The sequence below is a fragment of the Ischnura elegans genome, chromosome 8 (genome assembly GCF_921293095.1).
Source record: "Ischnura elegans chromosome 8, ioIscEleg1.1, whole genome shotgun sequence".
In the NCBI taxonomy this organism is placed as follows: Eukaryota; Metazoa; Arthropoda; class Insecta; order Odonata; family Coenagrionidae; genus Ischnura; species Ischnura elegans.
The window spans coordinates 96,253,481-97,230,080 of record NC_060253.1 but is presented as its reverse complement, the minus strand read 5'-3'; the positions used below and the strand labels follow the sequence as shown (position 1 = coordinate 97,230,080).

The following is a 976,600-nucleotide window of genomic DNA, read 5'->3' as shown; positions in this document are numbered from 1 at the left end:
GGAAGAGAAAACAATTTCGATTCCAGTATAAATTTGAGCCATTGGGATGGCATACCCCTGATGACGAGGAATGCGACAGACGGAGTAATAAATTGAGTGATCAATTATTTCATATTAAAAATGTTGAGTTCCACCAAGTAATCCCAGAAAGTATACGCAATATTTGAAAAACCTTTTGAAATCATATTAAGTACGAGCGTGATGCACCCGCTCCCAGCGGGCTTCCCCCGCTCATTTCAATGCAGGTCCACAGAGGGATAGGCGCGTTTCTAATGTTAAAATGTAGAAAAAAATACAGGGTCTTATGTACAAATTTAATTAGAATATTCATGTACAAATTGAGGTCAGAGGACCTCTTTAAAAACGACAATTGGAAGTAATTACACTATCCTCTGTTAAACGCACATGATGACTCATACTTACGTATCAACAGGAGACTTGAATGTGGAATCAGCCGCATTTTGATAAAAGTTATTTTAAGAATGCGAGATATTGTTGCAAATGAACAAATGTATCAGTTTGTGCGACGTTAACGTCAGGAATATTTACCGGTTTTTAGCTTTTTATTTTTTTTATTTTTTTAAACCAATTTTAGGAAACAATAGCAATATTTAGGAAGTAAGATATGCCGTCTTATGTTCTCTGTTAATTCTGTGCATTTTGGTACCTCATTTGCAGAGTTTGGTTGCGTATAAGTTGAGAAAAAGGTATCTATACAGTAGAAATAATATAAAAGATTGATATTGCATTAGATAACAGCAAATAAATAGGCTTAGAGTCAGACCACACCCATGCTCTCATGAAATGGAGGTGGAACCAATGATTTCTAAGTAATATTTAATAACCGCGGAAGGGTACATGGTTGTACTATTCATGCCAAAAAAAAACTTTGCGGGAAAATCGTCTCGACCGGGTTTCGAACTCGGACCTGCCAAATGCCGGTCAGGGAACGCTTACAGAATTATGGAAACATCTTCTATTAGATAAACCATGTTCAATGTAATGAAGTATTCACGGGAAATCAGCCGGGTCAAGATTGACATTGCTGCCAACGTTTCAATGGCCTTCTCTGACATCGTCTTCAGGGCGAATGATTGACATGTTTAGTGGCGGGCTTATGGGTATATGTAAGCCCGCCACTAACCATGTCAAACATTCGCCCTGAAGACAATGGCAGAGAAGGCCATTGAAACGTTGGCATGTCAATCTTGACCCGGCTGATTTCACGTGAAGACTTCCAAGATTCTCCGGGAAAGTACCAGATCCTTCATGTGCAATTTAAGATTACACCTCGGTAGCCTCTCTGACTGGAAAATGACAGTCAAGTGAAATGATTTTTTTTACCGTCAATTTCATCCTTGACGTGTTTCACATTTCACTCATGTCAGTGGATCCTAAACAACGTCCACGTTACTACAAAGCTATTGAATATGCTAAACGTGGCTATTAAAAACAAGCGGATATGTCATAACTGAATGCCCATGGGCGTATGTAAATCGCTTCAAGCAATAAAAATTGTCCCCCATCCATATAAGAAAACCGTCCGGATATTGGCTGCCACGGGACAAACGCCTCTGCCAGCCCCTTTAAGCGGATGAATGGACCTCTTCAGAATTCGGCGCACGGCCCGCCAAGCGATAGTGGCGCTGACAGCGAGCGATGACGTCATTCGGAATTTGGCGGGGGGAGAAAAAGGAAGGAGGGCAAAGTGCGCCCGGGAGCCATGTTGCCAATACGAGGTCACCTAATGCATCTTAAAATCGCACATAAATTGAGGCACGCAATAATAGGTTGCGAAGCGTGCTGTAAACGGGTTAAGAGTCATTCAAACGTTTCATTCGAGATTTTATACCATTGCTACTCGCAAAGTGCGAATTGGGACGACATGGTAGCTCTGTTGGAATGAAAAATCACAATTCCACTGATCAAATATTCATTGCTAATCACATTTTCTCAATCATACTCCAAACGAATACAAGATTCACTCGCAAATAAATTATCCCATTCGCAATAAACCAAATTATCAACATGAAAAAACATAAAATTCCCTAGATAGCACAAAATCCTAATCAAAAATACACATGACCGCGCATAAAATAAAAAAATAAATGACATTCTCCTGTACACTGTAATCACTTTATCCAAATTTATCTCAAATCTATCTCTTGATCACATAAAATCACTTATTTATATTCACACTGAATAACACTTTCATTCACAATTCATACAACTTTCACTTACAGTAAATAATACACTATTATTCAATCAAAATAACATACCCTCACTCACATAAAATTAATACCTTTATTCACAGCAAATAACATGCCTTCATTCATATTAAATAACCTACCCTCATTCATATTAAATACCATATTCTAGTTCACACAAAATAGCTTATTCACATTCACACTACACAACTTAACCACCCTCATACACAATAAATTAATACCTCAATTCATATGTAAAAACATTCTATCATTCATACTAAACTATATACCCTTATTAACCATAACTTACATATCCTCATTGAAACTTAATAAATACTTTCAGTCACACTAAATAAATACACTCAATCACGATACATAAAATAACCTAATTCCCTTTAAATTACACACTAAATAACAAACGCGCATTCATACTTAAACACACACTCAATATTACTAAGTATATACCTTCATTCACACCAAATTATTTCTCAACGATGCATTAGATGCAATGTAGCAATAATTGAAATATTCTGATTAAAAACGAAGACAAAGTACGGAGATGGAAAGAATATTGTGAATTAAAAGCGAATGGAGCGAAAAGCATCGGAAGTCGAGAGTGGAAGTATTCGAAATGTGGTGCTAACGTTGAATGATGAAGATGAAACCCTTAAGAAGAAGACGTGAAATCTATCTCGGCAAAAAAATTAGGCATGGTTTATCTGATGAAGACGATCTTCGAAGGACAGGTGGACGTGAAGAAGGTTAAGAGACGCGAGCCATTAAGAATGCAAAAGAGAACATATCTTCGGATCAATGACATACGATGATAGTTATGGCGGAAGTTTAAGAAAAGCAGTCTAATTTTGACACACGGGTTACACGTTTTTGAAGTAGATAAAATAACAGCCGAATGATTCTCTTGCTTTCACGATTCTATTCCTTTTACTTTCCCAAAGCTGAAAAATCTATCTCGTGCTTGGATTGAAATTGGCTATAATTTTCCGTCGATGACGAGGCGAGAAAGAGTAGATACTTTGCAATTTAACGAAAATTCGTACTTTTCATCGTCCAATGCCCTTTACTAGCAGAATATGATTCAACTGACAGATATACTACGAACCTTATGACATGAATTTCGGATATCAACCTTGACTGGATTAAAAGATTGTAAAATTAACGGTAACGGCAGAGGGTACGTACTCAAGAATCATTGAAAGAGTAATTAAAATACTTTTTTATTATGACGATTGAATTATATTTCTAGTGTTGCCATGCCCTCTAAAAAAAACTCAAATGCCCTCGAAACTCGAAAACCATGAAAGATAATTGCATCGTACTAATAATTCGATTGTATCCAGGGCATGGATGTTTGTGTCGTGCTTTGTTAATTCCTCCGTTGTAAAGGGCTCTATGTGCTGTTCACGGGGAAGCTGGAAATAAATATTTTAAATAAAAAACTAACGTCTCGAAGTATATGTCTGACAATGAGTATAGGTAGGAATAGGTGTTCCTTAAATTTTGATGTTGAAACTGAACCAAAAAAATTGCAAAAATATCTTAAAACTTCATTCTTACCGTATTTAATATAAAGAATATCTGGATAGACATATTCCTTCTTCAGTTTCCTGATGATCTCTCTTTGAAGACGTCTGCATTTCCTCGGCCACATAGAGTTCTGGAGCCTAGGGAGAGAACGGGTCAGTACATACAAGGAAAATAAATTACCTTTCCCCGAAGGAATCGCAAACGCCACCCAGCAATATTCAGGAGGGCACTATGTAACGAGTAGGAAAGCGCCTTTCTATCCAAGTGACAGTTCCATTCCCGCATACTGCAATGGTATACAGCATATGTCAGGCCTCGGTTCGACACGAGAAAAACTAAAATTAACGCGCCTAAAAAACCTATCCTTACTCGACGCAGTGATACAGAGCCCTAAGGGCCCAAAAGCTAAGCTAGGTGTAAAGCTGGGATCCTCTTCTCTTCTCTTCTTCCGATGTCTTGAGCCTGGAAAGAGAGTACATACAAGGTAAATATATAACCCTTCCCCTAATGAATCGTATACAATCCACTACAGTACATAAGAAGTCACTATGGCATAAGGAGGAAATCACCACCTTCACATCAAAGTGACACAGTTCCATTCCTGCATACTACAATGGTATACATCGCATGCCAAACCTCGTTTCGACACAAAAAACTAAAACTAATGCCCCTAAAAGACTTAGGCTTAGTCGACGCAGTGATACACAGCCCTAAGGGCCCAAAAGCTAAGCTAGGAGTGAAGCTTTAGTACGAATTTAGTTGATAGCCACTGGTGATTCAGTGACTACGTTCAAGGGTTAGATGACTTAAAAAATTGAGAACAGACATCACACATTATGATTAAAAAAGATAAAATAATGCGAGAACCGAACTGCACATGTTAGAGCACGATATCGCCAATTTTAGGCATCGGAAAGGGCTAATGCGATGACAGCGACGCTTTACGCCAAGTTAGTGAACTTCCTAATGAGTTACCATCACTGCTGCTCCACTCCTTGTATTTTGCATTGTTTCGTATTGTATTATATGCTCTAAAAGTAAGGCAGCATCAATAAATTTTCAAGATAAATACAATTGGCCTATAGAAACAGAATAATTGTAAGAATCTTTGCCGAAATTCACCTCTAAATAAATATAATAATGTTACCCCAGTATTTTCTCTGAGTAAATATTTTAATATTAGAGGCAAAGGCGAATACTGAAAATGTCCTAACCAGTACGATGAAAATTTCAAGATGATGGCGTGAATTTTAAACAGGTAGTTCAATAACTTTCTAGGTGTACTTTCGAGTTTTTCGGGTGTACCCCCCGTACTATGTCGGCTGCTGTCCGTCAATTCATGGCCGCCGTTGAAGTGAGGGAAATTCAAGGAAAACGTCATGAGAGATAGTGGCCTACAACATTAGCACCACCTGGGATCCAATTTTGAATGATGCTATTGATATTCTAAATTTCTAACTTTTCTTCAAACTAACCCTTCTAAATTTCTAACATCTAACTTTCTAACACTCTCACTTCTCCCATTTCCAACCTCTTCTCCAAAGACGGATTTAAGTTGTCTTTACTGAAAAGCTGATTTATTCAACTTCACTAATATTCACTTCAAAAAAATTACTAGCCCATGCGGAGTGTACCCGAAAACACAAAATATAGGCGTTGTGACCAGCGAGAGCTTCCACTGAGATATAACATCGCGATATCAAGACAAAAGTTAGGTGTAAAATTACCATGCCATTATCACTTTCGGATGTATTATAACAGTATTTATATTACTAACTCGGCTTCTTCAGATTTACGAAAACTTAAATAAATGATTATTTTTGAATTTTTTACCGTCCTGAACACATCAGGAATTATCTCAAATTAATTTTTTTGGGTATCACCGTTTTTAAGTTTCATTTTGAAAATATACTTGTCTTCCTGGATATTTCATTACAATTTAAATGAGAAAAAGGTGAAAAAAAAATTTCCATCTTTCAAGGAGTCCGTGGGGATCGATCCGGTGATCCCCATATTGACAAAATTTTCATTTGTTTTCAATGATAAAAAATTAAAATGAAATAAGAAATTAAAAGGGGATGACCACGTGGTTCCACAAGTTGTGAATTCCCTGGCGCGCGTCCCCGTGGGGGCCGAAAGAACTTCAGGGAACTCCCAGACCCTTAATTCCTCTGACTTCCACGGGGCCACAAAACCAAGACCACGCCGCTCTCAAACAATTACTACGGTAAATCAAGTATATAAACACTGATCCAAACGGTCGCCATGGTAATGAGTAAAAGGCTTACAATTAGTCACGCGGCTGGCCTTTTCGCGCACAATTTACTTCACCGATCTAAAAGGACGTGGACGAGGCTGTACCGAAGGAGGTTAACTAATAAAGAAAATCGAATTTGGATATTTACATCACACATTTGGCGTGTACCTCACTCACTGTGGTTTGCAAAAGGTTTTTGACACATGACTCTTCTGCTCCACAGAGAGCTTCACTTACTCCTATTGTTGCCCTTGGTTACGTTCCGCAAATATTTTGTTTGTTTGTAAATATATGCTGTTATCGTAGGTAAGAGCTTAGAATCATTGCATATTTAGCTTTATTACATTTATTTATTTACCTTGCTATGATATTGCGCGAGTTTTAATAGAAAATATTATTTTTTACCTTAACTTTTCATCAGTATTTGAATGCGGAAAAGTTCAGACAAAAATGTTGTGGCCCTTTCATATTTTCTGTTTAATTAATTTGTATTTTAGTAGGTAATCTTGTTTCTTATATTATTTTCTTGGTTGTATTTTAGTTTCTCACCTGTATCTATCATTAGCGTGTCACTGTAAACTGGCAGAAATGCATAAGAATGTAATCAACTTATCAAATAAATAGTTGGTATTAAATGCCTTCATTTGGATCATATTTTTCTAAATGACCACATCTTTCCTTTTGTTCCTCATCCTCATATTATTCTTTTTAAATTAAAATATCCCTTAGAACATGCATTTTTATATAGTCTCAACAGTAGATGTTTTTTAGCACGAATTTAGGTGATGGCCACTGGTGATTCAGTGACTACGTTCTAGGCTTAGATAACTTTAAAAATTGAGAATAGACATCACACATCATGACTGAAAAAGAGAAAAGGAGGCGAGAAACAAACTGTATTTTCAGGTCGGGCAGAAGCGTTACAGTGAGAGAGATACTTCGCCGAAAGGATAGGTATAGGATTCCGATTGCCACCGGATCGGGTGGAGATCCAGTTAAACGGCACGCCGGAAAGGGAGAGGCGCCAAGGTCGCGGAGTCGGCGACGAGCGACTCAGAGGCAGCTTCAAACGGCCGCGTCATTATGCATTTGGGAGAAGTTTTACTATGGACACCCAATCAACGAAAAATCGTAGGATTTATCATCTTCATCGGGAAATATTTCCTTTTAGTGGAAACATTAAATGATGGTTTAGTATAAATAATAATATTGGCCCACGTCACCGTAATGACGGCATGAGTTTTTTTCCCTATCCCCTACCTATCCTATCCCTGGAAGCGTCGTCGATCTTTCATCACCATTCTTTATCCTTTCACTATCCTTCCCCTCCATCCAGCGATTAGATCGTTGGATTATTCTTCCTCATAGGATAATCCTTTAAAATCGCAGGCACAGTAATGGCTTCGCCTGTTTTCGCTAGCTAGTGGGCCCTTTTCGATTCTATAGCGGTAAGGTGTTTTTCCCCGTCCCATCACTTCCAACCCTTCTCCTACCCCAGAGGCGTCGTCGGGCTACTATCGCGGTAGCGCATTGCACCGTTCAACATAAAACCATCTTGAGGCCAAATTTTCAAATAATCGCAAGATTTTTGTTTTGCTATGGACTCTATGCTTTCAATTCGCGTCAAAATCTCCGGAGGTCTCGGAGCTGCCCAAAACGATATTGCTATTTATATTAAAAATTCAAGTAATAATAGCATAAAGTTTAAACATTTTTCCTTCCACTATGAAACTATGGATATTTTAAGAAATCACCAGAATATGTACGCCAAGGTACCAATTTATGCTTTGTATTTTTTTAAAGTCCATAAATTTTCTGAAATCTTTTTTTATGAAGGTGAACTCTAAAAATGAGTGATTTTACGCATCAGTCGTTTTTATCCCGGAGGACTCATGTTTTTCCATTTATACAAACTACAATGAGCCACAAAATAGTCGCCTAAGAGACTGGCCTATATCTGACTGGCCTATATCAAAAGACTGGCCTATATCATAGATCATATAGTATAGATAATACGAGTAGTACCTTCACAAATTCCCGCATAAAAGTTGAAAAAATGACTTTCGACCAGCTTTTTCCGATGTTGAACCACTGTGCGGCGCTTCTTTCCTTTTTCCTTCCTTTCCTCCCCCTCCCCGGGTGATCGGGCATATCAGCACGATTGCTGGGTCCCGGCCCCGCTGTGTTGTACCCTCGCACGGCTCCCCTGAGCCCTCATTACTTCTTGTCCTTCACCTCCCGAGAGGTGCGGCTGAAAAGTCTCGGACTTACAGGCCCGCCCCGCGGGAGTGTAACCTCGCGAGCCCGCCGAGCAAGCCTCGTTTAACGTGTGAACACCCAACTATCTTCGCAAACAATCGCTGACAGATTTTTATTTATAGAATATTAATTTTCGTATGAAGATTTTCACAGCTTCTTTTATCAGTGTTAGTGGTTGTTTTCGGGAATTGCTGCGTGGGTAACATTTTCTTACTCGACGTTTCGCTCCTCCTACTGGGGGCGTTTTTAAGAGAATGGGAGGGAAACCGTTCTCGTTCCGAGCTTATATATAGGTTTCGTAAACCCATTGTTGACCCGATTTTGAATTAAATAAGCTCTTATAAAAATTTTTTTTTTTTAAACCAGCCTTTATATTTAGATTACAGGGGATGAGCAACGTTTATATATGACACAAAGCAAAAAAACTCAGTGACCCCGAAAAACCAAAAGTGACGTATAGGGGGGCTATAGGTTGACTGGGGGGTGGTTAAAGGGGGGTTGGAGAGAAAAAGTTATATTTTCATGTATTGTCATCGGAAGTGAAGAAGTGTGCAAAATTTCAGCGTTTTTGCTTCACAGGAAGTGAGTCAAATTTGAGTTACAAGATTTGTACCAGACAAACAGACAAACAAACAGACAGGTTGGTGAGTTGATATAAAGGCTGGAAAAAAACTCAAAATCGGGTCAACAATGGGTTAACGGAACCAATATAAGCTCGGGACGAGAACGGTTTCCCTCCCATTCTCTTGAAAACGCTCCCAGTAGGAGGAGTGAAACGTCGAGTGATAAAATGTTACCTACGAAGCAATTCCCGAAAATAGCCACCGACATTTATAGAATATTCCTCCATTCTAGTAGAAACATCAAATCATGGTTTCGCTAACAGTGGCCCACGTCGCACAGTGGTCCAAAATCGAAAAAAGCTGGCCAATAGTCATTTTTTCGACGCGTCGCCCTAATGACGGCGTTGAGATTTCCCTATCCCACTCTTCCCATCCTTATCCTCATCCCGGAGGCTCCCTATCGTAGCGGCGCTGCCTTCCTCTTTTTCCTTCCTATCTACACCCCTCCCGAAGATGGCTGGGCGTATAAATTGGAATACTTGGTTCCCGGCCCTCGTGTGCTGTACTCTCTTGAGGACTCATCCTCGGCCCTCATCTGCCGTGAACACCCAACTGTATAGTCGCTCGGGCCCGTCAATAATGAAAAGGTCAAACCTTATTGAGCTACTTAATTATTTTGCGGCAACAATAGACCGATATCCCGCGAATAATTAATAAGTTTTTTCGAAAAAATAGGCCAATATCAAAACCCTCATAATATTCACTTAAATCTCTCCTCGAGGTTAAGGTTTATTTGATGCTCTATCACCCTCCGCTACGCACCTATAGAGGCGTTTTGCGGTTCAAAATGTAAATAATCATTGATATACTAAGGGTCGGTTCAAAAGTGTCCATTTAAGTTTTTTTCGGAGCAACAAAAACCTGAGTTAACTATGTCATCCAATTAAGGTCACCAATTAAAACCTTTTATCCTGAACTACTTTTATTAACTTTACCTTTCAAATCTTTTTACGTTAGGGTAAGTACAGTATCATTTTCCGCTTAACGGTAAATAGACATTGTAAAACCGGCACCAAATATTAAATTTGGCCGAGAAAGCATCACTCCTGCTCGACCAGTAACCTTTCTTGATTTCCTGGCTTATAATTTGTTTATGTCTGAAGGTATCAATTTTAAATATATCAGGACATGCTAAATACAGTCTTATCGGTAGACTATTTAAAATACAAACTTTTTGCGACCGGTTCGCACTTTGCGGCATGCACTGGTAAAGAGGGACGTATTTTTCCTCCTAAATCTATATTCAGTCTGTGATCTCTTGCTATTGTGTAACGTTCACCCTGAAAACTCCACTGGGCTTGCCTTAACCGGCCGGTTCCACGGTGACTCACTCTCCCATTTCCCCCGTATTCCCTTCGCTGGGCGTGCGGAGTCATGGTTCAGGCAACCACCCCTCCCCTTCCCAAATAATCCTTCCCCTACCTACACACCCACCTCCCACCAAAACCCCCCTCCCCTCCTGGATAGGTCGGTGGGCTGGCCGGGAGAGCCCAGGCAACGATGCGTCAGCCAGGAGGCGAGTCTAGGTGAGAGAGGCGAGCGACTATGCGTGTGTGAGGACGGGGAGACGGAGGACAGACAGAGAGAGAGTAGACAGGAGACCGGTCGACAGTGGTCGACTCAGAGAGTGTCCAGCCTATGCTTAGAGAAAGCGCCCGAAGGATATTAAGCCGTATCTCCCGACGCTCTTCGGTAAGTGGATCAGCCTCATTTCTGCATGTGCACAGCATTGGGTGCAATTAACTGGTTTCTGGCCGGTTGCTGAAACATGGGTCGATCCCATCTCTTGTTCTCTCCAGGGCAAGTACGCTGGGGCTGTGGACACCACTCAGGTGATTTCCTGGATATACGTAGCTGAGATTCGGCTGCCTTTTGGCAGATTTGAGCCGAGATCCAGCATTCTCCTGTCTCAGAGATCCGGCTGCCTTTTGGCAGATATGAGCCGAGATCCAGCATTCTCCTGTCTCGAATCTTCAAATTTGGTACCAGAAGAAAAGACAATATTCTCATGGTATCTTGTATGTATGTCGCACTGTAATTTATTGGTATTTGTTTAAAAGGAAATCTTTATGTTTGTTAAATTCTGCAATAAATTAATTGCCATGTTAAGTGTGACAATTGTGTGAAGCCTCCCTTCAGTGCTGTCCATAGGAAGGCAACTCTGGTTGCCTGGCGCCCATAAAATTGAAATTCCTATGAGGTCAGCCCACGACTCAAGAGATCGGAGCCTGCCGGGAGCTGCCGGGTATTAGCTATGGTAGGCGGTCCCATCGGATCATAGGCCGAGGGAAGGCGTGACAAAATGGCGCCCAACGTGGGGCAGCAACGGCGACTTGCTTGACGGCAGTTTGAACTTTGATTCATTTTACTGGAGAGGCAAACTTAGTTTAAAGCATTTATTAGTGCCTTACAAGATCAAGGATTGTTTAATTGACTCATTATTACGTGTTTTATAATTTGTGTTGAACTGTTTAAGTGAAAATTGTGAAGTGCCTGCTCTTGAATTGTGCTTAGAGGCTTGAATAATGTTGTGATTTCAAGTTGTAGACACTTAAGATTTAATTTCAAATTCTTCTGAGTTGATACAATCATTTATTGATTATTATGTAGTGTATGTCAATGTATAGGTTAAGAAATATCTTGTGGAATTGATTCTAAAATTTGTTTAAATTTTCTTTCAAGTAACAGGGTATAACATTAAGCCAGAAAGGCAGAGGTATTCTGTGGATGGACCAGATTGGAGAGTGCTCGATCTTCGCCTTGAACGATTTGGACTTCCGGGGAAAGAAAGGAAATTTTTCCAGCCGGAGGAGAGCACTCGAGATTGGTGAGACCCTATGTTTTCTGTGATTGGCCAGAATGGAGGTTAACCGTTTAACTAAGGATGAGCTGATCTACGAAGTCGGAGTGCGCGGGGGCTCAGCTGGTACAGATGAAGGAATAGATGTTTTAAGAGGGGCTCTCAGAGAATTATTGCGTAGTGACCAACCCATGGGTGGCTTTAAGGAGGAAGAAAGCGTTGAAATAGAGTCAGAACTTTTAGTAATTGAATCGAAACTCACTTTAGTACAATTGGCCATCCAGGATGTTAAGAAGGGTGGGAAGGAAACCTCGCCCAGGAGAATTAAAACTCTGTTGTATCACTTAAATAACAGGATTAGTTATATCTTTCCCAGGTGTCAAGGGGGAGACAGAAAAAAGGGTAAAGAGATTTATCGCAGTTTAAAACAATTGAGTACATTGTTTAGTAACTTAGGAGAAGGAGTAGAGTACCAAAGTCCAGATATATGTTCCATGTCCTCTTCTTCAGGACCAGAAGTTGAAAGACAAAGCTTGCAGGGTCATAGGAGACCTGAAGTTAATGTTGGAATAGATCAATATGAAAATTGTCAGGATGTTAATACATTTCATAGAGAGACTCGTGGGAATATGAGAACAGACCGAAATTATGAGGGTAGACCACAATTACATAAGTGGAACATTACATTTAGTGGTAGTCCCTCAGAAAGTGTAAATGCATTTATTGTCAGGATTGAGGAACTTGCAATAGCCCGTGGAGTGTCAGAAGCTGGATTGCTTCTTGGGGCAGTGGAATTATTTGAGGGGCAAGCTCTACTTTGGTTTCGGTCGGTGAGGAATGATATCTCTAGTTGGGAGGAACTCAAGGTTATGCTTCGCTCAGAGTTTCTTCCTTTGGACTTTGAGGAGAATTTACTCCAAGAAATTAGAAACAGGAAGCAAGGGATGACTGAGTCAGTGGGGACATTCATAGCCTGTATGTTAGGACTATATGATAGACTAAGTAAAGAAGTCGGAGAGGAAGAAAAGTTAAGTCAGATTAAAAGAAATTTAGCTCCCTATTATCTGGAAAAGTTAGCTTTGCAACCAGTGTTGTCCATTAAGCAATTGAAATCGATTGGCAAGGAGCTAGATTTGAATAAATTCCGTATTGAACAATATGAGGCATCAAAAATGAACAAGGTTAGATCTTTAGAACCCGACTTGGCCTTTAATAAAACTTTCCAATTTAGGGCATCTCAAAAACCATTGGTGCAGTCTATAGGGATAAAAAGAGAGGGTATTAAATGTTGGAATTGTGACCAAAATGGGCATAGATTCTCAGAATGCAAATTATCCTCTAAAATATTTTGTCATCGCTGTGGGTACAAAAATGAAATAACCAGAACTTGTCCAAATTGTAGAAGGGGTAATAGAGCTGATAGAACTTATAAGCCACAGAGACAGGAAAACTAAGGAGAGAGTCCGACAAGGGGCACTCGTACTCTCTAAATTATTTAGTTCCCCCCTATGTGAATCTAGACTTGGTGAAGTTGGAAATGGAAAGAGATAGTAGGATTTATCTGCCAATTTCAGTTTATGGTCTGAAATTTTATGGATTGTTAGACTCAGGAGCCACTCATTCAGTTATTGGTAAATCAGGTTGGAAATCTTTGTCCAAACTTAAGCTGTCTCTTGAAAAACCCACATACTCTAGTATTCAAGTTGCAAATGGGAATAAATGTCAGGTAAAAGGAATAGTGAGCTTACCTGTAGAAGTAGAGGATATTACCAGAATATGCGAGTTTTTAGTGGTACCAGATATCACTTATGATTTCATTCTTGGTGTTGATTTTTGGTGGATTATGGGCTTACAACCAAATTTATTAAAGGGTACTTGTAAACTGGAAACACCAATCAGTGTTAATTCTGTGGAGTCAGTAATCTCTAAGCGCAAGCTAAATGAAAATCAAAAGAGTCAATTAGAGAAATTGATGAGAGATTATCGAGAAACTATAGGTAGAAGGGGGATAGGTTGTACAAATTTAGTGGAACATGTAATTGATACAGGTGATTCGCCTCCAATTAAACGGCGTTATTACTCATACTCTCCCAAATTATTGGAAATATTGCATAAGGGCATAGAAGAACTATTAGACCAAGACATAGTAGAAGTTTCAAATAGTGCATGGGCATCTCCTGTGCTATTGATTAAGAAACCAGATGACTCCTATAGATGGGTTGTAGACCTAAGAGAGGTGAACAAAGTATCTAAACCAGATGCTTACCCTCTGCCAAAGGTAGAGGATATTCTTGTTCAGTTGCGAAACACTAGGTACTTGAGTTCATTGGATATAAAGACCGCATTTTTTCAAATTCCCTTAGAAAAGAAAAGTCGAGAAAAGACTGCATTTGTAATTCCAGGGAAAGGCCTTTTTCAATATAAAAGAATGCCTCAAGGTTTGAATACAAGTCCTGCTACTTGGCAGCGTCTCATAGACAAGGTGATAGGAGAAGATTTAAAACCCTTTGTGTTTTGTTACTTAGATGATATAATAGTAGTGTCCAATTCATTTGAACACCATTTAGAACTCCTCTATAAGATACTCGATCGTTTAGATAAAGCTAACTTGACACTGAATTTAAATAAGTGTTGTTTTTGTAGAAATGAGTTAAAATATTTAGGTTACTTGGTAAACGAAAAGGGACTTCAAGTAGATCCAGATAAAGTTAAGGCAATAGCTGGATTTCTTCGTCCAACCAATGTCACTGAGCTTAAGAGGTTTATAGGGCTCGCTTCTTGGTATCGAAAATTTATTCATAATTTCTCTAGCATCATGCAGCCTTTGAATGCTTTAACTTCCAAAAAGAATAAGTATGATTGGACAGAGGAATGTGAGCATTCTTTTAAAGTTATTAAGGAGAAATTAATATCTGCTCCTATTTTAACATGTCCTGATTTTTCAAAAGAATTTGAATTACATTGTGATGCTTGCAATCAAGGTCTAGGAGCAGTCTTGTACCAAGAAGATAAGGTGATAACTTTTATTAGTAGGGGCACCTCTAAGGCAGAAAAGAAATATTGTACTACTGAACTTGAATGCTTAGCTGTATTGTGGGCTATTGAAAAGCTGAGAGGATATCTTGAGGGCTATGAGTTCACTGTGGTAACAGACCATGCTAGTTTAGTTTGGTTAAATAATTTAAAAGACCCCAGAGGGAGATTGGGTCGTTGGGCTGTCAGAATGCAGCAATACAGATTTAAGATTGTGCATAGAAAAGGGAAGGAACATACTGTTCCAGACGCTTTATCTAGAAACCCATTACCGAATGATGGGATAAGTTTAAACTTAATTACAGTCATGGGAGAGAGCCAAGATATTTGGTATGAGAGTCTGAGAAAAGGAATAATAGATAAACCTGAGTCATATCCAAAATTTAAGGTCCAAGATTATCAGATCTATAAATATATTGATCCAGGTTGGAACCAATCTCATCAGTGGGTTAGAATCATCCCTAAGGATTTGCGGAAAGAAGTAATGATAGAATGCCATGATGATCCGGCAGCAGGGCATTATGGGTGTCTGAAAACAGTTAGTAGACTAAGAAAATTATATTATTGGCCTAAGATGAAGGCAGATGTTGTCAAATATATTAAAAGTTGTGATATTTGTAATCAATACAAGGCTACTCAGAATGCACCATTGGGATTCATGGGAGATCAAAGACTTGTTACAAAACCTTTTCAGATAGTATCATCTGACATTATCGGGCCTTTGCCTAAGTCAATCAATGGATTCATGTATTTAGTAGTGACCTGTTGTATGTTTTCAAAATATGTGATAATGAAACCGATGAGAAAGGCAACCGCCGACAATGTTAGAAACCATTTAGAGGATGATGTGTTCTTGAAATTTGGGGCTCCCCATACTTTACTTTGTGACAATGGTGTGCAATATAAGAGTAATAAGGTTAAAGATTTATGTGAGAAGTATGGTGTAAAAATTATGTATAATTTTTATTACCATCCCCAGAGCAATCCCACAGAACGAGTTAATAGGGTAATAAAAACCATGATAGCTGCATATGTTGGCAACAATCATCGCCATTGGGATAAAAATTTATCTAAAATTAATTATGCCATAAATTCTGCCGATCATGAAGTGACAGGATGTAGTCCTCATAAACTAGTATTTGGGGAAGAGATTTTCTTAAATGGGACATTAAGGAAAATACAAATTAATGGAAGAGAGATTCCAGATTTTCAAAATCGTAGAAAACATTTAGAACACCTAGAGAAGGTCAAGGAAATAAGGAAGGAAGTTGTCGAGAGATTACAGCAAGCTTATAAAAAGAATTCCCATTACTATAACCTGCGGAGGAGAGATGTGAATATAGAGCCCGGACAGAAAGTTTTAAGGAGAAACTTTGTACAATCCAATGCTGCTAATTACTTTTCTTCCAAATTAGCACCAAAATATTTAGGTCCTTATCTAGTCCACTCTAAAGTAGGAAATAAGGCTTACCTTCTCCAGGATGAACAGGGACTAACAGATGGTCCCTGGCATATAAAAGACTTAAAGCTGGTGTAATACAAAAATTTTTCCAGGGAAAAATTTTTTATTTAGGAAGGGGGGGGAATGTAACGTTCACCCTGAAAACTCCACTGGGCTTGCCTTAACCGGCCGGTTCCACGGTGACTCACTCTCCCATTTCCCCCGTATTCCCTTCGCTGGGCGTGCGGAGTCATGGTTCAGGCAACCACCCCTCCCCTTCCCAAATAATCCTTCCCCTACCTACACACCCACCTCCCACCAAAACCCCCCTCCCCTCCTGGATAGGTCGGTGGGCTGGCCGGGAGAGCCCAGGCAACGATGCGTCAGCCAGGAGGCGAGTCTAGGTGAGAGAGGCGAGCGACTATGCGTGTGTGAGGACGGGGAGACGGAGGACAGACAGAGAGAGAGTAGACAGGAGACCGGTCGACAGTGGTCGACTCAGAGAGTGTCCAGCCTATGCTTAGAGAAAGCGCCCGAAGGATATTAAGCCGTATCTCCCGACGCTCTTCGGTAAGTGGATCAGCCTCATTTCTGCATGTGCACAGCATTGGGTGCAATTAACTGGTTTCTGGCCGGTTGCTGAAACATGGGTCGATCCCATCTCTTGTTCTCTCCAGGGCAAGTACGCTGGGGCTGTGGACACCACTCAGGTGATTTCCTGGATATACGTAGCTGAGATTCGGCTGCCTTTTGGCAGATTTGAGCCGAGATCCAGCATTCTCCTGTCTCAGAGATCCGGCTGCCTTTTGGCAGATATGAGCCGAGATCCAGCATTCTCCTGTCTCGAATCTTCAAATTTGGTACCAGAAGAAAAGACAATATTCTCATGGTATCTTGTATGTATGTCGCACTGTAATTTATTGGTATTTGTTTAAAAGGAAATCTTTATGTTTGTTAAATTCTGCAATAAATTAATTGCCATGTTAAGTGTGACAATTGTGTGAAGCCTCCCTTCAGTGCTGTCCATAGGAAGGCAACTCTGGTTGCCTGGCGCCCATAAAATTGAAATTCCTATGAGGTCAGCCCACGACTCAAGAGATCGGAGCCTGCCGGGAGCTGCCGGGTATTAGCTATGGTAGGCGGTCCCATCGGATCATAGGCCGAGGGAAGGCGTGACAATTGTTTATCAAGGTCATTGGAAATTATTTACTAGCAGAAATGTTGGCCGGATAGACAACCGTTGGAGCATTAAGGGAAGGAGAATGGGAAAAAGCAAGCTTAAATTTAAGCTTAGCAAAAGCTTAAAAGCTTAGACATCAACAGGTGCGCCAGCAGAAAAACCAATAAAACAAGGCATTCATCAAAAAGAGAAGCATCTAAGAAACCAGTAACATAAGCATTGAAGTGAGGAAGAAATTCGTAAGTACTTACATTAGAAACATACTTCTTTACGGCCGCGATGCATGAAGATGACAGCAGCAGAGAGTTTAAACCACTCGAAAATTCTTTTTGGTTTCATTGTATGAGTATTGAGTGATGAGAGAGTCTTAATTAGAGTAGGAAAGAAGTCTTCTCAAAACCTCTCGGGAGGATGACGGGAAAATTAAATCGGCCACATGAGACGCGTTGGTCTGATTTAAATTATCATTGAAGGATATGTGGATAGAAAGAACGGTAGAGGAAGGACTTGAATGAGATTCATATGACAGGTGTCGATGAATTTTAAACTAAAGAATTATATAAGTGCTAAAATAAGAGATGATCTGTGAATCGGGTGGAGAGTGGCGTCAAACCAATGACAGTGAGTGCAAAAAGTATTCGGACAGCTCTTGTTTCCAGCCAATATTGCTATTTTAACTCAGTAGCACTTATTCTTCAGACTCAATATGACAATAGTATTATCACAGACTTTTTCCGTTAAAGGTTTATTTATTTTTATTTCTTTCCATTCCACCGAAAACAGCACACATTGACCTTTTACATCGGGGTGTGATAAACGTTTCAACAACTTCACGTGCACGAACAACCATGCCCTGGATAAAGGTAACTTACCCAGGCGGAATTCGAACCCGCGACCTTTAAAACCCGCGACCGCGAAAAAATATTTTAAGTTTACCTTTCTGCTATCGCTAGCAACGCACAATACACACACCGCAAACAGATTCGTGCAAATTTTGTTGCATTGTTAACTGGCTGGTTGTGTTAAATTGGTTTACCATAAGCCTTAATCACGCCTGCGACGCGCTATATGACATGAGATCAGTAGTTTATCTTTTAATTCATAACTGAAGTTATTTATTTCTTTATTTATTTATTTCCATTCCACCGAAAACAGCACGCATTGGCCTTATACATAGGGGTTTGACAACGTTTCAACAATTGCATGAGCACGAAAAACCGTGCCTTGAATAAGGGAAACTTACCCAGGCGGGACTTGATCCCGCGACCTCTTGTTTAGCAGACAAGGACTTTACCCCGCCGCCACCGAGGTCGTCACACACAAATCGGGTTTACAAATTAAAGAACAAAAAACTGACACTACTTTGCAATAAATTGTGTACAATAGACGAATATGAAAAACATCCGCGCGCAAAAAGTATTTCGCCAGCGTCAGCACGATCTAGCTGTGAGCTCGCACGCCTCCTCCAGGATGTGGCAAAAAGAGACGCATCTTTGACCGAGCGGCGACCTGAAATGTTGACAGAAATGGGACGAAAGGTAAACTGATACGACTGAAGATGATCGAAAGTTCATTATTAGGCTCCATAATCAGTGAAAGTCACGAAATCAAATACCTGGACTTCTAGATCAACAGTATACGACGTTGTGAATCGATTCTGGAAGACCAAAAATGTTCTAAGCAAGCCTCGAAGTTAAAGCCCTTGAAAACGGACAGAGACAGGAATGGAACCAAATAAATTTTATTGATATCAAATTTCTAAATCGAAATCTTAATTCTAAATTGAGCTAAAAGAAATCCACGTCTATTTGAGCGGAATGACTGGAATGTATCAGAAAAACTTGCTGCAGTACAAAGAAATGATAGACACATAATAGGGATATAGACAAAACCGATATATAATGTAGAGGTACAGGTGTACATAACAAGTTCAGACCATGAAAATGAAACGGTAATACCCGTGAACGAGGATATCGCCGAAGAAATCAAACAGGTTCGAGGGTGAGAAAATCTCATTATTTTATGGAATTAGAATATTCAAAGACGGCAAATATGGAAGAGTAACAGGAAAATATGGACCCATTAATCGAAATGAATGAGGAAAAGTTTTCATAGAATTCTACACCTAGCACAATTAAGTGGATTGCGACGCACAGTTTAAGAATCACATGCGAAGAAGATATACGTAGAAAATACCTAAAATCGATTTAGTGAATAAACAAGATTTCAACTACTTTACAATGGCGGAAAAATCAACGCTAAGATCATTGGCGTCTGAATGTGGCCTTCTCAGGAATTAATACTTGAAGACGTCTTCAAAAATTTTTCCCGCTTAATGCTCTCAAACAACCGGGAATTTTCAAACTACATAATGCTTGTAGCAGAGAAATACAATCACATGCGTCGCATGAAGACATTACATAGAAGGCCCCACTAAGAACTATTCCTCATATTTTTCGAACAGCGCTTTCGCCCATGTACCACTTTAAATGATGTATACTATCATCGGGATATCTGTGACCTCAACCGATATTTTGGGTATTGAACCTACTGAAGAGCACAATCGTTCCTGTGGTGTAGTGGCTAAAGTGTCACCCTACGGAACATAGGTTCAACGATTCAAATTTGGAAATGGATGATTGGGTACTGCACACACAATGTGGACCTTTTTATATTTTTTTAACTTCTCATAACCTCGTATAAGGTAGAGAAGATGTCGCATGACTACTAGATTCTAGAGAGCTTATCTATTTGTTAAAATTTGGCTCCTACCTCTTATTGACATTTAGGCACTTGACTGTCGAGTGAAATTTTACCACCTTTTCCTCGTTATCCAGCCCTTCTTTCAGTATACCAAACAATAAACAGCATATGTGATGTATCACGGCCTTCTCTTTCTCCCCCATTTCCACGAAAATCTCCGATGAGTTCGTTACAGCAGAGCGAAAGCATATATTTAGATCACGGTGAATCCTCAGGTAAATCGGTTTTTCTACTTTCAATCCAGTATTTTAATTCTCAGATTCAATGCACATTTTAGTTAAGTACGAATTACGAACATAAATTCCTCAAAAAGGAGTGGAGGAGAATTTTTCTGTTAGGTATCCAAAACGCAAATGTTTTAGTATACGTTCGGCGGCTTACTGGATAGATTTTTTTGCGAAGAGAATGGCCAAACTCGTTCAAACACTATTCACGGTATAATAAAAAAAAACTATCGCATCTCTTCATCGGAGAGAGAACATTAAAAACACATATAAATTGCAGAGAAATAGTCTAAAAGAAATGTCATTTATCGAATTTCAAGAAAAAATTCTCTGCACTAATAGGTAAAGGTAGTGCTCTACTCATCATTTATTTGCAAGATTTTGCTTCCTCATTAAGTCTTTGGAAATTAAAAAAAAAAAACAGAAATCCAAACGAGATCGGTGTGATTAATTTGAATTCAAACTAAAATAATTATCTTATAACTGCATAATCGATGAGAAAATGACCGCGTATGAATGACTTTATCGTACAAAGCATTTCAATCTGAAAGTGGGAACTAAATACACAGCAGAAAACACCAACGGCAAAATATTTCTTAGTTACATAACTCTTCAAAGTAAAATATCTTGACTTTGTGCAAGAAGAGTGGGCGTATAGTTTGGGAAGTTAACCAGGGCTGGGGTCGCAGCGGGTGCTTTGGGATTTGAAAAGGAAAAGGTTTGCGAGTGATGTCGGTGGGTTTGGGAGAGCAGCCACGCGTTGGAATCTAGGTCACCACAATGAAAGTTACTGAGGAGATCGCTAAATCTGTCTGAAGTCATATTGTATACGTTGTATGAAAATAATACCATGGTGTTCGGAGTAGGCGACCGACAGCTGAGGTCATTTCCGCCACGATGGAAAGGTATGGAAGGAACGGCGGAGAGAAACCCGGCATCGGCATTAGCCTACTCTTAACAAAAGACACCAGGACTCAGGAGGACCACGGCTTAGCGTCCCATATGACGGACGGAGTGTTGCGCTTGAAATGTCCTCCACACAACATTCAAGCAGGGATCGGGCAGTCTCTGAAAATTCTCTGCCACTGCTGGGATTTGAACCCGAGCCCACAGGGTGTGAAGCCAATACTCTGGCCACCACACCAACCCGATCGCCAGCTGCAAAAAGCGTTACCTTTAACAGATAAGGAATTAGTCATCCACATTTTGTGTCATTTAGCCTTGATTTTAACGTCAATGAAAGTCGTTCATGATAGCAGAACCTTTTAAAATAACAAATAACATTCCTTATCTAAATATTTCGCATTCACGATAAATTAAATCAGGATTTAAATACCTCCTTTACAGGATAACTCATTTACTCTGTGGTTTAACTGGAAGGTTGGTTTGGATAAAGGAGGGAAGAACTCACCTCTAACTAACCCAAAGGAGTGTGAATTTCACACATTCAGGGCAGTCACATACTCTGGGCCACTTCGCACTTCCAGTACGTATCACTCACTCATTGAGTAGATAAACCCGAAGGTTGGTTTGAATATGTGAGGATAGAGCTCGCCTCTTACTAAGCAAAAGGTGTATGACTTTCATATATTAAGGATGGGAAGATCAATCACACTCTTTGGGCCACTTAGCATTTCCAGGATTTTGTAAGAGGATGCCCGAATGCCTCACCTCAGATTTGAACCAGGGACTCCTCGATCGACAGCTAAGTTCTCTACCCACTAGGCTACCAAGCTTCCCTTACAGAACGTATAAATCCTCCTAGACACTTTTTGTTGGTGATGGTTAACTAGGTTAAAACTTATGCTCTTAACTCGAAATTTTCAGGATGTATACCTAAATTAGCCGCTGGTCAGCATTTTTCTCTATCTAAAATTGCACCCAATAGACTTCAGTGCTTTTTCTAACGTTTTTATAAACTCGTTTTGTTGTTTGTCATCTTTTCCGGATCAAATCTTACAACTCAATTTTTACCCACTTTCCGATTAGTTATCAAGGTGAAATTTTCAGGAAAACTCAGAACCAGATGACAATGCAATTGTCTAACACTAATATTATGATTTTAACTGTACCTAAATTGATTGTTATCCAGAGTTTAAAAGTAAATGTGGAGAATAGTGCAAAAACCTGTCACCAAAATCTGATTATGCGATCATTAAACGAACAAGAATGTTAGAGAGTTATATCAACACATTTGTTAACATCAAAGTTCATTGAAAAATTGATTGAACAAAAATTTACTAACAAAATAAAAGGAAGAGCTAAAATAATCTTGATAAAAATGTTGCCTTAGTTAGAAATTTAGTTTATTTTGTATTATTGTGTAAGAATTTTTATTATGCTTTCTCCATTTACGCGGGAGCGTGACGTTCTAGTGGGTCGACCCCTTTTTTAAATCTCGGGTGATGCCTTTTTTTAATAAAAAGTGAATGAAGACACCTCACTTTTGAATAAAAAAAAGAATCCCTCCTCCTCTTCCAACTCAAAATATAATAATAATAATGAAGGTAATAGCAGGAAAAATAAATATGTACCATGTAAAATTCCCATCTCTGCTACCAGTATCGTACCAAAAAATATACAAAATAGAATTTTAGTTTTTTTCCGGCGCGGCGTGTAGTTTGAAGGAAAATTTTTCGGATTTCCAACCCTGTATATTTTTGGGTAATTGCTCTCAATTACCCAATACCACACCCGTACCTGGTAGGAAAACCCAGAAATTTTCCTTCAATGTACAAAATATTTTCAAAATACTCAACCTTCATCCAAGTACATTCATCAAATTGCAAAAATATTTAATAATTTCAACTTGCCATATCACGAGAAAACTTCTTAACGCAAAAGAACGGATGAGAGTTATCTTTTTGAGAACCCGTGCTCTTTACAATAAAAAAACTCAATAAAACTGAAAAAAATTATAAAAGATGATGATGATAATAATAATCATTATAATAGCTGGAATTCTCAAAGTGAATCCTCAAACTTTTAATTTAATAGAACGATCACTTCCTTTGCTTAATCCTCTCCCTCCCTTAATTTTCCCTATCAGTCTAGTCTCCCCCAGTCACCTAGCCGCTGCTGTTCAATCTTTGCAGCGGATCCAATTTGCCGCCAAAGGCTCTACTTCCTCGTTAATTGGCAAAGTTATGTCTTGGAGCGATCGCGGGTCACACGAGCGTCGCGCTTTACCTCTCTGCGCCACCGGCTACCGATGTGCGGTATTCATCGGTACGTTCCGGCCATTTTAAATATTTATCCCGATGTAAAGATATATTTTTTCAGTCCATGTAATACTCGTACATGATTAAATAGCCCGACCAAAGGCCGCTATACACGACGAATGATTTCATTCGCATGATCATTCAGCATGATCATTCAGCATGATCATGCGCATAATCATTCACCGTGTGTGACGGAACAATTCGCGAATGAACCTTACATGCGCATGGTCATTCAGTGAAAATTAGAACATGTTCTATTGTGATCGCATGATCCTGTGAATGATCACGTGATCATTCAGCATGATCATTCACCGTGTATAGCGGACATAAGCGATTAGATGTATGACGCTGTGGTCCAGGACAAGCTCCTCATGATAAAGTGATGCTGAGACAAGCATTTTACACTAGCAACGCATCACATTTTACAGGATATGGGGGCTGGGTCAGGAAAATGACCGTAGCGTTACTCAATGACCTGGAACTCAGGGATAGGGTCGAGTCTATCTGGTCATGGCAGAAACTCTTCCATAGATTTCAAAACTTAATGCGATTTTTTTACGAAAGAAGAGGACGTACAATTGTTTAAAAGCTTCAAATCAATCCAAATAAATACAAAAATTGAATTTTAACAGCTATCCTCGTTCACACAGCATCGGTCATATCCGAGATCCGTACCGTGATACCAGTAGTTCGTAACTCTACCACTTAACCGTAGTCGGCGCGGATGGCTCGGTCTAGGCCGGAAAAAATAAAGAGAAGAAATATATATATTAATTTCAAGGCATTGAGAGTGAAAATCGATCGTGAAAGAAGCTACAGCGAGGGTTAGCTGGCCCTCCTCCTTGAGTTATACATCGACACTGAGTTTTAAGAAAGGTAAGCAAAGTTATTTGCTGTGTTATAGAGTTTTTATTCGCTTATAGCCTGTTCTTTCCAAACTTTTGTACCCGATACTCTGGATTACCATGGTAGCGTGAATGCAGGTTGGTTACTTACCGAGGACGTATGACTGTGACATAGTTTTTTGTATCCCTTGCAGCGTACTTGATAGGACAGCACAGGCGTGCTTAAATTGAATCTCAGGAGAGGAATTTCATTGCGGAGCCAGGAAAATCGATCAAAATGCGAAGGAACGGCGAAGATAAATGCGAATCGTCGCCAAGGCCAGCTGCCCCTCCGTAACAAAGGCTGTAGCGCAAGGGTCATCGAGATGAAGCTAAGAGCAAGTGTACACGCGCGTGCAAAGAAAAGTCTCAGTGACGCGTGAAAGGCAGTCATCCGGAAATGCATTACTCTCTCGGATTTCCTGTCATGCAAATACATAGAGCGTCCCTTTTTGTATCGCCGTCCGGGACGGAAAAGCTATCTCCGTATATCACGAAACGTTGGTTCTGCGTCCACGGGCCCATAATAATGACATTATCTGAGAGTTTCAGATCATTGAGTAGCTAGTAGTAGGTATCACTTTAGTGGGACGCTCTATCACCATGTTCACAGCAACTAAAATTGGGATAACTATGTAATTATGAACAATTTACAGGAATTATGTATTCTCCTTGAAACACAGCAACAACTGCGCACCAATCGTGATATAGATTTCAGAGGCCTCACAATAGATTTTTTTGTTGTGAAAACAAAAATATATTTTTTGCTACGGGATAATGTCAAGAAAACTTTGATCCTCTCTCAAGTAATGACTCTCCAATATCCAGCCAAGCCATCATTAGCTTTTGTGAAAAAATGTACGACTTTCATAATTTTTCAACTCTGCATTATCGCCCAGTGAAGTCGACAGGAGAGAACAGATCTTTCAACAGTCAAACCTCAATCGAAATTTAACGTACGAATAGCAAATATACTACGAGTAGTTATATCACGGTTCCATTAATTATTTTATGGGTAAGTATTCAGGATATATAATTCTTTATCAATTCTGCATGATGAAAATATATTAGTTACTATATCTCCCTATTCTGGTATGAAGAATTCCCAAATATGTGGGCTTGTTTGATCATAATTCAACGAGTACAGTATTCAAGTTAAAGCTACTATTAGTGAAAGGTTAATTCTATATAACTTATAGAAATTAGAGCTTCTTTAAATATCTTATTGGTAAAGATATCAGAATCTCAAATTTTCTAAATTCTGGGCCACCGGTTCGAAAGTAATACCGATTGAAATAGTTCTTTATTTTGGTGATGATACACCTGATGGAGTACAAAATCTCAGGAGAGTAATATTTAGATAGTAATAGAAAATTATTATTATAGTGTTTTACGAAAAATATTTTTTCTGCGTTCTGCGCATTTTAATTTTTGCATTTTGGCCAAAAGTACGCGACTTTAATCTTATGATCCATTCCTTTAATCTTATTGTCGTAGAGTTATGATTTATAGATTAAAACAACGACTTCACGTAAGGCAATAAATGTGTAAATAATTTATGAAATGGTCTTTACTATTTTTATATGCAAATGTTTACAAGATTTGTTAATTTATTTTGTTCAAATACTCCATGTCAAGATGGGCCCAAATAATTTTTTTTACTACTAAGACACATTGACCTTACTTGGCAAAAACGGAAAAGGAGGGCCTCCAATGGAATACATGGAACAGGCAAAGAAGGATGAGAAAGAGAAGAAATATATAGGTGCGAAATGATTAGCTGATAGGCGAATTAAGTTAAGAGCTGCGTCAAACCAATCTTCGGATTGTTAACCAATGATTCCAAAAATAAAATTTAGGAGCGCTCCATAAATGGATTTTTAGAAAATATTTTAACATTTACATTTTATTACTTCGCGGCGTTCATACCTCTATTTCGTAAGAAATTCTTACCTTAGTGTCAGGCAATATTTAGATTTCCTAGCCAATCGAAATACGTGAGGTAAAGTCAGAGAAATTAAAATTAAGAAGGCATTAAGGTATCATCGTGTATCAATTCATATGAGGCTCCACGATATCTATCTGGAACACTTTGATTGCATACCGTAGACTTATAATACAAGCCTGACCATGTGATAACTGCTCCAGAGCATTCCAATATGATTGAGCATCAATTTTTAACTATATATCCCACCGATGCTCTTTATCTGTATCTATTACATCATGTTTTTGACGAACTTATGCGAGAGCTGTGCTGAAGATTGGGATCAAACAAGCAGCTAGTATGAGTTAATTTTTAATTTTACTCATACCATTATGGTTAAGCAAGATTTTACTCATTCTATTGAAATGATAATATATTTTTTAAACAAACTCTATAATTTCGCCAAAAGTGATAGCTGAATGAAAAGTGCTCGTTGGTCGTTTGGTGGAAGATTGTGTTTGTGCAATGTTTTCGTTGTTTTTTCTAGCAAAAAGGAATATGTTATTTCTTTAATTAAGGTTCATTCATTGTTTAGTTGGGTGGCTTTATTCGCTGAATGAAATGTTACAGCATTCGGTTAAAGAATTGAATTTGGTCAAAATATTTGTTATTTATAGGATTTTGTGCGTATTTCTGTTTGTTGCAAAATACCATGAGGTATTGTTGACGATAGGAACTCGGAGAAGTCACTAAAGTTTATAAATTTAAACTGAACTGATAACCAAAGATCTTTCCATCGAGCCCCGCGATTTTTTTTCTCTCACAGCTACAAATTTGAATTCCCACTGTCACTCACACAGAAGTCTCACAATGAGCTAAGCATTCGCAATTCATAAGCCTTTTCAATCGCGTGTACAATTAATTATGTGAGAGAACTCTTCAAACACGGGTTGCACGGATGTATTGGCTGCACGTGGCTGTATTGCAGTAGCTTCTGAATTGACGTCTCTTACAGTGTTGATCACGACATGAAGAATTCGTATATTTAAAACAGAGGGAAACTGAAATATTACATCCTTGCGACCGAATATTAGCTTTTGACGTTTTACACAACATCACTACAAAGCACTCCAAGGACTAGTACATTTATAACGATTGATTTTTTACCTCAATTCAATTATTGCACAATTTTTTTTTAACTCAGGAAATAAAACCTTGCAATGAATTTTATCTATAACATGTCTCGGGATTCGATACTTAGTATCACCTTCAGGCAAGAAATCCACACTTTTTCAGAATCTTCACCTGAAGATGATATTAAGCATTGAAAGCCGGGTTGTGTTGTTATTAAAATTCCTGGGTGAAATCATAAGTTTTTATTTATCTCCATCATGGAAGCATTTTACATGATTACCCCAAAAAACCGTCAAATTTGTTTACACATAATATTACACCCAATTGTTTATTTCTTCTTCTTCTTCTTCTTCTTCTTCTTCTTCCTAGCGTTTGTCCCGCGCTATTGCAGGGTCCGCTTTTCTGCAAAGCCTTCTCCACTTGGCTCGATCCAGGGCGTCTACTGACGTGGCGTTGATGGTCTTCATGTCCGCCTTAATTTTGTCGAGCCAGCGCATCTTTGGTCGTCCTCGTGGTCGGCGTCCTTCAGTACTCAGCCGCATTGCTGTTTTGGCCACGGAGTTCTCATCACTACGCACCACATGCCCATACCACCGCAGTCGAGCCTCCCGCATCTTGTCTGTGATCGATGCAACTCCCATTCTTTTCCGAATGTCTTCATTCCTGATGTGATCCAGGCGGGAGATGCCTAGGATCCATCGCAGCATCCTCATTTCCATGACATGCATGGCCTGTTCTTGATTTGCTGTGGCTGGCCAACATTCTGGTCCATATAGGGCCACTGGGCGGACTACGGTCTTGTATACTTTGGCCCTGAATCGTTCAGGCATTCGACGGTCGCACAATACGCCAGTCACTTGGCGCCATTTCAGCCATGTTGCATTGATTCGAGCTCGTGTGTTGGCGGTTGTGCTTCCATCGTTGCTGATGACAGAGCCCAAATATTTAAACTTCTCGACCTTTTCAAGGTCGTCGCCGTCGATGCTGATCGTGCCATCGGTTTGAGGCCCACACTCCATGTACTCAGTCTTCTTGATGTTTAATCGCAACCCATAGTTGTCGAGTCGTACCTTCCATAGTAGAGTTCGCTGCTGTAATTCGGGTCTGGTGGTGCTGGCAAGGAAGACATCATCGGCGAACAGTAGTGGCCAAGGAACCCAATTGTTTATTTATATTAAGCGAAATATAAATTTTGGTCCATGCTTACGATTCTCAAAGCCTCATTAGCACAAAGTTACTCAGGATTCGTCCTTTCCAGAAGGTTTTTATTACTTCATTCTTACTTGAATGTGGCTGATTAAAAAAATTCAAGGTTATACCTATTCCTCGAGGACATAAAGAATCGTCAGCCTCCAATCAATAAAATACCTTACTCTTATCTCTATTTTAAAGCCACTATTTTTATCTTTCACTTAACATTATGAGGTAAGGGGTTACTACCGTTTCTTCTTACTAGCAGTAATCATTTCATCGCTTTTCAGTAGATATTCAAACGTCTTAGTACAGGAAATGTTTATAAGAAAAGAATTTAAACCGGATGAGAGACCTAATATATATTCTATTTTCTCAAAATTAAGTAGCTTTAATAATTATAATTATAATAATAATAATACTCATCATAATATACTTTAAAAAAATAATAAAGACAAGGATGTTCTAGATTGAAATATTTTTGTGAAGTTGGATGAGTTCAATGACATTTTTTCTCTCAAGGTTGGCCATCTTAATACACAGTGAACATGTATAGCTGGACCAAGTTTATTACGCAGTTGTTATAGTTTCAGCCATAATTAAATGCTGTGGTATCATTTGTTATCAATACTGCAGTTTCATTCCAGCGGCATTCAACTCCAGTAAACTATGAAAAAAGGCGACTTAAAAGAAGATGACCCATTAAGTCATCATGATGAATAAAATAACGGATAACCATTTCCTTACATGCGAAATTATCCAGGAGGACGCAGACTGTGGTAGCCAGTCGTATCAAACCTGTGAAAAACTAAAAAAAAAAACTGAAAATTTTCTGCGTAAAATTGCCTCCTTGATGTGCTTTGAACTTTTGGAACACCGTTCCCCAATATTTGATTGTAATTAACGCGAAAGAGATTGGCTCATTTTGATGAATATTTAAAAAATCTGAAGTTGGAGAAGTTAATTCGATGAATTTGAGAGAAAACTTTTTCTCGGAAACTTCAAGTTTTTATTTGCTTAAACTAATGAGAGATTTTCCTAAGCATATACCCCTTCAACTTTTTTTGTTTACACCGGCTATGAACGTTGTTTGACCATCAATTTTAATCATACTCACCTCCCCATTGAATATTTACCTTCTGACTGATGATACTACGCACAACTTTTAAATTTAACCAAACTTAAGTACCGTGAAATATTTCACTAGCTGTGGCTCGCTACTTGTTGCGGGAAGAGAGCCCAGATTTAGAGCTCACACACTTCCTCAAATGCGGAGCGTCGGCGCATTTAGATGTACATTTCTGCTGTGCCAAACACGTTTCCTGACATAGGATGTTCAACTCGTCCAATCCTGTGGCTGGGTTGTCGCGCTCGGATGTAACTCACACGGCGGCCGCTCCGGCGCCACATCCGCGCCCCCATGAATAAAAGAAGATCAAGCGCCGACTGCTTCTTTGTTTCAAAGTGACCGCTGGGATTGAGTGACGAAAAAAAACTCGTATAAAATATTCCGAGAGGAAGTGAACGAGGTGCCGTGCAATTCAAAGATTCAAACGAATGTCATTCCATCGTGGAGCTATAAGGGCAATGGATGAAGGCAAATTTTAAGTTTTCAAAGAAACAGTCGGAATTAGTAATTATTCATGGCATTTGTTTCATTCTAATTAGCTGATTAATGCGCAGTCAATGTGCATCATGCATTACTTAAAATGTCTCCTTTGTTTTCATTTAGCTCTAATTTAGCGTTAAAAAACTTTGCCACAAAAGTGGACATCCACGGAGTTTAAAAATGAAAATAAAGGTATTAGTCCAGGAAATGAAGCTCATAAAAGTGAAAAACCTTGCAATTTTTTCAAACTGAATCGATTTGCACCAAAATTTGGGATTAGACTAATTATACCCCCTACTTCAAAATCTATATTATGCCGTAGGGCGCTTTTTATTTTTTAGGGGTGAAAACTACCCCTAAAAACTGGAACTTAAAAAAATTATTATTTAAAGCTAAATACGTGTAAAATTTAGTTTAAATTATATGTATAATTATTTTTTTATGTTTGGTAAATAATTTTAAGGCGTTTCAACCCATAATAATCAACCCTTATTGGGGGTTAATTTAAAAAAGAATTTTCAAACTGAATCGATTTGCATAAAAATTTGTGTTTATACTAATCATACCTCCTTTAAAAATTTTTTTCAAACCGAATCGATTTGCATAAATATTTGGGATTAGACTAATCATACCTCCTCCTTCAAAATCTATATTAAGCCCAAGGGCGCCTTTTATTTTTTAGGGGTGAAAACAACCCCTAAAAGGTAAAACTTAAAAAATTATATTTTAAAGCTAAATACGAGTAAAATTTAGTTTCAATTATTTGTACAGTTATTTTTTTGTTTGGAAAATAATTTTAAGGCGTTTCAACCCATAATAATCAACCCTTATTGGGGGTTAATGCAAAAATAATTATTTACCCTAAAAATAAAAATTATTCATCACATTGTATCATCTTATTCACTTTCTTACTCCTTTTATTATGTATTCACTTTTTTCTCTCATGATTTTAATCACAGCACAGAAAAGATATAACAATAGGATAAACAGAACAAACTTCGTCATGGTAACATAAACAAATAAATCTACATTTATGTAGACATTACATGAAACACAATCAAACGGAGACTGTATGGCTTCCAGTCTTCCCATCACATGAATGCTCAAAGTCATTGTGAGCGAGAGCACACATACTCATATATGTGTATGTATATATACATCTTATGGGTATGTGTGTTTATTTTGTAGCAAATTTGAGTGTATCGTTAGCTTCTAACGTAAAGTACACAAAGTATATGCTGATTATGAGGAATATTATGCTCTGAATTGTGGATTTCGAATTCTTCGAAAATAAATTTGATTGGTATTTCAAACATAGCTCCTTTATTTTTTATGATAGAAAGTTCATTTAAATTGTATTTTGTAGGGTTTTTACTGACTACAAGGTCATGTGAATTACATTTTTTTCGAGTCATTATTTTTTAAAGGGGAGGGATTTAAGGGTTTAAATAAGGTGGAGCTCCCTTGGAAATGGAGATTTTAATTATCAATATCTCACCAAATATTTATTATATAGAAAATTAAAACACACCAAAATATTTGAAAATAAAGAAGCTACAATTTAATACTCTAGCATTTTTTTCATATCTCCAGTTTTTTTGGAGTTATTTTGAAAAAAAGAGCATTTTTAACGAAATTGTAGAAAATGACTTTTCACTTTTTCCTCCAATTTTTTCAAAATTTACAGTTGTGCATTAAAAAAACTTCTAGGATCAATTAACAATACTTAAATAAAGAGAAATACTGAAGGGAATTCATAAATTTTTTCTAGTGTGGTAATAAGGAGTTGTTTTCCCTGATTTTTTCGTACAAAAAAGTAGGGACTGATCTTATTTTTAATCATAACTCGCTCAAATTTCATGATAAAAATTTTTTTACCTCATTATAAGAAAGTTTTTTAAAAACACTTTTAAACAGATCACATAATTTTTCCTCAAAAATTACAAATTCTTCCCGCTATTTGGTATTGAATCTTTCAAATTTAGCGTATGGCAAACAAAACATGACCATCAACAAGTTGTAGCTCGGTTCGAATTGGTCATAAAGGAAATATAAAATAACATTTTTATTTAATGTTTTACAAGCTACAGTTTTGTAATTCACAATTTCCTTATAAAATTAATACTTTTCAAGTTATTTGCCTATAATCGATTAAAATCGTTGATTATTTCGTCAAAAAACTGTTACTTTCAATCGCAAATAACTCGAAAAATATTAATTTTACGCAAAAAATGGACAGAACATTTTATTCTTAGAATTTGTTTTTCTATCGATTCCATTGGTCAAAATATAATTAAAAATTTCCACCCCCGAGATGGGGTGGAAACCACCCCCTGGGTAAAAGCGCCCGTCGGCATGATATAGATTTTGATTCTTGGTATATTCCCTACTTATTGTGAAAATTTCAAGAAAATCGATTCAGTTTGAAAAAATTGCAAGCCAAAATGCTTCATTTCCTGGACTATATACATATTTTGAATATTGCAATCGCAACATTTTTAAGACCACTCTTTTTTAAGGCATTTAGAGCCAACTGTAGCATCATTATGGCGTAAAAAAAATGATTTGACTTCAATTTCAGTATTCACTTTCTAATTACGCAAAAATTAGAATAGTGAAGAGCCTGAGTTTTGTTTTTATCATTACTCACAGTGGCGCACACAGAGAGGGGAGAAGGAGATGCTATATCCCCCCTGGGATATCTAATTTACACTAGGTGAAATAGTTATTAAATTCGGACCCCCACTACTGCTGGGAGGTTACCCCCTAGGCCCCTCACATGGCATCCCCCTTGTCCCTATCCTTGATCCGCCACTGATTACGCATAAGGTAAAAGAGGATTATGTCAGCTTTATATCACAAAACCGCATGTAAGTATATGCGAGCAATAATAGGCATATTTTCTTCGCTAAGTCAAGTACTATCATGAGATCCTGCAGGAAAAGATGCATTTTGCAATGCAATATCTTTATTACTGGTACGGAAAGCCTATATTTTGTGACCGTCTGTCGGCCTGAAGTTTTGTGCAAATATTTAAATTCAATTCATGTGTGTCACTTGACGACCAACCTCCTCTAAGTGTGGATATAAAAATGAAGCATTTAAGATGAGCGAGTACGTAGTACCGTTAGACTCGGAGATAAAAGTTAGTTACCACTGAAACGTAATTTTTGGTGTCACAGTAGCGCAGGGCTCATAAAAAGATTTCAGAACCCCTGTACTCTTCAAGTACATCCCACATTCCGATGTCAAGATCATAATGGTTGGTTCTAGAATATGTTGACGTCTGGTAAAATAGAGATTCGATGCGGAAAATGCGAATAATGTGCAGACGGTAAAAAATCATATCCGCTGGAGAATATTCGATGCATCGGTTTTTATTGCCAAGAGTAGATGATAGAAGTATGGGCGTACCCAGCGAGGGGCAGTGGGGGGCAGCTACATAGAAGATACATACCATACAGAGAAGCAAAAATTGCAAAAGTCTTTTAGTAAAATCAGTGCTGAATTGAAACGAAAGTATTCATCTAATTTTCTTTGAACCCACGAAAACTGGTATGTATTAGTATAAGATATATAAAATAAAACATTTTTTTAAGGAAATAATCTCATAAACTAATAAAGCGCTGATATAATTTCCTTAAAATTTTGATTTCATTCAACTTTTCCATGCTAAAATGTCACAACATGGCTGCCCCCCCCCCTAGTTATGATCCTGGGTACGCCCTTGGATAGAAATGGTCTGAGCAGATAACGAGAGGAGCGGTTGACGAATTGATGTAACAAGTTTAGAAAGAGGATCCTAATGGATGGCAGCAAGGAAAGAAATGGAAAAAATTAATTTTAAATATGAATATTCTGGAGGGTATCGAAATATGACGGGTGGATGGGCGGTAATCGTTACCGGATGTTAAACGAATCAGGCTGGGAGCCGCTAAAGACCCTTCCTTCCAAATGCGGATTCGTGTCACGTCTGAATAGGTGGTTCCCATCCTGTGAATGGGTGTTTGTAGCTGTCATTTATTATTTTTTAATAATATGGCAATGCAAATACCCTATCTCTGCTCTTTTGCGGTGATGGAAATGATAAATAAATATTTAATTACCCTTGTAATAAACGAGAAAATACCAATATCTTAGCTATTATTATGAAGAGAGTTATAGGACACCAAATGTGAGATATATTGTAGATTTTGGTCGTGCCTTTCTATGTACAAACTTAAATAACTATATTCTTGGAAAAATATCTTTAATTATACTGCAACAAAACCTGTTAGTAAAAATATTCAAACAAGATTTAACTGACTTAAAAATTTCTCCTTGAACATCTCCTGATATCTTCCCCCACTCAATTAAATCAAAATATTTCTTTTTTTCCAGTTTACTACCAATTTCTTTGAAATCGTTAAAAAGGGAAACAATTCCATCGCTTTGAAATTATTTCTCAGACAACTCAATGCCCCTCGGAGATAAAAGTTAGTTACCACTGAAACGTAATTTTTGGTGCCCCATCTTAGTTTCATGAGCTAGCAACACCATTTAAAGACGCGCGAACTTCGGCGTACCGCTAAATTTTTTTACTTTGGTAACTCAACTTAGTCAACGGGTACTTAAATCACGATCTCATGCAAGAAATTTTTTTGGAAGTGGATAATATTAACCACTGCAGTCATACAGTGCATTTGGATAAGAAAAAATTCAAACGAAAAGAGAGCAACAATGCCGAGAGCTTAGATTTTTAGATTCCGGCCGAGTTTTTACCTTTCCGTCGGCCATTAAATAATTCTAAGGTATTTATATACTTATTTATAAGTTATGGCACGCAAACGATGGCAAACATATATTTCCTTCGTGAAGGTCGTGATTAAGTTAAACAGATTCATCATCCTCCCAAGCGGGCAGGTCAACGTACTGTGGTGCTGACCTTGCAATTGCTATGGTGCAGTATATAAGTTGTCATTCATTTTACCTTCTTGCTACTTATATTCCCATCTTATATTTTGGAATCAATAGCAACACATTGAATTCATAAAATATTTTTTTAATTTGAAATTGATGGTTTTGATATATTGTAGACCTTTAAGTTAATTAACTTTGACATTAATTCTAACAAGCAGACTTCGCGGAAAACATTGTGAAGTCTACTCATACTCCATTTAAAATTCATGCTTGAATGCCTCATTGATGTCACAAATAAAGTTTAAGACGTTTAACAACGGGTAGACTCTCTCGAATTTCATAAAATCTCCCAAGTTTGGTGTCTGATAGCTTTCTTGGTAACTGCTCAAAAATTCTAAAGAAATGGTGTTACGTCATTGATGACTAGGATGACGTAATGTTTAAAATTTGAAAGGAATCGGAGAGTTTTTTGTTTAATTGGCGTGTTAAAATCCCATGGAATGAGCAAAAATTTTCTTTTACCGTTCTGCAGTTTGAACAATAAATCGTTTATATTTTAAAGCTATAGGGGGGGGGGTCATTCTCGGAATAAAAGTCATCATTTATGATAAATATTATCATTAATACTCTACAAATGTTTTTTTTCGAATATAGGTTGTACCATGGGGCCCCTCGTAGTCGTCAATGTAACCCAGTAGGGACCCAGCACCTCATCATATCCTTTTCCGCTGTTTCTTCTATAAATAAATACACATAGAAGTTTCCCCGGTCTTTACCGTAGAATTTATGGCTACAAATTGACGAGATAGGTCAAATAAAGAATTAATAATTTACATGATATACCATTACTGGCTTTTACGATATATGATACACCATTAAACAAATTTTCACAGTCGTTTATTATGATTTCGTGAGTTAGAAGTGACTTCCCCATTGAAGGGGCAAGTATATAGTGGTTATAAACTTTTTACCGCATTCCGATTTTTTCAAAGAGATGGTGCCAAAAAAAAGCATCCGAATGGGGAACCCTTTGAACACCGTTTCAATGTATGCAGCTGACAGGGTTCTCAGTTGGAATGTTTGCAAAGGGAAGAGAGTCGGGGACACAGAAGGATCAGTTGAGCTCGTAAAAAAATTTCCCAGATAGGAGGAAGCAACAGGTGGGGAGGAAGATTAAGATGGGAGTTTACTGCGAGAGGAATGAATGATCTCCATTATGGGCAGTAATGGAAAAGCACCTCACAGACCGATTAGGATGATAATGTGAACAGCCCGGAGGATACATGCGCTTCCTGCATGCTCTTTATTATGCGAAAATCAAGCAAAGGATAAATATTCATTTTGGTTTGAACTTTAAACTGATGTTACTGATGTTACGTAGTAACTTTACTAATTCAGAAACAATGGTGTTGAAGAAGGCATACAAAAAGTAATTCAAGGTAATCTTTGCATACTTTGCATCATTATATCAATTTTCACAGACATTTATTATTATTTCGTGCTGAGGCGTAACAAGTGACTTCTCAATTGAAGGGACAAGTTCATAGTGGTTGATAACTTTTTTCCACATTTTTTGCGACAAAAACTTTGAAAAATCATTTTTTGAGGTATCTTCCTTTTCAAAAAATGGTTTTTCAAAGGTTTTGTTTCATTGTACGCAAAGACAAGCAAAAATATACGGAGCTTTTTTTAGCCAATATTTTAGGGAAAAAGTACCAAGTGCGGCTTCTCTGCACTGAGTGACCCTTATCACGAGTTTTGGCGTCTAGAGCTTCATTGTCGAGAAGCAATTGGGTCAGGCAAAATAACCAGTGGATAAAACAGCATCAGGTTTTCATTTATGTCCACTATTTCCCGGAGAGTGTCGCCAAATTGAGTTTCACTAATGAAAGGCTTAAAGAGAAAGAGCCCAGTCATCGGAGGTGCGGAAATATTGACAGGAGTCCTCAAGAATGTCAATGACTTGGATAGCGGAGGATAAAATTGGCCCCGCTCCCAATCCAATAGATTTGACGGAAATCGTTCCCGCAGCGATGGGATTTGGTGATGAAAATTGGCAATATCGCCGCCGATATGCGCGCCGCGTCGCCGAGCCGGATCGAATCACATTTGCATTCTGAAGGTGTCCAATATAAGAGGAAGGGGGAGAAACACGAAAAGCTGTTCCGTCATCACGCAACCTGTCTTCCGAAATCGAGTTGAATGAGACAAGGGAAAATAAAACAATGAACTCGGTGGGGCCATCCAGTCATCCTTTTCGTCAAGCACCGTAAATACAGACAGAATGTACGGCGTGGTAGTTTGAGGAGGCGACCGAATTCAGAGGCCATTTGCGCCGTGAGGGAAAGATACGGAATAACAATTTCTTTTTCTCTCTACCTGAATTTTTCTCAGCATATTGCATCACAGAGGCACTTCAAGTACAGCACTACAAGAGGCCAGCTTATCTGAACACGTTTAGTTCAAATATCCGCAAAATCCGAACAGCTCCGAGATGCATTGTTTTAAAATTAAATTAACCTTTTGATATTTACAGTGTAGTTAATTTCTTTAATATTTAGTCCTTAAACGCAGTAAAATTATTTCTTTAACCCATTTCCGCCCAGAAAATGATCTGCTTGAAATTGATAAGCCATTTATGCACGTTGCTCCTGTGGTCGTCTTAAGTAATGCAGTGAAATATTTTGGTGATACATGAACTTGTTTCATCAGAGAGACCAATATTCATATAGCTACACTGGGTGGTAACGAAGTAATAATAAGGCTATAGTGAGCGGTAATAGGCTAAGGACAGAGTTTAAAATATGGTGCACAACGTAAACTATAAACTGCGTACAATAGTCAATGCTCTATTTAAAGTAAATTACAGTCATGAGAAGTGACGACTGCCTAGCGTCCTCGGCGCGCCTATGAGTCAGTATGGTGGGTCGAAAAAGAGATACCTAATGAGAGTTCATTCCAGCGACGTGGTCCTATGCACGTTTTTGATTCGTTATTATGTTTCAAACCGATATTATAACGCTTTTATAAACTCGCTTTGTTGTTCATCATCTAACTCGGGTCAAATCTTACGACTCAAGTTAACCCACTTTCCGATTAGCTATCACGCTGAAATTTTCAGGATACACCAGGACCAGATGGAAATGCAATATTTTAACACGTTTATTACGATTTTAACTGTATCTCGATTGTAATTTAGAATTTAAAATTAAATATGGAAATGAGTAATGAATATGCGATCATTAAAAGGAATGAGAATAGTAAAGAGTCATGACAAAAAATATTTTTTGCAAATTGAGTGCTTTATTGGATCATGTGCCCAATGTTTTTCGTTTCAAATAAAGCATATAATTCAGAGAGACCGTCAGCCCCATAGGAATTTTTTTTATTCTTTTTATTTCGCGATATAAAAGTTTTTCACAAAAATTTATTTATAATTTTTATTATTTACTATTATCCGGATAATCCAAACAGGGTTTGGTCCCTATTAGTTCGGATTAGCGGGACTCCGTTAAATCTGTTCTCAGCGTATAAAAACACAAAGGTATTTGTTTATTACTGTAATACATTAATTCTGTCTCCGGCATCCTTTTATTTAAAAAATGGTATTTCGATGAGGCGACCTACAGTTGAGACATTTGAGCCATAAGGGAAGTAAGGGTCGAGAGAAACCCGGTGTCAGCATTAGCCTGTTTTTAACGAAAGATACCAAGGTGCTCCAACCTCTTTAAAAATATATGCCAGTGGTATTTTATGCCACGGCTGCTTTAAAGTCCGTCGTCGTTATTTGGATATTTTTAATCAATGAAAATTTCCTTCTAAGAAAATAACGATACATGAACTTCCCAGCCTGCAATAGGAAAATAGAAAGAAGTCATAACCTGCAAGTATGTCTTTTTTAGGATCTGATTTTTTGTTTCGCTTTTGTATGGGTCTAAAAATATTTTAAAAGATAAATTGTGACAAAATAAACTCAAATTCATTCCATGCATCAATTCGACTTCTCTGGGAAAGTGTATGAAGTAGCTATGCGCCTCAATATAAAAAATTCTCCGTCAACTTTGCATGAAAGAATATTCTATGAATAATTTAGTTTAAATTATGCGCTTACGCTTATTTTAATCTACAGATTTTACCAAAATAACACAGAAAATATTAACAATTAGGTAGAGATTTTTCAAGCAAGAATCAGTGGAAATAATCCCATGCATTACATAATAACGATAATTTCCAATAAACGCTAAAGAGAGAAAATAATGCGATATAATGCCTTGCTGTGGGGACTTACTGTCTTGTTTTTGCCTTTTCATTGACACTAACTTTTTGGGGACGCAGTAGAAACGAAGTCAAGAGTTAAATAATGTTTCCGAATCTCGCCCTTGACACCGGGACTGAAATCTGCGAAACAGCCAAATGTCATGATATCTTCCTCCGAAATCGCACGGAATATAATAACAGAAGCACCATCATTGCGAGATTTCCCCACGGAGCGGTCGCGCGGGTTATTGAGTTCCGTCCCTGCCGTTGGAAAGACGGGACAGCTGCGGGAAGCGCATCAATTCGGAGAGAGGAAAGTGAGTTTTGGCGATAAGACGGCCAGGACGGAGATATTCGACATGCGGGCTAATTAAGCCACCGTCCACTCTCCATCCTGTTTGCCGAATGGCCAATATGGCGCCGCGGCGCAAGCGATCAGAGTGCGTGAGGCCGAGGACGCGACTATTCACGGCGAAACTGGGTCGCAATGGGGCAGATAGGGCAAGGGCGAGCCGATAGTAAATACAAAGGCTATGGAAGCATAGGGAATGCATGATGGCGCGTTTCAATGCACGCCGCGCTTCGGAACCTGTCATGACTATGGCCAGCTCGGGATTGGACCGCAGGGTTGACCGCAAAACAATTTTATTATTGGTTTCACATCTACATAATACCCTTGGAGCCACCTCTAAGGTGTTTGGCAGGGCTTGACCAATCACCAGCATGCAACATGCAAGAGGATTCCCACAGGCACACAGTGCGGACGTAATTACGCATTAATATACGCATCGATAAAATAAGCATCGATCGCAGATAATTTCTTATATATATTAAAAGCTAGACAGATAAAAGAAGTCTATAAAACTACCTGACAGCATTCACTACGCATAATGATGCACAATAAAGATGACGCGGGCCCTGATTAGGTCTCGTGCATAGGAGAGGAAACGTTAGCCATTGTATTTTCTTGACGTCACCATAAAAGCAATAAATATTGACACTTAAAACTTTCTTAGAATGTAGTGTTAATATCTCAGTGTCACTCGTTATTTACGTTTAATTATGCTACTTCAACACAAAATTTGACGAATACAGGTGGCTGATATTTTACTGCTTATTTGTGGAAAATGCAAAAGTTCAGTCCCGTAAATCTATGTTATTAACGAAAACTTACCGGTTCCTGAATTTTTGTAACTAATACCACAAATGGCTACAATTGGTAGAGCATTATAATTATCGTGGGGAATTTTCGAAAAAATCAAATGTGGACGTTTTAGCGTGTGTTTAAATTTGAGGCTATGTATTTTTTTTAATGAGACACGTCGCGTCGCATGAAAAATGTTACCACTGAATTCACATGATATTATCCACTCTCAGATCAAGAAATTGAGAATTATCGCTATCATAGTAAAGCATTACAGAATTTGCCATACCCAAATGTATAAGTCTGCGTTTCGTATACATTTTTAGGGACAATATTTCTACCTTACTTACACAAAACATGATTTAAAATGGCGTAGAGTTGGTGAAACTGATGCTGAAAACTTCAAGGAGAGCAACTGAGGAAGTAGAAAAAAACTGGAATTAGATTAAATTTACGAGTTGCTTTGCAATTAACCCTTTAAGGTCCATAAGAAATGTAGCCATAATATTAAAACAAAAATTGCATTTTTAGGCTAATATTGGTGCGTAGATTCCAAAAATATCAATTTCAAAGTGATATCTCTAATAGTTTATGAGATATCGTCTGGGACATATATGTCCCTATGGACGGTAAGGGTAAAATTCGTTCAAAATGAAAAAATCATGTGTGTTGATTAGGAAATGGTTTATTTTCATAATTTTGGCGAGTGAATTATGTTATCCTGTATTTTAAATAAAGTCTTATTCTAAATCTTAACATTTTATACTTATTGCAACATAAATGTCGTCCAAAAATTATTAAAAATAACAAATAAACAAAAAGAAAAACAGAATAAATGAGAATTCAGAAGCTTTTCAGGGCATCAATCAACATCCAACATATTAAAATTTCCATTATATTGTTCTTATTAATGAGATTAAGAAAATTGTTTTATACATATTTTTGTTGATAGATAAACATGTCAAAAATACAAAAAAAAATAATGCATCATTTTTGCGACTGTGTCCCCCTACACACAGTGGTAACTGATAAAACAATTTCTATCTGTTGTATAACACAAATAAACATGGCATATTCCACACATATTTGCTGCTCGATTTTCAATTTTATTTTTTTCGCATTCTGCGCACCTTTTCCGGCTTGGCATTTTCACCAATTTATGTTCAGGCTGTGGTGCAGGCATACTGTTCCTACTACTAAGGACAGGGCCAGCCGGGACACCTCTCTTTCTATTAGAATAGTTTCCTATGAGGAACCTCGCAATGATTTGTCTGTATTGAAGAGGCGAAATTGCCTTTTAATCAGGATTTGCGCCCTCATTAAGTTGCGTGTATAAACAATGTGCGTTATTCACTGCAATGTCCAAGAGATCGAAAAATATTCTCAAGTAGAACTTAATTTTTGCTTTCCTGTCAATTTCATACGTAATTTTTTTTCATCCATTAGATCGACCCCACCCATGAACTTGTTATATGCTATTATTATCTCCGGACAAGGAATTTGTATCTTTTCTGCAATTTTTTGTTGTCTCCTGGAGACAGTGCTCGACTTATTTGAATTAATGAAATTTGACAACATTATTACTGATCTGTTGTCCATCCATTTCACGCAAGTGACACCATTTGCTGAGAGCATGTGGCTTTCTCCACGTTTTATTTCTTTATCTGGCTTGAGGTATTTTGGCATATGTTTTCTGTCACTTCGAGCCGTGCCACATAGGTATATATTTTTTTCTAGTAATCTCAACTGAAGCAATGGTGAGTTGAAGAAATTGTCAATATATATTTCGCAGCACAAGTACTCAAGGGATTTATTCAGCAACGTTACAACTCCCTCTCCAAGACCATACTCTGGGTCAGTTTTTTTCCTGTATACAAGTCAAATTGATACAAATAGCCAGAATTTGAATCACATCTGCACCACATCTTAAAACCCCACTTTATAGGTTTACTTTTAATATACTGCTTCATGATGTTGTGACCTTTGAAGCGTATCATATGCTCATCTATAGACTGCTGTTTAGATGGTTTCCGCGCGTTCTGGAAGCATTGATTGAAATGTTTAATCAGAGGCCGAACTTTTAAAGCTCGATCATAATTGGGGTGATTTCTGGGAAGCATATCCTCATTATTTGCTAAATGCAAAGCATTCCTAATGACTTCAAAACGCCTCCTGGACATTATATTGGCAATGTACGGCACTTGCATGTCAGGATCAGAGGACCAGTAGTCCCTAAAACTCGGAACCACATGATACCCCATCACGAAATTCATCCCCAAAAACGCGCTAATCTCTTCGGCAGTGGTATGAAAAGATACCCCCTTTTGTTTCATATAAAGTTCACTTTGTTGAACGATCAGAGCAACCAGTTCGTCAAAACCGCAAGCTTTCCTAAATACATCATAAGCACTGGGTTCTAAACTCAAGTCTACATCTAAGTTTACCGCTCCATATTCATAATCAATTTTTTTCATTTGGAAATGTGATTTACGGGGCTTCCAGGTGAATTTAATGTCTTTGCTTGGGAATATTTTTGAATGGCGTTTGCTTCGTTTTGCTTCAGGTGGGTCGTCAGGTGATGGCAAAGTTGAAATGATAGCAGGTGGGACAGAAGTCGGTATCAATTTTGATTTCACAGATGAGAATGGTTGCGGCGTAGAAGAGGGACCAGCAAGTGATAATTCTGGAATTAGGCGATCGATGATTATTTCAACGCCCACGTTATCAGAATGTTCACCAAGGAAGCCTAAATCTTCTTCGTCAATCGGAAGATTGTCTTCATCATCGCTCTCATCAGCAAGCAGAATATGCTCGATAGCATTGTCAGATACGGCGAATAAGCGATCAATTATCGGCATTCTATTCAGTTGGCTAACCACTGCAACGAAGCAGTCCACAAGCGTATTAGCACCGCAATCATTGTAAAATGTATGAACTACATTCGCAAAAGGGGATAAATACTTAAAGTATATTTACTCACCTTGTTACTCTCAGTATCAGGCCACAGCAACACGAAGAGAATCATTCAACCAGCAGATGCTGTTGCGTCGTAGGAAGGTATTCTATGCACAGAACTGCATCAAAACACAGCAGGGGGCAGACTAAAAGTCGAGAACCTTGACCGTCCCACTAGAGTGGGAGGAGAACTATTGACACAGAAGAAAAGGGGGATTCGGCACCAGCAAAGCGGTATGGTGTACCTTTTCTTCAGAGGAACCCCAAGCCCCTGTTACAATGTACTTTTTTTACCCTCCCTCTATTTCTCGCTCCTTATACCAGGCCTAATGCGTTATTTGGTCGAATGTGTCTTTCCCAAACTACGTCATAGCGCTTACAAAGTAAGAAAAAACACGAGATTCACTGTATACCTTCTAGAAGGCGAACACAGCCACAACCTCGAGGGTCTTTACCCCCGTTGGAATGGCGCAGAAGTTCTGCACCACGGAGGATAGTTGGGGTCAGCGCCGGCAAGTCAGTATAGCATACATCTATTTTTCTAAGGGGCAACGTCTAGACTTTTATTAATAGTAATACTATCTACGCCATGAAATAAAACATGGAAATATATATATATATATATATATATACAATGTATTGGAAAATCCGAAATGCACGTGGCACGTAATATAAATAATTTAAGTTAATGTCAATACAAACAGAGACACAAAAAAGAAACACTCACATTGGATAAATAAACTTGAAGCTATCGAAGCACTTCCGGCTTCTTCGTCAGCTGAAGAATGAATGGTGAGGAAAGGAGAGGGTTGGAAAAAGGAAAAAGAGGGGTAAGGGGAGAGGTGTATGGGGAGGGGGGAGTTAGGAATAGGGGTTAGGATGCAACGTTCAAACCCGGGAAACTATTGGCTTGAAAGTGCCAAATGCACGCCAATTCGAGGGTGTGGAGGTTGAGGGCGGAGTCGGTGGGAGGGAGGGAGGCAATAATGGATACTTTGTAGCATTGATTGAAAATGGAATCATGTGAAAGACAATGTGTGGGAACTGGTAGAGAGGAGTGGGGGGAAGATGGACAACAGGAGGCGCGATGATTGTTAATTCTGAGATTGAGAGGGGTAGTGCATAGGCCTATATAAAAAGCGGGGCAGAAGTTGCATTGAAGGAGGTATATGATGTTGGTGGAGGTACAGGTGGTGGAAGGAGATATCGGGAGGAATTTTAGTTTGGAGAGGAAAGAGGCTGGGGGTGGAGAGAGAATTTTACAGGTTTTACATCTAGGACGGTTGCACGGTGAGGGTGGGGTAGTGGGGGCTGAATTCAATTTTTGAAGGGGGCGGGTGGCTTTGAAGATGGTGCTGAGGTTAGGTGGTCTCTTATACGTGATCCGTGGAAGAGAGGGGAAAATTTGTGAGGTGGATTTGTGGTTGGAGAGAATGGGGTACAAGTCCTTCAGGATGTCCTGTAAGGCATGAGCACCGGGGAAGTAAGTGGTGAGAAGAGATGGAGAGCAATTCTTTTCCGCACGGGGTTTATCGGACCTGTAGGGTTTTTTTCTAATTTTGTTGATTAACAGTTTATCGGGATACCCGCGGCGTAGAAGAGAAGTGTGTAGATTGGAAAGGAACTTCTCGAGGTCTTCGGGGTTGTTGCAGATTTTGTGACCACGGACGGAGAGAGAAAAAGGGATTGAACGTTTGGTATGTGGTGGGTGGCAACTGTCATAGTGGAGGTATTGCTGTCTGTTGGTGGCTTTGATGTGGACAGATGTCTTGAATTTGTTATTTTCGGAAAGAAGAATGTCCACATCTAGGAAAGTGATGTTAGTGTTAGAGATGGAAGAAGTGAAAGAAACTGAGGCGGAAGAGTTAAGCGAAGAGACAAAGGTGTTAAGGGAATTGATGTCATGCGGCCAGAGAATAAATATGTCGTCAATGTATCTGAGCCAAAGGAGGGGTTTTAGAGGGTAATTTGATAGGAAATTGTGTATTTAATAATTTAATTAATGTAATTGTGCATTGCGGGTGACTGCCGTAAAAGTTATCACTGTGGCTGGTTCCGGTATACTTAAAATTAATTGAACATTCACTTGCGAGTTTTTTTAACGATGAATGAAGCTCATTGCACCACTCCAGATTATGAGTTTGTTTACAAAACTGAAAGGAAAATAAACAACTGAATATTCTAGGCGAACACTACCGTAGGTCTTTATCACCGTGGTTTGACTCAGAATCCTCGTGAAAAGCACTTCGGTTTATTCCCCATTCCCTCATGGACGGCTGCATTATTTTTTTCCTGCATTGCGGTTTCCGGATGACCGAGTCCCCAGGGTTATATCTGGTGATAGCGTTTCTCTGCTGTCATCTGTTATGCAAGCCGTTTAAGTGCTTCCATTCCGATATCCTTGCCGCAGATTGCCACTAAGATTAATGTCACTGGAAAATATACCTTCTCGAGACTAAACAAAATTGATGACTCATAAAACCGATGACTTCAGCTGAATACAGAGGAAACTAAAAACACGGGTGGGTACTCACGCGCACTGTATGAATAGCTTAAAAAAATTTCCACCCCAAGCGTAATTACGAATGAATGTTATGAAATGAACACTTGCAACTTCTCTGGAAATTCTTCATTGACTTAAGCTCACCCATTCAGCCCAACGCGTCGTGATAGTTGGTTTCTACATCTACATATTCTCCGCAGTCCGTAGGCCACCTCAAAAGGTAAGTGGCGGAGAATGTTAGAATACCAACCGTTAGTTAGAATGATAGAAAGCCAACTAGAAAAAAGTATATGCTCTGATTATGTTTCCTCAAAGCATTTATTAAAGTCCTATATTTCTCGGGGGAAGAACGCAATTCCCATATCTATCATTTCGGCAAAAAGCTCTCTTAATTTATCATTTTGGTAGGACCAGGAAATATATATATATGTAGTACCTGACATGAGTACCTACTCCTTTTTGCTTCTTTGTTGAAAGATATTTATTCTCAATAGCTCAAGCAATCTAAGCCTAGTTCGCAGTCTCCGAGTCTCTAGCGGCTTCCACGTTTACTTCCACATTTAATGCAACGTTTCTAATACGTTTCAATATGTGTTACGCTTTCTGTACGCCCATAGCAGTTTTTGACGAATCACATAGCTTTTATATGTATTTACAAAGATCCGGATTAAGTATTTCTTCGCCGGATCTCATACACTTGCTGCATATTCAAAATTTGGCCAGACGAGTGCGAAATGGGACCTCTATTTAATAAACGTTTAGTTAGGTGAGAGAAGAGCTCGCCCCTAATTAAAACGCAGGCTGGTGAATAGGGTAGTTTCCTTCATCAAAGAAAACGAAATGCATTGATTGCTATTCCTTACCCATCATTAGTATATTCATAATATACAAATTATTTGGTTTTAGAAATCCCAGTTTAGACGAATGGCAATGGTCAATTTTAACCTCATTTGAAAAAGGCCGAATTGGCGACTATGCCATTCCACTCCACGTCACGTCACAGGGACCTAGTTTCTATACGAGTAGATAGGAGTTTTACATTCTCTGAGATTACCAATGCATGCAGGAGGCACAGAGCTCAGGGAAATCCCTCTTAATAATCACCCATTAAAATTACCTAAGTTCGGAAAGTTTCCTTCGTTTGATAGGGTAATAATAATCCTTATTTAAGCCAAGCGCTACCTGCTAGCAGCCTGCGTCGTATCAGCGCTCAAAGCCTCGCCCCAAGGTCACCTCACACGACGACAGCTGGAACCAGAAATACGTCACACGGACTTTTCCCAGCATTCCTACTTAGCCGTCGCGTTTTCACGCGCTTGAATTTTTTCACTTTTCGTTTAATCGCGAAAAATAGATATCGTTATTAGAAAATCAAAGAGCGTAAAATGCATACTCCAGGAGTAATAATCTTTCGATTCAGACAATAAAAAAATAATAGGAAACCACCCTATTCTCACTCATTCAGAGTAAGGAGCCAGGGTTCGTTTCCGTAGGCCACCTCAAACTTTGAAACTTTGATAATTTTTACTAGCGGGTTTCCGAAGACTTAGTCCGGGTTTTTTCAACCCGGATCCTTTGGTTGAAATAGTCGCGCACTGACCACTGGGCTATCACGCTTCCTCGCTTGCGCAGAAACTTAAGTATAAGTCGATTTTATGAAGCCCTTAGGATATGTACCATAATGAGGTTCTTTCCTGCCAAAAAATTGAAATCATTGAAATAAAAACATACACGAGCGATGCATTTCTGATAACAAAATTATATCCATCGTCTTGCATAGTCCTACATTTTCATATCATAAATACAGCGCTATGTAAACTTCGCTTATTTCATTTACATATCGACTTACTTAATTAGATGTAGCAGTTGTATCTCGGAAAAGGAGCACCTACTAGATATACTCCTTTTTTTAAAACTCTATGCCACTGTGTATGAGTATTTTGAATACCATGATGAAAATTTACCCACCAGCATTAAATTAAATAATGCAATTCGATTATTCGCAAATGGAACACAGAACATTAATAACCATGGATTTTTGTTGAAAATCGCAAAAAAGCCTTTTCCTGGATTAATTGGCTTCTGACGGTAATCACATTATAACACATCCGCAAAGGCCTCATTCATTAAAGTATATGGTCCACTTCATCGTTTATTGGAAGCGAATTTCATTAATTTGCCCCATATGTTAGTTTTTGGCGGAAAAGCTTTCCGTTTTAAATCAATTATATTGTACCCATGTGTAAAATTATTATCCAAATATTAACAGTTGTTGAATTCTCAAGATGATGCTCAAAGAAATACTTTTTATTATTATAGTTGAGATTTTTCTTTCGTCAAAATTTCAGAACCATATTATGAAGGCTAGGCGAAATGTATTTTATGATATCCTCAAATGAATCCTAAAAGATGAATAAAACTTTTCTCCAAGTGGATTCGCCTTCCTTATTTAGTTACCAGCACCGCTTTTTTGAATCTTTCATATTTTTTTCAAGACACATTTTTTATAGGTACCTACTCAAAATTTACATTCAACTCGGTGTGATCGTAAACATTTTCATTAATTTCGTGGTTCAATACTTGTTTAATGGCCTAAAACGGAAAATAGGTATTTTGGACCTTTTTTCATCTATATCAGACCGTGTAGTTGAAAATTTCTCCCGTAGCTCCCTAGTAGAGGTTTATTAACTATTTCACTTCGAATCAATACCTTCTCAATCTTAAAGGGCAGAGAAAACATATTTTCTGTCAGAAATTTAGCTCAGATCCATTTTCTCCACCATTTCTTATTGATTCCCTGTTCCACAAGATAATGCCAATATCATACTTAGAATTTTTTGTCCCGTTGTTATTGAAGGAAATGTATGGGCATGATTTATTTGAAATAATCGTTTATATTGCCTATGAAACATTACATGACGAACTTAAGAGCGCTCAAAACTAAAATAACTGCGTTGAGAAAGAACGTTGCTCCCACATCAATACCAGGGATACAGAAATTAATTTATCGATATGATTGACAGTGTTCCTCTAATAATTTCAACTCAGGCTCCATAAGTAAGCACACGAATCTTACTCCAGGATATATTCCAAACCTGCATTAAATAACTTTTTATTCAAAAATCAAATAAACGTAAACAATAGGAATGTTTTTTGCAATTTTTATCGGAGTTTTTCATGCCCATAAGGAAACTTATATGACTGATTAGGAGTTGAGCTTTGGAATAAATAGAATTGTTCGTCGAAAGTTGTTTTTTTTAACAGCCATAGACTCAAGGAGGATACCGAGCCGGGCGGAAATGTGACGGGGACTCATTAGGAATTCTGCGTTAGACTTCTTTTGACATTATTGGAATCCTCAAGATCATTTTTATAAGAAAGATAACTTCTTCTTATCTCTTAGGTCATCTTTCCAATCAAACTAGTAATTGGATACTAACAATTTTCGCCCATAAACAGCACGATGGTTTCCTGTTTCAATATATAACATTTTCTCTCGATTTTTAAAAAACTCTGCCAATAAAACTTTCCACTACTTATCCAAAGAAAGAAAACAATCAGACAGGGAAGACATGGAGAAGAGGTGTTTTTTATTTCATAAAAATTTTAATTTTATTATAATGACAATAATATTTCCCATGTACATCACGAAACTCTATTAAATCCCCCGAATCCGCTGATTGGAAAAAGGAGGACTTCCCCAAAAAAAACGACCGTATTCAATTAATCAAAGTTATTAAATGTAGAGTCGGTTGAAAAGGAGTAATTCTTGCCCGGGAATTACCCTGGTGTAAGCACATTTAGGAAATGTTTGGGCAGGCAAATCGTAATTTATTATTTATTAAAAGAATTCTTGGAAAGTGCGATGCAAAAGTAAAAGAATGATGCAATTAATTTATCAGCATTTATCATGCTCCATTTGGAGTACGTCGCGGGTGTATGGAACTTGACTGAAAAAGGAATGGTTTCAGATTTAGATAGGATAATAATAATAAGGTGTCTTTAATCGGTCTACCTGGAGACTAATAAGTCTTCTCTTCCACCTAACCCCTCGATAGCGTCAATGCAAGCGTATTTAAAAACGGTCAATAAACGTTTACAATACAATAAATATTCAATATACACTATTAGTTAAATTTCGAACAAGATAAACAAGTATATGTGAAAATTTTGTGCAAGAAAAAAGATTCCTGTTTGTGGAAAAACAACATGAGGATAAGGATGTAGTACCCATCAGAGAAAAACCCACTGCAGGAAAACGCCCACACAAGAAGGGGGCGTGAAAAACCTGCGGAAATCTACTGAGTGAAAACTAATAACATGTTACATGAAAAATACAACATAGTTAATGAGATACATAATATCCACAGATATTATGCATGCAAGTAGGACATAAAATATAACCTATATACATTAATAAACATTCAGTGATGCATTTCCCTTGGTCGTACGTGCTGCTCAGTGTCGAGTATATTATCGATATTAACCAGCTAGTTGTGAAGTGAAAAGTACTTTGGGTAGCCCCCTGTTAAAAGAGCCAATGATGATGAGTTCTTAGTTGAAAGGTTAATATTATTCCATTCACTAAAGATTCTCTACGAATAGAAAGACGTGCAGCAAGGTTTGTTAAAAATTGCTACCATAAACACAGTAGTGTGGGTGAATTGATTAGGAATTTAGAATGGGAAAGTATCACCGATCGATGGTAAAAATTTAGGATAAATATTTTGCGAAAGTTTGAAGTAGAATTCTTCCTGACTGATTTTCAATTTATTCTGAAAGAACCTAATCATTGTTACAGTAGAAACGATCACAGTATTGTAGAAGGGAGATAGATTGCAGTACCAATAGATTTGAGATGATTTTTTACGCGCACACAAAGGGATTATAATACTTGCTATACCTAGTTTAGTTCTACCTTAGCTTCGCTTGGACTAGTTAAAATATACTCTGCATGGTTAGTTAATAATGCATTATACTTGTAAAAACTATGTGCATGAATTATTTTGGCATGTTTTAACTCATGCATGAATCACTTACCATGCTAACTTGTCGTTTTCTATTACCTACCAATAGTTTTATTTGCATGGTAACATGTTCGTGTCCTTAGCACTCTCCTAGTTCCTGGTCTGACTGCGAGTCGTTTTCCTGAATGCTTGGCCTGAGTCGGGCAAGCGAGCGCGTATGATTAAGGCTAGAATGAGTGTTACTTGCCTGATCTACTTCTGATAATAGCAATCTTCCCTTTTCTAAGTCTCTCCCTGGTACTATACCTGAGTCAAATTCAATGTGATTGAAATCTGAGAGTGATAACTTCCGATGGTGACTTACAGCTTTTATTGCGATTGAAGGTTTGCTTACTTCGTGTATAGGATAAAATAATCGAAAATAGTATTGTATTGAAATTATAATGAATAAAAATTAATATACATAAAATCTTCATTGCTTATTATATCATATTTTATCATTCATATCTTATTTTACGCATATCAATCAATATTGAAATGAAAAATGTCCATTTTTTACATAATTTCGTAATCTCCGACAACAGTAAATTTAAAAATAAGCTGATTACGACGATGGAAAGTACTTTCTTCAATAAAGATTATCGCGTTGAATTTGATTTTTACGAGTCACTAACCTGTGGAGCATGCACCCCCATCCCTCACCTCTCCCAACTCATGCCCCGCGGGATTCACGGAAAACTAAGTACTCCCCAGATCGCGCCGAGGCCGTTAACATTCATGTGGGTTGAAGGCAGGGGGGGCAGGGGCAGGTGAGGCGCCCGCGGCCTTGATTAGCATCGCGCTCCACTGGGGCCAAATCCGTTCCACGCTCACTTCCCTCTTATTCCCATGTATGGCAGGCAGTGATTCGGTGGGGCCAACTTCCTGCCTAGCCCACATTCCCTGCGAGTCGGAGTATGTAAAAATATGAGCTTTTCTAGCCTTCTGATTCCGACCATATTTTAATATTCGAGTTGCCTCAAACAAAAATGCTGCAATCGAAGTCAAATCGCGTTAGTTAAAAATTTCTATGGTCAAAGGCGGATTTAGAATTTTCTCAGGGGGATGGGCACCAGGGTCTGACAGGCAAACGGTTTTCTCGTATTTGGCATAAAACACAACATGCAACAAGTACTCCACGAAATATGCTTTTAATTTTCAATATATAAGTTATTTATATGTATATGTTAATATTTTTTATATCAAAATATAAAATTTGTTAATAATTGTATAAAAATTTCGTCTCCCTTTTGAGCGTCTGGGGGGGTATGTGGCCCCGGGTCACCCCCTAAATCCGCCTATTCCTATGGTCATCTCTTAAAGCTGGAAAAATTATCTGTAACATTAAGTAACTATCATTCCACATTCTGAATACCGTAATACTGTTTTATATTCTCGATTGATGTTGTGTATGGTGGTAAAATATTTTTTCAATAATATGTGCTAACAGAATTTGTTTTGGATCGTGCACTCATCATCATCATCATCTGATATCAGGCGTCTTATTCAGACCATAGCTTCTGTTAACTTGCTGTTAATTTCCATTAAAGTTTACCCTCTCGAGTAAAACGAGGTATCTTATGAAATCGTTTCAGGTTTGACTTGGTGAAAATACGACACATCCATGATATAATATTTAAAAAAAAAACAATAGTAATTTCCTCACTTTAATGCACAACTCCGCTATCGACAAAGGTTTCGACACTTATAGGTCATTTTCAAGGTTAAACTCACTGTTAAGTGGAGTTATGTATTTAAGTGTGAAAAATATTTTATCATGGATACGAGGCGAGGTACTCTGATTACAATTGTGGTGACTAGGCTAAGGTCACAATCACCATGCTCAAATTCCATTTTTGAATAAGTTTGATTTGTGTTCACAGTTCATAGTAAGGATGAGCTAGAGTGCGAACTTAGATGGTCAAGATGGCTGACGCGTTAACAATGAGCTCGGGGTGTGATGACAGATTGACCGTTGTCCTCCTGAACTTCTGATGGCGAAGTGGAGCGACAATTGTTACGCAGCTGTCGCCCTATAATGAAATATTTTGAGGAATATTTAATGCAATTACTTTTCCAATTCTCTTACTTGCATAAAAGAAGTGAGATTCAATGTATTACTCAGCTTATGGTTACTGAAAAGCCACTTTGAACTCTTTTGATATAAAATTCTTCTTAAGGATGTTTTCTTGTTAGTGCACGATCCAAAACAAATTCAACCAGCAAATGGTATTGAAAAAATATTTTGCCACCATAGACAACAACCATATATTGTAAAACAATATTATGGTATGCAGAATTTGGATAGATAGTTGACACTTTTTCCAGCATTTAGAGTTGACCGTAGGGCCACTTTTAGCTAACATGATTTTACTTCAAGTTTTTGCTACATTTACCAATTTGAGGTAATTCAAAAGTGAAAAATAGTGAAAAGACTAGGTTTATTTTTATCATGATCCTTATAACATACTGAGTGTGTTATCAGTTTTTGTCGTGTTGACACATATTCTAGCATTATGTAACCAAAGTTTTACCTCTTCATAGATAGGTAAGAGACGTAAGAGACTATACAATACTGTGAGTTTTAAAATACAATTCCATAACCTACAAGCCGAGTAGACGACTTTTGCGGGCGTTAGTCGTTGAGTATAATTATGAAAGCATGTCTCTAAATTTTCATGAAAATGATGAAAACATCGTTTCTCAGACCGAGTCATAAAACAGTCAGCTTTTTCCCACATTCCCTCCGTCAATTGGAAACCTTGGGCTCACATAGATGGAGAATAGTAGAGTACGTTTCATACGCTGGAATCCTTTGAAGGAGAGCTTCCCTCATGCTGAGCAGGAAAGTCTCCCGACGCAACAGTTGTCCACACCTGGAGCAGCTGAGAAATTCATATAATTGTACTCATTGCATCTCATGGATGGAACCACTGGCAGATTCAAGGTATAGCCTACATCGCAAAAAAAAGGCTGTACACATTCGGGCACCATTACTGCTACTTCAGAGGTTAGTTCGTCATGGTAAATTATTCCTACATACCGCAACGCAGGCAGCAGGACTAGAGGGGGGGGGGGGAAGGAAATTTTTTTTCTAATTTCTCCTGGAAATTACTCGCTGTCCATCTGCTCAGGAGACGAATTGCCCAGTCGAACCTATCCACTGACCAAAATTTCTACAACCTTATTTTAGTACATTAAAAAAATACATCCCGTGAATGCAGCAGGGATTACATTTGACAAGAAATTTCCAACAAAGAATGCGTAAAAATACGAGTGTATTTTGTGACGGAGCATGGCACAAATATTTCCTTCTAATCGGATACTATTAGCGAATCCGGCCAAGGTCCAGTAGTTTAAAAATTGTCAAAAAAATTAACGTTGGGGAACAAACACATTCGGCGGACAAACCGTAATAATTGCACACATTTCAGCACAATCCAATCCAGGACTAAGCGAACGAAATTAATTACAAATTTATTGAAATGAATGAATTTACTATGCGTGCTATTTGACAGCAAATATTCAGTGTGTGCAGCCCGTATTCCACCTAAGCCCTCCCGGAAGTACAATGTCAGGCAACGTGCTTGCGGTAGCGATAATAGAAAACCCTATTTATCCGCTACAAGGTCACCTTGTTTACCCCCGGAGCCTGCTAGTGCCACCACCTATATTCAGTTTCCACCTCCATCATTCACTCAATCAGTGACTCAATCCGAAGGTTAGTTTAAATAGGTAAGGGTAGAGGTCACCCCAGACTAAGCCGCAGGCGTGTGAATATCACGCAATTACGTTAGGGGAGCCGGATCCCTTCGAGGATTATAATTCCCTAAGAAGCCACTGTTGGTTCTACGATCCGGAGAGAGTTCTCTGGTGATTGAATCGTTGAATGCCTTCACAGCGCCCTCTCCGGATGCCTCCGGCACTACCGACGGAGGTAAGGCGGCAATCTGTGTCGAGGCATGACAACGGTGGTAATCGGAGGAACCAAAGGTTTTCGGAGAGGTAAATCAAAAATTACTGTAAACGCCAAATGCCAAGGTCGCGCTGTTATATTGATGCGGCGTGTTGTCTACAAGTTTTAAATTGACTTAAAACACTTTTATGTGTATTCTTATGTATTAAATAAAAACATTAAAATAAATGTAACCATGAAAAGACTTATTTTCAAATTTCAACGTATATACATTAAAATATTAAATCAATATTCGAACCCAATCCTGTAATTATTCAGATTGTCCACAAATTAATTCTTCATTTCTATTAAAATAATTTTTCAGTCTATCTCAGTCAACACAAGTATAGAGCATCACCACATCAAACAAACATAACTGCCACATGGCAAACACCACCAATGTTAATTATTAACTATTAACTAATAAAACAATTACAGCAGCGAACTCTACTATGGAAGGTACGACTCGACAACTATGGGTTGCGATTAAACATCAAGAAGACTGAGTACATGGAGTGTGGGCCTCAAACCGATGGCACGATCAGCATCGACGGCGACGACCTTGAAAAGGTCGAGAAGTTTAAATATTCGGGCTCTGTCATCAGCAACGATGGAAGCACAACCGCCAACACACGAGCTCGAATCAATGCAACATGGCTGAAATGGCGCCAAGTGACTGGCGTATTGTGCGACCGTCGAATGCCTGAACGATTCAGGGCCAAAGTATACAAGACCGTAGTCCGCCCAGTGGCCCTATATGGAGCAGAATGTTGGCCAGCCACAGCAAATCAAGAACAGGCCATGCATGTCATGGAAATGAGGATGCTGCGATGGATCCTAGGCATCTCCCGCCTGGATCACATCAGGAATGAAGACATTCGGAAAAGAATGGGAGTTGCATCGATCACAGACAAGATGCGGGAGGCTCGACTGCGGTGGTATGGGCATGTGGTGCGTAGTGATGAGAACTCCGTGGCCAAAACAGCAATGCAGCTGAGTACTGAAGGACGCCGACCACGAGGACGACCAAAGATGCGCTGGCTCGACAGAATTAAGGCGGACATGAAGACCATCAACGCCACGTCAGTAGACGCCCTGGATCGAGCCAAGTGGAGAAGGCTTTGCAGAAAAGCGGACCCTGCAATAGCGCGGGACAAACGCTAGGAAGAAGAAGAAGAAGAAGAACTAATAAAAATGTATTTCTTCTTGTAACATCTCCATTACATTAACAATCGCTACGTTTTAGCCACTATTGCTCAAAAGGGAATGATAATTCTCATGGATATAGGTGACTGGGTAAGAAAAAATGGCCCTTCGAAAATTCCTTGTCACTCATTAGTAATCGGTTGCTTCCATTTCATTCGTGGCAAACAATCGCTCCAAAAACCGCCGCGCCGTGACCAACTATTTCCTGGAGTCGAACTTATTTCCCATTTTAGCAATACAGCTTCCACCTCTTTTCAGCAGTCACTTCCTTCAAAGGCCGGCGACCATATTTTTTTCGGCAAACGGCCAATCCTTGAGTGCTAAGCTCCATTTACTTATGCGGAATGCTGTTAAATACCATTTGAGAATTAATCTCTAATAAGCTAGAAACTACTAACAAAAGAGTATCTAACTTAATACTCAAACTAAGTTTACAGAATTAAGGTTGGTTTTGATATGTAAGGGGAAAGTAGGTCCCAGCCCTAGCCAAAGGAGTATGACTATCGATGGCTAAATTCTAACAACACGTATCTCAAAAATAGCAAATTTTCAGGAGAGCAAAAAAACGATTATTTTTTACTTTTACACTGAAATTAAGCACCAAAATTTCATAAAATTGAAAAATAAGCATTCATTTGCAAACAAAGAGCTGTTTTTTGTTTGTATTCTATTTTTTTAATGTTATTTCACATTGTTTAAGATACCTGTCTCAAACCGGCCGAATTTGAGATACGTGTTGTTATAGCCAAGCCATCGATTTGACGTTCAAGGGTTAGGGGCCCATTTCCTTTCCATGGGCAACGTCGCACTTCGAAGATTTATCTGTCAATGTCCAAAGGCTTAACCCGGGATTCGAATCCGGGAACCTTCGATCAGCAGCCAATCGCTCTACCCACTAAGCTACCTCGCTCTCCCAAGGTGACAGTTATAGAGTAAGTTAACCATTTCCTATGCGAATTTAACACCAACTTTTCACGTAAAATTCAAAAATGCAATTACATTTTCTCCATCACCAACAGCTAATTTAGTTATATTATTTCATTGTGGGCCATAGAGACTTTATTGCTCTACCTAGTTTAAATGTTAATTGTTGCAAGTGGAACTCTGCGCTGTTTTTAAGGACACCAGAAATATTTTCATCCACATCTACGAGGTACCGTTCAAGCCACCACTTGAGTGTGTGGCAAGGGGTGATTCCGCACCAGGCATTGAACACTCATCCTTGCAGAAACGCGCTCGCTTGCTGGACACAGGCCAAGTACACAGGAAGACATGTGGTCAGGCCAGAAAGTAGGAGAGTGCTAATTACACGAACATGCTACCGTGCAAATAAAAATATCAGTAATTAAAAGCAAAAGAAATATTATTCTACTAAGTGATAGATCTTTTATTTTATTTATTTATTTTACTCTCAAACAACCGGATTAAGCTCTTATTGGCCATTTTGCACCGGGGTGTTCAACAAATGTATCAAGTAAACGTACACAAACAACCATGTTCTGGACCGGGGAAACCTACCCAGCAGGGACTCGAAACCGCGACCTCTTGTTTGGCAGGCGAGAACGTTACCCCGCTGCCACCGAGGCCGGCATGATGAACTACAATACGATAACTAACTTTTAGTTTTTAACTTATGCAGCCGAAAGCTCCACTCTCTTTATTACAAACAACTAGACTCTATTTCAGAATTCGTCAATTAACATGTGAGACTGATCATAAATGAACGTATCTCCGGAATTTAAAAATAGCTCTCCCAAATGTGCTCCCATCCTCAATCCGATGAATGCAGAGCCGCCATTACGGGTGATCTTTTTCCGAATCGCCGGCGAAATGTATGGAGAGAGACTACGACATTTCCGTGCGATCGTCAACTATCTCCACGGCAGGGAAGCGATCCCTATCATGCCAAAATGCGTGGGCCCTGTATCCGAGAGCGGCCAATTATAGCCCACAATGAAACCATTCTGATCGTCTGATGCTCTACGCACTTCTCCGAATCGACAGTCATCGTTCACGTATTTCGGCGAAAGATTCAACTGCCAAGGATTCGTGTCACTCGATGATAAAGGTATCGGTATTTCCGCTCGTGCAACAGGTTCTGCGGCCATTCTTCAAATTCTCGCCCCAATAAATGGCCAACGGAGTCTACATGAAACAGCTCCACGTGAAGCGCGCATCGCTGCAGCACTAGAGCGACGGACCTCACCACCATGGATATTTTTAACACCACAAGACGGGAGTTTCCTACTGCCTTTATGAACGGGCATGTGTCATTTTGAAGCATCAAGTTTTTTTTACTTCGAATAGCAAATATTTCTTCCTGTGCCTGAAGCTTTCTTAGCATTCCGCATCTTAAAGACGCTTACCATTACTGTGGAGCTCCGTAAATTTCAATACGTGAATTCCAAAAATCCTCTCAGTCTGAACAGCTACGAGACAATTTCTTCTTACAAAATTAGCATTTTTTATTTAAAGTACAGTTTATTTAATTAATATTTAGCCCTTAAAAGCAGTACAGTAATTCCTTTATGTACAAATTTTTAAATAATAGTAAACAATATAAACTATAAACAACGTTTAAATTCAATCCACAGTTCAAAGTAAATTACAGCGTTGGGGAGTGACGACTGCCGAGCGTGCTACGTGCGCCTATAAGACAGCAGTGCGGCGCTTCGCCTAAGGAGTGTACATTAGGCCCGCATGAATGGCATGGCATATGAAATCACAAAGGAACTTATTTATTTTTGCGATGCATTAATTCTATTTCTTGCCTCCTTTCATTTTTAACCCTGCGTTGGGACGCAATCTGGATTTCTCAAAATCGGGGCGCGGTGAGCATGACCGGCACATGACGGAAAATATCCCTAGAACGCCGTAACAAGTTAAACTAAAATTTAATAATCCAAAAGTAGAGAAGGTAGACAATAAGGGAAAAAATGTGTTTTTTATTAATTTCAGAGTATTTATCTATGTACAAAAACAAAGCAAGTTAAAATGTAAAAATCGCCCAGAAAAACCGGTGCCAGTGCCTGTCAAATCGGCCGCGACCTTCGCAGTGTTATAGTATAGTTATAGTATTAAAATATTAATGTGTTTAAATGACCAGTTAAATGTTTTAAAAAATGATCTAATAAAACTAGTACACTAGAACAATACTAACCTACTTAAAGAAGAATGAAAATAGCCCTTAAAACTGAATGAGCTGTTCTAAAAACTAGAGATATGATCGACAAGATACAGATTACTTAAAGTTACATTCAACAACCGCCTAAGACTACAGAAAATTAAGATAATAATAAAGTAAAATCCTAAAAAAAGAGGACCACGAGAGCCTCGTAACCAATAACTTAATTAATAACTTCAAATGGTATACTAGCTCAGATAAAACTATGTTACGATGTTAATAACTATATCTAATACGACTAAAAATTAAAATATAGAGATTAAAGTCTATGAAAAAGGACACATCACACATCCACAGACAAATTAAAGCAGAGAGTGGGAAATCTGTAAGTAATCTCTATCACCGTCGGGATTTGAACCCGGACTCACATGGTAGGACGCCAACATTCTAGCTCCCACGTCATTCATTTTATTACAAATACCAAAATTACATGGCGCTTTTCAAAATACAATTTTACTTCCCACTGGAGAAAATAAGGGGAATTAAGTGTTACGTGAATATGGATTTTATATCAAATATCACTACTTAATACCCAACTCTGTGAAAGCTCAAAGACTCAGGAGATATCATAATTGGCATCGGTTTTTCGTGGTGGTTAGAGTTCTGCCTTCCCACTCAAAGGGCCTGGGTTCAAATACCGGCGGTGGTTGATATTTTTTTACTGACTGCCCGATCTATGCTTGAGTGCTTTTTGACGGCACTTCAAGTACAGCACTCCGTCCGTCGGATGGGACGTAAAGCCGTGGTCCCCTAGGCGTCTTTCGCTAATAGGAATCTAATGCGGACGCTGGGTTTCTCTCCATACTTCCTTCCCTGCCCTTCCCTAATAGTTCATTTGACCTCCGCTGTCGGTCACCTATCCCAAAAGCCATACCATAGCAACAGCACATCCGACCGTCTCCACAAATCCAATTCCCGCGCAAGTCTAGAAGCCCGAGCACTTCCTTGTTCTATCTCTTTCCTGTCTTCTTCTAGCCACTACTTCCTAGGCCGGTTCGGACGGTGGGCGGTTAAAGTCGTCGTCCAAAGAGCCTCTGCGGTAACTGCAAACGACGGCGAAGTCTCAGCAACTTGAGAGCGACTTGATTCGCGCGGACAGACGTCCAGCCGAAGGAATCGCCATTTGCAGCACACTCAAGTGACAGTCGGTCGAAGAACCTCGTAGATCCCTGTCGAAACATTTTATCAAGGCGAAGAAATAGAGGAGGCATGAGTCCGTCCTGCTGAAGCTTGATTTTTGTTGCCTCTTTGGCGCATTTCAAACGGAAATCAAAATTGTCCGCAGCGATAAGTATGGAACGATCAATTTTTTTTCTAATTACAATCACGAATATTTTCCTTATTATAATTTTAAACGAAAATAATTGCATTGAAATGTTGTGAAATTTATAGATATCATCATCACGAATATGTTGGCTAGCAACCCCCATTATGGCTTATTTACCAGTGAAATTCGGATCACTCTGCCAGTCAGCGAAGCAAGTGGAGACTGAGGTGAGCGCGATCCATAACTTCTCAATATTTACCATATCATATTTCTGATCCTGAAGAATAGCATTGAAGGACTTGAAATTGTTGTATTATATCATCATCGCAAATATATCCGCAGGGCAACATTGAGTGCAGAGTGATACAATTACTATCAAAACTGCATTAAAATGTTTCATCTCAAGAGAAGTGGCATTGGATAGTTATCATTATGATATACGACATATCTTCACTAACGTAAATTTCGGTTGACAGTCCTAATTATAACTCATTCCTCCATTAATTTCAAGCCTACCCGTCGGTGACTCAAGTGGCGGCTTATGTAAACCCATTAGTATACCTACTCAGTGGGTGTAAGCACATTCATAGGCCGGCTGGAGATTCTTTTATAGTACTCGTAATATTCATCTTTTTTATACTCCGACACACTGAAAAAATATGGCTCGCCGCGAGAACGCTAAAACAACTTCAAACTGATCCTTATTCGAGTCCCACAGGTGCTGTTGAATTACAAGTTTAAATTTGTGCTATTATCCGGAAATTTCAAGATTTATCTCCTGCTAACACTTTTCTGTATTTGAAATGAGTAAATGTTACCGCTGTATTTTCTCTGCGGTAGTTTGTTTCTATATTTGAGATACAGGTGAATGGTTACCGGAGTTTATACAGTCTGAAAATAAGAAGAGAATACTATACTTAAGCGTAAAACCAACTTTTAAATAATTTCCCATGAATGAAATGTTACGTAACATAACCGGTTTATCGGAAGAGATGGAATGCGGAAATAGAATTAAGAGCATTGAGTACCGTCAATATGGATGACGTCGTCTACTATGGGGTCACTTTATCCCAACAGTTAGAAAAAATTATAATGGTTCCATCTTTAGTTTGAGGCATCGAGCGAAAGTCTATATCAACTCTGGGTTTTCATTTTATCTACAACTCGAGAAATAATAAAATATAAACGTGTTTTTTAGGAAACCCACATCTTGGAGATGTACTTTTATGGTGATTTCCTCAAGGACTTTGAATACGTGGAAATATACCATAAACCAATGAAAAGGACGTTCGTACGCAGGTTTCCACGGTGATTACTTGAGTTCAGCATTATTTCGGGCTGCATCCGCGTCCGTTGTCGAAGAACCACAAAAGTTTCGCCAGCTCTCCTGCCAGCGCAGCGTCCTCAGGTGAAGGATGAAGTGAAGCTTTTAGTCCTCTCTTACATAGTCAATTTTTGGCGCCAATTCGGTGGATTTCTTTCGGCCAATCAGGGAACGTCCTCGTATTTGCGTCGAATATATACCTTTTCCACGCGCTGTGCAAAGGATAGCCATCCTCCCTGTTAAAGTTCGCTGGTCTTTTGACTATCTCAATGGCCTCTCTTATTACTCTCGGGAAGTACTTGTCTTCTCTCGCAATTTTTTTTTGTAATAATTGCGAGAGAAGACAAGTACTTCCCGAGAATAATAAGAGAGGCCATTGAGATAGTCAAAAGACCAGCGAACTTTAACAGGGAGGATGGCCATCCTTTGCACAGCGCGTGGAAAAGGTATATTCGACGCAAATACGAGGACGTTCCCTGATTGGCCGAAAGAAATCCACCGAATTGGCGCCAAAAATTGACTACATAAGAGAGGACTAAAAGCTTCACTTCATCCTTCACCTGAGGACGCTGGCAGGAGAGCTGGCGAAACTGTTGTGGTTCTTCGACAACGGACGCGGATGCAGCCCGAAAGAATGCTGAACTCAATGAAAAGGACATTAATAAATATAAGTAAGCGTTTTTACCGAGCCGAGCATATAGTTACATAACCGAGCTTATAGTTCTGCGTACCATCAATTACCAACTTTTACTCTTCGCTATGCAGCACTCGATTGCTTTAATTTAAAACAGAATTTTATGCGCCGACTATGGGATGATAAATGAATTTCATTGCCCAAACGTATTGAAAATTACCATTATTATATTCTCAGTTGTTCTTTGCTCTTTAATTTTTTATCCAAAGTATACCTCTCTTTTCTATATACGCTAAATAGAAGATTTGAGTACCGCTAACAGCCCTAAAAGCCATAAATAAACACTGCATTTAATTTAGAGGTATTGATGAAAGTTAAAAAATTACTCGGGAATTTTATTCAGCCGACTTCGGTGGCGGCGAGGTAAATTTTTGGCCAGTAAAACTAACGGTTGCGGGTTGGAGTCCCGCCAAGTTGTAACTTTTAAATCTCCCCAGGCGTGTGCACTCCTTATATTAATTACCAAATATTTTGTTTTGTTTTTAGTATTTGGTGCGAAGAAAGCAGTACATATAAAAATAAAATTTTAAATTAGGGATTTAAGCTAAAGCATGCCAAAACGAATATTTGAATTGACTGATATTCAAGGCACCTTTTGCTATATAATCCACGTGGGAAGCTTGAAATTATTCTTTGGTTCTAAAGATTAAATGTGGAACAGGAGAAATTCTAAAAAATATTTCGAATGGATTGTATTTCATGGCGAGTTGGAGCGAATAACACGTGGGGGAAGAGCAGTGCGGAGCGACTGAAATCCGAAGACGTTTGCGAGAGAAATATAAAGAGGGCGTTGAATGGAAGGAGGCAATTAGATGAGACACGGCGTGGACGAGGCGAAAGGGACATGAGATCGTGTTCGGAGGAATGGGTGCAGGAAGACCCCCGATTCAACAGGGGTGTTTGGTAGGGGCAGGTTGAACTTTGACACGAGCCTTTAGAACAAGTCGGGGGCCAGGAAGAGAATGGAAGTGCTCGTAGGCGGGGAAAGTTGCGCAAAGGAAAGCTCTTTCTTTTACAAAGGGGTCTTAGAAACACGGTAAAAAGCGTCACTACAGACAGACCAATGACGATTCCCTAATATTCTCCTAGCCTTGATAATGGTGGGCTTAAATATTTCAGAAAATTCAAATGAGATGAATGGTTGCAGCCAAAATGAGATATCGTTCATTCTAGCAACGAATTTGCGGAAAAATTCAATTTAAAGTAACTTTTTTCTGAAGGGTGCTTACAACCACGGTGGATATTGTCGATGGAGACAGACCAATGATGATTTTCTAATATCTTCCTTACTTTGATAGCATGATTATGAATTGGAATTCTAGGTGAGACTCAAGGCATTTTAAGCTAATAAAATAAATAAAGAACGCATTAAGTTACAAAAAAACAAATGAGTAAATTACAACTTCTTCGATCCTCCAACATAACCCGTGATTGAAAAGCGTTTAAATTTACGAGCAAAATCACACGTCTTAAGTTTAAAATTGTAGCTCTTATCATCGTATCTCAGCAGTTTGTATGTGACTAACTGACGGCTCCCTCCAAAGTCACCACACGCAAGAGGGAAAATTGAATCATGAAAAAGAGGCTGCACCCAAGATTGTTCCCGACGGTCCGAGAAAGAACGCCGATGTGGTGAATAAAGTACGTTTCCAATGATCGTGCGCGAGGTTAACCAAGGAAAAACGAAAAAATACTCCCTCCAATAGAGCTCCAAAATGTATGCAAAATAAGATTCGAAAATGAAGGAGATATCTTACGTGTGAGAATTTATGCATATATATATCAAATAGAAATATTAGGCAAAAATAAATATAAACCATTATGTAGCGTTTTTAAAGAAACCTTTACCTCCAAATAACCATAAAGAATGGATTACTTATACGTTTGATCCCATGTGATACCTACTTAATTTATTCCCTTCATAGAGTAAATTGTATGAAGGTAAAATATTTTGTTGTTTCGCAGCTGTTACTTCAATGGGATGGCTGTGATTGGCATATGACTGCGATTTTAACAATTTTTTTGACATTTCATTAATAACAATTGTAGGTAATTTTGGAATATTTTGAAAAGTACCAAGAGAGCCATGGAACCTGGATAGCGTAGCGACCCTAGCCCATGGCAGTGGCGTGGAAAGCTAAATATTTAGGTTATAATTTAATTTGTATTGATAACGAGATCTGGTTTAATGGCAGTATTTTTCAATTATAAGTTAGCATTTTTTTCTTAAATTAAAACTTTATGAAAGCTAATCTAATCAAAGTGGCAAGAGAAATTACTTTCATACTAATTGTTAGGTACCTCTAATGGCGGTAATGACACTGAAAACCAAGGTGCTAGGCAAACCAATAACAGGTCTTAATTATGTAGAAAGAAAACCAAAAATAATAAATAAAATACATTATTGATTTCTTAATATTCATTATTCCAATGGTAAAAAAAAGGAAGTTATTAACGATGATATACAAAATCTTATGTTTCCAAGAATATTGGCTTTAATGATGAGTAAGTGATTTAAAAGCGATTAGTTTGGAATTAAAATTACGTTGGTTCATTAATCATTGCCCTTGTCGTTGAAAATATCAATGTTGAAAGAAAAGTACTCGAGACCAAAGAGCTATCTTTATTTAAAAACGTAAGGAAAATAAATGAAAGGATTCATCTTAGCCAAGCTTACGAGTGAGAATAAAAAAATTATAAAGTTCAATCAAACTCAGCATCAAAGGGAATGAAGCTGTCATAGACACTTTATCAATATGGTAACTTTATCCGCTAGAGGCAAACGAGAGATTATCAGGTCACGACGTATGTCCCACGGCAACTTAAACAACCTGTACTGAGCTACGTCATTGGTAAATGCGAGTTTCTTTCCACACGGCCTTGAACGCTCTCAGGAATGATGAAGTACAATAAATGGTGGGCTCAATAAAAAATATACTCCCTTTGTCGCCGATTTTCAATTTACACAGACTGATTTTAGTATTTCTAGCGACATTTTACCGTGATTCGAATCATTCTCAAATAAAACTTGAGCATTTAAAGAGAATCAGAGTGACAATCAAAAACTGTTTCTTTTTCCTTTCGAATATCAAGAAGGGATTACAAAAATCGAAGCCCCAGTATCAAGATGCATCCAATATTTGTTCACAAAAATTAGGATGATTTGAGTGGCACAGAAGTACTTTAGCTGGAGTCATCTTGAAAAGTATCAAGAAAAGTATTGGATTGAGAAGGAATTTCGAAAGATCCTCGCGCAAAATGCACTTTTATCTCAAGTTCAGATCCAACAAACGCAAACTATACGTAGGCAGTCGGAGCGAAGTCTGGTGGAGCTCAGGCGAACTGGTCGTGCATTATGCATGAGGCAAAGTCGAAGACGGAATCGCTGACTCCGAACTCAACGCAAACTCTGTGATCTCGGCTTCGGGAGCGCAACGAATATTTCCCATGGGGAGCCTCCTTTCAAAAGGGAAATTAAAAAAAAAAACTCGAGGGCGACCTGACCACGAGTCGCGAGCACTTCTAAATAGGTCGCCGGCGCCCTTCGATGCCATGGTAACCGCCTCCTGTTCCATTCGTAAAAGATCATTCTCACAAACTACAATACCAATGATTTCCAGAGTCTCTAAATTTTGGGGTGCAATCTACGGTTAAATGTGGAACGAAAAAGCTTCTAGTTTGATTGATTGGAATTTTTTAGTATTGCTGATAAATATGGAAAAAGAGAAAAAATTTAAAAAATGACCAAATAAAGAAATAAATGGTGACTTAAAATGATAAAATACCGTCAAAATTTAAGAAATACGTTATTTTGAAAAAGAATTTGTTTTCAAATGCAATGGAAAAATTGTGATGCTTCAAGTTTACATATGTTTTGATTTATTTTTCCTGACAACGCAAACATAAGATTACCCTGGCAACATAAGCGAATGCAGATGCGCATGCCACTACAGTATATCGGTTCCTTGGTAATTTATTCTATTATGAATTGCTGGTTAGGTAGCAATAGCTCAGCTAAGTAGCTTGTAAGAGCCCAGTGAGGTGTGACGAATTACGTGTGTAATCGACCAAAGGAAGACCAAATACCAAATAGACGAACAAGTATGGTTTTCAAGGAGGCAACCTACATTTTAGGATATTATTTTCGTTAGCAAGGATAGGAAAGTTATGGAGGAGAGAAACGTAGCGTTGGAAATGGCCTGCTCGAAGCGAAAGGCGCCATGGGGACCATGGCTTAACGCCCAATCCCACGGACGGAGAGTTGCAGTTGAAGTGCTCTCAATGCTCAAGCAGCGATCGGCCAATCTCTGAATAATGCCTATCAATGCCGGGATCCACCAGATAGGAATCCAGCATCCTTGCTTACATAAAAAGCGCAGTCCCTGTTAATACGGTAGTTTCCTTCATCAAAGAAAACGAAAGGCATTGATTGCGATTCCTTACCCACCATTAGTGTATTCATAATATACAAATTATTTCGTTTTAGAAATCCCAGTTTAGACAATGTTAATGGTCAATTTTAACCTCAATTGCAGAAAAAGGCCAGATTGGCGCCCATGCGATTCCACTCCACGTGACGTCACAGGGGCGTAGATGCTATACGAGTAGTCAGGAGTTTTACATCGTATGAGATTACCAATGCATACGTGCGGCAAAAAGCTAAGGGAAACATCAATCAATCAATCAATCAATCAATAATCACCTATAAAAATTGCCTATGGCCGGAAAGTTTCCTTCGTTTGATAGGGTATTATTAATCCTTATTTAAGCCAAGCTCTACCTGCTAGAAGCCTGCATAGTAGCGGCGCTCAGAGCCTAGCACCATCACTCGCCGGCAGCCGAGCTTCATACTTAGCCGTCGCGTTTTCGTGCGCTTGAATTTTTAACTTTTCATTGAAACGCGAAAAATTTATATCGTGATTTAAAAATCTAAAAGCGTGAAATGCGTACTACAGGAGTAATAATCTTTTAATTTAGGCAATAACAAAATAGGAAACCACCTTATTTTTATGACATCAATATTGAAAACGAGATTACCATTGCAATTTCCATAATTTAGTCGTTTAAATCCCAAATTCTAGTGCTAATGAGAAAGAAATTTGTTTTCACTCTGGATAAATCAAAGAGGGATTTGAGTAATGACGGATCATTCTACGGTTCATGAGCCTATCTCTCCGTCAGTAAAAAAACATGTTATTTCTTAAATTTTTCAAACGACGATTTTGAAAAAAATGGGAAATTGAAGCTTTGATCACGTTTTTCGTGTATTATACATCTGAAGATGTCAGTTAGAGAAACAATCGTCGAAATAAATAGCAAAGGAAAATAAAAGCACGGCCCGAATGCCGTGATGCAGACTAGAGTAAAAAGACGAGTCGGCGAGATCAAAGGGCTGTTGCGGTCCTGAGCAAACCTCAGCGCTCAGCGAAAGGAAGAAATGTTGGGAGGGTTAAGGGAGGGGTCGGGTGGCGGGTAGAGAAGAAATACACGCCAACACACGACGGGTGGAGCCATCTGCTGAGCACACGGTGAAGCGAGAGTAATTATGCCCCTGGCGGAACAACAAAGGCCGTATCTTGAAATGTTTTTGCTTCTGAAATAAATTAACATTTTAACATGCTCCGTCAAGGATCGCAGAAAATCCGCAAAACATTAGCCAACAGTAGTGTCATCCGACCGCAACAGCAGGCAAATTAATTTTGATCTTATTCGTCGATATAGCTAAAGGGTGCCTCGCAAAATATCTGATGCTGCTTCCAGCCATAATTACCTCTGGCTCGACAATATTTCCTTCGATAGCAATTCAGAATACAACAACGGAGATTACAGTTCGCTTGATCGTTATCAATTGGGTTATGCTATATAAATATTTAGTGAGATTTTTTAATCTCATAAAAAACTCAAGACACTTATTTAGGTTAATTGAAATATAGAGTGTATTAGCAAAAACTTTTGCTGGGCAATAAGTCTTTTAATTGAGTATATTTCAGTCTCTAGTCAACAAACCTGACTTCTGTGACAACTCATATTGATATGGTTACTTTTCGCAATTTAAATAGGCATCTCTAAGTAATTCATATATCCAAAATTATCACTCACTCGGTGATTCAACCCGAAGGCTAGAGGGTAGAGCTCTCCCCAGTATAAGCTAGATGCGTGTAAAATTCACACATCCATATACCTGCTTTTCACATATTGCCATTTCCTTTCCTTGGGCCACCTGATACTGTTTTTGGTTTGGATTTGACCGACTACCTCACCCGGTACTCGAGATCGGGGCCTTTTGACCAGGAGCCTAACGCTCCAAACAATTGCCTACCACGCTCCCTATTTACCATGGCTGCCATAACGCATCGTTTAAAGTTAAAGACTCATGTAACAATGACTTTCTCATAACAACACAATTTAAGAAGGATATGATTTTGGAATTTCCCGGCGAATTGTGGCCGTGAATGCCGGACTGGGCACTCCATTTCTGCCAACGTTTCGGTTAAATACTTTTTCACCGTCCTACGGTAGGTTGATGGACCTCTGGTCAATGGTGATGGATGAGCCCCAAGGCTGATCATCAACCAGCCCTGAGGACGACGAAAAAGTATTAAATCGAAATGTCGGCAGAAATGGAGTGGCTAATACGGTGGGAAACCCGAGAGACGACACAATTTATTGAGAGAATCAATGCCCATTCGGTTCATAATATTTTAAGCACGAATCCGCTTGCCTACATGTAGAAAGTTTTTTCAGAGACCTGACTTCAATACAAAATTTATTGAAACCAGTCCTATATTGAACTTAAAGCATTTTTGGAAATCTTTCAATCTCAAAATTAATATTTATTACTTAGGAAGCGTTTTTGCCCATTGGGTAGAGCGCTAGGCTGCTGATCCATGGTTCCCGGGTTCAAAGCTCGGGTGAAGCATTCAGCAACCCCCAATCAAAATCAACGAAATGCGAGGTGGCCCGGGGATAGGGATCCCCCCCATCTACCCTAAAATTGTGAACTACACATGTCTGTGGCTTAGTTCGACATGAGCTCTACCCTCATCTATCCAAACCAACCTTCAGGTTGAATCACTGAGTGAGTGAATAGACTAACTGACCGCCTGCCTAAGTTTTACGTCATCGACTCTTCGTATTGATATCTCATGTCTTGTGTCCACGATTGAATATGGCAGCTGAAGTGACGTACCTAATTACTCTACCAAAATCGCCTGTGATCCCGATCCGTTTTATAGAGGTTCTCCTTCCCACCGAACCTTGGGATTAAAAATATCTTGAGTTTTCGCAACTCAAAAGGGTATTTTTTGGGAAAGCGCGCATCTTTAAGAGCTCCCCCGTCTCGATGATTTCCTATTTCGAAAATCCGCGTGCTCTGCGCTCTAGTTATGGAAACACGGGATTTAATGCGTGGAACAATTTATTCGCGAAATCAATTTAATTTACTACAATTTAAATGGAAGCTTAATTAAGGATAAATAATTGCTGCCCTTAATGGTAGAATATGATCGTAAAAATTGCATTAAGAATGACATTCGTGTTGAATTAGCAAATTTTTCAAGTGGTAATAAATGAGTCCGACATTAAACTATCTGAAATGTTGTCAACTGCACGTGTACCTCATCTGAAAGTCTATCACCCTAGCATTTATCCTCCATTTAGTAATGATTAACGATCGCTTAGCAAATTAGCATCAAAGCGCTGTGCAACAGTGAATGCCAATCACATGACAAACATGGTCAGGAAAAATATCGCTCTGTAAACTCACAAATTTTCATGTTAAAGGATCATGCTATTCCTAGCCTCTGCTATTCTATTGACTATTTCTGCAGGCGAGGAGGGCCTTCTACAAATAGGAGATTCTACTTACAGCTGAAAATTATAGTATACAAGTGAGGAAAAAATCCATTAGATGATATTTTTGGGACATGTTTCTCTTTGGGAACTAAGTTGGCACGTACGACGTGGACAGGTTCAAAAGAGTCAAGAGTGGAAGCATACAAAATATGGTGCTACATTAAAACAAGTGGTGAAGATTAAATGTATCGACCGAGTATATTATGAGGAACTGGGAGAAAAGAAAAGTCTTCTAAAAACCTTAATGAGAAGACGCAACGATTTAACTGGCCACATTATGACAGATGATGGTCTGATGGAAACATTCGTAGATAGGCAGGTGGACGGAAAGAAGAGCGGATGATATTCCTGAATTAGTTGCATTGGAAAATGGAACAACTAAAATTTCTAATGACCTTAGACAAACATACGTATCTTATAGCGAAGCTGGTATTTATCTATATATAATAAAAATCCCCTAACGACCACTCATTCATTCATTCACTCACCTATACAAATGTTTGGGGTGAACGAGACGAGATACGGCAAAAAGTCTGATGAAGACCCCCTCTAAAATTATCTGAAACCCCAGGAAAAATTATGAAAACACTAAATTTACAATTATTTATCTGTCTATTCATCTAAAATTGAGTATGGGGATTAGTTCAAAAAATGGCCACCAAATTCCAATGGCGGCGCGGCAGTCATACAAACGAACAATCATAGCAACATATTTGTTTATGCAAACAAGAGGAGCTAAATTGGGAAAGAAGATAAAGGAATTAAAACGAAAAACTGATAAATATAAGGAAGGAAATTAAGAAAGTAATATTTGAAGTGTCTATTTCTTTGCGTCTTCTCTCCGCAAGAACAAACACCTGTTTAAATCAAAGCGCATTCAAATGAAAAGCGGAGAAATTTAAGGTAGCAAGTTAGTTGTAATTTTTGATATACTACATCGAAAGTGTGGTGGTTATTAATATCAAAGTTAACAAGTGCACTAAATGCCAATTTGACAATAGTTCGTATCTTGTTGGCGATACACGATTGTAGAAGAAAGACTTTCCAACAAGTCTTACATGATATAGGTTGGTAAAAATGATTTTATTTTCATTTTTTATGATGGTGATAACTTTTTATTTTTGTTTACGTTCTTTTTCCCGTTAATGTCCTTTTTAATGTCCAATGTTATCCGTGAGCTGCAGGAGTGAATAGGCAGTGAATAATACAATATGTAAGATACGTGCAAATAAAGGTATTTCTTATTCAATTATTTGTCTTGCGAAAATCACGTTTCCTTGAGTGACTAAGTTATTCAACTGTGAAAATTATCGAAATCTTGACATTCACAATGTCTTGTACACCAAAGGCTGTGACCCGTTACTCACCAGATTTATTGCGCATTGCGTTGGCTATTAAAGCTGAGATATCTGTGTATCCCGATTCATTAAAACTTCAAATAGAGGTACTTCTGAAGTGAAATCATTCGCGATCACGATAAATAATATTTCGATAAAATTCGTTATACTAGCCCCAATTCATGCTAAGACGCATTTGTTTCTAGATATTGATATTCAGTCCCAACGTAATTCACTTACGAAGGGGAACAGCTGTTACATCTTATTCGTATATAAATAATTTGGTTGAGTTTTGTGGAAAATAATTAATAAACGTGTTTTTAATTGTAATTCGTAAAGTCGTTATGTTATGATATTACGTATGCATTGGATGTTACAGTGGAACGTGGTCTCAACGTTTTTTGTATTTGAATTGAATAATTTAGAGATAATCGTAGAAATTTATTTTACTTTTTTAGCCCCTCAGAAAAACGTTTCTCTTTATAAATATTTACATTCATATTGTAGCCTACGTACCATGCGCTCGTTTTACGTGAAAGTGGAAATATCGCTTATACCTAAGCTAGCCAGCTTAAAAGTAAACGATCCTTAAGTAACAAGTAGCAAACAAAAAGTGTAAGACCCCCCACAGTGAGCATAACAGGCCGCAGGCCTTTTTCGGGGGGGCCTAGGGGGGGCAGAGCCCCCCCAGCGAGCAAAGCGAGTCTATCTATGTAGAGGACTTTTGCAGCTATAATTCAGTAACGCTCCACAACCCAGTTGTTTGCATAACCGCTTCTCCTCAAGTCATTATGTTTTGCACTCAACTCAATATTATTTTTACTATTGTCTCAAACCAGTTTTAGTATTTAACCTGTTTTATGTAACACAAAATAGTTTATAATATGACGTAGAGTTTCCATTAGAAAACTTATCAGTGCCATTCTTTTTTTTATAGCTCAAGGAAGCGCAATAATGGGCAGTTATATGTACTGATCCGATTTTTCGTGGGTAAACTTATTAGAGAAAAACATTACGTCCGTAAATTTTTCAACAAATTGCACACGCGAGGTCTCGGTCTTCACATTGTCTCGTTGAAGAATCTGATCAGACGCGTATCTTCGACAAAGTTTTCTTTCTCTCAACTTTCGAACTCTTCATCACCGCGAGACCGGAATGAGAGCCGCTCAAACATTCGTGCCTCTTGAAGAAAGACAATCGATGAGAAAGAGACAAAGGATGAGCGTCGAAAGACGAAATGCGCAAAGACAAAAAAGATCTCTGACGGAGAAACGCACAAACACAAGCGCTGCCGTCATCTCTTCCGCTGAACCTCCCCGTCCCACCCTCCGTCATAAAAAACAGTCATGCAGAAAGATCAATGGGCCTTTTGAGCCGCATGCCACACAGCTACGTGGCCCTAATCCTTGTCTATCCATGCCCGACTCTTCATTCGCCATGGAGATCGTTTCCTTTAAATGTTAATCACGAGGACATTTTTTAAGTCTTCCGAAGGTAATCAACAGACCCTATATGAAAAAAAATCCAAAATTTATAAGAATTCCAGGCTCAATAGACCATCTACCCATTTCCGACTTTTCATTCGGAAGACTTAACTTTAAATGTTAACCGTGAAGACATATTTTAATTACTCCGAAGATAATTAACAAAGCTTATGGAAAAAATCCAAAATTTATAAGAATACCGGGTTCAATAGGTCATCTACCCATTTCCGAGTCTTCAATCATATTGCAGATCGTTTCTTTAAATGTCAATCGTGAAGACATATTTTTAAGTCTTCCGAAGATCCAAAGATGATTAACGCAGCGACGAGAGAATAAAATTCCAATATTCATTAGAATTTCATGAGCAATTGGTCAACTATTCATTTCCGACTCTTCATTCTTTATGATAGACTTTCCTTTAAGTATTAAACATGAAAGTACATTGTTTAAGTCTTCCAAAGATAATTAACAGAGCGTATAGAGAATAAAATTTCAATATTCACAAGAATTTCATATCAAACGTCAACTAATTAAAAACATAAGTAATTCATGTATGAATAGGTAGCCCGGCACTTTAGTGGGTAGATAGCTTGGCAGCTGAGCCAAGGTCTAAGGTCCATCTGCCGGGTGAAGCATTCCGACACCTTAAACAATTTCTTTGAAGAGTATTACGTGAAGAGTGGAAGTAAGTCAGTCCTGGCTCTGAAATTGAAAAATTCACGTATGTGCATGTCTGACGAGAGCTCTGGATATACATATCCAAACCATCCTTCAGGTTGAGTCACTGAACGAGTGAAAATGTCCGTAAATAGGAAGAGTAAAGAGCATTCGATTGATCACACGTACAGCAATTTGGAACTCTGTGATTTTAGGTTACTTAGCATTGGAACGAGAGCATTGGAACATCTTACATGTTCACTAGTTAATGATTAACAATATAATTTTATGGCGATCATTCCAATTCTATTGCAGAACAAATGCCAATAATCGCCCGTTCGACTATATGTTGAAAATGTGCAGCGGATCCAAAATGATTTATATTCTTTTTTTGGCAAATGAAGACAGTGGTATACGAAAATGGCAGGGCGTCTCTTTTTCATGCAGAATGATGACCTTTAGCAGAAAAGGAGGGGCAACTGCGATTAGCAGTTATCCTCTTTAAAAATTAAGTTTCCCTTCCAAAGCCTTTTTGTCCCAATGAGGTTTCGCATTTGGCTGACCGCATCAAAAACGGACAAATGGGGGTGATCAACACATGAGGAATCGCTCCTGTCGCTGTCAAATGCACCGCCGCCAAATAATCGCTCTTGCCGGATATCGGACAGCTGAAGGTGGCCCCCCACAACAGGGACACAATATCCAAACGCCCTCTGTCACTTGGATGAGGGTCATTGCCACGGGTGACTGCATTTGAATTGAAACTCACCTCTCGATTCTTTAAGCCCTCTGGACATCCGCTTGATTAGCATGAATGCGGGAAAATCCGACGAGAAACAAATAAAATCATACCTCTCGCGAAAATTCATTAAGTGATACACATTTTTAATTCCATCATTCGAATGACGTCATGACTTTCTTATACCCTCTATTTAAGCATTGAAATCACTTTCATTCTCAAAGTTTTCTATTCAAGCAGTCCAGGTTTCTGAATTCTGTTATTTCATTCACACGGGGTGTAATAAAATGTTTGGCTGATTATAGCGTGGCAAGGTGTATGTGATTTGGCACTTGCACTGCACAGCTTGAGAAAATAGATTTTTTCTCTTTTTTTAGTTAATTAGAGTTTGTAATTACTACCTTTTACTGATGACAGAAGTAAAATATGTACCTTGAATGAACATCTTTACAGTATGTGTCAAGGAACCAATGAGATGGTGAGAACGAAATAGTATTTATTTTTTTAATGATTTTTTTACGATTTTTATATTCATTTGAATTTCATCCCTACTGAATCATATGAAGCCACAGGACCATGGGTACTTGCTCGTGTACACCGACTTGCGTAAGATATAATATTGCGTAACTCTGGCCTAAGAACACTACGATGTTCTTTCTCTATACTCCTGTTCTATTCTTTCTTAAATGATTTGCAGTGATCTGCGTTACATTGTAGTTAATCATTTATTTTTAGTGTGATACGATATCATCTAAGAGCCCTGCTATATTGTTAGGTCCGATATAAAGGAAGAAATAAGAGAGATATTTCGCCGGACAGATATTTATAGCATTTTTTTTCCTCGACCACCAAAGGGCTTTAATAAACGCTAGGCGGCAGTCAAGTCATCCCATAAACGAAATATTTTTGCTACAATGGGAGCAAGTTAACGCAGTGGGTAGAACGCTTGGCTTCTGGTAGCATGGCCTCGGGTTCAAATCCCGGCTGAAACCTTCGGACGCCCCAGATCAAATAACCTCGAAATGTGAGGTCGGGAACTGGCGCCTCTAAGCTGAATGTGTAAACTTCACACGCCAGTTACCAAGTATTGGGTGACCTCTATCCTCCCTAACCAAAGCAACCTTTTATAATAATAATAAATAATAATAATAACTTCGTTTATTTTCGTGAGACCCATGAGAAAATAGATGTACAACTTTCAACATTTTCAGCATTGTTACATAAATAGAATAAAAGAAATAAATAAATAGAATTTCAGACAAATGCATCCTATGCAGATCGCCATTAGCATGAAAACAATTCAGCAAAACAATATTTTCAACAAAAGAAAAAAATCACACTTTGATATAACACACTAATTACAAGAAACTAAGGTGATAATTCATTATGACAATAATGTCAAACAAACAATATTTTTTTCCAAAAAGAAACCTAAGCATTAGGATAACACTGTGATTAAGCACAATTCTAAACTCAGTTAACCATTTATTCACATGTGCATCAATAAAAATAACAATAACAATAATAAAAATTATAAATAAATATTATAATAATTACAAATAATTAAATAATACTGATTTTTATTTGGGTTTCATGGCTGAGTGAGTGATTTTGGCCAATGGATAACTGTCAATTCAGCTGGGTTGCTGGGTGCATTATTATTATAGGTAAAATTCCCACCTTTTACGCATGTGCAACATGGCAGCGCTCCACAGGTACGATCGATAACATCAACAAAGTCGCTATGGAGATGGAAAAGGGGGAATGCAAAATTACTGCTCCGAAACGATACGCACCGTAGATATTTTAGCTGGGTTCGTGTGTTCTTGTGTGTTGAATAGATAGGATGACGGGTAATAATTCGAAGAAAGTAATTATAAGGCCCAGGAAGAGTCAATATTGACTTTTATTAATCACAAATTTCAACGTCGCTGTCGAGCCTCGCTGGCAATCAACCTTTCCCTTCTATCAATCTGTATAACTCCTCCCCCACCCTCTCTTCTGTCTCTAAATACATTCCACTTTATGTATATTATTATCAATAATACAACTGAATGTAATTGCTTATTTCGAATTATCTTAAGTTTTGGCATTTTTTAAATATAAAATCATCCAATTCGACTTCTAGTCAAACTTTTTTGCAAGATTACATTGTGACATGATATCATTTTTTGACCTGACGCATTTTCAATGGAAAATTTTTACTTTCAATTGACAATATCTTTAAAAAATGAAAGGTAAATAAGATATTTACCGTGAACTGAAACATTGCCCGTAAATGGTTCATTGTGATTGTAGTCTGTGAAATAATTTTGTCTTAAAAAAACAATTTCCTATGAAAATGACGCGTTTCCTCATAATTTGCACTATTTGGGTATTTTCATTTCCAAAGGAGTACATGACTTAATAAACGACAACAAAAAGCCAATTTCATGATAAAATATTTAAAATGACCTTAGCTATAGAAAACTAAACCCGGCTTGCATGCAGTCCCATCAATGTCCCACTTATTTTTCCTGAACTACAATTTGCGTCACAATCCTTGCAATTCCGCCATGATAGGCTATTTAACATGATGTTACTGAGAAAACGCCAGTAAAAAGACACCGAGAAATGAAGAATATTCAGAGCAGTGTATTTCTCATCGTCTCACTGCGAGGGTGGTGTATGTGCGGTCATCATTGTCCTGCTTTTTTTGCCTAAGTGACACATTGCCTCACAATTTTCCCAATTCCGTCATGTTATGTTAATGAAGATGGCTATTTTAAGTAAATGATAACTGTGAAACGACTATAAAAAGCCAATTTCACCAACAAATATTTAAGAAGACCCGTAAATACCTTTTTAACCGGCTCGTATTAAATATCCTATCATTGTCCCACCAACTTAAATAGCCCTTCCTCGCATTCTGCCCTTGATGCGAATTTCCTCCGAGCTAAGCAGCCCTCCTCCCACACGAATTTCCTCTTATTCCTGAAATTCAGACGCGCGGAACGAGCAAAACATATAAAGTAAGGGAACAGGGGGAGGGTGTAAAGGGGTGGTTTAAGGGGTTTGCATGTTCCCTGGCGCGTGCGGAGGGGCTTTTTGTGAAATGGTGGATCTGTTTGCGGATGCGAGGAGCCTCGATCCTCATTTTCTCAAAGAACGACTCCCCCCTTCCCTCCCATTTCCTGCTGTGTCCATGTTCCGGCTCCAGTGCCCAAAAAAAGGCCCCACTCCGCTCTTGGACCGCTTTTTCCGACCAGAAGGGTTTTTCCTTTCCAGAGCCGCAGGCCATTCGTTTCTGCTCGGCCGCCGTAATGGACGGTGATTAGTGTCCTGGGATGGAACTTGAGTTTCAAATCCGCTTGCTTAGTGGGTTTATAACGGAGGGAGGAAGAATTTCCAGGAGCACTTTAATTCTTATCGTTTCACTCTTGAGGTGGTGGCTGTTCGGAATACTCGGCCTTTTCAGTACTTTAGAGGACGTATCTTTCCTTTTCGACCGGTCGTATTTTAGTGTTTTTTATGGTGACGGTTTAATCATTTAAACTTGAGTTATCATTCTACATGAATTGCCATGAGAAAAAACTTTCTTGGACCGGATATCGAACCACGAACATTTGGCTTCCCGGACCATTGACAAGACTATTACGCACACCACTACGCTATCCAGGTTTTTTTTTCCACGGCAATTTTACCGTAGTTCGATTCCCATTCCGAGGAATTTTTTACCAAAGGCAATTCATGGCAATTTAACCGCCGTTCACGCAGCGAGCTCGAAATATTACACATTATATTATCAACTTGAAACTTTTAGGTTATATAGAGGAAGGCTTTTTCAATACCTGCCTGTATCTCAAAGATAAAATATTTGCAACGGAGAAAATGGTGAGCTGAAATTTTCAAATTTGATATAGAGGAAGGTGATGAAAACGCTTCATATCTTTGCCCTGGAATTATGAAGGAGATTTTGTAATTTTTAAATGAATGTTTTTGCGATCCTCATCTGTAAGTAGAGATCAAACAGCTGACATAAGTTCAGAGCTTATCTGCAAAATCTGCAATGAGAATTTTTCGAAGCAAGCCAAGTGTTTCAAAATTTTGGGCCGGATATCATTGGAGCCAAGGAGGAGAGAAGCACTAATTAAGGGTATCTGTGAGGGTATTTTATCTGAATACGTTGGTGATCCTTCGTCGAGGGAGCTATCAGAGAGATTAGAAGGACCTAGTTATTTGATGAGGAAGGATCATAATTTTTAGATAGAGCCCCCGAGGCAGCTATAAAATAATAATCATATTCCTCAAATAATAATCACATCTCTCAAATAATAATCATATCTCTAAAATCATAATCACATCTCTCAAATAATGATCAAATCTCTCAAATAATATAAGCCAAAATTTTCTTTCATACACCAACGAATAGAAGACTGGGATGATTTACCCGAGGAAATATTCAAACCCTCCCCAGAAAATACTCGGATTTTTATGAAGAGGTTGAAACTAATTGAATTGTGAGGACCTTCTAGTAATCTTGTATTAAGCACCATATATTTTGTATTTTGGACTTGATGGTCGACTTGTAAAAATTTGTTTAATGATAACATTAAAATGACCAGGGGTGGTCAATTGACCGCTCGCGTCTTTCCTTTGCGCACCACTTCGACATTGTTCTGTTGAGGAGTTTTTAAGTTTTTTTTTCACTTTAAATATTTTGGAAAAAATGAATTTTGCTTTTGGGGGTAACCCGCGTCAAAATTTTAACATGGCTAATGTTTCCTCTCCCATTCCCGAGACCTCATCAACAACGACCGCAAAATATTTTTTTTTAATTTGAGAAGGAATTTTAAAAGTATTTTCACAGATGATTTTTATGACAGGTTGAAAAAATTGAATTGTCAGGGTTTTTTTGTAATTTTGTATTAAGCAATGTGTATTTTGTATTTTGGACTTCATATATGTTTGCGCTCTATGTAACCACCCGTCCACATGGTCGAAATGTTACAATTTTTAATAATAATAATTACAACTAATTCATCGTGATTAGACACCGGTAGAGCGGAAGTCATACGTCCACCTAATGCAGATAAACGCCGTATTTGGATGACCAGTTGGATATGCTCTTATCGGATGAAATTGATAAAATCGTAATTTTTAGTTTTTTTAAGCCGATCAATGAGTTAACGCGCCTTAAGTTCGATATAAAATTCCTGCGGATACCTTTTAATAAATAGAAAAATATTATAATAATTGTGAATAACCTAGCTTAAATTAAATATTGGCGATTTTAAAGTTGCATTAAGAGTCTTCTGTCAGCTTTACATTCAGATTTTCCTTACTTAAATTCCTATTACACATATTGCCTTTGTATTATGGAGGACAAAACAAAACTTCTCAGCGTTAAAATCGCATAACTGCGAAATTGGGATTTTCGTAGTGGACTTCCTTCAAGACTCGGGGATGATAGCAGCTCATTCAGAGCCAGAGCGAAAATACTAATGCGAAGCGAAAATGCCAGGATAAGGAACTCTTGGGCATTGGGATGTTGGAAAACGGACCCTGTAAAGCCAATAAGAACAAAGCAATGCGAAACTTTCGAGGTCAATAACAATAAACGGAACTCCTTGAGCTGACCGTGGAGACTGACTTTTGAAAGTGATTAGGCATATAAAATTTTAATGTTCACACCACAGTAGCAGCCTAAGATATAAGAAATGCATTGACATCATAGGATCTGATCATTCACAAATGACTCTAATTAATAATTGAAACTTGAACCATTTACTAGAGAGGAAATCCCGGCGCAGAAAATTAAATTTTCACATTACCACTGAATTTAAATAGTTCCTCATGTTTTTTTTTGTAACATCGAAATGGGATGGGATTTGCATTATACAGGGTTGCCATAATAGAATGGTTGGGTTTTGAGCATGGTTACAACATGAGCATTACTTGCAGTTTACATTTTTTCGAACTTGCAGCCTCAATTAGTTTATTTATAATTATTAAACTTCAATATGAACGCCCTTAGTTGCTCAACAAGAGACAAATCTGACGTTTACATAAGTCTAACGAAAGGCACAAAAAGGACCACGGCTTAACGTCCCATGCGACGGACAGAGTGCTGCACTTGAAGTGCCCTCTTAAGGCACTGAAGCAGGAATCTACCTCCCTATCCCTACTTCTTCCTATGAATTACTGAAACCGCACCATTCTTTTAAGATAACCCTGTATTTTGCCAACGAAGGCATTTCGGCCTCATTTTCATGGTAAAAATATACTTGAATATGTCCGTCCTTCCTCTAGACAAATTTTTCAGATTCCTCGCGAAACACACCGCATTTGTTATCACGACTTTGTCGCGAAATTGAGAACATTTCATTTACAAATCTCCGCTGAAATTGCTGGAAATAAGAAATAAGTCCGAAAAGTTGTGTATAAGTTTCCAACTCTCGATTAGTTTTTCTTCCTCTTCTGAAGACCAGCGAAACTTGAATGGGGAGAATCCATTCAAACAAAATTTCATCCCATACATTCAATCGCTTATTCAACCCCTCCCATTCTGTTTCTGGCGACAAGAACCTATTTATCACATCCGCAGCCGGGATACGTCACCTCCATTGCTTCTTCCTACTTTCCATACATCTCTTTGCCATCCTTTAGCACATATCGACTCCTTACGTGTCATTGGTCGCATTATACCTATGAATAGAATCTCTGTTCACAATTTCAGAGTAAATATTAAGAGACGCAACAGTACATTTTCGGCGGTTTCTGGAAAGATAAGACATGCAAAAAACGCAGCTCGCGCTCTTTATTCATGACGTTCTTACATGTGAATCGAAAATACAAGTTTACGCATTATTTCTCCATTTTAAGAAAGCTTTCCATACGGTACCTCACATAAAACCTTATATAAAAATTACAGTCAATTCGTTTAAACAAACAGTAGTCAACAGGATACGCGAATTTATGAGTAATCATAAGCCAGAAGTAGTTTCGGACCTTTGATGCAGTTAACCCTACACTGCATGATTTTTTCAAAATTGATGAAATAAATCATAGGTACGTACATTAAGCTTATGTTCATGGAAAAAATAATGAAAAAATTTTTTTCCAAAATTTTGAGAACTAAAGTTGCAAAATAGTAGCCGTTCCATATATGGCACACCATGCAGTGGTCAGCCAATTTTATTAGTGCTTTCAAAAACCTATGTAAAGCACAGATTACCTCTTTAAAAGACTAAATGATATCATATATGCCCGGTGATGGCTTTCATGGGCCCCTGGGTTACTGATGCATGCGGGCCACTAAATCCTATCCTAAATCCCCCCACCCCCTACTCACTTTAGACGAGATATAGGCACTTTCAGGTTATTTCATACGTACCTTATATAAGTTTTTTAATACTTGCTTTCAGTCAAATTTATAATTAAATCGATTTTTGATCCAGGCCACCAGGCGAATACCCCCTACCTGTCTCTCATTGCCGCCGGCCCTGATCACTCAGTAATTGTAAGTAAAGGAGAGAAATTATACAAATAGTGTACGACTTGACTTGCAAAGGAAGTCATTCAAGTGTCACCACCAGATCTCGTTCAAATTTGGGTAGGTGATAGGAAATGGTTACCCATGAGATGCAGTTTTTGTTCCTCCACCAACGCTCAATAATTTTCGAGATATTAGTAACGGGAAGTACCAGAAAACTCCTGCATATTATGCACCCCGCAATCCAAATAATGGGCCCTTCTACACCCTCGCTATGATGAAGAACACTGATGGCGTATTGTTGTGCTGCGGATTGCATAACTTCAGCTTTTTTTTTTTCATCTTTGGATGGAGGATTACTGCCTTTTCCCTCTTGCTTTTCTGTGCAAGCAATGTCAGGAATGGTGACCTAGGGAGGACCCCGGCAAAAAGTTATTTTCTTGCCCCTTTGCACAGAGTAATCCTCAGCTCAGTTCTGAAGTCTGCTAGAGATGTGTATTTTGCGATATGCTTATGAATGAACATTCATCCATATAATAGCCGTGAGTTGATCACAATGACATCAAGAAGGTGGTAGAATAGGCGAAATTACCACTATTTTATTACATTTTAATCTCCCTATCATGCTGTCTAGGAGATCTACTCCTCCCATGTAATGGTTATATATCATAATCCTTTTTGGGCAGTATGTTTTCTTTTTCTCGTGTCTTTTTAGTTTTATTTTGGTTGTTTTCTTTTGTTTTGACTTGATTGAGTGACAGCTGGCCAATGAATTTGAGGGCAGAGTGAAATCTATTGCACAGCTGACACATCTACATCCTCTTCTGTCGTGGTACATTTTTCTAAAGTTCCACGTCCCTTTTTTCTCAAATCTATTTCCAAAGAGAGCTTCCGACATTGTACTCTGTTTCTTCGTAATGTCCCCAGTGATTCAATTCCTCATGTGTTTACGTAAACCACCAAGGGCAATGATATGTGCTGGTTGTCAAAGAACACCTTATGGTATTTATGTTGTGGAATATAACTCCAGAGACGCACTACTACATTCGCACTTGCACCCAAATAAAGCTCTTCAGCACGCCGATTGGTTTCGTCCCTTTTTTTACAGTATATTACGGTATTTGGAAAGACCGCTTCTTTTAATCAAAGGAATTGATGATGTTGATGGCATATTTATCAGCACCTCTTCATGCCTCACATCCGGTTCATCTGTCACATCTGGTTCAGATTCAGAGCAAAACGTTTTCTCATCATTAGAGAAATATAAACCATCCTCGCTATCTTTAGGGATTGCTAAATCATCAACAATAGCTGCTGTATCAATTTGTAATTGATTCTGTAAAAAATATTTGCATCAGCAGTATTATCAAATAACCTTGAAGGCATTGGATACAAACTTGGGGGAGGACGTCATCTAAAAACCTATGGAGAGATGGGATCAACTAAAAGTTACATAGCATTTACAATGCACCTGTTTACGTTTTTTGCTCGCCAAGCGTAATAAATACTGTAAAATTGAACACAAAAAGGTGCAAGGAGTGTTTCATGTTGGCCAATCTTCTATTTTAATTCAATGTAACTGAACCACTGCATCTACAATGTTACGATTAATTATGCCAAAAAATTTACTTCTTTTTATCCATCTCGCAGATGAAATAGCTATCTAGTGACGTCACAGGGGTCATCGATGTAATGGGAATGTCGTTCAAAGATATTTGAACTGATTTAATTTGTAGAGGCAGCGTTACACATTGGAGGGGTAGGATAGGAAAAATTAGTACTGTTATCCATAATGGAGTTTGAAGAGTAACATAATATAGGTATAGCCCACAGGTACCATGAAAAAAACCAACTTTGGCAGGTCCATGTAGTCCTCGCCCGTCCGAAAAATTGTCAACATTAAATGGCAACAAATATGTGCACTCACTGTTATAATAATTGCCCATGCATAAAAAAATTACTTTTGAATAATTCAAATCAACATTATTTCAGTATTCACTGAGGCACTTCACTTACATGCTTCGGCTACTTGTAACCTCGGGAAGTACTCTTCAATGGGAAAATAAAGCAAAAATTATGCAGAACAAATATTTCACAGCTATGCAACGAAGTGCACTAAATCACGGTGCTGGCATCAGACCGTCACTATCGAACAAAAAGGTAGCATACATATCATTAGGCCAGTGACGAAGAAATCACTCGAAAACAAAAGGGACCACCACTGCATGGTGTGCCATATCAGGCACAGATACTTATAACAACTTTTACGCATCAAACAAATACTTTTGTGCTATTTAAACTACCAGAAATATAGTATACACATATCTTATCAATAATTAAATTATTTTGGCTGCCTGTGTTTGCTAGAACTACAATTTATAAGGAAGTAAAAATGTTAAAAAATTGCAAAAAAAATTTTTGACGCATTCACATGGATATGAGTACATGAAACAATGGTGCTGCAAAGTAGCGGTAGCCATTGGACTTCATGGTTTTCAGCAGACTACAGGCAATAGGGCTTGAAAATTTCAAGCCGGTATCTAGAATAATACCCGCAGTGCAAGCCATCAAATAAGCTGTGCCATATATGTCACACCATGCAGTGTAGGGTTAAAGTGACACCAGGCATCCCACAATGTAATCGACCACCTTTTGTTAATTGTATAATAAATAATGACCTTTGCTCCCGAATTAGCAGTCAAATACGTTTATTTTCCGACGAAACTTTCTTATTAATGAGTGATCACTCTGGCTTTGAAATTGTATCAACATATTAAAACAACTTTTACGTGCAGAGCCAAGAGTGGAGACTAGAACTTAATATGAGCAAATGTACAGCGTATTTTTCTTGCTTAGTTCTTCAAACTACCCCCGTGCTTATGTAGTATATAGTTTCAACATAAAGACGTAGGATGAAGTGAAGTGTATGAGAGTTACGATAACTTCGAACCTATCGTGGGAACGCTTATAAGAAATATCTGTTGGAAAATACTGAGGAGGCTGGGATTTGTCAAGCATGTTATGGGATGATTTTCGGATGAAAAAGTAAAATAGAAGCGCTTTTTCGCACTCGTCCGGCCTCTCCTTGAATATGCAGCGAGCGTATGGGATCCGGCGAAGAAATACTTAATCCGTGATCTTAATAAAATGTAAATCAAAGCCGCACGTTTAGTCATAAACAGCTTAAGAAAGCGTTGCAAAGATTTTAAATAAATTGGGATGAGCCACAAGAGAATTGAAATCTACGTATTAGGCTTAGATTGCTTGAGCCATTGATAATTATTAGGTATCTTACAGAGAGACGCAGAGAACATTATATTCGAACCCCACTATATTTGAAAGTCCGACAAAGAAGATAAATTATTAGAGATATTTAGCCGAACGGATAGATGTGGGAATTCGTTTTCCCCCGAGCGAATTTAATAAATGATAAGCGGAACATCGTTAGAATATTTCCTTTTTTATTGTTAACGGCTGGTGTCCTAACACCCCTCGCCACACACCTATTGGAGCGGGTTGCGAGGTAGTGTGTAAATTTACCTTTTTATGGCTCATAGTCAGTGTTTTTTACAATTACTTACTCTCACTCACAACTCGAGGCTTGGTTTGCATAGGTGAGTGTACATAGATCTCACCCAAGAGGATAAAAATAATTAAATAATTAATTTTAATCAATTTTTAATTAATAAAAGTAATTAATATGAAAATATTTTTTCAAGCAAGTAGTTTTAAAACCTAATAAAGCGCTGTCATAATTTTCTTGGAATTTCGGTTTCCTTAACCTTTTCTGTGTCACAACCTAAACGACCACGGCTTACCCCCCTCTACTTTTAATCCTGGGTTCGCCCTTGCCATGTTCACACAATTACATTATGTATTATGCTTTTGGTAAGGTGAGGAATTAGAAGGGATCTTCTGATTTGGACTGACTAAGCCACGCAGATCCATCAAGAAAGTCAGTGTGGTTTAATATTTTCAGTATCCTCATTTGGTGGGAATTGTACCTTAGGAGTCAAATAATGTTATTGAACATAATATCGCACCTTGGTCACGACATCGGGATCAAAGACTCCATGTATTTCATGTGGACTAGGGTACATTGATTATCCCCTTTTCTCTGTGAGTAAATTACAGTAGCTGATGTGTGTTGCTGACTTGTATCCATGGTACAGAATATGTTAAGTTTTTCAAACTAAGACTTGACTATAGGCGAGCGATAATAATATTTACACATTCAGGATAGGGACGCCATTTCCTTTCCTTGGGCTTCCTCGCACTTGGAGGATTTGAATTTTGTGGGTCTCCGAAGGCTTCACCTGGGATTTGAACTACCTAAATAATTACTTGTTGCACATATTAAAAGCTACAGGCAACTTACAGACAACTGATACTTTAATCACCCACTGGTTTCCATGCACTGTGTAATATCTTCAGGTCAGAATACTACAATTCAATATCATGTGAATTCCACGGGATGGTGCCTGAAGCAGCTTTCTGCGCCATCTCAATACTGACATACTCATTTCGAAATGTTCAGATTACATACTGCCAAAATTCACCTATTTCTCAAATTTAAACATTATACATCTAATTAACTAATAATATAAAATTGACAAATATAAAACAAAGAAAAATGATGAAAAGTGTACTTCATACTTCCAAGAAATTTTAAGACGATATCATAAGTTTTAAAGAGGTTTAAATTGGTCAAGAAAACATAACATATAGGCATGAGTGATGTATCCCTTTAAGGACGTTTCCTAAGATGCCAAATATCAGTTACCATTGTTTTCGAGTTCAGTTAAGCTCTACGCTAACTTATCTACTACAACCGTCTAGTTGTGAGTGAGAAAGTGCTGATTTACCCGATCGTTTTCTCCATTCTATTCGAGGGACAGGTCCAGCCATCGCTTCTAAAACGGCCAAAAAATGACTTTCACACGATAATTGTCCGCGATGACTCGAAGGATGGAAATCTCAACCCTTTTTCCGTCTCTTAGCACGTCCATTTTTCTATCTATTGACTGCTCATATGAGGCTGTGTAGCCTCCGAGTATATTTGTAAATTTTCTTGGTGATTGTGTTTCAAAGACGAAATAAATATTTTTTATCTCATCTCTAACATCAATTTCGGAGTAAAATATCTCCCTATGAAAAGTCGGAATACATCATTCAGACCGTAACCCGATTGGAAACCCGAGAAAATTCTCCCAGCTCACAGCTGCCGCCTCTCTCTGCGAAAAACACGCACGCAAGCACAACCCGACGATCATCTCTAACCGTTCTTTAAAAAACTTCGACGGTTCTTTAAAAAAAAAACAAAAATCACACAAAAACAAGTTTATCATGCATTCAGAAAACACTCAAAATACCCATTTGAGATACAGAAAAAAATCTGCTTAGGATACATGCGTGAATTATTATATATTAGTAAAAATCCACGCATATTAAAGTTTTGGGATCGCTTGGAACCAATCGGCTTCACTAAATATTTTAGAAAGATCAGTGAATGCGATGCTTTCTTGATGACCGAGGCCGTACCTCTCCAAATTTACCGTACTTAGAGAAAAGTCTTACACATCCGACGGATGACGTCGAAATATCGAGTTTTAATCGAAACTCGAAGATCAAGGCTCGATCTCGGTTTCCTCGATAGCTTGCATTTAAACTCGATTTTCATCGGAATCGATTTTTCCTTCACTGCCTAACTTCTCCCCCCTCTTCAGAAAAAGCTTTTTTTTATTAATGACGCACTTAAGGTGAGCCGCTAATTCCAACAAAGTTTTAGTAAGATTTCCTTCTCTCTGCGGCTCAACCGACTTCAAGGCTCCTTGGGCGAATTTTTTGACGTCCAGGAAGTGGGATAGAATGCCGACGAGCTGATAAATATTCATTTCCAATTTTTCCCTCAAAAATCCCTTCTGGGCTCCGCTAAGCCTCTATTCCCCCACCCTTCCCTTCGGCCCACTGGCATTCATTTATGCTTCGCCAAACTCGTCTCGTTATTCAACTGTTCTCTTTTTAAATAATTGGATGAGGACGCAATCCCGTCCCCTTCAGCTTCGAAATACGCCCCTTCGTATCATTTTCACTTATTTTAAAGAACATCATGAGAATCCATCTGTTTCCGAGACTTTTTTTTAATCCAATGAATGACTTTAAATATAGATGTGTGTCATACATCTCAGGGTCAGCGAAGCAGGAATATATTTTCCGATACATCGACTTTTATCAGTATATTTTTCAGTGACGAAGTTATCTAAGCTACTTATATATCTACTCATATGTACATTCTAGTCCATTGACACTGATAATAGTCTTTATCCTTAAAGAGCCGTGTATTATAATACGAGGCTTGGTATGGTATTTGAAGGAGGCGACCGGCAGCTTAGGTCATTTGCGTCATGAGGGAAGGGTACGGAAGGAAGGGTGGAGAGAAACCCGGCGTCGGCATTAGCCTGCTCTCAACGAAAGGAGCCAAGGGGACCACGGCTTAACATCTCATACGACGGACGGAGTGTTGTGCTTGTAATATCCTCCACACAACATTCAAGCAGGGATCAGGCAATCTCTGAAGATTCTAGGCCACATTCGGGATTTGAACCCGAGCCCACGGGGTGGAAAGCCAACACTCTAGCCATTGAGGCCCGTGTTAGACGGAGCCACCTAGAGGCCATCCAGGTGGTTCCGCCAAACACCTTTTGTTTCAAAAGAGTCAATATGCTCAGGGAGAACGGGATACTGCGCAAAGGGACCAAGTTGAAAGTGCAAAATCTGAGATCACGAGACGTGTCTGATTCTGTGTCTACGACAATAACGTCTGTTACCATATTGCTTCGCGTCGCCGTAGAGTGGTCGATTTTCGTGATTTGAAGGGAGATTTTATCAAATCAATTGCACATGTGAACTGAAGTAACAATAAAGCATCACGACCGAAGATTTACACGACATATTGTAATTATACTAACGAAAATCAAGTATTATATGAGATAAAGTACCACACCAGTGTTAAATATCTCGATGGTAGCGCTCAGGTTGCCTAAGCAATAAGTATAACTATGTTTGGGTAAATCGGAACAGATGCCACTGCTAATGGATCATAGCTTAGTATAAGTATACGAATCTTTTCGCGACGAATATTTTTGAGAAACCTCACAAAACCAATCCACAACCGTAAATCGATAAACAAAATGCACTTTCCGTATGATCTCGCAACTAACGTATCGTATTAAACTGATGGTATTTAGTCATAACTCACATTTTGAGTATTCCCATCTTTAGAAGTGTGGCATGGACAGTGAAAGCAATCAAGAGTGGAGGCTTTGGAAGTGTGGTGCTATAGAATAATGATGAGCATCAAATGGATCGGCTGAGTAAGTAAGGAGGACGTCCATTGAATAGTGGTGGAAAAGAGAAGTCTCGTGAACCTTGATGAGAAGATGGAAAAACCAAATCGGCCATTATTTGAGATATGATAACCTAATAAAGACTACCGTTGAAGCACGATTCGTTGGAAAATTTGGAAAATTAATGCCTCGAACAAAATATATGGAACATAAAAACAAGAACGTGGAGGAGAAGAAAGACGTAGGTCTGAAAAGATTGGGTCATAGAACAATCCAGTCAAATACAAAAAAAAAACAATCTTAGAACTGTGGACTAGTGATGATGAAATCTTTAGTGCATATATTTAATAATCCATATTTCTCTCGTATTTCTTAGAATACAGGCCATCCTGAAATGATAATAAGGGGCATTTGTGAAGTAGCCCTAAATAAGCTTGGATTAGTCAAGCGTTTTGAGGCGAGTTCCTCGGGCAAAAAAGTGAGAAAGAGAGGAGCTAATTCTACTCGTCTTGTCGCAATTTCAATACGCAACAAGCATTCGGTATGTATCGCAGAAAGGTTCAATCCTCGAACTATGTAAAATATGAAGAAAACTCAAGGTAAAAGTTTGCTGCTAGCAAGCGGAAAGGGTTGTAAAACTTTTTCAAACACTAATTTGGGAGGCACTACAGACTCGAAAGCTATGAACTGGGCATGCATTACTTGACGAAATAAGATTAGAACACCAGGGAAGTCTCCCAAAGTCATTTCATTCCGAGTCTTTTCTTGGCTAAGTATAGTCTCTGGTTTTCATTCTCTGCTTTAATAGTAGTGCACCTTTTGAGAACTTTCGGCCCTGAACTATCGAACAACAACCCTTGAAGTTCCTTATCGTGTTTGGTTGGAAAAAAAACATGAGAAAATATCTTGTATTCTGCATTTGCGAATTAATCTAAAATTAGTAAAAAAAATACCAATATGGTAATTTTTGATAATGAAATATTTTGTTAAGAAAAAACAATTATCAACAATCATTTTTCAAACTGAAATTATTTATTTTACTTCGATTTATTGACATCTCTATATTTTATGCAAATTTACTATTGCTAAATTGCCGAAGGGTTAGGTTTAAGCTTGTTTTTTCACACAAACCAAACATAACATTGCCAGATATAGAAAAGAAGCGATTCGCCTCCCAACTTTGTTTGATTGTACCAGTGTTGTTTTGGTATTCTCGGCTGCAATTTATATATGTTGGTATGGTATTAGTTAATATTTTACTTCTTCTAGGATCCTGCTGTGGCTATAATATGAAAAAGTCCCTTACCCCGGCTATAATGCACCGATGAAGGGAATTCAAATAGCTTACATAGTTGAAAATACATTTTAATATTCTTAAAACTTAAACCCATTTAAGCACTTTCTAAGCAAATGATTTGAACCGATTCAAATATATGCGTAGCATTTAGATTCTTTCAAGCCCCACTTTTTATTGGATTTGCCCTTTCAAGCAAGAAAATAAGCATTGGTATTATGATGATGAATTCCCCCAAAAAAATCCATAACGGATGGAGATTTGTGAGGCAGCCGTGGCAAAGAAAGAGCTTTCATATAAATTCATTCCCTGCAAATTCCATCCCCTCCAATTCCGATTCTCTCGCAGTGAACCTTTTTTCTCTGAGCAAAAACTCCTTCGGCAAAAATCAATACGTTAGGTAAATAAATATTGAAATCTGCGCTCATTGAAAGCTGGGTTTTCCTTTGAAGCGGACAGATCAGTAAAAACTCGAAAGGAAAACAAATTGTAAAGCACCCTTAAATAATGAAAATTAATGGCAGTCATTTTATCGGCGGACAATGATTTGAAATGAGCAAACTTAAAAATAGTTAATACAGGATGAAGTTCTTCCCCGGCGAAATAATGAGGTAATTGCAAACACCATTGTTTTCCGCGTTTTTTTTCTGAACAGAATGACAGATACTTATTTCAACACTGCTTTTCCGTATTAATACCATTAATATATTAAATCATAGTGTGAAATCAATACATTTATACGTAGGGAAAGTAGTTAGCAGATCTTTTGTGGCGTAAATCAAATAAACTATTCTACTATTAGGCAAAAGAATTTAAATATTACGTCGTACTATTTAATACCTTACGTTTTTACTGTAGTATGTGACGTTAAGAAAACTCTGAAAAAAAAACTAGATGCTCACTTATTCAGTGATTTGGTTAGGTGAGGGAAGAACTAACCTCAGAATAGACCACAGATACGTGAGCTTCACAAATTCAGGGTAAGGGGGCCTGGTGTTATGCTCTACGACGCGACGCTAGGGCACCACGCTTCCTTTATCTGATGAAGCACACAAAAATTTATTTTCGTAATTCCAATTACTCGTTCTGAATTTTTTTTATTTGAAGATGTGAACTGGTCCTGTAAGTACGTCAAAATCAAGTTATGAAATAGTGAATATATGGTTTCTCGTTCTCGTTCTGGCTTCAAATTTCTGCCGGTGGTGCATTCTGTGACCGGTCGCAAGAATATCACGTGCGTTTTAACATCCGCTTCAACCGATTGGGAATTGCGAAAGAGTCGCCGGTGTCATCTCATGCGGTGGGCGAATAATAATAATATGGCGCGAATGCTATCTGAGAAGGCGTCCAATATGAGCGACCTTGGGCAGACGATTAACTACCCGATCGAAGACATAAATCACAGCGTGAGAAGAACGACAACGCACAGCAGATAAAGACAAGTGACGAGAGATTTAGCGCAAGGCATGCACCGTATTCGACGGATTACCGACGCAAAAAATGCCAGTATTGAACACTGAGGTCGTGACTTTCGATCATGCAAGTACATATATCGATGGCTAAGTTCTAACAACACGTATCTCAAAAATAGCGACTTTCAGGAGAGTCAAAAAAAAGATTTATTTTTTTAATTGTATATAATTTTAATTGAAATTAAAAATATAAAACTGAAAAAGAAGCATACATCTGCAAAAAAAGAGTTGTTTTTGCTCGAATTTTATTTTTTATTGACAGTATTTGTAGTACCGGTCGCAGACCGGCAAAATTTTGAGATACGTTTTTCTAGAACTTAGCCATCGATAAGTTGATGACAGGAATCTATCGGCTGCGTTGCTAAGGGAAATATTCGTCTCCACCACTAAGTCTTCTTCTTCTTCTACTTCTTCCTAGCGTTTGTCCCGCGCTATTGCAGGGTCCGCTTTTCTGCAAAGCCTTCTCCACTTGGCTCGATCCAGGGCGTCTACTGACGTGGCGTTGATGGTCTTCATGTCCGCCTTAATTTTGTCGAGCCAGCGCATCTTTGGTCGTCCTCGTGGTCGGCGTCCTTCAGTACTCAGCCGCATTGCTGTTTTGGCCACGGAGTTCTCATCACTACGCACCACATGCCCATACCACCGCAGTCGAGCCTCCCGCATCTTGTCTGTGATCGATGCAACTCCCATTCTTTTCCGAACACTAAGGGCCGGTTTTATAATGTCTGGTTAAACTGGAGTTTAAGCTAAGCGTCGGTTAAGTCCCAGAATTCTGTTTTATAATCGATGGTTAAGCCAAATCTGAGCGTTAAAGCGGTAGTCAAGCTAAACCATGGATTTCCCTCGGGTAAAAAGTTAACGTGAAGTTTAAATTGTTGAAAATGGCGGATGTTTTGAAATGCTGAAGAACCCTACGATAATATACGGAAGAAATAATCGACCAAGCGCAGCATCCTCCGTTTTTATCCGTATCTACGATATCAGCAATCAATTTCCAATATTTTTAGCACCACAATAGCAATGTAATAAGTGAAATATTTCCATAAGACCGGTGATATATCCGGAACGGACCACTATTCTACGGTATTCGCTACGAAATCCTTACAAACATCTCAAGTTTGATAATAATCACCATCCAATAAATAATATTGTCTATTCTATGGACTGCAGTCGGAGATCGTGTGCTAAACCCCTGAAAATGTTGAAGTTATGCAATATTTGTGCCGGCGTAGGAGTTAGGGATGGGCGGTTATGAGAAAAAAACCGGTGTTAGGTTAACCGGTTATTTTGAGTGATAAGAATACCTGAGTATAATAACCGGACGAAAAAAACCGGTTATATTCAGGTTATATAACCTAAAGCATTGCGTGTTGCATATCTTCTATTCTTAAAAAAACCTACCGCATTTTTGAACTTCGTCTTCCTTCTTCGTGGTGTAGTTTATCGTAGAGTCTTACTTGTTTTTTATTAGATAAGAAAATTAAAAACCGGTTGTTTTTCGATGCCATTTACCTGAGAATTAAATTATTTTTGCCATAACCGAAAAATAGCCCGAGAAAAATAATCTGACTCTTTTGATTCCCGCACTCTCTCGCGAACCGTTGGAACTACCAGCACTTTTGCCGCTGCCACTGGATGAGGTTTTCCTGCGCCTCTACCGGCCACAGAGAACATTAAAACCGGTATATTTTGATGCAATAGAAAAACCTAGTGGCCGGTTAAAACCTAGGCCACGAGTACTCGTTGGCATAACTGATGGCAGGCGGAAGAGAAAAAACCGGATGAGGGAGTACTCGTTGGGGAAACCTATCGCTGTGGGAAGGTTTTTATCAATGGAAAAACCTAGTGGCCGGTTAAAACCTAAGCGACGAGTACTCATTGGCATAACCGATGGCAGGCGGTTATGGCAGGTTACAGGTATAGGTTTTTTCAATGCATATCAACTAGTAAAAACTGTAACGAGTACTTGGTTATTCTCAGATTATTGCAAAATAACCTGAGGAAAATAACCAAGGCGTTGTAGTAGCTATTGCGGAAGTTAAATGGATATGAAGTACATGAAATATTATATTAGTTTGCGAAAGCATGCCTGCCATGTGACCAAATTCAATAATACAAATATGAATATTGAAAATTCGGGGGGGAGCCGGTACCCCCTTAGCTGTTTATACAATCAGGATCGAAAGGGTCGTAGTTCCCCATAAAATTTCGGGGGGGGGGGTTGTTATGGACCCCCTAGCTTTTAATAAACTTAGTTATATTCAAGCACAGTCATGGTTAGGGGGTTCTGTCCCCCCCGGGAGGACCGTAGTCTCGTTAGAAAATCTGGGGGGTCAGACCCCCTTAGATCTCTGTTATAAATTTAGTTATGTTAAAGAATGTCTGCGACATCGGAGTGGCTAGGGAGTCTCACGGGACCCGGCCGCCTATAAAAATTCTGGGGGGGTATGATGACCCCCTTAGTTTTTTGTGTAGACTTTGTTACTTTCAAGCACGGCTGTATCTGGGGGCGTCCTAGCCCCACAGAAGGGGTCGTAGTCCCCCATAAATTTTGGGGGGGGGTTATGGCCCCCTTAACTTTTTCGTTTTTGACTCAGTTACATTCAAGCACTGTTATATTTAGGAGGTCCGGCCCCCCCCTGGAAGACCGTAATCCCGCTATAAAATATGGGTGGCGGGACCCCCCCCCCCAGAATTTTTATAGGGGGCCGGGTCCTCTGAGACTCCCTAGCTACTCCGATGTCGCAGACATGCTTTATATATAGCATAACTAAATTTATAACAGAGAGCTAAGGGGGTCCCGCCCCCCAGATTTTCTAGCGGTACTACGGTACTCCAGGGGGGGCCGGGCCTCCTAAATATGACAGTGCTTGAATGTAGCTGAGTCTAAAACAAAAAAGTTAGGGGGGCCATTTCGGGGGGGGGGGGGGGGGGGGGGGGGGGGCCGAAATTTTAAGGGGGACTACGATCCCTTCTGTGGGGCCAGGACGCCCCCAGATACAGCCGTGCTTGAAAGTAACAAAATCTACATAAACAATTAGGGGGGGTCATCATACCCCCCCAGAATTTTTATAGGCGGCCGGGTCCCCTGAGACTCCCTAGCCACTCCGATGTCGCAGACATTCTTTCACATAACTAAATTTATAACAGAGATCTAAGGGGGTCTAACCCCCCAGATTTTCTAACGAGACTACGGTCCTCCCGGGGGGGACAGAACCCCCTAACCATGACTGTGCTTGAATATAACTAAGTTTATTAAAAGCTTGGGGGTCCATAACAACCCCCCCCCCCCCCGAAATTTTATGGGGAACTACGATCCTTTCGATCCTGATTGTATAAACAGCTAAGGGGGTACCGGCTCCCCCCTGAATTTTCAATATTCATATTTGTATTATTGAATTTGGTCACATGGCAGGCATGCTTTCGCAAACTAATATAATATTTCATGTACTTCATATCCATTTAACTTCCGCAATAGCTACTCCAACGCCTTGGTTATTTTCCTCGGGTTATTTTGCAATAACCTGAGAATAACCAAGTGCTCGTTACAGTTTTTACTAGTTGATATGCATTGAAAAGACCTATACCTGTAACCTGCCATAACCGCCTGCCATCGGTTATGCCAACGAGTACTCGTCGCTTAGGTTTTAACCGGCCACTAGGTTTTTCCATTGATAAAAACCTTCCCACAGCGATAGGTTTCCCCAACGAGTACTCCCTCATCCGGTTTTTTTCTCTTCCGCCTGCCATCGGTTATGCCAACGAGTACTCGTGGCCTAGGTTTTAACCGGCCGCTAGGTTTTTCCATTGATAAAAACCTTCCCACAGCGATAGGTTTCCCCAACGAGTACTCCCTCATCCGGTTTTTTCTCTCCCGCCTGCCATCGGTTATGCCAACGAGTACTCGTGGCCTAGGTTTTAACCGGCCACTAGGTTTTTCTATTGCATCAAAATATACCGGTTTTAATGTTCTCTGTGGCCGGTAGAGGCGCAGGAAAACCTCATCCAGTGGCAGCGGCAAAAGTGCTGGTAGTTCCAACGGTTCGCGAGAGAGTGCGGGAATCAGGAGTCAAATTATTTTTCTTAAGTTATTTTTCGGTTATGCCAAAAAAAACCGAGTACTCAGGTTAACCGGCGTCGAAAAATAACCGGTTTTTACTCGGTTAACCTTCTGAAAAAACCGGTTATAAATAAAACCGGTTATTTTTGCCCATCCCTAGTAGGAGTTTGTTATGATTTGTGCCAGCCAAGTGAGTTGATGAAAAATACTAGAATTACATATCGGAGGGAAGGAAGGAGGTGTAACAGGAGTGTAGGTATAGAAATCTGTTATTACCTGGTTTTGCTGACTTCATCAACGATTTCAAAATGTGTCGGTGTTTACAAAGACAGTTTGAATTAGAAGAACAGCCAAGTTTCGTATTTGGCAATCGAAAGAGAGAAAAAGATCGTATCTACTGATTGCATTCTGATTTACTAGCATGTGATGTCACTATAGAATTCATAATTACTTCTGAGGATATATGTTATGAGGTGAAAGTATTTTCGTATTTCCTTTTCCAAAGGATGTTTGTCAAAGTACTACTATAAAAATTGTAGGTAAGTCCATTAACAATATTTGGTGTACGGCTTGGTATTTCTTGGAGATAAATATATAGGAATAAGTGAGGCAAGTGAAATATTGCGTGAAAAAGAAAGTATTTAGCACGTTTCGTACGTAATGTATACAAGATACTGTTTGAGTTTTCTTTGGAAGCTGAGAAAGGCAAATTGATACAACCAATACAGCTCGTGTGGGTAAAAAAGTAAGAATGACTGATTTGCTCATAAGATGGTATGATATATCAATGAATTTGTGAGGCAAATGAGCCTTTGGAGTGTGGAAGTTTACTAATTATTGTACGTTTTGTGACTAAAGTAATGACCTCTTATCCTTTTGATAGAAAAAGATTTGGAAAGGCACCTTAAGCAAGAAAAGTCTTCTCTTCTCTGAGCGTTCTAATGTGTAGCCTTCAACGGAAAAAATTGCGACTTTATTGCCTAAGTGCTGTTCGTAGCCAAACACAGGTTATGTACTATTAAAACCTCCTAGCAAATTATCTACCATCGAAAGTAGCTGCAGAGCTATAGAATCAGTGGTGCATCTGCCATCAAAAGTAGCTTCAGAGCCATAGAATCAGTGGTGCCCATCTAGATATCTCATGTTAAAATATAAGAGTGCCAATTTGGTTACCAATTCTTATCTCATTTCAGGCTTGAATGTTTTAATATGGTGAAAATAAACAATTCGATACTTATCCTGAAAAAGTTTAATTTTATTCCATACATTTGAGCCTTAATTCAAGAGAATTTGGACCCTTGTACCTGAAGACTCATGGAAAATATGGAATATATGATATCAAAGCCAGATCAATCAAATAAATATTATTTTAAGGTTCTTAAGCATTGTCTGCTAAGGGAATATATTTATTGAGGTTCTCAAGCATTGTCTGCTAAGGGAATGTTTGAAACAATCAGAGTCAGTTGTATTTCTTACAATATTGAGCCAGCTGGGCTACTCTTGCTTGCTATTGGGGAAAGCTGTTGTCTGTGTACATATGTATTTGCTCATGAGGATGAATTTACAGGAAATGACTGCATTCACCACCATTCCATTCATTATTTTGTATGCTTATCAGTGACCACTGAAATTTTTTCTTCGATAAGCTCTTTCAAAGTATCTTGTATGATGTTGGGCAAGATATGGTGGAAGTTCTTCATATTAGTAAAATAAAACATTGCAGTATTTCCACTGATTTTTATTATAATAAAATCAGTGGAAGTATTGCACTGTCTAATTTTACTAATGACTCTATCAAAGTCTTAAGTGGGATCCTTGGTATGGTTTCTTCCTAAAATATTAACCCTTACTACTACTTGTCGACGTTTAATTAACTAATATGTTTAATAAGTCTTCAAAGGATAAGTGAAGACATATTCCTATAACAGCCAATTTACATCACATATCTGGTACACTCGTTAGTTTCTTGGGATTTCAATCCCATACGTAGCTTTTATTAATTTTTTCATGCTCCATCCATTGAACTGTCACGAATGAGTACATACGTTCAAAAAATCGATTAGGTATAACATCATCAACACTTATAATCATGCATGACTTGATATCTCATTCCATTCCTTACTGTTATAAGTGATTTACTCATTAAGGTTGACATATTTCTTAGTAACATACATGGTTATTCCATTTATTCCAGAACCATTGTCTCCCTGCCCTTGCTTGTTACTCAAAATCCTTACCTTAATCCCTGTTGTCGGCATTTCAAGCTTGATGAACACTTCACATTCATCTCCTGCATTAATTCCCTTGCCTCATTTATCTCGTCTAGCACTTCCTACTTCCTTTTCCTCTGTCAATCTTATCTATACATTCCTGTATCTATACATTCTTATCCTCCTTCTGGGTCAAAAATACCAGTTCCATAGCAAACCTTACTCCATATATCTTAACCAGACTTCTATTTGCACTTTGGTCCTGTGATTTTCCCATTAATTCTCCTCTTTTTATTTATTCCAAGGATTATCTCTGTCTCATCTGTCTCGCTGCGATCTGCATCACTAAAGATATATTTTAACATGCATAGCTGCAACGTATGTAATGAGAAACAGTCTATGTTCATGTCACATAGGCAAATTTTCTTAATAGATTTATGGAAGTGGAGTGGATGTAAGGGAAATTGCTTCTATGATCACTTCATAAATAGAACATGGTACGGTAAAATTCTGTGAGGAAGTCATACTATTGCATTTATGATAGTGGAAGCACATACATTAATTATAAGTGAGTGATGTCAGTGTGGTGCATTCAGAGATGACTTGGTACAGCAATCAAAAGGATTACCCCAGAAGTAGGTAGTAAAAAAAATTACTTACTGTGACTACATGTAACAACATAATTCTATTGAAAACTCATATCCCAAAAGACAGTTGCAATGAAGGAGTCATCATGATGGAGTCCTTATGCTTTGCATTTGATACAAATAAATTCTTTAAATGCTGTATAAATAACTGTATCTTTGTACCGCGACGGATCCATGGAGGGGGGGGGGGCTAAGGAGGGTATCCAATTTACTCCCCTTGGGTATCCACTTTACACTAGATAGAATGGTGGTTTATTTCCGACTTTCACTACAGCTGGAATTTTAACCTCACCTAGCCCACCCCCTTGTCCCTATCCTGGATCCACTACTGTCTTTGTATAATTTAGTAATCTGCTAAATATTTAAAACATGTTCAATGAAAGCTTCATATTTTGTGGGCTGAGAATAAAAGAAAATATCTATCACATATATAGTATAGTATTCATAAACACCACTGAGAGTTGAAAATTAATGCTTTCATTCTGATTAGATATGTTTTTGACAGATTTTTTATAAATTGAACCCAGAAACTTTAATATCTTTGCACCCCATCTCTTTCCCTTGAATCTTAAATACAACACAAGCCTTTGCTGTTGATTAGATATGAAGTTAGTTATGTTAGCACTTAAAACTTATTCTTACACAAGGTTTGCAAAAATAGTATTAACATAAAGAATAGATCCCCCATCCCAAGCTATGAGCCAAAAAGAGTTGCAATATTTGTTACAGATGCATATTTTTATAACAACATGCAGCCTGCTGGTAAAGTATGAAAGGTTTGCTGCAAACTGTACATTTATTTAATAATTGGATAGCAGGAGCCCTTGAAGTAACTGTGGTAGGGTTATGCATAAGTTATTCAAACTTTATTCATTCTTCTCTAATTATAATTTTTGACTGTGAAGCTATGTTCATAATCAGTGATTTCTGAACATCCATTCAATTTAAAATGGCAATGAATACATTCTCAATGGCATTACCATAAAGACTCACAGTCATCCCTATTACAATATCAACTACACTATTGACAGCCAGTATCAAAATATGTTTCACTTTATACTTCAATGGTAAGGGCTACTTGGTGTCATGCAATAGATTTTGGTATCTCTAATGAAGAAATTTAAACTTAGTTCTGTCCCTTATTGAAAATTTATTTGCCAGAGATTATGGATTTCATGAAACATATTGCTTCTTAACAGTTTATGTATATATATAATCATAAAAAAGATGAGATAATTTAAAGTTATGAAATATCTGCTGCTAGCTGACAATTATATGGCTCAATTCTTTTCGTGTCTGTAACACGAGTGGCACATGGCTGAATATACCTCCTCATTGTGAAAATTTTAATAAAACTGGAAATGCTCTATAAAAACACAAAAATCATCAAAGGAATTACCATGAATTGATCATAACAATGACATCATTGTGACAGAAGCCTCGTTATCGTTTTAATGAACACTGATGAATTTTTCTATTAGACGGTGGTTGGTTATAAATTCTGTTATTTAAATTATGGCCATGGTGAGTACTTTGAAAACGGGAAAGGCTTTGATTATTCACAACTTGCAGGCTGTTCCTAATTCCGTAGGGAACGCAGAGATGATAATAAATTAGCGTAACGGCCATACTAACGCTAAGAAGATATATCTTACTGCAAAAGTATGATTAAAATTTATCGACATTATGATTAAATTGTAGCCTCAAAATGTTCCTAAAATCGCTCTGGTGGCGTACTCAATAGAAAACCATTTCAATTGGTTTCACAATACAAATGAGAATCTTCGTTCTCGAATAATAAGCACAAACAAGGTTAATCTACCACTATTTCTTGCAAAGGGACTCCACCTTGATTCAATCCATTAACAAATAGTAATTCATTATCTCCGTGTAATTTATGGTTACACAATTAACACTTGTACATGCCAAATATTCACAGATCGAGGCGAGTATTTTTATTTTAACGACACACTGATGATTGACCATAAGATCGTCAACGATTAAAACCGAAAATATTGGCGTCAACTTCGTTTTCAAAGCTAACCATCACTTCAAAACAAACGTAAACAATTCTTTCACCACTCTCCAACTCGATTTTTTTCAATTTTGACTTTCGTCTGTTTCACTTTTCGCGATCAATTGTTGGTATGAGAATTACAGTAGCTGCGCTTTCCTCTCGTTAAAGTTCCCATCAGCCAACCGGCGGTAGGATTTGCTTTATAAAACACAACCTCTCGTTAAACTCCACGTTACCGTAATCTCCACGTCAACTTAACGTGAGGTTTAACTAGACATTATAAAACCGGCCCTAAGTGAACATAAACAAATGCTCAAAGTGGGTACGTAGAGGTCAAAATCTGCAGCCACCATTTGAAACCACCAACTTAAAGTCATTATTACCGAAAATGAAAAATTTTTTATTTGAAATGCCTGTAGATAGATTATATTAAAATTCTGAGTAATTATTTCAGGCAACTCTGTGGAAGCTTGTAATACTCATAATAAAAATAAATTTGTTTTTGTTCACACCTGGGTTGGATATAGATGGCACTACAAGTTGAAGCTCGGGTCGTCGAATTTCTTTAATTTTCCTGGACTTAAAACAATTTACGTTAATTATGAATATTAAAGCCCTGATTCCTCCTTGTCTTCAGATGTGTCAGCTATCATTTCGTGAAGTACGCCGCCAGTTGAATGGTGTCGGGAAAACTACCGTGTATACCAGTGCAGTGGACGGTTGCAGATCTATTATCGACGAAAAATTTAGTACCCTACGTTTTCTTCTCAATGCATGTATTAGTGTTGGGACGGCTGTAATTCGAAATTTACCGAAGTTATCTGCCACGCGTGTAAACAGTCATAGCATTGAACTTTGGACAGGGAATAATGTTCTAATATTACCAGATTACAAAAACATTTTAATTTATTGCTTGATATATTCCAGCGCCTTGTGTGAAACTAGCACCTTATCCACCCATCCTGCTCGGACGTCACTAATTGTCAGCGCCGAAGGCGCGTGGACTATTTCTGTAGCGGTGAGAACAAAACTCACCACAACCAGCCAGTTTATAAAAGAAATTAATTAAAATTGGTGCATGAGTATCGTTGTCTGTGTAAATGATTGTTTGTGTAGAAAAGGAAAGATTATGAAACATTTTTTTAACAATTTTTTAATTAGATTATATCATTTTTCTTTTACTTAGAGAGTACAACATGTGCTTTACAATCAGCAAAACATATATATATTTTATTTTTTATTTTTTGTCTCTTTTGAAATACCATTTGTAGGGTAGTGGAATAATAACTGTCTTGAAAAACCAAGAACAATTTAAAACCAATTAAAACCTTTGATTGGAAGAAGGTAAGAAATACGAAAGGTACAGAGTCGTGAATAATAATTAAGACAGTGTAATTTATATTTGATTAAATGTCTGTGAAGTTTTAACCCATTAGTTCATAGCGTCCGATATATCGGACACCCATATTCAATATTTTCTGGGCTCCAGTTGACTTGCGCTGCATTTTGAAACTATATTAAGCACAAATGGATGTCTGTGTTCACCGCCCCACTTATATTTTATTTGACTCCTTGAATTTATCGACTTGAGAAGTATTTTTGTGAGACATGGCATTGAAATAATTTTCAGTCATCCGCACGGGTAAGTAAATTATTTTTTACTGTAGTAAATTGCTCAATATGTTGATAACTTTTACCTCATTCTTCTTCTAAATGTGATCTTTTTATTTTCTATATTATCAAGTTTTTCTATACAATTTTTAATATGTAATAAACACTGAAAAATGACCACCCGGTAAATCGGACGGGCTGTGTTATTTAAACTATTGATTGTAAAAATTTAAAAATTGCAGAAATAAGTTAAAATGAACCTTCTTAGCCGGAATAATTACTTTTTAAATGAATATTTGACAAAAAAAACTTTATGCACTAATGGCTTAATATAGCCCTGTAGCCTGGACCATTACTGGGAATGGATAATGAGAAGTAAATTTGGCCCAGGCTTTACAGCTGGTAAGGGATCAGCTGCCGGTGAGTATATACACCACCTCTTCAACGGTAAAAATTGTGCGAAAATGCCCACACAGAGGAAAAATGACTCGACTAGTGTATAGGGACCAGTGTAACCTTTCGAGAGTTAGTGAAGGAGTGAAACTAGCGCCTTATATCAATTCAATTACACAATCTTTGCTAATTTATTTGGATACTCATATCTTCTATCAAGAAATTAGGCATGACTGTCTTCAATTCTGTTAACCCTATACTACCCAATGGTTCTCGTGCGATACACCATCCAACCTAGCCAGCATAAGATATCTTCAAGTATTAATTTGCACTCCGGGCGATGTAACTTGGCATAACAACACGTGTTAAAAAGGCATAGGAACTTACCGCCATCTCTCGGAGTTTTTCTGATCTAAGTTGATGCTTCGTGAATTTGAATATGACAGCGAGTAGATAACTACCTCGTGAGTAATTGGTAAGTTTTTAGCGTAATTAATAGTTAATGAAAATTCGGAGGCCCAAACTATTTTGTCTCATGTTTATTATGTAGTCATGTGTTAATTTCTTTTTCGCCGAGTAGATAACTACCTCATGAGTAATTGGTAAGTTTTTAGCGTAATTAATAGTTTATGAAAATTCGGAGGCCCAAACTATTTTGTCTCATTTTTATTATGTAGCCATTTTTTAATTTCTTTTTCGCCAAAGTGATTATTTTGCCAAGTGGGCAATGTATCTCAGGAGATGATTTGCCTTGTCTCAATATTGATCAATATTTTAGCAAATAAAATTAAACATACAGTCCTTTATACTACACTAAATTTGCTTAAATTAAAAAATATATATTCACCTCAAAATTTGAATTGTGGACCGCTTTAGGATCAAGAGAGCAAAAAATTAACGGGTGATATGTCATCAACTGTTATTTCTCGGCTGCATTTATTCAGAATCTCTTTTAATGCCTCAATTGAAGCTAATTTCAAAATTAAACATTTCAGTGTATTGACGCTAGTGTTACAAATTTCATATTTTTTAATATTATCAACAATGTCAACCAAACCCCCAAAAACCCTCAAAATAAAAGGACAGGCCATTGTTGATAGCTTATTACTCTCTAAGGCATTTAAATTCAATGACATATGCAAATTGCAATTTCCACAGTCCACAAGAGCTGTTTTCTAAACACCATAGAAAAAACACGAAAGATCGTGAACAAATATTCACTTAATTTCGTACGAAGTTAAATTAATGCGTTATGAAAGCAAATCATTAAAAATTTCTCGACCTTGCAATTTGAGCCGTTGCAATTTAGAAAAAAAATTGATCCGTTTGAATGGCTAATAAATTCTCATTCATTTGAAGGCTAAAGCATTATTATTCTTGAAAAACATTGTATTATCCGTCTCAACATTTCCTTTAAATGAATGTATTCCTCATTTACTTACCTTTCAGTCAAAAATTCCATCTTTCCTCGTTCATCCTTGCTCTCAATGGGTGGCCATATGCGGACCTCTTGGTACTTAAGGAAATGGCCAGACGCAGTACGTTTGAAATAGTTTTAACTTTCATGAATTCTTCATCTATAAGTACTACTTTATTATTATTAACTATTTAAATATATCAATCCTTATCTAGAGAAATGAAACGCTAAATTTTTCTCTTCTTCGCGTTGTTATAATTAATACAGGATTATAGGGTGTGACATGAGATGAGCTAAAATTTATCACATTGAAGATTACACTTTGTTTATCATTTAACTAAAGAAATTATCCCTCTATCTTTCAGGCCGTATTAGCTCTCGTTAATAACAAAAGCTAACGTTCACCACAAGCAAAAGGCTAACGCAACTCACAGCAATAAATTGAGCTTGAAAAATCAATTTTTACTTCCAATTGTAAATTTTAAATTTCAAATACGTACTTTTTGAAGAATACGCAGTCGCAACTATGTCAATCACCCAAAGATTGACAATGCTGCTTTTAAGGCACTTTGGTGCCATTTTGGCATTCAAAGAGATGCCTTAAATAGAGACATACGATAGGAGTTTCGTCCATAACCAAGCGGAAATGACGGAGGTTAAATTAATTCCGTGAAGAGATCCCTGCAAAGAATCTTGAAATCCCTAAAAATTTGAAATTAATATTTTCCGATATCGTGGTATGCCTTCGGCTGATTGGATTTTGTTTTCAAATGAAAGTATTTGTTTATGCGACAAAATAAATTAGACCTATGGATAAACGTCGCTTGAACGGGCCCTCAGTTATTTACCGTGCTGAAAAATTTACGATCTGCATTGGATGTAAAATTCGTTCTTGTTCAATATAACTATTTTATCAACAATAAAACCTTTTGGCAAATTAAAATTTATTACAATCCAAAATAACATTTATGAAGTCATAATTATGCAGCCAATAAATTTATTCTTCATTAATTTTTCATAAATTGAACCTAATTCATGATTGTTTAAGAACTTGAGATGTCTAAATATCGACGACGGGAATATTTTTGATTCGTGAATCGGAAATAAGCATAAAAGACATTATGCTGGATCGTGAATTTAGCTTTACAATTAATCCAAATCACAACCACTGATTGAATATAGAGAGAGCTTATTGGTGAAAGACATCTCACGGAACACTTACAATACGGCTCCACACAATTTTTGCCTACGCAAAAACTGTAGCTTTACCGCTCACATTGTCTAACAACAAGCTTTAACTAAGCTCTATCTCCCAAATTATAACACATATTTCACATTCTCAAATTTCTGTGCTTTTCCTAGGGTATCCTAATTGACTATATGAAAGCGCATGACATACAAACAAAAATCTTTCATTTTATGGTTGTAAAGGGAGTGATAACTAAAATTACCGCTATCAAATGCAGGAAATGAAATCTGTCTCGTAAATTGAATTCAGAATTTGAATTCCGTTATGATTCTAAAATAGGGAAAGAAAAAAACTGATAGGATTACTCAGACTCTGCGATTTCATTGAAGCATGGCCAATATATATTTCTTCCGGTATTGCTTCAAGCAAAAAAAGAACCTTCCCTCCCTCTCGTTTATTCTTTAGCACTCACTTCCTCTGTGGCATTGCAAACTATACCTACCCAAGTGGAGTGCGAAACGGAACCATCAGCTTCATAAAAGTCTGCGTTTTATTTCCGTTCCAGGGAGAATTTTTTTCTTATAACAATTGCTATGAATTTCATCACCGTTCACGTGACAGGTTTGAAACTGACCAGAAGAATAATTCGACTCAAATAGAGTTTAACCCGTTTCACTGAAACACAAGATACCCGTCCTTCCAATGTCCATGGGTTGATGTACACCGACTACTGCAAGGTAAATTGTCGCGTTTTCGGGCGTAGGAACTGTTCAGTATTCACTGGGCTCTTGTCTTTTTTTCTCTTCTTTTCTTATTGGGTAGATTGCTCGAGTAATTAAGTTGCCTATTGTTGAGATATGATTAACATCATAACAGCGATGCATTTCCAAGTTCGGCACAAAGGATAAAATGAGAGAGAGATTAGATTTATAGGAATTCGTATTTCTCTCAAATAATAAAGGCCTTCAATAAGTGTTAGGCCGTAGTCAAATCACTATATCATCGCAGATGTTATAATTTTTCAATGAATTTACTGGTTAATGGATGGCAGCCCATCACATTCTGCCATACGCCTATTAAGACAGCTACAACGCAAATGTATGTTAAATTCCCAAGCTTTACACCGGTGCAATATGGCAACGCTCTACAATCACGGTCGATGACATCGACAATGTCATGATGGAGATAGGACTCAACTCAAGTGAAGCTCGACAAATAGCCGTCTTTTAAATGCAACTTAAAAGTGTTTCACCACGAAAACAAAGGATTAACCAGGGGAGAATAAAAGCCAATAAATCCAAGAGAAACACACGAGAAATATTAACCATTCAGAAGGTATACACACACATATATACAAACAAGCACACAGATTACACATGCATGAACAACAACTTGGAATGCACACCTCTGGATAGAATACATATTTATGTAAGTAATTAGAATGGGATGATGCCCGCCTTCACATTCGAACCCAATCACACAGCTCCCTCACTAATCCCACTTCGTCGTCACAGAGCCAAAGTTCTCTCCAAGTCCGGAAGGTGTCGGTCCAACGCAATTAAAACTAGTTCATTTTTACATATTTTTAAGACTAATTAAACGTAAAATACACAGGGCAATGAGTCAATTATCCACTTCGGAACTATTCATCCACCACGGCGTTCCGCCTTTTCTTCCCGGTGTGACGCTCGGATCGCCTGATGCCTGAAGGGGAAGTCAGTTGGTCACAGCGCCTCCCCCGGAAATGCGGACGCCGAGGCAACGCAGAGGAGAGAGGGGGCGTGAATCTTTCCTGCCGAATGTGTGCGTAGATTATTTTGATCGGTTTCCACCGTATCGCCCTCGTCGAGCTGGAGGCCGCGGGCAGTTCTCTCCAAGTGTAGTCAAGATGGCGACGGGCGCATCACAGCTCACGTTCAATATAGAGCGAGCGGTCGACCGATTTAATTTTTTACACCCTCTCCCTCCCCTCCCATCCTCTCTTCGAAACTATCAATCACCAATCAAAAAGCAATTTCCCTTCCATTGGGCACATAAACTTCACTTCTCTTGGAAAATTAAAACCGAAAAAAACCATCCCCACCCACACTAAAACTTGACCGTCACAATGGTCGCGGGATTGGTTGCTTTAAATATATTTAAAAATTGAAGTTTCAAAACCATTCCTTTCTCTCTCAAAAATTAAAACCCACTGAATAAAATGTCCGCGAGGTTTTCACCTACGTGGACACGCGCGATTCCCTGTTCCGTCCGCTGGTCAAAACTGAGAAAACCCGAATGGAGCAAATCAATAAAAACAACAATGACACGGCAAACAAGACAACAGCGACGCATCCTCGCCAGAGTGGTCAAGAGGCGCGAGATTGGGGAGTCAGTCAAAGAGAGGTGGCAGTCAGTCTGTCAACGGACAAACACACACGCAACAATCCCCAGGAGATGATGACGTCGGCACGTGTAGCGTAGCGCAGCGCGGCGCGGCGTAGCGCTCTCGGCCGCCTCACCGTCCGCACGTGGGCAGGTTGACGACGAAGAAGGCGTTGAGCTCGATGAGCGACGCGAGGAGGAGGAAGACTGCGTACATGCAGAGGCACGCCACGCCAACCTTCCGGTCCAGCTTGAATCGGTTGCAGGCGAACGCGAGGTAGAGCAGCAGGAGCGTGGAGAGCAGTGAGATGGCGCTGTACTCGAGGCCGCGCGAGTTGATCGTGATGGAGTGGTGGCCGGGCACAGAGGGCAGCAGCGACGCCTTGATCAGCCACGGCAGACCCAGGCACAGCAGGATGTCAAACGTGTTCGAGCCGATAGAGTTGCTGATGCCCATCGAGCCGTGGCCTGCAACGAAACGAGGAAAACACCTAAGTTCGCTGACATACGAGAATTGTTCAGAAAATACCCGGAACTAAATTAATAATATTTCTCGCGAGCTTTGAAGTAAAGCAGAAGAATAATTTTTTTTTTAATTAAATTACCGTTATTTTCTAAATATGCCTCGTAGAAAGGATCTTTTCCATAGTTTTGGTTTTTATGTAATTTTGCGTTCATACATCACAGACGTGTCTTTCGGGAAATTATAGAGGGACAACTACTTTATCACGAAATTATAATATAATTCAGATCCAATAAATGAATTATATAATTATTAACGCAACGAATGTATAATTGACATATAACTCATGTGATGGTTGCAGATTGGGAAAATGGGGAAATGAAAGCGAAAACTTATATACTCGTATGTAGGAGAGTAATTTTTACATTTGAACACCAGAGTAGATACAAATTTGCAACAAATTTCTAGCGGGCAGTGGCTCTCAACAAGTTAATGCCTTACAATATTTTAAAAATGGTCAATTTACAAATAGAATAGTATTTCATTTTCTGATTCAGTATTTTTTCTTCTATTGAAACTAAACATCATTAAAAATTTCAAATAATATATGAGTTTAATGAAAAATCCCTGATCGTGTCATTAGGGGCTAAGATTTACCGCTTCTGTTGAACTCTTTCAAGTGACCAGAATGGAGGTATTTCTCATCATTGCCCGCTTACCTTGCTTGGCGACAATAACGCTGGACACTGCCTCAGGGACGCTGGTTCCCGCCGCTAGGAAAGTGATGCCCATCACAGAATCCGGGATCTTCAGTGTGTCACCTGAGGGAATAAAAATCAAAGGCTACCATTAATCACTGAGAAACGAACAAATTTGTCTCTTCAATGGATATTATATTTAAGCTAATATACTCTTATAATTGAGTTTCTTTCACTGATTATTTTAAAAATTGGTTTTCAATGCTGAATATATTCAGGATAATATTGCAATGGAAAATCATAATTTTTAGTGCACTGGTCTCTATGAAGACAAAATTGCAGAATAAGACTCCAATATATATTCTTTTTTGGCATGAAGTAGCAACAAGCTCGTTGCACCATAAGAATAATTTTAGAAATAAAAACCGAAGCATTTTACTCGTCGAGCTTTAAGAAAATAATTTATAGAAAAGCACATCCTTTACCAGTGGTGGATCTAAGAGTATTTCCAGTGTTTGAAGGTCTAGGTAGAAATTAAAACTTGCAACTAGTGCGACACACATTTCACTACTTGGAAATAGGTTGTTAAATTATATCCTAAAATTGCTTAAGGTTACATTCGTGTACCTCACATACATATGTTTGCAATCGCAAAATCATTTTGGAGACATTATAGCTATTGCAATGTTCATGTCTAATATTATATTACTATATATACTTATCCACTATATTCGAATCTTAGGGCTCCACAAACTTCAAAAACATTCAAGGTTCATCAAGCTCCTTATATGACCTTTTTTCAGATTTTTACAGAGTTATTGAGGTGTATTCATCATACAATATGATAATTGAGCATGAAAATCTTTTACCTATCCCAAACCTTAGGGTTAAATATCTTATCATTTACCCAAATGATCTGATCAATGGACTTGGATAGATTGTATGCAGTATTTTAAATAACGGCAGAGCACTTAGTGCAAAGGTAAACTAGCAGTCAGAATGTCAATGTTTAAGCACGGCAAATATCAGGTCCACTAGCCGGATTTCTCAGATGTTATAAGACCCAGATTTAGACTGGGATGCAACAACGGGGGGATCTAATGGAGTATCACCCCACTCCCCCTACCAGGTTTGTGTTCGAGTGTGGGATAGCCTGCAAGAAATCAAGAGCTGAGGTTCTCTTCCCAATGTACGCATCCCAATTCTTCCCATAATTTTGTACGAAAACTCTGTAAAATGTTTGGAGCATTAATCTATGAAGTAATGAAAACTTGAAGGAAGATCGCAGGCTTTCCTGACCAGACTGAACTGATTGGGTTTTTTTCCACCCAGATTATAATGTGCATTTTCTCCACCGCTTTGAGGTTTGACACGCTCCTAAGGAAACATTTTCCAACCAACTCTCGTTACATACATCACGTAAGTTTAAAAGTTGTTCAGCAATATGGCCCCTTATGAAAAAAAAAGTTTGAATTTTTCAACTGCAAACAATATCCATAAAAGATATCGTTTTCAACAGGTTACCGTGAAACATGGTTTAAGATAATAAACTTATTAAAAGGTTTTTTTGACAACTTTCCCCGATCATTCGTTGGTCATTTCCTGATAACTACGAGGGTGTCGAACCTCGAAAAGTTGAAGAAAATGTGCACAGTGACCCGGATGAGTACCCGAGAAAACCCTATTCAGCAATGCAAACTTATTATAGCTTTTCTATGAAAAGCAACGTGCCTGGATTGACAGACAAACACACACTCATCAACACAAAGCCCATACTATATAAGATACAGCCACGAAATTTCAAGGATATATTCCTCGATTCACGTGTAGGCACACTTAAAAAGGATTTATGGGGCTCAATTTGTAGAATAGTTATCAACCCATTGATTGCAATATTTTCACTCCCGTAGTAATAGCATCTGGAGTGTAGCTCTTTACGGCGCGGAAACACGGACACTTAGGAAGGAGGCCGAGAGAAAACTGGAGGCGTTTAAAATGTGGGTGTGGAGGAGAATGGAGAAAGTGAAGTGAGGAGGAGAGGGGGAAGAAGAGCGAAGTGCTGGACATGGTGAAATACGACCGGCAGAGTTTTGAAGAGATACGGAGAAGACAGAAGGTATGGATGCAGTGAGTACTTAGCTGAGAGGGAATGTTGAAAATGGTATTAGAGGGTAGAATGTTGAGTAAACGAAGGAGAGGAAGGAAGATAATTGAATATTTAAATAGAACGAAAGGGAGTAGGGTCTCAATATGAATTGAAGAGGGAAATCAAAGAATGTAGGAGATACTGACAGAGTATTTCACAAAGACTCCATGCAAACATACCTTAATCGGTAGAGTTACTTAATAATAATAAATAACATTGAATTCCGAGCAGACCTTTTTTTCTTCTTTCGTAAGTTATTTAAACTCAAGTTTTGAGTTTAATTATTGGTTGAAAATTTTTAGCATCGATAGGAAAAAAAGAATGCCACAATTTATAATTTTGTTCAGTTTTTTCGCACCCATCCTATTCTCCAAGTTAGTGTATTTTTAAATTCAAATATTTTCATCATTTTATATCAAGAATAAAAATTAACCGTGACAGCAAGATGTAAGTATGCATTCAAAACATAGTCACACAATGATCAACACGAAGGATGGTGTAGATTAGTAGGGTAAACCTCACCCCAAACTTAGCTTCAGGCTTGTGAAATAAACATATTCAGGGTAGGGGGCTGTTTTCTGTTCCTGACTTGATTGGGGGTGTCTGAAGGCTTCATTCAGGATTTGAACCCGGGTCCCCTCGATCAGCTTTCAAGCGCTCTAACCACTAGCCTACCACGCTCCCCTCAAAATATTTTTAAAAAATAACAAGTTTTTACCAAAACCTACTGTAAACAGTAAATCACTTATGTTTCGAAGCCTTCCAGGTGAATAGCGGTGAAATGTACATGAATCAACATGATAAAAAATTCCCCTGGACCGAATTGATGGACCGCGAGGGCCTAACATTTAGTACCATGATTGCCGGTAAAATAGGGTGGTTTCCTGTTTTTTTTAATTGCCTAAATCCAAAGATACCCATGAAGTACGTATTTCACGCTTCTTGATTTTTAAATGACGATACCTATATTTAATGAAAAGTGATAATTTTCAAGCGCATGAAAACGCGACGGCTAAGTATGAATGCTGGGAGAAGACCGTGTGATGTCATTCTGGTTCTGGCTGCCGCTGTGTGAAGCTACCTTGGTGCGAGGCTAGGATCGCCGTTGCAGGTTGCTAGCAGATAGCGGAGTACCCTGGTAGCAGGTAGCGCTTGGTGTAAATAAGGATTATTAATACCCCATCAAACGAAGGAAACTTTCCGATAATTGGTAATTTTAATAGGTGATTATTAAGAGATGTTTCCCTGAGCTCTGTGCCTCACGCATGCATAGGCATTCTCATAAGATGTAAAACTCTTGACTACTTGTATAGAAACTAGGTCACAGAGATGTCACGTGGAGTGGCATCGCATGGTGTGCCAATCTGGCCTTTTTTAAATTGACCACTAACATTTGTCTAAACTGGAATTTATAAAACCAAATAATTTGTATATTATTATCACACTAATGGTGGGTAACTAATCGCAATAAATTTCGTTTTCTTTTATGAAGTGAACTACTCTATTACAATCGCAATTCAGGGACCCGGGAAGCGTACATTGGCTCTGAAAGCCAAAGGTCCTAGGTTCTATTCCTAGTCCAATTTAATTTTTATATCATGGCAATTCAAGTAAATCACTGCTTAAATAGTTGATGATAGAGTATTTAGTCCCCCCTGACGATTGAAATTCAGCGGGTATCTTTGAATAGTATAATTATTACATTAAAGGAGAGGAGGAGGATGACTGACCGATGATGGTGATGGTCCAGGCGACCACGTAGGAGAGCGACCCGATCCAGACGATGCACATGAGGAAGGTGAGCGGGAACCAGCGCTTCAGGGCCGGCCTCTCGCAGTCGGGGATCGTGAGGAAGAAGACGAGGTGGATGGGCCACACTGCAACCCACGCGGCCCCGCGCAACACGCCCTGCCCCCGGGGCAGGCGAAACACGCTGTGCCCCTCCGACGCGCCCCCTTCCGTCTGCGGCTGCTGCTGCGGCACTGGCGGCTGCTTCGTCTCCAGCACTTTGGACAGAACTGCGAGCGAAGAAAACATACACACATCATATATGATGTCCACACCAAGGGTGCAATTAGCCGCGACACATTCATTCGATAGAGCCAAGTTTCGAACCTGGGTCTCCTCACTGCAGATCAGGAATGCCGCCGAATTCTTGCACCACCAAGCCATCTTCACTACGAGTTTTTTTTTAACGCTACACGGGTATTGGCGAAGACGGAAGAATATCATCCGCGTCTTATACGTGAATCCGTCGAAATAACGAAAAGGCCAAACAACTTCAATAGAGAGGATGGATATAACCTCAGCCGCATATGCAGAGAGGGTTCCTGGCCCAATCTAATGACCAACGGCTATCGCCTTCCGTGAAAATTCAAAATCGGGTCAACAATGGGTTAACGAAACCTATATAAGCTCGGGACGAGAACGGTTCCCCTTCCATTCTCTTGAAAACTCTCCCAGTAGGAGGAGTGAAACGTTGAGTAAAAAAATGCTACCTGCGTAGCAATTCCCGAAAACAACCACCAACATTTACTACGAGTATTACAATACATTCTTGGGTTCTTTGGTCGACCTCTGGGTGTCACCCAGAGCTCATTTAAATGGGTTTACAAAAATCGCCACTCGCTTCGCGGTGCGATCCCCATTTCACATAAATGAGTAATAATTGGAGCTGTTAACTGAATGTTATATTCGTAATGATGTGATCTATCAAATGCACAGTGGCGCCGACTTCATGGGGCCTCAGGGGGCCCTAGCCCCCTCAAAAATTTGTTATGAGTGTGAGGAAAAAATGTGTCAGGCTTTTCAATTTTCCCCGGAGGTTCCAGATATCGAGATTCGAGTTATCAGGGTTCTAATGTTGATCATGTGACTCTTCTAAAATGCTTAAAAAATTTAAAACTCACTACTTATAACATTGCCCGGGGCAAGATCCCCGGTTTGGGCCCCCCAATATTTTTTATAAGTCGGAATCCCTGCAAATGCATTGCTTTTTAATGTTATTTCTCACAATTTAAAATTGTGAAATGTTGCATTGGCTTATTTATATATTAAATACTGAAATAAACGGATCTCTCTGCATCCATCGCTGGCCTTCGGTCATTTTAGCAAAACGACCAAAAACGTGCCCAGAGTGAGAACCAAGCTCCAATACGACAGACTGGCACTCCTTTATCTAATTTCCTTGATATGCACCTTTAAAAAAATATGGCTTGGTGATGTAACTGGTAGTAAACCTGTCGGACGATCTGGAGATCTAGGCTCGAATCCTGGCTAAGCCGAATGATTTTTTTCATAGCGACTTTTACCAATGGTGTCCATTGGAAACGGTGCGTGTGACTGCGTACAGATATACTTGCTAAATACAGGTCTTTGATGGATTCGATTATCTGACTGCAAAGATAGTATTAGCCTTCGTATTTTATAATACTGATTGAAAATTTTATTTCCACTAAAGAGGAAGTATTAGGATTTATATAAAATTATAAATATGGATACAAATGAAACAATATAGGAGATAAGTTTTATGTACATACAATTTCTCTTAAAAAGCTCTCTTTTAAAGATCTTTCCTTGGCATGGGACTTGATGCACTTAATTTGCTACCAAAGAATTTTAAGGTCAGTAATTATATTACAAAACCAGATTTTCAGCTGAATGGTTACAAATTCTGTCAAATGAACAGTATATATTTAAAATTATTGTGTGAAGTTATCTAAATATTAATTTTATTATTTGGTTCATCGTAGAACTATATTGTGAATAAATTTTTACATTTATAACTAAATTTATAAGCAATTATTAATGCATTTCCCTCATAAAAAAATAAGTAATGACACAAACACATAAAACAATATTGTTATTTTATTTGCCAACTTGTTCAATTTCCCACCAAAATACTAAGGTTTAGGTTACATCATTAGACTCTGATTTTGGTAAATAGCAGTCACGTTGAATCCTCACGTGTATATAGTTACACCGAGTAGTACTCGACCCTCACCTGTGGTAGCCCCCTCGGCGGTGGGCGTCGCGACGCCCCCGCACAAGTTGCCGTTCCGGTCGTCGCCAGATGGCGGGCCAGTCGCCGTGGTCGTCAACTCCTCTGCTCGAAGGGGGATGCGAACCTCTGTCATCTCTACTCGGAAACCGATTGAGATGGAAGTAAAAGGAGGAAATATGATTAAATTACAGGTGGTATCGATTATTTCCTCGTCAGGACGCAATAAGCATGCAATTTAGTGCATAAGAGCTAAGATAGAAATTAGGTTCATCCAAATTTCGATGATAACGAGTGGTTAAGTTAGATTAGTGAGTTATTGGTAGTGAAGGTTATTTCAATATACAGTGTTATCATAAAATATGGGTGCGGTTTAAGAGATTCATCGGAAGACGCAGGAATAGATAGCAGAAATTGTCAGAGGCTGCCCGATCCCCGCTTGAGCGCCTTGAGGAGGGCCCTCCATTTGCAGCTCTCCGACCGTCGGATGGAACGTTAAGCATTGGCCCATTGACACCTTTCGTTAGGACCAAACTCTACGTCGGATTTATTACTTTTCGGGCAACTAAGGACGCAAGTATTGAAATTTATTATGTAACAAAGCTGTTTGAGATGACAAATGCGATAGATGAAAAAATTTAACTGTAATAATTTTTTTTTATTTTAACTATGGCCAAAACCGCACCATTACACTATGAAAACCCTGTGTTTCATCAATTATTCTTCGAGTTTTAGAGGAGAGGAGCGAAATGCATCAGTTAAGGAGCCACCCGAAAGTACAAAGTAAGAAAATGGCAAATGATCTTTCTTTCTGTAATTATTTGCAACAGAGAGAAATGTTATATTTTATATTGGTAAATGAGAGAGAGGAAGAAACAAAGAATGGATTCGTTAATTTCACCGTTATTGGAGACGGCGGAGCCATCTTCAGGATTCTCTGCATCCGCCGCAGTCGGTGCCGTGGCGCTAGCGTCGACCCTCCTCCGCAGACCACTTCGGGCGCATTTTTGGAAAGACTTATCCCAGTACATGACTGAAAGAAAAGATGAAGAATATTGTACGGAAATTAAAAAAAAAAATAATTTGAAGTTACCGACAAAAAGGCAAAATAGAAAAAACCTTTCAAGATATATTTTTATTGATACCTTGACATATTTAGTTCAATGAGATATTTAATTCAAATAACTATATTCAACAATTTTAAGCTCTTAAATGGATATCGCTGGGAATACAATGTTAATATTATAATTTCAATGATAAGCTATTGCATATGTAAATTTAAATAATTATGTTAGAAACTGCCCAGTTGTGCTAATATAATGATAATTCATGTTTAAAATACTTTTTTACCTGCGATAATCAATAAATATGAGCATTTTAACAAATACACTAATTCACACCACATACCTAATCTTAATAACACAAATAATTTGCCCGTTTTCTTCATAATATATAAAAGGCTAGTCCATCGATACCCTTATATAATATATTACCAGTTTTTTTCACTATGAATCACAGTATTTTCATGCTGAGAAAAAGGAAAACAATGAATAAATTGGGTAAATCGTTTATTAAATCATTCTGTACTTCATGCAGATTTATTTGATTCAACTCAATTGTTATGTAAGATGCTAGTAAACATCAATTTGAATTAATAGTATGAAATATGTAGTTTAGAGGCGAGATATGGATACATAATAACTGAGAAATGTGACCTTGTGACAATTAGGGGTAGATTCATTCTCTTGATTACGTCTAGACTCTCACCTCCTATATACACGATGTACATAAGGACAAGTGTTAAGGCTTCGTACCACTCAACACGTTCGTCGCGAATGGTGGATATGAGCAGGCCCACAGTGACTCCATAGGCCAGGCAATCCCTCGTCAGGGGCCACCAGTCCAAGGGGACAGCCTAGAAATAGGGAAAGAATTGGTAACTCCTTCAAAAAACATTACAACCATGCATCAATAAAATATAATATAGGTAGGGCTTTACTCGGTCTCAAAGATCATGAAAACTTTTAATGAGCCACCAGTAAAACAAAATATGTAACCAGTTAAAATAGAAGATGTGAAAGTTAGCAGTAGTAGCAGTACAGAATACAAAAAGCATGCAACATGCGAAAATATTTACAGCAAGGTTAATTCAAAAAATTAGGACAATCCTACAGAGGCATAGCTGAGAAATGGAACGGGCTTCGTGGCGATGTAGGCGGAGGATTTCCATGTGACCAGAGAATGTGGATGGTGTCAACATATCTGAGGATATGGTTACTGATGAAAGAATAATGTGATGTGCGAGTACAAACAGAACCTCACCAACATAAGTCGAACTGATATGGGAACTATAATATATTATAAAGTATCCTTGATGTTAGTCAAATTTAAATACTGCAAAGAATAAACATTGGGATGGTTGCCTACCTTCAAGTTCCCTCGCTGAGAAAAGTAGTTGACGAGGTGATCATAATAGTGATCAGTAGGACTTGAAGAATCAAGAGAATAAACCTATTTCTTTTATTTTTATCCGTTTCGTTAACTCAGATCAACCATGTCAAGGCATATTGAAATTTTATCAGCCCAATAGGAAGCGCCACTTTGATTTGGAGGATATTCTCAATCCGTGAAATTCGTGATTGAATATATTTTAATTCCTCGAATGGAGTGAAAAAGATTTTTTTTTCACATCAGGGCAAAGTACTTCAATATTTTAACAATTTCAATGACAACGGTACAAGCTTTTCAATTTATAAAATGTTCCAGAACCGTCGCGGTTCCAAATGTCCGCCTTGTTATCACATTTAATTTTTATCGTTGAAATGGAAAGATAGAGAAATTCGAATTTAAGCATACAAAAATCCATAGAAAATGTCAAAAAAAATCCCAGGATAGAAAATAAAAATGAATTATTCATCGATAGAATGCAAAGGAATCATAACCGATTCCATATCATTAAATAACTCATCATAAACACCACTGTCGAGGGTATGCTTAAAGCGATATTGGTTGTAGGGGCGGTTGTTTTTGTACAAATTCGAACCCGTGATAGTACTCTTCAGGGCATAGAGGTTCTCACTTCAAGGTCAATAGTTGCCGTAGTCAGTAGAGCAATAAAAATTATGTTATATATCCCTAAGCTGGCACTAACTGAATATAAATTTTGACACCATGGATTTGCAACATTCCGCATCAAAGGCTAGCAAAACAATTGCTTAACGTCGTGTTTCCATTATAATACACACCACAGTCAGTAATTGAATCGAAAACTCACAGAATTTACTGGGATGGAAGGATAATAAAAGGTCACATTTTGATCAATAGACCAGATTGACAATGACAACAGGAAAACTTATCAAAGTGACTTAGCAATCCCTAGCCGTCACGGTAAGCAAAAAAATCTATGAAAAACTCTAACATATTAGGATCAAGCACATGAAATAAAATAAATATGAAAAATGACATCTGTCTCTCAGCTACCGAAACTTAACACCAAAAAACTTACTCGTGAACCTGTATACATTACTAGCACCAATTTTTAAGCATTTCTACCAAGGAGTCAAGGAGTAATAACTTTGATCTTTCCACATAGTAATTTATTTTTTCCGACCATGGTTTCGTTACAACGTAACATTTTTAAGTGCCTTAAAAATATTACGCTGCAACGAAACATGATTGGACAAAAATTATCATGTGGGAAATAAATCAAAGTTTTTACTCCATCAAATCCAATGATAAAGTATTTCCACCCAGTCACGCTCACTACTATTGTTTATATTTACATTTATGGAAGTACAAAAATGAAAAATACTCTGAAAACTGGTTCCAATAGGAAATTCATAGATAATATGCCCCTAGAAACACAGAGGCAGAGGAGGTGTGACTGACCATGCCCGCTCCAATGCCACAGCACGCGGCAACGGCGAGGATGTTGAAGACGGCGGATCCAACGATCGTCCCGATGCCAATGTCGCCTTCCGTAATGAACGTGCCCACCACGTTGACGAAGAGCTCGGGCGCGGAAGTGGCCGCCGCCATAAAGGTGGCGCCCGCTACGTCGTTGGACATGCTCAGGGCTGCATTGCACATGGAGAGAGAGCAAGAGAGGCATTTGCAAGATTAAAAAAGGTTCCCGACTACACAAAAACAAAACAGAAAAGTCATAAAAATACTGGGGGAAAAATCACAAAATGAACACTTCGTAAAACTGGTACCAGCTTAAGCTGTCCTCAACTCCGATGTGTATCTGCCAATTTATGCCCATTAACATGTATGAATACAATTGTATCACCGCGTAAACGAACGCAAATATATACAGAGTGACTAAACAACTTAAGCAAATGCTTAGAAATAAAATAGAACCTTATAATTCATATTTGGTTCATGTACTCTGACATAGTCCGTTTCGGAGAAATACGCTTGTAAGGGAGCACTAAAAATTTCCTGAAAATGGTATACAATTCGTTTTTCGCACACACCAGTTAAAGTGAACGTTTACCTCCCACCCCACTTGTCTTTTTTACGACGCATTTCTGTCTAAAAATTAATACCATTATCTAGAAATGCAAATGTTAAATTAAGTAAACATTCTGGGAAATATTTCCCAGAATGTCTAGTTTGAAATATTTTCCCTATGATAATTTTCTCAGAAGTAACTCATGATTTGAGAGACGGGCAAATGTAGTGTAAGCTCAACTTATGTTGTCCTATAACTTTAAAGTTTTAGCTGGAGTTTTTAACGAGAGATGTGTCAACAAAAAAATAAAATACATCGATCGAAAGCAAGGTGTGTGTTCCCTTAATAGGATACCTGCCTCTCTTCCGACCGGTAATATACTGTTGGTTTATTCGCGTAAAATCTATGCAAATGTCTTGAATTTCTCAGGGTACACCCTGCTCAACATTTTTGTACCACCAATATTTCAATATACATCTCATGAAATGATAATAGGTAAAATTCTAAATTTCCGATATAGATTAAGGTCAACGACGGCCTTCATTTTATTTTTTTCTGTCTCTAGAGCTATTTCCGTTAGGGGTCGCTGTACTTAAGAAGTCAGCTACAAGTAACTCAATCCTGAGCATCCGTTTCAGTCAAACCCTTTTCCCTCAAATTCTTTTCGGCACAGTCCCTCCATCTTCTCTTTGGTCTTTCTCTCGTTCTCTTCCCTTTTACATGCAATTATCGAATAGGGTAGTTTCCATCATCGAAGAAAACGAAAGGCATTGATTGCGATTCGTTACCCACCATTAGCGTATTCATAATATACAAATTATTTGGTTTTAGAAATACCGGTTTAGACGAATGGCAATGCTCAATTTTATCCTCATTTGAAAAAAGCCAGATTGGCGCCCCTGCGATGCCACTCCACGTGACGTCACAGGGATCTAAATGCTACATGAGTAGATAGGAGTTTTACATCGTCTGATGTTACCAATGCATGCATGAGGCACAGAGCTCAGGGAAATATGTCTTAATAATCACTTATTAAAACTGGCTAAGGTCGGAAAGTTTTCTTCGTTTGATAGGGTATTAATAATCCTTATTTAAGCCAAGCGCTACCAGCTAGCAGGGTAATCTGCTGCCCGCTAGCATCTTGCGTCGTATCAGCGCTCAAAGCCTCGCCCCAAGGTCACCTCACTTGCGGCAGCCAGAACTAGAATAACGTAACACGGGCTTTTCCCGGCATTCATATTTAGCCCTAGAGTTTTCGAGCGCTTGAAAATATTCACTTTTCATTTAATCGCGAAAAATAGATGTCGTCATTTAAAAATCTAAAAGCGTGAAATACGTACTCCAGGAGTAATAATCTTTCGATTTAAGCAATAAAAAAATAATAGGAAACCACCCTATTCTGCTCCCCACATATTACTCAACCCTTCTTGACACGTTCCCTGCCACGGATTTTATGACGAATCCACCCATTGCGCCAAATGTCTTTCTTTTTTTCTTCCGCTTTAATACTTGGGTCCTCCCTCCATTTGAGTTTTTGCGTGCTTTCGGCTACGTGCGCTTTTCGGTCACGTCACATACGCGTCGCCGAAGTAGCTGTGACCAACGGCGCGCTATTAGTGGCCAAAAAGGTGAACCATTCATCGGTAAATATGACCTAACCATTTCATTCTTCCTTCTTGCACCTTTTTTCTCAGTATTTGATTGTCTTATTCGTAATCCTATCTCTCCTTGTTTTCCTCATCATCCATCTCAGCATATATACAACATCCATTTTTTTCGTGGGCTTTCTTAGCAGGCCAGGTGCGAAGGCCTTCGCATAATATCCTAACAATTTTAAGATTAAAGAAGTGAGAAAGTTTTTAAGTGAGATTCTTCATAAACAGGATATATAAAAGCCTGCTCTGCACTACTCATGACTTCAAATGCTTGGCCTAAATCTACCTCTGCCCTTTTCCAAAGCATCCGGCAACAGGGAAAACTCGCGGACAATCGGAGCGTTTGACTAAAAATTTCTATACTTTGAAAATGGTGCGTTCACGATCTAAACATCATTAGTAATTTTGGTTTCACTGGCCTCAGGTAGCCTATTCAGGGTTCAACGTCGTGGCATAATTTACAAAGAAAACATTAAAACAAAAATACTGTAAAAAAACCTGTGAGAAGACATTCGAGTAGGAGGTGTGCATCCTCTTTATAGTGGCTCACTGACGTAAGGACCTCTTTCCTCTCATCTATTCCCGACAGCCGCTCGTAAATTCGCGTCGCCCGCCGCGGGCGCCGCAGGAGCGAACAGGCCCCGACACCCACACCTCCAAGCGGCCGTTCGCCGAAACTCGCGTCCACCACGACGGGTGAGCGCGGGTGGTGGGGTGGTTGAGGAGGGTGATCTTAGGATGGCTGCTTGGTCTCTTTCGCCGCCGTCGCCGCTCCTTTGTTTGTTCGTTGGGCCGCGAGGAGGGAGAGTAGTCCCATCGGCTGATTGACAGATTGATTGGCCCGTTGCATTGTGGGAGCGTGCGACCAGAGCGGACCCGGTATGCCGGTGAAGGCCGACCCAGCTCCCCAGTCTAAAGCACGAATCACACGATTATTTTTTACCGTCCCTCCCGAGGGATTGTTCCAGCGATCCGATTGATGGTGGAAAAAATGACCGTTTCGAGCGATTATTTTCCGCGATGGCTCCAGGGATGAAATTTCCCATCCCTTTTCGCATCACTCGGCACGTCCCTATTTCCATCGCTGAAACCATCGCTGGCACCGTCTTTCGGCGAATCAAAACGCAAGGCCGCTAACAGAGATTGTAATACCACGCTTACTTTTTAATTGAGCGAAAGATGTGGATATGGAAAGTGAAAAAATAAGCGATGGAAAGAAGGTCGGCGGGAATCATCGTGTGATTCAGAAAATGACGGGCGATCATCGAGTCAGTCGAGCGATCATTCTTTTGGTCCCGGAAAACCTATCATTGGAGCTATCACTCTAATGGACGGGAAAAATGACCGTGTGATTCAGACTTAAACGCTTCTAAAGAGGGCTCATGACTCCGACCAACCTCTCCGACTCATCACCGACCTTTTTCCGTGATGAATTACTTACACCTTAAGGCCTTATCCAGAACCTTACTCAAACTGGAATCCTCACGCTACCCGTATATTAAACTAAGTTGACTTAAAGGTAGGATATTTTTAGGAACTAAATTTGACTCGACTCGAGTAGTTTTGGTATCTTTTCAAAATAACACAGTAACTGTAAACACGGGTTACTTTGGGCCACCAACAACTATTTTTACACACTTCTCTTACTTCTTCTATTTTACTTTTCAGGCCTTAAAACATTAGAACCCCTATAGACTGTCTTTAGCACAGTATCTGAATAGTTTTAAACTTTTTTTTAATTTTGTTCATAAAAAATATGCTTACTTTGGCCTATGCTACCCTTGTGAATGGGTTACTTTGGCCCTAGGTGATTTTACCCGCTTAAAAGCATTAAGAATAGCAACGACCCAAGAAAGATTCGAATTCAAGAGGAAATAAATTTATTTTTCTGAAAAACACATTTTAGAGGCGGTTTAAGCTAAACATATTTGTTTTAAAGATATTAAAAAATATATTAAAATATGAGCGTTTATTTTATTACCCATTTATTTTTAAAATAATCGAATTAAAATTAGCTTAATTAATTTTTAAATTCTTATCTATGAAAACATAAACAATTACGTAACTTAATATGTGACCCCAATAAGCGCTTCATGTTGCTTACAGACCTGTCAGTACCTGTTTTTGTTGCATTTGTATAAATAAATTTATTATATAAATATGTCAGCCAATTGGGCCAATCAGCCGACATATTTATATGATGATTTTTTTTAGTCATAAATTTCTGTACTTTTATTCGGTTGTGATATCAGCTAAAGAACTGGGGCCACAAACAGGATAGATATAATAAATAAAATTGAAATGTAAGCATTCTACCCACTTTGACTCAGAAAAAAAACACGTCATGTATTTAAAGGATTTATAATGGAGGGGAAAAAAGTTTTGCGAAAGTATAAGCTACTTTGTTCCAGAAAAAAGCTAGGCCAAAGAAGGTCTTAATTTTGAGGTTAGGAGACCTGTTGCTGTTATGAAATTTTAACACAAAAACCTTAGTATTAAAGTTCAACAATACTAATGTCTTCATTATTAAATTTTGCTCATAAATAGAGAATCCCAGGGCTTATAGCAGATGTAGAGCTGTTTTCAGAAACAAAAGTTTAAGAGTACATAAAAACTCGTGGTTGAGCAAAGAAAAGAAAACCCCTTTTGCTGATCCAAAGAGTGAACATTCATATGCTTGGAATACATCACTTAAAGCTTGATGCTGCAGCCTAGTGTAAAATGCTGGAATCGGTCGAAAAACTGTTTCCTTAAGGTAACCAGAGTACGTTGTATTTTATTCTCAGTTTGGGCCAAAGAAGGACCCCAGTGCCAAAGTGACAAACATTTACGGTACCTGAAATAGTGTCACTCAATCTCTACAAGTCATTAAAAAATTACATTACCGGAGTACAATATCACACCTGGAAGTATTTTAAATAGTTATATTTCATTTAAAAAATCTGAAACAACGACGGAGGATATTTTGGAATTTGGCCTAACTTGAGTTTTCACTCAACTTATAAACTGCGAGGTATAGTATGAGTGAGCACGGGAACTAATGACTTCTCATAACACCATCGTGGCAACCGAGTCAGGATAAAGACTTGAGATAAAGAGTCAGGATAAAGACTTGAGTAACGTTCTGTAATATGGCCTTAAATGTATCAACTAGAAATTTTCAAAGGTGTACAGAGTCGACCTATGTCAAAGTTTGTCTACATTTCACATTTGAATTTTTTGCCTACGTATTTTCGCAGGTTCAACATTTTTATGCATATGATAGAGGTAATTTTTGGCAAACATCTTTTCTATTTACCCTGAAAATTGATTTTTTTAAACTCGGTTCATAGCAACGTAACTCGGCTTAACTTGATTTTAAATGCCCAAGACCTACGAGTAGCATATTCCACCACTCACTGATCAGACCGTGCTTCAATTATGAAATGGACTTGATAAAACTTTTGATTGCTCATTAGACCTGAATTTTCATCGCAATCTTCCTAATTTCTAGTTATTTTTCACATAAATATGTACATTAATAAATTAGTAATCGTTCCAAAGGAGTTACGTCGCGTTAAACTGTAGTGAACCAGCTCTCTTCAAGTTTTCAACTCTTCAGATGTGCCAAATAACTCAAGTTAAGTTGCAGTGAATGAAGCCTCATTCGTCACGAAAACAAGCAAAATACGACCGTTTGATAGGAAGTTTTGGTTCCCCTTGTAGATATTTGACATTTTTTACGTTTCCTACGATTCATTTTTGAAATGAAATAAAGTAATAAATTTGATCTCATCAATAACTACTATTTTGACTGCTAAGCTGATTAACCGTCTGCTCGATAATATCTTACACACGCTCTTCCTGAGGACATTGCATCTAAAATTGGACCAGCTACACCTGTCCTCAGGCAATTAGAATTAACACGAAGATATTGCGTTTTGCGCCCGTACGCTTTGAGCTTTTGCGAGCGCATTTTTTTGCAAAGCAGCATGAGATTTGAGGATAAATTAAGCATCTGGTTTTAACGATATTCCAGTAGAACTGATTAACACTGCAGGAGAAAATACATTGAACCAGCCGAACAAAATAAATAGCTAAATTTACCCAGGTGGTATTTTAAAATTGATTTGAGAATAACATTACCATTCCAATTCCCAAGAGAAAAATATCAGAGGACTGAACATTTTACGACCGTTAAGCCTGACATCGCACGCAATGGAGATACAGACAATGATAATAAACCGAAGTATAGAACGAAGAGTAGTGGAGTAGTTGGATCAGGAAGTTTTGTCACCCTAATATTCCAACAATTACGTGAGGAAGGCATTAATGACACCATAAGACTTAGTAATGAAGATCCATGGAGAAATTAATAACATGCTACGATTCGCCGATGATATAGCTGTTAAAGCCGACACAGATTGATTGGAGAGTATTTGGTAAAATAAGTAGAATAATGGGTAGCTATAAGCTGAAAATGAGAAAAATTAAAGGTATTAGTCCATATCAATATCTAGGAAAAAAGGGAATCCATCAACCTGAGAACGTATGTATCTGTGGGTCATTTCATTATTCCCACCCCCGAAATATTTTCCCTTGACTAACCGCGAAAAATCTGCTGAGGAGACCATTAAACCAGGGGCACCTATCCTCGTGACACTATTTTTCGATTTAGTAAAATTTCACGATGTATGTCAGCAGCGAACGGTGGATGTAACCCTCAGCACTATTTAAACTAAATGTACAGCTGATTTAATTAAATACACCGATTTTGGATCAAAAGACATCAGTAAAGGCAACTTTCATGCCTTCCAAGAATCCCTACAAACAATTTCTTGCTGATTTTCAAATGAAGCATGATATGATGCACGTGATTGAATTTTAATGATTATTCTGAGCACCCAGTATTACTTTTAGCGTCCCAAAACACCCCTTGTTGGCCCAATTGAATTTTACGGGTCGGGGTAAGGGCGCGTTTCTACCTATGCACCTTACTCCCAAGCCTAGAAGGAAGACGACAAAATTATTCTAAAGACAGACGAGAGATTTTTCTGACACGGCAGATTTTTCACCTCCCCCATCAACGGGGGAAAAAATCTGCCGTGATGACAGCGCCTCGTGCGGGCGTTATGTTAACTCTTTGCGATTGCCGCGGCTGGCGAGTGCGGGGAAAGCGCTCGATTCAAAGAGCTGCCATCCAGCGCCCGTTCCTCAAAGCTCTTCGAGGTACGCGTCAACAAGTGGATTACTCCTACCCCCTACTGTGGCATACAGATCGCAGGATTGAGAACAGGATGAAGGGTGAAGTATATATAGCCGTTCTTCGGCCAGCACTGTCTTAAGCCAGTAAACCTGGCCTTTAAGAAAGTCAACGAAAAGAAAATGGATGTCGCAGTGATGCTGAGATGAATGATGGGAAAAACTAGAAGGGATATGATTAGGAATAAATACAACATGGGAAAATACGGGATTTGTTGATATCTAAAGCAAGGTGCAAGAGAGATGGATGCAATAGTTCGGACATTTTAAGAATGGATGAGGAGTATTTGGCGAACAGAGTTCGAACTTAGCGGGAAAAAGGGAAGATAACGAGGGGAAGACCAAAGAGAAGATGGAGGGACTGTGTTGAGAATGGTTAGACTGACAGGGTTTCCCAGGATCGAGTGGCTTGTAGTTGAATTATTAGGTACAGCGACCTCTAACGGGAATAGCTGCAGAGACAGAGGAAGAAGATGGCATACAAAAATTGCTCAAACCAAGGCACATAGCGACGAATTATCTTAAGAGGGTTTTGACGATCTACGTGGAAGGGGAAAAGGATCGCATCATTTGAATGTTAAACTGTTTAGAGGTTCTACTCCAATATCAATATTTTTGGAATCCAACCCTGAAATTCTTCACCATCACGTAAATTTTCTAGTTCCGTTCTTATTACCATCTACTCTCTCCAGTTACGGTTACTGCCTACTTCGCTATCAAGGTGGTAATTTGCTTACCTTCCAAAAAGAAATGCAGTCTTTGAAATCGAATTGGAAATAACCATAATTAACCTTATTTCCCAGTACAACGTTCATACTTCACTTTTTAATACACTCATCACTTGAATAGCACTATCAAATGTTGAACGGATGAAACAGATTTAGTCACCTCAAAGGGGTAAAAATTTGGAAGTTGATTACACCAAGCTTCCCTTCAGTGTGATAATCGTACAAGTTGATAGTTTTCGAAATAAAATGTTTAAAAAGTGACTCAAGTTTTTTCACAAAGAATGCGGTATTCATTAGTTTACGTAACCATTTTTTATGATATGAGCTCGAGAAAAAGAAAGAAATCAGCTTCCACTCTCAGCAAATAAATATTTCGCGGGAATTATTATATTTATATTCGCGGGAATTTTTATCAATGATTACCCTATAACCCTTAAATCCCGCATCCCTAAAAAAATAAGAAAAAATAAAAATCACATGCCAATTTAGTCAGAGCGATCAGAAATTCAGAGTGCTTCCAAATGAAGAAATATTCACACTCTCAAACAGCTTACGAAATGGTAAGATAAAAGTTAGTAGGGAACATAAATTTAAATAAAATGAGTAATTTAAATTTTAGGATACGCGATATCTTTAAATATGTTTAAGAAACCATTTCGTTAAAGTGGTTACTGTCACTGCAGTTAAACATACGAGGATAACTCGACTGTTCCTAATGATGGCTGAAATATCCTAACGCCAAATGAGATGATGAGGGTTACATATAGAACTACGGTGAAAAAGGAGAACGATTATTTGCGCAGGCATTAGTTTTTTTTCAGAACAGGAAAGTTCACCCCAGGTGGGACAGGGGTTAATAAGGACCCTATAAGAATATAACTAAGATTGCAACCGTGGAGATCATGTTTGCTTCTTCGATTTTAGAGTATAAAGTCCCTTTCTGCTAGTGACACATATTTTACCCAATTGACCTCAGATCACTACGGCACTAAAACCTCACGTTTGAGTACAAATATTTCCTAAAGCGGCGGCAGTGACTTTTGCGAATTTTTTGTTGATATAATATGGAATATTTGATATGAATAGGTTTCTTGTAAAAAAAGATTCATTTAGTCGCTTAATTTACATTTTATTTTGAGCCAAAATGACAATTCCTTCAGAAATATGACCTTTTGTCTCCATCCTAAGCAAAACTTGTTTTACAAACAAGACGAGCTGGTACTGCCGAAGGGACTACCGCAGGAAGGTTTAGAATTTGGAAGCTGCTGGCTTGCCGCCCTCATAAGCAGACATTACCGATCAAGTCTGAGACAATATTTCCATCAATGGAAACACAGCAATATATTCACATACTGTGGGCGCAGAAATTATGAGTACTGTTCTTTGAATACGAATAACTAAATAAAGAAATAGGACAAGAAAACCTTATTAAACTGTCAATTTTTTGTGATTCTATATTTTTCAGGCTAAACTTTGTTTTTTAAAAAGCGAATTCTTATAGTTGATATCAGAGCTGTAACGAAAGGGAGTGCTCGAGCGAATCATTGAATTTGCTAACTCAGAGAGAATTCATTTTATTGACAACCAAGTTGAAAAATAGAAATGTGCACATTTTAAATATAATTAATATATGTTTAATTCATGTAAGCAATTCCACGTAAATGTCATACTGACTGGTTAAATAAAAAAAGTAGTTGAAGACTATGATATGGATCAAAATGTGTGCTATAAAGTCTAGACTTTCGTTATTAAGTCCTGACACTAGCATGAGTCGCGTGTGTCTCTGATAAGAAGTTTTTTATGTGCTCTCCACAGTTTTTAGCCACATACTAAATTTAATGAGTCATATACGCGCAAAAAACCTGTTTCGCTAATTGATTTTTATGGCCACTGAATTAATGAATTTATTTCTATTTTGAGGTTCGTTCATTACTTTGAATGATTTTAAGGGGTTTTGCACAAATTTGTTTTGTTTAATTTTAATTAAAGAAGTTATTTTGTAAAATATTTTGGCTGTGAATAAATTTATACCAGAAGGGAATCACAAAAGTCAGTCCGTGACATTTCCGGTCAGTCCGTGACGATGCTTTTCAAGAGGAATTACTCCTCTGTAAAATCAGTTATTGTAATGGACTTTGCAGCATTATGAAATTAGCTTTTGGTATTCTGAGATGTATTTTACTGAAACTCCGATCGCTCTTTGTTTCAGAGGAAACCTTAGAGGTTTTACTCTGAGCTGAAAGTTCGTTTCATTTTTGTCAGTCCTTGACAGTGAATTTTAAGTCACGTAAGTCCTATATTTTTCAAGGCAAAGTAGTGTATCAACCAAAGTTAAACTTCACACCATTTTGCAGCAATTTGGAAGTTGAAAAAGTTTTTTATGTCAGTCCGTTCGCGTTACGTATGTTCTTAAAAGTTCAAAAACGCATTGTGACGGTCAGTCCGTGACGCGTGGAATCGCTCATGTAACTTTTACATAAAAATATCGATATAAAATATCGATAATCAGGTTTATAAAACGTTGGGATAGCAAAATTAACTGCAAAAGGAAAGAATGAAGAGAATAATCGTTTTTATTCTTTGGGAAGGAAAATGGTTGGGGGAAGAAGGTTCAGCGAGGAGGAGATGGACCTTCTCCTGGAGTTATGATTGATAATATACACCGCGGATGAAATACGCCATGGAAATACATCATTTGGCTTAGTCGGGATTCGAACCCGAGTCTCTCAATTGCCGGTCAGGTATGTTACCAGTTACACTCCTTAGCATTCTCCTTCCAATACGAATCTCAACGAGGTTTAGTGAACGTGTTCACGTCTCAAATCCGAACTGTGCACAGGAGACAGGACGTGCTTAATAAGTCACTGACTGAGAAATAAACCCCATGGTTTATACTTAGTTTTATTGCCTGTACTTTCCGAGCTTCAGCACACGAGGGCAGCACTGGGTCACCTGGTAGAGCGAATTCACGTCCGTTGGCAACCGAAGTACCGACGGACGTCGTAGGAATGGAGGAGGAATTAGTGAATGCGGGAGTAATTAATGGCGCTGGATGGGTGACGCACGTTGCCATGGGATACGCGAGCGCGCTCTTCCCGAACGGCAATGGAAGGCCGTAAAGCGAGCCGATGAAGGCAAATGAGTCGACGTCATCGGGAGAAACGACCCAAGGAGAACAAGGGAGCGGGAGACATCATTAACCCTTCGATCCGAGTCACACACCTGATACGGCACGGAGCCGGTGCCGACCCATAACGAAAAGGTCAACGACGTCGATTATTCGAATACCTATGCAATCCACTCCAATGTAAACAATGGAATACTGATATAAAGACGAACCTCTATTTTACTAGATTACTCTCAGAGCAAAAACTTTATTTTTTTCTTCCTTGCTAACGCAAAATTCTCATTTAAATTAACACCTTCCACATTTTTGACCAGGATCACCACTAAGGGCGATACATAACTAATTTTTTAACACAGTTCCAGAAAATATAGCGTGAAAATAAAACTTTTCATGCCTCAAGTTTAATAAAATGACAATAAAAGAAAAAAGTTTTAAATTATCATTAGATTAAAATTTCCTTCGTGCCATGCATAGACCTACTTATAAACTAGTGTGTCTATGCAGAGGTGATTGGCGTAGATCAAATGTTAGGTAGGGGATAGTAAGAAGGGAAACGGACGGAGAGGAGTGAGGCTAAAATCTATGTGTATAAAAGAGGATGTCTATTTGTCCGTCCGCCATGCATTTCCATGTGTCTACATGGATTACAACCAAAGTTATTACGTAGGTGCCTCGCTTACTCATAAATCCCGTAGTGCTACTTATGGTTGTGTCCGACGCGTCTTGTGGAAGTTTTCTCATTAATAGGGCTGTGGATAATCGAATTACGACACTATCATAAACGAAACTCTTAACTCTAGTTCTTGTTTTGAACAAATATTGAAATATTAAATGCAGCATTTTGGTAAAAATCTCAGTCTATTTGTATATCGTTCGCTCGAAAAAAAATTCAAAAACGGTAACTAAAAAAAACGTGCCAAATGCAGGTTAACCTGCAGGTATGTAATTGTTCAATAAAGTAACCATCTCACTTTGGAAATAACGGAAAAGGGATTAAATGATAAAGCAGTATTTTTCGATTATAATAACACCCCAAGATTCTTCATGGCGTTGAATTATTTTATCATTTGTTTCACGTGGAAGATTCATCCAAGGTAGTCATCAGGATTTCAAGCAGCGCTTGAATGCAGCATTTTCCAAGAGATTTTATTTTTTTTCGATAAATTTATATTTTTTCCCCAATGTTTAGGTGTCCAAGAGTCAAAAGATGATTCCTTCAAGCCATGTGGCTGAAATGTTTCATAAAAATTCTCAATGAAATGTGCAAACTATGAGGACATAGTTAAAACCTAAACTTTTACATATGAGTACATAGTTATTGGCTTATGGAAAATACCCATAAGTCAAAGATGCATGAATCATGGAAAAAAATTACCCCTAAAGTTTTCCATTAAATCTTCAAAATCAAGTTATCACTGAGGCGAGACGAATATGAATATAAACAGATGCTGAGGCATCAAATAAAAAATTACAATTACAGGGTCGTTCACAAAGGTCTGAAATTGTGATAGATGAATAATATGTAGTAATCGTAGAGAGAAGATAAGTTATGACGAAAATAAAACCTTCACATCAAAAAAAAAGTTGGTAACTCATTTTTCTTCATTTTTTTATTTTTTCTTGAGGTATTTTTTAATTTTTAATTGGACATTTTTGCACTGTGAAATAAATTTTCAATACTTAACCACTTTTTTATTTATTACTTTATTTATTTTGCGATAAATTTTCAAAAAGTCAGGAAAAAGTTCCTTATAAATGACCTAAAATTCAGAGAGTTCATTTTTCAAAATAAAAATAAGCAACATGTAAACAAACTATCGTCGAAAAACGCTATTTTATTATCACGTGATCACGGATTTAGCCATTTCAATCTCGGTCACATGTTTCACAATTCCATAACTCCTTCCGTTTGTGCATGGTGCAAGATAGGTAGAGGAAGGAACTGAGGAGTGGGCCTTCCCAAATTCCTTCCTTGGCAGCACTGTGGTAGCGTCAGAGGCATCCACGGCAAGTGAATGGAAACACCCTGGTGAGTAAAGCGGAGGGCTGACAACAATTGGCGGAGAGTGCTTGCCAAGAGGCAGTCCGCTGGGTCGGCGTCCTCGCAGCTGAACACCCAAAGAGTTTAAGGGACAATTGGCCATGTGACATTGGCGGCAGTGTATAAGCGCCTCCCTTATCCCCCGACCAAACCCCCTACACCTTCCCCCTCCATCCATACGGAAACAAATCCACGAGAACTAATCGGGCCGAGGACGAACGGGGAAAATACCAGTTAATACCGGATTAAAGAAAACATTAGCAATAATATTATCCGCAAATATTATCCATAGGGAAGGATTTAGCACGAGATTGCAGTACCCACCGCCAATAACGGGAAAGAAAATCGCATGGAAGCTGGTGAGGTTAGCGCGAAAATAGGGTGGTTTCCTATTATTTTATTATTGCCTAAATCGAAAGATTATTTCTCCTGAAGTACGCATTTCACGCTTTTAGATTTTTAAATGCCGATGTATATTTTTCGCGATTAAATGAAATGTGAAAATTTTCAAGCGCTCGAAAACGCGACGGCTAAGTATGAATGCTGGGAGAACCCCGTTGGACGTCATTCTGGTTCCCGCTGTCGCCGTGTGAGGTGACCTTTGGGCGAGGTTATGTGCGCCGCTGAGATGCAGGCTGCTAGCAGGTAGCAGATTACCCTTCTAGCAGGTAGCGTTTGGCTTAAATAAGGATTATTAATACCTTATCAAATGAAGGAAACTTTCCGACCATAGGGAGTTTTAATAGGTGATTATTAAGACATGTTTCCCTGAGCTCTGTGCCTCATGCATGCATTGGTAATCTTAGACGATGTAAAACTCCTATCTACTCTTATAGAAAGTAGGTCCCTGTGACGTCACGTGGAGTGGAATCGCAGGGGCGCCAATCTGGTCTTTTTCAAATGAGGATAAAATTGACCATTGCCATTCGTCTAAACTGGGATGTCTAAAACTAAATAATCTGTATATTATGAATGCAGTAATGGTGGGTGACGAATCGCAATCAATGCTTTATGTTTTCTTTGATGAAGAAAACTACCCCATTAGCATGGGATTCGGTTGATTTTAAATTAATTGCGAAGTTAGCGTGGAATTTTTAGAACGCGCAGTATCGTAATCATTTTTTTTTTGTTTCGTGCGTTTTTTCCCCAGGTTTTCTTAATTAAAAACGTTAACTGTGTTAAAAACCGTCTTGGAATGAAAAAAACTTGGGTACATTACAAAATGGAGAACTCCGAAAAATAACACCACACCGAGGCAGCAAAGGATTATTATCAAGATGCGCGGCCAAGGAGATTGTAAATATCAGGAGGCGCTGTTTCCGAATTTTCAGCGTGGTCAAAGTCCCACCATCTTGGTTTGACAATTGTTGGACTTAGTCTCCCACTGATATTTTGATGTGGCTAAGTTGTGTTCTGACAATGCGCTACAATGAGTGAAAAATGCTACTAAAATCACTGGTATTTCACCCGTGATTGTTTTTGGATTTTTCCCACCATTCGCGATACTTCTATTAATTTATAAATACCCTGTCTGTTGACCACTTTACTAGTGGTAATATGCTTGAAAATATACTTAATTACTGTTATTGTTAGATTTCTGCTGGCTATAATAAAATTTAACATTGGTACAAGTGCAGGTAAATGACTAGTTTACTCTAGTATAATTTTATTTTCGGCTTACCTGGTTGTAGAACGTAACCGTGGTGATTAACGATAATATATCCCTGAGAAAAGATATTTGAGTCACAAATTCACGGATCCTACCAATGAAGTAAAAAAAAATACATTGTGCGCTCCATAGTTTATTTTAATGTATTACTGAATTATAGCCAAAAATTTCACCAAATAGTAAGCATTGACCCTTATGGGATTGTCATTGTTTTGGTCAAAGTGGGCGTGGCTTGTCCTACCCAAGCAGCCAGATTCCGGCCACACTTGGCTCCACGCTCGAAACCAGTGGTGCCCTCTACAGATATTTACAACCTCCTTGAGCGCAGCAGATTGCAGTAATTCTACGGACGAATTATATATGGCGTCCACTGCATACTATTTTTTTATAAAAGCACCAAATTTGTAACGCTTATTTATTTCCATGTGCTTAACCTAAAGTAATTGGTTCTTTTTTAATACAAAACTGTCGTTTCCTATGAAAGTGTGATCGCCAGGTTATTTGCGCTCAATTGCAGCAGGGGAGCCAGCCACTCACCCTGGCATATCCTCTCGACGGCCGGCACAAAGTACTTGTCGCAGACGACGGCCAGGGCCACGAAGAGGTAGAGGGAGACGGCCACGTGGACCACGACGGCACCTTCCTGGCGCTGCTGCTCCGTGAAGAAGTCTCGCGGGAAATCGTCGATGGCGGGCGGCGTGCAATTGAGCGCCGCGCCGCCAGAGAGCAGCACCAGCGGGTCCTCGTCCGCCCACGCCGACGGTGAGAGGGTGACGCTGTCCTCGATTGACGAGTGCCCGCCGCCTGAAACAAAAACAAATAAATGACTCCTGTAGGCCGAATTCCAATACAAGTATACCACCTATCAAGGGGGATCCATTGATTACGTGAGAAGTTTCGGGGTGTTCAAGCCAATTCTCACCCAATCTCCTTTCAAGTATCACCGGGGCCGAATTTACCCAAAGTTACGCTATAGGCACCTCTCCATTGAGCCCCCCCCCCCTTCCCGATTTTTATGATATGGCATAGCCACTCGTATGAGCTAAGGTTCGGAAAAAAGGAATAAGCATATATATGACTGACAACATAAGTTTATGCTTGAATTTTTACGCAGGGAAAACACAGGCGATTCAATTTTCTTAACAGCTTGAAGAAAAACTATTTGAAACAATTTAACTTTTATGCAAATAAAACACTTTATGAATACCCTTTCTAAAAATAATTTCTAGCCTTAATTCATACAGCAAAAAGAAGAGCAACATAAAAAATAAAAATATAACGTACTACTTTTACTGAATGAACTGCGGTATCATGAAATATAATATAAGTTAACTAATTTTAAAACGCACGAAGAGCAATGGTGCGAACGACATTTTCAATTGAACTAAGCCTATAAAATACAAATACGGCCAACTTCATATCTTCCTGTAATATCTTTCAGAGAAATTAAAGCGCAGATTAAAAACATGAAGGAAGACATAATGGGGCCCAACTCAAGCATAACGAGAACTACTTCAAAAGTTTCCTTCTTGTCTTCTTTTCGGCAAATTCATTAATTATGGCATCGCAGTTCAAGTTCTGCTATAATCCTAACTTGGCACATTTAAATCCCTAGCAAAGAGGGCACCTGCAGGCAGACGGAACACACAAAATAAGCCTGCTGACGACGGTGCACTTTGAGGCGCCTCCAGTACAGATCATTGCAGGTTGCCTTACAGAAGGTGCCCCTTGGACTGCGACACTCCTAGGCACGCCTATTGCCTATTTTGTACGGTAAATCCGGCCCTGGGCATCAAGTAATTTTTTTCCTCAAGAGACCTTCCGTATCCACTATCTTACGACTTCTTGTCATCGGTATTTATAAACCTCTTTTGGAAGACTTCCGGCTCGAAGACTTGAGGGTATTATACGTAGCAAAGTTGCCAACGACAGGATAGAGATTTTTTCTACTCTCCATTACTTATTGTGTCATCGCAGGAAATGGACACACGAGTGCTGTTTAATGTCAGGAATATAAAAAGAAAAGTTCGTGCGATGTGGGTGAAAATGGTTCAAGAGCACAGAAAAATTACAGAAAATATTAGGAAAGAAGTAGCATCACGAGAAGAGAAGAAATGAATTAATTATCGTTTTTAGGTTCAAATCCGAATGATTCAACGAATTTTCTTTTCAAGAAGAAAATCATTTCCCAAAGAGAATGAATTTAAATATTGGTAAGAGAAATGCGATCGATTGATGTAAATAGGTATACCACGAATGTATACCTGTTTGTAAAACAGCGCTGATATATTTGTAGGTATTGCGTCTTCGTCAATTTTGTTGGCCTTTTATGATATTACATTTAATGCAATGTCAACAGAAATAACCGACGTGGTTTCGCGTGCTGAAGAAAGTCACTGGTGAATAAATCCTGAGAGAGTATTCAGCAGTGAGGAATCAGAATGTCATTTAGAATCATAATACTTGTTTTTGATTTTATGTTTCAACGTGCCAATCTATTACCGGTAATACAATCGTTGAGTGACAAGTGGATGGCAAGAATGGAAATGAAGACCCCGAACAAAATAAACGGAACAAGTAAAGAAGGATGTGAAAGAGAAGAAATAAATAGGTGTGAAAAGAATAGCCGAGAGGAAAATTGAGTGGAGAGCTGCGTCAAACCAATCTTAGGATTGTTTACCAATGATGATGATGAATACAATGATTAGTTGCTTATTTTTATATTCATTATTTTTCGTAGGTAATTCATGCTTTGGTGTACGTGAATAATAACTGGTAGATTTTAATGCTAATCATTCTAATTTATAATCCTACAGAACGCACGAATATTCGCGAAATAATAAATTCGTTTTTATTTCATACTTCTCTGTAAATTTTTTGACGATCGCTGCCTTTCTCAGCAGACAATCGATGTAGTTTCCGGTTTCTGAAGGAAAATGTTTTCTTGCGAAGGAATAATATTAATGTAAGATGAACAATCACGATAGAATTAAAAATATTATAGAATGGAATGCCACTCTAGAGAGTAAGGTAAACCAGAATTCTATCTACATTATTTCTGCACTGAGCCTTAGGCTTTATTTGTAGTAATTGAAAAACGAATGTATCATTGACAAAGGAGCTAAGATCAAATTAAACAGGGAATTTAAGTTTTTTTATGGCCAATGCAAGAGTGTGAACTCACAAAGACAAATGATGAATAATTATTCCGAAGTCCTTTCAATCGTACTTTTTAGTCCTCGTACCTTGAATACAATCATGAACTTCAGTACATAGACTTATCTGATTTAAAAAAAATTCTATCCCAAATATACATACATTAGTTCACTAAAAGTTTTGATAAGTGGTAAATTAAATAGTTATCTCGTTATACCCTTTACTCGGAAAGACCCACCAATTCATAATGAGAATAATTTGTGAACATATTTCACTTTATTTCTGGAAAACGCTACTGAATGTCACTCCATGAAACTTTCCCATAGAAGAATATATACTTTTAGTATGCTTTCCTATTGATTATGTATTAACAAGCTATGACAAAACATTGAAATATGGAATTGTGGTTTAAGTTTTAAAAAATTTATAGACAGTGTTAATTGGCATTCATTTCCGAGCTTTTTTCATCCCTATATGTGAGTGGTATTGAGAAGTATAATAGTACTTGAATCCTGGATATTTAAAAAAAAAAGAAAAGAAACATTGACCTGCATGAAATGACAAATCAGGATTTTTGCTCTCCAAGGTTACCAACCTCTACATAACATCGCCAGAGAACATTTCTTCAAGTTGGAATAGGGATTGCAGCGCGAAAAAAACCGCTGATGTGCGTGCGTAGGTTGCACCGGAGACGATTAAGTAAGTCCATATTGGCAAGGGCACTGTCCACAGATCGAGAGCAGGAGGCCGACTCTTAATTCTATTGGAGCGGACGTCCCCATTGTGACGTCAGCGGCCCATTGCTTCACTGCTCGCACGGCTGCGCCCGAAGGAAAGACGATAGATAGGACAGATCTCGGTAACGACCTAGTGGTCCCCAGGCAAGAATGCCAATCAAGTACGAAGACTCTCCAACTACAACTAGGGTCAATCTATTTTCCCATAAGTACTCTAAGTTCAAGCATCAAATACCGATATCAAGGAATACTTTACCTTCCATAAAGCACCATTTAAACAGCTCGCAGTTTTAAAAATTAGCATTTATCTCCCAACTTTTCACAGGAGAAATATTTTAGTTGTACAGTTTTTCATCTATTGGAAGCAGTCTTTTATCCGTGCCAATATACTCGCCCATTTCCGTGATAATTTTGAATTGCTAATAATTTGATAACTCAAAAATTGAACTAGGATAATACTTTTAAAATACGTCAATTTATTTTAAATATTATAAACATCTTTTATAGAAATGGATGTCGCATTATACAATAATAAAATCAGTTTTAATCACAAATATGCACTTCCATCCCTCGTTCAAGATACGAAGTTCGTTTACTAATCTTAGTCCAAAAATAATTAAGTTATATTACGAAAAAAATTATAACCTTATCTAGAATTGACCAAGCTTTTCGTTAATTTATTTCTGTCTCGCACAATGTATATTTTCCGCGAGTCGCTATAATTTGGAAACGGAGGGAAGGAGTCAATCTTATTTGTGACCTATCGTGGGGAAAAATGTTCTGAATATGCTAAAAGCATCTGCAAACTGAAATTTAAGCGGATAACTATTAGGTGGTGGTAGACTTCAAAATGTGGTGCCACAGAAGAATGATGAGGATCAAATTGATTGACCGAGCAAGTAATGAGAGTCCTAAGAAGGGTAGGAGAGAAGAAAAGCCTCATGAAAATCTTGACCAGAAGACGGAACAACCTTATAGGCCATATATTGATACATGAGGGCCTGATGAAGACAATCGTCGAGGGACAAGTGGATGGCAAGAACGGTAAAGGAAGACCTCGGACAAAATATATGGAACAGGTAAAGAAAGATATGAAAGAGAAGAAATATGTAGGTGTGAAAATATTGGCAGATGGGAGAACTGAATAGAGAGCTGCGTCAAACCAACCTTAGGATGTGACCTCAGGACCAGTGACGATGATGTTGAACTCAAGGTGAATGCGACGGTTAAATAAAAGAGAGAAATGACCTGTAACTAGTAATGCAAGAGGCTGTGCTTTCTCTCTTGTCCCTAGTTCAATCACTTTCGCACTCATAGTAATCATCACCAAAGAAGAAAGGACAGCGTCCTATTTTGATCCCACATGTATCGATATATTTATTCTCAGGCAATTTTGGCCTCGAACTGAAACAACCTTAGAGACCCGAGTAGAAGGTCGGGAAGCAAATGGATAATAGCCCAACACCCATAACCTCTAGAACGAGGACCACCGATTAGCATCCATCTGAAGGTCGACCTCTTGAAAGAATCCATCGTATGGCAATATGGATTTGACTTATATAACTAACAAACCGCGGACAATCCGGAGATAAGCTCCTCTATGAACACCCACTAGACCACACAAATTGTGAACATTCTACAAATGAGATATTATCATTCATCAGCACTCGACCGGGTGTATCTAGCCTTCTTTTCCGACGTATCATTCGCTTTAAACTTAAGCTAGCTCGTATAAAACTGCTCCAAAACTACGGAAAAATGTGTAAAATATCATGCTTTCCTCACAATATCAGGGAAAGCAACGGTTTCTTGATTGATTGAAATTAATGGCGCTATGACAACTCATTTTATTTTTTTCCCCATTAGTATGTTTTTGCTCTTACTGCATTTCCCCATTCTTTTCTTCCTCTTATCATTTTTGAACTTGCTTTGATGGACATTTCTTCTCCACAACTACTTAGCCTTGTTCTTTCATCGGATGGATAAACTACCTATATTAATACTACCCGTTGGAAGATTATGGCTTTCTATGCGAGTAGATTTGCGTTGTGGTCTCTGTATGCATCGAGGGAGAGAATCATAGAGAAAGCTCACTCCACCTGCTTTCAATTGCACACGTTTTTGTTATTATGAATGTTTCTTCTATGTTTGTGAGGTGTGCCTGTCAATATTCTGTCGTATATGCTGCATGTTGGTGATTGGTCACTCCCTGATAAGCACTCTGGAGGTGCCTCGTAAGGTATTGTGTAGACGTAGATATATTCAAGGTTATTAGAGATGACCTTCTTCAACCGATCCCTGCGTCTCCAATTAAGAAATTTTTGCCGCAGAAAATATAGAGGTGAAATTTTTGATTCAAGAAATTGCCTAAAAGATACTGAACATTAAAAAATCAGGATATAGAAGACTATTCAACGACCTATAATACCCTATGGGTGCGGATTTCGGTCACTGGCAGAGAATCAGGAATGAAAGCTAATAAATTTTCAAAATAAAGTACTACGAAAAATTTCTGGAATTATTTACGAAGCAGGAGTTTAGATGACGAGAAAAAAATAGAGAAAAGACGTATTTATAGTGAGCCTTATATCATTGCAACCATAAAAAGCAAACTTAAATGATATCTGGGCAACATATAGAGATGGGAACACGCCAGCATGATAAAACAGTGTGCCATTACTATGGGAATTAAGGAATCTGGATAGCCTAGTGATCTGCGCAGTGGCCCAAGAAGCCAAAGGTCCATGGTACGATTCCCGGTCCAGGGGAGTTTTTTCTCATGGCAATTCACGTATATGACAAATCAGGTTTTAATGGTAGATCTAATGGAAGAAGACATCTAAGAAAACCAAGACTTCGTTGGAGAGACTAAATACTGAAGGATATAAGAATAATTGGGAGCATAAATAGAATTGACGGAAGACAAGAAAGGAGGCAGATTTCAACTCTAGCTTCAATCAAAAATACATCACGGGTCAGGAAGACTCATTACTCCCAAGCAAACTGTCCTATTTGGAGGCGAATTATTCGTTCAAAACTTATGCCGCCTTCCTGAATGTATAGTATGCGACAAAAAAAACGGCATGCCACAGTAGAAAGACAGCATTTACTTTGTACACGTTAATATAAATTGTGAATGTTAATATCCTACTATAAGACCTATTGGATTGTTTATTAAACAACCTGAATTTTTTAACTCAAGTGAAATCATTTAAATATTAACTTCTAATAATTATCTATTAGTATGACTGCTCAAATAATACACTTTTTGTTTTTGATAATTCTATCTGATATGATCCTAATCTTCATTCTTAAATTTCAAGTTTTATTTTCTGACTTTCTAATTGTGCCTCATACTCCATTATTTGTCTATGCAATTTAGCGAAGGGTGAGTACTATTCTCATTTTCTTTGATTTCGTTCATTCTTTATATTTTCTCACTGCAACAGTGTAATTTCATCATACTAATGGTTATACCTTAGTTCTTGTCCATTAATAAATAAATTAACTAAATAATATGTAGTCTCTCCAGTCAGGCCTCAATTGGATTATGCTGTTAGCGTGTGGGACCCTTACGAGGTAGGACTAATAGCTGAAATCAATCGATTACAGCGCAGGGCGGCCAGATTTGTGATGAGTTGTTACGTTTCCAGTATGTTACACGAGTTAGGATGGGAATCTTTACAGGAACGTAGATCGAAGTATAGGTTTAACTTACTTAGGAAATTCGAAGAAAATATTTTCTCAGACGACGTGAATCATATTCTTCGTTTACCATCGTACTATAGTAAACGCGATCATGAGAATAAAAGAAAAGAAATAGACTGCAAAACAGAGAGATTTAAAATGCCATTCTTCCCTCGTACTATTAAGGATATCAACGTTGTCTCAATTGATAGGATTAATGGCGTCGCTCGCTAGGATAGATTAGCATTAGAAAAGGACATTGAATGTTTTTTCATAGTTCTAACCTTGCATGTATTTGCTCTAGGAATTACTAACCATTAGCAATTTTTTTACGAATAAGCATGTATATTTTTCTAGTGTGCGTAATATTTCTATGACCGTGCGGTGTGCATGTGGCGGTCCTCTTGCATGCTGCATGTTGGTGATTTGTCACCCCCTGCCAAACACCCCAGAGGTGTCTCGCAGGGTATTATGTAGATGTAGATACGACGCGTGATGTGTCTTCTTAAGCCACACCGGAGCGGCGGGAGAAGGACTCATAGCAATGCCTCCCACCCATTTGATCGTGGGCGATCGCATTATTTCGGGCGACACAGAACGCTTCGGGGGTCGTCGCCAGAGCATTCGTCCTTGGGCAAAATTCCTTCCCAACTTCGCCTGCGCTCCACCGCTGAGCTGAGATCGCCATTTCATCTTCAGCTGGTCTAGTGCGTCCACTTGCGTCGCACATCCGCCAAATGGTTAAGCCTGAATCGCACCATCATTTTTCACACCCATTCGAACGATGGCTCGAGTGATCGCTCCAATGAAAGCGGAAAAATGACTGTTTTTCACGCGACCGTTTTCCACGACAACTACAGGGATGGGAATTCCAACCCTTTTTCCATTGCTCGGAACGTCTCCTTTTTGTAGCTGTATCCATCGCTGGCTCAGTCTTTCAGCCAATCAGAACGCGCTGCCGCTAAAAGCGATTGTATCGCCTTGCTTGGCTTTTGATGACAGTTGTATTTACTGTTGTAAATACGGAGAGTGACGGAATATCCAATGGAAAAAGGGACGGTGAGAAAGACTGGGAGATTCGTTAAATTACGGGTTGAGCGTTCAATTTTTTTGTCTCTGAAAATCCCCGAAGCGATGCAAGAAACAGCGGGAAGACGCCACGGTGCGCCTAGTATACCAAGATGCGTACATCTTTCATTCATTCAATGGACGCACAAATAATTCATTTTGTTCGAGAAAATCACACTGAAGCGTGGAAAAAAATGATCGCGTCATTCATGCTTTAGTGAGCGTTCGCGACCCGACTTATTCATCAACTAGCACAATGGTAGCTGATGCATCAGGAGCGTCATGGTATGATAATACTCTTTTCGTGGAACACAGTATTTATATGAGCGGATGTGAAAATGGAAAATTTCAGGAAGATTTGAAGAGGGTGGGTGAGGTAATCTAAATCCTACATCACCCGATGATTTTTCCCCCTCCCTAAGAGTTATAGCTAATATAGGAATTGTGGGGCAATGACAATGAGTAGGCTGATTCTACGATTGAAAAACAATCAATAACAATAAAGCAAGAATGAGTAGGACCGAGCAACTGTTACCATCTCTACCTCTCATGCAATTACCATCTCTACCATCTTATCTTAGTCTATACCATCTCTACCATCTCATCTTTATCATCTTCGGCACCAATCAAAAATATGCTATTCAAATCGCAGAGTCAACGTTGGTCGGGACCGAGAAAGGCAGTGGGCGAAGATACATGTAAGTGGAAGTTGCTGAGAAACTTTACAGCGCACAGCCGTCTAGAATTATAAAACCTACAGCACGATAACCTACTGAAACCTATGTAGGACATTTGTAACAAATTTTGTAACGATGGGAATCGCCACGGCGCGCCTTGTACGCCACGATGCATACATCTTTCATTCATTCATTAGGCGCACAAATAATTACGTATAAATTGGCAGTTGGGGAAAGAAAGGGATAGGAACGCACTGAAAAAGGGAACAAGGGCTGCGATTAAGTGGAAAAAAGTAGAAACAGAAAATCAGAGGGTAAAATTGCGACGTGCCGTGAAAGGTCAAGGGAACACAGGCCAGGGTGGGCCACATTTTTACCCTCACATTTTCTGCTCCTACCATCTTCCACTTCACCCTTGTCATTGTCCATTTGGTGTGGAGTGTTACCATCTCTCCCCTTCCTCAAATGTCAATGTGTACGTATTTACTATTTGCGTATCTGTGTACGTATTTTGCGCCTTTATTTTGAGAAACACAGACATTCACATTGCGAATACCAAAAATAATAGAGGGCGCCTCTCACTCAAGTGGACGTGGCATTAGTGGAAGTGGATATGCATTGTGTTTATGTCACTTGAACTTAAGTGTACGAAGTCTCGAGGTGATAGATAATTTAGGCTTGATTTTTTCCGTTTTTATATTGAATGTTGTAGTGTACCTACTTCATTCTATCACGAAATTAGCCGCAGGGCCATGAGTTTACGTCTTACGAGAACAATCACCGACGGTAGCGCCGAATAGAGGAGTTATCGTCGCGTTTTCCTTGCTGCCATTTTCGTCTCGAAAACTCAGTATGGCGATCTGACTGCTGTTATTCTTACACCCCATGGTGAATATATTGGGCCGCTGTGGAGAGTGTGCTGGAGAGACATCTCGAATGAGACGAATGAATGAATGAATGAGCGAAGAGATGGGCGCCAATGAATAAATGAGGGGGAGGGGTGAGCGTCCTTGACGGAGAGGCCTCCACCCTTGACCCGGTTCATGCGTGCACTCCACCGCCAGCCCCCTTGGCCCTCATTAGAACGCTATTCCCGCTATTGCCGATTCCCTTTAAGGACATGGGAAAGGGGACAGGTCGGGGAGGTTAAGAACTTGCATCAAAATGCAAATATTCCCTTAAGAAGACACACAACTTTTATCTTAGGGCCCTCCAAAACGGCTTCCGTACTCAGCCACAATCGTTCGGCAGCTAGTGAATCATTTTCCTAATAGGACTATTTCATTCCCTTCCATTTCGTAGAAACTTCATTGTTGGTTGCCCCTTAGGACGCATTTTAATCTATTTCCAAATATGTCCCCAGTGCGGTGATGAGTGCAAAGCGATCTATTTATTCCCAATATTCGGAAAGTAGATTTCGTACTTGAAAGAAAAAAAAACAATTAAATATTATCACAATCGTATAATATGACTTCACAAGTTTACATTTTGTTTAAGAGACCCCTTGATAGCTTGTTATGAATGCGTGAATTTTGGATCACTTTGTCCGCCAGTGATCCGATTGGTGACTATTGTAAACTCATTATTAACTTTGTGGTATTCCATTTTAAGTTTTCTTGGATATTACACTATTACTTACACCACTTCTTTTTTACATAGCGCGACCTGGGTTTCGATGAATTATCATCATCCTCCAGCGCAAATTATGATCTGTTTATCTTATTATTGTTACCTAGTTACCTGATGACTTTTAAAACGGACGCCAGAATAGGGGATAAGGACGGGTAAAGATATTCATTTAACAGAGTACTGTCCTTACTTTCAATATTTTTTAAATTTCTAACTGCTCTCTGGAGTCCAATTCACGGCGGTCATTGCATAATTTTAAAATATTCATTTTAAAATCGCCCCTATGGAAGTTGCATATTAAGTGTCCAGCAAAATTAGTTTTTTATCATAGTTATTTTTGTAAGCACTTAAATGTTCTTTCTTCCCGACTTCAAAGATTCTTCCTATCTTCTTGCTCCATCGAAACCTGGGTCGCGCTATGTAAAGAAAGTGGTGTAAGTAATGGTGTAATATCCAAGAAAACTTATTGTAAACCAACTTAAATGGGCTGTAGGTGAAAAAACAATAACTGATTGACTAAAGAATCCTCTACGTCAAAATTCCTGCATTTTCCATTCCATTCGACGTAGAAATGAAGGGGTAAAATGGGCGAAGAACCCGCACTCTGGCGGAGTGGTGGGAATTGCTCGGCGGAGTACGGCTACGCTCGACGACGAATCGTCGAGTACAGTCGTACTCGCCCGGCCACTCGAGAAATCTTGCCTCTATTATCGTAGCTCATCGGAACTCTCCAGTCAGTTACTGATTTGAGCAAAGCAAATGTTTTAGCGAACGTCCAAGCAACAGCCGAGTCGCCCGAATCCGCTCATACTCTGCAGTTGACCGTGGAAGTATTTTCCCAAACCCCCATTTAATGAGTGACCATCTCTAAAACAGTGACTTAGGGTTGAAAAGTGCTTTCTCAATTCTTTAATAAATATTATACCCTTAACCTATGACCGCCGAATGAGCTGAATTGTTGCGATAGTTTAGTTCCATTATAGCTCGACTCTGTCCAGGTAAAATAGGATCTGTATGAGTAGTTAATCCAGGTATTATTAAACCCACTTCCGACCACTGACTGAATGATTAACTGATTCATACAAATGTTTGCGGTGAACAAGACGAGATACAAGCGACACCGAGTAAATTATTATAAATGTAAATACTTACTATTTCTTTGAATTTTTTGCCATGTTATAACTCGTACTTACGCTTAAGTTACTCGTACGCTAATATTTCTTTTTAATACTAACTACTGATTTTCTCATGGTATCATTCTCGCGTCCTTAGCATTCTCCTAGTCTCTGGCCTGACCGCGCATCGTTGTCCTCAGTGATTGGCTTGTGTCTGGCGAACAAGCAGATTTTTTTATTAAGGCTTCAATGAGTGCTGCATTGCTGAATACCTGGAGTGGAAACACCCCGTGCCACACATCCAGGTGGTGGCTTGCACGTTACCTCGTTGGTTGGTTAAGATGTTCAAGGTTGTCGCGATTATTCCACCCGGGAGGAGGTTAAAAAAGTACACGTTTTGATTTTCATTAAAACTAATTATTGTGGAGGCATCTGTATGTTTACATTCGGTAAAACAAGGAAGCTTCGGATGCATGATACTCTCCACCGGCCCTTCCGCGAGTATTCTTGCGGGGTTACAAAACTGGCGAGCAAGAAATGTCAACGAGAGCGCCATAATGGATCTCGTTGCTCGGAGTGGTTCCCCGCGGTAAGTTTATAAGCGACCCCCTCCACATCTTAAGATGGCGTCTTAAGTCGGCCCCTGGCAGTCCCGACTTAATGACCACCGCAAAGCAGACTCTACCAGCCTCGCATACGTCTCTTTAACTGAGCAAATATCTGAAGACATAATAATAAACAGATCTATAGCCGGCATACCTGCTTTTAGCGAGCTGCCAAAATAAATTTAATTCTATATTATTGTAAAATTATACTTTTAAGAGTTATAGATTTTAATGATCTGATAACTATTGCTCCTTACGAGTTGCTATGCGGTCACTGAAGCCAATTGAGCATCTCCATAACACTGGTCTAATTACGGAGGGATCAACTTTAAAATCATTGACAGTTAAATTTCTTTAAATTGCCAACACTCAATTTCTCTCTCTTCCTTCTCCATGTCGCAAATGACCTAAGATACCGACCGCCTTCTCCAAACACCGTACGAACTACGAGGAGGGTTCAATAATCCTTCAAACAAATAAGTTTCTTAATATGTGATGTAGTAAATGCAATATTCACCTGAACAATAAGAACGTGATTACATAATAATATCACCACCGAGTAAGATTAAACCTTTATTCGGCGTATTTCAATCATACCCTTTTTATTTTTCTCGCGTAAAATATACTTGCCGAATAATATATATATTTATATACCCAGTGAAAATATCAGTAAAAATACGAGAAAACCGTATGAAAATGTCCATGAATAAACAAGGGGTACGCTTGCTAATCAATTGAAGCTCTTGATGCTCAAATAGCTAATTACATCACCACAAAAGGGGCTAACTTAATACGAAAGCATGGTAAGTATATGGAAGTGTTAGTAGTCGAGTTGACAAGCTAAATGTACTGCTTATGTAAGTCAGCCACATTCTAATCTAAAGACGGAATTACTGTCAATAGGCACGTGAGAGGAGAGAAAATTGGTTGACATTCCGAAAAATTACAGGATATTTCTTCCTTAGTTGATTAGTGACAGCATTAATTTTATAATAGTGGCATTCAACGTGCTCCACGAACTCAATTTCAAACGCCTTTAATTTCAAATCAAATAGAAACTAACGCAATATATATTCGTTAAAAGACGTCCAATCATCTGGAACATCTAAAATATTTCTTAATAACGTTTTAATTCTTCCATTTTCAATTTAAAAAACCGCAGTTAATATCAAGTACAAGTGCTAGATTTTGCTTTTTGTTTATTGCGAATAGTTCTTGTGTTGGTATAATTCTATGTAATGGGCGAATAGCTTTTAAATTCTTCCCGAAGCCAATTTATTATTCACTGCCTCAAAAGACATGATGATGTAAATCTGGCGAAGACTCAAAATTTAACAGCTAAGAGCACTAGAAATGTTTTTTTATTGGTGACAGCAGAGACTGATACCTTCACACGGAGATAGGTTGCCGAGTAGCAAAGACATACCGATCACCAACTTATACAAGGCTATCGTTACAGCATAGTGGACTTTACACTCATAGAAACTGAAATACTGCACAACTAGCCTTTCCCAAAATAGAAATAAATAAGAAAAAATATATATGATAAAAATACAAGACATCTGACAAAATTCAAAATAAAAGAAATTTTATCCGCCAGAAGAATCAATAGCGATATTCTCTGTTTTCGTTTTTCATTATCCAAAAAGTGTGAAAAGAAATATCTTTTAGTGTATTGTGTAAAAGCTAAGGTAAAAATCAATTAAAGACTTTCACAATTTTGTAATTTACCAAACTTCGAAATTGTGACGATTCCATCTAATAATCCCTTCATCTTATTCAAAACAAAGGGACTGCAATGAGGAGGCACCAATCCTTCCCGTTGAAAGTATATTTTTTTAATACTTTAACCTTTATCAACTTAAATTACAATCGGTTTTCAAATAGATCTGCAGCGCGTTAAGGAGAGCATAGCGACACATTTATTCTGTTCATTACCTAATTAATATCTACAATCGCGAAGAATAATTTAAAATTTTTGTAACTGATATATCACATCATCAATCACGTAAATTTAGGCAAACAGCCCCAATCATAGCATATTTCTCCGTAAAAATTTGGAATGGCTCTACCAATTAGAAAGCGAGTGGCGACTTCAGTAAACCAATTCACACGCATAGTGAGTCGCAACTAATCAACTATTCAATACCTATAATCCCGAAGAATTAATAGCATTAAAAAGTTTGAAATCGATATATCATATTATTATGAACTTAGCTTTCGGCAAATTATATCCCAATTACACGGTGTCCCATTTATCTTGACCACCCGAAATAACTTTTTGTCCAGATGCAAATTCAAAAATGTGTCACGCGAAAGTTCATTAGCCGTCAGGGGGACATTAATCAGCATGTTTGCCTTCTTAGTAGCTTTGTTTTATGTAGGTATTGTAGGTATGTATTTTTAAAATGGCACCCTATATTTTTTATTCGGCAATTCATTACCTCTCCTAAAGACCTATTAAAACATGTAGTACAGTGGACCATTAACATAAACACAACGTTATGAAAACATAATAAACTCGTCCACTCCCCGTGGACGAGTTTCTTATGACTGGTGTGCATTTTACTATGTTTTCATTTGTTCACCCTCAACGTCAGCAAGAGGAGTAGATCCAATACTCGCGTACCTGCACTAAGCGTTAGAGAGTCAGTCATTTTTCCTAACACCGCGTTTATGTTAATGGTCCACTGTGCTACATTTTTGAATAAGTCTTTAGGAGAGGTAATGAATTGCCGAATAAAAAATATAGAGTGCCGTTTAAAAAAACATACCGATTTTCATATCTTTGTAAATAACAAAGCTACAAGGAAGGCAATCATGCTAATTAATGTCCCCCTGACGGCTAATGAACATTTGCTTGACACATTTTTGAATTTGCATCTGGACAAAAAGTTATTTCGGGTGGTCAAGATAAATGGGACACCCTGTGTAATTTCTTTCTCCCTAAAAATTCGAATCCCTCTGCCCCACATTGACGCTAGGGGCGACAAAAGTAAAGCCATTTAAATGCCCGGCAAGTGACAATAAATCCTGAGGCCCACTGGAGAAACCCCTTTCCTAATATTCTTGAACTTAAAAATAGAAAGTTATATTACTTATGTGAAGCTTCGAAATTCATTACGCATACCCACGGACTTTCGAACTTTTTAACTCGCTCAGAAATAGTCGTTAACCGCATGGCTATAGGTGGAGGGGGAGGAGGGTGGGGTCAGGGTCCACGAGTGAATATGGCATGACTCAGTAGTTTCGAGCGGCCCCATCAACAAACAAACGAAGGGAAACGCATTGTACTCGTGTCTTCCCAAATATAAGAGCTCGCCAAGGCAGAGCTTATCAGTCGGGACTCGACCCCCGCCCCCTTGAGTCACAACAACGCGATGTTGCTCGGTGCATTCACCCGGAGACCTACTCAGTGCACCATTACACGATAACAGACGACGCGATAGCTCCAAAATAATGACGCGTCACAAACACTGGTAGCAGAGTGCCGAAGGAACATAGTCATGGAGCATGTTGCGGTAAGGTCCTTGGAACGAAAAAGTAAATGGGTGAAATTTACTATGCGTTCGCCAGTCCCTACATCGCATACGCAGCAACCATACGGGATGCAGTGCAGAAATATTTTATCCTTAAATTAAATATTTTTTTTAATCAGCGTGGATTGACCAAAACTGCTAAGAGTGAACAGAGAGAGCTACACAACTTCCACAGGGATTAGTTTGTGAGCCAATAGAGACGCTGAGGCCACGTGCCAGGCTGAGAATAATTGGACATCAAAGAGCCAACACCATTGAGAATGACATCGTTTCTAAAATGCAAAATATGCCCAGGGCGAATGAAAAATTAAAGTTTTCTCTAAATACCGCTGTAAACTTTAGAAAAGAGCGTAAAGTTTTCATTTTTAAAAGAGCTGATTTTAATGGTTTTAAGAGTCATCTGAAAAATGCTTTCCCCGAGTTTCAAGAATCAGTATTAAAGTTAAATGTAGAGAATACTTGGAAAGCCTTTCTTTCACTCGTAACTTCGGGAATAAATAGCTACATCCCTAGTAAAACAGTAAAAGAAGGCAGCGAACCGAGATGGTACGACGCGGAAGTGAGAAAATCATTGAGGCGACAGAGAGCGTGTCATGCTAAAATGAAAAAAGTCAGCTCGGATTTATCCGCTAATGAACGCGAGCTAATAATTAAAAAATATAGGATGACTAAAGCCGCCACAAAGGAAGCGTTGAGGAATGCATTCACGAATTTTAAAAGAAAAACACTAGTAGAGCAGTCGTAGGATAACCCAAAAGCATTTTGGTCATATGTTAGGGAAGTTCAAGGTAAACGATCTACCGTATGTTCGCTGAAAAACGACATTGGAGATGTGTTGACAAGCAGTTACGATAAAGCCAATTTATTAAATTCCTACTTCAAGAGCGTGTTCACCGAGCCTTCGGAGAACTCACCCGAGACCGATGACAATCCCTGTATACATAAGATGCCAGCTATTGACATTAGTACGCTCGGAATAGAAAATATATTGAAATCGCTTAGTCCAAATAAATCACCTGGTCCAGACGAAATCCCTTCTCGCGTATATAGAGAACTAGCCTCAGAAATTTCCCCCTACTTGCAGTTAATATTCAGTAAATCCATCAAGCAACACGAAGTACCTAATGACTGGAAAATCGCTAATGTAACGCCAATATTTAAAAGTGGAGACAAGGAACAGCCATCTAATTACAGGCCGATATCTTTAACGTCCATCTCATGAAAGGTCCTTGAACACATCGTAGTCAGCTCGGTAATGAAACACCTAGACGCGCAAAACTTATTAATGGCAACTCAACATGGATTCAGGAAAAGCAGATCGTGAGAAACTCAGTTAGCGCTTTTCGCCCACGATATTTTAGTCTCCGGGGAAGACAACATTCCAGTAGACGCGATTTTTCTTGATTTCAAAAAGGCATTTGATAAAGTACCCCACGGAAAGTTAATAATAAAACTGAAATCTTATGGCCTAGACGAAGATGTGATTTCCTGGATAAGAGAAATTTTGAGCGACCGCGTCCAAAGAGTAGTATTAGACGGTGCAGTCTCCAATGAGGTTAGAGTCACTTATGGCGTTCCTCAGGGTAGTGTCATAGGCCCACTCCTATTCCTTCTTTATATAAACGGCATTGGCGAAGTAGTGCACAGTAAGTTACGATTATTTGCAGACGACGCTGTAGTTTACAGAGAAATCCGTTCCAGCAAAGATATAGATGAACTAACGAATGACCTTGCTGCTATCCAAGCTTGGTGCGATTCTTGGCAGTTAGAATTAAATTTGGAAAAAAGCGTCGTAATGAATCTCTGGAAGAAGAACAACACACTACAGCGTAGCTATATAATTCGGGGTACCCAATTAGAGACTGTTGAATCCGTGAAATATCTAGGAGTTAGACTCAATAATGATCTATCGTGGAATAAACATATTCATGAAATAACCGGTCAAGCTAATCGTAAAATGGGTTGTGTTAAAAGAATATTAGGAAAGTGCGACGCCAAAGTGAGAGAAATTAGCTACTTTTCCCTCGTTAGGCCACATCTGGAATACGCTGCCAGTGTTTGGGACCCTCATGAAAAAGGCTTAATAGCAGAGTTAGAACGCGTGCAAAGAAGAGCTTCCAGGTATGTGAAAGGTCGTTACGATAGTCTTGTTAGTGTAACTGACCTCTTAGATAAACTCGGATGGGAATCTCTGTCGGACCGTAGATTGAAAAATAGACTAAACCTATTAGATAAATTCAAGAGCAGTGTCTTTTCTGACGAAGTTAACCATATCTTACGGACGCCAACATACTACGGAAGATCAGATCATATAAATAAAATAAGAGAGATAGATTGTAGAACAGACAGATTCCGAATGTCATTTTTTCCACGATCAATAAGAGATTATAACGGCAACAATAAAACTCTTAAATAGATCGCATGACTTGTAGTGTAGCCTACTAGCCTATGTAAAAATTAATGCATGTTTCTTAATTCAATTATTTCTAACAGCATATAGTAGTATAGTTTGTTAGTATACGGGACGTTTTTTGGACGGTGTGGTGTGCATGTGGGAGCATGCTGGTGATTGATCACCCCCTGCCAAACACCCTAAAGGTGGCTCGCAGGGTATTATGTAGATGTAGAAAACTATTTAAAAAGAGACGCGCTTCACGAGGGGATATGTTTAGCAAACTTTTTCCTCCGAACAATGAAGGACTTAAATTTTAGACCATTACCAAAACACCCAAAATTACCCCTACCTATCATTTTAAGTACAGTATTATCTCACAGGTTAACGATTGATGTCCCAGCACCACCCACCACACATATTACGGAGGTCTGCGGGATGAAATATACATGTTGATTATCCACCAAAATTCCCCGAGATGTCGAGCTTACGAGGCTATTCCATCACATCAATTTAGCAGCACATTACCCAGAGAGCCACCTCAAAGGTGTTGAGTAAAAAAAAGTTTTCATGAGCATGCAGCAAACAATACGCTATGTGCAATTCATGGTTATAGGCAAAACAGCAGGAGCATATGCATTTAGGTGATGCGTCCTTCGTCATGACGACGATGTTTTGAGCAGAACAAGCAGCACTTTTCATCCTTTTTCACGGTCGATCACAGGATAGGGCGAAATATTTTCTCTATTAAGTATGCGCTCAGGTGCCAACTTATGATCATAGCTAGGTCGTCTGCCTTTGCTCCTACAAGGCATATTTGTCATCAACAAAATTAAGAGTGAATTCTGATTCGGTATAAGGTAAATGGGAGAAAATGTACGAAAATAAGCAACGTATAAATTGTATAAAAATCTTTGGCACAAAAGCATTTCCAAACTCTACACTAGGAGATGAGGAAGGTTAAAATATCATTTAAGACACCCGACCTAGGTAAACTATCTCCATTCATCATCTGAAAAACATACTGAAATGTCGTCTTAAATATTTAATTTTCACCCTAATATTCTATAAATAGTTTCGGCTCTCATGATTTCACTGTAGCGGTCATAATTTCGTCAAAGAACCAGAACAAACCTCTCATCATTTTTCCAGTACGTGTAAGTACCACACTCCACCTATCCCTTGTCTTATACCCCTCCTACTACTTTCTTTAAAGTCACCGAGCTTGTGAAGATATACTATTGGCCAAAATACAAAATAATTCGCGATTAGAACAACACAATCTTTCGGATGCTGTGGATCCGAGTAACACCATCGGTAATTCTAAATAAAAGGTTCCGAAGAGGACTCTGCTTAGGTAATTTTCGCAAAACGGAAGGAAAGGCCGCTTTTTAACGAAAGACACTGAGTGGATCACGACTTCAACATCCTATTCGACGGAATGTTGCACATGGAGCGCAGTCCTCACACAACTCAATCCGGTTTATGGCTATCTCTGAAAACTCCACCATCACATGCATATTAAAACAGGCCCAGAAGATTGTAGGATAATTTCAAAATTATACGCATTCAGCGATATTTCCGAATATTTCCAGAACGGGAATCAGTGTGTGGGAATTTCCGATGTGTAGCAAGTACAATATGGATAAAATGGAAATATTAACAGAAAATTGACACTCCAATATCGACATAGGATGTTAAATTCTTCTCTGCCAAAACATAAGAAATCAAATGCGGAAGATATCCACCTTTTTATCGACGCTAAAGAAAATAGCTGTCACGTAAACGTAAAAATTGTCTTTCTTTTTAATAATTATTTTTCAAAATAAGATACGAGTTTTTCCAACTGACCAACCACCTATTTTTCATAACAAACTTTTATACAAATTATGGCCATGCGGATTAAACGAATCAGTAGTAAACTGGATACGCAACTTTTTGAGTGAACGAAAACAAAAACTAGTTCTTGACTGTAATAGCTCTGATGTAGTTAAATCGACATTAGGTGTCTCACAAGGAAGCGTAATCGGCCCCCTTTATGACCTCTGCTCCCCAATTAGCAGTAAAATACGTTTATTTGCTGACAACGCTTTCAACTATCGCTAAATTAGTTATCTCTCCGTCTCTGAAATTCTGTCATCGGATTTAAACAACATTCCATCTGTGGAGCCAAGAATTGGGACTCGAACTTAATCTAGCGAACTTAATCTAGCGAATATACGGCGGTACATTTCTTGCGTAGGTCGTTCAATTATGCCCATGATTATTCCGAAGATGTTATTAGCATAAAGGTAACAGGCGACGTAAAGAACCTGGGGGTAACGATGACTTCGAACCTCTCGTGGGGAGCACACATTAGGAATAATTGCGGCGTAGCCCAGAAGAAGTTAAGATTCGTCAAGCGTATTGCGGGAAGACTTTCGGATGAGAAAGTAAAAGAAAGGTACTTTTTCACACTCGTCCGGCCACACTTTGCATATGCCGCGATAATATGGGATCCGGAGCAGAAAGTTTTAATCCTTGAAATGAATAAAATACGAAGGAAAGCTGCGCGACTCGACAAAAACTGCTACGGGCGTACAGACAGCGTTACCCATATGTTAAGCGAATTAGGCTGAGAGCTGCTAGAGACTCGAAGGCTGCACACTAGACTTTAGCAATTGAGAAAGATATCTTTAAGAGCGATATGGAGAAAAACATATTAGAGTCGCACTACATTTCCAGGTCGACAGAAGCGATAAATTAAAGAGGAATATTTTGCTGAACGGATATATTTGAGAATTCGTTTTTCCCCGAACCATAATATTCTTCAATGAATTCAAGTTGTACTGGTGAAATCTTCTAATTTCGACTGGGTAAGTTGCATGTGGTCCATTGTCCTCAGGGCATGAGATGGCAGAGTGATAAGTAACTATTGAAACGTCGCGACGCGTCGGTCCACTACCTACTAACCCGGTGAAAAAATCGAGAAGATTTCACCTGTATCATAGGCTGAGAAAGAAAAAAATCATGTATAATGAAAGACATAATTTTGTTTGAGCAGCTGCTTTTTATGTGAGTGGGTGAGAAGCCAAGAGGTAGAAGTGATTTTTTTTCTCAATAGAGTTAGGTAAAGTTTATCGTTAGAAGAAATACACAAAAACGTGGTTGCCATGGGCTACGAGCGAGTCTCTGCTCTGTTCTAATATGGAGTGGAAAATCAAATGCACTACCTAATATCTAGCTGATCTCGTTTGTTTTCTTTATCTAATTTCTGTGCTTAACTCTGTTCAGAAAAAAATTACCCGTAACCCTTGGCTTCTCTCCCATTCACATGTAATCGGCTGGTGTTCTAACGCCCACTGCCACTCGCCCTTGCAGGCGGCTTGCGTGGTAGCATGTAGATGTAGTGCCGTGAACTGGAGGAAGTTCTCTGGTAATTGAATGAATGCCTGCACAGCACCATCTCCGGATGCTTCCGGCATAACCGATGGAGGCTGGGCGTCGTCAATCTGCGCCGAAGCATGGGAACGGAGGTAATCGGAGAAACCGGACGTTTTTGAAGGATATGGTGGTTTTCGGTGCAGTGAATCAAGCACAGTAAGTCTGCGCAGTCCCTAGATCGCGTTATTATACAGTTTCGCCATTTCTACGACGAACTATTAATATACACAATACTTTACACGCATGCCTTTGTATGCATACAGAAAAAATTAAAATAGATATTTACATTGAAGAATATATTTTTTAAGAAAATTTTTAAATTCACCATCATAATATTTTTTTAAATTACTGAAAAATTCGACTGTCGTTTCAGATTTCAGATGTCGTTTCAGTTTTTCAGATTTCCCACAAATGACGTTCTTTTCCTATGAACAAATTTTTCAGTCTACAAATGCATATGACAAAAACCGTAAATACTCCAAACAACCATTATGGATTTATTTAAAAAATCGGTCCAATTCTAAATTTAATTATTTCAATATTATTTACATAATATTTTTTTATAAATATGTTATTAAACTAATAATTGATAAAACCTACAAATATCTCCCTTATATTTAGAATTGCCCATGTATTACTTGTACACAAGAGAAAGAAGTTGCAACAATTAATTTTGAGTTATTTTGGGTTGAATTTTTATGTGACAATTTGTAGGAGAAAGACAATGAATCAGGCGATAATGAACAGCAAAAATAGAATGGATCAATTGTTGAGGGCGCAGGAGAGAGAATGGGGGAGTATGGTTGGAAAAAGAGTGACTGTGAGGGTGTGCGCGTCGGCGATCCCGATGTGTTCGCCGGGATAACTATTAAAAGTGTTCCAATTTTGTTTCACCAGTATTTGTGGTTCAAGGTGAGAAATAAAAACGCTACAAAGTTTATAATGGAATATATGGTTCATAGTAGAAATAAGGAAGCTTAAAAGAAATCGCTTCAATCATGAGTAGAGATGCGTGAAAATCGCAAATGCGATAAATGCGATGTGCGCAAATAAATGCGACATAGATGCGATAACTTGACTTTAATGATATTTTTACGCAAATTTGCCTTTTCGACGGCAAAATTCGTACACATAGTGTTTACGCACCTAGCGCAGTTTAAATGCTCCGCCGACACCGCTTGTCAGCTTGTGAGCGACTGGCCAGCTGCTAGTTGGCTGGGTCTCTACGCGGCCGCGAACTACAAGTGTGCTCGGTCAAGCTACACCTCCGCCACTATATGTCTTATTCCTTAATTTGTTATTGTTCTACGACATAATTATTTAAAATATTCTGTATTTTGTCATATAACTGTGTTTCACTACATTTTATCGTCATCTACCACATTGTGAAAATAAAAAAAAATAGACGCTAAAATATGCGATAAACTGTTATTGAAAGTGCGATAAAATAAAAATGAGAGGGCGATTTTCACGTATCTCTAATCATGAGTAATCGGCAGCTATGATTGAAAGCGCGGAAATCACTCGCTCTGAAAACCGCCGGTCCGTACCCAGCTCTACTCCCCACCCAGCACGCCGCAAATTCTATTCGTAACATTTATGTCAATTAGATGTACCAGCAACCATAGCATGGCTTTAAGATAATTTTTCAACATCTGCACGCACTACAGAAAACGCTAAACGTTATTCAAAGTTGAGCTAGTTTGTCTGATGGCGGTGGTTTACGAGGGTTTTTCAGTTCTTAAATAGTGCTTTGGACTATCGTCCTGGTAAAGTTGCAACATTTTTTGCTAAACGATGGAATAAGATTGCCTCTCAGTAGCCATTAAACGCAAAAGCATTGCACGAAAGTCAAGGGCGGCAAAATTCAGAGACAAGTAAACGCCAGTAGAGGAGGAGTGGACTTTTGAAAGCGATAGAACTGTCGCTTAAATCGAGTAAAATCGCACCAGAAATGATCTTTTGACAAATAATAAATATTCTTAAGCTTCGACCTCGGGTTATCTCCAAAGTTATTCCGCACCTTCAGAGTTAAATGAAAACAAGAAGACATGGATGAAGTATAAATAACATTACCATTCCATTAGGAGTAATTTTTCAATAGAAAATAAAACTTAAATTAGGAACAACCGCATGACATTCGACAATTATTTGAATTTTAGCGAAAATTGTTTGGAAAAATCAGGCGCCTCATTAAACCCCTCCCCCCAAATAAATGAGAAAATTATTTAGCGTTTTGATAACTGCAACCCGTAGAGCAATGCAGTGATTCTCATAAATCTACCTGTTGTCTATTACTTTCCCAATATTTTAATTTAAATTTCATTTTGAACATAAGCTGTGATAGGGTGTCTTTATTTAAACTTACTACACCTAATCACTTTTCACCAATACACCAATATTACCCCTTCCCCAAATAAATAATCTTAAGACTGTGCTGGGGTAAGTAGTACATAGCCATAAAATGAGAAGCTTTAATAACATTTTTATTACGGAAACGTTTCTACGAAGGCATCATCGAAGAAAGTAATTTCAAATTCACCTTTTTCATGGCCAGCCATGCAAACTGGCGCCTTCTTAGTGAACAATTTGGGCCAAATCTCACAGTTTTTACCCAATTTGTTCACGAAAGGTGTTCTTAACACCCACTGCCACACACATATGAGGCGAATTGCGGGATAAAATGTAAATGCAGGACAATTTATACCATGATATGCATCATTAAGTCCAAATAAATATGTAAAGATTAAAAAATGGTCGATTCTTGGGTCGCAATAAAACTAGTTGCAAACAATATCCGTGTAAGTTTAAGTGCCTTGATAATATCGTTAACTGAAAATTCTATGCGGAACTTCGTTGGATAATTTCCTTTTTTGCTGTCGGCTGTTGCCTTAACACCTCCCGCAAAACGCGTATAGTGGCGGCATCTGTGGTAGCATGTGGGTATGGATGACTATCATATTTTACAGTCTGAGTTTTCTCTGACAATAATTTAAGGCCTTCATTGCTCGGGGAAAAGAATCCTCAAACCTATCGTCTGCAAAAAAATATATTTCTTATCTTATCACTTCAATAGAAACTGAGTCGTACATAAGTAAGGAACGAAATAGTAATAGGTTCTGTCTCCTTACCAAGAGTAAGGCCAATCACCATCACCCGCTTAAAAACACACTCAAGATATAACTTTCATCAATACTACACTAACATGATGGTATAGCCTGTAGGGGTAGATTCTGAGTGGATTCGTAGAAAAACACAGGAAGAGGCTTACCTCAATTGTGAATGAATAATTTAAATCAAATAAATTGCTCTTCGCCAGCTTAGCTAACAAATTGATACATTATACATGCATGAAGCCCGCAATTTAAGCGTCTTAAGTCAATATCGGATTCAATGGTATACTGGTGCGTCGTGTACTGATTACTACTTTGCAGACAATGAGGTGTATCATTTAAACAAAGCGTTTCCAGAACCATGCTCACATGCTCATGTGTACGCGTCGGGAATGTGTCCTGCAATTCGCAGAATACATATTTGACACACCCTATATAAAGCCCTCTGGCGTAACCCCGTGACGTCACGCAGTCCGAATAAGTTGATGGACCAACACATCTAGACCCGGTACAATATCTAGTTAGCGTCAACGGAACGTGATACTGTCGAAACCTTAGCTTTACAATATTCGAAAATTAAAGTAAAGCAAAGTAGTGCAGAATAATGTTCGGTTAAACAAGTTACCATTATAGGAAAACATCTTAAACTCTGCCTTTCGTGCTACAGAAACACCTTAATCACACATTACAAAACCGACCTTCAGGAATTCTTTTGCCTATTTCGAAAACGGGGCCCATGAAGATGAACACATTCGCATTAACAGCGTAACTTCACAGGTTTTGTGGATATACATGTTGTTGAGGTAGCCTCTTCACAAAAACTAGGTTCTCCTTACTTAATTTAACAAGTCCACGAGGAATATGAGAATAACTATATCCTTGTAACCACTGAAAACTAAAATGATCATCTCCCAACACTGCATATACTTTTCCAATTCCAAATTTAAAAATTTGTAACGAGTAAAAAAATTGGCAAACATTACAATGCGACAACAAAAGGTACTAATAACCAATTTTTTTGGCGGTTTGTTCGTGTTTAAACTTATGAACGTCATCTTCTCCACCGATATCACCCCAATTCCTATCGAAAATTAAACACGCGATTTCCGTATCTTACGTATTGACAGTAGGAAGTAATTAAAATATTCCTTCAGGTTCAATTTTTATAAACTATGGTAAAAGGATGCTGCAAAATAATTCCTTCTTCCGCGATCGAATAAGCCAGTGACGATTCCACACGTGGACGGTCAGGGATCGAAGACCACACGGCCATCTTTTCCTCCTCCGCTAGAAAAATGAGTCAACCTGCCGTCAATGAGTCTTAATCTTCCGGTAAAGAAAAACAAAAGCCTCGATCAAGCACGCTGAAGCGCAATGAACGGCTCTTCCCAGGAATATGCATGAGAAAGTGGAGAAGGGATCCTTGGACAACGTCCAATGAATAGGCATGAGCTCGGGGTTAACATCGCTGGAGATACAGCTGTGACGGGTGAGCCTTATGACCCATACCATCGTCCATTAAAAAAACTCCCGAATGCAAAAACGTTCTGGTAAGGTCCTTACGAACACTTTAACTGTATTACATTGTCTAGACTGGCAAGCTCTCTCCTTACCTGCGTACTTTCGGATAATAGATATATGGGAGATATCATTTTATCGGTAAATATATGGTTTCGCGGCATAAGTGTCCGAAATCAGTAACATGTTAAATTTAAATGGAGCAGAGAAGTAGGAATAGTGACAATGGATTTGCTTAATTCCGCCGTTTTCAGGTCAACGTATTCCCTTGAATATGAAGCCATATCCTCACCATGCATGGCGTAACCTTTTCACTAAGTGGAAAGGCTTTTTGCTAGTGATGAAGTCCTATTTTTAGATTCGGTCCACATTCTGCAACCCCCTGCCGCACTAATAATAATTTTCGCGCGATAGAACTGTTATTGGAGTCCAAAAAATCCTTTTTGATGGTCATGACCCCAATTATTCACAGCATCTACGACTCGTCACACTCAGAACTCCATTATGTTTACAACTCTATCGCTCGATTAACCGTTTAAAACAGAGTGGAATTAATATTTGGTAAACATCCATTGCATCCATCCATTTATTACAAGACTTCAAAAAAAAACATTGGTCAATTAGGACCCAATAGATAACAAGAGAGAATGCAAATGCCATAAAGATGTAAAATAACCGAAGTTCCGACATAATTATCCAATGTGCTGTCTTGCCGTCACATTACGCTGAATTGTGGACTACCCTTCACTACGCCTAATGCCTGTGGCCTTTGACATTGCCCAAAATTTAATGAAATATTAAAGAATGTAGGAAAGAACACCTTGAAATATGATTGAGTATTTTTTTTAATGATAACTTGAGGCGGGACTTGGTGAAATTGATTCATGTTAAATAAATAACTTTGTAAATTTCACATTTTATTTTAGCAACAACCAGTTTCGTCGCTGTGCGACATCTTCAGATTCAATACAAGAAACTAGTTGTTACTAAAATCATATGTGAAATTTACAATTTTTTTATTTAATATGATTGATTTCTTAAATACGTTCGCTTAAATGTAAACGTTATAAATTGATTGATAGTGAACGGTAAATATTTAGTAAGGAAACTTTTAAAGATGATAGCATGCTGTAAACGTCGGCAGGTGACTAACTTGCTTGCTTGCAATAAAATCATTATTGTCATAAATCCCCAATAAGCAGTGGTAGTTGCACATTCCATGGGCCATAAACAATTAGGGAATCCATTTCATCCGATTTGATCATAAATTTCATTAATGGTTGTTCAGAAACCAAGAATCAAATATACTGACGATTCATTGTTCCCACTGCCTTCACAACTGTATCGCGCACACATACTTCAGTTTGTAATATTTAAATTTCTTATTTCATTCTCTCTAATTCCAGCCACTATGATCCCGATCAAGTTGAGCACTGTCACAAAAATTAAGCCCCCCAGGCTTTTTTATTACACGAGAGGTGAATATGATTTACAAGATATATTGGCAATACCGCCTTAAAACGAGATCGAGAATTTGGAATTGAATGCTTAAAACAAGTGGAGTGGCTCAAAGGAAAGTTGAATTACCTCCAATTTTTCTGTTACACATTACTTCTAAAATTTACTAGACATTTATCAAGAAATTTCCTTCAACAATGATTAGTTTGATACCTTAACACATCACTGTATCTGTTAATGAAATCATATTTCTATATTAAATATAAACGGCATTTTAAATTGCATACTGGCAAACTGCGAACTCAATTGCGGTTATCACCATAATTTTTATGGTAATAAAATATTTTTCCAACGGAATAAGAAAGTACTGTAAGCAATGAGAACAATAGTATGGTAAATATTTCAGATGACTTAACAGGAAATTATTAGATAGTTGTTAAATGAGATAACAGGGAATGTACAATAAAATTTTTACACCGCTATCTGCCATTGAGTTAGAGAACAGCCTCGCCAAATCAATTTTAATCGCAGATTTCAACTATGTATACAGTGGGCCGACTTACTTATGATATGAAACACTGCTGTTCGAGATAATCTCATAGCTAAGTGTACCCGAATGTATGGTAGGGAAACCATTAGGGTCTTCGCCTGTATATTAACATCATAAGTCATATTTTAGGCTCGCGGGGTAACCTCGGATACATCAACAAAACATTTAAATAGTTATTTTTTTATTTTATTGACCGCGGTACACGAGTCTTTACCATGGCAATCTTTCTGGGAAATTATTGTCATGTAATCAACTTCCTATACATTCTGGTTTTCAAAAGACAATCCAAGTTTTCGTGCGGATTGTCTATTAATAATAATTACTTTACCCCAAAAATATTACTTGAATACCTAGATACTTCTGCCACATTTCTGCTATAGGGGAATAAGGCGTGCAAACCTCCTTGACATTCGAGCCCAAATTGAGCATTATTAGCATTTATTTTACACACTAAACAACATTTATAGGTGCATAAAGGAACCTTACTGAATAAACGCTTGTTATGTGGTGGGAGCTAATGAGTACTAGCAAAAGCCACAATTAAGTAGTAGTCAAAAATATTAATAGTCGCACATACATATCGAGTAAGTAGTGTACTAATAAAACAATTTCCAGTCGGCTTAATGGAGGAAAATTAAGAATTCCCACGAATCAATTTCTACTAATTAAAGTGGACTTAAGAAATGAGCATCGTCGCAAGTAATGCGAATTGGGGACCTGATGCACGGCTACCTGTTGTTCCAACGTCTTCAACTCGGAGCTTTCCATCCATCGAAGGGGGGGGGGGGGGCGTTGGAGGAGGGGGACCGATTGGATGGGACGGGGCTGGAATGGGGCCGTGCGTCAAATGGGGCACTCGTCGGCGAATCGGGCCAGCTGTCCCGCCGCCCTCAACAGGTGGTCGACCGTGTTTGTTTGGCGTGGGAGCCGCGAGGGGCGCTGGCGTCGCATGGCGGCACATACCACTGCGGGATCATCTTGCATAAGCGGCCACGGGCATTACGATTATATTGGTCCTCGCGGCGCACGGTATCCATCTATGTATCCTCCATTTTCGATTCGACGCACCCAAGCGACTATCAAAGCGGTTCGGGACACGATGGAGCCTAGATCTAGGAATGACTAACCATTCGGGAATAAATGAGTAACGCACATCACCTCAAGACGAAAAACTGCGTACAGACAAATCAATTTATTTATCAACTTATTTATGCCCCTGTGATCATGCCCAAACGGGCCAGTGCACCCAAACACCGCCTTACTTATGCTCTCTTTACTGTTACGCATATCTTAACCGAACGCGAGCCGTATAGTTTTTTTGACGAAAAACACTAAACAAACTTACAGCTACGGAATGTGTTTAAAATAATGATGAAGTATTTAACAGCATTATTCATTTCCAGAAAGGATCGAATACGCCGAATAGTCGGTAGGCATATTATTTCCCTTGCATACGCCCGCAATACGGACGAACAAATTAGCAGTAAACAACTTAAAGCGACATAAATAAAGTAACTGATTGCGGAAGAATAGATAAGGAAGGAATAACAGAGGGGCCGGTTGAAATGACCTTTTGCATCGAAACCAGGAGTAAAATATATACAAACAAATAAAGATAATGGAGAAAATTACCCTTCATCCTTTTCTAAAACGAAATAGGACAATCATTAATGATTGAACTCCTGCATCGGTTAAAACAGTTAGGAAAATAATCATATCATTAAGTACGCACGGAAAAAAGCAGTTACTTCAGGGGAATAGTGATCACCAAGACTAAGTGCCTACACTAAACCCATAATGCCAGAGTACAATAGTAGACAAACACTGACTTTCTGTGACAATTTCTTTAAAGCTATTAACGCTTATCTAAACCGATTGCGAGCACTATCTTTTTTGGTAGCGAAAAACTTAACATAACCGGCAAGCTGCACGTGTTCAGAAACAATGGGGGGACCAAATGTCGGCGTAATTCAATTCCTGGAAGAATCAAATAGCCTGAATAAATATTATAAATCTTGCAGACGCCGGCAATATCCTCTCCAATGAACGAACAAATTAGCAGTAAATAACTTATGACGTAAATGAAATAACTGGTTGCGAAAGAATAGAATAAGTAACAATGAGAGAGGGGCGGGTGGAAATGACTTTCCGTGGAAGCCAGTCATAAATAAATGCGCAAATAATTTAACTAAGTGCACCTTATCGCCCATCATCCCTTACTAGCACGAAAAAGTATTGTCATCGTTTATTCGACAACTGCATTGTTCGAAGTTCTTTGGAAAATAACGATATGATTTAGTATACAAATTGAAGAGAGTATTGGTCAATATTCACAGTTTCAATTCGTGACTGCATCAAACTTATCGGTATAAACGCCAATAGAAATATTGTCGACAAAAATCACAATAAAAGATTAAGTTTCACTTCCGAATGATGACACCATAATGAATGCAAGATAGGACATCGCTTAATTCGAGCATTATTTCTGAATACTTCAGACAATATTAACGCACTAAATTGAAGAAGAAATTATCAATATACCCACAATTCTAATGTTTAACGTCACAATTTTAGGCGTATACGCCGCTAGAAATATCATCATAAAAATCACACGTAAAAATAAATTTTCACTTTCAAATGGTGGTACTTTAACAAGTGCGAGACTACAAATAACTGATCTTAGGTTTGCGCGAGCCATAAGTTGTGACCAAAACTGAACCAATTATCCTCAAATATTTCAAGTATAATATTCTAATCGACTATTCTCCCGACAGAAGTAAGAACGGAGTAACGACAACACAGGCTACACACATCACACCAACGATCAACAAAAGATTGATCCTTGTTTAACACGGTAAAATAAGACTTCGTTTTCCAACGCTTGCTATCCATAAACACTGTTCCAGTTCCCCACCAGGCAGATTCATCAATTGCCACTGATATCTCAATAGCTGCCTTTTATATCGCGCAGCTCCGAGGACTCGGTCCATCGTCGACATGACAAGGTGAAAAACTCAAACCAGCGACTGATACGGTAAAGGAAAAGGGAAGCCGCAAGGAACAAAATTTTTGCGCAAGTAACTACCGAGCAAATTGAGGGCTGGAAAAAAGCAACATCAAAATATCAATGTTAAGCATTACTAACATCCTACGTTTCACCTTACGTGGTCACCTACGATTCCACAGCATTTACCCAAATACCACCCGATCCACTCCCAATCTTAACCGATCACATAAAGTACCGTATTCTGCGCGAAAGAAAATTAAAACTAAACTTCCGGTCTTGTAAAGGCATTAGGTTCAGCACTCCTCTCCTTGATATTGACATTCATTGCCTGAAACCTAGATAAATAAAACAAAATTTTGAGCAGAGATCAACAATTTTGTTCACCGATTAAGATTTTCACATAGGGAGATATCAGGAGGGATTGAGGGATGGAACGCCGTAGGTTAGCCATGCGAGGGACGCATCTTGAGTGAGCCAAGGGCGCTGAGGTGCCAAGTGGCGTGGGAGAAGGTTCTTTTGCCGCTTCGGGGGTTTCGGCTAAAGACGAAGAAAGGAGGTAAGACGAAAGGCCGGAGAGTTAATTAATTAACAGGGCCAGGGTAATGAATCCCATATTGCGATCGGGCCCTCTCGCGGCAGCCGGCCCTGCTTCCGCACGTAAGCGCCTGAAATTACCCACTCCCCCACCCCTTGCCTCCACCAATCAAAGAGTTGGGATCATCTCCGGGGCCGAACCTAATGGGAAAATGGCCACGACCCTATCTCACACACACACACTCACAGACATTCGCTCGGGAGAGGGAAGAAGGGAGCTTTTGCACGACGTGTGTCCCCGTTCGCGAATTGACCCGTCATTGCCGCCAATCAAACGACGGGACTGCTAAACCCGACAGCGAGTCCCTATACTGACTGGACGAACGGACGACCCAAGCCGTCCGCTACAACACATCACACTCCTGCCCCATACGCGTACTTGTAGTTTCACGTAGTATTGCGAGTGCAGTTACATGGTCGCACATTGCCGCCCACACAACAACCCTATTACCCTCACTGAACGGCCCTGAATGAGGGAGGCATCCCCTTGCTGTCGTCTCCCAGACCCAACCGAAAGGCACACTTCCTCGAGACACTTAATTACAATGAGCGGAGGCGATGCAAGTTGAGAATCGTGCCAAAAAAAAGCCACTGGATCACCCGGCACACGCAATATCACACGCGCGAGGTCGAGTCCGCGACTTGAGGAACGCGTGAGAATCGCAACTCGCGACGGAAAAACACCAAAAAATAAAAACTGGATCAGCACTTTTGGGAATTGTGTGAACAAAAGATGAAAGAGAAGGAACAATAAGAAGTGTATAGGAAGAGATTAAAATGTTCACTCACCGCCTTGGCAGCACATTATGTGTCTGCGATCTTGGCCTGGACACAGCTCGAGGGCAACTGACGTTGTCCAGCCGCTCTCCTACTACCCCTCCCCCTCCGAAATCCCAGTTCACCCACCCCCACTCTCTCCTACAACCCCCTCCTCCCACCCACCCCCCCGCCCACCCTTAGACAGTCACCACGTTCGGAACGGAGACGGCCGAAGATCGCTCAAGTCATCCCCCCCCCCGTTCCCCTCCATCCCCACCCACGCGCGGGCCCGCCTCACGGCCGGGAGTCGAACGGCGCACCCCTGCGGCAGGGGCCGTCCGCACTAGGCGCGCAGGGTGCGGGTGCCATTTGGCGGGAGCGGCAGCCCGGTGCGGATGACGGCGGGAGAGTGAATGGGGCGCGCTATGAGCGAGCGACTCCGACTACTGAATGGCCAAGAGAGAGAGAGCGGCAAGTAAATGGAGTGGGAGTGCGGGAGCGGTGAAGTGGAAGGGGGCATGTATCAGATGGAGGGAGTCACTCCAAGCAGCCGCTCCTCCAAAGAAAGAAGACTTGGTTCACGGGTACAATTTGACTGCCACGGTAGTAGCAAAAAAAAATGTCTCGCAACGGGTCTCGAGAAAGATCATCACAAAAGAGAATTCTCTAATTAGACCCGTAGAGTGCGTGCAGCAAAGTGTAACATTAAATGGCGCGTGAAAGAATATTTTTGCCCGAGAAGAAAATATTTTTTTCTCTTTCCTTGGCATGATATAGTTATTCTGTGTTAATTTTTTCAATAGGTCCACGGAATAAAACTGATACTAATAAATTGTTCGCATTAAATAAAGGAAAACCATGGGGTGATACCCCACGCGCCCTTTTCCGGGCGTGAAGACATCTCATGGAGGCTTGAGCGGGGACCAGTTAAAAATAAAAATTTCATTAACTTTATTAATTAAATTTCATTTCAATTAAAAAAAAAACATTTCTTTAACTAATGAAATGTAAAAAAATTTAAACTCCACATAAAGGGTCTAGCAGGTTTAGATGGTGAAAAGTGCCCACCGATGTTTTGAAAAATAAAAAATATGCACTTGAAGTGTATCAAAAACTATGTGCTTCCCCAAAGTTTCAGGCCTTAACAATGGAAATTAACCCCAAAAAAATTGAAACACGATTTTTCGTTTTTTAGCCATATATCCAGTTTTTATTTTTATCAAATCTTTGACTTTATTTTAAAATGTATATACTATTACGTTGTACCATACTGATTTTTTTTCAAAACCTTTTGACCCAAAAACTTAACTTTTACATAAGTTTAAAATTTTCAAAATTAAATTAAAAATTTTAGGAACTTCACATTCAAATATTCTTAAAAATTCATTCAAAAACAGGATGTAAAATCCTAGGCTATAATTATTAGAGTCAGGCGATATTTCACTTACAGCTAATCGAGAGACCAGTTAAGTAATGTCATCATTTAAACAAAGGTATTCGAGCCATACGCTAGCTTTAAGTACAAGAGATCATTTTTTTTTAGTTTATAAAATCAATAAATACACTCGTTGCCCCGTGATTTTTTTCTGCAACGTTATTTTTCAAATGTTTTCGATGTAGAAAAAAGCTGTATGTAGATCACTCGCAGAAAACAATTTATTGCTTATGATGCTGAATTCGGATTGGATGACGTAAGTAAGATTTTAATCTTGGGTGGGCAATAGAGTCAAGCAAATGATGAGGATAGTTTAACTTGAAGCGGAGGAGTTAAAAATAATCATGAGAAGACATTTAATTGTCATCAGAGCGTTTACTAGGAATTTTGTCATTCAATAAGTAAATTATATACCAGGAAGAGTGCTCAAAAGACGCTTTATATATAAGATTTTGATTTGTGCATAAATTAAAAAGAAGAAATAATAATTTTGTAATGCCTTAATTGCAAATATTTGTTTGCTTAAACTACGATAGAACAATACTATTGTTACCATCGATTTGGATTTATATAATAAAAATAAATTCTAACTAATTAATCAATGTCCGATCTTTTATTGCAGCTGTTTTTGTTTTTAGAGATATGAAATTTTTCTTTAAATGATCTTTTTTATAAATTACATTCAGAATCTAAAAGTTCATTATTGTCGAAGTCGGTATGGCATTGTTTATTCTATGGTTTTCAAGGGCATTTAGTGTAATTATATTATTCATGGATAACTTATGTTGGGAAATCCTGTTCTTGAAATACTGTGATGCTTGTCCTATATAGCAAACAATATTTGACGCGAAAAAATAGATTTATTTACAAATACATTTACAATATACGGCGAGCCAACTCAAGGGTATTTGGCAAAGAGAGATGCAACCAACTGATACCGTGCAGTACCCTGCGAGTGTACTTCACAGGCTTCGAAGCAAAAAAATAAATTAACTTGAAAGCGTGCGTTCAGACGGTGTGAGTTTCCACCGAACTGAAATTTCTCAATTCCGCAGCCTCTTTTTTTCGCCCAACCTTGATCAGTTCTGCAATAATACGACGGTAATCAAAGGACATTTTTCGCATTATCTGAGAAAAAAATCTCAGAAAACGGTGTCTTTGTGAGTAATGGCGTAACTTGCTAGGACGACTTACAGAATGCTTTTCTTTTTCAATTTTTCTTACCTTTCAAGGATAAACTGCATTCACTACAACACGCTAACAAGTTTCGGCTTCCCATTTTAGTGTATTTGCGCTGTTGCTTGGGGGGGGATGCACGCTCACTGTGATCTCACACCACCAGGATTAACGTTCACGTGTTGTTTTCGTTATTATGAGTGTTTTTTTTCTTTGACCGAGTGGCGTGCGTGCCAATTTATACTGATCATTGGTCAGTCCTGCCACCCAAATAATATGGAGGAGTGGGACTGTGTGGTTTTCTAATGCAACAATTCAACGCTTTGGTTTTATTTTTTTATCTGGACTGACTCGCCGGTACCGTTTGAGTAAAAAGTCAGTAATCCGAGGAGTTACCTGCAATCAGTTTACCGAGGAACCAACGCCGGATGTAACATCAGGGAAGCGGTATCTAGCCCATACAAAGGAGGCCCAATTCCATCCTATGAAAGGCTGATTTCTGTTGCCTTTTCGGTCTCTTTTTAATCGGTTTTCCAAAATCCCCGCAGCTGGGCGAGGGATGCAGAGCGATCCACTCTTTTCCAAGATGTTCAGTATAATATTTGCAATTGGGGAAATAGCATTGTTTAAAAAATTAAAAATTCGATAGACCACATCATATAAACATAAACTGGTTGAAATTCCGGATAATGACACATTTCTCCGTGAATTTCGGATCGCATTGCCCGTCAGCGACGTGATTGGCGACTTTAGTGAACCTATTTAAATGCGCGGTGGATCACAACACATATAGGGGCCGACTCGAGGATCCTCTTTTGTAACATTCGCGGCCGCGATACACGCCATCATACCTCTACCCGAAGAACCCTCCTCGCTAATTTGAAGCCAGACATGTACACAAACGTCCCCAGTTACCATCATATCAACAATCTGATTTTTTAAATTACTTTATTCCTCACAATACACAAAATACCAGAAGTCTGAGCGGTGTCCAAAAAGTAAGAGTACTGTTGAGCCCAGGGGATCAGCTAGGAATCAAGGCTGGGGGGAGTTTAGGTGTATTTAATTCCGGTGCGGGGGTATGGCATACCCACCAGGATAAGCGGTAGGTGCGAGATTAGTAAATTGCGGAATTTTAAGATAAATGGTTCAAAATGGTGAGTTTTACGGCTTTCTGAGGGATATTTTATTAATCCTTACACTATTCTTTAGAAATATCAATCCAATTAAGTAAAATTGATTAAATTTAAAAATTTCTCTGAGCTCTGGGGGTGGAGGGGGGTTTTATCACCCAAACCCCCCCCCCCTCGCTGTGCCACTGGTTGAGCCTACGCGTTGTAGGAATTTTTTTCAACAGTTGGCTACTCTGTGTGATAGAAGGATTAGTCTTTGTACACAATGGGTACCAGCGACCTTCGTGAAAACCGAAACCCGCCTCGTACTGGCCGTTTTTGTGAAATATGTCGTGAAGAAATCCCGCCATGTGCGAGGTGCGCACTGTCATAAGATTCCTTGTCGCAGAGGATTCCTGACTGAAATTTTTGCACGGATCAAAACTGTGTATGGCGAAGTTGTTATGAACCGGACTAACGCGTTTGTCGTCAGTTTTAGTAAGGAAGAGTGAATAAGAGGCAGTCCTTAGAGTGGCGGCACATTGGTTCCCCACCTGCCAAAAAGTTCAATTTCGCGCAAAAAAATTAAAGCAGCCGTAGGAATAGAAGGATCAACAACTTTGCTATGTCCACATACTAATTTATTTACACCGACCATGGTTTCGTTACAGAGTAACATTATCAAGGTTAATGATAGCAGCCGTGTTTTTGGTCCGAAAAGGGAGATGATTAATGCAGCACAATGTTGTAAGATCCTAAAAAAAAACCTGCTGATATCAATTCAAAAAAAGCAGGAGGGAATGTTGAAAAAGGGAGTGAGTGTGTTGCACGACAACGCCCTCACGAACACGGCCAACTGCTATCAGGTGCTTTTGAGTTGAATTTGAGAAATTTTACACCACCCTGCATGCTCCGCTAACTAGGGGCCTTTAGATTTTAATATTTTCACCTTCCTGAAGACTCTAATGGGTGGAAAAAATTCGGCCGACGGTGAGGTGAAACAAGAGGTCTGTAAGCAGGATTGGTAAGTAAAACGAAACGAAAGTCAAATCCAGTAAAATTTTAATAGTTTCGTTTCAGGGAGCGGAATGAAGAAACGAAACGAAATGGATTTTAACCCGGGGAGCTTAACTCAGGAACGAAACGAAATCGCAATCAAAACTACTTCGGGTCAAAACTAAAGTAAAACTCGGGGGCTAAAAGAAACGAAGATAATGTTTCGCACCGCAGGGATCACGTTATTCACCTTAGAACAGTTAAGTTTCGACCCACACACCGAGTACGAAGTATAGTTGAATGAAGTAGAGGTTCGGCCGACCGCCATTAGATGCATTAGGGACATTGGGGCACTCATATGTTTACCCCTAACAAGAGAACGGTGAACGCAAACTGGTCATTCGATTTCTGAGCTCAATTTTTTAACCTTTCTACACACATATCAAACGTAATAGGTGGAAACTATTCCCATCTATCCCCCTCCAATCAACTTCTGGGATCGAAACTTTAATATGAGCAGCGGAGTCTCGATTAATTTAGTTTCGTTCCCGAGAGAAAAGTTTCTTCCCGGTCGAAACTAAACTCCTCGATGATTTTAATTTCGTGCGGGAGTAAAACTAAACATAGGCCTCTTATTTTCGTTCCCTCCGAGTCGATACAAAACATTTTCATTTCGTTTCACTCGCCAACCCTGTTTGTAAGTGGTTGAAGGAGATAGCGGGAGAGTTCTATGAAGAGGGAATCAAAAAATGTATGCCACGGCTTAAAACCGGCATTGAACAGGAATACGTCTGGTGCAAAAGCAAACCTTGCGAACGGTTAGAAATTCCTATAGTAAATCTATAAAATTTTAGAAAAATGGAAAGATAAGCATATTAAATGATTCGCCCTAGCGATTGACACCATTAATTTTATTAATCGAGACATGGTTGCCATCCCATGCGAGGTAAGAAAGACATTTTATATCAGTTTCGCAGTCTATTTCCTTTATTATCTTCTCGTTATCACAATTACGATAGTGCGAAGGATATTTTTCTCTTTGTCTGAAAAAAATCCTTCTCCGTATTTACTGAATATTTAGCCTATATTTTGCTCTCCCTTCCAGTAAATATATTCCCTTGAGGTGGCTCAAATGGACATGTAGAAGTAATAATCTCGGAAGATGGTTTTCCCGTTGCGTTTCGCATCCTTTCGTCGTTTACATGTGAAGCACGGCAACAACCGGTTGGACAATCGCGCGTCGTCACGGGGCCGAAGGTCACGGCTGCAACCGGACGGTCGCCTGTTTGCGGAGGACAAGACTAGAACTGATAGAGGAGATGGCTGTCGAGGAGTTGGTGGGTAGAGTACGATTACGCACCCGAAATAGGAGAAGCGTGTTTGCGGACGGAAGTGTGTACGAACCCTAATTGTCCTGCCTCGATGCGTTGTATTGTAATCCGTTGAATGAGTTAAGAGGACGCCCGAACGAACGGTCTTTTTTGGTTACGTAGTTAATATTTAAATACGTCATCAAATCATTTTTCGTAACGCATTTAAATTTAACGTCACCAAACGTATTTAAAGTTAACCTTGTCAAAATTATGAGTAATTTTAAAACTTATCTATCATCTTGAAATGGTCGTGGCATATACATTAGCCTAAATTTTCTTGTGTCTCAATTTTGAAAATTTAGACTCGGTATTTTCTCGCTCTGTAAAGAAAAGTATGGAAAATTGAATAAGTATCATTGGTATTATAATTACAGATTACTTTTGTCATATGTATCCAATAATGTGTTAATAAAAACTAGCCTTGCATAGAGATTTGTTTTGTATCAATATGACACTCTCAATCATAGTGCCAATGATTCCTTTCGTATTTTCCCAAATCTTTTCTACGGCACACATTCATTTTATTTTTTAAGTATAGGCAATTGCAGTCAAAAGTCCACTTTAAGTACCCGAATAATTTCGGAATGATTGCCTTATATTTTGAAATGAGTGATACGTCACCAAAATTGACAAAAGACGATCGATCGTGAGGAAGAGATGGGTCCTCTTTTAAGTATTTTTTGTTTACAGCCTACACTTCAATCTTAGAATTATAAGGCGGATTAGAGTGAACTTCTATTAAAATTTTCCGGTACATTAAATGCACATGAAGTACAAGAACAGAAGTGAGGAGGCAATTCATCAGATGTAACGTAAGGCGCATGTTCCTCTATGAGAGCGAGGCTTGCACTTCGACAGGTGCAAAGAAGTCAAGAGTGGAAGCATTCGAAATATGGTATTCGAAAAATATACCGAAAAATGATGAAGATGAGATGGATCGATCGTGTAAGTAATACGGAAGTGCTAAGAATAGTGGAGGAAAAGAGAAGTCTTCTGAAAACCTTAAGCAGAATACGGGACAACTTAGTCGGCCACATTTTGAGGAATGATTTAAACAATCGTAGATGAATGATTTACTAGATGAACTATTTCAACGTTAAAACGATCGTAGGAGGACAGGCGGAAGGGAAGAAGGGCAAGGGAAGGCCCCGAATGAGTTACATAGGACATGTTATAAAGGATGTAAAACAAAATAAAATACGGCGCTATGAAAGACTAGCGGATGGGAGAGCAAAATGGAGAGCTGCGCCAAACCAATCTTAGGATTGTAGACCTTTGATGATGATCTAAAACATCCAAATTTTCCTTTAATATATTATCATTGAGGTAGTTTTTTTATTCGAGACAATAGTAAATGTTGAAACGGTCGACTTATTACAGCTACCATGAAAATTTCTAGGCGAAGACGTCCCAGTCTGAAATGAGTCATTGTTGTCGAAGACTTTCGCAGCTACTCATCTTTTCGGGAATTCTGGCTCTGCTGCGTCTTGAAATTTTTGGCAAGAGATTTCGCCGCCGTTGCATGATGCATCATCTGGATAATGAGTATCTCGGTGATTAGGCTGGCATGTCCGAGTCTCCCCTCTCTTGATTCCCCTGCTTAGGATAAACAGACAAACATCCTCGTCTTCTATACAACGATTGCGTTCCTGAGCGCAACCCGACCGTGATGCAAATTGTCACTGACGGGCAATGCCAACGACCGCTATCGCTCACTGATAAGGCTCCGCAAGGACAGGTTGCCAAATAGCCGCATGGCAGATAATGACCGCCCCAGGCATCCCTGACAGTGAGTATTCAAGTTTGAATCATCCTGACTTAAACAGTTCACGGGTTAGATCCTCCGTCTCCATCATTGCCAACGTTTCGATGAAATACGACAAAAAGTGCAGCGTTTTAAGTGTGTTACACGAGTTAGGATGGGAATCTTTACAGGAGCGTAGATCGAAGTATAGGCTTAACTTACTCAGGAAATTCGAAGAAGATATTTTCCCAGACGACGTGAATCATATCCTTCGTTTACCATCGCACTATAGTAGACGCGGTCATGAGAATAAAATAAAAGAAATAGACTGCAAAACAGAGAGATTTAAAAAGTCATTCTTCCCTCATATTATTAAGGATAGCAACGTTGTCTCAATCGATAGGATTAATGGCGTCACTCGCTAGGATCACTCATTGCATGTTTTTTCATAGTGCTAACCTTGCATGTATTTGCTCTAGGAATTATCTACTAACCAATAGAATTTTTTTATGAATAAGCATGTATATTTTGCTAGTGTGCGTAATATTTCTTTGACCGTGCGGTGTGCATGTGGTCCTCTTGCATGCTGCATGTTGGTGATTTGTCACCCCCTGCCTAACACCCCAGATGTGTCTCGCAGGGTATTATGTAGATGTAGATGTAAAATATTCATCGCCATCAGGGCGGTTGATGCCAGTTATCGAGTGTCAACGTTTATATAGTGTGACCCTCAGGTGAGGACGGATGCTATAGGTGGATGAGTTTCTGCTGAGAAGTCAATACAAAAGATTTCACTTTCTCCCGGCGAATGTCTGACGTAAACAGTTCTCGCGTTTCCATCCGAGAGAAGTCTTCTCAAGCAAAAATGCATCCACCTATAGGATCCGATCCGACGATGTCTTCATCAAATAAAACGAAAGGCATTGATTGCGATTCGTTGCCCATCATCAGTGTATTCATAATATACAAATTATTTGGTTTTAGAAATCCCAGTTTATATGAATTTTAATGTTTAATAGAAAACTTATAATGGGATACCTCAAAGTTAGTAATGAGTTAGTTAATTTTGCTAATGGTCAATTTTTAACCGCATTTGAAAAAGGCCAGATTGGCGCCCATGCGATGCCACTCCACGTGACGTCACAGGAACCTAGTTTCTATACGAGTAGATGGGAGTTTTACATCGTCTGAGATTACCAATGCATGCATGAGGCACAGAGCTCAGGGAAACATGCCTAAATAATCACCTATTAAAACTGCCTATGGTCGGAGAGTTTTCTTCGTTTGATAAGGTATTAATAATCCTTATTTAAGCCAAGCGCTACAAGCTAGCAGGGTACTCTGCTACCTGCTAGCATCCTGCATCTTATCAGCGCTCAAAGCCTCGCCCCAAGGTCACCTCACACGGTGGCAGCGGGAACCAGAACGACGTCACACGGGGTTTTCCCAGCATTCATACTTAGCCATCGCGTTTTCGCGCGCTTGAAAATTTTCACTTTTCATTTAATCGCAAAAAATACATACCGTCATTTAAAAATCTAAAAGTGTGAAATTCGTACTCCAGGAGTAATAATCTTTCGATTTAGGCAATAAAAAAATAATAGGAAACCACCCTATTCATTCATCGAAACGTCGCGTCGGCAATTATAGAGGACCTATGCTCGGATGGAAACGCGATTACTATTTACCTACGTCAGCCATTTGCCGGGAGAAAGTTAAATCTTTTATATTGAAGAACCCTGTCTGAGCCGTACAAACTCAACCCTCCGAGGGGTTTTTGATTGAACCTCTCAACACAATGCCGAGAAAACCAAAGTCACACTATCATTTTTTTCATTCCTCAGAGCTATAGCCCCAGCGACAGGTTTTCAGGGACAAAGAGAGTGATCGCTAAACCCATCAATTTCTAAATCACGCAGTCATTCCTACCGCCTTCTTTTCTATCGCTTATTCACTCAAATTATTAGGGATGAGTCGATTCCACTTGTTTTCGATTCAGATTCCATCTCCGATTTTTTTAATCGATTCCCGATTCCCGAATCCAATTACATCGATTCTTATTCATACTTAAAGGTTGGGATATTGATTTTTCTGTAGCATTGCAGTCATTAAAATTTAAGAATCAAATGAAATAAATTAACGAAGGCAATTAAAAGGTCTAAAAGTTATATTTATTGAAAAAGCGAATAATTATCATTATTATAGCAATATATCCACAGATTTAATAACATAATAAACATTTTTACTGTTTCAGACATAAATTGTTAACTTAATAATGCATAGTGCACAATGGCTCAGGTGTGTGGCAGTCTTTATACCCCAAGCTGGTCTATGTTCAAAATATTTATTTTCCTGTAATCGATGGAATCGGATTCGATTTCAGGAGATCGATTCTCGATGCCAATTCCGAGCCCGATAATCGGTGGAATCGAGAATCGATATTTTGAATCTATTCATTCCTAGTATTTATAACTCTCGTTCAATTAAGAGCAAAGTGTGACGTCACAATCACTGTATGCGTTTGTGTGCTCTGATTGGATGAAAGGCGGTATCAGCGATAGTTTCAGCGACGGAAAAAGGGACATGACTAGTGATGGGAAAAGGAATGTGATTTCTATTCCTCGAGGAAAATCAATGCGTGAAACGGTAATTCCTCGCGATGGCTCGAGGGAGCAGAAGTACCAACCCTCTTTTCATCACTCGTGAAACCTATTTTCCCATCGATGAAATCATAATTGGCCTCGTCTTTCAGCCAATAATAGCGCAGGACCGCTAACAGCGATTGCAAATAAACGATTAGCTTTCTAAGGAATAGCAGTAGTAAACATTGAACTTACCAACACATATTGAGTTGAAAATTTTGAGCACAACTAGAACTGGATTGTCAAACCTGAAGAATGGATAGATTTCTCTAATGCAGGCCGTGCAACAACGAGCAGTGGAAATCCGTAATGGTGCGAAAAGCGACGGAAAAAGTAAGTGATGAAAAAATGGACGGTGGGAATGACCGTGCGATTCCGAATATGGCTGGTCGAGTGATATTTATCCGATCCAATTAGATCACCCATCGGATGACTTGTACGGTTTCATATGGATGCAGACTATTTCCCAAACCGTCTCATTAGGCGTAGGGTATCAGAACATTAGGTATTAGAACATCAACCACATACCTGACAGATTGTCTACCAATTTTTAAACTTTGTGTGTGCGTTGGGAGTTTTTTATAATAGTCTTAGGGTTGAAACGGTAGAAAAATGTGCATATTACCCTGACAGCCACCTCTGGGGTGAATGGCAGTGGGGACCTACCACAAAACTGGAGCGCGCAATTGATGATCCACGAGGCCGGCGCCTATTTTTTAAAAATTATCCGATTTAAAAATTCGTGAACTCAAAATGTGCGTATTGGTAATAAAAAAATATTAGAAAATTTCCAGGTTACTGCGACGTCGGATAGCCGTGCCTGAGGCGCCTGAAGGGCCTAAATGGAGTTTTTTGAATTTTGAGTTTTTCGACCCAGATAAAAGGTTATCCACGGTAAACATGATTTTCATGGTGCAATATTTTGGAGCATTATATTCGACCGTTTTTTCGTATCTCGATTTCTTCATGAAACGCTGCCTCAAAGGCGCCCGCCGCTCGCCACCTGCCTCTCTGCAACCAGCCGCGCAGCGCGTCTCTTGATTTGCAAGTCACCTCTCAGTCCCGTGGACGTTCCCTCCTTCCCATTACATGCTGGCAGAATGGATCTAGGGTTGGTAATAATGACTATCCGGGACAATACGATTCATTTGTCAATACAATTTTATACATATAATCCCTGACTCCGTTCTGACGTTGAAATTATCAGAGCTTTCATCCCCAACTTAGGTGACAATGCTCCTTTCGTCCATACATCATTGTTAGAGATACGTGAAAATAGCACTTTCATTTTAATTTTACAGCACTTTCAATTGCAGTTAATTGCACTTTGTAGCATCTATTTTTTTCTTTATTTTCATAATGTAGCGCTAGTAGTAGACGACAAAGTGTGATGAAAAGCAGTTATTTGAAAAAATATGGAATATTTTAACTAATTATGGGGTATAATAATAATAAATTAAGGACTAAGACATAAAGTGAATAATTAAAAATGATATTAGTTGCTTGAATATCATTTACACTAGTATAACATCGACATTGAACAAGTTTCAAAACTTTCTTCCTTGACCCATTATAACCCAATGTTGCTTCTAAGCAACATCTAAAGTGTATACATTTCCTGTTCTATTTCAGGAATATCCAAACTACGTATTATTTTTTGGTGTACATTGTAATGATGGAAAATTTAGCTGCCACGATAATTATGATCGAGAGCAAAATTTTCAAAGTTTCAAAATTAAAAATCTTGAAACCTGATTTCTCTCTGATGAAGCTCTGGGTTAGAAAGGGTTAAACCGGTTGCATCTCTCAGTCACAATTAGATTCTACTAGCTGAAAAACCTCTCAACATCCACGGTACCAACTGGTGTCCAGATTTTGTGGAGTGCAGCATTACCAAACTCAGTTTTCTCTAGGCAGATGGAAAGAAATATTTGCTTGACATCGCAGAAGCTACCAGGGTTCTTTCTCAACCTCTCTAGGCTGCCGATGAAAATACAAGTAACCATCCATGAAGCAGTAAGGCCCAACGTTCAGTGACTTAGCGAGGGATGGGCTTGGTACTGAATTTTCGAATTTTGCCATCGAAAAGGCAAATTTACGGTTTAAATATCATGAAAGTCCAGTCATCGCGTCTACACCGCATTTATTCACGTGTATCGCATTCCTCGCATATGCGATTTTCACGTATCACCAATCATTAATAATGAAAAAGTGCGAATTTATCTTTTCCAGTGACGCCATGCGATGAACGGACTCATTGTGGTCATGGGAACGACCTACCTTGTATTATTGTAGGCGTCAAAATGATGTGCCGCTGTACTTCGAAAATTTATATCTGGACTTCAGTGCATGCCATAATAGTGAACAATACGTCATTTTAAAGAAAACTTTATTTTCAATTCACATTTATTTTTTGTTTAGTGAAAATTTTAAAAATTTAGACACGCAAGTGCAATAAATGATTCCGCAAACCGTAAAATTATCCGTTTTGTCAACTTCATGAACTCTGTAACTCAACCTAGGGAAAACTACTACCTAGAGGAAGAGTTCACGGGTTTCCAGCCGGATACAAGATTCACCATGAAGGCGATGGCAGACTTCGCCCTCGTAACGTCCGTGCTGAAAAAACCTTGGACCCGGCTGGAAAGCCGAGAACTCTTCCTCCAGTCTGTTCGCCGGAAAACCTTAGATCCTTCGACTACTACCTACGTCTACAACGGTCATCTTCCACAATAATTTGCAAACATTAATGTAGATAAATAAAATGGCTTTTGCCTATTTTTAGAACGCATATTTTGCTGAAAAATAACGAAAATGTTTAAACACTATCTAATTTACACTATACAATTTATTTATAAAATTGATAGAAACACTTGTTAATTTGTTCGCAATTTGATGTTAACAGATCTCAAAAGACGACTTGACTTCGGTTTTTATTTTACCTGGCCCGGATTGGACCACAATCCGGTCCACTCTTCCCTCGGGCCAGGGCTTTTACAGATGGTATTAAAGACATAAAATAATAATTTGCATGTATACTGGTAAGTCCATATTAGGTGATGCCAAGGTATATAGTCAAGTCCGGAGGTCGCAGGTGTGGAAAACTCCCTTCTTCCACTGATGTAACTTCCGAAGCCTCCGTTGAGTAGGCATCACGGACTCAGCACATGGATGTTTACTGAGAATGACATAAATAAATAAATGGGCAGTCGGTAATAAAAAGATCTGAGACGGTAATGGAGGGATTAAATTAATTACACTCAATGGAATAAAGGTAAAAATCATTGAAGGATTTAAACTGAATTTTAAAATCTTTGAAAGGGACTGATGAAAATACTTAAGATTACTGATGAATGAAATGATCGGCAAGAGAGGAAATAAAATTTTTTTGGATGTCTGTACCGGAAACTCCTGGCATAGACGTCGCTTAAGATTAAAGTACAGTAGATTCCGGTTAATTGGGACATATCGGGACTTGTGCACTTTGCCCCAATTAAGCGGCTGCCCCAATTAGGCGAACTATCCTGTATATGGGCATAAACAAACGTTGAAATGATAGAAATAATACTAAAGAATGTTTATAATGCAAGATAAGTTTATTAAACTATTAATTTGATCAATATATCAGCGAGTTTAGTTAATTTATTATCATTTATAAGATTTATAACCCTTTTAGTAAAAAATATTTTTCACAGCCTCGGGCGACGCTGAGTGAATGTCTTTTACTAAGTCCTTTTACGGATAGTATAACAACAAGAGCTTTCAAAATAGGGCAAGAATAGGAAGATTTGTGAAAAATAAGAGTATATCAAAGGAGGAAAATAAAAAAAATAGTATTCTGAAAAACAAAAACTGTTAATTTCGTCGCGAGTATAGAGTCTATGTCGCCGACTTATGGCCCAATAAAGCGGCATACTGTCCCAATTAAGCGGAGAATACTCTGGGATATTCCTCTATTGGGTTGTGTTCTTCAAGATCTGCCTCAATTAAGCGGCTACCCTAAGTAACCGGTGGACCCATTAAACGGAACCTACTGTATTTGGCATAACGTTTTAAAGGAGTGAGTTGCGTCAAGACAACCGCTGGGTCGTTGGCCGTTAGCGGTGGACAACTCACCCCTCCACCCTGCAATATTTCTCTGGGGCTGGGCCTCGTGTCCCTTGGCTCTGGCGCCGCGGCGCCCATCAATCGGCGCCCCATGCATAATGCATCTAGTCGCTCGCTTTTGTGTGGGGGGCATGTGGAAGCTAATGTCGTTTCTGTGTGTTAATGCGATAATCCAATTACGCACAGGGCCTCCAAGGAACAGTAGCAACCTTGAAAACTGGGTATTGTTCTTAATTTTCATCACAGGAAATTTACCGTGACTTATTCTTGAATATCTTCTTTTCCCACAGTTTGCATCGATTGGCCCTGCAATGCTTGAGAAATATTTTGAACAGTCATGTTGATGCGTAGTTTTCCGCGGCGTTGTCTAGATGATGTGTCCATGCTTCTTGGTTTTCACCGCGTGGATTTTCTTTGCGACGACAGTTTCTCCGGTATTCCAACCGGCGTCTTCAGGTCGAAATTGTCGCAAAGAAAAACCCAGGCGGTGAAACCCAAAAGCATGGAGACATCATCTGAACAGTGATGTATTTAAAGTGCTCCTAGTACGCACCCAAACGGCAGTTTAAATGTTTCTTCTGAATTAAAAAAGGTGCTTACATTACTCTTGCTTGACAAATTAAGAAAAGGCATCTTTCAGGAGGACACTGAAAGCATAATCCTATAACATCACCTTTGTTATACGTCCGATACCTAGAACTGAGGTCATTTTCGCCATGAGAGAAGGGTATGGAAGGAAGGTTGGAGAGAAACCCGGCGTTGGCATTAGTCTGCTCTTAACGAAAGACACCAGGAGGACCACGGCTTAACGTCCCATCTGAAGAACGGAGTGCTGTGCTTGAAATGCCCTACACACATCATTCAAGCAGGGATCGGGCAATCTCTGAAAATTCATTGCGGCCGGATCCGGCCGGCGGAGGGCTTTCATCCGGCCCGCGCACTCGTTTCAAGTATCGAATGTCGTATTGAATATCGTATACTTCAGTAATCGGCAAATTTGCTATTCAGCCCGCGGGGCGATTCGGAACTTGGAATGTGGCCATCGTGGCCTAGTAAATTGGAGACCCCTGCTCTAGTCACAACACCAATACAAACCCATATTTCCTATTCTCTCCAAATTTTGGCATACGAGGACAGCACGGTTTTGTGGACGCAAGTTGGTTGCTTACCGAGGACGTATGATGGGAACAGTATTTTTTTATCCTTGCCGTGTATTTGGTAGGTCTGCACAGGCGTACTTACAGAGACAATCTAAGGAGAGGAAGGTCGGGCGGAGGGTGTTGAGCTTTACTTGTCCTCCAGTCACCACACCAACCCGACCCCCTTATGAATCCGACAAAATAGTTTAATTAAGACACATATTTTCCGGATGGTTAGGTATATGAATTCAGTTTTACTATGAACAATAAAGGACTAAAATAACTGCTTCATTGGACTCAGTAAGCTCATCTCTTCATTTTCGTTATGCAAACGGCTGGTGTCCTAACACCACCGTCACACGCCTATTGAGGCAGCTTGCGGAGTATTATTGAGGACGTATAATTACTCTCGTGCTAAGCTTTTAAGGATACATAAAGTAGTTCCTCAGTAAAAGTTGATTGCACTTTCCGAAAAGAGATACAAAGAGTGGAACAAAATTTCAGGATCAAAGGGTGTTTGTTTCGTTAATATTATGTCAAACTTGCTATTCTGAACATATCTCCATTTCAATGATCTAATTTTCCGACAATAAAGCAAAAATGTGTTGCACTACGAATGAATGCACATGTGTGCGACAGATCCGTGAAATAAGATTATGATTAACAAGCAGCCCCTGGACGCATGTAACCACCGCTGCGCCACCCGAGAAGAGCGGCACTCTAAGAACGATTTCAGTTTGAAGAGTATATCTCGTACAAAAATTCCACAGAGAAAAAAATCATTCGCCTTTACCGGGATACGAACCGATCCCCCGATTTCTGGTGCTTTAGTCATTTAAGCTACCAAAACTAAAAACTGGAGATACGATTAAAAAACGGAATAATGTGTTTCAATTTTTTGTTTTAAGGCTTGAAACTAAAGTATTTATATTTTTCTTAAGTATAGATCATTTTAAAGGAAAAAAATTAATTTGCACACCATATTTTTTTGATGAACATAAGCTAAATTGCGGCTCAAAATTCTCATAAACGAATCTCCAGTGTAATATTTCTTTTAAAAATTGTCTAACTCAGCTCGAAAGACACATGTTGCAATTGTTTCTCTAGAAGAGTGATAAATGTCATTGTAAATTTAGTTATTAAGCCCTTAAGACGTGTATTGAAGAATAAAGCCGCCATTCTAATTACTTCTATTTATTATACTAAACTAACATAGTTATAAACAAAACGTAATGATATTAAAGACATTTATTGAAAAATAAAGCCGCTATTCTAATTATTTCGGGGTAGAGCTTCAGTCTCATTCTCATTAAATTTTAAAGCTCCTTTTTTTATTAAATTCTGCTATCTTCGTACTCGGTTATATGAGGTAAATCTTAAATATATCATTTAGAAAAAAACCGACTCAACGGTACAAAAATTTCTTTCAAATCAATTGAATATCATTTGAAATATTCGGACAATGATTTATATTCATTATTATTTGTTTATGATCTTACTTTCGAGTTAAGTATATTCTCTTTTTCTAGTACTTTAAGGATGATGGCAGTGGGTTCTGTAATGATTTTTCACGCCGCACAGGAATAATGATTTGTTGAACTTCAACGTTCTCGAATTAATTTATTTTTTTTTTGGTGCATCGATTAACCTACTGCGTAATTATTTTATTATTTAATATCTGCCGTACCATCTAATCTAACTTGGAAAACAATGATTATTCATTCAATCCAAGATTGAAATTACCCGAGAAAAAAAATCATTTGGCTTAGCTGGTATTCAAGCCCATATCTCCAAATTGCCGGTCAAGAGTACTACCAGCTACACCAACAAGTCATCTTTTTCCGAGCCGAAATCCAAAATCGGGCAAATTCACTGTTGATGTAGATAACTTAGCACCCTCGCGTGCGACTGCCTACAAAGTACATTCAGTCCTCTATTTACGTACATCCGATCCACAAATTTTCAGAGATACGAGCATATATTGACCGTAATTTCGAATTTGGATCCTTGGAAGTTGACTGATGCATCTATCGGTGCGGCGCGGAGGGCCTTGGACCTAACGCGTACATGCTCAATTCTTTTCCGTGACGAATGCTAACTACATTATCATAATAGATAGATATTATCCTTCGGGGGCACACTGCTTGATAAAAAGCGTCATTAAGTATGACTGATAGAATGTCGCGAAACGGATGGCCCATTGATAATCGCACTAAATCAGTTCATCACCGGCGTGAGTAAATGCAAAATAGAAATTTATTGCTCCATCCTGAAGGATAACTACACTTTTTGATGCCTTGCTTGGGTTTTTCAACTTACGAATGAGGTCTTGGAATGCATCTCGTTCGTATGTCGAGGACTTACTGTAACTTGTTATATGCGGTGCTTTGTTATGACTATTTACTTTCGGCATAACCCCTAAACAGACAACAGCCGCACCACGTGACCTCCCCACTCCCTCTTCCGCGGCGCCGCCCTCGACTTGAGAGACAATATTTGAGCAGTGGAGTGCAGTAGAGTTTCTCACTTTCACTGGAGGCCTGCTCCTGGGGCGCGGCAACGGACTCTCTGCCTGCGAGTGCGGCTGGCTGCGAGCGCAGAGGAGCGGAATATGGCGGCGCGGTACGCGGTGACGGCGCTCCTCTGCTGCCTGGCGGCGAGTGCGGCGGATGCGGACAGCGGTGAGCGCGGCTCCGGGTGCAGAACACACTGTGGGCACCGATGGGTGCCTCCAATAATTTTTGCGTCAAAAACTTCTACTGTCATATAGGATGTATTACACAGATGTTAATACGAATAAGGCTGGAAGCCGCTAGAGACTCGGAGGCTGCGCGGTAGGCTTAGATTGCTCGAGAAATCCGGATTGGATATCTTTCAGAGCGACCGAATTTCACGGAGAAATAAGCTCTAATTAGAGCTGTTAAACGGCATTTATTTTCGAGTAGAGGTAATCTATCGAAAACATAATGTTCCTATTCTATTCCTTGCGAATGCAAATATTATTTTGTAGATCTTGAGAAAAACTGTATCACTCACTTGTCGTTCCGGTAAGGACATTTTTGAAAACTGATTAAGAATTGACCAAAGTAGGAACAGGAATCGCTTTTCCATATGATGAAATTGGGAACACTGTTATGTATTCCCCTAGAGGGCGATATGGGATATGTAACTCTTTACAACAAAATAACGATTACCTCTTAAACGGGTGTCCGTAAGACTCACCCGAGATTTGGACCCAGGGCCCTCCGATCAGCATCTCATGGCTCAACCTACTGGACCACCATGCTCCCCTAATAATGTGATACGAGAAAAAATGAACAAATTTACATGCTCCTTTTCCTAGAATTTATAACCTGGTAATGCTCGAAGTTCGTTACCAATGCGCAATGGACACATTAGGCTTTGGCTTTGGAGGTGGGCCATCGTCGTTGTATTGCGCGTAGAGTTTAGAAGAAATTTCGAGTAAATGTTTGCAATGCGATTGCTGTCAGAGAGGAGCGGAAGTATAGATGGCTTCCTTCCGCAAGAGCAAGTTCGAGTGCGGAACAAACACAGACGACACTTGAGGCAAAAGTACTTGCAACCGAATGGCATAAAATATTGACAACGCTTTAGCAGCATGTCCATAATGCCTCCGATCTTGTATTTTGATTTGAAATATAGAAAATTATATAATAATTAAACCCGGGATTTATCGCATAAATAAAAGAAATATACTTTTGAAGAGTGCACTAACTTTATTTAATTATAGAAACCCGACTGCTAAGTAAAATGAAGTTATTCTTTGCTAAAAAAACGAAACCCAGAACACGAACATTAAATATAACTCTTTACACTCCTAATTACATTTCTTTTATTTCGATGCGGAAAAGTTACTCTTAGGATCTCAAGTTTCAAATCGTTGGCAAACATGATATGTTTATCTATGAGTATGAGTTTTAATGTCAATCATCGTTCGTTTAACTAATAATATTAACGGCACAGGATTTTTACCCACACTTAAATCACTAAGATATAGGTGCAACCCAAGAACACAAGTACTTTTAGGTGTTTAAATGAATGCATACAGTGTAGGAAGAAATATTTGCTGAAATCACGAAAGCCTCCCCCATTTGGGTGCACAATCGATGGCTCCGAGTTGTTCCTCTGTTGCTCTTTACTTCTCTTGAGCACTACAGTTTATGTTGAGGAGGGCACAACGTTGAGGACGATTAGAGGTTTTGGAGAAGCGTGCTCTTAAAAATTTTCAACACGTCATGCAGAAGGTTAAACAAAGTGTGGGCTGTGGAGGACTGGCCAGGGCCGGCGCAAGTTTATAACTCAAAAAAAGCCATTTTGTAATTTTGTCCGGCTTTTTCCGATTTCCACCCACTGTGCGGCGGGCGGGTAACCCCTTATCCTGTGGGGCCCCAGGACCGAACCTCGAGGAACCCTGGGCTATTTCAGCATCTTTTATTTTTTTACCCTCTCAGTGCGTGAACTGTAAAATGAAAGAACACGCGTGACGCTTGCAGCGGTGGAAGATTTTTACATAGGATCGTCATCATAAGTCAACAATCCTAAAGGCCGTTTTACACGGTACACGGAATTGCGCAATCTGAGATACGTGCGAAAGCGCAATCAAAATTGCGTCGTGTAAAGCGGTGAATTGCTAGAACACGTGCGAGAATGCGTGGATGCGAGACATCAAAATAGCCCCAATTCTAATTTCTTTCATGCATTCGCGCAATTCCAATTCCAATAGCTCATTCGGAGCCGTCCCTTGCCCTTCTTCCCTTCCATGATCCTGTCCTTCAATGATCGTTTTCATCAGGCCATCATGACTTATAATGTGGCCAACTAAGTTGTCTCGTCTTCTGCGTATGGTTTTTAGAATACTTCTCTTTTTGGTGCAAAATTCAAATCCTTATTTCTTTGTTACACTGTCATAATGTTTGTATTATACTGCAGCATCTATTAATTTACTGCTACATCTATTTTTGTTTTGAATCAAAAGCTATTTCTGATTTATTTTTCATTTGCCTTATGAGATTTTTGGTCAGAAATTTATCGTAAATTGAGATTTTCTCCAAGGATGATACCCATAGCATAAGAATTATGTATTCTATTCTACTCATTCAACCAAATTAAGCGCATTTTCCCGATTATAATGCATGTGAGTCGGCCGTGCTTTAGAGGATCGGAAAGGGCTTCAGCCTAGCTCCCACTGCTCCCGTGCTCGTTGCATAGAGACTAGTATTCCATTGTTTTCAGTTCAGTGGTATGAAAGTGCGAGTCATCGATGTAGGTTGTAACCCAAAAAGAAACGTAGTAATTTCCACGCTTAACTTTGGAAAAATCTTTCTACCACAGAAAAAAATGATTTTGTATCGGTCTGAGGACTCATTTTATTGGGTTGCGTATTCATCACACGACCAATACGAGGCCTCTGCATGACACAAGGCTTCAATTAAGTTACTATATTTGATCGGCTTCGGATCTATGTAAGTAACTTGGTTGGCAATCTGACTACAGATTCATTTTTATTTTATGGTATCTTAAAAACAATGATAAATTACGTATAAACCAAAATTCTATAAATATGATTTCCCTTTAATTGAGAAGGCACTTGTTTTAAATTTCCATTCTTTAACCCGCGTATAGTTTTCAATAGAAAATTACTCCGGTAGTTGTTTCCACGGGGAAATTTCTCGCTCATGCCACCATAATGTATGGAAGAGGAAACAATTATGAGGCACGCGAAGTGCGAATGTTGCACAGTTAAGAAATCATTTCCCTTAATATGAACTCGAACCAGGATCAACAGGATACACGTCGAATGCGAATGCATCGAACATCACATATGCAAAAACACTCACAAAAAGCATGCTTCAATTTTCGAATGTTACTCAAAGGAAACTTTCTTCTGTTGATTGTCTTATGCAGTGAAGATTTTGGGTCATTTAAATATGCATGGAAATAAACACCAATTTTCGCCCTCCTACTAAATTATCCTTGTCGCAGAATGGTGATAATGTTTTTAATATAAAGTTTTCTGGAAACTTCCCGATAAAGTCTATTCAACAACTTATAGAGCGTCAGTAAAACTAAAAAGGACATTAAATACCACATTAACCCAGGGGCGGATACAGAAAAAACTCAAGGGGGGGGCGCAACATATCTTGAGTTGTCTTTACTTTTATCGTAATAAAAGATCACAGTCAAGTCACAGCCAAAGTATAAGAAAATTTTATTTAAAATGATTGTAAATATGTAAAAGATAATGCCACCTTATGATATGAAAAAGTTGCAATTGTGGTTTTGCAATGTTCGGCAATACGGGCGGATCCGCAAGGGGGGGGGGGCGCGCGCCCCCTGCGCCCCCCATCTGTATCCGCCACTGCATTAACCTCAGCACAATGAAAAAAATTATTCGTTTATCAGCGAGCATATTAGGCTTTCCTTCTAGATTAATACTCAGCGAACATTCCGTTTCCTTCAAACTTTCGTTTTAAAGACGTCACTTCGTTAGAAGACGCTTGGCACAGAGGAGCCTTCTCGGAATAAATGAGTCGATAGAGCAACGACATAATCTCGCGACGCCAGAGAAAGCAAAACTTCCGTTATTGCAATACCTGGAATGCCGTGCAGTTCGAATTCATGCGTTTCCATAACAAAAGGCATTCACGCTACGGGTGACGTCAGATAAGGCAGCATGCGACAATCCCAGTGCATTTGAGGGATACCAACTCCACACATGGTTGTTTCCTAACATTTGCCATGAGCAAACACTTCAGCGTTCAAAGTTCGTCTTTGGCTGCCCCGGCACTGTGTACATGATCTCGCCGTGTCAAATGGTATTGTTCGTCCGGCAAGAACGCGACCCCGTATCGTCAAAATATCCAACAGGGAAATATAATCATAAAATTGGTCGGCGCGAATTTGGAAGACCCTCAGGTCGTAGCCCCCGAGAACATCTGAATGTTTTAAATCAGCTGGCCCGCGTTATGGCATGTCTCAATGGGGATACTAAAAGGCATTTTCTTATTTAACGTTTTCTTGGGCTGCCAACTTCGAACGGAATGATTTTTATTTACCATTTGTCCGGATATTTTTTCCCTAGCATGCAATAAAAGTAAAATATCCTTACAAATGACAAATTTAAAAAACAAAAATATTTTGATCGTCGTGATTTTTTGAACGACGAGATTTAAACAGGATAAATGGCCTTAAACGCTTCATGAACCATCAGTTGGGGTTATTTAATAATAATTATTATTATATTTTATTCAACTTTTTGGCCATACATAAGGCAGATATAGGCTTTGTCATAATAAACTATTCCTTTAGAGTACAAAAATTCAAAATTTACATTCCATATGATTTATATCTTCACATTGGCAAATACAGTATTCATTTTTATGTAGGTTTTCAGAGTGATAATATTTAGAAGCATGATTTTCCAACATTACGTAAATTACAGTCCATTTTGGTTTCTTAGAAAAAAAGAAAACTCATCCACAGTATAAAAAAATTTCAATTAGTGGTAAGGTTTTTAGTTTCCTTTTAAACTGCCAAAGCAGTGTAATATTCCTAATAATCTGAGGTAGAATGTTATATAATTTTATTCCTTCATGGTATGGACCATCACTGCAAAGTTTTGTGTTTCTCGGTAAGACATGAAGTTTATCACTAGATCTAGTTTTGTAGCTATGGTACTCGTTATTTTTAACAAAAGAGTTTACACACCTTTTTATAAATATCAGTATGTTAAGGATGTATAAAGATGATAATGTTAAGATATTTTGGTTTTTAAGGTGAATTCTGCATGATTAAAAATTTACTGGCCTTGACTTTCGTTTAGTTTCTGCTGCCATCCCTGCATAAAACGGATCACTGAACATTTATATGTCGCAAGCAGAAAGCGGAGCAGCCATGATTAACAGCACGACAGCGATAACCAAACTAACCTAGCAGCTTCAAACTTGTAAAGACATAATAACAAATAAACAAAGCATGCGTTATTAACGCAAAACGAGAGTACTACCAAAATAAACGAAGATATCTAAATTGCGGATAATAATTGACTTGCCCTGGTATAAATAACGGTACTAAACAAATAGAAACCTTTTTTTCTCTTAGCACGCAATAACAGGAAGCGTGGAAGCCTAGTAGGTAAAGCATATGGCTCTGACCGAACAGTCCCGGGTTCAACTCCCGGGTGAAGATTTTGGACTGCCCAAAACAAAATCCTCGAAAAGCGACGTGGCCCTGGGAAAGATACTGCCCCCCATACCCCGTGTTATATTCACAAGCCTGAGGCTAACAAGGGAAGTCCCTCAAGTCAATAGAATTTAGCTATGTGATAGAAAATGGATACCCGTGCGGAGTAGTTTTTGTGTCAGCCGCCAGCGCTCAATACTTTTCGGGATATTAGCGACGGAAAGTAACAGTAAAACTCCTAAATTTATGCAATCCACAACATAACATTAGCCCCTTATACTCTGTTGCTAGGATGAAGATCACTGACGGCGTAACGCATTGTATTATTAAGTATTCAGCTTTGGCGGCTGAAACACAAAAAGCTACATCTCATGGATTTTAATTTCCTATCACCAAGCAAAATTTGAATGAGATTTGGTGGTGACGCTTTTGGGATTTCTCTGTAAGTCTGAGATGAGCTCTACGCTCACGTAACCAAACTAACCTTCTAGTTGAATCACTGTCTTGAGTCAAAATAATGCATTCAAATTTTAAATAATATATAATTGACCCATAAAATAAGCCGTGTTTATACATTTCATTGTTTATGTCTCTCGAACTACGCTATAAGTATACTATATAACGTTACGAAACTTTTTTATTATTTTCTGATAATAATTGCTTAAAATTCAATCTTAATTGATACTAATACTTTCCATAGTGCATATATATTTTCAATGAAACTGAATCGGTACGTACTATGAGGCGAGCAAAAAGATATAAATATAACACTGAAACGAAATGAAAGTGCGGGAGGTAGAGTTCCGGTCTATACATCTCGGAGTCAAAGAAAAAGATTCTTCCTTTTTGGAGCTGTCACACTGCTTTCGTGGGTTGCGGACATAAGCACTTAAACCAAAATAGTCGGTTGGTGTTGAAACCAAATTCGAGGCTATGTTAGACACAAGCATCCTATGCTGCCAGCAGAATAAATATTGATTTGCTTCCTTCATTCAGTCACTTGAACAAAATATTGGGTTGATAAATGATACATTTAATGGGTTATTTGATATGTATATTTGTGCGATCTCGCAATCGATATCATACATTGTCGGGAAACTACAAGTAAATATTTAATCGCACGCAATCCAAAGGCTTTACGAATAGTCAATACGGCTCATTGTCGCAAGAGGAAGAGATATATAATCTTGAATATCCGCAATCACACCAGATGATGCCGATGTTGACAGCGAAAATGGACCTCAGCTCAGAGTAAATATATACAAGGGCGCAGAAGGTGGCTGTGCAGTAACCAAAATCTGAGACTTAAATTGAAACTCGAATTTCAGTGTTATCATAGCAATTTAAAAAGTTAGACAATGAAAGACTTGGACAATAATTTTTTATTCAAACCAGCTTTTCTCCAACTTCGTCTACATTAAATGTTATAGAAAACATTCCAATCCGAATAAATAATAAGTACCTAAACAAACGCTGACAGGGGATCGGGTTGGTGTTGTAGCTATAGTGCTGGCTTCCCACCAGGTGAGTCCGGGTTCGAATCCCGGAAAAGATATTTTTCCTAGCTGCCTGATCCCTGGATGAGAGCTGTGTGGGAGGTCCCTCAAGAACGGCACTCCGTTCGTCGGATGGGACGTTAAGCCGTTCCCCTTGGCATTTTTAGTTAAGAGAAGACTGATGCCAACGCCGGTTTTCTCCCCATCCCTATCATTCCTTCTTGGCGCATATGACCGCAGCTGCCAGTCATCTTCTCCAAATATATCCATATCTTCAAACGCGATATGGATGTATTGGGGGAATTTACTCATAGGACGGTTATTGGGAGATGGTGCACCTAAGAACGTATCTTCTAAGTATTTCGTGGGGCTTGAACCCCCACTCACAGATACCTTGGGTAATTCTATGGCGAAATATGAGAATATTTAAAATATCTCATTAAACACACACTAATAAAGCAAATCGTACAGCCCAGCAACTGAAACGAGTACCCAGGGCGGGCTGGCGGGGTTACAACCCGAGGGCCGGGTCTATAAGTCAGTACAACCCAGCACTTGCAATTAGCCCTCTGCCCCTGCTCCTCCTTGCAGATGACAAGGTGGCCACTCAGGGCCGGATAAAAGGTCCGGGACCTGGGCCACCCACTAACCCAGGGCCACCGGCCAAGCATGAGTCTTCCGCCAATATAGAGGCAAATCTCACAAAATTGGAAAAACAGAAAAACATCATGTATAAGGGGATTCGAAGTGAAGCCGGGGTGATTTTTTATTAACATATAGTCGTCATCATTGAAATTAATAAATGGATGACGCTGCTGATAAAAAACACTTTGCTGGAAATTGTGTTACTTGCATTTCCTGTTATTACTGTACAAATTGCAACTCCTCGAAAAGTGGGCCTCCCCGGCTCCCACAAAAATGGGCCCGGGCCATCCACATCCTAAATCCGGCCCTGTGGCCACTGCCTCAGACAAGGCCAACTGCCCGCAGCCCACCAAATTGGACTTCCCAGATTTGGGTAAATTCATATCAAAATGTGAGAATATTTAGCATAGCTCATTAACGACGCAAATAAAGGACATCGTGTAACCCAGCACTTAACATTAGTCCTATAGACAGGGGCGGATTCAGCATCAAATTTGGCGGGTGTGGTCATGACCAGGGTCCGGGGAGTACGGAGAACCCTATCTCTATCTCTTCCTCGCTTTGCTCGCTGGGGGGGCTCTGCCCCCCTAGGCCCCCTGCGGCCTGTTATGCTCACTGTGGGGGGTCTTACACTTTTTGTTTGCTACTTGTTACTTAAGGATCGTTTACTTTTAAGCTGGCTAGCTTAGGTATAAGCAATATTTCCACTTTCACGTAAAACGAGCGCATGGTACGTAGGCTACAATATGAATGTAAATATTTATAAAGAGAAACGTTTTTCTGAGGGGCTAAAAAAGTAAAATAAATTTCTTCGAGTATCTCTAACTTATTCAATTCAAATACAAAAAATGTTGAGACCACGTTCCACTGTAACACCCAATGCATACGTAATATCATAACATAACGACTTTACGAATTACAATTAAAAACACGTTTATTAATTATTTAGGACGAGGAGGTAGAGGGGGGCGTTCTTTCAGTAGAGAGTGCTACGCTCCATGATATATACAACTCACTCAAACTTCTCTCACGTTTATGACTTTTAGCTGTGTATTTACAAGTGTACACTCCGTTTACTCCATTTCAAAAACTAGTAAAATTTATAAAACTTGGGGGGGGGGGTCATGACCGCTGTGACCGCCCCATGAATCTGCCCATGCCTATGTCCCTGCTATTCCTTACAGATGACAATGTCGCAGACAAGGCCAACTGCACGCAGCCCGCCATATTGGACTTCCCGGGCGACGCGTTCGACGCGACACAGCGGAGGCGCGGCGCGGTGCTGCTCCACGCCGCTGGGGCACTCTACCTCTTCGCCGCCATGGCCGCCGTCTGTGACGACTACTTTGTTCCCGCCATCGGAAAAATCGCGCGCCGTGAGTTAAATGCGCCATCCTTTTATAGGCAGGGCCGAAATTTCAAATTTCCCTTTTTTCGGCGATGGGGTTCTCATAGGATAACTTTTTTTTCGGCCTGGTTGAAAATTTTAATGCTAGCCAAATCTTGCAAACCCGTATCGATTTTATTGACGTAATTTTTTATAATCCTATTAATGTTTCTGTCGGTTTTTTTCTCAAACTTGCGAAATTTCGAGAAAATAAATGCAAACCTGTAATTTATATCTTTCGGAGGGGGAACAATTAACTATTTATTTTCCCATTTTTTGGAGGGGTTATCACCCCATGATCCAATCGTCCCCTTTCCCCCTAATAGGGAACTTGCATATATTTCAGATATAATCAATAACCCCAAAATTATATAAAAATATATGTTTGCATACCTCGGTGAAAGTTTTTTTTATTATTGTATGACGTGGTTTGCGATATTTAATGCATCAAAGTTCACGAGAATTTTCAAATTCAAGTGAGAAGCGAAAACGCCCGATGATTGGCTGGTAGAAAAGTGACGTCATAGTTCAGTACGAGGCACGGCGGCACGGCCATAGTATAGGTTGCATACTTGAATACATGCGACGGCGTGGTTATGATTCATTTATTGAAGTGCAGACGTATCGGAGTTGTTCATTGTGACTTCAGGGCTATTATTTGATCTATTTCTCCTCCATTGAAAGCGATAGATTGCGTAAAGATGAAGGCATATGGTTATTCTTAGGCTGATCCTAGCAAGCTTCCTGTTACTGATTCCATCATGATAACAGGGTATTTTAGTGAAACTGTAGACTTCGTCGGCTCGGAAAGTCGATGCCGGGAAATGGAAAGGTAGCTGATGAGCATCTGTAATGTTTTATAGTTCATAACAAAGTGAGACTTGCGTATAATATTGGCGAAAGCGTATACTCATGTGAAATGTGTATTCTTTTGGCAGTCCGGTAGAGTCTTATGGTGAACTTATTTCCACCTCGAAGCTGTCGATGATACTTTCAACTTAAAAATACCTTGCCTGGAGGGCGACAGGAAGCTCTGAGGAAGCCAGAATATTAATGTTTCAATTTAGTAGCGATAATATAGACGAACTTTCAACACAATCTACCATCTTGTTACTCAAAACCCCGAAACCACTTCCTATTCAGCAGAAAGAATCGGTCAATCGCACTTCGATCATTATAATAAACACAACGTCTTCAGGTGTTAATAAGTTACTTTTGAAATGAAATACTTCCTAAATTAGCATTAAAATGTGCATGTTTTCCTAACATAGGCTTTAATGCATTTTGGGAGCTTTTCTCACGATATATCTGAAACCTTCTCTAAAGGCGAGCTCATCGTCATTGCGATCGGTTGTCACTTAAAAATTCCGTATCGGAAATCCTAGAGGGATGACCTTCGACGATGACCGTGATCACCTCCTCTCTCACTATCACTGGAACCCGTGGTGAAAATATCATCCCAATCCAATTTCTATTTGGTTTTAACTGGGGAAAGAGCAACATAGAACTGCACATTCTTTGGGCAACTTTAGGTTTGACTTTCCCTCAAACACCCCATTTCCCCTGTGGTGCACATCAGGATCCTATCTTTATACGATGGCCTGACAACCTTTAAATGGATCCTTGGTTTATCCTGACAAAACCAACTAAATGGAAATTGCTGATCCACACGTCTTCCTCTATCTCCACAGTTTCCAAATTAAGGGCCGCGGAACATTTCTCTTGTGACTCAACTTTTTCTGAAAAGCAAGCAACGGCGTAGAATAAAATCAAAGAATGCTGCGATTAATTTTTTTTTTACCACCTCTGGATTCCATTCTTTTTCCATCTACAACTTCCTTTATCTTTCGGGATAAACTATATGGGACAAGATAATGTTTAAATATTTTCATTAATTTATAACAAAATATAAGTTCTAAAAATACCCAAAAGTCATTTTATTAATCCGCACTAATGAGTGTAAATTAATGTGGAAGATGAATGCTGTAGACGTACCTAGTAGTTTTCCCTAGGTTGAGTTGCAAAGTTCATGAAGTTGACAAAACGGCTAATTTTTCGGTGCGCGGAGTCATTTATTGCACTGGCCGTGTCTACATTTTTGAAATTTTTTGTAAAAAAATAAATCAGAATTTAGGATAAAATTTCCTTTAAAATGACGAATAGTTCATTATTATAGCATGCAGTGAAGCCAGGATATAAATTTGCAAAGTACAGCGGCACATCATTTTGACGCCGAGAGTAGAAGAAAACGCTGTCTTCTTGGCTGGCACTCGAATGCATGAGGATCAACGTTGCTCTATATTTTCATATTTCCTCCCTTGATTTTAAACATCATGGAATTTTCTATGTCCTTCCGTAACTGAAATTGAACAAGTGCCTTAATAATCATTAAGGCACTTTAATTTGAGTCCATCGTAACGATCGTAACCATCGAGAAACACGCTATCTCGATTTTTGTTCGGAAGTTGAGTTTTTATTCTACGGCGGCCGAATTATCGAAAAATCTCAGTTTCAAGTTATTCAGTCAATGAAATATGGAAATATTATTTATATTAAAGTTATCTTCGCTCACATAGCACACGGGTTTATCATTCCGTTTATTATACTCTTATTTTTCCGCAACGCTCATCCCGACAGACGGCATGCATCGAGGCTTTTCTTCTAATTTCCTCCGTGGGAATGCAGACGAAAATTTTTTCTGGGGTGTTATTGCACAGAGGAACAATGCACCACTTGTAATTTTTCCTTATTTCACCCGTGTTCTCCTTTAAACGCAACGTGGCTCTTCCAAACCTGCAGTTGCTGGGCTTGGATCTTGGACTCGTACTGAACTATGACGTCACAGCCAAAGATTAGTGGGGGCGGTATTTTTTAGCCCGCGAAACTCGGGCGACTTTTGGGAGTCATTTTCTAGTGTATAAACTGAATTTTAAGCGGAAAAAAGTATATTGCGGTACTAAGTATTTACTGTAGTATATCAGCATACTGTTTATAAAAAGTATGCAATTTCCCTATTAGAGCCTTGCATTCCTGCTTCCATGGCTAAGGAACTTTAAGCTTAACCCAAGGTTAAAATGGGTTTTTGCAATGGTTCGACAAGGTATAACTTACTTTCTGGTTGATGATAATGGGGGTCTCTTGGTATAACTCCTATTTTAAACATAATATAAATGTAAAACGTAATCACCCTGCAATTTTGAGGTTAGGAAAACAATAAATATAATCTAATAATTTCAAAGTTGTCATTATTTTGTGAAAAATAAATTGCAATTTATCAAATTCATTTTCCTTGAAACTAATGTGGTTGTAGTTTGAACCTTGTCAGAAAAATAATGTCACAAACTTGTATCTTAAGGGATAACTTATTGTAGTTTGCTTACATCATAAAAATACATAAATAAATGCTTCACAGATCTTCATATGTCCGAGGATGTTGCTGGAGCAACATTTATGGCTGCCGCAACATCTTCACCAGAGCTCTTTATTAACTCTGTTGGAACTTTCGTGACCGAGGGAGACCTTGGAATTGGCACTATTGTTGGGTCAGCAGTGTTCAACATTTTGGCAGTTCCAGCTTGCTGTGGCCTGTTTGCAGGAAAAGTATGATATGTAAATGTCATGAATATCAACTTCATAATTTAAAGTAATGCTCAACATCTTGTTCAATATGTAGTAAAGAAGCCAATGCCAAAAAAGAATCCACTTTGCACCTCACTCAATTCTAATTTCTGATAACCTTCAGTGATAGTTCCTCACTTCCACTCTGGGATGAAATAATGAGTATAGAAATATTGTCTTTTGGTGTAACTTTGTATAAGGTTTTGACTTTCATGCAGAAACAAAAAGTTGGAACACCACACATTAATGATAAAAACCCTCACTAAAGAGAAACGTTTTACTTTTGAATCGAATTTTACTGGTGTTTGTTGCAGCATGAAAGATATGACATTTTTTATCACCCTCAACGTTTAGATGCTTATATCTTCAAAAAAGAATATAGTAGTCTCAGTCAATTTACAGTTTAAATAGGAATATATGGAATATTGGACAAAAATTTTATCAATATTGCTACCTTGTCCCCATTTTGCATATCACATCCTTTTTCAGTTTGGGATTAAACCTGTAACTCTTCAATATCTCAATGAAACATTATCTCTCTGGTGATCTGAACGATCTGATTTCCACATGGTGGATTACAGATTGCTAATTCAAAGGCCTTATTTCACAAAAGATATATCTAAAGAAACAAGCACAGGATACATTCCACCCTGACTCTACATTGAACATCAAAGTTCTATCCAATAATATTGAATAAGGTCTCAATAAACTAATTATGTATTATGAATATATTTTGTCAAAAGGTTATCTCTCATATCGCTATCAATTTTTGCAGTGCTTGCAACTGGACTGGTGGCCTTTGACTCGGGATAGCATCGCATATAGCATTTCAATAGTGCTGCTCATCATATCACTGGGAGACGAAAAAGTTTCCTGGCAAGAAGCATTCATCCTAGTCATAAGTTACTTCATGTACATTTTAGGTGAGTATGATTTTTGTATCATTGATACATAACCAAAGTGACAATCAATGTTAGACAAAATTGCACTTTCACATCAAACTACATCATTATCATTATATCCACCTATACCTGGAAAAAAGATGCACTTCACCTTGGAAAAAATTAATAAATAAAATTTTGTGTTGGAAAAAATAAATAGTATGTGCATACTTGAACATTACTAAGTACAGAAAATTCAATAAATTTTTAAACCATGTATTTAGGTACTATAAATAGCTTATTCTCTCTGCAAAATTATACTGCTATTTACCCCATTTGTTTCTCATTCCTAATGCAGTCCCTGATTTTTTGAAACTCATCCGTATTAAATCAGCAGCATAGCCAGGGGGGGGGTCCAGGGAGTCCATTCCCCCCCCCCCCCCCACAAAATATAAAAACACAATTATTTTCCGGCATAAAAGAAAACAAAATATTAAAAAATAATGAACTTACAAAATATTTCTTTCACATATTAAGTTTTTCCATTATGAAAAGTGTCAAAATTTGTTTAAAATCCATTGCTCAGTACCCTGTTTTTCAAAAGTTTTCCCCCCTGGTTTTGGACTCTTCCCGAATGAAATTCTTGGCTATATCACTGCCTATCTTCCTCTATTGAAGCATACCAGTTTCACATCACTAAGAGAAATATCCTTATTAGGATTATCCGACTTATTTCCTCATGCTATTCATATATCTAATTCCTCATCTCTATGGTTGCTAATCTGCATGTACACTTGAACCACCAAAAAAAGATGGGTAGTATGTGCGTCAAGATAATTGAAATCTTTGAGCTTGTAAAATGCATTGATGTTGGCCAGCAGCCTTTGAATGAAGGCATAAAATTATTCCATTCTGATCAAGCAATTAATTTCATACCGTTAAAAGTGATAGCTCGTGTGATGAAGTACCTGTCAATGAATTTGTGCTCCAATCACGTTAATTCCAGTCGGCCTAGGTGGGGTCAGGGTAAAGTCCTTCCTTGCCAAACGGAAGGTTTCGGGTTCAAGTCCCACCTGGGTTTACCTATTATTGACCTGGATGGGTTGCTCCTATCCAGGTCATGGATGTTCATCTACATTTAATTGTTTAAGTTATGAAAACCCATATGTAAAGGCCAAATAACGCTGTGTTTGGTGGTGCGATAATAAATAAATAAATTCAATTGAAAAACTCATTTACGTAAATTTTTGATCATGTCAGCAAAGGGTGGTTCAATGGTGCAGTTAAAGCTTCTATGACAAATTTAAATGAAACATTAAGTGCCAGTCTGGTTCAGGAAGGTTTAAATATGTAATATCACTCAATAGCTCCCTAAAGTGCATGTAATCTGAATGCTATTTAGATGTAATTTTGGTCAATAAAAATTTATTTCATTCAAAATGAATTTACCAGATATATTTCTTGAAAGATATCTCATAAAATATAAATTATATCAAGCATGAGCAGCCTCAAAAAATTACAAAAACCACATGCGCTCAAACAGCTTTATTCACATGATCACCGCTATAAGCTTCAATTTTTTGCCGTCAAATGCACACTTTAATTGGCTTCGCAAAAACCCCTTGTCCTGCTTCGAACACTCCTCAGCACATTTCAGCTGATATATAAAAAATTTCTGCATTAGTTGCTATCACTTGAGATATTTAGTATCTCTTGATGACTCCAGTTGTCTAAAGAAATAGATATTCTCTCATCCCATCTCTAGTCTCTTCTAATGCATCTCCCCCAATTGGGCCACCAAACCCCGAAAAATTCTTCCCGCACATGAATTACTCAATCACCACAGGGTATGAGAAAATTCCAATGCCTACTTGGAAAAGCAAGCCAAGAAAGAGCTGAATTATGTCAGAATACATGGCATTCATATTTGTCTGTGACTACGTAGGTTTCCGCAGCATTGAGGTTCCAATGCCTCCATCCTTCCAGTGCTACCGCATCGCTTGTTGGTTTCAGACAACAGTTTTACTGGCAGCAGTGACAACATAACTGTTGCTCATGGCTTCACCATAGTTATCCTGTAAGAGAATATAAGGCCCCTTAGGATCTAAATTTGTTCTGTCATCCCTTCTACACTTTGAAAATAATGGCCTAGCAAATTATGATGCACAGCGGATCAAGAAAACTCAGAGATTAATCAATAAGAGGGAAAATATCATCTCTATCTCGCATGTAGAAATTTGATATGGTAATCATTCCAAGACAAGATAAAGCTCTTTTACCGAGAGTCATTGATAAGCCAGGGAGAATTAAAAGTACTTTTGAAATAAGATACTTGAAAAATTATCATATGGAAACTATGTAGCAAGATTGGTGTAGAAAATGCCCAAAAATATGAAATGATTTCATACACTGATGGTTAAAGTAGGAAAGGAGAAAAGTAATAACTTAATCAAAGTCATAAATTGATATTTTCAGCTAAAATTAGCAGTGCAATATAATGTAAAATAAAGGTCTTCCTGACAAAGAAATAAGGGTAATTAAGATCATTGTTTGTAATCCATGAATACGAAACTAAATTGCATGTTATACTGCATGTTTCCAGGGTATCTTTAGACAGAGTCCATCTTTCCGATTTCCTATCATGCAAGTTAACTTCAATTGTCAACCTAGGTGACAGGTTGCCTGGAAAATGAACTCTAAAATGTATTTTAATGGTAAATACCCTAAGAAGCACATTGAAGTCACCATGGAAGATGAGTTATGGGCATGCATGGAGGTGAATTTCTTTAAGTAAGATTAAAGAGGGCAATGCCAGGTGCCAAGGATATTGTACAAGGGCTGAATGAACAGAATATTGATGTTCATAAGTTTGAAATTGTACATCTGAGCTGTGTTAGAAGTATACATATAATGCATTTTTATTTTATGCACATTGCACCTGAGCTAAATGGTTCAAATATTGTGCCTGATGAAAATTGAGTATGAATTACATTTGCACAAGGACATAGGTCACTTGTTGATATTGTACACCAAACTCATTGTGTACCTTACTAAGTAGACTTGCATACATAGGCTGCTTTTATTGCATGAATTATTTTTTATGGCAGTCATGTGCTACAATGATTCAGTGAAAGACTGTGTGGAGAGATGTATTCACAGATTATCGGCCACGAATCCTGAAGAAGTTGTCTCACTGGTGGATAAAAGCAGTTTATGTCCAGGTAAAGTTGGAAAAATTAACTCCAAATCTAAAATTCTAATAAATATTAGTACCCTCTGTGTCAGCTATGTCAATTGATTTCTATATATGTGTCATCAAATCCCAAATTTAAATTGCATGCCTACAAAACTTGACAGATTGTGTAGTACTAGCACATTTCCCCATACACATTTTTGTTGCCTATATTATGGACATGGTATATGTTCCTTTGTACATACCGCATCTGCAAGTTGGTTACCATGACCCAAGAAGTGAAAGATTAAACACAGCACAAGCAAGCAAGCAAGGAAAAAATTTTAGTTGTTGAGAGTGCAGTGTCAGTAGATTAAAGACTTATGAACTTCGTAACTCAGGGATCGGCTCTCATAGGTCCTTTAGAGGATATTTAAAATTATCAATATTTACCTTTAGATTTTACTTTCTAAAAATTTGACCGGTATTTTTTATTTGTCGTAACATCAAAAATATTCTCCTGGTTTGTACGCATAGTCCACACATGATAAAAACATAATAATTACAGAAAACTACTGCCTAGATAGAAATACATAATTATTCCCATATCCCCAATCATATCCCCATTTCATTTTCCAATCACAATTTTCAGCCATTTCACTATCAAGAACTTCTTTTGATAATGACAATAGGGCTGTTAATTTATCTCTTTATTTATGTCTTTACTGGTTATGCGGACTAAAATTTATTTTTCCATAATTTAAAAACAATTTTAATATTTCCAAGTGCATTCCTTTTTTGTTATTCCCAAATTAAACTGTGAGATATAAATGATACTTATCTTTAATTGAAATAAAGGAGAAAATAGTCATAAGCTCATGTACCACGGGTATCATACTCATCTGATAACAGACTGAGAAAAACACCATCCCCTGTCTCCTCAAAACATGCTACCTGGGGTTGAAATCCAGACACCCACCCAGGGTAATCCTTACTCTTCCACCATCCACCCACAGTACAAACCACAGAGTTGGAAGGAATTGACAGTTTGCAGTAAACTTAACACCTGAATTCCTTACTTAATGGACTTTTCAGGGCAGCTCAATGACTTCTCAGCCCAACATTTCCCCTCTGTAACTTCCTCCACTTGCTTCCCCTCTTCAAATGAAATGTTTTGATAAGAAGTAACCTGAAGGTAATACCAAATGTATGGAAACTGGTCATCCAGTTAAATGAAATTAATTGTGGGATACCACTAGTAACATGTAATTTACTACGTACATAATATGCAATAATTCCACCCAGATTAAGGCTGAAAACAGCTCTCCATACCTTAATAGAGCTTGCGATTGCTCACAGCAGTAGAAGAGGAGATAAAGTAGTGTTCCTCACAGTGGTATTGAGGGTCAAGGGTCTGAGGTTTGATTCCTGGTCCAGGAGAATTTTTTACCAATGGAATTATTTTCATTTTCACCATCGTTTACAAGGCAGACTTATTGATGTAGGTCACATGAAAACCTTGTCCAATAAACCAGGTGAAATTCTTTATAAAAATGATGAATTTCTGGGTTAGATGCTTGAGTGGCACATCCAACTCACAATTTGGAGATAATTTACACAACTCCATAGAGATAAATTATACAAATCCTATCAAAAATGGTTAAAATAAATGAGAATTTATAAATACAAGGGAAATTGTGAGATAAAGAAAATATCTGCAATGTAGTTTTGGATTAGCCAAGCCTAACTCAAAGTTCCACCGTAAATGCAAACTTTGCCTGTCTACAGTACCTTTATGCATCCACACAAGCATATTGTTGCCAACAGTGATTATTCATATTATATATCAATAATAGTAATAGATAATAAATTTATTGCCCTGAGGGAATACCCTTAGGAAAATGTATTATATTATGGCTTTCAAACATGTAATTTCATATAAAAATATGTGTGACATGTTAATATGCAAATATAACAGTTTCGGGATATCCATAAATTAGATAGGTTACCTAATACACAATAGCCATAAAATATTTACAAAATGTTAAAAGTTTGTCATAACATCCATGAATATTTGCAACCTAATGTGGATATCCAATAGATATGATATACTATTTGAAATTATGCAGTGCTTGTGATCATTTTCAGGAGAAGCTGAGGAGGGTGGCCTCTCAGAGGAGGGGAGGAGTGAGGAGAGATCTCCTCCTCGATGCAACGCCACCATGGTGGTGTGGCGGATACTCGGCTGGCCTATCCACACTCTGCTATGGCTCACTGTCCCTGACTGCCGGCGCCACCAACGCCTCTACCCATTGACCTTCACAATCAGCATCCTCTACATTGGCTGCTTCTCGTACCTGGTCGCCTGGATGATAACAGTCATAGGTGACAATCTACGGAAATATCTTATATGTGGAATGCTCTTAATTATAGAATTTTCTTTCAATTCTGTATTTGTTGGTTTTGCTAATGGTAGACTACACCACCTTAGTGACGGACAGTGGCTGATCTATGGGGGGAGCAAAGGGGACTCTAGCTCCCCCCTTGGGTATCCAATTTACGCTAGAGAGAATTGTAATTTTTTTCCGACCCTCACTACTCCTGGAATTTTAACCCCCACTTAGCCCCTGTCGTCCCTATACTGGATCCACCACTGGTGACAGAGTGGGGTTCTTCCATCCCAACCCTTCCTTCCCTATCCTGGTGGCTCATGTTGAGGTAGCACCCCCATTCCATTTTCCCTTCCTCTCCACTCCCCTCCCGAGGTGATTGGGTGAATTAGTCTTCAGAACTTCGTTCCCGGCCCTTGTAGTTATCAGCTCAAGGGACACACCCCGGGCCTCCATCCGAAGTCATAGGTGGCTATTCAGAGATAAATCTGCAGATCAATCTCTTCATGGGATGATCTATTATTTCTCTTGGAACAGCAAATCTGGTTTAGCAGGTGGTGGCCAAACTTTCGCAAATGACAATAAGGGATTCTTCCATCCTTTCCCTTCCACACCCATCAATACTCAGGAAGCATCGTCTGACTCCAAAATCGCAGTGTCTGCCCCTTTTTTCCATTCCTCTCCTCCCCCCTTCTTTAGTCATGGTAAAATGTTCCTGGCTTGTGGACCCAGCCCCAGCAGTGCATCACCCCTTTTAAAAAAAATTATTTACCTTTCTCAACAGACAAAGTAGTCAGCTCACCAAATTACTTTCTAAATTGGTAGAAAATTGGTAAAAATTCAACCTTCATACAGAATACAGTGTCACAGAAGTGGCTAATGGCAATGATATCCATTGAGAAACCGCCTACACAATGCAAGGGTTCAATGTCAGGGTGATTGATAAATTCTGTAGGAAGAAGCAGCATATGGACTTCATTTTTGCCAGTGAGATAGTAAATATTACATTTCCCTCTGGTGGACTATGGGGAGAAGGGGAAGCTGCTGCCCTACCCCCATAATTTCTGGAAAAAATTGAAAAGAGGGTAAAATATATAAAGGTGCATCTCCAATTTAAGTTTTTATTTCACCATTGTTATTTAAAACAATTGATGAATAACCAAACGCCACATGTTTGCACATATCAGACCTCATATGCATTACCCCTGTAAGGTATTTTATTTCAATATGGCGCCTCATTAAATGATGAACCCCAGAACAACCACTTTAATATACCTCTGAAAATTCCAGACTTTTCACCCTGAGGCTTGGGGGGTGGGATGAGGAGGGGAGGAGGTGGCAGTGGATTGGGCAATATTAAGGGAGGCAGCAAATTGTTGATCTTCTGTACCAGCCTCAACTGTTGAAGTGTATGATGGAGAAGGGGGAGTGGATGATTAGGAGAAGGAAGGAGGAACTGAACATGGCGGTTGAGGAGAGATAACTTCTAGAGGATATGTGGAGGAGATATAGCATATATCAATACCTTGGAGTAAATAATAAGTGGGAAGAGGATGCTGGAAACTATATTAGAGGGAAGAATGCTAGGAGAGTGGTGAAGGGGAGGAAGAGGATAAGATTAAGGACAGAATGAAAGGGAATGGGCCTATTATCATTATTCATTTTAAAAAATCTGTGTAAACCTATTTTACCTGGTGGAATATTAAATGGTAAAAATAAAAATTCCCTCTAAGAAAGAATCGGAAAAATAATGTGGCACCCTAAGTGGATTGATACATTTAAGAAAGTGTCTCAGGAGTTCCTTTGGGCAAAACATCTGTACCCTTCCTAAATAGTGAAAGTAAAGCTTATCTCAATTTCATTCCATCCAACATAAACACAATGGCAAAATAACCTAACCAAACTTAAAGTTCTTAAGACAATATGAAACCATCAGTGGTGTCATGGTACCGGAAGGAGCCGGAATTCTGTTCCGGCACTGGTTAACAAAAAACATGATCTAGTCAAATAACAATTTTATCAATTTTATTGCCTCAAAATTTTTAATACATACATTCATAACCAAAACAAAAAAATGTTATAAAATGTAAGTAATAACATGTAATAAAAAAAACGGACAGAGTAATATTTCACTTCTAAAAAAAGTTAAGAAAAGTGCATTCTGGCACTGCTGTCTTAGGAGACCTAATTTTTAAGTTTACCCTTGTAGTCAAGCAAACAAGTCTTCTTAGTCCAGCGCAACTTTGTCCTAGCTAATTTTTACACTTCATGAAACATATTTTTGCTGACTTGAGACCTTTTTGTTGAATTTTCGTCAAAGGTTGTCATATATGCATACACGCCAGGTAGCAGATCCAAAGAGGGGATAGGGCGAGGCTATAGCCCCCCCTTGGGTACCCAATTCACTCTAGATAAAATTGTTCATATCCCGCAACTGCTGTGATGTTAACCCCCAGATCCCCTACCTAGCCCTCCCCGTGTCCCTATCATGATTCTACCACTGTATACACCTGTACCCAAAATGTTACCAGTAGCATAACAGCCATGGGTTACTTTCAGGGTATAAGATGATCAAAGAAAAACAAAATTTGAATTTCTTCAGAGTTTGATGTAGTTCATAGATTACATTCAATGCAATCTTGCTCTACTCCTAACAGGAGACACTTTGCGAATACCTGATTCTGTGATGGGACTAACATTTTTGGCAGCTGGCACAAGCCTCCCAGAGGCAATTTCAAGTATAATAGTCACCAACAAAGGTAAGTAATTCTGTATTTCTTCTATTGCAGACAGGTACACAGCCAGGTGTGTGGCTCCAGCAGCCTTAAAAGTTTCTTCAGGTCTTCCAAAAATATTAAGCACAACAATACTTCATTCAAAGAGAAATCGCAAAATGAGAACCAGTTTTATTAATGAATGCAGGGATTACATGGCTAGTAAGGTGCTAATTTGGTCGAAATCTTTAATGTAAGTCAACTAAATATGGTCTCCAGATCTGCAAAATTATCACCAAAATGCCAGATTTCTCAATGGGATCTACCCTGGTTTCACGTGGATTCCACCAAAATCCAGTAAGCTACTATAAATTCCAACAGGGATCCACTTAAACTCCACCGGGGTCCCACATTAGCTCTTCATAAGCTCAGATTCGCCTTGCTAGATTGCTGGGTGACATCCATATTGATCCCTCATCAAGTGTGCATATCAAGTGATATTGGGAACAAATTCACGCAGAAACCACCCTATTCATTTTTTGTAATCCCTTCTTTGAGTACAAGTGTAGGATGCAATGATCCCAAGTAGCAATCAATGTCCCAACAACATCCAGACAACATTGTTGGAGTTAACATTTGACTTCTGTGTAATATCCATGTTAATCCAATTAACATCGTATGCATATCTTAGAGGTCAATATTACAACATCTCTTAGATATCTTCACAACATATAATGAGTATGTAATGGGTATACTAATTACTGTTTTTGGAGATCCCCAGATATACAAGCAAAACATTTATGCCCTTCAATTCTATACAGAACATAATAACAAAAAAGAAGTTAATTTACCCACTTATGGCTACTGTTTGGAATCACATTTTTTTTATAATATCACGAATATTACAACTCGGATCTCTAAGTAACGTTGCCAATATATACATCATGTGATAACAATGTTTTTTGGATATATCAACCTTATTTAGATACCTAATGGATATCGTCTGCTGCTTGGGTATGTATATTTCTTTCTTCAGGAGTTAAGTGATGTATATCTTGTATGATATGCAGCATGATGTGGTGGGAGTTATTAATATTGATTACATGAGACATTGCAATATTTCCACAGGATTTATTTTAGCGTGATTCGTTTGGCTAGCTTGTCTCAGTAGCTCTGTCATTTTATTTGAAGCCAATTATTTCTATAGAATTTAAAATCTTATTCCATCCAATATTATCAAATGTCTTCAAAGAAGGTTAAATGCAGTTGTTTGTTCATCAGGTAGGACAATCTAGAGAAGAAAAGATGAGAATAACTAACATGCTCACCAAATGGCATTTCATAGAATGCCCTTACTTTTAGTTAAAGCACAGATGATGATTTCAACTTCTGCCCGCAGGTTATGGCTCTATGGGCATAAGCAGCTCTCTTGGCTCCAACTCCTTTGACATCTTGATCTGCCTTGGAATACCATGGCTAATAAAAAGCACAGCAATGCCCACTCAGAAGAATGAACATTTTGTGCAGATCAACTCCAAGGGCATGCTGTACAGCTCAATTTCATTGCTCTTAGCCATGATAGTGCTGTATATTTTATTTGTATTCAACCACTTTAAGCTGGATCGAAAAATAGGTTTGGTGTGCTTGCTGACGTACGCCATTTTCGTAGTTGCTGCAACTTTAAATGAACTCAATTTTTATCAAGAAGTTAATTTACCCACTTGCGGATGGTAAAATGCACTGCTAAGACTAAAGACTGAAAATTTCCAAAGAGTGATATATTTTGTAGCAATAAACGTTGTCATTAAATGAGTTTAAAAGGCTCATGCTTCTTTTATTACCCGTATTATAATGATTTATCCACATCCCAAGCAGCAATCAATAACCCCACAACATGCAGCCACCATTGTCGGCATTAACAAATGGTATCTGATAAATATCTATGTTAATCCAATTAGCGTTGAATGGATATCTGCCAAATATCCAAAGGACCCACCAAACAACGTTGCACGGATGCCCAACAATGGGCATGGACGTCCATATTACAAAACCTCTTAGATATCTTTACAGCATCTAATGAGTAGATATTGGGTGTGATTATTATGGTGAAGGGGTTGGATAGTTCGGTACTTAACCTCACTTAAATAAATTACCCGAAAGTAAATTCAACCACGCTTATTCTGATGACAAACAATACAGATGTGTCTTTCGATGTACTCTCGTCTCTCGTGCATGGAAGTCCTTCTCCGTTGCCTTTCTGTGAGCGTCTCTTTCTCGCGGTGCCTTCCTGGCACTAGCCTCTGCATACCCTGGTGGCATCAGCAGGGACCTCAGGGTCCCAGGGCAACGACCTCAGCCAGGTGGCTGTCCTTCATGGTGGCACTCAAAACTAAGAGCTCCACCACAGTGGATTTTTGATAATCCCCAAACATACAGGCGAAACATTTGTATTCTTCAATTCTCTACAGAATATATGCTACCAATGGATACTGTTTGGAATGACAATTTTTTTTCTCCTGCATATTTCTATCACAAGGTAATGTTTATCTTGTGATGGAAATGTGTTGGATCATCGAGTGACCATACCAAAACATATTCTCATGCTGACGCCAAACTGCGTGAAACTTGGATCAAATTATGCAACCAATTTATAAAATTGAAATTATCAAGCTGGTAGTAACAGGTCACTTCTAATCTTGCTAAGGCCCATAGCCGGGGGGGGAGGGGTCTTCAGGGATTTCAGCCCCCCTTTCCCCTTTCCAAAATTTTTACCTTTCTGTCGACCACCTGCAATTGATCTGCTCAAGAGACTTCTGCCCTGGGGCATCTATCCTCTGACACTCCGTTTTTCGATGTAGTTACATTTAATATTGTCTGCCAATAATAAATAATGAATTCAATTGTCAGCACTATCCACACGAATTATTTAGTTGATTTCATGAAAATATGGTTTTTCAATGCGTGCAAATTGACAAAGGCAACCCGCATACTTCCCAAGAACCACATCGAAGCAAATTTCTTGCTAAGTGTCTTACCTTGCTCTTTATTACGAATTATACTTTTCTGAGGATTGATTTCATATTCCTGACGAATTAAGAATATGGCAAGCTGCCGATGCTTGCAGAGCTCAACCAGAAGGAAGTTAAATATAAAAGTTGATTATTTTCATGATCGCTTGCAAGTTTTTAGGTAATTGAAGCAAAAAGGCCAACCTAAATATCTCCAAAAGTAAAACAGTCCGTCACCTTAAGCCTGAATCACAGGATCATTTTTTTCCGAGCAATTCCAATGTCCAATTTCCGCTCCAATTATGACGGAACGATAGCCGTTTCACGCACTCATTTACCGCGATGGCTCCAGGAATGGAAATCCCAACTTACTCCCTCCCACCGGGGAACTATCTTCACAGGAGTAGCCTTCCCAACCCTTGCATGCAAGAGTAAAATCTGAGACGAAAATTTATATTATTGCCGGATTAAAAGAAAACAGCGCGAGTCGCAGACACACTGCTCTATCCAAGTCACCAAAAACTGTAACACTGAAAGCAACATGACGCCAACGGTGCTCCCGGAATATCCTCCCATCCAATTCAAAATCGTGCAAAGAGAAGAGAGCTCCAACCTCCGGAGGAAATGGAAGGACGAAGGTCCCAAATTGACGCATTAGAGAGATGAGGGAAATGAAACGCGTGCCGGCACAGTAAAATTGGCACAGGTGGAACGAAACCCTTAGGGCGGGCTCGCTGGATACACTCCTGGGGCAGGGACGGTAAGCGCTAGCTTTTCTCCACTGCACCCAGAAGGGGAAGGACGGGAGGGATCAAGGAAAGGAGGCGCCGCCGCGATGAGAGCCCGACGACGCCTCCAGGGGAAGGACGGGGAAGGAAGGGAGGGGACGAGGAATCCTGCACCGTCACAAGGCGGGCAGGTCCTACTATAAGCGAAACCAAGCAAACGCAATTAATATACTAACGACCTTGGAGGATTATTTTATGAGGAAGAATAATCCAACGATCAAATCGTTAGATAGTAAAATTGGCACAATGTTAACGAAACCCTTGGGTCGGGTTCGTTGGATACACTCCTGAGGCGAGGACTATAAGCGATTAGCTTTTTTCCTCGCCGCCAGAAGGGGAAGGACAGAAAGGAACAAGGAAAGGAGGCGCCACCGCGATAGGAGCCCGATGACGCCTCCAAGGAAAGGACGGGGAAGGAAGGAAGGGACGAGGAATCCTGCACCGTCACAAGGCGGGCAGGTCCTACCATCAGCGAAACCATGCGTACGCAATTAATATTCTAACGACCTTAGAGGATTATTCTATGAAGAAGAATAATCCAACGATCAAATCGTTAGATAGTAAAATTGGCACAGCGTGCTTAATGTATATCTCTTGCGGAGAGCCGCGATTTGATTAATCTACCTGTTACCCCGCAAGTCGCATAATAATATCTACCAGCCGTTTACAAATAAAAAGGAAATGTTCTAACGAAGTTTCGCTAAGCATTTATTAAATTCCTTTATTTCTCGAGGGAAAAAGAATACCCATACATATCCGTTCGGCAAAATATCTCTCTTAATTTATCGTTTCTGTCGGACCTGGAAGTGCAGTGGGGTTCTAATATGATGTTCTCCGTGTCGCCTCCAAATATATCTATTCTTAATTGCTCAGATAATCTAAGCATATAACGCGCAGCCTCCGAGTCTCAGGGCTCCACCACAAATATTTCTGATACGTGTTCCTCGCGACAGGCTCGAAGTTATCGTAATTTCCAAATACTTATGCGTGGAGATGTTCATGCTCAGTACATCTCTTGCGGCGATTAGTTTTTAAGAGGCATATGTAGCATAATTATATGATTTTTTTATTTTATGGTGACTATTTTCCATTCCTATTATATCGATTATCACGATAGAAAAAATTAATACGGCCCTATTGCATCCGCACACTTTCCTCGTGGCCGTACTCTCGTAAGTAACTGAGTTGCAAGTATGAGTAGAATTATACTTTAGATGCACAGCGTAGATCTTAGAAAAATGGCGAGGTGGAACTCGGCGGCGGTATCTACTTTTCCCCCATACATGTGTATAAAAGTTGGCTGAAAACTGGGTTCGCCATTTATTTATATATCCATAATTAATAATTAATTAAAATCTTTGAAAAATCACTAAATAGGTAAGAAATAACTTTCTCATATACATACACTTTAAACGCGCGGGCTCAGGAAAAAAATAAATCGGGAAATTTATAAAAAAGTTTTAAAAAAGATAGTAAAATTTCCCGGCGAATACTATTTTTTAAATCTTCTCGCGTTTGGCACCGGAAAAGGCTGCTTAAGACCAACGTTTCTCACCATCGGGTTAGACTGCTTAAGGTTTGTCACGGAAGCGTTGGCCTTAAGTTTCCGCCGTATAAGGCCAACGTTTCTGTTTCTCATTGAAACATTGGTCTTAAACAGCCTTACCCAGTGCCAAACCCTAGAAGATTTTATCTATAAAAAAGTTACTATGCGGATTAACCACTTCCAAGCTAAAAAAAAAAAGTAAAAGAGGTTTCGGCCAGCATTCTTTTAAATTTCAAACCACTCTTTAGTGTATCAAGTAAATCTGAAGTAGTTTCAAGAGAATTACCGCCATGATTAAATACTCGAAATCAGGGGCGCAGCTAGGAATTAAGGCTAAGGGAGGTTTCAGGCGCAACTAATACTGGGGTGCTTGGGGTATTGCATACCCGCCAGGGTAAGCGGGAGGTGCGGAGGCCCTCCGCCGGAAAAATTAAGATAAACGGTTCAAAATGGTGATTTTTTACGGCCTTCTGAGGGATATTTTATAAATCCTCACACTATTCTATAAGCAATATTAATCCAATTAAGTAAAATAGATATAACTTAAAAAATTTTATGAGCTCTGGGGTGGGTTTATACCCCAAAACCCTCCCCTCGATGTGCCACTACTCCAAATCATTAAAGGCCGTTCAGAAAGTAAATTCCTAGGGCACAAGAAAATCATTCGAATTCTAACCGAATACAGAACACAGAATTTCTTAGCGAAGATAGGGTAAAGGGAAGCAGAAGGATAGAGCGCAGGGGGCACATTAAGGTACCAAACACCAATTGCGGTGTCTGGGTCATGAGCCCCATCATCCCCGAATTTTCTCCCCTGTAGCGATTGCCTGTGTCACATCCGCTCAGGAGCAACGACTTGCCCAGAGGCACCTCTTTACTGACCCAAAACTCTAAAACCTTGTTTTAACCACAGTGCAAAAGTATATATGTTGTATGCTATCCGTTGAATTCACATGGTTTGAATTTGAAAAAATAGTTTTTATGGAATATTCTCATAATTTTCTATCAGGGGATGCATCAAGAATATCAAAAACTGCAATACGAGTGTATTCATCAATCGAACATTAAGATTTTTTAGTAAATTTTGGATAGTGTTAGAAAACCCCTCTGGCTCCATAGCATTTAAAATTTTTCAAAGATTTTTGGCACATTTCGGTATCAAATGCATGTGACGACCAATCCATAACAGCAGCGACAGTAACAGGCGATGAATTTAACTTTCATAATTATATAAAATAAATGTATATATTATTTCATAAAATAGTATATGGATTTACTATGCGAGTGATTTGACAGTAAATTGCCATTGAAGGCAACCCGCATTGCCCCATAGACCTCCCCGAAACAAATTTAAGGCTATGTCCTTGCACGGTGCATTAATGTCAAATCCACAAAATTGAGCGGATATAGTTAAGGTTCAAAATCAACTGGAGTGATGAAAAAAGGAATGACTCACTTAAATCCTCCTTAATCCCTCATCAGTCGATATTCTCAAGAAAATAGTCCGAAAGTAAAAACGATGTGAAGTCTACAACTTCCCGGACCCTTAAAGACTCGGGTGGAGCAAGAGAGGAGGATACGAACAGAAGAATAAAAATATACATGAAAAGCAAGAAAGCTCAAGATGGGAGGTATTGTAAAGCACTACAAACCTATGTATTTTTTATGTAATAATAAAATAAAAAAAGGAATTATGCAGTTACAAGTGAAAACGGAGTGAGGAAACTTTTCGGTACTTAACATCTCTTATAAAGGAAATAAAGGGTTGGACAGAATACTTCCCCCAGGGTAATCCAGGACAGGGAGTGAATCAGAATCATCATCATAATTCAACATACTGAGCTTGGCTGGACGCAACTCTGCATTCCGCTTGCCTTTTCATAGTTACGTATTCCGGAATGCACAGCGATGAATGCAAGGACTACGGATAGCTCGGAGTAGCAGTCCTTCTAACGCCAACATTCCCATTCTCTCTCTTTTTAAATTGCGATGCATCTCGAATTGCAATCGGGCATGAAGCAGTCACCCTGCTCACTTTGGTGGCGGGAGAGAAAGAGTCCCTGCCGTCCCTGCCGAACAGACAAGTGAGCATCGCGCCCCGGGGATCGAAGGGAAGCGTCTAATTGCATTAGCGGCCGGCGGCGTAAACAGCGACAGAGATTAGCGCTTGCATCGGAAGTGACGACTCACATCCGGGAGGAGGGTTGTGCACTTGGCCGTTACGGGGACGCACCTTTGCAAAAAATAGAAGAGGATCACTGGCCGCCGCCGCCATATTGCTGTCGCCCATGGTTAAGAGAAAGCGTTAGAATCGGATCAATGACTCGTTCACGCCCCAGATAAAATCTACCTTTGGAAAACTCATTTAGAATTCTGGCATAAAAGAACTTGAACTTGCCATTTTTATTCTCTTATAAATTAAGCGCCATTAATAAAATTACAATATTTATAAAATATTTGATTTCTAAGGTAAATATTCTCTTCATTTTTTAACACCTACAATACAAGAACGCATAATATATGTTATCCAATTGATCGTGTAAAGACCACTTCCGACAGAACTAATGATGTTCTCGTCAACAGGTGAACGGATGTTTAGAGCATAATCCACCAACAAGTTACCACTTTAGCAATGGAGCATATGATGAAATCGAAAGCATCAACTTGAGTACGTAATAGAAACTGAAAGGAATCTCGACTTTGATGTTTCCATATTTTGCCAAGAAAATTATTAAGGATCTACATTAGGAGCTCTCCCCAAACTATCCACGTCATTCGTTTACCGCAACTAGCATCATCTCCAAAGAGCTACAAAACGTTTCCCTCGAAACATACAATTTTATACTTTTGGCACACGGGAATTCAATATCTGGTAAACGAAAGTTGTACGCACCTACGGGAATGGACACGAAGGGAAAGTCTTGAAATCAAAATATATTTTCCGCATTAAATCACAAAAATGAAAATTTCATCGAGAAAGATGATGAATGTAATTCTAGAACATGTGTGAGGTCGGTGGTCTGAGCTGACCATGGGACCAAATTCCGCCTTGGAGAAGTCTGCAAAATGGCGTTCGATATGTTCTCATGTACCATGGGGGAAAGAAGCGCCCTAAAAAAATTATACCGGCACCAACGGTAACGAGAAAATGAATTTCCTTCCCAATGGCATATTCAAGAGGAGGCCATAGAGGGCGTCCCTACCAACCTGTAGGAGTGTCCTCTAGATCGAATCATAATAACCTCAAAGTGGACTCTTAATACTCCACCACTGTTTGGCAAATCACCAATGGTGGACTGTATTGAAGCATAGACATTTAGACGTTTGAATTCTGTTGATTTTCATTAAAAGGAATAGAAATTTAAGATAAATGGAGAATTCCTCAGCATTAAACTTTTATAATAGCTCCATTAATGCGTTTCACATAATTTCTGATGCTTCCATACTTGTTACGCTTCAAATGTTTGTAATTTGGCTTCCACAGATTCCGGAAAACATTTTAACTGTTCTTAAGTTCCCGAAGACATGTTTGACGAACCTTCAAAGAAACATGATATCTACCCTTTTCCTTTAAGGGGGCATCCATTAATTACTTGAGGCGTTTGGAGGGTAAGGGGGTCAAGCTGATTCTCACCCAGTCACACGTGGGGGGGGGGTCCTAGCAAGTATGACGTAATTTTTTTCACATACATTTTTTAATATTTTACACGTTTCAACACCCTATATAATCTAGGGATGCTGTGGTGAGATGTGAAGGTAATGCCCGCAATAGTCCAGCACAAACACTTCAACCGTAGGTGAGAAGAGCCGGACCATGTTTACGCTTAAGGCCGCGCGTACGCATTGGCGCTGGTGTCGAGAGCGCCGCGAGGTGAGCGCCTACGGAGACGACTTCAGAGGAGAGGGAGCGGCTCATAGGGAGCATGTCTGGGCTCGTGTTCCTCGTCTGCGTGCCCACGGCAGCCTATGAGGCGGCATCCGGGCCGCCCGCGGGCCGCACTCACAGAACGGGCCGCACCAAGGAGGAGACGCCGCAGCAGCCGCCACCCATGGAGAAGGTAAGCGGGGCACAGAATCCATCATGGATAATCACGCCTCTAATGATATGGATTTAACTATACGCGTCACATCCTTACCTAACCTTACCAACTGTCACTACAGCATTAAAAGAACCTATAGCCGTGCTCGAAATTGTCAAGGATGCGTGACGTAGTGATGACGTAGCAGTGAGCATTCTCGAAGAATTTTTGGGAGACTTGGAGGCTCGAATATTTACACACGTTCTCTTTAGTTGAAATGGATTAGAAATTGATTACATAACTAAATACTTACTTAAATATGTACACATATAGATTTAAAATGCCGGTATCACACTACCTTGTAACTATATTTTTGTCTTATTCATTTGATAAGTTCGGTTAATCAAGCGTTTGTGTAGGATCTTCGTATAATGCTGCTGCCTTTTTTAAATGTCACATATTACAAAGTTACTTCTTTGGCCAGACTTTCTTTTATTATATAATGTGTTTTTAATTGAATGTATAACACGTTTTCGGCACACAAATCAGAGTTCTGCCCACCCCTATAACTCAATTACTCCTCAAACCAGATTTGATGGATGATAAAAGGTTAGGCCACAGGCTATATGCTTGGGCAATCGACTTCGATACTCGGGCACACTTCGAGTGCATTCGGAAACCCGGTCTCACGCGCAAGGTTGAAGCACACCAGCTTTACCGACGACACAATCCGAATACGGCTGGTGCTTCCTCAACTATTCCTCTCCAGGGATCTCTCGACAGCACACACTCTCACAGTTTTTTTTCAGGTCATTTTCCAAATCACAAATATTACAATGGGGGATTTCCGAGTCGATCTCTAGATGTGTTATCACTCGCCGTGTATTCAAATGTGTTAGCAAAAGTCTTCCCTCGCGTTGATGACGGGCAGAGCGATACGATTCTTCGGAGAAATAAGCTATAAATGCGAATATTCACCGAAATTTATATTCGTGATGATGCGATGCATCAACTTCATAGTTTTCAACGTAATTCCTCACAATTCGTTTGCGAATTAGGCTGGGAGCCGCTGGAGACTCGGAGGCTGCGCGCTAGGCTTAGATTGCTTGAACAATTGAGAATGGACATCTTTAAGAGTGACACAGAGAACATGATATAAGAGCCACACTATATTTCCAGGTCCGATAGAAGCGATAAATTAAGAGAGATGTTTTGCCGGACGGATAGATATGGGAATTCGTTTTTCCCCCGAACCATAAAGGACTTTAATAAACGCTAGTCCCAATTTCGTTAGAGCACTTTTTTTAGCTGTAAACGGCTGGTGTCCTAACATCCCCTGCCACACGCCTTTTAGGCGGCTTGCAGGGTATTATGCAGATGTAGATTGTAAACATTATTGAGCAAATACTGACAATAAATAGATCGCTCTTCACTAATTGCTGCGCTGTGGATTTTTTTTATACTGATTAAAAGAAGCCCAAAGTGGCTACGAAAATCAGGCTCGGACGGGAGGGACAGGTGCCTCCTTTATGTAATACCCTGATTTCACACTCTCCAGCCACCTTCTGCTCGGTCGCCCCTTTATTATTCTCCCCCCGATACATAAATAGTCCCAGAATAATAAGGCACATTCCATCACATTAAACGCGCACTCACCACGAAAAGCGATGCAGAGGTCCAGCACCGTTGGTGTGTTTCTCCTCAGTGGCGCAGCGAGGGGAGGCTTTAGGGGGATAAACCCCTCCCCCAGAGCTCAGAGAAATTTTTAAGTTTAATCCATTTTACTTGGTTGGATTGATATTACTAATAGAATATTGTAAGGATTAATAAAATATCCCTCAGAAAGCCGTAAAACTCTCCATTTTGAACTATCTATCTTGAAATACCTCAATTTACTAATAATCTCGCACCTACCGCTTATCCTGGTGGGTATTCCATACCCCCACACACCCAGGTATTAGTTGCACCTTAACCCTCCCCCCCCCCCCCCCCAGCCTTAATTCCTAGCTGCACCCTTGGTTCTCCTTATACCTACACCCTAACGATGGGGCTTACGTGGGCACAATTTAGTGAGCATTTACTTTAACAATCTATTCAACTTAAATATTCAGATGCACAAAGGTTAAGAAAAGACTTAGCTGTTTCACAAAATAAACCTTATTTTGTGAAACAGCTAAGTCTTTTCTTAACCTTTGTGCATCATGAAGGAGTTTCACCATGTTACGCCCACCACCATCGCATCGCATTTAAATATTCAGTAAAAAGGATTACCGACTATTATGGGTGAATCATGGTCATATTTAGGCTCTGGTATTAGCGTGGGTCGAAAAATACCTTCTTTCGGGATCTAATTTTCCCTTCGCGGAATCTTTAATAGTATTATGCGAGTCACAAAATTGAATTTTTCTATTTATGACCGAAATCTCATATCTTTTTTACTTTTTGATCGTGCGTCTCCTAGAATATACTCAGTAGTAGGATTCAACTTAGTTTTGCACTAATTAATTCATAGAATTCAATATTTAATTAATAGGTATCTATTCGCACAGTATAAATCATCTTCGTCGACGCCGAAGCGTGTATCGTGTTCCAAAACAAATTACGCCCGGACGCCGTGCCGCCTGCGTCGAATTATAAAAGTCTGCTCATTTTCCTACCAGTTACACTTACCCACTTACATTTTCAACCGATGCTTTCCTGGATGTTTTCCTCGAAATTTCGCACATGTTTGACATTTTTGTTAAGCACTTACAAACGTACATTTCCCACTTTGCCAGCATCGTTACTGCAAGCGCATCGTCCCACAGGAGTTCAAATCATTTTCTTGTTTCGCCGACTTTAATTTAAAATATTCATTGAATTATTATCAATCCCTGAAAGACAAGCATCAGTTACAACGAAAAAATACACAATTCAAGCAAATAAATCTCAGTTCTTGTAAAAAGTGAAATATAAAGTAATTGAAAGTAAAATATTTATCAATGAATGTTTTTCACCTGCTCTTCCAAAATTCGACGGAAAATAATAAGTTATATGTACATACATACTCCAGAACTCTATAATGTGAGAAATTATTAAATATAATGTATTTCCGACTATCGAGCTTGCATAAATGGTTTCAGCAGTTTCAAAAAAAGGAATATGTTCTTAAAAGAGGGAAAATTTCAACTTTCCTGTAGATATTTTATCATCTTTGGTACCTATATTATACGTAGATTATGTGCTGTTTCAAGACGCGTTCCGGGATTTTTTGCCGAGTTTTTGAGTAAGCGGACATCGGGAGATAAATTTTGTTTCTGAATAGTCAGTATTTTACAGACCTTCCACTTAGACATAAAGCTAATACGATATTATTGAAATTTGTGCTCGCATTAGCACGGTCGGTTGTCATAGTTTTCCAACGCTCCTCACTGAAATCTTGCATACGCGTCAAGTAGGCAACAATACTAATGACTTCCAACTATACGGATAGGATAGCATTGTGCCATAATGATCAAGCATGGTAAATAAAAATTCGTTAACTACTTAATTCACTCCTCTGATTGAAAGGTATGGATATTCATCTATTGCCATATTACTTACCTTACTACAGGTCAATGGCCTCAGAATAACATACAACAAAAGAGAAAGTTAAACTTCGTCCAAGAGTGCTGGGAAACCTTTTTGAGTCGTATTTAATATATACAAATTTAAATTTTGAAAAAGAGGCTCTCCTTTTTGAACCGCAGCAATGATTTGATCGACTATTTTGTTCGTTGGCAGGTGCTGGAGGAATTGCTGTCCAGCCTCTCCCTCGACACTGCTGCTGTATGGAGCAAATGCCGCAGCGGGAACTTCTACCAGGTAGGTGTACCTGCTCTAGCCAAAAATGCATAAATGGCTTCTAGTCATGATTTGAGGAGCATTTCATGAAAACATCAAACGAGAGCAAGTGGTTTATTTTAAAGCCTGAATCACGGGATCATTTTTTCCGTCCTTCAGAGTGATATCTCCAGCGATAGGTTTTCCAGGGACAGGGGTAAGAGTGATCACTCTACCCCTCAATTTTTTGAATCACACAATTATTCCCACCATCCCTTTTTCCTTCGCTTATTTCGTCACTTACCGTATTGACCACTGTGATTCAATTAAAAGCGTGTCATTATAATCGCTGTAAGCGACCTCATGTTCTGATTGGTCGAAAGACGGTGCCAGCGATGGTTTCAGTGACGGAAAAAGGAATGCGCTGAGTGAAGGAAAAAGGGATGGGATTACCATCCCTGGAATCATCACCTGGAAATGATTGAGTGAAACGGTAATATTTTCCACCATCATTATATGAATCGCTGAAGCAAGATGATGTTGAGCTTAAAAATAGTGCTTTGTTGGTAATTTTAGGAAAATTGTCTATTTTAACCAATTCTGCATTTCCTGTACCCGAAAACTATCCCAATATGTCAACTGAATCTCCGTTTTCCGGCATTGGTGATCTCATCGAATGCGCCTAATGCTCGTGTACTTAGAATAAACCTCATTGAAAATTCTGTCACTAAAGAATGTACAACTTTATTGCACAAACATATGCGCAAGAAGTGTTTTAATTGATCTTCTACACAAACTGGCCAAAATGGCAATTAAAAACAACATCGCAAACGATATCAGCCTATTGTATATTCTAGTATATATCGCATAAAACAGACTCTATGATATAAGCTTAATATATATAGCATGATAATAATAACACATTCCTAATAGCATTCCTAGTTGGTATTCAATGCTTGGACTAAATAATATATGTGCAAAATACCTTGTTTCAGACCAAAACAAACTCTTCTTTCATGGCAGAACAAAAAAGTACAGTACAGCTCCATAAACTTTACGTTGCTGTCGACTAGTATCGACAGCAACATAAAGTTTATGAAATTGTATTGTGTTTTTATGTTCTACCATGAATATCCCCTCGTTCCACGAAGTCACGTCAAAATCAGTTGATGTCAAACACCTCTGTTACATATGACTGTTTCCGGTTCATGTCCGTACATACAATGGTGACTATGCAAAAAGGTTTATGGTAGTGCCGAGAGGATACCTTCGTCTCACCACTGTACGAATAGCGGTAATTGAAAGAAATAAATCAGTTCACGTGGTCCAATGAACCATTGGTTCATGCATCGTGATGACCATTTTTACGAAAAATTACGCAAATTGCAGCGAGAGTGATTCTCTTTTGTTAACTGAACGACTTTCTTCACAACTAGAATATTGCTCGAAAAAAAGTTATAAATTCCACTCCTATGACCTCGAATTCCCAAAAATTGTACATCGTTTCAAATTCATCTTCTTACGTCATTATCTGCACTAATTTTACCTACCAAGAAGAGGCTAGAAATGTCCAAATCTGGATTACGTGTCTCTAAGGCACCCATTGAGATGAAACAAGACTTAAAAGAGGTAGAATAATCTAAATATTTTCGGTTCGCAGGTGACGTTTCCCGTGAGCGCTGGCGACCAGTGCGAGAACACACTACACTTCCTCTCCGAACTGGGCTTCGGCAGGCGACTCAACTCTCTCGTCAGGTGCGTATCCAGAACCGACAAACAGCTGCGAAGCTAACAGTAGCCACTCCCATGAACCTCGTCCACAATGATAATTTTTGGAATAACTTTTTGAGCTAATATCATGAAGCAAAATAAATAACAAAAGGATGTCTTAATATTATTGAGAGTGCTTTGTTTCAGAATTTTACTTGCGGCGCCAAAGCGCCCAATTGGTGGTTTTTCCTAAGAAATAAATTCAGTCGTATTTTTTCAATCATGGCGGAGGACATTTTATATTTCCCTGACTGCGTTCGACTTTTTTTGAGCAATGCAGCTGGTAATAAATGGTATGCGTTCTTACTATGTTAACAAGAACTTAAGATTGTATTTGAAAAATAGTTAACAGGAATATTTGGAGCACAAAATGTGAAATTTGAGGAGGTAAAAAGCTACTTCAATTTGCATCAAATTGTGGTATATACAGGGTCAATATCAGTCTGAATTCGGGTGAAATAATCCTTCAAGAAAAAAAGTTTTGTTCCATATATCATCATAGTGAATACCATATTCTCCGGAAATACAAGAATTTGAATACATAAAAAGTTAACCACTGAGAGAGGATTTTACCTCGGTTCAGTGTATTTCAACCCTTGTCAATTTCTCTTTCTAGTTTAAAATTAACTCTCTGAAAATTATATCATAATACCAATTACACCAATGAAAAAATGAGACAATCGTGTGAAATTTCATGAAAAAAACAAAGGATAAACTCGCCTATCAATTGGAGATTTTGGCCTTCAAAATGTTGCTTACATTTCCTCGTTGTTCGTTTCAGCGTGCTGCCGTGCAGCGTGTTCAAGCAAAGCGAGGGAATTGAGGACGAGGCCACCAGCGACGGAGTGGAGTAAGTACACGATCAAGTGAACCCACGATTCTCCAACCCGCCCCAAACGCCATTAGCCAGGCGTTGCAAGGATCAAGCGAGCATTTATTGCTTAAAAATATTATTATTAATTACAATTAATTCAAAACCCACGATTAATATGACTTAATAAAACAGCAGTGGGGATCATTTCACTGCAACAAGGTTTTATCCGTAGGAAAGGGTGTCTCCAGTAATGTGACTGAAATCTCCATAATTTTACCACTCCTCACAGTAAAAGTTGGTATTCTTTCTCTACAGGCACGCAACTTCAGTTGCATCTTTTTAATTAAAATGAAATGTGAGGCCCTTTCCTTTGCTATAAAATAGAAATTCGCACAATATCCAAATCATTTTTGTATTTTTATATCCGTACAATTTCGTTGCTATTGCGCAGTCAGGAAACCTTTCAAAGCCTATTATTTCGCTTTCGAGGTTTGACATTTGATTTTTGTCGATACATTCTCAAAAAAAACTAGATTTTACAAATATCCTTCACACCGAGATGCTTCTGTTGACCTTTGAGTTATCGTGTACTTGAATCCACATGAATAGTCAACTAATGAGTCATTTTTTTCCCTTGCAACGAGAGGGGTCCGGCCGACGGCAGCGCCAAAGGGACCGCATGGGCCAAATTCGTGGATTCGGTGCGCTCCAAGCTGACGGTGGCACAGGTGGTGGACGGAGTGCGAAGCAGCGGGGAGCTAACGTTCGACTTTGTCCTGCTTGTCGTCACGGCCGGGTGAGTGCAGCACTGTCACTTCGGTCAGCCACAAGTCTGATGACTCCTGCCTCCACCGCAACCATGGTGCCGTAAGAAATTCCCTGCCTTTTAGAATTTTTCTTTCATTAAGAGTAGCAATATCAGCAAACTAAATTGATCACGAAAAAAAAATCTAATTTTAAGCTATTTTACGGATTCTTTTATTTTTCTGGAGTTGTCACTTAAACTCTTGATGGCATTTGATTTTCAGTTTTTTACAATAAGAGATTTTGGTTTCGAGCGCTGATTAAGCCTTCGAAAACTGATAAGCTCAAGTTTACTATACTCTATTTCTCCGACCTCAGCAGCATCTCCTCGTTGGGCGTTGGGGTCTTGAATCATTTAGGGGCTGTCGCAAGGTATTATGTGGATGTTATCGCTCTCATCGCTGGACCTTTCCTTATCTTTTGAAAACGTAGAATATACAATTCTCCATAATTTAATGTAGAATGATGGGATTCGAGGTAAGGAATTAACATCATAATTTTTTATTTCACAAGAAATTATGATGGAATAAAATGACAGTTGATCTAAAATCATATGAGTGAAATGAGGTGTGCCCCAAATATCTGTATTTCATCATTTTTTGTTTGTCCTATTCAATTAATGACCATCAGGTATCATAAATTTGCGTACGATCTTATGAGTCGTTGACACTTCTTCAAGAAAAACGCTTGTGACCTAACCTTGAATGGTCTCATCAAAAGCTGTAAGTTAAGAAACTGCAGGAAAGTTTCTGCTTTTCTGGCAATAACTGTGAAATAGTGATGAAGAATAAAATAACAGATATATTATATTTATAACCGTACGAAAATTGCAACTTCTGCTAGCCTATTAAGTTATAGTATTGAAGTAAAGCTTACGTGTAATGACATGCACGTTAATCAATATCAAAATTATGTTAAATTTAACTTCCAAATTTTTCCCTCACACCTCAATCGTATGATTTCCATAAAAGTTTTCCTCAAATATTCAGTGAGCTTCGATGCTCTGGTCTAAAACATTTCATAGCAAGTCCGGCTTCGAGCTTTTGATGCCCTATTCAATTGATTATACCTTGGGTTTTTGTTTCTCTACAGGCAATTAATGCCTTAAAGTACGTAAAAAAAATTTTGCGAACATGTATTTAATGCAAGGTATCTATGTATTTAGCCCGCGGAGGAGGATGACTGATGACAGCCAAAATATCGAAAGTTAAAATCTAGGCTGAAAGAGTATAACCGGAACCTAAGAATGGGGTAATCACAAAACTTAGCCATCGCTGGACATGGCATCCAACATGACCACGCCAACAGATTCGATGATGCCAACACATTGACGTGATCCGCATAATCTTGGGATAGGGTTGTTAGTGATGCCAAAGAAATTCGATTGGGTGGTCACAATTGCAATCGTTAGACAGGCTATGCCATTAACAATACCTGGAAATCCGTTTTGAAATTTTGGAAAAATCAAAGGATCACACCGGTATGGCTGTCAAAAAGCCAGTCCACTGTGGCGACCAATCGCGTGAAACCTAACTTCCAGATAACAATTTGACAATCACCTACCCTGAGGACGATGTACTAATCGACCATTGAAACGTCGGCTATGAAGAATTTTAACCAATGGAGAACCCGAGAAGAATTTATTAATCGAACATTTTGTTTCCTCTCGCAGGTTTTCCCACCAATTCAGTGTTATTCGAAACAGCGTTGTCGACGATTTCCCTCTTTTTCTACGATTTTTTTCACCGCCCTTGCACGGCCTAGTGCGCTGGATTATCGGTCAATTGATCACGTGATTCTTTCGCAGGATGGTGGCAGCGATGGGCCTCGTGGAAAACAGCTCTGTTAACATCGTGGCGGCCATGCTCATCTCACCGCTCATGGTAAGAAAACAATTCGAGATCCACTTCACACCAACTCCACACTCGAATTGAACCACAATTACCCCGAGCCCAATTTTCTATGGAAGAGTCCAACTGATTGTTTGCGTAATATATCGAAGATAAATTCTAATCGGGTGCAGCTGGGGTGTCGCGCGAGTTGTAAAGTCTGAAGCTCATGCGGTCATTGTCTCCGCCGCCCATAGTTGATACCGCTGTAGACATCTCCGGCATCCACTCAGACCGTATATTCCTCACCCGGCTCTAACTTCATATCTGCGAAGAGATTAACTTCAATGCCTGCCTCATGATCATCGTTTCTGAAGAGAACGGGAGTGATGTTGTCATCACTTTGCCAATACGATTTTCTCTGAGGTCTCGGTAGGACCATACAATGGACTCGTCCAAAGTCGAAAATTCCCGGATTTTGTGATCACTTCAAAGCTTTACATATAATTATAAGTTTCATTACCAGAATGAAAGAACATAAAGGGTGCTGGAAAAATGGAGGTGAAACGTCACTTCTCGCCAAACACTTACTATAGACTTTGCATTGTTGTCATTTTCAACTTGAAATTCTACACTTCGAAAGTAAGGGCACAAGACTTGATGTTTTAGAACAATTCGAAATTGTACAGAGTGATATGAATATGCTCATGAATGAGCAAGTGTTTTTCACCCACTCTCCTCTCCTTCCCCTTCCCGAAAACAAATGATCAAATTCTTTTTTCACCCACGCCTTAACTGACCCCAACATCCACAGGGTGTTTCCCGTCCGCCCAGCGTCTCTTCGTATTGTGTTTGACCATTTTCTTTTGCTGGCAATTTCCTCCCGGTACCCCCGCTAACTTTCACTCCTTCTCAGCTAACCCAAAGGGACTCCTCACCCCCGCCTCTTTTCCTGCGTCGCTACTTACTCCTCTCCCTTTCTAAAGATACGCGGCCTCTCTTTTTACCCTAACGCCCCCCCTTTTTTCACTCTTCTCAACCCCCCTCCAGTTTTTCTACGGTTCTTCCCCACGTGTCGTTATTTTACAGTTATGACTAGAGCCCTCCTTCCAACGCGGCTTCCACATCCCGTAGTTGTATCTTTTCCCACTGTCTCTACTCTGTATGCCCGTTCCCACCCCCTCCTTCAAAGATGTCAAATCCTCCCCAACTATATTTCTCAAGGGTATAAAGGAGATTTTCAAATATTTTGCAGTGTCTTGTACCAGATGATGGCTCAGTGAGCCGAAACGCGTTGTGCGCATTAAAAAATCTTGTGGAAAAGTGCTACGATCTTTTATTTCCCACCTTGGAATTTTTCCCACTTGGAAATATTTCCCACCAAGCCTACTTGGAAAGATCTTTTATTTATTTAAAAACATATGATTATAAAATATTTTCAATACTTTTTCACCAAATAATTAATGAAATGGAGAATTCTCAGTTATTCTCCCTATCGGTAGAGGGGAGCGTGGTGGCCCAGTGGATGTGGCTTTGAGCAACTGATCGAACAGCCCGTGGTTCAAATCCCGGGTAAAGCCATATAACACTCCCAATTGGTAATCCTTGAAGTTCGAGGTAGGCCAAAGAATGGCTGTAACCCACCTACCCTGAATCTGTGAGATTCTTGCGGCTACTGGGAAAAGACCTGACCTCACAAATCCAAATCCTGCCGTCGAGTTGAGTAATTTGGGGAACTTATGATTGGTGATGGAAGGAAAGGGAGTGATACTTTATTTGCACACAGATCCATGCGTAACTGACCACCACGGGAAAATCTATTCCAAAATCTCGACTACATCTGGAAGACTAAATTCCATGAAACACACGATTGGGTGACGGAGAGAAGCCATTCTTGCATTAAATGGAGAATATGACTAGTTAACCACAACCACCCATGAATCACAAAGCACTGCAGCGAACGAATAACGCTGTACTCAGTCACCCTCACGGGTGTAAATTAACATCATGGATAAATTTCGCCTTGGAAAAATCATTTGACTTAACCGAGATTCGAACCTGGATTTTCCGAACGATGGTCAGGTGTGATACCAGTTACGCCACCACAAGCCCTCTTCTTTCAAGACCAATCTCTGACAATATTTACCGAACTAAGTGTTGACAACTTAAGTCCACATTGTGGCACAAGAGACGGTGGTCGTGCTTCTTAAGCCACTGTCGGAGAGAAATGGGTCTCAATTCAGAAGAGAGATTCACCTTGGAAGTCTGTGATTCACATCGAAAGTCTGAGATTCACGATCGAATAAGATGGCTTGGTGGTGTAATTGTTGGCATACTTGACCGGCAATCGGGAGGCCTGGGTTCGAATCGCTGTTAAGGTAAATTTAATTTTCACATCATTTTTCTTAACTTTCTGCGTCTGTTTCATCGGTAGAATCTTGCCATTGATTTTTAACCCACTTCTCATCGTCGAATTGGCTTGAAATTTTTCACACTTGCTCGTTTCTGATGACAATATAATATTTAATAATCATACATTTGAAATTTTATTCAATTGTCTAATTAAGATAATTATCTAACTTTACACATGGAAAATAATTTTTTCAATAGGTAGCATTAGTTATAATTTTTTGGCATAAATTTCTTAAACAATGGTTCTGGTTTAACCGATTGCATTATTCAACACTAAAAAGAAAAAATATTAAAGAATATACTTGTTCCAAAAATAGCATAAAATGCACTAAAAAGTAAAAAATTAATATTTCCATCATTCGGATAATAAAGCGTTGGTTATGATTAGGTTTATATACCAATATTGCGTGGCAAAACTTATCGATCATCCATCAGGCTCTTCTAAACACATTTATAATAAAACAAATCAGTATTCATATATTGTTCTCCGAGTGATGAAAAGCTTATGTTTTACATTTAGTCACATTTTATGATGTTTTTGGAAAAAGCTTATTATCTATCTTTTATACGATTTATATTACATACGATATATTGTATTTTATTTTTATTCACCGATTAATTTGCCGACGACCAGAAGAAGAATGAATTCTGTTCTGGCAGACATGTGAATGAATGATTTCCGTGTGACAGGGTCCCATCGTGACGGCCACTTTCGGCGTGGTGATCGCAGACCGGCGTCTGCAGCTGATGGGCGTCCGGACGGAGCTCACTGGCCTCGGCCTCTGTCTCGTCTTCGGATTCATCTTCGGCCTGATCATCGGCAGCGCCGAGAATCCGTGGGGAACTGCCGACTGGCCCACCACCGAGATGAAGGGCAGGTGAGTTGCAGTCACCATAATCGACTCGGTTCTCCTTCGAAATGAAGGATAGGCCAGAGTTAAGCGAAATACATTTCAATTGTACATCAAATTCAAAGTAGGAATTGCTCCCTAATTTTGAATTACAGATACAGTTCATGATTACTCGCTAAAATTAAATTTTCAATTCGAAATTCAACTGTAATATCAAAATAACACTTTTAAATGCAAAAAATATCGATTTTCAACTTTGAAATTTTAATTTTTCAATACTACAAATAAAGTTAACGAAAGTGCTGCGCCAGCTCCCAGCGGGCTTCCCCCACTCTTTTCAATGCAGGTCCACAGAGGGATAGGCGCGTTTCTAATTTTAAAATGTATAAAAAAAGGCAGGGTCTAATGTACAAATTTAATTGGAATTTTCACGTACAAATTGAGGTCAGAGGACCTCTTTAAACACAACATTGGAAGTAATTACACTATCCTCTGTTAAACGCACATGATGACTCATACTCACGTATCAACAGGAGACTTGAATGTGGAATCAGCCGCATTTTGATAAAAGTTATTTAAAGAATGCGAGTAATTGTTGCAAATGAACAAATGTATCAGTTTGTGCGCCGTTAACGTCAGGAATATTTACCGGTTTTTGTTTTATTTTTTTGTTTTTGTTTTTTTTCTAAATTATTTAAAAACCAATTTTAGGAAACAATAGCAATATTTAGGAAGTAAGATATGCCGTCGCATGTTCTCCGATAAATTCTGCGCATTTTGTTACCTCATTTGTAGAGTTTGGTTGCGTATAAGTTGAGAAAAAGGTATCTACACAGTAGAAATAATATAGAAGATTTAATTTATATTCATAAAAATTTCATAAATATTACTATCTCTCGCATGTAAACGGCAGCTGCCTTACCTGCTAATGAAATCATTAAGGTGTTATTCATGACCCAAAATTTCTTTAAACATACTCAATTTGAATATATTCAGCCGCCCAGAAGGTTTTCAGGGCATTTATTACGAATTTTTCATCAAAGCTTCGCTCAACTCTCGTACTTCTTGGTTTCCCTCGAAGTGGTGCGTAGTCAACGGCATGGTTTAAGCGTGCATGCCAGCAATCATTTAAGTTTTCCGAGTAGAAGGCTTTTCAACGCAATTCGTCATGATTTTAAATATTATTGGGTAAATATTGATATTAAATGGACCGTTGTTATCAGTGGTGCAGCATGAAATGCTTTTTAGCCAGTTTTATTCGAGTTCTGCTTGCGCCGCGCGACTCTTTGGTGGTCCAGAGAAGTGGCGCAGCGAGGGGGGTTTTGGGGGATAACCCCCCCAGATCTCAGTCAATTTTTTAAGTTTAATCTATTTTATTTAATTTGATTAATATTACTTATAGAATAGTGTCAGGATTAATAAAAGATCTCTCAGAACGCCGTAAAACTCACCATTTTGAACCATTTATCATAATTTTTTTTCTGGCGGAGGGCCCTCCAACCTCCCGCTTACCCTGGCTGGTATGCCATACCTCCACACATACCAGTATTAGTTGCACCTGAAACCCCCCCTAGTCTTTAGTCCTAGCTCCGCCCCTGGTTCTTATATCATCGCCGCGCAAAGGGCATTTTGGAAAACCGATAAAATTGCATCCGAAGTGGCTTTTAAAAAAATCAAGCTGCAATGGATCGAACTGGTGCCTCTTCCAGATACAACCCTTGACATGATCAGATGCGAGAGGCCTACCGAATGACCATGTTTTCCTTTTTTGTCGTTTCCGCAGGGGCAACTACCGCTCGCTGTGGACGGGAATCCTGGTGGCGCTTCCGTCCGGCACTGGCGTGGCGCTGGCATTGCTGGCAGGCAGCGCTGGTCCCCTTATCGGCGTCGCCATCTCCGCCTCGCTCCTGCCACCTGTTGTCAACTGCGTGAGTGTCCATTAAATAGAGCGAGTACTTTCATCTAGAGCGTTTGATTCAGTCAAGCCTTAATCAGGCAAGTACAGACTCAACCAAAGGAAGCTCAGAGCAGGAGGCATCCGCGACTGTGGTGTTATATGGTACAGAGCCTTCGCGACCTGAATGTCCAAATTGAAATATTTTCGTCCGCAAGGGGCGTTAGAATGTATGCAACTTATGAGTTAGAATTAAAGGTGTAAAAAAGTGTACTAATTTTGGAAATATGCGATGTCGTGAACGCGGCTTGAATCGTTGTTCCCCCACCCACGCGGCATTTTAAAATGTAACATATTCCCACCCCCGTAGAGCATCGGCCGATCGCGGGGTGTTTGAAAGCAGTCGAAATAAATCCAAGAATACCACTGTTGCCAAATATTCCCTTTTGTAAAACAAAAGTAATATTCTATCAGGTGCAAATCAGTTTAATCTAAAGGGTTTTATCTCCATAAAATCTGAAAAATGAGAATATCTTGACTTTATCCACTAACTGAAAATCTGTAATGGTAACAATAAGTATGCATGCTTAGGGCACGGTGAGACGTTAGCTTTAATAAACATCATTTAATCTTTAGCGAGGATCGTCTTCAGCACAATCGTTTCACTTCATTTCCTCGACAACTCCCCGAACCGTACAGGGGCACGCACTCGTACTTGGGGGAAGGGATACCCCCTCCTCGCCCTCCACTATTATGGCGTCTCTGGGTCATATAAATGAGAAAAGAAATATTTTTTCGCAGCATTCAAAATCAGATCGGATTACCATTTGGGGTACTTTCTCGTATTTAGGCCTGCTTCACATGGACGCCGACAGAGGGCGATACGCGCACGAATCGCCGCTTCTCACATTGGCGCAAACGAAAACCGTTGCGTTCCGCTTACCTAGCTTGAGGTAGATTATCCAAACCAATCAGTTTCCAGGAGCCACATTGGCTCATTTATAGATTCAAGATAACGTATGTATATTCATAACCTGAACTTAGACCATCATATCATCAAGAATTTGTATTATTTAAATTCATAATAATTCAATCCTAACTATCGGGATTTTTTGACATAAATAGACGTATCCAGACGTAGCATAAACAGACCTTCAATTTATCAAGACTTCACATTATTTAAATTCGTAATTTAATCCTAATCATCGCGATTTATTGATAATAACAGACATAACCACATTGATAATCACGTCAATGACTCCCGATTGCCTTAAATAAAGAATAACTTGATATAGCAGCCAATTAATCCTGGAGTGTGCGTGAGTGCCGCCTAGGGTAAGTCTGTTGTGAGGCAGTCAGCAATAGCGACAACTGGAGTTGCGAATTCTTGCGAAGAGTAATGCCATGATACGACAGGATGGATTTCTTTTGTTCCTCACAGGGGATGATGTGGGGTCTGGCATGCAACGTGCTCATGTACCCGGACACAGTGCGCATCCCTTACATAGAGGGGGAGTCGCTGGCCAACTGGACCTCTACATACGAGCCCCTCTACTCGCACTACATACCCTCCGAACTCGCCATCCTCGGCTGCATCTCATTCTGCCTCACGCTCGTCAACATCGCCTGCATCTTCATCGCCGCCATCATCGTGCTCAAGGTAAGACATCTCCTCATGATCTCTCTTGAGCAGGGGTCTCCAATTTACTAGGCCACGAGGGCCACATTCCAAGTTCCGAATCGCCCCGCGAGCAGGATAGCAAATTTGCCGATGACTGAAGTATTCGATACCAACGTCTCCTGAAGTATCCGGTGGCGTATTTCTTATTTGCGAACAGTTAAAGGCGACTTTGATGTGCAGTACAGCGCTGCAATGCTCCTAGCGGCGTCTCACAGAGTTTAACGAGCGAGAATCGCGCGCTACTTGAAACGAGTGGGCGGGCCGGATGAAAGCCCTTCGCGGGCCGCATCCGGCCCGCGGGCCGTATTTTGGAGATCCCTGCTCTTGAGAATTCCATTATCATACACAGAGCCGGATTTTCCTATAGGCTAACTAGGCTTCAGCTCTAGGCTCAGCAAGATCAAGAGGAGCCTGGATTAAAATTGGTAGCAAAATAAAAATTACACTATTCTAAAAACAGTGAACGCTATCATTTATTTTTTAAAAGGTTACTATCAATCACAGCATGTTTCACATAACACAGTAGCGATGTATTTTATTATCTTTCATGTAATTTAAAACTTAAAAACGGGAGGTGATAGGCCTCATAAGTGGTATAGCCTAGGGTTTCTTTTCATATAAATCCGGCCCTTATTCTCCCCCTCGATGAATTCTTATGCAACCCTTTGTTGCTCTTCAGGGGCTAATTCACAACTTTTGATTATTAAGAAACGAATATTCCCGCTGCACATGTTGCCCAAATTCTTCACTCACAATGCAGAAAAATTGCGAGATGGCGCGCTGCCACCATGAGCCACTGAACTCAAAACAATGGCATGCCGGTCGCAATGCAACGCGCACGGGAGTAATTGAATCCAGGCTGTACACATCCGGGCCCTCCAAGCATAGCCGACTCCCGTGAAAATTAAATTTAAAAACGCGCGAAATTCGATTGATAGAACAACGCTATTGGAGAGGAAAAGCTGTCGCCGCAGATCCAACTAACTAATCTTCCAAGTTGCAATCTCACCCGCAATATATAAGCTGAGAAATAAAATTTCAAAGTTGCGCGAAATCCCATGTATTTAAAAATGGATGTAACACTTATGATCTTTCTCAAAATGGCCAAATGCGCAACCTCATGACTTAAATTTCGGAGGGGGTATCGGCATTCCATTTTTTAGAGTCCAGTGCCATAAATATGTACCTACTCAAGGTTCACGGGAATTAATTTCACAATGTCTTTTTGATCGACATGTAAGACAAAATTTTGTCTTACATATCGATCTTACCATGCCGTTTGTAAAACAACCATATAGCCGCTTATAACCTGTGTGTAAGACAAAATGTTTCAAATTTCTTGAAAATTGTTCATCGTGTAGTCTCATCTACTAGACATGAATAAAGGTAACAAAATTACGTAACAGAAAACCTCGGACGCGGATCAAAATCAGCGCACGATTGAATAAATTCTTAGTATGAAAAAAAAGATCGTCTCGAGGTGATATGAGTGAAATAAACAAGAGTGTTTCTTTCCTACGGCGTAGGTGAAGGAGGTGGCAGCACCTTACACGTCCAGTCCTGACATGCGCCGCTTCTGGGAACATGACATCAAGGTGACCCGCGAGTACAATCGCTCCGTGATGCTGCAGCACACTCGCGACGGCGACCGGAACCGCGACCTCAACGCCAGGTGAGTGACGCCATCTTGGGAACCCAGCCACAAACACGCGAAAACAACACAAAGCATGAGACTCGGCTCGCTGCTAAGTCTATGGAAAGGGCCTAAATAGAAGAGTCAACCCATATGTCCATTCATAGGTATTAAAGCCACATTCACTAAAAAAACTCTTTAAGTGACGTTATCGTCAAAATTTCTTTTCCCAATAACTTAACTGGACGAAACTTCACAATAATTATAGTGGATAATGTGGAAAGTATCTCTATTGGTTGAAATCAACATCAAAGGCCACCAAACTCGACTTTGGTTGAATATTAACTCTGGAAAAATCAGTCACCGCATATGCTGGCCAGTTGCAAGTTAACAATGTTTTTGAATAGCCCTAGATCTTAGTAATTGCCCCAAAAATCAATGTATAGAATATTAAGCTGAGATTATTAGAATTTATCCAACTTATTAGATTCATTGGTAGATAAGTTGTGCAAAAATGCGCTGTTGTGAGCGAGGCTTACAACAATTCTTTGATCTCCAACCCTCTCGAGATCTATAAATGCAATAGTTTTGAGACTCGTAAGGCATAAGCCAATCGCCTGGCCTTGGCAAGCAGTCGAAGTAAATCCAAGCATAACACTAATACCAAATTTTGCCTTTTTTCAAACAAAAGTAACATTTAGTAGTTGCCCATTTAAAAGGGTTTCATCTGAATTAAATCTTTTTTATATTGACTTTATCCTTATTAAAATATTGACTTTATTTTTATTTTAAAATCTGAAACGGTAAACAAATTCGCGCCAAGAGCACGGTAAATGTCATGAATTTAATTTAATCTTAACCGTGGATCGTCTTAACCACAAACCGCGTTTCAGTTCACTCCTTCGATAACGGGGTGAAAATGTAATTTATTCCACCAATTCACCTCTGAGCAATTACCTCTCATACACATTTAGGCCTGAAATATGTATGACGGTAACCGGCGCCTTATCACGGCTCATGAGTGCATTGACCCCGGTGCTTGTCTCGTGGCAATCTAGAAAATGACGGCCTTAATTCATAGATGTTTCGGTTTTTCGCCCGCCCATCATTCTTTGGTGGGGCTACTTTTTTTTCTTCGTCGAAAGGCTTGCCATCATGTTGTCTTTATGCCCGTATGCAGATGAGTTTGTCTTTTGATGGGTTTGATTCTCATATTACGCCTTCCTCGTTTTCACATTGCGCAGGTCCGTAGGCGGAGTGCGGCAAGCTGCGATGGAGCGGCGGCTGGAGGATGCGGTGCGGGAAGCCGTGGCCGACCGCACCTTCCAAAAAGTTCGCAGGGTCAGCTACTTCCAGCAGTCCACACCAGAGGTAGGTTAAATCGAGGAGCAGATCAAAGTTCTCTCCACAATCTCTTGAATTTGCGTTTATTGAAGAGTTTCAACCCTTAATCGGTTAAACCAAACACAGAAGGCAACATTTAAGGACCAAATATTTTATTTATATCCGGAATAAACGAAAGAAAAAAGAGAGATGTTTCTCCTTACAGATAGGTAATGGATTTCTTCTTTTCCGCGCACAATTACAGACATCTTAAAAAAATAACCAACGCAATTCGTTCAATTTTATTAGGCTCAACTATGTGGAAGTTAATATTCGAAAATGAAAAGGAGACTTCGTTGACTTCCACTGATAAAGTCAACGAAGTCTCCTTTTCATTACCGAACCAACGAAATCAAAATAATTCCAACGCACACCCAGATATAACTTTCAATATTAACGGCTAAAGTCCTAACTGACTCTTATACCGGAGGAATAAGATTTTCTCGGGTTATCAGGCGGTTGAGAGGGTCCATTTTTTAAGAGCCAGAACTGAAAACTATTAAGTAATTGGAGGACTAAAATCGGCACCTACCACCGGGAAGAGACTACAGCTGCGATATAAGTATAAATTCAGGCCACTGTCATGGCACCAGCATCAATCCCTGATCACGAGGAACGTGTCGGACCTCCCAATGTTGAAGGTAATGGACAATCTCATCCGGCTTGAGAGCCGAGAAAACTTTTTTTTAGTCTATTCCCCCGGAAAGAATCAGATCTTTCTTGGCTTATAAGAGGGCATTCCTGGCAGGATGCAGATCAAGCGAACTCCTGTCGAATGCAGAAAGGTTTTTCGGGTTTTCACCGGGTAATTTTCTCCATGACTCCCGACGTTTCGTACAGCGGCTTGCTCTTCATCTTCAGGGGATCTTCTATTCAGACGCTTTGCGACTTGCTCTTCGAAACGTCGGGAGACATGGAGAAAATTACCCGGTGGAAACCTTTCTGCGATTGACACGCCGGGAGACTCTAAGCTCTGGTCGAATATTCACAACTTTTGTGTTGCAGGTGACCGAGCAGCTGCTGCGTCCCCGGGGTCGGCCTCTAAGCATGCTGCCACCGCCCCCAGCCGAGAGCGACCGCCTCCGACGATCCCTCCTCCGCCCCCACACCCCCACGCCCCCCGCTCCTCACCTCCTCACCCGCCTCTCCCGCTCCCTGCACCTCAACACTCCACGACGCCCCGCCGCCAGGGCCTCTCTGCTGCCCCCAGACGCCTCCGAGCTGCCCACCATCGAGGAAGGGGGCCGAGGGCGCTCCGCCACCACGCCCACGGACGACGAAGACGTCTGATTAGACGGATGCCACATTTGGCGCCTTACGCCCCTTCGGAGGCTATACCATCGCGCCCACCTGCTGCCCACAGGGCCTCTCTCTTCCGCCCAGATACCTCCGAGCGGCCCGCCATGGAGGAGGGCGGCCTGGGCCCCTCACACCATTGCGGTCACGGGGACTGCAAAGACGCCTGAGTGGCCGGTTGTGCATTTGGCGTCCAACCCCCTGTGGTGTGTCGTCCATCCATTGCAGGGGGCTGGAGATGGCGCAGGAGGGCTTCAGAGGGGACACGCTTTATCTGCGCACTCTTGCCTCATTAGTATTTCCTGTCACAGCGTGTTTCCACTGTCTGGAGCTCCTTCGCCACCCCCCGCCCGCCCGCTAGCTATTGCCGTGCAGACCTGCCGCCCACTCAGTGTCCGAATGGTCGCAGTGAGCGAATGCAGTCACCGGCACGCGAAAGGAATGGCGTGACTCGCTGCAGACATGTCGCGGTCGATATTTAACCCAAAATTGTCAATGATTACTCACACTTTGAAGTAAATATGCAGCAGTGAAAACCGTATTACAGCGAGTGTCTCTCTTCCGAACATATAGGCGCCCCTTTGCGTGGGCAAAGACTGGCCACAGCGATATATTGAGCTCATAAATTTAAACTAAGTTTAAAATTTAATACTAATGAATCACTCAAGACGTGACTGAAATAAAAACTAAAATTATGCGTATCGATAATGTTTGTATAGAGCCGCACAGTTGCCTTACATTGGCACGCTACACGAAGTATGTATAGTTATCGAAAACAAAGATTACATTGCCGCCACATTTCATTTCGCCATTTTTTTCCTGGAAGCAGACGCAAATTCATTTCATCACCAGCTACTGAGACTAGAGTTTTTTTTAAGATAAATGAATAATTGTACAGTATTTCTAATTAATTTCATATTTGAAGGATATCCATTAAGTTATTTCTTTTATAGCTATATTACAATGCTAACTGCGCAGAATCATTACGTTGTTCCTTGAAATGAGCAGTAAGTGGGTTGTTTAGAGAGATTAGAAGCTGATTGCATTCCAGTAAACACATGCCCATTGTCTGATCAATGTCTTCACGGAGACACGCCATATCATATAAGCTATGCTATTTCGATTCCAGATTCTGTAGAAATTCTTTGCCTTTTACGAATCACCTGTATGAAATGGCAAAATAAATACATGTTAACAAAATTTAATTACTCGCGTTCTTCATTGGCTAGTCTAGAAGCATATTCACATTCACCCTTTAAGTTAGCCAACCTGAACGCAGCGGAAAGGTTCCCAACTCGAGAGTATATAAAATGTAATAGTGGTTCACCAGATCATTTTTAGAGAGACCCTGGTTGGAATTTCGATCACCTCTAGTTTTTTTTCTGAGTGAATTATATTAATTGGTGTACATGTCTTGCGCTAGTGCGTGTAGCAGTCTACTGATTCATTTGTGGTAGTAGTGAAAACATTGGTTGAGAAGAGGTTGCAACAGCAGATAGGAGAACAGCGCGAGGGGAATATTTACATACGTGCGGTCAATATCATTGATGGCATATTGTGGGCGGAGCTCGAATAAGGATGTTGGGCCACCCACAGAGTGTAGGGAGCATTAACCCCTCAGGCTTGGTATAGAACGGGGAGGCAGAGACGCCAATTTGGGGACAGATTTCCCACTACAATCACGCGTGGTGCCATCACAGTTAAGCCGCTGTCTCTGGCTCAACTTCACAGCACTGACATGAGAGCCGCGAACAATAGGATTACCATCATACTTAACATACTGAATAATGTGACATTGGCTGCAGGTCTTTCTTTGTTTGAAGTTGCAACAAAGTTTCTTGAAAACCAATTAGGGAAGGCTAACTTTTTCGTCTGACAGGGCCCTTTGTACTGTTGTTGATGGAGACTTTTTCTCTTTTCTCTTTTAATTTTTGCCGAGTGTCACAACCTTATTTTTTCTTCTTTAATCATGTATTTTACGAATTTTTTGAATCATAAATTTTACGTATGCTTTGAATGAACCTCATAACGAATGTAATTTGTATTAAAAGATGCAAATACTTTACCAGTGATATTATTTATATTATGATTCTCTGACTGCCTTTCTTTTAGCACCTAACCTTGACACGACCTTTCCAGTTGCTTACGGTAGTTAAAATGTCTCTATAACATTCCCGCAACCGGTTTTGGCACTGACTTTTCCACTATCACTTGAGGCTTGTGACCGCAATAAGGACTGACAACGGTCGCGGGAATAAACGCTGTGGGGATTATTACAGTCATTATTACTCCCATCATCGTGGCTAAATTTCGCAAAGTTTGCGCACTAACTTTTGATTCATTCTGTAGGTGCTTTTTAACCGGTAAGGTAAATTATAAAGTACGAAGTAGGCAATAAAAAATTCGTTATGAGAACCATTGCATGACTTCTACTGGAAGGTGTAATTTTCCGTTTTTTACCCTCGAATTAGACCCATTTGCTTATTACTTTAATTTTTCCAGCTAACATTTTTGATAAAATAAGAAAAGCCCTTCTCTCGAACTGAAATTAGGCAATCGCAATTGACTGCGATAAGGCCATCTGAGAATTGGCACCTTAGCGTTTCGCATTTTTTACTAATGGAAAGTACTATCATTCATTTATCTATCGGTGACCGCTTGGATAAAATTTCAGTAAATTAAATTCATGGAATCGGGATTTATAATCTGAAAATCCATTGCTAGGAATTAAATTAAAAATATACTTTACCATATTTTCACTTTGAAAAACTAGAGAAAGACCACGAATAAATTATCGAGAAGGCAGACAAAGGTACAATGGTGCTAATGGAAAAAGGCCACATTGCAAATATTTAAATGTTGATAGCAACTCCAATTAACTCCAAATAATCTTTTTTAATATTCCCTTGAAATACTCCACCAAAACTGAAAAAACATGAAGAGAAAAAAAAATTAAATTTACATTAACGTACTCGAGAGCTGCGCGGTTCTTCGACCTCCCGGAAATGCATTGAAGTAACTGTGCGGTGATACTATTGGTTTCCATTACCACGGCTTAGTAAATAAGCTGCCTTGTTAAATAATCAGTTTCGGGAGCTAACTTAGTTCCAACGAAGATTCGGCATCAAGAATACGAACGATTATAGGAATGACTTCTAAGGAAGAGATCCTTCCAAATCCAACTTCATACTAACTATATTTTACGTGGAAATCTGCTTCACATTGCCAATTTAATGAAATTTGTGTAGGTGAATAAAATGGTTTCGGTAATTTTAAAAGCCAAACACCGTTTCCGAATGAATTATTCACTCCGCTGCCAGTTTACATAGAAAAAAATGACTCAACTAAAGGGTGAATTTTGATGGCAAACAGAGGGTTAGCTATATAGCTCTACGCCCTCTCCTTTCCCTTGGAACTTGTCGTAGTGGAATGGATTTCGCGTTTCTTTGACTACTAGACCTGCTCTGGCGAGAGTAATTCTCAATTGCCACCAGTAATGGCTCTAAAAAGGTCGAAGGCTAGGAGACAGATGAAAGATAGTCCACGTGATGGTGTCGCGGAAAAAAATCTGTCGAAAAGGACGCACCCTATGAACAACCTCTTTTCTGTAAATATGCAGTACAATTAAATAAGCTTCGGAAACTCATCGAATGGGATGCAGCCCTTAAAGGCGGTTGTCATTCCCACCAGCGAGGTGGACAAGTCCCTCACAGTCGCCGTCATGCAAAACCCTTACAGAGACTTATTGGCAGCAGTACCCAAGAAAGAAGGAAAGAAGGCCAGGTTGATGGAGAGGAAGAAGGGAACCATGAATCCTGAGACAAGGGATGTTAGCTCAATAATGAGGGTGGGTAAGCCAGAAAACATCAAAAGGGAAATGGAGAAAGGATGTCTGGATGCTTTGATACTGCGTGAAGTAAGATGGAGTGATTGTGGGGACGACTGAAGTGATGAGTACAGGGCTGTAAATAAGGGTAGCGAGGAAAGTCAACGAGGGGTGACTTTGGTATTACATGTGAACCACGGTAAGGAAGGGGTAAGTGATAAGGTAAGCGATAGGAATGTAGAGGTAAAAGTTGGGGCACGAGCCACCAACCTTTGGTGGTTCAAGTTTACATACCCACAAGCAACATTAAGGAGGAGAAATTAGATTTGATATAAGAGCATCGAGAAGAAATAATCCGAGTAATATAGGGTAGGAAAACTCGAAGAGTGATGGTAAAACGGAAAGGAGGGATGGGAAAGAAATAGGAGAATTTGAACTTGGAATGCGAATCAACCGAGGAGAGAAAGCAATAAGGTGTTGGAGGATTAACAAGTTATTCATCACTGACACATGGTTTGTTTATCATAAGGCTGAAAAAAGACCTTTTCTACTCCGGTCGATTGCCAATGAGCTCACTTTGTGGAAATTGATACTAACAAGATAGAAACAGCCGTGGTCATTTTCCACACTTATGTTTTTATCTAAATCGTATTCAACGTTAATTTAGACGCCATTTTCAAGAGCTGTCTTTTTAATTTTGATCGTGCGAGAATGGCTGTTTGAAGAATTTTTTCTCGTCGTAACTTATTTATCCCTTGTATTAGTCAAATTTGCTAAAATGCGAGCGATTTCGGGTCTTACGCTTTCACAAAGATTTCCGTTTAAATTGTGGAATATAACTACAGCTAGTTTTATCTTGTTACCTTTTCTCTAATTGGAGAGCAATGGCATACTGTTTTTTTCTTGAGATAAGTGAGAAATATGCATTATAGGGCCCCGCAGACATAAGTAATACAAATGAGGGTGGTCTTTATCTTGGGATAATTTCATATTTTCCTTCTGGAATCCCCCACAATCTGCGCTCATCTGGCGAGGAAAGAAAGAAAGTGATATATTAAAGCACTCGGATAGGAATTCGGGCAAAGGTGGCGTGCGCTCACCCTTGGGACAACGCCTCGGAAACCACTCGGCAAAATGGGGTCGGACCCGAAATCGCTGAGCAATTTAACAAACTCGACCGATGTAAGGGAAAGATAAGATATGACGAGAAAAAAATCTTCCTCGTTCATCCATTCTCCCATTCGTTCAAAGTTTAAAAAAGCGAAAGTTGATGCCCAGTGCCCACTTCTTAAGAGTTGGTGACCTCATTGGGTGAGAATGGAAGACGGTAGTCAATTTCTACACAATCTTAATGTTGAATGACCTGGTTTCGACGGGTGAAACGAGTACCCTATGCGGGCTCACAGGGTTACTATACCGAAGGCAGGGTATAAATCCTTTGCTTTTAACCCGCACACCTCTGAAGGGGAAGTATAGAGAAGGAAATAAGGATGCGATGAGAGCCCGACAACGCCTCCAGAGAAAGGACAGGAATGGAAGATAGGGAATATGGAAAAACCCACGCCGTCATTGGGACGACGGGGCCCACTACTAGCGAAACCGTGCTTTGCTATTTCTACACAAAGGAAAGATTTCCCTATGAGGAAAGGAAACGCTATTATTTTCCGTAGATGGCCTAGTTTTTACATTTATTTTCATATTTAAATAGTGCGGAAATTTACTACGGCTTTTATTCATGGCGATTAGGCATTTCCTCAAAGTTTCGCCGAATACTCTTACAGACCTTAATGGAGTTCAGGTTTATTACTCCCTAAAGGAAAACCGCTCTTTGAGGATAAGAATCGTTCCCAATAGCGTAAACAACTGCAAATCACGCGATGCTGGTGCAAGGAGCCTACAGAAACTAACAGATATGTAGGAACGTGGTAGGTAGGAACGCTCTTCGTATGCGTCACCAAATTATCAGCAAAATGGTTAGGTCCGATGAGTTTTCACCGCGGAAAGCTAGAGAAGTAGGCAATTGATGGAATTACAAGGAAATATATCGCCTCATTTGTGTCAATAGTGGTGAAAATTTATTTTCCCAAAATTTATTTACTCATCCAATTTAGAGGGTATCCCGAAGGAAAACTTGAAATTATCGCAAGGGGAAGGAATGATTCCCATAATTTTAGTAACTCAAACAGGCCCTTTCACCCTTTATAATGCAAGTACTTCAACATTTAATTAAACTTTTTATGCACCATTGTATTTCACCCTACAAACTTTCCACTCCACTGCACATCTCTTATGTAGTAAAACAACGCATTAAAAGTAAATTTTAAGGCTTTTTTGAACATATTTTAAACAATGCCGTGGGTTTATAATGTAATAACCTCCCAAAAATGAGAAAAAGTCACCCCAAATATACGATACCTAATGATCACTAGCCCGCTATTTCCCTTTTTATGCCTTATCTTAATTAGTTCTGGAATATCGAATTACAGCTTCATTTAAGTTCAAATTGGCGGTTGGTAAAGCCGATATATTTATAAAGGATTAAAAATTCCATGCATTATTGTATGCCGCGCACTAAAATTCTTTCAAGCATTTACCATGATTTCCAGGGTGGCGACACTTTTCGGACACCTTTCTTGTAGATCGTCAAGAAAACATTCACACTCAGAACTCATCCGCTCATTTTTCATAGATGCCTTTCAATACATGGAAGCACTTTGAACCTTTGGTACCCTAAAAAAACTATATTTACGGAAAATCTTACTTCACGAATAATTTCATCATCATGACGCGATACCCGAGGTTTCCCGGTTCCAACAAAACGCCTATCGCAATTGAAATTTTTACTAAACTCGATTTAAGCAACTTTCTAGGCCCAATTTTGATATTTTTATACACTCAGTAGCAAGACGTTTACGTATTTTTTAGTAAACCCTCTTGGTTTTTTCCTAGTGCTCATGTGGAGATTTTTATAGCTAGTTATTTATGAAAATAAACCTGTATTGTTTTCTTGTCGCCATATTTGGGAGTAACTTCTTTAACGATCCCCACATAACTTCCGGTAATTATATTAACTCGGGAGAGGTAAGTTAATTTAAACTTACTAAACAAATTTCCACCTAAAATGGTACGAAATTTTAATTAAATTCATGAACATTGCTGCCAACACGAAAAAATAATTTGCAGAGTTTTATAGAAAATAAGAGTTTTATAGAAAACAGTAAATGAGGCGGAAAATTGTTTATTATCCCCTCTCCCCCACACGCACAGCCATTTGCGCTCTTCGGATTCCGCGGAAAATGAGGTGCGCATCACGTCCACTGAAGAGTAGTTATCGTGCTCCTGCCATTTGTCACGTGACCACTAAGGATATGGAAGTGCTTTGTGGACAGACCATTCCTCTTCCGCCCCAATTTCCTTCTATCTCGAGAGCAGATGCTTTCGAATTTCACACTTCGGCCGCCACCCGGATGGCATTCGGCCTTGACGCACACGCTTCATTTAAATGTAGGCCCTCCTCCTACGAAATACTACTTTCCAAGTGAAAGGACTTTCAACATCAAAAACATCAAAAGCGGCGATAATCCTATTCTACGCGAAAAAAATTCAGGACATTCTAAAGAGACTAGCTGCACCCCGCTCGCAAGCGAAACAAGTGAGCATCGCACTCCGCTCCCTCATTGCACCGCACCGTGCTGCAGCATCACTCTCGACCCCATGAATGGGCCAATCAATGCGTGGGCGGGAGAAGGAGAAGAGAAAGGAGCGGCTATCGATGAGCAAGGAGACGGATGAGCGAACACAGCGCCGCCGCGCGGTACAGTTCGAAATGAGGAGGGGATAGGGGAGGGGTGAGAGCAAGTGTCGCCGCCCGTCGGCCGCGCGAGGAAAGAGCGCCAGTCGGCATGTGAGAGCAGGCAGGGGGAGAGGTGTCCGGATGGCCCCCTCCCGCCCCGCGACGACCGCAGCAGAGCCATTGGGAGAGGAGTGACACAACAGCACCGACAGCATCTGCAGACAGGAGGGTGAGCCGCCATGGGCAATGGCATGAACAAGGTACGAGCCCCCTACCCTTCTGCCCCGCCACCGACTTGAGCGTGCATCCGACGATAAGTGTTGACGGAGTGTTTCCAAGTGTGAAGAATAACATTGCATGAATTGCGCCCAACGAGTGCTCCGCAAAGGAAGTCGATACCCAGAGTGAGTCAACGGAGGAGACACCTCTCGAGTCCAAGACGTTTAGCGCCCTCGCACTTCAAGAGGGGGGTTGAGAAAGGGAAGGGAAAAAGTCAAGGAGGCGCCCCGCCGCGATGATAGCCCTACGACACCTCTAGGGGTAAGGTTAGGGATGGAAGGGTATGGGATAGGAGAATTCCGACGTCGTCATTGAGGCGAAGCGAGCTACCATTAGCGAAACCAAATGTGCTGTACCTAGAATAGACCTGTGCGCAACAATAACAAAATAGCTCGGTAATGTCAAAATAGTATCAAACATGCGACACGAACTTGGCGAAATATTTTGATACCGAGCAAAAAGAACAACGTGCCTAATGATAAAATGGAAGGTTATCCTACGAGGAGATCAATTCAGAGATTTTTCTCTCGATATGTGCGGTCGACAGTCGTCGTCGGTGTGTCCTTCATCGGCCCTTTTCGAGTGCGCATTCTCCGCAGTGTTCTACCTCGGCACCACGCCTTCGGATCACGCCTCCCTCCCTGGGCGGTCCGTTGGCGGGCAAGTGAGAGGCGGCGATGTCTCCGCGACGGTTGCGCTGAGGACATTGGCGTTCGTGTGCCGCTCGACGGTCGATGAGGGCACATATCGATTCGTTGGCCGCTCGTTGCCGCGAGAGGAGCTGGCCGCACCGCGGGGTAAAGCAACATTTAAAGTTGGCGGCACCTGCGCAAAAAACCGTTTTCGGCCCGGGCGATTCTATTTTGACTATTTCCAGGGAGAATTTGGATTTGGGTGAAATTTTCCATTCTCTGTTGAGAGTTGTTTCAGACTTCAAACGACAGAACTCTGGACAAATTAATGAATTAAAACTTATCGGAAAACTTACACGAATACTTTAATTTTACTTCCACGAATGTTTTCCATGTTTTTTGCATTGTCATGAGACGACGATATCCAGGCAATAATACAAAATGTATCCAAACAAGTCATAAGAGGAAAATTAAAGTACTTTTTGGAAAGTGGCAAGAAAGTTACTTTACCAGTGCGAGCGTTCTCTTTTGGGAATTTATTGGGAAAGGTTAAATCCACTGCCAACGACCCGTCGTTTGCATCCATAACATAAACAACCGAAAATTACGCCGTTTTTGTGCAGGACACCCAAGCGATCCTGCCTTCCCATTGAGGACCAGAGCTGAGGGGAACTTTTACCTCCCCGTAAAAGCAACCACCCCCGTATTCACTTCCCTCTCTCCTTACCACCGTTCCGCACTTTATCCAGGAACTTTAAAAAGATCCTCTTAAAGCAGAGAATGAACGTGTACAGTGAATTAAGTTCCCGCTTCGACGAAACAGCTTTGAAAAAAATCATAGCAGAGAAGAAATCATGATAACAGTTTTGATACAGCGGAAAAGGTTTGCTCCACGATTGACTCTCCTCAGGAGAGGAGTAAACGTCATATCTAGTCGAGGTGACATTTTATCTTGCCCCATCCTCCACGAGAGTGAAGGAGAGAGGAAGAGATTCGATAGAGGTCGATAACAACATCTGTGACACCATCTGCCGCAAGAGCGGATGATTTTCAAGGACAGGCAAGAAAAAATATCGAAAATATCTCTCATCCTTCGCTTGTTCGGGAATAATACTGATTCGATCAATGAGAGAAGAAACCGCAGTGGTTAGAGGTAACGATAAATATTACACCTCATTCATTTCATGTAACATGAATACACAATATTATTTCTCGATAGCGTAATTGTCCTCAAAACAAATTCCCATTTCGGAGGCAAAATTGAACAATATACCTCCCACAGCGTAACCTAATCCTTTGTTCGCCATTAAAAGTCGTCCAAACGGTATCAAAATATTCAATTTAATTGGAGACTGTGGGCAGTAATTAACATATTGTAATTCAGTAATGTCAATCAAAAACATTTTTTGGAAAAATATTTTTATGCCTAGCAATGGAAAATCGCGTCTAATAAACATCATTTTATTATAATCCTGTCATGTCTACTATTCAACAGCAAGTGTCTCTCACATTTCTCATTCTTACAATAATTTTCGTGATGCAGTGCCTGAGGAGCTTTCCATTTTTATTTTATTTGATTTTTTTAATCTAGTAAAGTTAAAAAAAGGTTTTATTCAAACAAAACAGTTTATTAAACCAATTAATTCGGGAATAAAATGAATTTATCATTAAAATTTAGGTTTTTCATGCAAAAAAAACCATGTTACTCCGTCATCCATCTCCATAGAGAGTAGGTTTCGGCATTGCCTTTGACTATCCGTTACTGTTAGTAAACAATTGAATAAGTAGCAGCCATTTGACAAGTGAACCTGACATATTGACCGTGATCTATAGGTTTCCCAATGCACAATTTAATCATACAATAGTGAAAGCAAGATATGAACAATTATCCATAGGTTTATTTCATAATTCAATAAATTTTATCAGCCATCTCATTCATTTCGTTATTTATTTTCTCTCTGTCGGTCATTGATGCTCAGTTGCGTAAATTTAAAAAGCAATAAGAGATGAAGTGTCACCTTGTATTTTATCCACCATCCTACATTAATTATCCTTCTTTTTTATCCTAATTGAAGATACCCTCACATCTTCGATGACTTTCGTATTTTGGAGCGGAATACAATGTTTATGATAACAATGTTTGTCATCTATCCTGAAAAAGCTCCCGTGTAATTCAAACGAATTTCCCGTACACGTTGATTCGTACTGTAATATTACTCATACAATGATGGTTATGCAACAGCGTTTGGAAGCAAATTTTACCAATCAATTCATCACTTGCGACATACTTAACATTTCCTGATGTCTCTGCGTCGCTCTCGATGAGTCACGCAATAATCGATTGATTCAGTTGTGGTTTGTCAATAATGGGCCCATTTCAGAAGACTGCATAAGGCTGATACAATGGAAATTTCATTTAATTTTCCATCCACAATACACACAATGCCTAAAATAAAATCATTATTTATCGCAGATGTGTTATCGTGACTTACGGATTAAACGGAATACGTATTCACATAAACCTCTGTTCAACATTATTTTAATGCTTATCGTAATAGGTGGTACTTAAACTTTATGCTGAGTTCCGTAAAAAAATCGTTTACAAATGGGTGTGACGAAAATTTGCAGTCACGCCATATCGAGCTCAGCGTGTCAGTTAATGAAGGAACAAAATGTTAGTCTTGAATGCGCAGAGGAAACGGCCGTCATCCTGAGACACGTGCAACCCACAACTCTTTAAAAGTTGCCTATGCTGCAGGATACGAGAGTCTCTGGCGGGTGAGGTATTGTCCACGAGGTAGTACCATCCAATGCTTGTGCAAACTTGCTAGTTATCCGACAAGTCGTCATGGGCGCTTTTACCCCATGAGAATTCTTGGCGGGCGCCTATATTACTGGGTGCATAAACCTGCACTACCTTTTCAGATGAAGTGTTTCAAGTAGACTGCAAAACAAGTTCTTTTGACACATGAAAGGATACTTTATGAATTGCCTTCCTTGCGAAACACTTGGGACGGCACTATCACTCCGAGCAATGACTTTCGCTTCATTAATATTCATTCCATATCCAACAAGTTAATTTACCTTTTATTTGCATGCGGACACATTTTTTGACATCATTCGACACGGAACAAAGATTCACTATGACCACGTAATTTTTAAAGTTGGAAAATCGCTTTCTAAAAAATTCTGGATTCGGTTAATTTATTTACCGCAAATTCTTAGCCATCCCCGCCTACTATTCCGGTTACGGAAAATGATTTTTTTTCCTTGAATTTCAATGGATTCCTCGTAGATACGTGGTCTCAATCTTTTTTCGACTCATTAGGCTGTCTTGATTTTCGAGATAATTTAATATTGCATACTGTAAGTACACAAGATCAATTAGTTTTAAAGTATTGAATTCCACCACGGACGGAAACAACGGTAACTTATGTGGTAGAGGTAGCTCGCGCTGCGGTAAATTTGTTGAACACATGTGCACGTTAAAAGAAATGGAATGGAAGCATAGGAAATTACATTCATTTATACTTCTATAGGTTACAAATTTATCTTCCTATATTAAAAAAAAAACGACTTCATTCAAGAAAAATTGAAAACCCCATCCCCTTATTAAAGTTTTGTCCCTAAATGAAGTTAATTGATATAATAATTTCGGGCTACTTCGGCACTACACTGTTCATTTTTGTGATAAAGTGATATATTTCCCAACTTTCGCGTCAGCAAATAAGCAAATACAATCTATAAAGTTAAAACTTTAAAATGAGTGTTTGACACCATGAATAAGTATGTAGATTCGAAATTTATGCTGTAAAAATGAAGGCAACCTCACATCCTGCCACTGATTTTTTTGGACCTTGCGTATAGCCAGAGCAAGTAACTCGCAACCAGAAGTTTATCAGTACATAGCTGATATATTATTTCCCGGGAAACATAAATATTGTGTTCGATGTTCACTATGCCTCATTTTTTGGGATAAATAATTCATTGAAAACATTTTCTAAACTAGAAAGACTTTCCAAGTGACATGACTTCGAGAATATCCAAACACGATTTCAGATTTTTACTATTCACAAACTTTTTGATTTTTTTTTCATCCGAGATCAAATCGCTTTCCTGGATATGTTTTCAGTATTTCTATTATTTACATTCATCACCTGAACTAATAACGCAGCCCACTGGACATTGTTTGTTCTGGAGCTAAGCTAAATATTCATTGTATGTTTCAATAATGTTATTTATTCCCTTTCATTAAATACTAAAATATTGCGCTCATATCAATTACCAACATTCAATTTTTTCACATTCAATTATAGAAAAACACTAATTAACACCTCTAAATTAATTATATCTTTTACTGAACTATCTCTTTGGAGTAGCTTAACTCGATATTGTTTATTTCTATAACATGATTACTTTATTATAAATTAAAATTTCAATTTGTATACTCCAAATCCAATATTTTTATCACCCATTCATGTATACTTCTAATCACCACCACTAAACCTCGTGATACCCTATCCGCAAAAATCCTGTTTTGACTAGTTTAGCTAAATATTTATTTCTATATTTCGTGTAATCAGCGACTCGTGTAATCAGCGACCTCAAAAACCTATAAATACTCAACTTTGGTTTCAATAGGTTACAGAGCCTTAATTTTCGTCATTCTGGAACACTGGACTTCGCCTCAATGACAGCGCGAGATTCTTTAATCCCAACACTTCCAAGCTCATCCTAACCCTGGGGCTTTGTCATGTTCATCACGGAGGAGCCCTTCTCCTTTAATCCTTCCCCAAATTCAGCCCCTTCTCAGGATGCAGGGTATAAATATCCAATGACACGTAGGCCAGGCCTTTCGAAAGTAAGACTTTGATACCACAATCTGGTAGTGGATACTTATATGACCGTGAGAAGGGATGACGTTTTTTCTCAACGTGTTTTGAAAATATTACCGACTTTTCAGCAGCCTATTTTATATATAAACCAAATGTTACGTTGTGAAGTTTGTACAGCAACTAAGGCAAAATGAAGATGCCGGCATTTTCGGGCTGTGTCCTCTTATGCTGTTCAATAATCCACAAAAGTTTCTTCAGCTACTCTGATGGCGTCCTAAGGTGAAGGATGGCTGGAAGATCATGGTCCTCTCTTATATAGAGAATTTTGGTGTTCCGCTGTTGAAACTGATGTTTATTATTCAACAACATACGCGGACTCAGCCCGAATATATCGACGACATGCATTCAACGCCACGGAATCCTGCGAACGAAGGCAAAATTATATCGGTAACTCTACGTCAAGTACCTCATCGTGAGCCTCGGCATATTTTACAAAAGTTGTTTAAAAAGGGCTTTGTCCCTCGATACTCATCTTTCCAAGAATACCTCACTAACAGAGCCATTTCAGCAGCGAATATGGTTTGGATTCCACAGGATCTTGAGAAGTGGTTTATCTCAACACCTTCCCTGCTTCACCCCTCTCAGTGGGTCCTTCCCCTCCTTGATCCTCTACGCCCCCAACACCCTGATGTTATATATAAGGTGGTTAGCGGTGAAATATTTTCACGAAGAAATCGATTGATTCGGCTTTCGCTTTGTGAAAATTCATGCTGAATGAATAAAAACATTTGTAATTTTCATACAAATATTTTAATGGCACCACGCGTTTCGACGCTGAGGAGTCGTTCTCGAATACATTAGTAAATTGAGTACATTACAGGCGTCGTATCATTAAAATAATTTCTAAGAAAATTACAAAAGTTGTTTTGACTCATTCAAATGTTGTCACCTTGATAATGGCCTTTTAAGTTGAAACATAGGTCGGTGAAATAAATTCCTGTGGAAATTAAGAAAGAGATTTAATTTTTTATATTGCCTCCTCAGGCAAACGAGCACTATTTCATTTCTCAATAAATGGATCGTTCCATTCCCGACTCGCGTAAAACCGATCAGGTGCGCCAATCGTTAATGAAAAATTTGAATGTATTTTCATCACTATTGTAAATGTGCCAGCTGGAATCCGCGAAAATAAAGTAGAGAGAGCTTCATTTGATCTCCGCCAAGTGAGCGGAATGCCCGATATAGGATAAAAAATTATTTCCTCTAACTTGGTGCATAAAATATACCAAATTGACTTATATTTAAGGGAACATATAAAATTCGTTAATCATCACCAATTTAAGGGGTATTTGACGGTTAAAAATTCTATTTACCTAATTTATCGTTATTTAAGAAAGTTAGAGACAAGTCCAAAACACATGATTAAGTGATGGAAACCCATTCGACCAACAGAACTTACATCATTTTGGCCAGAAATCACTTGTGTCTCCAAAAATATGCCTCAAAATCTGAAGGTCTTGCGTTGACGGAAGATAGGAGTTAATTTTTCGCTTTAACTACTCTAGTATCGCTTTGATTAATATTTACATTACTAATTGTAGTGTGAATATCCTTTTCATTCTAGTTTTTCTTCTTCATATTGTCGATAGTATTACTGCACTTACTTCCGATGGAATGGATACCATCGTATTTATTCACACCGATTTATATAATATATTCAATGTTTTTTATCAACATGGAACATATTGAAAAGTACACAATCCATATTATATATAGTTGCCTAGCGTCAATATACAACTTGTGCGACTCCGCATAAAAATTTATTAGGAAAAAACGGAATTTGTGCTTCGAAGAGACGATTTAAAATGAGATAAAACATTAAATACACATAAAATGGATTCTTCCTTATCCATAAAATTTTACTGAATTCATAATTCTAAGTAAATTTCATTTTATAAAAGATGTCAGACCATACCATCTACGGGAAAGAACCACTCGTCAAAATCCACAAGTTTTGATAGCATCGTAATCCTCAAATGATTGTGATTATTTGAAGATAAGAACTGATAACTTCCCGTCTGTAAATTACGCATTTTCCTGTGTTCGCTATGTTACATTGCGCATGATTTATTTTGTTGGATGTAATTCGATTTTTAAGTTTTATATTGTCCCTTAACAACATCAGAGTCGGGCGAAAGGAGCTATGTATCACAAAACTTGAGCATTAAATGATGAGGGTAGTAAATATTCTCAAAATAATGTATTCAAAGAAAATTAAGTGATTTCTTTATATTTATGAAATTAAGCTCCGAAAAGCGATGTTTGACGACAATTGTGGCTTTGTTTGGTGGGTAAATTTGAGAAATAACTCGTAAGATGTACACTAATTCACAAAGAATATAATTGGAGAAGAATCCATACAAGCTATTAGATACCATAGTTCTTCGCATCATTTACATGTGGGTGAACATAACCATTCCTATGAACTTTGCCCATTATTGCATAACTTTCGTCATTTTTTTTTCAAATTGTGCGGAAAAGAATTTTCATCCGTTGCCCAGCTTAACTTTATAATCTCAAAACACAGGTTTTCATGAAAAAATTAAAAACAATAGATAATCATTAAAGAGAAAATCTCTTTGGAGCTCATCAAACCTCAACCGAAGGGTCTCATGAATCAGCGCATCCCATGGTCGTGGGTTTAATTGTTCTAATGCTCCAGTTCGATGGTCAAGGTATAATAATTTGGCTTTTTTACGACGCTTAAATCATAAGTGATATAATTACCATTATCACTAGTTCCTGAGCATCATTTTCATATTCATAATAGTATGTGTTTTTACGCTTTCACCCTTCATTTTTTTTAATTGCGCCAGGCACATCTGGTAGTTTTGATACCCGTATAAAGTCAACATGAAATTGGCTTCTCTTCACTCTACTTTTTATATTGTGTAAGACGTGGAAAGGAAGTATTTTTGTCGTGTATTAAAAAATCTTAAAGATTTACTATCCAAGTCTTTCAAACGAGTCTTTTGAAGCATGCATATCATGCTCGCACCTCACTTCTCACTCATAATTCAACGTATCGGGATCAAAAAAATTGTTTCAGAAAAATGAGTTTATTATAATAGCCCAGACGGTCATGTTGTGCCCACAAGAGTGATCCTAAGGGTGAAAAAGAATGTTTCCACTTCCCAAGAAAAAGGCTGAAATCAAAACTTGTCCCAGCTCCAAAGTCGGGCCTTCGACTTTTTTCCTCCTAGATACTGGAATCCGCCCAGAGTGCACCGCGGGAATCGACTTGAAGAGAGGAGAAATGGACAGGATTGCGCATGCGCAGAAGCGGATCCGAGAAAACCATTTTTTGGGAGGGGAGGAAAGGCGACGCATTGCCGAGCAGTTTGGACGGCGCGCAGTGGTCCAGAGAGCCCGAAAATAAGGATGATATACCCAAAAATTAACTCTTCCCCCCAACAGTTTGGCGGGTAATGGATTTTATGACAATCCCTGCAAATTACACTAGCGATAGTAGAAAGTTCCTGGGAATACACAAGTCGGCATAGTCCAGTCTGAAAGTGAGCGCACTCAAGACTGCCGGTGTATTCCCAGTGCGCGGCTACATAAGCCTCGATTTCAGAAGGCTATATCGCCACTCTTTCGACTCCAATTTGAGTTCTCCAAACTGGAAAATTTTAGGAAATAGTAAGTATTTTTTTTAATCTAATGACAACCAACATAAAATACGCTAATTAAATTTTTGCTGTAAATTGATTTTATGTAATACCTTCAATGAAATGTAATGAGTTAGGAAAAAGGACCATACAGTTTTACCTATATCTTGCTATGCAATAACAGCTAATTCAGCTTATCATCCAAAATTTAAAATTTTGAAATGCTTGTGAAATACTGGGAAGATGATTGCGTATTCGAAAGTTACGCTCGAAAAAAGCCTCCAACTATGCTCCTACTAATGCATTACCTTGCGTTTAGCGATTAGAAGTGACTTGGAGCAAGGTGTTTTATCGGGAATAGGCGATATCTCCTTCTCTGGAAATCGTTTATATCGTGCTTGATGCGGGGACCACAAAAATTTATTGAAAATATTTTCCTGGCTGGGTGAACTTCCCAGTAGACAAGATTTCCAGAGTACTGAAACACAATTCCAGATTTTCTGTACTTGCGAAAATATTGATTTTTTTACATTCGGACGTCAAAATCGTTATAAACGACTTCGGGAAACATGATCTCCTTTATTTTCGATAGGTTACCGTGCCGTACTTTCCAGCATTCTGGACCACTTTGCAGTTCGCGCTCACGCAGAAACGGAGGCGTTCGTTCTATTTCGGCGAGCCTGCGGCCTTTCCTCTCCACGTGGACTATCTCCTGGTCAAATTCACATGAATGGTTCTCTTCAAGGACATGTAACGCCACGGGAGAGGCGGTTTCCCCTTCCCACCCCCAGCTCAACCTTTCCCTTCCACTCACCACCCCCACTCATCCTAAGAGAATAAATCCGGCCCCAGAAACTGACAATATCGCGGTGTCCTTGGGAAAGGCATAACGGTCGAAACGCGTTCTACGGTACGCAATAAACTAGTGGCAGAGTGTCATCTCTTTTTCATAAACTGAACATTAATGGCAGGATCAAAATCAATACTAGGATACATGTACTCGTAGAAAGGGTTAATTCAAGGTTTACACTCAAATTTACATTAGAGTCAGGGTTACACGTTGGCCCTCATGTACATCGCTTGGTTTGACTTCGGGGACGCGCGTTTACGAATGTTACTTGTTCGCTGAGGTTGGAGATAATGCGGCACATACTTTCAAGTTCTCGCTTCGAGCATAAGCCTTTAGAGTATTTCCGCAATCATTCCGAACTGATCCATTCATATACAATCTTGCGATATTTTAAGCTGGTGCAATCTATTGTTGTAGCACCACTTCCGTTTCACCGGATTACAAACCAAAGTAGAGAAGTAGTAAATTTTATATGTTACTTTTATACGGCATATCTTTTCTTACATAATCGATAATGGAAATAAATTATTGGGGAAAATTTCCTTTCCGTTCCTATTTTGATCATGCAAATGCATTATGAAGCCTTCAGGCATATCTATTCAAGAAGATGGTAGTGAAGTTGATCCTTACTCGGAAGCCATTTAAGTTTCATTTCATCTCCATTTTAACAATTAAATATATTTAAAATATACAAATAAGGACACTCTTTCATCCGTTTTTACTCAATTGCGCTTGAAAACACAGATAAAGAGTCAAATAAGAAATAAGAGTTGAAGAAATAAATATGGAAAGTACTTTTTATACACAGTTTAGCTTTCGACATAAAATAATCAAGTAGAAATATTAAGCACGAGCCATATGAATACAGTTGAGATAAGATCTCATTACGTTGAATTTGGAACTTGCACTGCGGTGCCTATAATCCTCTATTTCTTAGTTATCCTTCTGCCATGAATATTTTATTCGATTAATAATAATGATAATTCGCCTTTATTGGACGAGATTGAGACTAGAAAGCCCATCTTCCATCTAACCCCTCGTTATACACTGAATATTTGCAGAGGAATACATAATCGAGTGAATCTTGAAATTAACTGCAGTCAAATTAAAACAAAAGATACATAGAAGTATGTTTTAAAAAACAACAAAAAATGCAAAGTGAGTAAAGTTACATTTACCAAGAGTAAAAAAGATATGAACGATAAAAACGATAAGTACAAACGAGGAAAAAACATAAGGATTGATTTTCGTCCTTATGGGAAAAAACCACAGCAGGAAAACTCCCACTCTAGAAGAGGGCGGTGAAAAACCAGCGAAAACCTACTGAGAAAGAGCTTATGTAAACAGTAATGTATACGAATACAAGAAAATTTCACCCAGTACCCAGTAAAGACACAGAAAACACAGATCTAAAATAGAATAGAGACATTTACCCATGATAGTATTGCAACTTGGGGGACTACAGCGGCAGAAAAGTATTCAATGCATAAAAAAGTTTGGATCACGTACGAGAAAAACGTGGAAGACCCTTCGCTGACGCACGCTAACCTTTTCTCCGTTTATTGTTTTTACGCAGGTTCTGCCGGGGCTGTATGTGGGGAACTACCGCGACTCCAAGGACGCGGCGCAGCTCGACAGATATGAGATCACGCACATCGTGGCCATCCACGACGCGGCGCGGCGCCTGCACCCGGTAAGACCACTTACCACCCTCGCCCAATCTTCACACGGCTGTCTATACTTCTCTCTCCATCTCAATCAATACTACGGGCGATAAACAAACTCTATCCCCCTGGGAATCACTATGTTCATGTACACTACAAATTTTATTGCTATATTTTCTCTGATGAGAGCATTCTACCGGAAAAGTCAACAATGTGAACATCTCAGACAGCATTCTAGCTAGAGTGACTGTCCGCTCTCGCTGTAGAGCTGCTGTCGTGCAAGAACTACAGTGCGAACATCGAGATAGTGTCTGAATAGATTGATATTGCTTTGAGTGGTCAGATAGAGCATTTTCTCACGCTAGAACATACATATCTTTCTAAGTGGATAAGAAATGAGCAAAAAATCTGACCTCTAATTAATTCATTCCGTAAGATATCCAGGAATATCGCGAGTAAGGAATATTGGGATGGACACAAAAAAGCAAAGTCATTGAAGAAGACTACAGAAAATTTACGAATGAGGGTATGGGAGATTGCCAGTATGTGGCACAATCTACGATACCAGATGAATACAATTTTTTTAAATAAATAATAATACTGTGGGCGGGGCTGATGGCACACCGCGGAATGTTATACGCATGGATTCAAAACTTTATTGAATGGCTCGCGCAACGATTTTGCAAGTACCTAAAACTTCCTCTTTATCAACACTTGAAATCCAGTGTCTTACACATATTCGTCCATTCCATGTCCGTGCTTCCTTTTTTGCTAATCAGGCAAAAATCACTGCAGCTGCTACTTGCCACAGACTAGACATCTCTATCCGTGAACATTCCACAGTTGACGAAAGCACTCTTGATCCACAAATACTGATTGTGAGACTAAGTTGGCTCAACCTGTTTTGAGGACTGCTGGTAGAAGATCCTCGCGAGAGTGAATTTCGCGCCAGCATGTACATTCTCTAGATTTATTCTCACAAGATCAGTTGAATTCCAACTAGATTCCGCCCCATGGTGAACACGTACCTGAATTTCAGTCTTCGGCTCAAATTGTCAGAAGAGGTTACTCGAAAAACAAATCGAAATCATCCTTTTCGAGTTTGTTGTGTGATAGAATAATAATCATAACTCACGGATAATTCACCTGCAATAGTGTCGAAACATGCCGACTGTAGTTTAATAAATTTTTATGTGGAAAGTGCTAAGTGTTTCACTTCATATCTCACCTGTAATAGATTTCACCCTTCGCTTTATAGAAAATTTAAATGGTTTTAAACATATAAACTACAGAAAAAATGCCTGAGTCCGCTACATAGAAGCTTGAATAATGCCTCGACCTCCTGCTCTTTTTACTAGGTTTTCAAAAATACCTGCAACCCGGCAGAGCGATACTTTTTTGTCAAATTTTTAAAAGATTATCACATGTGGAAGGGCATTAAAAAGTTTTGAATTCATAAATGAAAAAATCACGAATATAAATGTTAGTAAACAATCCCTAGTATAGCTTATTTCCCTGTGAAATTCGGATCGCTTTAGTATCAGCGCCGCGAGTGGCGACTTCCGTGAACCCATAACAATGTGCGGCGGATGACTGCACAGCTAGAAACCTGGAGAATTTCCAATTGCAGCAGTCGCGGTTTCAAGCATCAGAGTCACTTTAATTATCCCCAATACAGTGGCGGCACATGAAGTTATATCTTATACACGTTCATCGAATTGCAGTGAAAATCTAAAAACCAAAAGTTGCAGGTGATTGTTACGACTCTACTTTGTGCCTCTCCGCTCAGCCCGTATGAAGGCAGTGACTGCCATGAGCATTTTGAGACTCCAATGACCGATGGCAGCACTGTAAGCAGTGACGTTAATTTCCAATGTGGCCGTCAGAAGGATGCTAAAATCAAGACAAGCATGAATTATTTGCGGGTGGAAAGAACTTGAATCATAATTTTACAAGTTAAAAAAATAAAATTTCCCTTGGAAACCTCACTATGATGATACGTTCAACGATGCATGAACTGGCGTCAAAAAGGATAAAGGAATTTCTTCGTAGACAAACGAGTTTCTAGTACTGAAATTATTGACGCACTAACTCGGCCGTTACAAATTCACTGCATGCCATCTATCTTGGATACCTATCCTCGTTATTTTTTGGGCAAAATGTGGCTGTATATTTCACCACAAATCCGCCAAGCTCTTGGTTGGGAATGCGTTGAGTAGACTGGAGAGGACATATCCTCAAGTGAATGAATGACTCTGGTTCTTGACAGGACAAGCACTACCTGTGCGTGCTGGCGTCGGACTCTCCCGAGCAGAACCTCTCGCAGTTCTTCCCGCTGTGCAACGACTTCATCCACGCGGCGAGGCTGCGCGGTGGAAACGTCCTCATCCACTGGTGGGTCCTCTACCTATTCCTCTTCTTATTTATTTCCCTTTCAACCACGGAAATAAACGGATATACACTTAACAGACTTTTCAATTGAGATAGCTCGAGTCATCATCAACCTGAACCACTGACGAACCCATGGTTACGCTGTTTAAATTAGCAACTACGACACTAGCACACATTATTCATGAAATGCTTTTCAGCCAGTTTTTTTTTAGTTCTGCATGCGCCGCTCGACTCTCTGGTGGTCCAGAGAAGTGGCACAGCGAGGGGGGTTTTGGGGGATAAACCCCCCCCCCCAGATCTCAGAGAAATTTTTAAGTTAAATCTATTTCACTTAACTTGATTAATATTGCTTAAGGAATAGTGTGAGGATTAATAAAAATATCCCTCAGAAGGCCGTAAAACTCACGATTTTGAACCATTCATCTGAAAATTTTTCTGGAGACGGCCCCCGCACCTCACGCTTACCCTGGCACTTTACCCCATGACCCCCAGTATTAGTTGCCCCTGAAACCCCCCTCTAGCCTCAATTTCTAGCTGCGTCCCTGGTCCAGAGAAACCTTCTCATGACTCCTCATGAAAAAGTTATGATTTTGGGACCAATATTTTGCCCGACCAACGCATTTCCTGTTTCAATGATCGAATTTGCTTCTAACTCTCTCTCTCTACTCAGTATGCATCCATTCATTTTCGATTCTGTCCGCCTGACCATTAAACTCGAGTGAAATCAGTCCAGTCCATTTTACAACCATAATGCGGAGCATAATTTGAGGGTGAACGCGTATACATATCGAATAATTAAAAAGACATGTGAAAATATGTAGCCTTGGTTAATTCCTACATTTTTCGACAGACTACCAACAAATTGCCGCGAAACTTCCCCATAGCAGTGCACGCATTTAATTCTGTACCAAGGTTAACTTATACAAAATGTTCTGCAAAAAAGCGTGTTATCATAAAAGTTACCATCCATAACTTATTTAAAAAAACATTTTTTACACTTCTTTGTTTCTTAGCCCAATTAATTTCACCCCAACGGATTTGTCTAACGAAATTTGAAGATAATTCTGCCTCTAACTTTAAGAGTGTACCGTTTCTTTCGCATTTCTGAGAGATTCTGGAGGTGTACGCGCATAGCCTGAGATACTGAATAGTCCTTCGACAGGTCAGCCAGTTCCTTAAGAACTGACATTACCTACCAGGAATTCAGCCAAATTGTTATATCATCATTTTTTATGATTCAAATGAATTCATTAACTCGAAGTATCATCAATAACAATCAAATCAAATCAAAGAAATCACTTAATGAGAACAAACAGCCGCATCAAATTGACGTTTTGCACAACTAGCTCCTATTCAACGATACTCCCCATCAAATAAACTGAGGACTTGGGATCCAACAGACGTTAGCCGAAATATTTGTTGATCAATTAAAAGATAACCCAAATTTCAAAATTATTAATGTGTTCCACCAGCCGTGGTACTCTCAGAGACTAGCGACACAGTGATCGACGAGATTCCGTCTCTTTGCAGCCTGGCGGGCATGTCGCGCAGCGTGACGGTGGCGGTGGCGTACATAATGAGCGTGACAAGTCTCAACTGGAAGGAAGCGCTCAAGGTGGTACGCGTGGGAAGAGCAGTGGCCAACCCGAACCTCGGATTCCTTAAGCAGCTACATGAGTTCGAGGAGTCGCGGCTCGCCGACGTAAGTATAGTCCACCAATCTGCGCATGCGCGGCGCGGTAAGTTGAAGGGCGTGTTTGCCAGTGCCAATAATCAATTTAACTTGATTTCGAGTTCACTTGATGACGTAAGACAACGATCTTCGTAAGACAAAGAAATGCCTCATACAAAAGAGACATCTAGCGGCCATCTCCGCATTAATAAATTCGATACCTTTTGATAACCTACTTATTCTATTAATGTCTAATATTCTCGGTTTTATGGATACTATTGGAAATTCGACGCTCATTTTTTTAACTCGACTATGATCGCAAGATGTCACCTCCCTTGGAAGTGTGTCGTGAAATACCATATGAGATCGTTGTCCATCTTCAACAAGTGAACTCGAAATCAAATTAACTTGAATCTATCGCTTTCGAAAACGCCCTTAATAAAGGAGACCCTGACCTGATACAGAGGAAGAAATGCATTATGCCTCACAATTTCTAATTCTTCAATTTGCTGATAAAAAGAAACACGCTAGATTCATGGATGATTTCTCATATATTGATAACTTTCTCACGGGGCTAAGTACTATCCAGTACCCCATAGATTTCGATAAAAATAACCAGCGTAGGGTAGATATTTTTCTCTTGTAAAATAACGTCATCTCTTTGCTTTCAAAACAGGCATTTGAATTTTCCCACAAATTATTAGAAAACTTTCCCCAAAACTTTACGGACTCATTCCACAGGGTTTTGTCTCTGGAATGACCTCTACTTTGATATAGCTCCACGGGTCGTAACCCCACAGATTTAAAGATACCATTGCAGTCAAGTCTCACCATCTCCTGTCTCTCCTCTTTCTCCGCACAGGAGCGCCGTCGCCTCAAAGAGCGATATCCGAGCGTAGCGCTTGTGGACTCCGACGAGGAGCAGTGTCAACTGTTGCTCGTCTCCTACCAAAGCCTGATCCTGTCACGTGACATCTGTGACGGGCAGTGCGCCTACGGGCAGGTGTGTCCCACCGGCCTCTGCCGCGTCTCCAGCAAGAGGTGAGGTCTCTGACGGTCGCTCGAATTCTCCTTCCTAGCAGTTTTATCGAACGAATCGAGACGACCTTACGCTCCTTACCGACAGCGTGGCTCGCATGTAAACATTCTCACCATGTTAAATCGACATTTCTATTTCTAATTGGAGTCATTGCATAATAAGAGACGGTACTTAGTACAGGCCAGAAAAAACCAACACTCTTGTTGCTTAGATGCGATAATGGCAAATGTGAAGTGCTCCCGGGCTTCACCCACAGATCTGAGGAGTCCTAACTATGAATGAAGGGCAGAAAATGAATGAGGTTATGTTCCATGCTATCTGTTATAAAATTTAACTAATAAGTGTTTATTACTTTATTAGCCCTTATAAAGCCAGCGGGCCGATCTTTCGGTTCTGGAGTACGTGCAAAGAGTTCCAGGGGTCGATCTATCGGCCGGTTTATTTATATTCGCGCCTTTAATTTTTGTGCCTTGTGTAGCTTTTGTAACTGTTTTTTTAATACCTGTATATCTCAAAACCGTAAGCATTAATAATACATAGAAATATTATCTTCTTAAAATGTTACGCTTATATAAATTTTTAAGTGCAAACCTAAAAATTCGCCTAAAAGCCCTGGAACTCTTCAGTATACCAGGCAAAAATAAGCTGGCAATAACGGCGTTAACGTTGGCGGGTTAACTGTTAATATAATCAAAGTATATTTGGCTAGCTGTGAGGGCTAATTGATTTCCCTTCCGTTTCAGCCGCATATTCCGCCGCAAGGGCTCTCAAAAGGGTACGTCGCCGCCCACCTCCGGCCGCTCCTCCCCGCGCGTCCTCCCGCCAACGCCGCCCGCCCGCCTCCGCTCCTGCCCATCCTCCGCCTCCCTGCCCGCATCACTCCTCGCCGACGACTCTCCCGGACCCCACCGATCCGCATCCAGGCTCAGCATGCTGTCCGACGCGGGAGCGGGCGCCCGGCCGCGGACCACGCCGCTCATGCCGCACGCCGCATCCACGTGGAGGGTGCGGGAGCGGGCGGGCTCCGCGCCCGTCTCTCCGCGCGCCTCCCCGCCCGCCACGCCACGACACAGCTGGAGGCTCAAGAAGTCCTAGGGTCCACTCGCCCGTCCGCCCAACCGACCACCAGCAGTGTGGCACCTCTCGAGGCTCGGTGGCCAGCGGGAAAGCGCGCGCGCGATCCGTCCTCACGTCCACTGGCGCCACCCACGGACCTAGTTCTCTCCGACCTGTGTTTCCTCCGAATCACAACATATTCTCCAAGACTCGGTGTGGAACCCCATTTTCACCATCGTTTCCTCAGCGCGGCACAGCTCTGGATGCGATGAAGGCCCAAAATCTTTCACTTCTCCTTGGAAGCTAATGATAAGGAAGACTTCTTCATCTCGCATTAGTGCTTCTCTCAGCTACGAAGTTCAAAATTGAATGTTATTCCACTGCATTTCTTCGGGAAGAGTCATGACGCTCAAGATGAAAGCAAGAGAGATGTTATTATATAAGGTAGGAATATTTCTAAAATGATGAAGCTGAAACAACGAGCGTTGGTATGGGAACATTACATTATTATTACTACGCACAGCCCCATTCAATCTAGATGTGATGCGATGAGAAGCTTGGAGCAACTGTTTTCATTCACCAGGTTCCCAGCTGGGCCGAAAAGGAAGAAAATAACAGAGTCCCGAGAATAGGCTTTGAAGAGTCAAATTCACGAACACACGCCGTTTATATTTAGGGACCATCGGGCTGAATCAAGATGGAGCCACGCAAAAGGTGTTTTTACCCAACCCACCTGTCACTGTATATATTTTGGAGATGCTTAAGATCACTGCGCAACTAGCAAAGCCTTGTAAACACAGAAAAAAGAGTGCCAGAAGTATGATAATGCCACAGTATCAGAAAAAAAGGCATTTCGAACACACTTTTCCTTAAGGAAATAGAGGTTGAGTTCGCAGAAAGGTTTCTTGGAGGCGTTCGCACTGTAAAGTGATCGCGGAAGACGCAATTACAATTCCACTGAGAGCCCATCGAAAAGATGGCTGTAGCGGCGGCAAGGGCGGGCCCCGTCCCAACCCGAATAAGCGTAGCTGGGCGATTCCAGAAACGCTTGCTTTGCAATGTGAACGCCGCCTCGATCCGACTATTTGGAAGGAAACCCGCACCGAGAGCAGCGCGCGTAGCAGCCAGCGCTGGAACTGAAGCTCCCCTCCCCATCCCCCGGAAGAGGTGCCCTTGTACCTACGCATAACCTTTGCACACGCTACAAATTGTTATAAACACGGAGCCTTAACTAAAAATGTCGCTGGTTCGACTGTTGTTGCTGTTGTTATTGTTGTGAGAGGGTGTTCCATTGTTGCACAAGCCTGTTTCATGGAGGTTGCACGCCGCCGCCTCGCGGTGTCGCCTCCGACCGCCCGTGGCGCTACTGTTCCCAGAGAGCGCTGGCGTCGAGAACACGCGCGCCACGAGGCCAGCGGCAGTGAGAAAGAGAAACAGACTGAAGGTGAGGGGAAAAAGAACTCTCCGATGCTGTCCACGGAGGAAGAAGGAAGGTCCATGTGTTTTCTTTCACTGAAAAGTTTAAGGCTTCCCAATATTTCTTTGATCTATCCCAGCTAATTGGCTCAATCGACGGGTATGTCGCGCGGTACAGTCTAGCTCTCTTCATGGTTACTTCTCTGCGGGACACAGGTGTCTCTTACGCACAATCACTCATTCAAAATTGCATACATGATACCAATGATACAATTCACAGATTTCATCCGTAGCCACGTGAATTGCCCTGTTAAATGTTGTTCACGCACTCACACCTGACTCTTGCGTCCCGTAAATTAAAAATGTTACATAATTATACATACGCACCTATTAGACGAGCAAAAAAAAGATACACAATAGTTTCCTTTTTATATGAATCGACGAGATGACATCCCATTATATGAGCAGCTAATTGTAAGTACAAACACAGGCATACCCACATTCTAATCCAAGTCTCCGTGGCGCCTCAGCAGCGTCGAAAACTCATCCAAATCGTCTTTTCTAGTGTTGCAACATTGATAATTTGCTCATTAATTTGTTACGGAGGACGTGGTGACAAGAGGAAAATTTTCCAGTTTCATACTATCTTGAGAAATATCTTGAAAATGTCGGAAAAAGGATGATGGAAAGGCACTGCTGCCAAGTCATTTGATTTAGAATACAAACTTTATCTCGAAACAATACGGCATACGTATTCTCGCAACAAACAAAGATGGCGTAAGGAGATAGATAAACGCGGCGAGTGTCGCCGGTGTTTTTCAGGCGTACTTGCATCACCATACCATGGGCGCCGGGAGGGAGGTTCCAAGGGGCACTTGCACCTCTCTGCTCGTGAAATATTTTGTTAAATAATTTTACCAGCTACTTTTGTAATTAAAATAGGAAATATATTTAGAAAAGGAAAATATTATTCATAAGAGCAAATAAAAATTTCCTTCGTAACAAAATACTTTATAGTTTTACTGTTTAAACAAATGTTTCATCGCCACACCTGGCAATCTAACGCCTCAGGGACGGCACTGAATGAACCCTCTGACTATTTTTCTACCGGCGCCCATGAACCATGATAACTAGCAAGGGCTGGGATGTTATCAATCGTTTTTGCATGAAGAAGATGATGCGAGAGATAACTGTAAATCTCAGATCTCTTCCAAAGGTATTCTTCGGGTTTCAGTCTTACATTTAATCATAGTTGATCATTAACCGGGGAATCGATGCCAATATTTCAATGCCATAGACGTTTTGTCTGAATGCGCACGAGTTATTGCACAAACAGCAACTGCAGCCAACCCGACGGAAAACGGGCTCAAAGCTGCGGTGGTGGTACGCCTGCTTCTGACCGCCTCCTCCCCGCAGCCACTGCATTTATAAACTGTAAAGCAAACTGTGTATAAATAATAAAGCAATGAGAATGTGAGTATGTTGATGGGTGAGAGAGATTATACATATACATCAAGTAATGAAATGTGTCTGCTGTCTTTCATTTGCCAAATCCCTAAAACCACCACGCCTATCCTTCGATCAAGCAATAAGTGAACATATAAACACGCCCAGGTGCGCACGTGACTGGTGGCCATAATTTCGGTCGATCACGTGGGAGATCACGCGGTTGATTTTCATTTATCACATTCACCGCCTGTTTCATTAACCCTCTCTAACCCACAGCTGCTTCAGGAAGAAATCTAATTTCAAGATTTTTCATTTTGAAAACTTGAAAATTTTGCACTCAATCATAATTATCGTGGAAGCTAAATATTTTTTCATTACAATTTACGCCACAAAATAATGCGTAGATTAGATATTTCCTAAATTGAGAAGAAAATTTATGCATTTTTGATGTTGCTTAGGAGCGATATTTGGTTATAATGGGTTAACAATTTCTCCTATTCAAGGGCGCAGCTACGAATTAAGGTTAGGGGGGGTTTTAGGCGCAACTAATACTTAGGGGTGTGTGGGGTATTGCATACCCGCCAGGGTAAGCGGGGGCCCTCCTCCAGAAAAATTTTAAGATTAATGGTCCAAAATGGAGGGTTTTACGGCTTTCTGAGGGATATTTGATTAATCCTAACACTATTCTATATAAGTAATCTTACCCCAATTAAGTAAAATGGATTAAACTCAAATATTGAGCTCTAAGGGGTGGTTTTATCCCTCAAATCCCACCCCTCGCTGCACCACTGCTCCTTTTAATAGCTGTCATAGTTTTGAATTCCATGCATATTCCGATTCTGCCACATTCGATATCAATTCATCACGCAAAAAAAAAGCTTCTAAACCATTTATTCGAACGCTCTACGAAAAAGCTTGTGGTTTTAGCCGTGTTCAGTATTATGTGCATTAAGAATGAGCCACCTATTAATACACACTTAATGTCATAAAAATGCCCATGGGAATCATGCAGTCCTCTCTGTCGAATGCATTTTTCAAAAATTCACGAAACAAGCATGCACGTCTCCATTATATTATGGGCTCCACTACTGTGGTCCTCAACATCGATATCGCATCTTGGGTGGACTTTTCCTTCCTGAATCCGAATTGATATTCCTCCAAATAGTTGTATACCCTCGTCTCTATGCGTCTAACTATCAGTTTTAGTTTCGTTACCGCACGAAATTAAAATCACCAACGAGTTTAGTTTCGACCAGGGACGACGCGTCACTCCCAGGAATGAAACTAAATTAATCGTACTCCGCTGCTCATAGTTCAGTTTCGATCCCAGAAGTTGAGTGGAGGGGGATGAGAGGGAATAGTTTCGACCCATTACGTTTGGCATACTTGTAGAGAGGTTAAAACATTGATCATAAATATCGAATGGCCAGTTTGCGTTCACCGTTGTCCTGTTGGTGGTAAAAATATTAGTACCCCTTGCATCTTATGGCGGTAGGCCGATCCTTCACTTCATTCAACTGTACATCGTACTCGGTGTGTGGGTCGAAACTAAACTGTTCGAAGGGAAATTACGTGGTTCCTCCGGTGCGAAATATTATCTGCGTTTCGTTTCGTACCAGATTTTTAGTTCAGTTTCGACCCGAAGTAGTATTGACTCCGATTTCGTTTCGACTCCTGAGTATAGCTCTCGGGGTTTTATTCTTTTTAGTTTCATTTCTACATTTCACTCCCAGGAACGAAACAATTGAGATTTTAATATTTTTGACTTTCATTTAGTTTCGATTTCCATCCCTGTTAAATATCGTTCATTTCCTCGTCTATGACAATCAAATATGGCATATGTCATTTTCCCGACTCGTCTAATATTGCCGGCTTCAATGCAAGGGCGGCTCGTGAGTCAAATGCTTGGGGGGCGCACTCCACCGAGGGGTCATAAATTTTTAATATTTTGTGTATTTTAGTGAGTTTTTAAGTCAATATAGGTATTAAATTTTGTGATACCATATGTTCCGTTTTTTTCGACAAAAATATCTAGTCTTCCTGATAAAGCTTGATTAATAAATACTAAATGCAGTAGACTCTCGGTCATACGGATCAGCTTAGTCCGGACTCTCGATTGTACTGATCAATGATCTTGAAGAATAAAAATATATTTGCTGTGATAATTTACCAATGCAAACGAAAATACGTAACTTTGCGTTTTAGCGCCTATATTTTTCGCGCGGATATGCCCGCAATAGACTTTTTCGTTTTTGCAATCATAATGGGTTTTTTGTCAAATCTATACAATATTTGCAATGATTTAGGTAGCAATGACACTTGTAACACCTGAGGAGGGAGGGGAGTGTCAATGACCTCCACTTGGCAAGAAACACTTCTAGAATGCGCGCGCTTTATTATTGCAGATGTAACCTTCGATTGCTGTGTTGTCGTTGTTTCTTGAATACAGTATTATTTCAAATCAATAATTAAACATTTCTCACACATGTTTAACAAAATCTGAAATACTCTACTTACCTGCCTTAAGTTTAATTGCTTGTAGCAGAAGTCCATCTCAGTACACCAGAAGTCCATAGAAGATATACGTAGTTGTCAAAATATTAGTTGACGAGAGAATTAAGTTGAGATATGTGTCAATGGGGAGGAGCTTCATGTGTTTTTGGATATCTCATTTTTGCAAAAATTAGTCATCGTCATGCAATAAATTAACTGCATGAAATGACTGCTTAGGACTTGACCACGATCTGAAAACCTGAGTGCAAGAAACAGACGATGACCAATTTTTGCAAAAATGAGATTTCCAAAAACACATGAAGCTCCTCCCCATTTACTAGAGGACATATTTTTTGCAACTGTAAGCTCCAAATAAGTTCACCAGAAATTGTCGAAACCTACCTTCTACCGATTCTACCCTCCGAGTGACCATTATTATTTTCTTTATTTCTCAAAAATTCACCTTTAATTACTATCCGGTCCTTGAACTGCCTCTAATTACCTATATATTTAATGCTCTAAATTCAAATATAATGATAATAGAACTTATAGCACGGCGGAACTTCCCCAGGTCGCACCTCCAGTTCATGCTTCCAAATTATTTTCCCAGTTTTCTCTGTATTCAAAAAGTGAATGGGATAAATTTCAGATAGTGGGTAGGCCCTATATTGAGCAGTGTCCCAAGCTTACAATGATGTCAGTGCGTCACTGGGGGAAATCCAATATCTATGCGGAAGCAGCTCTGCTTGTTCCAATATGAAATAATCAGGTTGGGGAAGGACGTATGGACTACTGCACTTCAATGTCGTAGTAGGTATTACAACTTTTTGTTTTGCGAGGTAATGGCAATTTCCACCTCGCTACAATTAAAAACATAATATGTGAGTAATCAAACCACTTTTTATGGTTAATTTCCTCCGCTAGCAACTATAATTGATATAACTTTATTCAAAGTTAAATTGAACCAGCTTCTGATTTCTCACATGAGAATAAATTTAAAAAATCAATAAAAACGAGGAATTTCAATTTGAAATCGAAATAATTTTTGATTCAAAGGATTAATTATTTTTTATACCATGTCTCTTTTAAACTTTATGATTACCCTAAAATCTCAATCACGTCGGAGGCAACAATTGATTTCAAGTACCCTTCATTCGTTACCATGGATGAGATGTTCAAGGCTCTGGCGCTGAGCAACAATGGAAGTTCCATGGAGACCACTTCTCGGGTTCCTCATTTGGCCTTAATAGCTGCTTAGTTGTGGACTTGTTTTCTTTAAGCCATAGCTAAGAGATATAATGGGCTGCGTTCTTTGCTGCTGCCGACGCCAGGAGGAGGAGGAGACGGAGGAGGAGGTGACGGTCCTGGCTGAAGCAGTGATGGAGGGAGTTGTGGAGGGAGATGATCCCTCCGAGATTTCGCTGGATGCGTCCAGCGAAATCTCAGAGGGAGGCTATCTGGGGGACATAGAAGACGAAGGAGAGGAGGAGCTTCTACCTGTCCCCCACGATGGCAGCGGTGAGGGCTCGGGGTCCTATCACCACTTTCAGCCGCTGGTTGAGAGGGGCCATGGGTCTTTCGAGCGCAGCCTGATGGCTGGAGGTGACTTCTCAATGGATGACATCTTCCACGAGTGGTTCCTTCATGACCTTCTTTAATACTACTGTTAAAGGAGGCCGTGGGTACCTCAGTCAGCAAGCTGTGGAGTGAGTGAGAATGAACGGGGCCAGAGGAAGGTCACGGCCCTACTCTGACCTCGGGGGTGCGTGGTATAGGCCTGACCGGAACCGAAGGGGACCGGAAGGGGAATCCCCACGTTAAACAGGATAACGAGCCGAAAGCGCGGCCTCCTGGGTTCGGCATGGAATGCGCTGAAGAAACGGTGGAACAATTGTTCAACCCAAATAAAATTGAAATCAATCCATGTAAATTAATTACTCAAATAAAATATATTTTCGTCTGTGTCTTGCCTTTATTAATCCTTCGTCTTTCAATCCCGACGAGAGTAATTGGATGTCCATGAGTTTTAAATATTTTTATATTTCTCTGAGGCTTTGGAGGATGATCTATCCCCTAACTCCCCCCCCCCCCCCCCCCCCCCCATAGTTACGCCACTGTCATGAGACATCAATGCCTGATGGAGTCGAGGTACAACTGGATGGCAGGAATGGAAAAGGTAAACCACGAATAGACTATGTGGAACAGATTAAGAAGGACGTGAAATATAAGATATACGTAGTTGTCAAAATATTAGCTGACGAAAGAATTAAGTTGAGATCTGTGTCAAACCAGTCTTAGGATTATCGGCCAGTGATGTGATTATGACTTGGAAATACCGAAGCTGCTACGAAAGTTGCTTCCATGCGACCATTAACAATTAACTTTTCTTTTGCAATTCATTTTTCTGTCGATGGTATGGAGATTAATATTTATTTTTATCCCTATTTCAAAGCTGTTATGAACATTTTCTTCGCATATCTTCTATGGACTTCTGGTGTACTGAGATGGACTTCTGCTACAAGCAATTAAACTTAAGGCAGGTAAGTAGAGTATTTCAGATTTTGTTAAACATGTGTGAGAAATGTTTAATTATTGATTTGAAATAATACTGTATTCAAGAAACAACGACAACACAGCAATCGAAGGTTACATCTGCAATAATAAAGCGCGCGCATTCTAGAAGTGTTTCTTGCCAAGTGGAGGTCATTGACACTCCCCTCCCTCCTCAGGTGTTACAAGTGTCATTGCTACCTAAATCATTGCAAATATTGTATAGATTTGACAAAAAACCCATTATGATTGCAAAAACGAAAAAGTCTATTGCGGGCATATCCGCGCGAAAAATATAGGCGCTAAAACGCAAAGTTACGTATTTTCGTTTGCATTGGTAAATTATCACAGCAAATATATTTTTATTCTTCAAGATCATTGATCAGTACAATCGAGAGTCCGGACTAAGCTGATCCGTACGACCGAGAGTCTACTGCATTTAGTATTTATTAATCAAGCTTTATCAGGAAGACTAGATATTTTTGTCGAAAAAAACGGAACATATGGTATCACAAAATTTAATACCTATATTGACTTAAAAACTCACTAAAATACACAAAATATTAAAAATTTATGACCCCTCGGTGGAGTGCGCCCCCCAAGCATTTGACTCCTTACCTGCCTTTAGCTATATTGCTTGTAACAGAAGTCCATCCTTCTTTCCCTTTGTCCAGCAAAGTGATTAATTACACGTTCGTTGAAATCAGCGCCGGGCAACAATTTTTTTCGATTGAACGCATGGCAAGGGCACTAAGTCTATCTACTTTTATCGTGCTTCTAGTAAATGCCTTTATTCGCTTCATTGTTGAAAAATATCTTTCACTTTCTGCTGTTGTCATTTGTATGGTGCCGATGATCTGGAGTAGTTTAACTCATTCTGGGATAACTTTTAGGTTGTTGTCATAAATAAAATTAAGAAGCCGCAATGAACCGGTTGCCTTTAAAAAATTTCTTCTGCTGTATATAACTAGAAGTTCTTGTTTCAGTTCCACTTTGTATAGTTTAATTAGTTTAGATACGGTTTCAAGTTCACCACAGAATAGAACCTACTTTTTCCCTAAGTGAGGAGGTACTAATACTTGTAGCCTTTAAAAAAGAAAAGGACTCTTATGATTGGGTTTACTTAATAAACAAGGGGTGACACAAAATAGGCCAACGAAAAATACGACCAAGAAGAATAAGGTGCCTGGACACAGAATTGGGACAATTTTTCCCTATTAAACTACACTTTCAATGAAAACAAAAAGGAGCACTGTTGATGAATTCAAAATTGTCTTCTTGAATTTGCACACAGCTTTAAGAAACTTCTTAATCGGCAAGTACGCACAGTTAACTCCTCGAAAATGATGTCTGAACTCATTTCACTCTGTTCTTTCCTAGAGTCTTGCCGTTACTATTAGGACGACTCAAGGGAGATAGAAGCCGTGGTCCACTAATGCTGATTCAGCTGAGGGACGAATTTAAGGTCAGCAAAGGCATTCAAGCAAACAAAAGAAGCCACGGACCATCTCCTTGAGTCTAAGATTCATATGTGGTAAACACACGAAACGCCAACGGGTCGCACTTGGAATAACCGTGTCCTCGAAATCATTGCCATGATAAAATAGAAAATAAATTCTAGATCGTAAAAGAAGACGACTCTAAGTCACAGATGGGAGCTGCAAGGATCTCCGCACTCATATAAACTCTTCGAAGCCACTTAAATCAGACACAAGTGGACATTTTCCGCCAAACAGCTACCGCTCTGCCGCTGAGGAATTAGGTGAACATGAACTACGTTATAGGACAAGGACGGCTAGAAAAATGATGAACCTGTACACAAAAGGTGCATTGCACGCGGAACTTCTTGACATTCATTGAATGCCTCTATTTAAAGTCACGTTTTACGGGGTAAATCATGTTCAATCCTTCACCCTATCACGCACGCACCTATTTCCTAAATTATAAATCAGTGGGGAATGTTACCTGATTTTTTCCAATACTGCAGGTCTTTTGATAAATTTATCTGAAGAATAGGTACCGCATTTCTAATCATTGGGAAGTTAGGACTACATTGTCAAGCCCTAAATATTATAATATTAGTTTCCCAAAGGTTGTTGAAATTCATAATCATAACAGAACTGTGGCCAATACTCGAGAATAGTTTTCCTGCGTCAATACGGCCTTTAACTGGTTGGATTTTATGTGTTCCGGAATTCGAACACCCGAAAACGGAAGCATAATGGGATAATTTATTTTCTTTAGCAATACCTACCAGTAATTTAAAATTAAAATCGTATGACTACACCCAGAACAGTGACCATTCTGATTCCGTAGGTCCCTATTCTATGGCAACACCAAGCAGGCGCCAGATTATACGCCCGCCGCGCCGGCCGGCGCTGCGATGCCAACACACTCGTCGCTCTGCGCATGTCCGGACGGCGCACAGTGGGGCCAAACCCCACTTAAGACGGTCAAAAGTCAAAAACTTTTACTAACTACCCTAAAATATTCATATATATATGTTTTAGAGACCGCTTTAATGAAATCCAATATTAACATTTCAATATTTTCGATTTTTTATATGTTTTTCAATTTTATTATTTTTGGAATTTTAAAAGTAACTTGATTAGTTGTAAAAATAGATTATATAAAAATTTGAAATAATAAAAATAAAAAATTTCACGTCAATAATCCTAGTGGTTTTAGATTCCTAGAGTGGATTAGAATCCTAGATTTTACAGCTATTGCATATTAGTTAATAAAATATAATCCTCCATGAAAGACGGATTAAGAATGTATTTCCATCCACTCCCGGCGAGGGGGCAAGGGGCGCGAGCGATCTGCTGCTCACCCTTGCGTCTAGGTCGCCGTAGGTCACCCGTTTACTCTAAGTAGTCGCTTTGTAGCTATACGGTCTATAACTTGTAAAACCCCTAGCATGACTGACTGACACCATGATGGATAAGAGTTCCCAAGCTGGAGAGCAGACATTTTTCACGGCGTTGGGTAAATGAAAATGATTCGGAGAAAAATTCCAAAAACCGTTTCTCCTCATATTCCCCGAAAAATATTCAGAAATGAGGTCGACAGCCTCCGACACTTTACTCATGCTGCCTCCTCGGATAGATGAACGATTGGCGCTTCAATTGGCGTGGTTTTCATCCCAATAAACATACACAGTCTTGATAAATAAGTTTAAAAAGCTTAACTTCGACGCTCCAACCAAAACATCCAACGCGTGTATGCAACACGTGTGATCAAAATATGTAAATATTTCCCGATGACTTTTGACTCCGCCACCGATAAGAATTTCGCTAAAGTGCTACCGACCGGATGTGCTTCTTAAGAAAATATCGACTTTTCCGATGTTCCCCCTTCCTTCCCCTCGAAGAAATTCGACATAGGTTCATTCCCGTTTTTCCTTGCGTGCCTCTAGCCGACGGCCTATAAAGCCGTATTTACGCACGCGATCGGTATGTTTATTTATTCATCGGATTTATGAAAGACTTAAGTTCAATTTTTTCTACCATTCTTAGCTGCAGACGTCTGGAAAAAATGAGGAAAATAAGGCGAAAAATAAATTTCAACCGAAAGGATTTCCGGGTATTTTAACGGGCGTCCGACACCATTATTATACGTACAATTCGAGCTACGTACTTTTTGAAAAATATTTCTTGCGATTCTTGAATACGCTGCAGAGAGGAAATTCCGCTCATATATGGCCAACGGGATGTGCGAAGTGTAAAAATTACGAAAATCAAACATTATGATTTCCCTGTGTATGTAAGCATACAAATGTAGGGGAGACTTGTGTAGTACCGAACGGCGGGAAAATACCGTAGTTGTAGATCCGCTGGAGTACGTAGTGAGCTCTCCGAAGGGCTACTGCGTTGTGGAAGGAAAGCGAAACCGATAGAGACAATCTGGGAGCTTCTGCCTTTACGCACGTGTATGTGGCGAAAGTTTTTTTTTCTGTTTTGTCATCTTTTCTTATAATTTTAAAGACTAACTCGAACTGAGGGAAGCGAAACATGTTATCAGTGACTATTTAGTGGTTTTGTGTATTACTAATGGTTTTGAATATCCCATATCATGGGCTATTTTTAATGCTAAACACAAGTCTTCTGTTTTTTCTTATTTATAAAGGTTAGGGTTGGGGTTAGGTTAGAGTTGAAAATGCTGCGTCATGTAATTTCGGGGAAATTCTGTACACCATGAATGGGGCAATACCGTACAAGGCGCAACGTGTACGGTATTGCCCCGTGTTGAACGATAATTCCCCATGTAGTATTTTAACTTTTCTCAACAACTTGAACATTAAAATTTTTATATAGTTTAAGAATGTTAATGTGAATTATGAAGGCCTCCCAAGGACATGCGAGCCTCGATAGCCCGAACACACGGTAGTCAGAACATCTCGTTAATCCGAACCTTCATCCGTCGTGCACTCAGTTTTCCTGTACTAATTGTGGATTTTCATACAATGATGATAAATAGAAAAGGATTTTTTACTTTAAGTTTTATGTTGGCTTGCTTTTATTTCAACTAAGATAGGGGATTTGGTATTATTTTTATTTTAATGTAAGCTGATATGCTATGTTTTACTTATTTCGATGATAGAATAAAAATTTAAACTACATTTTCCATCTTGGTTAATTCCCTCACAGCCTTTGGAATATCGTTCATAATGGGTTCTAACTGGTGAACTGTAGTGCCGCGGCACTCGCGCGGAACAATACCTACCGCGCAGTGTAAGGGTTTTTGTAAAATGGGTGTGACACTCTTTAATTTTCCAAATATGAAGCAAAGATTTTGTGGGAAATCCAATTTCCTTTAAAATAATATGATTGCGTCTTTCATTGAAGTTTTCGATTGAAAGGTATTAAATAATGATGCTTAAGTGTACGCTATACCCCGCTCTCCCCTGTATCTCGCGCATTTGTTAACCTTTCAACCTCGGTTACGTCTAGAGACCCATTCCATAGGACTTTATCGAAGCTTGACGGAGAGCGACATAATATGGACAAATGGGAAAGGGGCTGGAGGAGGTGCAGGGGCGGTCTGGCCAGGTCGGCTGGTTGGCAATCGCCGAGGGTCCCGAGCTTAGGGGGGCCTCACAACACTCGCGTCTATCGTGAAGCGTATATGAAAGGTGGAAAGAAAGACTCGGATTGCTAGAGCCAGTTTTTTGCAACTATAAAATTCCGCGATTTCATTTGTTGCTTTGTTTGCAACATACTCAGCGTAAGATACAAAGATTGTATGAAAAATAAAATAAAATAAAGGTGTCAGATGATAAAAGAGAACCTGATACTTTCTTGTAAGGGTTATTTCAAAAGGTCAATTTCGAGGTTTTTTTTCATTACAGTGCGATGTCAGGGAGCAAATTCAATGAATAATAGTAAAAACATCATACAATATTATTAAGCTGTTAAATTCTCACTTTTCATAGTATTTTTCGAACGAAATAGCTATTTTTATTAACTTTTAACTAGTTTTTAACAACCAGCACAGCGTAAAATCCATTTCCGGGCATGCAATTTCCGAAAATTTTTCGGGGGATGACCCCCGAATCCACCGATGAGGAGGGCCCCGTCATGAGCCCCAACCGAGGGCCCCCAATCACCCCAGACCGCCAATGACAGTGAGAAGGTGGATAAAAGGAGGAGAGGGGCACAAAGGGGGAGAAGTGTCTACCCGGGTTCAGCGCTGAATGCAAGGCGACTGGTGCGACGCGACGGGGCCGTTCCAGGAGTCGAGGGAAACGAAAACTCGGCCTTCCATCCGAGACGCAGGGAGCAGCAGCGCAGCTAGGTATGATATGGTACACGCCCCACAGCACGACCAACGACGCCGTTCCGTGAAAAAGCCGCGGTTTCTACGGCCACACCCGACTGGGCCGGGTGGTGGGTGTGGCGCAGTGTTTTTCGTCATATTAATTACAGAGGTTAAACAGCGAATCAATTAATCTTTCGTTCAGGATGAATCGCCTCAAAGCAACCAGATAGTGTTTAATTTTCACCTTTCCCGATTAACCATGCACAGTCAGATCTTCATTGCATTTCCATACTCCTAATTATAGTACTCTCTTTTCAGGCAATGGATTTCCGAGCACCAGAAGCAATCATCGTCCAATTACCCACCCTGCCCCCTCCCTCCACAATTCACAGCATGAGTATGAGCTACTCAGCCCATACCCTACACCCCTTCCCCAAGGGCATCCAGAATGCCCTCACAGACACTCTCATCTTGAGTTACTCCAGTTTCACAAAATATTACCCATCCACATTAAACTCAAATGAAAGGGCCACAAGACACTTGGTTTCAAGCACACATGGTGCCTTTCTCGATTTCGGTATCAGACAAAGGATCCTACTTAGAGAAAAGTAGTTATCTTCGAATTGCATTTTGGACAAGCACCTACATACAACTTGGTAGGTAGACAATTTATCTTATTTAGTGCATCAGAAAATAATTTAACATAAACAGGTGAGACCTGATTTCATTTCTGATACACTTCATTGGTGTTTAATATTTCAAAGCCTTCCACGTGAACGGTGGCAAAATGTACATCGATTACTTAGTACCACTGCCATGGGAATTCAGGAACTTGCATGGCATAATTTTCTGCACAGTGGCCCAGAGAGGCTAAGGTCCAAGGCTCCATTCCCTGTTGAGGGAATTTTTTTCTCACAGCAATTCACTTTAATAATGTTTCAAAATAATGGTAAAATATTATTGAGTTGATATTCCTTTCCTATGATGTAAATATAAAAAGTGGGAAAAACTGAATTTTATTCAGCCATTTTCATAAAACATACTCCAAAGCACATATGCTCCTCTCAATGCATAGAAAGACACACATTGGAGAGGAAATTCATAATAAATAAATAAAATGTTTTTTTATTTTCCTATTAGTCTTACATCACCAATCCATAGAGGTAATGCAACCCTTAGGAACCACAATTAAGCCCATGCATACAGAGGTGTATAAAATCACCAAAGGGAAGCTTTCAAAATCCCATTTGATCTCAGAATGACTTTACCCAAGTGTATGTGATTCTGATGGATTTTATGATACTTTAACCAGATCATCTCTTACCCATATTTTTTTAAAGGGCATTACCATGATGAGCCATCAACAAGGCAATAGGAAACTCTTTATAAGAAGTCCACCAATTGTTTCTCATCTCTTTAAACCATACTAAATAAATATTTCTGATCCATTAACCACCAAAAAAATCATAATCTTCACTCATGACATTCTCTGAATGAAGGAAGAGGCCACACTTATGATACAATCACAAAAACACTGACATAATTTTGTAATACATTCACATTAGAATTTTAATTCAAGAATTATACTCCAAAATATGGGTGGCACAACTTTCAAGCAACATACAATTGCTGCTTTTTAATAGAAAACAGTAAAATAGTTCACACTTGAAGCTACCAACCGCAACCCTGAAGCAATCTTCCCTGATAACAGAAGGTAATCAGATGAAGGGTAACTTAAACTGTACAGTAAATTTACAAAGGGATAAATTCAACACAATGAAACAGTTCAAGAAACAGCTGAAAGTGCAGCATCTATATGAGAGGCATAAAGTCAGTTCCAACCTCCCTCTCTGAAAAAGCCTGGGCCTCATGTAGTCAGCTCTTCTCCAATAGGCCACCTTCATGATCTTCAGCTTAAAATCCTTCCGAGTTGAGAACAGCAAAATAGATACGTACACTCATGGTACGTACACACATTTGACTTCAAACATAAATTATCCATCAGGACCTTCCTGCCTGATAGAGCACATTTTTCACAAAACACACAGCTATGCGTGCTCAGCCATTTCCTTGTCACAGGTGAAGCAGACAGCATTGGAGTGTCCTCTGAGAGCATCAAGGATGCAGACACGACCATGCAGACTGATCACTCACAATCGGTATAAAAGAGCTTCAACAACATCATACCTCAACTGCCAAGGTCAGATCAATACATGCTCGGCATGACCCACAAGTTAATCATCATCTTAAATCCAAACCAGCTTGTACCTAACAGAGCATGCAATTCTGCTCAATGCTTAGCAAATGCAAATGCACATGGAACTCATACTCATTCTCCCCATTGCTCTTGCATCCAGACAAGAATAGGACATGGAGGGAGCATCATCGCATGGAAGGGCACAAAATGAAGTCTTTGGCCTGGTTGCATTCTCAGTGTTTCATCACACAGAGCACAAGCAATAGCAACATTTCCACCTCTTTACAGTAAAAATTATTTAAAAACCCAAAAGTAATTTACCAGCAATGCGATAAGAGTTAAACTGAAGCAAAAAGGCTAACATACAAATGGGATTCTAAATTGAACAAAAACTAGAAGCATGACAAATAGTTGAACAACAGCTATCATCAGCTTAGACTCAATTATCTCCATATAAAAATAATCCCACTAGACAGTTTTGCTAGGCCAATCTGGAATTTCATCTAAGATTTTCCACTGCCACTCCTATTTAGACAGTAACGCTTCATTTTGATAAATACGACTGGTGCAAAACTGGTCATCATATTCATTCAACAAGATTGTATGACCACAAAGTTGCACCTAAATGAGAATGCATTAAAAATCAGAAGATGGAGATGTCGACATTCATTATAGGAGTAAATACTGAATGCCAATACATGGCAATGACTTTTGCTGACAGATGATTGACAGGAGAACACCAGGGAAAGGAGAGCATAATCAGCAATAGCATGCACAACTGCTTTCACGTGTCTCATTTTCACCGAAGCAATTAGCTATTAGCCCCGAGGAGATGACAGGTTGACATGACAAAATGATGGGCATGAGCAAATGCCAAAAAGGCATTCCATGCGACACGAGATTGAACTTTATGGGTGTTCGATTCACGACCACGGTCAAATCAAAAAATCAACTTGCAGGTGCAGATAGAACACTTAACCCTGACTATCACAAAAACTGCAACATTATTCACCCATCACCCAAAAGCAAAAGCTGGAAGGACATTTTCTGCGGCAGATGATACGAAACAACCTTAAAAAATAAAAATATTAGGTGTTGGCGTTTATCAAAATATCAGCCCTTATCGTAAACAAAAAAACTTGTTAGCTATGGAACATGGGAATTATGGACCCTAATGATTTTGAGTGATACTTAACAGGCACTACTAATTCATATGCACAGGTATTTGTCAACACAATTAGCTACTTGACCATTTCCAAATAACGTGTTACAGTGAGTCAACTAAAAATTAGAATTCCCGAACAACATCCACCACTTTCACATTCATGTACAGCTCAATGCAATTCAATTCTCTCTAGTTTCCTCCCACAATCAACAAACAGCCATATGCTATTGACCATCAGCAGGGTAACAATGTATATGGTGATTGCTAGCACACACCATAAGTCATCCTTAGCTAAATTTGAGGTCAGCATGAGGGCATCAGCATGAACAGAAGACCAAGTTCCTTCCAAATAAAAACTTTCCTCCATCAACAGCCATGCATTAAGAGCATTTGAGGACTATACCATCGTCTTTCAATTGAAAATCCAGCACTTTCCAACTTGCCAATTCACACAAGAGGAAGCCCAAATAAGTGCTTCAAATGGGAGGCGTGCTAACAAGAGCTGCACGACCAGACTGGGAGAGGAACTCTGGATCCAGAGCCATGGCAGGATGAGACCACAACAATCCACTAATGCCCATACAAAATGCTAATGGATTGCCATGAACATGGTGACAAAAGCCAGCAAGGGCAGACACATGCAGGAGGCCTCCAACCATGCCACACTTGTCGTTGACTGCAGCAAGAAGCGACAGCCAATGAGAAGCCAAACCAAGGCTTGCCAAGGGGTCAGTGTCACAGCTGGTCCTCATCTGAGGAGAGCGTGAGCACCCAGGCCGAGTCGGGAGAGACAGGCGACCACAGCACGCCACTCCCCTCCTCCTCCTCCTCTCGCTCCTGCTGTGGCTGCACCCCTGAACCCCCCGAAACCATGCAACCAGACAAATTGAGGCGGGCCATGTCATCCACCAGCCGTGACAGGGGAGGCGACTCCCCCCCAGGGGCCAATGATGAGCACTCGCCCCCCGTCGTCACCACCACCGGCTGTGGCGGCGGCTGTGGGGGAGAGGGGCGGAGACCAGCCACACCCTTGACAGGGATTGAAGCCAGGTCCCTCTTGATGCGGCGCCGCCTGGATGGGTCACCCCTACGCAGCTGAACCATGCCGTCAAAATCCGCAACGTACAGGAAGCCAGCAATGAGGAGCTCGCATGACCGCTCTCCACGCTTGTATGCACACTCCAACTCCATCCGGGTCCGCTCATCGTATTGCCACCAGCCTATGTACGTAGGGAGAGAAACATGCACAAGTGTAATGATTGCATCCTAATGGGAGCAGGTGGCATTGGATAATGCAATTGTTAAATAACCATGGAATATGAAAGGCCACTCTTGGAGAAGCACTGTCAGAATGAAAGCAATCCTCTGGTGAGGATTGTGATGAGGCCAACAGGGAAGAGTGAGCTCAGAGGAACAGAAAACAACAGCCACTAACCACTGCTCAGAACTGATAAGTAAACACGAAAACAAAATCCACAAGACAAGGAAATGCATCTAAAATATATTCAAAGTTCCTCTCTTCTAAGGTCCTCATTAAATATCACATTCACAGCACAGTGAACAAATCAATTCAATATTTGAATGAATCCTTCATGAATCCAAACTCAATTTCTCCCAAGCATGTTTTTTCTCCCCTCGCCTTCATTCATCTATTCATAATCCTCAGCAAAAGTATAGATGGATGTCATATTAAGCTGACTATCATACATTCTTGAGCTTTTTCAAGAAGCAACTATCACAGGTAAGTGAGACTGCGTGCAAGTGAACAAGCTGACTGGGAGGAGGTTGGAAACATCCATGATTGTTTACATGACATCGGTAATGATCACCAGAAATGCCTCGGAGCGACAACCCGCATCAATTTCGGGGAAGAAAAAACAAGACACACCGTTGTGCCTCAACAGGTGAAAATTTCAATTGTAATAATATAGGAAAAATATTTCTGCTATACCGTATTCGAAATAAATTTCTTCCAATGAGCTGAGCACAAAAAAAGGTTTTACCAAATTTGTTCAAAAGATATATTTTATATTGGAGGATCTTGGAGAATATCACCAGTTTTGGTGAACCGAATGACCACATTGTGGACTGAATGAGATGGGTGGAGATGGGTGACTTCAGCATTTATGAAGAGGCAGTGATTGCAATGCTAGTCAAAACATGTTGCAGAAAGGGTATTTCCCAGGGGCTCACCGGTAGCCCCACAGGTTAAGCGGTGTGCTAAGGGGTGCATCTGTTGGCAGTAACCACGAACAAACGCAACAATGAATTTCTGCCTAATGAATGTTCATCACAGCCTATAGAATAATTAGTAGGCATAGTAGAGACTCTTTACAATGCAAAATACCTTGGACTTGGTTATGTCTGTCTCCTTCACAGAAACTGTAAGATCATACATACAAACTGTTTCAAAAACATTAAAAGTCAAACTTGAGAAGTACTCGTGTAAGTTAAAGTACATGCTATGATATTTGATGAAATTGGCACCAAGAATCGACAAAGAGAGCTAAATTATGGTATTAAATACAGGAATGGTCAATTGACCGATTACAGTCATTATAGGTAAAATCTGACATTTCTCTTGACATGAATTTTTCCCCCCAAATAAACTTCATTTTCACATTATTTGTTTCAAAATATCAAAATTCAGAAAATCTCAGCATCATTGATCGGAAAATAACAAAACGGTGTGGGAAAGAAAAACGCAAACCGTCGATTGGCTGCCTACGGTCATTCTATTGTTAAGAGGTTCAACATTCCATTTCTTTTCCATTTTACGAATATAAACTATGCTAAATGAGATATTGTATTTCATCACCACTTAGTTGCAGTCTGCATCCACATCCACCACAGGAGCATGATGCAGGTAAAAATGCAAGGGCAGTAAACAGTAAGGATTTTATGTTGTCAAACATCAACATTTTTGTGAGCCATGCCACGAATCCACAAAAATTTGCTGTAACCTTTATATATTTTCAAGCATATTTTACATATACTTAATTAAAATCATTAAATCAGATCACAAGTGACAGGATAATTATTGTAATGAGGAACTTGCATGGGTCGTAGATTGCTCTAAAAACTATTTTGAATGAGTAAAATGGATATATTAGCTCGCAAAAATACCTTCAGTTTCTCCATTCAACATCAAAAGAAATAAAAAAGTTGCATTTAATATCGAGAAAAATTTCTCTGAGCCGACCACTGCGCGAAGACACCCGAGCGTTGCCGAGGCCAGGCGTGACGTCATAGGTGCCTAAACAACCGTAGGGAGTTGGGAAATACGCTGAGCGCATGATGTAAAATTTGTTTTGAGGGAGTATTTAGCCGCTCATCGTCACTTTATTTTGTTCTATTATTCTTGGGCAAGTTTTCCTATTGCTATTGTGCCACGATTATTACTTGAGATATTAATAATGCGACATCGGGATGATGAAGTACAAGCGTTTCACTTCGTATGTTTTAGTTAACAGAAAAATGGATGATAACGTTGCCACTCGTTCAAATAGTACACCTGAAATTCATCTACATCTACATAATACCCCGCAAGCCGCCTAAAAGGCGTGTGGCATGGGGTGTTAGGACACCAGCTTTTTTTTTTAGGACACCAAAAATTGATGCCACGACCCTCATAGAATTTGTTAAGACAAATTATTGCTATACGTCGGCGGCAAATCGAGATGTAAAAGAAACTTGTAATACTAGAGGATAACGATCGTAAGCTGTGCTGTTGAATTTGGCAACGCCGAATTAGCGGAGAAGGTAGTCCTATCTGTCCTACGGTACGAATTCACAGCAAAACTGTGTGCACACAATCCACATGTGAGATCGCGAATCGGTTCCGCTGCCAACACACACACAAGCTACAACCTATTTCAATAATATATGTAAATCCATAAACAATATACTAGCAAATACCATAAAAATATAGTGGAAAATAGGCAAATACTCTTATCAAAAACTGGAGGTCACTGTCACATTCTTATATTCATCACGTACAACTTACAATAACAGAACTCGTTATGATGAATACAACTATTTATTCACTGATTTAAACCCTTAAATTAGCCCACACAAGTGACACAGGTGACTTTTCTCACTACTATTCGTTGAAATAATGGAATAACAAACTTCACACACAGTTTTTATTTCAATAGTAGCTTGATCGTGAAATGTCATTATCTACGGTGAACAACGGAGGTTAACACGCCACTGACAATTTTTACTTTACTGTTAGACATTTATCGATAGCGTAATAGCACTTTTCACAATTCAATCACAATGGAACACTGATAACTCTTGGCCGATATTTTTCAACCTTGTCAAACTTTGTGCATTATGTGCATGTGCACTGGCACTGTGATTATTAGCAGTAGCTTAACGGGAGATGTCACGTTGAAAATAACACTATTTTGGCACAAAAATGTTCCTAGATGTCTCCAATCAGCGAGCAAAAGTTGCATTGACTGGAATTCACCCCATAATACAAGCACAGACGAATTCCCCGGTACCTACGAATAAACGGATGAAGTTATTGTATATAAAAGGTAAGCGGACATTAGTAAACATCAAAATCGTTCTAATTACATACTTAAATGAATGATATGCCGTCGATAACATCAACTTACAATTAACGTATCCCCCTTCCAATGGCCGTGGCTCAGACTCCTACAACGATGTTATTTAGGTATTATCAAATTTTTTGTTTAACTGCTCCAGTTTTATATTTTATGCCCTTACTTAGATATTAATATTATAAATAATGCAAAATACGAGGGCTTCCAAGCCTCAATCGTCGGATATTTATCTTTAAATATAAAATAATCAACACGTCTAACAAACGAAGCTCTCACAACTGCTGGCAACTATTACAAACAATCACAACAATAGCTTCGCGTGATGTTTAGGCACCTTTGACGTCATCGAGGCTTCGTCGGCAGTGGCTTGGGGGGTGAGGGAGTTTTTCCCGCGCTTTAAAATTCGTTATATTTAACATTGAATATCTCGCGAAGGAAAACTCAGATATACATGCGGTTTTCTTTGCTGTAATCAGAAAATAATTTTCTGTCCGCCTGTGAAATAAAAAAAATTCATGCAAGTTCCCCATTAGCTAAGCGGACTAACTATTAAATGAGGTCTCTTTGCATCGATAGGCAAACATTAGCACTCCGAACTTCATTAGTAAAATGTCTTTTTTGAGCAAATTAGGGAATATTTACACATTACCTATTGATAGAAAAACTCATCAGGCATGGATAAAAAATGATGAACTACATATTTATGAGTAGTTCTGCATTTAAATGTTCAGCACTCAATCCAATTCCATTGGATATCAAATTACATTTCAATGGCTGGCATTGTTATTGTTGGCGGCCAAGGAAATATGGCATAGCTTATTTCAAAGGAAAAGCAAAATTTTTCTACTAATGACACGATTTTCATACAAATGCAAAGCTTTAAAGAAAATCCAATTATAGAATTGTAAACTTCATTTAATTAGCAATCCAACAAAAAGAAGCCATCTATCTTCACTAAAATCACTTTTGAAACACAGAAAATGAAGACACTGTTTGGTGCTGCATGGAACCCAAAGTATTTAAATTGGACAACTGGAAGTGCCCTTGCTGGCCCTGAGTGTCAGTTACAAATGTGATAGTACAAAAACTTTGTCTGGGTAAAAATACATATAAATGCCAACTTTCAAGATGATTGGTGCAGAGGTTGGTAGGAAGGACCGGTTAACGTAATTCAGAAGTAACTTGCCAGGGGGTGCTGAAATTTTATAAGGGTTACGGTGAAATGAAATGAAATGTATACCCGAATAAAATACAATCTTCGGAAGTATGAGAATCAGGAGAATAAACCAGTCATATTATAACCAATTTTTGAAGACCATAGAATTCTTATGGTGACTAAACCTATGATTAATAAGTTGGAGTGAGAGAGGGAGGATATTTTTCTTAAAAATAGTGTGTACAGTGAGCCCTCGTTCTACGTCACCTCGTTTAATGTCATTTTGCAATAACGCCATGAAAAGTTTGAGATCGTCATTCATTTATCACACCTTCGCTTCGCGATAACGTCAAGTCTTTTAAATTTCGCATGAGGAAAAACGCGAAGCGGCGGGCGTTGCAGGTTGTTCGTTTTGTGGGCGGTAATACAGTCAGTCTAAACGAAGTGTAAAACGGTGTGTTTATTGTTAATTGCGATTACGGTTTTAGCAAATTTTCTGCAAAATGAATTCTTAGGTAGGTGCGCAAGGTTTTACTTGACATAATGGTTTTCAGGAACCTAAAATGTGATTTCGAGGCATTTTTCCGTGTAGAACTCGGAGTTTTTGTCATCACTTTTTTCACCGTGTTCACAATAATTTTGGTTCCTGTAACTGCGACGATGTTTCAGCGATGATGATGCCCAGGCCACACTCGCCCGGGCGACCACCATAGCGAAGCCGAAAAGCAAATATGGGAAGATACAAAAACGGAGAAGGATTTACGTCGCTGCTGCTATTGTCGTCGATGAAGACAGGAACTCGTATTTATGCCATAGTTTGGCATTCCCATCGTAAAAAATGCCCCAGATATTTTACGCTAAAATTTTTTTGCATAGGAATTGTAAGGTCCAGGAGCCGATATTCACTTTTTACATTGTTTCTTATGGGATACATATTATGTTTCGATTAACGTCATTTCGTTTATCGTCACATTTTTCAGGAACGGTAAGTGACGTTAAACAAGGACTCACTGTAATAACCCTAATTAGGTCTCAAATTGAATATGGAGTTATTGTGTGGCCACCATTTGCAAATAGATACATCAATTTGCTGGAACGGGTACAAAAACAATTTCTTAATTTTTTAGAGATCTTTTCTACATGGAATATAAAGTATATCCAATGCATAAAAATTATATATCTTATAAAAATCTGCTAATTTTTATGGACTTCTGTAACTTTCTGTAAGAAGGAAGGGCATAGAGTATAAGTTTTCATAAAGTATGGAAAAGACACAGCCATCCTCCACAAATTGAATTTTCATGTTCCACGGTTTGACCGAAGGAACCTGCAAACCTTATTCCTTCCATTTGTAAAATTAAAATATTGTGGCAACTCGCCACTAATAAGAATGCATAGGAAATACAACACTGCATGTGAACAGTTAGATTTATCTTGGGATAAAAATGTATTTACATCCCAGATAAGTACATATCATAATTAAGAATAATGAATTATGGCCTGCAAAGTATCCATTGCTATACGTTATTGAATATTTTCTTTGGAAGATTATAGCAATGGTTGAAAATAAGAGTTTATTTATACCTTATTTTTATGCTTTTTGATATTTCTTTTGTAAAAATGTTTTTGTAATGTAATAAGTTTTTTTTAAATAATCATTGGAATTGCTAATCTTTGTATTGAAAAATGTTTCCCCTTGGGTTATTGGGAAAACAAAAAAATAAATAAATAACACACTTAAGTCATGCAAAGTATGAATAACACGGGAGTTAGGATACCTCTGTTTTTACCCCAACCTCTGCAAACTTTAATGCACTGCTTTAATAATTGTAATGCCAGCTTAGTCTTGACCACTCATGAAAATTCAATGGGTATCTCCAGTACGTATGTACAACAAAAAAAGTGTCAGAAAGAGGTCATTCACAAAAAATTACTTCTGTCATCAAAACTGTGCTGATTTGAAGAAAATGAGAAAATTTTCGCAAACACAATCAAACTCTATCAGAGTGGTCACTCTTCTGAAAAGTCTTTGGAAAGATTTTATGTCTGCAAAATGATGGGGAAAATGACATATGTTGATAAATTTTCCTGATTTATTATTAAAAAATAAATCAGGTAATACATTATTTGCAATGCTAACCTTTCCTCCCCCTCTAACACAATGTACAGTCGGATTCAAAAGTATTGCAACAAATGGAGCGGTGCCACTTTTGCCGCAGTTTGGAAATTGAGATTCGGTATTTTCTATTGTACCGGTGGGAGGGAAATTTGAACAATATTCCCACCTCCCACAGTATTTTTATAATAACATCATTAGAGGGAAATGTATGTGGGATATGTGCATTGCTAAATACCTCATAAATTGTGCAGCTCATGCTGGATAATAAATCCACGTCGAGAACGTCAATTTACTTTCTCTCGTAAGTTCGCCAATCCATCGAAGTACATTGTCTTACAATTTACGCTGAAGCTTTTTGATCAGAAATAATGAACATAACAGTGACACTAGAAGATTGGTTCTTTCCCTTGCATGACAAAGTTCGTAACGAATCAGACTTCAATTTGATAAAGCAGCTCAAAATGGGACACAATGAACTGGTTAAGTCTGACAAATTGACAGCCAGTTGCCATACAGATAGCCATCTTTTTTTCCAAACAAAATTTGAGTTGCAGCATTTTCTACCTCAAGGAATTATTAAACAGTGAATCTCTGATCCCTATGGTGCCTTTAAGCTATCTCATCACTACTGAAAGTTAAATGAGGATGCCTGTGACACATCAACCTTTTCTTTAAAGCCTGACATTAGCTATTGACATATAAAAAGTATATTTCCAACAAGAGCAGATGACATTGGCAAACATAATGCACTTCCACAGTATCATTATAACCCATATTAGCCCAAGCTGACTTGGTAAATACAAATAGGGGCTACATGTATTACTATTTTGCCTTTAAAAACAAAAAATATGCAGCACTTAGTACTTTTTTTACATGACACAAATTCTAATCATCAGTGTTCCCTAGATGAATTTGAAATCAACTGAAACAAATTATGTGAATATTTGGCCACCATAATCCATTCAAATGCAAGGATTACGTTCTGAATGATAAATTATGAGAAAATATGCCGAGTAAATTCATATATATCCAATCCATTGCCTAAAAACTGAACACACAGAAGGCAAGGTGTTACGACAGCCTTGTAGTTTGCCTGTTGCTCGTGGGTGGTTCAGCGAACACTTATTTATCTTTTATTGTAAAGTAAGTAAAGTTAGAAAAGCTCGAGAATGGATATTGTAACGGTAAAAATCTACAGGTAGATTTATGGTGTGGTTTTTGAACATCACTATGATTAGTAGAAAATTCAGCTACAAACTAATCACCTTTAGGAAATATGTCAGCCCTGTAGAAGTTTCATCATTTGAAACCTAAATTTTGGGTTCAATATTACTTGATGGTACAATATGAGCACAGAAATAATTAATGTCTTACCTAATGATACAACTTCAGATAACCATGATGCTACGAAATTCACTAACAAGACAGGAAAAATTACTCAACTTTCAATAATAGCTCTCAAATAGTCTGAAAAGGTTTGTTTGAAAAAATTAACAGATGACTAGTGATCTGTGATATCACGGCTCAGCCAGTCCATTAAAATATGCTCACAACTCACTCTGCTCTCCAACAATTGAAGCTCCTGCACTCTTGGTCCTAGAACAAAATTTCCATCTAGACTAGGAAATAACATAAAACAGGAGTTGGCATTAAACTTTAATTCCTAATAATTTTTTCAAAATATATAAATATATATTTCACTCAATTGAACTACTTGAGTCAACTCAAAGGTCAAAGAATAAAGATCAGAAACACATATCAACACTGATTGTGAGTTTCTCTGAAGAGATAAGCATGCCAGCAATAAAGATGGCAAAGAAATACACAAGAAGCACTTTCAATTTTTCTGAGGCATCATGTGTAATGTGAGTCAGGTCTACGCCCATTGAAGGCAACAGCGAAGACAGAAGAAGAAGCCTGTGCAATGAAGGTAACACTATGCTCTTCATGCACTCGTTGTCATCGCAGTAGTGGGCGTGGTGGAGGGGGGGAGGGGAGTGGAAATGGGGAGTAGAAAGAAGACTCAGCTGAGGCCAGCTATGCCCTTCTTTTCAGCCGACGCCACGTCCCGCTTGATCCTCCGCACCCTACCCATAGTGCCCTTCCTGCGTTGCACCTTATTCACAAGGTCTATCGTGTAGAGGGAGCCGCAAATCAATACCTCGCAGCATGCCTCTCCCCGCTCGTGAGCACCCTCTAACTGAGCACCCGTGCGCTCATCGTACTGCCACCAACCTTCAAAGGACAACAACAGAGGCATCAACAACTCTCACCAAATCCCTTCGCCAACACTTTCTCAATGCCACCTGTTAATCACAGAGAGAGAGAGGCTAAGGTAGGCTAAACTGAAAATATGAAAACAAAGCGTAGCCTCCCATGCGACAATGGATAACCTCAGCAGTAAGCAACAATCACCCAATGAGGCCCCATTCAATTCATTGTGACCCACAAATGGCCATGGGACGTTCGTCAAGATCTACCAACACACAAAACTGAGCCCATCGAAACTTAAGGCCAGTGTTATGCAAAAGAAAAATTAGCAAAAATTATAAATTTACATTACAGAAAAAATTAGCTTCACAGCATCGGGAGATTTTAGAAAAATTAGCGTGGACAGGGAACCATCTGTCATTCTCCTGCAGTACTATCAAAATCAAACTGGCGTGCACAAGGTATTGAAATTGAGTTGAGCTGTTTCTCAGCCACATTGACGTCTTTCCCAGAGTGTACTTTTCAATGCCATTATATAACCACATTATTTTTCATTCCATAATCATATTCTACTGCTCCCCTAATATCTAAAAAATAAACATTGAATCAACCTTGATAAAATTTCTTGAAAGTGATTTCACCACTGGGAAAATTAAGAAAATGAAATCACAGAGGAAATAGAAAATAGAAGAAATACATTGTCACTCTACGTCTACAGTGCACAGAAGGATCTGTGATTAAGGAAGAACTGAGTATATTGTTCAGTATTACGACAACATATGTATAAATCAAAAACATGCAACAACATTGTTGGGAGAGGGTCATTCCATTTCAAATCAACCAGGCCATGACACCCACCGACTCGGATTTTCATGAAACTTACCATGGTCATACATTTTGGTATGATTAGAAATTGTGTGCAATTTTAGCCTCCAATTGTCATTTGTTAATGAAATATGAGCAATTGAAATTTGGGCGTGACCCCTAAAGTGCTGCAACGTGCAACACATGGTGATTTTTATTTTCATCCGTAACTCCATTCCTGTGAGATGAAAAGTCATGATTTTTTTTCTAATGCTAAGTGGTCCATAATGATCCCACCATTATCATTAGATATTCACTGCATGAAGTAATTCAGCTGCAAAAAAATAAAGTTTACAAAAAAATCTCCCTTGCACTATTTTTCATTATCAGCATCCACAGGGAAAGGCCATGCGAGTACAGACTCCTGGTTTAGTTTAAAGTAATCACTAATGTATGAGCAAAGATCCTGATGAAAAAAAATCATGAGTCCGGCGTTCCTTTAAGTAAAAAAAAAATACTCGTTCATGTTCACGGGAAAAAAATGGCTCTTTTTCAAGGCACCTAGAAATTACACAATTTGGAGGAGATATAAGCTAATACTCATGATTAAACAATATTGGATCATGCATCAGCTACCTATCAGGTAACTGATGATGCTGTAAAGCGAAACCGGTAGTACCAATAAATTTAAAATTGTGGAAATTGCTCCTTCTTCTTCATTATGTCACGTTTCCTCTCTCTCTCTATCTCTCCTGAAACCTCAGATTATATTGACTTGTGTGCTCTCATCATCTTCTTTGCTACTTAAAGAAATGCGAGTGTTATCAGCTGTACCCCTTTGCCATACATAAAGGTCCTGTGAGGACCATACCTCTAAAAAAAGTCTAAGTCTATGAGAGCAGCGGGCATCCTGGTGAAGCCTGGAGAAAAATTTTGCTGTAGGTGTGACAAGAGGAATTCCAAAATTTGTAAAAGTGAAGTTGTTTCCAATGGCAGTGAGGAAAGCGAGAGAGAACTTACATCAATTAAGACTGTGTTGGAAAGTGATAGAAAATAAGAAGAAGCCAACTGCAGCTTGGAGGCTTTAGACTGCTCTCCTTTGAAATTACATTCTTTGTCTTCTTACAGTAGACACTCACGTGGAAAAGGTAAGATAACACAGGCTAAGCATTACCTTGTTTCTAAAGTGTCTGGTGCATTGAAATTAGTGAATCCATCCCTGAAAATATAAGTAGCAATGAAGATGATAGTGACAGTCAACCCATCAAGCGAAAGGCAGCCAACTTGGATGGCCTGCTGACTAAAATTAAGACTAATTGCCAACAGTTAGTTGGCAGGGTAAAATTCAAATGCTGACCCTGGCCCCTTTATCTTGGTCTAGGAAAAAGATTATAAGTGAATTTCATATTTCAGACTACACTGTGAGACAGTCAAAAAAGTTACTTGATGAGAAGGGAATTCCTGCTATGGCATCACCATGTGCTGGGAAACCACGTTTAAACTCCACAGAAGAGCTGGAGAAAATTTTTTACCAGCTTGACAAGAATCTTAGACAGATTCCTGGAGTCAAAGATAAAGTCAGTGTGAGTAAGAATGAGTAGGTATATGGAGAAGAGGTTGATTTTATATAACCTCAAGAAACTTTAAGTGCTCTTCAAAGAGCAATATCCACAAGAAAAAATTGGGTTCTCCAGATTTTGTTCACTTCAGCCAAAATGGTGTGTGATGGCTGGTGCTTCTAGGATTCATTCAGTTTTTGTTTGTGTCATACATCAAAATGTGAAACTGCTAATTAATGCCTTGCAATTGAAGGAAGCATAAGAAGTTGATCGCTATCATCATCTGTGACAAAAACAATGCAGATTATATGCTCAGAAAATGTTTTTACTGTCCAGATCCTTCCAGGGTAAAGGATATCATCATTTCTAAATTTTGTGAATATGACCCTTCTGATACAGTGAAATATAGGCAGTGGGTTTCCACTGATAGAACAGAACTTCAGTTGTATATATCATCCATTGATGAACTCTTGGACATTCTATGCCTCAAAATGAATAAACTGATACCACATTATTACGTCACCTAAGAACAATCCTCGTTTTTTTAAATAAGAAAAGAAACCCTCAGTCATGAAAAGGCAGTTATCGTAATGGAATGAAGTGAAAAATTTTCATTTTTAATTCAGGATGAAGTTCAAAAATATCAATGGACCAATCTATCATGCATCATACACCCTTGCTTGATTTACCAGAAGAAAGATGGTGCACTCACTACCTCATCTCATTGTTTCATATCTGATGACCTTAACTATAATGTGGCCTTGGTTATGGAAGTGCAACGTCACCTGATAAAATTTTTAAAGAGAACTTCGCCTATGAACCAAGAGGTTCAGTACTTCACAGATGGATGTCCTGGGCAATATAAAAACTGCAAATCTTTTATAAATTTGTGCCATTATTATAATGACTATGGAATGAATGCAACCCAGTCTATTTTTCCACAAGCCATGGAGAGTCCTCTTGTGATGGTATAGGTGGTACCATTAAACGAATGGCACAGCAAATAACAAACAGCACCGGGATGCATGAATTCTGTAGAGATAATATGAAAAACATCAAAATCAATTACAATAAGTTTAGGGATGTGGCTTGGTCACGTAGTAAACTTCTTGAAAGATCTACCAAGGCAAAAACAATTCCAGGAACAAGAAATTTCCATCATTTCGTGCCTTAATCAGATAGAAAAGTTGCTGCAAAGTTCACTGGCCTGGATGATGAGTACAGCATTATATTTGATTTTTGTTCTGAAACAGTGGATTTCCCAGATAATTTGGCTGTTGGTTCATATGCAGTGTGTATTTATACCAAGCCGTGGTACATTGGAGCAATGAAAGCTTTCCACCATGAAGATGGTGATATTTCAGTTAAATTCATGACACCTAAAGGGTCTTCACCTTCATTCTCTTGGCCAGAGAGATATGATGTTTGTCATGTGCCACAAGGGCACCTATTGTGTGTGCTTAATTGTCATGCAACCACAAGCTCTAGGAGGTCATACTACTCCTTGAGGGAGGAAGTGGACAACATTAGAAAAAAATATTTAGACTTGGTGAAAAACAATGAGACATCTTAGAATGTGGACAGCCAGTTAAAAAGAGAAGGCTCACTTTCAAATCAATTGGTAAGGTCATTAATTTAATTTTACTCTTTTTGCCTAAATTTTCAATGATATAGAATGACTAAATGAAACATTGAAAATAAGCATTAGGATGAAGTACCTGAGAAATTTCTCAATTCCAATGATTTCATGATGGTTCCCTTTGACATTAGATAATGTACATTCCTGTGATGTAAATACACTTGGATATGAAATGTATTTGGTCTTTGGACACAGATTAAAAGGTATGTAGAATGTAATAGAGTACAATGGATCATGCAGTTTTTTAATTAAAACTCCCTCTGCTCGAATAGTTCTGATAGCACGAAATTAGCACTAAGTGGGGGAGTACATTCACATGATTGCCTTGGTGTTTCCTACTCTAAGAACCAGTAGCATACAATATAGTGAGATAATGCATGATCCAATATTGTATAATCATGATAGTTGTTTAATCATTGAGCTTATATCTCCTCCAAATTGTGTAATTTCTAGGTGCCTTGAAAAAGAGCCATTTTTTTCCCGTGAACATGAACGAGTATTTTTTTTTTACTTAAAGGAACGCCGGACTCATGATTTTTTTTCATCAGGATCTTTGCTCATACATTAGTGATTACTTTAAACTAAACCAGGAGTCTGTACTCGCATGGCCTTTCCCTGTGGATGCTGATAATGAAAAATAGTGCAAGGGAGATTTTTTTGTAAACTTTATTTTTTTGCAGCTGAATTACTTCATGCAGTGAATATCTAATGATAATGGTGGGATCATTATGGACCACTTAGCATTAGAAAAAAAAATCATGACTTTTCATCTCACAGGAATGGAGTTACGGATGAAAATAAAAATCACCATGTGTTGCACGTTGCGGCACTTTAGGGGTCACGCCCAAATTTCAATTGCTCATATTTCATTAACAAATGACAATTGGAGGCTAAAATTGCACACAATTTCTAATCATACCAAAATGTATGACCATGGTAAGTTTCATGAAAATCTGAGTCGGTGGGTGTCATTTGGTCAAAATATTGGTTGATTTGACGTGGAATGACCCGAGAGCGAATCCTTATTTCCAGGGGTTGTAGTAGCTCCATTATTTTATTTCTCTAGAAAGACTGGATGGAATGCTCAATGCAAAATGGTAAATTAGATACCCACTCGGACCTACAGGTGGAAAGAAAGTCAGCAGTCAAGTGTGAGAAAAATTTTAGGGTGGGAACGTGGAACTAAAGTTCTCGCTGAAAGAGAATAATACCAGAGGGTACAAATGCAAAGTATGGACCTGGATGTGCCAGAAATGAAGAGGCGCAAAGAAAACAGACATATGGAGCGGGAGCAACAGGGAGGAACACACAGTGCCGGTAAATGGCAATGCTTGAGCTGGATTACTACTCAGAGCACTGGAATGTGTGTGTAAAGCTTCCTGAAGTATAATGAAAGAATAGTAATCCACATCTACGTATACATAATACCCTGTAAGCCGCCTTAAAGGTGTGTGGCTGGGGGTGCTAGGACACCAGCCATTTACAAATAAAAAAGAAGTGCACTAGGAGAATTACGACTAGCATTAATTCAAGTCTTAAATGGTGTGGGGGGAAAACCAATTCCCATATCTATCTGCTCGGCAAAACATCTCTCTTAATTTATCACTTCTGTCAGCCCTGGAAATGTAGTGGGGCTCTAATATTATGTTCTCCATGTCACTCTTAAAGATATCCATTCTCAATTGTTCAAGCCATCTTAGCCTAGGGTGCAGCCTCCGAGTGTCCAGTGGCTCCCAGCCTAATTCGCTTAACATCTGCGTAATGCTGCCTCTACGCCCATAGCAGTTTTTGACTAACCACGCAGCCTTCCTTTGTATTTTATTCAGTTCACGGATAGTCTTTCTGCACCGGATCCCATATGCTCGCTGCATATTTAAGGTGCAGTCGGGTAATTGTGAAGAAAGAGTTGAGAGAGAAAAAACAGAGAAGAGAGAGAAAACATCAATGAAGATACAGGCGGTCCTCGACTTTCGTACAATTCGCACTTTCGTACATTCAAAATTGACACCTTTTACTTGACTTTCGTACGCTAAATTCGGACTTTCGGACGTTGGTCTGTATTTTTTTTTTAAATTCCCGCGATGTTTATTGCGCATCCCAACATTCAATTGTTTCAAATGGCAGTATATGCGAACAACACGAACGTATATAATGAAGGGAATTGTTGGTAGTTGACTCTGAACTAGGTGATTTATTTGGGAGAGAGACTGCCTGCTTTAGGCTCCTTTATCAAGAGAAGAGATTGCCTTCATTGGAGATATTTTTCAAAAGAAGTTGACTAGACATCATCGTAAATAGCTTTCAATAAAACTATTAACATCTTCTTTCTGATTGTGTTTTTTTTTTTCGTTTGAGTGCTGTTTAATTCATGTGCACCTTCAGCAACAATATTGCGCGAAATATCACCCGAATTCCATTTGTCTTTTGTCTTTTTTGAATAACAAGCGAAACATACACGATCACGAATGTCACCTGCCGAATATCGAATTTTGGTGTAAAAATTAAAAGGTATCCAGAGTGTGGGTTCAACAACTACTTTTGTTATGCTTGATATGCCTTTTTGTTTATAGTGGACGTAATAAGTGGAATGTCAACTTAAACGCCAAGAGGAAGTTTCGCTCGATAGCCATCGGAGTTCTTATTTTTTTAACTTTTATTTGCATTTTCAGCGTATTTTCGAATGAAATTAGACGATTTGAGGAGTTTTATTGACATATTATCAAAATTAAGTCAATTGAAATAAAATCCGCGAAAAAAAGGTTTTAGTGCGTAAATTCCGCTCTTTTGGAACGTAACCCCTAATTAGTATGAAAGTCAATGGTTCGACTTTCGTACATTCGACTTTCGTACAAGTTTTCGGGAACGCATTGTGTACGAAAGTCGGGGACCGCCTGTATAATGGAATTACCCAAACATAAAAAATAAAGAAAATTTTACTATTTCATGAGATCAGAATGCTGTTGTCATTCAAGGTCAAACCAGAATAATAACCAGAGAAAATGAATAAGGAAAACTATAATGAAAGAGATGATTGTGACTAGAATTCTGCACATTACACCGTCTAGTGGCTGCCAGCACATTATTTAAAAATCACAACACATGGAAAATGCCAGGAGACATAAGAATATTTCATGTACACTGTATCTCATTCAAGCAAAGATTTAGGAATAAAGTGAAGGACTTCAAAGTTACCCTAAGGCAGATATCAATTGCGACCACAAATTTCAAGTGATGAAATGCCACTTGAAATTCAACCAACTGAGGATGACGAACAGATGGCAAGAAGAAAATTGCAGTAGCCTCAACATAAGCTCGAAATTCAAGAAGCAGAGGCGAATATAATAAAAATGGAAAATACTCAGAAATCAGCAATAGATAGCTAAAAAAACATCATAAGTGGACTTTACAAGGCTGCAAAAGAAGTTATAGGATGAATATCTGCACAGATGTACAGAATAATCTTATACATGCAAAAGTAAAAGTTGCCCTTTGGATACAGAGGAATCATTTTGGAGAACAAAACATTAAATTGTCAATGCCATAAGGAGAGCCACTTGAGATATAGTTTGAAAAATCTATGAGCAATAATTACTTCATAGATGTAGAGCTTACTTAGAAATTTCCTTCTCTGAGAGAAATAATCAGAAAAGTAAAAGACTCGATTAAATTTTTTGGCGAGCCAAATTACATAGTTGGCTCACAAGTGAGCGGAATAGCAGTAATTATATGTATGAATTCCTATCTGAATTTGACTTCTGGATCATATTATGCCACAAGATTATTAGCAGAATGCGTGGCTGAGCACCTTTTCAACATATCCACACATATTTTATGCATTTTCAAAAGACACACCAGAGGCCTTCATTGAAGTCAAAATTCTGCTAAAGGAGGAGGAGATCCAAACATTTTAAGATGGTTTAGTAAATATGTTGAAGATTTTCTTTAAATAATTTTAATAGTAGCTGAACAATAACATTAATAATTGAAATTTTTTAACATTGTATGCAGACACAGGATTTGCAATGGGTTTGAAATTATTCTTTTCCTTCATTCTGCAAACGAGCTGATTTTGCAAACTTTCTAATAAATCAAATTTTGCTAACTTTCTAAAAAATCAAATTTTGCAAACTTTAGTCCCAGTCACATAATGTCCTCGATTTATTTAAAGCTTTATCAGCTCACAAAACAAATTATATGATATAGCCACATTTTCATGAACTTTCTCTTTATCACTAGTACAGCAGATTCCTGCTTATCTGGGTGCGGTTTATCCGTGTTGCGGATTATCAGTGCATGAGGTCATACTCCTTCAATGTTTTCCTCAATATTTGTAAAAAAATAAAAAGTCCAACGCAAAAGCAGCACGATATTTGCATTTTAACGCTTTAAATTTTAGAAACCATCATTTCGAAATTGGTGGACTAAGCACTAAAAGTAACAGATATGATATTTGCATATTAACGCACGGCTACACTGGGCCTATTATTTCCATTACAATTCCCATTGTAGAATGAAATTATTTTATTTACTCGCAAACAAGGAATGTTTCAAGTTTACTTGGACGTCCGATGGAGCATTGCAGAGGACGATCAGCGGTGTGAAAAAGAGCTCTTAAAGAGTAATTTTCGACGAATCTTGAATGGTAAACAAATCATAAATGAAGAATAATGTTATATGCAATCATTATATGTATATTTCATATCGCAAATGCACAATTATTGCCGTGACCTCACATGCAGTTGAATATGGCCCAAGGGAACCGGAGATTTCATCGCACTCGGGCATATTTACGCCGTGACTAGTCAAGGTCAATCTGGAGAGGAAGGGAATAGCACTAGTGGAGGCAGCAAGGTAAGTGGAAGTAGAGATAGCATGAGTCATAGCCAAGCACTTGCTTACGTAGACAGTTTGCCTTAAGCCCTGGTTTCCTATAACCACTGCTGGGAGATCTGCATCTCGGGTAACTTGTGCGAGAAGCGAATATGTGGCGTGGTGCCTGACAGTGTGGTTTCCATCATCGTGCAGTGCTTTTGAAGAATTCATGCAAACCACATTTCGGAATCCGTGATCTTGCAGCCACGGATGCACCTGACAACCGCTCGAACTGATGCTCAGGTGGGCAAAACGAAAAAAGTATTACTCGTTCACAATAAATCAGAATTGAAGTTAATATTCTGTAAGTAAATTTAATGACCTTATGACCAAATTCATCCTACATTCTGACATTTCTTTTGCATAAATTTAACGCATAATTACTCTATACATGATTGCTAAAACTATACTAAAAGCACTTAAGCATTTTTATATTATTAGAACCTAAAAGTAAGCACAAACCAAATACAGTTTACCCTCAATTTAAGAAATTAATAATCATTCTGAATACATAATAAACAGCTATTCTGAATGACCAACCATAAATCCATCGCATGTTGAATCGTCATTATTCTCGGACAAGGAATCAATTTAAAAGGGTCTCAAGCCTTATTAATTATGGTTAGTTAAAGTGTTTTGTAAGCAAATATTGCATAGAATTAAATAATCTATGAAATTCAGCAAAAGGAAACGGAATTGGTGAAATTTGAAATTTCAAAAAGCTCATGCAAAATTAGCTTGGATTGTACGTGGAATCCATTGTAAGTCAAACCTGTTCTAAAGCGTTGGTCAATCTACAGTGAAATCGCTTGAAATCACTATGTTGCATGCAACAGGAGCACACTCTCGCAACAGGAAAGCAAGACAGCGGAGCATATGAATGTTAATACTTTTGAAAAGACATGACAATTCAAATAGGATGAGCTTAAATGACTTCACAATTCAGGTAGTGTCAGTGGTTCCAAAACTTTCACAAGTATTTCAAAAGCAGAAATATTTTAATTATAACGATGTAAAAATTGCCACGAATGCTATGTACACACTTTGAATTTTAGAAATCATCACTTAGAAATAGGTGGATTATGCACTAAAAGTAACAGATATGAAATCTTGTAACCAATCAACAATTTCGAATCTTAATTAACTTTTGAAAGAGAAATAATAACAAACAATAACCTAACCCATGCAAACATTCATACCTTGACAATGATGTCTAGGTTGCCTAATTAGTCACTTGCACTAGAATGTAGTCCCCATATTACTGTTCTTACAGAGATTTACGAAACGTGGGATTATACTGGGGGATATGTATATGGTACCTCAGACCAAGACAGAAACAAATTTTAACTTTAAATAATATCGATATATCCTATTTTAATAAAATCTGAATTAAAATTTATAAATCATAGCCTTTTAACCTTTCTCAAGCCAAATCGCTAGTCATTCACAATTTTCCACTGAAAATCCCTTTCAAATTTGGCATTAAAGTTGGCACAGGTTAATAATTTTGAGCTCCATCCACTCAATAGTTTCAAGATACTAGGCTTTGACCTGTCCACAGATTTGACCTTAGGTTAGCTCCATTTTTCCACTCCAAGCAGTTAGTTATGAACAATATACTCAGGTTTAATGTGATGATATTCAGACTTGAGAAAACTAAGTTGAACCAGTTATTGGAAGGAGTTTAAAAACGATGAACTACATTGGATGTACAATGGATATTCAACTACAGGTTAAGATATGTTTAACATGTGTTAATGTAGGTTAACACAAGTTTCTATGCACTGTGAGTCTGTGGATCATAAACATTCAAGATGCAGAGTATAGGTATTGGGGATAATGCAGAGGGAGAATGCAGAGTAATGCTGTGGAGTGCAAAACTCATGCATAAGTAATGATGATACAACCGCCTCATGGGAAACAGAATGAAAGACAGAAACCCCCCTCTTGGGAGAGGTGAGATGGTGTGAGCAACCCTGCTCTACAAATTGTAAATGGGGAAGATATTGCATTGTCCAAGGAATTTCTACACCCTTGAAAACAGAAGGCAGGGGTAGTGGAGAACATGTGTCCAATGCCAAGAGAATGCCTGACGGAGAGAGGCCATCAAACGTACATTTAAGGGGTGAAGGGCTTTGACCATAAAGAGCACAACTTACCATTTCGCCCCTCATAGAACCAAAGGTAGGCCTCTGGCTCCTGCTCAGTGGCAGCACAAGGATTGGTTGAGCTCGCTTCATCTCTTGGAGCGGCCGGGAACACAGGGCAGAGCAACACAGGCTTGTCCAGGAAGTCTGGCGGGATCTCTCGGCGGCACATGGCACAGCGACGGACTGAGCCAGGGTGTGCCGTGGCTACTGTCCCCTTGATACATAGGAAGCAGAAGACGTGACCACAGGGCAGGCGGCATGGGTGGATGCAAGACTGCAAGCAAACGGCACACTCCGGAACACCACCTTCCCAAAAAGGAAACAAGCAAGTCATTATCCACTGCAGAAACACTCAAATGGTTGGTAACACTGATTTGAAAACACCGAGAGCCAAGAGCCAGAGATTGCGATGGGCAGGGCACATCATGAGAAGAAAACAAGAGGCCCTATTAAAATAAGTCTGGACAGAAAACCCTGATGGAAGACAACCAACCTCCAGGACAGCCAAAAAACAGATGGAAGGATGAGATGATCCATGATATACAGAGAATAAGATAAGAGTCATTGAGAGAACTGAGGAATATGCAGTAGATCAGAGGAATTGGAAACAGGCAGTTGGCAAGGCTAAATACCATCTAGGGTGTAAATGGCCAAGGGAGTAAGAGTAAGTAGGTAAGATTTGAAAACGCTTGTTTCAAGTTGAAAATTTACGGAAGACTGGAAAATTTGAATTCCAATTACAGTTGTATAGATAAATACCCCCGTCCTCCAAATCAGTTTTTCAATTGACTAGGCAATCATCTACAGGACAACAGGATGACTATTTACCATGTAAGCTTTCAATGGAGGTGCATAAGACTAGTATACATATTGGCTTCCATGTAAATCAGCCTAAACTGTAGATGCTCCCTGATTCTGGGTGTCCACTGTGAATAGATTAAACAAACTCTGAAATTGAAATATTTTACAAGGGAATTACTCTCCTTACCAGGGTGCTATCTAGCCCAACGAACATTAGCATTTTTGGCTAGGTACTGCTCGTAGGGTGGAAATTACTGACTACAAATATAGTTGTCGAGTAATTTTGACAATGTGAGTGTCACTTACTGATGACTGATACAATCTACACCAGCAAGTTTCCCCAATTACTATAGGTTCAAATAGCTTTATACACAAACAAAACTTCAGGGCAAATATTGAAACATGAAGGAAAACAATGTAATTATAGTAAATACCATAGGATTTATATTATTCATCAATTAAACATTTTGTTGGTTATATCCTATAGAATATTTTGTTCCAAAATGCCATACTTCAGGTATGGGTACATAGCTGAAAAGTTTTTAACTGATTCTAATAATCATATTTGTAATACCTAATAATTATGCATATTCATCTAGCTCTTTCCATCAGTTCCTTCCTTAGTACCTCATTAGCATGTTCCTAAGCTAAACATATTCTAGACTACTGAGTACTGACATATGATTTTACAGAGACCATACATCATCATCATGATTAGTCAACAATCCTAAGATTGGTTTGATGCAGCTCTCCATTCCTCTCTCCTATCCTTTCTCCCTTTTCATCGTGACATATTTCTTCTCAGAGACCACACATCTCAAAGTAAATACCTTCCATAATGATGCCAAATTCAATGCATCAATATTTAACAGTAATAAATAATCCTGATGACAATGATATATCAGTGTACCTATATTGCTCCAGAAAATTCAAACAAAATGCTTAGAAAAATGCCTTACTTGATAAAACTTTGATAGAATAAAAGAAAGTAATGTAAAAATGTAATTCTGGCTTTACAAGAAGACAATATCAACTTTATAAAATGTACATGGAACAAAAAATTACCCATCACTACACTCAAAGGACCTCCGGTTTGTCCTACATAAGATTCCACGCATTTTCACTTAATTCCCTAGACCATTACATATAGGTACTCAAAGATATTATCCTTTCAATTTCATATATCTGGTTTCTGGTCTTCTTTAAACAATTAGATCTCATCACTATATCATATTTAGCTGGTAATTTCATCATCTCCAAGTGACACTAAAGTATTACAGCATACGCTGCAGGTTTACATGTTTCCTGAGATTCCTCCTCGAGACCTTCACCACTTTTTAGAATGGCAACCCATTTTTCCATCCACACAAATCTCTTGAGAATGGGTTCCACTCCGTATCTGCTCCTCATTCCAGCCCGCAGCAGATGATTCTTTTCTGAACTCAGAGATTCCACATGATAGATGTAGTAGGGTCAATAAATGAATGTCTTGATAGGGGATTCTTTCTGGATTAGATGGTGAAAAACACTAGCACTACAAACAAGGAAGACAGTAATGATCTCCACAGGGCATGAAAAAGAGTACGCCAACTACATTTAGTCATTTCTCATAAACTTAAGAGCCATGACTTTCTTGCTGATTTATGGTTCAGTTTCGTCTGGTCGAGGCGGTAATAAGTGCTGTCTGACGTTCGAGAGGCAGTCAAGAGGTTCAAGCCTCCCAAAATTTTTGAGAAAATCGGTCCTAAGTGAGCCTCTTCCAAATGAACCCTCCCGGTGATGTACCACACCCCAAATGAACCAATCTGGAAATTTTTTTCTGACATGGCCATAGTCTGTATTGGTAGAAATTTTGCTAAGGTCACGTTCTGAAATTTACTAGTAGTTATGCTGCAGCTTCTGCTATGTGGACCGTATCATTACTGCCTCTGTGCAAAAGTCATCAGTTTTGGAATAGACTTCAGTATCTGAAGATGCCTCTTTCACTGTGTTTTAGGTTCATGTGATTAGTTTATTTTTTATACCATGAGAGTGTCAGATAAGGGCAAAAAACTATTAAAATAATGAATTGAGGCTTGAAACATTGGATATTGGTACCTTTTGCTAGGAAATTAATTAAAATATGAACGAAAAGCTACTTCAGGGACTTCAACTTGAGTATTCGACTAAAATATTTCAAATCATAAAAATTAGTCGGAACAGTATGAAAACTATTTACGACTTGCCATCCTTGGCTGAAACTCAATATTCACATAGAGTGACTGATTGGATGCAAACACGTTACATCACTACTTTAAAGTTATAACAAGTTACTTTATACGTAGCTTTCGCAGCTATGCTTTGATCACAAAACAACTTCTACCAGTACATCAAAACTAATGATGTTCATAATGAGTCTTATACGACTCATGTTATACTCATCCATGACAGGCAGTTTGAGGCCATTTAAAACGATTCTTGATAACTAATAATTAATTGCGATATTTTATCACGCCAAATTCAAATTGATTGCATTGGAAGTGTTAACATCATTATCAATGTCAACGATCTATATGGATCTGGGGCCGTCTCCCGTACGTCGCTAATTTCGATTAAGGCATTGCCTACCCCGCTATTAGCTCAACGCACGGCAGAGTTTGAAGATACACGCTAAAAACTTTACCTTAAGAAATATGCGGGGCATTAATAATGTTACAGCTCACTATGGGCAACTGTCAGTAATGACAGAAGTACACATTAGCAAAACACATTAAAAAGTAAAATCTTATGGGCAAAATAATAAAAATAATACCGTCTTCGACACCATCCTTGGAACTCGCAAGAACAGCATGTCTCCCTTCCAAATCATCACCATTCCTGGTGATCTTGTTGTCTCTCGACTCGGCCATGTTTACTGCAAGTAAAATACAATAAAAATAGCGTTAATGTTACCATTCAGGATGGAATGCAGGAATGTTACATCATGTTTCTACTTGATCCTCACGTCAAACACTTTGGGAAATCACACTAATCACAACCCAAGAGACATTAACATAATCTTAAATATTTACATACCATTCCCATCCTACACGATCTCGACATATGACGACTGCTCTCGCTCTCCGCACTTCCCAAGGATACAGTTTGCAACTGTTTACATCGTTGACCGAGTTTCATTTGTTATATTCACCTCTGTCAACCAATCAAGACCAACAATTTCATTTTCCACCAATAAAGAAGAACACAGCCGTATATATGCACGGACATGGAAGCACTAATCGTTGTGGAAGCATGTTCGTTTAGTGTTCGAAATCTGATGGCGCTGCATGTAAGCGTTTCATACAAGCAGATTTTTCGTCTGCCATGGAGAATTTGGATATGCCCGAAAAGACGAAATTTGAAAATTAGACCCCGAATTCTATTAATTCTGTGCATTAAAATTCATAAATAATATCCCAAAGACACGGTTTGTGTCACTCAGCCGTTTTGCTACCTCAGTCACGTCAGCAATTTAATCATAGAGGAACTTGTAAAGTAATACCGAGATTAGGCAATCCTGAGGCTTCGTCGCTTCAAAAATCTTTTTCTGTTCACCCTTGGTAACACATGATTTCTGCATCTTGGTGTGGATTAAGATAATTGTTTTGAAGGGCGGTTCACTGCATTCGCTAGTAGCCTCTGCGCCTTGGTGGTATGCAATACCTTTGACGGTAATTACATCTGCCCAGACGACTGGCTTTTCCATATTAACCATATTAACCAACTATCTTTGAAAAGTTTAAAACACCAACATTTGTCGGCATTTCATTCTAAGAACGTCCATGTCGAGCATCAATAAAGTTGGCTTTCCCTTCATTCATTGCACACAATCAGCCTGTTCTCACCATTTTCTAAAGAATATATTTTGCCACCATATGCATTAAACAACAATCAAAATTAAGTTCTCTCAAAATTTTCTTAAACACCACTATTTACCATTTTTTAAATTTCCTGTTCCACAAATAAAAAAATACAATAATCTCAACACGGACTTCACTTGTTGCAGCGTCATATTCAGTTTTTTTTATTGATTTCATACTGTTCAATGAATGGTATTTTTCCACTTACTTCCAACAAAAAATATGGATAATTACAATTCAGTCAAAAGCAAATGATGGATCAATGAAGTTGGAAGTTTGGATGCCTATAGGCAATTTTGATGTTCCTCTCTCTAGCCCATGTTTCCCTTGGTGTCAGCTGACCTTAGCAACACCGCCGACTTAGTGGGTGGTGTTCTGGCAGCAATGGCACTCCCCTCTCTTGGAGCCCTGTGGTCAGTGATGTAGCGAAGGGGGGTAGTCTGTGGGGTCCAGCCTCCTCCAAAATATAAAAACACAACTACTTTTTTTCATCATAATAGAGAACAAAATATTGAAAAATCGTGAATTTGCAAGATTTCTTTGAAAAATGAAGTTTTTTTGACTGTCAGAAGTATTAAAATAAGTTAAAACCATTTAATAAGTATCCTGTATATAAAATTTTTACCAATAACTCCCCACCACAGAAAATTCCCGGCTACGCCATTACCTGTGATGACCCTCTCCAAAAATCAGAACCTTAGTGGATTGGCCCACCTGCATCGATATCATATTTGGAGGTGGTAACCAACAGCTACGGCCATTAGAAAGGGTGTAGAGGAATCCAGTGTCAGCATTAGTGTGTTCTCATCCAAAGGTGTCAAGAGAATAATGGCTTAAGGATCAACCTGACAGATGGAGTGCTGTAATTGAAGTGTCCTCCACAAATCACTCAAGCATAGATCAGGTAACCTCTGAAAAATAACAAGTACTGCCTGGTTTTGAACCCCAACCCACAAGGTGAGAAGCCAACACTCAGCCAGCCAGCAGAGGTGGAATTTATCTTGGATATTTGGAAAATTCCTATCCTTTCCAGAGTACCTAAATTGTTTTCTTCCTAATCTATGTGGTTCATTTTTGGTTCATTAAGTGATGGTGTTTATGTATTGAAACGACAATGCCTGAATCTTTGGGATTTTATCTCAGCGCTTTTGCCTAAGTTTCTTGCCATCAATTTCCTCCGACTGCTTCATTACTGCATAATTCTTTAACTTGATACTTACCACCTTGGCAATTTTTCTTCAGCCTTTCCAGAGCAGTGATGAGTATTTCATGAAAACTGTGCAAACTTGAGGAAAACTAAAACTAGAGGACTGCAAACAGAGCTTTCATTATATGTAATTACTCTTGTGGTAAATATGGCTTAGGACCCTGGAAAACATGGCAACACTGCCTTCTGGCTATGGATATGTTAACCATTGAATAATCTTCTAAAATTAATCAAGAAGAGAATACAAGTACATACAATCATGATATATCAATACTAAAAAGATCGTGGCCGGACGAAGAAGCTCTCAATGAGTCCGAGAAGTAATCTAAAATAATAGACTATGTGCAGAAATAATAATATATTGTTCGCTTTAAGTAAATTATGAACATTACAAGAAATTGAAGTGAAAGTTTGGATTACCCATGATTTCCGATTATTCATACTACCTCTACCCATCATGCATCAGCCCGGATAATCAGAAGTTTGCTGTACTGTGAAGGACATCCTGGGGTGGGGTTACTCCCCTAATGCATCAACCTGCCTCCCTGCCCACCTAGGGTGCGGTCCAATGAATGCTACTTTCGCTACCAGACGCTACAGACGGAAGTGCTCCGGAGCACCGGTCCATAGGCGCTACGTTCGCTACGAGAATTTCTTTTCGGACCGGTCAGGAGCGAAGTCAAGATGGCGGAAATGAACGAGGGTGGGCAAACTGGGATTATGAAATCGAAGATGTGGTTTTAATTGCGAATTGAGGTGACTATGATCATTGAATATTAATAAATATGTTTGAATATCATTAAAATGAATTTTATTTTTCAATACCGAGGCTCCACATAGTAAAGGAAGAAACTTTGGACTGTATTTCTCACACCAACTCTCGCCTACCCTTCTCAATGAAACTCATTACCCTAGTAAAGGAAAAAGTAGGTACTCTACCGTTTTCCCAGTTGAAACATATTAACTTATAATGGCTAACGACTATTAAAAAACATTAATCTATTTCATGTATATCCTATTTTTCTTCAGATTTTAATTTATGGCATGAGTAAATTTGTCGATATATGTTCTTACAATCCTTTCTTTATATTACATGCCCCTTTTAATAATTTTTGTTGCCTTTTGTATGTAAAGGCTGCTTCCAAAGACATTTGAGTTCATTTTGGGGGAGATACGAGAATGTTTGTCGATATTTAGTTCTTGCTACATATTTATTTAAATCACAATTAAAGTTACATCTATTTACTAAGTGCGTCTACTCCGTTACTTCGTAGTCACTTATATAGGAGAAAGGCGTCCACATTCAGCCTCCATCATCTGCAACGTGAGTAAACTCTCCATTGCCTCAGTGCATTCCCTTCGAATTTCCGCCAAAAATTGACTCGCTCCTCCGCTGACCCAAGTTTTCAGGGGAGCGTCTGGAGCTGGTCCGGAGCGAGGCGGGAAACGGGTGTATGACGTTTGCCGTGACGTCACAGCCTAACCTGTAGCGCTCCGTAGCGAATAACGGACCGCTTGGTGGCGCTCCGAAGCATTGGTAGCGTTCAACGGACCGCACCCCTACTCTCACAATCAAAGAAAAGAAGACTGAAAAAAATGTAATTTATTGCACCTGGTATGTACAGTACTTAGGCATCCAGTGAAGGGTTTGCAACACCATCTTGCCTTATTTCTTCATCAAAATATGTACAAAAGTAGATATAAGTAAAAAAATACCCCACACACTATAGATATGTATGGTCAACATAGGATTTTTCTCTCAAAGGAAAGAAAAGGGCACTGTTTCAATCAGTCTGCAGGCCAACAGACTTCTTTGCCGGCCCCAGGAGGCCATCTTGTTCAGCACCTTTCAAAACTTCCTCCAAGCGAGCAACAAAATCAGCCGACACTTCACAAGCCTCAGCCACTGATGCCAGCTTGCCCTTCTCCACAAACTCCTTGCACAGGAACTTGGCCAGCTCAATGAGGACCAGCCTCAGCAGTGGGTTTTCCTTGTTCACCTGCATAGGAAACCAAATAGGCTTCAGTGCCTGCCCCTCTCCAGCAGTTGAAATTTTTGATAAGATCCATAAGCCCCAATTATACCAGGACTCAGTGACCCCATGGCCTGAGGGGGCTATCCCCCCTCCTCCTTGAGTTGAAACATAAACTTGATAAAAATCAAAATTTTTGGAGGTAACCTCTTTGTACAAAAGTAAAGTAAAAAGTTATATGTATTTTCCGGTAAATTTACCTGCTATCATGAATTAAAATTACGGTCTATTTTACATGCTTTGGTACTAATTAAATGACCTACAAAAAATGCTTAGCAGTCTTTTTTTTATCAAAGAATAAGCTTAAAACCACCATGTTTAAGTCATGAAAATCCCAAATTTCCTAAATCTTCAAAACCCCCTTTTGAATGGGGAGGAATTCCCAGACCCCTGGTTTGCCACCCATATCCCCTTGGTGCAAACCTACATCCACCATTTCCAAGGCTTATGAATAAAAAGCAATGGGGAAGATGAATGAAGTAACAATCAGAAAGGTATACCTCTTGCCTTAGTAAGCAATGCCAAAGCTTAACATTCAAACATATCAGCACAGGCATAGTGTCTGACAAGGATATTGCATAGTGTAACCGTCGCCATTTAGCTGGCAACATTACGGGTTGAATGGACACTTTGAAAGAGGGAGAGCCTTACCTCATGGTCAAGCAGAGGTTTATTTTTTTTGTGTGCGTGTGGATTTTTCCTGTGTGCGAGCGAACGATGTGAGAGTGATTCATTTTTCCCTCCCCCACCTTCAATTCCTGGTTTAAGAAGTCCCCGTGATGCGAAACGAACTAAGACATTTCCCCCCCACCTATCCCCCATGGTGATATGGCTCGAGAGAGCAACCGTTTACGAGCCCTCCCACTGCCCCACCCCAGGTACACCAACACGACTTTTGGGGATAAAACACCGGCGAGAGTGGCCGCCGGGAGGAGAACGAGTTGGGTCACGCAGTCACTCAGAGCGTAAGATTGCCACGCTAAAGAAAGAAGTCGGCCTGGTTTTGTTGAAGTGTTGCTGGCGAATGCGCAGCCGGAGGAGATTTATCGCGATGTGGGATGGGTGGATGGGCTAAATTGAAGCACGACAGGAGAAAGGAGACTGACCAGTAATTTTCAGTTGCCAAAGGAAAGCCACCCCATCATGGAGACACGGCAGAAGGCAACAGCCCTCACCAGGAGCCGCAAAAAGCAGAAACTCAGCCCTCAGCGTTGACGCGACCTGGATCTGATAAGTACCACTGCCCTTGCCACAAACCAAGAACTAACAAGACATTTCATCCATCCCGACCCCCAAGCCAAGTTAAGAAAATTCCATACCAGTGTCGTCTATGAACCCCAAAACTAACAGTAAGCCCCAAAATTGAACCCCAAAACCGAAGCCCCAAAATTGTCCCCCCCCCCATTCAGTGTAGAAGAGCCCATGGCAATTGCACCCAGGCTCATGGTACTAGGTGTTGGGCCCTCGCGGTCCATCAAGGATAGCAACACAAGGGAGAAAACTGGTCATGGCTTCTTGGAAGTCTTATTTCCCTCGCGTTGCCATCCTTGGTGGACCGCAAGCGCCCAACATCTATTACCATGAGCCTCGGTGCAATTGCCATGGGAATTAATGAACCTGGATAGCATAGTGATCTGTGCATTGGCCAGCAAAGCCAAAGGTCCGTGTTTCGATTCCTGGTCCAGGGGAATTTTTTCTCATGGCAATTCTTGAATATTTCACCGCCGTTCACACGGCAGGATTTGAAATATTACATCAAGTCTGTTGTCGTAGACAGAAAGTGAAAGATCATATTCTACCAAGTTAGCACTGATATCCGATGGTAGCTTTGAAATCACAATCATACTAGAACAAAATGGTAGCAAGTCAGTACACCCATGTCTCGTATAGCGCAATTTCGATTAGCGCAATTTCGATATAGCGCAAATTCGTTCCTCGGGGAAACATTGCAATGCAGTGTAGCCTAATCAAAAATCTTAAACGCTCTCGTGATAAAATGTGAACTTGCGCTAATTACACACGAAATTTCTATCATTTTACGCATATTTATATTATTGCTTGCCTCAAATCTTCTTTTTTGTTTATATATTAATCGAAATGCATTACTGTGCAATGGCCAAAAGTATTACTCGTCATTGGGTCCAGATAGCCGGCCTACCGAAGTAATTAATCTCGTCTCCTTAACAGAATGATAAAAAAGAATTTAGATCGTCAATTAAGAGTGGGGCTGGTGGAAATGATTTTTTTTCAGCAATACGGTTTGAGACGTATTTTTGCCGCCATAGGTTATCGGGCGATTGACTTCCAGGTAGAGGGTCTACGCTAAAGCCTTCAAGGTCATCGGTATTCACGGGGGACAAATGGAGCAATGGCCGAGTTGCGCATGAATAGCATCAACACATAAAAGGGTCCGCTATAGAGTCTCAAACACAATGGCTTCGTTCCCTCCCCGCAGTCGTAGGCCTTCTGCGTCTCAGGAATACAGTTCAGCAGTGGAAGGTGATTTAGATAGAGCCATACAGAGTAAAAACCAAGAGAATATGCCAAAAAATAGGAATGCGCATAGAAAAATCAAGAATTTATCAAGAAAAACTATAAACCTAGAAGAGGAATTGAAAGAGGTCAATTGCTTTGAAAATGGAGAACGTCAAAGCGATATTGCACGGAAGTTTAAACGCACGATGCCTTATTCTGACTAAAGACGAAGTTAAAACATCAGTGACCTCAGCTGCACCAACTTCAACCAAGCGGTCTACACATACGGAAAGTTCATAGTGAATCAGTACAAAAAGACGAGAGTGGTAATCGCTCCGAGACATTTAGTGAAAGCTCCGGTTGGTTCCAGAATTTAAACGGCAAGCAGGTATTTTCAGTGCGGCGATATCAGGTGAATCTGCAAGTGTTGATAGCGCAGTCACCGCAACATTTTCTGATGAACTCCAAGCTGTGATTGAAAGTGGCTCCTTTCCCCCTCAACCAGTTTTTAGTGTTGACGAGACGATATTGTTTTGGAAAAGAATGCAATCTCGTTCATTCATTTTCAACGAAGGAAAACCTGGGTCAGGTTCCAAGGCATTTAAAGGCTGTTTCACGTAGCTGCTAATGACTCGGAGGACTTCAAATTAAAATGATTAATCATTCATAAACTCCGCTAGCTATGAAATGGCATTCAAAGTAGCATTTTCCTGTAATTTCGATGAGCAACAAAAGGGCCTGAGTGACACAATAGTTGTTTTTAAACTAGTTTGAAAAATCGTCAACTGCCGGCAACGCATTACGATCCCCTGAGATAGCAGATGTTAGCCCACCCGCACCACAGGAGGGAATTTCAAAAGCACGTAAGAATTTTTTTTAACGTGAATAAAAGTCTTTGAATGTGTGCATACTATCTTTAAAGATGTTTTAAACTATAAACATTTATATAAATAATGTTTTCTAAGGCTTTTTAAGGGAATATAGATGTTTTATAGGAAATTCAATACCCAAAATACCCAAGACCTATGCTACCAGGAACGCATCCCTATCTTCCCAATGTTAAAACGCTCTCGTATAACGCAAATTCGTATAGCGCAAAGACCCCAAGGAACGCATCCCTTGCGCTATACGAGACATGGGTGTACAGCTTTTGGGCACCTCCTAAATGAAAAAGCACTTGAATTTCCAAATTCATTCTCCAAGACTAACTCATACAGTCCTCTTCATTAAGAAAATTTTCAAGCAATCACTTATAATAGTGATCTTCTAACCATCCAGCAAGCTCTCCTCGCTGTATTTATTCAATTTGGGGTGAAACCTTTTAGAATGACTCCTCCAACCACATATGGTGGAAGGGTGATACTGGTTGGAGTTTAAAAAGAGACACTCTTCTCCTGAGTGGTTCAATTTTTCCAATTGAGACTAAACTTTGATGAACAGGTCTCCACAGTAAGCCCTGGCCTATGAAACATAGGCAATACAATTGCTCGTTCGCCATTTTTTTCATGTTGTTGTCTGTGACGGAGTTTGAAAAATTAATGAACCCATATTTTTCCTTTTTTTTTATCTATTACCTATATCTCACACTATTCTCAGTTCAAAATTGACAGCAAAGATCCTTTTCAGACAAGTTGATGACATCAAGAGCTCTTGCCAAATGTGCTACCACTTCTCAGCTACTCCTCGGCCTTGTGCATTGTTCGGTATGTCGTTTAGACTCTAGTGAAGAATTCCTTCCCCAAATGCACAGATCTCCCTGATCAAGTTAATGTGCAGGAACTCTGATGACATGAGATTACTAACTCAAGATGAGTGGGCAGCAATTTAGGTATTATTTTGAACTTATTAGACAATGATTGATAGACATTTCCTTCAAGGACACCTAAGGGACCCCATTACAGTTGGGCCCGAATTATCAATTTAACTTGATTTTAAGTTCACTCGATGATGAAGACAATGATCTCATATAACAATTAATGGAGTACCTCCAACAGAAGAAACATCTAGCGGTTGGCACAGGGATGAAAAAAAAACATCAAATTTCAAACAATACCCATTGTGCCAAAGTCACTAACATGGCTATGAAGATGACTGCGTTCGTAAGTTGTCATTTGAGATCATTGTCCTTCATCATCAAGTTCTTGAAATCCAGTTAACTTGATGATTGAAACTTTAGAAAACAAACTCGGAAAACGCTTTCGAAGAGGGCCTCGAAAGGCACTGGCACCTTCCTGGATGCCCCACCATAGCCACATCCTCTCACCGTTTCCACACTGTCCTCCACTTTCCCCGCACTGGGATGCTGCAGAGCCCCCAATGATCCTTCCTGCTTCACCTCTTCCCTGCTTGGTTCTGCAGAAAATTGTGTATCACAGCCTTCACGGCGCTCCTGTGAACCTGAAACAAAAGGATAATCACCAAATCTGTACTTCAAACACGAGCTTGAAAATATAACAGTATTGAGAGTTTCAGTGACCCATGCTGCACTATATAATTTGCAAGAGCATTCTACATACATTTTTCATAGGAGTGAGCACTTAACATGCACCAATACACTATCATCTCACAATTTTAAAGTTATATTTGCTGAATCTGAGTGATAACATTGCAATCAGTGTAAACTGTGGACAGAGGATGCTTGATGGAGCTATCTTGAAACGAATGATTGTGGGCAGTCACCTCGAAAAGCAAGTCATCGACCAGCAGAGAACAATGACATTCTGCAAACCAAACAGCATACAAAGTTAGCACTCCATTCCTACAGAATTCCTACCTCAAAGTAAAAAAACATCTCTGAAGAATTGTATATTATGACTCCCTGCCATTAAATCATGTGAAGTGAAAAAACTAAGCAAAGTTGAAGATGAAATTGAAAGAGAAACATATGATCTCAACTATGATTTTAAGAACTGGCAGAAATGAAAGTTGTACTTTTTCACTTTTTAAAGAGCTTCATTATGCCTACAAGCAGAGAATGGCAATTGAGGAACTAGAAAATGGTATCAAAAGATCCCTGGTTTTATTTCATTCCAACACAAATTTCCTTGACTATCATCTAAAAGCAGAATATTTATGTAGGTGTTAAAAGACTAGCTGACAGGAGAATTGAGAGGAGAGATACATCAAAAATTTTTTAGATTGATGACTGTTGATGATGATGATATATCTCCGTGGTATTGGGTAATTCTGTAGGTGGTAGACCATCCTCAATGACAATTTATCACTCCCAAGGAGGTTAGTGCTAACCTAGCATTCAAGTTCAGTGATGAGAGTTGCCCCCACCCAGGGCAAAATTGTTTGAGCATGTGTAATTGTTCAATTTGTTGAACGTCCTGATGTAAAATGGCCAATATGAGCTGTATTCGGTGCTATGAGAATAAATTTTTTTAAAGAAATAAAAAAAATAAAGAACACATTCCCTAGCAAATGTCACTACAACGAACCTCACATGACTCCAAATGCTAAGTAGTGAGACACCATTTGGCTTCTCATTAGAGCAATGGATAAAATGTTTGGCACATGTGTACATAATAGTAACTCCATCGAGGCCACGCAGGGAAAGCGTAAATCCAAGCGAGGTGGAAAAGGCTGACCACAAAACAAACACAGGTGAGAGCCACACACATACAAGGGGTGCCCTTGCAAGCAGAAGGGAGCAAACCTTTCATGGGGGGTAGGGGTTCCAGCTCGTCCACCTCCGACTCGTCTGAGTCGACCGACCACCCTTCCACAGACTGCCCCTCATCATCACGACCATCAGCTGCACCCCTCACGGCTTCCATGACTGATGGGCCACCGTCACCTGCCCCCACAGTTACCTTGGTGACCTCCACACGCAATGCTGCAGCTCCCTTCTGCTTGGATGCAGCCTCAAAATTGTCCATGATGGACTTGAGCTGGCACAAAAGAAGAAAATATGAGAAGGAATTGCTATTTTATAGGCAACAAGAACGACACAAACAATGTTTTATCATATAACTTTAATGATGACCAGACCCCTAGATACATAACTCGTGCGAGTCGACAAGAAGAAACAATAGCAAATCATAAATGAAATAACTGCCTAGGATACAGCAATTGACACAATGTGATCAACACATGAATATACGCAAATGACAGGAATCTGGCTTCTATAAGAGACATGGCCGAGAGAAATGAAATAACTGATTAAGAAATCACCTCCTTAAAGATCCCTATTAAAAATACAAATAGTCAAAAGCAAAGAGGGCAGATGAAATCAACCAGGGTGAGCCATTGTGATGGAAGCAAACACTTGAAGCTAGTCCCATCCATCAACAGCCAAAATTTGATGGTGGCAGTATTCGGAGGTACCGTATATGTCTGAATATAGTCCCCCCTTTTTTCCAAAAATGCCCGTGATGAAAGTTAAGGGGGGGACTATATTCAAACCTATTTTTTTTTATTTTTCCCGAAACTCAAGCCTCAAAATTAGGGGGGGGGGCTATATTCAGAGGGGGACTATATTCGGAGGAATGCGGTAATTTTTGTGGCATGCAGTATATGATGTCATTCATACCAATAACCCCTATGGTGCAAGTAGGTGGCCACTAATGACCGAAAATAGAGTTCTTGTAGTTCCAAAGAAAAAAACGAAGATTAAATAATGAGATTGCACGCTTAGTTGAGTATATTATGGAATATTCATGATTTTATTTCGAGCAGACTCCATGCCAGTCCTGTGGTGTGGCCTTGCTTTTGGTGTAAGCCGTGCACAGATCCACAGCTGTGGATACAAGGATAGGAGTATCAACCCCTGAACACTACAAAGCCTCTCTCTCCCCTGTACTCGCCATTTGTTCTCCAAAATACATCACAGAAGTTATTCAAAAGGTTGCCAGCAAAGAAAACATCAAAAGAACCATTGAACCATAAAAAAATGATGGACTGAAGAGTAACCCTAACATATACAGTCGGATTCGGATTTAACGTCTTCGCATTTAGCGTTTTTCCGCATTTAGCGTTTTTCCGCATTTAGCGTTTATTTTTTTGGGTCCCGATTCATTCCATATTAGGACAACGTAAAAATTATCCGTATTTCGTGTTTCCGCATTTTGCGTTTTTCCGCATTTATGGTCGTAAAAAATTTTCCCGCACAAGATTTTTTTGTCCGATTTAACGTTTTTTCATGACGGTTCATGCAAATGATTATCCAAATCTTCGAATTTCTGCTCATGAACAAGAAGAGTCTCATGAAAGGTTACCAAGAGTCGATAGAATCTACCGGGGAACGCTTCTTCAACTGCTTTCGTCCGCGAACGCTGCGCTGGGACCTCCAACTCGTAAGGTGGGTGATTTGTCTTCTCGTAATGTTTCGCTCCCCTTCTGATCCAAACACCTGGCACTTTTTGTATCAGATCCGATCTAATGGAGCAAAGTCATCCCTTAATAACCTCAAACTACCTTATCCTTCACTTCTTGAACTTGACTTCGATCATACGTGACGACTGATGACACGAGTTATCCTCCGAGGGCCGCTACAATAATGGTTTTCTCGTTATGTTTTCAATTGATGGCTTAAGCCCCTTTCAACTCCACTCCCTACGGACAGTCCATTGTTAGCCCAATATTTTTCCAGTCGGCTACTTTCTCTTTTCAAAAGAGGAGGCCCAATATCATTTGCGCAGTTCACTAGAAGATTCTTTCTATAATCCATTCCAAGGTCAGTTTCCACGAAGGAACAGCGAAAGAACCGAGGATGTGTTTCCCCTGTCATGATCGTGAGTGAGAGCATTCTTTCCCTACGGGACTACATTATTTTACATCGTAGTTTAGATATCCCGGACCCCATTTACGGACATGCGGCTGGTTGATATCGCTGTCGATTCAAAGATATTTATCTGGTGCTAATCTATGTCAAAAGAGAATGACAATCGCAGTTTTGACAAACTATCACGGTCCATGAATCTAAATAAATCGCTCATGGTGGAAAAAAAATCAGCGCATACTAACGGTAAAATGGATGAGCGCGGAAAAATACGAAAATCCGGCAGGTATCCCTTGGTGGTTGACTTCGACATCATAACCCTGACGAAATTGCCAAACTCCAGAGGCACTGTCAATTTTTCAGATGAAATCCAGTTCTGCTGAAGATTAAACCTTTTCACTTAACAGAATTTAACTAATCGTTATTCAAGGTCCAACCAAATTTCATTCGAAGCTGCCGAGAAACAAGGTGAGTCGGAGTCAAGGTGATCAGCGCGCCGCGTAAACAACTTCTCCCGGCTCCATTCGACCTGCGTGAGGCCGCGGATATATGACAACGAATCTGGTGTTATCATCGAGTAGAATCACCATCGACTTGTACGCATACTAGAAATAAGATTCTCTTTTTTTGGATGACCTCGAAATCCAAAATGTGCGCACAGGAGGCTTTTTAAAGGCTCATAAATCCCTCGTTTTGCCCAGGCAACAGAAAACGTTAAGTTGGCAAAATTCCAGAAAACCTCCCTTGTACTAGATATTCGGTAGTTAAGAATTCGGGATTAGCGATCTTCTGCTGTCCCTTTATTTCACTCATCTTTATTGATGCAATGACGATTTTTCGAGTAGGTACCTACTTACACCTTTTCTTTACATTAGAAATGCTTTACCATACATGTCACTTTTACAGAAAAAATTTTAAAAGCTCATCGAGACCACTGAAATATGCATAAAAATGGAATCACTGATGCCCACATTATTTTCCATGTGGGAATGCTTTTAAGTTTTTGCATATTATAATTTTCTTAAAATATTTCATTAAAACAATTGTCATCCTCTCATTACTTATTTTTACTACCCATTTTTTAGCTGATTTATCATCCAACCTTCATTGGGCAGAGAACACTTAAACAATGATTTTTTTGCTGCATACAGCACCTTTTAGTTACTTAAAATTATATTTTTTATTCATAAAAAGCCATTCCAATCATTACAGACCCTAAAACCTGAAAAAAATGGCAGGTCCTCATTTAGTGTTTTAAATGTTGTCCCCCCTGAAAAACGTTAAATCAGGATTCTACTGTATTTCAATTACTTTACTAATATGATAAAAAGATTATCAGAATCTTAGTTAATGATGATGCCAGATCACAAAGTTCAACTACGTAATAGAGACCTGCGCAGCATAAGACTCAGTAGATTCAACTGCTGCCAGTGAGAATGGAGGCATAAAAAATTTGAAATAAATTAACCAATGCTGTTGCACCGCTCTTTTTTTTACAATTTCTTGCAAAGAACTGAAAAGGTTCAAAATGTCCTCCAGCATCAGCTGCTATCGATTTATAGAGGAATAAGGGCTAGACTAGCTAGACCTTGATTTGTTTACTTAGGGAAGCAGCTGAGTAAACATGGGTATGTAAGAAGACCAAGAACTCTGTGCCCAAGGTTTTTATACCTGTGGCCCAGTGGCGCCGACTCCATGGGGCTTGAGGGGGCCCGGGCCCCCTCGATAATTTGTTATGGGTGTGAGGAAAAAAGTGTCAGGCTTGTCGATTTTCCCCGGAGTGTCCAGATATCGAGATTGGAGTTCTCAGTGTTCTAATGTTGATCATATGACTCTTCTAAAATGCTTAAAAAAACTTAAAACTCACTACTTATAAAATGTCCCGGGGAAAGATCTCCGGTTTGGGCCCCCCCGATATTTTTTGTAAGTCGGCATCCCTGCTGTGGCCATTGGACTAATGAATTTCGCTGAGCCGGGATTATACATATACCTTCACATTAAGAAACCAGAACTGCAGTTGGGTAGCTGTGAGACTGCCACCTGACCAACAGAGGAATGAAAGTCGTACGTTTGAAATGTGAGACAAAATTTTCAAAACAGCAGTGGCCTAATTACACAAGGCTGAGACTAGTTTGAACCAAGAACCGAAGGTAATTTTACCAGCCAAGATCTGGAAATTTCAAAGACATGTCCACGAAAAAGTCTAGAATTGTCAAAGTGGACAAATCACAAAAATTTTTCTGCTAGGTCACAAGATGTAATTGAATAATGGTAGGAGTACAATCCATTTTCTAGTGTCGAATGAAAAAAGTAGACAACAAGTTTTCTCACTGTTCCTGAAAATATGTACTGCCAAGCTCTTTTCCATAGCTCAACCAGGCAGCTTCCTCTATAACCAAGAACTTCGAAAAATGGAAATGCTTCTCCGAACTGGTTACATACTTCATTAAGTAATAAAATGGAGGTTGTGCATATCAAAGGTTCTTTTAATTAATTTAATTTATTTATTAAGAGGTTCATTTATCAGAATTTTACTGTAAACTGATATTTACATGCTAACAAAAATAACTTCTAGGCCTGTCAAAATGCAGCTTTTCCTAGATAATTAGTTTGATTTCTTTCTCCCCATAATCGTTCAGGGAGGCAGAATCAGAACCGAAAGTGTGCCCATAAATTATTTGACACAGCAAAGTGAAAAAAGTAAAAAGGGTAATTGAAAATGGAATGAAGGAGACGATTCTCAGTCAAATGGAAATATAAACTACCTAGTAAAAACAAAGGGATGAAAATATATATTACGTTAATTATAAATCTCAAAAAAAGGTGGTAGGTGGAAGGATCCTGTGCCTTTTTACGTTTTTCTTATTATAAAAAAATTATGAATTCCACCATTGATACCATCAAAATCCATAATCAACTTCATTGGTAGTGCTTGCGCTTTAGTGCATTTATTTCGCTGATTTTCGATTGACTAAGATACCATTCCAAATACCTACATCACAACTAGAAATGCGTTTTTCAACAACTTCAGTCAAAATGTGTACACAAGGCAGTATTTGAGAACTTTCTTTATAAGAACATAAAGACTATTAGCACTTGATAAAACCTAAAAATGGCTACAGAATCTTTAACACACAGCTGTAAAGGTGAAGTTGGGTGAAATATTTTGAATCTCATGTTCGTAGGACATTTTCTCTGGTTGATTTTTTTCCTTCAATTACGTATTTCATCTGATAGTGCTCCATCTCTCCTAACATATTCTCTTCTGTTAAAGGTACTTTGGTGGCGCTGTAACATTCTTTTTCTGATATTTGATTAAAAGCTTCTCTCTGGCACTGTTTAGGATCCTCTCTCATTTGCAATCTATTGCAGCTTTCTCCTACCACACTGTATCAAATATTTCCAAGGGAAATGCCCTTTAGATACATTCAACATAATCTTTTATCAGAAACTATGCAATCTCACGAATAACAGATCAGATATTTACTGGCCATAAGTTTTATCTCCATAACACTATAAAAATATTCCATAATTTTAATGTTATATGGTATTTTTTCCTAGTTTTGGCCTTCTGCACTAAATTCTCAATTACATTTACATAATTATTAATAATTAAATTAAATTAAAGTCCTCTTGACAATTCCTGATCGATATACTAGAGTAGCAACTCAAATACATGCTGAAACAATTAAAAACTATAAATGGACAAACCAAACTGTTGCATGGACTTCCTACACCGGCAGTCACAGCCATGATTTAAATCTGGGCAGGTTTTTCGCACAAACTCACGCTCAATTCCACACAGGTAGAAATACTCTTCTTTAAATCAGGAGGTGAGAGGTCAAAAGTTTATGCAATGGAAAATAAGGGGCACACTAATATCCTATCTCTAATACCATGAAAGCATACCATCTTCTGGACGACTTCCTGCCGGAGTTTCCTTGAGGCCACCCAATCATTCATCTGAGGGAGGAAGTCTAAGCTCCCTAATGGCACCACCTCAGGCCCTACCCAAACGGCCCTCAGCATATGGTTCACAGGATTCATGCGGTAACCAAGATTGGAGCCTGCATGGAAGGAACAACAGCAAAACTGCATGATTGCATACAATTCATCATGACAGAGCCTCGCAATTTATATCCAATAGGCAAATCATGACAAGGAGATTGTAATTGTGCTCTAAGTGTAATTGGAACACATATTAACCAGCTGCCCTCTTCACACAATTCAATTCATAAAAACAAGCAAAATGTTTGTAAAAATACACATGTGTAAGTGTGGCTTTCATTAAGTTTAATAAAAGCTGCCAGATGACAGGGAGCCGCCTCAAAACGGACTTCGTTTTGCGTTCGAAGAGTTGCTTGGGAAACGATCTCTTGCGGCGACTCGACGGACGTGGGCTGACGGCGGCTAGGGGAGGCAGTTGTAGTTGGGCAGCGGAATAGGAGTGTAAGACTTGGCTTGAATAAAGTTGAGTTGCTTTGTATGAGCATTTGGACTTGTTCCCTGCTTTGTTTACCAAGAACCCTTTTACGGTCGGCAAAGACGACTTAGACATGTAGCATTTTCAGAAAGCAGAAGAGATGGAGACCAAATTTTGAAGTTAATGTAATGTAGAATGAGGGGAGTATAATGGACTTGGTCAGAAGAGCATTGTTTTAGGGCAGTTTTAAAACAATGGATAGGAAAATTGTAGAGATGAACTGAATTCAATACCTCCCCAAGCAAAATTTCAGTGCCTATAGTGACCACTAGAAAGCAACATCTACCACAATAAGACTTAATATGTCAACTGCTCCACCACTTTGGGTTCCATTGAATGCAAACAACAATTACAGAGTCTTGAACAGAAGAATTATTCAAGGGCCTCACCTTCCTCCACAAGCTCGGTCATCTTAACTCCTGGGATGGACGCCATCTTCACACCAAACACAGTCATCAGGCCCATGTGGAACACGTGCTTGCCAACAGGACACCTACTGCCTCGCCCACAGAGCAGCATGCCGCTCTTCTCCTTCACCAACAATACCTTGCCTATGCCCACATCGCCGGCTTCGGTAGTTGAGGTGGTGGTGGGTGTCGTAATGTCAACAACTCCTTTGCAAGTAGCTGGGGGCCTCACAACATCACCAACCACTCTGCTAGCTGGCGTGGCAGTGGGCTTCACAACGTCAGCACCCACGTTACCAGTCAATGTGGCTTGCTCTGGTTGGGGCCTTGGCTGCACCGTATGCTTCACATAGTGCTCGCCAAGCCTCCACCCAAGGTATCCATCATATGCAGCGCGCCCAGACCAGCAGCAGTAGTTGCACACCCAGCCACTCACCTCCGCCAGCCTGCTACACCCTCTCTGGCTCTTCTGTGGACACAAGAATCATCAAGCACATAGCCACGGGGAAGGCTTTGGAGGCTTTAGCCCTCCCAAACATTTTCACCTCGATGCGACTACCCTCTATGCATCTGCTGAAGAGACCACTAGTCCAGGGGCATCTATTCTCTGACACTCCATTTCTCAATATATGTAGTTATATACGTCATAATGTCTGCAAATAATGAATGATGAATTTAACATTCAGCTTTATGAAATCAAAATACAGTTGAGGACCTCAAATCCGGAAAGCTTGGGACCAAAGGATTTCTGAATTTCTGGTCTTCAGCACGTGGAAAAAGTGGTACCAGGAGTTTGCTGTGATATATTTAGGTGGGATAAATGAGCCGACAATGGTGTTTTTCATAATTTGCCAAGGGCAAAATGAGAAGAAACCAATTTATTTCCAACTGGACCTTATACTAATACATAGTGGTTCCCACCAGGCCTCGCTCACTCCCATAAGGCCCTATAGTATAGCTTTTGGCCCTCTTTCTATCTCTCTTTCGACGGTGGAGACATCTGGCTCGGACTTATTTGGCAGCTATCGATAGAATGTCTCATGATTGATTGTGGCTCTCACAATCGATAGGGGTTCACACTATCGATAGAGATGCTCACCGATTAGGATCGAATTGTCGTTACCCAGATGAATTCCATAGTTTGTTTTGGAAACAGTGATGCATGTGTATCAGTGTGTATCGTTATTTTGATCCCATTACGCGCTGCTATTTAATTATTGCTTGTTTTTGTGTGCGTGTACCTGTACTCCGGAGTATTTTCTTGCTCGTTGGGAGTGGTGCCGAGCTTTTACAATATGAATAGCGGACTTTGAAAGAGATGCATCAAGTGATTATACCACGGACTGGTGAAGTTGAAGTTTTGTGCCTGCGAATCCCATCAGTTCATATCGTGATGAAGGACAAAAGAAGAAATAGTGACTTCTTCAAGAAATCCAAATTTGATTAGGTTGGCTCGTTAAATGATGCTGTGACTCTCGCATGTTCAGTGAGTAACGCCATTAACGATGTTGTAGTAATGTAAATCATTTTCTTTCTCAAATTAGTGGACACTAACATAGAGAAGCAATAAAATTGGATGAACCAAAAAAATCCATGATTAATGTAAGGTATCCAGCAAATAAATTCCTAAACAACGATTGCTGACTTATTCTTTATCTTTTGTAATATTATGTTAGTAACATGGAAGGAGGTAAAGGATTGCGCTTCCTCTCCTCCTTCTTCCATAGTGGTAGTCTATTTCCTCTTTTTTGGAATTGATTCCTTTCATATTATTGGTTTCATTGCATACAATACCATTTACTGAGATTTTCCTCACATTGTGTACTCTAAATACTATTTATGCCTATTAATTTAGCAATGTAGTTTATGATTAAATTATAACTTGTCTATTCCTAATGTAAAGGCATGGTATTCTAGTTAACTGCTAACTTAGTCTCGACAGTAGACAGGGCCGGACGACGTAGCTAGGGGGCGACCAAATTTGATTGGGGGTTATTCCATACCAAACCCGATGTAATTCGGGGATATCTCATGCCAAAACCCTGAGTAGGTGGGCGATAAAACAGTAGTTTTCCGTGGTAAGTATTTTGCCTTGAGCCGGCCCTGACAGTGGACGTCGAGAAAAAGAGTGTTGTAGGTCAACGAAGTCACCTGGTAGTCTTATTTAAATTGTACAGGTATCTTTGCTACCTTCGTTTCCCAGCCGGTGAACAACATGAACGTGAATGCCTCTTGCTACAATGTTGCGGCATTATAGCGAGAGGAAAATCTCAGCCAATAAAGACATAAACTAAGTACAAGGATTTCCCCTGTGGATTTTCGAATTCGCGCTTTAATCAGAGCCGAGCCGCCAGAGGCGCTGCTCGCGGCGACTGCCCTGACATCTTCAGGCATTCGTTAGCATCTGCCTAGTGAGCGGGGCCTGGTTCCCACACTCACTGAAAGTAAAGCGTCGGTGCTTTTAATCACGCTATTTCCCACATTTTTTGTGATGAAGAACTAGAAATTTAAAAACTATGACTATCGATCAAATTGCAATTATTTTTATTACAATAAGGTCATTAAATTGATTTCAAATATGAGTGTATCTGATTATTTTGTGAGACTTTTAATGACTATGTGTAAAGTGGCGCAGACTCCATAAAGTATGAGGGGACCCGAGCCCCCTCAAAAATTCATTATGGGGGTGAGGAAAAAATGTACCTGGCTTGTCGATTTTCCCCGGAGTGTCCATATCTCGATATTCGAGTTAACAGGGTTCTAATGTATCATTAAACTCTTCTAAAATGCTTAAAAAACTTAAAACTCACTAATTATAAAATTTCCCGGGGCAAGATCCCCGGTTTAGGCCCCCCAATATTTTTTGCAAGTCGGCGTCCCTGTATGTGTAGGAATTACACTCAAAGGAGATTTGATAGTAATTAGGCAAAAATACACGAATATAATACCATTCTCACCTCCCCTGGTAATTACTTCACCGTGAATGAATCTGTTTAGAAATGTGTTAGCATAGATAAATTCATCATTTTAATAACTTAAGTCATTTAAAAAAAATCAGTAGTAACTTTTTCTTGAGCCATCTGCAGAGATCATGATGATGTTCAGGATGTCTCCCTTAAAAAGTAAAAAAGGCATTATAATTTCGGATTCGAACCCTTCCAGAACTTTACCGCAATTACCGCACACAGTATAGACCTACTCGGCCACAGTGCGATACTGGTAAGAGCAAAACGGTGAGTCCAAATATGAATCTAAAGATAGGAAAACCCTGCCACGGAATCCGAAAGAAAACACTCTGACAGCCCAACGTGAGTGTGGACGTGAGTTACCCCAGTACATTCCATCCACTAATCTTAATTCTGATTGGGCTCATGCTCCTGCAGTTTGACTCCAGCTTCAGTCGCAAGGTCGCGTCCACCTCCGTCCTTGTCGGCTATTGGTGGCATTTGAGTGAGGGATGCAGGTCACTTTATGTACCAACCTCACAAGTTTTAACGACCCAGTCCCATCAGTTAAGTGGGACTCCTGGATGTCTACATACTTTTGAAAACAACAGTATCTCAGGATGGAAATAATTTGTCTCAGCCACACTTTTCATCCAATTCTTATGAAAATTTGCAGGTTTACAATGCAAGTCATGAGGATTCCAAATACTTATTGAAAAATATCACAAGGGATAGTGAAAATTCTCTAAACTATAAGATTTTAGAAAATTTTGCACCAAAAACATGGTTCCGTAAAACATCAAATTTTGGCCTGAGGCAATATGTGAATCAAGCTAAATTATTTTTTCTAACCTGTAAAATCAAGACCTGTGGTTTGATTCCCGGAACAGGAGAATATTTTGCCTTGTAATTAAGATGAATTTCACCACCATGAAGGTAGCAAGTTCTATGGGATTAATTTTACATGCTTATAGTTGTGAATTATAATTATAATAATAATTTTGCTTAAATTACTTAAGCAACTCTAGGCCGATCTTTTCTTCAGTTACAACTGTCTTTTCAAATACACACGAACATATTCATGCAAAGGGAGTGCTAAAACAAATAACACAGGGAGGACTTGAACTCTCATCTTGTTAGTTAGCAGTTAGTTACCCCACCACCATTGAGACTGAACGTGTTAAGTAGTTTTATTGCATCGATTTTTATAGACTCTTTCACCAAAGGACATAAGATATTCACACATAACCTTTTATCAGGAAAAAAGAGAAACCAGAATTAAGAGACTATGAATAAATACCTGTGGAGACAGCCATAACTGAAGCCAATCTTCTTCCAAAATGTCGCCCTCATGAGGAAAAATAACATTTTTCGGAACCAACACAGATGAATCAACGCAAGGAACATAAACGTTAAGGCTTTTCTTGGCCACTTTCTCAACAACACCCCACATGCAAGGTATCTGGTCAGGAATGTGCCGAACTGAATGTCCTGGGCCTCGCTGAAACGAAATAATGTATCATGGATTCCAATATACTGAAAAATGTTGTCTTCATCTCTAGACACACACCGAAATGCCAGCTTTCGACTTTCAAATGTACAACTTCGCATGTGGACAATTGTGACATATTATCTTAATATAACATTTTACATTGACAATTAAATTACCTCAACCACATTAAGAAGACCTGTACTATCCAAAGAGCAGTTCGAACTATCCCAGTATGCCCAAAATGGAATCATACGACTCACTCTCACACCATCTACAAGATCCAATATCAATAGCGCGGAAACCAATACATAATCTCCAACTTTAGGACAAGTATTTCCTGAAGCATTACACACAAGATATCGAGGTAATATTATGACGTCCTTGGGGAATTCCCTACCCACATCACATATGAAGAAGTCTTTTCCCAAGAAATGTGAAATTTTACACACGACAGAAAAAATTGGCTCTGGCAACCTCAGTTTCTCCACTTCATTGGGACTTGGGCACCAGATATCAGTAACATACCGACTACGGCATCCTAAACCGGGAGGACCAGATACCACATTCCAAATGGAAGCCTTCCATGCATCTGAAGTTGACAGAAGCTTAGCAATACTTCTAGAGGCACAATTTTCTTTCTCTATGTAGGATGAAATATACTCTTTTCCGTTTAGTACAAATTTCAAGCGAAATTCTTGACCAGATTTGATTTCAGCGATGACACATTGTAATCCGCAGTGATAATCTGCCATTGTGACGGCTTCATCAACAAGAATAAATAGGTTTCTTGGTCACAGATACAGATCGAATAACCGCATTGTATTCCGGAACAACGTTCTCCCAATATTTCGCGACAGATCCTCGGACTGCACTACTTAACTCAACATCACAGGCAGCTCTAATCGCGGAGGAACAAAATTATTAGGATGACAGCGGAATATTTTAAAACACAAATGAAGGATCTTCAGTTCACATATTATTAGAATTGAGGTTACGCCCATATCTCAAACATCAGACTTGTGTTTAAACACCGCTTCGTTGGCACTGAACTCCAAGCGCACAGTCGACACGACATAAACAGCACTGTCATTACAAATTAACAATTAATAAGTCACAAAGAGCACAACCACCAACTACAACCACGTTTCAGCCGTTCTAACATTCATCAAAATCTTATCGTGTTATCATTCTTAATGAGGCACATGTGATACCGTAATGTTATGTTTTCGAGTTTTGGAGCACGGAATATGATTCTTCAGTTTCAACAAAACATGTTGTCACCTATGGCGCATTTAAATGTACTCGCCACTTGCGTCGCTGACGGGCATGGCGATCCGAACTGAGAAGAGAAATGAGGCATTAACCAAAACTTAAATTATATGCTCTATCAAATTTATTAGTTTTAAATTATATTACTCACAATTTTCAATTCTAATAATAAATAATATATAAATATTTAGAGCAAATAGATGGTTGGAATGGATCGCTCTCTCCTCATCGCCACCCTGCGAGCACTTTTGAAAACCGATTATAAAGTTTCCGAAGCGGTCCCAAATGATTCGGACTAGACTGGACCCTCCTCTATGCAGTCCCCATGCTTTGGAGCCTAGAGACGAGCAGCGCTCCCAGGCGGCATTCAGTGACATCATCAGTGAATTACGAAAAACGTTGATGTTCTAATTCAAATTGAAAACGCGATGTGAAACGGATATAGAAATAAATAATAAATATTTTTCTTAGTCTGTTTATTTCCATCTGTGCGTAATTTAAAAAACCTAGCGCCTGAAATTAAAGGAACGCGGAGTGATTATGATTAAGCGATAAGTTCTACCTTGGATAAACAGTGGTTACTGCCAAAACCGTTCAAAGGCTGCTATTCTGGATAAGCGTTGCAAAAAATAGCATATGCTATTCTTCGGGTCATTATTGCAACGACCCCGTATTCTGAATGACGTGTAGTAATAATTTTATTCGGAATAGCATCATGCTATTCCTTGCGCGAGCTATTTGGAAGCTCCGCCCCTTCCCGTATGAAAAACTTTCTGAACAGTTTGCGCAACCAATGGGGGAGAAGATATTTTATATATTTTTCTGTATTTTATGGAATATTGACTTGCAATTTCAAATAATTGCTTCATTTGCATTTAAAAATTATATTAAACCGTGGATTTATATAATACGCTTTAAAAATCTCGTTTAGGAAATCAGCTGATTGTTGTTGTTTTGATAATATCACAATGGCTTCAGACAGGTGGGTTAGGTCATAATTTTACTGTTATAATGATGATTTATCGGGCATAAATATTGAATCATTTACCTATATCCGATCGGTCCTTTATCGTGAGATATATGTTATGCGAAATAATCATTGAAAGCTAAATATGTTTGATTTTCTTCGTAATTGTCTTAGGCTTCGAAGTCTGTCTGTTCGTTGCATGTCAAAATAAATATGTACCAACTTTTATTGCTTTGATCGTGACGATATAGCTTTACTGTATGGACTAGGAGCTTTCGTTTTTAATACTAACTTTATATTATATGACTCCCTAATTTCAGTATTCAATCTCTGTTTAGGAACTGAAGTAGGTGGAAACGTCACAGCTGTGCTTTCATGTATTACGATGGAATAGTATCGATATTTCAGCTGCAGATTTGGAAAAAGCAGAGGGAGGTGATGGTGAATTTGAGGATGATGGAACAGCTGTGAAAAAGTGAATCTAGCGATAGTGAATCGTGTGGAAAGTGCTGTTGTGTCAGTTATCATTGTTTTCGTATCAGCTGATTTTAATGTGTAACTGAAATTTTTATAGACCCTGAACTGTGCCGTTATACTGAAAATTAATTGTGTGAATAACTTGCTTGGCTATAGAGGAAACAATTTGTATTGAATTCCACATGATATGTATTGCGTTTATGATGTACATGAATATTCCATTAAACGTTTGTGGTGAATCATATTTGTTCGGAAACTTTATTGGTGTTCGGAGAAATCCTTTGTTTTCAAGCAAGTAATTCAAGTCGACTGCCCCTGTTATAATTTAGTAAATTTTAAGTTTTAATTGTAGAAGGTAGCGAATAGTGGGGAAAATAATTTCGACGCGTTGCATATATTTGTATATACTGTCCAACTGAGGAAATGAACGGCTGATCAAAGTATATGGTATTATTATGGTAATATATGGTTTTCATTGAAAGCTATAACAATTATTATATTTGGCGAGTTAGTGTGTTAACACAAGCTTGAAATTTTTCAAGAATAGACCTCATAGCCTACATTGAGGATATTTTTAGTAGCAAGTCAAGTGATGAAATAAAATTATGAGTTGTACATATGAGTAAAACGCGGAAAATTTGGGCTAATCGTAGTAATTCTTTGCATTAATTGTTATTGTTTTCGTACTGTCGATGAAGCAAGCTTGTGCTTCATATATTAAGCTCGAATGTTAATTTCTAACCAATTCACTTAACTAGTTAAATATTCATCACTTATGCTACTATTATTTAATTAAAATAAAGCAGATATCATTTTATTTTTGGCTATTATTCCATTTTTCAATACTGATTATGTTACTTTAACCTCAGAAAAACAATCCGACATCGCAATGCGCACGTTTTCAGGGTTGCAAGACCGCGTAATATTATAGCAAGCCTACCGGTTGCAATACGCCGTTCAGAATAGTGAATTGCTACGGGCCTATGCTATTCTGAGAATTACGTCTTCCGGTGTAGTAAAAACACGAATTGCAACCGTTCTGAATACCAAATAGCATAGGCGTTGCAATACGCTATATTATAGCAACATCGGTTGCAATATCGAAGAATAGCATAATGCAATTCCATCCAGAATAGCAGCCTAAGTATACTATTTTAAGATACGATTTAAAATGTGAGCACGAATTGAATAATTATTGAGGCTACGAATTTATATAAATGAGAGGTATGGACTCTTTTTTCGAGAGTGGCCAACTCCATCCACGGTTCTTTCTTACGAAATTAGAGTTATAAAATTGGACCCTCGTCTTGAAGTTAATATTTATCACTGTTTTCATTTATCTAAATGTAAAATCTGACATAAAAGTTAATTGAAATGGATTCGTAACGATAATTTCAAAATGAAGACAGTGTTACAAAAAATTTCCTTAGAAGTGGCGTGAGAGTGAAGAAAGGGTCTTAACAAGTTTTGGAGGAGAGACAGGATAGGGATATTGTTAAGGTGATGATGATGATTTTTAGCCAAGAGGATCGGTGGAGAAGTCCTCCATTACAGGGAGGGCTTCAAATTTTTTTATTAAAAAATTGGCTGACCAAAATTTGCCACCTCCTCCTCCAAAGGCAATCTGGATTCAATTAAGAAGCTGGCTGACATAAAAAGTGAGTGCTTAATTACTCAACTCAATACTAGATAGCTTGACAACATGAATCGCATGATGTTGATAACTAAAGCATATGTTTTATTTCAGATTATGCTATGAAGAAATTGGAGGTAATTGAAAAGGAATTCCTGAAATATGTTGGTATAAAATTGATAAGGTGGAGTTAGGGTAAGGGTTTATATTGTTCATGTCTTGGGGGGATAATTATTGTTGTAAATAGGTACTTCATAGTTAAAATGTATGTACGTATTCATATCATAATATTGCGTTATTTTTACTACTTTATGAAGGATGGATTTTATTTTGCTGAATTAGAAACCTCTGCTGAACTCCTTCATTAGGAGTATTGAGGTGGGGGTGTTACAATTTTAGATGAGACAACCACAGGAGGTTTCATTTATCAGAAAGCACCTGTTTTATTCAATGATTTAACTATGATTTTGTGGATGTTTTTATGCTCATCAGTTGAAGTCATCATGATGAATTCTGCTGAATTGATCAATAACTGCTGGATTTAACAGTTACCTACTGTTAGTTTTGACATTGGTCCCAATTTACTGTTGGATTCAACAGTGGTCCCACTTAACTTTGGAAATTTTCAACAGTTTTTTAAAAATACATAGTTTGTAAGAGTTTTTCCGCGAAGGGTAGTGACCTATTAAGGGAGGCGACCGCGGCAGTTGCACAACACACATATGCTGGACATATTCTTGAGGAAAAGTTCAGTCCTTCAGGGGTTTGCCTATCTCTGGAAAGTGCACTTTGCTTGCAAGCCTTTACTGCATTTCAACCAATTCAACTCTTAAAAAGCTCTCCCTTGACAGCTACATATATACTACACAATGCCAATGACCAGGCAAAGCATACATTCAAATGAACCTGCGGTAGAATTTTGGTACCATCACCAGTCATTCCTCAGAATTTTTATCTATAAATATGTTGCCTTTGACCACGATAAATGTAAAGTTGTTATTTGTATGAGTCACTTGAGGACCAAAATCTGAAAGAGGTTAGTTACAATTCTCTTTGAATTTTGGTTAAGTAGCTTTGGTTTTTGTCTGTGCAGGTATTCTTCTCAGATGTATGTTTTTTTTCAATGTGTATGCAAATGAATCGTTGAATTAAAATCAGAGCTGCTCTGCTGTGACTTACCAATGTACCATATGTTCCCTGGTCTAGATTCTAAAATATGATTTGTACGCAAAACAACCCATCCTCGGCTTCCTCCTTTTTGTGTCCCTTATATTGCAGATTGTCCCTCGAAGGATCCTTATTGGACCCGGGAATGTTATAAACCCATGCTTCCAACGTCACAAAGACAGTTAATGAATTTTCATCCTCTCCCATTCCCTTTATCCCTTTGACCCTCCTCCCTTCCACACTTATGCTCCTCATATGCGGGGGTATCTCAATACCGAAACTTTTCTCTCTCAACCATGCTGGAGTGGAGGGTGATGATGGATTTTTTATCTGGTATTCCCTCTCGACCACTATACCAATGCAACCCTTCCCCAGACTTCTTTGTGATCTCTTGTATCTCCTTCCCAGGTTAAATCTCTCTTAATACTAGGGTAACACGTTACCCTAGTGTACGTATGTAATGTACGTGTGGCTCATTGGCGGGTCATACTCTTGCCAGACAGGATGGTATCAGGCGAAATGGCTGACATTCCTTAACTCTTTTGCGCTGGACGTTGGGTGGAGCCGACAGGCCTTTTCATCAATAGAAAGCCTGACGTTGGGTATAGTTGTGGATTTTTCAACGCAAACTCTCGGTCGGCTCTAGCTGACAGAATCCGTTGTGAAGTGGTTATATTGTCAATAGTTTTTTCAATGACATATTTTGTCGCATACTACAATTTTTTAATACTTTGAAATGAATTCTTCATTTTGTTCTGTGCATAAGCAATTTTTAAGCAAACTTTTAGAGTTAAAAATAACGGACTTCTGGACTTATTACCTTGTATTTACTAACTTTTTTAGTTATTAACGGTAGAAACCTGTTAAAAATTCCACAATGCTTTAAAAATGTTTGTAATTCTTTTGGAAGAATAAATTATTGATAATCAAATAAAATGTTTGGTAGAAAAAAACATGGGTAACGCAATAAGTTGACCGTGGATTCATGCTATGACAGGGTTCGAGGGTGTAGTCCAGTGGCTGGGGTAAGGGTCGGGCACCCCGTTGAGCTGAGTCCTAAATCTGAGGGACAAAAATACCAGGGTAATTCCACCCCAAAAAAGAGCTCTGTGCAGAGAGGTTTAAAATATTCTCATGCTACTCATAGCACGGAAATCGTTTTCCTATCGTAGGTGCCGGCAGGAGAGGGTCAACTTAGTCCACCACGTATGATCGTTGCAAATGTGGTGGTATGCTATTTTCTAAAAGAAAACGTTATATCAGTGTGCCACTCCACCCTGCTCATTGATGTCACTTCAGAATGGAGTTTGAGATCTGGTTATTTTAGCCTCTGCATTTTTCAAATTTTGCTAACCAACAATCTTGTTATTATTTGGGTCTGTCTGATATAAAAAGAGAGAAGTAAGGGAATCCAGGTCATTGTGGTGGCTAGTGCATTGGCTTAAAATCCTGGCAGTGGTGGAAGGAAAGATTGCCCAAACTCTACCTGAGTGCTTTGTGAAGGACACTTCCAGTAAAGTACACTCCATCCAGTGGTGTAGCCACAGGGGTGTTTCCAGGTTACAACCCCCCCTCTTGACCTTTTGAAAGAGGCAACATAAACAAGTAAGATGAACTCAATCAGGGGCGCAGCTAGGAATTAAGGCTGGGGGGTTTTAGGTGCAGCTAATACCTGGGTGTGTGGGGGTATGGTATACCCACCAGGATAAGCGGTAGGTGTGAGATTAATAAATTGGGGAATTTTAGGATAAATGGTTCAAAATGGTGAGTATTACGGCTTTCTGAGGGATATTTTATCAATCCTTACACTATTCTATTAGTAATATCAATCTAATTAAGTGAAATGGATTAAACTTAAAAATTTCTTTGATCTCTGGGGGGGTTTTATCCCCCAAAACCCCCCCTCGCTGCGCCACTGACCTCAATGAATAAAAACTAATATAATTTGATAAATACTTGGATAAAATTACTGTTATAGAGTCCTAAAAATTATGTTTTCAACATCAAAAATTTCCATGCCCCCCTTTGAATTTTGCATACATCCCGGAAGGGCCCTGAAATCTCAAACCCCCCCTCTATTGAAAATCCTGGCCACACTACTGACTCAATATATCCTATGGGACGTTGACCCCCAGTACCCTTTACATCTTTCATTAAGAGCAGGCTAATGCCAATGCCAGGTTTCTCTACACCTTCCTTACCTAAAGCTAGCTCTAAGATACAAATGACTTCAAGCATTGGCTGCCTTCTCCAAATACCATACAAATAACAATGTAAGTGTGTGCAAAAGAGAAATGTGCCTCCGATTTTGCAAAATATCTGCAAGTGGCCATCATAGTGAATTTAACCAATTGATTCCTTATTTAGAAATTAAGAGAGTAAAATTGGATTTCTTAGAAATTCTTGAAATTGTCACTATCTAAAAGATAATTATTTTGAGCAAGTAATTTTACTATTGTTCACTGTTACTTCTTACTTTCAGTTACCTATCCCTCACTCACCATTCCCTTTCCCTCCATCCAACCTTTCTTAACTTCACATTAATTGCCATACAAAAAAATTCCCCTGAACCAGAAATCGAACCACAGACCTTTGGCTTTCCCGGCCACTGCACAGACCATTACATTATCCAGGTTCTTTAGTTTCTATGGCAATTTTACCGAGGGTCAATGTTGCTAGGTGTTAGGCCATTGCACTCCATCAAGGATGGCAACGGAGGGATGGCAAGGTAGTAGCAATATGGTCTTAGCAGTGGCCCGCAAAGCCAAAAGTACAACATTAGATTCCCAGTTTGCGTCTCTTAGAGATCCCTCATAATCAGTGCTTATTCTTTCACCTCTTCTTGTCACAACCACAGAATTTTCTTTCCCATACCCAACTGAGATGTATGTATTTATACTCCTGAGATATGTTAATTGTTTAATCCTGATCAGTCTGATCTAGCAAATACTTGTATTGGAGATTAGAGTAGGTACTAGAAACAATTGGATACTTTCTTTAAACTATTCATCAAACCCCATGCAGAAGCATATGATAGAAGTAAGAGAGTTACTGAATGCCAATTAATAGTTTTCTTGTATGAAATATTCCATAATAGGGTGGTTTCCTATTATTTTTTTAATGTCTAAATCGAAAGATTATAACTTCTGGAGTACGCATTTCACCCTCTTAGATTTTTGAATGACTATATCTATTTTTCGCAAATAAGCGAAAAGTTAAAATTTTTTTCAAGCGCGAGAAAACGCGACGGCTAAGTAGGAATGATGGGAAAAATCCGTGTGACGTCGTTCTGGTTCCCGCTGCCGCAAGTGAGGTGACCTTGGGGCGAGGCTTTGAGCGCTGATACGACGCAGGATGCTAGCAGATAGCAGAGTACCCAACTAGCTGGTAGCGCTTGCCTTAAATAAGGAATATTAATACCTTATCAAACGAAGAAAACTTTCCGACCTTAGCCAGCTTTAATAGGTGATTATTAAGACATGTTTCCCTGAGCTCTGTGCCTCATGCATGCATTGGTAATCTCAGACTATGTAAAACTCCTATCTACTCGTGTAGAAACTAAGTCCCTGTGACGCCACGTGGAGTGGCATCGCATGGGCGCTAATCTGGCCTTTTTCAAATGCGGTTAAAATTGACCATTGCCATTCTTCTAAACCCGCATTTCTAAAACCAAATAATTTGTATATTATGAATACACTAATGGTGGGTTACGAATCGCAACCAATGCCTTTTGTTTTCTTTGATGAAGGAAACTACCCTATTTGAGGATATGCACCAGTATCCAGATGAAGATTGACAGGATGAAAATAGATTAACTTATAGTGATAGACATCGTTTTTACATTTTCCAAATAGATATTTTGGTTGATGCAAGTGAATCATTTTCTCAGTATCTGATAAACAAGGTGTAATTCAATGGGCTCTACAACCTTGTGAATCCCAATTCATAGGGCCAACAGTGAGCCCGAGGAAAATTATACTTATATGTTTAGAGGATAATGATTGAAATGCAGCATAGAAATGAATGCTGATTGTTCTCTCTATTCCATACATGATAGTGATTAGGTTGTGAAGTCTTGGAGTGACATTCATTTTTCTTCTCTTTTGACCTCTGTTTCATGTGGATTTTAGATACCTAGTTCCTTATGGAAATCAAATATTTATGTATGTTTTACTTGTGTTCATAATGAGATTTCTTGATAAATTAAACCTATTTTTGCAATGAGTGATGTTCTGAATATCTTTAAAAACTCTATTTTTGACCCCAAAGCACCTATAGAAGAACCACCGAGAGCCGTACCAGGATATCTCCATAATTTTGGAGAGAATATTTTTTGCCAAAGTTAACGAGCAAAAGACCTAGCAAATGCAAGCATTTCTTGTTTTGATGGGTGTTTGATTTGTTTTCATAAATGTTATTGATCTAGGTTTCATGCCACCCAATGTGACTGGCATGAAACCAGGGCACATTTGTTGCTCAAGTTTATCTCCTTGAGAGTAACTTTCATGTATGACCAGTGATGTACTGTGGAACACTTTGCTCACTGTATAGAGTTGTTACCATGATTAACTTACTGCCCGTCAGTAGCTCAGTTAACCATTCTGGCTGTGGATTACTCAGCAAAAGAGAAAGCAGTAGTGAGTAGTGTTCACCCTGGACAGAGATATTCCCAGTCCCGGAATTTTGTATCCAAGTAAATCATTGTGGTGAAATCTCCATTACACGTTTGAACTCAGTCCTTATTTTGTGAAAGCATCAGGGTGCACACACAAATATGGAGGGCCATTACAAAAAAATCTGTTTGAAAAACTCATTAATAGACCTTATGTCCAGAGACAAGAAATGCATGCAGAGTAAAAGCCAAAAAATGATGCGAGGGCAAACAATACCATCATACATGGCAATTGTATTTAAAGTACCACCACCCAGGGGTGCAGCTAGGAATTAAGGCTGGGGGGGGGGGGGGGGGGGTTTAGGTGCAACTAGGAATTAAGGCGGGGGGAGGTGTTTGGGGGTATGGACTACCCACCAGGATAAGCGGTAGGTGCGAGATTAATTAACTGCGGAATTTTAAGATAAACAGTTCAAAATGGTGAGTTTTACAGCTTTCTGAGGATATTTTATTGATCCTTAGATTATTCTCTTAATAACGTCACCCTTAGATTATTCTATTAATAACGTCAATCCAATTAAGGAAAATAGATTAAAATTAAAAATTTCTCTGCGCTCTGGGGCCACTGCCACCACCAATGAAATTATTCACTTTCATCTGGGAAATTCAGCAGATTTAATCATCTCCGGTAAACTAAATGAAAAGTATTGAAGGAGAAAAAACTTCCACCTTATAAGACGAAGAGCATCATTCTTGCCAATGTGATAGCCAATGCTTGATTTTTGGCATTTCTCACTCATTTAAAAACATTTCCCCTGTTAGTTTAAACTGTTTTCGGGTGGACTTAAATGCCAACTTTTCCTCTCTGCTAATCTTAAGAATAGCAGGGAAGAAAATTTCTTAGGATTATGTAACTGGGAAAGTATGCTATTCTACAAAGCAGCAAAAATTAATGAATGGTGTGCGATTTACAACGTCATGAGCAAGAACGTAGTAAGGAATATGTGGGCACGGAAAAAAATTAACAATGGTTAATGGTACCCCCCTGATGACAGAACATGCAACCAGATTGACCACATGCTCATACAGATATAACAGACAAACCAGTAGGGAGTTGCTGCTGGGTCGGTGACAAGGTATCAGTGCACTTATACATATTGAAAAAATCATTAATTTACAAAAGATTTCTTTAAAGAATTGGACAATTGAATTTCAAATTTGACAAATGAAGTTTTTTCGATTATGAAAAGTGTTAAAATTAGTTTAAAATCCTTTACTTAGTACCCTGTTTGTAAAAAATTTTCCACCCTGGTTTTGGACCACGTCCCCCTGAATGAAATTCCTGGCTACACCACTGATTGTAATTCATCTTTATTGGACAAACTTGGGACTAGAAAGTCCCATCTTCCATTAAACCCCTAAAACTGTAAAGCAGCAACAACGGATGGTGTGTAAAAGACCATTCCATGAGGAAGAACATAATAAGGAATATGTGGTTACAGAAAATGGTATATGGTGCTCACTTGATGGCAAAAAATGCAACCAGATTTCAGCAAAATAATGCAGAATGAGATAGAAACAATTTTTGTGTGTATCATTGAATGACTAGTAAAGTCATGAGTTGGGATGACATAGAGTGCTTTACATTCATCAACACAAGTCGACTTGTGTAGCTGTTTTTGTGTTCTATTCTGTGTGTGTCGCCGACTGTTGTGACACAAGTCAACAAACGATTACGGGCAGGAATTTGAGAGTTATCACCAGTTTCCGTGAGTTTACACTAATCGAAGCGTGAGCCGCAGGAATGGAAAGTACCCATAGTTATTACTTTGTTTAAGTATACACATCTCCTTTAATAAATTACATGATCATAATATGCTAATTTTTATTAATTTTTTCTAACAACTAGTGTTTTAAACAGTAGATACAGACATATTTAGGAAAAAAATAGACCTAAATGAATTTAATATGGCTAGAACTCAAGGTCGGTAAAAGGCTAGAACTAAGTTTCGACTAACGCCACTTTAAATAGACCGCGCCGATAGTGGGCATACATAGTGGGTCCTTAATATTGATAAAAGATGTCGCTAAGATCGTTTTCAGGCTGTAGCTTGCCAGAAAAATAGCTGTGTGAATTTAATTTAATTTCACAATGATAAATATGAAATCAATAAATTTACACTAAATATCTTTACATGCCTCAGGGGAATAAAAAATCAACTTAAATTTTTAATTTAATCAAAGAATTTCATTTTTGTGATGTGGAGTGGTGGATTTTGGAACTAATATATCTTAGCTCCCACTAGAAGTTGCGTTTTGTGCCACCGAATCCCTCGGCATGAGGATATCTGACGTCACGTATTCAGTTTTCATGTTTGAACCTGAGATGGGTGTTGTGGGTGGTGTGAATTGTGTCTCCGAAATAGGACGATTTTTTGTTCCGTCTTAACTCCAATAGTGTACAGTTTTGGATAATGCCCTCTTGTGTGTACTCCTAAGGAAATATGTTTCGTTGTATTCCAATTTTTAAAGGCTGCAATCGGCAGATCGAGGCAGTGGATAAGCGTCACTGTTCACTCCCTTCTGTCCCGGAAGATATCATGAGGTATACAAGGAGTCTAGAGGAACTCCTCTTGGACGCTAATCATATAAGGGATCTGCCGAAGGTGAGCAAAACGTATTAATATTGTTATTAGATGTATGTTCTTTAATGTAATGTTGAATTACAAGTCGATACTATTTTTCTGTAGAACTTCTTTCGCCTCAACCGTCTGAGGAGGCTTGGGCTAAGTGACAACGAAATCAGCAGACTGCCAGCTGATATACAGAATCTTGAAAATCTTGTTGAGCTGGACGTCTCGAGAAATGGTGAGTGATTTTGATATTGTTCATTCCACCATAGACCTGCATTGCGTTAATGTTCTTTAAGAAGTTTATTGTGGCCATACAATATGAATTTGAGAAGTTGTTGTCATAGGTGCCGCACCTACAATTTTAGATGTTTCGAGGATATTTCAGTGATTTTGATCAAATAGCTGATTGTATGATAGTACTCCTCGTGAAATATAATTTATTGCGTCGATTTATCACGTCGGTACTAGGCAGCTCCCATACAGTAGGTAACGGAAGAAGAACCGCAGGTAGTCTAATTTATGCGGTGCCAACTTGCTAATACATGTTAATGTTCAGTGAATAATTAATTAATTCGTTGGTCTGTTAGTTATATGTGACCATTTTCGTGTACATTTCTGATTCAATGCTTAGGTGGTGAATTGAGCTATCTGTGAAAGTTTGAATGATTGAAGTACATGTTTCGGCATCAGTTTTTGAGGAAGCATTACGAATTGTCTCCCAATGATAAAGTAGTTGCATCACCCAAGGGATGCTTTTGTGATAGCTTTCATGCTTTAAGTATGTTTATTTGTCTGCGCTGTGTACCTTTCGTTTGATAGTTCGCTGCAGTCATTGTAATGTGATTACGTTGTTCGAGCAGTGGGCGAAGGAAAATAAATGTATCGTACAAATTATAGTGAATTTGGCGCGACCTGACTTATGATATGATTCAAAGTAGTTAGTATTACTTTATCTCCTTATCCACTTATGCATGCATGGAAGTCGGTGAAAAGAGTTAAGTTATGAAATTATTCATCGTAATGTGATTGTGTGGTGAAGAAATTTTTCTGTTCTTATGGTGGCCATTATCATTTGGGAAGCTATTATTTAGGGTTCCAGGATCTCGTTCGTGTTAGTACCAATCCTCTACATTTAGTTGATGTGGATTTCAACGTTTTCATTATCGTGTTTGCAATGATATACCTTTTCTCGTATGTGATAATGTCGTTAGCTGAGACATTCCTCATGATTACAGAAACTAAGTCATCAATGGGAATTAAAAGTATTCTTTTGGCAATTCGGAAAGGGCTCAGGTACTTTCAAATCTAGTTACCGGACTTATTAGAACGTGCTATTTCTAATTTTAATTTTTTTTGTTCGAATTCCAAGTTATTATTTCACTTGATCTTGGAAAATGCATGTGATAGGTTTTGTATTTTAATTCCCTGACCTGTTTTGCTAATGTTGTGAGGATTGGATGTATATCATTGTATTACTTTGTATGGGTGCACATTCAGTTGCTTATCTTTGAATTAATTTGGTTTATTCATTGTGTTGTAGAGTTACGCATCGCCAATTGGTTTGATGCCATTTCAGTTGCGTATCCATCATTGTGTGCATTTTTAGTTGATGCCGGTAGGTATATGCTTTCTTTGCAAATGCTGTAAAGTCATCGTTATTAGTGTAGGCATTCGTTTACATTTACTTAGCTTGTAGACGGTGTTTGCATGATAATCCTTATGAAAATATTTGAAAGGAATATTTTCATGTGAGCAATTCTTATTCACATTACCTATCTACTTTTAGCTGGCATAAAATCGAAGCAATTTTTTTCAATTTGCCTGAGTTAATTTGAGTCGTTTGCATGATGCTCTAGATTACTTTGTCGTTAAATTTTGGCTATGGTAATTTAGGGAACCACTGGGCTTTGTACTAGGAGACTAGAGTAAACAAACCAAGATGTGTTTACTCTTCCTTTTGGGTTTAAGATTACCATGATATTTGCCACTGTCATGGGCCAGCATTGCCTCGGAATGTTATCTCCCTATTTATGAAATTTTGGTTGTTAAATCAAGTCCTAAATAGTTTGAATTTTATCATCTCCGTATTTTGACCCCCTTTACATCAGGGAGGTAATGGTTATCTCGGTAACGGCCCCTCTGAATGTGAGGAGAAGGTTCGTATTTTATGGCGTATTTAATATTCCTTTTCATGTCAAGGGATTCGAGTGAGCATTATGCAAAACCATTGTTCGACTTGTGGTTGTAGGTTTTACTATACGTAAGGTCATGGCGTGACCTTGGAGTGCGGATTGATGTGAGAGTGATTACAGGTGTCAAAAGCGTTTTACTTACCGGGTAGTTTAATCAAGGTATGCTTATGGAGGGGCTCCGTCATCAACTCATTTTTTGGCCTAATTCGCTTCTCGGGATCTCTCAGTATCACGATGAATCACTGCTTCTGTGTATCATTCCGTCATTCCTTGATCACGCCCAGTGAAAGCGATTGCCAAGTCCTCGTCGGCGTGGCTGTGAATTGATGGACGTGACTCACAGCCGAGGATTGTCGCGGCGGAAAGTGACGATCATGCTCTTCAACGAAACAAAAACAAATCTCTGTGGTAGATGCCCGCTCGTAATGAAAGTGGAATATGCTTGTACATTACTACTGTATAGCAAGGTCAGGTATGAAGCTTATTGTTAGCCAATTGCGCGGCGTATTTTACATTCTCAGCTCTAATTCCCGTTCACGCATTGTGACTGGTTTTAAAATAAGTAGATTTGTTCATATTAAAATTAGTTATTACATATAGTTGTGTTCATTTTCTCCGGAATCTCTCTTGATGTGTTATTCAATGGTTTATAACCGGGTGATTGATTTCACCGAGCCTACTTTTCTGCCATCATCTTATAGCGCTTCAACGTGAAGATGATTGCAAGGAAAGTATCGGTGCAGCTATCACTCAGAACAATGCCCTGAAACTTATTATCATACCAACTTCTGGGACTTATAGGTTAACACAAATATGATGAATATCAACAATCTAAATTATCCGGAAAAAAAATCATTCGTGAAACTGTAAAAAGGTTAATCTCGTGTTTGTCACGGCAACAAGTGATGTTCTATCTTGATTGCCTGTGGTAATCCAGCTATTGGGAATCCGGCAATATCAACACTTCATATCACGCCCTGACGCCTGATATAAATATTATAGTTCTCGAAGTAGTATCGTATGTAACGATTTACTTTCTTCTTTTGGTAGGCATTCTTATTCATTTCTGCTTCTTCTAGTGTGCTACGGTGAATATTTCAAGCGATACTCTATAGAAGTTATTTTGACGATTTTTAGCCGCATTTTTGGATGAGCCCTTGACCTTCGAATGAATTAAGGTCCGATATCATACTCCAATTGCCATGGCATGGAAAATGGGTTCTCCATCTTATGCCATTGAATTAATCAGTGACCCCATTTTCTCTGTTGACGGTATTACGGCCCTCCGTTTCTCTCAAGAATCATTGTCACTCATCATTGTCATTCTGTTCAAATACGGAAGCTGTTCCTGGCTACACGCAATTAAAGACCATATCCCGAGAAGTAGGTCTCCTATATTGTTTTTCAGCGCGTTGTAGAACATCTCGGGCAATGTTATTACATAGTTTTGTATTTGTGATCATGGATTTCCCCAGGAGTTTTATGTTAACTTGTTTGATATTTTACTCGATAGCTTCAAAATGTCACCGTATTCAAGTAGTATAAGGTCGAACGAGGGATAATGCTACTATTGTGGGTATCTAAGACAGTAGACAAAGGCTCATAGTAAGCGGTAAGAAAATGATGTAGTTATTCAATTTCAATCTTAAAAAGTAATCGACGAAGACCCAGAAATATGCATCAAAAGGATGAGAGCCAATGTAGGAAAAGTCATCCAGCATCGTTTTACCGATCGCATGCGGAGATTGTACTTATAGGGATATTATACGGTTATATTGGGAGGCCAGAAATAAACTCCATACAGCCACAAACGCGGTGAATCGAGTACTCCGTGAACGCAGGATGAACATAAGAGGGATATAACTGTAATCGTATAATGTGGAAACTCAAACCATAAAGGGGTGTCCTGATGTACTGGAAAGTCCCAGAAAAGAGCTATCCTTTATTTCTATATCCTTAGTCGTACTTGGGATTCAATACGTTCGGGGGAATTATTCAAAGAAAACATCAATTTTAGGAACCATTTGTGAGAATTTTTATGTTCAAGAAATTTTTCAGTAAGGTTGCTCGTGGAAAAACCATAAGTAGCATTGCGGAATATTGCCCTAAAAATTGTTGGAGCGTTGGGGATTTTCAAACTTCGTAACTTGTGGTGGAGATCATCTGGCCTGATGAGGCCGGAAACGAGGATAGGAATAGGCGAGAAAATATTGTGTTGCGATATCTGAAAGAATAAATCAAGGCGAATGGTTTTATTCTAATGATTACTGATATTGCTTCCAAAGTGTGAGGTTTTGGCTGTCGTGCGATTTTAACGAGTTTATCAATAAATTAATTACATTTTAACAAAACACGTGTAGGTCAGCTAAAACGGGTTATAAAGTGATAGTGGCAGAATATTCCGGGTGGAGGGTTTGACTAATAAGTCTTATATAATTTATAGATGATATCGTCTAATCTTTAAAATAGGTTGGTTGATGTTTAAAAGGCATTGTGTTGTCCCAGAAATGACGCATGGTTTGTAAAATTTATGTAATGATTGGCAGAGTTCTCATTAATATAAATACCGTTACTTCTGGTGTGGTATGAGGAATTTTTCACCAAAATGAGGAGTTGAACGGGTTGCGTTGTATTTTGCCATTGAGAATTATTATTTTTTTACCTTGTTATATGGGCGATCTGCTGGCTTGCTCCTTGAGTGGAGAAATACTCGATCGAGTCTTGAACCGATGACCGTGGTAGGCAACACCTCAGCCCTGCATCAACCTAGGGCGGCGGTGATTGTAAAGATAAGACTGTTTGGAGGTCGGAGGACGATGGAGTGTTAAACACCGTCAACATTCTCGTAGCGAGGAACGAGTCACATTGATTAACGATTACGTCTCGTAATGAGAATTTAGTCTTCCAGCCACATTTCCAAATTTTCCCCTTGATTAATCAACTCTATTGGGGATAATGTAGTATTAATCAGGGTCATTTTTTCAGGTTGAATTTTCTGTCCTAGTAATGCCTCGTCCCACGGACAGGCATTATGCTTTCGTTGTGTAAAATTCTGATAGCAATGCATACTTTGTCATGAGGTCTGATTTTAACCATCAAAACAAACCTTTAGGTTGTTTTCGGATCAGAATCAGTGAGAGGTTTTTTTGCAAATAGGTGTTATGCTCGTAGCCTTGGTCAGACATCAACCTTAGAAAGGGAATGCATTGCGTTTGGCTTTTAAAATACTGTTTCGCTCGAATACCCTTGTGGTCATGTTTTCGGTGCCAAGTGCGCGAAAGTCCTGAGTAGCTTTCGGTGTTAAATCACGCCCGAACTCATTATACCGTACGTTCGAGCATTGCATGTGTGTTTACCTGTTCCAATAGGAATCTTGCATGCTGTGTCATTTAGTCAAATCATAAATTTTATCGCCATGTTATATTCCTTTTCCTCATTATCCGCTTCCAGTGGCGTAACTATGATGGGGGATGAAGGGATAGATCCCCCAGAAATAAAAAAAATATTTAAAGCAATTGTCTAGTTTTGAAATTTAATAACTGCATCTGCTTAAAGTTAAATTTTTAGTGTCAAAATGATGTAAAATGTATTTCCAGTCATATCATTTTTTTTTTTTATTTCCCGGACCCCCGTTACCTGGGAGGGGGGTCGCCACCCTATGCCATCCCATCCCCCCAAAGCATATTTCTAGTTACGCCACTGTCCGCTTCACTTTCTCCATTCTCCTTCATACACCTCCAGTATATTATCGAACACCTCCAGTATATTTTTTTCCCCTTTTTCCTCAGTTTGCACGTTTTCGCACCGTAAAGAGCTGGGCTTCTCTTAACACTAGATGTGAATAATACATTACTAAACCGTTTACCGTAATAATTACTCGGTACTGTATGTGTAAATATCTTCTATGTGCACGATAATCAGCTGTCGTGAACGCGGGTCCTTCACTTTAACACGCGAGGACTTCGCCCCTCAGCCATGTAGGTCGGCACTTCGTACCCTTTCATGCAAAGGTGCTCCCTGACGTACGTACAGGATACACGTTCCAAACACATGCTGGTGGGTCGAATTGATCGTGAGTCGGAAGTTACATATATGCACAGGTATTAAATCGTCTGCAAGCCAAAATCTATCCTTAATTGTTAGTGTGCCTGCTGACGTTGATTCGCTCTGTGATGTACACGTACTATTTTCGCACAATCCTCCAATCTAAAGATTTCAAGAACATTAATTCTCATGTATTGAAACAAAATTTAGAATATTGCTTCTCAAAAACAAAAGCAGAAACGATATGAATTAACGGTTTTGTGTATTGGGCGCACTCAATGGCGTAGAAAATAGCAGACCCATTGACGCCGAACTAGAAATTTTGTGGTTTTTCAAAAGTTATAAGGTTATAATTATTCTGGTCTTCACTCAGGGTGGTGGTAAGGTACCTGTGTACGTGTTGTAATCGTCGGGTGAGCCAGCATGTGGACTATCGCCGTCGAGGCTCCGTATAGAGTTCCCATTTTCCAAGCCCTGAATCGTGTAGGCCCTGTACGCGTCTAGGGTCGTGATTGGTGCCTCTTTTTTACGATTCGTGTGGCGACCGATTTGGCGAGAGGCGCTGATATGGTTTCGCGCTCTTCGGACGTGGCGCATCTTCCGCTCTAAGCCGATCACCGCCCAGTGCACGTATAAGACGTCCCCGTGCACGGCGTCGCTCCCGATTTCCTCATATCCACTCCCCTCAATACACTGCTCCCTCCACTTCCCCTCCCTCCCATTTTCGAGAGCTACTCTTTCTTTCACATACTAAGGCGGTGTCGTTCACGAGTGAATCGTACGTTTTGAACGGCTCAATGCCATGAAACATACGAATTGAGTCACAGTATTCATCTTCGTAGATTTAGAATATAGCTTTTTCCGCGATCTATAAGAGACTAAACTTCACCGTCAGGACTTAGAAATAGGTTAGTCGTCCCGTAGTGTGGCTTACTAACTTATGTATTGCATGTTTCTGAATATTCCTAGTATTTCTCACATGTTTTTAGCTTCATAGGCACATTTTTTTCATTAGTAAGACATATATTAATCCCATACCTTGTATTTAATGTGTAACGTAAATGTTGCTTAGTGCATTTGGCGGAAGTAAATTTTAATCCCCTGGTGAATGTTGGTGATGGTTCAACACCTGACAAACACCTCTGTAGGTCGCTTGCAGGGTAAAATGTAGTTGTAATCCACACTTGGGGTTCTGCGTCCTACGCGGTGATGGCAAAAAAATAATATCGAGTTTATTAATGGCATTTGGAAAATTCCAAGAATGGTTAAACTCGGAGAAATTTAAAAGGCAATGCTTCAGGAAATTTTTGTAAAGGTAGTGATGGGGAAATAAAAAAATCGAACAGTTTCTTTAAAATTTAAGCATATTGGCTCGGCAATGCACTTTTACAATTTCAATCTAATAAAATCTGCGTTATTTCTGAGATTGTATCGATTCCAACCGTCGACATAAACTACACCAACACGAAACGTAATCTTCGGATATTATTTTGGATCGTTGTATCATTTGGTTCGGATTGTTCATTTGTTTCTCATGGTTGCCTTGTTCATTTGAACGGTTTGAAAGAACGACTCATTAGCACGAACCGAATCACGTGGCTGGAATCATCACAATGAATCGAAATGCTCGTCTCAATCTCACGCTCACACACTCCTACTCCACATGAAAACTCACCGGAGGAAGGGCGCTGGTGTTTTGGAATGCGGTGCCTGTTGGGGGAGGTAGGAGTGGTTGGGGGGGGGGGGGGGAAGAGTGCCGCTTCTGTGTGGAGGAATTTCGTGACATCATCTTCCCCTCCACTTCCATTTCCCCTCCCCGCCCCCTCCAACGCACCTGTGTGCACAAAACTGCTTTCTCCTTCCTCTCGCCGCCCGTGCACCTTCTTAATCGCGGTGGTTCATCCGGCTTGGTCGGATCTCTTCTCTCAACCGCTCGCGATCTGACACGAGTGTTACTGTACGGGATTCTCCAGGTCACCCCAAGATGTCTTGTCACGAACCAAAAGACATAAGTATGGATTTATCTGTCATTTAAATCCTCCTTCAGGTGTAACTACTGCTTCTTCAAGTTACGACCACGCAATTTTCCTACAGAAACAATGGTTAATTACTTGTATGGAATAATGGTTAATTTCTTGTTTCGCAATTTCGCTATAGGAAATGAGTGTGAGTTGATGATATCGCGAAGAGTTTGAACGTACTGTGAAGAGTTCAAACAATAAATACGAAGAGTACGTACTTCGTCATGTGTGCTTTTTATTCTGCAAGATACGTTCTCACTCTGAATATGAACCAACAAATAATTAGGAAGTTAGTTTGTAGAATGAAATGCTGGGTTTCAGGAAATCGAAGGCATTGACTCGGGAAAGAAATGTACGGCCGCTCCTAAAAATCATACTCTCTGGCAGTCCAGGGAAAAAATATTCAATTTATCATTCACCATACGAGCCCCCAAAAACTGAATGGATTGACATTGAATGGCTCTAACAAGGGACTGCACAAAGGAGGTCCAATTACATCCCTTAGAAGGCTGATTTTTTGTTGCCACTTCGGTCGCATTTTAATGTTTTCAAAAATATTGAGCGCATTTCGATCCGCTTTTTTTTTCTCTCTCAATATTTTGCAGTATACTACTTGTAATTTCGAGGAATAGCATTGAAAAATATTGAATTTGATAGATTACTTCATAATGTATATAGAGTTCGGTTAACAAACCTGATCATGCCATATTTCCCCTTGAAACTTGGATCACATTGTCCGTCAGCGACGTGAGTGGCGACTTTTGTAAACACGTTTAAATGCGCGGTGTGTGACAACACATTTCGAGGAGGACTTGAGGTTCCTCTTTTCTAATATTCGTGCGCTATAAATTCAATAAAACCGACGTGTATATATGGAAGCAAACGATGGCAAAGTATGTTTGGGCAAAGGGCGTTTTCTTAATCAGCAACATGATTCGTTCACGGATATATAGGACGACCACCATGTTCATTTGCTCAATTTTTTAAGCCAGCAAGTTCGCCCTTATATCCACGTAGTAACGAAACATGCCAGTAAACCGTGAATATTAGAATGGAGGCTTTTCCATTCAGCGTTCAGGTATGTTTTTACCTACCGAACGTGTAAATGGCATTAAAAAGGTCTCCACTCGCGTCGCTGGCAGATATAGCGATCCGATTTTCACAGGTAATTAAGCAATACATGGGGCTGCTAACCGACGTTTATATTCGTGATGAAGTGAACCTTCAATTTCACAACTCTTCAATACCATTCTTTGCGATTATAGTGACATTTTGAAAACCGATTAAAATGTAACCCAAGTGGCAGCAAGTATCAAGCTTCAACGGAACAGACTGGTGATCCTCTACGAAGCCATCCTTACCTTTATTTAGGCAGCCTACGTATGGGAAATGCTCTTTCAGTGGTATTCTTATGGCACATTTTACGTAAAGTGAACATTTGTATCATATTTCACGCCTCATTTGATCTGCCAGTTACATTTCATTTAAAATATTATATAATACGGAAAGCGTTTGTAATATTTAAGATGGAACTTGAAGTAAGTGTTATAAGAGAACGTTAAAAAAAAAACTTTCGTAGCTCTCTTCAGTATTTTTATGGCAGTTGGAGAAACGTATAAAAGTTTACGAATATTCGCGCGGCGTAAGTTATGAACTCCTATTTAATTGAAAACATCGATGCATTTTTGTATGTTTGGGAAAAATTAAAAGGGTAGTGTATAAATGTGCAAAGAAAAACTCTGGTTGACGCATTTCTTTTGAACGACGCGAAAATATATTTGATGAGATGGAATATAACTCTTTCGGAGCCATCAATAGCGACTCTTTGATAACTATTATTTTGATAACCATTATTTTGAAATGTAAACTAGTAATCAAATTTAAGTAGCCTCAATTACGTTATGCTGAAAAATTTTCATAGTATTCCCGTAAGGACATAAACGAAATTGGGCCTACTAATTTTGAACAGATGATAATTGAAATTTAGATGTTCTGTCCCCCGGAGCTCACCTCCTCCTCTGTTTAGTCTCTTCTCTAAGTAGCGTTCCTACAAGTAGTTCTTTTCGGTTCAGTACTCATTGTCAGCCATTCCTTTCGCGCACGGCTGCTCGCTCGCTGGTAGCGTGCTCTTCTTTTCGGCCGTGTATACTCGCGAGTTTTTCTTTTTTTTTGCCAGACGATGCGTGCTGCATTCGCCCACCCCCTTTTATCGATTAGTATTCCCATCTCCATTTTCGAAGATTCCTCGAGTGGTTTGGCTGCGTGGGTTTCTCTTGTGCGCTCTCCCTTCAGGCTGTTCCGCGACACTTACGGATGGGCGCATTGATAAGGAGGATAAAGAGTGATATATCCGAGTGGATTGTGCCGTAGGTTCTATTACACTCCCAAGGGCATGTCTAATTTAATTCTAGTCCTTGTAAACAAATTGGTGTCTTCATTCTCTGGAAGAAATCGAAATTCTAGTCAATTCCACACTTTCTTATTTTCCAGACCTTGTTTTCGACAATTTTAGTTCGTCATTATCAAGACAAGGAAGCTGATACTATTTTTTAACGTGAGAATGCAGCCATCATAATTCCAAATAGTGATGCCGTCAATCCTTTCTGTTATAAAAATATCTTGATAACTAGTGGTGTCACGCCGAATACTATTTAGGTTGCGAGTGTATCCTCAAATAAATGTACAACACTGTAATTCAATATCGAAATCGTAGTTATGGATGGGCAGGCAGGAACGTAGTACTTTAGTTTTTAGCAGGCTGAATTATCTCTGTGTGAAATACCCACAGAGAAAAAAATCATTCGCCTAGACCGGGATACGAAGCCGGTTCCCTCGATCTCCGGCCGAGTTTAGCCAGTTACGCTATCTAGGCGTCATTCTCCCCTGTGGAAATTTGAGGGCTACATCCGGGTTCGAATCCCGGTCTAGGCTAATTATTTTTTCAATATGGATTTTTCGCACAATTTGTGCATTGCCGGTGACTCCCGTCAAGTTATCACCGTGGCTGGTCCTGGTATACTTACATTGAGTTATCCCAATGTTTGTAGTGTTTTATTGTATTGTATGTCGCCCTTTTCAGACTCTATCAAGGTTGTGCTTGTATGAATTTAGTCGAGTGTCATTTTCAATGTATCTTATGAATTAGGATACGGTGGTAGATGTTGGATAAACTCATTGAAGCGCACAATTGGGGAATACTTTTTTGCTAAATTCATTGTAACTTGGGTAAACTTGCGTGGCGTCTTGGTCGCCCACTTGATATGACTGTTATTTTCATTTTCAGATTCAAAATTTTCCATTTTCAATGTGAATATTAATTTTTCACTTGGATTTCTTGGATTTTATGAAAACATGTTGTGACCTTAAATTGGCGTAGTGGTGGTGACGAGATCGCCTACAACATTTTCTGCATTAAATTAAAAGTGTCTGTAGCCAAAAATTTTATTTTCAGCATTTAATGATAATGTAGGAATATCGTGATTATGAATCTTACGAATTAATTAAGTAAGTTAAATTTAATTCCCTCAGTTAATGCGCCTTTAAAATCTTCCAGAACTTTTTAAAACTATGTCTTGCACAATTTTGCAAGGCTTTCTGAGAAAAAGCGATACTTTAAGGACTTCTTCACTTCGTGCGTGAGTTGTCGTTGGTTAACAGTTGACGTTATACGAGTCGGTGATTGGGTGCCACGTTTCGACTGATAGATGACTTGATTGCTTCCAGCTTAGTAGTACACTTTTTTCTTGGCAGAAGTGAACCAATGTAGTACTACACAAATATTCTTCTTTCTTGCGAATTGGCTTCATCCTCTTGTTTCTGCTGAGTTGTTTTCTTGCTTGGTGGTGGCCGAGTGCGTGGGAAAATTATGTCCAATTGGTTTTTGTGGTCTCCCAGCGACCTTCACCGAGTTACGACCGAAACTTGATGCATCGTGAAGCCTTTGAGCTTTCGTTTTGTGCTCGTCTCCTTTCTCATCCCTGTGTGGTTCGCATTCTTGCTGTTTCATTGAGAAGACGATGCTGCTCTCATTTATGCGGAATCAGCTGTTTAGACGTTCGTTGATAATGACTTGGTTATCTCTAGAAGAGGTGTAAATTTATTAATGCTGGAAATTGTCGAGTGGCGAAGATGAAGTTTTTGACCGTTACTCCGCATTTATGTATTCTGACCTAGATTGGTGAATTTTATGGGGCTCTAAGTTCTCATTTTTATCTGAAACTAATTTCTTAAAAAATTTTGGCTTTTCACGGACTACTTGTAAAAAATGGAATTGCCCTTTGTTTATGGTTCTCGTGAATGTTGGCGTTATTTTTCTTTAATATTCTGTTTTCGATTCTTAATCCAAAGCAGTATTAACCTCAATTATTTCACAGTTAAAACGAAACTTCTCTGATTATTTTCATAAGTATACGCTATATAACTAATCTGTTTTCTTGTACCGTGCTGGTTTTGTCTGCTTTTTTATTCCAATATGTTTAACTAAGCATTTTAAATTTTAAACCGCTGTATGATGTTCTCTCACTCGGATTTTCAGCTTTTAATGGCCTTTTTAATTGATTTTTGTGCATTGTGCAAATATCTTCTCATTTCTTGCCTTGCTGGTATTATCTTTGTATACCCTTGTTCTGTATGAGCTTCATCATGCCAATAAAATTCAAATAAATGTCTACGGGCCCAATTATCTTGTTTATCATTTTGAAACTTTTATATCGAGTCGCATGGTTTGTGAATTCTCGTTCTACATTTCCTTATTTTCCTGCGTGACCCAATTTAAAGAAAATTTAACCTAGTTTTTTTTCTCATTTTCGTTGTTTGATGAAAATGACTGCTGGAGTATTTTTCGCCATTTCTGCTTTTGGAATGCGCTCTCTTCGTACTATATTAAGGGAATGTCCACGAATAATTAAAACTTTTCTTTCGTACGCGTAATGATTCAAGGAATTATTATGAGCATGGAATCTCACTATTTAATTCTCTCATATTATCATTTTATTTTCCCCTGCTATCCCAGAAAATTTTCAGTCAATGCGATACCTTCTCAAACCATGAGAACCCTACTTCAGTTCGCCGCATCTTAACATGGTGAAAAGTATTCCTAATTAAGTTTTAGATTATCTTTAAAATTTTATTCCCTAACCACCGAATACAGCTCATATTGGCCATTTCATAATGGGGGTATTAATCAAATTTAACCTACACGTATAACTATGCCCTGTATAAGGGAAACCTACCGAGGCGGGACTCGAACCCGCGACCTCAGGTTTGGCGGCGGAGGACTTTACCACGCCGCCACCGCGTCTGACTACAAGGGGTTTTTCTTGTATTTAATTTGATTGTTATGGGGAGCAGGAACTCCTGGCGTTGTTGAATTAAAACCTGCTGTAGTGTTCCTCTTACTTAGGCAATGGTATTCTTTTAGGTATTCCATCTGCAGTATAAAGGCTAGAATTTTCGGTTAATAGCTCGTTTGGTTGTTCGTGACGAAGGTTGAGTGAAGTTTTGGCTGACTGGCGATTATTTAGTTTTCTCGCTTTGAAAAGCATCCGATAGCCCTGGCGATGGAAATAGCCCGACCTCGTTTAGAAATTCAGAGGATCGATTGTTTCTCTCTTATTCCATTTAAATATCGCAGACTAGTTTTAGAGCTAAAATTCTTTCTCTGCTCTTTGTGGGAAGGAAATCAACATATGTAGCGGTAAATAATTCCCTTTAGAGAGGAAGTAATTACACATCAACATGAGCGAGTGCTGCGTAATGCTCCAGGTACAATTTTGAGAAATCATCGGATGTCTCTTTGTGGGCATCTGCTTGAAAATGACGCTAGCGAGGGTGTTCTTTTCTTCTTCGAATTGGTTTTATTTCACTGTTGATGTAATGCGTCTATTTTTGATGCCATTAATATAGTATTCCATTTTTTAATCATCAATATTATCATTATTATTATTTCATGGGAAGAAATATATACGAGACATTTTTGCGCTATAAATTTTGACTTAAATGCCATGAAATATTCAATTGGGGACTATTGGGCCGTCCTTGCTGGATATTGTATGATCGTTTACGTGCGTACATTCATAGCTGTGTGCGTTATAAAAGCTATTCCTACAGATCTGTGAGTTTAAAATGATTCTTACGTGAAACCATTTGTCGTATGAATTGAGTCGAATATATCGTGATGTTGATGAGTTAAAAATTGAATGAGAGTTTGTGGATGACTTTGATTTTTTTTAATTAAAGGGTTCAATTATCAATGTAGGCCCGTGAAACGCAAGGCAATCACAAAGATTTAATATTTGGAGAATTTTCTATTTTTTTGGGAATGGTACTTGCTTTTAATCATGTATCGTCTTTCATCCTTATCGACTATCATGAATAATCAGGCGGACTTGATGGGAGGAATGCTTTTAAGGATGATCGTGTGTTAAGCTATTATTTCGTGTGCGTGGATCTTAAATTCACTTTTGGGCGATCATTGGGCGATCTTTTGCAAATACTCGTACAAATTTGTAGTTGAGTGATGGCACTCCTGAAAAATATTTTCTCGAGTACCCTTCGATGGACAGCCTCGATTTTTTTTGTTCCTTGATATAACCGTTGTTTTCGATAGAATATCAGCCACTTGCCTTGCTTCCTCACTAAGTGGCTTCCTTTGATCTATTAATTAGCGTTGTTAATTGTTTTCCAAATTCTATTTGAAGTGTTTTTCCCCGCCGAAATCGGATTAGGGGCGTCTGTGAATCCTCCCGAGGCCTAAAGGAAATTGGCCGGGACCGAATTATCCCCTCTGATAAAAATACGGATGCTCCATCCAATCATGATTCCGCCCACCCCTCCCAGTAGCTCATCTTTTCCTTGTAATCCACTTGCTTCTTCCACTTCACTCCCATCAACTCTATTTCCCGCGCATAAACACGACGGCATCATTCCATTCCAAGGCGTATAGCTATCTTCCCCAAGGATGGGGCTCTCCACATGCGACCTTCCCCTCCTTATTATCAGCCAGTTCGTCCCTCTTATCTTCCTCGCATACGACATGTTGAGCTCCGCAAAGCGCCTCCCAAACCCCACCAACTTTCTCTCGGCTGGCGGTATAGTCGGTTGTATACATTCCAGCCTCGAGTTAATCCGAGTGTGGCTGTGCTCGACCGCGTACTCGCCTCGAGTCCACGGTCAACCGCCGAGTATGAAAGGATTCGGGTGACTCGGCGGCTGCTTGGGCGTTCGCTTACAAATTTGCTTTGCTCAAATTTGTGAATAGTACGAGCGTTCTGAAGAACTGCGATTGGCAAATTTGATGATTTCTTGGGCGGCAGGGCGAAAATGAGTGTATGAAAGTAACCGCTCTCGGCCGTAGGTCTCCAATTACTCATTTTACCTGTCTCAGTGGATAAGAACGTCCGTTTTCCGCACAGCGCCCAAAGGTGCCTTGACCGCGACTGTCCGCATTCCGCACATTACTCCTAACCTTACTTGCTAGACCGAGAGGGTCCATACTTCGCTTATTGTTGCTATGCCAACGGCAAGGGTTGGTCTTATGTAGTTATACTATTTGTCTGGTGCATATAGGCAGAAAACATCTTCGTACGTTTTTAAAAAAATTAGTTTTTTCGCTGTTTGTGGCAAATAATGGATGTAACCGTCCAAATCAAAATTAAATTTCACTTCAAAGTTTCAGTGAAGTTTTAATCAATAGAGCAGCAATACTATAAAATCACAACTTCGCACTGTGTCGCGCACCTATCGGGAATATCCCATCGTCCATCGAAACGTCGGCAGAGATGGAGAGCCTCATCCGGTGGGCAACTCGAAACAATTTCAATATCTTTCTCTCAGATCTTCCTTCGAAGTATCAGTGGCTCCCTCTGCCATCGTCCTCAGGGAATGACAATCCGAAAATGTTGATTTCTTATGTGTCGATCTGTTTTGCGCCAAAAGCCAGGTTCCTCCTGATTGGCTCGAACTGATTTTCTGCCTTTCTTCCTTGATTTTTCGTACTGCTGGTTGGCGGCCCTTAAAACTTACAGCTTAAAGCTTGTTAGACTGTATCACGGTAGTTTATATTCGGTGACTATTGTCGATACTATGACCAACAGACCGCTGTATAAGAAGGCACATTCGGATTCTGTTTTTCTGATGCCCTGAGGACGATCGCAGAGGCAGCCATCGAAACGTCGGCGTTTTAGCAACTCACCCGGTAGAAACCCCGTGGATAATTCGTCAGTATCATACGCCGGGAAAGAACGAAATCATATTTCATGACAGAAGAGGACCTGAAGGTGGCCCCGTAAGTGTTGTCACCCACGGTGCATTTTAATGGGTTTACAGAAGACGCCACTCGTATCACTGACGATGGACGACACGGCCTTCGAAATGTCGGCAGAGATGGAGAACCTCACCCGGTGGGAGACCCGAAACAACTTCAGCTTCAATGAAACTTTGGCCTACAAGCAACTCGCCCGGTGGAAAACCCTAGTAAATTTCACCGCTCTTCTGTTACATTCGTGGTCTGGCCCCTTTACCAATTTCTCCGACAAAAACGTGGAATGGGAAATGACTGACAAGCTGCCGGCCGATTATGACCCATTACGGAAGCCGTTTTGCACAGCTATGAACGATATGCCCACGCCTTCTCATCCCTCTGCGTTTGGTAGTACTATGGACACTGCGTCTTTCTCCTTGACCTTCTCGTGAGTCCAGGTCCTTTCCTCCTCGACCTTCCGTATCTGTGTCTCCATTCAGCTTTTCCTTGTTTTCTTATTTTTCGAGCTCTTGTCACGCGTCCGAATCTCGTCGGCCAGAATTTCGTAATTCTCGGCCTTGGGGGCGGGATGGCATTCTGTCAAATAGGGTGGTTTCCTCATATTTTTTTATTGCCTAAATCGAAAGATTATTACTCCTGGAATATATATTTCTCGCTTTTCGATTTTTAAATGACGATATCTATTTTTCGCGATTAAATGAAAAGTGAAAATATTCAAGCTCGCGAAAACGCGACGGCTAAGTATGAATTCTGGGAAAGGCCCGTGTGTCGTCTGGCTGCTGCTGTGTGAGGCCACCTGGGTGCGAGGCTATGAACGCCGCTACGATGGAGGCTGCTTGCTGACGAGCATGGCGGTAGGGTAGAGTAGCCTGCTAGCAGGTAGCGCCTGGCTTAATTATGGATTATTAATACCCTATCAAACGAAGGAAACTTTCCGGCCATAGGTAATTTTAATAGGTGATTGATTATTAAGAAATGTTTACCTGCGCTCTGTGTCTCATGCATGCATTGGTAATCTCAGACGATTTAAAACTCGTGACTACTCGTATAGAAACTAGGTCCCTATGACATCACGTGGAGTGGCATCGCATGGGCGCCAATCTGGCCTTTTTCAAATGAGGTTATAATTGACCATTAACATTAGTCCAAACTGGGACTTCTAAAACCAAATAATTTTAATATTATGAACACACTTATGGTGGGTAACGAATCGCAACCAATGCCTTTCGTTTTCTTTGATGAAGGAAACTACCCTATTGAAACGCTCTAAGAGTGGATTACGTCTCGAGACCTATTGTGCCGAAGTATGCCGTCATGTTTACTGTGTGAATTGAATTTGGTACATCAAAATCGATCGAATTAATTTAATTGTGCTATTTTTGGGATTGTTTGTTATTCGCTGCCGTAATTAAACTGTGTTCTGTGGGTTTGATGACATCTCTTCTCATGTATAAAATTATTGTCTTTAAGGTTATAGTATTTTCAATTTTATGTGACCGTGTGATAGTCCATTTATTTACGGACCAAATCGTTGCTATTTGAAAGATACTTCATTCCTTTTGGGGACTTTCTAAGTACAGAATTTTCTTGCGCTTTATTATTGCTCATTTTTAATGTGTGTCCTATTATTTGGATATTTTTTTTCTGCAAGAACTGATGTGGTTACGTGACGTTACGGGAGTGGATTTACGTAGTCAGTTGAAATGGAATTTTATTTTATAATTTGTGTTACCATCAAAGTTCCGGAAACTAGTGCCACGGTACCATCTTAAAGAGGAATTTGTTGTCACTTCGCGATCGTGGATATGGTTTCATGGTCTAGTTTTCGGCCTTGCGGAGTTAATTTTGTTCTAGAATCATGGTTCACTCCCCTGGGACCTAGTGCCCTGTCGGCTTTTCCGTTCTGTTGTCTTATCATTTCTGTTCGGAATGCATGCGATTACGTTGATGAGTGTGTCACAATTATCTCTGATGGTATAGGCAATTTAATTTTTGCTTACGATTAGGAAAAAACTGCATACGTATCGAACTGCTGTTATCTTAGAACTGCATAAAGATTCCATTGATATATTTTTTCTCATTTAATGTTATCGGTTTGTTATCATATCCTATTTTTTGCTGGTCTTAAATTTCATTTGTGAGCTTTAATCGAATTTTATCTTGATGCCGTGAAATAATCTCGCTTGCAGTTGATTTAATACAAAGCTGACATGAGTTTCTTCATGGAAGCGTGTGGTTTTGAAGCTCCAGTCCAAGATAACAGGCCTTGCCTTATCGAGTATTTCTATTTGCCATTCAATGCTGCCTAGCGAAATGCTTTATTGTATAGTTTTATATTGACTAGTGCTTTGTAATTTTCTTTTTGGTGAGTGCGTGATTGTAGATTCACATAGTTGCCCTTCATAGTAACTCAATGTTTTTGTAATGTGCCTTCTATCGGTGTAGGAACATTCTACGTATTTGATGTCACTCCTTGTTTGTTGGCGAACGAAGAGAAATGTATTGGCGGTTTACGATGAAAAAGTAATCGTGGAATATCAGAAAGAGTAATTATTTTCAATCATATCACTTCGGAAAATTTACGGCCCAAATTATTTCTCGTATTTTTTTCATTCCGTGTACCACATTTCCCTCCCAATTGGAGTACGCATCTCTTATGTATCGTTTTTTTTCCTTATCGTGTTCCGTCACCGTGGTCGAAAGTTGTAATGGGGAAGAGTCCTTTGTTGATGACGAGGTCGCGGAGGTTATGGATTACAGCGTGCAGCCGTGGTAGAGTCCGTGATGCGAGACCACCCCTTCCACATCCCGCCGCCTGCCCTATCCGTCACGGTTTGCCGCTTAATATGGCGAGTGGTGGAAGCTTCATTCCAGTTTCATTCTCTCTCGTATAGCCATCTCTATACAACCTTTTCGTTCTTTGGCTACTTTTTATGTTTATTTTATTTCCTAATTTTTCTCGCCACATTTCCGAACGAGAGATATTAACGCTTATTTGAGGCAATTACTATATGCTTGTATGTCAACGCGAATTATATGCCATTCATGCGCGTCTGGAGGGATTTAATATTCATTGAATATTTACCTGGCCTTGGGGAAGGCAATTTCTCCGTGTTATTATCCGTTGCGGGCATTGCCAGCATTTTCCCCTGCTAAACACCCTAGAAGTGGCTCGCAGGGTATGATGTAGATGATAGATTTAGTGATGCAATTTTAAATAATGGTCTTGTAAAAATATTTTTTTTTAATTGTAGCCAGTTTTATAACAGATGACGGGGTATTATTAGTCTCAAACTTCACGTAGTTAGTAGTGAATCCGTACAATTCTGTCATCTGGTGGTACTTGAGATAATTAATTATGTGTGTTAGGATAATATAGTAGTAGCCTTTGTTACTAAATTTTATATCATCTGGCGAAAGATAGGCGCAAGTGCTCCTATATACTCGTTATTTGTCCGATATAAAGTGATCGGGTGTTAAAGTATATGGAGTCATTTATTTGGATTCACTAATTACGTGTGCTTTTGACGATTACGACTTTTTTGTTTTATTTTTAACTTTATTTTTTAGCTACATCTGAGCGTTATTTGATCGCCGATAGCTAATTGGTAATATTGCCGCCTATTCTTCTATGATTTTTCTTTTGAACCGTTGTTATGACATTAGATGGACCTGAAAATCCCACAGTGTTCCAAATTATTCAACGTTAACAGACACTGGCGGTTTTTTTTTAAGGTTTACAAGGATAATTAATATAATATAATAATAAGGAGTTTAGCATTTACAAGGATAATCAATAGTGAAGGTACTTAACTGGTCGGAGATGCGACTCGCTAGAAGCAACTCCCCAAGAAACTATTATTATTCGCCAAAAATTTTAGTAATAATGCTCGATTATTTACCAACTAACGTTACGAACTGCAGTTATATAGTTCGCTGTGCAGATGGAAGAGATTGCTGCGGAATGGAGAAAAATAAATAGTATTGCCTCTTCGAATGATCGTGCATCGATCGTTTCCGCTGATGTGCTGTAGGTATTATTTTTCCGTGGTCGTCATTTTGTAGGTACTGGTATAAGTTCAAATTATGACCTTTTTGCGAAGGTGATTGTGGACGTGAAATTTGCATCGGCATGTCCACAGTGGGTGCAGTAGTTGCCGCGGATCCCTCGAGCCATCCCATAGTGGCGCAGTAGTAGCCTTGGAAACCCAAACATCCATTATTAAATGGATACTTGAATTCTAAAAGCGTAAATGAAAGACTTTGATTTCTTAATGTAACTCGAATATTATCGTATTATTCACATTCACTAACCCCAAATAAGAGCTAAAATGAAGGTATGACCTCTTAATCGTAAAAACACCATCTCTCGTCCTCGATGTGTTAAGATTTACAATAAGCTTAAGATTCTTTTGCAAACCCAGGGAACACTTTCTTTATTATCATCTTCCATGAAAGAAGCTAAATTTCCAGGGTTAGCGCTGATAAGCACTGTTGAGACTATAGCGAAAATATTCTAAGCATTCTTCTGGGAAATTCCCGTTCGGATGTCCGCGAGTTCTGCGGGTTCATGCAGTCGTATCTGGAAGTTCACGAAAAGTGTTTCACGTTCCGTGGTGGATTGTGTTGGTAGGCTCGTAACGGGTTTGATAGTGGACCACATAGTTCTGGCGTTAGCGGAAGCTAATTTAGCCGAAGGTCTAATATAGTTGGGAAGAGACCTTTATTCATTCATTTTATTCGTCTGGATATTTTTCTTAGGTTTATATTTAGTTTTCAGCTGTTTCAATTATTCTTTTGTGTCACAGCGTTTTAAATAGCACCGACACGTGTTTGGCATTCTTCCGGGTTCATCTACTTATTCTCAGCTTATTTTTGTTTTCATTGTCTAGCCTAAACTGTTCTGCGCTTCCTGTTCATGTTTAAATATTTTCTATTAAGTATTCCTGCATATTTATAACCTACGCTCGCTCGTCGATCAAACGTTAAGGTTTCATATGCCCCGTATGGAAGTGTTTTCCAAGTTTACGTCATTTTTGACGCTATGTTATGCATGAGGAGTTATCAGTGTGTTATTTTTTGTCCACAAGTATTATCTGGAATAGATTTATCGAAACCACCTCCGCTTATGGCATCCACAACAGTTCAGTTTTCGTTAATAAATGCGTAGTAATATACTGTTTAGAAAAGTAAAGTACTACTTTAATTTAGGGTATTTAAGAAAAACGAATAATACTTGATAAATTTCATTTAAGTTAATACCGTCAGTAATGGCGCTCACGGTTTTTCCTCGTTTTTTTTCATTTATCTCTTAGCTCTTTTGCTAATTAACGGGGTTGTATGCATTGATTGCGAACTTTTATTTTTTCAATGTGTCAAGTGAGCAGTAAATGCTGGGGATGTATTGCTTGAGCCCAGTCAGCATCCCTCCACCTAATCTATCCCTGCGAACGCAAGTGTCCCCGAGTGTTAGTCAGTAAATGATAACATTCTGCCCTTTCAATCTCGAACTTCATCGAAACCCGTGGTTGTTGGTTGTTGATCCGGTCAGCATTAGCGAGCAGCATACTTCCATTCCGTTTGCTCCGCTGTGGACGTGAAAATCGAGGCGATACCGACCGTTCCCGCCCATTTATGCATATTTCCCGCCCCAGCCTTATATTGTTGGTTTCCCACGTAGTCTCCGAGCTATTCAGGCCGGAACACTACCTCCCCCACTTACTTTTATTCAGACAGCCTACGCGGATCGCGGGGAATGCGCTTCCAATGATATTATATCATAGCAGGATTCAGCAGTTTACCTTTTCGCTCATCTTTATGTGTCAATTCAATTTCATCAAGAATATCGATACTCCAGGGAAAGCATGCGTCTTTTTTAAGCGGGAATTTTAGGCAATTATTACAAGAAAACAATAAAAAGTTTCATCCCTCCCTTCAGTACTCTTACGGCAGTGTTCGAGAAACATAAGCCTTACGGTGTATTTTATGAGTGACTTCTCTTTCATTTGAAATATCAAAGAATTTTTGTATCTTAGTGGAAAAATAACGAGTCAAATGATCAATAAAAACATTCAAATAGAGGCGTTTCGTTGAACGACGTGTTGATAAGTTGGTTAAAATTTTATAGTGCGCTTCACAGGTCTTCAGTTGCGATTACTTGATGATAATGATAATTATTATGCTGAATTTTTCGGTACTAACCAATTATTAGTAGCCGAAATAACGTTGTATAAGAAAATTTTCATAGTATCCCAATATGGACATGTACACAAACGGGCCTAATAATTTCAAACATGACAATCGAAATTCGTACGTTGCGGCCTGTACATCACGGAGGCTATGGTTTCCCACCGCCCTCCTCTCCACGACCCCGCTGCCTTGGCGTGGGGAGGCCGGCGTCGTGCACACGGGTTCGTCCACCTGACCGACCGATGCCCTTCCTACATCCCCTTCCTCGTTGTGCTGCCCTCACCCCCTCCTCCCATTCGCCCGTTACCTTTCGGCGACAGGTGTGGGAGGTGGAAGTGCGATTTCCCATCATCCTCCGCTCCCATCCGCTCCTCGCGGCGCGATCGTGTTCTTTTATTCCCTTCCTTGCGCCACCTCCTTCTTCCGAGCTCGATTGTTGTTCCGCCCCCTCCGTTTTTTTTCTATTTCGCGGGCGGAATTGAATTCGTGATAACCTCTTTGTTGACTCTCGTTGAAGCAGTGCTCTGCGATCATTCGTACGTGTAATATGCTGTCTCCAGCGATTGGAGTGTTCTCCAAACCTTAGAGCGAAGTGTGCTCGATTTTTGTCTGGATGTATGTTATAGCGGTCATGTCGCACGTGCGTCTTTATGGAATTTTATTTTTGGGAAATTCGACAGGTACAAGGTGCTTTTAGTTGTGTGTATTATCCTGGAAATTCTCAACGACCACAGGGTGTGTTTTCAATCTGAATTTTATGGAAAACTAATTTATTTACAGAACAGATTGGCTGTTCATCTCATAGAAGTTTGATTTCCGGTTTCAATACAGTTTGTCAGCGTCAAGTGACGATGTAAAGCCCTTGTTATCTTTCAAACTTTTTAGCTGGAAATTCCCAGTGTTTTGTATGAAAATGGACACAAGTAAGTTAAATATCCATAATGTATTACTTTTTATAGGTTTTAAAGGGATAATACACCGTTTCGTATGTCTCAAAGCCTAGAATCCCGTTGAATGTTTTAATGATGTCAGTGTATCTGCAGAAGCACGTCCGCTAGTCATTGTACACTACAATAATTAATCATCAACGCTGAATATTGTAATCGTAGTTATCGAAAGTTGGTGTTATGTATTGAGGAAAATTTAAATTGGAGAGAATGGATGCGATTAGAATTGTACCCGATCTTATGTTACTATGATTTTGTTTTATCATCGTGTTCGCCAGGCGAACGTGGGTTTTGGTGCTGCCGCTGCACTATTTCTAGGCTGAAGATATCTCTCGCATAGACGGTTAGACTCTCCGTGCCTTGGCCCCTGTTTCTGTGTTCTCTCAGCTCAGACGTGCTCGAGAACTTCTATTTCTCTTCTCTTCGCCGCGATGATTGGGGCGTCCCGGGGTGAAGGCACTCCTGCCTGAATGAAGTCTTTTCGAGAATAGTAGTGACTTCCTCCGGCGGTCAGTCATTGTAATGGCGTTGTTATCGAGTTAAACCTCTTGAAAGTTTCGCCCTTCCGACTTTGGTCTGTATTCATGCTAATGAAGTGGCTGACGTCACCTGCATTCCTCCTCTCTGCGCCGGTGGCAGGCATTATTTTTTTGTTGCCATATTTTTAGTTGTACTCTGGATTATATCTGATAAATTTCCTGAAAAATCTTGGTAATGAGGCCCCGTCTTCTCCTTCATGACCGCGGTTATTTCGAAAGAACAAAATCCTACCCTCTATATTTTAAAGTATTCGAGACGTGACGAATTGCCAGTAACATTATTGATTTTACATGTCTGCCTTTAACTTCGTCTTGCAATCCTTTATATTCCTCCTTAATCCCGGCGAATAGAAAAAATGGTGATAAATTAACTGTTGGGGAGTACGTGAATTGAGGTTCCAGTACCCTCTGGTCAATAGCGTCGTTCACTGGAAAATATGCGCCGATCATGATTAAATGAATTGTATATCCTGTTCTTGTTATGTAAGATAAAATAAAATGCTGATGTGATGATGATAAAGTTATGCTCAAGTTTGGCTTTTCCTTTATCTGTGATTCAAGGTTTACATGGTAATGTGTACGGTGGGTGACGTAGCACCATGAGGAGGCATAGTAGTTTGTTAGAGAGGCTTCCAGAGTCAGCGGAATTCCGTGATGGCTGGAGCGATGTTGGTTTGGGAAGGAAGAGAATAGGCTTAATGAACGGAATGAGGAAACGAGGGACGAATGTCCAGCTGAAGAGCGAAATGATGGCAGAAAACAGGGGATAAGGATGTGAAATGCTGCTTTGGGTATTTTTTTTTTCGATTTAGATTTGACCATTCTCCGCGGATCTTATCTTGAAATTATATGGATCACACTGTGTTACGTGGTTAGATCATTTTATCTTCGCGATTTTGATTGGCTTCCCTAGTTTCAAGGATTTTTCATTCGATACCGTCATTTTTGAAATCGGTAGGGAGATACCAATATAAACTGCGTGGAATGAGCAGTTAATACCATTCTTTCCTTTGTTAGCGAAATCTATTCATTCAAATCTAAAATGTGTCAGTCCTTGTTACAGTTGAAAACTTTTCCGCCTCGTGCACTTGATCACCTGTTTGAGTACATAAGTGAACACAATAATCTGTTGTGGTCATTTATTGGCAGGTTAATTGTGAATTACTTTAATTCTTCCCTCTTTTTACCAATAGCTTATTCCTCTGACTTAATTTAATCGGGAGAAGGATTTTAGTAGTGAAGACGTTGACATTCTCAAATATTTTATGTCGTTTATTTTGCAGATAAGTGGATTGTATTCTGGGAATCGGGCATTATTTTATTTTCCTTTACCTAATGATCCCTACTTGTCATTACCTGTTGCCTGAATTAGTTTATTCTTCACTTTGATTCTAGTATAGGTCTGAGCGTCCTCTTGGATCTGCTTTTCTGTTGTGAGTACATATGTGTTTACGATAGTTAACGGGATGGACTTTAAATAGTGGAAATATCGCAAAAAATCCGGTTTTTCATATGGAGGTAGAAGTATCGTTAATTTTTCAGCTGTTGATTCTGGCGGATGAATTTTCAGAACATGTCCTTCATAAAATGAAGAAAAGAGCAGTTTATCAAATATTTTGTTAAAGATCCGATAGGTTTGTAATTTAATTGGTATGGCTATCCGCGAAGTAAACACCGGCTTATTAATCGTTTGCTTGGTTGCGATTGGCACAGACATGTTTTTATTTCTATTGCCTTTAATTAGTAAAGGTACGATAGTTAACGAATTTTTTCAAACGCCGTGGATTTTGATTAAATTGGTTTATTTGGTTCGTCGAGCCATGACTTGAAGTAGGTGCTGATGCTAGAAGAACGAGGCAGTCTCCTTCGTGGTATTTATTTTATTTATTTATTTCCAACGTCCCCGTAAACATCACACAAGGGTCCTTGCAAAGGCATTTCCAACATTAACAACGGTCGACGCGAACACCAAAACCCTTTATATGGACCACCTACTCAGGCGGAACTCGATCCCGCGACCTCTGGTGTGGTAGGCGAGGACTTAAACCTAACCGCCACCGAGGCTGGCGAAAATGGTGTAGTGGAGACTATTTGTTGTGGGTTTGAATGAAGCAACGTGTGTGGTTCGCAGGTAAGGAATGTCGCCGGACAGACAGGTAGTGAACAATTGCTGCAATCCGGCGTCGAAGAGATAGCTGGGTCCTCATCGTCAAGGACCCAGCTATCTCTTCACCAGTTCCTAATTTCCCTCCAACCAACCTATGAAGGTCTCCCCTGTTTTTCTAACCTGCATTTATGCTTTGCTTTATAGGTGTATTTTTAGCGGAAAGATTGTGGTTTTCTTCGTAGATCAAATGATTGATGGGATGAGTAGACACGGTTTTTAATCGATAAAGATGCTGAGGGAATAAATGAAATAAGGGTGATAAAAAGCTGACCACTGAAAGTGAGCACATTTAACTAGATTGTTATATATCTTCTTCAGGGGTTTGTTGAGTCAATAGTTTAAATTTACGTGCTTTAAAATGATTCCCTCCGCTTCCCATTAAGGCATAACTTGGTTTCGAATTTCCTTATCACTTCAAGGATTTGGCTGCTTTGGGCGCGCGCTGTGAATTTTTCTTTATCCTGCGGTAAATATTTAGATTGTGCTCAAGAATTTTTCCCCTCTTCTTAACTTGACTGTTAGTCGGTGGGTAAACCTAAAATTCGAATTTGATCAATGCAATTCTCTTAGATAATTATCACGTTTATCTTGCTGTGCCTCTTGGAAAGCATAATACGGGATGCAAGAATTTGTCCTCCGATTTTCATGACATTCATTCGCTGGTTAGGTTCTATCGTTAATTCCTTGAAAAATACTGGTAATGGCACCCCTTCTCCTTCGTTACAGCTTTTATTTTGAAATAATGGTATCCTACCATCGATATTTTAATCATGGGTCGATATTTTAACTATGGGACGGTGATATTTTAATGTCGATTATGGTATTCGAGACGTTTCGCGTTTCCTGTGTTATTATTGATTTTATATTTCTGCCTTTATCATCATTTAACAACGTTCTCCATTCCTCCTTCAGGCCGGTCTATATAAAAAATAGCGAGTAGGGAGCACTTGGCGTAATATGACATCACCCTTCGTTCAATACCGTCATTCTCTGAATAATAGTCGCGGGTCATGGTTAAATTAACTTACAATTAGTTATTGGTCGATTTTGAACTGGCATGAGTTCTTGAGCTACAGTTTCGTAGTAGTTTGTTTTGTTTGTTTTTATGTCGTTCATTGTCCGCTCAAACGGTGAATCATGAAGACATCTCGGAATGATGTATTATATGGTGGAGAAATAAGTTTTGGAAAAGGCATCGAGGCTGCTAGGGAAACCAACTCAATTGTATTAAAGTGCGAGTGGCAGTTAGATGTTGGTTCTTGGGAGAGTGATGAATGGCGTCGAGTACACGATATTGGTTCTTAAATTTTTATGAACGTGTCGGATCGATGAAGATTATTTTCTTTCTGTACTTCAGTTAATTTTCGACACTTTTAAAAGTGTAAATTCAGCGTATAATCTTGCCCCTTGCGTTAGTTTCTCGCACCTCAGCACACGCCCTGGGTCGAGGCGGTATTTGGCCGCGTCCGTCGTTATAAACTTCCTCTCACCTCGGTGATTTCTCCTATCACTCCCTCGCCCTTGTCTCTCCCTTTCTCCCGTGCGTAATTGAGACGGCAACCGAAGTGAAGCTCCTGAGGGCGTGTTCATTTCCCTGGCGCTCCCTTTGTCCCTTGGCGGCATCTTCCTCTCCGTTTCCCTTCGACGTCTCCTGGGCTCGTTGTCGCGCCTCTTTCGCTCACCCCCCTCCCCCCTGCTCTGTCTGCTAGCAAATGAGGCGCCTGGGTGGGAAAGCAACAGGGTGATTTCGCCCGTGAAGCTCTGTTAAGAGGACGTTGTGTGCGCCCCCGAGGCGGTACGTAGTTTCTTACTGGTTAGGCGATCGAGCGCCAAGATTTTGAGTTGGAATTGCAGTCTTAAGTTATGTTGTTTTTACGGCGGTGCGATTCCCTTGAATTTTAATGAGAAAAATATCATCGGGACCGTGAAGTACGGCTGTGTGGGCATCCCTTAATTTTACCTTGGATCTTATGTTTTCATGGTAAATATTATGGAAGCTAACGATTGTGCTCTTACGGGATTGTTAAGTATGGCTTCGATTGCTAGATTATGTCTCGAGATAAGGATTTGACCAGTGCTTAACTTCATGTTTGTGCTTGATCCAACTTCGTAAAGTTATATGCAGTGATTTTGTTTTATTACGAGATGCTGAAAGTGATGTCTCGTATTTCCCCGGAAATTCTGAGGTCCATGGGCCCTGACCATGTAGAACTTGTTTACTTTCATAAAAGACGAGGATTTTTGTCACGTTGTTGTGTCGGCGACCTGTAAATAACCTACACTGTTTCTTTGCCGATGTGGCTAGATTATGGTATTATATATTACTTTTATGGGCTGCCTTATATTTTTGTAGATGCAATGACCATTTTTCATTTATGTAGACAAACATCATAAAGGAACTAATTAAATAAACTAAAAATTGATAGTCTTGGAAAGAAGAAATTGCTGCATGGAGTACCTGTATGTATGATTTAAATGTACTCATTAGTCCTTGTGTAATGGTGCACCAACGTAGCTACGTCCACCGTCAAATCATCGTCATCTGCTAACGCGAGTTGTCCACTTACGGCGGGAGGTCTGTATCCGCGGGAATTATTATAGCATTGACTGCCATTGTCTCCGTCGTTCATTCACTCCATAGCGGAGAGCACGTGACCGGCTGAGAATAGTGGTTGAAGTGCTTCAAAGTCATGGCTTTCCACCACCCCTATCTAAATCAGCTTCATTTGCCCTAAACTCATCCCTTCGCGCCACTGCCTCCCTGGCCTCACCATTTCGTGCTGCGCCCTCATGGGCGTGTCGGAAGTTACGAGGCACCCGTCAATAACCGTTGCACCACGTAGTGGTTGGTAGTCTTTTGTTATCATTTTCGGATGATCGCTCTCACAGAGGAATCTCTTCCCTCCGTATGCTGGCTTCATCTCTTCCGATGCATTCGATAGGTTTCGTCCATAGCAGAGAGAGGAAAGTTGCTAAAATATTTACTGGTTCAAGTTCAGCATGTGTGGCCAAGAGGTGCAAATTATGTGTCATTATCAAATTTAAATATATGCTCTTCTAATTGACTGACGGCGACAAAAAATAGGCTTTCCGTGCTATATTTTAGGGATTTCGGGTAGTAATGAAGTTGATAGTCTAGAAGCACAAAAAATAATAATTAATACCAGAATACATTTTTCAATTTTGGCACAAAACTGATATTATGTTGAAATAAAACAGTCTCGCAGCCTGAGTAATTTTTGAGTTATCAGTAAATTTACCCTGTGATTTCAGTCAAATCATTTTTCCTTTCCTCAGAGCGATAGATCCAGCCGAAGGTTTTCAGGGACCAATGGAGCGATCGCTGGACCCATACTTTTCCGAATCATACGGCCATTCCCACCGTCCCTTTTTCCATTGCTTATTCCGTCTTTTTCTGTATTTATAACTGCCATTCAATTAAAAGCCTGGCGGGGCTTTACAATCACTGTTATCCGCCGTGCGTTTTGTTCTGCAGAAGGGCGGTGCCAGTTATGCCAGTTAGGACAGTTCAGCGACGTCCCACAAGGAACGTGGTCAGTGATGGAGAAAAGATAGGATTACCAACCCTTCAGCCATCACAGAAGATGATCGCGTGAAACAGTCATTTTTGCGGTCATAATTGGAGCGATTGCTCGATCTGTCCCTCGAAATGGATGGGAAAACGATCGAGTGATTCAGGCTTAGTGATATACAGATAACAATTCGTTCACCTACCAAGTTCTCCGAGTGTAATTGTCTTGTGTTTCCCGCGTCTCTTTGGTCGAGACTTATTGTGTTTAGGACGGACGGTCTTTGCCTCTTTGACTTTTATTTTTGGAACGGTTGCGTAGTGTTATTGGCCTTTCATTTTCAAACTCTTCGTCCGGCTAAATTGCCTATGATGACACGGCGGGCCTAGGGAACGGAGCCAGAGGATGGGCTCCCTGTGGGAAGTTCGCATCCATGCGGTGGTTTCAGAGCGGGCATCGAAATGATGTTTATGTTTTATGAAATTCAAATGTAAACACACTATTTTTGGTCGGTGGCAGCTTAAGTGTTTACGACACCACTTTTATCTTGTACTCCCACCTTTTCCGCATGGAATATTGCTTTCGTTGCGAAATGCTTTGCTGTGAGGCCAGGCTGTGTAAATGCATATTTTGTTTACATGTTTACCGTGTCTTGTGGAGAGGTTATTCTGGTTTTTCTTTGTATCTTTCTAGTCCCTCCATTTTTGTTGCACGTTTGTGGATCAAAATAAACCGATGAGGCTGGGACGAATTTCGTGTATCCACTTATCGTTTGATGATTATTGTATTTTGCGCGCTATTTTAATCGCTAGCCGTGGAAAGTTTTAGTTTTTAATTTTTTTATTATTTAATAAAAAATCATTTTATTTGTCATCTATCTCTAGGTTAATCTTTGTTTGCAATGACTACATTTAAAAATATGTGGCGCCAAAATGGTGATCGTGGTTTTAAAAAAGGTAGACCTCAAGTATTAATATTTCTCAGTTATCTATAAGAAAAAAAGGTTACTGAACTTCTAATGACACTTGTTAATTATCCAACATGTTTATTTTTTATTTTTTTTGCCGGGACTGTTAGCAATTTTTCTCATGCATTGAGTTTTGACTCTGAGCCATGGCAACATATGTATTTATAAATTTCAATGATGTTACGGCTGACATATATTCTTTTTATTTTAGACATTGACGTAAATGATACCGTAATCGCGTTCCCAATTCCAATAAAAATAGACATGGAGAGTGAAATGAGGCACTTCTATTGTGATTGAGGGAACATGTTCGTTCCTTGTTGATGTTGTTAGGTCTAACCCTTCTAGGGATGTATCTGATCTCAGGTCAAAACCTAATTTTGACCTAATGGTCAAAACTGTTATATATGTGTTATAAAACTATGTTATATAACTGTTATATAAAAACTATGTATCATTCTTGTATTTTACCCCTCTTCCTTGTGACGGTCACTTTGTTATCATGATTATCGTGAATTAAATGTGAGTGAGTTGCTGCTTAATTTCTCAACGGTTTTCCTATATCAGGGTATTTCACTCACATCGCCGAATTGAAACTCAAAGGATTCGTCAAGTTCTCCTGTAAATCTCTCTTGTTCCTAGTCACTGTCAATATCCATAAATTATCCCATATTTCCTGGTACGTGTTAATCTCGTATGTCACTGTGGGACCCGCATGCGCGTCGATGAATGGAACCAAGTGTCCCCCATGACATCTTGTTAGTTAAGGAGGGGAATTCGTTTAGTTAATTTCATCTTTGCCTCTCTTCTTTCGAGTCATCTCTTGCCCTGATATTTCCAAGGTCATGTGGAATATCAATGCCTATATACTGTAAAGATGAACAGCTACGCGCGTAAAATCCATAGCTGTGCTTGGTAGTTCACTAGCTATTTAACGGTGGTATTTCTATGCCATATTCAATCTGTCATTGAGAGACTTGTTCTGGTAGGAAAAAGAATTTCTTTTTTGTGTTTGAACTTGAATTGTATGGGATTTTTTCGGCATCGTAAACTACCGGTATTATTCGCGCCGAAACTGATTATCTAGTAATGTTTATACGAAGCAGATGAACCGGAAATTTTTAATAGTTTTTAAGAAATGGTAATATTTATTGCTCCAATACAATTTACATTCTCTACATACGTAAAATAAAATTTTATGTGGAGCTTTAGGTTAACTCCAAGGAAAACCTATGTTAAGGTTACCATCAAATTAAAAAGGATACATTTACATAAACGCTATAAGAAAATATACCACCTACTTAAAAGAAATACAACGTGAGAGGATAGCACTCAAAGAAAAAAAAACTTAAAAATTAAATATGTCAATGTCCCTGGTTCGAGGATTTTGCGTTATCAAAGAGGGTCGACGGAAATGTTCACCCTCCAATCTATTTTAATTTTTCGTGCGCGAGATGAAGATTACGCCCAGCAAATGGGTATTAAAGTGACCTTTCGGGTGTGCATTTCATTTTTTTTGTTCTAAGCTCTTCTCTCATCATAGGATGAGGAGGCTGGTGTCGGGGAGAGATGGGTGGTACATCCGAGGGCGGTAGGGACGTTGATGGAAAGGTCGGAAGCTTTTTTTCTTCTTTACACGCGCTGTTCTTTATTTCGAGCGGAAAAAAAACGAAAACACGGGGAGTGACAATGGTTTCCGAGGATTGTGGGTGGACGGAGCTGGGTGTGCATAAGGCAGAGAGAGACAGGGGATGTGTAGGAAGAGAGACAGAGCTTTAGCACGTCGACGGGTCGGGGAATTGGAGTGGCTCGGATGACGGAAGAGGCGTGTGGAAGGCCTTTCCTAAATGCCGGACACCCGCTCTCGCGATGGGAAATGGATGAAGCGACAGTTGCCGATGCTGAAGTGGGGCGGGCGGGCGGCGTGGGATCGCGGAGGAAAGATGTTAGCAGTTTCGATGAAAAGGTCGGTAGATAGGTGATGCACGTAGAGGTGGGCGCTGTCGACAGCGAAAACGAGTTTAGCGATGGAAAAATCGATTTCGATTAAAATATAAAATCGAGTTTTTATTGTCAAAGTTCGAGAAAATCGAGATCGAGTTATGATCTTCGGGTTTCGATCCAAATTCGATTTTTCAACTTTGATCTTGATTTTGTTTGATCTCGGCAGCGTCACTGCCGGCCTGTGATAACGTCATCCTACACGTGTGAAAACTTTTCGTTAAGGTCGGTAAAATTGGGAAGTCTCGGTCTCCATTATCTAGAAAGCATCCCAATCAGTTTATCTTTCCTAAAAATTTTGTTGATTTTTTCCGCCATAAACTTTAACTTCCTATTTTGATGTTAACCGCCGTCGTCAGGTAATATCGTAACTTCGAAGCCTGAGTTACAATGAAAAAGAAGTCAGTAGCAGTATTTCTTCCTGCTTTTCAAACTTCCTGCTTTTCTAGACTGCAACCGTAGCAATTAAAATCTGATGATAGTAACGTTCTTCGTGTGAGCTCATCGAAAGGTGCAATACGTTTCTCCTAAGGTTGAATTTTCGTTTTATGAATCAGAACGTCGTCGAATCTATTTTAATAAATCGTGCAGTCGTTGATCGAATTGATTCAATGAAAAATATTCCGCCTTATAATGCCACATCATACCCATACTTAAGCCAGCTTGATTGTTTATAAATATTACAACAGCCAAATTTTATTGTAAGGACAAGAATCTTATCACGAATAGCTGTAGCATCTCTGCGTCACAATTGTTTCAGATTTCCCGTCTTCAGATGCTACCTTGTAATGGATAAGTACAACGTAGGCTCATGATATTATCAAATTAAACGGTATTTTTCCAAAATTTGAAATCACCTGGGTTTGTCTTGTCAATTATTCCATGTTTTTCAAAGCTTGTAAGTCTCGAATATGACGCTAGTATTCGGAAAGGGAGGCATTTTGCAGCCTGTTTCATTTCGATGGGGAATAATGCACGTCAAAACTGAAAAGATGAGCGCGATGTTTGAGACAGGGTGAAAGTTGAGGAGCCTTCAAGCGAAGCTCTTTCATATCCCTCACTTCGCACGATGTTAGAAATGGTGTCAATATGCTTTTTCGGGATTGCCTCTCAGCTCGAGAGTGAAAATGTTCTTATGGAAGGAAATCAAAAACTCGCTCTTGAGTTCTGGCGGAGGATCTTGTAAGCTGTATCATAACTTTTCTTTATTGTTTTCGTCTTGATTCCGATGTTTTTTTAAATCCATAAGACCAGTGAAATGATATGTGTCGAAGGCATACGTTGGCACTGAATCTTTAACTTTGTGCCAGTTAATTTGAGTTGACAGGGCAGGTAAATATTGTGATCTAAGCTTAAACTCACGCTTGCTTTCCTTTGTAGTAATGCTTTGTTTTGAGATTTCAATTCAGCACTAATATACGTCGAGATTTGTTGGTGGTGTATTCATTTTTCTTTCAAATAACCAGTTTTTCATTTTTTTACTTGATTTCTTTGGAAATGAAATTCGCCCTGGAACGATCATAATTTTCAAAATCTTTAGGTAATACTTATATGGGGTATTCCCCTATTCAGCTGTAGAAGAGGTTTTCTGAGCCGAACCGCAATAATTTAGTGCTATTCTCAGGCGTATGTCAATAACTGTCATTTATTTAGATGGGGGATAAAAATGTATTTCCGGTGTTTTTATTTTTACTTGATCTAGTTTAGCATAAATAAGTTATTTACGTGCTACTTGTCTGTTTTACCTTCACTACTTAATTTGATTTTTTTTAGAAATCTGTCAATTCCATAATTAGAGCCTATTCGCTATGACATTAGTCTGATGTATAAAATGTTCTTTCTCTATTTCGGAATGCCTGGCTCGGAATATATTGACTTATAAATCTAATTTTACCCATTGTGTTCGTACGTGCGTCGTTCTGCCTTCAGTTCGGTTTTGATCGAGTTATTTAAATCTTTATAAGACAATAGTGCTTTTGCAGAAAACCGCCATTGATTCGGTGGAGAATTACTCGGCATAACATTGAGCCGTAATATGTGTATCCCCCATGAATAGCTCAACCTTTTTTGTCATGTCCTCGTGGTGACTTTGGTGGAGTCAGAATCGTCGTCGATACGGAACGTTTCGGTCCGCCAAGCATGTCCAAACCTCCGCCGTATATGTAAATCCACCCAAAAAACTTCAAATACGTGGATTTGAGCGCTATGCATTTCATATTACGTGACAGAATCAGTTTATGTCGATATTTTATTCCATGAATGGGTGTATGCACTTTTTATTTTAGTAGATAATGTCCTTCTCATGCTATGATGGCGCTTAATTTGATGTGATTCGTATGTTTGACTTCTTGGGTGTGTTATTAGTTGATAGTTCCGTAAATTAAGAGCTTTTGTCACTCACTACGTACAACGAGTTACTAAGCTCTCAGTCCCATTTTACGTTATGTCATAACATTATGCATGTGCGAATTGTGTATTACAAAATTCATCGTGTAATGCCTCGAATTGAACGAAGGCATGTGCAAGTGCATGAGCCCAAAGTGGCTGTAAAGCCTGCGCTCTAATTCTAAAATGTTGTTGGCCCGATTGTGAAAAGCACGAATATTGCAGTAGAGGATCCTCAAGTCGGTCTGATGATGTTTTTTCGCCGCGCATTTGAATGGGTTTTCAGAAGTCGCCACTCTCGTTGCTGACCGGCAAAATAATCCGATTTGCATAATTAGTTGTGTCAAACGAAATTTACATTCATGATGATGTAAATTATCAATTGCATAACTCCTCAGTGCTATTCCACGCAATCACTCACATTAAACTGCAAAATATTGCAAACAAATTGATCGCATTGTACTCATCGCCGCGCCGCAGACATTTTTGGAAGCCGATTTAAATGCGACCGAAGTGGCAACAGAAATCATCCTTCTGTGGGATGGCATTGGGCCTCCCCTATGCAGTCCCCTTGGAGAAATGTGTGCAGATTGATTTCTCATTATGGCGTGGAATTGCGCGAACGAAATTACAACGGGCCATTTTGCCGTATCACGTCTATGCATTCTCGCATTCGTTCGGCAATTCACCGCTTTACACGACGCAATTTTGACTGCGCCTTCGTACACACGTCAGATTGTTCAAGTACGTGTCCCATGTAAAACGGCCGTAATATTTAACGCTCTTCGTGAACTTTATTTTGAGCCGACCAGCGCCTAGCGGCGATCAGGTGCCGTGTGCCTCAGGTGCTCGCGGAAAAAGGTGCGCCCATCAGCCTGCATTATTTTCACGCGAAGTGTGCGCGTCTCTCAACTTACAGATCGACCCGTTTCCCGCCCTTCCTCTCTCTCTCTTACCTTACCCACCGTTCTCCCCGGCAGCCATCCATTTCGTATAGACGTGCGCGGCGCCGTATATCCGATCGAAGGGGAAATTGAGTAAATGAGCGCTAATTGATAGACGATCGAAAGGCCACTTCCCCTTTCTTTCCCCGCTTCGCTCGGAGGGTGTGATAACGATGTGTCGAGGAGGCGGAAGGAGCTCGGGTAAGACGGTGTTCGTGTAAAGGGGGCTTGGAGACCTCTTGTTCCCCTCGAAGAACTTGATCCTCTTACGGTTTTCCTCTTCATCACCATCTTTGGCTGAATCTTGTATGCTTTCACTAAATGTTTCTAGATATATTTTAAGTTTGTAGCGTATCAGTCGGTCCACATTTTGCGCAGTCACACTTTAGGGTCTACCTCAGTCGAACCAAGTGCTACAGGAATGGAGTTTGGTGCGTTCGACGCAGAATCTCTGCACGCACAAGTGTGTGTAGACTTCCGGCGCTGTAGTTCGACATTGCGTGAAGTTGCGGGCAAAATTCGTGCAAAAACGGACCAAAAATAGCTACTGCCTTGTAAACGGAAGGCAAACAGTGGCAAGCCGCAATTAATTAATTATGCCGCAAATAATTCCCGTCTTCCCGCTGCAGTGGTTCTCCTTTGCAAAACTCTAACAACCAACAACAATCGCAACACAATGACAGGCACCAGCGACACAGCGATCGGCGACAAGGCAACGGCCGGAAGCGCAGCAGTGTTGGACTGGCAGGTTAACACTGCTAGGACAATTTATTTTTCATTTCAGAGGGCCTGTATGCAAGAGCTCGTAAGATGACTGCGCAGTAACCGAAAGCCGAGCCAAAATAGAATCCTATACCTACTACCGTATTTCTCTTTTGAAAATGAATGGTAACAACTAATGCACATGAATGGAGAAACATGTCTGCAATTAGGATTTAAAAGATGAAATTTAGCGCTATTTGAGTCGTTTACGTACTTGGGAAAAAGCGAAATTTGAATAAGCGGTAGTAAATCCTTTAATATTTAAAAAGACTCTTTAGAGCTTGGTCAACAAGTATGTAATTCATTATATTTTGTAGCATACTCTGGAGTAAATACGTATAGTTAGTAATTTTACATGATTCGTTAATTCCCAACCTGTTTTTTTACGCTATTACTTTATTTTCTAAGAAACTAGGGTAAGAACTAAGGATTTTATGCTATTGGAAATAACCCTATTGCAGTTAAAACAGTCTGTTATAAATGAATAAAAATGATAAAGCTTTTGCAAAAGTTGATCCCTCAGTATTTTAATTTATCCTGAATATGTTTTTCGTTGGTTGTGTCTATTTTTCTTTCCCTTACTATCAAGGTCAAATGATTTGTTGTGAAAACGTTTATCAGCCATTTTTGTAAGTATCGCAGACTGGGAACTACGTTGCACGGATGTAATTCCTGTGTCCCGAAACCTGGCCGAACCAATAATATGCAAGACACGAAGGGGGGAAATAGATTCGTGTCCCGTGTTTGTTTGTTTTGGCTTGGTTGGAGAACAAGGTCATCGGCAACGTTGTGTATTCATCACACTTCGCTAGCCTCCCTTCGTCTTCATCGTATTACTTCCGGCCTTATTCTCTCCGTTTTGTGGTGTTTATGTCGTCGTAAATGAGTCAGTGTTATATTTTTTCCCTTTTTTAAAGTATTGTTTGGGGTAAATTTTATGTCAATTTATGTCAAATTCTAATTAAATGTAAGATTTTCTTATTCTCTGTAATACGTTTTAACCTATCAAATTTAGTTTAACGAATCGTAGGTTGTGGGTAAGTGGGGAATTTTCTTATTTTTTGCTGTTCTTATGGCATTTGTGTTAATCTGCATTTGGGTAGTGTAGTTGAAGAAAACAAGGCGAGGCCAAAATTCTCCTGCCTTGTTCTATAGATATTTAAGTGAAGTAATTTCTGAAATTTTTTTGCTTTTTTATTGACTGTGATTAAGTTTTGTATGATGTAATTGGGAAAAATATGATAATAATATTAATAATGATGAACTGAAAAAGCGCAAATGACTCACTGCCTCTATTTATATTGATTGTTCTCGTTATTTGACAAATAAGTAGTCGAAATGCCGATTTAGGTTTTTGATTTATTGCACTACAGGTAAAAGAGCACATTCTCAGCAACAACGCCATGATTATATCAAGCATTTGTGGAGCATTTTTATGTATGCTCTATAGAACTATATAAGTAATAGTTGCTAATTTGATGATACCTGCTATCTACTTTCGAGAGGGATAAGTTAATTCTTGGCAGCATAGGAAGTTATTTCGAAATGCATCTGCATTAAAGAAAATTGTGGTTTTGTCGGTAATCCTTTTATCTTATGTGCCTGTTCATTTTGAATGCTTTGCTTCTTATTATTGTAATTATTTTCGGAATTGTGACTTTTCTTCAGAATGGCAGGAAGGTAAACACGAATGAGGTTTTGTTTCCCGTAGCGGAAACGAGCCCGTCAAGCATTCAGGATGATTAATGATACTTAAGTACAGTTGTTTCTTATTACATCAATTTCCAGACCTTCTGCTGTAATGGATATCCCGTCAAAGTCGATACGCATGATTTCGTCGCTCCCTATGCGTTAATTGAGTAAGGTATTTGTGATAATGGCTCACGGGGTCAGTTCATTGCTTTTAGATAACAGTCTCGGTTTTCGTCTGCTACCCATGCGTAATAAGCGAATGGTCATTAGATGGTTGAATTATATGTTGACGCACGCCTGAAATACTGCCGTCCATATATTATCGTAATGGGTTACTCGGATGTAGGTGAGCTGAGCATTGTCATTATTTCCTCTCCCCTACTTAGAATTCTCTCCTCTATTTGCCATTGTATAGCGGCGTTAAATTCAGTATTTTTCCCTCATCTCTCTGTATTCGTTGTAATGTTTTAGTTAAAATCGGCAAGTTGATAACCTCAAGATAAATCAATAATTGAGCAGCTGGTGGATATGTATGAAATTATTAGTGCTAGTCCTCCGGTATGAGAGTCTCTTAGAGATCTAAAGATTTTGTTAGGTCGAGGATAATCCGGAATATATGCAAACACGGAGACTTTATGTATATTATGGTTGAGTCAGTCAAGGAAATACTGTAGGGTACGGCCAAAGCGTTTGGCTCCCAGAGGGCGTGTCTCTTTATTGATTTCCTCAGCCGTTTTGAATACAGTGATTGCCTGAAATGGAGTTAACCTGATGTTTTAATGTCTCGAATGTAGTGTAACTGCCCGTTTTACCCTCGCAAATCGTCTGTTTAATTGTGTTCCAGTTGCCGCCAGTCAAACAGATTTGAGAGCGCATAGGGCACTGCGCATCGCACTGCTATGTCCTCTATTTGTTGTGTTCAAGGGTTTCACGATATTAATACTCTATCTAGAGTTATCGCTGTGTGTCCTTAGAATGTTTTTTTTATTTATTACTGTAGAGCATATTTATTAAAAATTTATGGATTGCTGCGGTCCTTGAAAGAAATGTAGTCCAATTATTTGGATAATAAGAGAGTATTTGTGGAATAGTTAACGCTAACCTCTTAGAATCTGATCGTAGCGAAGGCTGCAACTTAGTTACGGTCGTCCTCTTTGATTGCCTTTTCGGTAACCATCTTCGGTTCGTTGTACTTACGCAAATTGCTAAAATATGTGCATTTTTTTGTCGGTTCCCTTCGTTGTTCTCTATCGTTTCTACCTTTTCAGAGTATTTAAAAACTTCCTGCCCGACATTCCGAAAACATTACTCATCCTTGCAGTTACCTCACTCGAATTCTTTGTTTGTAGCTTCGCAGATGACTGGCAATCATTTATTGGTACGGGAGGTGTCACACATTTTCCCGTCATCCAGATCTCAACAGTCGCGTCATGTCCATCATGCTAAGCTCTTTTCCAAACGTTTTATCGCCGGGTGACGCTCTCGTCTGGAGTGAATCACCGCGAGGGGAGCAATAGATAACTTTTCCACATCGGGTAGCGCTCTCTGCTCTGCGATTTCGCTTTTTTACCTTTTTTCTTTTATCGGGCTGCCAACCCTAGAAAAGTTTGCTCTTAGAATTTTTTACGACTACTTTGAATGAAATATATTATCCTATAGTGTGGAATTTTTAGTTTACATTTTTATCCTGATAAATGCACATTGGGCATGTTTACTATATCTAGCTACAGGGAAATTTCTTGCAGTTCTATGAACTTACAAAATTCAGAAACGAAGTATGGTTTGCTAAAAAAAACTTTCTCTGGGTGGTTAAAATTTTTCTCATGAGGTGATTTTGAAATGTTCTGAAATATATCAAATATTGCTGCTAAGATACATAAGAACACTGAATACTGGGAATTGTATAACCAAACAATATTTCGAAGGTTTGTGCTTAAGTTGCATCGTGCCTCACAGATAGGGACTGAATGTACGTCAATGGATATTTTTTGTCCCAAAATATTCAACTTCGATAAATTTTGCATCAGATATAGAATAACAAATTCATCTGTTTATGCCTTTATTAAATTTCTCAACGAAACTCGACAGTTAAAAAATCATTATTTTCTTATATACTTAAACATTCAAGTTTTCTGTTTGTTCTATTTGTAAAAACAGTTGCTTGATCCACATCTATAAAAATTAGAATATGAAGACGATGATGTGGCAATTTAATTTCTTAGTTTCAGACTAAACTGCAAGGCGGGGTATATTTTATTTACTTATTCCCATACCACCACAAACAGCTCATATTTGCCATTACATAGGGGGTTTTCGTCAAATCACAAATTGTATGAGCAATATTCTAAAATTTACGTCGGAATCCGGGGTCTTTCTCTGATTCCGGGTTTGTCCGTAACGCTTTCCCTTACCCTGCCCCCGTTCCTTTTCATCCCCTACCTCACGCTTCTGTTGCCCCCTCCTCCACCTCCCCCGACCTTCCGTTCCCCCTCGACCTCCAGACATCAATCATGGATCTCTCGCTATCTCCGATTCTCTCTCTCTCACCCCCATCCCTCCGCCAGACGGGCGATTTACACGGTTTCCCATCTTGCCATCTGGCAGTGCTCAACGATACCGATATCCCCACTATTTATTACCCTCGCATTTTTTATTGTTTCGTGTCGGATCCTTGTTTTCAATCCGTTGCGCTGTGTACTCCTCTTAGAAAGGCTCTTCGTGCAAGGGGAACGGCCCTTTATGGATCTCGTTGTGTCTTCGGAAAGGAGCAATTTAATGCCCTTTCGAATTAAGGGTAAACCTGGCGGGATGGGCATTTCTATAAATGTTAAAATATTTATTTGTCTGTAGGTAACGTATGTTATGCAAAAAAAGTTATAGCCAACGTTTGTGTTTATTTAAAACCATCATCAGGGCTTAAATTTGGACATATTTATTTAACATAACGATAACATACGTTGACCTACACTCCAAGAAATATTTTAACATGCATTAAACGAGGTCAAGATAAGGAGAAAAAAAATTATCTAATCATTTCTATAAACTGATTTTCTGTAAAGGCCGTTTTACACGGGGCACGGAATTGCGCAATATTTCTAATATGGCGTGGAATTGCGCGAATGCATGAACGAAATGAGAACGGGCTATTTTGCCGTATCGCATCCACGCATTCTCGCATGTGTTCTAGCAATTCACCGCTTTACACGACGCAATTTTGATTGCGCCTTCGCACGTACGTCAGATTACGCAATTCCGTGTACCGTGTAAAACGCCCTTAAGGAAATTCTTCTGTAAGCCATATAGGCGCTACTTCAATCCGTTTTCACCGAAGCTGTTACACGAAGGGACTCTCTCCCGGCATATGTGAGCGCTGCGTGTTTCTCGGGTTTCCGCTCGGATTAAAAACTCCAACGTTGCGAATAGCGCGATGCTCACCGCCGTCGGGGCAGTTCGTATCAGGGATCAGAGAACCAGGAGCATATGCGATTACCTAGGAGTCAATCCTTTAGTTTCTTTAATAGTGCATTGCATGCGCCTGGACCATAAATTTTATTCGCTGCTTCAGGGATCTTATCTTTCCAGGAAACTTATCTCTTCTTCTTTCAAAGAGAAATGCTATTTTGTGTATACCGAGAAATGGGTCATGATTTTTTCTTAATAGCGATGGCGAACCGTTGTTTTGCTAAGTATGCTCTACTTCTGCGTGTGACGGTTCTACTTCATGTCGCTTGCAACGGCTTGGTTGCTTTTCTTCCTCTTCCTCGTCGTAAAGCAATCTTGATGTTTTTTTCGTTCGTTCGAGAGCTTCTGTAACCTAAACGTTGATCGTCCTGCTATTGTTTTAGGCATAAGATTTTTGCATTTACGGGGTTACGTGATTCCTTTTTGTATAGTACAACTGATATATATTATGAGTTGATAACAACTGGCTCTTTGTCTCACTCTACGTCAATAGTTCTATAGTAAATGGCTTCAACAAATGAGCGTGTGTATTATGTTTTAATATATATTTTAGTTGTCAACTTTGTTTTTGACTTGCTCCTGAGGTTTATGGAGATATGTAGTGAAACATGATTACTTATTAATCTGGTGGTAAGGATTCAGTATGCCCTTCAGTCGTTTATGATGAATATATGTATTAAAAAAGTTTGGCTATAATTCTGAGAGCGCATTTCCTTCTTTCACATGATTTTGGTAGCCTTAATGTGTATTTGATTGATATTTGGTGGTGATTTTTTCGTTCAAATGTTCTATTTATTTCTGGACTAAATTTATTGGTTCCAAATTGGACAGGAGTTTCGTAGGTACTCTCTCATTCAGAAGTAACCTTATTCAGCAAAAACCTACAATTGGGCACCTATTCGAGTAGGTTTATCGTGTGAATTTCTTTATTCCCCTTCATCGTGGTTATTTGGTATTGTTATTATCACCTTTTTATGTTTAGGACCATTTTATATTTATCACCATCAATTCCATAGGTCAGGAAAAGCGGTTGTAGCCGAAGCACGTGTCGAAGTTCTCTATCATCTAAAACTGATTAACTGAAACGGTGGAATATAACACCAGTGTTGTGGTGGACTCAAGGCTTCTACGCCCCTTATCCCATTGAGGGAACGTTTTTCAATATTTTCCCAGCTTTTGAGCCTTTTAAAACATTTTGCAACCCCACTCTCGCCCTCGCTGAACTGCGTTATCCTGTGCTAACATGAAATGTCTGTGACGCAGGGAAAGGTAATATACGGCGACGCAGCTCGAAAAGCTTGTCGTTGAAATATTTTCGAGAAGCCATAGTGGAAGCCCGCGAGCGGTTGGGCCTTCGGGTCGAACACCGGAAGGAGCCGACGAAATCACTACCTGCGCCGCCGTGCCACAGAATAGAGTGTTTGCATGGGTGAGGAATAAGCATGAAACCCTTTCCATTTAGTGCATACATATTTGAAGTTCTCATATTTTTAATGAAAATTCCATGTGTTTTGTTATTAATTTATTATTTAAGTTTTAATAACCTTTGTTTTAGCATCGAAATTCTGGAGGGAAAAACGACCTGTAATTGGCTATTCGTTACGTGACGTCATCTCCCATATTATAGTTGCAAGCAGACGGGAGCATTGACGAATAACTTATATTTCACGTATTTTACGCGATATTTCTTCATTTTTCTGCAAGTAAATTTGCAAAATGGAACCTGGTTTCGATAAGGCTTCTTCAAATAACCTCACAGACGTTGACTCCTTCGTGATCGGTGTATACCTAGGGCCTATCTTCGTTTTTGTAAGGTCTGTAACTTCATTTTCTCCCGAGTTGGGAGAAAATAGACTCGTGAAGCGTTTCATCCAACAATTAAGTCTCTAACTCGATTGCATATAGACGATGAAGTAAAGAGTGAAGTGAGTTGTGAATGTAACATCTTCGAGGAATTTATTTCTTCCATGCTGGTTCAACCAACCGTATGCATTTCGATCAAAGGTATCTGACTATTGCGAAGGGGATATGTTTCATATTTGGACTAGTTGTGCTTTAGGGATACATCGAACGCGTATTAATTTGCATTCGTTTGTTCGCTAATAAGTTCTGTTTGATTTTATTACGTATTAAACCTATTGCCAATTCATTTTGAGATTTAGTTCAGTGTTTACATTTCACGCATATTCGTTGCGCTTTTGTTCGTTATTGTTTTGGTCATATTTTGGTTACGGTAGGAGTGATAGTGAAATTCTAAGTTTTTTGATGTTACAATAACTGGTTTAGTAGGTAATTTGTTTCAGACTATTCATTTAATTGTCTTCGCAATGTTAACGTGAAATAACGTAAACTGATTCTAAGTTGTTAGTGATGTGTGGGAAGTGAGATGTGAAGAATCCTTACGAATTTCAAGGAGTGCAAATTCTTTTAGTGTGGTGTGCAGAGTGATTGGAAAACCGATAATTATGCTTTATTAGTGTTACATAATAGTGTTTTATATTTATTGTGAGCCAAGTTCTTCATTGAAACAGTTGATTCGGCATATACTGATTATAAGTATTAAAAAGACAGCTCGTGAAATGTGTGCGTGGTAGTGCTATTTGTGATATGATGAGCAATAAATAAGTACAAGTAAGGGTAATTTTGCATAGTTTTTTATTCATTAACACCTCGAGTAAACTATTTTTCCCTATGTTTCCACTTTGCAATTTTATGCTGTCAATCTTTGAAAATTTAAATGTAGGGAGGCAGGTTGTTGTGTTTCCTCAACTATAACATTTTAGGAGTAAACATATGTTACTAATTGCTCGCATGTAGGTATTTGCAATGCATCAAATTTGTACCATTTATACATTTACCGTAACGTTATTTTCTTTACGATTCTTTACTGCATTGTAAATTCTTTAAATTTTCCTTTTCCACTCCAACATTGTTTATATCTGCTTTTCGAGTATAAATGCTTAAATACTGACGTTACCAATTATGTTTTTCCATAGTCATCAAGCATACATAATGAAAGTAAGCATCCGAAGTGAAAAAATATGCAATATATATCATCAATGAATACACGGCCGTTTGTATACAAGAATAACTGCATCTCAAACATACATATGCTTCAGTATTACGCATTAGTCTCTCCTTTCTGAATGGAATAATAAACTCTTTTGTGTGTAATAATGGCATCGACTTAAGATCCCTCCGGGCTGCCAATAACCATTTCCGTCGTAGTTCAGACTTATCGGGAACATCCACAAAAATCTTGTTCGGTGTAGAAACACGGGTGCTCCCACGTATCGGAACAAAACAATATTCATTCCGGAATTTTGTCCCACAAGCCATTAATCTATCTTCGCTCATGGCTACGAACTTAAAGAATTATTGTACGAAATATACCACTAATTTATAGTAGGACAGATGGTTTATTCCGTCAGATTCACCTCAGTGTTCGTAAACAACAATAAACAAGGTTTCCATCAATCGCAGATGATCGGAGGAACTGCAGTCAGTTGAGTATGGGGATTGACGTCACAAGCCGTCTGGCATGGCGGCGTAGTGTTTTAAGCGCAACATTGATTTTGGAATGTTTATTTGTTAATAACAAATTCGCCCATGGTCGTACGACTGTAGGAGTTGGAATTTTGCTTAATTAAACCAAACTGATATTTTTAACAGGCCTCACCAAAAACGTGCAAATACTCTATTGGTTCTCTTTGTGAAACATGGCTTCCATTGCCGTGGCGTAGGCTCTAGGGGATATTTAATTCTCAATCAGATGAAGGCAATGTGGTTGTTACAGGCTGTCGTTTACTGCGTAGTTAATTTACCTCTCTCAACGCTGATTAAACGTGCCTGTTTTACGTCGGAATGCGCTGTTGTTCCGTGGTTAATTTGCAGCTTGTCCGTTCGTATTTTGGTGAAAACTGACGTCAATTCACCCCACCTGTGTTAGTTTTTCCGAAAGGTCTGTGTTCTGGAAATAGTATCAAGAGAAATATCGGTGCTTATTTTTTTATTATAACGGGTTCCATTTCTCTTGCAACAGTATCTTCCAGTTTTCGCAAACTAATTTCTCCTGAAAGTTTTGTTATAATGGATTGGACCTAAGTATTCCCACAAACAATTAATACGTTCCTCTTGCATTTTCTCCAGGATAATCAAATCTGGTCATTAGTAAGTGAGTAGGTCCTTATCGGTGGCTGAAGGCAATTCTAATGCAATGTTTCGCGTAGATTTTTAAAGTTCCCGCGTCATAAAATTGTAAATTAGAACACCATAACGTGTCGTGTGCAACGGCGCTCCATTTCCGTAGATTCCACTTATTTCCCGACTATGATGCCTCAATCATTTCTGTAAAATATTTCTTCACAATGATAATTAAGAGCTAGAATATTCTTTTTGTAGACAAAGCCAATTTGAGAATGAATCGTGAGTTTGGTGAATGCTATGGCGTGTCGCCGTTTAATAGCAATTACGTTGTGTTGATCGGGCGAATATATTTCCTAATCTTAATTTATATTGCATTACTTTTATTTGTTCGAACAAATGAAGTTATTTTCAACACTTACGGTTTGGTTCACACTATCTGGAGTTATTTTTAAAATTGATTTAGTGTTGGTCCTCTTTTAGTCTAGTTTAATAATATGGAAAGTCTCGGGCAGAAGGGATTATGTTACCATGGTAGGCTTCATACGCTTCATTATATTCAGTGATATGTTTTTTTTATATCATTCTGTTTGTCTTCCCTATTCACATGTCGCTCGTCAATTAATTCCTTATTTCTCCAATAGTCGGTTTCTCTGTGTCTGCTAATGTCTTTGAATTTTTACCTGAATGTTTACAGTTTAGTTTATCATTCTCGTTGACAATCGGATTACATACGAACATTTTCAGTTTCTCTTTTTGATGAAACTGTTTTTATTTGTTGAATGCATTGCAGTTTAAGATTGATTTTGGTCCACTTTATCCGCCCGTAATTGGCTTGGTGATGAGCCTCGAAAAACCTCCAATATTTTCGGGCTGTGTTCAGTGCCCGTGCAAGCTCCGTCACACCTGTAAAATGTATGATTCCTGGATGAGATGTGGTACAGCTCTCTCTGATGTACAGGAAACTGCAGCCAGTCAACGGGGAATTGATAATTTCCGGCGTGGCTGGAAATAGGCGATCTTGACTTCAAACGCGTACAGCTTCGGGAAAAATCATCTTTCGAGTAAGAAGACGGACGGAAGTATAATGGCATTCGTTATTTGTAATGGTTTTATTTTATAATTTTTGTAATGCGGAACTGAATTTGATGACTTTGAATGTATATATTTTTTATAATATAGAGAACGTCACTATTAGTGGTTAACTAAAATTATGGTTACCTAATCGTGTCTATGTATACGTGTAGATACGTTAAATACTTGACGTCTATCTCATTTGGAGTAGTTTTGACGTAGATTTGGCCGCGGTAATTCTAGTTCTTAGTTTATAACTACCTGGAGATGGAGTAGTAATGGGTCCCTGGGACGGCATGCTTACTTTATCTATGGAAATCGTGGTACCTATAACACGTCTAGTAGCAACATCATATGTGAATACCATAATATTAACTAAATATTGTCCCCATCTTCTAATCTTGGCAATCTTAACCAAAGTAATGCTAAATTCCATATTAAATTTAAAATGTCACCAGTTGAGCTTGAATTTTACTCACAATTCTCTTGTGAGGAAAGGTTTATGAGTTATTTCCTGGAAGAAAATCATGAAAGAATTTCTTTCGTCGTGTCTAGCGGATTTAGACGGCTTATATTTTTAATCCTGTAATTTCTTGCGCGACTGAGCGTATTTTTTTGTGCAACAGTTCTTTCCTTGGAAGTGAGTGATTCTAAATTGTTTGGCATGGTGAAAGTGAATACCCTTAAGTAGTCGTCATAATTCGCACTAGTTAATGCACTGGAAATACTCCACTTAGCTCTTGTTTATCGCTGTCAAAGGGGGATATTAATTCGCGGTGCGTGTAATGAATAGGTCTATCCCGTGTGTTCGCCTCGCAGTAAATCCTCTGCATCGTTTACTCTGTCTTTCAAGCTGTGTTTGGCCCTGAGCCCGGCGGATAAATGAAGCGCCTTACATTTCCCACTAATTGGCCTGTGTGAAATGGATTCCATCTCTTTGCAAAGGGATGGAGACGATCCATACGGTTAGGACACGATTCCATTAGCATAATGTCTTGGCCAAATGAAATCATAGCTATGAGGAATGTTTGGTTTTCCTCTATTGTTAACTGGCTTTGTACATGGTACTTATAGTTGATTATAATTAAATAGTAATAGTTAATTCATACTTTTGTGGATATTAGGCTTTCCTCAATGCTTTTCATTAAATTATTCAAACTTTCGTTTTATTTTGTTATTATGCTTTACTTTATTATTTGTCTTCTTGATTGTAAAACAAGGTAGTTACATATGGTGGAAGTGGTTTTGTCCTCATCCTTCCCATCCGCGGATGGACATTATATCTCAATACTTTGTCGCCATAGTTGACGTAACTGAATATTCATGTTCGGCGATTGAAGTTTCTTTTCCATTTTTGCAGCAATTAAGGGGTGGACTTAATTCCCTGTGGTATTTTTGTCTATTGTAATACAAGTGAACCCTCTTTTTGATTTGACAGGAGTTTATGCATCGCAGCCATTATATTTGGTGGAATGCCTTAATGCCTCTTTATCGGTGAAATTAGCAATCGTGTTCAATCCTGATATTTCATCCTGTATTTCACCCATTTGGTTTCTATTCGGGCAGAATCTGGGTCTTCATTATTTCGCTATACCGTGTTATCTCCATGTTTTTCTACGCTTTCTCCTCTCTTCTCCTATTAATAGTATTAATTTTACTATCTGTTATTGACCTCGGTCATTCCATTTTATATGATTTCCCAGTAATTTCACCTCATTCGTAATTATCAGACCATCAATTTACAATCATAATTAGCCCAATCGATATTATAGTGTGTGTTAATGTTGTTTGTATGTCCGAAGCTGGATTATGTTTTGAAACCGAAGTGTTCTATTTGTTATCTTTTCTGCAGTGTATAGATACTTCCCTAGGAACTTCCTTTCACATCAATCAATGCGATTGAATTATTCATTCATGTATATCACCTCTAAAAAATTCGTACGTGTCTGAGCGCCAGCCAATGCCCTGAAATTCAGCATTTTATTGCTACCATCCTCTCTAACGTTCGGAGTTGCTGCCTCCTACCTGTTTTGTATTGCTTTAGTAGCTTCGTTCTTTCTTTTGCCTCTATTATCTGAGTTGAATATCGAGAACTTCGTGCGAAACTTTTATTTTTCTCTTCTTAGCATATCTTTTTGTGAATTTGATGTCATTGTTGTGGAATTGTATCTTTTTATAAAATTTACTTTCCTTTATAATTCTGAATCTGAAGCTTATTTTTTATGGCGGTAAATGTCATTTTTTGTAGACTAACGTGGACGTTATCTTAGGGCTCCCCTGTCATTGAATGCGACTGTTATATTCATATCTATGAGGTCCACGATTATGATCATCAGGGCTCTCTCCCCCCCTCATGTGATGTTTCTCATCCCAACGCACTATTTTCTAGCCTTCATCTTAATCCCAGCCTGTCTCGTTTTGTCCCCAGGCCGTGCTCTTGCGTGCCTTCTCGTCAACTATTTAGGGTGACCGCGGTAAGAAACTTAGTTCTTGTCATTCGTGAACTTCCTCGTGAATTCACTCTGGAATCCCTGAAATGTACATGGAAACTTGAAAAAAGCTGGGTCTGGGCAAGCTGGTAATTCATAGTAATGGGCACACATCATTTTTAGCGAAGAAATATTCGTCTCGCTAATCGAAGAATTGGATAGCAGTACAGTTGTCTTCAAATTCCTTTTTGTCTCCGCCGAATGATTGGAAAAAATCTTCTAATTGTGTTAAAATCCGTGGCAGTACAATCAACCTAAACGAGTGTCTAAGGATAATTTTAGAAATATTTTCATAAGGTAATCTCTTCTCTGTGTTATTATGTGCCTTTTTCCCAAGTGAGTTCTCATCGACTTGTGGAAGAGGCAACCGCATTTCCGTGAACTTATTTACTTGAAGATTCTTTGAGCCGTTACACTTTCCAGTTACGAGTTGCCCCGACATTTTACATGAAACAGGCATTGCACATGTGTAATAATCGATCCGTGAAGTTTTCGAGGTGTCATTAAACATCACAAAACAGCATTGATTGCTGTGAAAATATGCTTTTGTCATTCTTTCCTCGTACTTGAATTTGGATATCTGGCTTTCCTCATTTATACCCCACTGTTTTTCTTCATCTGTTAGTTTTTATTCTCTGACTCCGAACTGCACAGTGCTAGGAGTTCAGAATGCCGATGCTGCGCTTCGCAGTGCTATCGCTTTAGAATGCCGATGTAGGGGCTTTGTCAGTTTTCGTCTATGACTCATGCGAGTAGCTTTTTGTGGTCGGTGGGATGGTTAATTTGAACCTGATCTGCCATTTAATGGTCAATTTCCTTCTTAGCTTGGTTTCACTAATTCGTCATTCGTGCTGGTTGTTGTTCATACATTTTTTATGACATGAAATAGAGAGTCAAGAATGGAGGAACAACGATATTTCAGGGAATTTTATTAAAGCTGATTAACATTGATTTATAAAATTTATTACGGCTGATAAATCATTTCATAAAATTACGTATGATTTGTGGCACCATTTTGTGAAAATTTTTAATATTGATGACATTTTCATTTTCACAATTTTCCCAGTTACTTAACTTGAAAATTACTCTTAAATAATTGACCTATTATTATCAACTAATTGATGACTTGTCTTGCAACTAGTCTATTGAAGATAAGTAGTCATTGTAATTATTCAGTCATAGCTTTTGGAAAGCTGTTCCCGCTTGTTTCAAACGTTCGTATTTGATATTAGGTGGTTTATCCCTCTAGTGGAGAATTATTTTTTGATTTATTTGGTGTAAAAATTCGAGTTACTTTTCTCTGTTTACTTTATTCTGTAATTTATTTAATAAATTGCAATGAAATGAACTTTAAGTTTCATACGTTTAGCTTATTAATTTCCTAGTTTTTCTCCGAGAATGACCATTTGAAACAAATTCAGCCTCAAGGCAACTATTTTTATGCTGTTGCTGGAAGTCTCCTTAATGATTATATTTTCATTTCCTTTAAAAATTTCTTGCGATATTTTCGTAGCTATCTACACGAAAATTAAATACTTTTATATTGTAATTTTAATTAGTAACTGCTACTTTTATACTGATTGATTTTTTTCTTCTCTTTTTAGGTAAGTGTCCTGTGAACCCTTGAATATTTTATCTTTTCATCAGATGGTAAGTTTTTACTTAAGAAAATGATTGACTTAATCTCTTTTACACCTAATTTGGACTCTAGCGTTCGTGCACCATACAGTTTACCGTAATGTTTTCTCATCGATTGTTATTGCTGTCGACTGTTGTTGGCCAGCGGTGCTATCTGTTGTATTTTGCCTACAATTGTGTTTCCAACAAATTATTTTAGTGGAGTTATTAGTTTTCTGATTTCAAGATTTTGTTTGTATCATTGTTTTGGTACTTAGATCTTCACGTGGAGTGTTCGCTGATTTTGTGTTTAGATCAAAATTGCTTTCAGTGCAAGAATGGAGTTCAGCTATTTCGGTTCTCAATCTCCCTTGCAAATTCATACCCAGAGGTTTGCTCTAGAATTTCCCGTCGAAATACCTCCTGACTATTGACCTTTGCCTCACAATGCGAATTTCTCGGGTTCGGCCTGCCTCTGGTCATGTGTTTCTCTTCCTGTTTGTCGGTCGACGTCCCGCCTCGCTGATTAAATTTCTTGCACGGCGTGCATTTTCTAATCCCGCGGATAGAACGCAAGGGCTTCGGTAATATTTTTGCAACTCAATTACTGTGAGTTTTGGGTCCTCTCATCGGTGTTGAAAGAGATTAGAGAGAGAGTGTGCGTATCCTCTTTAGCGTCCTCTTCGGGTCGATGGAGGCGAGTCCTTACTCTCAAACCACATTCCCCAGCGTTTGCCTCTCCCGATTCCTCCTCTCCTCTCGCTCCCAAACGTGGGCTGCGATGTTCACTTGGTCCCCGGGAGAACCTTCGTATTCTATACCGCACAAACAGAGTGGTAATTAAAGATACATCTACATAATACCCCGCAGTCCGCCTCAATAGGCGTGTTGCGGAGGGTGTTAGTACACTATCTGTATACAAATAAAAAGGAAATGCGCGTAGGAAGTTCCGCATCGCATTTATTGCAGTCCTTTATTGTTCGGGGTAAAAAAGAATTCCCATAAATATCCCTTCGGCAAGATATCTCTCTTAAACTATCGCATCTTTCGGACCTGAAAATATAGTGGGGTTCCAAAATGACCTTCATCTGTCGCTCTGAAAGATATCTATTCGTAATTGCTTGTAAAATCTAACAAACCAAGAAACGTGTACAATACAACGTATATGTAACCCTGGCGCTATGCGACTTGGAGCACCTATTTAAAAAAAATATTTTTGCTAAATATTTAAATAGGCAAAAGTATCATCCGAATGTTTAGTAAGTCTACAAGTGACAATGTGAAATTTTGGTGTCTGATTTAAACGACATTGAAAGATTTTTAATCATGTTTAGTGTTCGGTGTTCTCACTCTTAATTGTGTGATCCACAGCCTTCCTTATTGTTTACATCCTGTGTAATATATTTGCAGAAAATAGTGCGTGTTACAGTATGGTATTATGCTCACCAATTGTTGAAGCAGAAAACCCTGACGGTGAACGGAACTTCTTCCTTATGTTTTCATTTATCCTTTTATCCTTAAGGCAGTCATGAAAAGGATGTGGACATTCCTCCGGATTTTTCGACTTTGATACAAATCTCTTTTTGATGAGGTACTTATAATATTTAAATATTGACGAAAGTGTTGCGAAATCCTTCGAAAGCCTTAATAAAAAAATCGGGAGTCATAATAGATCTGAAGGCATATCGTCTACTAAGGCGGAATGTTAGTTGTCTAGAAAAGCCATCATGTATTCTCATTGCTTCAAATTCGACGCGGACCAGGGAACCTGCTGTTGTGGCATAGTGCCACCCTCTGGTGCGAGGTGCGATTTCCGTACGCAATCAGATTTCGCCGCCCAGCCGTATGTGAAGGGTTGCCGTGATCGGCGAGAGAGTATCCGTTTTCCGATCATCTCCCTCACCTCTGTGTGGATTCTCCTTTTTCGTCCCTTCGTGATTAGCCCAGAATTCTCCAGATTTAGCCCTAAACGCTGTGCGAATTCTTCACCAGTCTGCCAGAGAGTCAGTTCATTTGCGAGCTGACTCTGCTAACTTGATGGAGTACGAAGGAAAATTGCGCGATTTGTCAAAAACTGCTATGAACGAACAGAAAGCGTTACATAGCTTCAAAATGAATTTGGCTGGGAGCCGTTAGAGACTCGGTTGCTAGGTGAAAGGCTTAAATAGCGTGAGAAAATAAGAATACATATCTTTCAGAGCGACATGAAGAATATCATCTTAGAACCTTCTTATATATATTGTTTCTACAGGAACGATAAATTAATAAAGATATATTACCGAGGGGATAGGGATATGAATTCCATTTTCCTCCGAAATTTAAAGGATTTTAATAAGTGCTGATTAGAACTCAATGCTCTGATTCACTTTTCTTTTGATATTGTCCGGAACGACTGGTGTCCTAACACCCCCAGCTGCACGTCCATTGAGGTGTCGGCACTCGTCGTTTTCGACTCCCACCTAAGTGACAGGTGATTCGGAGTATGCCCCTTGGGATCCTGTCGTCCCGAATCATATCATGTTTTCGCGTGTCTCCTGGTGGGAACTGCCCCGAAGGCAGATCTTCATTCTCCACTCCCGTCCACACTCGATTTCCCCGATAACATGTATTCAGGGCAGTTATGTATCTCACGTGAGGACGTTCTTCGTCGTTCCTTCCATCCAACCATTCCTCGGTGATTGTTACGTGAGCACGTAGTAATTGTACTTTTGTTCGCTCCTCCTTTGTCACGTCTACATTTTAAGTAATAAGTTACGGTAACTTTTCATATACTTAGACGAAATAATGTAAGATTTTCGGAGGTAAGTGTATTAGTCAAAAATTTTATTTGTGGGTGTTAGAGGTTATAATGGAAAGTATTCGTCATACCTGCATATATTTTTCGTGTTTTTTTTGCCAATTGACGAAGTACAGAAAGTGGAACTTATCGAAGTCAGAAATTAACTACGAAACGCTGATGTTATTTTAAAAAAATTACCTCTCTGAAAGATCCCAGAAGACTGATGGAGTATTAATGATGACTAAAATCTAAAATTTTCGCCCCAACAAATAGCAGATAAGTTGGGGATGATGGAGCAGAATCGCAAATTAAAAGTTGGGAAAAGCTCTAACTCGCTGCCATTCAACTCCAATATACGATGAGCAGTGCTGATATTCTGTCCATTGTCTTCCCCCTCCACCCTGTGAATTCCATCTGTCCCTCCCTTTCGTCATCATCGCCGCCCTCTGCCCAATATTCCGCCGTTCCCAAACTCTGCGCTGCCCCGCAAGTCTTATCGGCTAAATATTGACTCGCCCAGCTTACCTCACGTTCCACGGCAGTTTTGCTCTGCGTTCTCAGTCGGAATTGCGTTGGTGGGGGATGAGAGGAACGATAGCGTAAGCTTTAGATTCATAATACTGTACTAGGCGTGACTTTGTGGGAACCCGTCATATTAGGAAAGCTGAGGAAATTTGGTGTTTTATTTATACCGGCAGTTTTATTCTCTCCCACCGTGGTATTCTACGAGTACTTTGTACCATGCCCGCTACGAAACTGGATCGAGTAAACTAAAGCCATTCGTGGAAATAGCGGCGTGATTCTATCCACCTATTTTTCTCGCTTTTAATCGAAATCGTTTGTTAGATAGTTTGGGAATTGAACAAATAATGAATTGTAGTATTTTCCTCCATCCCTTAGGCGGCACATCATGTGTTTCCATATTTTCATATTTTTAGTTACAAGAAATAATATTCGCAAAAATGTAATGTTCGTGCGTATAATTTTTTTATTCCAAATTCATATTTTCAGAATGTTACTTTTTGAACTCATTGCATTATGATTTTTTTTGCGTGTTTGCAACTTCATCCCTGCGAAGTGGAATGATCGTTCAATGTCTGTAATCGACTAAAATTCTGTGTTTGATGGAATTGTTCTATCCTGAAAGAGGAACACGAGTACTTATCCGACCTTAGTGGATTCCGCTTTCGATCTTCACTCGTTCATGCTTACAAAAGACTTTTAAATATACTTAAATTGTTGGAGCGGTATCTGTTTTGTCTTTTATACGTAATTGTTTTACATGGATTGAAATTTACAGTTTTATTAGTAATTAATTTATGGTTATTTTGTCGGGAATTTGTTGGCAATGATGTAACAGGAGGAATAGATTTCCTTTCATAACTTAATATATGGATCGTTCCTTAATACAAACAAGTGAAAGTAACTTGGATGTTAATCTACACCTTATTCGAATCCGACCAAGACTCCCAATGTTTCTCCCCCAAAACATCCTTCTTCATTACCCGTTGTAGTTTTTTCGTCTAATTATTCCCTCTCCCTATCTAGTTGTGTTCACATATGTGTAATAGGGTAAGCCAACTAAAATGTACCTGATGATGTCATACCTTTCCGAAACCTTGGTCGTATTCTAATTGCGAACTTAATCCAAGTTATTTTTATTTGTATATAATGAAGAAGTTCCACAAAATAACGCCTGGTACGGTGTCCTCCTCTGTATTATTTTCTTTTAAAAAAATGGAGAACAATTACATCATTAAAATTGTTAATCCTTGCAATATTTTGTCTCTCGAGCCGATGTGGACTCAGTTTCACATTAGGTTGAAATGGCTTAGGGTGCCTAGAAAACGAGAGGCGATTTTCCTTATACTTCAATGAACGTATTTGGTTTTGTAATTCTTTGCCCCGCAGTTTTTCTTGTTCAAGCACTTTCTTCCAGTGGCATATAATTACATCTCTAAACGGCAGCCTCTTGGCTTCCCATCTCAATGGGTACTCAGCGTAACCTATTAGACGGAGGCGGATGCCTGCGTTGTATCCCAAACCTGCTCTGCTATGCCTTAATGCTGTGGTGCAGAAGATATAATAAAGAGCTCTAGTGTGCCGTGGTAATTTGCATTTTTATGGGTTGACAGGTTGTCTTTGTTGAAATGGAGAGTTTTCTAGGGCGTACATAGTATTTTAAGTGGGTTATTTGGAGGAAATAATTCAGTTTATTATATGGATTTTACTACTATACATATGGAAATGGGTTTTTGAGGGTATTGGAACAAATTCATAAATCAAGTTAAAGAAAGGTAGAGATTCTTAAACGTGATAAAAAGAACGATCGATTATTCATTGTCAAGCGTAGCCTTTTACGGTTGTTGTGGTTGATTTTAATAGTTCAACTTCTTTACCGAAATACTTCAATATCTTCGGTAAAGACGGAACAAGTAGGGTAGTGAGTTGTCTTCGTGGTTTTGGTGTATAAAATGCGCTTCAATTGATTGTGGTTTCAGAGATATTCTATAGTGATCGGTTTTTATTCATATGACAACCCTATCTGGCCTTCCTTATCGGGCTTTATCCTGAAAAAAAAATATTTTATTATTAAGTAATTTCTTTAGTCCATCCTAACGTTCTTTTGGGCAGAGTTTGTTTAATAAGATTGACTATGTTCCCAGGAAAACCTGCTCTAACTCAGTAGAGTAGCCAGGATTTATTTAAATGGGGTGGGGGGAGATTTACTGGAGATTTCGGGGACCTTCCAAAGGTGTATGGGAAACACCTCCGGGCAGAAGGGGGTCCGGGGAAAAATTTTGGAATTTTTGATGCTGAAGTTCTGGAAACGTGATTTTTAAGGCTCAAAAACAGTAATTTTGTACGAATATTTAATGAAATAAAGTATTTTGTTATTTATTGTGGCCATCTTACTCGTTTTTGGAACCTCTTGTTAAGGATGAAAGGGGGGAAGTAAACCGGAAAAAACTCTTACCTCCTGTGGCTATGCCACTGATCCAATTGTCATCCTTTCCATTGAATATTGCGATATATATAATTTTTTTCGCTATTGAGTAGGCAGATTGTTGTTTCTGTCTCCTATAAGGATATGCATAACTATTTTTGAGATTGAGATTGAGGCATTGCGCTGGTGTGGGCTGGTGGCAGCCGTGTGAGGCAACCTGTGGATATCGTCCTCTTATACCTACCCTGTCCCTTTCCACTCCTCCGCTTCGTCAATTCTCCCTCTCCCCATCCTCCCCTTATCATCCCTCTCCCTCGCAGTGGTTGCCCTGAGGGAGTGCTCTGTGGTGGATCCACCTGGCACTATCAAAAGCCGAAGGTGTGCCGTGTTTTTATCCCTTCGCCAAAGCTCTTCGAAAGCGTGTGCCGAGGATATTGGAGATCTTAGCGCGCCCTCAACGTGTTCCGTCTCTTCGTCAAAGCGTGCGTTTGCTCGGAGAAGTATGGCCTTAACGTGCCCGAAAGTGGGTTTCTAGGGTCTCTGTAATCTCGTTTTCTTCCTCTCTTGTGAACGCCTTCGGTTCCTCCCATCCACAAACCCCATCGTTCATGGGCTCACCGGTGTGATGGAATTAGTGGATCGTTCTGGTTTGGATGCCTCCCCATACGTGGTGGGGTGGTTTGGCTGTGGGTAACGTTCAGCGTTTGTCTCTGCTACTTGTGTGTGCCGTAAGGAATGTTTCCTGCAAGGGGCCTACGCAGAGGAGGCCCTATTCCATCCCGTTGGAGCTTGACTTCTAATCCATTTTAGAAAATGTCCGCTGCGCGCGATCAATGCAGTGCCATCCATTTAGTCTCAATATTTACAATATAGTAATGTCAATCGCGAGCAATAGAATTGGAAAGTGTGAAAGCGATAGATCACATCATTATGAATATTAATTTCGGTTAACAGCCATAACTTTTACTTATCTTTGCGTGAAATTCGGATCGCTCTCCCATCAGCAACGTGAGTGGCGACTTTTTCAAGCCCATTTAAGTACGCGGCAGGTAACAAGATATCTGGACGCCGATGAATGGAAATTATCTGTTTTAATATTCACGGATTCCTCGGGAATTCTGCATTTTATTCTAGAAACAGAAAGACTAATTTTTTTGCTTAAATTCATCGTCAGAACGAATCTTCTAGAATAAAAAGTACGCTCGTGTAAGTACGTACTCTCCGTGTTTATTGTTTGATATCTTCACGGTACATTTAAAACATTATGTCCTCATATCAAAACGCGATACTCTCACTCATTTCTTCTTCCCAAATTTGCCAAATAAGTAATTAATTATTGTGCGAAAAATCCACAGAGAAAAAAACCATTCGCCTTGACCGGGATTCGAACCCGGATCCCTCGATTTCCGGCCGAGTGCTTTAGCCAGTTAAGCTACCGAGGCGTCATTCATCCCTGTGGAAATGGGTGGCCTGTGGAGTTTCTCTGTGGATTTTTCGCACAATTGTGCATTGCGGGTGACTCCCGTAAAAGTTATCACCGTGGCTAGTCCCGGTATACTTAAAATTAATTAATTATTGTTAATGTTCTGCGGAAATTGCGGGGCTGTAACTTCAAGAAGCAGTAGTTACATCTTAAGAGGTAGCAGTAGTTACATCTTTAAATGAACGATAAGTGCATGCTCCTGATTTTGTCGTGTTTTTAACGCATTCTCGCCATGCCATCGCGAAATGGCTGCGTTAATTTTCGCTGTTAACACTTGATACGTGCTTCTGGAAATTATCCTGTCCTTGCGCTTCTTATTGAGTTGCTATTTATATTCGTGGCCTTGAGTAACTATTAAATATGCATGTCGAGTCAATTGCACCCGAAGGGCATCATTACTCCCGTAACATCGTGGTCGTGTGTTTGCGGTGGTAACATTACCCTTCAGGTACGCGAGATATGCACGTTTAGCCTTCACCCAACGATAGCGGTTGTTGATAGCCGTAGCTATACTAAGGGGCACTTGATGGTGTACGTTACACTTGTGCCCTAATTTTATACCTGTGCCATGCAACTCAGATTATGATCGATGCATACCCTTGTCATTTCAATCAAACGATCCTTTCCTATTTCATTTTTTATTTCGATTACCTCGCGATTTAGTGGAGATTTTATCGAATTGTAAATGGAACAGCCTGTACCATGGTTGTGTTGCGTAATATTGATGAAATACTTAGTGGTAACCTTCCAATTAATGTAAATTTTTATTTAGTATTATTCGTTCAGTTTTCTCACGCGATTGTGCACCAGCGAGCAGCTAAGTTCAGCACAAAAGTTGCTTTTTTCTGAAAGAAATGGGAGCTGATTATGAGTGATGTAGACAGGTTGAATTATACGATTTTTTTCGCGGCCTTATTACATGGTATATTTTGTGCGAGGCTTCGTCTGTGTCCAAGCTTTCGCCACAACGGAGCGTATATGCAGTACTTTAAATTTTCAATGAAGTGCTTCAAATCCACAAACTGCTATATAGCCACGATTAATGAAAAGATATCACCTGCGACTCGTTACTATTTTTTTTTGCTATTCCTAATCATCAATCATTGGTTTGTTGGAACAGAAAAGAAAATTAAAAAACCCCAGTACGTGATGAATCAGTCTACATATCTTTAAATATCTTAATCTGTGTTTTTACTCTTCGTGATCTACTTGGATGCCTTTGTTAGCCTTTTCTGGAAAGCTCAATCGCGAAACTGGAAGCTCACTCTCTCCCAGTGATTCATCTTGATCTAGGGAGCCGGGAACGGACTTGATTTGTATGGAAGCAGAGATTTCGAAAGCTGCCAGTGCGAACTGCGATGTAATCGTGAATTTTATTTTGAGGTCACTGTCAGAATACCGCTTTATAGTCGCGCTAGGAATTGGATCTATCTTTTATCTCTCCGAGGGAAATTGCCTTTGAGAGCTGGGTCCGTAAAGACCGAGAGCTTGTCCTGAGCCTTAACCGATGGTAGCGCCGGTAAGAAACATTTTGCTCCCTATGGCTTTGAAATGGAGGCAATACTCCCGCTTTTGCTCCCTAACTACGCTAAGTAGGTCTTTGATTTTGCTATCGTTCCGCTCTTCTCTAATTCCTCATGAATACCCAGTCTAACTGAACGGTGAAAAAATATTAGTGCCATCTTAAGTATTGTTTAATGCGAACACCATGTCTTACGGCGTTAGTACAAACTGAGGTTTTACTTAAAATTACGATATGTCCTATATAATTTTTCATTGTAGTTAATGATCGCATTCTTTCGAGAACGAAACTGTTTGCAGAATCTGCTTTTACGAACGACAGTGTATTTTCTATTTGTGATCTAAATCTTTTATATCGCAAAAATTAAATTACAGGTTAAGCATTTTCGTAGGAAAGAACTATGGTCAGTTGTTTTTTATTTCATAAGATGAATGTGAAGCCTCATATTTACCCTCCGTATCACCCAATCCATCGCATTTTAAATTGTGGTTTCGTGTGTTTGGTAGAGGTAGAAACTTGTACTTTGTTATGGGTCGTATTCATCAGTGATTTAACAGGTTAGTCTTTACCTTTAGGTTTAGTCTCGTTACGTTGTTTTGCGAGCCTCGTCATATTTTTCGATAGTGAAGATTCCATACCATCTTTGAATATATTAATGAATGCGTAGGGAATGAATTTTCTTACTGTTTATTATATACGTAATCAGCCATCTCATTTTTGTGGCTTCATTTTCTGTTTTGGTAGGATGGAACATTAATCCCTGTATGAAAAATAAAAAAATAATTTTGAAGTAGCATTTTTCATAAGTAGAATGTGCATCTTTGTTCTTAATTATTTTATTTGCATGCAATATATCCGGTTGTGGGTGCTTGATGCCGAATATAATTGTGTGTAAAGCTGTTCTTTTAATGTGCTCCTTAATAGCCCATTATTCCAATGCGTAAGAACGGAATGTGGAAATTGAACCTCCCTCGCTAACGCTACTAAAGTTGACCGCCTTAGTGAATACTGAAAGGATTAATTTAATATTCCTTTTGATGTCTTTTTAACGATTGTTTTCGCCACAAAGAAAGACTTCGCCGAATTGGCAATTCCGAGTGACCGCGCGAACGCTGTTGAAAGTAGCAGATTTTGTAAATTTTAATTAAATGGGCACTTCGATGATTTTTATGCCTTTTTTACACGTTTAATAGTCAATATGGGAAACTTATGACACAAAATATATATTTTTGAAGCTAGGCATTTTTAATGTCTCGTTTCCTGCAGAAAAGTTGATTAGTAGGCTGATCTGGCTCGTCCTCATGACTGTAGTGGTATTAAATTAATTGAATAAATTCATAGTGTGGTTGTCCACTCATTTTTATACTGCCTGCAGCATTTCTTAGTTTCTTCAATAATTTCTGTGATGATCACGAAGGGCGATGTGTAAGAAGTTAATTTACTCCCCATAAACTACTTTTTTTTTCGTTCGTCACCAACCAATTACACCGTATCCTACCTATTTCATATTTTTCTTTTTTGTATGATTAAAATTGAGTTTTGAAGCTGCGCAAAGTTCCTCGCTCGTAATTATCTGGCTGGAGATCTTACCAGCAAAGTGGCTTAATCACATTTTTGCGCTCGAAAGGAACGCTCTCATAAGCTTTAAAGGGTGTGATGGCACCTGAGACATTGGACTGAAATGACAGGTGCGCTCTCTTTGGTATTATCCGGCCATGGGTGTAGGGAATCAAGGGAGATAGGGACGTTCTTTCGCCTTTGCTAATTTGGGGATATTGCGAATGTCCGCGGACGGGAAAGGGACCGCCGCGGCGCGCCGGGGCGCGGAAATGGTCGATTTCTTTCAAGCCACCTCCCGCCAACCTAGTGTGGACCGTTAGTGTCAGTTACGGAGATACCGCCGGAATGAGAGGCTTTTATTTTCACCTTTGGTCATTACGAGGGCTCCCGTACAATTAGCAAAGAAGCCCAAGGCTAGTTAAAGAGAATAGATGAGGGAAACTCTGCTTGCGGACATATGGAAAAGGATAGCGAGCTTTATTTCAGCGTGTGGCGCTGAATGCCAGGAATAATTTGGTCTGGTGGGGCAAGGCTGAAGAATATATTAGTACAGCACAACTGACGGAACTGCCTATAATGAAAAGCCTTTCGTACGAAGACTTCCTCAATATTATCTATCCTCTCATTCTCGCCTTCGCCAGCCCTTACCTTTTGGAAATTGATTGTTATTCATAAACACTCGGACAGGAAATATTTTTTACATTTGTATTAGTTATAGTTATCCGACAATACCTGCTAGAACGAACATGAAATATCTGTTTATATGAATGCTTATGTTTTCTCTCGGTATGTATGTGGTGTGATACTGTGGTTTTGAACTTTGTTTGTGAATCTCTAGAATACGGATTTTTTTTATTTTCACTATATTTAAAATTTATCTGCATAAAGGGCGGTTAGTATCATGTTTTTATTGAATTTCCATCTTTTTTCTATTACAGTTTATATTGCATAATTTTCAATGGAAGAGACTCATTGTCAGCACGTAGGTCACCTAGGCACGTAGGTTTGCTGCTGGCGGTAGGAATGGACCGCAACGATCGATGTACTTCACAGTCGTGTTTTTAAAAGCTATTCTAGTTCAGAATTATATTTTCATGAATGCATATTCTTGTAATGCATTCCTTTATCTGAAAATATTTTGTTTCTAAAAGAGGGGGGTTATTTCTTCAAAATCAAAAAGGATTGGTAGGTTGGATGTAGACCAATGAGCCACCACACCTCCAGGACTTACAACTGGTCCACGCCGCGACGTCACATTCGAGTCTGCTCAAAATGAATCCTTGAATCTTCAAAAAGATTCCCATTCTGGAATGCATGCTTATTATCTTATCTCTGTTTTGAACTTTGGGACTCAATTTTTTTCTCCATGGTCACCAATTCGCTGCAGCCCTGCCGCATCCCCCAAAAATCATATCCGGGCTCTGCCACTATCTAATTCTGCAGTATGTAGGTCTAGTCGAAATTTGAGGTATACTGTCCATATTTGCAGTTATTAATGCATCATCGGATGCTGAAGAGCGCGCATATTGTTTCTTCAAAACCTTTCCAAATGGCCCGTTAAAACTAAAGGTGCTCTGAGTACCCTAGCGAACGGTTTTTTTTTCACCTTTTATCCTCGCCCTGCGAAGTGGGGTGCGGCAGGTGTTGCGGCGTTGGGGGGGTGCAGAAAGTGGGGTGTTGGTCTAATCCGACGACCCTGTGTTGGGTTCGTCGAGGAGAGAAGAGTGGGGTCGGCGGCAGACGGGGGTGCTCCCTCCGCGAGGACCGCCTCTCCTCGTCGGAATGGGTGAACCCTTTCGGTAATGAGGCACCCTTTGTGTAGCCTCCATCTCTTGCCCGGTAAATAAACAATCGGGCCGACGACGCCGTCGGTTCTCGTTGAGGGCGGCGATGGGATAGGGAAGGATTTGTTTGCTCTCGGCCCGTTTTGTCGCCTGCGAAAATGGTTTTGCGTCCTCGTTGTACTGTGTCGTTCCCCGCGAAATCCTCTCGAGGGAACTCTCTCGTATGCATTTCGGCGGATGATGTGCGGCGGCGCCTGGGAGGTGTGAATCTCGTGGAGGAAGGTCGTTCGTGAAGGGTGCTAATTGGTGGTAGCACATGGTTATTTTCTCCCGGTCTTGGCGACAATAAATATCTTTTTTTATTAAAAGGATGCATCACTCTCGCCCAGATGTTATTTACTCATTCTATATTAGAAGGCATGCGTCATCTTCAAATTTTCGTATTTGATAATTTGGAGACTTAATAAAAAATCCTGTATATCTAATTTGAATATATTTCACTGGAAATTTCTGGAGTTTTCTCCAGATAGCTCATCATCACAAGGGCTCAGTAGTGGTTCCTCTTATGCATCTCAGACTTCTATTATTTTGACGTAATCACGACAAATATGCCATGTATAAAACCGTAAAAATAAGTGGTTCTCCATAAAAACGGAGTAGGATTAAACTATTTTACTTCTTTATGCATTTTTAATTTATGTAGTGGCACAAAGATGTTCATTCGTTTCACCTCCCGACCGTCATTCTAATTCTAAATATGTACATTTTTATTTATTCACTCAAAATTAATAAACGCAAGACGCATTGGCCCCGTTGAAAACGTCTGTTAAGTTATCGCAACTTCTTTATATTGTATTTTGTTAGAGTTCCTTTTCTTATCCACAACACGATGTTTTTCAGTTTAGCTCGCTGCTGTAAATAATTTCATTCAGCTCGACCGGTAGCAATTCAATGACAAATTACTATATTATAATTATTGTTGGAGGTAATTCCTTTTGGAAATCCATACAATTTCTGTCAATCGAAGCGCGTACTCATGCTATGAACTGTTTTTAAACTTGAGGAATCAACGCCTCCAGGATGTGCTTAGTCTCTTCTGTCGTTATTTTCGTCATACTTATGGTTTTTTGAAACCTTTCAGTTTGTAAATATATATTATTTCACCCCATCAATGGAATGCGGATCAATTAATTGATTTTGTTAGCTTGCTTTAATCCTTTCTTTCCAGTAGCCGAAGTAATGGAAAAATATTTAAAAAATACGAGAAGAATTCCTCAATACTATTTACCTGGAGATATTAAAATCGTTTATGGTTTATTTTATTAATATTTTTTTCGAGGTGTCAATCTCTTGGCACTAGTGCCATTGGTTCGAGCCCTTTTACGTGCATTGTATCCGTTCCAGGAAAAGAGGGGAATTCAAGGGTGACGCGAAGGGTTTTAACGGTCTTGTCTGGGATGCTGAGGCGCGGAGGGAAAAGGGGGTGTCGGCAGGGTGCAGCTGTCCACATTCGAACGGGAAGTGTTTCTCTCCTTTGATCTAAATTCGGTGGGCGGCCAGTGTGCAGCCTGTCCAGTATCATTCATCGACTTTATGTCGCACCGTCTTTGTTCGCGGTGACTTGCGAGTTTCTGCATTCGTTTGTTTGCGACTGTGAATGGAAGCTTTTCTTCGATAACTTGCACCATTTTTGATTGTAAGAATCTTTAGCTGACTATGAGTGGACAGTCTAATCGGAGATTGTATGTAGGAATAAGTGATTCATTACTTATTAATCATATTGGCTAGAAATGATTGTACTTCGTCCTTTTTAGTCAAAAACTGCCAAGAAAAAGGATAATCTCAGCGACTTGGTAATGCTATTCTATCGTTAATATATCTCTACTATCTCTCTACTCTAATATATCTCTACTATCTCTCTACTATCCTTGTCCGTAAAATATATTAGTTGGCTTGAGTTACTCCCTTACTCAAAGTTTATCATACCTTTTGCTAAATTAAAATAAATTCAATTATATTTAATTTAATTAATTGGCTTACTTAATTAGCCTTGGTATTTGTTAGAAAACTAGGTGCGTTTAGTGACTAAATAAGTAGCTTTTAGTTAAGATAAAGGTCAAAAGTCGTTCTCGTCGGGTCTTCTCTTTTTAATTCTGATCGAATGTACTCCATGAGAATGTACTCCATGAGAATCAATAATCAATTATGGATATTTGGTGGTGACGCAGGGCTGCGTTTTCAAGGAAGAGGAGCCTTCAATTATTCATTCGCATCACGCGTTTATGAAAGGGCATCGGTTTCAATGGAGAAGTTTTTATATTGAATCTGTGATCTTTGTGGTATTATCAAGCAAACGAATGTAATAGATATTTTATTGATTCATACGTTTAAATTTTTAATTAGCAGAATTGCATTGAACGCTGGAAATATTATTTTTTCCGAAATAATATAAATAAAGACTGTATGAGTTAAATATATTGATTGACTCTCTCCATAAGTAAGCACTACGTATATCTAAAGCATTAACATTTTTTACAGTAATTTTTTGGTGGGATGCATGATACTGCTTCTTGCGCTTCCAAGCTACAATTACAGAAAACTCTCCCAAGACTTAATGGGTGTGTTGGTGTGTCTCAATGAGGTTTGTAAAACTTTTATGTTAGCGATATGAATTTGTATCATTGCCGATTGTTGCAGTTGTAAATGAAAAAGTAATTTCTAGTAGATCAGTATAAGTTAAAAGGTAAAAATATTAGATGGAGAAGAGAAAAAAATGAGTGAAAAATCGGTATTCTCTTCTGTGATTTAAATGCCAATAAATGTTCCAGAGAGGATATTGATTCCAAAGTGAGGTCACTATTTTTCGGGTGTTTGACGATATGTTGATCTGAATTGGTCCTCAGCGTTTGAGCGATGATGAGCTTGCGTCAATGCGAGCTTTCTCGAAGCATTTGAATCATTACGTGCTCGAGGCCATAGGAATGCTGATGTGAGTTTTGTAGCCTTGCCATCAATGGTGCACTTGGGCGCCGTGGATAGAAGCCCGTTGTCTAGCTTTCGAAATATGCCGAGCTGTGAATGCCTTGCTCGCGTATTGCTGTTGTCTGTTTCTCGTATTTCGTAATTATTTTCCATTGTTTAGTGACGACGTTTGGCTTCGTACATTTTTCTCCGTGCCACTGACTCACCAAGTCTTTCAGAGTAATCCTCGTTCTTGTCGACGATTTCTGTTTGATGAAACGTTTATTTTTTATGTTCTCCTCCGTTCCTATTCGTGCCCGATAAATAGGCTTGTGTAAAAATAATTATCTAGTTCCCCAAATATCGCTTGATTTTGACTAATTTTGTACATTTTATACGAAGCCTGAAAAATGGATGTAAAATAATAGATGAGCAAGAGAAAAGCTGGTTGAACATCTGGTATTCTCCTCGGTGATTCAGATGTTGAAAGTATTAACCTTCACTAAAAGATAACTGTTACCTTCCTCATGTAATTCGAAGAAGCGTTGTTAGGGCAAGATATTGGTCCCTAAATCAAAACTCAATCATGAGGAGCTTGCCCTGGACCAATGGTGTCACTCGCCTACGCACGCGCAACATCGAAGCATGAGGCTGAATGTCATGTCACGATTGGGCTCGTCGAGTGTGCGTCAGTGTGACGTCAGTGGTCTTGGTAGCTCTTTGGACCCATTACCTCAATTCTATTGTGTAGTAAGGTACGTATCAGTGTATGTAAGTATACGATCGAAGCCAGATAATGCCTCACAAGTTCCTCTGAGAATATATTAACGCACCATTTAATTTTATCGTTAATGCGAAATTTATAAATGTTGGAACGGTTACAAACCGCAATCAAAGCCGGTGATTATATATCTTAAATTGGTGAGTAGCATGTTTTTCTTCCGTTCATCTGTTAACTTTTAATGGCGTAGTTCTTAAATTCCTGTTTGAAACGTTCGCTTTGGTCACCTGGGACCTGTATCTAGCCTGTATCCGCAAACGATGTTTTCAATTGGCATTAAGCGCAAAAACCTGTTCACTCGAAAAAGTGAGGTATCATCCCGAATTTGTTTTCATTCCGAAGTAGTTTTATTAGAGAAATTTATATCTCCAGGTCTGACTAACAATAAGTGAGAATGTTGTGCAGTCATGGTAAAAGAACAAACTTAATATTTTCCTCAGAAATTAAATGAAAGGCGTTGTGTTGTTTTCTAAAGTTCGAACATTCATTTAGCCATTTGCGGAAACTCCAAGTGAGAAATTTCTTTCGATGACATTGATGCATGGAGAGGACTGGCCATAGTTACTTTGCTGAGCGTGTATTGCGTGGCTGATTCCACGCCGAAGCGTCCGAGAAATTGAGGGATTTCCTCACGACGGAAAACTTCATCGGAAAGTCACTCCTGCGCTCCCCGTTTCCTTCTTTTCATTTTTTTTCTCTGTAACGAGTGAGCTCTCTACGAGAGGAGAAGAAAAAGGGATTTGTCAGCTCTTTGGGCCGACTTCACTCCCGGCATCCCTTGAGGGTAAACCCCTCCGAGGGATGTCCCCGCCCTCCTCCGATATAGTCTCTGGCCTTCCATTCCCTGCGATCGCGCGCTATTCTAGAGCAGTATGTACTGATGACAAGGAACTTGGCTCAGTTGCCGTGCTTTTAAAGAATTGGTTGTCTCTTATGAGCATAGGCGTATCTACAGTCGGTACCGTGCCAGCCACTCGCGATCGCAAAAGGACCTTTACATGTAGTTTAAAATTTAAACTCAAATTCTAAAAATCCAAGATTATAAATGTGCAAAATCTTCAAGTACAAAATATTAAATGATTTGTTATTTTTTTTAAATATCATCTGATCATTTGCATAATGATCATTGATAAATGAATTAATTAAAAGGGTGTCTTGTAAGCACCCTGGAACCCACGCGAAAAAGTCCTTAACATGCGTATCGTTACGAGTACACAATGCGTTAATTATATGACGCTGTTTAGGAAATTTTGGGTGCTCAAATCATTGCTGATGGAACGACATGCAATACGTTCTTTAGCATTAAAACCATCATTTAATCTTTTAATGAAATTAACTGTTATTAAACTTGTAACTGTATCAAACTACTTAATACATTTCCAATCGGTGTTCGTGACTTACATTTTTTAAAGTGAATATATTTAAAGATAATTTTTTTCTTTGTAATTAATGTTACGAGCGAGTCATGCGCTGCGCTTCCTTTGTCGCGTCAATTCCCCACCTCCCTTGGTAGTGCGCTATTCTCCACGGGCTCCTTGCTCTTCATCCTTCAGGGAAAGCAGAAGAGAAGACGACCTCTATTTTCGTGCCGCCTTCTTTCTCCAGCGTGCTGAATGGACCGGTGACTGCTAGAAGCCTTTTCATCGTGAACTGAGGCAGCGGGAAACTGCGCAACTAGCATAGCTCGCTTGCTTCTCCCCTTGACGGGTTCTCAAGGCTTGCAGTCCGGAAGATCTGTTCATTTGTTCCAGAAATTCGATTCCGCGACTTTTGCAGCCATTACTTTCGGGCGAAAGGGTTGTAGACGTAAGGAAAAGACCATGATCATTCCCCGAGTAGCTTATTGCTTAGTGGTGTGGAAATAATGTCTGTTTCTCTTGGATGAATATTTCGTGTCTGTGAAACTTTGTACATAGGCATCCTCAGGAGTAATACAGTGAGATAATGAGCAGTTTGGTCTAGCCTTTCACCTCTGGAAAATGTTGAGGTGAATAAACTTAGTCTGACGTTGTCAGTAAAGTTTTCGCAGTGAAAATATCTCTGAAGCAAGTAGGGAAATAGTATGGTATGATAACTCATTCAATACCGGCACACCATCTATGCAACGGTGACTGATGGAGAATCGGGGAGGACATTCTCAGCCGTTGGCTAACTTAAGATCATTATTTTGTTATAATTTACATCCTTAGAACGTCGATGAATCGGTTAAGTGGTAGAAAATTAGGGTTCTGTACGAACCTTCTACTATTCTCAGACTCTTGTTGATCCAGGTGTTGTCTTCAGAATGGGCATGCTATACACCTCTTCATGACTAAATGAAAATGGAATTGGTCTTTCATCTATCGTGTGAAAGAATATGTAGCCCTAAGGCCGGATTATTTGCTGCTGGTAATTATACTTTAAAATAAAATGTTAAAAAAACTATTAATTTTAATTCCTTCCTCTTTTGGATTTTTTTCATATTTTAACTAGCGAATGGTATTTATTTTTTTCTAACTTCACATTTTACTTTCTACCCGGAAATCCTCGCCCAGATTATCTAATAATTTTTTTAAATATCTGGATTCTCCTTCCCAATGGTCGCCTTTGCATATCCTGTGACTCTTATCTCGTTATCGTATTTACTCTGCAATTGAAACCCGCACGTAAAATTATAGGTAGTCGAAATATGTCTATGTTCTTTCAACCTGCCATTGGCTTGTGTTGATAGTTTTCTTGGTTATGAATTAGATTTGGATTGGGTTGGGAATGTTCATTCTCCTTATCACTGGACCAGATGTTCTGGCAGTTTGGCAATTTAGTGCGGGAGCTTAAATTTTGTGGGTTTGCTACGCAGTGACTAACGCTAACCAGGCGTGTTTTCATCGCAGTAATTCGTGTGTGTGCGTCGAAAGGAAGCGTGAGCGGTTTACTCAGCCATTTTATGATGGATTCCGGAAGGAAAACTAAGAAAGCACACGTTTTTTTTACGATGAATGCTAGTAGCAAGCGGATGTGCTTACTCCACCTTCGTTCCTTTGATGTATCTGGCTGGGCTTATTTTTCCCTAGTAAATGTCTCAGTTTTGGGCGGGACTCTGCCTAGGCCGCGTAACTCAAAGGTGGAAGATGGATGAAGCTCTTTATGACGTATATATATTAAGTTTGGCTGGAAGATAACTATATGCTCTAATAGTTTACGAAAATACTTTTAAATATTATTCCTTTGAAAATTTTCGTGCAAATTAAAATTTTGTGCTTGGTAATCTTACAGTAGGGGCTAATTAATTACTATTAAGAAAGTTACAGGTTTTCATGCGTAATATTTGAATTTTCATTGGAGAAGACTGGGTGCAACCAAATTTCGTACTCGGAAACGGTTATAGTTTATCGCAGTTAAGGGTTATAGGTAAAGGGGAATAGGTTAATCGCTGATGATTTAATCAGGGTTCACATCGGTCAGGGAATTTCATTTATCTTCACCCCATACAAAGCATTATATTTAAGGCCTTTACATCTGGGGATTCTAAAAATTATCAACAATGGAGAATCACAAGTACCCATGGCCTGGATAGGGGTACTCTATTCAGGCGGGACTCGAACCCGCCTCCTTTGGTTTGCCAGGCGAGGACTTAACCCCACTCCCACACTAAGACCGTGAAATGTCCGAGAAATGAGGTGATGTTGAGGGAAGAAACCTCTAAAAGGCACAGGAAAAAGATGAAAATTGGGGTAAAACGCACGGAGCGTTACTGCTTTTGAGCAGCGAGGTGGGTGTTTTGCTACCGTCCCTGCGGTGCAGCATGGGGTAGCGCCGACTTGGGGCTATTTGGCATTATTTCTACTACTTAAATTTATTTCACAGTCTACCGCGCTGCATTTTTCCATAAATCTCATTATAGCACTCTGGTGTCATCGAAATAAACCGGAGAAAGTTAAAAAAAATTCGTAGTGTTAATCAGGGAAATAGATAATGAAAAGTTGGTGTGAACCCTGTTTACAAGTATGGAAGTGGAAGGCGGTATTGCTTATCGTCCTCTAAATACTGATTAATTACGGTGTGATTCACTTCAATTGAGTCATCATTAGTAGCTGGAATGTATTTTAAGTGTTTTTAAGTAAGTTTAATAGGACTAAGTGATACTGCTTTCGAATTAACTTGCAAATATTTTCGGGATCACTATTCGTAGGTATTTTCGGCTTCACATGACTGGTTTTCAGCTGTGTGAGCTACTTATATTTTCTAATGTTCTTCGTATTAAATTTGTCATTTCCGGGGTAATTTCAATTTTTTTTTGAGTTGGTGCACCTTCGTCTGACTCGGGCTATATTTTATCGCTAAAAGTTTTAAAACGTTATCCTTTTCAAGGAAATGGAATTCAGGGAATTCCTTTCATTGAAATATGGTGATCAGCATTATGAAACATCTTTATCTACATCAGCTACTGAACATAGAACCGTGGAGAGAGTCGTTTGATAGTGGAAATTATGATCTGATTTCAGCGGGTGTTTATTCCATAGAAGATTCCTGTTATAGAAACGTTTAGCACGTAATTTGTTAGTTTAAGTGGATTTTGGTTGATTTATTTGTGAGAATAGTTTTGAAGATACAGAGAAGTCTGGTTTAATATAAACTAATCGTATTTTTTTAATATAATCACAACGTGTGATATTTATTTTGGAAAAGTGTGGGTAGTAAATTTCTCATTGGTTAAGAACCATAACTTTTACGTTATTTAAGGGTTCTTTATGTTACCCATGAGACTTTTGTTCGCTGCTTTTACCCAAAATCTTTTTAGATAATTTCATATTCTGCTGTTCGAATCTATAAACCTTTATCATTTTATGCGTCGCGCCGTCGGAAATGGAGGTGAAGTGCAAGGCAGACTTTTTCCTTACATGCAGTGAAGTGGTACCGGAAATTATTGCCTATTTGTTTGGATAATATTTTATGGGTTCCATGAAGCAATTCCCGAGCTTTGAATGTCAAAGTAAAATATAATCACGAAGAGAAAACTTGCTACTCGAAACGTGCGGAATTGGAGATTGGAAGCAGGTCTAAAATGGAAATGTGATTTGAATCGTTGGTGTTATAGGAAGCAATAAACAACTCCTTCCACGTGATATGCGTCTAATGAACGGTTGTGCCTGCCCCCTCCCTTGCTTCTCAATCAATTCGCCTTCCTTCATCATCAGCCTTGCGGTAATGAGTGACAAGGATGCCTGTATGGCATCGGAAGTCGCTGTTTATATTTCCCTCTGATTTATTCGAGATATTTCATTTGCTAGACTCATTGTAGTTGCTTGATTGCAATTTTACATGCGCTTTTACGTGAGGAACGATATCGGCGAAACCAAGTGAATTCAACGTGGGGAAACAAATGCTTCCTGGACTATTAATTCGTGAGTTACTTTGAGGGCGTCAGAAAATTGTGCAGTTAGTGACTTAAATGGTGGATAAGGACAGTTGAAAAGGTGTAATTATTGGAGGGGATGGAGGGGAACACCCATAGCGTTGAAAAACAGCATTCTGCCAGGAAAGGTCTCCGTGTGTCCTCAGTTTAACTTGCCACCTGGTGTCGGACGTACTGCTCTTGGAGTGCTCTCCACATTCCGCAAAATTTAAGAGAGACAGTCTGATAAATATCGTCATCCCTTCTGGGTCGTTTCGACCTGATATTTCGATAAGGTAAGCTGGCAAACAAGCGTCTTTACTCCCTCAACCACTGCCCGTGTACTAATTAAGGAATAAGATTCTTTGTGCCGTGGCGGAATACGTATTTTGTTTTTGGTGGGAAATGGGTACTTAGAGGATTACAAACCGAATACGATGATATTTAGGGGAAGTAGGTTACTGCTGTTCAAGTATTTGACTCAAGGATGACTAAGGTGCCTTTGTTAGTATTCTCTGCTTACGTTTGTAACGGAATAATCATGCTCTAAATGTGTTTGTAAATTTATACGTTTTGGCGCATAGAAATCAAAGATCACTCATTTTTCTCACAGTATTTAACTATTATTCTTGTTTACGGTAAATTTTACCATTTAATTTATTCATTGGGTACTCCAACTTCTCCCAGGGATTATCTGAAACCATTAAAGTTTCCCATAAATTAAATTCGACTCCTTTATCTTGGTATTGCGGAAGGAAATCAGGGTCAATGATTCAAGATCTCTTTGCCGTGCTTCTGTCTGTTATTTCTCCTCGTATCCCTGGAAACACAACATTGGTTCCTTACTTGCGAAAGCATTCCTTGCGAAGCTCTAAACGGAGCGTATTTACGTTGAGTGGTGGCGGAATTGATAAGGTGACGGTAGGAGCAATATTTTCTCGGGGCCGACGAACATGTGGGCATTCCCTCGGCGAGGACTGGCTCTAAAACGAGGAATTTCAGACTACTTCTGGCTTCATGAACGTTGACTTGAGCGGTGCCTACCTTAAGTTTCTCATACTGTGGAATCCCTTCATTTCCGTAAAATCGAGTCTCCCCCCGTCCTCTTTTCACGATTTACCGTCTACTAAGCCTATGTTTTACCCTTCTTCCCTAAGATGCTCCCCTTCAGCTTAGAAACCTCTTACCTCGCATTTGAGTGTGCTTACCGGGCGTTCCTAATCGCTACTGTTTAATTGAAAAGGAGTTGAATCGTCTTCCTGTATCCACTGCTCCTCCAAACACCGTGTCTCAGCTCAAGAGAATTGTTGCAGACGTGCGTATAAATAATTTCAGCACCTTTAAATGCCGACATCTTCGAAATTCTTATTAAAAAATCGTGTGAAAATGCATATTTTATTCGTTGTTTATGTACTTTTCTGCGTAAATGGAGCGTAAAAGTTAAAAAAAACTTGACTCATTCTATGCGTTTTAGAGCTATATTTTGCAGGACTAAGAGGTTCCTTACAATGTTTATGGATTGTCTCTTTGCTCCCGTAGTTTTTGCAGCGAAAAAATAAAAACGAAGGTGTAATTTGCAATCAAATGTGAATTCACAATTATGGTTAAGTCAGGAACAACTTAAATTGACCCCCGCAGTCAGCGAAACCGTGGCGGTAATTGACGTGCATAAATATATGTTGTTGTGTTAAACAATATTGAAAAATACAAAGTATTATGTGACAAGTCGTCTAAACTGAAATTTTAAACTCACAGGAAGCAATCAAGTTTCGAAGAGCTTCGAAGAAGAAGGTTAATGTCCGTCGTGTGCTTGGTACCGCAATTTAAGCCATTCGCTCAAAAATCTGACTGGTCGTGTTGAGGCGGATGTGGGATGAATTTCCCGTATTTTTAACTAAAGCTAGTTGAAGTCATCTAGGTGAAATATGTGGAATTCACTCTGTTAGAATTATGGCTGCATGACTTGGGAGTGATTGGAAGGTCTGGATTGAAATCCCTGCCCTAGCGAATTGTTTGAAATATAAATTTCTCGCTCAATACTGTGTAATCTTTGGTGATGTCCTTTTAACTGTGAGGAGTATGGGGATAACTGTAAGTAGATGAATGATTTAGACAAAACCATATCCGTCTCGTATTATTTCCTTGTTGGACTCCTGCCTTAAGGAGAAGGCTTTATGATGTTAAAAAGAAGTGAAGATCGGATGTAATCTCCTCGGAGGGGAAACCTTATTTTTTATTGAGGAAGCGACGGTATAGAGCGGAGGTGCATCATATCATCTCTAACTCGGGGATTCAGGTTATCTTCTCTAATATTTTTCTCATCGGTCATATCATGTACCTCGCCTTTCGCATACTTGAACGTCTCCCGTCTCGCTATCACAATACGCCATAGCGATTTTACATGCAGAGAGGTAAACGTGTATGACCTTAATTACCGTAGAGGAGAGCATTTTCTGTCATATTTTATATGCTGAAAGTGGATTAGGTTATTAACTTGGGGTTATATTTTTTTCAAAATAAATTTTTCTGATATTTTACCTTTATCAGTGCAGGATTTCACTAATTAGCCAAGAACTATGAAGTTAAAAGATGTAGCTATTAAAGTTTTTTCTCGCACCGACCTCTGTTTCTGTTTTTCTGACTTCAAGTCTCTGAAATATTATCCTCAATATTCACATTTCGAATCCCTGAAATCAGTTCTCATCCTCGTCCCTCAGGTTTCAGCTATGTAATCTTCGTACATTCATGCAAATTCATTAATTTAATTACGAGTGCTATTTTTCAGTTACAGTGATGTTATATCAATCGTGAACAGTTGTGTCGGGGTTTTATCCTGTTCTTGACAGTTAAAACTATTTCCGCGTGTCGTCTTTAAGCTTTTCCTCACGATGCTGTACGCATGTTTTTGGGCGAAGTCTCAAAGCTTGAACCACAGTCATAAGAGACGAATGGAATTTCGGATGGTATAATTGTGAACGGGCTGAACTGCTCGCTTCAGAGTCTTACGCTCTGTAATTTTTTTTTCTTCCTCGGCCATTTAGGTGTTTGGGGCTCACGTTTCTGACCCTCCCATGATAATTCTACCTTGAATATGATCCCAGCTTTGTCCCGTATTCCTTTATGTTCTTTAATCTCGTGATCTCTCCGTGGTATCATTGCTGCACGTGGGTGAAGTCACCATGATTTCGTTCTTATCGCATCGCATCATGGCGCACATGCCCATCCGGATGCTTCGAGCTACTCCTGCCTCAGTTTTTTTGTTCCATGCCACCGAGTGCCTCTTGGTTGCCTCAATGCTCTCGACTCAAAAACGTGCCTTGGTTCCATTGTTAGACTTTTTGTCTGCAAATTTCGGAGGGAATCTCAGGATGATTGGTGAAAACCCTTGGGGCTGTATGTGGATAAATGTTGGCAAGGAACTTGCGTGGTCGTTCAAAAATTTCTTTCGGTATTTTTCGCGTGGATTTTTTTTTTCAGGTACCGCTTCGGATGCCATCCGCCATTGTGAGTTGAATGCTGAACTATATTATTGAACAAATGCCTTTTTTAGTACAGGAAAATGATAATTTTACGCAAATGGAGTGTTAATTTTTTGTTTGTTGTTTGCTCTAAAGCAGACGAGATTACACGAGTGTGACATTTTGTCTATGAGAGATAGATAGTTTTTATTCTTAGGTTGCGATGAAACAGCCCCAGAATATGGTTCATTTGTTCTATTGGGTGCGTAACATTAACATAGTTCTCCGCATCGATTGCGTAAGAATACGATGTTCTGTTCATTGTGTCGTTGTTTTTAAAACTTGTCCAACAAATGCCACGGACAAAACTAATATGTATCGTTTTTTCTCAACTTTTGCATGAAATTTAAATTTTCCATGTATTATGAACGTCAGACTGTATGATAAATGCTAGAGAAAACGACGATGTTCTTCTGGGAAACATTTTATGGTATTGAAAACATTAATTAAATTTATGTCAGCCATCGTAATGACAGTAATAATAATATGCAAAAATGAACTAGTCACCGTAGTACAACATGTATATGCTAAACAAATGGTACCTTAATCACGTTTGTAGCCAGTTTGGCATATAGTCCATTCAACAGTAATGTCAAAGAATTTATTTACGTCAATCTTGTAACAAAAATGCCCTAGCAGGTACTGGATAACTCTGGATAACTATGCGTGTAGGTGGATACATATTATAATTGACCTGGGCATGTATAGAACTCCCGAGGAGCTCTCCTGTTTGCGAGCAGTCCATCCGTCACAGTGGTGATTGCCTTCGTGGTGGTCGAATGAAAGGGGAGCCGGGAGTTCATAGCCATCAGTCAATCTCATCAGGCCGTCCTCTTTCCCACCCCCACCTCATCTCCCCCCGCCGATCGACCTCCCACTCTTTCACTTAAAAGGACCTTCGCACACAATCAGTCGTCTCATCTTCGATCACCATTCAGAGACGCTTGAGCCCCTCTTGTTATTCAGCGGAAGAAACTTCGGATCGAGCCGGGGCACTTGTGTTTGTCTCAAGTATTTCTAACAAATGCTCTCTTCTTACAATTGTCGTCGTATTGAGGAGAATCAAAATACATTTAACGGTGTAGATATCTTTACACTGGGAAAGGAAAATCTCTCTTAACTGTCTGTGAAGACTTTATAAGTTCTCTTTATCAAGTCAGTAGGGTATTGGTTGTGTTTTTTTGTGGATTTTACAATAATTCTTTGAGATGGATTTGTGTCATTATGCAGTAGGTTCTGCAAAAATAAATTCTTCTCTAATAATCTTCACTTTATTAACTGCTTTTATTGTATTTTTTCCATTCTAATGTCTACTTACATTATATTTATTCATTAGGATAAACACAACTTGTGAAAATTGTGTCTGCTATGTTTGAATTTTTCTCTCGTTGGCTTAGGTCTATTGTTGTATGTATGTTGTGCCTCCGGATCGATGTATGATGTGTTACAGTTAACTAGGGTCTTTTATCATATGATTTGATAAGTTTTGTGCTGGTTCTATGAATTTTAACGTACAACTCCATAAACTATTCCTCATCATAACGTTTTTAAAAGTAACATTTTCAAAGAATGAACTGTAATGTGGATATATGTTTGTGAATTTTAAAATATTCTCGCTTGGTTAAATATGGGGAACATGTGTGTCATATAATCAGTATGTAGAAATTAGTATTCTACGTTCTCTCTTGGTAGAATTTAGGATTTCTCCCTTGAAGTGCACAGCGTTCGTCTCTTATTAGTTGCATAAAAGCGCATAATTAGAAATGAGGGAGAGAAATTCTAAAATATTTTTAGCCTGCCTCATCTATTCACTTTAAATCCTATTTTTTTTACATGGAAACAATCTTCATTATTCCAGTGTGACAATGGAGCAAAATCGGATTTTAGGAGTCGTTCGAAAGCGGCTCTTATCTGAGAGGGATATTTCAAGCTGGCATTCTGCCAGAGGGTGGCTCCAGTTGGAATTCACATTTACACTCACACACAAATTTTATCCTTATGGACTCCCATGGTTTCAACATTTTCGCTGACTTTTTTTCTCCCCCTCCTTTCTCTGGCCCATGCCCTCTGATCCCCCAGGCTAAACAATTTCCTTCCACCCATTCCCCTCGTTTTCGGTTAATGAATCTTGATTTTCTCAGTCCGGTACGGTCCAGTAGTGGTTCTTCCATCGATTAAATTCGAGTTCGGTGCGCCTAGTACGACATTTCGCTCAGCTAAACCGTCATAATCGCAAAGATTCCGTTGCCATTTCCGTCTTTCGTCGTAACCCCTGTTTTTGAAATCCTCGTGGTGCAATTTTATAATTATCAAAGCTTCATAGAAAGTCTTCGCTCACCAAAAGAAATGAATAACCTAGGAGTGCATTTCGCCGAATAATGGTGTGGTTTTTGGTGCATTATTTTTTTTCTTCACCTCATCTTGACCTCGTTGAATACATGTTAAAATATTTCTTGGTGTGTAGGTCAACGTATGTCACGCAAAAAAGTTATAGCCAATGTTTCTGTTTATTTAAACCATCATCAGGGCTATGAAAGAAAAATTGTATCTTGGTTATCTTTGTATTTTATATTGTTCTTATGTTTTTCTTTCATAGCCCTGATGATGGTTTAAATAAACAGAAACGTTGGCTATAACTTTTTTGCGTAATATACGTTGACCTACACTCCAAGAAATATTTTAACATGTTTTTGGTGAAGTTTAAGCTCTGGGATGTATCCTGGGTAAAAGGATTCAGGGAAGAACGACAGTATGGTTGTTGACTTTAAAAGACTGAACCAATAAATGATCGATTCAAGGGCCGATGACAAAAGAAATAGAACCTATCATTTTATGCCAAATATTACTGTTTATTCTTATGCCCGAGGTTATTATACCGTAGAAGTTCCTAAATGATACACAAAGATATCGTACTCTCGACTTATTTTAATTTTATTGTACCTGATGATGACTGCGAGCAAGTTTAAACACGTGTTGTGCAGTTGTGAAATTAAAATAAACTTACAGTACGATATATTTGTGTATCTTTTCACTCTGCTGTTCTACTATATACCTCCCGAAAAAATTTACATGGAAGTTCCTGTCTGCTCAGCCCTGATTTGAAATCCACCTGACTATTACTGGTTACCTACTCTCTCCTCTATCAATTGTAACTCCTCCTCAGGGTCTTCCTCATTATCTAATGGAACTTTGATTGGAATGGACCGCTTTTAGAACGCATTGAAATTGCTTTACACGTTCGTTGCGGAGCTGAATCCCCCTTCCCGGGGTCAGATTGCGGTGGGACCCATTGATGGGTCACGCGCACGTTCATATTCTAGCCACTGCCGGGAGGTGATGGCGCTTTTCGTGGTCCTTCCGCCGTCTGGAGAGGGGAAGTGGAGGGACGTGGGGTAGCCACCATTCGGGCCCACTCCAGCTAGGGACCACGCAAGAGGGCCATCGCACAGTGGGCTAGAATCGAAAAAAGCTGGCCAAAACCTCAAAATCGATTTTTTTGAGCTAGGAAGTTGAAACTTCGCATACACATTCTCAAATAAATTGTGCATAACTACCCAGATTATTTTGGTCCTGTGTTTTCACTTTAACAATATATGTGAGGTCAAAGTTGAGCAAATTTAGCGAAAAACGACCACCCTCGATTTTTTCTGAAAATTGCCGACTTTATCCTCGTGCAGTGGTTTTATAAATAGTTTTATCGCCAAAACGGTTATACCATCCTAATTGACACTTCTTATTCTTTCATTTGAAGGGTTTTTAAAGATTTTGTTTCATCAATAACCATAGATACATAACAAAATGGCGGAGCCTGTTTTCAACCCATTTTTTCACATAAACGTAGAAAAAAAGTAGACATTGTCACCGGCTTACACTAAGTAACTTATATCATGTCGTTCTTTGAAGCTTCTATATTGTGAATCTAAAGTCAAACCTTGCACCAATTTGCAACCCCGAATTTTAAATAGTTTTTTCGAACGCACGGACGACTCCGGTTCTGGCCGGTGGCGGCGGAGAGTACGGCGACGCGGCAAGCGGGGTGATGCAATATGGTCTCATTCACTTTTATGTGTGGATAACAGATATATTAGTGACAGAAAATAATCACCAGAAAATAAAATTTATAAATATTGCTACGAATGACTCTCATTATGCAATCGCTGGGCACTGCAAGAGGTGCACTGAAAGGTTTCCTTCTTTGAGTGCATTCCATGGAAAATGGACTTAAATCGCGTGCTTAAAGTGGGGAAACGGACTCATTTATTAACAAACAAGCTCTATATCTAGGCAAGAGCCCTCGATGACCCATAGCCTCCAATTCCTAACCTGCCATACATATTTATAGGCCTTCTGACAACGGTCGTTTTATAGTATTGTTGTAGTGCCGAGCCCTTCGAACTTGTTTTTGGTCTGAACTCCTGCTAGCTTTAAAAGTTTCGGAAGGCATATTGCTCACATCAAATAATGTATTCTTTCTAAGAAATACAGTTCATTTTAATGTATGCCTTATGCTCAATTTAAAGTATTGATTTAAATCTCTTACCTATATATCAACGTCATTATTCTTATTAAACTGCGCTGTTGACAAAATGGTTATCTTTCAGAAATATTTTACCATACAAACATAACTTAAACAAAAGCAACACAATTTACACTTTTCCCAACTAACATACTGCAATTATCACTGTCAGCAATAAAAGGTTACTGTTTTTCATTCAATATCTGACGAGTTTTTATCACTTTCACTGTCTGAGCTAAAGCATTGTTTTCCTTTTTCAAAAACAGATCCATTACATTTTTCGGCAAGCTGTGTGTTTCTTCCAGTTTAATCGGCGTAATTTTTGTCATTATCAGTTATGACATTAGGAGTTGTCTTCGGAATAAATCCCTATTTGTGGCCACTCGTGTCATTTTTCTAGTCAACCGTTCACGGAACTTTCTCACGTCCTTATACCGTGCCTATATCGCTTCCCCTGTCAGTTGTCGCAATTAAGAATGGACTCTTTTGCAATGTCAGCTCCTTGAATGAAGACCTTATGTACGGTTGGTGGCATACCATAATTGTATTTAAAGCGTCAGTGTGAGAGAGAGAAAATTAAATTATTTGGAGAGGAAATCTAGAATAATTGTGATGACTTTTGAATACTCGTGCCTGTTTCATGCTTGGCCTAAGGAACAGCATTTTTTACCTAAACAAGAAGGCACAAAGGTGCTCACGAGCAATAATTCATGAGACATAGGCCCTCGTTCCCACGTGTGATTATATTGCGCATGTCCTAACTGCTGCCAAAGCCGTGTTTGCAAATTTAAGTGCACTTTATATGCGACGCGAAACTTGGATCTGTGGAAATGTACGTTAAGATTCGAGTCGCAGTAAGATGCAGAACCATTTTTGGAAACTTCTTATATAACCTCTGCTACAATAATTTCACTCGGGTAAATGAAGTCATATACTCGCGTCACTCTCTCATCGCTTGGGTTAATATTATATCCCTGGCATTTCAGATTTTCGAAGACCCTTGCACCGAAATTTTGTGAGCTGCATGGACACAATTAATTAGTGAGAGGGCCTCTTAATCTGACATAACATAATACTCGGGGTTGCATTTTATCCACTTGGCAAGAGTTCTTGCCTCCGAGGATGGTCACTGTATCTTCCTTTTGCATTCGTTTTCCTCCTAGTCGTTCTCTCGATACAACCCTGAAAAAATGAATTGACGTCCATCTGCACTGACTAAACTAGAGCAATATGTAAATTGTGCTGCATAAGGAATAGTTATTAATTGCTTTAAATCAAGAATATAAATTAAATAACCTTACTGGATAAGAATAATGAACTCTTCAAGCACCAAGACAGTACTTGATTTGGAAAAATTCGGCAAAATCAAGTACTGTATTGAGCCATTTTCAATCACGTTTAAGGAATATATTATCTGTTATTGTTAAAACGTTTATTAGTTAGTAAAAGAGTCCGTTTCCACACTTTAAGCACGCGATTTAAGTCCATTTTCCATGGAATGCACTCAAAGAAGGAAACCTTTCAGTGCACCTCTTGCAGTGCCCAGCGATTGCATAATGAGAGTCATTCGTAGCAATATTTATAAATTTTATTTTCTGGTGATTATTTTCTGTCACTAATATATCTGTTATCCACACATAAAAGTGAATGAGACCATATTGCATCACCCCGCTTGCCGCGTCGCCGTACTCTCCGCCGCCACCGGCCAGAACCGGAGTCGTCCGTGCGTTCGAAAAAACTATTTAAAATTCGGGGTTGCAAATTGGTGCAAGGTTTGACTTTAGATTCACAATATAGAAGCTTCAAAGAACGACATGATATAAGTTACTTAGTGTAAGCCGGTGACAATGTCTACTTTTTTTCTACGTTTATGTGAAAAAATGGGTTGAAAACAGGCTCCGCCATTTTGTTATGTATCTATGGTTATTGATGAAACAAAATCTTTAAAAACCCTTCAAATGAAAGAATAAGAAGTGTCAATTAGGATGGTATAACCGTTTTGTCGATAAAACTATTTATAAAACCACTGCACGAGGATAAAGTCGGCAATTTTCAGAAAAAATCGAGGGTGGTCGTTTTTCGCTAAATTTGCTCAACTTTGACCTCACATATATTGTTAAAGTGAAAACACAGGACCAAAATAATCTAGGTAGTTATGCACAATTTATTTGAGAATGTGTATGCGAAGTTTCAACTTCCTAGCTCAAAAAAATCGATTTTGAGGTTTTGGCCAGCTTTTTTCGATTCTAGCCCACTGTGCATCGTTTTGACAGTGCCTCAAGAATGTGGCATGGGCCCACTGCCGGGATTCGGGGCTGCTTATTTCTGAGGTTTTGCAACCTTAGTGTTGGACAGAGGCCACTTTCAGAAGGAGCCACCCAGGTTCCGCAACTCCCATTTTTTTTACTTTAATTAAAAAATTCCATTGTGAATTGACGCCAAGGGGTGGGTCCGTGTTACTCTCGAAATGTACGCATTTCGCAAAAAAAATTGCACTTAGACGCCTTTTCTCTGATAATGTTGGGTCAAGCTGTGGATGGTCGGCCATTTTACGTGGTGCCGTCCAGTATGACGAATATGAACCACCGGTCGGTCGCACACAACTTCCGGTAACACCTCATAGGTTACCTTGTATTGGCGCAGCAATTTATAAGTCTCTGACTTCTCATTTCGCTAAATGTCGATAGCCGCAAAAATGAAGAAAATCAGTAAACTAGCCGTCGCGTAGGGAGGAAGTCGGCTTTGACCCACGGGTGGGTCACGCTGCGAAACCATATCATTGATATTTCGGACCACCAGAGATGCTCTTACGGACCACTTACGGTTTGCGGACGTCCAGTTAGGATTCTCTCCTCTAGAAGCGAGTAACCCTAGTGAAGAAAACGTTTCCTCGCTACTAAGGTCGTAGCGTTTCTCTTTGGTGAAAATTTATTCATTGTTTCATCTCTCAACACCGTATGCACCTCGGCGACGTCAACTGTTCAGACGTCGAATAATGTGCAATCATACCCGCAGCGGAAGTCTCCTATGCTCGCAGTAATTGGTTCGCCGTTAGCTCCGCACGGGTTAGTAAAACCCAGCTGTCGGTGATCATCATCGGAATTGCTTCCGATGGCCAAGAGAATACGTGAGGATAGAATTTCTCTAGCTTCCTCCTCCCTAATGGCGACATCCAAGCCGTCATTAGATATCGATATTACGTCAAATACCGCGAAGGCGATATTGACGTTGGGAAAGTGTTGATGCATAGATCGAGCGAAGAGATAGCGATAATCACGATGTTTGCTTTCTTATTATCGTATGACATCGTTTTCCGGTTATCGCACCCATCATGATTATGGAGATTTTATGGCGCATGTTTATATGTGTGTTAGAAGTCTTGTGATCACGAAATAAAATATTTAAAAGGTGACTTTACATGGCATTATTACAGCGACCGAAATCCAGGGGGAACGTAAGAGAGATATCGACGAGGCCTGGGTGCGGGAGAGGATTTATCCTACTTCCTCGTCCTCCCCAGCGGAGACACACCCCTTCGGTCTCCTCCACACCCTGTTTTCTTTCCTCTGCGGCCGCCTTGGGACTGGAGGGAGACGTAAGAAGAAGTCGAATTCCTTTTCCGAGGCTCACGCACGCGCGTCCCCCTCCATTCTGGCCCCCTCCATCCCTCCACGCTCCATTTTCGACGTCAGTCGCCAGCCCCGGCTAAGTCGGCTCCATCCTGCCCTTTCACCGCAGTCATTTCTTCCCTCTAAGGTTCTTTTCATTGCATTGTACGTGGTCTCGCCGTTTCAGGCTCCTTCCTATCTCGCTCAGCACTTGCTCTCCCCCAACCGACCAAAGGGGATAAGATACTCTAGCAGTTCCAGTCGAAGGTCAAGGGTTTTAATTCCCCTCACGGCCCCATGCCACCGCGGTGACTCATTCTGGGGGGACATGAAATTGTATATTTGTAGCGGTTCATGATGTACTGAATGTTATCGGCGATTTCGATTTTTTCAATCGTGTTTGATTCCATTTTTATTTTTTAATGCACTTTGTGAAATTTTGAAAAGAATACTTAAGTTTTTCGAGAATGAGCCATAAATCATTGAATGCGTAGCCAGGTGCTATGTATTCAATCATTTATTCAGGGAAATCTTTGGTAACGTTTGAGTAACATCGCGCTTATTGTGATGTAATAAGGCAAGCTATAGTTATTTCGATTTCAATTACTCTGGCAAGTAATTGCTCAAGGGGAGTTATTACTCACGCACTTTATGTGAGGCTGGTGTTTATCGTTTCATTATTACACTTTCTCCTTGAAATTCTCAGTTATTTATATTTTGCAATGTAGGAATGTGTATAATGAGTTCTAAGGATTAAAAAAAAAATTCAATATGATGACGTGAGTTTTCGTAAAAAAAGTAATATAAATGACCTGTCTAAATAGAGTAATGCGTCGTCTTAATGTGAACGGTTAATTTTCGTGAGGATTACGTGAGGAAGATCGGTCTAATTCCGCTATCGTGCGAAGAAAATTAGGTGGGATAAGTATTTGAAGAAGGGGCCGACAGCTTGGGTTAGTGCACGGACTGAGTGCCTTAATTGAGGTATCCTGCTAACAGCTCTCATCCACCTCCAGGAATTGTACATACGCACATACGGTGGGAAACCAGCACTAGCCACCACAACGACCAATCCCCTTCCAAAATATTTGCGTTTCACATACTGGCCTTCTTGCTTTCCCGTTTATCAAATCGTTTCTTTTGACGTAGCAACGTTCGGGGTTGTGTTTTATGTGCTCCATCGTGTCCTGCAATGCGAGTCCTTGATCTGGAGACTAATGCGTCGTGTCGTTTATACTGTACAGGGATACGATCCGCGATTTTCTCTCTCCTTCCCGCATTCGCTGTACCATGTCTTATGTCAGTCGTCACGGCCAAGTCCACTCAATTTTCCCTTTTCACTCACTGCGGCCATTTATTCCTTCTGTGGTTCTTTTCATGGCATCTCTCCTCGTGTTCACGCCGTTTCGAGCTCTTTATCTCCCGAGGCTTATCGTCTTGGACTGCCTGGATCAACGTAGTCCCAGTTCCGTAGAATATTCATACCAGTAATAAGTGTAATCTGTAATGTTCTTGACATTATTTTCTTTATATTTTTTAGTTGGATTAGGTTTTATGGTTGGTGTGGTGGCTAGAATGTTTACCTCATACTGCGGGGGCCCGAGTTCAAATCCCGGTCGTGGCGGAAATGTTTCAGTGACCATCCCTGCGTGAGTGATTTGTTGAAAGTATTCCAAGCACAGCACACCGTCCGTCGAATGGGATGTTTAGCCGGGTCCCTTAAAGCCTCTCGTTTAGAGCAGGCTAATGCCGACGCCGGGTTTCTCTCCACCCTTCGCTCAATAGCCCAAATGACCTCAGCTGATGGTCGCCTCCTACAAATACCATACCATCCCTGGAATCATGGGTGCACCCAGCGAGGGGCAGGAGGGGGCAGCTGCCCTCCTCCCCCAGAAGCAGAAATCGCAAATGTCTCTAAGGAAAATTATATTTTTCAAGCAAATAATTTTTAAAAACTAATAAAGAGCTGTTACAGTTTCCTTAAAATGTTGGTTTCATTCACTTTTTCCATGCTTAAATCTTACATGTAACTTGAACAACCATATCTTGTCCCCCTCTCTAGTTTTGATCCTGGGTACGCCCTTGTCTGAAATAGTTTTAGGTCGCGCCCACTTCCAGTTTTTACCTTGGCTCCGTGGAAGCTGGACTCCTGTGCTCTTTCCTTCTCGCAACCTCGTGCAAATTATAAAGACTCATGTCCAGCGGACCGTCCACGTGAGATTTCATGTGGTCGCCTGTCTTCCCAGCGACGCGTTCGCTCGATATAAATCGAAGGCGGACGGTCTGTTTACATTCGGTGAGGGCGTCTTGGCTCGTCGATTCTCCTCGCAGTGATTTAATAGGCGGGAGCGTGTCGTCGAAGGATGGGGAAAGCACTCGTTTGCAGTGGTGGTTAGGGGCGGCGGTTATCAGGTATCATTCAGACGCGTCTGCCCTTGCTTGCGCCGTCTGATGCATCGCCTTCTATTATGGGAACTGCTCCCCTTCACCCCGTCCCGAGTGTGCGAGGCTCACGTGCCTCTGGAGCTCCCCCTACAGGGAAGTCCCCCCCATCCGAAGTCCTCTGAGTATCTTCTCAACAGTCGCGAGGAATCCGCTTCTCCGTGGAGATTTATCCGCCAGGGTGGCCAGAATCCTTAACCTTCTTATGGACGCAATACAAATCCTACCACGTTCGGACACAATTCATCCATCAGATTAAGTAATACAATTTTTGTGTAGGCTTAAGAGATAACATATAAAAGTAAACTTATCCTTTATACTTGTGTATATTTTTTGTTTTTATGCAACATGTCCATATATCATTGCACTTTATATTACAAAACTGGAGCATTTAATATTTTTTACAAATGTGTAACTTCTTGAAAATATTACCAGGCTGCTTCTTTGGCACTCAACTAGGTGATACTATTTACAAAGATAAAATATTTCTCATTGAGGCAAAATATTTTCAGGCTTCTGTTGTCTTTTACACCATCTCACAGATTAATTGCGTCCATCAGAGGGTTAAAAACCAAGATAATCAGGGGAAGCGAGAGCAATCATAATCATTAATGGGCCGTTATATGTTGGAATGTTTTGACGAATACACTTTTACTATGAGCATGTATATTTAAGTCATATACTGTCGGCCTCGGTTGCGGCGGGTTGAAGTCCTCTCCCGTCAAGTAAGAGGTCGCGCGTTCGAGTCTCGTCTGGGTAGGTTGCCCCTATCCAGGCAACGGTTTTTCGTGCACGTGTAATTGTTAAATTTGTTGTACACCCCGATGAAAAATGGCCATTATGTGCTGTATGCGGTGGTGTGGGAATAATAAACAATAGCACAGATAGAAAACGACTCAATGGAGGGGAGGTTTCAAAAATATTGTCCGAAATTATGTTTCTATTTTGAGAATAACATCATTCGTGGTGTTGTTTATTAATCACTATTTAGTACCTATATTTATGGATATCAACTCTCAAATTCCCCCGTCGCTATTGTGTTTATCATCTTCAAGTCAGCCCGAGAGGTTGGGGCTCGCGTGAGTTACTATATAACTCATTTATGAAGTATTTCGGTTTAGTTGATTTATTCTTCACGTTTATTTATACACATTACACATACCTATTTGAATCTCACGAGGCTATCTGCATGTTTTCTGAATCAAATCTTAAATGCTTTGTAAGTTAATTGTGGTATCCTTTGCAGTATTCTGAAGTATTTATGCAAGACTCCTTATTCATGATAGGGAGAAAATTTTGTCGATCAACGCGTTGTGATTTTTCTGATAGATTTATAGTCAAAAGGAATTTAAAAATTATAAATTATGTTTTTAACTGGCCTAAGATTTTTCCTTCAAGTAACGAAGGCACGTTAGATTCGGTATTGTGTAGAAGGTGCGTAAATTCTGCTGAAGACTTACGAATTTATGAATGACTGAGTCGATGACCCATTCATTTTGCCGTCTTTCTGCCGTCAAAATGTTTGGACCTTGCATTAATTGTCACAATAAATGTCTGTACTATAACATATTTCTTGTTTTCCGCTAAGGGGATGAAATCATAATTTACGTGCTAGAAGATTTCCGAGCAATTAAATTAGTTTTTTAGTAGTTGACTTTGCAGTGTTCCCCAGGATTTACTGTCGCGAGAAAGTAATTTTCCTGCCTAAGGTCTTCGGATAGGAATTCGTTCTTGCTGGTGATCTCATTTTTATTCTTTATGCCTTCTCGTTTTTTCAAGTATGAAGCCGCAAGAAGGCTTCCCATTGCTATGTTTTCCTTGACACGTTCAAAAGAAACATTCTTTCATTTTTCGGTCTTCACCTGGTTTTAAGATTTTTAAGCAATAGTGCTAAAAGTTTTGCATACAAGAGTCCCCTAATTGTGCACATTTTTCTGGTCTTTTTTCTCACATATATTTCAAACAGCAAAGGTTCTTAAAATGATGGAAGAAAATGGCATTGAGCCTGGTTAATTTTTTTATGCATATTGTTTTTGTGATGGAATTTTTGTGTTAATAAAATTAAACTTCAATTAACTATTCGATACGTTTATGGTTTTTAATTTTAGCACGTTTTCGCTTTGTCTTTTTGTGCAATATTTGAAAGTGATGCGTGCATCTAATAGCGATGCGGTAAAATTTGTGTCCCTCTTTTGAGGTATGGTCAAAATTATGGGGTGATATTAGTTTAAAAATTTCATAATGCCAATTTCATCTATTAATAAAATTTATTACATTTTGCTTAACATGCAAGATAAACGGAAATAAAGCGCTCTGGGAAGGACAACTACTCTTCAGGGTCACTTTTATCGGCCTATTTTTATACCTGTTGTATTTCTTATTGTATTCTGTCATTGTATATGTATTAAACAATATGTTTGGTATAGGTAAGATTTAATCAACTGGTAAAGCTTGTGCATTATTAGTGTTAAGTTTTTACGCATTATTTTTAAATCACTTTATTTTTAAATATCGGTTTTGAAAGAAAGAATTGAGCTCGTTAGGAATGTCTGCAAAATTGAAAAAAAATCATATTTTATTTTTGGCTCTCAAAACTTTAAAATAGTGTTAATTCGTTCTCACCATTCACTATTAGTATTAGTATTAGGGCCTTGATTTCATCCATTTTGAATTATCTCTAACATTCAGCGTCACGAGCAATTTCTATGTTAAATAAGGGGTTTTATCGAGGCCCATAAGTAAGTGTCTCGCGTTTCGTTAAATTTTCTACCCCCGTCTCGGAAAGGCATTCAAAAACCTCGGAGGATGAAAATTTCAATTTTTAAAAGTAATTTTCTTTCTGAATCGCCTCCGGTGTATCTGTCTTGCCATCTAGCTCTGACCATTATTGAATCCAAGTGCAGACGAATTGAAAATGAAATGCTTTGCCAAAACAGAAATGGGTTCTCGTATCTAAGTACTTCTGGTTAGTTTGGAAAGAAGACTTCTTCGTGGATACCATTTCTGCGGAAACTATGCTCCAAGGGATCTGGTGAAGTTAGTAATCGAATTTTAAGTCCTGAATGTACGATTTTAGTGGAAGGTCTTCTCTTATTGACTCTCTCGAGGCGGACGTCATCTTCTTGGTAATATGATGAAAACTCCTGAGAAAGTGGTAAACTAGATGACGAAGTTTTTGGGACACTCTAGTCATTTGTTTCCATTATTTTAATGTAGGGTATTGGTGGTCGTCCATTACTTATGAGGTTTTTATTGCCGTCCAATTTCGAATGATTACCTCTTCTTAAGTTGCCTCCCTCTTTCAGTCTTGTTCAAACCATCTAAATTACTCTTCGTTCTTATTTTCACGGAATATATTTTTTCCATTAATTATCCAACTTTAATAAATCAATAAGGAAGTGTGATCCTTGGTTATGAACCTTATTGCCTTAATTTTGAATCGGATTTTAATAGGTCTAATATAAACGAGTTTGACCCTGGGATTCCTGGTTTGTTTTGCAACCTTTCACAAATTCTTTCTCCCTTTTTTCTTCTAATCAACTTTTTTCAATCTCTGAAAATATATCCTTATATTTCATAACTATTTATATATCGGAATAACCTTGAAAATGAAATACTATCTCATAGAGGTTTAATATTTTGTGGAAACGTTCCTAAATATGATCTTAATAGCCCCTAGAGTGAGAAAAGCCTCGTAAAATATGATCTATGTAGCCCCGAAAAAATTTGTGATTTATTGATTAATTACTGAGACTTAGTTTGAAGTAGACTTTCGTAATTATCCCAATTTACCGCAAGTGCAATGAAGATTTGTAAATAATTAAGGAGTACATATACTCTTAGGAAGAAAGGCGAACTGTTTTTCGGTAGAATAGGAAGTTGCATAAGCATCTGAAAAATGATAGAGATATTACTGATAAATTTCCGATTGCACTTTATTAGGCATCACTCTAGCGATTAATATGCATGCTAACTTCAGCACTTGCATGAGCCCCAGATTTTTCTGCGGATGTTTTTCTTAAGTCCATCGACATTGCTGGGTATCATCTGTAAAGAGCCTAGGCGTGTCCATCAATCCAAGGAAAGGCACTCTATGGTTCATGGTAGGGTTAACGAAAATTCCTCTCTACGCCCTGTCCGTTCGTAGCAAAGAATCAGTTTTGTCAAATCTCTACTATGGTTAGAACACAAAATTTTGATTGTTTTGTGATTTAATATTACAAATCTGGGCTCTCCAAACGAAAAGTTATCTCAGCAAATGGTTCTTATTTTCTTTCAATGATAATTGCTAACCAGAGTTCATTTTTTTGTTATAATTAAAGCGTATACCTTCGATTTCAATAATTTTCCTATCAGCTATCGCCATCATAGTTCAGTCCGTTCTATAACATAAGATATTAAACGTAGAAGCTAGGCATGGGTCTTGGCACTTACCTCATTCCACTTCCAACCGACTGTTGAGTTGGCTGTCATCGACCAAAAGCGTGAGATATTGATTTTCGCTGAAACGCCTCCGGTGTGTTACCGTGAGCGTGCATCGTTTTTTGTTGCTCCATTGGAGTTTCCGCTAAGTCAGCGCGGGAAAATACCACTTCCTCCTATGTAATGATGGAAATATTTTCGTCAGTGAGTACTCGTTTTAGTTCCAGTGTCGTGAGTCTTAGAGCATTACCTATTTTAGCCTTGTATTTCCTATTTTTGTCCTGCCTGCATAACTTTGGGCCGTAATCATGAGGGAAGTGCTTCGTTCACGTATGCTCATTTTATGCCTGGATTAATGGAGAAAATCAGAACACCTAAGTTTAAAATAGTTTGTGAAATTTGTGCTTGAATTCCTGTATATACGACTATAACTCTTTTCATATATTGCATAAAGGATTTGATGGTACATTTTTGAAAAAGAAATATAATGGTCTTTAAACTATGTCTGTTGTTGTGCATTTTTAAACCGGATGTTAGTCTTCGAACTTGAATCTCAAAATGTGTCCCCTAATTTAAAAAGTATGTATGCTTTATGCGTTCGTTTTCTCCTTAAGACGATAATCGCTTATTCTAACTCAGTTTTTTCGATGCCATTGTCTTTTCATTAATTATTTTCACTTGATCACAGTTTTTGGGTGTTTCCTCGTACTTAATAGCCCTAAAACTACGTAGCGAATTCATGCCGAACTTGTAACGGATAATATCCAAAAGCCTCCCTTTAAATTGTGGGTTAATAATAAATAATTTAAGTACATAAAACCTCCGGTCAAAAGTTGGGTATTTTGAAGTCAATAAATTAGCTTGGTTCTTCCTTTGGTAAGATATGCTAATATAATGTGTTGGATGAATGAGGGATTTAACTTTGAGAATCGTGAAGTGTGATGCTAACATTCTACTAGACTTAGCCTTGCAATTAGTGTTTTAACGATGATGAGGTACTTCACTCTGACTGAAGGTTTGCTTTTTAAATATCCGAGGGATGGTGTGCCCACTGGATTTATGTGCGAACTGTTAGTTTACAGCCCGTAATAACAGTTTTATGGACCGCAATCGTAAGTGTCCCAGGGGAAACAATTTAATTGTACAACATTTTACATGCTGGGAAATGCTGCCAACAACACACGCTCTTAAAGCTCTAATGTTGAACGGTTATTTCAAATATCAACAGATTTGGTGTAGGATCGTAATGATATTTCAAGCTCTTGGCGCTATTCTAGACGCCTATCGTCATAGATTTCTCTTTGTGTGGGAAAATGGTTTATGATACGTTAATATTTTCTCTTTGAATGAGTTAAGATACTGTACTCTGTATTTATTTCAAGTTATAATGGTTAAATTGGGATAATTTTGCGATACCGATCAAGTAGCCATATGGATTCGATATCACAAGCCAGCCCTGGTTTCGTCAATTTGGGAATTCCTTCAACATTAATTCCGTGGATCACAGATTTTGGGAATTTCAGTAATTCCCCTCCTTTGATTCGCATACAATTATATCACATAACTTTAATTCTACTGGAAACGTTCCGTCGAAACAGTTAATTTCCGAATCCTTTCCGTTATTGTTCGTGCAGTGGATGCTCTTAATTTCAAGAGTCTAGTCCGTCCAGGAATTTCCTCATGCTTAAGTGGGAGTCGTTAAGGAAGCAGGCGCTTGGCGTGAGATCGATCGAGGACCCTCATCGCACCTAATGCGAGCCATGATGTAATTTTATCGTTTGAGAGGATTTTTATTCTGCTTATACTAATTATCAGTGTATGGGTGTCTGCTCCTATATTTATGCCTTTCTTTCCTTAATTAATAGGTTATATTGTTCATGGATCATGTAAAGCACTGTGTGAAGAAGTATTCACGGTAGACGTAAAATCTTATATGAAAATGTTTTCGGATTCTTTACATTATGTTGTACGTAGCCGATAGTTTTAGTCGGCTTGCGGGGTTTTATGTAAATGTGGATTAACTCTTTTCAAAAGGTTTGAGAGATTTAGCTGCCCGAATGTTTCAAGTGGAGTCATTACTTACACCATTTTTTTGTCTCAAGCACTATTCTACCCTCTTGGTCTCTCTCTCTCTTGGGGAAATAAATGCTTGGAAAACGGCTTCAAATCTAGAAACAATTGCATCATGCAAGCATGAAAATTTAAAAATTCGTTGCAATTTCTATTTTAAACTGGGGATTGGGGAATACAAAATCCTGTTCCGGAAGATTTTTCGCGAACGCTATCGATTGAGATAATTTGCGTTTTCTGTGGATTGTTCAATTTTTTTTTCAATATTTGACTGATTGAATGGAATTAGGATGGTACTTTAATTCATCATGCTTTCTTCATTCAATTAATGCCATAAAATGCCTCGTAGTTATATTAACTCGCCGGTTGGAATGGTGGTTCTAAATGTCTAGGCCCCGGTTCTCTGCCTAATTGGCCCTTGAAAATGCTCCGCGAGAGGTGGGTTGCAGTGCCGTAACAGGCTATAGTTCATACATTCGATAGAGCTAATTATACGCTCTCCCTCAGTCATGCCATGTCGTAAATTTTCCCCCGCCGACCGGGAACTGTATTATAGGCGAGGGAGGAAACGACCTTTTGTGAAGATGGAACGTTAAATAGTTCTTCGCTTGCTTCCTACTCCCTCACACGGAAAGTCCATTTAATCCTCAGGGTCCCTCGGCGTCGTCCAATGCTCAAGTCTCCACCAACCCACCCTCTCGCGTGGAGGAACTAAAAATAAAACTCCCAACGCCTCCGAAACAGTTCTCTCCGTAATCCTCGCTCTATTTTACAGTCATTCCCATAACCGAGGCTCATTCCTGAAGGCTATCCACACTTTTTCCTCGCTGTGCCTTTTAAGAGGATGGGGACTTTATTTTCTCCCCCATCCCCCCCTATTCCCCGGGAATATATGGCTTCCGAACGTGGAGGAAGCGTAGTTGACCGGTCTCCTGTCGTTCTTCCCGTTCTTTTCTCCGGACTTCCTCCTCGAGCTGAAGTCTTTTCGTGGCCTGGGTTGCGGGGGTGAGAGCACAATAGGGGAAAGAAAGGGTTCAAGCGGATGGCATTGGCTGGAGCGAGGTGTACGTCCATGCTGGACTCCCGTGGAGAATACATCCGTATAACTTCGTTCTGTATTTAATATTCAATGAGGTACCAACTCCCACTGATTGCGTCCACAAGTGCGTCCACGCTTGTGAGTACGCATTGGTACCACTCTACGGTCGTATTTTTTTCTTTTGCGAGACCAATAAATGGTTTAAAACTTACGCCATCTTGTAAATGTTCTGGACGAATGGAGTGAACTGTTATAAAGTTTCCCTGTATTACGGATATAAAAATTTCACGATCGAGAAAATTATCAGGTAAAATTTCAAAATTTGATACTGGGTAATTTTTCAATGTTTTGCTTCATATGCCCTGAAAATGTCGAGTATAAGCGTACATAAGCCAGTAATTATTATTAAAGTATTCCACGGGTAAGGTCAATTTGCATGGAGTATTTTGCGAGTTAACCCGACTTGTCTCGTCTCCCAATTTGAACCTCCCTCTTCATTCATGGTGTGACCTAATAACATAAGTCACGTAAGAAAGAGCTATCGAGCGGGAGTAATGCGTCCCCTTAACGTTAGCCACAGTATCGAGTTACGCAATTATATTGAAGTAGGTTTATTAAGGTTTTTTATCGTAATACCTAAAAACAATGTCGCTTGTGATGCAGTATCCTCCATGTGCGATAATGGATTAATGATTTTCCTTCTCTGGAGACGCAAGCAGTCACAAGATCAACACTGGTTTAGATAAACCAATCAGTGTAATGAAAAAATTTGTTTCCATAATAGTAATTTATTTTACATGTGAACTTGTACGATCTTTCCGCTAATGGCACGTCCCTTAAAATACATCGCGGTCACTTTATGTTTTCGGAATGCTCCTGTTATAAAAGCTACCTCCCTATTTACCAGTTTTATAGCCTTGAGTGTTGTGGACTACTTAATGAACTCTGGTAATAACTGGTGATAAAATTCTGATCTCTCTGTGTTTATACCTAATTTTTGCAGGTACTCTGAGGAAAAGGTGTGGAGGGAAGGTGTCAAAAATATTTTCTGGTGATGGTGAAGGGATTAAGAAATGTTTTTTAAAAATCAAGTAATATTTAGATAAGATATTATGTGCTGCCGTGTCTAGTGACAACTATGCATATTTTATGCAATACTTTTTGGCATTAATTTCTCTATGGCTCTCGCGGGGAAAGTAATTTCTGCTACTTCCCCATGGACCTAAAATTTCATGATTATTACTGCAGATGAAGGTGTGGAATTCCAATATAACGAGGTTGAAGGACAAATGAAATTTTTATGCATAAATTTTCTCATTTCAGGTAGAATCGTTTCACGTAGCTACATTAGGTGATCAAGTGATGATCATATGTTGAGATTTGAAATTCGTGTAGTTATTAATTCAGTTAGATAATAGTACTACATTTAAATTGTTCTTTAGCATCATTATACTACCCGTCTATCTACCTGAAAGCATGGAGGTCCGAGATTGCAGACCGCTCTTCCCGAAAGCGAGCCATTCAGGCTGCGACGCGGGCGGTATTCTTGCTCAACTAAATATTTACGCGCGCACAATAAATATTATTTCGTTTCCGCGCGTCAGATGAAGCGTTAGCGTATTCGAGCGGTCCTTTGCTTTCCCCCCCGCTCTTTCCTTTATCTTTGTTGATGTGTGTTCTCTCTCCCAATTCTGGGCCGGCGGATTAGAGAGGTCCGCGGCCTTGGTGTTTTACCGTGGGATGTGGGCGAAGGAAAGTGGTCTGGGGGACGCAGTAAAAAGCAGGCTCCCGGGTTAATTGTGGCAATGTTTAACCGTCTGGGTTAATGGGTAAAAACGGCGGTGGGGTGAGGAGATGGCCCGAGGAGTTGTATCGGGGAAAGGTCAGGGTGTGGAAGGGGTGGTCTCGTCTCGCCTTATCTCTTCCTTCCAACGTCCCCATCCACGTCATTCGCACCCCTTTTTCAAATGGACCAGCTGCCTCACGTAGAGCAGTGTGGGGTAGGATCTAATAAGGTGGGCGATAGTGTTTATGGGGATCTTGGTAGAACGCCTGGCAGCTAACCAAAGGGATCCGGGTTTAAGTCCCGGAGGTCACTCCCAAACTAAATTCTCGGAAGTGCGAGTTGGTCGAGGGAATGGACTTGGCCCCTCTACTCTGAATTAGTTATTTTCCCATGTCCGTTACGTAGTCCGGTGTGAGCTCTACCCCATTCCTGTCCGAACCAACCTAGTTAAATCACAGATTTGTGATAGTCTTCACGCGTTTCTCACCAGCCAATGGTCCGGAAGACGGTGACTGCGTATCGTCGGATCAGCGTCAACTCCGTGCCCGATAAAAAAAAAAAACGAAAACACTTTTTCCAAAGCGTTCGCCTGAAAAACCTAAGAACCTAATCAGGAAGTAGGAGAAATAGTGAGGTAGCTCGGTTTGCTGAAGGAGTGACATTGCCCGACCAGTATTTCCAGTGGCGCAAAGAATTATGTTAGTAGGGTCACCAGGTCACAGCACTTACGTCGTGATAAAATCGTTTCTGTGTAAATAACATCCCTCCCTCGTAGCCCCGTATTTGATAATTTAATGCACTTACGTGCCACTCCTTCTCTGAGGTGTAGCTGTGATTTCTTGAGTGTATCTGTAAATATTGACACCTTCCCTTGGTTCCTCTTTCTACTCCAAATTCCTTTTCACATTCTGCCGTTCTCTGATGACCTCTCCATCTGTTATGAATGGTGAGATATTCTAAGCTGTTGGTAGCCGTTGCTGAGAGTCAATCCACCATGAATTTATGTCGATAGTGGATTCCCTCCAGAATTCATGAAACTAGAACGGAAAGATGACAAAAATATCAATCAATTTCGTTTTTTTAACATTCCATCTTCTCATCGAATTGAATGGAATGGGAAGATTTTGAACTTCTGCACAACGAATGTGCATAATGACCTTAAAGTTTAATGGTTGCAATTTTCACGTGTATTGGAAGAATATGGTCACCGAAGGGCAAGTTCAGTTACGGAAGTGAAGCTACGACTGTTTAAAGTGACTATTGAATTAGTATTAGAGCCCTTCTCACTTCCACTTGACAGTGCAATCATATTTCTATATCGTAGCTTAGGCATTTTTTTTACATTGGTTGCAGTCCCAAATTTTGTCAATTTTTTATAATACTACGTATTAAATATTTCCTATTAACTCTCAGCAGGGAAATTAAATTTATGATAAATATTTGTAATATCAAGCGATATCAGAAGGCACTTGGGTTCCGTGATTAGTGTAAGAAAGACATTAATATTTATACTGAACCTCATCCATGCGTATTTCAATATTTCTACATGTTTACATTTTGTGGCATAATCTTGTCACAACGAAAATGTGTTCCATGTCGGATATGAAGGATACAATTTAGGATTGAAAGACTATGTTTTCCGCCGAAAAAAAAACCACAACAAGTGGCCACTTTGCACTATGTGGTACTCAATTTGGGATGGTCATAGGGTTATGTTTTATTCCCATAGTAATCGATATCTTGCCTTTTCGTGTGATTTCTGCCGGCATAAGAGGATAGTGGCATGGCGTTCTCGCTCCGCGGATAACGTTGGAAATGGAATTAAGCCAGATTTTTTTCCCTCGAAAACCGCCCGCTTAGTGGTGTTTGTCGTCGGGTGTGGAAGGGGAGTTTGTCGGGGATTTCGTTGGCCGGGTGCGGTGGAAGAGAGAGAGAATCAAGGGCCCAAACGCGTGGTGTGAGCGGTGTTAAATATTAATTCCCACAAAGCGGCGAAATAATGCGGGTAACTTCCGGCTGGGTGACACCGCTCAGGAGCGTATCTCTCTTTTCCATTCTGGCTTATTCGTAAACTGGTTCTCCCCAGTGCCTTGTAAACCCTTCCTCCTGTTTTGTCTTTCCCCAGCCTCCCACGTTTGGCGGTCGTCACCTCGGGAGTTGCCGGCATTTATTCTCCGCCCGGCGTCTGCGTAACATGCGTGTGCTCCCTGTTAAATACCTCTCGCTGGTGTCAAATGAATTCCTAAGTCGTGAGTCAGATTTTTTATGCTCATTGTTCAATTTTATCGTCTTGACCCGTTTCTTGCCTAACTATCCTGAACTTTTTATCCTGACTGACTATGAGTTGTTGGGTGTTTAGGATTGAATAATGAACAGGTCGGATAGAATTTTAACCGCTTATTTGGCACCTGTGGTGTTGTTGAGATCTGAATAACCTCTGTTTTCCTCTTAGATTAAGTGTTTAAAGCTTTCGTGTAGACCTCTCCAATACACCTTCTGCTCATGCCATAGATACCAGCCTTACATTGTGGCGAGTTAAATGTTTTTAGAATTCGCCGCTGCCAGTTTAGAGTTTTTATTCTCTTAATAAATATTGTAGTTTCCCGTTTTTCCTGTTTTACATCACCGTTCCGAATTGTCGTATTTGCTATTGCCTTTCTATTACTCTTGCTAACATAATATTTCTCGCAAATATTTATTCTGCAATTCTTTCTTTAGAGATTAATATTTAGATGTGACATTTTTAAACCTACTGTAAAATATAGATGTCAGCTGCGTAAAACATATCTTTTATTTGTGACAGTGATGTTATTTTAGAGTTTAAGAATAGTGAACAGGAGCCCTTGCAATTGATGGCTCTTGTGGAGTCTATTCTTTCGAGAGTGGAGTGATGATTTTTTTGTTTTAATGCCATTTTTATAGTTTTCAGATTGTCTCTTATGCAATTTTCCCAGTGTTCCTGTCTTCAATGCAGTCTGAGTTATTTAATTTTATCCTACACCGGTGCCTACGAAATCACCAAGTTAAGCAGTTGTGTTGGATGAGTGTTGAAGGGATTGCGTCGCATACGTTTACCGTAATGGTCTGATAATTTTTTGGAAGTGACCGGCATGCTAAGCATAAGAAATCACTAAAATGTGTCAAGGAAGCTCTAATTCGGGCCTGGGTTTTCGAAGCCCCGTCTCTCAAGGCTACTATCTTCCCATCTAGCTATCGGAGAGCGTGAATTCTTACTTTTTTCTAAATCTCTCCATGTTCATATTTGGCGACGTTGATTGAGTTTGACGAAATAAAATATCCTTTTTGACGTATCTCTCCATGTTTTAATTCATGACTTTTATTTCATTGCAGGTAAGTGTCTAAGCCAGACCTGGATTGCTTGTATCTGATATGCACTGGTGATGCTGAAGTGAGTAGCGATTTGCGTGTCATTTATATTTTTTGTTTCTCCCCGTGTTGTATGTTTTAGTGGCTACTTTCCTTCCTTAATTTCCGTTCTTCTCAAGTAGTCCTTATTTTTTTATGCCTTAGTTGTCGATGACTTTTGTTCATTGATGTGATGTAACGAAGTAAAACTAATTGAATCAATTTCAATGATGACAGCTTTGATAACTTTTACTTTTAATCGATTCATTTAAGAAAATGTAATTTTCACTTGAAATCTACTCCTAAGCTCATCGGTACATTTGAGCCATCGTTAAAAAATAGTAATCAAGTGAAAATTTGAATTCCACGCGTTCTTATCGAAAGGCAGTTCCAGCTATATTGACCTCATTCACAGCTGAAAATTCTGGTAGAACTTGTTTTTTTTTCAAACCGCGTAAAACAAATATTTTCATTCTTTCTTATGGTATGACATTAAAAAAATAATTAAAATCCCCTTTTGCGTGTTAGTAGTCAGTTAGTACTGTAAGAGAAAATATTGACTGTGATTGCATCATGTATAGGAGAAAAATATAAGTAATTGTAATAAAAATGTTCACATTTTCGTCAGAGGGGTGCTCCACTCTCCTGGACCCCCGGGTCCTGCTGATTACTTTTTCAAAGCGTAATTTTTTTATTGTAATTAATTACAAATAGGATTGTGCACTTGATTTCGAGCCCGATTACATTTTTAGATACTTTTCGCATCGTTGCATCTACAATATTGTGTTACTTCGATTGTCGAATACCGCTGCTTTGCAAACGTGAACGCGACTGCTTGCTTTAGTTTTGCGTTATTTATTTCGTTTTCCTTCTTGTTTGTGCAATGCCGTTCTGCTTCTCTCTTACAAGCGGAATTTATGCGAGGGTCGGAGTTGTATGAGAAGAGCTTTATGAATGCATGTTCTTACCATATTTTGTATCGAAAGGTTACTGCTTTTCGCGCTCCATAATGTCCTACTTGCCTCGTCCACTGTTCGATGGTACGCCTGTCACTCGCCCTAGAATGAACAAAAGATTGTTCATGGGAATTCACTGCCTCGAACGCGCTCTTGGAAAAGGCGCAGTTATGTCTTGCTAGCGTTGTGGCGTTTATCGCTATGATAATGGGTATAAAGAGTCAACGAGGATATTTGGAGTCTCATAACGCGCTCCGCAGGGAGAGATATTTCCTCACCACGAGTCGTATTTTTTTATCATGATGTGAGTTATTGACATACATATTGATGCGTTTAATGAAGTTTTAAGATCGTTCGCTTGCTGGAGTCGTAATTTCACGAGTTCAGTTGTACACTTTGCTGAACTGAAATAAGTTCATAGTTAAGAATGATAAGTATCGTTAGCCACATATTTCTGGCGTAAGATTTTTTTCTATTGTAGCTGTCGTGTTAACTTTGCTTTAAGGTATAGAATATCATTTTTTTAATGGCTTTTCCGAGTCTACATTTTTTCGTTAGTTTTTTTACAGGTACGTAGTTTTTTCAGCCACAAGGCCTCAAGCTAAATTTTAAAACCGCAGTATTAGAATATTCCAGGAAAAAAGCGCACGTTTCTTTTCGTAATTTACGTTGTTATTTTGTTTAAGCTACATAAAGGAATGCATTTAAGTGATTATGTAGCGTCTGTGCGCATGAAATTATGTTAACTGCGTATTGTATTTTTTCTAACCGAATTTTTTGCCGTTAAATGATAAGAAGTTGATTAGATTACGATGCTGAATAGAGGTGGGGTCGTAGCGCTGCATAGTAGAGCCTCAGGGCATGAAATCCAGCCAGTGGAACTAGGCAAGTTTTGTTTCTCTTGAAAAGGGATTTGTGGTCGGAATATCGGATATGGAATATCGGATATAGAATATCGGATGTAGAAGCCGAGGAAGCAGTTGGAGAGAGAGAAGAATTTGGCGTGAGTTTATGTTACTTGTGCTGTACTTGGAGGAAGTCTTTCTTGGAGGAAAACAAAAGTGACACTGTAGTTTTAGGCAATTTGGAAACAGTAGAGCGTTATTATTTCGGTGGAATGAACGTAGTCTTGCTAAATGTTTTGGAAAAATATAGCCTGATATGTAGTATGAAGATAATGCAAAGCCTGAAGATAATACACAATGTATTGAAACTGGAATAAAACATATTCATGGAAAATTCCTAGTGGCTTTTGATTTATTAAAATGTTAGAGTTTCATGATATTAAGCGCGAAACATCTCTCTATCGTTTAAGCTTCTGTCGGTAAATATAAAATATCTGTGGAAAATTTTTAAATGAAGATATATCCAAATATTGATCACAATCAGTGGCGTAGACGTTGGGGTATGGAGAGGGGGGGGGGGGGGAGTAATAATAGTTTTCTGCGATCATCAATTGGCTTGGGGGGCACGTGCCTACAAAAGCCGATAAAAGAAATTTATTCCACTACACCTATGTATTTTAGCAAAACAGCTGCCCGACGGCCTGTCAGTTTTTTAATTGTAGATGCTAAAATAGCAAAAAATTTGATTTCTATCGATAAAAATGTTCACATTTTCCTCAGAGGGGTGCTCCACTCTCCTGTACCCCAGGGTCTTGTCTTTCCCCCTCTCCACACATCGTCGTGGCCACGCCCCTGATCACAGTGGTTAGAAGTCAATAGATGTGAACTTTTGGGTGAAGAAAAATGTAGTTGCTCGGCATTGAAGAAGAATTACGGTTTCTATTTGCTTGATGGGACAGCAGCCTCCTCACAGCGTAGCAATTCGGAAGCAAAATTTGCTCAGCCGGTGGTTTCGCGTTGCCTTCGGCCGTTTTGCCGGTGGTGTGCACTGTGGTGAATCGACCGAGTTTTCATTTCCCGCCGTGATGTCATCCGCCTCCGCCCTTCCCCCACCCCTTTTTTACGTTTCTGGAACGGTTCTTTTTTTTGTCGTCTCTACTCCCGACTCCGATTTTTTTATTCGAGAAAACAATTTTTAGTTTTATGTGGAAGACAATTCTCAGTTGAATGGGCAATAATTTCTACGCGTAACGAATTCGGAGGGAACGTTTCAAAAGTGGGACTTTGCAAATCACACGAAATTGATTGACTTGGTGTGTACTTCGTTTTTACGCGAAAGTTCTTTATGTGAAACCGTGTAGATCGATGATTTGCGAGTGTTTCCTAGATTGATATCAGGGTAATACGTCGAAATGATTGAGGGAAATTCATAGTGAAGAGTAGCTAAGTTTCTTGTTGTGGTACCTGGTGATTCACGTGTGTATTCGCCACTCAAATGTAATTTTTTTATATTTGTGTAAGATCATATGCGCTCCAAGTCAAAAATTTATGATAGCTTTCATGAAAATCAAATTATTTTTGTATTTCTTTAAAAATCATATACCATTTAATAATTTCTACTTCATTCTACGCACTAATTTCCTATAAAAATGGGCGTGAGACCCTTACACTAGAAGCGGCGTTTGTACTTATTCAAATCCCGCCAAATATTCCATCGCGAGTGAAGGGGTGGAAAATTGGACAAATGGGGTGTATGATGATGGGTTTTGGACGGATGTAACGTGGGGTTCAATACAGAAGTGATGCGTAGCTGTAAAGGAGTCAACAGGAAAATGATTGAAAAACGGGTATTTATACCTACAGTGATATAACCTCGCCGCTAACTAATGTTGATGATACCCTGGATTCGTAATTTTTCGTGGGAACTCTACCTTATATCACTTAGTGAGGAAATGGAGCGCGGTTAAATTGTAGGCAGGAGGTTACGGATGGTAATACAAAATTCAGTAGCTTATTGAACTAAGGGTACCGTTAGCTGAATACACGAGACGCGAGACATGACATCAAGGTGGTGGAAATGACTATTCTAGAGAACAGATTTGTGGTGGGAATATCAGAAATAGAATGTTATTGGCCGCGATAATATTTTTAGAAAGGAGAGAATTTGAGGAGAGGCTCCTGGCCGAAAGGTCAAGGAATGATTGTTGAAAACTGGGATGGAGCTTAGAGTTTTGCGGTCTGAGACCTCGTATCCTCGCCGTGAGAGGATATGCTCTGACTGTCAGATATTTGATACATGGATTCGTATTCGAGCATCATGAGAAAATTGTGGGGCGATGGAGATGGATGATGTTCCCCACTTTTATGTCATATTTGTAATTTAAGTTTTATGCATGGAATATTTCCTAAATCACTTAGAGTGAGCATTGATATACCTATATTTAAAAAGAAAAACTAATTTTTGATATAAAACGAGATCCATTAGTATCCTTTTTATATATTTAAAAAATTATCGGAAAAAATATAATAAAAAGAACGGCTAAGTATTAAAATAGAATTAAGTTTTTTCCCCCCCCAAACCAATTTGATTTTCAGGAAGGTAAATCAACGGTCTGCTTAATTTTACTTACGGAATCTACTTAATAATTAATTCGGATGCCGAAATCACTGGTCTCTTTATAGACTTTAAAAAGATCATTTCAGTCTGTCGATCGTAATGTCCTGCTATATGGAATATCAGCGACCGTAATAAGAGGTGTGGCACTCGATTGGTTTCGTATCTTCCTGTTCGGCATCGAGCAGCATGTGATGGCTGGGGACTACTTAAAACTACCTTCGCCTATCGCATTCGGTGTCTGGGAAGGGTGGGCCGTATTCGCACTTCATTTTTAATTTTGGTCACAACTTATTACAGATTAAAAGATTATAATGGACAAATTCAGGCTTTCGCCGACGATATTGGGTTTCTGTATTCACCTAATTATACTGGGTGAAGAAAAATTGTCTCTCGAAATTCTAACCCTGAATACCCCAGTAAGAACCCAAAGTAACTATGATGTTTAGGTCGAAAAAGCTCCATTTTTAAACTACAGAAACTTTTAGCCAAGACGATTGGCCGCGAGTTTTCCCTGTTTCCGAATGCCTTGGATACATCGTGATCTCCGGCAGGTTAAGTATTCGAAGTTATAATGTGTGTAATAAATTGGATATGGTGCTCCCAGGTTTTCATCCGGGTGAGGGATTTCATTATGCCTGACGTTTCGAGATACATGATGCGCCTCGTCTTCTGGGAATGCCGTGGTGTTATCCTGTATACATGATACTTTTGTTGCCCTGGTGTCTCCTCATTGACAGGTGTTTTCCGCTAGTCTACTTATTTTCGATAGTATTCACTTCTGGTCTCCAAGAGTTATTACATTTGCTATTTTCGCCCGTTCCCAATGGTTATACGGATGTTGGGGTGTTGTAAAAACTGAGTTTATTTCCGTATAATTAAATTGTTACATTACTAATGTAGTTGAAAAATAATTGGCCACGTTTCCAATATATTCAATGTACAATTAAAAAAACAAAACACGGTTGAGTTCAGTCATCACACCAAGTTGGGGTGTTGTACGGATGATGGCCTCGGCTTTTAAGGTTAATGCGCAACCATCATGCGCATGTATTTCCTATGTGTGTTAACAGCAATGATCCCTCTCATCCATGTGGCGTTTCGTCCTCCGGGCAGAAGTTTTCCGCCCTCGCGCTAAAATCGCTCCTTTTCCTCGTTCGGCATCCTCCGCACGCATGCCCCGCTCCCCACGGCTGCTGTACCATTCCGCCCGCCCCATTCTCGCCCCCCGACGACCCTGCTAAAATTGATTACCACCACCCTTTCCTCGCCCCCAGCCCCCACCCCTCTTCTCCAGGGTGTGTGCGTGGAAGCTCGAGGAGATGGGCGATATCGATAAAATATATATCGGTGCTGGTGAATTCAACGCTCTTAAATTAGTTCTCCCCGAGATATCCTCTCGGATTGTTCTCCTGCGTCCTGCAGTCACGGGGAACTAAAGGGAGGCTTTATAGGGGAGCGTTGATTTTTTTTGGACAGAGAAGAACTTATACAACTCAATCCTCGTTTTCTTCGGTAATGTTGGTATGTTAGGGTAGAATGTTATTTTATTATTCCGGAAGGATTTCGTCCCTTAAAAACAAGAACGATTGTATATAAATATTGGTTTTCTAGTCAAGAAATTTATTGATACAATAACAGGACAACAGCACATTAATATCACCGAAGAATAATAACGTTAAAAAAATCTCTTACATTACGATACTAACGGAATGCAATGTGCAAAACTGCAAAAACGCGATAAATAAATGTATTTTAACTGTTGCACAAAGTGGCACATTCATTATCGCCAACGAAACAACGTCATAATATTGATTTTTAAATCTAATGGCATTTTTAAATGCTTTAATATTTTGATTTAAGTGGTTCCATACATTGCTATTGGCGAAATTTGCTGTGGAACAATGTAGTGGGATCCCTTGACAGAAATATACTAGCTGCTAAGATTGTTATTAAAGTAATTACCGTTTAAATTCAGCATTTTACGAAGCACGCCGTCCGGTTTCCTTTCCTACATTCCTGATTTTTATTCAACTCACAGCATTCCATTCAATTTATCTATAAATCCTCTCTTTCTCCAACTTCCCCGCTTAGCACTCACTCCATCCAAACTTTCTGTCTCCTACATAGATCATATATGAGTGGGTTGGAAGCCAAGGGGTACAAGTGATTTCTCTTTTCTATACAGAGTTAGGTACAGAAATTATATAAGACACGGTCTCAGGCGTTATTTTGTGGAATTGATTCATTATTGAATAAAATAAAGACAGAAACAGAAATCAGAAATTAGGTTTGGAGAACAAACGAGATCAATTAGATACTTGGTATTGCATTTGATTGTCCACTCGATGTCAGCACAGAACAGGGACTCACTCGTATCCCTTGGCAACCATGATTTTGTGTATTTATTCTAACAATTAACTTTACCAAACTCTGTTGAGAAAAAAATCACTTGTACCCCTTGGCTTTCAACCCACTCATGTGTGTTTCCTCTCTTCGCCCTCCGTGTCTAGCACTTTGTCGTTCCTCTCTTCTCCGTCCATTGCACCCTCTCATTAATTTTCTTAACCTACATATCGTTCTCCTTCAGCGTCATAGAGAGTTAAAATCCAGACGAAACTCTTCTCTCATTGTGCTAATGAAGAGTGATGAAAGAAATGAAGGATTAGCTGATAAGAAATAATAATAGGCAGCGGCAACAACCCAATGTCTTCATAGTCAATAGTTTAGGTGACTTTATTGGAATTCAGTCGACTGTATCACTCCTATGTATTTTCATTGGTAGCGTTCTGTAAAGGTTAGACATTAAGGCGAAAATGTGTAAAATTGCCTGTCTTCATTTTCGCTAAGCTCTATTACATTTTCATTCATTTCATTCAGTGTATCTCATTTTATTCAGTGTATCTAATAAGATAAGAAGTAACCTACTTTACGTGGCATTTGGACCTTGAATTTGCAATATTATTTTTTGAATTTTATGATTACTGTTTAGAAGTTGTTTTTTTTGCTATTTTACTAAGGTGTGTTGCTACTAGATCAATGTAGAATGGCAAATACAGTATCCCGATGTGGTTTTGAGAAAAAATGTCGAAAATTTTATGAAGGGAAAGATGTCAATGACGCTGGCAACTTTGTCAGCGAAATGAGTGGACGGTGTTAGGATGGCGTGTAGCTCTTACGTGCGAACATACCATAACGTGAATTGCTTTTAATTAATTATTGTCAGTTCGCGTGTTCTTCTGAAAAAATCATCTTTTTAATGGCATTCAGAGTCGTCTATAAACTAATCATTAAATTGTGTTGCATTTATTCTGAGTGAGCCGAAATATAATCCTTTGTGTGTTTCGCTAATGGAATTTATATCTCTGCTTCTTACAACGTAGCCTGCTAATCAGTAGCAGCTTTACCTCTTGTTGAGTTCGTGAAATGGGGATGAATATCATTCCGTTGATTACGTTTTCATTTTATTATTCGTCTCTTTTCCACGAAAAATATCCGTTTCGCACCCCTGACAAGTGCTCTTCATTAGATGATTCTGGGGACTTCAAATATGCCGTGAGATGTTATGGTTCATTGGCTTTATTTTCCCGATTGTATTTCCGACTTTATGCTCAGCTGATTTTATGAATACCTATTCTTGCAACCTTTGGAGTGACCAAATTGAATGCAGTGCCACGTATAAATGACTTAATGTGGCAAAAAAAACGTATTCTAATTTCAACTATTAATTTAACTTACATTGGTCAACGTTGCAGTTGTAGAGACATTTTTATGAAGCTCTGATTTAGCTTTCTTACTGGCTAAGAACTTTTTAAGTTAAGGGAGATAATCGAGGCACATAAGTATCTCAAATTTTAGCGTCGAGCGCGAACTTAAGTTGGGGAAAATAGGAATCAAACTCTAAGTTTACCGTAATAAGTTTTAACCGAACCAGTAGGTAATGCTTAACCCTTAACCTGCTCTCATCGTCTATAAGCGATCACCTTAGCAGACTGCTCCCATCGTCTATTGACGATTATTATTTATCAATATATTTTGAAATTATTTTTCGTATAATTGTAATACATGTCCTAAAGTTCATCATTTGAAGTAAAATCAGCAGGAAACTAGTCAATTTAATATTTTTTAAACATTTTTTCCTTAAGTAAATAGTTATAATTAATAAAATTATGCAAAAATAAAAATTATTATCATTTTTTTGCTCCAGTGGGGAGCTCTATTTCAGCTTATTTGCGCACTAAAAAGGTTAAAGAGCATCGCGTATGCCTTTTATGTGTATTTATTCGTCTGCAGAAATTGTACTAAACCCCTTTATGATGGAGTAGGTTCGTAGCACTTCTTCGAGGCGCTACGAAGAAAAGTGAAACGCCCTTCACGGAGAACGACATTAATCACAGATCATTGTGTTTTGTTCATCTTCGTTTTGTTTCGTCACGATTTCTTAGGTCTTGAACGGCGTCGTGCGATTTTTTCCACCATTTTTACTAATCGCGTCCCCGCAAGTCATCATCGACTTCGCAACGGAGGCAGTTCTTAATGTGAACCTTCTCGTAAAATGACAGAGATCATGGGTAACGAATGTTTTTATGAAATGTGCGAAAGTGAACCACCAACTGCGATGGTGAGTGGAATATGCTTGTGTTTTTGTGCTTGATTAATTTTTGAACGAAAAGGGCCCCTCCGATATTGAGTGGGATCCGTTCTTTGAATATTTGGATTATGGAAATAGAAAAAAATATCTATTTACAGATATCTGTATTATCATATTTCCAGGTATCTTGAAGGAAAAAACTGTGGAAATCCGATGAAAACTAGTCAACGCGCCAAATTAGAAATATTGCTCATTTTTTTGGGCGTATCTAATATTCGCCTGGTCTTTTGATTTATTTTATTGTTCGATGAATTATTTGCATGTAAAGTATCATTATTATTGTTTGCGATGAGCTTAGATCATTTTGTTTCTAAGGCTCTTCATAGCGAAATTTTTTTGTTCCGATAGGAATATATTTTTCCGTTCAGGATTTGTGTACTGGTCGGAGAAATCAGAGAAAACTGGGTAAATTTGGAGGTTTTGAAATGGGACTGGGGAAAATAATTGAATCTCGTTCGTGGCGTCAGTGGGATATTGAACTATTAACCCGTCGGCTGACTGTGGGCTAGCGCCTTTTGCTCTGAAAGATGCGCTAAGTTTCCCTCCCGGCTATGGTTAGTTTAATTACCTATTAAACCATTTGACTCGTTATCATATGAAGATATAGCTCTTATTACAACGCATACCATAGTATTGCTTATACTTTGTTGCAAAATTGATTCATTGAAAACGTTCATATTTTTTGTAATTTGAAATCACTGCTGTCTCACTTGTCTATCTAATTTTTATAGGGAGGAGTATGTGGGGCGTATGATGCAGCCAGTGATAAGAGCACGCGTTCCACTTCTTTCCCTCCTCCCACTCTCCCTTCTCCGCGGAGAGAAGAGAAAAAAAGGCACCTATCTCGTGTGTTGGCTGCGTTCGATCCGCTTTTATCGTTTTCGCCATGATTTTTCCGGGGGGTCGTCATCGTCTGTGACAGGTGGGATGTTGTCCCTTGCCTCTTTCATGCCGTTTTTTATTTTTTTTAGTGCCTCGAAGCCACTTTGTGACCCCGTGTACGAATGATTGACGTTTAAGGATCACAAGTGAACATCAGAACAGCCTCCGATAGATTGACATGCGCTCCCGTGTTTGCATTGTGATTTCGTGTTATGTTTTTGGTTTAATCCTGTATTTTATGTATTTCCGGCTAATGAGGATCATTTATTTTGTCTTTCCGGAGGTAAATTGGAATTGTTCATTGTGTTAGGTATGCATCTATTGCACTGGATTGGTTAATTCATTTCCCCTTCATACTGGTATTCAGCGTTGTGATTTAATTTATCCTGAAGTCGTCTCCATGGTTATCAATTTTTTTACGTTCACCTCCAATTATGACAATGGTTCTGCGGAATCAAGATAAGTATTTGAGATTTTTGGGGAAGAAGTAGCTCGTCTAGTTGGTAGCATGGGTGGATCTAGGGGCAGGGGTGGAGGCACCTGCCACCCCAGACCCTTAAAAATATGCAAGATTTTTTATGCAGTCCCGTTATCATTGCGTTCGTTTTCTATTACGGGATATCCTTTGGGAATACCCCAAGAGCAAAATCCTGGATACGACCTTGCTTGAGCCCCCTAGATAGAAATCCTGGATCCGCCCCTGGTTGGTAGCATAATTTTCCCATTTTTGTACGCCTTTGACTGCAACGATAACTTAGGTTTACGTATGAATTTGTATTCTAATGGAATTACTACAGCGTTTCTCATTTTCTTGGCCATTATTTGTCATTTTCGAGGGCAAGTCATCTTCACAGGCGAAATTTCTGTACTTTATCATCGGTTTTGGGTGGTTAGTGAGTAGGAGTGTTTTAAATGACGTATTCTGCATTGCTCCGCTTGTAGGTAATTCCAAGACGTTCAGGTTTAAATTCTCGTGATAATCTGATTCTTCAGTTGGCTCTAAACAGACGTAGTAATCGCAGGATTAACGTCCATTTTACCCTGTTATTTACTCTTCCTTCCTATTCGATCATCCTATTTTTTCCAGGTAGTGTGAATGTCTTGCTTAGATATTCTTTTTAGCGCCCTGAAATTAGCTTCCAAGGCTCACGCGATCCAAATAAATATATAATCTGATCGAATCATGGTTTAAGCTTACGTGGTGCTTTTTTTAATTGCTTGACGTTTTACGAACCCCACATAAGGTGAATATTGCCCAGAAGCGGCACTGTATTACTGCCAATTTAATTTGCAACGGTGTTGCTGTTACATCTGTATTTATTCTTCATTTTTACCTGAGTTAATATATGCAGCAAATTCATCAGTCGCACTTAATTTTGCCTAATTTAAATGGTATTCGTTGCGCAAGTTGTGTGACAGGATGGCTAGTGATTTTGCTAGTTGATTCATAATCAGTAATAGTTGAATTTTCGTGGTCGATGGACGTACTAATGTATTTGGGAATGATTTCCAAACGAATAAAACACATTTATTACTATGACCTTTGATAATATTATTATATGACCCTTATGTGATTTAATGCCGTATTTTGGAATAAAAGCTTGGATAGTGCAGTCAATGTCTAGGCTTCGTGTGACGTCGTTAGAACCGCGCCTTACCTTTTATTTTCTGATAAGTTTGTATCCCTCTTTACTCCCCATCGAGACGTTACGTTTGACCTCAACTCACATTTTAGTTCATAAAATTCGTGAAATGGTTGGTAAAGAAGATTTTCTGTGAAAAAACTTCGTTAAACGCCCACCTCACGGAAATAATTTTAGTTATAATTTCAATATCAAGAGGAATGGGAACTAAACGTAGCTATTTATGTGATTGGTCTGGTCGGCAATTGACGCACGTACAGCTTTACCCGCTCCGTTATATGATAGAGAAGAATTTCAATGATATGCCACCGTTATCTCGAAAAGTAGGCGAAGGATCAAAAAAAAGGAAAATGAGGATATTTGATGTTTAAACCTTGGTCGAATCAGTCAGAAAACTCTAGCGAAGGAATACATGGCAATAATGATATTAGTATTACGTTCGTCGAATCACGTTAGAAATTACTAATCGGGGTTAGGTTATAGTAATATTCGACCGGACCGCAAATAGTTCTCCCTTTTAAAAACATTTCATCCGGTATCTAATCCTTTCTTCATATTCTCTTTACCCCTAGCGCCAAATTTCCCTTAGAACCCGTCAGATTCGGAGTAAATCATGCGCACGTCCTGTTAAGTTATGAAATTATTTGGTAGATACATTTTAGGCCTAAAAATATCTTCAGAGGAAAATTTAAATGATTGGGTGGAAGTTTTTCTTTCAATTTATTTTAAGTCACGCCCGAAAGGGGTCAATATTAACGGCCCGAGTCTATTTCCGTTCCCCTCCCTGAAAGGCTGTATTTATTGCACAAACACAATGTCCGTAAATCAGCTCGGTGTGTTTGTCCGCGTAAATTTTGGATGGGTACGTCTTCTTGGGATTTGTTTGATGTTTGCTCGGGCGTCTGGGTGAGCCGCAGGCGGGCGTCTGATGATTTTCGGGAGCAGAGGGGACGCGAAGGGGCTCCGGCTGTCAGGTCCGCTGCTCCGGTAAGTATTCGAGCAGTCAGTCGGCGAAGTTGACGTTCCTCCTAATGGCTGACATAATTTAGGATCGCATCGTCCGGAGTCCCTCATCCGAACAAACCCGGAAGGAGTGGCAAGACCCAAGCCGTCCCCTTATCCTCATGTCCCCTCTGTTTGAGTCCCTCTCGTTGTGCCGGAGAAAATTAACTTGTGAACTGGGTGACGTTGGGGCCCGTTACGGACGGCTGGGTATAGACCGCAAATTACTATTGTGCATTAATTAATGCCTCGCCGGCCCCGTTCGCTCGCTCTATTCTCTTCAACTCCTTCAGAAATACAGCGGGGTTGTCCCGTCTGACCCAAAATCGCTACTGCATGATAAACATTCGCTTGGTGGAAGGGAACGATTAGTTATTTTTAAAATTCCTTCTCCGTTCAGTCAGTCTCACACAAGTTTGAAAGTAAAATAACACCAAAATTGCTTCCCTGAATGAGTTAGTGACGCCATCAAAGAGTTCCGATTCGTGTAAACGGTCAGAGAGAAACTTTCATTCTCAAGAGAGCTAACAATAAGGATCCAGGTGATGCCCAAAGCACGAGGGCGGACGTATAGCCGAGAAGCAGTGGCCCGCTTGCCATAAGCTGGAGAGGTCACCGTCTTTCCTGAGAAAGGGTTAAGGTCGTCGATTTTTGGCCGCTAATACCTCGGGAAGTAGGCGATGAATAGAGGTATGGAAAAATACGAGTTTCTTTAATTTTTACTCTATCGCAATAAAAATAAATTGGCGTACGTGCGCCCGTCCCCTGCCTTGCTAACCACTCGACGTTCCCTCCTATGAAGTACAGATCCGTCAGCTCTTATTTGATAGATGGGCTCTGGGATGATTGACTATTGGCAATAAAATGGTGTGTAACGATGCGTGTATGATATTAAAAGTTTGTGTTGTATGAAATTAAAAGTTAAATCGTCACGTGTTGTGGGATTTTATGTGCTGAAGTATTTTTATCGATTGACGGTTTAATAGATCATTTTTTCTATCTAAAGCAAATTTTCTGTGGAAAATATTTATTCTTTGTCGTTTTTATGCCATTTGAAGGTTCGTGATTCGAACCTTACTATTAAGTAACGTAATTTTCCTATCTCATATCCATTTTCTATTCATTCTTGTTCGTTAATGCTCCCTTATACCTTATCATTGTTTACTCTTGTTCTTTATTATTCTTTGTTTACTTCTTCGCGTTGTCTTGTTTTCTGTTTCATTTCCTTTTTCAGTTGTTGTATTTCATTTCCTACCAATTTCACTAGAATGTCCTCATGAAAGTACCCTTGAACTCTCGATGCATTTATATCATCGCTTCTGTTTGTATCCCTTAAATTCACCTTCGCTATCTCGACGGCAGCTGTTTAACTCTTTTGTTAAAGATGACTTCTAACTGTAGAGAGTAGCTCTATAGTATGTACCGGAAAGTAATTCTTTTTCTTTGTGTGACCATAGTGCATAACGGCGATGTGTGATATTCCTTCTCGAGCTTTGAGGAGTGCAATGTACTCGTATAAATTTGACGGGTTTTTCCTAGTTAAAATGTTCTAACTTATTTTTTCTGTAGAATCCTTGATGTTTGCTCGCTGCATTTATATCTGTTTTTCATTCCATAATTACTTACGTCTCGCCAATTACCTCAATTGTAGTCTTTGGTAAGTTGAAATTAGTTTTACACTACATGCCAACGTGTTCCTCTTCGAATTTAGAGGTCTGTATGCACTCGGACGTAATACATTCAATCAGACGATTCGTTACTTTTTAATTTTCCTCTACACTGAACTCCGTTTAACTGTCGCTAGGGTCGTCTTTAAAAACTGAAATTTTTACTTCTGGCAGATTTATTATACTAAATTGGTATTATATTTTCTATTCCAATAGTTATGAGCCCTGTGCTCAGTAATCCGTTTTTTGGTCTCCACTTCGTTTATTTTCACTGTATGCATCTTTCTTACTTCTCAGTTTTTAAGCAAGGAATTCATTTGAGGTCACCGTGAGCGTGCTCCTACCGCTACAAGGAGTTTAACCCTATCGTCCTTCCGTATTCATTCGTTTCCTATTGTCGTTCCCTGTTAATTTTTTCTTTTCACTTGAGCACTTTTCTAAAAGTTCACACAGGTGTTACAGCTGTAATAAAATATCTTGTTGTGTCTGGAATGGAATGTTTTTTTTTTTCAGGTGAAATTAAGCCATTGATTTTCTTTCTTTGATCTATTCGCTTCATTAATTACTGATGGATGGATCCATTCCTTGTGAATGTGGTTTTATTCTATAATTAAATCCAATACCACTTTCGCTTAGTTTCAATCGAGGAGTAGGAAAGCAAAAATTACCATAAAGAATTTCTTATCGGGCGTGGTGGTGCGCGTGTGCGGAAATTTAATCTCGTCGGAAATGGACTTCGACTATTCTTTTCGATTATCGCCATTCCTTCCGCAGTTAGCTCTAGTGTTAGAATTTTCCGTCCACTGAGTGACTCTCAAGTTTATTACGTCGTGCTGCGTTTCCCTACCAGAATTGCGAAACTTGAGGCATACTGTCGCCTTTCCGCGTGTTTACCACTGCTTTCAGCGCGCCCACAATGGGAGTGAATGCAGTGGATGTCGAAGTATGCTCGTTCCGTTGCGTCCGAGCCTCAGTCGGCCGAAAGAGTTTATTCCCAATGGTTCCGGAGAGGATTCCTTCGAATTTAATTGCGTCGCCTCGTCGGTTGGTCTCCCTAGGGATCGACGCAAATGCGACTCTCAATTATTTATCAAAGGTCACGGCATGCATCGCGCGTTCTGTGTCGCATGAACGTGATCAGTGGGTGATTATGATCCTTTTCCCTCTGTTTTCGCGCCTAAGTTCCTCTTCGAAGAAATACGGTTTCCAGAAGCTAATTAGGTGTGCTTGAAAATTGATATTGTGAGCGTTACTACGTCGTACAAAGTGTTTGGAGAGTCCTTGCCATCCTTTCATTTATTTTCAATTAACTGAGGTCAAATATTTCTGTGCTCGAGCCATCAAGTATTGCTTATTGCTTTTTGGAAGTTCTTCCGTTATTATTCTAGGCCGGTAACACTGAATGGTTCTGAGAGGAAAAAAGAATCAGCTCCTTACTTTTCCATACTCTTTTTCGTCTTTGTGTGTTCAGTTTTTAAGCTGTTTTTGGAGTTAAAAATAAGGCGGATTACTTTGTAATAGCAAGTAAAAAGATATCGTTTTTGATACAGAAAAGGAGTATTTCTGGTTGGAAGCGGGGCGTACTGTTGATTCCCGTGTAATTGATTACCGAAATTTTTGGAATATTAGTTTCACAATTTACATTTTACCCCAAAACATGTAAGATAAGCACCTCGGACGTTAATTAATGAATAGCTGTAAACTACTTCTGGCTAATTTTCATAAATTTCGTGCAAAATGTTGACAAAAAGAAAACGAAATTTTTGTTTTACATATTTTCTTACCTCTCTACAGCCCGATGAAATAAGAAGTGATAGACATCCATATGTGCTTAGTACTCTTCTGTGAAGCCCACTAAATCGTTACAATCACATTTTATGACCATTTATGAGTCCAAACCACGGTCAATGAAGGTTAAGTTTCCCAGTTATTTCAAGGGTTTTTATTCCTTCAATAAAGGGAATCTTGGTGTGTTATACCTTTGTGTGTTTACCCTAATATCAATTTTTTTTGTGCTTTTTCACGGTGTCACGTGAATCATCAGCAGTATGAAAGAAATTTTGTCGTTGAAATTACATAAGCACCTTTTTGCTTATGTGTTTGGGCATTTCTTGAATCCTCAAACTTTCGAGTGTAATACGATGCTAATTTAGATTAAACTTAATATTATTGGTGCTACTTAACAATAATCCCTTACTTAACAGCTGAGCTCTTCATGAATAACTGCCAAATTTATTATTCATGGTGCACAAATTATCGGATCAATCTTATTTCACCCTTTTCTCTCTACTTATCCAATTTTTTTGTGTTTCTTGATGCAGTCGTTTCCCTGCTTTCTAATGTAAATTTCCGTTACATTTTAATTTACTTATGTATGGAAATTCTACCAGATTAAGCCTGAAACAACTCCCTGTATTCTTAATGTAACTTTTAAATATGCTACGAAAATGAATTTGCATGGCTACTTACTTCTCTCGCGCTTCTTCAGGAATACAGAATTGTGCACAGCGCATGAATTATGCACAAACACTTCCTACTTCTGAATCTCCCTCTTTTGAATTCGATTGTGTAAATTGATTATTTTTTAGGAACTATTATCAGTCGGTTCTTTATTTTGATAGTGAATGTTACCTACGTGTTAAAAATAACTCCTGCTTCAGTCTACATCTATTCTTTACATATTGTGAATTCCGTTGAATTTTCATTTAAGAAATTCCATAGCTCAAGTATGAATAGTAATCATAATATCGTAAGAACATCACAGACTTGAATATCAAGAAGGAAAAGTGCGGGTGGCCCTAAATTTGGCACCTAATTTAAGGTCGGTGATTTTTCGCCTAGTCTACTGATATTAATCGACCTAGTATCACTTAAGTCACTCTTTATTTTCAACTGTTCTGAATTATTAACTTTCTTAATGTACATAACCCCGTAAATGTTTCCAACAAAATCGATCGTTGACTTTTGATATAAGTAATCTTCGTTAAAAAAAGTTTGCTAAATGAACTGGGTAGTTTTCTACTTACAATTAGCTAATTTTGTTCTCACAGCAGAGAGGTCATACTTGGTTGTTCGTGGTATGGGCAATGTCGTATTTGGATTAAAATCCATGCCTACTAAGCCTCGTGCTCTTCTTTTTACTGCTTCCTCCTAAAGGAGCAAAACAGTCTACGGAAACCCGTAAAATGAAAATTGGATCGGCCCCCTGCCAAGCATTTTCCTTAGAAAATATTGCTTCGAAATAAATCCGGTACCTTTGTTCCTAATAATTGTTACCATAGTTTTTTATGTGCGTTTTTCGTGGTATTCTGATTAAGTAAGTTCTTATGGGAAGCATAGAATTAATATTAATCGCATTTTTTGCGCAGGTGAATTAACAATATTTTCTTTGGGAAAATTATCCACTGGGCCGTTTTGTGGAAGAATGACATAAGCAGGGTTCCCACTTAACCATGAAAACCTTAAAACCGTGAATAAGCCGTGAATTTCGTCTACCGTGAAAAGACCTGGAAATAGCCGTGAATTTCGTCATATAACCTTAAAAATCTCTCAAACTTGATTGTAGAACTACGATAGACGGGTTAAAAGAAAAAAAAACGATATTTCAATCATGTTTCAAGGTCATTCACGTGCAGTCATAATGTCCACACATTTACCTGCACATGTGTATTCGAAGCGCAATTATTAATTGGTCCGTGTGCCATGACAGCACATTGACCTTAGCAGGCAAAAAATCGGGCACTTCTTCACTTCCCTGCCACCCTGCTCTCTTCATATTCCCACTCACACCCTTTTAGCCGGGCATGAATTTTGCTAACGATAGGTGACGTCATGAGAGATAGCACTGTCATTGCTGCGTTTGCATTCAAGGCATCTGTTGCGTTTGTTACGTTTTTACTTAACGTGCGGCCGATGATTGTTACGTTATCAATATTTCTGCCTAAAATGCCCTGTCTACAAACCGTGAATTTGATGACATTTAGACCGTGAAAACCTGGAAAAAACCGTGAATTTTATAATGTAGTTAGAGTGGGAACCCTGCATAAGTGAAAAATTATAACTGTGTTGTGCATTTACTATGATAAGTTGTCTTTATTTTTTATCCGTATTTCAGTTCACATTTCGCATAACCGATGAGAATTTAGTCAGAATATCCTTTCAACGTTGAAGTAGAATTATGATTTTTTAGTGTATTTATTGACATGAGATCTTCGGATACCTATTTCTCAAGTAGGTGACAATTGTAATTAACTATTCAGACTTTTATCAGAATATACGTCTTACATATAATCTAAACTTCTCTTTAGGAGGGCTTGATGTTGCTTGTCCCAAAACCTTACCTCTTTTGTTCGTTTTGGCCGTAGTGGTAGTGTTCCTTCAGAAGACAAACCTAATTAAATGATATACCAATTGTCTTTTACTCTTTAAAAGATAATATTTTCATCGATTCTCGTTGCTTCTTCCCAAAACTCGAGCAAATATTTTTTCTTAATTATGCGACCCAGGAACTTATGAAAATGAACTTCATCGATCGCCCCGAAAGGTGAATCTTTTTCGTTAATGAGGAAATTATTAAGTTCCCGTTAATTGGAATTAAGACTAATTTTAAACTTCGTTTCCGTCGAGGTGCTTCACCTGTTGTGCTAAGGTGCTCAGAGGGTTTGTCGGTGTACGTGAGTGTCCGGGCTTAATTAAATCCCTGCTGCATAGTGTGAGTGGCAGTAGAAAAGTCTATCGATACGTTATATCCACACTTGAAGTGCCTCCTCCTATTTCTCCTTACTTATAGCGGAGACCTCTGATCTTTTCTATCTCTCTCGTCCGTGAAGCGTTGACACATTATATCACATAACAGGCGCGAATGGGGTTTATCTGAGTTCAATGAAGTCGAGAAAACTGGCTTGAACTCAAGCGTGAACTCTTGTTTAGGTTTGAAATAACATGTAAGACAAGTGATAGTGTTTATAGATCATTAATCGTTTTCGGCTAGCTGTCGTTAACAGCTATTAATGTCTCCTAATGGTTGTATATGTTTATATTTATGACACTCGGGAATGAAGTGCCGATCATCTATACATCTCGCTATTAATTATGTTAGTATGTTGACAGTTAAACCCGGCAACTATGAACTTTTCTCAGTCAAGGACTCAATCATTCAGTGATACTAGTCTCGCCGTGAACATACTCAGTATCAACAATCGGGCGTAAAATCGGTTTTAATATTCCTTCCATTAGACTTTCGGGCGCAATTTTTTTATTTTAATTTTTGTAAGCACTCTTTGATTATAAAATTATACATAGTATTAGTTATTTATTGAAATTTGCTTGGTGGACATCACCGCGAGATAATGTTATGGCATTATATTTATCATAAAGTTAAATCATCTTCTTCGATATAATTCTTTCATTCCAGACCCCACATTAAAATTTATCTAGATGGAAATTTGTACCCTAATATTTCTTTTAGACCTTCAGTCGTCTTCTCTGGCATTTACCTCCTCTTGTAGATAGCCATAAAAAGAACGTACGATATTGAGCCAGAACATCACGATCACTATCTGTCCCTCTGAGTGAAGCTGGAGATTTCATTTTATGGATTACGACTCTTATTCTTTCCGTGCAATTCTCCGTCATTTTCGCTGTCCTTGTGGTGATTACGACTAGCATTTCATTGAAAGCCAACTGAGGTTTTTGAATCGTTCCATTCAGTCTTTGGGCTCTGATTGGTTAAGTTACCAGTATTAAATTAGGAAAGCGGTTGATTCGTGACAAACTGCTGCGATCTTACAGAGGGCTTTATACGTATTTTGTACAAGTTAGTTAGGGAGACGCCAGAAACTCGAAGGTTGCGTGCCTGCCATATGTTGCTCGAGAAATAAAGAACTGATATCATTGTGAGCTACGCGGCACGGAGGAAATCATTTTAGAACCGCCCTATATTTTCAGCTCCAACAGAAAGTATGAAATACGATCGATATTTTCCGAACGTGTAAATGTTTGAATTTTTCCCCAGAATAATAAAGGACTTAAATTAGTACTTGGTCCAATTTAGGCCGTGAAATCTCTATCAACCCTCATCTAATTTTTTTTTTACCTTACTCGTTCAAGCTAACGGATGGTGCCTTTTCATTTCCCGCGCACGCCTATGGAGGCAGACTGTGGGTAGTATATAGATGACGTTTTATGAAACAGAAATTCTGACGTGCTCATTGATGGATAAAGCAATAACGATCCGAAACGCAGGAGAAACTCGGAAACATTACACATCAAACGACCATTTTTCTGCAATCATTTGAACTCATCATCATCGTAAATCAACAGTCCTAAGTGCGGTTTGGGAAAGCTCTCCTTTCCGCTGTCCTATCCGCTAGATTAGCATAGTGACGTATTTATTCTCTTGTACGTCCTCGATAGTATGTCCTATGTAACCCATTACGGGACCGTCCCTTGCCCTTTTTCCCGTCAACCTGTCCTTTGAAGATAGATTTTATCATTCCTCATCATTTGGACTATCCCTCACAAGAGGACAGGAAAAAAATTAATCGTGTTACTCAATTCCTACGCATCTTTGGTGCTTCGTCACAGTCAGCCTTGTTAATATTCAACGGTGGAGAAGGTTAATTTCAATTGCGTCGTGCGGAGCGGAGGCAAATGCCAGTGGCGCCTCTGTTGTCGTTCCCATTCTGCGGATCAGACTCCCCATGGCCAGGCCAGGTATTGAACTCGTCTCCCGTGCGGAAGGTAATCGTGATCTTCGCGCTTGCTACCTCGTGGACCCGACCCCCTTTCGCCGCCCCGGCGGCGTGGGAGTGTTCATATCTCATGCGTCCCCACTTACCCTGAACGTTGTGTTGCTATATTGATTGGACACTGAAACAATTCCATTGCTATTTAGAATTGTGATTCGCTTTGTTTAAATCCGTCTATCGGTTTACTGCAGTTTCCCCCTATGTTTAATCTCGATGATGTCATATTTTTTGTAGTGAATTTAAAGGAGGGTGGCCGAGAGGTCAGGGTGGGGGGCTACTTTTAAAAATGTCATATATAATGAAGGCTTCGGGTATCCTGTGAGAAAATGTTGGAAGTGCGAGGTTGACCTAAGAAAGGAATTCACCGCCCTGCCCTATATATGTGAACTTCACAAGCCCATGGCTTGTTCTGGGATGAACTCTGTCTTCACCGATACAAGCAAACTGACCTTAGAGTTGAATCACTGTGTGTATAAATAGCTATTCAATGCTTTTTGAAACAATGATAAAGTGGCAAATGTATTTTAATGGTAACGTATTGTGTGTCGTACATTTCATGTCAACCGTTTTTTGCTTCATTTTGTACTTACTGATTTGTACTTTTTTGTTCGCCTTCTTTCAGGCAAGTTCGTTTGATAGCAGTGTTGATTGCGAATGAGTTGTGGATGACGTGATATCTGAGTGTTTGGCATGTCAATGTCATACATAAATTTGTGGGGTAAAATGAAATGGGTATAGGATTTTTTTGCGATGGCGGATTGTCCATTAGCTTCTCCCGGGGATCGGTGTAGAGAGAATTGAATGTGATTTGCAAAATCATTTTATATCCTAAAATTTTTGTTCCTTTATTTGTATTTTTAATTATTTTCAAAGACATTCAGAGGATTTTGTGCCCTCCCTCGTCCTGATTTCAGGTGACATGGGAACATTTTTGATATTAGCATGGGGATTTGGATGGAGAGCTTATTGTTTGTTTCTGTCGTTCTGGGATTATGATTTGAACGGGAAGCTTTTCAAAGGCACGAGGATTTGATAAACCTTGGATTTTGGCTCATCCGCTCGTGAAATTGTCGCACTTTCCCTCTCCTCGTTCTCTGCTGGCCTTTCTGACAAATTCTCGTCATGCGAGCTTTTATTTCACTCTTATCTTTATCCCTGGCTGTCAGCTTAAACTCATGGTTGATTCTGAATTGAATTTTCATTCTCTGTCCACAATTTTGTATATCATCTGATGTCATTTATTTTCCTCAGTTAATACCTTGATTTCCTCTGGCCTCACTGCGTACGAATTTCACTTATGATCCACTCGGAATAATAACGAAACTGTTGTCACTAGCGGGCAACACACACAGAAAGAACCAGAAAAATAGAAAAAACAAACCAACCCCATGTAATTATCGAAACGAACGTATGCTAAAGAAATCTGGAAGTATGAGTTAATTTAAGTTTATAATTTTACTGGCCACTCCGTTTCCTCTCTTTGGGACTAATGTCCTGTCTAAGTGAAGAGTTCTCGGGATCGCCACCGGGTCAGGAACTGCATAGCTGCCGACGTTTCGATGTCCGACTCGACCATCGTCCTGACGAAATGCCATGAATGAGAACTCTTCATTATGTCTATTCGCAGGGAAAGCACGAAATCTTTCTTAATGTACTGTCTCCTTTTGCTACTGCCGGCGCGGCAAAGGGAGAATGCAATTTTCATCAAATATAGCGTCACAGAAAGCATTTTTTTGTTGCCGTCATTCAATTATGCACGGTTAGAAGATCTTGTTTGAAAATTTTCATTAATATCGCACATACTAGCTACTTTCCTCCCACCAGCCTCCACGAGGGTCCAATTTTCGAAGGGACGGCGACGTATCCTCCGCGCCCGTTGAAACCAATGCACGGATCGACCCACTTCCGCCTAAATGGGTTATCTGCGCCGGGGAAGGGTTCGCCTCAGTCCGCGGCGCCAATCTCCCCGCGGCCGCTTTACATGCCTTGCGAGTCATCCAGAGCGCGAGGTGGCTGTATGTGCGGGCATTATTTTAATCAGCCCCTCACCTCACCCTCAGCCCTCGGGTAATCCCCTCGCCCCACCCGCGCTCGACTTCCGCGGCTTCCGTTGCTCGATCCGAGTCAGTGACCCCCACCCGGACCTCCTCTTTCTCTTTCCTCACCTCGCCTTTCTTTCCTCCTATCTTTCTCTCTGTCGCTCCCACCATACTACCCACAAGGTTAATCGAAGAGTGATCAACTCTTTTTCTGAAGCTCTCAAACATAATGAAGTGACCAGCATACATAATAATTCAAGTACAAGTAATGCAAAATAAAATATATCTAAATCAAGGTCTTCCTTTCATGCTCTTCTTTCCCATTTCTCCTCAACAATCCATAACAAATTTTCCGCAGCTTCAATGTTTTCTGCCTTATTGGTGAGATGTATGAAAATTAAACACTACGAACATTTTTCGGAAAAAAATTGCCTTGACCGGGATCGAACCCGTATATCCCAATCGTGCGTAAAATTTGGAATCACTTGGCGCAAATTCGGGAGATTCGAGTTCGTATCCCGTTCAAGGCAAATGATTTTCTTAGATTGAGTTTTTCGCACTAAACGACCACTTGTGGGTGACTAATCATAAGTAAAGGTACGCGGTGTCGCTGAATTGTCTGGAATTATTCCCTTGCAGAAAAGCCTATGCGTCTTAGTGAATGTAACAGAGGTGCTAATTTGTTTCAAGTGGATGTTTACCATGGAGTTAATATCCGAATTAATTCAGTCAGTATTACATCCGAAAAATGGTAGGCTTACCCCCATGCTATGCCATTTGATGGCGTTTTATTTTACATATTTAGATTACGGAGGAAATTTCTTCCCTCGGGCCATCTCGAACTTCGAGGATTTTGATGTGGGGCTGTTCGGAGGATTCACGCGCAAGTAAGGTGATTTTGCCGTAAGCTTACCCTTTCTCGTGGGATAATTTTTCTCTGATACATTGTTGTAACAACTACAAATTGGAGATCAGTTGACTTAAAAACCTATTTGTAGTGGAATTAATTTACAGGTATTTGATGGTATACTGGGTGATTTTGGCGCTATTATTATTTTTTTAAAGATGCTTATCATCAAATTCGGCTTTATTTGGTGAGAATGCATCATAATTGGACGAAACTTTGTTCCTTTGCGCACATGATTTATTGACTCCTAAACCGACTTCGACGTATGTCAGAGTATAGAGCTTTCGTCTCTGGAATGCGTTTACCTCATGAAACGACGTGTTAGACGTCAATACCGGTCGAGGTACCAATGCATCATGTGTGGAAAGTAAAAATTTGTAGTTGCGTCACTGTTGGCGTAAATGAGTTCTCTTGATGCTAGTAAGTTTTAGAAGATACTCTTAATCAATTATTTTTTACATTAATTATTTTAAAAATTGACCCTGAAACAGGTCATATGCTTCGATTGGTTCTTCGGTTACTGTAAATTAATTAGAGTTCGTTCGATGGGTAGAGGGAAATCTGATGCAGATTATTTATTTTTCATCTTTCCGTAAACATCACATTTACTGCCTTTACAACTGGGTATCTACAACAATCAACAAGGGAGGACAATTACAAACGCCTAGCACAAATGCAACTTACCCAGGTGGGACTCGAACCCCCGACCTTCGGTTTGGGAGGCGAGGACTTTACCCCGCCACCACCGAGGCCAGCAAATTAAACGACTCATGAAAATTCTGGGTCCCATTTGTAGAAATAGTTGGTGATAAAGCCAGCGCTCTCATATTTCTATTTTCTAGCTATCATGTACCTTATTTTCTTTATCTTCTCTTAGTAGGACGTAGGTATTTGAATCACATTTCATAAAAAGGAAGCGACGTTTCTTCGGTTGTTTCGACTGATTTCGGGACCTGTTTCGTAGACAAGTTTTGATTGGTAACAGCTATCGTTTATCATTGTTATTGGTTGTTTTCGTCATACTATTTTCCAGGGATGATAACATATTTCCTGCCCTATGTCTGTCCAGGGAACGCAAAAATATCTTTCAACTGACAAGCGGCCAGTTCAGAGTTAACATTTGATTTTTTTTTCACCTTTGGCTAGCCTTTTTCCGCCCTCAATCCATCGAATGACCGTTATCCTCAGTATTTTCTGTTGTGATAATACTGACGACTTTAGTCGCCATTGTCTGTTGCCAACTTGTTTATTCCTTTCTCCATCTTGGTTTCTTCTTTCTTGTTCACTTGTAAACGGAATAAAATATATTCCCGTAAATAGTGTGCTTCAATTAATGTGAGCCTTTAACTTCCTGATAAAACGAAAAAAATGTGCCTCATGTAACGAATTGCGATAACTTTGCGGGGTCATGTACACCAATTCATCTTGGCGAATACTGATGATACGATTTAGGACTTAATTTATTCAAATGTCATAACCTAGAGGTGTTTTGACAAATTTTAACGTAAATCTGAATCCTTCTAATGAACCACATAAAAATAAATTACGCATTGTTCCAGGAATTTCTATTCGATAAATTGAAGAATTTACTCTGAAAATTGCGGAACAGTAGGTCGTTCTAAAGCCCTCGTCTGATTTTATTGTCCTCGGATCCTTGGTGTTATTACTTTATGGCTTGTAATTAAGCGGGAAGCAGCAGTGTTTGGTACCAGTGAATGCTATCGCTCTGACCCTTATTCCATATAATTAGGAATTTTTTCATAATCAATAATTATGGCCCATTGCGTATTTTCGTTCCGTTGATGGAGGAGTTGAAAGAGATCTCTATATACCCGAAGCAGAACATTGAGCGATAGCCCGACGTTGTAGGCTATAACTTGAAATGAGGTTTGTATTCAATGAGGTTACAAATTGTATTGTACGGAAACGAGGGTTGCGAAAGGGATGATTAATTGTGTACACTGGCATCCACAGAAAGTATTCCGTCATATCATCATCCGTTACAGAATATAAAACACAAGGCTTCATAGTACATTTTGAGAAGGGAAAATCAGTTGGGCGTTTTAATTTATTTGCTGTTGTATTTGGTGATATTGGCTATGGAAGTTCTATGCAAGCGCTGGTTTCTCGGTCGTTTATGACCATAGCTGCGCGAGTACATAAAGGTGAGGAAAGGCTGCAGATTTTGTTTAGAGGGGCCGGGAAGTCGTATGAAGTTTCATCTTCCATGACAACTTACGTTTGCCGCTGGATGATTCGTTGTACTAGTGGTGTGAAATTAATGATGCAATGTAAAAAAATTCACCTATGTATCTCTATTCATATCAATTGCCATGAGGAAAAATCTTTTTCCCATGTCAATTAATGTGAATTTCACCGGCTTTATCGCTGGAATGGAGTTAGTTCACCTTAGGGTAGTGGCTTCTTGGAAGCCCAATTTCCCTTAAGTTGCCTTCCTTGATGGAGAGCATAACATCTAGCACCGTGAACCCCGGTAAAATTGCGATGGGAATGGAAGAACCTGGATAACGTAGTGGTCTGCACAGTAGCCCATAAAGCCATAAGTAGGTACGCGGTTTGATTGTCCGACCAGGTAATTTTTTTTCTCATCGTAATAAATGCTAATTTCACCACCGCTTACGCGACAGGCCTGATTTATCCGTACATCTCTATGGCATTTAAGTCTCTAAGCAGTCTAAACAACTTTTATGGCAAATAATTGTTTTAATTTTGCATTTTTAGCTTTAGTGGAGAGTATCATGCAAAATGCACAAGATAGTTTCATGCCTTTACAATAAAATTACGTTATCGTTTAATTTATATCATTGATTATGGTATGAAACTCCTCGTAAGTTTTCTGAGGTATAAGGAAAGATCGATCATCTTTATAGTGCATTGATGATTGAATATTAACTGATAGCGTAGAATTATCGAATTATATACTTAAATAACGGTGATTGCCGTGAAATTTCTTGGACGAATCGACGTGAAAGTCCTCATGTCCAATTAGTGGCCAAATTGGGATTCAGGTCGCTGAATGAAGGTAATGGAGCTCAGAACTTCGATGAAGCAATCACGGTAACTCGTAAGTGCTTCTATGCTCCAGTTTTATTAACTTTATAATTCTCTTATACTATTTCCCATGGGAATGTTGTGACTCTCATTACACGCCTACAATTAAAGTCTAAGAGTTATACATCCTCTTTAAAAATTGCTTCTTCCTATACTATTTGTAGCCACTGCCTAATTGCATGTTAGCTTGTTATGAAATATATCAAGATGAGGTAACTAGTCGTAAGTGACCCAATTAAATTTGTGGTCTCATCCGATTTCGCGCTAACGTTCGAGCATTTACGTTAAACTTTATCTCAGGTTATATTATCATAAAATATTACTGCATGCAATTTATCTTGCTCCGTTTCTGACCACATCTCATCGTGTCTACGTTAATCGCATACAAAGATGGCTAATGGACCCACAATCGGAGAGTATCATTCGAATTAAACTGTATATTCCGTCTATAAATAATCCAGTAATCCTTAGTTCGTGGATCCATGCCTCACTAACTTCCCATGTGCTGTCCTTTGTGTTAATTATGGCTATTTAGTGAGACCCTATTCCCTCCTCCGCAATTCCCTTATCCTTGTTCTCTCCATAGTCTTTAAATATTCTTGCCTCCTTGTGTTATTGGTTGATTTATTTCTTCATGAGGAGGGAATTAAAGAATCCGTATATTTCTGTGTCATGCATGTGCAGAACTATTGTTGATTGAAGTATTTTGTTTTTTTTTTCATATCTCCGCCATCAAAAACATATTTTTTTTAAAATACGCTTTGTTTAGACTGATCCGATACTTTGCAAGCTCGCTTAGTGTTCCGTGCGAATTTAGTGATGAGGATTAGGTTTATTCATGCCTTGATTGTCTACAGTCGACGTAAAAGTGTTGGCGATTTAAAAAATCCTCCTTTTGAAAGTACTTCGGAATGTTGTGAGCTATAATCGCATTCATGCTCGAAAAGGTTTAATTGCTCCTCTAGGTCGTGAGTAATTTTCCGCTGATGGCTAAATCTCGTTCTGCTTTGAAGCATTTTGATGTTTTAGCGCTTCCCGATGGGCTTAAGTATTCCGTTGGAGCTAAAAAAAAATCTTCACTGGTTTTGCAAACATGACGAAAATCTGAGCGAGGAAAGCTGAATTTGTAAATACACTGAGCACTGTATTTTAGATTCTAACTTATAGACACCTACTTGCACTTTGCGTCTATAATTTAGGCAATATAAATAAAAGTATGTTTAGGAGTATAATTGAAATAGGTCAATTATAGAGGTGTTTTTATACATTGGAATGGTAATAGTCTTTATGGTATCATCACTCTAAGTGAAGCATGCGGTGAGATTGAATTAAAATTTCTTTATACACTTGAATACTCATGGCAGCAAAAAAATCCCTAACTTATATTATTACGTTGACTGTTTATGTCTTTTATTTAATTTGGGGTTACCAATGTTTCTTGAAATAGGAGAAATTCCTCCTGCTGTTTATGTTTTTTATTTAATTTGGGGGTACCAATGTTTCTTGAAATAGGAGAAATTCCTCCTGCTGTTTATGTTTTTGTTCCCCGTTTCTTCGTAGCCATGACTCAAATTATCCTAAGCTACAAATTGACTGTTGAACAACAGGAAATGAGTAAAATGAAGCTCCATAACTTCCACGTCTTCAATTCTATTTCTGGGCCAAGTATGAGTAGTATCTCCACCTTTTACTTCACGTTTCTCAGTGCGAAATGGATCATTTCTCACTCTCCGAAAGTTGTGACTACAAGTGGCAACCGTGCTTGAGGCTCGTTACATTGTTAGTGCGCGAAAAACAGTCTTTCTACGTTTTGTAAATGTGGAAATGTTGTGCTCTATAACATAAATCTCTATTAATTTAATCAAACAAAACATTTTGTCAAAGCACTGCTTGAAAAAGTAACTTTGTACGCAGTCACGCGCACGGTGCAAAGTGAGTCTGTCCCTCTCTTTCTCTCACTGAGCTCTGACTCTCCAATGTAGTCTGACCTCATGTGTAGTATTTCGAAGCTTGCTGCGTGAATGACGGTGAAATAAATGTAGATGAAATGCAATGAGAAGAAATTCCCCTGGAACGGGAATCGAACCACTGACCTTTGGATTTCCGGTCCACTGCGCAGACCACTACGATATCCAGATCCCTGAATTCCTATGGCAATTATAAGCCAGAGGTCCGTTGTTCGATTCCCGGTCGAGGAGAATTTTTTCTTATGTCAATTCATGTATAATGTGAGCTCAGTCTGAAACTCACTTCGGAAGAGGATGGCTTGGGTGGTGTAACTGGTAGCGTACCTGACCGACAATCGGGAGAATCGGGGTCGAATCCCGGCTAAGCAAAATAATTTGTTCATTATAGATACGTTATAGATTACCTTTTATTAAATTACCCGATTAAAAATTTTCATAAAATTTCCGGTCAACGTAATAGAAAATTACGAATTCTCCTTACGTCAAGGTCACACAAAACCTCGAATACCGCAGAACCTGCGTCTCCGGGCAACTTTCTTCATCCATTATCTTAAATAAAACAATGTTTTGACGATAATACTTTGCGACTCTTGAAAGGCTTAGAAAAAATCTATGGCGACTTTATTTTGTAAAAATTAATGACTCTTTTCAGCGCTCTGCTCTTTAAAGCATGTCTTCTTCGAGTTGAAGTAAATTTTTGCTGGGAGAGTTTTTTTTTTCAAATCCACTCTTAAACAGAATAAGCTCACTTATAAGTCTGTCTTTTGTCCCATTGGGGATAGGGGATACGATATTTAGTATTATATAACCGGCGTATTTTTTCCATTGGATGCCCTAAAATATATGCTCATTGCATTAGTTAACGGTGGTTTTATGAAATTATTTTTAGAGTTGTAATATACACTGTTGCGGCTGTTTTGCCTCTGTGAAACAGTGCTGCCGAAGTTTAGAACGACTTAACCCAGCCGTTAAATACTTGGAATTCGATCTTAGCTTGTGTTTTGCAGTGTACGGGTACGACTTGACGTGGGGAATATTAATCGTAACGTTTGCAGCAAAATTCTTTTTATTCCGGTTGTATTATACTTAGCGAATACTAGGCTTTGCAGTGCCATTCTACGATTTTGTTTAGATAAATTGCACCAAATGATATGATTTGGTTTTATGGTTTCAGCTTTATAATGAACCTTTTTTGTCGTGACTCTTCTGGTCTGTAATATCGCTTTTTCTTTTCTTCCTAGGTAAGTGAAAAAATATTTTCCTGATGTCTTTCGACCTACAATTCTGTCCTATGCCTTCCGGCTGTCATGAAAGTAAGTACTGGTTACGGTGGAATTCAATAGCAATGCTTATTTTTCCGCTTACCTTAGTATTTATGTATAGCAAGTTGACATTATGTACACGCACAACATTCTATGTGAACCTTCGCTCAAGCGATATATCTACAAAAGAGTAACCACTATTTTTATGTATTTAAGAGTAAGCAGTGTTTAGGCAAGTGACTAAACATGTATTTATTATAAGAATAAAAGAGATGTAAGTAGTTTTCGGAGCAAAAAAATCATTCGACCTGTACAGGATTCCGGTCTCAACTCGGTGGGAAACCGATAACTCTTCCTGCTTACGGAGTTTACGCACTCGATTGAGTGGGTTCCCTTTAGCGATAGATCGGCAAAGGAGGAACAAATATTTTTATGAGTTAACGCTGAAGGAGTGCTTAGGCAAGTAACTTATTCGCGGTTGAAGCTTTCCGAAAGAAAAATCGCTGTAGCTTTTCTACACGCACTAGGCTGAATGGGTTGGGTTGTCGGTGTAAGAAATTTGCGGAGAAAAAATAATTTCCTTCAGACAAGGAAGCACCCAAGGTAGTTCAATCTGATTGTTCGATGTGGGTCGAACTAACTAGTCGATATAAATCGACCCGTGGGAACACCTTCTCCCTCGCGCGTTCGGTCTCGTCTGGCGAGCCCATATCCTTCCCCCCGTCAACGGGTTCCGAAATCTTTAGAATTCAATCGTTTGTCGGGGGCGGGCGTGTATGGTGAAGGGGCCTTCGACCGCTCAAGAGGCTTAGCCGCATTCCCTCACATCCTGTCCGCCTCCTTTCCCGATCGATGGGGAATTTATGCGCGGCAAATGTCGTCTGCTTGGCATGCCCTCATGCTCGGCGGGGTCCATCCCTTACTTACCCTTGTCTTCATCTTGCTGGCGGCAGCCTCCTCCCCCGCCGCCGTCTCTTCCCGAACAGAACACATCACTCCTGCCCGACCGGTCGCATTGTCTTTTCCTCCTGACTTGATACGTTTTATGTAACTTTCGCTGTCATGCTGAATATTTTTATTCTCTATTCCCGAAGGCATGTACATGCTCGGCTCAATCTCATCTATCTTGGTAATCACTGACATCAATTCTTTATTCAGTTTCTCCATAGCCATAGCCATTCTGTTTGCTATGCATAATCCATTTCTTTCGTGTATTTGTTTGTTACTGGACCACTGCAAATTTGTAGTATAGCTGAAAATGGACGTTTTAATTAAGATAAGTAAAGATAAGGCATGTATGCTTCACACTCGTCAGTTTTTTCCTGTAATAAAATAATATGAACATTTTCACTCACTCAACAATTCAATCTGTAGGTAGGTTGGGTACGGGCTTGTTCGATGAGGGTTCAGCTTACCTACCCCCAGATGAAGCCTCGGGCGTGTGCATTCTCACATTAAGTGGGTAAGGGCCTGTTTCTTTTGCTGGGCCACCTCACACTTCGAGAATTTTTATTTTGGGATGTCGAGCTACTGCAGAAATTCACTCCGTAGTCCGTGAGTCCGTAAGAAAATATGATTACATCCTTGTGCAGGGGGTAGGAGGCAAAATCAATTTAAGGTTTAGTAGTTTTAAATGCAGACGCCCCACAATTTTTATGTATAAGAGAAATATAAAATTTAATCTAATATTTAATTTAATAATGTATATTGTGCTTCATAACTATATAAATTATTTTAATAGAAATAATTCGGAGCTTTAGGCGGCCTCAAAGGTACATGCACCTTTATCGAGATTGTCTTCCGTAAGTAAACACATGCCATTGCTGGTGTTGTCGTACAAAAACTGAAATTTTCCCAACGCATATTTACACAAATAAGATTTCATTTTACCATTTTATTTATGCCATTGTAATATAGGATGTGCAGCAGTGCTATTTGACCCGTGGGAAGCATTGTGATAACTCAAGGCGGCTGGCGGTTGACAGTTAATGTGTCAAAAATATTCCTCGTTTCGGGTGGGCCCCTGTTCCTCTCCTTTTCCCTCCTTGTATACGATCAGGTTTGGAATATCTTCAAAACTAATAATGCCCGAGCTGCAACGATGACGGCGTTTGATAGCGTTTGCTCGAGCTAGGACAACGAAATGTGTGGTGGGTTGCGGCGGCCGTTTCCGCCGAAGCTGTTAGCCCCGCATAACCGTTAAGGAACCGAAATCGCGGTGTCGTCCGCCATCCGTGATAGATACCCTTTCATTTGCTCACCCGGCCATCCTTTTCCCGCATTTGCATGCTGAGCGGCGGAAATTCACATCACCCCTCCACTCTTATTCTCGCGGCTTCTTTCGCTTGGTTTGATTACAGTTAAAGCGTCCTCACTCCCACTGTCGTCCGTTAAAGTCGTCCCGCCCCGCGTTTCCGCCCGTGTCAGTTCCATTCAGGAAGTACTGACTTGCTTAATGTCAGTTGCCGCTTCTTGCGGGACCGGGACCTCAATTCCAGCGTGATCACGCTATGAAATTAGCGTAGGTATATAGTATAGATACATCTATTCCTTGTGTTTCTGGCTCATAGAATTACGAAATAAATGAATTTTCGTTTTATGAGCTCGAAATGCCCTGATACTTTAGCGCGATGTTGCACGGTAAAGAGTTTATAATAGATGAATATATTTTTTTGCTCTTCTCTAAGCTATTCTCTCCCTTTAGTGTTAAGAGGGAGTAAGCACTGCATTAGGCATCCCGGGATTACAAGAATATATATTGAATAAATAGCGAGTTGATGTTTTTCCGGAGTATTTTTGGTTGGGACAACGATACCTCTTTTACTTCGCTTTGGGTAATAAAGCGCAGCTAAAAGATTTAATGTTTAAATATTCATTAAAATGACTCAACCTTGTTTCTCGCTAGTCATCTATCCATAAAGATCCTTGACATATGCACCGACTGGCAGGGGTGCTAGAGTCTTAACCGAGGAACAATGACAATGAAATATATAATGGCGTATAATGAGCACCCAATCAAGTGATCAACTTTTTATATTTAGCTCGGCTTAATTCGAAGGACAACGAGGGAAGTTTGAGACGAGTTTGGGTCAGGATCAAGACTTGAGTTACGTTCTGGGATACAGCCCTCAGTGGCAGACTGTAGAATCCACTGTCGCGGAATTCGTGGTGTATCTTTTCGTCGCCGTTGAGTGCGAAGATTTTTCGAAAACGCGAGAGAGGCGAACGACCCGAGGTTGCGTGGGAGGGGGGGCGTGGCCCCGAAACTTGGAAGCGTGCTGCGCCCGAGGAATACCTTCATCGGGTCGGTCGACCTCTTTCCCTCCGTGAAATAACAGGCGCGTGGGCGTGGACGCGAAACAAAGATTTGTTTTGTGTTTTCATTGGGGAAGGGGCGAAGACCGTCTTTCGATTCCTCCGGCCCTTCCGTCCCAATGACGTCTTGGCCGACTCGTCTAGCCGCCTCTCGTGCTCGACCATGCTCGCTTCCTGCTTCCTGCCAAGACGCCCTGTAACATCTCCCGCCGCAAACCTTTACTCTTTCTCTCACAGTCTTTGTTTCCCTTGGTTCGTATGCCCTTACTTTTCGCCTTATAACCTCCTAACCATTGCCCACGATTATGCAATAGAGGGTTCACTTTTCAGCCTCTAGATGTGCAGTCACCCTCCTCACATTTAAATGGGGTTACGAAAATCTCTGACGGGCAAAGCGATCCGAATTTCACGGAGAAATAAACTGAAATTAAACAGTGATGTAGCTGGCGTTATACGATCACCTTTCGTTATCAATCGATTAACATCGCCTCGGGGGCCCCGACGTACTGCTGTGCTACTACCGCGGGGCAGGGGAAACATACTAGAGCGCTTATAGACCATGGGACCAAGATTGAAATGGATAAATCCGAGATCACATGATAAATCTGATGGGTTGTATTGGCTGCGTAAGAGGACGTACGTGGTCTGTTTTCATGTTGTTTCCTTTGACTGTAAATTATATGTTCACTGAATTCAACTCTCAAAAATTAGGAAAAATGCAATGATTTTTTTATAAATCTATTTATGCGTTTCACTTCGCAAAATGCTTTTATTTTTATTAAAAATACGGAAGTTGTCGGCTTCAATGTAGGCCTCGGCCTTGGGGTTCGCGCAGCGTAGCTAATATTTTCACTCTCTGGTAACGTTCATGTAGTTATTCTCTTTCACATCATTCATTATCTGTTCTATGAATTTTATTCAAGGCCTTTGTTGGCCGTTCTTGCCATCCACTTGTCGTCATCCTCAGGCCATCATGCCTGAAATCATGACCGACCAAGCTTCTCTTTTCCATCTCTCCATCTGGGACTACCTTATTGGTCACTTTATCGAACCATTTCATTTCCCTTCACTTATCCTCTGTTGTCACCTTTAATTGCTATCCTGGGGTATTCCTATGGAATATTACAAGATTTAGCCTTCTTCACACTTTCTTAGTGCTTCTACCTAAAGGTTACTGCTTTTGGTCAGGGTGGACCTCACTGTCTACGAAGCCTCTGGCGCTTGGAATTCATTCATTGAGGGTAGGTGTGATTTTTCCCTAACTCTGGGTCCCCTACGATTTCCTGACTTCTCCTATTCATCGAACTGCAGGATCAACTTCATTCTAGATCGTTGTTTCTCACGGACCTATTTTGAATTAAAAGTATCAATTTTTAATATACGTTGCACTTCTAAGTGTGGGGAAGTTAATGGCAGACTGTGGGGATAATTCAAAGGTACGGCAACCATAGCTAACTTCGCTTGAGTACTTAAAATGCGAAAATATTTGAGAGACCACAGTTAAAAGTTCTTGTAATCAAGCAATTGACCTTATATATGCTCAAAATAAGTTTAATCATTGAGATCGCTATTGATTTTATTTTGGCGTCTTTAGTGGCATTTAGATTGCTTACCTTAGTCCTGCATCTCAACAAAGCGGGTCTTTTCAAAACAGCCTTGACGGGAGCATGTTTGGTTAAGTTTTCGAACGTTTTATCATAAGCCGGCCTACTAAACGGAATGTATGAGTCTTAAAAAAAAGTCAGTGAAAATAGCCATTCTATGGTACGGAAAGAGTTATTGCCTCAAATACGGCATCTTCAGCCTTTTTTTTTAAATTTCAATGCGAGAGGAAGGCTCTCATCATCGGTTGCTGTTAATCTCCGATATGAGTTTGAAAGGGAATATTGAAAGCGGCGGATAAATTACTTTGGATGATGAGTGGTGGGTATGCCTAAGTTTATTTGAGTGACTGGGAGAGTTTCGTCTTATAGCTCGGGTTGGCGGTATTCTTTTGTTTTTGTTTTTGATGATCATCAGGAAACTAGTAAAACTCTCGACCTTCCCGCATTAGTGTGTGCCTACCTCAGCTTTGTAGCGACCCATTGTGTGGGGCTTAACCAGTCCTCCGGTCATCTGTGCCATCTAGGAAAGTTGGGTAATTTAGTTTTCGGCGGACCAGGGGTTTCGGCTTTGCGTGCAGATAGTAATCGAGGGAAAGACACGGCGTCAGGCTTGGACTGACTAAGCGAAGATTAGTTGCCAAATATCGCGAATTTTCCTGCGATGGTTGCCGGATGGCGTGATGCTGTGCTCCTCAAAACGTTCCAAAGTTTGATTCCTGATTAGCGTTATGAAGTCACGCTTTTTTTAGGCGAATTCGTAGATGTCAGGTAGGAAGATTTTCTACTCCCTTCCAAACCCATCGTCTCTCCTAGTTATTATTTGGCTTATGTTAACTTGATGAATAAAGTAAGTAATGTTTTGGTGATGTAAAAATTGTGCTATTGATCTCTCTTACCTTGCCGCTATCTTGAATTTTCATGCCTCCCATCCTTATGTCATGAATCCACAAATCAATTTGCGAAGACGTCTATTTTTCCTGAAATTGTTTTCGCATGCCTATTTTATTCATATGGCATAGTCCTAGGTTCCGACTCGGGTATTTAGCTTCCGTTGGATTTGGTGGGTGAAGATTTGTTTTCAGGGGTTTTGAAATTTGAAATTGAAATTTCGTTTAAACCAGTTCGTCATCTCCATCCTCTTGTACTCGTATTATTTGAAAACGTATCTAGTTTGCCTCAAGCAGTCTCGTGAAGTTACTCCAATCTGAACATTTTCTTATTAACGTGTATTTGAACATCTAATTTTTAATGTTGTTTTTAATGGCTGTCCTGAAAGACGGAAAAACCTGTTAAATTGTCGACAACTATGTGATATTGTGTAGAAGGCTTCACGTACGATATTTTAATGTAGTTTGCGAAATTTTAAAAGGTTTTTCTATTTTTTCAGGACAACCATCAAATAACATGACTACGTATTAGATGTATTAATTATATTTATTTATTATTTCACCTTGGAGTAAGTCCTTTCAACCCCAGTATGTATACACACAGGGGACATCGCAGAGTTGTTGTTGATAGGTATTTGATTACAACGTAGCTGTTGACTCTCGCCTTATTACTTTTTCATGGGACTTGGGTATCCAGGCAAGCATATCCTGGGGAGCGCTAAGCGTATAAACGGCCGTGATAATGTTTAGAGAGGCTTCTTTGAGCTTGGGATTTCGTGAGAGGTGGGGCCCGATTTCATTAAGTCCTCGGTTTCGTCTCATTCGTTGGAAACCCCGTGTTTGCCTGCGTATCCGACTGCTACCCTGCGATAGTAAGCAACTCCGTAATTTAGCTTCACTGGGAGCCGCGCGCTGCTAATTTGAAGAGAGAGGTAATATATATTTTCATCTTAGGGTGCCACATAGAGGATATTGTAATTCCAAAGCGCTCCAGCGACCGGGACGGTGTTAAGTCCAGTTTGGCTGATTATTTCAACGAGAAAATATATCCCTGACGCCTCTTAATGCCCCCATGAATTGTGAGATATGTCTTCATGTATACTTCTTCGTTATTTTGTCCTCCACTAGTCTTATTTATTTAAATAGATCCGTATTTACGGCTTCCCTTGGTGAAGCAGCTGCAAATTTTTAAATATTTAATATCATGGTTTGCAGTTTATTCCCTGGATGCGGCGAAAATTCTTTCTCGATTCATCTTCCGGATAAGGTCAATACGAAAACAATGTTGTAAAACTTCAAATTACTTGGCAGAGGCTAATTGAATGTTAAACGTTGTTTATCACCTCAGTTGCAAATTAGGTAAGTGAAAGAAATAAAGAACTTATGAATGCATAAAAGGTTATCTAAAGCACGTATTACTACTTTTTGCGTGAAATTCTAGTTTTTGGAAAGCCTTTAAACTTTTGAGAAATTGCTTTTCCATCAATTTCAGATTTACACGTTTTTAGCATCTTATCCTATTGGTCCGTTTCCGGGCAAGGTGAAGCCCTAAAAGTTCCTCCTCCCCAGGATGCATGCATGGTGTCTTAAGAATGGTTATTGGTCGATATTGTTTCTATAATATGTCTCAAAAAATCAACGGGGGAATAGATTTAGAGTTAATGGGCCAAAATCCGAAGATTCTATGTCGTATGGGTGAAGGCGAAGGTTTTTTTCGGTCACATAATTTTCTCGCTCGCTAAGTAATTTCTATCTCTAGTATTAGAGCACCTGCTGCAGAAACACTCATTAAGAATAGAACGCCTACTACTCTCTGAAGCTTGCAAGACTTTTTAAAGATTATTTTAAAGGTTCTCGGATATTAAAGACGGACTTTTCTGACTTTGATTGCATTAAAATTGCCACTACTTCGTGTAGCTTCTGTCTGCAGCTCCAATGAACTCTCAGAATAAAATACGAAGCAGAAAAAAATGTACTATGAAGTATTAAAGCTCTACTAAATTTGTTTTCACCAGTGTAACGTATTTTTCTATAACTACTGAAAAAGACTAACTTAATACTTACCGCCAAGATTTTTTCCTGTTACTGGTTTAGACTTATCAGTGTTATAATCAATAAATAAGTTTTAAAATGTTATAAGGTAGTTTTTATTTATTATTGTTTGGGTCTAAATGTATTATTATTATTTCTAATTTTTAAATATGATCGTTAAGTTCTTCAAGTCGAGCGTGGCATTATGCACCAAAACGGATGTTAACTTCGAGTTAATCTGAATTGCTAAGGTGAAATAAACTGTGTACTTCAGCGATCTCAGCATCCTTATGATCGAGTCAACCAGAATCATGGAACATATTTAAAGAAAAATCACGATAAAATCATAAAAATCATAGTGCGGCTGCCGAATTTTGTGTTTTAATTGGCGTTTAAATGGATAGTGTAGATTCGGGAGACATGGTTTTCCTGTTTCCCAATCTAGCATCCTTTTGGTTAAATTATCTCCTTCGAAACCAACCATTGCTCTCGTCTTTATTAAAAATTTAAATGTTCATTTCTCGTCGTCCAATTTTTCTCACTGCTATTTATTGTTAGTCACTTTCACCATCGTTAAAAATCGTTCTTCGTGATTTAGGAAAGTCGCTATTTTCTCATGATATGAGCATTCGTTCGTTATCTTTCCTTACGACACAAAACGCGGTCTCCTATAAGTCGACATGTAATGCTCTGCGTCCCATAAGTTGAACCGCGGTTCGACCTTGATTTGGAATGAAGGTATTACTGCGAGATGTCTGGTACTGAGTCGCTTCATGTTCGTAAACTTCCCACATTCCACTAAAGAACATCAATCACTCGGATTATTCGGCTGCAGTCGAGGCGTGATTGGCATTTGATGCTCGTCAAATTAAGTTTCAGTGACAGCCCAGGATGACAGCCTTTGTATAGCTAAAAACTAGATCGTGTTTCCCAGGAACCATGTCCGCTTGGAGGTATGGGCATTCGTCGATGCAAGGTCGAGACTGACTCGGATTTGGAAGACGCGACCGAGGAATGGAGAGTGCAAGTAGGCTCGGTGAACATAGGCAAGAAAGATTTGTCGCTTGCATTCAAGGTGCCTACGGACTCTTCACAGCTGGATGTATGCTTAAGTTCTGGTTGAAAGAGAGAATTTTCAATGTTGGAATTTGTTTCACAAAAAATAACGAAAGTTACGTGGAGGCATCACTCCCTTTCGACCGGTCGTACTTCGTTTTTTTCGTGACAAATTACTCGTTTCACACTTGCGTAATCGTCTGGAAATGTTCATGGTGTTGAGAGCAGACCTTTTTTTTTAACATTTTCTTGTGCCTCAATTATGGAAAATTTTCTTTAAAAAAACTTTTGTGTCAAATTTACAAATTTAAGACGCTGGCGAATGCTGACATGTGTTTACTCCACGGACTCTAAAAATTCAAGATGGCAGCTCAATTTTTAAACGAGTAATTCGTCGAGGAAAAGTACCATTATAGCGGGAGTGGGGAGCGCCTTCCTAAATATTTCAAGGGTTTTTCGTGGCATATCCCTTTTGTGCAAATGTAAACACGCTTCTTTTTGAGGATTGCGTTCATGGTGTTTGGCCAAATTTTATTCACGTTTTCGTGGCGGATGAAGTGGATTTTGTTAGATCATGTGAATAAAAATGTTTAATTTGATTCTTTTGCATATTATAATTTTGACTTTGGATAAGCGATCGTATTCATTTTTTTATTTTTTTTTTTTTAAGGAATAGCAATGAAGTTGTGTCATTAAAAACGAAATCAACGAAGTTACCATCCGAAACTACCGGTTTGTGTCGAATCCGGTCTCACTGAGTAGGTTCGGCAAAATAAATATTTAATAGAATTATAAAGAATAAAATAAAACGTAATGAATGATATTAAGGAGAATTGTAGTCCTGCAATACTTTTATTATGCCCACTAGTTCTTGACTTTCTCAAAAGCGATTGTAATGTTGATATTTCCGAAAACCCGTGAAAAAGTAACATATATCTTCAAACCGCTTTCTCGTATTCATTACTTTCGTGTATATTTCAAATTGGTTCTGAGACGTTCGTTGGAAATATGTGATGCGACTCACCGATACGGGTTTGAGCTGAGAGCGAAAGTGTCTTATCGTTACCTTGTCGGAGGCGTTTTTTTCCAAGATAGCCTGTTCATCCACCCATGTCTTTTGTTTTTCCCCGCTTCAGAATGTTGGCATCCGCTTATGGCTCTTGCAAGGAGGACCCGTTTTCGGCAGAACCGGTTTAAGATCTCCTTTTGGCCCTTTCTCTCTCTCTACCATCGCGCTACTCTTTGCCTTGCAAGGGAGATTGATGGAAAAAAATAAGGTTCTTGACAAAGGTCTTCCAATGGTTATAATTGGTAGCGTCAAATCGGGAGGTACGTTTCATGGTGAACAATGCGGACTTTTCTGTTTGTGAGACAAAAGAAAAAGTAACCTTCCTAAATCCCTGTTTCGTTGGTGAAAGTTTCGCCAAAATTATAGTAGTCTCTATAGCCTCCATTCATGGCCTCTTCGTATTATCATCAACTGGGACGATGTCCCGTATTTCATCTAATTTGTGCACCGCACCATGATGAAAATGAATGAAGACTTCGTTCCTATAGGTGAATTTTTATCTAATTTAATACATGTCCGTCACTTATTAAGATGAGTATTGGGTTATGACATTTCCTGGAACATTGTTAGTATTGTCTAGAAAAGGCGTAGAAGATTACCTAAGTATTTCAGTGGTCACCCTGTATATCGAACCTTACTGTTGAAATTGTGAAATTAAATAAGCTGCTATTCCTTTGCTAATTACCTATCAGAATTTTATTTTTTATGTTTTTCTATCTTTGTATTTGACAGAAGTTTCCTACGTAAAAAAATAACTATCGAATCTGCTTATCCTCCCCCTAGTTACGTTGACGGGTTTGACGTGATGGCATGTAGAGGAAAACGGAGCTCAGGGCTTAATGTTGCTTTTTCACGCTAATGGACAGCACTGCGGGAGGTAGAAACTTCATCCATGTCGTCAGAGACTCGCCAAGCGAGCGTAATCACTTAATATTTTCAACTTCGGCCTCAGAAAGCCGATTGCCGCTATTGTATCCACCCACAGCGTTCGATTTACTCCGGGTAGAATGACCTCATTGCTGAATTAACGCTGTGAAAAACTTGTCATCCACTCCAGCGCAGTGGTTTTGGTTGGATATTAAGCCGCTCTCCCGGCTTTTCCCTCCGCCGAGCGCATGTCATCGCATTATTTTTTATCACTTCTGGGTTAGCCTATTTTCATTCGTGGAAACTTACCGATTCCTATCTTTATTCGCGTGACCTCATTCTCTGCCCTGCTCTCGTGTGCCCGCTTTCTTCATTCCCTTTCTTTTACACGGTCTCCATCACAAACTGTGTGAATTATGTTTCCCTTCCACGATATTGTTTCAAAAATACTTGAATCTTTTCCATCCGTACTTACTTATACTGCGTGAATGTGAGCTAAACTTAGTTTTTATATGCCGTTCTGGCGATTTAACCGATATAAGGAATGATGCAATCAAACGAGATGTAATTTTCATCGGTGATTAAAAACTTATTAGTAATATTTTCAAGAAATTTATTTTCATTTATTTAAGTGGAGTTACACTAACATTATGTTTACTTGATTCCCTCGATTCCTTATTTACAAGAGGCATCCTTCTCAACATTTCATAAACCGCCCAATTAAGTTTAATTCATCCCGCAGTGCCAATGACCATTCACGCCAATGATGAAATAAAGCCTAAAATAATGTACCACTTTGTGGAGGACCAGTTTTCTTGTTCAGGATTAAGTTTAGTTTCGTAGGGTATCGGGTAACCTTAACTCCAAAGCATTCCTTCTTTGTTAACGATGTCCCTCCCTCATCGAGTGGACGCCTAACATAATCTGAGCCAAATACCCCCTACTGGAAGTTCACCGTTGGACAGTACTGTATTTTCTGTCAGCAGGAGAGGCGAGCTTCTGTGTTGTATGGTGTGACATTTTGTTTTCTCTAACTTTCATGAATTTCTTTTACAAATATCTGTGTAGGTCCCCTTATACTCATCTTAGGATAAAAATTCAAGACAAAGGTGATAACTCTACTGACAATAAGAAGAGTTAGAATAATAATTTCTAGACGCAAATTTCAAGTTATCTGGTCTTGTCTTGTCAAGATCGTAATCGTATCGATTTCCTAAGGGCACTTGCGCATCATAAGCATAAGAGAACATTTAAGATGCCTTTCGTTATTCCATTTTAGTACTTTGAAGAATGGACCTTTCTCGAGTCGAAGTTAGTCTAAGCTCATGCTTTAACTTACGTGGGTATTTACGTTTGTTTACAAGGATTGAGTTTCTTAGATTCAGATTATTTGGATTATTTTTGCTTTTGAGGTTTTAGTCAATGTGCCGATGCGTTTACATAGATAATAAGCTAGTGGCGGTTGCACTGGGGAGTTTGCTTATTTGGAGATTTTTGAAGTAGGCTGGTCGCCTTTGTAGTTGAACTACCAGTCCTGCTGGATAAAAAAAAACATGGATAAAGCTCCATTGTATTGGGTTGGACTTATCGAAAAGCATGGCGGCCTATTTTTCATTTATCACATTGGTATCACTAGCGTAATTCGTTCATAAACATCTGAGTAACCAATTTGATGTCGCATTACGTTTGACAGTGGCATTACAAGCAGAAATGCAATTTATTATAGATATTAGAGTTTTTAAAAATCCGCAATTCTTGTCTTGTCCTCCGTAGGGAATTATGCTTACAGTAAAACCCCGTTCATTTCCTTCGTGAGATTAAATTTAGAGTTATTATGATTTTCTCGTAATTCATTTGAAATTTAATTCCGATATTTGATTTCGTATTATAGTGTAGACAAAGCTTTTCCTTTGCTGCAATGGTAAGCGGCCTTGAGGATCATACTCTGTGGTTGCCCTAGATTTGTCGTCAGTATCTCAAGTTGTATTCTCCCGAGCAATGTTGTGTGAGTTTTGGGAATGATGCAGAAATACATCTCGCCCCGCCGCGGCGGGCGCGCCGGGTCGTATGGGGACTCGGTACATCTATAAACTTCTGTGTTTTCCGTGCTGTGTTAGCAAGGGATGTGAAGTCTCACGCTGCCAGGAGGGATTGTGAGAAGAAGCAAGTTACATTTACATGGGTTCTTCTATGTCACTGTCCACTTTACCTAGAATTACACTATAAGTAGTGTATTTCGCCCATTTGTTTTGAATATTTTTCCACTTTACTGATGGCAATATTTCCTTGAGACAAGTTATTTCTTACCTCTCCCTTGGAACTACCTGTCTGCACGATAATTTTTTCAAGTTAAATACATGTATAAGTACTATTATCTGATCCAACATTTCTTCGTCTAAAGTCGAACTGAAAGAGGTTCTGAGGGGAAAGGAGTACATGCAATTTTCGTGATATTTGAAATATGGCCAAAATGATACTCAATCAACTTTGAATTTAAAAAAAACTGGGTTTCTGTTTAAAAATTTAGTGAAATTAATGTAAAAAGTATAAATTTGTCATTAAATTTCAGAAATTTTTGTTTGAGCGCAGAAAAATGTAAGTAGCAACTTGAGTATCAATTTCGTTTTCGTATTACATATAACGGGCACGTCTCGCCGACTTTCAGCATCATTACAAAAATCATTCGAAGGTTTGTATACTGAACTTGTTAGCCTGAAGCTTGAAGTCGTTAGTTTTACAACCGATCCGGTTTCGGTTTTACACCTTGAAGCCGGTTTATAGAAACAATTAGCGAAAATTCAATTAAGGGCGTAACGAAGACTTACATTAATGGCTCTGGGACATTTACAAAACAAAGTTTAACGCTCACTCGACGCCATCTATCATTCGTCTGCAGAAATAACAACACACTGCCGCAGGAAAAGTATTGAAATTGAATTTTTTCTTAGACGCATCGATGCCTTTTTCGTGGTTTACTTCGCAATTCCATATTGTATCCATGTTTTTATTCATCCCTTTATGCTCTCTCCAAACATTCATGGTTTGAGCTATCAAAACACGAATGAAAAGCGCATGAATAAAATGACCATGTAATTGCGCGTTCCAAAATTTCACGCTTATTTTCCGGTAAACTCAAAATCGACCAAGCCCTGCGCTAATGTTTGCTGTAATTATTTTCTATAAACGCCGCCATGGGCATAAGGGTATCTCTGGAATATCTGTAATGCCATGCGAAGTGCTCCGTACGTTAAATTTATTGCTAATTTTTTCTATGAAACGGCCTCTCTCTCTCTCTCGCTGCGTTTCATCTGGTTGACGAGGATAGGGAGGCATCCAGTGGTCACCCTCTAGAAGCAAATCGCCCGGCTTGGGAATAATCCGCGCTGACCTGGGTCGCGTGCGCCAACCTGGATGTTGCCCCCTGCCGCATCGGTCGATACAAGTGTTGAATCAACGGCCGTGCCAGGAATGTCTCTGGATCGGCCGACCCCTTCCGGCCAACCATCCGCCCGGTGACATCGCCGAATGATGCCGCCCGGACGATGTTGCCTCGCGTGGGCGTGTTTGTTTTGTTTTTACGTGTCATCCGCGCTCCATCCCCCTCGTGATGGATGGGCTTTTATCTATTTACGGGCCACAGGCGACTGGTGTGGCGTCTAGTGTGTCAGTGGAGTTAAGGGCCTCTTGATACCGTCGTGGTTTGGATACCGCCGTTGTGAAACGATGGAGGCTTTATATTTTGCCATGTATTCATTGCCTTTAAAAGTATTCTGTCGGTTGAAGTAGGTTTATATATCAATTTGCCATATTGTGTATGCCCTTGAATTCTATTCATGTACCGTGTTTTCTTCTTCCCCCTTCCTACTTACCTAACACATATCAGTTCTGAGCATATGCTCCCGCTTAGTTCTCGCTCCGTCCTCACCCTCAGTCTCCATTTCCCCTCTAGAAGTTTTATATTGTCATCTGCCGTATCCTCAATCTTTTTTCTCTCTGTCCACCTCACCTCCTTTCTCTTGCATACCCAAATATCGAACGCCTCCAGCCTTTTCTCATCCTCCTCCCTCGAGAATTCACTTTTCCGCGCCGGCGGTGAAGCGCTACGCTTCGCCTCATATTATCCAACCCAGAGTGGTGTTCTCAACTAAATAATTTGCAACTTTTAAGTTAGGTCCGGTGTACTGATCTCCTTTAAACCGTGAAATTTTTTTTGTTTTCCTATTTTAATATTAAATTTAAGAAGTTACACTTGAATTGACCGATATTTATATTAGACATTGCGGAAACAATGATATTTTATATTTTACATATTCTGGAAATTAATTTATGTTCAGAGTTATGAGCTTTGTATTCTCTATTCTCCATGTCTTTGATAAGAGAAAGGCTTGGAACTGTGCCAGTTTTCTGTGCGAACTCCTGGGGCTTGCATTGGAGGTGAGTGAACTCGTAAGCTGGAGTTGGTATGACGTTATTTTTGTATACATGCTCAGGAATCAGTAATCACGAATAAATTAATTGATCCGTGAAATGTTATAATTCCGAAGACTTTTGTGTAATGTATTTCAAAATATTTTTACATTACAGTGATCATTATTCGCTATGTTCGGTTTGAAAACATGGCAATATTATATTCATTTTTTACGTTACTGGGATCGAATCATAATATTTGATTTAGCATCCCGCAACCCATCTGGTTTTTAATTGAGCTTCAGTTCCCACTGACTTGTTCATCTCATTTGCTGGCTGATAATTGTGCCACGGCACTGCTAAACTTAAAGGTTAATTGTCTTAAAGTAGTTCTGTCAATGTCATGTTGTTCATACGGTTAGCTATTATATCGCTGTCGGTTGGAATCAATTTTGTTCCTCCCCACACTCCTATCTCTAGGTTTCTGGTAATCGGAGGCCTAAAATGGTGTGTAATCGACTATTCATGCTATAGTGGCGCCACGGTTAGGCAAGCTAAATGCTGTTGACGCTCGCTTCGAGACGCTACATGCCTGATATCATACCCCTATCTCCATATTATCAACTGAATTAAGTTGTTTTTCCTCGGTCATTCAAAATGTAAAGGAAGTTCTCCCCGTGTAGGATTCGGTCATTCGATGAATAAACCATATTCTCGCTGACAGCGTGGCTCGTAAACAGTTTATTCTTGCATTCATTTTGCAAGTCACTTCACACTCCACTTCCTTCGCGAGTGAATAAATCGAGTATGTTTGAGAATTTTATACCGTACCCTTGCAGAAGAAAGTGTGTTTGCTGCTCCTTGGTAACGGCTCAAGTCGGCTTGGTAATATGAGCGTGGCTAGTCCAGATAGTGCCTGAAAGCATGGTGGAAATGATTTCGGGTTAATAGCATGGTGGTACTTCAGTACTACCAGTCGTGCGCTTTAGTTAATACGGTTTTTAAGAAGCACATTTATGATTAAGAAACGGCATCCATGGATTTGGTGTGCAAATTATGATGCGCACTCAAAATGGTAGTTATATACCTGCATTCATGGGTCATTACTGCTAAAGGGTATTCAGATTATTTTTAATCGATTTCCTTCCAGAAATTTCTTGTTATTCATCATTTCCTTTACATGTCAAGGGATTTTGGCTGTAATTATACAAGAATTCGAAAAATTAAATCATTTTCTTGTGTCATTTCCTTCATTCCTTGATATCTCCTATCATCCTACATCCAATTCCACCGGATAGTAAGTACACTTTGGGAGAGATGTCAGTCACTTGGTGCATTTCACGAAATTATCCAAGTTTTGATTTCGAAAGAATTTATTATCATCAAGGTACCGTGGTAATGACAATGATGTCGAATATTTACTCAGTTAACATGAACCGTGTGTATTGCTAAATCACGTGTCTATTTCATATGCCTTAATTATACCATGTAAAGCCACCACTTTAAGCTAATTACAATTTCCTGTTTGTTTTCCACGTGACTGGCTTACCATCGCCATCCCATACGGGCTCTCAATTTGATCTTCATCTCCATTTACTTGACCAATTTTATAAATTACAAAGCACTGCACTTAAAGGTAGACTTTCACTATACCTCTACTTGAATTTCCGCCAAGCACATATCGCTTTTCATGGAACCATCCGTATGTCCTGTCGTTGATTTATGTTACGTTTGCGTAAAACGACGCTAGACTTACCTTATTGTTGAGTTACATGTATGTATGTTGTTTTACAAATTATCTTAAATCTTTCGTAAAGGCTACCATTTCGTTGTATTTCGTGAAAAACGAATTCCCATACATATCCGTTTGGCAAAATATGTCTCCTAATTTTTCGGATGTCGGATCTGGAAATATAATGGGGTCCTAATGTGATCCTAATCCCTACGTGTCGCACTGAAAGATATTTATTATAAATCGCTCAGCCAATCTAAGTCTTTCGAGCTGCCTTCGAATCTCCGGCGGCTCCGAGCATAGTTCGTATAAAATGTGTGTAACCGACTTCTTTGGATGAATTACGATTTCGGATCGGAGTGAACGACCCAATTTTATAATTAGGCTTTTGTGAACACCCTGTCTAATTCTCGGGTTTTTCCCGTTGGAGTGGTCTCCCTGTTAGTGGCGGAGATTGTTACAGTCACCACCACCGCTCTACTTCTCAGAATAAACCTCACTCGGAGTGTTTTTTTTTTCTTTTTTTTAAGCGTTCAATCATTAATCGGGAATCGGTGCCAATAGTCACGGCTCCGCACTCGAGACGTCTGCATTCTCACCTCGAGCCGCGCGCTAAGTGAAGCCTCGATGGCAGTATTTTCATCGGGAGGAAAGCGCTAACGACCACGGCTCAAGCCGTCCCTGTTCATTTCTATCATCTTGAATGGCTTTGAAAGCGGACCGCGCCGGCTCGGGGTTGCGTGCCCGTCAATAAAAGGATAGCCCCATCCCTCGGAGTTGCTTTCATGCTCTCGGGCCGGCATTATACTCTTTCTTCCCAGATTAAAGGCGAAGTTCCACCGTAATGGCTTCTGGTTGGATGAGTGTAGTCCTCGCGGTAGTATTTATACGGTCTTTATGACGAAAGCATCGTAAAATTACGCAAACCTTGGTCCTGAAGTGTAGTAGGTGCTATTTTTATTTAACTTGGTTCTTCAATGAAAGCATTCATTTTACGTACCATGGACCGTATTTAGTGATGTTGTGACCATAAACGAGAATAATCCGTAGTATATATTTAAATAAGAGTAATCGCTGTCTTCAAGAGATTCATCGTTACTTCTCAACCATTCCTTAGTAAGTCTCGGTGGCATGTATATAAAAGCATCTCTTAATTTTAGTCATGGATGTTACTGCAATATGAACCATAGACTCCTGGTGAAGCTTGCCGTCACAATTTCTCCTTTCAACACGCAATATGCTAGTCTGGTAAGAGTACAATTTTTTGTGTATATGTACCTTGACACACAGCGGGTGGTAGCCAACATGTAAGATAAGGATTTTCAAGTATATTGGTTTTGTAAAACAACTAGATTTCCATACAGGAGAAGGATCTTCTATAAATTGACAATGACAGTAGACTTGTGGTATTGAAGGCTTTCATCGTCGATACTGGAGTACGTAATGAACCCCACTATAATAGCAGGGATGCTTATACGGAAGTTGAATACCGATCTAAAAATATTACCTTGTTGTGATAGAAGATACAGTAGTGAATATTCAATCAATGCTATTCTCTGTGATGTACGATCATACGGTTATCAAGCGTAATAAAATCTCTAAAACCGTTCCGGGTATTCCCTATTCGTGGGTGTTTAACTATTTGTAACATCCTTCACGCATTGAATTTGTACTAACAATAAGTCCATATGAATGTGTCTAGTCTTTTGTGCGTTGAAACCCCTTAGGCTTTCTTTTACCTGTTGTTTCCTTCGAATAATATCGCTACTCAATAATGATTATTTCGCGTTGGTGGCACTTTGATTTTAGTTGCGATTAGATAGTTGGAACAATTCATGAGCTCTTCCCATCGATGGTTGCGAAATAGCGTCGTTCTCCTCCCGTATTTTCTAGCTTTATCCTCCGGTGCGGAACTGGATTCCTGGAGAGGGTGTGTTTGTGTCCCCATTCCAAGAGAGTATTTCCAGCACTTGTGTGTGTTTATAAACACTTGCCTCTTTGATCTGCACTCTTGAAACAAACATCCAGATCGCCGATTTGAGCGCCACCGCCGTTTAGCATGGACGCGTTTTTTTTTCGATCAATCACCTCACGATCAGCATGCTCGTTAATATATCCCTCTCGCACCACTTGTTTAAACAAATAACTGATAATCAAATGTATATTCCACGAATTCTCGCTCTGGAATAGTATGCAATATCTTTTTTTTTATCATTTCGAGCATGGAATTGAAACATTGCGGGATACATCTTTTTTATTTAACTAAATTATACATTTCCGAGTTGGTGATATTGAGAATAGATTTTTCTGTTGGAGTTTTGCGGTGAATTCGGACCTAATTGTATGTATTCTTCTTCTCTTTTTTTTGATTCCATGGCATTATTTACGAAGCCTTTTATTAATAATAGAATCTCATTTTCCCGTGAAGTTTTCTTTGGAATAAATCCATGATAAAATATGAACAACAAATGGTAATTCCACACTTTAATACATAACTCTACTACCGACCGTAGCTTCGACGCTTCGATGTCATTTTCAAGGTCAAAATCATGGTAGGTAGTGGTGTTATGTATTAAAGTGTGGGAATAAACATTTGTTGTTTATTACCATGGATATATCTTATTTCACCACGTCAAGCCTGAAACGATTTCATACCTTCGAATGAATCGTGCATCCCTTCAAAACGTGCAGTTTTCAAGTGCACTCAATCATAAATATATGGATTCCTTTCCGTTTTTAAATCCACATGGTTTGTATTCATTTTTGTTGAAACTACCTCGAGAGCTTACGAAAGGGTATTAGAGGTGAATGGTAGTGGATCGAAGGTGATCCTAAGATTTTCAGGGCAGCGGATACTGAAACTAAGGAAATAGTTTGGCTTGTGAAGCAGTAAGGGAGCTTAGTTATGAAGATATTGATTCCACGTTCAAATTTTCATATTCATGTAGCTCGTGTTTCATTAAGTATATTGAACTTTCTCCTCACCATATAAATCGTGGTTTTAGGTAGCCACTGGCCACCCTCTGAAAAACCTGGAAAGTCATGGATTTTCATTGTGTCTAAAAAGTCATAAAATAAGAGGGAAATTTTCAAATGCCCGGTAAAACAATTGCTGTAAAATTCAAATTATGATATTTCCTTGTTCTTTAACTATTGGTGTATCTTCGATTTTTAAGCATCCGAATCTTGGTATGGGTCTCGGGTAGTTCTCTATGACTGTTTAAATTCATTTTTAATTGTGAATTTACTTATTTGTTCGTAATAATAATAAACTAATTTTTAGCAAATTTTTGCGTACCAAAAATGGGAATATTCCATTAAATATATGTTATCAAATAGTCTTGAAAATTGAAAACTAGTCAGGATAGGCTGGAAATGTAAGGGAATTTCAGGTTTATACTAAGGTGGCCACCATGTAGATAAAGTTGAAGGGAAGACGTTTCTAGGATTTTTTGGTCCGGTTGTTGAAAGGAAAGAAGTATTTAGGCTTTTAAATAGTGTATTAAGATTCCAGAGTACCACACTTATCATCACAGAAAACTACCAATTTTGAGAAAGAATCCGTTGTGCACGTCGAAGTTTTGCCTCTTATTTTGTAATGCCTTGAGAGAGGTCTTCAAGACGTTCGCCTGGAGAGAGCTGTGGTCTGCCGAACATCCTCCGGAAAACAAGCGTCGATCAATTTACACGACGACCCGTAGGCCCTAGGGTGGTTGGGGAGTGGTGTTGGGCGGCCTCTAGAGAATAACTTTAGTGGAGAACAGACCTCGGGAGTATCCCCAAAACAATTCATCCCCCCTCCCTTATATTCTCGTCAAACATGAAAACGCAACTTACGGGCGTAACTTGGTAAATTATTCGTTTGAATAAGGCCCGCATATTGACATTTGCTCGGCACTTTTTGACGACACAGCTTTGTTAGCTTAGCATTCAGTTGTGTAATGTCCGCTGTCTTATTAATTGATTAGTGTCTGGAATATTTTGACTACGTACCTTTGTTGTAAGGTGGAATATCGTCAAGGTACTTCATTTTCCCGTGAAGTCATTGGTTGATTTTTGCGATTACGATTTTTTTCAAATTCGTTCTTTTATTTCTACATGATTGTTAGTGCTACTAGTGTTATTTACTATTTTCCCCGATTTAGTAAGTCTTTCAGGCTTCAATACCTCAGGCAAAAACTGTATGCAACAATGAAGTCTCGAAAATTCGAATTCATTGGAATTCATATTAAGGGCCGTCATTTTTTAGCCCGATATGTTATAGGAATTAATATGGGAATATTAAGAATTGTGAAAATCCTCTTGAGTTTTACATATTTTTTTCTCGATCGCTGCATCGGTGGTCACCGCAGTTTCCCGCAAAGCCTTTTTTTTAGCTCGATTCCAGGCGGAAGGAAATTTTGTTCCGTGATAATTAGCGTATCCGTGTGTGTTAGTGGAGTTGAGCGATTTTAGTCGTATAAGTAGTTCATGTCGTAAGTGTAGGATTTTGGTACGAGTGAGATGAGAAAAGAGAGTTACCTAAAAGGTCAAAGAGTGAGAGATGCTACCTAGAAGTAGGGCTTTGAGATAGAGGAACTGCTCTCCTCGTTTTGCGGAACTTAATACCTTTTGGAAAGTCGTCGTTGCTAATTTGATTTATGTATTATAATATCTCGAGTATTATGGAGTGGTAGGAAGAGACATGCGAGTTAAAAGGATGCCAGAATCACCAGTTGGGCCTCCGCTGCGAACCGCCTTGAATGGGAGGTGTGAGATTAAATATTTTTTTCGATATATTTCTCAAATTTCACTCGAATAAGTTGAATTCCCATAGTGCCTGGCCCTTGCACCAGTGGCGGATTCATATACGCCTATCTTGCGGGGCCGCCCGCGTAGCTGAACATTGCAGAACCATAATTGTGAACTTTTTATATCATAAGATGCCATTGTTTTGCATATGTGTATAATCAGTTTAAATTGAACTTTCTTAAACTTTGCATGTGACTTTATTATTTTTATTGCGATAAAAGTGAATGTAGCTCTAAATATCTTTTGTGCCCCCCCTCCCGAGTTTCACCACAGCCTTACACTGAGCTTTATCGGATTCCTTACTCAATGCGCCTTAGGTCTTTACGAGCGCAAAAAAAGTTTTTACAAATCTTCGTCGGCCTAATGTTCCATAGCATTCTTTGTCACTACTACACAACCGAATTGGAGAATTATTCTTACAAATACTTGCCGTATTGTTTCATCCCTCTCTTAATTGATTGTGCCATTCCCCACCTTCTCACGTCCATTGCCCCGACAACCCCTGCAGTCTTGTGGTATCACGTCGGCCCGCGGCTTGCAAGCACTTGTTTGTTGGTACACAGATGAGTTTCCTCGGCGGGTGCCGTTGCTTGCTCACTGCACCCGCCGTCGTCCCATGCGCCGCGGGCTACCCACCTGACTGACTCCGCATCCAATTGGTCGATCGCTTATTCGAGGAGGAAATTGTTTCCGTCGATCCAACCACGGGGACGATGCTATATAAGACGGATAGCAGAGCCGGCGGGGAACTCTTTTCTGCGAGCTGTGCCCGTGTGAGGGCTGTAACGGAAATAGTTTGCCGTTTTCCATCCAGTCGGTCCTTTTCTATTGTTTGCACAATTCTGCTTCATGTGCATTTAGCAGTTGTTTGATAAGTAAAATTTGTTGTCGTGGAAGACTCATGTTGTTTCCTTTTTTCGATTTGCCGTCGTGGGAAAAAAGTTAGTGCGATTAACATAGTATATTTAGGAAACTAGTCATTGTCCGTTAATTTTATGCGTCGCGTTACAGGGAATACAATTTTGTCCGGACATGTGATTGGTGTCGTTTTGAAGGCTTTTGGAGGTAAATGCAACGGGTAATACAAGTGAACTTTTATTTCCTGAACATCTTACCTCGGCTGAATAGCATTTCAGGTGTTAAACCATCGATGATCACTCTTTTTTGACGGTATATGTTAAATTTGTTCGTGGTTATAACTTCAGTATTCAATATTGTATTGTAAAATTTCCTAGACCAATGGAATACTGCAATTAAGAATTAAAGTCCGAACCTGTGTTAGAACCCACTTATAAAGATTATGGCGAAAAACTGGAGTTGTGAATGTTGAAGAAGTGGTCATGGATCATCAATAAAATGTTGGTGAAGAGGAAACTCAATGAATCGGAAGCAAGATGATGCTGGATGCATGTATCATTTTAATTTCACAATAGGCGTGACTGTCTAGGATCGGGGGAACTTGAGCGGACGGCTATTTAAAGTTAAGAGGAATTTGATGTAGAAATAATAGCTATACGAACGTATGCGTCAGAGCGTTATACGTATGAACAACAGAGGATGGAACGAAGCTTTTTTAGAGCGGGAAACAACCGAAGACCTGATTGTCTGGACTATCAGCTCTTCGGATTGGAAGACTAATGAAATGTCAAACTCAAGCCCATTCACCTTTATCTCTCCCGACGTTGTCTTTACCTCAGAGGATCCCTTCGGCTCCTCATCGAATGCTTGTCTCTTTTGCAACCACAATACGCCCGGCTTTTCCGAACAAGGCGCCACTTTTATTAAACCTATCGTCTTACGAAACTAAAACATCGTTCCTTCGAGGATCTGGGCATATGAAAGGACAAAGGGGGGATGCGTTTGCACAGGTTCTCTTGAGCCAATAATTGGATTCGCTCCCCTGCCATCCTTTAAGGGAATTCGTGGTGGTGGTATTTCATGCTATGTTTCCCACCTTAGACTCCCTGCTGTTTACGGGAAACAAAATCTCTGGGAATAACCACTCAATTCCATGCACCTTACTTAGGTTCCGTCGGTACCAATTGATACAGAACAAATATATTATAGGTATAACCCTATCGTATTATTTAGATGATCGTGTTTGAATGTGGCGTCCTTGGTTGCTAAAATTAATTACTAATGAGTGTGGATTAGTTATTGAACATATTTTTAAATTCAAAAATATTCCTGATGTCTCACTTGAATGTACCGACTTTTACTGAAATAACATAATTTGACTTCAGTTTTGGCATTGATGTACGAATTACTCCGTTAGTAGTGTGGTCATATGGCTACGATTTTACTTCTGTCATAACTTTTTCTCTAGGTTGCCCGTTATTCTATTTCTAAAGCCACATTTATATTCTAGTTTTAGTCAATTTTATACGCATTTTTTAAACATATTTATGCCAGCATTTGTTAAAACGTCGGCTTTAGAAATGCAATTGACAATATAATTAGTAAGATAATGGGGAACAATTAGGGGAGCATTCTTTTAAGAATTTAATGAAAATGTTCTTTATTTCGTTTTTCGGTGGCACCTCCCTGAGGCGAGCCTTCCAACTTGAAAAAAGGAAAAGTTCACATTAGTCTTGGAAATCACAATCAAGTCGTACAACTTCTCTTAATATTCCTCGCACGGAAAATGTATGGATTTGCTTCTCTCTAATTCGCTCTCAACCGCGCCATTATCGTATAACTAATGGGGTCGTTCACTCTGACCCGAATCGCAATTCATTAAGATAATTCGGTAGATGGATGGGAAAAATAAGTTATAACAGAAAAGTCTTCCTCATTCAGCCATTTTCTGGTAACATGAAAATGAATTAGTGCTAAAGTTGCCGCCCACTTTTTATGAGTTAGTGACGTCATTTAAGTTCTAGTTCATTAGTCGTTCAGAAATACCCAATCCTTGACGGAAAGAATCACTTATCAAGTGTTCGTAACAACGACCCTCTTGAAAGGCATGCGCGCGGCCGATAAGAAGCGGAAAAGCGGTGAGCCGCGTGACAGGAGTCGGTGACGTCGTGAACGTTTCAGCGAGAGGGGTAAGCTCATGGATATTTCACCGCGAATCGCTAGAGAAGCTGGCGATGGATCGAAAAACGGAAAAATACGAGTCTCTTTATCTATCAAACTCTATCGTAATAAACAATAAAAAAATGGTGAACGAGCCTTTGCAGGAAGCTACGATATGGCGAAATGCATTGAGATTAAATTTACTCCTCGAAGATTAGTTTAAAAGAAGTCTTTTCGATCCTTCCACCGGAATTATTCACTCCGCGCTGCCAACTTATCAGGACCCGATTGGTGTATACCCGGGTACCAAATAATACTTTCTGCAGCGTAAACGTTATCGTAATGCAATCCTAAACGTAAACGTTGGCAGCTTTGTAAGAAATTTGTTTGAATTATCATTGAATAATTGTATCTGTAAAAAGGTCTAAAAGTCTGAATTTATATTCCTCCTCGGGGAAAATTTACGTCGCATGGCCATCTTGTGCCCTATATTTCACATTCCCGTCTAAAGGAGTTGATGTAAGGAATTAGCCTTGGCGCAGTCCTTACGGTGCAAGTATCAATAGCGCCAGGTTCCAATTTCGTGGGATTTATGTTTAGATTTCGATGTTGTATTTTCTACGTAGGAAAAGTCCGTTGATATCTGCTCTAAGATTTTTATTTTTCAAGGTTTTCTCCTCCTTCATTATAATATTGTAATTCATTGTAATGGATTATAATGTCAATATAATAAATACCGATTACTGAAAGTAATCATGTTTGCGTATTTGTGAATGCACATTATTACTGCTCTTGGAAAGTGAATGTACGTGATTGATGGTGGAGTAAGATTCGTTATTTCACGACTGAATCTCTCGAATTTACAATGAAAGTTTGTGGTATTTGCTCCGCTCGAATGATGCGCCATCTATCCCTACTGAACCCGGCACTCTGCGAATTTCCAGATAGAGGGATTTCCTGTTCGTTTTGATTACCTATACTGGAGATTGGGACGCAAAAAGTTATGTGGATTTAAAGGGATGCAATTAAGCATGACATAAACAAGTTGGAAATTAGTTTGAGAGGAGCTTTTTTTTTATCCGTCCGCCTTATCCCCTTCGTGCGATGTTAAAACCCCTTACTCCCTCGCTCTCTCTCTTTCTTGCCCCCCTCTCACTCCCTCATTATGGCCACGGCATTTCCGAAACCCTTTCTCGCTGGGCTATGAGAGATAATCCACAGGATCGATCTTTTCCTTCGCTCTGGCGCTTTTTGCATCGTCGTCCGCCTTTCCCAATCTCCAAGCCGCTCTTCCAGCGTCGAAACCTTTCTGCCGCTATCACCACTGACTCACCCCTTATCCCCCCTAGTGCGTCTCTCAATCCTATCCCTTATCAGTGTTCATGTCTTCCACGCTTATGGCCGTATCTACGTCGCACCTCGCGAGTGAACACTAGGGCGTGTAACGGAGGGTTATGATGCACCAGTTGCTAGCAGTCTTCCTGCAAACCAAGCCAGTGTTCGAATACAAAAAAGGGTATTAGTACCGGGTTAGATTTTTTAAATTAGAGTTTTCAGCAATGGCAGACATCCTCTGTGTACGCCGTATTTCGGTTCCGACGTAAGCTTTATCGAGGGTTTGACATCAGAAACAGTTAAAAAGCGATTACTTTTACGTTCACAGTGACACCAAACGCTCGGCACGATTCCGCACAAATTTATTCGCTTTGATCGATTGGAACTAATCCATCGTACATGGTCGAAATTTTTTTCAATCGTGAGAGAAATATTCTTCCGTCAAGTTATTCAATCCAGAACGGTTATTTTGATATCTATTGCTTGTTTTCCCTTTATCTTACTATGTTTTTCTTTTAAGGCGTTTGTTTGATCCAATTTCTCATTGGCTTTTCTCCCGAAGACCGCCTAAAAACTGTTCTACTTATGGGTACTCTCGTAGTATAGAAGTTGTGAAGGAAGGTTACGTTATTATATCAATTCAATGCTGCACTCTCTGCAATTTCCTTTATGGCTGTCTCACGAAGATGATAAGATCCGAATATTTTTTCGATGTCGGAAATGACATCTACAACTGTTAAATCATCTACAAGCCTATATCTTGCCTAAGACGTTGTTGCGCCGACTGACGTAGATCGCTTCTGTGAAGTACACGTACTTTTTACGAACGATCATTTAGCATAAATATCATAAGAACATTATGACAACTATATTTGGATAAAATTGCGAGAAAAAAAACAACTTCTGAAAATAATATCGTTATATGCTCACGTTGTTGTATGTATGCGTGCCTTTATCATGGCATTTTCGAGAAGAAATTTCACAAGTACGTCAAAACTTATTCTTCAATATAATTTTGGCCACTAGTACCACACTGTGTCCCTGCTCCGCCCACCATTTGCCTGCGACCCCGCATGGCTCACTCACTCCAGTGGATTCGCTCTCCGTGGCCTCCGTTGCCCCTTCATCTCACGCTCCGATGACTTCCCTCCCGCCTCTCTTTTGCCTGTCTGCTGCATATCCGTGGCCTCAACCTTCCTACCGTCTTCGCCTACGCAAAGCCTCACCTGGATTTGCGTGGGCATTTGAAAGAGGTGAATCCTTACCGCTCATACATATATTGTAAATTCTCCTTATTTGAAGCCTGTTTGGGTTCATTTTGTGGATAATTCTGTCTTGTTTCTTTGAAAATTACTCCAGTATAGTCTCTGTGGGTAAATAAGTAGTGGGTGATTTCAATAATATACTGGAGAACAGTGGCGTAACAATGGGGGGGGGGGGGGAGGATGAGAGGAATAGGCCCCCCTCCTACCGCAAGAACTATAAAAATGTGTGTTATAAAGAAAAATGGCGAGTAATATTAGCCAATGTGTTATTTAGTCTGATTACCCGCCGAAGCCAAATCCTTGTTGTTAGTTCTTGAGACCAAGACCCTACCTGGATTTTCTTAGACGTATGGTGCTTGTGAATCATCGCCATTCTTACCTTTTGCGCTTGTAAAATCTCATTTAAGTGTGTAGGTCGATTTTGAGGCAAACATGGTGCTATTCTCAGCATAATGGTGGCCGTGGGCCATGTAGTAGTTGGTGGTAGTATACTCTAGACCTTGTGGTCTGTCTACTCCATTCCTGTAGCCTCGTCCTTCGTAGCAATCTCCCCAAAAACTCTACCAAAGAGCTAGGCGAACGCTGGTCTTGACTGGTGTCGTACAACTGAGTAGTAAATGATGTGGGTGACGTCCTTATAGTATTGTTTTACTGCATTAACATCGATTATTATCTCCATGCGGTGGACAGTATCCATTTAGAATTCATGCTTATCATTTATTGGCTGAAATATGTGGCTGACAGTAATCTTACCGATTACTGTCGGACTTTTTTTGTCTTTTCTTTTATCCTTGGATTTTTAAGTACCAATGTTAGTGTAGTTAATAAATCATTTTCTTATACATATGAATTTTACACTCGGTGATGGCTTCGCCATTGATCCCTTTGAGCACACTGTCAACATTTGGAACATCACATTTAGTTACGCCTATTGAGGCAAAGCCCTTGTGTACCATTTATATCGACAACGATTTTTCTTTTTAATCTTCAAAGTATTTAATTGCCGTGTCGAATTGACCGTGGCCGACTACGGAAACACAGGGACCGATTTATACACAGTAGCTGTCAAAGGGTTTTAGAATAGTTATATTCGTATCAGTTCAAACTTGAAATCCTAATGACTCGAGACGACATCATACGGTAAAATAAAATGTTCATAGATAATATTATGAATTAGTAACTATTATTTAATCAAGCACGTAATTTACTGGCAAGGCCGGGCAGGTGAAAGCATTTTAGCGTTTCAAATGTATCCAAATTTTAGTCGTATTATCGTCGAAGTCTACTGCATCTAAAGGTAAAGCATTGGTTAAGCTGAAGCAAATTTCATGATGCAAAATGGAAAGATTTGAGTTTGAGAGAACGGTGAAGAGCAATAGAAGTAGATATAGGAATTCAACGAAGTGACCCGTAACAATTAACAATTTATTAATAACTTATTAACAATTGGTGATTCTTTCGGTATTTGTTCATTTATTCAGTCTTAATCTTACTTTAGTACCTCTGTAGTTATTTTTTCGGTCTTTCATTTTTTGTTGACAAATCCACTTAAGCTAATGTAACACTGGTGGTTTTCATTCTCCCGGTAGCGTAAAGAATTGAGTTAAAAAGTTACGATTGAAGTCATCCGTGATCACGCCTTTTGGTGGCTCTCTCATCCGGAGAAAGCTTTTTTTAATAGAAGAGTGGATTGGGCTTTACTCTTTAGGAATATTTTTTTATACAGTAGTACTTGGTTTAGACTAAGTAATGGCCAATGCCATCGTTGTGGAGCTGTGACTGCAACTGATCAATCAAAGCCGATATTTTCTATCGGTGACTTTATGTTCGAGACCGAATTATACTTGCGCCTTACAAGAGTAAAATTTAACCTTGAAAAGACATTTTTTTCTCGCCGAAGAATATGGAAGAAGATGTGATAAATTATACCCCATTCGTCCTGTACCATTCTCAGATGATTAGGGAAAAATAAATTCTAATTTAGCATAAGTATATTAAGTTAGCGGATATGAAAAATGATGGGGACTAAGTTTTTGTCGAGTTGTCATGAGAAGCTTTTCCTGCTAAAAAATAAATAAAAACTTATTCAGCACTGTCTATAGTTGGACTATGAGAGAGCTTGCGCCGTTAGGTATGTGAAATTATGTATCCTCTGCGAGCTGAAATGCTCAGCCCTTCGCACATTACAATCCTTAGTAGTATGACTGAGTTGCCACAGAATTGTCTCTGTAGTGTGACGTTCATCTGAAGAGCCGAAGAAAATCGGGAAAAATATGTTGTGGTACATGATTTATGACGACGTCTGACCCTCAATAAAATAGATTTGAGTTTGTCCATTTGGCTTATGCCCTTTATATTACTCTAGAAGTAAGGAGTAGTAAAAACGGATTATTCTTCAGGAGTTTATTTTTCAGAACCCTGAAAGCCGAGCTCTACCGCAACGCTTCACTACATGCCGGGAGAAAGAGCAATCATGTGATCTTGGAATTAAGTGCTCCCACACGCTACCGTCAAATACACGCCGACTTCTATACCGTCGTAAAACACGTATTTATGACCAAGATGTGTGTGCTGGGGGAAGCTAACGGCTCAAGTCGCTACAAGAGGAATTTCACCGTCCAGCGAACTTTCAACGCCTATTTGGCGTATTGTTTACCGTAGTGCTTTTCCCATGATGTAATATTTTATGACGATTTGGGATGTCTGTTTCCGTGACGTTGAGTGAGAGTGTAAGTATAATTTGTGTTATTAACGCCAAAGTTGGCATTCGATGGTTTAATTGGGTTGAATCTATTCCCTTCAACCGAGGGAACATCGGAAGTAGTCATTACTTTCGGGTCTTGCTTCACAGAATTTCTTGGTCTTCGGAATGAACTGAAAGTGCTGTAATAGTTGGTATTGTTTAAATACGTGCATCGAAGGTGTGTGGGCAGTACGCGCATAATTTTTCTAATGGATTTTTTTATTGACTTCTCTAAACTAAGAGTCAGTTATTGATTACATGCATTTTTTATTTTAATTCTTTTTCCTCCTTTCTTATTCCACAAATTCCCAGACTTTCAATCCTTTTCTCTCCCTCCTGCCTATTGACCGTCACTCAATTTATCATCGCCTTTATTGTCTTAATATATTTTCAAAATATCATTCAGATTTATTTTGTCAACTGCATACTATTCATTGCCGTATGAATTTAATTCATCTCGATGGCAGTCCTGGCTTACTTGTATACTTTTTCCATAATTAAAATTTATTTTCCGATCCTGGTTTACACTCATATCAAACCTTTAATGTTTCTTAGCTAATTTTCCTAGCAAAAAAATAATAATTATCATTCCTGTAAACTCTTCGACTCCGATAAAAAATTACAAGTTATAGAAAAATGATTTTTAATTACCCTAGTGACAAAATCGGTGTGGTGGATTCATATTTTTACTCTAGTAATGTACGCTCTCATCTAAAAATTCATATATCCAGTCCATTTTAGCTGGTCTATGTGAACTCGTATTACAACGTCCATGAAATACGTACTAGATCGTATTGCATTGAGGGCATATAATTAAAAGTTGAGACTCACTGATCTCGCAGCCACGATAGTAAAAAAATATTACATCCGACAGTTTTCTTTCATTGTACATGGTTTTTACTTACCACTGTTTTATAATATTAGCTCAAATGATATTCAAACCTGTTTTGTCGATACTCTAAATAAATAAAAATATTTTCGTTTATGTAACCTGGGAATATGTACACTTATTTTATAAACATTTCAATTTGTTAAAGATAAGAATAATTTGTGATTTCCGCAAGTATTCTTTATTGGTGACCAGAATCGTTACAATGCAACATCATTAGGCTCCTCAGTTTTTTGGTAAGTCGAAAAGTATCTCTCAACTTCTGTGAATTGATCATGAAAGAGTTCCACGAGGTTGTGGACAATGTGATTTCATGTATGCATATATAACGTAGGCATTATGTCTTACGAAGAAGGTGGTTTGTTTGTTGATATTGAATTATAAAGCATAAAATACTCCAGAAAACCGTATAAGGTGATAGTATGTAATTAATCAATGGAATACAATTTTCTCACTCTTGTCCTGGGATATCACAAAATGAAACGCGAGTGCAAAGTTTCGCACGAGCGTATTTGTAAAAAGAAGTCTCTGATTGCCGTTCTTGAAGCTTCTTTTCCTTTCTTTCGGCTATACTTGGGCCACTTTGATTTCGAACACATCAAACCAACCTGTTTCAGCATCCTGCTTTTCAATCTTTCGCTCTCGCATTGCCGAATCCAACGGAGGAAGTCGTCGCTTGGCCGTGCCAGGATGATCGATCGAGCCCAAGCCACGGAGGGGCAATTCGTATCAATACGATGCACATATATGTATTATATACGGACCTCTTTGTTTCCCCTCGAACTCTCCTCCGTCTGTGAGAAAACATCAGAAAAAAAAAATCGTTCGTCCGTGCTATTTATCCTCTAAATGGAGCCAGTCCGTGGGAAACGATAATAAAAAGTGAAGGACGGAGAAGTTCATTCGGAAGTACATATCCGCTCATCCGTCCGAATCTCAGTCTTCCTTTCTCCATATTCTACAACTGCGTACTACCCCGCAAGCGGCCTCAATAGACGTGTGGGGGTTGTTGGGACACCAGCCGTTAAAAAATGAAAAGGAAATCCTATAAAGGCCCTTTTACTCGTGGTTCTTCATTGCTCAATCTGACGTACGTACGAAGGCGTAATAAAAATTGCGTCGTGTGAATCGGTGAATTGCTAGGACACATGCGAGAATGCGTGGATGCGAGACGGCAAAATATCCCCTACTCTAAAGGCCGTTTTGCGCGGGGCACGTACTTGCACAATCTGACGTGTGTACGAGGGCGCACTCAAAATTACGTCTTGTGAAGCGGTGAACTGCTAGAGCACATGCAGGAATGCGTAGACGTGAGATGGCAAAATAGCCCCTGTTCTAATTTCGTTCATACATTCGCGCAATTCCACTCCGTTTTAGAAATTAATGCAGTTCTAAACTGCGCAATTACGTGCTCCGTGTAAAACGGCCCTAACGAAGTTCCACCTATCCTTTATTTAAGTTCTTTATTGTTTGGGGAATCAATCAATAAATCAATTCCGATACCAAAACCATTCGGCAGCAAATCTCTCTTAATTTATCTGTCGAACCGGAAATGTAGTGGTTTTTTAATATATGATGTTCTCCGTGGCGCTGTCATAGGTATCTATTCACAATTGCTCAAGGAATCTTTGTGTAGGGCGCAGTCTCCGAAAATCTAGCGGCCCCCAGCCGTGTTAATTCGTTTAACATCTGCGTAACGCAGAAAATTGCTTCTTCTCGGAAAGCGATATTCTTATTCCTATATATCTTTTAGACTCTTTGAAAGGTCCTAGTTCCTAAATTCCCGTTGACCTGTTAATATGGCTTCCTATTCCGTGCAAAGCGTGCTAGTCATCGCTATCTATAATAGGACGCATCTCTCGTTCGGTTACACTTTGTCTTTGTAGCCACAAATTACTCCTTTATAACTAACTTTATCTTCTTGAGATTTTCAGAGTCGGGATGTGAAATAGATACTTGAAATCGTTTGCCTTGCTGATGAACTCTTCTCGGGAAATCAGCCGGGTCAGGATGGAAATTGCTGCCAACGTTTCGATAGCCATATATCTGCCATCGTCATCTGAACGATGGCAGAGAAGACTGATTTCCCGAGAAGAGTTCATCAGCAAGATTCGCCGGGAAAGCTCCAAATCCTTCAACGTTTTTCTTTACCACAGGTAAACGATATTTCTGCGAAAATGCAGAGGTAAAAGTTTCTAATTTAGGAGCAGGCTAATGTTGATAGGGTTCATCTTACATGCTCTGGAAATTTCCAAGTGACAGCACTGATGTTCAACGATCAATAATGCTACGGAAAAAGACTGGTCTAGCGAAAGGGACGAGTCCTCTTAAACGGTGACGATGTGCATGCGTTAGTGCATTCTGCAGAAAGGCGTGTGCAGGGAATGTGTTACCTAGCTTGAACTCGTCTGGCTCTCATCGTTCTTACTCCAATGAGGAAATGACGTTTGGCCTGCCCTCAACTCCGGATGACGCACTCATCGTTACGTCTCGTCGCGCTTCAACTCGTGAATGCATGTTGTCAATGAATACTTGCAATTATTCTGCGATTGCATGCTCAAAGAGATGGGTTATGGAAATATATAAAGCATAATCTTTGAAGGAGCAACGCGTGTTATTCCCTAATTCGTGAAACATTGTGTATGTACACATATACCATTTCTGTACCCTTAGCCTTGCATATTTTCTTCATCGTATCCTTTCTTTTCCAAATGTAGATTTTATTTTGTAGACAGGTGATGAGGGAGAGGGAAAGTTTGGCCTAGTTGCTTAGGAAAATCGTTAATTATTCATTTTACTTGACCTTGGCTGGATACTTGACTCTTATTGAAAATTTTGCTATTATTTTTACCATCTGTCGCAGTGATTTTTTAAAGTCCTTCTGTTATCTTTTCATCAGTCTAGAATATATGTACGCTTTCATTTTAACGACGTGCAGATTAATTTTATTTTAATTTCCTCTTCTGTTGAATATCGTGGCATATTGTGTTTGGCGAACAATTTTTCCCTTTAATACGTATACGTTGAATGTTATTCCGTCAAATAAGTGGATTGGTGAATTGTCTATGCAACCATTTTTTAAAATTCTGTTTTCAGTGTGACTTGAGGTTAATACTCGTTGTCCCTAAGGCGGTCGTTGTATTCATTCAAACCCATAATGCTTCGTAGATGTCTGCCAAACAAATCGGATGTGCTTTTCTAAGCGCATCGCGTGATTGCCAAGGTAAACAGCGCGTCTGTGAATACTAAGGTGCATTTGCCGTGATCAGTGCCCTAATATAATGAATTCTGAATCGGACTTGCTCGGTCTCGTTGGCCCGTTTGTTTGTTCCCTCACACCTTCGCTGGCAAACAGTTTTCCTTCACCGTAAACACGCCGGTAGATTGCTAGCCAAGCACTCCCTGTCACCCCCTCCTCCCTTTTCTCAAGGCCAGCACGCCAGCTCTGCTGTTCGAGAGTACGTGGGTAAGCTAGAGCATTGGTGTTGGTGAAAACTATTTACGGCTCACTGTCGTACATCACGAGATAATAATAACAACCCATTATTTTTAAGTTCAAGCGGAAGGTAACATTTTTTCAGTGGTAGTTCTGCTGCTTTCCTTTTTAATGAAATTGGTATTTTTTTAAATCATGCTTTAAAGAACAAAAACTGTCACTTCTATTTCAAGTTACGGAGATCGAAGTTTGATACGCCAATTTGCCTCGTTGAATGAAAAATTATCCATTGCCTTACTTTTATGTAAAATTAAGGAAAAATAGTCTAAAAACTTACAGTTTACCCAGTTTTCGAACATAAATAAACGCAGTTTCGACACCAAAATTGAAGGTATTAACTAAGAGGTACAAATATTAGAATATGACGTATTTTATATTATGCCTTTAATCGTTGAAAGTGAACAATATGCATCGATTGGTTCATGTACGAATGCAAAAGTACAACATTGAAAACAGTTACCGATATTTCGAGATTTTTTTAAACTTATTTCTTGCCCGTATTAGTGAAAAGATCTCAAAATAAGCGTTGATGTATTCAATATTATACATTTTATTATAACCGGAGTGTTCTATGGAGTTTTATTGCAGAAATAGAGGAACAATCGCTGCTCTTACTTTTCGAGCGTTACGCTTTCTGCAGAGGCATTATATCCCACTCTTTTTTGCTTTTGCTATCTCCGTGGATGCCCGTGAGAATGCAAGGAACGGGAAGATTTTCAGCTGCGTGAGATCGATCACGCGTGGAACTCGACGATGGAGAATACGGCTTTCTTTTATTCACCATACACTCTTCCATTTCTTGAACACTTTTTTGTCTCCACTGGAATCGTTCACTCAGACCCGAAATCGCAATTCATCAAATAATTCAGTAGGTGGTAGGGAAAGGTAAATGACGACGGTAAAATAGTCTTCTTCTTTTAGAAATGAAAATGTTCTTATAAAATAAAATGCGAAAGTTGTCGCCCACTTTTCATGAGTTCGTGACGTCACTGGGGTGCTGTCCCACTAACTCGTTTACTAATCCTATCCTTGATAGAAAGATTCGCTAAGAGTTTTCATGAAAGCTAACCACGTGAGACTGATGCGCGAGGCCGAGTAGAAGCGGTGTCCCACTCGCCAAGAGTCAGTGACGTCATTAACTCATCTGAGAAAGGGTGAAGCTCGTCAGTTTTTCCCCTCGAATAGCTCTACAAGTAGGATTTGACTCTTTTCTATCGAATGATGGATGTGAATGTCTCACGGGCTTCTCATTGGGTTATGCACTCCATTTCTGCCGATGTTTCTTTGTGTAGCACTTCTTCGTTTCGAGAAAAAGTATATCATCGAAAATTCGGCAGATATGCCTAACCCGCCAGAGTGCCTAACCCGGTGGGACGCCCTAAAGATATTCAAAGCCAGCTCGAGAAGTAGATAACGGATCGAAAAAAGGAATAATACTGGTCTCTTAATTTTTTACGCACAGTCATTATCTACAAAAATGAAAAATTGGTGAACGAGTCCATTGCTTCTATCCCTTCTCTTATTGTTAGTACCCCTCTTCCATCCTCGCGTCAAAGTGACCAATTTCAGACATCCTAACCGCTCAATACTTTTTTTTGCGTCTTCCCCCACGCCAACGATTGCTTTTATTTTTCACTCACTTTTCGGAAGCGATTTCCGAAGATCCTTTTTTTTTCCTCTCCTTTTTTTCCATCTCCGTGGATAGTGTTATCCTCCGCGGAAATTGAAGATTCCCGCCGTCGGAATCATCGGGGCCTTATTTCCTGCGGTCTCGTTTCTTTGGCATTGCTTTTTCCCCCTTCGTCCCATCTCCATGTAGTTTCCTCTCCTAGTAAAAGGATCAGCCGACGCTTCCTCTCTGAAAATTGTGACTCCTTCGTTCACGGGGATTTGCGTCAGTGTGCCGCGAGTGTATTTCCTTGAAATTGTTCCGGATCGTTGGTTTCTCTGATTAGAAGACTTCCCACCACCTATTTTGAGGGGTTGATTACTGTTATGATTGGTCAGCGACTTCTGTGGTCATCCAAGTTATCTGTGCGTGGTTTCGTCCCTTTTCATTTTATTTTCCATGCGATGACGGAGGGAAACTAAGTTCTGTTTTTCATTGGTCACTCACTAAATTCTGTTAATATTTTTCGATTAGTTATGTGTGATTTTGACAAAAAAATCTCTGATGGTTTTTTTTGCGAGTCGTCTGCGCCGATCGTGGCAGTATTTTAAATCATTGCACATGTCTCTATACCTTTCTGTTAAGATAAAAGTAATGCTTAACGTTGCATTGTGATTTAATGAATATTTTCTTCTCATTTTCCGCTCGATATTTGCGAGTGCAATTTATTGAGAAAGGAGTCCACTTTTAATCTCTATCGAAAAGTACGCTTTCACTCCCTGTAAGAATTCTTTTTTTGACTTATTTATCAATGCTCATCATATCGTCAAATATTAGGAGCTATTTACGGATTACTTTTACGATATGTGACTCCCTTGCCTTGTAGCTGCATTATAAATGGTTTTTTGCACTCGCATTTTATTTGTATTTATAACTCTCTCCTCCACATGTGTCGTCATATTCTTCTCATGCTTTGACGGCGCACGGTCGTGTTTGCGTCTCGTATCTTACCTATTAGTATATTTTCAATGATTATTCTGGTCACTGTTTATTATCTTCATTCCCTGTTGCTGTCACTGATCACTCCTGAGACCACAACTTTCAATTGAATGTTCCACTCGTTCATGGTCTGATAGGGCAATGCTCGAGTTCCTTATTAACAATCATGAACTTCCCATTCAAAAATGTAATTTTAGATGTACTCATGTCAGAAGGCGCTATTTTCGTATTTTTTGATCTTACTCCATGGTGTACGGATTAAAAAGTAGAAAAAAGTGCCTGTCCTAGAGTAGTGTTATGTCTATTTGGGCATTAAAAATATACTGACAGCAATATTCTGAGATTAGGCCGTGCATATCAATGAAAATAAACGAAGTTGGTAATGCTATTTTTTCTTAGAGTCTGCTTATCGATTTTCGCCCTTGTTTACTTTCATTTAAGTTTTTATTCTTGGAACATGTACCTCTCCTAAAGGTGCTCAGCTAATGGTTGAACCCTGTAATTACTAAATTACCATGCATGTTTATCGATATAATTAACTAGAAGATATTTTTATTGGTGGATTTGCGTTTAAGGGTTCTGTGAAAGTTGGAATTGGAGATAACGATGGGGAAGTTTCTGCCATGGTTGTAGGTTCTCGTGGATGCATAATTTATCAAAATAAATCCGTCATCTGCATGTTGCATCTTCCCCTGCTTGGTATGCCTATGGTAAGAATGTGTAACCCGATTCCTGGGGTGTTCGGCGCCTCTCGCTCCCTTTGCCTCGGTAATGTGTCTCGTGCCTCTTTGTCGCTGCGAAGGGGTGCTTACTGTTTTGGCTCATCTACGATCGCCCCCGATCTATTTCCATTTCAAATTCTTCGCCGGCAGTATTGCCCTCCTTAGGGTCCGGTACGTAGGGCTGCGCGACGATGTATGTTTAGTCTCCCGTATCGAAACATCTTTTGGATCGAACTATAAGCGGTTTGCTGCTGATAAATAAACGGTACCAGCTTCAAATTCTAGTAATTCATCATTAACGTACCATTTTCTTCGTTTTTGGGGTGGTACCTGGTCTTGCGTGTAACAGGGAGCGTGATAGCCTGGTGGGTAGATCCCTTGGCTACTGATCGACGGGTACAGTTTCTCTGTTCCTCCGACCACGTAGACATCCTGAAATATATGCTCGATTTCAGCTTTTTTTAACGCTACGGAAATTTACGACGAAAAATTTAATGTCGTATTTAGTTGGGTGAGAGTCTGTTTTTTCTTCTCCTAGGTTATGTGTATTAGGTCGGTGATTTCATCATTTAGACCTTAATACTAACAGAAATCCCTGAGGAAGTGCTTATTTACATATGGTATAATTTCTTTGTTTATGGTACGCGTTTTGGGACTATCGTCGCTATTTCTCGGCATAACTGCTCCTTAGGATCCGGTAGATTTTTCGCAATTCTGATTTCCTCAGGGGGGTACGCTTAGTAATTTTTTTACAAATCCATCTAGATGACCTACTATCTAGTCTAAAAATATGTAGAGTGCTCAAAAATGTCACGAGCCACACGTTCAGACGCCTTTTTGGAGTAATGCACCCCAGAAGAATTGCGAGAAGTCCGGCACGATCTAAGCACCGGCCGAAGATCCACGAATTCTACCCTAATGCTCATACAAAATTCCCACAGCCTCTTGTAGATCCAGGCAATCCTGTCCCAAACTCGAGGACATCAGTGGAACAATGTAGATGGATGGATAGCCGCAGATAGACATAAGTGGCCTTCCGAACGCGTTCCACGTCTCCTAGTTTAGTTCACTAAAGCATCCAAAATCAGGGCAAACGAGATCTCTGATGGATGAAAGATGGTGTCTGAAAGATGGGTCTCATTTGTCCTGAAGAAGCTCTTCACCGGGAAACAGTACGATCTAGATTTGACTTTTCTCTTAAAATATTGAAATAGATTTGTCTTTCGTGAATGTGGCATTCGGCGAAGGCATTCGCACAAGCATTCTGGTGTCCAACTAGTTCTCATTTGGATTGCTTCGTGGAATGGGGTCAGGGAGGGGTGTTCTGCGTTAGGGGTTCTCGACCCTGTGGCCCCGTATAACCTTCGTGACGACTTATGTGTGTTTTTCTTTGCGTAAAGCACTCACGAGAAGATGGCCGTAGTATTTATATACCTACCGGGATGCCTGAGAGAGAGTATGCGTAGGCTTTCGAGGTCGAATCCAAATTTATGGATGACACGATACCAGATGTCGCTTATCTCCTAGCCTTTTTTCTCCTTTTACTCGAATGGTCTGATTCATAGTGTCTTCGATGATGTTTTTTCGTCCTTTTGCTCATGTGCATCTCTGATACGCAAATCGTGTAAATCAATCCTATTATTAGAAATATTTATGGAACAATTTGGCATTGTCCCTGAATTGAACTCAAAGTTTGGTAATTTTTGTTGAAACGTGACTCATTTGTCACGATATTTTGGGTCCGTCTTCGGCCCTGAGTTTCCAAAAAAACTAACTTCAGCTGAGCATCAGTGTCTTGTTGTCCCATAAATTATTTTCGATCTTCGTCGAGCAGTTTTCTCTTGAGATATTGGACGAATATTATTGGCATTGACTCATTGGTTGACATGATTATTTTCCAGGGAGTTCATCTCCCTTTTTATAAATGGCACATTGCCATCCCTTCGGACGGCATGCCTCTGGATGCCTCGTATGCTCGATTTTAAGCTCACACCATTGGTTAAAACTATTTTTTTTCCAAATTTTCGACTTTTCATTCCTGTATTTCTATGGTAAAAGCATTCGTATGAGTGGGTGTACTTTTCCCATCGGTGCAAGTATTCAGAATTCGGAGTGGTGAAATTTACATCGCGATAAAAATTTATTTCTAATATTTCTGCTTTGAAGATAGGTAATATCTAAGTTGTTAACCTGCAGAAAAATAAATTAATTACGATTACCTCAATTATACGTACTAATGTTCGTATACATAAGTTTCCCATTGGCGCTTAACACCCGTAGCGAAATAATGTCGTCGATAGGAATGCCTCTCTCGCCAATCATCCGCCAAATTCCACGACTCAATTTCCTCTATTTTACTACTGACGGTGATCTATATTCCATTAATCTCCTTTGCCAAGTAACGATACCGTAACCAATGAAGTTGTACTGAGGTGCGATTTGTTGCTATCTGAAACTTCCCTTCATACTCCTAGTACTGTCTTTATTTCTTGCAAGTTTGGTTTTTATCTGTTGATGCATATCATAAGTATATGTTCGATATTTTATGCTATTGAGCTATGCATAAATAGATAATGATATCATTATACTATCCTCACTATCTTTGCATTCACTTTGTTTCTATGTAGGATTCCGGAATCACTAGATCAAGGCAGGTTTACGGAAACCAGGTGCAACCAATCCGTGTCCCGGGGCGGCTGCTTTGCGCCGCCGCAGTTGACTTAACCGCCATTTGCATTTTTATCTCGAAGTAAACGTTTGTGGACTGAATGTCAGTTTATTCAGGAAAAAAACAGAAAAATTTTCGTTGCTGTACAAATTCCTTCCTGTCCACATTTATGCGCTATTCTCGGTGTGAATGTGATTTATGGATGTTAAGATATTCACCACCTTCGTGGGGGTGAGCGTGGAGGTGCTCCGTGTAGGATATTTTTTCTGCTGGCAATGTTATCTCTCCGCTTGCGACTCCTGAACATGCTTATTCATAAGATCTGCCGTTTGCTTAAATGGTGACGTCGGGTGTGCTCAGCGCCCGTAAACAGGTACCTCGAGGTAGCCAACTTTTACTGATGTTATGTTAGCTGTGTTTTTAATCACTATTGTTCCCCATCCCGTTTTGTAGTAGCTGGGAATGTGGCAGGTACAACTATTTTAATATATTATTTCAGTTCAAGCATAAATCCCTCTGCAAACCGTAACACACATCCAAAAATAACTGTTAATGCCTCTAGAAGTATTATTGGCATTAGTTTTCTGCAAAATCACTTATAGGAAATCAACCCTAAGATTGGTTTGGAAAGATGGGGGTAGATCTATCTAAGCCTCAAACTTGTATTTCTATTTCCACGAACTTCACTGCCTTCTCTCTCTTCTAAGGTTTAGTTAGTTAGTTTCTAGTTAAGTGCACCTGTGAGTGTTACAGCAAGTAGTAGTTGCAGTAAATTTTAAGGGGTGCTTTGACGGCTAGGCCATTTGTACAGCTCATTATTCATGGTAGGGTAGATTAGTTATTTACCGTGGTATCAAAATATTCGTTAGGTATACCTGTGGATGGTATGGGTTTTTATTGTAGTCTCAATAAGCCTTACTTTGTACAATATCAATAGAATTGGAGTCTTTGCCTAAGACTTTTTTATTCTCCCACTTTATAATAACCTCCTTCTTAATTCCGAATTTTTATCGCATCGCAGGATAATCTGGGGAATTCTAAGATTGCAATTACATGTACTTCATCGGGTAGTAGTGAGGTTTTTTCTGTGAATAGGTACGCATGCGTGAGGAGAGAATGTCCGATTCCAAGAAAGGTGACGGGTGATCCACCAACTTTACGCGGGTGTAGTCTTAATCTAGTCGATGGTGAACTAGACCTCGCTTCTCGTTCCGGATCGATTCCGTCGCAGCCCCTACGTCTCTCCCACACCCCACGTTAGCCCCCAACAGGGATCGCGGAAGTTTATATAACGCGGGAATTTCCGGCGGAATCAAAGGACCCTGAATCGAGACTACAGGCCACGTATCAGAATGTTACTCAAGTGTTGATCTTAAGTCAACCTCGACTCGATTGCCACGTTTGTAATCCAACGATTAGATCTTTGGATTTTTCTCTTTTATAGAAAAATCTTGCAAAATCGTTGGCAAAACAAATTATGGTTTCGCTAGTAGTGGGCCCTGGTCGCTTTCATAGCGGCGAGGGTATTTCGTATCCTACCTTACCACTCCTATCCCTACCGAAGAGGGGTCGTCGGCCTCCTTATCGCGGCAGCGCCTCAATCCTTTTTCCTTCCCATTCCACTCCCCTCCCCAGGTGCATGGGCGTATCGGTTGTAGTACTGGGTCCCGGTCCCGGTGGTTGTAATCTCCTAAGGACCCCCCTTGGGTCCTCATTGGTGGTGCCACGTTGGTATTGCGAGACCCCGCTCTCTCAGATTATATACTCCACGGTTGATGAAATGAGTCCAACTCAAATTGAGTGGCCAAGTTCCAAAATGTCCGCCGATATCGTCTCACGTTTTTGAAATGAAAAAACTCGTAAAAAATTTTCCGCCTATTTTCTCCAGTAGTACTAATTTTTGATGAGCAGGGGACAATGAGTTGGGAAAAAAAGGTTAACTAGTGACAGCAAGTTAGGAAAATTTCATTTCTTTTTGTAAATTTTAACAGTGAACGTCCCCATAACTCAAGTGGGTTTCAGTAGAGGTTTGTTTCTAAAATACGATTTGTGACTCAAAGTAAACTTGAGTATGAGTTCTAAACCACCGAGGTAGAAGTGAAGGCTTACGTTAGTTCCCGGAATACGGCCCTGGATATCCACGAGAGAGAGACGAGGGCGGGGACATCCAAGATGGATCCGTGTCCATCATCCCCGTGTCCGTAGTCTCCTCTCTGGCCTATTTCCTCCGCTTTCGTAAGCGCACCCTCGAGGCGTGATCCAAGCTACCCGCTCTGCACCCTGCAAGAGGACCACTCGAGCGACTTAATGACCAAGAGGAGAGCACTCAGGGCGTGAGGGGTGGCCCAGTTACGCTATTTTTCTCGGTATTAAGTCTAAAACCCCCTCACAATTTTCTTCTTTATAAAGTCTTGGTAAACTTTTTGGTAGATGTATGACAAACCAGGGGTGTGTGGTAGCTAAAGGGGAGCGTGGAAGTTAAGTGGATGGAGCACTTGGCTGCGAATCGAAGAGTCCCTGGTTCAAACCCAGGGTGAAGTCTTCTCCGACAATCCCAAGCATAAATCCTCGAAGTGCAAGGTGGCCCATGGTAAGAAACCAGTCCTCTGAATGTGTGTTATTCACAGGCCAATGGCTTAGTTCGGGGTGAGATTCACCCTCACCAATTCAAACCAACTCACGGGTTGAAATACGGGGTGATTACTCACTGGGGTAGGTTGGTCGATAACTACAGCCTGTATGTCTTGTGGCAACGCCATAGGAGTCGTCGGTATGAAATTGGTTCGTTTTGCATTTTATCTCAAATGTTTATGTTCTGTACAAGTTGTGAGCGCCACTCAGAAATAATATCAGCAATTAAACATGTGTACTCGAATAAAAAAGTGGTAATTCAGCCCATTCAGGATATTTTTTGCTGAGTTTTCGCTCTATTTTGGGTTAGGTGACCGTGATATCATTCTAGCTTAATTTACTTAAATTCGCATATAATGAGTTACCACCAAGAGTTCTTTCTCATTTTCCGTTCAAGAAAAAATCGTCGTGTTTCTATTCCAAATGTATGACGTCACTATTTCGACGTATCTCATCGGTGTGTGCAGTGCATAACATTAGATACCAAACCGATGTCGCGTATTGCAAATATTTTTCGTACTACATCTATGGTGCGTATTTTCTTGACAACTCTGTGAATGTCCTGATTTTTTTCTCATAGCATCAGCAAAGTCAAAACTTCACAGCCAGATAGAAAAAAAACTTTTTTTTTTGAAATTTCGGTGGGATTTTGTGGCGGTGTAAAGATATGAACTGCTTTCATTGTCGCCTGGTGAAAATCCATCGAAACATGCTCCGATCGTGTGGGCCCGATCACTCACGACTCTCTTTCCCTCGAATCTTTTTCGGTGTGTCGTGACTCTGTGCTCGGCACACGGCAATATCGCACGGTCAATGACAGACGGGCTTTCCCGTCTCGGCCTCAATATTTTAGCTCTTGGCCGCCGTCGTCAGAGTGCGCTTCCCTCCACTCCGAGTTGGGGTCGTCTCATCCGTCTCTCCTTCCCGCCTTAATCCCCGTGGAATGCGTCCGTCCCCTCGCTCCGCTTCTGCCGAGAGCAGGCCGAAAGTAAAAACGTGTGCATGCGATCATGACCCTCCAGGCTCAGTGGCATTCGCGCCGTCTCCCTATTCGAGAGCTGCATGAGGGTGAGTTCCCCCTTAGCGTTTTATTTTGCAACAAAATAATCCGGCGTCGTGGTACAGTTCTACTGTATCCGGTAAAGTATTTTCTCCTTATGGAATTAAAACGCTGATGAAGTTGTTAAAACTTTCGCGCTCCATTCAGGTATGTTGTTAATTAATAAAATTTCGGTTCACCGGAGTCTTGTGGCTTAAAAGTCAGCGTTTTTTTCCCTCTGCCGGGGACCTCTTCAGGACTTATGTGTTTTGGAAAGGTTGTGAATCAGTTTATACATCGTACCCCTCCCTCCGCCGTGACAATATATAAACAGATGCAAAACCTTTCGAAAGCACATTATTCCTGAAGAAATCCCCGGCAGAGGAGAAGAAACGTTGATTTTTAATCCACTAGACGCGGGTTAACCGAAAAGTTTGGTAGTGTGAGAATTAAAACGCTTTCCCTTGTTCTGTGTCGATGACGCCAGTATCATGTACAGTGAAACCTATATTAAGCGGCTGTGGAACGGGTTAAGTAGCTGCTAAAGACGATGCATATCTTTCGATCGGCCGGTATTTTTTTGCTACGATTAATCTTATGGTTATTAAACTTATGCTGTCTTCTTAAATTTCTTTAGGGTAAGCAGAGTAAACCATATTCAACATCTTCGTGTACTTCAAATATTAATGAACAGCATCTGAGAATAAACAACAAGATAGTTAAAATTATCAAATTTAAAGTCCTGTTCACACGTTACCTTGACCCGTAAGAGGTTGGTAATGTCTAGATCTATGAACGCGTGAATGAATACGAAAATTCACCGTGTAACTTGTGTGAATGCATGAACAGAAAATAGAATCTGTTCTAATTTGGTTCATGCATTCGTACATGCTTCGTTCCGGTCCACAAAAATCATTCACGCAAACAGACTTTAACTCGTACGTGTTATTAATGTATCGTGTGAACAGGCCCTAAGATACTGGAAAATGTTGATATCTACTGTCTATATACTCTGAAAATTCTAGGTATTAGCATAAGTTTTCAGCTAAAGTAGTCCGTCAGCAGACCTGCCGAGCAGGAAGTATGCGACCTCTGAATGTAACCGCTGAAAAGAGGTGAGAGAAGATATCATTTAAAAGTTGGTAATGAAAATAAGAACCTGGTTATTTAAAAAATTCGAGCTATGATCAGGAGTGAATGATGCATCCCTTCTTCGACGCCTTTCTGGACGTTTTTGGGATTGAATAAGTAATTTCCAAACGATATTTCTAAATAGATGGGCGAAGTAAAGGTCGAGGGTGGATCGCATAAAGATATTATTACATATTAATATATTCTTGGAGAAAGAAAAATGTGACGGCTAACTATTGGAATAAGGGGGAAATTGCATTGCTTAAATGGGGAATACGTTCTGCTCCAGAGCAAACTGGCCACTGACGGAGCTGATCGCTGTTTTTACAGAACTTTGAAAATATTCCATGGCAACACAGAATATTGTTTACAAACTATCTTTACTGATGGAGTGTCTATGATGACAATATTTAATAGGGTCCCTTTAATCGTTAGGTCAAGTGTATTAATTTTCGTGGTAGTCTCAAAACCGCTCAGTTCCATAAAAACCTGTGGCTTTTATTCCGTTTTTTTTTTAAGGATAGGGACCTCTGCAAATGTAAAGAACATAAGTGTAGAAATCCCCTGACTGAATTCATACCCTCAGCCCTGGAGAAATAATGGAAAACCTTTTACGTCCTCTTTAAAGTGATCTTTGGGTATATTTGCTTATTTCGTTTATTCGTGAAATGTGAGAATTGTTTGACGTAATGCAATAAAAATATTTGGAATCTGAGGGATTGCCCTAGAATAATTGCTATTTCAATCCCTGGGGTATGTCGCTGTAAAGTTAGTTGGATTAGGTTTAAAATGAAGCAGTTGGATAAAAAGCTAGTCAATAAGTTACTTGAGCAAAAAATACTCATACGATAATAGCCCAATCATCCTAAGACTTGTCTTCTTGTAAATCCCTCTCCTTTTTTTCTTTCATTTAAAAATTCCTTTGCACATTTGAAAATTACTTTAGATATTAATATTTTATTTTTGAAGAGATGTATCTAGAAAAAAAAGTTTGCTGAAATTCCTCTCTCGTGCCTAGTATTTTTTTCGGAAGTTTAGTCCAAATGTAGAAGCGGGACATAGTTTTAGAAGCTGGAAAAAAGGGTTGATGGTATTAATTCTGCGCATAACTTAAAAAAATGGAAATTTGGGAGTGGAATCCAGAAATTCTACATAAAATGAACGTTCACCGCTAGAATGAAAAGGTTTACCTGTGCCTGTGTCTCCTTCGCTTCTCTTTGACGATATAATTTGGCCTCAGGCGTGGGAAATTTTTCCGTCAGCTCTTTTTCTTCTTCGTCGCTTGCTCATGCAGAGTGTTTACGAGGGGCACAGCATCGATTATTAGGCTCTCCCCGACAATGTTTTTCTGCTGGTTCAAAAACTCCAATTGTCGTGCCTTTGTACCCGCATTCTTTCATACTTGCTCCTTAATATTAGGCCACATGTGTAAATCATGCCCTTCCTTATTATGCTTGGCGTCAACACGCTGAATTTGAATATTAGAGGCATGGCTCATTCCCAGAAATAGCGTGTTGCCATTTTTTGTCTAAGCTTCTGCGTTCTCGTGCGGTCATGAACTTTGTCATCGGCATCTTTAGACTCAGTGCTGTGCTTGAATTTACATTCTAATAATTAATTATATGCCTCTGAATTATAATTTTGAACTTTCCTTGAGCTAATTATATTCACGTTCTTCTTGATTATGATTGTTTAAGAATTAAGTGCCCGAATCTGCTTTGCATAACAATATCTTGGACAACGGCGCCTGAAATCTTTCAAGAGGACCTATTTGAATGTTTCTTCTGCCGTTGTTTGCTTTATTCACCATTTCTGCGTAGGAATGTCTATGCTGTCGATATCAGCCTTTTTTTGTGTCATGATATCTGCATTCACTGCTTAACTGAAAGCGAAAGAGTCAATATTTTTACAGGGTTGTTGTAGGTCAGGGAAACCAAGGAAAGGCTGGGGTATTTGAAATTTGTGGGGGAAATGAGGTAAAAGTCGAGGGACCTCGACCGTGTTATCTAGGAAAACACATGTAATGACGCGCAAATAAAAAAAACCTCTGCGCTGTCGGACGGATGAGGGGATTTTTTTAAATCGGAGAGATTAATGTTATATATTCTTTTGGAGATACATGAATTACGTTTAAAATCATTTTAATGGCCGTTTTAGAAAAATTTCTGATTATAAGTAGATGCTATTTAAAATCTATTTTAATATATTTAAAATGATTTTCGTACATTATTGGCTCTTTCTCTACATGCATATTGAGTTATGATAAAAAGGAGTGTGTGATTTAGCCATAGGAATTTTGATTTTTATCCTGTAAAAATGAGAGGATTTTGATTCACGAATCTCGTAATAACCCAATTTTTATACCTTTAAACAAACCATTGAATTAGCGTAAAACTTTTGAGCGCATGTACTCGGTACAAGAACGCCTTTTTCATCTGTTCGTGAACTGCATTTTTGTTTTGAGGATTAAAAGAACGAATTAAAATGGCATGAAGCAAAGAGAGCTGTGGTGGGATAGCTGTAGCCTTCGTAGTTAAGTCCTCATTTTTCATAAGTCTTGTCATAAGTATTAGTTAAATAAGGCATCACAATATATCCCCTGAATTTGCAATGTCTTATTTAATTGATATCAATATCTTCCACCACATCGTAACGCATACATCATGCAAGATTTTGTCAGAAGTAATTTCCGATTTACCTCCGGGAACCTGAATTGGAGCTTTTTTTGTCGTCTCCTGTAACAGAAGAGAGGCGTTACTGGTCCTTATTTCATTCTTGCGTGGCACATATGGGCTGTTTGACGGAATTCAATCATGAGTCGGAAATCTAAAGGCCTTCCGTGGCACGTGATTAAATGCTCACTCGCAGCAGAGAAAACCAATCCAAGCGATGCCACTGGTGAAGAATAGCCGAAATTGAGGACCTTTGAATTTATGGATCCGGACTAAATCACATGTGTCGATGATTGAAATGCTAACGGTTGTACGAAAACTCGGAAATCAGCACAGTTATGATATCTGGGGAAGAGGTGTTTATGTCTTCCAATAATTCATATTGCCATTGAGTTTAAATCGGGGTATGTAGACTTGTCAACGTTTGCCTGTTCTTGAAATGTAAAATATTTACCTTATTAATGCACACTTCAATGTATCCAAAATAATGTACGAAAACTCGGAAATCAGCACAGTTATGATATCTGGGGAAGAGGTGTTTATGTCTTCCAATAATTCATATTGCCATTGAGTTTAAATCGGGGCATGTAGACTTGTCAACGTTTGCCTGTTCTTGAAATGTAAAATATTTACCTTATTAATGCACTTCAATGTATCCAAAATAATCTTTGTGGAGCTGCTTCGTAATGGAAATGAAAGCAGAGACACTTAATTACATACCTCATATTGAAACTTTATTGACGACATGAATTTCGTCTAGGTTCGTGAGTATTAGGTGGAATAATGTTATATCTAACAACTCTATCTGGAAGTATGTATGGTAATTATTCTTATTATTTAATCGGAGGTAGAATTTTCGGTAGGATGTATTCAAGATGCCGGTAATTGTTTTCAAGGTTATATTCAACCAGAAAATTTTAATGATGTATATATAAATTTTTTAAAGTAAAAATTTACTATGTAAGACAAAAAAAAACTTCCCTTAGAGGGGGTGTGATGCGTTTTAAGAAGACTTATCACAGCGGTTGTACTTCCTCCTTTTTTCGTATTGTTGTAACTTATTCAAAACTTAAATTGCCATAAGATAATTTTTAGAGTTAATTAAGCGGACTTTTAAAAAAACTTCATTTAGTATCTAAAATTTGATTATTCTATCTCCTTATGTCAAGTTTGCAGAATCTTTACATTTGGGATGCTGACTAATGTGTAGAGGGTTGTTGTACTCTTCATGCACTGTATAATTGAAGACGATAGCTTTAATGTTGAAGAAGTTATATGTTGCGACATGAAGACCGGTCGAGCGGGAATGATTTGTCCTCTCTACTAGAGTTACTCGCTACGATACTCGCCCGAGCGATTTGATTCCTGTCTCTACGAGCGTCTGCCGTAGTAGTCCGTCGTGAGGTATTTGGGGTCGCGGTTGCCCCACGGGAGCTCGAGGAGGACGTGAGTAATCCTCGGATGTCCCTTCTTTCCGTGTCCGGAACACTTCCCCGTCCACCACACTCGCCCTCTCCATCCCTTCGGAGTCGTTTCTATCTTTGTCCGTGCATGTCTCACCCCAGTCCCCCCTCCTCCGCGCCCCCTCCTTTTGCTTACCCACAGAAGAGCGGAACTCCCTCTATTCCCAATAATACCACACTCGAAGTCTTTCCCCTCCCTTTGCCAACCCCCACCACCTTTCTCTTTTGGGGGAGCTCGCTACCTCTGCGGTAAGTGTAAAGCTGGACGAATAGTAGTAGCGAGTGGTGATAATAATAGGATCAAAATATCCATCACAAATAAAATGACAAAAAAAAAACAACCCTTCGCAATTGGGCTAGAAATAATGCTGAAGCAAAACATCTACCAATAGCAACTTTCGTAATGTGGGTTACTGTTATCACACCGCGAATTTTCATGGAAACCTTTTTCCCGTTAACCTCAATAAGAAATCCATCCAAAGAATTAAAATAAGAACGAATAAAAAAGAAGAAAAAGAAAGAATCCAAATGTTTATCCAGACGCGCAAATTGTCAGAAAATGTTTTAGACCCCTGCAGTAACAAAATCGAATATGCCTTGATTCCTGCCCGTAATGTCTGATTACTTTATGCCAGAACACTTTTATTCTGAGATACACATCAAATAATAATTATACTTTTTACTCCTCCGTAAATGATTACAAATTGCTGCGACACCAAAATGGGAGCTTTAGGTGTTATCCAAAGTCCTCTTTCTCTGGTATTCAATCCTAAGATTGGTTGGCAGCAGCTTGAATATTTGGTACCCTCCAGTCTACTCATCTCTCCACTTTCCTCGTCATTTCCTCGTAGCTTTTGCATCTAGCACCCTTCATTATTTGGTCTGTAAACTGGAGTCGTCGTCTTTCTCTGGGCCTTTTTCAATCAAAATGCCCCTCTGGGATTGTCAGCAGAATCCTCCCATTACTCATCATTTGCCCAGTAATTTTAAAATTGCTGCAAGCTCTTTTATAAATATATTTTTAATTACTCTAAACAAACTAAATGTAATTTCAAATTAGCAAAAACATCTCTAAATAACATGAGTAACTAATATTATTAATGTTTTGCATTTTTTAATATTTCGGGTGCCGGAAAACTCGGCTCTACCATTTACGGAATGAGAATTTCAATATGACTGTTCTTTGAAAGAAGTTATTTGTCACGAAGGAAGGCAAAACACTACCGGTTGAGTGGGTGTGAAGCTTCTCCTTAGCCTCCTGTCGTCTTTTGTATCCACTTCGGTTCTCTTAAAGACTTGCCTGCCATCTTCTTCTACTGGCTCGCCCAAATCACTTTCCCTCTTGAGTCCCTCAAGGAGACATCCCGAGACCCACCCCCTTCCTCCCGCTCCATCCATTCCATTATAGGGCGGGGAGTATCTTTGGCTTATCTTGCTCTCTGGCCCCCAGTCGGTTGTAGTGGCTTGAGGGGCATATTTAGTCGCCTGTGTCGTTGCCCTTCTATAGCTTTTGCAAAGCGATTTTCGGTCGATGATTTCAGAAATGGCTCGTGCGTCGTTTTGGGTGTGTATAGCTTCCCGTTTCCTAAGATTGCGCGGGCTGCGAAGAAGGAAATTGAGAGAATTTTTAGCTCTGTAGTCTTTAAGGTTTCTTGACCGGTGTAGCTGAATATATATATACTATGGTGATTCTTTAAGTGGTTTCGAGTATCTGCTGTTATTCTTTAGGGTATAATTTCCCCAGCGTTGAATTTCTTTCTTTATTAAAATATTATAATCCTGATCATGTATTATATAAAGCGCTAACTACTCCGAGTGTTTTATGGCTTAATATTTTTGAATTCCTTAAATTCCAATACTGCCGGAAGAAGCTTGCTGATAATTACCGCACAGTTACTTTACTCTAAAGAGTAAGGTTAATATTATAATGCTCATTTTACTCTGTTGCAAGGGTTTTGTTGCTGTGAACAAAATTATTCATCTGTTGATTACCTCTTCATAAATGGGTAACACTTATATTTTTATGCGCAAAGCTTTGCATTCTAGGGTATCTCTTTTTCCAAGTGCCTTAGTTGGGATTATATCATTATTTAATATGGGCATTTGACTAAAATTTCAAGCATATATTTTGCGATTCTGATTCATCATATTATTCAGGGTGTATTGCATTTGGTTAAAAATTGAGACCAATTATACTTTATCAATTATGAGTGTAAAGTGAATGTACCTTCGTTCGTAATTTTCGTTGTGGTAGAATGGAGTCCACCCAGGCCACTTCGTAATGTTATTTATTTTCTCCCTTTCCTGCTAATTCTTTCAGTTTTCACGTGTTTGAAAATGTTTCTTCTTCTTGTATTTTTATTTTACACCTCCATTGCTTTTTTTATTGAAAAACGTTTTTACTTCTCTTTGCAGGTGAGTTAACGTGATCCTGGACATCTGTTATGAAATAGCGTAATTTAAATGCCAGAAAATTTGTAAGTACCAGCTGTGCTGAACCTTTCCTGGAACTTTTGAATAGCAAGCAAGAACTTTAAGTAAAAAGTCTTTGAAGTCGATATTTGGTTACTTTGCTTAGGCAGATTGCGGGCCTACGTTTATGATGTGTCGTGAAAATGATTTTATTTTTTATGGGAGATCACTGACCCGGATGTATTTAGCTATATGGATTTCTCATCAATCCAAGAGTCAGCGGGTTGAAACTTATTTGTTTGCTGCTAGAAATGAAAGATTTGTAAATTTTACCGTATTATGTGGGACGTAAATAAAATCGTTGACTCTCGTTCTATTTAAATTGATATTTGATTCCCTGCAAATATTGAATGTGCGAATATAATTTTTCCCAATTACATCGCGAGCGGCGCAATAGCTCAAATTCGGAAGCCGTCAGTTTCCATGCCTGGAATCCGTCGTGGTCAATCATCGGGTATTGTAATTGGAATTATTCCATGCAATTTCTCTGTGACTCTGTACTCTGCCCTAGGTGGTATTAACTTCCATGTACATTATTATTTATTCCTTGAATACAATGCAGGGCTTGGTATGCGTATATTGTACCACACCGTGGCGGTTCATCCTGTTTTAATTTGTATTCAATTTGAGAATGATTCATCCTCCTAAAACTTTTGCTTGACGATAAGTCATCAAAATTCGGCAATATGGTAGCCTAATTTAGCCGTCAAATAGCGCTTAAAATCTAGCAATACTTACGTGTTGTACCTAAAATGTTTCCCAAAGATAACAATCAATTCTCTTATTTGATGATATTGTTATCATATGTTTTGGACGGGGTGTATTTATAACGCCTTTCATCTTTCAATGTAGTTATTTAGGCGGGAGAACTGCACTGCAATGTGTTGATTATTCTCTCAAGTAATTCTCTGTTTCTTTTAAAGAATTCATGGTTGTTTTTTTCCTCTCCCCATATGATTTAAATGCATCACTAAATCTTTTATGGATATTATTTCGCATAAGGCGTTGATTTCTTTGATTGTGATGAATTGTGTGCATGTAAAATAATGTATGAGAAAAATCGAATTTTAACAGTTTACCTAAGACTTTCTTGTTCTTTATTGGTCCCTGGTGTTTGGTGTTGTAGCACTGCATGAAAATTGTGCGTGAATAAAGCGCCTCCCGAATGGCGAACTAACGTCGAACCCGCGACCGCGTACATCCGCGTTTGAGAACCTAAATATCCGCCGAAGCCAGCAAAAGCCTGTTTAGTCTTCATTTTTTTAACCCTTATCGTTCACCACAGGGAAATTATGGCAAATGCTTCCATTACGCGGTGGACTATGGTAATGTGTTTACCAGTGGATCGTTTCGACCCTCGTGATTTTTCATGTTGCCCTTCGCGGATCATCAGTTCGCATTTAACATGACGTGGGGTTATGATCTGGTGGCAGTAAGGCTAAATTAGCGCCAAATCACTTCCAAATCTCCTCACCAAATACCCCTGGAGTGGAATCTCATCTCTGATGTACTTTCAACTATGAACTCAAAAACTTAAATTCGGATTGATAAAAGGCACCTAGTTGAAGAACCTTCCTACGGTTAATTTGCGGTGTAATACGTAGGTTAGTACGGTTAATTCCAACTATTGGTTTGTATGATACCATTTTCTTTTGATCAATAGAATTTGTGATGCTATTATTTTGCTAAAAAGTTACAGTGGCGAGATTTTATTGAAGTATGTCTTGCGTATATATTTACATTTTACTTCATTTTTCTTTTTAAATTGACTCGTATCTTATTTCATATATTGTATCAGTTTATTGTCTGCATTAATTCTTTTCAATATTCTTATTGTAATCGATATTGCTTCTATGTGTAATTCAGCATCGAAATGAGAGCGTATCTATATTTTCTCGCTGTTAGAGGCATTGTGAGTCATTGAACAATCTTTCTAATGGCTTATTTTCTGTGCATACATTCCCAATTTTTTGAAATACGTTCACTATTAATAGAATGCCGAAAAATATGAGCTATTTTATAGGTTATGTCCCCCAAGGAAATTCCATGTGGATTAAGAACGTTTTTGAACAGAATATAGTTGAGTACGATGATGTGGTGGGCGTATATAGATTGAATTTTCTTCAAAAATGGCATTTAATGTCCTACCTTTCTTGGGGATAGTCTCCTTCACAAAGACGAAATTATCAATAAGTTAACTGAAGGAAGTACTTAACATGAAATTCCAATACCCTTATGTTAATGGCGACGTTCATATAAAAAAATAGCGCGGCATCTGATTAAATCTGTTCGGAAATTTGCGGGAGGTTTGGCAGTTTGTGAATTAGCGGAAACATTTTTTAAGCTTGCAGCATCGAAGTCATTTTTTTTCATTCACCTTTTTTCTCTCTTTTGTCAACTCAAACGTTGAGTCGTAGCATAAGACGTCTCAGGATGAAAGATAACCTCGTTATAATAATTGAGTGGAGTAATAAGCTCTGTAGACTACATCAAGGCAGTTAAGGAGCGACTCAACTCTATTTCATTATGTTTAATGGATATGGGCAAAACAGTAACTCATGACGTTCAGTGCACGTTAAATTTTTTTTCTCCAGAATTAGAATTCTTTATTTATTTCATTAATTTATTTCCATGTACGCCGAAAACAGCTCTAAATTGACCTCTTCATTGAGGATCCCAGCACTTCACTTCTGTATAAGCACGAACACCTGTGCCCTGGATAGAGGTAGCTTATCCAGGCGGGACTTGAACCCGCTACCTTCGTATTCCCAAGCGAGGATTTAACCTCGCCGCCTCCGAGGCCGGCTTAACGATACGTTAAAACTTAATTCGTCGCTAATTTTTTTCACGCGCCGGCTTTAAGTTGATTTCGGCAGCACGCTGTTTTTATGCGCGGGGTGACTGCCCCGTCGACGCGGGATTCAAAAACGTCTCCCCTCCGCCCAGTTCCTTTCTCTCCCCCACTTATTTCCCCTTCAACCACGCCCCCTTCCCCCCTCTCAGATCCCACCCGGCTCGTCCCACGCGTGAGAAATGACCAAGGGGAGATAAGAGGCGCGGTCTCGGTCCATATAGCGAAGCGAGGATCGGGCGTGAAGCATCACGCTCCGTCTGCGAGAGCGACGACCAACACGGTTGCCAATGGAAATCCGTGCGTTACGCCGCGACGAACAGTGATCTGGGAACTGAAAAAAACGGGGAAAAATTTTCTGTCGCGGATTTTTTTCTCGAATATTTTATGATTGTTAAATTTTTAAGTCAGAGAACTAAGAAAAAAATTCTAAGTACGTTACGTTAATATAATACGCATAAAAATGCTATCAACGGATAACAGGCTTTAGTGAAAAATTATTTATCATCGTAATTCAGACTGGTTTAATCACGAAACCATTAGAAATTTGTTGACATCAACCAATTGGAAGAATCGCACGCTGCAAATGTAGCCTAGCGCATTTTTCCATGTCATCCCACTGTCCGCCGTATGAACTACCGAGGTGTATTGGCCGGAACATTCGGAGTTTGATGTTCACTTTGTCAATTAATGTAAATTTACGTAATTTTAGTCGTAATGGCCTAATGAAACCCCTGAAATAATAGAAGTGCTATCTCTGATGCATTGATGTTTTAAATGAAGGAAAAGTACGTCGTAAAATTAGTTGTGAGAGTAAATATAATCGTTGATATTTCTCGAACACTGTCTTAAGAATAGCGTAGGGAGCGACGAAGCGTTTTATTGTTATCTATCAATAATTCCCTAATAATCCGCTTTACATAATGCTAATGCTTTCCTTAGTTCGTGAGTATTTTTAACATTTTTGCCTGCTTATGTTACGTTTCTTTAATTACGTTGTGGATTTAATGTTTTTTTTAACCTTTTTCTGAATTTTAGAATTTAAAAAAATGTGAGGAATCGATATACCTCGCGCGAGTAACCGTCATGGAAAAAACGAAACTTTTATGTCAAATAAATGTATTAATAGTGGAATTTGAGATTGACATTGTATTTTTCGTCAGAAGCCGGTGATTTAGCGGTTAAAAGGATTCCTCATTTATCACTGTAGGTCCAGTTTTGGCGGAGCACATGCCTAACGACGGAAAAAGACATTTCTGTAATATACAATGAATTTAGATTGTCACATCAAATTAGGCGTGCGACTAGATACAAATGTTATACTCTATTGCACTCTGCCATAAGATTACCATTAGGAGCGCCATTCCAGCGATTCGTGTAGGTTGTTTAACTAGAAGTGGGGGAGGAAGTGTTCAGTCCTGTACTTCTCGGAGATACTTGTTATACCCCTTCCTCTTCCTCATTGATCTGCGGCCGGGCGCTCGGCGGCGGTTCATCCGCCGTGCTTTTGGTTCGCTTTTCATTGACTCGCGTCAGTGTGTCGACGGCCTTTTTCTTTTTTGGGCTTACGTCCACTCTCTCTCTATCTGTTGCATACGATTGTGGTAGTAACCGCTGGGAGTCGCGAATATGTATTCAGCGCGAAACTGCGATTTTTGGCACAATAGTAAATAGGTAAATATAGAATGGCTCGACAATTATTAGAGTTAATTAAGTACGGCTATTATTTACTGATTTTGGTGCTAATTTAATGTATAGTTACTCATTGTTCGTATTATTATTTTGAGAAACAGTAAAAATAAGTCAGAATTTTTCTGGATTTTATTTTCTAATTTCGTTTGCAGAGTAAAAATATCGCAGAGTATAACTTCGCTTTTTTTGTTCCTCGCACCTTAGTTTTCTGGTCGAAGCTTTATAATACTCCAATATGAATCCTCGCGGTGCTATGAGGCCCAGGGAAAAGAATTTTTATGCTCTGAATGTTTCTCATTTACTAACCTATTGCTTACAAGTCTAGAAGCTCTACATTAACCTCTTTATACCAAAATCCAGGTTGAGCACTGACGGAAATTTGAATTTTAAATTTTAAAGTTAAATGGAGGGTAATATCTTTTTTGGCAGAGCTCTTGGCTACTGATCGAAGTTCCCCGGGTTCAAATCCCGGGCGAGGATATCCCACTCAAAAATCCTCGAAGTAACGGAATTTTACGATCCCTACTACAATCTGAATGTTTGAAATTCACGCGCCAGTGGCGTAGTTTGAGTCGAGCTCTACCTTCTCCGAACCAACCTCCGTGTGGAATAATTGAGTCATTAATTCTACTATGCATGCACCTAAGAATTAAATTGAAGATGAAACTTGTTTTTCTCCATCCTCTTTATCGCCCACTGTACCTTCTCCCCTTTTAATTTTAGCATTTTTCTGTGGGAAAAGTAGGTATCAATATCTTTCCGCAAAGCGCCACTCGTATCTCCTCTTTAACCTGGTTGAGATCTCGCTCTGGTGAATCGGTCCATTTCTGGTCTCGTTTACAATGCGAGATGGTGATGTCATCCGTCGCGGCTTGAAGCGGTCCGGCGGGATGCGAAATACTCCGGTAAATATTCGTTTTTCTTTTGTTTGCCAAAACGCTGAGGTGAAAGGAAAAATAATGCATCGTCGAACTTCCTATGTCAGCATACCGAGCAAAATTCATCCTCGCCCTTTCATTCGTTGTTATCTTTTTTTGCAAAATCGATCGAGGTGATGTACGCGGAGTGGGGAAGGATGTTTATACATACGAGTTTGTACATGGCCGATACCGTTGTGTGCGGATACTCGACTGGGTGTGTGTCTAAATGAATTATTTTATGGCAAGGGAATCGATTGTTGGTTTGCGTTTTCAGATTATTTGATGTGGCCGTCATTTGGAAAGTTTTATTTAACAATGCTGTTGGTGGTTGTACTAGTATTTTCCTCATTTCCACTTCTCTAATCTAATTGAAGGCTGTTGTCCATTCTATCAATATTTGCGAGGATTATGGGAAAAAAGATGAAGAGGCTTGATGAAAATTTAGATTTTGTTGAAAGAGTTTGCTAGCGTTTATTGTGGTAAGTATATAAAATTAATTCAAATATTTTTAAAATACTTCATATTTCCGCAAAGGAACTATTACGGGCGTTGCAATCCATCAAGAATATAACGCATCGATGATCAAGTTGTGCCTGTTCCATTTTATCGCTCTATGTTTTGATGCTTATTCCGTAGCATTTGAAATTGGAAAACTTAAATCTAGTCATTCGTGGTGTCACACATTTCTAATGCCCATTTTTTTCAGTCTCCATTGATGTTAATAATTAAATTTAACGGTATCATCAGAGAGCTGCATTACGCAATCTATAAATCACTCCCTTTATTTTTTAGCGTGGCATGCAAAATGTAAAACATGATCGATCTTGTTATTAACTCTAAAAACGCACATTGTCCACAATTTTCTTTCATTCGATGCATTTCAAATGCCTCGGCGTCATCTTCCGTGCTGCATGATTATTGAAGCGTCGCAATGAGTAAAATGGGTGACATGACTGCAGTTTTTTCCATCCCATCGCAAAGTTTAGTTTTAATTTATCTCAGTGCAGTAGCTTGTATTTCTTCCATCTTCGGCGTCCCTGCCCTCTCTGTTGACGGTGGTCTTCGTGGCAAACTCTGCTCAGCATCACTCTGCATGTGGTTGGATGGCGGGAATGGTTTCTGGCCTATGGTCGGAAAGGGCGTAAAATATTATTTGAGTGGGTCTCACCCTTCCGCGGGCCACCAGAGGCGTGGGGTCAACTTTCATCGCCCCTACCAGATTGGACGCCCGCGTTTCAGGTCGTGTTTGTTCGTGGGTGGCATCTCCTCCGGCAGAAAATAAATGGTCTGCTCCTGCTAAGCCGATATAATGGCGCGTGGCAGGTGGTGTCAAATTTCTCTTACGCTCAGCGTTTGTATTTTTTTGTCCCAGCCCAGATATAAGTATTTTAATCTTTCACAGAATGGAAAACACTCTTTTTCGACTTCCAATTAATTTCTAATTAGACCTGATTTACTAAGAACTGCTCACATTTCTTTTTCTCAACCGCCTATGTGGCTGGTGGTGTCACATTAAATTTACGCCCTGCGAATTATTTTTTTGTACTCCCTGAATATATTTTCAGTTCTAAAAGGCACTATCTTTCGACTGTAGATTCATCTATAATTAGGCTGATTGTGAGTATGTGAATAATCCCTCTCAATTTTATAGTAAAGGAGTACAAAATATATATTTTGGTGTCTCAATTACTTGGATATTCGTAGCCACCTTGTATGCCTACCTCCAAGGGCTTTGCGGAAAGTAATTTTCTCATAGGAATTAAAAGTATTCAATTTTTGGCAGAATTTTGATAAGTAATGAGGATAATTTCTTAATCCTTTGTAATCCCCTCGTATATTTATTCCTATCATAACTAAGGGCTATCATTTACTTACCCTACTAATGAAATTCTACCTCCAGTGTTCAGGGTAAGGTATGCCATTGACCCCGTGGCCCTCAAAGTACTGTATTCCTTGTCGTATTTTCCGTATTGGTATTAGTGGTCATCGCTTGGGACCAAATCCGCCCAAATTGAAGTGCATTTCCGAAAACGTCCCAGTTGCAGTCCTCCCCAGCTCTGTCCGATGCTGTAGTCAGGGCCCCGCATCATAAATGTAATCTTCTGATCCGTTTTGGTGTGGATATTTTCTACTGTCCACCATGAGCCTCTGGTTTGGCCCCAAGCAATTTGGATTTGTTCTCATTGAGGAATATTCGGTATGAAAAAATGGTTGGGATTGCAGTGCTGAGTTGATGTCGTCGCGGTAGAATTTTATGCATTGGATGTTGATAATTTTTTCCCGTCGAAGTGCAAGATGCTTACAGAAATTCGTTAGTTAAGAGAAAGAATAGGTTAATGATCGACATTTTCGAATAAACGGTCTGACAGTTTAATGATGGATCCTTCTTCATTCGTGAACGACACTTACTTTTTGAACTACCATCGTGTTATGAAAGCGAGTTGCGTTGCTAATTTCTCAGGATGTGACAATATTTCTCTCGAAGATTTTATTTAAAGAATCTTCAGGGCTTCATGAACTTTTTTATAGACTCGATTGATGAATGTTCTCCAAATCGGAGTATAGGTTGCCGATTTACTGCAATGCACTACTGTCACTGTCGATATGTTGCTTTAGTGACGGTAGTCGAGAAGCTACTAGGATTTGGCTGTGGAATCGTCTCTCCCTCACTACCGGTCTTTTTTCGTGATGTATTACTTGATTGAAAGTTGATTGTTATCTTGAAATTTTTGTGTATAAATGATGGGTACTTTTCAACGATTTCTCGTACCTCAAATGTGAAATTTGAATTCAGGAATATTTCTCGGATTTCTAGCTGTGTTAATATATATACATGGCCTCCAACTTTCGGGCCCGTACTGAGCACCATCATTTGGGAAAATGGTGATTTGTCATCATCTTTCGGTCGACGGTGCCGTAGTCGGAAGCCGAAACGTGGGAGGCATTGACCTGGCTGGAAACGAGAAAAGTGCTGGAAAATCATTCGCCGGGAAAGCACCTGGTCGTATTATATAAAATTTCCACCTTGGTATTTTTCAAATGAATAATTTTTATGCATGAGATCCAGAAAAATATTGACTAAGTTCTAAACAATATACTACGCAAATTTAAAAATTATGCGGAAAGTTTTTAGCGAGTACTCTCCGTTAAAAAATACAAAATACGACCGGTCTATGGGGATTAATGCATCCTTTTAACTAATTGTATTTAAAGGCCGCTATACACGGTGAATGATCGTGCGAATTATCATGCTGAATGATCACTTGATCATTCACAGGATCATGCGAGCAAAGTAGAACTTGTTCTATTGTTCGCTGAATGATCATGTTCACGACCGTTCATTCGCGACTTTTTCCGTTATACACGGTGAATGATTTCATTCGCATGATCATTTACCGTGTATAGCGGCCTTATATATTAAATGTAAATAGCGGCCTTAAATATTAAGTACTCATGATACATAAAAAAGTGAACCTAACTTTGGCTGTTAGGGAAATATTTAATGGAAAAAATTACCTCGCCACCCCCCAAAAACTTAGGAGCTGTAATTGTATATGAGTGACCAAGATAAAAAATAACTTCTTTAAAAAAAGATTTATATTCGCACATTATCTGTATTATCTATAAATATTTTTCCCTAAATGTTAAATAAAAATGTGAAGTAAATTTAGCTAATAGATAAATATTTAACTAATTAGTACGTGACCAGTCCTCCGAGATAATAGGAATTAAGGCTGTTAATATTTTGTCAAAACAAGAAACATCACCCATTTAAAAAGGTATTTTCTTTCGTATGTTAACCGTATTTTATTGTTATGCCTCGAAGATTCTTTTAATAGATATGGAAAATTTATTTAGTTGAAATAGAGACGTTAAGTTAATAATTACCCGACCAATCCTCCGAGACGTAAGGAACTGTGACTGTCAATAATTGGTCGAGATAAGAAACCTCACGTTTTAAAAAAGAGGCCTGTGGTTTAGTACGGACACTTCCCTTTGGTGGACCGGTCGTTATGTGGGGCAGGCGCCCTCAGATAGCGGTGGCTCAAATGAAACGTGGCGGCCGCCGTTGTCGTCGCTTGCAATATCTCCCCCGCCGCTCGCAATGAGGATGTGGGTCGTCCCACAGGAGCTGCGCCGGGAAGGGCAGGAGGCCAGAGCACGCCACGGAATCAATAAAATTAAAAGCGAGAGTTTTTTTTGTGTCGAGTGCGATACTCGCCAGCCTACAAGTGTTTGTTTTGTGGCACGGCTCCGCTCGTTGCGTTAAAGCGACGTGCCTTGCATGGAGATTTTTTCGCCTGACCGTCGCGCTGACGTGTTGTGGTGAGGGCGGTGCCTAAATAGGTTGTTTTTTTTTACTCTCGCAAAAAAAAAATGTCTGCGGTCGTCCGTTTGTCGTTTTCGTGGAGTCCGCTATTGGGCGAAAAGTCGTCTTGTGTTCTCGTCTTCCCTGCTTCGAATCAGGAGCATAACGCTGAATCCACTGCAGGAACTTGAGGGTTCGGTATTGCTCAAATTTAGCTAACTTGAGTTTTCTCGAATTTGGAATTTTTTCGTACTCATTTTGCTTTGGAGTAACACTCTTCAACTGTCATGCGAAGCCTGCTTTTTAACGTAAAATGTCAAATGGGTCGTACAGTCGTACCCGAAAGCGCTGCGTGTTATAAAATTCGGTATGCGGAAGGGAAAAGGTTACGGCAAAGGAGATCTTCTTCATTCAGCCATTCTGTTATCATCCTAAATTATTTTAAATAAGTTTGAAAAAAAAGTGATAAATGCCTCCCAGTTTTCATGAGTTGGTGACGTCATTATGGTGTTGGATCATTACCTCGTCCAGAGAGAACCGCTCAATGGGGGAAGGAATGTATCACAAGAGCGTAACCCGCTATGTAGGAGTTCGTGACGTCATCAGTCTATCAACTAAAGTGTTATGACCATCGAATTTTCGTCGCGAATTGTTCGAGAAGTATTCCACAGATCTAAAAACGGTAAATACCAGTCTCTTAATTTGTCAAACGGTATCACAATCGGCAATTAAAAAATACTTGTTAAAGGGGCTATTGTCTCACAAGTCTTTGTCCGTGGAAGAGCTGGTATGTATTAAAATTATAGGTCACCAGAGCTTTCATTCATATTAGCACCAACGCCAAGCGTGTTATTTTAATTTTCATCTGAAAACTACCTCTCACCTGCGGTTATCGAAGTCTTTTCTTTTCAATAAATCCTAAATTCTGCCTTGTAGTATAGTATTGTCTTTCTACCCATTTTTAGTGTATTTTATTTATGAAATTCAGATATTAAGTTTACGATAATTTCTTTAGAAAGAGTTACTGTCGGCTGGGTAAGGAACTTTTATGTTGCTCCTCATGAAGTTCAGTGGGAAATGAAACGCTGAGAACTTTGTAAATTAAGGAGTACATTATCTGGAAGAATGATTAAAGGGTGTGATATTACTTTTTTCTCTTTTTTTTGTTAGCCCTCAAAACACGCACCTTACTTGATTTTGGACGGTTCCTTCCGGATTCCTCAAGTCTCGAGCGATCATTTTCATCACGCAAGGTTGATGATTTAATTGGAGGATCTAGGAGAATTTTTTGTGGTAATGTGGGTAGCGTCGATAGAGTGCATGTTTTTTTTACTCGAATCTCCTTTCATATATTTAATATTTTCTCGAGGAGGAATCCAGTAATCTTCTCCCGCTTCGTATTTCCAGTTTGGGATTCGCCGTAAGAGAATTATAGACCACGACTCCTATGTTCTTTTTGTGAATTTTAAGAGAATTTTTAGTAATTGTTAGCTAGCTTTGCATCATTAATTTTCTATTCATGCTAATGGATTGCCAATAATTGTTCATGCTTAATTTTTATTCAGTTACTGTCCGGGCACGAAGCATATATATTTTTTATTTATCCGGAAGGTTTACTAATTCACATTAGGATAATTACGAGTGAGAAGCCGTGGATGCGTGGGTCGGTAGGTTCGGCTGGTATATTTATAATCTGAACATAGGTAGGAAAATAAGTGATTATTGGTTGGAGCCTGGAAATGCTCACGTTGTGAGAGATGATTTAGTTGGTGATCTGCAAATCGTAGTTTATTCGACCTTACAATGGAGTGTACGAAATTAATAGGATTTGTTGCTTTTTAAATCTAAGTTGTTGATATGGTAATTTTATTTTCCGCGCCAATGCCCTTTATTGACCGGGAGAAGGGGATAATAACAGCAGCCTTTTTTTACGTTTGGAATTGAGTTCACTTATCGAGATATGTTCGCGTTTATGAAGTCTATCTTTGTCAAATGAAAATGTATTGGTGATTACCTGGGTAGATAAAAACTTGAGGCTTTCTTTCGGTGTCTCTTTCGATAATCACCCGAAGTTGTCGTGACGTTAATTGCGTGAGAACCGAGGTCCAATTAGATTACCTGCAACCTTAATTCACCTCGTCTTAATGCCTGGGCTAATCTTTGAATCGACTGAAAATCGAATTAAGGTGCTATCGTAGATATTATCTTGAATTTCGTGGGAGTAATAGCTGTTAATCCACCACGAGAGACTAAATGTGTGCCTGTGAGTTCTCGTTAGTAAATCGAATTTCCATGCCTGAGTCACTGGGCGAAACTGTGTGTGGTGCCTTAAAAATACCTCACCATAAAGGTGTGAACTTAACGGAGGGGTATTTGACTCCTTTATGTGTAAATCTTTGTTTACATCTGAACTGGCTTTTTTGGTACACATATTATATTTTTACCATTGAAATATGTTTTCCGAAATTTCGAAGTTTTTATGAAGGTTACCCTGTATTAAATCTTTTGTGCTGTTTTTGGTGATAAAAAAAATAAAATGAAACCAACAGGACCAATTATGGGCTTCATAATATAGGTGATAATTATAGCTTTTCTCTCATCGTGCTGTCGTTCGTGTGGAGTTTCTTAAGCAGGGAACTACTATAGATGTATTTACAGTGTGTGCTTTGGTCAAAAGCATCGCCATTAATTACTGTACTAAGTTAGAGTTAGGTCATTGATGATTTGTCGTAGATGGCACTGGGGTAGTTTCCCAATCCAGAATGTGGCTCTTATTTTCATCTGGAAGAGAACTGCCAACTGTGATTGATTTTATTGATCGATAAATCTGTTTACTATTCCACATTGGGGCGTAGTTATTGCTATGTGGGATGAGTCATTCAGTATCGCTATCTGACTGTGAAACGACGCGTATCGGTCATTTAATGAATGGAAATAAAGTCTCGGGAGTGTCAACTATTCTTATCAGTCCATAAAGGAGAAAATGAAATCGTGGGTCATAGTGTCAGTGAAAATGGTCGTGTAGGTCAAATTTAAACTAGTTTTTCTTCATAAGTGATGTGTTGCCCATGAAAATGACTAATAAGTGCTTTTGATGGCTTTTTTGTAAACTAAACGGTTCGATTTTATGGATTCGTGTCCTTTGAAGGCTACTATGAAATCGTTATTTACGAGGGAGGATTAATTCAGGCTCGAGGGGCGTCGTGGTGTCCTACTGTTATCCACGTCGTTTGTTTTTAAGTAGTTTGTTTTCTATTTTGTTCAGCTCGCTATCTCGATTGTATTATCTTCTTATGTATTTCTTTTCGTATGAATTGCTCTTATTGATTGCTTTCAAAAATGAACACGAATATGAGTCAAACCTGTCGCACAATAGGAAAGAAGTTGTGTTCGATCTCGCGAAAATTTTCCAGTATTCCTTACCTCTATTCAATTACACTTTTACTTAAAAATTATGCTCTTTCCCCTCCCCAGAAAATATTAAATAAAACTTTAAGTTATAGCGTAGTAAATTTTCTGAAACGTTTTAACTTTTTGCATTCGTGACCTACTAATTAGGAATATGAAACACTAGGGGAGTTTATTCCGTTACAAGTATGGATTTTTATTGGAATTACCGTTATTTGCTTGAGTATTTATGCAAGATAGTCTCATTTTAATTGTTCAAAAAATGCTTAAAACTTTCTTTTATTGGAATTCGATCTCTACTATATCCACATACATCACCATGTATTGCCATACGATACACCTAGAATCCATTAGCCTGTTCGATGTCCACGTCTGTTGGTATGCTTTAGGAATTATTAATTTGTTTCCACTAGGGTTAAACCTTTGCTGGTGCTTCAATTGGCTAGCCGTTCTTGGAAACGTGTGCCGACATGGAAACCCTACTCGATCTTAACCCGGAAACAAATTTTCTTCTTGTTTCCTCGGAAACTCAGTACTTTAAAAGCCATACTTCGGAAATAATGTTTCCGTATTGGCATTTTTCATTTTCAAGGCATACTGGAGAAGGCCCTTGGTTTATCTCTATCCCTCTAGCTGATCTCCTTTTACCATCAAAAGTATGTTTACTTTGCTATGATAATTACCACTTTTATCCGTTCATGCCTTTAGTGAACGCTGGTTGTGCGACCCATTTGAAACTTAGCAAAGAAAGCCGATGTTTTCAGAGGCCACACCCTCTGGAACTCAGTTTCACAAGGACTGTGTGTAGCACGGATAGTGTTGTCAACAGTATGGACATGGCTTATCTTTCGAAGGCTTGGAATTTTGGCAACCCCGCTCGGCACGCATATTGAAAAATTCCTCGCCAATCCCTATGTTTTTTTCCATTTTTCTTTTTTCGTATCAAAGGAAGCATAACTCGAGCGGTGAGGATGAGTGGTGTGCTGGGGAGGGAGCGATCAGGAAGCGGAGGGTTGGTATGCATGAACAGTGAGTACCACTGTGTGGGAGAGAAAGATCGAGGGAGAGGGAGGCTGCGATTGCAGAAATCTCGTCCTGTAGGAAACGCGGGTATGGCCCTGCGAGGCGTGAGCTCGCTGTTGGCTGCCTGTGATGACCCCTCGCGTAGGTCTCGTTTTTACTTAAATATTTATCACGGTTATGATGAAAAATAATCTGGAAATTTGCCTTTTGAGGATTCCGGCCGATTCATAGAAAAAATAGTAATTGGTTAAAATTAATACTTAATGAAAAATTAGCGTTACAGCTTTGGAACGTTTATGAGGCCAATAGCATGGACTGGACGCTATCTATCAGCCTTGAAAAATTAACAGCGAACTCCCGCACACACTATTTGAATTGAATTGAACTGTTTCTCAGCCGTAGCGGTGTCTTTTCCGGATTTCACTAAGGAATTCCAAATTTTATCCATTTAATTCCCCCCTCCCCGGGATATCTTCATTCATGATTCTCGGTTTTAATTTACAAAAACACGGGTAAAAAGCGCACCAGTCACTCGGGTATTCGATCCGAAGGTTGGTTTAGTGAGGTGAGTTCGCTGTTAATCACTCCGGACTAGGCCACAGGAGTGTGAACTTTACACAATAGGGGTAGGGGCTGGTTCATTTCCCTGAGCCACCTCGCATTTCGAGGATTTTGTTTGTGGGTATCCGAAGGCTTCACTAGGGATTTGAACCCAAGTAATTCGATCGTGAACAATTCAATCAATAGCCAAATACTTTACCGCCTAGTCTACCACGTTCCCCCTTAATGCTCATGGTAACCTGAAAAAAATGACTACGACGCTATGCTAACACAAATTTTACGCTAATTTTCCGATTAAATCAAAATCGACCAAACCCCAGGGTATTTTTCGCGATTAATTCTCCAGGTTCTGCGCTAATTTTTGCAATGAAATTTTTTCATTGATGTTTGAGAACTGGAATCTCTCGTCAAGTTCTCCCTTACGGAAATATTTTTCTGGAAACTGGACTTTAAGGATTACTCCGTTTGCTCTGGCTTAGATTGTTTGTCACGTGGCATCAGCTGTTTTTTTTCCGGCCTCGGTGGCGCTGGGGTAAAGTCCTCACCTCAAGGCCAAACCGTAGGTCGCGGGTTCTAATCCCGCAGGGTACGTTGTCCCTATCCTGGGCATGGATGTTTGTGTCGGGCTTCGTTAATCCTCCGTTGTAAAGGCCTTTATATGCTGTTTACGGGGTATTTGGAAATGCATAAGTAAATAAATAACATATTTTTGAGCTGAAAGTTATGGAACTATTTAAAAAGTCGAGTTGTCTCTATATCTGAAATGTCGGATTATGGTGCGAAAAATCCACAGAGGAAAAGTCATTCGCCTTGACTAGGAAACGAACCCGGATCCTCCGATTTCCGGCCGAGTGCTTTAGCCAGTTAAGCTACCGAGGCGTCATTCTCCCCTGTGGAAATTTGTGGACTATACCGGACAAGGTGGTATGGACTGCTGAGCATTTGATGCGACTAGCAGTCCAGGTCGTGCGCATGGCGCCACAGCCGGAGAGCAAAGCCCGAACTTTGAACACTAGAGGTGTTCGCTCTGGACTTAATTAAGTATACCGTGGCTAGTCCCGGTATACTTAAATAAGTCGCATTATGGAGTTGACGTGATTCTTTTTTGTTCAATAGTTGTCCCATTGTTCCTTAGCGATTTCAAAATCTTCCTTGTTAACATAATGGTATGTAACTATTTATTAAGTAATAATTTTGGTTGAGGTATATCAGAATGTTATTAAGGAACGGTATGCATAAAAACTTTTCCATTATAGAGTGCTGCTCTTACAATACGTTTATTTGTATCAGGAGTGGAACGTATTGAAAGTGAATATTAATTTTATTAAAATAAAAAGAATTTTTGGCATAATTTTTCATAAGATCACATACCAATGAAAATAACAAATAAAATATTCAGCAAGGGGGAGAAAAAATGTCAGAATGAAAGGGTTAAAATACGTTTATATTTTTTCCATGCATTTGAGGGATTTATTCACTTAAAATCAATTTTTTTATTTTGTTAATGATTCTTAAATTATATAGTTTGTTATATCATAGGTTTAGTAAAGTAATTATATATTTGTTAACTTATATTATGGTTGTGTCAATTTCGGCTTTCATCGTTATTTTACGTTTTTTAGTTCCTGAGTACTGCTTTGGTATAAGTCCGTGAACGAAAACTCTCAATAACTTGGTACTTACTTAGCATCTTTTCATCTTTTCCCGACTGGAAAGGAGAATTTTCCGGTCAATATCCTTTCGAACTCATGAGTAGTTATTGATGTCTGAACCCCTTAGCTTCGCTTCCCATATGCACAACGTGTATATTCCTGGATTTTATTTTGAGGTCTTTCGGAGAAACCCCTACAGCTTTCCGCATTGATGGGATATTTTTTCCGAAAGCTACCGCATTCAACTGATGTTTATGAATCCCGTTGTTGTTCCTCTAGTCTGGCGTACTGTCATGTGGGATCAAATATGAGTGCTTGTATGAAACCGGGTCATCCGTATTCGCAAAAATCCCTCAGGAATTTCTATGGCAGAGAGAGAGAAAAAGTCGCAAGGAACCATAGGAATGAGTACAACATGTATGAACAGGCAAGGAAATGATAGCTCTTATTTTATCCAGAATGGGTTCTTGAGTTTACAAAGTTTAAGTATATGACTCTGAATATCCAGCTTTTATTATTTTTGGGTGTATCTGTGAGTGTTCCTGATGAAACGTTCGCGATTAGATTGAATTATGAATTGGAGGGAAACTCTTCGCTGAACCGCGCCGCTTATTACGAGGCTCCTAGGCCGTATAAATTCATTTCTCCAAAGGTCTCTACTATCAATCTTTAGAATCCTTTTTGCTCTTCCTTATATTCTTTTAAGTTGCTCATTGCTGTATATCGCCTGGAGTAATGTTTTTATTTTTATTGCTCTTAACTTGAACGCCTCGGATTAAGTTTCCAGATTTTATTCAATTTTCCTTTTTATGGAAAATATAACTTATCACATCATATCAACATCTGGTTTTCCATGTTTTACATTAGAGCGATTTTTTTCTGGGCAAATTTTAATAATTTTCTCTTATGGGCCTAAACACTCTGGAGGCTAGCCTTAAATACGCTGTCGCCTATCGAAAATCCTTCGTTCCGATACCCTCTGGAATTATTATTCAAGCACTCTTAGCATTACCGTTACCATAAGTAAATAGTAATCATAGCCATTTTTTGCGCATCTCTCTTAACCGTCTCAGCAAGTAACGATAACAAGTATAAGTTACCCAAAGTATTTAGTACATATTTTTATCTGGAGAGTAAAATTTCTTAATGTTTGTAATATTGATATTCGCCTCTCCACGTGTTCGTCTTCGAATGCTTGGAAATGGTGCTGCGTTTATTTTTCACTCATATCCTTGTTCATTCTTTGGTATGAAATGTAATGGATAAAACAGCATATTCCCACATCATCGCTACAGCGCCATTTAATGGGACAGCAATTTTTAATATGTACCTATCCCTTTTTACCTGTTTTCCCTTTCATCTCTCACATTCGCCCTCGGAGAGAAATATCGTAGCTTTGAGATTTTAAATTGCACACGCGGTGCTCTCTCTCATCTGATACATTTCGGATCACTGGTAGTTTTAAATTTCTTTCCTCTTTTCCACTGCATCGCTTTTATTTCGCACCAAAGTCTCGCTGGAATTCATTGAGGAATATTCTCCGCAAAAGCTGTTTGTGCAGTTATTTTTCATTTTTTTGTTTTTAATTGGAATGTGTTCTTCATAACGGTCTGAAGTAATTTTCGTTTTTAATCTGAAGTGATAAGGCGTTTGAAGTAATTTCAGGCTCGATGTGGCGATTATCGTTCAAGGAATATATCTTTCCGATCCCCTGGGTGATTTTCTTTCTACGGTGATGTTTCTATATTCGTGCAACACAGGAAAATGTCGATTGTACAACGAAACGATTTAAATTAATTCTTGTCATCTCCATTTGTGTTTCGTTGGTAAGTATAGGTTACTTTCTGAAAGTAATGCCTAATGTAATGTAATGGTCTGAAAATGTAACGACTATAAGCAAAATTACCCAAGATGTAACTCACTACCAGTAACTCATTCACTCACTTGCTTCTCTCCATTCTGATGTAGGCTTGAGGACACGACTGCTGGCGTTAACTGGAGTTTTCATCCGCTTTCGCCCACGCATTCGTGAGGGAACTTGGTATTTAATCCTCGTGATGCGTGAGCTTTTTCCTTGTCACCCTCGCTCGTGTGAGGTGCGGAACCCTCGTGAAATGTGCCTGCGCCTGAAACATTCGACGTTTTAAGGAGAGAAAAAAACGAAGAGAGCGAAAATATTAATTCCTCGCGTCGACGGATAAAACATTTCGAGTGGGTGCTCACGTGTATGTGTGTGTGTATAGGAATGAAAGGGACGGGAGGAGGGAAGTGGCAAACGTGGTGGATATTACGTGATTCCGAAGAGGAGGGCTCAAAGAGTGCATTAGTGTAGCCCAGTGGAGATGAAATGGTGCTCACCCAGCCGTGAGCTGCTGGAGATACCACTTTTAGGAGGAAAAAAATCAGACTCGAAGTGAAGCGTGACAGACCTCTTTCAATATTTTCATCCCAGCCGGCGTCATGTAGTATGATCATCATAGGAATTCCACGAAGTGAATTGCGGGGCCCATTGATGGTCATACCTGCACTTCGGTGTGGACTCGGGGTGGTTTATTCTGTAGCCTACCTCTTTGAACTATGTGTTTCTGGTTTGAAAGTCCGTTTTAGGGTAGCCCAACGGCTGAGGGGATTCTAATCATTTTCGGTATGAGCGCAATATTCTCATGGATCTTGATCCTCATTACTGATAGCGTGCTTAGACTTTTTTTGACATTAAATGCGTTTTAAATTCTTCGGATTATTGAATACGTCACTAATAGTGTGAACCAATTAAACCATTCGAATCCGAAGAATGTGGTATTCGCTTATATTATGTAAAAAATTGCTTAGTAAAATTGTATTATGAAAGTATGCTACCGTTTAAGTTAGGCTTCCATGAAGTATTTTGAGAGCTACCCCGGCTTTTCCTTCCACTTACTGGACTTCCCCATAGAATTCAGAATGAGACCTACTCCCTAATATACTATTTAAAAATCGTATTCTCTTCCTCATCCGTCGCTTGTATTACATTTTTCCCTCTAGCACGTATTTTAATATCATTTACCCGCTCAGTACTTGCTCCATCCAAACTCTCTTGGCTGCTTCGTATCTCATCTAGAAGTGTCTTCTCATTGCCCACCATGTCTAGTTTAGTGCTCCGTTGTACCTCTTTCCATCTGTCCTCTTCACCTTCCGATTCTCCTCCTCTAGAGGGCCTCCAGTCTTTTCTCGCCTTCCTTCGTCAGTGTTACATCATCATATTGAGGATTAGAATGACAGGCCATTGTATTTTTAACAGGTAGTGGATACGTTGAAAATAGGAAATCTGAAGCAACGGAAGGACTTCTTTTCTATTTATATTGAAAATGAGAATCAAGTTTTTTCCTTTAACTGTGTCTGTGGAAACGCTAAATAATTGAAAACTTAACTTCATTCCGCTGCCGACGATTTTGTTCTTTGTACATTTCAAAGCCTGGTCTTTCTTTGCCTCTACTCTCCACATGGTTTAGCATTCAAGATGGTGTAGGAGAACAGTTTACCTCTTTGCCACGAAAAAGGGACGGAGTGTTTGGCATGCATCGGTTAATTGAACCGACCTCAGTTCCCCCACTTCAATTTGCGCCTTACATACTCTTCTTGAATGCATATTCGTGGAGGAAATTCGCGATGCCTGCAAGTCCGTGCTAATGCACTACCGTTTATACGCTTTTCAGGGGACTCGCGATTTTGCCTCGTTCAAACGTCGCTGAAATAAGGAAGGTATCTCCCATTTACATGAATGGTCCTAGCATTATGGGGATGGAACACGTTGTATATCCATTCGTAGAAAACGACTGATGAAGTTAAAGGCTCGATTCATTGGGTTTATGTAAGTTTAAATAAATATTAATGGCTTTTTGGGTAACTCGTGTCAAGATTTTAAAATAGCAAACGATTCCTCTCCTATGCCGCACTCCTTATCAGGGCTAATGACCCTGATGAGGTCTCTGGCATAGGAGGAAACGTTGGCCATTTTAAAATACTGACACGGGTTACCCCAAAAACCATTAGTATTGAGGAACATGGACCGCGAAAGTTTGAGTAATTTGACGAAAGCTTAAGTACTTTGTCGTTTATCGAAAACAACATGGCTTATTTGTACTCGACCTGGGTTCATGTGTCGTCCGATCGGCTGGCAGTTTTCCGTCATTTTCGGCCCTCTACGATGGCTAATGCTTATTCACAGGATTCCAGGAATGGGTGCGTGATTTTCCATCGTTGTTTCCATGTTAATAGCGATGTATTTCAGCCGTATTTCGATTTCTTCCCTTGTGGAATCGCTCCTGGAACTTCTCAGTTCGGCAGATGACACCTGTTTACCTTTCCTGAGGCCCTACCGTCATTGATCCCGTCCCGTATATTCCGTAATTGCTATTTTCAATGTATTACTAATGAAGGATCGGTTCATTACATCCTTTCAATGTTCATCAGTAAGATTTTTCACGGGCTCCCGTGTTTAGTTTTTCTGAAGTGCATGTCGGCTGTCTTTGCCTTCGTTTTAGCGTACTCTCTCTGGCACTCGCGACGGAAATTTGAGGGACGTGAATGAAATAGTGGAGTGGTTCCAACTTGTGGGGCTGTACCACAGGTGGTTTGGAAGGTGTCGTGGTACAGCCAGAGGGGAATGAAGCTTTCTGAATCCTTTTCTCTTGGTTTCTGATGTCATTACCTACAATCCAACTATTTTTTGAGGTTTTAGTGGCCTAGGAAGATTGGGATGAATCCGATTTCGTGAAATGCCGTATATTTATTAAAAAATATATTATTTTTTGGATGATATGATTGGTGAAAGTAATCATCTAATTGCCTCCTCCGTGGAACCTTAATTGGATTTACAATTAAAACAAACGTTATCTATTGTCTTTTAAGTAACGATGTTAACCTCTAAGAAAAACTGTTAATGAGAGTGCAATTTTTACGATGTTTCTCTTAGCATCGTAAAACTTTCTCCTTCATTCATTATTTTTTTTTAATTTTGTCCTTTTCGATGCTCGGATCCTGTGCTGAAAAAGGCCTTCTTTTATATTTATTTGTAGATCTACCCCTGAAAGTTCTTGAAGGTTTTTGTGGTGAAATCAAGTGAAATTTGGTATTGAATGTAGAAGTATAATTGCATTGAATGTGATGGTATAATCGCCGTTTTATTTCTTGCTTTAATATCTGGAATATGCATTCTTCATCTTCTCTCCCTGCCGTGTTTCACAGGATGTGCTGCTTTATTCAGGGAGTGAAATGGAGAGGTACGTTTCGTTTTAGCAACACCTTTTGGATCAGTCAGGGGTACGTTTTTCGAAACCCCATCAGCTGATGTAGATAACTTATTACGTAACAGCTTCCTTTTTCTTGCTAGAAAATCTAATCACTTGATGTTCTATCTTGACATCTGCCCCCGTTACTTGTAGTCTCTTGAAATTTGTGTTTAGAAAGTAGCCTTGCTTTAGAGAGGATAAAATTATCAGAATAAATATACAGTTTTTTTGTTTCCTTTTTACTGTTCCAAGCGCAATTTTCAGCAATCGTATTTACCCGTTATCGATACACCTTTCAGAGCTTGATCTTGATTTGCTCACCTTGATCTTGTTGTAGTTCTTAAGGTGCCTTGACGTTCTTACTTTGTGAGTGAAGTCATATCGCGAATTCATCTTACTTCTACGAGTGAAATGTTTATAACCTCTCTCGAAATCAATTCGTGTTTCCATTCCCTCTGTATATGATGCTTTCTTACTGTTTTGATCGAGGTAGCGAAAGCAGCTTTCCTTAGTGATTTCTAACTTTTCGCAGGCAGCCCATTTTGTCTATGTCTCATACCCACAATCCCGGCTTTGAATAACGTACTGAATGTTTTTTTTCTCCCACTGATTGCATCAACTTTGTCACGCTATGCATGTTGTTTCGTGGTCAAATGACTCTGGCGTCCTTACTCGCGTAATTTATGCATGGTATAGTTTTTTCTACCATCTCGGTTTGTTAAGTAAAATAAAATTGTAGTAGGGGTGCCATTCAGCTTGTTCATTATTTAATGTTTATGAACTTCCATTTTCGATAGTTAATGGTTACATTGGTCCTTGTATACGTTAATGTTATGCTTAGTTTGATACTGACGGATTTGTTTTGATTTTACAATTTCATGAAAATTATATTTCTTTTAGTACCAGTGGCATAAAAAGTCGCTAAATTTAATTACCCGCCTGCTTTTGTTCGTTCGCCGAATTTTCATCCTGATTAGTGTATCCTTGCTTGCTTCCCGAAAGCATTAACATCCTCTCATTTTGCGCTACGATCATTAGGCATCTCTTTGGAATCAATATCCCGAATAATATCCTGTTTCTTGAATCCTTTGCTTGGGAAAGCCATTTCAGAGGATGGTAAGAGTTCGGAATGAGAAAGCCCTGAGTTCATATTGCGATTCTGTATTTGAGCGTAGAAGTTGTACCAGTATTTGATTAAATATCTAATGCTGTACATTTAGTTGAAGTATTGTAAATCAGAGCAATATAGAAACTTTGGTATGTTTCTTTGTATGCAAACTGAATCTTCTTGCTTGAATATTTACTTTACTGGAAGAGTTTTATTGAAAGTTTACGCCAGTTTCAGTATCATATGTAGGTTATGACAAAGTCAGTTTCTATATCTCGGCAAAATTCTATAATGCCATAATTAAGGTGATATGCGCGGCAGTAATTCCATGCTATGACACGTATCATTAGTATTGTCATATTTCAACGGTCTCTAGTCTCTGGAATTGGATTTACGTCTTGCAAGCATTATTTTTTTGTGACTGCAGGTAGACAGGGCTGCGGAATCCATTTACTATATGCTGAAACATTTTCGGAGTCTTCTCAAGTCGGAGAAGGAAAGCGAGGAATGTTATGTTAACCCTTTCTAACCCAGAGCTGCTTCTGGGAGAACTTAAATTTCAAGACTTCTAAATTTAAAAATGGGAAAATCTTCCACTCAATCATAAGTATTGTGGCAGCTACATATTTCGCCATTTAACTTTACAGCTTAATATAACTCGCAGTTTAAATCTTTTCCTGAATAGAGCAAAAAGTGCATACATTTTTGATATTATTTAGAAGGAACATTGGGTTATAATGGGTTAACTTCTCGCCGAATTTTATCGAAACGTCCTCGGATTCCGACCCTTGTTAGCTTCAGGTCATGTAATCGAAATAGTTCGGTAATAGACTGCTCTATTCTGGATGCGCAAGTCCTGTAAAATTAAATCAGAATGGAATTTCTCTTTTTTAGTGGTGGAAAACTTCCAACATACTATTATGCCTGAAACATGCTCTGCCGGGGAGGATTGATACATAGTATCCACTTCTATCAATTTACACTATTTTTCCAAAAAAAGTAGTAACTTATGAACTGGCACTTGTTACTAACATAAATAAATTTAAAAATAGATCTAACAAATATCTTGCGACCAACAACAGAATAAAAATTTACAAAATATACTCAGGCAAAAGCTTTGGACAATACTCCTAGAACAGTGTCAAGCCATTTCGTAGAATTGGAAACGATAAAACAATACATTTGCCGAAATATATTTTAATATGATCTGAATACCAATCCTTCGTGGATGTTAAATTTGATAGAAATAAAATATCAATCGATATAAATACAATGTTAACAAACGCCTTCTCCGAAATATGCTAATCAGACTCATGAGGGATAATGTCATCAGGGATGAAGTGATCTGGGATTCTGCCACATGTTTCAATATTGGTCGCTTGCGTAAATCGGTCTTATTTCATATTTACTTCGAGGTCACTTCTCTCCCTCCATCATTTCCTAGTCTGTCCCGTGATGTCTCCCTCGCCGCGTCGATGCTGGTGGACGGTCGCGGCGGGGAGGCAGGCCCGTGTGAGGCGAGAGCATTACGTAGGCCCGCCCTCCATGTTGGACGCAATTAAACCTCCTTTTTCTTCGCCTCCAACCCCTTCTCCTTTCTTCCTCTTCAGCTCCTCTCTCTGAAGAGCCAGGGTCTCCTCCCCCCCCCCTGAGGTGTCCCCTCTCGTCAGCACCTCTTGAGGCGAGCCGAGGCTCCTTCGTCTCCTCCCCCTTAGGACGAGCCAGGGGTCTCTCCGCGAGACCCCCGCGGGCGTCCGCGCTGCTGCTGAAAGGGGGTGGTTTAATGAAGTCATGCATGCCACGGTCAAACGCTCCCTCGTTTTCTCCCTCCCTTTCAACACTTTTCAACTCCTCGTGTACCCCATTTTACCTCCTCCATGAGTCCCTCTCTTCTTCTACTCTCTTCAAAAATGTTTAGTGCTGCTCGAGGGGCTCTGTTTTTTTTTTATTCCACGCCATCCTGCAGGGAATATTTCGTCTTGGATCATTTCTTTTTGTAGGTCTTCTGTTGGTTTTTAGTGACAAATTGCATGGATTTATGCTCGCGGCGTCAATGGATCTGCAATTGAGAGGATTCGATTCTTTTCGAAGACTATTTTCTGATCATTGAGAGTGCATTATTGTTAAACGGGGCTGATGGAAGCTCAAGGCAATGTTCTTCCTAAAAGTTTTATTTACACCTTGGTAATTGTTGTGTAAGTTACCCTCTGCAAGTGGATTTCGATTAATATCTGCAAGGGAATTCCGACGGCTTTAAAATTTTCATGATTTCGGCGTGACTTATGCTGAAACTTACTGTTATTAAATATCATCCATCCATGAAGTTGCCAAATTGAAATGAAAGTAGGTTACATTAAAGTAATAGTCAGTTCGAGTTAGATCTCTAGTTCAAGTTGTAGTGATGTTTGCGTTATTCTCTCTACCTCTCCTCGTAATGCTTCAAGCTGCTCGGTTTGCATAGTAATTCAGTTTTCGTTTACTTTGGAGTTGTTCATAAGTTGGAGTTATTTACTCATACTTCTTCTGCCTAATCTGCTTTGACAAACTCCAATCTTCCCTACTATGGCTAGTTGCCACTCATCTTGTTTATATCCTCACCAAGGAGAATGTTATCCGGCCTCGTTTATATCTCTCCGCTCCCCCCTCCCCTTTGTTGTCACACTCGACTACTCTATTTCCTTATTCATTCTTCTTTTGCGCTCTACCTTCATTCTTTACTACAAATTTTCTTGCTGCAGACTTCGTGACGTTCCTATTCTTCAGCCATTTACCACTTGATATGAAGATAAAGGAATGAAAAAACTGATTTTCGCAACTTACTGACACACATTTGCTACTTTTTTATTCCGTTATTTTTCTTCCATTGTTCAGGTCGGTATTCGTTTTTTATCAAGAAATTTTATCTTCTTTCGCAAGTTTAATAGTATTTGACATGGAAGTGCTAACGGGAATGGCTTTATAAAAGCGAAAAAATGGAAAATTAAAACCACAAAAATGCTCTTGTCTTCATCTAGAGGAACCATCACTGACTACCGCTGCTTTAGTGGCTTTAATTAAGCGTTTATAGTATAAATAAATATATAATCTATGAATAAAATAAGGTATTGCCACAAGTTTTAGAAGCATGAGTGGATAGTTCGTCGGCATTGGTGGCGGTTGGGAATAGTCCTCGCCTGCTAATCCTGGGGTCGCGTATCCGAATGGCGCCTAATTTAGTATTTCACTTTGAGGATGGCATGCTCTGTGTAAGTCCTTTTGTCTTGGTTCTTGGAACAGGGAGCGCCTTTTTTTTAGAAATGCTGGGGAAAATACGCAAAATTATTCTTTTAATATTAGACCAGTAAAAGAGGAATTAATTAGTTTCTGTTGACGTAGTTTCAAAACTCCAAAAAGCCTTAGTCGCGGGGTCTTATTATACCAGAATATTAATTACTTACCAGAGATTAGTAATTAGTGGTATAATTACAGTTTTTTTAGTTACAGTTTGTTAGTTTCCATTTAACACTAAGTCGATGGAGTGTAGATCTTTAAAATACGGGGCAGGTTTGAATCGTATTCTATACGAGATTGCCGAAATGCAAAGAATACAGTAGCGTAGCCACGGGGGGGGGGGGGGGGTTTCCGGGTTTCAACTCCCCCGTGAGTCTTTATAACTTTATTTTATGCATATTAAATACTTCATTTTAATAAAAAAATCGTACAAAATTACAATTTTTGAGTCCTAAAGATCACGTTTTCAACATCAAAAATCCCAAAATTTTCCCTTTGCAATGGGGTGTTTTCCATACTCCCCGGAAGGGTCCCGATATCTCCGATAAACCTGCCCCTCAATTTTAAAATCCTGGCCACGCTACTGAAAGAATACTGTTGTTAAATCCTCGTTTTGTCCTCTATGAATGTTCGTATTCAAGGGGTAGTGGATCATCCCATCTCTCAGTTCGCGTTTTGCCGTGCCCACCCGCCTTGGGAGTAATCCCAGCTCACACTCTTTACGTCATATCAATCGCCTCGCCTCCCTCACTACCGTCTCCGCTCCATACTCCATCCATTCATTCCACTCTCGCTTGCATTCTTGCTCATCAAGCCCCACTCCGCGAAAGAGTCATCAGCAAGACCTACCCTTTCTCATTCTCCTCCCTTTCTTCTTCTTCTTTTTCGCTGCGTTTCTTCACATCCTCTCCTTCAATCTGCCGCGTCCTTTTGTCTCTCTCTCTCTCTCTCTCAACCCCTTTGGGCAACGCACTGTTTTGCGGGCACGCGCCTCGCTTTTTTTTTCTCATTTTGGGACGACGCATCTTCCCGTTATTCTTCTCTCGTACTCATTTCGTGGTTTTTATTTTTGGGTATTTTTCTCCCCTCTTTTTTTTTAATTCGGTCGGTTGGTGCGACGGGATATAAAGCAAAGGAGCCGAGATGGGAGTGGGAGGGAGGTGGGTAACGAGCGTTGTCGCGTGCGCAAAAGGTTAATGTTTGCACACGGTCCCTTGCAAAATGATGTGGGGGGGGATTGCGTCACCGTGTATATCATGCGGGCTGTTCGGGGAAGAGAGGGTGGCGTTGCGCAAATCGAGCCCGTCCTCGGCGCGGAGGGCGCAAAACGGTTATGGGCGCCTCGCGCGCGGCCAGGCGCGAGGCGAGCGCAGCTGGCGATGGATGCTTTGGGGAATGCATATCCGATAATGGTCCATTGGAAGGGGTGCGAAAGTCGGGAGGCGTTGGGAAATGCAGTTTCAGTCTGGCGGAAAATAGAGAAGCGTGTTTGACTGCGAACACGCGTCTCCGAGTCACACCTGGCAGTATTGTATTTATAGGGAGTACCATAAGGAGGCCTCGTTCCATCCCGTAGAAGCTTGATTTTTGTTGCCTCTAGGGGCGCATCTTAATAGGTTTTCATAAATGCCCGAAGCGCGGCGATGAGTGCAAAGCGACAAATTTATTATCGATTTTTAATATGTTGTATTTACAAACGTCGGGTCTGACAATGAAAAGTTCTTAATTTGATGCATCACGTCATCACGAATATAACTTTCTGTCATTAGCCCTGATAATGGCTTATTTCTCTGTGAAGTTCGGATCACTATACCCGTCCATGACGTGGGTGGTGATTTCTGTACACCCATTTAAATGCGTTTCTTTCAGAGAACTTATATTTAGGGCTTCTTTGCTGATGATAAATTAAAAAGCTGTAAATATAGTTTTTAGAGGGGATAAAGCTAATAGTTATCAGCTACTTTACAATCGGAAATAATAATTTTCCCTTTACTATGAGCAAGGGTTAAAGTAGGCTGATTGGTAGGCTTTGGCAGGGGCACAACTGGGAAATAAGGCTATGGGGGTTTTAGGCGCCACTGATACTGGGGTGTCTGGGGGTATGGAATACCCGCCAGGGAAAGCGGGAGGTGCGGGGGCCCTCCCCCAGAAAATTTTTCAGATAAATAGTTATAATGGTGAGTATAACGGCTTTCTGAGGGATATTTTATTGATTATTACACTATTATATAAGTAATATCAATTTAATTAACTAAAATGGATTTAACTTGAAATTTCTCTGAGCTCTGGAGAGGTTTATACCCCAACCCCCTCGCTGCGCCATTGGTCTTTGGTACATTGAACGATTGCGGAAGCTACGCGATAATTCATAAGTGGTGATGAATGTGCCTATTGTTCACGTAGAAAAATTATTGTAGAATACTTGGAAAGTGTGAGTAAATGTAATAAAAAAAGCAAATATGGAAGTAATTCCAGGTACTTATCATTTGTTGTCTCAAATGAGTGTGCTTGAAGGTAAACTACGAGGTGAGCAGCGCTAATTAGATTTTGTCGCGATAATGGTCATGCTCGTAGTAAGCGATATTCGTTGTGGTTGCTTTCATCTTGACTCGTAGTGCTGTGTGCGCGGTGATTCATTAAAATTCCTTCATTTTGAACTCCCATTACACGCGTGAAGAATGACCTTACTTGGAATGTTCTCTTCATTTTGCTTGATACTAGCCGGTGATTAATTATCCGGACAAAACTCCTCTGGTTTCCGTCCATATCTCACAAACGTTGTTCTATGGCCGGGAGAGTTTTCGATTCCATTCCATCCGCCTGTTGACCACTGGCGAGGCTGCTTATAAACGTGCAGTATAAATTAGTTCCCAAAACAAGATGAGTGATCGCGTCCGAGACCAGATTGCCATTTCAATTAGTGTCTGCTCAGTGTCCTTTTACTGTCATGGAATATCGTGCAGTGTGGTCAATCGAAAACTGCGAAACCGAAAAAACTGGGAGATTAGAAAATTTTTAAGTACTTAAATTAAAAAATAAATTAAATTAAATCTATTCAAATAGCCGTCCACGTGTTTCCTATAATATCCCCTTACCCTACCAAACTCTTGAAATAAATTGTAATTTGTGCGTGTAGGCTTCCTATCATGTAACTGCTAGAAACTGGAAATAGGAATTCTATTTTATGCGAGCCTGTAGTCCTTCAAACATCACTACCTGGAATTTTTAGCACCATCCAAACTATGAATTGACATTCTTTCATCTATAGGATTTTGCGATTGATGATGACTGCGAATGGTAATCTGTTTAACTTCATAAAAATGAAGAATTACCTTTGTTAGGTTCACTAACATATTTTAAAAAGCGCCCTTCGAATATATTAGTGAACCTAACGAAGTTAAAAAGTTCTCCAGCTTCCTATTAGATGAAGTTTTCCGTCGTCGAGAATTTTTAGGAGAGAAAAATCCCTAAGTTGGCGACCATATCTCTTACTTCATGGGGAAAAAAGTATTTACTGTTGGTAGCTTTCCCTCGGATCGTGATCTCTTTGATTGAATGGATAAGCTTATGTCCGTAACATTACCATTTTCCTGTTATTTTCAAGGTCACTTTCTTCAATAGATACGGTGGTCTGTTAGCTCCCTAATATTCTTTCGTTATCATCTTTATCTGCACCATAGCGAAGTCCTGATGTCATTCCACGGGAAAGTCAGCCTACCGCAATATGACTGAGAAATTATGTAGTCTTTAATGGCCATTGTGATACATCGCTGTTTTTACATATTTTTCGTATTCACTGCCTTACATATTTAATAATAGGCCTTCCGCCTACGACGCATTTCGAAAACTTTTTTTAATCCTGATTTTTAGATTGAATAAGTCTGGGTCTCTGACGTAGGCAGCGTAAGGGTGTGGTGTTAAGCTCCTTGATATTCCGTCCATCAACTCCATTTCATCCAGACCTTATCATTCAAATTATCTCCCATCACTGCCGTATTCATCCCAGCGTCCTCCTAATGATTCTTTATTCTTTTCAGTTTTTTTTTGCATCCGCTAATTCTCGTTCCTTCACTCGGTTCATTGATCGTGTGCGCTGTGCGTGTTTGTTCCTTGCTAATTTTGGGTGTCTGGTTGATGTAGTGTGCAGTGGCTCGCAACTTGTGCCCCGCGGTCCTCCGCCAGAGGCTTGGGAAACGTCATCCGAACAAAGTAAAACTTAAATGAAGGAACAAGGGGTTGTCCATAGTCTTGGAGGAGAGCAGATTTGGCCATTGGAATAAGGAAAATGAGCTGGATAAGCCACTGTTTGAGAGGGTGATATTTTTGTTGAAGCAGGGATTACATGGAATGATGGAAGGTGAAAGGGGTAGAAGAATATTTAAGTTCCGTATTGTTTACAGCATCAAATGAAAGAAATATGAAAATGTGAAGAGAATGGCAATCGATAAATTAAGTTTAAAAGTGGTTTATGTCGTTGGTTTATGTCGTGATTGAGCAGATTTTCCCAGATGATGATTATTCGGAGCGTGTCGTTCTGATGATGCTTCATATTTGTTGAAATTTATTTTTACGTTGTTATTTCACTGAATTATTTATAATTTATATATTCAACTGTAATGTTTTATGTTAAGATGAATATTCAGCGAAAATTTTTGAAGAACTGCGAAATATTCTGTAAAAGTAAATAAAAATCAATTTTACGTGTATAGTCCCTGTGATAATGTCTTCATAATAATAATAATTGTTATTATTATTGATCATTTGCGCGTTTCTTTTCCCTTGCTCCCTGCTCACTTTCGACGCTTACTCCTTTCGTTCACTCCAGACCTCACTTTTTTTTGCCTTTGATTCTGCTCTATCGAAGCCTATAACAGGAAAGCACTTTCAATGCTCGCCTCCAAGACGAAAGTTCAAGCTCAAACGGGACTCGCTCAGCTTCCGCTCTTGCCCCGCCAGAGTTCAGTGGCGTCTTGCGATCGAGGCTGACGGTGCCTCCCCACCACTTGTTATTAAATCACCGTCTCTCCATACTCAGCCAAGAGACGCTGGATTCTGTTTACCTGTCGTCAAAGATTACCTCCATGCTTGCATTCTTTCCTTGTCTAAGTTGATTGCCGTTCTATTAGGAATCTCATGGATGAAATGGATGCCCAGTGTATTCTTGTGGGGTCAATCCCATGTTCTGTTCGTTTCTTGTTCTTCAATCCCCCTGAAAAGTTATGAAAACGCTCAATCGGTTTTCATAATTTATAGGTAGGAATTGAGTAGGTATATTTCTGTGTTGAGAGGAGGCGCGTTGAGCTGAAGTGATTAGAGGCCTGCGAGTGACCGGTATACTTCCATAGTATTTAATTTATTATTATGAAAAATCATCCTCATGGCATAGGCCGTTTTACCCGGGACGCGTAATTGCGCAGGCTATATTTGCATTGAACTCTCATTATGGCATAAAATTGCGCGAATGCACGAACGAAATGAGAAAAGTGGCTGTTTTACCGAATCACGTCCATGCATTCTCGCATGCGTTCTTGTAATTCACCGCGTTACATGACGCAACTTTTACTGCGCCTTCGTGCACAGGCCGGATTGTGCAATTGCGTGCCCCGTGTAAAACGGCCTTATTAGCCGTATAATAACTACATGTTAATATCTGGTCAGAGAATCTGGATTTACGTGTGATCAGTTTGATGGTCTTAAAGTTTTCATTTCTGGTGTATTCCGAGTCTAGAACTATTCTGCTAGATTGTAAATACGTATATTTCATTTCATTAACACTTATTTCTCGTATAGGCTTGGAGTGTCGATAATTTTTGGTCTGAAATTGGTCCAGTGTTTCGATGGGGCGCTGTCGATCAGTATATGTTTGGAATGTAATCTCTATTTTGATCTGTGAATAATATTCTCGGATTAAATCGCGTGAACGTCCCTGGTGCTTGTTTCTTTGCCTAGGATAATGGAACAGTCCCCGGGTTATCACTGTCATGTATTTCTTGATTGTATTGCTTGAGTCTCTTGACATTTTTAGTATATTTTCCATTCAATCGATTTCGTTTCTCTTTATACACGAATGTGACGCGCATCAATGCGTATCTCGGATTAAATGAAAATATACTTTTTTGTCTCGTAAAGTTAACCTTAATCCTTCGTAGACTTTGGTTATTTCATTTGTTATGTATTGTTCACATTGCCTATTATTATCACTAAAGGCTTGAAAATCCTACCGATTCCTTGTGAAGATGTATATTTCAACATAGTATATCTCATTTCCAAGTACCCGATAAATGAGGTGTTTTTAATATTTAAATAACGTTTCAGTGATTTCAGGTGTTTATGTGATGAATTAAATCTTGACATGTGTTTGTGGAACTCCCCTTGCGAATACCGGCATCGTCTGGCCATCCCCTTGATTTGTAATCCTTTGTGATCACTCTTCAATATTGTGCTTTTAAAAATTCAACCCAGCCCTCTTTAGCCTTCCTCTACTCCGTATAAGTAGACGTCCGCAACTTTTTTGATGCCATTTTGAGTCTCATTATGTAGTCATATATTCTTAAAACTTTGGGATCCAAGCTCTCGTGTTAATCCGACATTGTTCTTATTGGATATTTTTTACTTTGAGCCTGCGAAACTGCAGCAGATGTTAGAATTGCGAAACTCTTGTTCATATAGCTACTCTTGAATATTTATTGATGTGAATACCATTCATTTTAATTTAGCTCTTTCTCTTTCTGATGTGCAAAGATAGCAATCGTTTCTCACTGCGTAAAGTCATGTTGTCATTTTACATTTTAGCAACTGAGTGTGATTTTGAGCAGTCTTATTTATTTGACTATGTGTTAAAGAAAGAAGAGAATGAAATTTTCATCTCTAAGCATTAAATGTTAATAATTTTTGTCATAATGTTGTCGTATCGTAGTTGTCTTGGATCAATCATAGGTTTTTGCCTATCTTTTTTATATTTTGATGGGAAACAAATATTAAACAAATCAAATATCGATCTTTGAGCGTATTGAAACCGGTTATCTGAACATTTTCGTTTAATGAAATCATTAACATTTTTTTCTCTCCTGTTATTTCCGTAGTGCTTCTTCTGACCTTGGGAATAATGACTGCAATAACCTTCCAAACGTAATTCGCGTGCGCCCGTAGTAAAATAATTGCGTCTAAAGTGTGCGATTTTAATATTGATGAATACATCGATAGTTATGGATGAGATGAAAATTATGTAGGCTAAAGTACGTATCAGTATACGTACAATTTATAGCTCAAATCCTATGGTTTTGCGCATGCCTTTATTAACAAACGACTTTAACATTCTGATTTAAATCCACATTTTCCACCCACGCTGTAGAATTATCGTAAGATTCTTTTGAAATTTTTCCCATAAAGAAATATAGAAGTCCCAAGTTTTCCAAAAGTGGGCAGTCGATTGGTATGTGTGTGCAATAAGAGAGGAATACTTTTGTTACACTCCCGAAAATCATGTGTACTTCGTTAGGAAGGTTCTAAACAAGTTTTTTATGGAATTGTGCATCTTTTTAAGTCTATCGTCGTTACATACAGTCTATAGTTAAAGTATGTAGTTGCAAATATACCTTACATAGTATTAATATTTCGTTTTTTTTCTTTGAATTAAATCTCAATGGCACTGCCGCATTATTATCTTCATGTTCTTAATTCTGTTCTTCTGTGTTATTCTCATATCTATGTGGTCAGCCTTTTTTCCGATTGGAAGTAGTTGCAAGCGTGTGTGAATTTGAATAGGTTTCTCCGGGTTTTTCTTGAATATGTTTAACCCTAGAAGTGCACACTTATTTTTTCAATCATAAAGTGCACACTGGGGTCCAGCGGACCCCATAACTTTAAAATTTTTTTAATTTTAACCCCCTGATATTTTTTTACTATTAATATAGTAAATATCAATAATAGAAGTGTTTCTTACACAAATATGTAAATATAAGTTATTTAAACATATTAAAATGAAAGTAAAAAAATATTTTTCATTCTAAAGACATAAAAATTCTTTAAGAAAGTCACCAATCCTACTTTTATTTACTCTTATGAATGTTTTAGATGTACAGACAAATAGTTTTACCAGCTTAAGTATTACATTGTGTAGTTCAAGTAAAAAAATGTTTCATATTTTTTCTTTCCATAAAACGTATTACTTTTTAACAATTGAAAACAACAAAATTTTCCAGTGTATTTTTTAAATTTTTTTTTCACAAATTTCATTAGGACTTCCTATTGCTCCAAAATGTACATTACTATTATTTATTTTACAGGTAAAATATAAATTTTTAGAAAAAAAATGCTTTGTTGTTAATTTCTCACTCCAGTACAGGTAGTACACAGATAACTTCGGTGCTCGTCACACATCGGAGCGCGGCACGATGAGCATATAATTCTTGTTTTTCTGTCTCTATTCCTTGGGCATGAGCTGCATCGTATTTTGCTGTGAAGGATTTCAGGTTTATCAATTGCTGATATTTCAATTTTTAAAATTTCCGCAGTAGTATTCCTGATTGAAGAACGCAGGTTTTTTTTCAAAATCCGTTGATGCAAATGAGGTTTGATGAGTGACAAAGCCAAGTTTTTCAAAAATGTTCTCCGATTTATTTTTTCATTACTATCAATATGAGAATAAAGAACCATTGCGTTTATACCAGCTTGGTCTAGCATGCCATAGAAAATCCGCATTGGCCATCGAAGGGTTTTTCTGGCTGTTGTATATTCATGACACAGTTGATCAAATGTGTCTGTTCCTCCTTTAGTGGCATTATACATGCAAATAATCTCGGGCTTTCCATTGTCTTCATTTATAGCTCCATCCAAATGAAAAGATGACAACAAAAGCACTATTTTATTTCTTTTCGGTGTGAAAGACACCAGGTTCATGTCAGGGTCAAAGGCAATTCGTGAAGATTGAACAACAGCTTCTTGTAAAATCCACTGGAATTTGACGCTTGTTTTTACGAATGGTGCCCACCATCATTATTGAATAATCTTTTAGCATCTTCTTTACAAGCTCAACAGAAGTGAACCAATTGTCGCACGTAATATTTCTATTCGTGCCATGAATTGGTGCTGACAATGTCCGTACATAATATGTCGGAACAGTTTCATAACTATTTTTCCTATGTAAGGATAGGCATTTACCATGTAAAACGTTTTTGCATCATTTATCCTTACAATTTTTATGCCATACTTATCTGGCTTTCCTTTCATGTATATCTGAAAGGGGCAACGGCCTCAAAAACCGAGAAGTTGTTCATCTACTGTACTATACTCATGAGGAGTGTAACATTTCTTACAATTATCTACAAACCCTTCCCAAATTTCACGAAGTGGCGCAAATTTATCGATCGTTCTGCGCTGCATTCTCGTGTTTTTATCATCAAAACGCAAGGTTGACTGCAAAAACAGGAATCGGTGAAGAGACATGGTGCATTGATACAACGTAGATCCAAACTCAGTTGACCACAGTTCATACAAATTTGTGTGGCACGTCTTCTGCACCCCAGAAAAATATAAAAGTCCAAAAAAAGCCTCAATCTCCTCAACATCTACATCACCGTGGTACGATTGAGGAATTGTGACATTTTGACGCTGCCGTTGTATTTCCTCATTTGTGTGCGTCATTATTTTATTTCGTAAAGCGCTATCCAACAGTAATTCCCAAGCTTGCCGGGGAGTTTTGACGTCGTGCGCTGCTCCTTTTGATCCAGGCAGATCCGAAACCAAATTTCGCTCTCTCTTTCGATCTCCAAATGATTTCAAACGTCAATGTTTGATGAATAGTTTACTATTATGAGTAATATATGTTCAAAACTATTGCTCTACAATCAATTCCATTGAAGTATGTTCGTACGTCTTTCACTCCGAAGTTCCTAAATTATTTGCAAAAGAGGAAACCAAGTTATTTGACAAATAAAGTTGATGTCCTCAAATATCCCAAAGTGATAAAAAATGATAAATGACATTTTAATTACTATAAACGTATAAATACCATTATAACAAATGTATTTGCAGCAAAAAAGGCAATAAACAAATGTGTTAATTTTTTTTCGCAATTTCAAAAATATTTCATGAAGTGCACACCAGTCCAATGGACCCCAGACCATTTTCAACATTAAATTATAAAGCAATAAGCACGTTGAAAAAATCACCACACACATGAAACTTTTACTAAGATATAAAAGGAAATTTACATTGGTATGAGCTTTCAATATTTTGTGCATTACAAAAGTTACAGCAAAGAAAAAAACTCCTGGGGTCCACTGGACCCCAGTGTGCCCTTCTAGGGTTAAGTTACTCTCGTAACTACTGTTTACCTTTTCGTAGAAAATTCTGATGCCACACGGGTTGTTTGTAGAGCTTTGAGCACATCATCCGTGCGTATTTGGTCATTGCCTCATAAACAGTTATATCCAATCATAGGGTAGCTAATCCGCATCATTGCGCAAGTTATTGAGTGTGTCAAAGTTGTCCTTTTGTAAGCAGCGCTAGCTGTGAATATTTTTAACCGCTGCCGTTCTCGTTTCTTCTGGTTCTATAAGAGCCGAATTATGACAAAATAAAACTTATCTCTAACAAATTTTTGTGCTCAAGCTGTTGTATTGCAATCAATTAACCACTTAATTCATTTTCATTGCTGTAGAAATTTAATATGCGTCGTCGCCCGGAGGGAAAAGTTATTTGAAATGAAGCACCATCCGTTGAGTATACCGAAGATAAATCGGATTCCGACTTCTAATCATTACAATAAAGAAGTAGTGATAAAATTTTATTCATCTATTGTTATTTCCTGAAATCTTTTTGGTTCTTTGGTAAATATTTTGGGACTTGGGGCTTACTGCTGAAATGAATTATCATGTTTTGACTAAATATGTACTCCTCTATGTCTGTCCTCTGTTCTATCTTTCGTTTCCCCTTTACCATCGGTTTAACAATGTGTTGCATATTCAACAATAATTGTAGGTTTCATCCCATATGGAGTTATTTGGATTATTTTAATTTTCGAACTTATCTCTATGTGGAAGTAAGGTGCAGACATTAAGAAATTAGCGCTAAAATCGAAGTCGGAAAAGCAGTCCGTTCTTGACAATAGACAGTGTGAAATTCCTCACTAGCATTTATTTTGTGATATCTTAGGATAAAACGCAAAAGAATTATACCCCCTGAATTAGTTCTATTGATATTTCAGTCAGTGGAGTACATTAGTCATTTAACATGAAGGAAACAACCCTATAAATAAGTTATGACCATACTGATATTCTTCTAAGTAGTACGTTTAAAGAAAAATTAAGGAGTCTTTATTATTTAAGGAATCGAAAAACATGTCTTTTCCCCTCTATCTTCCATAAGTCACGAGCCAGTAGTGAGTCAAACCATATTTAAAAGAAGGCAGAAATGTAAGATAAAATTCTTCCATGGCTTCTTCTGCTAATAGATCTATCTCTCCCAAATCTGTCCTTCGGTGTATCATGGACCCAGTATTTTATCGACGTAGTTATTAGTGTGGGTTTTCGTGACCAGCAATTACGGTTTAAACCACCCTAGCTTGTCTTGGTTTTCGTTTAACTCTGTTCCTCAATTACTTTTATATACATTTGGTTACAAATTTATGTGAGAATACGGTTTATTTTGTATTCAGTCCCTGTTGATGAATTGATTTAGAGTACCTACAGTTTTGTATTTTCGCCACTCCAAATGGTACCGTTAATTAACAAAAACCGCTCCCTTTAAAATTCCACGATAGCCATCTGAAACGGTTAACTTCCGCCCTCCGGGTCGCGTCGTTGGATTTATGTGGTGTACTACAGAGAGGCACGATGCAATCCGTTTTCATTCTCTCAGAGGCAAGGAAATCATCTTTTCCTAGTTGGTGTCGTATGAAAAGAATTTATGGCCGTGCATTTTTTCTTTTCCCTATTTGGATTGCATTCAAGTTTTGCACTCTGAAAAATTGTATTTCATAAGATCCAAACGTATTACTTCGTCTGTTCACTCAAATTTTTACTGTAATATTTGTGGTGCAATGGAAATATATATGGGTACACTGTTTCACAGGCTTCTCTTTGAGCTGCAGCCTAAGACAATTGGGACACCATTAAAGGGAGTTTTATGCAGTATTCGGCATCAAACATCAACATAAAGGCAAGGTTCAAATTTAATGACAGATTATTTTATGATGTAGGATATTAATAGGAACTGTCATCTGTTACCTGGAGATGCCTCATGAAATTTTGAAGTTGTCTAATTAACGATGTCCTCTCTGAAGTGAATGATGGATAGTATTAACCAAATCAAATTTCTTCCATTTGCCCTCCCCCTGTGTTATCCAGTAAGATAGTGAGATTGCGACTGTATTTTAATATTGCCTATTTTTTCGTTCTCAAATTACTTTCGATAAATATTGGGAAAACAAAATATCTCGAGAAATGACACGAATTCAAGATCTTATTCTCTGAAAATGTTAAGGTAATTAAATCTCTCGATGCCATAGGGTCGTAAACTCTTTTAACCGAGGTGTTTCGTATCATCAAAAATGTTAAGGTCATTTAATTTAAGTTTGAGACTCCGATTTCGCACAAGTTAGAGAAAAAATACTACTTATGTAGTTGTGGTCACGTAAATGTTATGAGCATTTTCGCCGCTATTGAACCATTTCCGCGATTGAAATTTGTACGTCGTTAGTTGTAATAATCGGGTTTCTTCTGAAAAAAATATTATCCCTAATCATAAACGTATCATATAGCTATGAGCGTCTTATAATTCGTCCATCGTTGCTATTAAAATTCTGTTCTATGTTAATTGAGGTATTTCAATTTTTTTACTTTAAGTTGCATTTGGTAAAATATTGCGATTATGGACGGAAAAGGAATGGCGTTACTAAATTCAAACAAATTCATATTTATCCTACGTAGATTAGTGTACTTCGTTCAGCGTCAAGATGATGTTATCATTGCTTATCGGTGTGCATCTTTTCATAATATGAGCATCATCATGAACTACTTCAACCCGTACATCTGCAAAAAAAATATTTGCCCCTAATGCGGCAGTGAAAGAATTTTGAAATATCCATCATTCAGCTTTCACTTGTCGAGAAATGTCACATATTCTCTGAGCCTTAATCCTCATCGGTCGTTTCTTGTTTATTGACAGAAATAGCTTTTGTCATTGTTTTGTATTGTTTTGATGGTTTCCTATGTAAATTTGATATTTTATGATAAAGTATCATCATCCTTGTTCGTGGAAAATGTACATGTCGTTTGATATTTTGATGTACTAAAGCCTAATATGGCAACATAATGAATTTCTGGGTTACAAAGCCGTAAATTATAATCGACAATTTGCTGAAACCACCTTTTTTCACCAGTTTTATATGTTGAGCGAATTTAAAAAAATTAATAGCGTTTTTTTCTCAGTTTTTGTAGGTTAATTATTTTAGTTTTGGCTATTTTATTCTCAGTTTGTGTTATCGGGCGTTATTAAATTTTCTTTCTGATAGCTGCCTTTATGATATCGGAGATTATTAGGAACTGTCACCTGTTACCTGAAGATGCCTCATGAAATTTTAAAATTGTCTAATTTACGATATCCTCTCTGAAGTATTTCTGAGTATTTTTTGTTGCTTTTTTTTACTTTGGGCTATTGTACTTCAAATTCCTTTCTTTTTTCTGCCATCGCTGGTGATTCTACGATACTTCATGCGAAACGGGATTCTCGCGCCGACCTTTTGATTTCCCATCAATGGTCTCCTCCTTGATTTCTTCTGCTGTGTATGTCCTCTTTTATTTTGTTGGCCCCCCCTTGCGGGGCCACCCGCATTGCCAAACATTGCTGAATCACAGTTGTAACTTTTTATATCATGAGATGGCATTGTCTTATATGAGTGTATAATCAATTTAAATAAAACTTTCTTAAACTTTGTATGTGACTTGATTATTTTTCATTCCGATTAACGTAAAGGTAGCTTAAGATATCTTTTGCGCCTCCCCCTTGAACTTCTTTCTCTATCTGCTACTGGTTAGCCATTAAGTCTCACTCTCCTCTTATCTTCTCTTATTTGTATATCGTTGTTATCTTTGTATTTTATATTGTTCATGTTTTTTCTTTCATAGCCCTGATGATGATTTAAAATAAATCGAAACGTTGGCTATAACTTGTTTTACATTGACCTAAAATCCAGGAAATATTATAACTTATATTAAACAAGGTCAAAATAAGAAGAGAAAAAAAATAATTATCTCTTCTTTTATCTTCTACGAGTTTTAAGTCTCATTGCAGTGATATATGCCTTTGGTTCACCAACTGCTTGGCCTTAATGTTCTTTGAATCGCTACTCTCTATATCCCTTGTGTTTGCGCTCATGATCATTTTTTTATCTTTGAATTCTTTTATGGAAATCAACTACGTAAAGATTCTCGTTCGGATCGCTACTATTTGCGAAGCGCTATCCCTGGAGCATATATATATTTTTTTAGAACGACGTTTTCCCCACTATCATGCTTTCATTTTTGTTTAATTTATTTTCGAAAGGGAAAGGTGATCCTCCTGGTGGTGGGTGAGTTGGGACTGTGGAATTTGAATCCGATTTTATCGATCCCCTGGAGGAAGATCGACGCTGCGCTAACATCACGTTTCCTGCCGGAGGGCATTCTGGGGAAATCGCGCTGTGATTGTCGGTGTTAGGTTGCTAGAGAGGATTGTGGGAGTGGCCATGGTTACAGGCGTCAAACGTGACCCGGACAAAGGCCCTGGGGTTTGATTTGATATTCGTGACAGCATCAGCGGCTAGATGATGGATCATTACTGGGACTATTTTTGTCGTTGCTTTGGTGTTTGGAAGTCATACCATTGGACCGCAGCCGCTGCAGTAATTATTCAGGGTTCGAGAAAAACTGAATTGAAATGTAAACCTTTTTTATTGTCCTTGAACTCGCTCACTGAGTGATTTAAATCGAAGGTTGTTTTGTATTGCTGATGCTTGAGTTCACCTCATTTTAAGGTATAGGCGTATGAATATCATATTCTGAGCTGCTTCCCTGTACCTTCTCGGTTTTAGAGGATATGTTTAAGGGTGTCGGGATGCTTCTCTTTGTATTTGAATTCGAGACCTTTCCGTCTGCAGCCGAGCGTTTTTACTCATCATTTTCTCTCATTTTTACTGTAAAGTTTACATTTTAGTTCAAGAATGCTTATCCTCGTTATACTGATTTACGAGTTCAATTTAGAGTTCATGCGAGTTTTTAATCATTGCTATTAATCATAAATACAACAATGACCATTTAATAACGAACGTATAAAATTAGTGAAATAAAAATTTTAAACATAAACTTAAGTATATCCTCGTTATCCTTGTTAAATTACTTGTTCAACTTAAATGTCCGTTTTGCGAAAGGCAGAATAAATTCCGCAACCTGTGCATACGAAAAGCGATTTCTTCACGCCGTAGCACACTTAAGAATCTGATGCCTGCTGGAGTAATGGTAAGCTCACGGTCCTCAGCTGTAAAGTTACCTTGGTTGTGGACGAAGATATGATTGTTCTTAAGAACAGTGGGGATGGTTATGATTGCTTGTCCGGGATCCGTCTGCATTGGCATTTTCCTTTGTAATTTCAACCCATCCTCTTTGAAACTCGTTGACTATCCCAACAAACCAGTCAAAATAGGTGGGAAATGTTTTTCATTTGGTGCTTTTATTTTTCCAGTGGCTTTTTTTAGGCTAGCTTGTTCTGTTTTTAAGTAACCCCAGCGTATTAAAACTAAAAAAATGAGAAACTGAGATTGCCTATAGGGCACTGGCCATATTTCAATGACTTGAATTACTTTTGCTCCATCTTAATTTAAGTCGCTATGAATTTTGTGTCATATATGCACGTTCTTCTTTTCCATATTATTAACATACCTTGTCTGAGTTGTAGTTGTTGGACTTTCAGAAATATAACTGCATTTGTTCTGATGACTGATAATATCCAATCCTGTTGTTCATCATTTTGTCTGTGAATTCTTCTTTTAGCCTCTTCTAAATGGATGTATCTATTATTTTTTATTGATAACTTGTTTACTGGTCAATGTTAAACGCTTGGATCCTACTTCCCTGTCGTAAAACTTCCAGGTATGACCGGCGCGCCGGGCGGTAGCCTCCGATTATCTCCATATTTTATACTTGAAGCAGAATACAGATAGCTAGATATTCTCCCCTGTTACGAGCTATACCCTGCAGTTCTGGTCCTATGTAACTTATGATAATGTCCCTATTTTCAACAACCCAAAATTTTTGGATATCCCGTTATGGGAAGCGTAAAGGTGAATTTTGAAGGGCAGACAAATTTTGGCTTCGAACCTATACATTTTTTTCCTCGGTTATCTTTTATTCTTTTAAAATTTTGATGCCATTCAAATTACCCCTCAAATGATTGGATACTCCTTTTCCTCAGTTTTTTAAAATATTTTTCTCAGGATTGTATGTTCGTGAGGAACATTCTCAAACAGGAATGGAACTACTATCATTTCCAGTAGGTATTTAGGTTTTCTGGAAGGTACACAGCGAGGAACATTCGGCTTACCAATTCAAGTCAAACTATTGATTCGACGTTCAACCATTGACATTGGAAGTGCTGATATTTCGTTTTTTATAATAATGACATAATGACCTTATATTGATTTCGTGAACGGACCAATGCAAGCTAAAGTGAGACATGGCTTTTTTCTCTATTTATTTGTTCTTCTCATCTCCCTAATTACCTCGTCAAAGGTTTTAAATGATCGTGTTGTTATATTAGTCATTATATCATATATAGGTGTAAGCGCGTATATTTAAGGGATACACTTCATACTTGATTCATATCCGTAAATGTCCTAATGAACTTCTCATTGACATACACTCCTCATTCATGTTTATTTGCTTTTCTCGAGTCAGAACCGCTGTCATTAATACATTTGTTGTCCTCTCTGGCATCAAATTTAGGGGAGCGTTTTTTTAACGGCTATCCAGAGAACCAAAGTTTGCTCTCATTTGGTGCTCCATGTACCTAATTTACCTAAATTATTATTGTCAAAGATATAGCGCATATTTAGTAATATAGCTACATAGTTGGGAGCAAGGGTCGCTATTTAAAGTGAGTCTTACCCTGCTTATACATTCTAACCAATGCACAATTCTTAAGAAAAAATCTTTTTGGGGGCCTTAGTTGGAAGCTGGGTCCCGGGACCTCTATCTCTCTCACAGTAATTTGCCACATTTTTTCCTGATTTTTTAATTAGGTACGTTATTCAATTGTAATGATTTTTCAGGATAAGCACCTCAGACAATCGTCAATCCCACGATTGATTTGCTGGATGACTGTAGGTGTAGATGTCAAATTAATGTTCCAATAGCTATCGTGTTATTATAGCCTTGCAGGACTCTCTGTATCACCCGTCATAATTCCATAATTTACCTTTATTATTTTTTTAATGCGTGCTCTAATTATTTACCTATATATTCGCTATTGAATGAGAGCATTCGTCTGTCGTGTCTTTTTCTATTCAATACTTGCTTCCAGCCTGTCCTTTTCGCTGTCTGTTTACGCGCTCAATTGCCTGGAATATGCTTGAATTTCTAATTCGTTTTGTACGCTCTCATTTGGTACCTAATAATCTTAAACCAGGAATGAAAGAGTCTAGCTTCAATGTAATCTCCACTGCGCATATTTCACCGTCCTGCTGTTGCTGTTTTTCGGTGTTCGAAGTGTCACCTTTAGTTTCGCAATGCAAATGTAGCTTATTGCTTCCCTCCGGATACGGCATAGGCGTTACGCAATCGTCTTTGGTAGTCAAGTGTTCATTCAGTCGTGGAAAACTGGGTTTTCGGTCTAAAGTCTTTCATTATGTTGCGTGCATGCCTTCGCCGCATTTCCTGAACAAAAAACAAAGGTAGCGTCTGGTTTGCCCTTGGAGTCAACTGGTGACAGAAGACCGTTTCATAATGACTTTTTTCCTTTCCTTCTTTACCTCCTCCCGTATGGCCGTTTTTTACGACACTACCGTCAGTACGAAATTTATAAATCGCATAGCGTGTATGCATACAGTTGAGTCCTGAAGTCTAGCGTAAACTATTTATCACGGAGTGCGAATCCTTGCATACCACCTTACTGATTTGATTGTGTAAATTTTTAAGCCATACTTTTGTAGTAGGGCTTTATTCTTTTCTTGTCTTGTTCACATTGGGCCACAACACCGGTAAAAATCTTGAAATGTCATAGCATACCTTTCATACGTGATGGGAATTCATGTAAATGTATTTGAATTGGTTGAATGGTTGATTTGACCTCTTTCCCTGAATTTTTATACTGTTATCACATTCCATGTAAACGTACCGAAACCGGTAGAACACTTAAATAATAATGGTCAGTATTTGGTCGTGACGTTTGAGATTTTGACGGAAAAAATATCTTACCTGTTTCTGTTTTCAGGAAGAATCGAGCTTGGTTAATCCTCAAATACAATTGAGACTCATATTATACGATTTTGGCGATTACTTTTTTGTATCCAATTGTGATATAATAACTTTATTCTTAGATAAACATTGTACTTACAATCCCGAAATCCACTTCTTATATGTGGAGGCAGATTTATGATAAATAAATATATAATATAAATCTGCCTCCAGTTATTGGCATTACACTTCATCTCTCCGAGGGACCACTTCCTTTATTCGTTTAAAGCATTTCAATCCTGGGATTCGCCCTGCAGCCCTCCATATCTCCCCATCTTAATCTGACCGAAGCACCGAGACCTCCTTAAAAGGATTAATTGTGTCGCTTCTGAGAGGGTAGTCTATGAGGATGAAGATGCGGCAGGTGGATCCGCCGAACGGTGGGGGTAAACAAGAGGCGCGGCGTGGGTGGAGTGGAGTTGGGAGTGGGGGGTGGTGATGGGGTCGCCCGTTGCCTCGCAACCGTTGCCGTCACCGCCTCGTCACGGCCTGGGCGCGCAGGTGTGCGCCCCGCAACGCATCGGTGTCCTTTTGTCTCCTCGCCCGCACATCTCCTGCCGTCGCTGCTGGGGAAGTCCCCCTGGCCTATCCTAACGCGAATGCCACGCCCCGCCTCCATCGAGCCCCGTGGAGCAGCTCCACTCTTCCTCAGCGGGGCCACGTGTCCTCGAGGCCAGGCGGGCGTTGTGCCGTATTTCTCCGCCCTGCTGTTTTTCGGTATCCGAAGTATCGCCTTTTTTTCGCAATGCAAATGTAGCTTAGTGCTTCCCTCCGAATAAGTATCTATCCCACTATGCTATGGTACCTTTATTCTTAGATGAACATGGTACTTCCCGAAATCCTCTTCTCATATGCGCTCATATTTATTTATCATAAATCTGCCTCCAGTTTTTGAAATTAAACATCTTCTCTCGAAGGGACAACCTCTTTAACATAAAAGACAGTTTTCGGGTCTACTTAGTGCCAAAATATCTACAATACATTGTAATAATGCAGAGTTTAGAAAGAGTATGTATGATCAAATTTCTCAAAGGCTCAACCAGTCCTGCCTTCGAATGCGAGATACGCGTAGTCACAGAACAATGTTTTTTTTTGTAATTTTGCCCAAATTTGTGCTTGAACATCGGCAAAAGTGGGCGAATAAAACTAACAGAATTTAATCATGATAATTAGATAAAATAGTATTAGACGATAAACATTTCGGTTGTAGTAAAAATTGAAATTTTATTATTTATTTTGTATCGTAGTTTTTGTTCGTTTATATATCCCAGCTATGGCGTGCCTCTCTTCGCTTGCGTGGCTCTGCTGCTGCTCCTCTATGCTCCTGCATTCACGCACCCCACCCTCGTGTGTTTTCGTCGTTCCGCGCCGACAGTGCGTTTCAGCAGGTGTGCTCTCCTCCGGTGCTGATTAGGGAAGGCGTGGCTGTTACCGTTTAAGCGTAGTTTTCAGGAAGTTGGAGTTGAGGTGTCGTGTATAAACACAGCTCCCGGATCAGAGTAAGTGCCAATTTCAACCAGAAATAGCAGTTAATACTGGATCGCAATAACTTGGCGACACTATGCTCATCGTGACCTAAACCAAAGAGTAGAGGACTCCTGCAATATCAGTTGGGACAAATCATAAAATGCGTACTGCATCTCGAAGTGCTTTTGATTTTTTATTTGCTGTTACTTTCTATGGCCTGATTCAAGAGAAATTTGAGCTTCTTTCAATTAATGACTAACATAAGTTAATTCGATGCACGCCGTCGTAAGATGTAGTGAAATATTGTATTGCTCCTTTTAGCTCTTCTTAAGTTCCATATAAGAGGATCCACGGAAATCAAGGTGAATTCTTGTATTTTTTCACCCGATACATTTCTGTGGTCGATGTGTTTCATCGCCGCCGGGTTGTCTTTGTAATGATACGGATTCAATGGTGGATCTCCGACCAAACATAATTACTTCATAGCAAACTGCGTTTCTCCTAATGCGTGTTTCATATTGGTCGTGGGGGAAGAATAAACCCTCCTGGATGTTTTGTAGCTGGGCGACCAATGAATGTATCGTGTGGCATTTCTGTTATATATTTTAATTTTCACAATTAATTACCAGCCATTTAAAGAGATTGAGGACTGGTGTTTGAATCGTGGGTGCAGCAAATATTTGTAATTCGAGTTGAAACCTCGATTTAAATGTATCTAATGGTGGTTTTCTTCGAGCAGGTGTAACTTCCCTTCTGCCCGATTGAGTATAAATTCCTTAAGTCTTGCTCTCTGACCGCCCTTCCCTCAACAAGCACTGGTATTTACTCAAAGGCCATTTTGGTTTTGTAGGGCGGTAGAAAGCTCCACCTATCTCTTTCTCGTTAAGTGCGAAGACTCACCCCGCGCAAAATTAGCACATCCTCGCCAGTATCTCAACTTTAATATCTCCATTTTCCTTGCGTGTTTTCTTCCTCGTTCTTGGCTTACTGCTCAGCAGGTTTACCAGCCAAGATGTAGATCGAGCCAGGTGAACGTTCGGTCATAGAGTAGCGAATATACTCTCCTATTTCCACTTTGGCACCTACCCAATCCTGAATGCAATCTTTGGTCTCTCCCAGTGCCTTGTCTTTATCGCTTCTCTTAAAGTGAATTTGGCGTCGATTATTCTTCACCATCTGTATTTTCTATCATGAGACTAGCTCCTCTATCAATTAGGGTAATGTCGTGAAAATTTGAGATTGGCATCAGAGTTCACTTATTTTTTTAAGCCGTGAAAGAATATGGAGACAGTATTGGTCCTTGTTTTGACGTGATCACCGCAGGGATTCCTATTGGATCTACAAACCCGATACTGGATTCCTAACTTCCCAACGTCAACCGTTTGGAATAAGTCCTAGCGTGGTAAAATTAATTTTAATAGAAATTTATTGCTATGAATAGATTTTATTTCAATTTATGAACTGTCGTAAGCCTATCTTGCCTGTGAGACATTGTTGCATTTAGTCTCGCTTCAGTGAAAATAAGAAAAAAAACTTAGCCAATGCTATCAGTTGTTTTCCCTGAGAAGGTTGCGTATCATATCCGAGAGATAGTTCTTTCAATTTTGGCATTTAAAAAAAAATATGTTTTCTTTCGACTAATTTCCGCATTATCCTTGTGTGTCTTTCTTTGATGTTTATTTCTTGGCGGACAAAATATTCGTTGTAATTTCAATCGGTACGGTTAAATAGTACTTCATCGTGAAATACTCCAACAAAATACGACATATTACGAAACTAGTAGTTCAGTGCGCTCTTTTTGGGATATCAAAAAGTCGTTTTTCTTTCTAGGGTTACTGTTCTTTTAGTTACGGCTAGTTTGTTAAAATTATATTATAATTTGTAGTTTTTATGCGCTGAAACATGTAACTATCAATTGATTTTAAATGGTTAAAGTTGATTTCCCTTTCAAATAGGTAAATAAAATGCCTCGGAAGGCGGGTGGTACTCGGGAACAAAATAGGGTTTTGTAATTATCATCATGGGACTGAGTTTGGCATATAATTATTCTCTCTATTCTAATTGACTAATTAATATGGAAAGCTTCGGCAATTAAAATGGAATGATGTTTATTCATAATACAATTTTCCTTTGAAAGAGGACTAAATTATTTCCAGCAAAATATTTTTTCGAGGAACACGGATTGCAACCGGGATTGGCGAATTGTAGTATCGTAAGTTATATAATCTTTGGTTTCTTTTTTATGTAACATTCATTTTTTCTGTTTTATAGCAAACCCATGGGCATGCGAATCCTCTCTCTCATGCGATAATTGATATTGGAATCTTTTATTCGAAATATTTAATAATACCGCGCTTTCACGGCTTATATTCTCTGTGAAATCTGTACTTGTTTTCCACGATTCCATTGTATGTCTGCCCAAAAATGTTACTGACAGAAATTCCCTAAATGACCCGGTGGAAGACTGTATAGCCTTCAGCATTTAAACATTCTGTAAATTTTGTTTGTCGTCCATCTTAGATTAGGGAATTCACTATATCAACCTCATGTACGTAGTTTTTTTTTTGTGCTTTAAGAGGAACACATCCATGTCCTATGTTATCCTTTGACTGACACCGAAAAAGCTATGGACCAAGTTCTCTAGCAGCTGTCGTCTCGGTGGAAAATCATTCCAGATTTTGTGCAATATAAACAGAAACCTCTGAGAAGGTTCTGAAATAACATCGCACTTACCTTACATCAAGACATAGGCACCTTGAAGACAGCTGTGTTTTATGACTGAGGCATCGTGTGCCAGTTAATCATTCCCAGTCCGCTATTCGTTTTGTATGGAGCTCCGTGCTAGTGGAATATTTCTTCATTCGGCTAAAGTGAGCACTTCGGCCGCGTATTGCGTTTGGAGCGGTGGTTGTTGTGATCGTAATGAAGATGAACTGTCGCCATGGCCCTCTTGCGTAGATAAAGGACTTGGCACCCAACCTCTATCCCCACGAAGGACGCATTGCTTGCAAGGTCGGATCAATTTGGTGGAAATCCAGAATGTGGGATGGCCCAAGCGTAAACAAATGGTAGGCCTAGCTCGATTCTGGTGTCAAAATGGGAAATGCTAATAGTCCTACGTCTGGCCTCGAGTCCGATATGCGAGCTGTTTGCTTGTGTGGTATAGAAGCATCAACTCTCAAAACGATGGAGTGCATTTTGAGAAGAAATCATGATTAAACGACGTATGTAAGTGAGGTATGAAATACATGTATACATTTTTGCGGGCAGTGCTGTTTTTATTAACTGATGCGTTTTAAATACTCGTGTTATTCACTGTGACGAAAAGTGCATAAATTTGCCTAATCATCATTAGTTACTACGCTGCACTTATTGTTAATAATCTTTCTCACTTTTCGAAAGAGTTACTATTGATTAAAAGTCAGCTAGTTCATATTTTATACAACATACTTCTGCCGCAAAAGCAAGATTCGGTCTGAAAATTAGTCAAATTTTACTTTGCCATTATGCCTGGGTTCACCTATCATTCGGTCTCAATCGAGTTTAATACTGTTTATTTTTGGAAGCTTGTCAACTTATCCGGCACTCAGTTTCATTACTAGTTTCTTAAGAAATCATTTACAGTTAAAACTCCTTTTTGCCTTTGAAGGAAAAATATGTATTACTAGGAAATTCCCCAATGGAAGATCTTAATCACGCCCTGATTACTTTCCGTGTAACATTATGCAGTAATGTCGGGAAGGTGAACCATCAACCTGGTATCTTGAAGTAATCTATAATTGGGAAATACCAGGGAAATAATGATGGCCTGATGAAGACAATCGTCGAAGGGCAAGTGGAAGGCAAGAATGGAAAAGGAAGACCTCGGACAAAATATATGGAACAAGTAAAGAGAGATGTGAAAGAGAAGAATTACGTAGGTGTGAAAAGATTAGCTGATAGGAGAACTGAGTGGAGAGCTGCGTCAAACCAATCCTAGGATTGTTGACCGGTGATGATGATGATGATGACAGGGAAATAAGGGAAACAGAAATCTTGAACGTGACTATTCGACGCAATTTCAGGAGTTCAGTTGACATTGCATACCCGTTTCTCGTGTGCTTTTCATGTCCAATATTTTTTATTACGGGGTTGTCCAAAATAGAAAACGATTGAGAGGCGTTGCATACCCTGCGGGCGTCACGATTATTACCAAACCACCCCGCCGGAAGAACAACTTCGAGAAGCCTTCGTCACCAGAGGTGTGAAAAAAATTTGTTTTACTTGATAAGGATTCCAAGCTGGGTCCAACTTAATTCGGTATTGTAACTAGTAGCATATCTGAAAAAAATATTTCCAGTACATCTCGTTTGATCTCAAAAACCCGCCTTTGCCTGCCTGCCTAGAAAAGGATTAGTTGCTGGAATGAAAGGGAGTAGGCATAATGGTGTAGTGAAGAGGGAAGACATCAAGTTGGGCCATTCGTGGTGATTCGCAAGATGCCCCATGGAAACACCTCAACCGGTAGTATACCTTCAATAATGAATTTATGAAATGAAAATGAGGAAATGTTTTCATGTCAGTCTCCCGTTGCCTCGCATGCCCATCATGTGATTTGCTCAAAATTCTCCTGTCCCTTAGGCGATTCGCGTCGCCTCAAGCGGCTTCCCTGTCTCTTGTGAGCGTGGATGAGACGTCTCGTCGGGCCGAGAGTGGAAGCGACGCTCTCCTAGCCGGCAGGGTTTTTATTTATTCGTTTATTGTGCTCTCCGTACGAACAGGTGTCATTTGGCGCGGCTGCAGCCGCAGGGCCTCTGCGAGTGCCACACCTTTCTGGAAGTGCCGGGCCACTAGAGAATCCTCCTGCTTTCTCTCATTTCGTGCGCCGCCTCGCGCCCCATGTCAATGCCACTTTTTGTCGCCCTCTCTCCCGCCGCTTGCGTGGTCGTCAGTTTGAGCATTTCGCCGGATCCACGAGGCCCGGAGGAGGAAACTCCGGGGAGTTAATTAATTCCGTTTCGTTGGCCGAGCACGGTGGGAGTTTAACTCCGGCTCACTTTAAAAATGCTACTCGCTTCATCTCTCTTAAAGGTTATCTCATCTCTTCACTCATCAGGGGCGCCGACTTATAAAAAATATTGGGGGGGCCCATATCGGAGGTCTTGCTCCGGGAAGAGGTTAAATTCAAAGTGTGTCGCAGCAGCGAAACACTATCTAATTCACACCACGTGATTCAGTTAACCTGCTTAACCTTATAATTATTTGTTTTAACACATTGTTGAATTTATTTTAAAAGGTAACTATCGTCAAACATGGGAAATAAAAATTAACAATATATTTTTGTGATTTCACAAAGCATAATATAACTTAATTATTTTCTTGAATTATTGAGGGGGCTCCGCCCCCCCAAACGAATCTTTGAGGGGGCTCGGGCCCCCTCAGGCCCCATGGAGTCGGCGCCACTGTCTCTCATAAATTAAACTAAATACTTAGGTTTCCATATTTTGGCACATACATTACTATTTTGTACTATATTACACACTTCGCGACATTGCTATTATGGAGCCCTTCCACCAAGTTCAAGCTTCCAGTTCCGATTTAATTTTATTTTGTGCTGTATCTGTATATATTCATATTCGTAATTCTCTGCAACAACATGTGCTTTAATCGTTTTTACCTGTGACTGTATTTTAAATAGTTCATATTTTTCGGTGGTCCTGATTTCCATTTATTAATGTTCGGATTGTGAGAGTGAAATACCTGCAATGACTTTCGTTTCCTAGTTTGTATCCTGAGTTTTTGACGTTATCGAGTTGGATTTATAACCATATTCAGTTGGTCCTTTGTAAATTTTTCGGAAAATTGTGCAATATTTGGAGGAGGCGACCGAAAGCCAAGCTCATTTGCGTCATATTGAAGGGTGGAGAGAAACTCGGCGTCGGCATTTGCCTGCTCATAACGAAAGGCTCCAAGGGGACCACGGCTCACCGTATCATCCAAGGAACGGAGTCCTGTTCTTGTGCTCTTAAGTGCCCTCCACAAAGTACTCAAGTACGGATTTGGCAGTCTCTAAAATAATCTCCGCCACCGCTGGGATTTGAATCCGGACCGACGGGGTGGGAAGCCAGCACTTTAGCCACCACACCAACACCAACCCCAAAGTGTTTCGGAGTGGGTTTAGCTGGCGTAGCGTTATTGAAGGTTCAATATCGGAATGTGATGATTTTTAATATAGATGGTTGGCGATTGCGATAGCTGATAATGGGCGGATAACTCTTTGCACTGTCGTATAGCAATTTCAGGATTTTTTGCTGGTTTCCGAAGGCTTCGCCCAAGATAATTCTAAATGAAAGCTATTTTTTGATTCAAGAGGCATTACAATAATTTGTGCATCATAGGCATGGGTGGTGGAACCTTGAACATCCGGCTCTCTAATTTGCATGGTCAAAATCGTTTTTATGTACTTTATCGTATTTATTATATTCTTCCTTTGATGGACTTATATTCGCATTGCTGGGTCAGTGACATTGAATGTCGGTAAATTCTTCTCTGAATTTACACTGGGTCAAATCCGAAGACTCGTCTGATTCGTTAAAACCTTAGGAGAAGCAACCAACGATGAAATATTTCACTTCAGCGGCAATTACTTATCCATATTTTCATAATATTGCCAATCGCTGTGTTGTTTCAGTCTGTACATATACTTGTCAAAGAAGAGATTTGAATCGGGGAGAAATGCTATTTTCTGTTTTTATTTTGTAGTAAGCATATCTCCTCTCATTTAAATCCTGGTCTGTGTTAATTAGTTATCCAAAAGTATTATTTCGCAAGATCACTCTACCCTTATTCTTGCACTTATGACCCTGGCTCTTAATGTACTTTTATTTTCTCCCCCGCCCGCTAGAGACAATGATTCGTCTCTTTGAAACAGACTATACCAACTCCGGAGAATTATAGTGCCGGAGGAAGTTTCAATTAAGTTGTCAATCACCGCACTCAGAGCGCGTTCTCCGCAGTGGTTTGTTCAGATTCCGTGGCTCTATTGCTCTCTGCGTGGATCGGGTCCTAATGCTTAGCGTGGAAACTCTCCCCATTCCTTTCCCGTTGCTCTTTCAGTTCCAATTAAGATTCCCTTTTGGCGATGACAGCTTCTTAATTCGATTCTACAGTCTCCCTTACATGCGTACTATTTGCTCAAAAACTTTTCCGATTAGCAAAGCCCTTCCCAAGTGCCAGGTAAACTACAGGTGACCTTCTAGGAGGGAGTGCAGGAAGGGTCTTCGAAAAACGCAAAAATAATGACTGTACCCGTGTCAGATACTGTATTCGTGTTATGGTGTTGATATAATCTTGTGCATCACCTTACGTAACGGCTCGTTGTAAATGAGACCCCAATGGGTTTTAGTTTATTCGTCGGAAATGGCCATGAGAACTTGTTCGTGATTATATTGTTTTGGATGAAATTAAACCTACTTCCTCATGGTTGTTGTACCCAAGAATGAAATCTGTTTCTTTATTTATGACTGAAAATTAATGAGTACTGCGTTTATGATTATACTAAGAATTCCACTGTGTAGACACTATGAACGCATATGCCAGTTTTTCTCAGTGCATCTCCGAAATATTAATATATGAGTCGGGAACAAATGTTGTCAAAGTTCCTCTCTGCCCATCGTGATAGTTAAAAGATGACGTCAGTTTTAAACAAGTTGTGAGTCAGGAATAAAAAGCAAAATGCGAACAGTTGAGGGGGAGCGTCCTCTTTAAGTGTATATCTCCTTTTATCCTCCTGCAGTGAACGCAAGAATCGCTCATTGGCCAAGGTAATCACATGCAGTCCTGAAAGGGTCCGAATATGGCGAGGCCATGTGTGACATCCGCTTGGGGAAATCGCGAACGAGCGGTAGTTGTTATCGACGTGGCTCGCTGTTGAATGCGGCGGTCCCAGGCCGGAGGAGAGAACGACCCTTCAATGTTTAAAGTCCTCCTCGCTCCGTGATAGACAATCACAGGAGCCATATGCTCACAAAACGTTGGCAATACCTCGGTCATTTCTCATGCTGAGAGAACCAGTCAGTTTCGTGATAGCATCCGTTTTCGCAGAACAGAACTCTGCATTTTAAATAGAGGGAATAGCAAATGCTTACTTGCAAATAAATTAATGGAGAAAACTTCATCGTAGCACTAGGTTGCCTAGGGAAGAGAACTTAGTCTGGGGTGAATTTTACCTCCACCTTTTCAATCGAAGTTGATGTCTTGTGTGAGTGTGAGTTAATCAGGAGTTAGTTACTTGGTTTTGTTGGTGTCAAATTCTATTTAATTCGCTTATGGTGAATATATTTCATTGGAAATTAATTGTTGTCTCCCAATGATGGATTATTTTTTCTGTGAAATTCTCACGAACAATTCCTCTCACAATTAATTACTCGAATTAATGACACGAACTATTGTCAGTCGGTACTGAATTAAAGTCGTCGTCTTAGGGGGAGCAATTAAGTTGGCGGCATCTGCGAATGGCTTTCACCTAAACTAAAGTTTTCATTCACCATTTATTTATGTTTTAAAAAATCAATTTTCTTTCCATAGATTGGTTTAGATATGTTGGGGAAAATAACAGTACTACAATAATCCTGTTGTAAGTTAAATGACGGCACTTCACTGTACTACTTGTTGAATTGTCAGCAAATGAATGTTGAAATTGAAGTCAAATCACGAGAAAATGATGTGTTACGATATGTTCGACTCAAATATCTGGAGAAACTGCCTTAAAATATAAGGGTTGAATAATCCGCATCCTTTATACCCTACGTTTGAACCTCGATGGATGTCGTCACAGATGGTAGAAATAATTTTGATGACACATGTGAAAAATATTTGTTTTTGAAATCGCGCAGTCCCGAACCTACCTCCTATACCCTTGACCGACCATAAGGATTCCAGTCATGAAATTTCTAATTTTAAAAACGTTTACAGACAAAAATAGTGCGTAGATTAAAAATACTTGTTCTAAAGTGTTATCTACGTTAGGTAGATAGAGATACAGCTTGTTGAAAATATGTTTCTGCGGTTGTTAACGGTATACTTTGCTCAAAATGATAAAATCACGTGTTTTGATTATTTTGTGTTTCATTGCCCCTAATGAAAAAAACTCGTTCTCCCTTAAGTCTTAAACTATTTCATCATAGGTATCCTGTTGACTTAGCCCCTTTTATTAAAAATATCCTCCTCCGTCATAAATTATTTTCTTACCGTTACTTTGTTGAATTGTGTTATTATTATTGAAAATATCAGTCACTCTTTCGTCGTGAACTAACTGAATGACTTTATTTGCTCTCTGAATGTATAAGTGTGTCTCGTTTATCGTCTATGACGGCAAAACTTAAAAAAAAATAATCTCCGCGAAAATTATTTTATTTGGATCGCGAATCTAGCTCCGTAACGCTCTACCCACCGGGTCACCACGCTTCGCGATAGAAAGGAAAAATTACAGGAGGAGAGTAGTAAGAAAGCGAGAGTAGACTTGGCCTCCGTGGGGCGTGTTGCCTACCGGCGAGCGCTTCACGGGCCGAGGGGTAGGGTGGGGAGTGGGGGCGATGAACTTGAATGCACCGGGGGCTTTAAACTCCTCGGCGTCCTTCCCTCCCTCCCTCCCCCCCCATACAACTCTTCCCCCTTCCCTAGAGGCGGCACCCGTCCTCTACCCCTCCCCCAAAAGAAACCCCCCACCTCCTCCCTGCCACTCCTTCTCCATTCCGAACCCAGTTCAGTTCATCCTTGCCCTTGGGAACCTTCGGCGTCTCTTTCTCCGCTGCGTGGTGACTTTGAGGCGGTTCGAAACGAAGCGATCCCATGACGTGGAATACCGGCAGTGACGATCGTTTGCCCTCAGTTCTCACTGCGATTGCTGTACGCGAGAGTTATTTTTTTCGGTATTTTTGCGATACCACAACTGGAAAATGTGTATATTTTTCAAACTAGACCCCCCTTGTGTCTTTAACCACATCCTCATAGATATCATGATGATTTTATGCCCTTTTATTTAAAAATTATCCGTCTCTCCTTTGTCATAAACTATTTTCTTAGCGTTGCCTTTTTTAATTATGCTCTAATTATTAAAAATATCAGTCACCTCTTTGTCGTAAACTATCCGCACTTAGTTATCCTGTTGATTTATGTGCCTATTGCGTAAACATATTCGTCACTCCTTTTGTCTTATTCATTCCCATTGTTTCCTTGTTGTATCAAGCTCTTATTACTGTCTTGTAATAGAGGTTTTCCCTATGCATGAAACTGAGAACCTAAATTTTTGCAGTCGGCAGGGCTTTCAGTGTTTTAAACGCGTAAAAGTCTTAATGCACTGTTTATATAAACGGTATTAGTGTAAATAAGAAACACTTTCTTCCAAGACGATAGAATTCCGATTTCTATAAGCGTGTGATATTTGAATAGACCCCGAATACGAGGTTGTATTTTAAATAGGTCCCATTGGGCCGTATTTAAAATACAACCTGATGATCGTAGGAATCGGAAACAAAATTAATAAACGTGTGTTATGATCGTAGGAATCGGAAATTAATTAACAAAATTAATGAACGAAGTATCAAGAAATGATAAACTGCTAACAAAAAATAAGGGAGTATTTACCACTTTGTTTTAAAACCTGAACTTCCCTCAGGCCTCGTAACCATTGGCCCGATAAGTTCGTTGGACCGTTGCATGTTGATTTCCTGTTGCAATTAAATACGTAGGAATTAACCTTGTGATGTTCAAAATATTGGCCCGTGTTTATCCATCTTGGCACAAAAAATAATTGAAAGAATAACGCATTAGATACGATGATGAAATTGTCAGTCGGCATTAATCATGCGAGGAATCTTGGGATTCAGGAAATATTGATGTTGGATATAATTTAGCCTCTTTGGACACCCATTTCATCCGATAACCGACAGATTATGAGTGGTTAACAACCTCAGGCTTCACTTTGTGGAAGTTCTAAATATAAGAAATAGCTATACGCTAATACTTCGGTTTTGGTTTTTTTTTTGTTGCTTGCGTGAGGTCCATAACATGCGTTCGCGGTGGCACTATCGAGGCGCGCATTTCTGCTTACTACGCTTAGTTTGCTGTTGCGCCATCCGTGTCACCTTGACACAGACATAGCCATTGCGGAGGTAAGATGTCGACGCGTTGGGAAGTTGATGCGCGGGCCCCGGTCCAGCTATCCGAGGGCTTGACGATTTAGCAGGGTTAAGATTGGCCCGAGAAGCGAAGTGTGTGTCATTTTTATGAAAATATCGAATTTTGCTGTGAAGATCGTACTTCATCGACTGATTTCCTCAAAAAGAGATGCTTTCTGTGCTAAATTTCCGGAAATTGAGTTTGAAAATCAGAATTTTTACGGTGGCTTTAATGGCGGTGTTTTCCCTCATATATTCAAAATGTTGATTGATGCTAATAGATGTATTTCGATTTCAGAAAAACTCGTATAATATTTGCTAAACGATAAGAAACCCGATAAAAACAAAACTTAAGCTCGTTATCGTGCCTTACTTTTTGTCGTATTTGCAAGTGAATTTGTTTGCCTCGGTGGCGGCGGGGATAAATAAACAGCCATATCGAAGGTCGCGGGTTGAGTCCTGCAGGGGTAGGTTCGCCCTATTCTAGGCAAGCATGTTTGTTATTGTGTATTTTAATTATTTAAACCCCCGATGTAAAGGCCTCATTGCGCTGTTTTCGGGGGTATCTAAGATTAATTAAAATGAAATTAATTTTAAAATTGAATGTTGTAATCGAATTCATATCACGATAGTTATATTTAATGGCGCTACAGTCCGCTCAAACAGTTTTGACTTAAAATATAAGAATACTTTTTTTCAATTTTCTTTAGTCGAAGATATAAATACTATATAAAGTACGAGAAAGTAATAGAATTCTAATCCTTGATTTAATTTGTAGTATTGTTATCCAGGAAAACTTAATATAATTCTTTCGCCAATTATAATTTGCCATAAAGAGACCGTATCACGTAGATCGCTTACCCCTATGAATCCCCTAATTTTCCATAATATCGTGTGGTTGATTGTCTTAATCAGGAATTTATCATTCTTATTCATTACGCGGTGGACCAATTATTTGTTTATTTCATTTTAAGTTTTTCGGAGATACCTGCTGCCCCGGAAAGAATACCCGATATTTATCTGAAAAACTGAGATAAGATGTGAATTGCACCGCTGGCATTTTGTTATTGTTTGTCACCTTCGTCTGAATACTAGCGCAGCGCATGATAGCATGAAAATTCATTGGTGGGCTCAAAGGTTGAAGGAAAGAGACAATTTTACCTATTTTCAAATGACTTTACTACTACCCATTACCCAGATTTCGACGATTCACACATCATGATCAGCTAACAGAATCTGCAACATCCTTGTTTACATAGTGAAAATGCGCGGGAATAATTTTTCTGTGGTTTTTATGATAGAGGTATTGCGGGATAGAGGGGCCTATTTGGAAAGGATTCTTACGAGGTTATTTAACGTTCCAAATTATTCCAAAAATTTATGTGGGTAGGAGCCCCTTGAACCCCCTCTGGTTTTGGCTTTGATTCTTAAAACGACGAAATCTTAGGGAAAATTGCGTCTTTTCTTCTTGCGTCTTTCAACCTCGTGATGTTGAAATTCCTCTGTATCTTTCGAATTCGTTGGTGCGTTTGTTCATCATATGTGATAAGGTGGGAAGGCGCGGAAGGCTTGGCTATCGCATTAATTTGTCATTTACTCTCGTTCCGGTGTCCTAGATATTCTCTGCTTATCAAATGACTCACTTTCCTATGATTTGTGTACTAGACCTATTTTTTTTACCTCCACCGCAGTGGTTTAGTTTAGTCATTATCATGACGGGAGAATTCGGCAGATTCTTTAATGTGGTCACGGTGTGTTGATCGTGCTTTGAAAACTGAACATACTCAATTTTAAAAATTAATGGGTTAATCTCTCGTCTGAAACTAATGATTAAACGCAACTGATTTTTGTGAAACATAGAATATCCGTTCTTTGCAACTGCCTAACATCGGGCATTGAGGCCAACGAGACTGCGGCTGGAAAACTATTTTCTTGGGAGGATGGAAGGGTTTACACTTGAAACTCTCGGGGTGTCCGCAAGTCTGGAAAGCCGGAAAACCTGGAATACTCGGGGAATTTCAGTCCTCTGGAAAAACTTATAGGATATATTCGGCTAGTGTCCAGGAAAAATCGGCTTTTGTCGTGTGCAGCGTTTGCGGAAAAATAGCCCAATGCGTTGAATGCGTTGAACACCCAAAGGAGTTATACTGAGCAAAACAAAAAATTCTCTTCTTTTTCAATAGCTTTTCATTACAAGAATTTTCACTTAGTATCGTGATACATGCATAATTGATATTCTTCACTTATTCGTATACTTCTCAGCTCATTATTGGGAACTAGGTAGCATAGCTGTTTTTGCTCTTAATCTGATGTCTGTGCTGCTTTTTCTCCGTGTTTTATTATGTGAGTTGAAGTTTTATGAAATATGTAGACGGTTTATTGAACCTCATCCAATTGAGTGACTTGCACGTGTGGATAAGTTTCTATCGGTTTCTATCATCTCAAGGTGTTGCACACCGCTCAAGAATGACTTTAACAACTTTGTATTCTTTTGGTCAGTAATTCTACTCCTTGGTAATATTTACTGCAGAAACGCTTATGTTAAGGAAATATATTGTACCCTGGAAAACAAATCAATTTCCCTGGAAAATATGGGAATGGCAGAATTTTTATTTTATTTTTATTCAGTGGAATACTTGGCTGTATCTCCAGAAATTTCAGGGAGTTTTGAGTTCCCGATACCGCTTACCTTGCTGTTGTGAACACTAAAAGTCATTTTAATTTCGTTCGGAATTCTGTCTCTCGTCTTCCCGTCTCCTCACCTCTCCCTTCCCCTTCCGAAATGACCTTCATTTTCTAATCACCGTTATATCATCCAGATACGTTTCCTTTTATTGATGCTCCCATGACGCTTTCTTCCCTCAAAATCTCGAGGCTTTATTATTATGTCTAATTTTGGTGGGGAGACCGGATGATGTAATTCGCACACGCCTCATGTAAACCTATCGTAACGGCAATGCTAATTAAATATAGTTTTTGCTTACCCGTCCGGCTTAATCCTTACTTATTCGTCCTTACCCGAATTATAAGCGTCTCTATTCTTTTATCTTAAGATGCTTCCCTGTATGTCCATGGCCATATTTCTTTTTATCGAGAAATTTATTTCTAACGTACATTTTGTCTTCCAATATATTTGGATGAGTTATTTTTCTTTAAACGGCGATATGAATTCAGAGTCTGTCATCGACGGATAGCTTAAATATATAGATTTTCTAATGACTTACAATGTAGATAAAATAGCGCGAATGAATTTGCTGTGTATTCTCGCTGAAGATGCCGTATGTTTATTTTGTGGATTTTACTTCGTTTGGTGCGATTCTTTTTCAAAGGTCCTAATTGGGAATAAAATGAAATGACTGTCCCCCAAAAATGTTAACCGTTATATTTTGCGATCCGAAATTTGAAGGATCTAGTAATTAGCTCTTGATTATATGCCGGAGCGGGTTAATGGAGAAATTTGCCACTATATTTTTTGTATTAATGTAAAAAGCCATGTAAAACTACATTATTGCAAAGAAGATATTTTTTGGGGAAGGACTCCCGGGAGCCCTTTTTCACGGGGGGTATTCCTGACCCCCAGTATTCCGTGCGATATCAAGTTCTAAACTGAAATATTCTCCTTTTCTTGTCTTTAGTAAGGAACCTGCTTTATTTTATCCGTATGAAAAAATCCATTTAATACCGTATTCGATCTACGTAGATAAGAATTTATCACGTCTTTGCAGCCAATATATGGAATGTATTTTGCTTGTAGATATTTGGAAGAGTTGGAGGAGTTATATCTGGAATTGCTGATAGTTAAGACCAAAGGTGATGGTCATTGCGAGAAATCAATTGTGCCTTTTGAAATACCACGATCCATTGGGCTAGCGTGCATTGGTTAGCATGTCTCAAGTTCGTGCGGACGGATAGCGTGATAATCGTTTGGGAGTTTTCAAGACGCATATCAACACTAGTTCCCTCTTTCAGCATCGCATTCGGTGTGAATCGAGCTTCACTGTTCATCCTTTTTCGGCTTTGATGATTTAAGGCTTTTATTTCGAAAGCAGCGTTGCCAAATTCACGTCAGCGACGATGAATGAATATTTAGGACAAAGAAAGTGAAATCCTGAAAATTCTTTGGAGATGAACGGTCGAAACTTCATATCTCGTCTCCCGCCTAACTCGCGAATGGAATTCGAAAAGGGGGTCTGTAAATGAGAGTTTTCATTCATTTCTTTTTTTCACGATATAAGATGAGAAAACAATTTTTATAACATATTCATTTGCAATTTTAATTCTTCTTCCAAAACAAAGAGATTAAAAAATAAGGAACACAAAATATGATAGGTGTATACAAGCAATGCTAAATATCGTAACTAGCGTTTATTCACGATGAAAAATTTGTCTTTGTGGCAATTACGCTTTTATTCCTCGTAAGACCTAAATGCTCATCTACAGCATTGTCTTCCTTGCACATTTGGAATAAATAATCCCCTCTTGTGCCTTTGTTTGAATTGTGGGACAAATATTTGTTTTGTATCAGTGTAGCAAAGTATAACCTGCGATCGAGAAATCGAGTCGAGTTTTATGACGAATTACTTTGAATATTAAGGTTTAGTGTTCATTCTTTTGTTTTTTTGCGCCAATATCGATATTGTAGCTTACTCATCCTACAAATGTGGTTTCCTTAAAGCTTGTCTTCTGTGAAGCGCCCTGCTTTTGTGTGTGTACTGGTATGTTTTAAGGAGCAGTAGCTGAAGTTTATCGATACAGGTTACTTCCTGGAAGTCAGTTCAATGAATGGGAGGCAGGTTGAGATTGATTTCAAATGAAATAGATCTTGTTATCTATTGTTTTACTAACAAAAAATCGGAATGACTAATGTAGCCTTCCAACGTTTTTGATCGCTGTAGTTGTTAATTTCGTAGAAAATTATTGAACGCCAGAGAATATTTTTAGTTGCATTTTCTAATTGTGAAGTAATCCTTTGTTGGAAACTCTGAATTTATTTGTAATAAATATAATTTATTTTCGTGCATTTTTTTCTCATCTTCTTCAATCACAATCTTAGCGTATGCATCTCGATTCAGTGGCGGATCCAGGATAGTGACAATGGGGGGCCTGGTGGAGGGTTTGGCGGGGTTGGCTCTCAGCAATAATGGGGGTTCGAACAAAAATACCATTCCATCTAGAGTTAATTGGGTAACCAGGGGGAGCTATATCCCTCCCCTAGCCCCCCCCTCTGGATGCGCCACTGTCGCGCTTTGAACTATTTTGTCGTATGGTACACGTGGCGACGCGTTACGCCTCCTTAGTCCATAAGTTTCCGTCAGAGCTATTTATATTCTTGACGATTTTCTGTATGGGTCGTCATTCTTATTTGACTTTTACTCAGGATTACGCGAAAGACTTGATGTTCGGGCGTAGCTGTGAAAAATGCGTTCATGTATTTACTTAAGAGGACGCATCACTCCCGCTCGACCGATCTTTTTTCGTGACGTATTACATCTTTCAAATTTACACTATCATCTTGAAATTTTCAGGTCATATACAATAGAGCGTAATGGGCATTTCCGTGTCTCTCTTATTCGAAAATTCTACCACTATATTTTCTCATATGTAATATTTTCAAATTCCTGTTGCTGGCAAACATTGGCCTAGGTCTGTTTTATACTCCCTGAAAATTGCAAAACGTAAATTTCTAAAGAGTAATCCGACGCGAAAAATGACAAAATACGGTCGATTACGTTGTCAGATTGTTGTGATGAGCACTCGGTGACCTATCGTGCACACCATTTCGCCTGAGTCACCGAGGAAGTGTTTTGTTGAGCGAGGCAGCAAGCCTCAATGCTGAGGCTTCCCGTCGTCATTTGCCTCCAATTGAGAGCTCCATGCAGAGTCCCATTGTGTATAATTCCCTTCTAATCGTTCCCCCATAGTAGCAGTTCTCATGGTGGGTACCACCAACCCATTGGGAGCATTCTTTTGAAAAGAAGCCACGGGGTCTTTGACTCATCCTGTGCATACCAGACCGTAGTGAGCAGTGGAGGGCCTAGGGGTTCAAACCCCATCCCCCAAAATGCTCTGGAGACAAAGTTTTAAAAGTATTCTCTCCAACTGACCTGATCCCCACTCAAAAGTACCTCCACAGGTGAAAGCTACTGATAAATTTTTCTGGGTGTCCTTGTGTGCAAATGCAGAAATTTACTCTCTCCCTGTTTTTAATTAAAAAAAATGGAAAGAAGTATTTTTTTAAACTCACTTTTGGTCTTGCACTCTGAGGTTATGCTATGTAATATTCAGTTATTTTGTGGTAATATAGGTGAAATCTTTGTTTGTGCCCATGATCAGGCTCTCGGTATCTGCCGTTTCATCAATATAGGGCTTTCCCATTGTCTTCGGGTTTTGTAACACTGGTGATTAATACTTTGCTGTTCATATCAGTGACGATGGCTGTTTTTGGGAGTGTATGAGGCAGTTCATGCCGTTGATATGTTGGAGATGACCGGTTGAAGCTTAATAGTTCATGTCCTACCAAGCTCATGGATGTAATTCTAAAAGGGGGTCAATAAATGATTTTTTTTCTTTCTTTGGTTTTTTAACCTCTCTGTTTTTTTAATTAAAAGGAAGTATTGAGGTTCATTTTAATATAATTTAAAGTGATCACACAGGCAAATGTAATAAAATTGCTCAATTAAAAATAAATCTGTCTGTGCAGATAGAGAGGGGTCCCGTCTCAGCAAAAAACAACCTTCCCCTTAATTACCCTGGCCCAGTGGCTTAGGGAGGGATACAGGGGTTCCGAACCCCCCCACGAAATATAAAAGAACACTTACTTTGCATCTTAAAAGAAAACCAAATATTGTAAACTCATGAATTTATAAAATATTTCTTTAAAAAATGAAGTTTTTTCGATTATGAAAAGTGTTCAAATTAGTTTAAAACGCTCTACTTGGTACCTTGTTTTTAAAAAATGTACTCCCCTAGTTTTGGAGCCCCTTGAACAAAATTCCTGGCTACGCCACTGCCTGTGCTTGTAAGTTGCTGTTCTATTGTAAAGTTAAACTCTGCAGAATGTGTGGTGTAAGTTAATAGACACAAAGCGGTAGCTGTGTTAACATCAGTATTTCAATGTGAAGGTTTGGATAAGTGAAGGTTACTCTAACCCCAACCTTAGCCACTGGTTATGAATTTCTCACCACAAATTAGGAGTCATCATGTACAATGGAATGAGTGATTTTTTTCATCTAGTCATTATTTAGGGTAAACTTCAGTTATAAGTTATAATTTATTTAGGCACTGCATGAAAAAAGTTACTTTACACGCAGTCATGTGCACGAGTGCAAAGTTAAATACACCAAAGAATGAAGTTTGCCATAAAAAAATATTTGACTTAAAATTGATTGCTTGAAATTTGAAAACAGTGTATGTACAAGTATGAATTTTTAATTCCATGCAATGGTTTTCTATCGCATGTTGTTTTGTTTTTGCTCTTTCATCATATGTAATTGCTCATGCATCCAGAGTGAACTCTTGAAGTCTAACATTCATTTTCTTATTATTTTATCACAGATATACCTGACATCCCTGAATCCATAAGGCATCTAAGAGCACTACAGGTGGCAGATTTTAGCAGTAATCCTATTCCAAGGTAATATAAAAATAGACACCACTTTATTGAGTGCCTATTAGTAAATAGCCTCCCCATCTGAGTTTCTCATCAATGGAGAGCAATTTTAATGTTGCTACTGTATTGTCTCACAATTAGCCACATTTTGCCACACCAATTCTTAATTTTGTCTTGATTTGTTGACTTTATACCCTCCAGCTTATAGAATTATTTATAATTTATTTTTTGTTTCATTCACTGTGCTCATCTAATTGGCAGTCACTTATCCCTTCACTGCTTTTGCTGGAGTTATTCATAGCTGCCACAACTCTCAATTGCATTATATTTTATGTGGCCTAATGATCTTGATTATTATCATGCGGACATTATTATGACATATTTAAGAGGTTGATGATGCAATTTGTGAATTTTACTGTATTGAACCTCATAATGTGAGTTGTGTTTCCTTGAAATTATTTACATTATGATCCTGAAGAGTCTAATCCCAAAAAATTTGGATGACTGGTCATAGTTGAGGCTAAATTTATCTACTATTTTGTGAATTTAATGCCATTTTTTTCAAATGCATCAAAAGTTGAGGTAGAATAGTGTCCAAAAATGAATTTGGGAAGTCTCTTTCCCTTGTCATGATTGAGACTCAACTCTGGTTTAGTCCGAAATATTTGATTAAATTGGTTAGCTTATGCAGTAGAAATTTCTTTTTCCCATTTTATGACAAATATGTCTCCATTAATGTCAATGGTTCCTTTTCTGGAGATACCATTGATTCATGCTAAAACATGCGTGTAGTTTTTTCTGGGCTTCTCTGAGGAAGCCTCTGGAGGGAATGCATGCTAGACTTATACATCCCTGCGACTTGAATAAAATTTTAGTTTTCTCCTTATTATTTTTTAATGCAAAATTTTTTTTTTTTTCAGGTTGCCTGCTGGATTTGTTCAGCTGCAGAGTTTAACTAATTTAGGTTTAAATGACATGTCATTAACAAGTCTTCCTCCTGACTTTGGCTGGTAAGCATAAATTTAAAATGTCATTGCATATATTGATATTCATTACTCTATTATTCCAGTATTTTAAAAACCTCTCCTTGAACATGGTTAAATGTGAAATATGGCATCCTACCTAGTACTCCATAATTTGGAATACATTGCTTTTCAGTTTTAGAAATAAACTGTGGTTTGTGTGCATTTTAAGAAACTAAGAAGTAGGTAATTTTGCCATTGAAAGATGGATACTATGCCAATAGGGTAACTTGACTGTTTCCTGTACTATTCCAATTTACTATTTTACTCGCAGGAGAGATTCTCTGATTGAATAGTGCTTTAGCTGAATATAGCTTAAATACGTAATGTTATTTTCAAGGAAAGGGGGAAATTTATTATTTGAATATTAAGGTTTTCAAGTCATTTATTATTATTACTTATACTACTTACTACATGGTGTTTAAATATTCAAATATTCTTGCATTCCCATAATTTACCAAACCTCATTTCTAATTTATAAATAAATTTTTTGTTGCTAAAGTTATTTTAATTAATCTATTTTGATGTCATCTCAGTCTCACCAGCCTGCAATCATTAGAATTAAGAGAAAATCTTCTCAAAAGCCTGCCGGAGTCGTTGGTCAAATTATCAAAATTGGAAAGGCTAGACTTAGGAGATAATGAGCTGGAAGAACTGGTAAGTTAATTTCACCTCTAAGAGTTGGTTTTAGTACATGTATATTTTGACCATGGAGGTTACTTTATCTCATTTTGCTACATGTATATTCAATTATTTTTTCCAGCCCATGCATATTGGAATGTTGCCTGCCCTGCAAGAGCTCTGGCTTGACCATAACCAACTTTATTGTCTTCCCAATGTGAGCTACTAATGAATTCCATCCTTTTTGGAACCAGTTCAATTTCACCTTAGTTTATTCTAGCGTTTTTGGTTGAATTTTTAACTGTTGAATCTTGTAAGAATAATTGTTAAAATCTGATCTACCTCTTCATTTAATTTTCAGGAAATAGGAATGTTGAAGAAACTTACGTGTCTGGATGTTTCTGAAAACAAGCTAGAGGGACTGCCAGAGCAAATTGGTGGTTTGGTATCTTTAACTGATCTCCATTTGTCTCACAATCAAATTAGCTCAATACCTGATGGAATAGCACAGCTCACAAGGCTATCAATTTTTAAAATCGACCAAAATCGATTGAATTGTTTGAATCACCATATTGGCAGGTACTTCAATTTCTAAAGAGAATCTTCAGCCTTTGCAGGCTTGAATATTTTATGGACTGTTTAGGTGTGCACCTTGTATAATTTATCTAAATGGACTCATCACTTTTTTACAGTTGTCATTCTCTTCAGGAGTTAATCTTGACTGAAAATTTCTTGGTGGAACTTCCAACCACTATTGGGCATTTAACAAAACTTACTAATTTAAATGTTGATCGAAATAGTCTTCAAAGCCTCCCCTCTGAGATAGGTACGTTCTGTTGACTTCAATCTTGAAAGTCATCTAATACCTCTAACTTATATTTTAGACCATATGTAGAAATTAATGTATTTATTTTTATTTAGGCAACCTTTCCCAACTTGGTGTCCTGTCATTGCGAGACAATCAACTCCAATACCTGCCCACAGAAGTTGGGAACTGCAAAGAGCTCCATGTTCTTGATGTCTCTGGAAACAGGTTATTATTTTTACGTATAGTAAACATACAATCTGTTAATGTATCTGTGAAGTCAATCGTAAGGAAGCTAAGTAGTCATTATTCCATTGTTAGGTTTTTATTGACCCTTAAAATGGTGCTTCATTATCTAATGTAAGTTTTAGGGTTACCCTATATGCTTTTTTTCTACTCTTTTGGTAAAATTTCCAATTTATCCTCATTAAAAAGCAAATAATATGGAAGAACATCTCAAAACTTTCTACTCCTATCATTTGAGTGCTGAGATAGGTAGATGGCTTCATAATATTTTCAATGATTGTTTGGAGCATGACGTTTCCCTTTAGTCTACTGATATATCATTAACTTTCAGTGGGGTTATTAAAAACATTATTAATATGCTTTCCTTACTTGGAATAAGTACATAATTATGTGTAGAAAATTGTTTATGAGATGTGCTTGTGATCCTTAAGTCTATGTTGGGATAATAAACTCCCCTTTAAATTTGCCTTAATTCATGAACATGAATGAAGGTAAACTTGCTTTAATATTGGTAAAATAAACTATGTATTTATAAAATAATTAATTTTCAGGCTTCAGCATCTTCCTCTCTCCTTGGCATCATTGAACTTGAAAGCAGTGTGGCTCTCAGAAAACCAAGCGCAGCCTCTCCTGACATTCCAGACGGACCATGATGAGGTCACAGGAGAGGATGTTCTCACTTGCTTCCTGCTTCCCCAGTTACCACCTGACCTACCACCCCAAGCACACCCATCTCACTCATCACTGGGAGGAGCAGGTGGAACCAGCAGCGGTACGTGTTGCACCTCATTACTCATAAAATTGCACGATTATACCCTCAGAGCATGTCAGGTTCCATCATCATAAGTCATCAATCTAAAGATTATATTGATGCAGTATATATTAGAAGGCTACTCAGGTTTCCCACTGGGTCAATTTTGACATGGCTGCTGACGCATTGGAAACCGAGTCGGTTCCCATCTTCTGGGCTGATGGATCCATTACCTTCGTAAGCTCTGAAGATGGGAACCGACTCTGTTTCCTAAACGTCGGCAGCCATGCTAACATTTACCTAAAGGGAAACCTGACATGCCTTCCAAGATGCTATTTGACTGCAAAACAACATAGAATAGCGGTCTGACAAAGCTCTCTACTCTGCCCTCCTATCTGCTAATTTTTTCTTAATTAAATATTTTTTCATCCTTAAAAACTTGTCCATTGTAAGTCATTTGGGATTGTCCTGTAACTTTCTTCCCACCCAATTGTTCTACCATGACAATTTTTCCCATCTTAGAGTTTTTAGAACACTAACCCATGATGTGGCCGAGCAAGTTGCCTCCATCTTCTTCTTAGCGTTTTTAAAATACTTCTCTTTTTTTCCTGCTATTCTTGACTCTCTTCATCATTACTTTCTCAGTCGATCCATTTTATCTTTATCATTCTTGGATAACACTACATTTCTTATGCTCTACTATTGTGGAGGACAATTTAAATATTCTATCTTCTCAGCTGCATATTCTGTGGTTGAATTTCATGAGTTAGGCAACCATCCATTCTCTGCATATCCAATCATTTCTGAAAAATGTTTTCCTTTTGTCTTTTTTTATATCCTATCTGATTCTTTACTCTGCACTTCGTTTTAATAATCATGTAGTGCGTATTTTCTAATAATACCTGCTGCATTCACTTTTCAGAATGACTGTGCATGTTCTCATCCAAATCATGCTGCAGCCAATGTTAATACCTTTTTTTAAATGGATAATCAATAAAAAATATGCTGCTAGAGAGTTAATAGAAGCTTCGTATAACATTAAGAAAAATTGTGTACTGAGTATAAACACAAAAAAGTACCTGTGATAATTGATGAGACAAATTTATCGATATTTGAAGAATTTTTGATAAGATAAAACATACTTTAACTCCCCTTTTAGCAGTGTGACAAACGTCTTGTCAGTGTTCAAAAATAGTTTGAATAACTTTTTTTTGTTAACTATCTTTCACGGTATATTTTGGTAAAACATTATTATTTTCCTTTTTAGGAATGGAAGTTAGTGACGAGGATGAAGAGGACGAGGAAGATGAAGACCCAGAAGCCTGGAAAGAAGAGTCAAGGACTCATTCTGTGAAATTTACAGATGAGTCTAGTGAAAACAAAGGCGGAGTAAGTACATGAAATAGTAATTAATGTGCAGAAAAATTAATGTGTAGTAATCAAAGATGGTATCACGTTGCATCTTGATGTTGATATGCTTGACAGCCTCTTTTTTGTTAGTCTCTACGAATTTTAATATGAAGATCAAATCCTATAATCTATAATTCAATTAATTTCCTTTTGTATGTCAGACCGTAATTGCATTGTTTTAGACATGTTTTCATTTTCTGCAGAAATTTTTTTTGTTGAATGCATTTGTTTACTTCGTCGGCAGTTCTGACTAATTTGCTTTGCAGCATGAAGGACATCATTAAAGCATTTTTTAGTAACATTTAGCTAGCAAATAGGCTTTTTGATACTTCACCATTTTCGCTGAAAAGAAATATTTTCTTAGGATATTACAAGGAATAATAGAACTGTGGAGGATGAAGAATACACAGTATGAAACAAATTCTTTTAAGTCATAAATTGCAAAGAATTTTGTCCATTGCTTTGTCAATTATGATACTACTGTCAGTAAAATAAGCAAGACACCCGAGTTGGAGGGGCTCTGTTGTCTAAATGGGATAATCAATTTCAATGCAACAAAAAGCTAACGATAGAGAGTTTATTTCACCGTTGGATCATTTACCACAAAATATTTTTTGGCACTGTTGTGTGTCATAGAATGTAAGTAATGCAAGCACGTGGATCTTACATGTTAAATGTGAGCAGTATATTCAATATCATTTGATAGTTATTCTTGTTTTGAGCTCTAGTTGTAGCTTCTGCTCTGCCTAACGAGGCAGGCCAAAACAAAACAACAGAAAAGATAAAGTCTCTCAAAGCCATGCGCACTTGCCATATCGTGCATCGTGACGCACAGTACCCTGGCAGTATATGAATCATCCACTGGCTGCTTCAGCTGAGTCGGTGGTATCCATGCACCTCTTTTCTCCTCCGTCTCCCATGACAGAGCTGCTGCTATGCGAGTTGATAAATATTAAGTAATATGTGATTCTTAAGTGTATGAAAGCGCGTTGGATATATCTGTGAACGACTGCCGGTGAACGAATGCATTGGGAGTTTTAATAATACTTTATATTTTAGACAGTCAAATTAGTTCTTTATATTTCCTGTTAAATTATTACTTGTTGAACTTCATTAACAAGGCACATCTAAATTTTTTTAAATTAGCGTAAGCTTTCTTTTTATTTTTAATTTACCCAGAACATAGTGAGGGGTAATCTTTCCCGCCGGTCTTTCACGGGTACATTAATGTCGAGGCCAGGTCTTATCTTTACCACTGGCTAGCCCTCTGTGCTCCAACACCCCCTCACGAGGTGGGTGATCAGCCTTATGTTCATTACAGAAAATCTTACCAACCTTTAACAATCAAAGCCAAATGATAAATTTAAAATTAGCAACTGATATGAATGACCCTATGTTGCCGGTCTTAAAAAATTATGCTAACACCAACGCTGGGTTTATATGCTCCCTTCTCTGCTGGGTTAGGGTTACCCTCTTTTGCAAATCCCTAACCTTCGAAATGTACCAGTCATTTATAGAAATTATAGGTCTAATCCTACCCAATTCCTAACTTATTATATGACTTATTATCGTTAAAAAAGTATATAAAGCTGTTGCAGTGAATTTAAAATGATTTCAAATCTACAAAGAAATACAAAACGAGTGAATGACTTGGAAACCATTTTATTCCATGTTGGCAACTCGATCTCACAATCTCCACTAGCTCTGTCACACCTTTACTCCACTAGATCACCGCAACTGCTTACAGCGGTACATATTATCTTACAAAAAATACAAATCAACGGTAAAAACTGAGGCAACTACATAGTAAATGCACACGAAGTAATCATTAAATCCAACGTAAATTGAAAGGGAATGATCAATTCGCAAGTAACCTCTCCCTCTGAGTGAATTTATCTTCATGAGCAAACAAAATATTTTCAGTGAGTGACCAAAGAAAACAGAATGAGTAAGGCAAACTAAAATTTCTCAAAAAGCAGAAGTGGCACCATAAACTTTGTCCTAAAACTTTTGAAAGTGACTGTACAAACCATTGCACTCTTGATCAAAGTCAGTATTATGGACTAGAATGGTCAGAGGTGAAGAAATTTATTGATCAAATCAATGCTGCTTAATATTTGAAATTCATTCACATACCCTTTTAATGTCTGATGTTGTTTAATATTATAGGTTTTGTGTTTTAAAAAACAAATTTTTAAGTTATAGGAGCCCTTTTTAGGTCAGTCATGTATGTTGATTAGAAAGCATTTTTTTTATTTTATTAGAACATTCATACAAGCCACAGATATACAGTTTCCACTAAGAAATTACTTTTATTTTTTACTAATTAATTTTCACTTTATTGCAGACTCCATTCGTGAGGCAGAACACACCTCATCCAAAGGAACTTAAGGCTAAAGCTCAGAAACTTTTCGGTAACCCAACGAAATCACCCAAGAGTCCAGATGGGAAAGTTGCTGTTGAGGCAATGGTAAGTTCATTGAAAAGAGTGATGTGGGGAGCCCCAGTGGAATGGGGAGTTCTTTGTGAAAAAGTACTTGGACATAATGAGTTCCTGCAGTTTATAGAATACAGTGATATTTATGAGTTTCTCTCTTTCATTTGTTAGAAGTTCATCGTGTATTTTTACAAATTGGCACGAGTTAAAACTGTGAGTCTATCATTACAATAATTTTTCAATCCATATGTGGACGTTTGTGTGCTAAGTGACTTCATACCAATATCTTGTAGTTGTGCTTGGATGTTTCCACTAACTTAGGATGCTGATAATAATGCATTTATGTGAAGTTATTTTGCTCCGTAAACAAAAAATGAGGTTGATCTAAAGTTTAGAACGGTCAATAAAGAGGAAATAGTATCTAAACCAACTGCAGGGGAACTCCACTTTTTCTAAGCAGATAGTGGTAAACACTAGTAATATGTGAGATAATTCTTATATTTATATGCCGTCACAGATACTTAGGTTCACTTTTCATGTACATATGTATTTTGTCTTCATATGTTTAAAAGATGAATCTTTTTTTGATATTTAGTGTTGACAGTGTAGATACCCAAGGAAATAGTGGGGACCCCCTGTATTTTCTGTTCATTCCCATGACTATGCATGAGGGTATGTTAATTATTTGACAGCTCCAATCAAAATTAGGGCAAGTGAATCTTGGTAGAAAAGATTTGTGGTTAGTATTTTCCTGCATCATGCCATTTTTCTCTTGTTTGTGTTAACTAGGAACCTAAAGAATATCTTCTTACCTGGCAGAAAACTTAATTGTGAATTATCACTTAAAATTAATGACACTGTCTCTTTAGTGCCTAATACGCTAATCATTGCACCGCTTTTTACTACAAATCGTCCATTTGGGATGATGCTTTCAGTTGTGATGTGTCCAGTCGTAAGCAAAATCAAGTCAAAAGAGCTCAAAGTTAATCATTCCCTCCAGTCTTCTACAGCAATAGTTCATAAATTCATATGTATACTGTTATATTCTTTTGGCACTTAAACAATAAAAATTACATATAATGGTTTGATATGTTCATCTTATTTTAACTCTTTGAAATCATTTTGTTCTCTTGGAAGCTCTGCAGATGATGCATTCATTACTATAGAAGTAACATAATCTATTATGTTCCTTGTTAACACCCAATGACATACCTTTGTGTCTAATTAGGTTGCTATCATTCCTCTGGAAAGTGCTCTGCTAGCTAGACTAATGAGGTGATCACTTCTGACCTGGCAATTTTTTTATGGTGTATGACATGAAAGTGCTATTATCTGATGCATGAAGTGTGACATAGTGAGATGATGTTACTTCAAGCATCATGCCTTTAGTGTCTCTCCCTTTTGTGGCTGCGTTAATGTAGATAGCCCAGGAATGTTGATACTCTTCTCCGAGCTTTTTTTTCTGTAGCCTTCATCTTCTGAGTCTTTTCTGCTGAAATGCATCTGAATGAAATACTATGTTCTTGAAGGTGAAGTTGATTATTCTTGTCTGTTCAATAAGAGTCTGAAACTTAGCAAAGAATTTTAAATGTATAGTGGATATAAAGAGTCCTTGCTTGTCCCATATGAATCGTAAACATAATTCTTTATAAATTGAATAAATAATTTAGTGTAGGAATAATAAAAAAATATGAGTTTAAATCAATAACAATGTTAAAAATATGCATGTATACTAATAGTATAGGACCGGTTGACGATTCAATATTAGGAATTAATTAATATCCAGTCCTTATAAGGAATAGGGCTTTAGCAGCATTTCATAATATTCCAGATTATGTAATTAAATTCACTACCATTAACCTTTAATGCTGGTGACTTTTTATGGAATTACTTAAAGTAGTTTCTGTTAAAGTTTGGAATTGCTTTCTTTTCAAGTTGTACTCAGGTAGTCAATTTGATTGACTTGATTTACAAATAGGAAGCATGACACACACATGACATGATCGTGATATCTTCAATGAAAAGATACCATTAACAAATTGTAAGTGAAAAGTTACCATTAACAGACATGTCTGTAAGTTAGACATACCTGAAGAATACTACTTATTGTGGTTAGGAATTGAATATTGTCCGCAAACTTTGGGTAAGAGAAGTTTTTTCCATTTCACACATCTGAGTATAAGCTCATCTGATTGTGAGTCCTGTTGAAGGCGGTGACCTTCATTTGTGCCGTCTGTTTTGCACCCAATTTTAGCCAGAATTTGGACTTGTTTTAGTCTTTGAAATGAATAGTTGAACTCATGTTTAGGAAAAGTTGAACAAAATCACATTGGATGTGTGAATGAAATAGCTTTGAAAATGGTTGTTTGCTCCTTATAGCAGAATGGGAACCAGTCTACTTATATTTTCTTCGAAATGTGCCCTTCAATATTTAGGCCTCACCCATGTGTCATTAAGTAACACTTTCATTTGGAATGACAAAACTGTAGAGTTATAATTTTTGGTAAACCTCGATATTCATTACTTTTTTATTCTCCTTAGTGATTTCGCATAGAAACATTTGGCATATTTCATTTCACTCATGTTTTCTATCACATCGTGCATTGATTACGAGTGTTTATTGCCTAAATAACAATAAAAACTTAGGTTGATCAGTGTGAGAAAAACTCTTCATATTCGATCAATTATGATTCCCAGCATAGACTTTTTTATCCATCCTACCTTGTTGCGCCAAAGATAAAATACTTTATTTATTCCCTTCATATTTTTCTCTTCAGGCTTCAGATTAAAATGAGAAATCAAGCTAAAAAAATTTCTGGTGACCACTTGTTTTATATTTCTCTTGCAGGAAAGTGAAAAGTCAGAACCAAGACCCAGGGAGTCTGATTCAGAAGCAGAAAGTGGACCACAAGTGACAAGTCAGCCAATTCAGCAACAGGTAATTAATTTTTTGAATGGCCAAATTAGTGATGAATGACTTTTATTATTAGTGTCCAGATGATGTTAGCTTTTTTCATTCTGATGTTGATGTTATACTAGCGTAAGTAGTGCTTGGTTCCAGTGATGTTGGGTTCAGTCATGAAAGGAGGTGAATGTGGAGTAATTGGAAAATTCCACATTTACGAAAATACTTGAACTATTTTTTTTGGGGAAAATTTCTTGTATAATTATAATGTTATCAATGTAGCGGACTTGGCTTCAAGTCTTTCAAGCTCATTTGAAAAATATGATTATCCATGGCTACAGCACTTTCTTCAATGTTTTTCTTCATTCACTTAAAAATTCATTAAGGATAGGGTTTTTGTCATGTGTGAGTCATTCGAAATTATCTAAATATTGAAGTTGTATGCTTGCTGTGAGAATCTCCTTTTAAGTATAGTTTTAGTACTCTTTTATTTGGCAATCCATTTCCACTTAGAAACTGTTGACTCTTAATTTAAATGCTGGGCCTACTATTGATCTTTATTTGAACATATTTTGGGGGCATAATAATCAGATAGTTAGGTACAAAATATCCTCATTTGTATTAAATAGTCACGTATTTATAATTTGTTGCAACTGATGTGTATGAATTCGTCAACTACCCTCTATTTATTTTTCAATTTCCCTGCTCCATTTTTTACTGGGTCAGTAGAGCATTCAGCCATGTATATATGACAAATATCTAGTGTATGTCATCAGTTTGGGAGATTAAAAATCATTCTTTGTTTTAGTTTTGGAAATAAATGAATTTCTTCTTCAGGGCTTCTTAGAAAGAATCATAGAGGGTACAACACTATGTAGCCGTAATCTATGTTGTCCTGAAGATGGCATACATTAAATTCCAAAACATTGGCAAAGAAGGATTTTTTAATCACCCACACTGACTACCTACACCCAATATTTTTAATGGATGTATTCGAATGAGGAGGTCAAGCAGGAATATACTGTATTCCACCATGGCATACCCTTACGTAAAAGAAGCCATTATCAGTAAAATGGTCAGATAATGGATAAAGGAGGGGTTGTAAGAAAGTTGGATGGAGAGCATTACATGTACTGAGATTAGAACAAAGTTCATGTTTAAATTCTCAGTTAGAATCTTTACCTCCATAATTATGTCATTAGGTTATAAAATAAATTATCATCCTGAAAGTGCATATCCATTGATTTACTTACTTCCATTAAAATAAATTCTTACCATGTTTGACTTTAGGTCAATTTTGGATGGGTGACTTGGTTATTTTTCAGAGTTTCTAATATTTTTTTCACTGGATTACATAATTTAATATGCAAAATTTTGATGTACTGATAAAGCGCAGAGGTAATTATTTGGTAACTTCTGCTTTACCTAATGTAATGAAATCCTTTCTTTGAAACAGCAGCTGTTATCCATTTAACTTTCTTTCATTTTGCATTATTTTTACTTTTATGCCATACTGCTGTATGCTTGTATGCTATATTTCATGTGCAATTTTTTTTTATTCTTGATGTATGCCAGGGTATGATTCAGGCATAAGATAGTGAAAGACTTACCAACCAATATTTTTTCAACAAAGTGAGTCGTAATGATTGATAGTCATAAAGTAGGTGTTTTCTTAACTCTACTCTGCATCTGTTTTCTAGGCTCCTGCATCTGAGGAAGGAGAAGACTCGAGCAAGGAGGTGCAGATTGTTTCATTGGGCTCCTCAGCAATTCCAGGCAATGTTGTCGTGAATGAGGAAGCCACTAATGGAACTCAGGAGAGTGGGGAGGATGAAGATGAGGAGATAGAATCTGGGGACCACATACAGGTATTGGATGGACGTGTTTATTTTGTTGTGACCGAAGTTCATTTAACTTTTTGTGCATTTTTGAACCATTTCACCTCACGTCGTGAAAGTCAGGTGAAAGGGGTGAAGAGTTTTCCACCTGTCTGTTGTGCATGGTAGGAGGTGATCTAGAGTAGAGTCAAATCTAACAGTATATCCCTTTTCCTATTGTGCCTAAACATTTTGCGTGTTAGTGTAATAGACCCCCAAGTTTTTCCGCACTAAAGTTTAAAACACAGGAGTGACTCTTGTGTGGTCCTATCACATGGTAGTGCAAAACCAGTCGTGTTTTGTTCTCTACTACTGTAGTAAAATATTGTGTGAATATAGACAACATAGGGAAAATATTTTTATGAAATACTTTCTTGGTGTATATGTCTGCTCTTGGAATCTTTCAGAATCTCTCAAATCTTTTGATGTTCTTTCATTTCTTCAAGCAATGTTTTGCACCAATACGAAGTGGTAAATTTGAAAGTTTTGGAAGTTTATTCAATGGTTTATGATTTAATACTGATTTCTCTAAAGTAAACTCTCATCATACCCTAATTATTTTCGTAAACACTGTTTGGAAATATATTGATAAAGGGGAAATAATGTTAGCTTTCACTGTGATTTTTACATAAGCTATTGAATTTTTCAGATTTAGTTTTACATGGGATAATTTTCTTGTCTTCACTTTGCTTCCATAGTAATTATCTGATCAACATTTTTATGCACTGGAAATTAATGAGATACTTTCAGATTACAATAGTTTTTTAGAAGGATTTCTCAAAGATAAATTTTTTTGAAGACTATAACATAAATTTTCAATGTAAACCAAATTAAAACCAGTGAAACATATCTTCAGATGGTCTTCTACATCTACTTTAATTGATATAAAATTATACTTTTGCAATTGGAAACTAAAAATTGATTGATAATGCTTTCATTGTTATAGAAAAAAACAGAATTGTCTTTCCTTGCGTGTTGCTTGTAGGATGTGAGAGTTTTAAGTATGAAACATTTTTACGTCCAAGAATTAAGTCATGAGACTAATCTTTCTACTTTAAATGAATGAGTTTTACATTTTCTGAAGTGACTGAATAAGATAAAAGTAATTTAACCATCGAATTGAACAATAGCCATTGTGTCATCTGTAGCTTTCCTTAGTTTCCTTTCTGTATTTCAATGAATCATCCTTTTTCTATTGCAACTGGTAATGTAAAAAGTTGGCCCTCTTAATCCATGCATTCTTGGAGATTGATTGTTCTCCTTAAGCCCTGGTATGATGAAGGTATACCTATGTTCTGCTAATTGCTGAATTAATTCATAGTGACATTCCCTTATTGAAGTTGTTGGCAAGTGACCCCTGTTCTCCTTTGAATGACCCTTGTAGCCGTGTGTTTAGAACTTATGATTCATCCATTACTCACTCATCTTTGTTTAACCTGGCATTCAGTGGGATATCAGCTTACTGTGAGGTGAACTTTAGTGATCAACTTTGATGCTTACATTTATACAATTTTAAGGTTGATTTTGAAAAAAATAGCTTTTATTTGAAACGATTGCTCTCCTTCAAATTTAAATAGACAAATTAGGAGTTTATTAAAAATCTCAATTTTTTAGTGTTATAAAATTAGGGAAATACCACATTTTTTAAATGAAGTACCTCTTTTATTACTAACTGAATTGCTTCTTCTTTCCCCTTCTTCCCACCCTTCGTCACAACTTTTGTTGAAATTCCCACATCTTACTTATTTTGTTAACCAATTACCAATTTTTACTGCATCAAAATTTACTTATGTTTTGCTACAATTTTTTATCTCCTCAAATAATGTTGAATCATTTTTACTGGGGTAAAATTGTAAAATTTCAATTTATTTTTCAATCTCTTAAATGATGCATGGTTATGAATTGCTGTATTATTTATCTTTATCAATTTTAAATCCCCGTGATAAATGCATTTTTTCATACTTCAATACCTTTGATTTAAACAATATCTTCTTTCAATTTCTCCCCTTTTGATTTTATATCTTTGACATTTCCGATGCAAACGTATTTTCTTTTAAATATTTGTTGGTGTTATCTTCTGCCATTCCTTTTTTTTCGTCAACCACTTTTTCTTTTGCATTTTCTTTGTATTCCCGTTATGCCATCCATAAATTTGTGGACGATTGTCTTCCATATTTTTTTCTCTCTTTATTTTAAATTTCTTTACATTGTCCTCTATAAATTTTTTTTCTGTGGCCATCTTTCTCTCCTATGCCAATTCCTCCTAATTTCATCATTGGCTCGGCCAATGCCACCAACCCCCCTCTCCCCAATTGCGGCACGAAGGGTGAGAAGCACGTCGGATTTAAGGTGGAGGCGGTGGAGGAAGATGAGGTTGATGACGATCAGGATGACAATGATGACGATGATGATGACATTGATGAGGATGATGACGTTGTGAGCGATGAGGGTGGGGAGGATGGTGGGGGAGGGAGTGTCGAGAAGGGTGTTGAAGGGGGGATAAAGGGGGTGGCGGGCAGTGGGGGGAAGAGGGCTAGTGGGAAAAGGGTTAAGGAGGATCGACCCAACAGACTACACCGAAGGGACACCCCTCACCACTTGAAGAACAAGCGAATACTGGCAGACAGGGGCTCCCTTGACCGGCAGAAGGTGGAGTCCATCATCGCTCAGGTATTGGCAAGAGTCTACACTAGATGTCGCAATTCAGATGTACTCCTTGCTTTCTCTTTTATTGTTCCTTCTCATTAATTTTGTCCTCTTTTGTTGTCTTTTTTATTACTCATCTACATCTGTCTCTTCCTCCCCCCATATCCTACATATACTCATTCTTCCCACTGTCTCTATGTTGCTGTTGTGGATGTAGGCTGGTTTAGGTTTTGGTGAATATGTGGTAGGCTCATTGGGATTTTGTCTGGGAATATTCAACATCATTACTCGTTCATGGTTGTGTTTGGTTATAGTTGAGTGTCCAGTCGTAGTGTATTCAGGGTTTAATTTAATATTTATTATTTTTTCTCCGGTGGTTATGTGTCCTTTTAATGTCATCATGCTTTTCTCGTTTGTTGTTGGATGTCATCTTACATTGCATGCCTTTCCTTTTTGCAAGTGTGCGATCTCTACTGTGTAGGGTCAAGTTCGTAGGTGTTTATTAACATACTTTTGACTGTCTTTCATCTGCATGGTGTTGTTTTGTTTGTTATGATGTAGTTTTTTAGGCGGTGGATGGCCTATTCTGTAGTTGCATTATAAGTTCTGCTGAATCGGTTTAAATATATATCTTACACCTTTTTATCACCTTGTGTGAAATCTTATTGATTACAGTGTTTCTTCTTCATTCCATTGAATTTTTTCTTTATTTCCATATCGAATCTTTTTTTTGTGGATATTGTCAATTATGAAATGTGGCAACAACACTTTACTTGGATACCTTACTATGTAGTAGAGATGGGTTGGTTCCGGTTCTTGGTACTGCCGGTTCTTGGCCTGTGGAACCGGTATTGAGAACCGATCGCATAAAGTCGGTACTTTGGAACCGGCTCATTGCGGTGGCGAGGATTTGAATTTGGTGCCGAAAGTTGAAATGGTTTGCAACGTATTCAAAGCCAAGAAGTGAGAAAAAGGTTTAAAAATGCATACATTACTTTCCATTTGCATGGCGTCCACGTTTTTTTCCTTTGAGAGTTGCTCCCTAACATGCACATTTAAGGATTCATCAGTTTGTTGCTCAAGCCAACATTGTAACATTTCCGTAGCCGTGGTCGCTTTCAAACGAGCTGACTTTTTGCCTGCCGCCGTCCACGGCACAGTACCGTTCTTTCAACTTACCATAGGTCTGTCAAACAAGTCGATTTGCACAGTGGACGGCATGGCATCCATTTCAATCCGGCCTGGTGATGCAGTGCCTCCGGCGTGAAATAAAGACAATGCTACATTGAGGCCACTTTCAGACAGTACGACTTATCGCAGGCCGCCGTTCACGTGAAATTCAGGTGGCTTTCAGACAAGACGGCTCTCTGCAATGCCATGTGCCGTGCCATGAACTGCGCCCAGCAGAAAATCGTTTCGTCTGAAAGTGGTCTTACGATTGAATCATGAACATATACAGTAATTCTTCAACAAACGAGTAAGATGCGTTCCGAGAGCTTGTTCATTAGTTGATAAACCTATGCCAGGCATCGAAAAGTAAGGCTTTCCTGAAAAATGCAACACTGCATTACAATTTTGCGTTAACTCTCGGCCGCCCAGTTTATCCATGGTGTCGCTGTACACGCATGTTGAGCAGTTTATTGTTGTGGTTATAAGAACTGTGACAGTGAAGCATGCGAATAAGTTGTCAGTTATGATAACAATTTAATCTACATTGAAGAATACAGAATATATTTCGAAACAACTCACAAGTTACAACACATTAACACAAGATGTCGCCAGAAGTTGAGGGAGTTTCACTATTGATCCTGCTGCTATATGAACTATCTATGCAGTATGTAAACTGTGCTCCAAGCATATTTTGCACGGCCCTTCAAAATCGGCATCGGCCACTACTGTTATTAATTAACGTCTCTTCAGTATTGTAGGCAATATTTCTGCCAAAGAAAGAATAGATAGGGCAAAAATTTTGAGTTTTTGAAATTAAAATCTGGAGAAAGAACCAGTGACTGTCTGATGTAATGTGACTTATTGGTCGATCATGCATTCTTTAACACGGTGTTATTTAAAACTTTTACTTGGCAAATAAAATTATGGCTCCAGACTGTCTTAAGTTTTTTTACAGAGCTTTCCTGCTAATTTACATCTTGAGTGAAATTATTTTTATTCACTTATTGTGGTTGTTCGTTTAAATTTGCTATTAATTCAGATAATAATTGTTCATCCTTGGAACCAAGTATTGAGAACCGGAGCGGTATGAATAACCGAAAAAATTTCGGAACCGACTCATCCTTACTATGTAATATTTGTGGAAAGTCCTGAAATATCATTTTTTAGTGTGATGTGTGTGGTATATCTTTTATAAAGATTTAACTATCACATTATTGTGATGATCTTCAATTATAAGATTTTTAATTTTGAGAAACTTTCAAAATCTGACTTTCATTGCAATACTCAGTTTATCTCCATATACAATAGAGGCCGGGCTAATGAGTGTAATAATTGGTTTTACCTTGTCCAAAAGTTTGGCGGAAAATATCTATCCTGATTGAGAACATTAGCATTGTTGCAAGCTTCCGATATACATTACAATATAGCTGCTGAAAGTCAGTTGGGATTTTATTAACCTATCTGGAAAAATCTGCCTCAATTTGTTTGCATTAACATGGTCTGTTTTAATTCAAGCTCTGCGATGTCAAGTATCCTGAAATTTTCCCAGTTGTCCATTTTCTTTATAGTTGACACAGGTATAGCAAGCAATTATCCATTGAGAAGTTGATTATATACCTAAAAGGTGGTGTAAAGAGCTTCATGATACAGGTGTATGCTACATGTATGAGGCGTTCAGTTATTTTAACTACTTATTGTTAACTGACAAGTCTATTAAGGTAGATATTATTCTTCTTGTTTTAATATTTCTTGTTGATAGTGGCTTTCTTTATTTATAGTCTTAAATTCATCTGTGGTCAATAAATTGAAAACACTCAGTTTTAATTCAGAAGATTTAGTGGTAGCATGAGTTAGAATATTTTTTGTTCAATAAAGATGGTTGGCTACATCTTTTTGCATTTGATGGGTGAATGATTGTAATTGTTGTTTAGAAGCCTTCAGCCTTATTCATCTGATTTGGCATTCATGACCTGTACTGAATTACAGCACATTCCCGATTATCCGGGACAAATAATCGGAAAACACGGATAGCCCAAACTTTCACTGAAATGTCTTTGAATGTTCATAATTTACGTAAAACAAACAATATATTATTATTTATGCAGGTAATCTGTTATTTTAGGGTGCTTCCCGGACTCATTGAAAGCTTTTTTCGCCAGTTCACAATCTTTTTAGCGGCGATAACATGGTTGTACTCGTATTATTAATGCTCCATGTAAGGCCTGGTTTCGAAAACCACACATCCGTGGCTGTGTGATCACGAATACAGAAAAGTGGTTTGCGCGAATGCTTCAAAACCACTGCTCGATGTAGGAAACTACACCGTCAGGCACCACACCACATAGTCGCGTTTCGCACAAGTTGCCCGGGTTGCAACTGCTGCACGCTGTGTATCCATGAACAAGGAGCACGGTCGCGAACTGCGAGGCTTGGAAAACAGGAACACGGTGCTCCCGTGAATGCAGCTAGTGTGCGATCTCTTTCATTTTACGAAGGAGATTCGAACGGAAATAATAAGCCCTGTGTATCCTAGCATTAATGCAGTGATTCCCGTGATTTTGCATCCAATTTTTTAAATAATGATCGCTAAAAATATTGAGCGAGAGTGAAAATCGTGCACTGATAATCTGCAACACGGATATACAGCAGCCGGATAATCAGGAGCCTGCTGTATATCCAGGTATTGGTTTGTATTGAGCTTATACACTGAACATTAGGGCAATTATTTTATTCTATAATCATCGTCTTGCTATTGAGTTCCTCCTCTATTCTGATGATTACTTAAAATTGCAATCCTCTTTTAATTCCTCTATTAAGTCCCCAGACATGGTCTCGTAAATATTTGCTTGCTTTCCTGTCTTTGCATTACACATTATCTGGATGCTCTGATACTTGCATCTCAAGTTAGTTGATTAGTTACTTTCACTAATAGAAATATCGGGTGGAAAAATAACTCTGGTAGTTTCGTAGCTTTCCTCCTTAGTAATTGCATTTCCGAGCGTCCAGTGAAACATTCCAGTGATTGAATATGTGATGATTTTCAAGCACATCAACTTTCCTTTATTACCTTTCTTTATACCCTCCTTGAAGGGATTACTTTAACTGAATTTGGTGATATGCCTTAGTGTATAGGTGCAAATGAAGTGTACAATATTTCTTTGTACCTTACTGTACTTCTAAAACGTTTAAAAACCCCAAAGAATATTTATTTCACTCATCTTAGATCTCAAAATGTTTTTGGGCCAAATCATTATGCATGGTAGCCCAATGAAAACTTTCGTTAAAGAACAGGTGGGAAGGAAGGACGGCAGAGGTAGGTCTCGAACAAGGTGCATGGAGCAGGTGATGAAGGATCCAAGACAGAACATTTATTTAGGTGTTAAAAGGATAGGTGATGGAATTGAGTGGAGATCTGTATCAACCAAATCCTATGATTAATGACTGTTGATGATGATGAAAATGTTTGTGACGTAGACTTTTTATGTGTTCTTAAGAAATATGTCTCGTAGCTTCTAACTTCATGTGTCAGAATATCTTGAAACTAGTTGTCTAGCCTATGCTGGCTGACTTCATGGCGTCTTAGCCATAAATCCTGCCTTCCTAGGGCTAGTTTCCAGTCTCACTTTGAAGATAACTCTCTCAACCGATTTTCAAAATACTTTTGCCATCATGAATTATGTAGTTTGCCCTTTTCACTTGTGTTGTAATGCACATTTTTTTCTAATTTTACTTCCTAGCTTTTTAATTTTATTTAATCAAAAAGTAGGTAGCCTGTAGTTGCCCTGTTGTTTGGTTCCTTGTGTCTTCTCCACTGCTTCTTTGAGCCACCTTTTTAGTGTTTAAGAAAACAGTATGTATTTGATCTCTTCTTTCTTTAGTAAAAATGCCAATTCATTGCAGTATTCTAATCTATTTGTCAGTTAATGGTTTTATTTATGAGCATATGAGTGTAGTGTAGTTTTTGCTTTCATTGTAGCTCCTACACATAATTTTAATGAATTTTTTAGACATTTATTCATATTCATTTTCATTACTTGCATGTAAGGAGTTGCTTTCTTCTGGTTTTCAGAATATTTTGTCAGTATCAAGGAAATTATTTTGTGTAAAGATTATCTTGGTCATGATGCCTTTGATATTTATGGATTTATTGAAAGTACATTATCAAAAAATGAACATCATTCATACTTCTTGTTCAATATGTTTTGATTGAATAGTACTGTAAAAGTACGTGTAAGAGGCGCACTCCTATTTGAGCATCGAAGCTAAAGAAAAAAAATGTTGCTACATTTTTTTATGCTATCGCACGGTGTTGCAGACGTATGCCTGGACTTTCAACAGTTATCAAAATTTCCTCTTTCAATACTAAAAATTTACGTAGCATTTTTTCAGCTAAATATACACTATATGTATGGTGCCTTTTCTGTTTCTGGTGCCAGCTTCAATTTTCCCAGTTTCTTGAGGCCAAATGCTAGGTGAGTCATCATCTGAACCCGAACATATCTCGATTTTTATGACATGCACGAGGTTCTAAAAAGAATCATACCTAGCTCAAGTTAGTCAAGTTAACAAGTCACGTTAGACGTCATCATCAGGTGGACCTGTGTGTGCCCATGTGAAGTGTGTGGACCCATCATGTGAAAGCACAAAGTTCTTCTTTTTTAATTTAATTATGAATCGCTTTCACCAAGTTACGCCTCAAACAATCAATTTTACAAAGATGTATAGTAAAAAAAAAGGCTACTAATATTCAGCACAGTCCAAACAGCACAATTTCAGAAGAAACAAGCATAGCATGAGTGCATTCAAACAAGACGAGATGGACTGGAAACTTCAGGCAGCATAAACTGCATATATCACATTGCTGCACTTTTGCCTCTTCACTTTGAAGGCAAGGACATCACATGCAATATCGGATATGTTCTTCCCTTGGTCCTTTGCTGGTAGCCTCGTTGCTTGAAAGACGGAGGGAGCACGCTCCTTCCCCTCGACCTCTACTTCAGCGCTCTTCACTTATAATTTAAGGGGTTATTTTGTTATCTCGCACTTGTACATTGATTTAATTCGCCTCTTTTATTGGTAAATTTCCACCTTACTTCAGAATGTGCATTTCAGGGACAAGTCACTCATTTTAGAGATGTGGTTGTCTTTCTGCTTGGGCAAGGCTTCCGTGCAAATTAGGTTGAAGTCATGGTTAGACTTTGAGTGGGGGCTCTGAGTTCTCATAAATGCACAGTATGATTCAGTCTTGTATTGATATAATTAAATAAGATAATTAATTAGTTGCTCTCATGCTTTCTTGGCCTGCATTTTTGCATGTCTGAGGGCTAAAGTTTTATCGTCAGTTCATTTCGGGTCAGAAGTGGAGTTTTAGAGTCAGGAGTGGAAGTAAATGTGTTCTAATGTGGTGGTAGTGTCAGTCATTCCCAGATGTTTTTACTGTTGAAGCATTGTAAAAACATTTGCCCATTGAATTATTCAAAATATGCTTAAAAAATTGGATCAAAAAGTTACGATATTCATGGACCATTAATACAGTGATAACAAAAATATTTCTAACTCATGTTACCCATCAATCTATATAATCCGTTTAAATATTTTAATAGGCAGCCCAGAGTTTATAGTGTACATAACTGTTTTCATTTTTCCTAGTTTGGGTACTCAGAAACAAGAGCAGTGGTAGTTCAAATTCAAAAGTGTGTTTAGAAAATTTTTATTTTCTTCTTTCATCATCTATCTGGATTCCTTCATTGTCATATTTGTCTTTAGTGTCGACTAATTCTTTGTAGTGAACTTCTATCACTTTGTACTTAACTTACTTTTTTTCTATCACCCCTCAAGTATTGGATTTGAAATAAGGCTATTGATTGCCATTTCTTCTTTTGTGCCAAAGGTGACCGGGCGTGGTGGAGTGCTCCTTCATTTATATTCTAAGTGAGATACAGACAGTGTTTGAGAGTTATTCACAATACTTATACATACATACCTATATCATGTCGTAGGCATAAAAAATATAAATTGAAGACAAAGTCAACAATAAATAGCTATCAAATAGAAATATGCAATTAAAGTATTGCTTTAAAAAGTGAACATGCAAACATAATCCATAGCTGTGAAAGAAAAATTATGACCAGGAATTTTATCTTATCGCTGAAGAGGAGACATCAAAACTAAGTTGGGAAGGCTTCTGTAAAGTGCTCTAGATATATATCATGTCTGAAGGGGGTAATCTACTTCTATTCTTCATTGAGCTCGCTTACCAATTTTTTTTTGTGTTATGTATTGTGATAGAGTGTAAAAAATCAAGAGACCTGTGTCCTTCCATTTCGCAAACCCTTTCACAAATTAGTTGATGACATCATGAAGTCCTGCCGAGTTCTCTCACCTCTTACTCCAATACTCCTTAGCCTCATGCATTGGTCTCAAATGGGTCATTGTTGATCACACTCTTCTGAGCTATTTCTTCCCCTAATGAGCAGTTTGCCCTAAACAGTTTGATGAGCCGTCACTCTAATGATTTCACCTTCTCGTCTCAAGTGGGTGGAAACTTTTTCCTCATTTTATTTTATAATTATGAGAAAATGGCTTGGCGAGGAAGATTTTTTTTTCATTGTAATTTATCTCTGTTTTGTCTACCCAATCCTTTTAATGCACTGTGATTTTGGGTCCGAGTAAACATTCACTCACGTCACATTTGCTTCAGACAATACCAATTCTCTCTCATTTTCATGGTCTCTTTAAGGGATTTCTATGAAACCAACTGGCATCCAATTGCTTCTTTAGCAATCTGTGTGGAAAGGAATTTTTAGCTGCAGGAAATGGATTACCCTCACCGCCCCTGAATATGAAACGATTGATTCAGTTACCTCTGTAATTTTATTTTAACCCCAAGTGAACTTAAAATATTGATGATCCAGTATGTATCTTAGGTTGGTAGGCTTCATCTTTTAATTTCCAATTTGATTTGCAAAAATTACTTGTAATTAACTGGCTTTATGAAAGTTGCTTGCAAGTTCATGACTGTCAGTGGAAAGAAAGAAATAGGAATATAATTAATTTCAGTTTCTTACTCCTCCATACATTTTTGGATGAAAATCATATTTTATGTTTTAATGTTAGTATAACAGAAACTCAAAAACATTTAAATTTATTGAAAAAAGGTCCATAATGTGGGCTCAACCCTTATGAAATAGATAAATGTACTGTTGCTCTCATTTGTATATTGCATAGAATAGGTTTGTCTCACCTTATGAAGATGTTGAAGATAGAATTATTCACTGTATAGATGACCCCATTATTTTCTTTCCTTACTATTCACTGTTCCTCCTTCCCTAAGAGCATCACTTGGATGAAACATTCTTGTTATTATAGCCATTATCTGTGTTTGCCATGCTTATAGCCTGTTATCTTATCTCTACAATTTTTTTTTCCTTTTCCCTGCCTCACTTGACAAAATTTGTCATAGAGTGCTTGTTTTGCATTCATGTGCTTCTTTGTGCATAGTACATTTTTCAATTACTTTTTCGTAGTTGGGACTGTGGCTTGAACAGTGAGTGATACATTTTTAGTGTTAGTTTTAGATTGGAGTACTGTTAAAGTGTTGAAATGTTTTGGAACTAGAATTGAAAAGGTGGCTGATTTCTTCTCATATTGTATGAAGTGAACTTCATTACCTGTTAATTTTCTGTAATTTTCTAATGACAATGGTGTCTAGATTAATGCAATGCATTTTATTTAGGGAGCCCATGAATTCCTTGTGCGAGTATAAATGCTGTTATTTCATCACTGATTAGTTTCAGGATTGTTTGACACAGGAAGCATAACATAGTGTCTATTTTCTCTATTCAGAAAAGGTGTCAGTTATTTAAATTAGGAATATTTTCAATTGTTTTCCATTATGTATTATCATTAAAAATATTTGGCTCCTTTGATTTATGTATGCTTAGGCATATCCTCACATAGCTAATTTTTTTGGCTTCTCAATGCATAGCTATGATTGTTAGTTTTGAAAGATGCATATTTGTTCTAATCTCAGCTTACGAAAATATCTTTTAACATCCATTTTTTTCTCTGTTGCAGGCACGGAAAAAGCATGATGGTGGTAATGAGGTGGATCAGTCAAAAGAAATAACTGGATATTCTGCTCCAGATAGTCCAATGCCTGGTCTAGCCAAATCACCCCGAGGTAAATTCTAAAATTTTACGTAGATACAGGTTGATTACTAATGAAAAACTTATAGTATCTATTATCCTTAAATTTCTTATTCAATGCAACTTTGTGTACTGGAATTATTAAAGAAATTGTTGTTAACATGGTTCATTGCTTTCTTTTACATAAATTTTATAATTAGAGGTACATTATTGAATTGCATTATTATGTTAAATACAGTTTAAGCCATTATTACATTCGTAAAATTTCTTTGATATTGATTCCTTTGCTTAAAAAAGGTTGCCACATTACTTAAATACGTACGTGGAAGTTTGGGAAGATGAGTATAATTTGTTAATCCTGTTTAGGTATCCAGTAAATTATTCTCCTCTCGTATCAACAAATTATTTAAATTCTGGTTCAGTATTATATCATAGTTTTGCTGCGCAATGGTGTAATGGTGGCTTAATATGTAAAAATGGTTCCACAGTAATATCATAGCAAAGGAAGCTAAAAATGCTTTAATTTTTATTCAGTTATCACCTGAGGATGACGTCTAACGTTGAAACCATGGTCGTGAATAAATATTAATGTGAAAGTACAAAGTTCTTCTTTCTTAATTCAGTTATCTTCTTTTTAATCCTAATATTATAAAGAGGAATGGTCTTATGATATGAAGGCTATCCCTGGTGAAATATTAAATCCTTGCTTTGTAGATGCACTGTATTGTATTTCTTGCACTGCTTGTATTATTTTATACATATGATTTAAAAAATTTGTGTATTATTGGCTCTTTGCACAGTCAGTAAGGGCTGATTGAATACCCTTGTTATTTCAGGAGATGAGCAAGACGGGCCCAGGAGTGAAGAGGGTAGTGAAGTTGCCGTCAAGATAACTAGGACAACATCAGGTTTAGGTCTGTCAATTGCGGGAGGGCGTGGATCAACGCCATTCAAAGGGAATGATGATGGAATATTTGTATCCCGTGTCTCTGAGGGAGGACCTGCTCAAGTAGCCAATTTAAAAGTGAGTGACTTTGATCAATATCAGGTTTCTTCAATGACCATGTTTTATTTGGTCATATTTTTATGATATTGATTTTATTTAGTTTCTTGTGCACATTGCACTTAATAACTAGGTTTGTCTATTCAGCTTGTATTATTTCCAGTTACACAGCTTCTTCAATTTTTTTATTGTATTTATAATTGAAGTTATTATTTTCAATTCTGGTAAGGGATTCCATTTGTATGTTCTTGTAACATATATTAATTAATGTGATGAAACTAAGCTTTGAGTTCATAGGTAGTTGCTGACTTAGTGTGTTATGAAGGCCACCAGTTGTGGTAATTGTTTTTACTCACACCCTAATCTAACTAGGGGTATAATCATTACTAATGCATAGAGATCAGTGAAATTTGTGGGATTCTACAATGCCAAATATCGAAAAATGGTTCAAAATCAGCAGATCGAATGAAATCATAATTTCACTTAATAATCATTTGCTATGCATAAATAACAAATTAGCATAGGCTTATACTGCTTATTTAATGCTAAAGTAAATTTTCGGTGCACTATTATTATGCTAATAATATCAACTTGGCTTTTTTTTTGCTTTCTTGTAATATTTGTCACTTTGATGATTTTTCCAGTATACCTTCAATTAGACCATCATTTAATAAACTCATAATACCTTTGCGTACCCCTTTATAAAAAATTTGAATTGATGCGTCTTCTTTCATTAAATGATATTATTTTTCTGAAGAAATATAATACTATTTAATAAAAGAAGAAATTAAACTAGAATACTTGGCTGCAGAATCAATTTCATTTGCCTACCACCCATAATTGCACTGTACAGTAATGGTTTCATGACTCTATGTTGCAATTTATCCAATGAATCAAGCGAAAAGATGAGAAAGTAAATTTTAGCATCATTGTCATGGCTTACTTTTTGGGATGTGAATGATTAGGTATGTTTCATTACACTTTTGGTGATTGTGTGGGAGAGGCTAGACATCAACAACTGCCCATCCCCCCTTCCAGGAAGATTAAGAATATTTTGCCACAAATACTTTCAAAAGTTGGCAGCAGGTAAAAACCAGAAAAAAATTTATATATTTATTTGAAGTCTATAAGAATTGATAGTTTCAAATCTGGTGAAGTAGCCACAGACCTGGGACTCACCAAGATATAGTGGACAGGGGTTTTTGGTGGATAATTTTCAAATTTTAAATGAAATTAATAAAATATGGAACTACTTTTGCAGATCTTTGCAAATACTTTAGAAGTTGTATTGTAAACACTAAGCCCTGAATTTTTCATTGGTAGAATGACATGCAATAACTCATGCATAAAGCGAAATCTGTCTTTATTTTGGTCAACTATAATTCAGAATTATCACAATCTCTAATTATTGTATTGACACTGTATATAGCATTTGGTAATTTAGCTGGATAGCAGACTTACGCTTATTTATTCTTGTCATACCTTTCCTTCTGGAACAAATTTGTCACCCAGCTATGAATATGTACTTATTCAATTGAAAACCCATGAGAGAAACTTTGTGTATCTCTTTCATATTTTATGAGTCAGTCGAAAAAATCATAAAATATCAAATTGTTATGATTTCTCTAAATATTATTTTTGATCGCAAAAATATTTTTTTCACTGATAGTAGCTTAACAAATCACAAATCGCAAATGCTACCTTCAGAATTACTTCACAGGAATCCCGAAACTGCAATGCCATTTATTTTACTTGGCAAATATTGTATTTTATCACAATCATGTCCCATTTTCGTTGCTATTTTCGACAATCTATGTGTAAAATATAGGTGGTAGTATTTACTTTTGCATTCTCCTTTTTTTAGGATGTTTGGCTATGAATTTTAAATTTTTCCTGGGTTGCATGCTGTTGGTGATTTGAAATATATTTCAATGCAATCAATTCATTTAGCTGATTAGTTTTTTTTTGTTCTTAGTCATGGGCAAGAGTTGTGCTGTAGTTATTCACAAAACATGTATCTTTCTTGATCAGTAGAGGGTTGGGAAGTTGCTAATGTAAATATCTGAACTGAAATGTACAATCACAATCCTGACTGAAAGGCAAGTCATGATTTACTATTTTTTCCTAATGGTATTTTTCTGTCATCATAAAGAAGTTCTAGTGAGAGAGACTTATATTAAGCCTTTTTCTGTAAGTGCCAAAGATGTAGTCTACCCTTAGCCCAGAGACTTTTCATTAGGTCAAACTGATGTCATCATTATAACTTTTGTATTGACATTGTTATTGATGAGGTGATTTTGATGTTATGAAGAGTCTCCATATGTAGTGAAGAGAGCATCTTTTTCACTCCCAAAAACTTCCTTAGTCTTGATTCTTACTCAGTGTTGCTTTCCCTTCATGTAATTCACATGGGTGAAGTTTTATGTTGGGGGGGGCCAGCAATCCCACCATGCGTTTAGGGGCGATGGAACTCCCCCAGTGTATCGGGAGGTAATCCATAGTCCCCTCAAAACTCTGCCTGTGGTAACATCCACTCAGTCAGGTTTAATACCTACTTCAAAAGTCTTTGGAAAGATTTTCTATTAAATTAATTCTCTGTATATTCTCTATGTAAACTTCACGTTAGTTATTTTGCATTTCAATGGTGGTATTTTCCAAACGTTGCATGAATTCTCAGATATTTAATTAATTTAGATTTCAAAATGTACTGCAAATAAACTATCTTGTGCTGTTGTCCAACTGATTTAATGTTGTCTGATGCTCTTTAATTACTGTTTCAGTAGTATTCACTTTAAATATGGCATTAAGTATTAATTTTGTTAGTTGCTGTTGCTACTCTCTTTAATAGTGTGTTAGTCTGATAGATTGAATTTATAAATCAAGCTGTTTCCAGTTTGAAATTTAATGCTTGGAATGCTTTATTTGTAGCTTAAGTAAATGTTACTGTTATGGGATGAACTTACTAGAATTTTTCTTATGTGTCAGGTTGGAGATAAAGTTCTCAGCGTAAATGGTGTCTCTCTTGTTGGTGCTGACCATTATGAGGCAGTTGCTGTCCTTCAAGCAGCAGGAGAAACATTAACTTTATTAGTTTTTAGGGAAAGTGAAGCAGTTCCCTCTGTTCAAAAAAGTTCACCATTGATGCCAAATCATTATGGATATCAATACCAAGACAAGGTACATCATATTTTGAATCAGTTATCACTAATTTAAAAAAATACCTGATCCATGATTTTTGTTCAATAAATTTAGCTGATTTTTCCAACCATTCTAGTATTAAATATTTCCCTTTCAAAGAGTGTCACTTTCTGACTAGGAAACTGCAGGCTACAATTTTTAAAAAGATATCATCATAATTATTAACTTAGGTTATGCTAAATTAATTTGAAGTACTTACAATCTCATGAATATAGAATCTTTTTTACCTGATAGATTTTTGAATGGAACAACCATTGCAGTGGCTTTATGTAAAGTAAATAGTTATTACAACTTGAATATATTTCCTGGATGGCTTTTATTCAAATTGCATAGCTTCAAGTGCTTTTAAATTTGGGCTAGAATAAAATTGGCTCTTTTAATAGGTTTAAAATTTCATGCATAATGAAAACTGGGGTAAATGTTGTGGGTAGTTGACTATAGGGATAACTTCAGTACTCATTAATAATAAATGGACTGCCTTAAACTTATTAATACAAGAGGAAACTAGGTATCATTCATAATTATGGCTAGATATTTTGTGTTGTACTGCATTATCTTTTATTTAGGTAGTAGCGAGATCACCCAAGACTTCCACCTAGTAGTAATCATTGAATGTCAAAATTTTGTTATAAATTAGCCGTATGCTGATATAATACTCAATGTCTATTGTTTTTTCTTGATCTTCTTAATCTGCATTACGTTGTAGCTCACTTTTAAAATGCCGTCTTCCTGCTCCTGGGCATAACTTCAATTTGTGAATATGTAGAATTATGTAATTTTTGTGGGGGACTGAAGAGTGGTGTTAATTATTTTAGCAGATATCATTGAGGCTAAAATGAAGAAAATCATTTCAAAGAATTAATGTTATGTAAAACATGTATATGAACCATATATTGCATGTTATATTTGATTTTTTTAAACTTGAGAATCAAATGAAAAAATTCTGGTTGAATTTTTTTAGCTGGTAAATTCCAATGGGAGAACAAAATTAGTCTTAGTTTTGCTTGTTCTCATTAAATATTTAATGTGCATGCAAAATGAACAATTTAGAGATTATTTAATTCAAACTTTTTTATGAATCCATTGTGTAAAAGCCATCCAAGTGATACATGTTTGTTGTGCCAGCATTTTGATGTTTGTAATTATAGAAATGTAATTTTAAAATTAACTTTTCTCATTGTGTGTTTTAGGAATTTGCCTTTCTTCTCTTAGTCATGGTCTAAATTTGGGCATCTTCTGGGTTTAGTTGAAATCCATCCCACTTTTGAAGTTGAGATATTTGTATAATGGGAGAGCTTAACTAAGTTTTAGTTTCCAGTGGCATGTGACTGCATGACATTCAGTGCACCATGTTTTTTATCATGTCTAAGGGTTATTTTCCTCTTTGCCAATCAAGTAATTGTTGCAAGTGTCCTAAAATTCCTCAATTTCAAACCACTATTGCATCCATTCAACTGAGATTATTAATTAATATTTGGCCCAATCTTGAAATGAAAATAAGTCAAAATTATGAATGTTAAATTATTATTTGAGTTAGATATCTGTTTGATGGTGATTAAAAATTAGTATGTATACTGATGCAAAAAGATGTTTGTCCACTTACCTCTTTTTTGATTTGAAATATGTACCTGTTATTATGATTGATGAGCTACAGAATTGCAGAGTAGGAAATTGATAAGGGATGGATCAGTTTGGTTCTCAGTTCCTTCAGTTGATGAGCTTACATCTGCAATCCGAACCAAATAAAAAAAAAAAATGAAAATGAAAATTGAAATGAAAATTTGGGGAAAAGCCGATTTCAAATGTTTGCTTTCGCTGAATATGAGGTATTCTAATTTAAGCCTGGTAAACCACAATATTATGAAATAATGAGAACAATACATTAGATGAAGTATGAGTGGTGCTACATTAAAATTTAACATCATTGTGTGAATTATCTAGACCCATAGCATGCAAATGATATATATTGTATTGTCTGATAGAATGCTTTTCTATCGATACTTAGCTGTGTAAATAGAAAGCCTACTGTTTGTTATGTGTTACTTTCACATATTATTATATTCCCAATGTGGTTGGTGGATAGTTTCAACCAGCTAAGCTTATTTCCTTTAAAATTTATACCTATACCTTGAAATTATTTGGCTGTGGATGAAGTCCTCGATTGTGACAAAAAGAAACATTTGAAGGAGAACCAGAAGTGAGAACCGATGCTAGGAACTAATCTGAAATTGAAACTGACAGCATAGTGGAACTGACTCATTCTTTTCATTACTTACTACTGATAAAAAGTCATACTTGATCTCGAAGCAAACTTCATCTGAGAGCACATCCCTCATGGGAAAAAGTCAACAACGATTCTGCTGATACTTTTACCCATGTCTTGAAGTAAGGTGTGATTAGGAGTGCCTGCAGCTGTTGTTATCTGTTTTATGACTGTTGTCAATACAGCCACAGCTGATGCAATTGAGGTTTTTAAAGAAGAACTTTGAACTCCTTGGAAGCCTTCACTGTAATTTCTTTGATCTCTGATGACCGAAAGTGGATCTTCCCTTATCCAATGTCTTTCATATATTTGAAAGTAGTTAGGTTTTGCATACCCCTCTCAATCAACCACATGCACATCATATCTTTTTTCCTCTGCAATTTCCTCCTTTTGGTTGTGTATTAACATTTTATTTCAGTTGGCTATGAGGTTTCTGCAATGAGTAGTTGGGTGCTCCATTCCACTTTTGGTATAACTACGAACTACCACATAGTTATTCTTTTTTAGGCATTGTTCCTCCTCCCACTTCTATCAAACATTTGACTTGAAGATGTCTCCTAGACAGAAGGAGAAACATTGTTTAAGAAACAGCAATCCCAAAAGTGGAATGGAGAATAATATTTCAGTATTTTAATGCTTCTTTGTGGCACTAAGTATTTATCTTTGCACTATGGGATTTATCGTTGGCTGAACTTCACATTTGGGGATGTGATAAATACTACTACCAGACTAGGGCAATAATTAGAAATATATATTGGGAGGAAGCAAATTATTTGCCATAATTTTTTCATTATAGTAATCACTCCTCTGTTCATAAGCATTAAGTTCAACTCCCATTTTAATATCTTGCTTTAAAAGTATTTAAGCTGAAGTCAATCATGCAAAGTGTTTCATGCATTATTTGCAAAGTCTACATAGAAGTAGCTTATCATTTTAAGAAGTGGGTGAATACTTAGCATCATTGCATACATGGACTGTTAAATTATAAAATTTTGTTTTTGTTCTTATTTATTATTTATATTTAAGTTAATGAAGTAGGCTTTATATTTATTTGAAGGAAAGTTTTTGTTCTCAGTTGTAACAGTGGCAATTGATTTGATAACAAATACTCTTTTAAAAGTGACTACTTTATCAATTCTGTAAAAGAGTGTAGTCAGTTAATTGCAATATGAGTTCATAAATGGCAATTTAAAGTAATAAAAATATGGGACTCTGTGTGCTGTTTATCACCCTAAAGTTGAAGTTTAATTTACAGTTAGTCCTCCGTTCACTGATAATCAAGCAGGAAGTGAAGCCGGGTCCAAAGATTATTCTAAATTTAATGAAAATTGGTTTTTTCAAAAAGAAACTTTAGTTCTTTTATTCGTACACCAAATAGATTTATGAATAATCTTGTTCACTTTCTTTTGTAAATTTGAATGAATGTTGCCTGTTAAGCTTTGAATGTCCAATCCTGAAATTTCTTTCACTTTCTTGAGGAATTACATGTTGGTGCTGTTAACATTTTTCAAATCATATACATATACACCTTATGTATTCTATGGTTTGAAATAGGTATGGATTATAAGAAATCATTTTTACAATGGCATAAAATGTCCCATTTGTGCCCAAATAATTACTGTTGCAGAGTGCCTACCATGTACAACAACCTTGCCATTGCTACACATTATTATTTTAAGGCCAACTTTTGCCTAAAAATAAACATTGAATCGATTCATTTATTTAATCCATATTGACCTGCTGTGAAGCCCAAGAAAGCTCCATGGATATGATCCACTAGAATAATATAAAATCCTGTGTGGCACATCTTGTTTTTGTTATATCAGTTCATAAGTATCAGTTGACCGAGAAGAAATTATTTACTAATGAAATTTTTTATCCAGAACTAATGTAATTTTCATTTGTGACATTCCTAGCAGGTTTCATCATCCACGCCATTGCCTGGCACTGTGAGGTTATCATCTGCTCAGTCTGGTGTCTCTACTGCCAGTCATTCCCGAACTACCACTCCAGACTCTGTTTCATCTAACTCTAATGTCCACTCCTCAGCCTATGAAGCGGGTCGGCCCTCTTCAAGTCTCTCTTCCCCTGCGTTAGATAGTGTACGGAGGGTAAGAATATGCATCTACCTTTATACCACTGTTGTATTTCTCTCAAGGCTAAGTCTTTCAATTCAGAGCTTATTTTTCATTTTTTCCCCGGGTATAAACCCTCCAAAAGAGTGTCCCACGGTTGTGGAAGGCATCCATTTTCAGTGGCAGGAAAAATCTTCAAGCACAAGATTTTCTTCTTTTTATTCTGCGTATGCTATGAGATCTCCATACGATTCTTTTTCCCTATGCAGCACTCTTATGTTGACTTAGTACAGTAAGTCCTCGTTTAACGTCACTTATCATTCCTGAAAAATGTGACAATAAACGAAATGACGTTAATCGAAACATAATATCCCATAAGAAACAATGTAAAAAGTGAATATCGGCTCCTAGACCTCACAATTCCTACGCGAAAAAATTTTAGCATATCATATCTGGGGCATTTTTTCACGATGGGAATGCCAAACTATGGCATAAATAGGAGTTCCTGTCTTCATCGACGACAATAGTAGCAGTGACGTAAATCCTTCTCCATTTTTGTATCTTCCCGCATTTGCTTTTCGGCTTCGCTATGGTGGTCGCCCAGGCAAGCGTTGCCTGGGCATCGTCATCGCTGGAACATCGTCGCAGTTACAGGAACAAAAATTATTGTGAACACGGCAAAAAAAGTGACGACAAAAACTCAGAGTTCTACACGGAAAAATTCCTTGAAATCACTTTTTAGGTTCCTGAAAACCATTATGTCAAGTAAAACCTTGCGCATCTACCTAAGAATCCATTTTGCAGACAATTTGCTAAAACCATTATCGCAATTAACAATAAACACACCGTTTTACACTTCGTTTAGACTGACTGTACAGTGAGTCCTCGTTCTACGTCACCCCGTTTAACGTCATTTCGCGATAACGTCACGAAAATTTTGAGACCGTCATTCGTTTATCGCACCTTTGCTTCGCGATAACGTCAGGTCTGGTCAGGTCTTTTAAATTTCGCGTGAGAAAAAATGCGAAGCGGCGGGCGTTGCAGGTTGTTCGTTTTGTGGGCGGTAATACAGTCAGTCTAAACGAAGTGTAAAACGGTGTGTTTATTGTCAATTTCGATTACGTTTATAGCAAATTTTCTGCAAAATGAATTCTTAGGTAGGTGCGCAAATGTTAAGTGCGTAAATGTCAAGTAAAGTTTCAGCAAATTTTACTTGACATAACGGTTTTCTGGAACCTGAAAAGTGATTTCTAGGAATTTTTCCGTGTAGAACTCGGAGTATTTGTCGTCACTTTTTCGCCGTGTTCTCAATAATCTTGGTTCCTGTAACTGCGACGATGTTTCAGCGATGATGATGCCCAGCGATGATGCCCAGGTGACCACCATAGCGAAGCCGAAAAAACAAACGCGGGAAGATACAAAAATGGAGAAGGATGTACGTCGCTGCTGGTATTGCCGTCAATGAAGACAGGGACTCGTGTTTATGCCATAGTTTGGCATTCCCATCATAAGAAATGGCCCAAATATGATACGCTAAAATTTTTTTGCTTAGGAATTGTGAGGTCTAGGAGCCGATATTCACTTTTTACATTGTTTCTAATGGGATATTGTGCTTCGATTAACGTCATTTCGTTTATCGTCACATTTTTCAGGAACGGTAAGCTACGTTAAATGAGGACTCACTGTATTACCGCCCACAAAACGAAAAACCTGCAATGCCTGCCGCTTCGCGTTTTTTTCTCGCACGAAATTTAAAAGCCTTGACGTTATCGCGAAGCGAAGGTGCAATAAACGAATGAGGGTCTCAAAATTTTCGTGACGTTATCGCGAAATGATGTTAAACGGGGTGACGTAGAACGTGGACTCACTGTACCAGGGTTGGTTAAAATATTTTTTTTTTCAAAAATTTTTTTTCATTTTTTTATTTTATTTGAACTTTCATTTAGAAGCCCTACTTAGGTATTCCCCGAGCATGATTTTTTTAAATATATCAAATAATGGCATTCATCAGTGTGCCCACATAGCATTTCCATTTGCAGTATCTAGAATGTGATTTTATTTCAGTTTATTTAGAAATGAACTTATTGCAAAACTGTATCTCCTAGCCGAGGGTTGATAAAAAATCTCAAATGAAATCATCAAAACTATTAAGTCCAAAATAGTGTGAGTCCACATTGTAGGAATTCGGCTAATCAGTTTTTAATTTTTATTTTTATTGGTTTTAGAGCTGTTTATTTGAGTTTTCCTATGAATGGATGCTACAGATAGTAACGTGTCTATTCATGAGGAATAGGCAATGTGTGATGCAAAGTATGAGCAAAGCTTCAGTTAATTTGAAGGTGAACAAGAAGAGTAATTTGTCCTCATAATTTAAAAGTGTGAGTCATGGCCTCATATGTTTCCGCAAATGTTTATTAAATTGTTCCGCTAGTGTCACTTCCTTTTGGCATCTTAAGGTACTAGCTAAATCAGTGAAACTGAAAGTGCAATTGAAAGGGTACTTAGTGGGTACCTATATTCTCTTGAGGTGATGCTTAGTTTTCCATGAGAAGATTATGGGTTGTGCTGTATATTATGATGCAGTTGTATCATTGTTTTCAAAAAAGAAACACTGTGCTATGGAGATTATATGATTGACAGCATTGCATATCTTGTCTTATTTCAGCCATACCTTTCTGCTGCTGTGAAGCCACCTGTGGATGTTATCCACACTACTCTTATCCGGGACCAGAATGGATTAGGATTTAGTATTGCTGGAGGAAAAGGTTCATCGCCGTTTAGGGATGGATCTGATGTGAGTTATGAATCTAAATTTTTACCTAATATAATGTAACGGGAAACTTTCCCCAATAATATTGTCTGTGATAAGGCAAATTGATCTTTGATGTTTTTCTTTCACATGTGGCTGGAATTGTTTGTCCTCTTAGACACTAATGAAAATTTGTCACCCTTACATGCTTCCTTGTTAGCGTTCCATTCTGAAAGAAAATATAACTTGTCATAAATGTGATATCTTTAAGTTTTCTTCAACATTTTTTGAATTCCATTCAGGAAAATACATTTCAGCTGGCATTTTTTCATGGTATTACTTTTCAAGAAGTTCAGTATTGTCTCACAGAGTAATGTAATCCTTGTTTATTGCGTGTACTGTTGTAGGGCTGGTATTCCACCATACCGACAGCCAAATTGTCCAAAGATAATGCATGGTTCATCTGTATATTTCAGTGTTAGATTGTGGACTTAAATCACAAAATGTGAAAGTATTTGCTGCTTTCTTAATCTTTTTATTTTTAAAGCAAAGCTATCAGATATGATTCTCAACATATATCACAGCCCATAGTTGAACCATGCCTTATCACATTATCTATAAATGGATTTGAATCGCCCTGTCATGAGTAGAATATAGGTCCTCCTTCTATGATAATGCATACTCCAGCTTACAGAAATGTTATAATTTTCTTCCTTACAAGATTCATTGCAGATATTTCTGGTTGAAAATACTTGTATGAGCTCTATATTTATGTTAAATTATTTAATACTCAAAGGACAAAACTTTTTTTATTTTCACAGGGGGTGTATATATCTAGATTAACTGAAGGCGGTGCTGCTGAGAAGGATGGAAAACTTCAAGTTGGAGACAGGGTTATATCAGTAAGAATTTCTTATACTTGATTATTTTATATATTCATTTTAAGTCCATTGACCTGGTATGAAGCCGGAAAGAATCTCATTAATACTGAGTTTATTTGATTCACCTTTTGTAGATAAATGGGGTGGATGTCGAGGGAGCGAGGCATGACCAAGCTGTGGCCATGCTCACAGGCCTTGACCGCTTCGTGCGATTGGTTGTGGAGAGGGAGCGAGTTGGGGAGGCTGCTGTCAACCCCTCCATTCAGCCCAGTCACACTCTTCCCTCCCAATCGCCCACCGCTCGTGTTTTTGGTTTGCCAAAGCCTTACACTGGTTTGTACTCGACTAGTGGTTATAGCCGTGCATCCACAGGTGTTTCATCGGCTGCCCCTGCTCCTACCCCAGCGAGTCCAGCAAGTTTGGGAGGTAACCCGACCACCCCTCAGTCTCCTCAACCTGCTGCCATCAGGCAGCAGCCTGTCGTGACACCAGCCCCTGCTCCTGCCGGCAGCCTAAATGCAGGTGCCTCCACCACCGGGCACCCAGTGGTCCCACCTCAGCCAGCACCGAGGAGGCTAACGTCCACGTCGTCTGCAGGCGGGGATGGACCAGGGGTAGTGTCCGCTCCTCAGCCACCTACATCTCCAGTTTCTCAGGTACCGAGACCCATCACAAATGAGGAATTCGAGGCCATGATCCCTCCTCATTTCCTGGCTGGCACCAAGGAGGGTGGTGGTGGGGGAGAGGGGACATCAGATTGCTTGGCAGTCACGCTGACAGTTCGTAAACCTCCGGATCCCCTAGTGCTGGCCAATCCTGAGTTTCCCAACCCGGCACCAACCACGTTGGGTCGAGTGACTGAGATTGTGACAAAGAGCACCTTCACAGAACAGATTGTTACTCGTGTGACAGACAACCACCTGGCACCTGTCCCTATCATCATTGAGGTTAGTGACACATGGAAAAGATTGAAGATTTGCCTTTGATCTCTAACAAAAATCATGTCTCTTGGGCTTTCAGGCCTTTTGAGGCCATGTCACTACTGCTTTGGTTTCACAATCTCGGAAGCAAGCTGTTTTGTTTGCACTAAGGGATTAGCGCAGTGGTCTTGTGTTTGTAGCATACAACATTTAACCATTGTTGGAAGTTAGACGTTCACATCTAATGTGCCTAAAGTCCTTTCTATGCACTTTTGAGGCTCAAATCCATTCACAAACAATATAAAATATTGTAACACCAAAATCACATTCATACTTTAGGATGACTTCTGATTTATGGCTAATTGAGACCAGTTTCTGATGAAGATCTGGCTCTTTCTCATCAATTAGGAAAGTGTCATAGGTTTCTTACACGAGTTAGGAATCTCCCTGCCAAAACTTTGAAATACAAATAACTTCTCCTGGGTACTAAATATAATCTATTATCCTGAAGATTATGGCATGGATGAGCTTTTGAAACTTTGGCAGTTGATTCCCTAACCCATCGGGGAACATGGAAACACTTAATCCATGTTCCTTTATCTGGGGCACAGCAGCAACAAGCCTAAATGGTTGGTGAGATTCTATCTTTCATCAATAAATTTCCATGGCTCCAATTAAATATATGGCTCTAGGTGTGTGTTTTTTACACAGAAGCGATAGAGATGAAAAATATACATGGACGTTAATTAAACCTTGATTACTCGATGATAATGATGGTTTACGCCACCAATTCTTGTGTATAAATATCCCTGGATTTGAGTATAACCAGTATATCCACCCTTTGCTCAGTTATCAGTTTGCCATGATGTTTATGATCCATAGAGTGAGAGTGCAAGGTGAGCATCATGACTGCATTTTAGTTTTCTCCCTCAGGTTCAATGATTATCAGTGGTGATTGAGGTTTTTAGTTTCCCTATGGCAACCAGTCATTTTAATGGCTTCACGTGTGGTTCCCATAACTTCGTAGTACTCACTCGATCAGTGAGCGAAGGTAATCATTCAGTGCAGCGGAAAAACTAACTAAAACCTAAAAACTGTGGACCAAAATTTCAGCTAAAAAATAATCGATAATTCATTAAGACAAGTAAGGAAATTGTTAACACGTTGACCGCCATGCCGGTCATAATGACCGTAGTTGAGTGGCTCCCATCACGCCACGCCGGCCTTCGAGCGACTGTTTCAAAGTGGATTTCTGATGCCATGAGTGACCAGAATCTCTTGCCAACGTATGTGCCATGGCCGTTGTGGCGTCAGAATATAAATAATTTATTTTAAAGTAAAGTACAAAAACACATTTAATGTTTTATGATCCGGGAATAGTTAACGGAATGAAAAACACTAATGGTGTCAGAGGACATATCTACTAAAAACATAATGGCGGTCAACGTGTTAAGGAAGGCTTGTGACTTATGTATTGCTTCACTCATTCAGATCCATGCGTGAAAGAATTTTATGGAAGGATGTAGAGCTAAACCAAGTTAAAGCAATTGTGGCCTCAGTCAAGTCTTCTGCATTTAGGAAAGTTAGTCATTCCGTCCTCAGACCATAACTCTTCCCTGCGTAATGTCTGCTATTTCAAGGTAATTGTGGTAGTACCACATTCTTCTCAATTCGTGGTGAACGTTGTGAGAATCATTTCCATTTGTCACATTCTCAATTCAAATGCATAGCTGCTCTTTTTGTATCTTCCGAAAAGTATCCATTGATTTGATTTTGATGTTTCCAAGTTAATTAACGCATGTCATGTGGTTTCAATCTTCTAAATTATCCTGCCATGTGTGGAGTGTGTACTCGTATTCAGTATCTGCCTTCTTATACCAAACATGGCTTTCCTTCTGTAAATAGTTGTCTGTTTCAAAAATTTTCCTAAAAAAATAGCCAGTGCATCAAATTGTTTTAAATTTGTTGCCAATAATGATGTTCTGATGAATGTAAAGGTTCATCATATGTTCTCATAACATTTTGAAGTAGGAATAATTGATCTTAAAAGTCTTAGAGAAGACTTTTTTAATTTCTTTCCATGTCATGGTGAACCAAAAATCCAGTTCTGTTCCACAAACTTTTAATTGCTGTCAACTAGTTTCGACAGCTATAGCGTCATTCCCAAGACAAACAGAAGGAGCGCTTACAATGTCGAGATACTACAGCCATCAAAACTAGTCGACAGCAAATAAAAGTTAGTGGAACAGTAATGGGTTTTTTGCTTACCCATGAATATCTCATATTTTCACCAAGTCACGCCAAAATCAATTGATTTCATTCTTTCTTTGTCATCCAACTAGTCCTCATTTGCAATATATTATCTGCAGAAAAGTTATAGCTACATTTTACAAAACAGCTGGCATGGCTAGTGTATGCATTCAACAGCAAAGCAAATTTAAACTTCTAACTGCTTACTTCTTCTGCCAAGGATACATTCTTCGTATGTAGATTTAATGAATCGAGAAGTTTCTCAGTAGAGGTTTTGTGAATTTCTCACTAAATTAAACTATTTCTAGAGAATCTCTTGAAGGACATTTCAATTATTCTCCGAATTTCATATTATTTAGGCATGAATGGTTATGACAATTTCATTGAACAATTCACAGGATCTGTGATGGAAACCATGATGTTCGTGATTAATCCCTAGGCTGTATTTTCTTAGTTTCTGTTGCTGCTGCAGCTTCAATATTGTTGAATAATTATTACCAAAACTTTTTTCATACCTGAGTTACCCTAGCCAAATTAAAATTTCTTCGCAAGAATACAATTTCTATATCATCAGGTTTTGTTACCCTCCAACAATGAAACTAACTTTAAAAGCCTAGACCTACTTCTTGTGGATTCCAGGAAACATCCTTTTTAATATTGAATGTGGTTTTCACAATTCTTGTTTTATTGCTTTTTAGTGGTTGCACCATTCTTTTTAATTGGTATGCATCAGCTCAGAACACTATTAGCATGATATATTAATGGATTGAAGTTACTTCACCTAGATGCTTGTATTATGCCCTTAAGTTAAACTAAAAAATAAATTATTATCTGGGGAATAAGTCTCTCTTAGTATATAATAAGTTAATCGTCTTCTGCATTCCAATCTGCTGTAAATATGTAAATGGTTTCTCCTCAAGTTACTTTAATGCATTCAGTGGGCTGAATCACTTGATAGTTGTCTCATTTTAAATAACAGAATTACCATACTTTCATTAAAAATAATCTGTACTTGCAAAGTTCTTGCTTTCCTATAACTGTTGACGTTTGTGGCACTGCTATGCTTGTGATTATGAAATACTTAAGGTTCTTGGTGCCTTATCTGTTTGTCTGCAAAAAAAAATTGGTCATTACAATCTACACCAGCATTGCATAAAGTTTAACTGAGGGATGGAGAAGTTTTCTGGGCAGTCTGTGGTTGCCAAAATATATGCTTCAACTTCTTATATTCAGACAGTGCATTTCACAACCTGAGTGCAGGGGACAGGGACACCTTTAATGTCTTCCGTAACATATGTACAGTACACTCCCGATTATCCGGGGTAATGATGGGGAGAGTTGGCACGAATAATCGAAAAACACAGATAACCCAAACTTTCACTAAAATGTCTTGCAATGTTCATAATTTACCAAAAACAAACAATATATTATTATTTATGCCATTATTCTGTTATTTTAGAGTGCTTCCCGGACTCTATGAGAGCTTTCTTCGCTAGTTCGCGATCTTTTTAGCGGCGATAACATGGTTGTACCGGTATTATTAATGCTCCATGTAAGGCCTGGGTTCGAAAACCACACATCTGTGGGTGGTGTGATATCGAATACAGGAAAGTGGTTTGCACGAATGCTTCAAAACGTCGGAAACTACACTGTCAGGCACCACACCACGTAGTCGCGTCTCGCACAAGGTGCCCGGGTTGCAACTGCTGTGGGACGTGTATCCGTGATCACGTAGTGCGATCACGCATTGCGAGGCTTGGAAAACAGGAATGCGGTGCTCCCGTGACTGCAGCTAGTGTGCGATCTCTTTCGTTTTACGAAGGAGATTCTAACGGAAATAATAAGCCCGGTGTATCCTAGCATTAATGCAGTGATTCCCATGATTTTGCATCCTATTTTATTTTTTTTTATAAAGGTCGCGGAATAAATTCAGCAAGAGTGAAAATCAAGCACGGATAATCCGTAACGCGGTTAAACCGCAGCCAGATATTCGGGAGTCTGCTGTACTTATAGACAATGATGGTGATCCTTGATTTTGCTTAAATTTCATTATTAATGTTTCCCTTATTGACAGCTTAAAAGGAGCACTGGTGAATCTTGTGCATAACAGTTTAGACTTTAAATAGAGCTGCTGTTTTCCTTTTTTTACCTTACGATTTGAAAGATTTGTAGAGTTAAATAAAAGGTGAAGATTCACATTTTTGAATCTCAACTATCAATTATTTCCGTGATTATTGGGATTTGATGTTTTTAAGATTTCAATTTGTTAGATTTTCATCTCCCAGCCCTGGTAAATAATTATCCATGCTGCTTAGTAGCAGTGTGAAGATTTGACTTTGCAATATGAAGTGCATTTATTAGTGAACATTGCTGATCCTACAAAAATTTCACACACAATAACCTGTAACAGCATATCACAGGAGGAGGGAAGGCAAGTTGCTTATCAACTTTTTTGGAAATTCAGCTTCGACTCAATCAAAATTATAGTACATTTCTCAATGGACTAATTCAAGAAAATTAACTAGTCTAAATATTGTTCTCATATCCATCAAGTCATCTGTGGTGGGCCCTTAAAAAATATTTTCATGTGATTTGGCTCCCCATTTCTTACTCCAAACCGCCAAGCTTGAGGGTATCTGATTGAATATTTAGATTTGCCCGTCTAAGTGTTTTTTCCATAATGATTTAAAAATTGGGATAGAATCTCAATAAAACCTAATTCATAGGGTCTGTAAAGCATGTGATTTGGGCCTTCATGCAGCTCTGTTTTTGTAAACTGAGGAGGTTACTTTTTCTACAACCTTTGGGAACGAGAATTAAAAAGAATCCTTTCCATTGTTTATTGTCACATAATTTTAAATGATGTTATGTCCATGGTTTTTTCCTTATTTAAATAAATAAACAAAAACCCCGTTGTATGCATGCTGACTTAGTGAAGACTTTGTATTGTCACCATATGTGAGTGCAGAAATTTGTGTTTACGCAATCCTACTGCATATGTGATGACTAAGAGCTCTTTTAAAAGTGATTTTCTCTTTGAAATAACAGCATTAACTCTATCATGATTTTTGTTACTAACTGTGAATTGCAGATAGATTATTCACTCTTGGTTAAGGGTCAATCCATTTCAAATCACCCAGGCAATGTTGCTCAACATTTTTAATTTTCTTGATTTTTTAATCATGAGTTCCCTATAGGTAGACAGTCACAAATCACTATTTGAAAAAAATTTAGAAGCCATATTTTTTTTTGGCAGCCATTTTTAAAATGGCGGCTGGGCAAATTTTGATGAAAAACGTGGTTTGGATAAAGTTAAATTTCGAAGCTATTTTAAAAGATATCAGAATAATTCAAAAACCAGTGAGTTTAGCATGAAATGAGCTATATGAATTCATTGTTTTAATTGCTCTATCATGAAAGAGAGTCAGTCAAACTCTTTCTGCAAAAACCCGGGAAAAATTTGTCAATATTAACTTTTTAAGACCTAAAATTTTTATGAAGGGAATGAGACTCACTAACCAAATTTTATTTCTGTGTTAAATACTTAAATAACTATTTGCAGCGTAAGTTTTAGTTCTGAGAAGGCACTCCTTTTTTTAATACGGGCTATCAAAAATTGCTGAAAACCTTTTAACGTCAATTTTCGCAGGTCAATATCTAAAAAGGGACTGAGTGAAAACAAGCGAAAATTTTACAAAATGTTATTTAGACACATAAGAACATCTCCAAAAAAAATTATGACTGAGACTCTACTACATTTAGAGTAGTGGAGCAGTGAATTTAAGAAAAAAACGCTACCGTTCCATGCGCTCATGCAGTGCAAGTTAGCAAACAAGGGCTTGATTAAATAATTAAATTAGCAATAATTTTTATCTAAAACAATTACTTTACACATAAAATTTTATTTATTTATGTAGGTCTGCCTTACATTAATAATAAAAATTGATTTATAACTAGAAATCTTTTGTATCAGCAAAAAAACTATTGAATTATAACATAGCAAGAAGTTAATGCACTTATGTTTACAAAAAGTATTTATTTCATCTATTGTACTAAAAAACCATGCATATCAATATGTGTAGAATATAAAAATATGCAAGAATGCATTTGCAAGTGAATAAACTTTCTCAATTGACATATCAAGTATCATGTGTCATTAAGTCAGTGAGAGTTTTGCAACTGTTGTCTTAAATTCTCCCATCTACAACACTTTGTACAGCCTACAACTACGTAATCAATTATTTATAAATTGATCTCAACCCTGGTAGTGAATAGTAAACTGATTATATACTTATGTGTATCGTTTGAAAAAAAAACAAACATTTTATGGTATAGTACACCTTGTGTACAGAATTATAAATTGTATATAATTTATGTAAAATGTATCCAATATTAAAAATGAGTCAATCAGCATCCAGGTCAGGTTCAAGGCATATGATAAAAGAAACACACAAACCACAGAATTTAAATTTTTGGTGGCACTACCACCTTCAGCTTTGGGAACAAAAGCATGAATATGCTGGAAGGGGACCAGGGAGAGTTGAGGGAGGGGGGATAGTAAGGGTTAGCAGGGTAGGGGAAGGATTGAATGGGTAAAAGCAATTAAAGTAATTATCTGCTGATCCAGGAGGATGAAAAGCTTTAAATGTCAAATGTAAGTTAATTTCAGTGAACTAAGTCTACTGAGTAGGTACTGGTATGTTGTGGGAAGGGAGGCCAAAATAGTTACATTGTAGCAATCATTAAGTGACAGCAGCTGAATATTTTGCAACACTGAAGGAGACAAAGTGAGGAGATGCCCATGATGCCCTGTGGTTATTGATGCATAGTTTGTGGGCCTTTGATGATTTTCCTTTATAGGAGGAGGGACAATGCTTACATTTTGTATGACAAATTAAGTTTCTGGATTTGCAGGATATTATACATTTTATTTCAAATTTTTCACTGGGGTTGGAGATAGGTGATGCTCAGTTGATTACAGATCTTTGACTAAAGAAGGTGTCCTGTCCAGGTAGTTTTAAAATTGGATTTTCATTGTTCTGTGGTGAAGGATTAAGTATGAGTTGTTTTGTGGGTGACCTATTAAGTGAACAGTGCCATAAACAACACTACAAGAAAGAAGTGCCTGCAGAATAACTAAGAGTGAGTGACATGCCACCTGAAGAACAATTGTTGCTTAAATTAAGAGTTTCGAAGGAAATTACAAACATTTGCCATTACCACAGGGATAAATATTTAGAAAAATACTATCACATTTTTGGAAAAAAATGTTGTGACCCATTCGGTACTCACAAAAAAACAGTTAAAAATGGTTTGCGTAAAATTCTAATTGAACACCTTTCAAAGAAAAAAAATGTTGATATTGACCTAATTCCTGGACAAGCTTTATGTCCAACCTGTGCATCAAAAATATTTGTAAATAAACCAGAAGAAGGGGTAAATAGTGTTGAAAATGACCCAGTATTTCTTCCTGAGCCTTTTGAGTTTGTTGAGGATAATCCTTTGCAACAAGTAGAATCCATTTGCGAAACTTTGGAATTATCTCCTTTGTGTAAAATAACAAAGCTCAACACTGAACAGCGACTGTCAGCTTTACATAGAAAAACTGATAAAATTACAAGTGAAGTCAAGCGAAAATTGGAAGAATCTTTCCAAAATGACTTAAAAGCTCAAAATCCTAATTGTACAGAAAACAAACAAAGTGAGTATGATATGCTTATTACCCAACTGAAAGAAAAATTCAAAGATTCCAGTAAAGACGATAAAATTAAGATAATTAGCCTCTTGCCAAGATCATGGTCAAAGAAAAAAATAACACTTTTCAACATCACCTGATTAGGGAAATTAAAAATATCATATCTAACGCTGAAATGATCATTTACTTTAGTGATGGTGCAAGCGGCCAGTACAAAAATAAGAACAACTTCATTAACCTCTGTCAACATGAAAATGATTTTGGTGTACGAGCAGAGTGGAATTTCTTTGCCTCATCGCATGGAAAGAATTCTTGCGATGGGATAGGGGGAACAACAAAATGAGAAGTCACACGAGTTTCACTTCAAAGACCATACTCCAATCAGATCCTTACCGCGTATGATATGTACAATTACTGTTCAGAGAATATTAGTGGAATTAAATATATATTTGTTTCTTCTTCTGAAATTGAAAATATAAAAAAAAAACTAATTCAGAGATTTGCATGCTGTTTACCCGTAAAAGGAACAAGAACCTACCACAGATATGTCCCCATAAGTTCGAATCAAATAAGATGCTTTGTCACTTCGAAAGGGTCAGCATTTCATGATCATCAGACTACTGAATTTTCTAGCATCTAAGTTCATTGGGGAAAAATAACTGCGTGCACACTGCACTCAAGTGGTGTTTACAAATGTATCAGTAAGGTGAAGATTTAGACTTTTTGCATCTTGTAATCAATGTCCATTGTCATTTAAAATTAGAAAAAAAGATTATTTTATGCATGTAACGATTTATACAACATTTGACCATTGTCAATTGTATAAAATTGCAAGCCCTTTTTTTTGATAACTTTGTTCTTATTTTCTTGTAATGGTTGTACAAAGTGTTGTAGATGGGAGAATTTAAGACAACAGTTGCAAAACTCTCACTGACTTAATGACACATGATACTTGATATGTCAATTGAGAAAGTTTATTCACTTGCAAATGCATTCTTGCATATTTTTATATTCTACACATATTGATATGCATGGTTTTTTAGTACAATAGATGAAATAAATACTTTTTGTAAACATAAGTGCATTAACTTCTTGCTATGTTATAATTCAATAGTTTTTTTGCTGATACAAAAGATTTCTAGTTATAAATCAATTTTTATTATTAATGTAAGGCAGACCTACATAAATAAATAAAATTTTATGTGTAAAGTAATTGTTTTAGATAAAAATTATTGCTAATTTAATTATTTAATCAAGCCCTTGTTTGCTAACTTGCACTGCATGAGCGCATGGAACGGTAGCGTTTTTTTCTTAAATTCACTGCTCCACTACTCTAAATGTAGTAGAGTCTCAGTCATAATTTTTTTTGGAGATGTTCTTATGTGTCTAAATAACATTTTGTAAAATTTTCGCTTGTTTTCACTCAGTCCCTTTTTAGATATTGACCTGCGAAAATTGACGTTAAAAGGTTTTCAGCAATTTTTGATAGCCCGTATTAAAAAAAGGAGTGCCTTCTCAGAACTAAAACTTACGCTGCAAATAGTTATTTAAGTATTTAACACAGAAATAAAATTTGGTTAGTGAGTCTCATTCCCTTCATAAAAATTTTAGGTCTTAAAAAGTTAATATTGACAAATTTTTCCCGGGTTTTTGCAGAAAGAGTTTGACTGACTCTCTTTCATGATAGAGCAATTAAAACAATGAATTCCTATAGCTCATTTCATGCTAAACTCACTGGTTTTTGAATTATTCTGACATCTTTTGAAATAGCTTCGAAATTTAACTTTATCCAAACCACGTTTTTCATCAAAATTTGCCCAGCCGCCATTTTAAAAATGGCTGCCAAAAAAAAATATGGCTTCTAAATTTTTTTCAAATAGTGATTTGTGACTGTCTACCTATAGGGAACTCATGATTAAAAAATCAAGAAAATTAAAAATGTTGAGCAACAAATTTTATTTATATTGGGTGATTTGAAATGGATTGACCCTTTATGGAAAGATATAATTCTGATATAACTTTTGATAAAAGTTTAAGGGTTATCAATGCAATGTCAAACTGATTTTGGTTGAAAGATATGGCATCAGGAATTATTGTTGTAATATTTTTGTTTTTTTTAATTCTAATTACCTGAATTATTTTTAAATGAACACTGAATAAAATGTGGCCATATTTCAATGAGAAAATTTGCTAAAAGACTACTCGAAACAGTTTCATAGAAATACTATTGTTACTTTTTTCAGTAGTTAGAATTGATAAGCCTCTGCTCAAGGAAATGTTTGTGTAAAGAAAAACTGCTCTTGATTTGAAGCCCCTTTGTATGGTATCCTGACTGAATAATCTTTAATTTGACCAACTTTTATTTTATACAATCTGTTGTAATTGTGATCAGTCCAATTCTCTGTGAATTGATTACTTCCATCCTTGAAATTTTAATCTTGAATAAAGTATTAGAGCCTTTATTTATGGTAGGCTGCTTGCTCCTCTCTTCATGGCCTCTCTTCATGGATCATTCATGGCCTAGTTGAAAGGATAGCTTTTGCTGGTTCTTTCTCATTTGTAATACATACAACTGAACTTTGCCCATGCAGAAATTTTTACGTCGGCAAACATCTATTGATAGTTGCGAATCATTAATAAAAGTCGAATGGTGTCAATATTCACTCTAATCAAGTCAAAGGTGGTCAGTATGAAGAGTCGGGGGACAAATTTTTTTGCAGTCCTTGTTTAGTATTTTATCAATTTCACCATTAATCTCCGATGTATCTGTACATGACAGTGCTGCATTCATTCTGAAAAGGAGCCTATCTTACTATTCAAGAGCCCCTGAGTGCCTCACGCCAAGAGCACAAAAATGTCATTAGCAAGCAGCTTACTATGAATAACCACAATTGTCATATTTTAGGCAAAAATCAGTGGTACCAACTATTGTAATATTTTTGTATTTACTAGTACATATTTCAATTTTTTCATGTTACAAATTCTATTGTCTATTCTTATTTTCAATTATTCAATATTAAATGTCAAGTAGACTGCTAAGTTACAAGGTGTTTGAGAAATATACATGTGTCCTAGATTAAAAACACTGTGAGATGCTCTGCTAAACCATTAAAATTTATTTCTAACATTACTAAGCAGATTGGTTCGTTGTTATTGGTATTTTAATCATGATAATGTGTATCATTTTATGTCTGTTCCATTTATGAAATTGTATCACATTGTTTTTGAGTGCTGTTATTGTGTATGATGTCTTGTATTTTTGTCAATCAATTTGCTTGTAAGCATGCATGTGGGGACTCCGGTGCTTACGGCCTGCCCTTTTCTTACCCCCTCTTATCCTCTAACCTGTGTCTGGCCAAACACAGCTTAGTTTTTGTGCTGGTGTTAGTAGTATTTTTTGTCTCTCATGAAAGGGATTTTTTGTTTTGAGGTGAGCGTTTTGTATCTGTAATATTTAGTTGTAATACTTTGGTGCAACACTTGATTCACTCTTTGAGTAGTCTGCAAGGTCAGGTACATTCTTTTCTCACTGTCCTGATTTAGTATGTATTTTATTAGTTGAAGTGCATAGCAATATTTACTGGGGTTTCATTTTTACCTCTGTAATCAAAGTAAAATTCTTTACAAATAATCAAAAAATTTCATTGTCATTGTTAATATATCAGGAATATGAAAAAGGTGCTGGAATTTGCATTCAGTAATATCTACTAGAAGTCTGTATAAGTAGTTGTTGTCTTTATCAATCCTCTCATTTCTGTTCAGCACCTGTATTCCTATTTGACTTGCACTTTCGATTTTAAATTTCATGATAATGGGCTAAATATATTTATATAGTTTTTTCACTTTTATGATATTTTCAAATTGGATGAATTACCTTCTCATGATAGTATATGTTCTTTATGCACATAAATGTTTAATCTTTTTCACTGTTTTTTTGCTCTTTTATGATTATTAGAGCAATGGAAATAAGGAAAGAGAAATCCATTAATAGAATTTGGTTAGATTCATTTTAGTATAATATACATACATATCTGTATTTTTGTGTGCTTAAAGTATTTTTACGTGAGATTATCAATGGTACATGGATGCTTAATTTTTTCAAGTTCTAAATCTGAATATCTTCTTAAAATCTGTTTGAAAAGTTTTAAGAGTTTGGTATCGGTGGAATTAGGAGATGTATTTCATAATGAGGGAGTTGCTTAGATTGATGAATTCTTAGATTAAAATTTGGTGAAGTATGTAATTTGGATTGGTTGGTTGTGAAGAGATGTAATTGAAAAATCATCAGCATATATATCTTTCTTCTACTGAGTATATCACCAACATATTAGCCTAAATATTAGACCGGTTTGCTGTGGAGATAATATCAATTTCAAATGTGACTTTTTGGTAGTGCTGGGAGTAATTAAATCCCTGAATTTTTATTTTATTTACTCTGTTTGTGGACTTCATGTGATAGATCATACTATAAAATGAAAATTTTCCAGGAAATCATATGCTTCCGGTCCATGTCTTTTTACAGCAAACATTAGTGTGCTATTTGTTAATCTCAATAAAGTTTCAGTTTTGCCAATGCACTTTCGCTATGAATTGAACAAGATGCAGGTAATTCAAATCTCTATTATCAAAATTTTTATTATTTTATCGCATGACAAAAAAATGCATTTTTTAAAAGACATACATAATTCGGTTTGATTCGAAAGTGGAAATGCCTGATTCTCCATATCCTAGAGGTATACATATTTTATATTATGGATTCCCAAAAGGTAATCTTTGTAGAAAGTAAACGAGTTCTATTTTCTCCTTTTTTTAGTTAAACGGTAACTCCAATATCCTTTCCTTGCCACCTTCAACTTGGGCCAATATGGTATGATGGTGAATATACTCAGTTTGTGTAGAGGCATGTTTGAGAAGAGTATGTAGATATAATGGAACAGGGTTTAAATGACACTGAAAGCCATTGCAGTTTATTTGGGTAGTCCACTCTGAATTTATTGCACCAGCATCTGCCAAGCAGTAGTTTTACTTAATGGATTGTATTCTCTTTCCTCAAAAGCATGAAGTGGTTTCATTTGTAGAAAGTTCAATTCTCACCCATCCCTCACTTCAAGCTTGGGTGGATATTATGTGGGTAGTAAATTATCATTGATTCTTATCTCCCATCATACTGTCATTCTCTCCCATAGGATGTGGTTCTTCCAAAGAGTGGTGGGTCATTGGGATTCAGCATCATCGGTGGAACAGACCATTCTTGTACTCCTTTTGGTGCGAAAGAGCCAGGAATTTTCATCTCACACGTAAGATTGATTGTTATCAAGTTTATCAGCATGGATTTCATTGGGGAAGAAGGAATTTGATAGTTGAATCGAATACCATAACTATAAATTAGATATTCAGTCATCACTATTCTCAGTAGATTTGAGGCACTGATTTGAAGATTCATTCAAGTTTATGGGCTTGACGGATCCATCACTTCTTTTTTAGTTAGAAATGGATTTCTGGTCTTGGCAGTGACAGGGTATCTTCTAAGAGAGTGGATGAAAGTAATATTTAATTCTTAGAAGGATTTTTTACTCGTTTTTTACTCAAAAAAGGATTTGTGTTCTCATTTTGTTTAAATGGCATTTAAAGTGTCGAAATTACCTTGTTTTTCGGGTTCTTAATCAATTTTTCCACTCAAAATTTATTTTGCTGTATTTATTATAAATGTGACTGAACATGTTGATCTACATGTTCAGTCACATTTGGGGAAGAAGGAATTTGATAGTTGAATCGAATACCATAACTATTAATTAGATATTCAGTCATCACTATTTTCAGTAGATTTGAGGCAATGATTTGAAGATTCATTCAAGTTTTTGGGTAAAAACAAAATCCATGGCAGAAGACCAAGACCACTTTAATGAGCATGTTCTTCAGTTAACATGTTAAGTATGTTAGTTTATGTTTTAGATATCAAGTGTGAAACTAACTGTAGAAATTATTTTGCAGGTTGTACCAGGTGGTATTGCAGCTAATTCGGGGAAGCTTAGAATTGGTGATAGAATTTTAAGTGTTAACAAAGAGGATGTAACGAAAGCTACTCATCAAGAAGCTGTGATGGCACTGCTGAGGCCTTCTGACCAGATAACCCTCACTGTTTGCCATGATCCTCTTCCAGAAGGTTTTCAGGTATTTAACCTTTGTCACCTTCCTCTGTCAATATTTACTACACTTTTTTTTTACCGAAAATTGTCGTGTGAACTGCTGTGTATAAGGAATAACAGCATAAACAATGAATGAGTTGATAAATTTAGTGAACAATATGTCTTCAAATTTAAGTTAAAAAAAAAAGGTTTATTAATCAGTGATTTTTACTGGTCTACGGTGAGATAATATATAGTAGAAGTCCATTGGTGGATTTAGGGGAGCACGGGGGCATGTATCCCCCCTTCCAGATGCTTAAAAAGATTGATAAGATTTTTTATGTGGTTATAATGTGTTCATTTCATTTTGAGTGTTATGGAGCCTCAATCATTTCATTTTAAGAACTTTCGCATAAAAATAAATAGATTACTTCGTGTAGTAATTGTTGATTTAAACTCAAATATGAGTCGACTGTTTGCCTGTCAGGCCCTTGTGCCAAAGCATTGGGTTCAAATCCCAGGTGAAACCCTCGGACATCCCAAGTAAAATCTTCAAAGTACGAGGTGTTTCAGGGAAAGAAACTGGCCCCCTCACATGAATGTGTGAAATCCACATGCCTGTGGTTTAGTTTAGGGTGAGCTCTACCCTCACCTGTCCAGTTCGGACCGACCTTTGTGTTACATCACTGAGTAATTGAGTGAGTTTATGATTTGATTGTGGTGAATTTGGATGCTTAATCCAGGATCTAAAATATTTTTACTGAATGACGTCAGTACAATGAGTATTTTGATTTTATTCAATCTGTTTGTAGGAGCTAACAATCACAAGAGAAGTTGGAGAAAAGCTTGGAATGCACATCAAAGGAGGTCTGAGGGGGCACAAAGGAAATCCTTTGGACCGAACAGATGAAGGCGTTTTTATTTCCAAAGTCAACTCAGGTGGTGCAGCCAAGAGAGATGGAAGGCTCAAGGTAAGGCATTTTGTGGGTTATGCTAATTTTCTGGAAGAGATCTTTACTTTTAAGATTTAATGGAAGACAACTTGTTTATCACTGCAACTCATTCCTTCTATGTTTTCATTTATCTACACCTTATTGTGCTGTTATATGGAATGGAATGATTTTTAAGGCCCTATTATTCTTACTCTGTGGCTTGGATTACTTTTTTATTTTTATTATAATGGTTAATAATTTTTGTATGCCTGATGTGAGGGAGAAATTGAAAACTCGAACCTGTTTATTGTATTGCTTTTTATTTGATAAAATAGCGGAGACTCAACCTTGCTCTTTAGACTCAGGCCAATATTAGTGCACGTTTTGGAGCAAAAATAGTACATCTTTTAGGCTGGTGAATATGTGAATTTACAGTGGAGACTTGAATACCCATTGTTTGGTTTACTGTTCATGGGATAATCCACTAGTCAATTATCTTTCCAATCCCCTCAACCACTCCCCAATTCTCTTTTTATTACCTCTCTGTATTTTTCTTCTCCTAATCTTCCACCGTTAAAAATAGATTTCAATGCAGTAGACACTAAAGATACGGAAATAGCATGATACAGATCACAAAATTCCGTAACCAAATTATGATGAATGGATTGTCCATCTCTTTGGATCATCTGTTTGGGCTTTCCTATCTATTAGTTCAAAGATATTCCTATACTAAACAGGTTTCACTTGTTTATTGTTTGTATACTTCTGATTTTTAAAGAACCTTTTTTCTCCTCCTGCCCCTGCTCCTTTCTTTTGCTCCTTGTTGAAGCATTAAATTGTCATTCCTATTTTCAGTCTCATTTTTTTGTCTTACCTGTTATACTTTTTCTGTAGTCTCTGAAGAAATATTAACTTTGTAATCCGGATGTAGAGAAGTATGGAAATGTAGCTATAGGTGTATCATTAATCTTTTATATTTTTTCTTTCAGGTTGGAATGCGTCTTTTAGAAGTAAATGGAAACTCCTTATTAGGTGCATCTCATCAAGAGGCAGTTAATGCATTACGAACATCTGGAAATGTACTCCACTTGATTGTATGCAAAGGTTTGTGTTTAGTGTTATATCTACATAGGTTGATATGTATTTTTTATTAACTGAATGCTTAAGATATGAATTTTGGTCAAGAAAAATGCGGTTCTTCCTTTCTGTTTTGTTATTTGGCTATAAATGTTGAAGTCCAAATTATTTTGAGAAAATTTTTCCATCAAATTTTATTTCATTGCTGTATTAGTTTCATGTCTCAATTTTTAACAAAAACTCCATCAAAAATAAATCAGAAAAATTATTGATGGAAGGCAACACTTTTCCCAGGGAATGATAATAAGGCTTATTTGAATTGATGTTGCTGGAATAAGAATTCCATTTACAAATTTTAGCTCTAACTTTGGTACTTTACATTCTGATGTTCCCTTTTTTCAGGCTATGACAAGGCTGAGGTTGATAGACTTGTATCGGAGGGTAGATTAACTAGAGAAGCCAAGTCAGTATCCCATAGTGTATCCAGCCTTGATAGGGAAGATGATGATAGTGCTGTCACAATCAAAAAGGTAAGGAAAGGGCATTCATTGAAGGGTGCTTCAGACAGTCTCACAAATCATTTTTAAATGATAGTTTTATCTCTCATATGGTAAATGGTAAAAAATTAAGATTTTTCAAGTTCGCACTAGGCTGCTGGGTAGTTTTACATTAACAATTGAAGAATACCATCCGTGTTCTTTTTCTGTATTTACCCTGATGATTATCATGACAGCAGCCATCGAAGTCTCCATGCAAAATCATTCAATAAATACATTGGTGTTGGTGAAAACTATTTACGGCTCACTGTCGTACATCACGAGATAATAATAACAACCCATTACTTTTAAGTAGAGATGTGCGAATAGTATCCGCGAATACTCGAATACCTCGAATACTAGAAAGTATTCGATATTCGAGATTTCGAATAGTTATGCGAAAAGTACCGCCTCGAATACCTCGAATACTATGAATTTCGCGTCATACACTGTCGCACGCACGTCGTTGGTAGTGACTCGGAAAAATGTAGAGAACTGTAGTCATTTAGTGCTCGCAGTGCTGTTTTACGCAAGTTGACGAATTGCATCAAATTCGTGGATTTTAGCGGTGAAAAGTGTTCGACGAGGGGAACCGAAAATAGTCGGGTGAAAATATCCGAAAATCCCCGATTCCCCCCACCAGGAGAAACTCAGTGCCGTGGGATAGCAACCTTAGGGCATTTCCCACGATCCTCTATCCCCCTCCATTCAGCACTCGCCTCAACCACTCTGACGCTTTCCTCTTCTCCGAAATCAAACAAAATGTCCCAGCTCGCGCAGGGATCCCATTACGAAGACCCCTGCTTCGAAAAAAATATCGAGTTACGAGAACAATAAAAACGTGTTTCACGCCCTCCCCCCTTTTCTCACCCACTGACCTTTTTCTGGCTACCTGCTTCGAAGTTCCCCATTTCTGGAGGTCAACTGCTGTGTGAGTACCTTGGGATACTTACATTAGCGCATTTCCCAAGGTCCGGTATCCCTCTCCATTCAGCACTAGCCCCCCCTCTGAGGCTTTCCTCTTCTTCGAAATAAAAAAAAGGTCACAGCTCACGCAGGGATCATATTACGAAGACCTTAGCTTCGAAAAAATACGCGAGAACAATAGAAACGTGTTTCGGGCCCTCCCTTTCCTCCCCCACTGACCTTTTTTTTTCCTACCAGCTTCGAAGTTCCCCATTTCTGTGGAGGTCAACCGCTGCATGAGTCATCTATTAGCACAAAGGGTGTCTAAGAATGACTTTCGTAAATTGATGTTACACCTTTATTGAATTGAAATATTAGTAATGTGCGCGTAATTTCAAAAAGAATAAGACCAAACACGACGTATTTCTGAGTTTATTTAAGCACTTTACGCAAAGAAATAAATGTCAAAACACGACGGAGACTTAGCATTCTGGCGAAACTCGATATGAGCAGCAGAGCTTCTCGGAAGTTGATGCGGTATTTTTTTCCGAAAACATATATCAAGTTACAATTTATGAGTGGTGCTATAAATCTTTATTGTTACAGTCACAGACAAAAGGATATTTTCTCAGAATATTTGGTTTCTCCCTGATAGCAATTCCAATTCATCTTCTTATCTCGTGAGAACTCCCAAAGATGGACTGAAAATAATTGAAGAAAATCCGGTGGAAAAGAGCTTGTATTTTGCAAAATGCCTCAGATTGTCAGCTAGCACTTGGCAGCAGGAGTGGGGGTAAAGCGATGTTAGTTGAATTAATTACATGCCCAATTGTTTCCATAAAATTAAATTATTCATTAATCAGCTAAATTCCTGTTCGAATCATTTTAAGGAAATCAAAATTACTCCCCAAAATCTTGTGTTGCCTGCTGCATAGGCAACCGAGTCAAACATTCCAGCATTCATCATTTAGTATTCGAGGTATTCGAAATTCGAGGTATTCGAATATTCGAGCTATGATTTAATATTCGAATTAGATATTCGAATTCGAGAAATCTGCTATTCGACCCATCTCTACTTTTAAGTTCAAGCGGAAGGTAACATTTTTTCAGAGGTAGTTCTGCTGCTTTCCTTTTTAATGAAATTGGTTTTTTTTTTAATCATGCTTTAAAGAACAAAAACTGTCACGTCTATTTCAAGTTACGGAGATCGAAGTTTGATATGCCAATTTGCCTCGTTGAATGAAAGATTATCCATTGCCTTACTTGTATGTAAAATTAAGGAAAAGCAGTCTAAAAACTAAGCCAGAAATAGTCTTCACTGAAATAGTCTTTTATTAGTATTAATTTGAAATTAAATCGTAGTTACAATTACAACTGATTGAAATTTCAGTTTCATGATAAAAAAATTTCTATGCAGGAGCAGGAGATGAGGCAAGAAATGGCGGAGTGGGAGAAAGAGGAGATGGATAAGAGGTCTGTTTTACCAGATCCTTTGTCCACTGCAGCATCGAACCAAGTCATGCCCTTGGATGGAACGTTAGGTAGAGAGAAATCAACACCTGAAAAGGTAGGATGTCATTCTAGTGATGGGTCGATTCTAAAATTTGGACGATTCCGATTGTACTGATATGGATTCCATCGATTCTGACGCCATAGGCTCCTAGAAAAATATCACTTAATTCCAGGCAACAAGACAACCACTTAAAAAATTATTACTCTGTGAAAGAATCAGTTGACAAAAGCATCTTTCATATCATCACCATGTAATTAAAATATGTATAATGTATGGCAAGAAACTTTTTCGCTACTACTTTAAGCCTTGGGTAGGAGATGCAGGTCTTCCAGTATTTCTGAGGGAAGGAATTTGGTGGTGCTTTCATCTCTGATAAATAAGCTTCAACAGTGTTTGCTATGGTGACTTTGGGTACTTTTCCAAGTGCATCACCGTATCTTGGCCATATACCTGTCACAGGCTCCCTAGTCTGCATTTGCTCCTTCGGAAGATAATGTGTTTTGTTATAACGATCACGTGGCACAAAAATTCAAATGACTGTTGGAAACGCGATCATATGTAAATTTGTTGTTTGAAGTACTACTGGAATCGGAATAGATTTTTTACTTTGGCAAGTAGTAATTTTAGATTCCGGATCTAGGCCGAGAATCGAGGAAGCGAACCGACCCATCCCTAGTTCCTATGCATTTATTTATATAATTTACATTTTTTGTTGTCTGAACATCGAATCTTCACTGCTGTACTTAAATGCTTTTCAATGAACCACATTCTATTCAGAATTATGAAAAATGGAAAGTTTGTCGAGAAAATTTCATTATTTTAGTAACACCCCACTTAGTTGAAGCTGATTTGAATGCTTGTTTGGTCATTTATGGTACTGATCTGTAATGTTAGTCATTTTCTCCATAAGCAGTAATGTGGTGTGCTGGTGAGCCAGTGATTATTTAGGAATGAATGAAGTTTTAATATACTACTTGTCCACCTCATATATGAAGAACCTATTTAAAACATGGCAACATTTGGACTTATCATTTGTAGGTCTTGGAAATAGTCAGAGTTGCTGAGTCTTTAGCAAATATGCAACCTGGTGCTCAGCCTCAACAGAATTCGGGTAATGCAGCCGTCCTACCTTCATCAGCCATGACTGATCCACAATCACCTCCTCCTGGAGATCTCAAGACGACAACCGTTGTCATGAGTAAACATACCTTGGCACCTCAAACCAGCACTGTGAGTCACAAATATATTTTCTGTCATTTTTTGCATTATATTAAAAAAACTTCATGTTCCTTTTGGCTGTGTTAGGTTTTATTTATATTTCATGTTTAATATTTGTAAGTCCTAATTTATATTCCCATTGAATTTTTTTTCTGCCTGCTGATTTTGGGAATGAATTCATATCCTCTTGCTGTAGTGTGTCATTCTGAGTGAAATGACTCTGTGTTATTATTCTAATGTATAGAATTATTGCATACTGGTATTTTATTAGTTTTTATTATTTGTGGTGTTCTGCGAGGATGGAATTAATGGCTATTTATTTTTTTATGCTTTAACAGTTGCGTCTACTAGCAAGAATGATGCCAAGTACATGTGTTATTGTTTCCATTTATTAGTAAACCTTTTGTTTTATCCAAGGAGCATGACTCAAGTAACTGTGCCCGTGCTGATTTTTATCTGTGTCTAATGTTTTATTTTAGGGATATTGTCCTGATCCTTAGTGCCATTAAGTTTAAGTATGCATATATTTATTCAGTGTATGCATGTTATTTTCAATCAAAGGATTATTGGTTTGATCAAGGTTGAGTACATGACACTCCTCAGACAATTATTCATACCTCTTACCTTTCATTTTTTACTTCAAGATTTACAGCTGATAAATCCTATATTTTGTTGTCCATATTTTGTTATCTGATTACAAACTGAACAACTATTTTCCCTGTTAATTATTTTTATGTGGGAACAATCCATGCTTAGAAATTTTCTACCCTACGTATCCATTAGGACGAAAAAATAATTTACTTGGAAATGTTTCAAAAAATGAAGAATTTGGCTTGGCATAATTATTACTTGGATATGTTTTGTTTATGTGGTTGAGTGATAAGCAAAATAAATGGAGGGTTACTATGAATTGAAGCCGTTGTTGTTAAAGGAAGATAATTGAAGTATGTCCAGTGGGATTCTCATGCTGGCTTTGGGGACTCATAGTTATGCCGTAAAAGTATAAGAAGAAGTACTTATAATATCCAATAATTGTTTGTCGTAATGAAAACCGAGTCACTTATTACCAACTGCTGTGTACATACTTAGCAAAAAAATTAGGAAAAGGGTTTAACCATGGCAAACCAAGTAAAATTGACTCTTTAAAGTGCTGGGGGCTCTCATTGTAAGCAGCAAAATTCTTGTTGGTGTTAACCAATCATCGAAAAAAATTTCTTTTCTTTAGTGAACTTTTGCCATAGGCTATACTGATGATAATGAACTTCTACAGTATTAAATATGTGAATAATAGGCAAGCATCCAGTGATTTTATATGTTTATGATGCTGCCATCATCAATGTAAGTGTATATGTAGACCAATACAACTGACTTAGGGAGAGACTGAATGAGGTCTGCTCTGTGTATCAAAAGTGTCTATATCCAGCCACTATGGAGCTACCTTGGTATGGGGAGGTCGCTCCCAAATTGGTGACAAATGTCCTTGAAAGGATGTGCATTTTGTGGAGAAGCTCCAGCAAGCTTTTTAGATCTCATTCAATTACAGTAAACTCTTGATTTTACGAAGTCAGTGGGACCGGAAAATTGGCACTTCGTAAAATCGAGTTTCGTAAATTCAAACCTTTTTCATAAGTCACGAAAAAATGGTCGCTTTTGTTTCTTCCGCCCTTTTTTTGTCTTTAGTGGTCTTATTTAAAGGTTTTCGGTGGTTATTCTCGGTATTATTCCCGGTATTATTCATAGAAAAGGCTTTTTGTTATCTATTTATGCTGTGAAAGATCGTTAAATGATTATACCACCATAAAATTCCCATTTCTCGTTCATACTTCAACATCAACGATCGCTTAAGAAATTCCCGACCAGTTTAGAAAACGTAATCAAATAATGAATTGCTAAGTTTATTATAAGAATTTAATATTATAAATTTGTGGTTAGGAGCGAATAAAAACTATTAAGTTCGCGTTAGATATATATTTGTTTCCAGCACCCACGGAATTTTAGCGGCAGCCGGCCTAACCGCCATTTATGTCGCCCTCTATCGCTTAGTGACGAGGAAAAAAAAGAAAAATGAGGGCCTCAACCCGTTTCCAAAATAACCTTCGTAAGTTAGTATTTCGAGTTATTCCGTATTTTCAGTTGAATGTGCTATCTTTTCCATTAGTTATTTTCATTGAGATTCAGTTACGATTATAAATTACGTAGGATATGATTATCTTCTGGCGAATATTAGAAGTAAATTCTGTTTGAGTTCTCCATCCGGATACTGTGCTCCGTCATCTTAGCAGACATTGCTACGAAAGACTTCATTCTTCATCAGGACCATATTCTTCATACCGGGTGTGAAGTGCTACGTTCATATAGTATTTCTCTCTTTTTTCCAACCGGAAAACGAATGGAGAAACATATTATCGGAGAAATAAAAAGAGAAACGTTATTATCCGCATTGATTATTTTCCTACAAGAGATGTTTCATCATTTCTCAACGTGTGTGAAGTATTGGTTCACTTGCGTGAATTCCCAAAAATGACACGCAAAAACCTGTACATTCACCTCATTTAGTTTTCGTGTCCCTTTCTCCGCCGTATTGAAAGTTATGCAAAGAATCATTGACGTAGAGAAAAGATTTTCTTTGCTTTAGCACTAAAAAGTAGTCGCGCCATAATCATAAATAAATATAGTGAGGAAAGAGCAAAGAAAATAATTTCAATTGAAACGTCAGCATAGAAGAAGAGAAGCACGGCACCATTTCCCCGACAGTGGAAGATACTTCTTTAGCCTCTCTCCGGTTAATAACTTACCCCCGTTGCAGGTAAAGATGAACCATGCCCTTCTCCAAAGTCGGGGAATGTTCCCAGTGGGTGGGGTGAATAAGAGTGGAATGGGGATTGCCTGAGGAAAGAAGCGGTCAGCATATGGTGTGGTGAAGGGGCAGGAGAAAGAAGGGTGGGGAAAGGGCCTTCAGCTCTGCCTCATTGTCAGTTTACGTTTGGGGGGCGTATTTTTCTACGACGCACTCAACCTCCGTAACCTTATGGGGGGAGTGAATGGGAAATGTTGGGGAAGGAGGGGTTTGGGATGCGTAAGGTGGGTGTCAGCAAGATCAGCAGAAGGCCGCGGGAGGAAGTAAACAAAGACTTAGGAAAGAAAGATCTCTCGGCATGGGAAAACGGGGTGACGCGCGAGAAGAAAGTTCATGGTTAGAGTTAGAAGTGTGTCTTCATTACGAGTAGCCTGAAAAATAAGTTTGTGTTTAATAGAGCCCAATACTTAAGATATTTAAGTTGTTTACTCAGGAAGGCTATTGTATACATGAAAAGATACTACTAAAAAAATCTATTATTTTTTTTCTTTTTGCCCTTCTCCATCGCCGCTTCCACCATGGTTTCTCACTTGCACAAATGGGAATGAAATTGGGGACCTAACTCGTTAGCCAGATCAATTTATCTTAATGTTTGGAGGGCAGCGTGTACTTCTTTTTTATTTGGTGAAATTGCTTCCTCACTTTCATCTTCGTCGTCACTGCTATTCTGACTAGTCCCGGCCGCTGCTTCTTCCGACGTATGTACTGGCGTCCCATTGTCGCAAGCTCGTGATATCATAGCAGTAGAATTACTAGTAGGCTAGTTGTATCAATTACCAACCTCGAGAACATCCTCATGATGCGCTTTCAAAGGGAATCCGGCCGATTTCCAGCAATTTGCGATTGTAGTGGAGGAAATAAAGTACGTCTGTGAACCGTGTTCCTGCAATGAAAAATGACAATTTTATTAACTTGGCCATTTTAGCAAAGTTAATAAAATCGTTATTTCTCATCGCAGAAACACGGTTCAGAGACGTACTTGAATGCCTGATTGGCAGGAGTGCGATGCAAAAAATTATTTATGATGACGGCATTGATTGATAGATTTTCAAAATGCAGTCAGAGCGGTCACTTTTGGGGAGAAAGGCTCGGAAGGTCGAAGAGAGGGGCCAGCGAGGGTGAGCTCGTCGAGGAAAGGGTCCCGGATTAGGGACCCTTCGAAGTGCTTCGGCGAAAAGTAGTCAAGTAGTCTTCGAAGTACGTTCACAGCAGCCTGCCTTGCGAACGTACCAGGTACGTTCACAGCAGTACAAAGGGTTAATTAGGAGTGTACGAAATACCCCGCGCGACCTTCCCGACATGTTAAACTACGAAGTATTGTCGATGCGATGTTTACGAATAGGCACGTAAATAGGGGCATTATGTCAGTCGCGATATTTTACTTAACTCCTACTTCCCCTTATTTCCCACCGTGAGGTTTTAGGCGAACCCTTTCTCTCCAAAAGTTGCACTATCATTTACGATTTCACACTTTTGATGAACCACAGTTGGAAGTGCTGATTTTTTTAGCTACATACGCCGGCGTAACTAGTTTTGTTTACAAATATTTCACCATAGTTCGTATAAACGAATGCCTTTCGCTCCTGGGGACCGACCCGGGGTTTGTAAATTCGAAACATTTCGTATAATCGAATAGTACCATGTATTTACCATAGGCTTTTCGCCGGGACCGCACTATCACTTCGTATAATCGAAAACTTCGTAAAATCCTGCTTCGTATAATCGAGAGTTTACTGTAATCCCCGCTGATGGTTCAACTTACCATTAACCCTAGTTAGAATTATTCTCCAAGAGAATCTATTAGTTTCTTAAGTTACTTGTTCAAGTCTTTGCAAATATTAGATTTTGATTGATAATTGCCTAGGACTCATTACTCGGATATAGTGCTTGCTGTTTCAGTTACTGACTTTTTCCATCACCAGGTTGGCATTTATGTTTCTATGCTGGGTTATATGCCAAAGATGATATAAGTACTATTTCACTTGGTTCTCTTTATTGTACAGTGGAACCTCGATTTATCGTTTTTCAGGGGGATGGATGAAAAAAACGATGAATGCGGGAAAACGATCGATGCGGGAATGTTTGTCCGGGTTGCCTATGTCCCAGGAAACGCTTGATTTTTGTGAATTATGATATTCATTAATGGATTCAAACAAGATTTTAGCTGATTACAGGAATATTATTACTTTATCGAAACACTTAGGTCATTTTGTTGATTCGACTTATCTCTCTTTCTAATATCCTAAAGGAATAAGCGGCCTTGCTAAAAAATGTTTGCACTCCACTCGGAATTTTCATTGCTTTTATGCATTTCTGTCTGATGTAAAAATTCTTATCCATCAAATGCCATTTCAAGTACACGTATTTACGAGAGAAATGTGCGTGTTATGCCTCAAACAACTGATTTCGCCGTCGCAGTGATTGGTTATGAGATGGATCAAGAAGGCCAAAAATAGTTTATTATTTGAAATGTTCCTTTCTAGCAATTAAATTTTTAATATGATTGAGGCAATGTGGCGTTTATCATCAGCGGCACGCCCACCTGATCCTCGGCTTCATCCCATTTCTCGTTTTCACCAGGGATCTCGCTCTACCCCCACCCCTGCCGTCATGCGCTAGCGGACATACCGAGGCATTCTGCAATATTCGCGCATTTCTAGCCCGGATTCTTTTCTTCATCTTCTATTATTTTCAGTCCATCTTTTAAAGTTCTCACTTGTGTCTTCGGAAGGGCCATGGTCCGAAGACGAATAAGAATAAAACTTATAAAAATGAAACCGGACTTTATTGAACCCACACGGAAAACACTGGCTGGTTTTAAGTCAACCCACCGTGGAAAGTACGGAACCACTCTTACAAGGTGAAGTTCGGCACTAATGCTATCGCGTACAATATATCGATTTTGCCAGAAATCATCATTTTATATTTCCAACTATTTTCTTGTTTTAAATGCTTAAATAACGTTAGAAATACGTCGTGTTTGGTCTCATTCTTTTTTGAATTACATGCACTTTACTAATATTTCAATCTAACAAAATTATAATACCAATTGCCGAAATTCATTTTTTGACACCTTTTGGGCTAATTGGTGATTCATGCGGCAGTTGACCTTCAGAAGTGGGGATCTTTGAAGCGAGTCTGCTAAAAAAGTCAGCGGTCAAGAAAGGGGGAGTCGTGAAAAAGGTTTCTTTTGTCCTCGAGTAACTTGATATTTTCTTTCGAAGCTAAGGTCTTCGTAATACGATCCCTGCTCGAGCTGGGACCTTTTTTTATTTCGGAGAAGAGTAAAGCATCAGATGGGGGGGAGACGAGTGCTGAATGCAGGGGGATACCGGATCTTGGGAAATGCGCAAATGTAACTATCCCACGGCACTCAGCTTCTCCCTATCGTATTTCAATCTCCTGGGGAAGATTCAAACTATGTGTCTGTCGTTATTAGCCATAAATAACACGTTGTAAACACTTCGTCTCATTTTCGTCAAACGGTAGATGTGGGAAAATTATACGACGGGACCACGATCTTCAAACGATAAATGCGGGAAAACGATACTTCGAGGAATGATAGATGCGGGAAAAAATTGCATTATCTTTATGGAACTTAATTTGTGACCAGGAGCGGCGAACGATGAATACGGGAAAATGATCGAAGCGGGAACGATAGATCGGGGTTCCACTGTATTCCCTTATCCATCTACTTGCAGAAATGGCCAATGTATGCATTCTAAGTTGCCTATTAATAACCTTGAAGTATTAAACACTAACATACTATCACAACAGTGATGATTGTTTTCATTTTTGCATAATTTAGGCTGCCTCCAAAACTCTGGATGCTTAGAAATCAATTTAGGATCTTCAAGCCTTTTAAATTATCAATAATTTTCGTCCAGCATTAAGGCTAACATTTAAGATACTGACAAAATTGTATTTAACTGTTTTCTCAATCCACTTTTTTCCATTTATTATTTATATATTCAAATAATCATCAACTATATAATTGATCTAGAAGATCATAAGAAGTACATTTAATATTTTATTACACATATCCGAATGGCATTTATTTGAAGAAGGTGATCGAACAGAACTCAGAGGAATTACAATTTTTATTTTGCTAATTGTGTGATTTTTTTTGTTAATGCATGTGATTTATTTTTAGCAGGGATAGATTAAAGCATCAAACATGATTGGTGCATGACACTGGGAATGGATACCTTTTTGATAATGGGTGGTTGCAAGTAATGAGTGTGGTGCTTATTTTTCTGTGATCATGTGCAGATTTTTCTTTTTTCTACAGTTATAGTTTTCTCCAAAACTTTTTTTAATTACCCTTTATTTTAACTATTTTTCTAGTTTTTCTAGTTTCTAGTGATTTCTAGTTTCACTTTAAATATTTTTTCAAGGAAAATCAGCGTTATATCTTTGCTATGAAACTGTACCTTAATGATGATTAAGTTTATTCTTTTAGTTTTTGCACTGTCTACTAGCTTTGTTTTGCAATACAATAAATTTTGAAACTTAATTAAAGATTTTTGTCTTGACTGTACTTAAGTTCAATAGGTATTTATCTATATCAGTTTTCCTTGTTGTTCTGAGCTAATTGAAAATTAAACTTATCTCTTTTTAAAGATTGTGTTACATTAGTTTACTGACGCAATTCTATATGAAAAGGTTCAGTGTTAATTAAAGCTATCATTTGAATAAAACAATCATTATTCATCATTAAGAATGGGCATTAAAGTGAAACAGTTTCCAAAGAATATGTGTTTGGTGCTTTTAAATTATAGTTGACCAAGTTCCCAGTACAATACACAAATTTATTATCAATCATATGAGTAGTTGAGTAGGTGAATAAGTTGAAGTTTTTTCAAACAGTGAAATTCTTTCGTACGATGATATGAATAATTATTTCTATTGGTCTTTTTGATGTAGTTATGAATTACTGGTTTTTCAATGAAGCAAAAAATTTCAATGTGTACTTCAATTGGACCTTATTACCCCTAACCTATTTCATACTTCTTTAAACTGCTATGCTGTCAAATAAATGGATTAAATATCGAATCCTTATACTTCCTCCATTCATCTTGTAATCTCCCCTGTTATGACTGAGAGTAAGTTTTAATTCAGAATGGTGATATTACTTTTAACTGTAATGTTTGATTTGACTTGTTGTAAGATATAATGTTGAAGAATTTGTATGTTTGATATGCAAACAGTGTATCCTCGTTTAATGTTGCCTTAAATAGATGCCTTTTCCTGACAATATCTTTCAACTAACTTTAATTGCAAAAATTCACAGAGAAAAAAAAAATCATTTCCCTGAGAAAGAAATCATGCCTAAATAATAAGACATTCTTTTCTGTTGTATATCTTGGATGATTAGAATTGTTAATATTTTGGGAGCAGCAAAAATTAACGCCAAGGAGTGATTGACCACTCACATGGTTACATCACTTTTCATATAATTTCCATCATTCATAACTTCTGCCTTCCATGGTTACTTGAACTTGAAGTGCTTATACTATTAGATTATGATTTGGAATCGAATGTCGGTAGTGAAGAGGACATATTTAAATTTATTCAAGGCAAATTTAATTGGAATCCGTGTCACTGCCCTCACTTAAAGTCGGGCAATTACTTTAAGAGAAAATTGGTAAAAAAAGTGCTATTGAAAGATAATTGTGTGATGTGGGTGACATTTTGAAATAGATTTTTATTTAACACCTTGTTTTCACTAAGGTTTCACTTTGCATCAAGTTTTTTTTAGGAGTTATTAGCAACATTAAACAAGGACCCACTGAATCTTTATTTGGCCTGCTGATAACTCTGTAATTGTGTAACTACCTAGGTTGTGTATGGTACATTACATTAATGTGATTGTTTAAATATTGATGTTCCTTGCAATTGATGGAAAAGTCCTTCATTTTTTTGCAATTTCTGCTCATCTGCATTTTGCACTTGAATAATGATTTAATAATAGTTTTGATTGTATGAATAGTAAATGTTTGAAGTATCGTTTAATTTGTCTCACTATTTATTTTTGAGGAATGAGAAGTTCTCATTTAAGGGAAAGTTCTGTAGCAATCAGTTGACAGTGATCTTCATTAGATGGCACAAAAATGAAATTATTTGCAAGGCATACCCTATCTCGTTACCAGGTGCTAAAACTTGCCAAAACTATTTGAGTGATTCGAACAAACTGAAAAATGAGTGATCATTGATTCATAATTAATTTCTCTGACTTTATTTTTATAAATCTGTAGTTATTAGCTTCTATAAATGGTCTAAAATGCTAAGTCTTTTGTTAAAATTCGCAAAATTAATGACATTGGAAGCTTGGTCTCATGAGAGCTTATAATCCCTGCAAAATCACTTGCTTTATTGGCACTTCATTATATCCGAAGCTGAGGGACGAAGCCCCGTAATAAATATTACCACTTTTCTTTTGTAACAGTGCTATTTCACTGAGGAATAATAGATCTGTTTGCCTTAACTTGCAAATTTATTTATAATCTTGCAAATGAAATATTGCATGATGCGTAGTGACAAGAACACTGAGCTGGGAGCATCTGAGACAGGTCTAATATGTCAAATCACTGGAAACCATATTCCAAACACTGGTATTAACAGGTGTACTGCACAAAGTTGCACAGTAGGCAGTCATAGTGGGAAGCGCTTCTTTGAGCATGCTGCACAATCATGCCATATTCAGCACCGGGAAAGAGTGAACATAGAGCTTTCTTGGAAGCAAATAGTGCATGTAATGTACTGTGCAGCCTCAGATGCAATCAAGATTCTTTGATAAGAGTGCTAAAAGCCACAGATATTTTTATAGGCAAGGTTGCCCTTGCTCATTGTCATCAGTCAGTGTTGCTCAACTTTTCACCTTTCAAGCTTGAGAATGATGTAGACAATCTGGCACAGAAATATCTTCTTAAATCGGTATATGAAGATTCACTTTTGCTGTCATCATTTATTTTAATTTTGGGGTACAGGTCCTCAGACTTAATTCCCCAAGTAAGATGCTCCTGTGGTTTCATTGAATTTCATTAATGACATCAGCTGAATTTGCATGGGAGTGGAACGGGCTGAAGTCAGAAAAGAGTTAACAGATAGAAGGAATTGGTTGTGTGTGGAAGGTGCAGAGTGAAGTTGATTAGATTCTTCTCCGACTATCCGTTTTCCGACCTGTGCTCCCCATTCAAACCCATCACAATTCTGAGTTAACTGCACCTTATTCCCTCTCTGTCACTCTCCACTGTCATGCTATTGGCTAGATGTATTTCCACTGTCCGCTCCGTTCATTTCAATTAAATAAAAAGAGCTACAGAGAACAGTGAGCTCACAAGAAATATGCCAGGAAAAAGTGTCATTATTCAATGAGACCATTACCTTTGTGTATTGACATTTTTCATGCCTGAAAATGATCTGTGGTAAAACCATGGATATATACTCCATGAATTAATGATTTACAACCAAGAATTTTGCTTCAAGAATTTAGTAGTGGGAAGCAAAATTAATTTCCAAGTGATGGGATGATTCAGTGAGCATCACGGCCTGGATTTGAATGTTACTAGGTGGCAGTCATACTGAGAAGCAAGCTTGGAGTTGTAGACATAGCTTAGTCTAGTGGCAGAGACTTCTTGGCCTTGTCATCTGCATATTTTTTACATGTTCATCATAAGCCTTTTGATCAAACACCACCAATCGCTAGGTATATCATGCTACATGCTATGCTCACTAAAACAAGCTTCCACTGTAGTTCTGACACTTACTAAAATTGCTGTTTAAAAAATCTTTTCAAAGTCTTTAACTGCAAATTATGTACATGGAAAATGACCAAGTAATGCCCATCTGGAAATGAGTTCCCATTTTGCTCTCGATCAGCTTGTGAAGTTTGATCACTACCTGCTGATATTCATTGCAAACTTAATGTCTTGCAACATTAGATCTCCTAGCATACAAGTGGGCAAAGACAGCCTTGATTTGGTGAATGAAAGATGGCCAAATGAAAAAAAAATGAAAAGACAGAATTTGTATGAATCCTGAGAAAAGTTTAAATAAAGTATCTGATACTTTTAGGGTTAGAATTTTCAGATGATACCTTCTCCCTGCTCTTCACTGATCATCTCCCAGACCATGTCTCACTCTCTATGCATAAATACTGACATATATCGGTAGAAATAGGTAGTGGATTACTTGGCCATAAAGGAGGAGTAGATTGGGAATGGTATTTGGAAAGGGATATCAATTCAACTTTTTACCAATAGTTAAAGTTCATAAATCACAAGGGAGAAATGGGAATGTCCACATGTGGAATAGCCTTTTCTAATTATTTCCTTTAATGACAAAACATGTGTGTAAGCAATGAGCTGTTAAAACAATAAATGATGCTGAGGACCAAATGGAGTAAAAGTTAATGATTATTGTTCATCAAAGTATTCAGAAAACCTCTTATCATAAGAAATCCACTGAATATACAGCTTCAAAGTGTCTTGCTGACACTTTTGATCCTAAGGGGTGTATTTTGTAATAGTAATGGAGAATAATTGTATTATCTTGTGGATTAGAGAGACAATACATTTTTATCTGCAGCCATTCAATGGATGCTTGTCCTGAGTAATCTGTGGAATATATTGTAGAAAGCTTTCCTGTGTATGATTTTCCCTTTTTTTATCAAAGTATCTTTCATTTTTAATGACTTTATGGAAGAACACTGTAATATGTGTTGCGTTTTTTCATGGTTATCCTTCTTTTCAATTTTTTTTTTATGAGAGATATGTTTAGGTAGATCGTAATGTATATAATACCTATACGGGGTCCAATTGGTTGCTTTTCATGTCAAATATCTGTGAAGTTCGTAAGATTAAAGGAAAATTTTACTGCTGCAATTAGTCTCTTAGTCCTTAATCTTTTGCATTGTCCATTCTGGTGGCATTTTTTAAACATTTTTGACCCTATTAAACTAAGCCTCAGCTATAGGCATAGGGAATTTCTTACTCAGAAGAGCAGGCGTCAGCTTTGGTAGCCTAGTATATTTTTATTCAAAATAATTATTGTCAGGTATGTTCGCTTATGAAAGTGACTGCCGCCAAAACATCTGGGGAGGGTGTTTGGTAATGCTTTATATGCAATGAGTCCCATCTCAGTCGGAGGAAGGATACTCGTGAAAGTTTATCAACTAAAGTAATTTATTTATTATATCACATTTTATCTTAATGGAAAGTTTCAACTACCCTCGGGTTTCAAAAGAATTAAATGTTTTTAGTTCACTATATTTTTCATCGTTGAATATGTTTAGGTTGATATGGAGTCTGTATTACAGGTACTACGTGGAATATTCAATTAAGCCTTTCTGTTCTCTTCTATAAGTGATCCTCAGTTTTACTTTGCTTTCCTTTTTACACAGTTTCATTCTTAATTTTTTTCTGAGTTGTTAAAATATATGTTTGTTTGTTTTCTCCCTTTTATTATTCCATCCAGTGGCGTAGCCAGGAATTCCGTTCAGGGCGGGGTCCAATACCAGGGGGGGAAATTTTTGAAAAACAGGGTACTAAGTAGGGGGCTTTAAACTAATGTTAACACTTTTCGTAATCGAAAAAACTTCATTTGTTAAAGAAATGTTTTCTAAATTCATGATTTTTCAATATTTTGTGTTCTTTTATGAAGGAAAATAATTGTGCTTTTATATTTGGGGGGGGGGGGGTCCGGACCCCCGAACACACCCCCTGGCTACGCCACTGATTCCATCCCATAATATGAAAACAATAGCAAAATACTCACCATGTATATTTTTCATGCAAGTTGTATTTTATGTGATTTTTGTGTCATGAGGTAGTAAATTACTGTTGTAAAAAAGTGGGATCGCGTAATGTAAGGATATGATATACTCATTTTATGTTGACTCAAACATGATAAATAGTTTATGTACACAGTGGAATGTTCTGCCTTTCTATCTTTGATTGCTGGTATGCTAGCATGGTTTATGTGTGAGCTGTAAAACCATGATGTGATTTGGCTGTTCTAGAAGGAAGTTATTACTGCTTGTACTTGTAAATCTGATTGTTTGCATAACCACCTTATTTATTGCTGTCTCTTTTTAATTTTTATTTTCCGGGAATATTAAGATACTTTAAGCAGCTAGTATTGGTTGGGATAAATACAATTCTTCCTTATGCGATTGCTGTTGAGATGAAAAAATAAACTTCTTTTGTTTCTCAAGCTTTGTTTTGCAATTTTATACCAGTGCTACAGCCATATTAGTTACCATGATAAAATGCAATTACATGCTAAGTCAATTAATGTGCCTCAATGAGCTGTTCAGTGTTCCGTGGTCCTTTCTTGCTTGCAAAGTACCCTTATTCAGCGGCACGCTTCTGAGAGTTTACTTCCCCACTCCGGGTGAAAAAAAGCATCAAGTACATCAGCATCAACTTAAAACTTGCACATTTACGTTTACAGTTTAAGACTCCAGACTTACTTTTTTGATGAGGACTTACATTTCAGTTTCATTTCAACTTGTCTAATGCTGCATATGAAGGCTTATTCAATTTGTAACAACATCCATAACCACTTATTAAGGATGTAAGTCTCTCTAATCTGAGCCAGCCCATGTTTTTCCGCTCTCATACATTTTCCTTCTCTCCCACAGCTCAAATGCATATTGTTTTTCATAATATTCCTTACTTATTGTCATATTTCAATGAATAGTGTTTAATTTTTCAAGGTCTATATGAAGGTTTCAGCACAGATCTGCGAACCTCATAGTAATCATATGCCTTAGTTCCCTTAATCTGGACACCAAAATATTGGTCCTTCGACTATGTTTTCTGTCTTCTTATATCATCCTCAAGTTTCTCTCTGGCAGACCCTGCCTATCTTCTCCTCATTTTTCTCTTTATTTTGCCCTCTGTGCTCATCTTCACTCCTACAGCTCAAATACATACTGATTTATTTTAGCAGACTTTTGGTTCAATTTTTAAGTGCTGCACAAGAAGCACTTAATTTTATCTTTTCTCTAATCTTTCATTTTCACTAATGGAAAGTAGTGAGTGAAATAAGAATTTAGGCACAGGAAATAATGTGTGTGCATCATTTTTCATTGAACTAAATTGTGCATCATAATTCTTAGTATCACTATCCAATTATAAGATTCCAGTAACAATATCGATAATGTTATCAATCAAAAGCAATATATGCAGAAACTCGATCTTCTAGCTCATAATTATTAGTATGAAAGAATATTTACTTCCATAGGTTTCATCACTAGAGCTTTTTCGATGATCATATAAAATCAGAGTCAATTTATTTTGAGACACTTACTCTGGAAGCTGATACTGTGTGGGTTACATAACAAAAAATTTTCCTTTATATTTATAAGATTTTTATTTATGTACACATTGTTAATTTTTACTGTCAACACAAGTAAAGTTTCTAAAATTATTATTTTCGCACAATTTTTTTCATTTGGGCTTATTTCTTCCTTTTGAAACTGCTACTTTTTCTTTTTGCATTGTAGTGAAAGTTTGGTTATTGTAAAGGACAAATTTTCCAAAAACTTTTGTAAAAATTTATAAAATGAGAGTATCTAATAGTGGCTTTTAGAAGTAAAAATTGTTCTCTAAGAAAATGCATTTATAAAATTTATCAGACAAAAGTCGGTGTACTAATGTTGTTATCACCAAGTATGTAAATTTGTATTGCATGATGCCTGACAAAACTGTCTGTGATTAAGTTTTATTTTTATACTTTGATGTTCATTATGTACAATCTGATTTCTACAATTAGATTTGCCCCAATCCTTTTTCTAGAGTAAATTTTTAAGTCCTGACATTTGTGTCCAATAGAAAGTATTTCTTGTACACCAAAAGTGGTAATTATGAATTATTGATGAAACATTAGTTTTGAACTATATAAGGCTCTTTCAATGATGCTTTGGATTTCATGCTTGACTTATAATTCATTGAATCAAAGGTCTTCATTAAGTAACTTCATGCTTATAGGCATGCCTGTAATTACTTTATCATATTTAATTATGAGCCTATTCTATGTTTATGATATGCATAATGGTACAATTTGAGCACAAGTTACCAAATGAGAATGGTAGCTCTCTGGTTTTGATGCATTGATTCTTGGATATTTCATTTAACAACGTTTTATTTATTTTGTGTTTAGCTAATTTTTTGCTCTTGATGAAACCAATTAATATAAGTGGTACTTATCTTTTAAAATATTTTATTAATCAGTGCACAATCATGAGCATATTTTCCATTTATAGTATGCATTCATCTATGCTATCCATTCTAAATACATTTTAGCCTGTCACAAAAAAAGTTGTCTCCCAATGATTATGTAGATGTAAATTATGTCCTCAGTGCTTAATTACTACCGTATGTGGGTGGCTCAACCCCTTTGAAAAAATTGTATAAACCTGTTATAGGGGAAGTGTTCCAAAGTAGGCAGTAAGGCATAAAGTGCATTAGGAGATTGAGGCTTTCGTTAAATAGGCTTATCAGCAATTTTATTTTATTTTCAATTCCATTGCAGTTAAAAAAATTAGGAGACCCTTTATTTTATTCAATCTATATTGTACTTCTCCAGATATTTGTGGGGAATAATCAACAGCCTTAACCCTTTCGTTGATGTTATCACACATTCCTGCTTAGCTCCTTGCCTCAACTGTTAACTCAATAATATGGCCAATTGAGGGAGATTTTTTTCTTAATCACTTTTCTTTCCATATTCTATTTACTGAATTCTTTTAGTGAATGAAAATTTCCAATCTGTGTGAGCAATCCCAATCTCTTACCCAAAACGTTGTGTGCTGGTTTTGGCTCTTATAGATATTTTCCTATTGTTTAAGCTTAGAGAAAGCTATAATATAAAGGAGAATTAAATCCTACAGTTACCCACCACAAATGTGCCAAATCTCAGCCCCATTTTTAAGTTCATTATTTTGAATGATGACTTAATAGAAGCAATTTTTTTCTTTTTTTCAAATTATGTTACCAAGAGCAGGAGGTATATAGCGTTGTCAAAGCTTAAAAAAATTAGAGAGACTGAGAATATCCCGATTAATTTCAGTTGAACAGTTATTATGTATATTGTGGCATCCTGCCCCTGGCTCACCCAGATATTTAGATGGAACCGGGGTGATATGTCTCACAAAACAAAAAAAAATATCAAAATCCTCGTCGATCCCTCCCGCACGAGACCTACAGGACAAACCAATGTCACTCCCGTCGTACAATTGAAGATAAATGAAAATATTCTCCTCCTTAGGAGATAGTTGTGGGTGGGGGGTCGCCGATCTGGCCTTAAGGGTAACGTTCTGACGCTTATGCCATCCTAAACAATGCATTCAAAAAGGAAAATGACTGGGACAAAAGGAACGGGAAGGGATATTTGAGGTGACCCGTGAAGAAATTGAAAAAACACTTACATAAAACTTTCATCTAACCAAAGTATAATTTAAACAATAACATTGCATACAACAAAAATAACCCTCTTATGAACTAATGACGTATGAGTGGATGAAATCAATTTATGAGACATCAATGCAAAAAAAAACAAGGATATAAAGTTATTTGCGAGATGAAAGAATTGAAATGAAAATAATACCAACAAAAATAGTTCAATTGTTAACACAAAATGAATGATACAATTTGCTTTACTTATGTAATATTGGGGAGGTAAATAAGAGTCCATCCCATGAGTGTTATTTTAGAATTTGGCAATTAACTTTCACTTCTACTGGATAACTGACGTATTTCGTGACTGTCTGTCTTGAAATTAGGCAGATGAAAAGAGAGGGCTTGCGGGGGGAAATGGTTATGACTTACTGGTCTTACTTGACCCTTGTCCATGGTTAGACCAGGTGAGATCTAGCAAACTCGTTCCTTCCGACTGCAGGCTCTTCCTCCCATGTTAGATAAAGCGGCGTCAGGAACGTAAGGGATGCGTCTTTCCATGCTGGTCCTTGCTCCTCGGAAAGGGGGGGGGTCTCTTATTTCAGACCGTATCTTGAAGAAATCAACCCGATGCTGGGTTGATCGGCCCCTCTTCTTCACTGCCTTGTCTAGGTTATCGTCGCACCAAATTCGGGCATAGGCTTCGCCCAACACTCAAATCAATCTACCTTTCAAAGAAACGTGCTCATCCTTATATATTCCCCTGTCTTGGGGGTGAGGTATAACAGAATTGGGGGGAGGAGCACGTTATGAAACGGGAAAAAACCCGAGTTCCCGTCCTCCAAACACACTCACATGTACACGCACACGACTCACAAACAACCTTATCTATTCATCATTTATTACCATTACGTAAACACACTTTCCCTCACGGGCCGGATCTAGAGGGTGAGAAAGGTTATCGGCATAAAGCGGGTAGGGAAACGAATGTGCTGATCAAGGTGGCATAGCATAATGGTGTTTGAACCATTACAATATAAGCATAATTATCTATTTTATTTTTCGCAGTTGGCAGGAAAAACAACATTTTACCTAATTTCCATGCAGCATATTGTTCTGGAAGGTTGCAAGTCTGGTCTGCTGTTGTGAGCTTACATTCGACAAAAATGATTCCATAGTACTGAGAGACTAGTCCCATTAGCGTTTGCGAGTCTTGAAGAATGACTCTGATAGTGAGACAGGACAGCAGGGTTCCCACTCAACCGTGAAAACCTTAAAACCGTGAATTAGCCGTGAATTTCGTCTACCGTGAAAAAACCTGGAAAAAGCCGTGAATTTCGTCCTAAAACCTTAAAAATCTCTCAATCTTGATAATAATACCTTCCCAGAAATTTTCAACTTCGTTCGTAGCGAGCGCACTTCTATTCATTGTGGCGAGCATCGTCGCATGGGTCAGAAAAGCGTGGGAACGAATGTTGCCTGAAGAAAAAAAAATCTTTTCCCAGCGCCGGCCTTTTCTCTCCCCCCTCCTGAAATATGACACCACTTCTCATCAGCTTGTTTACTTTCCTCCACTGGCTTGGTTTCCCCTCCCTCGGTCACTGCTTAGTCCCCCTTCCACCCAATCAGGCTTCCCACTGGCTGCAGCGACCACTTTCGAAACTAAATCTAGATGGCATTTGTGTCGAAAAATTTGAACGTTTATTAAACACCCTCAAACCTGTGATTGGAAGACCGCTAACCTTGACAACCTGCTATGCGCTGTGGACACTACCACACTACGCTCTCTGCGTTTGAACCGGGCGACAGCGAGCTTTCGGCGCGACGTAACTAATTCTCGCGCGTTTCGGCCTGAAAACGAGAGAAGATTTCCGCTTCTGGCAACACAGCATTACACGGTTTTTGCATGCGTCGACCTGGGACTTGCCAGTTTTACGTCGCAACGGGAAAGTTTGTGCGGAAATATTTGACGAGTGATAAAGTAAAGTGAAAGTGAAAATAACATGTTTCAGCAGGTATTTATTATGTCTTTATATATTTCAAACCAAGTGAATTATAATGTACCTATTTGCACCTATCTAAGACAAGGTTTTTTTCCTCCTAACTCCTGCAGTTCGTCTTACAATCGAATGCAAAATTCTCGACGTCAATCGGGTTGCATAATTTTCGTCGGAAATAATATGGATACCTGAGGTTACCACCTAATATATATATAGCTATACAACGAAAAATAAACGTCAAAAATACCTGAACAGTAATTTAGCTTATTTAATTTTCTGTTTAAGTGAAAAACAATTGCCATTTTAGGCAGCAGGTAAAGCGTGCGTGCCAATCAATCGCCGGGTGCACTTCTGCCGTGTCCGCGAGATCGCCTGCTTTACCCTGGGTTCGGCTCCATTCAAGTTAGAGCTAGATCAACTTACAAACTTTCTGTGTGATTGATTACAATTTACCTAAATTTTAACCAGAGGCGGATCCAGGATTTCTTTCTGGGGAGTGGGGAGCACAAGCAAAGCCGTATCCAGGGGGGGCACAAGGATACCTCATGATACAAAACGAGCGCAATGATAATGTGACCGTATTCAAAATCTTGCATATTTTTTAAGTGTCTGGGGGGTATGTGCCCCCGTGCCCCTCCCTAGATCCGCCTAGGATTGTAACGTTAAAGCCTCAATGCCGTCGCGATATAAACTGCTACAAAGCCGTTCCATTTTTCCCAGAGCAACAGTATGAAGGGAACATGATTTGCCTCTGATTAGAGAGATCGATTCAGTTTTGGTTTCAGAGTATTACGACAGCAGAGAAAAGAAGTCATTACACTGCCGCTTTCAAAAGAAAAGTTATACGGTGGAACCTCGATCTATCTTTCCCGGATTGATCGTTCGCCGTTTCTGGTCCCAAATAAAGTTCCTTATAGACAATGTAATTTTTTCCCGCATCTATCGTTCCCCGAAGTATCGTTTCTCGCATTGATCGTTTGAAGATCGCGGTTCCGACGCATAATTTTCCCGCATCCATCGTTAGACGAAAATGAGACGAAATAAATACAATGTGTCATTTATGGCTAATGACGAATAGCACATAGTTGGAATCTTCCCCAAGAGATGGAACTACCATTGGGAGAAGCTCAGTGCCGTGGGAAAGTAACATTAGCGCATTTCCCAAGATCCATTCAGCATTCGCCTCCCCTCTTCCGACGCTTTCATCTTCTACAAAATAAAAAAAAGGTCCCAGCTCGCGCAGGGATTGTATTACGAAGACCTTAGCTTCGAAAAAAATATCGAGTTACACGAGATCAATAGAAACTTATTTCGCGCTCCCCCCTCTTCTCATCTTTTTCAGCCTAACTCCTTCAATGTTCCCAGTTCCTGGAGGTCAACTGCTGCATGAGTCACATATTAGCCCAAAAGGTATCTAACAATGATATTCAGCAATTGCTATTATGCTTTTATTAAATTGAAATGTTAGTAATGTGCGAGTAATTAAAAAAAAACGAGACCAAACACGACGTATTTTAAGCAAGGAAATAGATGGAAAAATACGATGGTGATTTTTGGCGAAACGCGATATCCTCGTAGCTGAGCTTCTCGGCAGTTAATTCGGAATTTTGTTCCGAAAATATGATATCAGGTTGTTATCAGTAATCAATTTACGAGCTATACTATAAGTCTCACTTGTCAGAGTTACTGACGAAGGGATATCTTCTCAGGATTTTTGTTTCTCCCTACTAACAATCCGAATTCATCTGCTCATCTGGCGCTACGATAGTTAGAAAAGAATGGGTATCTTAAGGGTAAAAAATTTCATGGCGGAGTCATATGGTCACGCTTCGACCTCTGCAGTATGCTCTGCGTACCCCCGTACGCGATAGCATCAGTTCCGAACTTCACCTCGTACGAGTGGTTCCCTACTTTCCAGGGTGGCTGGACTTTGAACCACCGAGTGTTTTCCATGTGGGTTTAATAAAGTCAGTTTTCATTTTCACTAGTTTAATTTTATTCGTCTTCGGACCATGGCCCTTCCGAAGAAACTATTGAGAACTTTAAGAGATGGACTGAAAATAATTGAACATGAAGAAAAGAATCCGGGCTAGATGCGCGTGAATATTGCAGAGCGCCTTGGGTTGTCTGCTAGCACATGACGGTAGGGGTGGGGGTAGAGTGAGCTACCTGGAGAAAACAAGTAGAGATATGAAGGCGAAGATCCAGGTCGGCGTGCCACTGACGATTAACGCAACATTGTTCACGCTTTACACACTACCTCAGTTATATTAAAAATATATTCATTAGACAGGAACAATTCAAGTAATACACTATTTTTGGCCTTCGTCATCCATCTCACCGCCAGTCACTGCGACGGCGAATGCGGTTGTTTTAGGCACAACATGCACATTGCTCTCGTGAATACGTGTACTGGAAATGGTGTTTGATGGATAAGAATTTTTACATCAGACTGAAATCCATAATAGCAGTGTAAATGCCGAGTGGAGAGCAAACATTTTTTTAGTGAGGTGGCGTTTTCCTTAAGAATTTTGAGAGAGATATGGGTCAAATCAACAATATGACCTATGTGTCTTGATAAAGTACTACTATTCCTGTTATTATCTAAAATATTGTTTGAAACCTTTAATGAACATCTTAATTACTCGCCAAAATCCTACGTTTCCTGGGACATAGGCAATCTAGCAAAAAATAAAGCATTGATCGTTTTTCCGCATTCATTTTATAATCATATCGTTATTAGGAAAAACATTTTTCTCCTAGTGGAGTTCCAAAAAAGGATGGTAGACTTAGAATCGTGTTCGTCTTAGATTTGTGCTAATACGTTGTATGAAATTGTTTTTCGATTTATTGTGTTCTATAAACAATTTTCATAAAATATTTCCCGTTAAATAAGAGAGAATCAATTTATTATATTCTGTAAACAATTTAAATAAAATATTTTCCGTTAAATAAGAAAGATGGGGGAAATTCGGTTACTGTGCAGTAATAACAACGTGCGCAAAAAACTATCTCGGCGAGGAATTAAAAAAGGACCTCGGGTGTCCGGACGGAAGAAGGTCCGAAGGGTATTCGGCGTCCAGGCAAGAGCGCGGTTGGGCTGGTCCTTTAGTCGGCCCTGAATTTTGCAAACGATAGATCACGTCATAACAGATATCACTATTCATTGCGGCGTTAACATTCACGGCGTTTGCCGCGTACGTTAATTTTCTGATGATATACGGCCAGTGATTTTCTTACTGTTGGCTTATTAACGGACCGTGAATTTAGCGAAATTGTGACCGTGAAAACCCGAAAAAAACCGTGAAAACGTGAAAAATAACCGTGAAAACCTGGAAAAAGCCGTGAATTTCATTATTCAGGTAGAGTGGGAACCCTGGGACAGGGAAGTAAATAGAGGCGGATTCAAAACTTATGAAGAAGTATTACTGATGGGGAACTGATTAAAGAGTAATTGCTTAGTAATAATATGTAACCATATGATTTTTAATTTACAAAAATCCTAATCATGTATGTATGTAATCATTTGTGATTACTCAGTGGTCCAGATTATCCACTTAGATAGCATTTGGCTTTCCACTTGTTGATTGGTATAAGAGGGAAAGTGAGGATGAGGGGAAAAAATTCTTATCTGAGCCATCAAGCTGTAGTTGAGTGGATCTTAGATCCAATCCATCTTAGCCCTCTTTGTGCCATCCTTCTTCCTGGGGAACTGGCAAGAAATGGCAACTGGTATTTTCATAAAATGTAGCTACTAGGAAAAAAAAACAATACAAAGCTATTTTGTTACATGTCCATAAGCGTTTTTTTTATTTATGAGGTTAAACTGGTTAATATTTATCAAAACACTTTTATGTTTACTGAAATAAAATATATCAATGTAATAAGTTGTATCAAATTAAATAATGTACTACGTAAGAGCCGATATATCGGCCCGCCGTACTAAAAGGGTTAAATTGAGACATGGAAACCTCAGTGATGTTACTTTGATTTTATCTTGCTGTTACGCTTCAGCACCTTGTAATAATTTTGGAAATTGATTACGGAGGAATTACAAAATTTTGCTGCAATTTGTGCTGCTTGTGTCCTTCACATTCCAACCACGTGCCCCATAATGTAGGCTTCAATCGCCTCTTGATATACTGGAAAAATTAGCCACTGACGATTTGATATGTCTGTGACAATGTCGAATTCCTGTACCAAATGGCTACTTCACTCTTTTTTTTAAATATGTAGTCGGTAGTACCTGTGAAAACATCGTCAAGTCTGATATGTTGTGAGGTGGGATTGAGGGATAAACAATTCTATGTATGAGAAAATCGATGAGTAGCAGGAGCGAGAGCCTACGGTAGATGTTAGTTGGAGTCGAGCAAATTTTAGATTCTATAGAAATCAAGTGCAAGCAGTTTTATAATTGGACTTCAGTTGCCTTTCTTTATCAGAAAATCTCATGTATATTGGTTGTTTGAATGCATATTATCTTTGGAAAAGTGCAATAACCTTCATTTCAAGTGTCTCAGTTTGTCCAAACCAGAAGACTACCCAATTAGATAGAAATGATTATGAAAATGATGCCATGATTAAAATTTGGATAAGGAACATGCGTTTGTTGTCAATGTTCATCTTCCAGTGTGGGAGTGGGGCTTCATCAGCATCATCATCGTCGCCAGCATCCCCATCTTAACAGAGAGAAGAAGGGGAGCTGTCCTCTTCTGATGCTATTTTGAAGAGAGGTTGGACTTAGATGGGGTTTGATTGGAGGTGGCATAGCAGGGTGTGATAATATCAATTTCAAAGAGGTTGCCAGAGACAAATGGTGACTTGTGTGGGTCCAACTTCTCCTTGTTTGACCTATTTTCTCTCGTATTTGGTTCTTCCCTGTATCCAGGTTACATATTTTCCCTCCCATTGTATATTTAAATAAGTGCAGAGCATGGACATGTGGAGTTTTGTTCTGGTTTTTATGCCATAATATCCTTGTTAGACCATGATCCCAGAACTCCACCCATTGAGCATTGTACTGAATATTTCATTGACTTTGCTGTATTTAACTTGTTTACATATGAGTGCCAGGTCTGTTTTGTGTGTCTGTTCAACTGAATGTGCATCTAAGAAGTCACTATGGAAGAAACGAAGGTCCAAGGAGGAATTTCAATCCTTTCTGTGTATTGCTTTGGCAAGCAAATGGTGAAAAAGCTGATTCGTGTGTTAAAATGGAAGAATTTAGAATATGCAAGGTAGAACTGACATCTTGGTTGTTTATTTTGCTCTGCAGTTATTTTATGTAAATATATTTTATATACCTTTTAATTTTTCACTGCCATTTATTTTTGTATCCTTGTGTACATCTACCATTGGGTTTTGTGGGTCATTACTTTTCAGAGTGGCCCTTTTGTACTTACAGCTATCGATTTCACAATTATAGCCATGTTTTTGTGGATATATTCCTTCCATTTAAGTGTGTTCCACTCCCAATTTTCTGGGGGTTATACAGTTTGTACATAAAAGGCTGCTTTGTGCATAGGAATGATGTATCTAGCTTAAAAATTTAATCCTCTCTGTAGAAAAATATGGTCAAAACAACTTGTTTTGAGGTGGTAATTCAGATTTAAATTGTGTATATGTGTGTGTACATTAATACAATTTGTGGCAAAGTCTAAAAACTGGTTGTTCAAGGGGCTCTTCCCTTTTTTATTTAAAAATATTATGTGCCAAATTCATTCAATCATGCATAGCTGAAACCTGGAATTTCTAGAACTATGCAATACATTCCTAGCTTAAGTCATTTAATGTGTAACTTTTTGTTTTAAACTAAGTAGTGCCTAAGAGATTTGTTGGTTACTGTGGCCATTTCCAAAAGTGCCAAAGATGTAATCTTCACCATGAACAGGGGCTTAATTGCATTGAAATCAATTCATATCCAATAGGAGTACATTGCTATTTATGAAGTGATTTTAACATCAGATAGAATCTGTTTGTCTCGGTGAAAATAGCATTATTGACACTTTCAGAATTGGCTCATCAATGTATTTTGAATTTGGTTGGCTTAAATTCCAGTCATGATTCACAAGAGTTATTTCTTTATTGCTATTACTTGAATCCAATGGGAATAATTTCTAATTAATCAATCATGGATTCCTTTTTATGTAGACTGAATACAAGGTTACTCTAGCCTATGTCCTGGATGTTGTGCAAAATTATGCTTCCTTCCTTGAACTTGGTGTGCTTAGATCTCAAAAGAGTTAGAATTATTTTAGAGATTATGATCCTTGTAGTTCCTAAATATTTCTGGTGAGGTCTATTCATCATGATAATATTGTTTTTTTGCTGTGTAGTCTTTTCTCGGTAAAACACAATACTTGTCTCTGTTTCTTCTGAGGTGGGTTTTTATACCTCCTGGTGGTTTTAGAAGGCAAAAATTAACTTGACTTTTCATTATTTGTCAGACTAAGAAGAGTTGCGAGATTAAGAAATTCAGCTTTAAGACGAAGGTAGGAATTATTTTGTCAGAGAACTAAAACATATCCTTATTCTATAATCTTAAATCTCTCTTGACGTCCTTCCAACTCCCATGGCTTTTCTGATTATTGAGTAAGCAAGGTTTTCTTTTATGACTCTCCTGCATCATCTTAGTGTCTATTCATTTACCAGAGAAATATTTCCAATGTTGAGGAGTAATCAAAGCATCAATTGTGCAAATTAGAACTGTGGTCTATGGTCAAAACATTTCTTTTGTCAAATTATCCTTAAAGTCATGTCAATTAGTGTAATGTCAGATGCTAACTGCATATGTTGGAGGTTTGAGTATGAGGAATTGTTTATCCAGCAGCACTTCTCCCTTTGAAAATGCCATTTGCTTTTGCATGTATTCAAACTAGATATTGTCATTTTAATGGCTTTGGCTGTGGTAGGATCTAGGATGGGTGTGATTTATTTATGGATTATGTTTAGCCTTCATTATTGATTACCTTCATTGCTAAAACTGATTGCGGCTTTTCATTTTTTATTTTGCTTTTTGCGATCCTTCAAATAATCTCTATCATTTGCAAATCCTCTGATAATTCCTTGTGCTGATGTCTTCCATTTCACGTGATTTCTTATAACCCTCTGAAATAGACATAGGTTACACATTTCAATGATGTACTTATTTTGAAGGTACAAACAAATTCTTTTACCTGTAAATATGGACCACCCAATTATGGCTCTGCCAGTAATATTTTCTGAAGGAATGAATGCGTATGTATCTGATACCTTTTCATCTTCCATTCCTTAAAATATCATGTAGTAATGGTATTTTGCATAGTTATTTTCTTTTTATAATTCATTTGAGGAGTCTTGTGGATATAAATTATTTTTGCTGAAATGAAGGAATACTAACTAGATGGAATTTGCATTTATTCTTTATCATATCCCATGTTATATTTTTCACTGGTATCCATTTTTAATCATATTTTCTTTTGCTTGAAAGGATTGGACGTAGCATGTTCATTGTGTTTTGCATAAATATCATCAGTCGCTGAATCTATTCTAGTCAAAAATGATTGGCAATTGAAGGGTATCATAAAATATGTGCATTATGTACCATAGTCAGTGGGTTCTCGTTCTCCCTGTGCGGAATCATATTTTTATATTGTCATCATTAGTCTATCAAAAGCTATTATGTACTGATAAATAGATTTCCATTATTTCATACTGAGTGAAGGAATTGTGTTAGGAGTATTTTCATTTTTTCCGAGAATAGACTTTATATTTTTGCTGATTGCCTAAAATTATTTTCGTAGGTATCTTTTATGATGGCCCAAGTTTTCTTGACCACTCAATCATTGAATTTCGTAGTTTCTTGGCTTTGCCAAATCCATGTTTGATATTGATTTTATTTCTTGCCTATTTGTATCTCCATTTGATTACTGCTATCCACATAGTGGTAATTAATCATTTACGTTCGTTACTAAACATAGTGGTAATTAATCAGTATTCTTGGGAGTCAATAACATTTCCAGGTTTTGGTGGGATTTACCCTGTTTTCATGCATGAGAAATGTTATCTTGTAAATTTACCCTTGAGAACTTCCAACAGTTATTTAGGACACATGTTCTGAGATAAACTGGCTGGTGTTTTCATTTGATTTGGTTGAATTAGGTGTGAGCTTGGCCCACCATTTTGAGGAATTTATGGTATCAGAGTATTCATTGCCCTATGCCCCCTGAAAACTTGATTTTGATATGAGACGGAAATTTTCAAAAAATATTTTAGGAAAACTCCCACTTTTAAAATTGAATGTGTATCCTATATGTCAACAGCTCACTGGTCTACCTTTTGTTCAATTGTGCATATCTAATGTTTGCTCATGATTATTTGTAAGTTTATTTTGTTATCTGAAAAGATTAAGGTTAGTTTATAAAAATCATGCTTTGTAAAGTTTTTAGAGTAGTCATGATAGAACAAGTAAGGGATAGTTTTCCTTCTTCTTGCAACTTTTCCACTGAGAAAAGTATCTATAAATCCCTTATATGTTCCTAGGTAGTTTATTGGTGTAGAGAAAACTGTCATTTGTCTTTGTGAGATAGTAGACAAAGGAAATCAATCCCATTGGAAGGAGTAGGGCTGAATAAATAGAACTAAAATATCTTGTACCCTGGTATGAAGTTCAAGGTTACCATTCTCTAATGTATTTCCAAGTTGACTGGGTTTTACCATGACAAGGGGTATGCATATGATATTTGATGAATCATGTTGTTCATCCATCTCTTTAGGTCTAAATGAGTGTATTGTTCATGCCTCATTTTTAGTCTTAATTACTGTAAACTCCCAATTATCTGGGCTAATTATGGGAAGAGGCGGCATAAGTAATAGGAAAATGTGGGTAATGAAAGCTTTAACTTATATTTCTTATAATTTTTATAATTTACACAAATCAAATATTTTATTAGTGTTTATGCCAGCAGTCTGTTATTTTTGGATTGCTCCAAAGACTCGTTGAGAGCTTTCATCACCTGAACGTGGATCTTTTTAGTGTTGATAATTGTGTTTCCACTACTCCTTTTACTCAAAGCAAACTGTCTGCCCAGGAGAGTTGTGACCTGGTTGTGACTCATGCGATCTCTACTCCCTTTGTCTCTGCTGCCGCTTCCCCTACAGCCTTCGCTTCCTCTACTCCCTTATTCGACTGTTTGACTTTGACTGGAAAGCTAGGGAGCAAATGAGATGTCAGGGCCATTCATGCCTGAGTGCAACGAATATCACCGGTTCCCTTGATCTGTATTTAACCATATGCAAGGCCATGGCAGTAGTTGTGCATTTGCAGTATGAAAATTACATTTAAAGATCATGGATAACATTTTTTTCTTTTAAGATTGGTTATCCATTGAAGAAATCTTCAAAAATTAATTAAGATTTTTCTCAGCTGCTCATCATCTGCTTCAATACTACTGCAGACATCTAAGTAATATGGAAATAATGAGACTTGTGTACGATATGATTATCCTAGTGTTCATGTGTCCTTTTTTTGTAAGATCACAGTAAATATCAAAGGAGGGTGAAACTCATGCGTGGATTAATCCACTACACAGCTAATCAGATAATTGGGAGTTAACTGCAATGCTTCCAAAATTGTCCAGCCAAAAGTTTCAATTAGCTACAATTTGGTTATTATTGTTTCCCACTCAGAATTGCTCATTTTCTCCATTGATTCATAATTATCATTAGTGATGAAGATATTTAAGGTTTTTTTTTGCTACACGTCATATTTAAATCCCAGTATTAATTCATGATTTCAATTTAACATTCCCGTCAGTGTGTGAGCGTTGAACATTATAGAAAAATTATTTAAGACAAGGAATAATTATCATGAAAAATAGCATTAAATGGTATGCAAATTCATGGGATTACTGTGTGTCACATTCATCACTCACCAATGTGTGGCTACTGCATGTCATCAGTTTTAGTGGTTATATATAGGGTGATTGACAACTATTTTTAAGTACTTCCAGAGGTTGGAGGCGAGGCATTTTTACCATTTTTTTGTCCCATTTACTAAGTGTCAGAACATTTGCGTAATTCAGAAATCATCATGTATGCATTTAACGTCATTATTGAATCATGATCTGATGTCTCATTATTTCCATTTACTGATGAATTTTTTACCTCCCGTGTGTCTGAATTATCTCTGATTTAATGTGAAATTTTTCTTTCGTGCACCATTATAATTGACTTCACATTAAGGTGTAAGTGATGAAATTTTCTTCATTTATAATTAATTATTATTTCCATTTATATGAATAGAACTTGAAGATGTCGAGGGTAATGTGAGTGTTGAGAAATGATTTTGGTGAAGTTTGTAAATATATCTTTTTCCTAGCATTGCTATTAATCACTTCTGAATAATAAATGGAAGGTTTTCATTTTTAGGTATGGTAATGCATCTTATAATTCATGGAAATATTTTGGAACTAAATATGTTTTTACTCTTGATTTTTTAAGCAAATCTGTGGTTTACGTGAGCCAAAAATTTTTTATTGTGGGTCGTTACTCCTGAGTTTTACATGTGCTGTGGATCTGGATGTGTCCTCCAAAATTATTCACTTTCTCATTTCAATGTCCTTATATTCAACTTAACGCAATTCATTCAATTTTTTTAAGATCAACCTTATTTTGCATCCATATATTTCATTTTACCGTAATAGAGCCAAATCAAGTAAGAATTTCTTGGTTTCCTTAAAAAGGTTATACCTACCAGAGGTAAAACTTATGTGTTGTTTTGTTTGGAGTTTTATCTACTTAATTTTAGGGTTTTCTCTCTTTATTCTTGGGTTATGATGTAGGTAGTGTGAGATTCATTTGGAGATGTTTTTCAGATTCAGGTTCAACTTATAGTTGTATTCACTTCGCTTTGAAATTTTAATATGCTTCTATCAGTTTATTTAATTGAAAATGGTTACACCTGGGATAATATAGATTCTTCTTGTGCAGTTAAACATATTGCTGCAATTACATCAGTTGACAACTTGACACTACTTTCACAGGATTTGCTTCCATTTCATGATGATCGCACTTATAAAATACTTTACCCCTGTTAAGTTAGATTTCATCCATCGCTCAAATCAGGCTCGAGTTGCAAAGGCTCCTGTTACACTTCTCACATAGATTGTAGTTGCTTTTTTGTGAATTAAATTAATACAACTGAAATTATCTGGCGTGAATGTCTAAAAATATTCTTGTATGTTGGCACATCTGTATTATTTACTAAGTAAATTGGCTATAGCCAAAAGCCAAGTCGGTATTTTTTTTTAGAATTTTTCTTCTTGAAATGGTGAAAAATGAACTTGAGTTGATTCCTGTGCATCAAATATGGAATGAACGATGAATTGGCTTGAGGAACATTTCAATCATAATTCCATTTACATCTGAAAAATAACTGGACGTGGCCTAAGATATTTGTTTCATGAATTTATAGATAACTTTTGTGGGTAAAAAAAATATTCTAAAATTGTGATATTGCAAAATTTTTAATTTTAATTTCTCAGAATTGTCTAAAATTGAAAAAAATTAATTATGCTTGAATTTAATGACCTTAGATGCGACTTCCTATGATGATAATGATGTGAGCTCTTTATGTCCCTGTCACCCTATCCCAGAGACCCACATCATGCCTAAAATTTGATATCTCTCTACTCACTTTCGTAAAATATCCTTTTTGACTATGATTAGGAGATCATTTCTTTTGTCATTTATAATCATATATAGCTGTTAATTATTAAAATATTTGCTTTTAAAATTCTGTTCTTCTATCTTATTGTTAGATGAAGACTGAATTTTTCTTTGGACACAGGTTTCAAAGTTAACTAAGCACACTTAAGAAGTTGGTTTGCATTCCATGTGATTTTTGCAAGCAAGTTCACCAGCTTCGTGCATCTCTCACTTTTTGCTTTTTATATGAGGAGCTTATCCATAGGCATCTCATGCATGATATTATCATAGATAAGTATCTTTAAATTGTAGTTTTTATACTACAACATCCTCTCATTTTTATCGTTCATTGGAACTGTGTTGTTGTTTCTTAACTCTTGTGTTAAATATTGGAAAAAAATTATCTAATATTTTTATGCCAACCATATTCACAATAATTAATTTGATAGTGTTATTTGATAGTATTTATTGGGCTGGATTTTTATCAACTTAGAGCACACCAAAATAAAATTATTACATGCATGTACATAAATGTATTTTTTGTGATTTTATACATTATGTAATGATTTTGTAGCCTTTTAATGAGTGTTTGAACTTGGTATTTTCAATATCTTACTTTTGAAATACATTAATATAGAAATATTTTTGCAATCATTGGTATCTCAAGTGTTTCCTGTATGAGTGTCTGGTGAATATTAAATGAAATTTAATGTACCATTTTTCCTAACTTTGTGAGAATAGTTGATGAAAAATATGTAGGTATGTCTCCACTCAAATAACTTTCATGGTGTCCTGTTACTGAAATGAAATTGAATGAATGTGCAATATGAGTACTTGATGAGTTTGGCGTCTTAAAATTTGTTCCGCAGGCATCTTCTCAGTAACTTACCTGGACTTAACAATTCAAAATGCTTTTTCTGCTGTGGGTACATATTTACTTACATTTCTGCAACCAATGATGTGCCATGATATTGTGTGTTTTTATTCAAATTTTTTGATGGTCTTGATCAAAGAATTTGTCTTAATCGCCATGGGTGCTTCGAAGATATTGTTGTTGTTGATGTTGATTGTTGTCGCATATGTCCTTGTTTCTTTAATGCTGCAAGAACTTGGGGAGGAGGGAGGGTCTAGCAACACAGTGCATAGAAAGAAATTCTTCCGAGTGGTGTGAGGAAAAATGTAATTACCTAAAACATGTCCTATTTTGGTATGTGTTCGATTAAAAGCAGACAAAAATTTCTAAATAATGAATAATTGCCTGTTCATATTTATTTGTATGATATTGTAATGTACAATGAAAGGTGAAATATATTTATTATTATTATTAATATTCCAAGTTTTCTCTACTGGACTCATTTGAATGGGCTCATTCTCCAATTTTGTTGTCAAAGGTGTTTGAGTTTTAAAAATAAAGAGTGGCATAATTTTACTTTTCTCTATCCATCAAATACTTCTCTAGCTATTTGCAACAAAAAATCGACACCCTTAATGCTTTCACACATCGATTTTGTCATCAAAGGTGGGGCGGTATTGAAAATATGTGTACATGTTTGAATAGTATTTTTTGCCATTTTCGGCATTCACGTCCTGTATTTGAAATACCAAATAAAAATTACAAATGTATTTCAAGTACATATTTTAAAATGCTTGTATTTGAAATACTGCCTAGCCTTATTTTTAGGGTTCTGGGAGTGTTCTATGGATAATTGTTATGCCACTGCTTCAAGTTACCTTATTTATAAACTAATCATAATTACATTTTTTTATCCTTTTCATTTAATCTTTATCTTTTACAGTTTCTTGCATTATTTTTCTTAGAGCGTGTGTGATAATATTAATTGCTTAATGAGACAGAACACAGGCCCCATTTAATGGAAAGCAGTTCTGAACACTGTATTACATGGGTTTTAGGACTTGAGTATAGTGGACCAGCAACCATAATAGTTAAGGCCTATATCCTCTTTAAGCAATTGGAATCCTTTCAAAAAAATGAAATAAAATTGTAGTTCCATTTCTATTGCATTTAAAATATTCAATCTATGTATTTTTGAGTTACTGCTCCCTTCCCTATCATTCATGGATTATATCACAGAGGAAGGAATAACCAGTGTTCACTGCACACTATACAGTGTGATGCAAAATGGAGTGAGTTCCACCACTGAAATATAGATGGCTTACTCCACTGCTGAATATGCTTTTTATCGCCATTCTGTGGCACTATTGTAGCATGCAATGATAAAGACTGTGGTATGCCGTAATGAAGTTGATTCTAGAGCCCAGTAGCAGAGCATCCATTTGATTGATTCACGTTTTCCTACAGTTTGCTATTAAATTACTCCAATTCAATTCTCTGCTCGCTAGAAGAGTGGGTGTTAACCCTCTCAGTGCTATCCTTCTTCGTGGGGTAGTGGCGAGAAATGTGGAGGGTATTTTAATAAAATGTTGCAACTACGAAAAAGAAAACAATGCAAAGCTATTATATAACATATCCATTTGCATTTTTTTTTTAATTGATGAGGTTAAACTGGTTAATATTGACAAAATATTTTGATGTTTACTGAAATAAGTTAGAGCAAATTAAGTAATGGACTGCATAAGAGCTGATATATCGGCCCGCCGTGCTTTTAGCCCAAGCGGCAAAAGCCGATATATTGGCCCGCCACACTAAAAGGTTTAATATGCTTCGTGAAAGGTGAGTATGTGGATTATCTTCCTGGTCTTCCTTGGGTGTTTACTTGTTTATTTTCATCAAGGAGGCGATGACCTGAAGATTTGAGAGCATTTGGTGGAAGCGTCACTCTTTAAAAGTACTCATAGGTGTACTTTGCGAGCTATTTAGGCAAAAGGTTGTGGGGGGAAAATTGGTTGCAGAACCTGCTTCAATGGTCAGCAGTTTCTGGTTTGTGCGTCCATACATGGTTCATGCTAAGTATGAAGTTTTTCACGAATTACTTAAATTTTTAGCTAAAGGTAGCCAGGGATGTGATTTATGTACAGACCAATTGTTGTATGGTATAATGCTTTTCTTTAATCATGTGTTTAATTGACAGTTAATTATTTTACAATTATTAGCACTTACATAATTTTCATTTTCTCAATAACTTTTTTCACAATAGCACATGCTACCAGCTGCAGCTAATTTATCTTACTTTTTTTTGCAGTATTTTAGCCAAACATTAATCAAGATATAAGGACATTTTTTATGGTTTTTTTCTGCAGTTTGTGTTTTTTAATATATGTTACTAATTATCAGTTCGTGGTATTCAATTAATTTACCTTTGTTAATAATACCTATACTCTGTGTCAAAACTTTAATTTATTTCTGTTGGTTGGTGTTCCATATAATTTATTTTGAATTATATAAAAAGCTTATTTCTTAATCAAAAACTTTGGTTTTTTGAACCATTCTGCTCATTTAAAATTTGCTTTTGTTCTTTTTCCCAACTCTACCTTTTCCAAACCTTATTCACTTCCCAAATTTCCATGCGTCTGTATCCTACTCCCACTGACAATGACCCAATATAATATGTAACTGCTTCATTGCTAATGGAACATCTTAAAATTCCTCTAACTTTATGTTGCTGTTAATACATACATTGCTACTTGCTGTCAATTTTTGCTTCTTTGCATTCTCATGAAACTTTATAATTGTATTGTTTGCCTAATTTTTACACCGCCTCGATTTTCAAATATCATTGTTCGTGCTGAACCCAAAAAAAATTTCTTCCTGTACCGACTTGAAATATAATATTGACTGTGAATCTGGCTGCATTCTCATGGCTCTTTCTTTGTGCCACTCATTGCACTGTCTTCCTCACTTGATTGCCTCTGTGCAATGTGAACAATTTCAAATGCAGCCTATTCCTACACCAAGGCCAATCTCCTCTGCGTCGGGTGTGATGGACAATGCACCATCCTCTCCCTTCCCGTCCCAGTCACCCGTAATCTCACCCAAGCAGCTAATCCCACATTCACTCGAGGGCTTTGATAGCAACGATGATGATGTTGAGGATGCCTATTCCTCCACTGAAGACCTTTTGGAGCCAATTGCACGCAGTAGGAAACCAAATGCAAGGCTCTCAGGGAAGAAGATAAATCCACTGGAGGTGGGTGAGGAGGAGGTCTGTGTTACCCATTCCCAGAGGACATAGAAATTCTTTCTTGCTCGTGAAATTTTTCAGCATGGGGTCTTCTCAATCTTGCATGGGAATCGGTGGTGCTGAATGGAGGATCACGTATACGATAACCATATTAATATTTCTATCATACCAAATGGGAACTGAAAGGTTTTTGGGTTCATGCCTGTCCTAAGTTAGTTTCTACTTACTGCATGTGGAATAGCATGGTATGTCTCAAGAAAATTAACTGTATTATTTAACTGTGGCGTACATTTCTCAGTGGTTTGTCGTTGTTCTGGCGACATTCAGTGGGAGTTGCATATTCATTTTGGATTTCTTGGGAGATATTAGCTGGAGAGGAATTTTCAAATTCTTAATGCAATTCGTAATATGTGCATTTTGTGATGAATTTCCACGTATTTTCAGCAGCTTTCCTCTTGCTATTTTCTTCTCATTTTGGTTGCCTCTTGCGGGAATATTATTCTGTCGTTATTTGAGTTCTTTACTCAAAATATTTGGTGATAATATCATTGCTTGCATAAATTGGTTTTCATATCGTGCACACTTTCCTTTTCTACCATTGCTGTTTGTAAAATGAGTTTTTAAATCATTCGATTATTACCATGACTTTATAATACATACATAGTTATTTCTGAGTTATGGAGGGTAGTGAGAAAGTTTGATATCAAAGATTCCACAGCTTAGGATTCTGGTAATAAAAGCTTTACCACTGCTTAACTCTATTATTCCAGGTTCTGTACTCTTCCTCCCCTGCCTTGTATAATACCATGCTGTTTTATTGCTTAAAAACTATTTTACATATAGAGTAAATTTTTCATTAAGGTAAAGCTTCTATGTAGACAAATCTGTAAGTTTATTGGAGATATATGTATTTTTAAGTGTTGTTGTGATACCATATTCCCATTCTTTGAATAAACAAATATGTTTAAGTGTGATAATCTATTGACATAGTATTTCCAATAAGCTCTCGTGATTACTATGTGAATGTTATCACATGGGTCGTCCTTGCTGAATGCATTGCTATTATCATATTGTAGCCCTCAGTACTATTACCTATTGTGAAATTCCCTCTGAAAGTTGTAGTATGATTTGTTTGATTCATACTATTTTAAATGTGTGTAAATCCATCAATGTAAATTTCTAAGCTACAGTTCAAGGTGTATATAGTTATTGGCATGATTGGATGGTTCACCAAGTAGGCATAATGGATGTCTTAATTGGTAGGTCATTGATGTTTCTTAGTGAACTTTTGCTTTAACATAAAGGAGTATCTATTTTCAAGGTAAATAGCTTATTGGAATGAGGTTCATGTTTAGTACCTCATACTAATGGGGTTAAAAATAAACTTTCTCCCCTCAAGTTGTTGGGTATGGTATAAGTTGCATTTTTTTTATTTCCTTGTGTCTATATGTTTAAATTTTAAATGTATTTTAAAGTCTAGGTACAAATATGAGCAAGGTTAGGCAATAGGAACAGTTTAATTTCTATACCTGGAAATGAACTTTCTGCAAGTCAAGCAATGCATTTCATAGGCACCGCAAAGCAGCATTTTCCTTTGTTACCATGGAGTCAGATTGTATGTTTTTTTAATTATAACTTTGGAGAAAGAAATTGATGTTCTGCATTTCTACTTCAAAAAAGATATTGACTTTTTAAATTCAAAGAAAAAGACTGATTTAATGGCCAGAGTGTTGCCATTGTTAAGCATAACCAGATTAAATTTTCTGTAATTGTAATCTTAGAATAATATAGAAATAATATAATTACAGTGTGCTTTTTTCAATGTATTATTCATTAAAGATCAATTTCAAGCCAATGTTAAATATAATTTCCTCGTAAATAAGAGGAAATGGAAATTTCTCTCTTCCCCAAATTAATGCTTAATGTATTTTTCACAGGCCACCAAAGCAGGACAGATGAAAATGTCAGTGAGAGATAAGCTGAAGTTTTTCGAAAAAACCATGGTTGAACAGCATCAGCCGTCACCAAAGCCAGGTAATTTTCTACACCTGCATTGTGATATATTTGAAAACTTCCTTGTGAATAATTTTGCACACTGGTTATACTTAAGTTTCATATTTTGTAACTTGTGTTCATTCCTATTCATATTTTCTTTATTAATGTTCATGACTTTTCAAGTTGAAATTTGATAGAATATCCATACATGGATTATTATTTTTGCTGCATTTGCCAAAAGCTTTTGTTATTTACACAATTCAAGCATTGTTATTAATTCATTTCTTTTCAATTTCTATCATGTGCCTTTCCTTGGCATTATTGTGAGTATGCAGTAGTAAAATTTGCATCACTTTTTAAAATAGCTGTATTATTTTTTTTGTACATTATTTTTACTTGTTTCTTTATTATTTTTTATAGAAAAAGTATTTAGTTTTCTAAGCCAAGATGAGGTGGAAAGAATAAAAGAGGAAGAGGGTGAGTTGTATAAATTTTGATTATTTTTTATGTTCATTGATTGTGGTGAGTTCTTTTAAGTTTTCTGTTGACTTAATACAAAGTGACCAGTGGGTAGACCGGAAAGTCTTCTAACTTTTGAATGCCCCCACTCCACCATCCTCCCCCACCTACCAATTTGAGTGGCTAGAAAACTACATTTGCAAAATATCAGCTCATCAAGACCACTACAAGCTATGCCTAGTGCAGTTTTGCATGTATGAATTTTATGAACCCCCTTTCAAAATCCTAAGGGGTGGGCATAACGTTTGGAAGGAATATTTCTCCTTTTCGTGGAAAGATCATAGTATGGGTTGGTATTAAGGAATGTAAATGCAAAGCTGCTTGAATATGCTCACTAAATAAATATTTTACATCCATCCGCTTAGGATGAATACTTTCCAATTTTGTCCTTTCCAATGTTAACGCTACTGCTATATAAATTTGCTGTATGTACTATATGGTATTATTGTGGATGTATGTACTGTATGAATAGAGTGGTGGCCCAAAGTTTGGGCAACAGACGGAGGGTTCCTACGTTCAAATCATGGGTGAAGCCTTTGGACACCTCTAGCAAAAACATACTTGTATTTTGACGTGCCCCAGGGAAAGGAATTGGCCTTCCTAACCTTAATATGAAAATTTCACATGCCTGTGGCTTAGCCTTGCATGAGCTCTTCTGCTACCTATCCAAACCAATTTACAATCTCTGAGTTTGTGAGTGATGAATTGTACTGGAAAAAATTTTCCTCCATGAGCCACTTTTTTCCTTGGAAGATGATATTTTTCTTCCAAACTGGCGAAAGAAAGCAGAATGTGTATGGTAAGTAGTTATGTTGAATTTTTATAACATTGCTTCCAGTCAAAAGTTAGAAATCCCTCTGGCAACCTCAACATACACAGTAATATCTGACTCTTAAGTAATTTTTTTGTTAGAGTGATGTCCACTCACTTTAGAAGAGCTCAGATGTGGTCACAGAGCTATTGGCTGAGAGAGATTTTGTGTGATTTTTTTGTTTTTTTTTTTAATTTTTCCTAGGACAAATGAAAAAAGGTGTATTATTTTTACATTGCATTTATTTCTTTTAACAAATCAAAAACTGTTTCGAATTAACCAAGAAACCCTGAGTTCCTCTATAGAGGGACGTGTGGATAAAAGTTCATTTGTGATTATTTTCATGCTCAGAGTTGATGTAATGCTTGTATTTTCCTGGCAGTCATTTTTCCAATTTCCCTCTCTATCTTGGTAGTGCTTTGATGCTATGGTTTCCATTTGGAAGTATGGCAGTCAACATCTGTTGTAATCTAAGAGTAAGGGTTAGCAGAAGGCGGTAGTTAGCACCCTCTTTGATAAGCATGTGTGCCCATCATATGTATCAGGTGACTTGAGAAATGTACACATCAATGATCAGGGAAGGAAATATTAGGCTCATATCAAAATGAAATACAATATATTAAAGTATTTTTGACTTTACTAACCAATGAAAGGCCTCTGAGCTTCCCTTGAATGATTTTTCTTGGAACCCAAATGCATAGCAATCGTATACCATTCGTTTATCATATGCTAGCCTAATGACTAAATACTATGTTGTCATCGAGATGCTCAAGGGTGTTAGAGCCTAAGAAGTGATGTCAACAGCCCTCAACTAATCCTTACTCTAAGGTTATGATATGGAGTGTTTTTAGTTAGCCGTAATTGCAATTTTTTTACAATCTTAAATCTTGTGTGGAAAGCTGACTCGAATCCCTAATTCTCCTCTGGTATTATAAAGTTCAATATCTTTTTTTAATCACAGAAAAAAAAATTGCATCACTGTCAAAAGATGAACTGAAATCTTGGACTCAACTTGATGATGCTGAAGAGGAAGATTATGAAGGAAATGCTCCTAAAGCCAACAGGTGAGTGGTCTTCAGTCAAAGAAGTAAATAATACTTCATTTAAAGAAAATGCTTGCTGAAATTCCCGATTTAACCTTTGCTCTACTATCCCTTGCTATATACAGCTGTTGGGTACCTAATTGAAAAGATAATTGCTGAAAATACATACATACGTAAAATGCTAAAATACAGTGGAACCTCGATCTATTGTTTTTCAAGGGGATGGACAAAAAAACAATGAAGGCGGGAAAACGATCAATGCAGGAATGTTTGACTAGGTTGCCTATTCAGCAGGAAACAGGATTTTGGCGAGTAATTGTGATTTTCTTTAAAGGATTCAAACGGGAATTTAGCTGATTAATGGAATATTTTAATTTTATGGTAACACTGGGGCATATTTTTGATTCAACTAACACCTCTTTCAAATATCCTAAGGGAACATACCACCTCGCAAAAAAATGATTGCATGCCGTCTCGGTATTTACACTGCTACGATGGATTTCTGTCTGATGTATATATTCTTGTCTATCAAACACCATTTCAGCATATCTAATGCTCGGCTTCATCCAACTTATTGTTTTCAACAGGTAGCTCGCTCTTCTCCCACTCCTGCCATCATGTGCTAGCTGGCATCCCGAGGCATTTTGCAATATCCATGCACTTCTCCCCCGGATTCTTTTCTTATTCTTCTTCAATTATTTTCAGTCCATATTTGAAAGTTCTCACGAGATAAGCATATGAATTCGAATAGCTGGCAGGGAGAAACCAAATATCCTTCGTCTGTGACTGTAACAAGAGAGATTTATAGCATAACTCATAAATTGTAACTTGATATCTGTTTTTGGAAAAAAATGCTGCATCAACCTCCGAGAAGCTTAGCGGCTAGGATAACGAGTTTTGCATGAATGCTAAGTCTTTGTTGTATTTTTCCATTTGCATATTTCCTTGCTTAAAATGCTTAAATCATGTCAGAAATATGTCGTGTCTGGTCTTATTCTTTTTTTAAATCAGGAGCATATTACTAATATTTCAATCCAATAAAGGTGTAATATCAATTGCCGAAAGTCAGTGTTAGACACCTTTTGGGCTAATAGATGACTCATGCTGCAGTTGACCTCTGGAAATGGGGAACTTTTAAGCAGGTAGACTGAAAAAGGACAGTGGAGAAGAAAGAGGGAAGGGTGATACACATTTCTATTACTCTCCTGTAACTTGATATTTTCTTTCAAAGCTTTTGGTATATGGTCTTCGTACCCTGCACGAGCTGGGGCCTTCTGTTTGATTTCAGAGAGACAGAAAGCATCGGAGGGGTGTCCAAGGGCTGATGGGAGGGGGATAGCGGATTTTGTGAAAGGTGCTATGTAGTTTCTATCCCATGGCTCTGAGATTTTTCCTTGGTAGTTCCATCTCTTGAGAAAGATTCAAACACATAAATGACACATTTTAAATACTTCATCTCATTTTCGTCAAATGATGGATGCAAGAAAATTATGCATGGGAACCATGATCTTCAAACGCTGAATGTGGGAAAACGATACTTCAGGGAACGATAGATGTAGGAAAAAATTACATTGTATTTATGGGACTTTATTTAGGACCAGGAAAGGCAAACGATGAATGCGGGAAAACGATCAGTGCAGGAACAATAGATCAAGATTCCACTGTAAAGATGTACACTAAAAAAACATAAATTTTAAGAGATTTTTCTGTGCCAGTTAATGAAAAACATATATTTGCATTGCTGCCTCTAAAGTACTCTTACGCAGACTTAAAAGGTCCTTAAACTCCTAAGCAATCTTAATAGGGTCAGAATAGACTTATTATTGGCTCTCTGTATATTGTTCCTTGGTTTGCAACAACTGAGGATGACACTGATAAATTGTTGATGATGTTGAAGGCATTGGTCTTGGTGGATACTTGGCTATAGAATTATCTGTCAATGTTCTTGCATTAGGCTTCGTAAGTAGGCTTCTGTCTTTAGAGAAATTTTCAACTGAATTCAAAAGTCGTCACTCACGAGTTTCTTCTGAATTTTTCCTGTGAAGGAACGAGGCTGCAAACGTGAGAATCAAGGGAAGACCACGTCCAGTCTTGCAATTTTGTAATGTTGTTTCTTTCAAGGCAAAGCAAGGCGAGCTATGTGACTTATGCAGTTTCCTTTTCTAGTCCATCCCATCTTGTTTGAGTGTGATCATGCTATGCTTGTTTCTTTCAAAATAGTGCTTTTTGGACTGTTTAATTTTGGTATAGCCTTGCAGTAACTAGAAAGCTGCGAGTGAATCAATAAGAACACAAAAAACTTAAATACTGTCATAAATGTGTTGTGTTTGGTCTCATTCCTTTTTGAAACACGTGTGTGTCATCCAATTGCCGAAAGCTGTAGGTAGACACCCAATGGCTGAATAGGCTGACCTAGCAGTAGGTATTGCCAAGGGTGGATCCAGGATTTTATTTCTGGGGGGCACTAGGGTATGACAGGCAAACTTTCCTCTCATATTTGAGATTATAATAATAATAATAATAATAATATTTATTTGCCCAAGGATACAATATGTCATGATAAAATCATTAAACAAGTATATAGGGCACGTCAAAATTAACAAATTCACATAAGAAAATGCTACATTTCAGATTGAAGATATTCTTTTATACTATAAAAACACTTCTCTATTAAGTAAGCAAAGACCCTCTTTTTAAAAACATCAATATTTTCTATACTTTTAATGTTTACAGGTAGGTTATTATACAATTTTGTGCACATGAGCTCAGGCCCTCTAGATACCAGAGCTAGGTTCGATTGTTTGACATGAACGTCATTACATCTCCTTGTTTCATAGGAATGTATCCTATTATTCATAGTAAAACAACCTTTATACCTTTTTACATATATGACACTCTGATATATATATACGCAAGGTACAGTGAGTAATTTAAGGCTTTTAAAAAAAGGGCGACAATGAGCTCGATACTTTAGTTTGCACATACTTCTCACAAATTTCTTTTGTATAACAAACACATCATGAAGTTGGGGTGAAGATCCCCATATTATAATTCCATATGAAATTCTTGAGTAGAATAGTCCATAGTAAAGGGTTTTCAGAACATACTGGCTTACACTATGCTTTAATACTGATATAAGATAAAACACTGTATTCAGTTTTTTACATAGGTGCTCTATATGTGCATCCCACTTCATATTTCTATCCACATAAATTCCTAGAAACTTTACACATTCCATATCATTAAGATAATTATTTTTACATTGCAGTAGATCATTGTCCTTTGGGCTGTGCCCAGCAGAAAACAATATCACTTGGGTTTTATCATCATTTAGCCTTAGTTCATTGACATCACACCAAGTTTGCATGCATTTTATTATATATTGACTGGAATCAATTAACGCGGTCAGATTTTTTCTTTTTGATAAGATGGTTACATCATCTGCATATAATACACACTTATTATCTTGGGTTACAATTTTATTAGGTAGGTCATTGATGAATATTAGAAAGAGAAGAGGACCCAATACTGACCCCTGTGGTACACCCTTTTTGACTTCTAATGTGGAGGAGAAATAGACTGTCCCATCTTTCCTGTATGCTACTTTCTGTTTTCTTCCATGAAGATATGTCTTAAGCCAATTTAGAGGAATGCCCCTAATACCTATTGATTCACATTTTTTTAGCAATTTGTCATGATCCACAGCATCAAAGGCTCGGCTCATGTCAAAAAATATCCCCATTACCTTATTTTTACTATTTATTTCCTGTGTAATATTATCAATTGCATTAAATAGAGCCAATTCTGTCGATTTTCCCTGCTGAAAGCCATATTGATGGAGTGATATTATGTTTTGCTTATCAAGATAGTCAATGAGCCTTTTACAGAATACATACTCAAATAATTTACCAAATTGTGGCACTATAGATACTGGCCTGTAGTTTTGCAGATTATTTCTATTGTCTTTGTTCTTATACACTGGGACCACCTTAGATACCTTCAAGGAATCAGGATATACACCTTCTGACAAGGACTGGTTGACTAACGAGAGTAAGGGTCTTCGTATGAGGGACTCACAGTCTTTAATTACTTTTCCCGTTATTCCCTCAATGTCAGCAGACTTTTTCTTTCCTATCTTGGCTATATAGAGAGACAACTCTCTTTCTGAGCAAGGCTTAAGATACAATGAGCTACTTATTTTATGGTTTTCGAGAGTAGCTCCACTTTGGGTGTTAATCACCCTCTTAGGAAGTTGCAAGAATGAGTGGTTTAGGGCATTGGAGATTTCAATGGGATTTGTAGTAATTTCCCCTTGTTCATTTGTAACTTGATCTGGCAGAACTGTTGGGTTGGCATTGACATTACTTTTTATGATGTCCCAGGCTACTTTAGAATAATTAGAGGCATTCCTAAACCTTTGGTCATTATACTCCCTTTTTGCTTTTCTTATAAATATCTTATATTCTTTCCTAAGTTGAGAGTACTTCTGTCGCAACCCATCATCATTTGAGTACCGTATTTGCAAAAATGTTTGTTTTAGAACTCTGGATAAGTTTTGAACTTCTTTTGTAACCCATTTTTTTGTGCTGACACTCCTGTGTTCCACGGACTGCAGCGGAAAAGCTAAGTTGAAGTAATACTTAAATCTACAAAGATATTCATCAAAGTTAACATTCAGAGGTCTTCCACCATATATGTCTTTCCAATCTTCTTGATTCAACAATACACAAAAATAATTCATATTATGCTCATTAAAGAACCTACATTGATTTAGGGTTTTTGATTGAGGATGCTCCTCATGTATATGAAAGATGGATACAATAGCTGAATGATCAGATATTGCTGGGTCAAATACTGAAGTATTAACATTAGATTCATTGTAATCAGTGAAAACGTTATCCAGTAGTGTCCCTGTGCCATTAGTAATCCTTGTTGGAGTATTTACCAGTGGTTTCATTTGATAGGACTGTAAAATTCGCAGAAATCTTCTTTTATCTTGTCCGTCCTTTAAAAGGTTACAGTTGAAGTCTCCTGCCAATATAATATTTGGTCTTGACAATTGACTTGTCAAGGTGTACAACAGATTATCTAAAATTTCTAGGAAACTATTAAAGCTACTAACAGGGGATCTATATACAGATAATACAATAAAATCATTACTTGCTACAGTGTACCTCACTGCTGCACATTCAAAAATAAGTTCAGCATTTAGATTATGCACCAAATGCGACATATTAGAAAAAACTAATGTACTTTTTACAAAAATAACAACACCTCCATTACGATGATCTTTCCGACAATAAAAGTCACCAATCACATAGCCTGGTATTGATATAATTATATCACTCATCCAATGTTCACTTAAACATATAAAATCTGGTTTCTCTGCCTCTGCTAGTGCTTCAAGCTCTGCTATTTTGTTACTCAGGCACTGAATGTTTAAAACCAGTAATTTAAACCCTGAGTGTGTCTTTTGCTGATTTGAGTCACAGAAAGCTAGTCAGGAAGACTTACCCTTAGGTTCGACTCTCGTGTCAGTCGACTGTTGTCTTGGTCTTGTAAATTTGTTGATGATCACGCCAGAAGGCCAGTGAAGCGGATTAATCACCTGTTTAAAATCACTGTATTCCACGCCGAGTTTGAATGCACCATGTACACTTTTACCTTCTATTTTTTCACAAGAAACACACGTGACGTCAAACTTATTTTTTACATATTTTACCACTTCATCTTCAGTGGAATCGCTGGCCAAGCGGCCCACATATACGTACGTTATCATTTTCGCAGCTCGGAGACCTGCACCGTTGTTTTCAGTCGCACCTTTTCCGATACCAAAGAAGTTTCGTTTCTTTCTTCTGTGTTGCACTCGGGTATAGCCGTCGTCATCTGATTCTCTTCGTGATTGTTCATGGTTTAGGCGCACTATTCCGCAGCTGGTTTGATCAACATGGGTCGTTTTTTCCTTTTTTGCCGAAGGTTTTGAGTCAGAAACAGTGTTTGCTCCAAACTCAGCCTCTTTTCCATCTCTTTGACGATGTTTCACCGGCTTAGCTACGTCATGTGAGGCCTCTGTTACGTGATTTGCCACTTCAGCAAAACTTATCTTTTTCACACGATTTTCATTCCCCGCGTGAAACTTAGGGTTATCCTTTAGATTGTTAATCTCTTCTTTTAATAATTCGATGTCGCACGCCATCTTGCTAAGTCGGTTTCCTTCAATAACGCGACATGAAAGACATTTCCAGAATAATCCGGGAACTTCCTCCAAAGCTCTCAAAGCAATTTCTTTAAGGCCCGTACACTTATAATGATAAAATTGCTTGCAATTTTCACAAGGAAGGGCTTTTTCACAATCCTTTAAATGGTTTTTACAAGCGGGACATTCAATGTTTACTTGACCGGCCGCCATGATGTATATTATTAAAAACAATGTACAGCATTGCTGTACAAAATTTCTCTTTATTTCAATACGAATGATATTATTACGATATTAAAAGATTGAGGCTCAGTAATATGCAAAACAAAACTCATGTAATGATAACTGTATTAAAAATATTGTCTAATTTTTAAGTCTGGGAGGGCACGTGCCCCCCTCCCCCCCCCCCCCCCCCCCAAAATTCACCCATGGGCATATGGGAACATTGAAGCAGGTAGACCGAAAAAGTCAGTTGGTGGGATGGGAGAGGGATGAAACACATATCTCTTACTCTAGTGTAACATGATGTTTGGCTTCGAAGCTAATGATTTATGGTGTGTGTATTTTCGGAGAGAAGAAAAATATATAAGGCATGGGTTGAGGTTTGATGGAGGGCTGAGAGAGTGAAAACTGCGATGTAGTTACTACCTTACAACATTGACCTTCCCCCAGTGGTTGTTCAATATCTTGAGAACTATCACATTATGTGCCTGTCATGTTTTACCCTAAATGTTTCCAGGGCTGAAATTCTGTTGCTTAATCCCTTCGATAGCTTCTAAACAAAAAAATGCGTCATGAGTAGGATAAATATCACAGTGCAGCGGTGCAGACAAAGATCGAAACTCTTTTCACTCTCTCTTATGGGACGCTGCATTAACTTAAGCGTTAATTTCAAATTTTGGGTCCAGATTTGATTTCTTCTGCAAATTTTGAAACCGATTTCATTACCTGGTGATGTGCATAATCCGCAGATATTTGGACCCAACGTATTCGATATGACCATCCCTAATAATGTCTATTTCAATTAGGATACCTTTTAATTGAGATTTTATTTGTATTTTGGGTAATAAATTTGTTGAAATATAGTACAAGAAGTGAATTTTCATGTCAAAACTGGGTTGAATTGATTGTAGATGTTTTAGTCATTTTCATAAGAATTGTTTAATACCTCCATTCCAGACCTAATAATTAGCACTCCTTTATTATGTATGTAGTAGAAGGAGCAGTACTGATCAACTCTTTTTAATTAATTTTATTTCATGTGCAGGCAAGATTACACCCCACCTTCAGTTGTGAGGACGGCTAAAGCTGAACGAAGAATGAAGGAAAGAATGAAGCAAGAGGTTTGTATATGAAATAATTTAATGATAATTAATGTTAATTGTGTGTTTGGCTTTACCTATTCTACCCTTGGAAGAGTTTTTGCAAAGTTGTTGACAGTATTTGGCCTTCCATATAGATAATTTTCAGTGGTTTCATGCTGAGAGGAAAATGGCATAAAAATTCTTTTACTCAAAGGATACTATCAGGAACCAATGTAATGTCTCATTCTCTTTAAATTCTTCCTTTCATTGTGCAAATATTTTTATCTTTTTGCCTTATCAGCAGTGGGAACCATGAGTGGAAAATTTTTTCATCTCTTCTGCATTCATTTTTGGCTCTTCTGCGACCTTTCTCATTTATATTATTTCCCATTTTTCAATAGTTTCTATAACTTTTATAAAGTGTCTCTGTTGAATGGAAGATCTTGGTCACTGTAAATAATGCCGAGAGTTAAGTATTTTCTCACAAAAGAATGCTCACCTGTGTTACACCTTGTCGACAATTATCCTATTTTCTGTTATATTGCGTTAATTATTGAAGGATTATTCACTGCAATACAGTAAACTCTTGATTTTACGAAGTCAGAGGGACCGGAAAATTGGCACTTCGTAAAATCGAGTTTCGTAAATTCAAATCTTTTTCATAAGTCACGAAAAAAATGTTCGCTTTTGTTTCTTCCGCCGTTTTTTGTCTTTAGTGGTCTTATTTAAATGTTTTCGGTGGTTATTCTCGGTATAATTCATAGAAAAGGCTTTTTGCTATCGATTTATGATGTGAAAAATCGTTAAATAATTATACCACCATAAAATTCCCATTTCTTGTTCATACTTCAACATCAACGATCGCTAAAGAAATTCCCGACCAGTTTAGAAAACGTAATCAAATAATGAATTGCAATGTTTATTATAAGAATTAACAGTAATAAATTTGTGGTTAGGAGCCAATAGCTACTATTAAGTATGCAAAAGATAGATATTTGTTTCTGACACCCACGGAATTTTAGCGGCAGCCGGCCTAACCGCCATTTATGTCGCCCTCTATCGCTCAGTGACGAGAAAAAAAGAAAAACAAGGGTCTCAGCCCGTTTCCAAAATAACCTTCGTAAGTTAATATTTCGAGTTACTTTGTATTTTCAGCAGAATGTGCTCTATTTTCACTGAGATTCAATTACGATCATAAATAACGTAGGATGTGATTATCTTCTGGCGAATATTTGAAATAAATTCTGTTTGAGTTCTCCGTCCGACTACTGTGTTCCATCATCTTCGCAGACGTTGCCATAAAAGACTTAATTCTTCATCAGGACTGTATTCTTCATACCGGGGTGAGGTGACCTGTTCATATAGTATGTTTCTTTCCTTTTATGCCGACAGGAGCAAGGTTCCAACCGGAAAACGACAGGAGAAACATCTTACAGTATCGGAGAAATATAGATAGAAACGTTATTATCCACATTGATTGTTTTCCTACAAGAGACGTTTTATCATTTCTCAACGTGGTTAAGTATTGGTTCGCTAGCGTGAATTCCCAAAAAATGACACGCAAAAACCTGTACCGTCACCTCATTTAGTTTTCGTGTTCCTTTCTCCGCCGTATTGAAAGTTAGGCAAAGGATCATTGACATAGAGAAAAGATTTTCTTAGTTTTAGCACTAAAAAATAGTCGCGCCATAATCGTAAACAAATATAGTGTGGAAAGAGCAAAGAAATTAATTTCAATTGAAAAGTCAGCTGAGAAGAAGAGAGACAATTATAAGCGCGGCACCATTTTCCCGATAGTGGAAGATACTTCTTCCGCCTCTCTCCGGTTAATAACTTCCCCCCGTTGCAGGTAAAGATGAACCATGCCTTTCTCCACAATCGGGGAACGTTCCCAGTGGGTGGGGTGAATAAGAGTGGGATGGGGATTGCCTGAGGAAAGAAGTGTGGTCAGCACAAGGACTGGTGAAGGGGGCAGGACAAAGAAGGGTGGGGAAATGGCCTTCAGCTCTGCCTCAGTCTACTTTTGGGGGCCGTATTTTTTTGCGACGCACACAAGCTCAGTCTCCTTAGGGAGGGAGTGAATGGGAAATGCTGGGGAAGGAGGGGTTTGGGATGCGTAAGGTGGGTGTCAGCAAGATCAGCCAAAGGCGGCAGGAGGGAAGGGACGGCTTTGGAAAGACAGAACCCCAGCATGGGAGAACAGGGAAGCGCGTGAGAAGGAAGTTCATGGTTAGACTTGGAAGTGCGTCTTCATTACGAGAAGCCTGAAATATAAATTGGCGGTAAATAGAGCCCAGTACATACTTAAGATATTTAAGTTGTTCATTCACAAAGGCCAATATATACACGAAAAGATATTATGGCGCGGATTGCATGTATCAACGTCCATTTCGAGATGTTATTAATTTCTGTTCCCATTTATAAAAGTAGCAAATAGATTTGAAAGAATGATAATCATGAATAAAAATATCTAAATCGATATCCAAACGCACATGAGCAAAATAGATGAATGTATACATACCGATCCATCGCAAGTAATACCGCTCAAGCTTCTTCCGGTATAGGACTTTAAAATCCTGGATAATGCCTTGGTCCAAGGGCTGGGACTTGCTAGTCGAGTTCGGGGGTAAAAAGAGGACTCGAACATTAGCCAATTTTAAATCTTCCACGTATTTATGAATGGTGGCATTATCCATTATTAAAACAATTTTGCTGTTCTCTCCAATTTTTTCCAGTAATTTTTCTCTGTAGACGTATAACCGTTTGCTGGAAAATTTCTCGGGTCATCCAGCTGTTTTTATTTGCATGGTAAAAAACGGGGAGGGCTTCCAATTTTACATGTTTTAAGCACCGTGGCCTTTCAAATTTCCCAATGACAACGGGCTTATTTTGTCCGTGCCCGTTTGGTTGACGCACAGCCCCACCGTAACACGCACTTTACTCTTTTTCCCCCCATGGCACCTTTGCCCTTTGAAACCCAGGGTTGCGTCAGGTAATGCATTAAAAAATAGCCCAGTTTCAGGGGCCAGCGAGGGTGAGCTGGTCGAGGAAAGGGTCCCGGATTAGGGACCCTTCGAAGTGCTTCGGCGAAAAGTAGTCAAGTAGTCTTCGAAGTACGTTCACAGCAGTGCAAAGGGTTAATTAGGGGTGTACGAAATACTCCGCGCGACCTTCCTGACATGTTAAACTACGAATTATTGTCGATGCTATGTTTACGAACAGGCACGTAAATAGGGGCATAATGTCAGCCGCGACATTTTAACTGAACTCCTACTCCCCCTAAATTCCCACTGTGAGGTTTTTAGCGACCTATTTCTCTCCAAAGTTGCATTATCATTTACGATTTCGCACTTTTGATGGACCACAGTTGGAAGCGCTGATTTTTTAGCTACTTACGCCGGCGTAACTAGTTTTGTTGACAAATTTTTCGCCGTAGTTCGTATAAACGAATGCCATTTGCTCCTAGGGACCGAGCCGAGGTTCGTAAATTCAAAAAATTTCGTATAATCGAAACTTCGTATAATCGAATAGCGCCATGTATTTAGCATAGGCTTTTCACCGGGACCGCAATATCACTTCGTATAATCGAAAACTTCGTAAAATCCTGCTTCGTAAAATCAAGAGTTTACTGTATAGCCTTTGGTAAATGCTTTTGGTGATGAGTTATTGACACTCAAAATATTTAAGATTATGTAGGTGCATGTAATTAGTATTTTAAAATTATCCTTTGGAAAATTTGTTAGCTTTGATGTCTAAAATTATTTTTGTCTAGAAGCCTTTTCTTACTTCTTGGTATTGTAATACTTCTGTTTTGACAGAGTATTCTGAAATTGAAATGACTCCATTGAAAACTATTTTCTCATTAAATTATTCATGTAATGTACTCATTTTTTATTTAAAGGGTATACCAGCTGAAAATTACAAGGAAACAGACACAAATACTCCCACTGGTGAAAGAAAGCTGTCACCTGCAGAGGAAAGAGCACTGAAGGCTGAGAAACGGGCAGCGTGGAGACAAGCTAGGCTTAAGTCCCTGGAGCAGGTAAAGATAGAAAGGGTATCTCTGCTCAACTATGTGCGTAAACTTGTGTTTATAATAATAATTTTATTCGGCCATTTGGTGCATTTTAGTAAAAAAAAAGTATGTAATAAATGTCATGTACGTGGCTAAAATATATTGCATATTCCATGCAAAATATTTATACAGTAAAGATCTTGTAAGGTTTTTTGTTCAGACATTTCAACCCATGCATCTTAAGGATAACCAATATTGTTCCATAAGTATGCTATTCTTTCAAATGAGCAACCTGTATTTTTTGAGTTGAGATGAATCAAAGACAAAGCATAGTATTAAACACTGCTTTTTGCATGTCAATTTTGGAGATGGGTGAGTGACATTAAAATTGCCATTGGGTTTTGATTTCATTCTGATTACTACGCATTCGGAGTGTAAGGTACCTGAGTTCTTTAAGCCATCCAAAGTTCTTCCTTTACTCTGTGGTCCGTCTCATTTTCATTTATTTAAGTACTCTCAAGGAGTTTCAATCAAGCTCTCCAATAATAATGATAGTTAAGGAAGTCATTTACAGTAAAAAGACAACTACACAAATGTTAATTGTAATCTAAATACTGTAACACAGCCTATCTTTTTTTATATTAATTGTGATGATTATACAGTTTTACACACGTGATAAAAGAAGACTGATGCTTGTGTGAAAAATTAGTGTGATAAGAAAATTGAGTGTAGAGCTGTGTCTATCAAATGTCATGATTGCTGAGTTATGATGATGTATACTTGGTAGATCCATGATTTACCTCTCAGCCTGTTGGACTTGTTTTGCTTGGAATTGGCCGTTATATCCCTCATCCCTGCCACGCCCTGCTGGTGAAGCATGCACCAACTCTACTTAACTGATGTTCGGATGCTGGTACAAAATACTGTCTGCAATCGTGGGTGTTTTAGCAATCATATTTTGATATCCATGTGCATCCCTCACATTTTTCTGCCTGTATTTCATCCCATTGCTTGATTTTCTACTATTGGGTCCTAAAAAATTGTAATTTTCCCTTACTATCTGCTTTCTTGAACAGGAAGATGATGACAAACATCCATGTACACCATTCAATCTCTTTCATTAATATAAGATGTGCAACCAGCATGAAAACTTAACCTGTTCCTTTAAAAAAGATAGACCTTGCCAGTCCATTTAAAGTTAAATCTTTTACAGGACTACAGATCTTGTTGAAAATTATCAGAGCGGTTGGTATTCTGGGTTCAAGGCTGGTGTGTATTAGAGGTATTCATTATCATAAGTCAATAGTAACAATCCTAAGATTGGTGTGGCAAAGCTCTACATCCCCCTCTCCTATCCGCTTGCCTTTTCATAATGTTTTCTGGCATTACAAGTGTGACCTTTTATTTCAGGATGCCTTGCAGGCTCAGATGGTCCTTAAGACGATGACAGAAATGATCGACACCAAAGTGCGTTCCCCGGCAGGTGATGTTGTAGATGCTCAGTCTGATAATAGCAGTAACAATAACAACCTCTTGGGGAAAGATGTGGAAAATAATATCCAGGTATGGCTTTGTTGAAAAATCTAGCAGATAAAAATTGTTTTACATTGTGGCTGACTAATAGATAGATACCCATGAAGAAAAATTAGGTATCATCTCTCATTTTTCTGAACACTTTTTAATGGAATAAAAACATGTGTGCTTATGACTTAAGTTATGGTAATAACTGTTATGTGGTGGTGGTCTGTTGTCTTTTTACTTTTATATTAATATCCCATATTAATCCTGAAGAGTATGCAGGAAAAGGGTAACAAGCTTCAATTTTATCATTTGTATGTGAAGTGAAAGCTATTTTCATCTGCATTGGGAATCGTAATTGTTTTTATGATAATCCACACTAGCATCATTTTCCTTAATAAGGAGGCATGTGGTGATCTGTCCTCTATGGCAACATAAATCGGTTTGGTCTTTTTATTAATTATATTGATCTTTATATCATGTGATAGACTGATGATAGGAAAACACCTGTAATTGTATAAGTATATGTATATTACGTAGGTGAAAGTGTTAAGTCCAAGCCATCATCCTCTGAGTGTTGTGTGAAGTAAAAATAAGGCCATTTTAAGGCAGTACAGTAAACTCTTGATTTTACGAAGTCAGTGGGACCGGAAAATTGGCACTTCGTAAAATCGAGTTTCGTAAATTCAAACCTTTTTCATAAGTCACGAAAAAAATGTTCGCTTTTGTTTCTTCCGCCGTTTTTTGTCTTTAGTGGTCTTATTTAAATGTTTTCGGTGGTTATTCTTGGTATAATTCATAGAAAAGGCTTTTTGTTTTCGATTTATGAAATATATAAAGTGTCTCTGTTGAATGGAAGATCTTGGTCACTGTAAATAATGCCGAGAGTTAAGTATTTTCTCACAAAAGAATGCTCACCTGTGTTACACCTTGTCGACAATTATCCTATTTTCTGTTATATTGCGTTAATTATTGAAGGATTATTCACTGCAATACAGTAAACTCTTGATTTTACGAAGTCAGAGGGACCGGAAAATTGGCACTTCGTAAAATCGAGTTTCGTAAATTCAAATCTTTTTCATAAGTCACGAAAAAAATGTTCGCTTTTGTTTCTTCCGCCGTTTTTTGTCTTTAGTGGTCTTATTTAAATGTTTTCGGTGGTTATTCTTGGTATAATTCATAGAAAAGGCTTTTTGTTTTCGATTTATGATGTGAAAAATCGTTAAATAATTATTCCACCATAAAATTCCCATTTCTTGTTCATACTTCAACATCAACGATTGCTAAAGAAATTCCCGACCAGTCTAGAAAACGTAATCAAATAATGAATTGCAATGTTTATTATAAGAAAGTAATGTTATAAATTTTTGGTTAGAAGCGAATAGCAACTATTAAGTATGCTGAAGATAGATATTTGTTTCTGACACCCACGGAATTTTAGCTGCCGCCGGCCTAACCGCCATTTACGTCGCCCTCTATCGCTCAGTGACGAGAAAAAAAGAAAAACGAGGGTCTTAGCCCGTTTCCAAAATAACCTTCGTAAGTTAATATTTCGAGTTACTTCGTATTTTCAGCAGAATGTGCTCTAATTTCACTGAGATTCAATTACGATCATAAATAAAGTAGGATGTGATTATCTTCTGGCGAATATTTGAAGTAAATTCTGTTCTCCGTCCGACTACTGTGTTCCATCATCTTTGCAGACGTTGCCATAAAAGACTCAATTCTTCATCAGGACCATATTCTTCATACCGGGTGTGAGGTGACCTGTTCATATAGTATGTTTCTCTCCTTTTATGCCGACAGGAGCAAGGTTCCAACCGGAAAACGACAGGAGAAACATCTTACAGTATCGGAGAAATAGAGAGAGAAACATTATTATCCACATTGATTGTTTTCCGACAAGAGACGTTTTATCATTTCTCAACGTGGTAACGTATTGGTTCACTTGCGTGAATTCCCAAAAATGATACGCAAAAACCTGTACCTTCACCTCATTTAGTTTTCGTGTTTCTTTTTCCGCCGTATTGAAAGTTATGCAAAGGATCATTGACATAGAGCGAAGATTTTCTTAGTTTTAGCACTAAAAAATAGGCGTGCCATAATCGTAAATAAATATAGAGTGGACAGCGAAGAGAAAATAATTAAATTTCAATTTTAAAGTCAGCAGGGAAGAAGAGAGAATTTTATAAGCATGGCACCATTTCCCCGATAGTGGAAGATACTTCTCCAGCCTCTCTCCGGTTAAAAACTTACCCCCGTTGCCGGTAAAGATGAACCATGCCCTTCTCCACAGTCGGAGAACATTCCCAGTGGGTGGGGTGAATAAAGAGTGGGATAGGGATTGCCTGAGGAAAGAAGTGTGGTCAGCATAAGGAGTGGTGAAGGGGGCAGGAGAAAGAAGGGTGGGGAAAGGTCCTTCAGCTCTGCCTCAGACCACGTTTGGGGGCCGTATTTTGTTACGACGCACGCAAGCTCAGTGACCTTAGGAAGGGAATGAATGGGAAATGCTGGGGAAGGAGGGGTTTGGGATGCTTAAGGTGGGTGTCAGCAAGATCAGCCAAAGGCGGCAGGAGGGAGTAAACAATTGGCTTTGGAAAGAAAAAACTCTCAGTATGGGAGAACTGGGAAGCGCGTGAGAAGAAAGTTCATGGTTAGAATTGGAAGTGCGTCTTCATTACGAGAAGCCTGAAATATAAATTGGCGGTAAATAGAGCCCAATACTTAAGATATTTAAGTTGTTTATTCACAAAGGTCAATATATACACGAAATTATATTACCAAAAAAAAACTTTTTTTTTTTTGCCTTTTTCCCTTCTCCATCGCCGCTTCCACCATGGTTTCTAACTTGCATAAGTGGTAATTAAATTGGGGGTCCAAATCGTTAGCCAGATCAAAATGTCTTAATGTTTGGAAGGCAGCGTATACTTCTTTTTTATTAGGTGGAATTACTTCCTCACTTTCATCATCGTCGTCACTGCTATTCTGACTAGGCCCGGCCGCTGCTTCTTCCGACACAGGCACCGGCGTCGAATCGTCGCAAGCCTGGAGATCATCATCTAGCGCAATATAATCGCTTGATGTTGCGCGCTGTGCTCCTCCTGCTTTTTCCAAATATTTTTTAAAATCTTCTTTTAAGCCACTAATCTCCTCCGCGATTTCATCTGCCGCAGCTTCCTGAAGGTACAACGTAACGATTCAACCAGAGCCGTGATATTAAATCAGTAAAATTACTATGAGGTTAGTTGTATCAAATATCAACCTCGGGAACATCCTCATGATGCGCTATCGGAGGGAATCCGGCCGATTTCCAGCAATTTGCGATGGTAGTGGAGGAAATCTCCCTCCAGGACTCGGCTATGGCGCGGATTGCATGTATCAACGTCCATTTCGGGATGTTATTAATTTCTGTTCCCATTTCTAAAAGTAGCAAATAGATTTGTAAGAATGATAATCATGAATAAAAATATCTAAATCGATATCCAAACGCACATGAGCAAAATAGATGAATATATACATACCGATCCATCGCAAGTAATACCGCTCAAGCTTCTTCCGGTACAGGACTTTAAAATTCTGGATAATGCCTTGGTCCAAGGGCTGGGACTTGCTAGTCGAGTTCGGGGGTAGAAAAAGGACTCGAACATAAGCCAATTTTAGATCTTCCACGTATTTATGGACGGTGGCATTATCCATTATTAAAACAATTTTGCGGTTCTCTCCAGCAATTTTTCTCTGTAGACGTATAACCGTTTGCTGGAAATTTCTCGGGTCATCCAGCTGTTTTTATTTGCATGGTAAAAGACTGGGAGGGCTTCCAATTTTACATGTTTTAAGCACCGTGGCCTTTCAAATTTCCCAATGACAACGGGCTTGATTTTTTCCGTGCCCGTTTGGTTGACGCACAGCCCCACAGTAACACGCACTTTACTCTTTTTCCCCCCATGGCACCTTTACCCTTTGAAACCCAGGGTTGCGTCAGGTAATGCTTTAAAAAATAGCCCTGTTTCAGGGACCAGCGAGGGTGAGCTCGTCGAGGAAAGGGTCCCGGATTAGGGACCCTTCGAAGTGCTTCGGCGAAAAGTAGCCAAGTAGTCTTCGAAGTATGTTCACAGCAGTGCAAAGGGTTAATTACGGGGGTACGAAATACTCCGCGCGACCTTCCTGACATGCTAAACTACGAATTATTGTCGATGCTATGTTTACGAACAGGCACGTAAATAGGGGCATAATGTCAGCCGCGATATTTTTACCGAACTCCTACTTCCCCTAAATTCCCACAGTGAGGTTTTTGGCGACCCATTTCTCTCCAAAGTTGCATTATCATTTACGATTTCGCACTTTTGATGGACCACAGTTGGAAGCGCTGATTTTTTAGCTACTTACGCCGGCGTAACTAGTTTTGTTGACAAATTTTTCGCCGTAGTTCGTATAAACGAATGCCATTTGCTCCTAGGGACCGAGCCGAGGTTCGTAAATTCAAAAAATTTCGTATAATCGAATAGCGCCATGTATTTAGCATAGGCTTTTCACCGGGACCGCAATATCACTTCGTATAATCGAAAACTTCGTAAAATCCTGCTTCGTAAAATCAAGAGTTTACTGTAATCCCTACTTATCTACAATAGACATACACCTATCCAAGTTATAGTGGTTGACCTTAACGTTAAGGGAAGTCATCTAATGTGATGTGTTTTACTCAAACTGAATGTTTCATACACCTCCAGTGTTAAATTGAAAATATAATGTTTTATTTTTTTAAAATTGATTGTTTATGAAAATGCTACCGTGTAATTTATACAAATGCTAAGAGGATTACTCTTGGTATGTTGTTAACTATTCCATATCAGTCTAATTTGTGTTATAGAGCCATGTTAGCACAACTCTCTTGAGTATGCTTTCTTTATTTTTGCGTTTTTATTTTGTAGTCTCATTAGCAGCAGACATTAACTCCTGAAAAAGCTTGGGTTCTGAAGGCAAATGTATGTAAAAGTGGAGAGCTTAGAAAGGACATGATGAGGCTATTTTTTTACTTTATTCAGCTGTTTTCGGTGCTGTTTATACTAGGGATGGGTAGAATAGTAGATTTCTCGAATTCGAATATCGAATTCGAATATTAAATCATTGCTCGAATATTCGAATACCTCGAATACTAAACGATGAATGTGAAAATGTTTGACTAGGTCGCCTATGCAGCAGGAAACCCAAGATTTTGGCGAGTAATTGTGATTGCCTTTAAAGGATTCAAACAGGAATTTAGCTGATTAATGGAATATTTTAATTTTATGTAAACAATAGGGTAGTTTCCTTCATTAAAGAAAACGAAAGGTATTGATTGTGAATCGTTACCCACCATTAGTGTATTCATAATATACAAATTATTTCGTTCTAGAAATACCGGTTTAGACTAATGGCAATGTTCAATTTTACCTCATTTGAAAAACGGCAGGTTGGCGCCTATGCGATGCCACTCCACGTGACATCACAGGGACCTAGTTTCTACACGAGAGGATCGGAGTTTTACATCGTCTGAGGTTACCAATGCATGCATGAGGCACAGAGCTCAGGGAAACATGTCTTAATAATCACTCAGTCTGTTTGATAAGGTATTAATAATCCTTATTTAAGCCAAGCGCTACCAGCTAGCATGGTACTCGGCTACCTGCTAGCATCCTGCGTCGTAATAGCGCTCAGAGCCTCGCCCCAAGGTCACCTCACTTGCGGCAGCGGGAACCAGAACGACGTCACGCGGAGTTTTTCCCGGCATTCATACTTACCCGTCGCGTTTTCGCGCGCTTGAAAATTTTCGCTTTTAATTTAATCGTGAAAAATAGATATCGTCTTATAAAACTCTAAAAGCGTTAAATACGTACTTCAGGAGTATAAATATTTCGATTTAGGCAATAAAAAATAATAGGAAACCACCCTATTTGAGCATTACGCCTCCGTCGTATTTCTTCTTCTTCTTCCCGGTATTTATTTTCCTGCGCAAAATGCTTAAATAAAGTCAGAAATATGTCGTGTTTGGTCTTATTCTTTTTTAAATTACGCGCACATTACTAATATTTCAATCCAATAAAGGTGTAATAACAATTGCCGAAAGTCATTGTTAGACACCTTTCGGGCTAGTAGATGACTCATGCAGCAGTTGACCTCGAGAAAGGGGGAAATTCGAAGCAGGTAGGTAGAAAAAGGTCAGTGGGTGAGAAAAGGGGGTGGGTGCGAGACACGTTTTTATTTTTCTCGCGTAACTTGATATTTTTTGAAGCTAAGGTCTTTGTAATACAATCCCTGCGCGAGCTGGGATCTTTTGTTTGATTTCGGAGAAGAGGAAATCGTCAAGAGTGGGTGAGGCGAATGCTGAATGGAGGGGGATAGCAGATCGTGGGAAATGCGCCAATGTCACTATCCCACGGCACTGAGTTCCTCCCTATGGTAGTTTCATCTCCTGGGGAAGATTCAAAATAAGTGCCTGTCATTATTAGCCACAAAGGACACAGAGCAAACACCTCCTCTCATTTTATCAAAAGATGAATGCTGGAAAATGGTCAGTGGGGAGAAAGAGGGAAGGGTGAAACACGATTCTATTATTTGCCGGTAACTTGATATTTTTTTCAAAGCTGAGGTCTTCGTAATACGATCACTGCACGAGCCGGGACCTTTTTTTTGTTTTCGGGGAAGAGGAAATCGTCTGAGGGGGTGGGGCGAACGCTGAATGGATGGGGATAGCGGATCGTGGGAAATGCGCCAATGTTGCTATCCCACAGAACTGAGGTTCTCCTGATAGGGGACACCTGGGATTTTCGGATTTTTTTCATCCGATCAATTTCGGTTCCCCACGTCGAACTCTTTTCACCGCTCGAACCCGTGAATTTGATGTATTTCGTCAGCTTGCCTAAAACGGCGCTGGATGCACTAGACGGCTAGAGTTCTCATTTTTCCGAGTCAACTACCAACGACGTGCGAGCGACAGTGTATGACGCGAAATTCAAAGTATTCGAGGTATTCGAGACGGTACCTTTGGCATAACTATTCGAGATCTCGAATATCGAATATTTTCTATTATTCGAGGTATTCGAGTATTCGCGGATACTATTCGCACATCTCTAGTTTATACATCTCCCAAGTGGTATGAGCAAATACTTTTTACAAGTGTGTGCAAGAGCAAAAGAAAATCAGGAGAGACATAGGCATGCAATGATAGACTTGCATCCAGGACCTTTTGGCATAGATGAGAACAGAGGAGTGGTTTGGTTATAACAGGCAATTATTCCTAAATTTTGGTGAAGGAACCTGTCCTTCTTCGTCAATTTTTGCTGTCACCTCACAGAGCAGATGGCATTAAGTAATCTTCAAAGACTGTGTGTAAAAGCCAAAGTTAGGAATTAGAAAAAATTAATTCATTATCTTTTTTATTAAGTAAATTGTCAAGGAATATCTTTGGATGCAAATAGTCAAAGGTCAATGTACATTGTAAATATAAAACGGCGATGAATAAGCGTCTTTTTCGAAATTGCGGGCTTATTTGACAATTTAACTAAATAGTGGGTACACATGAGAGACCTGAGAAATTTGGAACTTGATGTATAGCATTCTGTCCCAACATTTATAGTCATATCACCTATACATACCACAGAATGATTGGATGTAGATTAAATTCTCTGAGCAAGGAAAGATGAAAACTCCTATGAAGATAGGTCCTTGCTATAGGTCGTATGTCTCAAATTTTGTCCAAGAAACTTCCTTTCTTTCTAATATCATTAAATGGTCAGGGTAAAGCTCACCCTAGCATAAGCTGCAAGCAAGTGAATTTCACAATGTTAGCATATTATGAATTGTTCATTTCCCTGGGCCAACTCGAGGATTTTGTTTGAGGTTGTCTGAGGGATCCAGGATCCAAACATGGGGCCCTTCAGTCAATACCCAAGCATTCTTTCACTTGGCCACCACGCTTTCCTGAACATTTTACTAGAAAGAAAAAATACAAAATCATCTAATTTTAGTAATTCTGCTCAAATCAAGTTTCGGTTTGATGCGAGTTTCTATAGGGCATTCAGATGAATTTCAGTGGGGATGAATTTTATCTGTGTGGAATGCATATGATTAGGAGACTGATTCTAAGTCCTTTCTATGGAATTTATTTAAAAAGTAATACTTTATTCATCCCTCTTCCTTATTTTTGAGTCCAACTCTTGTGATTATTTGAATATTTCTCCACTGTTTTTTATTTGTATCCTAATTTCATCCCCGTCCAATCCCTTATGCCTCTTTCCCCCTTGGTTTTTTCTTCCTTAGTACATGTGATGTGACGGTGCATTCATATTGTGCAGGTGTGAAGCATCATTTGTCCTGGCACAAGTGTAAGTCTAATGCCATCATGTAAAAGGCAAGATTTTTGTTTGAGCTCTAAATAATGAAGCTACATAATATCAGCTTTTTTCAATATCTGCTAAAACAATGTCGTCTCTTGCACATAGAAATAGTTACCATGTTTCTGTGTCTGTAATGTAATATTGCCTTGTGCCTAATGATATTGCTCATTCTTTAGTGTGCTTTTGGCAAATGCTTAACTTTTAACTGACTAATTTTTGTTCTCTGTCATCATATTGTGACTTTTCTTCCTTTAGGGATGAACTTTCATCATCCACTACTAACGTTTGAGAAGATGGCTGAAAATTTTGCTAGTACATGCATATTTAGATTTTTGCACACATAATATGTTAGCTAAAAGTAATGATGTTAATTTAAATTCAGTTTTTAAAACTTCATTTGTAATTAAAATTCTAGCAATAGTACAGACCTCTTCATTATACGTTAATCATTTATAGAATAGTTCTATCCTCTGTCATAAACTCTTTAATGTCAAATCTCTTTTGCTTGTTTATTTTTCTGATTACCTCATTTAAATCTTCTGTCTCAGTATGAACCTGTGGCATTATTCACATGCATTTTCCATGAAGCGTATTCATTCCTTGCTCAATTTTAACTTTCCACCAATTAGAAGAGCAGTTACATGTCATTGAAAGCCTTGCTTTTATGATGAAAGTGGCTTAAAATGTGAAGATCTGGTTGAAAATTTTATATACTAGGCTTATATATCACTGGTGCTCGACATGTAGGGATGGTCCAAGTTTGCTTTTATAAGTTTTTGTCAAAAAAAAATACATTATTGTCTCATTATTATGTTGTGTTTAAATTACTGACCTAAGGTATTACAAAGGCGTTATGTATATTGACACCCATTATGCTCACAATTCATCAATAATGTGTGTACATTTGTTCCTAACATTATCAAGGCCCCTCTCCATTTTGGTGATTTTGTTGTAGGCATGAATAGCATTACTGGTGTTAATAAGGATGGACATTTTATCACATTATATGACATAATTTTGTCAGTCTCCAAATCTTTTGACTTGCAATGCGAATGAGAATAGCACCATTATTTACCTGAATAACTTGAAAATTATTCATATTTCAAGTACCATGCATAGAATATATTTGTTGTAGATGGTGAATTTCTATGTATGTACAATTTATCTCAGATTTACAAATGCTCATGTTACTTGGGTGATCATGTCCAAGGGAATTGACCGTGAGACAATGCATCAAAAGGCTTGAGCATGGTAATCCTTTACCTTTAAAGTAAATTCATAGTTGGTATCTTTATAGTTTTATTTTTTTATTAAGACTTGCATTAGATATTTCAATTTCCTGTGCTGAAATTAGTGATGTACAAAATTATGGACTTAAGTTTCCTATTGACATTTCTCCCTAAATAATGGATTTTCATTGTTATTATGTATCATGAATGATTATCATAAATTGAAGCAATTGAGAGGTGTTCAATCAACTCATGATAAGTATTCTGCTTTGGCAGAGTTTTGAAAAGTCATCAAAAATAAATTGGTTAATCTTTCGCTGTCCGTAATGTCTAAGCAATCTTATTTTGGGTTTACATGCATCACAGTTTAAAAAATCTACTCACATTTACGTCTCCCTTGCTGGAGACCTTTTCTGGGGTATGGTAATTGTTTTGTGTTCGGCAATGATTTATATTGTCAAGGGTTAGAGGTGGGGAGGGGTTAGTGGTAGAATTGGGCGAAGTTCCTTTTATTTCCGTAAATGACTGGATTCCAGAATTGACTAATGGTGTATACTTAGTCTGTGTTAAAAATATATATGAGTTTCTAATTTTGAGGGTCTCCCTAAGAATTACTGTTTCTGAAATGTTTTTCTTTCACCAAGACTTCAGACACATTGATGTAACCAATGCTACTTAGGATATAAAGCATCAAGAGCATAAAGAGTTATCATTAACCTGTGGAGGGGTCCATCAGTAGAGACAAAACTGTGTGGTGTTGGTAGGTATTTTAAACTGTGACATGGGTGTACCCCTGAGAATATTGCTTGTTCATCAAAAATGATCGGTAAAGATTGTATAATTAGAGTGAAGGATATGAAAATAAAATATTGCTTATTTTACAGCATAAGTATCAATGGAATTTTAATTATTTTAGTGAATACGGTCTGGCTGAAATAAAAGATTTTAGAGAGACAGAATCAAACGTAGGGAAGAATAAGTTCAAAAATGAAGAAATATTGCACAAAATACCCCTTTTTCAGAAGTTTAGAATATAAAACTTTAATAATTTGCAAAAATATTTTTAGTACAGCAGACTGCTGATTATCCGGCTGTGGTTTATCCGGATTGCGGATTATACGTGCATGATTTTTACTCTCACTCAATTTTTTCCGCCATCTTTATAAAAAAATAAAATCGGACACAAAATCATCGGAATTACTGCATTAATGCTAGGATACCCTGGGCTTATTATTTCCGTTAGAATCCCCTTCGTAAAATGGAAGCGATCGCACGCTAGCTGCATTCACAGGAGCACCGTGTTCCTGTTTTCCAAGCCTCGCAGTGCGCGACCATGCTCTGCTAAAAAGATTTCGAACTGGCAAAGAAAGCTCTCATTGAGTCTGGGAAGCACTCTAAAATAACAGAATAACTGCATAAATAATAATAAATTGTATGTTTTAGGTAAATTATGTGCATTGCAAGAAATTTAAGTGAAAGTTTGGATTACCCTTGTTTTCCGATTATTCGTGCCGTCTCTCCCCATCATTAGCCCGGATAATCGGCAGTGTACTGTACGTGCTATTCATGGCATAATATCATGTATGGCATCCATTGGGAAACAATTTGTGAAATTAGCCCTTTTTCTATCTACCTCAGCGTGAATGCCATTATATGATATTTGGGTTGTTAAATTAAAGGATTTCAATCAATATTTAATAGTTTATGTAGGAAATATGCTCAGTCTAGCCAGCAGTTTATCATTATGGGGTCAAGACCTTTATGCAAGAATTTCTCTGGTAAAAAATCATTGCTTGACACCGCATTTGCAATAATTCACCCTTCCTACATCAAGCCACACAGCACCTTCACTAATAAAAAATAAACGTGAATTTTACATTTTTATGGGGGGCATGAAAACTTAAGTTTTTTTATTTCCCTTGGCTTTTTGGATAAATGGTATCGTTTCTCAATTAGTAATATAACCTAGACAATTTATGGTGATTATATTTTTCTGGCAAAAGGTGTATTTTTCATGATTGATGCTACAACATTATGTGTAAATTTGGGAAAGTTAGCCCTTATTCTCTATCGCATTTCATCACCCAGCTGTAATGTAAATGAGAAGAATTGTATTACGTGTATGGTTTAATTCCAAAATTATTGTATGGAAAAGGTTGAGGTGAGGTGGATTTGTGATCAGGCTACAAGGACAAACTTTTTGTATAGAATTGTTGAGGAGAAAATGTTTTTAGCTGCTGGTGTAAGCTATCTGCAAGGCACTAAATGGTTAATAAGTCCTGCCACTGGTACATACTGTGATGATGGCATCCTATATCTTTGAAATACCATATTCATAAGTAGTTGTTCCAGCAGGTTGTTGAATGGCTGGGAAGGGTGTTGCTCAAGAAATTGGCTTAGAACCATGTGGTATGTTGCCTGTGAGGAGTATTTTATTTAGTAGATGAGAATAATTTTAGAAAGCAGTGAATTTTTGGGGTCAATTAAGTCTAGCCATAGGTTAATTGATTGGGTGTCAGCATTTCATATATGTATAGCTAACTGAAGAAAGGCATCTTGTCCTAGTTGGAGGATTACTCTTTTTATTCTTCAAGTTGTTGCTAGGTGCAAGACTCGACATTTCCTGCTGGAAGAAACATGTCATGCTAATAACACTGAGTGGACATGTTTCCTTTTAGTAGGAAATGTTGAGTCTTGTGCCTAGCTACAACTTTAAGAAAATAAAAATAAAAATCATCCAACTTGGACATAATGCCTTTCTGCAGTTAGCAATTCATATAATAATAACAGATGCCTTTATTCTGGCTAGATCGAGACTAATAAGTCCTCTCTTCTACCTAACCCCTAATATATCAGTGTATTATAAATTTGGTTTAATATTTTTTTGTATTGCTGTCAATAGAAATGATTTATTTTTTAATCTGTGGAATTTATCATCCATATTCCATTCAGTTCAATTTTTCCTTATTATTATTTTTGCATTATTACTTCTTGTGAAATGTGAAATATATTTTAGATGTCTTATTAAAAGTATTAGCATTCTATGGATATGCAATTTAAAAAAAAAAACCTTAGATATTGCAACGAAAATTTATGAGGTGCATCAAAAAATAATTAATATTCTGTATTCAAATATGGAAGCATTTATAAATTACAGTACATATATGGTTTTAAATGTGTATCTTGTAGGTAGAGGATACCATGTTCGTTTTCCTAATTTTTTTCAGTAGACAGCTTTAAGATTTGAAAAAAAAATTAACCAGTAATTACTAGATGGTTAGGTTACTATATCAATTACATTGTGATGTAAAAATGTTGTTAACTTGTTACCTAACCTTATGGTAATTACTTGTTACAATTTAAAAAATTTTTAAACTGCCATTTTGAAAAATTAGGAAAACGGACATAGAGTTCTTTACCTCCAAGTTACAGAAATATTTTTGCATTTAATGCCGTACACTAGTATGTTTCATTAGCGTAGAATTAAAGTGACTGAGGCAGGAGAGATGTTGTGGAGTGACACCCTGGTTTAATGAAAAAGAGAGATGACACTTTCCACAATTCTATTGATTAATTTCACTTAATGATTTAAATGTAGTTCAGTAATCAATAGGTTTGTGGAAAAAGTGCCATTTCCCTTTTTCATTAACCTTAGAATTGATTGATGTTATTGCTTTTTAGTGTGCTAATTGTTTTTTTTTTTTTTTTGTAAAATTGTGTATTATTGTACATACATGTTAACATAACATGCATGTATCATTAATTACTCTTGAAGTTTACATTTCTGGATTTGTGCCATCATTTATTGAAAAATTTCATTTTGCTCTGTTGATCGTAAATGTTTTAGTATTTAGATAATCAACATGGTGGAGAATAATTAGTTTTTAAGTAATAGTGAGCTAGTGATGTAGCTTCTTTTAATAGATTTTAATGCTTGGTTCTTACAATATAGGTGTTCAATATTTTTAAAAATGATATTGAAACTCATGTGTGTATTCCAATTAACCTCTTTCCCCTTTCCATGCTGCTTATTGTATCACCTCTTAGGCAATGAATCACCAGACAGTTAGAAAATTGCATCAAGACTGCTCACCGTCATCAAGTAGACATAATTCTTCCACGGCGCTACTCACCCTTGTGTCACCTCCAAGGGTCACAACCCCTAATTCTCTCATGAGTGCCGAACATTATAGCTCCCCAGTCCCATCCACACATTGTTCAAAATCTTCTTCTTCTTCTTCCACTGGCTGTTGGTCAAGGGAGGATGCTAGGGCACGTTCTGTCTCCCCTCGAAATGCTAGGAATAACTCTCCAATGGGAGCTATTGAATCACTTGGTGCTTCCCTTGGAGCATCAATAAAAACCTCGCTTAAATCTCCAGTGGGAAAGACTCAAACTTTGCCTAATAGTGGCTCTCTGGCTTACACAAGCACTCCCAGAAGTAGCCTAAGGAATAGGTCTATTTCTGTTTCCCCAACTCCTCCCTTCAGGCCAAACCATATGGACAGCTTGTCAGTTAAGCCTAGCAGTTTCTCTTCGTCTACCCTGATGCCGCAACAGAAATATGATGCGGAAAGTGCATCGAATTCATCTGCCAATGCCCACAATGAGGAAAGTGCTCTTGGAATAAGTGGTGCCACAACCTCTACACCATCCCCCACGCTCACCTCTGATGGCAAAGCAATTACGAGTCAATTTCCCATATCGCCATTGCGGCCATGCAGCGCTGACTTTCCTCGATTGGTGGTTCGTGTGCGAGAAGTCAACCCAGATTCCCCCACATCCTCTCCCAAAAATATCAGGGTCATAGGTGAGAGGGAAAGGGTTGTGGAGGAGAGGCCTGTGCCAGGATGTCCCCCCACCACAGTTGAGTACGTGGACCCAGAATCTGGGCTGGTGACTCTGAGAACTGTCCAGCTGGTGGAGAAGGTCATCGAAAGAGAGGTAGTGCCCCCGTGATACCAAGTCCCCTTTTTAAGCCCACCAACTTTGACAGTAGGCACACTCTTCATTGGCTTCTGTTAAATCTTATCTAGAGCATCCTTCTTAAATCTTTATATGCACCTTTTTCACTCTTTTGCTTGACTTTACACACACGGATTGTTGATAGGTGGTCTATAAGCTTCTACATATTTTGATGAGGTAATACGGTTTGTAGTTAAGAGAAAGATTATTCTGAGCAGAACTGTATTATCAAGCTTAATAAAGTTAACTTGGGGTTTGGAGGGTACAGCATTGCCCACAAAAGTTTAAAATATTTACTTAAAAATATTTCATGTAGGGTTGTCTTATGTCCTCATTTGTGCTTACATGTTATCAATTGTTATCCTAAATTGACTCTCACTATACTCTTTTGAAGTTATAAAGCAAAAAAGGAATCATTATTTCCAGGATCACTTATGTTTTTTCATGGTTATTAATGTTTCTCAGTTAACATTAATGCTCATAAATCTCTTTAGTTGTCAATTTATATCCTGTCGTCCTCTTTTTGAGGGAAGCAGACATTGCAACCATAACTTCATGCCTTTAAAATCCAAACTTATTGTTAGTGATTACTTATTTTCTTTCGTTATTGTAATTAAATTTAATACATATCTTGAAAAAACTGCATATTTTAAAATTAGGTTGTAATTTTATTTTTCTCACGAGGATGTTGAAAGGAGTTTTGGTGTGCTTAATGATGATGCCCATATGTAATCAAATTCACTCAGTGAATGTAAAATACAGGCTTGTCTTCTATTCCAACTCAGATCATCGTACCTTAATTTTTTTTCTTTGATTTAATCAATTTATTAGTCCTGAAAAAAATGTGAAAATGTGAAGTTTTGTAAAAACATAAGTAACCGGCAAACCTTCTCTTTAATCCTCTAGTATTCCATTTTGTTATGTTGTTTCCATAGATCATTTTGTTTTTATGAGTGAGATGCTTTGAGGATGGAGTTATCTTCCTGATTAGCAAGAACCGAACCTCAATCTAACCCCATCGTAAATGAAGTTCATAAGAAAATGTACTCGAGGATATTGGCTAGTTGGATATACATATGTACTGAATTGACAATGTTCCTTGAAAACCTCTTGGGTCAAGTTTACCAAAGCACCAAAATTGCCTGCCTGTAAATGGTATCAAATATTGAGTCGAGGATTGGTGAATGCAGTTAAACTTCAATTTTACACACTTTGATTTTACATCAAGTCTCGTTTTTACGCAGCAACACTCAAGTCCGGCTGGAAAGCATAGGGAATTGCAATGGTGAAACTTCGATTTTACATCTTTTCTTGATTTTACGCAGTTTTTCAATTTTGTGCAGCATAACTGCAGCCCCAAAGAGGCCGCTAATCTTGATTTAACGCAGTTGTCTTTCGACTTTTTTTGAAAATTCCGACTGGAGCAACATGAAGTTAGGTTATTTATTCATCACAATGAGTTGCAAAAATGAATACAGGAATTGTAGAAATGACGTTGCACTGTTGAGCGTGAAACTAAAAACATCGCGAATCTAATTATTGCTTCTCCCTGCGTCCTCTCAGTAATATTTCAGGCTCCTTTACGAACGTGAATATAGCTCTTAGTTCAAATTTGCCGCAGAAGGATATCAAAACCTAAAACATACGGCAATCGCCGTGTATGCGTAACTACTTCTGATTAAGACAGATGATCGCCGGAGGTATTAACATTATCACCTTTCGTTTATTATTCGACTTATTGATCAACACTGTTTAAAACATATTTATTGTAATTACAGTAGATGGTCGTTAATCCGGAATTATGAACAACGGAATATCTATCCCTAACGGAAGGTTCTCTAGAATTTTGCCAACGCTATGTTTTCTGTCGCCCCAGCGAAATACAACGGCAAAATGAGCCGTTAAAAATCCTCCTGTGCCAAAATTTTGGCTTCCAAGGTGATCCAAAGCCATGAAGTAGGGGCTGGGGGGATAGGAACCCTATGTTGGCATTAGCCAGGTTGTAATTATGGGCTCCAAAGGGACCATGACTTAACGTCCCATCTGGTGAACAGAGTGGTGCACTGGAAGTGCCCTCCACATTACACTCAAATAAGGATAGGGCCATCTCTGATAAGCTTCTGCTACTGCCAGGACTTGAACCCAGGCCCACAGGGTGTAAAGCCTTTGTGATATACATATTAGCGAAATTTTGCTCCCTGTTAATGGGGTTAATTTGGATGACTATCCTCAGATATCTCATTTCTTCAATCTCCAATCTTTGTTTGTCTGCAGGTGGCTGCAAATGGATTTCCTGAAATCTGCTTTTAATGAGAATATTTTCGAAAATTAGCTTCTATGCGAGCATTTAGTATCACCATTCCGAAATTTCTCCGGGGTAACAGAAGTAATCTTAATGCCAGAAATGCTAGCAATTCAACTATGTTGTTCAACCATGGGAAACATTTTTCAGGAATGCAGCATTGTTTCTCTAAAGGTAACATGTCATCTCTGGTGTTGCTTGTGAGTAAATAAGATTATTAGGCTTCATTTTCTTGCCTCCACATGGGTAATCGAATCTGGGGAACATATATCTGATGCGATTGAAAAGGATTTCATATTCTTTTACCGTAAAACCTCACATATGAGACTTTTTCTGGTTCCGTTTCTGCTTTAAATCAGAACTATACGAAAGTGTATGACTAAGCATTCTAAAAATAATGAGCAAGTGTTATCCTGAAATCTATACTCCCCTCAATACCAACTCTTGATTTTACACACTTTGATTTTACACAGTGCCCATATTTCAGTACCTCCGACTGCGTAAAATCAAAGTTTTACTGTATTTACAAAGTGTTGGAATTGTAGGAGTAAAATTCTGATAGATTGTTTTTATGTTCTGTCGAAGTATTTTCTGTGTCTATTGATATATTATGGTTGAAAAATTTTTTTCCCTCCGCTGGCATTATTCTTAGATCCTTGTGGCTTAGAACCCTTCTTCAAACTTGAAAGAAGTGGCTCTTTTCTGGGTAGTGAAATATTAGCTGATTACTCTCAAGTATTTTCAACTTGACATTTTTCATAAAACGTAATGATGAGTATTTATTAGTGGGTAATGCTGTATCATAACCTACCAGGTATATCTTGAATTTTGTTCATCTTTCAGTACATATATCATTACAATTTTCAAACTCTTTTCAAGCTTGATGGTACACTTCTCGTTGGAGGTATTTTTTTGTCTATGTGTACTTCTCTTGTGTTGGTAATCACAGTATTTATATTTTACAAATGTATATACTTACTTTTATTCACTTTGTTTCCTTTGAAGTATAAAACCAAATGTATATGGTAGTTGAATGTTTTACATTTCTCTGATATTCTTCGCAGAGCCAAGCGGGACACCTTATTTCTTGGACTGTTTTCTCATAAAATAATATTTTTTCCAGGCTGATCTGTAATTTTTACATATTCTTAACCTGTGTATGCTTAAGCTTGCCTGATTTCATTTAAGTATTATTTTTCTGAATAATGGACTTGCCTTTTTGTAGTGTATATTTACATGAAAAATAGTGGGAATGGAATGCTTCATGGCTTTGCTGTGTTGTAATTGTGAAATAATCTCTTTTTTCATTTAATACGTGTTAGTTGCGTTGCTTGAATGTATGTGTATGCAATTAATGCACTGATTTCTTTTTTGGCCTCCTACACCCTGAGTATGAAAAGCAATCTTTGACCTCCTTTAATTTATGTTGAAGCACCAGTGAATAGGCATTAGCGTTTTAATATTTTGGCTTTTCAGGCAGATTTGCTTTTATGGCTTTTATCGCTTGATATGTTAAAGCTTACGTATTGTTTATGTTGACCGATTATTTTCTTTGGGCTTATGTATGATATAACAAGACACAGTGGTGTTAGTATTATGAGTTGTATTATTTGTTTCATAGAGGTAAGTAGTACTAGTTTAGAATGTAAGGATTGAGTACACGTTTGAAAGTAGTCTTGTTATAATTAGATTGTTGTGCCTTTTCTTATGCTGTGTGTCCCTGTGATAAGTGCATTGGTAGTTGCATGAGTTGGAATGAATATAAGATTGCACATTCCATTCTATAATTTCATATCTTTGATCATATGTACTATACTTTTTCATCAATCATTTGTGTGATAAACTATAGTGTCTTCCATATTGTGTGCTTTTTTATGGCCAATGACATGTGTTAATTACAAATTTGAGCTTACTTATAGTAAATAAATTTCTGGAAACACATAGTTCTTATCTCTCATGTGCTTTAAGTGAACTCTATTTTTTTATTTATTAAGTTTCTCATAAGGCTGCTTTTATATAAAGGAATTTATCAAGTAATTTTCTTGCTTTTGTTGGTAAATTGATTATTCGCCATGCCTGAAGTAATTCTTGTATAATTGAGTTGATATTTCACGCTTACTCACATATTAAATGTATCCCTAAATGAAACAAACTGCTAGTCTCTTCTCTTCCTATCTTAGCACACAAATAGCTGATCACAGCGTTTCTTATATGAAAATTCTATTTAGCTGGTTCACAGCAATTGTGTGCATTTAAAAAAAATCCTAAAGTTTTAATATCTTATTCTTCCCGACCTAATTTGCACTTTCTCTGTACTGCACTTGTGATAAGCTGCTTCTTTTCCATAATAAACACAAGCACTTGAATTTCCTATAGGTGGAAATAACAAGGGAGAAGATAGTTTCACTTGAACTGAGCAACTCTCCTGAGAATCCCAATGGGGAAACGGAAGATGTGGACTCGAGAGTGTTACTGGAAGGGGATGAGGAGGATGACGTAGTGCAGGGCAAGGAGGCGAGTGTGCAGGAAGTGAAGGAGGAGGAAGACGTGGTTCCAAGCCAGGTGAAGAACGGGAAGGAAGCGGAGGACGAAGCCATCGAGGAAGGGGAGGAGCGTGCCGTGTCACCCAGTTCAGAGCAACCTCACGGTGACAACCAAGGTGGGCAAGGTGGTGCAGCTGGAGGTAAGAAGAAGCGAAAGAGGAAGTCAAAGAAGGGGAAACATTGAGGGAATCTTCCAGATCAGTCTCTCCTGGGAGTGAGTGATTTTGTTCCAAGGTATTTTAATCTCATGATCGACCGGGATCATGGGGTGTAACAGGTGTGAATAGAAACGTGCAATCAGTCGTTGTGGCTGAATGCAGAAGAGGAAAAAAATGTGAACTGATTTCTATTCGACTGATAAGTATAGTGGCCTACGTATTGTGTTCCAGCTGAGTTATTCTCTATTTTATTCTGTTCTCCACTTTGACTAAACATCTGAGAAATTTGAGTGAAAATGTTGCTTTTAGCACTTGATTGGAACTTGTGATGTGCTAACAATATTCTAAATTTTAATAAGTGATGCAGTTTTTTAAGCAAAGGCAAAGGTTTTCATACTGTTATTTTATCCAGCACCCTCATCATTGGCTAATGAGTTTGACTTTGGGATATGTGATCAACGATTTTAAAAAATGTTAGTTAATTAGTTTCCTATGAATTTTTGTGTGAAAGTTGTTCTGAAGTGTTGATTTTGAGTGAACATGAGTGTGTATGAATGTCTGTTGTATATTTGTGAGCCACTTGAGTGTTGGTAACTGTCCAATTAGTGCATAATCAATATTTCCTTAAGTTTCCAGGGTGATTATCCAGGTTTGAGGAAAGGTTATGTTGATATTAAATAGTTGCCTTTGAAGGAATACCAATATGCCTTAAAAATTATGAACGCATTTAAATGCATAGCTTGTCCTTTCTCATCAGATTTTTTTTCAAGTTTACTTGAACAGATTCAATTCAGTGGCATCTTTTTCTTCATTGAAAGGAAGACATATTTTCATTACTTGGTTATCATTCCATAAACTTTTTATTGCAGTATGTATCTGAATTATAACTAGACCTAAAAATTTGATGTCTCTTACTTTAAAAAAAATGCATGCTGTTTTATGGAAGTTTTTTTGTCCATTCACCATGGTGCTGAAGCTGTTTGCCCAGTCTCATTCCATTGCGTCATTATAAAGGGAGAGTGTTTCAGTGTGTTATCAGTAGCCAGCTCATCAATAGGTTTTTGATAATTATCCATAAGACTCCATACATTTTTAAGTGTGAATCAGCATTTTTTATATATCCTTACGATATTCTTTTTAGGGAGCATTTCCAAATGAAGTTTTAGCTCAGACCAGATGGATGTGAATGCTTTTAATGTCCTGCATTTTTAAATATTGTTATCATTAGTAGTTGTTAAAAATTTTAGACCATCAAATAAAACTTTTCATTCATGATGTATGACATACTTTACATTTTTAAATAAGGAAACTGTGGAAATAAATCCAGTTCATTAAACCTCTGTATTTCCAAATGTTTATGTCAATCAATCAATGACCGTTCCATTTTACAATCAGGTTTGCCTTCAGGTTTTAATTTTTCTGTTATCTAATGGTGAGAATTAAATTGGAAATAATTCATTGGAACAAATTTTAACTAAACGTTTTTTAATGGTATTGGTGCATATAAGTGAAGTTCAATTATGCATATTATTTTACATATGAAGGCAAATTTTGGTAGTCTTTGATAGTCTGTGAAGAATCTCAGCATTTCATACTTGTGAAATGATGCAGATACGTATTATCATTCCCATGTTTCCCTCTTTATCCAGAGATAGAAATATTAGAATGCCCTCTCATTGTCTCTTGTTTTTTCAAAATGTTTCATTATTTTGTTTTATATGCTAATATCGCTTGAAAAAATGTCCTGAAAGCGACACATCAATCAACTCCTCCTTGTGTTTGTAAACCTACCTGTTTGGATTAGTTATCTTTAAATTCAGATTTTTAATTTGTTACTGTTTTTAATTTTGATGATCATCTGTCGTAGATGACTAAAGGTGATGTTTTTGAAGATCATTTTGATATTTTTCAATTGTGAACAGGCTGCAGTGTGTAGTCATTTCTCTCTTGACTCCAGTCTTCAAGTCCATTGAGTTTGAGACTGTGAAATTAGATATTCTATTTTTGGAAGTGCTTTGTTGCAAACCATTTATTGGTTACTCATGCATACTGAAGAACCTTAACCCAGGTCGTGAATCTAATGAATATGCAGTCATGTTGTTTTCATGGATTTTCTCGTGTTAAGGAAAATGACATGAGGAATGTAGCATTACTGTTTATGTTTATCACTATTATTGGACATCACAATTTTATGGAATTGCTGTTATCATATGATAATGTTGGTCCTGTTGCCAGCTAGTGTTGAATTTCTATAATGAGAATATGTGTGTTGTATAACATTGATTGTTCTCCTAAAACTGGGCAAACTAAATAATGGTAAACTATATGTAATTTGGAGCATACTGTATGTTGTATTGTAATTATCATCTTCTATTGTTAATTATGAAACACATGTTAAATTAGTTGTACTCCATTACAGCTACCACTTTCAAATTTTGTCATTGTTCATCTCATGAATTTTAGGATTTGTTTCTGCTTTTATCACCCCCATTGTAACCTGACCTTATTTTTAAAAATCTGCCATTAATTTTTCATGTTTTATGGGTCTTTATAACGTTTTCATTCATAATCAGAGCTGGTAAAAGTATTAATAATGACCTTAAGGTGTTGGTCTTGCGTCATTACTGTTGAGTGTTCTCTGTGGCAATAGCTATTTAATGCAACTCTCATAAAGTGCTGTTAGTTGTAAGTCAGTGTTGGCATTATAATATTTCAAACATTGGACTTGTGAATAAGTGAAAATTATATTGAATGAAGAAATTTAGCTGCTTTCCAGGAGGTAAAGATTGGGTGACTGTGGATTGTGCTAAAGAAACTTTGCTCCATCATGAAGTTCCATTTTGGTGTTTTTATGTATCCTGTCAGTTTTTATGAGCAAATTGAAAATATACATAGTTTTTAATTTATAAATGTGAACATTTGAAAATACATGAATTTTTTGTTTTTATAATAACTTTGTTTATCATTACTCCTATTGATTCCTTTCTCAATAATCTTTTTACTTTAGAATAATCCATTAACATTTTAATGGATCTTGCATCTGTGTCAGTGTGCAATACCCTAACTAAAGTAAATGTCTATTATGAGGATATAAATTGAATATACCTACTTCAATTATCCTCCTCACTTCTTTGGAGCTATTATACCTTCTAGTTGAGCCTGAAAAGAGAAAATAAATGGCATTATTATTAAGGAATAGTAATTTTTTGAGGAATTCTCGTATAGTTAGATCATGGAATTTTGTGAAACATGGTTTCATGAAGTTTACAGTAAGGTGGAATTATATTTAACAGGACTGTTGACTCTAGCATTTAGGCATTTGGCAAATTTGTTGAGAGGTTTTTAAATTTTAGATGCAGTGGAACTAAGACTGTTTCCTGACTGAAACTGAAAGACATCTACACCCGACGTCAGGTGTATGGATATGAAAATTCCCATCAGCTCCACCTGAAGTTCGACACAAAATTAATTATTAATTTTTTTAAATTAATAATTAATGTATTTCTTCCATGCATACATATTTTTTTACAGATTATTATATCCATTCAAGGAAGTAAGGAAGCCTGTAAGGCAATAAGCCTGTGTTTAGGCTAACTTCAAATTTCATAAATTGTGGAAATGATAACACATAGAACCAAGATACACAATACCTTGAGAAAAAAACATTATGTGCGTAATAATATCATGATTGAGCTGACCGTAAGATGAAATACAATGTGTAATGTACAACTTATATGATGCCAAGTGTATTTTCTACAATATACCGACCCTTTACGATAACTTTTCGATGTCATCAAAAGTCACTATCCATTTCTTTATCAAACTTTTGTATTAACCAAAAACATTTGTCTCTTTAATTGTATTTGGTAGCCCATTATACAATTTTGGTCCCATATGCAAAAAACTCCTTTCGTACATCGTTAAATTAGGCTTGTGCATAGGGATCGAGAAACCTCTACGAAAATTAAACAACGCATTTCTCCCATATATTTTTGGGCTGTATCCACTACACAAAAAAAAAAAAACATTTTTAACACTTTAAAAGGGTTAAAACTAGCTGTTTTACAATTACGTAGTGAAACAATTTAAAATTTTCAAGCGAAAACCACCAATAACATTCTGAGGAAGTTAGGAACATGACATTGAACTTAAATTTACTAACATTGCATTCCATTGAATCAGAGATTTGGGAGTTTGCCTCTGCTAGACTAAGATGACCAGGTGGTGCATGTGCAAATGTAGGTGCATGCTTAAGCGGAAATCAATTTTTTTCTCAAGCACTGACAGATTTGTGTTTTGAATGCTTCTGAGTCTCAGTGAATGACCCAGAGATGGCGAGGGATGGCAAGGAAACAAATCAAGGCTGATTCAAGACTTGAAAAAGTATTGCTCATTTGTGAGAAAAAGAAAGAGTAATTAGCATATAAGTATTATCTAGTATTCAGATTGACTTTTAGGGTTAATAGGCTAAAATACTTACTTTTGTTTCGTAAGTTTTGTAAGTTCGAGAGTTAAGGAGTGTTTTAGAAAATGGCTTGGGAAACAATAGCCGAATAATCAAATGGATGATCATGGCTCTACACATGGGCATACCCAGCAGGGGGCAGGCCCCCCTAGAAGCAAAAGTAAACTTATTTCAAAACGAAATTTTGCAAAAAAATTTCTCTAAATCCATGAAAAGTGATCTTAGCGTAAAACGTAATTGAAATAAAAATATTTTTTCCGGTCTTATAATTTTAAAAACTAATAAGGCGGTGTTAAAATTTTCTTGAAATTTTGGTTTCATAACCTTTTCTGTGTTACAACTTGAACGACTACGACTTGCCCCATTCTAGTTTTTTGATCCTGAGTACGCCCTTGCCACACCTGGTAGAAAGTCCAAGAAATTTTCCATCTTCCCACACACCGGAAAAGCTAAAATTCTACTCGGTCATAATTTCCGCATAATCAGACACATCCGCGTAAGTTATTTTTTGCCATGCCACTTTGAATTTTAGTTGTTGCTAATGTGTCCAAAGTAAGGTTTTAATCAAATGGGTTAACTTGACCACTGGATTGAGATGTTTGGTACCTTAAGCTGTTGATTTGTTTTTTTCAAAAAGTGTATCTCATCGGCATTCTTCTTTTCTTCTGCCAATCTTTGTTCTGTGGCTCTTCTCTCAGCCTGTTCAGCCTTGGCTCTCAAGTCTGACAATTGCTTTTCCAGCCCATCTCTTTCTTTTTTCATGTCTTCAAGTTCAACTTCCATGTCCCCCTTACCTTGTGTGCTCTATTGCCGTCATGAGTGGAATAGAATTTTTTCAGTTGGCGAATAGAAAAAATTGTGTTAGTTAAACACTGAATCGAATTTTACATCTCTTTACTGTGACTGAAATGTAAAAGATCACCTGTAATGCCTTCCTCATCCCAAAGGCAATGCTGCTTTCATAGAGTGCTTGATATGCTGCTATTGTCATTCGAGTCTCATCACGAACCCGCAGAAGTAGCAGACCTCTTTCAGAGCAGTTAATGGTCACTTGACGAATCAGCTCATCTAAATGGACAAATGTATTCTGTTATGTGCTGTGAAAGAAATGGATTTTACTAAAAATTTATATGATTTCCATGAATTAGTTAATTGTGTTGCTTGCTTTTAAAATAATTCATCAAAAAGACTGAATTAACAATTTGCCAATTTTGAAGCGAATAATCGGACCTAATGGCAAGATATAAGCAGTTGTTTCCTTTATATTTTGACCCATCCGTGTTCAACAGTAATTTATAATAGTTAAATTAAGGGAACTTATGTATTCTGCAATCATAAATTATTTTCCAGCACTAGGTAGACATATTTTTTAGTTTATGAATATAATAATAATAATAATACATATTAATAATAATATTTGTTTGCCTGGAGATCTTGGCGGTACATACATGTTCCATGATACACGGCACGTCAATATGTTTAGTTACAAAAAAAGACATTTAAGGAAATAATAATGAGCATTACCCATACAGAACATATTTACATAGTTAAATATTCATCAATAGAATAAAATAAATGTATCAAAAAGAACTCCTTCACCTTAAATTTAAAACTAGACATTTTTTCCAAGCTCTTTAATGTTTCTACGAAGCTTGTTGTATGGTAGTAGTTCAATGCTAAGGGGGGAAAGGCTGGTTTTACTGGTTCTGATGAACTTTACATGTAAATTGCTAGAGTTCCTGGTGTAGTGGTCGTGAATACTATTGTTGGTAGCATACAAACCAAGATTGCATTTAGCACAGATGATTGCACTCAACATGTAAACACACGGAATTTAGAGAATGGAGAGTTTCTTGAAGAGAGGGCGACATGGAGCTTTAAGGGGTGCACTACACATCAGTCTAACTATCTTCTTTTGTATTTTAAAAACAACATGAGCACAGGGAAAAGGGCCCCAGAAAAGGAAGCTATAAATAATGTGGGAATAGAATTCACCATAATAGATTGAGATTAGCACTTCATTGTTAACTGTTGACCTAATCGAGCGAACCAAAAAGCGTACTGCACAGAGTTTTTTACGTAGACTGGAAACATGGCTGTCCCAACTTAGGCTGCTATCGAGGGTAACCCCCAGGAAGGAGGCTTTGTTGCTCTGGGGAATCATTGTACCATCAAGAGACACTGAAATGTCTGGTGAAGGCTTATTTTTGTTAACAGAATGGATTAGATTTGTTTTTTCTTTATTAAGAAGAAGAAAATTGTTATTGCTCCATTCTTGTAAGAGGTTGACAATACTGTTGGCCCGTGACACCAGGCTGTCAATTGAAGAGGCTGACACCAAGACATTTGTGTCATCAGCATACAATATGGGGAGTGTATTTGGCACGGAATGCAGCAGCTTTGGGAGGTCATTTATGTATATTAGGAAGAGCACTGGACCCAGAACCGAACCCTGAGGAACCCCACAGGAAATTGTTTTTTTTTGGGTGATGTAGGAGGTTTTCCTTCTTTATTTACATAGACACTCTGTTGTCTGTTATTTAGAAATGATTTTATCCAATTATATGGAGTACCTCTGATGCCAAGTTGCTGAAGTTTCGATAGCAATATGTGGTAATTGATACAATCAAAGGCCTTGGAGAAATCGAATAATAAAACAAGAGATTCTAGTTTACTGTCTAAGTCGGATAATATTTTATTGATGCTTTGGTAGGTAGCGGTGGTAGTGGACATGGATTTTCTAAATCCATGCTGTGAGGTGGCTAATAGGTTGAGATTCTAAGTATGTAATCAGTTGAGCATAAAAAGCTGTTTCAAAGATTTTACCAAATTCATTCGGTATAGATATTGGTCTATATGAGTTCATATGCTGTTTATTGCCTTTACTTTTATAGAGGGGGATGACTTTGGTACTTTTAAGTGGTGATGGAAATTGGCCAAGCCTTAGCAATTCATTTACTAAGAATAGAAGAGGCTTTTTGATGACATCAAATGATTTTTTAATGATGATGAGAGGAATGCCATCTGGACCAGTGGTGTATTTATTTTTTTGGGTGATGATAATTTTAATAATGATTTTTTTGGTGATATAATGAGATGAGAACTTAAATGTCTATACACACTATTCAACATTGAATTCTGCGATTTAGGAAGACAGTAGCTAACCAGCTCTGTCATTAAATTTGAGGAATAACGTATTCAACCTTTATGAGTAAAAATAAGTTCTTTATTATTGCTTTGTATTTATAACCTCACCAAAGCACTGGGAGTATATCTCTCTTCTTATGGGACATATTCCTGTCTCCCTGGCTTGGCCTTGTCGTAGCTTATCATCAAGTTCCTCCTGAAGGTTAATTACGTCTTGCCTTGTCGCCGGTTGACTTGAGACCTTAAAGTAAGCAATTGAGGAATTTCTTTTTGAAATTGTTTTGCCGCAGTAATTTCTGGGGAGTCATAAAATTATTTTTAGCCTAGGTATACCATTCATTCCCATGTAGAAGACTGTGGAACTTGACTAATACAAATTCAACCATTTATTTTTAAAGGTTTCCCTTTAAACCTGTGCATATTTGTATGTTGAATTATGTATGTAGTACAATAAATAGGTGTGGTTTTGCTTTTGAATAAAATGTTTATTTTGTTTCTCAGTCCTGAAATAAAACAAGGAAATGAAGAGTTAACTATCTTTGCCACTTCATCCCACAAATGAAGGGCTGAGGTGCTTTATTTAGTCCTTTATGCAATAAAAGGAAGGGCCTTCTAACTAACTAACTTAGTTAACATCAATGCATCACATCTTTCCAGTAATGTGTGTGTATTTCTGGTTATCTTGCGAAATTGTGTGAATGACAATTACTGACATCCAATTGCTGGCATTTAACTGTATGTATTGACCTTTTCGAAAAATAATTGTCACTAAGAATTTTATTGCTATTGCATCATATATTGCATGGTGCTAATAAACCAAATTATTCATTCAATTATTTTGCCGATTACTGAGGACCATTGACAAAAATTAGTAACAATTGATGTACATAGTATTTTCAGGTGGAGAGGTTTGTGATACACACATTTTCAGGTGGAGAGGTTTGTGATACACACCTTGCATGAAAGTGTAAGGAAGAAACCTATGAACTTCAGAATTCACATCATACAGTCTATGGCATATTAACTTGGACTACTTGAAAGCAGATTCTGATCAGGCATTTGTAAAAGTTTGAGATGTGTAGGAGAATGGAGAAAGTGAAGTTAAAGGAAGAGATCAATGATGAATTAATAGGTGATTGACATGGTCGGTTGGGTAGAGGAACTTTTGAAAGAGATAAAATTGAGACTGATTGGTTGCTAAGGTTTCATAGGGAGAAAGTGATCTAGCATGTGGGATATTGGGAAGGATAATGAATTAGAAAGGAGAAATAGCCTTACGTTAGCATGGTAGAAGAATGTAGTCTACTGCTTTCAAATGGTATGAGTTGGTACCTATAGATATTAACTTACTCTATTATATAAACCTAGTTTTCAGCACCCTTCTCAATGCAGTTTCCAATCCTCTTCATTACATAATGAGGGCATATTCTGGTATGGAAAGTCGTGGTGTGGAATTAGACCATCCTAAGAAAACCTTCCGTCGGAGTAAATGAGGAAAGAGATCTTAATATCCTTCAAAATTCCCCTGAAATTTCAGAGGTTTGATTTGTGGGGTGATCCCCTTAAACCAACGACCAGGGCCTTTTTTCCCAATTGTTATCACTATTTCTGGCTAATTTTGAGGAGGTAGAACATTGAGACCATCCATCAGCTTTGCTCAATCCAGTTGGCCCCATGACTACTGCATTATATAAAATCCCATTCAAATCTTGTGTTGTCTCCATGGGGGAGATTAGGCAAACTATATATACATATGTATTTGCCAGGAACATGTTCAATCATGAGTAGTAAATATTTTAGTGAGAACTAAATGGAAGCAACGTTTTTATTGCAAGTTTATTTGACATTATTTTGTCAAATTATATTCTTAATACATTGCATATGACCTTTATTTTATATTTTCTAACCTTTTGCCTCCATAGATGGCCTTCTTCTTCCCATTCCCGTGGTGGTAAAATAGTGTTCAGAAACTCTTCTGCCTCCTGCCTTTCATCTATAGCTTGGGGGCTTGGAATTTTGAGTGCCTCGGTGGCTGCTGCAGCACCAGATGGTGGAGGAATTTGTAATTTTCCCGGAGTCTGAAATATGATAAATCAATTATTCATAAATATGCATTCCAAATGGAGTAGGTAGTCACCTACATTTACTGCCAGAGTCATTATATATTGTCGGAATGAATATTATGGATTGACTATCCAAATTCTGTCCTAGTTTAAGCTTTAAAATTATTGAATTAATTCCAGTGAAATGATGTTCCTCAATTTTATTTTGTTCATTATGACTTTAAAATTAATTTCTTAAAATTTCAGCTGGCACTCAAACAGTCATTTTCCTCTATACTTGGGAACATTTTTGCCACTGTGAAATTGATCAGAAAATGTGCTATTAATTGCACAATTATATATATTCAAATATGTTTAATTACATCAGTAATGAGATATGTGGAAATAGAAACAAGATTAATTTTGAAAGTCTGTGACAATCCCTTTGCTATATCCTCTTGCAGTGTTTAGTGATTTGAATATGAACAAAAAAGTTGGTTTATTATCTCCATAGATTTCTTGATTAATAATTGCTATTCGTTAAAATATATTACTATGGCCGGTTGATGCTAAATGAGAAGAAAAAAACTTTTCGAGCTTTGTGGAGCATTAAAGGCAAGATCTAAATTTCTCCCTTAAGAATTAAATATTAGAAATATTTCATTATGAGTGAAATTTGAGGGAATATCAGAAGAGTATTAAGGAAGGACATTTTTACAAGAATATGCATAATCATCAAAAGATAGTATCAAGCTTCTCTCAAGAGCCTTAATGTCATAGCTTAAATGCATGCTGCCGGTTGCATGACATGGACACCTCCAATAGGCACCAAGCTGGAATAGCAATGCACCTAAAGACAAATATTTAATCCATTTTCTTTCAGCTTTAACATACCAGTGGAAATTTTAGCCAAAAATCCATCCCTTTCTTTTGCACTGAGTATCAATATAGCCTATGATGTTATGCAAGGCACCTTCGAAAAGCCCTTGATGGACTTTTGAAGATGTTGATACCAATGCCAGTTCTAACTTGGATTGACCATTTTGCATCCCTAAGACGGCACAGTCATTTCTTCTGTTCAAACCCCATGCTCTCACACTGAGGGATTCTCTTTGCTATAGTGTTGGTGAGACCTTTCCTATTTGTTTTCCTATCCTAGTCTGACCTCTTCTGCCACAGTGCACAAGAAAAACTCTTTCAAAAAAGAGAGAGAGCCTAAAAAATTAAGGCCAATAATGTGCCCTGTCTCCCTATTAGTTTTCTGCTTCTCTTATAATCTATGCTCATGTATGTACACCGTGCGTCTTATTTACCAAGTGGTATGAAATGCAACTAATTCATAAAATGGTGAAAAAAATTGCGAATAAATTATGATGTAAACTATTCCATATTTGAATTTTATGACAAAAAATGTATTGATCATGTAGGTAAGTTGCAATGCAATATCGACTCCCATGAGGTTCAGCAAAAATCTATGACTATTGAGTGAGAACAAATGATGAGTAGCTGTAAAATTTAAATTCTTTATTGAAGTTTGGAGGAGATATATTTATGAATCATTTTTATGCCGTCTAGAAATGGTTTTGATTGTAACCAATTGTTATTAAAATGTCGTATTAGGGCATACGTTTTGAGAAAGTTCTTTTCTCCCTTTACCTGAAATATGTAGCTAATAAGGATACTTAATCGTCATTTTTGAGTATAGAGACACTAAAAAGGTAATATAATTCCGTATTGCGTATCTTTTGAACACGTACCACAGGAGTTTTCTCCGTCCGTTTCGTGATAAGCTGCGGAGTGTCGTACTTCACAAGCGAATCAAGGGATTGCATCATTTTCGTCGCCGCCATTATATTGTAGTTAGCTAAATACAATTATTTTCTTTAATAAAAGCTCCTATGAATGCTAAATTGGAGATATCTTCGGCTTTTACAGGTTTATATCTCCGTTCAGCTTTTTGGTCGTCATGGAAATGCGATTGAATTTACGCTCGCAGATAACAAATGAATCACGCGTTGCGACAGAAAAAAAGGGTTTTGAGGGTGTGGGGTCGGGATATGAAGGGAAGTCCTCGGGAAATTGTGTCATTGAGTTTATAATTTCTGAATTGAGGGAGTGAAATTTGCTACGTTTCCAACGTGATGTGAAATAATTTAATGAACTGACGTACCACTTAAAACTATAGTCATCATTCTGGATGTCTCGGGAGTCGAAGGAAGAATGTTCGAGCCATTCTGCATGACAGGGTAGACATTAACGTTTTCCGTGGTCAATTATGTAAGTTAATAAATCTGGCATATTAAAGCATCCACTTGTCTTGAATCCTCTCAGTTTTGTATGAAATATTTTATTAACTCATTTGTGAATAGATTGGCGTGATGTTGGGCAGGAAGCAGAGCCTCAAGGGGGAGCTGGTCTTGGCAGATTATGGCCCAGAGGAATCGTTGAATGAAAGTGCCGACATAGAATGGGTGAACAAGGTTTGTTAATCAAATATATTTCTGTGCGTTATTACTCTTGTTAAAAAAATGATTGTTTTTTCGTAAAAAATATGACAAGATGACTATTTTTGTAGGAATCTGCATGAACTAAAAATATAAATTTTTTGAAATGGTTTCTATCCCTCAGCTATGGGTTCGTCGCTTAATGCGATTCTGTGCCCTTCTCAGCCTGCTATCTGTGAGCCTCAATACACCTAAAACTTTTGAGCGTCATCCTTCTCTCCAATACATTACATTTTGTGTTGATTTGGTTGTCACATTTCTCTTCACTGCGGAGATGATAGCGAAAATGCACATTCGGGGTATTCTCAAGGTAAGTTGTAGGTTATTAGCCATTATTTGTCTTATGTAATAGCTTACTTAGTAAATTACAGCATGTTATAGTGTAGCGCGATTAGTCAGCAGTTGTGGTACAAATTGAATAATGCATCCATGTATTTGTTATATCAACAAATTTCATTCACAGTCCTTAGGTAAATTAGTCTTTGAATGTAGTTTTTGTGAGCTCATTGCTTATCCTGCAATATTTAAAGGTCTAACTCATGTAAATAGTAATATACATTTCTTAATCGATTTTACTTATAATTTATGTTGATAAAGCATAGATTGATGCTGTTTGTATCTATGAAGAATGGTCTGTGGATCTCTTAATACAATTGTCCTGGTTAGCAGAAATGAACTATTCAGGCTTTTGCTGGGTTTCAAATATCTTGAGGATGAGAGGTGGGGAAGAGTGCCCTTCGAGCCCAGATGATGTTGGTGGGCTCAACAGATTGGGAATAAGGAGTACCTAGAGTAAGACATGTAGCAAAATTGGCATTTCCTAATGTGCATACTGCCACCTGCCTGTTTAAAGAAACATATGAACCCAGGTGTGTAGTCAGGGTTGAGGCATTTTGCCAGGGTCAATGGTGCGAATTTGTTGCCCTTGGGCCTTACCTTGGTCAATGGGATGCAAAAGGAAAATTCTCCCATAAAAAGTGAGATAAAACATTTACATGAGCATTTTTAATGATTTAAATGCAATAGTTAGTTCAATGTTAAACTCACAGCAACAGCTTATGTCGTACTTAACGTATGCACAATTTTATTTTTGTCTGCCTATAGGCTTATATATAATGCAAGCAGTCTTTCAATACTCATAAAAACTGATGACTAAAAATTTATATGAGACAAAAATTTGCGCAATGTACAACCTTCTATTAGGATCTTGATTTTACTACACTCGATTGCTGGACACTTGGGTACTCGGACAGTCAGCATAAGTGCATAACATGGGTAAAGACCCTGTGGCCCTACTGGGTATTCCCACCTGCTCACACTAACCTGTCTGCCCCTCCCAGGGCCCTCATTTAGGGAAGTTAGGGGATAATCTCCACTCAGTGGCCAATGAAATGTTTGACAACCCTGATGGTGAAACCAGTCTCTGAGTGGGTGACAGGCTGCACCAATAGAAAAAACGGCAAAGGATAAATGTTAACTGTCCTATCGTTTGATAATTCAGTGTCAGATAGTCGTTGCTATGATGTTTGAATGAGATTGATACTCAACCCAATTGGTAAACATTTGGCCATAATCATAGGTCTTACCTTCTAATAAATTTATTAGAAGCTGTGTTAAAAATCTTATTTTATGCTAGGATAAATATGACTTTTTAACCTTGCATGAAGAGAATTGCTACCTTGTGTATGCATGTATGTATTTTGGCTGTTACCTAATTTTCACCCATGCATTGACTCTTAAAAGTGTGTGAAGGTGTATTTAAGAGGGTTGCTTTCACCTGCCAGTTGACTGATGTATGCTACCCCCATTGCATCTTGGTTAACTCCTGTTTAACCCTCAGATGGATTTGCTGCACCTTAGCGCGCTCTTGGCTTTAAAAGTGGTGTAAAACTTTTCCATTCCAATGGATCATTTTGAAATTTTCAGTAGTCTATTTTTTCTGCTTTCTTCGTCTACATATAAAATTTTGTTTTCATAGTGTTGATAGTTTACATTTTATTGGCCTCTAATGAAAAAAGTTACGTCGTTGGATTTACGGCGCTGCTGCGGCGCTCAGTATTTCCTCGTCGCTAAGTCGGGGACTGCACTCTCAATGTTAATGTCAAAGCAATTATGTTTCGTTTGGAATGCTATAATCTATTTATAATAATATTATTTAATTTTCTAAACTTTAAAACAAAATGAAATTGTTAAACAAAAGGAAAATATTACAATGCCAATTGTGCTTTCTTTTTTAGCTAAGAATCATTATGTTTGCCTCGTTGTAATGTTCATTGACAAAACTTCATCTTTTTGTAAGAATTATTCATAGAAACTCATGGCTAGCCAAGGTTGTTTTTCCATGCCTTCCGACTTAGTTTTGCTTGGGCACCTTCTCCGCTCCGCGTCCACCTACCTGCCGTGGTGATAGTCACCTCTGGGGAAATCCCAGGGTTACTATGTTTGAATTACACCAAGCAGCTGTTCTAAGAAACTTTTAACACAATGCATTATCCGAATTCCTAGAATAATGTTTCCTCACCGTTGAGTGAATATTTCTTGTTGAATGGGTAACTGTAAGTTGCCAGGAGATTCAGAGATTTCACTGACTACCGTGAAGAACACATCGTACGGTTACTGTTATATGTCTTGTACCTCTCATTCGAAAATATGCAAAAATATTCATTCCTTTGCGGGTACGATAATCTACACAAAATTGCTGGCGTTTATATAATTACCGATGACGTGACAGTTGACCATTGGGGTGAAATGAAGATAACGACCCAACTAATTGTGTGATAGAAAATAATTTCTTTTTCCTGACTATTAGTTCAGTATTTACATGGTAAAAATCGTTTTATGATGTATAGGAGAATAGGCAATTTACTGTGAAGTGAACATTTGTAAATATATTTCTCGTTTCTTTGTGTACTCAAATGCACAGATATTTTATTCATTGGGGGTTTTACTAACGTGAAGGGGTGAGTGAGGAGGAGAAAGGAGAAGGAATGCCAGGTAGGTTGTTTTGAGGTGAAGGGGTGGTAGTGTGTCGACTGCCAAGGATCAGGGAATACCCAGATTGTTAGGCCAGGTAAGAGTAGAAAACACTTATCGCGAAAAAGGTTTTTAGTGCAAGGAGGCAATTAGATACAAAAGCCTGCTTTTTCTTTATCCACCCATCGATACATGAGGGACAGGGAACAAAAGCCTTGTCAAAATGCCCTGTGGTGGCTCTCCCTTCATTCCGAGAAGGTCCAGCTCGGTTGGGTCATTAGGGTGGAAAGAAGTTCAATCAAGTTTTGTGGGAGGGGGGAAGAAGACGGTGAATGACGAATAAGGCAGCTCAGTGGGAAAGTATGGATAGTTTCTATGTTTGGGTCAGTGAAACGCTACGGAAAGAAAAGGTGAGGGAAGTCCTCAGAGGGAAGTGAAGTTTTACTCCAATCCAGGAGTAAAATCTCATCTGGTGCACTCCCTCGCATCACATCTAATCGTCCATCTCTAAGGAAACGTCCTCAGTGAGGGAATGGGGCTCCGTGGCAGGAAAAGAAATACCGGCTCTTCTAGCTCCACCTCCAAAGTGGCGTTGGGTTCTTTGACGCGTCACTTATTATCCCATATCCTTTATATTTCAAAACCCATGAGACTTGATTTTTTTAATTGCAGGATATAAGCTCCCAGAATATTCGTAAGATTTGTCTTGATCGCCAGAATCCTGTAAAAATCACAAAAGTACCACTCGTCTCTTCTCACTTCACTTACAGTTGTTCAATTATTAAAGTTTAATAACTTATACTTCTATAAATACTGCAAAGATATAACATATGGATGAACACAGCGAAGCAAAATTATGTCATACCGGGCATAAAAGAATTTTATTCGGTCCTCATTTTTAGTATTTAGATAGATAAAAATATAAACAACATAAACATTAAAAAGCGGAGTTTTTCCAGCACTGCATATCAGGAAAAATATTTCAAACAACCATTACACACAAAATTAAAACTTTCATTTGAAAGTAACTGACAAAGGGAACAGAAATAGAGAGCGGTATGTCAACAAATGGAAAAGAATGCAGCGTTCAAGATTTTTTGTTATAACTTCCATAATATTGGGTTAAATCTAGCAAAACATGGTGAGAAATAAAGATAATAGATGTATTTACCATTATCAATCAGAAAACTTGTAAATTCAGTCTAACTTTGGAAGATAATAACAACAAATGACGCAGTGCCACTGCGACACCGTAAATCCAACGACGTAACTAAATTTGTAAATCCACATGAGGGTTAAAAACCCTATGGATTTCCTATTAAAGAATTTGGTTTTGTTCAACTTTATAAATTAAGAGGTTCGTATTGGTTTCTCTTCTTTCATGATTGTCATTCTTAGTGCATATAGACGTACATAAAACATCTGAATGTAATGAAATACAGAGAAATATTTTTCCTTGTTTTTAAAACTGGTTGTATCTTCTATTAGAGTGAACATAAGAATTTTACCTATGTGTTTCATTATCTGGATTTCTCTTTTTTTCCAGGGTGAAGTCCCGTACCTGAAAGATCATTGGTGTCAGTTTGATGCCAGTATGGTTCTCCTTTTATGGATTTCAGTTATACTCCAGATGTTCGAGCTTCTATCTATTGTTGCGAGGTTCTCATGTCTATCCATACTCCGTGCTCCACGTCCTCTTATAATGATAAGGTTTATTCGAGTCTTCCTCAAGTTTTCCATGCCCAAATCTCGCATCAACCAAATATTTAAGTAAGTAAAGCTATTTCATCTCTTCAACACTTAATTTTCACTGTCATTAAATTCTTAAGTCACTGTTTATGATGAATCACCTAATTCAGAAAATTCTTAAGTCTTCGGAAAAATATTTTTGTTTTAAATCGATGAACATCTATCAAATGCAAGACGTATAGTCAAAAATAGTTTTACTTTGCATTAATCCTCATTGGAGAATGTACTAGGTTTTTAAAAATAAAGGAATTCTTAGGTTGAAATATGCAAGTCCTTAAGGGGACTTTTTCTCTAACACACGATGAAATATATCCATTTAAGAAACACTGTGGTCAATCACTTAATGTTTTTATTGTCGGCTGTTATAGTTTAAAAAGTAAGAGACCTATATTCTACTGTTGGCTGATCATTGTCCTACTTCTGGAGTGATATGTGATGGAAAGTCGACAGCCTTAATCCTTTTGTAGATAAGTTAATGATGTCATACACTTGTGCCTAGCAGGTCATTGCTTCTCAGTTCCATCCATCTCCTTCTGTCTTCGCACCAACTTCCTGTTGGTTGTAGTTCATTAGACTCTTGTGGCATCATCATTTTCAGCAACTAAAATAATAAATGCCTGTCTTCAACAAGTGGCTATCCCTTAAGAGTTCATTAGCAAGAGCATTAATGGCATCACTAATTCATCAAAAGTGGGAGACATCATTAATTAGTGATTTAAAAATTATGATGGAATGGTTGAATGAGGAAGATTTTTTTTCGTTGTAACTTACCGTTCCATTCCATCTACTGATTTCATTCAATGAATTGCAATTTCTGGTCTGAGCAGGCCACCCTATTATTCGACCCCATAAATACTTATTCCAACATCCTCAGCTGCAGAAAAAAAATGGCTATTTAATTCAATTGCAATGAAATCGCTTTTGCTAGCAGTTTTGTATTTTATAATGTAGATTCAGGATTTACCTGCATGTTTTACAGGTATTGGTAATGAATTCTTTTAAATACAGTAGACTCCCGATTATCTGGACTAATGATGGGGAGGGACGACACGAATAATCGGAAAACACGGATAACCCAAACTTTCACTCCAATGTCTTGTAATGTTCATAATTTACGTGAATTTACGTAATTAGTATTTATGCCGTTATTCTGCTATTTTAGAGTGCTTCCCGGTCTCAATAAGAGCTTTCTTCGCCAGTTCGCGATAACATGGTTGCACTATTATCATTAATGCTCCATGCAAGGTCTGGTTTCGAAAACCACACATCCGTGGCATCGCGGATACAGAAAAGTGGTTTGCACGAATGCTTTAAAACCACTGCTCGACGTCGGGAACTACATTGTGTGGTATAACGCCACGCAGTCGCATCTCGCACAAGTTGCCCGGGTTGCAACTGCTGTCGGACGTTTATCCGTGATCACGGAGTGCGGTCGCGTACTGCGAGGCTTGGAAAACACGAACACGGTACTCCCGTGCATGCAGCTAGTGCGCGATCGCTGCCGTTTTAGGAACGGGATTCTGACGGAAATGATAAGTGCGGTGTATCCTAGCATTAATGCATTAATTCCGATGATTTTGCGTCCGATTTTATTTTTTTATGAAGATCGTGGAAAAAATTGAGCGAGAGTAAAAATCATGCACGGATAATCCGCAATCCAGATAAACCACAGCAGGATAATCAGGAGTCTGCTGTATTTATGAATTCTAATGTGCTAAATGATTGAAAACGGAAGGATAACATGGGTTTTCTTTCATTTTTTAGGCGTTCAAGCCAGCAGATTTACAATGTCACATTGTTCTTCCTCTTCTTCATGTCGTTGTATGGGCTTCTTGGTGTACAATTTTTTGGTGAACTTAAAAACCATTGTGTTCTGAACGATACCGAGCCAGAGTAAGTATAAATGTATTTTTTCAATCATAGATGCTTGGTTTTAACTTTTTCAATTTTCCCCTCTTTGTTATGTTATAAATTATGATTATGCATATTTTACATTATTACTCATCTGGCTATATACTCTTTTGTACTACTGTAACATCATAAATTAGTAATTTAAGTGTGTAGAATTATTTATTTCCTTTTCAAATCTTGTCAATATTTCTCCATCTTTCAGTAAAATCACCATCAACAGTTTGGCGATTCCGGATACATTTTGTTCAATTGACCCTAATTCTGGCTATCAGTGCCCAAAAGGAATGAAATGCATGAAACTTGATTTGTCACGTTACATTATGGGGTTCAATGGCTTTGATGAATTTGGTGGGTAACTAATACATATCCCCATGAGATTTCTTCTTTAGTTTACCTTCATTGTATTTCTAGTTTGTAGTTCTATTTGTATTTCACCTATTTGTAGTTCTAAAACTAATAATGTATTTAATTTCGTAATTTATGGTGCTCCTCTCTCTTTCCATTTTCACAGCTACGAGCATATTCACTGTTTACCAAGCAGCCTCTCAAGAAGGATGGGTTTTCATCATGTATCGTGCCATTGATTCACTTCCTGCTTGGAGGGCTGCGTTTTATTTCTCAACAATGATATTTTTTCTCGCATGGCTGGTGAAGAATGTTTTCATTGCAGTTATCACTGAAACTTTCAATGAGATCCGTGTGCAGTTTCAGCAGATGTGGGGTGTGAGAGGTCATATTGCAAGTTCTGCTGCATCACAAGTAAGTGCCCCGCACCAGTTCCAAGTAGACTCTCCTAAAAGCTCTTGCCTAGAGTCACTCATTTTTGCAAACCACGATGATTCAATGATGGAGCGAAATTTACTTGGATTTACAAAATATACGCAGTTTTGTGAAAGTTTGTGTTTCAGAACTCTTTGTACGAAATGTTGACCTGACCTTAAGAAAATCCTATTAAAGTGAATTGTAAGGAAATTCTACAATGTTGGTGAGAGCAACAAGCTGATAAACCCGTAACTTTTAAAAGAAAATAAGTGAGATGTCATGCGATTGGAAAGTAATATATGCGTTTTTTAAATCTTTTTTTCACTGCTGGTCACGGCAAATCAAATAATTGCGATTATGATTTACTTTTGGAGTAATTATAAGGACCACCAATTTTTAGAGCTATAATGGGTCGAAATGTATTTAATATTTTCATAAGGTGTTTTTCATCTGATGATGAAAAAAAAGTGCAGCGATTGCTGAAGCAAAGACGAACTGTTGCCAACGTTAATAAAAAAATATTTCAATTGTTTCATGCGTGTATAGCCCAGTTTTGTCAAAGCAACCCAGTAGAAAGTTGAAACTTAGTAGGCATCTGCCGCTGTGGCCTGCGGCAGAACTCTAAAGGGGTTCGGCCACCACTGCGGAAGCCAACCGCTGCCCAGGTTGTGGCGCCACCAGTCAGGTCGCTCTGGTGCATGTGGATGCACTGTACACTACATCGCCATTTAGCCGCACACCGCAGCTGCTCAGGTGTGTGGTGGCCTTCATTGCCATCTGATGACATCTACATCTACAAAATACCCCGCAAGCCGCCTAAAAGGCATGTGGCAGGGTGTGTTAGGAGACCAGATGTTTACACATCAGAATGAAGTGCTCTATAGAAATTACAACTAGCATGAACCACAAAGGGCTTTGATAACTTTATTAAAGTCCTTTATGGTTCGGTGGAAAAATGAATTCCCATATCTATCCGTGCGGCAAAACGTATATCTTAACTTATCACTTCTGTCTGACCTGGAAATATAGTGCGGCTCTAATGATATGTTCTCCGTGTCGCTCTTTAAGATATCCATTCTCAATTGTTCAAGCAATCTAAAAATGGCGTGCAGCCTGTTTGCTTTTTTGTGAGCATCGTGCCGTCATGTCGGTACCCCAGAGGTGAACATGGAAAAGATCACGCGGGGTTTTTCGCTCCGGAGGGCGCGCTAAAATTTACTGCCACAAGTGTGCATCCCGCGGCATTTATACTGCATATAGTAATCGCTTATCAAACGCAGAGAAACACATAGTTTTGAAGGACATACCTGGTCAACAGTCAATATCTGCCCTGCCGAGTAATTTCCATTACGCTGGGGACCTGATTTTTTAAAAAGAGTCTCCGGCAGCTCCCAGCATAATTTGCTTACCATCTGGGTAATGCTGTCTGTACGCCTGTCGCAGTTTTTGACGAACCGCACAGTCTTCCTATGTATTTTATTCAGTTCACAGATTAAGTCTTTCTTCACCGGATCCCATACACTAGCTGCATATTCAATGCTGCATGCATGCTAGTCGGACGAGTGCGAAATAACACCTTTCTTTTACTTTCTCATCTGAAAATCTTCCCACAATATGCTTGACGAATCTTAATTTCTTCAGGGCTATGCCACAAATATTCCTTATATGTGTTCCCCACAAGAGGTTTGAGGTTATAGTAATTTCCAGTTACTTCACTCATCATTATATTACAACGCTTGCAACAACGAAAAGTAGATTGAGCTCATAAAAGAATTTTAAAGAACTGCTGATAATGTTCTCTCACAATATGGTATTTTAAGTTATAAATGAAAACTGTAAGAATCTCGTGCAAGGCACTGGCCATTCGATACCGCTTCCACAGGCTGAAAAGTCGCAGTATGGAGAACCGGGTACTAGAACTGACCCATTAGGATGTCCCAAAAACACAATTTTTTTAAAATTTCAAAATCGTCCACCGGATTTCAATGACCCTTGGGTATACAAGGATAGGCAAAAAAAATTTTCGAAAAATTTTAAATAATTAATTAGCGAGAGGCACCTAAATACCAACACCCTTAATTTGTCGTACGATTTTGCGAAAGCTGTCAAAATAAGGGTAATTAGGGTAAGTTATTATCCATAGGGCTAAAATTTCATCGGTTTTAATGTATCTTTCATCATTTAGGCTTTGCGGCCTGCGCAGCCTGGTGCCAAGAGTGGTGCTAAGCGATGAGGCTCGCGGTACACGGCGCAACAGACGGCTTAGGCCGTCCCCCTTCCCTCCCCATCCTCCTCACCTGCAGTCGCCTGCCATGTTCACATGCTTCAGTGACTCTCTCTCTCAAATTCAGATTTTGAACTCGTTTCGTAGACCAAATCATGTCAGCACGTATGGTAATCAATCTTAACTTTATTTTGGAAAATCGTCACAAATTTGTTAACTTACTGCCAGGTTTCAGTTGAACTATCTCTTTCTTCGTACCCTCCTTTATCATTTTTCAAAATTGGGAAACGATCTGAAGCAAATATGCCTTATGTTCTTTGTCGTTAGTAATACTGCCATTGAATTTTGTGAATAGGGCCACAACGGCTGAGGCCGTCTCCCTCCCCTCCCCACCCTCCTCATTTTTGGTCGCTCCTCCAGCAGAAGCTCTTTCTTCGTTCCTTAGCCTTCCATTTTCCGACACTGAGATAGAAACTGCAACTATGCTTTTGGTCCTTAACGTGAATTTCTTCACCTTGTGCGAATTCAATGTAACAAACTGGACTCCTAGTAGATATGAATCATAGAGTTTACTGAGGCACTGGGTTTGGCAGCAACTTGAAAGGGTTCTCTCACTGACCCTCCACAGTTTACTACCTTCCTCCCCCAGGCAGGGTTTTGTAAGTTCTGATGTCCAAGCCCCAAAATTGTCTTCTGCGAAAGCACAGAAGATGATACCACTGCTGTATTTACTCTATATGAACTACAGCAAAAAGACAAGTCCTTGACAAATGATCTTGCTTCCTTCTGTTGTGCACTAAACCACCGACGGGCTCTGAGGTCTTGTCAAATGGCGTGGCTTCACACAGACGTTAATGTCTGCACAGGATGAGCAGCAATGGCCTCCTTTGGGAGAATTTTGTCACAGCAATTGTAGTTGGATTTGCATCGCAACTCGCAGCACTGGTTGTTGAAGCACCTATCACCTACTGTGGACGAAACTTAATTTCTCTTTTAGTTCCTTTTTTATCCTCGTGAATTGCATAGTTTTTCATTAATTTAGAAATAATTTTGGTGGAATTTACTATTTCGGTGTCATATAGTAAACAAGAATGAAAAATGTCCATTAAAGAAAAAATGAATATTTTGGACTGAATGGAATTTACTCCCAAGAATGCGCTTTTGTTTATATTTCTACAAATAGCATTCAATGTCATTAACATGACTATGGGATAAGTGTTTATTTATTTAAATTGTGAATATTTTATACTTTACACATGTTATGGAATCAATTCATTTCTTTTTCCTTGCATACATGCATAGAATTATTTTGATTAACCTTTTATTACCATGATTTAACAGTCCAAATATATTTGAAGCCATTTTTTATGTTAAAAATTTGGATATTTTGTAACAATAATATCGAAATATTTGAAATTACAGATTTATTGACAAAATTTCAAGATTTAAATTCCTGTAAATCTTTGCCTATTCTCATGTATATCTCTAGTCGCAAAATTTTTGAGTAGATATCTTTGGTTTAGGAAAAAGGTTGTTTCCCAATCTGCCTCTCTTTCATTCTTTGTAATTTTGTTCTGCTTAGTTTATATCAGTCAACCTCAGTTTTGGTATTTTTTTACTTACAAATGTTGGTATTAATAAAGTCATCTCCAACATTCGTAGTATTAAAAATCAGAAAGCTTTATTGAATGTATCATACTCAAGTGTTGGATCGTGAGAGAGAGAGAGCATGAAAATATATTATTTCATAGCCCAGTCAATTCTAGTAATTTTTTCAGTGTGAATTTTGTGCTAGAATTTCTTACTCTTTAGAGATAAAAATGATCAGTGTTATTTGATTTCTCATTTCAGGTGCTCTCTGGTGATGATTCGGGGTGGAAACTGATCCAAGTTGATGGAAAAGGAAGTGGGGGTTCTGCACCCCCTGTCTGTCAGGCAGTGCTCCGCTCGGCCTCATTTCGCCTTCTTGTCATGGCAGTAGTGCTTGCTAATGGAGTAGTGACATCTACTATGACGTTTCGACATGATGGAACCCCAAGGGAAGCTTTTTATCAGAATTATTATTACATTGAGGTATGTGCAGCTATCTATATATTTTTATAATGATTTTACTTAGTCAAAATAACATTCCTGGATAGTAGACTCAATTCCAGCTCTGTGGAAGGCTTTTGTGGCAATTAGTAGATGCAGTCATGGAATCTGGGTTCCCACCTTGTTGCTTGATGTCTAATGGCGACATATTCTCTGGTAATACTGGCAGTATCTTCAGGTCAGAGGACAATTCTATCCCACAAGGGTTGTTACAGGGCAGGGAAAACAGGAAAAATTCTGATTCAAAATTTGCCAAGGGAATATGATAAAAGTCAGAGAATCTCAATGATGGCGTCAAGAAAAATGTATATTAAGAACTGCCATGCTGTTGGTTGGCTTAGGGCTTTTGTCTTTGGACCATAAAAAAAACAGTACCTCTGGAAATGCATTAATTCAATTAGAATTACATTTCATCATTTTAGAAAAATTAAGGTTCTATTAGCATTGCATCCTAAATTCCCTAGCACAACATGCACTCAAGAATAACCTGTAGCACTATGTACCACTGGCTATTACTTGCGTGTCTCAAAAATTGGAAGTATAATGCACACTCATATTACGTGTAGCACACCTGCAGAACATTTACTTCTTAAAGTCATATTCTTAGAACCATTGAAATATGCATGCAATATCATCATTTCATTGATTTAGTATGCGAATGCTTAAAAATACTTTTTATGAAGTACCAACCGAGTAATTCTAATGCATAACACACATTTGTTCACCTTATGTGAAACATACATTAAATGGCTTCAAACATTTTGCACAAAAAATCATGTCTAACTTGATTGATTTTAGCCTGCCATGCAAAGTGAGGCTTAAGTGTGTGGTGGATTTAGGTTATGACATAATAATAGAGATGTGCGAATAGTATCCGCGAATACTCGAATACCTCAAATACTAGAAAGTATTCGATATTCGAGGTCTCGAATAATTATGCCAAAGGTACGCTCTCGAATACTTTGAATTTCGCGCTGTACACTGTCGCACACTGTCGTTGGTAGTTGACTCGGAAAATTATAAAGAACTCTGGTCGTTTAGTGCATGCAGCACCGTTGTAGGCAAGTTGTAGACAAACTACATCAAATTCGCGGATTAGAGCGGTGAAAAGAGGGAAACGGAAAATGATTCGGTGAAAAAATCCTAAAATCCCCGGTTTCTCCCACCAGGAGAACCTCAGTACCGTGGGATAGCAACATTAGGGAATTTCCCACGATCCTCTATCCCCCTCCATTCAGCACTCGCCTCACCCACTGTGACCGTTTCCCCCTCTCCGAAATCAAACAAAAGGTCCCAGCTCGGAATCGTATTACGAAGACCTTAGCTGCGAAAAAATATCAAGTTACACGAGAACAATAAAAACTTGTTTCATGCCCTCCCCCCTTTTCTCACCCACTGACCTTTTTCTGGCTACCTGCTTCAAAGTTTCCCATTTCTGGAGGTCAACTGCTGCATGAGTACCGTAGGATAGTTACATTAGCGCATTTCCCTAGATCCGCTATCCCCCTCCATTCAGCACTAGCCCCCCCCTCTGAGGCTTTCCTCTTCTCCGAAATAAAAAAAGGTCCCAGCTCTCGCAGGGATCATATTACGAAGACCTAAGCTTCGAAAAAAATATAAAGTTACACGAGAACAATAGAAACGTGTTTCGCGCCCCCCCTTTTCTCACCCACTGACCTTTTTCAGCCTACCTGCATCAAAGTTCCCAGTTTCTGGAGGTCAATTGCTGCATGAATCACCTATTAGCCCAAAAGGTGTCTAACAATGACTTTTGGCAATTGATATTACACCTTTATTGGATTGAAATATTAGTAATGTGCGCGTAATTTAAAGAAGAATAAGACCAAACACGACGTATTTCTGATTTTATTTAAGTATTTTACGTAAGGAAATAAATATCAAAATACAACGGAGACTTAGCATTCTGGCGAAACTCGATATCCTCGCAGCTGAGCTTCTCAGAACTTGATGTGGTATTTTTTTCCGAAAACATATATCAAGTTACAATTTATGAGTTGTGCTCTAAATCTCTATTGTTACAGTCACAGACGAAGGGATATTTTCTCAGGATATTTGGTTTCTCTCTGATAGCAATTCGAATTCATCTTCCTATCTCGTGAGAACTTCCAAAGATGGACTGAAAATAATTGAAGAAAATCCGGTGGAGAAGCGCGTGTTTATTGCACAACGCCTCAGATTGTCCGCTAGCACTTGACAGCGGGATTGGGGGTAAAGCGAGCTACCTGTTGAAAATAAGAAGTTGGATGAACCCGAGTATCATATGGGCGTGCTGCTGAAATGGCATTTGGTAGATAAGATTGTATACATCAGGCAGAAATCCATGGTAGTAGTGTAAAAGCCGAGACAGTTTGCAATCATTTTTCGCGAGGTGGTGTGTCCCCTAAGGATATTTGAAAGAGATGTTAGTGGAATCAACTATATGCCCAATTGTTTCCATAAAATTAAAATATTCCATTAATCAGCTAAATTCCTGTTTGAATCCTTTAAAGGAAATCAAAATGAGTTCCCAAAAATCTTGTGTTTCCTGCTGCATAGGCAACCGAGTCAAACATTCCCGCATTCATTGTTTAGTATTCGAGGTATTCTAATATTCGAGCAATGATTTAATATTCGAATTCGATATTCGAGTTTGAGAAATCTGCTATTCAACCCATCTCTACACAATAATTTAATCTTAGAAATGTGTATAAGGGAAGTTTGTTCATCTAGTGGGTAGAGCATTGGGCTATTGGTCAAAGGGTCCGGGGTTCCAACCCTAATTTACCTTTGGGCACCCCAAACAGAATCCTTGAAGTACAATGTGGCAGAGGGAGAGGAACTAGCACTTCTACCCTGGATGTGTGAAATTCTCATGCCTCTGGATTTGACAGGGATGAGCTGTAACATCTTAAATGTTGACTAACCTTACTGTGAAATCACTTTGTTAGTTAATGTCTGGAAAATACAGGCTGTAAGTTTGCCATATTGGTGATATGTTTACCCCTAAAATATCATTTTATTGAATGCTTATATTTAAAATGAAGTCTAATGCTTAAGTATATTCAATTGTTGCCATATCAACTCTTAGTGAAGTTCCTTTTTTAGTAAATGAAACACAAACTTCTTCATATTTTCTACTCTTTCTTTATATCTTGACCTCATCCCGTTACTTGCTTCATTTGTTGCATTTTGCTGTAGGTTATGAAAGATAGGTCAGGTTATGTAAATTTGTATGCCTTATCAGTTACATATTATATTTCATAGGTTGCCTTTACTATATTTATGGATTTGGAGACATTATTCAAAATATGGTGCTTGGGATTCAGAGGATACTTCCGACAATCAATTCACAAATTTGAGCTTTTATTGGCCATTGGAACTACTTTGCACATTATTCCTGCACTGTATTTGTCAGGATTAACCTACTTCCAGGTGAGCAAAATACTTCAGTTCTAATTATACCTATTTATTTTTATGATTTAACACCGTCTGATGTATGCCTGTTAATATTAATGGGAAACTCATTTTTCTGCTAGTGGGCAAGATCTTGGTACAATTACTGTGAATCCGAATAACTTTTCCTTGGGCATGAAGAATAGGGTAGTTTCCTCCATCAAAGAAGTCAAATTGTATTAATTGTGGCTTGTGCCCCATCATTAATGTACGTAATAGTAACTGAAATTAAGAAATCTTGGTTTACTTGTAAATCAAAGGTCAAATTATATGACGAGAGAGAATTTCAACTGCATATAGTCATTATCAAGGCCTTTAATAATCATTAAATTGGTCCTTGATAGACCTTGATAATGACTATATGTAGTTGAAACCCAGGGTCGGAGTAATAAAAAGTTTAGTGGAACATCACAAAGTGATTTATTTCACACTATAGAAACGTGGTTCCACCAAGTGAAGCCAGAACACTTGATGTTTATGTTGTGTTAAAAACCATTTATTGAAACTGTGTAGAAGTGTAAACTTTACTTTGATTTGAGAAGTTAATTTTTTGTTGTAAAACCTTGCAGTTGATCAACTGTATTCTGCTCCTGAGGCCCAGTTAATAAATGAATTTACTACTTTCGTCTACTACATGTTACATTCCTGTCGAGAATTATCAGTTCACTACCATTGCAAGCAATCTACTATTATTAACTAAAAGAAAAGGTTTTTGGAGAGAGAGATGTCTGGCTTTAGATTCTGTTTTTATCAAATGAAGTTAATATTAAGTAGGGATGTGCTAATAGCACTTTTTGATCTCGAGTCGAGTATCAAGTCGAGTTGAAAATTACTTGCGACTATCGCGTCAAGTATGATAATTTCTGAAACAGGCAATACAGCAATGCATACTACAATATATGTATTCTACTCCAATTTTCTATGATGAATGTCTAGCCTAATGTAAGAAGGCAAATATAATAAGGATCGTTGATGGTTAATGTCAGAAGTAGGAGATGAATGAAAATTAATGTGTCTTCAATAGTTCCATAGGCACACTTAAATTGATTAACCCCAAGTAATATGTCGACCATTTAAGTCATATATGTATCCAAACTTCTAGGGAGAGCCCTGAGTATAGTCATTTTCACAGCTATATTAAAGATTACATACTACATATATGAATCATGTAATATTTGGCCCTTTCAAATTCTCAAGCAGAAAAATCAATTATTCTACATGCTCAGTCAGGAGGTTTTGACGTCTTCATGTTACAGAATTACTGCCTGCAGAAATTTGCCTTTTGCTACACTTTTGTGTGACTGGACAAGTACTTTCCTACCAAAATTGCAAGATTTTGGAACCTTTGGAATTTTTATTAAAAATTATATCAACAATTTTTAAGGATCTTGAATCTTCATGGAATTCAAGTGGACGAAGCGAACGAACTATAGAACTTAACTTTAGTTTTTTGGAGCCAAAAAAATTTCTACACTTCTCACATCGTTTAATCAACCTCAATAACTCTTGTTTTTTTAAGTTCAAGAAGAAAATAAATGCAACAAATGAATATCACATCGGACAGACGCAGTAATAAAAAAGGCTAAAAGATGCTGTGAGATGTGAAAACTCCCCTTTCCGCACGACTCACCTCGGCGAAGGTGGAAAGGGAAAAGGGTATCGGTTGTTGCCTTTTACAGAAACAGTTCATTTTTCTCTCTTAAGCATGCTGACTTAATCTCTTCATTCTACTTCAATAACCAAGCCATATTTCTTATGCGTGGGTTGGTTCCGAAAAATATCCAATCCTTAGTATTTTCACTCGAGTAATGCATTAAATGGTCAAGTTGATCTATACATAATCCTTTTTAACATCCTCAGTTTAGTGTTTTAGGTCAATGAAGACGATAATTTGTGCTTTAAATTAGGATTTCCAAGAATGAAGTTTCAAAAAACTTGAAAAATCGGCCTCAGCTACCGAGCCTCAGGGTCCTGCGGCGTAGAGCTCAGCCTCGACACGCGATTGAAAAATCACTCTCATTTCCTTCTTCGCAAACGTTAATTTCCAAGATTTCTACTTAGTACTCTTTAAAAATCTCTAATTAATGTTGTGGTTCAAATTTTCTGAGTTATATTTTTTTAATGAAAGATAATGTCTACTTTAAGTCAAATTTCACATGAAAAACGGGTCGGCCATTTTGCGTTGTAGAACCAGACAGATGCAAGCTAAAATCTTCAAAAGTCATTGAAAGTATAGGTAAAGCACCAAGTCAAAGAAATATTGCATTTTTATTCCATAAAAATCATACCAACGCGACACCACGTGGATAGATTCAAAGATTTTCGAGGAAAAACGAGATTGCACATGGTTTTCAAAAGTTGGTCATGTTTGGGCCACTAAATGTCGTACTTATGTAAAATGGCATATAAATCTATATCTGGTAATAATTTATGAGTATTTACGCGAAGTTTCAAGTCTCTATCCACATTAAGGTCATTTTGGACTTCATTCCAGCTTATTCCGACTGCGGACGAGTGTGCGCCGGGTCGGAAGACAATCGGCCACAGTGGCTGACGGAAAGGTATTCGGTGCCCATGTCGAAACTAAAGTGTATACAGCAAGCTGAAACTACCTGGCCAAGGCATAAGAATGATTTATGGGCTTTAAAAACTGTATTATTACATGAGTTTCATGATAGCATTTCCTGTCGGCAGATTGCTGGACCTACTAACCTCGAAAGCTCTATAACTGTAACTACTCGACTCGACATTCGTAATGCTACTCAAAACGCTTGAGTCAAGTACCAATGACTCAACTCAAATTTTCGAGTACTCGCACATCCCTAATATAAGTAAGAATGTGGACTTTGTGGGCTTAGAAACCCCATTGAGTGTCATATTATTAGTCTAATCGATATGATTTAAGCTTCAAAATGTTACACTCATTTATTTACTTTAATACTATCACACTGAAAGTAAGACTCTTCATGATGGAGAATTGGATTCTGCTATGAAAATGAGATGTCTGCAACATCTTAGTAACCGCTATCATTACGATTATTAGCTGAAAATCTTTCCTGCAAAACCAGCCTTAACGAGATGGCATTTCTGATTGTTTGCAATTGAGTCCTCTGGATGGCCATTCTCAATACTTCTGTGTCACCAAGTTGAGTTGTTCCATACGCTTCCACTATGCAATGTGCTAAATGTCCCCTTGAGGCTTATAGAGAAATGGACAGATATCATATTTTGTTGGGTTAGTGAATGCTTGAGGATCGTCGGGATTTCATGAAGATGTTTTCTTGAGCCTGTTCGAATATAACTACAAAAATTTGAAGCGTGACAGCATGTGAGTGTCAGAAATGAAGGATAAAACTGTGGAGTAGAAGTATCATATTGGGAGCTTATAGAAACTGTATGAACTATAGTCTTGAGTTGAAGACTGCCAAGTTTGCTGCCAAATTTGTCCATAATATAGTGATAGGTTAAATTTATCATCGGGAAATAGAACATGCTATTAATATGCACATTTACCCTGTAAAATGTCTGTATGGATGCAAAATGCAATTACTTGGGACTGCATGACATATAATGTGCCCAATTATGAGGCAGGTAAGTATTGAACGCAGTGGGAGCACAGCATATGAGCATTTCGAAACCATTACTGTAGTATTGCTTCAAGTGAATGATACATTCCACCTTCAGGAATTGACTTTCTCCGCGACATTTAAGATCACAACCTTCACCAAGTTATTAACGTCTTAGCCTTTTTATGAAAAATCATGGGAAGGAAATGCTTAATCAATACTGCGATAGCTTATTTTTGAAACCAAAACTTAGCTTATTTCATCTAAGGTTGATAGAAAATTGGCTGACTACCATATTTAAAAAAAATGATTTCATTTGAATAATCATTGGAACCTCAGAGACTCTCCATATTAATCCCAGCTAGCACATTATAAGTCATTGAGATAAGGTGAAAGGAAGAAATAAGGAAGTCGCTTCTCAAGTAAGCTTGTTATGGGTTTCTTACGGCCAGGACGACAAACATCCAGAGTAATGGCAAAATGGATGCCAAACTTTCAGCACTTCCGTAGATGCTGTTATTATCCCATCGTCACAGAGTGTTAATTAAGGCCTTTATGCATTAAAACAATGTTTTTATTATTGGCGCTTCTATATTATGAGGAGAAATAACATCATACCGCCATAATTTGAAAATCATTCACATTTATGAACTGATAGCTTAACGAAGGTCGTAAGAAAAACACAATTTCCCAAGAATACCAACGTGGAATAATATAAAAATACCGGAAGGAACATCTAATATACGTATTGTAGTCATCGGGTTATCAAACCATAATTTAAAATTCATAAATGTTAAAATGTATGGACCTTTCAGTTTTTCATGCACATGCCAAACAAGTTTTTTTTACATAATTGGATATTTAATTAGTAACTACGCCTTCTGTTCTCAATAACTGCCGTGGTGTAGTGGTTAGCGTGTAGTACTTCGGTTCTAAGGGTCGCACGTTCGGATCCACCCTGATGGTATTTTTTTTTCTTTCCGCCGCATGGATAGAGTACTTGTACTGTGCTTTATATCTTCACTAGCCGGTTGCTTGCAGTTATTAATTTTTTTCTATTTACGGGAAAATCTGTTATCAGTTGTTCAGCCCTTATAAAAACTCGCTAAATTTCCCCAATAGCCTTTAAATTCATGTCAAGATGAGCCGCGTAGCATGTTTAGTACGCTGTTCAGCCGCCTTTGGCGCTCCAACAGAAGTGACTTACATTGCCTGAGGATATTTGACGGCATTCCTTACCTAAACGTCCCTAACGTCTTACTCTTGCCTTATATAAGTCCCTTAGCTTACAATAAGCTACTTATCAATTTTTTCCGTAAGAAAACTATAAGAAACGGTTAACTCACTTACTTTGTGCTATCTGGGATTTAAGGATAAAAGACCTAAAATTTACTTACATCCATATTATTATTATTTTATATTATTATTATGATATAAAATAGAATTGCCTTACTTTAATGCCTCCGGCACACATTTATTCAGGTGATCATTGTGGTCTCAGCCTCTGGGCACAAACACTTTGCATACTGTAGTCAGTGTTTGTTGCTCCTTCACCTTCTCCTAGCCAAGGGCGTACCCAGGATCATAACTAGGGGGGGCAAGCCATGGTCTAGGGGAGGCAAGCCATGGGATTTATGAGATTATTTCCTTGAAAAAATAGTTTTATTGTAGTTACATATCTTATACTAATATGTATAATTTTTTGTGGGTTTAAAGAAAATTTGTTGAATACTTTCGTTTCAATTCAGTGGTGATTTTGCTTAAAGACTTATGCGATTTTTGCTTCTTCTAGGGGGGAGGGGAGAGGGGCAGCTGCCCCCACCTGCCCCTTGCTAGGTACGCCCATGCTCCTAGCTTCCTATCAACCTCTCTCTCTCATACATACTTGGATCGTACTCTTACCACTTTTGTTACTCTTGCCTAGTTCTTGTGACCATTTTCTTTTCTTTCTATTTTGGTAGAAAATGAATACTGAGTCAACCATATTGGGAGAAGTGGTTTAGTCAGTGATCCTGAAGTAGTATTGATTTCATTTTTCAGGTTCTAAGGATTGTTCGTCTCATAAAAGCATCGCCAATGTTGGAAGACTTTGTCTACAAAATATTTGGCCCTGGAAAAAAGCTTGGGAGTCTTATCATTTTTACAATGTGTTTATTGATAATTTCTTCATCAATTTCTATGCAACTTTTTTGCTTTCTTCTTGATTTTACCAAGTTTGAGAGCTTTCCTGAGGTAAGAGTTTTTCATTAATATTCTCTGCTATTCTTTTGTTGAGGTGTTATTAAATAAATAATATGTGCATTTGTTTCAAATTCTCTTGTAAATTTTGTATGGTAAATGTTGGTGTTGTTCTTTCCTTCAAAATATTCTTGAAAATTTATGGAAATTCTTCTTACTTGAATGAAATGTACAGTGGCGGAAAAAATTAACGCAAAGCTCGTTGGCGTCTGAGAGCGGCCAGTTCAGGAACTACTTGTCTTCAAACATTTTGCCCTCATACTGCTCTCATACATCCGGGAGTTTTAAAAGCAATATATCCCTCATACCGGGAAAACAATCATGTCCATCGGATTATGACTAGGCGCAAAAGATCCAGCTACGAATTCTCAGAAATTCCTCGGAAGTTCTGTAGAGCTGAGCAAAGGCAGAACACCGAACCGCCCAAACTCATTAGTTCTCAATCGAGAAATTTTGGGCGTTAGCATATGTATTTCATTAGAAACATTGAGTAAATGATTAAGTTACCAGAGGTTAGACTTACCCTTAAATTTTCCAACAAAATGAGCATTACACATACATTTTTAAAATATTTCATCATTATCATGGAACTAATATTATTTCGAATTAATAGAAAAATTGGACTGCTCGCGTTTTCCGCTGTTTATTTAGTCCCTACTTTGAACTTTTCATTACTTTTAGCACTCTACATCGGTTTAGAAATAGAATAGATCTCACAATCAATTATTTGACGTAATTTCGCATCAGAAATGCGGTTGTAAGACATTTATATTGATTTGCATCCTAATTTTCGAAATTCTCTAACCTCGACTCACCTAGAATGGAATCTACTCTCGACGAGAGTAGATTCCATTCTAGGTGAATCGAGGGCGAAGCATACTTCGGAGAATATGGCGAAGAATTCGTAGCTGGATCTTTTGCACCTTGTCATAATGCGACGGGCATGATTGTTTCCCCGGTATAAGGGATAATGATTGCTTTTAAAACTCCCGGTTGTATGAGAGCATTACGAGGGCAAAATGTTTGAAGACAAGTAGTTCCTGAACTGGCCGCTCTCAGACACCAATGAGCTTTGAGTTAATTTTTTCCGCCACTGTACTTATGATGTATAGTGGCTTGTAAGAAAATTTGACTTTTGGGTATTTGACCATTTACCATCTTTACTTATTTTTTTACAGGCATTCATGTCCATGTTCCAGATTTTGACCCAGGAAGCATGGGTGGAAGTAATGGATGAAACTATGCTGAGAACAAGGGAGACTCTTGCTCCTTTGGTGGCAATTTACTTTATCTTATACCACTTGTTTGTCACATTGGTAGGTAGTTTAAAGGAGGGGTCTATAATTAATAGTAATCTAATGCATAGTTCCTTGTGTGAATGGTAACAACTCATTTAGTGACTTTTCATATTCAACTATATTTTGTAATACAAGGAGAGATAAGTGTTTTAAGGAAGTAGATTTGGAGCTGAAAATTAATACATAAATTAGTTCATAAAATTATAATGACTATTAGAGATGGTTGGATCGGATATCTGGGATCCAAATATCTGCAGACATTGCCCTTCATCAGATACTTTGGGGCCAAATTTGCTGAAGACATCTGATCTACAACCTAAATTTTAAATTTATGCTTCTTGAATGCAGCATCCCATACGAGGTAGTGGAAAGAGTTCAGATCCTACATTCGCATGTGCCGTTGCACTGCGATGCTTGTCTTACTCATGAAGCATTTTATTTGAAAAGCTCTCAAAGGGGTAATGCAACAGAATTTCAGCCGTGGAAATTTTTACGGCAAAATACGACAGGCACATAGTGTGACTCTTACAAAGAGATTGAACAACCATCGGGAGAAACTCAATGCCATAGGATAACAGCCACGTCAAAAGTGGCTACGTTGCAGATTAAAAAAAAAACCCTCAGCCCTCCATCACCCCATGCCTCGGATATTATTTTTTCCTTTCCAAGACCACGCAGTCCGTAAATCATTACCTTCGAAGGATAATATCAAGTTACATGAAAGCAATGGAAGTGTGTTTCATCCCTATCCCATCTCACACACTGACCTTTATCATTTTACCTGCTTCAATTCTCCCAGTTTCTGGAGAACAAATGCTAGGTGAGTGACTTACAGGACACGAAGATGTCTCCATAGTTTTTGTCAATAGGATAACGTGCACGAGATTCAAAAAAGAATGAGACCAAATGCTTTGCATTTCAAACATATGTAGGTTTTTTAAGCTCAAACTGATTGAAACTAAGTTTTTTTTACTTACAACAAGACTATACCAATATTCAACATAGTCCAAACAGCACAATTTTCAAAGAAACAGGCGTAGCATCAGTACTGTCAAACAATAAGATACAGCCTGGAAATGCCAACTGTATATATCACATAGGTCGCCTGCCTTTTGTGATATCACAGGCATCACAAAATAGCAAGATCTGACATGTTTGTACTTGACTCCCTCATTCCTAGCCTTTGCTTGAAAGGTGGGAGGAGCGCACTCCTTCCCCTCCACCTATCCTTTATGTGCTTCTGCTGCCCACCCCATCCTCTCACTGAGCTGTTGTCTCGTTCTGTTCCCGCGACTTGTCCCATGTGACGCTAATGTTGTTATAAAAATTGTTAATTGTGAATTCAGTCAATTCAGCTTTTACTTTGTGAAAATCCATGTTGAAATAAAATACACAACCCTGGTAACTTTTTACTGGAAAGTTATTTATTGGTACGACGCATTTCGACGCTGAAGCATCATTTTCAAGTACATTCTCATTATCAAGTACATGAGAATGTACTTGAGAATGACTCCTCAGCGTCGAAACGTGTCGTACCAATAAATAATTTTCCTGTGAAAAGTTACAAGGGTTGTGTATTTTATTTCATTGTTAATTGTGCTGCAGATTGTGCGCTTGCAATTTAATTAAATGATATATAAATAAAAATTTCTTTCATTGTATAGAAACATTTTTATTTACATAATGAGAACTATATGCTTGCACTGTGACGTGAAACTAATCCAGCTCACTGCAACTGAAGCATTTGGGGGTGAAACACAAGTCAGTATGCTATGAGAAAGTGACAAAATTCGGGGGAAACTTATGTGAGGAATATCAATATTCTGTCAATGGTTTATCTGAAGATTGAATCTTATTTTCATTTCCAGACGCAAGCATAACAATTTAGATCCTGAAGCAATTAAAGATTTTATCATTTTGGAAAAATAAACAAAAATTTGAAAGCTTATAAAAATGATTTCTAATCATTATAATTATATTAAAATATGTATGTAAAAGTGAAAAGCATTCCTTTGATTGTATGTACCCAGAAGAAACCTAAATAATTACTTCGTTTATAAGGAGAGATTTGAAATGCATTTGGATCCGAAGATCCGGCTCAGAAAATCAAGGATCCAATCCGGATCCGGCTCCGAAAATAAGTCCTGGATCCGTCCATCCCTAATAATTATCTATAATTCAATTATTAAATTAAGTGTCATTTTTCTCTTGGAGTTTGGAATTTGTAGTGAATAATTGTCATTTTTTTAAAGAATCGCATAATGGAATAGTTGCATAACGTTGACCGCAGTATTTGCTGTTAGAGTGTGTAAGTTTAAAAATTAATCGTTGAAAAATTTAAGTATTGGCTTTGTGCCTGTGATCCTGCTCCAAAGATGTAAAAGACCCTGAATTTTGCTTCAGTAATTCTGGCTGTATCTTTTACACTGATCACATCTGAAAAATGAAAGAATGATGAATGAATAAATTAATGTCCCATTATTGAACAATTTATGTGAAAAAATCAAGGGAAAAACATTCATTCGAATGCCAAGAAATATTTTCTCTTCTGTAATTACAGTTTGTGTGTGCATTGTACATGTTTTCCATTTTTGTGTTTTTTAATTGCAGATAGTGCTCAGCTTGTTTGTAGCTGTTATTCTTGACAACTTGGAATTGGATGAGGATATTAAGAAGCTGAAGCAGCTCAAGTTTCGTGAGCAGAGTGCTGAGATCAAAGAGACTCTTCCATTTCGCCTTCGCATATTTGAGCATTTCCCAGATAGTCCTCAGATGGCAGCAATACATAATGTGCCATCAGATTTTCTGCTACCTAAGGTCAGTTTATTCTTATAAGAAAATTAACAGTGCTATTATTATAAAAAGAGCCTAATATTTTTTGTAAAAATTTGTAGCAAAAGTTTTAAATGTTATCTTCACATTTTAAAATATATAGTAATTTTTAGGAATTGACGTCAATTTTGGATACTGTAATTGTTTCTTACAGTAAGTGCAAATGAATTATAGATTCGCTCCTGGACCCATTTATCAAATACTTCCTCTTTATTTCATGAAAGTATAAAATTGTAAAATTTGAGAGATATCTGTACCCTTGGGAGATGGCCATCACAGCATGAGTTTACCCCTGCCGACATGACCTGTTGTAGTACATTTTTTTACTTGACTAATTCCACAACTTAGAGGTAAATTGATGCACAAATCATATTACTCATGATATAGCGACTAAACCAACCACTGCAAGAGATAATCAGGATCCTCGGGAAATGGCCATCGCAGCATAAGGTTACTCCTGCCGATATGACCTGTCATAGTACATTTTTTACTTTACTAATGCAAAAATGCTATTTGAAGTTGAAGTAATGTTGAGTCGAAGTTGAAGAATTGGGAGTCATGAATTTTGTATCAACACTTTTTAAATTCATGAAGCATTGGCACAATAAAATGCCTACACGACAGTAAATTGTTTAAATTGAAATTGAAAAGACTATTACTGACCTAGATGTATTGTTCAGGTTATGAATACCTTAATGATGCATTTTAGCTCTGATATGAAAAGCATGTTAGCAGGTAAACGTCCTAGTTACTATGTTTGTATATACTCATAATATTGCCTTATACCTTATTAATATATTAGATCGTTGGGCTAGTAAAGTTATTATTGCACTTAAGGCGCCGTGTGAATAAATGAAGTAGTGTATTGGTCATATTGGCTTGTTTCGCTTGGGCTCAGCATGTCCCGAAATGCATGTTCCTGTCTATTTCAACCATCACGTGAGTGTGTATCATTACTTTCATTCTTGTATCCTTGTCCATTTCTTCCGTTGGTGAGTGGTGAGCCGCCCCTTTGCCATCCATTGGTTACTCTTGCGGGCTAAGCAAAGGGAATTTTCTGTGCATAAATCCCGTCAAAATCATGGTAAACATGGTCCGGGTGGCACATATGGTAGAGCACCCGGCTGCCAACCAGTAGGTTCTGGGTTCAAGTCCCAGTCAGGCTGCTTTTATACCCTCTGATTTCTGGCTTTTTCTATTTACCACAGCACCGTTGTTCGCGTCCTTTTTCTTCTATTTGTTCCTATCCCTTTCTTTCCTGCCCTATGAATTTATTTGTATAATATTATTATTTATGTATTTTCACCGTAGGTGCGTGAGAGCTTCATGAGACAATTTGTGTATGACAGAGGAGATGCGGGTGCTGATGGGGGCAGCGGCAGTGACAACGGGAATGGAGGCGGTGAAGGGGAGGGTGGTGTACGAGGGGGTGGGGTAGGAGGTGGGGTGGGTGGGGGTGCAGGTGGGGTGGGGGGGAGGAGCTTAGTGGGCATGGGCGGGATGGGAGGGCGCTTGGGTGGGGGGCTGAGGGATGAAATGGGCGGCGTTGGCGGTGGTGTGCATGGAGGCCTTGGTCCTGGCCCGGGTGGTACCCTTGAAGGGAAGGTGGTGTTCAGGAAACAGAAGCCATTAAGACTGCTCAACGACACCCCTAAGGTCCGAGTCAGCTTGGGTAGTGATGTGAGAAAGACTGCCATTTCATACATCATTGAGTGAGTACAAGTTAAGAAATGCTCTTAAATTAGTTTTAGGAAGAAAATTGAGGGATGGAAAGTATGGGAAAAAATCTGAAGATTCAAGTTTGGTGAAGTGAAATATGCAAAATAATTGCAATTTTCCACGATTATAAAATTTATTATGATGATTACCGTGTAGATGTTGTAGTAACATTGAAACCCAGGTTGTAATAAATTTCATTATTATGGAAAATTGCAAGTATTTATTTCACTATTTAAAGGGAGCAGTGAAGCAAATTGAGAAGAAATCAGTGTAAATTTCCTCCGCCAAATGGCTTTCCATTTTAGGAAATAGAAAGTGTTTTTAATTTTGAGCATAAAAACCTCATATTCACAAAGTTGTTTTCCAAAATGTCTTCTTCAAGCTTTAAAAATGTGCTGCTAAAGGGCAGCAATGAGAATTATGCCAGCCAAATGTTATAAGTAATAGTCGATGCTCTGAAGGAGCCCAAAAATGTGGGGCCACTAACTTAAGATATAGAGTCAATGGGGCATAATGTTGAGTCAAATTAGCATGTAACGTCATAATGGTGCAGCTGCAATCTGTTACAGAATATACAATCTGTACAATGTACAAGCCATCCTCGGAGGTGGCGGAGTTAAGGCGTTGTGATGCAAACCGATGTAATGGTCGCGGGTTCGAATCCATGGGTATGGATGTTTTTAAATGTATGGTCCCATTATTTTAAAATGATTATAATTGGGGGAACCTGTGATCATTACAGACATTATTATTGTTACTATAAATTTTCCTTCAAAATAAGCTTTATAACGTTAATTGTAACTAAAATTGTGAAGGAAAATGGTCAAGGAGTCCACAAATTCTCTCTTGCTTTACTAAAATCTTTTGCATTTATCTTCAAATGATAAGAAAACGCCACTTAGCTACTTGATAAAGAATCAGGAATTAAAGCAATGCTAATCTTACAATTTGGTCACTGTTACCTGAATTTTATGTTATGATATGAGTGAATGAGAGAATATCTGAAATCATGAAAATGATTGGAGCTATTATTATAAGTTGTAGGATTGATTTAACAAATTTCCAGTTGTTACAAATTAAAGTGATTGCAATAAGAGAAGGTAAATACTATTAAGTCTTCTATAAGGGAACAAAACTTCACCCATTTGCAGTTTCTGCAATCCACAGGTTTTAGTAGTTGGAAGAAATGAATTTCCAAGTCCAACCATTGTAGGTATGCTAAAATAATACAAATTGAAGGTTAAATTCATTCCTAATTTTAGTTAGTTTGACTGTCAGAGTAATGGATGATTCACAAAGTTGTTTTCCAAAATGTCTTCTTCAAGCTTTAGAAATGTGCTGCTAAAGGGCAGCAATAAGAATTATGCCAGCCAAATGTTTTAAGTAATTTTCGATAGAAATAGTTATTACTAAAATCTTTTGCATTTATCTTGAAATGATAAGAAAACGCCACTTAGCTACTTTATAAAGAATCAGGAATTAAAGCAACCCTTAGAAATAATTAACAAATTTTATTTGTTAAATGAAGGAAATGTGTCCCTAAGATTGATATAAGATGCTTTATTGGCAGCAATTAAGCTACTTTTGTTAACAACTTTTAAATATTTACATTCATCTGCACACGATAAATATCTTATTTTGACTGGGTGTCATTTCCCTCCTCCTTGCTACGGTTCTGCAGGGTCTGTCCCTACTTAAGTAACTGCGAAATGGCATCACAACAATCCACTGTCAGAAAAATGTCTCTTTCGCTTCATCCTTCAAAAAATTTAAGGCTTCAAAATCTCAAGCAATTTTTGGTGTTCAAAATGAGTTACACCTGACTCCCGACTATCCGGCTACGTTTTATCCGGGTTGCAGATTATCCGTGCATGATTTTCAATCTTGCTCAATTTTTTCTGCGATCTTTTTAAAAAAAATCGGACGCAAAATCATTGGAATTACGGCATTAATGCTAGGATACACCGGAATTATTATTTCCGATAGAATCCCCTCTGTAAAATGGAAGCGATCACGCAGTGGCTGCATTCACGGGAATTCTGTGTTCTTTTTTTCGAAGCCTCGCAGTGCGTGACCGGACTCCTTGATCACCGATACACGTTGCGCAGCAGTTGCAACCCGGGCAACTTGTGCAAGACACGACTACGTGGCGTGGTGCCTGATAGTGTAGTTTCCGACGTTAGGCAGTGGTTTAGAAGCATTTGTTCAAACCACTTTTCTGTATCCATGATCACACAACCACGGATGTGTGGTTTTCAAGACCAGGCCTTACATGGAGCATTAATAATACAAGTACAACCATGTTATCTCTGCTAAAAATATAGCGAACTGGCAAAGAAAGCTCTCAATTAGTCCGGGAATCACTCTTAAGTAACAGAATAACTGCATAAATAATAATATATTGTTTGTTTCACGTAAATTATGAACATTACAAGACATTTAAGTGAAAGTTTGGATTATCCTTGTTTTATGATTAGGTATTTGTTCTGTCTCTCCCCGTTATTAGCCCAGATGATCGGGACTGTACTGTGTATTGAAAATTACTTTAAGGATCCACTAAGCAATGTAATAATTAAAAAATAAATCTTGAAAATGTTCACACAGTTCTCCCCACTTCCTTGACCTTAGCCATCTCAATTTAAAAGAAAGGTTTACTTATTCAATCTCAACACCTTTTCATCTTAGGACTCTTCATTAAATGTGGGTGGCTGTGTCTTCATTTTAGTGTTGTGATGGTATCTGTTTGAGTTAGAAAATTTCTTGTGCTGTAGTTAGTAATTATTGTCATCACTGGCTATCAAGTATTTATTTTCACTCCTCAAATGTAACATCTGTTAGCTGCATGCGACTAACTTTCACTTTTTATTAATCTCTTAAGTGATTCCAACAATCAGAGACTTCTTCTTGGAGATTCAGCTGTTGCTTTAGTTCCAGGGAAGGGGGCATTAAAACCACAAGGAACCATAAGTAGTGCCAAACAGCTAAGGTAAATTGACTGTTCAGTACTTATTAGGCATATGAATTAATTTAAATTGTGATTAAATGTTATTTTTTGAATTATTACCTAATGCATTTGATTGTATCGCAACCTTCCCTCATTCATTCCATACATCAATGATTTCCAAAGCCAGCCACTCTTTCGAAGCTACATAAACTTTTTTAATAAGGATTGGCCATGGAAGCAAAGCAGGTACTATGAAACAACTTACAAGTATCCATTAGATTGGACTTGATTAACAATTGATGCATGGTTTGGTATACTGGTTTGATCCTATCTTGTAGGTTTTGATTCACGAGAATAATGCTGCTACCTAGCATTATTTTGTATTTCAGGCATTGGAAATGAGAAGGCAGCTTTGCATATTACATGAGAACCTAAACACATTTTACCTTGATTACATTCACTGCTTCAATTTTTGCCTTAAGCCCTAAATTTCTGTTTATCAAGCCTTAATTCAACCTTTTATACTACTATTTTTACTGCAATATTAGTATTTTGAATTTTGTTTAGACTTTTAGTGCTGCTTCTTCACAATTTGACTAGCTATTTTTTCTGAATTTATTTAATTATTTTTCTCAAGCATGCACCAAGATTTAGATGAAAAGTTTTGCCACAACACAGCCTACACCCTACTCTACAATTTAGGGATATTAACTTATGTAAAGGAATTAGCATGTCAGAGGTAAAGTGCAATGCTTCCTCCATCCCCAGTTATCTACAACAGATCAAGCATATTCCTTTAGTTGAAGTTGGTAGCAAATTATAACATGTGAGTGATGTGAAAAGTTTAGATGACGAGTTGGAAAAGTAAGTCATTGTTATTCATCATCCTGCTGTGGATTATTTTAACTTTTTTCAATATAGCTATGTTGCTTCTATAAATTTCCTGTTTGATACACAATTTTTCATTGGAGTAGCAATCTTATAGGTATTTAATGATTTGAAACAAATTTGTATAAATTCCTTTTATTTTTCACTTATTACATGCTTTCATTTTCACATGTCATTTTTGCGAGTATATACTCTGGCACTTCAGCTGATTGAAGCACAATAGACTCTTGAATAGCTCAAAATGATGCTAATACATGCATATGACGCAAATGCAATCAAATCTTCAAATTGTGATTATAATTTGTGCAATTAGAAAGATATGGAAATGGTTATGAAAAAGTTGCCATACTTAATGCATGAACCACTTCTAGTGCATCATTCCTGGACAATATTTCACTCTAATAACCACAAATGTATCCCATACCAATGAGTCTCCAACTATAGTATAGTGAAGAGTGCTTTATAATGAGTGCACCTTCAAAAGAACTATGATTAACATGGAGAAAATATGGATATAGTGAGGCTTATAAGCCCTTTCCATAGTATTCATTTATTATCATCAGATAAATATCTTCAGTGTGAACAACATGCACATCTCATTAATGTAAAAGTAATCCATTTTTGGGTGGTACCATAAATAATAGCACCAAATATAGATGAAGGATTCTTTTTTTCTCTGGTCCCTTTCTGTCAAAGTATCACACGTACAATGTTGTTAACCACTACAATTTAATCACTAGGCACAGCTCAACTGAATAGCTACCCAGCTCGCAGGTGCTGGGTTTTCACAAATCCTAGCTATCCTACATTTTAGCCAGTGTAGCTTTCTGCAGAGAGAAGTCTGGAGGTCATGCTCTGAACTTCGTGGCAATCGCCAGGTCGGTGTTGAGATCTCCTTGAGACTGCATGTCAGACTGATTAGAGCCATGTAGGATTAGGGTGAGAGCTCATCTCAAACTCATTCTTTTGTGACTGTTTTATTGGTCAATTACTAGTTACAAATCCAGATCTGAAGCTTGTCTACTTCTAGTATAGTCTCAGCATCACTGTGGGGTTTACTACTTATCCAAGTTATGTTGTGGGCAAGCTTGCTTTTCAGCATGACTACATTGCGATGCATTATTCAAATACAGTCAGTGTTTCTTGAAAAATCACTTGGGAATTAATTTTATTTTCCAATTTTAATATTTGGAAGTGAACTTCATAGTCGTCATTCATGCATTTTAATTGATTGTAAGGATATCAGAGCACTATCTCAGAGGAGAAAAATGTATCAAAATTTGCTAATTAATGCTACAGCCAATGCTTAATTCTAGTATGTGATGTGATTTACTAATAATTTACAACCTTCCATGGCATATTGTGAGAGGATTGCACTTTTTCATATTTTATTTTAACCTAGTCCATGCAAAAGTGGAATGGGAAGACAGTGGGCAAGCATCTAGCCAATTACATGGTAGTTAAGGACTTCAGTGTGGTTTATGGAGTTAACTCAGCTTTATTGCTTTTTACTATGGGTCAGACCAGTCAGAGCAGATTATTGGGAAAGCATCTATCAACATCACTCCGCACCATAGTCACATCACCACACACTGTGGTGGGGTGATTGTATTGTCCTTCTTCCATCCATAATGTTCCCTTGTAAACTCAGCTTATGTCATTAATTGAACTAAATTAAACTATGTTAACATCATATCTGTGAAATTAAGTCTTTGGACTTGAAAGCCAAGATTACCCAGAGAGCCAAGCATCTGTGTACTATTGCTTGTACTTACTGTGCATACTTGTTTAGGTAGATTTGATATGCAGAGTCAGAGATGCAAGTTAAACAAAAACAGATTTTATACGTTTTCCAAATAGCGCTGATAGGAAAGAAAAACAGAAAGGTAGGATGAATTGATGTGCTTCATTGTTCAGCTTCAGATGTGATGAGTGATTTTTCAGCCCTTGATTCTACTTGTTATCTTCAGCTTCCACAGTATATCTAATTTTTCATTCAAGTTTTGTGCAGTATTTTTCTAAACCATGATAGTGATTTCTTATGCATCAGGATATCTTATCAGTTATTGACTCACATTTTTTGTATAGTACATATAAGTTAATGAAGTTTGTGTATGAATTTTGTTTAATATTTCTTGATAGTTATTGAATTCAACATATTTAGTAGCAATATCCTTATTGAATGGATTGAGAAACCCAGTTATAATATCATAGAAAAGCATTTCTCTCAATAAAAACAATTCAGCATTACCTAATCCCTTGATTTGGATAGCTGTAAATGGGAAATATTTTGTTCTATAATAGGTATATTTATTCTCCTATAGCTAAATTCATAAAGTGAGTCATGTATTAGTGAGTCATGTATTAATATGTCCATGTAAGAATATCATATTATATTTTTGTCATAATATGTGCCTTAATACCTTGAATGTCTGAGAGTCTACTGTGCTGTTGTCATATAGATGTACTACTTTTTCTGACTTTGAAGCTTGATATATTTAGGAACTCTTTTATCATCTGTCACCAAGTCACTTTTCATTTATATCTATGTAGATTTAGAATGGTATTGCTCTTTATCATGCTCATGTTTTTATTCCATATCTGGCATCAGCATCTGAAACCTTCTGTGAATAGGGAGACTATTTTAAATCATTAAAAATTATTTTATATCTGATGAATAAGGAAGACTTACTGCATTGAATTAGATTTTTTTGCTTTTCTTACCTTTCCTAATCCTGTTTTGAATTTTGCAATCCCTAATGGGGTTGAGTTGACCCTGCATACCCTATGCACTCTCCTTTGCTTGCCGTTGACATCAAGAGGTATTGCTGTGTAAATTAGCTCCGCTCATCAGCTTTAAATCCTAACACTAATTAGAAGAATTGGTAAAATGTTAATTGGCACACATTTTTCATTCATAATTGTATTGGCAGCCAAAAGTGGGCTTGCCTTCCAAGGAAGAAAAAGGGATATTTTTGCTTTTTTCATTTTACAGGTATGCATTTTAAAGCTTATTATTCTGCATTTGGAATAGGTTACCAAAGAATGATAGGCTATGATTGCTTTTTTCCCTAAAATTGCTTGCGGAGTTTGAATAGCTTGAATGAAATGCAGGTCATGATTGTAGAAATATTTTTATCATGCTCTGACTCATGAAAATGTTTACAGGTCTGTGCGCCGTAGTGTTCGTAGTGGGGGGTCTGTCAAACTTAAGCAGACCTATGAGCACCTTGCTGAAAATGGAGATGTTGGTGCCATGAACCGTGCCATGATGGTTTGCTCTTCCTCAGCCGCATCCGCAGCCGCTGCAGCTGCTGCTGCATCATCCTCTTCCTCGAGACGACCACAAGATTTGGACATAAAGCTTCTTCAAGCCAAGAGACAGCAAGCTGAAATGAGAAGGTGAACTATACATAATCATGGTGGCTACCAATCTCTATAGAACCAGTAAATATTTAGGAATTGTATTCCAAATCAGGAATTTCTTGCCATTTTTACCCACTTGATGAGCAATGTTCATAATTTGTTCTAGGAAATTTAAGTACTATTTGATAAAGCTCTATTTGAGGAATAAAACTTCTTAAAATATAATTTGATAAACTAATGTAATGAATTCATCTTCTAAAACACTTAGTTATATATTGATCAGTTTTTGGAGCCCCATTTTAAATATGGTACCCACAAACTGGGAAAACAAGGAAAAGACAGGGAAATGAAATACTGCAGAATTGGACAGGGAAATGACAAGGAAACATATATTATCTTGGAATTTTTTTAAATGTGGAAATTAATAATTATTAGACAATTTTTCAGTGTTTTCTGAGTCATTACTTTTTGGTCACTTAATGTTAGACTGCAGTATTTTCGCACAAAGTTTCAAGACTGAGGATTGATTGATATGCTTATTTATTTTTCTGTCCATTCTGTTGCGTTTTTTAAATTTTTAATTATTATCAGAATACCTTTTCGTAAAAATAAATTTCTAGTTTGAGAAGTGTGTTCATTCTTATTTGACAATTTTTTCATAAAAATGTAAATCTATTTTGATAATATGTAATTGTATTGATTTCTGGTCTCATTCCCCCAAATTTATGTATCTGTACTTTTGGGAGGTGTAGAAAACACGTGGTAAGCAATTTCTTAGGATATTATGGAGGAAAATACAGGGAAATGATGAAGAAAAAAGGTTTTGGTCACCCTAGGTTTAAGTGCAATAGTTATTGTTGTTATAGTTGTTTTTATTTTATAACAAGCAGGAAGACAGGAAGCTGTTTAGGAGGGTTATTCCACAAATCGTATGGCTGTGCTATAAGTCAAAATCGGCAATAACTATGGCCTTGGGACATGCGTGTGGCTTCGAGTGATTCACCTCTGAGCGAAAGGCCATAAGTCTTAAAGGTTGTAATATTATGACCAGCCTAGTAGGCAGTCATAACACGGGCCATATGAGATAATTTTGTATGCCTAAGGAGTTATAAAAGAAATTTACAAAGTGTCATTGATTATATAGCGATTGTTTCAAGAAATACCGTATTTCTCCGAATATAGTCCCCGTCTGAATATAGTCCCCCCCCCTAATTTTGAGGCTTCAGTTTCGGGAAAAGTTAAAAAAATGCATTTGAATATAGTCCCCCCCTTTACTTTTACGACAGGCATTTTTTGGGAAAAAAAGGGGGGACTATGTTCAGACATATACGGTATATGAATATTGTGTGGAAGATAACAGTATTATGTTGATTCAATGGGAATTGGCTAGATACATAAAAGAAGGACGTTGATTTCATCTGGAAAGGAGGAGAAGAGATACGTGTAATCCCTTTGTATATGATGATGATATTTTCATTAAATATTTCTGGGCGTCAAAAGGAGTTGTTACTTACCTTGTAAGTAGAGATAGTGGATGGACTTGGCATTTGCTTACCCACAGTTAAAAAGTAGAGATGGGTCGAATAGCAGATTTCCTGAGCTCGAATATCGAATTCGAATATTAAATCATTGCTCGAATATTCGAATACCTCGAATTTCGAATACCTCGAATACTATTGTAGGGTTCTTTTAATTATAAAACACCAACTCCGGGTTCAACAATTTATTGTCACTCCGTTACATCGAGGCTTGACGTCGAGTTGTATACTGCCCCCGTCATGCCGGGCCACGGCCTTTTATGCGAACGGCAGGTGATGACGCACAGGCTCTGCGTTAGTCAGCCGCCTCAGTTGACTCTCTCGGCCGGCACCTGGATCCCAACACCCTCCCTTCTCTGCAAGAAAGAAAAGTGTTAGCCTCTTATCTCTCACACATGCATATTGGTTTTCTCACCACCCGCCCGCTTCTTGTCATTATTTCACCCTGATGGAATTCCCCCGCTCCGGACCCGCTGCTCTGCGCCACCGATTTGGCCGCTACGAGGAATGCTCGATTTCTCCGAACAAAGCCGCCGTCAACTTCCACATCGTATGACCTCGGCTCGTTGCGTCTATTGACGATTTTCCCGTAGTGTTTCCTATCAGTCACCCAAACTCGGTCTCATGGTTTCAGCTCGGGCAGCGGTTGAGCTCGATGTCTTCTATTGTACTTCTCGGCAGCCTTTGCTTTCTTTATTCCCATCTTTTCCCGGTGCTCCCTCAGGTTCGGCCACGATGGCTGCAATGAGTATGAAGAAATGGGAAGGTTTGTGCGTAATTTTCTTCCCATTAACAGCTCTGCTGGGCTATATCCGGTTTCCAGGGGTGTTGACCTGTAGACAAGTAATCCTAAATTTGGGTCTTTCTCCTTCAGTATAATGTTTTTAACTATTTTTACTGCTGACTCTGCTTGGCCATTGCTTCTCGCTAATAATGGACTGCTCGTTATTAGCCAGAATCCGTATTCTTTGGCGAATTCCAACATTTCTCCTCTAAACTGTGGCCCATTATCGGATCTAACAATTTCTGGGATCCCAAACCTAGCGAAAATTGCTTTGATTTTTCCGATGACTGCTGCTGCGGTAGTGCTTGTTAACCTCGCCACCTCCGGATATCTGGAAAAATAATCTACAACAACTAAAAAGCTCTGATTGCGGACGGTTAAGATATCCATTCCTACCATCATCCAGGGTCTTTCCGGAACTGCAGTTGGCATCAGGGGTTCAACGGGCTGTGGACGCCTCTCCAGACATTCTTCGCATTTTTCAACTGCATTTTGTATGTCTGCCGATATTCCTGGCCACCAAATTGCATCTCGTGCTCTTTCCCTACATTTCCCTATTCCCAGATGACCTTTATGTAACCTATCGAGCATCTCCTTCCTTAACTCCTTCGGAATAACAACTCTGTGTCCATGCATAAGCAATCCTTCTCCCTCATTGAGATATCCTCTTTCTTCATAATATCTCCACAGCGGCAGCTCAAGGTCTTCTTTGTGCGCAGGCCAGCCATTACGAACGTATTGCTTTATCTCTTTTAAGACGTCGTCTCTTTCTTGCTTTTCTCTGACTTCTTCCAGCCTGGTGTCTGACATTGGTAGAGCCTTTATTACTTCTTTCACCATCGCTTCATCCTTTTCTGCCATAATTATGTCCTCATCCCGTGGTCTCCTGGCCAGTGGTGCTCTGGAAAGCATATCTGGGGTATAAAACAATTTACCAGGAACGTGCTCAATAGTGTACTGGTAGCCCAGAAGTCTCATGCAAAATCTTTGCAATCTCGCGAATAAATCACTTAATGGTTTGGTACTCAATAAGGGCACTAATGGTTTATGATCCATCCTTAAAATGAAATGGGATCCTTGGATGTATGAGGTGAATTTCTCACACGCCCAAGTCAAAGCCAACGCTTCTTTTTCTATCTGCGCGTACCTTTGTTCCGTGTCCGTTAGGGATCGGGACGCAAAACTTACGGCTTTCCACACCCCGTTTTGGTTCTGCTCTAGAACGGCCCCCAAACCATACGATGACGAATCTGCCGACACTCTGCATTTTCTGTTTGGATCATAAATCCCCAATGCGGGCGCTTCAGTGAGCCTCTTCTTGATCGCTGCAAATGCCTTATCGTGAACTTCAGTCCAAGGAAGTATCCCCTTGCAAGATAATAATTCTCGTAATGGTTGTGTCATGTCTGCCAGGTGATCCAAAAATTTTAAGTGGTAATGAACCATACCCAGAAAACGCCGCACCGCTTCTGTTGTCTTGGGTCTTTCCATCTCGCGGATAGCTTCTATCTTCTCCGGGTCAGGAAGTAATCCTTCTTCTGCCGAGATTACATGTCCTAAAAATCGACATTTGTTTACTCTCCATTTGCATTTATTATAATTCAGGGTGATTCCTGCTTCCTGAAGCCTTCTCAACACGACTTCCAGGCGCTCGTCGTGCTGCTCCCTCGTTTCACCAAACACTAGGACATCATCGAGCAAATTGGCAACACCTTCTAAACCTGCTAATGTTTCCGACATTCGTTTCTGAAAATTTTCTCCCGATGATGCCAACCCCATTGGGACGCGGTTGAAAAAATATCTTCCGAATGGCGTGATGAATGTCGTCATTTTCTTGCTCTTTTCTTCTAACGGTATTTGAAAATACCCTCTGCAGGCGTCGAGTTTACTCATTACTTTAGTTTGACCTAGACGGGCTAAAATTTCATCCACTGCTGGTAGCATGTGTCGTTCTCGGCGTACTCCTTCATTTAACTTCGTGTAATCGACACATATCCTTACTTTTCCATCTGACTTGGGAACGACGACCATCGGTGCACACCACTCTGTTGGTTCGTCAACCGGGGATATGACGCCTTCTTCTTCCATTTGTTTCAGCTCTTCCTTTACCTTTTCCCATAGCTGAATTGGCACTCTTCTCGGAGTAGTCACTGCAAATGGTCTTGCATTATCTTCCAATCGAATTTCATACCGCTTCTCCATTTTTCCTAGTCCATTAAATAACGCAGGGAATGTTTTCTCCGGTGCTCCGTTACGTAAGGAAGTCACCCCGACCCATTTTAATATTCCTAACTTCTGAATAGCTGGCCTCCCTAGCAATACCTCTCTGCCCCCGGGAGTTACGTAAATTGTTTCATCACACAATTTTTCCTTCCACTGCAGCTTAGCCTTGAAACTTCCCTTCGCACAAAAGTTCGTCCCTCCTATGCCTGCCAGTCGTTTAGACGTAGGGGTTAATTTAATTCCTTGCAATTTATCTTCAACCACGAGGGACCCTATCACTGTTACGTCTGCCCCCGTGTCTATTTTGAATTTAATATCGACACCATTCAGCGTGACTGTGACCCACCATGGCTCTACATTAGTATCTACAATTCCCAAGTAATAAATATCTTCTTCGTCGTCTTCTTCCCGGACTACGACGGTCCCCACGGATTTCCGCAATCTACACATTTTTCTCCAATGACCCTTCTTACTGCACGCGTGGCACGTTGACTGTCTCGCGGGGCACGTTGCGAACGCGTGTTGAGGACTACGCCCGCATCTGCCGCATCTCTGGTGCTGGCTCTGTCCGCTGCATCCCCCTGGTGATGCTCGCTTGCCACTAATTGGTTTAGTCCTCTTCTTTACTTCACTAACCTCATAGTCTGATGCCCCTCCGCGATGCGTTGACCCTTGGGTGCCTCTCAGCAGCCCCTGTTGGCGCTGCACCTCTTCCGCCTGACGTGCCTTCCGTAGAGCCACTTCCAGTGTTAGGCCCGGATCCATCTGCAACGCTTGCGACAGCTTCGCGTCGTAGACTCCGACCACAATTCGATCTCGGAGAAGATCGTCCTGGAGTGACCCATATTCGCAATATTGTATGAGGCGATACAGGTCTGAGATGAATTCATCCACTGCTTCTCCCTCCTTCTGGCAGCGTTGGTTAAATTTCGCCCTCATGTATACGATGTTTACCCGTCCCATGTAGTGATTCTTGAATTCTTCGTATACCTTCTTGTATTTCTTCTTATCCGCTGCTGACAGCTGTAGGCTAAGCAGTACGTCTTCCGCCTTTTCGCCCATCACGTACACCAGCATGTTGAGTTGCTCCTCGTCGCTCTGCTTCTTCAGCCCAGACGCAACCCAGTATCTCTCCCAACGTTGCGCCCATCGCGGCCAATCCTCCGCCACGAAAGAAAATTGGGAGGGCGCCGTCACGCCTGCTGTTAGCACGAACGTGCTGTTGCCTTCCGCTATGTGGATCTCGCCGCTGCGTTCCTGGCACCGCTGCCACCATGTAGGGTTCTTTTAATTATAAAACACCAACTCCGGGTTCAACAATTTATTGTCACTCCGTTACATCGAGGCTTGACGTCGAGTTGTATACTGCCCCCGTCATGCCGGGCCACGGCCTTTTATGCGAACAGCAGGTGATGACGCACAGGCTCTGCGTTAGTCAGCCGCCTCCGTTAGTCAGCCGCCTCAGTTGACTCTCTCGGCCGGCACCTGGATCCCAACAACTATAAACGATGATTGGGGGAATGTTTGACTCGGTTGCCTATGCAGCAGGAAACAAGATTAATGGAATATTTTAATTTTATGGAAACAATTGGGCATATAGTTGATTCTACTAGCATCTCTTTCAAATATCCTTAGGGGACACACCACCTCGCGAAAAAATTATTGCATGCCGTCTCAGCATTTACACTGCTACGATGGATTTCTGTCTGATGTATACGTTCTTATCAACCAAACACCACTTCAGCGGCATGCCCATCTGATACTCAGCTTCATCCAACATCTTATTTTCAACAGGTAGCTCGCTTTACCCCCACTCCTTCTGTCAAGTGCTAGCGGACAATCTGAGGAATTTTGCAAAATACACGTGCTTCTCCACCGGATTTTCTTCAATTATTTTCAGTCCATCTATGGAAGTTCTCACGAGATAAGAAGATGAATTCGAATTGCTATCAGAGGGAAACCAAATATCCTGAGAATATATCCCTTCGTCTGTGACTGTAACAATAGAGATTTACAGCATAACTCATAAATTGTAACTTGATAAATGTTTTCGGAAAAAAATACCACATCAAGTTCCGAGAAGCTCTGCTACTCATATCGAGTCTCGCCAGAATGCTAAGTCTTCGTCGTATTTTGACATTTATTTCCTCGCGTAAAATGCTTAAATAAAGTCAGAAATGCGTCGTGTTTGGTCTTATTCTTTTTTAAATTACGCGCACATTACTAGTATTTCAATCCAATAAAGGTGTAATATCAATTGCCGAAAGTCATTGTTAGACACCTTTTGGGCTAATAGATGATTCAAGCAGCAGTTGACCTCCAGAAACTGGGAACTTTGATGCAGGTAGGCTGAAAAAGGTCAGTGGGTGAGAATAGGGGGGGCGCGAAACATGTTTCTATTGTTCTCGTGTAACTTGATATTTTTTTCGAAGCTTAGGTCTCCGTAATATGATCCCTGCAAGAGCTGGGACCTTTTTTTATTTAGGAGAAGAGGAAAGCCTCAGAGGGGGGGCTAGTGCTGAATGGAGGGGGATAGCGGATCTTGGGAAATGCGCTAATGGAACTATCCCACGGTACTCATGCAGCAGTTGACCTCCAGAAATGGGGAACTTCGAAGTAGGTAGGCAGAGAAAGGTCAGTAGGGGAGGAAGAGGGAAGGGTGAAACAGGATTCTATTAGTCTCCTGTAACTTGATATTTTCTTTTGAAGCTTTTCATTTATGGTCTTCGTAATACGAACCCTGCATGAGCTGGGACCTTTTCACCTTTTGTTTGATTTCGGAGAGGAGGAAAGCATCGGAGGACGAGGGCTGATGGATGGAGGGGGTAGCAGATTTTTGGAATTGTGCTACGTAGTTACTATCCTACGGCACTGAGGTTCTCCTGGTGGGGGAAACCGGGGATTTTCGGATTTTTTCACCCAATCATTTTCAGTTCCCCATGTCAAACTCTTTTCACTGCTCTAATCGGCGAATTCGATGTAGTTTGTCAACTTGCCTATAACGGCGCTGCAAGCACTAAATGACTACTTTACAATTTTCCGAGTCAACTACCAACGACAGTGTGCGACAGTGTACGGTGCGAAATTCAAAGTATTCGAAGTATTCGAGAGAGTACCTTTTGCATAATTATTCAAGACCTCGAGTATTGAATACTTTCTAGTATTCGAGGTATTCGCAGATATTTTTCGCACATCTCTATTAAAAAGTTATAAATACTATTTTAATGGATGCTACGTTGGAGTGTACGGAGGAACAGGCTTTGATTTGCTTTCTGTGATACATTTGCTAACTGATTTCTTACTTTTTTATTTCGACAAGCTGCAGGTAACTTGAAATATTAGCTCTGAAATGTTTTATATTTTAGGTTCTCATTGCCTTACGATTCAGGAGGGAGGATATCAAAGAAACGTAGGGCAAGACATATTTTTTGGTAGCAATGCAATCTTCAGTAAGTCAATGCTTATAGGAGAAATGCCGTCCACAAATCAAGGAAAGAATGATAATTTCAAATTGATGTTATAATTTTATACAGCTACCTATAGTTAAGCCTCAGATAATATAATCATAAATGGAACTTAAAGTTTTAATTTCGTCTTTATATATTGTGCATTGGCTGGATTTCTAAGGCTTTTGGGCACAATTGATTGCACCCATGAGACAGTAGTTACACCATTGGAAGGAGAGGAAGGGGGTTAGAACTACGTGGGGATATCACGTCTTCACTCCATTCATTACATGTGGATTTCACGAATATTATAATTACTGTATGGTACAAATTTCTTCTGCTTCTTCTCGTCCGTGATTTTTGCTCTTCACTTCTTTCAAAGATCTCCAGTGTCTGCTGCCAGACCTGTGTTATAAGAAAATCCAAATTTATCCTTTAATAAGAGTCCAGGTTAAGGACCATAGAATTGATTGTTTGAGGCGTAACTTGGTGAAAGCGATTCATTATTAAAATTAAAAAGAAGAAAGCACAAAGTTCTTTTTAATTTTATCTCCATGTTGGAACAAACTACCTTCTCAAAAAATGACCAGTGTTTAAAAAAGTGAACCAAACTTACAGTACCAATTACAATTTTCATACTCTCCTACAGATAGGGGGTTAAGACTTTTGGCTGGGCCATATGATTTGGCCCCCAGAGAGTGGAATCAGTATAGGCCGTAATTTTGGGTCTGGCCATACGAAACTTATGGCCGGCCATAAGTATGGCCCCAATTAGCCGAATAGCCCTGCAGGAGTCAGCTAATATTTAAGTGACATTATGCATGTTTCTAATGAAATTCTTTCATATAGTTTTGGATCTTATTGATTATGAAAATTTCTAAACATTTGGAATATTGTCTTGGATTACAGGAATCAAAGAGAAGAGGATCTTAGAGAAAATCACCCTTTCTTTGATACACCCCTCTTTGCTGTTCCAAGGGAAAGTCGGTTTCGTAAAATCTGTCAGCTGTTGGTTTATGCCCGATATGATGCCCGTCTGAAAGACCCTCTAACAGGAAAGGAAAGGAAAGTTCAGTACAAACGTTTGCAGTAAGTATATTTTTTGCTTTAATTCATTGAACTTCATGAGAATATACAGGGTCCCTGGAGTTATTAGTAGAATGTGCTCTTGAAAATATCCATAATTCAGTACAAAAAGTACCTGTGGCTGTCCTTGGGTGGTCACCACATTAATTATTTTAATTATTTGTGTTCATACCTACTTATGTATTGTACCCATTGATCATCATTTTCATTGAATCTAGACCATTTGTAGATGAAATTTTCGTGGATTTTTGAGTGAGTGAGGTGGTCCATGGATATCATAAACCACTTCTTCTCCGGAGTAGAGCATTTATGCAATTTGAATTATAGGTGCATCTTTTTTAGATATTAAGACATGGCACCACAGTGGTGTCATCTGCTTATTTCTTCTCGCAGTAAAGGCGTTGTACTATTCACATTTAATTGCTATACATTAGATCAGGGGTCTTCAACATTTATTGATGCCAGGGCCAAAAGTCAATTTCACATCATCCAGAGGGTCAGAATGCTCCACGTCACTTTATCATCGCAGCAATAAAATTTAAAAAAATATATAATTTCAAAGTGCCGTAATCATTATTGGCTAAAAAGTTCAATCAATCAATGCGATTTTTAAAGTTGTTTATTTGTAAAGAGTGTGTCAATATATATTTTATATTTTGTGTCACTCTACTGCAGTGGTCGCGATTCACTCCCCTCCCTTCTAGGGTTCGGGCCATTTTGTCTTCCTCATGGGATTTGACTGGGGATGATGAGTCAGGGTTCCGCTAAATAAAGGTGGTGCTGTTCGGCCGTGACGGATGATGAAACTGTATGGTCAAAGAGCGGTTGATGCCCCTCCACAACCAGACTTCTGTCGCGTAAATGAAATAAGGGTACAGATTGGTTCCCCGGGTTCCGCTTGCACCATTTTACTACTCTGAGAGGCGATCGAATGAAGGATGTTTCGACGATATTGGCAAGACAAACGAAATACAGTGGAACCTCGATTTATCGTTTTTCAGGGGGATGGATGAAAAAAATGATGGATGCGGGAACGTTTGTCCGGGTTGCCTGTGTCCCAGGAAATGCTGGATTTTTGCTAATTATGACATTCATTAATGGATTTTAAAAAGATTTTAGCTGATTACAGGAATATTATACCTTTATCGAAACACTTAGGTCATATTGTTGATTCGGATTATATCTCTTTCAAATATCCTGAAGGAACGCCTTGCTAAAAAATGTTTCACTCCACTCGGAATTTTCACTGCTACTATGCATTTCTGTCCGATGTAAAAATTCTTATCCATCAAATGCCATTTCAAGTACACGTATATACGAGAGAAATGTGCGTGTTATGCCTCAAACAACCGATTTCGCCGTCGCAGTGATTGGTTATGAGATGGATCAAGAAGGCCAAAAATAGTTTATTATTTGAAATGTTCCTTTCTAGCAATTAAATTTTTAATATGATTGAGGCAATGTGGCGTTAATCGTCAGCGGCACGCCCAACTGATCCTCGGCTTCATCCCACTTCTTGTTTTCACCAGGGATCTCGCTCTACCCCTGCCCCTGCCATCATGTACTAGCGGACATACCGAGGCGTGCTGTAATATTCACGCATTTCTAGCCCGGATTCTTTTCTTCTTTTAAAGTTCTCACTCGTGTCTTCGAAAGGGCCATGGTCCGAAGACGAATAAGAATAAAACTAATAAAAATGAAACCGGACTCTATAGAACCCACACGGAAAACACTCGGCGGTTTTAAGTCAACCCACCCTGGAAAGTACGGAACCACTCGTACGAGGTGAAGTTCGGCACTAATACTATCGCGTACGGCGTAAGCAGAGCTCACTGCAGAGGGTGAAGTATGACCATAAGACTGCGCAAATTTTTTATCCTACAGAGAAGGCAACTTACCCACTCATTTCTAACAATAAGTCGCGTAGCTCTAGATGAGCAGATGAATTCAGATTGCTAGTAGGGAGAAACAAAATATCCTGAGAAGAAATCGCTTCGTTAGCACCTCAGACAAGTGAGACTTGTAGCGTAACTCTTAAATTGTAACCATATGCCCTGTTTTAGAAAAAAATCTGCATCAACTGCCGTGAAGCTCACTATCAGCTGTGAGGATATCGATATTCGCCAGAAATCACCATCGTATTATTCCAACTATTTCCTTGCTTAAAATGGTTAAATAACGTTAGAAATACGTCGTGTTTGTTATCATTCTTTTTTGAATTACGTGCACATCACTAATATCTCAATCTAATAAAAATATAATACCAATTGCCGAAATTCATTTTTACACACCTTTTGGGCTAATTGGTGATTAATGCAGCAGTTGACCTTTTGAAGTGGGGATCTTTGAAGCGAGTCGGCTAAAAAAGTCAGCGGTCAAGAAAGGGGGAGGCGTGAAAAAGGTTTCTTTTGTCCTCGAGTAACTTGATATTTTCTTTCGAAGCTGAGGTCTTCGTAATACGATCCCTGCTCGAGCTGGGACCTTTTTTTTTATTTCGGAGAAGAGGAAAGCTTCTGACGGGGAGAGGCGAGTGCTGAATGGAGGGGGATACCGGATCTTGGGAAATGCGATAATGTAACTATCCCACGGCACTCAGCTTCTCCCTATCGTATTTCAATCTCCTGGGGAAGATTCAAACTTTGTGTCTGTCGTTATGAGCCATAAACAACACGTTGTAAACACTTCGTCTTATTTTTGTCAAACGATGGATGCGGGAAAATTATACGACGGGACCGCGATCTTCGAACGATCAATGCGGGAAAACGATACTTCGGGGAACGATAGATGCGAGAAAAAATTACATAGTCTGTATGGAACTTAATTTGGGACCAGGAGCAGCGAATGATGAATGCGGGAACGATAAATCGGGGTTCCACTGTATGTCCTTTTCACAACGCATTTACTCAAAAAAAATAAAGAGACAGAACAGAAATAACCCTTTTCAACAAACACGGCATCTCCTTCAATTAACAAAAAAAATGATGAACCCTTCAAAACACATGGTTTAAATACAAAATTATTGAAATGTGATACCAGATTGGGGGCAAGGCGCATGACATCACCTCAAAAGAATGCCTGTGATAGACACTCTTTCAGAAATAGAGAATTTCTCTTAAAGTTCATTGTCTCTCGTCTTCTATTTCTGAGGATTTAATGACCAAGGGAGGACAAGACTGAGATAAGTTTCGAGAGTTCAAAACCCAAAAAAATATGTAGTGTAACCGATGCCGCTTGGCGCGGTTCATGGGCATTCAAGTCGGCGTTCACGAGGTATGGAAGGCTAACGTAATTTTGTGTGTGAATGTGTGTGAGGATGCAGGTGATGCAATACGCCACCCCCACCCTCCACAAACTTTGGCAAAACCCCCCTCCCTAATGGACGAGTCGGAGAAAAACCTGCCATTCCGGGTTCCCCCTCGAACCCCAACCCCAGAAAGTTGACCTAGCGGGGTTATAAAAGCCGAGTACAACTAGAATACGATTATTCAGCATGGAGAGGCAGCCAGAGGCTATGTTGGTCAGCAGAGGCGCATCCCAGTGGTCCTGTGGAAGAGAGAGAGAGATAAGTGAGGTGTGGAGATTGACAGAAAGGTGAAGGACGGCGACAGCGAGGAAAGAGAAGACGAACGGCAGATTTCCAGCGTGCAAAAAAGAGGAAAGTCATTCCACGACACCCGAGTTCAGAGATTCTCTCAGCTGACAGTGAAAGTAGAGGCAGCGACCCTGACCGGAGCCAGCCAAGGAAGCCAAAATTGTGAAAACCCCCAACGATCGGCTCTCTAGAATAGGAATCACATTTTTTTTTATATTTTAAATGTGATGGCCTCGGACCATCACAATACAATACAATGGAACCACGTTAAAACGAGTACATGCTATTGCGAGAGCCCTGCGATTACCAGAGATAGCTGAAGCACCGTCAATTGACCCTAATCATAATCATAATCATAATTTATTCAACATTAAACATAATACAATGTAATAGTCTTCGTCAAAGAAAAACTAAATCTAGAATATACAATTTAGAGTATTGCTCTCCAGAAATTCATTGAGTGAATAAAAAGCTTGAGTCACTATCCACGAGTGAAGAACACCTTTAAACTTTCTTAAAGTACAATTTCTTGCCTCTTGAGGTAAGTGGTTGAACATGCAAAGTTTAACATGGTCAAAAGAATTTTTTGTAGTTGACAGCCTACAGTGGGGCTGTAACAGATTATTTTTGAGCCTTGTGTTGTAATGGTGGACATCAGCACCAGTTTTATGGCTGTCAATATTCACTTTTACATTTATTAAACATTTAAATATATATAGACCGTACAATGTCATAATCCCTTGCTGCCTGAATAGTGGTTTGCAGTGCTCCCTTACGTTAGAATTGGTAATAATCCTAATGGCTCTTTTCTGTAGAATGAATAACTCTTTAGATGAGGAAGAATGGCCACAAACCTCAATGCCATAGGAGAGGTGGCAGTGAAAAATGGCAAAGTAAACTGCTCGAAGATGTTCGGCAGGAATGAGTGTTTTCAGTTTTCTAAGGAGGAATATGGCTTTTGATAACTTAGCAGTTGTAGAGGATGTATGACAATCCCATATTAGTCAGCAATCAAGGTCAAAGCCCAGTAGCTTTAAATTTCTAGTGTGGTACAGAGTAGGGCTTAAGGAGAACACCATTTGTTGGGTTTTATTTGTGTTAAGGGCAAGCCTGTTTGCTGAGAACCATTCTTCGGCCACTGAAAGGATAACATCCGAAGGATAGGTGGGGTCATTTAGATCATGTATGAGAGTAGTGTCGTCAGCATATAAGACTGACGTGCAAGGAAGATGGTGTGGGAGATCATTAATCAAAATTAAAAATAAAAGAGGACCGAGGACTGATCCTTGTGGTACACCATGTGTTACGTTAATAGGGGCAGACAGTGAATTATTCACTTGAACACATTGCGAGCGGTTTGTTAAGTAGGACTCCATGAGTTTTAATTCAGTATTATTGATACCATAATCCTAAGAATAGCATGTAAAAGAAATCCATTTTAATGAGGTCCATTAGTGTTGGCACTCGCCACAGCGAGAGTTTCCATTGCCGGAAAACCTTCACCAAGAGTCCCTAATCTCTGTAATTGCTGTCAATGTGTTAGAAATGAAGTTAAGGTGAAGTACTCAGTTTCAAATTCATGTGGTAAACTGTCGTTCGATAAATAAGTAGTTCATTATTGTGAAAATATTGTACCCAAGAACCGTATAAGTTGTGAGGTTCTTGGTTGTGGCATTAACAAGTAGGCTCTTGTTAATTAGAACAACGTTATTATGAAGTCCTCATTATTACGAAGCAAATCGTTGGTCCTGACGTAAAGGCTTATCCAAGCTATAGTAAAAGAAACGTTATTTAGAAATTTTCATTTTTACGAAATTACCTCAGTTTCAGTCCCGGCAGTTACAAATTGAACTTTATTACGAAGTTCCACAAATAAGCAACAGCATATAGGTGGATATATACTATGCTAAGTTTTAATGATGGTGCCGCGTTTAAGTTCTTCTCGTATACTGTGCGCAAGAGCGTCAATTATGGTTCTTTCTTCAGTGTACACGCAACATCATATTATAAGCTTCATTCCTGTGGAGTCATGGTGACCCACTCATAACCACTCGTAAATTGGACGTACAGATAGTCTTCTTCATAGGCTTATTCAATTACGAACTTTCAGAGATACGAGCATTCAAAAATTTCAAATTTCGAATTTGGCGCCTTTCGATTTATGCGGTGAGGCGTAGAGGAACTCACTTTGGGCATAATCTGAGCAAAGTATCATTGAATCCGGTGTGAATTTAGGAATTGTTCAGCATTTCGTCCCTTCTTTCTTACTGCGGAGAGCTATTTTTTTGCCTCCAGAAGCGTCGCACGCCCAGCTAGATCAGTTCGTCACAATCATGAGTTAGCGCACAATTGTGACGCAGTGTTGCATTCTGCAGGATAATCGTACTTCTCGATTCCTTGCATACAGGTGAGAGTTGTCTGATGACAGTGCAATAGGAGGGGTGGAAAACCCTGCGCCAGCACGGTTTGCAGCCAATTGCTATCCCCAAGACGCACCTCACTCTTTCCTAGTCATACAATGTTGTCAAATACATATGAAGCACTGAAACAAGCCTGAACCACCAAAACAAGCCCTTTCTTCTAATCACCAAAACAAGTAATTCTTCCTCTGGGTCTTTTACGCTCGTCGTCCCTCCTGGCTCCTTTCTTCACGGAACTCTTTTGTTTACAAGTGAAATAGACGTTTCCCTTTCTTACCTGGCGGCCTTGCCCCCTACCCCAACCTAGACCATTCTGCCTGTCATCTTACAACTCTCGGCGGTCGGACTGTAGGTTTATCAACTTAAAAACAAGGGCTCAGAATGCATCTAGTTTGTATATTGAGGACTTACTGTATTTGGGAAGATGTCAACCCTTGATTGCGTTACATTTCATTCTTCAATTGAGAAACTGAAATGAATTTTCCTGTTTATATATATTTGCGCGTAATTTAATCGCGTACATAATATACTGTATTTTTTTTTCGACGATTCCTAAAAGAAACTTTCGTACGAACTTCGTTATTACAATCCTCCAGCTTTTCAGTCCCATGAACTTAATAATGAGGAGAGTCTACTGCATTTGCGAGTGCTCGATCTTCTTTTGTTCCTCTGGTGGCAGAAAGCAGTCAATGTCCCGCTTGTCTATTAGTTGCGTGAATAGAGAGCATTTGAAGGTAGACACCATGGCCAAAAAATGAAAAACACATGTAAGCGAGAAAATCTAAATGATAGAGAAATAGGAGAGTGGTGTAGTTAATTTATCTTCCTATTTACTCTTCAAAATTTAAAACAATCAATGAGAAGATTAGGTGTGCCATGGTGCGGGAAGGCAAGCCATTACAGCAAAAGCACCCAAAGAACGCAGAACATAAAGAGTTAGAAGGATCTTTGTGTGATTATGCCAACTTCAATCTGCGGGAACTACTGAGAAAGGGGCTATGCATAAGGCTAAAGTGGAGTATTTCAGTGATAGATTGAGAATCGAGAACTTAAGTGTTCGGAAGATTGGTTGAACTAATTTAAAGCACGAAAGTGTTATCTCACTACATAATTGCTGGTGATGCCTGTGGAGTAAACCTGGAGCCATGGAAGAAAGGACTCCAATCCTAGCAGAATGTCTTAAGAAGTTTTCCCTGCATGATATAATGCAGATGAAACGGAACTCTTTTACAACCTACTCCCCAATAAAACTCACTCCCCTTGCAGTATGGGGTGTTTTTTGTAATGGTGCTTCTAGAGCCAGATTAGATGCAGTTGGGGAAAAAAATTGCTTTCTTTTTAATGTTTTGAAGTCATTATTGAAAATTTTAAATCAGTAAATTCATACTTTTAAGTAGAGATGGGTCGAATAGCAGAATTCTCGAATTCGAATATCGAATTCGAATATTAAATCATTGCTCGAATATTCGAATACCTCGAATTTCGAATACCTCGAATTTCGAATACCTCGAATACTAAATGATGAATGCTGGAATGTTTGACTCGGTTGCCTATGCAGCAGGCAACACAAGATTTTGGGGAGTAATTTTGATTTCCTTTAAAGGATTCGAACAGGAATTTAGCTGATTAATGGAATATTTTAATTTTATGGAAACAATTGGGCACAATTAATTCAACTAACATCGCTTTACCCCCACTCCTGCTGCCAAGTGCTAGCTGACAATCTGAGGCATTTCGTAAAATACAAGCTCTTCTCCACCGGATTTTCTTCAATTATTTTCAGTCCATCTTTAGGAGTTCTCACGAGATAAGAAGAAGAATTGGAATTGCTATCAGGGAGAAACCAAATAGCCTGAGAAAATATCCCTTCGTCTGGGACTGTAACAACAAAGATTTATAGCACCACTCATAATTTGTAACTTGATATATGTTTTCGGAAAAAAATACCACATCAACTTCCTAGAAGCTCTGCTGCTCATATCGAGTCTCGCCAGAATGCCAAGCCTCCATCCTATTTTGACATTTATTTCCTTGCATAAAATGCTTAAATAAAGTCAGAAATGCGTCGCGTTTGGTCTTGTTCTTTTTAAAATTACGCGCACATTACTAATATTTCAATCCAATAAAGGTGTAATAATAATTTCCGAAAGTCATTGTTAGACACCTTTCGGGCTAGTAGATGACTCATGCAGCAGTTGACTTCCAGAAAGGGGGAAATTCGAAGCAGGTAGGTAGAAAAAGGTCAGTGGCTGAGAAAAGGGGGTGGGCGCGAGACAAGTTTTTATTTTTCTCGTGTAACTGGATATTTTTTTCGAAGCTAAGGTCTTCGTAATATGATCCCTGCGCGAGCTGGGACCTTTTTTTATTTCGGAGAAGAGGAAAGCCTCAGAGGGGGAAAGCGGATCTTGGGAAATGAGCTGATGTTACTATCCCACGGTACTCATGCAGCAGTTAAGCTCCAGAAATGGGGAACTTCGAAGCAGGTAGGCAGAAAAAGGTCAGTGGGTTAGAAAAGGGGGGCGTGAGACACGTCTTTATTGTTCTCGTGTAACTTGATATTGTTTGGAATCTAAGGTCTTCGTAATACGAGCCCTGCCCAAGCGAGGACCTTTTGTTTGATTTCGGAGAAGATGAAAGCTTCGTGGGTAAGGCGAATGCTGAATGGAGGGGGATAGCAGATCGTAGGAAATGCGCCGATGTTACTATCCCACGGCACTGGAGTTTCCTGGTGGGGGAAACCTGGGATTTTCGGATTTTTTCACCTGGATCAATTTAGGTTCCCCACGTCGAACTCTTTTCACCTCTCTCACCCGCGAATTTGATGTAGTTCGTCAACTTGCCTATACCGGCGCTGCATGCACTAAAAGACTATTACCAACGACGTGCGTGCGACAGTGTACGACGCGAAATTCAAAAGTATTCGAGGTATTCCAGGCGGTATTTTTCGCATAACTATTCGAGACCTCGAATATCGAATACTTTCTAGTATTCGAGTATTCGCGGATACTATTCACACATCTCTACTTTTAAGTTTGGTTGGCATTAGGGTCAATTTATTTATTTATTTGCCCAAAGACTAAGTACATATGAATATACAAGATATAAGGCATGCCAAAATCATTAGTATGAACATATACAATTCAAAGAGGATAATTATCTATTCTCAAAATCTAGATACAAAGGTTTAACTGCCGTTATTAAGGTAATCGTCAACAGAGTAATACATATTGTTCAGTAATAGCCTTTTTAATTTACACTTAAACAAATTGATGCTGTTCACATTTTTTATACATGTAGGTAGTTTGTTAAACAGTTTGATGCCCATTTCCTTTGGGCCCATTTTAGCTACCTTTGTGCGTACAAAATTGTAATGCAAGTCACTTTGTGACCTAGTGGGGTAATTATGAAAAACACTATTCATGACGAAGGCAGGTAGGTAGTTCTCTACTCAAAGGAAAGTAAAAAAAAGGAAGAGCAGCAAGTGCTATTACTTATTTTATGGACCTTTCGTGATTATGTTTACATCTCCGGCGATCGTCTTTCTTAATCTAAAGTAGGTGCACATAGACGGTGATTACCGTATCTTTATGGTTTTGGTATCCTTCTGCAGCAAATTTGAACCGAGAGCCATATTCGTGTGCTTAAAGGAGGCTGAAAAATTACTGAGAGACCAAAGGGGGGGAAGCAATAATTACTCCAGTCGGGAATTTCCAACGCTGAAAATGAACCCGATATATTGCCGCATTATTTCCTAGGCGCTCCCAGCAAAGGATGAAAGTCGACCTTGGATTGCCTTGAAAGCTTCTTACGTCATTACCATCTAGCAGACGGCGATATGAACTGTTGCGGGGCTGCGAGGCTCCAATGACCTTGGGGCTCCGACTACGCAGTCATATGTGATTATCATACAGAATATATGAATTACATGGGAACATGATTTGGAGCAACATGGTTTGTAAATGGTAGCTCCGTAGTTGTTACCAGTCTAGCTTTGTTCAATGCTCATTGTAATGCGATACCTATGTTTTGATTCAGTCTATTGAATCTTACTGAAGGCACACGTTATTATTTTGAGAAACTAGAGGATTAGTAGATGAATTTGAGATCAGAATTATCTTCAATACTGAGGTTGTTCTGAGTGAATTCAAAAGACGACTGCGTAAAATCAAAATTAGCGGCCTGCTTGGGGGTGGGGTTATGCTGCGCAAAATCAAAAAACTGCGTAAAATCAAGAAAAGACGTAAAATCGAAGTTTCGCCAATGCAATTCCCTATGCTTCCGGCCTGACTTGAGTGTCACTGCAAAAAAACGAGACTTGATGTAAAATCAAAGTGCATAAAATCAAAGTTTTACTGTAATTAAAAGTGTTGAAATTAGTTTAAAACCCTCTACTTAGTACCCTGTTTTTAAAAAATTTTCCCCCGTTTGTGGAACAAAATTCCTGGCTGTGCCACTGATGGCTATTTTTGCCTATTGAATTAGAATATTTTCTATTTATTTGTAAAATTTATTCTAACTTAGTAAACTTTTTCCTTTGTGTAATTTTGAGCAAAGTAAAAGATATTTATGTAATTTTTAGTTTTTGGTGAAACCTTGTATAATTGTATTCATGCTGTTGTCTTCCTTTTAAAATAGCAACTTCTTGGGGCTGGTAACATACCTTGACTGGGTGATGATATGTGTGACTACTCTGTCATGCATATCAATGATGTTTGAGACTCCATCATTCCGTGTTATGGAATCTGGTGCATTGAGGGCTGCTGAGTACTTATTCGTTGCAGCAATGAGCCTTGAGCTGGCTCTAAAAATCCTTGCTGATGGACTGTTCTTCACCCCAAAAGCATACATAAAGGATGTTGCTGCTGTTCTTGATGTTTTTATATATGTTGTAAGTTTTTGACCCATCTAGCAAGCATTAACATCAATTCTATGTTTGCCAAATATTATTGTTTTGTTGCATATCTTTCTCCACTTATCAACTCACTTTTTTTTCTTGGTATGAACCCAGGAAATGATGTTGCCAACATACAAAGTAGTTAGTAATGTCTCCTTTGAATTTTTTCGTATTTTCCTCACGCTTTCACTTTATTATAAGCACATTACACATATACACGTTATTATTAGCAGGGTTTTAAAAAATGGGCTCCACTGAACTTGGGCAATTGATAAAAAGGAGTAAATGTCATGGGGAGAAATACCTAGTCGTGTGACTGAAAAAATGTTAAGCATCAAATATAAGTCTTTGTGCTGGAGTATTACTTTGACATCCATGTGAAATGTTAAATTTATATAATGTAATTCTATTCATTCGCTTTCACTTTGTAATATTGCTCCCCACATTGTGTTTCAGGGAATGGCATGGTTTTCTCTTTGAGAAAGGATGCTAAGCGAATGAAAAAAATTGAAGGTTTTTCATCTAATTTTCATAAATATACATATTAGGTCCATATCATATGCATGTCATCTCTAATCGCCTTCCTAAAGCTTTCGTGAAGTAAACCTATTGTGGTGAGGTTTTAATATATCTACCAAATTGCCAAGAATACAGTGTGCGGTTGTTTAAAGTTGTTTTTCTTCCCATAATAATGCTACTGTTGGCTAGCCAAGGTAAAATGAAGAACTTGATCTCTTATGAAACAATTGATGACTTGAAAATGACTACTCGACGTCATCACCATGGAGGATGTTTATAGTATGAATCCCTATCCACCCATGATCTCATGTGTAGGGAAATAATAGCTCGAGCTTGACTTTAGTTTGGTCTTTAAAAGCATTATAACTCAAGGGATTCTCAGGCACGGAAAATTTTTATATAATTTGCAGAAAATTATTAACTAATTTAGGATTTGAAATCAAGCAAAAAAATTTGGACAAATGTAATAACTAAGCGAAAGTTAACTAATATTACATTTTTTTGCTAAAAATATGTTGTGTTTTCAGTCATAATTTGTTAATCAGAGATGGAATCATGAGAAATTATGCCGTGTGCATTCATTCTTGTCATTTTGCATTATCTTTTATTAGCTCACATGCAATTGGAATGATATCGAGCTAAAAGAAATTCTAAAGTAGGTAGACCTTATTGGGAAAGGACTTCAAATATGGTGATGATAAGCAATAGTAAGTACAGTCAGTCCTCTACTTACGAACATTCAACTTACAAACTTTCAGAGATACAAACTTTAAAAAAAATTGAAGTTTGCATGTAATTTCAAATTTGGCACCTTTGAGGTTGGCTGACGTGGCATAGTGTGGCAAAGAGGAACTTGCTGTTTGTGCACATTCTAAACGAAGTGTCAATTAAACGGTTGAGAAGTCAGTAAGTTTCGCGCATTTTTCCTCCTGGTGGGCAGCAAATTCTTTTCGGCTTCAACTGCATCGCACGTGCAGCAAACTCAGTTCATCTCCATGGTGAGTTAATGCAAAATCGTAATGCAATGTTGTATTCTGCAGGATAACCTCACCTTTCGTTGCCTTGCTGAGGGTCTTCAACTGACGTACAAATTCTACTTAACACAAGATCTCGAAACGCATCTTGTTCGTATGTCGAGGGTTTACTGTAACTTAACTAATGGTAATACAAAATTATATATTTGATCTCATTATTTGGGATGATTTCTTTTGTCATGAGTAATGTTATGCACTTTGTATTACAGCAAAACACCTTGGATAAATTTTAGTCTGTTAATGCCCTAATTATATTAATTTGACTTTTCATAGGTTTCCCTTGTGTTCCTCTGTTGGATGCCCCGCAGTGTTCCTCCTAACTCTGGAGCACAACTCTTAATGATTTTACGCTGTGTTCGTCCATTGAGAATTTTCACTCTAGTCCCTCATATGAGGAAAGTAGTTTATGAGCTTTGCCGTGGGTTCAAGGAAATACTCCTGGTAAGTTTATAGTGATGACTTCTGAAATTAAAGGACTTAGTGCAGTATGATGAATGTCCCTTACTTACTTATATTTAAGTCTGAGGTTATCATATACTGCAGTGTTTCCCAATCTTCCTAAACCTAACCACTGCCCTAGAATACAGCTCTTCATGTTGTAGTGACCCATTGCTATTAAATTATTTTTGTTGCTAATTCATGTTTACAGCAAACCCCCTATTATCTGGCTGCAGATTAACCGTGTTGTGGCTTATCTGTGCATGAGTTTTGCAATCCGTCAATGTTTTCCGCAATCTGTAAAAGAAAAAACGAAATCAGAAGTAAAAGCACCAGGGTTATTGTATTTTAATCCAACATTATACCGGGCTTATTATTTCAATTAGAATTCCCTTCATAAAACAGAATTATTTTATTTACTAGCTGGCAAGGAATGTTTTAAGTTTTCGTGGACTTCTGCTGCAGCATTGCAGAAGATGATGAGCGGCGGGAGAAAAATACTCATCAAGTTTCTTCAAAGTTATCCAATCCTAAATTATGAAAAATGTTATCTTTCATTGATCTTGATATGATCTTTAAATGTATTTTTCATGTAGCAAATGTGCAACTATTTTCGTGGCCTCGCATACAGTTAAATACAGCTCAAGGGAACCAGAGATTTCGTCACACTCAGGCATGTTTACGCCAGAACTAGTCAAGGTCAAACTGGAGAGGAAGGGAAGAATAGAAGTGAAGGCAGTGGGGGAAGTGGAAGCAGAGACAAAGGAAGTAGAGATTGCATGAGTAACAGCCAGGCATGTGTAGACAGTTTGCCATATGCCCTGGTTTCCTAGAACCACTGTTGCGTGATGACGTGATCTCGTGCCAGTTACCTTCTCGGGAGCTCCTGTTCCTATTTTCCTAGCATCGCAGGGCAAGATCGCACTCAGTGATCATGGATCCACCTCCCGCAGCAGTTACATCCCAGGCAGCTTGTGTGTGATGCGACTCCATGACATGGTGCCTGACAGTGTAGTTTCAGAGGTCGCGCAGTGGTTTTGAAGCATTTGTGCCAACCACTTTTCTGTATTGGTGATCACGCCACCATGCATCATGCAGTTGTGGTGCGTGGTTTTCGGAAACCAATTATGAGCATTACGAGAAATTACTGTGAAATTTTGGAATATCCATGTTTTCCAGCTATTCGTACCGCATCTCCCCATTATTAGCCCAAATAAACAGGAGTTTGCTGTACTTGGTGTATCTGTTCCTGAGACTATTGAGAATATATGTGTTTTCCAATTGTGAAATGTTTGTTCTATCTCCTATGGAGCGGTGACCTGCAGGTTGTGAACCTCAGGCTTGGAGGGATTGGGGATATTTCTCATTTAGGTTCAATTTATATGTGCAAAATTTATTTTTATGAACGTACAATTACTGCTAGCTGTCTCATAAAATAGCAAATATGTTATTTGTAGTGATTTACAGGGTTCCCACTCAACCGTGAAAACCTTAAAACTGTGAATAAGCCGTGAATTTCGTCATAAAACCTTAAAAAAATCTCTCGAACTTGATTGTAGAACTACGATTGACAGATCAAAAGAAAAAAAGATATTTCGATCATGCTTCAAGGTGAGTCATGCACAGACTCTGTCCACGCATTTATCTGCACACGTATATTCAAAGTGCAATTATTGGTCTGCGTGCCATGACGACACATTGATCTTGAGCCTGTGATTGGAAGACTGGTAAACAAAGTGTTCATTGACCCAGGCAAAAAATCAGAAACTTCTTCACTTCCCTGCTCCCTCCATTTTCCCACTCACAACCTTTATCCGTACCTGAATTTTGATATCGATGGGTGACATCATGAGAGAGAGAGCACTTTCATGGCTACGTTTGCATTCACGGCGCCTGTTGCGGTTGATAGATTTTTAGTTAAGGTGCGGCCCGTGATTGTTACGTCGTCAATACATATTTCTACCTAAAATGGCTTATCAACAGACCATGAATTTGACGACATATAGACCATGAATTTGACGACATATAGACCATGAAAACCTGGAAAAAACCGTGAATTTCATAATTTAGTTAGAATGGAAACCCTGGATTTATATTTTTGTGCTTTTTAATACTAAGTATTTTTTTAATTGCTGTGCATTTCATGTTATTTTTGTTTACACATTTAGAGAATTTTTTAGTATTTGCAAGTAATTTTTTTGTAGTTATCATAAAACTATCACACATTGTAATAAAGTCTTTCTATGTCATAGCTTCTGATGTATAATTGAATGCTAAATCAAATTACATATCCTATAATTGTCCAGATTTAGATGTGAGAGGAGGTGAAGTATGCATGTGTTTTTATATAATTGTGAATTTTTAGATATGTATGTACATATTTTTTATTAGCTGCTTCTTTATTTTCAATTACAGGTATCAATTCTTCTGATCGTTCTAATGTTTGTGTTTGCAAGCTATGGCGTTCAGTTATTTGGTGGAAGACTAGCTAGATGCAATGATCCAGCTGTGACCAGAAGAGAAGACTGTGTTGGTGCATTTGTCAGGAGGGTTTTTGTCACCAAAATGAAGCTTGTGCCTGGTGAAAACGAAACCTACCCTTCAATGTTGGTTCCACGTGTCTGGTGAGAATTTTTCTTAGTAACCTCAATGCTTGTTTGACACATGAAGAGAGCTGAATGTAGATTCCACCATAGTGTAAATGTGATTGTGTGAATGCAATCATGCTAAGTTTCAAACTTTTTTTACCTCAATTGCCAATTTCTATCGGTTGGCTGCAGACCACCATTGTTATCCCTTTTAAAATCATCAATTTTGTTTAATACTTGAGGAAAATCTCATTGATCTCAATGAGGGTTGTAGGAGTGAGAAGTAGGTTCATCGCTGTACACAGAAACAGGTAATAGTTAGGGTTATTATAAATTTAACCTATTGTCAAAGGTTGCCACATTGTAAAATTTTTGTGGCCCTGATTACAATTATTCAATGGTTTTCCACAACTCCTCCCCTGACGAAGGCTAATAGGACTCAAAAAATAATCATTATCCATAAAAGGATGAATTGCAGTATTTTTCATTATTTGAAAGTAAAATCTATATGCTATGATTTTACTATCGAATAGCATACTAGCAAGGTATTTGCTTTGAACTTATGATCATCATCAAGGGGACCACATTGGGGGAGATTTTTAGGTTTTAGTTTATATTTGGGGAACACGGTTGGAGGGGGGGAAACATGGGTGGCAGTTTCCCTTGAGACCCCTCTTACGGTGAAGGAGCCCAAAAGGGGCCTCCAAATACTGGCTCTATTTTTTTTTAAATTGGGGAAAGATCCCTTTTGTAGAACGTTCTCTGTGTCCTGCTTTGAGGCATCTCTTGGTGACAATAAGATATGGAGAAGAGATGGATGAGTCAGGATTTGGTAGAGGGAATGGTGAAGCTATTGCCAGGGAGGAGGGCAAGAACACGATGTTCACGAAGTTGCACTCTTTGAATAGGAAAGAAGATCGTAGTGCTGTGGTAGTGATATAGGAGTGGGCAGGGCTGTATCTCTAGGGGTAAGAAAAATTTTGTCAGGGAATATTAGCAAATGTCAGGGTATTACAAAAGTTCACCCTTTGCCATTCTGATGGAGGCAACAAAATATGCGAAGCAAAAAAAAAAAAAAATCACCCCATAGTAAAATTTGAACAAATGACTTCTGCATAGAGATGGGTGGATTAGCAGATTTCTCGAACTCGAATATCGAATTCGAATATTAAATCATTGCTCGAATATTCGAATACCTCGAATACTATAAATGATGAATGCGGGAATGTTTGACTTTGTTGCCTATGCAGCAGGAAACAAGATTTTGGCGAGTAATTGTGATTTCCTTAAAAGCATTCAAACAGGAATTTAGCTGATTAATGGAATATTTTCATTTTATGGAAACAATTTGGGCATATTGTTGATTCAACTAACATCTCTTTCAAATATTCTAAGGGGACACACCACCTCACGAAAAAATTATTTCATGCCGTCTCGGCATTTACACAGCTACGATGAATTTCTGTCTGATGCATACATTCTTATCTACCAAACGCCATTTCAGCAGCACGCCCATCTGATACTCGGCTTCATCCAACTTCTTATTTTCAACAGGTAACTCGCTCTTCTCGGCATGATCACTTTACCCCCTTTTCCACCGGATTTTCTTCAATTATTTTCAGTCCATCTTTCGGAGTTCTCACGAGATAGCAGATGAATTGGAATTGCTATCAGGGAGAAACCAAATATCCTGAGAAAATATCCCTTCGTCTGTGACTGTGTCAATAGATATTTACAGCATAACTCATAAATTGTAACTTGATATATGTTTTCAGAAAAAAATACGGCATCAACTTCCGAGAAGCTCAGCTGCGAGGTTATCGAGTTTCACCAGAATGCTAAGTCTCCGTGGTATTTCTTAGTCTTTCCGTCATTTATTTTATGTTGCTGGTGGTTTTCGGGTATTGCTGTGTGGAAAACATTTTAACTCGACGTTTCACTCCTCCTACTGGTAGCGTTATCAAGAGAATGGAAGGAATTTATACTCGTCCCGAGCTTATATATGTTTTTTTCCCTACCCATTGTTGTGCCGGATTTGAATTTTAGCCGATAGCCGTTGGCCATTATATTGTGCTAGGAACCCTCTCCATATACGGCTGAGGTTATACCCATCCTCCCTATTAAAGTTATTAGGTCTTTTCGCAATCTCGATGGATTCACGTATAAGACGCGGATGGTATTCTTCCGTCTTCGCTAACACCCGTGTAGCGTCAAACATTATTCTATGCCCAGGGCTGGAGGCAAAATGTTCAGCAACAGCTGATGCGTCCCACTGATGTAATTTTAACGCCCTTTCGTGCTCCTTAAGCCTTTGGGAGATTGAACGCTTGCTCTGTCCCACGTAGCTTCTGCCGCAGCAGCAGGGAACCTCATACACTCCCATAGATTGAAGGGGAGGATGGCTATCCTTCGGTGAAGGTAGGATATTCTGAATCTTCTTCACCGTGCAGAAGCGAGTCTTAATGTTGCCTTTATGGAGGATTCTGGCGATTCTATCGGTGACCCCGGAGATGTATGGAATTTTAGCGCATGTAAGTGGCTTCTTCCCCTTGTGGCCGTCATCTTGAGGAGGGTGTTTTTCTTTCATTGCTCTTTTAATGGAAGAGACACTATAACCATTGCCTTTCAGTGCCCACATAAGGTGTTGCATTTCATCACTGATATGCTCAGCATCACACACGATTTTGGCTCAGTGGGTTAGCGTTTTAATGACGCAGGCCTTTTGTTGTGGGTGGTGATGCGATGATGAATTCAGATACCTGTCTGTGTGGGTCTTCTTTCTGTACACTGAATGGCCTATGCTTCCATCCATTTTTCTTTTAACCAGTACATCTAAGAAGGGAAGACAACCTCCTTCTTCGAGTTCTTTTGTGAATTTTATGTCTGGATGTACTGTATTTAGATGTATGTGGAATTCCTCAAGTTTTTCTTTTCCATGTGGCCAGATCACAAAGGTATCATCCACATATCTCAACCAGCATGATGGTTTCTTCTCGCTCGTCTCAAGTGCCTTCTTCTCGAAAAACTCCATATATAAATTGGCAATCACAGGTGAAAGTGGGGAACCCATTGCCGCACCACTTTTTTGTTCATATATTTGCCCGTTGTAAAGGAAGTAATTGTTTCTAAGGCAGAATTCTACCAAGTTTGGGTAGTCTCCTGGTAGTCCATCACCTGTAAGAGTTCTTAAAATGTCCACTGAATCGGGGACAGGAACTTTGGTGAACAGCGACGTGACATCAAAGCTGACTAAAATATCTCTTTCGGTCACTCGAAGGTCTTTCAGGATCTCTATAAAATGCGCCGAATTTTTTATGAAGGAGTCTGTTCTACCGACGAAATCCTGGATGCCTCTTGAGAGATAACGGGCTAACTTATAGGTCGGCGAGCCAATGGTATTTACAATAGGTCTCAAAGGTGTACCTTCCTTATGGATTTTTGGTAGACCATATAAGCGTGGAGCTCTGGATGCGGAGGGCATTAATTTCCAATGATTTTCCTCGGGAATTGAAGACCTCTTGATCAATTCTCTCACTTTGCGCTCGATTCTGGCTGTCGGGTCTTTATTTAGTCTCTCGTAAGTATCGTCATCCAAAAGGGAGAGAACTTTCTTGCCATATTCTTCCTTATCCATGATGACCGTTGCATTGCCTTTGTCAGCTGGAAGTACGAGGATGTTGTTATCACACTTTAATTCGTTCAAGTAACGTAGTTCAGCTGCTGGTAAATTTAATTTAGGCATTTTTGAACGTCGAAGCACTCGCACAATTTCATGTCTCATGCTGTCAGCCTTGTCTGGAGGAAGTAGACGTATTGCAGCCTCTGCTCCTGCAATGATGTCTTCCGCTGGTAGGTATTTAGGCGCAGTTGCAAAGTTCAACCCTTTTGAAAGAACTGAGACTGTCTCTTGGGCCAAATTCTTCTTCGATAAATTATAAACCGCACTTGGTAGTTCAGCCTGCGGCTTCTCCTGCCTCAATGCGAAATTTTCAAATTTGCGCTTCTGCTTGAGAGTGGTATCTTTGAGAGTACGAGCGGATGAACTATTAGTAATTCTATCTACGATGTCCCAGTACTCACGATTCAATATCCCAGAAAGCTCCAAATGAAGGTGATATAATTCCTCCGCCACCACAAAAAGTGACATACGCGTAGCACGAACACGTTCACGTAGGAGAGCTAGGCTGGTTCGCTTGAGAATATTCTTGGCCTTTGGAGTTTTCAGGTGGTGTTTCACTCTCACACAAGTTGGAATTATTTCTGTATCCCGGCACCGTTGTAGGAAGGCAAGGGATGAGAGAAGTTTACTCTTCTTATTTCGAAGACATTCCAGTCTTCTTATCTTCTTATAAATGTCCTCCCCGTAGAGGATATTAATTTTCGTCTGAAGACTTTCACAGCTTCTTTTATCTATGTTGCTGGTGGTTTTCGGGTATTGCTGTGTGGAAAACATTTTAACTCGACGTTTCACTCCTCCTACTGGTAGCGTTATCAAGAGAATGGAAGGAATTTATACTCGTCCCGAGCTTATATATGTTTTTTTCTCTACCCATTGTTGTGCCGGATTTGAATTTTAGCCGATAGCCGTTGGCCATTATATTGTGCTAGGAACCCTCTCCATATACGGCTGAGGTTATACCCATCCTCCCTATTAAAGTTATTAGGTCTTTTCGCAATCTCGATGGATTCACGTATAAGACGCGGATGGTATTCTTCCGTCTTCGCTAACACCCGTGTAGCGTCAAACATTATTCTATGCCCAGGGCTGGAGGCAAAATGTTCAGCAACAGCTGATGCGTCCCACTGATGTAATTTTAACGCCCTTTCGTGCTCCTTAAGCCTTTGGGAGATTGAACGCTTGCTCTGTCCCACGTAGCTTCTGCTGCAGCAGCAGGGAACCTCATACACTCCCATAGATTGAAGGGGAGGATGGCTATCCTTCGGTGAAGGTAGGATATTCTGAATCTTCTTCACGGTGCAGAAGCGAGTCTTAATGTTGCCTTTATTTTATTGCGTAAAATGCTTAAATAAAGTCAGAAATACATTGTGTTTGGTCTTATTCTTTTTGAAATCACAAGCACAATACTAATATTCTAATCCAATGCAGGTATAATATAAATTGCTGAAATTCATTGTTAGACACCTTTTGTGCTAATAGATGACTCATGCAGCGGTTGACCTCCAGATATGGGGAACTGCGAAGCAGGTAGGCAGAAAAAGGTCAGTGGGGGAGAAAGAAGGAAGGGTGAAACATGATTCTATTATTTTCCTGTAACTTGATATTTTCTTTTGAAGCTTTTGATTTATGGTCTGGGGCCTTTTGTTTGATTTCGGAGAGGAGGAAAGCTTCGGAGGAGGGACCGAGGGCTGATGGGTGGAGGGGGTAGCGGATTTTGGGAATTGTGCTATGCAGTTACTATCCCACGGCACATAGGTTCTCCTGGTGGGGGGAAATGGGGATTTTCGGATTTTTTCACCAGATCTTTTTCGATTCCCCACGTCAAACTCTGTTCACCGCTCTAATCCACGAATTTGATGTAATTCGTCAACTTGCCTAAAACGGCACTGCATGTACTAAACGACTAGAGTTCTCTACATTTTTCCGAGTCAACTACCAACGACGTGCGTGCGACAGTGTATGACGCGAAATTCAAAGTATTCGAAGTATTCAAGGCGGTACCTTTAGCATAACTATTCGAGACCTCGAATATCGAATACTTTTTAGTATTCAAGGTATTCGAGTATTCGCAGATACTATTCGCACATCTCTACTTCTGCACTTAATATGTTAAAATAAGTCTTTGATCGATGTTACATACGAATAATTTTTCATTACGTCTATTCTTATTTATGACAATCTGCTGTTTTAAATTTATATTTCTGAGTGAAAATTGACGAGGAATATGATTTATGTATAAATATTTAATGTGACCAAATTTCAAAGTGTGTGTGCTTTTTGTACCTACAGCTAAAGTATTGTGTTTATGTGAAATGATTAAATCCCTTGTATATGGCTAAAATTTTCTCTTAGGTGATAAGTATTCTTATTCATTGTATTTTTCTCTTCCTTTTCTAGGGCCAATCCTAGAAGATTTAACTTTGATAATATTGGAGATGCAATGCTTGCATTATTTGAAGTTTTGTCATTCAAGGGATGGTTGGATGTTCGTGATGTCCTAATCAAAGCATTAGGTCCTGTAAGTATACTGTTTGTTCAGATTTTTATAAAAATCCTTTTTTACTTAGCTATGATTGTAAAAATTACTGTTGAACTTGTCATTCAATGGGCATTTGCTTGAAAGAGAGAGTTGTATTAATTTCCTGAAATTATATTAATTTATCTTTGCTTTGTTTTTCCTGGCCTTAACTATTTAAGTGACTAGAAGCTGTTCTTTACTATACATTTACGGTTGAATATTAATCACTGGCAAATCAAATAAATCTTCTAATTGTGATAATGAGTGCCATGTGCAATCATTTCAAAACTACAAGTTTTTTGTTGAAATGGTTATCTTTACTTCTACACCCATTGGAATCGAAGTTGTGTACATAATCTGCATCTAACATTCATAATCATATTCTCTCATTTCTCTTGGCTCTCAATTCATCAAGTATTGATTATCTTCTAAGGTGATACCTTTATCATATATATCCTGTTATGTGTTAAGCATTATTTTGATTTGTCATTGTATACTATATTCTGAAATAGTTGCTCCATTTCTACTTAGGTACATGCCATTTACATCCATATCTACATTTTCCTCGGCTGCATGATTGGCCTCACCCTATTTGTGGGTGTAGTGATTGCCAATTATTCCGAAAACAAAGGAACGGCATTGCTAACTGTTGATCAGAGAAGATGGCAAGTTTTTTGTTCATTTTGGTAGATCCACCATCATCCACTGTTTGATGAACTATTAGTTGGATTATTTGCCTACCTTAATTCTAACCAGTCCTCTCCTCAAGACAGCTGGTTTTTCAATTCAATGTGCACAGAAGATACCTATAAAGTATTATACAGACATCAAAGTAATTGTAAAAAATATAAATCAAATGATAATTGATGGTTTATCTGTCTCCTTTGATTATTTTTTTGGGCATGGTTGTACGTTTTGGGCCCTACCTCCTTCCCTTTTGCTTGAGAACTATTACAATCATTTGTAATTAATTAACATTCTCTGTCTCAGGTGTGACTTGAAAAAAAGATTGAAAATTGCTCAGCCTCTGCACCTTCCTCCTCGTCCAGATGGAAAAATATTCCGAGCCTTCATATATGACATCACTCAAAACATTTCTTTCAAACGGTTCATTGCTCTCATGGTGATTATTAACTCAAGTCTCCTTGCAGTCTCAGTGAGTACAGTAATTTTTTATAGCCTAAAATATTGTTAATTATTATTATCTTTAATTTTTGACAATCTAAAGGTTTTCATTGCCCTTTTTAATTTAACAATAATTTATGATAGAGGAAATTGATATTGTCATTATTTTCTCGTATGTGGTTGTGTGTGATATCATATGCGTCATTACATATGCACTTATTTGTTAATTGAATGACTTCATGGAATAGTTCATTTATGACGTAGCTTCAACGAAATTCAAAGCAAAAAAATTCTGGCATTAGCAACATTTATAAGTGAAGTTAAAGCAATTTTATTTCTTTATCAATAATATATTTTAAAGCATGTTTGCCCCAAATTTTGTGCTAATTGTCTGTTTTACCATGAAATTATTCAATTTATGTTTTTTTTCTAGTGGCGTGAAGGAAAACGACATACGGATGCTCTTGCTACTGTGAGCACAGTGTTAACTCTTGTGTTTGTGGTTGAAGTTGTGATGAAGAATATAGCTTTTACTCCAAGGGGTTACTGGCAGTCAAGACGAAATCGTTATGATCTTCTGGTCACAGTTTTGGGTGTCATGTGGATATTCATAAACTCTACTTTGAGGGTAAGTTAAGACCCAAAAAGATAAATATTAGCAATAAAAGACCCTTTGTTACTTCCACAATATTTTTAAAAAATTACAACCGTTTTCGGCTGTTATGCCATTGTCAAGTACATAAAAATAAATAAGAGATAAATTAATTTTATCCCAAGTTAATAATTACTCATTAAAATATTAGTGGGACAAATTTCGTGCTGATTACTTTTATTCTACTTATAAATAGCAATGTTCCTACTCTGGTCTATGTTCACCTCTTGGCTGTGAAAGTTAATGGTGTTGTTAATAAGCCAACCTCATTTTTGTTCTTAAGTTAATATTTTCCAGGGCTCTTACCAGTCGGGGTAATATTTGAGAAACAAAAATTGGGATTGCTAATTAGCAATTATAATCATGGAAATGTTAGGGGAAAACTCCAGATACACAGCAAAAAGAAGAAAGCCATGGTTGAATACACGGATAATTTCTGAGTTTTCGGGGCAAGTTGGTGTTTTGTTGCCGCCTTGGCTGGGTAGTAGAGGGTACCTACTTGGCACTACTTGATTTCATTTCTACAACTATTACTTAATTATTACTACCCAACTTTATTTTACTATATTCCTTGCTCCAGTTTTTGTAAAAACCCTTAACATGACTGATTTGCCATTGGTATTGAGTTAGGGAAATTAAAAATGGAAATTTGGTATGAACCCTGTTTATCAAATCAACTGATTTTGGCGTTACATGGTGGAACAAAGTAATACTCTTGGTAGAACAAAAGCAAACACAAAGTGCAATAGTTAGTAACATCAATGATACTGCTGTAGCCATTGAAACTAGGCAACAGCATTTTAAAAAACTGTGGAGAAGTACTTAGTGTTTACTTTTGTTCAGCCTTGTTTTTGCTTTAGTTATACAATAATGACATTCATACCTCAAATCTTTAACTAACCACCTAATGAATGTATGTAGTGTCTTGTCCCAGTCTCCTTCTCTTTTTAATTTTTAAAACTTTACTTGGTCACCTTCTACAGCATACTCCTGATTATCCAGGCTAATGGTGAGGAGAGGCAGCATGAATAATCGGAAAACATGATTAATCCAAACTTTCACTTGAATATCATTTAATTTTTCATTATTCATATAAATCCAACGATGAAATATTTTTTATGCACATCTTCTGTTATTTTAGATTGCTTTCGGGAATCATTTAGAGCTTTCTTTTCCTGACCGCGATCTTTTTAGTGGCGAAAACGAGATTGTACTCGATGCACTGAATTGATTGTACTTGCATTCCTACTGCCCCGTGTCATACCTGGTTTCCGAAAACCATGCATCCGTGGCTGCAAGATTACGGATTCAGAAAAGTGGTCTCTGTGAATGCTTTAAAACTGCTGTGCGACGTTGGAAACTACAATGTCAGGCACCACTCCGCATAGTTGCATCTCGGACCAGTTGTCCCGGACATAAGTGCTGCGGGATGCAGATCTGTGATCACTGAGCACGATCGCACACCACGATGCTTGGAAAACAGGAACACGGGACTCCCATGAAGGCAACGGGTGCGCAATCACGCCATCGTGCAGCAGCAGTTATAGGAAATCAGGACTTATGGCAAATTGTCTACGCAGGGAAGTGCCCAACTATGACTCATGCTATCTCTGCTTCCACTTCCTTTGCTGCCTTCACTTCTAATATTCCCTTCCTCTCCAGTTTGACCTTGACTCGTTGCAGCGTAAACATACCCGAGTGTGACGAAATCTCCAGTTCCCTTGGTTCGTATTCAACCTCATGAGACGCCACGGTAATAATTGCAAATTTGCTATATGAAATATGCAATTATAGATCATTAATAACATTTTTCGTAATTTACGATTAGTTAAACATTGAAAATTCTTTTAAAATTAATGCAGCGTTTTTTTTCCTGCGGCTGATCGTCATCAGCACCGTTAGAGCAGACATCCAAGTAGACTTGAAACATTCCTTGTCAGCAAGTAAATAAAATAATTCCATTTTACGAAGGGAATTCTAATAGAAATAATATGTCCGGTGTAGCCTAGCATTAAATGCAAAAATCCTGCTGCTTTTGCATCATTTTTATTTTCTCTAAAGATCGCGGAAAACATTGAGAAAGCGTAAAACTCATGCACGGATAATCTGGAGTCTGCTGTACTTAATAAATTATACTGCAGATTTATGAGGAGGAAAAAAATTTGATATATAATCAAAATCCTGCTCTTATTGGTGCATAATTGGCTCTTGAGAAAGGTTGTTGTCGGGATCTTCATTTATTCTTATATTTTTTCCAGAATGACCTCTCATATTCCGTTGGATTCATGGTGGTGATTCTGCGTTTCTTTACCATCACTGGTAAACATGCAACATTGAAGATGCTCATGTTGACTGTGGGTGTGTCTGTGTACAAGTCATTCTTTATCATATTTGGAATGTTTTTGCTGGTATTCTTCTATGCTTTGGCTGGAACTATTCTGTTTGGAACAGTCAAATATGGAGAAGGAATTGGCAGGTCAGTAGTTATCCATATCATTTACTTCCTTTTTTTTAATCTGCAGCAGAACTTTAAAATATGCAACTTGTTTGTTCTCCCACTTTACTAATGTAAACTACATAATTGTGCTGCAGTATTGAAACCTACGAGATGTATAATAGCAACTGGAAATGTGCAATTTCTTGTTTTCCCTATCTCAGTTGACATCATGAAATTTCTTTAAGTTAATTCCTTCTTTCTAATTACTTCTCTCAAGAAAGTGAAGAAATCATTTGAAGATCCCCAGAAAATCACTTATTATAGCACTAACTCTTTATAGCTGATGTTTATCAAAAATTGCATCTTTTCCTGTCAATTATGGCACAAAACATAGAATATTTGTGTTATTTACACACATATGGTTATCCAGAGATGAATATTTATTGCATTTTTTTTATAATTGGGTTTTAATAATAATTATAGCAGATTTATTGCAAAAATTGCTTCATTTCCCCTGTTAAAACTGTGAAAAAAAGACAAAATTCAATTCGTATGTAATGATATCAATAACTGTAGCTCATCACACATCTTATAATTTTTTTTTTTGAGAAATTCCATAGTGGAAGCATTCAATTTGTGAGTAACAGACCATCTTGGAGAAGGTGACGTCCACGCTCCCACCAGCTCTGGTGGATTATCCCCATTTCCTGCTTTGGTTTGGACTCGTTCTCCTTTCAATCTTGCTTGTATTATTAATTCTGTATCCCCAAGGATATACTATGCAGTGAAAAGTTGATGTTTGGATGTGCAACAGTCTTTTCTAAAAGAATGCTCTCTTTAGAGAAAATCTTGCCAAACAAACTCAATATTGTAGTACATAGCAATTCCAAAGCTGTTAGAAGACCTGTGATGGATTAGCGTCCCCTTCCTCTTGTTGTCATCGATAAATGGTGCCACATTACTATGTAATCCCTATTGCTGTCATTTGGGCTGAGAAGGCCTATTGGGTATAATGTAACCTAACGGCAACTTTTCAGTGTTAGAGTCATGTCTCTGTGAGATTACAAAGTTAGTTACATGTACAAAATTATCCTGTGAAGGAAGGAGATACAAACATCTTTCATCATTGACCTGGGTGTTACTTTCGACCCCAAACTAACTTTTCTTCCACACCTCAACAAAATGAAATCCAAGACCCGTTATTTACTCCACTGCCAGTTGTGGGAGTTCTTTATCTACTCACTTCTGTTACCGATCCAATCGCCATGAGAGCTATTTTCACCGGTTGCGTTCTCCCAATCCTCGAGTACTGCTCCGTTATTTATTCCACTGCCAGTCCCTCCAACCTTAAAATTCTTGAACGCCCAGTTAATTTCTTTATTTCAGTAGTCCGACACCGTGTTCCTCACCTCCGTAATTCTTCTCGCTCTGAAGTAATGTCTGCCCTATCATTGGTTCCACTATCCTCCCGTAGGAATTACCTTGATATTTCCTTCATTTACAATGCCTTAAATGGCAAGTTCCGATCCTCAGAAATACTGCCTTTCTTTTCACTCCACATTCCCACCTGCTCCTTCCGTAATAAACACTTACTACACCAACCTAAATTCTGTCTTTCTCTCTCTCTCTCAGAGATCACTTTTTTACAGACTCCCTACCTCCTTCAATACCATTTCGAGTGCTCACCCTTCCCTGGATCTTTCAATGCCCATCAAATTATTCAAGAGGCAGCTTCGAAAAGCCATCTTCTGAATCCCTTTTTTTCTTTTTTATATCCTTTTTATAGTTTTTTTTATAGTTTATATTTGTTAAAGCTGCAGATTTTATGATTTGTATTCAATTTAAAGGCCATTTTGGCTGTGTTTGAAGAATTCAATAAATAAATAAATAAACAAAGCCATGTGCACTGCCACGGGGCAGTCCATCACTATCTGGGCAGTCTTGAGATCGCCATGTGCCATCAGATAAGCATTGCATCCTGGCAATGGTGAGTATTTGCCACTCATTATTCATGATAGCTTATGGAAGAAAGTCCTAAAGTCTCTTTGAACATGGATAATTTCTGCAGAAACCTCATGTGATTCTATCAGCAACAGCACTACAATGTTCAGATGTGATATCTCTTTTATCTGCATCTAGCTTTTTAGCAGTCCCCAGCAAAGGTTTTAAGACATTGATATCAGCAAATTATCGAAGAGACGATTAGGTTTCATTTATCTGCAGTTATTATGTCTTCCCTTGGTGCAATTCAACTAAAATAGGCTTGCAACCATCCTGTGGTCGAATTTGGTGTGTTTATCCTGAGAGGTATACATCCCGGGCGACATCTACGGCGAAATTGCCAAGCGACACCATGGAAGGAGGAGAAAATATGATAGTTCATGATGTCTGCAGAGACTTGATAAACAAGAAAATGAACATTTCCAGCCACTATCATATCTCCTCCTTCTTCCACGGTGGTACTCATAAAAAACATGGATAATTAAAGTTCTACGACGCACATTTTTAGAAATCTCTATTCTTGCATGGATGATTAGTTTGTGCTCATTCCAAAAGAAACTTTGACCTTAAATTAGTTGCCTTGATTTTTCTGTGTTTTAGTGCCTATTCTATAAAAATATGTACTCGCCATTTTCATACAGTAACCTTTCTAAGCCAACCTATATTTACCAATTGTTTTTCTCCGAAAAAAAAAATCACTCACTTAATACTTAAAATTAAATCTTATCAATTACGCACTTCAGGTATTCTGTATCGATTTACAAAACCTCGAGAGATGAATCTTGGTCTTAAATGTGTGATGCATATATACCTATTTATTTATTTACTGATGAAGCTTTCTTCTCTAAAAGTAAATGTTAACAATCTGAATCAAATTACAGCCAATTGGGAGGATATGCTGATTGCCATTAGTTGCATTATTTTTTTAAATTCTACTGCGGTGGATTATTATGGTTCTATTAAGAGCTGAGCTACAATTTTTATGGTATAAATAATGGTGAACCTCACTTATGGTGTTGCAGTGTAATTGGTGATTGGCAAGCCAAGGAATTACGGACATAATTTTGGAAAGGATTGTCAACAAAATCAATCATCCATAACCATCAATTTCCTCAAAGGAACTTGTAGATGTTTGTGTGTATTTGTTTATTTTAAATCTGTTTGTTTTTAACTTTTTCTTCAGTTAAATCTGATTTGCCTTCAATTCTGTAGGAGGGCAAATTTTGGGTCTCCTGTCACTGGTGTTGCTATGTTATTCCGCATAGTGACTGGTGAGGATTGGAATAAAATCATGCACGATTGCATGGTTCAGCCTCCAAATTGCACGCCTGGAGGAGACTTTTGGCGTACAGACTGTGGCAACTTCACAGCTTCTCTTATTTACTTCTGCTCTTTTTATGTCATCATCACATACATTGTCCTGAATCTTCTTGTGGGTAAGAGATTTGTTCTAAAAATTTGTTGAGATTTGTCGTAAACATTATTTCAGGGTTTTTGTATGTTATGTGTATTATAAATGATGTTTTAATCTTTTCTAGCTATTATCATGGAAAATTTTTCATTATTTTACTCAAATGAGGAAGATGCATTGCTATCTTATGCTGACATTCGAAACTTTCAGAATACGTGGAACGTTGTTGATATACATCAGAGAGGTGTTATTCCTGTGAGAAGGGTGAGTAAAACTTTATAAAAAATAATTCTATATTTGATAATAAGTAAGGTTATGACAACATATTTAGAAAATGTTTACACTCATTGGTGCTCTAGCTGCATTCGCCTGTAATGAGTGATGACAGTTTCGATCTGCACAGACGGAAAGCAAACTCAACATATATCTCAAGGTTACATCATATCATCATCCCGCCTAAAAGGCCTCTGGGGTAACCTCTCTACTCCGCGGGGCCTTCACCATATCTGACGCAGACTCATTGTGTAGTATGTCTGTACGTTGATGACACAATCATTTGGCCTCACTGGACAGATTTCTAACTGACCTGAACAGTCGGCCACAATACATTTGTTTCACTATGGATCAGGGGAGGGATGGCAAGCTACCCTTTCTAGATGTTATGATCAGGAAAAAAGGCGATGGCAGTCTTGGAAATGCCATATATAGGAAGGCAACGGACTCCAAGCAATATCTCAATACAACGTCACATCATCATCCCACCCAAAAGGCAATTGTGGTAATCTCTGTACTCATAGGCTTTCACCATTTCTGATGCTTACTCATTGAATTCAGAAAATAAACTCTTGACTCTAGCACTTCACTATAATGGCTACAATCAGAGAATGGTCCTTAAGAGGGCTGAAAAGGTGGCTAAACTACACTCCTGGCCACCCGTGGAATGCCATACCACTGAGGAGGGGTAACTGGCCAAACCCACATGAAGCCTGACCATCCCACGCATCGTGGGAACTTTGGAAAGGATAGTCAGGATCCTGAGGAAATATGACTTAGTCGCCAGGTTCAATTGGGTGACCAAAATCCACAATGTTATTTATGCCTGGGCCAAAAGACCATATCCCACAGGAGCTGCACGAAGGCATTTGTTAAGTAGGTACCATGCTCCAGTGGAAAATCGTAGGAGTACATAACATGACAAGGAATGACCTTGAGAATCAAGGAGCATGCAAGACTGACGAAATGGAAACAATTTAACTTGCTGCCATTGCAGAACACGCATGGAGCGAGGCAGGCCATACAATTGATTTTGAAAGGTAAAGATATTGGTAAAGGAGAGCCACTTTTATCCAAGGCAGATTAGAGAAGCGTTGGAAATCCACAAGATAAAAACTTCCACAGAGACCATGGCTACCCCATCAGTTATGAGTGGAAAAGAGTGCTAGCCAATCAGCATTTTGTTGAACGATGGAAAACATTATAAATATTTGGTGGCAAAATTACGAGCCTCTCACCTTTGACATGGAGACAAGTAAAGGATAGCTTTTGAACTGTCACCACTCATAACATGTCACCACTCATAACATATGAACATGGCTGGAGTGCCTGGAAAACTGCACTCATCATGAGCATGGATGGGAAAACCTTTGTTGGAATTTCACTTTTGTTATTGTCACATATTGGTCTGAATCATATTAGTGATACTACTGAGTTGAACAGAAAAAAGTGCTTATTGGATACATATTTATTGCACCCTAAACTTCTATTTGGGCTCAAACTAACTCATTTATATCTTTTCTATATTACATGTATTTATTCCATCAAATTCCATACACATTATCCATATCACTGCTTATGTAGCAAAATTAGGATTCAAAATTCACTGATCACAACAATTCAGTTCACGGCCCACGATAAGAGTTAGGTCATGGCAGGCAATGTATGTGAGAGGAAAATGATGGGAAAGGTGGTGGGCGGTCTCGAATTATATCTGGTGATAGCATTGTTGCAGCAGCTAGCAGTAGAAGCCCTCACATTAATTGGGATTTCATATCATAATTCAGCTTAAGGCTGTTGATAGCACTTTTCTGTTCCCATGCAAAATATTGTTCCTGAATCTCTGGCATATCTTCTTTGTCTTCATATCATTTGCTACCCATGCTTTATTGGACTTTCATCTTGCCACTATCCATGGAGAACTGGAGTTGATGACTGGAGTCTTATTTCTGAAATAGAGATTGTTTATAACTCATTAGTATACTAACTCATCATTGTATCACAGGAAACTATTCAGGGATTTTTGGATATCTGCCTACCTGTGCTGGCTGGGTACATGTTAATATCCCTAAAATCTTGTGTTAGGATGCATAAAAAAGCCCCAAAACATATTCTCTAACCTCGACACTTATATTTTAGTATGGTTATTTTACGCATTTAAAAAATTCAGAAATTTTGGAGAGAGAAGTTTTTTTTAGAAACAAATATGTCTGTTTTAGGTCTATTAAGTATCATTTGTCATGCTTCCCTTGATTTCTAGGATAGAGATGGAAAGTTATTCAAAATTTGAACCATGCCCTCTTTCCCTATCAAATTTCTGGGTCTATGATGGAAAATTATGTGCTGAAAAATGATACTCCTTCAGTGAAAGGTGACCACCTTGCAATGCAATAAAATTCTATTGAAGAAATATAGGGGAAGTTTTAAACAAATAAATTCAATTTTCATGCAATTTTATATTTATTATCATTTTATGCCATAGTAAAGCATTTTTTCTCAATCTCTCATTTGTTGTCTGCTAAGTTTTTATTGTATTTTTTTCACGAGATATTTGGTACCTTAATATTATTGAATATTGTGATTTTGCTTAGTTTAATTTCAGTAAGCTAATGTCTACATTTATATCAGCAAAGCTTTATAAACACAGCAGTAATTTTTTTAAGAATTCAATTTGGCATAACGTACAATATTTTTATGCATGTATATATACTCATTTGTGCAACCATGCCATTGCATAATTGCCCTGATATGGTAAGCATTCTTGATCTCTTTTACTTTTCAGGTGAAATTCATTTTGCGTTTGCTAAAAGGACGCTTGGAAGTAGACCCGCAGAAAGATCGCCTCTTATTTAAGCACATGTGCTATGAGCTTGAGCGCCTTCATAATGGAGAGGATGTCACTTTCCATGATGTGCTCAAGTGAGTTTGCATCTCTGTCTTATCGCCATTTCATTCTTTTTTCATGTGGAGTGGTTTGTGAGCTGAGCGTGCCAATTTAGGATGAAATTATTATTTGGGTGGTGGAAATATTTCCCTCTTTATTGTCGGTTTTCATAGCTTGTGTTTGCATGCCCTATTAATTGTGTGTCATATCCACTTCTGTTCCATTTAACTTCTCCACTACGTTAATACTTTTTATTCTATTGACACCTGTTGAATTACCTCTTTATCTTATTAATAGAGATATTCTTTTTTCGTTTACTTCAGTAATGCATTCCCTTGTGGAGACCATATACCTTGCTACACCTCTTTCCATGCTGTATTTTTTATGACATTCGAAATGGCAAACACATCTTGGAACTGGTAGTGGTTCCATTGAATGAACCTTAGTTTAGCTGTAATGAATTAATTGAATGAGGGGGCCAGGGTTTGCGGCTTTCTCATTTCATTATATGTTGTAGTTTTCATTTTCATCATATGGCAATAAGTAAAAATTAATAAAATCATTTCAGGCTTGATTTTGAGGAAGGTGATATATCCTTGGTGAAAGAACGCAAGGTAAAAATGACCTTGAAAATGACAATGCGTTGAATCCATGGTTGTGTTTGAAATGGTTGTTGGTTTTAAGTTAAAATTTAATTTTAATTGCAGCAAGCAGAGGCAGGAGAGGACTTTTTATCATCATAGTCGCGTTTAGGTATTTACGCAGTGTCATTTCAAACTTTGAGATATGAAGAATGCACAAAAAAGGGTTGTTTTTGCACTAAAACATTAATTTTTTGTACTGCTTGTACTGATCAATTTCCAAATTAAAAATGAAAACAACTTCTTGCGAGAGCACATGGCATTAGGGCTTAAGGTGAGCAGCAATATGCAAGCAGATTTAATGAAGAGGAACATAAAATGAATATAAATGACCATTTCTCTCGAACACTAGTAATTCACATTACTCCAAAGGTAGTTTACTTACCAAGTACATATATAATAAAAAGAACCATTTCAAAATATTATTTCAATGAAAAAGTAGGATGAAATAAGACTTGATTGTTTAAAATCAGCAATTACACCAAATGTGTCTTGTGCTCTTCGCTTCCCTTAATATTCCGTAGCCCTTATAGCATGATAACACGAGGGCCACCAATAAATGTCATTTCTTCGAGAAAAAAAGCCACCGTTATTGCTCCCCTTTAAACTTTTGGTATGTTTTCGAGGATGGTAGCTTAGGAGACATTATTTTAGAATGCACGAAAGATATGCCTGTATTTCAGCATCATTTCCTTCAATAGGGCTTTGCGTTCAACAAACTCAATTCTGCTTTGCACTCTCCTGGTAAGTTCTAGTGTAGTCAAATGTTTTATGAGTAATTCTGGTGAGCAGTGGAATTCTACAGAAAGCTGAAATTTCCCTTTCTAGTGTAGTCTTCGTATCTTTGCATTTGAAATAACACTGCTTGGGGTCGCTACCAGTTCCAAGATGCATTCGCCATTCCGAATGCCATAAAAAATACAGCCCTGAAAATGGCGGAGTAAGGTATATGGTCTTCCCTTGTCAGCTCAACACAGCAATCATGACAGCATTTGCAAGTTTAATTGCTTTGTTTTCAAACTGCAATTCAAGTGTCCTATGGGTTAGGATTGCATCATCATGTGATGCTACATATGTCACTGTATCTGTACTGTTCACTGAATGCTATTCATCTTAACATCAACCATTGTAGAAAATAAAAGAATCCTGCCAAGGGGCGTAGATGGGTATTTTTCTCTTCACTTTTTTCGTTTGTAAGTGCTGTAAAAAAACGCAATGTAGCTTTGGATTGTGGACTTATTCTGTACAAGGCATTGTGTTTGGAATCTGAAGTATAAAATTTCACCATACATTGCTTGAATATATATTTTCAGCATGCTGTCTTATCGATCTGTTGATATAAGAAAGGCCTTGCAGTTGGAAGAACTCTTAGCTCGTGAAGAATTTGAATACATTATTGAAGAAGAGGTTGCCAAGCAAACCATCCGCACTTGGCTTGAGGCTTGTCTGAGAAAGGTACTTATTATTACATAATGCCATGTTTCTCTTACCCTCCCCTCCAATTTTTTAGGATTCACTCATGGAAAAGTTAACACTTGCACTCAAATTGATTCCTTTGCATTAAATTCTCCAAGGTATTTCTACCAAAAGAGGGGGACTTACTTTCTGCACGTACTTTTAGAGGAATATGGTTGTTTTGTTTCAGACCCCATAGTCATCTAATTTGATTTTTGTTACGATGAAAGAAAAGAATAAGACTAAATTTTATCCAAATATGTTGAAGAATGTTTTTATGTGCAATGCATTGGTTATAGGGATGGACAGATCCAGGATTTTTTTCAGACCTGGATCTGGATCTGATCCTTGATTTTCGTATCTGGATCTTCGGATACTTTCAGATTCAGATGCATTTTCAAATTCCTGCTGTATAACAAAGAAATTATTCAAGTTTCTTCTGGTACATACAATCAAAGGATTGCCTTTTAGATTTGCATACTTATTTTATTATTTTTATTGATTAAAAATCATTTTTATAAGCCATCAAATTATTTTTTTTTAATGATAAAATCTTTACATGCTCCAAGATCTAAACTGATAGGCTTGCATTTGGAAATGAAAATAGGTTTCAATCTTTGAATAAACCATTGACTGAATTTTAATATTCCTCACGTAAGTTTCCCCCAAATTTTGTCACTTTCTCACTATATACTGACATGTGTTTCACCCGCAAATGCTTCAGTTGCGGTGAGGTGGATTTTGCACTTCCTCGCAATAGTTTCAGGTCACAGTGCACACACAAGTTATCTTTATGTCAATAAAATTGTTTCTACGCAATGAAAGACATTTTTATGGGTATATAATTAAATGAAATTGCAAGTTTGCAATCTGCAACACAATTAACAATGTTTATAACAATATTAGCATCACAGGGAACAGAAAGAGACGACCGCTGAGCGAGAGGAAGGAGTGGGCAGCAGAAGTGCATTAAAGTTAGGTGGAGGGGAAGAAGTATGCTCCCCCGTGTTTCAAGCAATGAGGCTACAAATGAGGGAGTCAATTACGAACATGTCTGATCTTGCTATTTTGTGATGTCGTTGCCTTCAAGGCAAAGCAGGGCGACCTATGTGATATATACAGTTGGTGTTTCCAGGCTGTATTTTCTTGTTTGACAGTACTGATGTCAAGCCTGTTTCTTTGAAAATTCTGCTGTTTGGACAATGTTGAATATTGGTATAGTCTTGTTGTAAGAAAAAAAAAACTTAGTTTCAATCAGTTTGAGCTTAAAAAACCTACATATGTTTGAAATGCAAAGCATTTGGTCTCATTCTTTTTTGAATCTCGTGCACGTTATACTATTGACAAAAACTATGGAGGCATTTTCGTGTCCGTTAAGTCGCTCACCTAGCATTTGTTCTCCAGAAACTGGGAGAATTGAAGCAGGTAAAATGACAAAGGTCAGTGTGTGAGATGGGATAGGGATGAAACACACTTCCATTTTTTTCATGTAACTTGATATTATCCTTCGAAGGTAATGATTTACAGACTGTGTGGTCTCGGAAAGGAAAAAATAATATCCGAGGCATGGGGTGATGGAGGGCTGAGGGTGTTTTTTTTAAATCTGCGACTCAGTCACTTTTGAGGTGGTTGTTATCCTATGGCATTGAGTTTCTCCCGATGGGTGTTCAATCTCTTTGTAAGAGTCACACTATTTGCCTGTCGTATTTTGCCGTAAAAATTTCCACGGCTGAAATTCTGTTGCATAACCCCTACGAGAGCTTTTTAAAAAAAATGGTTCATGAGTAAGACAAGCATCGCAGTGCAGCAGTGCATGCGAAGGTAGGATCGAAACTCTTTCTACTCCCTCGTATGGGATGCTGAATTCACTGAAGCATAAATTTAAAATTTTGGATCCAGATCCAAAGCCTTCAGCAAATTTGGTTTCGAAGTATCCGATGAAGGGCAATCCTTGGATATTTGAATCGGAGGTATCTGATCCGACCATCCCTTATTGATTATATTGTTCATATTTTAGTTTTATATTCATTAATATTTTTTAATTCTTATTGTGTGGAATATGCTTTAACTCATAATGCTTTCAGGAAAAGAAATTGTTTCTTATCTGTCGATATTTTTCGTAATAACTGTTGGTGTTGGAAGTTTTTCAAAGAATGCCTTTTTCACATCTGTGGAAACTTTTTTTTTACTTCCATTTAGATACGAGCTGTATCCAAGCAGCAAAGTAGTTTAATAGCCGGGCTGCGTGCTACAAATGAAGGGCAGGCCACTGGGCAAGGTGGAGATGGGCAAGGGATTGGAGAGGAGCTTAATCAGTCTCCTCAAACTCAGGTTAGTGTGTGATGGTGCTGAATTTTATCTGTAACAATATGTATATGCATACTTCTACTATCACCTTTTTAAAAACATATGTTTTCAACTGGCCTAACTCAAATAATACATTTGTTCTCAGGGAATTCCAAGTGTTAGACCAACTGTCACTGTTGGGAAAGATATCGCCACATCAGAAAAGGACAGCACAGGATCCGGGAAAGAGGGGATTAGTGTTGGGAGCACAGCTATGGATAGACAGTTAGAAATAGGGGTAGAGTCTGGACAGATGAAGGATGATATTGCCCTGGGGCTTGGTGACAATGTCTCCCTTAATGGGAGGCCAAGGGGTAAAGGTGCCAGTCCTCCAGTCAGTGGTTCCGGTTCGACTCCTGGTTCTGGAACCACTCCCGGGTCTGGTGGCCCATCATCTGCACCACTTCCTCGCTCAGATAGTATTGGCAGTGCTAATTCTGTAAGACGGTGCTACTTGGCACCAACGCTTTCTGACCCGGAGAAGGAGAGAGCCTTTGGAAGTGGAGGTAGCGGAGGGATTGTGGCTGGAGGGGGAGCGAGACGAAGAAGTCCTGTCCGTGCTCTACCTGGTTTGTTTGCTCCTTCTTCATTTTATATTGATGGTTTAGTTCTTGGGTTCTTATAAGAACCCAATGGAACTATAGTTCCATTGGGTTATGGGCTTAGAAAACTTCTCAGACTCAATTTGCATCAAGTACTCTAAATGGAGTGACATTATGAAACTTAATATAGTTTTTGTAGTAATATGAAACAAAAATTATGATTTACTTTTGAAACCTTAACGATGAAAATGAAATACTAAATTGAGAGCTGGGCTAAGGACAAATGTGGGGAACTGAACCAGAAATGAAACTGACAAAGAAGTGGAACCGACTTATCCTTAATTTTTTGGTTCAATTAATGAGTAGAACAAAACTACTGCAAGTTAGAATTCAATTCATTCAAACAAATAACATTTTGGATGAGTTAAGTTTAAATTAATTGGGTATTATGTATTGGATAATTGAGCTTCATATATATCTCATTGTATGTGATACGAAATTTCATCTCTTAATTTTAGGAGGACCTAAGATTTCACATGCAGAAGGAATGCTTGAAACAGCTAAGGGCATTCCTTTGAAGGAGAATATTGGTCCTATTTCTCACCCTCCTCATAAACCTATTGCTCCTAAGGTGTCCAATGTCATTCTGGATGTACGAGATTGGTGGACTGATCAAATGAATATTGACAGTGGTAGCAGTGAGGATGAATTTTAATGGTAAAATATTGGATATGCACTCCACTTTACCATTTGATTTTTTTTGTTGAAGCCAGGGTCCATAACTCTGCCCAAGGATATCGCCTTGAGGGAAGAAACCTATCAGGAGGCATAATCACATCTGATCTTGAAGATAAGGATGATCAGGCTGCATCAAACCACATTTTTTACCCCGATGAAGGATAGTGAATAGAATACTATGTACTGGTAGTATATAATTAAAATTTATTAGGGCTAAATCCCATGTAAGTATTTTAATATGCAAAGTATGTGATGATTTTATGGTCTCTTCTCTTTTATATATATGTATGTTAGAATGTTCCTTTACAACTGTCCTCTTCCCCATTTTTTTTTTGTTTTTTTTAATGTCTTGCACAGTTTAGTTTTTGATGAAAAATCTTTTAACCAATGCTTACTGCTGTTAGGAATTTTATTTGAGGTACATCATAAAAGTGAGTGCCTGTCAGGGTAGTAAATACCTTTTTACGCACTCTAATTTCAAGGTAACTAGACTTTTACCTTTTTGGTAATGACTGTCTTTTTTGTCTGAACTATTTCTCTGAAACTTCTCCACAATCATTAATACTCTTGATATAGAATATGGATAAAGTATGCACCATAAGTACTAATCACTGTTCCGTACAGACGTAACGTTAAATTGGACGGATTTAACGTTAAATCATGGAATTTTGATTTGGATTAGAGAAATGGGAGTTAACTTACTACATATTATGTATATAAATTTACAGATATTTTACCCGTTACCACCCAGGTTACCCATCTTTTACCACAATTTTACCCATGTAAAATTAGGGTAAAAATGGGGTAAAATATATTTTGTGCTCACTGGGACTTTGGGATTTAGCTTCAGGTTATTGAAATCCATTCTCTGATGGTGAAATTAATGAATCTTTTACTTCATATGTTTCTGTAAGACCTTTGTTTGCATAACTCTTGATTCAAGTATCATTTACTTTTACTCTTCTCTTGGGTGCTTGTGCCGTATTTGTATTTTTCTAGTCCTACTTCAGGAATTCAACATACCAGATTGTGGATTGTCCTTAGGTAAATTTTCTATGTAGCTTTTGAAGCCGTGCACATAAACATGCATACACACTTTTTTTATTTGGTAGATCAACCATTGTTTCCATTTTTTATTTGTTTCATCGTCAATTATTCTTGGAGGCTAATAATTCACAGTTAATAATCTCGAGACGTTGATGGAATGCTGTGAAATATGTAAAAATTATATGGATAGGTATGCATTTTTATGAAATTTAACTCTAGAGTGCGAATTACTTCAAGCCAAAAGATATTTTATGAGTAACATATATTTTTCCCTTTGTTGGGATTAATAATTTCTAAGTGCATTTCTTTGTTTTAAGCCCACTTTATTTATTTAACTTTCAATTCATCTGCAAATTTGATCAAGATTTATTTATCCTGTTCAGATGCATATTTTATTTTTAATGCTTATTTTTTTACAATTCCTATTTGAGGATTTATGTACTAATTGGAGGGGTGATAGTATGTCATCCTTTTTGTGTTTCTGTATACCATCGAAAGCATTAAGTATGCAATTCAGTAATTTGTGATTGCCTACTTGTTGAAAACTCTTATTTCAAAATCTTTAACCCTCCGAGAGACTCTCAAGGTGCAGATATGTTGTGTTTAATCACATTTCAAAATATTGTTTATAATATTTTGTGTTAGTTTCACTTTTATACTGGAGATTATGTAAATGTTTATGACTCCTGATGAAATTGTATCTTTTCCATAGTATTTTGTGTTCTATATGAACAAAAGAACTTGTTCATGTGAAACACCTAATTCAAGAATGCCTGTTGCATTTTTGAATTGGTCTTGAGCTTTCTGGAAGTGATAATGAAAATTGCCTTGAGAGCAGAAGGATTAATTAGTACTAAATGCAATTGATCTTTGACCCCCCATTTTACTAATCTCTGTAAGGTAATGTAGTGAATAGCTAGGGTTTTCCATTTAATTGCCCTTGTTCAACAAAGATAAGCTTTGCTGTTTTTTGCCCATACCTTTCTGTATGGAATTAAGGTCATGCTACCCAGTAGTAATGGATGAATACAGATCCTGAAGGAAGTTTACAGGTAATGAAGGGAATAAATTAATTAATAAAAAAGCTAGCAGAAAAAGGTGCAATATTAGACATTTAAAGTTATAATCAACAACAAGGTGCATTTCCATTTCAGAGCATGTGTATAAATGTTAGCAGTTTTAATGTCATATTCACTGCCTGCATTACTAAATGTATGGCATTGTGCTTCATCGAATCTGTGGTTTCATGAGGTTGAATTCCAAGTTATGATCGTACGGCCTGCACAAATGATAGTACATAGTACATATTAACAGGTTGCGTACCGGGGTATTTAAATACTTAGGAACGCAGAGATTGGAAATATGTGCCTATTAGGGTGTAATGCCTTTGGTTTAAACATGGTTAAAAGGTTTATGTGTAGAATATAACTTTATCCAATCAAACGTCATGATCCATCAATTCATTATGAATAACGAACAACAACTGAAAATGTACTAACGAATATGTATTGTACGCTTTAAAATTTTTTAGGTCGACATGCCTAAATGACGAGAATCTTCGTCATCCGTCCGGAACGTTCTGGAAAAAAATTACGAGAATTCTCGCCATCCGTACGCAACGTGTTAAATGTGTGTACTACACAAATAAAATGAAAATATAAAAGCTATTACCCAGCTAGTCACAGACCAGAATTAACAACCAGCATTATGCTCTCTCAAAAAAGTTTGTTGAATGATCAATCAAAAATGGAAGTGCAGGTAATATTTTTACCATTTTACCTGTTTTTATCTGGTCAGTTAACTTTAAAACAGGTCTTTATGGGGATAGGTGAAACATTTTTTTGTGTAGAATAAAATATTTTCATTGCTTTTTGCACTATCAGGTACCCATGTCTAAGGCTTTATGATGTCTGTAATTTTTTTTGCCTCATTTAAGGAAGGCATTCTTTCGAATGGTTGGAAATACCCTTGAAAGTTGAGATAAATGGTCGTGAAACATAGTATTTTTGTGGGAACAGTTATTTTAATTGATGTTGTTGCCAAATATAGTACAATATATAATGTTGGAATTTTATATATTTATATTAAAAGAATGTTTTTCAATATTGAAAGCTATAGAAAGAGATAGACTATATAATTTAAATCTGTTGTAGAACAACGTATTAAAATAATGTAGGTAGCTTAAAATTGATTAAAGTTTTTAGTGATAACTATATCACTGTTGCTGTTGTAGTTATGGGTTTTGTTTTAAAGTTGGTGTTACTGTTATGTTATTTCTATGTTCATTAATTCATAGCAATGGCATAGCCCAGCCTGGGCCAATACAGCTCATGGCCCTCCCAGTAAAATTTGACGAATCAAAATTGTGGTGGCCACGCTTCAGGTTGCTGGCAACGCATGCACCTGTAGCTAAGCCACTGCACAGGGGTGTGGTCCCTTTTGCCTCAATTCATACTACTACTTCAGAAAGCAGCTAACCCGTGACTGCTAGTAGGATGGGTGGTGCTGGAATGATCTCATGGCCCCCCGAGCCAAACTCTTTAGCTATGACATGCTATCACGTTAGCTATGCCTTTGACTTAAAGAAGAATATTTATTAAATCATTCACTGTGCTTAATTAATGTTATGTAATCTATTTTTTAGTATCCATTTATTGTATATTACTGCTTGCAGTCATTTAAATTTTGAAGTTTTTGAAATCATTTTCTGTCACCATCTTTAGTTCTTAATTATATTCATCTATTGCATCTATAAGGAGTTAGTAATTAATAGTTAAATATTTATTTTTATCCAGTGGGAAATGTGTATGTTTTTTGTGAATTTTCATATGCAATTCAGTATTATTAATGTGCCAAAAAATAAAAAAGAATTGAATTATCCTTTTGCAAGAAGATGCCTTTTGAATTGATAGGGATTTAGAGGAGAAACTTGTCACTCACAAAGAATTGGTGTCTTCATACTAGAAAGGAAGTCACATCAAATCATATTTGATGTATGCCAAGGAAAAATAACAAATTTTTATAGGAAGTTGAGGATGATTCTATGCACAAATAATTTCAGTTCATCAATGTTCTCTCACATACTTATGCGAGCGTAGCCATCATAATGGTGTACATCTAACTTCACTCGAGGTAGTGAATTAGTTGAGTAAAATTGTGATTAATTAGTTTTCACTTGATGTTAATTGAACCTGGTTGTCAATGGCTTCATTTGATTATTTCCTTGCTATTGTTCTGTGGTAGTGTCTTCCATGTAAGCATCCACTAACCCTTGTCCGTGGATCTGTGTGCATTTTTACCTCATTTGTCATGAATATTTAATGTATTCCATTGAAAATCATTTAGTGAACTAAGTCATAGCTGCAATTATTTTATTTTGTGATACAATAAAAATATTGTGACTTGTAGTGGTGCTATTCATCAATTTGCTGTGTTTTCATTTTTCATGAATTTTAATACTTTCTGTTTATTCCATTCTTGAATTGCATATTTTAAGTTCTTAAAAAGTTAAATTCATTATTGAATATGGTCTTGTAAAGTTAGTTTTTAGGAAACAATCTGTTAAATTTTTTTAACCTTTTATGAACTTCTCTACTTGATGAAATGGATCATAGCTTCTAGATATGAAGGTCTAATAGGGTGGTTTCCTATTATTTTTTTATTGCCTAAATCGAAAGATTATTACTCCTGGAGTACGTATTTCACGCTTTTAGATTTTTAAATGACAATATCTATTTTTCGCTATTAAATGAAAAGTGAAAAATTTCAAGCGCGCGAAAATGTGACGCGTAAGTAGGAATGATGGGAAAAAGTCCGTGCGACGCATTTCTGGTTCCCCCTCCCGCCTTGTGAGGTGACCTTGATCGAGGCTCTGAGCGCTGATAGGACGCAGGATGCTAGCGGGTAGCTGAGTACCTTGCTGGCTGGTAGCGCTTGGCTTAAAAAAGGTTTATTAATACCTTATCAAACGAAGAAAACTTTCCGACCTTAGCCAGTTTTAATAGGTGATTATTAAGACATGTTTCCCTGAGCTCTGTGCCTCATGCATGCATTGGTAACCTCAGACGATGTAAAAGTCCTATCCTCTCGTGTAGAAACTAGGTCCCTGTGACGTCACGTGGAGTGGAATCGCATGGGCGCCAATCTGGCCTTTTTCAAATGAGGATAAAATTTGACCCTTGCCATTCGTCTAAACCGGTATTTCAAAAACCAAATAATTTGTGTATTATGAATACACTAATGGTGGGTAACGAATCGCAATCAATGCCTTTCGTTTTCTTTGATGAAGGAAACTACCCTATTGTGATTACAAGATTATATTTACCATTATAGTAATAATCCATGATGGCTTTGTTCATTGATTCAATGCAAGGTAGCTAGTGGATTTCATTGGACCTTGGATGTTATCCACTTGTCCTAAATGGTTGAGGATTTATGACACCCCATGAACCATTTATAAATTTTAATTGGGCTACTTCATTCTTTCTTGCACAAACAACTCCTCATTTATGGTGGTGAGGCATGAATGACGACCGCAGCAGATAAGCATTGGAAATGTACTGAGAAAAACGATTGGGATTAAACAGATTCAGTGGTTGTTAATAAGGAAACCATAAGAAGAGTGGGTTTACAAAGAAGTCTTCTGAAAACCCTAAGAATAGGTTGGGAAAGCTTAATTGAAAACGTCATGAGGCATGGTGATCTGATAAAGACCTGGACAAGTGGACATAAGGAATAGCTTAGATCTAGAGAGCTGAAGCCATGGAGGCCAGCTTCGAGTAACCCCACTCCATGTGGCATAACAAGTCAGTGTTAAAATGTTGGCTGCTCAACTAAGGGGCCTGGTTTAAAATTCCAGCATTGACTGATGTGAAAGTAGAAGTTGATCAGTTTTCGAGGAGTATTCAAATTTCTCCTATTTGTATGGAAAAAATGGCCAAAAATAAAGCATGAAGCTTAAGTAGGTAACTATTTATTACAAGCATCTCACTCAATACAAAATTATGCACTAATAAGTTCACTGGTGGGTCGCACTCGAATGTTGCCCTGCATGAAGGCAAATTTACTATTTTTACTCCTTTTATAGTCATCGCCATTCTGTGAAATGGAAAGTTGGGGGTCATAAAATGTAGTAAATGATTCTATTCTACTGATGGTAAACCTATATTAGCCAAAGTGGATTCTCTAAGGCCGTAGCCAGTGCTCTGGTTTACCAGTTCAAATTTCTTCCAAAATGTTTAGGAGAGATAGTCTAAGATGTAACCCCTCCAAAAGTGATCTCCCCTGAAATGCATGTTCCCCTCCAATTAAACTGAATTTTGGCTTTGCGATTAACAGGCCCCCTCCTTAATTTCTGCGAAGACTGGAAAAAAAAGTAGTCTGCAAGGCGGCTCTACAATGTAAATTTTTATTTCACCTGCTTAGCGTGTTTAAAAATGATTGGTAAATACCTTAAAAGCCACATTTTTAAGCATATCAAACATCAGATGGTCTTTGTACCACCAAGATATCATGGAAAGAAATGAACCTCACCACCCAAAATAATGACTACAATCCATCCAAGCTTTTGCAAAGTCACCTACTTAAAGATCTAAATAGGAGATGACTTAATGAAATGTTAGTTTTAGTGTTGACCCATTTGTGCTGAGAACTTTTCTTTGCAAAATTGTAGGTATCAATTTTTGCTCTTTCTGTATCATTTCCTTATATCCAGATCATCGGAAAAATACTTTAAAAATTCTGTGACCTCTACGTCAGGAAAAACAGGGTGGATCATTAACGACCTTTTTGGTACATATCTGCTTTCAGCCAATGCAACGAATAAATAAATTATTATTGAAAAACTACAATATAAATGTTATCTCGCTTTTAGTTATTGAGGATTATTACATTATGTACTTTATTTGTGTAATTAAGATGTTAATTTTTTAATCAATTTTTTTGTGATACATTGATAAACTCCTTTTCACTTTTGACATGCTTTTTCTGTCTCATTCTTGCACTTTTTGCTCCGTCTTCTAGCCTGACCGGTGACAATTAAATGCCCACCATTACCTGCCCTTGCTTGGTTTTGGATTCGGGAGATGAAATACTGAGAACCGGGCACTTTAGGTGCCACTCCGTAATTCTGTAAGAGAGCTTGAACTACTGCTTAGCAGAATGCAAGAGTTGAGTGTAAGCCCGTGACATAAAATCTTGGCATTACTCATTGAAAAATCTAATAGCCACATAATTATGGAAATATGCCACTTTTCCCCCCTTATTCCAATTTTGTAATTAGAAATGTTATTATCCACAAGATAAATACCTCCCATATTCTTATTACAGTCTGAAGTAACCAATGGCTGGTCAATTTTTATTTTGCTTTTCATCGGAACAAGAGTTGAGGCTTAGCTTGCTGAAGAAGGAAAATCCTAATGTCATTCGAAAGTATGTACTCTACATTGTTATCCTTCCATTGATATTTTTGTCATGTTGCTTTACCTCATTCATTCTGTTCACCCTGACTGTTCCTGTCACTTCCATACTTCTCTGTCACATTTCTGACATAAGCTTAGTGCTAGCAAAGAAATTATCAAAAATGAAAGAAAAGGATATACTTTTCTGTAGGTAATAGATACGCAAACTGGTATGCCTTTGATTCACCCAGACCTAAATAAAGAGGCCTCTCAGAAGGCTCCTTGTATCGGCGACCATGATGTAAAACTATGTGAAGACGTGACGCTGCCCGAGCCTTGTATCCATAATGGATCGGCTTCCCGTGGATGAACTGATTGCATCCATGTCGGCCGAAATAATAACACATCGATTCATCGCTGGAAACATTTGTTTCACATGGTGTAATACGTATTGTAACGTTTTTTTTTATCATCTTCTCTTTAACGTCTTACAAATATTGTTATTACACCGTATAACACGTTTTATAATTTGGAACTCGGGAGCAAAAACGCATCCGCACACCGTGACGATTACAATCCAACTCTCCTTTACACTCCATCCCGACCCATCCACAACAATCTCCATCCAACATCACTTGCCTCATTGTTCCTCTCCCACCAATTGTCACATCAACATTCTCCGACTCAACTCAAATAAAACTCAAAATTAATTGTTACAGTATGAATATCTCATTTAGCAGCGGTCTAACTTGCCATTTCATCAACAATCTGTAGGTTTTTTTTTTCACAAATGTGTAACAAACTGGATCCCTGCACATGGAGTGTTAGACCTTTACATTCTGTGCATTGTCTGTGGTCTCCCAAAACATTCGGCAATGCGGGAGTGGGACCTAACTACTGAGGTACAGAATTCCGATTAATGCATACCTTTCATCGTGATAGAATTATAGTTACTCGTTTATTTTCTGAGCAGTGTAATTGATGGTAAATTTAACAATTGTGTCTATAACCTCTCTGTTAAGAAAAATTTGGAGGAGATTGAGTGAATGGTCACTCTTTGAGATGGTGGCAGCATGTTTTTGACAACTATCAGCATTTGGAAAAGTGTGAGTTAAGGCAGGTCTTCAGATACCCATTTCCTCACTGTTGGCTTGGATCTTGTACTGCATCCCGTTTTCGGATTAGGCTCACTGATTTTGGGGATTTATCCCCATTTAAGGGGATACCAACTGTATTGTAATCAGGGTAAAGTCAGCTCTATATTTTATCTCAGAATAAAATAATTCAATTGATTATAAATTTTATGTGCAAAAATGTTACTAGGAAATATGAAAGAGATCTTTCTTGAAGGACTACAACAGGCATGGGCAATTTCTCGCACATGGAAAACATACAAATATGTCCAACCCTCTCATCTTTCCTGATTTCCCTGTCCCTTCTTGTAATTAAGGACCTTCATGGTCTTTCCCTTTAAAGCGAAGCTAATTGCCTTGCCCAAACCAGACCCTCACTTGCTCTGTAGGGGCTATTTAAACTCTGGGAGCCCAATTAATCTCTCAAATAATTGGTGTCAATTGCTGTAAAAATTTGTGGGGTTTGGAATTCTCTGGGGGATGCATACAATATTTACGGGGATGTGTCCCCAAAGGATCGACATTCGTGTCCCAAATAGTGTGTAAATTAAAAAAGATTCCTTCCAGAGCGTGGTATTAAATCAAACAATATTTTGGGTTATTCAATTATAATATTTGTAAAAAAAATGAGCCATTAATTTTAAGTGCCACTAATATATTACTTAGTGATCAGGACCCTGACCATGAACCACAAGAAACAGGTTGGTAGAGGGTTACAGCAGTCTTCTACCTGTTCTTCCTCTCATCGGAAAAGAGGAAACGTTTGGTCTCGGCTTTGAAGACTTGTGATCCAGATGACACGGCTGAAGAGTTCACTGTTGAGGAAAAGAAGAGGACGGTCCTGGAAATGAGATTGTCCTGCCACTAAAGCTTATTATATATAATGCAAATTGAACACCTAAGATGCTATAGACAACTATGGAAATTATTACAATTGAATTATGAACGTATGATGGTCGCTTTTGATATATTCTAGCCAAGATGTGATGGCAATGGTCGCCGCGTCATTGAGAACATCCATCAAGTTAATGATTCAAGTATTTTATAAGATGCTTGGAGGCCTCTCACTGCACTGTTGAACTGAAATTTTCCTTTTGTTTATTCTTCAACTTTAATTTTTTTATTTTCATTAACTTTCGAATCAAAACTCCTGTTGGTTAATACGGGGTAAACAACAAAACCTGAGGGCTGAATTGAAATTAATGTTGATAAAATTATAGTTACGTTCGTTACGTTTTAAATACCGTTCAAATGAAATCGTATTCCCGGGCTTGAAGTTGAGAGATTTACCACGCTTTTTATACGAATTTGTCTTCACATAATATCCACTGTTTCGTATAATCTATTGCTTTTTATACTTATTATTTTCTTTATTCTTTCCTGATAGGAATCATTCTCGTATATTTTAATACGAATAGTAAGATTTTATTTTAAAGTTGGCAAGTGTGTGGCTCGTGGCCATTACCAAAAATATTCTTTTCAAATCTCAAAGGTTGCCAGTTGTGTCTGTGTAAATTATAAGTACATCCGCAAAAATGGCGTTTTGAGGCGTATAGGTTTTTTAACGATTAAACGTGAATGTGATTTTCAGTTTATCGTGGACAGTGGCTCTGTACGAATAAGTTTTAAATGTAAGTTACCTTCTTTCATTTTCGACTATTACATCGCTCGATGAAACAATTGTGTACCTCGATCAAAATCTTGCCAGCCCTCTGTTAGTCACCGTTGTGTATATTGCTGTGTTATCTGTGCATTTCATGGGAATGGTAGTTATATCCTTCACCAAATCATTTTTTATCTGTTTACTTTTTAGTTAAGTTCTAAATACCGGCGGGGTAATGTCGTCAGGGCGGCCTATAAAGTGTGTTGTGGTCGGGGATGGCACAGTTGGTAAAACTTGTATGCTTATTTCTTACACTACCGACAGTTTTCCTGGAGAATATGTGCCCACTGTGTAAGTTCACTTGTGATTTAATCTAAGGAGACGCGGCTAAATAAAAATATTGCGGAAATGTTATAGTTTTAAATTTACTGCAGATTTGACAACTATTCGGCGCCAATGGTTGTGGATGGCATACCAGTCAGTTTAGGATTATGGGACACTGCTGGACAAGAAGATTATGATCGCTTGCGTCCATTATCGTATCCACAGGTAAGCTCAACCGTACTAAGTTTTTAGGGCTCAAGTAGAGGACAAGCCATTTTTGGATAATGAGATGGCTGAGGTTCTGACAGGCTCAGTTTAAATTTTTGATTGATTTTTGCGATGTTTACTTACCGAATGTCTTCTCCTTTCACAGACGGATGTCTTTCTCATCTGCTTCAGTGTCATCAGCCCCTCATCTTTTGAAAATGTGACTTCGAAATGGTATCCTGAAATCAAACATCATTGCCCTGACGCCCCAATGATTCTTGTTGGTGAGAATTTTGAATATTTTTAACTGTTTTTTTTCTTATCGGGTCCTTTGTATAAACAATTATGTTTCAGTAATAATGAAAAAGTAATTTAGTGGGAAGTATACCCGTAGTGAGGGCATTGTAGGGTTTTATTTTTACATCTTTCGGTAATTATATCGGAAGAAAATATTTATCATTTCATTTTTACTGATGCCGCATTTGCATTATTTGCCACTTATTTTACTAATATTTCACGAAATACTTGCATCATAATGATAGCAACTTCCCTTATGTTTATGTTAAGGACATTTGTTTGTGCTTCTCTCTGTTTATCTTTTGAGATTCGGAGATGTCCATTTATATCGAGATTCCCTTGCCTTAACGTGGTTTGTATGTCATCTTGCTATCTATGTGTGTCAATATGCATAGGCATCTGGCCGTAGTGAAAGTACGTTTGCTTAAAAACATTCTTAACATGTATTTTTTTTTAAGATCTCCAAGAAGTTAAAAATATCAATCAAATGAATTTTAGTTGACAAAACTCATAACTTTAAGACCTGGATCATTTATCTAAGCTTTGTCCATAAATATTCTTACAGGAGATCATGTCTCTGAATGGCTGTTGTACCTAATTATATATTTTGATGTTTTCTTCAATGAGTCAAACATGCTAGCATTTATAATTCTCTTGTACCTCCACCACAGTGAATAAGCCTTGTGTTGTGGAAGGGTTGAGGTGAGGATTATCAGAGTTGGGTGGGTGGTAGCCTCAGCTTAGCCACCTACCACTGTGCCATAAGATAGATAAGCTAAGGAGAGGATGTGAATAACCGAAAATCATGCAGTAAAATAGGATAATAGCCTAAGCATTCCTAGTTGCTTCACACACTGGGAACTTCATGTTAATGTGAGTCGAGATCTACTTTCAGGAAGTACCTGCTTACAAGATCATTCCGATTGAATTTACAAGTAATGTTACTTTTTTGTTTCAATTTTTTGTGCGACACATGCAATATAATATGGATCTTGTACTAGGATGCTCTTAATGTGAAGGTCTTTTTTCTCCACAGTTATCTTTGTTACATTTCATCACAGTTATCATTGTTAATGATAAAATGTACTCCCATTTATAAGAGTGTGTTAGTAACATGGCTCTCCCTATTATTTACTCCAAATCTCTGTAAAAACATCAGATTTGTGTTGGTGGAACCTAGAGTTTGAATGACAAGTAGTGCCAACGGGATGGCAAATTGCTTAAGATAATTTCAGAATGAAAAAGTGCTCTTATCTATAGTCTTGCCTTTATTCTCTTCACAGTCCTGAGCACCAAGAAGGCATTTTTTCTCATAAAGGTTTTTCTTAGCCCTTTTGCTCAAATACCTGCAGCTTGGGGCAAGACTGCTGAGAATGAGCCCGTCATAAACATGTCCAGGCATGAGAGCATGGGCGTACCCAGCGGGGGGCAGGAAGGGGCAGTGGCCCCCTCCCCCAGAAGTGCAAATGAATGTAATTAAAAACGAGGAAGCGTTGAACAAATTTTCCTAAGAAGAAAAATGATTTAGTATAAGACAGGGAACTAAAATAATAATAAAAAATTTTCAAGCAAAAAATTAAAAAAAAATGTATCATAATTTCCTTAAATTTTGGTTTGATTAACCTTTTCTGTGCTAAAATTTTACAACAACCATGGCATGCCCCCCCCCCCCCCCCAGTTTTGATCCTGGGTACGCCCTTGCCTGAGAGGTTATTTTTTACCATTTTTCTCCCATAAGATGTATTTGAGTCTTTTATATTGGCTGAGGTAATAGCAGATTTCTCGAAGAGGTGATACCATTAAATATTAACCGTCATATAAAATCCTGCTCTCCACATGACAGTGAAGCATTTGTCTCTTTTAGCCCTATTGACCTATTCACTTCTGGTTCTCTAATTCCGTCCCATGTAAGGTGAGATGCACTTTGCGCTTCTACCCTTGGTAAAGCATGATGGCATGGACCACCAATTGGATGCCAGAGCGTGGTTTACATGAGTGGCATGATGTAGGGGAAATACTTGCACTGTTCTCAGTTGGCATTACATACTGTGAATAGGAATTAACAAAAGAATTCAGTCTTGCAAGAAACAAAAACCAAGGGACCTTATATTCCTGTATCTACATCTATTTGGCGTACATATCTCTATTATTTTAGTATTTCTTATGCCCTGGCTGATTGACAGATTAATACACAATCGTAATTGCACTGTCCATACTATTGATGCTGCATCGATGAAATTTTTAAATGAAGATATCTATTTTTCACGATTAAATGAAAAGTGAAAATTTTCAAGCGCGCAAAAACTATGAGCGTGGCTAAGTATGAATGCTGGGAAAAACCCGTGTGACGTCATTCTGGCTGCCATTCCCGCTGTAAGAGGTGTCCTTGGGGTGATGATGTGTGTGCTACTGCGATGCAGGCTACTAGTAGGTAGTAGAGTACCCTGCTAGCAGGTAGCGCTTGGCTTAAATAAGGATTATTAATACCTTATCAAACGAAGGAAACTTTCCGACCATAGGCAGTTTTAATAGGTGATTATTAAGACATGTTTCCTTGAGCTCTGTGCCTCATGCATGCATTGGTAATCTCAGACGATATAAAACTCCTATCTACTTGTATAGAATCTAGGTCCCTGTGATGTCACGTGGAGTGGCATTGCATGGGCGCCAATGTGACCTTTTCAAATGAGGTTAAAAGTTGACCATTAACATTCGTCTACACTGGGATTTCTAAAACCAAATAATTTTTATATTATGAATACACTAACGATGGGTAATGCATCGCAATCAATGCCTTTAGTTTTTTATGATGATGAAAACTACCCTATTTGTAATATTGAATTTATGGATTCAATTGCTTTACTCTTTCTGAAAGTGAGCTGACAAAACAAATTTTAGGGCTTAAAGACATTCAGAGAAAAACAAATCTTCCCATTTTTGAAGAGAAAATAAACTTAAAGTGTGAAAATGATCAAATTGATAATCAATTTCACAATGATTTGTCATGACATTAAACTTAGTATGACTAATCAGAAAATCCTTGAAATTTGAATATATTAATCTGCTGTGTTGTAACAAAGGCATTAGCTAACTGCATGCAGTAATTGCCTAGAAAATTTTGCTGTTTTACTTTTCTTTGTGCAAAATGACTATTATTTACAGAAAAAAGTTGCACTCGATTCTGAATTATGTAAGCAGCCTTTGCAATATTAGTCCTCAAACTTGGGAGACATATTTTGCATTGGATAGTTAGTCTCTTTGTAAACATAGAGGAAAAATCAGTGTAGTAGGGTTGACAGGCTGGGGTGATTATTAAAACATTGTGTTAACTTAACTATTATAACAAATTATGAGCTTCATCATACTTGTGTATTATCTCAATGTAAACAAAATGTACTTTATCTGTACTTTATTTTTCTTTTCAGGGACAAAAATAGATTTGAGAGATGACAAAGAACAGTTGCTTCTCCTTGCTGAGCAAGGTTTATCGCCTGTTAAGAGGGAGCAGGGACAGAAATTGGCCAATAAAATTCGTGCTGTGAAGTACATGGAATGTTCAGCACTTACCCAACGAGGATTGAAACAGGTAATTATTTTGATAGTTTCTCTGACTACCTTCCAGGTTATTATCCATCCACTGTCATTTGTATCACAGAATAAGCAACATAAATTGGTAGCATGGCCAAACCATCTTCAGAAAATAAAAGATTAAGGGAATTCCTAATAATTTGGGGACAGATTATTCATGATGAATTTTAATCCTTCATTGATAATTTTACTATCTTGCTATTAACTATCTTTATTTAATATCTTTTGAAAATCAGATGGGAAAATGCCAGAATAATGCAAGAATATTTAAGAGATTTTTAGGGCTTGAATTCCCCATTTTAAAATGCAAATCAAAGATACAGGCGGTCCCCGACTTTCGTACATAAAGCATTCCCGAAAACTTGTACGAAAGTCGAATTGTACGAAAGTCGAACCATTGACTTCCATACTAATTAGGGGTTACGTTCCAAAAGAGCGGAATTTACGTACTAAAACTTTTTTTTTCACGGAATTCATTTCAATTGACTTAATTTTAATAATATATTAATAAAACTCCTCAAATCATATAATTTATTTCGAAAATACGCAGAAAATGCAAATATAAGTTAAAAAAACAAGAACTTCGTTGGCTATCGAGTGAAACTTCCTCTTGGCGTTTAAGTTGACATTCCACTTATTACGTCCACTATAAATAAAAGGACATATCAAGTAGCATAAATAAATGTATTCGTTGAACCCGCACTCTGGATACCTTTTAATTTTTACACCAAAATTCGATGTTTGGCAGGTGACATTCGTGATCGCGTATATTCCGCATGTTATTCAAAAAAGACAAAAGACAAACGGAATTCGGGTGATATGTCGTGCAATATCGTTGCTGAAGGTTTACATGAATTAAACAGCACTCAAACGAAAAAACACAATTAGAAAGAAGGTCAGTTTTATTGAAAGCTATTCGATGATGTCTAGTCAACTTCTTTTGAAAAATATCTTCAATGAAGGCTTTCCTCCTCTCTTGATTAAGGAGCCTATAGCAGGCAGTCTCTCTCCCAAATAAATCACCTAGATCAGAGTCAATTACCAACAATTCCCTTCATTATATACGTTCATATTGTTCGCATATACTGCCAATACTGCAATTTGAAACAATTGAATGTTGGGATGCGCAATATACATAGCGGGAATTTTAAAAAAATTACAGACCAGCGTCCGAAAGTCCGAATTTAGCGTACGAAAGTCGAGTAAAAGGTGTCAATTTTGAATGTACGAAAGTGCGAATTGTACGAAAGTCGAGTGTACGAAAGTCGAGGACCGCCTGTATACGTATTTGATTTCAAATTTCTTTGGATAAAATTTCCTTGCGTTGAAAGCCCAATGAAATTTTTTTTTTCTTTCCTAATTCCAAAAAGTACCAAATTTTTTTGCCTACCCATCAAAAATCCTGAAATGGTTCTTATGCTCACCAATACATAGCTATTATTGCATGTAGCCTTTTTCTATCCTCAGTCCAAACTTAACGAATTCTTGCTCACTGGCAATAAGGCTAATGTGGACAGGAAACCTCCTTTAGTGTGGTACATTTTCCCTAAGTTTTTTCTATACTTGGGGAGTACTGAATAGCCTTGATGTGAAAGGTTGCCCAGGATAAAGGGCACATTGAGATCAACAGGGCATATGGTCATGAAAATGACTGGTCTGAAATCATGACTTATGACGGGAAATTGTTTGGCGTGAGACTGCGGTGTGGGAAGGTTTCTTGCACACCTAATTTGAGGGAAAATTATTTTACTCTCTATTACTTTGAGTATCTCTTTTTTGAATATCAATATTTCTATTTACTATATTACTACTTTCACCTACATCCAGGCAATATTCAATGTTGATTGATTTAGGATGTATGATAGGATTTAGGATGAATGATGCCCTAATGAGTAAGACTAGACTGCTCTGTGAAATTCTAATGGTAAATTTTACCAAATTATTGCTTCATTCTTCATTAGGGTAGTTTCCTTCATCAAAGAAAATGAAAGTCATTGATTGCGATTCGTTACCCACCATTACTGTATTCATAATATACAAATTATTTCATTTTAGAAATACCGGTTTAGACGAATGGCAATGGTCCATTTTTATCCTCATTTGAAAAGGGCCAGATTGGCACCCATGCGATGCCACTCCACGTGACGTCACAGGGACCTAGTTTCTATACGAGAAGATAGGAGTTATACGTTGTCTGAGGTTACCAATGCATGCATGAGGCGCAGAGCTCAGGGAAACATGTCTTAATAATCACTTATTAGAACTGGCTAAGGTCGGAAAGTTTTCTTCATTTGATAAGGTATTAATAATCCTTATTTAAACCAAGCGCTACCAGTCAGCAGGGTACTCAGCTACCCGCTAGCAGCCTGCGTCGTATCAGTGCTCAACTCGCCTCAAGGTCACCTCACAAGGCAGCAGCGGGAACCAGAAATACGTCACACGGAGAGATTTCCCGACATTCATACTCACGCGTCGCGTTTTCGCGGGCTAGAAAATTTTCACTTTTCATTTAATCGCGAAAAATAGATATCGTCATTTAAAAATCTAAAAGCGTGAAATACTACTCCAGGAGTAATAATCTTTCGATTTAGGCAATAAAACAATAATAGGAAACCACCCTATTATTGTGACTGTAGTTGCATTCTAGTTTCAAATCTGTAACCTACCTTTGGCTCTACTATTTTGTCTTAGCATAATTTTGAGTCCACTCTGCCAGTTTTGATGTTATCCCTTTCTGTAGGAATTTGTTTTTACTAGATGACAATGTTGTTCAAACCTTTTTCAGGTATTTGATGAGGCTGTGAGAGCTGTTCTTCGACCTGAACCCCAGAAGCGCAGGCAAAGGAAGTGTGTACTTCTCTAGGGTTTGTCCCCAAACAAAGGTTACCAGCCTGATGGAAAAATGATTTAATGAAATTGAACACCACAGTAATTTGATAAGAAACTGACTGTTGTGTCTGCTAAACACTGAGATTTAAGAGCATCAATTCATGTGAAGGCATTTAATATGAAGTTTACAGTTTAGGTGTGGATTGAAAGATTACTTGAGCCTTCATTTAATATTAAATAAGCTAACTTATGTCTACATGGTAAGATTAAATTGTGAAACATCATTCAATCAGGTCCCTTTAAACATTTTGGCACTGCTTTGATAGTGCATTCATTCTTCTTATGTATTAATTTTTACCCATTTAAATTGATATGCTGCCATGTGTATGGAGAAGTACTTCCCTCCTCAAAATCTTCATGCTCATTTTTATAATTTTTCAACTTCATCATTAATATGATGGAATGTGCATTTAAGTGTCAAAGAAATTGTGTACTCCGTATGCTGTTTTTACTTACCAATGTTTTATATTATTTTAGCATTGGTACCTAATAGGTGGATGTACACAATTATAGTTGTGTAGCAGTGTTGCTCATTGCAGTAGTTATACTTTTATAAGAGAAATTGTTTGGTTTTTTTCTAGTATGACATATATAATTCCCAAGCATGTGTGTGGCATTTATTTTCTTTAAGAAAGCTGTGACCTTATAGTTTTTAAGGTCATTTAAGAAATGTATTGTTTACTTTTTCTACTTCCGAGAAATGTGTTCAATTTTGTAATATTGATACTCAAAAAATTATTTATCTTTGGACATGCGCCTTACTTTTTTTAAGATTTTTTTATTCCGTCTTAAATCATCTTTTTTATTTTGTTATATACATATATACTACTTTACTAAGGAAAAGTTATTAATTTATTGAAGATAAATATTAACGATATTAATAAATGCTTTGAAAAGGATTATCTTTGATGTGTTTTTGCTGTTGGTAGCTAATGTTTTGTTATAGATATCTCAGTGTATTAAAATTTCTCTGTATACCAAGTATCCTGATAAAAATAACTTGCAATGGCACTAAAGCTAATAGCAGTTGTGTTTTTTGGGGAATTGGGTTTGAAAATTGTAGTTTGAAATAGAGCGTGTTTTCACCCAAATGTCTTAGGTATATGTTGACATAAATTGTTTATAACAATGTGAATGCTATTAGGTATTTGACTTATGATTTCGGTGAGGAATCAGTTTTTTTATGTGTATTTAATGATTAGCATTTTATATTTAATTTGTGTGCCATTTAAATACTCTTGCATGAGGCCCTTTATCATTACTTGATTTAATTTACAAACTTTGATAATCTGTAACATTGTACATATTGTAAATAATGGTGAACCCCAAGGGAACTACATCTTGGGTGCTTAACATCAATATTCATTGTATGGAATCAACAGTTTTTCAATTAATTTTAATGCCACATGACCTTCTGGAGACAATATTAGGAATTTAAGGTCATGAAGAAACAATTTACTGTTAAAATGATATTGAAAGTCATAGGCAGGAAAGAATCGTTTATTTCTGGTCAAAAAGATTGTAATCCTTGTGATTTAAAAAAAAAGTGCTATTCTACCAAAGGTTAATTATGTTTGGCCTGCACAATGTATCTTTTGCTGTTTTTTCTAGTCACTTAAACCTGGTTTGTTATGCTGAACTGAGGGATATACTCTCATTTATGATTGCAATTCATGATGAAAGTGTAAGTTGTGCCTTTGTCCATTTGCACTGTGTAATACTGAATACCTCCTTCTTTTATAGATATAAAATTGATGGATGGTTTGGTGGCATATTTGTTTTATGAGATTTTTATTAAATTTTGTGAATGCAGTTGTATTTTGATGATCAAAGAACACTTGATTACTGAAGTAAAAGGTTTTGTTTATTCTTATTATCAGATTTATTATTAGAAATGACAGCCATTTCTAGCTGAATATTGTTTGCTGAAAGTACCTATAATGATTTATTCTTGCCTATTCATCAAAAAGACTTCTCGTTGATGGTGACTATTTTTTTTAACGAAGCCCAGTTTTTGTATCTCAGTAATCTGTTTGAGGTGAAGTTACATATTTGAACATGTGTTCAAGATATTTCTGGTTCATACTATAGATTTATGCAATCTATTTAACCAGGCTTAGAGTGAATACCTCACTATCATTTTTAAGTCTCTGAGTAAAATGTGAGGAATAATTTATTGTAAATGCAGCTTCCATGGCTTAGAAAACATGTAAAGAATGAGTACAGTTTTGGTATTTTTTGTAATTTGTATCATTATTTCATTGATCATTAATTTTTATTTCTGCAATCTTAATATTAACATCGAAAATCTTTTCTCTTTTTTAAGTTTTCCCTTATCTTGCCAAGTAAGGGAATCTTTTCAAAGCTGTTCTCATTTACCCAAATTCATCTTCTAATAGAACTGTTTGCATTATTTTGCAAGCATGGATGATGCACAAAATTTGTTGAATAAAAAATTTCATCTAAAGATCCATACTGTTCACTTTTTCCCTCATGGCAGTACACCATGTCTACCTAATGCTAAGTATTGCTTTGTCTTTTTGCCTCTTATCATCAGCACTATTTTGAAAATTATCATGTGAAGCAAGAAAGAAACAGGCATCAGAGAAAACAAAGTATATTATCCTGTCTAATCAGGTGTCGAGAGATGAGGTTTTGAGATTAAACCACTTCCACATTTTTAGGATGAAAAAATGGATAGCCTTTCGTATTGGTATTTAAAATCTCACAAGGAAGTGTTTTAAAGACATTTTAACCTACATATTTTACTTTTTATCAAATTTTTTAGGCATAGAACAGTTGTACATCATTGAAGTGACGTGAGACCGTAGTCATTGAAATCAGGGTTAAATTGCATTATATGTAGCACTAGTCTTCCCTGAATTCTAGCTGTTTATTTTAGAGATTTGCCTGGAATCAGCAAGGCATATTCAAGTTCTTGGCAGAAATGGTGAAAGGTGTAATTTAAAAGCCCATGTATCTCCAACTCAAATGTAGACTGGACCATGGAAAGGAATGCAGCATATCATACAGGATTTGAAACCAAAATCCTCGGTCACTAACCCAATGCCCTACACTGTAGGCTACTATACTCCCTCTCACTTAGCACAGGCTAGATTTTTTCTTATGTGCAACAAGGCTATTTGTCTTCCTTTAGGGTACGATTAAAACAACACATTGGTAGGGGAGATTGGAAATCCCACTGTCACTATGAGGGAGGACTTGTTGCAGATTGCGAAGAGGTTATTCGCTGCATTCTTAGGACATCCTTTTCTACACACTACTCTTTGCTCTGCAGCACATCAGGCAGGAATGGCTATAGAAACTAAACGAAAGTCAAAACCAGTAAAATTTAAATAGTCTCGCACCCAGGGGCAAAATGTAGAAACGAAATGAATTTAAACCAGGGGAGCTAAATTCAGGGTGGAAACAAAATCGGAGTTAAAACTACTTCAGGTTGAAACTTAACTAAAACTCTGGGATGAAACGAAGCGCAGATAATGTTTCGCACCGGAAGGACCATGTGCTTCACCTTCGAATGGTTTTGTTTCGACCCACACACCCAGTATGTAGTATGGTTGAATGAAGAAGAGGTTGGTCTACTGCCATGAGATGCATGGAGCACTCATATTTTTATCACTAACAGGAGAACGGTGAATGCAAACTGGCCATTGGATTTTTAAGCTCAATATTCCAACCTCTCTACATGTAGGTCAAATGTAATGGGTTGAAACTATTCCCTTCTATCCCCCTCCACTCAACTTCTGGGAGTGAAACTTACCTATGGGCAGCGGAGTTTCGATTAATTTAGTTTCATTCCCAGAAGTTAAGTTTCGTCCATGGTCGAAACTAAACTCCTTGGTGATTTTAATTTCGTGCAGGAATGAAACGAAACCTTGGCCTAGTATTTCCGTTTCCCTCCGGGTCGAAACGAGACATTTTCATTTCACTTGTCATCCCTGGTTTCAGGATACTAAAGCTATTAACCTGAAAGAGAGCACTTTTTAAAATTTGCATAGCTTAAATTATGGTTTTAGCCTAAACCTGCAATCTCTACGCTTATTGGCTATCGGCTGCATGCAAGACTTCCTTATAATGTTGGGAAATGCCTTCTTCAGTGCTGATAGTTACAAAAATTAAAAAAATCTCACAGTAAATTTAGTGGAACAACATTGTGTAACAAAATTCCGTTTCTGTGCTCCCAACTGCAAAGTATTGCACCTATGTACTCAAAAATTCTACCCCAGACAAATTTACTCATTACTTTCCCACAGAGTCCCTATACTTATTCCGCAAAAATAGTGCCATTGTCTCACCATATATAGAACTCAGCCAAGTTCCTGAAGATGCTACAATGAATCCACTTTGAACATTTGGATATTATGACTGGCTAGATGTGGATCAAAGGTCAGACACTGGCTGGTGGGCACTAAAAATGTCATTATGGTGTGAACGTCTCTGGTGTGTACCTAATTCCTTGTGAGTGTGGCAATGTCTATATCGGAGATATGTGTAGGCTGTATGATGAGGATGTGATGAGGCTGCAAGAGCATGAAGCAGCAGTGCCTTCTGAAATTGAGTCAGCCTGAAAATTTGGCAGTCACATAGAATAATATTCCAAAATCATGCCATCAAGTGACTTAATATCAAACCACTGGGTCATGCCACCGAGTTTTGGTTTAGGATGGAGAGAGAGGCGATTGAAATCTGACTGACAAGAAAAATCTTTGATAGGGACATTGGGTATTTTAAGGGATAGGTTGCATTAAAAATCTTTTCCATTTTATATTTAACCTGACCACCTTCAATTAGCTCAAAAAACTGGAAAATACTCAACCATTATCCATGCTCTTATGATACCAGCATACTTATATTCTTAATCACACCACTTATCTTAGAAGGCAAGAGCTTCCGAGGTCAAATTATGAATATAGAGAACACTAATTATTCCATTAACACTTGAAGGGCAGAGTGAGAAAGTGAAATTTGTTCCTTCACTTTATTCGCTAACCATTTTTTGTCACTAAATTAGGCCTTTCATTACTTTCCATCCACTTGAAAGACCTTTAGGTTTATTGCAGACAGGTATCTGGTGTATGGATGTTTTTAGGAAATAAATGATATTTTGCCCAGAAAGACGGCAAGTTATAGCCAAAATGGCTCACTCTGTCGTTCTTGTGTTAAAATACCCGAATGTTATCCTTGATATTGTTGTATGACTGCAAAATATAATAATTGGTAAAATGGCTTTCAACCAGGACCTGTGCAGAATTATTCATTCTGAAATTAATTAGGATAGATATATCAAGGTAAATTACCCGAAGATAAGTTACAATAAGATTAGATATGTTATGAAACAGCATAACAGCAACATTTTCTCTTGATCCTTTCCAGAAGCAAAAATGAAATAATTTTTCATTTCTAACTACAATTTGAATCGGGTGCCCTTCTTTGGCTGTTTTTATTGGCCCATCGCTTTCTTGTTTGGCAGTTTGTAGTAGTTTATTACTAGATGGCGATAGTATCTCCCACCAATTTATTGCTATATATTGCCGTCGGAGGCGCTTCTGCCGCGCAGATGTCTGGGAACTGCTACTTCGGGAAAGCTTGCGTAACAGCGCGTGAGCTTCTGGGTTGTTTTCAGGCTTTTTTCCCGGGTTTTACACCCGGGGAGCACAAAATTTGCTCATCCGAGACGATTTTGAGAAGAAATAACAATTAAGTGCTTTTTAGCGTCTTGCAGACTGTTCTGTGATACGTAATTATCTACCTTCTGTGTCTGCCCCAAGTCCTACAAAATGGCGTTGTGTACAGATTCTAAAGCTCCAATTCGGACGGTGAAACGTGTCCAGTTTGGTATTATAAGTCCTGATGAAATTGTAAGTCAATGTAAACAAATATACGTACCTTTGAATGTGTATTGTATATTAGTTTTATGTTTTGCCATGACCTAGTTAGGAAGGTCACGGCTAAACATTTTGCTGTCATTTCCTCTTCCAAGTTTAGTTAATTCAGATGATGAACCTGATTTTTTCATACACGAATTTGAAAAATTGTTCATTTATTTTTCTAATACAATATTTAATTGGGAATAATGAAATTTCCTTGTCCTATCATGCGCTATGCCTACGGTTTTTAGTAACTACCTTAGAGTTGGCATATGTAATCTTACTATGTTTTCCATTAACTTTTCTTAAACATCTTATCTGACAAATTCCACACCCTGGGGCTGGATACTATTTCATGTTTGTTACTAAAATTCTGTGGAATCGTAAAAAATACCAGGTCAAATAGCTAACCCATGTGTCAAGTTTGAAATTTCTTTTCAATCTTATGGTAATTAGTGCAATATACATTGATTGAGGTCAGAGTGACAAAAATCTGAATCATTCATTATTTATATTAATAACTTCATATTCCTTGGTTGGAATGGTTCAACAAATGTGCGATTTTGGTCTTCTAAATATCAATCCTGAAGCGATATCCATTTCACTGTTTGTCTATTGCAGAAAGCAGTGCCTGCAACCCTTTGCCAACTGGCGAATAAATAATGGAAAATCTACAAACCTCACTGATTAAAATATCCATCCCCTACTTCATTTTTTCTTTCTTATTTGCTCCACACCTACATTACCATCCATCTAATCTATTTACATATATGTTAAATATCTTGGGTTGCATTGAAAGGGCTTGTCTCACACCATAGGCAATGCTAGTCCATCTTGATTATCAGTTACTTCCCTGTTCAGTTTGAGCAATATACCAGTTATAAATGAGTGGCCTATTCCTCTGATGAACATCTACATATTTCTCGAGGAATTCCCATTAAATTTTCACATTTAATACCAACATTACTTTTCAAAATCTGTAAAGCAAGCATACAATTCCTGACTATGTTATAGGTATTAATTAGCTAATTTGCATGCAGGGTTGACTTGGATACAGGCTTCAATTCCTACTTCTACCACCTGAATCCTATTTCTTGTGTTCTCAATGCCTTTTACATACATATCAATATGTCTGTTTAATAACAACCCTTTTCCTTCCTCCTCACTACTAGATGTGCCTTATGTAATATCAGTAATCCCTACTCTCCTTAAGTCTCACTTCACATGGGTCCAACACACCTTTTCTTTCTCTGTTTAACTTCTGATATTTTCTACCTCAATCACCATCGTTATTATCCTAATATCATTCCAGCCTCCTCCTCCATCTTCTTGCTCTTCATATATCCTTTCTTGGATGCTGAAAGTAATTACTTGAAACAATTTCCTAGTTTGCCTTTCTCTGTCACAGGGAGAAGTAAGTTACATTGTCTTACCCTTGTCTTTACTTCTTGTTCATCCTTCATTTCGTGGCATGATGGGACTGGAATGAAATTTTACCCGATCATTGTTCATGGCAGGGTCGATATGCTAATTTGCATATACAATGGAATAATTCTGCTTTTAGTTTGCATATTTACCAGTAATGTATAGACATACGTATTGGTATCCATTATCTAATTTATTAATAATTTTAATGATACTGATTTAATTTTCTCATATTCTAGCGGCGTATGTCAGTCACTGATGGTGGGATTAGATTCTCAGAAACCATGGAGGGAGGGCGGCCTAAACTTGGAGGCCTTATGGATCCCCGTCAAGGGGTTATTGATCGACTTTCACGATGCCAAACTTGCGCTGGTAATTTTTTTTCTCTGTCATTGTATCTTCCTTATTAGTATATTGTTTCTGGGAGCCAATCAATTTTTGTTCAATTGGCAAAGTTTTTCGGTTGGAAAATTTCACAATAACATTTTTCATTAAAATTTCTCACATGTTATTTGAGTATTTGTTCAAGAGTTAATGCCTCAAATGTTAAGCTTATACAGGAGGCAATTGAATCTCTTGTCAAATGATCATTTGTATTTTCTCTTTGTCATTTGTTGAATTAATGGAAACTTTTTTTGCTGGCCTGGCCTCTTAGGCTGGAATAATTGTCTTTCTTTTTCTTACAGGAAACATGACAGAATGCCCGGGACACTTCGGGCACATTGATTTGGCAAAACCTGTTTTCCACATTGGATTTATAACCAAAACTATTAAGATTTTGCGGTGTGTTTGCTTTTACTGTTCGAAATTGCTTGTGAGCCCGGTGAGTATCTGTTTGTAGAATATATTATGTCAAAATTACATCTATCTTTGTGAGAGATAGGAACTGGCTTGGGTTAATAATTCTTAACTAAGAATTGCTAGAGGAGCATAGTAGCTTAGTACCGCATATGTCTGAATATAATCCCCCCTTTTTTTCCAAAAATGCCTGTGGTAAAAGTGAAAGGGGGGACTATATTCAAACACATTTTTTTTTACTTTTCACGAAACTGAAGCCTCAAAATTGGGGGGGGGACTATATTCGGAGAAATATGGTATGTTGCTGTTTGCCTACTGGCTGCTATGATATGATAAAAATTAAAAAAAAAAGGAAATCTCCATAAATAGGATAAACTTTCATTCAAGAGAAGGCCATGAACAATGTGTAAACAATTATTCATCATTATCTACAGTTGGCAATAGGGTAGTTTCCTTCATCAAAGAAAACGAAAGGCATTGATTGCGATTCGTTACCCACCATTAGTGTATTCATAATATAAAAATTATTTGGTTTTAGAAATACCGGTTTAGACGAATGGCAAGGAACAATTTTATCCTCATTTGAAAAAGGCCAGATTGGTGCCCATGTGATGCCACTCCATGTGATGTCACAGGGACCTAGTTTCTATACGAGAGGATAGGGGTTTTACATTGTCTGAGATTACCAAAGCATTCATGAGGCACAGAGCTCAGGGAAACATGTCTTAATAATCACCTATTAAAACTGGCTAAGGTCGGAAAGTTTTCTTCGTTTGATAAGGTATTAATAATCCTTGTTTAAGCCAAGCGCTACCTGCTAGCATGGTACTCTGCTACCTGCTAGCATCCTGCATCGTATCAGTGCTCAGAGCCTCGCCCCAAGGTCACCTCTCTTGCAGCAGCGGGAACCAGAACGACATCACATGGAGATTTCCCGGCATTCATACTTACCCGTCGCGTTCTCGTGCGCTTGAAAATTTTCACTTTTCATTTAATCGCTAAAAATAGATATCGTCATTTAAGAATCTAAAAGCGTGAAATACGTACCACAGGAGTAATAATATTTCGGTTTAGGCAATAAAAAATAATAGGAAACCACCCTATTGAGTTGACATGGGTCTCCGCTCTTCTAGATTATCTTTTCAGCCAATTTCTCAACATTAACATATAATTCTTCTATTTTCCATCCTTTAGCCCCACTATCCCATCCTAGGCCTTTCTTTGCTATTCTTCCCGTCTACATGCCCTAAAGCAATTGTTTTTATCAAACCATTTTGTCGCGTGATGTGGATAATTACGATATCCCATCTTCTTCCCAATTTTTTCAAGACTTCTCTCGTTCTATTCTTTAGACCTTCTCTGTAGCAAATTATTTTTAAACTAAAATGTATTTATCAGAATTACCCATATATTGCACTTAGACAATGACTCATGTTAACTCAATTTTTGATCGGTGGTGAAGATATTGGGAGATAGGAGATTTTAACTGTTGCTAAGGGTGTATAAATTGCTAGGAGATTTTTGTGGGGCAACATATGGTATTGTGATAAAGCATTTTCTGTGGAGGCAGTGGACTAATCGCATATTTTTTCCATTACTCTGCATAATTTATTTATATTTTCTCTACTTTCTTGGTTTATTTGGAACAAAACTACTCCATACCTTAGGAAAGTTGCCAGTTTTTGCTTGAGCTCCTACTAATACCTTTTCCCTTAGTGCATGCTCATTTTTATTCTCTTTTATATTTCTCCTTGTCTGAGCTTAAACCTGGAGGTTGGTCTCTGTAGGTTAAATAGAGCTCCTCCATGGCCTTAGCCACTGGCCCATGAAATTCACTAATTCAGTGTAGGGGTGCCATTTTTTTTCTCTGGGCTGTCCTACGCAGTCAATGTGATGCCGATATATATTTTCACATGCCTGTATGTTTAAATAGCCTTTTGTCTGGAATCTTAATTTGAGTCGTGGTAAACATGGTCAGTATGTCGACAACATTTAGTGTAGGTTGAATGGTAGTAGTATTTTTGACGATTCAATTAATAATGTGGTGATGTATTGTAAAAGAAAGGCATTTCTATGTTCGTGGAAATAAATTTTTTTCTTTTTTTTCTACAGAATAACCCAAAAATTAAAGAAATTGTAATGAAATCTAAAGGTCAGCCTAGGAAGCGGCTCACTTTTGTGTATGACCTGTGCAAGGGTAAAAATATCTGTGAAGGTGGTGATGAAATGGACATTCAGAAGGATGGCGTTGATGATCCTGGAGGTGGTCAGCAGGTAAATTTAGAACTATCTGCCATTGCTGTGTTTGTTTCATAATTTGATGAGATGAGATGTATTTGTGGATTCTGAGTAAGTGTGGTGTGTGTGGTAAGCAGGATTGGCATAAACTCATTAAAAAAACCCTGCCTAGTGGGCTTTTTGGGCTACGGCAGAGCTTGATTTAGTTTAAATTCCCTGTTTCCTATTTCTAAAGGCTTCAAGGATTTATCTGAAAGTTGAACTGACTGTATGTGTGATATTCCATTAAATCTACTTGAATATTTAAGTTCAATACAATTCTGTACATTTATTTTGCCTTCTCTATAGGGCTCCTAAATTGTGGTGTGGTGGAAGAGATAATGATCTAAGACTTGCTCAAATTCTATGTTGTGGATGCAGATGCAAAATTTGTCCATTTAAAAAAAATAATAATGCTGAAACAGTATAATTTCGTGTTAAAAAGTTTGGCCATATTCTATGAACAAATTCTTTTCTGGGCAGAATCGAAAGGCTGGACACGGAGGTTGTGGTCGTTACCAGCCAAGCATCAGGCGAGCTGGTCTAGATCTTACAGCTGAGTGGAAACATGTGAATGAGGATTCACAAGAAAAGAAAATTGCCCTCAGTGCAGAGAGGGTTTGGGAAATCTTCAAGCACATCACTGGTATGTTGGTAAATCAGTTCTATCTATCCTATGTAAATGTTGAGTTGAGTCAGCCCTTGACTACTCCTTATTACTCTTGAATACAAAGTTATCCAGAACTCAGAATGGCCCTTCTTGCCTGTGAAGGTTCTCATAAATTTATTTATTTGATGTATGTATCATCATTATTTACCCTGTCCATCAGATGATCTTCTAGTTTCCATCAGTTTCACTTGTAAGACATACAGTGTTTTTATAAATTTGTGTCATGGGATTTTTTTACTTTTTTTGTTACAGATGAGGAATGTTTCATTATGGGCATGGACCCAAAGTATGCTCGTCCTGATTGGATGATAGTGACAGTACTTCCAGTACCACCACTGTCAGTAAGACCAGCAGTAGTAATGTACGGCTCTGCTAGGAATCAGGTATGGTATCCTATTTTTGATTTTTAATAATATCAGATGCTGAAATGTTGTGAGGTTTTAACAGGCATGTATGTACTGGATGTTTAATTAATTGACCATTTAAGTTTTGTATAATTTTTTTCACGTGGAGTTTGTCAATTATTCATTCATTAGCCATCATCTTATCCAATGGTTGCTTTGTTTCCTTTATGAGAAATTCATAATTTTCTGGCATTCTTGACTCAATTGTGCAATTTTGCTGTAATGTTTCTATGTAATAATTTTCATACAATTTTTCTGAAGTATTCAATTAATTTAAGTTTTTCCAAGCCTGTACGGTATTTGTCTGATTGCCTTCCCCAAATTTACTGGCTGGTATGATGCTGAGGAACACTCCTTGCTTATCATTCCTTTAGCTCATGGAATAAAATGCGGGATAAGATTATCAGTAGTGTTCATGGAACATGCATGTTGCAGATGGTCGAAGCTTTAATAATCATTAATGTATATGCTGATAAATTCTATAACTTAGTTTATGCAACATTTTTACCATCATCAAGTTTGGATATTTTGCTGTATTTTTGCCTCTGTGACATTGTTTTTCCTTCTTTCAGGATGATTTGACTCATAAGCTTTCAGATATAATTAAAGCTAATAATGAGTTACTCCGCAATGAGCAAGCAGGTGCGGCAGCTCATGTACTCTCTGAAAATATAAAGATGCTTCAGTTTCATGTAGCAACTCTGGTAGATAATGACATGCCTGGTTTGCCGAGGTGAGGACTAAGTGTTAGCAACAGAAATACACATTTGTAGTAATTGATTTTAATGGAATGCTGGTTGTATGGTGATACATATAATGCTATTTCCTGAAGAATGTTTTAGCCCTCAAAATATTGTGTTACTTTATCACAGTAACTACTCTGCTAAAAATCATTATTTTTGTTATTACTGGGGATGGACTGATCCAGGATTTTTTTTTGGATCCGGATCGGATACTTGAATTCAGGTGTCTGATCTTTGAATATTTTTAGATCCAAATGCATTTTGAATTGCCTACTATGTAACGAAGTAATTATTCAAGTTTCTTCTGGGTGCATGCGATCAAAGGAAAGCTATTTAGATTTTCATACTCACTATTATTATTATTATTATTATATTTTAACTGATAAGAAATTATTTTTATAAGCTTTCAAGTTATTTGGCAGTGTTCAAATTTTCCTCACGCACGTTTCCCCCGAATTTTTTTGCTATCTCATTGCATTCAGACTCGTGTTTCACCCGCAAATGCATCAGTTGTGATGAGGTGGATTTTGCATCCTCGTGATAGTTTCACACTACAGTGCATGCAGATGGCGTACGTTGACCTCTCCTTATCTCAATAAAAATGTTTCCACTCAATGAAATTCACTTTCATCAATGTATCATTAAATTTAACTGCAACTGTGCAATCTGTGGCAGAATTGACTATGTTTAGAACAACATTGACTTCACATGTGACGAGGTGTAGGAACATTTGGATATTTGGAGGTATCCGCTCAGACCGTCCCTAGTTAGTACCTATCTAATCTGCTACTGAAGCTTATTATTTAAATTGTTGAAACTAATTATTTATTGAATTACTTGCAGGGCTATGCAGAAGTCTGGAAAGCCCTTAAAGGCCATTAAAGCCAGGCTGAAGGGCAAGGAAGGAAGAATTCGTGGAAATCTTATGGGAAAGCGTGTTGATTTCTCTGCACGTACTGTAATTACTCCTGATCCAAATTTACGAATTGACCAGGTTGGAGTTCCACGGTCCATTGCACAAAATCTGACGTTTCCAGAAATTGTAACGCCTTTTAATATAGACAAGTAAGTTCGTCACCACATGATATTATTGTTTCTTTTAAGTAAAAATACTTCCTGTGTTTAAAATTACTGAAGTGAAATATTTCTATCACTCTTCATGTGTGACACTTGTTTTATCTCCCTTAGTTACCGAATCCTAATTTTAATCTTGAGGATTTGGAAATAAAATTATGAACTAATTTGATTTATGTTACAGGAAATGTTGCTTTCAGACTGATAATTGCCTTGTCTGAAAATTTGCATCATTCAGATGTTTTCCTAACAAATCAATGCAACATAGCAGGTGTTTTCTGTGTTGGGGATAAATAAAGAAAATCTCTGATGCATATTTTTTTATTGATCAATGCTGCAGTCATGATTCACCTCTCCTTTAATTGCCTTTGTTTTTGTTGCCAAATAGAAAAAAATTGTCTGTTTATGTGAGGAGGTACCTTTGTAGGTTCACTTGGACAGGGTACAATTCAGAACATGTCTTAGAAACATTTCAGGGTGGGAAGTGGAACACCCCAACCTCTCCGTGCTCCTTTAATTGTTAGTCTAAGGCATTTTTTTGGGGGTTTTCCCTTTTACATATTAAGTTTTGACCTTTTTTTCTAGGATGCAGGAATTGGTAAGGCGTGGGAATTCTCAATATCCTGGTGCTAAATATATTGTAAGAGACAATGGAGAGCGGATAGATCTTAGATTTCATCCCAAACCATCAGATCTTCACTTGCAATGTGGATACCGAGTGGAGCGACATGTCAGGGATGGTGATCTGGTCATATTCAACCGACAGCCTACCTTGCACAAAATGTCAATGATGGGTCACAGAGTCAAAGTTCTTCCTTGGTCTACATTTCGAATGAACCTCAGGTTAGTGCAGCACAACTAACAGTTTTGTTTTGACTCAATCCTTAAATAAATGATATGAAATTCTAGAAATATAATGAAAAAAAGTGATTTTCTGTGGGAACTGTTTGTAAAACGTGTTTCTTTGATCTTTTTTTTACTGAACCTTTTCAGTTTAGTTTTGAGCAAAAACTTTATCTGGTATTGATTTTTTCATTGTGTATTTGCAATGTCTATTGGGTAGGATTTCAATATATTGTGTCACTTTAACTTAATAAATACCCTGCTAAAGATGTTTTATTTTTTTATCCTACATATTTCTGATGCTTAGTTATTTGAATTAATGAACCTAATCTAAGGTTTAAATGAAGTGAACCACAATGGTTATCTTATTTTCCCTACCAGCTCCTATTTTCCTTGACTGTAAACTATTTATTTATTTGAAAATCGTCTCATTTTTCCTGTCGGAAATCGTGTAGTGCATGTTTTTCCATTGAAAATAATAATTCTATGCGACTTGGTTAGCAGTTTGTTTGTATATTTTTGTTATCAATTTAATTAAATTACTGATTCTTTCAGTTGATGTGTTCATTTTCTGTTATGTGGACACATCTATTAGCATGTCTTGGTAATATAGTCTGAGGTTTCAGGCGAGATGGAGTGGAAACGTGACATAATGAAAATGAATTCAATTGCTCCTGCTTTTTCATTTTCATTATGTCTTGGTAAGTTAATTATCACTGAAGCTCACACCTAGTTTTTTATTTTATTACTGCAGTGTAACATCTCCTTACAATGCTGACTTTGATGGTGATGAAATGAATCTCCATGTTCCTCAGTCTATGGAAACAAGAGCAGAGGTTGAAAATATACATGTTACACCTCGCCAAATCATCACCCCACAAGCTAATAAACCTGTTATGGGTATTGTGCAGGATACTCTCACTGCTGTGCGAAAAATGACCAAAAGAGATGTCTTTTTGGAAAAGGTATGTTTAAATTTTGTTGGATTGACTTTGTTTCAAAAGGTATAAAACACTTAACATCTTCTGAAGAATTAGCTTTGTATATCATAGACTTTCATTCCTTGGGAAACAATAAAACTTAGTTTCTTTAAAATAAAACATTTCATTTTACCATTCATATTTTTCAGTGGTTAATTTATAATCTCATATTATTGGCAGGGTGGATCATTATTAAATCAGCTTGGCTTTTACTCTGGTGTTTTGTATCTATTTTAGGAACAAATGATGAATATTTTGATGCATCTTCCAATTTGGGACGGCAAGATGCCACAGCCAGCTATATTGAAGCCTAAGCCTCTATGGACTGGGAAACAAGTCTTCTCCCTTATCATTCCTGGCAATGTAAATATGATCCGTACACATTCCACTCATCCTGACGATGAAGATGATGGCCCTTACTCCTGGATATCGCCTGGTGATACAAAGGTGTTTATTGTTTTTTTATATGTACTTTCCATCTCCTTTGACTGGCAAAATCTTCTATGGACCGTAGGCTTTGGCAGCAAGATTCATTTATGTCAATGGCTTGCAGGAGCAGCTCCGTATTGCGCTTTGTCATGTGAGCTTTCGCGGACAATGCAGGTTGCATCATCAAGTGATGATGCGATGAGTGCATCATTCATTGCCTGATGATGCGACCTGCAATGGCTGCAAATGCTCACATGACAATTAAGACAGTTATTAGGATATCAGCTGAGCTAGTTACAACGTAATTTAACAAGCTAATACTATAATTTGAATGTATTAATAGCTAGCCATACCTATTTTTATGATATGTTTTCATTATTCAGTATATTAACAATGGCTAAGAATTCCTTTCCATTTACTGCTGTTATTTGCATGCCATGACTCATGATAAATTATTGATGGAGTTAAATTTTAATGTTGTAATGGTCACTCTGCCTTTTATGTATGACTGTCTTTAATTATCCTCATTTGAGCTTGTAAGTAATTTATTTTACCAGGCCTTCAATGTATGTAAGTTCTCAGACTGGCTTGTGGCAAATTGTTAGGTGCCAATTGTCCATAGCTTTGCCTCTGATTCCCGTTTAAATAATAATAATAATAATAGTTTTATTTGCCAAGAGAACCAATACAGATTAGTAAATGGTATAGGCTTCGTCAATACAATACACTGATGAATAACATGGGATGATATATCAGGTAACATTCACATAAAAAAGTATACATTTAGAAAGTTACATTTGTCACAGCATAAAATTTTAAGTACAAGCACTGCTCATAGAATACGTTTACAAATGTTTTCTTTACAATAGTTCATATATTCATCAACACTATACAAGGTATTTTTAATTAGGTATCTTTTGAGATTCACTTTAAAGAGTTCAATTGATGATAAATTTTTTAACTGTTCAGGTAGAAGGTTATAAAGTTTTGTTCCCTTATGGAGAGGACCATCACTACTCCTTTTTGTCTTTCTAGGAAGAACATGCAGGTAGTCTTTTGTTCTTGTCATATGCGAATGGTAGTCAGCATTTTTTGGGAGAAAATGTACACGCTTTTTTATGAATACCATTAAATTCAGAATGTAGAGGGATGTTACAGTCAATATTTTATGTGTTTCAAAGTGAGGCCGACAAGATTCTTTATATTGTAAATTTAACATAATTCTCAAGGCTTTCTTTTGTAGAATAAATAATGGTTGAATACTTGTTGAGCCTAAGAGCTGAATAAGCCCATCTCTAATTATTATTGCTAACTTCAGATGCATACAATTTTATCTTTAATGAATATTAGCAGATTTGGAATTTGATTTTTGGAATTTGGTTTTGAAGAAAAGTGTTCAAATTTTATTAAATTTTGGATTGTGCCAATCTCTCCTAAAATTCTGTGGATCTGTACTTATTTTAGTGGACGACTTTCAAATTATTTCGTGGAAGAAAGTTTATTACTTGGTTTTTAATGGTGCAGTAATAGTCATTTTTGACTATCCAGCCATTTACTGATTCCTGGAGGTAGTTTGATGTCTAAAACTGGTGTTGATTTATCTTGGTAAACACTGCAATTCATTACAATAAAATCATGAAGCCATGAAACAACAGTTTCAAGTTAATATCTTTGGTGGTTGTGCATTTGTTTGTATGTAGCAATGATATTTTTAGGATGTTACTTAATGCAAATATGACTTTTTTGCTTCAATTAACGCTGTCTTTTTTTGTTCATTTGAAAGGTAATGGTAGAGCATGGTGAGTTGGTGATGGGGATTCTTTGCAAGAAGACTCTTGGTACATCAGCTGGGTCCCTGTTGCATATTTGTATGTTGGAGTTGGGACATGAAGTATGTGGTCGATTTTACGGTAACATTCAGACTGTGGTGAACAACTGGCTTCTCCTTGAAGGTATGTTGCATGCATAGATGTTTTTATTTGATTATTTTTATATGATTTATGAAAATTCTGAAATAAACTATTTCTAATCAGTGGTAAGCATTTTAAAATTTCTTTGAAAGCTATATGTATTTTTTAGTTTTCTCTTTTTGTTTTCTTGGTCGTATTTCGGAATTACTTAATGTATACTTATTTGTAGAGTGAAATGCATGTTACTGATAGTTTTGCTCTTAACTCATTTGTGTACTTACAAGCCCGTTTCATTGTCATAATTACTGAATATTATTTTATTTAGTGATTTTATTATTTTTTCAAGGCTTGATTTTGGTTTACTTATAGGTTGAATTAACTGGTGATAATATCTTTCCTCAGGTCATTCCATTGGTATTGGAGATACAATTGCTGATCCTCAAACATACTTGGAAATTCAGAAGGCCATCAAAAAAGCCAAAGAGGACGTGATAGAGGTTATTCAGAAAGCCCATAACATGGAGCTTGAGCCTACTCCTGGTAACACCCTTAGGCAGACTTTCGAGAACCAGGTACCGTAATGGAAGAGAAAAGATTTACTAATTTAAAGAATTTTCTTTTACCTCAAGACGGTAATTAATTTAATTTTATCATAGGTGAACCGTATCCTAAACGATGCTCGAGACAAAACTGGAGGATCTGCTAAGAAGTCTTTGACTGAATATAATAACTTGAAGGCTATGGTGGTGTCTGGTTCCAAAGGTTCTAACATTAACATTTCTCAGGTGAGAAGTAACTCAGATTCTTATAGTACTAAGTTGTCAGCGTGATAAAGCTGTTTAGTGTGAAGCTAAATTACTTTTGTTGCTAACATTTTTATTTTTGTTACAATTATTTCTTAAGTTGAAATGTTGTATTATTTTTACATGTGGACAGTTTTATTACACTGAAGTATTTAGTGTTAGTAAAGTGTTATGCATTGGGCTTTCACCCTTAGAGTGCGGGAACATTTTTAAAAGTTTTGCATGCTGACTGCAGTATTTAACAAAAATTTTATTGCTACCGGTATATATTGCGCTTGGGCATTTTCCCTCACCATAAGGATCTATAAGGGGCCTCACTCTACGAGACCAGGCCTCGTGACAAGGGGTGCCTCCTGTACAGGGGGTCACTTCTGCACTGGCTGGCAGCTAAAATCGTGAACTCCCGCAGCCCAAGGGTTAAAGATATGAATTTTTTAGAATGTTAACTTTGAAACTTCAAAATGAAAGTATTTATGTAATTTTTGCTTGATCCTTATACTTTTGTTTTGTCATTGGAATTAATTCCTTTTATTATTTGTCTTTGACATATGACAGGTTATTGCTTGTGTGGGGCAGCAGAACGTTGAAGGAAAACGAATTCCTTTTGGTTTTCGTAAGAGAACATTGCCTCATTTCATCAAGGTAAGTTTATGTCAATGGTCAATCCACTCCTCCCATTTATTCAGTTGTATCCCGTTTTACATTTACATGAGGTGTGCCTCAGTATTGCTCTTTAGTTATAGACTTTGAATTTGCTATTTTATTTTCTTTATCCTTTATTTCCTGAACCATCAAAATTTTGAAAGAATGTAAGATTTTATGGTTAGAACCCTTTTTAAGTATTCTTTTGTATTGCTTCGTACCTGTAAACACTTCTTTTCTTTACAGGATGATTATGGTCCTGAGTCCAGAGGCTTTGTAGAAAACTCATACCTTGCCGGTTTGACTCCATCCGAGTTTTTCTTTCACGCTATGGGAGGAAGAGAAGGTCTCATTGATACTGCTGTAAAAACTGCTGAAACAGGTCCTGACTCTTCATTTTCTTTGTATCTATTCTCTAAATGGTTGCCTTATAATATTAGTGTTTTGATATGCTTTTACTGTCCCTGTATGTTGTTAGAAGGATTTTTTTTTCTGGGAACACTTAACACTTACTTAAGAGCAGGATATTTTTTTAACTTGATTAGTGTTAAGTGAGGTTTATATAGGTCTTAAGTCTTTATATTGTTTTATGTAATATTCTTAACACATTGGACCCAGTGTGTGTGACATGTCCAGTTACATCCACTTGCTGTATTAATATTGCATATTAACGGGCAATAAAACCACTACAGGAGTAACATTCATTAAAAAAGAAACCAATACAATTATGTAAAAGAAAGACAACATAAACACTATCACATAAGAATATACAATCATAGATAAATGAGAAAAGAGAAGACAAGATATAATTAACTACACAATCATACTCATATGGCATATGTCCGCTAGGCTATGAGCACAGTTGGTGCATATAGTGCAAAACAAATTTTTTAAATGAGTTTGTGAAGTTACTATTATAATGTGAGTTTTATGTAATTATGTTTACATGCAATTAAGTGTATGGAAGTATATCTGTGGGTGTAATGCAACAGGAATTTGAAAGGTAAAGAAATGGTGGATTATCAAGTATTTTATTGCATTGCATTCAGAATTGGCTGTCAAAGGTGGAATATATGGTTGAGGTACAGGGTCCAGTGTGTGGAAGTATGTTATTTTAGAGTCTCCTGTATCTTGTGAGAGGTATTACTTCCAAATAACCTTTCCTGAAATTCTTCTTCTGTTTCTTTAGGTTACATCCAGCGACGTTTGATAAAGGCTATGGAGTCTGTAATGGTACATTATGATGGCACGGTTCGTAACTCAGTGGGACAGTTGATTCAGTTACGTTACGGAGAGGATGGATTATGTGGTGAGACTGTGGAGTTCCAAAATCTGCCTACCATTAAACTTTCAAACAAGGCCTTCGAGAGGAAGTTCAAATTTGACCCAACCAATGAAAGGTAGAGGAAATGTTAATATTTATCATCATATGCATTATTTGTGTGTAATGGTATCCACCTTGATTGTTGCTATCGTTTATGGAAAATGTGAAGCCACATTGATCTACCTAAGGAATATTAAATTCAAAGCAGATGAATATAAGAAAATATACAATTTTATGATGGAATATATTTGATGACCCTTTGCCTGTTTTGGTATTAAACATGAAAGAGGTAGTCCAGTATTGCATTACTGAAAGTCATTTTTCAAACTGTTTCTTTGATCTTAATTTCAAATATTTGTTATCATTCAAGGAATCTTCGACGAGTATTCACTGAAGATATCCTGCGTGAAGTGTCAGGAGGCAGCAGTGATATTATTGGTGCTCTTGAGAGGGAATGGGAACAGTTGGTTCGAGACAGAGAAGCTCTTCGACAGATATTTCCCAGTGGTGATTCCAAAGTTGTATTGCCGTGCAATCTTCAACGTATGATTTGGAATGTTCAGAAGATATTTCATATCAATAAGAGGGCTCCCACAGACCTCAGTCCACTACGTGTTATTCAAGGTTGGTTGAAAACAAATGATTATCCATAACATAAAATCTTTACAAATGTAAAGCCTTAAAATTTATACAAGGACTGTAGAAAGTGAATCTAATTAATAAGCTAGCATGTGCTGTCTGAACTTCACAATGCCCTTCTCATTCTGGAGAAATTTCAAAGTTTTTATGAATGCAGAAATGTAATGATAAAAATTTAATTGTTGCTCTTAAAAGGTATCCACCAAATTTAAGCTTGCCTATTCTAAGTTTTTCTGAAAGTTATAAAGAATCATGTGCATGGCAGAATCCATAGATACACATACAGTAATATTTGAATATGGATTGCCATATGTTTTGGATTATTATTATGCCCTCTGCTTATAACTTTGTCGTTATAGGAAATAGTCATTAATTTCCTCAATAACCTCGAGTATTTTTTTAAAGACTGGTTGCCAGTAAAATCACCCTTACCAGCAATTTATCAATCAATAATTAAACATGTTTAAGTTGTCAGTGCCCGGTGGAAAAATATGCTTTTAATGAGAATCATTAAAGTGCATGTGATTATTGAAATTTATTATGGATATGTTATGCATTATTATTTTTTAATCAGTTTTATCTTGCCTTAAAAACAGCTTTGTGTTTGCTTTTCAGGTGTTCAAGACCTGTTGATGAAGTGTGTCATTGTAGCTGGAGAAGATGCCTTGAGTAAGCAGGCCAACCAGAACGCCACTCTTCTTTTCCAATGTCTTGTAAGGTCAACATTGTGCACAAAGTGTGTATCCGAAGACTTTAGGCTTTCATCAGAAGCGTTTGAATGGCTTATTGGAGAAATTGAGACAAGATTTCAACAGGCTCAGGTAATGCTGCGCAAGGATATTCTGTATGGGTCTATTAATTAGGATATCCTAGTATTGGTATGTAACAAGTAGGCGGTTTAATTAAGTCTAATCATGAAAGATACTTTAAGAAGTTGTTTGGCTTCCGTACACGTGGAAATCATTCTCTCCTTTTGAGTTGTTAATAAAATCTATAATCCCATTAATTGGGGTAAGCTGTTGGCTTTAATAAAATTGCTAAATTTTCAAAATATGTTACAGTGTGGCCTGATTGTTTTCAATTGTAGTGTCAACCTGGAGAAATGGTTGGAGCGCTTGCCGCCCAGAGTCTTGGAGAACCTGCCACTCAGATGACACTGAACACTTTCCATTTTGCTGGTGTGTCCTCAAAGAACGTAACCCTTGGTGTGCCTCGTCTTAAGGTATGATATTTTGGAGTTTAACATCTTTAAAAATGGGGTATGTGTATATAATTCTGTTAACTCTCTTGTCACTTTTTTTTCACATTTTCGTTCATGAAATGTGGACCTACAAAACCCTAAATTATATGTTACTCCGGGATATTGTCAAAAGGAGGCCCTTTTAAATTTGCTGTTTTGGGGTGACAAAATGTTTTGTTCATCCTTTAAAATCGTTATCTATGATATCTTTACAAGGGTCTGAGACAATAGTTTTATCCACATTTTTATTCAAAAAGTCATTATAGGATTGTCTTAATTTTTTTGTTTTCACTACTCTTTTCAAGTGGCCTCTGTCATAGTATTCTTGGATTTCTATCTATATATACTGTTTCAATTTCACTTAAGCTCATTGTTATAAAACCCATATGTATAACATTTTTTGACTTACGTCTTTTAATCTGCAGGAAATCATCAACATAAGTAAAAAGCCAAAAGCCCCCTCTCTTACGGTGTTTTTAACTGGAGCTGCTGCAAGAGATGCTGAGAAAGCAAAGAATGTTCTTTGCCGCTTAGAACATACCACTTTAAGAAAGGTATGATACCTGGTATGCCTTATCTGAATGCAGTTGTTAATAATATACTTGTGTGTTTTTAAATGTTCCGTAAGTTTTGGCTCAGTATATGACCTGCTATGATATTGTGAGGTTTTTACCATCACCTCCATTAAGTAGTAAGAAAAGCTTTTCCTGTCCTGAATATGAAGAGGTTTAATGTAAAATAAATGAAGCTTAGAAATGTTAAAAATAGATTATTTATGTGTTGTTTTAATGTGAAATGGATCAGGACTGTCAATTGCCAGTATAACTTGTGTATGATACATAATTTTAATGATGTCAATTCTGGAACTAATTTTGCTCCTACCATGCCTTTGGACAGGAAGAATCCTCAAAATTTGGCCATTATATTTGCATATCACTACTGATTTAGTTATGTTTTATGTAAAATTTTATGGAAAAGTTATTCCTTGATTTTAGGTGACTGCAAACACAGCTATTTATTATGATCCAGATCCTCAGAATACTGTCATTAGTGAAGATCAGGAGTTTGTAAATGTCTACTATGAAATGCCTGATTTTGACCCAACAAGGATATCACCATGGCTGCTGCGTATTGAGTTGGACCGAAAAAGAATGACAGGCAAGTAGTTATAGATTTAGACAGCACAGTATCTGTGATTGCATTTCATTTAATTCTGGCTAAGCCTGCTCATAGCTGATTTGATTCTTTCCAAATGTAGGTTGTGTTGTTAGTTGAAAATCATTCTTCAATATTACAAACATTTTTATTAAATATTTTTTATTATATTCCATTTTTAGATAAGAAGCTTACCATGGAGCAGATTGCAGAAAAGATCAATACAGGATTTGGAGATGATTTGAACTGCATTTTCAATGATGACAACGCAGAACGATTGGTGTTGCGTATTCGTATCATGAGCAGTGATGAAAATAAATTTGGCGGTGGTGCTGGTGGTGATGAGGAAGACTCAGTTGATAAAATGGAGGATGATATGTTTTTGCGCTGCATTGAGGCAAATATGCTCTCTGATATGACATTGCAGGTAATTACACTTCAGGATAAGTTATAGATACAATTTTAAGAGCAAAACTGAAGTTGTGTTCTTGTAAATTGAAGTAATAAATTGTTTCTGTCGTTAAGATTGAAATCAATGAGAAATTATTTCTTTCAGAGATGCATAATCTTATTAAGTTTTATGTTTTATAATATTTTTTTATTGAAAGAAATTGTTTTACCATAAGTGATTATGAATTTGTCTTGTTCTAGGGAATTGAAGCAATCAGCAAGGTGTACATGCATCTTCCTCAAACGGACAGTAAGAAGAGGATTGTTGTCACAGAAAGTGGAGAGTTTAAAGCTATTGCTGAGTGGTTGCTGGAAACTGATGGCACAAGTCTCATGAGAGTGTTATCTGAAAGGGATGTAGATCCTGTACGAACTTTCTCCAACGACATTTGTGAAATTTTCTCAGTAAGTTGAATTTAACAAATTACATAAAGCATAATTTTATTTCAAACTACAGTAGAAGATAGATAATCGGGAAGGCCTTGGTCTGGACTTACCAGACCGGTATACAGATATTTTTGGTTTGCAGGTAGCTTTACTTGAAGTAGGCAATTTAGCAGTGAGAGTGCTGTGGTTTTATGGAGTATGAACGTGGAGGGTATGGCTGTGATAATTGAGGTAGCAAGTTATGATAAAAATGAGCTTTTAAAACATTTTTATTTTACCAAATGCACATTTCCAAGGTTTCTTATTAGTAAATGGCGAAATGGGAGAACTTAATGTAGATGAGATTAGAAAGAGATAGCACTTGATATTATAGTCTTAAAATATTATATCAGAACATCAATATTTTGCGGGCCTATATTGCAAACAACGCCCATAAAGTGCCAGCTTTACTAATTTTGGATTACATGTAAATGCATGATCGACTGTTTTAGGGGAAAAGTGCTAAAATATCTACGAGGTGGTTTTATCTATGGTGATAGTCTTCAATTACATGATTTTAATAGGAAAGATTGGTTTATAATCAGTTTTTTTCTAAAAATGACTGCAATTCAAATAATACTTTAATAACAAAGTATGCTTGAGTGAAGCATATGCCCATCATATTGTTGGTTGTACTATGGTTGTTTTGCCCAAAAATACTTCCTTTGCATTTATGAAGTAATTATTGCGTTAGTAATGAATTTCCGTTTCTGCTTACTCTAATTTTGTTTTTGTTTAGGTGTTGGGTATTGAGGCTGTCCGAAAGAGTGTGGAAAAAGAAATGAATACTGTGCTGCAGTTCTATGGTCTCTACGTGAACTATCGTCATTTAGCTTTGCTTTGTGACGTCATGACAGCGAAGGGTCATCTTATGGCTATCACTCGTCATGGTATCAACAGACAGGATACTGGTGCACTAATGAGGTAAGTGTATTTTATTCTAACAATATTTTCCTTTCCATGTGTAGATATTCAAAACTTGAAATATCGATTGTGCTTAGTCATCAGTTCATTCAATGGAATAAAACTTAAGGGTGAGAAGGGAAGTCCATAACAAGGCTTATCTATCCTCCAGACCCCTATTAAGTCTCAATTCTTCAAGTTAAAATAACCTGAACTGAATGTTAGTTTCTGTGCAGAGGTGAGGAGCTTTTAACCCTACTTAGTGTGACTTCGTAGAGGAGTAGAAGTAGCTGAGATGAAGTTCATTATCAAACTGTTTTTGTCGAACTTTTCCTAAACTAAATGGAAGATAAGTCACTGTATGTCAATTCTGACTGGACGCACAAGATTTAAATTTTTCATAGTTTATCTCATGAAAATGTTATTTTTAAATACTTCAATATCATTATTTTGAATGGAAATAAAGTTCCTAGATTTTTCATTGATTGTTGTTAATTGGGAATGCTTTAAATTTGATGTATTTCTCTTTGCTCTTAATTTCCAGATGCTCTTTTGAAGAAACTGTGGATGTCCTTATGGATGCTGCTTCTCATGCTGAAGTAGATCCTATGCGTGGAGTGTCTGAGAACATTATCATGGGACAACTCCCCCGGTTGGGAACAGGTGTGTGGTTTTATATATCTTAGCCTAGAACTTTCAGGACTGCCCCATGTTGTTCATATAGTTCCTCCTGGGATAGCAAAAAACAAAAAGCAACACGGACTTCGGCCTTTTATAGATGAATTCATCAACCTTGGTTTTGGCTATGATGGGCATTTTTGACATCATAAAACAGGCCCAAATAAAGTGGGATTTTTTAAAATTTTTAATCTGAAATATTTCATGATTGTCATAAACAGTATAATAGTTCATGTTCTGCAATATTTCTATTAGGGCTTTTTTATAATTTTTCTGAAGAATAACTACTTAGCATGATTCTGTTGATTAGCATCATTGGAATTTCTTCGACATGAACTTAATACCATATACAGATGAAACATTTTCGTTAGAGATGGAAGTTAACTTTGTTAGTAATTATAATTCATAAATATTAGCTTATGTTGCTCAAATCATCATTGGAACTTTCTTTTGTGTAGGGGCTTTTGATTTGTTGTTGGATGCTGAGAAATGCCGTGGTGGCATAGAAATTCCTGTCATGCTTGGAGCTGGAATGATGTTGGGCACTGGTGGCATGATGTTTGCAAATGCAGCCACTCCTACTTCCAGTCCATATAGAACCCCATGGATGGTTAGCAGCTCACCAGACTACAGAAACATGTCATGGTCACCTGGTAAGTAAAGCAGTATTATTTTGGGTTGCCTTATATCTGTTCCATGTTAACTGTAATTATATAGTTTTTTATTATATTTTGCTGCCTTGATTGACAAATAATATTTTATCCTCAGATGTAACAATATGTCAGGAACAGGGTTTGTCGAAAATGTCATATTGTATCCTAAAATTGCCTTTAAATTGTGAGATATGTGTCAGAGTTGCATCACTGAAATCTGCCTGTTGTCTTGTCAGTATATTATTTCTGGAGCCAAATGTGTCTTGGTGTTTCTTTACATTCAATGCTACTTTTTCTGATTGAATTATTAGCTAATCTCTTGGGTCATTTTTCATTTCACGAAGAGAAAAAATAGTAGGAACCCTCTTTGATGAATTGAGTCGGTAGTGGCATAAATTTTTGCCAAAAGCACACGAATTGTAATCATAGTGAGAACAGATAAATGGCAAGGGCATTCGTTACATTGTTCATTTCAAACCCTGAAGTCTTATGACCATTTTCCTTTGCAAAAGATAAAAATTCTTAGCAATAGGAAAATGTAGTAGGTTGTTGAAGATAATTAGTTTGTTAATCATGTGTATATTATATTATTGTGCTATTGAGGGTGGTGTGTTTATTCAGTTGTGTGTAACTTCTCTTGTTGAATTATTACTTAAAATGTAAGCTGTTGAAAAGATCTACCTGAAGGTATGTGCTTAACTCATGACTGCGAAGTCCATATATTTATGGAAGTGTTTAGATGCATTCAGAAACACTGAGCAGTAATTTTTACCCGTTGAGCACATGAGTGCCATGATGATATGGGTGTATGCCAAACAACATCATAACTATGATCAGTCACCTCTATAGGGAGGAAACAGGAACCTCAATTACCACTAATCAGCTGTGAAAAGAGGGAAGGAAATATGTGAGAGTCAGAATTGCATTAGGTGCTCTGACATTAAGCGATCATGATCTGGGAACCTGTTTGTGACTGAGTGCACCCTTTTTTCTGTGGCATGGTTCCTGGACTCATTCTGTATTCATAAGTTATATCTGCTAATAATGTATAATAACATAAGCATAGGTCAGTTCATCTTTCTTGTTGGTTCTGTTCATGGTTTGATTCCTGGCATCGGTTCTCTATCCTGGTTCTTGATTTGGTTCTTAATGTGTTTCATTTTAATATTCAAAAGCTAACATTGATAATCATTTATATATTTTATCAAGTGTCTAAAATAACAAATTAAGTCCCGAATCATAGGGTCCTTAATATCTCTCTATTTATAGTTTACTCTATAAATCTTTCTTGAGACTTGTTAAATTGAGTTTCTTGCAAAGTATTTTGGCACTGATTATTTTTGGACAAAGGTTCTGATTTCCAGTTCTTAGCTTTAGAATTGGGTATAACTGAAAACCAAAGGTCTTAACCAGCCCATTTTACCTATACCTAATTATGAAATTCATTTGTTTGTCCTATGAAAGAATCATGATCTTCTCATATCACCTGCTGAGTAATGTGTGTTATTTGACAGGAATGGGAAGTGGAAGAACACCAGGTGGGCCCAGTTTCTCTCCATCTGGCTCCAGTGATGCCAGTGGCCTCTCCCCTGGATATGCAGGAAGTGGCTGGTCTCCTCAACCAGGTTCTCCTTCGTCTCCCGGTCTCCCCAGCTCTATTTACATCCCTAGCCCTAGTAGTAGTAGCATTGGGATTGGTGCAGGAATGTCTCCTTCGTACTCACCTTCTTCCCCAGTATTTGCACCGGCTGCCTCCAGCCGGTCACCTCCATCTCCCACTTACACTCCCACGTCACCCAACTACTCGCCAACCAGTCCCAGCTACTCCCCGACCAGTCCTAGCTATAGTCCCACAAGTCCAAGTTATTCCCCGACAAGCCCAAGCTACAGCCCAACCAGCCCTAGCTATTCTCCCACCAGCCCAAGTTATTCTCCTACCAGCCCCAGCTACTCCCCGACCAGCCCTAGCTATTCGCCAACCAGCCCCAGTTATTCTCCTACAAGCCCAAGCTATTCTCCAACCAGTCCCAGCTACTCCCCAACCAGCCCTAGCTATTCACCTACCAGTCCCAGCTACTCTCCAACGAGCCCCAGTTATTCTCCTACCAGCCCCAGCTACTCTCCTACCAGTCCAAGCTACAGTCCTTCATCACCAACATACACTCCAGCATCACCTTCCTATTCACCCACGAGTCCCAGCTACTCCCCGACAAGTCCCAGCTACAGTCCAACCAGTCCCAGCTACTCTCCAGCATCTCCCAGCTATTCTCCATCGAGCCCAAAATACAGCCCGACGAGTCCAAGCTACAGCCCTACTTCACCATCTTATGGGGGATCGCCTCAGTACACTCCTGTATCACCACAGTACAGTCCAACCAGTCCGACATACTCTCCTACCAGTCCATCATATCTGGCCACTCAAGGTGGATCCTCGGAGAGGAGGTCAAAGGGGAAAACAGCGACTGGACCTGCGACTCGTTACTCTCCCACCTCTCCCAATTTCAGTCCAAATTCTCCCTCTTACTCTCCTTCCAGTCCTCAGTATTCACCATCCAGCTCAAAATACTCTCCAACCAGCCCTACCTACACCCCTACTTCTCCCAAGTACTCCCCCACAAGCCCCACTTATTCCCCTACTGGAGGCCCTGGTCAACAAGGTGTGCCAGGCTACTCGCCGACTTCGCCAACATATTCTCCATCTTCTCCTGCATATGATGATTCAGACAAGAACTAAGCGAGTCGACATTCCTGCATTTTTTGCATTTTCAGTTTTGAAACTTAAGAATGCAGCTGTACAAATTTCCATTTTTCAGCATTGAAATTTTGATTATTATATGGGATGCATTGTTTTGCCAATACCTGTTGGTACTTAGTAGTGTTTTTATCTAAATGCTTAATTCCTCAACTACCTTGGGGAGTCTAGGGAGAAGTTATCAGTGTCTTGTGTATGTCCCATAATATCAGAATGTTTTTCATATTTTCATTTGTCTTACTGAAATGTTAATTTTGACTAGTCAGCCACCCTTTGTGCAAACTGTGTAATGACTGACCAAGTCTGTTCAACTTTCATTAACCTGGTGAAAGCAATTGTTTTTATTAGGTTACATTTCTTACTGTATAATGACTTACGGTTTATACCTTTTTAAGTGAGATTTTGAATATTATGTCTACCTTTGGCAGAAATGTTTAATTATCATATTTATAAAATGTTAAAAGATAATAAAAATATTTACATAAATGTTGTGTGTTATTTAAACCATTATTTTGGATGAGAAATAAGTGTGTTAGAGGATTGTATATATGAGCTCTTTTCACTTGAGTGATTTATGTTGTGATGGATGCGGTCATTTTCTATCTTTTGTGTGTATCATCGTAGCAAAAAATTATAATTTTGTTAGTACTGAGATACTCCTGTTGATTTAAATTTTGATAGCAGTCAGCAATTTTAGTTTCAGTTTTTCATGTTATTTTTAATGCTAATGAAACTTTGTTTTATCAAGTTCCCTCTTTTTGATTAATGTATTTGTAGGCAATGGCTGACCCTAACAAATATGATGCATTAAATTTCCTTTGCAGTTGCTATTTATGGAAGAATTTTTTTGTTAATATGTAATGGCAATAAGATATTCTGGCTAAAGTAATTGCAAAAATACAGTAATGAAGTACCAGTGGGAGATGAACATGAACCTACCACTCGATTGTCATGTCTAAAATTGCTTGGAGAATGTGAGTTTGCTGTAATGTATTTGTCTGAATATATTCCCCCCTTTTTTCCAAAAATGCCCATGGTAAAAGTAAAGGGGGGGGACTATAGTGAAACCCATTTTTTAAATTTTTTCCTGAAACTCAAGCCTCAAAATTAGGGGGGGGGGCTAAATTTGGAGAAATATGGTATACATGTATGTTACCAGTTCTTACTGATTGAATTAGGTGGGCATATAACAATCACCATTACAGTGTGAGTGTTCCGAAATGCTTAGAGCAGAGATATGTGAGAATCTTGCCTAGTTCCTTCCAGGCTATGAATTATGGGTATTTTTATTCCTGTTCTTTAGAACCCTCTCAATCAATTTTAAAGTTGTCTTATTTTTTTGAATTATCCTGTTTTACAGCTGATTTTATTGAATTTCTATCATTTGTTGACACGTCAAACTTTGGGGAATGGATTTAAGAATGTTTCTGCTGATTTGAACTAATATTCCTGTCCAAATTTATTACAATTAAGAGAGCCACTTACATAGTACGCTGTACACTTGAACCTGCTTCTCATTTTTCATTCCAAGAATGTGTCTTACTACATATTTTATTAGGTAATGTTCAATGATTTAAACTTGTGATTGCTCAGGCTTAAAATTGTGAGCGCACCAGTTGGCTAGCTGTCCACCTCTTCTCCCCCTAAAAAGTATGTTGCTGATATTCATATTCAGCATCTGTTGGACTGAGCCTGATGACAATAATAGGATGGTATATACCCATTGAGGAGCCTTATATATGTAAATCTAGCTATACCATTGCATGATGATGACTAAGTTGATAATTAATCCTTAAGTCGGTATGCTTCTTCTATATTTGCTGTTTCTGTGTCCATTTTCGTTCCACCCATCTCTCACCATCCTTCATACCAATGTAAAAATTTATTTACTGGTCAAACTATGTCCATTACTCAATTGGTTTTTAGATATGGTGTGATAGCCAGTGAGGGAAAGCCCGTTAACTTGCATGTTTCGGGCTCAGGCCTCATGACATGGAAAATGTAGTGCTGCTCAAACAAGAATTACTGCAGGAAAAAGTGAACACACAAAGTTAATTCAATGAGTTTCATTTAAAATTAAGAATGGATGATAAGCTTTCTTATATCAAAATTTGGTCAAAAAATAAGATACATGCCCAAAACTTGGTTAAATCAAACATAAAGAATTGGTCCTAGGGTACTGTCAGTGGCGTAGCCAGGATTTTGAAATGGTGGGGTTCTAATGCCCCGAAATGTTTGGGGAGTATACTGAACATTTCGGAGCCCTTCCGGGGTGCAAGGAAAACACCCCAAGACAAAGGGGGGTCAGTGATTTTTGATATTGAAAGCGTGATTTTTAGGACTCAAAAGCAGTAGTTTTGTGTAAGAATTTATTAAAATAAAGTTTTTTTTATATTCATTGAGGACATCTTACTCCTTTTTGGTGCTTCTTGTAAATGCTCAAGGCGGGGTTGTAACCCAGAAAACCCCCCCCGTGACTGCACCTCTTCTTAATGTAAATGTTTTGATGTATTACTCTTCAATTAATACCAAGGCTTGATGCTCATTGAACATACTTTTCAGATTCAATAACAATGTCATTCAGTCAATACTGTGCCCCAGACCTAGTCTTCCTGGTGACATGTGATTTTCAGTGTCTAAGTTTGCTTAATTGGTGTGATGTAGTTTCTCTTAATGTCCTTTTCTGCCAATTTTTCCTCTCTTCCATCCTTCTTCAACTATTTCATCTATCTCGATATGAATTTCTTGTGTCATTCCTCCAGTCTATTTATCTTTGGAAAGTATTTGTATTATGAGACAATAATTTTTTATGTGGCCAATTTTCAAATGGTTTTTGGAAGACTCATTTCTACCTCCCTTTTTAAGATCCTTAAGTTAATGAACAGTACTTACTTTATCATTAGGAACTTCATTTTTCTTCTGCAGCTCTACATTTTAAATACTCTCACCCTTGATATCTATGATGCTGTCATCATCCATGACTCACTGCTAATCTCAAGAAAATATTTGCTTTAACTTCTGTTTAGGTGTATTTTTTAATGAGGCTAATTATGTAATATTAGGCTATTATGTAATCTTACGATCTCTGCATTCCGTAGCTGACTTCTTTTTTGGCAGCGGAATCAGGACAGTTTTAACGAAATTCTCCGGCCAACATCCCTCCTCACAGGTCCTGCACACTAGTTCAAAAAACCTTCTCTTACCACCCCTCCCTAGTCTTCAGAAGCACACACAGGATATAGTCCATGCCAACCTAGCCTTGATGTCACGAAGGGCTCTCTGGATTTCCACGTGTAAGATCCCCGGCCCAAGATAATCTTCCCCCACTGCACTATCCTCCACTAAATTCAAACTCTTTTCCTATTGCTGCTGTTATACAGATCCTCCACATATTCCTTCCATCTATTCAGAACCTCATCTCACTCCATTAGCATTGTTCCATCTTTGGCCCTAATTTTTGACATGGCTTATCCTATTTTGCCACCTTATAAATAGCAACTTCACCTTGGTGTACAACGTGCCTACCTCTCCTTCCTTCTGAAGCGTTTCCATTTCCTCGCGCTGTCTTTTCCACCAAGCCTCCCACACCCTCTTCGTTTTATGCTGTAATTGATTATTTATTTGCCCATACATCATTTTGTCCTGCTGTGTCCACGTTCTAACACTTCCTTCTCTCACCCATGTTTGTTATCATTTCCTCTGTCATCCATGGCTTTTTAATCCTTCCACTATTAGAGTAGCCAATTGACTTCTCCGCCTCATTTACTATTCCAGTTTTAATACTATCCCATGCTTCCTCTACATTCTGTGAATTTTCAATCTCCTGGATACTATTTTCCACTAGTTCCTGATATTCTCTCCTCATTCTCCCCTTCAGAGCTTCTACATTCTATTTCCTCGCCTTTCTAATTTTGATTAGTCTTTTGAACATTATGCTGCATTTTATAAGCACTAGGTTGTGCTCAGAATCCAAATCTGCTGCAGGGAAGCTGCGCAAGTTTTTTACACTATTCCTAAATCTCTGCCTCACAAAGATGTAATCCATCTGATATCTCCCCATATCCCCTCCACTTTTCCGTGTGTATCTCCATCCTGCATGATGATTGAACTGTGTGTTTGAGATGAATAACTTGTTACCCCTGCAAAATTCTGCTGCTTTCTCTTTTCCGTCATTCCTCAAACCTAGTCCCAATTCTCCTATTCCATCCCTCCCTTCCCCAATTGAGGCGGTCCAGTCCCTCATCACCACTAAAATTTTCTAACTTGGGGTTTCTCTAATTATTTACTCTAGCTATTTATACAACTCATCTACTTCTTTCTCCCTATGATTGCTAGTGGGCAGGTAAACTTGAACCACAAATTTGGTGGTCGTTCCTCAATTTCTACCACCAGAATTCTATTGCTTACCTGATCTATACCAACAACACTCTTACCGAGCTTCTCATTTAATACCAAACCAACCCCTCGTTGACTTTCCTCCCCACCACTACATATAATCCTGTACCCGTCACTCGAGTAGTCCCCACTATCCTTCAACCTCATTTCAGATAGACCCAAGAAATCTATCCTTCCTCTCTGCATTTCCCCTTTTACATATTCTAGCTTACCTGCCCTCCTCATTGTCCTCACATTCCATGTCCCTACAATCATCATAGCCATTATCTTCTTGGTATTCTCATCCTCATTCAGGGAAGAGATAGGGGTAGGGTTTATCAGGAAAATTTATTAATCCCACCAGTGCATCGCTAGGGGTCATAGGAAGTCGCAAGCCTTTCCACCTTGACTAGGTTGTACCTCAAGGGAAAGGATAAGAGACTGATTGTCAGTGCTCTATCTGAATATTATCAACTAATTCAATGGAATATGTATTTTAAATAACCTATTTAATTCTGCTATATTCCTTATCAATATTTATACTTTGAATAATGCTGCTTCAATTACCTAACAAATTTTCCTGGAACAAAGAAGGCGCATCAATCTCCAGTAAGGTGTAAAGAGCAAGTAATTTTTCATTCTAAGATAAAATTGCCTAAGATGTCAGGTTACCTGGAATTTGCCCAGGATTGCGTACAAGGAATACCAGATAGGTAGATATCATATTTATTGCCCAGGAATATGTATGTTCAATAAAAACATGACATGTTTCGTTAGAGACAATTTATCTATCAATACTACATGATCACTAATTATACCTAGACCAAAATTTTACACCCTTTTAACACATTATTTACATGCCTATGCCATCAAAAATTAACAAAACATTTACAAAATTTACAACCTTGGAATGTAATTACACAAAGTTTTGTGCAAGTTTGAATACTTATGGAAATGCAGCATAACAATAAGTTATTAATCTACAATGAGGAATCTCTATGACATTGAAACCACACACACACACATACGTTCACTACCTAGAAGACAATGATAGAATTCCTTTCAATTGTCTTTTTTCATGCTTGAGCTGGTCATTCGGTAAATTATGGAATCTCTGCCAGGATCCATGGTGGCTATTGCAACTGTTGAAGAATAGAATTGATGTTATTATTATGTACTCCTCTTTACAGCCTATATCAGTATGTGATATATATTAATGTCATGTCCATAACACATAAACCTTTTTGAATCCATATTTTTATTTGTTTTAATCTACCCTTCATTATGAATAAGACAAGCTTCCTTAAAATTAAGCCTGAAACTATGACTTAAATTTAATAGTTTACTTACGTGAAATGGCAATTAATGCAAAGAAGAATGCCACCATAAACCACAAGAAAATGTTAAACATAACTGGGTAATATATTCCATATTCCTTGGATAAGCGAAGAGTACCCTGTAAAGTAGAATATAAGAGATTAAGGCAAATGGAAAGCAGGTTAACAGTTCATTGCAAAACTATACAGAAAAAATATAATAGGGCTTTTAAATAATATGGATGTTCAATATTTTACCAAGACATTGATTCTAAAGCTCCTTAATGATAAAAAATATTTGTTTCGGTAACCAGTGGACGAAATCTTCGTGCCACTATAAAAGCTTCGACAGTTAGTCCGGAGAAAAAACAGGATCCACTATCTACTTCAAGTTTTACTCTTTAAAAAAAAGTAGACAGTGGATCCTGTTTTTTCTCCGGACTAAATGTCGAAGCTTTTATAGTGGCACGAAGATTTCGTCCACTGGTTACCGAAACAAATATTTTTTATCACTTAATGGTTAATATAATAACATATTCTCAAAGAAAAACAAAAATTCATGATGAAGAGATTTCAAATGGAAGGCATCAATTTTAATCCAATCACAATAGAGGAAAATAATAGTTAGGCAGCTTCATCTTAAGTAGAATCCCATACCAAGTCAGGATCATCGATGTCAGCCTTCACACTTCTGGTACGCCTAGTATGACTGGCATCAGTGGTAACTACAGCAACAAGAACCTGTTTATATAAAATAAATCATGAAAATTTCTTTCTTCAAAGCTAAACAACAATGCATGAATTCAGGCATAACTGATATAGATCCAAAGATATGAACATACCCGATTGTCATAAGCCTTGGCGAGAAGGTTTGCCATAGTGCGTGCCCTGGTGGATAGAATCTGTATAGCTCTTGACGACTGTTCTGACCCCTCTCCATTCAAATCAATTAATGGGTGAAGTCCTCTCAGAACTAGCCAATAAACATCAGGTCCAGAAACCCCTTTCTTCTCTGCAGCATGTACCTGAAACAGAATTTGTATAAAATGGAGTCTTCTAGAGTTATAAGTGGATATTTATGTTACCAGTCGCATTAGTATTGTAGAATTTAGGGATGCTTTTCTTGGTACCACTGATTCTTTCAATTAGAACTTCGACTAAGAAGCAAAGCCAATAAGAGTCAGTAGTAGAATTAAATTATTGTAAACATCAACTTGAAATACTTCAAGCATACATTACATGTTATACTATAAATAAAAAGGTTTTAAAGATCTAATCACTATTGAGATAACTTCATATGTTATTTTACACAGCTTCAGGGTGTCCACTACATAGAAAATGAAAATTTCAGCAATTTCCACGTTTTCCAGGGTGCTATCCAGTCTGAAACATTAGCATTTAGATTAGAAGGATGCAGAGAATGTCCTCCGAAGGCAGCTCACTCACTCCCGAGAATGCATCTAACTTTGGATTTCATCTGTACGCAACAGGCTAGCTGTTTTAAGTCTCTCAGCCGTACTATACCTGCAGTCTTGTAAATGTTTTACATAAAAAATCAACTCATTATGGTCCAGTTTCCCCAGGAACGTGCCCAAGACTTCATAAAATGATTTTTAGTCACACAGGATGCCATCTAATACACCTAAATTTTTGGTGCCACTACGGGACACTGTTTCGACAGACAAGCAGCCAATAACCAGACACCAACTTAGGAACGAGAAGGAAAGATGATAGCATTTAAGTTGTACTCTACTCTTCGTAATTCAGCCTAAGGTGTATTAGATGGCATCCTGTGTAACTAAAAATCATTTTATGAAGTCGCCTAAAAGAAAACCAAAGTCTAGAAGAATGAGTGGGACTTACCATGCAGGGAAACATTTTCCTACACAGTAAAAGACTAAATCCAGTATGTAACACTTTTAAATGGAATAATATTGATGACAAATATTTTATATAAAAGCACTTGGATTGGTGACGAGCCTGCTTCCGTAAATATATTGTACAGAAATGTAGCAGGAGGAGGATACAAACAGCCGTCAGGCCTATGAGATATACATAAAATGGGGGAAAAGAAAGAAATTTCGGGGATTAACGCAGTGGGTAGGAGAGTAACCTTTGAGATGAAAAGAGGGATGTTGGTGGATGGAAATGAGAGGATGTCGAAAACTGCCTCTGAGGGAGTAATACATACACCAAAACTTTGAGAGAGACCAGTGCTTCTGAAATGAAGAAAGAGGCAGGCAAATGCCGAATGATTAGAATCAAATACGTGCATGTTAGACAAGTCAGTTACATAAAATATTAATGTTCATATCCAACATATTCAAAATTCATGAGGCATTTTATGTCATACTCGATTATTACGAACTGTGAGAAGGAATTTTATAAACCAATCCATGAGGCACTTTCAACTAAACTCAAAAGCTTAAAGGTCACTTACAGCTCCATTCACTATTTTTCCCAGCACAACCAACTCGGAGAAGAAATGGAAATTTTCTTGGAAAAGTGCTTGATTTTCTTCTTCGTTCTCACGCAGAGCTTTCCATTCAGCCTCTTCAGCGGGTGAAAATGGCAAAATTTCTTCTTTCTTCCATTGATTTGGCAATGAATCTTCATCACTAAGTACAGCTCTGATAAAAGTGAGATTTCCTCCTGGAAATAGTTTTCATAGCAATAGTTAAAGTAGTTATGCACGAAAAATAAAAAATGCACTAATCAAAATGTTTATACAGGCACAATTGGACCTTAGTTATGCCAATACGACAAGAAATTGAGGTTGTGTTTGAGCTTTAAATAGTCACAACACCATATACTAAGCTTATGTATTCCACGGTATCTGAGTTATTTGCACACTCACCCAGCCCCGCACTAGGGTATCTTTTTCTAATTCTCATTTCCAAGGCTCGTAACGTAACTGATTCGTCTTCGTCCGTCACCAATGGAAATACGGCCTCAGCTGTGACACTATCATCATCAGTGTCTATTTCACCCCATCCACTTACAACCGACAGGCTCCGAACTCCATCAACCACAAGGACGAAAAGCGCCACTGGATAGTGGAAGGGATCTTTGATTTCCATTCCAGACCACTTGCTATCCTAAAAAATGTATTTGACTCGGATGCAACATTCATGATTAAGTCTGAGAAAGTAAAAAATCAACGGCAATACTACCTTATTAGTTGAAAATCCAAGAGCTGAGGAAAAGACATGCTTCAGCATACTCTGATCCACCTCTTCATGGCCTGAAAATTTAACGCCAGGAGAAGAGTGAAGAATGACAAATTCTCCGGCCCCATAAACTATGGAAGGAAAACATTTATTTTACAATATGAATTATACATATGACGGAAAACGATTTCCATAAAAGGGTACGATTATCAAGAAAGGAAAGGTTGACAGATTTTTACCTGAAGCCGCTACACAGGTCGTGATAAATAAAACCTTGAACATATTGGTCAGCATTCTGCTCTTTTCTTACAGCTGCGGATTGTAGATCATATGACCTGCTTTAAGCAGTGTCTACCAACATGCATTTAAAAAACGTATCAGTCAACTGGCTTTACTGTCAATCGCGGATTAAGTTTCTGAAGTAGAAAGGTACAATCGAACCAAAAGGTTATTATATATAGCTTAAAAATTAATATATCCAAATTTCGTCGGCAACTTTATTAAAATGTTGTTATGACTTTTTTTTACAGTTTGACACACTGATAACAATTGAAGAGAGCCTGTTGCTATATTGTCGCAATATTGACTAATTTCACAATTGCAAATGTAGAATTCAGTTTGAAGAATAATATTTCGGCACCGCAAATATTCTCTCGAAACAAAATGCAACACGAGTAGCTAGTATTTTTCGTATTGATAGTCACACAATCTATTTCTCATGCAGTTAAATGGATTTCTAGTCACCATACGTCATTCATACCGAAGGGGCGTTCCTCGAATTTCTCATGTCAGTCAGAGATTTCGGAGTACGAGGTACGAGTATCATATTCGTGCTTTGGAGCGTATTACCAGCTGAATTGGTTAAATCAGCCAATTTGGACGATTTAATTATGGGCGGAGACTCCTGTATTTCCTTGTACACCCAATCGACATATCACATCTACCGTAATTGAACCTTTAAAAGAGACCTTCTCGTCCAATGAATTAAAAAATAAATTCTTCTCGAATCAGTTAATATAGCTGAATAGAGGCGTGTCAACCTATTTATCGTTGATTCGCTAAAAAGCCTTAATCGTACTGGAAATGCCTACTCGCGGGCCAAGCGATAATCGAATATTCTTGGCACGTAGCCAGTCAGATGTAACAAGTAAATCCGAATTGTTATTCTAGTCATGCCAGATTCAGCGGAAGACCGCTAGATACCAGAAGATCACGACCGAAAAAGTCTTTGAAGTTCTCTTGTTTATAAAAACACAGTAAGTTGATGATGTCGATTTATTTCTAAAATATATACAAATCAAATCTTTCTCCTCTACAATGTTTGTAGAACCGTACAATTAAGATTTGCGTGAAAGAGTGACATTTGTTAAAAAATTCAGTCTATGAACTGCTAGGTGTGTACAGGTCAGGTACAGGTTGACGGTGGGTATGAGTAAAACGATAGCCTCTAAGAGAAAATAGAAATGAGCGGCAAAAGTTGTTTTCATTGTAACGGGAAAAATTCGATGCTACGCCCTCGATAATCATAAATCGATTTCGCCTCTATGAAATAACCGTCACGGCGAGTAGACTTGTAGGTGAGGGGGGGAGAAATTCGCGGCGAAGCGGGGTTGCGCCGCTACCCCGGCCACTGTGGCGTGGCAATCGCGTGACGTCAGGATAACAGCCAATCGGAATTGACTGCCAATGTCGTCTGCATATATTGCTGTATTTACGTATTACTTAATATTTTTTCTTATTTCCTTTAACCAGCGCGAATTTAGGGACAGGATTTTGTAGGGATCTTATAAGGATAGGGGTATTACTGCTTCAAATAAGTAAAAAATCCGATTACGCTTCAAAAGCCTTTATTTTGAGCTGGTGTCTGTACATGAAAAATCGTTATTACAACAGAAATTATTCTTTAACAAGCAGGACAGGAGTCCACAAAATTCACACGTAAAGCGGATAAGGATTAGTTTGTAAGAATTAATTGGAACGAAACTCCCACGTACCACTCGTACGTTCTACCAGTCTAAACTAACATTGTAAAAAGTTAGGAAAGCTCAAATCAATAAACATGGGTTACAACCAACACACATTAAAATAATATTTATACATTGAAAATGTAGTCATTATATTAACAAATAAGCTTCCATCATAACAATTAATGTACAAAATTGTATTGTATATATCAGGCTATATACCGTAATGTGTACTACAGTATAATGTCCTACGTTTGATGCAATATAATTAAATTAGAAGTTGAAACGAAAACCAAATACGGTTTCACAAACTTTTTATTTGCTATCAAGACAAATTGTCTTGGTAATGATGTTGAAACTAGTTGATAGCATTAGTAAAATAAGACATTGCAATATTTCCACTGAGTTTTATTATGACACTACGTGTTCCGTCGTTACAAACAAGGTTATCAAGTATGGCCAAGCAACACCTGATAATGTTGTTTGTAATGACGAAATGTTAGTGTCATAATAAAAGTCAGTGGAAATATTGCAATATCTTATTTTACTAATATTAAAACTTCCACCATATCGTGCCCAACATCATACAAGATAGTTGATACCAAATAAAAAGTTTTTGGAACAGTACTTGGTTTTTGTTTCACCATGAATATTTCATCATTCTACTAAGTAACGCCCAAATCAGTTGAGTTTAAATGAGAAGGCTTCAGACATATTGGTAAGGGTGGAAATCAAATTGGAAATGGGAAGAATTCACTCAGGCAGATGATTCTCGGTAGCCTACTGAACCCGGTCGGCTACAGATGATGTTCGGTTGTCAACCAAATTGGGATTGTTACTGACGATTTTTAGTTGCCTACCTACCAAACATAGTAGGATGTTTCAAAAAGCATATAGCCTACTGTAACCGGTTGGAAAAATTTTCAGCTGCAGTTATCCATTCATATCTCAAAGTGCATTCGTATCAATGAAAAGTAACAAAGTGAATCTTTCCTATTTCCAATTTGGTTTCCACACACACTATTATGGCTGAATCTCTCAAATGTACTTATCATTCATCAAACTTAGGAGATTATACTGCACTGTACAGTGTAGAGTACGATGAACAGAAAACCACTATTAATCCATGGTATCTCATTCCAGTTTTTAATCCATATTGCACAAAATTAGTAATCAAATCAAAATTTCTAAACACAGGAGAAATTACTGTAGTGAAAGGGATGTTATTACATATCACTTGAATTGAGGTGACTTTTGGAGTTGAAGTAAAGCCAAGGTACAAAACATATTATTATGAAAATATCTTACCATTGTCAATAATGTCATATGATTTAAGACTCCCTTACAAATTCAAATGTGTTTTGCTGTTAGGATTATGTACATATGCAGTAAAACCTCTATGCAGTGAACCTCTTTACATCATAAATCTCCACACTTCATACCACCCCTGCGGTCAGTTTTACATGTAAATTTATAGGCAAACCTCTTTGTAGTGAACCTCTTTATCTCATAAAATACTTATCATACCAAGGAGATACTCCCGAGACAGCCTAACTACCTCCAAACATCAAATTGCCCAAATTTTGGTCCCCTCCATTGCGATGTAAAGAGGTTTTCCTGAATAATTGAGGATCTTAGAAACCAAGAAAGATAAGTGCAATTAATTACCAAGAATTATCAGCTATTATGTAAAAAAATTGCACTAGTCCCCCTAGGGTTCTATGGTCCTCATTTGTTATGTAAAATAAATGACTAAATGAATTAATCTAAAAAATCTTTACACGTGAGAATACAACTCAAAGCAAATTAGCAGTAGGAACACTCGTGTATTTAAAAATGCTGACTGCAGTAACTTTTCAACAGTCTGACTGAACTATTAAATAAAAGCAAACAAAACAATAAGGTGGGAATGGGAAAGATTTTTCTGATTACAGAAAAACCCGACTCTCTGTCTTACTTTGAAATTTGATTAATTTACCCAGCCTTAAATATTTATTTATTTATTTCAAAGGATGGAAAAAATACACTTTTGCATTCAAAAGAATCCTAAGTCTGGAGTAATGAACAGTAGTCTCCATGTAAACTTACTAGGAATTTCCAAATTAATCAATTTTAGGGGCGTACAATCCACATTGAAATCATGTAAAACTCAAGGTCGGAAAATGTCAGAAAATTGCAAATGCCCTACTACATACTTCAAAATTTCCATTAAAAGCTGTCCAGATTTGCCAAAGCAGTATCCACTCCTTTGTTTGAAAAATGTTTTTGAGTGACCTTAAGTGTTTAGGGTGGTAAAACATTTATCCTTGTGCATTTCTTATGGAACAACCGTTTTGGTTACCAAAAGTCGAAGGCAGCATTTCTTTACTACCTCCTTTAGGCAAGTTTCATTTGAGATATGAAGTTATAATTTTCACATTTATGCTGACAAATAGATGAGATTCACTTGTCTAGCAATCCATTTCTTCCCATGATAATATCTCCCTTGATAAATGCAGTTATACTGATTAAATAATTCATATTCCCCCAACATCAATAAGGACATAGGTATTTACTTCCTAACCATGAATACCAAGGGCAGGAAACAGTAATCTCATCTTCTGAAATCCATCACTTAGAAAACCAGATTATCAATGCACTAGATAATAAAATGGAAGTTGCTACAATATTTTTTGATTTCTCAAAAGTTTTTAACACTGTGGACCACCAATTGATACTCAATAAACTTGACTTGATGGTTTTTGTGTCATAGCTAATTTTGATTGAAACCTACTTGTCGGACCATATTCAATTTGTCATTACCTCAGGAAATGGTGTAACTTTCATTTGCCTGGGTACAGGCCTGAAGCAAGGAGTTCCATTAAGCTCCTTCCCTGTGCCTATCCTATCACTTTCAGACATAAATGATCATATAAATAGTTTTCTACAAATAAATGATTCCAATCCATTCCCTATGCTGTTGACACCAATATTGTTCTCACAGCAACAATAATTTTGGAGAATTGAAAGAAAAATGCAAAAAGTGAGTCATACTTTCTCTACCTATCTCATTGAATACATTGGAGTTCCTCGTCTCAGACAATGGCCATTTTTATAGATCAAAAAAAGAGGCATTTAGGCTATGAATTTTTAAAAAACATGATGCCCTTTACTGTCCTCTGTTCAAAAAGTTGGCTGTATTACCACTGCCATGCAAAAATTAGAGGTTTTGGTACTCATTGTCTTTAAGTAATGGTTATTTTATTAACGTTGGTAGCAAAAACTGTAACTACTGTTTTCACTAATATTTCTCATATCTTGCTCACTAAGGGTGAGGCCTTAAGACAAAGTTTCATTACACTTCCCTAAAAGACAGAGAAAAGAATGTCTCATAAGATACAAAGAAATAATATCTCCTTCATCTTACGCAGAAAACAGTATGTTTATACATATCTTGAATGGTATTCCCATCGTTGATTGTTGAAATAAATCAGGCCATTATATGTACCGAATAATTTTGTAAGGTGTGCTAAGAATGTTGGCTATGTTGTGTAATCTGACTGATGTGTTCTATTGAATCTTGGTGCATGAGTAATTAAACAGACTAAATGAGTAACAGGGAAAGATACTTTCCAAAAAACCATACCATACAACTTTGTGAAAACATCAGGAGAGGTACAGGCTAATGCTTGGTCAGACAAATGCAAATTGTCAGAGAAATGCAATTTGATAAATAAAATATATAACATAACATAGAAATACCCACTATAGAGACTGCACAGAATTGGCGAATCACAAATATATAAACTTTTTCAATACCTTCTTCCTAAAATTCCAGATGCTGACATTTATCATGCAAGAGGCCACAAGATTTCCATTCGAGTTCTTCTGTTGGGCACTTCCATTAAAGCTGCAAAACTGCTTTATGAATTGAACGATTTCTGCAGTCACACTCACACCTTAATCAATCCACCCTGCAATAGACAGTAAAAATAACATGGATGTCTCCCTTACTAAATTTATCTATTTACAGTTTCTCAAATCTGTATGAAATCATACTCACCGAACCGAACAAAAATGTCCAAATGGAGAAGACAGTAATCGACAGAATGAATGGGCGGCAAGGCTCCCATTCATTTTCTCTCTTCACCTAGGATTAAGAGTAGAGGTGGATATCTTGGGGAAGTGAACGATATTCCCAGTGTCTTCTACTCAGATTCTTTAGTCTCCTCATTGTGGGTCTATTTTCCAACCCTTGTAATAGCTACACCACCAGCTGTCATCTACAACAAAATTTATAATTAATTATGGTTATTTACATAATACTGACAATTTTGAAGTATTTGCTAATGTTTATACCTCTTCTTTATTGTCATATTCCATGAACATGTTTCGTGGGCACTTCAGGAGATGTGGAGGGTCATCGATGGTGAACATTTTTTCACCCGCAAATCTGAAATAAAGATAGGATATCTTTGCCAAAGTGTTGGAGGAGTAGAAAGGACTATCTTCATAGGGATTACTCATCACGCCAGCTTCCCTAATATAAGGGTACTCCCGTGGAAAATTATCTTATAGTGAATGACTGTCTCTCGCATGGAAGAAAATAATGCCCTAATAGTACTTAAGTCCCCACCCTTTGCACTTGCATTTACCCCGTCATAACACCATTTACAGCACATATATAGCATGACACTAATGAAAAAAATCCACAGATACTCCAAGAACATAAGAATATTATATGCTAAGTACGATATGTCACATAAAAACAGATTGTTTCAATAATTTTGAAAGTGAAATGGAAGAACAGGGATATACAGCGGAACCGCCGGTCTCACCTACTGGCTTTCAGTGCATTAATGGCCAACTTATACTACAAGATTCTTTCACTTTGTACTTACAGACGTTCATTCCGAGGAAATGAATGCAATTTGATAGGGCTATCAGGAGTTTTCCGCGCGCCGTATCCAAAAGCATGACAACGTTGAGACGATGGCATGTTTAGATTCAAACGATTACAAACGGTTTGCTGTTGTCTGCTAGTCGTTGCCGATTGGCTGTTATCCTGACGTCACGCGATTGCCACGCCACGGTGGCCGGGGTAGCGGCGCAACCCCGCTTCGCCGCGAATTTCTCCCCCCCTCACCTACAAGTCTACTCGCCGTGTAACCGTGGCTGTAAAATTATCATACTTGCGCAGCGCGCAAGTGAGGACAACCGATGCCCTCTATAATTTTAATTCACAGATGGCGAGTCAACAATATCACAATATCGAGTTGTGGTGTTAGCTGAAAGGGGGTGGATAGTCGGCAAAACACCTTAAATATTTTTGGAGGAAGCAATACTGGTGTTGATATCATGTTTGTAAGTATTACCGAATCAGATACACGAATACTAAATGTGTCACATCCTCATGTGTGAGGGCTTTAAGGTAGGTGAACGAAGTTTTGCGATGACCTGTCACATAACCCCGTTTTTAGACTTCGTCATTTAGCTTATAGTGCGGGGTTCATTTGTAAATCACCTTCGATGTCGATTCTAATGGGTTGGTTTTAATGTTTTATGTGAACGCATTATCTTTTTTTCTGAGAAGAACCCCTTCCGATATATTTGCTGAAATATTGGGCATCTCGACCATTGTATGCATGCATATTTTTCCTCAAGTGTATTATATCTCTAAATATTTTTTTGGTTGCTCACAATTAATTATTTTTACTTACTTTTGGATTACATTACTGTGTATCAGAGTTTCCTGTGAGCTGTTGATGACGGTTGCTTGTCGGCTACATCTTCTCACTCTATTTAAATATTTTGTTTCCTGCATTCGCATTTGGTTTTCCTAAGGTCGTATTATTCAATAGTTGCCCATCTAGTAAATAAATTACTTTACCTTTTTTTCGTTGCATGTCATCGATAAGATGAAGTTGCATTGTGACCGATGTTACAAACACAAGGAATTTTTCTTTCCATAATTTTATTGAGGATATTTTAGATTCCGCAATTTTAACAATTTTCATGCATTGCATATTTTATTGATTTTAATTATGACAGGAAACTTTTTTTTCATTTTTAAATGAAATGATGGTCATGATCAAATAACATCGAAACGAATGAGAATATTTTCAGGTTATTGGAGTTGTTACGCATACTGTGTTCACATGTTGACATTTTCAGTAACTATGTGTTCTTCTTGCGGTTTAAATTCCGTAAATATATCCAGTTTTATTTTATATTTTGCACTAAACGCCCATAGTAAATTGCACGTACCTATTTAGAATATATTTCTTATCAAAGATAAGAGATTTAGGGGAATGAGTTTCGTGTTAGTAAACTACTCGATGGCACATTCTGCTATTAATTATGGAGGAAAACCTTAATAAACCAATGTTGGCGAAACTTGTTCAGAAGCGGTATTTTTAGCAAAAAAAAACATCCTATTAGATACATTTATGAAGCCACTGTAGGAAGAAAATGATTGCATTAAAACAACTTGTTAATAATAACCCATTTTCAGTGAGCTTCAAATGAGGACAAGACGAATGACACTTTTTTTGGGGGGAAATAAGTCTTTTCTCCTGAGGATTTATCATTATCTTGATTTTAAGTATACCCCCTTTTGTGCCAGGACTTGCGGCAAAAAATCCTCAAATTGGAGAGACAAGCTAATATTCAATGTAGAAAAGGAATATATTGTAGAAATGGAAACTCCTATTAGAGCTGTGGAATTTCAGAAGAGGTTGTGTGTGGAAATAGCATAGTTGCCAATGAAGTAATGAATTTATAAGAACTATTTGATCTAATGGATTTGTAAAGTATACTACTAGTATTTTGCTGTATAAAAATTATTAGGTACGTGGTGAATTGCTCTGCTTAATATGGACGATGCTTCTCATACATTAGAATGCCTGTTGCTGAATGGATTTTTCAAGGGGTTTCAACTTCGTGAGTTAGCTGTCATAACTAATGTTTTGAGGTTTGTATCACTGTTATTGGGGGTCTCATTTCAAAACATTGTTTCATCAGGGGAGCAAAAAGGCATGAACAAAGTCTCGTGTAGGGATAATTGGATCAGAGATTCAGATCTTTACATTGGAATTTGTTCTGGTAATTGATCTAAGTATACTACAATATATCAGATTTGCTTCACAGATTTTCAAGTGATCAAAGAGGCAGCTAATGTCAGCTGTTGTGGCTCTCTGCCCAAAAAAATTATTGCTATTTATGGACTTTGCTCTTTGGTCAGTTTTTGCTGTAAGTAAATTAGAATCACTCTTTCTAATCCATCTTATTAATTTTTGGAAGAAAATCTCTATATGTGGTTAACATTTCATTGGTACAAATCCCTTCTATTTTTTTAATTTACAGTTCGTTGGCAGAGTAATTAGTACCATCTTTTAAAGGCTTTCTTTGCTTGAATGGTTGGCTTATACACTGATTGTGGCAATGTTTTTTGTGTTTTGGACAGTTTTCTTTGGATCCTGAGAGAAAAAAATTGGAATTTGCTTGCAATATGACATTAGAATATTACATGTATATGAAAGTAAACTTCTCCAGTATTTAAAATTGAATTATGTCCCTGAACATCGAACCTGAAGTTGGTAAGATATGTCCAAAGTCAAATTAAGTCTCCAAATTTCACCTCTTCCTCTGTCATCTCACAGTTTTGAAATGAAATATCTCTCATAGTAATACTCTAGTGCATTATTTTGTGTGACTGAATGTGGCCAAAATTACTCTTACTTAACCCGTCAGTGGCCAAAGTTTTTTTAAATCTTACATTGTTCATTTTTATAAAATGTGACACATATGACCAATAGAGAATGCGTATTTTTTATCCTGAAATATTTCGTAGAACCAGAGTTACATGCTGGTGCCATATGGCACTGCTGGGTGTTAGCAGGGTCCCTTCGCTGCTATAGGCATTTTGGGAAGAATGAAACGCCTTCAACTATGGCAATACCTCTATTTAATTAATTTATTATACATTAGATTTTGAATTGTAAGTAGCAAAACATTCAACACAAAGATCAAAGTTACATTTCTTAAATTCGTTTTTGTTTGAGACATGCAATAATCCCATCACATTTTCTCCTGGTGCTTTTGAGTGGAAATAACAAGATGGTTTATGCCATCGTATTGTATAATATTTGCTGCGAGGCGACCGGAATTTTTCCTTATTCGTTGTTCCTGATGAGAGCGAATTCCGTTCTTAACTAGATATACTTGAACAACAAGCCTCCATACCTGTAGTTGCGATATGTCGACTCCTCCAAATCCAAGTGTTGTGTTCACAGACTCCCAAAAGCCACATAAAAATTGGTCACTATCCTTTCTCATGGCCCAAACCCACTCTGTAGCCATTTATCCCTTCATCTATGATGTCAGTACCACTCATTTTCTCATTGTTTACCTCAAATTGTGTTGGTCTCGTCACATCTCGTCGTTTTGCACCACTCAAGTACTTTGCTACGCTAGTCACAGGATGCACACCATAGTGTGTTGATGCACCCATTGCAACCCCATGGTCAATCCATTGAACTAGGATTATAGGTGGTTCCTTATCACAGCTCGTAAATTCCCCGTGGCTCCTATTGAAAAATTGTGTTTGGGGTGAGATTTCTTTCGGCAATCGATTGTTCCAAGTGTACCAGTGGTATATATTATATACCGTCACCTTCTGATCCATCAGGAGAATCAGTCCTTGAACATAAAATATCAAGCCTCTTTTCTTCTCCTTGTGGTAACCAGATAGTGGCATGATTTTACATGAACTAGAAAGATACTGCCAGCCTGTGAAAAGGCTGTCGAAAAAATATTGTACTGCAGGTGCCATACACTCTCTCTGAGATTGCCCAACATTATTAACATCGGAGCTGTTAATTTTCCACACCCCTTGTCAAATTTCCATAATGCTTTTTTCCCTGGTAGGCCTCGAAGGCGATTAGGTATCCAGCTGCACCTTTCAAGAACCACACCTTGTAGCTCAACCTAATCGGCTTGCCTCATATGAATTGCCTGCATCCATGGGATCCGTAGTATGCCACCATACTCCCATAATTCCCAAGAAAGCTTTTTTATCTCTATGAAAGAAATATTAGGTACTTAAATGGCAATTACAGAACAGCACATAAATATTGGCACGACTAACTAACCACAGCATTATAAATCCACTAAATAATCCCAAATTTTTAGGTTTAATCCATTTTACTTAATTGGATTGATATTACTAATAGAATGGTGTAAAGATTAATAAAATATCCCTCGGAAAGCCGTAAAACTCACAATTTTTAACCATTTATATTAAAATTCCACAATTTACTAATCTCGCACCTACCGCTTATCCTGGTGGGTATTCCATACCCCCACACACACCGGTATTATTTGCACCTTAACCCCCCCAGCCTTAATTCCTAGCTCTGCCCCTGTTATCAACAGACTGTGAATTTAACGACATTTAGACCGTGAAAACCTGGAAAAAACCGTGAATTTTATAATTTAGCTAGAGTGGGAACCCTGCATATTTCTGTTAAGAAAGTTGTTTCATGATGAAATATTGAGCAAAAAATCGCAAGGTTAAGCGAAATAGGACCACAGGCTGAATTGATATGGGTAATGCCCAGCTTACCTTCACATATCTCAACTTTGAATAGCCTGATACTGCAAATTCTTTGTTAAATATTAGTTAGTACTTTACATTTCATGGAAAAATTATGAAATAATTTTTAAACTAATTATTATAGACAACAAAAGCACTTCCATTGATCAAGTACCCATAACTCATGGGTTTGGGAAAAAAACCTGTCGCTGTGAAACAGACAGGACAATTTGATGTGATCAAAAACACAATCAATTCAAACTGAATGATTAAGAGAAGAAACCTTCTACCAGGTACTTGAACCGAAATGTATACTAATACCTACATATTACATATTAACATTGCAAGATTTTAGGCTTGGCACTGCACTGCGGTGCTGCATGGGCATTGATGGGTTAAGTGAGTTAAGTCAAAGTTGGTTTCTAAAATTGAGCTGGAATTCAAACTCAACTTGAGTCTGAGGTCTGAACAACGTAGGTGTGTTGAGGATTCAAGATAAGTAAGATTCTGGAATTCAGCCCATAGACATTGATGGCTTCAAAAGATTTTGTGAGCTCTCGAGTTACCTCTGTACTCCATTGCTCATAATAAACCTGTTGTCTTGAAAAGGGGAAACCCATCAGCTTCCTCCAAGAACATCCCTTCTCGTATCACAATCTCCATTCCATGGGTACTTTAGTTACGCCCTTTGGACCTAGATGGTGGTTATGATTTTACTGTAATGGGTTCATTAGAGATTCTTCTCAGCATTTATTGCTTTAAAAAGGGTGTGGTTCACAAAGGAGAACTTGCAAGATTTTTCTACTGTATCTTTAACTTGCTCATCCCATAGCTAATCAATGTTCTTTCATCAATATCCTGCCCTTTAAAATCTGCCACCTATATTACTGAACTGAGGTGAAGCAAAAACACACAATGGTTTCAAATGCAACTTTTCATGTGCCATTTTGGCGTGACATCATGTCTATTATTCTAGCTTTTGTCCTGCTTACAGAATGATCAATAGTGTACAGAATTCTGGAGTTAGTATCCTTCTGTGAAAAATAATTCTTTTAAATTTGTCTGAAAAAATCACGAGCAATGCCCTGTAATCACTAAATAGTGGTGCTAATGGTTTCTAAATTGGTAAATGTTCACATACTGGAGCACTTAAAATATCATGGAACAACAACCTTCGCTCAGAGAAAGATATTCACTGAAACATACCCATGGAAAAATTGCAATTAAAATAGCAGTGAAGTTGCATCAACCATGGCTAACACAGAGACCCAGCAATACTGCAGTACAGTCAAAGTGATACCAATGATATATTTGACTCTTGGAACCATATTCCTCTCCAGGAGTTTAAAATACACGAGAGCGAGACATATCATGTCGACACAGATACTATGTACGTGCTAAAATGTAAATGGGAATACCTTTCTTGAGTACTTACTTGGGGACATAGCAATGAGATGCAAATGATACCTACAATACCTTGTGGTTACTGGCAGCGGATAATGATCTGTTGTATCCTGAGTATACTACCACATTGGCCTAGAGAGTATGGAATCATATCTATTAATACCTATTCAAGCAATCAACTATCAAAAGTAATTAAGTGGGTATTATCTCATTAAATGGAAAGACAAAGTAAAGCAGTTATGCCCAAGTTGGAGGCTTTCCTAGTGTATTTTCCCAACTTCGTAATCAACCAGGACAACTATCAGTGGCATCAGAGGTCACTCACTCTTTTTCATGAACCTGGCATTTCAATAAATTTGAGAATTTTAATCTCAGGAACTAGGCATTAGTGAGGTGATTTGTGTTAGGCAAGTTTAGTCATCCTGTATAACCTTCAATTATTTGAAAAATCAGAAAATTCTCCTGAATTAATAATTTTCAAAGCACTGGGGACTCTTTAAATTTAGCAATGTTGTGGTCCTGGTGTGATAACTGTACTAAATACACTTCTACTTCTAATTTATGACAGATAATGTTTTGTGTTTGAATAAATTTCCATTTAATCATATTGTCATGTAGTAATTAAATCCGCTGTTGATAAATCTTCTGTGTGTGGAGTTCACATTCCATGTCTTTATTTCTTTGAAACTTAGGTTCTGAGTGAAGGTACAGCTTCAAAAGAATATCGTTTTTCCTGGGAGGAGAAGTATCTAGCTGTACATTGGGAGGAATTGCTAGCTAAGGTGGCTCTAGTCCGATGAGATCAGCAGTGAGTGCAATTCTTTCGGCGCCAGCCCCCGACACAAGGATGTCTCATCCGGACTACAGACAGACTGCCCATGATCATTCAGCTCTTCTTGTTCTTGTACGCCACATAGGTATGTTCTCCTTTCTGTTGTGAGAAAAATAATGTGGTGTTATTAATTCTTTTGCTGTGTTGGATTTCAATTCTTGTGTGTAATGGGATGTAGAATGTAATGTCTGGTACAGGAGACTTGTGCTAGTTGATCTGCTCCGAAGGACCGATCACAAAGCAAAGTATGTTAAATTGGCATTATTACTGGACGAGGAATTAATGTGAATAGCATCAGCATACACAAAAGTTGCTATGTGAAAAGTTGTATTTTGTTATAAAACAAGGCATTGATTTTCGTAATTGATGACTTATTGTACTAGAGGTTATATTGATTTACCTTTTTTTTGTGAATTCAGAACAGTGAAATGGTTTCAGTTATGAAACTCAACTTCTTTTTAGTTCAAACAAAAAAAAATGCAAGAGGCAGTCGCCATAATGTGTTGTTTCTTTTAACATTTTTTGCAATTAAAAAAAACCGCTATTAATGTAGTGAGACTAGATACATTGCAACACCTTCAGTTCAGCAAACCGATGACAAGTGCAACAGGGGAGACAAAATTGGCAAAATTTGAAATTTTTAACACTTAGCATGCCGGCCCAAAAACTGCAGGTCATTCCCTGTGTGCCGGCCGTTTTTGCTATTTTTCAAAAATCTATTACAAAGTAAGCACTCAACTCATGATAATGTTACTTACCTCATTTGAAAGCTCTTGATTTCTTCTTTCAATAATATTGCATTTTTTAGCTTTTACTTTTCAATATATTTTTTATGTTGTTGTTGGAAAAAGAACTGTTTTTGAGTTTTCCAAAAATTTGACCAAATACTAGTATGCTCATATGATTTATTTTTAAGGTTCAGCATTGAAAAAAAGCTTTATACAACAATAAAAAACACAATTAAAATATCATTTTCCCAAAAAGTACATTTGAAACTACTCAAAGTGGAGCAGAAAAAAATTTTTTAGAGTGAAAAATTTTGAATCATGGCTCCACACACAGAGCTAGTTTGCACTCTGAACACCAGTAAGAAGTGTCATTTCTTTTCGCTTTTCCACTTTCTTTTTTACCTCTAGCAGAGCAAACTTTGCACATTTTCTGTATTATTGTCTTTCCTGGAGGGATTGGAATATTTTCTAGGAAGTGATTCCCAGTAGAAAGCCTACCGAGTTGGCCTCCACTAGAACCCTGTCGTGGAGAATCCCCCTCACAAATTGGCAGCTCAGTACAAAGAAGTTTCATGAACTGAGTTACTGACATCTTCTTTCCCTTTACCTTATTATGCAGAATACATGCATTCACTACACTCATGAGAAGACAATGAAAAGTGAGTTTCTTCCACCACTTCACAGTTTTGTGGTCAAATACCCCATATGACATCAACTGGTCTGTTAGGTCAACACCAGCCTTATTTTGGTTATAATCTAGAACACAAGCAGGCTTTGTTTTTTCAGTGCCCCTTTTTGTTTGATATGTTATCATTTGAGCAGTGTGCCTTGTACTCAGCATGTACACTGGGCGTTTGTCTTTCCAGCATATGGCTAGAAGATTTTCAGACCTACGAAAAATTTGTTCCCCTTTTTGAAGAATTAGATTTTTCCATTCTCTTGGTAAACCCCTCCTATTCTTCATTACTGTACCTACAAGAGCTGTGCCAATTTTTTCAAGTTCTCTTGCTAGTTCAGGACTTGTATAGAATATGTCAGTGTACAAGGTACGGCCAGCTCCAGATAAGCTGCCTAATAAATTAGTAACAATATTGATTACAACATTGCTCTGGCCACAAAATACACTAAAATTCCAGACGTAACCAGAGTCGGCTTCCGAAAGCATATACAATTTTATCCCATATTTATTGGGCTTTTGAGGCATGTATTGCTTGAATTGCAGCCTACCTCTAAATGCGCACATACCCTCATCTATAGTTATTTTTTCTCCAGGCAGATAGGCCTGCTGAAAACGACGCTGAATATTATCAATCAGAGGTCGAACTTTATGGAGAGGATCATGACCTGGTTCCCCTCTCTTCTTGAACAAATAATTATCATTCAAGTGAAAGTTGGAAAGAATGAGTAGGAATCGGTTCCTGCTCATGACATTTGGGCAATAGTTACATGCAACAGTAGGGTCTTTACTCCAGTGATCGATTAGTTGAGGTCTCTGGCTGATACTTTGGTGGAATATTATAGCTAAAAATTTTTTTATCTCTACTAGAGTAACAGTTTTCCACTCATTCATTCTAGATTTGACTGTCAAAGACTCAGAACTTCTCATTTTTCTCAACTTTTGACGTGCATATAAATTAGTCTGTTGTTTGAACATATCAATAAGTTCATTGTCAACAAAATACGAAAAAAAGTCCAGCACAGAACTATTTACATCTAGTTGGAAATCATCTGTCACTCCACTTATATCATTGAAAACATCCAAAGTCGGTATAGCATCCACCTCATTCCATAGTGCTCTAGGATCAGGTTGCTGGAGTCTGTTTCTGCTTTTAGAAGCACCAACAAGATTTGCCGGTATGTTGTTGGTGATTACTGTTTGGTCCATGTCCTCATTTTCTGATTCCGAATCTGAACCAAAAATGAGTAAATGTATCGGTAAATGAGGAAAATAGTGACAAAAAACGTATGGACACAAACATAAAAAAATGTAAACAAATCCAACTGACCAAACTAATATGTTTCACGTATATAGGTTAGGAATTTATGAAGGCAAATTGCTCTACTAACCTTCATTATTTTGGAATTCCTGCAGAACATAGTCAGGATCATCATCAGAATTGTCACAAATAATATCTTCATCACTATTATCACCTTCTAATAAGGCTTGAATATCACAGTCCTTCAACTGGCGTGAATCCATTTGCATGCTGTGAATGTCGAAATGACAACAGACGAGCAGGTGGCTAGAAAGCATAATATTTCTGCATGATTATGCCATCTATCGGCTTCAAATGGAACTAACTACACCAAGGAATGAACAGAGACACACGGATCACGTCTAGTGACAGAATAACTAATTTAAATGGTGTTGAAATGAGCATTCCGTCAATTGACGTGAAAAGCAGTTTTGGAGTTGTCTCATCATTCCGTCAATTGACGTGATCGGCACGCTAAGTGTTAAAAAGTGTGCAACAATCAGTGCATTTTATTAGCAGAACCACATACAGTGGAACCTCGTTAAAGCGAGTACGGGCTATAGCGAGACCCCCGCTATTACGAGAGATTGCCGATGCACCGTCAATTGACCCTATAATAAGCGTGTTAAAAAATTCGTTTTTACGAGGCCCTTTTGGTGTTGCCTCTCGCCTTAGCGAGGGTTTCATCGCCGGAAAAACTTACATCAAGACTACTTAATCTCTGTAATTGCTAGTGTCTGTTAGAAATGAAGTTAATGGAGTGCTCAGTCTCAAATTTATGTGGTAAACTGTCGTTTGATAAATAAGTAGTTAATTTTGGTGAAAATATTGTGGCATTAGTTTTCGCGAATGCTTGATCTTCTTTTGTTCCTCGGGCGGCAGAAAGCAGTCGTCAGCATACCCGCACGGCCATGAGTTGCATGATTAGAAAGCATTTGATGGCAGACACCATGGCCAAGAAAACACCAAACAATTAGTCGTTGTTTGAGTAAGGAAATTTAGTGATGCAAATAAACATCACCTTACGTTTGGATTTATGCTTACGTTTGTCAGATAGAAACTTATCTGTCACCGCACCACTCTGTTCCTGTATAACTTTTCGCAACAGGTATACATATTGGCTATTATTTGCTCCACCTCCGGTAAAGCGACAATTCGCTATAACGAGTGTTTATTGGTGCACCGTGGGGTGTCGTTTTATCGAGGTTGCACTGTATTTAGTCTATCCCTTTTTAAACCGATGGCATACTGTGCATGCTCTTTATGCACGTGAGAAATAGGCAGCCCAATATGATACGTACATGAAATGAATGGGTGAGTGTGCTACATAATTCTTGCACATCATAATAATATAGGAGGTCTGCATGCCTACAAAGGATCAAGCATTTTTCGTCTTTAAGCTATTATTCAAAGATGGAAATTGAATAAATTTTTGACTTTTCATTTGCTTGTATTACTATTAGTCTAATCCTAAGTTTTTCTTATTTATGTGAATTATTTATAAACACCCATGGGATGCAAGCAAGCAAGGGATGCATTCCATGAGGTCTTTGCGCTAATCGAATTTGAGTATTACGAGAGCATTTTAACATGGGGGAAACAGGGATGTTTTCCTGGTAGCATAGTTGTTGAGTTTCAAATTTCCTATAGACCACATATATTCCTAATAATAGCCTTAGAAAACCATATTTATATAAACATGCATAGTTTAAAATATCTTTAAAGATAATAGGCACGCATTCAAAGATGTATTTTCTCATTTAAAATATTTTCACTTGCTTTTGAAATTTCCTCCTTTCGTATGGGTGGGCTAACATCTAGGAAAAAATTCATGCTATCTCAGGGACTCGTAATGCATTGCCGGCAGTTGACAAATTTTCAAACCAGTCTAAAAACAATTCTTGTGTCACCTACGCCCTTTTGTTGCTCATCCAAATGACAGGCAAATGCTACTTTGAATGATACTTCATTGCTCGAGGAGTTAGTGAATGATAAATCATAACTGGCTTTAATTTGGAGACCCCTGTGGCATTAGCACCAAGGAGCAATGTGAAAAGTTCTTTAAATGCCTTGAAACCTGACCAAGGGTTTTCTTCCCAGAAAATGAATGGACGAGATCACATTCTCTTTCAACACAATCCTGTCTCGTCAACGTCAGTAAATAGTTGAGGGGAAAGGAGCCACTCTCAATCACAGCTTGGAATTCATCGGAAAATGTTGCAGCCACTGTGCTATCAGCACTTGCAGATTCACCTGATATCGCTGCACTAAAACACCAGCTTGCCGTTTTAAATTATGTAACCAACCGGAGCCTTCTCTAAATGTCTTGGAGCAATCATCACCCTCATCTCCTCTTATAGATTCAACTGAAGACACTCTTTTGCATAAATAGCTGCCTGTGATTGAGGAACATCATTTGACTGTTTATTATAAATCTGGGTAATCTTAAGTCTTTCTGTTTTTTTCCAGCAATGAATTTTGCTTACGTGTTGACTGCTTGGCTGAAGTTGTTTTGGCTGATGTCACTGACGTTTTAAGATCGTCTTTGTTCAGAATATTAGTGCAGACTGTTGATGTCGTGAGCTTTAACTTACGTGCGATATCGCTTTGATGCTCTCCATTGTCAAAGCAATTGTTCACTTTCAATATCTCTTCTATTTTTATTCTTTTTCTTGACAACTTCTTTATTTTTCTATCAGCATTCCTATTTTTTGCTATTGTTCACTTGTTTTTAATCCGTATGGCTCCAGTAAAAGGTAAAAAGTTGAAATCATAGGCCAAACATGATAGGCACATACGTAGTGTCAATTTTTGCCAAGAGATGGAGCTGCCTTCGGGAAAAACTCATCGCCATAGATAGTAACTACATTGCACATTTCCCAAAATTGTTATACCACTCCTGTCAGTCCTCAGTCCACACCTCTAAAGCTTCCCTCGTCTCCATGACAACCCAGCAAGCCTCTGACACCCCAGATCATGGCTCGTGCAGGGTTAATATTATGAAGACCATAAATCATTAGCTTTGAAATAAAATATCAAGTTACGAGGGAGCAATAGAAATATGTTCAACTCCCCCCTTTCTTGCCAACCGAGCTTTTTCAGCCTGCCTTCTTCAAAGCTCCCTGTTTCACAAGGCCAACTGCAATATGAGTCATCTATTGGGTCCAGAGGTGCCTTAAAATGAATTTTGGCAAATGATAAGTTGTGTTGATTGGACTGAAATTTTCATATTATGTGCAAAATTCAATAGAAAATGAGACCAAACACGGTATATTTTTGAAGCCTGTTAAGCATGAAAGTAGTTTCCTGTAAAAAATTAAAAATGGAAGTGGAATGGGGAGTTCAAACGGACAGAGCTCAGTGAGTGGGCAGTAAAACTGTGCTCAGGGCTCTCATGAATTTTTAGGCGGGTCTGGGGAGTTTCGTATCGGTTGGTAGAAGGACCAGATGTTAGGTTCATGTCATAAGATTACAAAGTAGCAGAGGAGTAGGTGCTGCGGTTGAAAGTATGCATTGTAGTAAACAAGAGAACAAGTGAAATTTGAGGTTCATAGAGGGAGGGGAAAGAAAGTTAGAAGAAGTAAGGTGAGTGAAATGGTAAGACATGACTGTTGAACTAGTATGTTTTATTTGATTTTGTCACCTTAATAATCTCCAGTACTTCTAAGCAGGAAGGAGGAACTTTCTTTTAGGGATGAGTCGATTCTCGATTCCACCGATTCTCGGGCACGGAATCAGAATCGAGAATAGATCGCCTAAAGTCGATTCCGATTCCATCGATTCCAGGAAGATAAATGTTTTGAGCATAGACTATACGTTAGGGGCATAAAGGCCGCTACACACCTAAGCGGCCACGGTGTCAGCCTTGCCCGCGCGGAGGATACGCCCGGCTCGCGGGTGCTGCGACGAACATACCTAAGCGGCCTCGGAAACATGAAAATGTCGGCAAGAGCGACAAACCGGCGAACCCTGAAATGGCGCGTGTTCATGAGCAACTCTCAGAGAAAAAAAATTGGAAACCTCGAGATCGGGAAGCAATGCATGCGTTTTCCGTTCTTTTATTAACCGCAGGTCAGGGCAAATCAAATTAGTGCGATTATGAATCACATTCGAAGAATTCATCTGAACCACCAATTTTAAAGTATAATAGATCGAAATATATTTTTTTATTTTCGAATGATATTTGAAGTCTGATGATAATAAAAACGTGCAGAGAGCGAGTTTTCCTGTGAAAAAAATTTCTTATAAATGCGCTGATAGCGTTTTAGGTTTTTTTATATACGTAACTTTTTTAGACTAACATGCGTCTGCGTCAATAATAAAAAAATTAGACACATTCGCGTTTGTATAGCCCAGTTTTATCAATGCAACCCTTGAGGAAGTTGATACTTGCTTGGCATAAGCCGCCGCGGCCTCCGGGCGGACTCGATAGGTTGCGTTCGCCCGCCAGGCTGCTCTAGTATGTATGGACGCAATGAACGCTACATTATTTGTTTAGCCACCGCGGCCAAACGAGAATGTTGCCACCGCGGCCAAACGAGAATGTAGCCACCGCGGCTATTGTTATTTTTAGGGATGGTCGGATCGGATACCTCGGATCCAAATATCCGTGGATATTGCCCTTCATCGGATACATCGGATCCAAAGTCGCGGAAGACATCGGATCTGGATCCGAAATTTTAAATAATAGCTTCAGTGAATGCAACGCCCTATCAGGGTGGAAAGAGTTCCGATTCTCTCTTCGAATGCGTCGTCGCATGCGATTCTTGTCCTACTCATGAACCGTTTTGTTTGAAAGCTCTCGCAGAGGTTGCGAGTAGAATTTCAGCCGTGGCCATGATTTTCAAGCCAGAAAGTAAAGGCAAAATACGACTGGCACATAGTGTGACTCTTCCCAAGAGATTGAACAATCATCGGAGGAATCTCAGCGCCGTAGGATAATAACCACGTCAAAAGTAACTACGTCGCAGATTTCAGAAAACCACCCTCGGCCGTCCATCAGCCCGTGTCTCTGTTGTTTTTTTTCGTATCCGAAATCACACGGACCAAAAATCATTGTCTTCTAAGGAGAATATTAAATCACATGAAAACAATTGAAGCGTGTTTCATCCCTAACTCGTCGCACCAACTGACCTTTTTTGGCCTTCCTGCTTCAATTCTCCGTTTCTAGACGACAAATGCTAGGAGAGTGACTTTCTGGGCCCGAAGATATCTTGATAGCTTCGACAATTAGATGATATGCACGAGATTTAAAAAAGAATGAGACGCATTCCTGACGATATTTCTGTTTATTTTTCAGCTCTAATTGATTGCCACTCAGTTTTCTATCTAAAATTCTATAATTACACTTTACTGATATGCAACATTGTCCAAACAGCATAATTTTCAATGAAACAAGCGCAGCCTCAAACAATTAGAGACGGATTGGAAACGCCAACTTCATATACCACGTAGCGCGCATCGCTTTGAAGGCAACGACGTCACTGAAGCAAGATCTAACTTCTTCGTCCGACTCCCTCATTTGTAGCCTTGTTGTTTGAAATACGGAGGGAGCGTGCTCCTTTCTCTCCACCTCTCCTTTACGCGCTCCTTCCCAGTGGCGTAGCCATGGGGAGGGTCCGGACCCCACCCCCCGAAATATAAAAACACAGTTATTGTCCTTTGCAAAAGAAAACAAAATGTTGAAAAATCAGGAATTTACAAAAATTTTCTTAAACAAATTAAGTTCTTCGATTATAAAAAGTGGTAAAATTAGTTTAAAACCCATTATTTACTATTAGTGCCCGGTTTTTTTTTAATTACGCACTGTGGCGTAAATTATCGCGAGGATGTGCTAAATCCACCTCACAATACTGAAGCATTTTCGGATGAAACACAAGTCCGTATGCGATGAGAAAGTAAAATTCGTGGAAAACGTGCGTGAGGAAAATTTGAATTCAGTCGATGGCAGGGGGGTAGCCAGGAATTTTGTTAAGGGGGGATCCAAAACCAGGGGGGAAAATTTTTAAACAACAGGGTACAAAGGAGAGGGTTTCAAACTAATTTTAATGCCCTCCATAATAGAAAATACTTCATTTTTCAAAGATTCATTTTTTTTCATTTGTAAATTCATGATTTTTAAATATTTTGTTTCCTTTTATGAAGGAAAGTAATTGTGTTTTTATATTTTGGGGGGTCCTCACGCTACGCCACTGGTCAGTGGTTCATCCTAAGAATTTTCCTATTTTCATTTCCAAACCCAACCGTAACAGTTTAGGCCCTGAGTATGTAAAGATGTTTTTAAAAAAACAACTTGAAAGCCCATAAAATAATTTTTAATTTATAAAAATATTAAAATGTGTATGAAAATCTAAAAAGCATTCCATTGATTGTATGTACCCACAATAAACTTGAATAATGACTTTGTTTAATGGTAGGAATTTGAAAATGCATTTGGATTCGAAAATATCTGATTCAAAAGATCTGGCTCCAAAAATCCTGGATCCGTCCATCCCTAGTTATTTTATTCCATTCAATTCTTAAATTTTAATGACAGCAATGCTACAGATAAATCAAAATCCCACCAGTTAGAAGGAGTAAGAATCGATGGAATCGAGAATCGGGAATCGATTTGAAGGAATCGAAAAAAAATGGAATCGACTCATCCCTACTTTCTTTTGTCTCAGTGTGTGGTAGTCCTCAGACGTGAAATCACTGGGATAGTTGTTCTCTATTAGATGTTTGGCGATACTAGAATCTACAGTTGCCTTTAGCCAGCACATCATTCATGTTCCAGTGCACAAGTGATCATAGCACATGTTATTTTTGTGACTGATTACTACGAGGGGGTCAAGGTCAGAAAATAATTAGTGTGGACTATAGTATTTTTATATAAGTAAGTTTACGTAAGCACCTCAGAGTAATGCCTAAACTTTTAAGACTAGAAATATAATGCTTTTTCAGAATTTAAATGGAAGTGGAAAAACCTTAGTCAACTGGTGCTGCTAGAGTGAAGAAAATACGTGGTTGACTCAAAGCAAATTATCATGGTGGGTTCCTGTAAAAAGGAAAGGATAAATTAATTAAGAAAAAAACAAAGAGAAAATATTTCTGTCTAAGAAAAAGTATGAAAGAGACAAAACTACAGTGAAGAGCAGGCAAACTTAAGCTTTTAAAAAAAAAAAAAAAAAAAAATCCAGCTCACATCAGTTCTCCTCATATATTTTTCATTGTCTTTTTTATAAATACCATGATAACAAGATTTTAGTAATAGTACATAGTGCAACCTCGATAGAACGACACCCCACGGTGCACCAATAAACACTCGCTATAGCGAATTGTCGCTTTACCGGAGGTGGTGCAAATAATAGCCAATATACCTCATATTACTCCTTTATTTTTATTTTCTCGCTTAGACGTGTTTGGTGTTTTTTTGGCCATGGTGTGTTCCACCAAATGCTTTCTATTCATGCAACTCGTGGACGTGTGGGTATGCTGACGACTGCTTTTTGCCGCCCGAGGAACAAAAGAAGATCAAGCATTCGCGAATGCTAATGCCACAATATTTTCACTGAGTCAATACGCAATATTTCGCATACTTATTTTGCCTTCTTACCAACAATAAATGCTTCATTTTGCCCTATGTAAACCACTTCCTTAATACAGTGGAACCTCGTTAAAGCGAGTACGGGCTATAGCGAGACCCCCGCTATTACGAGATATAGCTGATGCACTGTCAATTGACCCTATTATTAGTGTGTTAAAAAATTCGTTTTTACGAGGCCCTTTTGGTGTTGGCTCTCGCCTTAGCGAGGGTTTCATCGCCGGAAAAACTTACATCAAGACTACTTAATCTCTGTAATTGCTTGATCTTCTTTTATTCCTCGGGCGGCAGAAAGCAGTCGTCAGCATACCCGCACGTCCATGAGTTGCATGAATAGAAAGCATTTGATGGCAGACACCATGGCCAAGAAAACACCAAACAATTAGTCGTTGTTTGAGTAAGGAAATATAGTGATGCAAATAAGCATCACCTTATGTCTGGATTTATGCTTACGTTTATCAGATAGAAATTTGTCTGTCACCGCACCACTCTGTTCCTGTATAACTGTTCACAACAGGCATACATATTGGCTATTATTTGCTCCACCTCCGGTAAAGCGACAATTCGCTATAACGAGTGTTTATTGGTGCACCGTGGGGTGTCGTTTTATCGAGGTTGCACTGTATCATGTTAATAAAATCACACATCACAATGACATGAGGAAAGGGCTATTCTTATCCTTTTTACGTATCCTTTCAGTTGATCTTAGTATGTTCCAGCCTCTAGGAATACGTGTAATACCAATCTTGCCTATTACTGGGGGATATTACCATTGGTGTCAATCTTAAGTGTGAATTTCCTAGTTAAACCCAATAGTCTTCTTTCATGCCTTGGGAAAACCTATCTTCATTTCTGCTGTTTGCTTTATTACCTTTTTCACAGATCTTTTCTAAATCTCATATGTTTGACATGTCTGCAGCTCTCTTACTTTTTCACGCTCACCGATCTCACTTTGCACCATATTTCATTTCATTAATATTTATTCCAAGATTGATGTTAAACAATTTTTTTGCAGCAACAGGGACAATTTGCTAAATAGTTAGGCTTTTAATTTTAGTAGCTCTCCTGCCGACAATTAATGTCCTCCTAGGGTGTATTATCATTTCACTCATGGTTGGTTTCTGACAGTCTGTCTCTATTCTGTCTCCATTGAAATGATGAGAATTATAGCATCACTACAATCATCTTGTTACACATGCCATTTTTGTGATTAGAGAATTTTTTTTACATATAAGGTTTACTTAAATTTTGGAATAGAGTCAGAAATCATGAAAATCCCCTTTGATAAAAGACTTGTATCATAGAGGAACTTAAATTCTGTATGAAACTGCATATGTACTTTATTATGTTTGCATCTTACTTACCATCACAGGGCGACAGTTGAAGCAGAAAAGTTTTGAGAGGGTGTTGGAGCGCATCCGTCGCGTGTCTCGTCTCCGTGTTGTGGTTGATCCTTCAGCTGCTGCTGCCGCATCAGCCACTGGTGCACCTGGTGGCCCCCCATGGCCACGAGAGATCACAGCTCGCTATGTCACTGACTATCCAGTTGAGAACAATGACTGGGGTGACTTTCAGACTCATCGTAGAGTTTTAGGCCTGGTATCAGTGGGTAAGTATTGATTGATTCTATGATGCCGGGCAAATTGTCATTTTATTTTACACCTACTAATTAAATGTTTTGTGTATATTGGCACAAATCCATTATGGAAAAGTTAAATACATAAATTTGTTCTGGAAATGATACAATTGTGACTTTTATCAATGAAGACAGCTTTAATTTGTGGTTATTTAATTATGTAATACAGTAGAAGCCTGGTTTAACGAGTGCTCATAATCCTAATCCCTAATGTTGGTGAATTGCAACTACTATTGATTTTAAAAATTAAGGTCAGAGAAGGAGTTGCTTGGAAAAGTCAGGGTACTTAAATATTCGGATTCTGAAATGACAAATATTCTGATATGGAATTGATGTATTGAGGAATGGTTATTGATGTAATTTGCAGATTTTCTCCCGGAATAGACATACTTTCCCTCATCTAGATGGCTGGGAACTGAATTTTGATGTTCTGTTAGCACTGGATTTTTCATGAAAACCTCTCTCGATCTTTTGTAAATTTATTTTTTAAATTTAATCTTTGATTATTTTTAAATGCATGGATTTGCTTCTCTTTTCTGGATTTTCTGCAGGAAAATGTGACTCCCAGCAAGAACTGAACGAGCTTTGTCGAGTGCATGAATCTCTAAAGGTTAAGTATGCCTCAACCCTCTTTGACTCACGCTGTGTCGTGTTTGGGCTGTATCCCGATGGAACCCCAGTCATCTCGCAGGCTAATGCAGCATCTCCCCCAGTTCAGCCCGAGGCTTCACTCCCTCAATCCCCGACTGTTCCGTGCTCTCCATCTCCACCACTCGCATCCTCAGAAGACCTCTCCACACCATCCCCCCCGCCATACCAGCGCTTGGGAAAGCTTGCTGACAATGGCGAGGCAAATCCGAGTGCTGAGGGAACCAATTCCATTGAGCGAGTTTCCCCCCTGCCAGAAGATGATGCAATCTCAGCCCTCATCGGTATTGGAATCGATGGAGAGAAGATAGCTCAAGGTGATTACTAGAGCTCCTAGATTGTGGTAAATAAAAACTTCATAAGCCTGTATGAAAAGGCCCAAAAAATCAGTATTTAAAGAGTTGGTGTAGAGATCCAATGTGCAATAAAATTGTACATAAAGTCATGAAATAAATTTGACCTTGGGTTTACAAGATAACCAGGATTTATTGATTGCAGTCACTAGTACGTAGTTATCACATTATTGATAAAAAATCAAATAATTAGGAGAATTGAAAAAATATAGCCTTGAGTGTCATGGTAAAGTGAGATATTTCAGGTTGACATTTATTGGCAACCTTGAGATTTGAAATGAGAGAAGTACATTTTTCATGCAATCTTTTTTCTTATTTTAGATGGTGATGGAGATGCTAAGAAAAATGATGCTTCTTCACCTGGTTCCCCAACCCCAATTATATCAGCTGATCCATTGCAAGATTTAATTGAAGATGGGAGTCAACCTGTAAAAATTCCTCGGTCCAAAAAGAAGCGGCCACCTCCTCCTCCACGGCCAGAAGTGAAGGATGTGCCATCAAGTGTAGAAGTCATTGGTATGAATTTACACATATTGATCATACTTTAACATATTTGCACTAAATCTGGGTTGAATGCAATACAAAGACTACTTCCCTTCCATTGGAACCCATTTTTCTTCACGTTGTTTGAAAATTCAGAACATTCACTTGTGGCAATCCTTGCAGCCTAGGTGGGCTAGCACACCTTATTGTCATTTTTTTTGCTCCACTAAAGCATAGGAAAAAAGAGCACCTTCTGCATATTTTGGGACATATAATGCATTTACTTCATACATATAGTTGTCAGAGAGAGATAAATTTTTATTTCAAATCATTCCATTATGGAATCTGATAATTTAAAATGAAGGACAAATTCATCGTTTGCCATAATATTATTATTTTAGTTGGAAGAATTCACTTTCTTATGATTTTGCAACTGATGGAATAAGATAGTATAAAATTGTTACCGAAATGAGAGAATCAGGAATAACTTGTAGTTGACCTATCAATTATAAGTAGAGGTCTTGAAATTCGCAAGACACAATATTACGAAATGATGCAAAATAATACAAAATAACATTTAATAACGCGAAATAGGTAAATAAAAACAAAATTTTGCCTTTTTCACAAATTTTAAGCAAATTAGCGAAAAAATCACATACAAGGAATCATAATCTATTAAAGCCTAAGCCTTCATTGTTTAACGCTGCTGACATTCATTCGATCTCTCTCATTACGATTCTAAGGTCAGTGGGTTTGTTTTGTCTCGTGCATATTGCATTTGCCTAATATTGCGCACTCTAGTGATGTCTCCATTGGAATTTGCCGTTTTATTAATCACAGCCTCTCTCTTCAATTCACATCTATGAAATCCAGAGAGTCATCTTTTCGGAAAGTGGCCTGGCAAAAATTCGTTTCAGTGTTTATTTCACGGCATAGTTACCGCTGCAGCGGTGCACCGCTGCTTTTTGCTGCTTTCAGAAGAGCCGGCTTTGCTCTGGCCGTCGTCAACAGGACGGTGCCGTGCTTTCAAATATCCATGGGTCTCAATAGATTTCTTGAAACGAGTTGAATCGCGCAGTTGACGGCACGGCCTTGTTGACGGTCACAAAGGCACCCATTTCAATCCGCCCTGGCAGTGCTCCATCTATGGCGTGAAATACACACAGTGCTCCCTTGAGGCTACTTTCAGACGTGGAAACTTTTTGCCGGCTGCCGTTATTCTACCACATTTTGTTAAAAATTAGCTGAGAAATCTATCAAAATCTCGAAATATACGCCTTGAAAAACAATTTCGTGTTAGAAGCACGAGCAGAAGAAAAAATTTTGAAATTTGCGTCTTGAGTTGGTGAAAATCGCCCTTGAATTGGAGAAAATTGCGATTAACACGAAATTCGCGTATTCGAGGGAAAACCCTGGAATTTGCGTTAAAATTCACGTTATCGCATTTGTGTTATATGCATGTCCCTGGTAATGAGGTATAATGGAATGCAGTTTATCAACCTGTGTGTTTTGACTCTGTGACTCTTATTTGTTTAGGACAAAATGATGGGCAGTCAGAGGAGCGTCGTCCAGTGAGGCCTACAAACATTGATCTGAAACACAAGTTGAAGCCGGCCAACATGTCATCTCCTACACCCTCCAGTGCCACGGCATCTACATGTTCTTCAGTCCCTTCATCTCCGTCTCCTCCGTCATCCTCGTCCTCCACATCAAACCCCACTCCTCCAGCCGCACCTTTCTCTACTCCACCAAACTTTAAGACAAGGCCATTGTTCTATCCAGACTTAGAGTCTGCTATTGGGAAAGGTGTCCAGTCATCTACTCAGAATGGCACTCAGGTAGGTTTGAAATTTTGAAGTTAATTGGTAGTTCAGTATTGGTGTCTACGGAACAGAAAATGTGTTAATTATTAAATTTAACCTTTCACTCCACTCTAAATGGTAAGGCATCTTCTTGAGGAATGATTGCAATTATAAGCCATTTTTAATTTATTTTTTGGTGAACTTTTAATAGATTGCCTGTTGTGTATAAGTTAAATTCTACAACTCTATAATAGTGCATGTTGGTCTGTTTTAATATTTTTGCATTCAACTCAGTTCAAATGGAAGTAGTATTACAATTTATTCTTACCAGCTATCAATTATAATAACAATCACTGTTTATTAATAATACTTCTGGTTGTTTAGGAAATCTACTTTTGTTGGTAGTTATGAATAGTATTCGATTTTACTGTTAAAAACATAATTTTTGGACTAATACAAACTTCTAGAAGTAATATTTAATGAATATACTTCATGTAGTTAGCCATCTTGTAAAAAAACCAGCCTTCTTTCTCATGGGAAAGTGTGTTCAAAAAAATAAAATCATTGGTCTGCGCCAATTTACAGTAAAACCCCTCTTTTACACTTTTGACGGGGACAAGGAAAAAAAGTGTAAATTGCGGGAAAGTGTAAAATCGAGGTTAGGCACAATTTAATGAAAAATAACCCCTTTAAATATAGTTAAATGTTCTATTTTTCATATGAATCATGTTCTAAATGAATAGTAAGTATAAAACCTTTAATTATGATAACAAAAAACTCTTTTATTAGTACTGAACTCTCAGTGAGGTAGATCATATTTTCTGATCAGATTTTTAGATCATATTTTCTGATTTCAAAGATCAGTCTTTTAAATGTTCTTCATCAGCTTTTTTAAACAATTTGCGATTTCTCCATCATCAACTTCTTTCCATGATTGTGCTACATAGTGTAGTGCATCTAAAACTGATACATTGAAGCTCTTAGGGTCCCTCCCACTGTCTATAAGATAAATTGCTTTTCTCACTAGAATCCTGCGGTAGTTGGATTTGAATACATGGATTATCTCTAAATCTAATGGCTGTAATTGGCTGGTACAATTTGGTGGGAAGAACACCAGTTTTATATTCCTCAAATTCATATTTTTTGGGTGGGCTGGGCATTTGTCTAAAAATACTATAATTTTTTGGTTTTGTCCACCCATATTGGCATCTAGAGCCTGCATTTGTTCCTGAAAGAAATGTAACGTCATCCAAGCTTCAGTATTAGCGGCATAAGTTGTGGGATATGTCTTGATATTTTAAAACATCTGGGATTTTGGATTTTCCAATAACAAATGGCCTTAACTTTTCACTACCATTAGCATTAGCACCTAACAATAATGTTAAACGAGCTTTGCTATGCTTTCCACTAGGGCAAGATTCACCTCTGAAGTCTTACAGAGAAATACAGTGGAACCTCGTTAAAGCGAGTACGGGATATAGCGAAACCTATCGTTTGACACGTTGGTTGTCATGATTGCCCGAGGTTTAACCCTATGACCTTTGACCCCATTATGAATTTCGGAGGTCAAAAATCAACAATACGGATCTATGAACTGCCTAACCGACTTTGGCACCCTCCAAAACCTATCGCTTGACACGTTGGTTGTCATGATTGCCCGAGGTTTAACCCTATGACCTTTGACCCCCATTGTGACCCTCGGAGGTCTAAAAATCAACACTACGGATCTATGAACTGCTTAACCGACTTTGGCACCCTTCAAAACCTATGGTTTGACACGCTGGTTATCATGATGGCCCGACGTTTAACTCTATGACCTTTGACCCCCATTGTGACCCTCGGAGGTCAATTAGCGAATAATAAGGGTTTTTGGACTTTACCAATGACTTGGGCACCCTATAAAACCCATGGATCGACACCTTTGTTGGTATACTATTCTTTTTGCCACCTTTATGACTTTGACGGTGACCTTACTGGGTCAACAGTTGAATTTTCGTGAATAAAAGTATTATTTTCGGGTTTCTCGTGTCCGAAAACCTAAGAATAGTCATCTTGGTCAATGAAATTAAGACTTTTTTCTATCTCGATTTTTTAAACATTGAAATTAAGGCAAATTTTGGTTTGGACCCACATTGTGAGGTCAAAAGGTCAAAATTGTAAAAATTTTTTTACACTCAACAAAACTTAGGACCTTTTCTCATAAGTACATATGCTAATTTTAATGAACATTGCTCCATGCAAAGTTACTAAATTTACAGGTCAAAAATGACACACGACCCTTGGGACAGTCTGTATTTTCAAAGCCCGGCGAAGAATGAAAACGAGCATAATTTCTATTTAAAAAGTTGCAGAACTGTAATTTTTTGAAGCAACTAATTTGGTTTTTGCGTATTTTCCTCCCAGCCATATTAATCTAAGTTTAAATTATATTGCGGAAGTAGCAAGGAAAACAGTGTTTTGAGAGTTACAGGAAGGAAGTGTGGACACGGAATCAACTCGCACACCTTCCCATTTCATCACTTCATCAGGAAATTATGGCGTCTGAATACACGAATTTATCTTTTTTTAAATCTTATCATCATTATTTTCATAAATCGGCCTTCAATTTAAAATTCGGCTTATAGTGTTCGATAGAGGGTAAATTCAAGAACTCGCCGCGGTAAGCAGTTAGGCCCGCGGAAAGGCTAGAATTTGAAATGGCGCTGGAAGTTGGGTCTACCGTGACGTCAAGCCAATGGGAGCCCGAGTCGCGAATGAGGCAACCTTTACTTTAAGAACCTTGCTTCTAGTCTATCATATTTCGAGTACTTAACATATTTTCGCGTCTTTCCACTGCACTGGTTTCTATCTTTTTGCGAGTTTTAACAACAGTGTTTAACGTGGGCACTGGAATCCCAAGCTCTTTGGCAAGGGAAACGCGTGAGCCTACATGTGAGTCAACTCTTCCCAAAATTTTAATTTTATCTTCTATCGAAGAAGTTTTCCTCTCTCGTTTCTGGGCCATTCCGTATTTGATTCGCGTTTATTGACGCTGACACGAAAAGAGCAGGGAAAAAGAGATTACGATTAAAACGACTTTAAAATTGATCAAAGAACTTGGTAATAATGTACGCGAAGGAGAACACCCAGTGCGTGGATCATCACGAGAACGACCACGAATATAAACATAGCGTCTATATTCGTAACTACGATGCATACAAGTGAAGTGGAAAACCTGCAATATTTACCACCAGCAAATGGAATGAAATTTAAACGTCGCAAACAACCTATCTCCAGGAAATCCCGCGATCATAAATACTCTAATAGTAATATAAACTCTATGCCCGCGATAGTGGTCAGAAACAGATGAAGAAGGAATTATTGTAGTATTTCAAAGAAGCCGTATTAATGATAGTGGCGCTGATGACAGGTATGCCAAAAAGGCAAGGAGGTTGTAAATACAACTTCCTTTCCTATATTTACAACCTTCTTGCAAAAAGTTTATCCCAGGCTCCGATCTCTAAAAACTCTTTCTTCTTGATTACGGTGCGCTATCTGCCATGTTCCCTTTGGCGGCCTGGCGTAAATAGCGGGTCATTTGAAATTTCGTCAGCGTAAATGCGGGGAAGACTTAACATTGTAGAGATACTTAAATCATTGGGACTTGACGAAAATGTCGCAAATTGCGGGAAAACGTATATTGCGGGGGCGTAAAAGCGAGGTTCTACTGTATTTGCAAATTATTCACAAGTAAAGGGAGCTAAGGGGTTGTGCTGGATCATCTAGTTACAACACAATAGGTAATATAGAACCCTTCTCTTTGAAAAAGCACAGTGATGTGTCAAATTTCATGGTGGTTGGTGAAGTGGTGTTGAAGTCTATTGATTTCTGATGTGCAAATATCCTCTTTTATTGATACAGAATGGTTGATTGACTTTTTTGATGGGACCTTTGACGAAGATTTACATGATTTGATAAAACAATGGAGAGATTATTGCTACTTGAGGGGAAAAAAAACAACATTCAAGCATAAAAATTTAGCTGAGACAAGTTTAGTTTATCATTTTTAGTAATTAAATTGTAATTATCAATTTATGTATTCGGGGACAAATATGTGTGTTTAAAATGCTTGTTTCAGAGAAAGGTTATTGAAATCTCTTACCATCCTATCTGTTAAAGCATGAGAGTTACATGTCTAGTTCTGGGAGAGGTGTCTGGGTTAAAACATGGTATTTGTCTGGCTGATCTCCTAGGGATGTGGGAAGCAATTTTTACTATAAATTAATATCATTATGAATTATTTTATGGAGAAACAAAATATCAGAAATAGTTCTTCATGCCTGAAGAGTGTGGAATGCAGTGGTATCCAACATTAATAATTATAATTAATGTTCTGAAAATAACCACATACAATACAAATACAATATCAAAAGCAGGAATTTATGTTGAAAATTTCCAATTTGGTTGACGTGATTATTATAGTTAACGATGAACCAGAAAAATTTTATAATAAAGATAACCTTGGCCTCCACCTAGGGTTTTTACTCGGGTCACACCACCCAGTAGCGAAACACTGTAACTGGTTGGCCACTATGCTGCCCTTCTTACCTTGTAATGCTTTATTTTTTGTTTTCTAATTTCATTTAATTTTTCTGTTCAGGATTTGGAATCTGCCATGCGAGAATTTCTTGCTTCATTGTTTTGGGTACTAGAATCCAAGAGGCTAGTTTTGGCTGGGAACAAGAGTGGCACTGGTACTGGCTCATCCACAGGGCCTCTAGGTAAGGTTTTTGTGGGTCATCAGATAAATATGGTACAGAGATGGCTACAGTAAACTGTCGATTATATGTAGCAGGATATTATGAAATTTTCGATAATATGTTGTGAAATTGTGTAAGCCTATGGTAAATACATGATGGTATTCAAAAATAAGAAGTCTAGATAATACAAAATGCTTTGAAATGACAAACACTCAGTCCCCAGGGGCAAATGGAATTCGTTTATATGAACAATGGCAAAAATTTTGTCAACAAAACTAGTTATGCTGGTCAGAGCAGCAAAAACATCAGTGCTTCTGACTGCAGTGCATCAAAAGTGTGAAATCGTAAGTGATAGTGCAACTTTGGAGGAGAAGGGTTCACCTAAAAACTTTTGGTAAGAATCGAGGGGCAGTAGGAGTTCAATGAACATATCGTGGCTTACTCAATGGCCCTTATTTACATGCCTGCTCATAAACATCATGTTGACAATACTTCCTAGTTTAACATGAGAGGAAGGTCCCAATCAAAACATTTTTTCACAAGTTATTAGAAAGGTTTCAAATTACAAAATTTGATATTTCGAAGTGCCTAATTTTCTGGTCCTGCTTAGAGATCAAAATTTGCTGGTGTGGAATAATAAATCTAGTTTGTATAATTTAATGAAACCTTCTTTGATGTGTGTCCTTGTACTGTCTAGATTTCCAGATTAACAATCATCTACTGTACTATGCGTGTACCTCTATACTTAAAAGTATGTGCTCAGAAACATTATTTAATATGTAAAACTAACTATGAAAGATCTCCTAAATTATTTCAAATCATATGAGTCCAGAGTTATTGTGGTATGTTATGATAAGTTCTAATTGAATGCATGAATTACCATTTGATATTTGTCGGTACTATTTGGTGTAAACATTAAGTGTTTATTTTTAATAAGCGAATGGTTTTCACCCCATTACTGCATGGTTATTTCATTTTAATGTTTTTCTACCAGGATTGCCATCTCTCACAGGATCAGCAGGCTCTGCCATCACTGCCCCAGCCTCCTCAGCGGATGGCAACTTGCCCTCATTGCCTTACTGTGCTCCGTTTGAGAGGAGGGACTTTGTTGGCTTGTCACTTGACTCGAGGGCAGCTAGGCGGAGGTGGGCGGGCCGAGCACTCAAGAGGCTGGGAGATCTCTCGTGTCAAGCTGGGGCACCCACTCAGGCAGCAGCGGCTTATGCCTCTGCTGCAGAAACACTCAAGGCAGCCAATGATTGGCTTTGGCTTGGTGGTAAGTGAGATCCAGTCTATTCAGTTACTTTTATACATTATTTAACATTTCATTAACTTTTATACCCATATATTTTGGCCAAATGTGGGCTGGCCATTGGGAAAACAGGCGATTCAGTCCACACCTTCCCCACTCCACTAATATTTGCCGTCATTTGATTGCATTGTTGATCTTTTCTCTGTTCTGCTCCCATATGTACTCAGAGTATGTAATGAATGAAATGAATTGGAATTATAGTAGCATAATATTTTCGGAAATTAAGTCTTCAGCCCCTTAAACCAAGATTAAAGTAATATACGAGCACAAAGCATCATTATGTACTGATTGCAGAAGGTGTTTCAGTGTCTGATTATGTAGGTCATTCGCAAAGAAGAGCAAAGAGAAAAATTGAGCCGCAAAGGCTGTGACAATGACTGGTATTGAGCAAGGAAAATCTTACAAACAAAAATGTCATTGGCTTATAACTATTGAATCCAAGAACGACTCATGTATGGCTGCAAGATAAGATATGTCCTTTGTTGTGTTCCCGAGCTTGATGTTTAAATTTTCTGTGTATTACTGATAGCAGAAGGCTTGATTGCACTCCTTGTCCAAGGAACTGTGCCCCACAACAACTGGCTCCCGCGCAACTTTGTTCCATGCAACTATTTGGTGCACTGTGTGGAATATGGTGTCTTCCTCCTTACAGTGATTTGATGCACCTTATCCATTACAGAGTCATGATTACGCACCTCACATCATGCATAAAAAATTGGAAAGGAACTGTATTTAGGGATGCATTACTCTGAGAAATATTGTATTTTTCACGTGTAGTCAAAAGTAGTGGGACATGATAGTATGACGAAGGCAGTCATCGAAGGACGGAAGGAGGGGAAGAATGGCTAAGGACAGCCTGGTATGCAATAAATGCCTAGTAGTGACACATGTAAAGGAAATTAAATATGTTAATATGAAAGTATTATTTGATTGGAGGTTAGATTTGAAAGCCACATATATCATACAACGAATTTGTTGAGACTGGATAAATCATGACTTGGCTGAGGGGGTTTTTTCCTCATGTATTTATCTAAAATAAATATATGTATTTATCTTTCAAAAATTTTCAATTGATGAAAGAAAGAATTTAAAAGACATTTTATCATTAGTAAAGCAGTTTTAAAGAAATTAAATTATATCCAAATAGAATTTGTTGAATGTCTTCTACACATTTGGATTGCATAAGCTCCATGACATTTGTCCACATGAAACTGGGTGACTAAAATGGGTTGTTTCGATTGCTGATTTATTCTTGTAACAAATTTAATGAGTTATTTAGGAAATGGATATTTTCTTACATTTATTTTTGAACTTACTTGAAAGTAGTTCCCAATATTAAACTTTTGACATTTGTTTCAGGGGCTTATGAGGGTCATTGCTCTGTGTCAGTGTGTGTATTATACCCAAATCCCACGCTAATACCTCCCCTGCAACGAAATGCCTCATTTCCGGATGGAATCCTGGGGGGCGTTACCAATGGTGGTAGTCCTGGAAAAAGAAGGTCAGTAGGGTCCATATTTATATACTCTTGTCATCAGAAATAACCTTGTAAAAATAAGGGAATGCTGTTTTTCTGTTAAAGTATTATTTGTAGTTCAAAGATAAAAAATAAATGTATAAAATCTAGAGATGGGTGGAATAGCAGATTTCTCGAACTCGAATATCGAATTCAAATATTAAATCATTGCTCGAATATTCGAATACCTCTAATTTCAAATACCTCAAATAACTAGAGTTGCGCAAAGAATATTAAACATATGTTTCTTCTTCTATTTCCCTTGATGAGTGTATAAATAAAAAGGTATACACTGGAACCTCGATCTATCGTTTTTCAAGGGGATGGACGAAAAAAAATGATGAATGCGGGAATGTTTGACTAGGTTATCTATGCAGCAGGAAACTCAGGATTTTGGCGAGTAATTGTGATTTCCTTTAAAAGATTCAAACAGGAATTAAGCTGATTAATGGAATATTTTCATATTATAGAAACAATTTGGGCATATAGTTGATTCAACTAACATCTCTCTCAAATATCCTAAGGGGACACACCACCAAGCTTTGGAGGAGGGGCTGAGGGCTGATGGATGGAGGGGGTGGCGGATTTTGGGAATTGTGCTACGTAATTACTATCCCACGGCACTGAGGTTCTCCTGGTGAGGGAAACCGGGGATTTTCGGATTTTTTCGCCCGATCATTTTCGGTTCCCCACGTCAAACTCTTTTCACCGCTCTAATCCGCGAATTTGATGTAGTTCTTCAACTTGCCTAAAACGGCACTGCATACACTAAACGATTAGAGTTCTCTACATTTTTCCAAGTCAACTACCAACGACATGCGTGCAACTGTGTATGATGTGAAATTCGAGGTATTCGAGATTGTACCTTTAGCATCATTATTCGAGATCTTGAATATCGAATACTTTCCAGTATTCGAGTATTCACGGATACTATTCGCACATCTCCAATAAAATCTCTATGTAACAAATTTGTATGGACTGGACAAATCATTACTCTGCTGTAGAGGGTTTTGCTTTATGGTGGTGTGATGAGGGTTGCCACTTCACAAGGCTATCCAAGTAGTGCTCTAAATGTTCTGCTATTACGGTGAACAGACATCCGGATTATTCCAGACATGTCCTCCTGTTTAGATGTTTGTCCTGTGTCTTGGAGGATTTCTTAAGAATCAGAAAATGTCCTTATTTTTGGAAATCCTCCTTTTTCTGTTGTGTTCCTATCCCTTTCTTTCCTTGCCTATGAATTTATTTATATATTTGCGCTTAAGGCATTGTGTGAATGAATGAAGAAATATACAGTAGAACCTTGGATATATGACCCTCAGTTATACGATGACTTCACTTATACACTGATTTTTTTGGTTCAGTGAATAACCCTATATGAACCCATGTATTTCCAGCCTCGGTTATGAAACTTTTCATTTATACGACAACCTCGGTTATGAAATGCATTTTTCCAGTCCCATGATATAAAATACTCATTTATCCAACTTTTCAGAGAACTGTTCTATGAGAAGATTGCGCCACGCGCACCGATTTTAGTCACACGGGTGGGTGTACTGTGTACAAATTATATGCAGATGCTAATAAAGAATAATAATTTTTCAATTATTAGTGATTTTATTAGATATTAATTGTAGTTATAGTAAATGATCTTAAATCCAGAATTATGAAATGTGGAATATTTATCTTTAACGGAGATTTTCTAGAATTTTCCCAATGTTGTTTTCCATCACCCCTGTGAAATAACACCCAAATGAGCCGTTAAAAATTTTCCTGTACCTAAATATTGACTTCCATAGCCATCGAGGAAAGATAATCGAATATCTAGAATGCAAGTAAGTCGACGGTGATTCATGGTAAAAGCAGCATGCATTGTCTCATTCCGTGAGATAATCACACATCTGTGGGACAAATGGAGCCGGAAGGGAAGAAGAACTTGGCGTGCTGATCAAAACTGACTCAATTTGCATCTCAGTAGGTTTAAGTGAAACATGATTGGACCTAGAATAGCTATTAGCTTAACTATACAAGATGGAAAGCTTTTACTTTTAACAGAATGGGAGTTAGTGTGAATACCCTTGGGGAATAACTCACGTCGTCAGTCGTCACGTAATCATTGAAGTCGAATTCAATCACTTGCGGTCTAAATGGCAATTGTGCGGTTAGTTGAATTGCTCATCTTAAGGAAGTGATATTCTTGATTTCGTGATATCCTGGATCCTGTGTGTTCTGGATTATATATAGTATGGTATTTGGAGGAGGTAACCATGTAATTAGCTCATTTGAACCATGAGATAGGGGTAAGGAGGGAATGGTTGATAGAAACCCTGTGTCGGCACTAGCCAGCTAATTAGGAAAGGTGCCAAGGGAACCCGGCTTAACGTCCCATCTGACGGACAGAGTGTCACACCTCACTCTAGCGGGGAATGGGTCATCCCTGAAAAGTGTCTACCACTGCCAGGACTTGAACCTGGGCACATAGGGTGCAAAGCCTTCGTGATGCATAAGTGAAAAATTACTCCCTGATTGTGTCATACTGGTGACTTTCTGCCGCACTTTTGCTTGAAAGAGTACATATTTTCCTTTCGACTGAAGAAATTTAATGCATTAATGGAATCCTTGAGAAATACCTGTACCTTATTATGTTCAAGACTTCTATTCACCAGATATTGGTAATACGACAATGGAAGTTAGGTTAAGAAATCTATTACTCATAATAGAAAAAAAGCATCTCTGGTGATTATCAATCGTTAATTTGCGTAAAGTCTAAGATAAAATTGAAAGTGTACGGAAAATATGACAAATTGACGAGAATTACTTGGTACCTTCTGTACTGACAATTTTAAAAAATAAGCATTTCTCTGTTGAAGAAAAAAAGGCAGATTTCTAGGGCTTGTAGCCAGTAAGTTTTTGGAAAATTGAAATGATATTAACTAGAGATGTGCGAATAGTATCCGCGAATACCTCGAATACTATAAAGTATTCGATATTCGAGATTTCGAATAGTTATGCGAAAAGTACCGCCTCGAATACCTCGAATACTTTGAATTTCGCGTCATACACTGTCGCACGCACGTCGTTGGTAGTGACTCGGAAAAATGTAGAGAACTGTAGTCATTTAGTGCTCGCAGCGCCGTTTTACGCAAGTTGACGAATTGCATCAAATTCGTGGATTTTAGCGGTGAAAAGTGTTCGACGAGGGGAACCGAAAATAGTCGGGTGAAAAAATCCGAAAATCCCCGATTCCCCCCACCAGGAGAAACTCAGTGCCGTGGGATAGCAACCTTAGGGCATTTCCCACGATCCTCTATCCCCCTCCATTCAGCACTCGCCTCAACCACTCTGACGCTTTCCTCTTCTCCGAAATAAAACAAAAGGTCCCAGCTCGCGCAGGGATCGCATTACGAAGACCCCTGCTTCGAAAAAAATATCGAGTTACGAGAACAATAAAAACGTGTTTCACGCCCTCCCCCCTTTTCTCACCCACTGACCTTTTTCTGGCTACCTGCTTCGAAGTTCCCCATTTCTGGAGGTCAACTGCTGCGTGAGTACCGTGGGATACTTACATTAGCGCATTTCCCAAGGTCCGGTATCCCTCTCCATTCAGCACTAGCCCCCCCTCTGAGGCTTTCCTCTTCTTCAAAATAAAAAAAAGGTCACAGCTCGCGCAGGGATCATATTACGAAGACCTTAGCTTCGAAAAAATACGCGAGAACAATAGAAACGTGTTTCGGGCCCTCCCTCTCCTCCCCCACTGACCTTTTTTTTTCCTACCAGCTTCGAAGTTCCCCATTTCTGTGGAGGTCAACCGCTGCATGAGTCATCTATTAGCACAAAAGTTGTCTAAGAATGACTTTCGTCAATTGATGTTACACCTTTATTGAATTGAAATATTAGTAATGTGCGCGTAATTTCAAAAAGAATAAGACCAAACACGACGTATTTCTGAGTTTATTGAAGCATTTTACGCAAAGAAATAAATGTCAAAATACGACGGAGACTTATTGTTAGCATTCTGGCGAAACTCGATATGAGCAGCAGAGCTTCTCGGAAGTTGATGCGGTATTTTTTTCCGAAAGCATATATCAAGTTACAATTAATGAGTGGTGCTATAAATCTTTATTTTTACAGTCCCAGACAAAGGGATATTTTCACAGAATATTTGGTTTCTCCCTGATAGCAATTCCAATTCATCTTCTTATCTCGTGAGAACTCCCAAAGATGGACTGAAAATAATTGAAGAAAATCCGGTGGAAAAGAGCTTGTATTTTGCAAAATGCCTCAGATTGTCAGCTAGCACTTGGCAGCAGGAGTGGGGGTAAAGCGATGTTAGTTGAATTAATTATATTCCCAATTGTTTCCATAAAATTAAATTATTCATTAATCAGCTAAATTCCTGTTCGAATCATTTTAAGGAAATCAAAATTACTCCCCAAAATCTTGTGTTGCCTGCTGCATAGGCAACCGAGTCAAACATTCCAGCATTCATCATTTAGTATTCGAGGTATTCGAATATTCGAGCTATGATTTAATATTCGAATTCGATATTCGAATTCGACAAATCTGCTATTCGACCCATCTCTAATATTAACCTTTATGGTGGTTCTTCAAGTTAAGTTTTCATTTTGCCAGGTTAGTTAATTATTGCTGAGTATGAAAAAAAAAAACACTTATCTATGCAGCTTGGGAGTGAAGCTCTTGTAGGTCTTAAATAAGCTTATTCGGTGATAATGTATTGGTAATTTTGGATTGGCTTAATTTGAATGTTTGTTGGATTTCCAGGCCCAGCCCTACCCTTTCCCCCTCTCGCTCGTCCTCCTCCATTGCCTCCACGCCCTCCCCCACCACGTGCTCATCCTCAGCTCAATCCCCCTCACCCACGACGTCATCTCCGACCACATCTCTAGCCTCAACACCCTCATCTTCATCCTCTGGCTCTTCTTCCATGAATGGTGCTGCAAACACTCCTGATTTGAGAAACTGTCTCTCTGCTGATGAAGTGATGAAGAAGTATCGTGAAGCTATTGTTTTCTACAGCCAGGTCAGCTGAAATTGTTTGTTTATACACATTTTGTTCTTTAATATTTTTTGATCAATACAGTGAGTCCTCGTTTAACGTCACTTACCGTTCCTTAATAATGTGACGATAAACGAAATGACGTTAATCGAAACATAATATCCCATAAGAAACAATGTAAAAAGTGACTATCGGCTCCTAGACCTCACAATTCCTACGCGAAAAAATTTTAGCGTATCATATCTGGGGCATTTTTTACGATGGGAATGCCAAGCTACGTCATAAATACGAGTTCCTGTCTTCATCGACGACAATAGCAGCACTGACGTAAATCCTTCTCCATTTTTGTATCTTCCCGCATTTGCTTTTCGGCTTCGCTATGGTGGTCGCCCGGGCGAGCGTCGCCTGGGCATCATCATCGCTGAAACATCACAGTTACAGGAACCAAAATTATTGTGAACACGGCGAATAAAGTGACGACAAAAACTCCGAGTTCTACTAGGAAAAATTCCTTGAAATCACTTTTTAGGTTCCTGAAAACCATTATGTCAAGTAAAACCTTGCGCACCTACCTAAGAATTCGTTTTGCAGACAATTTGCTAAAACCGTAATCGCAATTAACAATAAACACACCGTTTTACACTTCGTTTAGACTCACTGTATTACCGCCCACAAAACGAACAACCTGCAACGCCTGCCGCTTCGCGTTTTTTTCTCGCGCGAAATTTAAAAGCCTTGACGTTATCGCGAAGCGAAGGTGCGATAAACGAATGACGGTCTCAAAATTTTCGTGACGTTATCGCGAAATGACGTTTAACAGGGTGACGTAGAATGAGGACTCACTGTACTGTGTTATATTGGTACTCTGATGATCCGATGAAATGTGATTGTCCTCCAAATTCATCATCTTTTGATTCCTTATTCTAATTGGAACTCCTATGAAAGTATGAGATGTTTGATGGATTTGATTCTTGTCTTTTCTGAGTGTGTAGACAATGTCTCTCTAATCAATAATTCACTCAATCCTATTTTTATAATATCATAACATTATTTGAATACTTTAAATTTTTTACTATATTGTTAAAAGGGTATTTCATTTAATTTTAGCAGAGACTTATCATGTGAAATAGTAAATAAATTAAGACTTGGGGATCAAAAATCGATGATTTTATATTCAATGGAGAAATAACCTTCCTTGTATCCACATGTTCCATTTGGGGATTTTAATATTAGTTTAAATATTTTTTTAATTTTAATAGTTTAATTTTGCATGTTGAAGTTGGATGGAATTAAGTTTTTTTTAACTTATAGTGACAATTAATGTCCTGCAATAAGTTTTTATTTGACAGTAATTAAAAGTATGTGAAAAATAATTTCAACCTTTGATGATAAACCATTGAAATTCAGTTTTTGCAAATGACAATGAAAATAGCCATCATTTCATATATCTTCAGTAGTCAGAATGTTGTGTAACTTCAATATTTTGGTGAATGAAGAATAATAAACTAATTTTAGTGGTAAAGCTTGGACCATAATCAACACTTAGATGTCCTTTTAAAGTACAAGTGTTACAATTGACAACTACAGCAGACTCCCGATTATCCGGCTGCAGTTTATCCGGGTTGCGGATTATCCGTGCATGATTTTAACTCTCGCTCAATTTTTCCCGCGATCTTATAAAAAAATAAAATTGGACCCAAAATTATCGGAATTACTGCATTAATGCTAGGATACCCCAGGCTTATCATTTCCGTCAGAATCCCGTTCGTAAAACGGAAGCGATCGCGCGCTAGCTGCATTCAAGGGATCACCGAGTTCGTGTTTTCCAAGCCTAGCAGTGCGCGAACGCACTCCGTGATCACGGATACACGTCCGGCAGCAGTTGCAACCCGGGCAACTTGTGCGAGACGCGACTGCGTGGCGTGGTGCCTGACGATGTAGTTTCCGACGTCGAGCAGTTGTTTTGAAGCGTTTGTGCAAATCACTTTTCTGTATCCGCGATCACACAGCTACGATAGTGTGGTTTTCGAAACCAGGCCTTACATGGAGCATTAATAATACGAGTACAACCATGTTATTGCCACTAAAAAGATCGCGAACTGGCGAAGAAAGCTCTCATTGAGTCCGGGAAGCACGCTAATAAAGCAGAATAATGGCATAAATAATAATATATTGTTTGTTTTACGTAAATTATGATCATTACAAGACATTGGATTTGATGTTTGGGTTATCCGTGTTTTCCGATTATTCGTGCCATCTCTCCCCATCATTAGCCCGGATAATCGGGAGTCTACTGTACTACTTCATGTGTATTATTGTATAATGCTGAATTCCGCAGGAGTGGTGGTAAAATTTGAGATTGCTTATGACCTAAAGCTTCCACCCAAAAACAACATTTTGTCATTAATTTTTCCAAAATATTACGAAGTCAAAATAACTCGGCCTAATACATGTATTATAACGTAATAAAGTCGTGTGCAAAAGATAATACACAAACAGATTATTGATTTCCATGGCACAAAACTTGACGTATGTGTTGACCGCTTGGCTGCAGTTAGTGTTAGATGTCACTGACATTTTAACATCTTTTCAATTCAGAAAAATAGTGCACACTGTCAACATCGTGAGCTGAAACTTATGGGCAAATCGCTTTTTGGTCTCCATTTTCAAAGCATGTGGTCACTTTCAATTTTCCTGCTAGGTTTATGCTTTTTCATGATAACTTCTTTATTTTTCTATTAGTATTCCTATTTTTTGCCATTGTTCACTTGGTTTTTACTCCGTACGGCTCTATCAAAATCACCTACTACTGCTGAACAAATGCCGCACTGTATTCCTGAGATGCAGAGGGCTTACGACTGCGATAAGGGAAAGAAGCCTATGTGTTTCGGACTGTCTCTTGGACCCTTTTACTTGTTCATGCTATTCATACGCAACTTGGCTACTGCTCCATTTCTCCCCCATGAATACTTATTACCTTGAAGGATTCAAAGTGGACCCTTTACGTGGAAATCAATTCGCCTGATAACCTAGGACGGCAAAAATACATCTCTAACAGTATTGTTTAAAAAAACTCAGTTCCATTAGCTCCAAACTTAATTAATGATCTAATTTAACTATTATCATTCAGTATGGAGACAAGATAAATTACTTCCGTAGGTCGGCTACTTGAACCGCATGACGAGTAATGTTTTCGGTCATTGCGCAGCAATGGATTTCGACAAATGTATAAACAAAGAAAAAGATTTGAGGCAAGAAATAGTATAAATATGTGTAAAATGAGAGTAATTTCGTATATACTCAGCACAAGTTCATGTTTTATCAATAGAATGTTAGGGTTATTTGATTTGGTAAAGTAGCATGGTGAAGTTTCCCTTAGGAATGAATTTGTGCTATATCAAAATTGCACTTAGCAAGGCATGGGTGTACATTCAAGTTGTGCACTTGAAATACCAAATAAAAATTGTAAATGTATTTTAAATAAGTATTTTAAAATACTTGTATTCGAAACAATGCCCAGCTCTGGTTCTCCATGAGAAAGAAATACCATTGAATCATGATTTCACTCGGCTGCATCCGCCCTCCTGTAATATGTTCCATTTCCTTTAAGTCCCCAGCATGGTGGCTTCCCCTTATATTTATGTGTAGCAATTGTGGTATATATGTAATTAATTTAAAATCTCTTTTTCTTTAGTATCAGCATGCCGGTATCATTGAGATGGAGGCTTGTTTCAAGGCTGCTCGAGTTGCCATAGAGTTGAATAGGCCATTACAAGCTGCCAGTTTTCTTCAGAATGTAGTGCTAATCAATCCAAACCTTGATGAGGAAGAAAAGGTAATGAAAATAGTATTTTTTGTCCCTAATGACAAATTATACTGTTATAGATAAATCATGTATTACTGTTTTGTAGCGAGTTCCCTTTTCATTAATTACCACTGTGTCAGTTCTGTGCACCTTGCATTCATCTGCATCTACATACTATCTTGTGAGTTGCTTCAATAAGCATGTAGCTGAAGATGTTAGGACATCTACTGTTAACGTACAATAGAACACTTAATATATTAGGTTAAAATTTGACTGCCTGAATTCAACCTTACATTCATTGAAGTCCTTAATTATTTTAGGGATAAACAAATACCTATACCTATGCATTCAGAAAAAATATCGCTTTTATTTCTATTAGACCTGGAGATACAGAGGGGTTCAAAGGTGATGTAAGACCCAACTATTGTCAATGGATTTAAATTGAATCACTGACGATCTGTGCTCTTTATTTGAAATTCAAATAGTTGATAACTTCATATCATTGAATATCAAATAGTGTAAAAAGCTAATTATTTGAGGTACTCGAGCGATTCGGCTATTCAAATGTCCCATCCCTATTTATGCCTGAATAACCATTTTAGAAGTTTTGACATAGATATTTTACATTGTAAGGACAAAGGGCTTAAATTATATTTTATGGAAAATTTCAAAATTGCCAATAGCCTGGATGGACTTCATAATGATGTTTTATTTTGTACTGACTCACTTCTGATAAAGTTAAGCATCCCCATAATGTCAAAACCCTGACCTTCACTCATGCTCCACTTGTTGTATGTTATCTGTTATCGGCCTTCATTCATTTGTTCACCCGAAGTGTTCCCCCGACTCAATGTGTTTAAACCATGGTCGGTTGTTGTGTTTTGAAGTACAGTGGAAGCCCCTTATAACGAGTACGGGATATAGCGACAAGCTCGAATTAGCGACAGCTACCCAAGGAACCATTTTAAACCCTATGATTTAAATGTAAAATAAATTCGTATTAGCGATAATGGCTCGATTCCTCTCTTGCGCCATTCGTAATTACGACAGGTTGACTTTTTGACCACGTGCCACATCTCTGGAATTCAATGCTTTTAAAACGGCATTTTTTCCGCCAACGTCGACGTCCACATGTTCCATATTCTCCTATTCTTCTTTCCATAATAAATTTCTCGAGTACACATTTCATTGCTCTTTTGTCATCTCCCTCCCGCGCCTCCGCAGTGAGATTAAAAATTATTCCGCCCGTCTGCTTGCACCATGGCTGGTAAACGCAAGTCCTTGGATTTAAAAACTAAAATGAGAATTATTGCAGATTGTGAAAGTGGAGAGTGTTCAAAGAGTGAAATAGCGAGGCGATTTGGAATTAATACATCGACATTGTTCACTATTTTAAAGAAAAAAGAACAAATTCGTTCGGCAGTGCTTAAAGAAGGGCGTCCAAGCACCCAAAAACACCTGCGGCCCGGAGAGCATCCGCAGCTAGAAACTGCTCTTTTCTCGTGGTTTTGCCAGCAAAGAGCCGCAGGGATTCCTATCACCGGCCCAATGATGAAGGCTGAAGCTGAGTATTTGTGTGAGAGGCTTGGTGAAGACAATTTTAAGTGCTCGGATGGATGGTTTGCACGATTTAAAAATAGGAAGGGGATATCCCTTCACAAACTATCCGGTGAATCATCAAGTGTTGATGTTAATGCTGTGGAAGGCTGGGCTCCGGTCCTTAAAGACTATTTGGACAATTACAGCCCCTGTGATATTTACAACGCGGATGAGACGGGCATATATTTTTAACCTTCTCCCGGACAAAACTCTCGCCACTCGAACGGACCCCTGCAAAGGAGGGAAGAAAAGTAAAGACCGCGTAACTGTTCTTTTATGCGCCAATATGGATGGTTCGGATAAGTTAAAACCGTTCATGGTGGGGAAATCCGCCCATTCCCTATGTTTTAAGGGAGTTAAAACTCTCCCTTGCACTTACGAAGCAAATAAAAATGCTTGGATGACGGCTGCTATCTTCACGCAGTGGTTATGAGCGTTTGATGCCAGGATTGGTGAAAGGAATAAAATAGTACTATTATTCATTGACAATTGCCCAGCCCACCCACCAATAAAACTAAGAAACGTTAAAATTGTGTTATTGCCGCCTAACACTACGAGCGTTCTTCAGTTCCAGTCAGCATTCCTATCAAAAAGTGTGCGCTACTCCCGCTAGAGGTCTTTACATCCGCTGATATTGCATCTGATTGCGTGAATCTCTACGAAACATAAATATTGCTAACAGACAGACAAAGAGTGGACTTCATTTATCATTTGTCCTTATATTTATTTGAAACAGTATTTCACCCTTTCCACCGAAGATAATTGATATGACTAATATGCTTTTAGATGCCGTAATGCTGTTCGGTTTCATGATTCCGATGGCATTTGAGTCGGCTGATTTGAAACACGATAGTAAACCATTCATACAGGCAGACTTGAAGCATAAGAAGATTACTTCCACCTTCATTCCGCCGTAAACCTGAAAAAGATAGAATTGCAATGCTCATGTGGAACCCTAAAATTTTATCACGCTCCTTTCGTCACCCAATTGCAGCAGTCACCCATCATTTTCATTACTACTCGGAAAGATAGAAGGTATGAATTTTTGAACAGATTCCGAAGTTTTAGCATTTAATAGTCTGATGCATAGCCATAACTGGTAGTTATGACATGTATATTTGGAGCATCCAAGAAATAAGGATAATAACAGCTCATAATGCACAGTTCAGTACGAGTGAGTCTGAAGCTGGGACTTTTAAAATCGACTTCTTAATGCCTCGGCTTATAGCATCCTGCATAATTACATATGATTTGATCATAGATTGCATGTGAATATGATCATTAGTGAATTAAATGTTCAAAATAATGATTTAAAACGGCTATCATGCTGCAATTTTCGCCTGTCAGCAGAAACAGCCGTGGTGACGCCTGATGAGTGATTTTTTTGTGACGATGAGATTGCATTCGGTAACAACGACAACTCACTATAGCGACAGATTTCTCTGTTCCCAACAGCTGTCGTTATAAGGGGCTTCCACTGTAAAAGTGTGGAAATTATCATTTGTGTTCTTTTATCATGGATATATTGAACTTAAACAAAATCAAGCCTGAAATGATTTTATACTTCCTAGGTGACCTGAAGTTCAGATGAAAGGTCTTCAAAGTCAGAGTCTCTACCAATTTGTGATAAATGGCATCCTTGTTGGCAAATAACCTTAACTTACTGCAAATTTGGTGGCTGAGCAATATAACGAACAAAAGGGGGCCAATTACACAATTGTGGAACACTGTGAATCTCTGTAAAAATCATTTAACCATTTTAATATTTTTTCTTTTAACCCACAAGTGTGTAATTTTGTGTAAGTTTTTTGTGAGGTGCTAGGCACTTAAAATGCTTTCTTGAAATTGTGGTTGTTTTTTCATTCAATTAACCTGATTTGAGAATGTTAAGAAGAAAAAAATGCTTCGGTCTTCATAAGATCTACTGTTTTGAAATTGTGCAGACGACCTGGGTGTGAATCAGGAGTAGTGTGGTAGTTTACCCACCTTATTATGGGTTTATAATTATTTTTGTCTCATTTATTATTGATGATATTTGTGCTTATATTCCTGTTGAACTATTTATTCTTATATGTTGACTACTAAAATGGTCATAATTCTTTATTTTTTGTACGAAACCTATCTTCTTTAGTTAATAATGTTTTTTTGGTATTTTTGTTATTAATTTTTCACACTATATATTATTCTGTAGTGAATTTCGCACCCATTTTATTATGCAGGAGGCTTGACAGCAAGACTTGGTCATAATCGTAGATCACATTAAGTCCTGGAACATTTGCATACGATCTGAAGAGGTAACCTGGGATTAGCGTTGTCACTGCATTTTTATTGCATGTATAACCCTTGTTGGAAGGTATATACACGTATCTCATCTGCAGTAGTGCATCTTACCAAGAATCAGCTGCATTTGGTAGCGTGCTTGTCAGCTTAAATTAACAATGCCGTGCAAGCCTGCAGAGCTGCTGCACTAATTTTATTGATAGTATATGCATATATGGTGGCCACTTTTTTGGAAAATTAGGCAATGTCGGAGAAAATGGCAAAAATGTGCAATAATCATCCTCTCTGCAAAATTATTCCTCTTGTATATTTAATATTTGATGGTCCTATTCCCATTGCATCGTTAAGATGGTGCTTCATAGGTATGAAGATTTATTCTGTAATACACTTCATTTAATTTCTTTAAGGCTGAATATAACTGCTCCTTATCACATTTTTATCCCCTGTGAACGTAGATAACCTATCAAATGGGATTGGGTTGATGTGGTGGCTGGCGTCTTGGCCTACCTCCATGAGGGTCATGTTTCAATTGTCAGTGGTGCCTGACTACCTGATCCCTGCTTGATTGTTGTGGAGGCCTTTTGAAGAAGTACCGCTCTCAGACTGTGAGATGGGATGTTCAGCCATTTTCCCTTTGGCACCTTTTGTTAAGAGCAGGGTAATGCTGATGCCGGTCTTTTATCCACCCTTCCTCCCTACTCTTCTCTTAGGCACAAATGACTCAAGGTAACGGTTAAATTCTCATAATACTTACATACCTACCTACCGTCAAGTATGTAATCTTGAAAAATCTGGGAATTCCAGTTTCATATTCGAGTGGCCACCTAATAAGTATTTTCAAACAGTACTTACCATAAGTGTTTGCATCTCATGACCAAATTAACATTTTTGTTTTATCGCACTATATCCAATTGTAGATACAGCGCTTCACTACACTTTCGGACTTATACTGGCGGATGGGCTTTGGGCGGAAGGCTTCCATGTGCCTTCGCCTCGGAGCTATGCGTCATGTCTCCCCAAGCAACCCGCAGCCCCAGTGGGATTCCTGCCATTCACTGCTTCTCGGGGCCTTAACTCGCGGCCATAAAGTCTCTCTTGACCCCACTGTCTTCCCAGGCGGTGAGTCAATTTTCTCTCAAATCTCCCCATTTTGTTGTTATTTGGGTAAAATATTAATCACACCACCTTTTAAATGCTTAATTTTGAGTAGAAGGCACAAATTGGGGAATTTATTGAATCAGTGAACTTCTGAGAATTCATATTTTAGTACTAACCTGCACTCAGTTAACTATGGATGCTTATGTTTAAGAGTCATGTGGTAAGCTTTGCAATTAGTGTGTTACATGTTTTTTTAAAAATATGTACTAATATCATTCATTTAATAGGTTTTGTGCAAACTTCTGCCAGTGGATATAATTAGGCAGTATGTATTTGTATTTAATTTTAACTGTTGTTGTAGCACCATGAAAAGGTTTTTTGACTATTTTTTCAATTTATAAATGTCTCTGTTTGCTTTATTGAGTCCTAATAAAATTACGGGAATGATAAAGGTGGTATGGACATGTATCCAATTGGCACCAGACAAGCTATGAACTGCAAATCTCCTTTAGAATCTCTTGCTGTTGTTATAGCTAACATTACTAATGCTTGCAGGAGATGAAGGAATGCCTGTGTTATTTTCAGTATGATAATAGTGATTCTCTGGCCCTCTACCTTAGGGCAAAGTAAGATAGGCTTAGCAAATTGTCTTCCCATTACCAGAATAGATTTAGTAGCAACTGCATCTTGAGCTTGATTTTATGCTTGTTTTAAGTCAATTGATATTTTAAATTAATACAGTCGGATCCGGATTTAAGGTCTTCGCATTTAACGTTTTTCCGCATTTAGCATTTATTTTTTTGGGTCCCGATTCATTCCCTATTAGGACAATGTAAAAATTATCCGTATTTAGTGTTTCCGCATTTTGCGTTTTTCCGCAGTTATGGTCGTAAAAATTTGTCCCGCTCAAGATTTTTTTGCCCGATTTAACTTTTTTTCATGACGGTTCATCCAAATCTTCGAAATTCTACTCATCAACAAGAACAGTCTCATGAAAGTTTACCAATAGTCGATAGATTCTACCGGGGAACGCTTCTTCAACTGCTTTCTTCCGCGAGCGCAGCGCTGCGACCATCAACTCGCAAGTAGGGTGATTTGTCTTCTCGTAACGTTTCGCTCCCCTTCTGATCCAAACACTAGGCACTTTTTGTATCAGATCCGATCTAATGGAGCAAAGTCATCCCTTAATAACCTCGAACTACCTTATCCTTCACTTCTTGAACTTGACTTCGATGATGCGTGACGACTGCAGTCACGCATCATCATGATGACACGAGTTATCCTCCGAGGGCCGCTACAATAATGGTTTTCTCGTTATGTTTTCAATTGATGGTTTATGCCCCTTTCAACTCTACTCCCTACGGGCAGTCGATTATTAGCCCAATATTTTTTCAGTCGGCTACTTTCTCTTTTCAAAAGAGGAGGCCCAATGTCAATTGCGCAGTTCACTAGAAGATTCTTTCTATAATCCATTCCAAGGTCAGTTTCCACGGAGGAACAGCGGAAGAACAGAGGAAGTGTTTCCTCTGTCATGACCGTGAGTGAGAGCATTCTTTCCCTATGAAACAACATTATTTTACATCGTAATTTAGATATCCCGGAGCCAATTTATCGACATGCGGCTGGTTGATATCGCTGTCGATTCAAAAATATTTATCTGGTGCTAATTAATGCCAAAAGAGAATGACAATCGGAGTTTTGACGAACTATCACGGTCCATGACTCTAAATAAATCGCTCATGCTGGAAAAAAAATCACCGCATACTCACGGTAGAATAGATGAGCGCGGAAAAATACGAAAATCCGGCAGGTATCCCTTGGTGGTTGACTTCGACATCATAACCCTGATGAAATTGCCAAACTCCAGAGGCACTGACAATTTTTCGGATGAAATCCAGTTCTGTTGAAGATTAAACCTTTTCACTTAACAGAGTTTAGCTGATCGTTATTCAAGGTCCAACCAAATTTTATTAAAAGCTGCCGAGAAACAAGGCGAGTCGGAGTCAAGGTGATCAGCGCGCCGCGTAAGCAACTTCTCCCGGCTCCATTCGACCTGCATAAGGCCGCGGATATATGACAACAAATCTGGTGTTATCATCGAGTTGAATCACCATCGACTTGTATGCATACTAAAATAAGATTCTACTTTTTTGGATGACCTCGAAATCCAAAATATGCGCATAGGAGGCCAGGGGCGCCGACTTATAAAAAATATTGGGGGGGCCCATATCGGAGGTCTTGCCCCGGGAAGAGGTTAAATTCAAAGTGTGTCGCAGCACCGAAACACTATCATGATTCACACCTCTTGATTCAGTTAACCTGCTTAACCTTATAATAATTTGTTTTAACACATCTTTGAATTTATTTTAAAAGGTAACTATCGTCAAACATGGGAAATAAAAATTACCAATATATTTTTGTGATTTCACAAAGCATTATATAACTTAATTATTTTCTTGAATTATTGAGGGGGCTCCGCCCCCCCAAACGAATCTTTGAGGGGGCTCGGGCCCCCTCAGGCCCCATGGAGTCGGCGCCACTGTAGGAGGCTTTTTAAAGGCTCATAAATCCCTTGTTTTGCCGAGGCAAAAGAAAACGTTAAGTTGGCAAAATTTCAGAAAACCTCCCTTTTACTAGATATTCGGTAGTTGAGAATTTGGGATTAGCGATCTTCTGCTGTCCCTTTATTTCACTCATTCCTCATGATTTTTCGAGTACCTACTTACACTTTTTCTTATTATATTAGAAATTCTATAGTCACCTACATGTCACTTTTAAAGAAAAATTTCTAAATTTCATCGAGACCACTGAAATATGCATAAAAATGGAATCACTAATGTCCATAATAATAATCTGTGTGGGAATGCTTTTAAGTTGATGTTTATTAGAATTTTCTAAAAATATTTCATTAAAACAATTGTCATCCTCTCATTACTTATTTTTACTACCCATTTTTTTAGCTGATTCCTGAAAAGTATTATCCAACCTTCACAGGGCAGAGAACATTTCATTAAAGATTTTTTGCTGCATTCAGCACCTTTTAGTTACTTAAAATAATATTTTTTATTCATAAAAAGCCATTCCAATCATTACAGACCATAAAACCTGAGAAAAATGGCAGGTCCGCATTTAGTGTTTTTCCGCATTTAGTGTTTTAAATTTTGTCCCCCCTGAAAAACCTTAAATCAGGATTCTACTGTACATGATTTTGCTGAAATTAAGGATCTATACTGAAAGTTAGATTCAAAGATTTTTTACATCTTTATTACATTTGATAGTTAAATAAAGAATCAGGGGCCGTATTTTATATTTCGTCGGTACCACACTGATTGCTTTCCATTTCGAGCCCACCGACTGGACATCATTCCGTACCGACAACGGTTTCTCTACTGACGAAGGCTCTTGCCCAGATTCTGTACAGTAGTCGGGATCAAAACCAGTCAGTACAGTTCCCCCTCCTTCCCAAGCAGGGAAAAGCCGAATACACCTGAAATTAGAAGTCATGTGACGTGTCTCCACCAATGAAAGAAGTGTGGAAACAAGTGAAGACTAAATGCTCAATTTCCGCTAAAAGTTCCAAGGATAGAAGCAATCAGTACGAAGTTTGTTTTTTGTTTTTTGATCTTTTTATTTGAGGAAGTTGTGATTTAGATTAAGTTAATGATTCTGTATAACTTGTTAATATTGCTTATATAATGTATGGTAGTAGTGCTTTGCCTACAGAAGCAAAGGAAACAGTATTACAACATCGAAGTATAGTTTGCATGTGATCGAGAAGTTGTTGTAGGAATGAATTACATACTTCAATTATCCTTGATATTGTATTTTATTTTTTAAATATTGGTACCGGATATTGCTATTTTTTCATAACTTTGTAATATAGTTGTCATGAAGTAAGTTGCGTCTAAATGTTATCGATGGAAGGTTATGGTATTACGTTTCATAAAGCATTAACTGTTGTTGGACAGGTCGGTTGCGATGTTTTGAAGAAATGCATTTTTAATGCGATGTATTAACCATTCCAAAGGTGTCATTTATCCACATCTGAATTCATGTTTACTATGTGGGGCACTATTAGGAAACTATTGAGTTAGCTAGTTTCACAAATATTTTTCCTGTACCTTCCGTGAAAAAATATTTATTTTCGCTTTTTTGATAATCAATTGAAATTTGTTTGGGAAAAGCTAAAAAAAATTCTTATGAAAAAATGTATGTGCATGCAAGTTGAAAGTATACAAAACTGATAATCATTTCAAGCGCACATCATTGTGGAAAATAGAAAAAAATAGAAGGTAGGTAGTAAAAATGTCAATTCCCAGAGAGAAATCAAGAAGGGCGAAAGGTAAATGAAGGGTGCGTGATGGTTTTCCAGGGAGTGCATAGGTCGATAATATTTCCTTGCGGTAGTCCAGGAGGTGCAGAGGTCAAATTGTAAGAATCCAGTAAATGCAGAAGTCAAGATACACGTAGCACGACAATACTCAACAAGTGAATGACGGGGTGCGTGAAGTGTTGATGAGGGGAATACAAAGTAAAACTTATAATGTCTCCGATTCTCTCCAAATCCGATTACTCTGAATACGTCGCTTGGGTGGAAGATGGTCGGACGCCGTTGCTGACGATAAGGTATTCGGCACCCATGTCGACTACTGTAGTGGTTGACTTCTATGTATACAAAAGCTGAAATTTCTAGGCCAAGGCATTAGAACGACTTATCTACTTTATCAACGATATCACTACATGAGTTCTACAACCTCCTCAACTACAGCTCTGTAACCGAAACTACTCGACTCGAATTTTCAAGTGCTCACACATCACTACTACCAACAATATTTTTAGAGGACTAACAAATTTTTATTCCTATTGAGGCTCCTTGAATGAATGGCATTAATACAGATTTGCTTAAAACTGTTGTTTCAATATGGTCTTCACCCTAATTCAGATGGTCTTCACCCTGGATGGCCAAAACTCCAAATCCAAGTACTACGGGAGCTTGTTGTCGCAGCAAGAAGTATGGGTAATGGGGCTCTTGCAACTAGACACCTCACATTCCTTTTGCAGGTAAGTGAATTAAATGTTATTATTACTCTATTTCATTTATTGGTTGGAGTTCGCATTGACTTAAATGAGACTTAAGCTAACTGCTTAAGTTTTTTAGTTAACCCTTTCTTTGTGACCCAGCTTACTGGGTTATTCTTGGTTTAAGAAGTTTTGAAATTTTAAATTGGTGCTTTGATTGAGCTCATTAGTTTTTAATTGTCATTATTTTATTCCCTACATCTAAGCTTAAACCATTTTGTGTGCATAAAACCTCACGTCAAGTACATTGTCAACTGTTAACTTATTCAAGCTAAAACTAGCCAAATCCAGGGTTTTATGTGCTTATTTTCCTCTCTCTCAAATCCCTGTTGACTTCATTAACTTAACAGAAAATATACCAGGTAATGGAGCTCCTGCTAAGTAAAATCCTTTACTATTTTAAAATCCCTCTCTTTCGCAGTTGCAATGAACACTATGTATGTACTATCTTTGGCAAGTGTGCATTCAATAAATGAGAAAAGTTATTAACCTTGTTTGAAATTCACCTTGTCTTGTAGACAATGTGGCATCACATGAGTACTGGGGAGAAGAAAGAATTGTGTAACCAGCTGAGGTCCCTGACCACTGCTCATGGTGATGGATCTCCTGTGCCATTGGTGTTGCCCACAACTGGCCTTGTCGTCCCACCTGCAAATCTCACTCATCTTCCTCAAGCATTGTAAGTGATTCTATTTCAATTCAATGGGAAAGGTAATGAAAATTCGTAAAAATGGGAGTAAATGGAGGATAAGCAGAACTACTTTAATTTTTTCACCATTTTCTGTAATTTATTTGGTACAGTGACATTCAAGAGCTCTGACTTGCTTGAGTGCCGCTTTCTTTACAACATATGACACTTGCTTTTTTCAATTGAAGTTAATTGTAATTGTTACTCGTTTGATAAGGAAAGTCTTCTCTAAGAATTTATTTCCTAACCTTTATTTTCAATTTTTGTGGCCTAATTCATTATATGTAGTGCAGATTTTAATTTGATCCTGAAAAGATTCTTGTCAGGTTGATTTGATTTAGTTCTTATGTATTATAAAATCATTTATATTGATTCAAAAAATTTTTAGGGGATCGATAGGAGATTTGTTTTTAGGGGATATATGATTTATTTTGATTTGTAAGAACCTTTAATTTGCTCAGCTTTAGGCAATTTTGTTTCATATCTGTGAAATTAAAAAGGAGGCAAAATTTTTCTTTGGGTGATATTCACTGTTTTTCCTAATATCCATAGGCAGTTCATCTGTTTTTACTAGAGATGTACGAATAGTATCCGTGAATTCTCGAATACCTTGAATACTAGAAAATATTCGATATTCGAGGTCTTTCTAATAATTATGATTAAAGTATGGTCCCAAATACCTCAAATACTCATAAAATGGTAATGATTTTGCTTGTTTCCTTCCTTTCCTGTCCTTGCTCACAAAGAACATGCTACTTTGAATCGCTGTTTGATCCGTGGATATAATTTTTGTGAAAAGTAGAGAGTAGAAGATTTGCTAATAAGAATTTCGTGCTATTTCCAGTAGAGAATTATATGTATTTTAAATAACTTGCTTTAAATAACTCATTAGGTTTTGGTTGAGATTAAAAAAGGAATAAAGATGCTGGAGATAAATAAGGGAATATTGTAATTTCATTGCAATCTCTCACTTTAAAATTTTCAGCTTTGAAAATTATGTGATCAGTCCTATCATTTTCCGGATCATTTCCCCAAAAAACATATCAGTTTTTTTTATTTAGGCATTGTATGAATTTTATTTCAGGAGTTTTCAAGTGCAGGACCTTGCTCCACATTTACGTCCAAGGCGACTTCAGGAAGCTAGCAAGGAAGATTCAGGACCCTTCTTATTTACACCCCTCCATTTTGGATCTATGGAGAGATCGACGACAAAAAATTCTGGGAAAATGGGTGAGGAATATTCAAGCGTATTATTTTGATAGGGTATTTTTCTGTCGGGGAAATAACTTATCAAACATGTGCATAACTTTAATTTGTTGTGGAATGGATTTTAGGAATGTAGTGGAAAATGTGTGGTTGATAATTTCTTCTCACTTCATTATTCGATGTATTTGTTTCCCCAAGTATCTACTACCTTTTTGCTCAAATTTCTGAGATGCAAGTTACAGAGGTTACTACATCAGTTAAAAGTGACTCGAATGAAACTGAACATTATTGCTAGCTTATACGAGGGGCCCATAAAAAGTAAGGTCTCCAAATTTTGTTTTTCATAGTTGCTGAGATTTTGCCAATGCATATTACAATACCTTGAACTTTCAGCTAGTCTTCCATGTAATCACCCTTGTGCTTTATGACTTTCCACATCCATAAGACGAACTTTTTTATTTCAAAAGGAAAATTTGAGTGCTCATTTATAATATTTAGTCTGCAATCCACTACTTTTGAAAAGATAATTTGTCAAGTATGAGGTGAGCTTGGTGCTAAATGCGATACTGTTGTTTTGATACAGGAAGAATTCCTGTCTGAATGAATTTTTGAAAGTCTTTGAACCAAATGAATAATTTCTTGTTGTTTCTTTCTTTAATAAATCATCGTTTCTTTTTTAATCAATCTCAGTTAGTCAACTTTTACCTCAACTTGTTTTAAAAATTTGATTTTAGGAGAGCTGTTCAGACCGAAGGCTCTTATTATTGTTATTATGAATTAAAGTCAAGTTTCATATCAAAGGGGTATGCTGACATAGAGTGAGATGAATAATAAATAAAATTTGCCCCATTAGACCTCGGACCCTTTCATTACCCTTATATATTCACTAATCCGTTGGGAACCCCCTACTCTCAACCTAGGTTAATTTCTTTTGCAAAACATCCATTGTTTGCCCAGAATTTATAAAATTCTAAGGCGTGCAGCTAAGCTTTGTGAATTATAGTTCAGGAGATGCTTTAGACCCTGTAGTGTACATATTAAACTTTGCAGCAACTTTTTGTCAATACTGTTGGGATCGCATTATGGATGTGTTATTTTAGCATTGAAACATTTGTTATGTTTTTTGTTTTACATTATGTGAACATACTCTTTTGGTCAGCACTTTGGCTCAATTTTGTAACAATATATACTTAGTAATAATGTAGTTCATATTAAGTGACAATTTGGACAAATAGTGATGGAGCTCGTGATTTTCCCATCATATCCTGGAATGAATTACATGGCAGTTACTTTCACCAATCATATCAGAAAACCTTAGTTAATTCTAAATTACAGCAGCCTCTCGATTATCCGGCTGCTGTTTATCCGGGTTGCGGATTATCCGTGCATAATTTTCACTCTCTTAATTTTTTCAGCGATCTTTATTTTTAAAAATAAAATCGGACGCAAAATCGTCAGAATTACTGTATAAATGCTAGGATACTCCAGGCTTATTATTTCCGTTAGAATCCCCTTCGTATAATGCAAGCGATCGCGCTCTAGCCGCATTCACGGGGAGTACCATGCTTCTGTTTTTAAAGCTTCACAGTGCGCGACCACGCTCCGTGATCATGGATACACGTCCAGCAGCAGTTGCAATCCGGGCAACTAGTGAGGGATGCGGCTACATGATGTGGTGCCTGACAGTGTAGTTTCCGACGTTGAGCAGTGGTTTTGAAGCATTCGTTCAAACCACTTTTCTGTATCCGAGATCACGCAGCCACGGATGTGTGGTTTTTGAAACCAGGCCTTACATGGATCATTAATAATACGAGTACAACCATGTTATCGCCGCTAAATAGATCTCGAAATGGTGAAGAAAGCTCTCAATGAGTCCGAGAAGCAGTCCAAAATAACTGAATAATGGCATAAATAATAATATATAGTTTGTTTTACGTTAATTATGAACATTGCAAGACATTTTAGTGACAGTTTGGATTATCCGTGTTTCCCGATTATTCGTGCCGTCCCTCCCCATCATCAGCCCGGACAATTGGGAGTGTTCTGTATAAATAATTTAATGATTGGCTCTAGTTATTCATAAAAAAGTCAAGAGGGATTAGCTCTGAGCCACAGATTTGGTGCACCAATGTGTCTGGCATGTGAAAAAAATATGCTCTCCTTCAAAAAATTGTACAGAGGCATGAAATGCAGCTCTATAAGGTAAGAATCACCTAAAACGCTCTGTGGAACGAAGGTATTAGAGTTCAATATGAATAAATTACTAAGAGCAACAACATATGCTACAAAACTTTCTACCTGTCATTTTGACGAGTCTTGGTCCTTAACCCTTTGCTGCTGTGAGTGTAGCTCTTACATTCCGTTCCGGTAGCCATTCACTTTTTTGCTGCACAGAAGGTGGAAAGTCTTTTCAGTTTGACTGCAGCAAAAGGGCTTAAGATTGGTGGATGTTAAAAGTTGTGTTAATATTAAGTCAAAATTGTTGATTTTTAGTATTAAGGTATATTGTTATAAATAATTTAAAGTCAGCAAAATTTGCGGTGGCTCATCAAAAAATGTAGTAATTGTGGCCTTCAGAGTCATTTCAACAATTTTCATCAAAATGAAAGGTTCAATCCTTCTAGTGTTAAAGTGAGAGAAGCCATGATAACGAGCATGCTTTCAAATCTTTACCCTGGTAATGCTGAAACTTCTTTCAATTAATATTTTGCTATGTGCTGTGTTTATTCATTAGAGCATGTTTTAGTTTCAAAGCCTCATTTTTATAGAGTATACAATATTATTTTATCTGTTCAGGGAGCCATTTAAAATGACCCTGTTGAAACATAATGTGTTTAATCATTGTCTGCAGCTGCTGTAGTTCCTGTGGAATTTTGAGAAATCTTCTTTAAAAATATGTTGAGGCAGCAGAAATATGATTCAGTATTTTTATAAAAAGAGGGGGCCAGTAAATGTAATCTCTGAAACTAGAGAATGAAAGTAATGAGAATTGTTCACTCTTCTTCAATTTACTCTGCTTCTAATTTTATAATTATCTTGTCTAGTCCAAAAAAAGCCAGTATGTTTGTAAATTTTTTACATCATCATTTTGAAATGTGACTATGATGGAAAGATCATCTTTAGTTGACATAGGTAGCCTATCAGTGTAATTTATTTTGGCATCGCATTGGGTAAATCAATTTTGATCAGCTTTTGATTGAATTGTTCTCAGCTATGCAATTTTAGCAATGGCCATTATAGTGCCATTGCATGAAAAAAAATTGAAAGCTGTTAAGGGTTTGACCATGTAGCGGATACCATTTTTTCCTATTCAAGCTTCATTGTACATATCATAACTGTTCTGTTTTTTTTTATTTTTTTCTTGCTCAGAATTCTCATGGGTGGAAGGTGAAGTTTGTGAAGTAGCAATGAAAGTTAGCAATCCTCTACCCTTTGAATTAAAGGTTTCAAACATGGTGAGTTGATTTGTTTTTTTATTCAAGTAGCTATGTTTTATCAAAAAGAAATTATTAAACAGAAATTAGAAAGTATTTGTGACTTTATTTAAAGAAAATGCCTGCTATTTTGAAAACTTTAAAAAGTAATGGTTAGCATTGATTTTAGAATGCCATTTTTATATCCATATATATTTTCTTCTTTCTGAGGTTGGCTGCAAACAGTGTACTGTATATTTCACTCTTTCTTATTTTATCTGTCATCATTATAATTTTAATCCTCTGGATTCTGTGAATCCTAGTTTCCAAGTTATGGGTGTTTGCATGTTTTTGGCATGTGATGCATTAGCCCAAGATATAATGAACCAATTCTATAAGTCTTTTTATTGTTTTTCTGTTTCAAGTCGTGATTAACAGCTGTGCATAGAGATTCTTAAGAAAGTTCTTTTTTATTTTCTTGTATTACTGCAATGCTTTATTGTTTTTGGTGTGGACAAACCTTCTATTTTCACTTTCAGAGGCTGCTCACTGATGAACTTGTTTTTGAGACTGTACCATCGTCACTATCGCTGCCGACTGAATCAGGGCCTCATCCAGTCAGTCTGAAGGGAATTCCAAAAGAAACAGGAGAACTTCATATATTAGGTGCAATTTTCTTCTCTTTCACTTGTAAATGTTGTGTCTGAAGTCCACTGATAAACTGTAATGAAATATGTTATTGAACATCAAAAATATTAGTGGTCCATGTTAGATTTAAGAAAAAAATTTATAAAGTGCTATTGGGCATTCAAAAAGTGCAATCATTGCAATGAAAGTATTTTTTAAGAAGTACATTTTGGATAATGGAATTTTGTTATATAGGTAACTTCCTTCTTAAAGCAAATTTTTGTGGCACTTATTTGTGATTTATATTATGGTAAATCAATTACAAATTCAGCAGGTCTGGGAAAATGGCAACTTCTTTGTAAGAGGGTTTGGTATTCAGAGTTTATCTGTGGGTTGCATCGTCACAGGATGAGCAACGAGTTCACGCATGTCTTTGAATCTGATCTTCGACATAAACATCCGAAGGTGGGATGCAACCATAGTGATGAATTTAAGATTTTTTTTGTATGATTCCATTGCCAGTTAGGAATTTACCTTCAATACTGGCGACTGGATGTGCTTCCTGGAAAAATTCGAAGACCCTTATTTCCTCCTCCTTCCCTTCCTAAATGTTCAGAATAAGTTCATTCTGGTGATTATGGTCAATGACCTCTGAAAGTACTCTTTAAGTACTATTAAGTTCGAGTCCCCACTCTTGGCTCCACAGATAAACAATTTTGAAATCCAATGGCAGAATTTCATATTCAAGAGTGATCACGTATTTCACGGTAGATGACAACCTTGTCAGCAAATTAACGAATGTTACAGCTAATTCAGGAGCAGAGGTCATTCATGTACATAATGAACTAAAGGGGGCCAATTACACTTTAAATATGACTATTACTGAAAGTTTTTCCCTTGTTATGATATTTTGTTCAACTCGAAGCCAGTCTTGTTAATCATCTTTGGGTGTTTGTTCTTTGCATTATGTCATCCCTTAGAATGAGATCCTGATTATTTATGAGTCTTAATTTTTTCCTAGGGTATTCAACTCATGTGTTGGGTGTGAAGTCAAATTGCCGTTTAAGAGATCTGCCACTTCCTGGAATTCCAAGGCTGCCGAGAATAGTGCTTAAGGTGGTTCCTGCCTTGCCACTGGCTACTGTGTCAACGTCCCTCCCACGCAGTGCGACGTTTAGCTCTCTCGCTGGTTCTTCAGCATCATCAGGCATTCAATCCAGGCGACCTGGTGGTGCTAGTGGTACATCTGACTATTCTGTTGTGACCAGTGCGTCTGCTTCTCTGTATGCTGGTGAAAGGTTAGCTTTCGAGTCATTTTCAATTTAATATTAAAAAGTGATTTATTGAAAATCTTTGTATTTACACTTGAATGCTACCAATTCTCATTTACAGGCGGTCCTCGACTTTCGTACACTCGACTTTCGTACAATTCGCACTTTCGTACGTTCAAAATTGACACCTTTTACTTGACTTTCGTACGCTAAATTCGGACTTTCGGACGTTGGTCTGTAATTTTTTTTTTAATTCCCGCGATGTTTATTGCGCATCCCAACATTCAATGCGAACAATACGAACGTATATAATGAAGGGAATTGTTGGTAATTGACTCTAATCTAGGTGATTTATTTGGGAGAGAGACTGCCTGCTATAGGCTCCTTTATCAAGAGAAGAAGAAAGCATTCATTGAAGATATTTTTCAAAAGAAGTTGACTAGGCATCATCAAATAGCTTTCAATAAAACTAGTAAGATCTTTGTACATAATTGTGTTTTTTCGTTTGAGTGCTGTTTAATTCATGTAAACCTTCAGCAACGATATTGCACGAAATATCCACAAATTCCGTTTGTCTTTTTGTCTTTTTTGAATAACATGCGGAATATACACGATCACGAATGTCACCTGCCAAATATCGAATTTTGGTGTAAAAATTAGAAGGTATCCAGAGTGCGGGTTCAACAACTACATTTTGTTATGCTTCTTGATATGTCCTTTTATTTATAGTGGACGTAATAAGTGGAATTTCAAGTTAAACGCCAAGAGTCACTCGATAGCCAACGGAGTTCTTGTTTTTTAAACTTTTATTTGCATTTTCTGCGTAATTTCGAAAGAAAATAGATGATTTGAGGAGTTTTATTAACATATTATTAAAATTAAGTCAATTGAAATGAATTCCGTGAAAAAAAAGGTTTTAGTACGTATATTCTGCTCTTTTGGAACGTAACCCCTAATTAGTATGGAAGTTAATGGTTCGACTTTCGTACATTCGACTTTCGTACAAGTTTTCGGGAACGCATTGTGTACGAAAGTTGGGGACCGCCTGTATATGAAATAGTAAGAGCTTAAAAGTAACATAGCTGTATGATCATTCATTGTATAAAATAATTGGCAAAACATCCCTGTTTTCATGTCATTTTAATTACATTTTATTTTATATGATATATATTTAGTTTTCTTGTTTAAGGTTCTAGCAGGACAAGATGGTAAAATCGATGTTTGAAACCAAACAGTACCACCATGTAGAGCATAAAAAATATGCTTTCCCACCAATTGTTTGTTAGCTCTCTGCATAATCACATTTCTGATTAACTTGTTTGGCATTTTTATAGCATTCGATGACATGGCTTATACTGCATGAAACTATCAGAAATAACGAATAGTTTTGACTCCGAAGTTTAATTGTGATAATTGTGCATCATGAAGCATCGTCTAACGTGTGACATGATCTGTGTGTAATTTCAGCCAAGAGTGTACAATCACTATCTCTAATTCGGGGCGTGTGCCAATAGAGATGTTGAATGTAACCATGGCCGGCGTTGAGGGTGTGTGGGGTGGAGAAATCCCATCAAGTGACTCAGATGAGGATGAAGGCAAAATGTTCCGATGGAGTAAGGAGAATGTTGCGTCCCAGCTTCCCATCGCCCCAGGTGCATCTGCCAGCTTCACGCTCTACCTCTACGCTGCTGGTAAATTCCTCGGTGGTCTACCCCCTGAGGGAGGCGATGGAGGCCCAGACGGGGAAGATGGTAAGAATTGTGCCAGGTTTATGCTCACTTTGTGTTGATTATCCAAGAGATTGATTCTCTAAGTTGCAAAACTTAGGATACTCCTTCCTCAGATCCTGTGTCCCCTTAAGGGTACCAAAAAAGGTAACTTTCGTCCTGATGGGCAAAATTTAAAAAATTGCTGTACATTTTGAAAATCAAGTGTAGGAACACCATTCCAGAGCACATATCGGAAGAAGAAGTCAGTGTTTCATGAGCATTAGTCGAAGTCAACATGGCTAATTACAAGAAGACCTGTTTTGCTTGCATTAATATAAGTGAATATTAAGTTATAATTTCAGTTTTTATGCTACTTCCATTATTTTCATACCATTATACTATTAGGAAAATATGTTGACTGAATTATGATTGCAAAATGAAACTAATTTGTTGATGAATATGGTTCCTGTTGGAAATAGTGACAGCATATGGGAAGATTTGGAAATAAATTGGGGTGTTTGGCATCCAATTTGTATTTTGTGATTTGGAAAATTTCATGAGTTTAAAATTTGTTGCTAATATTCCATTCCCTGTGAATAATTTATGGCAAAAAACAAAATGTTTTAGAAATATTGCCTCTATCAAATGGTTATGGTTACCACTCTTACCCTGATTTTGGTCAGTGTTGAATTTTCAAGGTAAAGTGAGAAATAGACTTGAAAAAATTGAAGTAATTAAGTATAATAATCAATGTCTTTCAGTATTAATCTAATTAATTTCTTCACCCTTGTGATTAGGTGGTGACTACAGTAGCTTAGCATCTTCTATGCTTCGTGGTGGAAGTAGCGTGGGACCAACCTCCGGTTCCAGTTCATTGCCATCGAGATTGGGTGGAGTTAGGGATAAAAGACCTGACTCAGCTGCATCCTTTGCATCCATGAGGTAATTATGCCTTTCCTAAATCTTTGGTAATTATTTTTTTGTGTAGTTCTACGATTATCAAAAGACTTTGACGTTTATTTTTTAAGAATTTAATTTTGCTAATTCATTCAAAATTCATCTCATTTTTTGAACATATATAATTTTGGTAAAGTTAAGAGATGAGTTGGATTTTCCATTTTCGGGACTTTTAGAGAGGATGGGAAATACATGTTCCAATGTTTTATTCATGAGTATTACAATAAAGGATTCTCTAGTCATCTGTTAAATGTGCCTTCAAGCTATGTTCCTTTAAATAGGTTTACAAAAGTCACCACTTGTGATGCTGACAGTAGAGTGAAATGAATTTAATGGGGAAAATAGGCTGTAATTGGGGATGTTAACAAAATTTATGCTCGCGATGATATCATCATTTGAATTCATACCTTTGCAATGCTATTATTTGCAAGTGCAAATACCCTACTTGACGACTTATGAGAGAGACCTTTTTTCGAAAATAGTAGGTCAAAATAATCACCTGTGCCTTATCTGTGCTGGTTCGACCTCCTTGGGTTAATATTCAATACTTTTTTTTTTCTATTATATTTACTTTTATATATTATTCGATTGAAGTATATAGTAGCTATTATTATTAAGCTCATTGCTATTGTGTCATTATTTATCGTTTATTTTTTTATATTATGAATTAGTTTCGTGTTGCTCGCTTCTGAGATATCGAAGGAGTTGGGAGTGAGATATGGAACGAGATTGGTATACATATGTGATCAGGCTCATTCGATATCTCGCTTTGATTCATACAATCGTATAAGATCTGAGAAGAACTAACTTAAGTGATTGGAGAGATGTGCCTTCACACGGACTTTATTTCTTTAGTGTACCATTTTGAAATTAGAGTACGTCTTATATGCCTTCAAATACAGTTATCAATAGCAAGCATGGGGAATAAATAGATTGCTTATGAGTTCATCGCCTTGCTGCTGAACTTTTTGAGAAACTCTTTCAAAGCTAGCGAAGTGGTAGCTTAAATCTAAATTCTACAGAATAGATGTAGCACTGCAAGTAGTGGTAGTAGTAACTGGGAAAAAAATTATTTTTTCGTTTTCATGATGGAAAGAAAAATGTTTCCCCTCCAACATTTCCCAAAGATGAGAAAATATTTGCAGCTGTCGTCATTGAGGTTTACTCCCATCAACATTCAGTGTCATAAGATATTAGTGAATGCAAATCGATTTGAGAAATTTTAATTATTACATGGTGAATGTGAAATTTGATTTGAGAAATTTTAATTATTACATGGTGAATGTTATTTTTTTCATTAATAATCATTAGCTGTCAGCAAAATAGGCTAAAATAAAGAGAAAACATAAAATTCTCCCATATGTGTTCCGTCCTTTAAATTTTATGATTTTAAAATTGTACTTACAATGAATGCCTTTACCTTGTTCAGTGTAAATCCATTATGAAGTCCATCCAAAGAAAATGACCTATTGCAAAGGTAGCTAGTTGTTGCAAGTGACTTTATTATGTTGGTTTGGTCATGTAGAATAGCACAGGGAAATCATCGGCTTGTAATGACTGCTAGTGATTGCAGTAACGCTATAATGACTCCATGTCCATGGATGTCATCTGGGATGTATATCACTCAGGATAAGCCCATGCTAAACTTTGACCACAAGATATTTGTACGCTTACTTTATATCAATTTCACTAAGGAAGGACATCATTGTTGTCGTTAAATGAAATCTTATTGTCTCCTCTACAATTTACTGTTACTATCGTCCCATATATACATATACAGTAAAATAATACATGTATTATTTTACTGTATATGTATATAATCTCCCTGAACTTCATGGAGCTCATTGGCAAAATTCTGTTCAGGTATGTTCCTTTATATGTTCCTTGTATTATTTTACTGTATAGGAATTTACTTTTAGAGTTAAGAGGACCCATTCCTGTGGAAATGCACATTTTAAATCAGAAGAAATGGTAGTAATTATTCTCACTATTAGTAAGTACCGTATATCTCCGAATATAGTCCCCCCTTTTTTTCCAAAAATGGCCGAGGAAAAGTAAGGGGGGGGGGACTATAATCGAGTGTTATCCAATTTAGCATACTAAAGGTGACCATCAAGTTATAAATAACGGCATAATGGCTAATTTTCTCGTAGTCTTTCTATTTGAGTATATTTATGAGGATTATAATCGAAGATATGAGTAAATACTGCCACGTTTTACCGGAAATTAAGACAATTTTTGCCACAAATGTTGTAAAGATACGATTCTTCCGATTCAAAGAGCATATCGAATACGCGTTTTCATGGAATCCATGGGGTAGCCGTTAATTTTTCTTGGAAAAGTATTGTTAGAATAATTCAATCGACACTGATCACTTTATGACGCAAAACAATAAGTAATTAAAATTAAAACTAAACACACACTATCACACTAATCGAACACTAGAATTGAATCAATAGTATATGTACCCGTCGCTCATTTAATAGTAACACGATTTAAATCATTGCGAAAAATAAACAGATAAAGTAAACCTTTCGTGACAATTTCGCATTTCATTGCGGCCGTAGCTACTATATGTCCATGTGCCCGTGCGGTTCGTGTTTACAACCACTGCCTTTACCGCCTTCACAGAACAAGAATGCGCAATAGTTATGCATTTGTTTCTGAAAAGGCGCAATAATCAATGGCTTTAAACCAGAAGCACCGGCATTACTGCATTTGATCGAAATCCAGCGACTCAGCATCGAAAGTGCGTTCAATTTATGGAGGAATATCTTCAATTCGCCAGGGTAAGTAGGATCGATAAATTACGTCACATAATATTTCACAATTATTTCCGCGATATTTTCTTTATTAAAAATAATTTTATGTTCAACAGTGAGGTGATGGATCAAGTAGAAAGATGAGGATCAATCCTGCGGCAGATTAGAAGCCATCAAAGACGGAGTTTCGATGCCAATTTAAAAATAGCCGTTGCAGAATGCGCCGTAAATCATAGTATTCATATAATGGCTGAAAAATTTGGTGTGGAAAGAAAGTCTTTGGTGAGATTGCAAAGCGCTAATACATCACGGAAGTCATTTCGGGGGTCTCAATGCGGCAGATTCATAGAATTAGAGGAAAATATCGTCGAATTTGTGCGCAAATGCAGAGCAGAAACTCTTTGTGTAACTTATGCAATGATTCGCAACGAGGCATTGAAAATTGATAACATATTTTTTCAGTGTTTATGTTTGGTGGAAAAAGTTTATTTCTTAATTTTATTACTTTGATATTTGTAAGTCCCGTAGTTTAATTATTTTGCTTAGCAGGCATTAGATGGCAATATTTTTATAATATTTATAATTTATTTAACACAATTTTATTTAGATTTCCTAAATTCTTCTAGTCACTTGGATTTGACATGACTTGATGGGTGTGTTATACTGGGTCTAAGGAAGTTTCAGGGCCAAATGCAATACTCTTTATGGGCTTTATGTTAAAGCTTATATATTTACATTGTCTGTAGTCATTTGGAAATCAAAAATATTAATAATTTGTGAGTGTTTAAAAAAATACAATAGCCTTGGATAGTTTAAAATTTTCTCATTACTTCATTACATCTGGTTAAGGAACTATAAATTACTGATACATGCAATGGATAACAACATATTTTAGGAATAGTTATTTTGTTGTGATGGAAAATGTGTGAACAGATTTGTTCTTATTATTCACAGAAAAAAATAGTTTTTATTGAGTCTAGAATCTTAACTTACTAACCACAGAAAAACTGCCTTCCTTTGCATTTTAAAATTTTTCCCAAAACTGGGGTCTCAAAATTAGGGGGGGGGGGACTATATTCAGAGGGGGACTATATTCGGAGATATACGGTACTTTGAAATTTAAGGTATTGAATAGAGATGTGCGAATAGTATCCGCGAATACTCGAATACCTCAAATATTAGAAAGTATTCGATATTCGAGGTTTCGAATAGTTATGCGAAAAGTACCGCCTCGAATACCTCGAATACTTTGAATTTCGCGTCATACACTGTCGCATGCACGTCGTTGGTAGTTGACTCGGAAAAATGTAGAGAACTGTAGTCATTTAGTGCTCGCAGCGCCGTTTTACGCAAGTTGACGAATTACATCAAATTCGTGGATTTTAGCGGTGAAAAGAGTTCGACGAGGGGAACCGAAAATCGTCGGGTGAAAAAATACGAAAATCCCCGATTCCCCCCACCAGGAGAACCTCAGTGCCGTGGGATAGCAACCTTAGAGCATTTCCCACGATCCGCTATCCCCCTCCATTCAGCACTTGCCTCACCCACTCTGACGCTTTCCTCTTCTCCGAAATCAAACAAAAGGCCCCAGATCGCGCAGGGATCGCATTACGAAGACCCCTGCTTCGAAAAAAATATCGAGTTACGAGAACAATAAAAACGTGTTTCACGCCCTCCCCCCTTTTCTCACCCACTGACCTTTTTCTGGCTACCTGCTTCGAAGTTCCCCATTTCTGGAGGTCAACTGCTGTGTGAGTACCTTGGGATACTTACATTAGCGCATTTCCCAAGGTCCGGTATCCCTCTCCATTCAGCACTAGCTCTGAGGCTTTCCTCTTCTTCAAAATAAAAAAAGGCCACAGCTCGCGCAGGGATCATATTACGAAGACCTTAGCTTCGAAAAAATACCGGGTTACACGAGAACAATAGAAACGTGTTTCCGGCCCTCCCTTTCCTCCCCCACTGACCTTTTTTTTCCTACCAGCTTCGAAGTTCTCCATTTCTGCGGAGGTCAACCGCTGCATGAGTCATCTATTAGCACAAAAGGTGTCTAAGAATAACTTTCGTCAATTGATGTTACACCTTTATTGAATTGAAATATTAGTAATGTGCGCGTAATTTCAAAAAGAATAAGACCAAACACGACGTATTTCTGAGTTTATTGAAGCATTTTACGCAAAGAAATAAATGTCAAAATACGACGGAGACTTATTGTTAGCATTCTGGCGAAACTCGATATGAGCAGCAGAGCTTCTCGGAAGTTGATGCGGTATTTTTTTCCGAAAGCATATATCAAGTTACAATTAATGAGTGGTGCTATAAATCTTTATTTTTACAGTCCCAGACAAAGGGATATTTTCACAGAATATTTGGTTTCTCCCTGATAGCAATTCCAATTCATCTTCTTATCTCGTGAGAACTCCCAAAGATGCACTGAAAATAATTGAAGAAAATTCGGTGGAAAAGAGCTTGTATTTTGCAAAATGCCTCAGATTGTCAGCTAGCACTTGGCAGCAGAAGTGGGGGTAAAGCGATGTTAGTTGAATTAATTATATGCCCAATTGTTTCCATAAAATTAAAATATTCATTAATCAGCTAAAGTCCTGTTCGAATCCTTTAAAGTAAATCAAAATTACTCCCCAAAATCTTGTGTTGCCTGCTGCATAGGAAACCGAGTCAAACATTCCAGCATTCATCATTTAGTATTTGAGGTATTCGAAATTCGAGGTATTCGAATATTCGAGCAATGATTTAATATTCGAATTCGATATTCGAATTCGAGAAATCTGCTATTCGACCCATCTCTAGTATTGAATGATTTGAATTGTCATTGTAGGTCGGGTGGTAGCATCCGGTCCAATTCCAGCAGTGTGAGTAGCTCAGCATCCACTTCAGCCACATCTGGCCGTGTTCCAAACCTTCCTGAACTTCATGGAGCTCATTGGCAAAATTCTGTTCAGGTATGTTTATTTATATGTTCCTTGTTGTATGTGGTGAAAGTAAATACGAGTTGTATTTATTCTATGTTTATTCAATACAATATCAAGAAATAGTGCTTGAGGTCTTTTGCGAGTATTATTTTTCTCACACCTTGTTATTTTGTTTGTTCAATAAGGACTATCTGTTTTTACCATTCCTGAGGGGAGGAGTGTCCAAAACCAGGGGGGGTCAGGAGGAAAATTTTTGGAAAACATGGTACGAAGTAGAGGGATTTTCACTAATTTTTTAAAACAGTTTTCATAGTGAAAAAAAACTTCATTTTCACAAAAATCTTTTATGAATACATGATTTTTCAATATTTAGTTTTCTTTTATGACTAAGCAAAGTAATCATGTTTTTATATTTTGGGGAGGGGGGGGGGTCCAGACCCCCAGGAATGCCACTGCAGTTGTATATCACATTCTGTTTGCTCACAAGATTGTATTGAAGTCACGGCCTCCCCTGCTTGTTCACAGTTGCTTATGCTCACTGTCCCTCATGTGAGTGATGGCGGTTTTGAGCACCATTTGACTTAATGGGAACCTCGAGATGCTGGTTTCCCAATCTAGATGAATGGCACTGGGGTTTGATTGTGCTCCATCATCTTGGAACCATGTCCGGTGGTAGTTACCTCTTGGGCAATGTATGACCCAGCACAAGTGTGTGGTACAGTGTCTTACAGATTATTTTATGATATGGGGAAGTGGTTAATCGTATCCTTAGAAGCTACTTTCTGGATTAGTGATCTCGTCCAGTTCATCATGCAGCCTCGGAAGTGTGGTTCTCAGAAACCAGCTTATAAGATCATGGAAATTCTTAAATTAACTCTTCACTAGAGGACAAAATGAATACTTAATAATTATTTTGCGCTTTTGAATTTCCAGGGATCATTGTTTACTCGTCATTTACGAAATTGCGATGCAAAGCCCTGTGGCATGTACGCTGGTGTGCTGCCGCATTTAAAAAAAAATATGCCATCTCCAATGAATATTACATTTGTTTGACTAGTTTCTTTCATGGAAATAACATATTTTACGTGATGGTAGATTTGGACAAGGTTTAGGCCGTTTAAAATGTTGATAGAACATGTAAATTGTGAATAATACCGTTACAATGTTATAATCATAATTTGCCTGTTAATAAGAAGAATGCATTCAATGTTTTGAGAATTTATTGACTTCATCGAAACTTATATTGTAAGCTAAAGCACCAAAAATTTAATTAAAAAAAGTTTGTCTTTGCAATAATGAATTTGCTACTTTTTAGGTACCTTTAATTTTGTTGCATCAAGATTCTGCTTTATCATCATCCTTTGGTTTTTATTTGACCTGGTTTTTAATTTCCATGAAACTATAATATTACTTTATGTATTGTTAAATTATCTTTTTTCCTTCCTCAGACAATAGAAGGCTTGCTCAAAATCCAGTATTCTGGTGGCCCCGGAATGGTTGGCGGCTTCTGCCGGGTCTGTTCTGTGGCATTGTGCATGGAAATAAGACCATCTGTACGACTTACTAATTGGGATGTCATTCCAGCGGAAACGTAAGTGGGGGTATTTTATTTGTATTATGCAATAGAAAGTAAATTAAGCCCTTGCTGCATCAAACGTGAGATACTGGGGAATAGAGGTACTCTCAGTCTGCCATACTACAGCAGGTGGTAGGCATGATGAAACTTAGGTGGTGAATAAAAAAATGCAACCAGTGGCATCTAGTGGAATTCAAGCTTTTAAGACACATTCTAGTGTAAAGTGATTTCTGTATTATATTAATTTCACATCAATGAAAATTACCTACATAAATAACAGCAATGGGCCAAAAATTTTTGTTTATTTGTTTAAACCAATCAAACTCATTTTATGTGCCATTGAGCATTGCTTGCACTTGAAAACCATGGGAATCTCTTTAGATGATAGCTACATGTGTTTTTATAGATTCATATCATTTGAGCTTTTCATAAATTTGTGACTTTATTTCTTATGTTTAAAAATTAACTGGCCCAAAATTTCTGATGTAATACTGTAGGTGGCTGGACTATACATGTATTTTTGCAATATTTGGTGAAAGCTCTCAAAAGTATTCTGTTTTTCTCAACATTTTTTACAATTTTTCCACAGGCCTTCCCAATTCTACTTAGTGCTAGATGCAATTAATGCATCTGGCTCTGAGTTGGAGCTCTGCTACACTCCTATCAAGTCGATTCTGATGGAAGCTGGAGAGTCATGTCGTGTGCCAATTCCACTTCAACGATGTCCTCTGTCGAAACTGCTGACACAATCTAATCGAAAATATTCCCCAAGGGTACGTCACTGGTTTCAGCTTGATGGCTTATAAAATCTAAAATTATAATAATTAATCAAATTTTTGAATCCCAGCTTTGAGTTTGTGGTGATAGAAAAGATGAGTATATGTTAGAATGTCTATGAGGCACTGACATAGATTTGTTTGCAATCAGGCAGTCACAATCAATTCATTTACTATGTATGCACAAAAAGGGCTAACAATGGATCCTGATTCTCGATTTGCTGGGTCATTTGTCGAGTTCATAGAATACTGCACGAATAAATGCATTTACAACTCTTTCTGTTTGATGCCAGGCAAGTCCTTCTAGTCGAAGAATGGATGCAGCAGAGATGGAGGGGGTGATATGCAGTCAACACATTTCCTCCTTGGTGGATTTGCGTTGGAGTCTTCCTGGAACTGGGACCAGAGGGAAAGCGTCACTCTCTGGATTTCAATGTTCACGAGAAATGCTACAAATTATCAAAGCCTCTCCATTAATATGGGGTAAGTAAATTGGAATTAGCACTATTTAAATTTTGGTGTCGGTCCTTCTCTTTTATTCATGATATGGTCTAGAAATCATAGAATTAACTTTTTTCACAAAACCTATTTCATTGATCATCTAAATAAAAATATGCTGTGCGTATTAAATTAGGGAATTGTACAAAATATTGATGGTAACAATCAAGCTGTCAGTTCAACATTTTTCCTCAGACTAATCATCGATTTTTCTATCTATGTGAGGAACTACCGTATAAGTAGAGATGTGCGAATAGTATCCGCGAATACTCGAATACCTCGAATACTAGAAAGTATTCGATATTCGAGATCTCGAATAGTTATGCCAAAGGTGCCGTCTCGAATACCTCGAATACTTTGAATTTCGCGTCATACACTGTCGCTCGCACGTCGTTCGTAGCTGACTCGGAAAAATGGAGAGAACTCTATTCTTTTAGTCCATGCAGCGCCGTTTTATGCAAGTTGACGAACTACATCAAATTTGCGGGTTAGAGCGGCGAAAAGATTTCGACGCGGGGAACCGAAATTGATCGGGTAAAAAAAATCCGAAAATCCCAGGTGTCCCCCATCAGGAGAACCTCAGTGCCGTGGGATAGCAACATTGTCGTATTTCCCACGATCCGCTATCCCCCTCCATTCAGCATTCGCCTCAGCCACTCTCACGATTTCCGCTTCTCCAAAATAAAAAAAAGTCCCAGCTCGTGGAGGAATCGTATTACGAAGACCTTAGCTTCGAACAAATATCAAGTTACCGGAAAATAATAGAATCGCGTTTCACCCTTCACTCTTTCTGCCCCACTGACCATTTTCCCGCATCCATCTTTTGATAAAAAAAAAGACGAGGTGTTTACCATGTGCACTTTGTGGCTAATAACTACAGGCACTTTTGAATCTTCCCCAGGAGATGAAACCACCATAGGGAGAAACTCAGTGCCGTGAGATAGTGACATTGGCGCATTTCCCACGATCCGCTATCCCCCTCCATTCAGCGTTCGCCCCACCCCCTCCGACGATTTCCTCTTCTCCGAAATCAAACAAAAGGTCCCGGCTCGCGCAGGGATAGTATTACGAAGACCTTAGCTTCGAAAATAATATCAAGTTACGCGAGAAAAATAAAATTGGTCTCGCGCCCACCCCCTTTTCTCACCCACTGACCTTTTTCTACCTACCTGCTTCGAATTTCCCCCTTTCCGGAGGTCAACTGCTGCATGAGTCATCTACTAGCCCGAAAGGTGTCTAACAATGACTTTCGGCAATTATTATTACACCTTCATTGGATTGAAATATTGGTAATGTGCGCGTAATTTAAAAAAGAAAAAGACCAAACACGACGTATTTCTGACTTTATTTAAGCATTTTACGCAAGAAAATAAATGCCGGACAGACGAAGAAATACGACGGAGGCTTAGCATTTTGGCGTAATGCTCAAATAGGGCGCTTTTCTATTATTTTTTTATTGCCTAAATCGAAATATTAATATGTACTCCTGGAGTACGTATTTAACGCTTTTAGATTTTTATAAGACGATATCTATTTTTCGCGATTAAATTAAAAGTGAAAATTTTCAAGCGCGCGAGTAAGTATGATTGCCGGGAAAAACTCCGCGTGACGTCGTTCTGCTTCCCGCTGCCGCGAGTGAGGTGACCTAGGGGTGAGGCTCTGAGCGCTAATACGACGCAGGATGCTAGCAGGTAGCCGAGTACCATGCTAGCAGGTAGCCCTTGGCTTAAATAAGGATTATTAATACCTTATCAAACGAAGAAAACTTTCCGAACTTAGTCAGTTTTAATAAGTGATTATTAAGACATGTTTCCCTGAGCTCTGTGCCTCACGCATGCATTGGTAACCTCAGACGATGTAAAACTGCTATCCTCTCGTGTATAAACAAGGTCCCTGTGATGTCACGAGGAGTGGCATCGCATGGGCGCCAATCTGGCCTTTTTCAAATGAGGAAAAAATTGACCATCGCCATTAATCTAAACCGGTATTTCTAGAACCAAATAATATGTATATTATGAATACACCAATGGTGGTTAACGAATCACAATCAATGCCTTTCGTTTTCTTTAATGAAGGAAACTACCCTATTGTTTACATAAAATTAAAATATTCCATTAATCAGCTAAATTCCTGTTTGAATCCTTTAAAGGCAATCACAATTACTCGCCAAAATCTCGGGTTTCCTGCTGCATAGGCGACCTAGTCAAACATTTTCACATTCATCGTTTAGTATTCGAGGTATTCGAAATTCGAGGTATTCGAATATTCGAGCAATGATTTGATATTCGAATTCGATATTCGAATTCGAGAAATCTACTATTCGACCCATCCCTACGTATAAGCGTGTGTAAGAGGTGCACACGTGTAAGAAGCGCACCCCTATTTTTGAGCATCGAAGCTATAAAGAAAAAAAAATTTGCGGCATTTTTTTATCCTATCGTGCGGTGTTGCAGACGTATGCCTGGAATTTCGGCTGTTATAGAAATTTCCTCTTTCAATACTAATTGAAAGAGGAAAATTTGATAACTGCTAACTGCGGTAGTAGCGGCATAAGAGGGAGTAGAAAGAGTTCCGATCCTCACTTCGCAGACGCCGTTGCTCTACGATGCTTGTCCTACTCACGAAGAATTTTGTTTAAAAGCTCTCATAGGAGTATTGCAATAGAATTGCAGCCGCGGAAAATTTTAAGGCAAAACATGACAGGCACATCGCATGAACCTTCCCAAGAGATTGGACCACAATCGGGGCAATCTCAGCACCGTAGGATAATAACCACGTCGTAGATTTAACGGAGCCACACTCTGCCCTCATTCAGCCAATGCCTCTGCCTTTTTTTCTTCCTTTCCGAGACCACACAGGAAAATAGGAAAATATCAAGTTACAGGGGAACAAAGGAAACGTGTTTCATCCCTACCCCATCTCACCAACTGACCTTTTTCGGTCTACTAGGCTCAATTCTCCTAGTTTCTGGAGGCCATGCTAGGTGAGTCACCTACTGAGCTCGAAGATATCTCGATAGCTTTCAGCAATTGTATGACACGCACGAAGTTCTACAAATTATGAGACCTAATGCGACGTATATCTGACAGCATTTAAGTTTTTTAAGCTCTAATTGATTGACACAAAGATTTATAGTTAAAACAAGGCTACTAATATTCAACAAAGTCCAAACAGCACAATTTCGGAAGAAACATGCGTAGTATAAGCACATTCAAACAAGACGAGACGGACTGGAAACTTCAGGCAATGCTAACTGCGTACATCACATTGCTGCGCCTTCACCCCTTTGCTTTGAAGGCAACGACGTCACATGCAAGATCGGACTTGTTCTTTCCTTGCTCCTTCGCTCATAGCCTCGTTGCTTGAAACACGGAGGGGAGGGAGCGCGCTCCTTCCCCTGACCTCTCCTTCAGCGCTCTTCACTTATAAGCATTTCCGATTTCTTCTATCCACCATTTAGTCCAACAATGAACACACTCGTTCGAATTTTTTAAACAGCAGGTTTTGACACCAATACAATTATCAGTTGCAATAATCCTTATATTTGCGACTGAATATGATTTTTGAAAAATCAGATCCTCAGCGTAATGGAAATTACTCAGCAAGACATGTTGACTATTAACCAGGTATTGTCCTTCAAAACTACGCGCTTCTGTACGTTTGATACGCTATTACTATTTGCAGTATAAATGCCGCGGGATGCCCACTCGTGGCAGTAAATTTAGCGCACCCTCCGGAGTGAAATACCCCGCGCGATCTTTTCCGTGTTCACCTCTGGGGTACCGACGTGACGGCACGATGCCTATGAGTAAGAAAAGCAAACAGGAGCATTTTAAAAATGCGTCACTAAGGGAGAAACTCCCCTGCCAGCCGCTTGTTTTTGACCTAGGGTTTCAGATGACTGACTCACGCTGAAAAACAAGGCCACTCAGTTCCCCTTGGACTTGCGACCGGTGAAGGGGAGGGGGTAGGATAAGAAGTTTGTGTAAGAGGCGCACCCCCATTTTCGGCTACAATTTTTGGGAAAAAAGGTGCGCCTCTTACACACGCTTATACGGTAGATTTTGTCTGTTGTCTCTAATTCCATTTGATTGGCTGACAATTGAAACATTCATAAATTTTATAGAAAGTATTATCTGTCATTTTCTTACCCATCAGATAATGATTATCTTCAGACCCTGTCTTCATATATTAAATGTGTAAGATGCACAACTGAACCGCAGAAGAATAATTTTGATCCGATAGCATATGTTCAGAAAAAGTCTTTTTAAAGAAAAAAGATACTCGTCAAGGTCATTCTGAAAATTTCCTTTTTAATAATGACAATTATTGGATGGCATTATCTTTGGCATTTTTTCCGCAGTGGGCTACAACCGACTTCTTCCCGGTGCGATTGCCAATATGCTACTGTTCTTCATTTTATCATTTTACGGCTTGCTGTTGCAATTTTGAAAAATGAGAAGTTAGAGATATGAAACTGGGTGTGTCCCTACTACACATGATATCCCTTGTCGTGCAACTGGAAGTCAAGTGTAACCCACCGATGGGTCATACTCGCACCAGACGTGGTAATGCCATGCTCAATGGCCGACCATCCACAACTTGGCCCACCACTTATGATCAGAGGAAACCAGTTGGTGTGCAATTTTTTATGAAGTGCATTCATTCTTGGTGATGCGTGACCCCACTCCCTTGCTTCACTTCAGAGTGGAGTTTGACAACTAAAATTGAAAAAAATTGGATTGGCACCTTGTGGGTGGTGCTTAGGTGCAGGTGCAGTGGGCCCGAGTGGTGGTTGCCCCATATTCCTCCATTTTCCATCCACCCACTCTCATTAGTGGGAGCCTGCGAAGTGCCGTGATAGCTCTTGGCAGTGGCTAGAAAATGAACTTAGGCATGACCCATGGGTGGGTTTCCTAGCAATTTAACGAGGGAAGAGAGTTTCAGCTCTGCAGCGAATGTGTTAAAACTGATTGCTCTACCATGAATTATCAAAAGAATTCACTCTTTGCCGGAAATTATCGTTGATCAGTGATTGAAGCCTATGATGTTTGGCATATTTGTATGATTCATATTTAAATAGCTGATATTCTCATTATATCTCCTTTAACTCTAATCATAAATTAAAATTAATTCCTCTCCACTTATTATTACTTCCTTTCAATCTTGTTAATAAACAATGAGCAGGGATAATTTTTAAGGCTTTTATAAAATGAATTGTATTCTTTTAATAATATTTGAGTAGTAATATCGCTCCTCTTTTTTTTGCAGAGGTGATGGTAAATTCTGAATTGGTGCGTCCTCAAGAGGAAATAACTTGCAGTGTTGGGGATGCATTGTGTCTTGGTGTCAGAATTAAAGTTTGCTCAGGTTTGGGCTCAGAAGATCCGTCCTCTCCGGGATATGCTTCGTCTAGCAAGATATCCTCACAAACAATCAGTGAATCCAATGGCCATAATAAGGATTTCTCAGATAATAATAAGCAATCAAAACATTTGGAGAGTTCGTCCTCTCAGATCCCTAGTGATAGTGAAGTGAAGCCCCAATTAGTGAAAGAGAGTGCAGAAAGTACTTTGTCCCTCCAGCCAGTAGACTCCGTCCCTGAAATACCCTCATTAGTTGTCTCTCCAACTGTGGTACCTGGAACCTCTGAAAGTAATCCCTCTGCTGGCACACTTAATCTCGCTAATTACAGGTTTACCCTGCCTAAATTAGCTCTTTCACTTCGTTTCTTCCAAGACCATAGGAATGGTGTGAACAACTATCTATTAGACACTCGCCTTGCCACAGCGGGGGCAGTAAACAGAGTACCTCTCCCTCAGGTAAGTGTTATATTTTAATATACATAGTTTCATTTAAATGAATATAATGCGATGGTGTAACTGCTATACCCTTGTTCCATGTATAGTGTAGTATTTGTTGGCCACAGCATCAGCCCATATTAATAGTGTTATGCGACAGGACCGTGGCACCCGCGCCATTGGGTCTTGCGTGCCTTTGCAAATTGGTTGATCATGACTGCCTATTGAGCTCCAGCAGAGAAGAGTGCTGATTAATGATTAAACATTCAATGAAAATGTATCTAAATGTAGTCAAATTTTGAAATCTTCATAATCTCCTTTTGGGTTAGTGCAATATACCAATGAGATAACTCCCCAGCACGACAGGAGTTAGTTGTTAAGTGTCAGCTGTGTACAGAACTTTTGACAGGTGTTTATTGATTTATCTGATAGTTCTAAGAATGACCCAGTTAGGTTTTTGTGGCACTTGAATAAGGTGTTGTCTTTTACTTGGATTCCCAGTGTGTTGATTGTAACTCATTGATGACAGTTTCACTTAGTTTTCTTCAAGAGTCTCATAACGAAAGTGGTAGTATTTAAGTAATGCAGAAGTCATTAATGATCTACTACTTATAGGTTCAGAGATATTATCTCAAATTAATTTTTTGAATTGCCTTATATTTTTTCATTCTGCTAGTTAAGAACCTCTGTCTCTGTCACAAGCACTTTCTCTCTTTTGAGTTGATCAAAACTATTCAGAAATGTTTACATTCTTGATTATAATGGCTCTACCAATGAGTGAAATGAGGAAAAAACAGCCCCTGCGAATGTTGGAATTTTGTACCAAGATGGCCTTCATAATCTTTAATGATATTGCAATAGTTGTCTCTGATTGCTGAAAATAACCATAAAATCTCTTTTTTTAATGCTAACTCTTTTTCCGGCCTCGGTGGCAGCGGGGTAAAGTCCTCGCCTGCCAAACAATAGGTCGCAGGTTCGAGTCCTGCCTGGGTAGGTTTCTGCTATCCATGGCATGGTTGTTCGGTAATGTTCGTATGTTAAATATTGTCGAAAACCCCCGATGTAAAGGACAACACGAGCTGTTTTCGGTGGCATGAAAATAAATACTTTTTTACGCTGATGTCTGTGTTTTCTATGTCCTAATTTCTTGACTTAGAAAAATTTCGATGTTATCATTTAATTAAATAATACTTAATTGTTGTGGATGTATATAACTGAGGTTGTAATAATAGTCAAGGCATTAACAAGAAAAAAATTTTACCTCAGTCACTCTACAACCTTGCTTAGAGTTTTCTTAGTAATAGAAAATATTTCCTTTTACTTATCAGTGTATTCTTAAAGTATGGAGAAGTTATCAATCTCATTAATATAAATTTTGATTTTTTTGCAGCTATGTGAGGGTGGTGAAGCATACCATGAAGCTTCAGTTGTATTTTTCACTCCGGGGCAGTATAAAGTAGATATATCATGCTCGTCAGTTGAAGGAGGAGCATCGGGATATCTAGGTAAAGCAGGTTCTAATACCGAGACCTCATCTACTACCACTTGGAGGTTTGTTCCCCCAATTGAGATAACTGTTGAAGATATGTGAATTGAAGGATCTCTTCAGAAGAGACTAGATTTTAATTTGTTATTAAATGGTGCTTTTCATTTGTCTGATAGTGGGCAGACTGTCGTTGAAATTGAGGATAACTGTAAATTGTGGAGTAACAATAATTCATTATATATGAAGTAGAGAGTAATTTTAAGTATTGATGAGAGTAGGTGCATATATTAGTACGCAGAAAATTTGTTTCTCTGGTGGTTAAAGAAAGAAAGTCTTAAGTTCGCTCTTTGGCTATTGCATTAAGTTAAGGGTATTGGCTGTTTGGTTTCAAGCATCAGAAAACGTGGCATATTTAGTATCCATATGGTTTTCAGCCACTGAATGAATTAATGTACAAATATGAATCTATCTGCAGGCTTAACGATGTAAAATATTCACAACGAATGGGTGGGATGAACGTAATGTAATGGTCAATATTTTATGGGAACATTTTGTTGTATTTTATTCTTTGCAGAGAATTGACTGATGTAATTGTACATTCTAAGGGAAGAAGTATAGCTAATTTATTAGGTGCAGATTGACATTGTTCTACTGTAATGGCCATTGCGCACATTTAAAGTGATTTGGACTCTATTTTTTCTTATTTATTTAACTGTTCGTGTGTATTGAGTCCAGCCAAAATGAAGGATTTTGAAACTGTGATGTGCCTTAGTGGTTTTTCAAGGTAGTTAAAAAAAAAAGAGTACTGGAAAATCAAGAACTACATAGTTGCATTCTGCTGTGCCAATTTAAACAAGAATTATTTGTGGAAGTTGAGGTAAAGTTGTGTTCTTGGCTTGAGTGTAGATTTTTTTAAACATTTTGATTGCATCAAAGGTACTTTCATATAATTGTATATAAATGAAGTGTGCTCAAGTGAATTGAACGTCTAATGCATTTTCAAGAACACTCCTACCAATTCTTCCTGATACTCTTCAGAGTAGTACTCTAAAATGTGTTATGTCAAATTGATTCTAAACTTTCCCTTGGAAATTTAATTTCTGTGTTTCCAGTGTGATTGAATTTGAGGTAAATTCATGATATATCCCTGTTAGCTATTGATACTCTCTAATCATCAAGTACAATGATGTTTTTCTTCATGCTAGTCCATGGAGTTATGTTTGTGCTGAGATATTCTCAGCCTGTAAATCGGGTTAAAATGTTCTTCAATGGCGTATTGCTCCCATTGAGATGCAGTGAGTTGCATGCTTGTAAGTAGGAGTCCAAGAGTGTACATAATGCTGCAGTCTGCCTAAGTCTTTTTTTATGAGATGTGTGATAAGCTTAAAAGTGCTTGTATGACAAAAGACATTGCATCATAGAAATATGGTACATAAATGTTAATTGTACTTGTTTCTAAAATGACCAATAATTATTATTTCCTAGTTCATTGTGGCTGCAGTATTCTTTGTAGGCATATGTGCAAGAGATGTACTTATGTATTATAGTAAAAACCCTTTGGATTTACATTCATCCCTTAAATATGAAGCTGTGCTGTATATATGGTGTCATGTGATCGGTATTGCTCATTTGCATACTTGCCACAATCTCAATAGGCATTATTACATAAATATATTATTTTATGGGTCTAAAATATATGTATGTAAAATACTGGAAATTATATTCTTTTTTATACTTAAAAATATATATACATATTGTTGAATAATCAGGATTCTTTATTTCTATACCTTGCATCGGCTCTGTAGAAGTTTAAGGTTTTGGGAACTTTGCGAAATTTTCTCTAGATGTAAGAATGGGTATAAAATATGTATAAAATCTATATTAGACTCCAGGCTCCCTGTTTTAACCACCTTTCCTCTCTATCTTCATGTCCTTTCTCTCCAGTACTCTTTTCCTCTGCTAGTTTCCGTCATTCCCTTCTCTTGTTCCCCTTCAGAGCTTCTGCATTCCTGACCCTCCTACCTTTAATGGGCCTGTTAAACCTTATTATCCCTAGATTATGGTTGAAATCCTTATCTGCCCCTGGAAAACTCTTATTCCTAAGCCTCTGTTTTACCATGGTGTAATATATCTGATGAATCCCATTACACCTTCGACTCTTTTAGATGTACCCATGCCTTTAATGTTGCGTAGATCAAGAGTTATATTGTACCTCCTACAAACTTCTTCTTTCTCTCCTCTGCTCCCTTAGTAATATTTCCATCTCGTATCAACACTAGATTTTTCCTACCCTGAACTTAACTGCTCTTGTTTCACTGTTCATGTTCTATATCTAATTTATCTACCTTATGATTTTTAATTTACATTCAGAACCACCGCTAACTTCCCAGTTTCTGATTTGAAAACCATAGCTAAAAGGTGACTTTTGTCTCCTCACCACAAAATATGACTGTTCCTTTTACTCCACTTGTCCAAAAAGTGTGGTTTCCTATTATTTTTTTTGTTGACTTAATCGGAAGATTATTACTCTTGGAGTACGTATTTCATGCTTTTAGATTTTTAAATGGCGATATCTATTTTTCGTGATTAAATGAAAAGTGGAAATTTTCAAGCGCACGAAAACGCGACGGTTAAGTATGAATGCTTGGAAAAGCCCGTGTGATGTCATTCTGGATCTGGCTGCCGCTGTGTAAGACCACCTTGGTGTGAGGCTATGAGCGCCGCTACGATGCAGGCTGCTAGCAGGTAGCAATTGGCTTAAATAAGGATTATTAATACCCTATCAAACGAAGTAAACTTTCCCACTATAGGCAATTTTAATAAGTAATTATTAAGAGATATTTCCCTGAGCTCTGTGCCTCATGCATGCATTGTTAATCTCAGACAATGTAAAACTCTTCACTACTCGTATAGCATCTGGGTCCCTGTCAGGGTTCCCACTCAACCGTGAAAACCTTAAAACCGTGAATTAGCCGTGAATTTCGTCTACCATGAAAAAACCTGGAAAAAGCCGTGAATTTCGTCCTAAAACCGTAAAAATCTCTCAATCTTGATAATAATACCTTCCCAGAAAATTTCAACTTCGTTCGTAGTGAGCGCACTTCTATTCATTGTAGTGATGAGCGATATATCGCTAACTGTGATTGAATCACCGTTACTGAAAAGTAGCAGTCACTGTCGGTGATTCAATATTCCAAAATACTGGATTCGGTGAAGATAGCTCTGGCTGCTACCAAGTGATATGCGATATATCGCCACCTGTGATTGAAGAGAAGTAGCCGATCACTGCCGGTGACTGAAAAAAATATCGAGTTACGCGAGAACAATAGAAACGTGTTTCGCGCTCCCCCCTCTTCTCACCCACTAACCTTTTTCAGCTTAACTCCTTTAAGGTTCCCAGTTCCTGGAGGTCAACTGCTGCATGTGTCACCTATTAGCCCAAAAGGTATCTTACAATGATATTCAGCAATTGCTATTACGCTTTTATTAGATTGAAATGTTAGTAATTTGCACGTAATTAAAAAAAACGAGACCAAACACGACGTATTTTAAGCAAGGAAATAGATGGAAAAATACGATGGTGATTTTTGGCGAAACGCGATATCCTTGTAGCTGAGCTTCTCGGCAGTTAATTCTGCATTTTGTTCCGAAAACATGATATCAGGTTGTTATCAGTTATCAATTTACGAGCTATACTATAAGTCTCACTTGTCAGAGTTACTGACGAAGGGATATCTTCTCAGGATTTTTGTTTCTCCCTACTAACAATCCAAATTCATCTGCTCATCGGGCGCTACGATAGTTAGAAAAGAATGGGTATCTTTAGGGTGAAAAATGTCATGGCGCAGTCATATATGGTCACGCTTCGCCCTCTGCAGTATGCTCTGCGTACCCCCGTACGCGATAGCATCAGTTCCGAACTTCTCCTCGTACGAGTGGTTCCCTACTCTCCAGGGTGGCTGGACTTCGAACCACCGAGTGTTTTCCATGTGGGTTTAATAAAGTCAGGTTCCATTTTCACTAGTTTAATTTTATTCGTCTTCGGACCATGGCCCCTCCGAAGAAACTATTGAGATCTTTAAGAGATGGACTGGAAATAATTGAACATGAAGAAAAGAATCCGGGCTAGATGCGCGTGAATATTGCAGAGCGCCTTGGGTTGTCCGCTAGCACATGACGGTAGGGGTGGGGGTAGAGTGAGCTACCTGGAGAAAACAAGTAGATATATGAAGGCGAAGATCCAGGTGGGCGTGCCACTGACGATTAACGCAACATTATTCACGCTTTACACACTACCTCAATTATATTAAAAATATATTCATTAGACAGGAACAATTCAAGTAATAGACTATTTTTGGCCTTCGTGATCCATCTCACAACCAGTCACTGTGCCGGCGAATGAGGTTGTTTTAGGCACAACATGCACATTGCTCTCGTGAATACGTGTACCGGAAATGGTGTTTGATGGATAAGAATTTTTACATCAGACTGAAATCCATGATAGCAGTGTAAATGCCGAGTGGAGAGCAAACATTTTTTTAGTGAGGTGGCGTTTTCCTTCAGAATTTTGAAAGAGATATGGGTCAAATCAACAATATGACCTATGTGTCTTGATAAAGTACTACTATTCCTGTTATTATCTAAAATATTGTTTGAAACCTTTAATGAATATCTTAATTACTCGCCAAAATCCTGCGTTTCCTGGGACATAGGCAACCTACCAAAAAATAAAGCATTGATCGTTTTTCCGCATTCATTTTATAAACGTATCGTTATTAGGAAAACAAGTTTTTCCCCTGGTGGAGTTCCAAAAAAGGAGGGTAGTCTTAGAATCGTGTTCGTCTTAGATTTGTGCTAATACGGTGTATGAAATTGTTTTTCGATTTATTATGTTCTATAAACAATTTTCATAAAATATTTTCCGTTAAATAAGAAAGAATCAATTTATTATATTCTATAAACAATTTAAATAAAATATTTTCCGTTAAATAAGAAAGATGGGGGAAATTCGGTTACTGTGCAGTAATAACAACGTGCGCAAAAAACTATCTCTCGGCGAGGAATTAAAAAAGGACCTCGGGTGTCCGGACGGAAGAAGGTCCGAAGGGTTTTCGGCGTCCAGGCAAGAGCGCGGTTGGGCTGGTCCTTTAGTCGGCCCTGAATTTTGCAAACGATAGATCACGTCATAACAGATATCACTTTTCATTGCGGAGTTAGTCGCGTACGTTAATTTTCTGTTGATATACGGCCAGTGATTTTCTTATTGTTGGCTTATTAACGGACCGTGAATTTAGCGAAATTGAGACCGTGAAAACCTGAAAAAAACGTGAAAACCTGAAAAATAACCGTGAAAACCTGGAAAATAATCGTGAAAACCTGGAAAAAGCCGTGAATTTCATTGTTCAGGTAGAGTGGGAACCCTGCCTGTGACATCACGTGGAGTGGGGCGCCAATCTGGCCTTTTTTAAATGAGGTTAAAATTGACCATTAACATTAGTCCATACTGGGATTTCTAAAACAAAATAATTCGTACATTATGAATACACTAATGTTGGGTAATGAATTGTAATCAATACCTTTCGTTTTCTTTGATGAAGGAAACTACCCTATTGTCCTAATTCACCTCGCACAGTCCCTGTGTATCCAGTCTCACTTCTCTATTTCCCTATTGATAATTATGGTCTTACCCATCCTCATCACTATCTTAACGTTCCATTCCAACTGTTTATTGAAGTTACACAATCTAGGGGATAACTTTTTGTTTTGCTCCTGCCCTTTGAGATAGGCATGCGTGGCCCTATCGGGAGTAATTTAGAATTGGAGTGGAATAAGTATTTCCCTTCTGACTAGGTTGTCCCCAAAGGGAAGGAGAAATTACAAATCACATATCATCAAATGTATAATGACACTGCTACTGAGTGAGTGTGGGCTATGTATTAATCCAATATTTTTGATAAACTATTGGCTATCAAATCAAATAATGTTTTACTTTTAGAGGAAGATAACTCATATGCTCTCGAAATTTGAGAGTAGAACCCTCAATATCTTTACATAATGTTCTTTAAATTCACTATGATTTTTGTTGGTGCACAAAAATATTTGCACAGGAAGAAGATATTTATTTACCATTCAGAACCTTCTTCCACAGCAATAGTCATTCATGGCTTTCAAATATGTATGTAAAAATATCTTTTCACCCCATCAGCTCTAAGGGAATCACAAGCCGTCTCGTTATCAGTGATGATTGTATCACTAATTTCTTCGAAACAGGTTATGCCTTTTAACTTATAGATTTTGGCAGTCATATAAGCAATATTAAGCCATGGAAATCGAGGCATTGTAACTATTATTTAATATGCTTTTGATGGTAAATGGAAATGGGAAAATTTTATTCTCGACCTAATCAGACGAAATTCTAAGAATGTGTGCACTATCACTGCGAAACTTACCGGTTGAACGGTATTTTAAACCTGGTAACTGCATAAAGTTGCCACGCCCACAGCAATTCAACCCTTGGGTGGTTTTGAAAAACGGGGTCCGCCATTTTGTATCCTATCGGCCACAAATACTACAACTAAGTCGTGAAAGTTGATGAGAATTAACAATAACAAACCGTTTCATAATGTTGTAATTTTTTGTAGCTATTGAATTAATAGAAAAGGTGTGATATTAGTTATAACATGCTGAATTTCTAAAATTATTCAATGCGCGCAATTTTTTCGACATTTGTTCAATTTGAGGCCATGTAATTTATTTAAGAAACTAACCTATGAAAATCGGTTGCGTCAAAACATGCACTAATGTATTGACAACAACTGTGCTAAGTTTCAACTTCTATGCTAAAAAAAAAACATTTTTGAGCTTCTGTGTCTAGCTTTTTTCGATTGCAGCCCACTGTGCGACGATCTTTAACGCCGCAAGTACGCACGCGTTCGCTGCTTTAATTAGAGAAGTGCCGAAATTTAATATGAGGTACCTTTCGCCAATACAGGCTCTTGAAAAATGTGAGGAAATTTCCGCAAAAAATTATTTCTGACGTTAAGTTCTTCAACGAGCGTTCGGCACCATCCTATGGATATGCAACCTGAATGATAAACATGGGGTGTTTTTTTACTACAACTCGTTCGTTTGAAGTTCTGTGTGAGAATTTTCGAGGAAATTTCCTGTAGTTAGATTTCTCCCATGGCCGCAGTCAGGAAAATGGTTGGGCGGGAGGTTTTCATCCGTGGAGGGGGTTCTCTAGGGGGGAGATTCAGTTGGAGGGTGTGCACTTAAAGACTGTATCTCGTAAGCATTTCCAAGGCGGTAATGAGCGGGGTGGATCAATGGGGGGTGGGGTTCAAACTCTCCCGAAATGTTGGGAAGAACCATCTTTGTTGTACCAACCCCAAAATTAATTTCTCCCTCCAAAATCACTCTATTTTTTCTGGTTGTGGCCTTGAGAATTTCATTAGGGGAAAGGTTTGTACCCCTTCGATCCCCCCTCCCGCTCGCTACCGCCTTCATTTCTCCTATTAGTATTCCAGAGTCGGTATACTTTTACTTTTATCACTCCTGGGAAATGCGTACTCCACTGAGATGATTGGGGAAGGAGTAGCCTAGAAGATAGAGCGTAGCTACGTACCCAAGGGACCTGGGATCGAATTTTGGTTGGAGCTTTTGGACATCCCCATCAAAATCCTCACTTCGTGAGTTGACTCAATAAAGAAACTGGCCTGGGTCCAGTAAGAGGGCTACGAGGGTGTACTATCATAGGCGGATCTAGGGGAGGGGCACGGGGGCAATTGCCCCTCTACCCCCCCCCAGACCCTTAAAAAATATGCAAGTTTTTTAATATGGTCCCGTTATCATTGCGTTCGTTTTGTATTACGGGGTATCCTCGTGCCCCCCCCCCCCCCAGAACAAAATCCTGAATACGGCCTTGCTTGTGCCCCCCCAGAAAGAAATCCTGGATCCGCCCCTGTGTACTATGCACGAATATTACAATGGAGTAATGGAGTCCCCTTGGTACTATGAAACAACTTGGTTCATATACTGTCACCACATTTTCCCTCCTTCTTTGCGAAAATTTTCAAAATGCGTTCATTCCGGTTTTTCGTGCATACCCCAAGTGGACGGCCATTAATGCCTAAAAATAAGCGCGCGATCGGATTACCTGGGCGGGGGAAATTTGTTTTTCAGTGAGTTTTCCGTGTTTCTCTGTAATTCCCCAGTCAAGATTACATAATTCTGAGTCTACTATATCCTGATAGCAAATTTATAAAAGCTCATGACTTCAATATGTGCATGAGTAAATTAGTACTGATGGGTATCACAATGCTTTACGAATAATGGACGTTCTGTCATTCTTTCTTACTAGAAATAGTTTCTTTTGCCCTTGCCAGGAAGGTCAAAAGATGAGAGCGGCTCGCGACCACCTGGCGCAGCGTCTATGTTACGGCCGAGCTCGACACTAAAATATTTTATTCCTGAAAAACGCTTCTTTCCCGGTGAAAACGGGGTGAATTTTGGTCGTACATCTAAATAGGGCTGTAACTTTTCATTTTAGCCTTAAAATTTGTATTACTAGGGCTTTTTGAGATAATTGATGGTTACTGGATTATTGATTAGTGCTCTTGATCGCTCTCTAAATGTTAAACAATCCACCTGATTTTTATGGCGTATTGATTCTACTCCCCATTGCACATTTTAAGAGATTGGAATCAAGAATTTGAGGAAATTAAAAAGAAATAAGCTTCCTCCATCGAATTGCTACCTATTATGTGTGAAATCTGCTCGTCTATGACTTTGTGTGGGCTTAGCTCGTTTACCATTACGCATTTTTCAAGACAGAAAAACGTTTAGTATACAACCATCATTGTGCTCATAAGATTGTGCCCAGTAGCGTTTATAAATCCTTATTTTTTGGGGGGGTCCCTCCCTTACATTTGTCCCCAGGGCAGGGGCATACCCAGGATCAAAACTAGAGGGGGGTAGGCCGTGGTCGTTCAAGTTGTAACACAGAAAAGGTTAAGGATAACAATTTTTTCCAGAAAATTATAACAGCGCTTTATTGGTTGTTAAAATAATTTTACTCATATGTTTTGTACTAATATCACTTTCCTTAGATTTAAAGAAAATTTGTTCAAAACTTTCGCTTCGAACTAAATATACTATTGCTTCTATGGGGGGCAGCTGCCCCCCGCTGGGTACGCCCAGTTACTCCCTATCATAAGCAACTCGTAACTTTGGTTTGGCCCCAATGCAGAGCGAAATATCGGTGACGATACGCGATCGCGCCTGTGCTGGATATGTGTGAAGGATTCTTCAGGAATATTCGTCAAATTCAGTTAAAGTGCGATTTCGGCCATGGGGGTTTGCCTCTCTATATCTCACGCGTGCCCTGCTGGGAAAGAACTATCGACCGATATCAGTAAATGGGGAAGGGTACAATATATATAAAATGTAAGATTAGATCCTTTCAAAATAGGACACCCCATGATATCTTTTATTTAAATATGCTCGAATGACAATGTATATGATGGAGTATCGCTTCATACCCTCGTATATGATTCAGTATAAACTAATTTTTGTCTGGGTACGTTTCTTAAATTTTCCCGTAATAGGGCGGTTTCCTATTATTTTTTATTGCTTAAATTGAAAGATTATTACTCCTGGAGTACGCATTTCACGCTTTTAGATTTTTAAATGACGATATCTATTTTCGCGATTAAATGAAAAGTGAAAAATTTCAAGCGCGCGAAATTAACGCGACGGCTAAGTATGAATGCTGGGAAAACCTCGTGTGACGTCATTCTGGTTCCCGCTGTCGCTGTGTGCGGTGACCTTGGGGCGAGGATATGTGCTTCGTTGCGATGCAGGCTGTTATATAGACTATATACATAGATTATATATATATATATATATAATATCAATCTGGACTTTTTCAAATGCGGTTAAAATTGAGCATTGCCATTCGTCTAAACTGGGAATTCTAAAACGAAATAATTTGTATATTATGAATACTTTAATGGTGGGTAACGAATTGCAATCAATGCCTTTCGTTTTCTTTGATGAAGGAAACTACCCTATTGTGTCATGGCGGGGGAGGAACTCTCGCATCCCTTAAATACCTGTGTCCCTGTTCCATCCCCCTTTGTGTGTTCTTCTTAGCCTAAAATTCCACCCAAGTACCTCCCTACTTGTTTTACTTATTCTTACCTTTGATTATACTCGCGATTTCTTACCGTGATTTAAATGATCTAGCTTGGATTAGAACTCTGTGTGCCCGCGTGCGTGCACGCCACAGGCCGGCGTTAACGAGTTGAAGAAGAGTCTAGGTACAGATTTTTTGTGTACATCTCGCGCATCCATCCGGAATCTCCGGTGAAGCCCGTTTGAAAGGACGAGTTTCCAGGACTTTCACGAGACCTTGTCGCAAGGTGTGAAGTGAAAGTCATCCGTAAGGTAAGGATGCTTACATATGCCGGCAGACCTTGCTCGCCTTTCTTTCACCAACCTCTGAATGATATAAACTCCGTTTACGACGGAACAAATCTGGAAAAAAAAGTTTCTTAGCCGAGGACGACAGTGCAGTCATCGAACGACAACCGTATTCCACCCTCTCAGAGTAAATATGAACAAGAGGGATTTTCGGCTACTGCAATTGCGACCGAGTTTTAAATGCCAAAATCCGTTATAACTTGATTCGTTTTCATATTGTTTAATTAAAATAATAACTCATTGGCACAGATTGTAAGAGCATTTACATTTTATATAATAATGCACTGCTGCATTCAAATTGGCATGTCATCATAACAAAGATGGATTGAAGTATGGAAAACATTACCACCATCGTGCGTACAACTGTATGTTTCAGGTTGTCTCAGTCACTCTCTTCTTCAATCTGAAGGTTGCTTTGGGTAGTTTGGGGTAAAGCTCACCCCATATTAAGCCACAGATACGTGGACGCTGTATATTCGTGTACGTACACACAACTTGCCGGGGTTAAGGAGTTGGAGAAGGGCAATGGAAAAAATGTACGCAATTACCACAGTGCTGTAGTTGGAAAAAAAATTTATGCGGTACTCACCAAAAATTCCAACAGCTGAACATGTATTATCATAGAGTAAGTATATACTAGAGTAAGAATATACTTACTCTATGGTATTATACATCCGGCCGCGAAGTTATTTTATACGGTACGCTTATAACGAGTTTTGATTTTAGGGGGTACGCCGTACCGGCCCAATTACTGCACTGAATTACCATCGCCTCTAGGCTATTCCTCTCTTCCTCCGTTTTTACTGTTTTTGAATACTAAGCAAGTAAAGTAATTTTTCGCTCCTAAATAGTTATAGCAACCCGCCTCCCATTAATCTTTGAATGGCATCCCTAAAAACCAATTGCCCGCTTAGAGTTGTGAAAACCCATCCGAAAGAATTTTCTGTCCCTGAAAACATGCTTACTAAATGTTTATCAATGAAGAACCTGTAATTGGCACTAGCATAAGGATCATTATCGCATATTTCAAGTCTGATCCTCACAGTCCCGCGAAAAGTATTTAAAAATCAATTGAAGTCGATTTTTTAAGATGAAGGGTAACAAGGTCGTAAATGCTCGATCTGTGGGTGCGGAAATGGCATAGCGCATACGATCAGTGGCGCAGCGAGGGGGGGTTTTGGGGGATAAACCCCCCCCCCCCCCAGAGTTCAGACAATTTTTTAAGTTTAACCTATTTTATTTAATTGGATTAATATTACTTATGGAATAGCGTAAGGATTAATAAAATATCCCTCAGAAGGCCGTAAAACTCACCATTTTGAATCATGTACCTATCTTAATTTTTTTCTGGCGGAGGACCCTCGCACCTCCCGCTTACCTTGGCTGGTATGCCATACCCCCAGACACCCCAGTATTAGTTGCGCCTGAAACCCCCCCTAGCCTTAATTCCTAGCTGCGCCCCTGCGTACGATATACGATTAATAAGTGTTATAAGCTCCAATTCACCTCGGTATCACGCACTACTAATCCAAGCGTTAATCTATTCAGAAGAAAGTTCCACGACGGAGTGGAGTAGGAGTTACAAGGCCCAGATGGCCGAGGATCACTTTCATGAAAATCGTCCAAAGCCTCTGCGTCATTTGTCTCAACTGACGGGATATCATTTGGGAAACCCAAGTCCCTCAATTCCTCTAAGAAACACAAGAGAGAATTTTAATGAATAAGATCTGAAATAAAATCATGTCACCACTTCCACGATCATCGCATTCACGGAAATAGAATCTTAGTGATTTCTAATGTAGTAGTGGATTTATTGTAAATTAAACAATGGCTCACGTTGTAATATTTCTAACCCTGCCGCGTGAATGGCGGTGAAATATACAAGAATTGCCATGAGAAAAAATTCCCCTGGACCGGGAATCGAACCACGGAACTTTGGCTTTCCGGGCCAATGCGCAGACCATTACGCTATCCAGGTTCTTTCACATTGGCCCGGAAAGCCAAAGGTCCGTGGTTCGATTCCCGGTCCAGGGAAATTTTTTCTCTTGGCAATTCTTGTAAAAATGGCTCCCGGGTTCGACGCGTACCTACTGTTAACTGTTAGATAGTATATAATATTATATATAGATTTTAAAATCGATTACCAAACTTTTGTTTCACATTCTCATAGGAGGGAATAGTAATGTTATGCGCACTTTCCTTTGCGTGGTATATAACAAAAAGTAGCTCATCCTCACCCCATATAACTTAAATGTGAGTATATAATTATTGGGCACACTTGTAATTGAATACTATAACGCGCCAAGGTATTAGCGAGGAAATTACTCCAAATAAACCTATACATTGCCCATTGCTCGCTCAGCGCAATTTCGCTAGAGCGCAAATTCCTTCATTGGGGAAACATCCCAACGTAGCTTAGCCTAATCAAATAACCTAAGCACTCTCTTGATGAAACGTGAATCTGCCACAAGGACGCACGAAAAGACTTTCATTTTATGCATATTGATAGTATTGCTTACCTCAAATCTTCTTCTTTGTTAATATATCCCGAGTAATTTTTCTCGTCTCTTCAATTAAATGACACTAGTCAATTCAGATCATTAATTAAGTTTCGAGCAAGTGGAAATGATATCTTTTGAAACAATACGGTTTGAGGTGTAATTTTTGCCGTCATATGTTATCAGGCGAGTTAACTTCTACGTAAAGGGTTCACCGTAAAGCCTTCAAGGTCACTGAAAAACATTCACTTTATCCATGCTAAATTAAGAGATTGATCACGGGACTTATCAAATTTGCTCTAAGTAAATCGATGAAATTTTTTCAAATAAAAAATGTAATTGAATTGGAAAATGTTTTCATAAAATATCGTGAATTTGGAATAGAATATGTTTTAATTTTTTCGTAAATTATTGTATCAATTATAAGATTCCTAAATTATCATAAATCGAAATGCACACAGGAGTGCAGCAGCTAATCAGAGAAATAGGGTATTTTTGTCCGGGAAAGTAACCCTTAAAACCCGTTACATGCACAGATAATTCTGGCACCCTCCTTACATCCTTTGGTCACGAGGACAGATTACTTAAATGCCGACACAATTCGTTCAATAGGTGTCAAAATTATTTTTTTAAACTTTCTTTTAGATTATCTGACTATTGTTTAAGATAGCTATGAGAAAAATAACTAGCTGAAAATCATCATCATTTCATCGGTTATTGCGCCATAAAAGTAAAAGTAATAGTCATGAAAATGATAACGATAATCATTCAGAAATTATATCCCAGAATCAAAATTTGGAAAAAACCATGTGAAAAATAAAGTGCTTTTTATTTTCCCGTTAAATACTTTCTCAAATTCTTGCTTGCTTTCTCAAAGTCTTGAATTGTGAGAATAAAAGAATAAACTTTGTACAGTTAACTAATATATTTAAAATAGCACTAAGGACTATTATTATACTTTAAAAACCCTATGCTTGATAAACTACCGAGCATAGGGTAAAAGAGGGTAGGCACCAAATAACTGATTCTGAAGATTAATAGATGACTTTATTCGGGCGAGGGTAAGTGAAAAAGTCCCCTCTTCCGCCTAACCCATAATAGGGCAGTTTCATTGTTTTTATATTTGGATGGAAGACCCACACTAATGCCATTAAAAATTACACAGTATTGCTTTATTTGATTGTAATGAGGGAGTATTTTGGGTCACAGAAATCTATGGATAGCTAAAGTACCTAGTAGATTTAGTTTTCAAAGTAATGAATATAAGATAGGTTCTTATAATTAGTTACATATCATACGAGTTGTTGATAATGGGATATAATTATTCAGGAAAGATATGGAGCATTAAGTATGGGAGACAATCATTGTTTCGGCTAATAAAATAAAAAATGTGTTGTCCATTTTTTATTCCTAAATTCTTTAAAGTTTAATTGCATAGAGCAGTGCAGTATTTAATCGAATATAGAGGGTATTTTTAAATAGGAACACAATGTCTTTCAAATACAGTACGTCTTCTATCAAAGGAAGTAGATGAGGGTAATGTATGATTAATATTTATATGTATTTCTGACAAACGAAGACATCGCGAGAGGTATATTCGGGATTCAAATTGAGAAGTCATTTCCTGAAACTATCGAGGATAAATATATAGTATAAGCTTCACGGCCCGGGTTGAAGAGAAAGCGTTATCATAGATTCGGTTGCCAAAAATATTTTTGTGCCTTCTGCCAGACAAATTATGCAAATCATGATATCCTATTTGGTTGGATTTTAAAATTACGAAAAGAAGATTAATTTTTATCTGTAAAACCATGATGGAAAAAATCTATCACTTTTGAAAGCGTACTTACTATGAAAAGCTAGTATTTGTTTTTTGCTGATATATTGGAACCTTTTTTTGGGTTTTCAAATTGATTGCAAACCAGGCACTGATGCGAATTCTCCAATTGGGAATTTATCTACATATTCCTGATTATTCTACGACTGGAGGATCAGATTTCTTTTGAAATTCACGGTGATTATCTTTAGAAATTACCATGTGAGCATTTTCATCTGGCAGCCGACGCGGTTTGGTCGTCTCGCCTTGTTCCTGCTTAACTAAAGGTCTCCCCAAGTAAGAGAAGAGGCCTTCTAACGAAGCAATAAAGGTTCCGTGTACTGTAGTGCTCCTTGAATTTTTTTCTTGCCTTGGAGAAACAAGACTCAAATCTCACAGATTTTTGCTTCGTGGACATAAGGTAAATCTGCTCTAATAAGAACATTTTCGAAGCTGGATATTAGTGTCGTATGTTATGTCAAGAGGTATGCTGGAAAATGATGTGATTTGAATTTTTTTACATTTTTGCGATACATTCTGCAGCTTTCGACGTTGCTGACTGGAGGTATGCTCGTAATTGGTATCTTTAGAATTTGTTTTCGTTATTGCGTCGGCTTCTGCTGCTTTTGGGCTAGTTGACTGTCGACTTTTACTTGGCTTGGCTTGCTTCTCGTTATGCACCCCTCAGTGCCCTACGAAACGTCAGGCAAACGTGAATACAGCATAGTGGAGTAGGGCGAGTAGTCGCCCGTCAACAACAGCACCTGAAGTCAAGCGGGGCAACGGACAGGGATACCTACTTTCACGTTATTCTCATCGTGGTGATACAAGCCTCAAATCTCTCTGATTTTTGCCCAAAGAACCCCCCAAAAAACGGTCTAAAGACCGCATATTTGAAGGCGGCTCTGAGAGTCGTATATTAGGAGGTATTATCGTAAACAGTAATTTTGCCGATTGGTTACCGCAGTCTTTTATTCTCTCATTTCAAAATCTATATATATAAAGGGAATATCTGTTTGTCTGTCCGCTATGCGTTTCCATACGGTTGCACGGATTGGGACCAAATTTACGTAGCTGCATATCAAGCTCTCAAATCTCGTAGTGCTAATTTCAGCTGTGTCCGACGCGTTCTCCCCCTCGTTTTCTCATTATCCTTTGTTATGTCACGTCATGCGACTTCTGTAGTAGGGCATCCTGATGAGTAGGCACACACCTTTACTCTATAGAAAGGAAAACATAACTCAAAGGATACTACACTTACTACTATCAATCCTCTCGGTGCAAACCTTTTTGCGGGGGTATGAGTTCACAAGACGTTTTCGATCTATACGGGCACGGACACATAGCGATCAATTTGTGGTGTGGGGTACACGCTGATCCCGCGCGCGCTATGCGGATTTTTTTTTCCATTGTTTGCTTTTCAGCGTGCCTAAAAATCCTGCAATGAATTCCAAGTTTCCCACTACTCTGGGTACTCTCTTTCTCGAGCATTGCCGGATCGTCTGCTAATTGAGAATATAACTGATAATTTCGGCCAAAAAAATATGTTGCCGCATAGTTATTTGCATTTAATATGAAACTGGAGGTTAAATTCGAAGCTATTTTCACAGCAGTAAATCAATGAAGTGACTACTTTTTAATGTGTTTGTGAAGGGTGAAGTATGTTTGAATTGCTGCTATTACGACGCTATTCACTTACCTCCTAGCTGATTTCAAGTTGCTTAGATGGCCATTGTCTGCTCTCCTCTGCTTTCTGCGTTGATATGTACTTATTTTTTAAATGAAAAAAATAAAAATTATAACTGATATCTTCAGGCTTTACTTTGTGAGAATAAAATAATAAACTTTGTAAGGTTAACTAATATATATTTAAGATAGCACCATGGACTATTATTATACTTTAAAAAAACCCTATGCTTGATAAACTACCAAGCATAGGGCAAAAGAGGGTAGGCACCAAATAACTGATTCTGAAGATTAATAGATGACTTTATTCGGGCGAAGGGGGCGAGTGTAAGTGAAAAAGTCCCCTCTTCCGCCTAACTCATGATAGGGCAGTTTCATTGTTTTTATATTTGGATGGAAGACCCACCAAGGCCTTAGGATAGTAGATAGTAGGGTTACCTAAGGTAGATGCATATAAATTAAAGCAAATGTAAAAAGACAACAGTAATATTTATTTGCAGCCTTTTATTAGAATAACATAAATTAGCAAACAAGTCAGTGCAGTTTAAAATATTTCTTGAATGAAGTTCTTAATGAAAACCCGCATTAAAATGAATAGAAAGAAACGTAAAATTAGTTAACTTCATTGATATTGTTTCAGACATTAAAGGAGAAGAACATTTTATGAAAATACAAGAAATTTATGCGAAATGGTAGGTCTTAATGAGTTTGAAGCACAATGAGCTATGACATAAATTGCTGTTAAGGAGTGTAACACTTTAAAACATATTTTTTGAAAATATCAACAAAAAATAAGTTAGATTATACAGGAAAAAATTGTGTAAAAATAATTTCATAATTCAAAACTTTCATAAAAGAGAAGACATAGAAATACAGCTCAGTAATTTCTTACAAGATACATTCCCTGGAACATATGCGAAGTGTATTTCAATACCAGGTAAAAATTAAAGAAAGATTAGCATGCCATCAGCATAAAAAACGTATAAAGTTAATTTCGCTATCAGAAAGAAAAGAATAAATTAATAATTTTATAACTATCTCAGGATATCTGCCAGTTACAGTATATTTACATTGAATATGATATCCATATCACTGTCATCCAAACCAGTCTATTCCACAGCATTTGTTTCTTTAATAGGGTGGTTTCCTTTTATTTTTTTATTGCCCAAATCGAAAGATTATTATTCCTGGAGTACGTATTTCACGCTTTTAGATTTTTAAATGACGATATCTAATTTTCGCGATTAAATGAAAAGTAAAAAATTTCAAGTGCGCGAAAACTCGACGGCTAAGAATGAATGCTGGGAAAAGCCCGTGTGACGTCGTTCTGGTTCCAGCTTCCGCCAAGTGAGGTGACCTTGGGGCAAGGCTTACGACTCAGGATGCTAGCAGGTAGCCGAGTACCATGCTAGCATGTAGCTCTTGGCTTAAATAAAGATTATTAATACCTTATCAAACAAAGGAAACTTTCCGACCATAGGCAGTTTTAATAGGTGATTATTTAGAGATGTTTCCCTGAGCTCTGTGCCTCATGCATGCATTGGTAATCTCAGACGATGTAAAACTCCTATCTACTCGTATAGAAACTAGGTCCCTGTGACATCAAGTGGAGTGGCATCGCATGGGCGCCAATGTGGCCTTTTTCAAATGAGGATAAAATTGACCATTGTCACATTGCCATTCGTCTAAACTTGGATTTGTAAAACCAAATAATTTGTATATTATGAATACTCTAATGGTGGGTAACGAATCGCATTCAATGCCTTTCGTTTCCTTTGATGAAGGAAACTACCCTATTGGGAAGATTACCTACCACTCCCCACTGGCGATGAACCCATGCTTCTCCATCCCCTTCCCTCCTTATCAATCTCCCATCCACGAATCGTCAGGGATACCCGCATGTGGGTCTCACAGCTTGAAGTGTACTGGATAAAACATAGATTATGTATAAGAGAAGACATATGGGGTTTGATATAATCAGACTTGAGGGAAAAGGGGTTAAATAAAGTAATACAGGGATCAAATGAATTAATAAATACATCACTTGCATCAGATTAATACTGGTACCCGCTCTTTATTAAGAAAAATGCACAAAGAAAAAATTATGTGTACCATTGGAAGATGATCCGATTAAATACTGCACTGCTCCATGCATTTTCTTTTTAAAGAATTTAGGAATAAAAAATCGACAACACATTTTTTTATCACATTTGCCGAAAAAATGATTGTCCCCCATACTTAATGCCACATAGATTTCTTTAACCCAAAATACTCCCTCATAACAATCAAATAAAGCAATGCTGTGTAAATTTTTAATTGTAATTAGCTAGAGTGAAATTTCAGAAAGAATTTAACGGAAAAATGAAAGCATCGTTTTTCACATTAATATTTTTTCAAAATTTTCATTCTGGGATATATTTTCTGACTGATTATCGTTATCATTTTCATGAATCTGTATCCCTTATACTTTTACTTTGCAATATCCACTGAGAGATGGAGATTTTCAACTACTTATTTTTCTCATAGCTATGCAGATTCATTTTAAAGAATTTAGAAATAAAAAATGGTCTACACATTTTTTATTATACTTGCCGAAACAATGAATGTCTCCCATACTTAATGCTACATATCTTTCTTGAATGAATTATATCCCATTATCAACAACTCATATGATATGTTACTAATTATTTATCGGAACCTACCTTAGGTACCCTACTTTGAAAATTTAATCTACTACTTTAGCTAGCCATGTATATCTGTAACCCTTAATACTCCATCATTCTAATAAAATAAAGCAATGCTGTTTTAATTCTTAATTGCAATTATCTAGAGTAATAATTTGAGAAAGCATTCACTGGAAAATAAAAACACTTTACTTTTAAGCTTCCTGGTCATGAGGTGTTCTTATAGTACTAATGTATATCTCATGATGACGTAAACAATGCACCTATTTTTTTACCTGATTCTTTTTTCTGTTGTGTCGTATTCACTTACCTAATGCTTTCTTTTGTATAGTGCCTTTTGGATCAGTGGATACGAAACACTTCGGCGGGCTCGCGAGGTTACTCTCCTGGGCCGAAGTCTGAAGCTATTAGCTTATCACCTCTGCACCGCAGAAGAGGGAGGACAAGGTAGGAAAAAGAAAGGAGGCACCGCCGCGATTGCCTTTTGGATCAGTGGGTTCGGGGGTCCCAGGGCGGGCCCCGCGGGGATACAACTCGAGGACCGGGAACCAAGTCTGAGACTTAATACGCCCGTGCCTCTCGAGAGGGGGAGGACAGAGGAAGGAGAAAGGAAGGGAGGCATCGCCGCGATGAGAGCCCGACGACGCCTCCAGGGAAAGGACGGGGAAGGAAGGAAGGGACGAGGAATCCTGCACCGTCACAAAGGCGGGCAGGTCCTACTACTAACGAAACCAAGCAATACGCTATTGATATTCTACCAATTCTAGTAGATTTTCCTATGAGGAAGAAAAATCTATCGATCGAATCGGTAGATGCCTTTTGGATCAGTAAATTATTATTATTAATACTATTTGTAAGTCATATATGGTAAACTCGAAGAGCAGACGTCTGGAAAAGGAGGAATACAGTGCTGCCATCCTAGAACAACTCAGTTACGGCAGCATATATGAGTCCAGCAACGACTCCATCGACGTCACGTGGAGTGATGAAAGGGAAGATTACACATTCCGAAAATGTGACTTTGCCATGGGAGACGCTGCTTGGAATATTAGTTTACCACCACCTTCACATGAACTGTATACGCTATAATACTACTTTTTCCTACCAATGGAAATCATTAAAATGTCACCCATTAGCATGTACTGGGCAAAAGAAACGAGGTTCCTCCTATTGCGGATTTCATGCAGTAACGGATACAGAAAAAACTCAAGGGGGGTGGGGCGCAAAAGGTATTTTGTGCTACCTGTACTTTTATCGTAATGAACAATAATCAATTTACATGCAAAATTTAAGATAGTTTAATTTAAAATGATTGTACGCATATACAAGACAATGCTATCTTTTGATATAAAAAAATTACAATTGTGGTTCTGCAATGTTCGACAATGCGGGCAGCCGCGCAAGGAGGGGAGGGGGCGCCCCCCATATGTATCCGCCAGTGATGTCATGAGTCGAAAAAAACTATTGAAAACCCAAGAATCATCCTAAAATGAAAAATTGTATAAATGGAGCTTTTGAATACCATACGTTCCAACATGGAACAAACACTCCCAGAAGAGCGAAATTCCATTGATGAGCAAACAATTCTTTTCGTGGCCAATGAGAAGAATATATCAAAGGCAAGCCTCATAAGCAGGGTTTCTAGGTTTAATGAGAGCTGGCCTGTCAAGACTCATGCGCGACTTTGGAATTGCTGGGAAGGGAACCTGTGAAAATGCACTCTTCGTGCGACATTGTAATGACTCTCACTAGTCAGTTGCCGGAATATCAAAATGTCAAATTATATTTTGATAATTGATTTTCTTACCTTCAACTAGCAATAGCTTTAAAGAAAAAAGGAATATTACCTATGCCTGGACACAATTAGCTGTGAAATAATGTGCAAACGTCCTCTGTCCTCAGGTCATCTGGGAGAGGAAGTTCAGTCTGGCGAATTAAAAATAATAGTAATGTCTCCTTAGTTCTATGGTTTTATAGAAAAGCTTTTATTGATCATTAACTTGTGGTTCAATGCATTTTACTCCCGTATAAGAAAAAATAAAGCACTTCATGCATGAAAAAAGTTTACATTTTAAATAAATCTTTTATGGAAACAATATTTTAGGGTAAATTAATTTGGTAATAATAGCTATGTAAAGTACAAGTTTATTTTTTTTAATAATTAACAATAATTACAACTTGGTGGAATGAAGTTTGAATGAAAGACTTATTTATAGCGGATGAATCTGAAAAAGCGACCTCTGAACCGACATGTTGTCAATTCTAAATGTGTGAGGTAAATTTGAAAAAAAAAATTGTATTGACTTATTCTTATGATTATATTTACGCAACCTAACTACAAAAATTTATAAAATTCATGCAAAAATTTTGGGTTTTAAAAGTTATTTCTTTTCCCCTGTAGCTCAATGAATTTTTCCAGCAGGCATGTAGTTTGGGGGGGGAGGGGGTGGATTTCTCTCAGAAATTTTCCCCTTGTGGTGATTACCTGCGATACATCTGCTGAAGGGACCACTAGCCCAGGGGCATCTATCTTCTGACACACAATATTTCGGAATAGTTATACTTCTTCATTTTTGCCGAAAGAAAACGATGAATTTCAATTTCACCATTATGCAACTGAAATGCGAGGGTAAATCAATTATTATCCGCAATGTAACCATATAATTTTATGTATATAATGCTACAATTATGATTACGAATTTTATTGGAATGGTGTTCTATTCAGCCATATTTTATATACCTACAATATTGCAGAACCGTGACTACTTTGCAGACGCTATGGCACTTCGTCAATAGTTACTCGTTTGTCCAATAGAATCATTTCTCGTGAACGCTCAATGTTTATCTTCATTGGTGGTGATAAATGGTCGTCCGGCTCCTTCCTGCGTAGCAATACTTCACTTAAAGCAATATTTTCTATAAATTTTATTCGCCGTGAACGAGGATAAAAGCATCGCTTTAAGTCGCCATAAACAACTGGTAAAATAAAAACGTATGTTGGAAGATCATGCAATTCATTACTATATTTCTATTTTCTCAGGGATATAGCGGGGAGAAGGCGATCGTTTCCCTCCCACCTCTCCATTTAATCTGCCTTGCCTATTGAAAAAGGGACCAAATATCCGAAAACTAGCTTATATACCTTAGGCTTAAAAATAAAACAAGAAAAATAAACAAGCATTGTGCAAAGGGAATGAACTGCATTTACTTCGTCGTGAAGCTAAAAAGCCCAAAATCGGCTGCATAACGATTTTCCATACGATTCCTCCTTAAATCGTAATAAGCCCGTAAAAGTGAAACGGAAGTTAAGATGCATGGAAGATGTATCCCTCATCAATAAAATCGAAGAGTATACACCGTCGAGCATGAAATCAACGAATTGTGACTTTGCTCCATTAGATGTTCCACGTAATCTAACGATGAACTAGTAATATTACTCCCTTTTTAAGAGCTCAGTCATTTAATGTTAAGTCATAACTCTCTCCACAAATTTACCGTAACTAGTCGTCAGGTAGCTAACCATTCAGCCGTGCAAAACAGAAGTAACCGGTTTATAATCAACTTATGCCACACATAACTGGGCAGTAAAATAGATAAAAGTATAATCGCAGAAAACAGGAATTCAGAAGCTGCAGGATTGAAAACTGAATGCCGAAATACAATTTAAATATTTATTGGGAATTTGCCTCAATCTCTTTAAGCATACAGGAGCAGATAACAAGTGAAGTACATTTTAAGAGAAAAAGACGGCAACTGTCAACGAGCCAATCACAAATCTCATCCTGAGCTATCGCAAAATAAAATAAGTTCTCTGAGCTCTTCAGGTATCTGTAAGCTTTCGAAAAACTTCTTCAGCCATTTAAATGTAAAAATGAAAAGTGAACCAATTTACTTAAATAAATAATAAGTAAATTCAAAATTTCAAATTAAAGAAAGTGTCGTGAAAAATAAATTTTCTTTAAAAAACGAATGCTTAAATATACCATTTGCACAACTGTAGTTTTTTGGAAAGATATTAGCAGAAGAATTCTTTTTGCCTCTGAGGAGTCCACAACCATGATACAAGACAAATACTCCCTATACTCTCAAAATACTATGTAAAATTGCATGTCGCCGTTATTTCCCTGCTTTCATCGAATAATGAGGACATGATTTCTCAGCTCCTTGAGGTGATTGAAACGGTAAATCGCTGGTCATATTAATGAATTTGCCCAAAAAATTCAACGTTCATTTAACATAATAGAAGAAGAATTTGGACTCATTCATATCAGAGCTGTGGAAGCCAATCATGAATTTTATCTTTCATTTTTGTCGTCTTAAAAACGCGATTTGGATCCATTACTGACCCGTGACGTCATTAACAATGATAAAAACATGACTTATCGAAAAATTCAATCCGTAATGTTCCTGATTTGCCTTGAAACCCTTTGTATTAGTATTTTACAAATTATACATTGCTTAAGAGAAGTTCTGTTCGTTCATAAATGACTTATAGGGCTATTTCTATTAATCTCTACGAGACTGTATATTGAAAATGCATTGAATATTAAAAGCTAATTCAGCAAGTAAAATTTTTTCGATTACGTTCTGACATATCGTGAAATAAATTCGTGTTCTAAGTTACACACAAATTTAAAAATTATCAATAAAACGTTTATACTTCCGACTTCGCGCAGAGTCGAACGCTTTGGTATGTCAAGTCTAGGTAGGATTCGATTACTCCGATTATATGTTTTTTAATTACTCAAAGATACACCTCCGATTATTTTCATAAATCTCTTCTCAATCCTTAAACCAGCATATTGTATGTGGAAGTAAGCGTATCTCTTTCTGAGTCGAATTTCTCTCTATGCTTGATCGCTAGACAAATTTGCTTTAAATGGAATATTTTTAAAACTGGATGAGACAATTTATGCGGTAAAAAATATCCAAGGTGAAAGTAATGTGGATGAGTGGAACCCGACGCCGGTGTCGACGAACTCATCGTGAATGGAAAAAAAGCGACAACTATAGCGTTTAAATCCGATTGCTACGCTTGCAATGATGGCGCACTGCGCCAGGCGCAGGTGACGCTGACCGTTGAAGAGGGTTTCTACGATGCTTTTTTTCAAATCGCACACATGAGAAATCTATAAACTTTATTAAATCGGCGATATATTTATTTTGCATAACGCTGAAATTTGTGGTCATGATTGGATACTGGCAGACATTATGAAATGCTACCAGGTATATCGAAAACTAGAGTGTCAGAAGATAGGTTCTCATGTTTTAGTGGTCACCACAGAAGATGTATCGCGGGTAGTCGTCACTAAGGAAAACATTTCCGGGGTTGGCGGAAGGGGGTGAAGTCCCCTATACCCTCCCGCCCTGGCTACGTCCCCGCGCTCGACTGATCTCTTTTCGAAACGAATAATTTGTTTGGATCTTGAAAATTTCTTAGTACTTAGGGTAGACTTGTGAACATTTTCCCCTGTTTCAAATTCGAAAATTTTTCCTCAGTTGATCCTCCGTTGTGTGTTTTTTTAAAATTTAAGATAGAGGCAAATGTTGGCAAAGTTCTACTCTATATTCCATGAAAATTTCAATGCGCGAGTGTAAGTATAAAACGTAATTCGTCGCGAGAAAAGAATTGAGGCCGGTCGAGTGGGAGTGATGGGTCGTCATTTCAGGCTGAGATTGACAGTGCGAGCTGATTTAATCGTTAAATATTGTTGGTAAGCATGTATTTGCAGCAGGTTAGTTCATCACCATCCCCCCTCTTTATGCAATGATGTTATTGTGATGACAGGAAATGTAGGGAACAATAAAAGGTGATAATTTATATGAAGTATATATAAATAAGGAAAAGCATTATGCTTTGGGCTGGATTCCAGCCAAGAACCCCGAATTCGTAATTTTTCACAAGGAAATTTCATTCTAAAACTTTCCCTGGAGATTTTTGATGGCTCTAGAGAAAGATGGCGTATTGCTTCCGGGAATATAAAACGACATGAAAGAAAGAAAATCAGCATTTTGAGAAGTGTACATGGCATACAGGATACATACGCACTATCATTTCTACAATTCGCTGTACACTTATGCTCCACTCACCGATTGTATGAATCGGGCGAATTTCTGGAAAAAATCTTTTCGGTTGGCGTAAATGGGCGTGCCCAGCGAGGGGCAGCTGCCCCACTGGAAGCAAAAATCGCTAAAGTCTTAAAGCAAAATCAGTACTGAATTGAAACGAAAGTATTTTTTTTTAATTCTTTAAACCCACGAAAAATGATATGTATTAGTATAAGAAATGTAACTAAAATAAAACTATTTTTTCAAGGAAATAATCTCATAAAAGAATAAAGCGCTGTTATAATTTTCTTAAAATGTTTGTTTCATTCACCTTTTCCATGCTAAAATGTTACAACTTGGCTTGATCCCCAGTTATGATCCTGGGAACGCCCTTGATGCACAAAAAATTTGACCCTCGATGAATATGTTTTACGTCACAGAAAATCGACGAGGACGGTATGCGACGGTGCTATAACAGCTGGAGTCGAATATCAGGGCGAAGGGCCTAAGCGGAAAACAACTAGAGCTGAGGAGCATCGCCTCTTCGCTCGCACCTATCGGAGTTTTATCTTCCGGAATCCCTGCAGTCCTGACGACGGTTCTTTTTCCTATATTGATTCCGATTAAATGAGTTGCTTAGTGATGCCGCCGGCTAGGTGACTGACGCCGTAGACAGGGTGGAAATTATTGTCGATCAGAAAGGATTTATGCCTTTCGGGCTCGAGACTAGATAGATGGAGAATATTTTATTTACAAATTTTCGTAATTTTTATATGAATGCGTGAACCTTAATGATTTTATTCTCCGTGCTAAGACATTTCTAAAGGATTATTTTTGTCTCGTACTTTCTCGAATAATAGGTGAGCGCTCATAAGTTGCGTCATAATTAGCTACCTGATATTGTTCATGTGGAGATTGTTTTTGTTACATTTATTGACGAGATATTGTTTTAGAAATAGGGCACTACAATAGATACGGGGAAAGGGGTCGCGTAGAAACCCATCCCAATTTGGGTTAGGGGAACCTCTCCTCTCTGAATGCTCAAGGTGTAGTTACTCGTTACTATGAATGGAAAATGTCACTTGTATAATGACACTAGATGCCGACACGTCCGATTAAAAAATTAATATGTGAGGAAATTTACAATTGGTTTTTAATATTTAAATCACCATAAAAATTTGAAATAATACAGCTATTTTTGGGTTTCCCTCAAATTGTAAGTCAATTTGTAAGAACGGAAAAATCAACGGCAGAGGAAGATAAGCGTTGGCTATTATTACAATTGACGCATGGAAACCCACAAATAAAGCCTGTTTTATACATATGGACTCCTCTCGTGAAAGTTTAAATACCACGATGAACATAGAAGTCAATGGAATAAAAAATGAGTTTTTCATTATCATTTTTCAGCAGTGAAGATATTACATAAAATTTTATTGAAGACATATTCGGGGAAAATAAACCTCTAAATTCCGCCCTTAAAGAATTGCATCATCTACAGTTCATCCCAGCTGATCTTCGTGTTATCCATGGGCGGATTCAGCATCATATTGGGGGGGCGGGATTGTCATGACCTTAGTCCCGGGGAGTATGGAATACCCCCCGGGGGAGGTGGGCGTTTTTATACTAGTGCTACGCTCTAAGATAAATATAACTCAAACTTCTCTCACGTTTAGCCATGAATTTGCATATACATTCCCTCTCGTTCTTTGCAAGGATACAAAACTATTAAAGTAATAACAATTAAAAATATTTTATAAAATTTGGAGGGATAACCCCTGTGACTCGCCATTAAATCCGCCCCTGTTGTGATCCTCCACAAGTCTTCCAACTTCTTTTTTTTTAAGGCTGTTTTACACGGGAGACGTCATTGCCAAGGTTTTTTTTCATATGGACTCCACCCGTGAAAGTTTAAATACTACGATGAATATAGAAGTCAATGGACTAAAAAATTAGCGCTGAAAACAATTGTTGAAATTGCGAGAATGTGAGTTCGGAATTAGATCAGGGGCTATTTTGCAATCTCACATTCATGCATTCTCGCATGCGCTCTAGCAATTCGCCGCTTTACGCGACGCAATTTTGACTGCGCCTTCGTACATACGTCAGATTGCGCAATGAAGTGCCCCACGTAAAGCGGCCTTTACTCACGATCTTCTTCTCTGCCTGCTCTCACAATAACTCACATGTGAGTCAGTGCTCCCTAGTAAAATGCTTCCGAGGAAATCTTCCGTCGCGAGGCCGATTTGATTACTCCCAGAATGGATCTCGCTTCGCACTAATCGCACGGCCTAAGGCGGGTGAAAACCACACATTCCGGGAATTCCTAGGCCTGGAAGTTCAGTCCCGAAAAAGTGGGCATTGTCATTCTCCCACTTCCGACCCCCTGTGGCCGCGCAAATGCGATGGGTTTGACCCACCACACTCAACTCATTGAACTCGTCCCATTTGCGAGACGCTACCCATTGAAATGAAAAAAGACTCCGCCAATCCCCGTCTCTATCTATACAAAATCTGGGATGAACCATCAAATGGAAGAGAAAGAACTGCAGATTAAAATATAATTTAGTTTTTTACGCACCGAAAGAACATTAATCTACATGAAGAGGATAAGGGGTGACAATTTTACAGAAAAAATCGAAGGTTGTCATTGTTCGCGAAATTTGTTCATATCTGACCCCGCATACATTTTCTACTCACAAGCATAGGAAGAAAAGGTAATATGCTTTGCGCAATTTATCAGGAAATGTGAATGAAAAGTTCTCTGCCTAAAAAAAGTTTTAAAAAATGGCCAACTGTTTCCGATCTCAACCCACTGCCGAGATAAAAATTACGAAAATCCGCACATGCCCTCTGATTCAATGCGTAGACTCCCTTTATATAAGATTTTACTCATCAGAGTGAATACTGATTTTACGTCTTGATATGGCCTCACCATCACATTCGCTATATTCTGAGAGCACGAGGCAGTGGGTAGAAAACCATCCTTCCTTACTACCAGAAATATATTTGGAGGGGTTCCGAGTCTAATGCAAGTCTCCTATTTATGGCGAAAGTAAACATATTTCCACGAATATTACAAAAGAGGATCCTTAAATTGGCCTTTAAATGTGTTGTCACCCACCGCGCATTTAAATCGGTTTACAAAAGTCGCCACTCGCATCGCTGATGGTCAAATTGATTCAAGTTTCACGGGAAAATAAGGTATAACTAGTGGTAATAACGGAAATTTATATATAGGATGATGTGTTCCATCTAATTCATAATTTTTCAATGCTAATCCAGGCAATTGCAAACTTTTACTGCAGAATAACGAAAAAAGTGCATCGCATCGCACTATTCACCGCGCCGCGGACATTTTTGATAACCGATTAAAATGCTAACCGAAGTGGCAGCAGAAATCGGCCTTCTATGGGATGGAATTGGGCCTCCCTCTATGCAGTCCCCTTGCATATTTCATTGGACCAAAACTTCATTGACAGATTTCAGAAAAATGTAGAAATTTACATCAATAGACAAAACAAGTTTTTTTACGCAAGAGTATGCTAAGTTTAATTGGTCGCACACACTATTTTTGCATTGGTAGAAAATATTTCGGGGGTGCAAAAAGCTCCCTCGGCACCCTCCCTACAATGCGACTATGCCACATCTGGTTTTCTGTGGTTGCTTCGGTCAGCTGCATTAAAATGGCTCACATTCTATGGGATTAACTTAATGCGGAATCAAAGGAGCAGGCCCTTCGATGTATATAACAACTGGATTGAGCGCTCTTAAAATTAGTTAAGAAAACGAGCCGTTCCACCTTCCGCCGCCATGTTTTTGGGCGTACGAAATAGGGTACATATCCTTATATGACCAAGTGCTTAGTTATCACAATATTGTCAGCTCATTTTGCAATCATCGAATTCCTCAAACATAGGATACCAATTTTTAGCCTTTATTAGTTGTTAAAATAGCAATGAGGCTCCAAAATAAAGTAGAATAACGTGTTTAATTAATAATTATCGGGAGATAATACTCTTTATACTCTCTGTTTTTGTTTTTTTAATTTTGCTTTGGAAGTAATTTTCTGTCGCCCTGATAAATTAATAAATACTTTGTACAGCTTGTATTGACAAGTAATTTTTTGTTTACTCCATGCTAATGCTACATCCCTTCTCGAAATTGTCTACTTTTCACCCAAGTTTTTTACCTCTGTACCAAACATCGCTCAACGTAAATGCTCTGATTTTTTGAAATTCATGAAGGATAGAATATTTTGAAGAAAAAATGGAAAATAAGTCAGTTTAATTTACAATAAATACGGTAAACTCTCTAATGAATTTTACCGACACTTGATAAAATTAGCATATTCACCGTAATCGTTTTAGCTGAGTTCATTTTTCAGATGGTCCAATGTAAAAAAATCGATGGTAAATATTTCTGGAGTTTTGAAACAAGGGCACAGTGCCTAGGTAATAAGATTAAAAAGAATAAGGGAAGTTCTTGACTAAGCCACCGATTGGAAATAAAATTTTATATTTACACTGTAACGTACAGTAACGTAAGAAGCAAATTTTATTTTCCAGTATTGTGGATCCACAAAGTGAAGCTGTACACTTCAGACAAGGAATCGTTTATTACGTGAATTCTTCGTATGCATTTTCTCTTAGAGATACTACTCCAAAACTGGGGAATTCGAAATAAACAATTTAATGTGAAAAATTTGATCAAATTGGTTAGGATTAGAATTTTATTTTGCAAATTCATCAAAATATGTTAAATAAGGAAAAAACTCAGTTTACTGTAATTTTACCACCAACACTTTCTTCACCAAATTGACGAATATACATTACTGAATAAATTTCTAAGTATTTTTTTGTCTCATCTTCGCTGCATTTCTCTAAAATATGAAATTCAGTCCATTAGTGCGTAAGTGCAATCTAATTTGAATATTCAACACGGCAATATTGCATACGTTCTGCTTTTCATGCAAATCCTATAATAAATCCGGTTAAGATAGGATGGCCGAATCCCCATTCCATCCACTTCCTTATTACCCTTGGCTGGCTAAACGCTCTACCATCCAATACGCTCATAGAATATTCTTAATACCTTTCCATTTGTCAATATTTTTTCCTTCATCACGAGCATTGACTATTGTTCTTTTAAATTCTTAAAAGTTTAATTGGTGGCAGCGCCTTAGTCTATTAATAATGTATATCAATGCACAGGCGGAGATTGGAAAATTATCGAGCCAATCACACGTCAGCGGAAAGCAACGGTTTGGTAACGGGCGGTTATTTGATTGGCTTAATGCTTTTCCGGTTTCCGCCTAGTCCTTCGAATCCGCTTCCATGAGATCCCAGCGTTATATTTGGATTATCATTTACTCACCCATGTTATATGATTATATTGTCTGATTTAATGAAGTTCTATGAGGCTTCATCGTTACCTATTTCGATTCTATGCCAATATCCTCGGGAGAAGGATAATAAAAGTAAAGCGTCCTACAGCTCAATCTAAGACGTCATTTATAACAAATAGGGCGCTAATCTCCGCTAAGAGCGTTGGAATGCAGACAAAGAAACAGTGCATTAAAAGATTCGTGTGGGTGGTGCCGTTCTACGGAGCAGAAACATGGACATTCGGAAACCTGGTAAAAAAGGATTTGAATCCTTCCGTATGCTTGGTGCTGCATATTAAATTGAAAGATCGAGTAGGGAACGAGGCATACCGATGAATGGGAGGAGAAAGGTAAATGTGGAACCAGGGAAAGATCCGGTGGATATGCCATGTCATAAGATATACCAATTGCTTGATAAATATTTTAGTGGGAAAATGAAGGATAAGTCCCTTGTGGAAGACTAAGAGGTTGAGTATTTGTGGCAGATAAGAGTACACAAAGAAGAAGAGCATTAGGGAACCGAAGGGCTTGGGGAAGTGATAAATGCAGAGCTGCAGCACACCAATCTTGGAATTGCCTTACAATGAATATGTACGTATATCACCAAATTTATATATTTTTATACCAGACTCTCCACGTTAGCAGTGCTCACTGGGCACCCTTTATATTTTGGTAATCGCGCCTTTCTTATGCCTTCAAATTTTCCTCCATCCACCCCTGATTTCATAGTATTTGCCAATGATATGAGCCGAAATTGAAACGATTCTCCGAATGTCCGCCAGGGATTGCTGCCGGCGAAGACGTCACTCGTATATAAGAGGGAATCTTCCACTTTTGTGTTGGACAGATGGGAGATAGCAGTGAAAGCTGCTGCGGCCAACATGAGAGCCACCGGACCACTGTGCATCAGCCTCTCCTTTCTCCTCGTGCACCTAGCGGCCACAGCATCTGGTGAGTTCCACATAAGCATCCCAACGGTTAACCACGGCCTCATCCACCGGGCTCATTCGCACGGCACGCACTTACCAATTCATCGCGCAGGAGTTTAACAGTGGGAAAATCAAGAGACTGTATTCGTATCGAAAAGAAAGACTCTTTACAGTTACATACAGCCTTTCTTCACTCACTCATTCAGTGCATCACCTTAAGGTTGGTTTTGACAGGTGAGGGGAGAGCTCACCCTAGGCTAAGCCACAGGCGCGTGACATTCTCACATTGAGGCAGTTCCTTTCCCTGTGATATCTTGGTCGGTCGTCAAGCTCTCTACTTACTAGACCTCTACACTTCCCCACTATTTTACTTATTTGTCAACATGTTCCGTAGCGCATTAGGTCGGATTCAAGTAATTATACGGGCTATTCGAGCATTTAAAGTGATATAAATAATTGCATTCAATTTACTTACTTTTCCATTCTTTTTGTAAATTTTGTTCGTATTCGATAGATTTTGAAAAAGGTATTTTAGCTGATTATGCGCATCAAACTACGTAAGATTTTTTTTAATACACCGGCGAGATGATTATATTTGATCAATCGTTGAGTTGAAAATTGAATACATGGAGAAATAATTTTACCAAGTGTAAATTTTGCCTACAATATGGAAAAAGCCGAGAATACGAGTAGATTAACGCGTCCGAAGCTTCTGGTAACAGATTACAGCCCTGCGTCAAGAAATCCCCTGCTCTCCTAGCATGTTTAGTGAATGCCGTGAGAACTTGTATTTCAATGAAAATAATTCGTAAATACGACGGGATATTAAAAATTATACAATTTTAAGTCGTCCATTGAATTCCTGAACAGCATAAAAGATGATATTTAAATAAAGCGACCAAGCTATCAAAGATATATTTTTAATTCCATTAGTAAAAAGAAAAGTAATTGTGATATTAGTTCCTTGTGATTAAACTGATTACTTATTCCATGAGTGATGTGTAATTGTAATTAGGTCGTTGAAATTTCCCCAGTCCAATCATAA

At 38.3% G+C, this 976,600-nt stretch overlaps 14 protein-coding genes and 1 long non-coding RNA gene across 26 annotated transcripts in view; 9 read left to right on the top strand and 6 right to left on the bottom strand.

Moving 5' to 3' along the window:
* Positions 1-107,186: 107,186 nt before the first annotated feature.
* LOC124163631 (sodium/potassium/calcium exchanger 3) lies at positions 107,187-167,608 on the bottom strand. Its single transcript, XM_046540672.1, has 9 exons — positions 167,536-167,608; positions 135,016-135,282; positions 119,450-119,637; positions 117,329-117,476; positions 116,463-116,594; positions 115,565-115,699; positions 113,292-113,579; positions 109,437-109,538; positions 107,187-108,722 (listed from the first exon to the last, which is right to left on the bottom strand). The coding sequence occupies exons 1-9, from the start codon at positions 167,549-167,551 to the stop codon at positions 108,388-108,390; spliced, it is 1,611 nt and encodes a 536-aa protein (XP_046396628.1). The 5' UTR covers positions 167,552-167,608; the 3' UTR covers positions 107,187-108,387.
* Positions 167,609-193,845: 26,237 nt separating this feature from the next.
* Positions 193,846-209,547, top strand: LOC124164461 (sodium/potassium/calcium exchanger 3-like). The gene is made up of 8 exons (XM_046541787.1): positions 193,846-193,945; positions 194,757-194,948; positions 198,372-198,559; positions 199,353-199,500; positions 202,566-202,679; positions 204,779-205,015; positions 207,678-207,779; positions 209,134-209,547. Exons 1-8 carry the CDS (start codon positions 193,846-193,848, stop codon positions 209,466-209,468), a joined length of 1,416 nt encoding a protein of 471 aa, XP_046397743.1. The 3' UTR covers positions 209,469-209,547.
* Positions 209,548-216,999: 7,452 nt separating this feature from the next.
* LOC124164460 lies at positions 217,000-239,215 on the top strand. Its single transcript, XM_046541786.1, has 12 exons — positions 217,000-217,134; positions 220,858-220,938; positions 222,557-222,651; positions 223,448-223,516; positions 224,127-224,276; positions 226,092-226,167; positions 229,216-229,403; positions 231,160-231,304; positions 232,712-232,930; positions 234,478-234,623; positions 235,829-235,955; positions 236,973-239,215. The coding sequence occupies exons 1-12, from the start codon at positions 217,000-217,002 to the stop codon at positions 237,255-237,257; spliced, it is 1,716 nt and encodes a 571-aa protein (XP_046397742.1). The 3' UTR covers positions 237,258-239,215.
* A 5,758-nt stretch (positions 239,216-244,973) lies between these two features.
* Positions 244,974-265,916, top strand: LOC124163917 (dual specificity protein phosphatase 22-like). Its single transcript, XM_046541025.1, has 6 exons — positions 244,974-245,142; positions 256,726-256,842; positions 259,083-259,207; positions 260,735-260,906; positions 261,739-261,917; positions 262,659-265,916. Exons 1-6 carry the CDS (start codon positions 245,122-245,124, stop codon positions 263,008-263,010), a joined length of 966 nt encoding a protein of 321 aa, XP_046396981.1. The 5' UTR covers positions 244,974-245,121; the 3' UTR covers positions 263,011-265,916.
* An 11,828-nt stretch (positions 265,917-277,744) lies between these two features.
* Positions 277,745-305,125, bottom strand: LOC124164459 (E3 ubiquitin-protein ligase RNF146). The gene is made up of 5 exons (XM_046541785.1): positions 304,944-305,125; positions 304,681-304,782; positions 301,098-301,394; positions 289,882-290,088; positions 277,745-281,221 (listed from the first exon to the last, which is right to left on the bottom strand). Exons 2-5 carry the CDS (start codon positions 304,775-304,777, stop codon positions 280,737-280,739), a joined length of 1,086 nt encoding a protein of 361 aa, XP_046397741.1. The 5' UTR covers positions 304,778-304,782; positions 304,944-305,125; the 3' UTR covers positions 277,745-280,736.
* Positions 305,126-308,559: 3,434 nt separating this feature from the next.
* Positions 308,560-327,812, bottom strand: LOC124163442. Its single transcript, XM_046540358.1, has 7 exons — positions 326,711-327,812; positions 326,343-326,543; positions 322,080-322,566; positions 321,117-321,274; positions 315,144-315,378; positions 313,746-313,879; positions 308,560-308,974 (listed from the first exon to the last, which is right to left on the bottom strand). Exons 1-7 carry the CDS (start codon positions 327,284-327,286, stop codon positions 308,759-308,761), a joined length of 2,007 nt encoding a protein of 668 aa, XP_046396314.1. The 5' UTR covers positions 327,287-327,812; the 3' UTR covers positions 308,560-308,758.
* Positions 327,813-339,007: 11,195 nt separating this feature from the next.
* LOC124163323 (protein lap4-like) lies at positions 339,008-716,964 on the top strand. Of its 10 annotated transcripts, XR_006865750.1 has the most exons (38): positions 339,008-339,325; positions 339,410-339,527; positions 585,563-585,641; positions 586,538-586,627; positions 587,176-587,296; positions 587,403-587,477; positions 587,622-587,839; positions 587,953-588,086; positions 588,182-588,293; positions 588,863-589,083; positions 590,330-590,451; positions 592,820-592,942; positions 593,081-593,122; positions 595,758-595,847; positions 597,515-597,682; positions 609,584-609,689; positions 610,492-610,679; positions 613,644-613,835; positions 618,036-618,230; positions 620,860-620,988; positions 621,765-621,845; positions 621,959-622,771; positions 635,876-635,986; positions 636,681-636,860; positions 637,627-637,785; positions 638,736-638,850; positions 639,226-639,353; positions 641,683-641,832; positions 642,817-643,008; positions 676,799-677,062; positions 678,979-679,075; positions 679,457-679,513; positions 681,328-681,430; positions 688,873-688,948; positions 692,811-692,951; positions 694,335-694,487; positions 702,738-702,802; positions 713,687-713,776. XR_006865750.1 is itself a non-coding variant. In XM_046540140.1 (37 exons), exons 1-37 carry the CDS (start codon positions 339,164-339,166, stop codon positions 714,035-714,037), a joined length of 5,853 nt encoding a protein of 1,950 aa, XP_046396096.1. In that variant the 5' UTR covers positions 339,010-339,163; the 3' UTR covers positions 714,038-716,964. The 10 variants fall into 10 exon arrangements, 9 of the variants coding, with proteins under 9 accessions (XP_046396096.1, XP_046396103.1, XP_046396097.1 ...); XM_046540140.1 differs by lacking the exon at positions 702,738-702,802 and having other exon boundaries at positions 339,010-339,325; positions 618,039-618,230; positions 713,687-716,964; XM_046540147.1 differs by lacking the exon at positions 702,738-702,802 and having other exon boundaries at positions 339,010-339,325; positions 621,959-622,480; positions 713,687-716,964.
* Positions 608,362-608,852, bottom strand: LOC124163327. Its single transcript, XR_006865751.1, has 2 exons — positions 608,751-608,852; positions 608,362-608,524 (listed from the first exon to the last, which is right to left on the bottom strand). It is a non-coding gene; the product is annotated as an uncharacterized LOC124163327 (long non-coding RNA).
* On the bottom strand, positions 715,711-725,623 carry LOC124163325 (axonemal dynein light intermediate polypeptide 1). The gene is made up of 6 exons (XM_046540148.1): positions 725,423-725,623; positions 723,531-723,701; positions 721,732-721,864; positions 719,399-719,544; positions 719,083-719,280; positions 715,711-717,170 (listed from the first exon to the last, which is right to left on the bottom strand). The coding sequence occupies exons 1-6, from the start codon at positions 725,513-725,515 to the stop codon at positions 717,135-717,137; spliced, it is 777 nt and encodes a 258-aa protein (XP_046396104.1). The 5' UTR covers positions 725,516-725,623; the 3' UTR covers positions 715,711-717,134.
* An 84-nt stretch (positions 725,624-725,707) lies between these two features.
* On the top strand, positions 725,708-808,724 carry LOC124163326 (sodium leak channel non-selective protein). The gene is made up of 33 exons (XM_046540150.1): positions 725,708-725,942; positions 726,035-726,145; positions 726,294-726,479; positions 730,689-730,912; positions 732,656-732,784; positions 733,005-733,150; positions 733,314-733,561; positions 737,640-737,861; positions 741,144-741,311; positions 746,939-747,130; positions 748,315-748,452; positions 751,045-751,251; positions 752,578-752,647; positions 752,834-752,978; positions 755,864-755,971; positions 756,113-756,175; positions 759,986-760,219; positions 769,084-769,263; positions 779,908-780,160; positions 781,993-782,160; positions 784,573-784,781; positions 790,822-790,942; positions 791,474-791,607; positions 791,933-792,098; positions 792,501-792,695; positions 794,978-795,195; positions 798,370-798,593; positions 798,696-798,832; positions 801,624-801,760; positions 803,680-803,821; positions 806,021-806,152; positions 806,274-806,736; positions 807,228-808,724. The coding sequence occupies exons 2-33, from the start codon at positions 726,044-726,046 to the stop codon at positions 807,422-807,424; spliced, it is 5,658 nt and encodes a 1,885-aa protein (XP_046396106.1). The 5' UTR covers positions 725,708-725,942; positions 726,035-726,043; the 3' UTR covers positions 807,425-808,724.
* Positions 808,725-817,522: 8,798 nt separating this feature from the next.
* LOC124163529 (ras-related C3 botulinum toxin substrate 1) lies at positions 817,523-827,400 on the top strand. The gene is made up of 6 exons (XM_046540500.1): positions 817,523-817,656; positions 817,839-817,979; positions 818,063-818,177; positions 818,326-818,443; positions 821,882-822,042; positions 824,830-827,400. The coding sequence occupies exons 2-6, from the start codon at positions 817,864-817,866 to the stop codon at positions 824,905-824,907; spliced, it is 588 nt and encodes a 195-aa protein (XP_046396456.1). The 5' UTR covers positions 817,523-817,656; positions 817,839-817,863; the 3' UTR covers positions 824,908-827,400.
* A 3,103-nt stretch (positions 827,401-830,503) lies between these two features.
* LOC124164531 (DNA-directed RNA polymerase II subunit RPB1) lies at positions 830,504-854,525 on the top strand. Its single transcript, XM_046541890.1, has 28 exons — positions 830,504-830,812; positions 832,486-832,618; positions 832,933-833,069; positions 835,157-835,318; positions 835,805-835,967; positions 836,244-836,374; positions 836,968-837,128; positions 837,982-838,203; positions 838,798-839,055; positions 839,810-840,020; positions 840,273-840,482; positions 842,248-842,416; positions 842,777-842,946; positions 843,031-843,159; positions 843,733-843,819; positions 844,066-844,201; positions 845,009-845,219; positions 845,514-845,767; positions 846,398-846,603; positions 846,870-847,004; positions 847,448-847,576; positions 848,018-848,180; positions 848,360-848,604; positions 848,829-849,032; positions 849,793-849,977; positions 850,501-850,619; positions 851,093-851,287; positions 852,802-854,525. The coding sequence occupies exons 1-28, from the start codon at positions 830,732-830,734 to the stop codon at positions 854,019-854,021; spliced, it is 5,826 nt and encodes a 1,941-aa protein (XP_046397846.1). The 5' UTR covers positions 830,504-830,731; the 3' UTR covers positions 854,022-854,525.
* A 4,598-nt stretch (positions 854,526-859,123) lies between these two features.
* Positions 859,124-863,249, bottom strand: LOC124164150 (ATPase H(+)-transporting accessory protein 2). Its single transcript, XM_046541343.1, has 8 exons — positions 863,139-863,249; positions 862,903-863,030; positions 862,587-862,827; positions 862,170-862,381; positions 860,572-860,754; positions 860,387-860,470; positions 859,764-859,869; positions 859,124-859,555 (listed from the first exon to the last, which is right to left on the bottom strand). The coding sequence occupies exons 1-8, from the start codon at positions 863,191-863,193 to the stop codon at positions 859,476-859,478; spliced, it is 1,089 nt and encodes a 362-aa protein (XP_046397299.1). The 5' UTR covers positions 863,194-863,249; the 3' UTR covers positions 859,124-859,475.
* Positions 863,250-863,695: 446 nt separating this feature from the next.
* Positions 863,696-945,563, top strand: LOC124164149 (protein brunelleschi). 3 transcript variants are annotated; one of them, XM_046541340.1, is made up of 26 exons: positions 863,696-864,155; positions 876,534-876,758; positions 888,332-888,568; positions 889,147-889,560; positions 889,918-890,112; positions 891,616-891,917; positions 896,521-896,641; positions 897,615-897,896; positions 899,292-899,433; positions 904,231-904,489; positions 908,160-908,300; positions 913,067-913,268; positions 918,190-918,308; positions 918,845-919,005; positions 920,099-920,244; positions 923,590-923,675; positions 924,173-924,299; positions 925,282-925,558; positions 926,999-927,282; positions 928,038-928,182; positions 933,796-933,919; positions 935,338-935,480; positions 936,055-936,238; positions 936,535-936,724; positions 942,011-942,561; positions 943,931-945,563. In XM_046541340.1, exons 2-26 carry the CDS (start codon positions 876,638-876,640, stop codon positions 944,129-944,131), a joined length of 5,154 nt encoding a protein of 1,717 aa, XP_046397296.1. In that variant the 5' UTR covers positions 863,696-864,155; positions 876,534-876,637; the 3' UTR covers positions 944,132-945,563. The 3 variants fall into 3 exon arrangements, with proteins under 3 accessions (XP_046397296.1, XP_046397297.1, XP_046397295.1); XM_046541341.1 differs by lacking the exon at positions 863,696-864,155 and adding an exon at positions 870,067-870,206 and having other exon boundaries at positions 897,633-897,896; XM_046541339.1 differs by lacking the exon at positions 863,696-864,155 and adding an exon at positions 870,067-870,206.
* Positions 945,564-975,416: 29,853 nt separating this feature from the next.
* LOC124164294 (chitin deacetylase 1) overlaps positions 975,417-976,600 on the top strand; it is a 13,636-nt gene continuing 12,452 nt past the window's right edge. The window contains exon 1 of the mRNA XM_046541542.1: positions 975,417-975,577. Within this exon, the coding sequence (XP_046397498.1) occupies positions 975,508-975,577 (70 nt within the window). The 5' untranslated portion in view covers positions 975,417-975,507. The remainder of the gene's footprint in view (positions 975,578-976,600) is intronic.

Coding starts and splice junctions, on each gene's coding strand:
- LOC124163631 (XM_046540672.1), bottom strand. Junction 116,595..117,328: donor GTACATCGTGTATATAGGAG/GTGAGAGTCTAG, acceptor CTTTTCTTTCAG/TCATGTACTGGGATAAGTCT. Junction 115,700..116,462: donor CTCCGCCGTCTCCAATAACG/GTGAAATTAACG, acceptor GTTTCCGAGTAG/AGATGACAGAGGTTCGCATC.
- LOC124163325 (XM_046540148.1), bottom strand. CDS start 725,515: ATGGCGGCGACGAAAATGATGCAATCCCTTGATTCGCTTGTGAAGTAC. Junction 721,865..723,530: donor GCCATCTATGGAGGCAAAAG/GTTAGAAAATAT, acceptor GCTTACTTTAAG/GTCTCAAGTCAACCGGCGAC. Junction 717,171..719,082: donor AAACAAATCAACAGCTTAAG/GTACCAAACATC, acceptor TTCTCTTTTCAG/GCTCAACTAGAAGGTATAAT.
- LOC124163326 (XM_046540150.1), top strand. CDS start 726,044: ATGTTGGGCAGGAAGCAGAGCCTCAAGGGGGAGCTGGTCTTGGCAGAT. Junction 760,220..769,083: donor CAGCAAGCTGAAATGAGAAG/GTGAACTATACA, acceptor CTTGGATTACAG/GAATCAAAGAGAAGAGGATC. Junction 792,696..794,977: donor TCATAAACTCTACTTTGAGG/GTAAGTTAAGAC, acceptor TATTTTTTCCAG/AATGACCTCTCATATTCCGT.
- LOC124163323 (XM_046540139.1), top strand. CDS start 339,164: ATGTTTCGTTGTATTCCAATTTTTAAAGGCTGCAATCGGCAGATCGAG. Junction 593,123..595,757: donor AATTGGCACGAGTTAAAACT/GTGAGTCTATCA, acceptor TTTCTCTTGCAG/GAAAGTGAAAAGTCAGAACC. Junction 609,690..610,491: donor TCTAGCCAAATCACCCCGAG/GTAAATTCTAAA, acceptor TTGTTATTTCAG/GAGATGAGCAAGACGGGCCC.
- LOC124164149 (XM_046541340.1), top strand. CDS start 876,638: ATGAGATCAGCAGTGAGTGCAATTCTTTCGGCGCCAGCCCCCGACACA. Junction 904,490..908,159: donor CTATTGTTTTCTACAGCCAG/GTCAGCTGAAAT, acceptor CTTTTTCTTTAG/TATCAGCATGCCGGTATCAT. Junction 928,183..933,795: donor GCATCCTTTGCATCCATGAG/GTAATTATGCCT, acceptor TTGTCATTGTAG/GTCGGGTGGTAGCATCCGGT.
- LOC124163529 (XM_046540500.1), top strand. CDS start 817,864: ATGTCGTCAGGGCGGCCTATAAAGTGTGTTGTGGTCGGGGATGGCACA. Junction 817,980..818,062: donor GGAGAATATGTGCCCACTGT/GTAAGTTCACTT, acceptor AATTTACTGCAG/ATTTGACAACTATTCGGCGC. Junction 822,043..824,829: donor CCCAACGAGGATTGAAACAG/GTAATTATTTTG, acceptor AACCTTTTTCAG/GTATTTGATGAGGCTGTGAG.
- LOC124164459 (XM_046541785.1), bottom strand. CDS start 304,777: ATGGCCGAGTCGAGAGACAACAAGATCACCAGGAATGGTGATGATTTG. Junction 290,089..301,097: donor GTTCTATGAGGGGCGAAATG/GTAAGTTGTGCT, acceptor TGTCCTTTGAAG/GTTGGTGGCAGTACGATGAG. Junction 281,222..289,881: donor GAAGGGCATAGCTGGCCTCA/GCTGAGTCTTCT, acceptor CTACGTACATAG/GCTGGTGGCAATACGATGAG.
- LOC124164461 (XM_046541787.1), top strand. CDS start 193,846: ATGGGCCCGGGCCATCCACATCCTAAATCCGGCCCTGTGGCCACTGCC. Junction 199,501..202,565: donor TTACTTCATGTACATTTTAG/GTGAGTATGATT, acceptor TTTTTATGGCAG/TCATGTGCTACAATGATTCA. Junction 205,016..207,677: donor CTGGATGATAACAGTCATAG/GTGACAATCTAC, acceptor TACTCCTAACAG/GAGACACTTTGCGAATACCT.
- LOC124164531 (XM_046541890.1), top strand. CDS start 830,732: ATGGCGTTGTGTACAGATTCTAAAGCTCCAATTCGGACGGTGAAACGT. Junction 842,947..843,030: donor GGCAGACTTTCGAGAACCAG/GTACCGTAATGG, acceptor ATTTTATCATAG/GTGAACCGTATCCTAAACGA. Junction 847,005..847,447: donor TTGGTGTGCCTCGTCTTAAG/GTATGATATTTT, acceptor TTTAATCTGCAG/GAAATCATCAACATAAGTAA.
- LOC124163442 (XM_046540358.1), bottom strand. CDS start 327,286: ATGGCAGATTATCACTGCGGATTACAATGTGTCATCGCTGAAATCAAA. Junction 321,275..322,079: donor GACCGAGCTTGTGGAGGAAG/GTGAGGCCCTTG, acceptor CCTTCCATGCAG/GCTCCAATCTTGGTTACCGC. Junction 315,379..321,116: donor AGGAAGTCGTCCAGAAGATG/GTATGCTTTCAT, acceptor CTTTTGTGCCAG/CTCAAGTCCATCATGGACAA.
- LOC124164460 (XM_046541786.1), top strand. CDS start 217,000: ATGTCTGGGCTCGTGTTCCTCGTCTGCGTGCCCACGGCAGCCTATGAG. Junction 222,652..223,447: donor CGACTCAACTCTCTCGTCAG/GTGCGTATCCAG, acceptor TGTTCGTTTCAG/CGTGCTGCCGTGCAGCGTGT. Junction 231,305..232,711: donor TGCCACCTGTTGTCAACTGC/GTGAGTGTCCAT, acceptor TGTTCCTCACAG/GGGATGATGTGGGGTCTGGC.
- LOC124164150 (XM_046541343.1), bottom strand. CDS start 863,193: ATGCTGACCAATATGTTCAAGGTTTTATTTATCACGACCTGTGTAGCG. Junction 860,471..860,571: donor CCAAGGCTTATGACAATCGG/GTATGTTCATAT, acceptor TTATATAAACAG/GTTCTTGTTGCTGTAGTTAC. Junction 859,870..860,386: donor ACATCGATGATCCTGACTTG/GTATGGGATTCT, acceptor TCTACTTTACAG/GGTACTCTTCGCTTATCCAA.
- LOC124163917 (XM_046541025.1), top strand. CDS start 245,122: ATGGGCAATGGCATGAACAAG. Junction 245,143..256,725: donor TGGGCAATGGCATGAACAAG/GTACGAGCCCCC, acceptor GTTTTTACGCAG/GTTCTGCCGGGGCTGTATGT. Junction 259,208..260,734: donor GGAAACGTCCTCATCCACTG/GTGGGTCCTCTA, acceptor GTCTCTTTGCAG/CCTGGCGGGCATGTCGCGCA.